This window comes from Lagopus muta, chromosome 6 (assembly GCF_023343835.1).
Source record: "Lagopus muta isolate bLagMut1 chromosome 6, bLagMut1 primary, whole genome shotgun sequence".
Lineage (NCBI taxonomy): Eukaryota > Metazoa > Chordata > Aves > Galliformes > Phasianidae > Lagopus > Lagopus muta.
In genome coordinates this window covers 14,670,173-15,629,176 of record NC_064438.1, presented here as the reverse complement: position 1 = coordinate 15,629,176, position 959,004 = coordinate 14,670,173, and the positions used below count along the sequence as shown (strand labels likewise).

The 959,004-nt window shown below is 40.7% G+C and overlaps 11 protein-coding genes and 2 long non-coding RNA genes across 46 annotated transcripts; 8 read left to right on the top strand and 5 right to left on the bottom strand.

The window, feature by feature from the left end:
• The first annotated feature begins 3,403 nt into the window (after positions 1 to 3,403).
• CD151 (CD151 molecule (Raph blood group)) lies at positions 3,404 to 35,293 on the top strand. The gene is made up of 9 exons (XM_048948565.1): positions 3,404 to 3,536; positions 16,003 to 16,122; positions 21,011 to 21,114; positions 21,757 to 21,948; positions 26,351 to 26,425; positions 28,766 to 28,870; positions 29,708 to 29,863; positions 32,139 to 32,225; positions 33,043 to 35,293. The coding sequence occupies exons 3-9, from the start codon at positions 21,031 to 21,033 to the stop codon at positions 33,100 to 33,102; spliced, it is 759 nt and encodes a 252-aa protein (XP_048804522.1). The 5' UTR covers positions 3,404 to 3,536; positions 16,003 to 16,122; positions 21,011 to 21,030; the 3' UTR covers positions 33,103 to 35,293.
• An 11,961-nt stretch (positions 35,294 to 47,254) lies between these two features.
• On the bottom strand, positions 47,255 to 48,899 carry POLR2L (RNA polymerase II, I and III subunit L). Its single transcript, XM_048948867.1, has 2 exons — positions 48,716 to 48,899; positions 47,255 to 47,578 (listed from the first exon to the last, which is right to left on the bottom strand). The coding sequence occupies exons 1-2, from the start codon at positions 48,808 to 48,810 to the stop codon at positions 47,470 to 47,472; spliced, it is 204 nt and encodes a 67-aa protein (XP_048804824.1). The 5' UTR covers positions 48,811 to 48,899; the 3' UTR covers positions 47,255 to 47,469.
• Positions 48,900 to 49,068: 169 nt separating this feature from the next.
• Positions 49,069 to 439,322, top strand: TSPAN4 (tetraspanin 4). Of its 15 annotated transcripts, none has more exons than XM_048948853.1 (11): positions 49,069 to 49,287; positions 110,153 to 110,246; positions 182,846 to 182,927; positions 212,357 to 212,407; positions 261,189 to 261,268; positions 376,461 to 376,652; positions 393,673 to 393,747; positions 425,484 to 425,585; positions 433,268 to 433,399; positions 434,864 to 434,947; positions 437,773 to 439,322. In XM_048948853.1, the coding sequence occupies exons 5-11, from the start codon at positions 261,206 to 261,208 to the stop codon at positions 437,839 to 437,841; spliced, it is 717 nt and encodes a 238-aa protein (XP_048804810.1). In that variant the 5' UTR covers positions 49,069 to 49,287; positions 110,153 to 110,246; positions 182,846 to 182,927; positions 212,357 to 212,407; positions 261,189 to 261,205; the 3' UTR covers positions 437,842 to 439,322. The 15 variants fall into 15 exon arrangements, with proteins under 15 accessions (XP_048804810.1, XP_048804811.1, XP_048804818.1 ...); XM_048948856.1 differs by lacking the exon at positions 49,069 to 49,287 and adding an exon at positions 49,307 to 49,571; XM_048948855.1 differs by lacking the exon at positions 49,069 to 49,287 and adding an exon at positions 83,292 to 83,360.
• A 796-nt stretch (positions 439,323 to 440,118) lies between these two features.
• CHID1 (chitinase domain containing 1) lies at positions 440,119 to 561,100 on the bottom strand. Of its 8 annotated transcripts, none has more exons than XM_048948842.1 (17): positions 561,065 to 561,100; positions 557,538 to 557,704; positions 555,849 to 555,998; positions 554,883 to 555,015; positions 553,801 to 553,845; positions 552,375 to 552,481; positions 550,856 to 550,917; positions 543,666 to 543,758; positions 519,598 to 519,699; positions 517,225 to 517,380; positions 463,216 to 463,296; positions 460,278 to 460,320; positions 456,007 to 458,448; positions 455,094 to 455,189; positions 454,528 to 454,672; positions 446,550 to 446,673; positions 440,119 to 440,224 (listed from the first exon to the last, which is right to left on the bottom strand). In XM_048948842.1, exons 2-13 carry the CDS (start codon positions 557,646 to 557,648, stop codon positions 458,350 to 458,352), a joined length of 1,182 nt encoding a protein of 393 aa, XP_048804799.1. In that variant the 5' UTR covers positions 557,649 to 557,704; positions 561,065 to 561,100; the 3' UTR covers positions 440,119 to 440,224; positions 446,550 to 446,673; positions 454,528 to 454,672; positions 455,094 to 455,189; positions 456,007 to 458,349. The 8 variants fall into 8 exon arrangements, with proteins under 8 accessions (XP_048804799.1, XP_048804800.1, XP_048804802.1 ...); XM_048948843.1 differs by lacking the exon at positions 561,065 to 561,100 and adding an exon at positions 560,880 to 560,900; XM_048948845.1 differs by lacking the exon at positions 561,065 to 561,100 and having other exon boundaries at positions 456,007 to 456,152; positions 456,678 to 458,448.
• LOC125694945 (uncharacterized) lies at positions 469,249 to 486,361 on the top strand. Of its 3 annotated transcripts, none has more exons than XR_007377767.1 (7): positions 469,249 to 469,279; positions 470,644 to 470,736; positions 483,598 to 483,818; positions 483,975 to 484,120; positions 484,338 to 484,423; positions 484,802 to 484,842; positions 485,665 to 486,361. It is a non-coding gene; the product is annotated as an uncharacterized LOC125694945 (long non-coding RNA). The 3 variants fall into 3 exon arrangements; XR_007377766.1 differs by having other exon boundaries at positions 484,802 to 484,940; XR_007377765.1 differs by having other exon boundaries at positions 484,802 to 486,361.
• LOC125694944 (uncharacterized) lies at positions 513,123 to 519,590 on the top strand. Its single transcript, XR_007377764.1, has 4 exons — positions 513,123 to 513,265; positions 516,056 to 516,121; positions 518,619 to 518,672; positions 518,800 to 519,590. It is a non-coding gene; the product is annotated as an uncharacterized LOC125694944 (long non-coding RNA).
• A 4,255-nt stretch (positions 561,101 to 565,355) lies between the features above and the next one.
• On the top strand, positions 565,356 to 608,374 carry AP2A2 (adaptor related protein complex 2 subunit alpha 2). Of its 4 annotated transcripts, none has more exons than XM_048948839.1 (23): positions 565,356 to 565,546; positions 578,648 to 578,716; positions 586,246 to 586,388; positions 587,186 to 587,379; positions 589,209 to 589,338; positions 590,274 to 590,375; positions 591,845 to 591,953; positions 592,450 to 592,597; positions 593,015 to 593,183; positions 594,086 to 594,223; positions 595,185 to 595,367; positions 595,677 to 595,774; positions 595,939 to 596,170; positions 597,178 to 597,351; positions 598,561 to 598,724; positions 600,471 to 600,548; positions 601,497 to 601,579; positions 602,339 to 602,428; positions 603,209 to 603,332; positions 604,113 to 604,229; positions 604,419 to 604,488; positions 605,143 to 605,277; positions 606,058 to 608,374. In XM_048948839.1, exons 1-23 carry the CDS (start codon positions 565,480 to 565,482, stop codon positions 606,133 to 606,135), a joined length of 2,895 nt encoding a protein of 964 aa, XP_048804796.1. In that variant the 5' UTR covers positions 565,356 to 565,479; the 3' UTR covers positions 606,136 to 608,374. The 4 variants fall into 4 exon arrangements, with proteins under 4 accessions (XP_048804796.1, XP_048804795.1, XP_048804798.1 ...); XM_048948838.1 differs by having other exon boundaries at positions 592,447 to 592,597; XM_048948841.1 differs by lacking the exon at positions 600,471 to 600,548.
• A 1,880-nt stretch (positions 608,375 to 610,254) lies between these two features.
• LOC125694680 (mucin-6-like) lies at positions 610,255 to 612,583 on the bottom strand. The gene is made up of 3 exons (XM_048948246.1): positions 611,899 to 612,583; positions 610,992 to 611,094; positions 610,255 to 610,444 (listed from the first exon to the last, which is right to left on the bottom strand). Exons 1-3 carry the CDS (start codon positions 612,581 to 612,583, stop codon positions 610,267 to 610,269), a joined length of 966 nt encoding a protein of 321 aa, XP_048804203.1. The 3' UTR covers positions 610,255 to 610,266.
• A 400-nt stretch (positions 612,584 to 612,983) lies between these two features.
• Positions 612,984 to 614,244, bottom strand: LOC125694679 (uncharacterized). Its single transcript, XM_048948244.1, has 2 exons — positions 613,893 to 614,244; positions 612,984 to 613,459 (listed from the first exon to the last, which is right to left on the bottom strand). The coding sequence occupies exons 1-2, from the start codon at positions 614,242 to 614,244 to the stop codon at positions 612,984 to 612,986; spliced, it is 828 nt and encodes a 275-aa protein (XP_048804201.1).
• A 1,345-nt stretch (positions 614,245 to 615,589) lies between these two features.
• On the bottom strand, positions 615,590 to 654,476 carry MUC6 (mucin 6, oligomeric mucus/gel-forming). The gene is made up of 35 exons (XM_048948243.1): positions 654,410 to 654,476; positions 649,563 to 649,625; positions 646,746 to 646,986; positions 645,475 to 645,601; positions 644,583 to 644,670; positions 643,395 to 643,504; positions 642,096 to 642,303; positions 641,203 to 641,325; positions 640,494 to 640,614; positions 639,486 to 639,624; positions 639,224 to 639,328; positions 638,813 to 638,885; positions 638,300 to 638,437; positions 636,464 to 636,625; positions 635,325 to 635,419; positions 634,552 to 634,684; positions 633,807 to 634,056; positions 632,671 to 632,723; positions 632,464 to 632,573; positions 631,558 to 631,709; positions 630,641 to 630,782; positions 629,861 to 629,971; positions 628,434 to 628,619; positions 627,752 to 627,991; positions 627,041 to 627,197; positions 626,152 to 626,292; positions 625,584 to 625,646; positions 623,910 to 624,098; positions 622,546 to 622,812; positions 621,213 to 621,350; positions 619,864 to 620,265; positions 618,434 to 618,856; positions 617,473 to 617,892; positions 616,436 to 616,834; positions 615,590 to 615,669 (listed from the first exon to the last, which is right to left on the bottom strand). The coding sequence occupies exons 1-35, from the start codon at positions 654,474 to 654,476 to the stop codon at positions 615,590 to 615,592; spliced, it is 5,916 nt and encodes a 1,971-aa protein (XP_048804200.1).
• An 11,712-nt stretch (positions 654,477 to 666,188) lies between these two features.
• Positions 666,189 to 780,866, top strand: MUC2 (mucin 2, oligomeric mucus/gel-forming). 3 transcript variants are annotated; one of them, XM_048950123.1, is made up of 53 exons: positions 666,189 to 666,256; positions 666,708 to 666,774; positions 666,910 to 667,013; positions 676,145 to 676,219; positions 702,915 to 703,179; positions 705,910 to 706,024; positions 706,743 to 706,833; positions 707,246 to 707,355; positions 707,596 to 707,812; positions 708,271 to 708,396; positions 708,911 to 709,028; positions 709,348 to 709,486; positions 710,123 to 710,233; positions 711,301 to 711,370; positions 712,673 to 712,807; positions 713,329 to 713,493; positions 714,079 to 714,173; positions 714,790 to 714,916; positions 715,444 to 715,699; positions 716,535 to 716,587; positions 716,887 to 716,996; positions 717,423 to 717,574; positions 718,012 to 718,150; positions 718,694 to 718,804; positions 719,133 to 719,312; positions 720,278 to 720,517; positions 721,469 to 721,625; positions 722,709 to 722,837; positions 724,569 to 724,716; positions 725,666 to 725,709; positions 726,156 to 726,353; positions 726,709 to 726,735; positions 727,087 to 727,581; positions 728,410 to 728,601; positions 729,644 to 730,246; positions 766,457 to 766,908; positions 767,913 to 768,087; positions 768,648 to 768,895; positions 769,798 to 769,981; positions 770,115 to 770,319; positions 770,940 to 771,118; positions 773,198 to 773,267; positions 773,584 to 773,684; positions 773,858 to 773,889; positions 774,041 to 774,218; positions 774,851 to 774,955; positions 775,538 to 775,578; positions 776,220 to 776,342; positions 776,764 to 776,862; positions 777,463 to 777,591; positions 778,188 to 778,227; positions 778,516 to 778,645; positions 780,021 to 780,866. In XM_048950123.1, the coding sequence occupies exons 3-53, from the start codon at positions 666,959 to 666,961 to the stop codon at positions 780,265 to 780,267; spliced, it is 7,986 nt and encodes a 2,661-aa protein (XP_048806080.1). In that variant the 5' UTR covers positions 666,189 to 666,256; positions 666,708 to 666,774; positions 666,910 to 666,958; the 3' UTR covers positions 780,268 to 780,866. The 3 variants fall into 3 exon arrangements, with proteins under 3 accessions (XP_048806080.1, XP_048806079.1, XP_048806082.1); XM_048950122.1 differs by having other exon boundaries at positions 666,196 to 666,774; XM_048950125.1 differs by lacking the exon at positions 676,145 to 676,219 and having other exon boundaries at positions 666,196 to 666,774; positions 780,021 to 780,865.
• Positions 780,867 to 787,566: 6,700 nt separating this feature from the next.
• Positions 787,567 to 837,801, top strand: LOC125695530 (mucin-5B). Of its 6 annotated transcripts, none has more exons than XM_048950126.1 (49): positions 787,567 to 787,908; positions 788,585 to 788,813; positions 789,960 to 790,160; positions 791,704 to 791,959; positions 793,552 to 793,666; positions 794,950 to 795,037; positions 796,151 to 796,284; positions 796,631 to 796,856; positions 797,627 to 797,752; positions 798,612 to 798,729; positions 799,739 to 799,877; positions 800,489 to 800,590; positions 801,298 to 801,367; positions 801,614 to 801,751; positions 802,438 to 802,602; positions 803,411 to 803,505; positions 804,289 to 804,415; positions 807,412 to 807,664; positions 808,626 to 808,678; positions 809,053 to 809,153; positions 809,456 to 809,607; positions 810,774 to 810,912; positions 812,048 to 812,158; positions 812,912 to 813,091; positions 813,481 to 813,717; positions 814,611 to 814,767; positions 814,968 to 815,096; positions 815,521 to 815,605; positions 815,829 to 815,866; positions 816,585 to 816,740; positions 817,753 to 817,845; positions 818,553 to 818,794; positions 819,127 to 819,304; positions 819,559 to 819,809; positions 820,221 to 820,404; positions 820,895 to 821,087; positions 821,925 to 822,103; positions 822,617 to 822,686; positions 822,835 to 822,956; positions 823,324 to 823,355; positions 823,424 to 823,601; positions 824,328 to 824,432; positions 825,233 to 825,273; positions 825,851 to 825,973; positions 826,882 to 826,977; positions 828,162 to 828,290; positions 828,966 to 829,005; positions 829,597 to 829,720; positions 830,241 to 837,801. In XM_048950126.1, exons 2-49 carry the CDS (start codon positions 788,717 to 788,719, stop codon positions 830,413 to 830,415), a joined length of 6,543 nt encoding a protein of 2,180 aa, XP_048806083.1. In that variant the 5' UTR covers positions 787,567 to 787,908; positions 788,585 to 788,716; the 3' UTR covers positions 830,416 to 837,801. The 6 variants fall into 6 exon arrangements, with proteins under 6 accessions (XP_048806083.1, XP_048806084.1, XP_048806086.1 ...); XM_048950127.1 differs by having other exon boundaries at positions 788,408 to 788,813; XM_048950129.1 differs by having other exon boundaries at positions 787,568 to 787,908; positions 788,585 to 788,925.
• Positions 837,802 to 897,115: 59,314 nt separating this feature from the next.
• MUC5AC (mucin 5AC, oligomeric mucus/gel-forming) lies at positions 897,116 to 947,345 on the top strand. Its single transcript, XM_048948242.1, is given in 57 exon segments — positions 897,116 to 897,222; positions 899,077 to 899,148; positions 900,790 to 900,861; positions 901,237 to 901,498; positions 902,496 to 902,610; positions 903,018 to 903,108; positions 903,492 to 903,604; positions 904,121 to 904,337; positions 904,695 to 904,820; positions 905,356 to 905,473; positions 906,093 to 906,231; positions 907,398 to 907,508; positions 907,926 to 907,995; positions 908,429 to 908,566; positions 908,650 to 908,814; positions 909,556 to 909,650; positions 910,489 to 910,615; positions 911,100 to 911,355; positions 911,910 to 911,959; positions 912,597 to 912,697; positions 912,826 to 912,977; positions 913,563 to 913,701; positions 914,194 to 914,307; positions 914,620 to 914,799; positions 915,252 to 915,491; positions 916,069 to 916,225; positions 916,799 to 916,927; positions 917,251 to 917,392; positions 918,779 to 918,822; positions 918,922 to 919,122; positions 920,316 to 923,789; positions 923,848 to 923,867; positions 923,870 to 925,877; positions 925,936 to 925,955; positions 925,958 to 928,487; positions 928,546 to 928,565; positions 928,568 to 930,575; positions 930,634 to 930,653; positions 930,656 to 935,477; positions 936,207 to 936,409; positions 936,862 to 937,036; positions 937,189 to 937,439; positions 937,754 to 937,937; positions 938,240 to 938,438; positions 939,415 to 939,593; positions 939,837 to 939,906; positions 940,204 to 940,304; positions 940,664 to 940,695; positions 941,010 to 941,187; positions 941,879 to 941,983; positions 942,164 to 942,198; positions 942,564 to 942,686; positions 942,796 to 942,894; positions 943,596 to 943,724; positions 944,529 to 944,586; positions 945,220 to 945,322; positions 945,946 to 947,345. Coding segments are annotated over 57 exon segments (21,360 nt in total). The 5' UTR covers positions 897,116 to 897,149; the 3' UTR covers positions 946,151 to 947,345.
• Positions 947,346 to 959,004: the final 11,659 nt, after the last annotated feature.

Here is a 959,004-nt window from a genome sequence, read left to right as displayed (position 1 = left end):
AGTATCTATCCATAGCTCTGGCCACAGAAATTATTACTCATTTCCCTTGCTATAAACAAACAACACGGGAAGTAGTGCACTGTAACTTTTTTTAGCAGGAACAGGGTGAACTTGTGTTTTGCCTATGATAAAGTGGCACAGAGGTTGGACAGCAGTAAGCACTAGGGTGTGTTTTATACTGGATGGTGCAATGGTGTTTTGTTGGTTTCCTGGACAGTATTTACATTTCCTATTGGAAGACCTAGACACTCACAACCGAAGAAGCAGAAGAGCCCTTGACTCTGTGTATCCACTCCTTTGTAATAACTAAAACACTGGTGTGCTATCACTGCTATTTTCATGAAAGAAGTCCAAAACACAGCACCATACCAGCTACTATGAAGACAATTAATGAGATTCCAGCCAAAACCAAGACAGTGTGAGAATTTCTCCTGTTGCTGAATGGAGATCCTGGGAGAAGCCACACTCTTCGAGTGACTGTTGGCAACTCCAGTATAAGCAAAAAGCAAATAACAGGGACATCCTGAGGTGGTATGAGATAATTGATGAAAAACTGACTGCCTGAGAGCTTATTGCGGCACTGCATTGGCTGCAGTCTCTGAGTGGACAGGTGACTTTTTGCACATAATCTATAAAGCATTTTGGAAATGTATCACGAGAAAGTACGCTTCTTACAGCCTCAAAGCTCATGCTGGCCCATGCAGCACTGCAGCTGTGTATACAATCGGGCTAAGAGCAAAGAAGAAAAAAAACAGCTGCTCTGACAAGCGCCCACAGTCCCATAAAGTTCTTGCACGCAGGCAAGGGGACCCTGCTTTGCCTTGCGTTTCACTCATCTCTTTCATGTTAATATGCTAAGGATAAACATAACAGGATTAGCCTGACAGCATCTCTTTGGCAGGCCAAAATAGGGATGAAGAGAGAGCATTAAGCCCTGGTGCTAAGTTTAAAGCTTTCCCACGGGACAAATGAAGGAATCACGAAAGGCCTTGGATGTTTGTTTGTTTTTACCTATGACTGTGATAGGTGAGACAGGGGGCTAAAGCTCAGGGAATGATACATAGCATTGCTAGAAAACCCCTGTAAGAGGACAGATGAGGATCTTGATTCTCTGCTGTTTTAACACTGTCACTTCTACTTGAACATGTTGGAGACGTGACAGCATTTTCCACTCATCTCATGTGCTGCATTCTTGGGGCTGGAGGCTCAGTGGTGTTGACCCAGAGTGCCTGGAAAGAAACTGGGCAATGCAGGACCCCACTTGCAAAGGTTCATCATCAATCAGTGATAAAGCACATGCACCCAGCTTTTGGCTGTGGCTTTATGGAGTGCCTTTGCTCTTTCCAGGCAAGCTTGTTCCTGAGGTGCTGCTCATAGGAATTTCACAACTGCATAGTGGCTCACCAGTTGCCCTAGAGCCACTTTATTCCAGCAGCTTAAACTCCAAGAGATCCATCCACAGACATTTCATCAGTCCCTTTGGGTCTCTCCTGGATTATTTTCTATTACCCTCTACTGTTAATATGTTTTCTCTCTTTTTACTTATTAATTACTTAGTCCTTATATAAAACAAATACTTCATGTCTGGATATAGATGCATCTTGGAACTTATGCTATGTACCTTTAAATACTTCATTTGAAAATCTCTTGGCTCCAGTAGATCCACTGTACTGCAGCTCAGTGCTTTGGTAGTTCGTTGAGCTGCTGTCAGTCTGCTCATTACTTATCTGCCTGTTAATGAGCCATGCTGAAATTTCAGTTGGTGCAGCTACAATAATCTGGCTCCAGATTCCTCGAGCCCCTGAGGCACGCTTTAAACATCTCAAGCCAAGCAGTTTAATATGGCCTGATTCTGCGAGCAGAAGATTAGCTGCATGCTTCTTTAGAAGTGACTAGGCCACAGTAGAACTGGCCAGATAAAATTAGTTCTTTTTCAAGATAAAGATATATCTAATTAATCGTTTACAGAGGTTGCATTTGCGCAGTTCTGGGCAGAGGTAGTGGTGACGGCTCCTACAGGTGAGCACTGAAACAGCAAAGTGTTGCAGTGTAAATCCCTGCATGACACAACCGTGCTACTGGACTCCTGCATATTCCTGAGGGACTGGGGGGAAAGGGGACACTGTGGTATAGCTCACGATTATCTGCAGGCTTTCCTTTTTCTTGCCCTGCCCAGCTCTGTGTGAAGTGGGCTGTTGTCTGCTGATTTTGGTCTAACACAGCCCCTGTTCTTTGAACGCGCCCCTTCCCTCTGACTCACTGCAAACCGGATGATGGTGAACATCATCAGAGCAAAAGTGCTGAGAAGTGAGTCTCTCCTAGCAGTCCATACAGAACTTCTTAGGCTGTCCATCTTGGTCTGTTGCCTTAAAGAGTGTGGTATCCATTGAATAATTGAATACTCACTGAAAAAAAGATGAAGAGGGGGCTCAGGGGAGACCTTATCTCTCTCTCTACAGTGACCTGAAAGGAGGTTATGGCATGGTGGGGGTCAGCCTCTTCTCCCAGGAACAGTGATAGGATGATATGGGGAGGTTCAGGTTGGATATTAGGAAAAAATTCTTAGAAAAAGCGGTGGGGCAGTGGCACAGGCTGCCCAGGGAGGTGGTGCAATCACCATCCCTAGACGTGTACAAGGAAAGGGTAGATGTGGCACTGAGGGATGAGGTCAGTGGGCATGGTGGGGTGGGCTGGGGGTTGGGCTTGGTCATCTTAGAGGTCTTTTCCAACAGGAATGATTCTATGAAGTGACTGGGTACATGGGACCCTAGTTAAGGCACAGTAGAGGCCAACAACCAGTAGGCCCTCAACTGGCCTTTTCCCTCACTCCCTGCTCAGCTCTCATCCCTTCCCAGCCAGCCCTAAGAAACTGAGACCGCTCAGTCTCTGAGGGGAGCAGGTGGGGTTTCCCTTCCTGCAGATCCCAGCGGGCTGCTAACTGCAGTATTTGGACCGAAGTTGAAATGAGGTAATGGAAGGATGAGGCAATGTGCCAGTCAGGGCTTGATCTCAATGTGCAGGATGTCTCCTGGAAAGATCTTTAACCAGCAGCTCTGACGCCTCTAAAAAGGGAAAGGCTTGGAAAAAGAAGAGCTCGTGTTCTTCACAACGTGGTGCCTGCGGCCATGGGAACGGCGGGTGAGGTAAAGGCGGCGGGAGGCAGAGGTCGCTGCCGCAGGGCGCGCTTTCGCGCTTGCACAGCGCGCCGAGACCGCGCCGCAGGCACTGCAGGTGGACGGAAATCGGGGTGCTTTGTTTTACAAAAAAATTATTTTATTTTATTCTATTTTTCAAAGCCGAAGGGGCTCCGACAACACATGCCGGCCGCCGGGCGGACTGTACGTGACGGCTCGCTGCCGAGGCACCGCCCGCTGGGCGTCCCGGGGCTGGGCCGGGCCGGGCGAGCCGTGCCGCCCTCCTCCCCTCCCTCCCCGCTTCCTGCCGTGCTCCCTTCCCTCCCTCCCTCCCTCTCCGCTCGGCAGGTCGGGGCGCGAGGCGGCGCGGAGCACGGCGGTCCGGCGCGGTGCCGCTGAGGGGTGAGGCGGGGCGCCCCGAAATGGCGGACGCACGGGGTGTGAGGGGGGAGCGGCGCGCGGGGCTCCCCGCGGCCGGTAGCGCTGTGTGGCGCGGGGCGGGAAGCGGCGAGGGGGCAGCGCGTGGGGGCTGCCGGCCGGGAGGCGGCGTGTGCGTGCGTGTTTGTGTGTATTTGTGGGTTTGTGTGTATTTGTGTGTGTGCGTGGTGCCCGTGGTGTCCGAGGGCCGACTCCGTTCTTTCCCCTTGAAAGGTGTTTTTCTTGTCCTGCCCCTACTTCAACTTGTAGGGCTGCTAGAGGCAGAGGATGGGGAGAGTGGGGCCGGCTAGGAGTCCGGGCGATGTCCCGCTGCCTTCACGTGGAGCTGGGTCAGTGCTGCGCTGTGTGTCCCTCGCCGTGAGGGCTCTCCTGGTAGTCTCTGCTGTGTTGTCTTACAAATACTGCAAACTGCTGTACATTTAACAACAAAGTAAAATCTGGTTCTTCTCAAGGACGTCCATGATCAACCTGTTGCGGTGTCCTGCTGTATCTTGACAAGCCCTAGAAGCTTACGCTTGCCCAGAGCATCCCTCGAAGCGCCCCTCCCTCATGTCCCTCACGCGCTGCCTTTCTTTCTGTGAGAGCTCCAGCGGTGTCTGCTAGAACAGGGGGTCAGTAAATGTCATCACACACCAGAGGTGGTGCCCAGGGGCTGCCATTTTCTTGAACCAGTTTTGAAGCACGGCCCTTTTTCAAAAGATGTTTCAGTTGCCCTGGGTGAGGCTGTTGCCTAGACTCTTAAGGGATCTTTGGTGCTATAGATGCTGTCTGGGTGTTGCTGGAGCTGGAGAGTCTCAGGCAGATGTCCTTCCCCATCCTGCTTGACTGTTATTGCTATCAAACAATGATTGCTTGAGATGAGGAGAGCATAGCGTGGCTCTTTTGAGCTGTTACAGGCTGAAATGAAGAGGAAAAGAACTGTTTCGAATATGTCTCAGCACTGAGCAAGCTTGGTCTCAGTAAGTTTGGTGGACAAAATGAGTGATAGACTGAGCAGGACTGCTTGAACATGGGAGGTGACTGAGTTCATATAAACTGAGTGTCTAGTAGTCTTTAGCATAAACTGGGTCTACTTTTCTATCATTATGTCAGGCTTTCATGAGTAAAAGCTACCATTTTAAGGAAATCTCTTTGACACCTCTGTTTGATGTAGCGCGTCATTCGTCTGTGTGGGGAGTGGCTCTTCACTAAGCTCTATTTCATGGAGAAGAAAAAGGATCTGTCCTTCATGCTAGTCATAGTTAAGAGCTGTGATGCTGTGCTAAAGAATGCTATAGGTAACAAAAACTACATGAGCTCAAGGTAAACTAGAAAAGCAGGTGCAAATTTTTTTCTGAAGGAGTTTGTACATAGGACAGGATCCCGATCCAGAAACTGTTGGGATCTTGGGAATATTTGGGACAGCATCACTTAGAGTTTATCAGAGTTTTACCAGAGATGGCAGCCTGTCAGAGAGAGGTGTCCAGCATGTGCAGGTCTTTGCTCTGGCTTGGTACAGCTGCTCAAAGATGCTGGTATTTCAAGTCAGATATCCTTGCTGAGAGCTTGGGTTGTGAGTGGAAGCAGCCGGCAGCCTTTGAGCTCCTCTGTGTAAGTACCCTGAGATTACATCCTTGCTCTGTAGTGTCCTGATGTCCTTGTGTTCCTGTTACGGACATCTTTTTATCCACATGCCTTTTTCTGCAAAAAATATCTTGTTCTGAAGCTTCCATCAGCTACCCAATGCATGTGACTTCTGTTAAATAATAGTTTCTTGGTAGAGTCCTTCTGTAATAGGGGAGAATTATTGGTCTCAGCTGCCTGGTGAAAGTCCTGGCAGTCCTTGCTCTACATTGGCCTCAGTAAACAATAAGAACATATCTTGTCTGTTTGTTTGGAATAATGTCCCATGTGTGACAGCTGTTCATGTTTCACTCTGGAGTCCAAAGTGGTCAGTCCTTCCTGCCACATTTTCCTCCTATCTCAAGGCAGGTATACTATGGGAGGACTTGCTTTTAGGGACAGTGCGAAGAGCAGAGCACTTGAGAAGATGGAGCTTTGATAGCAAGACTGAAACTGTGGCTCTCCTCTTGAACCTATGATAGAAGCCATCTTCTGAGTTACCTAAGAGCACCACCTAAAAAGATTTTTCATAAATGCTTTGGCTTCCCAGTGTTTTTTTTTGTGCAGAACGAAAGCACCATGCCAGTTTGGAAGCAAGTAGGAAACAGGCACAGCAATTTGGCCTAAGTCTGTATTTGAGATAAACACGACCACATTTCCTGCCCTTCAGGGTTTCACTCGATGATTTGTGCCGTCATTAGTGCTGTGTAGGATGAACAGCAGCAGCCCTTTGCAGCATTGCTTTTCCTTTATGCTGCCAGGTAGTTCTACTAAAAGCAAAACACGTCTCGTTCTGTCAGACTGCAGCATGACACAGGAGAGATGAACTGCCTCACTTCACTCCCATTGACTGCCAACCCCTTGCAGCCTGTGCAGCATCAGCAGCTTTGCTGATCAGTGTGAGATTTTGTGGCCGTGACCCCTGCTAGCGCGGTTTGGCACGCTGTCTTGCCATGTACTGCCTGTGTTGTTCCTGCTTGTCTGCAGAATTGTTGTGTTCCTCTCTCTTCCCACGGCCCCTTTTCTTCCTCCAAACAGCACACGACGAATCCAGCCTTGAGTGCTGCCATACTGCTGCTGTGCTGGCTTACGCTTCATGTTGCTTCTTTGTGAGTGCAGTAAGGCATACATTGTCAAAGTCCTGGCTCTGCAAAGGACATTTCTGGTGTGGCCTCCTCAAATTTTTGCTATTGGGTGGGAGAGATTCTTCAGCAAGGGGGTGGAAGAAAGCTGCTTGTATCCCTTTGTGAAGCAAAAATTCAAGATGGGGGTGGCTGATGGCGTGGTATCTATCTGCTAAGAAGTTTCCAAAGAACATTCCGTATTATTCACGGCTAGTCACAGTTATAGTGCAAATCTGTGGCTGTTTCCTTTGCACACACACAGACCAAGGAACAATTCTCTTGCTTTTGAGGAAGCTGTGAAGGGGTTCTGAGCTATGTGTCCCAGGGTTGGTTGGCCATGGTAAATTCACTTCTGTGAAGTCTGGCTTCTGTTTCGAACAATCTTGTCTGGTGTTTCCAGGTGTCTTGTAACGCAATCATGTTGTTCCTGTGATTTTTCTTGTACCTTCTGCCAAAGAATAAAGCTTTGAGAGATAAAATGTGGAAGTACCAAATGTGAAAAACAAAAATAGGGGAGCTTTGCTGTTTCATGTTCAAGTCTACTGCTACTGTCCTCAGTGGCTTTGTCAGTCTGGCTCTTTAAAGCTCACGAAGAGACCCTCCTGCACTCCCCAGCTGTATCTCTGCTCTTGGACTTGACACTAGGTATCTCCAGCTGCTCCCTGACCACTTGTACCAACTGCTGAGGTCATGGAAAGCTGGAGGGAGGGTGACTCCTGGAAATTACAGCACATCCCTACTTCCTTGGCTGCGAGGAATGGAAACCAAGTCTTCCTGGTTGTTTAAAATCCTCTAGATCCTTCTGGTGAAGATCAGGTCTCCTTCCTTCTCTCTTCTTCATCCTTCCTTTCAAACTCTGAACACGCTTTTCCTCTTGCTGCAGCAACATGCACTTTGACAGAGCTTTCCCCCGAGAGTGGTGACCATCTCTCAAATCTGGAAGAAACACCCCTTTCTGTGCCTGAAGCTTGAGTGTGGAGGGAGGGACTGGAAGGGAAGGGCTGCAGGATGCAGATGAGGTGATCTGTCAGGTCTGCAGAGAGCACCTGCACCATCCCTCCCGAAGGCACAGAAGCCATTTGCTGCCAGCTCTTGGTAGATATCAGCACTGTAACAGCAGCACCGATGAGCATCTCGGCAGTGCTCGGCTCCTTCCCCCCTGCCAGGCTCCTCTGCGTGTGATCTCAACAGCCTGGCATCTGGGGGAATGTTTTCAATCAGTCCTATTAATCCTGAGTCCTGGCTGCTATACTGTAATAAAATTCTAGGCAGAATGAGCAGAAGGATAATTGCTGCTTTGCACTCCTGATATTTCATGTCAAAATAAGAGAGGTGGGAGCTACGTTTGTGTATGAGTGGCTCCGTCTGTGTTTCTCACACAAATTGCTCTTGCTGGTCAGGTGCTTATGGTTTTCCCTGCTAGCTGGACATGTGCCAGAGGTAGAAAGGGTGTAAATTTAAATAGCTGGTGGCACATGTATGTGTGTATAGTGTGCATTTTTTGATGCCAGCAGTGCTGGATGCTAGTGATGTTTATCTAGATAGATGGGAAAGTACATCGGGAATTAATGTTCTGCAGAGGTTAATGGAATACTTAACAGCTATATAACTTCAGTTGGATATTGACCCACAGCCACTGTCAGCAGAGTGCAGACCACCAAATACAGTTTTAATCATGCAGTGAGCTCTGTGGTACGAATTCTAGGCTACATCCATACGGGCTGCCACTGAGTTGCTTATCATACCTACTGCTGAGCACGAGTGTGAAAGGCGAGAGTGCATCCAAGTGAGGATGTGGGAAGCAGCGTGGTGAAAGGAAACAAAACATCTCGGGAAAGGCTGGAAGTGAGAAGTGTGGGAGGTGTGAGGAGGGATGTTGCTCAGAACCACAGGTTGTTCCTGCTGGTTTCTCCTGACAAAGGCCCATTATTGCTGAGCCAGGAATAGGTGACATCAAACGCTTGGCACTGACTGTTGTTTCTTATCTATTGCTGGTACTGGGTCTGAATGCAGAAGGAGCAAAGTTCACTTTTGCAGCCCCAGGGAAACAGAACAAAGCAGCGGGAGCTGGTGCAGCAGAGTTGCCAGGCTCTACCTGGATGTCTGTACTCAAATGGATTTTATCCCTGTAGCTGTGGAGTGCAAGATGCATGCTTGTTAGAAGCTGCGTGGTTGTGCTGAATTATGCAATGTTTCCCATGTATCTTTGCTGTCAAAAGAGTGGGAGATGCAGTAGGAAAAAGATCTGGGTGAGTTGAAATTATATCTGATGCCTCACCCTAGAACACTTCCCCTTTACGTGAGAGAAGTAGACAGGAGAAACACCAAGAGGCTAATTACTATTTTGCACTTCATATACTATGTGCCAAATGAAGTTGGGTTTTGGGGTCTGGACCGTGTTTGGGTATGACCAGCTTGGTCCACGTTTCTAACCACAACTCCTTTGGCTGGTCAGGTGGTTGTGGTCCTCCCCTGCCAGCTGGAAGAGTGCAGTACAGGTCTGTAGGTGTGTTTCAGGTAGCAGTGCAATCAGCTATTGGATGGAGGTGGCTCCTTAGAAAGGTGTAAGCATAAGCAGCCACTAGTGGAAGCAGATTGCTGGTCTTGTGGGACGAGGCGGGGTGGTCAGGAAGGTTAACAGCTTGGCAGCTGGTTAGATAACAAACTGTGGCTTACCAGCCTCATAGACACAGAGCGTTTTAGGGCTTGTACTGGCTTTGTATATTTAGACTTTCAGCTCTGTACATCACCCAGCAAACTGGTCACTTGTGAATGTAACTGGACTGCAAACAATGGATTATTTGACTTTTCCATTAGTTAAATTCACTTCAACCAAGAGATGTTTGGGGTAGGAATTTCTGGAGGGGAGGTTTCTGTTGTGTTTGAGCCTTAATGGCCTGTTGTCTGCTAATCTGCCAGAGCAAGAGCAGCAGTGTCTGCGTGGTTGTTCTCAGAGTGCACTGATCCTCAGTGACCCCAGCAGCCCAACATTAGAGAAAATAAGGGGGAAGCACAGATCCAGTCCATTTTACACACTGTGGGAGCCAGCATGTGGATGCCATTCATGCTGGCATGTCTGGCATGGCAGCCCGTGAGCATGGAGGAGGCAGGCGTGAGTCACAGCTTGTGAATGTCAGTATCTCTTCTCAGCCTTGGTGGAATCCAGAGGGGAGGAGTTCATGCCCCCGTATCAACCTCCATGTTGCCCTGGAGACAGAGGTGATGTTTCATTTCGCTTCGTGGTGGCCGTAAGCTGCAGGCAGAGCTCCAAGGGTGACTGCAGGGAGCCACCTAAACTGTCCATCTGTTCCGTAAACATAAACTCTGCACATGTTTGGGGAAGTGTTGGGCTTTGTGCTTGTCAATACCATTCGTTCAGCACAGAAGGGGTGGCTCTGGTGCAGTGTGGGAGCACTGCTTACTGAGGAGTGGTGCCACCAGCTAGCAGAATGTCTGCCTTAGGTCTCCCCTCACTATATGGAGAGCAGAGCAGCCCTCTCTCCCCCCTGTGAGAGATGTGGCTTAGATGAGAGTTCTGCAAGAGGTGAGTTGGGTGATTTGTGATTTGCCACAGCCTGCTGTAGCCTGCAATTTACCTTGTCATCTTGAGGAGGATTTTTTTTCTTTCCACTTTTATGCATAGGACATCTTCGTACATTTGAAGAGGAGGAACTGTTGGGCTGCTAACTGCTGTGCCTCTGAGTGGTGGGTTGCTGTCTCATTCCTGCTCCTGAGAGGGGAACATACAAGCATATTGCTCAGCTCCTGTGATGTGCTAGGGAACGAGCTTAACAAAGCCTGTTCATTGCCAGGGCTTACCTCTGGTGTGTTCCCAGGCAGGAAAAAAGGGAATTTAAAGCCACTGTACTTACAAGGAAAAATCCTGGCTGTTGATCTCGCCTTGGAGTTGGTCAGGGTATTGAGGAAATGTGGTCCTTGACTCACAGCTGTGCCATAAAGAATTTGCAGGGAAGGAAAAGCAGACAGCTGCAAGGGAACACTGCTTACTCTGGTGTCAAGATGTTTGCCATCTTCCTATCATAGAGGAAAATGCTCTGCTGCTGCTTTTTACCAAGTGCAAAGTAGTAGTCCAAAGCCTGAGCATATGCCAGTGACATTTGAGATTATATGGTCCCTCTAAACGTGAAAATTGGCTCTGCAGGGAGGGGGGGTGAAAAAGAATTAGGTATCAAACTCCTTTTAAGCTTTCCTGTAACAAGGCTTGTTCGTACAGTGCTGGAATCACCTGAAGGTGTGAGGAAGTAATCCATGGCAGGATTTTTTAGCTGCATCTGAAATGCAGCCGCTGTGTGCTGACACCTGTTAGAGGAACCCCCTTTCATTTTGTTATCCCTCCCTGCTCCAAACAAAGCAGACCATACTGACAGAGACCTGCCAAAGCCCAGCACACCTCTGAGGTGATTATAGCTCTGTTCCCTTTATGAAGCTGCCACCTGCCCTTTGCCTGTAATTTAAGTGAAGCAGCACGGAGTACCTATATGAGCCCAGTTCCCAGCGCTGCTGCTGGCAGCTCTGGCTGATGGCTAGTGGGTTTCTTTAGGGCCTGCTGGAGTGTGCTCTGAGCTTGGGGACTGCTTTTTGCCTCTGCCTTCAGCCTTGGCAAAGGGCCAGCAAGTAATTGCCTTGAGCACAGCCCTCTCCTTCCAGTTATTTATTCACATGCTGATGCTTCCCTGTCAAGTTTGGAGGCTAATCTAAAAACAGTAGCATAAATGGTTCTGGTGGAGTCCTTAAAGCCTGCTGCGTGGAGGGGCAGTGGAAGGGGGAGAAACGTTGTATTTTTGGCTTGGGGGTTGTTTGATTTTTGCTGGAAGAACTTCCTCAGTGCTGCCTCATGCAGTGTGGTTTGGGTGTTTTCAGTATTGCTTCTATAGCAACAGGAAAGAGGCAGCTATGGACTGGGCTCTCAGCTCCAGAAAATGAAAAGTCACTTAATTTGCCCTCGGTTGTGCTTGATATTTGATCTGGCTCTAGTGAAGTGTTTTTAGCTCTAAAAAGGAATAGAACTCCTGAAAGCATTTGATTGCTCCAAATTGGAGACCACTTGAAGATCTGCACCTGTGGGTAGTAGTAAGGACTGATGGTCAGAAGAGACTTCTTGGCCGTTCCTGTGGTACTGCTTTTAGAGAAGTGGGTATTTCCAGGTATGACAGCACTGTTGCCTGAGGTGGCTGTGCTGAGCAGGAGGGGAAGCTCCTGCAGGTAGTGCCAGCAGCTCTCTAGCTGCCATACTGAGGTGAGAGTTGCTGTGGGTGATGTTCCCTTTGCCATCAGCACACAGGGTGCATCTCCCCATTCCTGGTTCTGCAGGTATCTGATCTATTCCTAATGCACTGGGAAGTTGTCACTTGTTGCTGAAAGCGGCACTCAGCTAATCAGCAACGTGTCTGAAGCGATAAGACTGTTACCTTCGTTTCCATTGTCCAACCCTTTCTCAACTGTTGTTAAAACACAGCCTTTGTGCAGCTTAGTCTGAGGCTGGCTGCCTGGGTCAGGGCTGTGTTCTGACTTGGAGGACTTTGGCTTTGTCATTTCCAGCACAGAATGCGCCAACAAGATCAGCCTGGTTAAAGCAAAACAGGTGTTGCACAGCCGTTACATGTAGCCAGCTTTTCTTATGTTCTGCTCTGCTCTTACCTGCAGCCAGGTGTCTCGGGTGCAGGCATGGAAGTGCTAACAGGTAGTTTGAAAATGGGCATTTGACAGCTTTGTATTCTTGCAGAGGTCTTCGGAGGACAGAGCAGGTTGGCGGATGAATCTTGAGATAAGAATCTTTTCCTACTGCTCCTGTTATATCGTGATATCTTTTCTTTGTTTAGTTGCTTTGAGGGACGTTAAGACTCTTTCAGGCTGTGAGACTGTTGGACTTTGTGTCATTGAGAAGCAAGGAACAGTGACATCAACTGCCCATCCTCTCTTCTAAGGAATGCTGGTCGTGTTTTTGCACTTCAAGTCCCAAGCATTCGTTTGTGAGCTAATTTAGATGGCGACCTGCTGTGACCATGCACCTGGGATTGGAAGTAGCTAGAAAATCTGCTGGCTTTTAGTTAGTTGCATTTTCACTGCTGAGATTAGTAGGGAATATCAATGAAAGCACCTCTGCAAAGAGATTGCAGCTGAACTCTGTACGCTTGCCACAGCATGTCCTTAGGTTAGTCTTTGCACCAAGCCTGAACCCCTGTGTAAAAACCACCTGTTTATAGAGTGAAGGCATCATTGTGATCACTGCATTATTTGAAAATGGCTTTGAATTCGTGCACAGAATTGCCTGAGTAGCTTTGTGGGGGCTGGGAGCATTGTAATGAGTGCATTTATTGGCTTGGTCCTAGTACTGGCATGGTGACAGGGAGGGGAGGCTTTGTGCATATTGCATGAAAACACCGAGAACCCGATGGCTTTGCTTCTGAGAGCTGAGCTGAAAATGACAGTGTCATTAATAGGAGGGGATCAGGAGGAAAGCTGATTCTGCACAAACTCTTCTGTTTAGAAATGCGGCTTAATGCTACTGGTAAATTCTCCAGCGCAGACAAAGCCCTGCTTTTGAAAGCAAAGCAAAACACAGTGCCCATGAGCAGAGATGGGAAAACAGAATTTATAATATCAATGGTAGGCTGTAACGAGCATGGTTTGTCATGTCTGTTGGCTAACCCTGACCTGTCTGAATCGCTATTCCTTATCCCAGCAAACTCTCCTTGCTGTGAGCTTTCTGCAAACACATCCCAGCTGCTGATTTCTGGCGCTTCAAGTGCGAAAGAAAAAAGGCGGTTATTGTTTTGTGCCTCAGTTCAATGACTGGTGAAGTGGTTCCTGTGTATAAATAGTGTAGAGTGCTAGGGCATCCTTCTGAATAAAGGAGGCCTTATTAGATACAAGATGATGTTGCTGGACACAGAAGGAGTTCCCATTAATCATGTGCTGGGTGCCGCTCTGTGGGCTGCCTTCCAGCTCCTGCCATGGTCAGTGTTTGGAGGGGGTGATTTTTTCCCCAGGTTATTGAGTGCTGGGAGCAGTGGCTGGGGCTTTCCGAGCTGGGGATGTTTTGCAAGGACTGGAAAGCATTAGCAAGCATTCTTGTTTGTGTTGTAGCAGAACAATTCTGGAGCATGATCACAGTCTTGGGCGTGCTTAATTGTTCTTTCTCCCTCTCCTCTCCTCTCCTCTCCTCTCCTCTCCTCTCCTCTCCTCTCCTCTCCTCTCCTCTCCTCTCCTCTCCTCTCCTCTCCTCTCCTCTCCTCTCCTCTCCTCTCCTCTCCTCTCCTCTCCTCTCCTCTCCTCTCCTCTCCTCTCCTCTCCTCTCCTCTCCTCTCCTCTCCTCTCCTCTCCTCTCCTCTCCTCTCCTCTCCTCTCCTCTCCTCTCCTCTCCTCTCCTCTCCTCTCCTCTCCTCTCCTCTCCTCTCCTCTCCTCTCCTCTCCTCTCCTCTCCTCTCCTCTCCTCTCCCTTTTATCTCTAACAGTGACACAGCAAGCCATCGTCTCTCCCAGGTTTGACTAACCCTCTTGTAGAACACGTTAATACACAAGTATGTGTGTGGTGCTGAATATAAATATCCCTGCTAAGTTTGAAGTTGATCTCACTGCTATTTTTGTTTCGGCAACACCCTTCCTTCTGGAATACAGTCGTGGAAAAAAATCAGAGGGACAGCTAAGTAATCTGAGAGACAGCTCACATTGAAGAGCAGGTGTCTCCCCAGGTGCTTTAGGCACGTAGTTCTTCATTGGATACTGGACTTCTATCCATATTAACGAGAGTTAAGGGTCTACGTCTCTTGAGGGTCTTATGCAAAATTAACCTGCTAAAGCAGAAGAAAGGAGAGAATTTACAAGCGTGCAAAAAAGAAAGAGTGACAAACCTGTACCAGAACCTAGCTTTGTAACATCTGTGGAGATGGTGTCTGGACCCAGAGGGTTTGTTCTCCCAAACTCCCAGGAGGGGATTTTGCTAATCTAAGGCCTTCAGAAAAGTGTTGTTGCAGCAGAGAGGTAGGGCCATGGAGGGTCTACCAAAGGTGACCAAGAGACCTCACTCTTCTTTGAAGGTCAGTGGCTTTCTAGGTTGTTTCCACCTCTGCCAGAGCCACTGTGCAGAGGCCTGTTAGGAAGGGGTGAGGATGTTGCTTTGTGCTCATTTCTCAGCAGCTCCAAGGGGCTGAGGGTGAGCACTCCTGCACTGGGCACTCTGCAGTGAAGGAAGATGATGCCCTGCTCTGAGGAGCGTATCATTGTTCAGACAGCGTGCAGAGAGTAAAGGCTGTTTCCAGGCTGTTCTCTAGGGAATCTTGTTTGATTTCCTCCTCAGGGAGGAGGGTCTTGGACTCAAATCTGTTTTGCGTGTCTCCCCTTTGCCAAGTATAAATGAAAATTCCTGAGAAGAAGCTGCTTTGCCTCACTGGATGCCTGGCTCCTGTTCTGCCTTCTCCACTGCCCCTGAGGCACAAGTACGTTGACTTTCCAGCATGTTCCAGCATGCTGTAATGGAAAACAAAACATTCAGCTTTGCATCCTGGGTCAGCTTTTTCTTTGGAAAGGAGTGTGGGAGCAGCAAGAAGCAGATGTAAAAATGGTACTGCAGCAAGGCTGCTTCAGCAGTGTCAGAGCTTGATCTAGCCTCAGGACCAAGGATGTGTCAGAGCTATTGCTTGCTTTGCCAGTGTCTGCGCTCTGCTTTCCCTCCTCTCCCCAGTTCCTCAGAAAGTTCTCTTGCTTAATTTTCATTTATGATTCTGGGATTTTGGCGTACAACTGTATGGCTCAAGTGTTGGGATTTCCACTGTTTCTCTCAAGAGATTTTCCTGTGGTCTAGAGGCTACAGAGTAATGTGAATTAACGAGTTTCTAGTTCTTGGCAGAGCATTTATGTTCATCCCTGTTCAAAGGGAATGGAAGCGAGGGTAAACCAAGCTGATTATAAGTGAACGTGTGCTGTCTGTACTATGCCAGAAAAAGACCTGCAGGAACCTCCCCTTGAAGATAATAGAAAGTTGAAATGGTTATGAATTGTGTTGAATTTGATCTGATAATAAGAAGTAACCTTTTTCTCTTCCCAGATGGTTTGCAAACACTTCATTATCCCACCTTGGCAAGTCAGGGAATTTTAGTGCTTCCATTTCCCAGAGGGACAGTAGATGGAAGACTTTAAGCCTTAAGCTGTGAAGTAAGTTAGCATCAGGAACTCCTAAACCCTGGAAGATGAGAAAGGATGTGTGCAATGAGTTCTGGCACTGTATGCCCCCCACTTTCCTCTTTCCAGGCAGTTTAGAAGTGCCTACTCATGCCTGGGTTTAAAGCAATGATCCAGTGATCATTTTGAAGCATAACATGGTGTATAGCACCCCACTGTACAGATGGGTCTTCAAGAGCTTGCTCATGGAGCTGTTCCTGGACTGTTCAGACCAGAATGTCACTGTGGTTTGTTCACAGGCTTGACAGAAGCAGTAGCAGCATTTATAAGATGCTGCAGACATAAATGTAAGTGCATTCTGGCAGGTTCGTGCCATCAGGAGGTCTTTGCAGTGCAGTCTGACTCTTCCCCATTAACCAGTGCACGCTTTCCAATTTAATGAAATGCATTCATAGTGTCTTCTGAAACCAGGCACTCTCTACTAAGAAGATGGCTTAATGATAAAGCGTATTACTGCATACTGATCTTTGACATAATTCATGATTCTCTCTTCCTTTCTTTTTCAGCTTTCTGTTTTGCCGAATCCAGCAGAGGACCAGAGCCAGCAAGAAGACTGGGTGGAAGAGAAGCTTTTGAAGAGGGCTGAAGATCTGTGGTGGTTCTGAGGAGTGCTTTGGTAGGGGAAGGTCAGTGTTGGATCTGTTGACCCATGTTGGCTGGTAGTTTGGATAGATAATGAAACTTAGTAGTTTTGTAAATCAGAGCAATTTGCTAAAAGCTTTAGAGCTTCTCTGCTGGGAAGGTTTCATCCAACAGCTTCTTGCTGCTTTCTGAGCTGTGCAAGATGTGCTGGTGACTTGATAAGCAGCCAGAGGCCATTTCTTCAAATAACCCACTGAGGTACGTGAAGCAGTGGTGGTAATATTATTGTTTTTATAGAGGGGGAACTTGAACACGGAGGTCATGTTATCAACAGTTGGAGCTTCGTCTTGCTGGAGAATGAGGTTCTTTAGTCAGTTCACTGGTGCTAAAAAGTTTCTGTCCCACAGCTGCATTGCACGTACCAGGAAAGCGTGTTTGTTCAGTTCCCAGGAGCTGCCTCGAGGTCGGAGTTATCTGGTCCAGCTTTCCAGGCAGCTGTACCTTGCCCCTCACTCCAGCAGCATGCCTGCAGGGTGTTTGAGGTGGCTATATTAGCAGGAGGCCAATAATATTGGACTTAGAGCCCTTTGGGAGCTGCACTTTCCTAGCAACATAGGTGCAGTAGGATTTCCTGCAGCACATCTGTCTTGTGTGCGTTGGCAAAGATTGGCTGCAGGGCTGCATATTGCCTTTGCTTCCTGCTGGGCATTTAGTTACGGGAATGAGTGTGGTATAAGGTGTGAGATGTTCTGTTTTGCCCCAGTTCAGAAAAAATATCTATGAAAGTGACAGCACTGACATTTAGGATACCAATTTTCTTGCTATCATTCATTATTTTTAAGTATTTTTTAAAAACACTTTTGATGGCCTGGGAGCTATTTCATTTGCTTTGGCATTGTTTCTTTACCATCCATCAGGTGCTGCTTTAGGGCAGATTCTGCAGAAAAAGCCTGCAGACCTGGATTTCTTTGCTGTTTAATTAAGTACTGTTACTGTGCAAGTTGAGGCAAATGGACCTGGAGGAGTGTGCTATGACTAAATGAATGTCTAGCCAGCACGAGAGTGTGTGTGTGTGTGTGTGTGTGTGTGTGTGCCTGCCACGTGCTTTCTGAGCTGTGGTGTAGGTGCGTGCCTGTGTATGCCTTTGGCTCTGCCAGTAAAAATACAGTGGTCTGTGTGATGTGATATACCACTGAGATTTCAGGTGCCTCAGTGTCAGTGCAACAAAATGCTGCTTGTGCAGCGCTACTGCTGCTGCCCTGTGCTCAGCATGCAGAACTGGGGCCAAAGTACTCAACTATTGGTGCATTCCTCTTGTCCAGTTTGTCCTAAGGGTTCAAGCTCAGTAAGGATGAGAGCCCGAAACTGGTTGCCTGGAGCTTGTTGTGCTCACAGCTGGCATTCTTTGGGCTGCAAGGCTTCTCACATCCTTACAGCATTGCTAGATCTAGGGTATTTTGAGCCTCCTGCACTGGGAAGGAAGAGCAGCAGCAAGTGATGGGCTAAGGTCCTTGCCCAAGGTCGTGCAGGAAGCCAAATCAGGTGACAGTTGGATTCAAGCTGTTCAGTGTCTAATTTATTGAATTAATCTTCAGACTGTTTCTTCTTTCATGTGCAGCTTCTGTCACACTGAGATTTTTTCCTTGTTTTCTTGTTTCCACCCATCTTTGTGTATTTTATTTCAGAGCGTTATTTGTGAGCATGGTAGGAACCTGCTCTTGATTTCTGGTAAATAAAGGTAAAAGTATCTCTTTTCATTGCATAACTAAGTTTCATTGCCTACATTCTGTGATTACTTTTTAAATTTAGTTTACTGATGAAGCCACTGTCTATTGGGTTGGACCAAATGAACTTCGTTGTGAAAATGTTTTTGGTCTTTCAGCCACTTCTTCAATTAGCAAAACATTTCCTGTTATTGAGCTCATGTCTTATTAATATGGTTTTATGCATCTGTAAATACACCCTTGTGTCATGGCTTGCCATTTTCTGTTCACTGAAGAGCTCATTTATAATTATCTCTGTGATTCAGAACAGACCTTTGCTTCTATGTTTGGAAATAAAACTCAGCCGTGCATTTAAAGTAACGTTGCTTGTTCTTGTCCAGTTTCAAGAGCGTTTCACATTGCTTCTGTGGGTCTGTTATCAGCACTGAAGCCAAGAGACCCTGCCCACATCACAGAACTCTGCACAAGACTCTGAGTTCCCCATCATTCACTACAGTGCTGTGGTACAGATCAGCACCTCTGTGCTTTTTGGGGCCACATGGCTCAGAGCCCAGTGCCATCCTTAGCCTGAGCAGCAGAGCATGGCTTGCCCTAGCTGTAAGGAGAGCATGGTGTGTGAACAGCTCGCTGTGGAGTCAGTGATGGTGCTCCTGCTTAGAAAGGATAGATCATACAGGAGACAGCCCTGATTGCTCTCTGATTCATGGCCTGCCATCCCTGCGTGAATCACTATGCTCTGTAAGCCTGCAGCTGTTCCCTGCCAGCTTACTGGAAGCAGATAGATCCCTCCTCCCAGCAGTGAAGCTGAGCTCTGTGAAAGGCTCTGCTTGCTGTGCTCAGTGGAGCAGGACCTGCTTGTGGAGCCAAATTTCAGGTTCCCTGTCATCTGCCTGCAAGTGCAGTTTGAGCTGTGAGCAGCTGGCCTTGTGTTTCTGAGGTCTCAGATCAGAAGGAGGTACAGGTTGATGACACGTGGAAATAACCATGCTGGCTGTTTTTTTGGAGGGAGAGTTTCTAGAGTCCTTTGGAGCTGAGGGCCCGGCCCAAGGACAGTGAACATTGTTAGCATTCACAGCATCCTCTCAGCAAACTTGTGGTGCAGTTTCCTCTTCATGTGTTCCTGATATAAGCAGGCCTACTTCAGAGCCCAGCACATTAGAGCCTATTTCTGGGGAGCATCTGCCTTGATCTGAGATACCTGTTTTGAGCTGTTCAGGTGTGCATAGCAGTGGGATCTTGCCTGGTTGCTGCCATTCCTGTTCTGTGGCTAAATGAAGCCTCTGGGAGCTGTAAATCTGTCACCTTCCCTGAGTACTGCATTCGCCAGGTAGCTTCTCATTGAGAATTACAAGTCTGTTCAGAGCAGAAGGTGCCACCAGCATCTATTCCTCCCCCTGCCCCAGGCTGCAGTATCGCAGTGTGGTAATTAATCTGAGCATTGCTGGAGTTTCTGATCTTTCCTAAGGATCATGAGTCAAGTCTCCTTGATATATATGCCACCAGCTCGGAGCTGCTCTCTTCTCTAATGAAATACTGTTCTGCTGCCAGCTGTTTTGTCAGATGTTATTCTAAAGGAAAATGTTTTCTTGTGAAAGAAGAGAGGGAACAGGCATGGTGGGACTGGTGGGCATGTTCTCGCCCCTATGCTCCCTGCTAAGCTTTATTAGTTCCTAAAGTGCAGACCTGCCTGAGGTTTTTGAGTGGATCCTAGTGAAGCAAAAGGAAACAATTTCCTGCAAATAAAATATAGTTATGCTGCAGAATTGGCAGCTGCTCCAAGCCTTGGTTCAGGAGTAAACTAAAAGCAGATGTTAGAAATGTAACAGGGAAGAATACACTGACCAACCCATCCTCCTAGCGAGCTGAGGTGCAGCCTGGCTGTGAGTACCCATTGCTTGCAGGTAAGAGATCTTACCAGAGGGTTTATCTACTGGAAGGTGTCTTGCAGTGGGCTTGTCAAGGTAGATGTTGTCTGTACTGCATAGTTGGATTGCAGGTCCTGTTTATCCCTGGAGGAAGCTTGCGAGAGGTGAACCCCTGGAGAGGGAGAGGTAGATGCTGGTAGAAAGCAGTGTTTGCATCATTCCATATTGGCTGGTGTGGAGGGAAGAGGAGGACTTTTTTGATTGAATGCAGCTCTTTGAAGGGGAGAGATGGTGAGGATTCAGTTATACCTCTTCAAACTGCCTCACAGAGCTTCTGCTGACAGTGGAATTACTTTGGAATATAGCACATCTTTAACACTTTGCATGGGGTCTGACCCACAGCAAACTCTGGCTGTTTATGTATCTGCAGTGTTTCATGCTGTCAGACCATTCAAAACCAGCGTTTATGTTGCTTCCTCCTTAATAGCTGTGAGGCAGCTGAATGATGAGAAGGGCTATGAGAAATAAACAGAGTGAGGAAGAGAATTAATTATCCCAACATATTGCTGGGATTCAAAAAGAGGCCGTTTGGATGGATGACAAGTATGCTCCTAGTTACATTTGTAAAGATTAAAAATACATAGAACTTAGAGATCTATTTAAAGCGGTTTTAACAAGCATTGGTGAGCAAAGAAAACTCTCTGGAGACATTATTCTGTAAATGCCAAAGACAGTTTCTGTCATCCCCTTCAGAAGTAACAGCTAGGTGCTGCAGTCAGCCAGATCGTGGGATGTGCTGGGTAACAGGTCTGAGGCTTCATTTATTTCAGTTTAAGTAGGAGGAAGTGAACATGGAACTATACTGAAGTTTCCTTACAGTAATGTTGATTACAGTAAAACCCAACCACTGTTTTGGCTTGGTCACAGTAAGTGCTGTGCTCATGCAGCTGTAGGTCTGATCCCTCTTCTACAAGTATTAATCTTAAGGAAAATGAGCCTCCAGAAGTGACAGCAGAATGAGGAGACAGAAGGATGATGATGGCAGTGCAGGAAGGCCACATGCTGGTACCATCTGCCTCTCTTTCACACCCTGTGAGGTCTTGTGCTGTGTAGGTCACTCAGATGGCTAAGAGAGCTCTTAATATAAGTAAGCACTGTCTGGCATCCCTGAAGCCACTTGAACGGCTTGCTCACTGCATTACCTCAGCAATACCTCAGCAAAAGGCTGGAAGTGTGAGGTCTTTAGTTCTTTGCAGGAGGTGAGTAGCAGTGCTGCCCTTTGGGAAAAGAGGCACAGTGACTGGCTTTTCAAACTTTTTTTTTTTTTTTCTTCCTTTCTCCAGGAATTTGCTGAGCCGGAAAGATGCGTGAATATACTGAGAAGAAAGAAACATGCGGGACTATCTGTCTCAAATACCTGCTTTTCATCTTCAACTTTTTTTTCTGGGTAAGAAGTTTCAGCCTGCTTCAGAGTTTCCTAGATGGCACTGCAGATTTGGTGGCAAAGGCACAAAAGCCTTGGCCTTAGTGAAATCTTCAGTAAAAACCTCTGACATCTGTGGAACCCAGATTTTGTTCCACGGGATGAAATCCCACCCGTTGAACTTGCCAGCCCAAGCTGCAGAAGTTGTAGTTTGATACTAATAGGTCTAATTTCAAAGTATGGAAAATAACTGGATGCCTGAAAACATGCTTCGCTTTCACTTCACCTAGCTAGCATATTCAGGGAGCCTGAGTCCTGGCAGTGGAGGGGGACAACTATAGCAAGGATAACAGATCACTCCTTGCAGCTTGGTCCACAGTAGCACCAAGTAGTGCTTTCCACTGAAAACTTACAGATCCCAAAGGGTCTCTGTCCTACATAGCTTGCACCTCCCCCTGCGTGGTATGCACAGCTTGCCTCCTTAAACCCTACCAGAGTACTGCTCTCCATCCCAATGAGGTCTCTGGGAGTCCTTCCTTTGGTGTGGATTTCTTTAGTTCAGGTTGCAGTGCTGGGGCACCCTCTGATATCTCAGTCCAGTTGCTCTGGAGGTGAGAAGTTCACGTATTGGATATCCCTCATTTGCTTGCCTCTGTTTTTACCCAGCTGGCTGGCGGGGCTGTGATGGCAGTGGGCGCCTGGACCCTGGCTAAGAAGAGTGACTACATCAGCCTGCTCTCTTCTAGCACATATTCAGCAACTGCTTATATTCTGGTGGTGGCAGGGGTGGTTGTGATGGTTACTGGCATCCTTGGCTGCTGTGCCACCTTCAAGGAGCGTCGGAATTTGCTTAGAGTGGTAAGTTTTGCTCTTTTTGAGGGGGATGCTCCTTTTTTATCCCTTGAAGAATGCTGAGAGGGAGGGAAACATCTTGTCTATTGTACACCAACTCTATTAATTTGTCCGAGGGCAAATACCATCAAGTTTTCCAGCTTTTAACAACACTTCTATCTTTGTCACAAGTGACAGGGTCTACTGCATTTCATTTCATCAATCCAAATTTACTACTGCATACCTCAAAAGGACAAAATATAGTTGTAATATATCTGCACTGTGTGAGAGAATGTCTGTTTGAAATTGTTCAAAACCAAATCTTGTGGCTTTTTTTCTTCCTTCTTTACTGCCTGTCCATCTTCTTTTTCTGGAAAATGGAAAGAGAAAATAAAATATGTGAGACATGTAAGAAAATTGGCTTTTAACAACACTAAGTTTGTGTCAAATTAACATGCTTTTTCACAGAATTATCAAAGATAAGAAAATATTAAATGGAAATTTTCTATAGTGGCTAAAAAAAAAATAGTTCTGAAATTAAAGCTATAGAATTTTGATAATCTGCTTTTTTTTACACCCTTCCTTATGTTACTTGCTCTGCTTCCTGCTTACCCACTACACCAAAGTGTGTACTGGCCCTGGGGTTTCTATTCTGCTTCCTCCCTTGCAGATCTCCTTTTCAGTTTGGAGTGTGGCAACATTCTTCAGTAGTGAGCTGCAGTAGTGAGTGCAGTGACTGAAGTAACAATCAGTGGCTCTTTGCCTTCACAGTAACAAGAAATGATGCTGCAGTAGCCCTTCAGTAGCTCCTTCAACTTTGCAAGTCCTTATTCACGCGACCATCGCTTTTCCCTTCTACAGAGGAGCAGAAAGAGAAGCCATGAGCAATGCTGACACTTGTACCACAGCTCTGAAGACCTAGTAATTCCTGTGAGAGGCAGAGTAGGGCTAGGAATGCAGAACTGGAGGAGAGCACAGGGTTTGCTAATGCTTGTTGCTCCCAGTCTGTAACAGTCCATTTTGGCCTCTCTTCACTTACTTTCCATGCCAAAGAGATCTCCCTTTGTCTTTTTGCCTCAGCCAGAAGCTACAGATGAAAATCCGGTGGGGTTTTCTTTGTTATTCTGCCACAGAAAACTAATAATTGTGTCTCGGGAACAAAAGGTCACGCTGTCCTTACACCATGCATCCTTTCAGAATGGCTGGTCGCGACAGACCTATTGTCTCTTCTTGCTTGTGCTCTGCTTTAGTTGCCAGTGAGTAATGTACACAAGAACCATGGCTGTGCTTGCCAGGGCCCAGTGAGCCTGCCTGGGGGCCTCTGCCAGCTCTGAGCTCAGACAGTGACTCGGACAGCTTCACACTCAGTGCCCCAGGGGCTGTGCCAGCCTGTTCCAGTTTCCCTTGGTACCAGAGGCCTGTGGCAATATGAGAGGGAATGTTGTTAGCGGCGCTCCTCTCCCTGGTGCCTCCTTGGTGCTTTTAAAAATCAGCGGGCAACTTTGGCTGCTATTTGTTTGTAAAGCATGATTCTGGTGGTTAGTTTGTTATTCTGTTGAAGTCTCAGGAACCTGTGATTTTGTTTGCTGCTTTTCTACTTAATTACGAGTTCTAAGGGCCCTCGCAGCCATGCTACTTCTTTGTCATTGCCCGTTTACCTTCCTTGTGAACCTCCTTAGCCAGGTGATTCATTGAGGCTCGGGCAGGAGACATGGCATTTCATCTGCTCTGTGACTCTGCAGTATGTCTGCAGCCTGGTTAGTGTGATGCTGCAGAGCAGCCCTGCTGGTGGAGCTCAACCATCAGAGGCAGTAGTGCTCTTAAGACCTGCTCAAACTTCAGCTCAGAGGCTGAAGCTGCTGCCGTGTTCACCAGGGAACCATTTCAGCAGTATTAGGCAAAACCAATGATAAATGGATTAGGCTTGCTCTCTCTTTCCTGTGTGCTGTGCTATGTCCCTGCCAGAGCAGTCAGTGTGTGATACAAAGCTGCCACTGGGGTGTTCTCTCTGCGTCAGGAAGAATCTCGTTAGGATTTATAAACTAGAACAGAACTTCTCCTGTCTCACTTTCAGCTGAATTGCTGAGGTAATTGCTGAGTGTAGCAGAGCACTGGGGAGCAAAAACCTGCATGGCCATCCTTACCCAGCTCCTATATTATACTTCAGTCGAGGTGCACTCTTTCATATACAGAAGTGTGCAAAAGGAGTCTCGGGCTTACCCAAGTTTTTATCAAAGGGCTTTGCTTTCTTAGATGGTGGAAAGATCTCTCCAGATAGTGATTTTTTGTTGTAGGTGGATTGACTCGTTCTTTTGGATTGTTCATAGAAAATATGCTCAGATTTAATGCTCTGCTCAGATACTTGAAACTGAATGAAAGGAATCTGGACCCTCTGTGTCTGAAGGACACACCATGCAATCCTGACTCTTGCTTGAGCCACAGTAGGAATAAATTTTGCTCAGAGCCCACCCAGATTCCACACGTCTCCTGCAGGCCTCTGGGGGATTCCACATTTCTTACTGGTTTCTCAGCTTCTTGGAAAATGAGTAGAGCATGTCCCTGCTGCTCCATGCCAGAGCTGGCATGCTTCTCACTTTCTTTCAAAGGTCTGTTCTAAAAGACCAGGAGCTCCTGGTGAAGAACAAGGAAAGCAGTCCTGTGCTCTGTTTGTCTCCAGAGCAAAAGCTGCCACTCCCCTATGACAGCATGATGTGGTGTAATAGATACTCAAAAAGGGGCCCTGAGGGGGAGATGAAGCCAAGATAAGGATAATGATGCAGACTATCAGCAGAGGCAGGTTGGGTACTTGGGTGGCAGATGCACTGACCTCACTTACAAGGGTTAACAGGGACCTCATGACTCACATTCTCTAAGCTGGATATGTGTTTGTTCGTATCCATGGTAAGCCAGCTTGAGCTGAGTTCTGGTGACACAACTCAGCTCCACCTGAATGCCACTGACATGACGACACTGAGCAGAGAAGAATAAATAAAAGAAGATTTGCAGTTCCTTGGTTGTTCCCAGCATCCTGCCACCCTCCTTCCCCTTCTTCAGCAGAGAGATGATGTCAGGGCAGTAGGGCATAACTAGGTCCCAACAAAAGAAAGCCAGCCTTTGTATCAGAGTACTTCAATCCTTTCTTGCCCCATTTCAACCTTCTGTGAGGGCTGGGACCAGCGTTCAGCTATTCCCTTCTCTGCTGAGTGACTCACTGCCGTGGTATGAATGGGTACCTTGTACAAGAGTATGCAGAGACTTCTGGTGTGGGGCTGGGGAGAGAAAGCCTGAGATTGTGTGCTCAGATTAAAGCCAGGCCTGCAGATAAAACCCGGCTGGCCATCCTTGGCAGCTGCTGTATCCCAGCAGGAGTGAAAAAGGAAACCTGATCTGAATTTGTGTCTGGACTGTTTAATTCCTGTGAAGTAGCTCAGAAATACCTGTGTCTACCAGCCAAGCAGGGTTGTGCAGTGCAGTGAGTAATCTTTGTGTAACAGAAAGCAGTCTTGCTTGTGTCCAGGGCTTCACTGTCCTTCTGTGTGCTGGAAGGAGAGATGGTTTCATGGCTAGCTATGTTTTTAGGGAGCTGTTTACTTAATGTCTTGGGAATGGCCATGTTCTGAGCTTGAGTAAAACAGAAAGTGGGAGATGATGTATTCTGTCCCAAACAGGACAAGTCTTACAGGAACTTTGCACAAGGTCATTGTTATAGATGAAGCTAGTGCCACTTCGGCTTCATCTACAAAAAGATGAAGTTAATAGCAGTTGTAGAACAGCCTAGATCTGTAAAGGAACTGCCTTTTTCTTTTCTTCTAAAATCTGTCACTTCAGTAGTGCACTGCAGATGGTGGTCGAGTCCCACAGAAGTCCCTAGGAATGTAAATCCATGTCTTAAACTTATGTTTAATTGGTCTTCTATGTCCTTGGTCAAATGGGCCTTTGTTGGCTTATTGAATCATTGTTGTAACATACATTTCTCCTTAATAACTTTGTGAAATGCCCTAAACAATGTGAAAGCAAGCAAAAGTTTCAAAATTATTTTGTAGTTATGTCAGAAGCAGATATTTGCTATGATACTGAACATATTCATCAGGTTATCTGGCAACCACTCTCTTCTGTCTAATGATCTTATCTTAGCTGCCTGCACTTTTCCATTCTGTATATCCCTCTGACTGTTTTGGATACTCACACTTGCTTCTGCTTGTCTTCAGTTATCAAGCATGTTTGTTGTTTTGTTTTTGTTTTTTGTTTTTGTTTCTTGACCAGTGGGATTGTTCCCTTTCTATCCTATTGAGGTCCTAATCTCAGCAGTTGCCTTTGAGATCTCCTGCAGAAAACCATCAGCAAAGACAGTGGCATGCATTTTCCTAGCTAGTGATAAACCAGCTCCAAGCTTCTGTTCTAACATCCTATTTTTCCCATTATTTTACAGTATTTCATATTGTTGCTGTGCATCTTTCTCCTGGAGATCATTGCTGGAATCCTGGCCTATATCTACTACCAGCAGGTGAGTGAACAGCAGTCCTACAGATTCAAACCAGGGAGAGAAAACAGCTGATCATCATCCTGTTTCTCTGGTCAGAATTAGATTTGAAGGCTTGGGACTGAGTGTCTGATTGGGATTCATCTTTCTACATGTCTGTGCTCACTTTCTACCCCATACAAAAGACCTTAGGTTATTCACTGCTTTTGGCAAAGCATTAATGGTTACACTTGGGAGGCTGTTCAGCCTTTCTGCTCAGCTCCTTCTTGTGGTTTACCTTTGCAGGCTGCAGAGCCTTCTAGAAGACAACTGTTAAGGCTGTGTAGTACTCCTTAATACCCTTTAAGTCACACTGCAAGCAACTGAAATGACATTAGTGCTACCTAATATATTCAGGCCATAGGAGTGATCCTGTTGCATCTAGCAAGGTAGCTGCCACACTCCTGAACTTGCAAAGATGGTCCAGCTTGATAGGTCCTTTCAGGTCCATGACGTTTTTGAGGTCTTTACTTAACCATCATAGCTGAGGGTAACAGCACAGACTTCCAGCAGCTGCAGTTCTAAGTTGGCACTTCTTGCAGTTGCAGAGGACAGAGGCTTAAATCATCGCTTTGTTTTCAAAGGATATTTAGCCACCAGAACACAAACAGCCTGGGAAATTGCTCTCAAGTCTGGAAATTGATTGGAAAGAGTGAATTAGAATTGTTGTCAAGTGCCCGTCTGAAGAGCAGCTGGATATCCTGTCCCATCTTGTTGGCTTCACTGTTAGGATTCCTTACCACTCCTTTCTATTTTGAGACTTCTGTGCTTTGCATTTCCAGAATGGGCACTGGCAGTTTGTGAGGAGTCAGAGTGTTGTGAGTTCATTTGCTTGGTAGGAACCAAGAGGGGGTCAGTGGAATGAGTGTATATATTAAACTGGGAAAGATCCATCCCAGGAGCATGGCAGAAAGCTAGGATCCATCTGTGCAAAGTCACTAGGTTCATGTATGACAAAGGATGAAAAGGAGCTGATCCTTAGGTAGAGTAAGGGATGACACATTTGCAGCTGTACCCTTCAGTGATTTAAATCACTCAAGGGCACTCTGATGGGTAGCTGCACTTTCCCCTTGCTCTGTGGCTGACAAATACCCCTTGTTTGCTGGTTGCAGGCTGCTTTGCTGTGTTTGCCACTGTTTTTATTTCAGCCCTTGATTTTGGTATCTAAGCCTTGTGTGTCTAAACTCCCTTTCTGTTGTTGTCTTTGTTCCATGCTGCAGTTCTTCCCTGTGAGCCTGCAGGTAACTGCTTTTCTCCCAAGTACTAATTCTGCTAATGGATTCTCCTCTTTATTTGCCTCTGATGCCTTCCAGCTGCTGAACCTTTTGCTTTCTCTTTATTACATTAAGTCCTTTGCACTTTGGTAGAGCTTCCCAGCTCAGGATCTCAAAGTACTTTTCAAATATTTATGAGTGAAGCCTCTTATCAACTCTGTGAGGTAGGTATTGTCCCCACTTAACACAAGGGGTTGGGAATAATAATATATCAAAAGGAAAATAAACTGCAGATTGTATTTTGCCCAGTGCAGCATCTGACCTCTCATTTACTGCTGTACAGAATAAAAGGTGTATAGAGAAGCTATCTCTACAGCTATCTCCACTGATGTGTAAGAGGAATTTAGCTAGATTAAGAGCTTCCATGGAAAGAAATATTTGAATCCAGTCACCTGAACCTACCAGTAGTTTACAATAGGAGCATTTTCAGAAATGATGAACTTACAGAATCAGACTTTATCTCTGTGGTTTTATAAATTTGTCACTGTTACCAAGAAATGCCATAAAGTAATCTTGCAATCACACTCTTCACCCCCTCCTCTGGCATCCTTTTTGCTGTCATTTCAAGAGCTATTCAGACCATATGACCTCAGTCCAGTGTGCTCAGGACTCTGATTTCCTCCTGCTCCTGAACAGACTGATTGTGTTTTAGTATTCTGCCATAGGTTTCAGGGACAGAAGACAGCATGTGGTCTCATGGCATATTCATATTCAAGCAGACACAATTTTGTATTGTGTCTAGGCAACCTCTTATATATGTGAGGTGAGGACCCTTATGGTGATGTGTTGCACAGACTGAAATTTGGCCAAGAATCGCCTCATTCTGGTTACAAAAGTGGAGACATGGTCTTTAATCAGCTGGAAGTAAGCTTGCCTGCTTCCTGGAAGCCAGTCCAGCCTTGGAAGATGACTTGAAGGAAGCTGTAGCTTCCATTTTCTGGCTTTCTTTTCTCTTGGAACAATAGCAGTGAAACTTATGCAGGACTCTGGGTCGCCCTGAGGGGAGGTGAGTTTGCCTTGTGATTTTATCCTGCTTGTCTTTTCTATTCAGCTGAGCACGGAGCTGAAGGAAAACCTGAAGAACACCATGACTCAGAAGTACCGCAAAGAGGGAGAAGAGAGAGTGACCAGTGCAGTGGACAAACTGCAACAGGAGGTGGGTGTTGCTGGTAAAGCGATGGCACAGTACAGGAAGTGATGTGAGCTCTCATCATCTGACATACAGGTTGCTTCTTTTGAGTCAAAGCAGGCTGGGTGGTGTGCAGGATCTTGGCCGTGCTACCAGCGGAATGGCATGGGGTAATCTCTGAATTGGATCCCCAGTAGGATTGAGTAAACAACATCTAAATTGATCCTGGAGTGAACTGGAGTGCCGAGTCACTCTGACAGCTGTTTCTACTTACCACATGAAAGCTTTGGAGAAATTGCTGACATTTTTCATTAAGCTTCTCAGTACCCTAGAGAGCAAGATGTAATGAAAGATCCTGCTGCTACTGCGAGCTGTGTCAGGCTCTGGGGTGGTTCAGGTATGGGCTGTCGCAGTTCTGACAGGCTTTTCCACAGGATGGACCTTTGTGCACAGGCATGGGTCCAGCAGTTTCAAAGCTGCAGCCTGCTATGCACGTAATGCCCTGTTGCCAGGTGCATATGCAATAGTAACTGGTAATTATACCTACCCTGTTAGTGCTCTCTGGTCAGGTGATTAAGAGCCGAGGCAGCTGCAGGTGCACTCTAGCTACAGTCCATCTCAGCAGTAACAAAAGTCATAACTGGTGGAAGATGAATGAAGCTGATAATTAATCACCAGAATTAAAACAGAGCTCACTAATAATTACAGCAGTCAAAAAATATAGGCTAGTGAGATTGCTGGAGTCTCTCGACAAAGGAGAGTGAAGCCCAGAGCTTGATATGGGGAGGCTGGAGGGAGAAGGAAGCTGCAGTGAGAAGGAAGCTGCAGTGTTTGCAGGCTCAGCTTTGTGCTCTGTGTTTGCAGTTCAAGTGCTGTGGGAGCAACAACTACACAGACTGGGCTGACAGCATGTGGATCAAATCTCCAGAGGCCAGTGGACGGAAAGTTCCTGACAGCTGCTGTAAGACAATAACTGACCTGTGTGGCCGAAGGGACCATCCTTCCAATATCTACAAGGAGGTAAAGAACAAAAGGGCTTCAGAGCCTCTTGCCACAAAGTTTACCAAGGAGGTGGGCAGGAAGTGAGGATTTTGGGTTGGTGCTGCAAACTGTTGGCACTTTGTGTCTCTGAGTGTTGAGCCTTCCAGGCTACATTTAAAAAGATTCAGGGAAGAAGGGGAAAAAAAAATAGAGGAGTCAGAGTGTCTGAGCTCCTGCATGTAGGCTGCTATTACAGAGGCATGTATTCGTGGCTGCCAGAGTGATACTATAGCCAACACCCAGTGGGTACGGTATGGGATTAATTTCTGCACAGGAGGGGCCATGGATTAGGCAAGGGTAGCACTTCTTATCTGTCTCAAGGCTGTTCTTGGCATTTGCAGGGAACCTGATATGTAGAAAAGGACTGTAAAAGCAGTAAAGAAGAGAGTTCAGGAACTGAGGAATAAAGCAAGGATATGTTCTGCACCATTTTATTTGCTATAGAGAAAAATAGTAAGTTATATTTGTTAATGCAGAATATGCTGGTGATGAGGGAGTAGGAGATGTTGCTTCTGGCAGGAGACTTGGGTTTGAGCCTTGCATTCCAAGCTTCCTGTTACTGCACTTAGTGAGGAACAAATGGAGATACAGTCAAGCATCAGAACTGACAGACTTGACCTGCAGATGATGAAACAGGATATGGGTCTCCCTAGCAGACAAATTAGGCCAGTTTCAGAGAACTGCAGTTAGGGGTGAAATGAGTTTGGACTGAGCTGGTAGAAAGGCTTGTTTGAAGCAAATTGAATCCCAAAGTAGCTGAGTAAATAGGCAGGTAGCTGTAGAACCATTTATTCATCCTGTTGAATAAAACCGGTAGAATTTCTTGTGCTTTTGTTTTCATACCCTTCAATCCTATGACTTGGCTTTAACTTGCTCACCATGAATCTGTCTGTGAGTTAGCATAGACTGTTTTCTCACCAGTGCAACCTGTGCCTTGGCTGGCTGTACTGAGGCATGGGAGCAGCAGCTGGAGCCTTTTCCTCGTCTCTGCCCCCTGCCAGGTGCAGAGATGAAGTCCAGGCTTTCTGCTCTACTAAAGCTGCACTTTATTATGTCCAGCTGCTTGGCTGGGTTTTGCTCTCCTGAAAGAAAACTTTCCCATAAATCTGTTATTTTCCAAGGGCTGTTGAGGTGTCTTTGAGTGTGGAAACCTGCAAGTGTGTGAGGGCAGAGCTGGCTCGCCCCAGCTTCACTCTGTGCTGTGTGAAGCTGGGTTACTGAGGAAGGTCCTGTGGGCTGCCAAGCACAAGCACAGCGTTAGCTCTAAAGTATAAAAAGATGCCAAAGGCCATGTGGCTCAACACTTAACATTGTTTCTCATGATACAGCATCTAAGTCAGGATTCAGAACAGATTTTAGTGGCTTTGGGGAAGAACCTAGAAGAGGGTCAGATCAGGACATGGGAGCAATTGTTTCACACTGAAGCAGCTGGAGCTTACTCTGAAACCTAATTCGGGCGTGGGAAAAGTGAGGCCTTTGCCATCCCTCCCTGGAGAAGTGCATGCTCACTCGTTCCCTCTGCCTGGGTACATGTAGGTGTCTGTGTTCACTGTAGACTCCTGGGGCTGTAGGGCCCCAGTACCCTTGGGGCACTGTTGCAACCTACACAGCAAATCCCCCTGATGTTACCATGGAAAACCTGCCTCACTAGTTGAAACAGTTTAATTATTTAAAGAGAAGTCTTCCAAAATAAGCAGAGAATTCTCTTACTGTTCTATTTTTGCATTATGGCAACAAAAACACGGGCCTGAAACCAGGATGTTATGCTGCCAGCCAAGGATGCAAGTGAAAGGCAGAGGTAGTCAGTGCCTGGCTTTCCAAGTCCACATTAAAACCCATAAATAACATTGGGAGGAATTTGCTTTCAAACGGCTCCTCTCATGTTAGAGGTCTTGATGCTGCATTTCCTTGGCATTTTGTCCAGAGAGGAGCAAACACCTTCTCCAGGCATGTGCTAAGCAGTGTGGGAGCCCTCCTCCACATACCTCAGAGGAAAATCTGAGAGAAATCCTCTGTAATGTGCTGTGTTCTTTTGTACTTCTTCAGCCACCTTCAGCAATTCCTGAGACGTACAGAAACAGTATGGACTTTGCATAATCTGTATAGCTTTTTCAGCAGTGTTGCAAGGAGAGGATGCTCACGGACGCTGCTTTTTGTAGGGATGCTTTCAGGGATTGCAACTGCTGTCTTAAAGTGAGACACAAGAATTTAAAATGAAGATGACTTTCCCTGTCTCCTCTCTCTTTCCCTGCAGAATGGTTGCATTACCAAGCTGGAAAACTTCATTCAAGAACATCTGAAAATTATTGGCATAGTTGGGATCAGCATTGCTTGTGTGCAGGTATTGTGTGGAATTGTGTGGAATCTTGGGCTTGCTGGGCAGAAGCTCGAGAAACCCAAGAGCTAAGGGATGGAAAAATTAGTATTTCAGGCTTTTCCTTGCCTGGCAAAGAGAAGTTATCAGGTAAGGGAAGGTACTTCAGTGACCTTGGGATCCACTAACTCCAGAGCTAGTGCCTCTTTTATCAGTTTGTAAGATTTCATTTCTGATGAAAGAAAAACACTTTTCTGCTCAGACAGGGTTCTGCAGCAGGGATGTGAGAAATGAGGTGCGGCTATGGCTGCTGGTTTGGCAGCCTGAGAGAGACCTCTGGTGGGGATGTGCCAGGATTGCCCGTGCTGCCAAAGGGCTGGTTTGGAGGAGTTTCCCATCCTGGTTCATCAGTTCATTCCTTTTATATTCAGAGTTTCTGCCCTGGCTCTGTCATACTGAGGAACAGCACTGTGGGTTAGCAAATGTTTCAGGAGAGTCTGAAGAATAAAGGGATAGGATGTGGATGCTCCTACACCGTTATAGGGGGAAAGACAGCCAGAATAATCTTTACTTCCAGATGCAGATATCTCTGGGAGTTGTTCATTTTCCCTTCTGCCCTAGCATACATCCAAATTACATTCTAGAGAAGCTGCTAGTGATTAGTTATGAGGATTAGCACAGATTGTGTTCCCTCACACTCATTGCAAGCTGGTGTGCTGTATCTCCAGGCCAGATCTGGTTGCCACTCTGATCTGGGTCCAAACTGCTAGTTTTCAGGCTGCTACCTCCACTGCATCCATTCTGTTTTTGTCATTCGTTTCTCTCTTCTTTTTCTACCCTGTAGATCTTCGGGATGATTTTCACTTGTTGCTTGTACAGGAGTTTGAAGCAGGAGCCATATTAATAGCTGTGGGAACTCTGTCAGCTCCCCCTCTGCCACTTCCCTTAGTGCCTGCCAACCTCACCACCCTCCACTACCACCACAGAAGTGTCTGCAACCTGAGGACTTCTCTCTAATTAAATGCCTTACCTGCCCCTTCTGGGGAAAGTCACCCTCCTCGTTGTGCACAAGGCAGCCAGGAATTCAGCAGGTCCTCTTCACTGTCAAGAAACAGAAGAGTTGTGGATCTTCTGCTAGAAGCTTTAGCAAAACAGTCCCTTGATGTAACTAGAAGGCAAGATTTATCTAGGGCCATTTCTCCTGGGGCTCTTCCTGAGCTAGCGTGAAAGTATTGGGATGCTACACAGGAACCACAGTTTGCTTTTTGAGAAGTGGCTCAGCAGAGCTGGGCGTTGACTGTGAGGACAGATGATGTTTCTGCGCTGAGCTGGAACCAGATTCGAATCTCTCAGACACAGAAAATTTGTCATTCTCCCCCCAGCCTGTGCACTGATGTCCTAACACAGCTGTTCTCCACCTGAGAAGATGCCTGTCTGGTTGTGTGGGGCAGGAATTGCTCTCTGTGCTGATCAGGAGCACATCTTGATACAGCTGAAATCTTGTTGCAGCTCTAATATTGTCAAGATCTGGGTGCCTTAGTATTTCTCAGCAATCCTTCCTCCTCTTCCTTGAAGCTTCCCTGCAACGCAGTGCCATTAGGAGCCACAAGAAGCCTTTTGCCACCTAGCAATTCTAGAGCCAAAGACATTGGACTGCTTTCTAATTCTTTTGGGTCTAGTCTTTTTTATTTAGTGGCTTCCAGTGCGAATGAGAAAGCTCAAAGGCCTGTCCCCTGCTGTGATTTGGTGAAGAGCTGGTCAGTGGAGCTGACATATCAAGCTACCCTTTGGCCTGTTTGGTTAGTGGGAATGCCTCATCACATCTCTTACATGTTGAGAGACACCCTGGGCTGGGCTTGATGCTCTAATAAAAACCTCCAGGCTTGTCTCTCTTGGGTGGGAAATGAATATATACAAAAGTTGTATCAGCCTCCAAAGAGCTCATTAATCAGCTGAGGGTTTTCTGGCTTTAATGAGATCTGGAAGCCCACTTTCCAGACTATCCCAGAAGTAAACAGTAGAGTCAGCTTCCCCCAGTTGCTCCAGCGTATTTGGTAAATTGGTAGTGCTGGGTTTAACTGTCTGTTTAATTAAATAGATTTAATTAAATGTTATCTCTGCATTGGGATCCTGGCTACCTACAGGGCATAAATGTGACTGCTGCCGTGGAATTGGTGCCACTGTTATGCCAACAAGGTCTTAGTCTGAATTCGTAGGACCTCGGGAGCCTCTCCTGTCCTGAGGGATTTGAACATTTTCTTCCTAATCATCCTGGAAAGGGCTCTCATCAAGAAGTCTGCTTGGTAGAGCAGAATTATTTTATTTTCACTTTCCTGATGTGCTTTGTGCACCCGTGAAGCAGAAAGGGCTGTAGGGATTTGGGGTTCCTAAGCAGTGAAGATAATACCCTTCTATAAGCCAAGTAATTTACTCACACTCTTGTACTTTTGGTGGTGCCTTGGCAGCACGCATCAGCAAAATCACCCAGAGCCCTGAAGGGTCTTGCAGCATTGTGGAGGGTTTGATGCACAGAGCAATCCCAGACTGGTCCTTCAGAGGGGGCTGAAGGGTGACGAGTTAAAATTCGGAGCAGGTAAATCTGAAACTCCCCCGTCAACAGGAGCACCGTGAAATAATCCCTAACACTAATGCAAAAAGAGGTGGAGGAACTGAGGTGTATCCGTTGTCCTACAGCAAAGGGAAAGAGGGAAGAGAAATCTAAATTATTGTGTAATGATTTAAAGGAGAAATCTCTAAATTATTTCTTGTTTTATATTCAAGTTTCTGACAAGTGCTGACTACTAACTGAGGAAAATATTGAGCACGTTGCTTGAAGCAATATTTCTACATTCTTACATGTATCTTCTTACGTGCCTTTGCCTGTTTCCTTGAAATGCATTGTGCAGGGCTGGGAGAGGCCAGGAATGAGCCTGGAAGAATGAGATAGGAACAGAGCTGGCTTGTGTCCATTGAGTTGTTTTATACTTTTTCTCTGTATAATAATATTCATTGCTTTTTTTTTTTTTTTTTTTTTTTTTTTTTAACTCAATTTAAGTTGCTGGCCAATAGAAAAATAAAGCTCTGTACTTACTCTGTGTAGCAAAACCAAAGGGTAACGTGAAGCATGTGTGTTATGTGGGTTCCTCAGCAGTGGAAGCAGCATCCTGCCCTGCGGGAAGAGTGGGGCTGTGCTGTGCGTTTCCCCTACACAATGTGCTGTAGTCATTTCCCCCTCGCGTGACAGACTTGAAGAAGGCAGCAGGCCTGCCCTTTGTTATCCTTGCTGATGTAAGGCTGAAATTTACTCATTACAAATGTGAAATATGCCTGTATTCAGCCGATGGAGGTGCCTGCAGCTGATGGGCACGGCCACTCGGTGGCTCTCAGGATTCATAGCGCTGTTAATTTAGCTCCTGCAATCAGGTGGCTCTAATTCCAGCCGCTTCAGAGAGCAGCAAAGCTGTGGTGACACCAAGCCTCGTGCCGTTGAGCCTTCATTCTCCAGGCCTCAGCCTTTTCACTGCCATCCCTGGCAGCCAAGCAAAGAACCACAGAATGTGCTCAGCCACTGAAAATAACATGGAAAGGTGAACATCGTGAGCACGTGAAGAGCCTCAGGAAGGGCTGCTGCAGCATTCTGCAAAGAGCAGTGCTCTTTCAACAGAAGGCTGTGGGTCACAGACCTTGGCCCTGTTCTCATGTCTCATCCTGTGCTCCCCTGTGTCACCAGGAGTGCGGCGTGGATCGTGCTGCCCTGTCTCACTCCCAAAGGGAAATGAGCCCCCTTCGGCACAACTATTGTGGGATGACAACTGAAAAGGCTGTGGCGTGGTGTCTTTCATCAAGCAATTGCATAAAAGCCATTTCTTGCATTCTTTCTGAATTGGCTTCTGCAGTGTCTGTGAGGGGATTGCAGTCACGACTGTGCAGTGTCCCCACGGGCTGAGCAGCCGCAGGTCCTTGGGCGCTACCTCCTCCTGGGGCATCAGCACTGATTTCTTTCCCCTTGGACCTGGAGATTTGGGCTGCGCAGCTGTGCTGTGTTCCCCTGGGGTGCTGTGGGGGCCAGTATGCTTTGCTGGGAATAAACCAGAAAACAGACTGAACAACAGGCAGCTTCTGTAAGAGCCCAGACTGTGGCAGTCACCCTATTTCTGCTCTGTTTCAAACAAGATGCTGACCCCAAGCCAGGTCATAGACCTGGGAGGATTTTTTGTTCTCAAAGTGCTGTTGGTGCCCTTTTCTTTGCTGTTTCTCAAGCCTGCCTTTGGCAGTGGTTGTAATTTCCTCATTTCCCTGTGGGGTTGAGCAAAGCTGCAGTGGGGGAAAGAGAGGAGCACAGGAAGATGGTAATGTCCTCCATCACTAGATGCGACAAATGTGCTGCACTTGGGAAATGACACAGGGACATAGCCTCTCCTTTCCTGCTGTGAAGTCTCCCCAGAAGGACAGACACTAAACCATGCTCCGTGCCAGGAGACTGCCCATTTGCTCCCCTTATTCCGTGCTTTTTCTCTACTTAGTAGCTCTCACAGCAGAATAAAATGATCCTAATGGGCATAGCCTTGCTTCAATTGCCCTTGATGCAAGATGGCCCTCATAGTCCTGAGTGCTCTTATGTCAATGGGTCTGAGCTTGCTGCTGTGCTACAAGCCCAGGTGCCTGCTCACAAGCAGCCTCCTTCCCCCAGTTATGGGGCAACTGAAGACTGTAGTGGGGGCAGCTGTGAGCTTGCTGCTGGTGTTTCTGCATAGCATCTGGCCCTGCAGCCTCTTTAAATCCTCACGGTACATCTGTCCCCTTGTCTCAGCTGTACCCATGTGTGCACACCCCTGGGAGAAGCTGATGGCTGCTCTGCTCCTGTGGGATCTCTGTGCTGCTCCCTGTCACAGCACTGAGCAGAGACAAGCTGCCTCAAGCAGGACTGAATGCTGGCACCCACATACCACATCAACAAAGCCTCCTCCTCCCTTGCAGTGAAGGAGAGGAGGCCCCAGATGTCCCTATTCCCACCCAAGCAGCCCTTTCTGCAGGATGTCAGGATGAAAGCTTGAGTCTCTTGCTTTTTTCTACGAGGGAAACTGAGGCAGTGACCGAGCTCATGCAGCAGGAAACACTTGGCTGCACACCACATTCCCAGCACATACTTCAGCTGTGATAAAGCACCCTCTTTCCTCCAAGAACTGCCTGGTTAATCCTCTTTTAACCTTCCCGAGCAGACTTTATTGCCTGGTTGTTTTTCTCACATCACTTTATGTGCTTTGATTACTCACTGCCCATCTGGGGCTGCAGTGCTCTACAGTAAGAAATGATTACCAGCCACTGGGCTAAGGGTTGGGGGCTGCCTCTGCTGGGAGAAGTGAATGACACTTGAGGGGTGGGCAGAAGGATGGGTGTTCCATGGCCCTGCAGTGATTCTCCAAGGGCTTGTGCAAGGCTGCAGCAAACCCCAGGTAAGCCCCAGGTGTCTGTGTCCTCTGTGTCCCTTGTGCCCACAGCTGGCTCCTCTCCCCACATCGTCCCTCTGCTTGCTGAGCGCTGCCAGGCATTATTTGATATTTAGCTAAATCAAATCTGGTCCCACTTAAACACCCAACTCTTTGAGACATCTCAGCCTAATTCTCAATTTATCCTTCTTTGTGCTTTCTGTCCTTGCAGGTCTGTCCCAATCCACAAATGTGATCAATATTTATAATTTATTTCCTTTTCCCTCTCTTACCTTCTCCCACTGCTCTCTTCCAGGACTTTAACAAAAGTTTTTAATAGCATTCAATTCAGGGCTGACCTGCTGTTTCCTTTGCTGATGGGCTCATGAATGATTCAGCTGTTTGGGCTCTATCTGGCAGCTGTGACAGAATTGTTGATAAAACCCCATTTCTGAGGTTTGGCCCGCTCTCCATGTTCAACAATGCAGAGCAGGGAGTGAGCCTTAAAAAACAGAATCACAAAGCTCCTTATGTATGAAATACAGTTTTCAACCAAAAAAACCCCAATGAAACAAACAAAAAAAAACCCACACAAATTGAACTGTATTTTACCATTCACTTGCTGTAGTTATTGGCACCAAATGGGGCTGTTGAAATGACAGACCAAGCACGTGGGCTCTCTGTGCCTCTTGTTTTTCCCCTTTGCACATGCAGAGTTGATCATATTTTCTCTTCCTTGTCTCCTTATGTTGCAAACCTCTTTTTGCTGCCTGTACAAGCTGTGCCACGCTGCACAGCCCTGGTTCAGCAATAGACATCTTGCTCCAAAGCAGATATTACCCCGCAAAACTGCTGCGCTCCTAAAGCTATCAATGGGAGACTCAAATCCATGCCTAACTGCTGCCTCTGCTTTAGCATCAGCAATTTCTTCTGGTTTTGCTCCATTGCGTAAGCTGTAGCTTCACATAAAGTCAATCTTGCTACTTCAGCTAAGGTTTCTGGAACACGGGCACAAATAAATTCTGCTCTCCACGCACCGCTGGAGAAGCTGCTGTTGTTTCACTGCTTTAGGGTTCAGAGCCCTCCCTGGGTCCAAGAGCACCAGTGAGCTCCTGGGAAATCACAGGAACAACGAAAGGGAGTTCAGGAGCTGGTCTGGAGGAAAAGGAGAGTTTAGGGTTTAGCTGGTCATCTTCCCAGGGACGGGGATGGCTCAGAATAGGGTCACTCTGCCAGCAGGACTGTGCTGCTTTTCTCAGGAAAGGAGCCTGGAAGCAGCCAAGTGTGCAACCCAGGAGCTCTGGGCTCTTCAGCTCACCTCAACTGCCTGCAATTAAGGCAATTATTAGAGATAGTTGAGCTAATGGCTTTTTCCAGCCTACATCCCTGCTCCTAGATAACCTTATGAGCCAAGTTCTGATCTCCCTTGTGGGATTCACAGGAGGCAAATGTTCAACCTCCTGTTTCCTGCAGCTAATTGCTCCCACCCCTTGCCCTGGTGCAAGTGGCAGAGATATCCCTAATTGCTCTTAATGAAACCAGTCAGTGGGTGAGAGTTATTTGAAGGCCAGAGCAGGCTCTCAGGAGGGCCTGGCATTCTGGGGATCCATGCTTGAGCTGAGGGGGACACAGGATACGTGTGAAACAGGACAGGTTGAAGTGCTTCAGGGACTATTTGATGGTGACCTATAAGGATGAATGAAGAGAAATGGGCCACTGCCTGCGCTTAGAGGAGTCGGAGCTGCCTAGCTTTGCTGTGTCTCATCGCACAGCTAGAAAAGAGCAAACCTTTCTTTTCAGATGGCATTTGGACAAAAATGTAGATAGGAAAATGGATTTAGAAAGGGTAAGTGAAAAAAGCAAGCTATGTCCATTAATCAAACCCAAATGAATGTGTTGTGCACCCCCAGTTCCTCACCAGGCAGCTGAGAAGTCCTTAACTTTAAGCATTGCTCAACAAAACATCAGAGTGTTATCAACGTGATTCTCATCCTAAGTCCAAAACATGGTTCACACCAGCCACTATGAAGAAAATAAGCCCTATTCCAGCCCAAGGCTAGGATACCTGACTGAACCTGGGAGCAACAGGAGAGACATCTGCCAAAACCACCTCAGAGAGATGACTGAGCTGTAGGTGTCTTTAGGCACCCCAGATGCTGTTCTCACTCTGATGAGAGCTCATTTTGTTTCTGCTTCTTTCATCTCTAATGTGCAGGTGGCAGAGGGCAGCCATGGAGGGGGAACACAGAGGCCTTGTCTCCATGTCCTCTCCTGTCAGGGCTGGGATGTGCTGAGAAGCACCTCAAGTGATAACTCCACAGCTCCTGTACCCTGGGCTCCAGTGGCCCAAAATGATGGGTGGGAGCAGTCAAGCAGAAACAGGTGGTGTTCAGGTGGCAGGAGAGCCAGCAGGGCCTGGAGGTGCCCATAGGGTTGGCAGTGCCCAACCAGCAGGGCTGGCTGTGGAGCAGGGGACCTTGAGCTCAGCTGCTTCCTGAAGCATCATTTCATGTTGCCTCTACCTCAACGTGACTTTAATACAACTTTTTAAAGTATGCATTTGTATCTAGTAAGCCCTTGAGTACAGCAGAGTCCCTTTTATATTGAAATTCAGGCTCCTCAATAACATTTTATTATGAGGCTTGCTATTTTTGGAATTGCTGTTACTCTGTTATGAGCAAGGCACCTAACATCCTTCGATATGAAATCATTAAGGGCACAGCAGAGTTCATTACAGGGGCATTTCTCCGGATTAAGAGCAAATCAATACCATACACTAATATCACAGCCTGGTACCTGGCTTTGGTTGCAAACAGCACACCCTGAGAGGAAGATGCTCTTCTTTTGGCCTCTTGTGCTCTTCTTCCAATATCTTATTTACTGTTTTCCCCCAGGCTGTTGTGATGGATTTATGAGCAGACAAAATCCAAAGGTTGTTTTTCTTTAAGCTACCTGAATATTGTAGCTTTTAAAGTAGGGAAGTGAGAAATAACCAGCTTAAGTTTGCAATCTCGCTGTACCCTTGCATGCAATATGACTTCCCCTTGGAAGTGAAGGCCTGCAGCTCTGTCTGGGTACGCTCAGCTTATTACTGTCAGGGTTCAGAATAAATTTCAGATGTTTCAAGTTGAGAAAACGTGGGGGTGGTGTGTTGGGAGGGAGGGTGAGGGTTGTTTATGAGAACCTCCAACAGAAGGAAGAGCTCTGCTTGTGAAAATCTGCCTCAGCTGAGGCCTGGATGGAGGTACAGGCTTCCAGGTGGAGGCTCCAGCTCTGCTTCTGGCACCCCAAATTTGCCTCCTGGACCTGGCTGGCCATTGCTCAGCCACTGGGAGCTGAGGGATAATTCCAGCTGCATTCAAAACGGGAACTTATCCATGTGTCACTGCTCCCAGCTCCTGCAGCACATGGCATTCGCTTTGTTCAGAAGCAGTGATGGAAGCTGTTGAGGCCAATGGCATTTGTTTCTCTTTATTTATTACAAGCAATTATTCATCAACAGAATTTAATTATTACTTTTTTTTTTTTTTTTTTTTTTTTTTTTTCCTTTTGAAAAATGCTGTTCAATGGAGAAAGGCAGCCACTTGTCTAGGCTGCATTTAACACTGAGTGGGTCCAAAGCAGGGAGGTCCTTCAAGCTGCTTTTGTCAGTGAAATTAACAACAAAAAAATCAAGCTAGTGAAGTGTGGAGCTGGAGGCCATCTCTGTAATGATCTGAAGCACTCAACCCGTTAGAAGCTTAATGCTTTCATTTACAAGATCGTTCCTGGAGGAAGACCTCCTGGTCAAACTGCTATTGCTCCTTTAAAAAAATAAAGTTTGTAATTGCTTTGGCTGCACAGCTCGTTACTAGGAAAGGCCTACAGCTGAGTGCAGCACTCATCTTCTTGCTTTTGTTTTTAAACTTGCAGCCCAGGCATTAGGTATTCCATTGCTGTGTATAAGTTTATAAATTCAATTACAAAAGCTCTGAACTTCCACTTTCTTTGTAAACAGCAAGCTTGAGGGCTGTGCTGTATCACAAACCACGATTGTATTGATAAACAGTTGGGCAGAGCCCTGTTAGCTGGTCTGTAGCGGCCGATCAATACTTTCACGTGGTTGTCACTGCTCTGATTACCATTCATCGTGTTTTTCCATTAACTGGACTTTTTCTCCTTTTGCTCTCCCACTGCTGTCTAGGAAGGAGTGCGCCTTCACACGCAGCGCCGTAGGGAAGAAGGTTTAGTTAAACAGGCCAAAAAAGGGTCTGGGGGAGGAAGAATTTGGAGGTAGCTTTGACTAAATAGCTGGAGATAGTTGGACTTTTGGGGTTTAGCTGCGTTCTTGTACTTGCTGAATCACTGGGGACATTGATACTGCTGGTCTTTGACCTGCCCACAGACAAGCAGAGCTTTGGAAAAAAATAATTATATATATATATATTTATGTTCCATATATTTCATTCCTGCCCATTTCTGCTGATTCTGAAGGGCAGAATGGGTATCATCTCAGGCAGGGAAACCGAGTTGTATACTAGTGGCAGGCTTGAGTCACAGATGTATATATTCTTCCTAAGGCTTGTCTCTAAATAAACACTGTAAGGACATGAGCAGTGATGTTACACAGGGATGGGCAAAGGGGAGTCTGCTGATGTGATGAGCCCAGGTAGGCAAGACAGTGGGATGGGATGGATCTGATGCACACCATGGAGAAGGGATTCCCATTGTCCCCAGAGAGATGTCGGTAAGGACGGTGACATTTCACTTAATCTCCAAAGTAATTTGAAGCTTGTGGATAGCACTGTGGTCAACCAAGGGAGGCAGCAGTTTGAGAAAGGTCAGCTACAGATGGTGGGTGCTGAGCACAGCTGTACTGCTGCTTGACCTCAGTCCACAAAGACACGGATTCGTTCTGTGTTTTAAAGCAGTTCATTGCTTTGAATGCGCCAAATTACATGTGCTTTTAAAAGGAGAAGGTCTGATTTCTGGAGTGGGTATTGAGCATTTGTTCTTCCTATCTCTAAGATCAAACCTGTGCGGTGAGACATGGGTTAATTCAAAATCATTAGTACCTATGGAAAGTCTTCACCACAGCCTCTGGGGTTGTTGTTTTGAAGTCTGTTGTTAACTGCTAGTTTCTTGCATTCCCCAAAGTATTTGTGCTTTTAGCTTTTAGTCAGCTGCTCCATGCCTTTCTTTGATCGCTATTTATTCAGCTCCTGAAAGCAGAAAATTATGAGCCCTTTTTAATAAAACACTTGCTTCGTATTTGGGAGGGATAAATGAAAGACTTTTCTGCGTGAATTTTCTAACTTGGCTGTTACAAGACATGATGTTTGATACAGCCTGTGGAGAGCAGTTATACTGGGAAGGAAAATGTGGGGAAACTCAGGGGCTCTGTGTCCTCAGCTATATGTGACCTGTAGGTCAAACCAAGATGTAGGTCACCAAAACTTGTGACCAATAGTCTGAAAGACGTGGAGTAGAAATAAGAGTGAGGCTAGAATACTCATTGCTCTCTGCATGTCTTGGCTATATTTCTACAGAAGAGTGTTAGGAGAAATAGATGAGGGTTTGCTGCTCCCATGGAAATGTCATACTGTTTCCCAGCACTAGCCTGAAGCACAACCAATTGCCCTGCAGCTCTCCCCAGGTGACCAGAGTTGCTGAAGCCAAGGATAACTTGTTAACTTTTGTATTTTTTCTATGGTCTTATATGCTTGAGGCACACGAGGCTGAGGTCTGCAGCACGGTCTGGAAGCTGTTTGAGCAGATATCTAAGTTTTGGGCACCTCCAACAGCTCTCCTTAGCAGAACATAATAAAACAAATTAATCCTGGACTTTAGGTGGTTTAAGGCACCACATGCTATCAGACCATTTGAAATCCCATTGAAATTAATGAAAAGGCTCCCACAGACTTCAGTGGGCAACACATCAAACCACGTAGCGCGGCAAAGCCAACATGCCCTTAGTCTTTGGTTTCCAAATCTCTCCATTGTGCTGTTCCTGTTGAAGAATTAAAAATGCCTTCTTGCTGGCGAGCGAAGCTGAATATGAACTGAAGCTGAAAACAAACCCACTATGTAAGCAATGATGCTGATATGTTGAAGTGGAAATCAAAACTGCGCTCATCATCTGGGCAGTGGGAGCCAGGTGGGAGCAGTGTTATTTTGGAGATGTCTCATCAGAGCAGTGGCAGGAGTAAGAAAATCTTGCCTAACTAAAGCTCAAATTGTGCTCAGAGAAGAGGCTGACTACAAGAGCCAGTTGCTTACTAGGTTCAGTGTTGAAGTTAGAAAATGCTTAGAATTGGGCTGCTCTTTTGGAAGCAAATAAACTGTGGTGGTTTCCTTCTCCCTTTCTGTGGAGACTGTTTTCTCTTGTAGAACTATTTGCTGGAAAAGAGGCAGCTTGTGGTTTAGATCCTCATAGTTTGTTACCAATAAAACAGACTTGCAGCTACATGGCAAGTTAGGCATCTCTATGGAAACTTACAGCTACAGGGCTGTGCATTGACTGTAATGATGATTTTCAGATCTTTTATTTTTATTCACATAGAAGAAGCATATATGAGAATTCAGGCTTCAGCATCCAATTCAGGACTGGGACTGGGGAAAGGGCATGAGAAGGACAAAACCCAGCATACCTCTCTCAGTATATCGCCTGGGCTTGGGCCCTCCGCAGTGGCCTCCACTCTTTTTGGAATAGAAAGCTTGAGACTTGTTGTGAAGTACTGACCTTCCTTTGGATTAGCCCATAATGATGATTAAGTTTATCTTTTAATTTATTTTTTATTTTAAACTGCCATTTATAGAAATGTAAAGCTTTCCAAGCACACAGATAACGTAGTGCTGAGACTTTGGGTAGAAACAGGGAGTTGGACTCTATGAAGAGATTCACCTGTGCTTTGACCCCATCCCATATCATGTACTAATCAGGCACGACTTTGGTTTTTATAGGACAGTGATGTAGAAGTGCCTGAGCCTCTCCTGTGCCCCAGAGAGGCAGATATCCCAGTGGTTGTGGTTCCTCCCTTCTGACTGCGCTTCTTTCTTTGCCAATACAAAGTGAACGTGATCCCTACAACAGTCTTTCACAACCAGGTTGAGAAATTTCTGAAATGCTTCATATATAAAACGAACAAGCAACTGCAGAGTAGCTGCTGTGCATTTGGTACGCTTTCTCTCTCTCTTTTCCTTCTGCTCTTCATTCTGCTAAGGTCTCCTTTTTGGACTGATTCAGAGGAAGCCAAGATGATGATTTTTTTTTTCTTTCTCTTGTGTCTGTGCATGTGTCTTTTTCATTAGCTTTAAAAAGTGTCATTGTGAGCATTTCTAATGGCTCTTCTCACAGAGCTGTGGCAGGTTGGGAAGCAGATGCAATACACTTCTGTTATTAACAGCTACAGAAACAAGCATGGAAGAAGTGACAGTGAAAAGGGAGTTACTTTCTTAGTTACTAAACAGCAAAGGTGAAAGCTGAGATTTATAGAAATCCAATGAAAAAATCACGGAGTATTATTAAAAAAAAATCTACTTCTGCTCCCGACCAACTCAATGACAAAACTCCTGAGAAAACCTTTAATGCAGACATGATGAAGCAGTTGCTCAGCCACATTGCAGAAATGGCTTTTTGGCCAATGCTGCACTTAGAAAAGGAGCAATGCAGACAGGTTGTTGTTTGCTGCTGGGAGAGATACTAATGCTGGCTCTGACTTAGTCCTGCTACTTGCTCTTATTTGCTGCTCCTTGTGTAAAAGCTGGTTGGTGCAGTGCTATCAGAGTGGGTGTTGTTGGCATCCCAGCACTACTGTCTGAGAAACAGTAGTAAGAGCAACCAAGCTGCTTTTTCCTTAGAAACTCTGAATGAAGCCTGCTTTGTTCTTGCAAACTGCTTCTTCATTATAACGTTTAAGAGCCACAGCTTTTCTTATCAAGTAACTTAATCTTGTGCTGGTATCTGCTTTGGGATGAATCTTGTTATTCTGAAGCAGAAAACGAGATTAGAAAATTGTTTTTAGAGCGAGAAACGAAGTACTGTTGGCTTTCTAATCCCATCCTTTGGCACTGATGCACGGCTGCCTCAGTTGAAGGCAGCAGTCTGAGCTGCTGTGCTGTCTCAGTACCATTCTGTGGACAAATGCAGGTAAGCTGATGCTGGCATTTGGAGCTTTCTGTGAGCAAGTTAACACGTATCTCCATGTAACGCTCCACTGTAAGGTGGAAAAGTCCTACAGGAGTTCAGCTGGGAAAGGTCATCTTATATTTCATAGAGTCCCTTTTAAAAAACAGCCTGAAAGAGAAGTGGGTTGTTTTTTTGTCAGTGCATTTTGCTAGATAATATGGCAGTCACGCAGAACAAAAGCTATCCAATAAAGTGAAACAAATACTAGAATTGTTAAATTCTCTTTGCATTAGGCTAAAGCTTGTGGTTTTAGTGTCTTTGCAGAAGAACTGCTGAATATGAGAAAACTTACCCACTATCCCATTGTAATAAATTGAAAAGTAAGTTCAAGTGTAAAGATTGGTGGGGTAATAGCTATAGCCAAAGGCAAACTGTCCTGTAAGTGTTCTTTTTGAGACAGTCTGTTTTTAAGGTTTGTGCATAGAAGTCTGACCCAGTAAGCATACTAAATAGCATCAGTGGAAAGGCGGGTTTTTAGAACCAGCTTCTTTATAGTTCTCAAACTAAAGAAAACAATCCAGACACCTTTTACCCAGCACCTAAATTTGACCACTGAGATTTTAACTGAACCAAAACAACAGCAGGCTGCAAGTTAAAGAATTATCATCTCTCTCAGCCGGTTTTCTACAAGGCTGTGTAACTATGATTTGTCCTGTATTTGCATCCAGGCTGATACTGCATTTAAATGGAATCCTGAATGTGCACAGATGTAAAAGTGGCCTCCTGCACTTTGTGGCAAGATAAGCTCATGTGTTTGTAGACACTACTGAGAATAATGCTTTTTCTAGACGTCAGGCAGTAATACAGGATGTGGTCCAGCCTTTGGCTGACAGTGCAATAAAAAGCTGAGGAAAAGGGCAGGGTCAGTGGCTGCCTTGCAGCAGGACCCCTTCCACTAGGAGAGCACAGGGCCAGGCAGCTCCACACTGCATGTACAGTCCTACGTGAAGCCAATGAAATGACTGACAAGCAGGAAGCTTGCACGCATACCAGCTACAAAGCAGTGCAGGTGTTTGGCAAGACTTTGATCCTGTTCACAGTAACATGCGTAAATTCTCACATCCATTGCCTTCAGTGGGAATGCTCAGCCATATTTTACCTAAGTGAAGAGCACTGCTCCACCTGATTTACTGTTTTCTGTGATACAACTGTCAGTGTTTTGTTAAAAATTGGGGTATAGACTATAGGCTGACTTCAGCTGCAGTGAAAAAATGAGCTCCCTAGCTCTGCAAGCTACTAAGAGTAATGCCTTATTCTTATCAAACAAACATCCCCTGTGCTGTTGCTGGAACACAGAACTTTGGTCTGTTTCTAACCCCTCCTGACTGCCTAGCATCAAGCACTGTATTTTTAATTTAATGGTATTTCTAACCTCAAAACAACCAGTGCAAGGAAATGGTGAGATGAAAGCATATGCTTAACTTGATCCAGCAACTACAGGAAGGCTACAGGCAGAGGCTTCCTCTAGTTCAACATTTTATGTATACAAATGATTATATTTCATAAAACACACATTTATTTTTGCTGGCAGAAGCATCTAAAAGTTCACAAAAAGAAACCAAAAATAACCTCTGTGAATTAAAAGAGAAGGGTTTACATTTTTAATCTCTAATTCTGAAGTGGACTTCATCCTTCATTTATTTCCTTGAAAGAACGTGGTGGCTGGGGCGGTAGACTCTCATTTCTCCAGAGGTGCATAATTCAGAAGCTTCTCAATCAGATCCACGTGGGCTAGGAGCATCCTGCGGCAGCAGTATCTCTTCAAACCAAGGGCATCCAGGGCATCTCTATTAATAAGAACAAGAACAACATTAAAAAAAAAGAAAAAAAATGAGTCAGAACCACTTGTAAGTGTTCCTAAGCAACACACTGATTACTCTGAGCTTAGTCATAAAGAAAAACTTGTTTGCAGTTTAAATCAAGACATTTAGCATGTGCTGTTAATGTTCTCTTCCATTTACTGCAGCAGGCATGGTGTTTGCTTGTTCTCTGGCCAGCAGATGCACACGATCTTCTGCTAAAGATGGAATCTAGCCAACTAAACTACCAGAACTTTCAGAAGTCTGGAGAATTCCCACATGGAGACGGAACCATAACAGACCAGATCTGAAGCACTCTGTCTTCTGAACCAGCCCACTCACAGAATCACAGAATGGCCTGGGTCCATGATCCTGAGGAAGGGACCTCAAGGATCACGAATCCCAACCCCCTGCCACAGGCAGGGCCACCAACCTCCCCACTTAATACCAGACCAGGCTGCCCAGGGCCCCATCCAACCTGGCCTTGAACACCTCCAGGGACGGGGCATCCACAGCCTCTCTGAGCAGCCTGTTCCAGCACCTCACCACTCCTGACATCCAACCTAAATCTTCCCTCCCTCAGCTTAAAACCATTTCTCCTTGTCCTGCTGTTATCTACCCTTTCAAAGTCACGAGATCATGGCACTACAGGGTTAAGTGAGATCCAAAAGTATTTTGGCTTTGGAAACAAATTTCTGCTCCTCACAGATAGAAGGAAACTTGGAAATATGGCGCAGTTGTAAGCCCAATCATTTAATTACAGTAACTTAGTTTTGTTCCCACAAGTGCCTCTTGGAAGACCAGTGTGGAGAAAAGAGCAGATCTGGTTACAATCCTGAGCATTCAGGTGGTGTAAGAGGAACACAGCTTGAAGTCATTTCCCCTGCTGTTAAAATCCTGGCCTGAGCTGGCTACGACACCCTACAGGTGTATGGCAAAGCGAGCCCTTCGTGAGTCAACCGAGATCACGAATCCTCAATGGATACCGATCCACAACTTCCAGAAGCCTGTCGTTCTCCTGGCAGACGCTTCTCTGAAGTACCGACGAACGACAGGCAGCCTCCGGACGTACGGGAACGGCACAATCTCATCCGAAGCGGCAGAAGGCGCAGAAATAACACCCACCCTTCCGTATACTCCGCCTGCAGGAGGCCCAGATAAGCTTCCCACTTGTTTCCGACGATTTTGCCGCACGTGAAGCACCTGACCGGGATGATCATGTTTGCCGGGCCCGCAGCTCGCCGAGCGCAGCCCCACGCGCCGGCTCCTCCGCACCCCGCGACGCCGCCCGGCCGCTCCCATTGCGGCGGCGCGCGGTGGGGGGAGACGGGCGGCGCGCGCCGGGCGGACTCCTCGGGGCGGGCGGGGAGGAGCGCTCGCGCTCCCCCTTTCCCCGCGCGGGGCGGCGGATGGTAGCGGCCGCCCTACGGCGCCCCGCGCGGCTCAAGAGTGTGCGCGAGCGGGGCGGGCTCGTGATCGCGTTTCGCGTGCGCGGCGCGTGGCGGCAGCCGGGGCGGCGGAGCGCAGAGCGGCTGCACCGGCAGCGCCGGCGGGGCGGGCTGAGGCGAAGAGGCGCCGTGCCCTTCCCTCCTTCCTTTCCATCCCTCCCTCCCTTCCTTCCTTCCGCGCGCTCACTTGTTGCTCTGCGACCGGACTCGTGCAGCGGTGACGGCACTTCTTCTCGCGTCCTGCCCGAGGTACCGCAGCTGCGCGGGGTGGAAGCGCAACTGGTGGCCGCAGCCCGGCTCCAGCCAGCGGGGGACGGCAGCGCTGCGGGACGGGGCGGCCCGCTCCCTTCTCTTGGCGGAGCGAGGAGCGGTAGCGCGAGGCGCGGTCCGTCTCGCGGCTTTTCGGGCTGTTTGTTCGCTCCCCTCAGGCGGGGGAAGGCGCGGAGCGGCAGCGGCGGTCTGCGCTCCTTTGGAGGAAGAGGGGCTGCGGGGCGCCGCTGGTGTTAGTGGTCCTGCGGCGGCAGCGGCGGCAGGTTTGTCTGGAGTTCCCGAACTCCGGGGCTGGGGGGCTCGGCGCTGCTCTGTTCAGCGTCCTTCGGTCTCCGCGAGCCGCGCGCAGCGAAAGCAAACAGCAGCGGAGCCGCGGGGCGCACGCCGTCCTTGAGGCGCTCTCTTGCTCGGGGCGCGGCGCAGCCCGAGGGAGCGGAGCCTTTCCCCGCTCCCCGAGCGCGGCCGTGGCCGAGGCGGCTTTACTGGCGAGGGAAGTTGGGTAGCAGCGAGCGATGCGTCTTAAAACTGCGTGCGTTCCTCTCGTCTGAGCGCTACGCGTGCCTGGCTGTGCGCTGCGATGCTTGTAAGTTCAGGGAGGCACGCCGCCGTTGCGGAGAGCCTGGGTTGAAGCATCGCCCAGAGCGCCGTCGGTCCTTATTGCTCACGGCGTGCCGGTTGTCTTCGGGCAGAGCAGCAGTGCACCCAAAGTGCTGCGTTTTCCTGCCGGAGAGTCTGCGAGTTGGTACGGCGCGCAGCACAGAGCCATTACTGTCAGGCGTATAAATTATGGTGTCTTAATGCACAGCTTATGTTAATGCGCCTTTCCTGCCTCCTTTTCGAACCGCTGGGTTACTGACCCTCCGCGGAGACCTAACTTGAACTGCAGAAGAGCAAATAGTTTCCTTTTAACCAGCAAGGTTGTTTGAAGGCGGTTTTGCAAATGTTTGCTAATGAAAAGACAGCAATTTTTGCAGCCCCGGGTGCAATTACACTCAGCTGTGCACAGAGCAACATGGCTTGGCTTGGAGGGTGGAGAAACCTCCTGCAGATTGTTATCATTATATCGTTATTGTTGTTTCAGGCTAGTGGGAGCCAAACTGTCTTTTCTTTTTCTGCTTTGATTTTTTTTTTTGTGGAAGTTGAGAATTTGGAGACCGTGCTTTGATGCGTTTTCAGCACCAGGGCTCCAAAGCAATTTTCTTGTTGAACTGTGCCGTGAAAGGCATTTGTATTTGGAGACAGAAGTTTGCTGACGGGGAGGAGAAAGAGGGGTTATCATTGATGTAGGTTGGATTCTTACAGCTGCCTGGAGGAAGTGCTCTTGTTTAGCTCTTAAAAACGAAAGTGGATTTTAACTTTCCCACCCAGTTCTCACAGCAACTTTGCATCTCTCTTGAAGGAAACTTTCCTCTGCTGTTTTCACAGTGTTTGAATTTGCCTTTTCTGGACATCCTGCTTCGATTGGTGATGATCTTAGTAATCTAATAGCTCTTCTATGGCTGCATCTTGTTTGGTTGTAGAAAATATTTTTGATCTGTGACCTGGCGAGATCACTGCACACCGAGAAGTTCTCTGCTCAACTCTGTGTATGCTCTGCTCAACCTGACCGCTTGCCAAACCACAGAAGTCTGCTGGGGGCAGGGGAGATGTATGCATGTGACTGTTACTACTCCCAAGCAGTGTTTTAGGGGCTGTAGATCACCCCGGCTAGGTTGCTTGTTTCTGCTCCTTTGTCAGGAGTGAGCTTCAATCATTGCTGTGCTACCTTCAAGTCTTTTTTTTTTCTTCAGGTGAGCTGGGTACTGCTGCCAGCTGTTGCAATTGGGTACTTAGTCAAGTTAAGACTCTAAGCATCCTTCTGAAGAGGGATATAAACTGGAAGAATTGCAGGCTTAGGTTTCCTTCTGAAGAAGGAAAGGAATTGTAGCAGTTGGTAAATCCTGCACAGGTCTCTCTTACAGTGTTTGTAAGTTCTCATTCCATTCTTGATCTCCCGCTGCTCAGAGCAAGCAGCAATCCTCAGAGCTCTGCTTCTTTGGGCTTTCAGTAGTCAGGGAGCCCATAGGGGCGTTTCTCAACTGTAGCAGAAGAGGCTTTCTACGACTGATTGAGTTGAAATACTTGGAGAAGTGTAGGCTGGCTTTCTGATGTGCTTCTGGAACAGCTTTTGCCATGTGAGGCTTTGTTGTGGGGCAGTGCAAATATATCCTGCTTCTTGGTTAATGCAGTACAGACCTTCTTCCTGTGATGTGAAAACCTTTGAAAGCCACGAGTGTTCAGTCCCACCATCGATGTTGGGTTGAGGCCCAGTATTAGCTTTCCTTTGTTTCTTTGGTGAGCTTCAAGATGTAAAACGCATCTGAGCACAATTGTTCTGCAGTGCTCCTAGCAGTGAGTACTGAAAATCTAAGCTTGTGACTAAGCAGTGCATCCTTCTTCCTTTTCTCCCATCCGCAAAATGTAAGAGGAAAATATTACTGCTTGTTTATAAAAAGCAAACAACAGAAAAAATCCCCATCAAAGCAGCCAAGTGCCCTGTGTGACTGAACTCATCTTAAAATATTCCTATGGTTCGAGTGGCCGCATGACTTCCTGCGGCTCATGTTGGCAGATCGTGTCTTTCCTGACCTTGCCGCTGTGGTTGGGGCTGTAGGTGGAAGTCGTGGGATCTCCACATTTGTGTTGGTATCGTGAGAAACTGTTGGCTGGCAGCTGAGATTGTTGTTGTGTTTTGCGGGTTGCTTTTGGTCAGGTTTAGGTGTGCGTTCTCTCTGGTCTGGAGCCTCCACTGCTTTTCACCCGTGATCTGCATACGTATACATGATCTCAGAACTGAAGCCTTGAGTCTTTAGAGGTCTGAATTGCCAGCTGTAATTGTGTTCCAGGACAAGGAATTCCTTAAATCATAGACTTAAAAGAAACTTTCACTGACAGTGTTTTTATACTGTTGGTCTTAACTTGCAGCTTTCTGGATATCTGTAGCTGCCGTTGGCTTTGTAGGAGTTAAAAGCTGCGTTTCCTGTCTCTTCCTGAGGTCACTTAGAGAAGGAATGTTCAGCTTTCCCTCCATGTCTGCCTAGACCAGCATTGCGTGTGTGACTGCAGAAGTTGTTGGTATCACATCCAGTGTTGTGCAGCTCAGATCTCAGTGAACTAAAGAGGAAGAACTTGCCTGAATGAATAAGTCGGGTATTCTTTAATCAGGAGCTGAAATGTGACGTGGAAAACTTAACAGCTAAATACTGAACAGCAGAGAGCCAAGGGGAGAGGGGATATTTATAAGACAGGGTGAACCTTGGCTTAGCTGGTGTTTTCTCAAGCACGTTCTCTGCTCCAAATCTATCACATCCAGATTTACTGTTGAGCTTTCTCTAGTCCTGGTTCACTACCCAGAATTGTCATTCATCCTGTTGCACAAAGAAAAGTGGCTCCCTCTGGGGTGAGCCACTGTGACTTTGAAAGGACTTCCCTTCTCTCCTGCTAAAGCTTCCAGCTCCAAGGAGCAAAGACAAATCAAGCTCCAGCTTGGTTTTTCCTCTGGATTTTTGAGTAGGCGGCTTTGTGTCCCACTGCACCCTTTGTCCTTTTGCCACTGCCTTGGTTGGATGTCTCTATAAGTGCTGATGGGGAGGTGGAGGAACCAAGCAGGAGAGGCAGGGCTGATGGAAGGAGAAAAGCCTTGCAGGCTCTGGTGAGCTTTGTGTTGTTTAGTTGCCCCGTATGGTGTTTAAAAGCTGCTCAGGGCCCTGGATTTACTGAAACAAATACAGAAGCTGCTAAGAGGGAATGAAGAGAAGCATCTCTAAGCTGGGGATGTGACTTGGGCTTCGCAGTAATACCAGACAAGCCTGATGCTGCTGATTTCATTAAAAGCAACATTCGGGGACTCAAAGAACAGTTTAATACTTACTATATATATATTTTTAAACATGCTGACCTTATCTGGTAAGCCTGTAATATTTGTTGCAATGAAGAGCAGCTGGTGCATAAATACATATATAATATCAGTTGCCAACTCGGAAAGCTGTGCTGAGCCCGTGACTTGTTTGAAGTAGGGTTGCTATTAAAAGGCAGGTGGCAGGATGTTTATTTTACACCTTGTTAATTGCCTGTTTTTCCTGCTGTAATTGGCTTCCTAATGGGGGCAGAACGCACTCGGTTTTGCACACAAAGCTTCATTAGTGACAACCGATGGAAAGGATTTGGAAGGTGGGATTTGTATGAAATGTATATATTGAGTAACAGATGTCTCTGCTAAATAAAGTGTATGAGGAAGTCCCATAGATGCATCCAAAAATGCAAATGCTTTTCCATAAGCGATTTAAGGTGTCCTTGTGTTAGATATGAAGCTCGCTGCCTGTTACTTGAGAAGGGGGTGGAGGCTTTAGCTTGTTAGTTTTGTAGGACAGAGATTGTTCTGCTTCGCTGGACAGGAGTTAGGATGCTGGGATGGTGCCTCGTGCTTGGGACTCTGACAGCACATGTGGATTTGTGATCTGTAGTGATCTTCATAGCTCCTGCTAACCAAATGGGAGGACGTGGTGAGCTGTGGTGGTGCTTAGTAGCTCTCTGAGATTTTTAGAGCCTTCTTTTCTGCTTGTGTGTGTTAGTGCTATATCGGGTGTGTTGTTTGCACTGGGACCTTGGAGGCAGTGAATAGCCATGGAGGATGTGCATGGCTGGAGCATCTGCATTTCCAGAGTAATCCTGCTTGTGTCTGAAAGTGAGGGCTAAGGTGTTCTGGCTGAGGAACTGCACAAAGATGGTTCTTGTTTTAATGATGACTTGAAAACAAACAAACAAAACTAGTTTAGGGCTGGTTTTATCTGTCACATTTGTTCTCAGCAAGGTCACATCATGGCAAAGTGTAACGCTTTCCAGGCTTGGATTGATATATTTTATAAGAAAATGCCTTTATTAGATGAATCTATCACAGCCTAATTGACTGCATCTTGTTGTGGGGAGGTAATATCCTGAGGCAGCGTTCTAATCAGAAAGATCACAGGAGCTGCCCATCAGCTCTGCTCTTCCATGCAAGCGTCCTCAGATGACAAAATAATCCCCTTTCTTGGGATAATATTTTTCATTTCTGCAGAATCTTTTCTTCCAGAGTAAAGGGTGGACTGTGAAGCTGATGTGAGGCCAGAGCGTGTCGAGCATTAATGTTTGAAGGGAGGAGCTCTGGGGTATTGTTCTTGCATGGGGAAAGCAATATGTACGTTCCTGTGGAGCTCACAGGTGTCCTTTTCTTTGATGTACTTCCTTCCTGTCTTTGGCTGGGATGTCCTTTCTTCAGGTGTAGAATCACGTTCTCTCCCATCAACACTTTATTTAAAGAGACTGCAGCAAAAAGTCCTTTTTTAGTAGGTTACCCTGGCATCTGTGGCTGCCTGAACTCTAATGAAAAGGACCGCGGAAGTTTCTAACTTACTTTTGAGGTCTAATCACTGAGGCTCTCAAAAGTGATGATGTCTGTGTTGGAACAAAGAATAGAAGAGCGGGTTCTGCTGAGGGTAGTCTTTTGGGTATGCTTATGTTAGTATATAATCTTGCTGCTTGGGTTGTCCCCTCCGTTGGTCTTCAAGCCAGTCTCTTGCAAGCCTGGTGGGAGTGGGAGTAAATGATGGCCATGAGTCAGAGCAATGATCTGTCTTTCCAAGTACCTTGTCTTGCTGTGTTACTGCTACACTCTTGCCTTAAGCTTGTGTTTTATGGAAGTTTGTAGTGTAGTCTTTTTTCAGAACTGAGTATAGAAGGCAAGATAGCTCTCATTAAAACCGCTGAGCTGAGGCTTGGCACCTCAGCCTGCTTTGGCTGGGTTCAGGTGCTGTAGGCGAGCTGGCTGCCCTGAAGCAGCTCCAAAGTTGCCCCTACTATGAAGTGCGTTGTGGTGAAAGAGCCTCTCCAAAAATTCCCACTGATGGAGCCCAAATCCTTCCAGCCTGCAGGGCTTTCAGTGTGGATGTGGGGAGGATGGTGGGGTCAGTGCAGAGACCACAAGGTTAGCACTCAGGTGAGCGGGCTGCTGTACACCTATCATGATGCTATCCGCAGGGAATGTTCTGTTGCTTTGTTTATTAAACTGCTGTTTTTAAAATTAAAAACAGCCAACTGTTTCATAAAATATTAAAAAGCACCGCTTTTGTCTCTCTCATCAGATTAACTATGTCAGTTTGTGTGTCCTCAGGGTGATGAAGCTGATCAGATTGGTGATTCTGGCAACTTAAGGATGCGTTAAAGTGACACGCTTCATCTCACAAGGGATGCTGAAACTATCGTGCTGCAGAACTGGGAACCGTAGGGGTCCTGCACTTTAACTGCGGATTCTCAAATGAAATCTTGCAGAAGCAATACAGTTTGCTATGCATTTCTTTTTGTTAGGGTAATATATATTTATATATATATATATTTTTTTTGGTGAGACAAGATAAGGTAATGTGGTAGAAGCATACGCTGTGACTGCACTGCAGGAAGGAAAGAAATTACTGCGTATTCAGTATGAAAGGCCAAAGACTGTTATATTCTAGTTAGTGAAGGGGGAAAAGCCTTTGCATTGCAGTAGAATTCTTTATGAATATAGATTTTGAAGCTGTTTTGCTTGCAGGTGGATTTTTTTCGCTGAAGAGCTAGCTGCAGCACTTGAATCAAGATGCTGCATCACTGGAGTAGCAGAGAGTTGGGTAATGGAGGGTGTAGCTACTTTAGGACTAGAGGGATTAGGGAAGCCTTCAGCTTGCTGCAGTGATGCCCTGAGGCCTGTGTGCTGCCCAGGCAGCATGTTGGAGCTGGGACTGAGCTGTGCACAGGTAGCTTTTCATAGAGCTTTGCATTCTGTCTTGTTTCCATCTCGCAGCTCTAACTCTTCTCAGCATGTGCGTAGTACTTTTGTATACTGCAACACACCAGGGTGACAAACAGTCACAAAACTTCGGTACACGTTAGATGCAAGACCAACCTGATTTCTGAATGTCTTGGTAGTCTGAAAGGCGTGTGGCCTCTTTAAAACTAGTATGTAATAGCACATGGGACATGTGACTGTTGCGTTCCCTCCGTGTGCAGCTCAGTTGCATATGTGGATGTCCAGGAGGTCTGTTCTGAAGGGCAGCAGTCCCTTTGTCTGATCTGATATGCCGCTGTGCTTTTGGTGGTGTGAGAGAGCAATGAAGTAAAGCCTTCAATCATATGACCTGATCAGAAAGGGTTGTCTGTAGAGATTGATAAGTCTTCTCAGAACAATAGGCAGTCTGAGCCCTCTTCAGGGACTGATGTTTTTGGTGGGGCTTTGTGTTCATCTTTGGCCTAAGTGAGGGAATGCTGAGATCAAGGTTGTGGTTTGTTTGCAGTTTGCCTTCAAATCCCTGCCTAATCTAAAATTGTACTTGTGTGCATCTCTCTGTTCTCTCCAGATTGAAAAGAAGCAAATCCGTAAAGCTATCTGGAGAACAGTTTGCCCGTCTCCTTTAGGATGTTCTGAGTATTTTGAGGACAGGTGCTCCTTTGCTCTATGCCCTCCCAAATTATTTTGATTCCTTAAATTTACTCTCTCCAAAGTAGATGTAAAAATGTGAACACAAAGACATCTTTCATTCTTATGTGTCCCTGACCTGGTGAGCGTTAGGCTGAGTGAATGAACGCGTGTGTTCTCTTCCCTGAGAGCATCTTCCTGCCCAGCCTTGTCCTGCAGGCTGCTAATATGACCTTGTGGAGCTGCTGCTCTTCTTCACCTCATTTATGACATTTGCTATTCTCATTAAGAAGATGAGAGGCTTAATATTAAGAAAATACTGTGAAAAAAAGAACTTATTTTCTTGTTTGTTTGTATTGAAAGAGACCTCTGACAATGAACTTGTGCGATTCCACGTGGCTCTGTAATAACTGAATTGTGCAGTGGTTTGGTGTGGCTGAGCACTGGCTGTGTGCAGTGCTACACAAAGGATTGCACTTGTCTGCATCTGAGTCAGAGGTATATCTGAATGTATTTGCATTGGTGCAAAGAAGGTGGATTTTTCTGCTTCTCTGTTAAGCTATTTCCCCGGTGTGTGGGGTCAGTTTAAGAAGATTGAGCATCCCCACTTTCAAATGTACGTTGAACAAACATGCTTTCTCTTCTATCCTGTTCTGCTTTTGAATCTGGAACAAAATAGCGTGTGGGTGAAATTATGCCTCCCTCGAGCACATTTACAGTCACTTTGTGGAGGGAGGAAAGGCATGTGGAGCAGGGAATAACTGTGGCTGCTGTGTGAAGGTATTTGCCTGCTTATGTAAAGAAGTGCTAGTTAAATGCTCTCTTTCAAGCATTCCTAGCTTCAGTCACAGTGGTAGAGGGTTTGGGCTGAGCTGCAGCGGCTCTTCCTGTGCTGCTGCTGCTGTTTTAGGCATTCTGCCTTTGTCAGAATGAATCAGGGCACCTGGAGGAAAGGCACTGTGAGATGGCTGGGACTTCCTGCCTTTCCTCCCTTGGAGAAGGGCTCGTAGGTTGCCTTTATCCTAAAAGGCAGGAACTGCCAGGAAGATCCTGCTCTGCTGCTAGAGGTCAAAAACGCAAAGATGCAGGTGGTGCCAGCTCGAAAGTAGAGATGGAGATTTCTTCATCTGGTAGGCTTGTGAGACGTTTGTTTTCTGAAAGTCTTTCATGATCACTTATTGTTCTGGGGTTTGTTTGTTTGCTCTCTTTGTCAGTAAATGACCATTCAGTTTGGCAGTGCCCTGATGTTTAGGTTACGGTTAGAGCCAGTTTAGCGTGGACCTATTTAGCATTGTTTTTATTGCTTGCCTGCATCCCTGCTCTGCTGTGGGATTGTCATTACAGTGCCTTTTGGGTGTCTGCTTTGCTGTTAGCTCGCCTCGCTCCTAGGGCTTGAAAAGCTGTTTGGGGATTCCTCTGTGAGCCTAAGGGAGTTAATGGAGAGAGTTCAAATTCTCGTAAGTTCCTGAGAAAGCTGTCATAAGCCTTGTGGCTGTTGGCTTATAGCCATGTGCTGTATTTGTGGGACACATGATGAGCCATTGCTGGACAATAAAGGTTTCAGGATCCTTTGTACTGTATTGTGAAAGGAGATCAGTTCTGGACCAAGATGGCATTGTTTTGGTCAGTGCAAGGACACACAAGATTCTCTGTATCAGAGGTTTACAGTTTAATAAGCCTTGTTATTCTGGCTTCATTGTTTTATTTTTTTTCCCCTGGGTTTTTTTCTCTGTGCAGCCAGTTTACCTGCTGGAGACTCAATCCCAGCAGTGTTTTATCCAAAGTTACTGTGCTTTTGCACCCTGTGGCTTTTGGCAACCAGTAAGCTCCATTTACCATGCAAAGTGCTGGTTCTGATGGCAAGCGCTGTCATGGAAGAGCCAGCTGTGCTTTGCTGCCATCTTAGCTTCTTGTCACAGTGAGGAAAATGGTTTCCATGCCCTCTTCTTAGGGTACTTCCTTAGTGTATGTGTCTGTATAGCTACATATGCAGGGCATATGCGTTAACCCTGCCTTTGCCTGTTGGTGACTGGTTCTATTGAGTAGGCTTTTATGTAAGTTATAACTGGTTCTGACCCTGCATATTTGCCCTTTATACTCAAGGCAATTGCCAGTTTGTACCCCCTTGTCTGCCTCTGGTGAAAGGGAAGAAGTCAGAACTAGTTTATTTGCCACATGGAACATTCTCAAATTTCCTTTATGCTGCAGGCTTGAGACTTCATTTTACGTAGTGATAGAGGACACTTGGTTGAACCAAATTTTGAATAACTAGTGATGAAGTCTTCATTTTCCATGAGAAGGAGGTTCTTTGCCCTAACAACTTTCATTCTGTGGCTGTCTGTCTTGCTGCAATTGTTTTCTGTTTTTCATTTAGTACAATTGCCCTGAGTTCTGACTACTTACTACAACGAGTAGATTAAAAAGTTGTCCAGAACGGTGCTGAAATGTCAAGAATGTGCGTTCAAAGTAATTTCAAATACTTGAATTTAAAATGAAGGGTGTTGCTGCATTGAAATTGTTTGATGCGTCTCTCTGTTTGGGACTTAAGCTGGGATGCAGTCCAAACCAAAGCATACAAGATCCCTGGAGGGAAAAGCACAATGCAAATTGGAGGTAGAAAAGTCAGTCTGAGCTTCGGTTTGGCTTTGTCTTAGTAGTCTTTGAATGTGTGCCAGCGATGGATGTACAGCAGTAAGACAAATATTTAGGTGCTGCTGTACAGCCTATGGAATCTTCTATTCAGTGACGTGCACTACAGGCTTCATACTGGGTCTAAAAAATTGTGCTTCCATCAGAACCCACATTACTTAATTTCAGCGCAGTGTTCTGACAATCTTGAAACATGTCTGCATTTGCTTGCGCAGAGCTTGCTTGGATGCAGGTCTTGCTTCTGTCAATTTCTTTTTCCTTGGCTTGCCTCCTGCAGATATAATAGTAATAATAAAAAGTCCTGGAAAAATCCTCTCCAATGTGATACTATTGCAACTGATATATTGGTGACTGAAATAGTGTTTGTTTCTGTTTTGTTCTGCATGTATTTGCTCTAGAGTAGGGCTAAGCATTTGGACAGCTGTATGGGTATCACCAAACAAGTCAGGTTGTCTGTTTCTGAGCCTGGGTTGGAAGAGCTGGAGATGGGAGTGGAGGAAAAGAAACTCTTCTGAAATGTGGTATCTTAAACTGTTGGATTGTGATGTGTGATATCTCTTTGTCTGCAGGGTCAGAGGGGGCTACTTGTATCTGAGGAGCTGGAAAGGGAATAAGTCAGAATATAGAAGGAGGGTGATACTCAGCAGCTGTGCAGGTGAAAGCAGAGCGTGACTTTTAGTCCTTTCTAGATTTGCATCACCACAGGCACAAACAGTTGTTTTTACCATTATGGCCTTGACTTGTAATAGCTGACTGTGAGTTGTAATGTCAGCAAGGATCACTGGTGCTTGGCGGATCTGGTAATTCTTGTCCAGCACTCAGCCCACAGTTTGTGCTGAGTGGCAGGCACTAGACTGAATGTAACAGGGAGATGATGGCAACAGGGTGGGAGAATTCTCTTGTGCCTTGGTAGAGTAGAATGCTGTGGAAATATGAGGGAATGGGGATTTGAAAATTGCAAAGGATGCCAAAACAGGCTTTTTGATGTAGGGGCACATGGATGATGGAGATTGAAGGCTGAAGTATTGAACTAGATGCTGCAGTTTATCTTCGGAAGTGGTGAATGTCTTGAAATGCTTCCTTCTAAGAGAGTAGTGTGTGTAATGGGCATGCTGTGTTATGACTCCATGATGTACACATGTTCCATGGTGTCCTGCAGCTGCAGAGTGCATCAGACTCACTCTCCCTCCCTGCTTATGCCAATGGAGACAAGTCATCCCATCAAAGCTTGTGAGGAGAGCAGCATTCTGTAACCCTGTGTATAAGGCCACCAGCAAAGTGTTGAAAACAAAGCCAGCTCTTCCTGCGGTGTTGGATGCTGCCTCTAGGCAGGTCAGAGCCTTCTGCATAGGGAGGCTATGAAGCTGTCACTTCTACAACTTAAACACAGTTGCTGGAAGAAGCTCTTCTCCAAACTGCAAACATGATGGGTGGTTTTTTTTTCTTTTTTTTTTCTCCTCACCACCTCCCTTTTCCTGTCCCCTTCACTCTCAATTACTTGAGAGCCACTTGCTGTTAGGCAGTCCTAACAAGCTTCACTTAGGGAAGGTGCTGTTTTCTTTTGCAGTTCATGGCACAGGAGAAGAGGGATTGCACATGTGGTATTTTTGCTCCAGACACTTTTTACATCCCTCCCATTTCAGGTCTGTTTTCTCTTTCTAAAAGCGTTGCAGAGCAAAAGATGAGGCTCTAATGATGCAGAAGGAAGGAGGGAGAAGGAACCTTTTTTTAATTGCTGCTTTTACATCACTGATGAAGAACACAGTGTGTATGACAGCGCCTCTGTGCACAATGGTTCAGAGCAGGTGTCTCAACTTGAGTCATGTGTAGATGTGACATGGAGAAGGCAAGGATGAAGGAGAGGGGCAAATGCAAAGAAGCTGAGCATTGAGGGGCATTAAGCAGCTGGGAGGAGGGGCTGCAGCTGACCTAGCTCTGATGCATACCAATTTCTTTTTGGCTTTATTTTTTTCTAATTCTGATAGAAGAGCACAGGAATGGATGCAGAGTAGGAATTAAGTTGGATAGGTAGGATCCTGGATGCCACCTTCTGCTTGAGAGATGGCCTCAGACATTCCAAGCTCTCTCATTGCATGGTGGAGTTCTGTCAGTGGTTAGCCTTGCCTGTTTGCTGTTTTTCTTTTTTCCCTGAGGTTTACACAGCTGCTTTGGTTGTAGGTTTACATTCACTTCCTGTATGAGTTCAGTGTGTGTGTTAGGGTAAGGAGGCTGGGATGTGAAGTTACCTCATGCTGTTACACTGTTTTCTTTGTCGTCGGAGTGCCATGATCTGCTTGTAATTTTGGACACCCACTGGTTATGAGAAAGCTCCCCCTGTATTTTAGAGCAAACTTTGTCTTTAAAAGAGGGCTTATTTTATGGGATTTGAGAAGCAAAGCAGAAAGTGAGTTACCTAGCAAGTCTGTGAAAAGAGCTGTGGCTTGAGCCCAGGCCCTTTAGTTCTTTTGCTGCATTGCATCCACTTGGCTAACCTGTCTCCTGTTCAGTACCTCTGTTTCCTCTGACTAGATAGTTGGATGAACACGAGAAAGTTGGTGTAGTGTTTCTGTTATTGGTATTGCTGCATTTCTAAGCTTTTTGGCAGGGAGTGGACCTATTCTTAAGTTTCTCACAGGAGAATGATCACAATAAGGTCAACTGTTGGTGAACTCGACCTATTGTTTTTGTGTTGGTTTCCTGATCTTTGTCCCAACTACAATATAGCTGCTATTTCAAGAGAGCAGTGTCTCCTTAAAATGGCAGCTCAATCTGAGATTAAGCAAAATTTTCTTTGCTGGAACTTGGCTGCGTTTATCTTTGTTTACAATCCATGCCACACGCACCAAGTTTGTCCTGCTGTTTTCCAGGAGGAGCCACAAAGAAGCTTAAAATATGCGTTTCTGTGTCCCTCTGGAGATTATTGTGCTTTCACCATTTTATTTTCATCTGGATTGAGCATTGCTATTCAGATTTAACAGCAGCGCAAGCCAAGTAAGTGAGCATAATGTTGATCCTGCTTAGTTGGCCATGTCTAATCCAGCTGTTCCTAATATACATTGGCTTGAATTCATGCCACTTAATTGAAAGGCCTAAAATAAGAGCTAGAGAGATGTTTGTCTGGATGGTGACTTGCATGTTGGTGGGTATAGGTGTCCCTCTCTCTCTACTGACCACAGAGGAAGCTGAGTGTTATGATCAGCTGAGTGTTATATTGGGTATTTTACATGAGTGCCTAAAGCTGAGTCAGGTGGAGTTAAGGCAAGTGTTGGAGAGTGCAAGCAAAGCATGGGAGACTCATTGTGTGCGTCGTCTTTTGCAGCTTTGTTGCTACTTGAGTTAGAAGAAATTCTGCTTGCAACTTTGTGGGGCTGCTAAAGGCTTATTTCCACTTGGATCTGTTTTCCTGCTCTGTATATTTTTCTGGTATAAAGTCTGTCCTGTACTGACAGTAATGTGAAGGGTGATGCCTTATTTTGGTTTTGTGGATGCATCTTGGATAACTTTTGTAGATTGTGATGTCTTCAAGCCAGGAAGCCTAGGTGCTGTTGCTGGCAATGGTTAATTCAATGAGGGGCGTTGGGTTGCTGCTTGACCTTCCGCGTAGCACAGCAATTGCTCTTGTCTCACGCTGTAGGTAATGGTTACCCAAACTCAGCCAGAGACATCAAATAAGGCAGAGCCTTGCCTTCAGGCACTCCATGAACAGACAGAGTGCAGGAAGAGCCAGAGGATGTTGGTGATGTCTGTGGGTACAAGATCAAGCTTGGTGTGCTCCTTCAGACTTCTCTCTTCTGAACTTTCATGCCACTTGTATCTGATTCAGAGCTGGGTCTCTCAGCAGACCTACTTCTCCATTCCTACCCCTTGTCTGAGAGCAGGAGGTGAGTAGGCATCATGTCAGTCTGGGATTGTTGTAAATAAATGAAACGAGGATGCTCTCCCTAACCTTCCCATCAATTATATGGGCTTGTGATGTACAATTCAACCACTGGGTGTCTCTGGGCTATGCAAAGCTCCAGGCAGGATCTCATCCCTGGAAAGCTGTTGCTCTGGTTATGTTTGTTTGAGGCTGCAATTTGTGGCTGCAATTTAGTATTTGCTTTGAAGGACCTTTTGTTTCCTTCTTGGTTGACCTCTTAAAACGTGACTTCCCCACTCCTGAGAATGGAGTGGAGTTGCCCTGTGCGTGGTAAGGTAGCACAGGGTTTTGGATAGTTATGCCTTTCCCTATTCAAAGGGAAGCACTCCCCAGCCTTCCTTCAGTTCTCTGTTTCTGAGCACCAATACTTTTGTCGTAGCACTAAGCTGTGCAGAAGGTCTGGGGAGGAGAGTGTTGGCACAGTAGTCTTGCTACCTTTCCATAACTGATTGGCTGTTTTTCCTTTAGCGGTGACAAGCTTACTCTTGAGTTTAAGTTCAGGTAGATAATTAATCTGTCTGTCAACACGGCTTTGCTAGCCACAGTATTTTCTTCAATTCCAAGGGAAGAGTTACTTTTTCGTTGTGATGCTGTAAGGGCAAAAGGCAGCCTATTCTCTGCTTTAAAAATGCCATGATAGAAGGTAAAGCTTTCATTAAACATGCCTGTCTGAATTCATATACTTAAGTAGCTGAACTGCTGCTAATATCTTTTGAAAGAGAAGGAAAGAATACTGCTGTAATAGCCAGCGCTCTGGATGGTTAATCAGTAGTTTTCTGTGTTGCACATAGGGGGGAAAAAAGTGAATTGATTCAATTATAGATTTATGCTGGGGGAAAAAAAAAACCAAAAACAACCCTCACAAAAACAAACAAACAAAAAAAAAACATGAATGTTTGTCTACTGCTAAATGGTAGTTCTCCCCTTCTTTCCTACCCCTTTGTCTTACAGTCAGTTAGGGTAGCTGACATCTTAGTGGTTTGCAGGTGATGCTATCCATGTTGTAGCTTTCCTACTTGTCGACTTTTCTGATGGAAGACTTGTGGAATAGCTGGCAAAACAGCTCATTCATAGCAGGAGCTCTTTCCTCCTGACTGTGCTTTGCCTTGGGTACCTGGTTATTCGGACTGGTGTTTTGCTTTGTGGTGCTTAAATAGGTGAGATGGGATTTTGCTGATCTAGACCGGGGATCTGAGCCTGCCTTGTCTGTTGTAGAATTATTTTGTTTTGGTGGTGGTCAAGGTATTACTCACGGTATTACCTTGGTATTACCATGGTACTCAAGGTATTACCTGAAGCATGTCAGGACCTGAGATTAACTGGCTTCTGGCACTAATTGTAGTAAGAAGAGTGAAGGTGAATGCATTATATTCAAGACTGAATAATGTTTTTTTTTTTCTCCTGAGTTTGTTTGGTGGTAGGCAGCACTCAACTACTGCAGTGGATGGGGAAAAATACTACAAATCAACTAAGAGTAATGACTTACTCTACTGTATGCGTACAGTTCTGTGGGAGCTGAGAATTATTTCTGTGTAGAGGGAAAATAATTCCCCTCAGCTTCTTGGTGATGGGTGTGTAGAACTGAATACAGATCTAGGCTTGCAGTAATGAAGATTGGAACTTGGTTGAGAAATTCAGCACTTTGCTGTGGTGTGTGGACAGGTGTCATGTTCATTGCTGCCAATGCCAAATGTTCATTACAACCTCAGTTACAGGTTGATACGGAGCCATAGTGACTAGCTTGGATGAAATACCTGGCTCTGGGTATGTGGGAGGAATTCTTTTGTACTTAATCCAGATTATTCTAAGACAGAGATTCTTAGATTGCAGAGGGAGACTAGAAGCTGGGAATTGTGACAGTGCTGTCACCTCTGTGCTATAGAGTGAGAATGCCTGGCTTAATGAGACAGAGAGCCCAGGAGTTCTGAAACAGTGAGGGTTGAAATTACTACTGTAACTACTGCACTGCATTTACAAAAGGACATTTAAAAAAATCTGTTCCCTGTCTCGCCTTGGAAACTTTCAATACTCAGTCACATACAAGCACTAATTTGAGTTGCAAGACCTGATGTTGGTTTCCATTTATTCCTCCTCCATTTTCAGACTGTAAAGGTTATTTCATTTCTTTGGAGACAGAAGCTTACATTTTACTGGCACCAACCTATGTGGCTGTCTGCAGCTGTAATCAGGAAGGAAGAGTGCTGCTAGATGCTCTCGTTACCAATGGGTTTCAAATAAAGGACTAGTTTAGCAGCTGGAAGATATAAACTTGTTTGGTTAGGTAGTTGAAAATACCACATCATGAAAAATGTTTTTGGAAACAGTAACAGCACTCCTTGCATCACATCACCTGCCAAATCCGTGCTACCAGAGGAGCTGAGTGAGATGGATCTGCTTGGTTGTAATACAGGTTAGCAGCCTCCACTGAGGGGACAAGAGAGAGGGGAATGAAGAAAGTTAATTTTCAAGATACTGAAAATAACAATTCATTACTTATACTGCCATAATCTATGTTCCTATTCAGCAAAGGGCTGAATAGGCATTTTCAAGTCCAGTGTTCAGAGGTACATTTCCAAAGGTCTTCTAGTCTCCAGAGGTATGAAAAGCAGCACTTTAAAAGGCTTTTATGATGTATATTATAGATACCCTGTACCTGCAGAATCCATGGAGAGTTTTCTCCTTGGTCCTTTCTATTCTCATTCTTTGATCACCTTGACTCTGAGCCTTGCCTTGCATCTGTCTCACTTAGCAAGGCAGAGAAGCATGTGTCAAACAAAGTATTTTTCTGAGTTAAGGTATTTATGATGAAAAAGAACAAAGGGAGAGAGAAAAGACAGTGGGAAGCAGTGACCAGAATATGGTTGTTATTAAGCCCAAGTGATTGTGTAAGTACACAGATGAGTAAGGATGCCAGCTGTGCCAGCAGCCCACTGGAGTCTGATGGCAAGATTACCCTTGTGTTTAGCAGCTCAGAAGTTTGCTCTGGGCTGGTGGAGGCAGACCCACGGGGCTGCTTCACTTTCTGCAGATATTCAGCATGAAATACACAGTAGAGGTTTGAAGGTGTTAGTGATTAACTAAATGAGAACTTGAATGGCAAAATGATCCTGTTATGTTTCTTATGCTTGGCAGAAGGAGAGGTGTCAGGGTGATGCTGCAGTGTGTTTCAGAGCTGTGGGAGTTTGTGGCAAAGTGGAGCAGGTGTGAGCACTCCAGATCATGACTAAGTGATGTCTCGTCTGATGAAGAGTGCTGTTTTATTCCTTTCCCTTCAATGTTTTCTTCCAAATCTAATTTGCCTCAATTATGTATTTTCTCTCTTATTTACAATTACTGATAGCTTGCAGTTTGGTGTCAGCCTGTTTCTGCTGCAGGCTGGAAGGGGAAGGATTTAGTCTCCCCTATTAGGGAGATCTTGTAGCATTGAGGCACTGCACGAGGAGACAATGCTGCTGACTTCAGGAACACGTACTCTGAATGGTAGAATATGGGCTGGCTGTGTTGCCAGTGTCCCTAAAGCTGGGAGCAGCCAGTGTCTCCCAAGCACTTTGTCCAGCCTCCCAGCTACTGATGTATACTCAGGCTTGTTTGGCACTCAGTGCTGACCTGCTGATTTTTGATCTTTGGTATTTTATACATATATATATAGCTAATGCTCTCTGGGAACATCTGTTGTGTCATGGTTATTCAGCTGGATATTTTTTTTTTAACCTGGGTATGCAAATAAATGGAATGCAAAAAAGTGAGCAGGTTCCTTGCAGAAGCCAGGGTTCTGCTCTTGATACTTGTGGGTGCTTCATGGATTGATGGCAAGTCTGGATGAGAAAGGTTTCTAAAACTACTGGGCTGCAAGTTTTGTTTTTTTCTTTTTTTTTTTAATGAAGTACTTCAGTATTGAATTCTAATACAGAAAGGCTGCTAATGTAGCTGAAGTCTAATTTTTTCTTATGCCACTTAATTAGTTAGGGGGAAAAACAGAAAGAAGTACATTGAGGATGTCCTCATAATGGATTTTTCTTGCCCTTTTGACTCGTAGATGCTTTTGAAAGGTGACAACGATACATTTCTTCATCTACGTTGGTTTACTCAATAGTAGAAATGCTTCACTGCCGCTTGACTTCTGAACCAAATCAGCACATTTGGAAATAGCTAGTCCTGGTCTTTAAGACCTCTATTTTTTCTTACAGGTTTTCTTCTGCCTCTCAAAGGTGTGTGTGTGTAGGTATAGATGGGAGAGAGAATTAATTTCTGCAAGGAAAAAAGAAAAAAAACCCCATGAACTCCAGCTATTCTAGATGAAGCTTTTAATTCTAATACTGTACCCTACTGCTCTGTATATATGCATAAAAATATTTTTTCAAGTAACTTTAATCTCTGAATAGTTTGATTAGTGTATGTGTGTTCTTTTTTCTAGTCAGAGTGTGTACAGAGATTGCCAGCACTTGCCTTAAAGTTCCTTCTTGCAGAGTTTTCTGTGCAGAACCCAAGCAATGTGTCTGGTCAGCAGACAGGCTGTTGTGTATTAGCATCTGCATCTTTGTGGTCATTAAAGCATTGCCTAATGCTGTGAGTAGAACACTGGACTGAGGACCAACGATTTATCTTTATTAAGCCTGACTTGAAATTAGCACACCTGCTTGCTTCTGATCTGATTTTGTCCTGTTAATGTTCTTCACAAACAAGTGCTTGTATGTCATAACAATCTACATTACTCAGATGCTGCTGAGCCAGAGAATAATGAAAACATACAACTTGATGTAACTTCCTTTGGGATGCTTTCAAGCAAGCAGTTGAGATACCCAGCCTTTTGTTTTTGGGAGGTGATACTAATGGGAATTAGGACAAAATTTACTTGGTTTCAGATCACATCATATTGCTTTCAGCAGAGCACCTTCTGTCTTTCAACCATGTAGTTGTGGAGTCCTGGCCTTTTGCAACGGATGCTGTGTGAATTAGATGATGGGTTTTTGTGTGTGCATTGATGCTGAAGAGTTCATTAGGAGTGCATTTTGGAGACTAATTCTATTGATTGTCTAAGTGGTGCTCATCTGGTCTGTGTGTGTGAAGGACTCAGCAAGGGGAAAGAAAGTGCTGTGAACAAGCGGTGTGCAGAGCGAGAGGGAATGCTTTCCACTCTTGTAGACTTAGGAAGAAGGCCTTGACCACAGTGAGATCAAGATCCTGAGAGAAGGGAGGGAACGAGGCAAAAAAGAAATATCCCAGATTTGAAATGCAGTAAAGCTCCCTGAAGCTAAGCAGGGTTTTGGTTATATATTGATAAGAAGCACCCAGCAAACACTGTGCTAGAAGCTAAATTGGCAAAACCTTTAACCTACTGGAATGTCTTCCTCTTTTTAACATCTTCATACCCATGGGATGTTCATCATCTTGGGAACAATTTGTGCTCTACTTTGTCAGGAAAACCTGTTTGGGATTTGGGATGAAAGTAGTGCTTTCTTGGGTGCACGTGAAAGTGGCTACAGCCTATGGCTGTTGCTTGGCGACTCTCGTAGCATAGAAAAGAAATCCTGCCTTATATGTTAGGTGTGTGAATGATAGGTCAAAATATTTCTCTTGCAGTGTGATGTCAGTCACTTGATGTGGCTGCTTAACAAGTGGATCGCATAGTTATTTTATTTTTTTTATATGGTAGGTGTTAGTAGATCTCACCTGTGAGTCAGTCTGCTAATTTATGCAAGTCTTCCCTGATTCATGCACTGGAAGTGAATGATGTATTTTTTTTCTACTGGGAATTTGCATTTCTTATAAACTACAATAGGAATAGCAGCATTTCTGAAGAAAGGCAATCTATTTTTATTGAAAGAAATGTGAAATGGATGTCTTGTGCAAAACTTTTGAAATGTGCTGTATAGAACGTGTCATTCTCTGTCCTCGCTTCAGTGTGAATCAGCTTAGGAATCCTGCTTCTAAATATGCCTGTATTACTCCTATCTGTCTCTCTATTCAGGAATTCAGACTGCAGTAAGGGGCCAGCTCGCTTCCTTTACCCTTGAGGGGAGATGTGTAGTGCAGAGATGGCAAAAAACCTTCACTCTTGTGTCCAAATATTCTTTCATCACATGCTGTTACTCTTACAAGTCTGTTCCATGTAATCACTGAAAGTCTTGCTAGAATTTAGTCTACACCATTTGGAATATTGAGAAATAACTGAGCAGGCTTGCTCCCCAACTTGCAAAGAGCTGCTGTTCTCTCAGTGCAGATCTTTTGCTTGCAGGTGAGGAAAATTTGAATGTCTTCTCAGCCCACTCAAATTTGAATGTCTTCTTAGCTTTCACTGTCCATGTGTCCATTGTATGTGATGTCTTGGATGAAACCTGTATTTCCTTCATGCAGTCCTATAGCTCTTTTCTTTTTGGTTTCAGGCTTGTGCTGATGTTATTACGATTACATCTTTAAGCTGGAAGTTGCTTTAGGGAAATACCTGTCCACTGATAAAGCAGTAGATTCTACAGCCTGCTGGGGTGTCAGGGCATTTTGTTTCGTTTATGGGCTTAAATGTCTATTTGCAATCATTTTTGATTTTTGGGATAGCAGAAATAATCATCTCAGTTCACCATGCCTCTTTTTTGATCTCAGTGCATCTAGCAAAATAAGGAATAAAACTCTGCCTGCGCAACTGCATGTGGTGAGGTTCTTGAGCATCAAACTTGTGCTTGTTGCACTCAGTTGGGCCTTGAGATGACATCAAGAAGATGCTTCATAAAGCTGAAAAATATAGTACTGCTGAGTTGGGCCATGAAGGATCTTGTGGAGGTAATGAAAGGCTGTTGGATGATTTAACTGCCCTTTGGCAAAAGAGCAATGCTCTGTGCTCAAAGATTATGAGGAGATTAAGGTTTCACTACCACTGGATTTTAAGGAGACAGGCAAGGTATCCCTTTTAAAAAAAAAAAAAAAAAGTTCAGCAACATGAAGGAAAAAACAACCAGTCCTTTCCCAATCTGCTTACAGGGTGATTGTGTCAAATTTTGTATCTAAAAAGCTGCTGAGAATTATGTAAGGATACAGTCTCTAATCTGTAGGTGTTCTTATTAAGAAGAATTTTCATGTCATTTGTTTTCTTTCTATTTGTCTCCTTTTAGTATGGATAGAGGGAGAACAAACTGGCAGCTGTAGGAACTTGGACAGAAGTGGTGTTTCAAGTGAATTTTGCCCATGAGAATGGCTAACAGCTCTGTTCTGCATTGCTAGGAGATAATGGGACTGTCACAACGTTAGCATCTACTGCCATTTGTTTTCATTGTTTAATGTGCATGGTCACTGAAGCTCATAATTAGAAAATAAGTTCCTTTTAGGAATATGCCTTATAAAGCAGACTTGGAAATTAGTATTCATTATGAATGTCACTGTGTATGTGACTTAAACAAGTATGAGCACCTAACCATTGTTTGCTTTCTTTTCTTTGCAATTATTGTATTATTCCCCTTGTGGCCCTTTAAAATGTTGGCCTGGTTTTGACTTCTGAAGATAATTGTCTAATATAATACATTGGGAAGGGAAGCTAACCACAGAGTTAATTTTGTTCTCTGAAGTGTTCAGCTTCTTAGGCTGATCTATCTTTAAAGGCTTGGTTTCTTGCTGTAATGACTAAACCATTGGGGATTATTGCATACACAGAAATGAAAACATTAACTTGTTTATTCTTTCTGATTAATCTCCTGTGTAAAGATGGATTTCAGAATACAGGGTTTTAGTGGCTTTCTTCCATCCACTTCTGTATAATATGTGGTAGCACTAATTTGTGCTTTGGTCAACAATTCTGTAGGCTAGACCATTTGGTAGTCTGCTCTGTGTGTGTGTGTCTGCCGTCTTGCTCGTTCTGCATGTGAGGACTTTGACTCTGCTGGGAATTCTCTTGGCACTAGCACTCAGATGTGCTGTCTTTCTTGCAGCTTGGCACTTTTGATGAGACCCAAAGGTGTCCCTTGGGGAAAGCACTGACAGAGAAGCCTTTAGCATGGCTGTTAGTAGCCCAATTCCTCTCATTTCCATTTAATGGCACAGTACCAGGCTTGTTCTAAGCCTTTGCTTGTTGATTAATTTGTTCTTTTCTGTTCTTGAATTGGAAACTAATTGAGCACTTGTGAAGGATGCCAGATTAAACTCTGTTTTTGCCTAAAGTGCCAGTGGAAATGCTTTTCTCTCCCATACTTCTTTAGGAAACCAAGCTTGAGAAAAAAACCACAAAAAGAAACCAAAAAAACCTAACCAAAATACAGCCTTATGTGATGTCGTGTGAGGCTGACAGGCACGTGCAGATAGTTGCCCTCTGCTGATAATGGCTGGCTCTGTTAGCTGAATTTAATCCCACCTTTCCAGCCAGAAGCCATTTTTGAGTTCTTAGCCCTAATCAGTGAGCTCCCAGCACAGAGTGGGCTGACTGCATTGCACTGCTGTGAGTGTCCCTGTCTGCTGTGGAGAGATTCAGTGTAGTGGCTCTGCTTCAGACAACTCAGCAGCCTGTTCTGTGAATGGGTGATGTATGTGGTATGATACCCCTGCTCCATCTCTTCCTCCACTTCTCAGAATACAATCCTAGCTATAGAGAAGAGACCTGAGACTGCAGTTACGTGGAGCTCTCAAGCGATGTATTTGTCAGCTTTTTTTCCCCCCCTTCTGTGGTATAAATGATCAGTTCAAAATGGTGGTCTGGCATCTAAAGGGGGAACCAGCATTTTCTTATTTCAAACTCGCACCGTGATCAATCTGCCTGCCTTAGACAATGAAGGAAGATATTTTGACGAGTGACAATGGCTACTTTTTACTGTCATGAGTGAATAAACTCTTTTCCCTTGAGATAAGAGAATGTTCCTCATTGTCACAGACATCACCTGCCACTTTCCTTTCTTCGAGGCTGCAGGTTGTTTTGGTCATGGAACAGCACTGAGGCCAGATGAGAAGTCGAACCGTTCAGGAACTGCAGAACCCACACCCTTTCTATTGCAGTGTCAGGTTTGCTCTGTTGCAAGCTTCGTAGAACACAGAGACTCTAAGGTGAGTCTGTTTTTTGCTTTGGCAAAGTGTGTATATTTAGATTGTTATTTCTGGTGTTTTCTAGTGCTGAGAAGAGTCTAACATACTGCAGGGCATGTTACTGTGCAATTGGGATACAGACTCTTGAAAAGGGAAATGCAGCCTTTCTTGGGGCGTAGTGGGGTGTTCCTCCCCTCTCCTCTCAGTTGCATCACTGGCAGTTGTTCCCTGTGCCTCCTTAGGTGGACAGGAAGATGGTTAAGCTTTCAGAATCTGGTTGAATTAAAGAAATATTTTACGTCATAAAATATAAAGCAGATTTTCTTTGCAGAATGTGACATCCCATTTGTTTCCCCCTCCCCCATTATTTGTTTACTTTAATCTTTCTGGGAGGAAGTCTGGGCTGTTGACTTTTTCATTGTTGTTATTTAATGTAAAACAACTTTTTTTTTTTTTAAAACTCAGATATGCCTTACAAATGCTTGAAAAATGTCTGGAGTTCTTGTTTGCCTAAGGATTAAACTGGAATAAAAAGGGCAAGCACTGTGGTCTTGCTTTCTGAATAATACTGAATATAACTCAGTACTTTGTCAGCATACATGAACTCTGCATTGTTCAACTGAAGAAACCCAGTTTCTTTTTTGTGCAATTTTGTAACAGGCCAATGTAGGGATGCCCAAGAGATATGAGAAGAGGCAGATGTTTCTTAGCATTGAGGATATCTGTCTGTTGCTGCTCAGTTGTGGAGCTGCAGTTCAGCTATAGAAGATTTTGTCTGGAGGAGGTGGATCATCAGGTTGTCCTCCATGCTAATAATCAGTATTTCTTCAGAAAGATTCTTTTTAATAGTGTTCCCAGCAAACATGTGCTTTATAACAAAACAGGAGTGTGTAAGCAGCCATGCCAGTGTGTAGTGGATGGGGTGCTTCAGGGAGCAGGAGTGAGCTGCAGCAAAGAAAGAAGGGATTTCAGCTTCACAGTGCAGTGTTGGTACCTGGAACCTGTGATGGCCATGTCTGAGTGAGATGTACATCTCTCATGAGCTGGTAAAAAAAAAAAAGACTCTGGGCTCCAGCACTAGCAGCAGCTATCAACTTCTAGTTCCTTTTCCTGTAGAGCTGACTACAGGGAACTCTGAGGGTGAGATAGGTGCCAGTGAAGCATGTAGTATTTTTTTTCTTTCCCCTCCTCCTTTTCTCTCTTCTGAGATCTCACAGGGGCTGCTACTTCAGAGACTGTTTCCAGCCCTGCTGGGTAAGTGGAATGAAATGGAGCAGTAGAAGTGAGCAGCAGGTTCTATGGGAGGTACTGGCAGCCAGAGCCAAATGCAGCCAGCAGCACTGATGCAGGAACAAACCTTTTGTCTTACCAGGCATTTATCTTGAATTCTTTTAAGTTGCAGTGCTTACAATTTGTTCCTAATTAATCTGATCTTCAATCAGAAAATAAGGAATGTTTTTTTTTTTTCTTCTATCAGAAGAAAGAATGAAGCTGGAGAAATTTATTTGAGCAGTGTTTCTTTCAGTGGCTAAACATGGGCTTACAAATGCATTTATTAACATTTGCTTGTAGATCTTGCTGTCACTGTGTGGAGTAAGTCTGTGGTTAATAAAAAGAAAATTATATATCCTTCTGCTTTAGGAGAGCAAGTCCCAGTGAAGTAAATATGACTGCTGTGGTGTAGCTGGAGAGAGCATGGTTTGATGTTCTGTCTGCTTTGGGCAAATGTTACTGTATTGACGACAAAACAGCAGCAGAATTGCTGGTTCTGTCACATGTGTGGTGCTGTTTATTTCTTAGTTATTCCACGAGTCAAACAGGGTGTTTTCTGTGTCCTCTGACTGCTCATCTTCAGAGGCAACTGGGCTGATGTCAGTTCTTCCTGGCTGCGTTAAAAGCTTGGAGGAAGAAGAATCTGGTGGTAGTTCTATTAGAAGTTGATCCTAGGTAAGTAGAAGTGACCTCAGAGGTCAAGCATATGTTCTCCATGGTTATCATTAATATAACAGACATAATAGTGGAATGGTAAGGGTATTTCAGTTGAGTAGTAAGGATATGAAGCATGAGCTGATGAGCTCAAAGTGTTTTGATCCAGCAGAGCCCTTGCCTTCTCTGGAAATATAAATATTCTTAAATTTTGTTGCATTAAGATAATATCCTCCAAATAACCTAGTTGATAGAATAAAGAAACTTTAAGGAAAGCATAAACAATTGGCAGAAATCAGATTCGGATTTTTTTTTCTTAAATAATCTTTGCTTCTGAGGTTAAAATAACAAGAACCAGATGTAAAATTGCAGATATGTTCAGGACTTTGAATTCACTTTGTGAGTTATGATGTTGTGGCTTGGAGAGAGAGGCAATCAGAGCCCTACGTTCTGCCAAATGGGCAGGAATGTTAAGTTCTCTTGTTTCTCACTTCTGAGAAACGGAGTAAAAAAACCTGTTGCTTGCATAAGTAGTTCTGGCTCATCTGTCTGTATTTGCTTTCCCAAAGGAGGAGTAGTATTCAGACTAAACTTTGTTAGGTACCGTAGACTTTTTTTCTGCAAGTAATTGAAGTTTTATGAACATTAAGTAGAACTTATGCAAATAATGAGTAAGAAACTTATTTCCAGCAGAAGTGTTAAATAAAAGCTGCATAATCTTCTAGGCTACCATTGCTCTAGTGAGACAGTAACTCACTTGCTATTTTCTGCCTTATTTCTGGAAGTTGGCATCTTATCCAGGGTGTGTTTGGAAGATGAACAAAAGGGTTTGATTTGTTGATAAACATAACCCTCCCTCTTTGGTGCAAAGAGCAAATGACTGCTCTCCAGCCTTCTCCCTGAAAAATGCTGCTTCCTCATTGCTTTAAGTATCTGCCCAGCTACTTTCTGCATCCTTGTGTCTTGCTAAAGTCTGAGTTTGCAGCTGATGATACTGTAATAAATTAGTGGGTTGGAAAGGAGTGACGCTAATGAAGCTTGTCTTAATGGGAGGCTGTGGAAGTGCCTATGCTAGGGCTGGTTTTCTGAATTTTTAAAGGGGTGGTAAATATTTCTTGCACAAAGAGACCTTTTTGCATTAGGAATCTGATGCCTGTGTATGCCTCAGCAAACTAGAGGTCAGAAAGGTACTGAAACAGAAGTGCTGTTTTTTCAAATTGATTCGCTTTCATGAAGATCTTAGTTCTGACCACAGCAAGTCTTGTGTGAAATGCAGTTGCTAGCATGTAGAAATGAGAAATATGGAAAATAAATCTTTTGTCTGTGCGTGGCAGTAAGCAACACAGTGATGTGCTACAACAGGAGGCACTGGCTCGTTGCTCACAGCCTCATGATTACTGCTCTGTTTTCAAGTTGAAGTAGGAGAGATGTATTTCATTTCCGTACTTCTGGGTTGGGCAGTGTTGTTGGAAGCATGATGATGTGTCATCCTGTGGCAGCCTTGACTGGCCAATTAAGAAAAATCATTAGTGGGAGACCCAACACTGTGAGGAAAGCTTTGCCCTTGAAAAGAGGAATTTGATGGCATGTCAATGAGCACGGGATGCATTTGCTTTTGGGAGTGCTAGAGTTACAAGTTTGGCTTGGGAAGGAGGGTGTGTGTGACTCTTTCTGGCTGTGTCTCTGATTTCACTGCAGTTCTACTTTATGTCTCTAGTTGAGTGAAACTGGGTACCTGTAGTAGAATTTTAACTGGAAGCATGGATTTGTTCTTCTTTTGTTCTAATTGTAATGGTTTTGAGTGGCCTCTCAATGACCGCTGTAATGGTTTACAGTGCCGCTGGTACTGTAAGCTAGTCAAAATCCAAGGAGAATCTTTTCCCATGCATAATTATATGCCTGTCCTCTTCATTGTCCTGCTTCTATTGTCTGACTCTGCAGTGCTTGAGAAAAGTTCTCAACCAAGTCTTGGAGGTGCTTGTTCCAGAAAAGACTGCTGTGGTAAGATCAATTACAATGTGTTGCACACCATGGATTTGTTTGCTTATCCATGAAGTTGGCTGGTTATTCATACTGGACCCTGGACCTCTGCAGTGCAAAACATTCGCTTCCCACCAGAACTTGTTCAGTAGATTCGAACTTTGCAGCTTGAGAGCAGAGCTCTGGATGTCCAGGATTTCTACCTTTCTTTGGTGATGGTGCTTGTAGCATTCACAGTTTCTCAGTCCACACCAGTACAGTGGAGATCACAGAATCACAGAATTTTAGGGGTTGAGAGGGATCCTTGGGGATCGTCTGGTCCAGTCTCCCACTAAAGCATGTTCACTGCAGCAGGTTGCACAGGAGAGTGTCTAGATGGGTCTTGAACATTTTCAGAGGAGACCCCACAACTTCTCTGGGCAGCCTGTTTCAATGTTCTGTCACTCGCAGTTAAGATGTTCTTCCTTATGTATGCACGGAACTTCCTGTGGTGCAGTTTTTGCCCACTGCTCCTCATCCTGTTGTTGTACTGAAAAGAGCCCAGCTCCATCCTTTTTTCTGTTGCACAGATTTTTATAAATGGTGATGAACAGAGATGGCAGATGTGCTTCTGTGGACACTTTTTTTATATGAAATTAAGTCAAATCTCTAAATTTTAATTGCTAATTTCTTTTGGAAAGAGCGGTTAGTCTCTGACCTACATATGGGACTCAAGTGTAACTTTCTGGTTCTAAGACTTTGTTATTGAAAAAAAATAAAAAAATTAATAAAAAAAAATCTAAGTACTAAGACCACAGGGATGCTGTGTCTCTGCTCTACTTTTATTTCTTTCCCTTCACTGTTAGTAGTGTGAACTTCTTCAAGAAGAAGGAGGCTGCATCTGCAAATGAAGAGTTAAGGGTGGTTTATATCATTTGCTGTTTGTATGCTCATGGAGGAATTATTGGAAAGATCTCTTTGAGCAAAACTATTAGGTTTTTCTCATGGCCTCTCTGGAGGCCTTTTTTTTTTTTTTTCCATCTTGTTCTCAGTACAGAAAATGTGATCTGTGAATAAAGGATTCCAGTATTGAAGCCTGTAGATTTTTGCCTTGCCCAAAATACAAAACCAAAAGACCCACACAAAGAAACTTCACCCTGAAACATTTCTGAAACTATTATTTTTCTGTGCATAAGTTCTGTGCTGAAAAGTACCCTGTTCCTGGAATTGTGTAATCTGCTTTTGCTCATTTCTAAGGAGGAAGTCTTTTCAGCTTTTCATGCGTACAGACTTTTAAGCTACCTTAACTGAGTCCTCAGTAGAGATACTGCCTCAATGGCAATGTTATTATGAAAATGCTATGTAATTCAGAGTTTAACAAACATTCTAGGCTGACTTGCTTCAGGATCTGGATGTAAGGATAAAGATCTACAATGCTGAGAAAGCCACACTGAAGTGAAGAGTATTGCCAAGCAGTGCAGAAGAGTTGATCTAGATCGAGGAAACAGATGTAAAAAATTAGTCTACAAAATGGAGAAGACAGCTAGTTTCATATATCAAAAGCGGCTCCCCTTATTCAAGGACCCCAAATACTTTACAAGCATCGGTGAATAATTAATTGGTACAGTTGTGGTGTACTTCAGAACTAGCGGGTGCCATAAAAAAAACCTCAGCTGAGTTACTCATCTGGCTTTTGGCCTTAAAGAATGCTGTATCAAAAGGATAAATCAATGATTTGCAGAAGACACCATTTTTAATGGAAGGGAGAAGAAGATATTGGCCCTCATTTCTGAAATGAGCTTTTACTACGCGTGATGTTCTTGAGCATCCTTTGCATTCAGGGCACTCGCTTTCAGCTTTTATAGGACGCTGTTTGCACCTGTTTGAAACTCCTACCCTCTCAAAACAATTCGTACTGCAGTGCATATGATTCTCCCTGAGGGAAGAAAGAGAATAAACCGAACGTCAGATATTAGCTGCAGTGCTTAGTGCACTGCTGGGAGGCACTTGGATACAACAGCTATACAGGCAGCGTTGGGAGCGAGGCAGCACAGAAGAGAAAGTGTCCGTGCCAGCAGATTACGTGTTTGATGTTCTGTACAGTATTTCTCTAGAGCACAGCTACGTTTAAGCACCTAAGTCAGAAGTATTTTTGCTTCACAGCCCCCAGCTATTAAGTGCAGCTGCAGCACCTCACAGCTCTAGCAAATGGAAGTAGCTCTTCAGGCTGAGGCAAGTCATCTCTGCCAGCAGAGCTTATCTTGATGTAGGTTAGGTGGGCTGGCAAGATCCTGTGATCTCTGTAATACGTGCTGATCAAAGAAAGCATAAATCTATGAACTAAAAATCATTTTGTGATTTATTTTCATGGACAGGATTTTTTCAAGAATTTATTTAGGGTTAGGGAAACTACTTGCCACTGATTTTCCTTGGGGCATCAGCACTGATTCTTTGCAGCTCTCTGGGAAGCGTCAGGCCTGAAGCAAGCAGAAGATGCTGGCAAAGCTGTGTATACAATTCATGAGGTCCTTGTGGGCAGAGGACATAAATGGCATGCTTATGTACCAACCATGGATCTTTGGAAAAGAGGCTATCTCCACAGTGCCCATGGACACCGATGGACAACATCAGTGGCTGGAGCTTTTGCTGGAAATTGCTGCCAGTTGAAGGAAGTACAGTGATACTGCAAAGCATGCTGGTGTCAGAGTATGTGACTTGTACACCAGGTTTTTGATCACTCTTTTTACATAGTGTTCTTTTGGATGGCATCGAAGGTGTTAGGATAGTGGTTTTCAACTTATTTTTGTCTTCATTGATGGAGCCATGCTTTCCAGTCTGACCTACGGATTTTTTTTTTTTTAAAGATCATTTTCTGAACGGTTTCCTAATAGAGAACCTTTATACTCTCAGCAGTGGAATTTCTGAGCTTTAGAAGCACTGTTTTAATGTAAGAAAATTGATGTTAATGCTGTGTCTGCATGGATGCTGTATGGTGCGCCTTGGATGTGTTTCTGTACTGATTTCCTCTCAAAGATAGGCTTCTTAGTATATCTCATACAAAGAGACTTCTAGTTCTTTTTTGAGACTTTTGAAGTGATTTTTGTGGTAAACCATAACAATGTCTTCATACCAACAAATAGTGGAGGTATTTTTTCTTAGATTAATTCCACCTTCTGCCTTTATTTTGTCATTCTCTGAGCAGAAACAAGGCAACAGTATAATTCTTACCCAATTTCTGCTTTGTTTGACCCCTCTCTATGGAAACTCTTCTTCAAGGGTCATAATCATGCATTTGAATTGAGGCACTGTGTGATCCCTTCTGCTGTGCCGGAGGGGCAACATAAAAATGACAGAAACGATGAGACAAAATGCAGTGTGAATAAGATCCAGTAGCCTATTTTTGAAAAGCTTTGTTGAAGGCATCGCATAAAAGTGACAGAATATAGTTTTATGGTATAAAAAATGAAGGGAGAATTATGTAGGCAATCCTTTCAGCCTAGTAAAAATACCACAGTGTACAGAAATTGAAGTGATAGGGCTTTCTGTGATCTAAATTGGCATCTAATCTTAGTCAGTAGGTGAAACAATTCTTGAAAACATTGCTAATAGTAATTGTTTTTTTTTTTTTTTATCACTTAACAACAAAGTTGTGTTTTAAAAACATTCGTTAGGTGAATTAAGACAAATAAGGCAGTTGAAATGATAATAAAATCTCTGCAGGTAAGGGAAATTCCATGTCCCGCATTGCATTTATAGTTGTAGAGACCTTTATTTTAATGTTTTGTCTTCCAAGAAACTGCAATTCTGAGCGGGGAAGTGTGGTTAAGAAAAAAATGCCTCTGTTTAGAAAGAAAGGGAACTCTTGAGTGGGAGAATCATCCCGCTTATTTGAGATAAGATCAATCTTTGACTTCCCTCAAGAGGGAAAAAATGTGAGTTGCTCTTTCCTTCTGCTGCACAGGGAGTCAAGACGTCCCTCTGAGGTTCTGCCCCTGACACTAAAATAGGTTTTGTTCTGTTTATTAAAACTATTTTCTTTCCTCTTCCCCCCAACTTCTTTGGATGTGTTTAAAATTATAAATCTGGTAAATAAATGAAAGCAAAACTCGATTTTGTGAAGTTCCATGCTGTTCAGCAGACTTACTGTTTGAGTGAGCCAGCTTGTCTGTCCGTCAGACCACTGTGAAATGAAGACGGTTATCTCCAAATGGCTTCTGAAGGTAAACGCCATCAAGATTTTGAGTGCTGACAGGAGGATGGAGAAAGGAAATTCCTGCATAACTAGACCGTCCCATGAGAAATCACAGGCGGTTCTGCTTTCTTGTCTGCTCTCCCATTTCAGCATCTTACCTGCAAAAATTCTGAAAACATTTCACTGACAAATTGCAACTTAGAGTAGAGGTGAGTTTGTTGGTTTTGCCTTTTGTTTTGAATTTTCAAAGAGCATCACAGCATTGTAGGCTGCTGAGCTGACAGAAGAAAGATCAGTAGGAGGACGAGTTTCTCAGGGCAAATTTCCTCACCCAAGACCAAGACAGCAAAGAACTGTCAGGATACGTTTTTGTTCACAGGAACAGAGGAAGAGCTGGTCACCTATCAGTCAGTCTTTGTAGATGAGTTGTTATGAAGAATCGTGGCTGACTCCAGCTGGTGTCTGGGGTGTTGTGCTAGGCCTGGAGACATAACTAGGAAAGGGTTGCTTTGATATATCTGTCATGTATCATCCTTGCTGTGCTACTTGCTGGCACTGCAGACCATCTTGATGATAGACAAAGAAACCTGAGCTTGGCATGTAAATGAGCGAAAAAGTGATTTCTTCTCTTAAGAAGTATACCATTCCCTTGTTGTTGTTATTACTTTTTTTTCTAATGGATGAATGGAATTTCTACAGTGCCTTCCCACCCTGGCCCATGGCTGTCCAGAATAGTCAGTTGCTCATTCACATTGCTGCAGGGGTAATTTTGCTTCGGTGATGGACATGGAGTTGTGCTGAACTTGTGCTTGGTTATGAACTCTGTTTTTTGCAAGGGAGCAATTTTTAACGTGCTTTCATTTTTAAGCCTATTATAGCTCCTTCACTTTGATTAATCTCGTTGTGGAGCTCTTTACTCTTTTAGCTTGTGTAAGGTGCAAGTCTGGTCACAGTAACAAGTGTTTCTGCTATTTCCCTCACAGTTGATGGAGGAAGAAAAAGGACTATTGATTTTATATAAAAATGAGTTTAATGAGACTTAAAGGTAAGACTTGATTCAGGGCTTATTGGAATCAGTGCTGATCATTCATTACATTGCAGTGGATTTCAGGCTTTGGTATTTGACATACTGCCATGCTGCTACGGGGGTCAGCTGTCTGCATAGTAGGAGTTTTGCAGATCTTCATCAATTGTTCAAAAGCAGCAAACTTGTGTTGTGAGAGCAGGGAATGGGAAGCAAGCAAACCAGATAGTTAACGCTGCTACTTTTATTTCTGCGGCCTTCTCTTACCGTTTTGTGCATTTTGACCTTGAACATGTGGCCATGTCTAACAAAGCATGCAAGTACAGATAATGCAATAGATCTTTAAAAACATTATGGAAGTTTTCAGAGATAATATCATTAACTCTGTGGTGAGTTGCATTAAGTGCTAAGAACTTCCTTTTTAATTATAGCATGAAGAGTAGAGAACTGGGAAGAAGGGAAACATGAAACAAACATAAGCACAAGCTAGTGATTCACAGATTCAACTGTGTCAACAATTGGGCTCAATCTCGCCTATGGGCAAGTCCTGTTCTGTTTTCCTTGTCATATGTGTATGTGTTGATGCTCTGTCTGTGAGCTGCAGCCTTATCCTTCAGGAAAGAAATATTTCTGTGTCGTGGAGCACAAAGACAGCACTGCTGCAAACCAGCTTGCAGCACGCATCCCTGAAAGATCAGACCATCTTCTTGGCTGTAATTCTCTCTACAAATTACTGCTGTGGCCAAGCTTCATTCCTGCCCCCCCTCCCCTTCTTTTCCTCTCTAAATGCCTAGTTCCACCTGATAGAGAACTGTGTGAACAGTGCATTGCTCTCACCTCTTCAACCCTCAGCAGTTTAAGTACAGAAGCAGGCTTTTTATTTACCTTGCTCCTGAAAATGCCATCCCATAAGTTTCTTTACTGTACAAAGTTAGGTGATGCATTTTCAGCTGAGGTAAATTGCTGTGACAGTCCACTGAAATTAAGAATAAATGTATTATATTGATAAAAGATGCAGTTAATAGAAATGGGGATAAAATTGTTATCCATGCATCTGCTTTTAAAGAAATGCAGCTACTTCTAAGGTCTCTGTAAAGACCCACTTAACCTATATATCTAAAATCTAGGAATTCTAAAGAAAACAGCAAAATGGAATATCTTTCTTGGAGCTTACTCTTGTCTGTCAGGCGTATAGGATGAAGACATTTTTTAATAATAATAATGAATAATGATAACGAAATATTGCTTTTCTGTTATGTTTGCTGTTAGCAATGAAACTACAAATGAAAGGAGCAGAGCTCATATACCTTGTAAGCTAAATGGAAGTAGGAATTATATATATTAGCTATTCTAAAATTTACCTAACACCTTTCCTTAGGAAGCAGGTGTTTGCTCTCATATACATCATTCAGTTTAGCAGTAATGAACATCTTTTTAAGTTGATAGCTTTAAACCACAATACAAAATTAGTACTTTATCCTTGATTCCACCTTATTTATTGCTGCTGCTCTACAAGTCCCCCTGGACTCATTTTCCTGTTGGCACTGCACATACCACTTGACATCAGTGGACGACATACTTAATTCTGTGCCTGTGCTGCTGCTCTGTAGTGATGGAATATATATGTGTATATACACACACACGCATATAGGCTGTCTTTCCTGATACTTGCCTAGACAAAAAATACCACATTTGTATGGGAACTGTTAGGTGATGGCCTGAACCAGTGATTGAGCACCTGGTGAAGGGGTGTACCAGCCCTGGGAGCACAGGTGTGAGCAATTCACCAGTGCAACCAGAAGGGGTGGACCCTGGGTCCCCTTCTTCCTAACCTCATTTAAGGGCTGGCAACTGAAGGGGAAGCATCTCTCCTTGGAGACTGCCTCTTTATGGAGTTTCTAGTGAGCACTGATCCTCAGAAAGGGTTAGCTATTTCTTCTTTATTTTTGGTTGTTATCTTTCTTGCGTGATCTGAAACTGGTTAAAGGCAATTTTATCAACTGCCTCCTATCCATATGTTGTTGCTGATACACATTCATCTTTGCATGGTGGTGCTTCATTCTATTTGCACACAGCGACATTCCTTGTCTCCTCTGGAGGCCTTTACCTGCAATGACTCCAGAAGGCAAGAGGTACAAAACAACTTGCTGTTATCTGGCCTGTGGGAGAGGGAAGGAGGGCAAGTGAAGCTTGCCAGGCAGCCACTGTGTTGACACCTCTTGGTAGTTTTGTGCAGGCAGCCTCATGTTTGGGCTGTTTTCTGCTCCCTTGAGTGGAGGCAGCTGAGCTTAATCTCCCATTCACCAATATGGCATTCTAGAGGTTTTCTTGTGAAGGTGGTGAGATTGTGCACAGCAACATGGCTCACAGAGCAGTGCCTATGAACTGGGATCTGGAAGTATAAGTTATTGTACCTGAGAAATCTCCCCACAGTTTAAGATACGCACTGATGGGATTACAAAGTGTTTACAGTGCCTGTGCTGTCTAGTAGATGTTTTTCTGTTTTCTTTCTTGAGGGTATGTTCTGAACATGAGAGAGTCCATCCATATCTTCTCAAGTGCCGCTGTGAAGCGCTTGCACTGCTTGTTGTGAACGCTCACATCTGTGTATGCTTTGCTGTGTATTGTCTCCAGTAGTGCTGTGTGGGTGGCAAATAAGTCTTTGAAGAGAAAGACTTTTTGAAATGGCACAGATGCAGCTGTGTTTTTCCAGGACTTGCACTTTTAGCATCTGTGGTGTTAATAGTAACCTCCAAATCCTCATTTCTTTTATGAATTTATGTAGTAAAATCTGTGCTTAGGTGGCGAGATGCCTCTTACTCTTTATGCTTTTGACGTCTTTTTACCTAGTCAATGAGAGTAGAGAGAAACTGACATCTGGAGACATTTGGGAAGTGACAGCACAGAAGAACTGAAAGTCTTCCTAATGAGCCAGTGCTCTCTGTGCAGTCAGATTTGGTGCACAAGACAGTGTGGTTGCTGTTCTTTCTTTTTGCCTGGTTTACTAAGTGCCTTTGCCTATATGAATTTCTGAACACTCATATTTTTCTTCCAGTCTCCTGCAAGCTGTGGTGATGTTTTGCATACTGTGTCCAAGGTCAAGGAAAATCAGTGACAAAACCAGAAGTAGAAGTGAGAATATTAGATTCCTGCTTGTTTGAGCGAAAGGTAGAAGCTGCTTTAATGGGTACTTTTTAACTTAGTAGATGATTTTTGGACACATCAAGAGAACCTCTACCAGCAACAGAGTAGTTGTGAATGAACTTCTTAGCAAATGAATACATGTGATTGCTTCGGATAGGACTTTTTTTTTGCTTATCCTCAAATGACATTAATGGTATGACTCATACTTCTTTATAAGAACAGTATTATATTTTCAAAGACTTAGTGTCCCCCTAAGCTGGGGAATGAAAGGCAGAGCACAGCCCTGCTGAAGGGGACTTGGAAGTGCTGGATGGCAAGGTGCACGTGAGTCAGCAGCATTCTCTTGCAGCCAGAAAGCCAACCATATCGTGGGCCACATCAAAAGAAGCCAGCAAGGTGAGGGAGGTGATCCATCCCTCTGCTCTGTGCTGATGAGACCTCACATGGAGTACAGCATCCAGATATGGTGTCCTCAGTACAGGAGAGACATGGCCTGTTGGAGCATGTCCAGAAAAGGGCCACAAAAATAATCCAAGGGATGGAACACCTCTCCTGTGAGGACAGGTTGAGAGAGCTATGGCTGGAAGAAGAGAAGGCTCTGGGGACACCTGACAGTGGCCTTTCAGTTTCTAATGAGGGTGCTGTAAGAATGAGGGTTCAGGTTCTTTAGCAGGATCTGTTGTGAAAGGACAAGGGGAAATAGTTTCAAACAGAGGAGAGATTTAGATTTGATCAAAAAGGAAGTTTTTGCAGTGAGAAGCAGGTTGCCCTGTGAAGTGGTGGGTGCCCCAACCCTAGAGATATTCAAGGTCAGGCAGGACAGGGCTCTGAGCACCTGATCTAGTTAGGTGTCCCTTTTCATTGCAGGTGAGTTGGTTCAGATGGCTTTTCAGGGTCCCTTCCAACTCAAATGATTCTGTGATTTAAAGGAACTGAGTTATTTGGTGTTGGTGTTCAAGAGATGGTTAGGTTTAGTGGGAACTATGGGTGATAGGTGGATGGTTGGAATGGATGATCTAGAAGGTCCTTTCCAGCCTTAGTGATTCTGTGATTCTACCTCGTAATTGTCAGTATATTATCTGAGCACCTCCTAGCATACTAAGTAACATGACTCAACTTGTGGTTTGGTATAGTTTGTTTCCTTTTTCCTCTTCGTGTGTTTTAGTTAACAAACAAGAAAATCAGTCTTATGCCAAACACCAGTAGTTGGCAGTTTCTAGAAAATCAAACTGTTGTCTTGCAGCTCATTGGGAAGCATCTGCTACTAGTGAAGCAAGGCTCTCAGGAGAGTAATAAAGAATTCCTAGTAAAATGCAAAAGTATGGGAGTGTATCTTACAAACATCCTAAGTCATGTAGATAAATAGTAAACATCAGAGATGATGCTGTATTCTCTTGCATGTGTAAGGTTAACATAGCTGTGTTCCAACTGATGTGTTTGAGAGACTTCTTGAAATTTCTGGAAAATGAGGAGTGGGCTCCCTTAAGAGAATGCCCACAGCTCCAGAGAAGACAGAGTCTCTTGGTCCAGCCAAGCAGTTTACTGCGAATTCTGTGGTGTGTATATTGTCCTGTTAGCTTCAATGAGTGTGCTTCAATTTTTTTTATCTGGTGCCACAAATTCAATTCAGATTCTAATGAGGACATGACGAGAGCTGCATAAATGATGTCTGTATCAGTATTAGAGTGGTCATCTATGGCAAAGATTGCAATGTGTTTGTCTTACCTTGAAACTGAACGTCTCAGTGATGAGGCTGAGCATGCACTCTTATCCTTCTCTTTCCTCTGGCATACAAATGTAGAATTCTTTATGTCCAACAGCAGAATTTCTCTAGGAGCAACTGTGAGGCTTTCTCCAAACTACCCAGTTGCTGATGTGTCTCCTGAATTGCAGGTGACTGGTCCATATCTTTGCTCCAAGTTGCCATAGCAGAGGTTTGACTTAGATATTCCTCATTCTGATAGCCCAGTGATGGGACACAAGCGTCCTAATGAACATGTTAAGTATAAGTGACTAAGCAAAAGTAGTCATCACTAAACATTCTGTGATGACAGTTTCCTTCTGTTTCCTGAGTGACAACTCGTGCATTCTTGGTCTGACCTTTTCCTAATTCCCTCACCCCAACTGCTTACTGACCAATTTCAACTAAATGTGGTACAGGGAGGCAGAAATTGCAAAGATAAGAGATTCCTAAGTATTCTGTGTAACAGGTTTACTCAAACTGGAGAGACGTATTTATTTTTTCTACTGTGGGAAAAGCTACAACACGAACTCAGCACTTACTTAACTGCAGCAAATCCATGCTGGAGAGAAGTGTTATGAGTGTCCTGGCAGTGGGGAAGCATCAACTAAAGCTCCTGATTTGAGAAGCCTGAGAATCGAACTGTGAGGCACAGTGGGGATAGAAGGAATCTATTGCCCAGGGCCTGTTTTTTTTTTTTCTTTTTCTTTTTTAACCAACAGAGCCTGGCAAACTTAACACAAATTACTAGATTTTGGATTACTCGGTGACCTTCTTCAAGGTGATTTACAAAACCTTATTTTGGTGAAAATGTTTGCCTGAAGTTTAAGAAATTCATTGTCCTTGTCTGGAGATATCCATCAAGAGGGTAAGCATGAGAGGAATTAGTAGGCATAAGAAGGATTATTATTTTTAGCTTCCGATGAAGCTCCTGTGAGAGCTCACTCTTCCTTCAGGAGAGAAGTCTAAAGTTTTTTTTTCTATGCAGGAGACTGACAAATGCACTCTGGGATGTGAAAGGTAATGCAAATGTAAACTTATGAATATATGTATTGTATTTTGTTAATGATATGTATATGCTAGAAGATACTAGGGGAAATTTTCTTCTAGAGAAGCACAACTACATTTTATTACTTTAAAACGAAGCAAACAATCAAATCTCTACAAATTTATGAAGTACAACTTCCTGTAATGAGTAAATCCAGCCTCTAATTAAAGGAGACTGTATTTTCACGTTTTGTAAATTGGGGGAAATACTACTTTTTTCAGCAGTCGGTGCCTGAGAATGGAGTAATGTGGTTTGGCAAGCCATTCTGACTTGTAGCCAAAGATTTGGAGATGGACAGGTGCTTTCTGAGCCTTGTCACTTTTTTCCCCTATCTGATCACCTAGTGTACGAATGATCTTCCACTCCTTGCAAATTACAAGGCAATTTGCAAGCACGTGCATATTTACATGTGGGAAATATGCTGACAATTATCTTTTAATTTTCTTTTCAATTTCAGGAAACTGTCATAGGTTAAAAAACAAACAAACAAAAAAAAACCAACAGAGTAAAACTGATGGATCACATCAGGCTGAAAAGAACATTGCTGCATTTGAATGTGAGCAGGTCCTAGTGAGCAAATCATGGAAGTGATTGTTGTCTCCTGTCGAGAGCAAGAGCAACGGTGGTGCCTTGGCTACATAGCGGAATGAATTGCAGTGAGTTCCTTCGCCATGCTGAGGGATGTAATTAACAGTATAGAGCTGGTGGGAGGATAGAAGTGTTCGCAGCAACATGGGAACTGAAAGACTTCCCCTGCCATTGTTTTGGTTTAGATTGGCAGCTTTCCAATAAAGTCAACCCACCAATAATTCATGTAATAGAATGCGGACTGCACAGGATCTATGAACAGAGGGTAATATGCTTCTTGGAGACTTTCTTTTCAGAAATAAAGTTTTTCTTAATTGCTTTAATTGATCTAGGCAGTAGATATCTGATTCTATTAGTACATCTGTTGCTAATGAAATCTGTGGTAGGGAATCTTTAAGTAGTCTATTTTTGACAGTGCTGCTGTAACAATAATTTAAATGCTCTGAACCCTGCGAACAGAGCATACACCCTGATGTGCTTTTTGTGTCTGCTTATTAGATGGAAACAGCTGGGTAGCAGAGAACATGATTTGTAACTGGGGTTTCCCTATGTGGTAAAAGGCTGTGGCCATTCACCCTTGCTCTCTAAAGTTTGTTATAAAAACAATACAACCAGGTTGTATGGTATTTATAAGACATTCTCCTCTTCAGAATATTTTCATTCTCCTGATCAACTGGCCATTTTTGCCATTCTCTATAGGCTGAGCTGGAATTTTGGGTTGGAAAAAATACTGTGAAGCAAGTGACTTTCTCATTCTTATTTGTAGATTCTGGTCAAAGTTTGTTCAGAGGAGGAATCTTTAGAATACTGCCTCTTGAAGAATGATGATTTTTCTGCTTATGTGAGCTGCCCTTTGCCCCAGGGCTGTTAAGCTGCCTTTTATTTTGCACCTATGAGTAATGTGCTTAAATCGTGAAGTTGGAAAGCAACGTCTGTGGGGCCTCCTGTTTTGATGTCTCCCTGTGTCTTTCTCCAGATGTGACGAGAGCTAACGCTTCAGAATTAGTGCTTTGTGTAGCAAAGCTAGACTGAAGCTAAGGCTTTCGTAGCAGGTGATTTACAGGACCTTGAAGATGTAGCAGCATCTCCTACCATCTTCACATGGGAGCTGTGTAACCATTTGTCCTCCCTACCTTGACTGCTGATGCCTTGCTCGCTCCAGTTGCCTTTTGTGCTGTGTGGCTCCTTCTTTTATTGTTTTTTCTTTTCTTGGTATGATTTCACATGGGGATGGGAGTGCCCTGCCGAGATGGTAAGCCAACTCTGAGGCTTTAGAAGGCACATAGAGGATAAAATATCCTAATGTGGTTGAGGTGTGTGTATTATGTGTTGTCTTGAACTTAAGAGAATGTCAGGTTTCTCACGTGCTTTACTTGGTATTTTGTTGCATGCTTGCGGCAAGCATCCAAACATGTAGTAATTGAAATTACTTTGGCCTTTGACAGGATTGCAATTGTTTTATTATTAAAGGATTTCTTTTGCCTGTTTTGTGTTAACACACATCATCATAAAGGTCTTGACCGGAAGGCTGTTATTGCCATCCAGAGGCCTGCGTATGCTGTATAGTTGTTTAATGCAGATTTTGGAATGTTCACAGCAGAACCTTAGAGTTGGCAAGCTCCTAACAACAATTTAAAAATCCTCTAAAAATTGAGAAATAGTACATGTACAGTGCAGCTCAATTTCTGTCTTGCTGTAAGACTTATCTGATAATCATGTCCTCAAAGTTCTTTAAAAAAAAAAAAAAGCTGGCTGTTATTTAAGGATTTTTATTAGTCCTTCCTTTGGAGAGTTTAAATAAAGGCAGAATTTAATTTTAATTAAGAATTAACCTTCAACAGTCTTTCTTTCTGCTTGAAGAGGTGACCTTTATAAAATGCCAATTACTTACCCAGGAGCCTGCTATTTGCATTCTTATGTCTATATATGGTATAGATATATACGTAGATCTACATATATTTCTATTATAGATAGATGTATATTGTATTTGCATTTATATATGTCAGTAAAGGAAGGCACTTTAAGGCATGTTACTGGTATTTAAAGTTCCTTTAGTTTGAGCTGTGCTGTTACATAGACATGCATGGAAAACCCGTAGCTGGGGTAGGCCAAGAATGTTCCACATCAAATAGTTAACTGGAGCCCCGTTAGAAAATGGGACTTAAGCTGGGGCAATATGAGGGCTGTAATCTAGGAATCGGGTTGTATGTATCTGAGTTACAGCTGTGCTTAGAGGCATTGGTAGAAATGGTGATGGCATGCACCAGACCATTTATAAGAATATAGTAAGAGAGACTCTCTGACTCCAAAAGAATTTAAGGCTGAAAAATGTTGGAAAGACTGCACTGAGGGAAAATTGACTGTCCAGATCACGCTGTTTGATTACATTTCTTCTAAACCCCTGCTAAGCATGCTCTCCCATGGACTGACCTGTCTTTTCTTGTTCTGAGATCAATCACTCATTCATGTGCACAATTTTCTCTACTCATGCTAGGAAGTGTAGATGGGGAAACGTTGAAAAACTTTCCTTAACTAAGAAGAGTGCGAGTAAACACAATTTGTTGAGAATGATGTCTAGTATTCCAGTTAAAGTCTACAAATTAAATTTGCTTTTAATATGCTCTTATGGTTGAATTTCAAATATATTTAAGTTTCTAAAGATGGGAACGGATGCTTAGCAAGATTTTGGAAGGCCTTTAAATTGCTTAGGTGCCTTTGGAAATCCCTGTGGGTGTCTGTGTGCCCATAATCTCAGTAAATTTGCAACTCTGTAGAACTTGTTGTTCAGCATTCCAGATTTGAACAAGGTTTGGAGTTTCTGACTTCTCTTCCTGCAGATGTATTTATTGCAGCTGGGAATACTTGCAGTGCTGACTGCAACTGTGTAAATGTGAAATGGGCCAGTTTTAAATCTGACCCTCAATAACGCAGGCATACAATGCCATAGAATCATAGAATGGCCTGGGTTGAAAAGGACCACAATGATCATTCAGTTTCTATCCCCTGCTATGTGCCGTGTCACCAACCACCAGACCAGGCTGCCCAGAGCCACATCCAGCCTGGCCTTAAATGCCTCCAGGGATGGGGCATCCACAGCCTCCTTAGGCAACCTGTTCCAGTGTGTCAACACCCTCTGTGTGGAAAAACTTCCTCCTAATATCTAACTTAAACCTCCCATCTCAGTTCAAAACCATTCCCCCTTGTCCTTTCACTATTACCCTTGTAAACAGTCGTACCCCTTCCTGTTTATATGCTCCCTACAAGTACTGGATGCCCTCAGTGAGGTCTCCCCAGAGCCTTGTGCGAGCATGAGGATGATGGCAGGTAGTATCACAGAGGAAATTTTAGCAAACATACTAATTTAATAAGATGAAATATCTCCACTTGTAATCTTAATGTGCTTTTCTAGTTTTATTTTTCGAGTGGAAGGGCTAAAGACTGTGGTGTCGAGTGAAAGCAGTGTAAATGTATCTCTTTGAAAATGCTAATCTGCCAATTAAGTTTCACTCTGAGAACCAGTTAGTCTGTTACTTTATTCCTTTTTTTTTTTTTTTTTTTTTTCTTTCATTCTGCAGGATTGTTTTTATGTAACAAAGAGAAATAGCTATTAACCCGATGCAATAGAATGTTGCAAATGATGAAATGACTGCTGGGAAGTAATTGTCACTGAAATTTGTACTATGCATTACTAATTTTATTCCTGACATTTGCTCCATCATGTCTTTTGGGCGCTCCTTATAGAAAGCAAAATTACCCTGAGTCAGCTAACGTTAACTAGTAATGCATTTTTTTGTCTACAATATGCCCTAGATAATTGAAGAGAGGGACCTTTGGAGACTGAATTTAGTGATGCTTTAGCTTCTTGTATTTTTTTTAAGTTCTCTCTTTTTCTGTGATAATGCTGTATATGTTTCTTTCTTTACTTCCGTTATCGTCTAATGGTTCTTTAGTATCCAGTGCTGGCTCTTCTCTGTTAGTCTGTGACAGGTTATTTTGACAGCTTTGGGAATAAATGATGAAACTTTGCATTTTTTCATTGACTAGTCCTTCTAATGAGCTTTATGTTAGGCCGTGGAAGGAGCCTCTGGTGAGACCGCTTGTTTTAAATTGTTGTGCAAGGTGGGACTGCAGCTTGGCACTCAAAAGGCTGCAACCAGGTTGCAAAAATCTGTCTGATTGCAAGTGGCAGTAAGCGTAGATGGTGAGAGGGAAAAAGGCTATATGAAATAGACATATGGAGACAACTCAGATCTGTTTTGAGTTTTTTTGCCTGTTTTTTCTTTTTGAGAGTGGTGTGGTATTTCAATAAATTCTCAGCTGATTTTCTCCGATCAGCTCTTCTCTGATAACTGCTTGCCACACAGCCCTCAAACCTCATGAGCTTCAATAAATCCAAATGCAAGATCTTGCGCCTGAGTTGAAGCAACCTTCATTACCAATACAAGTTGGGGGATGAAAGGATTGAGAGCAGCCCTGCCAAAAAAGACCTGGGGATACTGGTGCTTGGGAAGCTGGATGTGAGCTAGCAATGTGCCCTTGCAGCCCAGAAAGCCAACCATATCTGGGACAGCATCAAAAGAAGCGTGGACAGCATAGTGAGGGAGGTGATCCTCTGCTCTGCGCTGGTTAGGCCTCACCTGCAGTACTGCTTCCTAAAACTTTTAATGCATTTTGGAAATGGGATCCTCTGTTGCTGTTATGCAACCCATCTTCTTGTGTACAGAAGAATACACATACAGGCTTGTGTATTTGAATCTAGTTGGAAGTCAGGGTTCCTGTAAAGATGGGGATGCTCTACTGCAAGTGGGAGGTAGGTTTGCTGTTGGTGATTTTCTTCAGCTACAGTAGTTAGTGGTATAGGCTCCCCAAAGCTAGCAAGGAGCATGGGTTGCTGCATATCTTACTACAACATAAGCCGAAATGCTTATGTTGGCATCTATTTAGCTGTCTCTATAGCTCTCTTGTTTTTCTGTTTTTGCTTGGTTTACATTGCAGAACACTGTGGAGCATGTGGTGCTCATTATGTATTTCTCAATAGGTCAGCAGCAGTCCCAACCTAGTGGAGATCTGTGGTAACAAAAGAAGTTGCCAAATTGCTGGCATCTATCAAGTCAAACTCTTTGCAGGATGGGAGGCCGTTTACTGTTATTGCCCATTATTATCAAGACTAGATTTAGCTTGTTTTCCATGATTTTGAGATGTTGAATTTGTTTCTTCGTCTCTTGGTGTCCAGGCTGGGAATGCTGTGGAATTTTAGTGGCAGCAGGGAAATCAAGGGGAAGCAGACTTGATTTGTGCCTGGTTATGCAACCATGGGGTGACTGCATGATTGTGTTTAGAAAAGAAAAAAAGTATACAAGCTTTCAGGAACCCTTGGCTGTACTTTGTTATAACACAGAATGTGTGGCTGCATTGTGAAGAGGGGTAATGATTGAATCCAGAGTAGCAGATCCACAGTGGTGACTGTCATCTGTGCTGGAAAGGAGAAAATTTCAACAATCCCTTTAAATTTAGCTAACTGGGGGAAAAAAACATGCAATTCTATTGTTGGCTGCTATAGCTGGAGATTAGAATAGAGCCTGAAATGACACCCATACAGTAACGTATGTTAAAATGAAACTAAAAGCACTGCTGCTTCACCCTCCCTATCATTAATGCACAAAAACTTTTATATTTTAAATGCAGATTGCAAAAGGGTGTTAGAAGGAAGGCTGATTTTTCTTTCTTTTTTTTTTTTTTTTTTAATCAGTGTGTATCCTGCAAATAAAGTAATGGTATTTTTAAATAGAGCCCTTGATTATTTCTGGTCACTGGGAGCTTGACTTACAAAACAAATATTTTGACAGTGAAAGATGCAGCTAGGCACAGATCTAAAGGAAAGACATTTATGGCATTTTAGGCTTTTAGAACAAGTAGATTTCTGACTTTTCCATCTTGTTTGTAATTATAGTGCTGGTAAGAGAAATAAAATGTCCTATTTCAACTCTCAGTTTGTATTGCAAGTGAAATATTGACATTTGAGGAAAAATGTGAATAAGAGATTTACTCTTTGATACTTACTGAAAGCAGTACTTGACACTGTGCTATATTTATAAAGTTTGAGTTGACCTCAGACAGCCCTGTTATGTGGACAACTTGAAAAAAGAACTTTCTAATACTGAAATTTTGGGAGGGCATTGTTGTCAGGAATATTTAAGAAGTTCTTTGAATGGCCAAAGTTTAATATGGAAAAACTAGGCTGTAACTTAATTCTTTTAAAACAAACAATTTTAAAGAGGCTATTTTCACAGGGGATTAAGTATTTAAAGCAGTGTGAAGTTTTGCTTTAAAAAAATAAACTACTCTGTATCCCATGGTGTAATGAGGACCTTGTTTGTGTTTTAGTACAAGGAATAACAGATGCCTCTGTCACGGCTTCAGTTTGACAAGATCTATGAAGTCAACATTAAAAGCCAGTGCATCAGTGCCTGTCAATAGTGCACTATTTCCCTCTTGCATGGCCATGCTGGGAAGATGAATTAGCTGAGTGAGGAAATGGCTTTCTAGTACATTCTCCTGCAGTCAGCAGAGTTAAGTGAGATGAGAGCACTTAACTCTCCTTGCTGATTAAGATTTTGAGGTACCTAGATCTTGAAATACTCTACACTCAAATAGGCTTGGGAGAAGCTGACTTGTGTTTTCAGGCTTTAAGGTGTATAGGGAGAAGTGAAAACTATGCTGAGGCCACACCAGAGAGAAACTTTTTCTTGTACGCAGAGCTTTTCATGCAGTGGCTTTAATAGGAGGTAATACACAAAAGCATCTTGTACTGCTCCAGTTCTAGAGATCTCCATTCCATCTTATATTTGCACAGCATTCCTAGGCTGAGGTAAAGCAGCTCTTTCATGTCATTCCCATTTTATCCTTTCAGTAGTCCTATTTTCTTACATTTAAAGTGTAAGATTTAGGGTAGGAGAAATCAGTAATGCTTCAAGATTATAATTATCGATTTCCATGTTTAACGTTGAGTTGTAAAGGGAAATTCTTTAGCTGAATTAATGATCAATGACACCATGAATGCTAAATGAGTCCATCAAGATCACGTTGTTGCCATAAATGCCAGAAGAATTAATCATGATTAGGCTGTTGTTTTACAGTTGCTACACTGTCTAATAGTTAATGGTATTGATAAAAGGAGTTCTGATAGGACTGCTGGTTAAAAAGCTTGACTCATTTAAATTTTCATTAAACTGTTAAAAAATTCTTGACAAATTCCCTAAGACAGAGTTTGAAAGCATGTGGGTTTTCTTTTTTGAAGCCTCAACTAGTGGCAAAAACACAGCCTAACACCAGCTTTGAATCTGAATTAATGCTTTGTGTAGATCATAATATCTCTGCTGTCCTCACTAAATACTTTGGTGTTTGCATGCCTGGATTGTGACCTCTGAACAGGAGAGGTTACGATCATTTTCCATGTGTAAGTTGTAGGTGTGTGTGATCCTAGGTGTAAGAGCCTTATTTGAAATTTTGCTGTGCTCTCCAGGGCTTGCTGTGCAGTACTTGATGATATACTTGGATTGTAGCTCCAGGGTTTGTTTGTAAAGGATCTACAATACTTTTGCAATGAATGTCTAGAATACTGCAGTAGGAATGGTCCCAACATCCTCTTGCCTGTGACTGTGGGTTTTTTTTTTTTCTTACTGTTTTCCTTGCACCAGATTTTTTTTTTTCCCAGCGTTATCCACCCTCCTGCTAGTTCTGAATGCTGGCTTCAAAATGACAGAGGAAACAGCAGGTAGATGGAAGACAGTAGGAACCAGATTGCCTTTTTCAGCAGCATCTTACTTGTCTGAGATGAAAGTACCTGTTGAACTGCCTTGTTTTAATCTCTCCTGGCTGTGTCGATATGCTCTCCTTAGCTGTACCTAAGCACAATTGAACTTGTTGCACTGTGTGGTTCAGACTGGCTGTTTTGATGATCCAGTCTGTTCACACAATTTAGCATTACCAAGAAGCTGTGTAAATTGACGAACCATGAGACAATATGAATATATTCATATATTGTTTAAAGTATTGTGGATTGAGGACTGGTCTTTGTTAGAAGCTAGACTCATTTGAGCATGCTGCACCCCAAATAAAGAATGTAGAGATCTTGTTACCCAGAGAATGACTTCAATTACTGGAATTCCAGAGTTTTGCCTCTCCTTGAGGTGAGTGTTTTGTTGAGATCCTTTTTGGTGCTCCAAGGAGAGCTAGTCATGCTCAGAAGAATGGTGCTGGAGCCTGCAAAAGGCTTGAGAGATGTGCTGTGATACACAGAGCAAGCAAAGATAACAGCTTTATGGATATTGTCACAGAAGCAGACCAGCTCATAAGAAGGCCAGGGTTCTTTGCTGGCCTGTGTTTTGCTCATCATTAAAGGATGGATGTTACTCTTCACATGTGTACTTGTAACCCATGTACTCAACAACAGGAAAATGTCACTTGGTGACTATGCTGTATAACATATGCCTGGTGCTGTCTGCATGGCTGGCAGATGTATTTATGATGCAGGGGGTGTCTAAGGAGCCACCTACACAACTGAAATGTTTTCAGGAGGGTTATAGCTATTGAACTGCTTGAGAAGACCAGTTGAGTCTCCAGAGGGTTAAATGGCAATTTTGACCTTATGGAAACTTCACTTACAGATCACACAAAAGAAGTGTTAGCTGAACTGAGAGAGAAATCTATAATGGAATTACTTCTAGCCTCACAAAATGTGCATTGCAGCAAGATCTCCAAAATTGTGTGCTCCTTAAAAAGAAAGCAGGAGCCAGAGAGTAAACCGTGCCTTCTCTTCCCTCATGGCTTCTTCATTTTGTGGAATCAATCTGTACTCATCCATGCTAACATTCACTCACCTGGCCATGGGAATATCTCACAACATGCAACAGTGATTACATCTGTGATCAGGGGATGGGAGCTCCTTTTGTTGAATATATAATATTTATTGTCCCTGCTAGAGGAGTATAAATGTACTGCTTTAGCTTTATCCTGTAGTAGAAGGAACACAATTGATACCAATATCAGCTATTCATATTCTGCAATTATAGCCCTAGTGATATTTTTCAGTGAACTATTTTCAGTAAAATATTACTTTTTGGTAAATGGACTGGCTCAGTCCGTGTAGAATGACTACTTTGATTAAGCAATGCTAATTTCTTAGCTGAAGGGAAGTATAGCTGTTTGTTGTTAAGTATCTTTATTTAAACATATTGATGCTTTCATGAAAGGACTGTTCTTCCAACTCATTGTAACCCTTTTTAATTCATTCTTGTGACTTTTCCTATGAGGAGGAGGGACTCTGTATATACTGGTCACCTCTGCCATTGGGTGCAGCTTACAGGCTGCACAGGGAAAGGGTGTGTTTGTTCTGAAAATATTCTTGTTACTCAATAAGGAAGCCAAAAATACCCTTGTTTCTTTGTTAATCCCTTGACAAATGCTGCTGACCAATGTAACTACAGCTCAATTCAGTAAGTAAGAGGTGGGAGGAGGTTGAGTTTGCAATTCCTCTCTCTGTACTCTGGCTTTTAAACTGGAGTTGTTAATGTGAGGGTAGACCTATAGGATGAAAGCTGCCTGCAGTTAGTGACTTGGGGTACGTGCACTGCTTCTCCAACAAATCCTCTTAAAAAAAATAATATATATATATATGAAAAAATGACAAAAAAAAAAAACTCTCTGAAGGAGTTAGAGCAGAGTGAGAGTGAACCACTGCACTGATCTTATAAAGCTGCTGTTGTGCTTTGGCAAAAGAAGAGTTGTCCTGAGCTGGTGAGACCAGCCTCTTGTTGTATGCTGTGACCTTCCTTATTAATCATAGAATTGCAAGTTTGGAAACGACCTTCGAGATCATCTAGTCCAACTGTCCTCCCACCACCTTTGCTATCACAAGCCTCTAAACCGTATCTTGTAGTTCCTCATCCAGACACCTCTTGAACGCTGCCAGGGATGGCAACTCCACCACCCCCCTGGGCAGCCGTTCCAGTGCCTGACCACTCTCTGAGAGAAATAGTTCTTCCTTATGTCCAACCTAAACCTCCTCTGGTACAACTTGTGGCCATTTCCTCAGGTCCTGTTTGTTGCCTGGGGCCAAACCCCTCCTCATCACAGCCTCCCTTCAGGAAGTTGTAGAGAGCAATAAGGTCTTCTCTGAGCTTCCTCTTCTCCAGACCAGACAATCCCAGCTCCCTCAGCTGCTCCTCTTTAGATTTGTACTCCAGACCCCTCACCAGTTTCATTGCCTTTCTCTGGACACGTTCCATGTTCTAAGCAGTGGTGTGCAGCCCTGTGTGTTTAGGTTTCTATTGTTACTCCTTAAAAAGGTATCAACCTTGTATTGCCTTCAGGTAGCTTCAGTGGGTGAATAAATACAGGATGATCTCTGCTTATTTTGCTTTATTCCTCCTGCTTTGCTACCGTGTGTATTATTTCATTTGTTACCTGTTTTTTTCCTCCTTCACTGGACCTTTAGATTGTTAGTTTATTTTATCTTACACAACTGAAGGAATTTAGGAGAAATGGATCTGCAGGAATTATCTTTGCAAATCCTCTTTATTACAGGTGCCTCAGGTGTCATGTATTGATGTGCAGTTCAAATCCATTAATTCAGAAGGCAGAAGGTTGAGCAAATGAGCCTGGAGCTCCTCTGGGATGTCTTTGTGTGGGAATTTCTTACAGTACTCCAGAGAACTGTTACTAGCAGTATGCACTGGGCACGCCTCATCTGTTGCAGATTGAGCTATAACCATTTATGTGGGTGACATTTGCCTGTGCATTCAAGTTGTGAAGTCCAGGCAAACATGATTGTTTGCTTTCAGGTCGAGGGAGAATGAGCGAGAGAGAAAATCTAGGTCTACAGCCAAAATCCTTCCTGAGCTTTTTTGCACAGTAAGGAGGACTGGTACTCTGCTCTTAAAAGGGGAGAACAGTCTTGGAGCGATAGTAACAAAAGATGCATGAGCTCAGTTCTTTCTTTAGCTTTAAACATCTTCTGTGATTATGAGCAAGACTTTTAGCCAACATATCATTTTCTGTTTTCTCCTAAGCTTTCCTGTATAAGCTGTGATGTTTTTGAGGCAGGGATGATGTGCTTTGCACTAATGGTAGCAAGCATACAGGGGGGAAGGGGCCCATGCTGCGTTGCTCCCTTGTGCCACTGGTCGTGCTGCAGTAGGTACAGCAAGGGCATGGAGGAGACTGGAAGGTGTGGAGATCTGAAGTGGCACTTGATGGGTATCAATTTTGGAGGAATATAAGGTTTTTTTAAAGTATTTAGAATTTCAGATGTTTTCAAAGGATGTACATAACTTTTTTTTTAGGTTACCTCGTGAATTCAGGCTGTGCCTTTGTTCACATATTTTCAGAGACAGCATTATGAAGGTATAAATGAGACCTCATTGGTTCATGGAGAATGTCAGACTTTGGGAATGATGAGAGAAGGAAAATGTTCCTGAATTTACTTTGACTAAAAGCTGTGCATGTGAATTGGTGTTAGCAAAGCCTTTGCACTGTGTGCTGCTGCTTCGTAAGTGCTGACAAGTAACACCATTATGGGCACTTAGGGTGGCTGGACTGTGAGTACATCTATGGATTATTTTTTTCTTAGAAAAAGATACCCCCTGTGCCAGTTGTATTTAAAGCTATAAAGAAAAGTTTTGAAAAGCTTGACACAGCAGCTGTCATAATTTACTGTAATATCCTGCTGTTTAGGATAGTTAATGAATGTGTTACTTTCCTTGGATATCTTGAGCCAGATCATTAATCGTTATAAATGGGCCTGGCTTCATGGAACTGGAGGGAAGTCCATGCATTCCGACCCTACTTGAGATCCTGTATCCTAGTGGGCACAGCAGGGCTGAGGGGGTGCCTGGTTGCTTGGTAGCCTGAATTAGGGAGGTGAATCTCCAGAGGAAAGTGCTTTCTTTGATGGAAGGAGAATGACTTCCACTTTGAGACTCTCTTCCCTTACTTCTGCTCCTTAATTTCACCAATATTTGCATTTTCCTCCAAGCCCACAGTGCAGGAGGGGCACGGCTATGTATATATTCAGGTCTTGGAAAATATATTACCAGTTCCTTGTATCAGAAACTGAAATGCAATTGCAGGTTTCTTAATCATATTTGCAGGGAAGTAGAGGAAGCTGGGAATAGGTAGTGATTGATAAAAGTAACTTACATTGACAGACTAAGATATAGAAAAGAACTAGTGTGGAACTGCTGACTGGATTCGTGTTGACTAGAGATGAAATTGCACACCTGGCTTGGTGCTGGGAATATTATGACATGGCACAGAACAGAGATGAGAAACAACTTGTATTTCCAAGCTTGAATTTGTTTCTTAAGCAACTTTTAGCAACTTATACTTCACAGCCTGTTCATAATGAGGAACTACTTTCTTTCAGCCAGGCTTTCCTCAGCTTCCTGTGGCTGAATTTCGGCTCTTGTTCTCAGCCTGCTGAGAGGTATTGTCCCCCTGCCTCATCTCCCACAGGCTGTATAATGTTAAAGCAGACCAGAAGCAACAGGATGTTATCTTCGTAGCAGGAGTTTGCTTATATCTTAAATGATAGAAAGTTTTGACACAGCCACAGCATATTTCTGAGTTATAATCTCACCACAGGTAGCAACAGCAGCGTTTCTCATAGCTGAAGATTAAATACATGCTTTGGCTGACCATCTGCTCAGGGCAGGGACCAACTCATTCAGGGGCTTCAGGCAGCCCTGGTGCATTGGTGGTGCTTACAGTGTTCTGTGAACAGGCCTTTTCATAACGAACCTGCTTGGATTCTGGGTGAGGCAGAAGAATAGAGTGTTTTATTGAGCTTCAACTGCTGGCGCAGTGAAGCTTATCTTTTCCTTTATGCTTTTGTCAAGAAGGCAATGTATATTATATGACACATAAATGTCTTACTTGAGGTATCAGTTTCATCCTCTGCAGTCTGTGTGTTTGGCACTTGTTTTTGATTCAGTGCGGAGTGTGCTGAGTGACTTGACTTCGTGTAGCTTCCATACAGCACCTCATAAAATTCTTAAAAATGTTTGAGGCCTTTTGTTTTCATTAGAGCAATACATGCAATGGATTGGCGTCAGCAAGAGTACGGCACACACTGGACAAAATGATTATGAATGTGTATGAATCTCAAACTAGAGAGCTGTCTTAGACTGTGTTGGAATAATATGAAGTCAGAAGAGTGAAAGCAATTGGCAGAAACTGCTGGAGAGAATTAAGGAAGGACTTTGTGATTAATTTGTAGGCCTGGTATGATTCTAACGAGTGTGTGTTGGTTAGCTGTAGGGCTGTTAAAATACCAATAGTCAGTGAGCAGTTGTTATCCCTGCAGTTTAATTTCCACTTGTAGCATTTAGTCTACTTGACCAAGTCATGTGTAATTGTGGCAAACCCCAAGGCAGAAGGAGAACTGAAATGTAATGCTTAAAGTGTGGATTTTCTTTTTTTCTTCTTTTTATTTTTTTGCACTCAATTCTTGAATCTTTGAGGTGGATGCTATCTTGTCACTGTCTTGTCTCTATCTTGCTCTTTACATATACATATTTCTGTTTTCCCCTGATTTCAAGTACAAGCAATAATTATTTGTATGATGTACTGCCTGGTGTGGCACAAGCAAAAATACAATTTTCCATAGTTGGATATAATAAACAATAGAAATAATCTCTCCCAATATCTATCAAAAGGCAGATTTTTGGTCCCAAGATGGAACAATTGCATGCAGTATTATCTTCGTTGTATGTGAGTACTGAGGTGCAGAGGAGTGAGGACTGGGTTTTGTTTATATTGACCTGCCTGTGTAACAGAAATCAGGAGGGGAAGATAAAGAACTGCATCTGTTTCCAGGTTGATTTAGCTAATACTAGTGCAGTGAAGTATTATTGTAACTGACCTGGCACAAAACTTTCAAAAATCATTAAGGTAATGCTGATTTCTAAGCCATTTAAGGTCTCTGAGTATAAAATAGATATAAAAGATTGACTTGCAGTGTTTTAAATCTTTGTTTCTACGCTAGTACTTAAAACAAACATAGAAAACTATCTTGATTCTTCAAGATATGCATTTGGTTTTTCTAGGGCTCAGTGGAAATATCACATTAAAGCATCTCATCCTCCAGATGGTAGGTAGTTGAGGCAGCAGTGACACTACAGCACAGTGTATAACTTTAGCATCTTTATTATAGCTACCTAACATCTAGCTACTGGCTTAGATGCTTTCTAAGCTTTGCAAACAAATATGCTTTGGAAACTGATCATGCCTGAAAGGTGAGTGACTTCTGTATGGACTCAAATAAACTTTCATTATATTGAATCTCTTGTCTTGTTAGTGGGACTGTGTGTTTGAAAGTGTTGCCTAAGGTGACTAAATTTTTGCAGGTCTTCAGAAGGATAGGGAGGAGAAGGGTGGAGAAGTTGTGTAGTCCTGAGAGTGCACCATGACAAGAGGAGGTAAAGTGTACGTTTAAGAGGATTTTGCTGGAACCAAGCTGGGCATGAATGCTCATCCTCCAGAAAGAGACTCAGGCCTGAGATCATCTAGGGAATTCCAGCAGTAAAGCTTTCAGAAAACAGCTTCACTTGTTGAGATGAAGAGCTGTGGATGGTGTGAGTGCTGCTGTCCTATCCAGATAGATTTAAGTTCTGCTCTGCTTTACCTGCTGACACATTCATGTTAGGTGCTGACTCCATTTGCCAAATATCAGTGCTTTTAAGTTACTGCACAGCAGCTCTTCATTTGCTAAGTGCCTGCCATTGCTGCACTGAGTTTTGATGCTGGTCCAGCAAGGGCATGTTAGTTTGTAATAGCTGGCTGATGTGCTCATAGCTGTTGCTATGTTGTGCTGCCAGCACAGGGCTGTGTGGCCAGATCTGCTTTCTCTGTGTCCAGGTGGAAGATCAGAGCAAAGGGAATTGCTACAGCATGACATGGAAATCTTTTATTTGGTTTGTGTGGTTTGGATGATTGGTTTAGGAAAGCAAAAGATATCTAGACTTGCCTCAAAACTGGGGATGTTTTGTTGCAGCTCTGTGAAGTTACCACAAAGGGCAAAGATAGGATGGGTGTTTTTTCCTCCCTGGAAATACCATGGTAAAAATTGTGTTGTAGTTCATTGCTGTGGAGATCTTTCTGGGAGCAAGATATGTCTTAGTTTTGTTGCTGTGGATACGTGAAGATACCAGTCATTCTCAGTCACTAGCTTTTTTATTGTTTTTTTTTTTTTTGAGTACAAAAAGAGGAGGAAAGGAAAGAAAAGGAAATACTTTGCAGAAATCTAAGCAATAAGCAACTTACAGTGCTGTGTTCTTAAGTGCTTCACTTGATTGATTGGGTTAGGGAATTAAATGACATATAAACTGCTGTTGTTGCCATTAAAATTTACTTTACCTACGTTGGCTTCTTTTTCTGTTTTCCTTACTCCTTCATGGGTGCTGTTGAGGATTTGCTCAGGGTGTGATCGTGGGATGGCATTTACATGACTGCTGCTCCCCATTGAGCTGGGGTGTATGGGAGCATTGTGGGGGGGCTTGGTTCAGCTCTGCAGCAGACTGCTTGGAAAGGTCACTTCTGCCTTCCTATATGATATGTTGTGGTTTATCCCAGGGCAGCTTGATGTGTTAGTGCAACTCAGTGTTATGCTGCAATTCTAACTGGGCTGCTGAGAGGGCATGGTGTAACCCAGGACCCTTAGCTAACAGGCTGTCAGGTTGCTCTGGCAGTGCTGCGTTAGCCTTGCTCAGAGCATTCCTGTACCTTGCTCTTTGCCTGGGCAGTGGGAAGCATCCTGCTGTTGCTGGTGTTCCTTCCTCCTAGTGTCCTGGGTCCATACTCTCTGCAGTGTAGGATGGATAGCCCTCCTCCTGCTCATAAGGATGGCAGGGACAAGTGTGTGGAGTACTGTGATACTAGAAGAGAAGTATCAGCTCTCTAGGAACTGGAATACATCCTTTGGAAATACTTATGATATCTAGTTAAAGACAAGTGAGAGACAGCTGGCTCTGTCTAGTGTATTTTAGAAGCTAAATACCTGTCATGTTTTTAATAAACATCCTGTGTTTCTGTAGCCCTGGAACAGTTTTGAGATGACAGAGCATGCATTGAAATGGATGCATTTAAACAGTGCTGCGTCTCTATTTGTGTGTGAGTATATATGAAATTAAATTCATTATCTGAAAAGAAACCCACTTAATGGTGAATTTGAAATAATAGCAAGTCACATTAAGACTTAAATTTTCTCTATTTAATAGCAGTTGAATTAAAAATTATGAACCAGTGTAGGTTTGGCTAGGGCTTTAAAGGGAAAGTAAGTGCTTGAACCACAGGAAATCAATAGCTTAATAGTCTGGAAAAAGAGTTTACCACAGTATTAGGACAACTGGTGAAAGCAACAGCCTATTCTGCAGGTATAGGGACAATACTTGTCATTCAGGTTTTTCAGCAGTTTCAGTTGTGCCATGAGCAACTTACATTATGAGATGGATTGGGAGTTGAAAATGCTGTACAGCTTGGGCCATAGGGGGACTGAAGAAAAATGAAGCCAAGGAATGTGAGAGCTGTACTGGAATGAGAGAGTCAGCAACATTTCCTTGCTTTCTTTCACTGTGGAGGGAACTGTTTTTAAATACAATTGCATGTGTAAAATCTGTTTGGGTGAACTTTCTTCTCTTACTGAGCTAGCAGGACTGGGGTAGTTCAGGTAATAAAGTTAGTTAAGGTGATGGTTTTTTGCACATTTCAATCGGGTTTCAATTTTCTTCCCAGAGCAACTTGACATAAAATTTTAAAAACAACCAGACCCACCAATACTCCAATTCTAGTAAAACCAAAAACCAAGTTTTAAATTTCTGATCTTAGCCAAGGTTTTACATTTTGGGCTTTTAATCACTTGGGTATATTTGCTATCACTGCAGCTAATTTATTATTAGCGTATGTTATAATAGTGCCTGAATTATGAATGAACAGTCAGCACAGAAGGAGAGCTGCTGCTCATGTGGGTCATAACATGCCCTGTGGTGGTTGAGGCTGGATGGCTTTGTGTCACAAGCAGCCCTTTTGGTTTGGTGCTGTTCCCTCTGGGTGCTCACAGCTCCGTAGCCACGCTTGTACAAGCCTAGGGAGGAAAGAATAACAGCCAAGTCTGGGAACCTCAATAAGTGATCCAGCACAACATGCTGGATTTCACATATTGCTTTATGGTCATTAGCAATTTCTGGTCCCACAGCAACTCGTTTAATTATAACAGCGCAGATAGCTTTAGGTTTCTTGAAGTTACGCTCTATACAAAAATGTTGAGGAATCTGCTACTCTTCTGCCTCTGTAGGTTTGCCTACTTAAAGATAAATTGGCCTTCTCAAGTCACATCCTGGCCATGGGATGGATTGTTCAATGCTGACTCCATCTGGAGAGCCCAATGCATGTAAGAACTTAAAGCCTCATCCTTCTGCTCTGTACCTGGGGAGAAGGAAACTTTCTCATGGATCAGACTGTGACAGGGGAACAGAAAACAAGGATCACTGATCTTTCAGCCTTCAGTGCTAAGCACTGAGCACAGATGCCTTTGCTAACACAAACAGAATGAAAATACTTAAAACCTTTTCAAATGAATATTCCAGGCCATGTAATTTTATCTGGGAATGCTGCTAAAAGATTAAACGTGTGACACATGGTTATGTTGCTTAATACAGTGCTGGAAAGTGTCCATCTAGTGTTACAGTAAGGCATACAATAGAGTAGAAAGAGGTAAAATATCTGGCAGTTGGCCGGCCATGTAGCTGTACTCTGAGTCAGCTGCTTCTGAATAAACAGGATTTCTTGTCTGTTTACTAGGTTCTGTAACTGTCATTGAGTAAAGCAAAGGTGAAAGAAGAATATCCCCTGGGGCTTTAATCTTGGATGGAGAAGAAATTTCTTTAGTTGTACATAGATCTCAAAAGAGTATGTACAGGATCACAGTTCATCAGTAATGTTTGCAGCTCTGTGCTGTCTCTTGGCATTGGGGATGTAGCTATGAGCTGGAGCTTCATCGAATATAGTGTTTACTCAAGGAAACTGAGATGCAAGTATGTTACAGGCAGATAGTATGGACCTTGTAAAGACCAACTCTGAAGAACAAAATCAATCCGGAGCCCTTGGTAATGAGAGAAGCAGATGTAGGAATACAATTGTCAAGGTTAATGCTGATGTAAGGAGCTTCCTTAGAAGCTTCCAGACTTTCCTTAGCTTCCTGTGGCTGACTTTGGGCTCTTGTTCTCAACCTGCTGTGAGGCTGAAGTATCAGTATTTAATTTTTTAATATGTAGTTATATGTTTTTATATATTTACATGTAAAATATAATCTCTCTATAGATTAAAACAAAGCAAACAAATACCCGACAAATAGAGGGTTTTTAGGGGAGTTAATTTGCATGTTGAAACTTGAACAGACACAGTGCTTATCTGTGAGCTTTGCTGGTTTTTGTGTACACAGTGCTGGGCATGAGCATGGGGGAAGGATGCAAACTGTGGTCTTTTGTGAGGCTGAGGAGATGCCTTGCTTCAAGCAAAAGGAATTGAAGGAGGAGATTCCAAACAGAATTATACCAAGGTGCCAAGTGAAGTTTTGGTTTGAGGAAGAGTTGTGTGTGTTTTTTACCCACGTAAAAAATTGCAAATATTTGCAGTAGGTAGTAGTGAAGGGGTGAGACTTTCCAACACTTATTTCTGTTAATTTTCTCTTAAAAACAAAAAGCAAGCAGTGTTCATATGTGCTTTAAAAGATATTTCCCATAGCCTCTTGTGTGTAGTAGGACTTCACAAAATGGCTGGGTTTTTTTTGGTTGTTGGTCGGTTGGTTGTTTTTTTGCTTGTTTCTTTGTGTTATGAGCAAGAGTACAGTCTGAAAGCATTCCAGTATAGCTGCAGTAGTTGAAAGGGCAGAGACTGGGAGCTGCCTCTTACTATTGATTGAAGTTGCTGCCTTCATCTGTGTGGCATGAGAAGTTTGTGCATGTTCCCCTCAGGACACGGAAGCTGGCTTGCTTTGCCTGTGTATGTCCTGTGTGCCTTTGTGACAGAAATCAGAAATTTCCCTTCCATGCTCTTCCTGGCAATATCTAGATCTAGACACAGGGAAAAAAAGTCAGTGTGTCATACTTGCCTGGGAAGAGCCAAGTAGCAAAGCATTTACTATTTTGTAGGGCCATCAATGCTGTCTGCATTGGTAATGGTTCTGTTTCTCACAACTGCTGCCCCAGTGGGAGCAGCTGGGCAATTGCCAGATTGTGGGTCTTCCCTTGAGATGTAGAGGGAGAGTGAAAGCAGTGGCATGGTAGAACGTGCTCATTAGGCTCAGAAAAATGCAAACTGAAGTAATGTTAGCATCTTTTGTTACTTAGCTTCTCCGAACTGCCAATAAACTCAGGACAGCATTAGGGAATCAACAAAAAGATGTACTGTATCTCTGCACATCAGCCAAGAAACCTAGTTTCTAGAAACACAGCCATCAGGAAACAGCCCTCCTTGACTCATGACAGAGTCATCTGGACTTCTGTGTCTGACAGTAACTCAAAGCAATGCCCAGGGAAGAGCACAAAAATGTAAGAGTGTTTCAAAGTAAGAAAACCGGAGAGCAGCAGGGCTCTTGCCTAGCTGAGTGTGTCCCAGATCCTAGAAAGCTGAGCTGCCTGTGGCAGGTCTTTAATCAGACAGTTTGAATTTGAGCATTAGGACTTGATTCAGCCTCTCCTGCAAAGCTGTAATTTCCTCACTTAAGAACGTGTGAATTGAGCCTGAAGAAATCTCCTGAACACTTGGGAGTTGTCAGACTTTTCCCTTTAGATGGACTGCAGGTTGCGTGGTGCGCATCAGAGATCCAGGAAGCATTTAACAAAGGCCTGGACAGAGAGATTAAACACGTGCCTCTGGTTTCTGGAGAGGATGTCTGGTATAGCTGGCTTAGGAAGGGAACAGTATTGTACTAATCAGAGTTATACTGCAGCTGACACTCCTCTTATTATTTATGTAAAGCTTTGAGGCCCTGTTGTACTCAGCAACACATAATAAATAAACATCTTGTAAAAGATGATCCCTGGATTATCCCTGGAGCCAAAAAAAAAAAAAAAAAAAAAAAAGAAACTGACCTGAGAATGAAAGTGGAGATAGGGCAAACAAAATGTCTTGCCTGGAATCCCACATACAGTGGGTTGCTGGCTGAGAGGAGACAAATGGAGCCCTGGTCTCTGCTTGTGATGCTGAGGTCTTTGCTGAAACTACAGCTACCTGGGCTCATGCCTTGGGCGGGTCAAGGGCTGTGTGTGCAGTAATGGGTCCATTCAGAGGAAAATTTTGAATGTTTTCTAGGTTGGAGAAGTAAATTTACGTGGAACGTACTGAGACCAACCTCTCTGATTAATGTTACTGTACTTCTGATGGCATCAGCAACCTCTCTGAGGAGGCAGGATTAGAGGCTGAGTACTCTTACGTGACCTGGTTTTCAATGACATTGTTTAACAGGACTGATGAAGGTTGGTGGTACTGAGTTTTGTGTGACCACATGGGCTTATTGGAGACAGTGTTGGTCTGTGCTTCTGCACCTTCGCTGCCTTAACTCCAGAGCTGGTCATAGACTGTTGAAAACGCGTGTGACTGTAATAGAGATACAGCTTCTGTACTTATTCCTGCATTTCTATGGAACAAAAAGATGGGGGCAAGATGTGATCTTGTATGCCTGTGCTTGTGATCTTAGTGTAGCATCACACTAGGTATTCTAATGAATGGTCAGACTGGGCCAGGTCAGTAGTCTGTCTAGCATGTTTTATCATTCATAGTAGCTTGGCATGCCTGTTGAATCAGTCAGCGCCAGCCCACTGTAGTAATGGGGAAAGAGGGATTAGTTGGTATCCTTATTACTTCAGCTTCTAACTTGCTCTTGCTTGATGATTGGATTTGTTTTTCTAGGAAGAATCTTTGCTGCTATGAGTCAGTCTGGCTTATAAGGATTTAGCTTTCAGCTGTCTTTTGCCTTATAAGGTGATGTTGCTTCTGGTATTTGTCAAGTTTAAAAAAATATTTGTAATCTAAAAATTGTCAGGCAGCTTTCCTCAAGAAACACTTGATATCCACTTCCTTCATTCTTTATGGGTTATCTTTCTTTTTTTCTTTAGAGGGAGAAGGAAGGGAGATTGGAGAGGGAAAGCAAACAACAAAAACTCAAACCAAAATAAGGCAGCATCCAGGGAATGCATTAATGATGCTCCTCTGGGGACTGCTTGATTTATGTGGCAGTGAAATGTCAGACAGCAATGTTCCTGCACATACCAAAGATATAGCTTGCTTTCTGTTAAGCTGGATTTCTAGACCATCAGGAAGATAGTGGCATTCAGCACCTGCGGTAGTGAGATCTAGGATTTTCTGTTTTATTTAGTTTCACGAGTCACGCTAACAAACCAGTCACAGTTGGTCTACAGACCAAATGTCTTTGAAACATGGGGGAAAAAAATTGCTGTCTTTGTCAGGAGAGATGTCAGTGTGTTTATAGGAGCTGGGTTTTAACCTTAAGTAGGTTACAGAGGTACTGCATTGTGCTTAGCTAAAAAATCTCTGCAGTTCCAAACTTAACATTTAATATACATCAAAATTGCTGTGGCACAAAACAGGAGTGTAATTCATCATGTGCTGTGATAAAGCTGCAATGGATGAGGAAAGACTTTGATTTTTAAGAAATCTGTCTATACTACAGACCTCACTGCCTACTTTCAGAGGTCACACTGAACCACTGATGTTGTGTTTGAGCACTACTGAGTATTTGAGTATAGCTATAACCCTGTGTGGTGTTGGTGTTCTTCCCTGTGCAGCATAATTTAGTGGAATTTTAGTATTCCCATTTGGAAGATGCCTTTTATTTGTGGTCATTTGCAGCATAAGCCACCCCCTTTGATTAGGGCAAAAGTTTTGCCAGAGTTTCAAACTTTGAAGAAATGTCCAATAAGTCAGTCAGTATTTGGTGACGTGAGGCTTCATTTTATTGATAAACTTGATTGAGGCTGAAGAGTGTGTGAGGAAGTACACAGGGGTAGGGGAACAGCACTGTGAAATAGGCAGCTGTAATCCTGGAATGAAAAGTGCTCCTGATGTGACTCCTTATCACTGCCTGCCTGTTCTACTCATAAATGTGTTGTTTTGTCTCTTGCAGAGGCATCCTTGAAGGGCTGGCCATTATTGGTGTGGAAGATCAAACGCTACTTCCAATTGCACCGTCTGTATCATCTGTAAAACCACCAGTCACAGTGAGTTTCTCCTACATACTATATTTTCCCCAGTGAAGATTTATGAACTGTAATCTGTGAAAATAATCTTATTCTCTAAAACTTGTTCATTTACTTTACTGTCACAAAAAATAAACTGATTTACCAATTCCAAGCCAAATGGGATATATAACACTTGTCCTCCTCAGACTGGATTTGCAGTACTTCTGTGGCTACCTGCACACCTTGTAGCATGGCTTGGGGTATGCTGTTGACAGATGACCATATACTTTGATTATTCTGGTTATTCATCTGCTGACCAAGATGAGAATTGGATACAGTATTCTGTTCCTGCAAACAGCTTCTGAAGGAAAAACTTCTTTAAATGAGAGAAATTGTTGCTTAGCCAAGTTCCTTGCTAGTTCCAAGTGCCAGAAGCAAACACATCATAGTGTTGTTAGCTGGTAGTCATAGGCAGAGACAGGAGAAAGGAGAGGGTGTCTGAGTGCTGTGGTCTTTCTGAATTTGTTGTTAGGTGTACTCTTGAAATGAGAGGCTGGTTTTTTTTTTCCAGGGCTGTAAGAGAGCTGGCTAATTCAGTGCTATTTGGATACCAAATATTAAAAATAGTGGAGTAAAAACTTATGACTTCTACCTAAACAAAACACTGTGAAGAAAATGCTTCTCTAGTCCTACCAATGATCTCTGAATGTCCGCATAACTTGTCTGTGATGCTTTTGTCAATAATTCCCTTCTGTCAGTAACTCAGTAGAGCAGACTCAGGTGATTTCTTTTGATATTTTGTACTGCTTAAAATGACAGAACAATTGTTTGCAAAGCCATCTCTGGTTTTGTACCTTATATGGGGAATCTGTCTGCACACAGAGAAGGGCAGGAGTAAATCTAGGCCTGTGCAAATGTTTGTTCTAAGGAAAACATGAGGACTCAACGAAAAACAACAACAAAAAAAGGTAAGTGCTTGAGGGAGCATAGGATACTTGTGCAATTAAATACTACTGAGTATTGAGGTGGCATATGTTGGGTGCTCAGAAAACTGGTTTTCCTGAGAAATAATGACAACAGCAGGAGGAAACAACGTTTTGAAAGGAAAGGCCCCACGATCTTGAAAAGGATATAGGAAAGAGAATTGAATACAATGTGTATTGCTAGCCTCTGTAAATACTGCTGGTGCATAAATTACATAAGATATAGAAACTGAAAAAAATGCATTGTGTAGTGAGCTTTTGTTGCTTTGAAAGGATGGAGCCAGTTTGTAGTGTATATAGTGAAGAATAATTATCAGAAATTGAATATTGAGTGAAAATAATTTTTTTAATCAAAAGTAGTTGGAAATTAAGCAGAGTCAAAGGAAATGCAGCTGCTCAACTGGAAGACTGCTTCTAGTGCTGCAAATGTCCTCTAAGATGCATATTTAATGTATTAAGAATATTGATCAAGGCCATGGTGCACCTTGATTAAAGCTATTTTTCCTGATCATTGTGATAAAAAAAAATCAGCTCTTCAAGTTCCTGTACTTATTCTGTGAGGAAGAGCAGTGGAGTTACTGCTGGTGTGATATGGAACTCTGATATTGTATCAGGTGATTAGCTTGGCTCCTTTTTATTTCTGATTTAACACAATGCAAAAGTGCTTTAATTGCAAGAAATTGATAGGCTGTGGGAAGTTCAATTTCTGTATTCTCCTTTGAGAATACCTGCAAATGAACTTTGCCCTTCCTAAAAGAAGCATAATCTTGTCACTGAGGCTGCACATGATTGTTCCCTTTTTTTTCCTTTTTGTAATGAAAGATGAGGACTGTGTATGGATGGGAAGTGAAGGAAAGGTTGCATACCATGCTGGTGATGTTGAGGTGTCAATATGGCGTCCTGACATCCACTGTCTTCCTCTGAGTGCCAGGTCCATTTCACCTCCACCTGTGAGAATATTCACTTCAACCTGGGACACCAAAGGAGGCAAACAGCTCGCAGGGTCATGTTTATGTGGCTGTATTGGGATACTTGTGTCCTCATGTCAGCTTAACTCAGCTGGTCTGGCTGTCATGCGTTGGCTTCACATTGGGTTTGTGGGAAAGACTTTCACCTTTGCTTTCCAAATGTCACCACTCTTTTCTGAGACTGATTGTTTGATAGCTGCACAGCCTACCTCAAAATAGATGCTATCCCTGGTGTGTCGATGAGTAGGATCTTGATAGGATTGACAGCTATAAAGCATTCCCTCTGAACTCTGAGATGAAAGTCGGCCATTTCCTTTCTCCTTCCAGAGATGTTTGGTTTCTTGGTGAGTTTTTTTTTTTTTTTTCTAATTTTAGTTTTTTTCAATGCAACTTATATCGGATGCCATAGCAGTATCTATGACAGCATGCTGTGATGCTTCGTGCTACAGGAAACTGGGAATACGGGAATGAAAGGCAACTCTGCCAAGCGGCTTCAGTCTGCATTGCTGGGACAGCAGAAAGGGCTCTTATGGCATTACCTGAACCTCACTGGTGTGAAAAGGAATAGGGTGTAAAATCAAGTTAGAGCTTACATGTTGAGGTTGCAAGGATGCTCCTTGGGGCTTGATCTGCTTACTTGATGATGTGATGTACGGAACAGAATAAAGAAACATGTTTGGCTCTGTGCTGCAGAGATATACACCAGCCGTGCTTTGGCTCCCAGCCCAGGGTGAAGAGGATGGCTGATCACGTGCTCTTCCAGTGTTGACATTTATTACTGTAGGGGAGAGATGTGACTTGGGTCTAAGGCAGGGATAACAGTGTGAGTGCTTTTTAATGGGAAGGTGGATTTGAGGAGATAATGTAATTTCTGTTCCACAATAAAGGAAGAGTCAGGAATTTTTTCTTCATTTACTTTTTCTTTATTTTTTATTCAATTCGGACTCCTGGCAGTGTCCTTGCATCCTAAAATATGCAGGTAGTTAAAAAATCTTTCATTATGTCTGTGATTCGTCCAGTCTCATAAGCTGTTCCTCTTCATTCCATAGCCAGCTACCTTAGAAAATGGAGGGAAGTGGGCTGTTCTGTAGAAATAACTCTGTATTTGATCCTTATGAATGTGTCTGGAAGAACTGAACAAGAAAGCAGTGTAGGGACTTGGAGGGTAGATTAGTTGCATTCCTGTTTCAGCCTGTTTATTCATAGCTTTAACTTTAAAGCAGAAAGAACTATTTTTAGCTTTCCTTTTTTTCTCCTCCTTATTAACACAAACAAATGTCTTACTCAGAGGAGAAGGTGGAGTTGGGAGGAAGGAAGGGTGGAATTGCTTCATTAAATCAGTTTCGAGTTCATCAGCACACAATTTCATTTTTGCATTACAGTTCTGAGTACACAAAAGTCACTTCATGTTTTCCAGAGAGGGAAGCTTTGTGTGCAGAAGGGGAGAGTGAGGGCCTCTGGGACAGCGAGGCAGTTATGGAATGCTTATGATTTCTGCTGAGTTTTCTTCCTCCATGCATGTTTTTTTTTTTTTCTGGTTACCTCTGATAAGGCTTAGTTTGCTGTGTCCAAGGTGTGGCTTGGTGGTAGTTCACTCTCTCATGGCTCCTAGTGTTGCAAGATACAGGGCATTTAGATGTTGCTAAAGCAATAATGGTAGATCTTCTCCATCAGATCCCAGTGCATATTTGGTGAGGAACAAGACTAAGTGTAGGAGGTGAGGGCCAGAACTAGTCATTTTAACAGGGATGCAATGGAGAGGGGATTTGAGCTCTCCCATGTCTTAGTATGTGTATTTTGATAGTTTCGTTGCAAGTAGTTTCTGATTTAGAGGCACTAGCACCTTTCTTACCAGTATATGACTTTAGCTTTAACTTTTAATGTGATTGCTTATTTTCCTGTAGAATGTGAGGGGTTGCTGAATCTGAGGCCTGTAGATCTGATCTGTAAAAAGAAGTGCAAATCCTTTGAGACTGACTGGCAACCTTGCAGCCAGTGCTATCTGGTCAGTGCAGAGCACTGCTGTTTGATTACCTTGAATCTCCTGGGCTTTGATGCTGATTCTTCAGTAGTTGTTGAAGGCTTCTCGTCCCTCTATTAATGAGAGCTGAATGATTGTTGCTACAGAATATCTGTGAAGTAAGAATGGAAAGCTGCTCATGTTATGTGAGTGTATAGGCTACTCAGCACTGCGTCCTAAATAATTTCTTCTTGGCATGTATTGACCCTGTTGTGTGTTCTGCCCTGAATCATAGAATGGCCTGGGTTGAAAAGGACCACAATGATCATCCAGTTTCGACACCCTGCAATGTGCAGAATCGCCAACCACCAGACCAGGCTGCCCAGAGCCACATCCAGCCTGGCCTTGAATGCCTCCAGGGATGGATGCCTCCAGCTCTGCTGGAGTACTGGTGAAGAACAGAGGTTGTGTCTATTAAAAAATGCAGCCTCCAAATCTTCTGTAGAAATAACGTAAATCCTTTCATGTCTATCCCCTCTCCCCCACATCAGAGGGTTCCTAGTTTTCCTCTTGCTGCTGTTACTGGACCCTATACATGAGCTCAGAGCTGGAAAAGACAACCTGACTTTCCAATCGTCAGTCCCAAGGAAGACTCCCTGCTGCTGAAGATGAACATGAGGCAGGAGTCCTTTCATCAGACTTTCAGATTCTCTTACCTGCTTTCTTCTTGTGTTCCACTTCTCCCACTGGGAGGCTGCTGCAGAGAACGACTGCTCCATACTTCGATTTTTTCTGATCTCTAGCACAGAACTGTTCATGGTTAATCTTATCTCACAGCTGCACCAGGATCACCCTATGGGTTAAGCAGCTCTTTGTTTCTTGCTTCTTCTCCCCCAGTTTATTTGCACCAATCCTGTCTCTTATCAGGCTGTGTTCTACCAATTTAAACAAGCCAAGCTCTCATGAGATAGGCCTCTTATTCTTAGCAGCACTTCTGTACACATTCTCATTTCAGTTAATCATCTCTGAATTATAGTGTGACAAGTACTGTTCGAAATGAGTGTGTGGGAAAGGTCTGCTTTCAATACCGCTAGTTTCAGCATCTAAATGTCAACTGTGATTTAAGCTAGATCACAATGTTTGAGAGGGATCTTCTGGTCTTGCTTTGAAGACATCCGTAATGGGACTCCTTCCACTTTAGGGGAGTTCTGTCAATGGTTACTTTGATGTTTAAGTAGGTACCTTAATTTGAATAGGCTACATCTTGCCAGTGCATCTTGAAATGCCTTTCTTTGTTAGTTTACTCGAGTCTTTTATTGTTCAGAAATCCAATTTTCTTGAAAGTGCCCTTTTACTTGTAGACTGTGTAAAGCAATCAGTAAATTAAATGGTTTTAAATATCAGAATCTGAGCATTTCAAGAACAGGCCCCTTTTAAGCTATCTTTCAGTATCCAAAAATGGCTCACTATTATCTTCCATCTCTGGATGACACTGGGCACTGCACCAGCAAGAATGTATGCAAAGAATGAAAATAAAGTCCATTATTTATGACCTCTCTGAGCTTCCTTGGCTTGTGTGAGGAAAGTGAAACTACTTGGAAATACTTCACCTCCCCCTGGATTTCTGACTTCTTTGAAGGTTGTCTTGATCTTTGTGAATAATCTTTGGCTTATGCGTTTGATTTCATGCCAGCAAACTAAATCTTTCTATAATGCGCATTCCTTCAGGGTTTGTATATCATGAAGATTTGAGGGATTTCTCCCACTGTTCCGTGTAGTGCCATTCCCCTTCATCTGGCATGGAAGAACAGCAGGATATGGTTGTGAGTAAGGCACAATCTGCCATGTACGAAGTCAGGGTTTGTTACCTGGCTGCGCTGCGGGCTCTCTGCCTGTCTGAGAGTGAATTGCACAGTTGCTTCCTGTATCTGCCTTTAAACTAGGGGCAGTGACACTATTCCTGGACCAGCTGAGAGACTGTGCTTTCCCAAATGCTTGTGGTGACATGTTCTCTGACTGCTTATCTGTTGGAGTTATAGTGATGGTAGTCAAGTGACCAGTGCAAATCAGCTGTTTGCCCCTGAAACCTACCTGAAGCTGGTTGTGTGATCGTACCCAGAGAATGGTGGCAAATGGCTCAATGTCTGAATGGAGATGTGTGACAAGTGATGTCCCTCGAGGTCAGGACTGGGACCAGAGCTCTTTAACATCTTCATCAATGACATCAATGGTGAGATCAAGTGCACCCTCAGCAAGTTGCAGATAACACCAAGCTGGGGGACAGAATGCCATTCAGAGACACCTAAACAGGCTTGAGCAGCGGGACTAGGAGAACCTGCAACCCCTGATATTTAATACAAGCTGGGGATGTACAGATGGAGCACAGCCCTGCTGAAAAGAACCTGGTGGTACTTGTGGTTGGCAAGCTGAATGTGAGCCAGCAGTGTGCCCTTGCAGGCCAGAAAGCCAACTGTATTCGACCGACCCTGGAGATGTTCAAGGTCAGGCTGGATGGGGTTCTGAGCACCTGACCTAGTGTAGGTTTCCTTGTTCGTTGCAGGCGAGCTGAGCTAGATGGCTTTTAAAGATTCCTTGCAACTCAAACAATTCTATGATGCTATATATAGCTGAGTTTAAAGTTCTTACAGTTGAGAGTTTCTTAGGTTGCTAGTCATTAATTTGTCCTAAAATTAAGTAGATACCCTATGTCTTTTTATTATATTTTTTTAATGGATATAAGCTACCTTCAGGGTTTTAATGAAAATCCCAGCATGAGAAAATGAATTGCTTATTCCTCCTTATTCTTTCAGAGTTTTGGTCCACATCTAAATGACTTTGGCAAAATACTTCCAAGCATTTAACTTCCGTGATCATAATTTTATTTATAATAATTAAATTCTTAGACAATTACAAGCTTTTGCCTCTAGAAAATGCCTGTGTGCTTGTCCTGATAGATTGCTTTACTAGCCTACACATACAATTTGTCTGATATGTACGCTAAGAAAGCACCCCATCTTTAAATGTATTCATCTTCTCTTAAATGGCAGCCATCCCTGTGCTCTGGGCATCCTTTGTCACAAACTCAGCCATTAAAATAACTTGTCGTACATCCTATTGTCCTCGAATAATTTTTCACATGTACAATTATAGTCCCTTCCAGCTCCTTTCTTCATGCTTTTAGGGACAGAAAAAAATGCGCTGCTGCTTTTAAATGTATTTTTCTGCTATATCAAATGTAACGTTGAAGTTCGTTGTGCAGTTCTTTTCTAGTCTCTTGCTGTAGTCCTTTAAAAGTGCAATTTCATAATTTATATGAATTCAGAGGGAGAAAGTTGATGTCTGTACTAGCTTATTTTTTTTTTAATACTCTGTGGAAGCTTGGAAAAATGGAGGGAAAGAAATAGGCATTTGAAATTGAAGTTTAGATTGGTCCGTTTGTCACGTACTCCACGTGTTTCTGGAGTCTTGACTTGCATTGGTAGGAGTAATCTCTCAGTTTTAATAATTAACTGCTTCTGGGTTATGATGCAATGTCCCTATAGCTATTTGTCCTTGACAAAGATTGGTGGTCAGTGTCTGGATTAGTTTGAGTTGAGAGATTAGCATAACCCCCTCTATATTTAATTTTGAATATTTGCAAGGAAACAGCCTTCTGTTTACAATTTAGTCTGAATAAGACTGATTTGTTTGCACCACAGAAACATTCACGAGCTTTAAATAGCAAGCAGCTCACGATATGTAAGCGCCATACAATTCCAGAACACGAAGAAGGTCCCTAATTTCAGCCCAAAGAGGAATAAATGACTGCTGCATCAACAAATATTCCTGCCTCTGTAGAGATGTCATGCTAGCTGTGCCCAGCCCTTCGAGAGGAAGGGAACGCAAAGCTTATGCACACAGGAGGCTTCTTGTCCTGAGTAGCATGAGGAGGAGGTGGTAACCAGTCCTGGCCGTGCTTCTTCCAGAAAACCCCTTGCAAGTGAGCAGAGGGGCTGTGGGTTGCGCAGATTGCTTTTGCTACCTGCTTCTAACCAAAAGTGCTGTGTAGCCTGAGAAGAGAGTGATAAAGGGGCATCCAAGGCCCTTCAGCTGGGGCCCTGGTCAGTGAGAGCTGTATGAGTTTTTCTGCTGGGGTGCAGATTTGGACACTTTCAGTCTACATTGTTAAGTTGTATTTTAGGACTCCCTTGCCTTGTTCACCTATTTAAAAAAAAAGAAAAAAGTTATTTTAACAGAAGCTGTGTCTTATCTTCCCCTTTGCACCTTGAAGCATTTGAGCCAAGGATTAAGAGCTGAGGGACAGTCCTGCTGACATGAAAATAAGGGAGAATTTTGAAGAAGCAAAACTCTTGTCTTGAGAACTTTCCTCTGATGGCTCTTTTCATGCTTTTGAGCATCACTGAAGTGCTGCTTGTATTAATCTGCAGACTCAGGAATATAGTGTAGATCTCATTTGCATTTTGTGTGTATTTGAAAGGCTATCTCTGCAGCTATAAAGACTACATCTTGATTCATTTTAATTGATAACATAGATCATAGAGAAACTCAGGACCTTGCATTCTCTGGAGTAAAATTTCCAGTCAGCACAGAAAGTGGATTCATTTTTGCAAACCCATGTCTGTACTTGAATCTCAAGTTAGGTGCTGCAATCAGTTTGACACTCAGTGCAATGAATCCACTACTAGCTTTAAATACCTAGAGACTTGCAGTCCACATTTGACTGAGTTATATGGGCTCATCCTCCAGTCAGTAAAGTGAAATAGATGTTTTGGGATGCAGTTCATCTGACCCCTTTTTAGACAACTGCTTTAGAATGAGATGCATTCTATCCTGGAAATGCTTATTTTTCTGTCAGCTCTAGTGATGGTCTAGGCAACTAGACAGAAGTTCATGTCAACATTGGCTCGAATGGATCCCTTATGAAATGCATATACTTTTAAATTTAACTTATTAGGTGTATTCAGTAAAGCATTGTCCCTAACCAGCAGACGCATCCTTGTATTCAGGAAGCAGGTTGTGTGCTGTAATTTCTTCTGTTTTAATTCTCCATCTCTCTATTTAAGTGACTGAAAATTTTTCCATTGTGACAGGAGCATTGCCTTTAGAAAGCTCATTTATCTACACAAATACTTTCTGTGGTATTTTTCCACTAGCGTTGGCCTTTTGCTTATCTATCTTAGAGCTGGATTAACTTCAGAAAGAAAAAAGTGCCTCGTATAGAACTCCAAGGCACATTTATTTCTTTGACCAGTAAATCAGTATCATAGCTCCCTGGGGACTGGGAAAGAGGTATATTATGCTGGAGTTGTACTTCTGAGTCTACTTTCCTAAACGCTGAATTTCCAAGGAAAGGTATAAATCTCCTTTTGTGATGGAGAAGAATCTACATGAAACACTTTTCAGTAGCCTTATTCTCTTTGTACTCATGCTTTGTCTCCCTGTTCTGCCTTCCTCCCTTTCCTCAGGTGCTACAGTATATTATTGTCCTTTGAGGTAAGCGTAACTTCTTTGTCACTGTATGGAACATATTTGTATTCAGGGGGATTTTTTCCTGTGTCAAAGCCAGTATTTCGTTGCTTCGTAATACTAACCTTCTTGGAACCCTTCAGCTAATATTTCTCTTGTCCTCTCTCTTTTATTGACTGTGGTACACTGAGTTTTGCTTCCCTCCCTAGTAATTTTTTCAATTTTATTCATGACTAATGCATCCATTTTAGGAAGCAACAAAGCCCATTTACTAAGAAAAGCAAGGCTGGCTGTAGAGGCTTGATGGAAGCGGCAATAGGAGGCACATACTCTTGAGTCACGTTTGTTTTATAGATGAGGTTTAGTGTGCAGCACAGAGGCGCACATTCTGGCTCTGCAGGATCCTTCTGTCTGTGTTCAGGTGGTTTCTTCTACAGTTTGAGAGGCTATGCTGAGATTAGCTGGAGATGATTTAATTGAACAGAAAAAGCAATGAACTGTGGTCCATCCAGTTTTCCTCCCTGGTGCTAGTTCAGTGGCAATCCTAGATGCTTTGTTGCTTCTGTGCCTCTTCTTTTCCCCACAGCATTCCTGTATGCTTGCTTTGCAAGCTCTGTCAAGGAGAAACTTCATGCTTTCAGTGCCAATTTTGTTTTCCTCTCTTTCTGCTCAGTTTTGGAGATATTTTGAGGAGATGCTGGAGTTCCAATAGCTGAATATAGTTTTCCTGATACCTTTGTTTTTACTTTTTCCTTCCCCTGGTCACCTTGGGCGTGTAATCTTGGCACAGTCTTGTCGCATGTTTGTTTTAGAAGGCTGGAAATGTACATGGCATGTAAGGAAGGAAGAAGGACTCACCTGCATTGCAAATATCAAACCACATGTTTTCTTTAGAGCAGTCCCTATTTTGATGATCTTTAATTTATAGATAATCCAAGCCTTTGTTCTGCATCTCCCCATTGGCATTCTCCCAGCCTCACACGGATGCAGTCCAACCAAAACTGGAAACATCTGCCCTTCGTGACTATTTGAGCACTCAGAGTTTTGATACCCTGCTTTGAAAGTGCTGGGAACATAAATGACAAATCTGTCCACAGAGCAAACGAAGAAAAACATTCAACACTGGAATTTTTCAGGATGAAGTATTGGTAGAGAGCAGTAGGAGAGAGTTGGTGGTGGCAAAATTTAGCAAGTTCAATGTTTTTGGGGATGTTTTAATTGGATAGGTTGGGAGAGAGAGAACACGATGCTGGAAACAGGTCGAGGAGTCCTGGGAAGAGGGAGGGAAAGTAATTGTAAACATGACCAGCAAAATAATATACTTCACGAGCAAATTCTATTTAAATGTAAATTACCCAAAGTGATTTTTTTTTTTAGTGGAATTTTTAGTAGCATGGTGTGGAAAGACAGAAGATTTTTTTCCTATGTTTAAATATGTGATTCAGGCAGCTGTAGAGAGCTGCCATCCCCCTTCTCTCTCCTCCTCTCACTTAACTTCTTTCCTTTGAACTCCTTAGAGCCATTCCCTGCAGCGATGCTTCCAGGTAGTGACAGCTAGGATGTTCATTTGAGTCACCAGAGCGCTGTCAGGGCCAATTAGCATCCTAATGACTGGCATGTACCTTCTTGATAACATTCAGTCTGTGCTTTATACCAGGGGACCTAGCCTCTCAAGAACCCATCTTGTCTCATCTGGTCCATACCAGTTGTATAAACTTGTTTTTTTTTCCTTTAAAAAAAAAAAAAGAGGAAAAAGAAAATTTCCATTTTATCTTGTCTTCTGAGTCCCAGGGACTTTGACACAGAACAAATACACTGTCCTTCCCTTTAGCTGGAAATGACAAATTTTGGCTATGGGAGAGTTGAATCAAGCAGCTCTTTTTACAGCTGCTGGAGAATTGAGGATGAAGCCTCAGTTCAGGTTAAGCAAGGCAGTATTTGTTCTTTAGAGCTGTGTTGAATAAGATCAAAGAAAGATGTGGCCACATAGTCTTTAAACTTTAAATGCCTGGTCTGTACTGATACTGGCTAGGCTGGTACTTACCTGAAATTACTGCTACCTGTTGTTTGGCTGTCTGCCTCTAAATCTGCTTCATAGTGGACCAGCACCTGCAGTCGAAGCAGTGCTGTGGTCATTCAGACAAAACAGGGCTGAATGATGTGCTGAGACCTTTTCTGCAGCATAGACTGAGGCACACAGGTGAGAAGATTTTGGGGAGGTTTCAGAGCTGCAAGGTTGGAGTGGACAAGATATAAGCCTGTCACTAAGGCAACCTTAACAAGCATGGAGTTTCTTTGTACTATGCTTTGCTAGATGGGAGGGGGAGCACCGCTTTGGCAATGGCAGAGTTAAATGCTGACATATGAAATCACTCGTTTTCTGTGCTGTTTTTTCATTTAGTGACAACCCATTTTTTCCAGAGTAACTCATGACTTCTTGTCTTCAAAGTCAGTTTCTTGTTGTTATTGTTGTCTAACCCTGCCCCATGTCTGCAGCTCTCCAGGGGTTTTAATGAAGTGTTGTGATGCCATGGCCAGCTGGCTGGCACACTGTTACTGCTGGCACCGCCACACTAGGTCAGCTGGGGGGAGAGGTCAACAGTTTAACGGTCCTTAGGAGAAGCCAAATAGCCTGTGATGCTGTCAGGAGAAAAAAAAATAAATGTACAGAGCAGTGTGTGCAGTGGCTGGACTGTGCAGCAGGCAGAATTTGTTTGCATTTCACTAGTAGTGTAACTTTTAACATTACAGATTTGAAAGTGGTAAGATATTAAGCACAGAAAGTTCTGTTCCCTATTAGAGATAGCAAATCCCAAATGTGAGCTTTGGAGTCTGCACGAGCAATAATTGTTCTCGTTAGAAAGGTCATTAGAATTTCTGGAAAAACACAAATATCTCTTCCACTTATTTTAATTATTGTCTTAGATGTGATCTGCAACATCAGAAGAACTTGATACTAAAAAGGATAAAGGACGGGTGGAACGCTGATGTTCCTTCAAGTATTTGCATGCACATCTTTATCTCTTTTGGATGTGTCACTTGGAGAACTAAACCTATGTCCTGAAGCTCACTTTGTGAAGTGCTATTTACAATGCCATGGGAGCTGTTACACCTTAGTTTGTATGTACTGAGACTTTTTTTCCTATAGTAGTCCGCTTGCATACCTAATTCTGACTTAGAACTGTTCTGTATCACTCAACAAAATAAGGAAGGTAGCTAATTCTGTGGCTGGCTTAACAAGTACACAGGGCCCTGCAGCTTTCCAGCGTATGCACCAGAAGTATAAGCTGTCAAGCTAGGCTTCAGGAGCTCTGCTGTGGGTATTGGCTACTCTGCATGTGTCATTTAGGAGCCAGGGATTGGGTTCATTTGTCAGTGCCACAGAGCCATAGTGGAATCTGAACCAGTCCTCCTGTGTTGGTGGTTTCCCAACCTTCAGAGCAATCTGGCCTGTGTGATATTGAAGCTGGAGTCTGAGTGTGGGGGCAGAGGCTTGAGGCTGATCTCCGGGTACTCTGGGAAACATAAACGCAGTTCATGTGGCTGGATGTTATCTATTGTAGCTGAGTCTGCAAAAATCACTTAGATCTGTAACTACCACTGATCTCAAGAGGATTAATTGCCTACATGGCTTTGTATATCAAAACTTTCTACTTCAGTTCTCCTTTTGCAAAATCAATGAAGTTCTACTTCTTCTTTTCACCTCCCAGACTGCCTGTGTAAAGATGCCTAGAATTTATTTTGAGTATTTGTTTTTAAAACAATGGGGACATGCACTCAATTGGCTCTGTTTCATCACAGGGTAATTATTGCTCTGTGTCAGAAGATGGGACTGCTATTCAAAGGTTTCTGAACAAACACATAGCAAAAATCAAAGTCTGTAGCTCAAAGTAAAATGTGGTCAAATCAATACTCTGTGGTTTTCTGTAGCGTATGGTAGGTCTTACAGATTAATGTAAATGCAAAAGCCCATCTAGAGAAAGCTAACCTCAGGATTTCATGATTGCATTGGACACTTCAAATGGCTGTGTAAAGATTTGTATTTGTGGAACACATTTGTTATCAGTGCAGCTCAGATCTTAGTTCAGTGGTGATTTCAAATTTGAAAGTGAGCTCTCTGTCCTGGTGTCAGAACGCATTATAATCTTAATGGTAACTTATAAGAGAAAACAAATATTTTGACTTGTACCTTTTTCATCGTTATATAACTTGCAAAGAAAAGGGAGAACAGATTATTCTTGAAAGGGTCAAGACTGGCTAAAGAACCAATATAACAACATCTCTTTTCTAGTGCTTCCGAAGATCAGATTTGGGCAATTCTGGGAAATTTGTTCAAGCTTGTTTCTAAATCCAAGTTTTTTCATGTCCACCTCAGTTAAGCATTCTGGAAGAAATCTGTTTCAATGATTTGGTTTCCTTACCCTTTCCAGCTAAGTTGTAGTAGCTTGAAATATCTATTCCCCAAATGTTTGTGGAGGAGACTGGGAGTTGGTTTTGCCAGCTGTAAAAACTCCCGGCAAAATCGCTGCTAAGGAGGCAAATGGAGCCTAGAGTTGAACTTATTTTTTTCTGAATACTTGAAAGACGGTATTACCTTGCCATTCATAAACCTTATTTTAATCAGATTCTCCGACTAATTTTTATCTTGGTTTATCTTAGCTTTTTACGTAGTGACTAATATAATCTTGTTCCAGCACCATTATTGTAAATTAAACTCATGAGCCATGTGATGCAGTATGATAGATGACTTTTGTTTTGAAGCAAAATGTCCATTCTAGCATTTGTACTTTTTGTGGTACAAAGTAGGATGATTCCAGTCAACCTGCTTGCTCCTATCCCCATCTGCATTGCTTTTTTCAGTCATTCTTCCTGTGGTAGATTTTGGTATTTGGAATATTTGAGAGGTTTCTGTGAATTTGTATGGAGTTTGTGATTATAGGAATAAATGTCATGCCATCAATCACTTTGATAATGAGTAAGCAATTAATAACTTATGCTTAGCTCTTTCAGTAAGGCATTTGAGAAGCTTGGGTCTTTTGAGCAGGCAAGGTTTGTGTGAGTTCCTGATGTGGCATCAGTGCAGGGTTTGTAGGCAAAGCCTCTTAGAATAAAGCACGTTTTGTATGACTTCAGCTTCATGCGTGATGTAAGCAGAGCTGTGGTAATGAACATCTTAGCTTTAAGGTAGGTAGTTACATAAATCTGCTGTTGTAGAAAGCTGAGAGGATATGTGAAAAGCTCCTGTCAGACGCTGTGACTCAACTAATATGCTATAACCAGCTGATTTGCTGTTGTTTGGTGATGCATCTGAGACCATAACACATATGGTTTTTCATATCCGTACTGTGTTGCAAGCTCTGGTGCTACTCTGGAAGCTAGTGGTTCTGTAGTGGTTTTGCATGAAGTATGAAATGGAGCACTGCATTCAGTGTTTATTCATGGAATAAGGAACGAGCACCAATGACTAAAACTTGTTTTGTATTAACGTTATGTTCTGTTCTGAGTATTTTAGTTGGCTGCTGGTTTATCATGAATCAACGTAACAAGCCTATGGCCTGTAAGCTCAGAAGTCTTCCCCTTGGTGCTGGGAGTGGTGTGCAGACTGGAGGTCTCTGTGCCATAGTTCTGGAACAGACTTGGTAGCAGTGTAACCTGTTGTCTGCTTGCCTCTGAATGAATATTTGCTGAGATAATGCAGTCGTTATAGTTGCTAATAGATAGCAGGAAAGTTGTTTTTCCTTTTCTTACTGTCATTTTGCTTCTTGAGCTGCACTGGACTGGTTAGTTCTTAAGCCCCACTATGCAGCCCAAGGTTTGTTTTTGGAAACAACTAGGGAGGAAGTAGCAACCAGATCATGAGCTTTGAGATCTAGACCCTAAACTAGATGAAGGTAGGTTGGTTTCTTTTCTGCATCCAGGAGGAACAGCAAAGAATACGCATGCTGTCACTGTTTGCCTGAAAGACAGCTGTTCTATTTTGGTCAGTTGTGGTTGGCTGGCTGCAAGCTCAGGCATAACTTAAAATGCAGTCCTCCTAGGTTTTCTAAAGTTAAGACTCCAAGGCTTGGTTCTGCAACAGTGATCTGCAAAATTTTTAGCTGTGCAGTTGATTCTAGTTTGTGTGGCCCCTGAGACAGTTCATTGTCTGTCAGAGCTGCTTGCTTCTTCCCTGTTTCAAGAATGTGGTTACAAATACTGTATTTCTTGCTTATTGCTTTGAACATCCTTTCTTCCACCTACCAGGGCTTCCTTTTTCACCACCCAAGTGCAAAGCACTTACCGTAATTCTCAGAACTTTTATATCCTTTCACAGCCCTGCAGTGCTTAGACATCACTCCTGTCACTTGCTCTGTCAATCTTGAGTGCTAATTTGTCATGCTTTTTCACAAAGCCTCCTTCATGCTTTCTCCCATGCCACCTCTGTACCCAAGAGGTGTCCTAATTAAAGGTCAACAAAGCTGATAACTTGTGTTCTCTTTGAAACCTTCCATTACTACCCTCTCCATTATCAGCAGCAGGCAAGGAGATGATGAGGCAACTGCAGCATAGGGAATGCCTAAAAATTAAACTTCATATATTGCCTTGGAAGCAGTTACCCTCAGCAGCTTCTCCCTTCAGTGATAGTAGGCATCTATGTTCCCCATTCTTTAGCCATGGGAGGAGAGGAAGGCATGGCTGGCTCTACTCAGTTCTCGTCAAAAACCCAGCCCTCAGCAGTCAGTAGACGCTAGTCTGTGGAAGAAACTTTGAACTGACAAGAAATGGCATCATGACTGTCCTCTCCATGCACTTTCCTCATAGTTGTATGAATCTGTTCCTTTCCTGAGGACTTAAGGGACAGTATGCCTACAGGGAAGAAATGATGTCTCCATAACCATGTGCTCACTTAGTGCTCACTAAGTCTTAGCAAAACATGTAGGAACTTTGAGGTGGTGCTGTGGTTTAATGTTCAATAACTCCTTTGGTACTTCCCCTACTGGTCACCACATGCTTATTTAGTTTTCTCTTCATCTCTTGCCCCATAGGAGGGATGCCTGTCCTTGAGCAAGAAGTGAAATAATGCTAGCTGTAGTTTTGGTGCTAGTTGTTATGAAAGTCTCCGTAAATTCAAATCCGTTTTCTCTCCTCTCTGTCTGTGGCAGACAACTTTAGACTCATTTTTATCTCATTGTTTTATATATCTCAGTTGTTTGTATACTTTAAAGCCTCTAAAGTGGAATTATTGAATAAACACCCTAATTTTGGACTCATGTGTTTCTCATGGCTGGCTTCAGACAATATTGCTTCTAATCTTTGTTTACAGGACATGGTATATTGCATTCCCCCAGAAGAGCCAGAATCTGCTTCTAATGCTTTTTGTTTAGCTGACCATAGTCCTATTCTAACATGGGGATTACTTGCTTTTAGTGCAGCAAGATAATATATCCAGCTCTGTTATTGATAGTTGAGCACCAAAACTAAGGGACTGACTGAGAATCTGTGTGGAACTGTGAATCTTTCCATTGATTTTTTTCAATACATTTTGACTCTACCTATAATTGCCTATCATTCTCAGTGAATCTATGCTGTTCTGTTTACTTCATTTGATGAGATAAGGGTTGTTCTCTTCCTTGGTGAGATGTATTCCCAAGCATCTTTTTTTTTTACCTGTACAATGATCACTTTATTTTAGCAACCTGATGCTAATAAGTGCTGCAGCATTGACTGTGTCTTTGAGACAAGACCAGCACCACTGAGAAAAGTGAAATATGCTGTTCTACAGACCCTTTGTACAGGAGACTCCTGTGCTCATCTTGGCTGAGGCTTAAAAATGGATGACAGTGGCTGCCAGCAATCTAGGCGGATTGCTCCAAAAGTAATGTCCCCTCTTACGTTGGTCCACTATGTCAGAGGTAGATGTTGATGGTATGACAGTAGAGGTTGAGAGACCAAACAGTGGATGTTTGCTCAGTGAGGTGGTGGGTGGTGTGATTCAGCGGTGGCAAAAGCAATGTGAAAGATAAGCCATATTCCAGACAGTTATGGAGATTTTGACAAGTATGGCAGCAGCTCTTGCTCATCGCTGACAAAAATGCTAGTGACCATATTGAACAATAGCATTTTGTAGCTGAGAGCTTGCTCTACTGAGTAGTGTATTGTACTCTTTGTACCTGTTGTAGTTCCCATGGAAATAAATAGGAGGCATTACTTTCAGAGCGACCTGTCTACATCCAAACTCCATCACTGTAATGAAGGCACAACCATGACATGTCACTTCATCTTTTACTTGCTTTGCCTCTTAGGCTTCATTCTTGTCGGCTCCTACCTACTATCATGGTTTTCTTTGATCTTCTCTTTACCTTATGTCCTGTTAATATTTCTGTAATATCTTGACATGGCTTTTTTTTCCATTCTCCTGGTTTTTACTCCAAACTATTTGAATGTTACTTTCTGAATTACTCCTTGATGTTTAGTGACTTATTTTCCTCCTGTGTGGTATTGGATAGGCAGCTGTCCCTGCGCTGCTGGGCTGAGTAGGTGCCCTGAGGCACAGCCAACTGTGTGTCTGGACAAAGATCATCAGCTCAGTTTTCCCTGGAAGCCCAAATGAAAGTTACAGGAGCCATGTTCGTGGCAGGTTAGTTCATAGCTTTACTCCCACTTCAGACACTTCAGGCTGGTTGTCAACAGGAAGAGATTACAGCCTAATAAGCGTAAGGAACCAAAAGCAAAGGATGCAGAACCGAGATCCAGTGACATGCTTTGTGGCCTTGTTGCAAGGTCTTTGCTCTTATTTTGAACACTCACGTAACACTCACTTTACTTCAGGTTAGCAGTCCAGGTTTCCAACTGAAAGCTGCTAACTGATGTACTAACTTGGGCTCCCTGACTGCTTGCTGGATCTCTGAAGGACCACAGCAAACAAAACCAACTTCATAGGTCCTGATGTTGGAAGGGAAGTACGTGTGGATGGTCGTTTGGCCTTCCAAAAATCTGCCTTTGATTGCTCTGTACCTGCACATCTTCACGTTGATATCTGACTACCCCACATCACAGGCAGAGCTGCAGTAATGCCTGATCCTGATTATCCCCACTGAGACTCTGTTCCTGGAGGAATTAGCTCCAGGAAGGGCTGCACATGTATGCCTGTATACCAATTTTCTGTGTTTGTGCCTCAGAGGACAACGCTGCATTGTTTACTGCTTAGATTCAAATCTGGAAAATATTTCTGGGCATCTTGGGGAACAGCACAAAAGTCTTTATTATTTCTTAGAGAAGTTTTACCTTGTGCAGAATCTGAATCTCATCTGTAGCCCACATTAATTTGTTTCTTTTATGTATTGAGCAGGCTGCATTCAGTGTGTCAGTTGAATACAGAGGAGATTTGAAAACGTGAAGCGTTCTGGAGAGAGATTAAACTGTTTTCTTGTTCAGCATTTTGTATCTTATTGCCATGAAAATTGAAACTAAGCATTAATAAATTAATAGTCATATTTGCTAGTCTCATTGTAATGTTGCAGCCAATCCACAAATGATGAGTCATAACTGCAAAAGCAAGAGATTCCTTAAAATAATGGGGTTATTTCACAGTGCTGAGTTTTATTTCTGTCTTCTCCTTTAAGAATACTTCAGGTTAAAATTCCTATGCTTTCTTCTGCAATCAGGAGTAGCAGAAACTGTTTTCTTTCTTAAAGGACAAGATAGTTATTCTCAAGATAGTTATCCTCAAGAAAAAGAGATTTATAGGAATAGTAAAAGTTGACGGATCTACAACTTTCTCTGTATCCTTTCAGCTGTGATTTAAATTCCTTAAAGAAACAGCTTCCTGTGAGTAGCAAATGGGTAATGTTAATTCAAGATTGTCAAAGCAGATCTGAGTCTGTCACTTTCTTCCATCTTTTCTTCCCCCTGCCCCATTACCCTTTAATCAAACCTGGAAGTAATTACAACAGCATTAGCCCCAGGTGTCTCAGCGACCATACAGCAGGACCACAGCACTTCTGACAGGAAGCTTGAGCAAGATAAATTCTAACAACTACCTCATCTTGCAGTTTCTTGTGAGAGTGGTATTATTGTACTACAACCTGTTGCTACTGAAATGTAATGGTGTTACAGAATTTGGAAATATTACCTTGGTGTTCAGAGGTGATCGAAGGTGAAATGAAAAAAAAAAATTGTGCTGTGCATGAATTCATGAATTACTAGGCTCGTCAGCCTGGAAAAGAAGTAAATGAGAGGTCATGAGAGAAAGCTAATGAAATCATAAAGAGGGAAGAGAAGACAAAATAAGGAATGATTGTTCACCATCTCATAAATTGGGTATTAGAGCCATCTGATGAAGTAATATTAGGTTGTGGGTTTTTTTGTAAATTAAAGCCTATTTTTCTGTAATGTAGAATGGAAGTGTAGAACTCATTACTACAGTATGTTATTGGGGCTGAAAGTATGCATAGGCCTAAAAAAATAAATAATATTAATGAATAAGTGTTTTGTGGATTATTAAACATGATGGTTCAATCCCAACTTCTGACTGAGTAACTGTAAGCCTCTGATAGTTCGCTGGAACACTTCAAGGGAAGGAGGAGTGCACCAGGAGGCAGTCATGATACCTTCTCCTGGTTTATGGTTCTTTCCATTGCCCCTTGTACCAGTTCATTATTTGGGAGTGAAGGGAGTATATAATAAGGAGGGAGAATGACTGTTCACATGACTTGATAGTGATAGGGCACAAGGGGGAATAGTTTTAAACTAAGACAGGAGATTTAGGTTAGACACTAGGGTGGAAGTTTTTCCACACACAGGGTGGTGTCATACTGGAACAGGTTGCCCAAGGAGGCTGTGGATGCCCCATCCCTGGAGGCATTCAAGGCCAGGCTGGATGTGGCTCTGGGCAGCCTGGTCTGCTGGTTGGTGACCCTGCACGTAGCAGGGGGTTGAAACTGGATGATCTTTGAAGACCTTTCCAAACCAGGCCATTCTATGTGTGGATGGTAGACTAATTGGACCTGTGTGTTCCTGTTCCCTTGCTCAGTGGCTTGTGGCGTTGGCTTGTGACTTGGCTTGTGTGAGTCTATATATTTGAAGAACTTTGACAGGTTGATAAGAAGGCTCAGAGTCCAATGAACTCATTCCCAACATCATCATGTGTGTACTCATATTTTCTGGAAGGCTTTTCTTTGCAATTAGTTTTCATCTGTTTTATTTCAGTGGAATAGGATCTTGGTGCCTGCAAAGATGCACTTATAAAAATCTCCACTAGTTGTCACTCGATCCTTATTTTAGCTCTGACTTCAAGCCCATTTCAAGCTCTTCTTAGCTTGTGTAAAATGATTCTTAGACCCCAAACACCAAGCATCTGTGACAGATGTTGCCATTGGGTCTTTCTGAAACACTCTGTTAGGAAGCATTTTATATCCGTGAGATGGCAGCCTCTGAGAGCATTGTTCTATGGGTTTTGTGCCTTTATTTTACCAGCATCTTGTCCAAGAGCTGAACCTGGTATGGGGTCTGTTGTGTCAGCTGCTGCATGCACAATGCAACCACTGCCCTTCCTGGAGTGGTGAGAATCTGAATGAGCACATTCCCTCCTAGGGAAGAAGAAGCTGTAGAAACATGAAAAAGCTTGTGGCAGTGCCTCAGTCATCTTGATTTTGGATGTTGATAAAGGTTTCCTTGAGTGCAAGGTAGCGGAACCGATAGTGTGCTGTCGATGATGATGAGGAGCTACTGTAGAGATGTGATGTGCCTTGATCCCAGGATTGTTTCCTTCTTTTGGTTTCTTCCAGTTAAAATTACAGATGCTTTTCACTGTGTATGTGTTTTGCAGGTACATCTTTTGCCTGGTTTTACTTCTTCAGTGCTAACAGTTCAAAGTCGCACTGAGTTTAATAGATTCCATAAACTGGATAAGCATCTTTTTCCATCTTTAACTCTGCCCGTTGCAGATTCAAACTGAGAGCACGCACACTTTGTTATTTGTGTTGGATGTGGCATTTTGTTGAACAAATCATGTTCTGTACAATTTGGTGCTTGATGTTGTGAAGATAGGGAGGGAGAGATGATGTTTCCTTAGAATAGTTTGCAGCCTGAGTGAATCACAGGAAAATGCAAATGTCACAATTTAGGCTCTTAATTTCTTATTATTTTAACAAGGCTCTCTTGTCCTTTGTTTTCATGGCTGGCAAACCTGTGTTGCCATTTCTATTTATCAGACTTGCTTGCCTTGCCCTACTCCACAAAGCAATGCAGTCATTACCCAATGGTTAATACTTGGGGTTGATGCAGATCATTCCTTTTGGGAAAGCTGTGTGTTCAAACAGGAGTAGCTCTCTGCTCTCTGTGGAAGGAGATGAACAAGAGTTGCTTGATTGGCAAGCTCATAAGGAAAACACATTCCTGTTTCTGTGTGCTTTGGCTTCAGTAAACTTATGTTATTTGAGGTAATAATGATCTAGTTCAGTGAACAAGAGCAACTAGGACCTAATCTACCCTCCTCCCACAGGCTCAGTTTGCCTGTAAATACATTACATGTTCTACCAGGTGCACTCTGGAGCGAGGATGGCATACAGTGTTAAAGCAGCCTAGCCTGTGTGGGAGGCTGTTCTTACAAATCAATTACTGTTTCTAATCTCACAGTGCTTAAGTAGTATGAGCATCTGTAGGAAAAAAAAAAAACCACACCAAAAACAACAACTGAACTATTTTTCAGGATTTAATGAAAATTTATTTTCATAAAAAAATCTGTCTTTTTAAGTGAAATGAAAATTAAATGATTTTTTTTTTCAATGACTTGTTCATTGTAAGAATGTTGTTCTAACTCAATTCTTGATATGAAACTTCCATAGAACGTATTGTTCAATCCCTTCCTCATGTAAAAGAGGGAAAAAAAATAGCTCAAACTGAATTGCTCTCAAGATGTTTCTCCTCTGATGTTAGAGAATGTTTATTTCCTCCTCCATCCATGTTTCTTTTTAAAATAATTATGTGCAGTTTTGGAAATACTTTGAGTCCAGAGCATCAGGATGAGTGTCAAGGGAACAAAGTTATTATTATTATTAAACCAATAGGCAGAATGCTTGTGTTTGAGTCTTAGTATTTATTGTTTCATTTATATACTGAGATCAAGTGAGATAGGGATTTTTATTTGCCTGAGAAACACGTGCCTTTTTTATCTCTGTTGTATCAATCCATATTTTGCTTGCTTTGTAGAAACCTTTAACTGATTGTCAGTTTAATTTTTCTGTTTTCTCAAAGCCAAAGAAATCATGAAGATTTGGAGTTACTTTCCCCCCTGTAATTTTTTAAATGTGTGAGAATATGATCAGAAACTTACCATTGCTCTTAATTGCCTTTTAATTATTTTACACTAATTAAATCTCACAATTGCTCATTAAGGTATTGTGCAGGAAGTGTATTAATAAACCTGCGCAAGCAGCATCTGCAAAAGCTCTTGGTAGCTGTTGCCTTGGCAAGGAGGATTTTCACTAATGTAAGCAAATAGCAAATGATGAGGTTTGCTGCTCTGTTGTCACCTGGGCCAGCCTCAGAGAAATTGAGGGGTGAAAGATTTAAACAATAAAATAAAATAAAAATTGTACAACACCAAGGAAACAAGCTCCTAAAGCTGGAGCAGCCCATTGTGGAGATGATTGTTTCACTCACAAAGTCACCACTTTTGTTTATTCTGCACAGTTCAGAATCCTGATTAGCCAAGCTGATGGCTTCTTTGATCCAAGCCATTTTGTAATAAGATCAGAGAGTTCCCAGACAGTAGTGACTCTTTAGGTGCTTACATCATGTCTCCTGTGGTGGCAAAAAGTCTGAGGCAGGGATCAGCGAGTTATAATGCATGAAACAACTTACACAAGCCTGCCTGTGTGCTCATGAGAGAAGGATGCTGCAGCCAGTACTTGAGGAGCTGAGCTGATGCTTGGTGTGACATAGTTGTAGTTTGACCTTGAGGAGATCCTTTAAGCTCAGTCACTGACTCTTCATTTTAACAGTAGCACAAAGTTTTGTTCTACTGCAACCAGACTATGAGTTTGAATTGAAAACTTCTGTGTCCCTGTAATGCAAAGAATATGTGGTAAAACGACTTCAGCTGTGAGATGAATTTAAGCTTAAGAGGTTATTTGAGGAGCAGTTAAGTTTACCAGATGGCCCCCTTACAGAGACGATGTTGGAATAGCTCAATAGCAAAATGAAAGAAGTTGCAATAGCAAAGAGGGAGGCTTTATCTGCTTGTCCAGTACGGTTGACAATTAATTAGTTTGATATGGCATCACTGCAGAGTTAGTCAAATGAAAGTGCGTCTTTACATGCTGCAGTTACGCTCTCAGTAGAATAAGCCTGTATCTCCTTGATTGATTGATATTTTTTTGCAAAGATTAATGTTAGCTGCAACACCACATCAAGTAGCTTCGCTCAAGGCATTGCTGTGAGCGTGAAAGAGTTTGGTCGAGTACCTTGTGGTGTTCAATTTCATATAGGGTCAGTCTCTTCTCCCTTAAACAGAGAAATAGAAATGATATGCTGTCTTTGCATGCATGTCTCCAAGAAAACAAACAGCGTAGCACACTCCGGGGTTGGAGTTATATACAACACTGTCACAACTTTAGTTGACATTTTAGGTATTCAACTGTGAATAAATGAGAGTCTGCCTATCGGTTCATGAGGGAATCTAGAAATGAGGAACTGCAGTAATTAAAATCTTTCTGGTGTGAAATTCTTCTGAAAATACTTAACATCTGCCATCCAGCAATTTTAAAATACTTAACAAGCTTTCAGCTTTCTTACAGGGAGGTAAACATCAACATTTCTCACTTTACAGAAACTGGGATTATGTATGTACTGAGTGACTTTGTCCAGTCACATGCAATGAACTACAGTGGAGTTTTCTGAGGATTTTAACTTTAATGTTAGAGGTCATTCCATACATGCAAGAGCGGTTACCGTGAATGGCAAAGCAGCAAACTGAAGGCTGGACATGAGTTTTAGGAACTGGTCAGTCAGGGGGAGGTCAACTGGCTTGTTCTGGAAGGACTAGAGAGCCTTTTACTGTTGTGAAAGACACAGTTATAAGTTCACTTTTTCCCTGCACAAATTTCTTTCATAAAGAGCAGAACTGATACAAGTTGAATCTGAAGGAAAAGCATTCCTCAATGAAAAATAAGGGCACTTTTAAAAATACAGTCTAGAGTCTTACTTAGGTTGTAAGCCCCATCAACGCACTGTATGAAATGGCTTATTACAAAAGCACGATACTTGAAAGCTGTCAGATCAGTAATAAAGTGTAGCTTGACCAAGATCTGGTTAAAAAGAATTGAATAATTGCTGCACATGTTGAAGTATTTCAAGTGAATAATCTCACCTTCACAGAAGTGTAATTGCATTTCACATAAAACCCTTAAAACATAACCAGCACCTACCTTTGAGCTTGGTTGGGTGCCAGGGGGAGACATTAGAAAGGGATTTGGGGGTGGTATTGCACAAGCCTATGTATTGATGGAGACTCTGAAAGACTATAGGTAAACCTCGATGAGATTGAAAACAGAAATAAGTGATGGAAAGTGCAATAAACTTAGTGTTTATTGCGATCTCTGCTTCCATGCGTTCTGGCTTGATGATTATTATTATTTTTATTATTATGCTTGGACTTATATTTGGAGATTTCAGTGTGGCTGAGTTTTGAGACTTGTGTTGTCTTTAAAGTGCGCAGTAGGGCAGTCAGCGTAGCGGTAATTCATCAGGTGTAGTGAGCACAAATACATTTTTGACAGATGCAATTAAGCTGTGTGTCTTAGCAACATTTTTCTTAGCCACAGGTCAATGTTCTCTCCATTTATTCAGCCCTTTCTCTTAAGTGATAAATGATGCAAGACAGCTGTTTTAAAAACAGGACTCACTTCAGAGTCAGAGGTGAGAAAATGCTTTGTGTGTAATGGAAAGGCCAATACCAGTGTTTCCACACAGAGAGCTGTAGAAAGCTTTGTAGCTTTTTACTAAGTGGGAGAACTTTTTGTCTCTTAAAAACAAGAGGTAGATAGCACTACTGTTTCTAGTGTGAACACAAAATATTGTTGCTACTTAGCATTCTGCTAGTGTTCATACAGGTGCTGGAATCTGAGTGCTCCACATCACCTGTGGGCACAGAGTCAATGCCATATGGCTTGTAGCCTCACTGCTTCTAGGAGTAGAAGCATTATCTGCTTTTTATTCTGATATATGACAAGATTATGCACTGTTCTGCTCCCAGCTCTGACTGTCTTGTGTTTGTGCCTGCTTTCTGATTGTTTGGTGAGCCATTGCTCTTATAGAGATTCTTGTGGCTGGACTTCCCAACGGCTGCTCTGACAGCCCCAGCCCAATTTGTCTTTTTGTAGCTTTTTGCATACAGAACCGTTTCCCAAGTCAACTCTTCTTTCCTCCTTTGAGGACCTTGAACTTGAAAAAAGTGGTAGATTGTCTTAGGCTGAAGTCTTCTCTTTCAACACTGGAGTCGAAGTATATAAAGAGAGATGCACTAGATTTTCTTGTGAATCATGGTATGATATCCTAGATCATGGAGGACTGCTTCTTGTGGGAGAAAAAAGAAAAAGTTCATTCTTCTTCCCTCATTCTCTCAAAAGAGGATGAAATACAGCATGGGACACAACTGTTCTAAGAACCCTTATCAGGAGATTTTATTTCCCGATGAGAAGGAGAAGAAAACTCTTCTTGCTTTGTACGTACTCTGCTTGCTGAGAGCTGTATAAAATAGATGACTTGATATCTCATGAAGACTTTCAAGCAGTCTTTTGCACTCTTTAGTAACAGGCCTGCAAAGCAGTGTAGGGTATGCAGAAGATGGCAAGGAGCAGAAGAACGCCTGTCTTCTCTAAGCCTTTGGGTCTCAGTAGATGTGTTCAGTGGCTAGCAATTGGTGGATTGTCTCTAGTAATTATATTTGCAGCCACTTAGAGGCAGAAAATTTGATTTGGTGTTGATGACTGGAGTTATTTAAAGTAACTGTTTAAAACATGAAGCCTGTGGGAACTGTGTTGATTAAGAGAGAAAAATGCCAGATGTTTCAGGTACAGTAGATGTCGAGAAGGGATTAATTAATAGTTTGCATAAATATGTATTTTCTATGACTAAAGCTCATGTACTGAGGAGGAAGTGATTCTTTTGCTAAGGGTTAGTGAGGAAAAGTTGTTGGAAAGTGATTAATGAGGTTACATGATCCCGAGTTTATGAATCCCATGCACAGTGAATTCCAACTTTGAGGGTCTCACATTAGATATTCCCACTGTTCATTTCCTATTCTGTTACTTATCTAAGAATACACACGTGTGTTGTGCAGCCTCATAGGTATGAATTTGTAGAACAAGTTACTACTAAAGCATCCACCACTCAGACTTCTATACATTTCAAGGGTATTTACTTTGGACTGGCTCTAGCCTGTCCTGTGGATACCTTGTCCATTATCAGATGAGCACATGCTTCTGTAATTTAAAATAAAAACCATTCACATGCTCTCAGTCCAGTTCTACAGTGTGAACCAAAGCATGCTAAGAGGGGAGTAGACACTAACAATTACTCCTGATCCAAACTAAAATACTGATGTGGTGTTTGAGAATGTAAGTCTTCAGCATTTTCTCTTTAAGATTTCTGGAGCTAAGCAATCTCTTCCTTCCTCCACTTAGCAAGTGAGGAACTGGTTCAGGGTGAGGCTAAGTGCCTTGAGCACAGTTGCAGGAGTGCTTGATTAGGATGCTGAAGGCACTCTGCTCTCAGCCAATGTGGTGCACTGTCATGCATGTTCTCCTGAGATTGCTTGTCAGTTGGTGTAGCTGTAATCCACATCTGAATGGGGACTGTGACTGCATAGGTGTGGTGTTTTCATATGGGCAACTTGTGATGATACTGACATTGTTCTCTACAGGCAATTTATAATGTGTGTCTGGACAAAGCACAGCTCTTGAGATGTTTGTTGCTAATTACAGTTCTAAATAGTCAAGAACTGATGCAAATGTTATCTCCGACAAACTGACTGAAACATCAATCAAAATAATTGATTGGTTTTTCTAATTTTTTCTTCTTGAATGCAAACATTCTCATTTCACAGTTGCCAGCTTTGTATATTCTGTTATTCTGTTAAACATGGCATCTTCCTTTGGGGCTTTCATGGGCTGTTCAACTCTGAGAAATGATATGCTTTGCCTTCTGAGCCTGGGTGCCACACGTAAGCTTGAAGTGTCTTTGTAGTGTGATCTGTGAGTTGAGTCTAGACTAGATTTTCATAATTACTGTAATGCTTAACAAGATTAACCCAATAAAGTTGATGCATTTCAAAATGTTGACTCCGTGCTGGCCCTGTCGATGTTATTGACAGAAGTTTGTTAAATTTTGCCCATATGAAGATTTTATTTGAACAGTTCAAGATTTTATGTTCTCTGCTGAGCCAAAGCCTTTTGTTTTTGACGTATCTGCTGAAACATTTTTATCTTGGTTTGTTTAGGCTTTGTTTTAAATGCCAGCTTCTTGCTTCTCTTGGATGTAGTCTCATTTTTTAGGGTTTTGTTCCTTTCCTTTAGAGTCCAAATGCAGCTTGTCTATTTTGGGAGGAGACAGAAATGAAATCTGTTTCACAGCTGTTTGACGTGTGCCATCCCCTAGCAAAGCCCACCAGTTTCATTCACTTCCTCAGCGTTGTGGCAGCATAAAGGGTTTGAAGCCTCCACTAAGAAGGCCTCCTATACAATAGCAGTCTTCAGCCCTACTAGTCTGTTCCACATATATGCATAATGTGTATATACATTTATATATTTTCGTAAGGGCATTTACACAAACATGCTTTCTGGGAGCTCTATACAAAGAGCTCCCTTTCACAAGTTAACTGTTTCAATGCCTGTGAAGCCTAAATGCTAAAACAAGTCTATTGTTTCTTATAGTTCCTGTTGTTTCTGCACTTCAAGTCTTTTTAGCCTTGTAGTGCCAGCTAAGGCTCTCTGAAAGAAAGAATGCATTCTTTTATCCTGCAGTTCGTTTTTCCCATGGATTCCCATGGATTTTACTGACAAAAAGGAGCTCTATTCCTTTTCCTCTCCTCAGATTTTCATTGCCATCAAGAGGAGCACAGAAGTAATTCCCAATGTCATGAAGTTCAAATCACAGGTTCTGCACACAAAAATAAGCTGGCACTGGTTGAAATACAGATGGATTTGGGATATTGGTGTGGCTGTGTTTATACTGATGGGGATGAATACGGCCTGCAAAAAGTTGATTGTTTCCTAAGATTCTCTACGAGCTGTATACATCACAGATCTGTGGACATGGGGCTCTCTTAGGTGAGCATGCCTGCTCCCCCACTCCTGCATGGCACAGCTTGTCTTAGGTCACTGTGGAAGTTTAGCTGGCTGCCATCTTAACACATAAGAGAGGATTCGTGACCTGATAGTTCTTACATATTTTGAAGGAAAAATGCTATGTATGTATATATTTATATGGATTCTGTGCTAAAAGTAGTGTTGCATAGTGTCATTAGCATATACTAGAGAGTTGTTACTCATTGGTCGTTGAGTAAATGAGTACATGTTGAGTAAGTACTCATACTTGCTGTCCTTTAACTCTGTGAAGAACCTGCTTATAATAAATGACTGCATTGTGTTGCAGAGACTCATTTAGAAAAGTTCTGTTAGAAGTGCATTGCAAAATAACATTCAGTGAGTTCAGTACAGTTGCTTGATCTTATTATCAGGGGTGCACTGTTATCTGGGAACAGTTACAAGATGCCTGATTAAAATAATGTCATTCTTATCTCCCGTCCCCCCTTTCTGCAGAAGCCAGTTTCTTCTTGAAAAGTGCTGTAGCATTTCATAAGCACACAGTCTTAATGGGAATGCAAGTGAAGCTGTCTTAATGCATTGCTTATGATTAAGCATAAAATGTTTGGGCAGACACCTGGACTGTACAAATATGCTGTAAGCTGTAATTCTGTGGCTACAAAGCACTGAAAGCTGGTGATTTTACTGTCACTTTGAATTTGAAGGTGTTTTTCTATCGTGTTTGCCATGACACTGCTGGATGGCCTCATTGCGGTCGTCAGGATCACATTGCAATGTGTTTCTTACTGAAAGTGATGTTGAAGAATTTACCCTCTAGATGGGTATGCAGAGAGGGAATATACTCACTTCAGAAACAGGGCTCTCATGGTAGGCTCAGGTCAGGTCAAAGTGGTAACCAGACCCAGGTCTTAGGCCAAGTGCTGAGCTCAAGGTTGCCTGTCCTTTGCATGGTGTTCCTGTTTGTTCTGAAACAGGCATTTCCTTGATGTGTTGTTTCAGTGGTTATTTGCTCTCTCTTCAGAAAGTACTCATGCAGATAGGCTGTTTGATTTTCTGGATCTTTCACTCCTTTATGTTTAGTGAAGTCAATATATGTCAATTTTTCATCCGTAAAGCGGAGTTAAAACTTTTCTATTTAATATTGTGCTGTGAAGATAAATTAAGAGGTTCATTTCTTTTTTGCTGTGTCAGAAAGAGAGTTAATATAGTTTGAAGATGAAAATACATATTTCAAATCTGGTCTTTCCTTCCTCCCTGTCTCCCAGTGACACATTTATACTTTGTCTCTGAGGTTTTGGCTTACTTGTCCATGTATGATTTAAGTAATAGCGCACTTTAAGTATATTTTATTCCTTTTGGATTGCACAGGATAATGCCCTGTACACATAGGTATGTTTATTCCACCTTTCTTTGACTTTGCTTTATAGCTGTAAAGGAGGGAGGTTGTTCTTCAAGGACAGCTTGTTCATGCTACTACTTAATTATCAGGAGAGAGCATTAACTATGTAGTTGGATGACCTGAGATCAGGAGTCAGGCTACAGTTGCCAAAGGGAGAAAATATCTTGTGGTTAAGATCGAAGGCTGCAGTTCTTGTATTCAGTCCCTTTCTTTGCCCATTCTTCAGTATCCCAGTGTCATTAAGTGAGGGAGCTTAAATTTCCCTGTCTAAGCTAAGTGTTGTAAGAATAAATTAATTGGTATAGATGAGTCACTCAGATGCTCTGGGACTATGGGTTATTTAAAAACCTAAATTTATCACTGAGGCCAGACTTTTCTGAAGGGCTCAGCTTGGGTTTTTAGCTCATGTCAATAGATTTCTTACCACTATCATTTAGGATTTGTGTCTCAGGCATGCCTAGAAGCCCTCATAAGCATCAATAATGTGCTACACAAAGGCTTGTTATCCAGAAGTCCTTGCCCTGAATAACTTGCAGTCAAGTCAGGGGCAGTACATGGAGGGAACACAGCATTAGAGTACACAATGCATAGACCTACCCAGCTGTCTCATGGTTACTTCTTGGCCTTTCTAGCTGATAACATCTCTGAAGAGAGGACAGAAAGAGATTTTTTTTTTAAGGGAGGTATTCATGTATACAGACAGTTCCAGGGGAAAGGGCCAAACTGAAAAAGCTGAAAAACTTTTCAAATGACTGTGGACTGATTTTTGGTGTAGTAGAGCTGCCAGGTCAGAGGAAAAGTGTGCTGGTAAGGAACCTTTATGTTAAAACCAGTAACTGGAAGCTGGTGGAGAGAAGCATAGAAGTTGTTGTGATTGTGGCTTTAAGCCAGGAGGAATCTCTGTGGCAGCATTTTAAACAAAGGTAAGCAGTACAAGGTGGGTATTTATCAAGAGAAGAGAGGAAGAGGTTTCAGTGGCAAAATTCCTAGTGAGATCATTGCCATATTAGTGTGCAGAGACCAGTCTGTCTGTGTGCTGCAAGGTGCATTTCCACCCTAAATTGGATTATTTCAGCTGTCAGCAAGTAGTTGATAATATAGTGATCTGTGCTTGGGAGATTCACTCTTCATATTAGTGTTGTATTGCAGCCAGTGCTGAGGCTAGACAGAGCTACTCATCTTCACCTCAAGGTCCCAAGTGGACTCACTTAACTTACCTATGAGTAGGCAATTAAGTAAGAAGAGAGACCTTGTCAGTTCCAGGCATTAATATAAATCTTGGTGCTTGTAATACATTTACATGGCTCCCCAGGTCTATCCAGACTTATAATCGGCTCTCTCATTCACAAGTCTTCTGGGATATTGACTATTCACTTCTGCTTTGTAGTCCTCCAAATCAGAATTGAGCACTGGAGGTAGCCAGCAATTTGTTTCTCTGATGGGCACTTAGTAATGTTTTTTCACTTTGGGGTACATAAGCATTGCCTCACATAGTGTTAAACACACTCTGGGGAAGCTGAGAGTCAGGCTTAGCAGGTAGCTGATTTTCACCCTCAAATCTCTCTTGTTCAAATGTCTTTTAGCTTAAAAATGGCTTACAGTTGTTTCCCAATGGCTGGTATGAGGTATTTGTGAATGGATTTGATCTTCTCTTCATTCAGTAAGAGCAAGTGTCCACATCTTTGGGCTCCAAATGAATTAACCATCAGTGCATTACTTGCAAGCATTCCAAAAAGAGTCTCTCCTCAATTTCTTTACCTTAATCACATGGAGGTGTGTTAAAGATAATACTAGTATCATGGTCTTGAAATTGGCATGATCCATTTACTAGTATTGTGGTCCTGAAATTGGCATGATCCACTTGCTTGGGTGGCTTCTGCTATACTTAAGCCTTTGCTGATGAGCTCCTGAAAGTTTTGTGAGCTGAATGGAGTGCAGATTTTGACTTAGTGTGGAGGAACCTCTTAAGGAACAAAAGGCACGATGCAGATGGAGTCGTGCTGAATCAGAATAGCGAAGAGGTGTCAGGCTTGGATCTGTTTGTGCTGCTTTTCCTGGACAACCAGCAGTTTTCTTTATTCAGCCTCTGAACACTTGCAAATTGTTTATATAAGATCACATAGTATCTGGGATGGATACATGACTGGAAACTGGTATTTTTGGATTTTCCCCCTGAACTCTCAAAAATACTTTCTGTCTCAAAATAAGACTTTCAACTCTCTTCTATTTCTACAAATAAGTAAATAATATAACTTGATTTTATAACGTGTCTGCACTGGGAGGTGAGGACTGAGCCTTCGCTTCTGGTTTTTCCAAGTAGAGGAATTTTACCGACTCCACTCATACTGTTGCCGAGCCCTAAAGCAAAATCATTTCTGGAGCTCCTTTCCTTCTTTGCTTCCCTTCATAGAAAGCTCCAAGGTAGTGTCCACCTGATCTGTTATTGGGTGCTTGTATTTCTAGCACAATGTGTTGTGAAATACAAAGTAAGCTTAAGAGGTAAGGTCAGCAGAATCAAATACTGTCAGAGGCTGATACCTCTGTAGCTATACAAAGGGTATTCAGACTGTCAGTGCTTGTTTTGAGAGCAAGAGACAAGGATGCTGTGACAGAGCTGTGTTAAGGTGACTCTATGATACAAAATGACTGGCATGCATTGTCTCACCTGGACTGATGAATGCTGGTGCGGAGATAGAGGCTGTCCACTCTGTATCCTCACTCATCTTCTGTTTTCAAATGTGTTCTGAGAACCAACTTGTGGCAGGCTGCTGCCAGCTACAGACCAGCCAATAATGATAGGAGATGGATGGTGTCAGCTAGGTTTGGGTGGCTGTATTTTTTCAGACATACCTTTCAACACTAAAGTGGCTGGACATGTTCTTTGGGCAACTGGTATAGCTCTTCCTTATCAATTTGAGCTCAATTCTGTTCTTGTGCAAACATAAACTGTTCAAAGTGAAGATGAGTTGTATGTGCAACTGCAAGGCAGAATTTCATTCAGGCTTGTGCTAAATCTAAGTGGCAACAGTTGGTGACATATTCAAATGGCCCCAGATGCTTTGTTTTATTACACAGACCACTGTGAGCTTGCTATACTCTTCACCATCTTTTCCTTGCCTCCTTTTCCTTATGTTCATTCCAGGTGGATGCTTATACATGTACTGCACAATCTGCTAGAGCTTTGGGGGTAACAAAGAGAAACTGCGGTGTTAATTCAAGGCACAACATTGAATGTTGGAAATGGTCCCAGTTGGTGAAAGATTTGTGTGTGTGTGCGTGTTTTTGTGTTTATGAATATAGCCTGTCTGGTTGATATTTGTTTTTTTAATTCAATTTGGATGATGAACACAAAACATTTTCTCTTTCTGCTGCTGCAGAGACAGTATTTAGAACTGAAACTCTTACGGTGACAATAACTCAGTAGTTTATGTTCCCAAGCATTGCTGAACTGCTGATTACGGCCTTTCAAGTTTTTGTGGTAACAACCACAGTAATGCTTTGCCTTCCTTTACTTAGGCTGTTTATGCTGGAGGTCAAGTATAATTGTGTCAGCAGTCAGAAACGCTCTGCAAAAAATAATTAAGCCTTTACACTTTCCTTGCTCACATTGAATTTTGTCATTTCCTAAAAGCAGTTTTATTGCCTATATGCTGGATAGTTAGGCTCACAGCTCCTTTTCAATCACTTTTTTTTTCCCTGAATTAGCCTGAATCCCAGACAAACAATTTGCAAAGCAGAGTGGACAGTACAGCAGTCCAGAGGGAAGGCTCCTGCCTGCTGGTCCACAGCTCCTCACTCCCTTTGTGGATGATCTCTCAGAACAGAGGTTTTAATACTGAGCCTGCAGATGTGGTTCTGTAAGTGATTGTTCTTTAGGACAAGGTGTTTGTATCTTGTCTATTGCAGAATTGCTTGTTCTAAGCCCCCCAGGGTTCATCTCTTTCCCTTCCTTCCTCCCACAGCTGACCTTCAGTAATGTCTGTACTGATGGGTCTATCATGAGCCGTCCCATTCATGGCCATAAGGAGTCTTGGCATTAAGCAACCATGTGAATGTGTGGCTTTGCTGTAAGCTGAAGCACCAGTGTTCATGTGCTACTCCTCTTAGTAGCAGATGATTTCAAGTGAAGGTACTATTGTGCAGGTGCTGAGTAAATGAGATTTTTGTCAGACACACAAGTGAGTTGTCCTTTCATTCAGTGGAGATGAAAGTAGGACTGATATAAGTTATAGCTCAAATGTGCAGACAAATGATGCTACTGTCGTGTAGTGTAATTTGAAAAGCATAGTCTGATTTCAATTCAGAAGGCTTACAGCAAAAGGGGCTTGTTTGGCTGTTGTCCTCTGTGTGTTGGACTTCGAGTATGCATCCAGCCTATCTATCTGATTGACTTGAAATTCCAGGTGGCTTCATCTGTATTAACTGCTCTACTAGACACTGATGCTGGCTGCTGTTATCTTCAGCTGAGTAGCTGCTTGTCCTCAGCTACCATTCAGGTTCAAATGAGTAACTTCATTTAAGATATTGTGTCTCCAGCATGTGGAACTCAAGCTGGTGTTTTGGTGAGCATTGAACATTCCTGCAGATCAGACTGTGCATCTCAGATAATACTCTCAGAGCAGTGCTTGGCTGTCTTCAGCCCCAGAATTGCCTGTTGTGGTCTTGCAATGCTTTGTACCATTCATGTCAGAACCTCCTTGTTCTACCACAAGTAAAGCTGGCTCGTACAAATCTCAGTCTCCATCAAATTGCCAATGGCCAGCCTTAGTCCAGCTTTTGGCAGCCTGACTGAGGCTGCCCCAAGGGAAGAACAGCCCAATCCTGTGTTATAAACTGTCAAATTATAGGCAAAGTGTGAAAATGTAAATTCCGACATTTTTTCACTACTATGTAAATTTGTAAATCAGCTCTTTTTGAGATTCTTTGTCAGCAGGTTGCATGCTAATTTGTTGATAGCTAAGGAGCAATAAGACTCGGAAAACATTCACCTTAATTAGGAGATGAATATTCACTGGAGTTCACGATTCATCCATGTACTTGTTTTTGCAAGAGTGACCTCTTGTTCAAAGCCTGTCTTTTCCTAGTGCGATCCCATAGCTAGTGTCAGGCCCCTTCCTCATAGCCCTGCTTTCACTGTTCCCTTGATCACTTAGCAACTTTTGTATGCCTTCAAACTACAATTTCTCTCCTGACTCCACCAAATACAGTATTTACTTATTCAGGTCCTTCCCTTTTCCCAGCTAGTTGCAGTTTCCCATTTCTCCATTGTTCTTATATCGTAGTTTGCTTTGCTTTCAATTTTCTCTGTCCTGCACAAGCTCTGAAAAATGCTCACATTATCCTTCCCCTTCCTCCTCCTCACAATGGCTAGTGCTCAACTCCTTCCCTTGATTCTTGTGCTGCTTTCTCTGCCTTAGTGCAGGTGAGAATTGCTCAGTGCTCCCGCTTTGCATCCCTCACCTCTGTGTTGAGGCTTAGCTCTGGCACATCCTGGAAATGCTGTTGCAGAGCATCCAGTCCAGTTCCCCAGCCTGGGGTGAGCTCGCTGCACTGGGAGATTTGTAGAAGTGAGCTATCCTAAAGCCTTTGCTGACCTGTGCAGACTGCAGCATGTCAATTGCAGGTGTAAAGCTGCATTGTTCTATTCCAGAATGTGTAAATTAGTCATGTTTGAGTGAGTTCTGGATGCATTGCGATTAAAAAATAGATAAATAAAATAAAGTATAACAAACTGTAAAGTATAACAAACTGAATATTGCAGGTAAGTGAGATATCCTCACCTCTTCTGGGGTCATGCAGCACTCTGGGTTTATTAGCACACTGTCTTGTTAACACACTGAAATTCTTTCTCTCCCCTTGCTGTTTGGGAACAGAGGGCCTGAGAGAGTAAAGTGATGTTCAGAATCATTTCTTCATCCTTTTGTTAAATAAGATGATGGCATGATAGCCATGAGGATGATGCAAGGCTGAGTGAGTAGTGAAACTGTGCTAAAAGAAGCAAAAACATCAGAAACCAACAACTATGCTATTCCCAAGGAAAAAAAAAAGTGAATTTTTCTTATCTGATGGCAATAGAGAGAAGGGTCCAGTGCCCCCTCACTAGCCTGATGGCAGATACAAAGCAAAAAGCAACTGTGGAGATACCAGGCTGGAATTTGCTAATGGCTAATTTAGGTCAGCTATCCAAGTTGCTGTTGGTTCTGTCAGTTTGTGTAAGTGAAGGATATTGCTCATACACTTTGTTCTAGAGAGAAGCATGAATCATTCAGGAGAAATTTGCAGTTGAAGGGCAGTTGCAAACAACCAGCATCCTATGCTAGTGGTTGCATGCTGAAGTCAGGGCTGTTACCTGGGAAGCTCTCATGGAAGAGCATTGGGCCTTGACAGATGTAGTAGGAGCTAAAAGACTCTCTCAGATGAAGCCTATTTCATGTTATAATCAAAAATGCTCTTCCCACTGTTTTCTCAGCTGAGTGAATCAACACTGACCCTTGGTGGTTAGAATGACTGAGTGCCTGCTGGTCTACCATGCATGGCCTTTCATTATTTCAACCTGTATATCTGACTGCTGGGAACCCAAGTAAAGCAGGTGTTGGCTAAAGCATTGGGTATCTTATTTTATAGCTGATCAGACTGTTGTTTTAAGATGAAAATGTCCCCTAGCCAGGCAAGTTTGCATGGAACCTTGATTTTCAAATTTAAGTGGGGCTCTTAAGTCTCACCCTTTGATGTACCAGGCACTGTTGTGTCAAGGTACAAAACAAAGGTTCCCAGTGAGCCGTTACTCTGTGATGTTGCTGTGTTCTTAGAGTTTACTTCTGTTTGTTACTGAACCTAGGTTGTGCTTAAAAATAGAATGTAAGTAGTTACCAGTTGTTTCCTCTTCAGCCAGACAACTTTTATTTATTTTTTTCAAATATTTTAGTAAAGTACTCCTCAACAGAAGTCAGTTTGTTTCTCTGGCTGGCATCTGATTTCTGGCTCATTTTCTGGCCAAGTGGTATCTTTTTCTCCTGCTCCTCTTTGCATCTTTGCTTCCAGTTGCTCAGTGTAACATCTAACATATGATCTGGCATCACTAGAAGCTGTGTTTAAACTATGTCAGTGCTGCCATAAAGTAGAGTGCAGATGAAAGGTATGGTCTTGCAAGAAAATTATATGAGCAGGGAAAAAATATTTCAATTTTCAAGTTGTTCCTGTTATTCAATAAAATGTTTTGTTGATATACATTAGACATCTGTGTATTGCTGGTGATCATACTTAATGTATACATAAAAAGCACAGGTGCGTTGAATGCATGTAGTGGTTTACTTCTGAAGCCTGAATTCAGATACCAAAGGGATCTACAAAGGGGATTTGAAGTTTCTTGAAGGTGTTGCTTTGTTTGAAAGTACAGTTTCAGTACATGATCTCACATGTTTACATTGTCCAGGAGCTGGACAGGAAAACTCTTAAGACCTTTTCAAACCCCTCACCTTTAGTTAGTAATTCTTAGAGCTTGCATACATGGTGATTGAGTCTTTTCCTGTTTAATCAAGAGATCACAGAACATGTCAGCTAGGGGTGACTTTTCCCTTGGAGACGTGGTCCATCCCCACCACAATTTATAACCCTAAGTAAAACCTCTCTGTGCCTTACATCCTTGCTGTGCTGAGGACAGATGACGCATGCCAAGCATGCTCCAAGCACCCCAGGACATGTGAACAGAAATCGTGCACCTGAATGGTAGCTCTCAATGGCAATTCCTACCATCTAACGACATTTGAGCTCTGGGCTGTTTTGACATAGATAAAAAACATAAATGTTTTCGGTGATGGAATGATCTGGAGCTTCTGAAACACAAACCTTATTAGTTCAGGAGCTCAGGTCAAATATGAGCCAGCGATGTGACAGCTACCAAATGGGATGTTTCAGCTGTGTCACATGTTGGAAGTCACCCTTTGAATCTTAGTTTTCAAAGAAATAGAGAGATGATGAGATACTGTAGTCCTGAGAGCCACTTTGAGGAAAACTCACCATTTGGCCTCATGCAGACAAATTGAAATGTAGGCTTTCATGAAATTGATAGCCTGCCTTTGTATGCCTGTTTTTCTTGAGAAAGTTCCTACGGAGTCTCACCATCTTCAAAAAGGACGTGTCTGGAAGAAATGTCGATTTAACAGAAGCCCCCCTCCAGTACGCAGCTTCTGTTTACTAGGAAGCACTGATGTATGAAATAACAGTGCTATAATCATCTGTAAATGAACCACAAACCAGGAGTACATCCGCGAGTGTTCTATAATGAGATGTGTTCTCTAAAGTTGCAGTTGGCTGGAATAAATCAATAGCCCACGGAGTGCAGTTTTATTTTAGCCCTAAATGTGCAAAAGGCAGCTTTAAGTGGCTCAAGGTTTGAGAGAATGGTATGAAGGACTTTAAAACTTCCTGACTTTAGCCATTTTCTATGCCTTGAGTTGTGTGCTAACTAAGTAGTAATAAATTTCCTGAAAATATAGTAGGTCTTTCATCTTTATCTTCTGTGACTTATTCAAAGGAGAAAAATAATTACAGCTTCTTGTTCCAAGGAGCATTGTTCAGCGTACCAGTGTTTAATGACTCCTCAGTTAAATACCATTCCCAGCTCATCACTTTTAAGCCATTTGTTGTTTCTCCAAGGTGCTTAAAGAGAAAAAGGGAAGAACAAGAGAAAGCAGAGGAAGCTCTAAAGTGTATGTTGATGTTTCAGCAAAAAGATTGGACAATAGAGGAAGTACTAGTTTTGTTGTTTAGACATCTGCAAAGCAGTAGTCATATCTTCAAGATTACAGAAGCAAAGAACGTCTCAAACATGCTCTTGGACAGTGTTCTCTTCTAGTATAAAGGTGCACAATTTCTACTGCAGAGGTGGTGGTGGGTTGCTTGTCATTTGAGCAAGTGAATTCTCTATATGGCATAGATTTGTTACTGCCGGATCCTAGCTGGGAGAATGCAAGTCAGAGCAAGGCCGGTACAGAAAAATAAATCAGTTGATGACAGAGGAATTTATGGTCCATCACAGAAAACAGAATGGGAGCTGTGATTTATATGTTTATTTGCTTTAATAAATATGAAAAAATAAGGCACAATATTATTCATAGGAGCCCTGATGGTGAATGATGATAGTTCAGTCTCTGCCTGTCTGCCCAGTAGATGAGTCTTTCCTGGGAAGAAGTTCTTGGCCAGTAGGCAACATTTTTAACAGGAAGCATATGTATGTATGAGCAGGAGATACATCACCTATTTCTCTAAGCCTAAGGCTTACCCAGGGCACTGTTCCATTCTGTGCTGGTTCTGTTATTCCAAGGACAGTCTCACTCACCTCAACATTTAAGCATTGATGAGAAATCCTTTTTTCCTTTTTTGCCTTTTTTCTTTCTTTCAAAGGGCAGATTCTCAGAGGTTACCTTTGGATTTTTTTGGGTTGCCTTCAATAACGTTTCAGGGTAATGAGCCTTGCAAATTCCCTGTGAGCTTCTGTAGTTTTTTGAGAGCTGCCACTCATATTTCTTCTTGGAGTGTCTTTAGCAGATACATTAAGCAGGGTAACACATGTTGAGACTTCACAATCCTCCAGGTGCTACTATGGCACTGGGATGGCCTATCAGCAGAACTGATGTTTTACTTTGCCTTGTTTCTCGCTGGAGGAATGTGTAACCAGTGAAACGTCTCCATTAAATAACACAGCAAAGGAGGGGGGATGGTGATTAGCAAACCATGGGACAAACCTTCTACTTGTGACAGGCTCTCAGCACTTGCATACTGCATCAGACAGAGCTTTATCAAACAGGTTGGACCAGCACATCTGGACCCTACCCACGTGTTTTTCCTGTGTTACCTTCTGGCATTCATTGTCTTTATGCGTGGTACTATTTACTACTCTCCTGTCTCCTGGGCTTAGAAGAAATGTGTTTACCATCCCTCTGGCATAAAATAAGACATGTAGCAGTTGGTTTTGTGCTGATATGTCATTTTATCACTAACTATGCAATTGAATATGGGAAGAGTGAGTACTGTTTTCAGTTCTTGATTTGCAACCATTCTGAATGCTTACACCTCCTTGTATGATCCATTTCACATGCACAGGGGGGTTGGACTCGATGATCTCTGGAGGTCCCTTCCAACCCCTACAATTCTGTGATTCTGTGATCTGTTATGAAAATAGCGAAGACGTATCTACCTGTTTCTTCTGTGCCCAAACTCAGGCTGACTACTTTTTCCTGCAGCACTTATTTTCCACAGAATCACAGAGTTGTAGGGGCTGGAACGGACCTCTAGAAGTCATCAAAAATTGTGCGTATTGCACGTGGAAAATACAGATATGAGTTTGGAGTTTTGAAAGGCCAAAAGAAGCTAACGATTTCTTATGGCACAGAGCAAATGTCTGAAATGCATACAAGGGCCTCTCAAGTTGGGCACTAAAAGTCACCGTGAATCTTACTTCATACATCTTAGTTTATGAAATCTCATCTTAAACACACTAGAGCACACATTAGAGCACACTTTAAACTTGACCTGTTCAAGACGTCCCTGAACAACTCCAGGAAGGAGAGCAATCAGTGAACTTGAGGATAGGCAAGTCAGGGACTGTGCTTCACATATGGTGTTTTATGGAGAAATGCTTCCCCACTTGCTATATCAAGCTTTATAACGGTGTAGTGGGCTCAGCCGCCTTCTACCTTCTGTATTAATTGAAGAGGCAGCTTCTGAATTGCATTACCTTTTGCAATAACATTTGTAAAATACTTAAATGACACATTTACAATTGCTCTCTTCTTTAAATTTAAATCTTTCTCATTCAGATAGTCACAGCTCAAAAGTCTTGCTGAAGGCAATGGCATGCCATAAAAACCTAATGCAAGATAAATGGGCCCTTCCAGCTGCTGAGCGATGAGAACTGGATCTATTTGAATAGTTAATACAGACTGAGGTTTTTTTATTGCCTTTAGCCACCTCTTATAGATCTTACATTCTCTTTTTTTATGTTGGTCCTAATTGTTATTATTGCAGCCCAAAAAATTTGACTGATGCTTGTGTAAGATGAAAGTAGATGAGGCAGTTAAGGATTTCATTGTTTCACCTACGTAGGCAGTTTTGTAGCTTAGATTTGGCAATTGATGCCAGTTAGTCTAACCAAGCTCCTCAGGATAAGAGATATCAGTAGCATAAAGATGAGTGTTGCAAATGTACCTCTCTTTATAGCAAGTGTAATCTTGGAGATGAATGGCAGTAGGTTGATGGCCTATTTCACATAGCTCCTCAAATCCTCTAGGATGGGAAGGTGAAGAAAGTCAGGGTTGGGAGGAGCCACCTAATCAGTGCTTCCGAAGTGATGGAGGGCTCTGTGAACATTTGATCTCTTTCTCTCCATTAAATCTCATTTTATGCCAATATTACGGGGGAAAGATTTTTGGAACTTAATGTGAGCGACTCCTTTCTGGTTTTGTTAAAAACTGTGAAGACTTTAAATACTTATCACCAGGGAAAAATACGACCTGTAATTTGTAACCCTAACAATTGTGTTTTCCCAGACTGTGTTCATAAAATAATTTGCTACAAAACCAATGAGATACCCCTAGCACTTTCGTTTTATAAATAAGTGGCTTTTCTCATTCCTAGGGCACACATGGGCACTTCTCATGAAGCAGACAGAGGAAATAACGTAGCAGATGCATGGCATTGCTACTCATTGGCTCAGTGGAAGGCATCTCTCCTGTGCAGCATAAATCAGGAGATTTTAGGAGCAAAAGTACAGTGCTACACTTCTCATTTCCTCATTCATCTTTGCTATGTTGTACCCCCTTGGGGGGGTGGGGGGGGTGGGTGTAATATTTTGATGGGTGAGTGAAATACCATTAACTTTACCATTATCATCAATCATTGTGACAAAGGAGGACAAGGGTAGGTTTTGAACTAGGTCTTGCTACTTGTTTAGTCACTGAAGCCTTTGCAAAATATGTGTAAAGCTGTTTAATTAAGGCTATGATTCTGTGATACAGGCTTTTTTACAATTATACCTGTAGTGGATACTCCTACCACTCACTTGCACCCTTAAGGCATAGCAGCCTCTGCATCCATTGCTTTAGTGCAATTGCAGCTTCTCTGTTCAGGGAACCAGTTTGGTTCACCTTTTTAGAGGAAAAAAAACCACAAAAGAAAACACATTTTGGGGGAGTGATGGTTGTTGGAGTAGGGGGGGCTTTTCTGAAGCCACCCCCATTCCCTGGTCTGCTCATCACCTGGCTTTGTGGAGAGCTAAGCTGGCACTAAGAGGAGTGAGCTGTGCTGAGGGACGGCATGGCTGTTTGGGGCGAGGGAAGAGGTAGAAAAGTCTCATGCCTTGCCTAAGAGACATAAAAATGTGAAAATTAAAAGGTGTAAGAAAAAGTAGTGAATTGTATTGAGAACTTAAAACCTAATTTGCTAGCCTGTGCAGGTGTTGGTAATGCCTTAGAATTAAAGACATAGATAGGCAGGATCCTTTGGAAGCTTTTTTAATAACTTTTTTCTTCCCTTTATTGAGACTTGTTTGAGGTAAATTGTTCAGGAGAAGCAGGGTGTGTGGCACAGCAGCAGGGCCTGGTGTAAGGATGTGGACCAGGGCTGTTTGGGGATTGTGAGGCTCGGGGCTTCCTCTGGGTCAGCTGCACCAACTAACTTGTATCAAGTATCTGTTTCAGCAGTAGCCACTTGTGATGGCATACAGCAGAGCATTCTTCAAACATCTTTTCTCTACATTTTGTTATCATAAAGTCACTGAGGACATGTCAGACCTCGGCTGTCTTTTTGAAAGGGACTGCTGTACCTTGAAAGAGGGATGGTTATGCTCTGTCTCTCAGCCTGTTTTTTTTTTTGTATTTTTTCCTGTGAAACATCATCCTGCCTCTTCTTTGATGTAACTTCCGTCTCTGAATCTGAGGCAAATGGTATTTACTGATCTACTCGTTAGAGGCAGTTCTCTTGATTGCTTCTCTGGTGAATGTGGCATCACAGTCTTCAGTGTGGCAGAAGATCAAAATGTTTTGCATCCTCAGATTTCCTCCTGGATAGCAATTCTTGTGCTTGTTTATGCTGTCAATGTGTGTGAACACTTAAGAATCCATGAAGCAGAAACACCTTTAAAAAAAAATCATCCCCTTTTTAACATGTAAAGAGTTTAGGTCAGGATTTGGCAACTAATTTCATAGAATCATAGTCATTTATGATGGAAGATCAAGTCCAGCCAGGTCCAGGAGGCCCTAGACTTTGCTTGGTAAAGCAGTACTTTTTACTTAGCTGTACACTTAGTTTATGTTGCTTATGAAGCTTGTGCTTGCACTAGAAAAGGAACCAATAAAAGAAATAATTCTGTGGTAGACTCAGAACGTTCCTTGGGAGCAAGTAATCCCTGTCCAAAGGGATTTTTGGTCAATTATTTCCTGTGCTAAGGAAGTCCCCACTGACCACTTTTTATGGGAGGAAAAAGGTCTTTTAAATTGAGTTTTTGTCTCCTTTCAGTTCAAATGTTTTCACACTGTTCAGTCCAACTCTTCTACAGCCCTTTTATAATTGAACATGTGTTACAGTAATATTTGGAGATACCCAAACCCTGTCTTTGTGCTGCAGAGTAATAAGTGTGTAGGAGTTTCCACTCTTTGCTTTTCATATGCATTTAGTAAGCATTCTTTGTAACTGGGGAGAAGTCAAGCAGGAAAGTCGAGGAGGAAGAGGCTTGGTGAAAAAACACAAAAACAATAAGGTGACATGATCCAGCTGGATCTGCTTTGAGGAAGGAATTGAACTAGTTAAGACATAGAATTCCCTTCAAACCTAAGTTATTTCACACATCTGAGCCTAAAAGAAACCACAATACCTTGGAAGCATCATAGTTCTACTGTTTACTTGTTGAGTGGGTTTGGTTGTGAGTTTTAGTTCATTTTTGCTTTTGTTTCTTTCTTGCTCTTTTGAGAGTTATCTATACTTTGATGACTGAGGTTAGTCAGCCAAATTAGCCAGAAGTCCTCCTTGTCTCCCTTTAATATCAAGGGAGGAGGGCTCTTTCATTCAAAGCTGGAGGCACTGAATGTCCTGCATCTCTGTTTTCTGTGCTGGTGCTCTGTGCTCTGTAGAGGGCATCTGAGGAAGGAAAAGAGCTAGCGAGGGGCCTCAACCATCTTCTCCTCCTTTGCAGCCTCTTGAAGGACCCTACAGCCTGTGTGGAGCAAGTCATGTAAATTGATCCCATGCTCTCAGCATATGGTACAACATAATTTTGCTGTTGTGAGTCATTACAATTAGAGCTACCATGTCCTGCTTCCTTCCTGTACAGTACAGTTTAGTACACAGCAGAAAAGAGTTAGCTTCTCAGTGAAGATCTGGAAGAAAAACATTGACCTTGCTATGTGGGCAGTGATCACGCGTGCCCCTTAGCCTGAGTATTCCCTTGATCCTTTCTGCTCGTGCACAAGGGGAAAGCTTGACAGTGGTTAGCCTTGCATTGAGATTCTGAACCAGACTCGCAGTGCAAATGATGAGATGATCGCATCTTAGCCTGTGCTGGCAGTGATGAATTAAAGCCCTTGAGAGACAAGAGTGAGCAGGTACAAGTGACCTTAACTGACACAGAAGAGGTATAGGGGGTTTCACTCATCATGTGGATGAAACTAGACACTAGCCTAGGTAAAGTTTAACAAAAGAAGCCTGGCAAGCTTTTGTGTCTGGTAACCAAAATGCTAACAAATATTTAAGATGTTTTACTCTAAAGTGTTTTTATTTATTAGCTGTTCTTTCTTCAAACACCAGAGATAGCCTTTGCTTCTATCTTCTTTCCATTCTCTTTCTACTTTTCAGTGTCTGCACAGGCAGATTATGATAGGACAAGGGGGAATGACTTTAAATTAAAAGGGGAGATTTAGGTTAGGTGCTAGAAATTCTTTACTCAGAGTGTGATGAGGCACTGGAACACTATGCTTGGAGAAGCTGTGGATGCCCCATCCCTGGAGGTGATCAAGGCTAAGTTGGAGGATGGGGTCCTGATCTAATGGGTGCCAACCCTGCCCATGGAAGAGGGGTTGGAACTTGGATGATGTTTAAGGTCTCTTCTAATCCAAGCCATTCTATGATTCTTTTTGTCCTGAAGCCTTTAGGGCCTGCTTCTGTGTACAGATGGGCCGGATTAACAGATTTGTCAGTCAACAATGAACACTGCTTGTTCACTTAGCTATACTCCTTGTAGCTATTGGAGGCTGGTGCTTGTTTCCTTTGGTAGCAGTGGCAGAAGCAGTGATTTCCTGTTTTTCCTTGATTGACTGGCTTGCTGGGATAGCAGGTGACTGTAAAATGCGGATTTCTTCTTTACTATTGTCAAAAAAGGCTGTACCTAGATAGAGAGAGGAAAAGGGATTCCTCTTCAGCACATGGTCATGTGCAGGAGCATAATATATTTAAAAAATAATAAAAAAGGCACTGTTTCCAGCACTCTACATCTGAAGACCTCAAAAGAGTGCTGGGAGTGAAATCTGACATTTCTGTGACAGACATGAGATCATCTCTGTTTTGCAAATGAAACTGAGTAATTCAGGTGCTACTTGGAATTATTAAGTCATTAACAGAGATAGAAATGTAATAGGAGCCCTGACTCTTAGTCAAGCTTGTAGAAAGAAATTAGCTGCAATGAAGCTATTAAGCTAGGTTCAGACTTTATGTAGTTGAACTAATAACTGATGTCTTTTTCCTGAAGCATTGAGCAGCCACCATCTCCCATAGGAATTTGCTGAAGTGTTGGGAACTCAGAGGTTCTGCAGATCAGACTCATGAAAAGCAAGGAATGTTGTACAATTGTTTACATTAGACCTATTGATCCTTCTTACATGAAAAGTTGTGTTATGCACATTATGACACAAGAAAAGAATAGCCTCAAGATTATTGGCAAGCTTTCTGAGGTCATTTGGAGTGCATCAAGCAACATAGAATCAAAATTGGACAGGCTGGAAAAGAAATAATGAAATATGAGGGCACATGATGAGAAAGAGGAATGAGAAATACTGGAGGGTAGTGGCAAAGAGGACAAGGTTGGTCTCAGTGCAGAGGATAGTGGGAAAAGTGTGTGCATAATAGCAGGAACTGCATGGATTACTTAGCAGAATGGAGTATTTTGGGCAAGTAGCACAGCCCTAAGGATGTGTTCAAGACCTTGCATTCTTTTGTCTTCTCTCCCAATGAAGTGCCAACCTGTGTCCTGCCTGTGTGCTGTGTGATGGTGCTCTGATTTTGGCTGAGTCTTCCAGGCTGCTCTAGTACTAAGCAGAACAGTGACTTCCCAAAACCTGCAGGCAGCAGACTGGGGAAAGGAGGATGAAGAGTTAGAAGTGTGTGAGAACTCTAGAAATGAATCCATGTCAGCAGACTTATAACTTAAAAACACCTCTCCCTTCACTACACCCTGCATCACTAATGTGTTACAGATGTAAAAAGAAGTCAGAATCATAGTGTTTCTTGTTATATAGGGAAAATAAATAAGTGTTAGGTGATGTATGGGAACTGTTAGGTGATGGCCTGAACCAGTGATTGGGTATCTGGTGAAGGGGTGTACCAGCCCTGGGAGCACATGTGTGAGCAATTCACCAGTGCAACCAGAAGAGGTGGACCCCGAGTCTCCTCCAGCTTAACATCATTTAAGAGCTGGCAGCTGAAGGGGAAGCATCTCTCCTTGGAGACTGCCTCCTTTGAAGAGCTTGGTAAGCCCCGATCTTTGGAAAGGAGTGTTTCCTTCTTTATTACTCGATTGTGACTGCTACCTTTCTGATGATGCAAAGCTGATTTAAAGCAGCTATTTCTGCTGCCTCCTATCCTTACAAGTGGTTACAGACTCTGCTTTGCCATGACTTAGGACAAGTAGCATAACTGTTCTTGAGAAATATAGTGGGCTAGATCTCTTTGTATTCACTAAAAGAAAAGCTAATGAGTGTGTGTGAGAGAGAGAGACAATGGGTGAATGTGTATGTGGGGCCTGGGAGAACAGAAATTCTGCCAGGTGCAGATTCCTGGACTGTGTCGGGAATCCTGGACAAACCTCCTTTGAGTACTCCTGGTGCAAAACATACATCATCATCCTCTCTTTGGAAATCTATTGCTTGTATGGAAGTTCTGTATTTCTGCTTCACTTGTAAATAGGAAAGATGATCTGTGTCAGTAGAGCTTTATTGCCAGGGACTTCCTTTGTGGGAGTTACTTAATGGAGAAAACAGCCTCTGGAGAACAATTTCAGTGCTCGTGAAGTGAGAACTCTGGTCTAACATTATATTGTCTCAGGTTTTCCTGTATGTCCATGTGTAAATCAAATAGCCTCTATGCCTTAAGTTCCTTGGACTAATATGAGGAAAGTAGTACAACTTGGCTTGATGGGCATAGGATGATAAAGATATTAAAATTGGTGAAGCAATCAAAGATAGAATCTGAGTTAATAGATATGTCTGCCCACTCTGAGGCTGCTATATTTCTTTTTTAAAATGGGTAGGGAATTTTTTTGTAAACTAGGCCCCTTTGGCCTCTGAAAAATCCCTGCAAGAAAATAGAAGGCTACTGAGTTGCCCTCCAGTGTTCATTTCTAGCACTGAAAAGCCCTGGTGGGTTTCTGGTGTCATGATTTCTTTTCTTGGCTCTTCAACTATGGACATACAAGTAAGTGTCTGATGTAGTCCTGGCTCCTGAGCCACATCTCAGAGAGCAGTTGGCAGCATCAGTCATGACTTATAAGAGGGCAGTAGAGTAAGCTTTCTTATCTTTTTCAATTGTTTGCTAGCAGTGGGTCACTGAGGCTGAAGATCAGATTTGAATGGCAGTGCACAGTTCCATGTTTATCCATGGTCGGTACTGAGAGGGAATCCCTAAGCATTGGGATTCAGTTCTGGGTGATGCTGCAAGTCCTTAGTGAAATACATGTGTAGCACTGCATGACTAACCTACGAGTGAGGGAGTAGGCACTTGTTTAGATACGTCACTGTGTTGGGAATTCTCTAGATTGCATAGAGTCTGAGTTCTGTGATCTGCTCAGATATTACAGATCTGACAAGAATTTTAAGTTAACATTTTAGGGTAATGAAAGGAAGATCTGCCCTCCTGAAATTTGTTCAGGTGGTAAATTAGTTTCCAGTTGACTACTTTGCACAGCTCTGGTAAGTGGCTGATTTTTCATAAAACATGGACAAATGTAATCTTTGTAAGTTTTTCTTCTTCCTGAACAGAACATAAGCCTAAACAGAGATGTCCCTGGGGAATGAACCTAGGAAGTCTGGATCAAAAGGAACAAATCTGCATTTCTTGTGCTAAATGATTATGCATGTATTAGCGGGAAGCTTTCAAGTGTCTATGTTCAGCCTACCCTCTAGAGAAGAAAAAGGAGCCATGATATGGCAGTTCATCTGTGCTCAGGTGTATCACAGTCTTTCAAATCCTCACCAACCAATAGACCACCACGTTGTACTGGAGCTGATGCTGATTGGAATTCTTGGAGCTGAAAGTCAAGATTTACTTCTGTCCATGTCAAAGCATTGCTGGTATGGTATCGGCTTGTTCCTTAGCCTTGATGTGTGCTTTGACTGCATGCAGTAAGTGTGGGGTGGCACTGTTGGACCTATGGGAGACAACAGGATTTTTATTACTCCTGAAACAGTGGAAGATGCACTTGAGAACTGCAGAGCTTTCTGTGGGGTTTAGAAGTGCCTTTTAATATCGCTTGTGGAAGTATGCTCCCCTCAGAATGCTTGGTAATCAGTTAAATGACTGGTGAAAGCTTTCAGTAAGCCCTGAGAAGGGGGGTGAATTCCTTTTGCAAATTAAAGCTGTGTCTGCCATGTTTTTTTTTCTGTGGAAGGTAGAATGCATCCCTGTTCCTTGCTGCTGCCTGGTTTTTGGTGTTCTTGGTTCCAGCAATGTTCTCAGGAGCTTGGTAGCTTTTGTGGGGAGGAGATCAGACAGCTGATGGGGATACGGCACAAGCAGAGTGTCTCACAGCTACAACATTAAGGCATACATGTGAAATTGGGATTTCCCGTGGCTGTAGCTAGAAGTTCTGGCTCTGCTGCAGATCAGTCATGCCACCTCAGGCATTTCATCCCCCTGAATGTTTCTTTTCTATTTTGTTCCTATCTTACTGCCAGGAGGGGACTGTATGGTGCCCTTTGTTTGTATGGCATCTGACTATACAAGAGCTTGGCTCTCCTGACATATCTATCATACTAATAATGGTAGGAAGGAAGGAGGGTACCTGTCGGAAACTTCTCCATACCTTTTAGTTATTGGTACATTTTCCTTTCTCTTTTTCTCGCTTGAAGGGGAATGATAAGTCCGTTATCTTTTATTCCTTCTAAAAGTGATGAGTCTTGACAGGTCTGGAAATGTTTTCCTACAGTTACTCTAAGCACACAAGGGCTATGGTGGCTCATTTATACACCCACATAGCACAACTCAGACATTTCATTAGCTTGGCATATATCTTTTGTTTGCAGTGACAGACATGTGAAAATACAACAGAAGCAGGCCTTGAGGAGAGAGGAGGGGAGGGAAGGGGATGCATCGCTGCCTGAAAATTGCTGTCTCAATGTGTTATTCTGTGCATATGCTGGGCAATAATTTAAAAAAAAAAAAGTCTTTTTATACTTATTGTTTATTAATAGTGTTTTCTATGTATGAGAGCTGATGTGGGCTCAGATAAACAGACTGTGGCCCAGATGGCTGCTTGTACCACTCAAACAAGATTGTTCTGTGATCTTTGCTGGCAGAGGAAAGGAGAAGGGCGTGTAAAGGTTTTCCAGTTGGTTGATGGGGTACCTTGGAGATGGGAGCATAAGGCAGATATGTGGCCAACCCTCTCCCCTTTTCCAGCCTTGTATCAGATGGCTCTACTCCTGGATGTCTCCTCTAGCAGGAGCCAATGTATGCTGGACCCTTCAAAGTGAGTGACAGCAGCAGAGTGACAGTCGGGGTGGAGGTTGCAGGGACAGTGCTGCTGTCTGGCTCATGTGCCCATAGCAAGGGCTGTCTTCGGCTGAGCATATTCAGGCTGTGAGAACTGAAATGCAATTGAGGCTCTGAGATGAGCGCAAAGCTAATTTTAAATCCCAGATATACTCTTGCACTGCGTAGCTCCAGCCGTCCTGCTCTCTGTCATCTTGTTGCTGATTCATCTTTTCCATTCAGTGCTGACCCCACTATTTCTCTGTGCAATTCCTGGGTGAGTGGTTTTTGTCCGTAAGCCTGCTTGTGTGCCTGCAGCCAGTGTCCTGGTAGCGTTTGTCCTTGTCAGATCTGTCCCTCTCATTCAGCCAGCTACAGAGCCTGGCAGATCTATGCCTACTGCCAATGCATTTTCACTGCTCTGCTCTTTGCTGTAGGTAGCAGAGGCTGACAGCTGTTTTGACTTCTGGTTTTGTCCCTACCCGGCTGTCCTGGTGACAGAAAAGGCACACTGAATCCAGTGTAGATGGGAGAGATGTCTGGTGGGATCTACCAAAGGTCAAGTGAAAACTGTGGAAGGAATATATTGGTGCCATCCTTTTACCATCCCCTTCTTCATCCTGAATTTGAGCTGCTGGAGGGCAGAGCATTCTTGGTATGTCACCCAGATCTTTGTAATTTAATCTAGCTTTGTTCCAGCCTTAGTTCTTCTCTTTGGAAGGCTACATCAGTGCTCATGTTCTCCATGCTTGTCTTTAAAAAGTAACCTAGCAAGCTGCTCTGAGGAGCTGCAGTGTTCACACTTGTCATTGCTCAGGGAATGGCTGTCTATGTGGCTGCCACCAGAGCTTGAATTCCAATGCTGAGTGAGAGCCTCTGTGGTTTAAGCTATAAGGAATGTTTTGGACATATTTCTTTGATGGGGAGGGGGAAAAAAAACCTCCCCAAAAAACAGCTAACACCTGAATATTCACAAACCTCAAGAGCTGTAATGACTTTTGTGTCTTCCGTGAATCTGAGGGAGCCCAAAACATGTTCTGAAGAGCAGGACTTCAGGATTGCTGTGGTCTAATTGCCCCAGCATGTGCTGTTCTTCAATTGGAGGGCAGTTTGGAACCTAAGCCCTTTGCTTTGCTGAATAGAGGCGAGATGTTGGGATTTTTTTTCTGGGGTCGTCAATAGGATCTGCTACAGAAAACCACTTCCATGCTGCTGTCTAACACATAAAATACTAACTGTAATATAAACTTGATGTTTGTTACTCTTTTTTTTTTTCACTCCTAGGCTTGTGCCAGGACAAGAAAATTAATAGTAGTATTTTGTGTGCAGTGCTACAGATTATTTATGATGCTAATGCCTATTTAAAGCCATTAGTTAATTGAACTTCAAAGAATTATAGGCCTGATCTGCCAAATTCATGCGGTGTTATAGTTTTTATTTCATGTTTAAATTCTGATCTCTGGTCGTGTTTATTGACTGAGCTGCAGCTCAGGGCTTTTTTATTTAAATTTTATTTTTTTTATTCGACAGTAAATTCCCAGCATTATGCTGAGTAAAAGAAGAAGGAGTAGGGTTTTTAAAATACCTCTTGCTTGTGTCCTCATCATCTCCCGCACTGAAGGCATTGGCTCATTCAGGGAATTGTTTACTGCTGCTGCTTGGAAAGCGTGCTTTCAGCAGGTGTCTAAGCAGTGCTAAACTGTAGCAGGTCCATTGCTCTTTGGTACTGTTTCTTCTTTAAAGCGCTAGACAAATGGTGCTTAAACCTTTTGAATCGAGTGGTGGTTTTCGGAGGGCCTTAAATGATTTAAGAGCCCGGATCCCCTTGGCTTAGAGTCAGACCTGGCGATCTTTAATCTTTCTAAGTATTGAAAAAGACATGCTTTCTTCAACAAGGGTTTGCTGAATCTGTCTCCTTGAATACTTACAGGGCCCCTTCATCTACAGTGTCAGTATGTTGTCACAGCAACATAGTGTGGAGAGGAGAGCCATGTCTCCATTTTATGGCTGGGGGGGGGGACTAAGGCAGGAGGGGAATGAGTGACTTCCCCTAGCCAGGCAGGGTTTTGGAAGCACAGGAACCCAAGCTCTGCACTAATCACTGTGCAGGAGGCTGCTCTGCTCTCTTACGGGCTTCAGCATAGTGTGCTCTGACATACTTTGCTCGATCAGGGCCTTGGGCTTTTCGTGACACGGTCTGTTTGGTCATGTGTACAGGTGGTATAGAACTGCTCAGGTTTGGTGATAAATGGAAATACTGGCAGCAAAACTTTTCAGGGTTGCGTTCTGATGTATTTGTCTCTGTGCTGAGGGAAGATGAAGATTGTGTAGAGGAAAATGCATTTAAATGTGCTACTGTGCTTACATTGTTCGTAATTCCACTTGTGGTGTCCCACAGCATAAGAGTGTATCTAATAAAAGCTGGCTGGTGTCAGCCACTTTCTCTAGGTCGTTAGGTGTACATTGAACCTCCTCTGTAGGGCTGACCCATACAATGTCCAGCTCAGGAATTGCAGGGGAATCTGAAGGAACTTAGGTAAAGTTGGAGCGAGTTTAAAAAGATTCTTGCTTTGAACTTTAATAAAGTGCTGCTGCTTTGGGATCCAGCAGTGGCTTAGAATTGCTGGGAGCAGCTGGAGCCTTGCTTTTTGGAGAGAAGTGGGGTTTCTGTGGACAATGTCCTTTCTGGGCAGCCTATGTTCTATGCTCATTGTTCTCTTTCTATGAAGAGTGCCTATCTACAGCTGTTCCAGCTGTGCTGGGAGCAGTCATCCCCTGGGAACAGGGACTAGGTGGAGCACAGAAATATGTTTTCAAATGAGTACTTAATGAAAAGTGCTTAGAATAAAATAGTGATTCTGTGAGTTAATTATTTCTGGGCAGTTTTTAACAATGCATCTTGGCTTTTGTATGCCCCTCAATATTTGTTTTGAGGTTTTTGTTGCTGCTGCAGCAGTTTCTTTGTGTTGACTGCTCCTTGGTTAGCTGCAGTGTTTTGTGTTGGCTTGTGTGTCCCAGGGCCTGTGTGTTGCAGTTATCTGGTCTGAGCCAATTGAGCAGCTGTAGTCCTCTGGCAGGCTGTTCTCCTGAATTCGAAAATGTGGTTTTGATTTATTTTTGTTTGTTTTAAATCCTGTTTGGCAGTCGATGCTTTATACTTACTATGTTCTGATTATTGACAATGGCAAACTAGTTTGTTTGAAGTTTAAAAACTTGAAAAGGAGCAAATGAAGAGATAGCAAAACTGCTGAATTGATTAACTTTTTAATGTAAATTTTATCTGAGATTATCAGTTTTTTTCCCCAGAGATAATTGGGGAAGCGCTTGACACACAAAGCTGAGTCAATCAGCCATTTGGTGATGTACACATGGAAGTTACTATATTTAAGAAAGGGCAAAAAACAACATATAGGCAGAAGATGAGGACCAAAAAAAAAAAAGTGAGACACAGGAGAGGAGGGAGCACCAAGGTTGGAGGAAGTTTTCTGATGGTGATGCACTTATGGAGGATATGCGCTGAAACAGGTGGATATTCCCAAAGTTAATGATGGCCATGGAGATTCCATGCTATGCAATCTGTTCTGGAGCCAGAGGAAAGATTTAAGAAGGAAAGAGTGGCAGAGAAAAGGTCTTGAGTACTGATGGTAAACCCATCCACCTGTGCTGCACTCTGGAGTGATGAGGTCAAGTCTAGGAAAGAAGAAAGACATTGAAAACAATGTATTTTGTTTCTCCCTGAGTTTATTTTAATTAGCAATAGGTTATTTTGGTCAAGTCATCTCTGTTTTGCCTCTAATGGTAACTGGTAAGCAAAAGCTCCCGGTCTTTATCTCAACCCATGATCTTTCTTACTCCTGTTTTCTCCTTGTCCTCAGTACCCAAATTGACGAATGAGTGAATGGCTGGATGGACATTGATGCTTAGCCAAAGCTAACCTGGCACAGAATACAAGAGGTTTCATATCAAACTAAGCAACTCTCACCCTTGTATGCCATTCTGCACTGCAGCTGGAAACTACAGCAGCAGCAGCAGCTATGCTGCCTTGTTGAGACACACAAACATGGGGCTAAGACTGACATTGTGTCTTCATTCCATTGTTTGTTCAGCTTTGTAACAGAGCTATGGCTGTGCTCAGTTCTGTGCTGTTCTGAGTGTGGTACTGAGAATTGTTTAAACCCTTTGCAACCACGTAAGAGCAGTAATCTTGTAATACAGATGAGGCAATCGGGCTGTGTGCTGAGAGTATTCGGTGATGTAAGCTATGTGAGATGAAGGTAGTATAAGAGGGGAACAGAAAATGGGAGTCAGGAGCCTAAGCCTTGTGTTTGTTGCCTGAGATCTAGTACAGCCACCTGTGATTGTAAACTGTACATAAACTCAAAGAATCCTTTTTCTCACTGACATATGCAGTCTGTGAATTTCCTTCTAACACATTGCAAGTATGGGCTATTGCAGAACTGTGACTGCTGATAAAATCCTTAAGGACAAGATGGAAAGCAGTAAGTGGATGTGACAGGTGAGAATGGGAAAAGAGAAACAATATGAAAATTAAACAGACTGGAAGTGCAGGGTTATGGCTGAAACTGTTGATGCTGACTTTACTAGAAATGGCATTCCTTCTCTGTGAAGTCTTGGCTTGAGCTGTGCCATCTGAACAGCACCCCTTGCTATTAGCTGCGATCCCAGTGAAGCATCTCTTTGAATTTTAAGGTCTTAAATCATTACTTTGCCTACAGATTCATCAGTTGTATGTGTGATGTGGAAATGCCAACCTCTGCACTTGTCTTTAACTTTTCTGATAGTGCCGAAAAGTGAAAGCAGAAATGACATGAAATTGTTTTTATTATACTTAAACACAGAAAACTGAAAACCTATTGTGTGAAGAGTATTTTCGGAACATTTGGGTTTAATTTTTGTCACTGCTACTGGAAGTTTTCAGTCACTTGAAAATATATAAATGTTTCTAGTTTTTCCAAGGTGTCAGGTAAAACAATGTAAGAGACAGAAAATAATCCCTGTTGAGTACATGTGTTCAGATCCAGAGACTTGGGCTTCCTGGTATGGAAGTAATGATGAGGTGGAAGGCTGAGTGCAGCAAATTCAGATGAACGCATCTCTCCTTTTACATTTGCATCAATGCTGGCCAAAATCACAGCCTGCCCAGAGGCTGTCAGCTGGTGTTAGGGATTAGTCCCTCTGTAGAAGTGAGGCAAATTTACTGTTTAAATCTGTGCTGAGCTTTGTGGGGTTTCCAAAGTCTCAGTAATTTTGATCGGAGGAAACTGTGCAAGAAAGGAGTTTCGCTTTGAGTAAGATGTGTTCAAAGCAGCCTAGCTAAGTGAACCTCTAGACCCATCATCGTACAACACTGTTAGGCTTTTTTTCTTTATGGTGTTCTCCCACAAACTTGCAACTGATGTATTACTTGTGAAGGTCTTATTCTGGTTGCAAGCAGAAGGCTCAGTATGTTGCACTTGTGATTTGGGGGTGGGGAACCAGCTTCAGTGCAGTCTTCTTCGTTACAACTTTCTCACAGCAAGATATTCCAGTAAGATGCCATCCATGGTTATGAAGGGAGGGTAGAGGCTGTCGTAAGCTGCCTGGTGATGGGTGTTGAGCTCCATCATCAGTTTCTTCACAGAAGTAATTAAATTCTTGAGAGATCAAACAAGTTTATCTTGAATTTAATTTCTCGGTTGACTTTTATCTTGTATTTGCAGAAGGGGGAAGGTCAGAAAGGTATTTGTGAGTGTACATAAAAATGCATTCACCTTCATAGATGTGCCTATGTGCTGAGATATTGACTTTGTTATTCTTTCATCATCTCTAAAATAAGCAAACCACCTGCCTTGCTTATGATCTTGAATTCTTCCTTTCCTGCATTTGCATTCTTTTTCACTGCATACAATAATGTGTGTATATTATGTATATAATACATGTGTGTATATTGTGTGTGGTGTGTATTCCTCTTGATGTGCATCAAGGACTCTTGCAATGTTCTGTAAGCACAGCTTTTGTGATTTGTGGGAGTTAGAAATGCAGTTACTTGATTTTATCAATCATGGTCTCTGTACTTCCTATCAAGCCTTCCATCTGTGACCCTGCTGTTGGGAGAAAATAACCAACGTATGTAATCCACATCCAACCGAAGCATTGATTTCTTTTATTTTCCTGGTGTTTGATATTGCTTTCACAAATATACACTCAACTAGCACAATTTACTAGTTCTAAAAAAATGCTTATTTAGCTGACTGAATCATTAATAATGGCTACAGTGCGACACTATGCTAGGAGTTGGGTGACCTTTGATATTGTTTGTAGAATATAAATCAGAGCTGTTGTAGGCTGTTCCTCATTTTCTGTCTGCCTTCATAATACTAAACTGATTTACACTGGTAGGATTTGCTTCTCTTAAAAGAAGAACACTGTATTTATCATTTAATAAATAAAAGCAAGCTTAATAGTGTCCAAGAGGAACTGCTATGATCACCTAAGCTTCTGCTTAGCTTGAGCTGAAAGCCATCATTCAGCAGTTTGTGTGTTCAGCCCTTGATTTTGATTGAGGAGTTGAAGTGACAGAGAAAGTACCATGCACTTCATTAGTTTGTGGCAGTGGTTAATTACTCTTTGTATTAAATTATTCATCTTCAGGTTGTATTTTGCCCTGCTTTAGCTTCATTGGATTTCAGTGTATCCTTTCTGCTATGTTAATAGCTTCTATTGCCAGGAACCATCTGCCTATTGAGGTGCTCATTCCTGTTAAACTAGACAATTTAAAACTTCTGATAATGAGGTTTGTATGCAGGAAAGCATGTTCCCTAAGGTTCCAGCAGGACTGGTGCACCTCGCCTTCTTTTCTTTGGATATTACTGTATATGCTGTCTTTCACATGTAATGGCATACCATTAAAGTTTTCTTTCAACAGGCTTCTATGCTCCTCATCTTCTTGGGATGGTTGACTGACTACAAGAGCTAGGAAGTGAATGTCTTGGAACCTTCTTTGCATCCAAACATTACAAATCTGCTTTTTCTGGTGAGACAAAAATAAAAATTGAATGAAATGATGTGTCTGGAGGTAGATAGTTGATATGAGAAGGGAAGTAAATTTTCTTCGATTCTGCATCCTCATTTTCTATGCTGTAGATACCTTTGTTCTTTAAGTATATATATATAATGAGCTGTAAGACATTCAATGCAGAACTGCTGTGTATAGAGAGAAATAAAAATAATTTACCTTTTGACATTTAAGAATTACCTTTCCTGGAGACCAAGCAAATGGTGTTAGTTTCCTTGATTTGTTCTCTGTTAGCAGCTAATGCTGTGTGATCTCACAGAGTTGTCTATCCAGAAGGAATATAAAGGCCTTTTGTTTTAACATCTTTTCAAACAAAAAAATTAGTGGTGATTTTCATATTTTATTGAAAAACTGCTCCAAAAGAGGTCGAGAATGGAGAGGTCTTCAATACTGTATGCCTGGGGAGCAGAAATGGCTGTGGTAAGCCTGCTGGCTGTGCTGCAAGATGAGCAGAGCTGAGGGCACACTTGGAACATTGTATAGGGAATGGAATAGAAGGTCCCTCTGTTGCAGCTGGACGTGGGAGCTTACAAGGGAATTTGGATGAAACATCAGGTCTTGGCCAGCCCTTGTGCAAGATGGAGCAGCTATAGGGCAGACATTCTGCATCTCGTGCAAGCTGTCCAGCTCCCCTTAGCCCAGTTGTGGTCTCCCTAACAGTAACCCCCTAACTCAGACTTCTGGATAGATGCTGAATTTGAATACCTCAGGCTTGGATGCTCAGGATCAGTGGTGCGTTATGTCAGGTTTAATTGTTATGGATTTAATGGATTGCTGAACTCTGACCACTTTAAGCCAGTATACCATTGGAAGTGTCCCAGGTGTATGAAAATTTGCTTGCCAAATGTTTAGAGCTCACAAAAGCACCTGCAATGTGTTGTATTCATATTCTTTGTGTGAATACAGAGAATAAGAAAAAGGCGGTCAAAGGTTGGAGCTGATTAAACAACTGTGCTCTTTCTTTCTTTCTTTCTTTTAAATTGCTATGGGTACTTAGCAAACTCATTTACTGGGGTTAGTCTTGTCCAAACTGAAGATTGTGCTGGCAGCAGAGTGAAAGGATCCTACCAAAGGATGCAGTGTCTACTTGACTATACCTAATGTGGGAGCAGGAAGGGCAGGAAACCACATTTAATATTGTTGGGTGTACCCAACTCTTCTGGAGTGGCCACTGTCCTTTGTAAAGCTGCAGAAATGATGCATTATTTAAAAAAAAAAAAAAAAAAGTTGTGGTCATTTGGGTGTCTGTGGCTCTTAAACACTTTTAAAATATAGGCAGGAACAACTATGTATGTTGTTGAAATTCACTGAAATTGAAATATCATAATACATTTCAAAACAAATTTGGAAAGGAAACTTAAGTTTGTTGATGTGGAATTCATTCTGTCTGTTTCCTGTTGTTAAGCATCTAGTCCAGGAGATGCTTCAGCCCAGCTATTTTGGATACATGCTTTTGGGTGGGTAGGTTGTGCCCAGGTGATGCCTGTCTCCATTGACTGCACAGAGGTTTTGATGCTGTGCCTGAGTTCAGCCCTGAGGCAGCCCTAGTGTTCAGGAGAGCTTGCAGCCTCGTGGTGTCTTTTAAGACAGAATTTGTGTGCTCGGTTGATACAATTTGCTCAGAGCTGCTCTTGAGCACCTCCTTCTCTTCCCCCTGAGCAGGCATGTTTTCCTGGAAAGGGGCCTCTGGCCCTTGCCAGATGTCTCCCTCTGGCTCCAGCTGTGGCCATGAGGATGTCACTACCCTTCGTTATTTCTCGGGGCTGCTGATGATCCCACGTGGATCTGATAGTAGAGCAGTCTATGGGAAACCAAGTCGATCAGTTAAGTGTAAACAATTTGCAGTTTTTGCTCTGATATGTTCTGATGGATTTTACCCAAAGATGACCCAGCAGCACTTTGCACAAATGCTTCTACCAGCAGAGAAACAGCAGCAGCCACAGGGCAGTAACTTCAGCACTACAGCCTATAAGAGTAGCATCTTGCTGTGGTAACAACAGAAGAGACAGGGTGTCTCAACCAGTTTTCCATCCTCTGGACCATGCTGTTCTCTAGCTCACATCCCACTCAAGCCTGTGTAAGTTGAACCACTGGGGATGTGATGTGCTTGGGACAGATGTGATAAGTACTAAGGGGGAATTTCAGCAGCACAGTGCTGAGGAGGGTGGGTTGTCTGAGATGTAGTGAGCACACACAGATAACTAAAGCTGGTTTTAGCAGATGATTTGTGAGAACAAACTACCAAGTTTAGTATGGGTGTTAGCAGATGATTTCTATGCCTGCATTTATTCTTACAGAGTCGTTTTGTTTTCTCATTCTTTATTGTCACAGATATGAATGAGACTATAAATGCTCTAATCTCGCTCCTTCTTAATTCAGATTTTGGAATCTTCCTTGCTCCATTAAATACCACGTTTAACTTTATTTTGAAGTGTTTTAGTCATAGCACACTGGGGACAGAAATGGTACACTTAGTTCTGCTGAGTGGATGTAGTGTAAGATTGACAGTCCCTGTCAGTGTGTAATTGCAGAGTAATAGCATGTAGTATGTCATTATGGCAGCTCAATAGCACGAGTTTTGCAACTGTGCACTAGTCCGGTCTTCCATTTCTTGTTAATCTACCTTGCATAGTTTCTCCCCAATCTCCTGTAGTAGAGAATCAGTAGCTTGTAAAAAATAATAGTAATAATAGAATTTAAAAAAAAAGTATATATACGTATAATTAAATACACATATATGTGACATATTCAGTTTCTGGCAAAAAAAAAAAACAAACAAAAAACACCAACAAAACAGATGTATAATTCAAACACTATGGGAGTATGGGAAAGAACTGATAGAAAATTGGAATCCAGCAGTAGGCCAGAAGGAGTGAGATGTGTATGAAAAGCTTTATGTTGTCAAATGAGCAGCATTCTCTGCGTATCTACCAAGAGATGCAATAGTATTATGTCTATCCAGAGTTAATTAGAGTTGCTGAGCTTTAATAACCATATAACGAAGCCAAGACAGGGATCATATTCATGGATTGGAAAATGAGAGCGTTCTATGAATGGATTATTGCTGAGTAGAGAGTCTGTCAGCCAGTAGTTTAATACTTCATATCCTGCATCAAATGCTTTATGCTGAGCTGGCTGACTTGAAGGCATGCATCAGCCGGTGTGCGAAGGCGGCTGTGCATCCAGGCCAATTCTAGAAACAGCTCCATCACTTGGAGTTGTATCAGAGCCCATTAATGTTTTTTTCCTTGTAAGAGAGCCTGACGGTGTTGTGCTGAATGCTGATCCAGGCACCTTACTAGAGCTGTATGTTTTTTGAACCCCACAGCTGACACTGTCCTGCTTGTGCAGGCATAAATTAGTTGCTGATTGTGTTTGTGTGCCTGGAGAAGAATAAAGATGAATGAAGTCTGCAGCTATAACATCCTTGTTGTTGGATACCAGTGGGATAACCAGCCTATGTGCATTGTGGGTTTGGGTCCATGGCCATCACTCACAGCTACTGTTAAGTTTCATCTTCCAGTCATTCGGATCTTATTGCATTTATGTGGTAAAAAAAAATTGCAGTGATGTGCTGCCTTCTGTTTGTTCATAATTCTCAAACCAGAAAAACAAGGAGCAGAATTGAGGGATTGGAGCAATGTTTTTTCAAGACTCATTTTACTATTTGCTTTTACTTTATGTTTCCTAATGGATACATTCCTTTTCTTTAGGATTCTTTGACTGTATCTCAGCTTTCAAATATACTTCTGCTCCTTTAGATTGGCTTAGCAGAAGAAAACTCTGGGTTAAAATCCACGCAAAAATAGCTATAATCCTTCCTTGGAACCTGTTTTGTTGCCACATGTTGTTTTAAGATGTTTTTTTATTTCATTTATGAATGAGATGTGCCAGTAGAAACATGCAGGGCAAGAAGTGTTGCCTTAGGTGCGTGAGAGTCCACAGGGAAGATTACCCTCATGACTGGGGCTCAGCTCTTCCTGTGTTCTGCTGCATGTCGTTCACATACAGCTGTGTGTTTTGGTACCTGTGCCATGGGTTACTAGTGAGAACAGAAAGAAATCTGCGTCTCTAATCAGTGAAGTGTTTCAATATAGATCTAATCACACTTGAAGTATTAAAAATCTTGTCACGTAGACTAACATAAAATAGAATGTGTTTTTTTTCTCTGGCGTAGGGAGAAAGCTTTATTCTTGTGTGGAACTGGACAGAGGAGGTACGAATATCCCCATCTGGCTAGAGTGACATGAAGGTGACACTAGCCTTTCCAGTGTGAAAGAAAACGACAAGCACAGAACTGCTTTCTCCATGGCAGACTTGTGAACAACAGCTGTAGCACCAGTGAAGGGACCGTGAGGAGATGAGAGCCCACAGCTGGGAGTTTCAGACACGTGGGACAGATCCTCTGGGGTATTTGTCCTCATGCTGTAAAAGTGTGGCTTTCACCACATTTGATTCTGATGTACCATTTGCTTCTGCTTCCTTCTTCCTGTTTTGTTCTCAACTGTTACAAAAGTAGTTGCTGGTGGAGCTCAGTAAGTCCTTTACTTAGAGCAGACCCAGTCTGTTGTTGATGCTGCAGCCTCAGAGCTGCCAGGGATGCTTTTAGGCAGAAGCAGCATGTCTCTCAAGTCCAATGTATTATGGCTGAGTGTGCTTCTATGTGAGAGCATTAGGGAGTTGTAAAGAGGTTTCTCTCACTGTAAGAAACCATGGCCAACTAGAGTAGTCAGAGTAGTTGCACAGGGAGGACATCATTGGAACTGCTATTGCTTTGTATTCCCTAGAGGTAGTGGGGATGCAACAGAGACAGCAGAAAACGGTACAGAATCATAGAATCACAAGGTTGGAAACGACCTATAAGATCATCCAGTCTAACCGTCTCCTCATCACCATTGCCACCACAAGCACTAAACCACATCACGCAGCACGTCATCCAGACACCTCTTCAACACTGCTCTTGAAACCAGGCTCTTCTCTCCTTGTCTGCCTACATATCTGAATCTCATCTGGGGAAGGGATTATGAGCAAGCTCGATGGTATGAGGTATGAGCATACCTCAAGTCAGGTATAGATGGCATGCCACCCATCCAGGAGGAGGGGAAATGTGCAGTCTGTGACTTCTCCAGGACCTGGGTGTGCTCCTCTGGCCCGGCTGTGCTAGAAAGTAGGGAACCAACTCAGGCCAACAATTGAACTGGTTTATACCAACACTGATGATTTTTGTTTTTCCTTAAGACAAGTAAGCAGTTTTTACAAAAATAGCTTTTCAAGCACCAGCATCCTGATAGCATCCTGAGAGGGTTTGCAGTGAGAAGCTGGGAGGTGTGAAACTTCTAAAGAGACACGGAAACATGAGAAGAATGTCAGCGGTGGCCTCAGATTCATAATTGTCTGCCCTTTGCTCAGGGCTTGTCAAACAGCAATGGGTGAATTAAATATTTGTGTGTTTACAGTTCACAGAAGAAAAGTGAATTATAAATAACAAACACGTGGATAGCACTGCAAACTCATCAGCCTACTTCAAAAGAGTGGCAAGATCCTAATAATGCTTTTGTTTAAAAGGGCTCAGATACTAATTCACCCCTAGAATTGAGCTAAGTATTTATCATTAGTACCATACTGCCAGATTTAGTGTTGTGAAAATAATGCAAACAGTCATCTGTAATGCAAATGTTGACATCTGATTAATAGAAAAAATAACACGAGCAATTAATCCACAGGGGAATAGATCATTATAAATGTAAATTAGATCATCAAAGGATAAGCCACAGGATAAGCAGAAATAAAACTACCCTAAAACATGATTAATTATTGAAATTCCAGTTAAAAGAAAAAAAAAAAGCTTCTTTAACAATAGAGTCCTTGGAATTTGTGCCATGTGATTCATCAAAATTCTGGACAAGGTTAGTTTTTAATCCTAAAATTGATTAGCTTCATTATAAATACAATAGGACATTTATTCCACCCATGATGGTGTTCTCTCTTAGGGACAGAGCACAGTCATAGCACTGAGCTGACTCGGTTCTGATTTATGCACGTGCATTTTTTTCTATGGTATACAGTTGCTTGGGTAAGTCATGAGATAGATCTGCATACATTTTTCAGGAAGGAGGACAGATTTCACATTAATACATATGACCTTAATCAATCCAAGACTGAATGTTGGAGGTCTTGCTGGTCAGGGCATAAAGTTGTGTCAGAAATGAGTTTCTCTTCTTGCCTCTCAGGAAAAAAAAAATAAAATAAAATCAGGTGACCTTGGCAGATAATTTCATCTCTCTGTGCTTGGTTTAAGTTTGTGCTCATCTTGGTTCAGGATGCTTCAGTTTAATGGTGTGTAACGTGGCGTTATTTAATAGATACTTTTTGCAAGAAGTGCTAGGAACCTCCCATGTAAATTCCTGGCCACTTTTTAAGAGCTTAAACAGAGAAGTTGTGTTTTTTTTTTTTTTCCTAACAAAATAGGGCTTACTGGTCACCAATTACTGTTAAATACTTGAGTGAGTTCATATTTTAAAGGTAAATGAGTAACTCATTGAAGGCTGAGTTCATAATTCACATCTTTCTGAGGTATAGTTTTGCATCTCAAAAATATTGGAGACCTGCTTAGAACTTTGACATTTATTTTCTTCTTTCTATCAAAATCAGTTTTGGGAATTACTTCAGTAATTTCAGTGCATTTCATCTGGTATTATGGTATTGTGCATAACCCCGTACAGAACTGGCCTTGTACAAAACCACATGTAATTGATATAGAATTGCTCAGGTTGGAAAAGACCTTAAAGGTCATCAAGTCCAACCACAACCTAACCATGCTAAATATAATATATATTTAGGGTTTATTATATTACGATAGAATGCAACACTTCACTCCTGTTATAATAAATAGTTGGGTTGTCACCTCACTTGAACTTTTTCATGTTGCTTGGCACCTTATGTTTAATTTCTGCTCTGTTAGAGACATTTCCCTGTTTTGAATGGGGTTTGGCCTTGACAGCAATGTTGAGATAAGTGTAAAAGATGGGCTTTGTGAAATCCACGCAGCTGTTAGCAAGCTCTGAATGATGTCTGGTTCCATGCAGGGATGAGCCTCTCAGCCATGGCTTGAAGTTGTTCTGCAAAATGTTTGCCTTCACTATGAGCCATGTTGTGGTAGTTTTTCTTCTTCCAGAGTATTATTTCTACCTTGGCAGGCTTACCTTTTGCTAGTAGCACTAGAGTGCTGGTGCTTGTGGTGCAAAATTCTGTAACTGAGAACTCAGGCCACCTGGTGGTAAATGTTTCTGTTTCTTCATGACATCAAATGGCCTTGAGGTATTTCTTATAGGAATTGTATTAGGCACCTCTGTGCATCTGAAACTTCAACAGATGGATTTAAACACTGTAAAAGCATATGAAGAAAACTCAGGAAATTAGAAACAAATGCCTGCCAGGAAATGAACACTTTTGCATCCTTATACCGTCATTATCTCTTAATAACCAGTCTTTCTGGCCCTCTTCCTATGTACAGCACTACTGTATGGGGGAAAGAAAAATTTTAACTAACCTTTTGTCTTGTGCATGCGAACTGTTGGTGGTACAAGCAACTCACTTACGTTACTACAAACTTCCAAGTTTAAGTAGCAGCATTTTCAGTCTTTAATGGAGATTGTTCCACTTAGTCGTCTTCAGCCTGAGGGAAGGATAAGTGCAGTGCCTATCCTAAGGACCTGGTACCATAAACAGAAAAGCTAGAATGTGCCTTTTTTTTGTTTTCCTGAGTTCTCTTTGGGCTGTAAACAGAACCCTGAAGTGAGAAAGGCAACAGAGAAGAAATGAATCTTGGTAAATGGTATTAAAAACTAGCAGGGAGGGAGATATATGAATGCAGGAAACATAGGGCTGTTAAGTGAGGGAGCAGGCTGTGAACCCAATTTATGCCAGTGGCATGAGGAATGAAATGAGAAAGGTGGCACTCAGTAGATTCCCTTGGCTCCTCATAAATTTGAAAGTGGCTGCCTTTCCTTTTTTAGCAGCTTGTAAAATGCAACCCTGGGACTGTTAGAAGATGCACTGGTGAAGGTGATAGAAATGAGAGAAAAAATTTCCTCATCCTGGCCTTCATTTCCCAGATCTGTAATAATTTGTCAGTCAATTAACTGGAGGTCGCATATATCTGTAGTCTGTTGAAGAATTACACTTCCACAGAGTGCGTTGTTCAACTTGTCCACGCTTTCAGAAGCACACTTAGTGTGACAATATTCTGCATGCACAATGTCAAAGAAAGGGATTTTAATTTTTCAGCACCCTCGCTGCTCTGTGCAGATTAACACTTATTCGTTGTATATTCCTGTATTTTAAGTAGGAGCATAAAGAAATTGGTGTATAAAGCAAACATTTGGAGAGCAATTCCCAGAAATCATTTCAATTAAGAGGAGAAAAGGCATGTGTTTGATGTTCTGGTTGTGGATTAGTTGTCTTAAGTCTGGTGGGCCAATGAATGGTGGTTCTGGTGTACCTCATCAGGATCCTATTCCTTTCCCCCTACTATCTTGTGCTTCCTCTCTCTGGGGACTGCGCTGATGTTGTGGCTGAATCAGACCATGGACCCCTGGGGCCTGAAACATCTTTAGCTTTGGAACCAGCACATGTGCAATGAGGGCTGGCCCTGTGCTCCGAGACTGTGAGCACAAAGTGCTAACGAGGTGCTACCAGTGAGATGTGAGGAGCTGCTTTGCAAAGTGAACTGTATGAATTGTGTTTTAAGCTTTGGCGGTCCTTCCCTGCTGCATCCCTCTGTTGACAAGCAGCCCTCTAAAAGCTGAGGCCTGGGCTCATTTGTCATTGATTTCTCAGGTCACCCAGGAGAGCTGCTGCAGCTTTGTGCTGTTGTCTGCTGTAATTCATCCCTGTTAGGGGGTGATAGGAGGACCAACATCGCATGCGGATTTGTTCCACTTGTACATAAGTGAAGTTTGTGTCTTTTTTGATCTACTTACAAATTCTTTACAGTGCCTGGGTATGAGAAGACACACTTGGTCTTTTTGTGGTGATCTCCACATGGCCAATGCCTCATTTGAAATAGGCTGTTTTATATATGTTAATTTTTACAAATTCATTGTGGTGTTCTTAAGAGTGGCTGTTCTGTTTCGTGGCAATCTGAGCACCAGCAAGATCAGGTCTCAACTTTTCCTAGTAGTCTGTTCCTCAGGCGAGGTAGCTTTTTTTCAAAAGGGTGCTTTTAAAAGGTATCTGACTACACAAACCTCTCAGACACAGGAAGGGTAGGAGAAATCTGGTTGAGGACCGAAGTCGGACTATACTTGAAATTTGAATGTGAGACTTGGATTAAGAGCAATGCTATGGAGTTTTTGGCATGAACCTGAGGTGCCCTGTGGTCACAGCTTGGCTTAAGATAGGTGCTTACACTGCCTTTCTTCCTCCTACCTTGTGTGTAAGTCATGTATTTGTGTGTGCGTAAGAGTAAGTGTGTGCATGGGTGAAGGTAATCAACCCCCATGGGGGTGGGTTCAGTACTTTGACCATAATTGTGATAATCCTAGTAATAATGCCGGGGGGGAGATGGGAATTATCTTACTGATTTACAAAATAAACTATCTTAATGTGGGCAACTCATGGCAGACTGATCAACCTCACTCCACTGACACCACAGCTTTCTGAAAACAAAAGCTTTTCACTGTCTAGGGAGTTGTCTGCTGAACTTTGAATGGTTTTGTGACAAGATGCTGTACTATTCAGCAGGTAATTGGCCTGTGTATAACCCAGAGTGTTCCTATTAGAGTATGTAGGTGAATGATAGTTAGTACTAATTAGGTAATGGCTTCAATTTACCTAGATAATAGGGGAAAGGTAAATTAGTAATACAACCTGTGGGGTAGAGTTTTTGGAGACTTATTTTGTGACAAAGAAGATGTTGTGAAATATTGTTACATAGCACCTCCAATGAAAGGAATCATCTTGCAATATGCATGGCTCCATCTTAATTTGTAATGAAAGCTCTTCATCCTTGTGCAGGGTTGAAAGGTAGATTAGAGTTGAAACTGGGTGAGAGTGTTTTGCACTTTCACAGCAATCCAGTCTCAAGTTTTGGTTACGTTGTTCCAGAGCTGGACTTGAACATGGGCAGCCAGGCCCCCAGAAGATGGAGAGATGTTGCAGAGCCCCTGATGAACCCAGGTTAAACACAGACATATCAAAGACTTTTGTGCACGCATAGAGCTGCAGCCTATTCACCTGGTATTGCCAATTGCAGGATGCCCAGGACACTTTCTGGTATTGGGGTAATCAAATTTGAGACTTGACTTGTTTTCCTCACAATCTACAGCTTGAACCTGTTGTTATCTACTCTAATCTCAGTTATCAGGGTATCTTGGTTCTTCTTGGCAGGGATTGCTTTACTTTTCTTCTATTTTCTGTCTCTCTTTTTTCTCTTTTTCCCTCTTGAAATTCAAGCTTGTTGCTACAGAACTTAATGTGAATGACAAAACTTTTTTGTTTTTATTCACCCATAAATCGTCACAAGAAATGGAGTCTCCAATAAAATAACATAGGTTTTTAGTCTTGTAGTATTATGCTATAAATGACGTAAGTTGTGCCTTCCACATTTTTCCTCTGTTATTCTCACCTGTTATCTGTTCCTGCTTACTGAGGTCTGATGCCAGGCACTGGGGTGGGATTCACCTGCCTTGTCTTGTTATTTTAATGTCTTCTAAGCATCAGATAAGACTATAAAACCTCAAATGTTCCTTAGATAAATTACTTGCTCCGTGTAAGCAAAAGATTGATTTGACTTGACATTTTATAATCTTTCTGTTTTCACTCACTGAAGCTTAAAATGTATTGCAGAAGACCCCTGTCATTTTTCTGATGACTGCTGGGTCACTGCAGACAGGAGTAATATCCTCACCTCCTTGCAGTCTTGTTTCTGTGACCTTCAGGAGCCTGATGTAAGGTTTTGTTTTCCTCAGAACTGTTCTGGCTTCTGGACAGTTTAAACATATCTGTTACTAAATTATATATGATGAGGAAATAAGAAAAGGTAAAACGTGGTTTTATTCTCTGGAATTCCTGGGTGAATTCTTATCAATCAAGATGTCCTGTTCTCCATGCTGCTGCACCTCTGACTGAGCTGCCAGGATGTATTATTTGTGTAATGAATCTACTAGCCTCAGCTTTATTCTTACTTAGTTGTGAACAACCTCTGTGCAGTTTTGATGTAAGTCGTTCCTATGCAAAGCTAATAGGCAGTGCAAGGGAAAAGATGTAAGTGGCCATGTTAGATCTGGGAGCCTATGAAGCCTGTTCCTGCCTCTTTTTTTAATGAAATAGTAGACTGCAGGATCCTGGTACCATCAGGAGTTGATGTATTTTTGCTGAGGAAGAGAAAGAAAACTCAGTCCCTTTCTCTTTCTGGTCTGGTGTTCCAGGAGATGCAGAGGAATGTGATCCCTGAGGATCCCTGCAGATAGTCGGGAAAGGATATACATGAAAGTGAAAGTCAGCTACAGGATTCTGTGCCTCAAGGAATTCCAGATTCAACTGACTTTTCATACTGCAGGCTTTAAGCTGTCTTATGGTAGTAGGTGCAGTATATGTTGCTGCTTTCAGGCAGTAGACAGCACCATGCTCAAAGAATACTTAGCAGCAGGAATGTCAGTGGACAGTCAGGTTCTTGAATCAAAATGTGTTTTTTGGTGGTCTCTTTTTCCACAGAAGTGTCAGAATTGATTATTCTTTATTGATGGCAGAAGTATTTTGTCAATAGATCACCCCTTGAAATGAAAACAATCCAATTAATAACACCGAACGGAAATCTTTCACAAACTAGAAAATGTACCCAGTTTAAATCCTCTTGAAAAATAGAGCTTTCAGTGTGCCAGTACCTTTTTTTATATAAATACATTGTTTTATGACAAGCTCTTTAGGTAGGGAGTCTCACATGTCGGGGAAGGCTGGAGGGTAATGGCTGTCTGGCTGCTGTGTTTGTTTGTTTGTTTGTTTGTGTGTGTGTGTGTGTGTGTGTGTGTGTGTGTGTGTGTGTGTTAATGCTGCAGTCATGCTACCTAACCCCTCTGCTTCAAACCACACTCCTGGGTGGAAACTGCCTGCAGGATGAAGCTGCTTGTTCATGCTTCCATCCAGGAGCTGCTCCAGCTGCAAAGGCAAGGGCTGTGGCTTGCATTGCTCCTGGTCAGGTAATTCCTGATCCAGGTTTGGAGCATACACCACTCCTTTTTTGTTGGCTTTATTTTTTCCTAGTGGTCTCAATCAGTTAGAGCAGACTTGCTTTTACTTCTAGATTCAGCCAAGGCTCAGCCTTTGGGAGCAGGGCAAAGTGGCTTTATGCCAGAGACATCTTCCCTCCCAGGAGGCACCCAGTTCCCTGTTAGTTGCATTTAGGGTATGGTGGAAATCTCATTTGTATCATTTGTGTTATAATTTGTGTTTAAAAACTTTCAAATCATTTAGCCGAACATTTTCAGCATTTTTTGCCTTTTAGGAGGAGAAGCAGAATTTAAACACAGAATTTAAACATTGTTTTGCTTTTGCTGCTGGTAAAGCTGAATACATAATTGTGAGTTCAGAGGCTTTTTGTTGAAGTGAGCTTCTATAGCAGAGGTTAGAGAAGTCACTGTGTAATTGATGTCAAGTAAGCCTGAAGTTGTGTGTGCTTTTAGCTTATTATCTATGATAATGTGAGCTACTCTGAGTGAATGGTCAACAGCCATAGCAATGGACTAGCAGAGCAAGCAATTGTAGCAAAATGTAGTTGATGATAGTAAAGAGATCCTTCACTTAACATTCAAGAGCTAAAAATCCCAAAAGTTTGAAGAACTTTATGGTTAATATTTAGATGCTGAAAGTATGGTTTAAAAAATGTTCAGCAAAATAGATGCTGACATTCCCTATTAAGTCTGGTGTTCTGGCAGACATGAAAAAATAAGTTCATAAAACAAATGATTAAAAGAATGTAGAGGGGAAGAAGCCATTTCAGTGATGTGGACTTACTGTTATGATTCATTAGGTGGGCAGCAGAGCTTCTCCTTGGCTTCAGACAGGAGTTCAGAATTTATTCTAAGCTATCAGCCCAGTCAGTTGTATCTTTGTATGTAGATTGCTGTACTAAAACACAACAGGGATTTGCAACAGAGGAATTAAAATTGTGTTGGTCTCTATGAATGAGCCAAGGAAATTCAGTAGAGAGATTTATATTCTGCCAGATCAAGTGATAAACAGGGCACAAAATCATTTTTCTTGGAACAGAAACAAAGCAGAAACTTTGGATAAGTATGTTGTGGAGAAAGTTATTCCAAGTTTAATGTTACTCAGTGTTTTTTTTTCCCAGTGATGTTCTTTTCTTGGCTGTAGAATTCTCCCAGTGTGCTCTCCTGTTTGTGCCTCACTTTTGCAAAATCTTCTGCTGAGAGCAGCTGGAAAATCAGACTTCAGACACATTTTCCAGTTGTGAATATTCTACTCCTTTACAGTGGATGCATCTTAGATTGAAGAGGCTGTTGAAGGAACGCAGAGTTTGAATCTTACATGGCCTTAAGCTCTGAGCTTGATGCAGTAATACTATTTTTTAAATAACAGAAGTGTCCAAAAGTGGGTAAAGACCCATCAGCACAATCAATGGTTCATAATCTCCTTTCCTCTTTTAGGACTGCTTCTTATCTGAAAGCTATTATAGTACTGTACTTGAATTGTGTAATCTATGCAGTAGACATTCTTTCCTTCTCGGTACTCATCCATAACTAACAGTGTGCTTAAATAGGAAGGAATGGCCCTATTTCTTCTGTCTGTCTAACCTAATTAATCCATCTCATTTTTTCAGTAATTAAAACGTACAGATCTTTTTTTTCTTACCCCTGAAGTAGAGGATAGGAGTGCTGAGCATCTGTGTTTGTTCTTGTAGAATCTGTTTGGTTGAATAAAACACCCTCTGGTGCCATCCTCTTCAGCTGAAACAGGTGTTTGAAGTTCACCCTTTTCAGTGACTTTGAAATGGAGGCAAGGGAAGCCTGCAGGGAAAATGAGTGTCAAAGGCCTTGTAGGCCTTCTGGTGAAGTTAAATCACTCTCTGATCTTACTCTTTTTAGCCAGTTATTAGGTCCTTTAGCATCTTGTCTTTGTGGATTAGTCTGAACTCTTAATCACCCAATCTGGATGTTTCCTATCACCCCCAGTGGACTAATCCCAGCTTAAATAATAACTGGTGTAATTGCATTGATATCAAACCTCATGTTATTCTGTTTGTAACGTTCTCCACTTAAATTTTCCCTTCAAAGCATTCCAGCCAGTCTGCAACTGGGGTGACAGGAGCTGAGGAGCCTGGGCAACAGCACTTAATAGATCTCTTATTCTCAGATTTTCTGGGTTCTTGGAGTAAGGGAAGCATCACCAAGCTGCCTCCTAAAGCCTGCTGGTATTCACAGACTTTCCACATCAGAATGGGATCTAACATCTGCACCTGCTGAGTGTCTAGAGGGTTTTGAGAAGACTGTTTGTGGTGTTTGGAAGTGTCATGTGTTTGTACATGAAAAGAGACTGAGGATGTGATTTTATCGTGGTGAAGTGAAGAAGCTAAATCTCATTACAGAGTATTGTGAGGGCAATGGCTTGACCTGGGATGGAGGTTTTGTTTTTCTACACCGTTGGGACTGAAACGCTGGATAAATCGTTCATCATATGTGTGTTTGAGTAGTGGATTTATGAGCTACACCTGCACTGATGGCTCACTTTGCACTGGCTGCTTATAGAAGTATTTCTAGCCTCCAGCTTTCCTGCAGTTAGTTTGGCATTGAGTCTTGATGTCAGGTGTCTTCTCACCCCACAGTGCTACATGCATTCGCCTTTCTCTTCTGCACAGCATGCTCCCACTAATGAAAACATTTTGATTTTAGGAAGCTGATTTTTTTTTTTCATTAGATTAACTTGACTATGTTACTTTCTTGTACTTTCACTACTTCAGACTTTTTTTTCCCTAAAATAGTGGATTACATATTCTGTATGTGTAAAATTCATGTACTTGTCTTTTTTGAGTCTCAAACCCATAACTTGCTCATATCTCATCCAGTGTTTAATGTGATTCAAACTATGCAGAGAAGTAATGATGTCTGCTTTAATTAAGTGCTTGAACGTGTTTCTGAGTGGAGATGTTCTGTGTGGGACGTTCAGAAGAGCCTGTGGTTGAAAGGAGCTCAAGTCCCATTGAACGTGAAGAGCTTTCTCCCATTGGCATGAGAACACGATGCTCTGCTGCCACTGCTGTCAGCAGTTGTAGACACTTTGCCTGAATGAAACTAAGGGTTTCATCCACCATCACATTAGTCATGGTAATGAAATTTTAGCCCTTGCTGGGATTTATTTTTTTCTATTAGGTTTAAATGCAAGGACGCAGGCCAGCTAGTGAGGGTCTGTTTTGGGCTCGGCCTTTTTCATCCTTCCCAAGAGACATGGTTGGAGGAAGCTGTTTTCCTTGCATTTTGCAAAAGACACGTGTGGCTTCTGACACATAGGCTCCTGTTTTGCAGATCCCTTCTTTGCCCGCTACACAGAGGCCACCAAGTCAACAGGGATACTGCTGGGCACTCTGAACTCCTATTCTTGCATCAGGTATGTGAATGGCTGCTATTGATTTATTGATCTATAATGAAGTTCTGAGCAGTTAATTGCATTTTGACTTCAGGCTTTCAGCACATGGCTTTTCAAAGAACGGAAAAGACCGATTTCCAGCAGCCTCTGTGTGATGTAATGGATCGGTCTGATGGCAGGGCTTTTGCTTACTGCTGTACAGGATGAACTGGTGTGTGCACTGTTTTCTTTTTTCTTTTGAAGTGGGATAGACTGCAAAAGTATTGTGCTGAGTCTTTTGGGTGAGGGGAACAGTGAACACTAAATTATTATCCCAGGTGCTTCTCCTCATAGTACTACTGGTGAACTAACCAAAGTTCTAGTGATGCAGGTGCCGTTTACTGAGAGCAACTCTGTTCTTTCCAAGCCGTATCAATTTTCCTTTTGTGGTGAAGGCTGATATATTATGAAACTTCACTGTTTTTTTTTTTTCTTTTGTTGTTGTTGTTTTTTTAAAGTAATCCTGTGTACTGAAGTCATGCATGAAATCTGTCCAAATTCATTCTTCCGCACTCCCTCCTCCCAAGATGCATCTTTTTAAAAATAATCTCTGTGCTTAAAGAAGGAAATATATATATATATATTCCACTCCCTCCAATCCAGTTATAAAAATGGTGTTGGTGTTGATAAACATGCTGTAGTATAAGAAGCACAAACAAACAGATGGGGAAGAAAAAGTGCTGCAGCCTTATAGCACTGTCCTTGTAAACATAAGGTCGATCACCCAGCAACAAGTTCCTAAAACATCCATTTAGGATAATCTCACAGATTATCAGACCCTGAAATGGGGGAATACACTGGATTTCAATGTTGACACTCAGAAAAGCAATCACTACAGCACTGTGAGTGCTCTAACTGAGAATTGTAGGCACATATTTAAATCAGCATGGGTTCGTGGACTTCTGCAGCTCATGCTCACTGAGGAGCTGACCAAGGCCTGTTTTGTGACAGGGAACTGGAGCCCTGCACCTGATGTTAACAAGGCTATCTTTTGACTCAGGTATTCTCATACTGGTGTCTATCAGGAGTGTTTGTGTTACTTGATTTTCATTGACAGAGCTCTTTGAGCTCTCACTATGTGGCTCTTTGGGAGAAAAGGTATTTTCTTTGCTTCTATTTATCTATGACTTCTGTATTAGTTTGAACTGGAATTAAGGCTCTTAAGGTCCGTGTTATATAGTTACTCTGTGACAGTTGTATCAACTATTTCTTCATGCTTTGTGTTGTCTGTGAAGGACTACATTGCTGCAGTTGTCACAGTAGCTCAGGAGGGCTATTTTGTTAGTATAGGCTAAACAGATAGATAAGGCAGGTTAATTCTGGAGAGTGGCCATGGGATTGATTTGCTTTTTGAATTACTGTGTTAGCACTTGAGAAACTTTTCTTTCAGTTCCCAAAATGAATTATAGATCTAAGTCAAAAGGGTGCAGCAAACAGAAAACAGGCTTTCAGTGGCTGAACTGACCCAAGCCTCTGCATTGCCACTGACAATTCTGTTGTTTTTAAATGATTGCGTATTTAAGTCCAGCGGAGCTTTCAGTAGGCGAGGACTGGAGAAGAGTAGGAGGCTTCTTTGTATGCTTTGTTACTAAAATCATTTAGGGTCACTGTTTAATTCAGAGGATACAGCTTTTAGGAACTTAAGGCTGCGTTCGCTGCTTTGTCCTTAGCACTGTACACAGCACTGCTCTGTAATATCACAGGAAAAGAAAATGTGTTTCTCTGCAGAGAGTTTTTTGTATTGAGTCTTCAGGCTGTAGACAAACTCTTTTACTGTCTTCTAGGGAACCAGAAGGTGCTGTGGGCACCTGTTCAGCCTGATGGTGAATGTAATTGATTGTGGATATAGTATTTGTAGTTTGTATCGTATGAAATAAGTGCGAACTTCCAAAGTAACATGCAGTCGTTGAAATCACACGGTCTGCATTTAGCCAAGATGCCATTCTGGCCAGGAGAGCCCACACGCAAGTGCAGGAAATTGGCATGCCGACATCTTTCTATCCCTCTCTGCCACTGAGGCAAATGTCTGCCCTTGTCCTTGCAATGCTTGCACACAGGCAAGGAGCACAGATGACAAGCTGTCAGGTTGTAGACTATCTGATGGATCTAAAATGATCCTATGACCATCAGAAAGCATTTTACCCACGTGCCTGATGTTAGGAATGAAGTCATTGTGGAGGGGAGTAATGCTTTGTTCTCCCCACTGGCTTTTGGTTTTTGTCAGCTTTTCTTTCTTCATGGCTCACTGCTGACAAGGAGACTGGTTTGCCATGCTAAATACCTTGGGACTGACAGGATGGAGAAAGTTTGCAGGCTCTTTTGACAGCTGTAATCAATAAGAAGTGAAAATCTCACTTGAGAAGCCCTTTTCCAGCTATAAATGGCAACAGAAGTCGTGAAGGTGAAATCTTGATTTTAGACTATAATGTAAAAACAGCATCAGAAATCTGAGCCCGAGGAAAAGATTTGCAAACCAAGAGCTCCTCTGCGCTCATCTGTGTGCACCTCAGTCAAGGAGTGAACCACACCTGATGAAACGGACTGCCAGACAGTCCTCAAAAATCCTGTGGATGGTCCATAAAGGGGAGTTTTGCTTAGCACATCCATATGTTCTCAAGACAGAAGCAGGGCTTGCCATAAGAGCTTTCATTATCATATTGGAGTCTTCTATGGAAGTCTTGATTACCTTCTGAGAGATGCAAACTTTCTTCAATTCCTTTGGGGTCACTGGGAAATGAGGCACCATCTAGGCAAAGGACAGGATCAGAATTAACTTTTGAACTGAACAGGCCTACTTGAATAGCAAATCATTTCTTTGGAGGAAAAAAGTTATTATTTTCCAAATAGATTTAATTGCCAGCAAGCAATGCGTTGGAAATGGGAATAACAACTTTTAATTAAGATTGAGAATAGACAGAAATTCCCAGAGCACTGGTTAATCAAAAATAGGGGCTGAGCAATGCAGTATTTCCACGCTGTATTATGGGTGACAATGCCAAATCATTCAGAAAACATAATAGGAAAAGTTTAGTCTGAGATATGCTCTTGTTTTGTGATGTTGAGTAACTATTTATGGGCTTTTTCTGTCATCTTTGCTTTGCAGAATGCAGTGCAAGGGAACAAATATGGCTGTAGTCTGTTTTGCTGCACTCATACCCTAGCTGCTAATTTGGTCAGTGTGGAGATTTATTCCCTTTATGTTATAGGTGTTGCTTGGGAATTTGTTACTAACAAAAATACTGAGCTTTTTCAAAGGGCTTTGCGCTGGTAGACCTCAATGATTTGTGAAGTGCGATTAACCTTGCACTGCAGAAAGGAAGATCTGTGTAACAGAAGCAAGTTTGCCCCGGTGATGACTTGGTAGGCTGGAGAAAAGAGGATCCCAGCCCTGGAACCTTGGTGCAGGGCTCCCTCTGTCTGACCATGCAGTCTCTGCTACTGCTGGTTAATAGAACTGTCAGTGGTAGCACTTCTCCTGAGGATGTGTGGAAGGTTTTCATTTCCCCAGATATTAATCAGGTACCTTTTTGTCAGCACTAAATTCACTTTAAAGAAGAGATACGAAAATAGAGCTTCTTTTTGTATTAGTTATCATACATCCTCTGGCAGCATCTTTGCCAAATGCATAAAGGAATGCAATTAATGGCTACCCAAGAGATTTATTCTATTATCCTGACTAGCTTATTTCTAAAGTAGCTTGACATTTTATTTGTCTGACTTATCTGTTGTTGTAGGAAGATCTTGTTTTATTACCCTTGAGAAGACTGAAATGTTAAACAGGAAACACAGGAGCTCCTTTCATTACTCTGTGTTTTTCCCCTATAAAATGTGAACTCAGGCTGGAGTGTCAAATTTGTAGTAAAGGAGAAATCTGGGATCATGGCTGGGACAAAATGGTGCTCAGGAGGTTTAGATTTGATTACAGACAATATCCCAGCCTCTCCATGCTAAGCTGCTTATACCTCAATCCTACAAAGCAGTTTTAAGCCCTGCACACCTCATGGACCTGAAATTCAAGCTGAGCTTTGTTTTCTCTGGCCCTGCCAACATCTCAGCTTCTGCAGTCTCTGAATGGGCAGCACTGCTGAGAAGGAGCACAGTAGAGATGAAGTTTGGTCCTGCTCCCAGAGCAGATTTAGCTGTAACACCATAGGACAGATGTAATTTAAAATACCTTCTGGTGTTGCTGCTGAATATGTGCTGTTGGTAAAGGGAAATGCAGTGGTATCCAATTTGCTAAATAAGCTGAAGGAGTAAGAGCCGTTATTGTGTGGTTGTCTTTTAAACTGAAGCGAAGGCTTGATGACCTTTCAGAATACACACATCTTGCTGACTATCAAAAACTTATTTCATCTTTACCCTTATGAGGAAGCTTTCATTCATACTAGAGAAAGCTGTAAGGTAAATGAAATGAGCAGGCTTTGAAGTATATTTTCCTGTAAGTAAATGAATATCCACAGGTCTAAAAACCTAAAACTGAGCTCTACAAATATAAACTCTGTATCTTAATAGTATGCAGCACCCAAAAAAAGAGCTCAGCTGTTTGAGAAAAATAATAGAAAGCTTTAAATCTTTCTGTAGGATAATTGAATTTCTGCTTATTTTAATTACATTATTTTAGGTAGGTCGCTTGTGTGCTTAAAACTGTGGAAGGCTGAGGAAAGTTTAGGAGCCCAGAGTAAGTGCAGAATGGAGATCTGTTTACAGATCAGTCCCTGTATTACTGCAGTTCTTTGGTGTGTCTGCAGTCTGAGAGACTTTGTACTTGTGTCTGTTTTTCAGTCCAACCTGATGTTAGTATTTCTTTTCTGCGTCAACTGATTTCATGTTTGTTGCAGTCAAGCCATCTTGTAACAGCAGTGCTAAAAAGATAGAGTTGAGCTGCTGAAAAGCAGTGGTAACAGGGATTGGCTTGTGATGGATAAAAGGACCGACAACAGAGAACTTCTTTTTCATTTATTCAGCATGATATTAGCATGCTGATACTGAATATTGGCTTTCTGGTTTAGGATGTGGGTTTTTACTGTCTTGAAAAACAGGACAAAATTGATCAACTCGGTTCATAATGTGAATTTTAGGGTTTTCATTATTCCCTAATTAGTTTCTTAAATGAGTGGACACATCCTCTGCATTCGTTGGATGCTGCACATCCCTGAGTGCTGAATAAGTCTGATGTTTGGCGTCATCTCAGGAACAAGAGAACTCCAGGTGTGTTAGTGAGCCACTTTCAGCTGCACAAATGGTATTAGAGATCTCTGAAAACTTGATACAAGAGTCTCGAGTGGAAGGCACTGAAAGGAGGACTTCTGTCTCAGCTGGCTTTGCCTTACTTCACTGGTGGTAGATAAAAGTTGGCCTTTAAACTCCTTGGAGACGCTCATGAGCTATGTTTATGGAGGTGATGCTAATGGGTGTAATGCATCTGGAAAATGCTGCTGTTTCTGGGATAATAGGTTTCCAGGCCTGGCCTGTGTCACAAAAAGCAGTTAAGTGGGATTGCAGTAAAAAAAATCTCTTGCCTGTGCTTTTTATACATTTTCTGTTGTTGCTGTACTTGGTGGGCAGCTTTTGGACAGCACAACTATACATTTAATGGACATTTTATCATGAGAACGTCTTCCTTTAAGCAAAGGGGCTGTGAGAGGCTGCTCTGAATAATCAGCTGCTTGCTAACCAGAGCTCTGCCAACATAAGCTGACACGTTGCAGTGGTGGAAAAGATGAGGAAAGAAGAACTCTGTGCTGTAGGCAGAGAAGTCTGCATGAAGAACCCCACAACAAGTCATACAGCATGTGTAGTGCATCATCTAATCCTTCGCTCTGCTATCTTGCCCAGCCTGCACCCCTCTTTAAAAGCATATGTGTTTTATTGGCTGTTACTTTGGTTTTAACTTCTTGGTGGTGTTCAAATTAGTAGAGTTTTGTACTCTTCTGTTTAGACTTTCAGTGAGAGATGGGAGCCTGGCTTAAGTCCTTACCTGCTGTTCTTTTTACCCATATATTCTGACAGAGTTGACGTGATGTCAGAGCCTGTTTCCTTTAACCCAGTTTAAATTATTGGCTTGCCAAACCAGAATAAAAGATCTATTAATAATATTGTGGAATGCACTTCTTCAGAGATACATATTTATATTCTGCTTGACTTGGGTGAGCATCACCAAGCAGCTGTCTTTGTCAACTCCTTGCCTAGAGAAAAGATTTCTGTGTGATAAGTTAATCCTAAAATCAGTCTACCTCTGGATTTTTCCCTGGTTCAGCTACTTTAAGTTAATTGTGCTGATATAAAACCCCGTGAGGACATGTGTTCTGGAATAAAAGTAAAAACTGAACTCAAGTAGCCACTTGGAAGTAGCCACTGATTAATTTCTAAGCATACCTGGGCCTGCAGTGATTACATCTGGCATTGCTTCTGTAACTCACAGCTTGCTTACAGTAGCTCAGAGAGTATTGCTGACAACAAGTCAGGTTCAAAATTGCATCCTTTCATTTTATTTAAATTAACAGAAGTTAACAATTTTCTCACCTCTTCATCTAAAACTGTGCACCTCAGATTGAAACGCTGTACTGCGTATCTGCGTGCTGACTCCACAAAACTCCCAACCTCTGTTCCATCTCTTTGTAACAGGAGAGTTTAAATGTTGAAACATCTCTTGACTGGCAAAGATACTTGGTTCAGAAAATGAGAGAAGGCAGTGCGTCACTTGAGGAAAGATCTGAGGGGCTGATGTGTACCTAATGGAAAAGACTCAAGAAAGACAGTGGAAGAATATTGAGGGAAAGAAAAATGCTGGTAAAGGGAGAGTAAACAGGAGAGAGTATAGAGGGAAGCTGCAAGGTCCTGTTGAAATGAGTTGCTGATGAGTGGCTTGGGATGGGCCAAGCTCCCTGCTCTCCAGAGCTGAGCTCTGCTGACTTTAACTGTCACTTTGTCCCCATTCGCTTCAGTGGAGAACTTAGCCTTCATTGCTCAGACGTTGCTGTCTGTTGTGGCCACCCACTGGCCCGTGAATTATTTGTGCCTGTCCAGAAGCACTAACTGTTGAGCACGTTGGCTCTGCTGTCTCTCTAGGATTGATGCTGTAGCTCAGCCGGGGTGAAACAGTAGAGGCTCAGCCCCAAAGCAGCTCCCACAGCTCTCTCCAAGGTCAGCGAAGGAACAGGGCAGCCCTCAGCTGCATTGTAACTAAGGCTGTGGACAGAATAGCAATATCTAAAACTGAGAAAAATAATTTTTTTGCCCTTCTGGTATCATTCATCTAAATGCCTTACATTTTCATGGCTGTCTGAATGAAAATTCATAGAAATCTGGTGAGATACCATGTCTGTTTCCAATTAATGGGCTGAAGGGGGAAGAAAGCAAAGGGAAATGTCCGCTAAATAAACAAGAGCTGGGAAAAACTTTCAGATTGCCTGAGCACACGGGTTCTGCCTCTGGGAAGTGCATTTCTGCATCCAGAAGATCTTTCATCTGCACAGGGCTGATACACAACCTTGTGTTCACTGTGTGTTTAACCACCGCTTCTTATGTTCTCAATATTCTGCTTTCTTTTTTTCCATTACTTGTAGTTCTGGTGAGTCTGTACTTGGCCAAGAACTGACTTTGTGTGGAGGTCTTTTTTGCTTGTGTGCAATGCCTATAGTTAAATTGCAGGGGGTCTGATTTGAGATTAGTTGGAATATGAAGGTGGTCCTGATTGCTTTGAAAGGTTGCCGTACTCCAAGATCATTTGCTTGGATTGCAGATAGTTAAAACTAATAGCCTGCGCACACACGAGAGTTCACCATCACCTTTCATTTATGCTAAGGGGGAAACATGATACACATACTAGTGTATGACATTGACCAAAATAACTGCACTGCTTTGCACCCAGTGAGTAACTAACGAACATGGTGATCTATTCAGATGTCACTGTCTCTCTGGACTCACCTCCTGGACCCAAATGACAAACAGATTCCTGAAGTCAAAAAGTTGTTATAAGCCATGATCAGCACAGAGCTAGATTAAAAAACCTGGTGAAAGTTCTCATTGCTTCATTAAAGCTTCCTTTATTTATGTTTGCATTACTTTTGCTGCATGATTTCACAGCTCTAAATTAGAGTGTTGCGATGCAAATAACTGAATCAGCTGAAGTAAGGCAGCAGTGGACTCTGCTGTGAGGAGAGCAGACGTGCACAAGGAGAGGGAGGGATAGCACTCTTAAATCAGATGTGCTGTTGGTAAAAAATAATAATAATAATAATAATAATAATGTGGAACTACAGCCTTAATTGTGATGCAGTTTTTATACTAGCTCCTGATGTGAAGCTAAACTGGAATTTATTTGTTCCCTGGCTCTTCATGCTGAGTACCATAATCACTAACGCTTCTCTCATCTTAAAATGGTCTTAAGAGTTATCAGTATCAGAGTAGCAAAGGTAGACCAAGAGCAAATGTTGTGCTCCATACCATGCATTTCCAGTCTAGTTAGTTATCTGCTGCTAAGAAAGTTAACATTGTGGAAGTCCTTTTCTGTAGTGCGAACGCATGTTGTGTTTCTATTTAATTTCCCAGTGGGGTCTAACTTTTCTGAAAAAGCAGAGATAATATTTGTGAAGGTTTTGAGGGATTCAAGGTCAGTTTGTAATCTCAGTCCCAATATCCCTTCTCCTTTTTTGTTGATTCAGATTTAATTTGGAATGAAATCAACGGACTTCGTTTGACCTGAATAGTGTGTGCGAGCTGTAGGTTTTCTGGGTTTGGTTTTGAATTTTGCTGAATTTGATCATAGAAACTTCCTGAAAACTGAAGGGAGCTTTGGGTAACAGCAATGTTATGTTTTATTTCTTTTATTTTCAGTAATTTTTACATTTGATGATGTGCAAATGAAAGATACTTCTTTTGAGATGAAGAGTTGTCCTGGTTTCCTCTGTTGAGTCAGCCCTTAGTTAGGATTTCTGGATGTGTGTGTGTGTCAAAGATTTAGATCTCCTTTGCCATTCTGAATTTCTTTAAGTTTCTTTTTGACTTCAGCAGGTACTAAATCTAATAAGGGCAGGCATGTCGCTATAAAATTGAAGCAGAGACAGGAAATAAGCATTTGTCATGAATGAATTTCAACAAGCTTGATTTCATATCGCTCTTTGAAATGCAGCCTAGTATGATAAATGACAGCAGATGAAATTCTGTTTAACAGTTGCTGACCTCTCTCTTTTTTTTTTTTTTTTTGTAGTATTCCAACAGAAGACATAATATTTAAACTTAACTACAGAAAATAAGCAGTGAGCGTGTTATGAAGCTGTCTGTGTGTATAGTGTTCTCCGAAGCACTTTGAGTAACAAGGTCCATATAAGCACAAGTGTTTTTGCTAATATGAAGTTCTCTAACAAATGTGGAGGGATAACAAAAAAGATTCCCATGTGACAGATGTTTGTCATGGTACTTGGTGCATATCTGGGACAATTGTGGGAGCTGCATTGTCTTAAAGTCCTAAAAGACTTTAACATGTTAGTTGGCCAACAATTCTCTGACCCCTCTCTTCCCAGGCATGTAATAATGTTTCTCTCCTTACCATAGGGGGTAATCTTTATAGTTTTAGCATTGTTCAGTTCCAGGGTTGATCTGAAGTGACCTGCCAGCGAAGCTGAAGGAGAGAAATAGCTCTTCTCTTAGAAGAGAGAAAAGGATAGCTAGGTCATTTATCAAGGATTGTTTATTGTAGGCTATCTTCATACCAAGCCTGACCATGGCGTTAAGTTCATGAAAGTGAAGACTTTCACTGCAAGGAAAATCTTCCCAGTCATGAGAGAGCTCCCTTGAACTCTGTGGGAAAAACCCAGGGGATATAACAAGTATGGGAGAGTATTGAGATTCTCATCTCATCTAGTGCACGTGGACAATGGAATCTGAAATGGTAAAGTGTGTGGAGCTGCTGCTCCTAGCTGAGCCGCCTCCAGTGATTTCTCCTTGAGGCACATTTTCGTGTGCATGCTAGCAGAAGTCCTAGAACATTAATTTTAGCCCAAAGACTAAATGTATTTGTCAAGATTGTTCATTCTGCACAGAGAAAAATCCAGGTATTCCCTCTGTCTCCTTGTTCTGTAAGAAGTCTGTGATAAAGCATATCTTGAAGATATTTGGTATTTGTTTGATATTGCATCTGGAAAAAAGGTAGCATGCTTTACTGGTAGTCAAACAAGTACCAAGTACTTTTGTGTAAAAGTTTTCCTTCTTTTGTACCTGCTTCTTCTCCGTACTGCCTGTATCCCAGTTGACGGCAGTCATCACTTTTGCCATACAGTATGGTATTTCTCCTTTACCTCTTACTGTTGTGTCTCTGACAAAATCTTGAGTCAAAAAGAGTTCAAACTCCAATCTGGAGATGTGATAGAATGGTTTGTGTTTTCTCTCCCTTCTGTAAGAACTGCTTTCTAAGTGGGAAGACCTTCTATATATCACAGTGCCATGAAGAACACAACATGTACAAAGATGCTTTGGAGTAATTGCTTACAAGAAGCCTGGTGAAGCCTGAAATTCAAGATGGCTGAGCAAGTTGAAGCCTCCCTCTTAAGAAATGCCTCTCAAGATGGGGCTACAAAGAGGAACTATTCTGCTGTTAATCTAATTTATTAACAAGAGAACAGTGTTAGCTAGTGTGGCATGTGATTTCTTTGCAAATGTTGGTCTCCTGTCCAGAAATGGATTCCTTTTGCAAAAGCCCTGAGTATAAAGGAAAGTACAATTCTGGATAGCACAAACTAGCTGGTTTATTCTTTCCCATGGAAAAAACAAGCTGCAGAGTCATTTGGTTTTGTCATTTGGTTTTATTAATTCCTTCCTCTTGTTAGGAATTGTGGGATTTAGATCCTTCCAAGTGTGCATCTTCTGTTCATCCCTGTCCACCTACAGTTGTTGGTGTGATAAGGCATTTGGGTATAACTGGCCTTGCTGAAGGAGGAAATAAAGCTTCCCACACGTGTTGTCAGTCTCTCATGTTCTCCACAGAAGATAACTGCTCACTTGACTTATTGTTCCTTGCTTTCCAGACAATTTTAAATCCTTGTGGCTTCATTTCTGGATTTCAGTAAAGCTGTATATGCTGTTTTTGTATCTTGAGCTAGTGTTTCAGATCATACTTCCTGAATGGTGCAAAAAAAATAAGCACTTTATGAACATGCTTGTAGGTTTGAGTGCTGTAGCAAACCAGATTGAGTTCTCTGTCAATTTTTTGGAAGATTTAAAGGGCAGATTCTTATTTACTTCCTTTTTAACAAAAAAATCAATATCTTGAAAGTACAAGACTTCTTACTGTTATTAAGGGAAAGTCATACTTTTCTGAGAGCTTGCTATCCTGTAGGAATTGTGGTGGGATGGAGAGAGATTTGGGATGGTATGTGGTAGCTTTTAGTTTTGCTTTCTTACTTGAACCTTCCATTGTAGGCTGATTGAAAAGTCCTTCAACATAACAATTACTGGCAGGCTCCAGCTCTTGCATTGCCTGGTATTGTTGTGCTTGGTACTTTGGGTAATGCAAGAGCTGCTGTGTAAGTCCTTGGCTTGGCAACAAAAATGCCATCCAGTTGTCTCATTGGCTGACCTTTGTTATGCTTCATTTACTTTTCTGATTCCATTTCAGATTTGCTAACATGTCCTCTACAGGTGGAAACACAAGGAATGACAGCCATTGGCATTCATAGACATACGGTTACGTATGTGTTTGAATGTATGTATGTATACATACTAAATGATTTCACAAATAAGTTACATTATGAGTTACTAACATCTATAGGTGTGGGCTACCAGTGTAGTCTTTCTATTGTATAAATTCTCAAGGTGCCTTAAATAATTGAATGAATGAATGGAAATGGATTGACTAGGAAGGCATACCTTCTAGAGAGCATTCATAGCTGAACATAGCTTGACAAGATCAATTTTGAAAGCAATCTTTTTCAGGGCACTGAAAGATAAAGAGTGAGAAATCCTACCCGGGAAACAAAAGGGACTCAATTTGCCTACGGACAGGCATGTGGTATTAACTCCAGACAAAATGAACACCAGATTTTCTGATGCTTGATGCTTCAGTGTAGCCCAAGAGTCAGATGCATGTATTTGAATGGTGCAGAGGAGTGGCTTTTTGTGATAAGGCTGTTTTTAATCTCTTAAAGTAAAAGTAGAAGTAATGTAATTTATAAAGTTGACTTTCCTAAAGGGAGGCCTTGAAGCCTAGGTGTTGAAACAAGTGTCTTAAAAAGTATGGAGGATAATGAATTTTAACTGACAGCATTCCTCTGTTCTCTGACAATCTCCTCCTAGATTTCATAGTATGTATCAGTTAAAATGCTGGTTCAATTTAAGAGTTTGCAATTTCACTTGACAAAAAAAAGTGGGTATTGAGAAAGATGTGATGTACAGAGATGTAGTGCTGTCTGTTGTAGTCTTCGTAGTGTAGTTTGGTATTAGAATAAAAAAATCCATACATTTGGAATGGTTGAACCAGAACAAACACTTTAAGAGCTTCTTGGATCAGCTGATGTGTTATACATCCCAACTTGAAAGTTGGGTCTGTAAAATTTTCACTGTTTAGTGGATTTTGAAGAAAGTTCCAGGCAGTTACTTTGCAAAGAAGCCAGACTTTGACAGCTGCAGGGAATGATGTGCTGCAGTCTAGCAGGACTGTGGAGTGGCCCTCTGGATCTCTTCTTGCCTGTTGTGCCCAGCAGACATCTGGCACAATAGTATTACTTGCAGACTCCATGTGAGCTGAGTGTGAGACTAAAATCTGGGCAGGAGCTGGGTGAATGGTCACAATCTGCCTTAAAAAATGAATAAGTAAATCGTTCAAACATGCTAACTTTGCAAGTCGCATTCCCTGAAGTGTTCTGCATCACGTTACTTGAAGTGACTTCTGCAAAGAAATGAAAGACTTCCCCTCAAAAAGCCAGACTAGCCACTACACAGCTGCACTGAGAACAGTGACTCTGAACTACCGTGTTTATTGGAGGTTTTGTTCTAGGTGATATCTGTGTGTGTAAGTAGGAAGTAATTAAATGCGATGTAGGAAGTTCCATTCTGAATACCATTAATGCTTTGAAAATGGCATTTTTCAAGATTAGATTTTAATTAAAAAATAAAACCAAAGCAGTCAAATACAAAGGGAGAGAAACAGTGTTCAGTGGAAGTTTAGATTTTGTTTTGATTTTGATAGAGTCCTCTGCTTTCAGCAGGAAAATCCTCCTATTCACTATGGGACAAGCAGTTTTTCTGTGTAGCAAATTGGAAGTATGAATGCAGCATCCTTGTGGGTGCAGATTACACTGGAAGAGTGAAGCAGGACTTAAGCCACATGTACAAAAAACTCTTAATAAAGTAGGTATAGGTGAAAGTCAAGCTTCAGTCCTGTATGCTGCTGCATTGGTCTTCCTTCTGAGGAGATTACACTGGAGGAAATGTAATGTCTGGATCAGATTATAAGCTATGGGGTTTGGTTTACTGTTTAGCAGGTTGAGCCATGGTAGCTTGTTCCCTTCTTAATGTGTGTATAGGAGATGCAAAGTGAGTTTCTTGTTTGTTTACTAGCAGTACAGGAGGAGGGAGACGGGTGAAGAGCTATTAATTTGTGACACAGGGAAGTATTATTGAAAGAGGATTATGGGGATTTAGAAAGTGATGATGCTTTTTTCTTTCCTGCTGTTTTCCTTAGAGAGCTGGTGTGTGTTTAGAAGGCATGGTATAGCCATCGATCAGTAGAAAATTCACTTTAACAATAAGAAAATATTGGGTTAAAATATTTGGTGTTTCCACTTCTCTAAGGATGGGTTTGGGGGGTTTGTGCAGAAGTTGTTTTGTAATCAATGGCTGTACTGAAGCCTGGTGTTATGGATTTCCACTTGTAGCTTTTCATGTGCATGTTGAAGAATTGTTCCTGTTGCACAGGGACTGAAATTTGGGAATGCCACTGGGAGAATGGCCAATGCTGATAGGCAGAGTGGAGCTGAAGGAAGGGGCTAAGTAAATAGATGTTTCTTGTGCAAACCCTGTCTTTTCTCTTAATGGGAACACTAAAGACAGTCTGGGCATTGGAATGCTAATGAGATAGAAAACACTCTATTTTCTTCAATTAAACACGTGCTTCATATTGAATCATACATTTCACCGTGCTCTGAAGTCTACATACATATCTGTCAATTTTGAACCCTTTGATCCTGTAGGCTACAAAGACAACTGTAGCTCCCAACTGTCCTAGGCTGTATTATGCCAAGGGACTATATAGGTATGCAGTTATGGAAAGCCTTGATTCAGAGATCTCATTCTGAGCACATTAAGGCATTCACAAAATGAGTAAATGCAATTGATACCTAATGCTTTGATCTCCTGGATGCCTCTGTCATTTTGAACAAGGATCTTGTGTTCATGGATCAATGGGATGGAATTCATCTGAGCTGTGTGTCTAGCCTCTGCCAAAGGAAGTAAGCATCTCTAGGATGTTATCTCTCTTCTTACAAAGTATCAAGAAACAGATTGGATTGATTGTCTGAGAAGTGTTTATTTCTCAGGGCTCACAAAAGGGAAGGATATAGCAGGGAAAAGGCTGAGACTGGACATCGGATGTTGAATGACAGAAGTTTCATCCTATTTTTTAAAATGCTTTTAAGATGGTTGAAAATGTAAAAAGAAAACAAAAGCACTGACAAGTGAGGTAACATGCACGGTCAGTAGATGAGCAGTGGATTGAGAGAATCCTGTTTAGCACTTTAATCCTCGAAACATACTTTTAGTCTGGAGTCACCCAAATCCCTTACAGCAGCCGGGCAATTCGCGCAACCAAGCACATGAGAAGGCAAGGCCAGATAAAGCAGTAAATGAATTGCTCATACCTGTGTCCTGGTGGAGTGTGTAATACAGTGACACGAGAGGTCAAGGTTTTTTGGAGGGAAGTATCTTGTGAGCTGTTTTACTCCCAAGTTGTTCAGGAAACGTTTGAGAGAGCCCTGCGCTCTCCTCTCTCTGCCTCTTGCAATGTTTGTTTTCATATCCAGTTTCTAGACTTACAGTTCATTTTTTGCTTTTCTGTATGCCTTAGCGTTGGCTAAAAATCCAGTGATTTAGTGCAGTGACAAAGGTAAAGGAAGGTCTGTACAAAGATCTCCCAGAACTGGATTGAATTTTAAAAAATCCTCCGTACCTTGCAAACCCCATCTTACTGATGCATGGAGGAGTCTGATACAGATGGTGTCAGCTGGGGACTTGGAGAGTCACTGCACCTTCATCTTCCTTGTGCTTCTGTTCTCTAACAAAAGCTATCCTTAACTTGTCATTAGCTTTGTTTACCAGTTTATCCTAAAGAAAAAAGACAAACCGAAGGAGGTCCACAAGTGAGGGAAAAATTTGGGGCTTTCAGGATTATTCAGGCTTTTTTTTTTTTTTTTTTTTGGTTAGTATTGTAAAATAAATCTGAGAAAAAATGATTAGCACAATGACATTGAGGGGGGAGATGCATTTGTATGATATGGCTCAGGATCAGCTTTTTGCTTATGGGCTAAATCTTCTCTTTTATTAAATGCATATGGATAGTGTATGACAACTATGACATTGTTTTTTTGTTTTTTTTTTTTTTTTTGAAATATAGCCCTTAGAAAACTTTGGGAAGGGAGAAAAAAATCCTGCTTGATTTATGGGGAAAAAGCCTTAAGCTGTAGGTGACATTAACAATGAAAATGTCAGGCTCTGTAGTGTGTAATACATGACTGTGCTGTGATTTCACTGTGTTTAATGCTGTGGGACAATAACCAGGACTTCTGCACTTCTGATTACTCATTTTGAATGCAGCTTTTTCTAAAGAGAGTGACAGTTTGATATTCCTAGGGAACAAAGTGCAGCTATCTTAACTGCAGTGAACTTCAGCCTTCCTCTACACGAGTCAGTAGGATTTACTCATCTCCCGTGGAAGAAAGATAAAACATTAATAATATGTGTAAAGGGTGAACTTATGGGATAAAACTTATTTTACTGGCATCAGCTTAGCTACCAAGTATCCTTTCCTGTTTGCAAGGGGTATATTTCATTTTAATCCCAAATTCGTTTATGTCCTTCACAAATATTTTGTCCTTTCACTTCTACTTTTAATATCTATGTATTTTGTATTCATATATATATAAAGCATGTATGTAGGTTCAGGCTCAATGGTAACAGCAAGACTATTTTACATTGAAGAAGAAAGCCTTTATCACTTGTCACTGACTTTTTTGCATTGCATATTTTGACTTTTCAGCCCCTCTTACCTGATGGCTGAAAGAAATGCTGCTGAATATCACTGTTCTTGTTCTCCAACAATTGATGAGTAAACCAAGAATTGTTTGCCCTGGAAAGAAATCTCCCTGGTCTTCAGCAAGGGTTGAGGTGATTGATTCAGATTGAGTCATTACAGGGCCTCACATTAGGTTAATGAAAGAGATTGGAAGTGGCTTAAGATGTCAGCTGTTTTATTACTAGAATTAGAGCTGAATGTTCAACAGCAGGAGAAGATCATCTCAGTTGTGCATTCTGCTTCTGTATCAGCTCCATGTGACAGAGCACAGGAACAGGAAAGGCTGCAAATGGATGTGCCAGAATTTCTGAGACAGTACAGACTCAGGCAGGTGATAAAAATAAGACCAAAAAGTGATGGCTAGAATGATGTTTTGGAGTTGCTTCTGACTCTCAGCAATTGACTTCACAGGGGCTAAACCCATGTAATGGATGCCAAGTTACATCCTGCTGACTGCTTTACTAACTGGCCTTGCTGTTTTAATTTTTAGCTTTCCCCAGTGTCCTACATGGCTACATAGCTGTAGCATGAAGTCTAGTTCAGTTGGTTTAATACTTTTGGATAAGGTAGTGCACAGAGTTGCCATTAAATCTGTTTTTATTCCTGCTTTTTATTTTGGTATTAAAACACTGCTTCAATTCTGCTTGTTTGTTAAACCCTGTTGTGATAGAGGAGCTGAGTTCTAATGAGTAACTTGGCTGATACACTCACGGGCACCTTTTATGGGGGAAATTTTTCAGTTGGAAATAAAAATTTAGTCTCAGGCTGCCAAGAGCCTGACATTATTCAGATAGTTAAAAAAATAATAAACATTCAGATAGATTAAAAAACAAAACCATTATTACCAGTTAAAAGTTTTGAATGAGTTATGTGAATTAGAAGTCTCAGTGCTGGGTTTCCAAGGTCACTTCATGGCAGCACTTCTGTATAGAGGGTTTCAAGTAGGCATATAATGGAATTAACGGATTTTAATGTAATTGAGGGCTTCAAAGGTAAGATTTAAAATAAATAAACAGAAATCTATCTTTTTTCAGTGTTTCACCTGTGTCTTTTTAAAGAGGCATGATTTTCCTAGCAAAAGGAAATACAATTTTAGTAAGTTGAGCCCTTTAAACTGTTTGCAACTGTATATGAAAAAGCAAGTGATGTATTACTTCTGCTGTTGTTTATGAGAACTATATTTTTACTTCCGAAAAGGAAAAGAGGAAGTTGTTCCCAAAATAAAATAATAGCAGCATGTTTGAGACCAAGGAGAAAACTGCCTTTGACATAATGAGACTCAGTGACCTGTGAAGCTGTGTGTAATTGAGATTTCTATATTTCTTTGCCTAAAACAAATGTTTAGATTTCTTCCTTTTTGGCTGATCTAAGAAAGTGAGGACGCCTCACTTTTTGCATTTCAACTCAAACCGTGTAGCACAATTTCCAAATAGAGAATAGAATAATATAAATGAAAGAGGGCTAAAAATAAAGTGAAAAAGTTTCATTTCCAGCTTGCTCCGTATAGGCACTGAAACAGAAATAAGAGATTTTATAGTTTCACTGTAGCATCCGGCAATGAACATCAGTCAGTTTGAACCAGGATCATAGTATAAAAACAAACCATCGAATCGTAGTGGGAAGTAAGCAAGAGCTGCAACGTTCAGAATAAGGAGAAGTGGAAAGAGCAAGCAGATTTATGGGGACATCTTAAATACATTTGTGTGCGTTTCCTTGGTCTTTTACTACAAGAAAAAATCCAGTCCATTAAATTTAAATTTATATTGTCCAGTGTAGTCCAGTAACAGTACATGGTTGGAATGTGTGGCAGGCTGACTCTGGCCAGCAGCTAAGCACCTACCAGATGGATGCTGCCAATGCTGTGGAATGGGGATTGGAAGAAGCAACGCTTGTGGGTTCAGAGGAAGATAGTGTACAAAGTGAAGCAAAGCTGCACTGAGGCAAAATAAGGAATTTATTCACTACTTCTCATCAATAGGCAGATTTCTTAGCTGCCATCTAAGGCGTGAGGACCTCAGAGTATGAAGCAGTTATTTGGGAAAACAAATGCCATAACCACTAATTTCGCTTTCTTCCTCTTTTCTCTGAAGTTTTATTGCTGAGCACAATATCATAGTAGGAATTGTTAGGAAGAGAGGATAGGAAGGTGGCATGTTTGAATCCTGCATATACAATATTCCTTTCCTACAGTAGGCGTATGGCAGACAAACTGTTTCAGCTGTATTTCACAGTATCAGGGGTATTGTGAGATATATGGAAGTCTAATGTCTGGACTAAAGTTCTCAGCTAGATACCTTAACTAGGATCTAGTCATACATACTTAAAAATGACTAGTGGTAGTTTTTTAAGTTTCTGCTTTAAGCTTCTGTGTAAATGGTGATGACGTTACTCAGTGTTACTCTGAAGTCTGGAATAGTCCATAGAGTTTGGTGGCTCGAGGCACATAACTTCTTACAAGATTGTTAATGATTTAATTTTTCTGAAGAACTCCAAGAGCTTCAAGTGAAAAAGATTAAATACAGAATTGCTTATTAGTTTCTTATTAATTATACAGACGTTCCAAACTCCTTGCTTGGGCTACTACGAAGCCCAGATTCAGCTGTTACTGAATCCATGCCAAGTCTGTAATCTCCTGATAGAGTCCAACATGGCAAAGCAAGTAGTCTGAACCAGAACTCTTGCTAAAAATTAAATCCATCTAAACAACTTGTTCTCTGCTTGCAATTGAAGGTGCTTTGCCTTTATTGCTGGAGAGGTTTGATTTTGGTTGCTCCAAAAAGCTTTGAGGTTTTGTGAGAACTTGGCTTCTAGTATTTATGTTGCTGGTGTGAGATTGCATATTCGTTCCTTTAGCTATCAGCAGACGTCATCTGACTGGACTTGAAGTCAGCTTGGCCTATTTAATTTGCAGCAAAGAACTTATAAAATGCTTAGCGTCATTGTTGACTTCATTTGAACATGTTGAATTCCACACACCTGTGAATCCCATGTTTTAAAATAGCTTAATTTTTTTAAAGAGATTCTGACTTCCAGAAGATTGTTAAGATGGAACTGGACAGTGTTGCTGGGTGCTTTTAGCTCTAATGCTTTAGGCTGTAGCTGTGTTCAAAGCACAGAAGTTAGGGCTTTTGATCCACATTGGTAATATCCATGAGGCACCTCTATGAGTTGCACGTTGACGTTGTGTTTCAATGAGGCATTTGCTGATTTTCCCAGCACTACTAAAAAGCTTAACCATAACCATAACTTTGTTTTTTTTTTAGTATTTGGATGTTTTTTCCCCAGTAGTTACACAGTTCTGTTTGTGTAAATAAATACACATTTTTAACTTGAGATGACATCTATGCCCACATTCAGCTTATTTCTTCCTGAAAATACTTGTTTTGGAATGTGATAGAAGAATATAATAAATAACTATTACTCTTAACTGGTACAGAATCTCTTTCAAAATACCCACATTATGAATCTCTTGAGAGTTGAATCTTTGCACCATATCCTTATTAGTGTTTTCCCCCTGCCCACAGTCTTAGTGGAGAAGATCTGTTTAAAGTTGCTATTTCAGTATATGATTTTATATTTTCCTTTGCCTGAGGGAACTGATGTTCCTTTGAATCCTGAACAGGATATTTGTCTACGATTTTGAAGAAGCATAATAGCTCTGCCTATGTAAACACAATTCCAGTTGCTTCTGAATGGCCTACCAATGTGTCAGAGTTAGGTAAATAATCTAACTACGTTAATTGCTCTTATGTCCCTTGAGTGCTTCCGCTTTGGGTTTTACTGTAATATTAATGTATTGTAATCCAGTATTATCTACAAAATTAAAATTTTCTTTCTTTGCATGCATCTGCCACTGTTAATTCAGGAACTCTAATAAATGCATTAAAAGAGGGAAGTAATAAGCAAAAGAGGGATCCCTCTGGGAATGTGTAATTTCACTTTTACTCGTGGCTCTTCATACTGGGTTGGATGAAAATAGTGTGAATATGCATGCAGCTAAAATGAGACTACAAAGAAAAGTTGTAAAATCTTTTTGTAGCTGTTACATTTCTATTTATTATAGTAATAGAAAGAATGAGAGTAGGTAAGTGCTGCAATGAGCTGCAAGCAGGTTTCAAACTTTACATACAGGACTGGGGGGCTCTAAGCAGTGTCACATTCTGGAAGTGGAAACTATGCAGTGGGGCACAGTAGGTTTTTGCCAGGAGGAATAATAAACTGACAGTAGGCTGAGACTTGTTGAGGAAAGAGGGAAGGCTCAGTGGCATTTGCGTGTCTTACGCAACAGGAGAAAAAAGTAACTGCGTGAGCAGATGAAGCTTTACTTTTTTAATGAAGACAGTAAGTTTGTTGTGAACAGTTGCTTTATCACTATTTGGGAGCTGGCCTTTACAAGGTGAGCGTTTCTCCTGCTGATTTTAAGTACCAAAAGGCATTAGGTGGTGACAGATACATAGATGTGGTTTAACTGCTGTCTAACTTTGAAGGAGTAGAGTGGCATGTTACTGGGATAAGTTGGAGAAAGATTCACAGAGATCCAAGCAGAGTCAAGAAAAAAAAAAAATCAGAATGGGAACAAGACAGTGGAAAAAAGGAAGAGAAACAGGTATGTTGGGAAGCATTGCATTCCAAAGCTTTCTGCAAGGCTGAGTTCAAGCAGAAATAGAGGCTAAACTGCCTGAGGTGGAGGAAAGATCTGCCAAGGAAGCAGCTGCAGGAATCCTGGCTGGCAGAAGTGCCAACGTGCAAAGGATGTAGGGCAGGTAGGAAGTGGGCCTTTCCCCTTGTGTAGGATGACAAATGTCCTGTTTTTTTCAATGTGATAATCTTCTGCTATTAGTTTGATCACTTTCATTAGTCATGCTGTGCTTTCTGGTGTTGACCCCTGAGACATATTTAAAAAATTTCTTCCTGTTAGATGCCTGGAGAGCACATGGCTTGGGAGCTAAGATCAAAAATGCTGTTTTTGTTATCTGCAGTGACAGGAGATCTCAGCAAGAGAGGCAGTTGTAGACCATGACTTTCAGTAGCCACAATAAAAAGAAATACAAGCAGAAATGTAAGTAAAGGTTATGAAAAGAATAAACTTCATTGTACAGGACCAGATGGATATATTTATGTTGGAGTAAGTTATTCCCTGTTAGGCTGTTTTTATAAGGTTTTCTGCTTTCAGCAGAGGAAGAACTGAAGTCCATAGCTGCTAGCATGCTTAAAATCCAGGAATAGGCATGCCAGGTGCAGCCATGTAGTTTTTATGCAGACATAAAGCAATTGCAATGAAATAAAGAAGGTTTTCAGTGACATCACAGGGCTTAAAAATGTGTATGGCCCATACGGCCTTACAAATCCCTCTCAATTTTCTAAAAGGCAGCAGTATTGGACTCTGTAGAATAAATGGAGCTAATAACTTCTGGAATATGGTCTGATCCATTGCATGAGAAGCTGAAAGATAGGGCTTGTTCCCTTGAGTCAATTGTAACTCCTTTCTTCTGTCTTAAAATGTTAATAAATAGAGCTGTGGAATTTCATGGGTGTCTGTAAAGCTTTGTGAATTGCTGCAATGAAAGACTGTCCTCTATAAAGTACACAGTGTTATTCCTAGAATCCTGTGGGGTAGAGTGCACTCCTTTTGTGTGTATTGAACTTGAGGGCTGAATAGTAACTATTGAAGTCCTGAATATTTACAATGGGTTGTGGGAGAAGAATAGTAGAGCAGATAAGTTTTCCATTAGTGTAGGTTAAGAAACAGATGTGCATTTGGTGAATGTAAATGTGTATTTTTCAGTCTTTGATAATAAAGAAAAATGCTATTAAAGTAGAACAAAGCAACTTTACTAATGTTAAATAGAGCTTTACTGTAGGAGTAAGATAAATATCAGAAAATAACTGTAGAGCCCTTCTGAAAAAGCCGTGCTATAGAAACACACATATGCATTGCCTCACATGTCCTACATTCATTAAAAATACCAAATGCTGGTAATATGCTATCAGCAACCTCTGCTTCCTAAGCTCCCATTAATAGATGCTGATCTAGATTTAGTCGCAATATGGTTTCCCTTTCAGAAACCTCAGTTTTCTGCTCCTCTGAAGAGTATACTAGTTATTTTTTTGGTTTTAGACCACTACTTCCTCACTTTGTAGGTTCTGTGCCCCTCTCTCATTGTTTTAGTACCATACAGAATGTTTCCTGCACATCACATTGACTGGACTGGTTTACGTGCAGACAGAATATTTGAGCAAGCAGATAAAGTGCTTTTAAAAGGGAGCTCTAATTTTTTTAAAACAACTGCAAAGATTACAGCACAATGGTCCATTTTCATTGTCTCCCATTGTTATCTTGTTTTAACCAGGAAAAAATACATATATTCTCTTTTATTACATTATTATTATTACCAAGCTTGGTATTAATATAATTCCAGTGAAATAGGTAGTAATATAGTGCTGTAAAATAAGTAAAGCAGTGGAAACAAATGTAGTGGTCTTGCTTACCAATTCAGAGAGCTAAACTTTTAATGTGAGCAGTAAGTTTGGTATTTTTGGTCCAGCACTGACAATATTTTGTACTTAAAAATTTAGTGTGTGATTTCTTTTCATACCCTTGATATTGCAGAGATCTAATGCTGGTGACTAATTGGGAATGTAGTCACCTCTTTATCTTCATTACATATATACTATCACTAGTGCCATCTCATAAGAGTAATTTTGAGGAAAGTATTAAATCATGTAATCACTCTTCCAAATAGTCTCAGGAGAAGCCAAAAGATGATGTCACGTCTAAGTAGATCTCCTCTAATCCTCAATGTATATTTAATGTCATGTTTTACCTATGTTTCTGTAAGAATGTGAAGAATCATAGTCTACCATGAAGCTTTTTATTTCTCCTGGACTATCATTTTTTCAATTTCAGCAGTAAAAATAAGGCTTTTTTTTTTTTTTTAAGGGAAAAAATATGCATTCTTTAGTTTGATATATGTATCTGTATCCATGCATAAATCCAGACTTATGTAAATATGTATGCATGCTGAGTTTAATTTTTATCAGGTGGGTGTTTTATGTAAGTCTCCCAGTCCTAGGGAAAAAAAAAGTCTAAATTATGTCAAAGGTTGAGGACTACCAATAATTGACTGTCCTTTGTAGATGTGTGTATCCTGCTTCTTGTGTTTTAACTGCGATTTCTGAGAAATAGGAAAGAAGATATTGGGCAGGAGAGGTTTGAGGAAAAAAATAAAGGTATCTGCTCTAGCCATGATGAGTTTGTGGTAGTTGCAGAACTCACATGTGAGTGGTTTCAGCTAATTAGCACATGTGTTTCTGATCCATTTTGTTTTCTCAAAGTGAATGCAGTAATAGACTGCCCTGAAGTTGTCAAAAGTGAAGTAGATTACAAGTGCTTGCTGCCTATATGCACTGCTTTGAATGTGCAGCAGCTGTGTTCTCCTCTGGCTGAGCATATGCAGCACCTGTTGGCATTAATGGGGACTTGTGCCTGTACTTGGAGTGCAATGTGTCCTATAGTCTCTGGATAGTAATAGACACGCTTATCTTGCATTTCCATATGTCTGTGTGGAACAAAAGCCATTCTACAAACAAACCTACTTCGTTTCTCCATGGATGTCTTCTCTTGTTTCTCTCTTTGTGAGATGTAATTTGCAATGAGACAACCCAAGTCTGACAAAGGAGATCTGTTACTTTCTGTTGGCTTAAAGGGTGACAAGCAGAGACTTCTTGATATGCTGTTGTTGTATGGGGCTTGTCATCTCAAGCTGCAGTCTGTGAGGTAAAAGTCACATTTCCATACAGAAAATACTGTGTGCTTTCCATAGAGTGCAATCTCTGCTGGTGGGTTAGACTGTGGCTCCTGATTTGTGGAAATATCACTCTGTCCAAGTGTCTTCAGACAGCTCTGAAGAGTTGTGATAAGTACTGGTATCAACAAAGGAGCCAGTTTGAACACCTGTGGGCTCAACGCTTGTGTTTGCTGCTCCACTGCTTGGATGGGGTGACTGTCAATGGGGCACCATGAAACTTGAGCATGAAAATGATGGAGATTCACAAGCACAGCAGAAAATATTCTCCCTCCTGAGAGAAAGGAGTAGTTTTGATCTGTAAGAGACCTAGTCTATAACATCAACCCATGCACCTTTATGTGGCTAAATTAAAGTGCTAAGATGCAGCACAGCAAAGATAATGAAGGGGCAGGGTTTTGGGATCATGGGGCTGTACCCTTAGATAAAGGAAGAAGAGACAGTTAAATTTATGATAATGCAATTAAATTCCTTTATGGGGGTCCTGCCAGCACCCTAAACTTTATGATCCACTATATTCAGGAGTCAGCTTATAGCAAGTCCTGCTGCATGCATTTAAAACTGTAATCCCTTTACCTGTCTTATACTGTGATAATCAGACTCTCCTTTTGTAAAGCAGTGTAAAGTGTGAGCATCTGTAAATGTCTTGTGTTCAAAAAACATAGAGGTCCCTGTGACAAAAAGTTTATACTTCATGTGTGAGGCCACAGAAGTAGCTGACGTCTGAAAGCTCTTGGAGGGAATTGTTCAGGAGGAAGTCTCTTTTCCTTCTGCGGGTAATTCAACCATTAAGTGATTAAGTTCTTGGTGTGAATGGGATTCCTCGCCTTCCTTTGGTATTTTGACATCTTTCAATCTAAAAGGTTTCCCTTTGGAATCAAGCTGTGCCTCACACTGACCACTGGTTTTCAGAATGGTTTTGGGAAGGGGGAGGAAATGTCTCTTCTTAGATGTTGCTATGGGTAAGAGCCATTATGGATGCCATAAGAAAAGGTAAATAGGCAAAATGTGGCAGTGGCTATCCGCTTCTCACCACACTTTCTGTGTGGTGGTTGTTTTTTTCTTTTTTTGCTGTTTTGTGGTTGTAATGTAAATTCTCATACTACAGAAATGTGTTCCTCCTCCATCTTTAATTCCTGTAGAATGTATCTTGGAAGAAAGTTTTACAACTTCCTCCTATGGAAGATCTAATACAGATTTGGTGAGGATAAGATCATGAACACTGATAGCACTAAAGCTTGCAGCTATCCAACACCCTTTGTAAAGCACAACATAACGTAAATAGAGTAATATTGAGTCTACAGACCAGTTTCAAAGCAGCGAAGAGTACCAGTTAAATGATTCACCCAAAATCAGAGGAGTGTTTGTGTAAGAGCCAAGATTTGAATCATAATCATCCAAATCTCAGCCTGATGCTTTAGTCACTATAGTAGAGTGTAGCTCTAGGGAAGAGAAGCCTGCAGTCAGAGTGGAGTGGCATCAGTCACAGTTGCTGCTTTGGGGAAGTGAGTGGCTGGAAAAAGGAGTGCTAGCCAAACGTTTCTCATTGTTGTGTATGTGTGAGAAGAGCTATGCATGCTCTAATTTGGTAAAAATTAAGGTTCATTTCTTAATTAGAAATTGCTGTAAACTAAAAACTTTGCTACACTCCCCCCATGTCTCCTGACAGCTTGGGTTTTGTGGCACAGCTAAATGGGATGACTTTAAATGTCAAAATACGCTTTTCATTACTGTGTGTGTATATATATATATATCAACACATTATCATATAAAATAAAACCCTGTTGAGTGACAGATTACATTTCTTTAATTTCTGTCACTTTTCAGATGAATTTATGGCTGTCAAGAGAAATTTGCACTTCTAGAAATGTTGGGAACCTGAATCATCTTGACTGAAAGGAAGGTCAGGGTTTGCTCTGCATACCTCTTGCTGGAAGTGGCTGAGCTGATTTGAATACATTTGGTTTTGAATGCTTTCTCTTGCTCTGTTAATTATATACCAAACTTTATGTCATACAAATGTCTGACTGTCTTCCTCAGCTTTATCAGTGACTTCAATTGTGGAATTTAAGGAGTGGAGAGTTTTCTAAGAATGCTGGTTTTAGTCCAGTTCTGGGCTCCTAATTTCAAGAAAGACAGGGAACTTCTGGAGAGAGTCCAGCAAGTAGCTGTAAAGATGATTAGGGCCTGCCCGGAGCATCTTCTGTATGAAGAAATACTGAGAGGCTTCGGACTGTTGAGGCTGGAGAAGACAAGACTCTGGGGGACGATCTTATCAATGCTCCTAAATATCTCATGGGCAGGACTCAAGTAGATGAGGCCAGGTTCTTTTTAGCAGTGCCCTGTGACAGGGCAAAGAGCAATGGGTAGAAGCTGGAACACAGGAAGTTCTATCTGAACACCAGAGAGAAATTCTTTACTGTGAAGGTGACAAAGCACTGGAGCAGGCTGCCCAGAGAGGTTGTGCAGTCTCCTTCTCTGGAGATATTCAAGAAGTGTGTGGATGCTTTCTTGTGCAACCTACTGTAGGGAACGTATTTTAGCAAGGTGGTGATCTTCACAGGTCTCTTCCAATTCCTACAATTCTGTGATTAGTGTTTTTCCTGCTGAGTGGCCCCTTCTCCATATGAGTTACAGAGCAAGAAGCCTGTTCACCCTGACAAGCGAAGGAAGGCTTGATTTCCTTATTCAGAGGTGGAGATGAGAGCAACAGTATGGAGCTGGGAATCTGTTAGCTAACTGTGTTTAACTTGGTGAAGTTCAGCAGAACCTGAAAGCACAATGACTTCTCCAGGATGCCACTCCTATGCATTCTTTGGCATCTTCCAGACTGCAAGTGTCAAACAGGACAGAGTCTGGATAGCAGTCAGACAGGAGGAGATCTGTATTACATACCAGAATCTATGAATGTTAGATTTGTATAATTTGTGGTAGGTAAAACAGGATGCTTGTATTTAGTCTCTACTTGTTCAGTACAAAGAAAGTTGCTGTTTTTTAGCTCTGAAATTTGTTCTGGTAATTTGTATGTAAAATCTTTTTGCCGATGGTGATTTTTAAACAAATGTTATATTTAAGAAGTTCAGAATAAAAAGAATATTCTCTGCTTACGTCAAACCTTTATAGTGCCAGTATAATTACTAGAAAATGTAGTTCATATGAGCAAAAAAAGCATTTTCAGGTATAAAAGCTTGCAACCGTTATGATAGTATGTCTTTCTTGTTTATGAATGAGAATAAACAAGAATAAACAAATTGTGTTGTATAAGCAATTATATAAACAATTTGAAAAATCAGTGTCTCTTCAAAATGCAACATGCTTACATTTGCTCTCGCCAAAATTGACAGGTGGATTCCACTTCAGTCTTTACTGAGTATGTTCATGCATGTGCTTGCGTTAGTTCCATCGTTGCGTTTATCCTCTTAAAATAAGAATGCTTAAATATAAAAGAGTATTTAAAGGTTGATGGGGCAGAAGGCTGAGTACAGACAGCAATAGGGTAGTTTGTCATAGAGGAGGTAGATGATTTGGTTTGACAGCACTTGCTCTGGGTACACTGAGCCAACTTCTGAGGGGAAATGGATATTATTTATATCCAAGCAGGGATGCACAACATCAGGTCTCTTAGTGATATTGGCATGCAAAATAGCTATAGTGAGTAATTAAAAAGAAAAAAAGGTTTTTGCTAGATGTGGTCAGTCAACTGTATGTTTGACCTGTCTACTTGAATGAAGCAGATATAAAGCAGAGGAATGTATAGTCCGCTAATTAGAACAGATTGAAAATAACAGCAGAAGCTCTTCATTCTACTTTACTATGCATTGAACAGCAGTATGACAGCCATGTCTGACTGACTGAGAGGTTATGCTTCCCAAGGTTAAAATATCCTTTACCAAAGGCAGACAAGCAGGGAAGGTTTGTGTTGCTGATGCTGCCAACTGTGGTGCTTCTAACTTCTCTTGCTTCTCATGCCTGGCCACTCAGACACCAGCCTACCCCTGAGCAGCCTCTGGCCTGCTTTTATGACCAGGTATTCAGGTCCAGTGATGGCTGTGGGTATGGTGGAGCTGAGGGTGGAGGTTGGTAAGGCGGGATGGGCAGTGTGCTCAAAGGCGTGCTTTGGTAGGACGACTGAAAGCAGCTGCTGCAGAAGTGCAGCCTGACCCTGGCAGGTGGTGCTGAGGCTGGAGGCCTCTGAAGGGGCCAGGAGCTTGGGAACAGGCAGCCCCCAAATGCTAAGTGTCCAAATTGAGGCATGGCCCTGAGCTGGGCATGTGAGCGGTACTTTGAGCTTTGCAATACACAGGGGAGTTCAAGCTTCCAAGCTGCTGGGGCAGAGATGGGTCTCCAACACCTCAGGGAAAATGGTATATAGCTTTATCCTATCAGAGCTTGCTGCTGGCCCTCCTGTGTGGGCCCTGACCTGTACTGGGCCGCTCCGATTTTCTGACCTCCGGTACAACCCTTCTGTCCCAAGCCCATGAGAACCACAGATCTTCCTTCGTGGCCCCTTGCCTCCAGTCTGTTCCCACAGCTCTCAGCATTGTTCCTTTTGCCCTCCTGCAGGGAATCCTGCTCCCAGCACAGCCAACCTGCCTCTTGCATTTCATTTTAGTTTCCAGTCACTGTGTTTTCTTAAAAAGGAGGAAGCTTTCCTAACTGTATGCCTCCAACACGTGTAAGCATGGCAGTGCGGTCTGAAAACCTTTGAGTGGGAAAAGCAGCACTTCAATGCAGTTTCCTTTCACCAAGGTATTCCTTAGCATGGGTGGGCTTTTGTTTAAAGTAGTTATTTATTATATGGCAAAAATGTGCTTTTTTCTTTTTTCTTTTTTTTAAAGCAAACTGTGTCATCTTCTCTTACTTATCTTCTTGAGCTGAGATTTCCATGGTTCAGTGCATGAAGGGTGAAAGACTTTTGCCAAAGAGACTTTAAAGTCAGAGATGTGGCCTATTTAAATAAACCTCTAAAATAAGAGCAATTTGTAGAAAGCAATGTCTTTTGGGTGTCTTACATCCTCTGCCACAGGCATTTAAGTATTGGGTCCCCACCCCATCATGAGATTTGTGTTTTGTGTGTGGCTGTAGGACACACAGCAGAAGATGTACAGAGCTGGAAATGCAGTATTCAGTATACAAATTTAGACTAGGGTTTGGTTCCAAACTGTCATATTTTTTCCAAGTATTTTTCACATCAGTGCTGTCATCCAGGTGGACAAATCTTAAACAGATATGCAGATGTGTCTGACATTCTTTTATTTAGCTTTTTATTTATTTATTTTGTGGTGTTTTTAAGTTGCTTACTTTTCCATCTTTTTCTCTTTTTACAGAGGCTTCAATAGAATCTATTGGAAGGCAGCAGGCAGGCAGCAGAAGCAGAGGTGAGTATCCTCCATTCCCCTTGGTAATATATTCTTTTCTACTTGTGTCTTGGGTTGGACATTTTGTTTTCCTCATTATTGCGTGTTTGAGATAACAGTTATCAGAACTATCTCTATTGTGGTGTGCCAGGGTGATGGAAGGGTATCTCCTTGAAAACATTTGCAAAGGCAGTCCAGCATCTGAAAATAGATGCTTTCCATTTAGTAACAGCTGCGAGTTACACTAAATCTTCAATTTTACCAAAGTATGTCTGCCTTAACTAGGAATCTGTAACTACTTCAAATTAATTTATAGGGAAGGTTTGAGCATTCATGAACTGTGTTTTCAGAAGGGAGGGAAAACAAACAAACATGAATCAGACATAGTGAGATAGCCATTGTCATCTGGCTGATAATGTCTCTGTACAATGAAGTTTGTGTATCCTGGCTTAATACTGTGTTGTGAAGGATTTTTGCGTCATCACTTAAAATTAATGGTATTAATATGATTTGTGGTACTTCAATGTGAACATGTGAGACAGGGTAAATATATTCACATACGTCGCCTATAGGTATATTATTACAAAGTTGCTACTGGGAGGCACTGAAAGTTGTCAGAAGGGAAACTAGCTAATAAATAGGGGCAAACCAAAACCAGGATGAGTTGTCTCATGCCTTAACCATAAGTGTCAGCAGTGGCTTCTAACCAGGTGGAAATCTATAAATGCTGTTGCAGACAGCTTTCCTCTCATCTTTTTAAGGTATTCAGTTATGAATTTTATTTATTACTGAGTACCCTTCTGTGTGCTGTATAGATCTAAGGCCTCACTGGGAGGTCCACAGGGAAGTTACTGGAGACACCAACCTTGACACTTAATTTTTTTTAATTGTGACTCAATTAACAAAGCCCAGACTTTGCTTTGAGAGATGCTATTCAGATGGCAGTATGGGTAGGAAATGACAGGTAGAAAGCAACAGTGGGGCACCAGTGTCACCTCAAATCTGCTTTGAAAAGAAACTCAGTCAAACCCACCCAGTTTATGTCAGCAAAGTTGCTTGGATTGTGAGTGGGCTTTGTTGGGATTTGTTTATTTATTAGAACTTTTATATATGGATAGCAGCCTTAACACATTGCATTTCTACTGCCATAAATGCTTTTGCTAAGAGTGGTCTTTATTATTATTACTATTTTTAGTCCTATGAACTGGTATAAATCATACTAAGATGATGTGATTGCTGTAGGCTGCTTTGGTAATATGAATATTATCTGCTTGAGTCGTGCCAAGGTGGTTGTGCTTACATAGTGATACCAGCAAGCCATTGTGCTCAACTTCATGCACTTGAATAGTTTGAATGATTTCAGAAATTACTCATAAGACAAAATCTTGGCTTCCACATTCCTCAGACTTCAGTGGAGGTAGAAGCCACACAAAGGTTAGAAAATATTTTCAAACTATGAACTAGAGCTGGTAGAATCCCTGGGGCTATGACAGAAAAAAAAGTTGATCTTCTGATGATGAAGAAGAGTTGAGAGAGAGTTGTGGTTACACTACGGATAATGTAGCAATCATATATAACTTGTTATTGATGAGAAAGAGAGAATAGAATGAGCAGGGGCTAACACAGAGAGAAATAATGTTACTGAAGAGATAGTGTAGGGAAATGGCCTTTAAAGTGGCATTTTGGATAAATAGCTGGAAAACAAGATTGCATTTGTCAAGAGAGTTTTATCTCTGCAGATACAGTGGTACGACTGGCCCATTAGAAATGCTGTGTGGAAAGTGTCTGCCAAGCTGAGGTACAACTTAGGTACAAGATGGAAGGGTAAAGATTGAGCTCCAAGATGAAAATGACATTCAGGGTAGGGGCTGATACAGCAGGAGGATGATGTTATTTACAAACAGTTAGGAAAGAAGATAATGGGCAGGAGAGACTTGAGAAGGTATCTGCTTTAGTCATAGTGAGTTTGTTGGCAATTGCAAAATGCATGCATTAAAGTATAAGAAAAGCTGAGATTCCAATTCGAACAGGAGGTGTGATATTTTGTGTCATGAGAAGAGCTGAAAATTATTTGCAACTTAGAAGAAATGTGAAGAGAAAGAGAAGGAACAAAAAGGAGAGCCCAGCAGGACTACAGAAGAAAATTGAAAGGCACAGAGCTTGAGGAGAGTTAGCAGAGGGCACACAGAAGGATCATTTAGAGAACTGGAAGGATTCAGGAAAGGATATCTTAGAAGGCATGAAGAGAAAGAGCTCAGGAGCATGGCCAGAGCTACTGAAGGGCCTAACTAAGGAATCATAACGTGATAAGTGAATGATCCCTTGACTTGCAAAATTAATGTCTCAACAGTAAACTAGATTTTCACATGGGCTACTGATTTAGTTCTATCTAAAACTGTCTCTATCCTCAGAGACAGTCTGTCTCTGAGGAGAATGTGTCCTTGTGAGTTTAATGTTTTTTGTGACCTATCTGGGGCAATGTAGTTAAGGTGTTAATGTACAGCACAGCAAAGATAATGAAGGAGCAGGGTTTTGGGATCATGGTGCTGTACCCTTAGATAAAGAGTGGAAGAAGAGGCAGTTGAATTTACCATAATGCTGTTGAATTTCCTTATGGGGATCCTGCCAGCATCTTAAGTTCTGTGACCCGCTTTATTCAGGAATCAGCTTTTGCAAGTCCTGCTGCATGCATTTAAAACCATAATCCCTTTGCCTGTCTTATACTGTAGTAATCAGACTCTCCTTTTGTAAAGCAGTGTAAAGTGTGAGCATCCGTAAATGTCTTAATGTTCAGAAAATGTGTAAGTCCCTGTGACAAAAAGTTTATACTTCATGGATGAGGCCACAGAAGTAGCCGACGTCTGAAAGCTCTTGGAGGGAATTGTTCAGGAGGAAGTCTCTTTTCCTTCTGTGGGTAATTCAACCACTAAGTGACTATGCTCTTGGTGTGAATGGGATTTCTTGCCTTTCTTCTATGCCTCGACATATCTTGGTGTATGGAAGGTTTCCTTTTTGAATCAAGCTGTGCCTCACACTGATCATTGATTTTCAGGATGAAAGAGGGGGGGAGATAAGAAAGTATATCTCTTGTAGATGTTGCTATGGGTAAGAGCCATTATGGATGCCATAAGAAAAGGTAAATAGGCAAAATATGGCAGTGGTCATCTAGTTTGCATTTTCTTAGTTTTATTTTGTTCTGCTTATGGCAGTTTTCTCTTTATTGCACGGTTGTAATGTGAAATATCTCTTTAAGTAACAGCTCCATATTATTTGGCCCATAGTTAGACATCAAGGTGTTATAAAAGACATTAGGAAGGGACATGAGGAAAGAGCAAAAGAAGGGAGCAGATATTTTTCTGTCTCTTCCACCGCTGAGAAAGAAGAGAAGAAAGGAATGGAAGGATAGAACTGCAGTTGCGTTCCCATCCTTTTACTCTGTTCACAGAATGTAACCTTAGGGACTGTTGGCACTACCCCCACTAGCTAAGTTACTTCAGGAGAGGATAACTGCTGCCAGCTTTGACTGCAGCTAGCAGTTTCCCTCTGTTTCCCTCTTCCCTTGCGTAGGGGTAGAAGCGATCCACAGTTTGTAATGTTCTGCAGATGCTGCTTGTTGGGCAAGTGGTAACTACCCTTGCCAGTCATGATCTTCTTGCGACTCGAGTCAGGGTATTATCAGTGTGCTTCAAATGTTCATCTTACCATCCTCTCATCAGTTGCATGTCATGCTTGTGATTTAAGAATTGTAGTTGTAACGTATATTCTCGTACTACAGAAATGAGTTCCTCCTTCATCTTGGAAGAAAGGTCCACAGCTTCTTCCTACAGGAAGATTTAATATAGATTTGGTGAGGATATGAACATGAACAGTGATAATGCTAAAGCTTGCTGCCATCCATTTCTGATGATCACCTTAGCAGGTGACAGGAATGAGCATCAGTAGAAGACTACAAAAGCACAGGCAGCTTCAAAAAAGTTGATTACTCTTTGTGCTCAGTGAAATTAGATTCCACAGAACTATATGCTGTGCAAGATTATTTCTGGTATCCCAGCTATCCAACCCTATTTGTACAGTACGACAGAAAGTAGATAGGGTAATATAGAATCGACAGTGTAGTTTGGAAACAGAGAAGAGTACCAGTTAAATGATTCACCCAAAATCAGAGGAGTGGCTGTGTAAGAGCCAAGATTTGAATCATAATCATCCAAATCTCAGCCTGATGCTTTAGTCACTATAGTAGAGTGTAGCTCTAGGGATGAGAAGCCTGCAGTCAGAGTGGAGTGGCATCAGTCACAGTTGCTGCTTTGGGGAAGTGAGTGGCTGGAAAAAGGAGTGCTAGCCAAACGTTTCTCATTGTTGTGTTTGTGTGAGAAGAGCTATGCATGCTCTAATTTGGTAAAAATTAAATTTCTTTCCTTAATTAGAAATTAGTGAGGGATTGGAGAATTTTCTCTCTCTTGGCTTTCCTGGATTCCTTTACCTGCTTGGATAATTTGTAGCTTTGGGAGAAAATGTGTGTTGCAAAGGCCACGTGTAGAATTGCATTTTTCCAGATGCAGATGGATGCTCTCTATACATTCACAACAGCAGACAGGCAAACAAGTCTCAACTCTGTTCTCCAGCTTAAAATGAAGGAGTGACTGGTTCTGATTAAAATGCAGCCAGAGCTTCTAGTACTCTGGTATAGCAGTGCTGGCCTTGACAAAAATAGCTGTTAAATGGGGAGTAAAAAGCTTTCCATTTTTGCCAAAGTTGTAATGAACATGGTGAAGCTGTCATAAATATGATGTTCTTAGCTAAAATGATTATGGCTTAACAATTTTCCAATGCATTGCATTGGGTTATTTCCAGCACATTGAGATCTTAGTGCTGTAAAGGTTTAATAGAAAATCTTGACAGTGCGTCGTTATCTGTGTTGGAGGGAAAGGTAGGCAGTGTTTATAAATCCTCCTGCATTCTTTATCCACCTTCTTGATGTTGCTTGTCTGCTCATTTGTTGTCATTTTTACACATATCTAACTCTCAAGAAATGCTTCATCCAGTGTTTGGCTGTGAATTTCCAAGTTCAGTTGCTCAGCGTGATGCAAACTAATGATACCCATAGCTTTCAAATACAGATGCTGAATCCTTAGCAGGGATATGCCTGTGGCATTCTGCAGAACAGGCTGGTGCTGTGCCAGTCCATGGTGCTTGAGCAGCACAGTGATGCATCGTTGATGCAAATTAGTGCTTTCAGGAAGAAACAGTGTTTACAAGGAGTTGAACGTGCGTGAGTTAATGCTGAACTGTGAAGCAGGACTAGAAGCTACATTTGATGAATCTTTGTGAGGCACCAGGGAATTCAAGGAAAGTTTAAATACCAGCCTCTGTAAGGATGGTAGAACAGTAGTATTTGAGAGAATGCATGGAAGTATTTTATTCCAAATGACAAAATGACTGGTGCTTTTCATTTATGATAAGTGTGTTCACCTCCACGTAGCTCTGATTTTTTACATTCCTTTGAAAATTTGCTTTTTCTCTTTTCTTCAGAGAAGATATGACTGCACAAGCAGAAGAAAATGGTCATATATTTGTTATTGCCTTTTAGGTGCTGGCTTTTTTCCAAGCGTATAAATAAGCGAGGTGCATAATGCCTTTAGAATCTTTATCTTTGTGATAGTGCTTATTACTAACACCTTAGTGATTGTGTTTTGCTAGATTTGGTGATCTAAAGAAGTACGTGAGGAAAGATTCTGTGGGAGAAGTATTGTGTTTTAGTTGATCAGTTGATTGTTCCTAGAGGAAGCAGACAACCTTCAGGAAAATCATGATGATGGAGCACAACTGTGGTAGTCAGAGTTTGTATCCAAAGAACTTTGATGCAGGTGGCTAACACTTGGAAGGAAGGGGTATATACATATGTATATGTCAGAAGAAATTGCATTTAATCCTCTCTTTTTTTGCTGAGTGCTGTAATGTAATGTCTATGGCATGCTGTTATGCCTTTTAGACTTGTGGTGTGTGCAGCAGTTCGCAGTGCGTGCTTTGTTCTATGCCTGCTTCCCACTGGCTGCCCTTTCCCAGGGATCTGGTACCAGAAAGTAGCAGCAGCTCATTTGATCACCTGAACTGGCTGCTGCTGAGTATGTTTTGAATCCCACCTCCAGGTGATCAGACCTGCAACATCCAGCTCAATGCTGAATGTGTCACTCAGATTTCTTTCTCAGTAGCAACCGTTCCACTAAACTGTTCCACGTACTGCTGAGAAACTGCTGGCATCCAGCCCCTTGCTGAGACTCCTGTTCAGGATTTGATCTGTCAGATAGAAGATGCCCCACTATGATTAGCCAAAGTTCGGTTGCCACCCTCTGATCACAGCTTTGTTTATTGATTACCATGTCTAAGCTGTATAAATCACATTCAGCTTTCCCAGATAAGAGCACCCTTCACCAGTTACTTTTCTTGTACCATTCAATTAGAGCTGAGGAGGTTAGCTCCCCTGCTTTAGGAACATAGCTGGGAAGCTACAAGAAGTGCCAGCTAACATAGTTATGGTTGTCTTCTGTCTTTTAGCCTATTCTGATAAATCCTGAGCTAATTGCATGCTACTATGCTTAGCTGTGCACAGTGGATGTGGTTAAGACTCTCAGATGTATGCGAGCCCTGGGTAAATGCAAAATATTCAACTGGATTTACCTGGAGAACAGCTGATGTATGGGAAAGCTGTGCTTTGTGGCTGATTCTCACAAATACCAAAATGTGTGTGTATATATATATTTTCTCTTCTTAGCTGGAAAATGTTTTAGCATAGCTAAATAGGCACTGCTACCTGCAAAAAGCTTTAGGATAAGGAAGGCCTCTGCTGCAAGCCATATAAGCGAAGTAGCAATTTTTCTCTGATTTGTTCCACATCTACTTGGAAAAAAAGTCTATTTGTTGTTGAATTCTACAGGTGTGATTCCATTTAAAAAAAAGTAAAAATGATGTGCATTTGTGTTACTGTCCTACAGTGACTGTTTGATCCTCCATTTCTTCCCAGTTTGTATTCTAAAGAACTGGACAAGGAGCAGTCACATGAACGTAGTAATGCAGGTGATACATATGTGTATTTTTTCTTCACAAGGTACTCTGACAGTCATAGTGTGTGTATATTTACAGAGATTGCTGAAATTCTAGCTATTGATGTAGGAGAGTGAACTAAAATAAGGAGGTAAGTGAAGAAACGAGGAGGGAAAAATAGGCTGTGATCCAAGAAAGAATTTAGGGAAGGTGCCTGCAGGAATTTCTGGAAGAAACTCCTGATTTTATACATTTTGCAGTGTCTAACAAGAGATATTTTTCTATAAAAGAAGCCAAAAATCACAGGTAGCCACATGAAGAGTGCGCTTTAGCTGTGAATTTCACTGTCCCCATATTCTTTCCAACAGTGAGCAAATGTTTTAAGAGATGGGAGAAGAAACAAGATATACAGCATTAATTCTTGTCTTGCTTGCACTTCCAAGCATGAGCAATAGGGTTGCAGCAGTGCCAAGTCTCAAGCAGAAACTGCCACTGTTACCAGTTTTCCTCCTCTTTGCAACAGTACTTAAGTGCAAGTGGTGCAGCCTGAGCTTTCCCTTGTTGTCAGAGTGGTTTTGTATCATTGCAAGTCAAGTCAGTTCTCGACCTCTGTCACCTCTCACCCCAGTGAAGCAGGTAAGACTCCTCAAGGTGTTGGGTGTGACATTGCAGTGACATGAGCTGCGCATAAAGCCTGCAGTTAGCAACTTGCCTGTGTTGTGATTGGAAACATGGCTATTGGTAGCTGTACAGCTGTTTCTCTCTCTCATGGATGTGCATTTTGGATGGCCAGTGATGACAACTATTTATGACTACTAGCACTTGAGGCTGCTGAAGAAGAAATAAGCGTGTTTGTGAGCGTCTTTTCATGCTTGGTCACTCTGCATGCAAGTACAAAAGGATTACCAGAAAGTTAGCTGGGGATTGAAGCTGGAAATTCTCCTTTTTAGGAATCTCCTTAAGGGTGAGACGTGACATCTCTGTATAGTTTCCCTTAGTGGTGCAAGAAAGTGGCAGCAATTACATCAGCACTCAGGTTATTCCCTTCGCGTTCTATTTAAGCAGGATTGACAGCCCTGGCTGTACTTCTTGAAGAGCAAAAGAAAGAACTCTGACTTTCTGCTTTGTAACTGCTAGTTTTGATGATTTGATGTTCTCCCTGAATGCTGACACTAAAACTGATGAAGTTTTCAGGTTCCTTTTTCTGTTGGTCTTTGGGAACATGGACAGTTTATCATCAATGATCATTAGTTCCATTATAGATTTTTTTCCTTTATGCACATAGGCTCTTCAACAAAAAGTGTTTTGGGATTATGCCTGAAAATATCTGCAAAGATACCTTACGTAGTTCTAACTCTCAAGTGAGGGAAGTAGTTTGCTTTTTTTCTAAATGGGGGGAAAAAAAGTAGGTTGGTACAAGTTGAAATTCTGTTATTTTTCCATTTCATTCTTTTCCTCCCTCCTTATATATTAAAGCCTCTCTGGTAACTGGCCTGGTGACTACTGTGCTATGCTTTGTAATTCAGTCTTTTGATACCTAAAAGTCTTGGGTTCATGCTAGGCTTTGGTGGTTTTTTTTGTTTTTTTTTTTTTCTTCCCTTTTTGATACTGATCCCAGACCACTTTCATAAGGGATAAAATCAAAGACAGAGGGGAAAAGATTAGCTTTTGTAAGAAAAGGTGTAAATAACTTTGAAATTCTTAATTTAGAAACAAATCAGTAAATTCTGAGGCCCTCACAGATGGCCTCTTATTGCTAATCCCAGTTTGACCAGTCCTTCAGCATCTCTAAACAAATCACTGAGTGCACCTGTGGGAGAATTGTGAATAGTTTCCTTTCTAGTGTTGGCAGTCTCTGAGAGGGCATGGTTAAAAATCCGGGGAGATGATCTTGGCTCTTCAGTTTCTGGTTTTCACAAAGTTTGAAGCTTGCTAAATGAGCTATTGAAAGCGGAAATTAACAGGCAGCCTTAGGTTTAATTAAAGGAAAAAACCCACCCGTGCTGAATTCTATCACTTGTATGCAGTGAGAAATGTAAATATTCTGTTGGTAAGGAAAGGGCTTTGTAATCAGTGTCTTATGCTTTCTCTTACTTGCGCCTCAAATCATTGAATCCCCAGTCCATCCCTGAACAAGTCCATCCCTGAACAAGTGTTTAGCTTGTAGGCAACATGTGCATCCTAAACCTCAAGTGGAAAGTGATAGAAATGTGAAGGTACTTTTGTTAACTGGACATATTCTCTCTCTACTTCTTTTTGCTGATGGGATTTCTAGAGTGTCACTGAAAATGTAACAAAGTCTGGGAGAGTCATCTCATTGCAGAAGTACCAGAAGGCCAGATGCAGATGGATGCCGTCTATATATTCACAGCAGCAGACAGGCAAACTAATACATCTCCAATACTCTTCTCTAACCTACTGTAGGTTACTTTGCAGCTGTTATTTGAAGGAGTTATCTAGGGATTTTCTGCACTAAAATACTCTGGGAGACAGGAGGTTATGGTTTTTTTCTGCTGAATGGCCTCTTTCTGAAGCTGCCAGTCTCACCTTTTGCACGCTATTTCTTCTGCCACCATGGAAGCTGAATGTGAGTGGGACTCCTTTTTCATGTAAGATGTGTTTAATGTGGAGTGGAGTTGCTAATTCTTACTGAAGCCTCCAGATACTTCCACAGGTTAAGGACTACCAATAATTGATTGTTCTTTGTAGGTGTGTGTCTTGCATCTTCTGTTTTCTGTGTAACATCTGCCATTATTTTTCTTTGTTAGCAGCGGGACATGAAAAGGCTAAATCAGTGAATCTGCTGGGGGTTTTTTTGTTGTTGTTCTTTTTTTTTTTTTGGCAATTGGACCCGTGAAGTATGTCCACTTGTTTCTAGACTTCTCTGCCAAAGTGCTTGAGTGTTGTGTTGATTACTGTTGACTTTGCAAAAATCTGGTTAGTTCTTTTATGGGAAAATCAGATCACTTTTTTCTGTTGTCTTACTCTGGAGGCATAAATAACAAGGTGACTTCTTTCTTCCTGAGGAACACTCGGTATGGTCTTTTAGGTTCAAGATTTCTAATTATAAAGGTCAAGATATCTACATAGTCTCGAAAAGCAATTTCGGTGTCTAGCTGTTGTTTGATGCTAATTGTTGAAGTCAATTCCATATTCTTGGATGTGCTCTATATAAAGAGCTATTGTTTGACTTGTGGATTTGGGGGAATTGCTTTGGCTTTGTGATTTTCCTTAAAACTGAAGATTAAACCTGGAGTGGTTTCACTTGCGTCTGCATTCTGTCAGCTCACTGAAGGAGTTATTGCATTTTTATTAAATGCAGGCTGAGTTTGACGTACAAGATGAGCTGTAGAGATATAGTCATTGCTCTGAGCTAATCTTATCTTGTGAAGCGGAGCATTTCCGAGGAATTTCTAATTTTGACAACTGGGATCAAATGTCTGACTTCTGAGGGCTGACAATAATGCCAGGGGCTGAGCTGCTTTGTCTTGTTGGTAGCAACTGCGCAGTTTAAAAACCACACCGAATGCCAGGGAACCGTGCATCTTAGCTGGTTAGGTTCAGGGTGTGTGTGCGCTTAGGGTAAGGCATTAGCTTTGGAAGTCTTTATGGGATAGAAATTCTGCGGCTGCTCAGGGGTAAAAATAGTTCTGGGTTTTCAATGGCTGCATTCCACGGCCGGAGCTTGAAATCATGAATCAGGGTTCAGCGCTGGCTCTGTGTGAGAGCGCCCACGAGAGCTGTGTGGCCGGACGCCGGAGGGGAGCAGCTTGCTGCCATGAACCCCAGCCCTGCTCCACTCATACTCTGGGAGGGACCCGTGTTGCTGGTGCACTCTCATCAAGGTATTGTACGTTGTTTTGATTTCTGGTGGCTGCTTAAATGTGAATAATTAAAAATCTGCTGAACTGTGCAAAGTCTCACTAAACCAACGACAACTTGGAAACGAGGCATCTCTTCTCTGTGAAGCTCTACTTTCACAGACTTGTAGCTTCGCACATCACGAGCTTCTGGAGACCTGGGATGTTGCGTTTTGCTTGGCAGGTTTTGCTGTTCATTCCCACCTGAATGCTGTTTTGTATGACTGTCCTTGATTTTTGGATGCAGGGTTTTTTTGTTTTTTTTCTTCATTCCAAAACTTTTCTAGCCTAGAAATTCCCCTGGGAATTTAAATATGTAAATATTACTCTGTCACAGCCTTCCTACAGTTGTACATTTAGAAAACAGTATTTAAAACGTGGATACTTAAAGCTCTCTCTAAAGCTTCAAACTGTCAGTGCTGTGGTATGTATGGGATCTGTGTGGGTTTAATCCCTTTCTGACAGAATTCAGGTGATTTTTCTCAGTAGTATTAAAAATCTACTCAACTTCATGAAAGATACAATGTTGTACTTACAGTCAGGACTTGTTCAAAGTGATGTGAGGATGCTGCTAAAGCTTTTGTGACCGACTTTACTTTTAAATGTGTTGTTGGTCTCTGGACATTTCAAACACATAACCTTCAGGCCATTGCTAGTAAGACTTTGTGAAACTGATGTTGATGCAGTTTTTGATGCCCTGTGAGTTGAATAACTGTATGATCCTTATTCCAGAGTGAGTTGCTAGATCTTTCATTGCTAGAAGATATAAATGTCAGCCACGGGTGCAGATTCTGTTGTTAATGCCCAGGGCACAAGGACGTGGCTCCACACCCAGTAACCTCTCAGCCAGGCACAGCATTGAAGTGAAGCTGCAAGCAATGCATGTGCTTGTGCCAGCCTGCTCTGTGCTGTTCCTGTGTGCCTGGCACTGCTGTGGGCACCTGAGTTTTGCTCTGCTGGCACTTGGCTTGTAACACAGGCGCCTTGAGATGTGCTCTCCCCAGATACTGCTGGCTGGGTTTGCATTAGAAGAGCCTGCTAACTGAGCATGGCACCACGTAGCACTGCTGTTGCTTTAGCAAACTAAGTGCCAGAGCTATCTCTGCCTGATTTTATCTTCTATCATGCTGGCACAGCTTACTTTCCTGAAGATTGCTGGTATTGAGTAGAGGATACTGTTTTGTCGTGCAGCTCCCACGTTATGAGGCTGATCTGCAACATAAAGTGAATTTGGGAAATCTCATGTGGAAAAACAACTTCATAAAAGTGAGTGTCTTGCTCTCAGATGTGCAGTAAGGCTGCGGAAATCAATGTAGTTCCATACTATAAGCTGCGTTAGTGAGGTGTTAGATCCAGGATGAGTAGCAAACATCAAGAACTGGTAAATCTGTGTGGTTTTATTTTTACTTGAGATGTCTTAGTGGATGAGGCGGTGGGATTGGGCATAGGACCTAGCTTGTATTTCAGCCTTGAAGACAATTTGCTCATCTAATCTTTTTACTTTTCAGCTTCCGATCTGTATAAAAATGGTTTTACAGCAGAGATGTTGTGTGAATAAAATCTTATTGTCACTGATGTACATGCTAATTCCACTTTTTTTTTTTTAACCTCTTCAGAGTTGCCAAATTAACTGCTGGTGCATTGCTCCTGGGAGGTGTGTTCTGCCTCTAAAGTGGGAGTTTTGGGTTCTTCTTGCCAAAACAATTTTACAGGGTATGAATATGGGCTGCAGACAGTTTAAAGGATGTTCCCAGAGCTGTATGAAGTCCAAAGACAGGAATAGATGCAGTAATCCTGCCTCCTCATCTCCTGTGTGCTGCCCTCACTGTACGTTCCCTTTTGGGACCTTCAGTAAGAGTTAGAAATATGTTGCAGGACATTAGGTTAGTCATCCACATGGCACAAAAATAGTTGAATGGGTATTTTAAAGAAGTGACATGGCAAAACCCGTGGTGTAATTTTACTAGTAGCAGCGCTGCCTAAAATAACAAGAACATGAGAAAGTCCTTTCCAAATGCAGCACTTGAGATAACGCCATTTTTACCTACAGCAGAAAAGCAATGAGAGATGTCTGAAATATTCAGTCAGTGCTTCCAGATATTATGTGCTCTTTGTGTTAGGAATTAAAACACTGTGAGCTATCTGCCAGGGCTGTCAGCAAAGGTGAGTGACTGAAGATTGGGATGTTTGCCCAAGCTGTCCAGATTTAATTATCCCGTGAAACCTCATTAGAGATGAGCTGCACCTGTGATACCAAGAGGGAAAGATTATGAAGGTAGTTCAGACTCTGATTCATAACTTAATTTTAAAAATACTTTCTTGGAATCTGAAAGTTTTTCCTTCCTCACATAGCTTGGTATATGTATTGTGCAGGCCTGATCTGATTTTATGAAGAGGTGGGAAATAGAGGAGATGCATTTGACAGCTAAAAGGTTCTCGACAAATTGGGGATAAAATATGAAAAATAATGATAAATGCAATATGTATCACTAAAGAAATAATCAACTTATAAGAATAAGTAGACCTGCAAGAGATCTGGGGGCTACAATGGATTGCAACATAAATTTAAGTCAGTGCTAAGTGCTGTTTCAAAGGGCAGAACCATCCTGCAGTGCCCTAGCGTTTTGCCCATCAGTCCTGGGCTGTGATCCTTGTCTGGTGCTCAGTACAACCTCTGCATGGATATCATTTACCTTTTGGGAGCTGTAGCTGACAGCTGTGGGTCAACTGAACAAAGTAACACAAGTGTGATGTGAATGATCAGGGTCTAAATAATATCTAAAAGGGAAATTTGCATAAACTGGAGTTCTTTGGAAAGGCATTTGATGATCCCTCGCAAACCTGTAAGTGGCTGCTGGCTGTAAGAGGAAAAAAAGAGCCCTTTGTGGGCATAGGGTAAGAAATAAGACTTCTGTCACAGAATAGAATATTCAAGTTTGTTAATAATAGAACTTTCCTAGGCTAATGAAGCAGTAAAATAGAGTAAATGGCAACCTCCAGCCTGGGTGGGCATTGAGAATAGATGAAGTCAATGGCTGTGCAGCCTGGCATAGTTACAACCTGTTCGACCCTTGTCTGGGTGATCTTTTCAAGTCTCTCTGGGTTCTGCAATTCTGTAATTCTTTAATTCTGCATGATTATAGGCTTTGAGTTGGAAACTAATGTCCCTAATCCTCTGCAAAAGGCACAGTGCTCTGTGCCCCCCAGATGACCTGTTCTTGCAGTTGGGGCTGATGCTATTATCTGTAATAGCCTAGTAGAGGGAAGAGGTTGGGTGAATAAGTAGCCTTTTGGCAGTAGTAAACAACCTAGGGACGTGAGTCAAGAATGACTGCTTGTTCTCAGTTGCTCATAGCACATGAGCTGTAGGACCACTTGATTTTTCAGGTGGTAATTGCAAAATGGAAAGTACTTTTTCACACCGTGTTTCGTTAACCCAAGGAACTTACTGTGGTGGGACATGTTGCCTGCTGAAAGCAATTAGACGATATTAGGCCAGCAGATCTGTTAGAAGTGATGCTTAAGCATAAGTATATACTACTTCCAGCTCAGCAATTTCCTGGGCCACATGTTGCTAGAGCCTGGGGCTGTGGGCCGTGGAAGCTACTGCTATGTCTGTGCCCTGTGCTTTACTTTTGGCACTTGATGGCTGCCACAATCCAAAGGGAAAGCTGTGTCCAAAATTAGGAGAGTGTTCTCTTTCTCCAGTCTCCAAGGCATAGCCTTGTGGAGTCTTCCACGTGCCTGACAATCAGCACATTTAAAATAGCCTTTTGCTTCTCCGGATCTGAGAAGAACCCTGACCGGGACTTCTTGTTCCCATCTGAGAAGCATTCTGTCAGCATTCCCGCTTTAATCCGAGAGGTGCAGCGGAACAGCTGGGGCAGAGTGGGAAGAGGCAGCAAAAATTCAGCTCCAGGCCTCAGGCATTCTCATGTCTTTGCTGGGAATTCCAGTGCATGTGATGCCCACATTATTTCCAGCCAGAACTGTGGTGTGAAGTATCAAGTCTTTGCTGTTGAGGATAACTTAGGAATCCTCATCATGGGAAATATACCATCCATATACATCTCATTTCTGAGTATGAAGCTTGACATACTTTATGGGAGGAATTGCAAATAGCCAGGTAGTATGTGAGCAAGGTCAGGTAAAAGCTGCATTAATGTTATGTGTCACTTTTTTTCCCTCTCACAAAATTGCCTTGTCTTTAGCAGGATGATATTATGAAAGGTCCTAAAATAATTTCTGTAGCTGACATGCTGCCATCCTATTAGGATTATGTGTTACAAGCACATAACTCTGTGGGATTGATATGCAAGGAAGTGGTATGCAAGCAGTGGACTCTTGATGCTTTTATGCCCATAAGCTTTCCTCTGCCAACACTAAACCCACTTCGTTGACAAGAGCATGCTACAAATTTTACCTGTGAGGCAAAGATCTCCAAGTGTTGACAGAAAAGGATTGAATTCAATGGCAGGGGCTATCTGGCAAGAGAATGTGGGGCTGGGAGAGGCCATAACATGAGCTAAGCACTGCCAGTTGTGTTCAGCTTGTTACAGAATGGAGTCTGATAGAGCAATCTGCTGGAACACATTGTTAGAGGGAATATTCCTGGCAGTCAGTGTGCAGACAGATATAAAATAGAAGCTGGGCAGAATTATGTGCACATGAGAAGTCCTTCAACCAACAGAATGCAAGCTGAGAGGGAACAGTCTTGTAGCTCCATAGCACAGTGCTTCTATGAGTGAACATAAAAAACTGCTTAGATTGGGAAAGATATTGTGGTCCCTTTTTTTTTTTTTTATTAGACAGCTAAAAATACATTTACAACAGTGGAGCAAAGCTATACAAGGCAAGAGTCCTTTGTGGGTTGGCTGCATTGTAGTGCAGATATGCAGCAATGGTTAGAAATGGTCATTTTGGAAACTGCCATTAAATACAAGTTGAAGAACTGTTTATTTGTGAAACACTCCTCAGAACTCTGTTAATCTCTTTCTAGGTATTCCCTCAAGGTTCTCTGCCCTGTTTCTCTAACATCAAACTTCTTAGGACAAAGCAAAAGCAACTCATAATCTAAACGCCCAGAGCAGGCGTTGGAGAGCGAGGTCCCTGTTTGAGTTCAGGTGGTATGACTGCAACCAGAACGGTTGCACAAGAGGAATTTCGTCCCTTGAACTTAGGGCAGCCTGCAGATTAGTTTAAGTTTTACTCTCTGAATTAGTACCTGTAATGGGATTTCACCATGGACTTGGCTCAGCTCACCTGGCCCTCACGTCCTCTCCTACAGCCAACCTGCCTCCCCCTCCTCTGTCTGCCCTTAGCAGCCAGTAGAGCCTTTTTGCTCTATCTAAGCCAGAATGATGCAGTCTTGCTGGATGTGCCTGATGCCAGAAAATTCCCAGCTTTGTTTTGACAGTAGCTTTGTGCAGTTGCTTTGTGCATTCTGAACAGCCAAAGCAATCAGATGAGGAACTGAAGAGCCGTTGCTCTCATATTGCCCACCTTAAAGAAAATTCACCCTGAAAATCACTATAAATAAACAAATAAAGTGTCTTTATTCAGTGCTTTTAACTCCCATGATAGTTCTTGAGGAAATGACAAATGTGCCCTCAGGGGAGGGCTATGTACAATGGTTACAGCATATAGCTTATAATGAATATTCTAGAGGCGATTCTGTTGTAGTTATTTCTGAAGTCTCAACCAGAATGGGAGATATTTCTGCAGGTTGATGCGCATGAATTCCTTCTGAACTTCTGATCTGTTTTGCTGAAATAGAATTTCCCTTAAGAATAGCTTGCCTTCCTGAGACTCAACTAATCTATGAATGTTTATGTTATAAGGGGTTGGTAGCCACAGAGCTCAGATCAGTTGTAATAGTATTCAGTTATTACTGTGAAATACATACCAATGGCTTTTTGTTTGCTTGTTTTTGGTTTTTGTTTTTAGCTTTATTCAGTGAAGTTTTGAATGCAGCAAATTTCTGCTCTGAATGAAAAACTGCTTCTCTGAGTGACACATAAGGATACTTTTGCTTATATCATCTGTCCCAGTATTAGTATTTCTGCAAAGTTAATTTGGGGTTATTTGTGTCCCCAAGCCTTTTTTATTGATTCTTTCTCCAAAGCAAAATTCACTGATCAGATGAGAGAAAAAAAACATATTGATACAGTGACATATCTGCACTTGCTTTATGGAGAAATGCCTTTTAATTCCTCTTGTACATCTGTATCCTTAGCAGCAGGTGCCACTGCCAGACAATTCATCAAAGTTACCAATTGCTGAGATCTGCTAAAGCCTTTCTTTTCTCTTGCTGTGGGAAGTGGTGTGAAAAGCTGTGCCCTCTGTGCAAAGGGAGAGGAGGCTTTGCTAGCAAACAAGCTGCCTACGTGGACTTCCCAGCTCATCTGTGTTGAAGAATAAATGCAAAAGCCAGGAACCTGTTCTCTCCCTGGCTTGTGAGGAGGGAGTGAGTGTGGGACACTTTGTCTCAGCAGGAGATGGGAGCACAAGTTCAACACGAAGGGGACCATCTGGTTACCTGTGTTAGCATGCATTTACAGAAGAGATGGGGATGAGAAGTGAGCAGGGAATTTTCCAGTTGAAAGGCTGCCCGCTTAGTCATGCTGTCATTCTTCCCATGGCAGGCAACTTACAAAGCAGTGCATGCTGGTTCACAGATTGTACTCAGCAGCTGTACTGGTCTGCCCCACTAAGGGTGGGGGCAGGCTTTGCTATCCATAGCTGCTGATGGCTACCAAATGGTGAACAGCAAAGCTTTCCTGGGTTTTGTCTGTCTGACGTTTTGCCCCTTGCTGATGAGACTGGCTTTTTGATCAGTAGAAATCATGGCTTGATGTGTGTGTGGTTGCATCAAAAGTAGCCAGGTTTGGGAGGAGGGAGCCTGGAGATACAGCAATTGAACCTCAGGAGCATATAGGCTGTACAGTGCTGAGAACCTGAAGAGCTAAGAAAGGCTGTTCTGTGGCTGAAAGTGCTAACAATAAGGCTATAGGAAGGAAATGGTGCAAAGCAGACATTTAGAATTATCAATAACTAGTAATTTCTTGATGTTAATTTCATGATCAGAACAGGAACAGAAATGAATGTGTATTGAATGGAGGTGTACCCACATGTGGGCAGCCCTTTTGGTTAGCAGTATGCAGTGTTCCAAACCAGGAGAGATCTTAAGGCAGGGTGAAGCAAGGTTAGGAGCTGGAGGGCTGATTCCTCCCTCACACATGCAGAAAGAATCTGTGACACAGGAAGGACAGTCAGGCTTCCGATTCCCTACATCAACACTTCTACATTCAGATAGCAGCAGCGGTGAAACAACTGGAGATGCTGAATGGGAGCTAAAGGTACTTTAGAACAGAACAACAATGCTGGGCAGTTTGGAGAATGCCAAGCAGGGTCCAGCTTCAACAGGACCATAGGACAAAAGTGCCCAAGAAATGGGTGAGCTCGCATTTTGTGGTAAAAATAAATAAATCATAGATCTCAGGATTCAGAGCATAGGCAGGCATTTGGCAATACAAATAAAAGTTTAGGGCCTGCAGTGATCATATTAGTAATGATCATATTAGTAAACTACACATCAGTTAAATGAATTTTCATAGAATATAGGTGAACATCATCATCTACAATTCTCTCTGCGATAGGCTGTAGCTGAATTAGGAATCAGTTTAGTCTCAGGGCACTAAGATTTAAATCCTATAAGACATCTTAATTGCTGTTCTTAACCAAAACCTTTTGAAAAAAAAAATAAAAAAAATCTACTGTGATGCCAGCTCACTATTCTTTTCATTGTCCCTTGTGTAGCCTTTCCTGGTCCCATTTGAAACTGGGTAATGTCTACAGAAATTGTTTTATTGATTTTTACATGCCCTAAAGTGAAAGGACCATCAGCACAAAACTTTGATTCAGTATTTAAGAAAAGCGGGATTTTCACTTTCAAAGCCAACTTCTGTCTTTGCTTGAAGCGTAGCATCCCCTGTGAAATAAACTCTTATTTCTTCCTTTGTTTGTGCTTTTAAGCAGTTTGAGGTGGTTTGCTGCTTACGTAAGTGATAATAGCTTCTGTTGATTTATTTTTTTTAAGAAGCAAGTTCTGTTTCTTGAAGTGGATGGTAGGTGGAATTTTGGACGCAGGAGTCAATCCCTGATTGGTATTTTCAATAAAGGACACAAGTGACAGAAGCGCCTTTGTTTGACAGAGGAGCAATAAATCACTAACAAATGTTTCCTGAAAGAGGAGCATTATTTGTAAGAGCTGCTCAGAGCTTCAGACATGTTGAGTAGCATTTGTCTGTGTTTGTCTTCCCCTAACCCTATTGATAACTAGACTGAACTCAGAAAGAATCAATGTCTTATGGTCTTTTTGGAGTATCAAATGTTAGAGGTTTCCAGTCAAGGTGAGCTTACAGCGTTCTTGGTGATAAGTTCATCCGTAAGGTAGGATTTTATGGATTTTATTCATCCACTGATAGCACGTGACCTTTAGAGAAGTTCATCTTTTCATGTCTTACTTTGTTCCCAGAATGTTTTAGCCCTTGCTTAATGTTGCCAGCTATAATGAGTAGGAATATTTTAGATTGTTTATGTTACAAATTCTTCTGAAGATTTTAAATGTTTCATTTTTTTTCCTACATTACATGTGAGTAGTGACAGAGTTTAAGGAGCTTTCATTTCCTTCCAAATGGAATTATATTGCCAAATCAAATAGCATAAACAATTTGAAATGCGGAAAGCAGAGTACAGTTTTGAGATTGAAATGCAGTTTTCTGGTAGAATTTAAATAAACAACTCAACCAACAGCAAAGTCCTGTAATCTACTTCACAGATGTTTGGCAGGATACAGAATGGTGGGTTTGCAGCCTCTGCTTATCACAGAGCCAGGACTGTATGCATCGCTGCCACATGCTTCTCTTTTCCCTTCTTCCCAGAGAAACTAATCTTGTTGAGAAAAGGAAAGTGGGAGGAGGGAATGTATCATTCCATCACAAACTGGGTACAGTTCCTCTGCTTGATGTTTGTTAGTGGATGCTGGGCTGCAGAGATGCCTTGTATCTTGCAGACAGACTATTGCAGATAGGAATTCTAATGTCTAGTTTTCCTTTTAACATAGATTTTTTTTTTAATGTGTACAAATTATACAGCTATCTACTTCAACAGACTCAGACTGGAATGTTTGGGGCTGCAGTGTTTCTTTGTATGTGACAATATACAAATGGCTCATCAACCATCCAACTGTGACTTCTGTTTGATCTTGAATGAAGATGAGAAGGCATGTCAACTCTAGAATCTTCTAATAAAATGGAAGATGTCCCTGAGATGCTTATAACTACCAGGAGGTTAGGAAGCATTTTCCTTTTCACCTGTGTGAAGAAAAGCCATGTTTATTAAAGTTTCAACCATGGGATTTAATACAGTGAGCATTAATATAGTTTGTTAGTTGTTATGCCATAGTATATCCTGATATCCTCCTTGGAATAATTGTTCTGTCCTTATTACCTGAGTGTAAGAGGAGGGAATTGACAGGATATGTCAAGAACCTGTGGATTCTCATGAAGTTTCCCACTTAGGCTAAACTGCAGGGAGTCTGTGGCCGAAGCAAATTTCAGAAATGACCGCTATGAATATGGGGCAGACAAGCAGAAGAGCTTTGACTTACACAGAAAACTAAATGGGCTCATTTGCTATGGCATTAAGGGATGAACATCACAGAACTGAGTGTGTAGAGGGAAATCAATATAACAAGATTCAGTGAAAAACCCTATAGAAGGGGAAAGTTGCTTTTATTCACAAAATCCTTAGGTAGGTTTTGCCTCTGATACATTTTATCATAATTTCATTCATCCATGTGTTTTTACCAACATGTCCATAAGCACCAGGAGGTGGCTGTATGTTGAGATGGTCTGGCCAGGGTCACATGGATGTGACAGGGGACAAAGGATTCCAGATGTCTAAGTTTCTTCCTGGTGTGACAAGCTAGTTTTTGGGTTGACCCTTTATGCATTTTAGAATTCAGGAGTAGCTGGAGGGTAGTCTGTTGCAGCACAACTCTACTAAGTGCAGCTTAGGCTCAGTGGTTGCTGTTTTCCTGATTGGCTAGGGAGGGCAACAGGATGGTGGATGTGACATTGCTGTCATCTTAGTGCCACATTCTTTGCAATACAGACCCTTCTTTCAGCCCCTTGCTCTCCTGATTCCTCAAGTCTTGCATCTCTGGCTTTCAGAGGTATACCACTTCATCTAAAAGTGATGGGGAGATCCTAAGTTGAGGTTTGGTGTAGACAGAATGATTTTATATCCTTACTGTTGTTCTAGTAGTGATAGTTCTTTATAAGCACAGATAAACACGTGGGGTTTTGCATGAAACTGAAAATATGGTTCTGTGACTGTTTCCACGTGGCACCTGTTTTCAGGTCTTTATCAAGTGAGAATAGTTTTGCTTCTTCATTCGCAGCAGAAAAATTTAGAGTTCTAAAAAGTGAATTTTACTGTGATGAGTAAGAGATCTGGATAACAGCGATGGCAGAAGAGAGCAGTTTGAGTGCAGGGCAGCGGTGCCAAGAAGAGGTGCTTATGGAGCTCTAGAGGATGATCATGATTCCAGGGATCAGTTGAGATTGAGATTTGCTTATGTGTATGGAAAAGAAGCAGTGATGATCTTGAGTACCTGGGAATTTTTCTGTACTACCCCCCTTCTCCTCCCCAGTTTAGCATATATGGCAGTGCATTAGAGTTATTAACATGAAGTTTATCTGCGCTATGTGGTTAGTAGTCTGCTGTGGAAAGTCCCTGATGATTGTGTTGCATTGGTACTCCAGCTTCTGCACAGCATATGTGAGTTTCATGCGTCAGTAGTTTTTGTCACAGGAGTGCTTGGTTATTGAGGCTGTCAAATGGATCTACCTGCAGTGATTTGAATGCTTGATTAAAGCTTGATTTGATTCCTCTTTCTAAGCTGAATATTCAGTGAAGAGTCCAAAAGACCCCCAGTGAACTGAGACAAGAGGAAATGGGAAGGCAGAAGTGGGAACAAGGGTAAGGGAGAAAGCAGCTGTTAAAATGTTCTGCAACCACTTAAAACTATGATTTAAATTCAGTATCATCACCGTGCTAAAAACTAATCTTTTTCACAGTTCTCAACTTACAAGTACGTGTTTTGGATGGCTATGAAGAAGACTTTTTAAGAGTTGACAAAAAGGAGGACAGCAATTTGTTTCACAGAATCACAGAATGGCCTGGGTTGGAAGGGACCTCAAGGATCATGAATCTCCAACCCCCCTGCCACCAACCTACCCATTTAGTACTATACCAGGTTGCCAGGGCCCCATCCAATCTGGCCTTGAACACCTCTAGGGACAGGGCATCCACAGCCTATGTGGGCAGCCTGTTCCAGCACTTCCCCACTCTCTCTGTAAAGAACTTCCCCCTGACATCCAACCTTAATCTTCCCTCCCTCAACTTCAAACCATTTCCCCTTGTCCTGCTGTTATCTACCCTTTCAAAGAGTTGATTCCCCTCCTGTTTGTAGGCTCCCTTTAGGTACTGAAAGGCTGCAATGAGGTCACCCCGCAGGCTTCTTTTCTCCAGGCTGAACAAGCCCAGCTCCCTCAGCCTGTCTTCATAGGGGAGGTGCTCCAGTCCCTGATCATCTTTGTGATTCTCCTCTGGACCCTCTCCAACAGCTCTGTCTTTCTTGTACTGGGGGCTCCAGACTGGATGCAGTACTCCAGATGGGGCCTCACAAGAGCAGAGTAGAGGGGGACAATCACCTCCCTGTCCTTTCTGGCCACCCCTGTTCTGATGGAGTCCAGGATACCATTTGCTTTCTGAGCTGAAGTGTTTGTGCATGGGGAAAACCAGTGGTGACAAGGCTTTTGTAACACAGCTAGCTGGAGAAGGTTAAATATTTGAGAAACCAGAACAGAATGCTCTGCTTGACTGCTAGATTTGGAATAACACCTGTATAATTCCCTTTTCTCCACAATCTGGAGAAGCTAGAGATTCTGGAAGAAAGGAATGAGAAAGAAACGAAAAATACTGTAAATGCTGAGAGAAGTCCTGCTCTTTAGCCCAGTGTCCTTGAAGAGAGAACTCAGGCTGGAATGAAATGCAGCTGGTACTCAGTGGGCAGCTATCTGGGAAACAGCTTGTTTCTGAAGTATTGAGGAATGGTTTGGGCCCTAACTTATGGTGGGACAGATGTGAGGACTCTAAGCCCTATAAGTCATTCTAATGTCAGCATGGAAAATCCCAAAGCCCACTGGGCAGATATCAATGAGTTTGTAAGATTTTCCTCACAGTTTCTTGTATGCTTGCAACTTTCGAGCTTTTTCTGGCATGAAATGCTCCATTGCACTTTCTTCCAGATGTTTTACTGGGACTGAAGCTGCAAAGCCAAAGGAAAACACTGCTGAAGCACCACACAGCTGTATTTATGCAAACCACTTCTTTGAGGTGGTGGTGAGCGACAGGATCTTGTGGCACTGTTGGAAGTAACCCTGGAGCTTAACAGCCAAGGCATGGCCCTGCTAGCTCTTCAGGGGTCCTGGGTGGCAGTCCTGTAACTGGTTGTGCTTTGATGTGCCCTCTTTCCATGAAATGGGAAATCTCAGCAGAACCGGGCAGCTCTGTTTTCCTCGGGGCCTCAGCACCAAGCTGTATCGATGAAGCCAGTAGCATGTTTGGAGTGGTGGGGTGGGGAGAGTATCTCGTGAGACCACCCGGCATCCTGTGCCCTGGAGCTGCCAGCGCTGGGAGTGCATCGCTGAGCGCTGATGGCAGGGGTGAGCCAAAAGGCTCCTTTCTTAACTCATGCTGTTCCCCTCCTGCATCTCACTTTATGTCCATCGTGTAGTGAAGTCAGCAGATGGGCTGTCCCCAAGATGACACATGCTTACCTGCAGGGAAGAGAAGCTCTTGTACCGAGATCCTGGTGAAACGCTTGCTGCTGGCAGGCAGGCAGCTCTGTCGCTTGGCAGCAGACCTTGGAGGGAAGATTACTTTGTCCTTGTTGTTACCCTGTGTGCCAGGTTCCCTTCTGATTACCAGGCTGGTAATGCATAGAGGAGATAACCCTGGTTCAGCGAGCAGCAATTCAGACTGTCATCAAATAGAAAATACTTGGACAGAATTGAGAGCCATGTGCTAAGCTGGTTTGATACCAGGTTTGTAGGTGTGTGTTGTGGTTTAATCCAGCAGGTGGCTGAGCACCACACAGTTGTTCCCCCCTGCCTCCACTCCCCACCCCCAAGCCCTTCTCAGGGGAACGGGGGAGAGAACTGGGGGGAGAGTGGGAGGGAGACAAAATACAAAGTAGTACTTGTGGATTAAGATAGAACTATTTACTAAGAGAAAAGAAAAAGGGTACTAGTTATGACTGCATGTTTATATATGAATGCACGTAACAAATGATGCACAAGCAATTGCTCACCAGCCCCTGATCAATGCCCAGCTAGTTCCTCAGCGAGCGGAACTCCCACCCCCTTCAAAACTCCTTCCGCATTATTCCATACTGTACAGAATATCCTTTTGGCCTGTTTAAGTCAGCTGTTTTGGTTCTGTTCTCTCCCATCCCCCTGGGCCCGGTCACTGAGAATGGTCTCGCTCTGTACAACACTGCTTAGCAGCAAGTATAAGCATCTGTGTGTTATGAACGCTTTTCTCCTGAAACCAAAACATACCATCATACCAGAGATCTTGAAGAAAACAATTCCATGCCAGCTGAAACTAAGACAGTGTAGTTGTTTGGTACAGTGGTTGTTTTGTACCTTTTTGTTCCTCTTTCAGAGGAAACTAATCTTCCAGCAGAACTTCCTTCTGTGTCCCTTATTATTCTTGTGCTCTTTCTCTCCAAATTAAGCTGCTGCCTGCTGTCTCTCCCCAGCATGTTTCTCTGCAGCAGTGCTTTTATCCTCTTTCTTCCAACAGCAGCCACTGGTTTGGTAAACAGACCAGGAGACTGTTTATGTGCTCTTGTTCCCTGGGGTTTGTGGAATTCTGTGGATGCTTCAGGTCTCCTTGCAGTCCAACCCTGGAGCTTACCAAAATGGAATGCATCTATCACTTCTTCAAAGGGATATCGCTTTCTGAATTTGGGCAGTTTCTCTGCTGGAAGACAGGATATACCCTTCCTATTTTGATCTGTCTTCTCATTCTTCTCACCTTCCTAGCTGTTGCTAATGGCTTTGGCTGTGTATGACTCCTGCTTCCAGAGGGGGTAATGGGATGAGATGTGATCCACATTGTGAATAACACCTTGTGTTCACAGGGTCTTGGCTAAATAGCCTTCAGCGTAGGTTCCTGTCATGTCAGTGTGCAAGGAAGGGTATTACAGTGACTCACACACGTGTATTAAGGTTTCATTATAACAGAGAACCAAGATGCCTGTGGACTTCACTGAGCAGTTAAATGCAGAAGAAAACAAGTGCTTTTCTCCATTGGCTGCCTTAAATGAGTTTCTGGAAACAATTTTCTCCAGCGTTTGGACTAAAGATACCAGTGAGCTGGTTTGGTGTTGGGAAGGTCACTGGACGAGGAGGAATGCAAAGCGGTTCTTGTGGCTCCTGGGGTGTGACAGACAGCAGCAGGCTCCCCAAGGGCAGAGCTTTAGAGCATCCCAGCTGCTGACTGCATCTTTCCAACGCCTGAACCTGGGTGGAGATCTGTGTGCTCCAAAGTCCTGCTGACACTGAGCTCCAGGAAGGCATCATGTTCACAGATGCTTATTTATATGCACATACCAGGCATATAGAGGGGATGAAATTGCTAATTGAGTGTGGTTGTATCAAAGCAGATCTTGCTTCTGTGCTTCTTACTGCTTTGGCAGCCTGGTGGTGGATTTTTGTTGTCACTGCTGTGTTTTTCTGTAACCATTTGTTGCTGAATAATTGTGGTTTCCATGTGTCTGTCGCAGCAGAACTCTCACATGCACAAGTCTGGGATTTTTTACTCAAAAATGTCACATAGAAGGCAGTAACCCCAGGACAAAGCAGAGTCCCATGCAGCTGAAATTGTCCTTGTTATCATAATCTGATTTGGCCAATAATTTTCTATTTTGGTGCAAAAACGAATACAGAAAACCACCTGGATTCCTTCCTCAAAGTACTGGCTCTATTTGGTATGATTTTGTATGCGAGCAACTGCTAATAGCTGTGCTGGCATCTGTAGCATGCTGTTATGCCCCACTGCAGTAGGCACCGAGGCAATTTAAATGCTGTCCTTTGGTCAATGCCTGCTAAAAACATCCCAGACCATTGGAGTTTGCTTAGAAAAATCGGGCATTTTCACCTTTGTCAAAAAAAGAAGTCAGCTTTCTCTGAAGTCCCTTGTTGTCTGCTCTCCCATGCAGATACTGCTTACTTGCTGTCTCTATTCAGCTGATCCAGGATGACAACATCCTATTGTTTTGACAATAACCTTAATGTATTTGTGCAGCTCCAGTGAAAGGCGGTGTGGCTGCAGATGGGAATGCATGGGCTTAAGCAGCTTATAATGAAATACAGAGTCTGTTACTTCAGCTGCTTTGAGGCCATTGCAAATCAGCTGTTGGATTTGATGTTTCTTTGGGGATATGAAATGAATTGAGTGGCTTCTGGATGGTGGTTGTAGTGAATCAGGCGTTCACTTCATGAAATGTCCTGATATAATCAGAGCTTCTGGGAGGCAGACTGAGCAGGTATGCCAGTGGCTGTATCACACAGATGCAGCTCAGTTCACCAACAGGGATTATGATAGACTGAGCTGGGGGTGATTTATCAGATGCATCACTGAGTAGGAGCTGCTGGTTCTAATGGGGGGTCATTAATGCAGATGATGGTAGGACCCTGCATGAATTGTCCTGCAGAGATGAGAGAGGTGGCAGGCTCAGTTCTGTCCTGGTAGCTGTGGTCCCTGGTAGAGCATGTGGAGCGGGGAACTGCCTTGGTATGCAATTGGCGTTGTGTGCTGCAAGATATCCAAGTCTAGGCTAGTGGTTGGGTGCCTTCAGTAGCAGTAGATTCAAAGTAGCCACTTTAAAGAGCAGGTGCAAGCTACTTAAGAGAAAGCAAACTGTTTTTCATGCATTGAAAACACCTGATTTGTCCCTCTCCTTGGGATAGGAGAATATAAACTCGGCCCAGAAAAATATAGCCCCCTTGGATGCACCGATGTGGGGAGATGCTGGCAAACCCTGCCTCGTGCTACCCCTGTCAGGAAAGTCTGCCATGTGGTTGAGACTGGGGCTGAGCATACCTCTTGTGTTACATGGGTGCTTAGGTCAGTTGTGGCTCTAACGTGTCGCCGGTGGCATTATACTTTGGAATGTGCTTTTGTGAGACCTTGGGCTTCCTCTTGGCTTCTTAGATGGAAGCAGCTGTGCATGAAGTATTAACACCAGCAAACTCTTGTCACAGGCAGCAGGTGCTCAGCGTATTTCCCTTGCCTGGCAAATTTGTGTCTTAATGGTGAAAGTTGGAAATAGCACTGCGTTCATTCCCTTTGAACTTGTTGGGCTTGATTTCTCCAGACTCTCAACTAATATGGAGCTCAACATCTATTTCTAGAAGTCATAATTTCCCTTAATTTACATTGTTTAATCAGTGATCATGCAGTGGATGCGTATTCTGTAGTGAAACGATCTTTATTACAATCACTTCTGTGAGGGCAAGCATTAGCTTTCAAGGCAATTAAAAGATGAGCTCACCAGTATGTAGAATTGCCTCTTGCTTATTACAGTGACAGTGTTTGCACAGGCTATTTTCTGTTATTCCCTGCTGCCATCAAAGCATTTCCTGCTAGTAATTCCTGCTAGTCCCCAGCAACCTAGCCCCATAAATTCCCTTTCTCCTTCTGTTGATAGGAGTCTAAGCCAAATCAATAGGGATATTCAAGTCTGGCCTATGGATAAATAAGAGTTGAGCGTGCTGTGGAAGGAAGCAGTTATTGCATTAGAGGAAAAATACTAAAAGATAATCTGTTAGTTGTCTAGTGTGGAAATTTTCAGTGTCACTCCAGCAGTAGAGGAAAGAGCCTGGTCACACGGGATGTATCATCAGTATGCATTGGATGAAATATAAGTGCAGCTGCTGCAAGAGGAAAAGGTATGCTGTTGTTGATGTCTTCACTCTGTGTTCCTGCTTGATCCAGACTAGCAGCAAAGCGATGAGCAGTAAAATGTATGTTGATCAAATGAAGAAGAAACTGCTGAGATACAGGGCGCTGTCTCTATTCCTGCTTTTTTGGCTGCTCATTTGAGTGGTCTTTCCTTATTTGTGCTTCAGTGTTTTTATATGTCAGATGTCCGTAACAAATAATGACCTTTCTTAAAAGCTCCCAGTGAGGGGCGTTCGTAGGATCCTGACACACAATTTTTTTTACATTCTTCACTGCAGGTTAGGAGTGAGAGAAAAAGAAGCAGAATTGCTACCAGAAAGGTGAACATCAGAGATTTTAAATGCCTTCTGAAGTATTTTAGAGCCGCCTCTCTGTGGTGCTTTTACAAGGGCTTGAGGTTCAGACCAGGTACCAATTTGTATGGTTCTGTTGTGCTCTTTCCCCAGAAGATCTCAGTGCTCTGTAAACAGCTGTTATCATGATTTTAAGCCCTGGCTACTTACATCTGTTAGCCTTTTGAATCTGTCATTCTCACCAAATGGAAGAGCTGAGTTTGTGATGAAGCATTCTCTCTCTTTCAGTTCTTATGGTCACTGTGTCTGGTGTTCTACAGGTGCTTTGTGAGTAGGAATGGCTGAAAAATCCTGTGATATTTTTATGTTTTTAAACTCTACAACTCTGTCTGATCTATGGTGGTGTTACTTCTCTGCAATTTATAGATCGTACTTCTGCAGAGCTATCAGCACACAATACTTCTAACTTTGTCAGTTTGTACTTTATATACATCTCAGGTCAACTAAAGTGCATCCATTTATAGTGATTGATACTCCTTTGGGCCTGGTCCCTCATTCTACAATCTGGGTGTGAAGGTTTTCCGCCATATATCTTTGTTCTTAAACATGACTGTGTAAATAGTCTGTGCCTGTGTGGCTGTATTTAAACTCTCTAAGTCCCTTCTGTGACAAGCAATGTACAGTTTGTAACCATGTTTTTGTGAGTTTTTGTAAAGTGTCTGTATACGTTTTCCCCCAGTGTTTATTTCTTCTGAAGTTTCTCATGCTGCCTGTTGAATGACTTAACTCTCAGTAATAATAAATTCCTCATTTAATACTTGAAATGCAGTCCAAGATACAGTCGGTCCATCCTTCGTCTCTCAGACAGCCTGTTGATTTTTTCACATTCTTCCTCCAGAACACTGGTGCTTGTAGTGCTTCACCTCCTGCTTTGCTCCCAGTATACAGCCTGACTCAGCTCATATTGCTGCCTTACACAGCCCTAACTTTTCCACAGAACATGGGATCAGAAAAGAATTTGGGTCAGAAGTGGCTGATAGGTCAAAAACATTGCTTCAAGCAGGGCCAAGGTTGAAGTTATGTTGGATTACTCACTTAGGGACTCTAAGTCTTAAATACTTCCTTCATCCCCGCAGAAGGAGCTTTCCCTTATCTCTGGTCCCTGTCCTAATGTTTGACTGTAGTGATTTCCCCCTTCCTAACACCTAGTGAGAATTTCCCTTATTCAAAAGTTGTGGTCCCTGCCTCTCCTGCTACGGTGCAGCTGTGAGATGGGTCTGGCTCCATCTTCTCTGTGCTTTGCCCTTATGTGGCTGAAGGCAGTACTACAATCCCTTACCATTGGGCAAGCTTAATTCTCAGCCTCTCATTTATCAAGTGTCAGCTTCTTATTCTAACTGGTTCCCCCCCTGTGGTCTTGCACCAGTGTGATAAAATCCTGTTTGTACATTTTTTTTCCCTGAAATTCATTTTGTATCTTCATTTTTAACCCCAAGCTTGGTAAATATTTGTAAATATTTGTTATCCATTTATTTTAGTCTATCTTCCGGGCACTATTAATCATTCTGCAAAGCTCCGTATCAGGAAATACCTTAGTGGTGCTTCTCATTTGGAGCCCAATGTGAGGCAACCTTAGGGGGCTTGTTTTTCAGAATTTGTTAAAATGCCCTGCAGATACAGTACTGAATTTTACTGTCCGGTCTTATTGTTTATTTTCCCTTTTTATTCCCTTCTTATTCCCTTTTTTTTCCCCTTTTTATCTCTGCAGAACGAAAGGAACTAGGGGAATGTAGTGTATTTTTGTATAGAGTGTGGTTTATTTCTTTCTGTGTTTGTTTCTAAATTCTAACTGTTATTTCTCTGCAAGTTTCTTGAAATTTCTTTGTTAAAAAGAAGGAAGGAACCCAGCTGGAGTTTTGGGACTCCCACAGTGAATTTATGGGATTTGGGGAGTAAAATCTTTCTTGCAAATTGAGACTATTTCCTTTGAAATTCCTTGAAAAACATCAATGAGAGAACACTCTAGTACTCTTTTGAACCAGCTTTTGGATGAGAAGGCTTTCAGGAAGCATTTTCTGAATGATTTGGACTGAATTCATCTTTTAAAATGACTTCTTGGTGCTCCAGTTCTTAGTTCAGCCTTTTCTAGGCATTCTCCTGTGCTGCTGTTGACATAAAGTTTGGAAACCCCCAGGTGCTACCATGCTACAGCGAAGGCTTGCCAACACAGCCGTTTTGTCCCAGGGTGGTAAAGAGTATTTTTAATATTGGTATTGTTATCCTGCTTCTTATCCACTGAATGAAATGTTTTTTGTAAATATCAAAATGAAGGCTTACTGTTGTTCTTATTTTTCCTCTCCTTCTGTATCTTCTCCATATTTTTCTTGTCAAAATCCAAATGTCTTTCTAGCGTTCTAATGCTAAAGGTATGTCCTGTTTGACCAAAATGGAAAGGTCAAGTTGTTTTCCCCTCTGAAAGGGAAGGTATCCTGCATGTTTCCAGACCAAACAGAATTATTGTCCCACCCCATCCAAAAAGCACTTAAATGAAAATATGATAGGGGATAACAAAATTAAAATCTGCCACCTGTACAGATGTCAGAGTACAGCAACATCAAAAAGGTAAGCTGAAACAACTTTTTGTGATTGGCCCAAGCTTTTCTTTTTTCAAACAAGATAAAAACAGCACTCCCTACCTCAACGATCAGCTACAAGAAGAGAAATGTTATTCTGCAAGATTACAGTCAGTTCCCAGTTCTGAAGCAGAGGCGGGCTGAGGTGATCTGTCATCTGCAGAGCCACTGTTGGAAACCTCCTCCAGGACTAACCCAAGCTTATTCCTGTGTGCACAAAAACCCCAATGAAATTATCAAAGCTGCAGCTGTGAAAAGCTATGGAAACTAGATTTGCCAGCCTAGAGATGACTATAAAGAAATGAAGGCATTTTAGTACTGTCCCACTAAGGGTCGTGTCTGCAATGGATGGCCCTGAGTTGCTTTATTCAATCGCTTACCTCTGTAAGGTTATTATGAGCCTTGTTTGGTTCTGCAGTTAGAGTACCACAAGAAAGCTGTTCTACTGAATATGTATTTTGGATAATCACTTCTAACTTAACAGCTTTGGTCTTCTGATTGTTAAGGTCTTTTTATAGGTTCATCAAAGATTTCGTATGCGTCACAAGTTATATTAAACTTCAAGGGTAGAGTGCTAAGAGAGGGGCCTCGTTTCCCTGAGCAGGAGCTGGTGGAGTTGTGTTTAGTAGAGATTGCTACAGGGAAGACTGCTGCAGCTCAGCATTAGTTTGCCTGGAAATAGCACAGGGAGTAAGGTGAACGTGAGCCAGCAGTGTGCCCAGGTGGCCCAGAAGGCCAGCAGCATCCTGGCTTATATCAGCAATAGCGCAGCCAGCAGGAGCAGGGAGCTGATCTTCCCCCTGTACTCAGCTCTGGTGGGGCTGCACCTCCAGTGCTGTGTTCAGTGTTGAGCCCTTCACTACAAGAGGGACATTGAAGGCACAGAGCGTGTCCAGAGAAGGACAGTGAAGCTGTGAGGGGTCTGAAGCACAACTCTGGTGGAGAGTGGCTAAGAGAGTTGGGATTGTTCAGTTTGGAGAAGAGGAGGCTCAGGGGAGACCTTATTGCTCTCTACAACAACCTGAAAGGAGGTTGTGGTGAGGTTGGGGTTGGCCTCTTCTCCTGCCTAACTAATGAAGGACTAGAGGGAATAGCCACAAGTTATGCCAGTGGAGATTCGGGTTGTACTATCAGGAAAAATTTCTTACCAAAAGGAGTGGCGAGGTATTGGAACAGACTGCCCAGGGAGGTGTTTGAGTCATTGTCCCTGGAGGTGTTCAAGAAGCATTTAGCTGTGGTAATAAAGGACGTGGGTTAGTGGGAAAATATTGGTGGTAGGTGGACAGTTGGACCAGGTTATCAGAGGTCTTTTCCAACCTTGGTGATTCTATGATTCTGTGAAGTTAGCGTGCAAAGCCTGATTAACATTTATTCTCATTTATTTAGTCTCAAAGAGGTGTATCTCAACCAAGGCATTGTCCTGAAGTCCTGTGGTGTTTCAGAGAAGGGAGAACTGAGAGTCAGTTGAGGGCTCTGTACTGCAAAGTGCAGCTACTGATTCCTTGCCCTAAACCAGACTGCTACCACGTCTGTGTTTTTCATGTCACAGGATTCAGTGTTCAGGTAGGGCTGTTTAATAATGTGGTTCCCTCCCTGGGGCCACCGTGAGAGGGAGAAAGGTGTGTTCTTTTTTCCTAATAGCACTTGTTAACAAACGTGTCTGAAGTACTTTCATCCCCTATACTGCTTCAGAGAAAATATGCAGACATGATCATCTCTTTCAAACAGTTGAGGGATTACTCTGATACATGTTCCCAATCTGTATTATTAATTGTTGGTCTTTGATACTGCAGCTTAGTTGTTAAAAGAGGGGGGAGGGGGAGAGTGTGTGAAACTTAACTTGAAAATACCGTCAGATACAATGTCCTCATGTAACTAAAAAGCAAGGAGGGGTAATTCACAGCCAGAATATCAAGGACCTGTAATCTGGCTTTCTTACTCGATAAGTTGCTGATGACTTTTTCCAATTCCACATGGATGAGTAAGGAGGGATGTTGGAAATAAGTTTGTGGTTCCACTGTGATTGGAAATCCACCGAACAACCCATGGAATGCTGCATCCCACAGGGGGATGACAGATGGCTTCCCGTGGCTCTGCTATTAAATGGGAGGCTGAGCAGAACCTCCTAGCAGCTTCTAGAGCAGCAGCTGATCAAAGTAATGCAGGTGAGGATCCCTGGAAGCTAGTGGATTTGAAAACTTGTTCCAGGTGTGCTTTCCAGCTAAAAGACAACCTACTGATGATGTTTACAGGGAGACTGCAGCACTTGGGTTTCTGTTGTGTTTGGTTAAAACAAATATGGATGGAAGGGATGTTAGCCTGTAAAACCAGGCTGTTTTCTAATGACAAACCTTCAGTCAGTTTTCTGAAAAATTATTTTGTAACAGGGTGAAATGCTTAGTAATGCTAATGGATGCCAGCAGAGGGCATTTGGAAACTTGGCTTTTCCGCTCATTGATTCTGCTCATTTATTTATCTTCCCATCAATGGGATCCCCTGTTCAGCTCCTGTGTGAGGCTGCTGTCCTGCATGGCTTGGTGGCCTCTATGTTTTTTGTTTTGAATTTTTTACTTCTGTTTTATTTATAATTAATCTCCAGAATATCATCAATAGGATACATATTTCAGAGTACTCTGCAGGTTAGCAGCAGTATTGAGCCAGAAAGTTTTGATTTCTGTCAGAAGGGAGTATTTGGGCATGAGGTAGATAAAGGCCAGGAGGAAGAAAGTGACAAAATGGTTTATTTTCTGTTTTTACGGTGCTTGCAATCTGAAGCAGAAACAGCCTGATTTGTGATATGAATGGTCATGTTTAGAAGTTAATTACACCTGTTGTTTGCCCCGGGGTACATCGTGTGGTGCAGTACAGAACAGGTCTCTCCTGTTACAGCACACAGACCATGGAGCAACCCTGCAAAGGCACTGGAGAATGAGCACATTTAATAATCATGCTTTTCTGTTCTTGGGCTTGAATCAAGTAATTGCAATCCATCAACATCTTTCTTCAGGAGGATTTCAACAGACTGTTAAAAAGTTAGTCTCAATAATGGTTTGGCTGTTTCTGCCCCAGTTTTATGGAGTGGGGCCTAAGGAGTTGGAAACAGATCCATTTAGATATAAAATCTAAACAAGGAAAGTTTCACTGTGTTTTGCATAAAGTCAATAGTAAAACATATCGGAACTCTCTGAACTGAGCATGCTCTGTTTTACTCCACAGTCAGAAATTAACCTTCATTAGTGCTCCTGGTAAGCTAGACTTGCTGCCAGAATGCAGGGTGTCCTTGTAAAACCAGCTGCCTTGCAGCTCTCACTTAGCAGTAAGATGCGTGGCTCCAAACTGTCAGGCTATTCAGGCTTTGAGCTTTTCCATCTCCTCTGAAAGACATTGATGAGATTTAGGGAAATATTTTCTTTAAGCTGTGTGGAGATGCATTAAATGGGCCTGTTCATGGTTCTTTTGTTAGCTACCATGCATGCTGATGTATTACAGGTTTGAATTTTAACATGAATGGTGGCTTCCTCACTGAGTTTATTAACTCCATTTAGGGAATGGTTCCTTTAAATCTCATTTGTAGTAAGATATGATTTATGCTGTCAAATATGATTTATTAAGTATTGTTGATAAAGCAGATGGAACAAGATCTTTCTGGGAGCAAAAATATATATTGATATGTAACACAGGTGTCGGTAGCAAAGATGGATGGAAAAAAAGGGAAGTGGATATATATTTCATATATATTTTACTTTGCTGTAACATATGTTAACTAAATCCACCTGACATGTCCTTGTATTCTGTTGTATCCCTGTGGCAGAGCTTCCCTTTGGCCTTCTGCAAATGCTAGCTTGTTAGTGAATGTTAGTTCATACTGCAGTGCCTGCACACCTAAAAGCATTCATTGACTTGCCTGAAATAACTTGCAGAGCCACTAAACTTCATTATTAACATTTGGGTGGTTGGATTCAGGGTGTTTGCCTGCACCATTTCAGCCTAGATACCTGTCAGCTATAACAAGCGATCTCTTCCATTGTGGAGTCTTGTCATTGTGCTGGAAAACAACTTATTCCCTTCTCATACACTCTTGAATAAGTTGAGAGAGACTGTTGGGAAAGGGAAGAGAGAGCAGGGCTCTGCTGTGAAAGAAGCACAGAAGAAGAAAGAATTTACTCTGACCTTTGACCAGTGGGTCCAGTGCTGTGGTTTTCCATCAGCATTAAGGGAATGCAGTGGTTACTGCTATGGAAAAGCTGTGTGTTTAGGAAATGTACAAATCCAACGGAATTATTTGCTGCTACTTGAGTGGCTAGTGACTGCTTTTGGGTTGTGAGGTGCAGTTTCTTTAAGCAGAGCTAAAATATTCCCTATATCTTGACACGGTACCTTTTCTTCTCGCTATCATAATCTCTCACTTACACTGCATCAGTGAACTATTTTAGGATGCTGCTGGGAGTATTAGAAATATGGCAGCCTTCCATTTCCATTTGTGGGCCTGTCTCAGAGGAGTCAAATCAATACACAGGTTGTAATACACATTGTTCTGGCTGAGGTGAGTTTTCATCCAGCCAGTGCAATGATTGAGCACAGCGCAAATAACATTGGAATGACTAGCCACGTGTAATTGCTCCTGTAGTAAAAGCAAAAGACACTTTAGTGAAGACTAGTTGTTGTTATAATGGTAATTAGCATGAAGGTTGACCTCTTGTTCAGAAAAGCTCTTTCCCGGTGCCCACTGATATTAAAAAGCATCTTAGAATGCTTTATGTATCCATGAGTCCGTGTTATTTCTCTGTGCTTGTGCTCAGATGTCAGGTTTGAGTTCTCATTATCATTATGTTCTTATTACTGCAGCACATCCATCTCCAATAGTGTTGCACTGATCCCTGGAAATCTCGAGGAGCTGTGAGCTCTGTATTAATATGCAGTGGGAGATGGTCTGAGATGAAAGGTCTGGAGAAACCACATAGGAGCACAGGGACTGAATGGAGTTCCTGCACTGAAGGTCTCGAGAAGGGTGAAATTAGGAGTCTGATTTCTGACTTCAGTCTAGTAGCTTAGCTAATTTTGGGGGGACAGAGTTGTAGTCCTTCCTGTTGTTTCACCTGCAGGATAGACTGATTCCCATCTTTCCCTTCCTTTATTAGCAAAAGGCCAGACCTAATGGTCTCATTTTGCACATCAAGAGGCACATCAGTTTTTTCTAACTACGCAGGTGGATCATAGAACGGCAGCTGTCAGTAAAGTAGCTGCAAATGTTTGCTATTTAGCTGTTTCACACCTATGGGGAGATGGCTTTAAATTGCACTGCAAATTATGAGGTTTCTCAGAAATTTGCCTCTTTGGGCTTATCAGAGTTTGACTTCACTCACTCCCAATGAATTCTTTGGGTACAAGATTGACCCCAACAAGGGGAAAAAAAAAAAAACAAAAACAAGAACATTTGAATTTGAGACTAAACACTCACTGAGCTGGCAAATCCCAGTGAGAGCTGCAACTTTCTCAGGGCTGTGGCTGCATGGGTCCCCAGCTCAGAGAGTTGTGGTGCCTCCTTCTCTCCTGTGCTTTAGGATAGCGTAAGTTTCCATGCAGAATTACACTGTGCCTCTGTTCTGGCACACACTTTGCCATAACACTTCAAACACTATGTAACAGGGCTTACAGGGTGATGATGAACATCCTGATATGGTAATCTCAGAAGCAATGGGAGGCTGCACAAAATGTGCACTCAGCGGCAGGGTCCTGCCACCCCTTTGCCTGGAAGGGAAAAAGAAATCTAAAATTCTGGCTTGAGTACAGACTGGCAGGTAGCAAATAACATTGTGAAGTGACCTCTGGCACTGACAGGCTGCTTGGCTGAAGAGAGAAGGGAGCCAGCGGTGTTCAGAAGTAGAGGAGCAAGGGGCAGGCTGTGTTGTGCCACTCGCAGTTCCTCTGTGCATGCTGAGCCCCGGTGGCAGCTGGCTGTCCAGTGAGTCTGGTGACAGCTTGGAAGAAGGGGACCTCACCTGTGCCAAAGCCGTATGTGTTGCGCAAGTTGAGCCGTGGCACTCTACCAATTCAGAAAAGCACAGCCTCGACTCAAAGGAAGGGAGAAATGCTGGCAAATCTCGGTGCAGCTCAGAAATGCTGCTGCAGATCTTTTCTGTGGCACCAGGACAGAGAAAGGCAGCGTGCTTCTAGGGGAAAATACCTCAACAGTTGGTTTGGCTGAGATGTAGCCCCTGCAATTTTAAGATGATCAGCTGGGTTCTCACTTGATGTAAACACATGCAATGCTTTCAGCTGTCTTGCAGAGGTCAAGAGTCTTGCTTAGCCACCTGAATTGTGGCCAAGGTGCATGAAGCTCTGACGGATTCATTTAAAACTTGACAGCTCATTAGCACATGACACTAAAGCAGTTCTGGTGCTGGGGAAGACAGCTTCAGTGCACCCCTTTAGGTAGGGGTTTGGTCTCTGGTTCTAAAGAAGGTCCCAGATCAGCTCTGATGAACTCCAACCTAAGAATGACACGTGCTTATTGATGTATGCATTGATTCTACATATATGTACTGGAAATATTTGCAGAAGCTTCTTGAAACCTCCTAAAGGCCCAGAGAATCATCCAGTCAAGGAAAAGAAAATGCCAACTAATACAGATAATGACATCTGATGAAAATAACAAATTGCAAAGCAACTGCAACGATTTTGTGACTAAAACATGTTTGCCAAGTCAGAAGATTTTCCCACACATAGCAGGGAAGCGGGCACCCGACTTCCTCTGAAACCAATCTTCCCTATTTAATACATTCCCTGATCCTCTTTCATAAAAACTGCTACACTGATAAAACCCAGTGATCTCAGAGATCTGTGAACGGGAGCGCAAGACTTTTCATCATCATTACATGTGAACTAATTGGCTACATTTAAAGTCTGCTTTGTAAATACAAGGTTATCATTTATTTGTTGTCTAATGAATTTTATTTCTTCTGTGATGCCAGAAGCTGTTGCCATGAATGCTACAAAATGCTGATTTACTTGCTGTCAAGTCACTCACTGGGTATTTACTATCCTGAAATCTGTGCGTTTTCATCTCTTCTGTTTGCCTAGAAGGGAGATAAGCAGAAAGCAGAGGAAGCGGGAGTGTTGTTTTGTTTCCAAAAGCAGGTGAGGGCTGAGAGAGTGAAACAACACTTTCCATCAGTTGCCAAGAGGGAAATCTGCACAAACATTTCTGTGCAGGAAAAAAACATCTGGCAAAGCTTGGTGCAGGGGGAAAGAGCAGCAACCCTTAGGATTCCTTGTAGTAAGCACATGGGGGATTTTGGAGACTGTGCAGTTTGGGGTCCACACAGTGTCAAGGGCACTGGGCTTGCTGTCACACCATGCATGGATGGGCCGGATTTGCAGGCTGGTCCGTGATCTCTGCTGAACACAGTGTGATAGAAATGGCCTGCACCAGCCCTAGCAAGAGCTGATGCTGACACTGGCTTCCATTACTGCTTCATCAGGGCCCAATGTAGTCAAAAGAAGGCCCAGATCCTCTTCTTTTCCAGCTTTTCTGGAAGGATGGTTGTGGAATGCAGATATAGTTAGGTTCTTTATCCTTTGGGATCTTTTCCTTGCAGCTGTGATCTTGTAGCCTGCAGAGCTGTCCTGGTGGTACACTTCTCTTCTTATGACAGCAGCACTGCATGTTCCAGAGTTTCCTCCTTGAACAGTGTGTTTTTAAAATCCTACCATCAAGCAGTCTAGTTCACTAATTGTCAGAGCTTGTCATGCCAAGTAATTAATTTTTGGGCAGCATTCAGATACCTCTTCAAAGACTATGGAAGTTAATGCATGGAACTGCATCTCTTTTGCCCTGTTGCCTGAAGAACAGACTCAGATCTTACCTGTTCAAACATGGCAGCAGTCATCAGCAGTGTAGGTTTGGTGGAGAATTTGAGATTAGGACCTCTGTAACCCACAGAAAAATCTTGGCTAGCCCTGCTGGTAGCTCAGGGATTTACTCACAGCTGGCTGGAGTCAACCGTGGGCATCCTTCTAGTCTCTTCAACCTGGTTTTATAAGCTTTCTTATTGTATACTAACACCTCTGTCCTGGAGGCATAGAGATGTCACAAGCAGCTGTTTCAAAACTGTGTGCTACCCTTGTGCTGTTCTGATCCAGAGAGTTACACGTTTGGAAGAGTTGGAAGGGACCTCAAGAGATCGAGTCCCACTGCCCTGCTAAAGCAGTTCCTTACAGCAGGTTGCACTGGTAGGTATCCAGGTGGGTCTTGAATATCTCCATAGGAGACTCCACAACCTCTCTGGGCAACCTGTTCCAGTTCTCCATCACCCTTACAGAAGTTTATCTGCGTGTTTGTGTGAAACTGCAAATGTTTAAGTTACTCCTTGTTCTATTGCTGCATACCACTGAGGAGAGCCTGTCCTCATCCATTTGCCTCCTCCTTCCCTTTAGATATTTATAAACATTCAATCATATTTCCCCCTCAGCCTTCTTTTCCCCAAGCTGAACAAACCCAGGTTACTCAGCCTGTCTTCATATGGGAGGTGCTCCAGGCCCTAAGATTTCCTGTAGCAACTCAATGAAGGCAGAATAAAGCACGGCTCTCATTGGACTTGAAAATGAGCTTAAATCATGGCAAAGTTGTTGAAGTCCATTCCTTTGATCTGCTTTCAAATTGAGAGGAAACAGTCCTAGGGATAACAACACAATCTGCATCCACTTTTATGGTACTTGAAGAGTAGAGAAGCAGGAATCCAGAACTGAAGAGTTTGTCAGAGAAATTAAACACACTATTATCAGAGTCCATATGTGGATGAATAAAGAATAAAACACACCAGAATTAAACTAGTAAAGCCTTGTAGTGGCTTCTGAACCCAGCCTTCTCTGTTATGTACTAAATATTTTCTCCTGTGTCTGTCTGTAGTTGTGTGTCTTTACCTGCAGTGCTTTCTGGAATTTGGGAGCCCTAGGTGAGATGACTGCTGTTACACTCTGCTCATCACTTCTGATGATGAGAGGTGCTGGTCTTCAAACTTGTTACCTTCCACTAAAGGAGACAGCCTCCCTTCTCTTGATTACTCTCCAGCAACTTCTGATTGACCGCAGGTCAGATGTGCCACATTTCAGATTTAAGGGAGCACCTAGAAGTGCAGTACATTTTCATAGGTGATGAGTTTAAAAGAATAAAAAAGAGATGGAAACAGGCTTTGTCCTGAAAAGTGCCAAGTGTGGTGATGGGAGGAAGACAGAGAAAAAAAAAAAAGTGTTTTTTTCTGTCTATGTGAAGAACTAGGAACACACAGATTTCAAGCTATACAATATAATCACAGGTAGAGTCTGGCTTAATTTCTGCAACAGCTGCCACATGTATAAGGCTTCTGGCTTACTGGCATTGTCTTGTTCTAATTCCCAGTGTAAGATGCGATTCCCCTTCCCTCACTGCTGAGTGGCTCCGGCCCCTGTGGCTCCCTTCCCAGCCAGCTTTCCCTGCTATTTGCACGTCACCACTTCTCAGGGGGTTAGGATTATGGCATATTAGAGTCTCAACATTTTGCTAACCTGGATGTAAAATAGCACACAGGTTCCACGCACTGATTTAACAGGTAAGGCCAGGCAGTTTTGACATAATCTCTTTGACGAGGCTGGTAAATCCCACCTGGTGTTTGGCAGAAGTAGGTGAAAGCTTGCAAGTTGTTATTTACCTGATGGGAAAGCAGCCACCAGGGAGTGTGGCCAGCTTGAGTTCCAAGCAGTTATCTTGAGAACGGCTGGGACTCGAGGAGGAAGAGAAGATGCTTTTGAAATGAGGTGTGTTTATGAGATTCAACGAGCTGCAGAGACTGGACTGTCCCAAGGGCTGGGGAAATGGGAACCTCTGGTGTAATTCCCCTGATCTGCACAATGTGTTATGTGGATTTTGTGATTTTAAATTTAGGATTAAAAAGACCAAAGACCTTTTAAGAATGGATTTCATTCTGCTGATTGTTGTTGTCCACAGATGTGGAGCCAGGCAGTGTGTGGCAGACCCTTCATCAAGTAATTAACTCGAGTTGTCAAGCTGCAATCAGCGAACTGCTCTCACACTAAAATAATAATGATAAATTCCTCTCGTCTGAGGCTGTCAGCTTCCAGCTGCATGAGACATGAGTTTGCAGTGGGGAAAAATCAGATTTGCACCACCGTCTCATCAAAGCCAACTTTGACTTGGTTCCCTTCTTTGCAGTTTGTGATTGCAGGAGCAGTGAAGGCCAGGCACAGACCTGCCATTGCTCAGCACGGGGCTAACAGCTGTCGTCACACTGGTTCCCGACAGGGAGCAGCCATCATTCTTTGTGGAAATGTTCCCAATCACTTCTCAGCTGGCTTCGTAGTGATCTGATGCAGAAATCATTTTCTTTAAACCTAAACCTACCTTCATAAAAATCCTCACAAATATAACACAGCAAACAGACTGCTCAGAGGGCAGACCACAGAAGAGATTGACCTTGCATTTTTAGCAGGTTAACGTATGCTAGGGCTTAGATTGAGCAGGATTAAATTTTGCAAGGTCCTGTGCCAGATGTTTCCTACAGGGCAGGAATATCTGAGATCCTGATGAAAACTGATACCTTGGCTTTAAATCCAGAATCTCAGTCTGAGCAGAACAGGTGAGGACTTTGAAGCTTAACCAGATACTTTGTAGGAACCTTTTCACTGAGAGCACTTGAATTCAAACATTTAATATCTTTCATTCCTTATCTTTAAAGGACTTGCCTATATCCTTAGTTCTATTCAAGCAAAGCACTGTCATTAAATTTAAATACCACCATGTGCTATAACAAATAGAGATGAGTTTAGTGTTGTTTTGGACAGCTCGACTTTACTCAGTTAGAGTCTCCTTGTTATCCTTGGTGAATGAATTTAGGTATATTTACAAAAAAGGTATCACAACTCTGTTGCCATAAAGTACAGGTGCCTTTTCTCTCTCTGTTAGCTGTGCCGTTCCATAGGGAAATGGCTTACTTACAGACTTTGACAGTGAAATATAAAGAGCCAGATTGTGATGGTGTGAACAAGTAAATACAGATATATGGTTTAAAGCGCGGATGATTCTCTTTCTTTTAAGAGAGCATTTTTATTCAATGCGTTATCGCTATTATGCTCACTAATATATCTTCTAGGAGTAAACCCTTGGCTGTGGTTTTAAATTGTTTACCTGTGTGTGTTATCTGTTTAAAAAAATATACTTGAGGGTATGTCTGAAGTTATGTCTGACTTGAGGAGTGTTATGAATGCTGAGAATGGCAAAGCAGAAAGGCAAAGCTTGTGCTCCTGCCCATAATTTTTTTTTCTGATAGCAGAAGCTCCTCTCTTTTTGCTTGAATGGGTGCGGAGATGTCAACGATAAGAGATCCACTGCTGTTTGCTGTTAGCATGTGGGATGATAAAAGCCCCACGATTCTTTACAACATCAAGGAAAAGGGATAATGGTCGATAATACATAGATATGCATTTTCTGGTTGCATTTTCTTTGCGCAGTTCCATTCCATTTTAATATTAAACATTTCATCATCATATCATAGAGTCATAGAATCATAGAATGGCCTGGGTTGAAAAGGGCTGTAATGATTATCTAGTTTCTAGACCTCTGCTATGTGCAGGGTCGCCAACCACCAGACCAGGCTGCCCAGAGCCACATCAGTGTGACCTTGAATGTTGATGGGGCATCCACAGCCTCCTTGGGCAACTTGTTCCAGTGTGTCACCACCCTTTATGTGAAAAACTTCCTCCTAATATCTAACCTAAACCTCACCTGTCTCAGTTCAAAACCATTGCCCCTTGTCCTATCACAATTCACCCTCATAAACAGTCATACCCTCTTGTTTATACGCTCCTTTCAAATATTGGAAGGCCATATATTGTTTTTGCTTATTATTCCTCTTCAAATACTCCTAATTTGCTGCAGTCTCTTTAATGTTTCAGTTTTAATTTTAAGCTCTCTGGCACAGCTTACATTGTAAGAAATGCCTTCTGAGTTGGTGTGACAGTACTTACGTGTTGTAAAATATAATGTCCTTTTGCTAATTTTTAGAAGTTATTGGTTTTTTTTTTTCAAGATGAAAAGGAAAGCTATTCCTCCCTTGGACCTGAGAATAAGGTTATTTTCAGCCCTTTTCAGAATCAGAAGTTTATTTATCTTTAAGGTAGGATTTTGGAAGGAGCCTAAGGGACTTAGAAGGAAGCAGAGGTCTTTTGAATCTGAGGAGCAAGATGGCAGCAAGACCCAGCAGTGCCAGCAGCAGATATGATGTTTCTAGCTGCCCTTAGGTCTCAGTGTACTTAGTCAAATCTTCTGACTGCTGCAGGTAGGGGAGCTCCCTGCTCCATTTCCAGCCAGCTGAACAAACTTCTCCTGTTTTGGTGAAGGCCCCTCCCCTGCCAGCTTTGCTGGTAGATCTGAGAAGTGTCAGCCTCAAAGACGTGCTCAAGGAGCAGTTCTTTTTATTACAGCAGCTATATGCAGAGTTCAGCTCCATCTGCAGCCTTTTAGACATTTCTCAGGCTTATGTGCAGTCCTGCTCACAAAAGCGTTAAGTGCATGCTGACAACGTAGGTACGTGTATATCTCAATACAGTGACAATTGTGGTTGAGCACCTTGTGGAATTGGGCTCTCTGTGATGTGATTCTCAAACATGCTGAGCACTTGGAGCCCTGTGAGATAAGTGAACGTTGCTGGGCCTTCATTGCCTTGGGAAGGCAGCTGAAATTAGAGCAACTTATCTTTGTGTTTGCATCCCTAGCCCTGCTTTAAGGGTGCAAGGCGAGAACACAATCCATTTTGAATACTCGGGGAAAAATCCATGTAGATGTTAAAAAGCAAACACTTAGTAAGGAGCATTGATGAATCTTTGATTTTTTTTTTTTAAAGTCAGTGTTTTGTTTGCTTCTGCTTTAGAATACCTTCTTTTCGAAGCTATCGGAGCTGTGTGTAGTTGAAAGATTTTTGTGCCTGATTGATTGCTTTATACTTGACAGAAAGATCCTGAGTGCCACGCATGTGTTTGAAGCGGTGTTTCTTTGAACGTCAGCTGATCTCTCAGGTTAGAGAATGTAACCTGATTTTAAGAAAACTAGCACATAAATTGCATTTGTGCTGCTAAGACCTGCTGATACCGCAAAGTTAGGTCCTGACAAAGGTTTTCTTCGGGCCACAACTCATCTGGTACAGAGTGTCAGGCATATTCTTTATTTCTGTTCCTGCATTCTCTATTACTGAGGGCATTGGCAGAAGCTCCTGCTTCTTGAGTTCAGCGGCTGGAACTGCTTGTCTTTCATCTGGAGCAGTGATCCTCCCTATCCAGGACTTAGAAGTAAGCAGAATTTGCTGGGGCAACAGAGAATCTCCTTACTTAAAAGCTCTATGATTGAAAAAGGGAAATCATTAGCAAAGAATAGGGTTTCAAAAGCAGAGAAGGCACAAATGGGAAAGGAGTTCTGTGCTACACAGGGTATAGGGGCCTAATCCCAAGTAAATTCTTTACAGACAGTTTTTGTTATTGATGTTAATTTGGACTTGACAACGGCTCACCTGCATGCATGGACACTCTCATTACTGTTTGGATGTGCAGATGCTCAAATATGAGTGAAGAATGCCTTTAGTGTGAGTCGTGCATGTGGCAATACCAGCACGTCTGAATGCACAGCAGAGGTGATGAAAGTTATTATGCAGATGAGAGCATGTAAAAGGCAGCGAAGTTTCTGCACAAGTGACTTGTGCACAGGTTTAAATAAAGAACATTGCAAATCATACCCCAAATATTTTCTCTGTATCTGATTATGTTATTTCCATAGCAACTAATTGTGCCATAAACCAAAGATCATGACTTCAGGTGGCATGTGAGCAGAAGGAGATGAGCTATTAAGTATGGAAGATCCTTTTTAATTCATGCAAATTTCCTTATTTCTAAACAAAAAAAGAAAGAAAATTGGGGGGGGGAAGGAGGGAGGGGGGAGGAACACAAAACCCAAACTACCCTAAGTCTGCTATGTAAGTGAAATTGCTTCTGAAGGAAGTCTTTGTCAAAGTTCTGTTGGAGGCATTAGTAAATGTTTAAAGAAGTTGCAAGTGCAGCTGTGAATACCTAAAGTTCTTTAGGTTGTGTTAGCTGAGGAAGTCTGACTTTCTCCTTCACAAAATCCCAGGTTTGCTGAGGTGGGCAGGCCCTCTGGGTTGCTCTGGCCCAGAGCCGGCTGCCCAAGCTTACATCCAGGTGGCTTTTGGAGATCTCCAAGGAGGAGATCTCAATCCTCTCTGGGAAATCTGTGCCGGCACTTGGCACCCAGAAGTGCTACCTGATGGTCAGAAGGAACCTCCTGTGTGTCGGTTTGTATCAACTGCCTCTTGTCTTAGCACTGGGTTACCCGGTTAGACAACTGGGTTAGTTGTCTTAGCACTGGGTACCACTGAGCAGAGCTTCCTCTGTCTTCTTCACACTCTCCCTTCAGATATTGAGGAATGTAGGTGAGATTCCCTCTCAGCTCTACATTCGTGCAAAACGGACCTAGGAAAGCAAACAAATGAAGGGCTCCATCAGGAGTGCGTTATTCTCTTCACCAACACCGCCAGCCTGGCCCTGAATTTTGGTTCATCCTCAAGTCAGAGGAGGAACTGTTCCCATTAGTCTTTGGAAGATGTACGTTTTTTATAAAGCCTCTTTTGCTGAATTGAGCCTAACCAAGCAGTAGCTGCTGGGGTGTTAAGAGCATGTTGGGCAGGAGCCAAAAAAGAGAAGGGATTTTTCTCTGGGCATGTTGCTGAAGGGGACAGGCAGCTGCAAATGGTTTCGATTAGTGCTTTTCCATGGTGATCTCTGTATGTACAAGAAAGCAAGAATTAACCATTTGGAGTGAATTACTAAAGTGGTCGCCCTTCTGATTGTGATGCTGTGACCCCAATGCTTTCCCCCTTTCACAGAAATGTTTAATCTTAGCTGTTTTGTTGACTGAAACTATTGGGAGTGAATATAACCTCTCGTGCATGCTTTTGCAGCCCCTCCTTATTGCAGAGCAGTGCTGGCTGCCATACCCTGCATTAACACGGTATATTTTAGTAGTCATTTCTAGCAGAATTTATTTTATTTTATGACTCTTCTTTACAGCTTTTATGGGATGCTCAGGAACAGGCTGCTGAGTGGGCTGTCTCATTGCAGGGCTGGAGCAGGTACAGAGTTTTGAAGACAGTGACAGGAAGCATTAGGGAAAGCAAGTGCAACCATTAAGGACTAATGAAGACTAAATTAATGAGGAGGTGATCCAGTAGCTGCATTAGTGCAACCTGAAGGGGACAGAGTTTGCATGTGTGACAGTGAGATGATGCGACAGAAAGGGAAAGCAGCATTCAGCCTGATCCAAAGTGGTATGAAAATAGGTGGTGGTTTGGGGTCCAGAAACACTGTGTACCACTGGGAAAGAGGAGGGGAAGCTTTTTAGGTGTAACAGGGAAAGAAGTAGAGCTGTTACAGCACACATGGTAGCGTGCCACCAAAATCAATGCACATTAAGCTGTGCTGGTGAGGCTGCGCAGCGCTTTGCTTCTTGTTGAAGCATGTTGAGGAATCGATATGGATTGGCCCCAGGATGGGAATACACAGATGCAACCAGTGAAAGGGTAAGTGAATGGAAAACAGAGATGAACAGAAGTCACGAGGCCCAGGCTGGGATTTTAGGCTCTAACTACCAAAAGGTTATGTGCCTGCAAGGGCTTAACCTTCGATGCCAGCACGTTCCTGCCCCTTTTAACTGCTGATATTAGAGTGAGCAAGAAGAACAGCAACAACTCGAGGGCTGAATTCTGCACTGAAGTGTCCTTAAAAAGTTGTCAATTCAGTGCACTGTGCTCAGTGTTGTAGGTGGAAGGAGGCAGGGGGAAAGGTGCCCATTATGGCCATGCAGGAGCCCTGCTTACTGTGGGTGTTTTTCTGCATCCGTCTGAAGAACCCCACTTCATTTAGAAGCAATGTTTGGAAACTTTTTGTCTCACCCCACATCCTGGCCTTATGTTAAGGATTGATTTACTTGGGAATTGCTGTTTTCCTACCATAATGTCAAGCTGAGTGATTTTTACCTTTTCTCTTACCCAGATAGATTTAAAAGCAATCTGCTAGTGAATTTTTGTTACCAAGTTGACAGTAAATATGCCAAATTGGAGATTGTTGTGGTGGGCACCCTTGTTAAATATTGATTATGTGACCTGACTTTGTTTCGACATAATCTGCATAGAGTTGTGTCCAATTTTCACCATCTAATGGGCAAATTTGTGTGTATGCTGATAAGGAACAAAGAAAAAAAGTTGAATTATTTTTAATGTTGCATTGCCAGACCAGTCCAGGACTGCACAGAGAGGAAGGCTGGTGGCAGACTGCCACTGGAAGCACAAGGAGTGCATGGGAACTTGGGCTGAGAGCAGCTGCTTGCTCAGGGCAGGCTTTGTGCCCCGGGGAGGCTCCTAGCTGGGAACACCTTCTGCTTGCGGGACAGGGAGGCAGGAAGAGAGGAAATCTCTCCATCGTGGCGCTGAAATCACTGTGCTGAGGGGTAGGGAAATGAAAGGCAGTCACGTTAGGAGTCAGCCAGAGTTGCTGGAACAGATGGCCCAGGAGGCATCAGCCCGAGCTCTGCGCTCAGTCCCGAAGCTCGCACGAAGCTCACGCCGTGCCTTTAGAGCTTGTGGAGGAAATGAAAGGAAATAATTAGGCTCCGGCTTTGCCGTTTGTAAATTAACAGAATTAGAGGGTGGCTTGCAAGGGCGAAGAGCTCGGGCTACGTGCAAACCCAGCTCATTTCACTTCTGCTAATTTGTTCTTAATTAATCGCTTGTCTGTGCCGATTTGTGCTGAGGCCGGCACGATGCTTCGACGCAAGAGCTCCGTTCCCACCGCGATTACTTCTCTGCCCTTTAAAGCCGCGGCAGCGCCGGACCCCCAGCCCGGCCGGGCTCGCACGGGGCCTCGGGTGGGACCGGAGCCGCCCGGGCAGGGCGAGGCGGGGCCGCGGCCGGAGCTCCGCGCCCAGCAGCGGGAGGAGCGGCGATTGCGGGGCGGAGCTCCGGGCTCCGCGCTCCGCACTGCCTCGCTCCGCGCTTAGGGGCTCCGGGGGCCGCGGAGGCAGCGCGGGGCCGCGGGAGCTGCCGGCCGGTCGCTGGGATAACCGCCGGCCCCGTGCGCTGTTTGCTCCGCGTGCGGCATGTGGAGCTGGGGGGTTGTTTGGCATTTGCGATCCGAGCGAGATCACGCTTCCTTTTTTTAAAATCCCTTTCTTTGGGTACAGTATATCTCTCTGTCTTTTCTTCTTTGGTAGCGGGGGGGGGCCGGGGGGACCCGCTGTGACGCCGGAGGGAATGGTTACTTGTGCAGAAGTCTTTTTCACGCGGAAGCACGCCGCTCCCTAACTCCTGGCTAAGCAGCCTCCAGTTCACCAACTTTGCTGCCATAAAGCCCGTGCAACTCCTTGACAGGATGGCAGACAAAAGAACAGCTGGTGCAAAGCAGTAGGGGATTGCTGGCAAGGAGGAGGAAAGGAAACCGCAAAGCTTTTACCCGCGCCCCCGACACCTGACGGTTGTCAGAGCAGCAGCTGCGACGGGACGAGCCGGAGCCACCATGCGCAGGTCCAGCACCGATGAGTCCACCTACCACCGGAGCCCATCCCTGGACAGCAAGGATTACAGTTTCCCAAATGGCGCTTTCCGTCGTTACAGCAGCATGTATGGCGGCCAGTTTGGGGCGGCCAGCAACTCTTTTTTTGGATTCCATACCAACCCGGGCCCTAAGGCCACCAAGGCTAAGTACACGTCCCCCAAGGGAAACAAGTACGTTGTCTTTTACCTGGATCTCTCATTTATTTTTCTCCTAGAACTGAAGAGGTGCAGCATGGCTCACAACTGCCTGCAGTGTATCAAGTACCTAATGTTTGTCTTCAACCTTCTCTTCTGGGTGAGTACATGTTTAAAACTGCGAGACGGTTGTATTTCTGTCTACTTACGAAGATAGAAAGTAAACTTGTTGTTGCTTTTATGCTCAGAAGTTTGAACTTGAAAGTTGAGCAAGATGGTGGCTAGGGTAGCCTTTCTTTGGCTTCCTTAATTGGTGTGGGCAACCTACTGAGGGCATTTTCTTCACCATTTCATTTCATGCTCTTCAGCATTTTTGCACCAAGCTTTTGTTCTTGGATGTACTTGCCCCAAAAGTACATGCCCCATGCATGGTCTCAGAGAAGTCACTGAGGCCATTCATGAGTGTAGAGTTGAGCGCTTGCTGACGTCCACCACTATAGTAGGGATGGCACACTTGGTTCATCTCAGTGCTATTGCCTATATCTGAAATCTCCAGGCGTCTGCTGTCTGTCCTGTCCAGCAATGGGTCCTAGCGTTGCCACGTGGCTCTGAGAAGTGGAGAAAAACCTCACTTCTTCTGGGGCTGCAGCTCTGTGACAGGAGCTCATCAACTCAGCGTGAGGTGCGCGTGTGTCAGCAGGGCACCGCGATGGAACATACAAGCGTGCAGCGTTACATCACTGTTGTGATAAATGAGGTGGCTGTCAGTAGCAGGGTGGTCGGGCACTTCACTGCCACAAACGGGAGGACGGGCTGCAGAAGGAGACTGCAGGAGCTTGGTGAGGGGTGCAGCTATAAATGCTGTTTGCCATGTAAGAATAGGGTGTAGAGTCATTGTTCAGAGAGGGGAGAGAGTTCTAGCACAGAAAACTGCCCATCCAGATTTGGGAGTCTGCTGCGAGGTCCCTGGGAGGTGCCTTAGAACATTTCACCCCTCCACAGAGGTTCATTAACATGCTAAGGGAAATGGGGGTGTTGCAAAGTGGCAGCCCTCTCTCCTGGTACTTCGGGAGGACGGGGGGTGTTTGCAGATGGATGTCACCACTGTTGTGGCTGTTGATGCTCTGTGCTCTCAGAAATTATCAGAGGGTTGTGGAGGGCTGTGTGAGATTGAAGAAGCTGTTCTCTAGCGTGCGCTGCTGTACAGCTACTTAAAAGCAGGCATGCTGCAGTGCTGGTGCATCAGGAAACACAAAGCGTGGGCAACTTCTGCTGGCCCAAGTCATGCCTAGGAGCTCAGCGTGATAAAGTAACACAAGTCTGCTGAATTGGCACAGTAGTAACTACCCAGAGTTGTGCGGTACGAGGAGGTTGCTCTCTTTAATCCTCTGTATGCTGGTAAGGAGGCATGTTCATGAGGCTGTTGTCTGTCTTTCTGGTTGCTTCCAGTTTCTAAAAATCATCCAATACTTATTCTACCTTACTCCAGAGCCTTTTGAAAAAGGCCAAAAAGCCCACCTAGTCCACCTAGTTTTCATGCTGTTTTAAGCCTTGTCCCCAGTCAGGATTATAACTGTCAGCTAGCTGAAGTGTGTGCTGGAGAAATGCACTCGGCTGGTGGTGTGAATAGCTCTTTCTAGGACTGTGCGTGGCACAGCCACAAAGGATGTTCACTGCATTCTGATTTCTTTTACAATATTCATCTTCCACTGAGGCATGTGTGTGTGATGTGAAAAGGTGCTGCTGTGAGTAATGTGTGCGTATTTACAGAAGGAAGATCACGCATGGTAGTGTATCTCTGGCATGCTGTTCAGTAGGGGAGCCTTAATCTTTTAAGAGAGAAAGAAAGATTTTTCCTTCCCCTGAAACTATCAAAGCTATTCTCAAATGCCTGAAGGGAGAAAAAAGACAGAAGTCCCAAAAAGAGAGGATGACCACGTGTGAACTGGCTTCTCCCTGTACCAAAGTGTACAAGCAGGGAAACGAGTGGGTGGTGTCAAATACTGCAGCACCATCAGTGGTTTGCTTCCCTCTCACATGCTACCTGCACAGCAGGAGTGATTGATGATGATCACGTCCAAATGAGGTTCGCACAGCGTGTAGTTATAATAGATGCAGCTTTTTACCTTCTCACACTGGAGAAAGCAACTGAGAAGAGATTATTTTTAAAAGTATTAGTTTAAGCTGACTTGTCTTTTGTAAAAGAAGAGAAGAAGTCTATTTTTAATGATCAAAAGTCTTGGAATGATTACAGGTTGATGAAGCTGTTGTTGTTTTTCAAGTTGATGTCAGTTATCTGTCAGCTTTTACTTTCTATGCAATTAAGGGAGAAGCAGCTCTGCCAGAACATGGGATTGCTCTTTGCTTACACGCTTACCAAAGAAGTTTTGCTGTTTTATCCTGCTTCCCCCTTTACCCTTCTCTAGGTAGCTGGGTAGTAACAATCAATGGAAAGGAAGAGGATAAATTACTTGTTTCATGCTCCAAATAAAAGCTTTGGTTATTTCCATGTATGAAGCACAGCCATTGCATTAAATGAATTAAATGCCTTTTACAGATTGCTCCTGATTTTTATTCTGTTCTGGCAAAATGCTTTGATTTTCTTCACAAAGCATACTTCTGTTTTCTTTCTCCTGTTCCCATTCATTAACTCCAGTCCATTTTGTGCATCTTCATAGCCTATTTCACTCAGAGGGCGGTGACATACTGGAACAGGTTGCCCAAGGAGGTTGTGGATGCCCCATCCTGGAGGCATTCAAGGCCAGGCTGGATGTGGCTCTGGGCAGCCTGGTCTGGTGGTTGGCGACCCTGCACATAGCAGGGGGGTTGGAACTAAATGATCATTGTGGTCCTTTTCAACCCAGGCCATTCTATGATTTCCAGCACTACCAACTATCTTTCCTGCAGTGGGGCAGAAGAATCGACCTCAGTCCTGTGCAACTCCAGCAGGACTGACTCTGTGTTTCTGAGGTGATCCTACATTATAAATCTTGTGATTCTACATGAAACAAAATCCCAGAGCCCTTGATTTTTAAATGTTCCTGGCGAGCTTTATTGGATTAGGTGCTGCACTCACGTTGTAAAACTTTTACAGGCTGTCATATAACTGTGAAAATAGAGCAAATTTCTCCTCCCCTTTCTGGCTGTTGAAGGCAACACAGAGCTCTTTCATGAATGTCAGAGGCTGAGGTGCCTTCTCAGTGTTAGTGCTGAATGTGTCCAAGAATAGCTCTCTTCTCTGCAAAGAATCCTGCAGAAATTATGGGCACCGCATTTGTGGCTACTGTGGGCTATGAAGGCACTGGGACGTGGACAAGACGTTATTAGCCAGCAGCACTGCCACTATGATGAGAATTGCCATTCAGAGGCTGTTTCCTGGAGTCCTGCCAGAGGCAGAGCTGCCATCCTTGTATCACTGCTCTGCTTTGCAAGCTCTGAGGATGACTCTTGTCACCTGATACAGTAGAGTTGCTCGATTCATTGCTATAAACTTCCATTTTCTTTTGTTGAATTGCTAAAACCCCTGGGACTAAAGACAGCGTCAGGTGATCTCAAAGCAGAATGCTTTTATTTCATAAAGAAATATTCGTATTTCACTGTGAAGAACATCTTTTTTCCTCACGTTCTGTCCTCCAAACATGCAGAGATTCTTTATGACAGTCAGTAAAGTGAATTGTACTTTTATTTTGCTTATAATCCAGAGTTCTGCTTGCCTTTTCTTTTTAGAAAAGAATATTTTTGTTAGAAAGAGTTAAGTTATATCCTAAGGGCTGTGAGAGTGCTATAGAAAGAAAGATGTCATCTCCTTAATCCCTGTTGGTTTATGCCAGCATTCCTACTTTCTTTGACTTGTAACTCCCAAACTGCCAAGACTCAGAAAGGCAATGCTACACTGATTGATGTTTCCAGTGGTGTTTGCTCTCCTTAGAAATCCTGTGCTAGAGAAGACTGGCTAAATTGGTAGCAATTTGTCCATCAAAGAATTGAATGCCTATATCTGACTCTTCAGATAATATTCTAGGCTAATAGAGAAATTCAGTAAAGCACAAGATTTTTCAAAGCTCTGTTGTAAAAAGATTGGCCTATACAGAGGAGACAGCAATAAAATGACAAGAGGCAAAGAAGTTTGAAATGTATCATTCCTCATTTCTATGTCTCATGTCTCCCTTCCATTGTTAAAATGTAGTAGAGTTGTATGCACTACAGGGGACTCCAAGTCTTCAAAATGGTGAGCGAAGAGATCCTCCTGTTCCAGCAGGTAACGTCTCCAGGAGGCAAGGAAACATGCTCCTGTGGCTTGAAGACCTCTAGGGTCTGCAGACCACTGAGCACAGAGCAGCTGAAACTTATTGTTTTGAAGTGCTCATTGTTTGCTGCTTTGTTTTACCTTTCAATCCCCAGAAAATTCTCAACTGATCCAGTCATGAGATACTGCAGATCCAGTGTGGTTGGAAACAGAGCGAATGAAGTGATAGAAGGCACGTGGGAATGGTATGGACTAGTATTTGTGTAGGAAACAAATCCCAAGAGCCTATTTAATCTGGCTCCAGTGATGAGTTGCAGGGCTCTTGCTCTGGCTTTGCAGCTGTTTGATGGTTTGTGAATCATGGTTTAGAAGGTTGTGTACTAATGTGTGCTGCTGGCCTGGTGCACTAGCACTGTTGCCAGCAGCCTAGCTTTATTACTTGGATGCCACGGGAAAGAAGAAGGAGAAATGAAAGTGAGAAGTCCCTCATTAATGGCATTGTTTTCCATCCTTGTACTTCAAGTGTTCATGGGTATCTCATGTAAGAGCTGTGTGTATGCTGATGATATCTGAAGGGCTGCACGCAGCGGAACAGCATGCAGGGCAGCATGTACTCCCAGCAGCAGGAGGAGGGAACTTGGTCTGAAGATACCCCATGGAGCACTGGTTGGTCCTTGAGCACCCCTGGCCAGGTGTGGCTGGTGGTTTGAGGCAGAGGGGCGTTTTGGCATTTGTGTATCTTGTGATAGTCTGTGACAAATAAAAATGTAATTGAACAGCAGCACAGGCTTTACTCCTATGCATTGAATATGTGGGAGGTTTACCCCAGAATGCCATTTTCTCTACCTACCTCCCAGCAGCTGATTCTCCTTTGTTATTTACCTCCTCCAGGAACTGCTCAGTCTCTGACTGACATCTTATCTCTGCCTCTGACTTTGTGAAGGCTCTCCAAGGATGTATTTTAAGGAGCATTGCTTTTAAAGATAGGAAACTCATTTGATATGGGAATTACAGACGTCAAGAAATGGCAGTGCCGTGAGAAGCAGAACTGTTGAGAACTGATACAAGTGAGAGAGAGATGATTGTATTACCTGGTGTCTGATTTATATGAACAGCAATTAGAGCTTTTTCCATAGCAGTGCTATTCATACTGTCTCTTTTCTGGGTAGATTCTGATGTCTAATAGGGGTTGGGGATCATGCTGGAGCTTTATCTCCCAGTGAAGGCATTGCTGAGACATTCGCTGCCTAAATGCATATCTTCTTATAAACTTTGGGAAGTCAGTGACTTTGAAAGGCTGTGTATCTGTCAAATCAGGCTGGCAATGACAAATGGACTTGCTAGTTATTTGTGAGATGCACAGCCAACAGTTCAATTTCATAATCTTCTTTCCCCTAGGGAAACCAGGTTAGGAAGGCTCTTAACAGAGTAGGAAAAAAAAGCCTTAAAGTTGGCTGTATATTAGATACCACCTTCAAACTGCCCACTATGGGCCAGCTTCTGCTTCCAGCTTCTGCTTCTGTTGCTCATGAGTAAGGGTAGCTTCATCTTTGCTGACATACTGGTGTGTTTTTTGGCCACAAGTATTGGTACGGACTAAGCACCTAGCTCTGTAAGATTTGCAGTCCAGTCTATCCACTGTATCTAATTCAGCCTTAGTACAAAGCCGTGGAAACCCAGCAGTGGATAAAGCCCCAGGATATGACATGTTATAGTTGTGCAGAAACTGGCCTTTTAAAGCAATGAGTGAAAGGGCTGAGAATGTTATTCCCTCCTCTGGACAGTGACTAATGTTAAATCTGTTCCAGCCAATACTATGAGCTATACAGAGCAAAGCAAAAGGCAGATGAGATCATTACCATCGTTCTCAATTTCCAGACACTGCTGTTTCAAACACAGTTAATCATGATTTAATGAATTAATTAATGTATTAACTATGTATTAATACTGCTATGCAATTTATATACTTAGAATCCAACTTTTGCTTAAGATAGCTAATCCACAAAAGTCATTGTATGAATAATATAAAATATGTTTAAGATATGTACAGACACTTCTCTGGACTGTTAATAGTATGAAGAGAGCACCGCTAGGTCAGAATGAAATGAGGAGTTGGATGGAATGAAATCTGCATACTCATGAAGATTGGAGTCAGTAAATTGTGTTTCTTAGTACTGTCCTGTAATTGTTTCTCCAGGAAATGTTTAACCGTCACAGGATGCAACAGAAGCAAATGAAATTGAAATTGCAGTCTGTAATTAGACTGTCATACTCTAACGCATCTTAAATCTGTCTTCAATAGAAAAACTAACACCCTCCAGAAAACCCTCCCAACCTGCTTCAAGTGTGAATGCATGCAGAGGCTTATAATTTAGCACGATATAACTGAGACTTGCTCTAGGGATGCCATATATTTTAAACGGCAATTTAAGCGAGGCAGAAGGTTGATATTAGGACAGAGGACAGAATGACCTGGTCTTGTAAGTTTTCATACAGAGCCTTTCAAGAAGTTCGGGATTTTTTTTCTGCTTGCTTTTCCAGGCTGGTGCTATAGCCCTCTTTGTTCTTTCCTTAGCCGTGGTACCTTTGTTTCTTCTCAGTTGCTCTCAGAATAGTGCAGCAGCAGCCACTATTGTGTCACCTTATTGTTGGAGTCCCTGTGAGCTGTACACATCAGGGTGGCTTGAGTCCAGACCAGCAAAATCCTGGTGACTAAAGCTCCGTATTTCCCTCCAGCTGTATTTTGTACATTTCTTTTTGAACTTTAAGCGCTGATTCTGGTAAATGCTACATGAGGACCATGAAAAAACAAAGCAGTGATTCACTAATGCTGATTGTGTTTATTGCACACGTTTAGTGTGCATGCTGCTCTTTTCATGTTCTTCCTCTTCCAGCACCTTGTGCTTTTATAGGATTTAGTTTGGAAAGAAGCAATGCTCTGCTGTGGGGTCAGGAAAACCAAGCTGCCACCTCTCTTACATGCAGATGGCAGTTTTTTGCTTTTTTTTTTTCTTTTTTTGTATGAAGTTTACTTTCTTTTCCCTTCGTGACTTTTCTTTGCTGCAGTTGCCAACTTCAGTGATCAAACAGCTGGCGCGAGGTGCAATACTCAGAATTAAAGAACTTAAGTCTCTTATTTAAAACAGGCTTAGCACTTAGGGGCAAAAATCTCATTGCCTTAATGAATGGCTGCATGGCAGGCCTACAGTGGGATTACAAAGCCGTCGCGTGAACTGCAGTTCCACCTGCAAAGCTGTGCTTGTGCCAAGAAAGCTCGTTGTGTTCAGAGGACTTCTGTAGGCTGCAGTGGTAAAACATGCTTCTGCTAGTATTATTTCCTCCCCTGCTGGAGGTGTAACCTGCTGGCAATTTCCTCCTACCCTCCAAGGCTTAAGAAAAGCAACTCCACACCGAGGTCAGACAGCACCAGATCCAAAGAGGCAGAATGGAGTCAGGCAAAGCAAAGGAGAATGGTTTGTTTCCTCGCTTTCCCTTTAAAGGATGATAACTCCTCCTTCACTAGGGAGGAGGAAAAGGTAGAGATTCCTTGTCAGGCTCCTGAACTGCTGGAGAACATGAGGTGGATGTTTAATCATTCTGGAAAGTAAAATTATATTGGAAAGATTTCCAGGCAGAGTGCTACCCAAAAACAACTTGCTTTTTTGGCTGATATCAGCTGAAGTGCCAAACATCCTACTTGGATTGCTTCACTAAATTTAAAAAAAAATGAACACAATTCACTCTGGTATATGAACACAGATATTTTTTTTCTTAGCATGTAAAATATCGCTAGTAAAAAGGGATTTTATTAGCTTAATTTATTCGTTTAGTGTAGTTGTTTCCATTCCCTATGTTTTTAAGATGAGTAGGCATCACTTCTCTTATCTGTAGGTCTAAACATGGGCCAGAGGATTGCATTCAGGAATTTCTGCAATGGATGGCATGGGCTTTTCCTGGTAAGCAACTCAATTGTACAGTGCCCAACAAGACCTGCAGGAAAGCTCTTTTTTTTAACTGCTGGTTGTTTTGGCCTTGCTGTCTATGTGATCTTTCACCACTGGCCATTGTGAAGGCATGTACTGAGTGAGATGGATTTATAGCTTTTGTATAAAACAGAGCTGCAAATTATCATGGAACCATTTCAGCATCCAAAAGAAATGTTTGTTGTCTTCCAGAAGCATTTTTAAGAAAAAAATCATTGCTGGAACTATGCTTTGGGATGTGCTGATTCATGGCCATTTTCATACACTGCCTTTTTCTGAGGTCCCTGGCTGACTGAAAACTGAACTTAAGTCACATTCCATGCACCACATTGCACCTGTCAGGTTTGTTAAAGTATGGACTGCCTTCGTGTTGGCCAATAGGAAATTTGTACTCTTGTTTTGCAAGCAGCATTTATCTTGGGTTGCAGCACAAATTGTTTACTTATGTGTCTGGATAAATCTTTTCTCTAATCCATTTGTGGCAGCACGGAGGGGAGCAGAGATGACATGTTTGATACCATTTTCTTCAACGGAACAATTGGAACTCTGGACTTGAATTGAGTTCCACTGCCACTTGCAATCTGTTACGAGCTCCCATCCTTGAAGGCCAGAGTTTTTAACACATCCACCATCTGCTCAGTCCTTGTTGTATTCATGCAGCATGCTTGCCTGTTTTAGAATGACTTTGCAAACTAAAATATAAAACCCAGAAATTGTCTGCATACAAGTGATGCCACTCCCAAAGGATGAGCTGAGGCATCTTTGGGCATGAAAAATCAGTTGTTGTTTTAGTGTTTATTTATCCATGACCCCCATCCACAAGACTTTTTCACTCTTATGCTGCACTGAGTGCTTTTCTGACGCAAACATCAGGCTGTAAGAGCCTGGTGCAAACAAGGGGTCAACCTGAAGAGTTTGTTGGCTGGTCTTTCAGTGCAAAGAAAAGCAGGAACAGTTTGTGTGAGTGTGAGTCCATTCATTGTGGCTGCATGTATTAGAATCAGTATGAGCTCATTTTAGGTTCGTTGTTGTTCCACATCTTGTTGTTGTTTCACGTCAGTGATGGGATGTAGTTTGTACCGTGGAGAACATGCTGATTACGTCTCGCAGTCTTTGGTGTCCTTGTCATCCTCTGCTGGTGACAGAAGTGATAAGGGAAGCACATTTACATCTTGGTTGGTGTGCTGCAGCACAGAGTGCTCAGCAGTATTCTAGTAAGGCTGCTGCCTTCCTGATGCTCCTTCCTTCTGAAAGCCAAAGCTGGAGGTAAATATTATTGCTCTGGTTCTGGTAGCTGAAGTAGCTGCTTTCTTCTAGGAGTCCGCTTGCTCTACCAAAGCTTGCTGTGACCTGTTATTTAGAGTTTGGAGCCTAGAAATGCTTAATGCTTTGTCACTGTAGCTGAAATCTCACTCTCCAGCATAACGCATATCCAATTCAATTCCCTGCTTAGTATTTTTAGCACAAGCTGCTTACAGTTGCATGTCACCTTCCTGGTAATAACAGGGTGGATTTCCCTGTGCATGTGTTAGGAGTGCTGCTCCCTTTTGCAACTTCATTCCTTTGAGTAACTTGAGAATTCTTGTGTGAAGTTATGAAACCAGCAAAAGACCCTTCATTTTAAATCTCAGTGCCACCGGTTGGAAGAGTGCATGTGTGTAGATATGTTGTCCTTTGTATTGGGCATTTATACCCAATCTTTTAGGGGCTCCGAATCAGGACTCACTCACTTGGAAATCTGAAATTCTCTGGCACATTCTCCTTGAAGTTGCATGTACTTAGTCCTGTTGCTCTGCTTCTACAGTTGTGCTTTATCTTCTCATGAGGATTTTACAGCTTCCGTAATCATCCTGCTGGTGAGATCTCAGCCAGCCTCTGATGCTCCAGAGTCCCATCTGATCCCACACATACCTGCTTCTGCTTTCCTTAGTGAGTTAATCCTTATTGCAGCGCCTCGTTTCATCCTAACTGGCAATACTTTGTTAATTTTGTCACTCCAGCCATGTGCTGAGGATTTTTTTATCCCAGCTGTAAAAGCAGAAGTACTCTGTGGCCACACGATGGCTGTGGGCTGGGGACTTGCAATCTTGGCACACACTGCTGGCTGCTGGTATAATAGGAGCTGTTAGGTTGCTCAGCAAGTTAGAGGCATCAACCCCCATTACGCTCTGTAAAACAGCCATTTTTTCTCATCACAGATATCATTAACTAGTATGTATCGCTTCAGTCACTCGATGGAGGTGTCAAATCTTCAACTGCATTACCAAGCAGGTCAGTTTTCTGTAAACAGCAGCCCGATTTAACCCTTTTTTTCTGACTGCACAGCAGGTTGCTCACATACCCAGCACTGCAGGCAAGAGTAGTTTGATTTCGGTTTTGTCTGCAGTTACACCCTGTCTTGCTCTGTGCCCAAATGAAGCTTCCATTCTATTGCCAAATACTTTGTCCGTTACTTCTACACACTGCTTATAAAGTGGGGAAGCTGCAGAGGCACAGCTGGTCTCCAAATAACTGTGGCATGTTAATTAGATGCAAACCTTTAAACCTCAGCTCTCCAGGGGCTCTGCTGCAGAGCTTTTGTGGCTGCTGCTATGGGAGGCAGGGCAGGCGATGGCAGAGGGCTTGGGTGGTATTAAAGCTTTTCCCTGTGTGCTGCCTTGGGTTGTCTGGCCTGCAGGTCCCAAGCCACGTCCCCAGGGGCCATAGTTTCTCTTGCAGAGGCTGCTCTGGGGCAGCAGGGATGTGGCTTGTTCTGCTCTCTTCATCGGTGTGGCAAGTGGGAAAGAGCCCGTGAGGTTTGTGGGAAATGATTAAAGCTGTCAGGGGACAGAGGAAGGGCAGGCGATACAAAGTTGGGTGAAAACAGATTTGAAGCATTCCTCAGTTTGACTCCTTGACCAGCGGCATTTCAGTAAAGATGGCTATGAGTTCTGGTTCCAATCTGCTCCTCTGTCGTGCCCTGCATCAGCCTCTTCTTTGCCTGGTTTTCCCCACAAACATCCTGCTGAGAGGTACTTGGCCGTCACATGTTTTGTTGACCACTGTGCCATTAAAAAGAAAAAGTAAGGCACAAATCTGCACATGTCCTCATGTCAGCCATTTGGTGGTATTGGCAGATAAAGCATTCTCAGAGCTCTTCAATAGGATGGGTTGCTGGGAGCCCCACTCATCCTAGCACTGGTGTTTGCATCAAGAGAGGTATGTGCAGGTACTCTGGAATGAGGCATTTTTCAGCATACAAAGATCCAGGGTCCATAGGGTAAAGCTGGGCTGTATAAAAGGCACAACAGGAAGCTTCTGCAAAGTTATCAAAAGTTTGGATGGATGCTGTGGGATGTTCAGAGCCTTCTGAAAGGTTTTCAGAAACTTTTTTGTGACAATTAAATTCTGCTGCTCCTGACTTCGTCCTGAGCAGGAAATTAGACGTATTTGTGTTTTTTTTTTTTTTAATGAATATTTTTTTTTATATAGGAAGCAATTTTTGTTGCTGTTCCAGGAAAAGGAAGCTGTTCAACCCAGGTGTACTTCTGTGCAGCATGCAGAATCATTTGTTGCATCCAAACAGTTTCAACGCTTCATTCGTGTTTGTACAAGTGAGATAACTGAGTTTTTGTGAGTGGGTGTTCAATTTTGGCTAACAAGAGCCTACTTCCCTTAAAATTTGCAATAACGAGTGACAGCTGTGGGACTTCCAGATACATCAAGTTGGAAGCTATGTTATAATGATTGTACCAGAACAGTAGGTGTATATGGGCTTATTTTGTTCCATGGGGAAAGATATGCATCAAATTACATGAATATTAAGGAATATTAAGAGAAAATCAATTCAATTTCCTCAAAATAAATTGTGTAAGATAAGAGATGGGAGTTCTATCACACTGTTGCTGAGACACTGTGTGTATAAAAACAGATATATAAGGAAAAAATTACTTTGCTGCAGTCATAGAATGTCTCAGTAGATTTTTTTTTTTGTAGCAGGTTACCTGTTGGGGAAGGAATCCTCAGACTGGGCTGTTTACTGATTGTGGATTTATATTTCAAGCTCTTTTTGATAAAAATAAATGATTCTCTCCAACATTCATTACTGGAGATAAAAAAAAATAAAATTGAAACCAACAATTTCTCTGTATCATTCAATTGAAAACAGTACCCCAGACAGAGAAATAAATATTTTTGTGCTCAGAAAACCACTTGAGCACTAAAGCAATATCATCAAAGGAAGTACTTTTTTTTTTCCCTATAGATTTGCTTTAAAATGAACACGGAGAGCTCAGCCGAGGGCTCTGTGCTGGTGCTGCAGGACCTGATGCTCTGCTCCCTTGCTAGTGAAGCATTTTGTCTGTCAGATGGCTTAACTGCCTCTGAGCAGGTGTGAAGCTGTAAAATGGGGCAAATACACACATTGCTTTAAAAGGAAGCTTGAGTAGAAATGTAATATTTTTAAGGAATGGCTTTACTTGTAGAATTCTCTTAGTTTACCTTTCTTCTGAAAATTAGAAACCAGGACTTAAATAAAATGTTATAGGTAAGATATGTAATTACTCAGCAAAGTGGTGTTTTTAACCTTTTGGAAAACAACATCTCTTTACCAACTAAATTACTTAATAGCAGCCATTCCAGGCTGTTAGGTGCTTAACAGGTGTGCCAGAAGTGCAAAAACACTGTCAAATTCTTTAGGTCTCTGTCAATTGCTTTAGGTCTCTTCCACTTAAAGAGTATAGTTAGATACCTAATGTAGGGGGAAGGAAAAAGAGAAAGGATTAAGGGGCTATTTGAAGAGCCTGGATGTTTTAGTGCAATATGGACCTTCGTATGTGTTGGCTGTATGTTATTATATAGTATATCACAGAATCACAGGGTTGGAAGGGACCTCAAGGATCATGAATCTCCAACCCCCCTGCCACAGGGAGGGCCACCAACCTCCACATTTAATACTAAACCAGGCTGCACAGGGCCCCATCCAATCCGGCCTTGAAATTGGCCATATGGTTGGGAATGACTCAGTCACCTGTACTGGATGGTGTTGGGATAGTGGTAATTTTGAATTCGATGGTGTTCAGAGAAACCCTGCAGGTCCTTAATTGTCCACTTCCCAATGAATTTCCATTACAGCTGAACATCTTTAAGTTCTTTTGAAGTTTTATTCCAAGTCTGTTTCTTCTTCTACATTCTTCAGTTAAAACTTCAGATGTAGATCAGATGTGTATCTGCAGAGGATAGGAAGAGCTTTGCCTTGAAAAAGACATTTGTGAGGTGGATCCAGAAAAGTGAGTGCACACCTCTCACCCTTCAGACTGATGTGATTCTCTTAGTAAATGTCAGGACTGAGCCATGTCATGCGTGGTGTCATATAATCCAAGATGTATGTGCCAGGCAGATGGCTGAAGTACTGTTCAGTAGTCTGAGGTGCTCTTCTGCTAGGTGTCTGATCAAATTCCTTTTTCTAAGTGAGCTAATTTTTGACAGTAACAAAGCAAAACAGTGTGCTTTCATAGCACAGAAGTAACCTCTTGATAGCATCCATTGTTGGGCTTCCACCTCTGTGACTACTGCTGCACTTCTTAATGGGAGTTTATTGGGAAGACTGTGCAATAGGCTCGGCTTGCAAACCAGCTGCAGTACATTTTTGCTTCTTTACCTTGAATAATTTGGGTTTTTTTCTTATTTATAATCTGGAAAGAAAAAAAAAATATCTACTATTGTGCAAAATGACCTGAAGAGGAGAAATACCTTCACTGTGTCTGTGTGCATTGCTGGGTGTGCAGACATCCATGTGTCCCCCCAACAAACCCCTGCTTTGGGGTTTGGCCTTTCTTTTGCTCTTCCTGCCTCTGTTGTCAACTTGCTGAGTCTCTGAAGTCACCCGTGCAGTTACAGGCAGGTAGGTTCATTCTTCAGATGAACGTTGCAGGTCTGGAGGTAGTGCTGTCAGGGATTTTTCTCTTTTCTTATTTTTTTTATACTTTCCCTGTGTCTTCAGAAGTCACACCTAGGGCCAATGAACCTGTGGGCCTTTGTATCCCCAGCTGGGTTTTATCACCAAGGAAATGCTGCTAATGAATTGCCTCTTAGGTCTGCCACTGCCCACTTGTTTGTCTGTGTAATTGGTAGGCGTACTCTTTTGGGAAGCCCTATTGAGACTTGCTGTCTGCTTCTTTTGAAAATGATATTAATTAAGCAGGAAGTTGTATTATTGGCTTGAACTTTATGGCTGCCCTTGACACTCCAGAGAGTTTGTGCACTGATCTAGATATTGTTTATACGTCTTTTTATTTTTTTTTTTAATTACCTTTGATGCTAAGTTTTAAACAGTTCCCTCTGATCTACTATCTATAAACCTGACAGAAGGATCATACAACTGGGAGAGTTTAATTTTGGTATGAGGCCGTGCTGAATATGCTATTTAAAATGTTTAGTCATGAGTTATTCAACCACATTCATAAAACAGAAAGCAGCTTTACAGAAACAATGAATGTCAAAATGGAACACTTATTTGAAAAACTGGCCCTGCTGCTCCCACTTGGAATTGAGAGTTTCAGAGGAGGAGTGTGCGATGCAGGGACAGGGACAGTGCTGTTGTGCTTAGTACTAGTCTTTAACAAATACTTGATTCTGATCTTTTTGGCAGCATTTATCATCGAACCATAGAATCATAGAATGGTCTGGGTTGAAAAGGACCGCAATGATCATCTAGTTTCAACCCCCCTGCTACGTGCTGGGTCACCAACCACCAGACCAGGCTGCCCAGAGCCACATCCAGGCTGGCCTTGAATGCCTCCAGGGATGGGGCATCCATTTAGCATCATCAGACTGCAAGATGCTCAGGTTTTCTGCAAGCTGAAGAAGTTGAAGATGTGCCTGGGGCTGCTCCTGTGAGAATTTGTATAAATATTAGAAACTTAGGGTCACTTGGTTGTGAAAGCCATCCGTCTTGTCTTCAAGGGTTAAACAGACATGCCAGTTCCACTGTAGCACTCCTCCTGCTCCTTTTAGCAATGTCTGGTCTGGGTTGTAAACTGAACTCTGCTCTATTAATTGCATGGATTATGCAACTGTTGATCACTGAGAAATTGTCACCAGCAGGGGTTGCTATGGTTGGGTCCCCTTTCCAGCACTCTTTGCTAGAAGTTTTGAACAGCGTGGAGATCTCATGTGTACGTAGGTGTGTATTGAGGGTGAGGGAAGGGCAAGTATGCTGGGGACCTGTGTGAGAATCTGTGCAGATCCTTCATGAATGGAAAGGGTTGTTTTCATTTGTATGCCTTACATAGCACCCTTCTTTTCATTTCCAAACATTTCATAATCAGTACTTATCACAGCTCTTGGCTACACAGTGATTTTCCTCACAGCAGATCTCTGAGCAGAACAAGTGCTGCTGCTGCAGTCTGCTCGGATGCCTGCTTGCTCCTCTGAATCACCTTGCTTCCTTCTTTTCCCAGCATTTTCCTGCTTGATTCAACTTCTTTTCTTCTTCAGGAAAAAGGTCATAGAAAAGGTTTGCTACTGCCTTTGCAGAAGTGATCGCCCATCTGAATTTTGCTCTTTTCTTCATCCACAGAAGTTGTTTTAAACATTTCCTTTAGATGGTTTTATTTTTATGATTTTCATTGTGTGATTGTTCAGAATGCATGATAATTGTATCTTCAGTCTTCTTCCTTTCATTTATTTGGCATTTATTTGTCATTGCAGAAGCGTTGCTGTACTTGATCAGACAAGCAGCTTGGCAAAGCCTGTGCCAGACGTTTCAGGAGAAGGTGCAGAGAACCTGAAATGGGCAATCATCCCAGATATGGTTGTCTTATCTGAGGATGCTCAAACTATATACAGAAATGGTGTGTTGGTTGCACTGAAACCAATGTGAGAAACTCTGCAGACTCAAATAAAATCAGGCATTCATTAGTGGTTTTCCTTTTTTTTTTTCTATGCGTGGCTCTGCACATTAAAATAACTATTCTAAAGACAGACAGTCCTATGCTTGAAGACTGTATAACTCTATAGTTTAGAAGATACAGTTCCCTTTGTTCAGTCAATAATGTTATCTTGTTAGGTTACAGGGATCTTTCAGTTAGAGCAACCTTCCCAGCGGTTATGACCTATTCTGTCCTTCCCGAATAGCATCGCATTGATTTTTGTCACTCTGCCATGCTCAGGAAGTGCCTCTTTGTCAAAGCCCTCTTATACTGCCAGGTATTCAGGCTCATCTGTTTTAGCACTTGAATTTCTTGTATTGATATACAGGACCTTATTGCTTCTATTTCTGAACTTACGCCTTTTTGGCATTTCTTTTTCCCCCATAGCTTTTTTTTTTCTCAGTTCAAGACCTCCAACATCCTGAAAGCATCAAAAATGTGTCTTTTTGCTCTAATTTTCTTGTACTTCAGCCGTGGGTAATCTTGTCTGCAGTTCTCTCTTGATTATTGGCTCTGAATTTTACAAATTGTGTTTTCTTTGACATTGTGTGGTAGGGGACGCTTTGGCAAACAGAACCCTCTACCTATAAACCATTCAAACACGTGGCCAACTTGGCCCTTAGAAGTGAGCCCTTGGCCATGGAAGGAAGACTTTTATTGACCTCTTAATGACCTCCTGTTTCTCTGGCATACAAGGCAGCTGGTTATTTGGCACAAACATCCTTCTGTTGGTATCATTAGTTACTGTGTTCCTCACCTTCAGCGTGTTCAGGCCTGATTTATCGTAAAGCTCACGTGTCTGGGGACCTGAGTCAGGTACCTGCCCACAGCAGGTCTGAATAGCATCTGTTTGGTCATCACTCCAGCTTTTGTAATAGGGGTCACCACTGAAATGTTGTAGTTCTTTACGTGTGAGAGAGCTAGGCTGTGAGGGCATTTGCCCATGCTTTATTCTGTCAGACTTCAGCTGCCGTCAGATGTGGTTTCACTAAACATGCTCAGAGTGAAAGATGCCGGGTGTTAAAATGTGTTTGAGCAGCGGTTTTGTTTGACACTGCAAAAACCAAAGACATTTCTTTACGTTTGCTGCCTCCTTTCCCAAATCTGTACCTTCGTTAAATACCACTGATAGACGTCTATTCAGGAAGCAGCAATTATGCACATTCATTTGGTAAGGCAACAAGTTCCTGATCGAGCAAAATGCTGCACGTCTGCAAAGCTCCAGGTTGTGCAAGGACTGCCAGCTTTTAAGAAACACTGGTTTGTCTTCAGCCGTTCATGTCTGTGTTCCCATGTTGGTGAAGACTGTGCTGCTCAGCAAACTAAAATACTGTAGTCTTATAATAGAATATAGATGAAAGGAAAAAAAAAAAGTATTTTCTAATATGGGTCCCAAATGAGGGAATCACATTGCCAAAACCTATTTTTTTCCCAACTTTATCAATCTGTCCAGTGAATTTACATTTCTTCTTCCAATCATGCCTCAGTTACATACTTAGACTATCATGGCTTTGTAACCCTTTTATTACATTATAGTAATGCTCCAGTTCTCTACAGGCAGATAAATCAATGCAAAAGCATCCCTGTGACATACATGACATAAGGTGAAGCCCCCAGGGGACTCATCCAGGTTTGCTTTAAGCATGTTTGGCAGTGGCTTGGGGAACATCCTCCTTCCTTCATTTTCCCAAGATTGCTGCCTGAAGGATGACAGAAGAAAAAAACTTGCAGATGTTTTCTGCATTAAGTAAAGAGCTTTCTCCATGAATTTATATCTTCTATAGCTTTTTATGATTCAATTATGAGTTATGTTTGGGTTATATTTTGTAATTAGAGGACAGAACAGATGGCACACCTCTCTTTAAAATGATGTGTAGAGTAACCCATAGTGCGTGGTGCTTGCTGTTTTGCTCACCAGATCTGGAAGAAAACTTGCACTTGTTTTTCTCAGCCTTGCTGTGCCGGAGCTTTACATGGAAACTGTTAGCAGAAACTTTCACCAAATCTCAATAACAGGAGCATTTCTGCTGCTACTTGGATTAACAAACTAAATCTAGTTTGAAGTAGCTGGGGGAGGGCATCAGGAAACATGAAATACCATGAACAACAGCATCCTTCTAGAGACTGTCAAGTGACCAGTTCAGCAGCAGAGGGACCAGTGTGCCATTAGAAAGGAAAGCTTTGGCCAGAATATAAGACTAGTTTAGAGCATTCCAGAGATTCCCTAAGTGGGTCCTTTACTAAAAGAGTGATCTTGATCCTTGATGAGTTTCAGCACGAGGTGTGTCTTCACCACCACTTCAGTGTCCCAGACTTTCGAGGTCATACGGAATTTTTCTTTCCTTTTGTTTTGCTGAATTGCTTTGTTCCCTGAAATAGATGCAGGCAGAACTCCATTACAGCTTAAGTAAGATGACACAAATGAAGCGTGTAAGAGTTGTTTTCAGTCTTCCTGCAGAGAAAATGTAACAGAACTGATGTGGTATCAGGTGCAGCAGTACCCCATCTTTGCTTTTTGTAGGTGGGGCCAAGTGGGCACTCATTGCAGAGATGCAGACACGTTCCGTTTTGGTATAAACGAGTAAAGAAGTGTGAGGTATCAGTGGAAAATGTGTCTAATGTGGAATTCCTTGGAGTCCTTTCCCTTGTCATCCATCCAAGAGAGTTTATATGACTCTGGCTCTAGGTCTAGACAAGTGTAGCACCTGGCAGGCAGGTAGGATTTATTACCAGAGGTGCATTCTGAGTTTACCTCTGGGATAAAATTGAGCCTTGTTTTTTTACTTCCTCTTCAAAGGCTACTTGTTTTTCTTTTGCCCTAGCATTAATCTGGCTGTTTCACCATCCACCAGCTATTCCCCTGCCTATATTCTGTATCGTTCTAGCAGCAGTTGTAGTCTGTAAAGTCTATGTTAGTATCACTGTGAGAATTCAGAATTGTGCTATTCTGTAGTCTTCTTGTCTCCTTTCTTCTGCTTCTACTTCATTAATTTCCCTTTTGTTTTCTTTCCTTTGGCCAATCCTTTTCTTGTATTCAATCTCTGCTTTTTAATAAGCATGCAAATACTGGCCTTACAGTGAGGAGGGAGTTGGACCAGATGATAATCTCTATCATTATATTCACTGGAAACCATCCCCCGGAATCCACCATTAGAGTTCTGAATCATAATTCTTTTGTGTGGACATTCCCACGTTTTCACTTTCATGTCACCGTGTGATGGTCTCATTAAAAGACAAAAAGCCCCAAACCTGGAATTTCTCATGTTTCCTTGATGGCATCTTGAATTAATAACCATAATGTTAGTTTGCTGCATCTGCCTGTATTTATTAGCTTTCTGGTTAAAATTTAGGCCTCTGATGCATAGTCAGATTATCATGTCAGCTGACTGCTGTTGATAATATAGTCTTATGTTATGTTTGAACTAACTCCATTTAGCTTCACCCATAATGAAAAATTCATGTTTCTCGCAGTGGCTGTTGCTGAAAGCACACAGCAGCATCACAGCAGATGAACTGACAAATGACAGTGTTGTTGTGGAGTGAGACCTTGGCTCAGATGTACGGGGTTAGGGGTTCTAATTCAAGCAGGGTCAGGCTCTCTGACCAGATTTCTAGGGTTAGCTCATGTTTTTCTTACCTGCATTGAAAACTGCTGTGTTCAGTTGATGGTCCTATTGATTTCTGTGATTTATTTAGTAGGAATGACTAACTCGTGTGACAAGACCAAAATTTGGTCAGACAGATGACAGCAATAGAGATTTCCCCCCCAGCCCCTCCTTTGAGCTCATGACTAATGATGCTTTCCTCTGAAAGTAAAATGTTATTTGCTGTGTAAGACTGCAGTTTTGCCAGAGACTCCTCACTCACTGCTTGATCTTGTTACTTTCTAGCTCTGAAACACTTAATATACATTCTTAGTGAAAAATCTGTCTCAGATTATTCTTAGCCTTGGGCTGAAAGCTACAAGAAATCCATAAAGCTAAGCAGACATGGTTTGGAGGCCAGGTGACGTGCCCCATGATCCCGTCCCTTAGAGAGCTTTAGTAGTAGAAATGTCCCAGCCTTATAATCGTGTTCACAAATTGCCCTGCTGCTTCCAGGCAAATAGACTTTTTTTCTTCCCCCCAGCAGCACTGCACTTATTATCCTCTTCCATTCTTACTTTTTCTAGGGCAGGAAGGGGAAAAGGTTGTAGCAGCGTTTCAGGCTGATGTTCCTATGGCTGTAAGAACTGTGTTTTGTCAACTGCTCTCTGAGATCCAGTCTTTTTAAATAACGAATTCTGGGGTTATGAGGCGCTGAGGGAAGAGTGTTTCAATGATTAATATCACTGCTGGGCACCAGGATGTCAGATGGCTGCTGCAAATGAGATTACAAAAAGTGGAGACGGAGGCCAGTTTTCTGCTGGGTGCCCAAGGGAAAAATGCCAGGTTTTTAAAGGTATTGAGGAACCAAAATATAAAGCAGATATCTCCGTGTCTGCATGCAGCTTTAGGTACTTAATGATTTCAGATACAGAAGCCGACTGCCTTTCTCTCTTTTCTTAATATTCAATAGTGATTACAGAGCTAGGTAAACCTTTGATTTTAATGAAACCTGTTCCCTTCTTATGGTGAGAAATCAGTAGGAAAAATATCCCTGTTATTGTAAAAGTAGGCAAAACTGCTCAGATGAGGATGAGGAGCGTGAGGAGCAGATCTCTGGCCATACGCATGGCTGTTGTGGTCATGAAGGCCACGATACTCCGCTGAGTTACTCACAGAGGCTCTGGTGCACAGTGAGAGTGGGATGGTGAGGCTCACTTACATTGATATTTCGCAGGAGCACACCACCTGTGTCTTTGGGGTTTATCTGGGAGAGCGCAGATTGCAGGAGATGGTAATGGAACAGCACCCTTTTTGCATTATGAAGTTGTTAAAGAGGTTGGAAGTGACTTTTATTGATGTCTTCTATTTTCAGCAAGTAATCAGAACCAATTTATTCTCCTTGATAGGATATTGTACAAGAAGGTGGAGGAGAGGCAGCCTAAGGATACGCAAAGCATCCTACTGAGGATATTTCCCTGATAGCCCAAACATGATTTATTTGACCATTTGTATAGTTTACAGTTCTCTTCTTTCCCTTCTTATTCTTAAAGCTGAACTAATAAATACTGCTACTGGTCTGGGTGCTGGTAGTATTGTAGGCTACGAGGATGTGATTATAACCACAGCCTGTCCCCAGGAAGCTGACCTAGCTTCCACAGCAGGAAATCTTCTGTAAAGGTGACAGACTGTTAAATTAAATAGCAGGCATTTGCGTGGGAGTATGATGCCCTTCAATTAGTTAATTAATCACCGAATGACTATACTTAATTAACCACTGAATGCCTGGTGTCTTCCTGCCAGTTGGAAACTATTTGTGGATTTGTGAAAGAAAAATTGCCTGCACTGCAGTTTTACCTGGACCTGGCAGATGTGGGACTGCTCAGCTCCCTAGAGGAAAACCACTGTTCTCTGCCTCATTACATTCATTAAACTCTATACAGACCTTGAGTACCTGCAAGATTGTTAGGTGCTCAATCCTGCTCTGTGTTTCCTCTGCAGAAGTCATTTTCTGAGCTCTGGTGCTCTGCAGTACCAATGACCCCAAAAGAGGCTAGGCATAGATGAAAGCATCAAGAGATGCTTGATCCAGCAGCTCCTTGGTCTTTATTGCTCCCTGCTGATCATGGAAACCAAGCTCACATGCAGGTTAAAGATCAAGCTTAAAGAAGATTTCTCTGTGAATCCAGCCATTGCATGGAACTGATTGCATTTGCCTCACCAGGGCACTGGCTTTCTTCAGGCCTGGCAGAGTTCCTCCTCTTATACCACCTTACCTCTTTTTTTGCAAAGCTCTTCATTGCTGTGATAAATACTGCTGCCCACGTGTTTTCAGTTTCCCCCTGTCCATCTAATAAGCAATTGCTTCGTGCTGACAACTGGAAAGCTGCCTACAAGCAATCAGTGCTGCTGCGTGGCAGCCCTCATCAGGAGGAGGCAGCAGGGAATGCTGATGAAGAGGGCAAGTTGCATGGCATGGGAAAGGTTTTTAGTGGGCTGTGTCCATGCAGATAGAAAAGAAGGGGTTTGGAAAAGGATTTTAAAGTGAAAATGGGATTTTTGATTTCGGTATCAAGTAGATATGATAGCTAAATAAATGAATTCAAGAGGCTCTTTCTTTACACTGTTGGCCATGTTACATCCCATGTGTGTTGGAGGTGAACCTTGGAGGGAGCAGGCCTACCAGTTCCTGGCGTGGCACACAAGTTCTGGTTCTAGGTGTTTGTCATGGCCCTGCTGACCTTAAAATCGAACCTGGGTTTACTCACTGAAATAAATTCTCCAGGTGCTGTCAGCTGCTATAATGCTACTTTTTTTTATCTCGTGCAACAGTATTGCCTTGTGCCTCCAATCTGACCTTGTCAGGTTCAACAGGGTTGGATTTTCTTTTCCCAATCCTTTTTCACTCTCCTCCCTAAGCCATTTCCTCCCCATTTATCACACTGTAAATCTTTTTATTGTTCCCTTAGGTTGTGATTGACTCTCTAGTAGCAGAGTGTTTAACAACACTTGCAATGAAGATGTTGGGTAAAAATTAGTTGTATTCTGTGCTACAATCTAGCTTTTTGTTTCCGGCTTTCCTTTCTTCCTTCGCTTCCTAACCTGTTCTGTTGTACAAAAGAAACACCACTATGAGTGCATATTAGCCACTCCAGATCTGTGGTCTCCAGCAAACTGATTTTTTTGTTCTGTGCAGTGTGAATTGATTTTGTTCTCTGTTCTCATCTGCTGGACTTTTTCTTGACTCAAGGATCAATCTAATCTCTAACTTTCTATACTCTGCACACTTTTATTCCAGTTCTCTGATTAGATCTGGCTGGAGCGTTGTTCCACAGTGACATGCTGTAATTTCATCAACCTTTTTTTTGCTTCCCCCAAGACTCAACGTGATTTCCTGTGAGGTCTCCACAAGAGGTTGCTGTGCTGTGAGGCAGTAACTCATCTGGAAATAAGAATACCCAAGGGCAGCTTTAATTCATAGTAATGCATATTTTAACTTACACAAGGTTTTATGGCATATCAAGAATTTCTCTAAAATCTCATCAGCTCTATCTTAGGTTTTGATTTGGTCTTGCTGGTTAGAGAGATTGGCATGTAAATATTTTCTAGTCTCTTGAAAGCCTTTTCCTTCATGGTATTACTGAAGAACCTGCCTTATATTACCTTGCAGTGTGTGCAAGCTATTGGGATTGTGATGCCAGGTTAAATAGGCTTCTCAAAGCCTGTGTGGTCAAGTTAACTGCTGAGGGCCTTGTCCTTTACCTGGATTGCAGTTTGGGGAGTGGAGAGACTGTCATAACTGCATCTTATTTTGTGCCCTGTACAATTCCCCAGGCAGCTCTATTCTTAGCATAAGACCTCAAGCAAGGTACGTTCCTCTGCCTTTGGTCAGGCCTGGGTTTCAGGTGGTGAAGCAACAGATATGGTGTGGAACATTATAAGAATATTTTCCCATTTTATAATTGTGTAAAAATCTTTGTTGGAAATATTTATTTGCATGATGCATAACATGGTAGGGTTTTATTCTTGATGAGTCCTGAAGAACTGCTGCAATGGTCATGATTGTTAGGAAGAGAGAGATCTGAAAGTTCAGCCTCATCAGAAGACAGTAAAGCCATTGGAGAGAGGCTGACCTGATAAGCTCTAGAGCAGAGCCCTTCTCCAAGCCTGTGTATCCACTAATAAGAAGGGGTAGGGGAAAGCAATTACAGCTTATTTTATTTATTTTATTTTATTTTATTTTATTTTATTTTATTTTATTTTATTTTATTTTATTTTATCTGCTCTTTATCTCACTTCCCTTTTTTTCTTGTCTTCCTTTTCACTTTGGGTACCATTTCCAAACCAGCTGTCCCAACTGTCTATCTTCTTATTGCCACCTCATTTATAGCAGTATTTACAAATCACACGCAGTCTTGCAGGACGTTTTTTGCTTTTTGGTTTTTTTTCCCTTGAAACTCTTCAAATAAAAGTGGTGTCAACTACTGCATTCTCCTTCCTTTATGTGGCCCTTCCTAAGCACAGTTAATACTTCAAAGACAATTTTTCACTTCATTTGATTGATGCTTCATATTTGCTACCACATCTTGAATAGGGACATTACAGTTTTGATCCCTCAAGTCAATAAAGCTCGCTGGCTGCTTCCATATTTCTATAGAACCCAGAGCTGTTCAGCTGGTTAGGGAGCACCTTCTCTGCCAGCAGGAGAGAAGGATTCAGATTTCTTGCAGTGGAACCTCAGGGAAGTTATTTGGGACTTAGTGTTGCACCACTGATTTCAAGGATCTTTTTTCAAATGCTTCAGTGGGTGCACAGTCGCACAAAACCTTCAGATTCAGTTTTCCTTCAGTTAGGAAATCTTTTATACTTTTTAGTGCCTCACATTATGACAGTACAGTTCTCCAAAATAGTGAAAAAGAGTCTGAGTGTGCATCTGGGGATCTTTACCAACTCTTGAAGACCTTACATTCTCATTTTAAACAAGATAGATTACATTTTAATGCCAGGCATTGTGGTGCAGGAGTAGGCTTATGTGATGGAGATGCACATTTTGATGATTCCAGTGGGATGACGTTTTTATCCATTCTGACAATTTTACTTACAAAATGGTATTTGTAAGGACTTTGTCATCAGAATGGAGTGAATAGGTTGTTAGCAATTTGGAAGGCATAGAGAAGATCCAGTTGTTCTGAGAGAGCTATACCTGGCTGTGCATTAAAGCACTCTGAACAAAGGGTTGCTTGGAATGGGTAGAGATGCTTTGAAGATATGCGTGGTGCAAGCCAAGTGGATTTGCTTGTCGAGAGTTCAGTCCTGTTCTTTTCAATGAGACTCATGCAGTAAATTTTGTCCGTTTAAAGTGAAGATTTTGGTGCTCTCATATCGTGCCAAGTGTTTCCCTAGGCGTGTGCATTTGGCTGCATGCAGCAGGAGCTGCAGACAGGGAAAGACAGTTTTCATGTGAGGGGTGTGGGCATCATCCGGCAGCTCTCGGACAAGAAATTACGTTGCTTTCAGAGACTCATTAGTGGAATCTAGTTAAACCACTGCTTTAAAAGGACTAAAAGTCTCCCCTTAAATGGATTTGTTTGCTGGCAATTTGGTATGAAATCGGAGGAGTAGGAACAGATGATTAGCTTTTTTATTTTTCGGTTTAGTTTTAAAAGATTAGGAACTGCAAAATACATAATACAGACTTCTGGCATCATTAGCAATTCCTCTTGCTTTATTTTTCCTGTCACTCTGTAATGAGTAATGAGCTAAGCTGGTATTAAAGGAAGCTTAACAAGCTATTGCTTTTTAAATTGCAAGTCTCACAATATGTCCCACTCACTATTAATTTTAAATAACTCCCATTTTTGTTGCTGTCTTTCTGTTCCTTGTGAATTTTGCATAATATTTGCATTCACACTTCTTCAGTCCTCTCCACAAAGATGCAGTGATTGGGCTCTCTCTGTTAGAGCTTCCAGCACTCGAAAGCAAAGGGTATTGGTAGGCAATGAAAAGTCTGAAAAAATGCGATCAAAGCCAGAGTGTACGTGAGAGGCAAGATGGTCTGTGAATTTCACTGCTGCACTGAAGTTGCTGGAGTTCCTGAAAGGCACTCAAAATTTCAAGTCTATTAACAGCGTTTGTAATTGAGCTACTGAAGTCAGTAGCTACTGTGAGCCTGGGGTTTATCTTGCTTGAAGGCTGTCCCTGGCCGCTTGGCTGCAGGGAGGCTGCAGCTTGAATTGCTGGTCCCATTCAGCTGGTATTTCTGATCCGTCTGGTTCAAAAAGGGTTTTATTGATGGAAACATGCAGATTGTTGAGGTCAAATGACATTTTGGTAGAAGAGGATCAGAGAACGTATAGTAAGTGTGGAAGGGAATGATGAATGCAATTTCAAGTGCTTCTGTTTTCCATTTCACAAAAATTTAACAACAGATGACATCTAGCAAAGGTCAGAGATTACTTTGACACTGATAGAGGAAAATACCTTGGAATTAACCTACTTGAGCTTGTTATCATAAGGTATCAGTGAAGGTAGAAGAACCATTTCTGAATGCAAAATACAAGACTCAGTGTTCCTTCTCTTTCTCGAGAGACTTTGGCATTGAGGATACTTAGCATCTTTAGTCTCTAAATTCCTGAACTGCATACAATAGAGATAGAAATCTTTGTGTGTTAAGAAATAAAGCACTTCTGAGTTTGGAAGGAGTTTTCTAAGTGCAAATATCGTTTCACTGTGCACTCTGGAATTGACTTCTCCTCTCTGAAGCATCCGCTGCTATCACAGATAAGCTGTGAGAACAGGTGAAATGCTGGCCTAATTTAAAATTTCCCTATCTAAACAGATTGTAATGCTGTATTTACTTAAAGAATATGTGGCAAAACCTGTAGCTTTTGTTGCCATGGGCCATACTGCAGGCAGTGTGTGTTTGAAATGGTGAAAATTGGGAAGAAGAATCTATTAAAGGCTGTGAAATATGAAGGCAACACTTAAGGATCAGGCAATGCCTGTGCATTGGAGAGTGGAGCAAGTTCCTAGAGTAGTATTGCTGAATGCTGCCTCTGTCCTCTGCTGTAGCTATGCCTATGGGGGGGGTTGCTGCTGTTCTGGGTGGAAGTGCTGAGCTGGTACAGCCATTTTGGAGTGAAATATTGGGCTCTCGCCTCCTGAGAAACAGGCTCTATAAAACCGTCTCTGTTCAGGCCCTAGGAAATAGATGATTTTAAATCCCTCTTTGCACTTCAGATTGTAAAATGACAAATTTCAGAGCATTAATTGTGAAGAATAGCACCTTGCTTTGTGTCTGACCCCAGAAACACAGGCTAGCTTGTAGATTAAGGTATTATTTACTGTAGGCATGAGGATTGGAATTTAGCCATTACTTGAGTAAAAGAGAGTACTTTATGCCAAGTGACAGTATTAGATGAATGATGCCATCTCATTCTTGATAGGAGCATAAGAGTAATCCTCTCTGAATACGGTTCTACATGATAGAGCTTAACAATTTCAGAGAGGAGTCATTACAGACGATCAAGTAAATAGAATGTATTTAGAAAGAAAAAAGCCCACAAGGCTTGGGTAGTTACTTACCCGATGGCTTAGGAAGAGGAGTGGTTATCCTGTCAGGCATCCTGTGTACCTGTCAGAGTGTTTTCTGTTCCACACTATACATATTTATACAATCAGATTGAAGACTTCAATGCAAAGGAGCAACTGCTGGCTGTGATATGTAGGTGTTCTCCAACAATGGGAATATCTTTGGCAATAGAAAACCAATTTCTTTAAAATAGGTGAGGCACAAACTTGTTTTGTCTTCATGCTTTTATATATACACAAAGAAGGAGGGCTGGGAAGGGGAGGAGAGTTAACTGAGCTCTTCTTGGGTGAGTTCCTAGCTCTGTTCATCCTGATCTGCCCTCAGGCTTACAGAGCTTTCTGAGCTCAGCGCCCAGCAGCCAAAATGGCTGTGGAGGTTCTGCCTGCTCATAGCATCAGTTTTGTGGCAGATTTTGTGGGGTTATGCACAATGTGTGCTTGAGTTTGGAGCAAGCTCCATTCACGGAGCGGGGTAGGGTTGGGTTAGGGCTGGGATTTTGTGCACTGCTGCATCACTGAGGTGCCTCAGCCAGATCCATGCGCTGATGCGTAATGTTCAGTGCAAGCAATTAGGAAGAGAATTTCTTCTCAGAAAAATGCAAAAAAGGCAAGAAAAATCAGAAAGAGGTTTTGCTTACTGAGAACTGAGCTCTGTGACGCCTGAGTATCAAACAGGGAGCAGTTTTAGTAAAGATTTGAGTTCAATGAAAAGTCAAGTGCTTGTTTCATGTTTGCTGTTGGGTGCGGGCAAAATAACCTCACTGCAGCTGAACCTCTGATGCCAGAAATCTAAGCACCATCAGCGATCCCAGCGGCTCTTAGGAGTGCTTGGCCTGGCACTCCTTGTATCATTTTTCTGCATTTCCTTAGGTCAGTTGGCAGGCTGAGATGACTCACAGTGCTCTGAAGAACCAGGAACAGCAGGAGAGCTGTGGGGCTGTGCTGAGGGCTGTCAGCATGGTGTATTTGCAGCTTTGCCAAACGCCTCTCCATCTCCTGTATGGGTACGGCCACTCCGTTTGCCCCCCAGCTTAGCAGAGCACTTACATTTGCTCCCATAGAAAAAAATGCTTACACAAATGAGAATATAGAAAAAGTATCTATTTATCCATAACAAAACCCAGGAGGAAGGTTTGCAAGTGATGACAACTTAGCTTTGAAGTTGCTGTGATGTTGCCAGAGGCATGGGTTCAGGGCAGCCATAGAGGTGCTGGGTCCACACTGGCCTCTGCCCAGCCTTTGTCTCTACTCTACTTCCAATCACTGGCAAAGTTTTCGTTGTTTTTTCACCTGCCATGTTTTCCTGTTATTGCGGAGCTGTGTTGGTATTTGTGTTTTATTGACTTTCTGTCCAGACCAACATTTAGATATTGGTGCAGTTTCTTTTCACTGCTGCTATCTCTGAGAGTTACGTGGTGTATTTCAAAGGTAGTTAAAGCCAGAGAATGTATATTTTAAAGTGTGGTTTTGGTCAGGGAAGTGACTAAGTAAAAATAACCCCATCCTTATTGCAGAATGATTCCCCAGTGTGTTCTCAAGACATTTGATTATTTTGACAAATATAAGTCTTTATGCTTCCTCTCCCTGCAGACCTTGTGAAACTATGGAAGAGTGGCCTGCAGCCTTTTCTGCCTTGAGCATCTGCTGCTTTAACTCATTGGCACAGTCCTGAATATGCAATTCTCTATCTTTATTACCTGAGCCTGCTGCTAGAGACAAGAGAAATGTAGCATGATTTTTCCAATCTCAGAATGAGATTTCTGAACTGTCAAGAGAGAAAAAGCCCATGACTGAGTAGTAAACTGACTAAGTGAATTAATGCTGGCTTTCTGCTCTCCTTTCTGTATAAACTGATTGCTGCAGTGGTGGGCTGGTGAGTGCCTAGAGGGTTCAGCGTCAGCCCATGTAGGAAGGTAAGGGCAAGAGATGTATCTCATTAGGGCAGAGTGGTGCATAAAGTAATACAGCTCCATCTGTGTTCTCCTCATCCTCTCATAGAAGCTGGCATATCAGCACCTATGCACTCTCATGAGCGTCCATGCCCAGCAGTTATAGTAAACAGAGCAGGAGACTACACTGTGCTCTTTTTTCACTCTTACCACACACTGATCAGGCATGCTGAGGCTTAGCTTCTGCCTTGCTCATTAGAGACGGAGCTGAAATGTAAAATCTCAATTTCAGCTTGGATTTCAAGCCCCAGGAATTTGAGACTCCCTCAATTTAAGGATTAAGTTTCAGGTCCTAGTGCAGCCACGGGACTGCTGTAACATCAGCTGGGTTTGCAGCTTGGTGTGACCCTTCTGCTCCATCAGTAAACAGGGAGGCAGCTCTATCCTGTTGGCAGTGACCTGGGATCCAAAACTGCTGGAAACAAATAATAAGCACTCATTTAGTGCATCTTTGGTAACGGAAGTTTTGTGCCTCTTTCTACTGATTTAGCAAGCTGTTACTGAAAATGTAACATAGGCAGGGCTGTGAATCCTACCATGGATCGAGGCAACTCAACACTGCAAGTGCAAATTAGGGCAAGATGCTGCCAAGTGGGTATGGAGAGGAGCTGTTGGTTTTATTTTTACTTTGAACTCTGAAGCTGGTTGACAGCTCGTCCATCAGCCTTTGGAGATCTGCAGGAAGGATCCATGCCTCTTGCACCATCTGAGCCCCCTCTTAAGTATTTGCTACAATTGGTCGGGATCGGGTTTTTGTTTTCATAAACAGTCTCAATATAGATTAAATGAGTTTTCATTTCCATTTTTTTCCTGTAGTTTTCTTTTTCAGAAGGTATGAGGAAAGAGTGTTGTTTTATTTAAGAAAGAAACTTGAAAGATTTATTGAGGCTGTGGCTTAGTGCTCTGCTGTGCTAAGATACGAGCTGGTAGTGAAAGCTCCTATACACTTTCGCTGTGTTCCTTGTACAGTTAAAAACTATTCTCTTGCTACTCATGTATTTATATAGTTGTGAACATAAATCTCCTTCAGAGGATTAAAGAAACATGTGTTCCATCAAGCTGAGATGCACACTCATCGTTTAATAGATAGTTAGTCCCTTTGGGGCTCTGACTGTGCCCTGGTATGGGGATGTGGAAGTATGTTTCTGTAAAGAGTTTCTAGGTCTCAACATTAGGATGACGCTTGTTCCTCTGTAGTTTTAAGTGCTACCTCAAGGAAAGGTCCTGGCTGATTTAAGCTGGATTCAGAGAGCAAAGTTATGAGAGGGGAAAGACCAAAGTAGAAACCAGCCCCTGATTTGGGTGCTCCTTCTGCCATGATGGTTAATAGCCTGGTGTCTGCTGCTCGCACCACTTCCTTTGGTTGTTAGGAAGCGTTGGATCTTCAGAGAAATTAAACCCTTGTTATTTTGTTGCCTACACTCCAAAGCTGTTTAGTGATAGAAAGAAGCTTTCAGTTGTGATAATAGCATTGCAAATGAGTTAATTGGGAAATTAACCTGCATTTAATGACAGCTGTGTGTGCTTCCCCTGCTAAGGGCTTTGTCAGACAAGTGACTCCAGTATAAAGTGTTAAAGAAATAACAGACCTTCCCTGCATACTTAGGATCTTCTTAAAACAGAGAAGATTTTGAGGTTTTGTGTTTTAATTTTTTAATGTATTTTTCTATGGTTATTATTCTGTTTTAAAGGTATTTTCATTGCATCCATTGTATGGTGATTTTCGCAGTAAGCGGAGCCCCTCGTGCAGAGTGCAGCAGAGAAAGGATTGGAGTTCTAAAGGAACCTGGTGGTTTGCATTAGGCTTTTCTAATGAAGACACAGTGGGAAGAGTTTCACTCTTATGATTCAATAGATATTTAAAAGCAAGAAAAGAGAGCTAATCAAAGAAAAGGGAAATGATGTTCAAGTTTTGCTTTCTGACACTGGTATGGCTGTTATATTTTTAGTGGTTTATACATAGAGTCCTTTTTAATTGAATAATTTCTGTTGTGAGGTGAAAGTTAATTTAAGAGCAAAACAAAAACAACCTGAGATATGTTTGATGCTAATTAACCTGTGAGGGTTTTGAGAGGTTCTGCAAATCTCAGTCGCAAATGAAGACCATCTCAGGCCAGACTTTCTACGCTGTTAACAGAGAAGCAATCTCTGACTCGAAAGAGACTGCAGTCAGACAACTGACAAAAATGACAAACAGATGGGAGGGTGTGCAAAAAAGCAGCAAGATAATTAAGAATAGCATAATAAGCAATGGTGTTATTGTAATTCTCAGTAAATACACCCAAGTAAGAAAAGGATGGGTGGTGAATTGTATTTTCTGTTTGAAAGTGATTGAGTTGTTTCTTTCTATTTTCTACTATCTGCGTGCAGGAGTGTGTTTGTTTTCAGAGCCCCTTCCTCTTTTGTTGTGTGAACTCCAATGTTTGGGTGTGATTCCTTCAGGCTGTCAGTTATCCAGTTTGATGGAAGCTGAATCCTGAGCCACGGATGCTCTCATCTCATGGAAAACAGCTCCCAGGATGACTTCAGACTTTCTTTTGAGGCTCGTATCTTCAATCTCTGCGTGTTTTGCTGATTTACAAGCCAGTATTAGTGAACACACTGAGTCTGTTACCACTGGAAGATAAGGGAAATACCTAAAGCAATCCAGAGATAAATTATATACATGATCTGAATTCAGCCCTTCTTTCTTGGTCACCTTTTGGTGGTCTGGTCTACGAGGAGCAGAGCAGTGTTCTACTCAAAAGGCAGCACAACCAAGGGTGGAAAGAAGTCCTGTAAATGAGGCCAGGCATTTGAGTGATGCAATCAAAGTGTGCTCTTTACTCCGCAAACAGCAGAACGGATGGCACTGGGGTTTATAAAATCAGGTAATAAGCTCTGATGGAAAGAAGTACCTTAAATGTGTTGATCAGTCCCAATTCGGATGGCCCCTGTGTGACTACATGAATAATCAGGGCTTCTTGCACTGACAAGCTGAAGGTCTGTCATAATTTCTTGCAGGGAGCATAAAGTACATACTTAGAGCAAGTGAAGAGGATGCATTCTCTGGGAGAGGATGAAAGTGCACTAAGATTCCCTTCAATCATTATGGCTGTGACATGAGTTCTCTTACATCTATAGGTTCTGCTGCATCCTTGGCAGTGCATGATCTCGGAAATCCCAAGGTCCTGCGTCAAGGCTTTACATTGACCTTCCCTCTTTTGAAGCAAGGTGGACCTGCACTATAGATTAGACTCTCTGAAGGGTTGCTATGCAGTTTCTTTGGCTATGCAAAATGTGCAGCTTGTAGCTGTGCACTGGAAGAGCACTTTTTGAAAGAGGGAAAACTGTTATCCTCTCTATGGTTGTATTTTTGTACATCCTGCTAATGAGTCCCAACTCGTGCAGTTATTATAACAGAGACCTGCACAGTTGGAACCTCTTGTCAGCCGCTAAGCTTCTGCTCTTCACAAAAGGAACATTTTCTAAAGTTCAGCAAAGTCTTAGGAGCAACAGGGGTTCTCTAATGAGGCTCCATTGTCTCCAAGGTGTGAGTGATTTTCTCTCCTCTAGCAGAAGTCTGTCTTAGCTCCTTGTAGCTGACAGCTCCTTCCCAGCTCCCTGCAGACCAGAGAGGAAGGAGTGCTGCAGGCGAGATGCAGCACAGAGGCTTCATAGCACTTCTGCAAAAACCACATTTGAACATACTAGGGATTTTCTTTCTCAGTGCCTCATGAGCGTCTGTCTTATCTGGTTCTCTTTTAGTACCCAGCTTAGGCAAGATTGTGCATATAATAGATGAGACATCATCTGTGAGGTGAGTTTTAGCATGCAGGGAGGCCTGGCTGCTCCCTCAGAGGTTGGGGCCCATGGGCCACATGCGGTGACACAGCCTGGGGGCACAGGGGTGGTGGCAGCAACAACTGGGACTCCAGGTAGTTAGACACAGCTGATAGTTAGACAGGGCTGGAGCTGGGGACAGGCCCATCCTTACAGCAGCTGAAACAGGGCCCCCAGGGAGGTTGGTAGGTGACATGCAAGTGTGTGCTGCCTGGTCAGGGATCTCCAGTAGTTTCTTGCTGCTTTAAATGCTTGTGGATCTGAAAACTCGTGGCTTTAGCTTTATTTTATTTTATTTTTTTCATAGCCTTTCAGTATCCCTGACCTGTTCAATCTCTAAGAAAGGGAAGACTTTCCAGAAGGGGAATGCTTTCCAGATAAGTGGCAGAGATAAATCAGCTATAAATTGCTTGATTTCCTTCCAGAGCGGCTGCTTTTACATAATTTTTTTCTGGGCATCTTGGAGAGGCCTGACAAGGTATGGACTGCACTGTTTCTGCAGCACAGGAGCACGCTGCTCTTTTTCAAGAGCGAAGTGCCAACCTGCATTTTGTTATGCATTGCTTAGGAGCTACCTGCAGAGGTTTTACAAGGCTGAGGTGGAGGGAAGCAAACTACAGGCAGATGGATGACCTTGAAAGAGTCAGTCAATAGCAGCTTCCTTTGCCTGTACTACCTACAAGCCTGTGGCTGGACTACAGTCAGTGCTCTTCATTCCTAAAACTGTTATTCTTTCAGAGGTCCCCAAGGAATCTCATTTCCCTTCAACATTTTTTGGGAATGATTCAAGGGAGAGGAGAAAATAGAGAGATTTAGGAAATGTGGTTTGGTAGCCTACAAGCCTCTGGTCTTTAGTGCTTTTGCTGAATATGTTCTCGGGTTCACAAAGGCAAATCACTTTCATTTTTTTGATGTAGAGACTTGTCAGCTAGAAATCTGACCTGAGCCAATAGTTCATTTCACACTGTAGGTACTGCTCAGCAGTTGGTGTGCTAACTGTGTGAGCCTGGTGACTGCAGCTGAAAATGGAGTAACCCTCCATCTGCCAGGAATTTGAGAAAGGGGAAGGAACCCAAGGTGGGAGCATCTACTGACATCTAATGTGGAGAAGAGAAAACTAGGAGAGAAACATGGGTGGATCTGAAAAATGATTTCATGTGTTTTGCAGACCTTTTTTATTAAGAAAGAAAGTGCAGTATTAAGTCGACCTTGCGTTAGCTCAGAGCTCACAAGAAACAATGTTAGGCAATGTTGTCATGTTGCATTCACAGACTGGGTTGCATTAGCCATAAGAATCTCTAAGTCTAAGTAGCTATTCACTGGGAATAAAGAGCTAAAAGCTCTTTCATAGCTACAATATCAAATGAAATGTCTATTAAAGAGCCATGATCTTAAGAACTGTACTTACACCATCTCTATTCCTTCAGGACCTTGAGATCATTCTGGTTGAAGTGATTCTGCTGAGGTCCGCTGCTTTTATCATGAGTCAGTGCTTCTAAATGGTTAACTATTACATGTCTGCAGGGCTTCAAGTGCCAGATCCAGGATTGCAGGCAGGTTCTGCATCTTTGCAGACCGTTGAAGGGCTAGCAGGGCTCTGAGCCGAAGGGATTGGCATTTTCTTCTGCTGTTGTATTACCTGAGAAGAAAATCCCAAGGGAGTACTTTTCCATTTACGTAGTCACTAAGGCAGTAAAAGTTCTTGGGATACGCGTGGGTATCCAAAAATGGCAAGGGTTAGACAGTAATGTTATTTCAGTTTCAGAAGCACAAGGTTATGTTAGAATGGCACAGAACAGGTTTTGAGTGGTTTCAGAAGGAGGTGTTACTCGATTTTGCAAAGTGCAAGACATCCTGTACTTGTGGAAAGCTACAGCAATACAGAATCTAGTAGGCTAAGTCTCTGCTTTCTGGAAGAGGAAAAGTAGAAACACAGTGATATTTAGGAGAGGTTCTTTAATGCTTCAGAGGCATCCCAACACATTTTAGATACCAGCTGCTGTGTGTGGCTTTTCCTGCTTTATAGTGCGTGTCATTTGAATTTGATGCCGAATCTTTGGCTAGATGTATGGGGATGTTTTTCTGCCTTTTACACAGTGGCAGTATCACTGTCCCTAGGGAAAATAACTCTCCCTTCAAACATTTGTACTAAGAAGGATGCTTGAGGCACTTAACGCCTCATATTTGGGAAGGCAGTTATGTTGCTGGTGCTCTGCTATTTTCTTTGGTGTGTAGAACCATTTTTTTAGAAGGAAGAGAAAAAGCTATAGCTGTGACCAACTCTTGTTGCAAAGCCTGAGATAAGAACTGTAGGCTTCTGTGGATGTGTGCCAAAGGATGAGATTCTTCTCAGAGGCTTCCTGTGAACCTGAAGATAATCCAAGGGGGAGCCCTTAACAAGAAACACCAAATCCAGACCTTGCCGAGTAGCTGTGCAGGCTGGGAACTAAGAGATTGGGCAGCAATCCCACTGCAAAGGCCCTGCATATAACAGGGGATGTCCAGCTGAATATCAAACAATGATGTGCTCCTACTGTGAATGAGAAGTTTGTTTGTATATGAAGTGAATATGTGTATATGAAGTTTGTATATGAAGAGGAGCAGCATCACTGAAGCCACTGCTCATCTCATTCCAGTAGCAGGGAGCTGCTGAGGCTGGTCATTGACTCTGTCTGTAATGGGGCCAATGCATGTGTTTCCCTCTTGGCGTTTTCCCCTAGTTTATTTGAGATAAGCCAATGTTGTTGCTGTCCCTGGATGTGAGACATTGTTAAAAAGCACTCAGATAAAAATATGCAATAGTGAACCAGAATTCACTACCTCCATTCATCTGACACAGCAATTTCCAATGGCCACGATCAACTGCAGTTGGTATGATTCACTATCTAATGTTTTCTGGAATTTTTAGTGCTTCTTGATACTTCCATGAGACTGTCAAGACCAAGGATAGAGTTAACAGAACCCTTTGCCTTGTAGTACGGTGGTGCTGAAGTATTTAATGGTGCTTGTGACCAGCAATTGCAGCAGAAGCAAAATGTGTAATTGTCAGTTGGTTAGACTACTAATGTACTGTAAGAAAAAGTGTATCTTCAACAAAAATAAATAGGGCCATATTCTCAGCTTGGTTAAACTACCATTGCTCAGCTTATTTCAGTGAGGTAATGATGTTAAAAATCCCATCTTCCTATTTGGTCTTTTAATTCCGTATTGCATTTTGGATGGCATTGGAAAAAAACAACAAGAACAAAATAAAAAAAGAAAAAAAAAGCAAAGAGGTAAATGTTATATCAGCATTATACTGGAACATTTGGCTGAGCACTTCAGGCAAAACAACTTCCTGCATTGTACTCAGTCACATTAGAAATTGTTGAAAGAAAGGTAGGCAATCCCTAATATATGGACGTTTGGTATGACTTACCTCTGTTGTCTTCCATACAGTTTTCATATTTTCTTAATAAACTGTAAATGTATCTGAGAGACTGCAATTTGGTAGCTCCAGTATGTATCAAGCAGAAGAGATAAGGCAGACAGGAGCTGAATAGTGACAAAGCTGGAAAGCTGAAAAAGAATGAGAACTAAACTTGCCATGGAATTGACAAATGAATACATCAGATAAAGAATAATTTCCGATTACATTTGAAGGAAACAAGTAATTTGAAAAGTGGTAAATAGGATGTAAATAGACTCTGAATATCTGCAGTGTGATATGGCCATAGAAACACAGGTGGGAGGTCTGCCTGGTTTTGCTGAATTGTGTACTGTAACAAGAAAGGCAACTTCTCCTTTAACTGCCTTTCAGATATCTCACATTGATCTATCAAATCTGATCCTGAATCCTTTGATTGCATTTGGGATTCAGATAGCATACATGAAATCAAAGGAGCAGCATGGAGAGTAAGAAAAAACATCTTGGTGATAATTGTGAGCCGCATGGTTGAAGAATCTGACAGAATATAGTAAAGGAAAAGTATGACAAATGAAGGGTAAAACTGGAGAGGAAGGAAAGGAAATGTTCGTTGGTAGATGGATGAGCTTTAGAAAGGACAAATTATTAAGGAAAAAATCTCCATCTGGGGCAGCCGGCTTTGCTGTGCCATCACTGCAACACAAATCTGAATGAGTAGAAGTTAAAGTGTACTGAACGATTCTGCCGTGGCAGAGAAGTCACTTGGGGTGAATTAAAAAGCTTGCACAGTCAGTTCAACAGGAAAGTTCAAAATGACAGCAATAGTCAGAAGAATAAACAAATCCAAGATGTGTACCTCGCTGCCTACTTGTGAGAATTAGTTCTGAGTTGAGGCTTTGTTTCTGACTGTGACTTGAGGGCACTGGGTCTTGCTTTTCCACGAAGAAGCGAAAATAATTGCAGATCATTTTCTACTCAGGAATGCAGTGACCTACCTTCTATACATCTTGCAACTTAAAATAACTCCCAGCTCATTACATGCATTTTAGTGCTGTCTAGATCTGAGAATACTCCTTGGTCTTCAAAAACTCCCAAGAGGTGGTTGCTGCTACGTTAAAAATATCACACTAGCACTTACATTTATTCTAAGCTATGATGAATTTTCATGCACCGAGAAACATCTAGGAGGCTTAACTCTACCAAAAGCATAAATACTTTTTAATAAAAAAAGATACGGTTCTGCTTTGTTTCACATAAACTCTCCATTTCACATTCTGTAGTTAATGTTGTTCAGGATGAACGTGGAAAGAGCTAGCAGAACTTGCCACTTATGTTTTATGGTCTCTGCATTCACATTTTCAGTATTCAGCCTGAGGGGTTTTTTGTACACATACAAGATTCAGATTCCTACAGTTTTTACTTTGTCAGATAAAGTGTATGTAAGAAGGTTGAAGCTTAGAGTCATAATTCATGCACTGTGTAGAGAACTTTATCAAATGTTGGACTTCATTCTGCTTATGAGAACTTTGAGTTTTTGATGTTTGAATTTGTCCATCTAATTTTTAAGAATGTTTTTGTTATGTTCAGTACTACAGAGTTTCGTAGTCTTTCCAGTTCTGGGTCTAAGTGAATGTGGGTCATTGAATGCTTACAGCAGAATCCCATTTTGGGAATGGAGGCAACCTTAGGGCCTTCACCTATGCAGCGACAGCTTCATTCACTACTGAGTAATTGCATTGTTAGTCTGAAGATGATTGAGGAAGAATAGCTCTCAGTTGCCTCAAACTGACAAAAAGTGATAGGAGATAGCTGGAGAATCATAGAATAACTTCTGATGGGAATGATCTCTGGTGGTTATCTAGGCCAGCTGGAAGCAGGTTTTGCTACATCAGATAATTCAACATCCAGTCATTCATTTACTTGTCTAGTCAGATTTTAAGTATCCATGTTACAAACAAGTAGTAACAAGATGGCTATGAGGCAGTGGGGAAATGTCATTGTATTCACAGTGTCTTCACTAACTCTTTGCTACAAAATGTTCTTTTTTTCTTCCATCATTATTTAATCAGATGAAAAAGTCAAGAAAAGGGCTTGAGTGATCTTTACAGTGTATATATTCTTTTCCCATCCTTCTACAAAATCATACATGTGGTTAAAAGGGGGGGGGGGAAGCTCTCACAGTTCATATGGGCAAGATAAAGTCAGCAGAATCAAAATGTTTTCTTCTTCACTTTAAAAGAACCTTCCCTGTCACGGTGGGCAAATCACTTAACCTTTGATGTCTTAGCTTTCTCTTTTTTTTTTATGGATACCATGCTCCTTTAGATCCTCTGAAGTAATGGCTTCATTTCTATTAAGGTAAGAAATGAACAGTGGATCATCTGGTCTATACTCCTGTGTATACCTTCTTGAAGAATTTCACAAAGGTATTCTGGCTTTGAGTTTGTGTTTCTGTAAATTACCCATGAAGTGCCGTAGGCAACATGGTGGGAGGCCTTCTAGGAGTCTCACATCCTCAGTTTCTCAGCCGCCCAAAGGAACAGGGGATGCCTGATGGGATGCCTGATATTAACACATTTGTGTCTATCCACAGACAGTGAACCTTATCAATAGCAAATAACTTTTAGCAGCCAGGTTTCGTGCTGACTGATGAAGGGAACAATGAATGATGTGCATAGAAAAAATAAGCAATAACAAAGCATACATGCAAATTTTTTGCACTGTTATTATTGATTTTTATTGGGAAGAAACTTTTTTGTGTTTCTAGAATTTCCTTACTTACCTTTCCCCAAAACAATTCTTTTTCTGAGATTTGCGTTGAGAACTAAATTTTGCTTTCTTCTCTCAGATGCATGCAGGAAAGGAACTATTTTTATTGCTATAGCTGATGATGTCTGCTCATCAGTGAGATGTGAAAGACCTTGCATATTTGGTTTGCTGTTTTTATTTCCCCTGGTGCCTTTTCTCTGCCAGTGTCAGACTTTCACATACAGAGTGAGCTGATGGAAGAGAGGCTGCTTGGGAGACTTGTTACATGTAGTGGGGCAGAATTCTGCAGGTTAAAAACCAACTGTCCAGCAACCCAGCAAACTGAAATTACATCATTTCTCATTCTGGAATCCCTTCCCAGCTGCCAAGGGTATTGCTGGAGGAGATGGCATCGCTGATAAAATCCAAATGTGCTTTTCAACTCACAAGTTTTTGAAGTTGTATTTCTGCTATAGCAAATAGCTAGGCAGAAGTTGTATTGCCATACTTTTGGGACTGGATTGCTTCTGGCGTTGGAATCTGACATGCTGAATATTTAGAAGTTCTGTTTTTACCTTTTTTATTTCTGCAAGACTAGTATAGAAAAATGACAGCATTGTTCTCATGTAATATTCTTGTGGTACTTAACTTTACTGTCTTTTTCTAAAAACCCAATTGTTCCATTTGTGTTAATACTTAAATATATTACTTTTTATTTTTGTATGAATGCACTTTATTTTCTCCAGAGGAATAGGTGTCAGTCAAATGCCACCCCTTCCAGAGTCATCCACATGTTCCTGAAGAATCGGACTCCTATATTCATCCCACATTTTAATCCAGCTACACAGTTTTAGGCATTTGCTTCTTGATTTGTGTATGGATAAGACCAGGAACAATAAAACAAATAGGATTTTATTCCTTTTGTATTTAAAACAGACAGTTTTAAGAAATATGGTGAACTTCAGTCAACCTCACTCAACTATCAATCAGGAGAAGCCATGAGAGGTAGTGGACCTGCCTAAGAATCATTTTGGACATAGCGGAAAGTTGTTGGGTCACTGTTGTCATTTCTTTGGATCAGCTGATTCTTTGGATAGTGTGAAGTGCAATTGGAACATGCTGGTCCTTCTTAAGCCTTTGAAGAAAAGGTACCTGTCTTTTTGGAAAACTTGCAATCTGCTCTTTCAGATGAGAGAAGCTGAGATAAATGAGAGGAGGATCTGCCTGTTCTGCAGTGTCTTATTTCGTGATGCAGTAGCAACTCAAGGCTAAAATAATCCCCATAGTAGGAGTTTGAGGATCAGTTCTTTCTTCAACTATAACGCGTCTCAGCCATAGTGGTGGTTAAAAGTGGAAGACAATGAGTTAAGAGAAGCCTTTACCTGACACAGAATTTAAAGCATATATATTTTAAGTAGAGGAAAGCATTGCAGCTGGGTCTGAAGTCAAGTGATGAGGCGCTTTGTTGGATATGTGCTTCTTACCTGGCTTTATCTTTCTTTAACCACCTTGGATAGGATAGTAAAGTTATTATTGGCCTGCTTCTTCCCTTCTACCATGTCATCTGTAGCATAGTCTCAACTGTTTCAGAGCTGTGTTTGATCTCCGCTACAATGGTTAGGATCCCAGAAAGTCATTACGACAAATTAATCTCTTGGATTACCCACAAGCCTTGTTGCTTTTGTCCTGCCTTGACTAACAAGTTTTGACAAGTAAATTATCAGGTCAATAGCCCATGTAAGATGAGGCTGATTGAGAAAGCTGGAAGCAGCTTCAAAGCGCAAATGGTTTATTGTCACAAGAAGCATAGCAGATCTTCAGGGATGTTGAACCCAATTATCCATATCCTCCTTGGATAATGCCAAGCTGTTTCAAGCTAATTACCCAGAGTTTAGACCAATCTGGATATGAATTTCATCTAGTTCTAATGAACTTTTATTCTTTGGGTTTTCTCATCTCAACTGCAGTGGATTTCACTTTTGAGTTAGCGTTGTTTTTGTTTTAATTACATTGCAGCAGACTAATTGGATGGCTCGGGACTAGATGCTTAATAACTTGGTATTGCGTATTATTAGTGCTGTCATTTAATATTAGAGTCTGAAAGAAAGTTATTACTACCTACATAGGTTTAAGACCTAATTCTTCCAGGAGAAGCAACTTGGATTTTTCCACCTCTCGGTTCATTCTTTCATTTAGTGACTGATCGAGCTCCTAGTAAGGGCTGTAAAAAGATTCTCATTGATTTGAACAAAGCTTTTATAAGGCTGCTGATTTAGATCTCAATTTAGAAAAGTACTTTAGCACGTGATTAAATAAGTTGCCCTGTCAAAAGAGCTTAAGCACATATTCAAAAACGTACTGAAGTATGAATCAAGACTTAGAAAAAGGTAATTTATTCAGAAATGTTTATTGTTCAATTCACTAGGAAAAAAAAAAACACAAAACAAAACTAAATGATTTTAAGGAAAAACTAACCTAGTATTCACCTTACTCTTTTAATTTTGACCTCACCATCATGACTGATTTATCATTCATGTTCTTGCTTTGACTAATTGGAAAGAAACTGTAGGAGCTTATTTCTAGTTTGCTGTCTCATTCACCAATCTTTGAATATTTCAAGTGTGTCTCTATTTGCCTTTGCTTTTTTTTTGCTTCAACTGAATGACATCCAATCTACCTAAGCTGAATGGGAGCTAATTTCTGCATCTCAGCTTGTTTCATGTTTTCTCATGACGCTCTCACGTTTACAGCCTCTCATAGGGTACGTAAGTGCATAAGTAGGTGTTCCATTTGCTACTTCAGCATCTCTGTAGAGAGTGCAGATGGGCCCAGGGAAGGAAGCACTAAAAAAACTCAGTAGTTTCATGTCAGAACTCTCTCATCTTTGTTTCCTTATACCTTTGGTGAGACTTACGTGGTTTATATGGAAGCTGTTACATTGAAACTCATTTATCTAAGTTTTGGAATCACTGTCTGCATTGGTAGTAGTCACTAAGATGTTGCTGGAGGAAATACTTGGTTTTTTTTTAAGTGTCCTGTTGCTTTGTTTTCCTCATTTTTCGTAGTCAGAGGTGATAAAATCCAGAGGGTCAGTTGTGATTTTCATCCAACTAGATTGGCATGGCACAGTTTATTTCAAGTTCTGGAGACAGGCGATTGTGGTTTTTTGTTTGTTTTCTTTTTAAACTCTTATTTCTTATGGAGGAAGAAATATTAATGATTCTATTCATATGGACTTCAATAACGTTTTTCTCAGGTTCCAGTCTACAGCTTACAACTTGTAATTCATGAAACTGGAGATCAGGCAAATGCAACCTTAAGTCCTTCCATACTTCTCTATTTTATGTAATTCGCATTTCAGTAAGGCTGCTCAAAAGCTTACTGTATAGTTTCTTTAATTGATGAGGATTAACAAAGACAGGTCTTGTGTGGGGAGTCAAACATTCTTGTCTCTACCTGGAAAACTATGGTATTTTAAACTCAAATCTGAGCAATATTTTCCCCCCATCTCCATTCTGAGGTCTTCAGATTTGTATTTTTCAGTCATTCTTTGAAACCATGATTGCAACTGATTTTTATTGTTAGCTGAGACTCTGCTGTTATCTCTGGCTCCAGGAATTAGAACCATAAGAAAAACACTAAACAGAACAAAGCTTGAAATAAGCGTAGTAGATACTAATAATGTTGATGAGCTGCAAGTGCTTGTGTTAGAAGTTATTGCAAACATGGTGGGAGTTTGTATTGTTACACAGATAGTGCTGTGCAGCTCTATGTCATTTGTGGATCCCTCTACATGTCAGTGACTTTCTTATAACTATCCAAGTTGCTGTTACGCTGCTTTCTGTTAGCAATGTCATCTGTAACTTGGAGAGAATCTGAGTATGTATTTCCAAACCTACTTGAAATTGTTGTTGTGTGGAAGCAATAACTTAACGGATAATGTGAATAAGAGTCTTGAATAACATTAATCCATTGAAACCACTTCTTTTCCATGTTCAGATGCTGTTAAAATAAGAAATAAATGCTAGGTGGTCAACCAGAGCTGTGACTGGATAGCAGAAATGTCTTCTTAAAAATAAGGAAAAAAAAAAGGAAATCCCCATAGGCTTAAACAAAATAATACAGATGAGATAAAGTGCTGTGCTGTGGGGTTATTTCAAATAGGAGGAAATGTGCAAGACTGAAGTGTAACAAACATTAACAAAATGGTTCCTCTTAGAGATTCTTGGCAAATGATGAAGTGAAGAGGATTCAGATAGGGCAAAAGGACAAGGGGGAATGGCCTTAAGTTGTGCCAGGGAAGATTCAGGTTGGACATCAGCAAAAACTTCCCTGACAGAGTGGTCAGGAATGGGCTGCCCAGGGAGGTGGTGGAGTCACTGACCCTGGAGGCATTCAAAAACGTTTAGATGTTGTGCTGAGGAATGTGGTTTTGTGAGAAATGTTGTTGATACGTAGACGGTTGGACTGGATGAATTTAGAGCTCTTTTCCAACATTGGTGATTTTATGATAAATCTGTGTTAAATAGTAATCAATAGATTACTGTGCAAGGTGTAGCACAGATTTACTGTTTGGATCACACAGAGTGATTCTGCAGTATGTACTGACTACGCTCTAGAAACTTTCTGCAGACACCTCCTTCAATTTTAAAGCACAAGGGGATGTGTGTGGTGGTCACAGCCAACATACAGCTAGAAGTATGGATGTTTTGTAAAAAGGGTTTTTTATAAACATCCCCTCAGCAGTAACTAACACTGAGCAGAGATGGCTTTTTGAGTTGACCCTAGTGGCTTAACATTTATCCCAGCTCCTTTAGAGTAGAAGCATTGAAGATAGAATTTAGCAACTTGCCTGACTGCACCTGTACACCAAGTGGGTTTCCAGGGAGTCCAAGAGGCAATGCCTATCTTTAGCCTGGGTTAGACCTCAGTGATCAGCAGAAATGTGAAGAAGGGAGCACCTTTCACTGTATTTTGTTTCTGTAGATGAGGTCTTTTTATGCAGGGGAGAGGGACTGTAATCCAGTGGAGCGTTTGCTTAGAATTCATATATATCAGCTATATGGCTGCTCTGTAAGGATGAAGGAGGAATTAGATAGACGATAACTAATTAGAGTGATGGATGAAATTCTGTATCCAACAAAACACAGGAAATCCATAATAGTCAAATATTGAGTCCTAGTTTTAATTTTCTAAGTCCCCAGGCCAATTCTCTAACCAGAAAATATTGTTAATGTCATAGCAGCTAGTTTTATACCAGGTAGATGATATTAGAAATAATTCTTGCATACCGCGTGACGGCATGAGGGACAGTGAAGCCCCTAACACTTCTTTTTAATGCGTCTTTCAAAACATAATGGCAGCAGTAGTTTTCCCAACAAGTATAAATTCACTGCTGTTACCTTACATTTCTTTCAACTGTTATTACTGCTGAATTGGAAGAGGGGATCAAACTGTTCCTCTGCCTTTTTTTCTTTCTACAGTACAAAGCAGTTGTAGCTATAAACACATGCCCTCGTACAAACAGCAGCAACGAAAAAACAGCATTTTAAAAAGCCAGTAAGAAACTGGACTGGAAGTTTTGTATTTGTAGGAAAGCAGTTACCGTAAATTAAGTCAGGTTTATTTATGAGGCTTATTAATGTGAAACGTGGAATCCACGTTCTAAAGTTTTCACAGACGGCTACTCTCTTAAGGGACAAACTAATTATAATCGTAAATATTGTGTGTAATCCCGATGAGTGGAGGGGAATATTGGAGAGAAAGGGCTCTGGAAGGATTCTGAGGTTTCCACGGGGGTTGGCTGACTGGCTGAAAAACGGATTAACCTGAACAGAAGCAGGAATGCAAAAAATCTGCATGGCCAGCAGTTGACTATTACAGACTTCTTGTTATTAAGCATTTGGGAGAGCAAAAGAAGTGAAAGTGAAGTTCTTCCTTTTAAAAATGGCCCGATGTGGTGCTCTGTCCAAATACCCTCTCCTGTGGCTTGCAGCTGGACTCCTTGAGCAACCCCAGGCCTCTCATCACCTCACATCATGAGAGGCAACCTTGGCCCTTCTGGTGTCCCCAGCCTGCTGGGTACAGTGGGCTGGGCTCTGGCTCTGGCCATGCAGTGAGAGCACTGTGAGCTGCCTTTGTTGGGCTCAGCAAATGTCACGCACAAGAAACAGGTGGAATAAAGCTTGGCAGGATTGTATGTACTTGGTTTCATGTTTGTATTTGTACCCAGAGTCTGGCCTTCTAGTGATCTTGAGATAAAGGAGATCTCTGGAGTCTTTTTGTGTTGCCTCAGGTGCTTGTCAGTAATTAGTATATCTGCAACAGCATCAGAGGTAGTTATCACTCCCTTTGTGGTTGTGTGTTTAACTGTACTGCCTAGCATAAAGACAGGGCTGTGCCACCTCCTTCAGAAGGAGGCTGAGATTTTTCTTGATCTCTGCTATGCTTGAGCCATGGTGATGTGATGGTGCCATGTGCTTCATTCTCAGATTAGTGCTGCTTTAGGATGGGCGCTTAGTTGGCAGTAGGTAAATACTCCATACAGTGTGACTTATTTCTAGTAATTTCCTTAAAAATCAGAAAATTACCTTCAGGGGATAACAGAGCTTTTCTGGCTTTAAATTGGGGATTGAGCCTGAACCATTAACCTGAAGGTGAGCAACTCCTGTTTCCATCAACATGATTCATCCCTGTTCTCCAGGCTTTTCGAAAAGGTGAATAAAGAGCAAGAGCTGCTGTTTCTCTCACTGATTGGTGGTCTCCAGTTTCAGTTAGCAGCTCTTCAGTCCTGTCATGGCTGGTGTGGTACCATTTTGGGCTGGATGGCTTTTTGCAAAAGGTAAACGTGATCAGCATGACATGGCTACATTATAAATGTGAGTAAATGGAGAAGTAGGGAGACAGTACTCTATCTTGTGATGCTTTCTGAGCATGGCTTGTCAGCAGAAAGGTGTGATGAGGAACCTGCCACATAGCCATTAAAATGCCAAAAGAGAAACTTCCTTCAGCCAGAAGAAATTTTTTCCTCAAGCTGCCGAGTGTGTGACAAGCTATTAGTGGCACTGTCCTCCCGATGATGGAAACCTGTGTAAAAGTGCAAGCCTTAGCACAATAAATACTTCAGGGCATAAACTGATTAACAGCTAGGATTAAGCTGAACTTTGCACACAGGTTCGTGGTGCGCAGGACTGTTTGACGCAGACAATAATGGCTGACTCAGCGTGGTTGCACTAGCGTGGGATGGGAGGAATAAGGATGGATGAAGCTTGTGCAGCTAACAGATGAGGAAAGAGAGGTTGGAATGGTGGCGATGATGATGATGATGTGGTGATTGCATTGACTTTTTGTGCTGTTAGTTTCTATAGTAAGGGAATTCTTGGAAAGAGGTTGGGTAAAGGATACAAGGCATGATTCATTAGCGTATTTTTTCCAGATGCACAAAACGATGCATATGAGAAATCCTGTCCAACTTAGGAATATACCTCCTGAATGATCTGGGTAGCATAACTGTGCAAAGCTGATTGGTCCTAGAGTACCCTGCAGCGGTGATTGTGGAGTGGGCTATGATGTCAATAGTCATTTTCCATCCTGTTCACATCCCCTTTGATGCCTGCCACATGGCAGTTTATAATGTCACATCACCTCTAAACCACACTGGATAACAGTTCAAAGTGAGACACAACTTCCCAAGGATAGCAAACTTTAAAAACACAGGGTTGAACACCTCACCACTTAAAGTTGTTGGAGGTTTTCCCTGCAATAGGAAAGTCGTGATTTTTGTATTTATATAATCAGTGTGGCTTATCACCTTTAGGTAATGCTAGAGGTGGCTAACTTGGTGTCTAGGAGGATCATCATGAACAATGGAGGCTAGCAGAAGCTCACTGCTTTCCCTGTGAATGTTGGTACTTGTTAATGTAAATCAGCATCGATGAAACTAGACGACCTATTGAACTCTTTCCATGCTCAGTGCCTGCCTATGCATCCGTACTCATTTGATTAGCATCTGAACAGTGGCTTTCCAAGCTTCACTGTAGGCAACCACATTTCTGAAAACTGAGACTTTTTTTTAATGGAAAACAAAACAAAAACTGAGAAAAAGGATAAGTGTCTCTGCTTACCTGTGTCTTCAGGGTTGCCTTTGAAATTAAAGAAGAAAATTAACTGGGATTAGTATTGAGTAAAAATTCAGAGTTTCCATCACAGTGGGAATGCCTGTATTTGAACATTGGATTTGTTAGAAATAAGAGACATTTTAACAGAGTAGGAATGCCAAAAAGCCTCGTTTGACTTTTCTTTAATCAGAATGAGATATCTTAACACTTTCCAGGTTGGAAGTGCTAAATTTCTATTACTGATTGAATCGTATAATCACAGAATCATAGAATGGCCTGGTTTGAAAAGGACCACGATGATCATCTGGTTTCAACCCCCCTGCTATGTGCAGGGTCACCAACCACCAGACCAGGCTGCCCAGAGCCACATCCAGCCTGGCCAGGGATGGGGCGTCCACAGCCTCCTTAGGCAACCTGTTCCAGTGTGTCACCATCCTCTGTGTGAAAAACTTCCTCTTAATATCTAACCTAAATCTCTCTGTCTCATTTTAAAACCATTCCCCTTTGTCCTATCCACAATTTGGCTCTGAAGTATTTGATTGTGAGCCTGTTTAGTACTTAAGCTATATTCAAGATGGGGATTGCTGTTAAGACATGATTTGTTTTCCATTCTCCCTTTTGGGTTGGCCTGCTTTTCTGAACTGCATCTCCAGGGATTATTTGGAATTATGCAGCTTCCATAATATATCGTACAGATCTCTCAGAGGAAGATCTGCACTGCATTATAGGAAATGTAATCTTTTGGGCCATCTAGTTTGTGTTAGAAAATGCAGCCCCGTACTTCAATTTACATAAATCAACATGCTGGTAGGGAAATGCAGTTTGATTATTTCTTTAATCCAACTTCAAGGAAGCATTTTAGGACAGTTCACACTAAAAAACCCAACAGAACAACGACAGACTCCCCTGCAGCAAGAAACTCTGTAATGAGATACTTCAGTTACATTTTTCTTAAGTGGTGATAGTAATTCCTTTTAGTGTTTTTCAGCATAGTCAGTCTTTCAGTGGATAATGCTGTTTTTGTGGAACTGTGTGTTTGCTTAGCAAGCTCTAGTGTTCCTACAATTTACATTTCTACAGATTTTATTCAGTGACTGAGGCCTTCCCTCTGCTGATGGCTGTACAATATACCAGTCAGACCTTGCCAGATTTTGCTGTAGAACTGCTCTGAATGTTCTCCTGTTTCCCACTGCTGTCAGAGATTTATGGATCACTAAAATCCACTAAAGGTTTGTTTTACTATTGTCAAAGAAAGAAGAAATCTAAAACCTGGCTGAGCAGAGTGCTAGGAAAGCAAGGGTTATGCTAAGCCTCCATCCCTGCACTGGGGCAGGGGTTTAAGGTATTAAGTACCCAGAGTCATTACTGGTTAGGGAGAAAACAGCTGCCATCTGGTTAGGTTTCAGTTACTATTAGTTCATATTAGCCCTGTTAAGCAGCTGAATTTAGATATTAGCATAGTCAACGCTTTAAATGTTTCAGGTGAAGTATTTGGGTATTTCTTTAAATTTTTTTCTGATTCTTTTGGAGATTCTGCCTTTGTGTGCTCTCTTTAAACAAGGCAATGGCCGTCACACACATGGGGCAGCAGGCTAAAAAAAAACCTCCAAACCATAGCAGCTTATTCAAAGTGCCACAAGTAATTGGGATGAGATTTCCCTTAACTAACTGTAGTCCAGCACTGCATGTTTAAAGTTGTCTTTGAGCGTTGCGCTGATGCTGGTTTTCAGCTGAGATTAAAAGAGAACTTTAATTTGAAATGAGATGTGGTTGTCACTGCCTGTGTTGGCAGAGGATTTCCTCCTTTTTCACTTTTCTCTCTCTTCTGAAAGCATAAATCTGAGGAATTACAAAGATTTCTTTCTATCAGCATTATGTCAGAAGAGCGCTTATACTTCATACATAGTTATTTTCTTTTGAAGGTTGTCCAAGGTCACTACTCTAGCCAGGCAGATGAAAACTTTCCTTTTCTATGTTGTGGGATGGATGAGAGACGTTTTCAAGCTTTCTTATGTCATAAATGCAAGAGGAAGCAGTGCTTTGTTAATGCAGACTTTGCCATATTGGATTAGCTCACTACCTCCTGGGGTGCAGCAGCACACCGGTGTAACAGCCATGGAGCCGTATCAAGGTGACCCTCAGCTCTGTTCAGTAATTTATCTAATCAGTGGTGCAGTAATTTACTTAAGGTTGAAAAGGCAGAGGAGTTACTTCATGACCTTTGTATCTGTCAATTCGCACTCCAAAGTGTGATTTTTACTGCCCACTTTATGTGAGGTCGCATAATGATAACACTGCCTCCTTCTTAAAATTCATTACCTGCACCTGTCTTTAATGAATTCTAGCAATTATGTATTCCATGAACTCCCTCTCTGTTGCCTTAAGAAGTCTGCCTTTGTATTGATTTTTAATTCACTGCCCTTTAGCTTTATTGATGAACCTAAATATTTCAAAATATAGAAATGCAGATTGTACTGCCCAAGTATAGATGAACCTTAGAGCTGAGCCTGAGAGCACTCTTGTGCCTAATTTATTCAGACACAATAAACAAGTGTAACTCTCACTGACTACAAAGGCTGGGCTTCTCAAATGCACTAAAATATCTTAATGCATAAAAATGCAATGTCTCGAAAAAACAATTCTGTTTCTCTAGTTCTTCACCATAGAATTCACAAAATAATTGTTTTCCAGACTCCATTAAGATTCAGCGTGCCACCAGTTGTACAAGTGTCATTAATCAGAAAGCTGGTGTATGTACCTGGACAAATTTTCTATACTTTATTAAATGAAGTGCAGTTCAAGAAGAGAATAAAAGTTTGCTGTATATTAGGAATACAGAGATGAAGGCAGTATTTTGTGCTTCGTGGCCTACTTCACAGTTTACACATGCCAAAATCTGCAGCCTAGGCACATCTCAAATCCCATCTCACAGGTGTTCCTGGAATGCATCCATCAGAAGCCCAGCAGCACCCGCTGCTGGCCATGCCACCACTCTTATCCAAGGGCTCAGCACAGATACCCAGGAAGTCTAATGTCTCCTTTGGACTGTCAAGTAATGGGGTGTGCCACGTGAACACCAGATATACCTGAGAAAATGTATTCCTCACAGCGAAAAGTGTTAATCCTGGATGCTTATCTACCTCTATCCCACCAAGTACAAACGCCTTGTAATAAGACAGATTTTTTTGCTTTAGTAGGATGCAGAGGTGCACAGTTGCCCCAAAGTAGTTATGGGCACCATCCAAGTGCACTGTGCTGAGTAAAGAAAGATGGCTTCGGGCAAGAGCATTTGCTTTTAGCAAGTCATGTGCATTCACTGGAGGGCAAAGCAAAACTGTGTAGATTCAGAGGTCTTGCAGCTACGTCGAGACACAAAGCTCTTCAGAAGTTCAGGGAGACTCTGCTAGGTTGGATTCAATGTTGCTTGGTAGACAGGACACAGCTAAGGTTTCGTCCTCTTAATCAGTTCAGTGTAATAAAAATGTTAGACAAGTCTAAGCAGAAAGGAAATATTGAGAAGAGAAGGAATCACTACCCAAGCTTTTACAAAACAGGAGTTTTACTTGGAATGTTATAATTTTATTACTATGCCTCTGTATTCTAGCCTTACCCTTTGTGTAAATACAGGTGATGGGGCATGGGAGAGGAGTCCTGGTTCTGCCTTCTCAGTCAGCCCCATTCTGCTTGGAGCTTGGGAAATGCCATGTAAACTACAGCTTCTAAATTTTTTTTTAGCTTTGTTCCTTTCAATTCAGATATATTATGTGAAAATGGGGAATGTATTTGGAAAGAGAGCGCCTGTTACAAAGTGCACTGCCATCTCCTGCCTGCACTCACACCACTGACGGTAATATGAAGGGTTTTGCTTTTTAATTTTTGAGAGGGTGCAGATGGCTGCTGTAACCACAAAGAGGCTTACATGGGCAGTGGTGCCACAGTGCTATTTCTGAGTATCTCAGAGACCACAGACTGTCTCTGGCATTGATGCAGTGTGGTTTGTCCTTTAAGACCTTCGTTTTCCCTTCAGATATGCTGCCACTGTCCCATTGTGGCTGGCCCTAGTTGTTTTTGCTATGATCAGCATTAGCACCTCATTTCCTCCTTCCCTCTCAACTTGCCCTCAAAGCCCCATAAAATCCATCTCATCCCTGGTGCCCAGCAAGCATTTCTGGACACCCTAAAGAACTGTCTTGTGAAAAAAGCAAAGCTGAAGTGCAGCTTCAAGCCAGCTAAAGTACACTATTAGCTCAATGCAAACCCTGTGAAAATGGATTCCATCTCACCCTCCCTCCTCTTCCCCTTTTGTCTCCTTCATCCCATCCTTCCTTTCTGTTATTGCTCATGCACTGAAGCTGAGCAGCTCCTCTCTCATCTGCGTTGATTTGATTTGTCTGTGACAGCAATGGGGACCGATGTCCTTAGCAGTGGGAAGGCTGGGAAAGCTGTTAGTTGGCTGTGCCTATCACTGCTGTCGTGAGGAGGAACTGCTTGGGCTATTGCAGGGGCTGAACATATGTTCCTATTAGATTTTATGTACTATCTCTCACAAATGACTGTGAATTAAAGGATTCCTGCCTGTGTATGTAGGTAATGGTTAGGATAATAATGAAAGAAATATTTACAGCACTGTAGAAGGCAGGAAATTCTCTCTTTGAGCTGAACTTGCACTGACTGGCTTTCTGACTGTATTTGCCTCTTAAGAGATTTCTCTGTTATGCAGTCAGCAGGGGGCTGAATCTTTGCTGCAGAACTTTCTAGTTCTCTTCCTGCATGTCTGTCTCACCTTATTCCCTTCCTGCTGTTCTAAATCCTCTCTGTTATTACTGTAATTACTTATTTTTATAGTTTTATAGTTATAGGGGCTGAAGATCTGCAGCGATCACATCAGGCTGTGAATGGTGAGCAGACATGGGTTCATAAAATAAGAGTATGTTTCTACCAAAGGAAGCTTGCAAACTGCATTTAAAGTCATTTTTTTTTGTATCTTTGCTTACAAAGTTAATATTACTTAGGATGTGCTTCCTACTGCTCACTCTAAGCCCCATCAGGAGCAATAATGATCAGGTATTAGTGGTGGCCTGTTTGTCTCTGCATCATTTTACAAGTGTTTGTTAGTGTTTTGGTAGCAACTAAAATTCCCATCCGTTGTTTCATCTTCTTGTGTCAAATGCTATCGGTAACATCAGTTTTATGCTGAGACAGAAGATGCAGATGGTCAGGTGATGGGACAGGCTTGGAAGCAAAGAAGTGGGATTGGTCATGGAGCTTAAACCTTGCTATTTTAATAGTGTGCTTTCTAGAGATGAGGGGGGAGGCAGCAGATGAGCAAACAACATGGGAGCACTGGGAATAGAAAGAATCAGAGAAGCTGACATAAAGATTAAGTTGGACAAGAAAATGATGTCTAGACATTTACTTGCAGTAGTTGACTTAACTAGTGTTCAGAGTAGTGACAGACAGCTCGTGCCCTGCCCAGCACCTGTTCTTGGCTAATTCTGCAGAAAGCTCGTCTGTTTTGGAGAGAGTCCACTGTTCCATCACTTTTAGGGGGCAAGAAAGGCTGCTGCAGCCTGAGCCTCAGGAGAGAAGGTTGCTGTCGCAGGCATCTCCCTTTACTGAAATCTGACATGAGGAAAAAAGAGGTTTTCCTTGCTCCAGCTTCTTTACTTATTAAAATACATTTAGCTCGTCAAGTCTTTAGCTCTTCAAAAGCAAACTGGTCTGTCAGCCATTTTGTTTGATTGTTTTAGCTAGCAGATCTATCTACATTTTGCCTGTCCAGTTGCAGATAAACTCTGTGTATGAAGTGGTGGGTCTGTGTTGAAGCTTTGACTGACTAAGTTGATCTGTGTAGGCATCCTTTGGGTTTAGGTTTAGGAGAGGGATAGAGGAGTTCTGTGATTCCAAATTATATTTGAGAAAGTTAAAATGCTGTGTGAAGAAGGACAAGTGTGACTTCCTTCAGTATTCTGGATGACGCTGGCAAGGAGCCTCCAAAAACCAAATTAAAATAGTAACTCAGAGTTTGTTTGGAAGTTTGAAATTTGCTGTTGTCTGCTGTAATGCATATCTGGAAAAGAATAAAACTTATCCGTGGTCGAGATACAGAGCTTAGCATAAGGATGAAAAAATTTCCAGCCTTCAGGTATCATTCTATCTTAGCCATCTTGCATGTGAAATAAAAAGTGGTTTTCTCCTATATTATGGTTTTAAATCCAGCTTTGTCACTAGTCTCAAGAAAGCATGTAGGTTCCTAAAGCATTCAGACTCTTAATTCCCTTCAGTCACTTTAAAAATCTCAGTTGAATACAAAGGCATTTTGCCAAGCCTTCTCTACATCTTGCTTTGAAAGGTGTTTCAACAACGAATGTCTTTTTGGTTGGGGATTTTATTCCTAAGGATTTAGATAATTCTGCACTGTGCAAGCTATGTATGCTGAAACCTCAATTTCGGAATTGGTGTAGCTTCTGTAGCATAGCAGGTTAGGTGCACATCTCTCCTATGCATGACCTTTTAAAAAGCAACCAAGCATCCAGCCCGCTCTTAGTACCTCCCATCAATTATGAAGATTTTTTTTATTATTTTTATTTTTAAATGCTGAAAGCCTATTTGTATTCTGTGTCCCTTATCAAACCTACAGAAAAAGAGATACAGCTTAAGCAACTTACTTTGCAGTGTAAGGCACTAGCAATTTCCTAGATTAATGATACGTACGAGCTTTTGTTCTGATTTGGAAATACCACAACAATCATTTGACCTCTTTTTACAATTATCTCTGTAGTGACAAATGAAGCCAAGCCAGAAAAATGTTTGTGGGGTTTGTGAGTGTGCCAGAGACTCCCAGTGAGCTTCCTGTTTCTGCCCGAGATAGCTGACAGGTCCCATTGAGCTGTGCACATCTCTGCTCTGCGGTTATCTTTCATATTATGATTTCTTTTAAGATGATAATTGCTTGAGCTATTTCAAAAACGAAGTTGAGATGTTGTTTGAATTTATCTTCATTAATTAGGTCTGTGACAAAGTAGTGCCCGGAAGAGAGCTGTTTTATTTGTTGCTAAGCTTGTGTCTGAGCGTGCTGCTTAGTGCCAGCAAATTCATTCTGCAGTTAATTGAAAAGAAACACTGTGAAAGTATTATTTTAATTAATGAGAAACTAAAAATAAATACAAATGAAAAATACTCCAGGATGTTCCAATAGAGTGAGGTCTTACTCTGTAGAGTTTTTCAAGGACTTCTCATGTGCAGTTTGGACTCATGGCTGGTGGGTGGGCTGACACAGCATGCAGGACTGTACGCATCATGCTGTGGACTTCTGCTGTTTTCTTCATTTTATGGCTGCACAGGTCCTGAATTGAAGGAGGCTGCTCAAAAAGAAAACAGTTTGATTTCATTGTAATGGAGATCATGAGGACAAAAAATGCTCTGTTTGTTGGAGAGAACTTTTGTAGAGCAGTTTTATATCTCAGCTAGAGAGTAAGTTCAGGAAACTCAGTGCTTTGGGCTAGGGAAACAGTTTCAGGATCTATCTGCATTTTCTGCCAGAAATTCTGACTTTCTTGTTTGTATCTGCTTCAGGAATTGTTTCTAACATTCACACACACTCACACAAAACCCATTTCTTCTTTTCAGCATCTGTACTCTAAATTTAAGTCATTCAGTGAATGCGGTTTCCATACTTTGGAGCAGATCGAGAATAAAGATACTGGGATACCATTTTGAGAATGCTATTGCAAGTGATGTAGTTGTCTTTGAAATGATTATCTTCCAGCATGGAAGTCATACAGGCCTTATGCTGTGCCAAATTTTTCCATTCTACTAAAAGAAGAAGCTAAGGAAAGCAGTGTATCAACAGTAGTCAAAGAAGGAGGGGGTTGAAAACCAAGCAACTGTATCCTCTGAAACTATCCCCTGATGGCTAAGGTTTGTAGGGGTGGATTTTTATTATTTTATTTATTTATTTATTTATTTTGTCATTCATTTTAATGACAAAATGTCCTTTCAGTAAAGTAAGAAGAACTAAGTGCCTCCACTTGGAAAATCAATAGCAAATCTCAAATCCCATCAGCAAACACACAAGAGGCTGCTGTTTCTCAAATCTCTTTTATTTTCACCTTTAATGAGGTAGAAAGTCATTCAATTGATATATTGTGTCCTGGCCTTTTCCCAGTAATTGACCTAGACTGCTGGGCCTTGCCTTAATAAATCTGTTGTTTGAAGGGAAGGAGGGAAAAGGAGAGGACCCATGAGTTTGGTTTAGACTAGTTGTATAGCTCTAGCTTCCCTCATTAGTAATTTCAAGTATCCTTCTTGGCTGAACAAGTTTGCTTCATGGCATGAAACTGAACAAAGTAAAGCTGATTTGACATCTAGAATATAGATTTGCTTTTACTGAAATTGCTGTGTATGCAGGGCAACATTTAGGGTCTCAAATAGTGCAGTGAAGACCCTTGTCCTTTCTGATGACAGTTATTTATGGCTCACAGAATCATAGTTTGGGTTCAAAAGGACCCTAGAGATGATCGTGTTCCAACCTCCCTGCCATGGACAAGGACGCCTCCAAGTAGACCCAGTTGCTCTAAGCCCCATCCAACCTGGCCTTGAACACCTCCAGGAAGGGAGCACCCACAACCTCTCTGGGTAACCTGTTCCAGTGTCTCACCACCCTCATGGTAAAGAATTTCTTCCTCTATCTGATCTAGATCTCTTTAAACTTGGTTCATAGTTAGGGCAAGAAAAAGACAAAAGGCTTTTTCCATACTGAAAGGTATTCACATTTCAGGATAAAGGAGTGTTTATAAGAAAAGTAGGTTTTACCATACGTTTTCATTCAGCTATCTGACTGCATTGCCATTACTGCTTTCCTTCTACCCTTGAGCTTGGGTATTTCTGTGTGGTTCCAGTTGTGTGACTGCAGGGTTTCTAGATCAAACCAAAAGTGATTCGCTTGTCATGATTAACCTTGTTTGACAATGTTAAGCAATGAGCACCAAAAAAGAGGCAATTCTGCTGTTCTTCACCAGTTGGTAATGCTACTTTCCAGAGATGTTGCAGTTAACTGCAGCTGTCTTTCCATAGAAAATGAACTGCTGTAAAACCAGAGGCTTTAATGTAAGCTCTTGGATGGTAATTCCATATAAAAACCAAGCTAGCTGTATTTATATACAAGTGCAGAGGCCAACAAGAGTGTAGTGTGATCTCATTAGGTATGTTTTTTCAAAAACATATTTATAAGCAAATCTCAAATAATTTAGATTTCTTTGAATGTTATACGTTCTGTGTTGAAGATCTTCTGTAAGCCAAGAGCAGCTTTTAATCCAACTTCTCTGCTTTAAAATAAGCAATGTCTGCATTGTAAAACATTTTTGTATGTACAATTAAGTGCTGAATTGCCAATGTACTTGCAAGTGTTCATAAACACAGGTGGAACTAGAAAGGTACTTAATGCTGCTAGGAGCTGCTGCAGTATTGTAAGTATATTAGAGCGGATTTTCACTTTCATGTTTCTCTAGATGTCAGTGAATTGATCCAATCATTCTTTACAAAACCAATGCATAAAAGGCAATTTCAGAGCATAACATTGTTTCATACCTCCTGCTCTGAAAGCTTTCAGCAGCTAGGTATTTCATGTTTGTTCCAGGTGTAAAAACCTTAAATGACTGAGTACCTGTGGCCAGCACACTTGAGAAATTGGGTGCCAGACACCAGCAGATGAGCTGGAGATAAGTCAGAAAGAGAGCTGTGTTGCTCGTTTTGTGAATACTTAGATGGAACACTCCTCCTGAGTCCCATGGTTTGCTTTGACCGCTGGGTTATGCTTCCATTGTTTAACTGGTTTGTTTCCTGCCATTCAGATTTGAATGATGCAGATTTTTGTGTGTGTGTATTCCCTGTCTCAGAATAAAGGCAAACAGGAGGCTTTCATTGCCATCATAAAACTGTGCATAAATACCTACAGTCTGTGTGCAATTGTATGCCAAAAAAAATCCCCAAAAGAATCTTAGTAAAACTAAACTGCTTCTAAAATGAGGAAATACTACAATTCAAGTAACCTCTGTAGCACTCGTTTAGCTTCTCTGTGTTAACTGCCTAATGGTAAAGATTTAATAATTACATTAGAAATATGCTAATTTCCCAGTAATAATGGCAGTCTCATCGTATATCAGTGAAAAAGATGCTTCATTTTCCCCCATCAGACTTCTACCACTCTTGCCAGCGGAAGACTAAAGCAACAGTAGGATGAGGTGTTAATGCAAACAGAAATAAGACATGCATTTTCAAGTGATAGATGCACGGATACATAGATACTTGCTAACAGGAAAGGTATTTGAGAAATTTTGAGACTCAGATTCGTTTCCAGGCTTTGCAGGTAGAGCTGTTGCTTTGTTTTGTTTGGGGGAGAGGGAGTTGGGTTTTTTTGGTTTCTTTGTTTCATGGGTGAAAATGTTTCTTCTGCCTCATCTTCATAAATTTGAATGCTTCTCTGCCTTTCACCACCAGCCTTCTTGTGCGTTGCTCATACCTTTACATCTTCTGGTTGTTTTTGTTTTGTTTTGTATTTTCCTTCATCCTGTCAGAGTTTGGGAAGAAACAAGAAACTGTGTATGTGTTTTTGATGCTGAAGCTAGGTGAGGAATCTGCATTTGTACAGAAAACCCTGACTGGCCTCCTGTAGATCTGTCTCAAGGTGAACAGGCTGCAAACTACTTAAACATCTTTGCTAAGGAGAATTTAGCTGTAGTTTATTTTAAAGGCTTACAAGTTATTCTTGGAAAGCAATTTCTCTGCCAAATTGCAGTTCCCCACTGCAGGTCTTGAGCTTCTTCAAGAAAATATTTTTTTCTTTCAGTTTTAAAGTTGAGTAAAAGAGTGTGTTTTTCTGTAACTTTCTTCTGGGAAATGTCTGAACTGGCGAGACTGAAATTTTCCAAAACAGTGCAGCCAGAGGCATGCTTCTGCTGTGTCAAAGTCTTTGGGATTTGAATGATTTCTGCTTTGGTGCTAGAAATAGACTTATCCTATGCATGCTTGCCTTTTAAAAAAACTTCAGGTCTTCAGAGCTTGCTGCTGCTGACATTCCCTGCCAGAAATCAACTTGACAGGGTAAACAGTTTAATAAGGGAAATTCTGGTTAGTTGAAGTTGTTATTCATGCTGTTGTATGCCTTTCTAAATATGTAAGGCTAAATATCACATTGCCCTTTTGCAGAAAACTATAATTCTGGCCTTTGTCTGTTCCCTAAGCCATTTATTGTTTGCTTGGCAGACAGGTCTTGCAGAGGGCATAAGTAGTCAGTTTGGGTTTAAAAAGTAACTTCCTGACCAGAGTGTGTTATTCACAGTGAAGTCAACAGATGTCATTAGATAATGAACCTCTGAGTTAGAGAAAGGGCAGTCCTAATTATTTGGAAGTAATTTAATGTTTCTGTCACCCTTACCTGTGTTTGTTCTTCCTTTTTGCAGCAGTGCATTTATTTTGTACATGGTCATTTATGTTTCTTTTCTGCCTGAATTCTTCAACTTCACCATTTCCTTGGAGGCTGAAAATTCTTTTGACTTACAGAATGAAAATGCCTGTTGTTAGCTTAGGATTTTTTTAGGGTTTTTTTTTGAAATCATTTCAGTACTAATTCTCCTAGGGGAGCTACAGAATTTACTTTTTTTCATTCAAAAATACTCTAAGGTGTTCATTTGAAAGGAAACTACTGGACTGTAAATGAGGAGTTGTGCTTGTGGGAGCATTCAAAAAGAAGAAAGTTTTAGTGATGAGTGTATTCCAGGAATACAAGTCTGTATTCACTCCTGTTTTTCCAGCAGAATCCTCTCTATCCCCCTGTGTCTCATTTTTACTTGTGTAACATCAAAGTAGGTTTTCTTCTGCCCATTTCCGATTACATGGTTGCATTTTTTAACATTTTGTGGAACGTATAAAAAAATAAAATAACAATATATATATGTCACCTGCCAGTCTTTATCAGTTCAATGAAACAAATTGTAATGTCAATAAATCTGACTGACAAGGAACTGCACTGAATTAGCAGAGTAAAATATACTTGGCTGTTGTAGTTACAGATCTGTCCCCAGCATGACCAGTTCAGTGATAACCTACTTAGGAGAGAGACTGTACCAAGTTATAACAATACTTAATTTGTTCCATAACTGTATTTTGAAATATATTACTCTGAAGTTTAAATGGAGCTCCGTAAAATAAAATCAAATTTAATTGTGTTCCACAGACATTAATGCATTTATGGAAGGAAAGACTGCAGCAGCTGTAGTGGCCTTAGTTTACTTTGCTACATGTTTTTCCAATTCTCCCTTCCTGAGATTTTCCTGTATGTAAGGTCTCAATTCTGTTCCATATTGGTACAGAAATGTACAGTGATGCACAAGTGTGTATAACGCTGTCAACAAAAAGCTCAGTGCATTGAAATGTGCATGGATTAGTAAGTTGGAAGTAAGTTATTAAATTGCTCTATGAAGAAGAATCCTAATTTGGGCACTGGAGCAGGTTGGTAGTTTCTAGGTGATGTTTAATCCCGTGTTCTGTTGTGCTGGTGTAGTGATGTAATTTTCAATAAATCTGAAGTAAAAGGAACTCTGACTTCTTCCAGAGGTTTCTAAAAATGAAAACTGTCTTGGTGATTTTTCTGAATCCAGTCTGGTTAGGTTAAGTGGCACCCTTGGGTGGAAGACCAGTACAGTCTGTGTTTGCCTTGCATGCTCAAAACCCATTGTAGTTTGTGATTTTGGTGGCCTGTAAATTTTGTAGTGATGTTTCTGAATTTATTTAAAAGGGAACTGTTGGTGTTTTAGAGAATCAGGAAAAGAGTACAGTAAACAGAAGTGTATACGCATAGATATGGTAGAGTTTATTCTACCTGTTTCTATCTCTCTGCTGGCCAAACTGGTGTTGTGAGAAACAGTATGTTTTTGTGTTTGTTTAAAATTAATCTGAATGAAGGCTTCTTAAATTAAGAAAAAGGTGCTGGTAGATAATTAGCCAGTTCCTGGAGCTCAAGGAATGCAAATGTGTATTTTTAGCATATGCCACCTGCTAGTCTTCAGGCCTATTCTGTCTAACAACAGGAGACTCATTAATAGCCATTATCAGATTAATTCAGACTCAAAATTCATTTTAGCAACCTTATTTTAACTTGAGGATTACTCTGTGCTTTTGGTGCTTTCTTGTCAAGCTTTCTTTTTCTCTACTAGCTGCAAACTGAAGTTTCTAAGTGTCCATGGGCACCCCAGTAGGTTGGAAAAAAATCTGTTGGTTATTGCTTTGATAAGTAATGGTGCAGAGATCATTTAATTGCAGTGGAGGTTATTTCATCTTTGAACATTTAAGAAGATTGTGCTGCTGTACATTAGTTGTCACTTACATATTCTGAGCTGGGTTTTGAGTATCCTAGAGTCAATATGATGTATGTATTTGAATAAATAGTAGTAGGCCTGGGGGTGGATGAAGCTTGTCGGACACCGATGCTCCCACCTCCACCCTGCAGCATCCAGCAAGCATGTAGGGAGAGCAGGAGCAGGAGAGCTTCTAACTGGCAATAAGGGCAAAGAGATCGTTTATCAGTTACTGTTGCAGGCAGAGCAGGTTCAATGTGGGGAAAATTAGCTTTAATTTATTGCCAATTAAAATAATTTGCATTGTGAGAAATGAAAAGATGAGTGCTAAAACAATGCTGAGGAAACCTGCTCCTCTTCCTTTGGCCTTGGTGCTCTTCCCACTCTTTTTGTTCCCTCAAGGGTCAGCCCTGACCTCTGCCCACAGCAGCCCCCACCCCACTGCCAGCATCTCACCTCCACAGCCAGCACTCGTGGAAATGGATCTAGAAGCTTAACATATTCACGGCTCCCACCATTTTTTCTTACGATCAGTGGTTTAATGTTTCATACCATCCACACTGATGTGATTTCTGACTCTTAGCAATCTAGCAAATCAACATTTGCAGTGGTTTTATGTGTGCTGAGTAAATCTCCATGCATCGCCTGCCTAGAGGTTGAGAGACTTTGCTCATCTCTGATAAAATTTGGAGCCGAATGCATGCTCTTTGGCTAACCAGCATGCACATCACACAAGTACTGGTTAGTCTCCGCCACAGGCTGAGTAATGGCTCTTTCGTCATCTTCCTCACTGCAGCGACAGGTATGACTTTCTCTCCTCTTTGCAGCTGTTGACATTTACAAAACTTATAGGACCTGTATCCCCTTGCAAACAGCTTCTCTTACTCTCAAGTTTGAAAGTAAATTTATTTAAAATTGATGCAGAGGAGGAACAAGTGGTTATGTGGAAGAAGCATCAATGCATTGGCCTCATCTGAGGAAACCAGGCTGATTTGATGTACGTTATTTATTTTGGCCATAGATTGCATTGTGTCAAGTCTCCTTTTGGGACTCTGCCTGTAATAGTATTTCACATTCAGTTTTTACTTTTTTACTTCACAATCCAACTTCTACTGATGTATTTTAAATCATAAAGATCTTCTTTAGCTTCTTGATCTTCTTTCCAATATCCTTTGCCTTTTCATTAGTGCAGATCTTGGTTAAGAATATGTGAAGTCTTCAGAGTGGACTACCTCAGTGCATCCAGTTTACTCACTTTAATGACACATTCTGAAGCAATTTTGTTTATTTGGATCAATGCTCATGTTTAATGATAAATAAAATCACTTTATTTGCAAATGTATGCATCCAAAGGCCACAAAGTATACGATTAAACAGAACAAGTACATTGACTGTTGTATTTGCCTTTGTCATTGCACTTTTAGATTGCATTTCAAAGTGATACAGTGTACTTGGAAGTGGAAACAGAGGAATTTCCCATTTTAAATCATTCGTGCTTTAAAAGGAGAGTTTTAGACTTCAGAAAAACTGATCAGATCCAACATCAGCCATTTTTTCCTGTGTCATGTTATTGTAGCAGAACATGTGATGTTCTTCAACAGTGCTTTTCCTAACAGACAATATCTAAAGTCTGAGGCTACATAAAGGCCATTTTTATGAGCCATGGTTATACTATAGCATACTATATGTACTATATATACTATACATGGTTATACTATAGCATCGTGTGCCTGGCACAGGACTCCTTGTAGTGGTTAAAAGAGTGCTTTAGACAATACGATAAGAAACTTCTGCTCCCAAATCTACGCACCTTTGGTGACGGAGTGGAGGAATGAGTGGGCTGGTGGATGTCACTCTGTTGCAGTAAGGAGGCAGTGCACACTCTTCCCCAGAGTACTGTGTTCTTTCTTGACACACCTAGGGAAGTGCATTTCTCTATCCTTGTAGGGCCTCCAACCTGATATATGCAACCAAATAAAGCAGAAGAAAATTGTTTCTACCCGAGAGCATAGTAACTTCAGTGTATGTTGTTCCTTCTTTCTTTCATCTGCCAGGATGCTTTTTCATGTTTGCCCTCTCCCTGCCTCCTTGGCATGAAGTATACCATTAGTTTGGAATCACTGTAACCTTGTCTGACTGACAAGGACTGAACTGTTTAATGTTGTCTCCTCTTCAGGAGGCTCCAGTCTGACACTTGCTGAAAGCATAGCTCATAAGGAAGAAAACCAGGATGCTTCTATGGTGAGGAAATCTTGCTTTAATGGGGCTGCATCAGCACTTCTAGTGCATTAATATTTTTATTGGACTGTATACTGAAGTACTGGGAAGTAAGTGCATTAGTGTGGATCAGCATTTCTGAGATATGGTTGTGTTTTATAGAGGGTATCAACAAGACACTGCATTTGAAAGCTCTGTTGATCTGGATCAGCAATTCAGTGCCTTAGGGATTCATGCAAATGCCTCAGCCCTGGGATCCAGGGAGAGTAGGGATGTGTTGTTGTATGTGGCTAGTTCAGGTATTATTATTACTAGCCTTTGGCCTGAAGCTGAAGTTCAGAGTTCAGTGGATGCTGATTATCTGATGAAAAATTTGTTTTCATTAAATTTGTTTTTTAGTGAAAACAAAGGAACAAACATGTCAGTGAGTGATTATTTTTGCCTCTGAAATTTAATTTAGCAAACGGGGACTCATTTGGAGAAAAGTAAAATATATATTCAAATAGCAGCAGTAAAAATCCATTGAGTTTTTATTGATTGTATATGGCACAGTATCAATGAGAAGCAGAACTAAAAAATTCAAGAGGGATCTTTCCATTATAGTGAAGCAGCTTTGTAGACCTGATTTAGCCTCTGGGCTTCCATGTCTTGTACCTGTTCCTCCTTCTGATTGCCCATCTGAAAGCCTGTCAGGGACTGTCAAGCAGTCCTTTTCTTCAAGGCACTTGCTTTCTTGTAAGCCTCAACTCCTCCTGACTTGACAAGTTTTCCAGATATCCCCGTGGAGCAAGGCTAAGGGTGAAGTATGCGCCTGGAACTTTAGAAAGGTATTGGTCAAAATGCCAGTTTTGTTGTCATTCCCTACATGATATAGCAATATTGGAGCTATGAGAAAAGGCATAAATTGAGATTAGGGAAGTTGGGCACTGCTTTAGGAAGGGAGAGAAAGGGATAAAGCAGCACAGGTAAAGCGATGAGTGGAAGATGCTTCGAGTGAAGTGGAACAGGTTATTGTTAAGGTCTAAAATGAAGGACAAGTGAGGTAGGTCTAGGGTCTCATCTCTCTGGTATTGAAGGAAAGGTTCATAAAGAAGCAAAATCTCAGAAAATAACAGTAAAGGGAAGGAAACAGAGCTGAATCCTATCCAGAAAGGTCACAAAGAGTGTGGAATAAATACAAGCATGCTATATTGTCAAAATTTTTTTTCCCATTTCAGAGATTAGAATGAAATGCAGTCAGATAGGAACTTGAGACTGAGAGAAACTGAAGTTGTTTCTGATGTCCTCTGTAAGGAGTTCAGTGCACTGATCCAACTTAGGGATTTAAGGATGAACAGTACTGAATTCTGTTCTCAGGTATGGGCGTGAAGGTCCCAGTAATGGGGATATTTTTGTTCATGTCCAAACTTTGTTTACAGATCTTATAGAAGTACAGCATTTTTTTCTCCTTTCGCTAAACGCCTTGACATATTTGGTCCCAGTGGGCACCACACTGGCAGAATGCAATGTGCAAAAGAAAAAAGCCCACTGAGGATTAGTGCTAAAGATCCTTCAGTGTTTGCTTATTTATCCAAAGAAGAGAGACCACACTTTGCAATTTCAGTACAGTTTTTCAACATAAAAAAAAAAGAAATAAATCTTTTTTTAATTTTTTTTCTTCTTTTTCAGTCAACTTTAAGGTTATGCTGCATCCTATGATTTTTTCAGAATATCCATAGAATTCTACCTCCATCCCATTTCAGCTTGTATTGAGGTCAGTAGAGCCACAGGACTTCAATATGAGTTTTAATTTAAAGATGTGTTCTCAGTGTTTGCTCTGGTTCCCTGCATCAACTCTCTTCTTTAATAGCTGCCTACTGTGTTACTTCCATCTTTCCTTTCAAGACCCAGGCAAAACCAAAGTATGTTGGCTTGTAGTTTGTCCATATTCCCATTCTGTAAACAGGTGCAAAAGCTTTAATTCTTTTAAAACTTTAAGTTCATGTGACGCTGATGAAATGAAAAGATATAAACTTTGTAAAAAGAAAAAAATTAACAGAGGGAGGGGAGAGGCAGAAATCAGGCAGAGACTGCATCTTGCAGTGAATATGTTAATCCTGATAATTGCACTGATCCTACTAGATAAGAGATTAACTTTGTGGGACATCTCCTAAAGAGGTACCTTAGAGTGCATAGTTACTGGCAGGGAGTTTGGAAAGAGCCCTCTCAAATTCCCATTGGAGAGCAGAGAAATTCAGATGTGTTGCTTCTTTATGGAAAACCAAGAGCTGATCTGTCAGCCTTGGCTCTGAGCAGCTGTCATCTGTTTGTGCTTTTTCTATCAGCAGTCAGGGGAAGCAGCAGTCGTGGCAGTAGCAACAGCAACACTGTCACTCAGTCCTTTTCTTTCTCTTGAGCCCCTTTTGCTGTGCTTTTGGGATATCGTGTTCCAAGATATATATTGGGTATTCATAGAAAGATTATACCGTTGTTGGCATGCTATTCAAAAAGATAGAGTGATCCGATGCACTTGCCTTCATGTCTCTATCAGCATGTTGCCTGCCTCTAAGTTGCCAAGCCATGAACAAAATAAGAAATGTTTTTCTCTGGTTCTCCTTTGCAGCCTTGTAGAAGAGACTGGTTGTGATGCTTATCACTTTAATGTGCTGGCAAATTGCTTCTGCAGACTCAAAAACTCTGTGTAACCCCCCTCCCTCTACTGGGTCACTTTTGTTGGGGCATCTCTGACTGCATGCAGAGAGATTGCAAGTAGAATGTACGCTATTGAAGAGTACACAGTGATTATTTATTGTCTAAAGCATACAGTAGAGAGCCAAAACAAAAGTGCTAAGAGTCCAGCAGAGCGTTAATATGTCTCTAGTGCTGGTATGATGACCCAGTGTGTGGTGAGTTCATAACCAGTTAGCCAGGTGGGAAGGTGCTTGCTTCCACTTCCACAGTTAAGCTGATCCTAGATAGTTCTTGCCCTCTGATTCTCTTCTTTTTTTTCTTGGAGTTTTATAACTGCCTCATGGCAGTATTTTTCTCCAGTCATTGACTAGTACTGATTCCCCAGTTTCATTTCTTTCTGTCTTGCTTGGCTTTAACTTGTGGACTGTCTCATAGCTCAACAGCTATTTTTTACAAGAAAGCTGAGCTAGCATCTCGTGGCTGTTCTGCACCATGCTGAGTGTTGGGTATCAGACAACCAAACTCCAGGGGACGTAGTTGATCTTTGGGAAAGGGCTGATAATCATCCTTGATGATGTTTCTCTTCGGAGGAGGAGGAAGAGACAAGTGGCCTAGAGCGAGTTCTCTCCCAAACTTAATGTTTTGCTAGAATGGAGATAAAACTACTTTCTGCCATTTAATTCTGGAAAGCTGAAAATTTCTGGAAATGGTGAGTATTACAGATTTTCTTTTTTCCCATTCATTCTGAAAACAGAGCTCTGGATGAACTGACTTAATGCCATTGTGACAGACAGCTGAACACATTTTCTCTTCTGCAGTTGTACTAACCAAACCTTCTGACTGCCTCCTCCTCCTCCTGTCTCTTAACAGTGGAATGTTTAAGATTCCCTTTCTTCTATTTTGCTGGGGTTTTTGTTTGTTTGTTCCCACCCCCCCGAATGCATTTGGCAGTATTCTTGGGACTGGAGTTTTCTTTTGCTCATTGAGATGTTCTCCTGGTAAGTGTGTCCTTGTCCTCATTCTAAGAGAACAGCATCAAACTTCTCTGGTGTATGTAGAACTGGACTGAGTCTCCACTATGGGAAGCTTGGCAAAGATCAGTGGCAAATATGAAAAGGGATATTTTAAAGTGTGTAAAGAGCAGTGGGATTGGAGGAACCCTTTGAGCATCTCAGATAACAAGAATCCATTGAAAGTGCTCCAAGACGTGAAAAAGTCCTTAGGGTCCCGTGTTTGCAGGACAGAGGCTGTCCCAGGTGAAAAGTCTGAGTGAAGGCCTCCAAATACAGAAATTAGAATCAAAACTGACTTTGATTTCCCAGGTTTTGCTTCTCAAATCTGCTGTTGTACTTCATGAATGAAAAAATGTTGTTTGTGGCTGGAGGTGACCCTGATGACTTAAGCTCTCTAGTTCTTTCTTCGCCACCACCCAGACCTTATGTTTTTCCTCCCAGGTCATTTTGTGTTGAAGCAGGATTTGCATCTTTTGAGTCAGGTTCCCTGAAAAGCTGTTTGTGTTTCCTCTTTGGTCCCAATACTGCAATAGTGATAGGTGCAGCTGGAAATGCGAGCTGTGCAAAGGCCATTCTCTGGGGATTCTGCAAGTCAGAGTGCACCTGAGTCTGCCGCATGTCCTAGGAGAAATGCTGCCAGTCTGTCACTAGGGAAATGACACAGAAATAATCTCCTGTTAAAAATATCAGGAAAGTTTGGCAGCTCCACAAAGCAACAAGACAGATCCTGAATGGAAAAAGAAATTTAAAAATTTAAACAATTTGTACCGCCTGGCTTTGGGCTGCACTTAGTCTCTCTGTGATAGCTCTATGTCTGTCCTTTGGCTTGGCTTTTATGCTGTAGCCAAGAACCTGAAGTTCATGTATGCATGTGTAGACACAGAGAGATACACACAAACGAGCTAATTAATGTGAGATGATTTTAAAAAGCGGACTGGAGTTGGTCCTAGTGGACATATGTCTGCTTAGATTTAGAGAAGATATTCATCTCAATAAACTCCAGAGGAGGCTCTTTCACTTGATGATATCAGGAATTAAGATCAAACTTTAGCACTTAGGTGCGTAAAGCCAGGCAGTGTGAACAACCTTGCAGGCTGACCACAAAGGTCAGAGTGTTTGTCTGTCAGCTGTGAGCATAACTTAGTTGGCAGCCTGCAGAAATAGATGCACCGTCCAGCCCTGTGCAATTGGTACATCAGAGCTGAGTAACTGCTCTTTGCTTTTCCTACATACTTTGTTAATACAGAGGGCAAATACGATACCCAAAGGAGCTGGATAAATTGAATTGTGAAACTGTGATTCTTCTGAGTCCAGTCTGTTGTATTTTGTTTTTTTTCTGTACGGTAAATTGAGTGTTATTTACGTGCTTTGGACACTGAAGGAAGTAGAGACAATATTACAGTAAATAATTTTGTACTCAGATGCTCAATCAGGGATCTGTATATTAAGACCAAAGACCAGGTAGTCTGAAGAGTTGCTTTTCTCGGGAAATTAAACTATGCTGCAGAGAGCAGCAGAGATGAGAAACATATTAATTGAAATATGTCCAGACGATTCTATCAGCAAACTACGCACCGTGCTATGGAGATAGGCAAAAAAAGAAAAAAAGAAAAAAAATCCCCCAAGGTCCTCAAAATTCTTTTTCAACTTCAGATCAACTGATCTGCATGCTCTTGAGCATCCAAGTAACACTCAACAGCCATCTCTGAAGGAAGGACTCTTTCAAATAGCACAGCAGTTGCTCTCTGTTCAGTGCCTCAGCTCTGTCTGCAGCCGCTGTGATGCCCTGGGGCAGGAAGGAATGCTCAGACTAGGGAAAGCCACAGCTTGCCTCAACAAGCATGCAGCAGTGGGAAAGTTCTTCCTGATTCCAACTACTGAGCACCGAAGTACTGACTTTGCCTGTGCTGCAATGCAGAACTGCAGGATCAGATTGATGGGAGTGAAGTCCATACCATTTTGGAAGAGAATTAGTAGACATCCAAGCTGGAAGGGTTATCTGGGAACTTTTACTTTGATTTCCTTCTCTCCTGTTCCAACCATTTAGGCCATAAAATTTCTTGCAGAAGCAGCATTCATGTATATTTAAACATCTCCAGGCCCAGGCAAGCTAATCATCTTTCCTGGTAATAAGTTTTAATACTTAATTGTACTTTCACTGAGAGATCTTACCCTTTTTCAAGGTTTCATAGTGTCCATGTCACCCCTATTTTATTCTTCATTGTCCTAAACATGTCAGAAGCTTCTTAGTTTTTTCATTATCAGGATGTTTTTCCTAAAACACTTTCATGATCTTCTTTGGCACTTGCTTTAAGATGCCTGCAACCACCTTGGTACTTGTCAAGCAGAACTGAGCACCCTGTGATCCGTAATAATGATCTTTCAAATCTTTGAACGGCTTAGGTGGGAAGGAACCTTAAACTCTACCCAGTTCCAACTTCCTGCTGTGGGCAGGGCTACCACCCACCACATCAGGCAGTCCAGGGCCCCATCCAATGCTGCATGCGGAGAGCCAGGAATTGTTTCTCTGTGTTGTAACCCTTGTTATGGCTGAGGCTGCTTTTTTTGCACGTTTACTGTTCTCAGGGGTCGTTGTCTAATAGTACTTTGCTAAACCACCGAATCCTGAGTATATTTATAACTTAATCAAAAACAGGTGAAATGGGGAGAGTAGCTGGGTTGAAAAATCATACTCACTTGCAAATCAAATATTTGAAGATCTAGCTGATAAAAAGAAGCTAAGCAGTGCACAAATATGCTTACCAAAAACTGCAAGCACCATTTAAGCAATGATAACATGTGATTGGAAGCAGTTTTGAAGCAGAGATGTAGGTTGCCAGATCTAATACAAATACTGAACAAAAAAAAATCCTTGCTAAGATGTTTTTAAAAATTTCCTCAATATCTGATGCTGGGACAGAATGGCCGCAGGTCTGGAGTAAAGCAGGATGTGATTAAACTAGTTCATACTTGTATGGGAACTGTTGGGTCACAGCCTGAACCACTGATTGAGCACCTGGGGAAGACCCAGTCAGCCCTGGGAGCACAGGTGAAGGCAATTCATCTCGTGACCCCTCTTAGACCTCATTTACAGGCTGACCGGTACTGGGGAAGGATCTCTGGTTGGAGGTCTCTCCCTTCTGGAGTTTTCCCTGCGAGCCTGGATCTTCAGAGGTGGGTGAGCACTTTTGCTTTATAGTACCTTTCTATTTGCATTAGTCCCTTTATCATTTCACCTCCTGTATCACCATTCCACCACGTAGATCTTTCTGATTTTTTCAGTGTTCATCTGTGAATTTTTAAATAGGGAAGAAGAGGCACAGCATAGTTATTGCTGAGCCCACGTGTGCTCCTGATTTACCATGGCATCCAGGCTGTCTTTGTTTCTAAAAACTCCTAAGAAAGTGCGGAATAGAACACTTTCTAATCTAGGGAGGGTGCTATTTGTTGCCTAGGATAATATTTGTTTTTCAAAAGTGGCATCAGCTAAGAACTTAATAGATCTTCTATGCTGTAGATGTAAGAATTCTAGTTGGTTGTTCTTGCAGTCTCATTTCAACTTTGGGTGCTTGTGTACTTTGATACAGATGCTACCGTTTTGTTTCACAGAGTGCCTTTCTCATGCTGGAAACAGGGGAAGGTTGGAAAGGAATGAGTCTGATTTCAATCGAGCTCTTATCTTGTTTGGAAATTCTATAGTAAATGGGGCCAGGGATTACTGACAGGCAGTGGGTAAGGCTGTGCAGTGCCAAACTATTCAGAGCCACAGTTTGCACATTCCTAATGATGTGGGAATGTGGTGGGGTGTTTGCTAGGCCACATTTGCGTAAATGCTGAGCGTTCCCAGCTGCACGTGTGACTACTTGGATCTGTGCTCTGCATGTATGGGGTGTCATAGAAGTGATAAATACTTTGGAGAATGGCACTCTGGGATTTCAAGTTTGTTGATTAAATGTAGAATTTTAGCTATTTTGGCTTCACTTTCATGTCTGCCAAAAATAAAATTATCAAAATGCAAAATGTTGTAGGAATATTGAGGCAAAACGTGAAATCTTTCTGAGCTAGTTTGTGCAACAAAGAAAAGCCTGGTAAAGTGGTGCCGCCACTGTCAGTGTTCATGGGTATGCAGAAGTAAAATGTGGTGCAACACATTGAATGTGGAGGTTGAGAAGAAATGCCGAGTGGCTGCAGGGTCACCGAAGGAGCCACGATTCCCATGGAAGCAATTTTTGGCAGTGTGCCCCAATGCACGTGTACTGGGGAGAGACCTAAAGTGCACCAGGCAACCTGATACTATCTGGCTTTGCAATCGCAGTTTTCGTATGCTGAAGGATTTATTTATTTATTTATTTTAATTTGAATAAAAAATATGTCACTGAACTTCCCTGGCTACTTGTTTGACAGGAAATAAAGGTATTGGTGCCATTGGTGCCATTAGTGCCTCAGGCAGGCCAGGTGCAGCTGTGCAAGTTAGTAATATTTCTCAGTAACCCAATTGAGTCGTTCAGGGAAATTACTGTGTATGGTGTCATTCAATATCTCTGCTGATGCCTGATGGAATTAATATTGCTATTTATATCAATAAGCAGATTTGATGTTACTAATAGTATAATCAGCATCTAGGATTTTTTGTCGATGTTGTAGTACCTTTCAAATTAGCACATTGCTGTTAGGCAGTGGATGACAGGTGCTAAGTCAGTGGACTACCTGATTACAGATAATTGTAATTTAATCAGCCACATTTAGATTGGTGAATGGGACCTTTCCTTTTTCTAGGACTTATGTCATTGATACAGAAAGAAGCATCAGAAAAGATGCCTTAGAATCTTCTAATCGAGCTCCAGAGTTCTTGCAGATCTGCTCAATACATCTTTCAAACTAGTGTCTGATTGCATCCATTCTTGAATATTTACAGTAATGGTTCCTGCCCAACTTCCTTGGAGATACTATTCACTTACCAGAGATTCCTTTCCTTAACTTACACTGCCAGCTTACCTACCAACTTCTGAGACTGAGTAATTCCCTTCTTTCATTTATACATTTATGTTATTGCCTTGAAGATATTTATAGAATGTGATTGTGTTCCTCTTGAGTCACCTCTCTCCTAAACTATTAGTTTCTCTAGCTTTCCTTATGTATGACCTATTTTCCTAATTTTCTGGATCACTGATGGAGAACAGCTCAGTGTCTTGCCTAAGTGGAGTATGGGTCAAAGGAAAAGGGACTGCTGGCTGAAGACTAACCTTAAAACGTATCAGAATTCTTCTAAGTGTAAGATACTAGAATTACCCATTCAAACCCCTTCTTTTCCTTCCAGTTCCTGCTGAGACTGGTGTAAATTTAACTGTACTAGTTTCTGGTTCACGTTCTCGATTCTCAGTTTTGCAAAGGCACTAAACATCAGGTGAACCTCATTTCAGTCCTTTTCAGTTCATCTGTATTGAAATTCTGAACAGTAATTGTGAACTTACTGGAATGTCGTGCTAAGAAGCATTAAGCTCAGGCCTTTGATTCAAGAAAGATTTAACGCTGACTACGTGCCTGTTGTGCTAAGGCTGCTTTTACATTACAGAAATGATGTGGTATGTTTGGTAGGTACCTGAACAACTGTCTTACTAGGTAGCTTGGGTACCTGCTGCAGTCTGGCTGTGAGACAGAGTGCATCTCAGAGTGACTGGATTATTCTGGAGGGAGGGTATGCTACACACACACACACACACACACGTGCATTTGTACATATATATACAAATACTATGCTATAGTTAACTTGGTGTGCTTAGAGCAGAATGTCTTGCTGACAATAAATGCAAGTTATTTACCTATGGAAATGTACAGAGAGAGAGGCTGAGGTCCCTGTTGTCCTTAATATATATTTTTAAAGGCAGGTATTTTCACATTTCAGGATATATTAATTTACGCTGGCACCCCTTAATTCTGTCTTCATTCTATGCGTTTGCTATTTTCCAAATAAGATCAGAGCAAATCTATCAGCCTTCAGTTAAATAAATATTTAATTTCAGAAGAATAGGGCAAACAGTGCATTAGGCGTGTCGTTCAGTCTGAATATGATTGCTCTGACCTAGTTCCTTGTTTGCACGCAGTTCTACTTACTGAGCATCCTAAATTACAAATATGCTTTACTTTGGAAGGCACTTCAGCAGCAGTATCATGTCAAGTACAATAAAGTAATATGATAGCTCATAAGAGATGATACTGTCTTTGGGGGAGTTGTAAAGCAATGTCTGCCATAACACGGATGTACGTCACACACTGCTTTTTCTTCCTTTAGTTCTAATCTGCTTTTCCAACGGTCTGCTGGAAGACCAAGTGATCACACACCAGGCAATCAATAAGTCCCAACCTTTATTTACTGGTGACTCAGTCAAAATGACAGCCTCAGCTCATGCGGCTGTACCTTGGCAGGTTTCCAAGTGGTATTTTCATCATAGTTTCAGTGAAATGTAAAGTAACTTCAGCCATTAGTGTGTAAAACATTCCATGCATGGTAAAAGAGCTCTCTCCATTGTGCAGTAATTGACATTGGGCATCTCAGAGCGTTGCAATCCTGGTGCTTGTGATGTCCCTCAGGCAGAAACAGCCATTGCTGTCAAAACTGCTCTGAATCTACAGTATGTTCACAGAAAATGATGTGGCTGGTAGCTGCCCTAATAAATGTTGTGGTGATTATCCTTATGGACAAGCTTTTGCTTCAGTCTGGTGTCCTGCGGAATTTGGAGTTAGCTGTATGATGGTTTCCATGTCGACTTAACAATTGGTGTTTGTTAATCTCTAGTGGAAGAGAGAGGGGGAAAAAAAAAGTCCTGTGAGTGCAGAATCAGCATCCAGACACTCATTGTGGTGAGCTTTTGGGATTATTGGTAGGGAATATGGAGAAGTGCTTGAAGAAACAGCAGCGTAATTGGAAAAACTCTCCATTCATTAATCAACATGCTAACATCTCCCCTTCCAGACAGGTAAGAAACTGAACCATGCAGCCATGAAAATCAATCCACATCATGAAAACACTTTGATAAATAAGGGTTGCAAAGAACAGCAGCTCTAGGCCCTCCTCACAAGTTTTGTAACTGAGCTTACTTTAACTGGAGCATTGATCTTCATTTCTTTAGGGATGAATTGTGACAGCCTAAATGTGTTTGTGAGCACGAATGCCTTTACTCTTACTGGTGTGTTCTTTACTATAATGAGAGATAAAGGTAAAATGTATGTTAATAACAAATGCTGTACACACCCTCAGGTTTCATCTTCTGTGTAGGATCTTATTTTGCACGTTTATGTGTAGAGTATAGGTGCAGCCTCGTAGTGATTCTGCCATAGGTTTGGATCAGTGAGTGAAAACTCCACAGAAACACACACAGTCACCTCATACAAAAAAGTGGCAAGCTTCCCCCGCTCTCAGAACAAGAGCAACAACAATAAAGTATACCCTGCTTCTGTAGATGCTATTCATAGAGAAACATCACAACTCTTCACACTCTGTTATTTTCTGTGTATGAAAACATATCTACTTTTATTTAGATTCTCTCCTTCCCTTTCCATCAAAGGAAAACCAGGCATTTGAGAGCCTCTTCTTTTCACTTGCTTATTAAAATATATTAGCAAACATTAACGGTGTTAAACAAACACAGTTCAGTCTGTCCTCTCCTGATAAGAATTGGCATGTGCTAGGTGTTCTTTCTCTGTTCATAGCTGCCTGAGAAAGCAGTCTATATGGCAAATCTGTAAGCCAGTGATTGTGGCTGCTATGTGGTGCTGCCACTGAATTGTCTGGGAGTCTTGCCTGCAGAGCTACAGCAGGGGGGGAATTCTTTCAAATTTTCATGTCCAAGGCAGATGTATCAGCAGCCCAAGCCAAAAGAAGCATTATCAAACAAATTAATCCAAGCAGAGCCCAGTTATCTGGCAGCACAGATCCAGGAACCTGGAGATATAATGGAGATCGCAGAAACATTAATGGATGGCTTCCCTCTGAATGAACTGAAATTGTTGAATGGCCTTCGAGTGCTGCATGTTGCAATGATTATTGTGATCAATCATTGATCTTGTCAGCATTGCAAACAGGCGATGTTGTGGATGCAGAACAAGTAATGACAAGGCTGCTGGGGACTGTCTGGGTATGTGGGGAAGTGTCTGAGCATCTTAGGAAACACTACTTGTTTGTTATACTGTGACTGGAAGACTTAAACACGTATTAGACCTGGATGTCAGTCACCCAGTGAAGTATTTCACTTCCATATTGTGCAGCATCACTAAGCACCAGCAAAGAGCTGAAGCAGGAATATACAGACACCAAGGGCGTTCTCCAATGAGGCAGGAAACAGGGATGATGACCCATCGTTGTAGGTCATGAAGCAGATTACCCACCCCAGAGAACCAGAGCTTCTCCATCACTGTTATTTGCATTCTGGAAAACAATCCTGCTCAGAAAGATGGAAAAGGATGAAATAGCTCGATGATGTTAGCATGCACAGTTCCTTCTGGAGATGAGTGCTGCTGTGTACTCGCAGCTAATGGCCTGGAGTTCTCTTTCACATATTAAGCTTGAGAAACAAAACTGCACTGGATGTTTATGCTGGGGGAGATGTTAGTGGATCTTTAAACACAATTCATAACTTCTGAGAATGTACTCAATAAGGTCATTTGGTTTTTTTTCTAGATTCTTTATGGTACTTTTCAGTATTTGAAGTCTTTAGTAAGTTCTTCAAGTCTACTGTTCTAGAGATACGTCATTGAAAGTGCACAGGTGGTTAAAAAGAAAAGGAAAAAAGTCAGTTGCAATTGCAAGTTACAGTGAGAAGATACTTACGTTATGTTCTGAATGTCATTGCTTTTATATCGAGCAGGGAAGGGCCTTTTAGGATGAGAGTACGTCAGAAAATTGAACTGTACAGTACAGACTGAAGTAAAGGGTGTGTGTATATACATATGTACATATATACATGTTTTTGCTGTTATATGCTTTCAAGAAGCGTGTGGCAATGGGATGTTCAGAAGGAGAGTGTTGAAATCAACACCAAGCTCTTAGAGACCAGTTCACCTCTTTAGACTATTGATTTCTCTTGGCACAACAGAGGGCTTGTTGTCTTCAGCATCCCTGGGGAAGCTGCCAAAAACCTGTCCAAGTGGCAGGACCAGCCAGAACAGCCCAAAAGCCCCATGCATGGGCTGAGAGATGAGGAGTGCAGAGGCCACTCACAGGCTGCTACAAACACAGTGTTTCCCTACTAGTTGTGGTGGCAGCTCACAGCAGAAGGCATGAATTGAGGGAACAAAGTCTCTTTATTTGCTGAGCAGATGGAAATATTTGGCCACTTGGTGGATTCTTCTTACCGTCTGGACCGGAATTGCCCTTGTTTTTGTACCGTCCAGCGTTAATATTTCCCAAAGTTGCCCCTTAAGCAGAGTGACAGTACTCTACAGCATATTAACAACGCGAACATATTACAGTAAATGGCTTTATACATAATACAACACAGTCATTAGCCAGCTGTGCACATAAAGCACCAAGCTGAGATGACAGGATGCAAACCAGCATCCACTGTTTCAGGCTCTCCATGGAGGCAAGCGGAGCTCCCTGGCCCACATACTGCGAGGGGCAGTGCTTTGTGTCAGCAGTACTGTCCATCCCTGGTGTGGGTTGTGCCATGTCAAAATGCCTCTAAGCCACAGGCTGGCTCAGTGAGGACATGCTGATTGCACAGCAAGCAATAGTCCCATGTGCTAATCGCAGATTTGTTGGCCGTGCTTGTATGTAAACCTTGCTAGCTTACTGCCAGTCAGAGCTGGGCAGCTTTATTTCTTATTATTTGCCATACTTGGAAATACTTATCCTGGTCTAATGTCTGTATCTACCTATTTATCATATTGCTTTATCTCTATAAAATTAGAGGAAGAGAAAATATGGTATAGCATGGACAGATTTTATTAGCAACAGTTATATTGGGAAAACTTGTACATGCACGCCAAGTTGTGTATGTCATCTCTAGGATGAGCCAATAAGACTTTTATGGTACACCACGTAGACTGCCATGTATTCAGAACGCACCTCAGGAGCACCATTTCTGTTTTATCATCTGCATTGCCTCTTCAACAGTGGAAGCACAGGAAATGGGTCTGGTGCTGGTCCTGAGAGCTGCTCCTGTGGGCTTTCCTGCAGAGCTGGTGCAGCTCTGCTCATCCTCACGGCAACTCAGACATTTGACTGCGATCCCAGTGGCTGAATACCAATCACAAGCATCTAGAGGCACTTTCATTTTAATTCTTGCACTTAGAATGGATGTGAGCCAACTCATAGTAGTCTGTCCAGTAAAAGAAAAATAATTAAAGGCTTGCTGATATTTTATAGGAGGCTTTAACGATGTTTTGTTGGAGCACAATGTAAAATAATGTTCAGATGTCCTGGAGATTGATTATTTTTTCATACTGGAATATACTTTTTATATTGTTTTTAAGTATGAAGGTCACTCTATCCAGTATTTCAGGATTTGTTGAACCAGAATTTGCTTTTACTATTTTTTTGTTGTTATATTGGTTGAATAGTATTTGCTTCTCTTTTATGCGAGCACTTATTCTCCAATCCTGTGAATGCTTAACATGCTGATAATAACAATGATAGAAATGCTTTGTTTAATGTCTGTTTTTCATCTTTGTACTGCAAGCAGCTTAACAAAGAGAGGGGTCACTATCATCATTGTCATTTATGTATGACAGCACAAAAATAATCATGAAATGTCATAGTCACTCATTTACAATGTATGTGGCAAGCACAAAAACGAATCCTGTAATTCCAGCATCGCAGACCTGTCTTCCTGCCTCACAGTGTTTGTGCGAAGACTCAGAGATGTAGGGTTTGGACAAGCTTGATTGCATGCTAAACCAGGGATTTTTGTGTTGCACACTTTAATTTATGTTGCACAGAGGAGCATAGGATAGATCTCTTTTACAGATGCTTCTAAATCTGCCAGACACTTCAATTTGTGCATGACTACAAAACGTCAATCCTTTGATTCTGTATTTACGATGTAAGGAGTACTAAGCTGTTGGTAACACTATTACTTTTATTGCTACTATTTACTATGTTTTATATCCAGGGCTTCATTGGATTGAGTTGGGGTGTGATACAGAATCCATCCAACAGCACCCTGGAAGGAGCTAATGATGGGTCTGTTACTATTTTTCTAGTTGGGAATAAGCAGTCACTGACACAGCAAAATGCAGCCCACGTGAAGCATCACAGTGCTGGGAGGAGAGCCGTGTGGGAAGGCAGGCTGATGTGAAGGGGAGGTGGGGTTGAAGTGGTGGTCAGGAGCAGGCCTTAGCTGCTTGTCCTGTGGTTTTCTGAACTGAAAACGACTCACAGGCATTGGTGTGTGTTCCCCATTCTCTTTTGCACCTACACGCCTTGAAGGTCTCAGAAGTGCATGGTAAAGGCTAGCATATCTCAGGTAAAGGTGAGGTTGAACACTGGAGAGGTGACTGATTGGTTTCTGAAGAAGGCTGGAACTAGGCAGGTAAAAAGGAAACAAATGTGTCATTTGATAAATTTTTTGGCAGTGTTTTGGCTTAGCAAATTATTACTTACAGAGTTGTAGAGATTCAAGGAGAGATTTTTGGAAAGTTCAGTGTAAAATCAAGTAGACAACCATCCTTAAAGGAACAAAAGCATTTCCTGATAAATACCTGGAGGCAGTAAGGCCTGACCTTAACTACTGTATTGTTCCTATGCTTCTCACTCCATAGTAGCTGATCTCGTGGGATGCAAATTAGAGATGATGTTAGATTCAGATTTGTGGAGCATTTGATTCCTAGACTTTGCTTCAGACTGAAACAAAGTCAGAATTTCATTAACCTTCTGATACAGATGTGCAAACTTGTTTTCACTCCCAAGTGCAGAGGAATTAAGCTGGATTAAGCATTTAAGTTTATCTCAAGTAAAAAAACCTCTTTTTGTCATGGGGTGGGGAGGGGAAGAAACCTTGGAACTATGGTTCCGTACTATGGGCTCTGAGATAGCAACACTGAATGAGGTCATTGTGAGCGGGAGAAGAAAACAGAATAGGAGCTGGCTTGTAGAGAGATTGTGCAACCAACAGCAAGCTGCCAATTGATGGTTTTAGTGCTGCAGTTGTTTGCCTCTGCACGGTTTCAAGGACATCCATCAGAAAAGCTTGCTGGGAAGCAATCTTTTAAAAAATGGAGATTCTTTGGTGACAGCTTCAGTTTGCTGGGGCTTTGTTTTGAGGTGAGGCATTATTCCTTTAATAGAAGCATAAATGCAGATTTTCTAATAAGCAATATTTCTATGTAGTTTGTTCCTTTTAAAACCACCTTTTATAAAGCTCTCCCACCTGGTGTTATCTCATACTAAGCTCAGGGTATGCCTAGTAGCTCTGTAGGAGCCTCAAATGAAGTTTACTGTGCTTACTGTATTTTGACATCCATTCTCTTTTCCCTATAATGGATTCAGGTAGCAGTGGGCAGCTTTACAGTGTGGAAGCCATTGTGCTTTCACATTGTAATGAGAACAGAGAAAAAACAATCAGGATGGGTAAGAAATGTTTTTATTTAAAAGATAGTGAATACGTTCCTCTTTATCAGTGGCAGCAGGCATTGCTTGGAGAGGAGGTTTCCAAATTGAGTGTTACGTTCCCAAAAGACATGAATATGACTGAGCTGTATGCAAGTGTTCTTGCTTTTTCGTCCTATAATGCCTTTTTTCTTCCACAGACTGACTGTGTTCATACGTACCAAAACCCCCTCAAAAACAGGAATCACCGAATTAAACAAGTTCTTGTGGCAGAACCATTTATTTGCACAGGATTTGCATCCACCATCACAAAGCTGACCTCATTTACTGTGGCCATACTTCAGCCAAGGCAAGGGCTGTTCTCAAAACACCAAGTCTTGAAATGAGCTTGGCTTCCCTCAGTCCTGCTGTGTTCAGGTATTTCTTCTGATTCTCTCACCTCTGCATTAGTCGGTGAACGCTTAAATAGAGCAGAAGTAATGTGGTGCTTTGCTGTGGCAACTTTACATATAAATAACTCACCACTGGAGAGGTTGTTATTAGACATTATACATTCAGTTGTATGTATAATGATATGCTCTTGGAGACCTTTTCACAGCAATCCTGATGGGAAAGAGAAGAAAGGGTTTTTTTTATTTTTTGGTTTTGTTTTTCCTGCAGCTATGGAATTTGCACAGTAGGACAGAGTAGATTTTCAGATGCCGAGGCTCCATGTTCTCAGTGTGATTGCAATTGCTGGGAGGGAATTGCATATTCTGGGGCATTAAACTATAAAACACTTGGTTTGTGTTGCAGTGAGTGCAGTCTTTGCTCTTAAATCTCATCATGTTCTCCTTGCCAGCAAGAGAATATAAAACGTTCTTTTAAATATGTCTTTAATTAGCTCTGCCTAGACCTGTTCTAGCACATCTCATGAAAAATCATCTTGTAAACTCGCTGCAAAGTATAGGCATTGGCTTGCTGAATGCTAAACTGGTTAATCGTGGATGAATAAGGGTCAGGGTAAGTCAGTTTCCAGAGGATGCTGACATCCTATCTGACACAGCTGTGGCCTCATTTTCCTAATGCCAGAGAGGGAAAGAAACTTCTTGCAGAGCACCAGGACAGTCAGCTGCTTCATCTGCAAATTTGAGGACTTTAGCTATTCAGACCACGTCTGTGCCCCCATCACAGCTCTCTCCTTTTTCTGTATCACCAGACTTGATTTTGGCTGGATGTACTTTGGCATCCAGTAGCTTTCTCCATTCTACCACTCCACTGGTGAGCATAACCAGACTTCCATCGTACCTCATTCAGCCTTTCAAGGCTCAGGAACTGCTGCTGCAATATCCTTTCTTAATCTTTGATATTCTCCTATCACACTCTGCTGTACTAAGAGTATCGCCTGGGGTTTTGCAACCTATGCTTGCTGAGCAACCGAAAGCAGAGATTGTAGGGTGTCATGTGACAGCGACAGCAGCAGTGGCTGCAAATAGCTTTTGACTCTGTGTCAGTCCATGTACAGGCACAGATGGCTAGTTATTCAGGCAGTATCTGGGCTTCTCAGGGGAAAAGAACAGCCCAACGTATTCTTGTTGCATATCATGGTTTGGGAACTTTTGACACAGCCACAAGCACAAACAACTCCTAACAGATCCTAGAGACTTGGATTGGCAGCGGGTGGAATTAGCAAATTCGAATTTGTGTCAGAATGTCCTTACTTGGAAAGTCAGTGGAGATGGTCTGTTGCATGTTATTGAACTTTTCCTTGCTGCCACAATACTGTATTTTTGAAAATATCCAGACGAGTTGTGTTTTATCTCTCCACCCTGCCTCTCAACTCCAGTTCTGCGTGTGCAGTTGTGCACTACTTGTTCATTAACTTATTACCAGATCCTTGCAAACCCAGAGTCATCAGCAACAAGAACGTAAAGCAAAGCAGGCAGGCAAGTTTCAAATCCTGTTTAGGAAGAGGAGTAAAAAAGTGAAGCGTGCTTTTTCTTTTTTTTTTTTTTTTTCTTTTTTCTTCCTTGCAGTACTTTACAAAAACTTAAATTACTCCCTGAACTTTGCATTTTTGCCAAAATCAATAATGTAGTAGAGATGGCCCAATATGTCACATTGGAAGAGATGGGATTATTAGCTAAATAAATGAGTTTTGAAGTTTCTGGTCATTGGAGCCACTGCTATTGTAACTAGGCTGAAAAATCAGAAGTAACATCCTTTTAAATAATTCAAAATCATCTTGAAGATTTTTTCTTTAAAAATATCCTGAGCCTGAGATGAAGTTCTTCAGCATTGTGCTTGGTGGAAGATTGAATTGAGATGCACAGTGCTGGATTCTTATTTCTTTTTATTGCTTTAAGGGTAGACTTTAATCTCTTTCATCCAGACCATTTCTAGTTTGCTCAGGAGTGTGCTTGGCTGACCCCTGGCCGCCCCTTATTTTGAAGCAGCACTTATCAAATCAAGTCTGTTTCTATTAGAGGCAGAATGTTTGTACAAAGACCCTTGTCATTAATGTTCCTGTTCATATGGAGCCTGCTTATTAATTTTGACTGAATGAGCAAACTCTCATTTTTTAAAATTACTATCATTAGTCTTTTTCTTTGTTCTTTTCCTAGTGGGAACAAGAAGGGCATTATTTTCTGTGCTTGTACAAGAAAAGAATTGTGTAGATGCAGGGAGAACTGCTCTCAGACTGTTTTTAACTTGACCTGTTGGAAAAGTGAGCATTCTTTTATTTTTCCACATACTTCTGAAGATACAAATAACGCATAGCTCCTTTTCCTCAATGCTGAATAATATTCATAATATCCTCACTGTTAATATCCGTCTCAAAAGCAGATAAGACCTCAAAGAGCAGTTCATGCCAAGTGACTCTAAGGCTCATTATTGCAGGACTGTGGAGGATAGAAAAAAAGACTGAGAGCAAAAAGAAGTAGCTGACTCTGTCTGAAGTCTCCTCGCTGGAGCAGTCTTTCTCAGCACTTTCTCATTTTAAAATATTTCTTGTTTTAAGTGGTGTTGTTTTTTGTAACCTTTTTTAATTAACTAATATTTAAAAATAACTTAGAAATGAGCTGATAGTAAACAATACTAATTGAAATGTCATTGCTTTGTATAGCTCAAGATGTAATTTAACCTGTGCAGTGTAGCGATAGCTGCTGCTGTCAGGATGAGAATTCTGTCCGTAAAAGAGAGACTTCTCCCTCTGAAGCAAGGCACAAGAGATAAATCTCGGCGATGTTGACATCTCCAGCTCTCAGCAGATGAAAATTTGACAAAATAAGTCTTGCTAGGAGTCAGGGAATCTCTTTGCAGGGTGTTCTTTGGATGTGATTGGCAAATGGGGAGATAGCATTAGAGTGATGCTGTTTGACAGGACGCTTCATAGAAGGGAATAACAACTCTGTGCTCTGCTTGGCTCTAGGAGAGGGCATAAGCATTTTCACAGTGTGTGTGCTGTTGTGTTAATAGCACGAGCATTATTCCTTTGAATAATGTTTAATGTTGCAAGCAGCAACATATGCTCTCATTGCAGCACGCAGGCAAATGTTTGCATGTGAGAGTACTAGTTTTGAAGAGGAATTGCCCAGGAAGCCCAAGGTTGTCTTTGAGGTTTACTGGGACATACGGAATCCTCTACAAGCTTCACTCAATTTGTGTGTGGGAGAAAAGTTTTTTTGGTTATATGTGCTGACCTACTCAGAGCCTTATGCCCCAGGCTGCTACTGAGGAAATACTGTACCTAACATCACCTACTCAGGCATTGTGCTTTCCTTGTATCACTGAGCCCACTGGAGCGTCAGACGGTTCTCCTCCCCGCCACCCCTAGCACTGCAGAGTTAAGGTACTGCCATGATTTAAGCATCCTCGCCTCTTTCTCTTAGTGCTTCTGTTCTGACTTCTGCCTTCCTGCTTCAAAGGTGCCAAGTGGATGGAAAGCCCAACCGCACTGCAGCTACAGCAGCGTTTGTGCAGAGAAGCCTTCTCTTTTCTCATAACAGATATTAGTTACAAGTTGCCGTGTGGTTGCCAGCAGCACAATCCATTACAGCCATAAATTGCAGAACTCTTAGACCAGAGGGGAAGGTCATGGTGGTGGGGCCCAAGCAGTGCTCGCTGGGGAGTGAAGCTGTCTGAAGCCGCATCAAATCATTAAAAATGAAGGCATCAGATGACAGCAAATTCAGATCCCAGGGGTCACATTTATTTGGATTTTCACTATATTTCTATTTGCAGGAAAAAAAATACCACCCCGAATGCTGTCTGCTGCACAGCCAAGATTTGACAGCTGTTGGGAAGGACAGTCAAGAGTTTCCAGTAATTTCACAGAATAACAGCTTGGTGATCATCCCTTGTGACAGACAGACTGTGTGTTTGGCCTCTAACATATTATGGTTGTGTTCTTCTGCCTGAGGTGGGTGGGTCAGGGGCAGCCCTAGGGCATGGGAGGAACTTGCCCCTTTCCTGTAACAGTGGTGTTGAAGGGGAAGGGGCTGTCAGAGACAGAGTGACAGAGAGTCACTGCTTGACAGCAGCTGCTTGGGGCACAGAGAGAAGTCCTTAAGGACAAAGCACTGTTTTCTGCAGAAAGAAACTGATGGCAGAAGTAAAGCTTAGGGGCAAGGATCTGCTTGGAGAGACCACATGAAGGAAAAATTGGTTTTCACCAATTTTAATTTCTCTCTCCAATAGCTTTCTTTGAGTTTTCTCTTTAATTAAAAAGTTAAATACTCTGTTTTATATTCTAGCACAGACTGCCTTTTTAATTTAAGAGCCCTTTGGTCTTTTCTGTGGAACTTACAAAGAGAAGGCTTTGAATCCTTTTGCACATTAAATGTAAGCTAATAATTATCTCTGTCCTTGCCTTCTGCCACATGGTGATACTAAAGGGCAAGGTAATGGGGTAAGATCCTTGACCTTGTGCTCCATAGCTCTCTCAAGCATGCAGAATGCAACTCAAAACATGAAAATGAGCAAGGCTGCTAGGAGTGCACAGAGACAAGAAAAAGCAGACCCCTAGGATCCAGGTTGTGCTGCACACCCAGTGACCACAATAAGCCATAGCAGCAGCCATGCTACTGAAAGTAGTGCGCTCAGCCCTTGCCAGCTGCAGGCCTTGCAGATGGTGTCTGCTGGGCAGAGCTCTCTGAGTGCCTCCCATCAGCCTCGTGGGAGTACAGCACCCCACATTCAGTGCCAGGTAGGCATGGAAATGCATACGGTATACAGATATGTATGTAATCATGCTAAATCCATACAACTAGCTTCTGCAATTCTTCAGAAGTGTTAACAGACTCTTAAAAAAAGGCAAGATTGCTGTTATTGAAGGATTGTTCTTTGCTTTTCTGTTATCTTTCATAGCTTGACAGGGTGCATCCCTCTGCTTTGAGTTTTGTTAAGTCTCAAAGAGGTGTCAGTGTTTGCAGTAGGTCCCTAGAAGCATGACAGAGCGCTCAGGTTGTGAAGTTGTGCTGTTTTAATTTGAGGAGGCAGAAAGCCAAGGCAGATGGACAGTTTAAGTACCATCAAAATAATAAACTAAATGCAGATTCTGTGTCCAAGCCTCGTCTGCTTTCAGTCAGTTCCCACTGGGACGCTCCATTCCAGTGCCCTTGTTCCATTCGACTTTCTTGCAGGAGAATTGGAGAGTATCCAGTTTTTAAAATTACCTCAGCTTTAATTTATTCTGCTTTGATGTTCATAGCACCATATATCTAATGGTCCCCATATCTTTTCCTTAGTCTCTGAGGCTATAATTTACCTGCCCAATTTCTCAAAGGCAGATACCACTTACTTTAAAAATTATGTATAATTTTAATATGCCCGTGTTTATATAATATATGAAGTTTGTGGGGTGAGGGAGGAAGGGAAAGGATTTATGTTTCATGATCATTTCCAGTCATTTTAAAGACAAATGATTTTTGGTTTTATAGAGACATTTAGCAGAAATCTGTACAGGTCCAGCATATTTAAGGTGACTTGCACACGGCAAAAAATGAGCAAGCTGTTCTCCCTTAGGGCTTAGTGCTTTCCTCACAGACCTGGGTGTGATCCAGCTAAATGTATTCTTTTTCTCTGAGCAGGTTGGCTTTTTTTTAAAGAACAGCACTGACACTGGGGGAGATGGGAAAAAGACATGGGTTTTAAATGGCAGGGTTTAGAAACAGAGAGCTTGATTCCATGTTCCTTTGGGACATCTTTATATAAGCCTGGAAATGCAAAAGGAAAACAGTGGAACAAAGCCGTAGCACTTGGTAAGGCCCCTTTTCAGAATAGGTTAAATTTAAGTAAAGATCAGATCCAATGCCTTGTTTCCCACGTGATTGCTGGGTTGCAGGAATGAGAGCTGTGTCTCGTGAGAAGAGAGTCACGGTGAGAATTAAATCCTGAAGACTGGCCACGTGAAGCACAGGCTGGCTCAGAAAAGCCAATGTGAGTAAGATGCCCCGTGGTGCACGCAGCTGGGGAAGCAAGCTGCCATCCAAGGCGAGTGCCGATTCCGGACCCCATGGCTGCCCACAGCTCCCTGCTGCTGACCAGGCACAGCAGGATCTCCATTTGCTGATATCATCGCTGTGTGCTCGCTGCTATCTTGGCATTACGAAGATTGTATGTGGTGGAGAAGGAGATTAGCCAATTCTCTGCAAAGCATATTGATACATCTTCTCTCACACACCTACTAGTTGCAGAGATACCCATCTCCTTTTATTTTCACCTGTGCACATATGCTCAGGCAGAGACGAATGCTCACGTGGCTCATGGTGGGGTAACCTTCTTAATGCCTGCTGGGAGAAAAGAGAGCTATAGAGATCTGACCTTATGAATTCTGATTGGAATACAGCAGCAGCAAGTATAATTTAGCAACTATTAGCAATGGAAACATAATGTCAGACCAGTATTTCTATTTTGGTCTATGCCTGAAGCAACTGGTCAGGCTTATGAAAGAGGTAACTTTTCTTACTGTCCAAAATGTTTATTTTAGGGGAAAGAGGAAGAACAAAGATGCTGCTCGTGTCATTCCTGTGCCACTGCACAGATCATCCTGAGCAATTTGGAAGGGTGTCTTGTGTCTTCCTAGCAAGCTGCCTGTTCCTTTATCTTCCTCTTCTTCCTTTTTCCTCCATAGGTGACAAAGTAGATTGGCTCTAGCTCACCCCTCCTGGCATGCCATATGTGCTGTGCGATGCCCTTCTTTGCTAGATTGTTCCTGCCTTTGAGGAGGTGGGAATTTATTCCTGGAATCACTCCAGTGTCCAGCTCGCTTTCATTGTCTTTATCAGGATGGACTGCAGCCATCATTGGTGAGAGCAGCAGTTGGTAGGAAGTGGGAGATAACTGCCTGAAATGAACTCTGCCTCCATGGGGCACAAACTCACTTGGTGGCATCGCAGCTCTCTCATTCCGGCTTAAGTCACCTTCCTCCCTCTAGGCTGTAGCTGTTTTTAAATATGTTCTGGGGACCATATGTTCAGCCTGCTCCCCAGTCATAGAATCACAGAATGTCTAAGGTTGGGGAAGGGACAGTCAAGATAATCCAGTTCCAACTGCCCTGCCATGAGCAGGGGCTGCCCCCTTCCAGCCTGGCCTTCAGTGCCTCCAGCGATGGAGCATCCAAGGCTTCTCTGGGCAGTCTGTGCCAGTGCATCACCACTCCTTGAGTAAAAGATTTCTTCCTAATGTTTAACCCAAATCTCCCTCCTTAAAGTTTAAAGCCATTCCCCCTTGTCCTATCATCATCAGGCCATGTAAAAAGTTGGTCCCCCTCCTGTTTGTTTAAGCTCTGAGCTCCAAGCCAGTCCTAGGCTTAGACACTCTGCTTGTAAAGCAATATATGGTCTCATGCAGACCTTCTCGGATTGCATCCCCACCCTATTGGTGCACGATGGCTGGTGCAAAAGAAGAAATCAGCTTTTCTGCATCCTCACTAACCGAGCACAGCCCCCTAGGTCCAAAGAGTCATTTGCTTCCTATCTGCCCATTCCTGTATCCAGCACAGCTTCATGCAGTTGGGCCCATATTGCTGCAACACATGCAACGGTCTGACTTTTATCAGCCTAAACAGTATTGTTCCATTTTGTATATTTGGTCGGAGATGGGTTATGACTGTGAAAGGACAGCAAAAGCTTCCGAATGCTCTCCATCCTGTGTAACACTAGTCATCTCCTAGTGGCATTTTTTGGGCTGAGCTTGTTGAGTAACCCCCTGGAGTATCAGAAGTGGTTAAGGCTGAGCCTGGCTAACTCCCCCACCTGCAAGCAGTTAGCTAACGAGAACTAGAGGCTGCCAGCTACCAAGGGGAAGGTGAGTGTCAGAAGAAAGCTGGAGGTGCAGGTTTTAGAGCTGTAGCTTGAGAGAGCTCACATGAGGAAAAAGGTAAGAAAGGGAACAATGGCTACAAAAATATTTAGTGAGATTTATGGGGGATGGTTGGAGGCATTGGTGCTTAAGGTATATTTGTGCTGAAGGCTGGGAGGCACTTGGCTTCCTCTTGACTGCAGAGGGGAGAAGCAGCCTTGGAGGGGGAGCATCACACAGGGGAAGAACCTAGTGCTGGTATAGATGGTGTGGGATTTCACATTTGGAAATGTGAGAGACTGCTGCAGCCAGGCAGAAAGGTCATGTCAGCTGTTAACACTATGCTTAGATGTCTTTAAGACTGAGGCACAAAGAGTTGGAATGCTTGTGGTGGAATGTAGGAAATATTTCCTCTGGATACTTTTAACTTCTGTAAAGATGGCAGTGTTAGCCTGCTTCAGGTGCTGCAGCAGTGTGTATGAGTCTTCTGTGTTGTCTCTGTGAAAGATGACTTTGCTGTACTGTGTACCTGCACACAAGGTGAGGAGGGATATATCGTAACAGATTGTTATAGCAGGCACAGTGAGCACTTTGTGTCTTCTGTCTTGTTGCAAGACTTGCATTCATGGAATCAAGGTTGGAGAAGACCTCTAAGATCATCTAGTCCAACCATCTACCCACCACCAGTATTTCCCTGCTAACCCCCATCCCTTACAACCACATCTAACACTGATCTTCTTGAAATCTCTTGCTAAGTGGAGTCTTCTGAGTTTCTTTTTTGGCAGCAGGGTGCTGTGAGCATAGACTGCAGGGCTGGGACATGGCTGAGCAGTGCCACCTCCAGCTCTGCTCTGCCCGTGGCAGCTGTGTCCCATTGCAGCTCGTTAAATCTGCAGCACAGCTGGAGCCTTTCAGCTCTCTACTGGAGAGAGCTTGGCTCTTAGGCTTGTCTGTGCTTTCTCCCAGACGAATTTGTTGTGTTGGTGCAAAGGGGAAAAGCAGGAAGCTCTTGCATTCAGCCCACTTCTGGATATAAGAGTAAATTGTAACCATGGCCTGGATCCCATGCATCAGGCTGAGAGCAAAGCCCTACAAATCTGTAAACTTGAGCCTGCTGTACTCATCCTTTTGCCCTGTGAAAGGGAAGTAATCACACATCTTTTAGCCACCTCAGTGAGCAGGGAGCTTTATTAGAAAATGTTTTCATGTGTCTGTGTCCTGCTTGGTTTGTTTAGCTCTGATTAGTTAGTAATTGTTTCATTACTGTAGAAATAGATGTCATGTCATTTTTTTATGTTGGTGTCTTTTTTTTTTTTTTCTTTTTTTCTCCATCCCCTGTTGTTTTGTGAACATTTCTTATGGTCACTTGCTGCAGAGAAAAAGGAGGCAGAAACTAAGAAATTGCCTTTGCTTTGGAGAACTCTGCTTGTTGCCTTCAGCTGGCAGCAGCGAGCCCATCTATATTACATTCAGGTGTGAGCCCAAATGACCCTCATCAGCCTCCTTTCCTGATGACCCCGAATTGTCAGCTGTTACTGAGAGGGACAGAGCATTTAGGGCTTCTGGAGAATGGTGTGGCAGAGGGCAGGAGGCTCTTGCAGTTGAAGGGGGTAAGAAGAATGTGTGTGGTTGCCATGGGTTGGCTGCGTGTGTTCCCAAAAAGTAACCTAGGACTCTTGATGAAGCTGGGATGGTTAAAAGCTCCTGGAGGTTCTTATATGCACAGCACTGCCCTACATTAACAGTGTGAGAATATTAGTCCATTGGAACCTCTGGATAGACACAGAGCACGCTGCTAGGAGTATCCTGTTCTATCCTTTGCCTGTGTGTCTTGGTAGCAGAGGGTTTCAGGCTTAGTGCTTTTAAATCTGTTAAAAAAGAGCCTGTGATGAGTGTCAGACATTGCAGCCACAGCTGCATTTCCTATGGCAGAGGTGGGTCTCGCATCCCTGTGACCTTCTGTGACTGTGTCGTGCTGGGCTGGGCTCTTCTCAGCTGGGAACACTGCTGATGCTTTGTTTTTTATGGTAAATTAAAGAAGGTGGCAGACCCTGTAAATTCAAGCTTCCTTTTGCCATGGCAAGGAGGGGCTGGATGGTTGCTTTTTACCAGAGGTAACTTTAATGCAGAGAAAAGAGCTGCAGAGGAGATCTTTGCATGTTATGAACTTGATGAATTATGCATGAAGCACAGCAGTCTGGTATCAGCAATGCCGGCAATGAGGGGAAGAAGCTGATAGCAACAATTTACATCACGGGCTTGCCACGAAACAGAGAAGCAGCAGTGCAAACTGCGAGGCTGAGGAAAGCAGTGCAGCTCCTCCTTTGGGCCCCTGAGTTTGAGAAATGTCAGCTGGCAGCAGGGGATGCAGGGCCTGCCGTGAGCTGAGTGTGGAGATGGGCAGAGAAGGCGGGAGGAGATGTCAGCCTCGTGAGCTGCATGGCAGAGCAGCGCTGACTCCGTTGGGCTGACAGCACCCAGTGTGTGCGCATTAAACCCTGCCATGTAATGGGATGGGAAGGCTGACACCAACGTATCGTGTCAGGTACTGCCCTGCAAAGCAAAGGGGGAAAGAAAAAGAGGGAACAGTGGTTAAAGGAGAAAATCTCATTGAGGGTGAAGGTTGACCACAGAAAAATCAAACTGCAGCTCTTTAATATGAGATCTACCCCCAAGTGTGACCGCTGGCTGGCAGAGTTTCTGCCTGTCAGATGTGGGGGACTGGCTCCAGTGGCTTGCCAGGAAATGCTGTGCCCAGAAGTTCTCCAGGCCTTCATAAATCAGCTGCAAAAAGAAATAAGTTTCTGTGCTTGCTGCTGGGCGTGCTACCATGCATTTATCAGACAGCTGTTTCTTTGTAAGGGCGGTGGTAGGTACCTGGTTAGCTTGTAGTTGTGCTTCTCTTTCAATGAGATCTGCTTCTCCTGTTGCTTTCTTTAAGTTCCTAGTTTTGGCTACTCAAGAAAAGGTTCAAAATCAATGCAGCACACTTCCATCACCTATGCTATGAGGCATCTGCATATCAAGTTAATATACATATGTCTTAAAGAGTTGGTTATTCTCACTTTTTAAAAGCACTGTACAAACAAGGAAGTCATATGTTGCTATTCCATGGTGGTATTTTCATGTTCAGTTTACAGACAGAGTCTGAGCTTCAAAGAAATGCAGTCCAGCATTTTCAAAAGCCTTCTGTATTAGGAAACAAATATTTCCTTGGCCTAAAGGGCTCAACAGAAATACTGCATGTTGCTACAATTTCTAATTCTTTTCCCTACTGCTCTACCATACATAGGTTGTTAGGGGGGTGGCTATGATTGGCTGGGCCCCCCCATTCCCAATCTCTCCCAGAATCCTGGATGTGATGAGGCTGTATGTATTTCAGCTGTACATTTTGTGGTTCTAACTAACCTCAGCTACAAGCAGCACCAATGGATCTTGTTTTACTTGAGGCGCACATGGCACACTCAGAAGCAGAAGAGAAAAGGAAGCCTGGCACTTTTAGAGAAAGGTCTTTGTCCTTGTCTGGATTCCAGCAGAATTTGTGCTCACGGCTTTCCTTGAGGTTAAAAACGTTGGTTTGGCTGCTGTAAAATGGTTAAAGAACGCTGATCAAATTAGAACTCTCTAGCCAATGAACTGGCAAAGCTTTGATTCTGGCTATAAAATATCATGTGACATAGCAATGTATCACCGCTGTGCTTTTAATCAGGATTCACCAATTTGTTTTCTGTTTACTGGTGTGGATGTGCATGGGAAAAAAATAAACCACTCTTCTAAACTGTAAGCAGTAAAATACATATTGTGCTTTAATTGTTTTCATTTTTTGCAAAACCACTTTATAACACAATTAAGTATGTGCCCAGGGATGTATGGGATTGAATTACTGGATATCTGCCTTCCAGCACTCTCACTTTCTCTTAGATACCCCATACTTAAATTATAGGAATCCTTTGGGAACCAGGCATTTGTGTAAGTGTTAGCAAAACTATCTGGAGCTGCACGCAGACATCCTCGTTTCCAGAGATGTTTTGTAAGTTATTTCTTACTAATCTAAGTGCTGTGAATGTGGGCTTTAGATCTGTGCTCAAGCAAGTGTTTATGAAAATCTATTCCATGTGTGAGGATGAGAGGCATCTGGGAAAGGTGTGAATCACACACTCTGGCCAGGCTTAAAAAAAAAAAAAAAAAGTCTATTAGCTGAAATGAAGGCTCTGGTAATCCTTATTCAGACAAGGTGTTTGTATTTCACAAATAACCTTCTTTGTTTGCTTATGTTGTTTTTTTGTTGTTGTTGTTTTCCTTTAATTTTTCACTGCTTTGTGGAAGATGAGGTATGTGTGATATTTTTGTAAAGATGCCTCAGTGGAACTTGCTCCTTGCTGGGAAAGGAATTGAAGCCAGCATAACATGGACTTTGTGTCAGCTTGGTTAAAACTTCTATTGTTGTTAAGGTAGTCACAGTAAAACAGAAGTAACTTCTTCATGGTGTTCATCTCCTGAGTTATCCTGGATTCTATGATAGTCTAGTGCTAAATAAACTGTTTAAATGAAAGTAAATGCATGCACAAGGATGTTTGCTTTACGTTAAACAGGGCAACTCTGAGCCAGTTTTACCGTGACTTTTCTAAGTGTGAATTTGCATTAATAACTTGTATATGGGAGCAATACAGAAAAGGTTGACATAAGCTGGGGGGGTCTCTGTAACTAGAGGTAGTAGTTTGACTGATATTGTTGTTTTACCATACGGAGACTTGATTTGGAATCTGATTCAATGCCAGGCACTTCAGCTTTCTTCAGAAAGTGCAAGGTAACAGTGGCTGTACCCCCAAATTGCTACAAGGAATATGTACCGAAGGATGCCTGTAGAAATTTCTTTCTTTTCCTCTGATGGAAGAGATGGACACAGATTCTGAGATGAAGACCTTCAGGTTCATTTTGTGCTGCTGACTTGAGGGCTATTGATCATTGATGCTTATCATCTTTTAAAGATCTTGACTCCACTGTGGAATGTAAAACATCCTTACTCTGTATATTTAGCATGCACTCCAGTTGACTGAGAATTGTTTATTTCTTCATTGGCTCGGCTGATGGTTCAGTCTCAATTTTTGTTCAGATCTTGGGCAGGATTTCCCTTCTGGCACTGGTCCAAGCCAGGTTCTATGCTCTCAATCTTTGTTTATACACAGAGGTGAGCTTGCAGTTGCTGAGATTATGCATAGATATTTACCTAAGGATAACAACACGCTCTGCACATAACCTCCTCCTCCCCGGCTTTTCTCTGAATATTAAGAGGAGAGAAATGATATGACTAAAGAGGTTTCCTTTGTGTCCCCTTTGCTCTTTCTGGAAGAGAAAGAAACAACTACTAGCAAACAAGCGTGCCATGTTCACCAGCTAAAACCCATTCAGACAAAAGTCCTAAATCCATTTTAATCACCACCACATTTAATTTTTCAATCATTGCTTGATTAAATTGCTGCCTAGATCCATCCTTTCTGAGATGGGGCCTGGTAAGTTCTCTGCAGCAAACTCAAACAGAGAAGTAATAAAGTGCTTTCTGTCATAGGCACTCCCCAAAGCACCAAACGCAACACAAGTTATTAAAAAAAAATCAAAGAGTGAGCTCCTATAAACTGTGTAGAGAGGAAAATCTTGATTGCCCAGGGAAGTGGAAGATTTTAATTTCATATCTGCAATTACAAAAGCAAATATATCTGTATAGAGTATTCAGAAGTAAAAAAGAAATGAGCAACAACTAACAGGGCAGTGTCAAGAGCTGGGTTTGTAAGTGCTTTTACTGCTGTCAAAAGGCAAGTGTCCATATTTTTTTCAGTATGATTGTCAGCACATTTGTTAGTTAATACACTTGAATTGATCCACAACCACTTGCTTTTAAACCTTCCCTTCAGGAATGCAGACATTCCAACAGCAGAAGTGCCCTGATTTCCTTCGAAGGTGGAATTCTATTTAAGCAGACTTGTGCTGATGTGCAAATCCTCTTCCAGTGCTCCGTGACCATCATGAAATTTGGATGTGCTGCTGAAAGACTCAGCAGTGACCCATGGCTTTGTGCCACCCATGGTCAAGCAGCTGAGGTGCCGTTCCCATGCTGGGCCCTTGCTTGAACTCCAACAACTGGCACTGTAGTTGCTGGCTGTCTTCTCTGAAATGTAATCTATGGATCTCTTGCAATTACATGAGTATAGAAGAGGATACTTACATCTTGTCTCTACCAGCTTTGTAGATCTTGATGTTGATAAAAGCATATATCGGACAACCTTGCTCTTGCTGGGACGTGTCACAATGCATGCTGCTGTGTTCTGACACAAAGAACACAACTTTTTTTTTTTCTCCCCCTAATGTGGCTAAAACTCGAGTCGATAAAGAGCCAACATAAGCTAAATCATTATAAGTCAATTTTAAACCAGTTCAGGAATTTCCACACTATGGTTTGTGTGGACAACTATTTAGTGAAATCAATTGAAAAATCAATGTTAGGCCTCGTGTTTGTCAGTTTAACTAGCTTCCTTCCCATTCAGCTCCCAGCCAGCCATAGCTGGTAAAAAGCTGCAACATAACATTATCTTAGGCTTACGGTCTTCATTGGCAAAAGAATTAAGAAGTTGTACTTCCTCTATAAAGTTTGTATTGTGCAGAGCTTTATCCATGAGTGCAAATGAGTGATGGAAACCACCTGTTTAATGCTGAACAAGCCTGTGGCTATGGCTTTCTGAGAGCAGAACAGCCTCACTGATGAGATACTGGAGTAGGGATTGAGAGTGGAGTGCTTGTTTCTGCCACTTCATCTCTCTGTCTTTTTTTTCTTCCCCAGATAGCTGCAGTAATACAAATCTTGCACGTGGTGTGTGAGGCTTTTTCTCATTCATTTGTCTTGGGAAGCTTTATAAGAGTTGGAGATTATAAAGGCAATAAAAATGCACTGATTGCAGCCACCGGATGCTTGGAGGAGAGCTGGCATCTCAGTAGCACTCAGCTATCATGGCTGCTTATCTCAGCATGCTCCAATGGAAACCTGGAGCTGGTGTTGCAGTGATGAGGCTGGCCTATCAAAGACATCTCTCATCACAGAAAGCTTCATCTAATTATTTAGCAAGTACCTTGGAAACTTCACAGTTAAGGATGGATTCTTCTGGTTAATGAGGATGTGATTTCTTTGGGGGATATGTTTGTTTCCTTTATTTTCTTGTGCTTATAAAGGTATGCTGCTTATGCAGTGGGTTTGTTGCAGTGCTGACAGTGATTGCAGAAGCTCTTTTCCTTCCGCAAGAGTAGAAAACCTGAAATAGGGTTGCAACATGAAAATTCCTGCTTTCTGCAGCTTACCTGTTGAAAAATTCAGTAGTGAGGTATGTTTCTGTACTGGTACTTATGCACATCTATTGGCTGACTTACTTTTGGTTTCACAGACCTCAGCTACTGCCACAGTTTGCGGTGCAGAAGCAGGGAGCTGTGTGGGTGCATGCTACATCTAACTGTACAGCAAGTTACCAGTGAACTCTGGGCCTCTCTGGGTTACACACGTCTTGTACTGCTGTGCAGGAAAATGCAATTGTCCCACAGTGAGCAATAAAAATTCAAAAACATTTCATAAACGTTCTCTTAAACAAACAAAAAAAGCCATCATAACAGCAGTGTTTCATTTTCCCCCCAGAAATGTTGAGATGTCATTGTAGATGTGGTAGAGAAATTACTGGTGCAGTGGGTCTGAGTCTCTATCCTCCCCTGCTCTCCTCCCATTTATCTGGGTCTGGGCTGCCTTGTCTGCTCTAGCACTATTGTTTGCAAATCTCTATTGCTCATTTACACTCACAAACCCTTACTGCAGCAGGCTGTGCCGTTTGCTGCTTGCTTGAGAGAAGGAGCCAAAGCTGAATACTTCTATCAGGTGATAGGTTGGTTGTTGAAAATGTCAGCCAGGATATCTGTGTGCTTACCTCTGGCTTTCAGAAAGCACAATCATAACTTTTAATTTCTGCAGGTCCCTGAGGGAATCCTACTAGAAAAAGCTGAAAATGGGAAATTACTTTTAATTCCCCAGTATGTTCCATCCCTTCGCTTATCCAGGTATTATTGTATTGTACCAACAGGCCCAATGACAGGTTCACTGCTCCCTTGTTCTTTCACGCTCTGTAGTTATTTTAGCTGTTTTATTAGCATAACACAACCGCAGTTGCTATTTTGCGTAGCTGTCATGAGTTGGGACACTGAGACCTCGAGGCAGGCATGGGGTTAACTTTTGCATCCACTGTAATTATGTCAGGTAGTGGAAAGACCTGGAATGTGAGTTTTCAGAACAGACAGGCACCTGTAGCCAGCATTTTTTAACCTCTCGGGACTGTTGTGCCCAAGCAACCTTGCATCTTCTAGCCAAATGGCACATGTTTGCTTCATCAGTTCATCATTACTATAGCAGGGAGATGGCATTATAGCACGTGATTTCTTTACTGTATGATCTGAGTGACTTCTAATGTAGTTAGGTGAATGAAAAATGGAAGCTTTACTATCAATAAAGATATAAGCTTACAGGTATAGCACAGGTCGGGAAGCTGCAGCACTGACGTAGATGTGCTGATTCTTCAGGCCTTGGCAGGTTTACCTCTTTGCTTTTGTAAATTTGCTCTTCAACAGTTTCTTTCCAGAAAAATTTACAAGTTGTTGTTAGTAGAGAAACATGCAGAGCAATAGAAAAAGGATCTGTGCATCTTAAGTGCTCTTGCCCATCAAGTGCCAGAGCAGCAAGTTACATAGCATGGCCAGGCTTTGAGCAGCACATTTCTGCTGTGTTCTGCTGAGATGTGTGAATGTCTGCAAATGGGCTCTGGGGCATAGAGAGGGAGATCTGCACAGAAGTGCTTTATCACAACAGAGCATTGCCCAGGCACAGCAAGCTGATTGCTCTGAGTTCTCTGGAGTGACCATTTTGGTGATAACATTCGCTTACGTCGTCTGTGACACCTTTTGCATTTGCTTGAGAACCTTTCGGCTTTTCAGTGTTTGATTACAAATGCCAGAGTTATTTAGGAGAACATATGCTGTCGGTTTTGATTGGCTTCCTTTGTAATTCTAACAGGCAGTGTTCCCTGGATGTGTGGCACAGATTACATGGTGAAGACTACGGTGTGTAGTGGGGCAAAGGGATTGTAAGAGTAATAATGACAAGTAAACATCAATCTTTGGTGAGCTGTTAAAATTCCTTGAGAAAAAGACAATTCATGTGAAGGGTGCAGACAAGTTATGGGAGTTGCTGATGTCAAGAATGAGAAAGGATGAATATGATTTTATATATAATGCAAGGTTTTGGATTTTTTTTTTTAATTGCTTTGAAACAGGAGGAGGATTTGAGCAGTGTGGTAAAGGAAGATGCAAGCAGGATAAAAGAATCAGGATGTGGAATGGCCAAGAGGTGACAGTAGTAATTGCAGAGAGTAGGGAAACAGCCATGGAGATGATGGGGGGAGAGAGGGGAACTCATTTTGACCATGTTATTTGGACAGCTGGGAACTGCTCAGTTAGGTGGACAAGGGGAAAAGTAGGGTCCTGGAATAGAAAACCGATAGTGAAGGAGGGCTGATAAAAACAACAGTGCCAGATGTAAATTTGATGAACTTCACAAAGCTGTACAATTTATGTCTGTGGAGGTTCCATGCAGGAAAGTTAGCAGCTTAGGGGCAATGTTGGCTGCCTTCAGAAACAGCGGGGCTGCTAAGCTGCTAAACTTCTATGCAGAGAAAAGCTGCACCTCAACTCCAGCGTGGCTGGATTTTTGTTATGTCTTTATGTACTGCACTCTGTGCTGCCACTTGTGGGGTTTTTGTTTTTAATGCCATTGTTGTGGCAACAGAATGAGGAGGTCTTCTGCCCTTCTTTACTTTTTCCAGAAGGAAAGTAAAATAATATTAGAAACAGAGAGAACAAGACTGAAAACATAGGAATAAAATCCAGGATTGTTTCTTCCTTTCTCTCTCCTTCAACAAAACGAGAAGATGAAAAAAGGGTGAACAGATTTTGTTGTGTAGAAGCTCAGCAGTCTTCTGGAACTGTGTGCTTTTATGGGGGCATGTTACAGTGACATATGGTAACTGCTTGCATCAGCGTCCTTCCAGGGAAAGCACTTACACCAGTAAACAGTTGTAACACTCTTAAACGTGGCATATTTATGTGCAGGTTGGTCCTGTGTTCAGAACTGGCAAGAGTCTCTATGGCACTGGGAGTACACATAATAAAAAACTCAATAGGCTCTTTCCTGCTCAGTTATCTGGAGATGTTTCTGCATTTTAATAATAGTCCTACTACCTGCAAGTGGGTGCAGCGCTAAGAGGAGAAGAAAAGACCTTCAAGCAGTTTAGGATGGTTGAGGAATTTGTCTTCAGCGTCACCCCTTTGTTTTGCAAAAGATCGCTTTGTAAGTTCTGTGTAGTGGTAGAACCCCATAAAAAATTGCTAAGGGGAAATGACTGGGAACCTCAACCAGAAGTCAGAGGAGGTTTGGGTATGGCTCTGCAAGACAGACCTGATTGTAGCAGTGTTGCCTTTTCCTTCCAAAATTTCTTGTAATTCACTTCTAGGTATGCTTGGGAAAAAGCATCAAAAAGATTGGTTCTTACCAGCTCTCCCTAGCCTACCCAAATATGCAGTTCACTCGTGTCAGTTTTTCACACTTGATTTGAAACAGCAAGAGAGGATACACTGGGAAAAGAGAGAGAGCTGCCTCTTTCTTTTCTTCTTTACAAATGCTCGAGCTAATCCTAGCAGGAGTCTTTCAAGAAGCAAAACTTTATCAATAGAGCCAGCCGGCTTTATAAATTGGGCCTGGTTTGGTTTGATATTCTTCACGAACAAACTCAGAAAGTGGAATTTAAAAATAAAAAAAAAAGAGAGAGGGATTCAATTATTTTACCTTCATTACACTTCATGCTGCTGCTTCTCCCCCGGAGAGTACTGGAGAGTCTCTCTTACTGCTTCAGACTCTTCCCATTTACAGAATGCGATTGTATGAGTTGACCAAATTTTCCAAACCACTGATCTCACTGCACATGCTCTGCTGACTTGCTTCTGGTTTACCTCTAGAAAGTTAGCAAGTTGCATAGAATTGACAACAGTTCTTTTAGTTGAAGACAGTTAAGGGGCCTGTGTTTTGCTTTCTTGCATAACTGCTTGCTATGCTCCCCTCAGGTGAAGGGGAAGGTATGTCACATCAGGAAAGGTTTGTACATGTTTGCATAGCTTCCTTGTACTGCATACACCGCTACTTGTGATTTGCACTGAAGGGTCAGACTTAAACTACTTTACTTCTTTCTCATCTGGTGTGCCCAGCTGCAGGTTTAGCCTGTTACAGCACAGAAAGCAAAGACCATTGGTATCAGAAGGGACCTGGGGGAGAAGGGCACGAATAACAGCCAGGGAAACCTGTGCATGCAGCTGTGAATAACACTTGTAAAATCATCTCTGGCTTCAGCAAGGTAGATGACATGTCTGGTGCAGTGTGTTACGCTTCAGTGGTTCGTCCCCTCCGCTGTGCCCATGGAAATTGCCTCCATGGAGTGAAACTTGTTGAAGTGCCTCACATGGGCCAGATGAGGCTGGAATTGCTGCACATTTCCTCTGTTGCCTGGCCGATGTTTTTCCCCCAGTCAATGCCAGAAGGACTTTGGCTGCCCTTGCATCAATCTGTTTGCTGTGGGACAGGTGGTAGTAAGCCATTCTGGCACCCAAGAATGAACCAGTGCCATCAGTAACAGACTGTAGTGGGCATTTGCAGAGGTACAATGTAATGATCGGGGCTGAGCGCTGCACAGGATGCGGTGGAACGCTCTTCTAATGTCTCCAGAGCAGCTCAGGGATAATAACCATATAATAACCGAGAGGCAATGAGCAGTCTCTGGTCGGTGCTCCAGCCGCAGAGCCAGGCAGCCTCCTGCTTCCTTGTGGCCATCAGTTTGGAGAAGGTACCAGCTGAGTTCTGCATGAAGTGTTTGGCACCTGCTTAACCCCATGTTGAAACCCTTCTGCCTGAGCCTGTGTGCAGAGCAGTTGTGTACGTGCTTTGAGGCACCTTGAGAAAAGTTGACTCTTTTCCTTGCGGAGCTTCGGAGGGTCCATTCTGCTAAGGACAGAAATGGGTGTAGAAAGAGAGGAGCACAGTTTCTCACTTAGTGATTCTGAGTGTTTCTCCTGCCTGTACAAATATTGCCACTATTTAATTCAGCAGTTTGAGTTGGCAACAGCAATAAAGTCAGCAAGCAGATGCTGCACAGAGAGAAATTATTTTTCTGCCTGTAGTTTTCTTGCCCTATAGCAAAGTTTCATTGTGAGTCAATTGTGTCTGTAATAAGCCTGGCTTTCCAAGAGTTGCTATTGGGTAGTAGGCAGGGGAAGTTTCACGGTGAGCGTCTTGTCCCCCTTGTCAGAGTTAATTTCCCATTTCTGGCTGGCTTTAAGGGAACAGTATGCTTGTTTTGCCAATTCAAGAGCGAAGGAAGGTGAAAGTTTTACTTGTTGAAAGCCCTGAAGTACATTTAGTGTGCTAAGTGCCAAGTGCTGTTGTGTCACTGGCATCATGGGGGTTCGGTGGACATTCCCAGCTACCTGCAGCCCTTGTAGACTCACTTCGTGCTTTGTCCTGGATTGCATTGATTCAAAAGAGGAAGGCCTTGATGTTTGAATGTATTTAGAGTAAAACAAAGCTGCAGGATTCCTTCGTAAGCCAAGGTTTTTTCCACTTCAGTCTGAAAAACATTGTACCGCCTGCAAGGCTCTACAGAACTTGTCTGTTGAATGAAAGTAAATGTGACAGAATTAGCCCGCTCCCAAATGAGAACCTCTTTGAACAGGAGTGTTGCCTGGGGAGGTCACTCCTGAAGAAGGAGGTTGCACTGCAGGGCAAGCCATTGCCTCTTTCTCTCTAAAATCTCTTCTGCTCTGCCTGTTCTAATGTGCAAGTCGGTGCAGGCAGGCTGAACATACAGAATTCTGTGTACAAAGCTGTCAACGTAAGCCTGACTGTGCTTTTAGTGGGCTTGTGAGAGCAGGATAACATTTTACATAGAAAGCCTGAAGAGAGCTGACTTCAATACCACATTGAGCTCTCTGGAAATGGTGTCATGCTTTGATCACTCGGAGGTCCTGACAGGAGTATTTATTTAAGACGTTAGTATTTCAAAACCTAGTTATAGCTATTGCACCATCCACAGCTGTTGAAGATTACAACTTAAGATAATTATTCTTTTAAGAACTAGTTTTTGTCAGAGAGGAGTGATGCGCAGCCGTGGCAGCACCGCATGTCTTGGTGGTGCTTTAGCACTTCCTTGTAATCATTCACTCTAATGCTGCGCAACTGAGCAAATCCCATGGCCATTTCATCCTGATAAAATGGAAGAGATAGATGAGCTTTTCCCTGCCCCTGGAAGGCTGACAACAAATCTCAGATTCACCGGACCAAGGAGGAAGCAATTACCCAGACAGCAGCTTGCCAACAGCCACGTTCTCCCTTAAAATAAAGGAGCATAGTGACATCGTATTTTCATCAGCTTTCCCTGTGCTGCTGCAATGAAGGGAAAGCTTTCTCTGGAGCTTTTCTCTAACTTTTTTTCTGCTTCCAAATCTGTATTTTCTTTGTTAGCTTATTATCTCCTGCCTGAACACAGTTTACTCCCTGCAATTTTGAACCAGAAAGACAGGCGTTCTGTTACATGGCAGACTTCTTTGAGAAAATCTGTATGCCTCTGCAGTGACGCTTACAGCTTTGTTTCTTGCTCCATCATGGGTCGAGGTCCAGCATGGAGCAGCTGCACAGTGTGTAGGCAATTCTGGTGGCATCAGAGGGAGGTTTGTAGGAATGGTAAGAGAGGTACTGGCTGAAAAATGGGACCATGCCTCCCACATCTTGTCTTACTCGAAGTAATACACCTGACCCTGGGAGAGAGCAGCAGCACATCAGCTGCTTTGTACGGAGAATGCTTCTCTCATAGTTGTGGTATGGTGGAGGTAGATAGGAAGACTGCTACTGGCAGGTCTGTTTTTTGGAGGCTGTGCAAAAAATCTGAAGGATGACTTCCAGATAACATATCGTTGAATCCATAGCATCAGATAGCTTGGATGACAAAAGCCTGCTGAACATAAGTGGGAAATATTTTCTAGCGTTGGGTTTCTTTACATAGTCTGGCAGTTTTCTGTCCCTTGGGGTGGTGATCCCTTTCTGCCTGTTTTCTCTATCAATTGCGTGCAAAAGGTTTCTTTGAGCTTCATTCTCTCTCCATAAGGAAATGAGTCATTGAGCAGAAAGGGGTTTTGGTCCAGTGAACACAGAAGGTCTTCAATGTAGGTTTGAATGCAGGCTTCCTGGAAAATAGCAAAAGTTGCTGAGGTTGCATATCTCAGCATGGAAGGGCAAGGATGGTGAGGGAATATTCAGATCACTGAGTATGAAGGGAACTAAGCAGAATAGGCTATTTACTCAAATAACTTTTCTTTGCATTTTCTCTCCTTTATCTTTCCAGTTTTATTTGAAGACTCTCATTCATCCTGCTTACTTTCTGTGTCTTGCAATATTTCAGCCATGCTTTCATACATGTCCTTTTCTTTTGTCAGCAAACATTGCAGTGGCCGTGGATGCTCTTAAAGGGATGTGGGAAAGAGGGGAGCTGGACTGAAAATTAGATACTTCTTTGTTGTTTTCCTGGGAAAAATCCATTGCAGTAGCATGGTCCTTGAGATGTGCCACATGCCAGGAAAGATCTCATCATTCTCAATTTAGCAGAAGCATTGCTGTCATTTGATAAATAAAGCTTACCTGACATTGGCAGAGCAAGGGAACCTGCTGGACTGAAATGCCAGAAAAAATACTGAAGTGATGCCATTAGGTATTCACTGTGTTGTTTGAAGGCAAGCTGTTAAAGCAAAGCTCCAACGATGGGAGCTTTCTGTCCCTTTGGTTGCGTCTCGCCTGTTAAAATGTTATCAGAATTGGTATGGAGATTTCTGAAATCAACTTGAGACATTCTCTCATTACTCAGCTGCTCATTTGCAATTTGAAATCAGTCATTTAGCTTTAAGTGGCTATGGGTCATTAATTATGAGCAGGTTCTTTACAGTACAGCTGCAGACTGTAAGTGTCCTGATGAAGAGATATTTAAAAAGATTTTTTCACTTGATTCACAAATACGGTTTTTAGCCTGAAGTTCAAACAAGAGTCTTGTTGACCCCTTCTTCCTTCCTATCCATAGACTGAAGTTCTAGTTAACCCAAGAATAGAGTTTAGTATCCAAGGTATCCTCTTCTTGTTTGAATAAAGTTATGCTTTTCAACGTTTAACTGCCTTTTCTTATCCCACATCTCTCTCTAATCTTATTCTCTCATCAGTCTCCTCCCACAGACACATTGCAATTCTCTCTGTCCTGAAGCAGGTTTATTCCCTCACCTGTGAAGTTGGCATTAAATTTCTGCCATTTCTGTTTTGGGGGGCATCCTAGAGTTAGTACGCAGCCTGGTGTCATAAGGCCTTTCTCTGGTTTTCCTCTCTGCTGAAGGCTGTAACATTTATATTTGGAAGCTTTTTATTTTTCCACCTGTGGCATTAGAATTGCAGTATACCCTGTGGACGTTTCAGCTTTGTCAGCTTGACTGTTATTAAGCTGTAATCATTTATCATCACTAGCAATGATTTTATGACCTATTTTTTTTTTTTTTTTCAGAAGGAATCGCCGAACATTTATTGGTAAACTGCTGTGAGCACGCAAAGACTTAAGATACATAATTTATAAAGCTGTATTTATGTAGCAGTGCTTTGTGATGGAAGGTTGTGCTGAGAAAGAGTTTGAGGTGGCGGTTTATTTTTAGATGAGCCAGAAGTCTTTGTTTCCATCCCATTTCAGGCCCCAGCACAAAGTGATTGAGAATCTCCAGAAACCCAAAAGCTTTTTTCCCCTCTAATGGCAAGAGAGAGTATGTAAATAAAATTGACACACATAAAACTGCAATAAAGTACAACTGTTTCATGAATTTATAACGTGAGGGGGCAAAGTAATAAGCTATAAATTCGTGTCAGTCATCCTCCTTTATTAAGAGCTGCCAAGCAACACGTGTGACGGGCAGTGCAAGAACATGTACAGCTGAATGCTTTCCATTTGCTGAACTGGGAGGGTTTGATTCCTCACGCTCTGTGTGTATTTGCACACGCACAGGGCTTTAATAGCTATACGATAGCATGGTCTTACCATAAGGTAGGCAAAAAAAAAAAAAGCAATATGTAATTTTTAATTAATAAGGGTAGATGAGTTAATTACCAAATCACCTCGGGGAGGATCATGAAATTTCATGACCTGTCGTTTGCAGTGATAATTATCTTAGATGAATCTTTTAGGAAACAGGACAGCAGAGGGATTTTCTGTTGGTCACCCCTGTGATCTCTGCATTGATCAGGGGTGGGGCTGCCCTGGGCTGCAGTGACCTTTACAGCTGTCTGGTCATTGTGGGCATCTGGGCTGTGGATGTGGTCAGGGGAATTTCGATCAGTGCTGCTAATGGTGCTGATAAAGGTGGACTTAGATTAAGCTACGCTGATATTTAGACACTACTGATAGCCTTGACATCTAAAGTGACAACAGTCACGTGCAAGCCACCTTAAATGTCCAAAAGTTAGTTGCATGGGTCTGAAGTTAGACCGAAATATTTGCAGTCTTTCTGTGTTGTATCCTGTAGCACGTGACAAAGGGAGATGGGATTTGTTCCAAAAATCTTGAGCAGTTCAGATGCTGACAGCAGTATTTGTAAGACGAGAAGGGCACTGTTAGGTAGCCTGTGGTGCGGACTTGTTGTTTAAAGGATGCTTCATACTCATTTTTACTTCGTAATCTCTGTGCTCACTTCGGTGGATTCCCCAAAACAGATAAAGCCAAATAAAATATGAAGACAAGGGATGCTATGGGCTCTCCTATCTATACATTGCAGTGACATTGCTGATCGGAGATGTGTTTATTCCAAAGCAGCTGAAATGCTTCCATAGCAGATAGTTGGTTCATGATAAGAGAAGACTATATTGTTTCCTTTGGGGATAACTAGTGCAGAAAAAAAGATTATTTGAGGTGGCATTCATTACTGATGGCGTGCTGCCCATGCTTGGAAGTGGCTTGGGATACAGCAATCGTATATAAATAGCATTAGTAAGAGTGCAGAAAAGTCTCAAATGTGCTATTGCATAGCAAAGCCTAATATAAATAAACAATCATTAAAAATTGCTAACATAAAACAAGGGAATAATCTTTGCTTTCTCTTGTACTCCCATCCAATTAGAATAGTTGTCTTGACGAGACATTTGGACTCGTCAGTGAGAGATGCTATTCTGGGCATAATGCTGGTTTTGTTACAAGAGACTGCTTACATGGCATTGTTAGGCAATTGTGATGGTAGTTAATACTTTGTTTGCCTGTACAAATATTATTAACAATCCATTTAGAAGAATCCATAAAAGATTTGGAACTCATCTTCCTTGGCTTTCTGATGGTGTTCAGTGAAAGCAGATGAGCTTTGTGAAGTGAGGCTGCTTATCATTTGGGTGTGATTATTGCTCACAACTCTGTTATTGATTAGGGCATCGATCCTAAAAGTGGCAAAAACCTTTCCTAAGGCTATGTGAACTATTTATTGATGGGACTATTTCAAAAAGTCTTTTAATGAAAAGCTTGTGGTGGTGCACAAATTTCATCATTCTCCCTGTCTCAGTGAATAGCTAAACCTCAGTAAAGGAAGGTCTTAGTGGGTCACAATGCATTTCAAATTTCATTAGTGTTGCTACTGCTAGTATGCTTGGCTTCCTGCATGGAGATATATTTATATCTTGGGTACCCTGGTTGGGGTGGTTTTGTTTAATACAGGAAAGAATATTGAGACTGTGTGCATTCATTTTGCCAGTGAGCTCTTAGAGCAGACAAGAGGTCACGTTCCATCCCAGACAGTAATGGGTTTTCACAGCAAAACGTGGCAGTGGTTGCAATGGGGAGGCCACAGGGAGAGAAAAGGAGAAGGAAGAATTGCATCAGAGTGATCTGAACCAGACCTTCAATGCACAATTTTCTTTTGTACGCAAGGCACGAATACCTTCGCCTAGTATTCCAGGTGTTACATAGTTCATCTTATTCGCAATACTAAGCTCCCCCTTTACATTGCTTTCATTGATTGATGCTGTAGAATGCTGTTATTCTGCACTGTGGAAGTATCGCTAGCTTTACTATTAGCATGAAGGAGCCTGTTAATAAATATCAGTGACAAGTTTTTCATGCGTTGTTCAGATACGAGAGTCACGCTGGAGTCTGTCACAGAGCTTCCTAGCTTTTAGGAGCTGGGATATTGTGTGAAAGTCCAACTGCTTTCTGAAACCTTCCTGTGCCTACTGGAGGTGGCTCAATGTACAGAACCATAAAGGTTGGAAAAGACCTCTAAGTTTATCTAGTCCAGCTGTCAATCCATCACCACCATGTCCCTCATTGCCACACCTACACAGTTCTTGGACACCTCCAGGGACAGTGACTCCACCACCTCCTTAGGCATCCTTTTCTAGTACCTTACCACTTCTTTTTCTCAGAAATTTTTCCTACTGTTTTTCCTGAGCAGGACTTGAGCCACTCAAGGAGCGAGCTGCCCATGTGATGGTCTGTCTGCAGTCCAGCACATTTGTCTTTGAAAGGACTCAGGGTATTGCTTGTTCGAGGCAGGGCAGATTGCAGGCACATCTGTGATGGGACCAAGGGAACAGAGTGCACTGCTTCTGGCATTCCCACTAACCTGCACCTCTGGCCCTCTGCCTGCCCTCTGACAGTCTTCAGAGAATTACTTGGCTGTGACCCTAAATATCCTTGTATCTGTGTCATTCTAGTGCCACCAGCTGCTGAGCAAATGACTGAACATCGAAAGTACAAATGGCAGGGGAGAGTATGGAATAGCTGTATTCTTCAGGGGAAGATGACCTACTTGATTGGTTAGACCAAGAAAACCAATTTCTCCTTGAAAAGGTCTCCATCAGGAAAATTAGCCATTATCACAGTGAAATTACATCAGCATGATTTGGGACCTGTGGAAAGGATGCTCTTAAAACCAGCCTTGAGATGTAAAGAGCCAAACACATGAGTAAAAACAACATCCCCAAGCCTCCCCCACTTCAGGACAAAAAACTAGGGACTCTTTTCCTGATCTGCCTCAACTTTCAGAACTAAGATTATCTTCTGCCAGTGTGCATCATGGGAGACCCTTTATTCAGAGCATTTTTAATCAGATATAGGCTTATATAGTCAAGACTCGTTATTTCTTGGAAGCTTTTGTGAGGAAGGATATCAGCCTTAGCTCTTTCTTTCCCACACTATCAGCAATTTTCTCTTTTAGATACACAACTAATTTTACATTCCAACTATAATATGTATCTATATGCACTCTAGGGGTTTCTATAGTAACCAGCCCTGTGCTATCTGCATACCTCTATGGATGGATTATACATCTAACATAAAAATATTTTTACTTGCATTTTGCTGCAGACTGTGCCTGTTAGCACATGTTTTAAAAACATCTTGAGTAAAATGAAACAGAAAGACTGTCTCTTTTGGCTTTGTATTGTTTAAGAAATCTGTTTGTTTATGTTTGGTTTTCTATGACCCCTGTCATCTTACTTCAGTATATCTCAATCTAAACCTTTTCAATGTCTAAAAGAGAATAACACTACAGACACCAAGTAATCTGTGTTATTTCTTGTGCAAGAAATCTGTGTAAACCAAAGAACTGAGCTGTGGCTTCTGGTGTCATTATTTGGTGCTCATTATCCATAGTTTCTCCTGGCATCTCACCAGATGGTTTGGATAAAATTCTCTGTAGATAATCTCCTTTCCAGAAATCTCAGTTCTTATGCTGTGTAGAAGACCAAATTTCACCTTTTGCTTCTTTCGTTTTCAGTATTTAGCAACATGTATGTGGCAACAAGTGACAAAAATTGCATCTAGAACTCCAGATCTGGTTGTTTCCCAGTTCATGCTCCGAAGTCACTAGAAACTATTATTTTACAAAGGGCACATAACTGAGATTGCAGAGCACATTTTGTTTTCTTCCATTTCTGCTTCTTTTTAAAAGCTTTAACTTCATTTTATTCATTCTGATTCCAGACCCAATGCATATATTCTTCCTTAGGACTGTATCGATTTCATTACTGTCATCCCAGATGAATTTAGAAATGATGTTTGAGGAGCTTTAACGCTTTTGCTTTGTTAGAGGTTAAAACTCAAACCTGGAAAGACAGTGACTAATTAAAGTCACTGACAGTTAAGCATGTGCTTAAGTGCTTTGCTGGATAAGGATGGCACTGAGCATATTGAAGTGTTTCAATGAATTTTGAACCTATAAAAGGAAAATACAGTTTTTACACTGGATGTGTTAACTCATAACTGTTGCAGTTGTGTTCTTTTGTAACAGTAGTTGATAGATAACTATGATTTAGAAGAGCAAGTGCTTAGGAGAATACAGCTCATAAAGCAGCAGGGATTAACTGAAAGGCTTTTTATTCACTTTTCCATTAGCAGGGTGTCAGTATGATATTCTGTCTTTTTACATCTTCAGTTGGCCCTGAATTTACTTTAGTTGTATGGGGCCGCAATTTAGTGGTGGAACTCGACTGGGGAGGGATAATGAATTTCTTAAGGCTTAAGCTCTTGAGGCTCTTTCCTCTGCAGGATAACTGAAAAAACAACTTCTTGTGTTTCCATTATTGACACTATGAAAACAAATGCCTTTCTTATGATATTTCTTTTCCCATAAGCTCCAAAGTCTGTAGAATTTTCAAGCTTGATAAAAGCTCTTGCTATTTGTCAGGCTCACACTGGCTGGAATATCCTAAAACAAATCTTATTTATAACACGAGCTCCTAAAGTGTGTATCTTCAAACCTGTGCCAATAGCAAGGAAGAGAGCAATGAGAGCATGAAACCCAGGATGATGCATAACATCAGCTTTGAAATAATTTCTAGCTGTATACTGTGTTGCACCACTGGACAGCAGCTTGTAATGGAGAGGCAGACAGCAAGTGAATCACCTTGTAAGAAAAGGTCTCGTGCAACAGTGCTGATTGGGGCAGCGAGTGATCTGCCATGCTGGCTGGCACTAGTGAAGAGGAGAGCTGTGTAGCTCTCAGAAGATTCTGGGCACATACATAATGCCCCATATTGCAAGATGACATTTTTATACTTGAACCTTAACATCACTTTCCTAAGCAAAATGCAGAAATGGAGTGGCTAACAACTAGTTTCATAGAGCTTTTAATTTTTAATTGCTGTGCACTGCTTATCTGCAAAGACGAAGAGATTGACATTTGAAATACTTTGTGCTTTCCTCAGATGCACTCTTTTGAAACATCTTCCTCAGAGTCATAGAGATATCAGAGAAGAGTTTGAGAGTGGACTAAAATGACACCAGAACAAAATAAAATTTTGGCTGAAGCTAATATGCTACAGTGAGTAGATGTTCTTATCAAGAAAGTGTTGAGTCTGAGAGTAGAGCAGCATCCATTTGTGATGTGTAATTTCTGTGGAATAATGTCTGTCTGCTAGGTGGATCTGGCGCTCATCCGAGCTGAGACCAGACGTGTCTGTCTGTAAAGCAGTGCGGCTGAGAGCCCGTCTGAATTAGGCAAGGAAATTATTTCCTGAGTCTTCTACTCTACAGAAGGGATTTGTGGACTGCAGGTTTGTTGTGTTGGTTTTTGTTTTGTTTTGTTTTCCTTCTGTGCAAACCTCATGACGTAGCCTCCTGTTGAAATCCCAAGCTTCAATAGACTTTTTAGGTCTATCCTATGACTGAATAGACTAATGACTTTTCTACCCTTATGCTGCTCTGAAAAGACCTCCTTAAGGGACACAGCCTGATAGCCAGGGTGCAGAAGACATGCATGGTGCACAAGGCATGTGTTTGCATTCAGCCAAGTTTTAATAGGCTGCTTAATCTCAGTAGTGGGAAATCAGGAGACTTCTTGCAAGGATCTAGTGGCTCTGTAAGCCAGCTCTCACTGATTATTTGATGCAAATTACGAGACAGCTGAAGTGCTCTGGAGTGATGACAGCTGAGAATTTGCTGGTGGCTGTCCAAATTCCATAAACATTACTGACAACCTGGGTCATGATGCAAGAGCAGAAGGCAGTGATAACAGGAGAAGGGAATGCGTGTGTGTGAAGTGCAGAAGTGGAGGTATCTTTACTCAGCTCCAAAATGTGTGAAATAACTCGATCCTTATTTCCTCTTTTTAATGTACTCTAGTTTAAGTACTGCGCTGCTTGTAGTTTAGCTGCTGATTCACCAACGCTGGAGCTTATAGGGTGATCCTACAGCTTAGACCTGCGACTGTAATCACTGTGCCCAGTGGAAGAGAAATACAGCTTCTGCAGTGGATCTGAGGGAGGGAAAGAGATTTCTGACCTTGTAACTAATTGCGTGGCAGATCTCCTCAATTTGGTTTGAATAGGCCATGCTCTCATTAAAAAAAAAATTATATATATATTTATATATGATAGTATGACGTGGGTAAGGAGAAACAGGGTATTAACTCTTTCATTGGTGTCTCTCTCCATAAACCCATGTCTGAAAATAGGCTGATGCCAAGCAAGAAAAAAACCTTCACGTTTAAATTCTAAGTGAGCACTAAAACTAGAGGGGGGAAAAGAGTGAGGTAAGGAGAACTTACAAATGCCCATAATGTTGACCAGGTTTCATCTAGCCAAATACCCGGCTTTGGGTCATGGCCAGTTAGGAGTGCTGAGAGGGAATATAAGAAAATGGATACTTTTCTCAGCTGCTTCAATTTACAGTTTTAAGTTCTTCATACGCAAGGTTTGCATTCAAGATGTCATTTCCAATAAAACCAGTGCACTTTGCCCTCCTTGGCTTTGTGTAATCTCTTTTTGACCCTGCTTATATTTTGATATCCACAAAACTGTGGCAGCAAATTCCAAAGTACAGGTTAGTGTTTTCGTAAAAAGTACTTTAATTGGTTTTAAACCTGTGGACAAAATGAACTCTGCCTGTTTTAAAAATTATCTTTCTCTATTTTCCTTTCCTATCCAATACTGGATTTTAGGGATTGCTTCTATTCCCGTCTCTTCACTCTCACGAATGTTGTCCCCACGAACTGATGGTTTTTTGCTGATTCTTTTTTAAATCATAGCTAAAATGATGTTGCTCAGATCACGGCCATCCTACATGAGGCTTGCACTTATTGTTTGGCTCTGCAGTTCAGAGCCCTAGAGCCTAATTATAATAAAGGCAGAAAGCACTTCAGTTCCTCATGCAGTACTCCATTTAACTTTCCAAAATCCAAGGCACAAAGAGATGAACTTTTATGACATCCTTGCCTCTTACATTTGTTAGATTTTAGATCTCTGACTAGCAAGAGAATTGCAGCATGTGCTACACTGTGGTGATGCTGCTGGTGAATATCAGATAAGCTCTGCTGAAGAGCCCATCCCAGAGGTGGAACACTGGCTGCACGTTCAGTATATGGTGATGTGATGCAGATACAGGTCCAGAGATTTATTTGGTAGTCTGAAGGCCGTACCAATGCTGGCTTGAAGATGTTCTCTACAAGTGGCCAGCAGTCTGGTTTCCAGATCCTTCAACAAGACAGGCAGCTGCTACAGCAAGAAGTTGTCTGTGTGCTTGTAGAGAAAGCTGCAGTCCCTGCAGTAGCACGTGAGCTTCTGCTTTGTGCATGTAGGATCCTGGATTCATTGCATCCTGTCAGTGTACATATATATTACATTTCCACCTGACATATGTATCTAGCTAAAAGAAACAGTTATTTAAGTACGCCTTACATTACAAGAGCATTTGCTGGGTAATGTTCACATCACAGCTATTAATACTTTGATGTTGATTTTTTCATTGTAAGCTCTTACTCCATAGTTAAAGGAGGGGGAAGAACATTTGCAGTAGAATAACTGCGTAGCAAGTGGGATTGAGAAAGCCATTTTAAGCCAGTTTAAATTTGTGGAGACTGGGAGAGAAAAATCTTTCTAAGTGAATTATTATAACTGTAAAAAAACTGGTCGTGCTTCCACTTGAGTCCTGTTATCAGTGGATTTTTTAATATAACAGGAATAGTTTTTATCTAAAAGGGAAGTGTGATGGGTAGATCCTAATCAGTCACAGTATGAGAAGCCTTGATTAGATGCATTCTCAGTGTAACAAAACCAATATAAAAAACACTTAAGGACACCAACACCATTATGATGAACAATGAGGCAATTTCTCCTGCTGTATTTTAAGTGTGTAGCTGTAACTTCAGAATTATTTTCTCTAACAGCACGCATATATCCGGGGTTGTTTGGGATTACTTTGTTTACAATAGTGTAAGATCAATTTTAAGTGTATGCTCTAAAGCCTGAATAATTTATTTTGTAGCCCATTAGAACAATTTGGAGGATCTAATTTTGCAGACAGCTTTTCTGCTAAGAGAGTGAACTCGCACGTGGCTGTGTCTCCCAGGGAGAAAGAGATGGACTGAATCTCTGCTCTTAGGGTGAGCCACCAGCTTTACTGCTACACTCTGCTATTTAAATGCCCACAAGCAATTTGTCGTAAGCAAAATGAACCACTCCTTCCACAGTCAACTGCAAAGTCCAGGGCTTGCTAAGGACCCACTGTTTATGTTTTTATAGTTGATACTTTAGAATTGAGAAACTGGCACATTGGATAGCCTCTTCCAGGTTTCCACCACAGTCTCTCCTAGACCACAAACATAATTAAAATCTCAATTCAATCTCCAGTCTTAGGGCTATGAAACTATCCCAGATTGGGCACTAGAATAAAAGATTTTACTAAAAAATGCAACATTTACTGGAAAAAAATGTTAAAAGATGCTGCATTCTGTTGTTTCATTCACAATTGCCTTGCTCGAGAGAGTGGAATATCATGAACAATTAGGCAAAGAATGTGTTAAACATTCCACAAAAGATTAAAAAATGTCGTCAGTGGCCTGACATCTGGGGATTTTTTCTTCTTTTTTTTTTTTTTTTAATTCTTTTTGAATTAGCCTTGCAGTCTCCATGTAGTACCAATACAGAGTTGTGTAAGGTTGCCAGCTTCAGGCTGTAGTCTTATCACTAATCTTTTTGTTTCAACATTTAGTGTGTGTTCTAAATGTGACAGCTATTTGCAAGGAAGACACCAGATATTCAGGAGTAGCCCTGGTAATGGTTTTGGTTTTGCTTAATTTTGTATCTCAGCAAATCCTGAAGGCTGTCAAGACTTGTCATCTCATCACTCTTCTTCTGCCTGTTTGACCAGCAAGGATTGAGAGATGGAGTAGAGGAAGAAAAAGTGGAGGAAAAGGAACAGCATAAGTTACTAAGCAAAATTATCCATAGTTTAATAGCTTCTTAGAGACAAAGATGAAGAAACCAAATCAGGCAGCAAAGAATCAATTATGACAGTTCTCTTCTGTTTGAGATACCTTGCATAAATAAACATGATCCCTCTGGTCCCTGGAATTGAAACTGGGAGTTACACTTCTGTTCAGAATAAGAGAAGCAAAAGGGAAGGGAGCCATTTGGAACCAGAAAATATTCTGCCCTCATTGGAAAGGTTCCTGTGGTTGTCTTGGTGGATCTTGAGTTCCCTTATTTGTTTTCTTAACCAGATGCTTGAGTGTTACTGTGTCCTGTGGCCACAGACTTAGAGTTGTGGCTCAGCCCTTGTTGAAAAGAGTAGCGTAGACCAACATCAAGGGCATCCTCCATTTTCCAGGTAGTTGTATGGCAGCTCCATGACTGTATTCAAGCACCACGAGGAAACATTCTGGTGTGGGAGGAGGAACAGGGCTGGAGTAACGTGCAGCAACCTTCAGTTGTGTGTGCTGCTGTTGTCTAAGAAGCACTTTGTGAAATCCATTATAGCTAAATGGTTTAATGCTCAAAGGATCCCTTTGTACTTGTTAGATTTTGGTTAGTCGACATAAGGAAAAAGTATGTGTTCCCTCTTCAAAAACAGAAAGATAATGAGCTGATAGAGAGCCTGAGATATATTAGAGTACCTCTGAATCAAGGACAGCATAGTGAGGTGCTCCTGCTGACAAACTGACCTGAAATATTCAGCCCTGATGTAAATGGGACAGCCACAGTTGCAATGTTCTACATCAAACATCTGGTTTTTTGAAGTTTTGTACTGCCAATGGTTTCTCTGTTTTGCAGCCAAGAATGACTGTGAAAGGAGATGGTGCTGTAATCTGATGTTCTAAGGGAAATGTCATCTTCGGTGTTGTGTGTTGTACATCATAAAGAACCTAGTGGGTGGTGGAGGAACAGCAGGCATGTCCTTACCCACATCCTAAAATACAAGCAGGAGTTGTAGGCACCTGTGTTACTTGAAGCATGTAGCAACACAGAGAATGTGAAAAGGAATGAAATAAGCTGCCTTTTATTGGTGCTATGGAATTGCTTTACAAGAAAGAACTGGCACTAATTGCCAGTGCTCTGATTATTCTGGTTTTAGCTTGGGCCTCTTCCCAATAGATATTATTTTACTGTCTTCCCTTTTTAGAGCATATATGCCTCCTTTTTTCCATTTTTTCCTTGGCCTAGGATGATAACTTTTGTTTACGTGTCCTCAGGTACTCCAGATAATTTTCTATGGGTTATCTTCCTTCAGTATTTTTCCTACTCCTGTCTGCTGGTTAGTCATTTTAGACCACTGTAAATATCACAGTACACAAGTGGGCAGTGAAGAAAGGTACTTCAGTGTATGTGGTCACTGCAGGTACTGTCCCTCCTTGGTGCTTACCAAGGGCACATTGCACCAGCTTGAATGTTGCGATATGGGATGCATATATATGGAAAGACAACTTAATGAGATGTTGTGAGTCCACGTGTCCTGGTCTGCCTTCTCTCAGTGGAGACATTCAGGTTGATGCAGCTGAGGTACATTGCAATGAGGTACAGTTTTTCTTCTTAGGTCTGAGCAAAAGCAGTCTTGTTTGCAACTAGGGTAGAGCCACCATTCTTGTCTCCTCCTGAGAGGAAATTCAGTATCATGCAGAGGCAACCTTAGCAATTAGCACTAAGAAATTGCTTTGGCTTTTGGGTTTCTCTTCTGTGTTTCATTTCAGAGGCTTAGCTCTGGCCCAGGATTAGCTCTGTCTTTTTCCTCTTCTGGTTCAGGAGTTGCCTTATGTTCATCCATTTTATGCAGACATTTAATTGATATGCTCCTATGTGTGGCTTACTACTCTATGAATGCAATTTTTTTTCCTCACCTTTAATTGGTTTGGATAATAAAGTGCAATTATAAAACTCAATAAAAATTGGTTATTTTAAAGGGAAGGTAGGAAAGAAAGAAATGTAAGTGATGCGCTGCTGTGTGACTGTATAATAATGCAAAATCCCCTTTGGTTTAATTCTATTTAATTGCTCAACTTTACTCAGTTTGTTACAATTGTGCAGACTTTATCTCAATTATAAGCAGCAGGCTTATAATTGTTTGCATTTTTAAAAGTTCCTTGTGTATATAATAATTGTAAATTTGATGTTTTTGTGGTGGTGACTGCCTTTGCTGCCATGCTCCCTTCTCCTTGCTCACATACCAGAAGAGCCTGTACTACTGCTTCCCTTTAAGATTTTTCCTAAACCAGTGAAGTCCTCATCTCATCTGAAATTTGGGCCATTTTTTGATTGTATTATCTTATTGTTAAATTTCCTCTTTATAAAATGTTTTCCTTTGTCTGCTTTGTCTACTTTGGGCTGAAAGTGTTGTAACTAAAGATTGTTCTTAGGCATGGCTGCTGGGTTTACTCCAGTGGAGCTGTATTGATTCACTGCTGTATTGATATGGATTAAAATCTGGGGTTACTTTGATACAACAACTGAGCTTATTTTTCACTTTATTTTTCCAGTTGGGGGGCTGTGGAATCCTTGGAGTGGGCATCTGGCTGGCAGTTACTCAAGGGAACTTTGCCACCCTCTCTTCATCTTTCCCATCACTGTCAGCTGCCAATCTGCTGATTGTCACAGGAACTTTTGTCATGATCATTGGCTTCGTGGGCTGCATAGGTGCCATCAAAGAAAACAAGTGCCTCCTGCTGAGTGTAAGTATTAAGCTGCTGTGCTGTTGTAGTGCTTGCTGTTTTAAGATGCTGGCGCTATTCCTATGCATGTTACAATATCCTGTATTTCAACAGAGGTGGTCCACTTGGTGTGTGAGAGATGTGAATATTGTTGGAGTCAGTCTTTGTTAATTCTGAGGGGTTGCTGCATCATTTGTGACTGTGCTTTTAGCCTATCTTTGCAGGATGAGACCTGCAAGAAGGGAAGGGTTAGTGGTTATGTGGGTTTCCTTGAACTCTTCAGAGAGGAGGGAGAGATTTGTGAAAACATCTTTGCAGTATACCCTTGAACTGTTGTTTGCTTAGCTTTGGAAGCTACGTCTTCTTAACATCTGCTCTAACGGCACTGATGATGTGAAGTCCTGGGTGGAATTTTAACTGTAGGCAGAAAATGTGAAGAGAAAAACTGATTTTGGTTTAAACTGGAAATGATGTCCTTTAGACTTGGCAGTGTTTATTTTGCCAATCGTTAGCTCTCCAAAGATTGAGATGTCAGGAAGTAAAGGTGCCAACATAAGGAGGTTGTTGTGAAATCAAAGATTAATAAGTTACCAGCTGTCCATAATTTAGCAGAAGCTCGAGCCATACAGCTAGTGCATTTTATCAAATATTGTTTGATGCCACTCAATGCTGGACTGACTTTACAGTAGAGAGGGCTTGTTGTAGTTGATGTTAGTGTATACTTTTAGTCCTGTCGAATTGAAGACTGAGATGGCATTGCTGCTGAAGTCTTGTACTTCACAATGAGGTCTATCAAACCTTATAGTGAAGTGAAGCTGGGGTTTCATTTACTGAGCTGGCGATTCCACTGTAAAAAGGCTGTTCATCACCTTATTTCACACAGATCAGGATCTGTCAGTCCTCAGTACTGCGGGAGTTTCTGATATATTGGCCCTCACTAACCTTTTTGGCATAGGCAAATTCTCACAGGATAACTTGTCCTTGCTGCAGCTAGAGTGAATCTACTCCGTCAACTAGATTTGCATCCTTTTGGGGAGATGCAGCTGTTAAGGCTTCTTGCTCCTCCTAACACATACAGCAAAATACTTTTGGTCTTGATTGCACTTGATTGTATTTGGTGGATCAAGTTAGATAAAATAATAGAATCAATTTGTTTTAGAAACTCTTCGTATGGGAGAGCTGGGAAACTTGAGTTAATTTGGTACCATCACTGAGCCCTATTTATCTGTCTAGTCATTCTGTGTGACTTCTATTTTACTTCACTTTCTTCACTTTGGAAGTGTGTTCCCTTAGATCTGATATTGAGCTGCTATATAGAATCATAGAATCACCAAATGGCTTGGGTTGGAGGTGACCGGAAAGGTCACCTAGTTCCAGCCCCCTGCCATAGTCAGGATTGCCATTCACTAGATTGGGTTGCTCAGAGCCCCAGCCAACCTGGCCTAGAATGCTTCCAGGGATAAGGCATACACAACTTCTCTGGGAAACCACTTCCAGTGCCTCACCACCCTCTGAATAAACAATTTCTCCCTTATACCTAATCTGAATGGTACCCTCTTCAGATTAAAGCCATTATCCCTGGTCCTATCACAACACATCCTGATAAAGAGTCCCTTCCTATTTTTCCTGTAGGCTCCCGTTAGGTACTGAAAAGCTGCTGTAAGGTTTCCCTGGAATATTCTGTTCTCCAGGCTGAACAATGCCAGCTCTCTCAGCCTATCTTCATGGGAGAGGTACTCTAGCCCTGTGAACATTTTAGTCACCTCCTCTGGACCCACATTTGAGCATGACAGCAACTCATGAGTAAATTGTCTTGCTCATGCGTGATGTTTCTGCCGTATCTTCTTATGCATTATTTGGTTTAGCTAACTTTTCTTAACTTAGAAACTATTTTTTCCTAAGTGTTACTTCTGTCTGTAAACAAGAGCTTTGATAGCACTTTGACAGAGAAATTGAAGTCCAGGCACACAGATATGCTTAAGTTGGGCTGATGGAAGCTATTTGACAGTATAGGTAGTGCATTCTGTTGTGCTACTCACCAGATAGTCTATTTGATTCTCTTAATATCTTCCTACTCATTAGCATTTGGCCAGCCCCCGCAACTGACCAAGTAAAGAGGCAAGTGCTAAACAAACTTGCAGAACTGAAATGGGCAGAAGTGATACAAGGTCTGCAGGCAGTTTAAACAAATCCATGGTGGGCTTATAAACAGCAAAAAAAGATCTTAATATCAATATGCAAGCAAGAAGTAAAAGGTAGGAAGTTATGTCATTTGTATCTTTCACTACCCTATATGCAATAGTCTGATGAAGCTCATCCATGCTGGAGGTGTTCCCCAGGATGCTATCATGCTGGAGTGGCAAATCCTCTTGTTATCACCTATGTATGTGAGATAAAACATTGCTCCACTGAGCAGAGATTTCTGTTTATGTCTGAAGGAGCAGCAGGTTTCATTGCCCTCCTTCTGTCCTCTACTGATGAGTGTGAGAGAAAGACAGGAATATTCACTATGGATGCAGACATAAATAAAGATGATGTGAATGTCATCTGATCCTCCATATGTTCTGTCCATCCTGCCTGTCACCTCCTGCTCTGAAGTCATGCCCTTGAGATCTTGAAGATTCTTATGACATTGCAAGCATATGAATTATATGGACACACCTGGTGTAACCAAGTACAATTTGGACCTCCACCTGCTGTTGTCTTCTGTAGCACGCCCTATCCTAATGACAGGATTGGAAAGGCAGTTCTCCCATGCAATGGAAGCATCTCTTGTTTAGCTTTCTAAAAGCAGAAGAAAGAAGAAAAAGACGCTGTAGCCTCAGGTTGCTGCTGGTGTTTGGATAGGTGGTTTGGAGGAAGTAGGTGGTAATATAGCCAGAGGAACAAAGCGAGGTGGGTGTATTAAAATAGGCTGAGGGTGGAGCAGGGGAAGAGTACTACCAGCATAGTTCACCTGCACTGGAGCAGCAGAAGCCTTTTCAGTGTTCAAGATAGCTGGATTTGCGTGTATACGATGTTGCCTTATGAATTCTGGTTGATGATGTGATAAGGTGTTAGATTTATTTAAGGAGCCTGCTTGGGTAAACAAGAAATGAGCGGTTTCAAAGAGACATTTCAATTTATCTGTATTTCATACAGGAAGTTACAGAGCAGAGGAGGCTCTAATCCTCTACCTTTGTGTTCTCTAACTTTCCTATTAGGTTGTCAGTGCAAACCTTTAAGCTCTTTGGTATGAGGCTGTTGTGATGTTAAGTACAAATGATAATAATTGCATACCTCTGGAACTGCCAATGATTTTGAAAGGAAGGAGAACAAATAAAATGTTTCAAGTAACAGAGGACAAACAGAGAAGGGAGGCCAAAAACAGCAGTAGAATTTAATTTGTAAATGAGATTTTTTCATAGCTGGGTGTAAGGAACTTCAGGAATGAACTGCATTAACCCTGTGAATAAAGTGTTTAGATAACCTAAAGCTTCACAGTTTTACTGACTTGAAAAGACTTATCTAGTGTCCACCAAGTAAGGAGCTGGCAGATATCTTTATTCAGTGGCACTGTATAGCTGGGGACACTGCCTCCTTAATCTTTTAAGAAACAGGCCCATTTCTATCTTTCTGCATTCAGAGAAATGGAATAATATGAAAATCTAAAATGGAGCACGACAGAAAAATGAGAAGGAAACCTCAACCATCCTACGCATTCTGAAAAAAAGTATGCAGATGAGATGAATTGCACAGCTGTCATTCTAAGATTCACTAAACAAAGAATAGGTATTTACAATCATTTTTATTTGCTCCAGCTACAGCGTGAAGGAAGATAAACTTTTCCATCATTAAATTTCCCTAGGGAAATCAAAGCAACTAGTATTTCTTGAAATAAGTATACAACCTGGCATATATAATCTTGCATCTGAAAGCAGATGCAAGTTGATGAGGGAAGCAGGAGAACAATGCTTTCTTGCTTTAGTACGATTCCTTTGACTTCTCTGCTATTCTGGCTGCTCAGTATCATATAACAGCAGTGTCTGTGCTAAAAAATTTTCTGTAATTAGAAAATGGCAGCTTTATTCTGACAGGTTGGGTCACTGTCCTGAACAGAAGACAGCTAATAAGAGTCTGACTTGAGCAAGAGAGATTATTGACTTCATGGATCTTTTTCATAAGTATCTGATCACTCCCTACAGTATCATCTACCTATGCTGCAAATCTCCATAGGATATTCTGAAGAGAAAAAAAGTGGGGAATTTGCTGTTATTTCCTCCTCCATTGCAAATGGCTTACAGTTCCAGTGTCTGTCAGAGCCATTAGCCTTATCTTTCATCTTTGGGAATTTTGACAAAAACTTGCAATGTGTGTACTTGAACATCATTGTAATGTATATGCTTTTCAGCTGAGGTCAAGTCCTTGCAGAAGGTAGGGCACCAGCTCACTGTGCCACTCTAGTGCAATTGGTTATGATGATTTGATCACAGAACTGACATCCCCCTTAGGCAGTGACTGTATGTAAATGTGCCTGTGCTGTTGCTCTATGCTAGAGAAGTTCATGCCTGATTAAGTACTATTTTCTCTTTCATGCTCACTTGTTGACTCCACTGATTTTTAAGTATCTGTGTAAAGATCGTCTTTTAGGTTAACTGCTTAAGATTTATGTTTGAGGACCTAAATTGCCAAAGTTCTGTCTTGCATACATGTTTTGTTCTCTCTTTCATATGCAATGTACATCAGTGGGCAAAAAGGAAAGGTCACTGTGGATAGCCCAGGTTAAAAAAACCCAACTCCAGATGTTAAATCATGATGGATCACATTATTCATGATCTGTATTACAGTATCGCCTGCAGGCAGCCCAAGAGATCAGTCAGTTGTGTATGAATTCTGAATAAACTCCTGGTAAGGAGCAGTCCCTGCCCAGTAGAGCTTACCATCTAAATGGATAAGACAAATGGACAGTGTTATTACCCTCATTAGACAGATGGGGAGCTGCAGCACAGTGAAACCGAGCATCTTGCATAGATTGCACCGGGGGAATGGGGTGCAGCTATGAAACAAACCCAGATTGTCTAAATCACAACTCAGTGCCTGTGTCGTCTTTTCCTGATGTTAGTAGAACATGTCCAGCTGTCCTGTGTTCTACAATAACCTTTAGCGAGTATTTAATCCATGTTTCCATAATAGTGATAATAACTTGGAATTTTTTCCTCACATGTATTATGCCTAAATAATAAATAAATGTTCCAAAGCAAAGTTATCTCTCAATTTATGTCCTTTTGAAAGTGCCCAGTCGGTACATTCAGCTGGTTTCTAAGTCAATTACCCTAATTGCAACATTATTTTCAGTTAAGTGGGAAACAGGAGATTTAGAGAAGCTGCCAGAAAAGGCAAGTGAGCGTTGTGTAATGCAAAATTTTTGAAAACTGGAACTTACTTTTGGGCCAGGAGATTGTGTCTGCCTGGTTGTAAGAGCTCACGTGTGTAGATATGTTTGAAGACTCTTTTGTTGTGAATAACAACCCATGTTGTTAGGTTGGTAGGTGGTATGATTCATAGGCAGTTTCATCCTGTCATTTTGTGCCACTGTTTTGTTATTGTTTTTCCCCCCAGGATTTGGTACAAGGAACATGTTCTGCTCCCGGTTGGCATGAGCACAGTGGGCAACGCGCCTATCAGAAGAGGTAGAGGATGGGTCTGCTTGTGGAGATATTAAGGTCTAAAAAGGCTTTCAGTGTATGTAGGTGATTCTTTGCCATATAGTACAGGAGTATTTTAGAATGGGGAAGGGACTTGAAATAGAAAAAATGCTGACTTGCTCTCCGATGGCTGAAAGTAGTCATCATTCTTGTGAAGTGTCAACAGTGGGCATGTATCAAATCAAGGATCAGATAAGAAAGAAGATGGCTTAGACATGCCCTGTTTCCCCTTGTTCCTGATTAAGCCTATTTTTTGTTTTGTTTGGAGTTTTGTTTCCGCTAGAAAAGCTGAAAGAATGATTAGTGACAAGGGGGAAGAAAATAATCATTAACAGACAGCTCTGTATGCTCAGCTCTATTTAAGTGAGGACTCCATGTTAGTAAGTGAGGAGTTCATCACAGTTGCTAGTGTGAATAAGATCAGAATTAAACCTCTGTGTTAGGTGAGCCTGGCTGTGGAAACTGCTGATAGTCTATATCTGAATGACTATCCAGCCATCAAAAGCCTTTTATTTCTGGAATAGTCCTAGAGGAAAAATGAGTGCCAGTGATGTTTTCTGCTGCGCTATTGAGAGTTTTCTGAAGTTCAGCCAGCTCATCTGTAAGTGAAATAGCAATAAAGAAAATGAGGAAAAAGTTAATGAGTGAGAAGAAAAGACAACTAAAACCCCTACTGTTTTCAATAGTATTACTGCATCCAATCAGTGAGCTGACAGCTGAAACTCTATTGGTGATAGGGAATTTATTTCAGAACAACTAAATGGGAAAGAAATAGCCCATGAATGACTTCATCTCAGTAATTTTATGCTACAGAACAAACAGTAGATTCTCACCCCAGCTTAGCACATCAGCTTATGTTATTTTAGTGATCTGAGTAGAAAAATCAAGATAATTGTGGCTGCAGACACAGCAGCAAGTGATGCAAAGATCAGAAAGACAGAAGGACACGCAGTGATGTGCCTGAGAGCGTTCTATGTTGTGTGTAACGCTTCTTAGGTAGCACTGCGTTGCATGTAAAGGTGCTTCCTTGCTGCCTCTTTAAACTGTAAGCAGTGAGAACCAAACTTCAGTAGTCTGGTTGCCTCTCCTTTATTATTAAGCACTTAGGTCTGTGAGGCACTGCAACAAATTGACCAGAGAAGCTGTGGCTGTGCTGATCGTGGAGGCATTCAAGGCCAGGATGGATAGGGCTGTGGGCAGCCTGATCTACCTAGTGACAGCCCTGCCCACAGCAGGCGGGTTAGAGCTAGTTAATAATTAAGATCCCTTCCAACCCAAGCCATTCTATGATTTTTTGATAAGTTTTTAATGAATTCTGCTTGTCTGATACTGATACTAAAACTTAGGATTGGGTGAGTCCTTCTCTTCCTTTTCCTTTCTTCATTTCTGGTAGTAGCTAGGCAAAATACCTGGGGACAGAGGGACAGAAAGAACAAAGATGGTTTCCTTACCTTTTTTTTTTTTTTTTTTTTTTTTTTCAGACTTCAGCTCAGGCTCAAATATGTAGAACAAGCTTATGTCATAAGGTCATGCTTGTATAATGTAGACTGATCTATGCCACTAGCACACAGTACGTTTCAAGTCCTTCAGTTATCTTACGTGGTGCCGAGATGCTGCTTTATGGCAGACAAACAGAGTAATGGTGCCATGAGCAGGAGTCAGCAGAGCTGTACTAGTTTGTAACAGGTGAAGGTTCAAGCTGTTTGTCTAAGTGGCTATCAGTGTTTCAGAGTTCCCAGCGTCTGGCTGATTGACCCAGTGGTACTAACATTAGCCTCCAAATAGTCTGCGTGGGCTCAGGATTCCCCATCACTTAGAAAACCTCCTTAGCCTATCTTTTCAGTCCAGGCATTGAAGCAACTTTTATATGCTAGAGTTTAATGAAAATTTAAAAAAAGACCAGAGTCTTTTCCAGAATCAGACCTTGACAGCAAGCCTCGTTTTGTCCTGCTGCTGTCTGTAAGGATTTGAGGCAGCCCACAGCTACATCAGTGCGTATCAAATTGCCAGGATAATTACGTAACCCAGTGAAACTCATAGAGGAAGAACAGAGCATGAGACTACATTGTGCTTGGATCTCTGGAAAATACTTTTGAGTAAACTTGTTTTCTACCAGGGCTTGCATCTTCAGACAGATAAAGCCATGCACTAATTGTCTGACTTATAAAATGAAGTTCTGCTGATTTTTGTGGGATCTTGCACTGAGCTAGGGTCACTTGTGAGATCTGTTAGACAACAGGACTTTACCATTCCAGAAGCAAAAGATAGATGAGTTGTATGATCCTCACCAGCTCGGACATTTGTTTCACTTGTGAACATGAAGTATGATGTTATTTTTTTTCCTAACAGTGCAGTCATTTCCTCAGATGAAGCCATAGGTTTAAAGAAGCAATGTGTGGGCTTACATTCCCATTCATTTGCTATTTTAGCTACTTTAGCACTGCTTTCTGAAGAGCATCACTGGCTTTTCTCTTTACAGATTTGAATTACATTAAATTCAGAAGCATCTAACTCTGGAAATAGAGTTGGAAGCTAGTTGGCACAAGTCATTGATGCCTATCAAGAAAGGTTTCATTGATGTTAGAGGCATGTTGGTTCTCCAGGAGGAGGATGTATGGAGTGGAACAAAGTAAACCAAGCTGATTTGCTGTTCATTTTATTTTGAGCTGTTGCAAAACTGACCTATACACATCTGAAGCAGCAGTGGTAGTACATGTAGTACGTGTCTGTGTGGTACAGTTGGGAACTGCGGACTGGGTGGAAAACCAGTGGTGTAATTTAAATACAAACAAAATGCTCCAACTTGTCCTTTTTACTCACCTCAGCCATGTGCTTACCAGTATTTCCTTCACTTGCAGTGCAGTTTTGACTCCTAGAAATAAGAGACATCTTATTCTTATAATCAGCAGATGTGGTCCCATTGCAAGTTTAACTCAAGATTTCCAAATGCGTAAGGGGAAACCTGCAGAATTTCAGTTTTGTTGTTTTGTTTTGTTTTCCCCTTCAGGTCATGCTAAGTCCCCAAGCAGCCCACTCATGTCACTTACCCTGATCATCCCGAGGGCACGTCTATCAGCGTGCCCAGCAGCTGATGGCCAGATGTTCAGTGAACATGGATGTGAAGCCAGCCCTGCCAATTTGCTTGCTCCTCGGGCAGAGCAATGAGGACCAGTCACTGCTGCTCTCAGGGGCACTGAGCTGGCCAATTGCCTGTCATGCTGCTACTTCAGATGACAAGAAATATCCTGGGGAAGGTAGAGTCAGGCAGAAGCTACGTTTACTGAGTACAGAGGTGATATTAAGTCTGAGTAAAAGGTGTAAATTTAGACACTAATTCACTTTATATGTCTTTGCCATAGGGGAAGAATACTGAATTAATCCCAAGACAGAGTCTTTTAGTTGTATTTTGCATTAGCTGTGTCAGTTGGACTCAAGTAATTGCTGTGCTATTAATGAAGTAGCACACGGTCTTGAGAGAGCCAGTCTGATCTTTCAGTTTTTCTTAACCTGTGTCTTAGTTTACAGGTCGGCTGAGTTTCCGTCTTGACTAGGATTAAGGTAGACACCAGATCACATTATGCCTTCACATTACTTCTACAGGAGAGTTGAAACAACCCTTAAAGAGAGTCAAAGGCCCACGAGACCCTTGTTTATGCTAAGAAATAATCTGTGGTCGTGTTAAGTGGGCTTGTACCCACCTACTCTTCTCATGTGCCAGTGATAGCTAGCTAATACTTGAATTAATTTAGAACCAGTTTTTGGAAAGGATGGGAAATGACTAGAAATAGTAATAGTATGGGAATGTAGAGTTTCTCAGCTCTCATGAGTGCTGTAAGGCTGGATAATTCCAACTGAAAGCAGTAATGAGACTAAAATGAAATGATGATAATCTGCATTAACTCTGCATATGTTGTATATCTTCCCATAAATAGTTACTCTAGACTTCTTTGAGACTTATTCATCAGCAGGAATATCTGCACATTCATAAAAAATACGGTCCGAACATAAACCAAGCTGTGTTATATATCCACCAGGCATAATGCATGCAAAACTTTGTCGCAATCAAGATGAATTAACTGTTAAGGCTTTTAGAGAATAATAGCTGATGAGCCAAATTTAAATACATGCCATTTTCATAATGGAATTTCTGTTCATAAGTCTGCTCTTACACAGTACTGCTTTTTTACGGTTTATGAGCAAACTTAGCATTTTTTATACTGAAAAAAAATATGAAATGATCATGGAGCTAAAGAGATTTACTTCTAAGCAAGTATTAGAAGCCAGGTATGCACAGCATGGCTAAGAGAGAGTTTGGATAGGATGTATAAAATGTTCAAGGAGTCTAAATACTATTGGCGGAAGGAAAGTATGGCACTACAAGAGGTGTGAGCAATAGTATGGAACTAACAAAAGGAGAATTTGAACTGAACATCAGCAAAAACTTTGGTACTGAGATGTGAAATCTGCTGTGATGGAAACAGGTGGATGCAAGTTGCCCTTTCTCTTTGTTGTGAAGTTCGTATAAAGGAGCAATAGAGTGGGATTTTCTTGACTGTAATGCCAGTTGATACTACTGTCTTGGCTCTGTCCTGTCATTCCTTATTCCTTGCCCTGACTTTTTTGTACAAGTATTCCAGACTGCAGAAGTCATTTCTAAGTTGTCAATACAATTGACACTTTTTGTTCTGTTCTCTCCGCTTTTCTCAGTTTATTGTGGGAGAAGGCAGGAGATCAGAAGGTTTTGTCAATACCAACTGTAGAAGTGCAGCAGCTCCCCTTGGCCTCCTAAATGTTACTTCAGTTATAGAGAATATAATCCATGATAAGATAATGGAAAAATTAAAGAGCATATTAAATTCAAGCTAAATTCTTCATTTTCCAGTAGGTTGGTAAATTGTGGCTGCTATAAAATCCATGAAGTTCATTTGGCCTTCTGGATCTCTGAATTTGTAGATAAAGGTTTGATTTGTGTTTGTTTATTCAAAAAAGCGAGATACCATTTATACCTTCAGCATTGAAAATAAAATGATGTCCCTGCAGAGAAGGTTATATGCAGAACGCAGTGTAATATTTGGTAGTACATCTGTTTGTATCAAAACGTAATCCAAAAATCAATTGAGGGAAGAAGGAAAACAGCCTTTCTTTTTGGCTGATAACCTCAGCCTACAGCACAGTAATATGATCTGATAATCTTCCTTTTAAACTCAGCAATAAGGGGCCTTCTCCTTTTGATCAGGACAGTAGGGACCTTTCAAGTGGGCAGAGAACCTGTGCTTTAATATCTGCTGTTGTTTAAAATAAAAAAATGTGGTAAAAAGATAAATGTAACAATTGTGTGGCCGTGGGCTCTTTTAAGCCTCAGAGGTCATTGCCAACCTGTGTGCGTCTGTGATTTTAGGAGACTGTCTTCCAGTTACTGGAGCTGTGCTGATCTCTTATACCAAACTTTGATCTGTGCATGTTAGGACCAGGCAAACAAAATCTTTACCAGGCCATCAGTTCAGAGCTGTCTTGGAAGACCAGCAACTTGGGCCCAATATGAATGCTCTGTAATTTCTTCTACCTGAGATGCTTCTTAATTAGGAAGTCAAATGTAATATCAGAATTAAAGCTGATCAAATGAGAACTTAGTAATCAAGCCAAATTAAGTAGCAAATGGCTTGACTATGACTGCATCAAACTTGCAGCTGCTGTAATAAAGGCAAAATTGCTTGTAAAAAATATATATATATTATATATATATTTCCCTCTTCATTCTGAGAGCTGCTTCAGGCCAACATCACATAGCTTGCTGGAGATTAACAGCATTGGCAGTGCATAATAAAACACAGCATAAGCTGACTGCTGAAGTATTTGTCCAGTAAATCAGCTGTGCTGATTTACAGGCTGTTTGGCCTAAACAAATTATTTGCTAAGCCATGAATCTTTAAACTGTTTTGGAACATGTCACTATTCCAGAGAGACTATTGGCTTTTGGGTTTTCTTAACATGAGGGCTGTTCTGAAAGTAATGCCTCTATTTGATTGCATTGGCCCATGATATCAGAGGTGGGTGTTGGTGGCATGTCAGTAGAGGTTTCAGTAGAGGTTGAACCTTCCCACCAATACTCCATTACATTTTGCTGCTGTGTGACAGATGGCAGCAGAGGGGCAGTCTGGCAGAATGGCATCTGACGTGGAAGAGCAAAAGAAGTAAAGGTGGGGGATTGAATTCTTCTGTATGGAAAAAAATGGCACCACTAACATTCATTAACCCTTGCTGACCGTTTATGGAGACCAAACAGTGGATGTGAGCACAGTGAGGTGGTGGATCATGCATTATAACAATGTGGCAACAGACAGTCATCTCCACTGGTGCAGATTTTTATGAGTGCCACATGTAGGACCTTCACTGGTGAAAAGATATAGCTAAAGGTGGTGATGATGGAAAACAGTGTTTTGTAGCTGAGAATTTGCTCTACAGAATAGTGTTATTGTCTTCATTCTATCTGTTCTAATTTCCATGGAAATAAATAGGAGGAATTACGTTTGGAGTGATGCATGTATTGTCCTGCTGTTTGTCAAAGAGGATCTGATTAATACTTAGTAAGAAACTTCTGTCTCTTCATATTTAGCTAAGTGAGAAGAGGGTCTGGTACCCTGACATCTTATTGCCTCCTTGTCTGACAAAGATTTCCATCACACTAAAGGCATTACGTCTGGGGTCAGGCTAAACAGAGCTTTCTTGATTTCATCATCAGTTGTAATGTTTTTATCTCCTTACAAAATGTTTGTAACATTTGACTAACAAGGCAATGGTAGATGGTTTTTCTTGTACTTGGTTACTTTTTCTTTCAGGAGGCTGTGAGGTTAGCTACCTCTGACATAGAGAGGAGGGCAATCTGAGCAGCATGATAGAACTATTAAGATTTGGGAAGGAGAAGCAGTGGGGAAAAAGGACCCAATCCTATGCATTAGTGTATGATGCTTGGTCATCATGTAGAGGTGCAAGTATCTGTAATGTTCAGGAAATGAGAGAATCTTGTTTGTTGGGAAGAAAACATTAATAATTCTCTGAGATAGGACAAGGGGAGATGGCTACAAACTAAAGGAGGAGATTTAGATTGGGTATGAGGAAGAAGGTGGTTTTGTTCTGTTTGTTTGCTTTTTATAATAAAGGTGATGAGGCACTGTAATAGATTGCCCAGAGATGTGGTGGAAGCCCCATCCCTGGAGACATTTAAGGTAAAGCTGGGGCTCTGAGCAACCTGGCTTAGCTGTAGGTATCTCTGTTAATCACGGGGGGTTGGACTGTATGACATTTAAGGGTCCCTTCCAACTCAAATGATTCTATGACTATATGCATGTAAGGGGGATCAAGGACTGGTGCTGGATGAAGGGACTAGAGACTAATGGGTCAAAAATTTACTGCAGCTCCATTGCGGATTGATTTACAAACTGGGATCTCCTCTGATACATTTTTCTCTCTCTGGTATCAGAAGGGCAGTGCTTAGCTCTGCAGTAGGTTTTCCAGCATTGCATTTTCTACCCTTCTAATGGGAACCTGTGAGAGGGTGATGGGCTTTATAGACTATGAAGGTCAGTGCCAATGGACTACTGTTAGTTTTCTTAGGGCTTGGAACTAAGCAGGGGTAAGTAGACAAAAAGGCATCACCTTACCTCTCTTTGTAACAAAAATCCTCTGGAGTTCTTTCAGGTGTAATTTAGGTAACACTGTACAGAAGGTACCTCTCCAGTGAACCTCTGTTAGGTTGGTTTCTACCATTTGACATGTAGTGTGGTAAAGCATCTCTGTGCAAGGTCAGATTAATCTTTTTGTGGAGTTTTATATGAATGCTTTGCTTTGGGATTGTTGTTTCTCCATGAGTAAATCTTTATATCAGCAGCCTGCAGTGGGCTGCAGAAAAATTCATTTTTATTCCTCTCTGTGTTTATCAACACAGTGAGAGACCTTATTTGAAAATGAGCTGAATTTCCTATAGAATTGGTGGGGTTTTAAGTGCTGCGAGCCTTCAGTGATTTTATGTTTTTCCCCTTTAAATTTGAATGGGATGTGCCAAGCCACCTCTGGCCCCAGATTGGACATGATTTCCTTTGGGATGATGCTGAGACTTGGAACTGAACGTGAACTTCTGTGGGAAGGTGCACTGGGAATCGAGGGGCAGGTTGTGCGTGCGGCCATCTGTGCACTTTAGTCCAGTGGATCAGAAGATGTGATGAAGCACGCAGGCTGTGCTTTGCAGCCAGGTCCATCTGAAGCTTTGTTATTGCTGCTTTTATTTGATTTGATTTGATTTTTTTTACTTTCTGACATGTTGGTCTGGGTTCAGGTAGGGTTCTTCATTGGAGGGAAATGATAAATGTGCTGACATGTAAGTGCTGCAGTTTTTAGCAGATGATGAATTTTAAGCCTCCGCCTTGAGGCTGACCTCGCTTAATTTACCTTTGCAATAAAAGATACAGTGGATGTCCCTACTGTCTGCACACGGTGGGATTGCTAATGCATGTTATCTGTTATATAACCGCATTCTTTCTGTCAATGAGTGTGAATAATAAGAAAGATAAAACCAGAGGTTTTCTTTAAAAGTAGGAGTATTTTTCTGTGGAGGAAAAGCAAAATCCTGCTTATCTAGGTTTTGACTTTCTGAACAATGTTAATTTTATTTCACTGTATGACTTCCAAAACCTGCAGTGCATGAAACTGAAATCTTGCGATAGTGACTTTGTTCCCCAGTCTGCCAGAAAGTTGCACTGAGCTGTGGGTGGGAGAGGAAATCTGTGCAGGAACCTATGAGCCTTTGGATAGACTTGGACATCACTAGGATGGCTTTTGTTCTCATTTCCTAAATTTTGAGCCCTGCCTGTTAACACCCGAACCCATCATATTTAGGGACAGGGAGGGGGTCAGCAAAGGCTTGTCCCCTCTCCATTGCACCTGTCCTGCTTGGCAGTGTCACCTGGCCACATCCCAGCTGTCTTGCTTTTCTTGGTGAACCTCCTGACTTCAGCACTGGCATCCCCTTAGTTGTACCCTGCTCACCAGCCCTCGTGCTTCCCTCCAGGTGTCTTTCCATCTCTTCTTTCTCCAGCTCCCAACTCTTGAGCAGGTTCCTGTCCATATCCACTGGTCCAGGTTCCTGTGAGATGAAGCTGGGGGATATTGATCCTGTGGGGACAGCAGAAAGGCATGGTGGGTCTGTGTGGTGTCATGAGAGGGCAAAGTTTTGGAGTGGTTTGGGAGTTGTGTGGTGGTACACAAGCAGCAGGAATTATTTGCATAGGCCTTCTGCACTTGTAGGCTTTTAAGAATTTAGCAGCTAGCTGAGCCCTCTCGTCTGTACTGGTTATGTGAAGTGCAGGTTTTTGAAGGTTAATGACTTGCCCACAAAAATCCACTTGCAGTTGGGTAAGACAAAAGGCACTTGCTTGAAATGGAGCGGTGCCTTGTTACAGGTCCCTGCTCCTAATGCTGGAGCATAAAAGAATTTCAAATTAAGCCAACAGAAATTTAACCTCAGTAGCATTCATTGCCCTGCCTTGTTCTTAAAAGTAATTGGACTGGTTTGTTTTTTTTTAAAAAATGTTCTTTCAGAAGCTTTTATCCTTCATACTGAAACAAGCTCGGAATATATAAACCTAGACAATTCAAGTTTGGCAAAATTATAAGCTGATGAAACTGGGGTCCTGTGGTAGGAAATGCTTTATTACTGATGTTGATAATGGGTGCAAGTCCCTCCTTTTGCTTCAGAAATAGCCTAATGTGATCCAGGCTAAGCCTGTGAATTGCACAGGAGGACAGTATTCACATGTATGGTTTGGGAAATGTGTGCGTTATGGATGAGCAATAAAGCATCCCACAGCTAAATAAATTAGGCATCTTTGCAAAGAGTGATGTTACTTGCCTTATTTCAGTTAATTCTATCCAACAGGCAAAAATGTTTGAAGTAAAAAATAATAAGCAAGCTACACCGAGACTGGTTTGCAAAGCTATACAGAAGGCCAGAGCTGGAAGGTAATGATATGGAAATGAACTCAGATCACTGAGAGGGCAGTAATGGGATCCAGTATTAGGGTCAGGCAGGTGTGAAGATACTCGTGATGAAGATTTGAAAATAAACTTTCATTTAACACTCTTGGGGCAAAATGCCGTCCATTCTGCAGGCAGTCTAATTGTGCTATTGGAAAATGGTATTTTCCCCTTCTTGACCTTTTGTCCTCCATTCAATCACAGAAATCCATAGGTTCAGAGGTTTGGTTTTGACTTGCCAGGCAGAGAAGAAGCTCTGATAAGGTTTTGTAGCTATTAAACTTTCATAGATTTGTAGCCCTGTGGTTGAAGCCAGACAATAACTTTTTTTTCCTCTTGGGAATAGGGTTTCAATGAAGTCAGAGTAGCTCAGTATTAGAATTCCAGCCTTGCAAGCTACTAAGCATATGGAATTTGTGTTGAAGGGCCATTGCCTTGAAAGTTTCCAAAATCACTCTCGCTTCCTCACCTGCAAAACTTTCATCTGCAGCTTAGGCAAGGTTTGTTCTAGTTTGTTCAACTGCTGTTGTGCTGCTGCTATAGACCCATGCAGGTTCTTAGCAAAAAGCAGAGGTGTATTTTTTTCAGAGGTGTTGTGCATTGCCTGGAGTTTGTCCCACTAAAGTATATCAGAGCTGAGGGCTTCCCGAAATCCCTGTGTGAAAGATTTCTTTTATCTACTCCCTTGAGCTTTGTACTGCTGGGTTTTACACAGTTCCACAGGAACTCCAAAGGAGAAAAAGATACAGACCAGCGTTATGTTGGTGTCTTAAGAACAGATCAGCTCTTTTCAGTTGAAAGCTATGGGTAGTCTGTGTAGCTATCTGGAATTGCTTTTAAAGCTAACTTGATGTGTAAGTTTTGGGGTTGCCACTCAACCCGCAGTTCCCTTTGAAAAGGGCTATGACTTCATGGTTTATGAACCAAGATACCTTCTCTAGCAGTGGGAAGCCTAAACTGTGGTTTTTGGTGAAATCTTGTTAATTGAAGAGATCTGATAGCAAAAATAAATTAAGCTTAGTCTAGGAAGTGCTGCTGGGGGGGACACATCTATGTGGGTTTTTATGCTCTTCTGCTGATGTCAGTGACAGAAATGAGCCATGCATACATGGTTAGAGGTGTATTTCTGACTAGTTGTTTACCTGCTTTTGTGATTATTGCATGTTGCGTGCCCTCTGCTCTGCTGTAAGCAGCTTTGCATTCTGCTGTCTGACTCCCACTCCCCTTTTTGCATGGTCTGCTGAATGTACTTACTGTGCATCCAGAAAAAGCTGAGATAGATGTTGATTGTTTTTGCTTTTTTTTTTTTTTCCCCCTTCTTCTCTTGACAGTTTTTTATCATGCTGTTAATTATATTTCTGTTGGAGCTCACTGTTGTGATTCTGTTCTTCGTCTACACAGACAAGGTAAGTCAGATTCTTCATTTTTCTTTCCCCTTCAGCAAAATTTTATGCCCCTTTTCCCTATAAATAAATCATGAAGCACTTGGCTTGGTATGCACATCATGCTTCTGTCTTCCTTGAGACACCTCTCTCAGAATGCATAAACAGCCTTACAGGACTGGGCTCTCTTGCTTGCTCATGTGTACAACTCAAGGTCACAGACATTGCCAAGTGCCTGTACCATTTAAAAATAAATTTAGAAAAAATGGAAAAACCAGCAAACATACAACAAAGCATATGAGGCTTACTAGGAACATGTGGGCAGAGCCATCAGACAGGATTCTTAAAAACGTAAAATGTTTGCAATTTAAGAGCCGTATTAATATTATATCAATGGAAGCCTCATTGGCTGAAGCACACAGTTCATTATCTTTTCAAGTTGCTCCTTGTAAGACCTGTAGAAGCCTATAAATGGATAAAATTTAGTAAACTCAGCTTTTGTTTGCAATTTCAAATTTGACTTATGTTTGACTTCTGTTCCTGCTCTTGTTATTTCTGTGCAAGGGCAAGATTTCCTTATCCATATCATCTTTGGATGAACCCCAAATCAAGTGAAAGCATGCAATTATGCATAACTTGCCTATTCAATCAAAATGATGTAACGAAGTCTCTTACAATTGATGATTACTAAGGGAAAACTGTAGGGTAGGTGGCAAAAATTTGCCATGAACAGTCATCAGATATATGACCAATAAGCAGTTTTTTGGTTTTTTTTTTTTTTTAATGAAAAAACATTTGTATGTCTTACATATGGTATAAATAAGTACATTGAAGATTAATAGTAGATCTAGATTTAGTGGATCTATTGTGTTTAAAGATAATGTGGACAGGGAGTGGATAAGACTGCAATGTTACTTTCTAGAAAGGCTCCAAATTTACTCAGTTAATGAGCACTGAATGATTGTCAGGTGCACTTCTGAAGGATTGAGAAGGACTAGGTTGTTGGATGGCATGTTGTAGCTGAGACTTGGAATTAACTTGCAAGGTAATTAAAATAGAAAGGGCAATTTAAATTCCTTGTATGCGTTATTGGATTCTGAATTACTTGTAACCTCTTGGGAGAAAGATCTACACGTCATAGATGACAACTTAATGAAGGCATCTACTTAATATGCAATAGGCCTCCAAAAACCAAATACAACAGTTGGTAAAGGAATCAGAAAATATTATCATGTCATTGTTGAAATTTAAGGACTTGCCTCACTGTTAATTTGGGATTCAGTTTTGTTTTCTTCATTTCAGTGAAGGAAAACAAATGATTAGAAGCAACAGGCAGTTGGGAGAAGGATAGTCATGGAGGGGTTATGGAGACAGTCCTGATTCAGTTTGGTAAAGGAAAGATAATCATATTCTTAAGAGATCCTAAGAGGAAAACATGATAGCAGTTTCTAAAATATTGATATATTACAGGCCTGTCTTGAACTTGAAAATATAGAATCATAATTCTATAATTAGAATTATAGAATATAAATATAAAATCATAAATAAATATTCATAATTTTCTATATACAAAGAAGTATGTTTAAAAGACGAGTGTTTCTGATATTCTGCATCACCGTATCGTAAAATTCCCTGTCATTGGCAGTTACTGAGGCTGATATGATGGTATGGGTATAGGGATGATTAAGATATAATAATTAAAAGAAAATATTCATAACGCAGTCAATGCCGTTATGTCGACACGTTTCTCACGGAGTGTGCTGGTCATCTTTCAGAGGTAAAAATAATGAAAGTGTGAGGAGGGATTCCCTCCTTGCTTCAGACCTGTTGGTTTGTAGCACCCCTATCTACGTTCTTGGTAAGTATATCAAGACATTAAACCTCTTTCCAGGTCACCAACTGTAGGTTGATGCAGGAGGTGCAATACAGATTTCTGCAAGTTCAAAAATGGTTCTAAAATATGAACTCTGGTTCAAGTTCAGGTTTACTGAGTTAAGAAATTGCTTCAGTCTGTGTCTTGTGGATGATCAAATGGGGAGACTTTAAATACATGATTTTATGTTGGGGAAATTAGTGGTTTGTGTCTGTGTTACGCTTGCAGTCCTGCCTATTAAAAAAAAAAAAAAGCCTACAACTGATATTTTCTTACAGCATGCTTTCAGTTGTGTGCCAGCTATGCTAATGTGAAGAACAGCATTGCCATGTGCACTCATACAGGTAGTGCAGTGAGCCAAGACAGGTGTGCCACAGTTACCGAGTTAATGTGGTTCCTTGGAAGATCAGTGAAGGAACAATCTATGCTAACACCCACACATCAGGAGAAGCTAATACCAACTTTGCATACAGAAGCAGAATGTGACTGCAGGTTAAGTCTTTGAGGCCTCCTCTATCATGTATGTATATTTATGTGGTTTTATATATATATACTTATGTATGCACGTGAACAGCATTTCTTTCAATTACTTGGAAGTAAAGTAGGAGTGTATGTGCATGTGAAATTCTTCCCAGGGCAAAATGGTGTCCAATTATTTTTTTCTGTTACCAGGCTTAGAGTTGATTGGATAATGGATTTCCTGGCAGATTTTGTTTACTTCTACTTTGTTAAATGGATGCTTCACTCGTTTTACAGTTTATTCAGCCCTCCCTGCTTGAAACAGGGCAGTGTTATTTCCTTAATGAAGAAGCAGGACTGAGAGGGCTGCCCAAGCTTGCAAGCAGCTGGGGCGGATCTTAAATGTAAAGCTCTTGCTGTCTTGGCTGAAAGAAGCCAAGAGTCTGAGCTGTGCCAGCAGTGTGGCTGGCATTGTAGCTACCTTAAAAATACTTTGCCAGTGCCCTTTTTGTTCCTTCTTCTGCAAAATGGCCACAGTGGCAAGCCAGGTCCAGTACTGAGATATCTGCTGCAGCACAAGTACGCATCCAAGCACGTACAGATGCAATGCATCTGTATCCACCGCTGGGGCTACTGATTTAGTAGTGTGTTCATTATTAAAAAGCATCAAGACAAAAGTTCTTTACAGCTTTTGGCACAGTACTTTTATTCTTTTGATGTGGGAGAGCATGCAGCTGTGGAGATGGACAGGCCTGGCTGCTGGATTTGGGGCAGCCTGCACTGACCTCTCACTCCCAGAGACTTGGCAGCAGCCTCTCAGCTTTTAAGCTGCAGTCTTGCTCCCGTGCCCCGCAATGTTATCTTCCCTTTTTGTGATGGAGAAATGTTTGTCTTGACCTCGTGAGATAAATAGTGCCCTGGACTTTACAACTCTTTCTCTAAGCTGTCTATGTGGTGCGATGTTATAAAGAGAGAAAGGCTTGGAGAAGTAGCTCAACAATGCTTAATGGAGGATGTAAAAGAAACTCCTTGCTTCTCGGGGCTGCACTGTGTGACTCCTTGGCAGGGAGCGCTGAGTTCAAGCCTGGTTAATGCTTCTCTTTTCCATCCTACCTGATTACACTGGTTATAAATTCTTTGAGTTCTGCAGAAGTGAAATGTTGACTGTGGGGGAAGAGGGTGAGGAAACACATTCCTATGGAGAACGGGTGTCAGGAGAAATACATAGCATTTCTGTTTTGTCCTGGCAGAAATATCAGCCTGAAATATATGGGTCTGGAAGGGAGTTGTTGTGATTATGATTGTCAATCTTAAGCACTGTTTTTTAAGGCTAAATATATGTGCCCCCATTTGAGGTATTCCTGTGATATTACCAGAGTCATGAGAATGGCTACCTAACTATAGCTTGAATTTCCTCTCTGATATATATTATTTTGATTCAATTGATACAGAGAAACATTTTATATTTTATACGCTTAATAATTAACTGTTAATTGTTTCTGCGTGAGGGCCTTTCTGTATTTAGAAGTGATCCATGGAGTTCTGTTAGGGGTAACCTTAATTATATTGTGATAAAGAGAAAGCATCTGTGCCCTATTCTGACAGAGGCTGGATATTCCTTGTATTTTTCACCACCAAATTGGACCCTGCTAAAATATAAACTATGCTAGTAAAATACATGGTCTTGTACCAGTTCTAAGCTGTATACTGCATCTGTGTTGAGAGACTGTCTTTATTGTTGCTGTGATGGTTCTCCTGGAGGTTCAGAAAAAAAACAAGTCCATATTTACTTTTTTTTGCAGCCATAGTGGATGTTTTTTTTTCAGTGCTTTTGTTTGTTCAGATGTCTGCATTTTGTCAGATTTATGGGCAGAGCTATGGTGCTGCAAGTTAATGCCCGCAAATGGGAGAAAAACATTTGTTTTCTGTGGCACAGTGAATCATAATGAGTACGTTTTAGTTTTTACTGCTCTCTTACTGAAATATGATTGATGTGTAGATTATTTTGTTTCTTGTTTTGCTTCTCAAAACATTTCACTAATGATTGTAACTTCTTATAGATGTTTTGCCTGGTCCCATACAGATTACAAGCAGCAGACTGTAGAGGAATGTAGCGGGTGTGGTTTCAAGTATAGCTCAGCCTTCACCACCTCCTTTGCATTTGGCTTCACGTTCCTAGCCAGCCTGGCAGGCCTGTCAGGCAAACCCATGAAAGAGGTAGATCTGATTGAAGATGGAGTACTGGAGGCTGAAGTGAGGGGCCAGATCACCCCAACTGTGTGTGCAGTTTCCGGATGGTCTTAAGTTAGCGGAAGAAAACGCTTTGGGAAGTGCTGCAAAACTACTGGGGGCGGTCACTCTGCACTGCTCATCAGTCAGATGATCCTACCTTTCCTACCAGGGTTTCATGATCATTTAATTAGCTTGTGCCATTGCATTGGCATGTGTTAAACTTACATCGCTCAAAACTTTCAACAGTAAGAAATATTGGCTGCCTGTATCTTCCTCCTGCCTCAGTGAACAGAGCTATTCTGCCAGGCAAGGCTGGAAAAATTGCAGAAGAGTATCAGTGTGGGCAGTGTCTTGGTTTGTTGGTGTGCAGGAGGGTCTTGAGGTAACAAGGCTGTTTTTAACTCTGGGGTATTTCTGCCAGGATGTGCTGCATTAACATAGGTTTTCAGCCTGGAGAAGACTGAGAGGGGATCTTGTCAGTGCTTATAGATATCTAGAGGGTGCAGGTCTAGTGGATGGGGCCAGGCTCTTTTCAGTGGTGCCCTGCAACAGGGCAAGGAGCAACGGGAACAAAGTGGAACACAGGAAGTTCCATCTGAATATGAGAAAGAACTTCTTTGCTGTGAGGGTGACAGAGCACTGGAACAGGCTGCCCAGGAGGCTTGTGGAGTTTCCTTCTCTGGAGATATTCTAAACCTGCACGGATGCTCTCCTGCAGAACCTGCTGTAAGGAGCCTGCTTAACAGAGTTGGACGGGGGGTTGTACAGAGATCCCTTCCAACTGTGATTCTGTGATCTGTGTATACAAGATATTTTGAGCAGCTGGTACATTAGCACTTTATTTTTCAGTTAGAGCTCAATTTGTTTTGTGTTTAAAAGAGCTCTCCACACACTGATCAGTTCCTGGCTTGCAGCATCGCTCTGGCAGTGTTCTGAAGTTAGAGTTTTGCATAAGTGCTGACAGAGATAAAATCCACTCCTCTGAGAAGCAGGAATAACATTGCAGGTTGATGTAGAGGAATCTGTAGGTTGTCTCTTGTACTGTGACGCCTTGCAGTTATTGCTTTGTGAGGGTCATGGGTTAGCCCTGGTCGAGTATTTTATTTCTCTAATGCAAACTGGTAATATATAAAATAAGAAAAGACAGACGTTTCTTTGTGGCTTATTTTACTTGGTAATAAGCTTAATTTTAACTAGTTTATTAGCATTTCAGTACTGGTGTCACACAATAGGGAGTTGCAGAAATTTCATCAAAAGAATTTAATTATAACCAATTCGTTTTGGCTTCTTTTCAGCAATGCATTCAGGCACGGGTTTAAATCTGTCTCTATTCAGCAGATTACTTAAGTGTGTGCTTAAATCCACATGATTGACTTAATCATATATTGAAGTCTTGTCAAAGTTGATATGTGCCTTTTGTGTTCTTACCTTTTAAAAGAAATGTTGTTAGGGAAAATGCTAATAATAATGAAAAATTCTGAAGATGGTAAAGATGGTGGCCTTTCACTTCATAGGGAGTTTAGTGGAAAATAATGAATGTTTGCTTTAAATCATTAGTGGCTATCTTTTTGTATTTGTTCTCAAACAGCTTTCCTTTTAGTGTCTTTATCTCCAACACATCAGTTTAACCAATTTTTTTTTGAGGCAGGAGCAAGTGAAGAGAAATTTGTTTGTTTCTGTGTCTGAAAAAAAACACAAATACACCACTGGAAATTCCACAGCTTTGCTAATTCATTTGTAAAAAAAAGCAACAAAGCAAAACAAAACATTGAAAGCGGACCTGCAAACTGCTATTAACAGGGTTGTTGAAGGATAGCAAAGTATTGATGAGAAGAATTAAGTGCATGCTACAAAATAGGTGTTATTTAGGAACGGTAACAGCAGATAAAATGCATTAAGGCTCCCCACTGGGAACTCTTGATCAGCAGTTGATCAGAGCCTAATTGATTCCTTGAGTAAAGTGCTAGCAAGGGAATGGGCGCCAGGAACGGAAAATCAAACTTTCCTAAATTAAGCTCTGTGCCTAACAGAAATACCCTGCGTAAAGATAGGTAATGCATGGCCTGTCAGCTCTTCATGCCTCATGTATTCCTACTGTGGTTGAGTTCAGAAATGAAGACTGTAGGTGTCTCATCCTAGTCAGAATGGATTTTTGTTCGTACTGCAGTGAGTATAATATTGCTCATATTGCACTACTGCACACTTTGGAATAGTGCTTTGTCTTGGGAGAAATCCAGTCCTGAACTCCAGCCTGACTGGCTGGGACATTAATTCCCAGAGCTGTGTAGATGAATCACACACCACTACTGCTGCCGTCATGCCTGGCTTAAAGCCAGCTAGATCTATCTTTTATTTCCTGGCATCACTAAATTCATTTGATAAATATATGGCAATGCATCACTTAGCATACAACTGAAAGTGATGTTTCTGGTCTTCCTTCTCACTGGTTTGTAATCCCTAATCAGAGATTAGTCTGTGACGTCAGGAGCACATCAGAGAACATCTCTTTGTTGTGGGAGCACTTTTACAAACATTTGTTTCCATCGCTCATGTCTTAAATTTTAGTTTTCATAGCACGTAAATTATGAGTGGTGCAAATCTTCAACTGGCCTCTGCCTTGGGATACCTAGCAGTGTATTTAATAATCGGCATTACTGTGTGCACAGCTGTGCATACTTTTTGTCTGGGCATCTTAAAATGTGTTACTGATAGTGAGTAAGTAGTTCAGCTCTTCTTCTATGGACTGGCAGAAGTGATGCTGAAAACTGAATCCTCAAGGTGCAGCACGTTGTGGGAAGTACTAAATACTGTCATATCTTAATATGTGTAAGAGGACCTTGCTATTCTGGAGACTCAGTCTTTACTTAACTCTGCTGTGGTCAAAGAAGTCATTGCGGTGTGTAGAAATGGCCAGGAGAACTCCAGTACATGCCAACTGATCAGCACCAGCTTTAGTGGCATTTGAATCCCTTCTTTGCATCTTCTCTAAATGCTGATATGTGTTTCCTAACATTTTAGGGGGAGGAAAAAAAAAAAAAAAAAAAAAAAAAAAAAGGAAAGAATAGGAAAAAGAGAAAAAAGTGGTTTAGAAAACTGATAAATTATTAAAATGCAGCTTTAGACATCTAAATACAGGCAACATCAAGTGCAAAGGAATGACTGAGATAGTATATTGAAATAGACAATGCATTTTTTATTCATTCTGTGAACGTTTTTATGTGTCACTATGTATTTCAGACAACATTAGAAAATGACAGTAAACTAAATGTTTAACATTTTTACATGTACAGAAAGAGAAGGAAAGGTGGCTTTTTGTGTCACCCGATACATGCTGGCCAGGAGCACGCAGCTCTTGTCTAAGACTTGTCAGCTGCAACTGAAAAACAGTGTTGAAGATAGACCGCTTTATTCATATGACTTGGAGTTGAAATTCTTCCAAATCCTTCCTTTTAACTCAGTGATGGGATACACAGGATGGCTCCCAGTTGAAATGAGAAAAGACGGATCTGTGGATCAGCAGCTCTAAGTCACTGCTTGTTCAGGGACCTCTTTGGTGGAGTTGTAGCTGAAGTGTATTGACTTGGGGCTGCAGATCACATTCAGATGTTTTAGTTGTTTAAACTCCATGATGTATATGAAGCAGCCACCTTACAGCATAGCTCCACTTATCTGCCCTTCATCTGAAGCATTATGATGGTGTTGTCTTGTTGGCTGATAATTGAGGATTGAATCTGTGAAGATGGAGGAATGAGTCAGTGGTGCTTGTAATTTTGAAATACATGCCGAAATTTACAAAACCCATGTAGTCAATGGTGCATGAGAATTCCTGCCAGTGAAACAGCAACTAAATATATCTGTAATCATCTTTGATATGGACTACTTATCTTTAATCATTTGTGATCTCTGAATCTTTTTACAAGTGAGCAGCAAAGCCGGTGATATTTCTCAAAAGGAAAAGGTTGAGATAGAAGGGAGAGAAGTAGCTTTTGAGCAAAGGGATAAATCTTAACAGGAAGTAGAGAGACAACTGGGCTGAACAGTTTCTGAATGCACACGTTTCCTACTTGAAATTTTGAGTGCTTCTGATAATCTGGGTGATGACAGTATAATACAATTTCTTTACAGTTTCCTGGGATTAGCAGTGTGGAGTAGTAGAATGAGGCATATGCAAGGATTGTTACAACCTTCTCGCAATTTTAATCCACTTTATTTTACTGCAGTTATTTAGTGTGCTCTCTTTTGTCCCTTTAAATTGTGGGGAAGGCATCCTTGAGAACAGAGTATCTCTGTATAGGTTCAGTTCCTTCTTCTTGAAACTCATTCATCTTCATGTACTCTTCTTTCTGTGCCTAGCTGTCTTTGATATAATTTAGAAATGAGGGTTTTTTTTTCCTGTGTAAGACTGAATTATGACAAAAAAATGTAGTTTTGATTTGTTTGCCCTGTCCATTTTGCACATTGCTGCTGTAAGCAAGTGATGCTGCTGCTCTGCTACACATTTGTGCCAGCTGCAGCTTGCTGCTCTGAACCACAGGAAGGCAGAACAATACGTGTCATCGGCTTCTGCTGTGCTGATGCTTCCTCTGTTGACAAAGCCCTAACCTCAGCATTTAGGAAACCTTTTCAGAGTTGAGCTTGAAGGGCATGTTAAAGAGCAAACTGGATTGCATGTTACAAATCAGGAAATTATAGAAAAGTAACAAATGGGAAAAGATGCTATGATCATTTGAAGATATTTAAGAAAAGAACTAAAAAGTGTTTCTATAGAGAATAACAGTGTCGGGAAGTTATGAAGCACGAGAGGAAAAGATTTTGATTCAAAACCATGTGTTTGTTGGATTCATTGTATAAGACATTCAGTTATTCTTTTGAAAATTCAGGACCAAAAGAATTGCAGTTAAGACTTCAATTAATCAAAATGATTGAAGCGATATTTAAAAGCTTGGGAAATAATCAACATTTCTTTCTGTACAGTGTGCATGCACAAGAAAACATCCCATAGATTTCTTTCAGGTCCACCTTTTCCTTGATGAATAGAGAATGCATTGTAGTTGGCAGAAGAGCAGCTGAATGCATTCAAACAAAGAGAAGCAATGGTTTTTTCAAGGTCAGGTAGCTTGGGGAGAAAAAGAAATTGATTTCCTTTTGGGGACTGTGCAGAAAGGAGGAGGAGAATGTGTTGCGAACCTTGAAGTGTGTTGAGATCAACTGGTATTTCAGTAGATGTCAGTGAAGTGCCCTTACTGCTACCAGCTCCACTCGTGGCCATTCAGAAGCCAGATGTAACTTCCCATGGCAGGGTTATTCTCAATAGAAACCTGAGTTGTGCTCTCTTTGACACTGATTTGTGTACAAATGACAGAGGCAGCTCTTCATGACAACTGCTGTTGCCACAGAAGAGCACGGAGCCATGAGGACTGCTTTTTTGATTGTCCAGCATATCTTTTCTTTCTCTGGGCTGCATTGACATCAGTGTCAGTTTTCATGTTCGAGTGTCAGTGAGGGACAATTAGATGAGAAAGATTAGGACTGTGAAGTGGCTCTCTGTTGAATATCACAATTCTGCCACATCCATTTTAAGCCATTTGAGGGTTTCGTGCAGCATCAGCTGTTAGCACAGAATGAGCACACATGTTGCACGCACTTTCTGTATGATGAAGTCTTGGCCCCAGTGAAGTCACTGGGAGCTGTGCATTTGTTTACTGTGGAACCAAGCTATTATTCTTAATTTTAGAATTTTTGGCATCTTTCTCTGCTGGAGATTGTGCATCACAGTACAGTGCTGTGGCAAGTTCTGCATGGCAACTATGTTAGAAAGAGGGTGTTATTCTCTAGCATGATGTTGTCTGAATCTCACAGTGCATTATTTGGGGGATGCTGCTGCCTGCTTAGAATGTGGTTGAACTTTGGCTGCAGAAAAAATGAGCGTTTAAAGAGAAATGAAATTAATGAAATCTGACTTCCTGTGGCTATTTGTTTTCTAATATCTGCTGTGAAAATTTGGCTGCTCCATCTGCATTCTCAGTGACTGTCCAGCTTTCCCTTGCTATGCTACAGACTCGCAGAATTGTTTAGGTTGGAAAGGATCTCTTGGGATCACGTAGTCCAACAGCCTGCTCAAGCAGAGTCAGCTAGAGTAGGCTGCCCAGGACCATGTCTGGTCAAATGCTGAGTATCTTCACAGATACTCCATAGCCCATCTGTTCATGGATTGGATCACCCTCATAGATTTAAAAAAACAACAACAACCCTCCTACCCCCCCCTCTCCCTCCCCCCCCCCCAAAAAAACCCAAACAAACAAACAAACAAAAAAACACCCACCAAAACAACAAGAAGAAACAAGCACATGAACTCTTTGCGTGGGGCCTTATGAAATTAGTTCAATACAAATGAGCAAAACAATATTTTAAACCAGTATTTTCCATGCCATGTATATTTATTTCTGGTGTAGGTAGGATGCTGTGCAAAGCCTGTAAGGGGCCCTCAGGAAGTCACCTGCGCTGCAGCTTTCATATTTAAATTTGATTCATCTCATTGATCTTCTTTTTTAAAATAGCATATTAAATGCAAGGATTCCAATATCACTCTTTCTCAAGATTTTTCCATGTGAACCTTTATAGAGGTTAATTTATCACAGAAGATCAAGGAGTCCTGTTCTGTACAGATCTTTGTGAAAAGTGGCAGGACCGGGGATTTAGAAACAAAGGTGATGAGGATCAAGAATGGCCTGCTTGAAATTTATTTCTACAGTCACACAATATTATTTTTCTCTTTCTCATCAAAGACTCTGTCTCATTCAGCTTAACGTCATGAATCCACTGTTTAAGCAGCTTGGACTTAACAGGACTTTCCTATCCCTAAAAGCTTTGCAGCGCTCTAGCGACTCTAACCTTTCAAGAGAAGAAGACACTGAGATGTCCCTGCGTGAATTTTATTCCCTTCACTTTTTTCCCTGATGCAATTAGTCAGTGGGAATTCTAGGTTGCATGCAGACAACTTGTGTTCTGATTGAACAGAGTTAAGTGGAGTTAAGGAGGCAAGAACGTGACACTTGTTAGAGAGGTGGTCCTTATGTAGTGTCTCGCTGCTCTTTTAAGTGGTTATGAGGGAGTCTGATGAAGAGAAGAAAAATTGATGCTAAAGAAGTATGAGGTTGAGCGGAGGGTTAACTACTTCTTGAATAACAAAAATGTGTCTTTTAGCTAAGAGTGGTTGAGTGTCTCTTCCTTGTTGACCTGCTTTGAAAGAAATTTAAAAAGCTTGAATTTTGACACTTACAAAAATTAGGCCTGCCAGGATGTGAAGAGAGGTGCCCAGAATTCCCTGTCATGTCTGCAGACAGAAGTGGCGCAGAACAGCAGCAGCACTCCTCTGCACTGCCTACCACATCAACACACTTCACAGGGAAGGCTTCCTTGGATAAGAATGACTTAGCTTTCTGAGGCTTTACCTCACCTGATGGATCTTCCTTTTCACTTCTTCTCAAGGAAGTTTCCATTTCTGAGCTCTGCAGTCAGCAGCTCAGGCAGCAGGGTTAAGTGGGAGAAAGCAGGAGTTTTGTGGCACTGCTCTTCTCTCGAGGAGCGTGGGCTGCCTGCCCTTCACCTTCCCACATCACACCTGGATTGAAGACTGGAGTTGATGCTGAAGGAAATGAATGAAAGTCTCTCTCTCTGCTTTCCCAGAGCTGAGTATCAATACAGCCGGTCCCCAAACTGGGAACATAGCTTCCAGGTCTCATTTTATTGCTAAATATTATACAAACTGTGGCAGAAGGAGCTGCTCGGGATTCCCCTGGAAGCACTTGTTCTCTGGCTGTCCCTCTATCGTAAGGAATGTGGTCTGACACACAAGTAATTTAATGTGATTAAATGTTAGCCCCTTGTGTAGGTTTTGATGAGGGAGATTCTTTGCTTATTCCTCATTAGTCCTGAGTGGGCTCACTCATGAATCCTGTAACCTTGGCAGCAAGAGAACCTCCTTTTGCTTTGCTGTCTGCAAGGAAATGAATTGCACATGCATAGAAATTCATGAGTGCTGAATACTGCAATTAATTTTGTTAAAGTCTCTTTATATATTTAATTAGGGAAGAGGAAGGAAGGAGCAGCTTATCACCACTTCTAAGTCCGAAGCCACAGATCTTATGCAGCTTTCACTTTGAGATAAAAATGATTCTGTAAGGTATCCCAAACCCCTTTGTTTATTTTATGCATTGTAAGGGTGAGAAATGATGAAGGCAATAATGTGAAGTAGTGTTAACTGCACAATCTGCATGTTAAATTGATCAGCACAGGAAAAAAAAACATATTAATAGCTATTTATTACTAGTCTGAAAACTTTCTAATGGTATTTATTGGAAACGAGCTGAAATGTGAATGGCAGGTGATTGTAAATCTCAAGTAAGATGCGATGGCCTAAACGTTGTCTGAAAACGTCTTTTAAAAAGTGGTCCAGGCTTTGAACCTTGTCCATTTTTCCCATTTAATTTCATTTATACGTATTAAGTTGGCAATCGCATTGCAGATGCAAAGTCAGATGTAAAGCTAGATGTATTGGATGTGCAAATCTTCTCTTTTTATGACCAAAACAGGTGCATGTAAATGTTTCATCAGCACACCCATTAAGCTCCCAGTGGTAAATTTAGCCACAAGCCTTTGAGAGGTGCTTACTTTGCATTTAATTTAGATCTAAAAAAAGAAGTAGCAGAGCTATTTAAAATGCATTACATTCAGCTTATTTAATATTCTTGTTCTCATACATTCTTATTCATTATGTATACATTAAAAATAAATGAGTAAGTCACAGAAACACACACACACGTAAGTGATGAGGGTGGTGGTTCTAAACAGATAAAACTTAGAAACCAGCCAATCGTTTTGGGAGCTTTGGCTGAACTTAGGAGTAACGTCCCTACAGTTAGCGACACTGTTCCCGGTCTCTCCCAGGCAGAGCAGCCTCTTTTTATATTGCACCAAACAAGTCATCATTTCCACACTGCCACATCAAATACTAGAACTGTGGGGAGCTGTGGTTCTTTTTCATCTTTCTTTCTCTTATCCTTTCCTCATGGCCAGTGCCTGTCAACTTGCAAATTGCAGCATGCTCACACTTGATTGCAGTGGAGGCTTCTTTGTCATGTGCTTACAGGCTTTACAGTGTTAATTCTTGCTGCCAGACAGCCTTACCCAAGGTAAGAAGGTGCAGGGACTTCAGTTCATCTAGCACTCAGCTCTCTATGATATCACTGCTTTGCACATCAGCAGGAATAGTGTTTTCTTTTCATCCAGAAGTTGCTTACTATGCAAAGTGTCATTTTTATTGCATTGTTCAAAATGGCTGGCCAGAAATTAAACTTTCTGGACTGAGAGAGTGATGGAATGATAAATAAAGTATGGTAAATAAAATGGCTTGCTGGAATTAAAATATATTGTTTGCTGGTAAGTTGTACAGAAGGTATTGGCAACTATGCCTGAAGTGGATTTTTCTTGGAAGCATTATATACAGGCCAGTGTGCCTCTGAGAAATGTCCTCAAATGCCATTTGTTTGGAAATTAACTGCGTATCCAGTTTGGAGTATCTATGTAGTAAGTCCATAAACATCAATCAAAGCAGCATCATCTCTCCCTGTTCCAACATGTCCTCAGCCAGAATCACAGGATGCAGCACGGTGAGGGATTAAATTGACACAGACATCTGTGCATCTCTGTTGCATATTACTTGCTTCGGCATGTTTTTATTTATTCCCTTCTTTCTCAGAGGACAAAGTTTTGCTGTGCTCCATCCTTACAATTTCTCTGTAAATAATAAGACGACATTACTTCTGCCCCTTCCTGAGTTCAGCTTGTATCTTCTTGCTCAAGTTTTAGAAGAAAATTTTACAGTTTTGGAAGCTCTTCTTAAATTGCCCGTTGAGAAAAAAATACTCTTTTCCCCCATCCAATGTATTTTCCACCAAAAAAAGTCTTCTGTGGAGGAAGGGATTCCTCCACAGCGCATTTTTTCCACCCTCATCCCTTCCTATCTTGTTTCATCATGAGTCATGCTCCATTAGAGTCCTAATGTTTCTATCAATAAATGATGGATTTACCAATGGTGATTTAAGTTTAAAATTACTCGTGAAAACTTAATGAAGCCTGCAAATCATGAATTAGATTTCAAAGAAATTGTCTTTGACAGTTAAAAACTACCGGGCCTAAGTAATTTCAAAGGTAACATTTTTCTCTCTGTGGATTATGTATCAGATATACATAGACAAAGCTGGTTCTGTGGGAATTACCTTTCCAGAAGTGATAACCTGAGGCTCTCTGCCATTGTCTTAGAGCATGGGGTTGTATTTTTACAATCCAAAGTGTTCCTCATAGGTTTAAGCCATCCCTCTTGACAACTGCTCTGCCTGTGCAGCAGGGGATGCCTGGTGCTGGTTTGCAGTTTGATGAGGAAGAGAATCCCATTCCTCAAAAGTGTATGTGGGGAATTTGCTGTTGCTTGGGGCATGTTCATTTACATAATTGGATTTGTGAAAGATAATGAGAAGTTTCCTGTCCTAAATTCTGAATATCTAATGCAATATGGAGCAGGTTATAAATCTGTCTAAAATAACTGGCAGAAGAACCGTGCTTATCCCACTCATGCCTCGCTGCCTTTCTTCTCCCCTAAATCCAGGGAGATAAGAATAGTCAAGGACCACGGCATTTAACTCTTTCCTGCAGAAAGCCTGGGAAACATTTGTAATGTTTTAATACTTGTGCCTATAGGCTATATTTACATTTGGTGACTTTTTCTGACCTTCATGGCAATGGAGTCAGCGTGTTGCTGAATGCTGTCAGTGTCTGGTCTGGTCAATGGGAGCTGAAGTTTTACAGGCTTAAACCAGAGTTTTCTCACAGTAATGTTGTGCATTCTTGAGGTGTCATTTTCATGGAAATTTCCCTTCAAATAATGATCTTCTCCATTGAATTTAGGGCATCTTTTCCATTATCAACATTTACATTGGTTGTTTCAGAAACTGTATTTATTAAGCCCTCACACGATTTTGGTGAAACGGTCAGCTACCAAATATCCAGCTCTGTAAGTTTTCTACTATTTTTTCCTAGTCTCAAAAATTTTCCCATAGTGTCTGTGTGAGCTGTTTTAGCGGGAGGAGATTCAATCCTCCCTGATCACTTGTGCTGTCTGCAAAATGTTGTAGGAAGATCTGAGTACAGTAGGTTTAGTAATAGAAACTCAATTCAGTCTTTCCAATTAAGGATTCCAGGACTTATTTACTCCCTGTATGCTGACTGTCATTTTTCATCTGTGAAGCTGTTCTATGCACAACCTAAATGTCTGCTGCTTTGGATTTGTGTGGTTTCAACTAAGTTTCCAGGATTAGCTTGTCTGTGACACACTTATCTGCATGTCAACAAACTGTAAGCGTGACCAGCAATTTTGTTTCATGCAATGTTCAGCATTCTTCCTAGCAGCCTCCAGCTCCAGAACTTACGACCTTTGGCAGAATGGTTCCCTTATGGTTATGTGTGTGTGGATCTGGCTCCAAGGTTGGTTGTTACAAAGCCGTTGTTACTGCCCAGTGATAGCTGATCATGGGGATGTGGCCACTGCAGTTTCAGAACATTTGGAATTCAGTCCCTGATTCAAGGCTTGATGTAACGTTATTGTGGTCATTATCATTTTAGTTGTACTAATCTTAATCTTGGTGCTAATGAGCTCAGAAGCTCTGGTGTCAGTAGTGAGCACTGTCAGCTCTCCACTGGAGTGTGTTGTAATTGCCTATATATATGTAAGCCTCAAAGCCTTTCTTCCTTCAAATTCACTTTGACTCCTGTGCCATTGATTCCCCAGATTCTCACTCAGTGATTTCTAAGTTTTCTCTTGTAGCAGGTATTACAAACCTTGCTCTTTTGACATAAAGTAGCTTTCAAGAATTGTGGGCCTTTTTTTCTTTTTATCCCACTGTGATCAGAGCCCAGTGATGCTGAGTTTCAGCATTGTTGGTTCTCATCATGGCTTTCAGACTCTGGAGGTGATCTGAGTGTGATCACAGCCCTGCACAATGCTCAGAAGGGAATTTCCTGCATGTATACTCCAAAGCTAATCTAGATTGGCTGGGAATTTCTTCTAGAACTACATAGCCTTTATGTTTTCTGTGCTGATTAGAAAGGTGTGTGGAGCCATTGGCTTTTCTTCCTGGTGGTGGTTGTTGCTAATGGTAAGTGCCTTTTGATGCTCAGGTGAAGGCACTGCTTATACAGCCCTGGCTATTTTGCTAGATTCTGAAGTGGTTTAAATAGTCTAAATAGCTACAGCATCTGCTAAATAGCCACATCAGCAGCCTGTGGAGCTATGCTACTTTACCTGAGTTGAGAAATGCCTGCATTCAGCATACAAGATTGTTCAGAGTAACATGGAATGTGAGGCAGAATGACAAGGACAGCTGTTGCTTGGGAACTGTTTTTTTTTCTTGTTTTGTTTTGTACTTTTTGGCTTTTAATGTTTTAAAAAATGTCAAAGTAAATCACGAGGCCTCAGTGTTTTGTAATAAAACCTTTTTCAATAAAGCTGGAGTGTTGTACACACCCCCATCAAACTACCACATGTCTTCTAAAAGCATCCCAAGAGCTGGCAATACTGATAGAAGTATCAGGTTGCTTCTTTGGGCTGATGAATCTCATCTGCAGATTAATCCCAGCCTTCTATTTCTTTAATGCTGCTCAGTGAATACCTTTGTGGTATGGCTTTTTGTTTGTTTTGAGGTGTTTTGGTTGTTGTTGTTGGCTTTTTTTGCATACAAATTGCTCAAAAAAATCATTCACTCTGACTCTTTGCTGTTTAACATTTAGGTTGTGCAATTTGTCATACTGGCCGAATAGGGTGGTTTTTTTTCCTGTGACAGAATGAAGAAAACGTAGTAAAGAAAATGATCGATGGTGAATAATGAATAAACAGCAGAACAAGTCTCAAGCTCATTTTCATTCTTGCTTAAGCTACGTTCCCCAGCATTTATAAACAGCGCTGTGAATTTCCCACAGCCTTTCAGCATCCTCCGAAACAATTCAGTGCGCACTTCTGCGTGTATCTGTTCTGTTTTCACAACAGCAACACCTGGAGGCCTCCACTGTTGGTTTTAGGCCTGTAGGAGCAGGTAAAGAAAATTGTCATCCCTGCTCCAAACACCTTTGAGTTCCCTAAGACATTTATTGTTATTGATCCCAGTCTGTCTGCATTAAGTTCAGAAATCAGTATGACAGCATGGCACAGTCTCATCTGACTGGATGGGAGCTTTGGCTGCGTTTCAGGTCACAAATGGCAGGTAGCCTTCCTGCAGCTAATCACAGGGCAGCGTTTTCTGAAATCGCTACTGTTTAGATGGTGGAAGTTTTTCAAATAAAAAATTCATGGGATTCTGAACAGGAGGGCTGTGCATCAGGTGCTTTTGTAGGAGAAAGTGACTGCAGACCTCAAGCACCACTGGTGACTTGCGGCAGACATCACAGTTCTGTGGCAGCGAGGGCCCTCACTGCTGTGCTTTGTGCTCAGCACAGCCTGCTCTGTGCAGCCTGGGGTTTAAGGCAGATGCCCAGGCGGTGCATGTTAGCTGGAGGTGGGCCTGGGTGTAGGCTGGAGGTGGGCCAAGTGATGTCCCAAGGCAGATCTGGGAGACAGGTGAGGAACAGAGAGCAGGGCAGTGTTACTTCTATTGAAATTAAAGCAGCTGACTGAATTAAATTAAAGCAAATGACTCAGGTCTTTGTAGTGACAAAATATTCACATGGCACTGAGGGATGTGTTTGGTGGGCCTGGGGGGGGTGGGCTGATAGTTGGACTTAGTGATCTTAGAGGTCTTTTCCAACCTTAGTGATTCTATGATTCTATGAATTTGGACCATCTTGTAGCATGGTTTGCGACCCAAAAATCACCGGTGGCCGTTTAAAAGAAGCAGTACCCGAGTCTCCAAGATGAGATGTGCTAAGTAGACTGACTTGTTAGATTTCAGCTTTTGTTTCAGGATGGACTTGAAGTAAAGTTCAAGCTGCAAGGCAAAGGTGACATAATCTGGTATGAATAACAGAGTCTCTGTCCTTCGAAAACACTGTAACCTCTGGAAAGGCTGAGAGATTTAATTTAAGATCAGATGGAACTGTTAAGGTCATCTGTGATTCAAAGCACTTCAATCAGTATCGTCACCATGAAACTAATTACATTTGAGTTATAACTTTGCCAAACTCTTGAGCCTTGATTTAAAGACAACTTTGCACCTCACTCCTCATTGTTCCAAAGATAGGGTTTTTTTCCACAGCTAAAATTGTGCTTTTTTTCTATCTTGTGTTTGTCTAGCTTAAATTTCTAACCATGAACTCTCATATCTTTTTTCTGGTAGGTTTTTTTCTGGTGCACTGCTGAGAATTGCTTCCCATGTAGATACCTGAAGACTACAATTAGGCTGCTTTTTAACCCTGCTATTCTGCTTAGTTTATCCAAAAGCCACGTGAAACAAAGCCTGAGTCTCAGTGATCGGGTTATTCTTATAGGTCTTCTGTGAAATCTTTTCATATTTTCAGTTGGTCTCCCAAAATATGGATATCAGTTCTGCAATGTAGCAATAGCAATGCCGATACAATTCAACCTTTATGCAGCTTATTCTAAACATACCCTCAGTCCTTTTGCAGATTTCCTGCTTTCCAGAATGCAACTTAAAGACTTGTAGTGTGACTGCTCTTCTTTATTCTCAAATGTCTGTTTTTGCCTTTGGGCTGGGTGAGCCACAGGGCTTCGTAACCAAGCAGTCCAAGTGATCTCAGCAGATTATTTTATGCACATCACATTTTGTGTTATCTACCAAATTCCATTAGCAGTGATTAATTTTTTTTTTCTTCGCCTTGCAGTAAGAAAAATATCAAATAACTTTGGGTGAAGAATCAACTGGATCAATCTCCTATTTTTATTAATGTTCTTTAGCTGCAGATTTACTTCAAAAATACATTGAATGTCACTGCAATGATTTTCCTTTCACTTATGCCCCCATAAACCTTGAAGCTGTTAGTAAATCTCAGTGAAATTTGAGCTACTTAGAGGTAGTGAGAAGAAGTGAGATGGATAGGAGGAGAGATGCCCTCTGGAAAAAAAAGTTCTGTGTTAGCTCAGCCAGCATTGCTAGACCCCAGAGATTGCAAGGGGGAGGAAGGGAGAGAAGGCAGTTTACAGCTTCACAAAGAGATGGGGGATCAATGCTTTTCTTTTGAAACAAGTCAATCTCCTAATTAGGAAAGAGGGGCTTCTTTTGATTTTTAAGATGAAATGTTAGAAGTGTGAGCAATAAGCAGCTGAGAATCATCCCTTGAAGTGTTTTTGAGACCACTGTCATAACCTTTCTCTTCAGCCTACAGTCCTCTGAGGGAGAGCTCACCCCTCTGCCAGGCTGCTTTTGACTAAACCAGATCCTAATTGACAGTGGCTCAATCTGCCTGGATTCCTTCCAGGACCTCAGTGCCCTTTTAGAAGCAGCTCCTGTGTATGGCAGAAACTTGTTTCAGGTCTTCAGCTCAAGCACTGCCTTTTGGAAACAGATCTGCTTCTGGATGATTTGTATGTTGGGTGAAGTCAGGTGCATGAATGCAGAGCTAGCTGGTGTTAACCACAACCAAAATAAATGGATGGGGGGAAAAAAACAAAGAGAGAGAAAGCACAATGTTTAGTTCATATCTGCCAGAGCTTTTAGGGCTGGAGGGATTTTTGGAAGAGAAAGTAAAGAGATGGGTCAGCATAGCAGGTTGGCAATAGGATAAAACTGATACCATGGGCTTGCGCTCAGCAGGGGGCTGTACTGTAAATGGGTGATGGTAGGCTTCAGACATCTGCTCGTTTTTATCATCAGTACTCGGTGACACTGCAGGACATACTGGGTCACATTTCCTTTGCTCTAAATACAAATGGAGGTGCCCATGGGTAGATAGGCTTGTGCCAAGCTCATGTTCCTCTAGCTCAATCTCAGAGGTGAATCAAAGATGTTCTGAGATGATCCAGCCTAAGGCTTTACAAATGCATCAGTGGCCACTAGGCGAGTGGCAGTCAATTAATCCGGGGTGAAATTGTCCAGTGGAGATATGCCCTTTAAAGGTTCTGATTAAGATGCAGCTTGTGCTTGGAACTGATCAAAAGTGATTGCCATCTGATGGGAATGGTGGTGTGGCCAGCGGTGATTTGATTGAGTTTGGATTATTGTAGACAGTTCTCTATAAGATGTGACCTTGTTCTGCTGTTGAGAGGCAGCCAGCCTGAGAGGGACCAGCTGCAGGTTTTCTTCCCTTTTTCTAAACAGTGACACCTTTGGATTTAGAATGGGGCAATTTAATAGACAGGGCATCATTGTTAATGCTGTATTTTTTATATTAAGGTACAGGATTTGAGGCTGTAAAGTCAGGCTTGCTGTGGTTTTGTGGGCACTAAAATTCAGTAATCAAAGAAGAAGAGTACAGCATTGTTTCCTCTACCTTTGCAGTGAAGTCGTTGATTGTTGCAGAGTGTTCATAGCACTGAACTGTGCCTTTTTCCTTTTGCCCTCCCCAATATGAGTGGACCCAGCAACTCCATGGGATCCACAGATATTGTGAAATTTAACTCCAGCCTGTTGCTGTAATTATCAGTGAAGTTGATAATCTTCTATTATCTCATGGCTGTAGCTAGTCACTCCTGGTCTCTGAGTATTTTGTATTCATCTCAGTCACAATACGGGCATCTCCTTTCGTCAGTGAAGCCTGCTTACCCATAGTCCATGGTGTGGTAAGTGATGTCCAAATGCTTACTAGTATGGCTTGTATAGGGTTAGATGAGAGCAAATCAAACCACAGTCTCTGTTGTGTCTATTGCTGCTCACATGAACAGTATGTTCTTTCTTCAAGATAGCCAATTTCTCCTTTCATCCAACTTGATTTCATTTAGCAGGGTTTCTGCTGTTCATTTAGTGAATGCTGTTTCTAATGAGAATGAAAAGCATGCATAATTCTGTTGTTCCATATGGAGAAATTGCAGTCCTCCAGTACCCGGTCTGTATGAAGGTGCTGTCATTTATCTCCGTGTGGGGAAACAACTACATTCCCTTCTCCCTTCAACCTGTGTGCCTCCCCATTAGAAATGCAGGTTTTTGTGACGTTATCAGAAGCACAGCCGATGTTGGAAACTTACATTTTGTCATCTAAGTGTGACTGGCAGTTTGTTTATTTGCTTATTTTCTACCGTTATGGAAAGCAATCTCCATGTAGTTTATTCATTTCAGTCACTGAGTCCCAAGTCATTCCCTTCATGAGAAAATCTGTTTTCTGTGAAGTACAGTGAAGAGTTGCGATTGTTTCTTTCATTAAAACGAAGGAGGCATTTAGTAGCAGTTATTCACCTCTGTTTTTGTCATCTAGTAGCCTTCCAAGATACTTTGTTTACCCCTATCTCTGCTGAAAAGCTACCTAATGATTAAGAACAGTAATTCCAGTTGCTCGTGAAGGTCAGAACTCGTACGAAATGATGTCAGAAATGCTGTTTTGGGGAGGGAATGGTTTACAAACTTGCATGTACCCTGACAGAAACATGTTCTTGAGCCACTGGAGACACCGTGTGACTGATGCCAAGCACAAATATGAGCAACTCCATTGATTTTAGAGGAGCCAGGCAGAATTCTGCTAGCTGAAGAGCTGGTATTTCGCATAACCTTTGATTCTTGTAAATGCGTGTCCGTGTGACTGGAAGAAAATAATGCATTTTCAAGGAAGAAAATTTAGGTATGGAGATAATTACCTTCTCTGGTGTTTAGCCAGGAGGAAATTGAGATCTTATTCCATTTTCTTCAAAACAAAGCCAGGCAGCGGTTCAAATGGTCACACTGAGTTTCTGCAGAGTATCCACATGTTCCTGCAAAGCCCTCAGCCTCCCTCCCTCAGAGCTGGGATTTCTGCTGCCCTCACTCCAGGGCTGCATCAAGCTGCTCCCACTCCGGGGCTGAGCAGAGATCATCCCATGGCAGGCATAAAGCTCTCAGCCACAAGCGTGCCTTCGCCTGTCGTTCCGTTCCCTCCAAGGACAATGGTAATTCTCCTTGCAGCATTACTTATTTAAAATGAGTTCATTTCAGAGAAAGCATATCTTAAGAATAATAAAGCAGGCTGTGTGCGTATCTCACTTTCCCCTAAGGATTAACGGTCCCTGGATCTAGGAAGACACAGTTTCTTCAGTTCTGCTCCCCAGCATTTTTCTGCCAGCCTGCCTTTCCAGACAACTTTCTCCAGGCAATATAACAGATTTTAACTCTTCAGTGTGCTTTATCCTGCATGCGTTTTGTTTGGTTTTAATTTGTCTTCTAGCTCTAGTGCAGAGGAAGGTGGCTTATCAGCAGATGTGTCTTCCCCTGATTCTAAGGAATTGGGATCATTTCTTACCCCACTCTCCCCATTACAACTTACTCCAGCTACTGCTAGCTGCTGGTAGAGCTGTCAGCCCTGTGCTCGGCAGACCTACAAAATGGGCAGCTTCTGTGCCTTTCCCATGGCACCAGCAAGGGTCAGATGCTGCCATTCAGAGGCTTGATCTAGATAGGTTGCAATTGGTTCGACTGTCTCAGAGATGTATTTACCACAGAGCAGAGGACCAATTCTGCATTTTGGCTTATATTCTTCTACCACAGTTTTAAGTCTCTTGTACACATGAATGTTAGAGGTTGCCCACACTTACAAGGTTTGAGGGGCTGGCTCATCATCTCTTACCTTAGTGGGAGCGTAGGGCATGGTTTGCCTTTGCCATCACTCCTCCCCTGGTATTCCAGTAGTTTACTTCTGAAAGCTCTCTCGTTCACCTTTAAACCAAGTAAATAATTGAAGCTGAAGTTGATCCCATGGGATGGCTGCCACGAATGGCATAGTGGGTAAATAGCCAAGTCCTTCATCTGTGTCAGTAACCTCCTGCCTTTCCCAGCTCACTGCATCTGAGAAGGAGCCTGTGTCCAGTGTCACTGTTCCGCCTAATAGATAATGGCACAGTGGTCATTAGATCCTGCCAAGGAGGAGGCTGTCTCCTCGCTTTGATTTGCCTCTTCACATCCTGAAACCTTAGTGGAAGCTAATTGGATCTCGAGCTCTATTGACATCTGCATCCCTAGGTAGTTGGTGGGTTTTTCAGGGTATTTTAGTCTGGTAGATGGAGATAACAGGTTGTTAGCACTTGAAACACAAATGCTACTCACCTTTCAAGTGTCTTGGCAAACAAAGGCTCAACAGCATGTATCATGTTAATTAGCATCCTTCCCAATTTACTTATCTGAGGTTATACTGATGGTTGTTGAGGACAAATGAAAGTGATTATCTTTAAAAAAAAAAAAAAAAAGTTAAAAAAATGGAGGTGAAGAGGCTGAATACAAATACCCTGGAATTATTCTCAACATAAGCACAGGTTTTGAAAGAACAGGCATTTCCCTTTTCTGCTGTTGTAGGTTCTGTGTACGTGGGATTTCAGTGCACAAGGGGTGAGTCTACAGCCTGGCACAGATGTGGGCCTATTGCCACTGTAGATCAAGGCGAGATTGCCTTTTACTGGGATGTGCAGGAAAGGAATTACTCTTGGAAAAAGGCAATTTGGGTGAGCAGGAAGGGTGGCACAGAAAGGAGAATTTCAAGGAGAAGCTGGGAGATCTGTGGCACTTGGCTGATGTGCCAAGACCAAGAGGAGTGTCTGAGAACAGCAATTGGAGGGTTACATGGCTGGAGAAAGGGGACAGATGTCTAGTGTCGCTTGGGGCAAAGTATGTGGAAAAAACCTACTACAAAGAGAGTTTCATTCTGGAAAAGGAGTGACAACGCTTGCTACTGATGGCACCCAACTTTGCTGGTGTTACTGCTGTTGAGAACGTTAGCATTTTCCCCAGCCATTTTAACAACCTGAATAATTTATTTAAATGTAAACAAAAAGTTCCTTATAAGGAATCAGTGTAAAATGTATCCCTAGTCTATATTAATAATTCTGTATTTCACAAAAGAACACTTCAGTTTTCACCCTTTTGAAATTCCTCTGACGTGCTGGTGGATTTTCTCACTCAAAATGCATAATGTTCAAGAAGAATTGACTTAATATCTTAGTAATTAATTTTCTGTGTTAGCCTTTTGTGAAGGTAATTGATTTGATTTACCTGCTTCGTTTTACCTACCCCTGTCTCTGTGTTCACTGCAGCATTCAAACTGTTTTGAAACAAGAAGCAGAAACCAAGAATTCATGTTTAAAGTATTTATTCCTAGGCTCACTGAAAGAAAATCAAGGTTGTTCTTCAGTTGGTTTGGGTTTTGTTTGTTTGTTTTTAAGGAGATTGAGGACAATCTCCCTGGGGAGTGTCCATGCACACGGTGCCATAGAAGACAGAGCTGGCTGTAGACATCCTCTTAAATAAGTATCAGTTGTGCTATTGGATTAATTCTGTATAATTCTGTATCGAGCTAAGAATATGCGTAGCTACATCTGCATCTTAATGTTTTGAGCTCTTATCTCTGAGTTATTTACTATGTATTTTATTTAAACAAGTTTGGAGACCTGATACACAAGTTAATCAGCTGTTGCTGAGTGTGAGAACAGATTGCAGTGATCTCCTTGGCTAAAGAAAAGCATACTTTCCTCTTGCTCCAGCCATGATAGGGAGCTAAACAATTGCTTCCTATGAAGCAGTGAGAAAATGGCTCTCTCCCCTTGGACTGTAAAGAAATCATTTGAAAAAAATAGGGTGTAGTTTGGTGAAAACGTTTGAATTGTTCTTGCACAAAAAGTTTTGAGATGCAAAGCCTAGCGACTTGCCAGACCTGTGATCTCTCTATAAAACAAAGCAGCAGTAAAGCCACTGTTGGGATCCATTGGTGTTATGATTACATGAATGGTACAGAGATATTTCAGGTGCTTTCTTTCTTGTAGCCTCAGCTATCTGTCATATCAAGTGCCTTGCCATTTGCTTCTGTGCTTCTTGAGCCTATGGCCAAAAGGCTGATGAAACTTCCTGGGACCAAACTATGGTCCCAGGAAAAACTCATTTGAAAACCCAGGTTGTTTGGCTTTCTTATCAGTTCTTTTATAATAAAAACAATTGCAACTTCTTAGCTCTTGTTGGAGTGTGTGGCAGAACTCATGGTTTCATCAGCTTCCCTCTCCAGGCCAGTACAAGGTGTAATTGCTCTTCCTTTTGCTTTGTAATGGATCAGCATTTAACCTTGTCTGTGTCAGGAGGGTCACTGTTCCCCTCAGGTTGGTAACTCTACTCCTTAGCTCTGTTTCTTTACGAGGCTTTGTATTCCAGGTTGGTTTTGGCGTTCAAACGTGGCTTTAAAGCCATGGAAAGCCATTAAGCTTTGCAGCAAATGTGTAAGATCCCTAAAAAAAAAAAAAGTTTGATTCCTGATGTAGTCTTTTGCAGTCAAATTAGGAAATGAAAATTCATTAAGCCAGTGGCTTGCTGTGTTTCAGGAAGCAATTACAAAAACTGTTAAGTTGTGGAGGTGCCTCACATGTGGGAAGGAAGTGAGGAAGAGGGAATTGCTGAGAGCTGACTACAGCAATCTGGAGATGCTGTGTAGGACTGCTGACATTGACAAGAAATGACTGTGCTGTGCCTTGACCACCAGATGTCAACGAAACTCATGAAGTGCCTCCTCCTTACCATAGTAGTCTTTACAGTAAATATGATGATTTCTGTTTATAGGCAGATGATGTAAGGAGTCATTCAGGGCTGAAGAAAACACGTATTGCACTGAGCTTCTTGCTATTGTAGACAGGCTTGGGGACATCTCATTTAAAACAAGCCTTGCCTGTTGGTACAATCAATCTCATCTCTTCTTAGCAGCAAGAGGGCTCCTACAAATGACCTTATAGATTAGGTGCTTTCTGTTTACATTCGATTTCCCACTCCCTGCTATTTGTAGAGAATGATTATCAGGGCATTAAATTTAAAGTTTTGCCCGATGGGAAACTGTTGGACATTTTGTCATTTTCTTGTGGCTTTTCCTACCCTGGTGGAGAGGCAGAGAGGCAGGGGAAGCAATCACCAGAAAGGTCAGAAATATTTACTTACCTATATTGAAATGCTGCTGAGTGGCTTTGGCCAGTCTGAGCTGGGTGCAATGTTTTGTTCATGATGTAGCAGGGAAGCAGTGAGGCTTGAAATTAAAAGCCTCTATTTACCTGTGCATTAGCAGGCTGGGGTCGCTGCTGGCATCCTCTGTCTGGCCTTTGCCTAAAGGCTGTGCCAGAATACAAGTTGCGTGCTGGTAGCAAGTTGAAAATGAGTTAATACCCAAGGCTCCTTTTGGCCTTTCTTCTGGAGAGGGATGCACAAACCCCCTCCCTTCAGTGTCCTGGGGCAGCAGAAAGGCTTTGGCCAAAGCCTCTTTAGTATTGCCATGGCTTCAGCTTAATCAAAGGCATGTATTGCTCTAATTGTAAGTATTGGTAAGACCTGGGTTCTGCACAGATACAACTTTCCTCTGTGCCCAAGAAGTTTTGCTCCAAAGCATTTCCTCCTTATCAGCAACAAAATTAGAGGACCGGGCTTCTTTGGGAGCAGTATTTGCCTTCTGTGTCATGCTGTAACAGTAAGTAGATAAACTCCCAAGCCTTTTATTTAGGCAGAGTGAGAGAAATTGCTACAGCTTAAGTAGCTATCTCAAAGGAATACAGATTAAGAGGAAACCACTTCTAAATTTGGCCTGAATTTATTCACAGGTCTTTGGAAGGTGTTTTAATATATTGATATTTAAGAGCCAAAATAGGGACTGATGGAAGTCAGTGGGAAAATAGTCAGGCTCATTTCAGTGACCTGAGGTACAATGCTAGTCATGTGTGTGCCCCACTGGCATGGGTGCTTTTGCACTGCTTTGTAGTGAGTTCATTTTCACAGCAAGCAGGAGGACACAGTAAATTTCTGTTAGCAGAACCAACACTGAAATCTAATGGTGTTGATAAACAGGAATCCAAGTCCAATGTGACTTCCAAGTCAGAAGTGGTAGGAATTCACATGGAAGTGGTGCCAGGTGGAAGCTCGCTCCTCTCATCATTTGCCTGATGAATCTGAAGGAGAAAATGAATTTTTCTCTGCTTCAATTCCAGGTTGATAAAAGCTTCTTGCTGTCTAACCTTTCTATAGAAATCTCTGGTATTCTACATGACTAAAAATAGACAACTCATTTAGGGTAATGGTCTGCCCGCTGTGAGTTTTTTATTATGCTTCATTGTGCTCCTCCAGAAGAGGTACAGTTTGTGAAAGACATGGCTTGTGTACGGGAGAGCACAGCAGATTCCAATTGCAGAATATTTAGCAAAGTACTTACAGTCTCTGTTTTGGGAGAGCTGTTTTGCTGGGCTAAGGACTGGTAGCACAGAGACAAACAAGAGAAGCTGACAGATTGGGGAATGCTGGGTGGGTTCATTTGCCAGCAGACTTGATGAATCACTCTGCTGCAGCTTTTCATTTTCAGAAAGATCACTTTCTGAAAAACTCAAATGGAAGGCAGAAGAAGAGACAGCTGGGAGTGTTTTGTGAGTTTTCATTTAAATCAAATATACAGTTACATCAGAGTAAAGATATATTTAAACGTTCCTGCTATTAAAATATTTTGAGAAGCAAATAAAATCTAGACTAACAGGAAGCACAGTTATCTGGAGGAGTATTTGTCAGCCATGTTCCAGAAGTAGGTGTTGAGTTTTGCTTAACCCTCCCTGGTCAAAACCAGTAGGACTCATATGTCTGGAACTTCAAGCAGCATTTCGATTAGGTAAGAAAAAATATCCCTCTTAAAGCCTCATAGGCAGGTTGTTCAAGCAAAGGTTAATGTGCTTTTAGTAGGAGAAACACATGTGAGCAATGTGTGAGACGTAGCCTGAATAAGTGGAGATCCTGTTTAATGTGTTCGCCCTTAGAAGTCTAAGGCTGCTGGTATCAAGATTGACCAGTTGATATACATGCATGAAAAGGGCTCTGTGTAGCTGGCTAGAAGCAGAGGAGGCATAAATGGTGTGGTATTTCATGCTGGTACCCCTGCTGCAGACACAAGTGATAGGAGACCAAAGGCTGAGGCCCATTTCCATTCTTCCTGATGCAAAAGAGCTCAGCCCCCGTTGTGCTGCACAAAGTTATGGCCAGGGCTCTGTGCTCAGGGCAAGGAGTAACTCTCACATCCATTTTCTCACTATACCAAATTGGTTGTGTCTTCAAATCAATTTTGGCAGTTTTTTATTGTCTTGTGGGAGCATCAGCATCTGTAAGAGCTTTTGCAGGTCAAAACTTTTACCCTTGCTTCTGGATCCCCACTGTAGATCAGAGAAGTGCAGAATTCATCCCTGCAAGCAGACCATACTGAGAGCTGGAAGAGTTATGGCATGGCCTCATCGGCTTGGCAGGGTGGAAAGCTTCAGGTGATGCTGAACAACCTTCTGACCCTAGCATAAGTAAACAGGAGAGTGGGAGTGCTTTGAGGAGCAGCTCTTTGAGAAAGGTTTTAAATCAACTGCTCTTCAGAGAATGTGCTCTGTGGTGCATTTAGAGCATGTTGGGTAGAAGATCAGTTAGAAACTATCATGAAGAACTGGGTGAAGTGCTACATTTGTAGTCACTCAAACATAAAGCTATGTATATTTATGTGTGTATATATACATAAAACTACAAGACTTTCAGATAGCTCTCCATGTCAGTGGACATAGAATAATAAAGGAAAGAGATCTGGGGGTGCTGTTTCACATCTGTATGCTTGTCTCCTTCGAGGCTGCAACCAGTTGAGAGACTGCTTAGATCTGAGGAAGGAAATGAGATAGACATATAGTGTGGGATTATAAAATACTTGTATCCTCTTCTGAACAAGATTCAAACAAGTCCTTATTTCTAAACTGACAAATAATAATAGTGAGCCATACCATGTTCACAAACTGATGTTGAGGGATTTGATGCTGTTGCTTTGAAATACTAGCAAGGGAACTGGTCTTGAAATATATGTTTTCTTGAGTAGCATTCTCCTCAGTTTCTGAAATATGGAAAGCTGTTACTAGTTGTGCAAGAATTTTATACTGTGAACACTGTTTGTGCCAGGAAAAGTGGTTAATTTTATGAGGAAAAGAGATTTTTTTTTTCTCTGCAGTTTGCTGATTAGTGAGTCTTCTGCAGGTAGAAAGGAAGAGCAGGAATGAGTGTAGAGGCAATCTGCTGAGACCATGTTACAGCACACACGAACTAACAAAACATTACTTTTGATCTTGAAGTACTTTATAAATGCTGATTGTAAGTTATTAAACATTATTGATCTCAAGCAGGGCATGAAGATTGCCTTAACAAGGGCAGCCTGTGAGCCCAGGTAAAAGGATTACCATGCTGAGGAACTGCATTGGTTTGACAAGCAAAATTTGAGTGTAGAAATGTAGACTGCACGTTTTGCATCCTTCCAGTAGCATGCCATTGCCACTTGGATTTCAGAGAAACATCACTGTTTCATTCGACCTCTTCCCCTTTCTTCCAGATTAGTGGTGATGGGAATGGTGGGCTGATGCGCAGCTCTCTCAATTTGCAGGGCAGATCTTGTTAAGTGTGATAAATTAATATTCCAAGTAGACCTTTCTCTTTTGTCTTCAAGGCAATAAATCTAATAACTAGATACTGCCCTCAGCCATGCTGTTCCTCTTCACCTGTCCCTTTCTGAATTAGTTTTTCAACAATCAATTTATCTCAGTACCTCTGTAGGACACCAACTACATTTCCAAGCTTCTCTCGAAGATGCGGCACAACTGTGCCTGTTCATCCTAATTGATGTTCTGCTCGAGACCAGGTCCAGTCAAGGCGCAGGGATGTACACTGAGGGTATATGAAGAGCTAAAACCCGGTTCAGTCTAATTCTTAAATGAAGACTAGGAATCCCACGCGCATATAAGCTTATCATTTATTGCCTGTAATTTTCTCAACTAACCTTAAGCTTAATGATAGCTCCCAGCTTTGCTTTTCTCTTCTAATTAATGTTCCAGTGTCTGTGTATAACCTCTGCATAAAATCAGAAGCAGCTTACACAGTGATTGCAGTGGTAGCACAGCACCTAATGCTCATGATAGTCGTAGATGAGACTATCAAGGTATTGAGAATAAGAGGTAGCTTTTTCATGTACTGTCCTAAAGCTGTATTTTATTGGTGGCTCATCTTGGCTATAGTTAACTTCCAGAAACTGAATGAAAGAACTGGAGACACCAAACATAACCTGTGTGCATACAAGCAGAGATTTTTTGGGTGTGATGACCTTTTGAGGCCATAGTTTGTTGTGGAGTCATGTGGTTGAGTAACTTTACATTTACCCTCTTAATTGAGCAACATTACGCTTAACCCCATAATAATGAAAAGGGTTCAGAAATCCTGTTTTACACTGGGGGAAATGTTTTGCATCCAATTTTTTTTCCTGGAGCAAACAAAACCAGTTCTGACCAAAAAATGTCGATGGGAAATCCTGGTGTATGGTAGAAGAGTCGCTCTGTGCCCTTTGTTAACTCCAAATTAGCATTGGTTTCATTTTAGGTGCCCTCAGCTGGAGCAGCTGCTGTCTGAGGGGCATTCAGTAAAGAACCCATTATGTGTCTGTTCTCTGATACGGAAGAGGAGCGTGCATTAACCTAGACTGTCCCCATGAAGCAAATAGTCCATTTATTTTATCATTTTCACTGTCGCAGCAAAAAGATTTGAGTGGCACCGTATTTGTCAGTTGAATTTATAGCAGACTGATAGAGAAGGGACAGGTCTGCCTCTCCTTCCTGCCACACCTCTGCTGTCCATCAGACCACCAGCACTGGGAAGCACCCAGTGGAACAGGGAAGGTATGAGCATATATGAGCAGCGCAACTCATTGCTTTTCATTTCCAGCAGAAGCATCAGGTTAAACTGTGAATATCCATTTATTATTTACATCCTCTCTCTGGCACTTTGGTGATTAAATGACAAGGGAAAAGATGTTCTGGAGGTCTGCAATGGAAAACATGAGCATTAACTTTGAATAGGAGCTCGTGTTCCCTACAAAACTCAGATACCTGTAATAGATAACAGTTATACAGGAGAAATGCCAGTTTTGTTTGTTTCAGTATCTGACTGTTGTCTTAGATCTCTCTGTCCCTGCACTTTGATTTTGAAATGTTGTACTCAGCAAACCTTGAGTTTTATGTCTTTTATTGTTTTAGATTGACAAGTATGCTCAGCGGGATCTGAAGAAAGGGCTTCATTTGTATGGGACAGATGGAAATATCGGCCTAACTAATGCGTGGAGCATCATTCAAACAGATGTAAGTCTGATTTATTTATTTATTTTCCCTTCCTCTTTACCCTCTGGGTTCTGAAACAGCATATTCTGTGTTTGAACCTAATTAAACCCCTGGATCCCATACCAACCTCTTCCTCGTATCCAGTGAGCACATTAGCAACTAAAGTGCTTTCTGTTGCAAATGTTCATTTTGTTTATTTCTCTTTGGCCGGGATAGCTTATTTCTGTTAAATATTTATACTGTGTTGACACCTAAATATCACTTTGATTGCTGTGCAGAGAGTAGAGTAGAGGGTCAAACAGGAAATCTTCTCTTTAAAGTCAAAGTGATAACTGATATTGGAATGAACGATGATAGCGTGATAACAAACATCTCAAATACAATTCATTTCTGCCTCGTCTCCTTTTTATTGCAGTTAAAATGGAAACTGTCCATGGTATTTGCAACCTCCTCCTACAGTCAGTGCATTTTTTTTCCCCATAGAATTCAATCATTCTCCATCACAGATGGGCTGGGAACACTTTTTGCTGTGTTACCATCACTGTCACATCCTTCCAATTCTCTAACAACGCTCTGGCAGTATTTGTCTCACAAGGCAAAACTCAACTCCATAGCTGCCTTTTTCCTTTTGCCCTTGTCCAGCTTGCTGAGGAAATGCCATCACCTGCAGTCCAGATTTATTAGCTCTGTCCTTCTCTTTTCATATTCAGTGCAGTTATTGCTCATGGGTATGATCTTTCCAATCTGAGTAATCCTCCTTGAATTAAGAACATGTTTCAACTTTCCTTCAGCTGTAGGAAAAAGCATTCGTGCTGCCTTGGTTTCTCCCTGAAAATCTCATGCAGCTTTCTCAGAGCTTCTCCTTCCAGAGGTGCTAGCACAGTACAGACATGCAGGGCTTGCCTCTGATGTCTTAAACAACCTCTGCCCATCCTTCTAAGGTTGTATGAATTACTCAAGGTGATGGATGGGAACCTATCACATTCTGGTGCAATAAACCCACTTGTTTACCCTTTACTGAAATCCTGAACTGCACATCTTTCAGTCTGATGGTGGTGAAGTTTCACAAGTGCTCTTCTGTCCAATATCAGATAACAGGAGTCTGCAGTCAGCCAAGGAAGGGTTTGGGAGGTTAAATGTTCAAGGTCACTACCAGAAGCAAAGCATTGATTTGCTCATCTATGTCTATCTTTGGGGCTGTGTCCTGTCTGCATTGAGTGCAGCAGAGTGGCTGTGTGTGAAATTCTTAAAACGGCTCAGGTCCAGCAAGCAAGCTCTCCCATCCTGCATCCCAGCAATTGTATGGGGAAGGTTCCTTTGTTAATCATTAAGGGGACTCAGCATTTTGCAAAACTTGGTCATATTTTTCTCTTCCAATATCACCACTGGACAGGAGAAGGTCTAAACTCCTGATAAGAGAAATACGTTTTGAAGCGCTGGGCCAACAGTGAGCCATATGAAACACAGAGAAAATGGTTAATGTAATTGCTTATTTCAAACAAAATACAGAAGCTCTACTCCTAACTTTAATATGTAATAAGATTTACTAAGATATTTGAAGGAAATATTAATACAGTAAATTTGAAGTATTAATACACCAACAGGTGTTAATAGTTTATGTATAATGTGGGGGGAAAGGAATTATGTGGAGGATTTAGGGGACATAAAACCCATGCTCCTGCTTCCTTTCTGTAAAATAGGTGTATCAGTGTATTCAGGTATGCCTAGTTCTCTACCCAAGTTTTTTTCAAGATGTTCACAAATTGAACGGGATAGAGAAAAGTTGCACCAGAATAATCAGAACTTTGGAGATTTACTTTGAGGTCAGAAATTCCAAATGCTTTCTATAACCAGCAAAAGATGAAGTAGTGATTTACTTACAGTCCTTAAAGAGAACAGGAAGGGAAATGGCTTTTGAAAGCAGAGGACGCTGCTATTGATCTGAGAGCTAAAACCGTACCATAGAAATATTTGATGGTAAGATGCCACTGTGCAGCAGGATGCTGGATCCTCCTCTGAGGTGTGCAGGGTTTCTTTTTAAAAGAAATGGTCTTGTTGAGTACCAAGGTTGGGTTTGATAAGTCTGTGGTGTATGAATTGCTACAGACGATGCTAGATCATGTTAATGGTTCCTTTGGCCTTTGAAACCTATTAGTGTGTAAAGGGGGTCTTTTGAGTTTCAGATGTCAGCTAGTTCTTGGGAGCCCAGAAGATAGCAGGGAAGTGCCACCTACAGCCCTGGTACATCACTCTTTCCTAACATGGCAACTTTGAAATTCCCATGCACTGTCTTGACGTGTTAAAGTCAGCATGCTCCCAGTGCTGGCACTGAGGACAAAAGCAAAATGCTCCCAGAGATCCATATTTACTGCTCTGCATGGTAGTTTTTCACGTGTATCTTTCTAAAGTATTTTGGAATAGGCTTGCAGTGGTGTAGTGAAGGCAATCCCAGCATGGTTAATTATGTAAAGCACTTTACACTTGAATAGCGCTATGTAAATGCCAAGTATTATTTTTTGTGTTCAGTAGTAATCGGTACCTCTTACACTGCTAATCAGTAGAGTGTAATCACTGATAGGAGGATTAGGAGCATACAGGGGACTTCAGGAAGGGATGGTCCCAGCCCAGAAGTGCTGTTTTCATTCTGGCTCCTGAAAGACAGCTCTCAAAAACCCCACACTAGAACTAATCGTGTTGCCATGCAGGAGAATGTCTCAGCACGGATTCTTTTCATGGACCCAGTAAACATCAGTCATTGGTTGAGCCATGGGCTGTGTGTGTATGTGGATTGCATCACAACAGGAGCATCAGAAAAAAAGTAAAATACTACATGACAGTAGGAGAACACGTGATCCTCCTTTGCCTTCCCCTCCACATTGACACTCCTTTCTTTGCAATGTTAATGATTCTGAGTATGAGCAGGAAGATGGCACTGTGGTGAAAGCACTCAGCCACAGGGGGCCATAACTTCTTCAGGCATCCTCCTGGTAGCTTAGAGACCATGCCCTCCTGTGTGTGGCACCTTCCCCATAGAGAAGGAGAACCACGCAGAGCAGGTGCCATTTGGTTTTTGTGGGAATAGCTGATCACAGCTAGAGAATATGGCTATCTGGTGCAAACACAGGCACTTGTGAATGGTGATTCTTGTGTTTCTTCTGGGTTCTGGCAATCTTGTTTCCGTTCTTGTGGAGGCCTTTCTTCATTGAAGCTTTTGTGCTTTAAACAGTTGTTTTCTTTTTTGAACAGAAGGATACACATCATAAGGAACTGGGAATGAGGGAACAGTGAGGTTCCAAAGGCCCAGGTGTCAGGAGGACTACTGGTTTGGCTCTGTTCCTTTACCAGTGAAAGAGTAGGACTCACCTGCACACAGGCACACACTGCAATGCATGTTATAGGGAAAGCACTAGACTCATTCTGCAGTGCTGTTCAGCCTTTTGATCAGGATGCTGTTTCAAATTGGAACACTTTATTGATTTCTTTTTAATACCTTCGGCTTGCCAAACTCATTGCCTTATCTCAATGGATTTTCAAACAGTAAAAGAATCTGTTGCATGAGCAGGCGACTTTTGCACATCGTGAAGACCACAAAAGCATACAATTTTGTATTTTTTTTTTTAAACATGACTAAAATATAGTTTTAGGATGTAAGTTACGCTGACCAGCTTTATTATTATATTATTATATTATATTATTTTATATTATGCTTCTCACCAGCCAGGACTAGGTGAAGTTCCAGGTGGAGATCATTAGGAAACGAGAAACGGGCATTAATTTTTAAAATGTTGCTTCATCCCAACAATTTTGTGATCAATATTGGAACAGTTCTCCTTTTAACTAACCAGGCAGTAATTTGAGGAGCATGTAGGAAAAGCACTAGCTTCACCAAAGTGAGCAAATTCAGCTCACTTTTATTGCTGTGTGATGCCTTTCAAGTCTGTTTAGACCACCGTAACTGAGAACAAAATTTGACCCAATCTCCCTCCACCCTGTTCAGTGTTAGATCAAAACATACGGTGGCATAACAGCTGAAGTAATCCCAGAAATCCATTAAACGTTATACGATTTCAAATTGTAATTATCTTTTTCATTACTTTTTACAGTGATGGAGGAAAAGGGCACCCTATCCTGTCCTTCCTGCTCTGTCACATTCACAAAACCAATCAGTAATCACTAAAACTGGACCGAGGCAAGGACTGGGTGTCTGCACGGTCAGGTTTATTCATTCATTTTAAAAACCCTGTCCCAACCTGTCTGCTCTTATGAGATATTGGTAGGAAAAAAAAGAAAGAAAGAAAGAAAAAAAAAAAAGCCTATTTAGAATTTCATCAAATCATAGAATGGCTTGGGTTGGAAGGGACCTTAAAGATCATAAAGCTTCAAGCCCCTGTCACATGCAGGGCTGGTATTAAACACCAATAAAATCCATACAGTAATCTGTTTCTTCATATTTCCACTGCAGTGAGATAGAAATGTTGTGTTTAACATTAATTCCTGGCCCTAGATATCCCAAGCAATAATTGCTGATTAATGCAAAAATAAAGCAATCTGCAAGCAGTTCTGCATTCCAGAAGTGCAGCACAGAGATCAGAGTGCCACTGGATGCAGTTTGGCTGGAAAAAACACTGCAGCAGCACGTTGGGCTGAGCAGCCCTGTGTGTCCTGAGTGCTTGGGAACCAATGCACCACTTCAGAGCCCGCGGAATCAATACAAGGGAGTGATCGATGCCACTGTAAAAAGGAGGGGGAAAAAAAAAGTGGTTTGATATCTCAGGAGAAAGAACATCCCACGTGAAACATGTGAAACAAACAGCAGTGTTTCACATCAGTATTCCTGGAATCTTTCAGCAGCAGGAGGCTGGAGACACAAAGGCATTTGACAAGATTTCTGCTCGTTTCAGAGAGTGTGTAGTGTGTGTGTGTCTCCTACCTGACTGTCACCTTGTGCTGTAAGTACCTGCATTTGTTCATGCAGATGTGCACAATTACATCTAATTACATATGCTCTATCACAGCTACAAGCCCTAGCATCAAATGATCTGAGGTGCCCGAGTCAAGGCGTCCTAAAATTACTGCTGTTTTCAAGACAGCATCTGACATTTGCTGAAAATTGCCCCTTGTTGAAGTGTCTCAGTCTAGATTCACCAAATAAGCACAAATAGTTTGTAATTGTCTTTTAGGCTTCGATCTGGATCTGTGCTGGTGACTCACTCAAACCCACTGCAACTCGTTTCCTTGTTCTTGCCTCTTGATTGACCTACTGCCATGGGTCAGTGCTCCCTGCAGATACTGTTCACCTGACCTGGTCTTCACTGAATACTGCTTACTTGCCTGTATGCTCTCCAGTTTCTGTGGTGTTGGTACTCGGTTTTAGGATTCTGTATGAGTCACTGCTTAATTCCGTTGCTCGTCCTTTCTGTGTTTTCCAAGAGCATGGCATCTCCTTTGATGTGTTATCATTATTTCTTCCAGTCCCACAAACCTTGTGCAACTTCATTCTGTTTCTCACCCTTGATCTCTTCTTAGCCCTTTCTCCTCTTGCTGGGATTTATCTGTCAGCTGTGCAGGTGAATAGCAATATTTAATCCTCTGCTTTTATACACTATACAGAGAACCTGCACTGGCATGGAATGGGTGACCAAGACTAGGCCAAATTTGTCTCTGCCTCCTGTTTCCACCTTTTGGCTTACTGGAGAGTTTGACACTGTTAGGAATCCCAATTCTAGACCTTGCCACAGTCTGCTTTGCAGGCTCCATAGGAACAATTGTTCTCAACTCCTTCAGCTGAGCTGCAAGACTACAAAACCTACACTTCATTACCTTAGCCTGTCAGACTTTGACACCTTCATCCATGCCAAATTATGGGGAGAAGGGGTTCAGTTCCGATCCGTGCAAACTTGTGTCACCTGTGTTTGGCCAGAATGTCACTCAGATGCCTCAGACCTCACTGTTTCACTCTCTGCATCATGTCTGAGCCACGTTTTCAAGGCCTGCTTGACAGACAGGCTGTCTGTCACTTCCATCTATCCGAGGAGCTGATTGATAGCGAATGATGACAGCCTGCGAGAACTTCTTGTAAGATTTCCAGATAAACTCTTACTCTTCAAACATGTGGCATGTGTTCCATACTGCTCCTATCTGCTTCTGGGACCTCTCGTCATGAATTGCTGCCTTGTGTGTGGGAACGTAAAGGAAAAAAAAGTCACACACTTTCTTTCCCTTTTGAGTCATGTTGTGGAAGCTTGTGAATGTTTCATTTCTGAGTTTACAAGCTAAGGCTTGATTGCTGCCACGGACCAAATCAGAATTTTGGGCAGAATCTTAGGGAGGTGCTACTCCAGTAGAAAAAATCTGAATTTTGTTCATTTGGATGAAAAACCTCAGCACTGTGAGCACTGAAATGGCTGTATCACGGGCCTCATTCTGTGGGCACTTGAAGAAATGTAGGATGAGTAAGGCAGCGTGTGACACCCCTGCCCTCTATTGGTGTTGAATGGCAGCTCTGGTGTGTGCACAGCGACCGGCCCCTCGATGCCCACAAAACCCATTATTTCAGAGGGAAAACTCTCTCTGGGACCGTGTAAAATACCAGAGTTTGAATTAGGTCCTAAGTCCTGCTGATGCTGAACTTGGCGTGATGATGAGTTATCAGAAACATGAGGAAAAGGTTGTGTATGGAAGTGAAAAATATTGATGGGCTCAGATACAATCAGGTTTAAAAAAAAAAGACCTTGGCAAGTTGTTTCAGAGCCAAGTAGGTTGCTGGTATAGCCTTGGAAGTCTGAAGTGCTGCCTGTAGCTGAGAGCTCTGCAGCCCCATGCCTATAAAGCCATGCGGGCTGCCTTGTTTCACTCATTAAAACGAGTGCTGAAGTGCCTTGATACCTACAAGTTCATACATTTGAGTTAGCACAGGAGAGGCAGATGGTGTATACATCTAGATGCTAATGATCCTTGCTTGTTTTGTATCACAGGCACATCACAGATCCCACAGGGGAAGATGATCACAGAGCCATTCCCTGTGCTTTTTCGTACGTTTCGTGCACTTGCATCCCACCACTCAAATGTAACAAACCTTGAGATTTAGCACTGATGTGGTCATTGTGCATTGCATCACTGTGTGCATTCTTGAAGTCCCATTACTTAGTAATACCAAATAGCAACATTAAGGAGCTGCACGAGAGAGAAGAGTTGGAAACAAAACTTTTACTGAGTCACAATGGCTTTCAGAGATGATCAGCACAGAGAGAAGTTTGCCTCGTTAACTTAAATAATGATTTTAGAAATAGTATGCAGTACAGATCACACTTCCTTTACCTCCTGGATACTGTATCTGTGTCTTAAATATTTTTTTCCTGTCAGCAAAATAAAAATGATCATCACAATTCCGTGCAGTCACTCTTAAACTCGTTACATGGCTGGCATTGTCCTGCTTCAGCTCCTGCAGTGTCCTGCCACTGCAAATAAGGCCTTTGCTTCTGGTCTCCACATTAGCCACATTAGTCTCTGTTGGTCAAGCTGAGGAAATACTACGTTTCTTTAAAATGTCAAGCCCCTTCTGGTGTCATCAAGTGTAATTCAGCGCAATGAATAAGGTCCAGTTTGTATCCAACAAGAGACATGGAAGATTCTTCCACTGCCTCAGAACAAGCAGACACCAGTGACAAATCATCCTTACAGTATTGCCTTGGTTCTTCTTCCAGTTCAGATGCTGTGGAGTCTCAAACTACACCGACTGGTTTGAGGTGTACAACACAACCCGGGTGCCGGATTCCTGCTGCCTGGAATTCAGCGAGAACTGTGGACTCCATTCCCCAGGGACCTGGTGGAAAGCGGTGAGTGGCTCTCCAATAGCTCAGCAGCCTCCATAGAAAGGGCAGGCAGGCAGATGGTTGCAGAGTGACACAGGTGATAAGGTAGTGATGTAGCCCTGATCATCTCTAAGTGGGAAGGCTTACTTTGAGCTGTGACTTTTCACCTCCAATGAAGCCATCCATTCAAATACTTCTAGGCTTTAAAGGCTTTCTGAGCTGTCGTTTCATGTTGCAGATGAATACTTTCACTGATCAGGAGCACAGCCTAGCTAAATTAAGCTGAAAAATGACAGGAATGTTTTTGTCCACTCCACCTACTGGATTAAGTTGAAGGCAAATAGCTGCTCACACATCTAACACAAGCCTGGAGGAGCGCTGCCATAGCAGTAGCTTTGTTTGGCCTAAGCAGTCATGAGGCAAGGTGAGCAGGTAAGCCTGGGGTGTGGGGCAAGGCCAGCTGATGAAGTGGAAATGAAATGAAGTTTTGCTAGCTCCGGTGCTTTGCAAAGGAAGTACAAAGTGTTTGGCTGTTCTTCGTGGGATTTCGTGCATGCAGACTGACAGTGGTAGAGGCTGAGTTGAAACCAAATATGGCTCCAAATCAAATTCTCAATTTTAGGACTTGAAAGTTCTTATTGCATTTTATTCAGGGTACCAAGGTGATCAGTGCAGGTTAACAAGGCTGAAACCATGTTTTGGGTAGGCATTACTCCTTGATGCATGCTGTAAAAGCCACTAACTGAAGGCAGAACACTCTTGCCCAGGTACATTTACAAGGCACAGGGCACAACTTCTTTCTTACAGAGAAGAGCATAGTATTTAAAGAAAGATTTCACTTAGGCCAATTCTCATCGCACCAGTCCAGGCCAAAAACATGAGGTTGGAGCTGTTGCAGAATTCAAAGCACAAATAAAATAACAGAGGAACGCTCATACTGCAATTTAAACTAATGGAAAATGGTAAGAAATCAGCCCACATGCAACAGGAGAAGCTACTGAACAGCTCTCACTGGAACTTTTATTTAGGCAGATGTCTAATATAATGTTGATTGCATATATATGTATGCGTACATATAGTATGTAAATATGTGTGCATGTGCATATTTTTTTTTATTATATACATTACATGATAAGCTTTTCCTGAAACATGGAGGAAAATAAATGAAAGGCTCGTTCTAAAATTCTAACTGCTTTTAGTTGGATTTTAGAGGGGAAAGGTGCCCCGAATCCAGTGCTTACTCATCTTTAGGCACTGGCCCAGTTTGTATGGAACAGTGCTTGTGCAGTGATTTGGAGGTGGCATTACAGTCAGTGCTCCATGCTCAAGCTTTTAAATCAGAAATGTATTCAGAAACTGTATTCATTCCAGTAGTGCCAAGAGGAAGTACCCAGCAGCTTTGTGTGATCTGGCTCTTTCCTGTCTGTATATTCCCAGGGGAGTACAGCAGTGTATTTATGGCTAATATCATATTCTGTTTTATTCCAGCCTTGCTACGAAACAGTGAAAATATGGCTCCAGGAGAACTTACTAGCAGTGGGGATCTTTGGATTGTGCACAGTTCTGGTGCAGGTACACTGCAATACTGATTTTCAAATCCTAAGTACTCAGAACCAAATAGCAAGCAGACAGTCTGCCCAATATTAATTTAGTAATTCCAAGTTTTGCACTTTAGACTAAAACTCTCTCTCTTATGTTTTCTTTCTGTTAGAATGAGATACAGGACTGGGAATACTGCCCACATTTTCTGTGCTATAAAGCACTGTAAAGAGCAGTCACTTTATCAAGAGGTTTATCTAAGGCACACACTTGATTTAATGAAGAGGTAGTCCACAACATCCTAAGACAGAATCCTGATTATGGTAGAGTGTGCTGTCTTTTAGAGCACCAGTGTTTGTCCAGTAATTTTCCAAAGAGTGCAGTCAGCTTAGCCTAAATATCTAATGTTAAAATAGCCTAAAGGTAGCTTAAGTCTTCAAGCCCATTCAAAGTTCCAGGGTAAGTTCTAAGTTTAGCTGTTATTACCATAATTCTACCTTCCCAATAAACCATACTCCTTTTCAATTAATTTCAGTGAAAGCAAGCAAGACTGGCACAGAGTTGTAAGTAAGATTTTCCACTTGCAGTTACTTCCAGCCCAACTTTGGTCACAGAAGGGTCAGTCACCAGTGCAGAATTCTCTTAAATATCTGTATGTATCTTTAATCCAGCAATGGTGATTCTGGTCCCAGTGCAGACATGCTGGTTACAATGCTTACCCTGAAGTATGTGAAGGCTGCTCTTGAACTCTGGCACTTACAGCTGTTTGTCAGCCCCATATAGCATAAGGTCCCACTCCTGAACACCACATTGAAGACAGAGTTTAATTTCCAGTTGCACCTCTCTCACAGTCAACACATGAGCAAAAAGGATGGCATCACTAAGCTAAATTTACTCCAAATTAACTAATTAATTAATTTAAATTTTGCATGGTATAATATTGGAGCAGCAAGAGAGAATCTGGGGTCAGAAACTGGGATTCAGCTTGTGCTCTTTCTAACATTGGCTTAAGCAGGATAACACGTGTCTTACTTTCTTGTACATCATGGCTACAACTTATCAGTGCAAATGCCTGACTCCTTGTGGGCCCAAATTCAGTACAGTTTTGTTCTGTTTTCCAATGTTTTAAGCAGATATGCTCAAGAAACAGGTAAGTGCATGCAGCGAGGTCATATGGCAGAGAGACAATGTAAGAAGGTTCTGTTAACATGTCTCCACACTTAGAGGAAAAAAAAAAAAAAAAAGAAAAAGGCTTTTAAGCTTCTATCCAGCACTTAAGGAATCTTTAAAAGATGCATGAAAAACTCAGCAGACCATGGAGGTTTCCTTTTCACTGACTTTGATTATATTGAAGGAATTTAAGAGCAAACACCAGCTTTCTGACCAGCAGGACTGACTAATTTTGAATGGGAGAAAACACTTCAGACAATCTAAAAATGCTAATTAATGCTGCCAGCTAGTGCTGTGAAATACAGAGAAAATACCTCAGAACAGAGAAGCCTTCATCAAAGTCTGTGCTGAACTGCACTGTGTGGTTGAATGTAATTGATGATGAAAGACTTGATCCACTCTCACCTAATGTGAACCGTGCTCCCTCTGTTGTTGCTGTGATGTGGTTGGTATGGCCCTAAGTACGTGACAGCTTTTGTTTTTCATGTTAATGATATTATAGTTAGAGTGACACCGTGACACAACTTGAAGGATGTACAGCAGATGTGGCGGGAGAATGTTCTTCAGTCATGCATGCTGGAAACTGTGTAACACATTCAGCCACTCAGGTTTTATTGCACAGCTGTCCCTGAAGGTGTTCCTTTACTGGGAAATAGAAGGCATTGTTCTAGGGACTACTTCCAAAAGGCAGCTAATCAATGCCTCACCGCTTATTTGGTATTCATGGGCAGCAAAGATGAACAACTACATAACCTTCTTTTGTTGTTTATTTATGAAGTAGCATAGGCATAATTCACATTCTTTCAAGAATATTTATAGATGGTATCTACCACCTAAGGAAACCTTAACATTTACGTGGTCAATTAATTAGGTGCTTAAAATGGAATTCACACCAACAAATTCTACCAGGCAAACCTTTATCTCAATGAAAATTTGTACAGCAGTGTTTGTTGTAAAGGAACAGCAGTAAGCAATTAGTGTAAGTAAGTACTTCAAATAGAAGGAAAACACGATGGTCTTTCTCATCCCCTTTTTTGAGGACTTAGTGTACTAGAGGCAACGCAGCAGGTCAGTATTCAGGCTGGGAGAAGCAGCCACCTCTGCCTGCTGCTTCTCTTGAACAGCCTGAGCAGAAGGAAAGACACATACAGTGCTGATGAGCTACTTATGATTATGATTAATGCAGGGACAGTCTGCAGCGACTCCCCCAAAGGGATCTGTGCACACACATGCTTGGAAAAGTAAAGTGCAGTAAAGTAAACCACAGCGTCCTTTGGGTCAGAGATGAAACTGCTTGTCTTTCAAAACAACGGCTACAGAGATAACCACAGCCCCACAGCCAAGCAGGTTGCTACTATAAAACATTTTTGAACAAAAGACATTCAAACATTTATTTTCAATGTACCTCTTCCTAGTATCTGGTCACTGCTTTCCATGGAGAAATCAGCTCTCCTGTGCCCTCATTGTTCATTCTGTAAAACAGCAATACAGATAAGGATAAAAGGCAGGCAGAAACAAGGAACAGAAGCAAGGAATGAGCTGGCAGGAAAAGCAGTGTGTGATGTGTCTTTCTGTGCATGAACAAAACCAGTGTAAGCATGCTTCTCCCTCTTTGTTTAGTTTTGTTTTCTTTGGTTTCAATAGATTTTATCTCTCTGAAAAATGATTATTATTTCTTTCTCTCTTAGATTCTTGGACTCACCTTTGCAATGACCATGTATTGTCAGGTAGTCAAGGCAGACACCTACTGTGCATAGATACCATTCCCAGTCTTTTTGCTTCTCCTCCGAAGGACACAGGAGAAAACTCCTTCATGCTCATTCTTCTGACCTTTTTCCCCGCCCTTTGTACTATAAACTGTGTATAATGCTATCTTTCTGGAGATTTTGTGAATCACCCCATTTTATTGAAGGAGGAAGAAAAGAAAGATTCTGTACTTGAACTGGCACAGGTAAGAAGCAGCCTTGTCTTTGAATGGAAGAAAACCTGCAAACAGCCATGGCTCCTTTCCTGTGGCCTACAGCAAAGCAAAAGGAAGCTGCTGATGATGGGCACATCTGCAAACCAGCATTAGGAAAAGACTGCACTGACACAACCTCTGTGAAACCTGCCAGGTTGCCTTCCAGCATTTCACAGTCTGGAAGAGAAGGTGTAGAAACTGTACATTCTTCAGCACGGAAAGAAGGTACAGAATAGCTCGCACTGAATGCAGGTGTAATTTTACTACAGTTTGCACACAGCTAAAATGTCAAGAGCAAGCAGCCTTTGATCCAAGTATCTCAAGATGATTTTGTAGCCAGGAGAGGATCATCTTCAGAAATACGTTCTTTTAAAGGAGTATTTTTAATTTCATGTGCTGCGAAGTCAGGCTTTTAATCTGAATCTGTACAGTGAGATCTGGCTGTTAAGGGAAAACAGTATTGAACAGTTATTAATTGCCAGTGGCATATAGGTGATAGTTGACTGTGTATGTAATATACGTTAGATTCATATACACACACTGTTCTGAAAGGAGGTGAAAATAACCAGCATCTAATCTCAGAAGGTGGGAACCTTTCTGTCCCATTTTACATTCCAACTGAAATAACCAGGCAGGATTTCTTGTAGGAGGCACTATCGGTTATACCTTTGGGAAACAAGTAATTACTTTCAGCTGTATCTTCATTTCAGTAAACAACTTGTGAGTGGGCTCCTCAGTCATTCTACTATGATTTTATTTTTTATCATCTCTGTTTCAAGTTAGCCTGCCAAAAAATATCACTCATTTCCATGCTTGGAGATTTGTACTATGCTGTCAGCTGTTCCTTCCCTGAATGTCACCATTTCATTAATTTACTCTGGAAATATCATCATCTGCAGGTATGATAGAGTTCTCCTTGCTAAGGAAAAATCTTTGCACATTGCTCATTTTTCTAAGAGTTATTAAGACTTCAGATGTTTTTATGCTTAGCAGGTTTTTTTCAGCTGTATGCTTACAACAGCCAAGGCACATCAGTCTTTGTTAGAACTGAAGTCATCTCACATTTGTGCTTTTCATACCCATCTCCCTCCTCCTGGCTTCAAAGGCTGTTGGCTACAAGACGCCCACACTTTCTGGAATTTGCAGAAATCTAAGTCATTGCTTTCCTTTTGCCAAGAAACAGCCACACTGGTTGTCCCATTCCCCACTCTGCTTGAGTAACTGAAGTAATTTATACAGGACCCTTGTAGAATCTGAAGAATTAAATGCTTCCTGTTATTCAAACAATTCCCTGTCAGCACCCAGCTCCAGGTAATGCTGAAGCATCCTGGGGAAAGGAGATAGCAGGGAACAGGCTATCACAGCAAGCCACCTGGCCTGCTTCCCCCCCAGGCAGCCTTTTGAGGACCTCTCATCTGGAGACGAGAGCCAGCCACAGTGCCCTGTTTTCACAGAAAGCCCAGTGCATCCACTTCTACTGGGCCAGACGAAGCATATATCAAGCTCAGGCACACAAGTTAACCTGTACTTCACTGCTTTCAACAGCAGGTCTCAGTCACAAGTGACATTTTGCTTACCTTGATTTAAGGCAATTTCCAGCAGTAAAGCTGGCCTCACCAACCTACAGTATTGAACATCTCCTTAGCTCTAGCAGTAACCCTTCTCTGGACCTGCACCACCAATGAGTCTAACTCTCATTTATGCCCCCTTTTATGCATCACCCCCTGCAGCACGGGGCATTTAGCTGTGCAAAATAAAGTGAAAGTAATGCACTACTTTCGTGTATGTATCATGTGGCTTCCCAATCACAAGCTATAACAGCCTCACCACCACTAAAGGCTTTTATTACCGTGCCAGCAAGCCACAAATGAGGACAACATGTGACTGAAGTTAGACAGTGAGTATCCCAGTGAGTACAGACAATCTGTGCCTTGAGCAAGACTTACTTGTGGAGTTGTAATCACGATGGGCTTGATGCTCTTTGCTTCTTGAGCCCAGGCTGGCTGTCAACAGTTGCACTCTTGGAGCAGTGGCAGAAGTTTTCTCCTTTCCTTTCTCTCTCCATTTTCCTTAACTGCAGACAAACAGCTGTAGCCTAGATGTACCATGTGTGAGTTTTTCCCGTGATTCTTAGTTTGTACTCACTGTTTGCTTCTGCTGACAGCTCTGAGTTTCCAACACTGAAAAGCAGCATAACAGAATGATGAACACATTAATAAAACATTGATTTTTTAGGAAAGATAAAAGTAGACAAGTCTATCTGTAGTGATCCCAGCCATTAAAAATTAACAGATTGACAGCAGGCCCGATGGCTCAGCTGATAAGAGCAAACCGTTGTGCAGCAGAGCTTCTGCAGAAGGCAACACTCATCAGTTTGCCTGATGGAGATGTAGGGAGAAGACATCACAGGCCTCATCCTGTGAGCCTCCCAATAATGCATGCTGAACTCTTAGAGCAGACTGCTAGGCAGACTTTCAGCTACACCTACAGAAGTAAGAACACAAAATGAGAAACAGGGAAGACACACTGCGTTTTCTGGTTCCCTCTAATCATGTGCGACACTTTAGGCATCCTTACAACAAGACAAACTGCCTCAGTTTTCAAAAACATGTATCTACAGACAGTATGAAAGCATTCACTTTGTAAAACCTATTGCAACAGCAGCACCTACTGAAAAAAAACCAACAAAACTCACTGCCAATAGAGGTGCTGGTGCAACTTATCACTAATTTGAACTGGACTGTTTTCTATGTTTGATGTTATTGACTCTCTTCATGCAGGTCTAGCAGATGTTACGGTGCTTAAAGCATTACCAGCACAATCCAATTTCAAACTTCTGAACATACTGACTATAACACGCCTCAGCTTTATCATATTTCTTTTCAAAAGCATTACATCCTTTGTCTCCTGATGAGGTCAGACTGCTTTGTGTTGTGTAACAGCAGCAATTCTTTTTCTAAAAAGAAAAACCAGATTGTTCCGTATTGTGTATTAAAAAATGTACAAAACTTGACATGGAATTGGTTGATTACAATTACCCTGTAGTACATAATGCCTAGTGCTCATAGTGCATTTATGCAGAGTAACACAGAAGTCATTCCAGTTGCTTCCTTTTGTGTTTTTGTCACTTGCATAGTAAGGTCTTTTATATTATTTTCACTCATTTTTAAACGTGAAGGAGGACTCAATACATTTAAAGACAGAACCAAAGGCAACAAAGAGCACAAGGCAGAGAACTCCTGATTTAAACTCCTTGCTCTTTCTGCCTAAAAACAAGATGTGAAGGCATATGGTGCACAGCTGGACCTGAATACAGCAAGACCAGGATTTAGCTTTTAGAGTCAGTCCAAAATACTTCTGGCTTTTCATCGTCACAATTATAAGAAATATATATATGTATATTTAAGAAAACATTTTTTATTTTCCTGCACAGCAACTGTCAGCAGCAGCCAAATTGTATTGCTTGTACCACAGAATTATTTAGCTCTAACATATTATAATGCACAATCACTGAAATTCACTCCAGTTTGCATTCTATGAGTATTTCTTTACTCCTCCCCCTCAAGTTACATCAACTTGTACAGGTTTATTCTTCCATTTAATGATCTCCATTTGAATGCAGCACTGTATGTATGATTTGTAAAACCAAGAGGGAGAAACTGCACCGGAGTTGTACAAATACATTTTCCAGCATCAGCAATCTGGCTGCAGCGTGAATCCACCCAACCCCCTCACTGCTCACAAGCTGATTTCCATTTCCCCATTAGAGTCCTTAGTGCATGTGGCTTCAGGCTGCTTCTTCCCCCATTCATAGGCAGGACAGGAGGTTGTCAGCATGGAAGAAGTTAATGCCCTTCACTTACCACTCGGCTTCATTGCTGTGCTAGATAGAAATGTGGCACTGAAGGTAAGCAGGAAAAAAAAAGAGGAAGAAAAAAAACGTCGATTGTGGCATTTATTTTAAAACCCAACTCATTATTAACTTTGTCCACAAGGATTTGTGCTATGTGTGAATGATCTTCATAGCTACTTAGGCAATTCACAGTAAGAAAACAAGTCAGGACTCGCTATGGGAAATTGTGTTTGGATTCCATTGTGAATTCTCTTAGATTGTCACCTGTATCTTACCACAGTGGGCAGATCTCCTCAGCTCTTTGGATTTTGTCACTGCAACAACGATTATACATTTTTGTGCATTCATATACAGAACAAAATTGAAAATATACATTTTATTTTTAAAAAAATTATTAAATATTCTTTAAACTTTACAACAGAATGTCTTTTGTATTCTTTTTAAGAAACTACACTGCCAGCTATACGAGTATATGCCTAGCCAAAGGTGGGCCAGCACACGCACTGCACATGAGTTAAAAAAACAAAAAGCAGCATACTTGTTTTTGTCATTTCTCATTACCTGTCTTTGATTTGCTCTATCCTTCGTTATTGATTTTTTCTTTATTTACGCAGCTTACCCATTGCCAGGTAGATTTATACTCCCTTCTGTTTCCTCTTAAGGGCAATCTGAAATTATGTGGTAGTCAATACAGGTAACGCTTCAGAAAATATTGGGGGATCAGGCTTAATAATGTAACAAAAAGCTGCACACCCCAAACCAATTGTTATGTGTAGAGCTCATCTGTCACTGATAATTCTGAAAGTGAGTAACTTCTCTTTTTCTGAGGTAGTTGCTTATACTCAGAAATTACTTAGGAAAACAGAGGAAATTAACACCAGACAGTGTTACAATGGAATGTCAGGGACTCCTACTCCTGATCTCCTGTGTCAGATCAAAAGGAGTTCTGCTTAGCCAAGTACCTTGTCTGACACTGCTTTTTTGATTTACTGCACCCTTCAGACACATTCACAAGTGAGCTCGCCTCTAAATTCGGTGCCTTCTGAGCAATGCAGACTAATGAAAGGGTAGATAGACACGGTGTGAAAATGGAGAACCAGACAGCTTGGAGATTGTTGCAGGAAACCTCACAAAGTTGGCGGACATTTCTTCCACCCTCAGGCCTGCATTCCTTGCACTTCCTTCATCCTGTTAAGTGCACCACTAGATGGTCTCATTGACCACAGCTGGAGTCCTTTTCTGAATTCTGAGAAGACTGCCACTTCAGTCTTACATTGTAACAATGAATTTCACTGTATGTTAAAAACAAACAAAAAACCTGTCATATAGAGAGATATTCTAATGCGTTGCCTTCCAATTTCACGTAGTCACCACTGGGTCTATACTTCAGAAATGCTGAAATATTATTTAATGAATATTATGGAAATCTGTGGGCAAAGAGCAGCTCTATCACCTTTACAGCCTAATTTGTTTCCCCACTAAGGCTTTAACCCAGGAAATACAGATTACTATTGATTTCCAGGATCCCATTGTTTCAGAATTCAAAGACCAGTGTACCTTCCCCAGCAGCTATCCTAGTTCAGTTGTCTTTGCTTCCTGAACTACACATCAGCACAGACAGGTGTTTTTCTATTTCAGTCGGCAACAAGCTGACATTTCAGCTGACATCCTGCTTATTTCTCTCAGATGTACTCAGCACAACCCAGGAATTTCAGCTTTAGCTGATTATACTCACTGTATAGGTTGAGTACTTTCTGTCCGCATGGCACTGCAGCCACAAAAGAAAACAAGCTAAAGGTAGCAAATAAAACAAGAATGTACAGAGAATGCTTCTAAAGAGACTTAAGGGCAGCCTATAAATCTTCATCCCAACTTTTGGCTTGAGACATCTGAAGTACAAAATACAGAGCCCTATATGTTTCTTACTTTCTGGTATGTTAAAAAAGACAAAGAATCTATCGTTAGTAACTTTCCAAGCAACTGCAATTGGAAAGGCTGTTTCCCAGCAGTGTCTATGTAACTCATTTTACCCAAGGCCATGCTTTTTTCTTTTTTCTTTTTTTTTTTTTAAATTATTTCCTTATAGACATGGGTATGTTATTCTGTTCACTAGAAATGGTGATTTTTGTTGACCTGGCCAAACCCCTCATTTTACATTCTCTCAAACAGCCAGAAAGCATTCATTACACCAATGCAAGTGAGAGGGCAACGAACGTGGGGTTCTTGAAAGCTGCCTCACAGTGGATGTTTCTTTAGTGAAGAGATGTCCAATCCACTGATACCGTTTCTGATGAAGTTGTTTGGGCAGAACATTTTGTTATGACAGAGTTGCTTAACACAGACTTCCCTGTACCAGTGGTTAAAGGAATAATTTAAAAGCATGGGATCCTTTATACAGTAGAAACTTCCCACTAGGTTTCCACAGGACTATTACAGGATGTGGTTTGAATCACAGGCAACAAAAGAAAATATATAGTTGTATATATCTGTAAAACAAAGTAAGTTTTGTACAAGGTATAGCATAAAAAGCAATTATTAACATGTACTGCCTATGTATTTATTTCCCCATACTGACAGTGAGAAAAGTTTTAAGTGTAAAGTACTCATCCTGGAGATAAATTACTACAGAAATAAAGGGATTTCGGGAACCGGTTTGTGAAAGTCTATTCAGATGCACCTCACCTCCCTCCTCCACGGAGGCCTTTCCTCAGTCATTGATGGACACAATTAGACAATTCTGATAGCACCCAAGATACTGAGATCAGCCTCAGCTCACAAACATTCCCTCTGCTGTTTTGAGAAGCTCACGTGCACCCACACAGTACTGAGGGGATGAGCAGTGTAGTCATCCCCACATTTTTCCTTATGGCAAAGCTAACTGTCCAGGTAACTTCTACCCCAACAAATCCACCAAACAAAAGCCCTACACCGAAATCGCACTGTGCTTTCATTTCTGAAGGAACTGAACTCTTCCTTCCCACCAAGGAAGTAAATTTTATTTACGGACTGAGTTAAGATGAAGCATTTGCAGATCTTTAGGAAAAGAACATTTCAGCATGGAGCTGGTTCTGGTGCTTTCTTGGAAGCTCCCCTCTTTCCCTCAGTGTACCTATACCAGATGCTGCTTATGACAGTCCAAGTCACCATGATTCTTTACAATCAGGACATCACATAGCCCTCCTCCTCGCCGCCAATTGCTACTGGTTTGCAATTGCAAACAATTGCAGGAGCTTTACCTGAAAGTGACACTGGCATTAGATGAGTAAGGAGGCGGGGTGGGGCTGCAAGCAAGGAAGGGCTGTTGGGGAAATTCTTTATGCTATGGGCTCAGCTGCAGGAACTTGACAGTATGTTAGAAAGAGAAACAGGAATGTTTTGCCCCCAGAGTCAGAAGCACTTTGACTGTTGTAGTGAGCAGCAAAGTTGTGGCCTTGGCCTTTCAAGAACAGAGATGCCACTCATAGTTGAAAGTAGTACTACATTCTGGGGAAGAACAGAAATTGTGGACTCAGACCTGTATGCAGCTGAAGGCACTGGGGATCTACAAATGCAAATACTGGAGTACATAAATTGAATGAATGTCGTATCATTACCCACTCGCTTTCCCTAAACTAAATAACTTACCAGCTTGGAAGTACAACTTGTTGTCACAGAGCCTGCTTGATATTTGGTGCTAATAAAAATTGAAGTTTTAAATTTCTATCCTGTGAAGTCCGTGCATTCAAGTTCTTCCTTATTAATCACCTTCTTATGTCCAACTGTGCACCACAGATGGCTAATGTGACACAGTACATTCTCCACTATCAAAACGTTCTTTGAAATAAGTCCTTACATGTTTAAAGGAATTGTTATCACATGGAAAACTGGAGTAATTAAAAAACTTCCTGGAGATCACCCATGCTGATGGAATCAAGAGTTAATGTACATTCAAGAAATATACGCATGTACCTTCTTCTGAGGATCAGAATATTCCAGTGCAAGCAATCTCTGTTTTTAAAGGATGACACAGGACTCCAATTTATGTTGTTTATGTTTGCACCAAGAAAGTCAAGGAAGAAAAGGGACACTAAAAAATAACAGATATTAAAAATAAAAAGCCCCCACAAAAACCACAGATGCAGAATGTGGGTGAAAATGGAAACTGCCCAAGAGCTGGGCATGCAGTTGTAGTCAGCTGAGCAGTGTTCTTCCTTACCATATCGCACAACGGAGCAGCATCCCATGAAATACACAGTAAGCCCTTCACAACAAGCACAAAAAGATGCTCCCAGAACTGAATCTCAGCCACAGTACATGTAAAGTACACAGTACAGTAAAGTCTCTCTACAAACCATCCCATCCAATCCGTGTGATTTAGCAAACTGAGAAGTTCTGAGTTTTGTGTGAACGTGCAGGTGATGGATTCTTGTCTGTAGATGCCACAAGTCAGATCTACGTAAGAAAATCTGCGATGTCTCACTGATGCTGCAGTCAGGAGCAATCAGCTGATCCCTGGGTACAATCTTACCACCTCATTCACTCATACAAGTTACTTCCTAGTAGAGGCACTGCAGCTGATATTGCCACCCAAGAATGGGAAGCAGTCACCAACCCCATCCTTAGTATACAAGGTCAAAAGTATGCATATAAGTGTTCAGTGCTGTTTTGCTCACCTTTTCTCTTTGATCCTGCTGTTGTTCCATTCCAGCTGCTTGCCTGTCCTCTTCCAGTACTGTGACAGCAATTCCATCAGCTCCCCTCCCTGATGCTTTAGGTTCACAGAGCTTAGGAAAGGGCCTGGATGATGAAAACAGTTACAAGGAGTACAGAAACTGATTTCTCTTATCTCCTCCAGCCTTCAGTACTCCTGGCCTCCCAGGAGATCAATCTATGGAGAAGTGAGGGTGAATTTATATATAGCTTAAACATCTGAAAACTGCTGAGATCCATGACGTTATGAGAACTCAGCGCATGACAGCTGACACATCACTGGCTCTCATGGAGCACAGTGTCCTGCAGGTTAGAAGGTTCCTTAACATCAGTGCAATCACACAAAATGTCTGGGTGTTCAGTCACACAACCAGACCTAGCACCAAGTAGCTGAGTGCCCTGCTGCCTTATTTACACAAGAAGCTCTTTTAAAGCGCTAACAGAAATTCACACAACACAGCTCCAATGATGTAAGCTTATTTCATTTTCATATTCATCCAGTGACCTCTCACTGAAAATTAGAGATTCCCTGAGAGTTTTATAGCATGAAGTGAAGTGGCAAATTAAATTGAAATTGAGATAATCCCTAGAAATGTGTACACAAGTAAAGCAACTCCAGATACCTTTCACACTGGCAAGTTCTTGTATAAATAAGAAAAAGTAATCTCCTTCAATGAAGGTGTTCTCAAACCTTTCAGTTTCTCTGAAGACATCCCCAAATAAATCACGTTGTGTCTACACTATCATCTGCAGTGGGACCACTCAGATCTCTATCAGAGAACGAATTAATATTGAAATGTGTTATATGAACCAGAAGCACCACTGAATTTCCCAGCCAGGAGTTAGAAAAAAGAAAAAGGCAGCAGTGTGAGGCAGCCGTTTTCTAATCTCATCTGTCTGCCCTACTGATAGCACACAGCTCAATATGGTTTTTATTTCAGTATTTCCACATAGCAATATTTGCTTGTGTGAAAGCTTAAACAACATATTGATTCATGTAAGAAAGTTGCAGAGCAATTCGGGTTTTTTTCATTTTTTTTTCCAGTTTTGGTTAAATTGTTCCAGTGGAAACAATTAATAAATTTTCATAATAAATGAAAAAATGGAAACCCTGAAGGAATGACATTCTGCATATACAGACACATAACACGGAATTTAAGCCCCAGGAATGAAAGCAGATTTGTCGGCAGGAAAGGTTGTGCTGCAGCTTCATTTATGTCTTCAATGCAATTTCTGAAGCAGAGAATGTGATGATTCCCCAGGGAAATTGCACAACCACAATGCCTAAGCATATTTAAAGATTATCATTCAGGGCTTTTAAATCCAACTCTGTTTCCATTAATCCACCGAGCTGCCGGCCCAATCTCACGTTGGCAGGCTTGCTCACTCTTTAACAATAGAAAGCTTATTAAATATTAAGGTCTTAATCTTAAGTACTTCTGTATGTCTGAGAAGTCCTAAATAGTGCATAGGAAACAAACATTTCCCAATCAACGAAAAATATATAAGGGGTGGTATTAGGTAAAGGTGGATGTCCCCACACTAGCAGAACTGTGCAATAAATCTATTCATGTTAAAGCAGTTGGTGTGTCCCTGCAGCCACATTCTGCCCTGCTTGCCTAGACACTGGGTTAATTGCCCTACCTTGAAGGACAAGAGCTTGCTTCTCTCCTGCCTTGAAATGCCAGCACAGCCACAAGAATGAGGTTTGTGGAAGGATTCGAAGTACTCAACCCAACCTCAGGACAGTTTCAGGTAGCAAACAGTGGTCAGATGGGCAACATGCCCACAGGGTGCAACGTGGATATTGCCAAAAATGAAAGAAAGGGGAGCTTAGATTCTGTGTGTATGCATCCATACTCAGGTCAATCAAGTCCAAAACACTGCATTTAGTGTTGAATCATTGAAGAAACACAGTTATCATTTCTTAGAAAGAAGTTCTGCAGGTATTGCATTAAAGTGAGGAGGCACTGAGAGTTAGAAAACACACAGGGCTCCAAAACCCTTGGTGGGGATAACACAGCATGCAGACGTACAATGTAAGTCATTCTGTTCTGCAAGTCAATCCCTTTGTTAACAAGGGATTACAATCACAGCATTTGGTATCATTTACACACATACAACTCATGTATTAACTCCTATATATGCAAAACTCAATTCGACAATTCGCTCCCACAGAGCACTTTGTCAAGGTTTCTACATACAAGAATGTCAGTACATCAAATTTAAATATCCCAAGGTGTCCTGAATGACTGCAGGGCATGGCCATTCACAGGAGCCCAGAGGAACGTGGTTTCTTCATTTACCCAGAACTCAGCAATCTTTGCCCTTCTGCCAGCAGCCTGTACAGCCACACAGACTACAGGGAAATGTAAGGCCTGAGAAGCAACCAGTGTGAAACCAAAACAATATTCTGATTCTTCTGTAAGACTGAAAGGCCACTCCTTCGAACAACTGCAGATTTGGTAATGAAATGATCTCCCTGTAATCCTATCAATCCTTTGTATGTGCAGTAGCTCAGCTTGTTTATGCTTTACTTCATACTTGGCTGTTTTATAAGATGCCTCTAGGAGTACTCGCTGTAGGTGCTTACAAATGCTCCTTTATGCAGAAAATAACAAACCCAAACAATGGAATCATTTTAATGGACTTAAGGTACACAATAGTTTGAAAGAAAATAATGTGTTACTTACAGAAGCACGGGAAGTAATTATTCAGATAATGTGCAGAACAGTCTCTGGGACGTTAAATAAAAATAAGCATCTCAGCTTCTTTCTAAATACATTCTTTACAATCTCCTAATAGGTAAGCCAAATTTGTTTTGCCATAAATTCTACGCACCCTAATACGAAGCTTGGCAGACTTAACGATCATTTAATTTCCTTCTTTAACCTTCTTCATTCTTAAAGTTTTGTTTAACATTGGCAGAAATGAGCTAGAATAGCTCAAATTAAGTGGAGATCAATCATGATTATGAATGGACAGTTACCAGCCTCTAGTCCAAATACTCCTGGAAATAAAAGGGATTCCTTCTGCAAAGCATTACTGCTCCTCAGACCAACATTTGCCTTTCCAGACAGACCGTACATATGTGGTACACAACCCACGACAGGGCTTGCAAACACGATGTGCTTTTTAAAGTGTACCCTAACCTACAACGTTGTAGGGTTTAATTTTGTGCAAATAATTAGCCTCATCTTCACATTCCTAAATAACTTCTGATGCACATTTTCAATAGCAATGGAAAAGGACACGGCACAAATAACTTCAGAACTAAGCCAGACATCCCTCCTCAGGGCGATGCACATTGGAGCTCACAAAATACTGCCTTGCAGCTGAACATCAGGAATTTTGCAGTCTGACAGTAAAGTTTTACAGTGAAAGAACAGTGTGGGATGGAGAGATGCCCTTAGGGAACCCGAGAGCTTTACAGGTGCCTCTCACTTCCAGCTCAGCTTTTCCAGTCCAACACAGCTCCATCAAAAATTCAAAAACACTTCCATGTGCAGTGAGTCACACTGCTGCCCTGCTTTGCTCATGCTTGCAGACATTGTAGATGGCATCTCCCTACCATCGTGATGAAACTGCCCAAATTTAAGTGCCTGACACCTGCACTGTCAAATGCTTCTCACAAAGAAAGATTTTATTATTTCAGGTTTGTTCTGAAATTAGAAGTAAATTCTTTCAAATGTGACTGTTTACTTCCCTGTAGCAGAAATGCTAAGTCACAGCCTGAAGCAGTGATGGAGCACCTGATGGGAAGGCAGGGCCAATACAGGGGAGCTCAGGTGTATGCAATGTACGTGAGTGACTGGAAGAGGTGGAGCCAAGATCCACCCCTTCCCAGACCTCATTTAAGGGTTGGCACTGGAGGCAAAGGGATGTTGTTGAAGATTCCTGTGTACTGGAGGCCTTCTAAGGGTAAGTAGCTTCTTTCCTTTATTTCTATGCTTTTGACTGCTGTGTTTGGGCATATCCTTACTTGTTACAGCCTAGTACTTTTGCTTCTCTGCTGGCATTGCTGCGCTTACTATTGCCATTCCAGAATGGCCCCAGATGAGTGATATGATGCTGCTAGTGGCAATGTCTTAAAAAAGGGAACAAAAGGATAATATTGTGAGAGCAGCAGGATCCATGAAAACTAGCTGAGCTATACAACTGCACAGTACTTCTGTATGCTCAGTAATGCTTTCTTTTTCATCACACAAAACCACTTGCTGCTCTGTCCTTCCAAACAATGCTTATATACTTAATGCAGGAAGGGTGAAAAGCACCATTACTACTCTTGATTTCTCCCATTCTCACTTCTTCAGCACAACTGCAAGAGATGAAGCTGGATCATGTTTTCATTTGAGATTCATTAAAAGAATGGCAATCAGGCTGCAGCTGTACTACTAAAAATCTGTTTTAATTATAAACAACAATAAAAATCTAAGAACCCAAATGGGCTCCCAACACATGAGTCAGTGGAAAAGACTCCAGATCCAGCTTTAAGTAGTAACAGTGCCTGAACACCAGGAAAATCATGCCTTTACCTATAAACAAAATGGCTTGGGACAGAAAGATAAGCAGTGGTTTGGCTCAGACACCTCACCCGCACTGAGCACGCAGTGACTTTCAGAGACAGAAGTACATCCTGTGGAGCACGTTCTTAGGTGAGGTTAACAGCACAAGGTCAGCTGTGCAAAGGAACTGAGCAGAACCTTCTCACTTTCATTTTTTGAGTGAAATGCAGGCAATGACCAGGGCACTGGAAGAAGTGTTTTAATGCTGTGCTGGAGAAAAGATGCCTCAGAGGAAAAGCAGTCTCTCTAGCGACGTGAGGACAGAACTCCAATACCCTCCTTTTAAAGCACATAACAGTGACTACATGGGCTAGGAAATAGCAGCTGGATTTTTCAAAAGCTTGCTGTCTTCAGCTTTCTGATTTACTGCAGCTGCTAATTCCTCCTCCTGATGGTGCAGATCACTATTTCTGTTTATTCTTTCTAGATTTATTTGTCCCTATATCCATAAGTAAAGCTCTTTTCAAAGCTGTTCTTCCTTAACCTGTGATACAGGGGAGGAATAGCAGCATGCTTAACTTGACCTCTGTGCACTCATGCATGCACAACAACTTGTCAACAAATCATTAAGCTTTTCTCCAAGTACTGACTGCAGAACAGTGCCCATGAGGAAGGGGCCCTGCTTTGTTCTGGTTTCTGATGACTGCAGTAGAGGCCAGCCAGCAGGTAATGGGATAGAGAAACCTTAGCTCTGTTTGACTTCGTGACAGGCTTACTATGTGACACTGAAAAAGTTACTTTTTATTTGTTTTTCTTCCATCCTTTGTCTGCCAGTCCTGTTGAAAGCTGTGCTCTCTTTGGAACACCATTCTCTACACATCATGTTGTGTATCTCCTGCCTCTTTTCTGCTCTGGGAACCCTACCTGCACTTTCAAAGCAGTTATTTCCAACAACCCAAAATTCCTGAATTCCTTGCCAAGGAAAGGGAGAGAGAGGAAGGTGGCTTCTTAACTACTTGATAAATGAGTTTAATACTGCACATGCTTGAAATTCAATTTGTACACCAATATACATATCTCAGAAGGCAATGAGTATTTACAGTATTCACTTTGTGATCCACAAAACTGACTGAATAACTTAATTCATTGCCAAAAAGCACTGGGTGAAGTCATCAGAAGAGTAGCCTTAGTTTTTTACAGATACACTGGCCAAGTATACAGCTTCAATTTTGCCAAAAAATTTCGTACTCCTTGGCTCCAAGAAAGATAAGGCACAGGGAAGACCTTGAAAATGCAGAGATTTGGTTTTGTTTTGGTCAGTGTAGCTCTATTCTCACTCCTGTAGGAGTGGCAAAGGAGAAAGCATCTCCTCTGAAGGCAGTGGCTTCCCTCCATTCCCTCTCACTCATTTCTCTCAAAAAGCTATGAGAACTCTGCTGCCCTGTCCTGTCCTGTCCACCTCCTTAAGTGATGCAGCTAAACTCAACAGCAACTGCTGACTGGAGGAGATGAAGTCTGATCTGAAACCTGGACCTCGCTTAAGCCAAATATTTGAGTACTCTGCGTCAGAGCAAACAGGCAAGTCCTCACTCTCCTAGGGAAGATTAATATTCTCCATCACTTTATTTATATAATTTTATCTCTTATCAAAACAACAGATAAATCTCGTCACATAGAAAACAAAACTCCTGAAGCTTACTGCACGTTCTCTCTTTTATCAGTCAGTAATCCCAAGCACTAAAACAAATACCTAAAGGCGTGATTTAGCCCTCAGTGCTTTAAAACAGTCAATAAACATCTAAAGTGGGCTTTCAATACGTGAGCTCAGCCAGTCTCCTCTGTACAAATGCATCCTTATGTCAACTGCAATTTTAGCGTTGATATGAATGAAGAAAGAAGGAATTAGATGGAATTTAAAATCCCGGCAAATCCTGCTTGCTGCAGAAAGTCCATCTAAAACAATTCCAAGCTAACAACAAAAGCAATTTAATTTTAATAGAAAGTTCTGGGTTAAAAAACATAACCAGCATGCAAAGACCTGATGCAGCAGACAACTATTTAGTATTGTAATTCTAAAGGCATCATTGAATAAAATACTTTCTGAAGTTAATTCAAAATGATAGCAGCAAGCTACCCAGACTCCAGAAATCAATCTGCCTGGTTAAGCTGCATCTATAGTTGGAGAACATGAGACAACATATTTGCCAAGAAAGATGCGTGCCTCTCTGCGTGCATTTGTGGAACTTGAGTGAGTCATACAATCATCTTAGTTAGAAGGAACCTTTAATGGCCATCTGGTCCATCTTCCCTGCCGTGAACAGGGTCACCTATGCTACATCAGGTGCTCAGAGCCCTGTCCTGCCTTCCCTTGAATGTTGCCAGGGACGGGACATGCACCACTTCTCTGTGGTGAATGCAGCCTGTGCCAATGCCTCATGGCCCTTATTGTGGAAAAAACTGCTTTCTTAAAAACTGCTTTCTTACATCCAGTATAACTCTCCCCTCCTTTATTTTAAACCCATTTACCCTTATCACAACAGGCCTTGCTAAAGAGTCTGTTCCCTCTTTTTTTTTTTTTGTTTTTTTTTTGTAGCTACTGTCAATTACTTCAAACATCCCTACATGGTACGTTACCAGCTGCAACTCAAATGTAGAACAAAGGAATTTAGACTTTCAGGTAGCCAAATACATCAGTTGTTTTAAAGAAAACAAATAATGATTATTAGCACAGAGTTTTTCACGGAGGAGTGTGAAGTAGTAGAGTTAAAACAACATGACTGTTTTACTCATAAAGCTTCCATCTTGGCAACTGGGACAGCAAATATGTGCAAGAGGGAAATCAGAACAGAGGTAGTTGCTCTGAGCAAAGCTAAGCTTTCCCACCCTATCACAGAATCACTGTGTAACTGCAGGGATGAGGGAGCCAGTTTGGCAAACAAAACAGCAGTTCTTTCTGTCCTCCCTCACTGCAACTGCACAATGCTCCCAAGCACCTTCCCCCTAACTCCTACAGCACAAGAATGCAGATATTGCTGCTGCTGGGTCTTCATCTACTCATGGCTACAAGTGTAAAATCAGAGGACTTTCTTTTCTCTAATATTTATTAGGTTTTGGGTGAAAACAGACATGTTCAATCCTAAGGAATTTCTTAAGTTGGGCAGACACTGCACATTTGCTGTTTTCAGTCACAGATCCATTCTTCACAACTCCAAAGAGCACACACCAAAGGCTCTGGCGCACTGGAGGAGACCTCATTGGAATGCCTACTCAGACCATTTCTAAATGCAGATTCTAAGGAAAAATAGAAGAAGAAACTAACAACTAGCAAAAATTATTGATGTCCTTAGGGCTTAAGGGTTTTTCTTTGGGGTGAGGTTGAGCTTCTATAATACATCCAAACACATGAAATAAGGGAAAACAAAATACTCAGTCTTACCTTTTGGAGCAGGATGAGAAGCAGAGGCAATTGTGACACACAGGCTTTACACGGTGGTGTAAACTAGTGAATGTCAAAATCTTCTGACTTCGACTTCTTTCCCCCATCCTTCAAGGAAGGTGAAGTGCATCACTCAAGCAATATCCTGCATATAGCAAGATCATCACAGCAAAAGATGAGAGAACTGGAACATACTCCAATCTACTGTGGCTGCATGTGCAGAGAAACACAACCATCCTACTTGGCTGATACCAAGCCACTGATTTCAGAATCACAAAGCACACAGTCTACTGCTGGAAAGTCTGTAGCTTCCTGCCACTGCATCACACCTGTTGCAATTAGTTGCTTCAGGTGAATGAAATTAGGAGAGCTGGAAAGTTTCTAGAAAATCAATATTCTGCTCCTGCACACTGAGCACTTTCACATGAGCTTCGTTAACCACCTCCAAAGCAACATGTGAGCATATGACTCAGTTCTGCTCCCACCTGAGAAGTTGCGCACAGAGGGGCAGATTTTAGTTTGTTTTATGCTTTTCCTTCCCACACCAAGTAATTACTAAATCTTACCTTATATGAATTCCATATGATGGATGGATCAAATGTGATAACCTTTGTGCCCCACGAAAGCAACTCCCAAGTGGCCCTTTGCTTTGCTTTCAGCAGCTGATGTGGAGAATGTAAAATAACAAATAGTTTTCAATTTTGAGTCTTGGACTCCACTCATCTGCTTTTTTTTTTTTTTAGTTACAATTTTTAATACATTTTATTTACAAAGTAATACACGTAAAGGCAGATTTTCAGCTCTTAATCTCAAATGCTAATGCATGATAAGTGCTCTTATTTATTTTAGCAACATTTTGAAGAATGAGTGTTAATCGAATTCTATTCTTTTCTAACTCCAAAAAGCAAAACATGGGGAAATGCAATTGGGCCACTTGTAAGAAAGCTCTGCTTGACATCAATTAGGTAATTGATACTGTTCATGGCACCTGAGATCTTGCTGTAACATATGTTAATTTGTTCCTATAACAGAGTCAGGTGACAGAGCACAACTTTTTGTCTTCTTACTAGTACTTTAGAAAACTGACTGATAGAATATTCTGTTGAAATAAGCATATTTCTGTTTTACTGCTTGCTTCATGATTTTTGCTGCTTTAACAGGAACACCAGATATTTCTCCCCTCACACCTTGATTTTTTAAGTCCACTATCTTTGGCCCTGTAAGTACTTCATTTAAGAAGTATTTGCTTCTAAGGAAAAACAGATGGAAATTTTTAACCCCATTTTACCGAACAATGTCTCCATATACCACAAAGCAGTGCTTGCTGTTCTTTTTGAAGCATAGAAATGAAAGTCAGTTGCCCAGTACCACGGTTCTTACAGCACTACCAACACAACACTCTCGCCCATTTCTGCCCTTTGCTCAGCTTGCTCCTCTTGTCAGAAGGAAAGAAAAAAACAGATGCCCTACAGAACCCACCTTTGTACCAGCTTGTGTACTCTTGTGTCATCTTTTCATCCAAGCAGTGAGGTATAAATTTCAAGAGAAACTTGCCTTCATCATGGGTCACTGGTGGTACACAGCTTTTTTGCATTCTGTGATATCTAACAAAACACAAGTTGACACTGCCACACATTGAGAAATTAAGCGATCACAAGATAAATCCATTAGTAGCAAGTCTTCATTTGGGAGTTCAAATGCCTGCCTGGTATTTTATTTTCTGAGAACTTCATGCTAAAGAACTGTGCTTACTCTGTTTCTTTTTAACTGTTATTTTTAAAGCAATAAATGTTTTACCTTTAGAGACAAAAAGGCAAAATCCTTAGCCTCATGCCATGAACTGCTCAAACTCACAATGTACTTCTCCTCTGGAATTTATTTTTCATGATTTAGCAGGGTTAGTTTGCTCTTTCTGCCACACATATGTATTCATTCCATCTCTGAGGATGCTAAAGACAGTTATCCCTAGCACAGCTGTACTCAAAGACAAACAGAACAGTTGAACTTCAGAGAGAATCATCACGAGATTGAACAAAAATGAAGAAAGAAGCGTGACAAATTACATTTATCCTTTCTAGAGAGGAAACAATCGATTAAAATGAAATATTTTCTTCTTCCCCAAAACTTTCACTTTTAAAACCACTACCTACCAGCTAGTAGCTGACAATGCATGCCATTTTAGATCCCAAACTCTTCTATTTGTAACTGATCATCTTTTTTCTGAGACGTTCTGGTTCACTAATGCCACTGAAAGTAGAAAAACAGCATAATGGAACTAAACTCTTGCGCAGATACCATTGCCAAAAGTGACTTTTAAATTGCTTTTGAACGAACCAGAAAGCTCAAGTTAATTGAACATGAGGATTCACGTAGCAAATTATCTCAGTACTAATGGTATGGAAGAAAGAAGCCTGATTAGTAAACCCTGCTGGATACTGCAATGTGAGAAGTCGAGAGATGCCAGAACTAAATCAGTGAGGTGAAGATCAATAGTTCTTTAATCAATGGTGGATTACAGTGGGATTTATTCCGCTGAAACAAGCAGGGGCAGATAAATCCCCCACTGAGATTAATTACTGGGAAGAGTGGATGCAAAGAGAAGGAGTGCAGTTATCTTTGTGACAACTGGAAGTGGCAAGAAGAACACCAGTGGGAGTACAGAGCTATTGCCTGGATCTCTGCTGGGGACCAGCAACACCCTCATCAAATTTCCACCACCTCCCCTTACTTCCTTACAACAAACTACCTTGAAGCCTGTGTACTTCTACAAACAGAAAACTTATAAACTAAAAAGCAGGGACAATATTTGGGGGGACAGGGCTGTTTTTAAGCTAATTAATAGCTTCTGAGCTATTTAATAAAAAAAAAATCTGTTTCATGGAGGCAAAAGCACCAATGGGTGCAGTTAAATAATAAAAGCTTTATTCAGAAAGATAGTCACTATATTCATAGCACCTACTTAAATAAAGGCATTGTCAGTGCCGCTATGATGTTCTCTTGGGGTTATCAGCACAATCCATCATTACACGAATACTTCTCATTTCCATTGTAGCCTTTTGTGCTAAACACTACAGTTCCCACAAACTAATCACTAATGCATCATGCACTGGTGCTAAGTACTGTAAAATAAGACACTAAGCAGACTAAGTGGAAGAGAGAAATCACAGAGCATCATCTCCTGCTTACAAAAATGATTTAGAAACAAGTCATGTCATGAATCAGAATTACTGTGATTTTGAACTACATAAGCAATGTAATAAAATGAAGAAAACAAACAGAGCTAACAGTCAGTATTCAATCCTTTACCAGCCCTAGGGTAAGGTATCTAATTGCTCCCCTCACACCCACCCTCTTCATTTTATGTTGACTTACCTTATTAAGAGACAGCAGGTTGCAGAGTCCAGCAGATGTTAAATTTGCCAGACATAATCTGATTAATTTATTTGTTCACTTAAATGATTAGCAGCAATTGTTTGAGAGACATCTACCTTAAACCCTGATCAGATGGTATCAGTTTGTCCATTTCATTTCTCGCAGAAAAAAAATATTTTCACTTCTAGTGTCATCCCAGCTGTACAGGTCGGTCTCTTTCTAAGCTGTTAATTCAGAAGCTTTCAAGTTTTTTCCTCTGAACTTTATCAGAAACCAACAATCATATCTATGTGGCAAAACAAGAAGTTCTTTATTGGGAAAAATGCAAGTTTAATACAGATATGAAATAAATTACAAAAAATGTTTTCAAAATCACCTCTCCGGGATACTCAAATTAATTGAAGGTGGAGTCTCAGTGAAGCAAAAGTCTTTCCCACATCATCTCTTACTTTAAAGCAGGTCATAAAAATAATCCAGGCCTTGTCCCAGTTCCCAGATGGATATACCAGTGCCCAATTCTTTTGCAAGCTCTAAGCGCAACTGGATGGACTAAGACAAAGACACATAAAGCAATTAGCTTTTAGTCAGAGGCATCAGACACTCCATGCTGTCATCTCTCTCTGCCATTAACAGACTTTAAAAATAACCATCCTTGAACTTCTGAAAAGCCCAAAGTCTGTATTTCAAATTTTCTCTGGCTAGCAAGCACTCATTCAGTAAGAGACAGTTCATTACACCGGTTAATTCAATGACCTAATGCACGATAACCAGCTAAATAGACAAAATGCCAGTGAAATAAATCTGATTTATGAACTATGCAAAGGACTGTTCTAATTTAAGCTCTCATTTCCCAACGTACAGAAATTCTAACTCTTCCCAGAAATTTCCCAAGGGTAAAATAAAACTTTATCACTGAAGACAATTAGAGCCACCATCGAGATCTTGTACCTACCCTTGCCTTCTCCCAGGACAGAGTCATAATTTTTGTTATCAGAATTCTATTTTTAAGAGATCTGGGAGATGAATTTAAAACATATCCTTATCTATGCTACTGCCGTAGATTTGGTTTAGACACTGGTTTACAAGGGAAGTAACGTTGTGTTTTGTGTTCTGTACTTCTGTCAGTTCAGACAATAAAAACAATTTTTTTTTTAGCCTTTTACTTTCAGGTTTTCTTACTTTGAAGTGCAGCGCTGTTTGAACAGCTCACAGCACAGCGATGTCTTTAAAACTCACTTCCACAGGAAACAGAACAAAATGTCAAGGTGTCATTAATATCTACCAGCCTGGACTTCATGCCTGCCTTTAGCTAACCATGAACAAGTCAGTTTTGAGCAGCTTAACCTACCAGTGATTACAACATGAAAAAGGGGAACAAACACATTTGTGAGTGGGGAAATAAACCAAAATTCTATGTTCCATTGACCATTTTGATCGCCATGATGTGAACAACTCTTTGATTCACCTCAGCACACAGTCTCTAAATATTTCATTGCAATCTTGAAACCTACAGGACTGAATGTTCTTGTTCAGGCTAGGTCTGATTCTAGAAGGGTGAAATTTTAACACAAGAGCAGAGAGAATGCAATGTGATAACATGCAGCGCAATCTGTCTTTTCTCTGATAGATTTGCAGTGAAATTTCAGGGCAGATACTAGCAAGAACACAGTTAGACATTGCAATTCATATCCCATATGTGCTAGTACTTCCACCTGTTTTAGATTAATGAAGGGAAATGTAGCTGTAACTAACAGAGCATAAGACAATATTCCCATTCAGAAAAATGGAGCTTTGGAAAATGCTCACAATAGTATAACCATACTGAATGTCTCTGTTCTCTCTAAATATGATGTATTCCTTCTACAGAAGCCAGCAGAGGCTTAAAATTCTTTAGTTTAATTGGAGAAAATCTAAAAATAGCTCACTAGGAATTAAGGCAAATAACCATTTATCATGTATTTTGGTACACTGCAGACTACTCTGTGGACAGAAACTGTATGTCCAGCCAAAGGACTTCAGTAAGGTCAAAGTTGTTCAGAGGGCAAATTTTGTCAGTCTCTTCTCTGACAATCCAGCATCTGTTAGCACATCAATTGTGTGCTCAAACAGCTCCTTCCAGAGCTCTGGTTTGCTCTGGTGTCTGTAATCTCTAGACATGGCAAAGCTTCAAAGACCCCCTGAACCCATTATGCCTTAGACAGAAAAAAAAAAAGTCTTGCACAGGAAGCTGAAGCCTTTTATCATAACAACTACAACAGGGTGAATTCTTTCATAAAAGTCTAAACCCAGTTCAGTATTTTATAAAGTATCTTAATCATCCAAGTCAAGTAAATACTTCTTTCCTCTTACTGCCGTTGGCCAGAAAAAGTCACACCTACCTTCAGTGTTGGATAGAAGATGGCGTGTTTTCCTCCTTTATTTCTAAAAATAAAGGAAAAAAAAAATAGTCACAATTGCTTTACTAGACTCTTACAATTTTTAGCTGAAAAAACAGTTTTATTCCTTCCAATAATAAGGAAACAAAGACAGTGCTTAAGAAAACTGCTGACTTTATTGTGAAAAAGATATTGCTTTCAAAAATAAGATATGCTAGTATGTTCAGTACCTGGGAATTAATACGTCCATATCAAAGATAGAGACCATCTGCAATTCAGTACCTTGTTTAAGATGTTTTGCTAATGGCCACTTCATTCTGGATGCTGAAACTGACTCTCAAATTAGACAGTTTTGCCATCAGCTTCCATTCAGCCCACACCTGGCTACAGCCTAGGGCCAAAATGTTCTCTACTGCTCTTCCATTTCTTATGCAGACAAAAACTTCTACTCCTGCCCTTCTCTGCTGTAGATACAACCACATCAGAGCACATGAATCCAAAGTGGTGGGGAAAGTAAAGGAGTTAGGGGAAGGTACCCCTGCACTGTATATCTAGAAGTCAAATAAATGTGCAGGTATCAGTTACAGGAGTATCTATCAGAGTATCTTGCAAGGTATTTATTTACTGTACTCGAGTGGTCTTCAGGAGGACAACATTTAAAAGAGGTAAAACAGCTAAAACAGAGACTCCAAGACATCCAAGAAGATGCAAAGTGAGAAGGAAATCTCACAACAGAAATGGGTTGATATTAGATTTCAGTAAGTACACCCCAGTATCTTGCTGCAACTGGATGCAACACTGTAAAACCATTCAGTAGTAACACAGAGATGTGCCTACTAAATGCTTACCTAGAAGAAGATAAAGACACTTGGTTGTCAGATGGAAACTGAACAATTTTCCCAAATAACTGTCTTTTATGTTAAGCTAAATACTAGTATAAAGTGTATGGGCAGGGCAAGTTTCACTGGGCACAAAAGCCAAGGTTGCATTTTAAACCTCCAAATAATGAGAAGGATGAGTTAGAGGTGGTCTCGAAGCATCAATTCTCCAGTTAGGCTAGAAGGAAAATAGAGTGCTCGGCCAGACCAAGTGGACACTGGCTGGTAAAATCACTCATCTTGAGCAAATGTGTACCTACAGTATAGTGCACTTAGAGACAATAGATTCCTGTAACTGTCTGTAGTAGTTAGTCTCTGCCCACTACTGTACTTTGCTTGAAGATTCGTAATTTGATTTCTTAGCAATTGCAGACATGCAAGATTGCCTGGTGAGGTGTTTTACTATTGCTGCATATTCAGGCTTTCCTGCTCTTTCTATCCAAAATAACTGGAACTTCACAAAGCAAGGTGGTCACTGAAAGAGCTCCCTTAAATAAGCCTCCCCTGCAGTCAGCTGAGCCACTGCAGACACGCTGAGATGCACGACTGCCTGCCAGCCACAGCATAGCTGGAGTTTAGAGTGATTTTCTGATCCAGTTTGTTTTACGCATGGAAAACTCTTTCAGAAAGCCTACAAACAACATTATCTCCAAAGACTGCCTTTCGAAGGCAAATGAGGTAGTGCGACTGCCATGCCTTCTCTTTTCCATGTCCTGTTTGGAAGAAGACATTCAGGAAATGCTTCAAGAATGAATCCCAGATACCTGCCATTCAAACAGAGCCCTCAGATTTACTCTCGAGAGCAAGTTGACATGGCCATTGTGCCTCCCACTGGATTTTGCATTAAAGATTAGTAAAACTAAGCCTCTGGTTTATTTATCCTTAGTTAACATGAAAAATCTCTGAATTCTTTTACACAGAGTAACTGTGCAACAGGATACTGCAGAATTAAAAAGGAATGAACACAGATTTCAGTCCTTTCAGAAAAACATAGAAAATAAATTGAAACACTGCTGACCAGAGGTAAATGTATTTTGTTCTGATAAGAAATGCGTGTAGTTGAGGAGTTTACAAGGTAGGATAAAATTGCAGGTTGAAAGAATCCTAGAAAATTAATTATAAATATACAGATAGGACAGGGCTTTTGTTGTTGTTTCTTTCTTGAGTTTTAAAATATTTCAATCGAAAAGGTATTTAAAAAAATGTACTAACTCTGCTGCTTTTTTCTTAAGGCACCCCAAAATGCATTTCACTCATTTTCAGTGGTGTGCTCTCTTCATGCTGTCAGTGCATTGGGTAGTATACAAGATAAAGTTTTGGAGCAACACTGAGATCTTGTTTGTAGAATTTTACCATATTTTTTTAATGTTTGTACACAATATATAGCAAATTATTACTGAAGCTTAATAAGATTTTGCTGTTTGTCTGTTTTGAATGAACTTTTACTGAATCTTTACATGAATATTTACATGATGAATTCTCATCATTTCATGACGAATAAAGAAGACAGTTATTAATTATTCTCTTCGCACTCTTGGGAAAACATTCCCAGTCTTTTTAACAACTTCTGTTACTCACCTGATACTCCATAATGTTCTATATAATCCATCTCACATAGTGCAGGCCAATCTAGATTGCTGATAGATTGCTGACCAATCTAGTCAGTAGGACTTGTGAAGGCTCTTATATTCCACAGACTGTTTGGAGAATTACATTTGGCTGATTATTAGCAATCACCTAATAGCTCAGAGTACTCATTTCAGATGCACAGTGTAAACGGCACTCAGCAGATAATTTTGACGGATAACTTCTAAAGATATGACTCATCAGACTTCTCTTCTTAAGATTGTTTTAGCTTGTATTATTTCATTAATCCTTCCCTGGTTTAATTCCCTTGCCTGAGGCACTCTTATACTAGAGTTCCATGTTGACACACAGATCACAGACATCAAAATTTCCATTTACTGATTTCAGTTGCATACTACAGCTAACTGGTAATTCATTGTGTGCTGGGCCGTGTCTAAGAATATTTGTAGAACAGTTAGTGAATAATTGTAACTCACTTTTTGTATTCAAAGTAGTGTTCAGCAATTTGTTCATCCCAGACAATCTTTGGTTTGTGCTCCTTCAAGGTTTCAATGTACCTACAAATTAAAAACACAAATATGGAATTAACTGCTTTTCTAAAAATCAGATATGAATTAAATAACAGACAGTCTTGAAAACACAGTTTTACCGTGCTTAGATGTCAAATATTGTATCAAAATGTTCTTGATTACAAATCATTTTCTCAGCACATTTCCAATTTGCCATGTTCGTGTTTTTAAGCTTTTTTATTTAAGCAAAGGAATTTACATTCATTAGTTAAAAAGATCTACAAAGACACAGGATTTCACTACGCTTCAATATTTGTATAGCCTAATTCTTATATGCCAAAGGAACTGAAATTAGTCCTAGAGGCTAATTAAGGCACTTATTAATTTTAACTCACTATTATGTGAAAAAAGCTCTCCTATAAAAGGAACTTAGTTAACACTCTAAGAATGAAATAAAAAATGTAAAGCTTATTTAAAAGGAAAACCTACTACTATGAAACCTTTCGAAAAATTATCTACACCACTCTTTTCTTGGCATTATTTTCTTGCAATGGACATTTTGAATGGGAGATTGTCTACCTCATATCTAAGTGACACAAAGCAAAGACAGAAAATTACTTGTACGCAAAAACTGCGCAGGGAACCAGTGTGGAATGGTTAGGATGGTCTAAGCTGGTGCTCTTTGTCCCCAGCATTGTCTCAGTGTAGGGACAGCATCTCCCTGTGTCTGCATCTCTGACTGCATGACTGAAACAATGCTGCCTGCTGCCTCCTGGAAGTCCACCAAAAAGTGGCAAGCTGCTGCCAAGGACAGCACCACAGTCATGAGAGGAGTCTCTTCCACATGTTCTTCCATCCCTTCTGCATCTTTGGCCAGAAATAAGGCTGAAATAACTCTTCTGATGACTTTCTGGACTACATATTAGGGGGTTTATCTGGCCGCAGTCCATTGGTTTCTGTTTTTCCTTGGGGATTGTATCAGCAATTTAAATCTCAACTCCCATCAGCAGTACTCCATCTTTTTCATAATTATATTAATCAATCACAAGCAAATACAGTTGTCATAAGTAGCAGTAAAGATTATTTTTCTATCAGTCGATTTTATAGAAAATCTGTTAAAACTGTCTTTCATAATACGTCTCATTTCTTCAATAACATCTCTGCTCATGACAAGATTTGCAGGGAGAAATATGACTTCAAGTCTTATTTGAAATTTCTACCTCCTAAGTAAAAGTTTTTATAAATAATTTTAATCTGATACCACCCTGATCTTGTAATTGCTGAAACTCCATTTCACGGTATAGGAAAGAGAGGGAGAGAGGGAGAATTTGCAATTCTGTTTGAGAAAGATTCACTCTCTCCTTCCCTACTAATCTAAATCACAACATTCAGCACTGCAGAGAATATTTGTTCTTCTGCTGTGGTTAGTATATTGGTAAATTGTCACCTATTGGCAGAACCATTAGAAAATATTTTCATTTCATATTTAGGCCAGCCCAGATGTGCTCCTTAAGCATCTACATAAGCAAATAAATGAATAAATAAATAAATAAATAAAAATGGTAGCAGCTACTGCACTATTCCTCAGTACACACACGCCCAGTAACAACATATCTTCTCAAATAATCGTAATTAAACCTTGGAACCTTCCCTACCTTTTTTAAGAAATACAAAACGTTAAGTTGTCCCATTAAACAAATATGTAAAGAGATCTAGTTTTGTGTATTGAACATTCAAAGATAGTTTTTTAACCCATTCCAGAATGGTGACCTCAATAATAATGGGAAATGCAGAATATAGGACCAAGATGTTACAGCCAAGAGTTACCAGTCAAGGCACCCTGGCACACAGTTTCCTTCCTGATCACATATCCTTCAATGGGAAATTCTCACTTCTGTAGCTAAAAAAAACCCAAGATTATAGAATGTCCAACACACATTTGAGCAAGCTTTAGAATCAGAAGTGTAACTTGCAGCAGTCATTAGAGCCTACTACATATAAGATATTATTATTATAAAGCTGTTCAGGTACGCACCTTATTTAATGAGAACCTATCCTGACCATGCACTGGGAATTTATTTCCCTTTCTCCTGCCTCTAGGCATTTACCACATGGTATGTAAGAGCAAAAATGAAAGAATTCATCTTTAAATCACATGTAAAGTGATGATGCTAGCTCCAAGCTTGAGTTAAGGAAAAAAGAAATATTAGGCACAAAATTGACATGCTTTCCATTAATCTTGGGGTCCTACTTGAAATGCATTAAGTTGTTATTAACGTCTGTATTAAGGACAACAAAAATTCAAAGTACAGTGTTAAAAATAGTTAGCTCCCATTCAGTTTGAATTCTACTGCATGAAGACAACTCTCACATACTCCATCCTTCTCTACCCTATCTGTACATTGTATAGTAGTGCTACACCAGCACAGATTGCCTCTTAGTTGAGGCGGTACTTGACTCCACAGACGTGAAGTCACTTTAAAAAAAAAAACAACAAACACAACTGACACAATTTTCCATCACACTGAGCCAGACAAGTATGGGATACAAGAGCTCTGGATTCATTTCCAGGTTCTGAAGGAGGAAAAGTGATGGGCAGAGAGCTCATCCCAAACAGCCTTCTCTCTTCTGAGAGAAAGCATAAGAATCTACTATCCAGCTTGCAGAAGGGGTGTGCGCATGCTGTGTGTGTGTTGAATGGGAATAATCCAAAACTCAAACGTAAAATGAGTTATGCACACACAGACAAAACTAAACCAAGATCAGGCTCAAATGCACACCTGTTTTGACTACAGTACACACAGCCAATCAGAAGAAGATTGACATTACGTTTTCTTTTACCGGTCTGTTTCAGTTACAATAGCCTTAACTTGGTTATTAAACTTTGAATGTAGCAGGAACTGCATCTCCGTGCCCACAGATGGTTCCTATCCACAGCAACTGAAGTTTTAGATTGCACTAGATAGGACCCATCTTCCCTTTTTCAGACAGTTCTATCTCTTAATAAAAAGCAGAGAAAATATGCAAAAAGTTTGCATTCTACAGTTCCAGAGTTTGGATTTCTGATGTTAAACAAACCGAGAGAAACAACTACGAGATGGTATTCATGGTAGTACTCCTAAGAACATTCTTTATCTTGGTATGTATATTTCAAACAGCATTGAGCAGTCTCCCTGCTGCTCTGTGTACATCAGGGCACTGCGTGAAAGGACTAATAACTTCCTTCAAATCAAGATTTTTTTGGAGGAAATACACATATATATGTATAATCTAGTACTAAGGAACATGGTTTAGTGGGCAATATTGGTGGTAGGTGGACAGTTGGACTAGATGATCTTAAAGGTCCTTTCCAACCTTAAATGATTCCATGACTCAATAATGGCTTTTTGTTAGTGTTGGATTTCAACTACCACAATACAGACAACTTTCACATTGTAGCTGTTCAGGCTTTACTTGTAGCTTTCCTTTTGGTGAGAGAAAATGTCAAGGAAGAACATAATCAGGAGACATTTTAAGACTTCACATCTGAGTGAAGCCAGCATTGGTAGTGCGAGAAACAACTCTTTAAAAAGGTGCTTTTTGGCGGGTAGTGAGAGAACTAGAAAGATATGGAATTGGCCAAGAGAAATTATACAAAACCGATGATGGGCTGTCATAGTTCTGAATATGTCAAAAATAATTTTGTATTCAAATATTTTACAGCTGCAGCAGAAAATATTGTAGCTTGCGTCTGAGTCTCAAGCTTCCTTTCTGGCCTTTCTCTTTCTTTTTTAAAGAACAGTTCTAAAGAGTATCTGCAGAAATGCTGAATATACAAGAAGCCAGAGAATACCTTCAATGGTAATAAATGAAAACATAAAAGGAAAGAGAATGTGAAAAAGGAGTATATTAGATATTTTGCATGCTCATTCCATTGACACCTAAGACTGCAGCTTGCAAATGGTAGAGAAATCTTGAAGTTTATTAACCTTTAGATATAAGTCTTTACAAGCATGCATAAATTCATGAAAAGGCTAGCTGCAGAGTCAGAAATTGCATAGTAGTATATGTACATATAAATATATATAGTAATAAACAGGGTGAGGATCCAAACACACACGTTGCTGAGTGGTAAGTGTCAGTGAACAAGAAGGTAAGTTTCCACCAGACAGGGATCCTAAGCATCCTTTTACCCATTTCCTCTCAGTGTTCAACACTCAGTAACAAAATATTTACTTAGAATGTGCAAGCATAAACTACTGACTTCAAATAATCTGGACTTCACTTAACACAAATTCCAGAAGCAATTTCAGTAGCAAATGAGATATCCAAGAAAAAGACAGCTACTACATACCTTGGAGAATCAAAAGAGCAAGCTAGCAAACATAAAATCAGATTTTGCTTTGAGGATCCATGCATTTGAGAGGGGTGGAGAGCATATCTAGAAGCCTTAATTTATTCTGTCTGCAGGGTATAGTACTTAAAAATAATTCTGTTAGCATCTTCAGACTTTTTCATGTAAAACAAAACCAAATGCAGTATTTGTGGTGTGCTGAGTACATCCAAGTAGCAGTCCGGAAAGGAGGAATCTATAAACAAGCACCAGTTTTTCTCCATTAATCCTTTCTCTGTTGATTTCCTTCATTTACAGAAGGAAGCTCAAACACAGCATTTCCACATATATGGGTATGTTAATAGTGTTCCTTATCCTCATTGAACTCTACAGTGGTTTGATAAAGAACAAGCCCTGTCTCAGAGCTTACTCAGTACTGAAGCAGGTGAATTACGCAAGGGAACTGAAAGTACAGCTGAAAGTACTCTAATGGATGCTATCTTTTCTCATTGTAACCAAAATGGTTTTCCTTTATAAAAAGGAAAACAAAGTTACACCTGTAAATGGATGAAAGAATAGTAGAAACCACAGACGAGGCAGAAAAAGATGTGCATATTTATGTATTTGAGGTTTTGACTCAAACTGACCGATACAGGAGGAACTCTTGAAAATCTCAAAGAAAACAAGAGATTTATTTCTGAACCATTAAATATTTCCCAGACCACAGGGCCACGGCAGGCTGAGGCAAAAGGTTTGCATGTCTGTTTGGAGATCTTTAATGTCCAGCACTTGCATATTATTTTGCAATAAACAGAGATTTAATATTTTTGTTTTTATCCTCTGTTTTTTTGAGATGCTTTACATGGGGCTACAAAACACGAGCTTTCTTTTCCCAAGCAAATTATTTATGAAAGCAGCTATTTACTAAATCAGTTTTTTTTCCATATGCATCAAGTTTGCATATATTTTCTATCAGAAATCTTTGTTGTTCTGGCCACATCCAAAGTCTCAACTTCCTAGCTGAAGTATCACACGACATTTCCCTCTGCATTTTTTCAGTTAGCTGTAGATTTTTCTTTCTGATTTATCTAACCTAACACATGAAAGATCACTGATTATAGCGCAGTTTGGTTATGGCAGCCCTTGCTCTCTTGAAAGAATGAGTTCCTTTCCTTTAAAACTCAGTTTTGTTGTCTGGATACCTCTTTTGCCTCTGGCCAAAGGGTACCTTCCTGTCAGACAGCAGTTAACAGTAGAGTACCTAACTATGCTAGAACAAAAAACAGGATACAAGCAACATCACAGAAATAAAAATGCAGACAAGAACTGGATGTAATTAGGGACGTGGTTACAGAACAGCTCAAAGAATTGCTCTATTTTATCCTGTTTTAAGAAGTTTTCTTTGACTACTAGCGAGAGGATTTATTTGCATTTATGAATTCAGTACATAACTCAACTTGAAGTCCTCAATAAATACATATCTTCATTTAGTTTGACTGCATTTGCACACTATAGCAGAAATGCTAAGTCATAGCCTGAACCAATGATTGAACACCTAGTGGGAAGACAGGGCCAACACAGTGGAGCTCAGGTGTATGCAATGTATGCACCAGAAGGGGTGGAGCCAGGATCCAGCCCTTCCCAGACCTCTTTTAAGGGTTGGCAGGGGAGGTGAGGGGTTCTTGCTGGAGATCCCTGTCTACCTGAGATCTTCTGAGGGTAAGCAGATCCTTCCCTTTGTTTCTGTGTCCACGGCTGCTGCTTTTGAGCATATTCTCACTTGCTGCAGCCTTGGACTTTGCTACTCTGCCGTCATTGCTGTGCTTTCCACAGCATCATATGCACATTATTATAAATGTGGCTATACAGTGAAAGTGCAACGTTGTCTTCGTTATTCCTCTTTAAATTATTACCAATTAGGTCTATGTCTGAGCAAGGTAAGAGTAACAACATTCTCTTCCAAACTTAGGAAACAGGTCATCTCAAAGTTAACATAGTTCCATTTCTGACTCATTTCTGTTATGAACTACACTAACAAAGTCCCTCTCACCTCTAAGCCAGAACCTTTTCTCCTCCATGAAGCTTTAAGCTGAAATAAAGGAGAAAGAGGAGGGGAAAAAAAAGCAGATATGTAAATAGTCTAACATATAATTTAATAACTTAAAAATTGATTTAAAGTAGATCCTCCCCTCTCTCGTAATTAAAAATGATTTCACTAGCCATTATAATTTCCTCTGCTGTACACTGGGGATGACTTAAAAAGCCTGGTTTAAAGCAGATGTTAGCCTATTTTGCAGATGTAAAATGGTCCACATTGTGAAAGGATACTGATCTTCCTCCAAATTCTTCTCACCTGCAGTCAATAATGCATACCGAGAAACCAGATAATATCAGAACTAAAATAAGAAGCGTGAGTGACAGCTGCCTTTAAAAATAAAAAAGGAAAATACTTTTTCTCAACTGTTTCCTCAAGCATCTTATCACAGAGCTTTTCTTGCCCACATGACCACTAATAAAACCATTATTTGCACAAAACACAATCAGTGCATGCTCTTTCAATCACCAAATTTAATTAACCTGTTCTGTATCATTTAGTTCCTGCAATGTAACTTGTTCACACTGCATAGCAAAGTGGCAGTTCAAGAGGTTTGCACGGTATGATTATTCTTATTAGGGCTGATCAAAAGCCAAGCGCAGTTTTGTGAGATATTTAACATCATCATGCATGCAAGTTGTTCTAAATGCAATTGAAAATATTGTTATATTACTTGTGAAAAGACATTACAAAATGTGTGGTACTGATGTGTCAATAACAGTAAAGCACATGTAGTATTTTAACTGTTTCTTTTGATACTCAAAGCAGGAGGAGATCTCATGTTCACTAACCTGAGTCATGAAGGTATTACAGTAAAAATGTGAAGAGAATATTCAGCAAAATCACTGTTAGCAAAGTACCTAAATATTTTGAAGAGTGTCAATTTTTAAGGACTTCTACCATTCTAGAGAAAGGGAAAATCATAGGTCCTGACACCCTCCTCCTCCATTTGTTTCTTTTTGGTTAATCACTTTGGGTTTCTTTACAGATCATGTCCAGACAGAGTTAATGTGGACCTTTTAAAGGGCAGTGTGGAGATCTGTATTGAGCTGAAATTTTTCTTGGAGCCTCCAGCATATGGGTGAGTGCGAAAATAACCCTCTTTCTGGGACAAGCCTAGGAGTTCCAGTATTATTTCAGAATGATTATACCCAAGGATGCTGTAATGAAATGCCAGAACTGGCTTTGAGCACAGTGAAAGCATTGCTTACCCCCATCGCACACCAAGGGAGACCTTCACCACAGTCCAGGATAAGAGTTATCTCAACACCACAGATTTGAGGATATGTTTCCACTGCAAATTGTGGAATATTTCCACATATTTCCAATTACATGGTTTAGTGGAAAATATTGGTGATAGGTGGATGGTTGGGCTGGATGAGCTTAAAGGTCTTTTCCAGCCTTGGTGATTCTATGATTCTATAAACAAGGAGTAGTAAATAGACAAATTATACTGAACAATATATGAAATCTGCTATCAAAAATATACATAATGTGTAAGTTAGATAACAAGTGTCTAATATGAGAAAGAGAAGATGCTGAGTGAAAGAAATCTTACAGATTCCTGAAATCCTTAAAAGTGCTTCCAGGCTCCTAAGACTATGATATATCTAAATGAGAATTGAAGATGCTGAGAAGCCAGCTGGTGACTTTTTTTTCTTTTTTTTTTTAAGAGCTAAACCACCAAATCAACATTACAACAGCTTAATGTCCACTCTTCATAGAAGAAACGTAGGTCCTAACAAATTCTTCTAAGATTATGTATCACTGTGTAGTGGTGGAAGTATTAGTCCTTACTAGGTAGGATAATATGAAACTTTAAACTCCACTCCAGTTCATCCAATAGTCTGGCTTACTGCAGAGGCTAAAGCAACACATGATCTTTCTGGTTAAAAACTACTTCTCAATATAACAAAAAATTAATGCTCTATTAATGCTCTAATGCTCTAAAGAACCCTATAGGATTCTTTCAATGATCAGCAGATTAATCTTAAAAAATAAATCTTTGAACATAAAATTGCCAGTTTAAGGGTAAGTTTTTGAAATGCTTAAGGATGAAGCACTTTCAAATACAGTATGTTAAATACAATAGTATGCTCCATTCTTCCAAGAACTGGCATTGTAAGCAATGCATAATGAAAAAGTGAAGCTGTATATTTCTGGATGTGCGGCTGAATAAAATTCAGGTATACCAATACATCTACTGTTCAGCTTCAGCAGTAAATAAGAAAAACTACAACTATGCAAGTTCTGTAGTATGCCACGTTGTTTTTATGTTGGCTTTTTTTTTTTTCATAAAAGAACCACAAATTTTAAAAGATTTCTAGACTACCCTCTTTGTCATTGCTGACAAAAATGCATAGTTAACGGTGGTGACTATGTTGAAAATAGTGTTTTGTAGCTGAGAATTACTCTATCAAATCATGCTACTGTGTTCTTTGTGTCTGTTGTAGCTTACATGGGAAATTACAGGAGGCATTACTTTTGGAGTGACCTCTGCAGAACTACTACAAGACTTCTGGTCTTTGTTGAAAAGATAGCACAATTACAAGCTCATGCAAATAATGGCTAATCTTTCCGAAGTAATACAAATCTCCTAAGGTCAGTTCATTTTAAACAGGCCTTAGAACAACCTGGACGGCTTACAATTCTTCCAGTCTCAGCATGCCTTGAATTGAAGATGGGCTGTAAAGTAATAAGCTATATTTTATCCAATTAGAGTGGAGATTTATGCCTTTAAAAAAAAAATAAAATCTTCATCATAGCAGTCAAGTAAGTGTTTGAGCACATGTATTTTAAATTTCTTGATAGATAAACTATTACTAATATTGTGGCACTACTGAAAGAAAACCCAACACTTAGCACCATGAAAAAGCAGCAGAACATCTTCCATATCTTTGCTGTATCTCAGACAAATATTGTTTCTTTTATCATTGATTTGTTTTAAGCTCTGCTGGACAAACATATGTCCAGCTTACTGATTAGATTTGTTAAGATTAATTTTTAAAGCAAAAACAATATGTATATATTCAAACTGATTTCAAAAAGAATTGTTGCTTAAATCAAATGGCAATGCTTGGAGCAGAAATCAAGGGCTAAACTGACGGCCATGCCATTTTCCTCTAAGTTAATGGAAAATTCAAAATGTAAAATTGTCTTACTTCTAACAAGCATATACCTGGTATGTTTAAATAAAGCAGGCACTACTTTTCACATTAGCTACAAACACCACATTTCTAGGCAACCAGTTCCAGTGCCTCACCACTGTCACTGGAAAAGACTTTTTCCTTATATCCAACCTAAATCTTCCCTCTTTAAGTTTGAATCCATTTCCCCTTGTCCTGTTGCCACAAACCCTGCTGAGGAGTCTGTCCCCTTCTCTCTTGTAGAATCATAGAATCACTGAGGTTAGAAAAGACCTCCAACGACATCCAGTTCAACTGTCCACCTATCACCAATCGTTCTCACTAGAATTAGCTCCTCTTTAGATACTGAAAGGCTGCTATCAGGTCACCTCAGAACCTTCTTTTCTCCAGGCTAAACAGCCCCACTCTATACACAAAAAACCTTTGGTTTTCTGAACAAATTGCTGATTTAGAGGAACGGTATAAAGCAGAATTATATTCAGGGCGTATGTGGGATCTGTACATCCTGAAAACATCCTAAAATTTTGTGAGTACCTGGGTAAGCTAGGAAAGTATCCTTTTGTCACATTTGAATGATAAAAGTTCAGACTGTGCAAAAATTTGAGCAAATTTAGTCAGTAATTGTTCACGATTTATCTAAGTATACTGTCAATAGTAAAACAATAGGGCTTTTTTGTAACTAAAGTGACTCCAAATGCAAACATACATTACACTGCTACAAACTTTCCAAAATATTACAACTCTGCATTCCCTATACAAATCATCCAACATGTGCAGTAATCACCAATACAGCTGTCCAATTAATGGAAGAAGAAAGTCCTTAAAATGCCTATTAGCCATAAATCTAACAAGTTAAGAATTAACAAGGGCGTGCTATGTTTACATGATATGCATATAATGAAAGGTCAAGCTAGAAAGAAAAAAAACAAAGGAAAATTAAAGAACAAAGACAACTGCAAGGCATTGATTAATAGAAGCAGAGTGGAAGAAAGTCTGATATAATGTGGAAATAAATAATTTTAGTTTGTTTTTAAAAAAAACACAATTTAGAAAAAGAATGTTGGGAACAAATTGGTTATCACTTCTCCTTTTTGTTTCAGCTCTCATTAGTGAGCATCTTCTTTTTCCAAAGGCATAAGAAAAGCATTTGATTATTTGAATTTAAAAAATGAATTCCAGTGAATTGAGTCTGGTAAGATACTAAATAGGTTCACTGCCACAAATAAGTCAAGTTTCTATCTTGTGTCAGGCCTGAAGGGAGAAGTGGAGCTTTTGTTTTTATTGCGAAGAGCCATTTCAAAACCATATGGCAGAGATATCACCTGGGAATGAATCCATTTGCCCCACATACATAATTATCCCAAGCTCCTGCTACATTTGTATGCACAGAGATGAGGTATGAATGACCTTGTTAAGTAAAGAAAATAAAAAAAGACCAAAGCTATAAGATGAAGAGAAACTGATGGGACTGTCAGCTGTAGAACTGCAGAGCCCTATGTTACACAGACATGAACAAGATGGAGAACAGTGCTTGGTTTAGATTAAAACTGTAGCTTCTGGAAGACTTACTGACCTACGTTTGGGATTGCCAAGGCTTTTGCTGGTTATTACTTCAATTGTGCTTGCTTTTACATAAGATGGGGGGCTGTATTCTGTTGCAGCTACTGCAGTAAACCACAGAACTGCTTTATACACATAGTCTATAAAGCAGCTATTGGACCCCTTCAGAACTTTTATTTCAGTATCCTCTTTCAGGATGGCACGGTTTTCTTCTTAAATCCAGAATTATTACTGCCAGATGACAGATTCTGTACTCGGCATCAAACAATGCTTGGTGAATCCAATTGAGGATTCCTGCAACAATATAAAAGTTACCTCCTCAGATCATAAAAAAGAAGTTTCTCATTTGTTTCAGGAAGCTCTGATTCTATAACTTGTCTCCATTGGTGATTGATTTCTGATCAGTTTTCTGATTGACTATGTCACTTGCTGACTTGAAATCCCAAACACTATTTTGTGAGTAATCTCAGTAGGACAAGGGGGAATGGTTTTAAACTGAGACAGGGAATTTTAGGTTAGATATTAGGAGAAGTTTTTTGCACAGAGGGTGGTGATGCACTGGAATAGGTTGCCCAAGGAGGCTGTGGATGCCCCATCCCTGGAGGCATTCAAGGCCAGGCTGGAGGTGGCTCTGGGCAGCCTGGTCTGCTGGTTGGTTGACCCTGCACATAGCAGGGAGGTTGGAACTAGATGATCACTGTGGTCCTTTTCAACCCAGGCCATTCTGTGATTCTCTTTTTCCCTCTGACATAGTGGACAATGATGATTGCCGTTTTTGATCAAGCACTCAAAACATTTCCATACAGAGAACAAGATTAGGAAAAATAAAGAAGAACAGAGACCAAAGGCAGCCAAAACAGAGTAACACAGTAGAAAGGCCAAACCAGATTTTACTAGCTCATTTGTCCACGTGGTTACCAGTCAGGAAGGGTCTAAATGCATGGTACATTTTACAGCTTTCATAAGTTCACAAGAAGAGACAAAGAAAGAAAAAAAAAAAAGAGGAAAGGTGTGTGGAGAAGATGAGTAAGCAGCAGCAGTACAAATATGCTGGAAACTGATTTGGATCCTGGGAAATGAAGAGATAGTTACATTATTACATCTATTAATTCGCATTCACAACATACATTCTAATTATAAGCGGTTTCTGCCCCTTTCTGGCCCTGTAGCCACCGCGAGAACCTCTTTAATTACTTGCCTCTTTTGCGACAAAATACAATTAAGCAGTACTAATTATCTGACACAAGATATTTTGAGCATGGAAGAGGCTAACCAGTTGCTATACCAACATAATGTAATGAATTTGACTGGCATTACAGATTCAGAACTGCAGTTGTTCCTCCCATGTTATAACAGTTCTGAACTGCATCAGCACTTCCACATCTATAATCTTGGTTGCAATTTGCTATTTTGTACCTACAAGTAAGAACTTACTGAATACAAGTGCGCTCAAAGAATTCATAAAACCATCAGATTGTCACAGCATTTAACACTTCAGAATGATGCATAAACATCTAGCAATTAAGATTGAGGTGGGAAGAGTACTGATTAAAATGAGTAATCTATTTGGAAACAAGCTCTTCCTCTGAAAGAGAGATGTCTGGGATGAGTTTGTAAATTAAACTAGACAAAAGCAACACCAACCCAGCCAAGTAATAGCGGGGATTTTGTATAATATGACAGTGACTTCTCCCTAGCAGCAGTTAGACATGCCAGGATGCGTAAACATTTCTTCAGAAATACTGTAGCAACTTTTGTAGAAGTCTAGAAGAAAGAAGGCAGGTATCAGAACATTATAAATAACTATTCAATTGATTTCTGTGCATAATTCTAAAATGTTCCTCACTAAGATCAAAAGGATGCCTTGTTAAGAAGGGAAATGAGAAGCTAAGAAGATACCAAGTTAACAGAAAAGTAGTTTTAGGGAAGTATGAGAAGACTGCAACTTCAGGAGCACTTTGGTCTGGATTATATCTCAAGCAAATTAAACTGTTCACCACTTAATATTTCCTGTCAGGTTCAAATTTTATTTTTAATACAGTCAAAGAAAAACAATTCAAGAGATGCCCTGATTTTATAGGCTAGGAAACGTCATTCTGTAAATAATTGGTTCCATAATTTTGAGTGCAGAAAGACAATACTGAAGCTTCACAGAACCAGAAATATTGTTTCATTCCATCTGTTGTTCATAATAGTTAAAAAAAAAAAAAAAACTTTTTTAAGAAGTATCAACTTGCCTCTTAAAAGTATTTTCAAAGGGCAGTAAAAGAGTATGTGATCTGTTGTTTAGTTTGATTTTCACAGATACTAAGAAAGCAATGCATTCATTAATAAAATATGTAAAGCCAGCTGTTGCAGGTGAGAATGAGTAGACTGTAGGATGCTATGACTGATGGGATTCCAAGTCTTACCCCCACAAATGCTAAATACTTATGTATGGAAATAAGTAAGGAGAATGAAACAGGGGTATCACCTCCATTGGTACAAATTTTCACAAGCATGGCATATAGACAAAAATGTGTAGCTAATTGTGGTGACCATGTTGAAAAATAGCGCTTTGTAACTGAGAATTTGCTTTATCAAATACTGTATTATGTCCTTTGTATCTATTGTAGTTTCCATGGAAATAAATAGGACGCATAACTTTCAGAACAATGTACATAACTTTTCTGCATTGGCCAGCACTGAAAAGATGAAACTGGAGCTTTACATCTGTTTCTGAAAATAGCTGAGATGATATCATTCATAAACACAAGTAAAAACTGAATAATTTACCTCCAGCATCTCTGGAACTTGACTAATCAACTGCTTAACCTTCACTGCCTTGGAAGTGCATTTAATGAAACTGTGCAATCACTGTATGCATCCATACTAATAACTTCCATAATTTCTATACTCTATACCATTACAAAGACTAATGAACCTTGCTGTTTAGATTTATCGTGGAAGTTCACTTGGTTAGAAAGTTATTCAGTCCTTAGGAATTCACCTTCCCATTAGAAGAAGTAGAAGAATTTTTTACTAATGAAGAAAACACTATAAAATAAAATACAGCTTCAATTTTGTCCAAAATAAATAAATTTTGTGTGTTTTAAGACCACACTCCTATGTGAATTAAAGTATAGAAATGGGAAATGATGTAAAGGCTGATCTAAAAAGCTCACTCCAGAACCAAGCTAAAATACATTACACTTTTTGCTTCACTCTAAGCCAATGACTGTTTGATTTTGATTGTTTGGTTTGTTTTTTATAGTCTGTATGTAGAGTATCTTCACCATCATTCCCCTTAGCGCATTTTTCAAAGTCCACTGTGAACAGTCCCACCGTATGCTAATAGTCAAATCAAATTGAGTTAACACAATTACCAGAAATTATTAGCCAATGAACAAGGTTTATCCCAGGAGATGAGTATCTAAAATAAAAGCATGTAAGAAATTGATTCTATTACATTATTACACTATTAGTGTAAGAAATTAGATAGCTCCAAAACAAAGTTGAAAAGTCAAATAAAGAGGTGGGAAAAAAAGTTCATTTCTGGAAGCTGGATACACAAAACGACTGTGATACAGTAGTACATCTGAAAAACTTGCCTTTAACACTCTAGTGAGTTTTATATTAATTCATAGGGATGCTCCACAAAAAACGGCAAAAATTGTGTGGGACCTAAGGGTAATGCTTGACAGTATGGTAGTTGATGATTATAAGGATTTTCAGTTTATTTTGATTAAGAACAAACAACTAAGAGTTAACCTGTGATATCAGTATTCAAGAATAAACCAGCAATTGTTGCAGCCTTTCCCAACTGGAGCTGAATGGTAAGGGGCCTGGCTTAGCACACTTCTACAGCACAGAGAAGGAACTCTGATCCTCAACAGGCCTACCCAATGATGCAAAACAGAAATGGACAGCAAGATTCTTGTTACAGAACCTCAAAGTGGCCCCAGAGACATTCATTATGCACTGAATGTCAAACTCGGCTTTAATTCTCTAACAGAACATTAAATACATCAAAGAAAATGCTGATGAGTGACATTCTGGCACTGGCTATCCTGGTGATGCATTTGAGCGAAGAGAATTAAGTAATTTGTGGAACACTCCCAAGCTGAGCTAGGTCAAATGCAGAAAAAGACCTTGCAAAAATAAATACGTGGTCTGTTAAAACTGATATGTCAGACCAAACAATGGTTGAATTTAAATATGGTTTCAAGGGAAATAAGAGGCTACGTGGGAGGGCACACTGCTTCCCAGCAGCTACACTGTGTTTAACACTCATTCTGCATTCACTGAGATAAATACAGTTTTTTAAAAAATTCTCATGGTCAAAATACAAAAATAAAATACTAGCTATAGGTGTACATATACAAAGACTAAAAGCACATATTGAAAGCCTCCATCTCTGATTGTCACATGGCATAGCAGAACAAAATGCAGATCTGGTCCCCTATCACTCTGAGCACTGCCTTGTAGGTGATAAGGCCTAAAGCCTCTAAAGCCTTCACAGGTTTCATTCTTATCAAAACATTTAATCTTAGAAGACTTCTGAAAGAACCAAGTGCCCAAATGTCTTGGGCAATCTGGACAGCAGACTCCAGAGCTGATATTTAAATGTCTTGGGTGAAGAGAAGGCCTTAAGCATTGCAAACCTATCAGATTTTATTTCAAAGGTTGGTAGGAGACAGGGTGATCATCTATCATGCCATTTAAATATACCTACAAACTTAAAAAGTATTGAAATGAATAATCAAGGTGATTATAAATTTTGTACTACCCACAATATGAATATACTTTAGGTTTTTTCAAGTATAAAATAAATGCATATTTCATTGTAAAACACGGACTGTTGGTGGCAGTAAGAGCTGGGTTTATGCATTATTCACTGATGAAAAAAAATGCTGTAATTCTAAGGTTGCAAGACAGTATTCAGACCTGTAGCAAAAATGCTAAGTCATGCCTTGAAGCAGTGATTGAGCACCTAGTGGGAAGGCAGGGCCAACCCAGGGGAGCTCAGGTGTATGCAATGCACCCGAGTGATTGGAAGGGGTGGAGACAGGATCCACCCCATCCCAGACTTCATTTAAGGGTTGGTAGGGGAGGTGAGGGTACCACTGGAGATCCCTGCCTACCCGAGGTCAAGAAGATTCTTTCCTCTGTTTGTGTCCACAGCCACTGCATTTGAGCATATCCTCACCTGCTGCAGCCTAGGACTTTGCTACTCTGCTGTAGTTGCTATGCTTCCCATCACATTACAGTGTTACAGGGTCCTTTTGCAACTATGTCTGAGGTTGACTGAAGGTGCATGAAGGCCAAAGCTGCTCTGTCACCTGCTTTTGCTGGCACTGGGACGCTGAACTACCTGTATGCAGTCCAAGTACTTTTAGAGTTACACAGTGAGGTCAACAGGAGCACGGCACAGCTATGACTGAGATGAGGAGCAGTTCTCTAAGCTTCTCAGTCTGTCCCCAACAGAGGAAGGAGCGTCATAAGCGTTTGGAGAGATTTGAGCATTCCCAGCTTCAGCACTCAAGCTGGAGATGCAGTATCACTAGCAACAAAGAGCAATGCAGGTCTGCCTGCCTACAATTTTCTGGTATTCAGACTGTCAGCAAGAAAAAGGGGAGCAGTGTGGTCTGCAGATTTATTCGTAAGCAAGTGAAATAACAGAATTAGGAGGCAGCAACTGCTTTAGCATAAGGATACATCAGTGTGACTGAAAACATAGGAATGCATCTCTTTCTAAGTGCACTGAAGAGGCAGACTGCAAGTAATACTGGGCGTACTGGTACATTATGGAAAGAGACAACAGCTCTTAGTGGACTTCTGTACTATTTTGTGCTAATTCCATATTTCTGACATCACATAAGCATGGTTTTTGCTGAGTCCCAAATCTCTCAAGACAGACAAAAGATACCTGTAGGAAACCAAATCTCTGCACCAAGGCTTCTTCACCATATTAGTGAACATAAGGACTTATTATCTGGCAATAGTAAATAGATGGTTTCACGTCATAAAGAGGTATGTCAAATCACTTCAGAAAGATCTGTATTGTGACCTATGCTATTCAATCTACAGTTACAAATAATCTAAAAAGGAGCAATTAGGGTGCTAAAATTTGTTGATTATACAAAAAGATACTGTCATGAGTTGCACAATTTTACAACAGTTAATTAATTATGAGGCAATAAAAAGACAACTAAAATCTGATGCAGATAAACACATAAAAATAATAACTATGAGAAAAGTGAAGTGTTGGTTCTGAATAAGCAGTCATCAATCAGAAAGACAAACTTGGTGTTTGCAGAAAGTTCTCTGCCAGCATCAGCTACACTCAGAAGTTCTCAAGAAGTCAAACAGGATGTTAGAAATTAATAAGAAAGGAACAGAGAAACATGAACTACAAGTGATAAACTGTTACACTCACTTTGTAAAGTACTCTGAATGCATTTCCCAGTTGTGATGCCTGAAAGTCTATGATATATGGAGTGCATTTTAACAACTTATGCAGCTAGGAGTCACATTTAAACAGAATCTGACCAATCTCCAGCCAATGCCATTGTCTGCTACATACCCCTTTGAACACAGAAATAAAAAACAAACCAGAAATCATTCATCTTACTTTGCCTGTACATAGCGCAATCAGGTGAACATAAAAACTTATCTCTGTTTGAGCACTTATTTCAATTTTGTTTTCCCACAGGGCACGTAGGTGCCACTGCAGTAGATGAGAGATGTCGGGGGAATGAAAAACTCTGGAACACAGTTCCATTAGTCATGGTTTAATCTCAACTTATATGGAAAAATGCACTAATACAAGCAGTCAATCATCAGAAAATTTAAGGGAATTGTTGGGAGGAAATAGAAAAGAGTTGATGCTGATCTGGCACACAAACCTTCCCAGGGGACACACCAAACTTTGACGTAAATCTAAAATAAGCATGTTAACTTTACAGAAGGTAGGAAACAGAAGCAAGTTCTTAATTTTAAATACTGTGGATCTGGCACTTGCCAGATATATAATTTGCCAACTTGATTGTGCAGCACGCTTGAAGGATCAAGAGATTTGAAATTGAGTAAAACATTCACTTCTTAGAAATACAGACCATCAAAATATGTGTAGAAACACCTTAAAATGACATTGAGAACTGATTTGACATTTATGAGTTTCTGTAATTAACACATTAACTTGTCATTAAACATGAGTTTGTTTTTTTTCTTTCAAATTAGACTTCCATTAATACTTGAAAATTAATATCACTAATAAAATAGAAATTAATTTTGACCAGTCATGATTCGTAGGTCACTCCGAAAGTAAAGCTTGCTATTTATTTCTGTGGGAGCTACAACAGCTACAAAGAGAACAATAACACTATTTGATAGAGCAAATTCTCAGCTACATGACACTATTTTTCAGCAGTCGCCACCATTAACTATGGTCTCATGCCAGCAATGAACAAGAGCATGCATGCTGTGCTCAGAAAACTGCAGCAGTGGAGGTGACCTACTGTTGCTGGAGCCACTTCTGAAATGCACCACCCATTGCCTCACTGTGCTGACATACACTGATTGGTCTCCATAAACACTCAGCAAACACTGATGAATGTCAGTGGGTGCTCCTCTGCTGCCATCTGTCATGCGACAACAAAATGTAATCGAATACTGGCAGGAAGGTTCAATCTCTACTGCTGTACCACCTATATCCACCTCTAACATTGTAGGCCAAAATAATAAAATAGGAGGCATTACTTTCAGAGAAAGCATTGTATTTCAGCAAGGAGCTGCAGACAGAGACAAATAATATTTTCCAATCTTTTGCACTACCAAGTTTCCAAACAGACTACTGACTACTGAAAACAGACTCCTAAAAAGGGTGTTTATTGCCACTGAAATGTTGGTTAAAGCACAGATTTGTTAAAATGATTTTCACTTATCAGCTTTATTGAAAGAAACAATTATTAAAGAATTATTTTTGAATTGGTGTGATAAGGAAGCAGTAAACGTTCTTTGCAATGAAATTCCAAACCTCGTTTGAAGAATGAAATAGCATCCTGTTAAAACTTTAAAGCAATGCAATATCATAAAGCCAGCACTACAATGGTACCATGGTTAAATGCTAAAAAAAATAGAGGTACAAAAATACCCCTGTCAAGAAGAGTGGGCTAGTATATCACATACTTAAATAATGAAAGTAAGTAGCTTGTCATGTTCTAAAACCACTTCAGCTCTGCAACATGAAAACATGTCCATAGATCTGTCACCGTTCGCACTGGCACTACTTAAATCTATTACTCAATTACAATTGGTAAAGCATGCAAATAGACAAAGCAAAGTGTACTAGGCTTATGTCAATGTAAAGCTTTTGATACTTAGGAGTATGATTTTCATCACTTCTTCCTAATAATTAAGGCAAATAACAGCAAAACTTCTAAAGAACTCTACATCTTAAGCCTCATCTGGAGCAACAATTTTTATACCAGTTCTCTCTAACTTAAATAGACTCTAATATGTACATAGAATAGGAAAAAAATAAACTCAAATTTATGCCTTCTCTGGAGAACTGACCTTTCAGATTTCAGTGCAATTCGTCTTCTCAGTACAAAGGTGTAAATAAAACCCAGCATTTTTTAGCCACTTGTCATTTTGTGCTAGTGAAAACAGTAATAAAGCAGCAAACTATGTAAGGATAAAAAAAGAAGTAATGTATCAAGATTTACAAATATAATCCAAGTGAAACCCAGAAGTTACAGAATATAGTGCACCTCATGCTTCTTTTCTGCTTTTGTGAGCACATCTTTAATAGCAGTTTAAGAACCATGAAGCACAAAATCTGTCTCCTCATAATGAAGTACAATATTTATAGATTTAAACAGAAATCTATTCCAGAATCTTTGCATTGACGATCTTCATTTTGTGAAAGTAATAAAGAGACTTGTCTTCATTTGCTTCTTTCACACCCACAGCTCTGCAAACACCATATTGCTTTCGCTTGCATTAACAAGCCTCTGTGTTGCCATTCTGCCCTTCTGTATTTCAACCAAAAGTAACAACACAAACTTTTCCAAACGTTTCTGTGTTATTTCTGCACTAGAGGTCATGGGACACCTCCCTCTCCCCAGTAAATCTTTCAAATTACATTTCTTTAAGATGTGTTTTCACCAGCTATCTCTGACAAGTGAGAGAACGCCCCTAAGCTATGAATTTTGCCTAAGGTTATGAAAATGCCACATTTCTTCTGGCCTCAGAGCAGAACTTTGCAGAACTCCATGATAACTGCAGCAAGATTCCAGATCAGGTACGACAAGGAAGCATTTGCTGACCATCTACTGGGGGAACCTTGGAGAAGAGCTTGCTCAAGGAAAGCATACACTACGAATTTGCAGCATCTATGCTAGTTGGAAGGAACCATTCATTCCTGGAGAACAAGGCAGGATCAGCCTCCAGAGAACTGCTGCACTGCAATCAGGTGAGAACCAGCAAAGGTAAGAGCACAAAGACAGTGAACTTCAAATCCTGCAACCTGTACATACAGTGACAGAAGAGAGAGGTGTTTATTTTGTCACTTGCACTGATTGTTGATGCTCTATTTACATTTTTTTTTTACTCCACTCAACACCTGCAGAGATTTTCCTGGAGAAGTACCAACTGCAGAAACACAACTTGTCAATGAAATCCCTGACCAAACCTCACCACAAGCATTAATTATACTAATTAGAACTGCTGCCAGTGGAGAATAAATATCACATGCAACTTATCTCAAAGCGTCAGGTGAGGTCCTCATTCAGTTTCATTGGAATGGGCAATTACATGTGAATTTTTCCATCTATACTCCCAGCCATTCACTCCAGTATTGCTCAGAACACACACATCAAATAAAAGATTTGGTCGTGGCTCTCTTGAGAAAGTTTGAGCACTTAAATGCACAGCAGATGGAATCACACTTACTACCAAGTGTAATTTTCCATGCTTTACTACTTTAACTTAGATTATGTGTATTCATCGTGATTTCAAAGCAAGAAAGACCTGCTGAATTCAACTGAGGCCTATACATTGGTTCTGTTCATCTTGCAGGTAAGTCCTATGTTGATGTTCATCCCAATTCTTTCCTTCGTAGAATGTCTTTTACTTCATATTTACTAATAACTTCAATTAAATTGGTGCCAAGATAACAGTAATAATTTTCTAGCAAACAGCAGCTGAAGTGAAGTATTTGCTGGGACAGCAGTGATGGTTACAGTTATGGTTCTTTGCTTGTGGCAGTACTTCTCCACCAAGCGAGGAGTTCTTTGTGTATACAGTGAAGCTTTATGCTGGGAGTAGCTATCTGTGACAGTAATGCCTACTAATATTTTTAGTGCCAACTCGAAACATTTGCAGACTGGTACAAATATTTATGATGTACTGATGCAAATATTTGTAAAACTGCTCTGAGGTCACAATTTATTTCAGGTATGAAAAATTCCCATCAGAATCCTGTACCAAAGGAGAAGGTAAACAAAGACTCTGCAGAAAAAGGAACAACTTGGAGACATCATGTGACATGAAACCTACATTTCTGTGCAAGAATTTTATGTTCCATTTCTTAAATGTGTGTCTTTTACTTTACCTAAGTGTTTTTAAAATAATAATAGTTACTTAATAATAATAAGTGATTTTCATACTTAGAGCATAGAGCCATAAAGTCACTTTCCATCTTTAAATCCATACTTACATGTGCACACATGGACACACACATCACAGCAATTTCCCTGATAAGCAGCCTGAACTTTCAGCTGAACCAACATTCCAGTCATGATGTCACTGAAATAGCAGTGTTGGGCTAACCACAAGTACATGTGGTATCAGAAATTAAAATTGACTTTGTTTGGAAATCTGGCAAGATCCTTCCAAGATCTGACACAATTGCATGTTATTATCAGTCATCTAGTCTGAAATCCAGGAATCTTGGGGAATTTACCCTGTGCAAGATAGACTGAATTCTTTTTGAGTTCTTTACAAACCCACAGTGTTTTTAAACTTTAAAGCTGCATCTGTGTTTTGCTTTGTACATCCTCTTTATTCTTATATGTCTGCTAGCTCTCTATGTGCCCCTAAAATTTCAAAATACCATTGCATAACCTTCAATAACCATTTTGGTTGAGAAAAATAGCGGTTAAGCGATCAGATAAAAATGTAGTACCAAGTAAGTAATAACAAAAGTTATATAAACCCTGTGTTTTTGAGGTATGTTTTGCTTCAAGATGATTTTGTTTGATACAGAACTATAAAAAACACCTCACCAACCCCCAAACCTGTCTGTTTTTCTGTATCAGCTTTTCTGTGATCCTGCTGTGACTCCATGGACAGAAGTCTCATCCTCAGCTTAATGACATGGAAAACTAAAAGGATATCCCCAAACACTGCTTTTCAAAAAGACTGCCTTATCAAGTGAAATAAATTATAAATATTCCCTAAACTATTCGAATTTATTTGGAATGATATCTTCACTCTTGCATTTGGCAGACAGTCCACTTGCTCCTTCCATCTCCAAACAACAATGTTAGTTAGAATTAATAAGTACTGGTTATGATCCAGCCTATTAACGTAGCAAGATCGATCCATGGGGTGTTTTATAGCTTGTTAAAATTTTATTAGCTAACGCAGATCATCAGTAAAAACTGTTTAATTGGCTAATTGCTACAGCTGTTTCTGTCAGTGATGCTTGTGATTCTTTCCATGTATACAATAATGTCTACTGAAAAGCCTGACATTCATCTTTACAGGAGACTCTTACTGAAGTTTGACATTATGTGAAAACACAGATGTTTCTCCTCTCTTAACACCTCTTATGAAAAACACCAGATCAGGTTAAAGCTTCACACAGAACAGTCTTTTTCTAAAAACTTAGAAAATTAAAAAAATTCAGAGTCTTTCACTGTCTTGATTTGATATGCAGTGACCTTGGTTTGATAAGCAGCACTTTGCTGGGCTAAGTAGGGATTACTACGGCGTCTCACAGTCTTTGTTCAAGTTGTATAGCAGCTGCTTCACAATCTCAACCCAGCTAAGCAAGTATTTGCACTGGAAAACATTTAGCAAGCAGTATTTGGCCAGCTGGAGTTAGAAGAATGATGATATTTCACAATAATTATTAGCAGCACGTAGTTTTATTTGAATTATATTTCAAGAGATAAAATTAGGTTTAATGTGAGGAAAGTTTTCATTTTCTCCATAAACAACTTGCTCTATCTGCTTGTAACATGAAGACTGTGTTTAAAAACATCAAGACTACATTTTTGCTCACTGAGTAGCTCATAACTGCTATATAGGAACAGTAGAATTCCATGCTGTACTGCAGATATCTGTGTAAGGTTTATAAATTATTCTTACAAAATTTCTTTTATACTATTCTAACAGATTATCTAGGGTAAATTTTAAAACAATTTACCACTTAATTAATAGGCACTCCTGACACTGAAAATCTAAAACCCATCCTGTATATGAAATATTACTTTTTACTTTGCCTCCTAGTACTTGATAAAATGCACAAATACTCAGCTCTGAAATCCAGCAAAACTTTCTTTGCTTGTTGAACAACAACAGCAGTAGTTATGCAACAGAGAGCATCACCCCAGCAGATTGTTAAATCTGCTTGCTAATTATACCTTAAGTGTTGATCAATGCTGGAACTGAATTAATGCATTACAAATACATGGCATGTGTCTTAAGCTACAAATAAGTGCACCGTCTTCTGAATAATGAAGTGAAAATTAGATTTAACCACAGTTGAACTGGGTAATTATATATTAAAATAATAGCTTATGCTACTAAAGCCTGAGTGCTTGTAAAGCTTGTATGAGCTTATCAAGTCATAAAAAAATAGAGTAACTGCAATTTATATTACTCTTTTAGAATCTTGCACATACTATTGTAGCTCAACTCTCCTAATGTGTAAGTATCTGATTTTTAACTGTGATCCAATATTCCCTACCCTTGAAAAGGTCATCTTTAAGTGTATTCATATAGCAGGCCAAGAAAAGAGAAGAAAAAAAATGTAAGAATTTGTATTGCAATTAGCATTACAAATATAATTCATAGATTAAAAAAAAGTACGAAAATACTCCAGACCCACTTCTACCCTCACTTGTTTTCGGGTTGTTCCCCTGCATTATGAAGATCCTTTCAAATGCTGATTATTCATAAGGTATTGTACTGGGAAGAGAATACTGTCTACATTCTGACTTCGTAAGATTTCGAGAGAATCCACATTTCTGAATCTCTGCTTGAGATAAACAGAAACTCTCGAGGTTCCTATGAACTGTGATGGTGGCTGGATCTAATTCATACCATGCATGGTACAAATGGCACATAGTACTCTGACAGCTTTTGGGATAACCTGGCCAATCAACCTCATCTGTTCTTTTCAAGCAAAATAACTCAGGAAAGTTATTGCATGAGACAATTTAAACCAGTAATCAAATATTAAGACAAAATATATCCTGATACGCGTAATTAAAAAAAAGACAACTTACAAACTTATACCATAGGTCTTTTTTCTGAGACAGAAGCAAGAGGATGTGAATGTTATGCACCACACTATGGATAATCTCAGAGCAAAGGCATGCAGCCACTGACAGCATTGGTTATATTGCAGTCTATCACCTGCCCTTTTGGGGGCAAAAACCCTGAATGCTTTGCTATTTCCAACATCTCCTACCAGGGAATGGAAACTAAAAACAAGGACCCTAACAGATGGCATCTGGAGACAGAACAGCCAGCCTTATGGTATGTGTCAGAATCATGATTTTTATCAAGCTTTGACTTTTAAGATAAAATTCTTAAGAGCAGAGAAAATTTTCTTCTTAAGTAGTAGTCAACAAGTTTCAGGAAAGAGCATACTGAAGCTTTTCTAATACCATCTGTTAATACCAGATGAACATGCAAGTACTGTGTTTATGCTGGCAATCATTAGTATGTTTGTTCAGTTGTATCTTGATAAACACCACAAATTGGTTAGCAGACAGAAAATCTGCAGAGTAAGGAAGGAGTTGGTCTAGCTAGGCTGACTAAGAAAACCCATAATAGAGGCAACTTTTTGTACCATTGCCTTTTTTTTACTGTTTAAGGCAAAGAAATAGAAGACCAAACATGATTGGAAACTGGAGAAAAAAATCCCAAGCCAGGGTGTAGAAAAAATGCAACAAAACACATCAACATCTTCTTGTGATTCACTGGAAGACATGTCTCCTCTAAAACAACATGCAACTGTTTCATATCAAAGACAGTTGCTCATTTGATCTTTCACCAAGAATTCTATCAGTTATAAGGTAACATAGAGCATCCCCTTCTGATGACCAACTGGAACTTGTAACAGCATCTGTCTCAAATTTAATGAATACAACACACTTGGCTAGTACAAAAAACTAACACTTCAGCGCAGGTCAATATGGCTAATAGCAGAGAAAGAATCCATGCTTTTTGGAATAATTTTGTAGCTATTAAATCTTGATATAAGGAAGTCACATTCATTATTTTTGTTAGATAAGGTTAGCGTAAATGGCTTTAAAGTTTATTACTACTATGGCTTGTATTGCACTCAGTCCTTTACAGCTCCAGCAACCTCCATTTATGAAAAATTAGGTATGATATTTGGGTGCCAAGTATTAACTAATTATAAAAGATTATAGTGTGAGAAAAATCACTGTCATCCCTAGCCATCAATATAAAATGGCTAATTTCACCATGCTATGTACCTCCAAATTACCCAGAATTTTATTACATGTCCTCAGGATAGAACGAACGCAATTCATTTAATCATCCTGATTTAAAGGAAAGATGAACTTTCATGATCTGATTATAAAACCAACAGACCTCATGAGAATCAACAAGTTTGAATCAGTATTTTCAATCTGTGGCACTGCAACATTTCATTAGAATGCAAAACCACATGCTTGCATCCTTTCACTTAGCCAAAAGGAAACAGTCAAGCTGGCATTTTTCAGTTCATCATTCCAAGATGCTTAGTACAGCGGGTAAGAAATGAAATTACATTATACCAGTCATTATCCATACCCAAAATGTTTTTATTTGTCATATCCCAGCATTACTGAAATCCCTTTCAGCCTTAGAAAGCCTTGATGTCCTACACAGTTCTCTTCAGTACCATCACCATTAGATGATCACAGTGCAACTGTCCTGCCATCAGCTTTGCAATGTAAATGTGTGCACTGGAACATCACAGTCTTCACATCTAAATAAACATTGAAGAGATTGGAGTTTTTTGTTGCCTTTTTGAACCAAGGGAGGGATGGGGAACCCAACAACCTAACTTCATGCTCAGATGTCAAGTTCTTAGCTGGTACATGAATTCCACAAATTAAAGGAATTTGGGTTGGTTACAATTCCCTGTGCAAGCATATAATTAATAAAATGGGAATAAACCTTGCTATACAATTTGTGCCAGCACTTGCTCTAATTTCCCAGACAGCCACAGCCTCATTACCTCCAGATTTGTGCATCTCATTATGATGCTGACACTCACACTTGTGTGATTAGCACTGAAATTACAGATTCATCCTGATCTAGTGTGGCCTTCATTGCTGTTAATTAGGCAGCGAAATGTGGAAACTGTTACGGCATTTTAATTACCTGAATGATGCAATGAGATTTGTATGCTTAAAAAAAAGTAATAAATCTTTTCCTAGAAACAGTTTCTGGTTCTGATGAAAACAGCTGATTGAGAGAAATTTTGTATCTTGTTCTGCTGCTAGTTGAGAAGATCCATCCTGTCTGTACCTGCTACGTATAGCTTTGTTTGAGAAATGACAGATCAAAAATCTCCTTTTGATAAAGGGCACTGAAATATGCAGAAAGAAACCATGAATATAAAAAAGACAAATGAATTAGTTAATGTAAGTAAAATTTTTTATATTATTTTGGCCAAGATCCGTCAAAAAAATCTGGGGGAACAGCCACCAGTAAGAACAACAAAGGTACAGTAGCATAACCTCAAGGGAGGGCAGCATCAAAGCCTCAAGAGAAAAAGCAGTGTTGTATTTGGTTGTTGTATTTGGGTTGACGTAATTTTGTACATGTCGTGCTGTGAGCAGATGAGCCACCTGATCTTGTGTACTGACACTGTAGCTGCCTTGTGCCACCTTGCTGGAGGAAGGCTGGCAGGAGAAGGCTGCCCTTATGATGAAGGACTGAGCTAACGAGTTGTACCCCAGCAACAGCATACTTCAGGCACATGGCTCACATGTAGGTGCTTTCATGTAAACACACAAATGTGTGGGTTTGAATATTGAGCTGCACCATGTCTCTTACATTTGTATTTCCGTATGTACTTTAATTTTGGCAGGCATCCTATTTACAAGCACGGATAAGAACACAGAGCCCCACAAGCCTCCAGACAGCTGCTGACAATACAAGTGTGGAATTTGCAGAAAAGCACTGTACTTCTGACACACTTCTTGTTACAGACTCAGATTTGCAGAACATTATTCTCACTATGCCCATTTAATCACATTTGATAGGCTGCTGCCCATTTAAATCATTCTTCAACAGCAAATCCTACATAAATGCTATTTTATTTGACCATAAATAACATTTTCATTTTGGCAATAATAACTAAGATCTCTTAAGCCTATCCACCTCTGTCATTGTTTTCTGGATAGAACTTTGTGGCTTTTTTCTATTACTAGCTCCAAAAAGCCCCACAGTATTACGCTTGTTTACAAAAAGAAAACTGAACTAGTGCCATAGTTTTTTAGCAGACAAGAGATTTCAAACAAATGGGAAAGCATCAAGAAATCTGAAAGGGAAAGGAGAGCATCCAGGCTGGTTCTGAATATCTCCAGAGAAGGAGACTGCACAATCTCTCTGGGCAGCCTGCTCCAGTGCTCTGTCACCCTCACAGTAAAGAAGTTCTTTACTGTGCTCATATGGAATTTCCTATGTTCCAGTTTGTGCCCGTTGTCCCTTGTCCTATCGCTGGGTACCAAGTGAAAAGAGCCAAACCCTGCTCTTCTGACATCTGAATCCCATTTGATTCCTACCCTTTACATATTTATAAATATGGATAAGATCCCCTCTCAGTCTTCTCTTTTCCAGGCTGAACAGTCCCAGGTCTCTCAGCCTTTCCTCATAAGGGAGATGCTCCAGGCCCCAGACATCTTTGTCACCCTCCCCTGGACTCTCTCCAGTGGTTTCCTGTCTTTCCCGAACTGAGGAGACCTGAACTGGACACAGCACTCCAGATGAGGCCTTGCCAAGGAGAGTAGAGGGGGAGGATCACCTCCCTTGACCTGCTGGCCATGCTTTATTTAATTCACTCCACAACACCACTGGCCTTCTTGGCCACAAGGGCACACTGCTGGCTCATGGCCAACCTGCTGGCCACCAGGACACCCAGGTCCTTCTCTGTAGTCCTTTCTTAGTTCTAAGAACAAGGTCCAGCACTACATCTCTCCTCATTGGCTCCACTTGCATCAGAAAGTTATCTTCAACTGTGTGTACCTTTCAGTGCTGTTTTTCCAGCAAATACCAGGGTGGTTAAATCCCCCATAAGAACAAGTACCTGTGATTCCAATGCTACTTTCAACTGCCCAATCAGGCAGCCTTTAGTAGGCAAACATAACCCACATTAGCAGGCCCTTATCTTACCCATAATCTCTCTGTTCATTCTTCATTCATCCCTAGGTGAAGCTTGATACATTCCCATTGTTCTCTCACATAAAAAGCAAATCCACTGCCTCATCTTGCCGGCCTGTCTTTCCTAAAAATTACATAGCTATCTGTGACAGCATTCTAGTCATGCGAGCTGTCCCATCATGCTCCCATGACTGCAAGATCATGATACCGTGACCACATATAGATTTCTAGTTCTGTTTATTCCCCATGCTGCACACACTAGCATACAGGGACTTCAGAGAAGAAAAGAAAGTAGAGGAATTGCTGTTATAGATTTACTAACTTCTAACCCGTAAAACTCCAGCATGCCTTTAACCACGTATGTAGTTCAGAAAGCATGGAAAACTGTTTCAGATAAATTTCATCCATGATTTCTTTCATGCACATATGACTGACATTTTTCCAGCAAAGAAGTCAGCTGTCTTCCCTGAATGTTGAGTAGGTTACTAGTGAGATTACTAATTTCTTAAATATTTGTTTTAAAATTCTCATTAAAAAACTACTGCTTTTCTCCCATTGTGATTCTGTAGTCATAACACATAACCTTTCCCTTCCATTGCACACCGCTGTATTCAGACCTAAATTCTGCTTTACTGGGGGCAAAATATGAATATCTGAAAGGATTATCTGATTCCCCTCCTTCTGGCTCCCCTGTACTTTTGATATCACAGTCACGTCCCTGAAAATAATTTTGGCAAGGGCACCACAAAGATGATATTATTGAATTGAGTATCTGCCTGAGGAAGTAAATATGGAAAGAAAAAAAAAAAAAAACCAACAAAAAACCCAAACCCAAGACTGATAGGTTTAATATACAGAAATAAGCATGAGTTAATCCAGCGATTTTTCACTCTAAAGCCAGCTCCCCCAGAAGCATTTTACAAGAATAAGTACCATCATTTTTCAAATAGTAGAGTTGCAAATATTAAGCAATCTGCCAAAGGCTACAAAAGTCAATAAGAGAATCACGAGCAGAGTCCAGTTCCTTGCTGAATTCATTAAACTGCTAATCAAAGTCTGTTAAGAAGTAAGGGCCAGCAACACACATTCCTAATATAAGCATAGAAATAATGTTAATGGAATAAATACAACTAAATGCACACTCTGTGACACCACTGCAGCATGTTAAGCCTCTTAAAAAAGCAGAGAAAAATCTATGCAAATGGGGCCTTCTTATTCTTAAAGATACTGCACAGCTGTCTGTTCCAGTTAAATGCTGAAGTTCAGCCTCTCTATGCATCTTCTGAACCTCTAAGAATAGACAATATCAGTCTATTTATTCTTACTATATATCATCCTTTTCCCAATGACCCTTAAGCATTACTGTACTTGACAGCCAACTTTTCTTTTTTTGACCATCCATTTATACACAAATAGATAAAAATCTCCAGCTGGATACACATTTTTATTTTACAGCTGTCACAGAAGAGCAGAAGAGTTGGTATTGGCCTCACTAGGCCAGTGGACTGTCCCAGTTCAGTGCACATATTCCCAGTGAAATTGACAAAATTTGCTACGAACAGGATTATCTTTTTAGTGTGCGCAGTTGAGTACATCCAAATGATACAGAGTAATGAGAGATTCACAAACATGAAGTCAGACACACTGGAAAGTCCACCCTGAACCAGAAACGCTAAGTCACAACCTGAAACAGTGATTGAGCACCTGACAGAAAGGCAGGGCCATCCCAGGGGAACTCAGGTGTATGCAATGCACCTGAGTGATCGAAAGGCATGAAGCCAGGATCCACCCCTTCCCAGACCTCATTTAAGGGCTGACAGTGGAGGCAAGGAGTATCTCGGTGGAGATTCTTGCCTACCTGAAGTTTTTCCAAGGTAAGCAGCTTCTTTTCTTTATTCCTGTGGCTGTTGTACTTGAGCAAATCCTCACTTCCTGTAGCCTGGGATCTTGCTGTCTTGTGTCATTGTTGCACTTTCCATTGCGTTACGCACCCTGACCAGTTTTAACAAGCTAGTTCAGAATAATGAAGGTCATTAAATGGAAAGCTGCATTCCAAGTAATGTATAAAGTATATTTTACCCATAACTTTGTGCAGCTTTTCTCAACAGCTGCTAAAGGAAACAGCAATTAAGTTATTTCTACTCCATTAGCTTTCTCTCTCTTCCCTCTTCCCCCCCCCCCCCCCCCCCCCCAATCTCTTTTTCTCTCTGTAGAGAATTAGTCAACTGCTATTTCTTGCCTTAAAATCAAAAGGCCAGTGTCTTGCAGTAAATTCTAGAAGGTATTTCTCTCAATAGCTTCGTGAGTTAATAGCTTGCATACTCATAATCTAGCGTCGACTGCTAAAGAAGCATATTTTCCATAGAACAGTGCCTAAGGCATGTGATGGGTCATTTCACTGAGTATTTTTCTTAAGCAGTGCAGGAAGGGGGATCTTACTTGAGTTCTAAAATAAGCCCACTCAGAACAGCTTAAAGAACTACTGCACTACCTTGCAAATCAATGTAATGATATATTCAGCACACAAAATGTCCCAGTCACACCAGACAAGTGTTTCTTATTACAGCATTCAACTTACCTCCTTTACAAGTTCTGTGTTTATACAGAATTTGCAATGTTTCAGGTACAAAACATAAGTTAAGTTCTTATCTCACAAAAATAAACAATTCAGGAACATATTCTGCCATGGAAATCAGTCATTCTATGAAGTTACTTTCTATTAGAATAAGAAACTAAAACTCTTCCATCAGTAGAGAGGACAGCAAAAACACTTCACTGCAGTACAGTAGAGTAGGCAACTAAGGAAAACTTGTTTTTTCTTCTTTTTAATCACTGTTTGCAACAGCCAGCTTAGGCTAATTATGTGCATCACATATCCTGAGCTTGTATTTCTTACGTTACCAGATACAGATTTTTCATCTCCAGGAAAAATTGCTTGTTGGGACTTGCCAATTATGACATTACGTTTCTTAACCATTTTTGCCTGTACAAGATAAAAGAAGCTTTCATGACAAGAAAAACTCAAATTTGATGACAGAGCTCTGTCCATCTCTTGCAGCAGCTCATGAGGCTGCAAATGCTGAAACACTAGCTTGAGCTGAGATTACAGAAAAATCTGTGGATAGCTCAAACACAGCACTCAACACAAGTAAAAATAGCAGGAAACCGTATGTACCAATCTGTACTCATACTGCACCTGAACACTGAAACAGGTCAAACCAAGCAATTACAAAGCTACCTCCTTTTATGAGCGTTTGTAAATAATAGTGTTTGCCTCTGACCCTTCCCCAAACCCTTCAACATCATGGTTCGGAGCCATCAGTGCAATGCTCTCATGAATGGCTAATACAATAAATATTCCATCAGCCAGCATCCCTGTACCCAGCTTATATTTGCTCAGAGAGAAAGGTTGCCTAAAAACCTATTTCAAATTCTAGACATGCATGTACAGCCACTTGTTCCCAACCCCAAGATGACTTCAATATCTTTTACTGTATCTACAGAATTTGCAAGTAAATAAATAAATACATTTAAAGCCTGTAATTTAAAAGGAAAAGATTCAGGAGCAGGAAAGATGGAAATGTTGATGAAATGTAAAGTTAAGCATCAGTGCATTGCTCAGGAGTTGCAAAGAGGATGTACAGGATACTGACAGACCACAGAAACTACAAGAATGTAGTACACAGATTCTTTGCAGTTGGGAAGCATTGCCCTCTGTAACTGTCTCCTGAGTCTTTTTATGAACACATTAAGTTATACAGGTTGACTTACAAATAGCCTGTGTGACTGTTTGTAGTACTTAGCAAGCATCTCAGATACCTCAACAATGAAAGTAATGATGTCAATATGTGCAAAGTTCAGGCATTTTCATGGCCATCAGTGCTGTTCAAGATGGTGATTAACATATTGAAAACTTGATGTTGACTGTGAACTACAAATCATAGGTAAGGCAAGCAAACTATAATTTTACAGAAGTTAAAATATTATGCCTTTATATGTATCACATGGATCATGAGACAGAGACGTGAGTTAGTTACGCTTGTTGCAGTCCATCACAAGGATTATGGCCTTTCCATCTAGTACTGTCTCTTTGGTACTGCTCAAAGACCATGTGCTTAACATCATTAAAGAAATGTTGACCAACCTTTCTCTGGATACTACTTCCAAAATGGTATCACATTGAAATTACATATGAAATGCAACATATACTTTCTACTAATAGTCACAGCTAAAGCAAGCATACTTACTAGCCAGTGTAATTAGCTGCAAGTTTCTGAACATCAGTTTACCACATAAGGCCGAGTGATAGGGAAAACAATCAATCTGATCACTAAGGTCTTTAGGAATTGCAAAGATTAGCAAATCCCAAAAAGAAAATGCCCTGAGGTATATATTTGCAATTTCTCTGCTGTTATAGGCTATTAAAAGTCATTCATATGCCACAGAAGGAATGAGACAAAAATAGAAAGCTTACATAATCATCTATTATGAAAAATGAGTACTTAATGGAAAAATAATTGAAAATGAGCTTGTAAGCAGCTGCTGAACAGCTAGCTGCCTTAACTCTAAAAATACATGGTAATGGATTTGTTGGTTAGTGGCTCTAAAGGACATACAGCTAATCTGCATTAATTTATAAACATTGCATGTGACTTGGTCATGGAAATAGCATAACTGCATTTGTGTATCAACTTGGCTTAGTAACAGAGCTGTTGGGAAGCAGAACAGAACTATTAGATCAGCAACAATTGCCAGGTTATGATTCAATCACCCATTAAACATCACTGATGGAAACAGAGGTCTTAGAGTCAAAGTTACAAGGCTTATTTTGCTAGAAGTTGGAATGCAAATATCTGAAGGACAGTAAACAGGTAGGAAGTAATTTTCTGCTTTCAGCTAGGCAAGAAACATGGCAGAGGCCTGCCAAGGAATGACTTTTTGCAGTTTGTACAAGCAGATCACCTAGTCCTCACTTTAAAAATAAGTTCTCCTGCAGGTGAAAGGAAAGAGGTTAAGTGGTACCACTCAGTAAGACTGGAGAAGGAAATAGAAATGCAACTAATACACAAGTCCTGACTAACTTTCTAAGAAAGTGCTTACCTTTTTAAGGTAAAATGTAAGGTATACTTAACTCTTCTCCTTGGAAATCTTTTTTCCTAGCATGGAATGTCTAATGTTCCATATAACAAATGGATTCACTAGCAAAGATTAGTTCCGTAATAAATTAGAATGTTCTGTGCAACTTGCATGAATATTGTCTGTTACTATTGATGTGCTTCCAGGGTTGCCTAATATATATAATGGTATGTAAGATGTACACTCAAGATGAACGTTAGTCTGGCAATTGTTTAAATTTAAAAAAGAGTATAACAGTTTTTAAAGAATCTCTCTACCGTCACAAACCTTTCAAAATAGGTAAAGAGTCATAATGCCCACTCACACACAAATAAAGCAGATATGGCTCTCAATAAATAAATGACTGCAGATACAGTCTGTGAGAAGCAACCTATAATTTCAGCAAAAATACTGCTCATCGTTTCCCTATCACATTAAAGAACCTTCATAGCTGCACCATAGTGACACTTAAAGGATAATTTTCTAGATGGAGAAAGAAAATGATGTGGCCTTGTGATATTCTGGAATCACAGCAAAATTAGCATGTGTTGCCATTGATACTAAATCTGAGAGTTCAAGCTATCTGGAGGTAAAAGAATATAAAATTAAAGCTGAACTGTAACTCAGTAGGTAGGTCAGGAAAGATCTCCTTTCATTTTTCAGCTCATCTCTTCGCATAACGTACCATGTGTGATAGAGGCCTTACTCACTGAAGTTGAACTGGAAAAACACTTGGTGTAGAGTGAATTAAGGAAGTAAGACATTTGCTGCATCTTTTTAAGTGTACTGCTAGTATATACTACCCTTCATGGGAATATTCATTGCAATGTAAAAACTAAGCTATATATTATCACTTGTGCATTTGTTTATTTTATATGGAAAAAGAGGGGAAAATAAACAAAACTCAAAACTCAGCAGAGAAGCCCATAGACTTCCAAAGTATCTCCTCTTTATTGAAACTAAGTTGTGGAACAAGTGTTCTCCGTTAACGAAAAAGACTTGAGACTTAAGATCCTTAAAACTGTGTTAAGGGGGTCCATAAAAGCTGTAGTATGAGGGGGCTTTATAATACATCATTCTGAAATGCAGAACATCTCTGCAAATGAATGCAGAATAATTTATGTAATTAAGTCAACACTTGAAAAAACCTACTGTCAACGAGATACCAAGAGAGATGCTGAGTGAAAAGTGGCTTTGCTATTCAGGAAGCTCCTGGTAAATGACATTTCCTAGGAAGTTAAAATATGAACAGAAGCTTCTATTTGTACATAAAGATCAAGAATAATTAAAATAGTGAGAACAAATACAATTTTTATATTGATGTTACCATTTTTAAGCAATATGATAAACTGTCTCTGGCATTCATGAAAAACAAAAATTTTTTTGAATCAATTCATCACAATTCTTCAGATTGTTCCACTTCAACATACAAAGGCTCAACTTACAGATGATTTCAGATCATGCAAGTTAGGAGCTCCGCATACAGAAATCATATCCATAACTAAGTATCACCAGCACAGAGAACAGTTGGTTTGCACTTCAGCATTCTCGGAAGCTGTTTCTAGACTTTTTGTAAACAATACCGATAAAGTTATACTTAAAAACAAACAGAACTAAAACTGAAAAAAGATTTCTCTAAGCTGTGCACAACTAACAAATGTGTCTCTATGTCCCAGGCAATGAGATGCGTTCTCACTCATTTGCACTAGTTGAGGCTGGGGCAAATTCCTGTTGTGGAAATCAGTCCAAAGCTGTAAACTAAATCTCAGCCCTTTTTTTCTTTAGAAGAAAGCTTCTCTAATATTTTTATGATAACCATAAACAAGGCTGTAATATTCTAATATCTGCCTCTTGAGAATGAAAACTCAGCTTACATTGACAGCAAACCCCTAAACTTGACCTGACAACAGGTAACTGGAAAGTATATGCTTGTAACATCTCTGCTGAGTTTTATTCTGGGCTAACGTGGGCAACGTTTCCCTACTGACGTTGTTTTCATAGCAGCTGTAAGACAGTGGGTCAACTCTGCTGATGCAGCTGTGTTCCAGGTAGCCATGCAGATTTTCAGTAGCGCAGCATGCAGACTCTTGTTCATTGCTACTGAAAATGCAGAGATAATAGTGGCCACTATTTTGATTGTGTTTTGCAGCTGAAAATTTGCTCTGTCAAATAGTGTTACTGTACTCTTTTTATCTGTTGTAGTTTCCATGGAAATAAATAGGAAGCATTACTTTCTGAGCAGACTGCATATTTTTTGATTCCTTCTGTCAACACAAGAGCTAACAAACCAATTAACTCTGCTCATATCAGTAGCAATCTCAGAATCAAAGCTGGAATAACGAAGTATGTTTAGATCCAAAACTCATGAACTGGATAAGGAAATTAAATTTCCATTTAGTGATCTAAATTGATTATGCATAACAGCAGATTTGGCAACACAACCAAGTTTGCAGACTAAAGGATGTGTGTACTAATGAATGTGACATGGACATTAAAACCTCAATCTAGCAAAATCCTATCAGGTCACTAATGACTTTTACATATGTTTCTTTTAAGGCATTATCCTACTAATCACACTTTGATCAACAAATAATACTTTCAAACAGTAGCCAAATGACTTAATTGTGGCTGATAATAATATTTCTGCATAACAGAGAAGTGCAGCTTCTTAGAAAACATTGCTTTCCATTTCCAGCAACGGTGTTAAGTGATTCAAAAGCATCATTTTGTGCTTCCTGTAGTATCCATACAAAATGAAAATTTGTCTTTTATTTCACAGTAGCAGATAAATACAAACAAAAACACACTGCTAATATAGGGTCGTCTGCTACTTGCTTTATGGATTTTTTTAACTGGTATTCTCATCAAGCTTGAGTGAAAGCTATTTAATACGACTGATACAGAATGAATTTCATCTTACTCAAATTATTTTGCAGTACTTATTTTAATTAGAGGAGAGATCTCCTCAGGTCATAGGCAATAGAGATGTTTCATTTCCATTCATACTCTGAACTCTACTTGGAATTAAATGTAGTGTTTTAGTATCTGGATATATTTTGAATCTTCTCAAACAGGATTTAATATTCTTCTGTAAATAGAGAAGTATATTTATATTAATATATTACTGGCACAGAACTCTTGCAAGTGTAATTAAGTGGATACGTAAAATATAATAAAATAATCACCGCATATTATGCATAGGAAATGTAACATTGAAATAAGCAGTATTTCTATCCAATAAGTGTTGTATTTTCCACTATTATGAAAGTCATTTCTAGTTAAATATAGTCCTGGGTTAGTGAAAATTATGCTAGTTCTAAAGGAAGAAAAGCACCTAAGAAGTTACTATATCAATTAAATGGAACCAAGCCAAATGAGGAATATACTAATAACTTCTGGAATAAGAGAAGTTAATTCTTTTGCATTAACTGGCCTTCTGGGGTTTCTAATAGGCTGAATCTAGTATTCTAAGGGATTTTAACATTGACATGTTTCTAATGAGAGGTTAATGAATCTAATCTCTCATACTACGGTGAAACACAAGATTGGGATTCAGGGAGCCAGCTCTGATAGTCTTTGGCTGTGTTCCAGTTGAGTTCACTTATTTATGAAGAAGTTTCCATCAGATGTTTCATTTCTTATTGAAACGTGAAGTGACTTGGGAGAGAACAGTCCCTGTGGTATAGAAGAGACTGTCAGCAGCCCAAGGAAAAGGCCAATTTAAAATTAAAATTCATTAACCTTAGCATCTGTCAAACTTTTTTGAAAAGGGAATAAAAAAAGTAGAAGAGGTGGGGAATATAGTAAACAGAACTGCCACTCTTGCTTCACAGAAAGCTACTAAAGCAAAAGCCTTCATTATCTGAGAATTATCTATCTGCATTTGGTAAACAGAAATGATGAAATTAGCTGAGTGTTACACTTCAGTGTATTTTCAAATACTTGGTATTTAAAAAAGAAGGAAATGCCCTTCAGTCTTCCTCTTCCAATTTATTTATTTACCATCCAAAGCCTCTATTTTTTCCAAATCCTTTCCTTATGGATTAAATCCAGTAACAACTTATAGTCATGTAAAGTAGAAAAAACTATGAAAAATTGTTGAAAGGTTACTTAGTGATAGTAAAGCTACTATGTAGAACCAAATCACTGCAGGTAAGAGCGTATTCTTCATTTGTGCTGCATGTTCTACAATTGCACTGTGCTAAAAGAGTCCATATCTGTGTTTGTTACATACCACTGCAATTGAAATAATGTATAGTAGAACACTAGCAAAACAAAATAGTATTTTCCTCTCTTCAGTAATAAACATTTTTTCCCAAATTTAAAGATTTAAAGATGAAAGACTAATAAACAAAAAAAAAAGGCATTTTGTTTTCCACACAAGCATTAAGACCATTACAATCAACCCAAGTGGGAAAAAGACAGGTAAAACCACAAAATTGTTTCTCTGAAATCTATTGATTATTAGATAACTACCTGATATTACGTCTATGTCTATCACACATTTGCACCAACCCACAAAAGCTATTGAGTCCAACCCTTGGCTCCACAAAGGAACGCAAAGGAAGTTTGAGGTGGCCTGAAATGTGATTACAGACATTCAGACAGGCTTGTATATTTGGCTTTCATTCTTGTCAGTTTAAATAGTATTAAGAAAATTAGTTTCCAGTAGAACATCGCTTACTGTGTAACTTCAGAGCAAACACATTTATCACCTTTTTGAGGTTCGGACCAGTGTAAAGCAAGTAAGTATTTCAGCCAAATTTATGTACAGTCAATCAAAGTGTCCCACCAGCCAGGCCTAGAAATCTACCTAACATTCAAACCCTGTTGCAATATTTTGAGCAAAACCACATCCAAAGATCTACAGCATGAGAGGTACACAGATAACATGACCGAACCCAATTAAATATACAGTTTGCAGTAGTTTTCAAATTTGGTTTAAATTAGCCCACACGTCCAGAGAGCACTGCAGAGAAAACCTGCACAGACAAGATGGCCAGCAGAGACAACGTGAGTCATAAACCTTATTTCCTTAAGAAATCCAGAAAAACAGAAATACTTAGGATCACTCAAGATATGAAATATATCAAATGAAATCCAATAATGCACTTGAGCACACACTATATATATGCATAAAAAGAATCATACACAACACCTCAAAGCAAATAGAACTCTAACTTCAAGCAGTTCTCAAAACGATATTCTGTTCATTTCTAATTCAAAAATCAATTTTTAGCATCTCAATCTATTTCAGCACTGTCCTCAAAACAGTCGTCTTTTTTTTTTTGCAGCTTAATGAATACTTGGAATTTATTTTTATACACTTCATATTTCCTAGCAATTCAAATCACAGTTCTGTAATTTAACAGCGCCATAACTTGGGCAAATAAGTACATTTTACACAAGTTATTCAGCCACTCTTACTGCTTTTCAAATGTTGCCACATTTCTACTTTCTAACAGTAAATTATTAGCATTCCACTCTCATGCCTCACTGCTTAGATTCTTTTTAAGTTTACTCTTGCCTGGAATAAAGATATTTTTGAATCGATATGGGTTGCAGTGACCCGAAGCCCAGTAATACTTCAAATATTTGATTCATATTTTTAATTTATTTTTAAGTTTAACATGCTTTTCTGCCTCCCTCACTGGATCTCCATTTTAATTTCAAATATTAAACCAAGTCTGTTAATTCACTTTCTATTGGAGTTTAGGTTCCATATTTGGATTGCTGAACTTCTATTCTGGACCTCAGGACATTCCTTTTTATGATACTTCAATGAGAAGAGGTTTAAGTTGTTCTGAAAGCAACACAGCCCTAACAGTCTGAAGTATTCTAATCTAAGAACTTTTTCTGTCACATTATAAACTTGTGAAATATATGGAACTTAAGCGATTCTGTTTATAATTCTAACAAATACATGCTTCATCACTATCTGGGGTGAAAGCTCCCATGTGGATATGGTGAACTTTGCAAGAGAGAAAAATATAAATTAAAAGTTATACAGTAAAAGCTTTAAAGATTTTCAATGCATAACTGACTGAAAGAAATCATACACTGTGTAAGCCTAAATAGAACAGCATACTAGCATAACAAGATTTACAGCACTGGTAAAGTTATTGTACAGTTATCTGTTCCCAGCACAAAAGCAGTCCATTAAAATAAGCCTCCAGTACTGCTGCAAGACAGCATCCTAGGTGCTAGGTTGATGAAGATCACTCTTCCTTGGTTCAGCAACATTTAAAACTAACACTGTCCACATAAAGACAAATAATCTGGAATACATGCAAATTTATTTCAAAGTAGGGGGAAATAAAACATCTGCGGATTGTCCTTGAATATATACTTTTGGTACAACCTTCTATTAGAAAAGAGGGCACTAGAAAATGACTTGCCTTGTTTTGCTACAGTGGAGGAAAATGCTGCCAGTTAATAAAGTGAAAGATATGAAAGTTTCAAATGTCTGCGTTTTCAAATCACCCACATTTTTCAAAATCACAATGGAGACCCCTCGAGGCACAATATTCCAGGATTATTTTAATAAAGGCAAAATAAAACACAACAAAAAACTTCCTTGCCTAAACTCCTGCATTCCCATTGCATTCTTTTAAAGGCAGTTAAAATGGTCTGAAAATTTCCTTTTAGCAGGCCATCAAATAAGGCAGAATATTCTACAACTTCCCCTTTGTTTATTCTTTCCACGTATTCCTGGCAACCACAAAAACAAGGGAATAGGAGGCAGAATTTTCTTCACAGTTCTCTGGATCATTTCATTTTTTGCCCAGTATTGGTAGACATTGTTGCATGCTAGATAAAACCAGAACCAATGTTGGTAGGAAACATGTTCAGGAAGCAAGAGTACAAATTGTTTCCCATCTGTATGGCCTTTCTTCCCTTCAACTGTGCAGCAAGCCTGCTAGAGGTTTTGTTTGTTTAAAAAAAAGTCTTTTTTTTAACCTGTTAAACATCTACTGTCCATTCAAATGGTCTAGGGACAAAAGGCAGAGACCCCAGTCATGAAGAGGACTTAGCAATAAACTAAGGTAATGAGTCTGAAGGTGTAAGATACAAGGTGGCAAACCAGAGTAGTAGCAAGAGCCTTGAAGAGAGACTCAGGAAGGAATAGAGAATCAAGAATGATAAGAGATCATGCCTAGGACTTATAAAATGATTGATTAAATGTATATGAAGGAAAAAGAAGGATAAGGTGTCCTTGCAAATAAGCTGAAATTTGGGAAGAACGAAGGAAGGATAGGAGTTTCCTGCAAAACAACATAAAGAAAAAGCTGAGAAGAAGAGTTTTGATCACAAGAATCTGGTTAAACAAATTTATGTTGCAGATATATGACAGAAGATGCTGGCTTAGCACCTGTATGTAGATCTTGTTTGCTGGACAGAACAAAGAGTGATAGACTTTACAGGATACAAAGATAGTTTGAGCTGGACAAAGCAACAAACACTGAATCCAGATTACAAAGGTTGTATAAACAAAGGAAATGAAGGGGCGTACCTACTGGTGGAGGCACTAAGGGCAAACAGAGAAGAATGGGAACCCTGAGTACCTCAGCAAATGGGGAAAGGCTCGCTAGTGTCAGGATGCGGGGACAAAAGAGGGGCTGTGTCCCCAGTACTTTGAGAGACTCCACAAGGGTGTGCTCCAATGGACTCTGCCTTGGTTTGAATAAAGAAAGCTCCTCCTCAATCAATTTAAGGATAAAGGTGACTGAGCAAGCCTCATGGAGCAGAAATCTTCTTATGAATGTGAGACTGAAAAAAAACACAACGCCACCTAAACAATGGAAAACAAAAGCACACAGCAGTTTAACCACTCCAGCTAACATTCGAATATTTATTATATCATCACTTCCCAGTGTTCTTGAATTGTGCATTAGCTATATTCTCCATTGCTCTAAACAATGTACCACAGATCTTTTAAGTGGTATCCTTTTAATTTTAGATGCATAGCGGCTACAAAAGCACAAAATGCATACAAAAATGAATTTCAAAAATGAGTTTCACATTCTTAAAATCTCAGTATTTGCCGAAGTTAAAGGTATCACCCTTACCTGCAGTACTCCTAGAATTAAAATACATACACATTTGCTTTTCTGATAGTTTAAAATACAGGGGAAAGAGATTAAACAAATTCCTAACTTTTCACAGCAAAGTTAACATGAGAGTTAAGAAAGAAAATAAGAGTATTTAACTCCTATTTAAAATCTTGCCTTTATGCCACCATATCCTTTACCTTTCAGAAATGTAACCAGGAGTTTTTATCTTAGCCAAAAGAATGTGGGTATGGAGCATGGATGCCTGACTGTTTTTAATAAGCTTTCCTTTTATTTGCTGCCCAAACTCCACTACTTTTCTGATCGTATTAATTCTAGTTTGCTTTGGAGGTGATGGGACTGGGGGTGGAACTTCACACCCCTGGCAGTGCACAGTTATTTATAAACACCCTGATTGGAAATACAGATTTAGCAAGAACGCAAAGGAAAAGGAATCATTTATGCATGTTCTCCTCGATACCATATTGGTTGTAGTCAGCAGTGAAAGACACAGGCCTCAGTTTGACAGCTCCAGTAAAAAAAAATTCTGGAAGAGGAAAATCCCACGTTAGCAGACAGATTGCTATAGGCATAATGAGAAACTGTTCAAAGGAAGTGCAAAGATATGGCAGGTTCTCTAATTAAGAATATAGCTTCAGGCAATGGGGTTTGAAAGTTCTGATCTGAGGTCACAGATACTCCTAAAATAGCAGATATATACATAGATGGGATGAGTATTTGAAACTTCAATATAAGCTGTAAGTTATGCTAAAATATTAATTTTTAAATTTATTCTTATAATAACCCTGAAAAAAAGATTTCAAGTTTAAAAACAAATCAAGCTCTGATAATAGATTGTTCTGTGAAAAAGTTTGTGTATATCAGAAGCTTTTCAAAAAACATATTTCTTTTTAAATTTCATCTCAAGAAATATTCCATTACTAAACTTTAGATACTAAAGAAATTTAAGCTGATAAAACGTTTTAATTGCACACTTTTCTAAACTTAAACAAGGGAGAAATGGGACAGAAGATGAACATCAGAATCTAAGAAAGATTCTGAACAGTGGTCTAAGTATAAGCAGCCAAGCAGAAAATACAACCTATATTGGTTAACTATTAATTTATGGTCTTGAAGCATATTTTGGAATATAAGACACAAACTCCAAAGCCAGCTTCCCATCAGCACCACGTGGACAAAAATAATCTAAAATTTCAAATGAGAAACAATTAACATGTAAGAGCAAAGATAATCAGCTTAAGTTATGCACATTGCTGAGAAGGGAATTTTAGTGAACTTGGAGAAAGTGATCAGACAAAAAAAAAAAAAAAAGCAGCTAAAAGATCACATCATGTCCTACTCAAGTACAAGATTACTGAGAAGTCTTTCTGAGTAAATTGTTTGCTCTGTTGCTACAGACTCCCTGCTGCTTTAATCTATCAACTAAGGCACCTAAAGATATTAAGCTTATGTTCCTAACACATTCCATTCTTTCTATATATATCTTTCCATCAGTACTAACATAACGTTATTTATTTTTGGAAGACGTTACTCTATGTAGTAAAGCATACAATCAATCTTATTATGCAGCTTGATAACGACCGTTTCACAACAGACTAATAGCAAGTGGTTTCCTTGCAAACTATGAGTGTTTACTATTAACTTTAGGCAAATTCATATTTCAGTACCAGACCCTCGAATTAAAAAACAAAACAATGCCCAAATACATTGAACAAACAAAGAAGCAAACTGATTTTTCAATTTTTCTTAATGCAGTTGCTAAATAAATGCTGCCAGTCAGCTACAGAGCTCCAAGCATATCTTATGCTTAATATTACCTTTATGGATTTACTCAAGGATGACTCTGGGGGTATGGAGCAAGAAGAAAACACTTCATTTTTGTAGAGGTTTTCAGATCTGATTGAAATTTATTGATGGGGCTCTCTGTAAGCTTGACGCTTTTCTGCTAGTGGTGCAGGGCTTTTTTGTTCTGTCTGGGGATAAATCTAAACTAAATACAATATTTCTCAAGCATCTTAGTTTCTCCTGACCTAAATTCTAATTGATTTTCTTAAGATAAAGCTGTTTTTCGGTTGAGATCTTCCATCAGCTTTCTTTCATCACTAGATTTGTGTGGACGTATTAAAAGAACAACTAAAATATACCTGAGAATAATCCTTTCTAAATCAGAAAAGAATCACGCACATACTGCTCTACCTGGACACACTCTTAAAAGGAAGCACTCTTGCCTTTATTAATTCATAGTTCTAAAAATCTTTTAATTAGTATCTTTGATATCCATTTTGTACATGCAGGTGTTTTATACTAGTTTCCAAAGTCAAAAGTAATAGCAATTATGAGTGATAAGCAATTTACCATTCATCTTTAACTATTTTACCTAGTCTCATGTGCTCTAACTCATATTCCCAAGAAACAGATGAGTGAGAAAAAGAGAACAGAAACAAAGCCAGGGTAAAACTCAACACTTGAGAATGCCTGGACTTAATGTCAACAAAATACAATTAAAGAATTAGAGCAATCCCAGTGCAGAAGAAACTAGATTTTAAATTGGTAACTAAGCAGCTGTCAAAGGGATATGATGGGACCCCCTCATCATATTTTTAACTGAACGTTTAATTGTTAATTGCAAAGACTCTATGGTCTGCAGGATATTTTTACCACATCATGTACTCATTCACTAGATAATGTGGGCTCAAGAACACCAGTCTGCAATGAGGATATTACTTTCACAGGTTTGGTGACCAAAGGTCTTGTTGAGGATTGTTGTCTCATCGATTTCTCTCTATACAGTCTCATAATTTAAGATGCTAAAATCTAGGGTCAATTCCATAGGTTGCTATTGCCAATGTAAATCACAACTTCTCACTCTATTGTCCATATTAAAATATATTCCACTTCATACAGAGTTTTCTCAAACTGTCTAGTGCTTTATTACTATAAAATGAGGAATACAGAGGAATAACTATACCTAAATTCATTAAGATTAATTCAAAGCAGTGAAAGAATATGGAAAGCGACAGCTTCATTGACTTCTACCTTTTCAGGTTTATAGCTCCAAGTGAACACCATATTAAGCATATTAACGCACAACTCAGTTCAAACCAGCATAGGAAAATAAATCTCTAGGATTCAGTCAGCATTTACTTAGGCTACTGATGACTCAAGGAAGTTTTGCTTTTACTCAAACACAAATAATTATCTTGTAAAACAGCAACATCTCTAAATTTTGGTAAGTACAAGGAAAAACTAATGATAAGATGATCTACTCTGAGTTGAAACACTGTAGTAGATAATTCATTCTTGCATTGAAAAGTGCAAGCACCGCCTGCCTCTATCACCCCATCCAGTATTTGAGGGCAGCAGGTGTACCCTCCAGTCTTTGACTCCATGTTACCCCTCTCGCTTGACTGATGTCCTCAAACACAAATGGGGCATGCACATACCTGCTCTAAGCCTGGCAATGCAGATATTTTGAATTGCATGTGAAATAAAATTCTGGAGAAATTTTCTTTCTGCTCTCCAACCACAGAAGTGGTAAATTAAAAAAAATAATTAAAAAAAAAAGCTGAAGTTATTTGTAAAAGTTGTGATATATGGAGTGATTTTAAGGTTCTCAAAGACAGTTTCCTTCTGAAATAGATAGTGAAAGCTACACTTAAGTTAATTATGGAAATGACTACATTAAATGGTAAGAAACTAGCAACTACTCAGGATTTACAGATATATTTAGGGCATAATCTTGCAGATTTCATTCAGCTTTCAAACAGTGCATTTGTAATCATATTTTTAATAGTGTTTATCTTTCTAAAAGGAAATGAAGAATCAGAGTCTATCTTGATTTCTATCTTAGCCATGAACAATACTATGTTCCAGTAGCATTTTTGAAACACATCCCTCATATTGTTAGCACACAAAATCCAAAACTGATTTAGAAGTTGTTACCCAGCATTCCTAGACACATTTTCCTAAAACAATCACAAAAACATTCAGTGGTGGGGAAAAAAGAAAATCACCTTCTACTTCCCTGTACTAATAACATAGAGAAATGTCTCAAGAAAATGTGAAGAAAATATTCATTGCACCTTTTACAGCTACTGAACGCTATCAGTAGAAACCTCATTCAATCACCCACTGTATAACTCAAGTGTAAACAAGTTGCTCACACAAATCAAAAGCTGTTAATGTTGTGGAACACATTTGCACTTCTATTATTTCAAAGGCTCTGGAGCTATATGCTTCATTATTATTTTCTGTAAGTATAACTTCAAGCCTATTCAGAACCTTGCGTATTTCACAGGCTGGCTCTTGACTCGCTTACTGAGTCCTTCCATCAGAAACTGGATCATAGAATCATATAATAGAATGGCCTGGGTTGAAAAGGATCACAATGACCATCCAGTTCCAACCCCCTGCTATGTGCAGGGTCGCCAACCAGCAGACCAGGCTGCCCAGAGCCACATCCAACCTGGCCTTGAATGCCTCCAGGGATGGGGCATCCACAACCTCCTTGGGCAACCTATTCCAGTGCATCACCACTCTCTGTGCAAAAAACTTCTCCTAATATCTAACCTAAACCTCCCCTGTCTCAATTTAAAAATCGTTCTGTGCAGTTTGTCACTGTGCTATCTACTTTCTCCAAAATCATGCATAATAAACACACACATTTCTTCTTGCCTTCCAAAATAACCATGCACAAAAACATGGAGAACCTGTGGAAATGTCTGACTTTCCTTGTTTTGTTTTTTTAAACAGAAATTCTTCCACTGCCTTTTGCAAAAAAAGTCATCAATTTTTTTTGTAATATTACTGCTTATGGTAATTCTGCCGTTTAAAAACTTGTCAAAATAAAAAGAGGCACTCAGACTTTATGATTCTGTACATCAATTTTTAGTACAAATTAGGACTGAGCTTTGAAAATAACAACACTGTAACACATCATGAAGCAGTCTCGGTGCATATGGATTTATCTGGATGACACAACACAATACAACACATTAATTGCTAATGTGTTTCAGTCCAGAAGAACAGACTACAGATAGTCCGAAGAAAAATATACTGTAAGAACGGGGTCACAAAGATACTGCTGTGCCACACTGCTTGACAATATACTCACAGCCAAATAATGAAGACAAATAATGACTTCAGCAGATCAGAAATAAAAGAAAAAAAAAGAACCAGTTTATCAGCATTTACCCTAAGATACAGAGTTTGCTTTAAAAAGAACAAAAACAAAAACATAAAAAGTGCTTCTCTTTAGCAAATAGAGTATATAATTGTCTTATAAACTTGTCGCCATATAAATTCAACATTAAAATTATATCTGAGTTACTAAGAACTAACTACTAACTAACATCCTAGCTCTTAAATCCATATTGATGATATTTAGCTCATTTCAGCAGGCCTATAAAAAGGAGTTCAATATCAGAACTAATGTCTCAGTGTACTAAAGAAAGGTGAAGATGTGAAATCTTTACAGAGATATGTGAGAAAACTGTCTACAAAGGTCAACCAATACTTTTATTCAACATCCTAATTTTGTCTGAGTTGAAGGAGAAGATGCTTCAGAACAGCTTTTATTACTTAATTATTACTTTAATGGTGATAAGGAGGCTTTTCTCTCAAACATATGATGGTCAGATTTTTTGTTTGTCTGGGATTCTTGTGGTGATGGGGAAGATGAGATACAGTGTGAGGTGGGTTGTTTTTTTCTGAGTATCCACTGCGTTAATATACCACTTTCAGCACTAAGTCAGATTTCTACTCCCTACCCGCACACTTTGTCTATCTGCACTCTTTGTACATTGTACCGGTCCCTTTCATGGAGATTATTGTGGATTTTCTTTTTGTCCTCTACTTCTAGTATTGAGAAAAGGAAGATGGCCAGTGGTCTCCTACAAGCACTTATGTTCACAACCCTTTAAAATGAGGGTATTTTCTGATAACAATGTCTCACAAAGGAAAAAAACAGTCACCAACGCTCTCCTGACAGTAAGTACTGTCTCACTCCTATTGGTGAAATTTGCTGCCACAGCTCAAAAAGAAGAGCTGAAAGTGACTGAGTACAAGGTTCAGCTGCTACCCTGATGTAAGATTAAAAAAAGAAAGAGCTTTGGGGCATGGCACAGCATCATGCACAAAATCCGTAATGATTCCAGCCAATAATAAAACTATTTTCATGGTATCTGAAGGCTGATCAGAGTCTGGGTCAAGTCTAGACTCCATGAAGGACAGAAAGCTGTCCAGAAGGATAAAGATCACGTATCATGGTTTTAGTTCTAAATACTTTCTCAGCAATCATGACAATTCAATTCATTTGAACAGATTAATATTAAAATTTGGAAATGAGGACTGCAAAATCCTCAATGCAAAGCAAATACAAAAGCTATAAGCTGCTTTCATTCAAGACTTAGAAGAAAAAAATGCATATTAAAAAAAATTATAACATGGAAAAAAAGACATCCATACTAGATATCAAACAGTACCCCTCCTTTAACAAAATACAGATGATTTCATTGCTGTCAATTTTCTAGTAAAGAGAATACGCAATCAGAGCCTGGCTCTATTCAAGCTATTCAGGTAGTTATATAAACAAGCCCTTTCTTACAGTGCCTGCATTCAGAAACATATATTCCGTTACTTCATTTCATTTACTTAAGTCTACCCAATTTTTTTAATGGTCAGACACAAACAACGAAACACTGTTCCACCTAACCATAACTAACGGGGAAAAGAACACAGATATATATATATTAAAAAAAAAAGTCCAAAAAAAACCCCAATGCATTTTTCACAGGAAAAAGTCAGAAGTGCTCCCAATATAGAAACAAGACAGAGAGATCCAACTGACTACAGCCAGCACCCCAGGCCATGCACCCCTCCCAATCAGTGGAGGCTAGGTCTCAAGTTGATCAATAAGCCTCATCCAAGCTGCCGTTTGTTGGCCTAAAAAGAGAAGGACTCTGCAGGAAGGTTTGGATTCTGAAGACATACAAATTTACTGTGCATTGTGTATTTAGTCAGCTCTGCAACTTCCTCTCACCTAAACTGTATGAAGATACTAATCATATACAGGAGGCCCTTTTCTGCAGCCCAACCAATTTGCAATGGTACTGAATATGGGAAGTGTCTTATGGGGACAGTCAGTCCCAGACAAAAATTAATAATTATCCTTTCAGCATTGAGCATGATAGAAGATGGGGCAATTGGGAGTTAAGGGACTACTAGCAGAGCAATCTGGACGCACAGATGGCGCTACTTGTTCTATGTTGTCTGTTAATCATCTTATATTGAAAGAGATTCAGTCAGTGCTGGAAGTGTTTTTAGGTTCATCACTAGTGATCTCACAAGCCCAAATAAAGCTTCCAAAGCAATGAGCTTTTTTCACTTTACTGTATACTGGGTGAATACACCCACATGCAGATCTGAAAATGCAAGTCAAATTTAACTCACAGTAAAGGCTTCTGGTTCCTACTTGTTTGCTTTAGACCATAGAAGTATTTTTCCCAATTCTATCATGCTATCTTCTAACGATTCAAATATGAGAGAGCAAAGAAAAAATTATATCATTATAATTTTGTCAATGTCTGAACATCTAAATATTGCGTGTAGCAAGCAAATTTAACACTAAATAAAGAATCCTCAGAGAAAGAGAGGCGCACATTTCACAGCAATATGCTCAACATTTAAATTGTACATCACAACTGACTTTTTGTTTCTTAAACAGATACACATTCATCTGTAACCAATGTGTCGTAATACAATGGCACCTCAGATCTAATGACTTGTCTAATTAATACAAGCCACCTTTCCAACGTTTCTGAATTCCAAACAAGGAATGTGTTTTTACATAAAAATAACAATTGTAGCAATTTGGTATTTAAGGTAATTGTAGCAGAAATGCTAAGTCAAGACTTGAACCAATGATTGAGCAGCTGGTGGGAAGGCAGGGCCAACTCAGGGGAGCTCAGGTGTATGCAATGCATCTGAGTGACTGGAAGAGGTGGAACCAGGATCCACCCCATCCCAGACTTCATTTAAGAGTTGGCAGAGGAGACAAGAGGAGCCCTCTGGTCCTTCTATCTGAGGCTTTCTAAAGGTATGTAGCATCCTTTCTTTATTTCTGTCTATGGCTGCTGCATTTGAGCAAGTTCTTCCTTGCTGCAGCCTAGGGCCTTGCTACTCTGCTGTTGTTGTGCTTTCCATTGCACTGCAGTCATGTTTACCACTTGGACAAGCTGGCGTATAATGAATGATTTCACCTCATAAAGTGTTCTAATTTATCTGCATTAATTCACCTTCCATTCCTAAGGGGAGGAAGAGACATCCATGATCCATGCAATGGAAGCCACATGTAACAGAGTGTCACAGTGGAAATTTAATAGAATAAATCTCTTGAAGTACTCCTGAATTATTTAGACAGTTCTAGTATAGAAATAACTTCTTTCCAATGCCAAGCCCAACTCTAATTTCCTTCTATCATGCTACAGATCTGCCTAGCACTACAACTTAGGAAGGAGCTTAACGGTCTCTCCAATGAAGTGGAGAAGTGTATAACAGATCAAGAGGACATTCAATTCCACAGGGCTAACTGGAGCATCAGTTTATTTGAAATATTAGTTACTGCCTGAAGTTACATAAACTATGAGTAAAACAGATTAAATCAGGAGACAAAATCCTGATGCAAGGAGGTAGTAGAAGTCTTGAGAGAATTACAGCAGGAAGATAAATGTTGTAAAAACCTTGAAAAGTTTGAAGAACGACAGCCTCCCTTAAATATGTTTTTTGTTACCTTCTATGAGAAAGTCATGAGTCACTGTTGACCCAAATCTTCTTAAATTGTTGCTAAGAAATTGCTGCTAATAAAAAACAGTAATTCAGAGCAAAAAGCTCATCTCTGACTGTTTAGAAGTACTACTTTTTATTACTTGCTATTTAGGGAATGGAAGGCAGCCAATAAAATTCTCAATAGAGCTCAACATCCTCACAATAGCAAGTCATCTTATTTTCCATCTCTAAATGGCACAATGTGTTGTCAAATTAGTTTCTCCCTTGCTTCAACTACAATTTATTATATCAATCTTCTTAAGTATTTAAAAATTAACATAAAAATCCCTATTCAGATTCCTTTAAATAAAAGCTGAGCATAGACAGCATTGTCTGACAACAATGGAGCTATTCACATATCTACTTTCAACAGCTGCATTTGGAACAAAAGCAGCCTGAATGCAGGATATATTCTTAAGTTATCTACAGCCAGGTAGAACAGAGAGGTATCTTCCCTCTTGCAGCACTACACAAAAAAGGACATAGTGCCTTTAATAGATAAGAGTTTGCAGGGGTGTGCTCAATAACTAAGGCTGATTTATTAAATATAAGAGATACCATTGCCATGTGATAACCTTTGATTTACGTGGTTTCTAAGTCACAGCTACCAACAGACTTATGAGCTCCCATTTTGTCCAGGTCATAAAGGCTGTGTATTTTAGATGGCATGCGATAACACCACTGCAACATTGTATAACCTCCCCTGAGAAAACCATGAGAAAAGAATGGATATTATTGCAACTGAAATGTAATGATTAAGACAGATTCTGAAGAAGCAGATAGCTAAAGGGGGGAAAAATTACAGGAAGGTAAAAGCTTGTGAGATTGAGGGGCTTGCTGACCTGATACAGGTATCAAAAAAGTCCTGTTTAAAGATTCTGCCGGAAAGCGAAACAATTTTGGCTTTGGGAGAGAGTGAAGAATTACTTATCCAAGATGTATTTTCCAAGATGCTTTTGAGGTAAAGAAGAAATATTGTCAGGATGCCGTACCAGCATTGGACAGACTGGAACAAACTGACTGATCATTAGAGTAGCAAGTCAGCCACATCAGCTTATGTTCTGACAGGATTTTAATGCGATGGTAAGTTTTAAAGTATCTTAGCAGTTCAGACACCCGATTCTTGATAGCTGGAGGGCAGTAAACATTGCCAGAAGGACTGGAGGTGATATGGGGAATCATAAGTATACAGCCTTTATTCCAGTTTATCATTTTGTACGAACTATATCAGAACTAAATATACATGGGAATGTAGCTTCCCTGCAGCTAAACTGCAGTGGTACTTGTTAGATTAAAGCATAAAAATGTGCTATGATCTCCAAGACAAACTTCACTGTATTAACAAACAGCACTGGTGAATGAGCTGCAAGTCAAAGCTCAACACATTGTCATGGCAAAAATAAGCAATAGTTCCTGCTGTAACAACTCTCAAAGACAAGCTACATTGTGTTGTCAAAGAAAAATTGTTTTCTTGTCATTTACTTCTGATTTTTATACTTGGGCACATAAAACAAGCATTCTGCTTTCTATAGTGTGTATGCAAAAAAGGAAGGTTCTATAATTTTTCAGCAAAATAACAAAGCAGTTCTACTTTCAGAATGTATTCTGCATTTAAAAAACAGAGCTATAGAAATAGAAGTTCTATTGAAAATTATTTACTTAACAGTTAAATTCAGTGAATTAAATCTGCCTGCATTCAGAGCCTCCTTCCATTACTTAATTACTTTCTATCCTGAAGAAAAACAAACAAGACTAGCAAAGGTTTCTACACTTCCTGAATGTAATTTTGTGTTTAAGCTATCTACATGTAATTCCATGTATAAGCTATAATAACAATTGTAAGTATTGGCCTGTTGAAGATCTGCATGTGCAATAAATCTGACATGCAAAAACCTGAAGAAATGTCTACAGTGACAAAGCTGATACTTCCATTCAGCACTTAGCTGAAGAATTGTTTTATTTTCAGTCTTATTAATAGTGCTTTATCTTAATATCGCTATCATTACAACATACTAAGGGTATATTAAAGAAGCACAGACTCTAATCTTCACACTTTCTGCAGATCATGAATAACACCTGAATTACAGTCACCACCAAAGTAGAAGCTCAAATTCACTAAGGAGCAAAGGTAAGGAAGATAGATAATGAAGTCACCCACTTCTCCACTGAAAGTCTATTTTTTAATATTGTATGAAGCAGATACAGAATGAGAAAATAGAATAATGCCTCAGCTGTGTGTTATTTAGAGACAGAAAAAATATTTAGATGAAATATTTTTAATGGAATTGGAAGGTGTTGTTTTTTTTTTTAAAGAGGGATGGAGGGAGAAAGAGGGTCTCTGATAAGCTAAGCCTATTATGGGCATGAACATCTTATCTTACACAGTCCATTCCTTAATATTTCAGTGCCTAACTTTTTTAACGTTATATGGGTGTAACGCACTTTGTAATCTATGAGCAAAAATCAGAATAGTCACCTTGTGTGCTTCAAGGCTTGGTTTTATTTTATAAATTAATACCAAACTTATGAAAAAGCCTGATTTTTATTTATTTATTTTTTTTTTCCCTGCCAAATTCATACTGGTTTTATTGCTTTGTCTTCTGGCTTGATGCACTGTACCCCTACTGTGTTTCTGTGAAGCTGCTTATTATATGTGGCTATTACCCAAAACTAAAACAACCATTATCTTTGGAGAATCAATATAAAATTTCAGGCTATCTTTCAAATACATCCCTTTATCATCTTATGGATTTTTGTCTCCAGGTGGGCTTACTACAGCTTTTTCTATTCAAAAGAAATTTGGACGCCTATTGCTGTTTGACACCAGTATCAAATTTGAAAGTAATAGGTAACAACTTCAGGAACTGAGAGAAAAAAATCCATAGGTCAACTAAATGAAACCCAAACTGATATAGAGCATAAAAAATAAAGCAAAACACTAACAGAAAGATGACAAACCACATGTATAATACAGGTAGAGGAAGGAGAGAAAATTACACAACCATTTTTCCCATCAGTGTTCTAACAGAATACCTGTGCCATCTATCTGCACTTCTGTACAGCAAACAACTGATCTTACTTTGTAATCAGTGAGCCACTTTTTCATGCATAGGTTTATCATTTTTGTCATTTCTATGTTATCAACACATCTATACTTTTTAAACATAAATGATTATAAATTTCTGAGTTTGTGAGAACATCATATAAAAGTACTATCCAGGAAAGTCTTACCTAGTACCGAGGATTGGCTCCCCCAAGGCTCCCAAAGCAGAATAGTCCATGCCATAGAAATTCAGCCCTAGAAGTATTTTATTTCTCCATTTTGAATCAGGATCCAATACTTGAATACAGGCTCGTACCCAGGGCAGTGGAGAATTTGGACCAGGTCTGTTGAGTTAGTGAAAAATCAAACAAGCTGTGAGAGAAGGTACACATTTGCCCTCATTAGCCTTTTCTTTTGAACTAGCGTAATTGTAAAGAGCAAACTATGGTACACAAAACAAACAAACAAACAAAAAAAAACAGTGAAGGTTAATTTACAATCCTACATAGGTTCCATGCATGCCCCTAGATGGCTTGAACTACTGATGCACATAGGGTGCTTGCCCCACTCAGCTTGGTAACTCACTTTCTGTGGTGAAGAGACATGAAACTTTTACCGTAGGTTTCCACCTAGCATGTTTTCTCTGTCATGGAGCTTTGCACACTGCCCACAGAACACTTCAGAAATCTGTACAACTTCAGTTGTAAACAATACAGGTTTCAGTGACTGCTTAAGGTTTGCACGCTACTTCTGCTTGAAACCCCAAACAGATAATTGCCTACTAACAACAAAAAGGTAAATGAATGAAAAAATGTAGCGCTAGAATACTCAGAGCAGTTGAACTGTTCTATATGCAGTATCAGGATTTCAGGTTAATTCGCTTCCTAGCTCATCAGGGACGACAGCAACAAGTTTTACTGCAAAAATTCAATAACATGATAAAAGTAAAAGCATGTTCTAATCTTACAACTATAAACATCCTAGGATCTACTTTGCTAATTATCTGCCTCAAGGCCTTTAAGATATCAGTGACATTAAAACCATGTGCTAACAGTACAGAAATTTTGCTGTATGTGTTATCCTGCATTTAAAATACTCAAACCAATCCAAGTTAATTCAAAAGAAGATCATCTGAACAATTTTTTTTCAAATCCTCTCTCAGAAACTTTATTTCTCAGAAAATGTATTTTGAACACAATGGGTGTGTTAACTGAAGACTGCCCTCCTCGCGTGTTGAAGTACAAAAAAAGCCCAGCTCCAAGCCAGATCAAAGTAGCTTAATGTAGCAGTGGATGTATTAAGATGAGACTGTGCCATAATGGATCTTGTGATTTTACCATGTCATAAAGTATGGTGAAGCTTCACCATACAGGAAAGATGGTAGCATACAGTATAGTGTATCTCTAAATGCATCCGGGGTTCTACATAGGTTTGAAAAGTCTATATGAAAGTCCTTAGCATCTCATCTTCATAGATGAGATTTATATAGAGGAAAGCTACAATGTTATCTCTATGCTGCATATTTCAACAGAAGAGGGTAACAAATAACCGTTTTAATTTCAAATATGTTCCTTTTCCCTAGGGTGCTAGGCTTGCTGATCTAGAAAAAAGGTCTGGGGAAAGAAATAAGAGATAGGTAAGCTTAATAGAAAAGAACTTCAGTCTCTTCAGAAATAAACCTGTGTAGACACTATCAAAATGCTAGAATGCTACAGGTGGCAGAGGTCTTAGTGATGTAATACATGCATTTCTACATCTGCCAGCTTACCACGAATGTTAACCGTAGACAACCATACTGAAGCAAGATAAATTGAATCACCCTGGAAGTCAAAGAGCATGTCTTTATCTGCAATTTGGAGATGAAATGAACCACACTTCTGGAGAATGATGATGTTAAAAGTCTGAGTTTAAGGATCTCTCAACTTGATTGCTGTTCCACTTCCAAAGACATAAAAATCGTAAGCTCCTGAAAATGGATATTCACATACAAGAGTGGAGTTTTGTGTTGCTTTTCAGTTAGATAAGTTGGTTCATTGAGTTGCTCCACAACAGCTGTAAAAGTACAAAGAAGGGACTACTGGAGGAACATAAAAACATGTTTAACCATGATCACATCAGCAGTGCTGTCAAAACACAGTCTGCTGCCTCATGAGGAATCAGACAAGTGCTTTGTCAATTGTGCTTTAAAGCTATTCTTTCCAATGACGTGTACTGGATTATTCTGTACCATTGTGCAAAACTGTCAAATAACTGAAAGTGAAAAATTCACCTGGAAACAAGTGTCACAGTACCAATAAAAGAACAATTATTTAGCTCAGGTGCAAAGCCTTCTAAAATACTATGTGCCAAATCTTCACTGCAGCTAAATCCAAACTATTTGCTGGTTCAAAAATCAGCTGTTCTAATTACTAATCCAGAACTTCAGTATCTGATACAGTCAATACACGCTATCTGCTCAGAGAAAATTTAAAAAATGACAAACCTCACATTGTAGATTTCATAAGGGCATAAATAGGAATCAGTTACTTCAGTTTTTTGTTTTACTAATGTTAGAATCTTACCTTTGTGGTGTTGAGTAGTCATATGTCATGAGACTGAAGCTGTCTACTGCTGAGGCCAACTGATCAAATTCTTTCTTTGTGAACATTCCTGGCTGGTTAGTCCTTTTAAAACAAATTTTAAAAAGAAATAATTAAAAAAAAAAAAAAAAGAAACACCAGAAAGAAAAATTATTTTCACAACCTGGCTGACATCCCTGCCCAAAGCGCGTGGGTTGGAAGTAGGTGACCTTTAAGATCCCTTCAAACCACAATCATTCTGTGATTCTATAAAATTGAATGAATCCATTCTGTCCTCAGTTTGAGGAAATTCCACTCCATGACCTTCATCACACAAAAGTTTAGCTATGCCTTCAGTATACCATTCTATGAATTCTTAACCCCCCTCTGACTATTTATTTTAATTAAAAACAAGTAACTTTATTCATCATTTACAAAATCTAGCTTCATGAGATGAGAGGATATATTTTTGATAGTTTTGGATTCATAGAAACGCTGGACTTTCTTCAACCATTCAACCCAACCAATTACTGCACACAAGTTCTGAGTATGTTTCAAAAAGAATTCAAAACATCAAACTAGCAATGCACAAAAGAAAGCCTTAAGCACATGGCAAAGATGCAAGGAGATCACTGTCCTCAGCCAGAGGGCTCGGAGGCACAAGTAGAGAAGACGTGTGTTATCCTAAATAGCCTGGCAGAGTAGGGTTTGCAGGGGAACCCTACAAAGAAAAGAGTAGTTTAACATCTACAGCCTCTTCTATAGAAATGCATGAGAATACACTTGAGAACAGAGGGGAAGATACTGAAGACTTCACAACTTTCCAGTGATATTACTTTTCCTAGAAATTAGCAGATGACCCCTATCTAGACAAAGCACAGATTAAAACCACTCATGGTCCAACTCAACTGTAAAATCCAAAAAGATGTTCAATAACAGATGCAAGTAATAAAATGAAAAAAAAAAAAATCACTTGTTTTGACCCTTATCACTTTTGGATCAGTGTCTAAATTCTTCATTCAATATTATGTGTTAAATGGATCACCAGAGCATAACTGCATTCATTTATCAGTTTGAAAGGACACTTTAGGAAAGTAGTTAACAGAGTACAGGTTATAAAGTGGGGCAGAATAAATCATTTAACATATGTCATATTATAGGTGAGTAAAGCATGAATGACATTTGCAAGTCAGGTCAATGAATGAACCAAATACACACTGGAACACGTAGCTCAAATTTGTACAAAGCATAGCACTGCTCTAGCAGGTTCAGGTTTTCAGAACCAGTGATACAGCTGTCACATTAAAAAGAAATTCCAACCTTTTCTTTCCGAGGTTTTAACAAATTAATATAAATGTTTGCTTCTGGAACCCATTGCTGGATCCTAATTTTTTGGATAGTTACCTGCTTGTGATTTGCTGCAACTGCAAGCTACAGCTGTTTTCCAAAATAAACAGAATGAAGGACATTTTTGAAATAATGTCATGGCAACCTGAATGCCTGCAGGCAATGCAATTCCCCAATGAAAACCCTAACAAAACACATTTTCAATAAATTGATTTTGATTACTCATGACAGGAAAAGCATAAAAAGTAATTATAATGTGCATTAGATATTATAGTGAGTTAGATTGCATTATAGATTAAGCTGGGTAGTATTTTAATGAAACTTGGGTGTAGAGGGCAAGTAATGTATCCACTTTTCATATGTATTGTCAAGGTATGTGGAAAAAATTGAGGTTAAATGGATATAGTCATCATTTTCTGCAAAGCAAGCTTGTAACCAAACTATTTTAACTACAAAGGAAATCCATTTGAGAAAAAGGGCATAAATTTCCAACTTAGAATAAATCTGGCAGTAAGGATGATGCTTTCATGGATGGTGTTTAAAAAAGTTCCTAAGGATAAAAACAAGTATTTTGGATACTTGCAAGGATAAAACAAGTATAGCTATTACTCTTCTTATTTAAGGTTTTCCAAACACTAAATTAATCCTAACTTAAAGGCAGGTATGTTCTACTGGGTACATCATTGAGAAAACCACCACAAAGAAATTCAAGAGACTCTGCACAGAAAATACAACGGAAGTTCATGAGAGAAAAAGTTTTTAATGTAACCCAAATGTCTATCATTCTTTTAAGCTCTAGATATAATTTCCAAAATATTCAGCAAAGCGACAGAGTCCATCAGCACTTACTTACAGTGTACAAGATACATACTAAGGATACCTGGTTACTGTCGGAGGACTACAGCCCTTGGTGATTTTTTCTGCTTATTATCAATGCAACACAAATGCAAAGGGACAGAAGGCATGTACATGAGCATGACTGGCAGGAAAAGCAGATGATTTACTATATCTCAAAGTCTCTTTGCTTGGAACTAACCCTGACCTCTGAAGTGCTTCATTTTCTTTATCTTTGAGTTCACCTGAAGATAGCACTGGATAAGATAGTGAAGTCATACACTAAATAGAAATCTGCTGTGTGGGAAAAAAAAACAACAAAAAAAACAACAACAAAAAAAAAAACACAGGTCCCGCTGGTCTACAAATATACTGAAATTATGTAATGAGTATTATGAATGTGAAACAATCTGGATTCAAGAAGTAAATTCAAAGCAGTATTCATAATAGCTTACAGTAAACCCTTTTTATTACTATTGTAAGATTGTTTGTGGTTTTTTGCCTGAATATCTTATGCAAACTTCATTCACCTTCCTTAACATTATTCTCGGATGCACTAGTGTTCTTACTTGATTCTTACATCAATTGTTCAGCACAGTTAACTAGGAAACTTAGTAACTGCTCACAATAAAACTCCTCAGCTACTCAGATTTGGAACTGGGCATCTAATGAAGCCTAAATTTGCATGTACGTGGACTATAACATCACCACAGAGATGACTTTTACTGCACTCTAGTTACTGCTGTGAAACAACAGCAAGCCCCAAGAGAAAACAGCAAAAGAAACCCCATATACTATTACAGAATGTGCAATCATTTTTTTCACCTGGACATGCTATCCTTCATGACATACAGCACGCGCCCAGGTGCTGGATGAACTTGCCTATCTTGCCTGTCGTTTTCTAGCTAACTACTGCATTATGAAGAGAAAACAAGCACTCCACTTTTTGAGTATAATGTTTAAGAGACAGAAACATTTCTAAGAGGTGACACAGTCCAATTCTTGTTTGGACTACAACAGCTGTACAGGACACATCAATAGCTTTGCTTTAAAGCAGTCAGTTTCCTTGAGAAGTGATAAGCTTTCACCATGTGCTCCAAAGAGATTAATTTTCTTAGCTAAAATACTGATTTTCCTTTTCAAACCTTATTTCTACAACCATTCTTCCCATTTTTAGCCAAGCCACTTTTCACTTGACTAAGAAGCTGTGGCAGATTTACACTGATGGCCAGTTGAACTCCACCACAACCACTCTCTTATTCTCACTCCTCAAAATAAGAGGAAGAAAAACATGATCAGGGAGGCAGGGGGAAAGACTCACAAGTTGAGATAGGGACTACTTGACTAAAGAGGAAAAAAGAGAAAAAAAAAAAACACAAAAAAACCAGCAAAGGCCATGTGGAAGTAAAGAGGGAGAAAACAATTATTCTCTACTTCCCACTAGCAAGCAATGTTCAGCTATGTCTTGATAAGCAGAGCCTTAATATGCATAGTGATTTTTCAGGAGGACAGTCATCTTCATAACGAGAACCCACCCTTCTCTTTCTCCTTTTCCAGCTTTCATTTCTGAATGTGATCTTATGGCATGGAATTAGACTCTAGGTCAGACTGGATCACCTGCCCCAGCAATGTCCCATCCCTACCTCTTGCCCATCCTCAGACTCCTGGCTCTTGGAGGTTGGAAGAGAACCTCAGTGCTGTGCCAGCACTGCTCAGCATGAGACAAAACTTCAGTGGGACAGCTAGACACTGTTCTAGCTACAAATACAGAGCACAGCATTATATGGAGTGTTGTGGGGAAACTGAACTCCATCCCAGACAGACCCAGTACAGAAGATATTTTAAGACTCTCCATTTTCATTTGTAGGCTTCTGACACAAATTTCTTTTAGACAATGCAGAAAAAAACAGCAATTTCCCTGAGATCGTAGCTCTTATTTGCATTCCTTATTCCATATATTCCATATTCCCTTCAGTTTATTGTCACCTCCTGAGGGCTTACTGTTTTATGCATATAAAAAAACTACGACAGCACAGTACATAAATGTCAGAGACTCAGATGAAATCTCATTTTTCTAGCCATTTCTCTATACATGGCTTAGAATTACACTGTCCCTTTTGATTATGCTATCCTTTTCAAACCTAAGTGCAGGGTAGCTTGTATCATAGCTTAAGAATCTCTATGACCTGCACCTTCCAAATAGCATATGGTCATTTGTATTGAAATTCCCATTAGCGTTTTACTGATAAGTATTTCTATAGGGTTTTGACTTTGTCATCTTTCATACTGAAAGACTGGAAAAAAAAATATTTCAACCATGCAAGCCACTTCATTTACTTTCAAATGAATCTACATTTTCAATTACTTCTTGTCTCACTATCATTACTCTCAAAATGAAATAAGATAAGAAAAAAAGGTCTTGTAACTGACTTCTATTCCTGCAGGTTTGAACTGCATTCTTGTTTGGCTACCTCACCTTCTCCCTCTCTTATAAGGGAGAGCTTTTCTTTATCCTCGTGTCTCTGAATAGTCCTTCATAATGGAAAGCTGATTGATTTTCTGTTTCCTCTATACGTTTATTTCAGAAGTCATCTGCTCAGTAATGACTTAATTCTCTTGTTGTGTGTAATTCTGTTTTCTCTGTAAACCAGCTGTTTGCAAATCTTCCCTTCTCTCCTCTTTCATCACCACAGATCTTATTAGTTTTCACAGCTCCTCACAGTTAGCTGCTCTGAAGTATAATGCTATTGCATTTTATGAACAGACCACTGAATTCAGTTAATGCATGATCACTGAATACAAATGCACTGGTTCTTTCTGCATCCAGCCCGTTCTATAGTAAACACGAGAAAGAGCTAAATCTCCACTCTGTGGAGCATGCAATTCTAGGCATTGATAATGAAGCAGTTAAATGAATAAACAAGTTAAAATCCTAAATCATTTTCTTCTCAGTAAAAATCCTCTTGGCAGTTTTGTTGCTATTCTGTCTCATTTTAGCTTCACCAAAATCAGCTCACTGAAGTAATTCTCCTCTATCAATATTTAAAACAAAGTTCTACACAGATCCTGGTTTCTATGGATGTTTTGCAAGTAGATTCTGTGATGTCTTATAAATGTTCCACTACAATGCCCTCCCACTGCTTGGTCTTGAGGAAGTAGATGCCAATCCTACAAAGTGGCAGGGATGTGACTATAAAACTCTATTCCTCTGTCCACTTTGTTTGAAACTGGTCAAAAACTAAATAAGCTTCTGCAGAGGGATGAAGAACAGAACAGAACAGATAAAGCTTAGAGACACCTTGTTTTCTGTGAAATCAGAATAAAAACAGAATTAATCTGTGCCTGCAATAGTATTGGATGAAGCAGGCAAGTCAACAACGGGACCTTCATATGATACTCCTGTTCAGAGCTTGAACAGTAATTATAGATCTAATCCTGCTGTCAGAAAAGAACGTGACCATACTGAACAATTAACCAAAAAGACAGATTCTCAGACAGATGAAAACAGATTTAATACATAGTAGTGGGCTGAATTCCATGCAGCTGATAGGGGATCTTAAAATGCATGGCATGATCTGACCTCTCCATCAGTGAGCACATCCCTGCAGACAATGTATCAAGACTGTTATACAGATGCACATCACTCAGTAAGCATTTCAGAAAATGCACGTGATTAGTATTCAAATACACACATTTGTAAAACTGCATTCTTTTTCTATAGTTCCCTTTTGAGAACAAAAAGTTGCAAGAGCTGAAGAAATCTAAACGATAGTACACCCCAAATCTCAGTTAAATCAGAGCTTAAACACATTATCTTATTCTGCAGCCTACACTTCCAGATCAGTATGACAAATCAGGGACTGTACAAAAATAAAACAAACAAAGTTTTTTGATCACAGTGTTGAGGTACATCAATTGCTGGAGAGACAATTAATAAATTCCAAGTTATTAAAAAGCTCTTCCTCTGCTTACACTCTCTGTGCAAGTCCTATTCCTTTTAGAACAGAAAGAAAAAATCCAACAAAGGTAACTCCATAAAAGCAGTACAATCACCAGTGCTCACATATGCTCTTCTGGTTGTGTTCTTTCATCTGGTTCTCCTCTCAGAAGACTCTCCCAGTTTCACACATGAGACTTGGAAGAGACTCGGAAGAGAGAAACAGGAACCTCCTTGCCCTTCCAACCAAATCCCATCATCTTAACATCTGCAAACCATATTTTGTTCACATAATATCAAAGATTGCTGTACTGTTAATGAAGCCAGAGAAACTTCATCACAAGAAACGAAAATTTTTAAAGAATGAGGAAATAAAAAATGGAAACTTAAACAGTTAGCAGTTAATTTCTACTGTGCTGAGACACCATGAGCATCAAGTTAACTTTTAAGTACAACAACACACAAAATATTACAGTTAGCACAAAATCATTACATTAGCTGCAGACTGACTTAGAGTCCAGATTTACAGGCTTCCAACAGAAGCTTATCTATGGCCGTTCATAGGAAAGACCTGAAGGAAGTTGAGTGCATTACGTCAAAAAATTCAAATTGAAAGAACACCAGATAAACACCACAGTGGAAAAAAAAACCAACACACAAACAGTAAAATTATTCTTTACTTGCAGGCTTGAATCTCTCCTCACCTTTTTTTTGTTCTCAGGGTCAATCATATTATTTTTTATATATATCTGGGGGGGAAGAGGGAAAGTTTAAGATGTATCTAACATCTGAAGGGCAGTATTTGCAAGTTCCTCTGTAGGAAACCACTAAGAATGAACGCTACTAGCCAAAACCTAGTACTTCTCACTTAATTTATTTAACATATGCATAATAATTATTATACACCTTGAGAACCTTTTGGTTTATGAATTCTCTTCCTCTAGATTTAAGATGCTCAACAGCCACCACAGGAAAATGGAGCGTTTCACTGCCTGCAGTACTGATCTAAACACAGAATTTATACTGACCTGCTTTTGGGGTCTAATTTATTGACAACATATGGCTTTTTAAACTGGGAATATATTTTTATTAAGTGTGCAAACAGTTACAGTTAGTTTAGTAAATATAAACAAACAGGATTGCCAAACAAGTTTATAAAAAGCAAAAGCACGAGCATCGGTTTTACTTCTTATTTACGTTTATATTTTCTGGTTCAATTTTGTGGAAATCAGTCATTTTACACAACCAGTTGTCAGTCTCAAGAGACAAGGGAAGGAATTTGCTTTCTTAAATGAAAACTTATCATTTGTTATCACAAGCTTACCATTCTGGGACAGCATCACATAAACACCGTGCATTTTAAAACAAAATTACTGTCAGTTATTGCCTTCCTATTAATGGATGCCATTATCGGCCCTATAAAAAACCCTGGTTAAACAGTTAGTTGGAATCATGATGAGTACCAACATCACAGAAGGGATCAACATTTTGAGAAAGAGGATCCTGCATCTCTTAATGTGGCATTAATATAATGAGATGACTTGGAGTTAAGAACAGAAAATGTGTGATCCTCATACTATTTTGCATAATTCCACATTTCTGCCTTGATTTCTAAGCATTTGTAATATTTTGAGCCAACATTCCAAAGATAAGCTATGTTACCTCTTCTATTTTCTAGGTAGCTTTGCCTATTCATCTACTGAATTCACATTCCAGATCATAATTTAGCAGTTTCCACGTAGCAGTGAAGGAATGTGAAAAACCTGGTAAAATCCAAGACCAAACACTTAAACACTGTTTAAACAACTCATACAAACACTAGAACATTTTATGGTAAACATCAAAAGTTCTATACTGAAATTTTAAGATCAGATTTTTGAAAAATTTGAGTGAATGGCTCACAGTTCAGGACAGAGGTTGTCGCTGCAGTAATGCATCAGTTTGCTGATGCACAGAACAAATGGGCAAGCTATTGTCTTTCCAATACAGATCATCAGCTGTCAGACTTCCCTGTTCAGTGTAAGGGTTGATTATCTCTGACAACGATCTCTGCTTGGAACAGGACAACAAATGACTATAAATTACAAAACAAGCAGATCTGAGGTAGACATTAGGGTGAACCTTCTAACGGTGCAGGTAATCTGGGAACATTATGCTAACACTTGTTCACTGGTAGATTTTAAGAACTCATGCCATCCATGCAAACTGAATTCAGAAAAATAATTATCCAATTATCCTGTTTTTGTCAAACTGGTGGATTTATTTTATTACAAATTTCAGATGCAAATTCTGAAGTCACCTGAAAAATACAGTGTAAGCAGTGCAGACTGACCTGCCAGCGTGCCTCAGCCCTACCTGAAAGAATCTGTCAGAGGAAAGAAAGGACAGCAGTCCTTTCTTACATACTGCCTTCAGCTGCTGTACTAATTTCACAAAAGGAATTATAAAATTAAGATGCCTTCAGAAAGTATAAGGACTCTGTCAGTTGAGCACCAGAAAAATCACAAATTGAACAACAAAAATGAATCCATCATAAAAACACAAGCATGACTTTCCCTGATGTTATTAGCATTCCCAACTTTTATTCACTTTTTCTTAATGGCAAGAATCTCTCTACTAAACTCCCAAATTAGATCAGGATAGGCATTTAAAAAACAAAAAGAAATCTAGACAATTTGACAAGCAAGAAAACTGCTAACTGAGTGCCAGAGTTTCACAATACAAAAGAGCCAAGAGTGGTCACTTCACAAAATAAGAGAGCTCCACATCATTGGGGAACTGAGTGACAAATAAAATCTTGCTGTATTTTGGTCAGGAAACAAAATAGGATTTGCGAACCAAACGGAATTTTTGCAGAACACTGAGGGCTGGCACTCTTCCTTAATATGCATATCCCATCCCAGCTGTTGCCTTTGCAGTACTTGCTCTCCAAATAGAGAGAAACATGGGATCTGTTCTTGTCATGGAATAGCCTACATAGTTTTCATAAAGCCAAACTAATTACCTGTGGCCCATCTGGTTTAAACCAGCAGCAGAACTCAAGGAGGAAAAATGTGCCAACAACTACTGGTCCTGAAAAGACGGCACGAAATCCCGTCAGACACCCAGGAACAAATGAGCCTGAAAACTGCTGTCCTTTCTTTCCTCTGACAGATTCTTTCAGCTAGGGCTGAGGCATGCTGGCAGGTCAGTCTGCACTGCTTACACTGTATTTTTCAGGTGACTTCAGAATTTGCATCTGAAATCTGTAATAAAATAAATCCATCAGTTTGACAAAAACAGATATATCTGAATATCAAAGAAGTAGTCTATTTCAGGACTTGTCATTGTATTTACTGTTTACATTAAAGGTTCATCTTTAGTATCGTTCCTGTCACATTGCTTCAGCCTCTTCAGAGGAATCATTTATGCAAAAAAATGAACATTCACTGTGTCACCATTTGGTTCTCCTAATTTCCAAACTATTCTAGTAACTTGAGTGCCAGGGCTGAATGCCCAGGCAAGTCATGCTCCAATAGCAGAACATCACGCAAAACAAGCTTGTACCCTAGAGCATATGAACCTAATTTAAAAATTCTAACACACCAAATGTAGGCTTAATTCCTCCTCACAAAAACTAAAACGCTCATCTCCACCACCTTTTTTTTCTTTCTTTTTATTTTATTTTATTTTTTTTTTGAAAGTTTTCCAACATCGCTCTGAAATTTATGCAGTCATTGCTGGATGGCAGCTGGCTCAGAACTGGTAATTATGAACACCAGACATGGTAAGGAATATATTCTTTTATACCCACCTCTCTTTGAACATCATTAGTTGACCTACAGATTATTTTAATGACTCTCTCCAGTGAGAATTCAAAAGGTGATGTGTACAATTGTTTCAACACATGAGAGTACAGCCAGACTTCAGTTGCATTAATTTTATATAGTGAGGTGCAGTCTTTAAAAAGCCACTTACTTCTAAGAGTAGATGTGTTCCTCTCAAGTCATTTCTAAGTCTATAAAAAATGCATCAAACCGTTCATAGCTGTAGTCACAGCCATGCTGTACTGGAGCTGACAGCCCAACAAACAGTAGCAAAAACAGAGAAGTTTTCAGCAAGGAAAACATGTGTCCCTTAAAGCCATTAATAAGCATCCAGATTTATTGCAGCTAACAGATCCTAGTCTATAAAGAGATGATGCAACTGGCAGATCTTCACTTGAAGTAAAGCCTCTGCATAGTAAAGAAACAAAACCCATGAGCCCAATGCCATGATATAAAGTATGATTCAGTAGTATTACTATCATTAGAAGAAATTATCAAACTTTTTCCAGTAACAGTTACTCAGAAAGTATTCAGCAGTCATCTCCTATCTAGTTTTCTGCTCTCCTCAGTATAAACTTGTATTTCAAGCTGTATCTTGTCATTTAAAACACACATACTTTACAAGTTCTCTAATATGCACTAAAAACTATTATGCCAGTCAGCTGGTCTAGACAGCCCACTTAAGAATCATTTCTATGCCTCCTACACTGCTGAATTTTATGAACAGAATCTGATTTCAAAATCTCCATACATAACTGTACCCTCCATATTCCTGACAGTGCTGTTTTCAGGATACTCACAGGAAAATTAACAACTACAGGGAAGATGGAAGGCAGGGTATTTATTATCTACTAGGCATAACAAATAGGAAACTGTGCTTAGTACAGAAATGTTTTCAGATTTTGCTTTCCACATCTCATTTTTTGTACATTACAAATACAGAGATGATCTTCCAGCACTGAATTCCTTTATTAGCAAAAACAAGCATGGGAGAGCATCATCGGTGTATACAGTAGCTAATCATAAATAACTGTAAAAGCAATTGTTGTGGGTTTTTTGTAGGTATTGGTGAAAGCAGAATACTATTTAATAAACTCTACTTAACAAAACTATTTTTTCCTACAGTATACTGTTATTTGACATAACAATTAGTTTATTTAAAACTTCATCTGAAACAAGCAAGGGATTTTCTGCTATTTTGATCCCTGATATTGTTTACTTATCAAAATTTAAAGGATCTCCATCCTGCCCACAAGTTAAGGCAAGGCAGTGAATCTTCAGCAGCTTCTGAATATGACAGATACTTGGTAAGAAAACACAAATTATTTGAATGATTACAAGTGTCCACTCCTAGTCAACTTTTAGAAGATTAAACCACCTATTTCCTTTAACACACATGCAAAACACTGGCTCATTGTGGCATCTACTGAGGTGGGCAACTGCAATGGCAGTAAGCAATTTTCCATCATATACTCCTCCTGTTTTCCAACAAAGTATTCATATATAAATTTGTAGCAAAGGAGAAAAGGAGCATGGCAGCAGAAAGTAAGATCAAGGAACAAATTCTCTGTCCTGCTGCCAATCATAACCCAGATGAAGGACAACAAAAATAAGCAGATTCCCTCTGCTCCCTGAAAAGCTCTGAACAGCAGAAATGAAGATTAAATAGATTCTGCTAATTTTCTTTGTACAACACCTTAGGAAAGAAAGTACTGCAGCTATTTAAGACAGTCACCTCTAGAATGTTTTTTGTAGACAATAAATTGAATAGCTAAAATCTGAATTTTAGAGAAGTGGAAGTTTAGAGGTGGAAAATACTGACATGGTACTTAAAGGAGCTTTAAATAACAGGGAGAGAGATTGTAGATTTTTCTACTCTTACATATTCAAATTTGGACACCTAAGTAAGGGATTTTGCCGAACTTTGATGAGGAGCACATATTATGTTCAAATATTTGAAGACAGAAGAGTGGTTCAGATTCCTGCAGCTTTCAAATGAAAGCAGCTGCACTACTGCTGTGCATCTCATGAAGCCAATAAAGACAAACGGTTTGATATGGACTATTTGCCAAGACTGCAGCAGTATTACTACGTTTTTTTCCAAGTCCAGAATTAAAAAAAAAAAAGAAAGTGGAAAATAAAAGGCACGTTTAATTCCAAATTCAACAGGGCATTTTTTGCTCACAAGCAATAAGATATAGAATCATAGAATCATAGAATCACAAGGTTGGAAATGACTTATAAGATCATCCAGTCCAACCGTCTCCTCATCACCGTTGCCACCACAAGCACTAAACCACATCACGCAGCACGTCATCCAGACACCTCTTGAACACTGCCAGGGATGGCGACTCCACCACCTCCCTGGGCAGCCATTGCAGTCCTGACCACTCTGAGAGAAATAGTTCTTCCTTACGTCTAATCTAAACCTCCTCTGATACAACTTGTGGCTATTTCCCCGTGTCCTGCTCATTGCCTGGGAGAAGAGGCCAAATCCCTCTTCACCACAACCTCCCTTCAGGAAGTTATAGAGTGCAATGAGGTCTCCTCTGAGCCTCCTCTTCTCCAGACTGAACAATCCCAGCTCCCTCAGCCGCGCCTCATAAGACTTGTGCTCCAGACCCGTCACCAGTTTTGTTGCCCTTCTCTGGACACGCTCCAGGACCTCAACATTTTTCCTGTAGTGAGGAGCCCAAAACTGAACACAGTACTCGAGGTGCGGCCTCACCAGTGCTGAGTAGAGAGGCGTGATCACCTCCCTGCTCCTGCTGGCCACACTATTTCTAATGCAGGCCAGGATGCTGTTGGCCCTCTTGGCCACCTGCGCACACTGCCGGCTCATGTTCAGCTGAGCATCAACCAACACCCCCAGGTCCCTCTCTTCTTCACACTCATCCAGCCACTCATCCCCAAGCCTATAACGCTGCATGGGGTTGTTGTGGCCAAAGTGCAGAATGAGCGAGTGTGTTGCACAGTAAAGTAGTATTTTGCAAACACTTTAGAGCAGGTATTAAAACAGCATTCTAGAACAGCAAATTGAAGAACCTGAATATCAGAACTTCTGTTCTGCAAGATATTTTGGCACAAATAGGAAATCCTTGTTTTTGGCCACCTCTGCTTCCAGCTGCTTAAATGACTTTCATCAGTTCAGTTGTCTGGCTTTCTGTTAGAGTTCCAAGAGCAAATGTTTACTGTTTAAGCATTTCCTTCTTGTACATAGCTGAACAGATTACACAAAGTTTAGCATAACAAAGATTGTAATCATTTGAACTTTAGCAACAGTATTTTAAAAAGCAGTTCTCATATAGATGCAAGTAGTTGTCCCTCCCCCAAATCCATTGTTGACAGCTTATACAGAGAACAATTCACACCATTATATAATGGTAGATCTCGATACACAAAACTTACAGGTCTAAGAGACAGCTGAATGCCACAACAAACAAAAAACATGAAGAAACATCCACTCATTCTGACCAGTCAGACTAGCAGTCTAAAGGAGGAAAATTGCTATATAAACATCTATATGTGAACAGCAGAGAAGACAAACAAAACTTCCCAGCTTCTTCAGAAAGGTTCTCTCTTCACTTCCTGCTCCAACAGAACCATTTTTAATGTAGATAATGTCTTCCTTCCTGAAGAAAGGTTCAGTATACTCTAACCTTCACAGCCCTCGTGCAATTCCGGAAGGATTTCAAATAAATAAGTTTCTTTGGAAAAAAAGACTGAATACTTACAGTTACTAACTATCTTGGAATAATGCTGCCTTAACACCATGAGATGTAATAGGAACCTGCATCAACTGCTTTCTCCCCAACACCCTAAGAAAAAAGAATGCTGTTTCAAAGCTACCAGACATAGTTAGTCTTCCCATTACAAAGAAACAGGAATTTGGAATCAATGCTGCCAAAACTCCTTCAGTCCCTACTGAAAAAAAAAAAAAAACAAAGCTAAACCAGTCCAGAATCATTCTTCCCGACTCTTTTCAGGAATGTCAACAGATCTAGTTTCTGTAACAATGAGTACACTATAACAAAGATTATCAAAACAATACGACATGCCATTTGAACGTAAAATACATTATCTTTGATGCCTTAAATCAAAAGCACTTTAAGTCAGAAAAAGAGGAAAATTGCTGAATCACAGTGAAGCACTGTCAGGGCTTTATAATCTCTCTAGTCTAACTACAGCTATGAAGTAATGTCTTTTGAGATACTTTCAGTTTTTCTGGAAGTCCCTCATCTCATAATGCATATATAAAACAAAAATACCTGCAGCAAGCAACTTCTCATTGCTTTTAAAAAGTGTAGTGTAAACAACACGTGGCCTTGGCATAATCCAAATCAGTTATCAAATTTTAAAACTTCAGACTGTTTGCAATGTAAAAAGTGCTATGATTTCCAATTCATTTTCATTAAAAGAGATCAACCACAGCAAGAAGCAGCAGTTAAAAATTATGGTTGGGACATAGCTGAGAATTGAAAAGAAGCAGAAACACACAGAGATTCTGTGTTTCACATACAAATGTGGCAAATTGCTCAGAGCAGGAATAAAACAGCCACGTTATCTCTTAAGAGACTGTTCTATCATATGAATGCTGTGTCAGTTTTAGATAAGTAATGAAATCCATATCAGGCTCTAAATTTAACAGTATGACCATCTTCAGTGTTTTTGACATTGTTTTGGAAATGTTTGTCCGGTATTTTGATTCAGGTTAAAAATTTTATTTGAGGATGAACGCATGCCCGTAAAGTCTCAATCTAAGAACAGAATGCCAAATCCTTCAGCTCCCTTCATTCCTTTTCTGTTATATTCCCCACCTACCTTTTTTAATCTTAACTAAAAGAAAAACTTCTTCAGATTTTTGGCTTGCCTCAAACTTTAGTAGGAAGGCTTAACAATGAAAGTTTTCAAAAGGTATCTACTAACAAAGACTAAGGTTAGCTTGAGTCTCAGGTACACAGCCTGCACAAGGAGCAACTCACAGCTCAAAGGAAACAAGGGAAAGCTGTATCTGTGCTTCCTTTGTTCCTGGGACAGAGGAAGGAGGTTACAGAGTGTACTCTTTCCTTCTTCTCCCAGTGGCTCAGCTCTCCTTCCTTGCACTCTTCTGCAAAACAGGCACTTAGGGGGCACTTACTCTGTCACCCAAATACTTTAATAAAGGCGTTGCTCTTCCTTTCCTCCTTGCAGTGTCCTCCAAGCTCTCCTCAAATAAGACATTATCTATTTTTTAGCATTTTTTCTTTCTTTCCTCTAATCACTCCATTTTTCTAAATCTTCCAATAAACACAGCACTCCCAAACGGTTTTCCACGAGACTTCCCAGCACTGGGAAGTGTAATATTTGCCTTTCGTCACCCTGACATCCCTGTGCCAATCATCTCAAAATGAAAAGTAATTATCCCATATACCACATTCTGCAAGGACTGCTCAATCACCTCTGATTTGTACTGGTAAGCATGTTATTAAGATACAGGTAAGAACAGAGGCTATTTTGTATGCTGCTATTTAATATTATCAAGTTGGACTTGATAGAAATACCAATGCATAAAGCCACCTTGTGTTCCTTCAGGCTTCTTAAACAATTGAATCAATCTGTTCTTAAAATTGTATTCCATGTACTCTAAGCAGGACTGATACATTTGAAACTCCAAGCACAAACAACAGTAGCAATCACTAGTTTAACACACTGTAACACTAACTGTGAACTCTTAACAGTAATAAAATGACCGGTGCAAAAATGCAGCTCCATCCTACCCTCCGAACATGACAAAACAAGTTCTCACTATCTTAAATGTAATCTTTCTTTATAAAGAAAAATAAAGCTGTCAGTGGTATGTCAAGCAAATCAAAGGGTTTCTTGCATTTATTTGAGATTTTACTCTTCACTTAGAGATTCTATACAACTTCAGGAGAAAAAATGATCTCCTATTCAAGGAGCAGCCACTGCCTTGCAACCTCAGGATAGGATTTGTAAAATACCCATCATATAGAACATAAACAGCTTATTCAAAGCACCTATATGTAAGTAAAGAACACAGTGTTATATTATGAAATTTGTGATGAAGCCAATACTATTTTTATTGCTGCTTTGTTCACAGGCTCCTACTTCATCAGACAATAAAACTCTGAGGAAAGTCAACAATCTGTAAATACAGAGTTATTTCACACAATTTTCAGCAGGAATAACAGCTTTTTATGACTTAACATCCACATAGCTGATCCTTAACACTGTTATGCTGTGTCTTAAATCTGTAATAAACTATAAACGCTAGAGATGTCCTGATTGCATTTTAATTTCAGAATGCCTATGAAGACAACATCCTATCTGAGGATCCTCAGACCTTTTGCCTGCCTTTACTCAGCGCAGAAACAAAAAAGGAGTGTTACTGAAGGGGTTGCTGAGCCTGAACAAACTATGTAACCATCCAATCAGGTTAAATTCAGCTAATTGCAAAAGGCAAAGGTTGCTATTCAAATTCAAAGCCTTTTTTTTTCCAGTGAAAAAGCATTCCTGAAGTATTATAAAGTTTAGCGAAGCAAAGAAAATAACTCAATCTCTTTGATTTGCAGTCTTAAGAAGACAGGTGCAGCCAAATATCAAGTCTCATTCATATTTTCCTTGTAATGACATATTTAACCTCCAGCTAATACCTATATTAATGTGCTTTTTTAAAACACCAGTTCCTACTTGAAACAAAACAACAAAAACTAACACCACAGCAAACAAACTAGCCCCAAAAATAGAAAAATAGAGGCAGAAAAAGGAAACATTAGTACCACTAGCAAATCAGAAACCAGACTACAACATAAAAAGTAGCCTCTTCCTGCACAGCTACAATATTTGAAGAGGCTTGCAATACTACTTTCACAGAGAGGGTGGTGATGCACAGGAACAGGTTGCCCAAGGAGGCTGTGGATGCCCCATCCCTGGAGGCATTCAAGGCCAGGCTGGATGTGGCTCTGGGCAGCCTGGGCTGCTGGTTGGCACATAGCAGGGGGGTTGAAACTAGAGGATCACTGTGGTCCTTTTCAAACCAGGCCATTCTATGATTCTGTGATTAGTAATAAAAGCCTATGTAATATCATGTTCAGAATTTTTTAAGGTTGGAATTATACTGAGGCCAGGATTAGTCAGCGCAAACAGAGTTACCCTTCATCACCAATTATTCAGTGATCAAGAGCAAAACTTATCTGCCCACACCTTGCTGTTTTAAATACAGTGCTCATTTAACTTCTACCTGCTTCCACATCCATACATGCTAAAAGCAGTAACACGCTCTAACATTTTGAGACAATCTGTTGAAAGACAGGCTGGAAGTCTTCAGCAAACCATCTGCACAAGCAACCATTTACATAACACAACAGCCCTAGCACCTTTTCTCAGAGGTACACAACAAGACCCATCCCAAGTGTAGTTGCTGCATAATATCTACACACAGTGTCCATCACAGCTTTGGTTTCTGCTTTTTCTCTTGCAAATATGATGCACTTCTTGGACATCCAGTGGATGGAAACGTGAGCCATCTGATTGTGTTTGATGCTGAGACCTCTGTGACAGCAAAGCTTGTTGGATTCCTGCCTCCCCATCAGCCTCTACATGCATTGACATTTCACTGTTTATACTAGTATAACTTTCTCTGGACAATGCCGTAAACAGATGCATTTTTAAATGCTCTATACAGATAGATGAAATGTCTGCTGTTTTCCCCCTCTTGTGAGGATTTCCTGTAGTTCAGAACATTTCAAAAGCAAACCAAAAGTCAAAGGCTTTACAGGATACTTTGTTATGCAAGCAAGCATCAGACAGTGGATCTCTTAGTTTAAGTTGCTTGCAAAAACTGCATCCAAAAAATTAAACAAATGACCCAATATGTTTTCTTCCTGCACCATACAAGTGATCTCATGCACAACGATGCATTTTCCAGACAGTTTTTCCTGAAGCAAACTGATATTTTTAGCTCTTAAAAGTGTCTTTTTTCAGATAGTGTTTGCTGCCAGACTGCTTTGATCTTAATGCATATCAAAGGAGTATAAATTACAAATTCCTAAATAAACTGCTTACATTTAACTATGCACTCTCTTTAAATTTTAATCAGGGTAGAACACAAAAGAAATAATGTTTCAGCTCCTAGGATCCCAGCTGGGTAGGATATTCCACGTCTTCTTTATCAGTCCTTTGCCAGCTGCTGAACTCAGAGATATTATTTGATTCTTGATGGTACTTATTTCCATGCCTTTTGCAGTCTTTTTGGTTAACGGTCTACAGTGACTGCAACAAATAAAGGATATAGATGCATTAAAGGATGCTTCAACCCTGTGTAAGTCTTGAAATTCAAATCAAGAGACAAAAAATAAGATATTCAATACACAATGGGAAGCACATTTCAGTAGAAGCTTTCTTATCCTGTAAATCAGGATTTCCACGCACAGCTACTGTCTAAAAAGTAAAGGCAGAAAAAATAAAATCAAGATTCTTCTTACATTTATCATTAAATCCAACATATTTATAAGCTTTAAAGCAACTGTGGATTGTATATATTTTAGGATGTTTCCATAAATGATGGATGTGTTTTTGACTTTCTGTCCTACCCAAGAAGTTGAAGTGTTTCTTCTAGTGACCACAGTACAAGGACAAGAATGGAAGACCAAGGTAGATGTCCTACATAACAATATTAATCTAACAGAACGTGACTGATCTATTCTCTTTTCAGCGGTCTGTGGAGACACGACAAGGGGAAACGGCCATAAACTGGAGCATAGGAAGTTCTGCTACCAATACGCAAAGGAACTTCTCCATGGTAAGGGTAACAGAGTGCTGGATGGGCTGCCCAGAGAGGTTGTGGATTCTCCTTCTCTGGAGATATCCAAGACCCGCCTGGATGCTTTCCTGTGCAACCTGCTGTAGGGGGCCTTGCTTTGCAGGGGAGTTGGACTTGATGATCTCTGGAGGTCCCCTCCAGCCTCTACAGTTCTACGATTCTGTGATTCTCCTGCATAGAGGTTTATGAATATATCCCAAAAACACTGGGAATACATAAAGAAACAAACTTGTTTAGAGGAACGAGAACTTTCAATCCTCTCATATAATCCATGACTGTTATTTTCAAGTGCAGGGAAACAGAAATACTTTACTACCCCTTTACAGAACAAAGCCATCAAGGAGCAGGAGTGTAATATATGTTCCAGGTCAAAAACTGCACCTTGGATAGACAGCTCTTCCCATCTCTAGCAGGGCAGCCCTGAATCCCAATTCACAAAGGTTTTGGAACTGTGAACCCCCTAGCCTGTCAATATTCAGCACAGCTACAGGAGTGGCAATAGCTACAGGAGGTCCAAACCTCAGAGCAGTGTTAGACTGCTAAGCAGCATGGAAAGATACAGTTACTGACAGAAAATCTTGGCCAAAACAAAACATGAATGCAGAGAGCTTACAGCAGCTTCCACTCCTGCTTTAGGATCTATAAAAGTTAGACTGTGACTGTATTTAAACAGAACAGACGTATGTCATTCTGGGTATGAAAATGAATCTGGTAATAGTAATAGGTGTCATAGTGAGCAGTTATCTTCAGGTTTGTGCTGTTTCCACATGCTCCCAAATGCCAAAGGAAGTGAATGCACCTCATTGTAACCACTATTAACAGCAGTTACTTAAATTTTACCTCTGCATGCATTAGCATTTTAAATGCATTTTTCTGATCAAGTGATTGATAAAGCATTTCAGAAAAAAGGCTTTAAGTGTTCTCCTTTGCTTTATCTGTAACATTACAATTAACAGGAACAGAAAATTGCTTTAAAAAGGAAATACAAATCATAATGCAAATCATAAGACAGCAGCATGAAAGATTAGAATAAGTGACAGGCTGGAGAGAAGACCTACTTCTTTCTCATTATTTTTGATTTAACCACGGCAGGAGAATCTCAAAGTATTTCTGTTATCACCCCTGAATGTTCATGTGACACTAAGGTGTACTAACTGCAGCAGAAATGCTAAGTCATAACCTGAACCAGTGATTGAGGACCTGGTGGGAAGGGAGGGCCATCCTAGGGGAGCTCAGGTGTATGCAATGCACCTGAGTGACCGGAAGGAGTGGAGCCAGGATCCACCCCTTCCCAGAGCTCATTTAAGGGTTGGCGGTGGAGGTAAGGAGTATCTTGCTGGAGATCCCTGCCTATCTGAAGACTCCTGAAGGTAAGCAGTTTCTTTCCTTTAATTCTGTGTCTATGACTGTTGCATTTGAGCAAGTCTTTATTTGCTGTAGTAGCCTAGGACCTTGCTGCTCTGCTGTTGTTGCTATGCTTTCTGTTATGTTACATGACCCCATGGTGTTCCAGAAAAATCCCAAGAATGACTGTTAATGGTTTCTTCATGTTGCAAAGGTTCTCATGAGCAGGGATTGGTTTTTCATGATTTGGTTTCTGCGTCTGTATTTCAAAGAAGCACTGAAGTTGTTACTGTGGTGTAATGATTCAGTACAAAGCGTATCGCTCTTCGGTTTACTGAGACCTGTACCAGCGCTTCATTGGGTAATAACCAAAATAGTCATTCAGTTTCTAGAACCTTCTCAATAGTAAAAAGCTTTCATTTTCACAGTAAAGCCATCAATGGATTACTTAGCTTCTAAACTTTTATATTATGAAGCAACCTGAATGACCTATCAACCTTTTCATGACAGAGAAAGCCTACCTTCCTGAGGGTCCCATTTTACTAGCTACACAAATGGCTCTCAAAAGCTACACAAAAACAACTAAGATAATAAGGAACAACACAGCTGCCCAGGAGCTCTATCTAACTGCAACATGTAATGCCTCATCCTGATCAAAAGCTCCCTTTTCTAATATCCTCAATATTCTATGTAAATGCTATAATTTCTACCACCTCCTCATTCTACTGTGCTGTCTAGAAGAGGTTGCAGACTTACATGATGCAACAAAGAAAAAGGAATATCACATGCAGGACTGTTGTCCTATAAATACTTCAGTGATCTAGCAAGAGTATAGTGTCAGGACTTTTCTTGGCCTGAATTGGATTTGGTGCATGACAAGGTTTTGTGTGTTGCCACACACCAAACAGCCTCAGAATTATAAGCTGCATATTCTGAAGCAGGAAAGACAGAAGAAAATACAGAGCATGGAAAAGAATGGGGAACAAACAAAATAAACCATATGGGGGGGGGGGGGGGGGGGGGGGGAGGCAATACACAGTGTGCAGAGTCTGGTGTTTTCAGAGACTTGAATCTATTCTCTTAATGCCACAGTGATCTAGAAACACGGTATTGTTCTGAAGACTCACACAGTACAACATGAACACTAGCACTGAGGTAGAAACAGAGGGCTTTGACTGACTGCTTCACCAATTCACACGGAATTAATCTTGTTTGCTTTTGCTATAATATTGACAGATAATTTATTCCTCTTTGCCCTTGAAAAACTGGTAGGCAGCAGCATGTGGAAGGAAAGGGATTTTACATTACATCAGCTGCTTTATTTGAAAGGTATAAAATATTTGTACCATGTAACAGTGAAAAAATAATTTCAGATAATATTCAAAAATTTTAAATAATTTTAAAAACCCTCAATCATACTTTAAGACAATCAACTCAATTAACTGCACTCAGATTTCATCTAGCTACTGAAGAATGAAATAACAGGTGGGTATCACATTGGAGCTTGCTTTCCTCTGTAGGCAAGGAACATGTATCCTATAGTCAGGACTTGGTTTAGAGGGGGTTATATCACTAACTGACAGCTGAAATGTCATCAGAATTATAGTGGCAATATGAATGGCTCTCAGAACAGTGTGATATTTTTAGTCACTGACTACACATTGTCTAAATATTTTCAATAGGCAGCATTTAAGCTCTGCACAGATCCTGGTAGGCAGAAGTGCTTAGTTCCCCCTTAGTGCTGGGGGACTTCCCCACAAAACTCAATAAAACACTTCCTGAGATCATTGCAGAGAAAAGGCCAGCTGCAGAATACCCAAGGCATTTACAAGCTTGTTCAGGCATTCCATTTTTGTCAGCCTTTTTGGCAACTTGAAAGTAAACACTCAGAAAGATTAAGGCAGTCTACAAGAAATTTAGAAACTTGTCCAGCAACTCTCCCCCCCCCCTTCCCCCAGAACTGTGCTGTCGTAAAGCAGTATGACTGTGAGAGCCTGTTCATGAAATTACATGGTTCACAGTAAGAGAAATCAGATGTGATCAGTATTTTTTTTTTTTTTTTTTGTGGTCTCATAACTCACCTAAAATTGCCTAACAATAGCTCTCCATGTAAGACTAACTCACGTTACTGGACTTTCATGCGCACATGCAAGGCTGCTGGTTGAAGAAAAAAGGAAATGTGGGAAGAAAAATCTCTTACTGCTGACTATGCAAATATTAACAGCCTTTCCCAGTTACCATTATCAGCAAGTCAAGCCCAGTAAGCCAAAAAGAATTGCACAACCACAAGGAGATAGCATTCCATCAGGTAAAATTCAGAGATAGAGAACAAAAGTGATGTAGAAGCATTGTATGTGTCTTATCTGATGCCTATTCTACAGTTAGCAGAACCATTTGTAGCACTCTGAACCACTTTCTGTGTATGCAAGACTCTACAATGGGTCATGCTTTGTCACTCTGCAGTATATGACAAAAACCTAACCTTAAACAATGAAAAGGCCCATCTTAAACAACTAACAGGGATTTGGTACTCCTTATTCAGAGTTGAGAGACTGCAGTGTACACTTCTATACTTGGCTTATCTATGGTATAACAGAGACTCTCATTACAGGGACCCATAATTTGAGGAACAAGGAAAGAGATATTGGAGTACAGTACCCATATTGTCACAGTTATCTATGAGATAATGCTTTCCTTGCAATATGTCCTTGTAATGCTATTGCATACCATAAGCACTTCTACATAGTAGGGCAACATATAACTACGCTCACAATGCAAGGATGCCATGCATTTTTTTGACATGAAAAAGTATCAAAAAATGAACAAATGTTACCAAGTAGTTCTGTTCATAGCAGGCAAACCTCCTGCTGAAAAGGCTTAGTGACATTAGCATAGCCTACACTTCAGTTTGAAATGACAGCACTGCAGTTCTGTCGCTCTGCTGACATCATGAATCACCTTCCACCTACATGGCTTCAGTTCTATCTGCTTACTCTTACATGGATATAATCACTGATTGATTACGTGAAACCTGGAAGGGTGAGATGTAAATTTCCTAAAACACAGAAGTGTGCATTTCCAATGGCTTCCCAGAAATAGTACTACTAGAGATGTACAAACTGGAGAAAAAAAAATCACAGCTTTACTATATGTGTCTTGAAGACAATGTAGTATCTTTTCTTAATATATATATAAATAAAAATATAAAGAGGATTCAAATTCTTTTTGCATATATTGAAATTATATTCTCATTTTCCAGGTATGTTTTGATTTTGTTGTTCTTGGTTTTTCTCGCTTTTTTTTCCTGCCAACAAATCTAAACATAGAAAGTAAATCTCTCTGCTATAAACACTGAAAGATATGAACTGAATACTGCTAGTGTACCGAAGAGCTCATCCATATCCACTGGCACACCTATTGGATACAAATCACTGCACAAATAAACACAATAATTAGAAGGAAGACAGTATTTAGAATTCCTAAATTCTTTTTCTGTACATGTGAACAACTAAGTCAAACCAAATAATTTTAGAAAAGACACAACCCTATTATAGAAGAAGAGTCCAATCTTACTTGATTAAAGATGAGCATTATCTATCATAGGTGAAATTATGCCCAGGGGCACAGAAAGCCTTTTTTATGTGCTATTTTTGTGACAATTCTTTTCACTCCTTGGCAACAAGTTATTAAACTCCACAACTGCTCTGCTCTTGTTCTCCTGGAAGTTTTCACTAGACATTATGGGGTTAACACCATAACAGGAAGTCCCCCTGCAACTTACTTTGATTTCAAAAGTTATGATGTATTTATGCTCACATATAGTACTAAGACTATTCAGTGCAACATGAATCAAGCAATCAAACTCAAAGAATTTCTTACTCATTTAAGTAGCATAGCTACAAATAAAGCTTTCAATTTTACAGTGTATCAAATAACAAAGTATTTCTTGTCTGCAACATGCTGCCTGCATAGGAATACTCACCCTGCTGCAACTGCCGGAGGTATGACTAGTATAAGTTTTAGTTGTGCTTCATGCAGAGCTTCAGAAAAGTGAATGAGCAAGTGTATCAACTCCCTGAAATATAAACATACTGTTATAGGGACAGACAGAAAACTAGTCTTACTGGTTGACAAAAGCACGATTACCAGTAACAGTAGAAATAATTGAAAAGATGCAGCAGTCAAGAGATCCAAATGCAATTTCTGGTGGATGATTTTAGCATTTAAAAAAAAAAACAAAAAAACAAAAAAAAAAACAACCAAAGATGAATCAAAGATTTACCTCCTTATGAGATTAAAAACACTGAACTGCTGGAGGTAGTCTTAATTTTATTGTAGCCAGTGATCACGTTAGGGATAAAATGTTTTATTTTAATACGATTATTCATTGTTAGCATGTAAATATGATATATGCTATCAGAGCAGGCTACTCCTTAGAGTCCTATTCAATAAAAAGGATGAATCAATGGAAGAACCAAATACTGTTCTGAAACAAGCAATTGTTGCATAGGTTCGAGTTAACTCTGTGCTATTACAGAAAAGTCTGAGAATTCATAGAGGTTTTCCCAGCAAGATGTGCAATCTTCAAGGTGTATTTATGAGGCCTGCTTTTAGAAACATTTCTGTTGCTGTTTCAAGTGTTTTTTTAATAGATTTGTTTCCCAACACTTTACTGTATAGCCACAAAATAAATGCCTGGAAATGCCATTTCTGGAATTATCATCTCCTATATGCATTAAAGATTTTTCTCAAAAGTTGATCTCCACATCCTAATTTCAATAGGAAAATAAGCTCCAAAATTTTCTTCACATAATCTATTTTGAGATCTTTCTTTCAAAAGGTGATGTAAATAGCAAATCCTTCAAAAGAGACTAGGAAAATAAGAAAATTTAAGTTACTTTTATCTAAGGAGTCCAATGAGACATTCAATTCATGCCATAAATAAGGCCATCCTGTGTGCTTCCAAGTCATTTCATTCCTCAAAACACTGACTTCTATAATTACCTGCCAGCAGAGATCCAAAAATGCAGTCAGAAGGATATCTGCAGTGAGTTCTAGACCTGTTTAGAGCTATGCTTAAACTTGAACTGAGTAAAAAGCAACTTCACAACCCATTCCAGCAGGTGGCAAGTATTAGAGCAGGCTGTACACTGGAGGTCATCTAAGTTGTTTGCTCCACTTATTTATCAAACTGGATTAGACCAGAACTTTCACAGACTACTTCCAGTACTGCAGTCCCCATCAAGGTATTATCATCCCAGAGATATTGTTCTAAAATCACTGATCTTCCATTTAATCATCTATCACGGTAAAGATGCTTGACTTGCACAGTATAGACGCTATTCAAAATAATTAAGAAGTTTTATTTGCACTGAAACAGTTTAAGAAACAACTTAATGCCAGATGAAATCCTACAAAAACCCATTTCTCTTAGATTCTAACAACAAAAAGTTTTATCACTTTCCCAATATAATCAGTATTTTGCAGTTACAATCTGAGAGTTGGCTGTGCCAAACAACTCCCATGCAGTGGAGGCACAAAGTTATAGGAATCAGCGCTTAGTCTACCTGCAGCATTCTTCTACTGAGAAGTAGCAGCTTTACATTCCATTCTTCACAATATGCATTCTGTATTAAGAGTGTCACTATTCAGACAAACCAATTAAGCATGGAGGAATTCTTTTCCAGAGAAAGCATTAAAAAAATTACAATGCTAAACTAAACAGACTCTTCTTGACTCCCACCATATGTATCACAACCCCCACATGACAGTCTTACTGCAGTCTTACTGAAAACTATAATCAGTGTTAAAACTAGCTAAGCCCTTTTTCCTACAGATTTTTGTCTCATGGCTAAGTGACCTTTTAACTAATTATACTTGAAGTAGTATGAATGTACCCTTTATTAGATGTCAGAGAAGCTACTTACAAAATAAACTTGATTGAAATCAGTTCTTCTGGTATTGAGATTATCCTGTGCCATCACTTCATCAGCAGGATCTCTCTTCTCTTTCTGAATGCCTCTGTTAACTTGTATGACCTCTGAACTGCATAAAATGTTTTCTGACTAAATTGGAAAGGCATACAGTGTAGGCAACCCTGTCATATAGAAATCCTGCAACTGTAAATGAAGGACAGAGATTTGTGGCCTGATATAGGACCAATAGAAAGTTTGAATTGCTGTTTTATTTTGTAGAAAGCACAGAGCACAATAAACTAAAAAACTAACCCTATCCAAATAGCTTCCACTTCCTCTCCCCCAAACAAATCTAAACAATATAGCCTTGGCCAGAAAAAAATATATATATATTAGCTTCAACTTGGGCCAGATCAGGGAGTGAAAGTGTATCAGGATAACTGCAGATTATTACTCAAGAAACCTAGGTGAACATCTACTCACTAACCTGTCAAGCCAGGTCTCAGCCCTGAAATCTCTACTGCAGATCAAATAGGATCAATGGTTATGGCTGAAGACTTCATTTTGGTTAACTTCTATTTGTCAGCCAAGATAGATTATATAGACCAAATGTGCACTCTTGCCTCCTCCCCTAAACAGCAATAACAGAATGCTCATTGATTGTGTGCTACAAATTAAAACTTTGCTGTGCCCTAACAGTGCTTTCCAGTGTGCTACCACAATCTTTTCCCCACATTGTCACTGGTAATTTTGTGAGGACTGTTGACATTTTAAAAATTATAATGAGGTATGGGTAATTAGGAATAGAATCGCTCTTTCTGAAAAGTCCACGTTAAATATTTACCAGAGACTTCACCCTTGTCAAATTTTACTTCATAGTAGTAACTAAGACACTGGCAGCTTTAAGACCATCATGAGCTAATTAAGATCTACTTCAATCCTATGCTATTAGGCCTTCTATTATCACTGCTTTTTGGAAGGTTGGTTGCTTTGTTTTTTGTTTTTTGTTTTGTTTTTTTTTTTTTTTTTTTTTATGTTCCCAATTTCAAAGTATTTTTTCCCTTACAAAGTATGCAAATTTCCTTCATCCAAGGTCTGAGAAAGAGTTATTTTTTCAGAACTCACTTTTTCCAACACTGTCAGTCCATTGTGTTTGGAACATCTTGTAACAGTTCACGTCAGTGCATAAAAGTGGGCTGTCAGGCTGTCTGAAAGGCACTGCAGAAGATACTGCTACATTCTTGTCTTCAGTTACGTGACCCTTCAGAACTCTCTAACTTTCCAACTTCTGCCACTTTCTTTTGTAAGTTAATAGTCAGTGCTCCCTGAAATTTATGCCTTGTCAAGAAAATTGGACAGAATAAAGCTGTCTACTTCAAGAAGAAATTGCTCTTTTGTGCCATTTCATTGCCTAGTTAATACCAGAAAACTGGGGTGAATTATGGCAAATCTTTGATTAATAGATTAATTTTTCAGGGACTAACATGAAGGATAGAAGTGCCAGAAGAGGTTTTTGCTCCTATACTCCTACCAACATTAATAAGATGTCTGAAGGTCATCTTCTGCATGATGCCAAGTGCCTGCAGCATGCGGTGGGTGAAAAAAAAATTGTGTTTTTCAGATTGATCCTCTGTGATGGCAGTGCCACCTGTCAGCTAATAACAGACAAAGCAGAATAACATGTACACCTTCACATATACTATCAGATTCTGGTGAAAAAGGCATGAATGTGCCCACAGGTGTCTGGGGAAAAAAATAAAAATAAATCCATGCATAATATTAGCAAAAGAGACATTGCCCTGTCTGGCTGTTATAATTAAAACTGAGAAAGCAGAAGTTTTCCTGTTTAGTTCACAATTTCCACCACATGCATTTCTAACTTGAAATGCCACAGTTTAAATAACTTGGAATATTCTGTTGTAAAATCAATCAATGAACTTTTAGATTTAAAAAAAAAATAAATTAAGAAGCGGGTTTGAACTGTAAGGGACAGTAAAATATATTAGAATTGAGGTATTATTTGCTCAAGACATTTCAGCTGATTTAAGTTTTTGTTTAGAAACTCATTTCCTATGTGTTAGAATCAAAGACATGAAGCTGAGTACTTTTTCATTATGCAATAATTGTCAGCATGAGAGAAAAGAGCATCAGTTAGATTCAGTCATTTATCTCACAAATTTGTCTTATCAGTAATCAGGAGCTTCTATTCTTGCAAACCACAGAAAAGAAGTAAGTACCTAGAGAGGGTACCTCAAAGCATCCGTACTGGACTTCTACATGAGCCTGAACTGATCAGTGTTAGGCTCCTGCAGCGTAGGTCCACACATATCTCAATACAATTCAAGTTCTTCAGATAGAATAGATGGTATTTCAGCACCTGAATATAAGAATCTAATGCCATTTATTTACACCCAGGGGTATACAAAGCATGTATGCAGAATTGTTGGCTAAGTTTCAAGGCATCCAGGGCCCTTATACCCAAAGCAAACAGCCATAAATTAAGTTGATTACATTTTTTAACATAAAGCCAGGCAGCCACATTTAGGCACATAATTCTTTCTCTTCCGCAAAATTTACACAGTAAGTTAACAAATAAATGTTATATAAAAGAAAATAGCATGAAGGACTGGTATAATTTAAGACTTCACTTCTGCTGAGCATTACGGAGCAGGAAAAAAAAGCAATCCTAACCCTAAATAAGAATCATTACAATTACTACATTCTTAGTCTTGAAAACAAACAAGGATTAAGCTAGCTCTGCTTAAGAATATGTAAACAGAAGATACAGTGGGCCTCAGACAACACTATTTCACTACTTCTGGAGTACCAGCTAGGATAAACAGGAAACTGAAAGCTCTTCTTATGCAACTATTTATTCCTTGCAGGAGGATACCTCATCTGTTTCTGATGTTGGAGTGAAAACCAAAAAAAAAGCAAGATCTTTCTAGAAACATGCAAAGAGCTGAAAGGAAAGTAGATACATTTGCTTGTTCTTAAAAATACTCAGTGATTACAGGTTCTCAGTGATGCTGGTGAGAGACCTTGAAGGCTTCAGAAACCTTGTGCAATGCTAGCACTGTTACTGTTACCTACTTATATAAAGATGCAATGGGTAGAGCAAATGATGTAAGGATGTCATCAGGCTTCTTGAATTCCACTAAAGTTCAGGTTCAGCTAGTAAAAGGAAAAGGAGAAGAAAAAAAAAAAGAAAAAAAAAGGTATCTCATAGAAACACTGATCTGAATCAGGAAAGCCTACACTATTTACCTAACAGTTAATATCAGTACCTCACATGGAGCACAAATAATTTCTATTCTATTAAGGCTTTACATGTCTGAAGGTTAAAGGGTCGTTTCTGTATTGATACGTTCCCATCAATTGTCCCCAGCTCTTCTACTGTTAAGAATATGCTTTATACTGATGTTTATCGCTTTGGAAAAGCAGACACGGATCATGTATGAATCATGTTGCAATACTGCCACTCTGTGGGTTGAAGATGTCATGGCTCTACCCCTTCCTAGCAGGGATGAGCAAAGCAAAGGGTGGGTAGCCCATGCTTACTGATTTATCAGGACTAATTCTACTCTGCTGTTCAAAGGCAAATTAATAGATCTGAAAGTAAAAGCATTTATTCAGAATGCTTGTCACTGCTTGGCTTCTCAGAGACATTCTGCAACTTAGTCACCTCAACCACATCTAGGGCATTGGTGGGTAAACACACGAGTGGGTTTACAGCTAAGCACTTAAATCAAAACTGGTGTTGAAGAGACAAAAAAAGAAATAGTTTATAGCCTTTATTTATACTCAGGTTTTTCTGCCAAACATATACTTTCAGACTTATGGCTAGGACAATCTTGAAGTCTTGCTTGCTTGCAGCCATGTCTAATCAAACATTACTGACTCAGAACACATGAGGCACTCACCGTTCTGCTCCTTGAGAATCACCTTCTCTTCCTATTCCTGTTTAGCAATAACTAAAAGACATTGAATATGTAGTAAGCAGGACCTCTGTACTTTGCCTAAATAGCGTTCTGGCTCTGAAGGCTTGAGCAACTACACAGCTGTACCTCCCTTAGAAGGGCCAGTTTTTACTACAGCAGATGGGACAAGAACTGTTGCAACATAAACTCAACTCAGAGTTAAATAAAAACACATTTTATACTTGTTTGCCATTTCCAATACAGTACTTGCTGTTAGCTTGCTTACGTTGGCTTTAAGCGAGCCTTAAAATTACAGTAATACAGTCTGGCTTTTAAGTTAACCTATAGGGAAACATCAGATTTACTGAATAGCAGTAGAGAAACTGACTTCTATACCCAACTTCTGGCTTGCAGTTACTATTTGCTTAAAGAAAGGTGAAAGTCTGTTGTAACAAAGTCTGTATTCTATAGAAATCTCTTCAAAGCTATTTTTTCCCACTCATTCTAAGCAGTGGAGCGATGATAGGAGTGCAGTGTTTTAGGGAATGGATGCCTGAATTTCCTGAGGCAACTAATCCAAGATTTTCAGTATGCTGCAATGAAACAGTCATTTCACCACACATTCTGCCTTTTTCTCCTGAAGTTCAAAATTTGCTTTACCTATAGTCTATCCAAAGCATTGAGGTAGCCAAGGGTTTTTTGCTCAAGGAAAATAGATTAGAACATATGAGGAAACCACTTAATACAGGTAAACCCTTCAGTTTTTACAAATGCAATAAACTCAGTCTCTGTGAAACTTCATAGTAGAGTTACCAAAAGGTAGATCAGCTACTCTAAAGTTCTAAAACTGTTATGCCTGCAAAAACTGGAAGCCAGTTTCTCCATAGGTTTGCTTCAGGTTGGGGATTTTCATTCTAATTTCAGCACATTCAAAAGACCTTAATATAAAATCCAGGAAGATTTCCTAATTAACTCAAAGTCAGTGCTATTTATCCAGTAACACATACCAGTCAGTGTGACCATAAAGGCCAATGCCAGCACCTGAGCACACATACAGTTGAGGTACTCTCTTCATCCTTGTTCAACAGTAACATCTTGCACAACTGAAATTTAAAAAGTTGATGTGGTCTGCTAATTCCACTATGAATATTAATACGTAGCCTTTGAGTTCACGTAGAACAGTTTTAAGACAAGTGGAACAATCTTCAGTTACCTCGAGTTAAATGTATTTATTTATAGAAAATGACAAATTCAAGTCAACGTGGACTAATTAAACTTTCAGAAGATACTGTAAAAGAGGCAGTTCTTGTAATTGTATCCTAAAGACTTATACTTACTTTTGCTTTTGATTTCCTAGCTGACTCCAAACTTCAACTACAAAGCCATCAAAATTTTCATTCTAAAAAAAGAAATTGACAACAATATACACTTCATCACCACACTTATTCATTATGCTTGCAGAGATAATGCAATATTGAAGCACACAATCAGTTCAGCTGTTCTAGCAGTATTACAGATCGAGCATGCTTCATATTCTTACAGCAATTTCATCTCAAATGCATCATTTCATGAAGAAGTCAAAGTGAAGCACAAATTGTGTAACTAAAATTCAAAAGTAGAAAACCTCTATTAATTATGCATGACTGACTTTTACTCTCACAGGATAAACCATTGGGAAAAATGCAGCCATTAATGAAATATGGTTGTTAAGCAAATCAATTGAAACACATTTACATGTATATTGGGAAAAAAAGTCATGAGCCATTGACTCTGAACATGTAAATACTAAACTGGAAAAGTCATTATTCCAAACATCTCCAAAATTAATCTTTCTTATGCAAGTTTGTTTACTGTGATCAAGGATATTGCTGGACTTGAGCACCCATTCCATAAGAGGTTAATTGTTACAGAGGACCTAAAATTGATGCGGCAGTTATAAATTTTAAGAAAGTATTCAGTTCACCCCTTCATCCATTTTCCTCTAGAATGCAGAAGATTTATTTACATCTTACAGCAAGGAAGAGTATTCTTACTCTGACAGTAATTAGGCAGGCTTTCACAAAACAGCCACTAAGTTGAATGTCTCTAGGGTGCAGTCTGTCCAGTCCTAGAAGCATTGTTCCAAAGCATTAAGCTGAGGGGATCCAAAGGAAGTCTTAGCAAACAGTAACTGTTCCTTAAAGGAAACCCTCTTTTTCTCTCCCTGGACTCTTAACTGTTTTATCAGACCTGAACAAAATTATGCAGTAAATGATATCTGGCAAGCTATTCTTCACATTACAAGTGACTCATTATGTCTAGTACACTGAAGCCTGAACATATTTGTGTAATACAGAAAACAGCACTCATTGTACCCAAGATTGTTTTGCAGCCCCTCAAAAAAACTCAACACAATAACTGTAATAACTGTTTCTGGCTGTTTTGTCGTTGTTGTTGTTTTTTTTTTTAAGTAATTAAAGAAATCACTCTGCTCACTAGGTGACCTTCATGAGAAGTTTATTAACTCTCCATTACTGCTTAGATATTATTCTGCACATCAGCTGGCTGGAATGGGTTTTATCAATTAGAGTTTACAACAGGTGGAAGTATGCAACTGCCAATGATAACAGGTTTAGGATAATCAGACTTAAGTAATTTCACTTTAGGCTTTCAGTTAACTGTACTTACTTATTGCTGTGTTTCATACTTATAGGAATTGGACACATTCTAGAATATACAGTTAAGATTTGCGCCTTGTTCATATTTTGAACAGAATTTTATTTTGTAGGATGAAAACTGGAAATGAGAAAATATGTTTTATAAAAGGAACCAGAAACCATGTCACACTGTTTCAAAAGCATTGTTGAAGTCTTTTACCTTGGCTAGTAGAACCATACTCTGTGAAAGCTCTTCTATCTCATCTTCACTGCCAAAAACACTCTCAAAGTCCTGGTAAGTCCAGCCATCAAACAAAATTCTAGGCACTATCAAGCAAAGAAGTCAATCAGTAAGGAAAATTTAACAAATTACTATCTACATTGCAACATTTCTGCAAAAACAGAAATATTATTCTACAGAACATACCAGCAGGTAAATCACCAAAAAATATATCTCATTGCTTGGACTGTTCTGTTTTTTTACTCTAACTTTATCAGCACAGAAAAGTTGACACCATAGAACATTCCTTGTTTTATGGTAACTTGAACATTAATTAATAGCTAACTGGTGCCAGTTTTAAGAAAAGATGCATTCAACTGACAACTGAAGTTCCACTTAAGAAGGTCTTAAAAGAACACCAAAACGAAACAGCAGTCCTTCTGTAAGTTGTGCCTCTCTTCTAACATGTGAATAGCAAGGTAGAAAAGTTCACCTCAAACTCTAATTTAGTCTAATTCAGCCCCATATTCAGCTTTTTGCTCCTTTCAAGAGCCTATGACAAATCCTCATTTTGGAAAAAAAATCAGCGCTTGGGGGTACTTCTCACCCCTTTTTTCCCCCTCCATCAACAACACATTTAAGACGTTAAAAATGTAGTCAGACAAGAGTGATGAAAACTGCTGTGGGAACAGCTGAAAATCGTGTGTGGTGGAAATGCCATACAAAACTATGTCTAAGCCCTTTTTAACTATCAAGGTTTTTAGAAGAGTCAAGAGAGATTGCAGGGGTTTTACCACCTGGCAGCTGAAGTAATTTAGAATAGCTCACTGAGCATTCAATTTTTCTACCTGTCTCATGTTTCATACAACCTTGTGAAGCAAGAAGAGTTTTACTAGTTTCACGGCCTCAACTCATTCTTGTTCCAGACAAAAGTAAGAAGTTTAGCACAGTTTTATCACTGTAGCAACGTTTGCCATTTTTCCCTACAGATACATTGTGGCAGATCCCTTGAGGTCTCTGCTTCAAGGGCAGAAGAAAGCAGCGCAGGAAAAGACTGACAACTGGCTCAGATTTGGATTCCTTTTCTCCTTTACAAAAAGAGTGGAATCCCTGAGCAACAAGTTTCAAGATTACTCCCCAGGTAAGCACATCATGTTAAATGCAGAGTACCCTTCCAAAGAGGACCCAGTGGCCATGGATTTAAGAGAAAAGACACCAAGGTAAAACATTCGGGCACCAACAGAATCTACACTTCAGTTGCTTACTTATCTGTAGTTTAACTGCTTATAATTTTCTTTTCAGACGCCTCATTTCATAGGGCTATGCTAATCTCCCTTCTCTCCAATACACATGGAACACAGTTGTCTTTTACTCTGCTAGCAGCAAATGAAAATTGACAAAAACAACACATAAAATATAGGCTCACCTATTTTGATGTTTTTGGAATTTTTTCTGACATCTTTCATCCAGCCTGTCAAACATTACCAAGAAAACAGCTCTTAAAACATAAATGTATTGACAAGGACAACATATTTTGAAGCACTCTTCAACTAATGTAGCAAAGTTTAATTATACCAGTCTTCCTGCTGCAGACTACTGGCTCATAAGCAATGCAGAGGAAGCAGCCTCTGAGACACAAAAATTGAAGCTATTCACCTCCACCACAGCATAACTCACATTTACAACAATCTTGTAAGAGTCCTTCTCAGCCCCTTCTCCTTGTTGCTTATAGCTCTGCTTCATCATGGAAAACATCTCACTGCTTACTGACCACAGCAGTTGTGTAGTCCTGGGAAGAATATGAATTTTCATTTCTTTTTTAAGTTAGCTGGGTTTTTAAGTCTGGTTGCTTTTTTTAAATTCAGTTGGTATTTCCTAGTGTCCCATCCACTCCCTCCCAGTAGTCACTGCATTAGAATTAACTTGTTAGTAGGCACTAACATGGTAAAAACAATCTTCAGAGCTCTTTAAAATGGCATTTTACAGACATGTTTCAATCAAGTTCAAAACCAAACTAATTATTTAGTAAGAGCATACTATATAAATTCTGAATCTGCTGCGAGTTCTTTGACAGTGGAGAAAATTCTCTTCAGATTAAATTCATATTTCACTCCCAGAACAAACTCACAGGCGTTCTAAGTTTATTTGTATGGGGTTTTTTTTGCAAGGGCAGAAGGAATAAAAACAGATAAATAACTGCACAGTGCAAACACAAAGGACTTTTTCTATCTGTAAAGATTCTTTGTCTTTTCCTTTTTTAAAGGGGGCTTTGTAGATAGCCTGCTGTCTTTCTACTTATTATCTGGACAGAAACTACGTGTATTTGTGGAAGCAAATGAGAACAGAAAAGTTCATTGTGTAAAAATCTTTCTAAAACTAGTGGATGAAATTACTTCACAGTGAGAGGCAGTGTGAAAAATGCACGTGCGTGTATTAACTACCCACCAGTTTGCAAAAAGAACAGTGATCCTATTTGTAATCCATATTCAAATAAAAAGGAAATCAAACCTTTATCTACATCGTGGAGCCCGGTGAACTGGAACCTCTCCTTCCCTCTCCTTCTCACTTGTAACCAGACTGGTGAGATTAATGTAAATTTATTTCCAAATATTTTAGCAATGTCATAGCCGTGGCTGTTCCACTTGCAAAAGAAAGGAGAGAAAGAAAAGTGAGAGACGACAAGCAAGACATACAGACCACTTTGATTTTGACCAATAAAAACTCTTTACCACGAATGTAATCACTTGCTAAATCTCTGCTAGTTTCAGAAAACCTTCTGTAGCTTTATTTTTGCTTAAGTAATAAAGCATTTATAACACTTTCATAGCGACATGAATGCCAATGTTCAGTTTATGCAAATTCAACTAAACTGGAGGAATTAGCATTTAGATTCAACAGAGATTTGACTGTACAAGTCTGCACTTATGTTCAACAGAACTTGAGAAAGCTGAAAGTTCATAGGGAACCTATTTCTGTTGAGCAGTGCAAAAAACAAAACAAGAGGCATTCTCTAAACAAAAGGAAGTAACATTTATTATTCAAGAGAAGATGCTTTGAACAGAAAGACTGAATAACAAGATAACAGCTTGACAGCAGGATAAAATTTTTACTATTTACTTAGAAGGTTCAAGTTGGTAGCTGCATAATATAAGGATACTTAGTAGTATTCCTCATCTGAAAATACTGCAACTTTACTTGGCTCATTCAAGAACAAAAAAAACCCCAAACAACTCTTTTACTGGTGAGAAAAACAGTATGACCTAGATATCCTACAAGAGATGGGTAGGAGAACATGAGTTTGAGACCACCTGAATCTCAAGGCAGCTCTTGAATAATCCTCTGAATATCTGACTGCAGACTAGAAGTTCCAAATACTACCAAAATATTTTTATAGCAAGGATGCAAGAGGCAAGATTAGTACAGACCACTGCACGTTCGTTCAAAGCACCAATTTTATTTGATTTATTAACTCACAGGAGTAATATATCCCAGAACATCTCCTGAGAAGTGTCTTTCTTTCGTCTTCTTAGAGCAGTAGCTTCTGTGTTCCAATATGATGTCCTTTGCCTTTGGATCTGTAACTACGAGTCCCCGGTCCTGCACATTCTTATCAGAATGCAGTGTCTGGGGGAAGACAACAGTTTTTATAAGCAGCCATTTTCAAAAGCAACAGGCCTCAAAAAGAAAACAACAACATTAAACTCCGAGTACTCTTTTAAATCATGCAAAATAGTTTGATTTAAAAAGAAAGTAAGAAAGAGCTGGGAAATGATTTGTCATCACCAGTAATCTTACTTTGATTACAAGGAAAAGGAAAAAAAATCAAGTGATAAGATTAAAAAACGTCATTCAGCACACCTGATGACTGGTACGTTCATAACATAAAGAGCAATTTTGCAAGAAGTTTTAAACTGCTGACCTGCATGTTCTGCTAAACACAGCCACTTAATCTCAGTTGCTACAAATTCTACAGTACTTGACAACAGCCTTCATACTAGTTGTCAAGATCTGTTCAAAATAATGCCTTTTTGTTTTCTTCTGCACTCCAGTCCATGCTTTCTGGCTACTGTCAAACCAACAAAAGTTGTTGAAGAGCTCTTAACCAAGATTTCAAAGAAGACTTTTAAACTGGACATATTTTAGGTTAAGTATATTGCACTGTGGTCACAGCTGAAGTTCCAAACACCCTTCTTATAGAAGATCTTCTTGAATTAAAACAGCACAGTTAGACTTAGCAACAAGTCAGAAGGCTAATAAAGCCCACACACTAAGAAAGTGTGCACAGTGAGCACACAGAAACAGGGTAAGGCAGGCTTCAACATTCTGTACTGCCTTTGCACCTAGTAGTTATAGCAGCATAGTAGATTTTCTTCCTGGTAGACACTGAGCAAGCAATATAGACAATGACAAACACATCTGCATAATGAAGGATTACCTATAATTTGAGGGACAGGATTTTGAATAGATCACCTGTCTTTTTTCTTTTTTTTTTTTAAAGAGTGCTTTGCAACATGAAGTACATGTATTTGGTATGTGCACTGGTAAATATACTTCCATGCATACCCTTTCTCCTGCACTGCTGAGCATCCTTATGATTTTGAAAGAAAACAGGAAGAAAACAAGAACATGCTCAGCAAGTTAAGAGAGACTTCAGCACGTTGAATCATCTTCTCAAAATTGCTATGGGACTCTGAATAACTTTTGCCTTCAAAGAAAATACTGGCTTGCAAGCTCTTCAAACTCTTCTTTCAGAACACAGCTGTCCCACTGGCAGTGCTGAGAACATCTCCCCCATCTCTAAATGACCTTGGTCAACACTATTGCTCCCTCAACTCCCAATACAGGGATGGAGGTATGCTTTCTTTACATGCAGAAGGGGACAAAAAGTTTCTTGCTTCTATAGCAAACTTATGCAGCTTCCACTGGAGCTGAAAACTCCAGAAGTCTACCCTGTGTTGGTTAAAGGAGTGAATCATTTGTGACACTCAGAAAAGATGAATGAAAGGACAATTTCACATAGTTTAATTTGAGAACAAGCTTGGAAATGTCAATTTCAACACTTTTTTTTTTTTTAAAGAATGAGAATACCCTTACCATTTCTCAAAGTTGAGTTATATCACTGCACATGTTAAATAAGACAATTATTTCAATTATTTAGCTTACCTTTTCTTCCAGTTTTTTTGTAGCAGGTTTCTTCGCGTCTGTTTTCGACAAGGTGCCTTCAGCTAGCCAGCAAATCACGGTTAAAGAAAGTGAAACACAGAGAAATCTCATAGTGTTTCTCCCAGTATCAAGTTTTTCTTGTCCCAGAAATATAAGGGTTCAAGTCTCTGCAAACAGAAGAACATAACTGTTTAAGAGAAATCCAGTTTTCTTGTCTAAGAAACATCAATTCTTCGTCTCATCTTCTGCTCTATAGATTAAGACTTATTAATGCAGCTCTGTTTAATAATACCTTAGGCTGGCAGCAATACAGCAGAGTACTTTAAGAGATTCTTAGATGTACACCAGGGAAAGCTGGTGGGATCCTTGCAGCTTTTCTTTTAAAGAATTCCTAAAGAAATACAAGGTTTTGCAGCTGAAATTGTGATCAATGCCTGCTGCCCAGAATAGCACAGCCTTGCCTTTTCTATAGCACATAAGACATACCACTGATCACGCCTAATTCAATTAACAAGACATAGATTAAATAAGGAACGGAAAAAAATATAGCCAAGTGCTTTTATCTATGTACCTTTATCACAACAAGCAAGAACTTTAATGAATTCACCAAGTTGGTGATACAAAGAGAACTGAAAAAACTTCGATAGTTTGCTCCAAATATATATATTGAGAATTAATAGAGAACAGTTCAGTTCAGTGCTATTTATCTGTCACAACTTAGTTCTGTCATGAGGAAGATTTTACCACAAAAATTCAAAGATAGACAGAGACTGTTTTTTAGCCCTTCCCCATTCATGAGTTTCACTGGTTTTCCAGATCCAACAAGTGGGTAAGATGAAAAAAGAAAGAGAATACTCGTCATTAGTGGAAGTGGAGCAGAGGAAATTGAGGGAAGTAATGTGCTGCTAATTCTAGATGTCCTAGGATCACAATGGGATTTTCTTTAGTGTATAATAAATCAGTTGCTCAAGACATGTATCTGGCTGCTTCTCACAATACTGAGATCCTAATGGGGAAGGACAAATGTTAACTTTCCCATAACTGTCTGAAGTTTTGTCAAACGTAACCCCTTGCTCTAAATTAAAACAAAACAAATTTTTCTGTGTGACTCAAAGAACTAACTTTTCTGCCACTCACTCTGAAGACTTACTAAATAATTTCTTCAAGCTATATTTGCAAGACTTGTTCTGTTGGTAGCCATATGAGGTCAATCCTAATAATGCTGAGATGAGATTAATAACACGTATCTGGACACGGTTGGTTTAGCAGTGAGTTGCTGAAAAGCCGAGAAAGAGATCTTGCAGGAGTTGGGCATCGTGCACTAAGACAGAGGCAAGAATGTGGCTAGCCAACAAAGCAGGAGAGTGATGGCAGAAAAAGTGCTTAAAAAAGTATAGTGTCACTAGCACCAAAGAACAGACATCTTCAAAGCCCTTGTGTAGAAAATTACTTGAAGACTTGAATCAAATCTTAAAAAGAACGCAAAAGTAAAAGCAGCAAGTCCTCTAATGTCTCTTGGATCCAGAGGGCAAGGCAAGAGTTAAATGAGTATACCACTTGACATTTCACTGTTATTAGTAGCTAAGCTCTTCTTGTTGCTCTTCTTCTTTGCCTCCAAGGTCACAAGTACTCTTGTTTCCAACATCCAAAAAGATTAGACAAAGGAAGCTGCTCTTGATAGCATCTACTCTGTTCCATCAAGCTTAGCAGGATCTATAAACTATTACAAATGGGAACAGTTGAGAGCCTGAACAGTCAATAGAAAATCTTAACAATTTGGACAGGATATCGATTCTTCCAGAAGCTGGTATATATTGATTTGGAGGTGTTTGATTTCACTTTCAGAAGCAATTAGCAACAGCATTCACATTCCTAGAAAGAAGTTAGTGTTTAACAGCTGAAGCTCACAAATTGAAAAAACACCACTGGACTCCAATTAGAAATTGAAATGTGTTCATTTCCTTGATCATATCTATCTGGCAATTACTGTAAGCCAACATCCATTCCTGGATCTATAGAAAGTGCAGAGCCTGTAGCAACATTTTCTGCTAATGACATTCTTATACTGACTCTTAGTAGGAACTTTATTTTATTAACTTCATCTTTAGCAATGCAATGGACTTGCCAGGTCACTGTGCCAATGGTTGAACAGCAAGTAAGATGACATGGCTAACCCAGGGAGCTCAGGTGCAAGCAATGCACCTGAGTGATCAGAAGGGGTGGAGCCAGGATCCACCCCTCCTCACTCTCATTTAAAGGTTGGCAGCCGAGGGAGCAGCATCTGTCTGGATAGGCTGCACTCTCCTGAAACTGTAACTGCTTATTGGAAGGGGTGAGTCATATTTCCTCCTTTATTACCTGCTATCCTTCCATCGTACATGTACCTCATTTGAAGGCACTGTCATCGCTTTATTTTGCCATACAACAGTATCAGCGAAAATCAAGCACACACTGTCGTTTTAGTATCAAAAGATGAATAAATCAAGCTTTAAATAGTTTATCTGAAAACTAAAAGCACAAATTTTGCAAGCTTTTCAAAACAAGATGCCCATCAAGTCTTTTCTCTAGCAAGCCTCCCTTCAACATTTTATTATCCTCGTATTAACTAAACTAAAGAGTTTTGTTTCTTATCTTTTGTATTGCAACATACAAGGAAAATTGAGGTTTAAGATTTGAGATGTTTTTTTTTGACATGCTGGTCTGAAGCATTGGTGTATCCCAAAGCCCTGCTTAGTGAGTCTCCCTGGGTAACGCAGCCAGATATTTTAAATGCTGTTCTATTTAAAAGAAATAGAGAAGCTGGTGTGGACTTATGTTGTCCAAAAGAAGCAGTCAAAAACCATAATCTTGGAGACTTGCACAGTAACTATTTAGAAACTATCCTGGACAATGTGATCTAACTGTGGATGTCCCTGTTTGTTGTGGGGGAGCTGGACTAGATGGCCTTTAATGGTCCCTTCAAAATCTAAGGGTTCTGTGAAATCAGAGTGAATGCTTATATGACACTTCTGAAAGAGGAAGCAGGTTCTAACTGCTATTGGAGTAAATGCTCTGATATGCAACTGGTTTAGCAAAGCCCATGCTACAAACTGCTGAGCTGCAGGGGGGTAGGAAACAGTGAACAGAAGCAAAGCCAACATAAGCTAAATTCAGGGGCGAAAATAAGCCTGTTTCCTAAGCTGTGTTAAAAAGCATTCCCCTGCCCTTCTAAGCTGCTCTGTTTTAACACTAAAAATTGCCTCCTGTACTCTGGAGATACCAACGCTTTCTCTTTTCCGCCAGAGCCCGCCTGCAGGCCAGTATAACCCTGCGGGCTCGGTCTGAGCGTGCCCCGCGGCCTACCTATCCCGGGCCAGCCCCCGCAGGGCCGCCAGGGTGCTTCTGCCATCCATATCACCGCATCCCAGCCGCGGGGCAGGCCGATATACCCTAAACGGACGGGACGCCGCACCACCGCCCGCCTCCTTCCCTCCCCCGAGAGCGCCGCTGCCGCCTCCAGGCAGCGCCGGCCCGCGGCCACCACCTACCGCCCGCCGCCGCCTCGGAAATGGAGGCGGGCGGTGCCGCCCCTGCGCCTGATGGGAGGCGCCGAGGCGGCGGCTGAGAGCGGGTCGCGCCATCATGGCGGCAGCTCCGTCTTCAGCTGGGCGCTCCGTACTTCGTCGTGTGCCTCCTGCTGTGCCGGGTGGAGGTTGCCCGGCTGCTCACCTAGAGAGTTTAGGTCCACCCTTTCCAACAAAAGCCTTTTAGACCTACTTTTTGCCACAGTTCACACTAGGTGCTGCTTCCCAGAAGCGGAATTGGAAGATTTCCTCATCTACCCTTTGCTTTCTTTCCCTCTTGTGTAATCCAAGATCTAACCATAATTCAGCACTGAATCGAAAAACAGAAGTGTTTTTCCTCTGAACTCGAGTCAGTGAAGCGGATACAGCGCTGAGTATGTGTGCTTTCCCCTGTGCCCTGAGTCACACAGACACAAATTGTGAGGATTTCAAAAGGGGAATCAATGTTCACTTGTGTGCTTGGGTACTGAACTTTCTATTGCTTTGTAGAATGCTGTTCATCTCTCCCAAGTGTTAGATATTTCCAGGATACATTTCTCAATAGCAGGAAAGACAGAGATAAGGCAGGGGTATGAAAAATTTGGTTTATTTCCAGCTACTCTGTAATGCAATCTGTCATTTCCTGTATTGTGTTCCTATTATGCTATCCTGTTGACTCTCTTGTACCCTCAGTGGGACTGAACCAAAGGTTTGCTGCAGGTAGCTGGCACTGTGCGTACTGCCCCTGAGGGAGCCTGCAGCTGCCTGTACAGGAATCACAGGTCTTTTTAACTCATAGATATAAGGGTACGCTGCCAGGTACTGGGGATTCTCCTTGAAAGACTGATATGCTGCTAAGTAAATCCAAATGATAAGGGGATCTTTGTTTAAATTCTGTGTTTTTCTGTACAATACTATTCCTTTAAAAGAGCAATGGCAATCACCTGGGGGAGAACAGAAACATGTTCCTTTCCTGGGGAGTAACTCTGCATACTCAGTGAAGAAAGGTTTGGAAGCAAAAATGATTTCTCAGCAAGAAATGAAGCCCATAGCTTCATTTGGGAGCCTGCAGCTTAAGGGAAAGATGACTAAGACAAACAGTCAGGGAAAAAACTTCCTATGAGCTAGAAGGACTAATATAGAATTTATTGCAATGCACAGTCACTCAGGTGGCTGTCAGCACTCTGGCAGCAAGCAGGGGGCAAGGTCGGCTTACTTGGAGACCCTTAATTCACTCTTATTTTGTCTTGTCCACTCTCTTTGAGTTTATTTTAAGCTTAACTATTCTATTCTACACTTTTGTATATCCATGGTAGAGTGCAATACTCTTTTAGTCATGAGTTGCTCACTGCATGGAAGAGATTTAGAGAAATCCATACCTGAAAATTTAGATAGATTTCACAATAGTGGTGTTATCGTAGCTTTGTGTTTCTTAATCTTAAAAGCAACATATCTGATATTCTGACATGATAGAAGGCATTACTGATAAACCTGTGCCCTCTATCAATAGATAATGAACTTTAGGTGCCAGGTAGATTAACAAGATTGAGTACACTTAATACTCAATACTATTTGTGGTATAGGAACCACAAATTCTTTTTTCTCATTAGCTGTTTTTGCTATATAGTTAGTATAGTTAGATATAACAGTATAGTTAGAATGACCATGAGGAAGAGAAGAAAGAAGTAACTGATCAAGTGAGGGACAAATCTGTCAAAAATAACAAAAATTTCCTTCTGTGTAGAAATTCATTACAGACGTAGAAAGAGCTGGCAAAACAGAGATCTATCCCACAGTGTGTGACTTCATACCCTAAGCACAATGCTGTCCAAATTATTCTAGAGTCTGATTTTGGCAGACACTCAGTGTAGGGCTGAAGAGTAGCTGTAGGTGGCAGAATAGATGTGGCAGTACTAAACACAGCATGGACAGTAAATCCTGCTGGCTGTTGGATGATTTCTGGTGATGAAATTCCTCATAATGATATGTAATCACACTCAAAAATCAATCACATTTTGGCTTTAGAAACCAAATAGGAATTGAAACTGCATGGCACTTAAAACTCCAAAGTAAGAGTTAAACTCTGTCTGTAAACTACCACTCAGCTCTGTGTTTTAGGCAGAGAAGAACTGTGGTGGAAACTATACTTCCTACAAACAAATACTCACCAAGTGAAAACAGACAGTTTAATCATGTTCATTTTATAAAGACCAGACTAATTTTTCAAAGTCTTTATACTAAATTGTGTTGAAATTCTGAAGATTATAGCGATTCATGGGTGGCATAAGGAAGAGATAAACATCATGGATTTATTGGGCAAACAATTGTGCTGCAAAACATTTTGCATAGTAAGAATTATCTTGAGACTATTGCCACCTTAGTGCTGATTTACAGTAATTGAAATCTCTTTAGAAATCATGGTATCTTGAGATGTATGGAACAGATGAAGTCTGATTTGTCACAGACGGGTATTTTGTAGACATTAAACTCAAAGTGGAACACTTTCCTGATATATCAGCTAGTGTGTTTTGTAAGGAATTATATCTAGTGTGTACCCTGCTCTCCAATAATCCCTGGGTTCACATTACAGAATTTCTTTCTGTCAGGATATACATCCAAAGATCACTACAGGCTCTCTCTCTCTTTTAGCTGGCTATTTGTTCACCTAAAATGAGTATCTTCTCTCTACCCTCTGTAATTGGCTAGCGAGCTCTTGATTTAGAGGAAGTAGAGGCACACATGCCAACACATTCACTGTAATTGCACAAGTCTTTGTTGAGGCAAAAAGAAGATAGGATGTAAGAAAATGCATGGTAGATGTCAAAAGACAGTAGGAGGAGGTGAATGTAAAATAACTGCATAATGCATAGTGTGCATTGAGGAAGTTAGAAATGAAATAATTAAATACTGAAGAGCCCCAAAGGAGTGATTTGTGTGTTTACTCCCCTTTTCAAGCAGAGTTTACACCTGGCACTATTGTATCTATTCAGCTAGAAGTATGTAAAGGTGGTTTTAAGCATGCCTGCACAACTTGCAGCTGCAGTGACTAGAATGCAGCCACAAAAGACTGATGCACTTGTCCTTTAGGTGTCACTCTGCTTTTAAAAGAGAAGACATTAGTTCAACTTCTTATTTTGGCTAACTCAAACATGAATATGTTTGTTTGCTTGTTTGAGAAAAATATTTAGTGAAATCATGTTTTCTATTTCAAAAGTAGATTGTTGTTACACCTCAAAATCTGATTGTAAAGTTATGAAATAAGACATTTTTCTTCGTGTGAGCCTCCATATGCAGATAATCTGTATCAAGACTGTGTACAAGTGCTGTTAGTGTTCTAGATCTACCACACCCAGGAAAAAAAATGGATACGCTGGCTACTACCAGGTATTGCAATCTTCTCCTTGGAATGGATAACAATGAAAAAACACGGGTGTAAAAATGTATCCTGAAAACATGCAGAAAATATCCTTGAGAGAGATTACCTAAGCAATATACATAGCGATTACCAGAAAACATTGTGAGTCTTTCTATATGAGGTTAAAGCGTATCATTATTTGGAGGCACTGAAGCTCTACAAATTTAGGATGTAGGCTTTAAATACAGAACATGAAACCACAGCAACAAACTACCCAGGGAAACAGTGAAATTGGTGGTGTCAGAAAGGCTGTATGCCTTTCAGGAAGATAGACTGCAGCTAAAGTCTAGTTACTGGTCTCAATTCAGGCAAAAATAAATAAATGAAAACAGAAGGAAAAGGAAAAAATGAAGGCACAGATGAAAATAAACAGCTTGAAGGATGCAAGGAAAACATTAAATGAGTGATCTCCAGTATTTCTTAATGCTTTTAGAGGTCATTATAATCCATTAAGTATGCTAACCTCTAGTATTATGTCTGAACCTCTCAACACACTGTTGTTTAGGCAGACTAGATCAGTTTTGACACCCTCTGAATCTATTTCCAGCTGATGAGATTAAATGCTCCTTGCAGTCCAACCTCTCTGGCTCATTTAAGGAAGTTTAACCTTGAAATGTTTTCCATCCCGAGAGGAGGTGTGGGTGGGACTGCGTTGCTCTGCTTGGTTGTGGCCTCCAGCAGAAACACGTAATGCCCCAGGACATGAAGGGGCATTACAGCCCGGCGGACGGGAGGATGACCGGGGCCTCCGCGGCCGAGGGGCTGCGGAGAACAGGGCCGCTGCGGCGCTGCCTCCGCTCGGCAGGGGGCGCCACAGCCTCGCCGGCCGCCGCCCGCGGGGGCGCGGGAGCCACCCCGGCGCATGCGTGCTGCAGAGGCGGCGGCTGCAGCGGCCTGAGGAGCCCCGCGGGGAGAGCGGGCGGTGGCGGCGGCGGTAGTTGCGGTGGTTCGGCGTGTCGCTGGGCGGCCCTGATCGCGCGCCACGATGCCGGCGGTGTCGAAGGGCGATGGGATGCGAGGCCTGGCCGTCTTCATCTCCGATATCCGGAACTGTGAGTGGCGGCCGAGGCGCGGCAGGGCCTGGGCTGGACGGGGCCGGGCCGGCGGCTGCCGTGGGCCGTTGTGCTTCGGGTCGGGGCGTCCGCCCCTCATCCGTCTCCCCGGTCACCTCCCCGGCGCCCTTCTCTCCCCTCTCCTCCCCTCCCCTTCCCTTCCCCCTCCGTCGCAGCGAGCCGCTCGCAGCGCGCTCCTCACGAAATGGCGACGCGCCCCGGGGGGCGGCGGGAGATGCGGGGGGGTGGGAGGGGGCGCCGGGACGGGAGGCTTTGCGATGCGGGAGCGGGCGTTGTTGGCGTGTCTGGCGGTGCGTCGGCGCTTCCTTCTCCCCCACGGCTCCGTTTGTCGGGGGAGAGCGAGAGGGGGGCCGATGCCCGTCGTTGGAGCGATGCCGGGTTGGGTGGGCTCGTGGGGGGCCGCGGGGGGCAGCGCGGGTCTGCCGGAGCTGCCAGCGGCTGCCGATGCTCGTTGCGGGAAAAGCGGCAGGCCTCTGCAGGGCCGCACCGGGCCGGGCCTTTGCTGGTTGTGTTTACGCTTGGCTTAAGCCGCATTTAAAGTCCTAGTTTGACGCGGAAGGCGGCTCTTGGGATCTGCTCAATGAAAAGGGATGAAGAGGGCTGCCTCCTAAGGGATGGGGATGCGACGTCCTCGCGTAGGGCTCTGTAGGGAGAGGAGGAGGAGGAGGCTGCTGCTTGAAAGGGGGGTGTGAAGGCTGGGTGGTACCTGGCACCCTCCCCTGCCGTGGGAATGGCAGGTGAGAGCAGGTTAATATTAATCTGAGTTAGAGATCTAAGTGTGCAATGTGGCAAGAATTCCCCGGGGAAGGGCTAAGGTCGTTGTGGTTGGCGTGATGAAACGGCTATATGTTTTGTCCACCTGCATGTTTCTGGGCTACTCGAGGCTATTCTAAAAAGATTGGCACCGAGGTTGCATCTTTAAAAGATGAAAGTGGATTTGGAGACTGCTGAGTGTAAGTTATGGTGCTCTGACTGGGTTTGTATTGGGGTAACCACAAACTGGCTCGGAGAAGGCTCCAGCTTCAGAGGGCTTTGTGTTGATGACTTTGGAATTATTCCAGGAGTAACAGAAAAGGCTGCAGAGCAAATTCAACCAATGACATGACTCCTCCTAAATGTGCAGTTTCATTTGACTGAATTCAGGTGTTTTGGACTTACAGTCAGTCAGTACAGTAAACAGGAACCTTGTATGTAAAATTCAAGGTCCTGGGTCTTCTTAACAGCAGAGGTTTTGTTGACATTTTCTTCTGAACTGAGTTGCAAGTCCTTTGGTATCTTCTATAAGCTGCCTTCTGCACATACGGAACACGTTCATCAGTTCAAGATGATCTCAGTGCTCTTGAGCTTTGGCTGGTTGAACCAGATGTTTCCTGAATATCTACAAGTACGCTAATATTGTATGCCAGCTGCATGCGTAGCGTAGTTTCACCTTGTCATAGAATTATGACTGTCACCCTTGTAGCTGTTGTTTTGGGATAACTTCTTTAACCTCTTTAGCTAGAAGCACTAGGATTTTTATTCTTCAAGTATCTCTTATGTCTTGCAATTGCTTAACACTTTCCTCTCATATTCCCTTCTTCTGAATTTCTCTGAAAATAAGACAACAGTCAAGCTCTGGGGTACCTGCCCTACGCTTAAGGACTTGGAATGGCAAGATTGGATGTGGAAGGATAGAACAAATTAACTGCTGATTTCCCCACAGACTTTCCATTTTGTAAGCAGCACAGGAATGGATGTAACAACTATCTCTGTTCAGTTTGAATAACAAGCCATGCTCACAGTGTCTACAAGAGTAGCAAAGATGTAACTAATTTGTGGAACAAATAAGGTGTTAACCCTTTATCTATTTAAGCATACAAAGATGGTTCTGGATTGTTTTGTCTCTGTCCAGACAGCTATTTGTAGGCTGTAATTACCTTTGTGTCTTTCTCATTTTAATAATGAAGAAGGTAACGCATCTTCTAAATCTAAACAGTTGTGAAAGAGCTGATAGATCCCACAAATAGGTGATCTGTGGTAGCTGTCCAATGGCGCCTGAATATTTCCTGTTAAGGGAGACTTAAGTGTTGCCAGTTAACCATGGGCTGTTGTATCTAAGATTCCCAAATATATTTAAAAGCGTGGTCTGGAAACTTTGTGCTTTACAAGCACTGTGGTATTGGCTTGAGTTCCATCTTTCCCATTTCAGAGTAGATACTTGTCAAGAACAAAAAGAAACAACTACTCAGTTAAACAAGATCTTGTGACATGAATTAAGAACATGTTCCTGTTCTGGATAGGAGGGAAGCTAGACACCAAGTGCAGCTGATAGTTGTACTGATGTGAAAAATACCTGCTGGCAGTGTCAATTTTGGTCTTAATTTTCATAGAGTTACAGAATCACCAAGGTTGAAAAAGACCCACAGGATCACCCAGTCCATCCATCTGCCTGTCACCAATAGTTGTCACTAAACCATGTCCCTCGACACAAAATCCAAACACTCCTTGAACACCCCCAGGGTCGGTGACTCCACCACCTTCCTGGGCAGCCCGTTCTAGTGCCTGACCACTCTTCTAGAGAACTGGTATTTCCTAACATCCAGCCTGAATCTCTTCTAGTGCAGCTTGAAGCCATTCCCTCCAGTCCTGTCACTAGATACATGAGAGAAGAGGCCGACCCCCCAGCTCACTACAACCTCCCTTCAGGTAGTTATAGAGAGCAATGAGGTCTCCCCTGAGCCTCCTCTTCTCCAGACTGAACAATCCCAGCTCTTTCAGCCACTCCTCATAAAACTTGTGCTCCAGACCCCTCACCAGAACAATTTTGGCTTCGTTTGACTCATTTATCTCTTTTGTAATACTGCCATGTATGACTGAAGGTTTAATTTGACTTCAGCCCCTTCAGATTACAGTGTAAGACTCTTTCAGAAAGACTTTCCATGGATAGGGAATTTGCATCATATTTGTTGCTGAATATCGAAAATGTAGATATATGTGCTAACTGTGCTTAGGTGGATGCAGAGCATGTTTCCAAGGTAACAACATAAGTCTTTTAAGGAATCCTTACATGAATTTTGAGCTTTTCTTTTTAGAAAAGCTTAGTCATGCATCAACTTTTATTTTTTGGGGCATTTGTACCTACAGTGTCTGTGGCTCTAAACAACATATCATTCTCTTACAAGTATATTGAATCACTAATCTGGGAGTCATGCCTATCCATTTTTACAAGTCCATTGCAGTGCTTCAAAAATGATCTTTGACAGCAAGTTTTGGTTCTTACAACTATAGCTGAGTGCAAGTGAATAACAGCTAATATTGCCTGTCTGTATTGAACAGTTAAAAGTTGTCACTCCTATGTCAGCTAAGCATGTTTCTGGCACCTGAGTTATCTGCTTATCTGATAAACTTCTTAATCTCTATGTTAAATGCTTGTATGACACATGTAACTTTGAATTAAAAATGACTTTCTGTGTGATTTTTTTTTTATTAAAAAGTCTGCTTAAACTAGGCTGGCTTCTCAAGTCTGCAGAGCTACTTTTTGTTTGTTGTGTGTGCTGAATATGTGTGCTGACTTTTTTCAAAATGATACCAGTGCAAGACACATGAAGAAAAAACATTTCAAGTGATTTTTTTAAAGCCCAAGTGCGGGAAAATGACTTGTGTTAGCTCACCAGGGCATTTGGATATTTTTTTTTCAGGGCACCTTCTTGTTTCAGGCCGTGTACTTGGCCTACAGAGGTCCTGGTGGAGAAAACTGACCTTTTAAGAAAAGTGAAAATAACCTGACAACTTGCTGGTAGATATATGGGCTTTTCTAGAAGCTTAATCAGGTGGATTGCTTTGTAACATATAGGGAATAGTTACAGGAAAAAGGCTTTCTGTGCTTGTCTTACACAGACCCTGGAGATAAGAAAACCAAGACTGAAAGCTCAACTAAGCACTTAGCTAAGATAATGCAAGTAGTTAGCTCTTATTTAATGTGGTTTGCTGAGAAAATAACAAGACATGGCTGTACTGTAAAACAGACTGTGATGGTTGTGGAGCTCAGAAGCTCTGAATTGTAGTTTAATGGAGCGCCATCCAGACTTGAAAGTTCCAGTTTGGAGAAGCTCTCATTGCTGCCATGATGAAGTGCCTAATGAGCTAAAGCCCATTCGAGATCTCCATGTGATGTGGATACAAGCATATGAAATGCTTATTTTTAGCTGAATTATGTTTATTTTTTCTTGTGCATACACTAGAAAGGTGATCTTGCTAATGCAAGATGGTGTTTTATGAGCTCTCGTGGCTGTCTTTGCTAATGTAGCAGACTCATCATCCCAAGTCTGTTTTTCTTGTGAGAATGGCTCTGTGCTGTCTGGTGATAAAGTTTTGTGTCATCTCTCACTCAAGCAATTCATTTGCAACAGCAGCATTATCTGCTTTTCACTCTAAAAACTAGGAGAACTCACTTCTTTATGTGGGTTTTTTCTTTTTTCTTTTTTCAAAATTTTTTGGGGGCTGATTGTGTAGAAATAGATTTCATACTATAATGGAAACTACTACTGGAAACCCCATGCTCCACTGTAGTATCAGGAAGCTGTCTTTTCTTGGGCTGATGAAATGCACCTGTGTAGAGGTAAAAGCTTCTTTTGCCACAGGTCTGTAGAACAAAAGTTTTTTATTTCCCTTGCTTTTACCAGTAACTGTCTTACCTTTTCAGTGTCACCTTGGAAGTTGAACAGAGTGAAGAAGGATTCCTTTTGTTCTTTTATACCAAGTTACTGTTCCTTTCTCTTTGGGCTGTATTTTTTTTTTTCTCCTTAGTTAAAACTTAGCTGATATATTAAACAAGGTTGTATCTCTTCACATAGAAGTTATTTCATTACTTCTTGTTCTTACTGGATGGTAGGAGGGAGAAAAAAGTAGATGAAGATGGTAATTAATAGATGAGAGCTAGGGTCTTTCATGTAGCATCCAACTTCTCCATTAGAGTCACTGGAATAATATACATAATGAAGGGAGTGTAACTGTACTATATAAAAATGCTGTTCAAGAAAATGGTTACTTAAATACTGATCAGTCAAAGAAGGAGGAAGAACTGCTTTCCATAACAGCCTTATGTTGTACTTCTGCGTTTGCATGTTGTCTTGGCTTGAAGCTTTCTTTTGATAGGAGTCAATGTTGTCTTGCCAACTAAGCTGCCAAATGAATGTTGCAGTTGTCATAAAGTCACTCAGATACAAGCTTTCAGTAGGCTTTCACTTCATATGGGGGAATATCTTAATGCTGGGTGAAAGCCTTAATGCGTGACCCTACTACAGAGTGGTTTTCTTAACTTGTGATGCCTGTTTAGACAAAAAAAAAAAAAAGCATCCATGTTGAACGCTTAGGATGATTAAACTTATACTGAATTACAGCAACAAGAGCATCTAAATTGTAATGGGATTTGGAAGCTGCCGTTTGTTCTCGTATCCCCTTCCCTTTCCTTACAAGGACAAGGAGTTAATAGATTACTAGATTACAGTAAAGCCTGTGACTTCCTGCTGTTTCACAAAAAGCGTTGTTACAGCGACAAACCTGCAACATAGTGGGGGAAAAAGTAAGTTGTGTGCATATTGTCCACTTAAAGTGCAACATATGAGGAATGCGCACTACTGGGTTCTTAAACGCAATCAGCGTGTCACTGATCTCTTTGACTGTAGCAATTTATATCTAGTCACAACAGGATGTCCCAAAGCACAACAGTTTTCATCAGTGCCACTCTAGACTTGTTTTTCTGGAGTTTGGAGAGAAAGAAGGGAAAAGAGACAGACACTTTTTCCCCTGATTGAATGTATCTTGTGGAAGGACAGCATCTATTCACTTTTTTCTTTGTATCAGGATTTTATCACTAACTCATTGAGCAAAAAGCTTCTTGTTCTGCAGCCTCAATCAATTTTAGAAAAAGAACTGCAGCCATACTAACATCTTGCAAAGGTACAGTATTTTTCAGCAGTGTCTTTGGATTAAATGCACAGTGGGTTTGGTCTGTAAGCAGCACAACCAGCATCCTACTTCAGGTATAGTCCAATGGACCTGTAATTTGCAGCTCACTCATAGAACTTTTGCTAGTTTAGCCCAATGGAGGAATTTATACAGGCTAGGCACAGAGCAGACAGACCCCTCCACTGGATTACTGTGTAACCTACCTCCTTTCAGCCCTCTCATCTGCTGCGCTAAATAACCAGCTGTCTCAGTGATTACAGAGGTAGAGGATGGATTTGGTGTTTTATTTCACGATTCTAATTAATTATCAGCATGGGAAATGGCTACTCTGTACTATAGGACTGTAACATGACTGTCCTGCTGGCAGGTAAAAGTAATAATAAAAGCATATAATAAAAGTAATAATGTGCTTTAGTGTATATGCAAGTACTTAGGAGCTCTTTCACAAATGTAAGACTACGTGTGCTGATTGGTGTTATGTGATTTTCTTTTGTGTATTTGCATGATTTTTGCTAGTGTTTGTTTTGATTTTGATCCCCCCCTTTTAACCAATATCTTTCTCTGTCCCCTGACAGAGCAGAGTTTTAGAATGTTATGCAGTCTTAGCATCGTGCTGGTAACCATTTTTAGCAGTAGGAAAGGCAAGTGGATAATCTGATTGCTTTAAGCTGTCTGAAGTGTGCTTGGACGATGAATGTAGTGAACTTGCTCTCTGCTTGGTCATGGATTCTGCTCTCTTCTGGTGGCATTATCACTTATGGTAAAGCAGATTGGATTTACCGCTTGGACACTAAATAAACCAAGCTTGCTTTCGGCTGTGTTGGCTCCCTAGTTCTCCTGACCTGCAGCAGTACAATGCAGTAACCAAAATGTGTGTACTGGCGGAAAGCAGTGCCAAGGAACAGTCTGGAGTTGCTGTCTTTCAGGAGGAATAGCCTTGAACCAAAGTGATGATGAAACTACATCAACGTATTTTGCTGTGGATTCTCTACCAACTAACTCACCAGTCACCTTAGATGTTCCAAATGGAGAGGCTAATGACAACCTAAGATAACAAATACGTTCTGAAGTTTGCAACTAATGACAAGTTTCTAACTCCATTAAGCTAGCTGACAACTCTGACAGAACTTCAAAATAAAGAACTTGATTTGGGTAAGAACTCTCGTGTTCTTCCTGAGCAGATGTTCCTGGCCACTAGAGTTTAAAGTGGAAGAAGCTGCTGCTTTTAGCCCTGGTGGCATTCGTCGTACTGCTTTCCCAGACAGAACAAGACTTGTTGTGTCTTCAAATCCTGTTTGATAATTTAATGTGCACAGACATGTGCTGCTGGACAAACGGTAGGGCCACAAATAGAAGCTAGCCTTACTTCTTGCCTTTAAGAAGCAGGACAGAATGCTGTTAGGCTCTTTCTTATGCTAATGAAGCCTCCTACCCAGCATGCTTTATAGCTCTTCACACTAATAATGGCACATCTATAATCACAAGATAGTCAGATGGCCAGAGGGCAATTAAGGCTACCAGGTAACACAATGTAACAGTTGTAACCTGTGCACTAATTCAAAATAAATGAATTAGTGGGTGAACTTAATTATGCTGGCTGCTGGCCATAGACAATTCAGAGCCAGGTGAGTTCTGGAAATATTTCAATTTTTTTGAGGTAAATCTTTTGCTGTAAATGTTGTCGGTACACTTGTCTTTTAATAAAATCTTGCCTCAAGAAGTCTACTCTGTTCGGTGTTTACGCAAGCTTGTATGGAATAAGTGCTTCTCTGCTCCTTTGGGAAATAAACGTGTGGACTTGATCAGAAATATACTAAACTCTCCATGTTTGTTTATTTAAAAGCTAACAGCTTGTTACAGCTCTGCCCATGCAGATGCATTTTGTGCATCAGACTTGACTTAAGCGTTTTATAGTTAGTGCAGCAACAAGTTAATCCTGCTGGAGCAGATCACCATTTAAATGAGCCGCAAGTAGCCCACTAATTCCAGCCTTGAAGTACTTGCTTAGTCTTGCAGTCCTGCCAAATTAGGATTATAGTGTCTCTAGAATGTTCAGGTGAACAGACACAACAATCCCTTTCCTGTAACTTTCCTGTTTTTTCATTCTTCTGTAGATTTTAATGCAAAATCCCAAGCTTAAACACATTGATATTACTAAAGCTTTGACTACTCCCTGGATTACCAAGAGGTTAAGGGTAGTAGCCTATTCCCCAAGGAGCTGGATAACTTTTGATGTTCAGTAGTCTATCTTTGTCAAACAAGATAGTAATTAAAGATAAGAGTAGAACACAGAATAAGTATACCTTGCCTAATGAAAGCAGTATGCAGTACAGTGGAGTCTGAAGCATGGCAGTCTGCCAGATGTGAACTGCTTGCAGTGTGCTTTGGACCATATTGTGGCCAGATATCTACTTAGGTACTCGTCTTGGAGAAGACTGACAGCAGTCATACTCTGTGGCTGTAAGTACGTGTCTTCTACACAACAACTGGCCAGAATGTACCAACTTGAAGTCACCTCTTTTATTCACTTGCTGTGGCTATTTAACCACAGGCATACTGAGCTGGAAAAAGTCAGGAAGAATGAAAATGAGAAGGATGTGGCCTGGATGTAATCTAGTGTCCTACTTGTTCTACCCATCAGTATATAAATTATGTGACCTTTGTGAAGTCCCTCGGAATGGAATGGCTTGGCTACAATATGTCATATTGGAATACAGCTCTGATAGTTTCTTGAAGCTGCTTAACAGTCTGCAAATAGACAGATGGAATGACTGCCTTTGAAATGAAATGTAAGCCTGTAGTTCTGCAGCATAGTTCTCTTTCAGCTGTCACCAGCAGTGGGCTTATCTTCATTTTTGACCATCCTTGAGGATTCTTCTGTATTTCTTGCTGTGACAGAATCAAACAAGTAGAAATTCTTCAGTGAGTGTTACTGTAGCTGAGTAATAAGGAAAATGTGTTGGTTAAACGTGTTTTCTTTAGCTGTGGGAAGGAAGATCCATCTAAAACTGATGCTTAGTTTTCTGTCTTTTTTGTTTTTTTTTTTCCTTCTACATATAACAAAGAAAAACTGTCTGCCACTGTGAGACTTTATTGTGTTTTGTCAACTTCTCCTGTGAGCAGTAAGTTAAGTTTGGATAAGATTACTGTGCAATGTAACTGTTGGAGGCTTCCGGCAATTTTACATTTTTAACGATGTTTCAGCTTAGTTTTAACTTGTGCTGGTGCTGAGAGATCTTTGCCTCGCCTTGGGAACGGACAGTAGTGAAATTCATTCATTGGCTTCAGAATTTAAGCCATTTTACTTGAACTTGAACAGCACAGGAGGAATTTTGAGGGACAAAAGCATATCTTTTAGTCTTGCTGTTTATCTAACAGCATTGTTGATGTTAATAACCCTGCAGGTGCCATTTGGGATAACTGTTAAAGCAGTAGCTTTAAAAGTATTGTTGTATACATATATATGGCTGTTCTGCGTCTTCTTGCCTCCCTCCATAATGGCTCATTCTAGACAAGCCTGCAACAGCCAGTTAAATGAAACTCCTAGGAGATTAAGTAATTTCTTTATTATTTCCAGATGCTTTCTGGATGAAATGTGTGTAATAAGGAGACAGTTTAGGACTTAATCATCCAACTTTGGTTTCCAATATATGGAGTTAAGTTTTTATCACCAGCTGGTTGCTATGGTAGCTGTGTTTTGTCAAGTTCTCGATGAGATTATGTAGTGCATTCAAAATAGAACAGCCTGCAGGAATTACTAAAAACGGGCTGGTTTTATGTTCATGTACTGTGCAGATTTATGATCTATGGAGAATCTACAAATTCAAACTGAGTTTGCTGTTTCTGATGGGTCTTCCTGGCAGTGCGCTGTTCCAGCTGTGTGCTCAGGGGGTGGGATTTTGTTTTTGTCTTTTGCTGAGGCTGCAATCCATTTCTGTCAAAGGATGCTGACTTCACAGATTCCTGAAGTATTTTAGCCTAGCTTCCCCTAATGCTTTCTTATTTCTTAGAACGTAAATATCTCAATTTATAGCTGTAACCAATAGTGCATGAGTATAATGGATAGAGTATAATGGTGCTTCAAAAAGAAAAAGCTTTAATTTCACTTTGGGTTAAGAAAAGCTGAATGAGACATACATACTTGTCGTGTTTCTTACCTCCCTCTCCATTTCAGACTTCAGGGATTATTGCCACACTTCCTGAGATTGGAGAAACAGTTAATAATATTTGAGAGTAAATATTTCAATGCTTGCAGACATTGCCTAAAGACCCAGAGTGAGGACCTAGCTTCCAAACTTAATGAAATATTCTACTGAAGCTAGTGATATCCCAGACTGAAGTATGTTCTCTGACCAGTTTATCTAGATGATGTACACAGTGTCCAGCCTCGCTGGTAACACTTTAAAATGATGTGCCCCTTTCACTTGGCAGAGAAGATAAATGAGTAGCTCTAGAAATTAAAACTTTATCCTCTGATTTTTGTTTTACCAGAGCAGATGAATTGCTGGAAATAAGGAATGTGTTTTCAGGCCTGACAAAGAATACTGATTGAAGACAGTGTAGGGAACTTGGAAAGTTTTAAACTTTTAACGTTTACATGAACACTTGCATCCTTTTGGCATTTATTTCAGAAGACCAACTTCTGTTTAGTATTGAATTCCTAAAGCTGACAAGACTCTTTGGTGAGTACACCAGCATGTCTCCTGCACGTGAACAGGACAAATAATCTACTTCAATTAAGAAAAATAAAAAATGTGTGTCAGAAGACACTTTAGGCTTTAGATTCTATCAGTTATCTATTTATATGAAGAATGGTGCTTCTGCTGTAAAACCTGCTTGTTAGAGGTTGGCCAAGTTGAATTTTAAGAGTGTGTGTGTGAAATGTTGGTGAAAACGGGTTAAACTTTGTGATCCAAGCAGATGAGTTCTAAAGAGCGAGGGAAGTGAAGGAAGTGAGCTGTGATCTCTAGCCTTGTCAGCCCGGAAATGAATTGGAGTTTCTAGGCCAAATGAAAAGCTGGAGACATGCCCTGATTTATCTGAAGAACAAGATGCATTTAGATAGCGAATGCGATTTATGATGCAGAACAGGTACTGTGAATCCTTGAACCCTGAAAAGCTTTACCATGTTAATAACAATAGGTGGACAAGTATGTACAAGTAAGTAGTTTTTCAGGGCTGGGTGTGGGGGAAGATGGTTTTCTTTTAGTTGTGTGCACTGCCTGCCATGGCGCCCAACACCTCAGTGACTTGAGTCTATCAAACAATGTCAGAGAATGAAAACGTTCACTTTAAGCCCATCTGTAAGCATTTTTGTTCAAATGATAAGGCAAACTTATGTAGTTGCTTTGACTTTGGGCCTAACTTGTTTCTGTTTGTATGGTGTGCTGGTCTTTCTGCATGTTCTCTTCTTTCTGTGCTCTTGTGGCCATTATTGTAGCTTGTTAGTATAAACCAGTTTTCTGCATGCTATGCAAAATGCAGAAGTTGTTTTTTGTTTAGGTGTGGAATCTTACTGGTTGTATAGGTTTTTGTTGTTGTTGCTCTTGTTTTGTGGGTTTTTTTTAGTCTAAATGAAGAGGTAACAAACTGGAATAATTTATATTTGATCTGGGATTCCCTCTTTGCTATTATTAACCTGTCCTGAGTCACTTGTTTCCTCAAATTACTTGATCAGTGTTCATATGACCCACTGCCAGGTCATCTTTGGAATTGTGAAGGAGTGAGAAACAGTTATTGGGTGGGATGCAAACGTTGTACAGTGTTAAATGCCATGAGTTATGCTTATGTGGAAGAAAAAGATGAGATTGGAGATACCATAGTGTGCTGGTGCTGCTCTTCAAGCCTTGTCACATATCTTCCCTACACTGACCAGAGTGGTGTGGGGAAAGGAATGTGTGGAACTGGGGCATCCGATCTCCAACAGATAAGGTTGGATCACTTTCCTACAGAGACAGGAAGCTTTTATTCACGGCCTTGTGGCTGCATACCTGTGACAGATGGTAAAGAAAGCTGCCTTTTCCTGCTGCCACTTGAGATGTTTTGGGAACTGCTGAAAAATCTGATTGCATGTGGCTCTGAATCTGCATCTCAACTAGATGGGCAGTTCTGCATTCCTAGAATGGGACTCATTTCCTTCTACCAAACTTCAGCCAATAGAATCCAGTGCCTAAGCTGGCTAATTCATTCTGCCACGCTCACTGACACAGGAGATAACTGACTCAGACTGTTGTAGAATCTCAATCTCCAAAACCAAAAATGCTGACAAAGCAATAAACACCTTTGTTTTGGACAGTGCAAGTAGTACTTGAATAAGATTGCACTGCTAAAATTGAAACTGCAGCTTATTTCTTGGTGTATCTAAATTGGGTTAGCTCCTGAAAACCTAACACATATCCATAGAGTCAGGGGTTGATACAAAACATAAACTGTTGAGAATGTTAAGGTGTTAGTCATGTGAGAAACGTGAGTTGCAAATACTGTTTTGTCAGGTGACATCCATGGTGCATATCAGAAGTCTGGTAAACCTAAGCTTATCCCTCCTGCCTGAGGTCTATCAGTCTTTGGAGTACTCATACTACTTTCTCTACTTTCCTTTTTTAATGTCCTTTAAGGTCATGAAGATTTTCTTTTTGAAGCTGTTTGAGTGACTGTTCAATAGAGAAACAGTGAATTGACTCTTCCCAGAGCTGAGGAGTACCATAATTTGTTCAGATGACTGTGCTCAGGAAGATTCTTTCTCAAGAGCACTGTCAACCTAGTAATCAAGTTTCTCTTTTTTTTTTTTTCCCTCCTCATTTTATTCTAAAAATGCAGGAACTGAGGTATTTATGGAAGTCAGTAACAAAGGCATCTCAGATTAACTGTGTGAGACTTTCATGCTGTCTAAAGGCTGCAAGTAAAATGTTTTGAAACATGGTTGTGTCGTTACCTTCTTGGATTCTCGTATAAAGCAGTGCTTAAGTTCTCTCTATGGCACTTGCCTTCATCCAGTCCTAATGCTGCTTTGGGAAGGGAAATAAGAATTCCTCCTGATGTTTGTATGTTCATGCAAAGTGATGGGGGGGGAAGAAACTTGAGGTCAACACAGCTGTTTGAAACACTGTATCCTGATGTCTGGTCTTTTGATTTCAGGCAAAAGCAAAGAAGCAGAGATAAAGAGAATAAATAAGGAACTGGCAAACATTCGGTCAAAATTTAAAGGTAAGTGAACTGACTGTTCTGAACTGTACTATTCACTTTTCTCATTACATTTTTGTGCTTTTCTTTTGTACGTTTGGATTTTTTTGTGTGTCAACTGCAGACATAAGCAAAATTCTGGAGTGGGCTGTTAAAATAACTGCTGAAAGTGTTCTCTTAAGTACAGAACTTCCTGACTGTCGTGTGACTCAGCCATAACAGAAGAAAATGAGCTAGTGTTCACAGGCTTTCTAATGCTTTGCCACCCAGCCATGTGACTGCTCAGCCTGTTTTCTTGCAAAAGGCTGGGAGTTTGAAAAAAAACATGGGTGGGTGTAATTTTTTTCAGTGAAGCAGAACATATTTAAGCATCCCTCCCACCCCCATCTGCTTAGGAAAGTCATGTATTAAACTCCCTTCTAGAAAAATTAAGATAAAAATGTGTAGTTGATGAGGCCATATTGACCACTCCCGTAAATAACAGCGTCAAAGGTTATTCATATGAAACCAAGTTGTATGCAATGATTAATTCTATCCTTATTCTGTCCTGAGAGGTGGCAGTTTGCTTCTTAACCAGTGCTGTGACTGTATGCAAATGGTTAAGTTTGTATGTGGATTCAAATCTTAAAGATACTGAGGGATAGTTGAAATTCTTCTGAATGAAATTTCAGCAGAAATGGCTGTGGTAAACATTCTGTTTGAAGAGATATGGGGCTGTGTGTACCTAGATAAGGCATTGCTGCTGTGAGGTCGTGTGTGGAATCATAGAATGGCCTGGGTTGAAAAGGACCAGAATGATGATCTAGTTTCAACCCCACTGCTATGTGCAGGGTCACCAACCACCAGACCAGGCTGCCCAGAGTATGGCTTCAGAACTTGCTGGCTTTGGATTAAACCTTTTTACCTTCCTAGTCTATCCTGACCTAGTTTAGCATGTCTATTTCAAATAGTTATTGCGTGAACTACATAAGGATCCGCTGATGTTCTTTTAAGTGGTGCATCTCTTAAGGGTGATGGCAAATTAGTGGGAAGATAAAAAAGCAATAAATGTATGTGACTGACTTACTAAACACGTGCACTAACTTCTTGAACTGTTTTTAGCTAAGTTGGGTCACTTTACCTGCAAGACATGGTAACTGTGTCTAATATGAATCTTGTTTGGAGATTAAACCTCTTGGTTAAAATGCTACAATTATACTTACTTTTAGTGGGTAATAAGGTCAGCCTTGTTGATCATGCAGTTGAAAGTAACAAAACTAAATGTGCTTGCTGCTTAGAGTGAATGAACACAATGTCTGCTGGAATCACTGGAGAGTGGACACGAGTTTTATTCTTGGATTGGATAATGGAAAGCTAAGCTCTGGAACAGACTGTGCAAAACCTCGTATTTATGCCAAAAATCAGACCACCATCAGTGTCAGATGGGAGCTTTGCTATGTGAAGGAAGTGAAAAATTTTTTAATGGCAGGGGAGATGACTAAATGTAAACTTCCTTTTTTTCTGTCTTCCCTAGAAAAGTCACTAAAGTACCTCAGTGATCCTATGATGAAGATTGCTGAATTGAATGAGTTGGCCTGAGGGAATGGTGTGGAGCTGCATCAGGGCAGGGTCAGGTTGGATGTTAGGGAAAGGTTCTTTTCTGAGAGGGTGATTGGGCATGGAACAGGCTGCCTGGGTCAGTGAGCATAGCCCAAAGCTGCCAGAGTTCAAGGAGCATTTAGGCAACACTCTTTAGACCCAGGGTTTGGATTTTGGATGGTCCTGTGTGGAGCCAGGAGCTGGATTCAGTGATCCTCGTGTGTCCCTTTTAATTCAGGAGATTCTGTGATTCTGTGGTGCCTGCTTTGTGTTACATAGAACAGAAGTCATCTGGTTAATGAATTCTGGGAAAAGAAAGATGAAGTTCCTGTCAGCCCAATTCTCCAGCTTTTCAAGCTCCCTCTGGATGGCAGCACAACCCTTTTGGTGCCACTCCTTCTGGCTCTGTACCCTCTGTAAACTTGCTAAGGGAGTGTTTTGCCCCATCACCCAGCCATCTTAGCAGTATGTATTCAAGGGTGGTAACCTGAATGAAATATGACTTAGCCTTCCCGTTAAATGATCTACATGTATACATTACTTTGTGGACTTCAGATGTCCTTCAAATGGAAGACAGCAACTTGACATTCTCTGTAGGAAAACAAGACCAGAATGTCAAAATTTGGGTGGGTCTGAGTCTGGACAGCTTGTCAGAGTGTGACTGCTTGCAGCCTTGAGGGCCTGAGGAGGTGATAGCTGTGTATCTTTCTGCTGCAGAAGTTCTATGTGGGCTTTGCAACATAGTTTTCCTTCGCAGATATCCACATAAAAACACCCTGAACTTCATAATACACTTTTGTCTTAATTCAACCAAGATCAGTTTAATCCAATTCCTTTTTTTTTTTTTATAACACTGATTTTTATTTTTTTTTTAATATTTGTTAAATAAGACAAGTGTGTAATGGAGTCCCTTAAGGTGGGACACCCCTCTCAATTATGGTGTACATGGGGGCCCTGTGATAATTACGTGGCTGAAGATGCAGCTGTTACGCTGGCTGTGTCCCTGTGATTAGGGAAAGGCCTGGCTGTAAGAAGCAAGCTGGTAGTTGTCACAAGCATGCCCTTGCTTGAGCCCAGCATAAGAGGCCGCTGTCAGTCCCTTCCTCTAGACTTCTATGGCCCACATGTTCTACTGCAGTGCCTAGCCCCTCATCTCATGTAGCTAGCAAGATATTGTGAGAATATAAGTATTAATACTCCTTGTCTGTCAAAGGCGTAGCTATTGAGTCTGTTGCCCACGTTTGGGCTAAGCTGCTATTTAAAATACCCTCGTGCTTAATGGACTTGGATAAGGTTGTATATGTATGTATGTGCACAGCTTTTCCTGAGTCGATGCAACGTATGTCTTGGTGCTGGGCTTGGATCTGGCTTCTGTGCTGCTTGTTCAGAAGGAATCCAGAGTCTCTGTACTTAAAGTGGCTCTGTCTCTTGTTTCAGCATGAGAAAGCTGAGTTGTTAAGGTCAGTGTGTCCTTGACAGTTGCTTCAAATGCTCCTGCGTTAACTGAGATAAGACACGTGCAGTATCAAGAAACTACACCAGTGTAATAAAGCAGAAGTTGTAGGAGTTGTGTGAAGCACAGAAAAAATATTCTGTTTGTTTTGTATTCATATTATAAGCTGAACTCGTTCCCAGGCTTGAGCCAAACTAGAAGCCTGACTTTTAGAGTATTAGTTTGTTTGTGAAGGAGATCTGCTTTCTTGAGCAAAAAATACCCAGTTTATTGATTTGTTGCTTAATTTTGATCTCTCAAAAATTTGTGTAATGGCAAAACTGTCCAAATATGTATACAGTGTTTCTGTATATGAAGGAGTTGTGTTTTCTGTCTGATTCAGATCTGATATTGAAGCTTAGGTTTGTTTTTTTTTGTGGTTACTTAATGAGTTTTGTGTTAGAAGAGTAGCTGTTAGATTTAAGACAATCTGATTACATAGTAAGTGTCTGCACTGACAAAGTGAGTTGTTGGAAGTAAAACCAGAGTTCAAATATCAACTGAACTGTAAGGGTGCTCTAGTGGTAGTGCAGTAGCTAAATACTACTCTCATGGATTTGTATGGGTTGTCAGTCACAAATGTTCAGCCTTCTATTCAGAGGGCTTAGACTGTATCACACTCACAGAAAGACAAATCCTGTCTTAACATTGAAGTTTAGGTACATTCATAAAAAGCTTTGGGTTTTGGCCTTTAGGCTATGAGCACATTGTATGCAGAAACAGGTCACTGTGTAAAGTTACATAGCTGAAGTAATGTAGAGAGAAAGCACATTAAAACAGGGAAGCACTTAAGGATGTTATCCACTATGTTTTACATAAGCCACTATTGAAGTTCTGGAAGATAACCTGTTTATGGACTTGGAGATAGCAGTCGAATGCTTGTGGGATTTGACAGAGCTTCCCTGCTCTGTCCCCTAGTGAATATCCTACAGGGCTGAACTGCTTTGCAACCTCTCATGCTGGTGGCAGGCTCTGTAGCTGCGTAGCAGGGTATAGAATTGAAAAGCAAATGCTGTGTTTGGACTCATGGTGCAAATCATGGACAGGAGGGAGCTGCTTCAGAGCCAAAAGGTCTTGTTAGGCATTTGTGCCTTCTTTCTGCCATTTCAGATGGCTGCCTGAAAGAAATCTTGCAAACTCAACTGTTCAGAAAAAGCAAGTAGTCTTTGAAATACCCCACTGTGCTCAAAACCTGCTGACGTGTTCTGGATCCTTCCTGTTTCTGCTGACTTGATTTGTAGTACTCACAAATAAATGTACATGGAAGCGTTTAAAAATGGGCTGAGTTGAAAGAAACGATTGTGTATTGCAATAAAGATAACAGAACATGCAAAACTTCCTTCTGCTTTTGTTTTTAGGATGTTTGCTTGGATCTGGGAGGGGCTGTACTATTTTAGCACGTACTTAAGCAGAGATTTGTTAGTAGTGTTTAAAATGGTCTTTGAACTCAGTAAATGCTACTTGTCTGGGAGAGAATCGGATAGTTAACATTTCAGTAAGGATCTGAAGCCAAGTTTTTCTTCAAAACATGTTAAATTTAGATAACTGTAACGAGACCTTTGCAGTACTTGTTATTTTAAATGCACAGCTAATCAAAAGGTATTTAAAACAAGGTGAGGGGGTAAAAAAAAAAAGGAGTGGAAATAACATGCTATTATTGCTGGGGACTAAAAGCTTTAGAGGGGTGATCTGGTGGTGAGTGCTTGGCTTAATATGAAGGTTTCCTGTTAATCAGAATCTTTAATCTGCCTGTGCTGTGTGTCAGAAACTGTTGCAAACAGACAATAAGAATTTTTTTTCTTAAGGAGAGGTGTTTCAGGAATTGTTACAGTGGTGTTCCTCCTTAGAAAGAAGCTGCTTTTGCCCTGGTAGTAGGATGGTAGTGTTGTGAGGCTGGATTGCATGGCATAGTTTCCATCGAAGATGCTTCACATACCCTAAGATGCTGCAAGGTCACTGCTAACCTGCTAAATATTTTGTTGTGAAAACCAATGCAAGTCTGAGTGTATGTGCTTTTATCTCCTCTGCTTTGTGCTCCCTTTTTGATCTCACAAAGTCAACAGCGGTCATTTGGGAAGATGAGAAGAATGAGGTTTGTACCTGTGACTCCTGTGCACTCCTGCTCTTGCAGCTGGGCAGTTTTGCAGACTCAGGTTTCTCTCAGATATGGTGAAGTAGATGTGAAGCTGCGTTCTGACGCCTTCTGTTGTATCTGGATCTCTGAGAGAAGCATCGTGATACTGATGCTTTTAAATCCTGTAGCAAGTCCTCAGTTATGTAGATCTCAGCCACTAGAGGAGCACAGACTAACATGAGTTCAGGGTATTTAGTATCCCCTCCTTTGAACTGTAATAATATCTGACAATTGGATGCAACGTCAACTGTTCTTTTAATCATTTGCCTGGAAACCTTTGGCTTGTCGCTGGTCTGCAGCTTTTCCCTGATTAGCACAAAAATAGTTTCATGGTAAGGCTGCTGCTTGTTCATAAGAGATACACTGCTGTTAAAAAAGCAAACAACCCGAATTCTGTAAGATCAAATGGTGTCTAGGCAATGTAAAGGATATTGCTGTCTGTATTGCAGCTCTAATCATGTGCATGCATTTGTTTTCTCTTTTGGAAAACAACTAAATACATGAAAGCTAGGAGTTTCTCTTAAGGAAAAAAATATCAGCTTGAGAGTCAAAACAGAAAGCAGCCCCCAAAACAGTCGTAGTTGCAGCCTGTATGCAGAACCTTGTCTTGTTGTCTGTTTCAATGTTCCAGCGTGGTTTTTCTTGATTCAGCAACACTGCGTGGCTTCAAAGACTGATGTTAGCATTCATTCCATCACAAACTCTAAGGCCAGTTTATAGCAGTGTTAGGTAAGTGTGAAATCTATGGGGGCTGGAGATGCTTGCTATAGGAATTCTAACCTGGCTCTGCACCAGTAGATGAGAAGGAAGAAGGGGGAACTTTATACTAGTGAGACTTTTAAGGCGTTTTTTAATTACATGTTTAGCTGCTTATTACATAAATCTCAAGCGATTTTTGTTATTTTTGTTTTAAGAGTGGAGCTTTTTTGGTAAGGGCAACAACTTGAGCAGATCTTTTTTTAAGCTTCTCGTTATGCAGTGCTATTCTGACTGAACTTGCCCTTCATGAAGGAATGCACATCGATCTGACAGGAGTTATTCTGGGCCCAGAATGCAGAGGCTAAGAAGCTTATGCAGCCTTTTAGGCAGCAGCATCTATCAAAATTTTGCTAACCTGACTAAACTTCAGCACTGCAGCTTGTATGGCTTAGTGTATGCTCCTTGACTTCATGATTTAGGACAGGGAGAGAGAGCTTTGCAAAAAGCACTTTTTAAAAGGTATCTTTTGGAAAAGCAATAGACTGCCTGATCAGCTGTAAGCTTCTGTGCTGTTTCATCTAACTGAATACGGAATAAAATGCTTTAGAAGACCATGCTGACAAGCTTCTAGAATTCAGAGGTACTGCAATATCAGTCCAGATAGAATCATTCAGGTTGGAAAAGATGACTTAAGATCATCTGGTCCAACCATCAAATAAAGATGAAACCTATTTAGAATGTATTTGGTTTCTAAAAATGAAGCACTTGAGAGTGCTTTCATCTTATAAACACTCTTACTAAGGAGACATTCCAGAGGCACAGCAGGAGAATTCAGAGACTAGCTGACAGCATTATTTCATGGCTGTACTTTAAGATATGGGTGATAGCAAATGGAATTAACACTGGAGTCTTCAGAGTTGGTTTTTCCTTTTCCTTCATATGAATTTCAGATTTCAGTAAATATTTGAATCATATGTAAATGCTTTCATTCAGTGACTGCTCCATTTATTGAGTTTCTGCATTTTTCTTCCATTGGGAAGAGGTGCAAGCTACCTGCGTTCTGACTGTTCTGTAATTCTCTTTTCATTTCTTTTTGAAGTCCAAAGGATATTTTACTCAAATTTTCTGATGTGTTGGGGACTGTTGGTGATAACTTTCGTATTTTTAGCACAAAATGATATAAAGATCAGAGTTAAGTGTATCTTACGCATTTATTCACTGCTGAGTGAATAAAAGCTCAAATAATAATTTAAATTAATTACTTACCTTTCAACTGAAACTATAAAAATATTCAGTGATTTACATCTGCCTTATACTTGCACATGAGACAATACTTCTGAGATTATAAAACTCAGCAGCCTGGTAAGTTTTCATTTATTGTTAACTGAATGCCAAGGTTAATGGTGCCAAAACTGCCATCACTTGACTAATAACTGATGCTCAAAGGTTTTCTGTTTTATATGGTAATACATGGTAAATCAAATGTCAGTCTTCATTACTAGATACAATTATGTCTTGTTACTGTATTTAAGTGTGGTATTAAGTGTAGTACTTAAATGGTACTTGGGTGGAACTCTCTCCCTGGGGAGGAAGAAAAGCTGATATAGAAACAATATAGGCTTAATTGCTTTTCATTTCCCTACTTTCCAGGTGACAAGGCTCTGGATGGTTACAGTAAGAAAAAATATGTCTGCAAGCTGCTTTTCATCTTTCTCCTGGGGCACGACATTGACTTTGGTCATATGGAGGCTGTAAACCTGCTCAGTTCCAATAGATACACAGAAAAACAAATTGTGAGTACTTAAAAGAGAAGGCATTCTGTCTAATGTTCTGCCTTAGCTATTTAATCTGTAAGTACTTTCCCTCTCCCTCAAATGAAAGCCTTGTTTGGGATTTAGCAGTGATTCTAAAATGAAAATACCTTTTTGCACCAAAGATCTTTTATCTTGTACTAGTAAGTGACTCAGATCTTGTATCTTGTACTAGCAAGTAGTGTTTAAGAATATTCCACAAATTATAACAGCTGAAATGTGTACTCTGTGCAACAGTGCTGTTTTTGTTTGGTCACTGCCTTGAGTCTTGCATTTAGATAGAGACAGAGACTTCTGAGAAACGTTAGCTCCTGCTAACAGACTATAATGCAAGCATGAGTTTCACTTTAAGTGCTGTGTGGAGGTTAACCATTCATACTTGAAACAGAATAGGCAAGTAACTTAATTTTGGTAATCTCTTCAAACCTTCTTAGATAATGCCATATTTATCAAATACCTGTTAAGTACGAGTGCCTAAACAATAAGATTCTTCTTTTGCTTCTCATTCACATATTATCCCTCTCACTCAGAGTGATCTTTTGGTTACACGCTGAAACAGATTGATCTGCAGACCTTGAGCTTTCTGATAAATAAGGGGACATCAGACTACTTCATCTGCACTTCATCTTTCTAGCTTTCACTCTAGTGTCTAATTATGTTTCTGCCCACACATTTGATATTGAAGACGCAGTGTGTCCTGAAGTATTCCTTGTGGCATTAGCAGAAAACATAGCATGCCAGCTAAAATAAATCCTCCTTATCCTTTTTCTGGAGCGCAGGGCTATCTCTTCATCTCCGTCCTGGTGAACTCCAACAGTGAGCTGATCCGCCTCATAAACAACGCGATCAAGAACGATCTGGCCAGCCGCAACCCCACCTTCATGGGTCTGGCCCTGCACTGCATTGCCAACGTGGGCAGCCGCGAGATGGCAGAAGCGTTTGCTGGAGAAATTCCAAAAATCCTCGTAGCTGGGTAGGTCTGATGTGCCTTCCTGCACTGACTTGGTTCGATAGGAGCAGCTGAATCCATGCTTTGAGCTGCACAGCCCTGTGCTTGCCGTATAAATGGTCTCCTGTAGCTGCAAACATTCTGGTAAAGCCAAAGGTGGAGTTGCTTGTAGAAGAGTACTGATATTACATGAGAAATTAAGGCTGTCAACATCTTGAATAGATTTTTATAGCTTTGTGTACTGATCAAGTTTTTGTTCTTTATAAACGCGTGCTAATGAGCACCGAAATGCCTGTTTTACTTCCCTCGCCTCTTTTGATGAAAAGAAGAGAAATAAATGAAAATAAGTAGGGGCTTAAACTACAAATTTGCTTATAAGAGCTTTTTTTAATAGTCCTGACTTCATGAGGAGTGTGCTAATATTCTGTACAGCGAGTGTTCTTGCCTCATCTGATGGCCTTGTGAATAGCTGTTCCTGTAACCAACAAGTAGTCATAGCCACTCTGAATTTCATTTCTTATTGCTAAGAAATCTTTGACCAGACCTGGTAAATTTCTAAACTGTAGTTAACTGAATTTATTAGAAAGCTTGAGATTGCTACACTTCTTCTTTTTCATTTCTTTTGGAAACTTAAAATAATGTGCAAAGTCTAAGCTGTTGACAAGAGGGATGCAATAAGTGATGTCTAGTTGTGGCAAAATTCATGTGAAACACTTTTGAACTCTTGAGATTGTTTTTATAATACTACATTTGAACAATATTAATGTTCTGCAGAGCTAAATTTTAATATGGGCCAGAAAGAGAAGAATAAGCAGCCAGCACCTGCTGCTTACTATAGGCCTAGTCTCATTCATGATATGGGAAGAATTCTGTTGTGGAATTCCACCTTTCTTGGACTTGAAATTACTTCTTATGCATGCCTAGAGAAAGTGCATTCATTGGTCATCAGCAGAGAAGAGCACTTTCAGTTGAGACTTGTTTGAACACTGAGCTTTTTGTGCCCTAAGTTTTCAAAGCTTGAAGGAAGTATGGGATGGTGTCATTGAAAATTGGTAACTTCTTAGATAATGAGGAGACTGAACTTCTGTTGGGGCTGTGGACATTTCTGAACATTTAACCAAGATTTCACAGTATAAACTGCCTCTTAAAACTTTCGTTGCTTATGTTTCATGCTTATTTTTTAGCTGTTGTGACACATGCAACATTATTAAAAACAAAAAAACCACCAATGCACTATTCTCTATTCCGTGAGAGGAAGCTCACTGAACTAGAATAGTACAGTGCACCTAAAATAGTCAGTTCTCCTGCCAGCAATGTGGATGCCAGGGTGAATAGACTTGTGGGTTGCCTGTTTGGTGACAGCCAGTCAATTTGCATGCTGCCTGTTGGTAATGAAGCTGTTGAGTGTTGAGCAGGTAATGATTCATCTCTGATATGGTACCTGTCAGGAGATCCAGCTTAATTCACATGTGTAGTGTAATGGACCTGAACTGTGTGAGTCTGTTTGGAAGAAGCTTCTGTTCTTAACATTTAGTGAGATCTTGACTCAATGAGGAGTTCTGATGATGGACCTTCAGCTCTGATGAAAAGTTGTCAGATGCCTCCTTAAGTAAAAGAATCATTATAGGAGCTACTAGACGTGTGTAATGGATGAGCACTTGACCAGTTAAACTTATTGGATGAATTTCAGAACAAATACTGTTACTCAGGAAGAACTTATTTAGCCAACTTCTGTTGAAAATATGCTCTCTCTCAGAGGCTGCTGAGCCTGTATGAAGTTTAGCATACTGCTAGCCCGTGGGTATTGCTGTGACTTTACTGTGGGTTTAAAATATTGTGGTTCTATCTTGCAGAGATACTATGGATAGTGTGAAGCAGAGTGCTGCCTTATGCCTGCTGCGTTTGTATAGAACTTCCCCTGACCTTGTCCCCATGGGAGACTGGACGTCCAGAGTGGTACATCTCCTCAATGACCAGCACTTGGTAAATCAGCTCAGTTCTTCTTTGGTCTACTCTGTGTATGAATTTATTTCTCTAGAGTTTTTCCACCAGGTGGGTTGTTGCTGTTTCAAGACAAGGGTAAAGAGACGGAAGAAGTTCTTTCACAAATTGCTGTGTATTTTAATTTTTATTCATACTGTACTTGCCTTAAATATTGTTGGCGTGTAAAAGGAATGGCATGCATAAGTTCTTTGTTTGCTCTGACTGTAAATTGTGAGCCTTATGATCCTGAGTCTGATGTGTAGATGTAATGCTGATTTTTTTAGGACTAAACACTAAAAATGCAAGGCCTGATGTAGCAGTGCCTGGACTTCACTGTCCTGTACAATCCATGTTGTCATTCCTATCCTGCTGGTTCAAAAGGAAAAACCTGTTATTTTAGAGAATGGACTATTCTTTTGTCTGATTACTTTAGGAAGAAAGTCAATTTAGGCCTTTGTTTTGATTGTAATGGGAACACTTTAGTCTTCAGCAATATAAAATGTTTGTATTATACAAAGGCCACTCTTCACATTCAGTTGCCAGAATGCTTTTCTGGATCATCTGTTGCATCCTGGTTTTTTTTTACTCGTGCTTCTCTTGTTTAAGAAGATAGTTTGCATCCAGGCTTTATTTTAGTGCAGCTCTCTGAATGTATTTTATATGTACTATCCAAATGTGAGGCAAAGCTCATACAAAAACAACATGAAATGCTCTGCCGGCATGATAGTATCACATTGAAAATCCTACTCAGTTTTAAAGGCGTGCAATTTGTCTGCATGTCTGTAAAATAAATGGCTTTTTAATATGAGTCTTTGTCGTGGGGATTAACTCAGTTTTCTTTTATATTAAAAATTACTGCCAGTGAAAGGTGGTGTTAACAAGCAGCATCCTAAATTGTTATTAAGGTGAATATGCGGTTTTGTTTTTCTTTCTAGGGTGTGGTTACTGCAGCTACAAGTCTGATCACAACTTTGGCACAGAAGAACCCAGAAGAGTTCAAAACTTCAGTCTCTTTGGCAGTGTCGAGATTAAGCAGAGTGAGTCCAATGATAACTCTGATAATGATTGACGGTAGCCTAATTCATTCTGCTTTCTAGGTCAGATTATCTTAATGTTGCTTATTGATTCATCTTTCTAGGTCAGATTTATGTAGTATACCATTAAAACCGAGGATTATTCAATTCTGGTTTGTACAGGTAGTTCACACAACATTTTAACATTTCTTGCTTAGCTGGACAGAAAGCTTTACTTCCCAAACTTTTTTTTTTGTATAATCCTTGCTATACTGCAGATGTATGTAGCAAAACATTCTCTCTCAGCTGCGTGTATTCTCAGGGATCCCCAGGATGTAGCTGAGTTTTTTAAATCATCTTTTATGTTGCTGTAGCACCAGGGAGTACTTGATGAAAAGATTCTACAAATTTCTGCACAGAACTCTCAAAAATTATAGCCTATGCTTCTAACTACATTTAAGCTTCTTATAGGATGGGTTATCTTTCTTTTCCTGCTTTTGTGCTGCCACTAGGCTAATATTCATTAGTACTAGATATTCTGTAAATGGGATGTAGGGGATTAAGCAGGGGCAAGGGATTCAATTCAGGGAGAGGAGCAGAGACATTTCTGTATGGATGCAAAGTTTCCAGGTTAGCATCTTCATGCTGGAAGCTATATGTTACTGTTTTGTTTTGCTGCAGTCTCTTAGGAAGCTTGCAAGGCACGTGAGAATATTACTTTACAGCTATGCGTTGAGCTTCAATTTCTGTGTGGTCTTAGATGCAAAATAAATTACTTGCTGTTCAGAGAGACTTAATTTCTCTTCAATTCTGAAGAATCTGTCTAATACTTAAAAGCAAAGGAAGTGCATAGCTGTTCTGTAATGGAGCAGCAAGAGTTAGAATTTTCTTGTACAAGGCTAATGTGAGACTTGTGTTAACCCTAGAATCAAAGGGGAAAAAGAAATCCACAAAGAAAGGTACTCCCTCTGAAATCCAATCTAATTCTTGTCACACTCTCTATCCATAAAAACCCTTTCAGTGAAAGCCATCCATTCTTTGCTGTGCAGTATGAATAATAATGAAGGTAATAGTTCAGTTTGCAGTACCATTTGATTTCTGAGTTCACCTACCAGTGATCAGTCAATTACAGCACTGGAATCAGCCAATAAGAAGCCTAAATATATGAAATACTGACCCAAGGAAAGTCAGGCTTCTAGCTAAACATCTTGGCCCTATGAGATGATCATCTTCATTCTTAAGACAAGCAAGCATGATTTCAGGAAGGAACTCAATGGAATACTTTATTAGCAAAGTTGAATTTCTTGTATTAGAAATCCTGATGTTGTACTCAGTAGTATGACAGTTTGCATAGAGTTAAGCTACTTAATCATTTTTGGTGACATAATTTTGTAGGCTTCTGTCAAAAGTGACCTATGATGTTCTTTAGCTGCTTATCACGATTGCAAATCACTTAACTTAAGTAGCTGAAGTGATGTCTGCTTATTTTACAGATTGTTACTTCTGCATCAACAGATCTTCAGGACTATACGTACTATTTTGTCCCTGCTCCTTGGTTATCTGTGAAACTTCTGAGGCTCTTACAGTGCTACCCACCTCCAGGTAATGCACAAATCGCAACGGTGGCCATAGCTGATGCTGTTTGCTACATTCAAAGAGCTACTGCTCTGTACTGCGCCCATTGAGTTGGAGTGCAAGCACTGTGCCTTAAGACAAGGTTGCTGAAGCCTATACTTGAGTTTTTCAGATTGCTCTAAGCTACGTGTTCTATTGAACTATGTTTAGTTGTGAAGTGTCAGATGTCAGACCAGTATGCAGCACACAGTAGCCATTTGAAACATACTTTAATGCTATCAAGGATATTAAAGCCTTGAAATACATGACAGTGCCAGTGATGTTTGACTTTTACTCTTGCTCAATAGATATTTCTTGGAATTTTTGATGTCTGTACACTGTGGTTGAAGGGGGAATGGGTGAACTGTTTAATAAACGGAATACTTCAGTTTAATCCCTGTATTTAGCAAGGTGGAAGGCCTTAGGTAGAGGTTAGGGTGTTGAGCAAAATGAAGTTGTCCAACGGCTTGTTCTTCTCTAGAAGACCCTGCGGTACGTGGTCGTCTCACAGAATGCCTAGAAACTATTCTTAACAAAGCACAGGAGCCACCAAAGTCAAAGAAAGTACAACACTCAAATGCGAAGAATGCTGTGCTATTTGAGGCGATCAGTTTAATTATACATCACGACAGGTGAGCTGTGAAAACAGTTTTGTTGCAGTGTGACTTTTCTAAAAGAAAAATCATGGCTTTTGAACACTGAGCAAATTTTTACCAGATGGGGAAAAGCAGAATAAGAAGCTGCTTGCTAGGTTGGAGCGCAAGCACTGCGATTGGTTTGGAAGTTAATGCACTGTGTCACTGGCAGAACAGTTTATTGTGACTTTTCTTGCTTTTTTAGGGGCGAGTGTTTTGTGTTGAGATCACTGCTTTAATCCATTAGATATGATTTGTTCTCAGTGTCTGAATTTTCATTTCACCAGCAGGACATTCTAGCAGACACCTTCTGAGGCACTTAAATAAATTTGCACTGCAGAAATAGTATTCTGTATTTGATGTTCTCAAATCTGTTGCTTTTAACCCTTTCACTTTCTCTCCTGTTCTGTGCAGTGAGCCAAATCTACTAGTCCGTGCCTGTAACCAGCTAGGTCAGTTCTTGCAGCACCGAGAAACTAATTTGCGTTACCTAGCACTGGAAAGCATGTGCACGCTTGCCAGCTCTGAATTCTCACATGAGGCTGTGAAAACACACATAGAAACTGTTATCAATGCACTAAAGGTAAATATTAAGTGTACGGTCGGTTTTCAGTCTCTTTTCCCACCCCTTGTGTCCCCTTCTTCACTGCTTTTTCCCCCTCTCATCCCCATATCCCCTTATCCCTGGTTAGTCTAGTAATACTTGGGAATAAGAAGAGTTATTTTCCTTGGTCATGCTGTGCTGGCAATAACAGAGGTCAGCTTTAGCTTATTTCTTCAGCTTACTAGTGAATCTGATACTTGTAGCTGTGGCCCCTGTAACAGTATCCTCCTCAATCTGTAGAGTGAAGCTGAAACTTGAAATTCGAAATTGAGAATGCTGAGGAAGACTTTGTCCTGTTACTGTCTTGCTTGTACCACATACTTTACCTTCACTGTAGCAGCTGATGGAGAGCAGTGAAGTAGATTGGTTTCCAGTGGAGCATGGGCCGTTTTTTTCCAAAGGTCAAGAAACCAGAAAGATGAATTTTCAGGTCATGTTTCTGTGAGAAAGCAGATGTGAAGAGGAGGCCTAATTTGCATGTACCTTTACGTTCACAGTTCAGTGCTTACATGTAATGTTTTCTTCCAAGCTCATGCTGTAGCATATTCATACATTTGTCTAACCTTAAAGTACAGGTCTGTTTTAGCTGAGCTTCTGTTGATTTGAGGGAGGCTTGACATTAAAACTGCAAGACGTTAACTGCCCGTTGGCCTGGTGACAATTTGACAATTTCAGCCAGTTATTAGCTCATCTGTGGCCATTGGTACTAATTATTTAGTGCAGAAAAGACTGCAAACTCATTCACAGAAGAAGTCTAATGTGCATATGGAAAACTTTGAAAATCTGACCATGAGTTATAATGTCTCATCTCTTCATTAAGTTGCATCTTTTCCCAACAAAGGTGAAATCATTTTGACCTTTTGCTGTGTGTCCTTTTGCAGACTGAAAGAGATGTGAGCGTACGGCAAAGAGCTGTGGATCTCCTGTATGCAATGTGTGACCGAAGCAACGCCCAGCAGATTGTGGCTGAAATGCTGAATTACTTGGAGACTGCTGACTATTCCATTAGAGAAGAAATTGTGAGATATTTTTAGTTCCTCAGTTTTTCGTGTCTGCCTTTGGTATCGTTTATTGATTGGGATGCTATTTGTGGTAGAAATTCTTTGACTGTGGTTTTAGAAACCAGCTGGAGGGCTGTTAGTCTAATAGCAAAGAATGTTCTTCATTTCTTAGTTAAACTAATGGAGGAGGGGAGAGAAAAGCACTTGAAAATAAGGAATTTTAAAACGTAATCTTGGTTTCAGGGCATTGCGTGTAGAAGGTGAAGTGCTGATGTTTGAGCAGATACAGTCCCTAGATATGAGAGTTATGTCCTTCTCAAGTCAACTGATGAGTAGCTTAAAAAACTACTGTGATGTCTGCTTACTTGTGGGTAGAACTTCATACTGTGTATGTTGTAAGGACACTTTCAGTCTACAGATTCCCCAAAACGATGGCTTATGATCAGCTAAAAGGTGGTGCGATGTCTGTTTCCTTCCTCCTGGTGGAGGAGGAGTTATAACCAGTTTATGAAATGTTTATCATTTATGATATATGAAGCAGTTTATCATTTATGAAATGATAGCCAAAATCTATGCTTGTGGTAATTACTTTGTAATTACTTTGTGGTAATTACTTTGTTGTTGATAGGCACTAAATTTTCTTGAAATGATCCTTTTTTTAACTTTTTTTCAATAACTTTTGAGTTTTTCATCAGTGCTGTCTCTATGATGGCTTAACTGGTGATTTATAGCAAAGTATTCAAAACATACAGCCACAGGTGCAACACATTCAAATGCATTGCTAGGAAAGTACTTACCTGGCAGCCATGTGTTCTAGCACAAAATCTGTGTTCACTTTTGCCTTTGACATGGGAGCACGTGGGCTGAAACTGAGGCTTCTGTGCTACTGTGTGATATCACTGCAAGTATATAAAGTAAATCCTGGTATAGAGGTTATAGCAGACGCTGGTCAACCTTCTTGATTGTTTTGTGTGTTCAGGTTCTGAAAGTTGCAATTCTAGCAGAGAAGTACGCAGTGGATTACACCTGGTATGTGGACACAATCTTGAATCTGATTCGTATTGCCGGTGACTACGTCAGTGAAGAAGTGTGGTACCGAGTTATTCAGATCGTTATCAACAGGGATGATGTACAAGGGTATGCAGCAAAGACTGTTTTTGAGGTGAGAATAATTGGATGGATTAATAAGGGAATTATTAATTTTCTGGACATTTTCTGAAATGTAGTAAAAATAGAAGCCTTTTACACTGTTTTTTTTCGCCCTGAGTTTTCTGGATGCTGGAATCCAGAGTAGTGGTAACTTGGTGATCCTTGTGGAAGTATGCAACCATTACCTGCTAATATACAGAAGTAGTCTAGGAAACTAAACAAGGGCAAGACAGGGAAAAAATGGAAAAAAAGTGGGAAAAGGAAAAAAAATTATGTATTTTTAATACAGTACAGATTGGTGACTAATACTGTGTTCCTACAGGCCCTTCAAGCTCCAGCGTGCCATGAGAATCTTGTTAAAGTAGGTGGCTACATCTTGGGAGAGTTTGGTAATCTGATAGCAGGTGATCCAAGATCAAGGTAAAACACCTTTTAAGTTCATTGAAGTACTTGAAAAAAATAAAATCATCTATTTAATATTCCTAAAAGTCAGTTAACAAATGATTCAGCTTCTGATAGCAATGCCATTGTGGTTATCACGTCAACAGAATCTGAACTAATTATTTTTCTTCCCCTCTTTCAAGTCCCCTCATCCAGTTCAACTTGCTGCATTCCAAGTTTCATCTGTGTAGTGTTCCTACCCGAGCTCTGCTGCTGTCCACCTACATCAAGTTTGTGAACCTGTTTCCAGAAATCAAAACTACTATTCAAGATGTATTGCGCAGTGACAGTCAGCTAAAGAATGCTGATGTTGAGCTGCAGCAGAGAGCTGTTGAGTATTTGAGGCTCAGTACTATTGCCAGTACTGACATATTGGTAGGTACAGAACCCTTTTTATTACGCAGAACTCTTAACCATTTCTTCTCCCAATAAGTAAACGTGACTAAACCTTAGCTGACTGCTCAGAAATCTTAATGTGGAATTACAGATCTGTAAAATGGATGCTGGTTCTTCTTAGTGTACATAATTCAGCTGCGGCCTTCTTTAAAACTAATATCAAAGGTGTTACTTCTTTGGGAAGGAAAATGACTGCTTGTATCTTAATGAAAATATTCTAGGTTTTCAGAGGTTTGATAAGCAGTTCAAAGATATATTTATTGGATTGAGGCCTCAAACTCTCAAACAGATTTCTTCCACTTCCATTCCTCCACACAACGATCTGGTTGTCTTCGTGTCCTTTAACTTTGCAATTATTGAGAAATTAATGTCATCTCTGAGTGTGAGTGAAGGAAAGCAGCATATCTTAAAGAAGACTTGACAAAGGCAATGCATAAACTGAAACCAAATAGAAAAGGAGGTCCTCACTTAATCCTTACAGATTTTTTTGATGCTGGTGGTAAACAGTTTCAGACTACTTGAGAAGATCTGTGAAATCTACTTGTTTGCTGGTGGGCACAAAACTTTTGTCTCTAGAAATTCCAGGTAACCTGATGCAATCAGGCCAGAGCATGGTGCTCTCAGCCTGGACAGCTAATAGGCATCTCGGTCTAACTAAATCCTTGGGTAATCTGTGGGTTCAGATCTTGGTGTAGGTCTGCTGTAGTCTCCTCCCTCCCTCTTCATTTATTTATTTTAAAACGTACTTTATCAAACAGGTAATACACTCCTTCTATGCAACAGTTTTAGGAGGAATTTTAAATAACTTTTTTTTAAAGGAAGTCTTATCTGCCACTGTATGCCAGCCTTTCATACATAGTCATTTTCTGTGTAGGTAATTGTTTCTTCTTTTGCCTGAATGTCTCTTCAAAGACTGGGAAGTTGATTTGACTTATTCTGTAAATATAATTAGTATACTTTTTCTTTTTTTTTTCCCCTGTGATAAGGCTACAGTGCTAGAGGAAATGCCTCCCTTTCCAGAGAGGGAATCTTCTATTTTGGCTAAACTCAAGAAGAAGAAAGGTCCAGGCACAGTTACTGATCTGGAAGAGATCAAAAAGGAGAGGAGCTCTGATATGAATGGAAGTGCTGAACCTGCGTCTGTCAATGCCAGTGCTGTTGTGAGTTTAAAATCTGTTCTTACTTCACTAACTCAGAGGGTGTGCAGGTGAGGAAAGGCTGGTTTCCTTGGCTTTTTAGGGGCTTAAAGCTTCTTGTCTCAAATTTCAGGCTATAAATGTTTGCTATACACTTATCCCTCCTTTGTTGGTATTTTGGTAAATACTGCTGTAGTCTTAGAAATAAAAATTTCCTTGGTGATGAAGCTGACGAAGGTGATGAAGGTGTTTGAAATTGAACTTATTCCTTTTAAAGTGTCAGCTGTTCTTCTACGTTGTCTAACGTGCCTACTTCTGCATCTTGCTTTGGGTTACTGTTGTTTTTACTAGTAGTGGACCATACTTGCCTGGGATGTCCTTAAATCAGTAATTGCTGTTTATTTGATGGTACTGTTTCTGTTCAGTTGCGGTACATGAGTCTCCTTTTTTTTTTCTGTGTTGAACCACCTCATTGTAATGTCATTTAAGGTTGGTCAAATGAATGATTCCCATGACATAATGCTTGTTGCTGTTCTAGTTTACAGGTTATGCTTGTAAATACAGTGAAATGCAGTAACATTTTAGCATGCTCCCTGCGTTACAACTTACTCCTTTAACTCTTATACGTTCCCGATGAGTTATGTTTCAATGAACAGATACATTTTTCAGGCAGAAGAGATGCCAAACATTCTTTATGTGCCAAATTGGCTGATGTATCTGGTATTTAAAATTGTATTCTGCCTTATGAGCTTCACTTTGAATTGCAGCAGTGTAAGAAATTCTGCTAAGTTACCTTCATCACCAGTTTGGATTTCAACTTGGCTTGGATGCCTGAAAATGAACTCAGGGTTCATCTCATTGTTTTGAGTAGATATTACTGATTGATTTCTGAAAAAAATTAGCTAGGGATTTTTCTTTTATCCTCCATCAAAGTCAGTCTTTGGAATATATGAAAATTTTGAGTTGGCTTGCATTTGAATTAGGTCTGTAGTTCTGTTGTCTCATGACTTGCATTCTCAGCTTACCTGGCATAATGTAGGGTGCTAATGTCTAATGCATGAACACTTTATTTAACAATCAGTCTCTGCTTTGCTCTTGCACATGATTTGTGCACGTATGAAGCCTTTATTTTATTAACGGTGCATGATTCTGTCTCCTGGTCACTGGATTTGATCTATTTGAGCAAATTTGTGTATTTTAAGATCTGATCTCTACGTATCTTGTCTTCCCTAGTCTACTCCTTCTCCATCTGCGGATCTGCTGGGTCTGGGTGCAGCCCCTCTCACCAATTCAGCTCCCCCACCTTCCTCTAGTGGTAGCCTGCTGGTGGATGTATTTTCAGATTCAGCTTCTGCTGTTGCACCTCTTGCTCCTGGTTCAGATGACAACTTTGCAAGGTAATTAAGTCATCCTCTAAGGCATCTGGTAAAGCATTTGTCTACTAAAGCAGGATTAGACAAAAGAATACAAACGATAAATAACTTCTGGTTTTGTTCCAGTTTATTGGATGCATTCCTGGTAGTAGTTGTGCATCAAGAGAGGTATTCTTGAACTTTGTGCTGGATATGCTATCTTTATCGGATACCTCTGCTCATGGGAAACTGAGTCTGTAGCAATCAGTCTGAGAACGTTAGCCACACAGTCTTGTGTTTAGCTTTCATGCTGATTTTGCTTCTTTGTTAAACTAAGCTTCCTGTGTATCTTAATGATATATCTTGAATTTGGGCGATATCTGGCCTGATGTGTATCAGTTTAGGTTTGCCATGTTTCCATAATGTATCCTTGCATCTACATACTTATGGCAAACTGATACTGAAACCATGAGTTGGTTTGTATCTGGAGATACTGGTTCTCAGAATTTCAAGATATACTTAAATTCTTGTGCCACTGTCTGACAAACAGGTGTAAAAAAAGAAAAACAAGCTCTTGTTTGTTGAGGGGATTTGATACAAGTGTCTTCCTAACTACACTGCCAACTGTAGTTGTAGTCTGTGTCAGGCAGAATGTATTATTAAGTCCTTTAATATTAGCAGGCACTGTGCCTATGCTCAGAAGTTATTTGGCTAAAACACTGGAAGTAAATAATGTGAGATCACCGTATACCTTAAAAATCTATCGTTCTGTGCCTGGAGAACAGGTTACTATTTTGAACAACATGATGCAAGTTTGCAATGTGTCTTAATATGAAATCTATAATTATTGAAACTAATCTGCCTGGAGCATTGAGAATTTCATCAGAATTTTATACTAGACAGTATACTGTTGCAGGTTTTCAGTGAGTAAGACTTGATCCTATATTTCCCTTGGAAGGCAATAAGTGATGTTTAGTAATGCTACACAGTATCTGAAGAAGCAACACAAGCTTGTTAGAGCTTTTTCTAAAATGTTGTTTTGGTTTTTTTTTACATGAGTAGTAGCTTCATAAACAGATATTTCCTGAAAAGTTTTGTTTTTCTGCTGAAGAAAGCATAGCATTGCCCAGCCCCTTGATCTGTCTGTCTGTAGGTGATGAAACACTTCTCTCGTGCTATTGAGAAGTTGCTTTTTGTAGGTTCTTGCCACTTTTTAATGCTGTTGTCACTTTTGCTTCTAATCTGTTACTTGAATAAGCCATTCTCTGTGTGCCCATATATTCTTGCTATTCTTGCCTACATTTTAAATACTTGTGAGCATTGTAACTGATGTAATTGATGATGCAGCTGTAGTTAGATATACCACTAATGTTGATGAAGTCTCTGCTTCAAAGCACACACTCACAGTAGCCAATATGCATCTACATTTGCAGTTTTGAACTAAATCTTTTTACAGTCACAATTAACCACATAAAAGGATTTTGTTAAGAGGTGTAAACTTGAGCTCCTGAGCACCTTCAGCCATCTCCTGTCTTCAGGAGGAATTGCTGGTTCCTACCAGTCAGGGAGGGGTGGGCTGGGGGAGAGAAGAGGGAGGGGGGAATCATTTAATGCCTAAAACCTTTCTAGGTGTAATGAGCTAGGGCAGCTAATTAATTTTTCATGCATTAAACTCAGCAGTGCCATTTTTGAGGAAGGAGGTAAAAGAAGTAACTAAGCACTAAGCTGTCTTTACTAACTCCTGCTGTCTCTGTCGCTACCACCTTTCTTCCTTTGTGCTGCCTGAACTAGCCCTGACCTGGCTTCATCTGAGGTAGTTTCTGAGGAACCAGCTGATACTGTGCATGATGCTGATGAGCTTTTTCACAAGTAAGCAATACTAAAACCTTGCAAGGCTGGGCAACTTCAAGAATATAGTTACAAAGCAAAACTATAGTGTACATTGAGTTAATACCAGCAAAAGTAGACGAGCATACTGTCAAAGATGTGACTAGAAAGCATCTGTAGATGCTGTGTATATTACATCGTGCTTGTGAGTAAATATACAGCTTAGAGCTGGCTTTTATGAGAGTCAGTACTATCACCTGCTGCTCTAAAATAAGGCAATGCCAGTTGTGTGTTGAGCTTTGCAACTATTCACAAAGAAATAAAGGAAAAAAAGGGTAAACTGCTAAAAGTACTCATATTTGGAAGTATGTTTTAAGTGCCTTGTATGACAAAGGCTAATGTTTGCTGACCACCTCTTCTACTTTAAGTGAAGGGTGACAGACAGAAGGACTGAAAACACTACAGAATGTGCTTCTCTGAAAATGACTGAAAAAAAATAAATACAACTCCCAAGTCTACATATACATGATACAGAACTGATAAAAACAAGGAAACTCTTTTTTTCTTTCAGGTTGAAACAGTCAAAGCTACCAACTTTTGAATTCTGCACCAGCCTAATGAATTTCAGAAGTTGTCAAGGATATGAATAAGAAAAATCCTAGCCTGTTGCCTGGTCCTTTAGTGTGTGTGTGTGTGTGTGTGTGTGTGTGTGTGTGTGTGTCTGTGTAGCATATTGTGGCTTTCTTTGTAGTTTCTCAGGCATCTTATCGAGTAGAAATTTCAGTTATTTTAGTGTTTTTCAAGTGATGATTTTGGTTGCAAAACACACTTGTCTTTTTTAACTGCAGTTTTCTGCAAAGACCTCTCTTGCAGACTGATGCTCTCTAGGTTAACAACAATCTTCATCCTCTGTTTAAACCCTGAATTTTGTGGTTCTAAAATTGTTTAATGTGTCTTAATTTAAAACGTATTTACTCTCTCTTCCTTTAGGTTTGTGTGTAAAAATAATGGAGTCCTCTTTGAAAATCAGTTGCTACAAATTGGATTGAAGTCCGAATTTCGACAGAACCTGGGTAAGTTTTCCGGCAGAGCAGCTGTGTGAATTAATCAAGCCCAAAGCCAGCACGATGTTGGGGTTAGGACTTGCTGTTAGAGAAGGAATGTCATTTCAGGCCTAACCTGTCCAGAAATCCTTGCTGTTTGTGTGTCCCTAACGTCTGTGTGGGTCACTGTTTTCTTAAACTTCTCAGTTGTTTTGGTAGCTGAGACGACGTGGGAGCCTAAGAGTACTGAGTTCCAGTTCTTGCTGCCTGTGTGCAAGGCTGATACAGAGAGAGTTAAAAGGGACTGTTCTCCTGATTATTATTATTATTATTATTTTTAATTCTACTTATTATTTGTTTCATGGTAGAGCTTATTGTAGTAGTGTTTTGCACGGTGTATTTCAGACATATGTCTATCATAGTACATTAACGTACTGGATCCTGAAAGCATCCAGTAGAGACTTAGGAATAGAGCACTGGCTTGACTTCTTCCCATCTCTATCACTTCTAATACCATAACGACTTTTAAACACAGAAAACAGCATTATCCAGTAACTAGAAGACTTCCACTAATTATTTGATCATTTAAGTGCTTGTGTGATAGCTCCTGTTGTTTCATTCTGTGAATATCTTTACAGTATAAAACCATATAGAGTACGCTGCAATTTAAAAATGTGATTTAAAGAATGGTAGAAAGTCAGTGGATGAGGTACTTGAAGCACATACAGTCCAGTATGATTTTGTGTGATATACCTCAAGCTGCTAATGCCTCTGTTCTTTTGCTCCTAGGACGTATGTTCATTTTCTATGGTAACAAGACGTCAACACAGTTCTTGAATTTTACTCCAACAGTAATCTGCTCAGATGACCTTCAACCAAATATCCTTAAAGGCTGGTTGCCCATTCTTCAGGTTTTGTGTTTTATGCTGCATGTGAGGGTAATAAAGCTGCTGGATCAAGGCTTCTTGTCCTTGAACATGAAGGAATAGGAACTTGCTGATGCCTTTCTGAAGTTTTTACCAAAATCTTGTGCAGAGATGGAAGACTCTCTTTCTAAAACTCTGATTACAGAGATGTTGTTTCTGTGGAAATGAGGGGATATTATTCTGAGTGTATTATTCTTTGTAAGCATGTAATGTAACTCTAGCTTTCTCTGCTGTCATGAAGTTGCTGAGGTATAAATGTGGTGTCCTGCATTATCAGAGGACTTCTGACGAGCTGTAAGTAGAAGAGTACATGTGCTCAAAGATGACAGTACTTGAAACTAAGCTTTTAGTTTACAGTTTCTACTTAATGCTTTGCATTGCTAATTGAAGGAGTGTATGTGACTAAATTTGTTTGACTCAGCATCACTGCAATATTCACATCAAAATAACGTAGTTTGGTGGCTTACATTGTAGGGAGTCTGCCTTCAAACCTTTTTGAGGCATCTTTCTTAAGGAATTTTCCTGTAACTCTGGGAATCATGGGAGTTATTGCTTCTAGATGTGTCAATATGAAAAGAGTATTTTTAGCTTTACAAGAATTAGACTTCGAATTTTCGGAAGCATAGAGAGAGCCAGTGGACACAATGTGAATTGTTCCTGTAGCTTACCCATAACTTTTTAATAAACAGCAAATATTGTCAGTTTGTTGCTCAATTTCCTTAGCTACTTTCATGCCTGAATCTTCAGACAAAACCTGTTGACCCCACAGTGGATGGAGGTGCACAGGTTCAGCAGGTCGTGAACATTGAATGTGTATCAGACTTCATGGAAGCTCCCATTCTGAACATTCAATTCAGGTAAAACCGCAGTAGTTCAGTGCTATTGATTTAACAAAAGAAAGCATGTTTCAGTTGCCATGGCTCTCGAACTGATGTGTAGAATATAGCCGCACAAAGTCCAAAGCTATCTTGGGCAGATGATTTACCTGAACATTTGATACAACAAAACTTGAAGCTACCAGAGGAGGGAAGGAATGCATTTGGGACAGTCTGATAAAAAAAAAAACCAACAAACCACTGATAAAATGTCTCAAATGCTTCTGTTTCTGCTATGCATATAAGCCAGCTGTCATCTTTTCTCATGAAATCTTGATGGGGAATATATGTTGAAACTTCTTCCTTCTGGAAACTAAGAACATTTGTGCAAAAACAACTTGGATAAGAAATGTGTGTAGCCGAAACCAGAATCTTGTTATGTCAACTCAACATCAGCCTTTGGGAAAGATTTGTGTTTACAGTCCTGGTTTCTGGACTGTGTTCTGTTATTCAAGTCTTAACTGTTTTTTTACTGGTGTGTGTATCTGGAAGGGTAGCAAACTATGTTGAAACAGATTCTTAGTAGAAATTCTGCCGACTCACTTTCATGTGTCATCTAACAGAGCAAATAAATCCATACATCACTGGATGTTACATCCAGTTACGTCTGTAACTTACAAATGGCATCATCTGCAGTTGATGGATGTTAATGATCAGACAGTCGCATCTTACAGTTCCTCCTCGACTGCCTGGTTAATTTAGGATGAGAAACTGCAGGCGCTTTGTATGACACACATCATGTTCTGTCTACTCTGTATGCAGGTACGGTGGAACATTCCAGAATCTTTCAGTAAAATTACCCATCACACTGAATAAATTTTTCCAGCCAACAGAAATGTCTTCTCAAGACTTTTTCCAGCGTTGGAAGCAACTGAGCAAGTAAGACCTTCTGTGTATTTATGCTTGGGGCTTTTGTGGTAGACCAAGGAAGTAAAAGGGTATATTGTGAATGTGGCTCATACATGCGTAGTCTTGTGAGCTATAGGCTCCTCCTGTAAAACGAGTTGCTGCTCAACAATTCTGAACATACTGCATGTTAAGAAATATTCATCTTGCCTTGTCTTGCAGTCCTAAACAAGAAGTACAGAACATCTTTAAAGCAAAGCACCCAATGGATGCAGAGATCACGAAAGCAAAGGTTGGTGGTGGTGTAGTATCTTGTAGCGGTATAAGGAAACATTGTTCATTTTAGCTTATATGGCAACTAGATTATCCTGTCCACGTGTATCTGACCCTTGGCAGGGCTGGGCTGAGTGAACTGCTTCTCGGTATGGAATGAATTAAGTGCAGTCTTCAGCAGCAGCTGGAAACTGAAGCTATGTATGAAAGCATAAATTTAGTGCTTAAAATTGAATTGGAAAAAACTTCCGGCCTTAATTTACTAGGGTCACTAGATGGAGAATAAAACAGCATAGCACTCTGGTCTTTATAGAGCTATCTGTCTGTCTTAGGCAAAGCAGAAACGACTCTAGTGACAGCAGAAATGGTTTTACCAAAAAGAGGAGAGGTTTAACTCGAATTTTAGTAGTTTCTCAGTAATTTTCCTCACGGACTCTTTTCAGGTTCAGCTCGACAACAAGCATAACTCCATCACGTTAAAGATTTCTACTGTACTGACACTGACACTGAATAACTTCTTTAATCTTTTCACTCGAAACAAATCAGTCCCTTGCTTGCTTTACTAGTGAACGGTGGCTGTGATCAGGGTAAACATTGGTATTTTTGTCTGTATTTTGGTATTTTTTTGTATTTTACTGTTCCCGCATGTAAATCTTCTGGATCTCTTTCATAGATAATTGGCTTTGGATCGGCCCTACTTGAGGAGGTGGATCCCAATCCTGCTAACTTTGTTGGTGCTGGTATCATACATACAAAGACTACTCAGATTGGATGCTTGCTGCGCCTTGAACCCAACCTCCAGGCACAGGTATCTTTTTGCATCTACTGCATAAATACAAATTCCTGTCTGTGCTAAATTGAAAAAGCAAGTCTATATCTGAAATTCCTTAAGGTATTTAAAGAAAATATCTTTTGTAATTGCTAATTGTGATTGAGAGCTTTAAGAAGAAATGAAATTGCAGCAGTTAGTCCTGACATAGCTTGGTAAGCTGCTGCTTCATAGGAATTCTTTTCCGTGTGCATATCACTGTATTATTCCAGACTGTCTGTGGATTATCTTCCCTGGAAGGCTGGAAATGCTCAGTTTATTCTTTTGTGCACCTTGGACAAGGCTAACTACAAATTCCTTTGTCATTTAAGAAGAATGAAAAAATGATGTGGCTAAAAAAAAAACCATCATATGTAAATGAACATAAAACTGTTTAGAGGAAAAACATCTGTAAAAGCATTTTGCTAGAGGTTTTATGCAATTTAAGTGAGGACTAAAAATAAATTTTGGGCATCCTGTTTTCCAAACAAATGATAGTAGAGTCTTTAGACTTCCCCACAACACACTCCTTTAAAAGGAAAAACCAAATCTGGGACATCAATTTGTCGTTAAAGCTTAGAAACATTAGAACAATGGCAGCTTTCCCAACAAGGGTTTGAAAGAGCTGAATTGCTGCCTGCTTCTGAATGTTGTAACGTGAGGTCTTATCAAATCTATCAGAACAAGTAAATAGTAACTGGTTAACTTTCACTTGTTGGCAGTGTATTAATTTAAAACCAAACTGTGTTAAAAAATGTGTATATTTGTGTTCTTTTTCAGATGTATAGACTCACACTACGAACAAGTAAAGAAGCTGTATCTCAGAGATTATGTGAATTGCTGTCAGAACAGTTTTAATACTAACCATGACAGTTTTTTGTTTTTCCATTTATATCATTGTCATCATACTGCAAATAAATGTCTTGTACATCACTGTCTGAGTACTGCAATGTTAACCAATACCAGCTCCCTGCCTTAATAGGACTTGCCCCTTGTTTGAAATCGTGAGTGTGAAATGTACAGTACAGGGAAGTGACTTTTTACATTAAAATGGCTTTTAGTATGTTACACAAAGTGTGGGAGGGCTGTCTTTGTGTTTCTTTTATTGCAGAGGTCCCACTTTTAAACTTGTTAAAGGGAAGATGTAGTAACCTCGGGTTTCAACTGGAAATGGCTAGTAACATTCTGCCTCAGTGCCTTTAACAGGTACTCCCTCTGCTCTGAGCTGAAGAAAAAATGTGTTGCTGCTCAGTAGAGTCAATTCAGACGTTAATATATCGTCAGTGTGAAGTTAGACATTGCTTCAGGTGTTGTACTGGATGGGAAGGGCAGATTCCAAGGTGTGTTTGAACCTGATTTACATGAATGCTTATGTTGACTGTCACCAATTTTTGTTCGATTTGAGAAATGCCACAGGTCCAGAGTCATAGAACCTTAATCTTCTAATTCTTTACATCTTAGCTGTTTTTTTGATCTTTGGAAAGTGGATTGAGCACAAAAGCTATCCTTAATCCTTCTGCTTACCTCAAATAATGAGGTGAGCTTCTCTGGTAGGTAGTGAATGAGTACGTGTTTGTTTAGTCAAACTTAAATATTCTGTTTCTTTTCTTTTGCTACCCTTTAGATTTAGCGAGTAGCAGTCCTGATGACATAGCTGATTGCAGAGAGTGTGGGTTCTCATTAGTGTGGTATTGTATAAAAGGAGAAGAAGGAAAAAGTGGGCACTTGAAGGCTAAGGCATGCACTTTGTAGACAAATATTTAATTTTAAACTATTTTCCCCCTGATGTATAGTGCTAGAACTTGAGAGGCTGAATAACTGGTATCTGTACAGTTTCCAGTCTGTTATTGGTGGTAACAATATCCAACACAGTGTGGGAGACTTGTGTTGAGATTGGGAGTAGAAAGGCTGAGCGTGTTCAGCTTATACAGGGGCTTTTGCAACCAAAACCATTATAGCTTGTTCCACATGAGCAAACTCTCTGCACAACAAAGTGGGCTTAAGTTTGGCTCACATTGTTCAAGTCTGGAAATGCACCGAAGGCTGTTAAAACAAAGCAGGTGAGGTAGGGGTTAGGAACTGTGGGCAGTTGTCAGTGAGCAGTACTACAGGTCAGAATGAACCAAGAGATCAGCTGCTGCTGATGTGAGGAGTGAACCTCAGATCAACATTCTCTTCCTTGAAGGAAGCTTAGGACTGTTGTCTCACAACTCATACAGCCAAATAAAGGCTTTGGGTAACAGGGATGGCAATGAAAATGAGAACACTGCTTTGCACACAGGAGGGGAAAAGATTCTACTTGGGTGACGTTGGCTTGCTTTCTATCAATGCTTAAGAGTTAAAAGATGGAACTAGGCGATGAGAGTTTGGTTTGGTTGAAGGCTTGTGATCGTACTTGAGTACCAGAGAACTGAGGAGCAAAGGTTGGAGTGCGATGTGTGTTTTTTTTCCAGAAGTGTTTGGTAAATATGGACTTCATTGGATGTAAAGTTGTCTATAGACCTTGTCTTTCTGGAAAAGTTCTCTTGAACAGTTGACCCTTTCATGGCCTCTCGAGCATCTAATCAGGGCTCTCTGATCACAGATATCTTGTGAAAAATCTTCATAAGCATTTCCTGCAGTCAAGTTGGTAGTTGGCAAAGTACTACCAAACTACCTTGTATTTTGTCCTTCGGAGGCTGTGTGATCTTTATTAATCCTGTTGTCTTAACCATGTTGTTGGCTACTGTGTTAAAAATCCGTTGTGCTGAACTAAGGGAGTCTTAGCAGAGACAGGGAGAAGCTTCATTCACTTTTTTCCCCAATTCCTATTGTACATCTGTTTCTCTGGATATGTTCTGTGCCCTTGTCAAAGGACATCTCAAGACACGCTGTACTATACTAGTTCACTTAGCTTTGGTTCCAGCTGTGCTAAAAATGTGCATTAAAAATATGGGTAGGAGGGGGGAAAGGGAAAGCGTCTTTTCAGTGGTGACTGTATTAAGCTTATGATTGTTCACGTTTTGTATTAGATGTCAGCTCAGTGAAGCCATGAGCAGAACAGTGAACAAATTAAGGGTAAATACTTGATTTTTTTATTTTGGGTTTTTTTTTTTTTGTGAATGATGGTTAACTTACCAAAGTGATGTATCCTTTCAAGCAGACAAAGTAATTTCTGCAGTAAACAGTGTTATTGTTTTCAAGTACAGTATTTTCAGGCATTGATGTGTGAAAATAACTGAATAGCAAAACAGGTAGCATTTGTTCATTCTTGACCTACACTCCAGTATGTAACATTTATGGTGATTGTCTTATTTGTATAAAACAAAGTTCTGTCAAATTAAGTGGAGAATTTTCATATAGAAGACTATATATTAGACTATATTCATCAGAAGAACATATTAAGATTAAATAAATGATTAGAACGGTAATCAGACTGTCCTTTTTTGTCTGGGGGAGTGGGAATGTAAAGGATAATTGCCCAGAATGGTTGTTTTATTCCAAATATAATGTTTTGGAAGAGCAACTGATGTGGGATGGTAAATTCTTTCCTACAAACTTCTGGTGGATTGTTTTGGTTCAGTCTTACCTGGCCTGTGGATCTGAGTTTGGATTTTCTATTTGTTTTGTTTTGGTTTTGTTTTGTTTTTTTTTTTTTTTATGTTTGGTTTGGTTTTATTTTGGTTTTGTTTTGGTTGTGTTATAAACACTCTACAGTGAAAACTTGATGTAGAATCTTCCTTTCTAAGCATTTGTATATTTGACAGTGGCTGAGCACATAAACACGAACAGTACATGTAACAGTAAATTGATGTAACTCATCACAATACTTTAACATAACCTGAAATAACTGTTTTCCGGATTTCAGCTGTTTCAAAACAGTGGCTCTTTCCTTGTTTCTCTTCATTGCAAGGCATAAATAGCAACTCAGATGGTGACTCATACATTGCTTTCCATGGCTACAAAAGCACACATCTGTTATTACACCCAGGCAGGATTTGGAAGAAGTTACTTGGCTGTAAAAGAAGAAAGTACCTGAGCTGTTAAATACTGCACTCGGACTTTTTGTTTGTTCGTATTTTGCTTCAGGCTCTTAGTGGTTGTCTAAAACTCACTTAAAATTCTATACAACTCTTTCTCAATTGAATTGCAAATAGTAGTAAAAAAATAAAAATAAAAAATTGTCCCTACTAGCAGCAAGTGGAAATTGCTTGGGTGGACTGCCTTCTTCCTGATAGATTTATTGTTTGGTAACTATTTTGATGCTTCAAAATGTAGCAGATGATTATCCTGCAAATTTCTTCTTTGTCCAAAAGCCACTGCTTATCTGTGTTAATGACATTTTGAGAAATGCCCCACATGAAGGATGCACAGGAGGTTTTGGCTCATGTAGCACCTTGCAGTCTGACAGCTGCTGCCTCCAGAAGATGAGCACAAGCACTGCACCTGCTTTCAGAGGAAAGGCAGTGGCTTGCCTTGGTCGGCTGTTTTCCTGGTTTGTGCAGTAATGGGCTAATCCACAGGTCCTAGTTCAAGTGTAGTGAACCTAACAGCCTATTTGCAGGTAAAATAATTGGTCATACAGTGAGGAATGATTTAACAAATCCAATTCCGTCTACTTTATTTGAAAGTCAAAATTCTGTTATTGCACAGTGCACAGGCCAGTGTTTAGCCTCTAGTTAAGTATTGCCCTGAACAAGGCTAGATGGTCTCTGACAGTCTTTGCTCCTAAACCATGCCCACTCTTTCTCCCCACCCCTTCCCCTCAAGATTAGGAATAATTCATCATTCAGGTAATTTAATTGATGCTCCAGCCCGCTGTTCAGGAAGCTCCCTGCAAGGCTAACCTGTATAATCAGTACAAAAGAACTCCCTGCAATGAGCAGTTGCCATGGAAGTATTAGGTTGTAATTAATTGTTAATGTTTAACAAAATTAAAACAAGAAGTTAAAAAAAAAAACAAAAAAAAAAACCAACAACACCTGTATCTGAAGCTATCAGAAGGTCTGGCTATTGTATGCAGCTGTCAAAGTTGCAAACGCAGCCCCCAAACACGGTAATTTCCTTAGTGAGCCTTTTGCCAGGGTTATCTGGGTCTTCGCATGGTAGCTGAAATTCCTCCTTATGGAGCTGTAACGGCCTGCAACAGCTGCATGCTGCATTGAGCACCATGTTCTCAACATTCAACCTGTTTGGAGGAGAGGGAGGATCAGGTAGGACTTGCATACAGCCTTTTAGGTATTGTTCAAGAATGGAATTTGGAACAGTCTTGTGCAAGCAGTGCAGAAGCAGCTCATCCACCTGGTGCTTCGTCATTGATTAGCACTGCAAAATGTGTAATAGATGAAACAAGAAAATCTTTTTGGGCTTGCATGGAAAAGATATTTAGGTAAGAACAGCTGTGAACGGAAGAAAAGTTGGTAGTCTGACTGTTATCTTCAGTAATTAAAAAACCAACCCAAACCTTGCAGTATTGCCATACTTTGTTCAGAAGTTTAGGTGAGAAGATATTCCCTGTGTGCACTGCAGTTCTCTACGCACTGTTGTTCTGTACAGGTGCTCTTTCCAGTTAGCTGGCTCGTACCCCAACACTACATTGCTGGGTATAGATCACACACATCTTTTTCTAAAGATTTTGTAAAGGGAGTGAGAGCTGACAAAAGCACTGCTCACAAGTGCTAAAGAAGAAACAGCCTTAGTGTACTTATATTATAGAAGCTCTCCAGTATCCTTACTTTGTTGAAGATGGACACAGTCCTTCACATCGGCTCAAAGTGATGTTTGCAGAACAGCCTCTGTAAGTTATGTTTTCTTCATATTCCACTTTTTTACAAAACTCTGTCAAACACAGAAAAAGGACAACAAACATTTATATGAATGATAGAGTCTAAAAATTAAGTCTAAAAAACTTCTATTCCTGATACTGATGAAACCACAAAGACATAAATGAAACAATGAGCTGGCTAATTTGCAGGGAATTATTTCTGGTTCAAATAATGGATGCAATGGACTTGAAAAATTCTTGATTTGGTCATTTCTAAGATTTTGTTTCTTTACAGACACAATATTATCAGCTAAACTTTTGAAACTCCCTGCTTGAAGAAAGGTTATAGACAAAATGAGCATTGGTGAAGGCAAGGCTCAGTTAACACTGAGGCAATCACACACACTAATGTACTCTCCTCTACCTGCACATCATAAACTAAGAGGAAAACGCACAGTGAAAGTGCTGTAAGATAGACAGTAGAAAAGGAACAGTTTACAGTGAAGGAGGCAGTATGATGTGGTTGAAGTATGCTTTCCAGATAGGTTCTCCTTTGTCTGTGGAACTAACCCAAAACAGAACACAGGAATTGGCTGAAATTGAGAAGTTCTTTCTTTCCTGGGTCCTCAAACAGCGGTTAAGGCATAAAAGCATTTATAACTGCCCCTCTCCCCCCCCATCATGTAAACATCAATGCACTGTGAGAACAAAGACTTCAAGGCAACGTTTCCATATTAATGCAGAAAGCTCAAAACAAAAAATACAGTCAGTATATACAATTGGATTAGCAAAGAATATATCTCAGAAAAATTCACACACAAAAAAAAATGTACTAAACTCTAAAATATGATACAGCAAATGACAAGGAAATACTTCACCTTGTGGTACTGTTGATGGCCTAAAAGGAGACATGGAAGTTGAAAGACCAGAAGTGACAGAAAGAGCTGATGTGGTGCGGGTGGTGGTTAATGTCGTTGTTTGAATGGACGTCTGTTCAGTGGATGGGATCTCTGTGGAAGCAGTAGTGGTGATACCGGGAGCAAACTTAATTGTGGTAGGTAATAGACTTGGGATCACAGCTGGAGAGGATTTGGCAGAGGCAGCAGTGGGAAATGCTACTGAAAATGTTTCACCAGGCGGAGTAAAAGAAAACGTGGTGTTGTGTGTGGAGGACGAATATGTAGCACTCTCAGAAGAGGGAAATGTGGAAGGAGAGAGGGTTGTAAGTGTAGGCTCTGGTATGGACACTGGGGGCGAAGTAGAGAAGATTGTGGACGTGGCAGCAGATGGCAGCTTAGTGCTGAGAGGACTGCTAGGGGCAGGGAATGTCGTGGTCAGTGGGACTTCTGGGCTGCTGGCCTCGCTGGAGATGGAGGTCTTGGAGATGCTGGTGGTAGTGGGTATAGCAGTGGTCTTCTCTGTAATGGTATACGGCACAGCGTGCAGTACAGTTGTCTTTTTGAGGGTGGAGGTTGCTGGAAAGAAAGCATAGGTTGGTTGAAGGAAGACATGGGAAGGGCAATGATGTTGTTTGTTCCCAGGCAGAAGCCCCAGGATATGCATGTGGGGCGGTAGGATCTTGCTGCGCTCTTAACTATTGCTGGTCAAAAGGCAGGAATTGGCCACTGGCTCCTTTCCCACTTCTTACTTTTCCCTCCCTAGAAAGCTCAGAACAATGCCTCAGGGCTGCCCTCCAACACCAGAAGAGGAAGAGATAGAAGGCTACCTCTCTCTGGAAAAGGAAACTGCGTGACACTGGCACAGGGCACTGTCTGCCCGCACCAATGCAGGCAGGGTGTTCTCTCATAAGTAATGGACTCCAAGGAAGACAAGAAGTTCCTCCCCAAACAGAACTGCAGTACAGACCCAGCAACTCACCACAGATACTAGGAGTGACAGTGCTAAAATCAGTGAGAAAAGGAGGGGGACAACAAAGTTTGTGCTGAATGGTAGGAATAGAGAGTCAAAACTGGGAAGAGCAAACACTACAGCTTGAAGAGCAGGAGGAATACATACCAGGAAGAGATGTGCTTAGTGCTGTTGAGGATATAGTTGAGAAGGGAGAAGATGCTGATGATGGCAGTAGGCTGGTTTTGGCTGTGGAGAGTGTGGAGGATGCAGGTGTAGGCGACGCTGTTGGAGCACTGGTTGTTAGAGAAGACAGCGTGGGCCATAGGGTTGTAGGCGTGGACTTTGGTGTGGAAGTTGGGAGCAATGTGGAGAAGAGTGTGGATGGAGCAGCAGATGGTAAGCTAGTGCTGAGAGTGATACTGGGAGCAGGGGATGTCGTTGTCAGTGGGACTTCTGGGCTGCTGGTCAGGCTGGCCTCACTGGAGATGGAGGTCTTAAAGGTGCTGGTGGCAGACACAGTGGGAGTAGTCTTCTCTGTGGTGACTGGAGGCACAATGGGTGGCACAGTTGTCATTTTGTGAGTGGATGCTGCATATAAAGAAAGCATAGTTCAGCTGAGAGTGGCAGGGCAAGAAAAAAATGGCAAAGATGAAAAAATGGCTGTTCTCATGGAGAAACCTTTAGGCATGCATTTGGCCAATAAGATATGGAGCATGCCTCAGTGCTGTGAAGCATGCCTCAGAAACCGCTAAAGCACTGCTGTACTACCAGCACTGATGATCACAAAGCAGAGCATCAAGCTAGCTGCTCCCAGGAGGAAAAGAAGCTTCACCCCAACTCAAACCAGGGCATAGTCCCATAACCTCAGTCCCCAGAATGATAATGACAAAAGCAGAAGGTAAGGAGGGTGATAATAACATGGAGGGTGAACACTGCATGGTTTGTGCTGTGAGGTAGAAAAAAAGAGGCGAGAGCTGGGAAGAGCAGGCAGAGCAGTAGGAAGGACTAAGTGCAGACTTACAGGGTTGCAGTGTGCTCAGTGCTGTTGAAGACACAGTTGAAAAGGGAAAAGATGCAGATGATGGCAGTAGGCTGGTTTTGGCTGTGGAGAGTGTTGAGAAGACAGGTGAAGGTGTCTCTGTTGGAGCACTGGTTGTCGGAGAAGAAGGCTTGGGCTGTAGGGTTGTAGGCATGGGCTCTGGTGTGGAGGGTGGCAGTGAGGTAGAGTGTGTGGACAGAGCAGCAGGTGGCAGCTTAGTGCTGAGAGTGCTGCTGAGGGCAGGGGATGTTGTTATCAGTGGGAATTCTGAGCTGCTGGTGGGGCTGGCCTCACTGGATATGGAGGTCTTGGAGGTGCTGATGGGGGTGGTCATCTCCGTGATGTTATATGGCACCATGTGCACCACAGTTGTTGTTCTGTGGGTGGAGGTTGCTGGAAAGAAAGCATAGGTCAGCTGAAGGTTGAAAAGTAACAAATAAAGGGAAAGGAGGCTGACTGTTCCCATGCAGCAGCTAGGGATATGGGGCTATAAGGTAGGACTGTGCCACACAGACTAGCTGGGCAAGAGGCAGGAATGTGGCAGTTGTTCCTGTCCTTTCCCTCCCGATCCTGTCCCTCCCCCCACAGGAAGATGGCTTAAGAACATCAGGGCTACCCTTCAGCACTGCAGCTACCTCCTCCTCTCCTTGGAAAAAGAAACTCTCTGTATGTGTCATGTCCATTCAAGACACTGGCACAGGGCACTGTCTGCCCGCACCAACACAGGCAGGGTGTTCTCTCATACATAATGGACTCCAAGGAAGAAAAGAAGTTCCTCCCCAAACAGAACTGCAGTATAGACCCAGCAACTCACCACAGATCCTAGGAGTGACAGTGCTAAAATCAGTGGGAAAAGGAGGGGGACAACAAAGTGGTTTGTGCTGAATGGTAGGAATAGAGAGTCAAAACTGGGAAGAGCAAACACTACAGCTTGAAGAGCAGGAGGAATACATACCAGGAAGAGATGTGCTTAGTGCTGTTGAGGATATAGTTGAGAAGGGAGAAGATGCAGATGATGGCAGCAGGCTGGTTTTGGCTGTGGAAGGTGTGGAGAGTGCAGTTGTAGGTGACTCTGCTGGAACACTGGTTGTCAGGGAAGAGGGCTTGAGCCTCAGTGTTGTAGGTGTGGGCTTTGGAGTGGAGGTTAAGGGAGAGGTGGATAGGAGTGTAGATGGGGCAGGAGTTGGCAGTCTGGTGCTGAGGGTGCTGCTAGGAGCAGGGGATGTTGTCAGTGGGATTTCTGGGGTGCTGGTGGGGCTGGCTTCACTAGAGATGGAGGACTTGGAGGTACTGACAGAAGACATCGTGGGAGTGGTCTTCTCTGTGGTGATATATGGCACCATGTGCAGCACAGTTGTCACTTTGTGGGTGGTTGCTAGAAAGAAAGCAGAGGAATCAGTTGAAGAGTAACCAGGGAAGGATCGCTGATCCCAGGCAGAAATTCCATGTCAGGCAAATAGGCAACAAGGGTAGGCCTGTGCTGCCCTGACTCTTGCTGGTCCAGAGGCAGGAATTTGCCAGTGGCTCCTGCCCTTTCTATCTCCATATCCTGCTCCTTCCCAGATGAGTAGGAGAAAGCTGCTCCAAGTAGAAGCCCTCCAGCACCTCAGCACTCTCTGCTTTTCCCCAGAAATAGAGCCTTTCTGCACATCCCTTTACCTAGCTGAGACACTGGTAGATCATCCCATCTTCCTGTTCCATGATGCACAGGGCAGGCTCCAAGTGTGAGACCTGAGCCCCAGCACGATAACTCCAACACCTGGAAGGGAAAAATCCTGAGAGGGCCAAAGAGAATTGCAGTTCATGTTGACCCTGGATGACTTCTAGGATCCTATTCAGCCACTGGCTCAGTTCCTCTCATGAGAAAGGGGGGAAAAAACTGGAATGGCAAAAGAAGGGAAAGACTCAAGTGTCAAAACACTTGAAATTTCACAAGAAAGTGGAATAACTGAATAGAGAAATGTACAATAGAAACTAATGCCGAAGTGATGCATAGAAATTACTCACCACCTCCTGCCAAGTACACGGAGGTTATACCAGCCTTTGAGGAATGGCTCTTTTGAAAAATATCAACCCTGATCTTATTGCTGACTATGAATTTGTGTGGCATGGAATATCTCATTGGACAGCTGGCGTCAGCTGTGAAAGCTGTGTAACTATCACCATCTTGCCCACTCCCAGACCAGAGAGATGCCAGAGAGAGAAACAGACTTGTTTATGATGTGCCAGCATACTTCATAAAGATCTAAAGCATCACTGTAATATCAGTGCTTTTTGATCAAAAAGCTAAAGCAAAGCACCAGTTGGGTTCCAAGGAAGAAAAGCTCAATCCAAGGAGCATGGGAAGAATCAAGACAGTCCATGGGACTTCAACACATGTTCTTCCATGAATTACAATGTAAAAAGCAGCAGGTAAGGAGGGTGACAATCAAAGCACGTGACAACTGCATGGTTTGTGCTGTGAGGTAGGAATGTAGGGTGGGAAGAGCAGGCAGAGCAGTGGGATGGGCAGAAGGGAGGCTTACTGGCATATGATGTGCTCACTGCTGTTGAGGACACAGTAGAGAAGGAAGACGGAGACAATGACAAGAGGCTGGTTTTGGCTGTGGAGGGTGTGGTTGATGCAGGTGTAGGCGATTCTGCTGGAGCACTGGCTGTCATGGAGGAAGGCTTAAGCCGCAGGGTTGTAGGCCTGATCTTCGGTGTGGAGGAGAGTGTGGACGGAGCAGCAGATGGCAGCCTTGTGCTGAGAGTGCTGCTAGGGGCAGAGGATGTTGTCAGCGGGATTTCTGGGCTGCTGGTGGGGCTGGCCTCGATGGAGACTGGGGTTGTGGAGGTGCTGGTGGCAGATGCAGTGAGAGTAGTCTTCTCTGTGGTGACTGGCAGCACAATGTGTGGCACGGTTGTTATTTTCTGGGTGGAGGCTGCAGGAAGAAAGCACAAGTTGGTTGAAGGGTAACAATGGAAGGGAAACAATGCTAGCTGTTCCTGGTGGAGGACCTAAGCCAGGCATGTGAACGAGAAGGCAGAACCATGCTGCATTGACTGTCACTGGGCAAGAAGCAGGAAAGGGCCAGTGGTTTCTGCCCTTTCCTTCCCCATCCTCCTCCTATCCAGAAAGTTGCAGCAAGGACAGCACCTCAGGAGTGCCCCCTAGCATTTCACTACCATCTGTATCTCACTGGAAGAGGAACACCCCTGCATGTGCCTGTCTCTATCAAGACACAGGCAGAGGGCACTGCTTACATGCATCAAGCTGGGTAAAGCATAATCCAAGGGAGAAACCAGTGCACCAGCTGAATTCCCCAGAATGCTGAGAGGGCCTTAGAGAAGGGCAGCATGTGGCAACTTCACCCTAATTAGCTGCTAAGCATTCAGTCAGCCATTTAATCCATCATGTCATGAAGCACAGCAAACAACCCCCTATAAACCCTACAAAAATGCCCACCACCAGTGAGTGAAGGAGTGTGACAACAAATTGGTGTATACAGTAGACCAGAAACGAAGGGCAAAAACTGGGAAGAGCAGGCAGAGGAATGAGAAAGGCAGGAGGGAGGCTTACTGGGATGCGATGTTCTCAGTGCTGTGGAGGACACAGCCGAAGAAGTGGAAGATGCTAATGACAGCACTGGACTGGTTTTGACTGTGGAGAGTGTGGAGGAAGCAGGTGTGGTAAACTCTGTTTGAGCACTAGTCAGTGGGGAAGAGGGCTTGGGCCTTAGTGTTGTAGGTGTGGACTTCATTGTGGAGGTCGGAGGAGAGGAGGTGACTGTGGATGGGGCAGAAGATGGCAGCCTGGTGCTGGAAGCGCTGCTGGGGGCAGGGAATGTCGTTGTCAGGGGGACTTCTGGGCTGCTGCTGGGGCTGGCCTCACTAGAGAAGGTGGTCTTGGAGGTGCTGGTGGTAACAGGTGTGGCAGTGGTCCTCTCCGTGGTGATATATGGCACTATGTGCAGCACAGTTGTTGTTTCATGGGTGAAAGCTGCAGGAAAGAAAGCATTGGTTGGTTAAAGGATTACAAAGGAAAAGAAAGGAAGTAGACTGTTCCAAACAGAAGCCCTGGGCTATGCAGAAGGGCAGGGAAGTAGGATCTTGCTACACTGAAACTCGCTGGGCAAGAGGCAGGAACTGGCCACTGGCTCCTGCTCTTCCCCTCCCCTTCTTCCCTCCTCCCCAGCAAGGTGAGATAAAAACAATGCCTCAAGGCCGCCCTCCAGCACCTCAGCTAACTCCTCCTCTCCCTGGAAGAGGAAGCTCTCTGGCACAGGGCACTGTCTGCCCGCACCAACACAGGCAGGGTGTTCTCCCATAAATAATGGACTCCAAGGAAGAAAAGAAGTTCCTCCCCAAACAGAATCACAGCACAGACCCAAGCAACTCACCACAGATCCTAGGAGTGACAGTGCTAAAATCAGTGGGAAAAGGAGGGGGACAACAAAGTGGTTTGTGCTGAATGGTAGGAATAGAGAGTCAAAACTGGGAAGAGCAAACACTACAGCTTGAAGAGCAGGAGGAATACATACCAGGAAGAGATGTGCTTAGTGCTGTTGAGGATACAGTTGAGAAGGCAGAAGATGCAGATGATGGCAGTAGGCTGGTTTTGGCTGTGGAGAGTGTGGAGGATGCAGGTGTAGGCGACGCTGTTGGAGCACTGGTTGTTAGAGAAGACAGCGTGGGCCATACGGTTGTAGGCGTGGACTTTGGTGTGGAAGTTGGGAGCAATGTGGAGAAGAGTGTGGATGGAGCAGCAGATGGTAAGCTAGTGCTGAGAGTGATACTGGGAGCAGGGGATGTCGTTGTCAGTGGGACTTCTGGGCTGCTGGTCAGGCTGGCCTCACTGGAGATGGAGGTCTTAAAGGTGCTGGTGGCAGACACAGTGGGAGTAGTCTTCTCTGTGGTGACTGGAGGCACAATGGGTGGCACAGTTGTCATTTTGTGAGTGGATGCTGCATATAAAGAAAGCATAGTTCAGCTGAGAGTGGCAGGGCAAGAAAAAAATGGCAAAGGAGATGGACTGTTCCTATAGAAAAGCACATTTGTGTGCAGTGAAAAAACACACAACAGCCACAACAGCTCTCACTGAGCAAGAGTCAAGGAAGGGCCAGTGGCTTCTGCCCTTTTCTTCTCCATCCTTTTCCTATCCAGAAAGTTGCAGCAAGGACAGCACCTCAGGAATGCCCCCTAGCATTTCACTCTATCTCACTAGAAGAGGAGCTCTATGCATGTGCCTGTCTCAACCAAGACACAGGCAGAGGCTCTGCCTACATGCATCAAGCTGAGTATGGCACAACCCAAGGGAGAAATCAGTGACCCTGAATTCCCCAAAATCCCTGATGACAAAATGCTGAGAGAGCTTTGCAGAAGGGCAGTATGTGGTGACTTCACCCTTGTTAGCAGCTAAGCCTTCACTCAGCTGTGCTGCTCACTCCATCCAAACAAGCATGACACCACAAATACCATAAGCAGAAATGCCCACCTCCAGTGGGCAAAGGAGTGTGACAACAAATTGGTGTACACAGTAGACGAGAAATGAAGGGCAAAAACTGGGAAGAGCAGGCAGAGGAATGAGAAAGGCAGGAGGGAGGCTTACTGGGATGCAATGTTCTCAGTGCTGTGGAAGACACAGTTGAGAAGGGAGAAGAAACAGATGATGGCAGCAGGCTGGTTTTGGCTGTGAAGGGTGCAGAGAATGCAGCTGTAGGTGACTCTATTGGAGCAATGGTTGTCAGAGAAGAGGGCTTGGGTCTCAGTGTTGTAGTGTGGGCTTTCTCATGGAAGTTGGAGTAGAGGCAGAGATGAGAGTAAATGGGGCAGGAGATGGCAGCCTGGTGCTGGGAGCGCTGAGAGTGAGGGTGACAACCCTGGGGTGCATACTGTACATCAGGAATAAAGGGGAAGTACTGGGAAAGCAGTGAGAAGGAGTAGAATTGGGAAGGACTAGGTGGAGACTTACCGAGAAGTGATGTGCTTAGTGCTGTCGAGGACATAGTTGAGTAAGGGGAAGATGCTGATGATGACAGCAGACTGGTTTTGGCTGTGGAGGGTGTGGAGGATGCAGGTATCAGCAACTCTGTAGAAGCACTGGTTGTTGGGGAAGAAGGCTTGGGTCTTAGCGTTGTAGGAATTGTTTTTGGCATGGAGATTGGAGGTGAGGTGGAGAAGAGTGTTGATGGGGCAGGAGTTGGTAGCCTGGTGCTGAGGGTGCTGCTGAGGACAGGAGATGTTGTTGTCAGTGGGATTTCTGGGCTGCTAGTGGGGCTGGCTTCAATGGAGACAGAAGTCTTGGAGGTGCTGGTGAAAGATGTGACAGGGGTAGTCTTCTCTGTGGTGAGAGGCAGCACAGTTGTCTTGGAGGCTGCCATTGGAAATCAGAAGTTGATTGGTCTCGTTACTATACATGCTAAATATGGATATACATATGAATATATATATATATATATGAATATGGATCATGTCTGTTTCGCAGTGTGTTGGATAGAGTTCCTGGAGCAGCTGAGGTTACTGATGGAACAGGCATTAATATCTCTTTCCTGACCAGAGCACTCATTCGTTACTACTTTACTAGTTGTAGTCTAAGCTCTGGTTGGCTCCCTTGCTACAAAGAAAGTGATGAGAAAAAACGATGGTTGAGTCTTGGGAAGAATCCTGTGTGAAGCATGTTGTGGCATCTTCTGAAGGGAGACTGTCCTGGTCAATACCATGAAGACCTGGGCATGTGGAGCATTACAGGTCTGTGTGGGGGTAATGCACCCTGGAGTTTGAGCATCTTCTTGCCCACCCATCCATTGGTGATATTTTTGCACCGAGGATCAGCACCTGGTTTCTTTATCTGCACAGCAAGGAGGCAGCATTTGTTGGCCCAAGTTTGCCATTGCTGTGTCAGGGCCCAGGCATCCTCTGTATGGAAAACATACTTGTATTCTCTCTCTCACCAAAAACTATCCTAGAATTGTAATCTTCCACTCTCACTGCCTTTTATTCCCCCCCGCTCTCTTACAGCACTGCTACAAGAGGAGGGCCTGTGTGTAAACTGGTCTTCACCTGCTAGTTGTTGGGCAGAAACTCAAACAAGACTGTAGGGTGATAAAGCTCTGTGCCCCAGAGTCAAATGCCTGAAGCAGCAAGGGAGAAGGACGTCATTAGGGGCAATGTGACTGCCTGAGTTTGAGTGGTATGGCAAGAGGAATAGGAATAGAAAATGAATATCAAAAGTGAAACTTGTGTAACACGACACTCAGAAGAGAAGGGTGGGAGCTTGAAGGAGCAGGTGGCAGCATGAATCGGAGCAAAAGGGAGCCTTACCTGGATGTGATGGTCTCAGCCGTGTTGAGGATGGAGATGAGGGGAAAGAAACAGATACAGCTGTGGTGGCAGGTAAAGAGGTGGGGCTCACAGATATCCTTGTCAGTGGAACTTCTGGACTGCTGGCAGTGCTGGCCCCTGTGGAGACAAAGGTCTTAGAGGTGCTGCTGGACAGTGTCACTGGGGTGGTCTTCTGTGTGATGAGATGTGGTACAGTGTGTGGCATGGTTGGTCTTTTGTGGGTTACAGCTACTGGAAGGAAGGCACAAGTCAATTGAAGGTGGCAGAACAAGAAAGGAAGGTGGAGGGAATGTAAAGATTCTAGGCAGAATACAAGGGCTGGGGATGGGGCACAAAAGGCAGGCCTGGATCTCACTCAGTCTTGCTGAGCAGAAAGGAAAAACAGACCAGGGTCTTCTGCCTTCACATTCCCTTTTCTGCTTCTCCACAGAAATATGGGGTAAGAACTGGGCCAGTTCAGCACCCTATGCCTCTTCCTGGACCTCCTGAGGGAAGAAGAACAACCTCTCCAGATTTGTGCATCTCCCTTAAAGGCACTCCAAGCTGGGCATGGGCATCCCAAGAAAAAGCTAGGTAAGTAAAACAGAGTCACAGGCCAATGACAGCTTTCAGATCATTCTTAGTCACCTACTGAAACTTGGTGGTGCAGAGTGGTTGCTTGATTTCCCTCACTCTCTCCAATGTAAGGAAAAATGGATATTCAGTAATGCTCAATGTCTGGGAAGGTACCTAATAAAAGTGGGTTGTGATGCTTTCTCAGACTAAGCCAATACTGTTGGCAGAAGGAGACCTGAATGTATGCACCCCAACAGTATGGGTGAGAGATGTTTGGACTGGGAGATAGTGTGCAGGTGCCTTCTCACAGCTGACTTCTCCCTGCATGCTGTCCCAGCCTCTGGTCTCAGTTGCTAAGCTAGGCGTACAGCAATAGAAGAAGCTGTCATAGTTGACATATGGCATACTTGACTTCTCAAAATGCCATTTCCTTTGTGACAGACAGGATTTATATTTTTTGGAGAAGTTGTCTAAGGAGAATGCACATCTGTGTGTTTGTCTTTGAAAACTCACTTTAAAGTACAGAAAGATTTTTACCTTAATCTACTTCCTTGGAGGAAGTGAATAGATAGAGAAAGGCCTCTGAGAGAAATGTTGGTTTTAAGATCTTATTCAGATGTGCAATGCTCGCTGCATTGGCAGGACGCTGAAGTTTTCATTTTTATTACAATTCATCAGTCACCATTTTCCTTTCTCACTAATTTGCACTTTTAAAACATCTAGTAAGAATGAATGGTTTTGTTTTTTTTACGCTTACCTACTGTTGTTAGTTCAGGCTTGCTGAAAGTTGCAATCTGAGATGTAGTATAAGGTATTGAGATGGTTGTCATTTCTTCTTTGACAGTAGTCTCTAAGAGTGGTGTAGTGAACCTTGTTTTTTCTGTCTCTGTTGAAACAATGGTTACTGAGGCAGTAGTTGTAGATTTTGGTTCAGTGAAGATGGTTCCTTTCGCTGAGGTAGTTATGGAAGGTGTAGTTACTGTAGAGGTCATGCTTGGCATAGTAAAAATTGATGTTGTATGTTCTTTTGGAGTAAAAGGTAAGGAATATCATGTGAGTAATCAATTTATGTAATAATTAAAATAGACAAAACATGAAAAAGCTGCCCATGTTCACAAGACATAGTTTTTTGCCCTGGATCTTTTTAATGTTTTGCATGTCAAAACATTAAATCATTGTATTTATGTTCTCCTAATCTAAACGGCACCTTTTCCTACCTGTACTTGTTTTCTCTTACCTCATATTTTTCTTTGTTCTCATTTTGTACATCTTTTTCTATTATTTCCTGTGATTTCCTATAATCATTCTTCGTATAATATTTCTAAAAGTTAGCTTTGTTGTCACTTATTAGCAAAAGCCTCTATAGGCTTTGCCCAAATAACAGTGTCACTGGCTAACCTTATATTCTGAATTAGCCTTCTACAATCCATATTACAAAATTAAATAACATCATACTGTAGGACCTTCCTTGTACCAGTTCTTGTTTTGCAAAGTGGGACCTCTTTTTACCTCTGTTTTCTTCTGATAGCCTGGGTCCAGAATGGCTTTTTAGTTGGAGTGCATGTTGGTGGAAAGATGCATGCCATTATGAGTATCCACAAATCATATAATCGGAAAATAATTAATGCTGGAGAAGCCATCCTGCTGAGAGCAGGATCCTAGAATAGTCACTGCACTGATACCTCTGTGATTTTGCCTTGAAGCCTGCTTATGTTATTATTTGGATTTTTGAGACTGGGTGCTATTTGAACATGACTGTGTAACTGAACCAGCTGTGTAATGGAGGTTGAAACTGAACTAATAAATCCAATTTTAGCTGAGCTGGCTCACTGCTCACTTCTAACATTCTTCTCAGATGAGTCACAACAAGTTATTTGAGTTGCATTTCTAACATGTCATCTATATCCTTTCTCTTTCTCTTTCCACACACTTTCCATCCATACTTCTGAACGTTTTTGGTTTAAACTGCTTTCTGGAAGCCTACTTTACCTACCTTCTAATCTGCAGTCTCTTGCTTGGATGTTGAGACAGCTTGCAATGCCTTCCTAGCGTAATGATAGCTCAACTCTATATAGAATGTGTTTGATGTAATTTGTTTTAGACAGTAATACAATAACTTACCAGTTGTTGACTTCATTGTGACAAGAGGTGATGATGAAGAAGTTCTTGGGACTGTGATTTTTGAGGTTACAGTGAGATTTCTGGTCTCCGTTGGTACAGTAGATGCAGGAGAAGTACTAGGTGATATTGATTGGGTAGCTGTGGATAATGTGACTGCAGTAGAGATTCCTGTTGCTTTAGGCTGCATTGCTGTTACTAAGAGGAAAAAAAATCAAAATCAGAGGATAAGAAATAATTCTTCATAATCCATTAAAATATTCCTATAGAAATTTGAAAATTATTTTTAGAATGAAAAACTACTACCAGTAGTAACAATTGAAAATAATTCCTACCTTAATTTCAAATATTTAAGAAAATTCATTGATCTATTCCTTTATTGTTATTTGCAGTGAATATGTTGAATAGGAATTCTTGCAGGAGCTTTATTCATAAAACCACCTCTTTACCTTCCTCCTTTCTCATTTTCATTAATGAAAGTAATGTAATTTCTAACAAAGATCAGTAAATACACGCTCCTTTCCTGGATCAGGCTACTGGAGCTTGATGTACATGGTCATGCACTTCCAAGACCAGCTTCCTAAACTGTTAAGTGTTATAAAGCCAATCACCATTTAAAATTGTAGTGAACATTTTGTGTGATTTTGTGTTAGAGGGAGAAGACAGAAATCCATACTCACTAAAAAAAATTTCATTACTAATGAAATTGTGCCTCGGTGTACACAAATATTTCTGGGAATTTTTTTGTGATAATTATGATACTGACTTTTTGTTATTGCATCTTACACATTCAAAACTGGTGATACCATTATATCAAGCAAAAAAAGGGTACTTCTTATCTCAGAAACAAGGATCAGGACACACACCAGTGTGTAAGTACTTGTTCAATCAACTGCTTAAACTAACCTGTTGAAGGTGAAGAAGTTTCTGGAGTAGCACTAATACTTTCATCTCCTGTGACATAGAAGTAGAACAGGTTACATTTTTAGTTGGAAGCATATTAAGAATATTCCAAATAAAGCAAATTTCAGATAGGAAGAAAAATTAGGTCTTTTCAAAGGATTGTGCTAATTAGTGTGATAAACCTGAAAATGCTTGTTTCTACATATATTGGTGATAAGCTTCACATGAAACTACTTAAAAAATAATGAAGAACTTAATACAGCTCTTAATACAAATCAACATGAGCATATTTCTGTTTAAGGGCACTTCACTTTCTAGGGATAATGGAAATGTTTTTTTATCTGTAAATAAGATCAGTAGCTGAAATTCTGGTTTCACAAGTAAGAATTCTGTTAAATGAAATAAACAACTGTAATTGAGGGTGGTTTTTTTTTTTTGTTAATTTTACATCTTCATGGAAATCCAAATTGTGTAGTGGGAGGCCATCCACAACATTATTTACTATGAAAGGTTTTCAGAGTAGGACACCGCACGGTAATAAATCTTAAGTTAAATAATTCTAAAAACCCACAGAACTTAAAGGGAATTGCTAAGTTAAGTATACTAGTTTTACATACCAGTAGTACAACAATAAGATTATCTTGAAGAAAAGTTATACAGGGATGAATGCTAATCATTAACTGAGAAGTAACTAGGGAAAATATCTTCTTTGTCAACACTCAAAGGTTTTAGTTACTGTAAAGAAAAAGGATGAGCATACAGGTCTCTACTTACCACATGGCATGCATTTTTCTTTCTCATAATCAAAATATTCATCATGAGAGCAGTTGTAACAGCCTGAAGAAAAGGAAAGATAAATTCTTTTTACATTCCTCAGAGTACAGTGTTTACCCTATACTATGTATAATCCAAAATCTTAAATTTCTATTACTAAGAAATTGTATTGATTGTAACTTCATACATTCAGGTAAGCATCTCCAGTGTGATCCTCAGAAGGAACTGCATATGTAGTAAATTTTGTGGAGTTCTCCAATTATATTTGTTTTTCTAACAGAAATCATACTGTTCTCTTCAGACCTTTTCTTACTCAAGGAGAGGTAGTTTTAATTAGCACAGGTCAGAGGATTTATCTTTGTGATAACCTGAGTTCAATATAAAGCCAGGTGTAGTACAGGTACTGAACAAATTATGCATTTAAAGCATTAGAGGTAAGGTAAAGAAAGCAAAACTGCTTTAAAGGTAACATCTGTGAAAACATTACTAACTGTGATATGGAAAAAAAAAACACCATGGAAAATAATTATGTTATTGCTTTGTGGTTTGAAATAGTATAGCTTATTACCTTCAATGTTCATATATTTGTAGTATTGATTTGGACAATTACAAGGCCTGTAATGCCAGGTGCAGTTGACACTGGAGCCGTAGGAATAAGCATCCCCACTTCCTGTTTTTCTGTGAGAATTGTAATACTCACAGTAGACAGCTAGAAATGGCAAAACCAGGAGAAAGGTCAGAATTTTTCAAAGAGAGAACGTTGTTTTCAAAGGACTGAAGGGAAGACAAAATTTATCAGCAGCTTGAGTAAAAAAAATTGCCACTGGAACTTTCAGTATGATGTGCAAATTGAAATTTGCTTTAGTGATATAAGTCAGTTTCTTTTTTTGTGAGTTAACTGTGCAGGATTTTCCATAATTTTAATACATAATACAGTGAATACTGAAAAGAAACTATCAAAGATGACAACTTCAGCATTGATTTATAACACCCTTACTCTCTCTTTTCCTCTATGTATGGTGTTGGGACACACTGATATTTTCCTGTTTCACAGTGTTCTAGCCAACACAGCTGTCCTTATTCCCTTGACATTCACACAGAAGATGAATTCATTGCAGCCAAAAACAACAGTTTTTTACAATTTCATATTTTTTCTGCTTACAAACTGACTGTTCATCATACACTGACAGCAGAAAAAAATAAAATGCCTTCTGTGGTTACTTCATTTTCTTTCTCATCATTCCACGGTACAAACAGACATAACATTTTGTTTGTTTAGAGCAAAGAAAAAGTACAGCGTCCAAAACTCAGGTGACTGAAGTCACCTATTTGTCCATAAAGACAATGAAACACAGGAGGTGCATATATAAGCCATTTCTTGTGTTGCTATAATACTATACTCACATTAGCAATAATTGTCTCTTAAACTGCCTTTAGGAAATCTTAAAGAAACTTACGGCAAAACTCAGGAGTCCTCCAGTCGATGCAGATTCCCTTATCTAAACAGGCCATTGCATACACTGCAATGGCATCACACATGCATTCACAATCACCTCCAATGTCACAACCACATGAGTCTCGGACACAGGCCTCATAATAGGGCATACGATTCACCTGTATTGGAAAATGAAGTAATGAATTTTCTGAATTCTTTAGTGCCTATTTTTTCAGAAGATGTTTTTTATAGGTCCCTTTTGGCATATGAGAAAGTCAAGAGAATCTGTTCCATTGAAGTAAGAGTAACTAGTATTTCCACTGAACACCTGTCAAAACAATCAAACTTCAAAGAACTCTTTTTAACAAGAATGTAGATATTTTCCAACTAATAATAGAAGTTCATGAGGTTTTTCCAGATATGTATGTCTAAATTCATACTGAACATACATTTAATCAGTTAAAAAAGAAATTAAAAAACAAACAAACAAACAAACCACAAAAACCCACATCCATTCAGGCAGAAGTACCTAAAATTCACCAGTGCTACAACTTCCACGGCTATGCATGACCACTGCAGTATCAGCTGTATTTATCACTTGTGGTCAATTCCTGAAAATGCAGATCTTCCTTCAGAAAGACTGGTTCTGATAAATCTCATGATACACGAGTTACAATACATGGCTTATGAGGATTGATACATGACTTAAAGAGAAGACCTAACTAATTCTTACCTTATTGTGACAGGCAGAAAAGACTTGACTGTTGATGATGGAACATGTCTTCTCTGCCCAAGCTTTACGATAAGGGTTCTTGCTGCAGGGGTCCACTACAAAGTATACATCCCCACAGAGAGGATTCTCCTTCCAAGAATTCACAAATTCCAGTTCATTTGATGCCACATACTTGCTTCGGGTTTCAAAATCATCTTTCATATTGCCATTATAGTTTCCGCACAAACCACAGATAGTTTCCTGGATAAAATGAAAGCACTGTCAGTTGATTACTATTACTTTCATTCCCTTTCAATTACTGGCATTTTTTCCTACTTTAGTAGTGACTGTGATCTACAAATACTCTCTCACACGCTCTTTGCAAATTGTGCAGGAGGTCCTGTTCATCAGTGGATGTGTTTCTCATCTCAAATGTAAGTTGTCATAATTTAGAGACCAAATTCAATCAAAACATGCAGTTGTTGCATAAAATATAAAATCTTAGCTCAAAAAATTCTTCTAATGCCAAAGGATAATCACAAAAATCAGCCTTTAGTGAAAATATCTGCTGTTTTGGAGATAATGAATAGAAAATGAATTGCTACTAACCTTTGCCATCATGCAGAGTGAAGACAAACATCATTCAACTAGCAGGTCAATGCGAATTGAAGTATAGTTTACTGAAGAAGTTATTCTGCAATACCTGTGTTTCCCTGGAGATCTTGATGAAGAAGTTCATGTGCTTATTCCATACAAGAGTCATGTTATATTTTCCTGGGATAATGATATCAAACATCAGGTGGAGGGCATTCTTTTTCACATTATACCTCACTTGAAGATTTTTCCCAGAAATAGAGAAGGTTTCATCTCGCAGTATAATAGTCAAGTTCTGGAAGAAAAGTTGTGCGCATGTTATAAATTATCAAGTTTCAGTATTTTTTTTTTGACTTTCCATAAATCACTGTTGCAAATCAGATACTGTACTGCTATAGAAAATCTTCTCATTTTTTACAGTAGCCAGAAACTTCAGAATAACTTACTGTCAGCAGTGATGAAGATCTTAAAAGGTAAGCGAGTTTCCTTGGATTGTCATCTTATCTTAAAATGATTGGCTTTTATTTCCTTTGGAATTTTTTTATTTAAATGCAAATCTTCATAGGAAATATTTAAAAATTTATTGTTTTAGTCTCATTGTTTGGTATACTAGAACTCTGATCACATTTTATGCATATATTACAGCCAGCCAGCCATCTGCATCCAGCAGAGCAGAGGAGGTTTATCTTCATGTATTCTTAGAAATAACAGAAAAGTTGCAGAGAAAGTCAGTGTATCACTTGGGCTCTTCTACTTACTCTCTCCTGCTCTCATGTGTACTTAAAAACGTAACTCACATCATACCATAGTGTTTCAATGTCTAGAGAATCAGTAGAAAGGTTTGCATGGGGGTGTACGCACTAGAAACTAGATCCTAAGTGCAGCACTGATGAGCTAAAAGTGCCACTACACAGTAAAATGGCAAATGTGTACTGCTTGTAGTGACTGTTCATTGGGGTAAAAACTCAGCTGTCCATAAACTACTCTCTGATTACAATGAAAGACTCCAAGGTGAGAAGATAATACTGTGCATTAGTGTTCAAATATAGCTGAGAACTGCAAAAGTTAACTAATTTTGGAAGCTGTCAGACAGCAGTGAAAACAGGGATTACTGATCACTGCTGTAATTTCACAGATACACGTCACGTAGTAGGATAGTAGAGATCTGGAAATATTTTGAATTGGCAAGTACTATCCAGACTAAGAGAAATTTGGTGTAGTTTTGTAGATCATCCGTGATAAGAATTCCTCAGTTTTATTCTGCTGCTTTCTTGAGCTTGGGAGAAAAAATAACTGTCTTTTGACAGGGTGGGTAAAGTTAAAAATTTAATGACTTCTAAGGGAAGAGGCTGAAGGACTAAAACACTGACATGAGAACTGATAAAAAAATACACCTACTAAAGTTCCCTACTAAAACTGAAGCTCTAGGCTAAGCACATAATTTCACATGCAAGACATACCTGAAGTGTCCAGAAGTAAAACAAGTATGGCCTTAAATGGCTATTCTGTGGAGTAACAGTAAAATGAGGATCTTACCCCAAGGTAAATGCTGATGGATCTAGAGCATGTAACCCCTGATTTCCCACAAATGACATTCTCAGTAACAATTTTAAAAGAGGAAAGAGGTCTATTAACATTGCAGCCGTCCTAAAAAGATAAAAACACATGCATAAAGATTTAATAGACTCTGTGTCTGAAGTCTCTCAACTTAGAAGCACGAGAAAGTATAGAAAGCTCAAATGCGTCATGACTGTGATTCTGCCTTTCAGTACAGCAGGCCATCTTTATTTACTCTCATATGAGAGATAGTCCATCTGTGAATGTCTTAAAATCCACTGCTTGCTATTAATAGATAGATCCTAGGATATTATATGGTTTAGGTAGCTGAGCCATTCTATTCCTCGTAGAAACCACATATTTGTAGTCAGAAGTGAAAAAGTTACTTCTGAATCACAGTTACCAGTTCTGAATCACAGTCACTGTTTTGGGAAGTAACAGTGATGACCTCTGATTCAGTAGACAAACTGACATCACTGAAAGACACAGTTGACTGGTACCGAAGGTGTACACATCAATGACTTTAAGTGTTATTTAATCTAAAATTGGTTGCACGCACATTAAAAATTTCATTTTGTGAACTAAACATTTTTTATTTTAAACTTGTATATATGTAGAAAATAAGCACACTTCTTGTGCTTATTGAGATTCAAAGTGCTTTATTGGATATAGTGCATCCCAGGATATTTTCATCAGCCTTTTAAAACAAGGTACTTGATACTAAGATACAGCCAAAAGCATCAGTAAGATGCAGATTACCATAGCTAATATGTATTCACAGTTGCCATCAAACACAAAACGCTGTCCATCAAAAGTGGTGATATGGCCTTCTCCATACAGATTACATGTTGAGGAACATCTTGATTTCTGAACACATTTCCATTTGCCTTTTCTGCAAGTGCTGAGAGTGCAAAGAGAAACCATAATTAGATTCTAAAGAAATACCACCTTATTTCTTTTTACATGCATACAGTTTTATAGATATGACATTCATTTAATAGTCTGGTGCACACTGTGACCAAGTAACATTTAATATAAGAACCATAAATAAAAATTATGGATTACTGAGAAAATTCATTATGAAGTAAATATGTTAAGTCTCTTTTGCTTTCTTTTCCATTGAAGAAAGAATATAAGCTTGTTTGTTTCAGTTGCTGATGAGAACAGATGTCACAGTTATGATGCTTTGGGTGCTGGTGTTTTTAATACATTAAAAAACAGAAATTGAACAAAGTGCTCTGAGAATGCAGCTGAAGAGATGCAAGTAATCTTTCTGGGAAGCTGTTTTTATCTACAGAAAGGAAGGAAGATTGCCCTCATCTTTATTTAGGTGGAGTTGATAATTTTTGACCTTATGCAGTTTACAGTTAAAGTCCCTAATGGATGCCCTTGTTCCCTGGATACAGAGGTGGCATAAATATCCCCAAAGCTCATACAGCTGACTAGTAGATCATGACTCTTTCGTTTGTACTTATTTATTGTCAGACTCATTTATACAAACATACTGGCAAGTTTTAGCCTCTATTTACCACCTCTATGGTTTGTCACTGTATTCCTTCTGTTCATCTTTCAGCTTTTGCCACTTCCTACTTTCCTGTCAACTAAACACCTTTGTTATATACCTGCACAAATTAGTGAAACTGAGATTCAGCAGTGGAAAATGGTTTGACTCTTACCAGATTTCACATTCAGTTTGGATCTGTTCACCTTTTCTATATGAAAGGCCTCCATATTCACAAGGACACTCTTCAGCTGGAACACACCTGCCATCAAGATTTTCATATAGCCCATCAGCACAGACACAGCCTGATTCACATTTAGTAGGAATCTGGTAAAGACCAACAGATTACAGAATGAAAAGGGATGTAAGATGCATTCTATTTTGTGTGTGACTCACATTAAGGGTGAATCTATAATCAGTTCTATTTTTTATTTGATTTCAATGTTATGATTTTCCTTATGCTAATATACTAATCAATTTAATTACTTTCACTGAAGTTACAAGATATACCTACTGTGTGAGATACTAAACATACTTGAAAACTCTGAGAAATGTCTCTCATTGCTAACAATCTTTCAGACAAACAGAGCACAGTATAAGCTTCTTTACTATCAAGGTACCCTATGATATTACAGTTCTTTCAGTCAGTCTCTGTTTCCTTAGTATAAAAGGGAAAGAAAACTCTACAGAGATAGACCCACCTAACTTAGGTCTCCTGCACTCCACAATCATCAACAGCAGATACTTTGGAAAGAATGGAACAGAAAGCATATACTACATGTTCTATGGGTTTCTAGTGACATGCAACTTATGGATTACTTGAGCCAGAGGTGATAATCACATATTTTAAAATATTTAGTGGATTTTTAATTTTGTAATTCATTTAATTCAATTCCTTTGTTCGCTTTTTAAATGTGTGTACTTTATTATTGTCCACACTGTGGAAAAAAGACTGGTGATTGATCATATCATGTTAGAAGAAATATCTCCTCTCATTTCACTAGAAGAAACTGAATTCTTCCCAAGATTCTCAAGTTCTTCCTCTCCTAGAGGATTAATATCACAGGGCTGTGAAACTTACACATTCAATTCCAGTAGCCAGCATTTGACAAGTAGGGGCACATGCAGCTCCATACTTGTTTTCCAAGCTGTCAGAACATGATATATATTTCTTAGGCGCTTTGCAGCTTTCTATGAGAAAGGGAAAAAACAAACATGGGAGATTTTGAAGTAACAATTTTATAGTGGAAAAGAATATATTTCAAAGTAAGCCATATCAGACTCATACCTGCAGGATTTTGAAGTTTGCCAGTGCAACTTAGCCTCCCATTAACACAGTAGCTGGAGGAGAAAAAAAAAAAAAAAAAAAAAAAGGAATTTTGATGCAATTCTCTCCTAAGAAATAAATTTAGGTTTTCAGCAAAATTACTTCTTGTTTTTCATCACTGGAAGTGCTTCATCTATGTTGCTTCAAAATGGAATGTGAATCAACTTGCCTCTCTTTAGTATTAGTAGTGTACAGAAACACTGTTTTGAAAAGTGAAGGTTGGGCAATCTTGGTATTTGCATACAACTGTACAGATAAGATTAGCAAAATCTCCTACTACCCTCAACTAGGAATAATAACATTTTACCAATTATTTTCTAATTTTTTCCTTAAAGTTTCCAAGCATAAGGTTAGTCAGATGTTTTCTGTTTAAGAACTTTTGTACTTTAGGAAGTGGCAAAAAGATCTTAACATTTTTTTGCTATTAAAATAATGGAGACTGCACTGGTTTTAGTTAGGAGGCAGTTAATTTTCTTCATGGGTTACACAGTGAAATATTTTGGATTTTTGATCAAGATAGCATTGATAAACAAATGTTTTGGCTGTTGTTGAATAATCTCAAAGCTGCCTTTTCTTCTCATGCCGCCCCACCAGCAAGTAAGCTGGAGATGCGTAAGAAGTTGGAAGGAGCCACAGCTGGGGCATCTGACCCCAAAAGACCTTTCCATACCACATGACATTGTGCTCAGCAACACATCTGGGAGAAAGAAGAAAAATGGTAGTCACTTGGTGTTACAGCACTTATCTTCTCAAGTAATCAGAAAAAGCCCTGCTCTCCTGGAAATGGCTAAATATCTGCCTGCTGAGAAGCAGTAAATGAATCCTTATTTTGCTTTGTGCTCACCACTCTGCTTATTAAGAAAGTTTATTTTTACATATTAAAAACAAAGAAAGTTATTAAACTGTCTTTATAGTCACCCACGAATTTTCTTGCTTTTGCCCTTCCGTCTTCCTCATCCTGCTGAGGAAGAGTGAGTGAGAGGCTGTGTGATGCTCAGCTTCCTACTGTGGTTAGCCCACAGCAGAGACACTTGAAGACACTTCTTCATTTCATATTTGTTCACCTTTAAATCCACCTACCAGGTAGATACACATACCAGGTTATGCCACCAGTCATTGTTGACTGATCAGGTAAGATGTACTTCCTATCTTCTAAATAGCAGGGACAATGGGATTTACGAACGCATTCATTCTTGTGGTTCAGATACATCCCCTTAGGACAATGGCAGCCTTCAATTGGGATGTCAGTTGGGTGACATTCCAGGGTTGGGTTGGAGAGTGACAAGCATGTCCTTTCACATGCCTGAGTGTTGTAGCTGAATGTTTGATTGCCAGTACAAGTAATGGCTGTAAAACAAGAGGAGAGCGTATGTTGAACTTCATTCCCTTGTCTTTTTCCCTATGAAAGATAACTGGGCTCACAGTAATGTACTGCATATATTCTGTCCATAACTTCAATACTTAAGGCTAGCTATTGCTTTTTTTTTCCTGAGGATGTGGAGCTGTAGTAAACAATATTTCAGAGCAAATCTTAATATGGCTGCTTGGAAGTTTTTGAAGGTTATATAACATCTTATTGCCTCTTTGTATATCTTGGAATGAAATAATACCGGGGGAAACTATGCAGAAATATTTTTACACAATTCTAAAAGCCATCAGTTCATGTGAATGTGGCATTTATACCTGCTAGTTGGTCTTCTCAAGTAATAAGTAGTTATTTTCTAATGGCTAATGTTGTTATAAAATATTGTCTCATTCTTGTTCAGTTTTTATAACAGGTGAAGCAAATCTGGGCGTTTTCTAGTAGATCTGTAGCAGAAATGCATTGGTTGAATTACTTACTGCAATTGTCCATACTGTTTCTCCAGTTCTCAAGGATTAAACCCATTGCACTGCATGTTCGTGCATATGATCCCAGAGCAGAGCAAATATAAGGAAAGGTCTCTTCATAATTACAGGCTTGGTAGACGCATCTCTGAAACCCAACACAACACACTGTTACTGGGAGCAGGCATTTGGAAGTACTAAACATACTGAACAGTACTGAGGTAAGTGAAGCAAAATACATAGTTCTGCATAACTAAAACAGATGAAAATGATCGGATTAATTTCCTGATAGATAGTAAAATATGCTTAGTACTGAAAATGTTTAGTTTATTCAATGCTTTCCATTTTTAATTTTCAAAATATTTTATGGAGATTGGCAAATATAAGAAATTCAATCATGCAGCAGGGAAAGCTAATATTTTGCATAGTTAACATTTCTGAAAAGGAAAATTGCAGCATGAACAAAAATATTTTCTCATTCTTAGAATTATAAAAAAATCTGAATTGGAAGGGACCCACGGGGATCATGGAGTCCATCTCTTGGCTTTGCATAAGACCACCCCAAAGTCAAATGATATGTCTGAAAGCATGGTCTATGGAATTCTAGGGATAGGATTGGTAGCATAAGGCCAAGTAGACTTCCATTATAGTGGAGGTTTATTTAAAAAGAACATGCTTGTTTCTTAGCTTCTATGCATTGCTGATCCAAATGAAAGGCGTACTGTATATGAGCTCAGTCTAGTCTATCTTTGTGCTTCCTCTGTATTCCATCTATCTTAATTTCCTACCTTGTAGAAAGGAGTAGGGTTTACCACAGCATGGCATTTCTCAAACACTGTACCCTTCTTCGTTAGAATGGAGCAATGAGTCTCAGCAGATATTTCTAAGTAAAACAAAGTCATGAACATAAAATAGCAGTGAAAATTAGGAGGAGATTTTGCTCTGCCAATTGTGAAATTAGAGGCTTGGAAGAGATCTCAAAGGCTTGTTTAGTTTACAAGCCTGTCAAAGAAATACCACAAATGCTTACATTAGCATTGACTAACATCTGACTAACTATTGCTGAAGACCTCCAATAATAGAGATTTCTTAACATTCCGGGCAATCTGTTTGAATGCTTCATTATCATAAAATTGTTTAGATTGGAGAAAACCTTCAAGATCATAAAGTTAAACCATCAAGTCATTATAAGCAGTATTACGCCCATAATTAGAAAATGTATCTAATAGAAAAACTGAATGTATTTCAGATTGTATTTTATCCTTTCTAACAGTGGTGTGGAGGGCGCTACTATTTCCATTTTAGCAGATCTGGGGACTACTAAATCTCCATTCATTTTTCTTCCAGTTGAATTCTCCCTTTTAGTGCATTTGTCCCATTTCACAATTGGTCACAAATTCTAGACCACAGGATATTCTTTCCAGCCTTCTCAGAGCTCTCTCCCTATAGCTGGTACTGCTTTTGTCAAACTGTAATTTTGTTTTCTAAAAGCAAAATTATACACACTATTCTAGCTGAGATGTTGGCAATGATGGATCAAGTAAAAGGACAACTTAATATGTCTTGCAAGACAATATCATAGTTCTAATAGCTCATTTGGGCACCTTTTAATACTGATAGCTGTAGGGACCTGGATTTCCGTTGCATCACTGCTGACATTCTAAGACATCCACAGAAATTACAGTTTCATTGGAAAAATCAGTGAAAGTTCTCATTCATCACTTTAATCCCAGACCTCTAATATGGGATCCGATAAATTTTCACTAGATGTATACTCTAGAAATGAGAAATATCTTGGTGACTGAATTTGTGATTTTCAGTCAATTCGGTCATCTCAGTCTGTGGTTCTCTCAATACTCTTTGGACTTATGGAAGTGGCAGATGAAGCTAGCAGCAGAGATCAGTTACAACAGGATCATCTACTTACTGTTCAGCTGACTCAAAGCACAAGGGTCAGTCTCTCTCTCCATAGCAGGAAGGCAATTTCCTGCCCTCCAGGAATCTACAAATAGGGAAGCTGTTCCTTCAGTGATATCCATACTAGTCATGAAGTCATCTGTAGTGTCTCCATTGTAATTACCACACAAACCTAATAATATCAGAAATGCGAGTGATGAACATTAAAAAATATACACAATGGTCTATATTTCATTCTTTTACAATAGTAAGAAAATTGTGTTAGAAGTTTCAGATGGAGTGTCAATGAATATGAATAGGTCAAACAGCCAGAGAATCTTAATTATGTGTGCAGTCACTGAGCTTCTCTCTGCCTTCTGAGGTTAAGATTATCCACTTGTATTCAATGATATCCATTCACACAAAATTTTTATGTCCTACTTCTGGAGAAAAATGCATTTTCAGTGGTCACAAATTAGATAAAAGATGTGAAATATTTTGAAGCTGGGTCTTTTCTTTTGTGTATAAATCTGTATATCAAGAGTATACGTTTAGACATTTTTAATGTCCAAAGCATCTCTAATTCCCAATAGATAACTAAAATACAGGATATGCCTTTGCATTTAAAGTTGCTGCACAGTAAAAATAGATGCCTCTGTCTGATACTTATAAGCTGAGAAGTTTTTGTATTCATGAATGACTCACTGTATGTACAGTGAATTTGCTTTGTATTCAAAACTCTATGTGCTCCAAGATGTAGTGATCACACAGGATAATTAATTGGCCCTTCACTGCCCTTCACAACACACACTGAAAAAGGCATACAAAAAAGAGATCAGAGTCATAGAATGGTTTGGATTGGAAGGAGTCTTCAAAGATCATCTAGTTCCAATCCCCCTTCCATGGGCTGGGATATCTTTCTCTAGATAAAGTTACTCAAAGTCACATTGAACCTAAACTTAAACACTTTCAGGGAGGAGATATGCACAGTCTCTCTGAGAAACCTGCCTCAGTATCCTAACTATCTTCAGAGTAATTAATTATTTCTAATGCCTAATCTAAATCTACTCTTTTAGTTTAAAACCATTAACCCTTGTCCTATTACTACACACACTGGCAATGAGTCTCTCCTCATATTTTTGTAGGTCTCCTTTATGTTCAGGAAGGCTGCAGTAACACCCTTCTCTTTCTAGGCTAAACAATCTCAATACTATTAGCCTCTCTTCATAGGAAAGGTGCTCTAGCCACCAATTTAGTGGCCTTCCTCTGAACTTGCTCTAATATGTCTGCATCTCTTTTCTGCTGAGGATCCCAAACCTGGATGTAGTACTTCAGGCAGGGTCTCCTAAGAGAGGAGTAGTGGGGGAGAATCACCTCCTCTCTGGGAGGTGACCTGCTAGCACTGCTCTTTTGATGCAGCCCAGGATACAATTGGCTTTCTGGACTGCAAGTGCACACTGCTGGCTCATGTTGAGTTTTTCATCCAACAGTATTCCTAAGTCCTATTCTGCAGGGCTACTCTCAATTTATTTGTCATTCAGTCTGTACTGATATTTGGGATTGCCTTGACCCCGATGCAGGACTTTGCACTTGGCTTTGAACTTCGTAAGATTCACGTGTGCCCAATTCTAAACAACAGTTTTGTATTTCACATGCAAAAATGCCACCTATCAAATTCCATTGATGATTTTTAAAGTTATTACAGAAACGAAATTCTTAACTTATCTGTTTTCCAGTGCAGCTATTTTTGTTGGTTTTCCTTTGTTGAATCCAGATAAAAAAAAATTATGTCTTGTAGGATGAGTACTAAGCTTTCAAAATTACACTCTCTGAATTGTCTCCTTTTCATGGAGACTAGATTTCTTACCTAGGGTTCTGCCTTGGAATTGTGAACTGACTTTAACATAGGCCTGGAACACAGGTGATGTTTGAACAATGAGTTCCAGACCAAATTCTGTATGCATTTGAATGAACATCGAGGATTGTTTGAAAATAGTGATGTCTCCTAAAAGAAGAAGAAGATTTTAAAACAGAGATATTCAAGCATAGGAATACTGTGTAAGTAGTGATTTTAATGTATATACAAATGTTTAAGCACTCTGTTTACACATCTTTTCCTTCCACATTCAAGTTTCCACAAAGGGACAGATGAACTGGAAAAGATTATAATTTTCCTATAAAACCTGTTGACTGTTACTAGCAATAGCGAGATTAAAGATGTTGGATTTCATGACATAAAACAGTATTATATATTATATTATGTAACATAATTCAATTATAGATATATAATATAATATATAATATATATAGATAATAATATATAATATATAATAATATATAATATATAATTTAGACTGTGCATATATTTTCACTTCTTTACCTGATTTGTAAGGTAGCCGCTTAAGTTCATCATCATCAGTAAGGAGTTCATTCTGAGAAATCACAATTTTGTCCTGTATGAAAAGGATATGGAATCCAAAGTAAACATTTGTACTGGTGGTATTTATATTTTCTTCAATTTAAGCAACTATATTCTCAATGACCTATATAACAGGAAAAGACTGATTCAAGCTTTTTCTTGCATTCCCATACTGTCTTCAGTTTTCATTTCAAAAATGCTGTAGTCTTCTGCACAGCACTTCTAACTTCGTAAGTTGAAAAGACAACAAAGATATTTACTGTGTATAGTATAGTATCTATTTCCCACGCTTTATCTGCTCAGACTTAAAATATTTATTTTGCTAGCCTGATTAATGAAAAGCTGGATAGAAACTGTGGAGGGAATGCTCACCTTTGTAGACAGGTAAATTATAGCACTAAGCGATGTCTCAGAATGAGAATAACCAGACTTCTCATAAATAGCCATTAGGGTTCCATTGTGTGGCAGGCTGGAACTCTGGAGGAAAATAATGCAAATGCATGTCTGTTAGAGTAAAAATTATTTGTGAAATAAATGCATAGCATTGGAAGACCTCAGCTTGTGTTCTAAGAGGAAATTGAAGACAGACATACATCCATTTGATTTTGTGTCTTTCTAGATTTCAGGAAATTACCTTCATAAGAATGTAAGTGCAAACTCCATGAAACCTGTATGATCTAGAATCAAATGTGGTAACAAAGGAGCCTCCTTCCAATGAGCACCTTCCAGGGCAGGGCAACTCTTTGCAGTTCCATTGACCCATTGTACATTTACTGAGGAAAACAAGAAATTCTGTGTAAGGTTATTCTCATTCCAAGTGATTATTTATCAGCAAAGATGATTTGATCCTCCTGTCTGGGAGTTTTCCTGCAGCTGATCAACTTGGTAAATTGGTTACTATACACAATGTAACACATATAATGTTTACTTTTATTTCTAGTGTTCTGAAATGTCTTCACCTTCATTCTAAAATGTCAACTACTTCTTAGTGGTGGAAAATATCACTTTTTGCCTCAACTTCCATGCTTTGATCTTCTGCGTGTTTGTGCATGAGCTGAAGTTGTTCCTCTTGAAGTTGCTGAACTCTTCCATGGATTGTCATAATCTCTGCTGAGCATATTATCCATAAAAAGTGAGTTCACTGTTACAGTTCTGAGGACTGTTTATGTTATTTTTTTATTTATCAGAATGATGATAGCGAATTAACAGTATACAATTATTCTACAGCTATAATACTTTCTAAAATTTAAAAAATATTGTCTTCTGTAGTTATTTTCTGTTACAGAATTCAAACATGGTTTTCAGGACTGATTTGGTAATTTGGTCTTCTGAGACTGCCAGAAAGAAATTATAAATATTTGCTTTATTCTAATTTTACCTTCATTTTACTAGAAAAGATTAAAAAAAAAATTATTGCTTTGCGTGATCTAAAAGAACATTTGTATTTCTACATGAGATGAATCAAGAAATAAGATGTGCACACGTTAATTTAGTTAAAAATGTATTGTTTTTTAGCACTCAAAGAGTGTGACCTCAGAGACGACATGACACATTTTTAGCTGCCCTCAGGAAAGTTAGGCTAAATTGTCAAGTTACTTGAAAAAGATGCTTGCCATCCTCTAAAGAACCTGTTGCTACTCACCAAGTTCTACACGCTGCTTTCATTGTATCACCAGGAGCGTATGTTTCCCCATTCAGTGTACATGGGCACTGCTCAAGGTGAACACATGTGCGATTCTTTGAGATGTCATCAAGAACTGTTCCTGCCACAGAAGACAAAAATCAGAAGTACATTTTAGTATTTACTTAGCACTAATAAATTACATTCTTTCCAAAACCAGATGTCATTAAGAAACATTCCTGCCAAACATAAAACTGGTGGATGAGAATGGTTTTTTAATTACAGTTTTTCTAAGCATGTTAGCCTTGAACTATTCTAAAGGGGTTTTACAGAATTCTTCTAATATTGCAGAGCTTTTCAGAGGTATACTACCTTTTGCTGGTGCTCTAAAAGGATAGATACTTGTTTAGCAAAGGAAATGAATTAAATCTTAATCTATTTACATTATAGTACAGAAATATAAGAAAGCAGCTTATAATTATCCCATCACATGCTATGGAGCTGTAAGGAAAATGCTTTCTCAACTACCTTCTAGCAAATAGTAACCAAGGGTCTTTTATGATAGTGACACTGGTTGCGTTTTGTTACATGAGAAATGGCAGTTCTAGCAGCACAATGCCCTGGAATGCACCACTGTTTCATTGTGTAAGAATACTACTCCACTTGACTAGGTCTACACCAGAAGTATTTCTATGGATCATTAAGGATATGATGAAAACAGAGATGATACCTTCTGGACAAAAGCAACCATAGGTACAGTGACTGGAACAGCTGTACTCAGGGTTGGAGCAGGTTTTAATACACGGAGAACCACATTCCTCGTAGATTTGATTAGCAGAACATTTCCCCACGGCTGCAACAACCAGAAGTGCAAAGTGTTAAGGTTTTTAAAGCGTAAATAGAAGAATCTCTCATCTACAACAGGGGATGGAAAAGATGTTGTGAAAACTATCATAAATAGTCTCTTACCCTGCCTCAGTACTCAGTATGAAAACTGCTATGATTTGGAGAAGACTTTGCTATTGTTTCACTGTGATTATTAAGAATTAATAATACAGTTCTGTGAGTGCATATTGTGCCTTACTAATATTTATAAATTCCACAGGGCATTTTCTAGAAACTGACTCTTTTGAAGGATTAAAATCAATTGAGAACCAACCAAAAAATAAAATGGGTTAACAATTTATGTAAGAGGGGTAACGTTGGAGAAGAAGAAAAATTACTTTAGAAAGAAGTGTAAATGAAAAGATTTGGGGATAGTAATGGGAATTAGAAGAGAAAGCTTTCAGTATGTATGAGGAAAGAATGAAAAAATTTCATCAGTAAATAGAAAAAAAAGAGCATTTCCAGTGCATATGAAGATGAAAAGAACAGAAGAATACAACACAAGAGATGGAGATGGAGGTAGGGTGAAATGATACAAGGCCTTGAAACTAGAAGAGGGATTTCACTACTTTTATGCTAAAATCTATATGGTAGCCAATCTCAAAGATTTTTTCAAGTTAACTGAGTTTTCTATGAATGAAAAGAAATATGTTCCCATTGAAGCATTTCATTTTCATCAATTTACTACCCATGGCTGAGATTAAATGCAATTAATATGAATAAAACATCTGAACTTACAGCAGAAGTTTTCAGTCCTCCAGTTGAACACCACTTGATGAGACATAGCACATTGCCTTGAATACTCTGACAGTGTAGAGCAAGTACAGTTCTTTTGTCCTGGCTCACTGCAGTCCTGCATGTCAAGCTGACAACGAGTGACAAACCCATCTTTTGGAACACTGCAGGTTGGTGACACCAGGTTAAGCAGCTGAGAGCAGATCACGGCCTAAATAAAAAAGGGAAACAAATGATCCTAGTAGTATTTTCCTCATCTGAAAACTAGAAAAGGAAATCTCTGCTATTTATGATTTTCTTGTTGGCTTTTTTCTTTCCCTTGCTTAGTAATAGGCATGGAACGAGTTCCACTTCTTCATAAGTTGAACAGTAGCCATTATTTTAGTGCCATCAATCTCCCTGTGAATGGTTGAGAACATCACAGAGAGAGAATATGTTATCTCATGGTGATTCATTAGGGAGAGGGATGTGTTCCTGGACAAATATCACTATGTTGATATATCAACATGCATTTCCCTTTGGGCATGCATTTGATATTTAATGTTGCCTACTGAAGTATAACATAGCAAAGAGAACGTAAAGAACTTAAACCTCCCAGCCTACAGAAATTCTCCACCAGATCAAAATATTTTTTTTCAGTGTGAATACAAGTAATATTTACAAGTCTCTTCACAAATCTTTCTCACAGGACCCAGAGAAACGCCTATTCACTGTGGAAATTATGATTTGACTTTCCCTGATGAAACAAGATGATTCTAAGAATGATTTAATTCTTATATCTGCAGATTCTAAGAAATGGAAGCTCTTCTGTTCTTTGATGCTACTAAATGCCTGCCTTTGGTCAAACATGTAAATATGGATGCATCATGTTTCGGGTACGTTGATTTTCTTTCCATCTAGGACTGGAAGCGATAGCAACAGACAGTGGCTGACTCTATTGTAAATGCTGTTATCTGGCAGTATATTGAAAGTTTTTCTGAATGTCTTCAAGTTTGTACAGCTTACAATTTCAGGTTGTTAGTTGTTTCATATCAAGTTCATTAAAGCTCCATGAATTTCCTGTGATGACCTACATCAATTTTCAGAAGGCTGTGAGCTATTGGTATATTTATATGAATGACACAAATCCTGATTCAAAAGTACCTGAGCCTTTTTCAAAATGTATTTTGTTGCAAAGAACTCTTCTTTCTTGTATCATGTTATACAACTTTAAAAACTATTTTCTTGAAAGTGGATTTGTGAAACCATAGCCTCTCTTCTACTTTGTCTATCTCACTGCAGAAAATTCAAGATCTTTCTTACGTATTTTTTGTGAGGAATGGAAGGAATTGATATCTCCTCAGACAGACAGATCTCTGATGGATCATCCATTTTTTGTAATGCAGCAAACTTGTATGTATCCAGTAATTTACCTGTAAATTGAAGGGTTATAATTTGTCAGGAAAAAAAAAACATGGGTTCATTTAATTGTTGATGTGATGGAGTAAAATTCAGATTCTATTCCTTGACTATAAAAGTTGCTGTTAAACTTAGTTTCCTGATAACAACTAGTTATTTTGCCCTCTGCCTGTAATCTGTTCAGTTAAACTTAGTTTTACAACCTTGATCATCTGTGGGTTGTTACCCATAATTATTCATGCTTCCTCATCCTATCCTGCACTCTTGTTTTCCCCTACATACATGGTTTTACTCATCGCGGTCTAAAAAATATTGAAAGCTCTTTTCAAAGCTCCTTTCTGCGTATAGAATATAGCATTTGGAAAAATTATTCTGAAATAATTTTCAGAATCAGTTCATGGTGCAATTTAGTGTTTTCACACTAGCCTTGTAGTTCAGATTAACAGTGTGCTTCTGAAGCAAATCATTCCTATCATTCCTAGTGCAATTTGGTTTGCATAGTGGATTGGCCTTGGTATACAGAATTGTTATCAGATAAAAAAAAACTCTAGAGGATGTGTTCTTAAGAGGTCCATGGGCACTGAGCTCTAACTGCTCATGAATACCACTCCAATAGACCTGGTTAGAGTGATGGGCACTCCCTGTATCACAAATAGGGCTGATGCCAAAATCTCAGCACCAATGAGTTTTTTTTCCAAAGTTTCATATTTACTGAACAAACTACTTTTTAATATTCTTGTCCACTGTGTTCTTTTTTATTAGAGCCTCGTTCTTGCTTCTGTCTAATGCAGTCATCTCACTCACTGCACCTTGCTAAGAACAAACCTTGGATGTTCTGCAAGTTAGGTGAGAAAACATGATTCTTACTGCTTGACTCTAAAATGTTATCACTTGTTTGAGGAACCTATAACATTATTGCCACAGCAAATAATTATGCATAGCATAATTGTATGACAGATAGGTTTGTTGGTGACATATAGTGCTGCTCTACTCAACTCTAAAACTGAACAGTCACAGCAATTAAAGAATTAAATTCTGCCTTGACTTTGTTTGATTAGATCTCCTTCCATGTGATCTGCCATTAGATCTTACCTTCACTCACAAAGTCATTTAGTTCATAGCCATCATAATTTCCACACATTCCACAGGTCTTCCCCATGTATTTTTTTTCAGTCAAAACCTAAAATAAAATCAAAGGAAACATATAAAAGAATCACCCTAACTAAAATGATCTGCACAGTGCTACTTCTCAAACAAATTCACTTCAAGAATCCATTTAAAGGAGTTCCTTCTCATTAATATCATTGACTTGACTGGATGAAGAGTTCTGAAATCAGTAACTTGCTTTCCTTATCAGCATGTAGTGAGTGTTCTGATTTTTCTTCTTATTCAATGAAAAAACAAGGTTCTAAGAGATTTGCAGTTAACTGAGTGAGGCTAATACTGTAAGGAGCTGGAGAAATAGAAATAAAAAATTGCTGTTTCCTTTTGTAACTTTGTTGACAAAGCATGTATTTCAGGATTGTTCTCTTAGGAAATTCAACATTACAAGAAGAAAATCTACTTTCAGAGAAAGGTTATTCATTTGTTTATTGCTTTAGATAGTGAACTGGTAACATTGCTTCTGATTACAATCAATAAGTTATTCTGAAAATCTTAAATTGCAGGAAATAATTGGACTGCATGTAAAATATAGCATGTGCTGGAATATATTGTATTATGCTGCTGAAATAGCCTCAGGAAAGCATAGAGTCCAAGAAAACATCCATAGATCTCAACATCAGTTGCTTCAGATAACAACCAATGCTGGAATTTAAAGAAACATGTAGGTATAAAAAGCAAGAAGGTTAATAGATGAAACAGGAAATAGAATAAATACCCAAACAGTAAGCACATCCAAAGAGCTCCAATTATATCTAAAAACTGTCAGTCCAGTAAGTCAGTGAGAGTTTTATTTTCTGCTTCATGAGAACGTTTTACTAACCATGAGGTAGTCCTCATTGTTCCACATGACTACTAGTTCCATCTCCATCAGCTTGGCAACAAGGCGGACACTGCGCCCATAAGGTGCTATTTGAATTCCATTGCTGGCATAAGGCAGCTTGATGACACTGTAAGGTGGGAGAAGACAAACTGAGCTTCTCATATCACTGTTATGTGGGTATTAGCTGTCTTTTTTTTTAGACATAAAACACACTGCAATCTTAGTACTTATAGCAATATGAAGTAGAATTTTTCTCCTTTGTAACTATAATATTTTGAGATGCACTAACGTTCCTACTGTATCAGCAGATACTGAAATCAGTATCAGCTGTTTCATGGAAGAATCACCAAGATATGATTACATGTATTATACTACTGATACTGTTTTTGTAGGACTCTGTATCTTCACTTAATTTGGTTTTATTAGGGCAAAGATATACATTTGAAAACAATGCATGGTCTATGTAAGTAGAAGTAATGTTGGTTCTCCTGAAGAACTACAGACTATATAGCCTGTCAACTGCTAAGAACAAAGACTGACAAGTCAAAGAAACTCACAAAGGGAATACTGTAGGAAATTTTCAGCCTTGCAGCTGAATTTTAACACTGTAAAGCAACAACATTAAAAAACTGAGGTATTTTTCTAAGTGCTCAATAAACATGTATACAATCACAGAAATGTTGTTTAGGTGGGACCTTGTATGGTTAACCAGGCCAAGCTTCCACCTGAAACAGAGCTATCAGCAACACCAACACCAGATCAATCTTGGCTTTTGGAGAATGACTGAGATAGAACGGATGGGAAACTTTGGTTTCATTTCCTCAGTAAAACAGCTGTTTTCTGAAAATCATAATACTTGGATAATGTAAGCCCCTCCAGTGTTTCTCAGTTTCTTGAATACCTCAGAGTTTCTCTTATACACTAGATGTGTTACCTTTAGTACAGAGGGCTCAGAGTTACCAAGTCTCAAATCAAATAAGCTTTAAGCATAACGCAGGAACTGAAAATTTTCAGTACCTTCTAAAGCGTATAATCTTTAGCAGCACTTGTGGAGGAGATTTAAACTATTGTAAGCATACCAGTATCACCTAGCAGACCATAGTTTCAATGTGAGAACTGTTTTGGTTGGAGAAGTTTAGTTAGTTAGTTAGTTAGTGTTAATTTCTATGTTAATTTTTTGTTAATTCGATTTTGACACAAAGTAGGCTACTTTGTCGAAACTGCCTCTTGCTTTTTTGACATATTTTCTCCCTTTCAGCTCAGAATCTTACCCGACGCTCCTGACAGAAATGCTGTCTTTCTCAACAATGATGACAGAAGGACCCAGTTCAATAATGATCCTCGCAATTTTTTTGTCCAGCCCGCGGCGGAACTGAATGTTGAAGTCTGGACTGGATTCATCACATACAGTTGCAAAGATATAGTTGCAAGTCCCAGTGAAGTCATACTGATATTTATCAAAAGTTGAAAAATGCCCTCCGCCCCAGGTAGAACAGGAATCCTTGCTCAAAACTATAAATGAGAAAAATGGATTTAGGCCTACTTGCAGTGCATTTATCCATTCTCATTGCCAATTCAAACACAGATAACAGGAAAATCTGATAAGTTTCTAATTAATTAATCATGTGAACAACATTCTAGAGATGTTTTTGTAGCCTTAAAATTTTACTTCTACTCAGGAAGTCAAACAACAGTTGGAGTAAGAGCAATACTCTTTTTTTACTGTAAGCAGGAGAGCTCCTTTTCTTACTTTTTGCTTTGAGAAACACCCTTGCACCTTGTTGGGTGATTTCAGTGTTAACTACTTTGTTCCAGTCTACTCAATCTGTTCGTAAAAGTAACAACTTGCAACTGAAGAGATACCTTAGCATCCCAGATACAACATTTATGGGGCTATCTGTGCCTATCTAAGTGTCATGAATTCCCTGCACAGTCAGATCATGAGTATCCAAAGACAGCCTTCAAAACACCACTTTTAAGTCCCCACTATTTTAGTTCTGTGTTTGTGTGGCAAAGTTCAAACCAACATTGCAAATATAGGGAATGTTTTAACCACGTATCATTTTTAACAATCACTTCTTGACTGAAAGGACAGATACTAGGAGGTTGACATGAATCATGAAAAGAGATACAACTCCAGCATTTGATGTTACAGACATTTCTATACCTACTTAGAGCATTTGAACAGTCCCTCTGAAGCTGATAAAACAACTGAAGTAAGTAAAATCATCATTTTTTTATCTATTTCCAGTCTTATATCATTGCTTGTCATTGTTCAATGATTTTGTTTATCTACTTTTATGAAGCTCAATGTTTTAGACTGTATCTTAGAAGCAGAAACTATCAAGTAAGGTTAGCAATGTCTACCTGCAATTTATATTGATTATTTTAAAGCTGAAACATATTTTTGCTCTTTAAGAGCGATGTAATGTTTGGAGAATACTGTTGTTTTTATTCTGTAGAAAAAACTGTTTTCCAGTGAGCTGTTACCTGTTGACACAAAGTACTCCTCTTCCATACTTCTGGGCTGTCCAGAACGTCTAACTGGAAAATAGGAATCGGCTAATTGTTATCGTTGATCCTTCATGTCCAAACCTAGCCGGCTCAATGTTGTGCTTAACAGATATGACCAGAAAACCCCAGCTTTTTCAGAGGATGCCAGGGAATGATTACGGTCACAGTGCAATAGGTGTCCATTTCTATGAATACAGAGTGCCTGCAGAATGCAGTTTATTTGTTGTTACTTCAATCTTATTTTTAAAAAAAGTAACAAATGGGAGTATGAATAATTCAAGAAAATTTAAAATCAGATGACAGTTATTTGTCTTTTGAGTAGTTTTTAATTAAGTGATGTCTCGAGGTTTTTGTTTAATTTCTGTGTATCTGTGCCCCACAATGTTGGGGTTTTAAGAGCTCTGGTTTTAAGAGCTGACAGAACACAGAGATGAGTTGCTGAATTCTTCTAATGGGATGCATTTATCTACTTTTCCCTTTAACATAAACTAATGAAGCTTTTCCTGTAGCCTTTCCATGCTTAAGCTGAAGAGCATACACATAACATAAGCCATTCTTTGTTTGCTACTTCTGCCTAAAAAAATGCCAATCATAATAACATTTGTACTTTATATAATTTTTGTTACCATTTTAATTATGAATTATAATGTAAATTATAAATTATGGTATTAATTATAAACAAACAATTATATTGACTGCTCTAGTAGTACTTCTGGTAGCTAACCTTTTTTAGCAATTTGGAGTGGTAATGCTAATTTTTCACTTTTAGTAAGAGTATTTTATCATCTTTTTGTATTTCTTACACTCAGAAGGACTAGCACAAATTAGCAGTAAGTAGGCAGCTGGAGTCAACTTTGATTACAGAATAAGATGCATGCAGACAAACTTTCTTCACAGCTGAGAGAGATCTTCTGGGAAATTATCAGGACTTGTGGCAACAATAGCTACAGTTGGATGCTGAAGGGGAGCTATATCCAGACTGTCTTCCTTGCTTGGATATAAGAGTGAGGAAGAACTATTCCATATTCTGTTCCCACACCATATTTATTTACAAGGGCAATCTGTAATCTTTAAAGTAATCTTCAAATAAACCTATATATAGAATCAACTTTCCTTCCTGGATTTTGGAAATGATTCAAAAGAATCAATTCCCTAAACTCTTATATAATATTATTAGACCGTGATCTGCAGGAAGGAAAACCAAATGGATCACAAAAACGATTTTTTAAATTCTAAATTTCTAAATTTGGATCCCACCAGTTGAAAGTTACTGTAACTGCTCATATCTCTTCTGCCCTGTGGCATCAAAAACGTGGCAGCATGGTAGACAAAAGCATTTTCCAGTTAGTGTTAAACTTACCACAGCCAGACAAAACACAATACCACCCTTTAACAGGCAAAACTCCTCATTTACAACTTCTAAAATTAATCCTTTAAAACCAATTCTCCTTGAGGCAAGAATTTATTTTTAGTATATGTTTTGTACAAAGTCTTCTGCAATATTGAACTGATGCTGAATAGAGCCGTTACTCAGAGCTGCAACATGAACATTAAATAACATGTCAGATACTTACTTCTTTGCAAGGTTTCTTTCTGTTTTTGGAGAAAAAAGTGGGACCAGTAATCTCCCTCAAAAGCTGTAGGAGGAAAAAAGACAATATAGTTGAATTCTTCTATAGGCAAATCATTTTTATTATCTTTATTTTGATTTATTTTTAAATACTGTACAAACCAAAGCACAGCGGGCATATATGAATTGTGTCCTGATAATTATTGTGGAAAACCAAATATTTCTGCTTGTGATAGAAAATTTTTCTGCAAATGATAAAATATTACCAAAGACTGCCAGAAATCCTATGTAATACAGGATTTCCTGTACTTAAGCCTCAAATCCTTCCTTGTTAAAAACATATGGGATAAATTTTGTTGCATGTTTCTGAATTCTTAGTCCATCATATGAGCAGATGCAATAGAGGGACCAGCCAAAACTGGGAAATTATGGGCAAAGTAATATCCCATGTGTTCTTTACAAGCATCATGCTATTTGTAGCACAAAAGTGAGAAATCCCCAGGCCTAGCAGCCACTTTAGCTGCTCTTGTTCAAGCAGAATGATGAAAGCTGCTACCTGGTCCCTTTCACACAACTCTTCACAGTCTGTCTAGTGATGAAAAGCCAAGGAACATTTAGCAAATGTGGAATACAGTATTATCTTTCCGAAATGAGTCCCCCTAGACATGCACAACAGCACTGTGATCTCATATGTACCCAAAGGTTCTCTGTACTAGCAGCTTGCTTCCTGCAAAGAAGTGAGAAGAGTGTAAGATGCTGAAAAGGGCTTCTATGGACAATCTATGAACAGTAAACCCTGTGCAGGTATACAAGCAGAGCATGCATGGAGCCAGCTTTTCATACAGTCAATATTTAGACATAAATAACTAAAGGAAACTGTCAGAAAAAAATACCCCCACATGCTTCAGAAACATGTTACTCATTTATTGAAGTTTTTCAGGTCCAGTATTTTCTTGGATGGTAGAAGTAAATATCCTCTAGAAAGCATATAATTATCCATTCCACCTTTAGGATCTTTTGCAGTAGAGAAAACATGAAGGTACATTATGACAGAAGGCTTCTTTAATCTCAGAAGCCAGGCCAGGCCTACATACAATTTATGTACTTCAGCTCTGCAAGACTCTGTTGTTTCCTTAAGGAAACAAAGAGAATAAAGGCTCTTACAGAGCTCACCAACTGTAAGAGACTCTCCAGACAATTCCACACAGCACTGTTGAACTTGAGGTGGTGTTTATTATGTGGTATACAGCACACTGCTTCTTCTGTTCTCATGTTCCCAGTGAGCCATGCATCACACTGAGTACATCAAAAAGAGTGACAGAATGAGTCTGCGTGGCTATTGAACAGGCACTGTTTACAACCTAGAGTTATTGCTATGTTTTTTGAACACCTTGATTTTTATGTTTCCACTTGTTTTATTATTGCATTACTATTCTATTATAATCTATTTTTGTTGGATTTATAGTTTTATAATTACTGTGTTTTAATCTCAAACTGCAAGCACTACATTCAAGGGATTTAAGAGTGTGTAAAATCAGAGGATATTTGATTTGTAGAAACTGAAAACATGTCTAAAGCATTAATTTAAGTGAGATTTAGCCAGAAAGCTTGAAATAAATCAAGAAGCCCAACAATGGCAAATATTTTAGATCAGAACAGTTTACAAAGCTTATTTGTTATCCATCCAAGCTTAAAGTTTGTAAGTCTAAGCATGTGAAACAGTTACAATATGTTATAAATACTCCAGGATTGGTATTGACATTAAAAAAGAAGAAGGTGATAATTATCCTGGATCACCTGGAGGTGTGTGAGGGTTGTACTAGAAATACCTAAGGTTGTGACACCACTTGACTATTTTGCACAGAGTGGGTATTAAAACAAATATAGAGCTACTTGTTGACCATCTGCCAATCAGTCTGTATTCTGTCAGATGATGCTATTAAAATGATTACAGTAATTATTCTAAGCATTTCTTTTTCTCACATTTAACTCTTAGGATATTAATAAAATTATCCTGGCAATTTTATGAACTATTTCCAGTTTGCAATAGGCTCAAAATCCAGATCCATGAAAAGAAGAATTGGAGTTCTTGCTTTTATTTAATTCATTCTGAACGGACTATGGTTCTGTGACTGAACATGGATCTGAAGTTGGAAATAATGAACATCCTGCCTATTTGCCAATTTTAGTACATACAGATCAACCTCTTATGATTCAGATGTTACTCCAAAAATTGTCAGATTTTAAAGCTAACTTAACAAAATGAAATCTTTTTTTTTTTCCCCACAGTGTCAAACATAGCATTACATTTCACAAGCTAAATATTTGCTGATACACCCCAAGATAAAAAGATCGCTCTGCTATTCTACATTCTACCCTTAGACTTTTATTTTTAAATTCAACAGAAGTTCCATCCTAGAAAACTCAATCCTTTAGAGATGAGATTCTATCTGTATTTGTCCAGGTAATAAAGAAAGCTTGTGGCTGAATAGGGGTCGGCAGAAATTGTCCAGTTGATTGTTAAAGTTAATGTTTATAGTGATATATCTACTCCCCAGATACACAAAATCATGCATATTAAAACGTATAGGCATTTGCATTTTGGGTCAGAATCCAGGGTTAAGGTGCTTGAAGTGATCTTGGTTACAATGGTGTTAATACAGTGAACAGAGTTAAACTTGATTTATAACAATATAACTGAGATTAGAAATTGGCTCAATTTCTAGAGTCTACAAAAGAGTCTACAAAAGAGTTGAGTAACTTTTTTTTTCCCTAGTGCTGCAGTTTAGGTCAGTGATTTAAGAGTAATATGTGCCCTCAAGCAATTAGAACTATATGGTCTGTTAAATGTAGTAAATACAATACAGAAGAAATAAATTTAACTTGTTCAAACTAAAGTAAGTGAAGTATGCCTTTTAGCAGTTTGCAATATGTTCTTAAAATTAGAACTGTAACAACTGATAATCACTGAGAACCTACAGAAGAGATAAAACAGAAGACATTATCTTAGACAATAGCAAACCATGGGCGAAAAAGTGTCATTCTCCATTGAAAATGCTACAGGAAGAGGAATGAGTAAGGCAGAGTAGCTATAAACTTAATTAACTTGCCTGTCAAGTCTTAGTAAAAAACTACAGCCAGATAAGTTAGATGAAAATTGAGCACTTTATAAGACTAAAGAATTATACTGACTAATATATGCAGGAATACCTAGAGTCATGTAAAAATCAAATAGACTGAAATAATATGAATAATATGCATGTACTCCAATTCAGCATTCTTTCTCAAAAAAAAAAAAAAAAAAAAAAGGAAAAAAAAAGATGTCATCACATAGCACACACTGAAAACTTTTTTGCAGTTTGTATAACAATGGGAAAAGATTTTGAAATGTTTATACAATCTCTTCTTCAGAACTTCCAGTGACATCTGTAGGACACAACATCAATAACATCTGAAAGATAAAGGCACTCTGAAGCTAGGAAAGAGAACATTAGTCTATTAAAAGTATTTCCTGTATTTAGAGACTATTATAATTTCTGTATTTCATACTTAAGTTAGGAAAAACAACCTACTTCGGTTATGTGTTTATTAAATATACAGTTGTATTTAAAAGTGGTGAGGGAAAAGAAAATGTTTAATGTCTGATGGTCACAGGAAAGGAGAGTAAGACTTGAATCGTACTATTATTTGTTGTAATTTTACAGTGGAGTTTCCTACTTTGTCACAATACACGTTTTCCTTCAAATCATACACAGAGAGGAAAGTGGACATTTTAGACTTACCAGCACATTGCAGACAACTGTAGAAGATGAGCAGCAGTGCTGTCAGAAACATGATGCATGCCCTAAACACAGATATTTTTCCAGTACCCTCCTCTGCTGCAAATGGGCAGTGCTCCTGCTACCGCCACTTTCTAGGTTTACCTCTTCAAGCCTGGATGCTTTATATACAGAATTCCAATGCCCTCCCTCATTCCCATGGCTTTCAGAAACTGTAGCAGCAAAGCACCCGCCAAACAGGATCTCCTCTTCATCAAGCTCAGCACACCTAAATGCCTTTAGAAAGAAAAGAAAAAAGAAAACAAAAACCTTCTTCAGTGTGTTATCATTCTTACAAGACTTTTATACTGATCTCCACTAGTAACAGTTCAATCACATTTAACTTCACTTACTGAATAAATTTGTTATTATACCCAAAAGCAATTGAGATCAATAATATGCAAATTCTACCTGATAAGGAGAAGAACAATGTTGGAACAACACAAGTGCAGAAGAAAGAAATGCAGGAGATTTGGAAATGCTGGGAAGACTGCTTGGATATAAGATGGCATGAATGAATAGAGATATAGATTTTAGATTTAAAGAAAAAAAGTTCTTCTTTTATTAACTTTTATCCACTCTCCTTACTGATTCTGTTCATCTCTGCATTTCAAGAAGAATGATAAAGTTTACCTCAGTAAAATGGGCTGCCCTTGGTACAAGCACAGGAATGATAGAACTTCTTTCTTGAGCTTGTAGAGGATCTAAAAAGGCTCTTGAGTACCACCTTAGCACTGCCAAGGGCAGAGGGCAAACTATGTCATTGTCTCCACCAACAACCCAAAGGAATAGCACCCGTTCTTTGATCTCCCCTCATCAGAGCTGAAATGCCGGAGAGACAGGATATGTTCAGTTATCACTGCCAACCCTGAGCTGACAGAATATAAACAGAACTTCACTTGCTTGATCTTGTCATTTTTCAGAAATCACTGAAGTTTCCTAATAAAACACAGAAGTAATGGTTTACCCTCTCCATATGAATCTCTTCAGCCTTTCCTGTGTCACCCGTGCAATACTGAAAGAAACTCATTACACTTCTGGGTTTCAATTGTCCTTTTCTCTGATATCATTATTTTGCTTAAAACGTAGTTCCTCGTCATGTCCTCAAATTTACCCCTTTGGGCAATGGGAAGATGTGCAGGAGAGACAGTAAAAATCCTTTAACCTAATTTCAGACTTGATTAATATTAAGTTTTAATTCAGATGAAGGTCTGCCTTCATTTTCTTCCCCCTCTCATCTTCCTTTTTTACCATGCTTCTTCCAACTGAAGGGTAAAATGTATGGTTGTTGATAATAGAATTGTAACCCCAAACTCCAAAATTCCTGTTGAAACATTTTTTACACCTGCCTTATGACAAAACAAAGTAAATGAATAACAATAAGATAAACTATTTACAGTGGGGAAAAAAAACACCTGTTCAGTCAAAAAATGGCATTTAAGAGAATTTCATACCAAGTGCTTGCCCACATCTATATGCTAATCACAGCATATCCCACCATTCAACCGGACTGCGAGCTTCTAGTCTAAAAGCACTCACCTGTCAGATACAAGAATAATTTAATAATCTTTGAATCTGTGGCACCCAATGCATCCTTTTGTTGCTTACAGAACTTTTTCACAGATTTCACCTCAGTACAGTTAGAATAACTGAACATTCAAAATCAACTCTAGTAATGAGAGAATTACCTTTGTCTCCAATATTAAAATCTTGTATCTGTCTTCTAAGGAGGTCTCTTCTGGGATGCAGGAGGTTATAAGCAGCACCTACAAGTATATTCAACCAGACAAGTCAAAACTATGGTTCAAGAATAAAGCATTTACTGTAGGACTGTGGAAGGTGAATAAATGCTCAGCAATCAGACAGCTATTTTACACAGAACAGCTACATAAAAATTAGCTTAAATTACCTTAAATAATTAAAAAGTTATTTCAGAGGAATTTATCCAGTTTTGTGGTTTTGGTGTTTTTTTTTGTTTTGTTTTGTTTTGTTTTGTTTTGTTTTTTTCTAATGAGACACTGACACCCTTAATTAATGCTAGTTTTGTTTCCATGTCATTGTTATAATCGATTTAGTAATCTCATAACTTCATAACTCTCAGTAATCAGTGCAGTACAGATGAACAGAGGTAGATACTGGCCATGCATATTTCTTAGTAAACTTTTCTCAGTAGTTAGCTATAGCTTACTTTCCAGAATGATGTGTAATTCTGAAAGAATTAGAAATACCAAAATAATTTATGCTAAACCAGAAGTTATGCATACTGAGAGCCGAAACAATTTATGTAAGTAACAGACTGTTTTGCAAAGTACAATTTATGTAGGTACACCTACTTCTAGGATACTCTGATGCTTTTAAGATCTCCAAGAAAACATTCCACCTTCAGTAATATATTCCTTTGTGCATCAGTTTAGCAACCTTAAACATGTCTGGATATACAAAATACAGCATTTGAATAGTCCTATGTTCAACACAGTTCCAGTGATTTCCAGCTTTGGTAGCTTGTGCTTGTAAGATTCCTTTGCTCTTTTTGATAGAAAGAAACCTGACACAACAACTGATCTGTTATTTGTATTTTTCTTTGAGCTGCAATATTTTATTCAAAATTTAAATCATTTGGAGATATTCTGATGCTATTAAAAACATGACGCCACTAAAATCACACATATTTGAACTGCCAAATTATCCTAGAAGACTGACCTTCAAATAAATGTTGTAGAATGTTGATGCTATTAAGAATATTGATGGTATTTAGAATATTGAAAATTGATGATAACATCATCATAACACCATTAAATATCCGTTTAACATTTTCATAACACCATTAAATACATTGAACAATCAGTTTCAGAATAAGGTAAAATAAAGCTCTTGAGTAGAACAAGGTTACCCTTATTCTATATGACTGAGACATTCACTATGACTAGAAAGGCAAAAAAAGAAGTTTTGTCATTCCAAGGGAAAAAATCAGCAATGTCTTGTAGCATCAGTCGTAATGGAGAGTCATAAGCCATTCGTGGTGTGCTGATGGAAGGTGGAATTGATGGAAATGGTTAAACTGAGTTTTTTGGTATAGACTGTGTCAACGTAACTCTGTATTTCGTATTATCACTGCTGAAGTACATGCGTATTTGAATGTATGGAAGATGTTTGAAATGTTTCAGAGGAGGAACTGAATAAATAGGATTGCTGCATGAAATGGATTTTAGGCCAATTCTGCTGACTAAACCAGAAACGATAAAATCCCATAGCGAAAATAGACATTTAGATGACTGCATTTCTCATTAAAAAATTGCAAATCATTAATATAAAGAGAATTTTGAATTAATATAAATAAGAATTTTGTCCTGGCCATGGATAACCAACCTACCAACCAACCAAACAAAACAACTGAAATCCCTTTTATCTGTGTTATGGTGGGAAAAAGTGTGATATTACTGATTTATCCACCACGTTGGAAAGAGTTAGAAATATTCCTAGACTGTAAAATATAATCACATATAATTCTAAGACTGGTCTTAGAATTAAAAAAACAAATTTTAAAGGTAGCTTAAAGGAAAACTTACAGATAACATGGCAAACAGTAAATATTGGGTATTTTAAATATGATTCTTTGAACAAAGGCCAGAAAATTCAGTATTTTGAAAAACATGACAGGAAGAAAAAGAAGAATGCAATGACTAGACCAGGTTGTCAAGTGAGCATGAAATGACTAAGTATTATGTGCTCTACCTGTTCTATCTGTTTCTCCTTACTGTCTTGCACAAAACTGAGTCACATACACTGCTGCTTCTGTAGGCTAAGCTTATTGCACGTTTCAGAGGCTCCTGTATATTTGTCCAAGAAGCTGGCAGGCAATCAAGCAGGCAGATGCTACGTAGCCAGCTGATTGCACTTGCTGCCAAGATATTTTCCCAAGAAAACTGACATTAAAATAGACGAATATTCAGAGAACGTTCAAAAAGTGGTAAAAAAATTTATCTTTTTAACTGAGAAATAGTGACAAAAAAGTTGTAACCAGCTATGTCCTTACCAACAGTCTATGTTGCAGCTTCAGATCCCGTAATATTTATGATGACTCTGTGCACTTTTTTGCACACATCTCTTTATCATCTTTGGGCACTTCAACTCTCCCCTCCAAGCAGTATCTAAAAGAAGCCCACTATGATTGTGCCATAAAAGACTAAGTAATCCACCTCCTGATTTTAGTACAAACCCACACTTTATGCTATCCTTCTGGTCACCAAAATCAAGATAACTCTTTTCCTTGGTATCTAGACCATGTTCTGTAATTCTGGAATTTATCCTCTTGTCTTTGAAAGAGATGAGATACATCACCTACAAGCAGAAAAAAATTCCATGGAGTGGATTGTTAGGGCTGACACTGGGTATTTGACTGCAGATATTTAGATCTTATATTTGTATAACAATGCAAATTACTTTCTGTTGCAGTATACTGAGACATAGTGGCTATGGGTGTTGTACAAGATTTCATTTCTTGCTTCAAAGTACATAGAGATCAAATCTGAATATAAACTAAAAAATACAGAGTGTACATAGGAAAAAGAAATAAAACTATCAGAAAGTACTCTTTCACTGTTCCAAAAGTGCTTTAGTACTTCAGCAATTGTAAAGTCAAGTCTTTCCCATATACTTGTTTAGACAAAAAAAACAACACAGTAGGAAATAATTTAAAACATACGCTTCTAGAGGTGGTAAAGACTTCATTAACTTGCACTTAACTTTTAATTATAATTCGTTTTAGGACAATGGCCTGAGACCTCCCTGTGTTGGCTTTATGCCTCTGGCATTCACTTTGATGAATACCTCCAATACTATAGCTGTGGGGACCTCAGCTGGTGTCATTCACTCTTTGTACACTGCCAGCAAGAGAGGCTGAGAAAGCCTGCAACTCCCAAAGTTCTCTGAAGCATGTCCGCTGCCCTGATGACAAACTTGGACAAAACATTTAAAGTGTTTCTGAAATAAAACACTCTGTGTGCATGTGTGCACAGGTAACACAACAAAACAAACAGAGCAAGGCCTGCCACAGTGAGAAAGAGTTTTCATCTGATGTTATTCTGTGCATAGGGATAGACAGAAGGCAAGTTCCCTCTCATCACCCACACACAGCTCCCCTACTCCTGAATTTTGTGTTGCTCTCACTGTACTTGAACCAGTTTGAATTCTTATCACTGAAGCAGCGTGGGCTGATTTGTTCTGTAACACCTCCTTATGAAGTTGGGTCAAAAACACAAAATAAATGATACAACTGTGAGACATCACGTTCCCCTTTAATTCTATGATTATGAAGAAAATCTCTGCAGAGTACCTTAAAGCCCAGTTTGTCTTCTAGTGATTAACTAGTCGAGAATGAGGACATTGGTTCTCTCATTTCATTTTCATTTACTTCCAGTAGTGAAAATAAAGATACTTCTTGTTATTTCTCGACTATCTGTAAGATCTCACATCAAAGTCTACAGACTGATTACAGAGACTTGGTGTGCACCTATTTTTCTCAAAGAGAAAATGCTGATATTAATTATATTTTTCTTCATCTGGATTGTACTAATACAGAGACCAACATTTTTGGTAAATGCTTTTCCCACTTTCAGGCATCAGCAACTACTCTGTGTTCCTTTTCTAAAGGAAACTCAGCCATAACCATGAATTATATGCCAGCAAATCTGGGCAACGTGCATTTTGACTCCATACAACAACAGAGCTAATGAACAGAAAGCATTTAACATGAGGGCAGCTATGTTTCAAATGTCTGTAGCTTAGTTAGAACTCAGTTAAATGCGTCACATGAACAAGCAGTAGCTCAAATTTTCCTACCTATTAGCTTCATAATTGCCATACAGCTGCATTTGTAATTAATGTTTAAACTAGATTTAGGAAAAAATAAATTTATTTGCCACTTGTTACATCACAGTATTTAATAATTAGATTTTATTACCAGATATAGAGTGGAAAGCAAATATATTGTGAACCAGGAATCCATGGAGCACAAGCCTTGACCTTACTAGTAAGGAAGTAAAATAAAACTTGTATTTGCACAAATATTAAGAGCTGGGAACAGCAAGTCAGTGGCTATCACATGTTTACATGTTTACATTGTCCTTTAATGTGTGTGCATTTTAGAACAGGTAGTCTCCAACTGATGTTAATATATCTGATAATATCTTTAAGTGTATACTTTTGTTTACCTGTTACTTGATACAGTTTGACCTTTTTTGTTCCTTATGCATTTTGATTGACTTGTGGGAAAAAGGGAATTCGGTTTGTCAAAGCCCTTTTAATGGTGAAATCATGTTAGAACAGATTTGACTTATTTATTCATGAATTCTAGTTCTGAAAATAGGAAACTTCTATCCAGTTCTAAAGAAATGAATTCAGGGAGATAATGAGATAAAGCTGAAGATGGAAAAGGGGGAAGGGATTAATGAAGGTTGCTTCCGTACATAGTTTGAAGAACAAAGAACTATACTGCAATTGTTCCATGGCCAGAGAGCACTCACTACCTATGAAGAAAAGTAGAGAGATGCATGCACAGAAACATACACTCTCTTGTAGCAAGAATGAATAACTTGCATCCTTTTTTACCTATCTCTCCTTTTGAATAGTACAAACATATCAGCTGGCAACTTGCATCCCAATTATTTATAGCTGTACAGGCCCTCAGTCCAGAGAGCAGTTGTGTCTCCTTCTGTGAGCTGATCATTTAATGCATTAAGATCTCACTGCACAGAGAGGCTACTGGCAGACATTTATACTTACTTGTAGAATAAAGATGTCAGCATTATGACTTTCACAAAGATTTGTCAATTTTTGTTCTCAGTTTTCACCTTATGACCTGCTACATATTCATATTTGAAAGCTCTGTGTATAACAAAATATAATCTATATGCTATTATCAGTTGTGGTTACAGTAACAACAGTTTATCTCATGAGAAAGAAAAAAAGAAACTCGTCATCTGAAAACTCTGTGTAATAAAGTGCACATAATTTTCTAATATTATGAGATTCCTAAAAAGATTAAACACAATGAGTTATGAAGAATCAACTGGGAAGTGAGAAGTAATAACAAATTGCCTTGCTCTGGCAGTTTTAATTTTTAGTTCATTAGCTGAGCAAAATTTATTACTGAACTGTTGCACTGTGCCATGTAGTTCTATCTGTAATTCCTCAAACTTGGATTTAATCCCTTTCAGATCATGGGTGTCTTGCATGCGTATGTATGGGGTAAGTGGGAAGGAAATGTATTTCAAGTAGCTTAGGTAGGATCCAGACTTAATTATAGTCCTTATATTTCTGACTATGTCTACTCCATTACATTCTTTGTGAACAAATGGCTCTAAGTACCTACAACTGATTTGAAATTATTTTAACAGTTTATTTATTCTAGACTTGCTTTCCTTTCAGTTCCACTGCTTCATTTGGCATCTCTAACTTCTCAGTGTTTTCATTGTAAGAACAATAACAAAAATGTATGTGTATTTTGCATAATTAAAATACAATACAAACAACATGTCTGCCAAATGTATTTTCTAAGGTGCAATATGCTGCTGAAGTCCGATAATTTATCGCTAAATGCATCTATTATCTTACCTGCTTAAGACTTTTTCCAAATAATCTAGATCCCAGAATCACAGAATGGCCCAGGTTGGAAGGGACCTAAAGATTCACGAATCTTCAACCCACCTGCCACAGGCAGGGCCATCAACCTCATTTAGTACTATACCAGGCTGCCAGGGCCCCATCCAACCTGGCCTTGAACACCTCCAGAGACGGGGCATCCACAACCTCTCTGGGCAGCCTGTTCCAGCACCTCACCACTCTCTGTAAAGAACTTCCCCGTGACATCCAACCTAAATCTTCCCTCCCTCAACTTAAAACCATTTCCCCTTTTCCTGCTGTTATCTACCCTTTCAAAGAGTTGACTACCCTCCTGTTTGTAGGCTCCCTTTAGGTACTGAAAGGCTGCAATGAGGTCACCCTGCAGCCTTCTTTTCTCCAGGCTGAACAAGCCCAGCTCCCTCAGCCTATCTTCATAGGGAGGTGCTCCAATCCCCTGATCATTTTTGTGGCTCTCCTCTGGACCCTCTCCAACAGCTCTCACTTAGACTATTTTAACACAGCTTAACATATTTTCACCTGCCAAAACTTACTGCAAATATGAACAAGGAGGTGCCTGCCTATATGTATACGCATATACATATTGCTCTTCTGGCTTTCTCTGGCCAGCCCAGAATTCTGCAGTCAGATTTGATGGCAACTTTATATAGAAATGAAAACTTTTGACAATCTGAATGCTTAATAACTCATAAAGCAAGGGAATAAAATTCAGTGCCAAATTTTGTTTTCTTTTGTAATTGTAGTATATGTCAATAATTCCATCACATAACGTCACAGCTGTTCCCAGGCTGTGACCGCCTAGCAGTTTACAGTGTACATAACTTAGTTTCTCAAGAAATCAGCAGTAGAATACTGGCTTGTTAAGAACATGTGGTATAGGATAACTTGAAATTGCCTGTGGGAAATCTGCCAAGTTGAACTGCTTCCATATTTACATACTTTTAATTAAACAAAACTAATATTCCCATGCGTACTGGCATATTAAAGTCTGTGATAAAATTCCCATGCACTTTAAAAATATTGTTCTGTAAGTCTGTAAGCAGTGGAAAAATGATTTCTGATTTGTCTCTACATTCTGTTATTTTCCAAAAAAAGAGTAAGCAGAACTTCAGCTGTTCTTTTATCATCTTTGTCTATCTTCTACATATTTTCAGGCAGAACCCAGTTTATGCACATATTCTCACTAACTGCAACAACCCCTCACTGTGTGCATGGTGGAGTGGGGCCTTTGTAAACATGTAGATTCAAAGGAACGTCATGTATTTCTCACTTCCACTAAGGAAGCTTATGTTTCTGGTTACTTCATGGTTTAGCAGCCTCTGAATTTTCAGTCAGCAAGTACTGTGATGTCAGATGTTTTATATAGAGTCAAAAAATGACATAAGGACTTCGTGTTTTTTTTCTCCTGCAAGAACTACAAATATGCATGCAAGGGACTTTAACTCTTGGAGCATCCTTTTTGTATTGTTAGGCTTCATACAGGGAGCTGTGTTTTGTGCACATCCTTGCTTTGAGGACTAAGATTTAGTTTCAAACAGAATAGCCCACTTCTACAAATCACACTACTGCTTGCCTACCTTCTGCTATGTCACTTTCATAATCTTTTTTGAATTTCTTCCAGGAATACATCAAGAAACAAAACTATACATGTGCCAAGTTATTCACCCTTATTCTTTCACCAAGACAAGAAAGATGTATGCCTTATGGCTCTTTTTAAAAAAAACTGCTGTTTTATAAAGACCACTTGTTTTGCTTACACCCAAAAACAATAAGCAGTCCAACACCGTTGCATGTTAGAAGCGCACCTTAGAGTCAGGCCACTTTTGGGGAAGGAACCACTGCCTTTGTAGCACAGCAGCAGGGGCAGGGTGGAGCTGAGACAGGTGGCTGAATTAGGCCAAGGGTTATTCCATACCCTTCTTTATGAAGAAGGCTATAAAGCTGTGGGGGGCTGGCTGGAGGGCAGATGCTGTTTGTTAGTTGCTGAGTGTAAGCTGGTGAGACTGTGTATTGCTGGCAGGTTGTGATGTTGATACTGTTGGTGTGTGGCAAGGAATTGTAATGCACTGTGGTTGCATTTATTATTATTGCTGCATTTTTGTTTCTATTTTCCTCTTCCATTTTAGTAAGTAATTTCTATTTCAACCTATGAGTTCTCTTCCTCATCCCCTTTGGAGGATTAGTGAACAAACATCTATGTAGTACTGAGTTGCCTGTTTGGTTAAATAAGCCTCAACATCATTAAACGTAACAGAAGAGTTGAGTTCAAGGCCTTGTGTGTGATGTTTGACAAGCAGGAAGCAGTATGGTAGTTTTTGCCATTACGTTGTCTCCTGGGCAAGTTTGTTCCTCCTATAGGCTATCTTACTGAAAAGAGTGCTAGAATTTGTCAGAAGAACATTGCTGATTACTACAAGCTTTTTTGAGAGCTTCCAACAGTCTTAGGAATAATGAATTCAGACAAGAGTCTGGTGAAGATAAGGACTGGGATGTGGAACAGGATTTGAAATTGTATGAGTAGGCAGCACAGATAACAAAGGATATGTATGATGTACTAGATTGCTGAGGAGGCTTCACTTTATCTCAGAGCAAACAAGATAAACAATCTTGGTTATTCTCATGACAATATGTGCCCAAGATGTTTTTTATTTATATGATCTTCCCTATGTCAAATAGGGAAACCACTAGACTGCTTGAAGGCATACTGCATGAAGTATTTCCCATAAAAACAGTAGAACACTTAGGTTGTTCCCTTCTGTATTGCTACACTGAGTTGCATCACCAAGATTATAATTCACAATTATTTTTTTTTTAAACAGTATGTTAAAAAAAAAAAATCATATTGTGTATGATTCTCAAGATTTGGCATTTCAATATGGTCTACTTCCTAAGTCAAATCAGAGAGACCAATACAAGATAGTAAAGTGGCCGTGACTACAACTCTTGATGGCAAGCATACAAATAAAAAAGCATCTCAGTAATGAGATAAATGTAATCCATCACATTAGAATACCCTTGAATGCTTGAGGATTTGAAGTATTTATTTCAGTGTTCTCCAATGTATGCAAGTATAGCAACATAGAAATAGAAGTTAAATCTAGATTATCTAGTTAAATCTGGATTAAGTCAGATGCAATCCTGTATTTTCCATGTTTCAATTTCACATGTGGATTTAGATAAATCAGGTTTATTGTTCTCCCCCAAAAAAGTTCACTCATGGTAACTGGCAAGGAGGGAAGGAAGAGAAATTCACATCAATCCATGTACTACTGTGTGTCAGCATCTAAAATATCCACTTAATCAAGAACAGAGATTAACACAATTCCTCATTGGTCTTCCATGGATAGAGATGTGAAAAATCTTTAAGTTTTTCTAGATCTGACAACCATGATGATCCACATAGAGACCAGGAACATATCTTGAGGTGGCCAAAGACTGATAAAAAGTTAAATGCCTTGGTGAATTGAGAATCATTTATCTTACCTCCCATTTAGAAGAAAAACAAAACAAAACAAAACTATTGTACCCAAATGTAGCAATACAGAATAATAATGATAGCACAAGAATTTTAGGAAATTACCAACACTTTATTTACAAGGCAATTTAGAAGTGCTTGTGAATCATGACCTTAACAAATAATTGTTGCTTTTACTAGGATCAATTGCCCAAGATATGCCAACAGCTTACTATTAGTATTGTCAAAATCTTAGCACTGAGCTAAAGCATTTTTTGCGTTCCTCAACTGAGGAAAACTGAACACAATTTTCTACTTACATTCCAAAAAATTGCTCTAGTATTCCACTGTCTATTCAACATGAGAGTTCTAATGATACCAATGCAAAAGAAGTAGAAACAGTCAAAGAAATGGAGAATTTTCTGAGGTATGATTCTATTATTTCTAATATGATGGGCAAAGATTTTTGTGATCATCTGTGACACTGAGATCTGATACTGGACCTGCCTCAGGCTTACCTTGCTGAACAGGCCTGATGCACCTGAAGCTAAGAACACTGATGCAAGCTGAACAGAAATCTTAAAAGTGAGAGTACCTTAATCATAGCTCCAGTAGCTTGTTTGGAATTTGTGTAGAGTGGAACACACTGCCACAGAGTATCTCTCTCTCTTCCCAATGACTAAGTCTTCAGTTGTGACACCATGCTTTAGAACACTAGACTAAATGGTCTATAAATAAATAAGCACTTATTACATGCTTATTTAAACACTAAAAACAAAGAAAAACAACAACAAAAAAACCTTTGATCATGAGCCTGATGTGCTGACAGCTCAAGTTATGAAAATGATTCTGAGGTGCAGCAATAAGAACTAAGAAGGCTCCATCAGGTACAAAGGAGATGCCTGATGAAGAGGCCATCTGATGAACTCAAACCATTTTAATCCATAAATTCATACTGAAATCACTTCATCGCAGTCTATCCTGGAAGAGGTTAGCTAATCACTTCAGTTACATTAAAAGCAGCACATGCAACCAGTGGATTCAAATGGAAATTTTTAGCCAGAAGTTATGCCTGCCAAGCACACAGGAAATGACAACAAAATTGTTTCTCAAGATATTTTGTGTGAGTCACTTATTTTTTCATTATTTCTCTGGAAAATGATACAAAATGGTGTGATCTAAAATCACTATTGATTCTACACTATTCAAAGGCCCCTTTTAGGGATGGAAAAAACAAATTCAAGAAAATAAAACAACTTCCTGACCGTACTGCATCTTAGTTTACGTAACTCAGATTTTAGCATCATTTGAAACATGTGCTGTTGCATTTCCCATCCTCCAGCAGTTCTTAGTGACGAGCAGGGCAGCGTGTTTGCTAAGAGAAGTGTTTTCACCTCAGGGCTTTGGGATGTAACCAACAGCAGCTGTGCCTGAGCCGTCGGCATTGCGGTGTGGGGGGCAGAGGCACACTGTGGGACTGCCTTACAGTCATTGCCTCACTGAAGCTGAGTTATTCTTAAAAAAAAAAAAAACAAAAAAAAACAAAAACAAAACTACAAAGAAGTAACCAACAAAATTACCATTTTAAATAGAGGGGCTCTGAGTGATTTACGTTAAAAAAAGGGGGGGCGGAGGGGATAGAGAGGAGGAGGGAGGACTGAAACACGTGCTTCTCCAGCTACAACACAGTCTTTCCCCCAGGGCAAGTTTCTCCTCTAGCAAACCTCCCTGGTCCCTGCCATGCTCTAGGCAATCCTCTCTGGGCTTCCTCAGCTCTTACCTCAGAGGGTCAAGATGCTATATCTGCTTCCTATTCTTCTCGAGAACAACTCTTAAGTCGTACACTAGGGGGATTCCTGACAAAAGCTCAGCTAGCCGGGTCGTTGTGTAGGCACACCGGCCCTCCTCAGCACGTGTTCAGTCGCTCTGAGGGAAAGCCCGACCCCTCCTGAGCGGTGTGTGGGAGGCTGCAGCGGCAAGGCGGGAAAACCTCTCCGTTTCTGCCGCCCAGACGCTGTATTAGAAGCACTTTTCTGCTATATTGCAGAAAAGCGTGTGAGATTTGTGCTTTTACCCTCTGTGCGCTGAACAAATTGGTTTGGGGCGATGGACTGACGTGGTTTGGCAGACATTTTGTGTGACTTGTTTTTTTGTGGAAACACCAGAGGATTGCAAACGGTTTTATGGGGGAAATATGCTGAGGATAGTTTTAAAATCTACCTTCCCTCCCCACACGCAGGGAGGATTGATGTTTCCTTTAGAAAGTGAGGAGCTGCCTGAATATGAATTTCTTTCCACAGTCACAGGTGAGCAAGGAAGGTTCTCCCACCAGCTGGCAGAGGCAGCTGTGCTCTGCTCCCTCCCTTCAGCTGCAGCTGGCTGGCGTGTTCTCCAGATGCCTCCTGCAGGCAGTGACCACCATTTTGTTTCTAATACCTCAGCCTGAACTCCCTGAAGCCATCTTGCTGTAAGTCCTTGTAGCGTTCTGCAATGGGGCTGTGCGTGTCCTGGCTCGTTACCACACGCAGCAAAGTACAAATGGCAGGTAAGTATTGGGTGGTACTGTAGTTTGTTCTGGTAAAAATGTCCATTTGTGATGTTGGCCTGTGTGAGCTGAATGTTCCAGGCTTGTGTTTATTTTCTGTATCTGCTGCCTGTTGCAGTTCTGTTTGTTCTGCTCTTCAAGTGTGATGGCAATCTGACTGAATTTAACATCAGATTTTACTGCAGTGGTTTTATAATTGGTTGTAAATATTGAAGTATCTCAAAAAGTCCCATCAAACTAACTCAGTAAATGCTAGGTTTACCAAGAAGTTCTGTCATCCAGCAAAGGTTTTGTTGTATTACAGCTGTCTATACCCTGAAGGACACTACGTCCCTGTTGTGAACAAAACCCTCACCTAGTCTTGCTTCTTCAATTTGTTTTGAGCCTAAAGTTGGCAATTTTGAAAGTATTTATTGCACAGTGATTAAAAAAGTAATGAAACAAAAAGATCATTTATATGGATACAGTTAAACTGAATTCTGTGATGGATATATATATATTTGCTTGCTCAACCACTGGTTATCATTTTCCTTAAATTCTTTGCTGTAGTTTATTCAAATTTATATATACTCTTATTTAAAATTGGCTTACATCTGTGAGATGTCAAAAAAGCCTCGTTTGTAACTTAAATCAAGCATGTTAAGGTGTTATGTTCTCCTGAGCTCAAGGTGAAAATTAGAAAATGATATAATGTGCATTTATTAAAAATACTTTTTGTTTTGTAGGCCACTCTACAGGGTAAACATGTTTTTTCTATGGAATTCAGGATTCTAAGCATATTTATAATTGCTAGTGTCACATTTATATCAAGGAATCCAATATAATTGTAAATGTTTACTCTTAGGTAAGTTTCCAGGATTTCAGTTCCGCAATCAATACATCGTATGTTTACACACTGCTAGCACTCAGTGAGTCACCACTTAGTATTTGCATTCAGTGATGATATTAATCATACGAGATTGTGATGTCTCTTCAAGTTCCGTTCAGTTTTCTAATGCCACTGGTCTGACAGCCAAGTGTATCTCATCTTGTTCTTAATATGTGTCTAGAGAATTTCAGTAGACTTCTGTAAATTTTGTTAGAAAGAGTAAATTGGAGCCACTGAAGCAGAGCAGATGTGGAGAGAGCATCTGCTTGACATCTTTTGGCACTACTTCTTCAGGACAGTTGCTTGAACTGGTTAAGGGAGAGCTCTAGGAGTAAAGGTCATGTCTGAGACAAGAACTGATTAAAAGAGGGTGTTTGTTTGTTTTAAATATTCAGTAGGTATTAGTGGTTAATGTATGGTCTCTGGATCAGAGCAAGTTCCCTACTTGTATTTAAAAATAAAGCAGTCTGGGGGTGGTGTGTGTGTAGAATATTATTTAATATTACTGGTTATCAGGTTTATCTAGGCAACTAAATATTTGATTTACCCATTGAAGAGACTCTGTGGTTGGAAGTAACTCTTAGGAGATTGTGAGGATGGAAACATTGTTTTTTTTTTTTTTTCTTGCAGCACAACAGTAAGTTAATATCTAGGGGCCATTAAAAACATCACTTTATTTTTGATGTGTCAACGAATTTTTAATATTTTTCTCGTGAAGTTCTACCTATGTAAGCGTTATTGAATAATCTTAATCTTCTAAAATAGCTGTTAATTTTGAACTTCAATTCAGCATGTCTCTTATTGATTCCAGTTTTTGTATTTTTATTTTCTTAATATATAAGATATAATTTCAATAATTTCACTTTTATTTTCTCCTTATTACAAATGCTAGAAGTAGAACTAGTGGGTAAATAAAAATGTCTAAGAATCACAAAATGGCTGAGATGGGAGGGAACCCCTGGTGCTGTCTGGCCCAACCCCTGCTCAAGCACTGACACTCAAATACAACATGTTCAGACATCTTCTGAATATCTCCAAGAGACTTCACGGCCTATGGGCAACCTGTGCCAATGTTTTGTTGCCTGAATGGTAGATAAATACTTTCAAAGATTTACACAGAGCCTCCTGTTTTTCACTTTGTGCTGATTGCCTCCTGACTTGTTACTGGGGAACACTGAGCAGAACCTGGCTCCATCCTCTCTGCACTCTCCCTTCAAGTATCTATATACATTGATAAGATCCACCCTGATTCTTTTCTTGTCCGGACAGAATTGTCCCAGATCTCTCAGCCTTTCCTTGTAGTGAAATGCTCCAGTCTCTTAGTTATCTCTGTGACCCTTCATTGGGCTCTTCTAATGTGTAGTGTATATCTGGTACTGGGAAGCCACTACCCATGGGCTGTTTTATCCGAGCTGAGGGAAAGCATCATCTCCTTTGAGCTGCTGGCAATACTCCTCCCAGTGCAGCAGAGCACTGTTAGCCATTTTAGCAGGGGCACATAGCTGGGTCAGGTTTGGCTTTGGTCTCCGCTGGCACCCCCATGTTGGTTTCTGCCTGACTGCTTTATAGCTGAGTGACCCCTACCAGCTGCTGGTGCCACCAGGCTTTGTTCCTCCCCAGGTGAAGGACTTGTTGAAATTCATTAGGTTTTTGCCAGTTCCTTTCTCCAGCCTGTCAGCGTCCCTCTGGATGGCAGCAGGATCCTCTGGTGTGTCAGCCACTCTTCCCAGTTTGGGTCCTCTGCAAACTTACTGAGGATACACTCTGTCCCATTGTCCAGATTATTAATGTAGATGTTAAGCTGCATTTCCTGGAAACTTCCCTAAGACAAAGCACCAAACTCTCTCCCTGTATGTCAGGTATTCTGGGTAGATTTAATTATTTAATGTTATTTTGATTTGTTTGCATATCTTCAGTCAATTGTATCTGTATTCTTCAGTAAATACAACAAAAGTTGTTACTTAAAGAGAGTCATTACCATTGTCTGCTAACCATTGGTTGTTCAAATAGTTGAAAATAATTTCTTCATATTTTTCCTTTATTTATGTATTAATTTGTTTGTTTGTGATCTTCCCTTCCTGCTGTCTGAGGCCACAACTTCTGGTCAAGATCCCATCCCAGAAGTACTCCCTCAGCTTTCTCCTCTCTTCATCCTTTTTCTATGTCAAGTTTTCCTTTATTCTGGACCATATAAAAATATTAGATGCACTGCTATCTCCTGCTGCCCAAATGCTTAGTGCAGATGAAGTGCAGAAGAAGGGACTGCAGTCACTGGGAGGCTACTGATTAGAGAAAGGTTGATGTCTCTAGGCCAAAGCAGACAAACTTTTAGGACAGTCACAGATGTTAGGAAGCATTCTGCAGGAGGTCAAGTCCTAGAGATCTTCTAAGAGCTTGCTTTAGATTCCTAGCCCTAAAATCATGGAATTCAGAGACTATTTCCATTTTAATGCATGTGTTTTTCCTGCTAGGGCTGAAGTGCTATGACTTAATAGTAATCTGCAGTATTTATTTTGGAGTTGCACAACAGGGTGACTACTGCTTTGGGGTAGGTTGTTATTCAGTCTCTATATAATTCCCTGATATTTTGTTGTGAACATCCACTGCCATCTACCTGCCCCTTAATACTTCCTAAGCAGCCAGTCATGAATAAACTTAATTGAAACTTAGTAGATTTCTTGCACCACCACAAAGAAGAGCATAATAGGAGAGGAAAAGCAAGCACTGAAACTGCATCTGGGAGCTCTTGGAGCGCTCTGTGCAGCCTGCTCTAGTGGTTGTCGACCCTGCATGTAGCAGGGGGATTGGAACTAGATGATCATTGTGGTCCTTTTCAACCCAGGCCGTTCTATGATTCTGTGATTTGGTTTGTTCTACTGATGACTTCAAGTCTGGACCCTTTGTTTCTCAGAGTACTCATAACAGCCATTCGCCAGCATAACATTTCAACGTTTCTTGGCACAAATCTATGGAATGGAACACCAGTTATGGTCTTAATGTTGTTTTGTTCACCTTGCAAATCTATTGCCCTGAATGGTTGGCTGCTTTATCAATATCAAAAGCAGACTGATTATAAAGCTATTTTCCTCCTGTGCCCTGCTTTTGTGCTGTTCTGCTGTCCATGTAGTTTTTGTGTTGTCTCTGTGCGTGGGCCTTTTTTGTGGTCTGTGTGGGCACCATAGATCTGCAGCCATTTCTCCTGAGAGAAACTTTATGCTCATAGAAAATAGTTCCTGCATCTTCATGTGTGATAAGAACTTTGAGGAAGTGCTGACCATTTTGAGATTTGTCCCTTTAGTGCAAAAGGAGGGTTGGCAGTATACTGAACAACATTTACAAATGGTAACCTGCTATCATGTTTCTTTGGGATCTGTTTATAACAAAAGCTTCCATCATTGGAGCACTGCACAATCTCTGAACTTGTATAAATGTGAAGGCCAGGATGGAAAGAATCAAATTCGATGGGTGCTTCTTCCTCTGAAGAATATGTAGTGCTGTACTTGTGCTTCCTCTTTGTTAAAAGAAAATCCTTTTGCAGGAATAGGTGATCTTGCCTGTCAAATATGGAGTTAATTTGGAATAAAAATATATCAATAAGCACAGTAAATGCTTACAATGTAAAGAAGCAGAAAGGAGATATTTTTACAGTTCTGGTCTGTTGAGTACAAGATAAATGGGTAACTAAATTATACTTAGTGACACTTCAGGTATACGTTAGCTCATGTGGTTCGGGGCTCTTTGCTTCTGCATGAAAGGCTTGGATAGAATTACTGAGAAGCCTAGGGGAGGAATGTCACTGTGCCACAGGAATTCATGGGAAGATGGTATCTTCAGCAATTTGGAATCAAGGAATGGAAACATATAGATAACCTCCTCCTAATCATTTTTCTTTTTCTGTGATCAGAAGTGAAAATGATTTGATAAATGGTTTCTTGCAGCCAGTATAATAGCAGAATTTTCACTAGTTCTGCTACATGTAAAAGTTTTTCATTTTCCCTCGCTGTGGGACCGGAAGTCCGTTTGATCGTACAGAAAGTCCGTGTGCTTTGGCAGGTCTGCAGTTTAAACTTGATTGCCCACCCAGAACTCCCTATTGAAATCCTCAGGGAGACTTGGCTGCTTCTGCATACACTCTACTGTCCGTTAATTGATTAATATCGCTTCATTTATAAAGTTCTGTGGCAGAAGTGACATTTGTATGGTTGCATTTGGATGGTGTTTGAAATATTGCTGAGTACAGAATGGCTGTCACATCTGACAGCACAGTTACAGCACTACCCATATTTTATATGCAATTGTGAAAGCCGATTTGGGAATTTCTGAGTTGGAAAGCCAAAAATTATTTTTCTTCAATCTATGTGCAAATTAATTATAGAGAGGAATAAAAAATGGTTCTCACTTCTGTCTTTGAAAGCAACATATATTAGACAAGCTCTACTGCTTCGTGGGAGTTGCTCCCTGGATTTACACAGGCTTAGCACAGCTACATTTATCTACTTGTGAATGCATTTTTATGCATGTGAATATGTTGCAGTTGGTGATGCAAGAACTGTGGAAACATGACTGGTATGTTTCTGATGAATAGTAAGCAACAGGCTGCTGTGTACATCGCTGGCTGCTGAAGAGCAGGTGTGCCTAATGATAGGTGCTGGGATTGTTTTGAATTCCTGCTTGTACATGAATGAGGAAGTTATCTATGGAAATCTCATCACCAAATCATTATCTTCAGTGAATTTACCTTATTTAATCTGGATTTATCCGTAATTAATCAGGTCATAAAAAGCTGGAAAAGAATTTTTTTTTCATTTTGCCCTAATTATTTTTGAGAAAAGCAAAAACTAAGTTTCTGTGAAAGTTGGACCCAGACAGAGGTTCATGAGAAGGACGCAGCTCTGTAAGTCTCGTACTGTAGGGATTGTCTGGGTCAGAGGCACTTGGTCTTCCTTCGTGCAGGAGCTCTCTAGTTGTTGCAGAGCTGTACCTTCAAATGAAAGAGCCAAGGGAGGAATTCAGCAGATTGCAGAATCAAGAAGGGTGAGGAGGAGATCAACTGGATCTTCTCTGAGACCTAGAAGTGTCAAGAGCTTGGCCCTCCAGCTGCAGTCAGGGAATCGGACAGCCTATGTCTATGCATTTGGTAGGTGTAAATTCTCATGGCGTCAAAGGCTGGAAGCTGGTGACTTCTCACACCAGGACGAAGGCTCCTAGATTGCTAGAAGGAAGTGTTGAGTGGGCATAGTTAGAAACTCCTTATTGCAGGAGTCAAAGAAGAGAGGATCAGTCAATCTGATTTATTTTGTTTCGAGAAGTTTGCTTCTTGCATTTGGAATGTTGTGGATAAACTTCTAAGGCTTCTATCACTCTCTGACTGCTATGCAACACCGCTCTTCCACGTAGGTGCCATGCTGACAGGGGTGACCTAGGAGGTATCAGTTGAGACTAAACATCTGTGGAACAGTGACCAGGGGCACGCAAGCAAGCTGATATCGTCCATTATCCTGCTGCAGAGAGAAAGGAAGAATCTGAGGAGGACTAGATGGGTCCTACATGTTAACAGTTGTGCTGTTGATGTTCTCTTTTATCTAGAATGGTTAGTCAGCCCAAAGGAAAGTATGACAGCTTTCTCATTTATTGACTTTGTATCAACTAGTGAATTAAAGAAGTATGTTTCTTGTAGGATGGCTCTTAAACCTCTTCGGGATGTTGTGGGAAATCGGTCATTCAAATAAAGAGGCAGCTATAGTCTAGAAATTCCAATACGATTTCTGTTTATAGGGAAGTATTATTTTGCAGGAAAGAAGTGTGTGTGACTACTAGTAGAATAGAGATGTCAATTTGATATCGAGTCAGAGAGTGCCTTGAAAAGCTGCTAACAAACCATCCTTGTCAGATAGAGAGAAAAACTGCTGACATGTGATGTTATTTAAGCAAACCATATTCATGAACTAAGTTTTGTGTCTGTTTCTTCAGTGCCTGTAAAGTTTCTGTTAGGAAGCAGCAAAATGATTTTTACAGAACTCAGCTTAAACCTGCTTGTGGGCTACTGTAGTGATTGTTAAGAGCTGATGAATGAATACTTTGGAAAGAATACCCAAATGGCCATCTTTTCTTTGTTACCTTTCCAACACTGGACAATGATGCTGTCATGGTGAATTTTTGAGGTATTTGGATGAAAATCAAAGAAACTGGTAATGTAATGCTATTTAGACAGGATGGGTCACATTCTAGACAACTGGCTAGTTCTGAGTAATGAAGAGCTGTGTACTTGTATGTTTTATACACCACTGTATGGGGATAAGTAGTTCCTGTGTTACTTTTTTCAGAGTTTGAGCAAGTCTTTCATGATATTTGGCTAGCTTCCAGAAGCCTACTCTTAAAACTTAAATATCAGGTCTTGTGTAGCTTTCTGCTTGTTCATAAATTAAAGCTTTTGTTGCAAGGTGTAAGCTGCATAAAGAATGTCAGCTAGAAACGTGGCTTGGGTCTCATTAAAATATGCTCTTAGGTCTTGGGTGGGTCACTCCTTTCTGTCATTTCAGGAGCTTAAAAGCAGCAGTAGCTATCTGGAGTTGATACTGAGACAGGGCTTTAACCTTTTCCCCATGTATTCTATTTCTTTAACAGTTAGCAAACATTCTGTAATCTTGGAGTCCGATGTGATAAGATTCTTCACTTTTCCCCTTAGCCATCATCGCCCTCTAGTCTGCAAAGTATGTTTTAATACAGAGGGGGAAAAAAAAGGAAGTGAAAGAATTGTACATGTTTTCACAGTGATTAAATTTTGTGAATAAACTCTTTCTGTGTGTAGAGTCTGAGTAAACATACTCTATGTGACAGGCTTTTGTGGAAAATAGGAACTGCTTGTCTCTTGTCAAGAGATGCAGCAGATCCACAAACACCCCCCTCATTTATAAGAGCTTGAAATGCAGGTGAAAGCATTTACAAGAAACTCCCAGGCATTGGCCAGAAAGCAGTCCTACTGCACCTAGGAGAGACAGGTCCCAGATGTGCGTTAATGTTTTTCTCTATGTGTAATTGGTTCTTGGAATAAAAGGGCAGATATTTGTCTGAATCAAGCAAGACGTTCTGCATGCTTCCTTAGCATGTGAGGGGGGGAAAGGCAGCACCTGCAAAATGCTGATTTCTGTCAATGAGAATTGATTCATTATCTGTAAACTAGAAACCATTTTGATTTTTTTATTTCCATTAAAACAGATTAGAATTTTAATTGTAGGTAATATTTCTAAATAATAATAATATTCTGATATTCTTAACTGTTCATGGTCTAATAAGGCCAGTAATCCTCATCAGTGTAGCATTTTTTGTGCAATGGCTGTTTGGAAATAATAAAATGCAGGAAAAGATGGAAAGGATTTTTTTTACACAGTTCTCATAACAACTCATAATAGACAGCAAAATTACTGTTCATGATGTTAAGCAATTCCAGGCAGTCTGTTCTGAGACACAGAAGAACTTCATTTTTTTAACTGGTGGGAACGTTTGGCATTTGCAGTTGTCAGACTATACGTATGTTGTCATCAGATAAATTCTTATTCTTGAATCTTATTCTGCCCACAGAATAACTTATGACTGAAACTAAATCTGAAAATCACCATTTTTCTCAAGTAGGTTAGTTAGAAATATAATCCTGGAGCTTCCTGGGAGGTGAAAAGAGTTCTATTCTGTACCCTGCTCACATTGCAGCTCAGAATTTTTGAACTATAAAAGCAGGAGTAATTCTGAAGACTTATTCTGGAAACTGTACCTGTATTCACGTGTTCGAAAGCAGCTTAGGACAAATTTTAAGGCCTGGTTCTTCAGTGAATTTCACATGGCACCAAACCAGAGAAGGTGATCAGCAATAGAGCGTGACTGTATTCTTGTTATTTCAGTCTTCTGCAAAACAAGAAGTACTAAACACTAACAGATCTCACTGCTTAAAACTTGAAACCAATATACTGAAAGAGGAGTTTATCTATAAGTTACTAACTTCTTCTGTATTAATTAGTCCCAGTGCAATGTCTCTGTCTTCTAACATGCCAGGGCAAACAACCCATGCAGCAGTATGCTACAAAGTTGTCTGTGTCATTGCCTTTCCATGTTCCTTTGAGATCAGCTGTGTTGCTTGCTTTGACAACTCACAACCCAAATACTAGAGCTAGTTCTACATGCTCATATTACTTCTAAAACTCACAACCCTAGTACTAGAGCTAGTTCTACATGCTCATATTACTTCTAATTTTCTCTTATTTTTTAACTACAGTATCATTGCATGGTAGTAGAGCTCCTGCCCTTGTGGAATTGCCACTGTTGCTGCTTCAAGCATGTCGTGATTCCAGTAAGTAAAATCCGTGCTAGTTTCCGTCTGTGAGTAGCATTTCTTTCTTATTTTGGAGCAAAGTCAGTCTCACCTTTAGCAAACACAGAAACACTGCAGAGAATTTTTGCAGCCAGAATTATTTGCTTTGACAGTATGATGGCTCCCTTTTTCTGTCAGAGCCGTGCTGTCGTTTCCTGGGAAACAGTTACCCCATATGTCTGCCTACTATGTCAGGCAGAAGTAGAAACATAAAGCATTCCAGTCATCATTCCCCTGTGAATCTGGGGCAGAAATGCACTTGATTAACTTAAATGCTGTAATTCTCAAGAAAACACTTCATGTTTCAACATGAACATGATCTCCAGGAACACTAATTAGTTGCTTTGTGGCAGTGAATCTGGATGACAAATCATTGCACGGAGGAAGTGCTGCAAAGCTTAAATATGGAAACTTGGAAAGGACATATTTGAAAGTCATCCTGTTACTCATATTTCAAGGAAGTCTGTATAAACCAGCTTTTCCTAATGGTAGCACTCTAGAATAACTTCCTGAGACAAGCTGTTTTGTAGTGATGGCAGCAGACTCCCCGCAGTTCTGTGACTGTGGAACTGTGAACAATGACAGGAGAGAAAGTTGGTTAATAAGTTACAGTGCCCTTGGCTTAGGTTATTGTGAGTGACCTGGATCATGGTGTATGCTGTACAATGTAGTAGTTCGTAGTGTCTTGTTTTGAGTGCCTACTTTGAAGTACATTGGATGTATGCAGTCAAAGGCCAGTGGGAAACCAGTAGCTCATGTATATTACTGCAGAAAAGTAAATAGCAAACTTTCAGAGGTCACAGGCTGTTTTATTGCTTGTTTTTTTTTCTCCAGGGTTCTGGAATTTGATCAGTACAGAGGAGCTAATTAGAAATCAGAGAGGGCATGAGACTGGCAACTGTTGTCCTCCTAAGGGAACAAACTTGAGTCTATGTTCTTCGGTCTTGCACAGAAATACAGGGTGCAAATGATGATGAAGACAGGCTGATATTGCTGCTTCCAGACTTCCTGCTCTTTCCTTGGTCAATCAATTCCTATCTGAGAAAGGTCAATTTCATGTGCAGTATCTCTTATTTTTTTCAGCCCCACCGCAAGTTGGCAGTGAATTTTGACAGGATGCTACTGCTTAATGTTTATTCAAATAGTTTTATCTTTGGAACACCGTATAAAGGCTGTCAGTTGCTTACACTTTCCCTCAATGCGAGAGAGGAGAGTGATGGTAGTTTCACTGTTTATGTCAAGAATTGAAGATCTGAGCTCTATCTTCAGCTGTAATGCCCACAGGCTGTGGAAACTGCTGACATTCCTGCTGGAGACAGAGCTTCCTACAAAACTGTTTCTAAAAATGGTACCTTTGGGGAAGGAATTTACTTTTTCAGTAGGAAAGCACTTAAAATATTCCATTCAGGCTCCTCCTCTCCCTGATCAATTACATCTCCATATTTCTGACACAACTAATGCTCTGCTGAAGCTACAGCTTCAGTCTATAGTGACTATTCTGGTATTTTTTCCAGTAAAACCTTTTATCTATCATTAGTTAGCACCTCTTGTTTCATGAGATGTGAATTGCAGGTGAGGTAGCTGCTGGATGTGAATACTGGAGTGTATCAGATGGATTAATCAGCCTGATGGTGATGGGTTGATGGTTAGACTAGATTATTTCCAGCCTTTATGATTCTATGGAGATGTTTGACCTGGGTTCTGGGAGATTGGATTCCATACTGGGAAAAACATCATTCTTCTAAATTTGATGGCTTAGAAATAAGGATATAATTTCAGATGTGCAGCGTATTTCCCCACATCAGTTCATCTTTAAAAATCACATTCCAATCTCAGTTAATGGAAGGTGAAGTAAAGAAGGTTAGCTTAAATGTATAAATTGCAGAATTTAATGTGTAGATTATAATGCCATATAAACTACTCTGTTTTACCTGCAGCTCTGCTAAGTCAATTTATCCTGTTGCATAGCATCTGTTCTCTGGTGGCAGGCAGGGGAGAGGTGGAAGAGCATAATAGACAAGCGGCAGCTGAAAAGCTGCCTATGGAGTGAACGCAGTCACAGTGAGAAGCTGGAAGCAGCTGCTGCAGTGAGCCCAGTGTCACAGTGAGTCAGCAAACTGCACAGAGCTAATCCCAGTGAACCACTGTGCTTATGAATTACACTTGAAGGTTCCTCAGGCACTGCTAGTTGTTCTTCAGCAGAATTGAAGGTCCCAGCTCTTTCCTCTGCCTGCGCAGTGGGTCCAATGTGTTTGCAGCTTGCAGACAGAAGCCAGGGTAGTGTGCTTGCAGGAGAATATGCAGGTTTGCAAGTTGGGAGGCTGTTTGGTTTTTGAGAAATGTTCTTTTAAGTAGTTCAGCACTGGAGCCGGCAAGTCTAGGAAGGAGCTGCAGATAAACCTGTTTGGGTTCGTGGAGACAGGTGGAACTGATTGGTTGCTCAAGCACCTTTAGGCCAGAATGATCTTTAGACATCACAAATAACATTTTCTCTCAACCCAGTGGTGAATTGGTGTCTCAGTGCAGTGAAAAATAGGTCTGACAGAGTCCTGCCTTCTGAGGCATTATATTCTTCTGTCAAATAATGCTGCAGATGACGTTTTCACGTTACTGACAGAACAGTTTTGTTTTGTTGCTCTTCAATTTTATATAGCTCATGTACTTCATACCCAATATTAGTGTGTATTAGTGGTGGGTAAATATTCTTTCCAGAATGAAGGAATTATTACTAGCATGAAATACACATTTTTATTTTTAACTTTCCTTTTTTCTCTCTTGACATTTGCTGTAATGTTTCTAAGCAAAAGTAATGGCTGCACATAGTTCTAGTGAAGAAATTCCAGATAGTTGGGAAAAAAAGAGTATACAAGTGGGTTTCATTGAAAATCTCTGCAGGAATGCATGTATAAGTACACCTATTGGCCTGATTGAGCTATGACATAGGAAACCTAAATTAGCTAAATCTGAGATCATACAAGGTGTGCTGATCTTCACAAGATTCTGGACATGAAGGACACTAAGATAAAGCAATGTGTGCTTGGTGTTTAAGCAGCGTTGTGGAACAGCTCCTGAATATTGCTGGAACACAGTGAGGTTATCTCCCTGCCGACACAGCAGTTATTCCTAATGTATGCCTTGGTCTCCCTCTGTCATCATTTCCAAGTACCAAGATGCAGGATAAAGCATCTAAGTTCTAAGGGCCTCAGGAAAACAAGTCCACTGGTGTCAGTGAATGGGATAGCTGTTGGAACTCAGCAATGCAGATGAGACCCTGGATGGTAAATTCAGGATGCAGAGGGTATGGAGGCCCTTTGAGGTGCTGCTAACTTGCAGATAGCTTGTGGTTTTTTTTCTAACCATTGTTTACAAGAATAATTTAGGAGTTTTGCCTCTCCTAAACCAAGCATATTTCTTTCTTTTTCACTCTTTTTCATTATGGACTGAATAGAGCAGTTGTACAGAACATCTGTAAATTTTGCTTTGTAATAAAGCAAACAGGAGGTAGCAGACCAGTGATTTTTGCAATGCTGCAATAGTATGGCTTTATGTGCAATATGTCAACAGTAAATAATTTAATAATTATAATACAGTATATTTAATATACCATATAATTAATGAACTAATATTGTATTACTAATGATGGTATTAGTGCATTATTGAATTGTAATGTACAGGGCAACACCTAGACCATATTAAAGAACCTCTAGCTACCAGCTAAGAGAAAGCTGTGATACAGGTCCTGAGAGGATGTATTGAGAAAGTTATGTCATTTTCACATTAAAAAAATGTTTTCTACATTTTTTTTTTTCCCCCCTCTATTTTGTACTTAGAAATATATGTAGGTTTAGAATTATACGTGGTACTGTCTCTGTAAATTCCCTTACTGCACCTTGTTCACAGCAACACGTTGCCAGTCCTTTGATCTCCTGTTAGGTGATTCAGTATTTTCTTTTGGCCTCCTGGTGTGCTCAGGTTGTGTATAGTGTTGTTTGCCTACTGCTGTCCAATGGAATACAAAAAAGCAGCTCCTAAGGCAAAGAGCTCTATTATAAGCAAAAAGAAAAATGCAAGAATATGTATATAGTGGCCAGATCATTTTTTTAATTATATTTTTCTTAAACCCTTTTCCTATAAAGAAGTAATGATGCCATCTACTGGCAGAGAACAGGCTGCTTATGGAATCTGGTACTCTGGTACTCTTGTTGCATTTTGTGTCCCTTTTTCCGATGTTTAAATCATTGATCTTGGTCATAAATAGTACATTGAGCCAATTATTTCTATGTGCAGCTCATAAATTATGAAGAGTTGTGTCAGAAGATCACGTTGACAAATGCTTTTCTTGCCAAGTAAGTGTTGGCCTTGTGAAGGAATTTAACAAAACAATAATGAAGTTTGTATTTAATATTATTATTCAATTAGTGAAACCAGTTTTAATAGTTTTTTCCCTTTGAAAGCTGCAGTAATAGAATAAACTCAAACCTTTTCTACCCCTCTGCCTCAGTCTTTTTCATCACTAGCTGAAAAGCAAATGGAATTTCCTCTCTCTCCCAACCTCAATCAGGGGTTTCAGCAGTAGAGCTGTCAATTGTTTGAACTAAAGCCAGACTGTACCACTCTTTCTTTCAGTGCCTGATTAGTTAATGAATGTTGTAATACAGTGATCAGGAAGGAGTGAGCATGCTCATGCTATACAAGGAATGGGAGGCCATGGTACTAGTTCAGTAGCACTTGTCACGCTCTTCTTTGCTACTTTATTCTGTTCAGGTTTTCCTGATCAGTGATGCTGTCTGGAAAGACACAGGAAAATATCCTTGTCTCATACTTTAGCAGTTTGATGCCATATCTGGCAAGTTAATCCCTTGAGATTCCCTTAACTTAGCTTGGACAAAGTGTTCACTTTCCTTTTCTCAGTATGAAAGAACTTTCTCTTGAGATAGACTTCATTCTAGTTTGAAGAGACTGTCAGATTTTGACTTATAGCCTCATTTGGCTTTTGTGCATGCTGCTTTCTGGATGCTAAGTAAATGATATTGTTCTTCCTCTTTACAGAAGGCTGTTGATCATGAGGAGACAGATGAAGAAAACTTATCGTTTTGATCTTGCTTGGTTTTGCAGATTTTATGTAGGCCTTGGGATGCTGATGGTTGAAAGCTCAGGCCTTCATCAGGCTGTGGGAATACTTTTTCATGAGTAACCACAGAGGGGCACTGAAGAGTGTGCCATGTTAAGCTGTTCACCGAAAAAAAAAACCCACAGTATTTCTGATGATCATCTTTGCTAACTTCATGGGGTGTCAGTTGTTCTGTAGCTGTGCTAAGTTTGAGTACTGAGGACTTGAGGAAAAATAAAAGTAGACCAAAGCAATTAATAAAACCCTATCCATGATCTTTCCATGGTTTGGCACAGTATGTTTTCAGTGTGTGAAACTGACAGTACAATGTACCCTGTGAACTATTACTGCAATTGAAATCCTAGCATAGACAATGCTCTTTTATTTTCTCACGATTGCTTTGTGGTTATTCTTATTTTCTATTTTCTCACCTTCTCAACTGGCTCTGAAGGTGTTTTGGGTTAGTACTTTTCACTCAGAATTATTCAGTTTGTTTTCCCATCCAAGCACAATTCAGTTTTTGACACCTATTGTGAATTTTACGAAGGCTGTGTGATGTTAATGTGAAGTCTAATAGAGTTTAACTTTTCTTTGTGCGTAGAAAGGATCTTTCCAGTTTTTAACTATGGTAATACTAGGGTAGCAGTAAGTGAGGTTAACTACAAACTAATTGGGTGGACTCCCCATATTAATTTTTTGAAGACAGACTCTTGTGGGAAACAACTAAAATGTCTCAGTATGAATGAATGGCAGCTAAATCCTATTCTCCTGTATTTTGTCCTGTGTTTCAAGTCAGTGTTAGCAAAGCTAGGTTACGTGCCTACGATTGGATATCATCTGTTTTGTTCTTGAAAGATGCTATCAATATTTTACATGCTGTTAGAATTAATTTATTATGGTTAGCCAGCTCATCTATTAAGCTAGAATGTATATATATATATAAAATGTATATCCTTGTGCTTTTTTTTTGTTTTTTCCAGAAATGAATCCATAACTGATATGAGCAAAACACATTTATGTGTGTCCTGCTGACATACATTAGAGGACACTGTACCTCAGTAAAGATATCCTTATTATTGTGCACTTTGCTAAAACAGTGTGGGAAGTGGTTATTACCTAAGTGCAACATTTCAAACAGTTATTTCTTGACTGAACAACAAATAGACTGATTCTCTTCATTGGAAATACTGAAATTGTTTGAATAAATTAAAGAACTTACACAGTGAATTGCAACCCAATAATCATAGAATCGAAGAATGGCTTCAGTTGGAGGGGACCTTAATGATTGTCTAGGTTCAACTCCTCTGCCATGGGCAGGGTTGCCAGCCAGTAGATCAGGCTGCCAGGATCTGACTCAACCTGGCCCTGAATGCTTCCAGAGATGGAACCTCCACAGCTTCTCTGGTCAGCCTGTACCAGTGCCTCACCGCTTTTTTGAGTAAAAAATTTCTTCCTAATGTCTAACCTAAATCTCTTCTATTTTTGTTTAAAGTCATTTCTCCTTGTCCTATCGCTATGATGTAAAAAATCTGTCCCCCTTCTGCTTGTAAGCTCCCTTCCATTACTGGAAGGCTGCAGTGAGGTCTCCCTGGAGTCTTCTCCAAATTGAACAAGCAAGACTCCCTCGACCTTTCTTTGTAGGGGGAGGTACTCCAGCCCTTTGATCATCTTTGTGGCCCTCCTCTGGACCCTCTCCAACAGCTTAGTATCTCTCCTGTACTGAGAACCCCAGGAATAATACTGTACTGAGATTTGTTGTGAGCTGAATGAAATGGCACTGAATGCTGAATATGATCTCTAAAATAGCACAGAGGCCTCTAAAAGGTATCAGTTCTGCCTAAAATGCTGTATTGTGCCTGAGGTATCCAGCAGAACATACTACATACCTAAAGATGTGTTGATAAACGTGCTTCATAACCAGAGACTTTAAGCTGCCTATGTCTTCTGTGTTCTTTCTCTGTACCGTAAATCCAGGAACTGAGTGACCTCACATTTCAGCTTCCCAAAGAGATTGGTATGTGCAGCATGCTCTGCATACACCTAACTCCTCCTCACTGTGAAGTCAGGCTCAGGCCACCACAGGCTCTGAAAACACTGAGGTAATGTGTTAGGTCTGCTGCAGCCTCAGAAGACTTAAAAAGAAATTTTGAGAAAGTGTCATCATGGCCATCTGGAATGTATCTGTGCGTGTATCTATGTGGGATATGTGTTTTTGCATGCACAAATATAGGTAACCTAGCTATCTGACTTTCTTACAGTCTTTTAGCCCCAGCAGGAATGGAATAATATACACAGGCAATAGACAAATAGACAATTGCAATAGACAAAACACAAATGTATGTATTTATGCACATCCTTCCATACTTGATGAGGTGAAAAAACTGTAAGGAAGTCAGTTAGTAAATCAGATGGATAATAGGAAAGAGAAAGCCCAGTAAGCTGGGAACGCAGGAGACTGAGTAGCACAAAGCTGGCTTTGTTTTTGAATCCAACTACTTTACTGAAGCAAGCATGATTTTTTGAACAGTAAATTTACTTAATTCTGTTTTCCTCCGTCCTCCCCCCCTTTTTTTGGGGGTGTGTGTGAATTGCACTGCATACAAACACTCAAAACTGGAATTCTCTATAATGCTATCTGAAGCCAAATTCTATAGAAGAGTGAAATAAAATGTATATGATTTGTCAAGAGAAATTCTTGCTGACATTGTCACATGCTAAAGAAGCTTCCAGTTGTTTGGTGCTTAGCACAAGTTCATGACTGCTACAAAATGTGCTAGATCTTCAGAAATGCCTTGTTTTCGTCTGTCTGTCCCCAACAGCTGTAGGAACAAAATGCTCATTAAAAAATAATGGCAAACATCCTATAAACTTAAGAAGATAGAGAATTTTATCTTAATAGCAATCGGGTACATAGATTAAAATAATAAAAAAATGATATATATGTAAGCACTTAAATATATTAAATAGCATCAAAGTGGATAATATATTGTAGAATCAAGGCTAAATATAGGAAAGTAAACTGAATAGTATTGTTCTCTTTTAAGCCTTGCTTTCTACTCACATTTTAATAGTCACTTCAGTGTGATTATAACAAAATACGCTGTGCAACAAAACATGTATGGAATTTAAACGTTGAGCAACCGTAAAAACTCATTGGTCTGCTCCATTACATAGAAATGTGACATAATAATGTTTTGCTATCATGTGTTAAAACTGTCTTACGGTACAAGCAGAAGCAAATTTTTGGAGAAAATGGTTAGTATAATCCTGTATTCATTTAGTTATGAGAAGGGCATTGTTTACTGAACCGGAACTTCCTTTCCTTGTACCAGGAACTTGCCATAAATCCCATCATAAGCATGGAGATGGGTGCAAACTCCACATGCAGGCAATGTTATAATCTTTTCTTTCTTTTTTTTTTTTTTTTTTAAATTGGCTGTGGCAAGCAGCTGTTGGTAGTTCTTCTGTTCCTCCCAGAACGTTTATTGCTTGTTCCCTTAAGACGCTGGGCTTGGCAGCTACTTCAATGTGTTGTTTTTACTCCATGGCAAGAAGAGTTCTCATTTTCATTATCTTAGTATTACTACAGCATTCCAAGAATTTTGAATTGCTTCTTCAGAACTGTCAGTTTCTTTTCAGTGCTCTTCTGCAGAGCCTGAGTTTTTCTGCACCAAATGATCCAGTTTCTTTTTCTTTTCTCCACAAAGAGATTTCAGTATTAGTGGCCTTATTTTCACAGAATCACAGAATTGTAGGGGTTGGAAGGGACCTCCAGAGATCATCGAGTCCAACCCCCCTGCCAAAGCATGTTCCCTACAGCAGGTAGCACAGGTCTTCAGGCAGGTCTTGAACATCTCCAGAGAAGGAGACTCCACAAATTTTCTGATTGATAATCCGATTAATGAAAAAATAAGTGTATTTTGTGCAATAAATTGTATGTATGAGTGTCGGAGGAAGTGAAAAACTGTTTACCAGTTGAGCAGTATGCTAGTGCAATGTATTAAAGTCCAGTTCTGGAAGGCAGAAATTCTTTGGTGGGAACAGTACTGTGGTGTCTGGTAAGGTACCTATACAAGCAGCAAGCTGTATTTGTGGAACTCAAAAAATGTTCTCTGTGCACAAAGTTTGTAATTTTCTTATTTTAACTCTTCTGAAAATGAACGTGTGCACTGAAATGTGTGATGTATCTTTTTTTAATTGAAAAACAATGTTGGTATTTAAGGAATGGAATAAGTTGTTACAAGTGAGTGCTGAAAAAACTTAATACAACCACAGAACTGACACAATACAGTCAGTACCAGTTTGTGCTTCTTCACTCTTTCTCAGTGTAGTTCTTGTGATGCATATTAACCACTGGCAGTAATGAAAAATGTCTGCATTATTGCTACTTTTTATTGTGATTTGAGTCACATGAATGTAAGAGCTAGAAAGAAAACAGCACATTCCTTTGCAGAATACTAAGGCCGTAATAATTTAACCTTAGCACCATTATGTAAGTTGGTTTTGAATTTCTGACCAAGATATAAAAAAGCTCTAAATCTCATTAACAATTATTAAGAAGATTAATGGTCTACAGTGACAGTACTGTGCTAACCGTGAGACCTGATTCACGTTCGTTCCTTGGCTTCTTACACACAACCTTTCTAAGTATCCATCTTCTAACCTTTTGTCTAATCATGCTTACCTTTATGTGCAATTGTAAGAAACATTGCAGTTCTGCTAAGATTTCTTTTAGAACTGTGTGTGCGTGCAGTTTTAAGTGCGTTTGAGTTAATGTTCTTTTGCTATGTCTTTAAGTTGTCATATAAAAAGAGAAGGCTGGGTTGTGTAAAGGTGCACTGTATTTATTATCTCTCCATTTCTATTTCCTGCTCAACTGTAGTTTTAAAAAATAAAATCCTTGCAATGTACTAGAAAGTGTGTGGTACGAATGGTTCCCAATTTGGAGGGACTATGTATGCATATAAATGCATATACAATTATTGCAGATTTTTTCTTTCAAATAATTGCCATATTTTTGTAGTTCAGTCATCGTTTTCTTCTCTTTTTGCTGAGGAATCTTAGATTGTTTCTGACAATTTGCTAATGAAGTTATCCACAATGCGCGCTAGCTTTGGTGCTATCAGAATATAAATGTTTGTTTCACAGTAAGGAAGGCAGTATGTTTAAGAAGGACATAGTGATTGAATATACCAGCACAGTTAAGGAAAAATTAGAGGTAAGGAAATTTTAACACTTGTTCACACTTGCACAATGCCTGTAGGTGCTAAGAAGTGGAATATAAATTATTTCTGGAATTCAGAAAGAATAGAAGGAAACCATACCGAGGTAGCTCTTGGAATTGGCATCACTTGAGTAATTTACAGGTAGGTTTAAGGAAATAAAAAGTATTCTTCAGAAAGCAGGCATGTCAGTAAAGATCAGAGGCAATAAAAAGTGTGTGTCTCTGCATTCAAATGAATTAGGCAATATCTTTCAATCACATTTGTGATTTCTTGACAGGAAAAAACAACATGTATATGATTGATAAAATGCAGTTTTATATTGACTTTTAAAATGACTTTTATTAGTTTTTTTTCAATAGCTTGAAATAACTTTTATGACGTAAGAAGGAACAAGCACTAGCGTCTATAAAAACTCTTGTGTACACAGGCAGTTTAGTTTGTGAAAGGGATACATTTACTAAGCAGGTAAGTGGAGGTGAAAAGGCAAGTCTTGTCTAAGAAATGAAATTTGCAGAAGAAAGCTACCAAACTACATACTAATTTCATAAAATGTCACAATAAAGGAAGAGACAGGAGTAAACTGTCCTCAGGTTGTGTGGACTGGTTAGTGGATTCATAAACATGTACTTAGTACAGGAAAAAGAGAGGCTTTTTTTTTTTCTTTTTTCTTTTTTTTTTTTTTTTCCCCAGAAGTCCAGCGTTGGCAGAAAGTGCTAAATATTGGTGCATCTTTTCCTTCCTAATGCATTTTTCTGATAACCCCAAAGAGGAGTTCAGCCCTTTTTCTGCACTGAGAGGTGTCCGAAAATGAGTGGAAATCGCAATACTACAGTTGGCACAGAATCTGATCCTGCTTTAGGGAACATGCTGTTACATGTTAGGGCTGTGTTAATGCACTTTGGATTATATATGCAACATAGGAAAAGGCAGAAGTGGAGGAGGGGTTCAGAGCAGAGAAAGTGGTTAAAACAGAGATAATGTGTCTGCTTAAGTAGTGCACGTGCACTACAGTTTCAAACAACAGTTTGAAGCAGTTCGGAAGAACTCGTATTGCTTTTTCTCACACTTATCCCCTCCCTCCCCCCAAAGATGTTGAAGAATGAACTCTTGATAACATGCTCCTGAAAATAGGACCAAAAGTGAATTGATGAATAAACATAATGTACAGTGTTCATCTTGCTCAGTGAATTCTCAAGGCAGCCCTTCTCTATTCGCGGTTAACAATTTCTGCTTTTGTGGAGCATAGAAAAAAGATGTTAATTGTTACTCATGTATAGTTTTCTTATATCCTGCACGTGACTTCTAAATACTTCTGCGTAACCACTACTTCACGACAGTGCTTTATTTGTGTTGGGAAATCTAGTCAAACTGTGTCACTGTGTTGCAGATGTTGATGATGTATTCTGACTTGCTGGAGAAAAGACATGACAAAAGGAACGTCTATCAAAATTTCCTTTGTTTTATGAGGAACAACTCTCCTATTATGTGACCTTATTAAGGTGTCTGCATACCTCACCACATTTAATGAGTGACTCTGGGAATTGCATCACTTGATGTGACAGCGACAGAGTATTTAAAGGGTGTTATTTGGATTTTTGCAGTTTGTGATTCCTTAGGTACAGGCAACAGTGCATCACTTGAATTTTCCTTCAGAAATGATACTCTCTAGAGAATGGTCACTGGTTCTTAAAGCCTTTGAACACATCATGATGGAATTGCTTAAGTCCAATAAATTTTACCATTTTACTTTAGCTGAGATATTGACACACCTCTGTCAGTGAGGAATTATGTTTGATTCCTGCAGGTCAGAAAGTCGCAGAAACCTTTTGCCTGACCTGGGCTTTGTTTTCAGCACCACGGCCAGGGCCCAATGGAGGAACTGCAAGACAAACCCAACCAGAATGTAGAAATCAGTAGAGATACAAGGGAAAATATTTTTGCCATCCATATATTGCTGTCTGTACTTTCTCCCAGAAAATGATTGATTTCAGCTTTCATAAATCTTAGATTTTATTTCTGTTCGTTGTCTGTTTTTCTTCATTTCAATTAATGCCTGTAACCAGTTTTCTTGATAAACTAATGTGAGAAGTAGTACTATATGTCCTGCTTCTTATTGTCATCCTCCTGATACTTGGGTGCAGCATCTTTGCTGTTACCTCTTCTGCGGTCTTAACAAAGTGTAGGCCATTTTTTCCCCCTGATGCAAAAAACACGCTTCTGTTTACCCTCTGGGAGCAGTGTTCCTCATGATTATTCTTTCAGCCTTTGTTCTACCGATTTTTTTTTTTTTTAACGCATCCTTAGAGTTTTTCTTCATATATTGCGAATTCTGAATATGTTTTAAAGGATAACCTAGATCTTTGCTTTCATCTGTAATCTTCAACAGGTTGGTGGGGCTTTCCCCCCCCCCCGTCAGTGATGACTGAATGGATATTTTTGTTTTGCTCAGGCTGCAGAATTCACCTGTGTTGTTAATTTTGCATGCTCACGGCCAGCAGAAGCAAAGAAAGCTGTGTGAACAAAGTGTCTCAAACATGACAGCTGGTCTCAAGCATTTGCTATACTTCTTTAATACTTTTAAGGGACAGAGCCATCATTTAAGCGTCTCAGGAGTATTCAACGAGCAGTGCTGTCTTTCATTGAGAACAAGTCAAGCACATAATATTTTTTTTTCCAAAGCTCAGTGCTTCTCTCTTGCTCATTGTGAATATGTTTTTAATATGTGTATCTTGTCCTGGTGTCATTACTTGGTGAATTAGTAATTCTATGTCAGATGCATGACAATATACCTCTCTATACTAGCTTGTGTTTTTAAAGACCCATACTGTGATTTTAAACTGGACTATCATAATAGTAGTGGTTCTTAATATGACCTAGTTCTGGACATCATTGCCTTTTAATGATATAACCCACACTCACTGGCACTTAATATGCAACAGATGCAGTTAGCAATGAAAAAAAATGATGTAGAAGAAAAATGTCTGTAGCTGTTCAGTCCATGAAATGCATCTGAAGCCGTTCAACATTCTTATGATTGGTTAACATATCACTAGAACGTTATAGGAGAACTGTGCAGGGGATGTATCCCATTCTTAGCTTTATTTTCCTTCTCTTTTCTACTTCTAAAATATGCTTTATGGGATGGAGTAACTATAATAGAAGGAAACCATTGAATGTGTTTGTTCTCTCCCGTTTCATAAGTTGCAGTTTTCCCGCTTCTGATAGAATTGAGCAGTATGATACTGTTTTCTGATGACCAAAGGTAATGACTGCTCTTCAAAGTCTTTTTAAGCTTGCCTCATTGTGTCAGAGCTCATACCTTTTGTTACCGTTTGTATCTGATTGCCTTTCATTTGTTTGTAAGATGTTATTTTGTTCTACTATAGCTATATGCTGGCTTTTGTTCTCTCTTCTAATCCATTTAGGCCTATTTTGATTCATGATAGCCATCTATTCTGAGCCTTTAATACAGTGTCTTCAAACAGTCGTCAGGTGACTTCTTATTTTGTTTTTCACATTTAAACGTTTTTCACTTTTTCACTTTAAAACGTAGATATTAATCCAGTATTAATGGCTTTATTACTCCTATAGGTTTTGAATAATGTACATTAAAGCATTTTTACGTCATCTTTCACTGCCGTTTCTACATATAGTGGACAAATCTCCACACAGAGTTCATTGGCATTACAAACACACCTTTCTGTGTATTTGGTAATCAGATTCCCAACGCTGTAGCTCTGCCAATACATGCCTTATTGAAAATCTTGCTCCTAGATAATTTCTATGCGTAAGAAAACCAGAAATTCCACTCAAAAAACCCTACCATTCAAAATACAGAGAAAAATGAAAAGAACAATATTAAGAACATGCTACATAGTAAAGTCTGTGTATCTTCCCAGCAAACAAATGTGATATTCAGGGGGGGAAAAAAAAAAGAAAGTGTTGATAATATGAATAAAAATGACTCCTTGGCTCAAAAGAGCTGCTGTTCTAGTAGCTGAACAAATGACATCGCATTAGAATGAGCCATAAACCTGTAATCAAAGAGATTACTTTGTCAACATCCTGAAGTAGTTATATAGAACATACACAGATATATAGACTTTTAGGCGCTCTAGTTCAAACTATCTTTTTGTATACTATGTGTCTGTGAAATGTTACAGAGAAGTTATGCAAACTAAATACTGGTAAAACTGTTAGATCAGACTGTTTCTCCTGGAAGTACGTCTGCAGCTAGCGATGCTCAGGATCATTTGAATGTTTTCACCAGGGTTTCCTGGAGTCAAGAGAGAAGTTCCTGGGAATTACATGTGTGGTTGAGTGCCACATGTTTCATGGTTTTCTGGTATTATGCAGTACTGATCAGACTATTTTCTTTTTACTTTTCTCTATCTTGTTGTTGTTTCATTTTTGTTATTTTTTTCAACTTTTGGCTAATATTTTTAGCGCCATTTGTATTTCAAGCAGATCCAGATATGAATTACTTGTAAGGTAAATGATGGTAATGAAGAATTTGTAGGAATATTTTTCTGTACATTGGCAATACTTAGGCATCTTGTGACATATCTGTATCGTATTAAATACAAATACCTGCTTACAGATTGTGTAGAGAGTTAGAAAGTTCATTTTCACTAACTATCCTTCTTTCTGTTTTGTTCTCTTCTAGCTCATCAAATAAGAATGTTTTTTCCTAAGACTCACGTAGACTGTGCATACACCTAATTTGCTTACAGTCAGTGACTCAGTAGCAAACACTAATCTTCTGTTCACATCAGACTACTTTTATTGTTTTTAAATTTACTTTGTGAAATGGGAGTTACCATATTGTCTGATAGTTTCTCAGGATTCACACAAAGAGGATACACCTTCTTAGTCAATTAGATAGCTTACTGTGAGAGTAAATGCCAGAAGTTAAGCATCTATTACTCCCATGGTCATTCCAGTACACTTTGTGTGCCAGTGTATTTTAACATGATTTATGTAACAGGATTTAAGATAAAATAGAAGATTATACAATTAGTATTTAACTTTGCAAAACTGATTTCTCCTAGATCAAAATTACTGCCTGCGCCATTCATGCAAAGCTTGGGATGAGGTGATGAAAACAAACTTTGGAAGAATAAAGAATTGAGAATGGAGTTTTTCTATGACATACCTGGATTCCCAAAAATTTCTTCAGGAGGTTGTTGAGAAAAGAAATTTACTCCCAAATGCATACAACATAACCAGAGTATTATTTTATTTTATTTTTTTTCTGATGAGGGCTAGAAGTATGATTTACACAATGTTTTATCAAAATAGTCTTCTTCAGGAGATTCTATCTTAGGATACCACAGAAAATGAAAAAACTAAGTTACCTGCATTAAGGCCTGAACATTTTTTCCTTCTTTTAGCAAATTTCAACTGGGGGATGAAGTACAGAAGAATGCTCTACCTGCTGAAGGGTAAACGTCTAATTCATTCTTAGTTTGTAGATAAGAATGTTCAGTCTGGTCTCAGATTCTAGGAAAAAAATAAAGATCCAGTTCTCTGAACTGGTAAGCAAGTGTTTATCTGGCAAGATTTTGTTAAGTAGGGTGTTGCAGTAGTGATCTCTGTAGGAAGTGACCAAGGCTTTCCTAAAGAACAAGGGGCAGTTTCCAACCAGCTTCACAGTGGCCCCACTGCAGGCCACAGCTGAACTCAACAGCAGACTTGGTGTTGTCTCTGTGATAACATATTTAAGAAAGATTAAAATGCTATACAATGGTGTGAGAAAGGTAGGGGAAAAAATGTGTGAGAATTTAAAGACACTGAGGTCAGAGAAGAAAGAAAGGGAAGATGTACTCCGGGCTTTGGAGCAGATGTTCTGCAGCCTGTGGAAAGAAGTGTGGTGGAGCAACCTATGGAGAAGACCACCTTGGGGCAGATATCCACACTGCAACCCATGGGGAGTCCCATGCCTGAGCAGGTGGATATGCTCCCAAGGAAGCTACAGCCTGTGGAAAGTAACCACATCAGAGTAGGCTCCTGACAAGAACTGTGAGCTGTAGAAAGGAGACCATGCTGGAGCAGATTTCTGGCAGGAGCTTCAGCTTGTGATCAGACTGGTGTACAAATGCAGGGAAGGTGGTACGTACTGAAGCAGGGGAAAATTGTGAGGAAGGATTGCTAGAGAGGAACTGACTGCCCATTCTTCATCCCATCTATGACGCTCTTGGTTAGGGAGAAGGCAGAAAATCTAGAGTGAAGGAGTGAAGTTGAGTTTGTAAGAAAGTGGCCAGTGTGGGATATTGTTTTTACTTTTTGTCTTAGTTTCTCACCATCTTGTTCTTATTAAGTTCCATCAAGTCTGTTTTGCTCTTGACACAGAAACTGATAAGCAATCTCACTGTCTTTATTTGAAACTCATAAACTTTTTCACCCTATTTCCTTCCCCTGCCCATCTAAGAAGAGGGAGTGAGAATGATGCTGAGTGAGGGTCTTGTAGCCAGCCAACAGTACCCCACCATGGCAGAAGAAGTAAAGAACCTTTTTGTCTGTGTTTGCTTGAGCAGAGCAAGACTTTATTGTGGTAATATTGATGAAGTATTGTTCTTAACTGGAAGCTCTGCTCTGGTCAGCCTTGGAAAAGTACAGAGAAGATAATATCAATTCTCTCCTGGACCAGCTTTTGATTTAGCTTGTTTATTAAGCTATTTGCTTGCAGCAAACATCCTTACAGAGGTGTTATGAAATATTATTTTGATATAATGATTCTAACGTGTGGAAGCATTGCCAAAAAAAAAAAAAAAAAAAAGAATGAAGTGTTCTTCAAAGTACACAGAGAATGATAATTTTACTTTTTTATCTGCATATTCTTTTACTCCTTTCCCAACACATCAACAGTCTGCTGTGGTGTATTCGACTAAGTCTTATTGTTCAGTTCAAGAGACAAATTTAACTTTTTTTTTTTTTTAATCTTTCTTTCTGCATAAACTCAGAAATATTTTTGTGAATGATCTTAAACAATTTGAGCTTATATGAATACCAAAGTTGCTTTTCCCAGGATGCGACCTCTGTTTTGTACAAATGTTTGGATTAACTGAGACAAAATCTCTGCTTGTGGGCACATCCCTCTAATTTCTGCCATCCTTACTCCCACTTTCCTTGTCTTTGGAATGATGAAACTCTTAAGTATTCTGTGCAAAGTTGAAGAGTTCCGAAAATAGAAGGAAGCCCTGGAAGTCTAGAGATTCAGGTATTTTTACAATAGATGTGAATATGAGCCTCCCGAGACAGATTCAGGTATATCACTCTTCTCTAAATGAGCAATTGGTGAACTGTAGGATGAAAAGAAGCAGAAGAAACAGAACTGTTTTTTTGGAAGACATGAAGCACCTATTGTAAAACAGAATGACTTAGGTTGGAAGAGACCTCTGGAGGTCAACTGGTTCAACTCTTTTGAGAGCACGGTACCCAGGACTATGTCCAGGTGTCTTGTGAAACACTCCAAGGAGGAGACTGCTCATCTTTTCTGGGCAACCTGTGATGGTTTTCAGTCACCTACACAATAAAGAAGTGTTATGTTCGTAGAGAAGGTCATGTCTGTGAAGGTATTAGTTATGATCCACAGGAAATAGCTGGAATTTAGACAAATCTGGACTTTTTTTTTTTAAACTTTGCTCTTGCAGCAGCTTGTTTAGGGTGCCAGATGTGTAAATATGATTTTGAACCTATGCTGTGGATTGCCTAAATACTTCTGGCTCTGTATTTCAGCTGTATGTTTAATTCTGTAGCTGTAAATGTTGGACATTAAAAATGTCAAGCATCGTAGTACTCTGGGAAACAGTTCTGGGCTTCAATTTCTTGATTTGTTGAAATTAAAATCATGTTTTTTATTTCTTATGTTTTTACCCAGGCCTCCTGGCCTTTCCATAATTTGCATGTAGGTACTCCTAATGGGTGTGATACATCAATGGATGGTGTGGCATTTCAGTCTTGCTGACACCTTTTTATAGTGCAGATGATTGACTTCTGAGAATTATCATTTAAAAAAAAAAAACTAAAAAGAAGCAGCATAAAGGAATGCACAAAAGTCTTTATTTTGTTTCCTTTCTCTTTTTGCTTTTTAGTTTTTTATCCGATTCAAATTTTGCAAATGCAAGGAAAATAAATACAAAAAGTAGAAGATATTATGGAAGTGTTTGAAGAAAAATATTTTTTAGTGCATCCAACCTTTCATTCCTTTGCTGTGAGAAAGGTTGCAGCTCTCAGCGTTTTTCAATGTATACCTGTATATTCACCATGTTTCCATGACATTACAAGTACTTGAGTACATGAAAGTACTCAAAGTACTTTCTATTTACAGTATTGCCTTTCTGATGATTCAAAAGTTAATAATAAAATAACTTTGTTAAATAAAAAATGTGCGTGGCAGCTGGAAGACTTGGATATGAATCAGATGCGTTCTTGCATTTGACGTAGTTTTTTCTCCTGACATGCAACATTAGGCGCAATAAATTTATGTAACTGCTTGTTTACATAACTGAAGTTGTTGAAGTTTACCCTAACAGTGGCAAGTGTATTATGTGGTGGTGGGAGGAGTAAGACTAAATATTCTTAGCTGAAATATTCATGCAGGTGAAGCCAAGTTTCCTCAGCAGCAGTCCTCTGAAACCATCACCATAGCTGTACTGTGGCTCAAAATACTGCTTACCTAAGCTGTTTAATATGAAATTTTAAATTGATGAAATTCAGTGAAGTCTGTAGAAGTGCTGATTGCATTCCATTGGGTAAGCCATTCATTGAGAATTTAGGCAAATGGGAAGGGTTTACTCTATCAACCAAGTAATTAGGCAGGACATTTTGTGAAGTATGAGGATGTAGTATAATAGCACTCAAGCTATTTTTTGGAAGGTCATTCGAAAATTCAGGTTTTGAAAGCTAAGAAAATAATTATAGTAGATGTTGCCTTTTAAGCTCTATCCACGTACCACTGCAAAAAGAAAGGGAAAAGCAAAGGGTTTTGTTCTCTGGTTTTATTTGTGGCAGTAAGCTGAGACAGATTCCCCATTATAACTGAAAATGGGAAGTAAAAGCAAATTTACTTCATTTCCACTATCAAATGTCATCAGGAATTTAGAGACAAGGAAAGAGATGGTAGAAACCATTAATGGAGGACGGTTGAAGCAAGCAAGTTCACTTTGTTTCTTTTTCAAATTCTTAACATTAGACTCCATCCAGAAAATGCAGGTTTAGGTGTAGGTGCTTTGCACAGAATGTTTCCCAGCTTCTTTATGAGCTGTGTTTCCTGTGGAAAAAAAGTGTTTCTTAAGAGGATGGTGGAAGAAAAATGCATATTTTGCCAGCAATTTTCTTCCAATGTTTTGTAGACAGAGAATAAAGAGTTAGGAAAATCCCACTCCACTGAGGCAAAATTTGCCAGTGAAGAAGGAATGAGGAATGAAATCTGTTTTATGCCCTTCCTGTTTCACCCCTTCATGGCACTGTCCAGTTGCCTGCAGTACATCCCACGGAAGCTCCAGTTCATGAGAACTATACTAATCCTTTTAAAAATGCTCAAATATTTTCCATGTGTACTGCAATAGAAGCTGTCCTGCTGAGACTTTTTCCAGAGAAACCTATTTCTAGAAAGGAAGTGTTAGCAGGGAAGTTTACTAGTTGAGATCATTACTTACAACATCTGTTCTTAATCCCCAGTAATTGTGTCTCATGTTTATCTCAATTTGTACTTAGTTGGAAGAGAATGAGAAGTTTTGCAATCTTGGTCTCTGAAGTACAGGATGATTTGCTGACTAAAAGAAGGAAGCTTTACAAGTGGAAAGTGGGTGTGATTTCTATGCAAAACCATTAAAGGAAGGTCGTGTTAAAAAATTATACTCCAGTTAGCACTGGCAGATACTTTATACAACTGTATTTGCCTGAATATAAAGGAATGGCAAGAACTCAAAGACTTGCTCAAGTTCCCAGTGAAGAAATCAGTGGTAGTGCTGAGATTAGTCCAGTCAGACATCAAATATGTTAGGATAAAATTAAAATTATTAATTGTGTGATATGATATCCCTGAAGGAGAATGAGGTCAGATAATCAGAATTATGTGGGTTTTAGTAACATCTTTCTTACTCTTTTACCATAGGAATCAGACTGTTAGTTGCATATGTGGGCATTCTGTGTATTAGAATTGTTTGTGAAAATAGCAGCTAGTGATGTACCCATTAGAATGTCTGAGAGAGCAGGAAGTTGATTACAGGCACATTTTTTCGTGACTTGTTTTTAATTTTCTAGGAAGGTATAAAACATGAGCTTGTGAATTTCAGTTATTTTGTATCAGTTATACCTCCTTGTAAAGGCATGCTCATTTCGTATTGATGATTTGAGGTTAATCTATCTGAAAATGTATTAAATGTATAAAAATGAAATGCATCCCTAGTACTTCATCACTTTAAGATTCTTTGACCTCTGTTCAGCATTCTGCTGCCTGTCTCTGTTTTCTTTCCATAAAGGTGTACTGTAGACATTTCTTTACTCATAATCTGCCTGTATTTTGCCAGAGCTGTTTTAGGATGGCTGCCAGGGAGTTTGGAGCTTGACATACATGGAATGTAGTTTATGTTATGCGGCATGTGGAAGGCTTTGTGTGATCAGGTGAAATGCTGACAGGTTGCAGAATGAAATCATGGAGCTCTCTCTGCAGAGTAACGTTACTGATGAAAAACTTCTTGACTTGACAGCCTTGTTGACTTGACTTGTGATGAGCAGCAAGTCAGGAATACGAAAGAAAAGACAACAACTTTAGTGACCATAATTGTAATGAATAGAACCCCAGCAATATGCTCTGGCTGCTGAGAAGGGCGATGGTATTCTGGGCTGCATCAGGCAAAGTATCACTGGAAGTTCAGGTGATCCATTCCCTTCTCTTTGACACCTGAGGTGTTGTGCCTTGTTCTGTTCCCCCATTACAAGACATATGTGGACATACTGGACAGAATTCAGTGCAGGGCCGCCAAGACAGTGAGCGCTTCTCCTGTGAAGAGAGGTTGAGAAAGCTGGGGGTGTTTAGTTAGGAGGAGGTTCAGGGGGGTCTCACTAATGTCCATAAATACCTGAAAGAAGGATGCAAAGAGAATGGAGTCAGGCTCTGCTCAGTGATGCCATTACAGAACAAGAGGCAGTGGGCACAAACTGGCACTCCTCTGACCATCAGGAAGCACTTCTGTGCTGTGCAGGTACTGGGGTGCTGTCACAGGATGCCCAGAGGCTATGCAGTGTCCTCCTTGGAGAACATCAAGCCATCTGGATGTAGTCCTGGACATCCTTCTCCGGGTGTCTGTGACTGAGCAGGAGTTGGACCAGATGGACCAACCCTGCCAACCTCTGATCCTTTGATTTCTAAGGGATTTGTACAGTGGTCATTCTGGCATTGTGGTGACAAGACTGAAATAAGACTTCTTGGTGGGTTAACAGATACAAGAAGACATAAAATTCATGAAAAGAAATTTGTTCTTTCTAGAACAATAAGCCTAACTAGGTCTTTGCTTAATTTTTTCACATAAAGTACCTTAAAGTTTCCATATAGGTAATTGTCTTCTGCAGTGAATCAAAATGAACCACAGTCTTCTGGGTACTCTTCTTAACAAAAAGTATACTTCAAATAAATTTCAGCTCTAATTAATATAAGCATTAAGTCAGCTAATGGAATGGTTAGAAATGCTGTCACAAAAGTTTAAGTGATTCTTGATGCATTCATGCAACCATTACTCAAAAGACAGGTTTTTTCTTTCATCTGTCCTTCTGCATCCACTGATGTAACAAACACAATTGCTGTGCAGTATTCAGTGTTTTTAACAAACTTTGACTTTTGATATTGGTTTAGCAGCAGGGAATCCCCATAAGCTTTATGCAAAGATGCCAACAATAATGCAGAGTTATCTTTGTTCCAAGCCGGTTTGATTATTTTAGATTGTCAGGCAATGAAATATGGATGTGTATCCATTAACTGTAAGATCATTGTGGATTAAAATACGTAGAGCCACAAGCTGTAAGGTTGAGCATGACACAAAGCAAGCTATGATTGTGTACCTCAACTACTGATTGTTTCTGACAGGCATATAAAGCAGCTGTTAGGCAGGAGCATTGCCTTTCTGTCAATAAGGAAACAAAAGTTACAGTTCAGGATGCTTTCCAATGCTAGTGAGAGTATGAATACTTATGAATAGTAACGATAAGTAGCTATGCTCACTTCCAGATAATCATAGCTATGCTGACCTGAGTAAGTTTCTGTAAGAATGGGCTGAATGCTCAAAAACATGCTTAATTCTCTTATTCTCCAAGTTGGGGTGTCATAGTGAGCTACGCTTCCTATGTATCAGAAGGAGTGTCAGTGAGAATTTATTCATGCTGAAAAGACTTCAGAAGGGAAGTGTTGCTGTTCTATCTGTATAGCCCAAGATAGGATCATGCTCAGGATGGAGCTGGGACAGAGAAAACCAGGCACTAATACCCAGTACTGGTTGGCTAAGAGTAGCTCTTCAAGGGGTTAAAATTATCAATAACAGCCACTAAAAAAGGGCATTTTGAATTGTGCTTAGGAGTAAAACACCACCATGTTGAATAGAGGGGCAGTACGTCTTTAGGGTAAAGATGATTACCTTTCACAGTCCTAGGAAATGAATGAGGTTTGTTTCAAATGAGGAAGGTTTTTGGTAAAGAAACCTGAAAAGGAAATGCGAAGTTTTCAGTTTGTACTTAGGAGCATATCCAATTGAATAGAAAAAGGGTCAGATCTGCTGAATCAGTGGAACAACTGCTGTTAAAATTTCTGAAGACTGTATATGAATTTAGTCATAGAGACCAATTTTTTGGAGACAGTAGTAATTCTGGACAGGACGGTATCTGGAAAAAAAAACATAGGAAGGAAAAGAAAAACAGAATAAAACTTTAGATACCTCATAAGAATTTTTACAAAACATTTCTGAACAGAAAGTTTTGGTGGTTTAAAAGAAAGAAAATTCCTAGCTGGGATGCCTCCGATGTGTCATGAGAATTAAGACCTGATAAAGTAACCATCAAGGAGAGGTCTCTATAGGAGGTGTTACTTCTTTTTTCTCTGAATTCTAAATGGCTGTGACTGTATTTATTTTTATTTTCCATGAAGGAAAATTAATTATATATTCTACTAGTGATAGACTCTCACAGGAGAGAAGGGAAAATAATAAAATGCAGTTAGGACTGTCAAGTGAAAGATACCCAACATGTGGGCAAATCTGTATCCTCAAATAGGAAAAGTAGAAAGCCCAAGAGCTTTTGAGATGCATTGAAAGAAAACAGGAAGATGTTAGGGGTGAGTCTAGGCTGTGATAAAAGTAGCAAAGAAAAAGAAATCAAACTATGCTTTCATGACAAAAGAGTGTTTAGCTGACTTCAGAACCAAAAGGGCTAAGTGAAGTTTCCTTGTGTTTTACAAAATATAGAAGTTCTGTTTACTTGTAATTTGAGCTATGCAAGTAAGGAATGCTCAGAACAATTAAGAGGATTAGAGATATCATGACACTGCAGTGAGAAACTTTGGGTGAGAAAATAGAGCCTGGCCTGAGAGCTATACGATGTAAGCTGTTAGTGCTATAAAGCAACTGTATTAATAAAGATCTGTTGAAATAATTATGCTGTACCTCAAGGAGCCTTCTGAAAAGAGTTGCAGAAGCATCTCCTCTGAGGAATTTTTCAGAGCAAAATGCAGTGCATATGAAATACATTTCTGAAGCAGGATTCTGAACTGGTACCTGGTTTTGTTTTCTGCTTTTTTCTGCGTCTTTCTCTGTATAAAGCAAAGCTGAGCCTGTAGCTGTTTGTGTGATCTAACATGCCATGATAGGCTGGAAATTTATCATTCATGTAGAAGGTAAGCAAGAATGAATTGTCTGAAAATAAACCTGAATTCTTATTTGGCATGAACAGCAATGTTTTCCAATTTTTCCCTTTTTTGCAGTGAGTGAAATGCGGAGTGTTTGGTTTTCCTATAGCTTAGCATATTGTGAGAACTTCTATAACACTTGCTGATGTTTTTCTGATGCATCACAGCAGTGTTTCGTAGAACATCTCGTGTAATGTGAATTCCTTGAACTTTTCTTGACACCTCAGCACGATTACATTTTGGACACAATATGGGCTTTATATTGTATTAAGAACTCCCTAGATCTTTATAAATGGATCCAACAATTGTCTGCAAAATAATTTTATAATGCACCACCTCGTAACTTATTTACAGCAATTACTGTATGTAGACTTGTTGTCTACATGGAGCTTTACAAGAGTCGTTTAATACTTACAGAAATTTTTCAGTATGATGGTGAAAGGTGAAAGTCTTCTGCCTTTGAAGCCATGCTTTAGTGTATCTCATTCTAAACTTCATTCAAGGGATTTCCTTTTTCAGTCACTCCAGAATTCAGTTTGTCATAGGAGTTGATGAAGGTTAAGCTTGGCGTAAGCGTTAGAAGGATTTAAAAACGTAGCATCCTGCAGGAGAAAGAAATAAAGCAATAAAACCTTGCATGATCATTGAATCAATATTATACCATTTCCTCTATATTAAATTTTTTCATTTGTTCTGAAAAATACCTATCTGTTTACTTCTTATCTTCTGTAAATAGCACACCTACTTTTTTTTACCCCTCCTCTTTCCTCCTCCCTTTGTATCTCCTCCCCTGTGATGGAATCAATTGCATCAGTGGATATTATATAAAGAAATGCTTTCAGTGGTATTCGCAGTTCACCCACCTTAGCCGCCATGGGGCTAAGAGCTGCCGGCCTTCTTGTGCTCTGGCTGGCTCTTTCCAATACGAGTGAAATAAGAAAAGGTAAGCTCTAGAAACTGTATGGTGGTGGATCACCTCCTGGAAATGGGAGAGGGGGGAATTGAAATATCACTGCAGAGTAGAAGGAGGAAATACGTTTAAATATTACAATGGAGTTTTAAGATCTCTTGATTTTCTTTAACTTTCAAATACCAAGGCTGCATGGCTTAGCCAACACAGGTAGATACTACTCTCTTTGGAGTGATTGGCTTCTAAAGCACTAATCTTTAGTTTGAAGTACCTGAAAAATACTTCCATTGTTACTTCTTTCCGTATGTTGAGAGCTTCCTAGGTATTGCAACCACTGCACAGTAGGAAATTATAGAATTTGGTTGGTTAACTGTTACAGCAGTGAGGAAAGCAGGTGATTGTGCGTTACTTCGTTATTTTGGAACAACATAAATGCTTTCTTCTGAAGTCAATGGATTAACATTAGATAAAGCTCATTTTGTCATTCAGGACATGAATAATCCTTTGCTGTAAGCTCTAATTTGTTCTGTATGTTATCAACTTTGTAGTGTTGAAATGGAACTCTCAAACTAGGAACTATTTTTATAGAAATAGGTTATGAATTTTGTGCACTGGTTGGGCTTGGGATGTTGATCTTTGTTTGCTGTGTCTTGAATTTAATGATAGAAAGAATTGGGTTGCATTGATCCTAGTTGTGATCTCTGGGAGAATCTCTCTGTAGCCTTCATTTTGTAGAGAGAAGCATTGATAAGCTTTGGTAGTGCCAGAGAGGCTGGATGCATCTGTTATTGCTAACCATCTAAGTGCAATAACTTTGACATTCTCATGATAGTTCTGCTTTCTCAAATTGCAAGAAAGCCCAGTGAAGATGAGTAGTAAGTGTGCTTGTTACCTTGGCAAGCTTCCCAAGTATGCTCTGCTTTTATTCTCAGCCCTAACATGCAGCATCTTGATATTTACCATGGCTGGGGAGGGAATGAATTTCAGAGCATCGACTTAATCATCTGCTATTTTTTGTTCTCTACTACACAATTATTCTCTACCCTATCTCCTACAAAGGCATGTGGTAGTAGAAATCCTTTTGCCCTCCAGAAGAGTTGTGGAACTTTTTTGGACTCACAGTGCTGTTTCCTTTCAAGTACATGTTGCATCAGAGGAGAAAAGAACTCTTAGGAATATTTAACATTGCTAAACTATTACTGTGATTCATAATAAATTCACATGTTGGCAAAGCAAGCCAATGCACGAACTTGTTAGTGGCCAGACAGTAAATTTACCAATCTCATGCAGGCAATTTCCTTCTCAAGTGAGGACTACATGGTATACTCAAGTCCCACCAGTGTTTGTTGACATCTTGTTTTCCTTTAGATACTCACATTTTTTCTGTTAGTATGCAGATACTCAGTTAGACTTCAGATCTGTGGAGTTACCATGAGTGTAATTGCAAATGGCTTCTCCTGCATACTGCAACACTTAACTCTTCTTGACTCTAGCTCATTTATTTCACTTTCCTGACTTTCTTTTTCATAACTTAACAGGAAGGACAAGAAACCATGGCCACTATGTCTGCAGCACCTGGGGGAACAACCATTTCAAAACATTTGATGGAGATATCTATCAATTTCCTGGCACGTGCGAGTATAACTTTGTTTCTGACTGCCAAGACTCTTACAGGGAGTTCTCTGTCCACATTCAGCGTGCTCTGAACAGCAATAACCACCCTGAGATCCAGTATATCCTGGTAACAGTCACGGATTTCACGGTGTACCTCAAGCCTGATCTGGCTGTTGTGGATGGGCGGATGTAAGTACATTTAGTGTAAAGGTGCTGGGAAGATAAAAACAGGATTGATTCTTTACACATCTGTCTGCATGCCATATAGAATAGTGGCTAAAAGCGTTTCTACTAATAAAAGAATTAAAAGAACATTAGAAATCCAGCATAAAAACAGCTTTAGGAAAGGGCTTTACTGTTAATAGTCATTTCTACATGGGCAAAAGGGATGATTTAAATGCAAGACAGGAAAAACTTTTAGTGAATCTTCTCTTTCTAATTGTGCAGGAAAAAAAATGCAGCTCATAAGCCAGATCTTTCACTGTTGTGAAATGATGTAGCTTCATTAGTTTTTTGGTATCACCTTGTGTTTATGTTAGCAGATGGTCTGTCTAGCAAATCCTCAGAAATAAAACTGTGTTTCTATGCAGTCTTCTCTTCCTGGAAGTAGACATGTATTTTTTTCTGATATTCATAAGAATTTCCATAAAGTCCAGTAAGCATTCCTCTTGCAATTATGGCAGGTAGAGTGTAGATCAGAAAAGGGATTTGTATGTGGCAATGCGTATCATGAAAAAACTTTTCCAGTAGTATCGTCACACAAGGAATCAGCCTGACATCATTATTCATGTCAACTTATGTCTTAACCTAACCTTTCAGACTGTATTTATACATGTAGACAAAGAATTGAAGCAACTCATAGGTTAAGACATAATTCTGCAGGATGAAAGTGAAAGAAAATGGATGTTAGTATATCTTAGAGTAGTTAAAAGGAAATACTCTATTTTCAATGTAGGATCGGATTTTGTCTTGATGTTAGCTTTTGATCTGAAGTGTGAAATACACTGCAGTGAAAAACTGCTCAAAATTAGACAACAACAATCAGTTTTCCAGGGATCATACCAAAACAATAACAAAATGACATGAAATTATACAGAATGCATTCTTGTCCCAAATTAAAGAAGCCCCTCACCATGTACTTGGATTGTAAAAAGAGCTCCATGAAAAATGTTTAGAAATCCTTTCTTGAATCATCTCATCACCTCTTTTTATCTTATTGTTCATAAAACAATAGATCCTTTGTGAACAGAGGCTTGTAGAACAGGTTTTTGCTACATGCAGGATTTAATTTTTGTAGAACTTAATTTCCAAAATGCTCTTTAAACGGCGTATGATCCATTGCTATATAAAACATAGTATTTCACACCACTGAAGTGAAATCTGTAAAGCAGATAAATATATGAATTTGGCTTTTGGTACCTGATGATCTGGAATGTCCAAATATTAGGATAAAGAGAGATATCTCACTCTACAATATCTGAGGTGAAAAGTTGCCCAAGTTTTTTTTTATAATCCCTCTCTAAAAGCACAATCTATTAGTGCCTCATTGTTAAGGATGGACAGTGCAGCCAACAGTAGAAATAATAGCCTGAGTTCCTGCCTAGTATTATATGCCTAAATCATTTGGCCATGTGAAAATACCATGTGAAAAGATAAATAGTTGGAAATATCCCAGTTATAGGTAATAAGGAGTTAAATTCTCCCAGTCACAATAGTGGTTACATCCAGATGTGCACAGATATATGAATCCCTGGTAGACAATAATTGTACTGGCAAATGGGTAGAAAATGTACTGGTTATTTTGTCTGGATTCCATTGTACACTATTTTTGTTTGAACAGACAGCAGCCCTTTAGATTTTATAGGTTAAGGCTGCTTGCCACATTGCCTTTATTGCTGAATGAATTTCAGTGGTGTGACTTGTGACATAGAGACTGTAAAACAGATATAGAAGTATAGGAGAGATGTCTCATGAATTGATTCCTTATCAAACAAAAGCATCTATACTCAGCCTTCTGCAAAATATCTTGTCATGTTACTGCCTTCCTGTCACTGTTAGTAAGCTTGGTCCTGCCAACTGAAAACGACTGGGCTAACTACTGAAACAAATGAATGAATTCCTCTTGACCTGCTCCCTTCTGTTCCCATTTTTCTACCACTTTTGTTAGCATGTGCTTTTTGAATTCTCTCTTGAAGAGAAAGATCTTTTTAAAGGAACATCCATTCTCTCTGGTATGATTACCAGAGTCTTTAATATAGAAAACTTTGATTTAGGCTATTACGCCTTTGGTAAGGGTCTAGCCTGGTCCAGTATTAAATGGGGACGTTGGTGACCCTGCATGTGGCAGGAGGGTTGGAGATTCATGATCCTTGAGGTCCCTTCCAACCCTGGCCATTCTGTGATTCTGTAAAATGATTAACGAGCATTTGAATATCCTCTGTTAATGCCAAAGTGATGATGGATTTTGCTTTAATTAAGTTAAAGACATCTGACTTCTTTTTTTTTTTTTCTTTTTTTTTTTTTGTCTGAAAGAATCTGTGCTCTCAAGGAGCCTTTTACCTCTGATGCTGTTTTATGATTTTAAGACAGTAAATTATCTTGTTGAACATCAGCGAAAGAGGATTGTGTGTTTCACTAAAACAATACATCCTGTACAAATAGGGTCAGAATAGAATAATTTAGTTGGAAGGGACCCGTAGACAGAGTTTAGTCTAACAGCCTCACTACTTCAGGGGTAATCAAAAGTTACAGTATGTTATTAAGGGTGTTGGCCTCATGCCTCTTGAACAGTGACAGGCATAGGACCTATAATTGAAATAGAGGCTGGTTCCTCCATTCCTTAGAGTATTTGGCATATAATAGACATTCGTGTTGCTCTTTATATTTCTCTACTAATGCAAAGTCTGATTTTCTTTCTAGTGTCAAGACACCTTACTACAGCTCTTCTTTGCTCATTGAGAACAATGGCGTTTATATGAAGGTTTATGCCAAAGTAGGTCTAATCCTCATATGGAATCAGGAAGATGCACTGATGGTATGTAAAATCAATTTATTTTTAATTAGCATTTCCTGGGTTTCACAGACCACTGTAGGCTGAATAGAAGTAGAAGTTCATGGACTTTACTGAGCTAGACTGTTAGACTTACTCATCCAGCTGGTACTTACAGTATGTAATTTTTAAAAGGTAAAATTCCTGTCTCTGCAATGTGACAGAGTTAGTAATGTAGGGTGCAGATGATCTTACTACTCTAAAGAAAGGGAGAAGCAGATTTCTGCAAAATAGCTAATGCTTTTGCTGTAACACCCTCACAATCTGATCTTCATTTTCCTTCATGTGTCTTTTAGAAGACTGCCATTATCTGCTTGCCTAATTTTCAGCATGGCTTAAATTTTATCCCAGCAGTTAAGAAAAAGGAGGAAAAAAAGTACAGAAATTTACAGAATGTTTTCCTTTTCATCTTTATCAGCATGGTGTTTATAGCCTTTATTAAAATAAAGGACATTTTGACCTTTTTTTTTTTTTTTTTTTTTTTTTTTTTTTTTTTTTACTATTTTTGGATCCGATTGTTTGTTTCTTAACTGTTACAAACTAATTTGCAGTGAAGAAACAACAACTTCTGGGAGTGTTTTGGATTTGCAGTCTGTTCTATCATTTAGGAACTTCCCTTTCAATTAAACATACTCATTTTGGAAGGTCTTCATGCTCCACCTAATTCTTTTTTTGTTGTTTTTTTTTTCTTTCCATTATCTAGGTGGAGCTGGACAGCAAGTTTGGTAACCAGACATGTGGTCTTTGCGGGGATTACAATGGAGTTCCTATCTACAATGAGTTTATTAGTGGAGGTGAGTCATATATGTCGCATACGTGTATACTGTATGTTTTGTGACAAATATCACAAATATAGGCTCATAAGCATTGTGTATAGGAGCATCACAGGAGGGCACATTTTACCTCAGATATTGATGTGTTTTTCCCAGAGTGAACATTATGAACCAGTGCTGCTTTCTTGATCTAAGATTCTTTCATTCCAGGTGCATCATCTTCCCTTTCTGCTAGCCTTCTTTTCTTGTTATGATGTTTAAATTGTTAAGTACACTTAAAATAGACATAATTGAGAAAAGAGATGCACATCTGACAGACAGAGATTGTATCATAGTAACTGTTTTCCTTCATCAGTAGAGTCTCAGGAATCAGATGGTCCTTGTTGTCAACGTTTTGTTCTTAGTAAGGCCTCCTGTTAATTTTTTCTCACAGTTGCAAGCTACAATTCAATTACGTATGGGAATTTACAGAAGATAAGCAAACCCAATGATGAATGTGAAGACCCTGATGAAACTCAGGCTCTCCCAAGTTGTACTGAGCATGTGAGTAAGCCTAACTTCAAGTGAACTTCACTTTCCTGGACACATTGAGACATCCTTGCACTGTGAGATGTTAGTTTGTGAAGAGGTGTGAAGACTTTATCCATTCCAGGACAAATGGTTTATTCTTCATTTCGTGTGTAAATCTCTTCAGGAAATTACAGTTTTCATTACCAGAAAAGGAAGTGTGTAGGAGCTCAGGTGCCTACAAGTCTCCTAAATACTTGTACTCTTCCTTCCCAGCGTGATGAATGTGAGAAGCTGCTGACCTCCTCTGCATTTACTGATTGTCACTCACTCCTTAATCTGGAAACGTACATCCAAGCCTGCATGCAGGACAAGTGTTCATGTGAAGGAAATGAGGACTCCTTCTGCCTCTGCAGCACCATCTCTGAGTATTCTCGCCAGTGTTCACATGCAGGTGGCCGGCCGGGTGAATGGAGGACAGAGAACTTTTGCTGTAAGCAGCTATAAACATCTTACAAAGAAACAAATATTTCATAGGGGTAGCACTGCGGAACATTTAAATAAATTCTTCCTTCACCAAGTTACAGGCATATGCCATAAATTACGTACCAGTAGTGCAATGTACAATGTACTGTGTTCTTTCTGTTTTCTTCTGTTACCTTTATATTAAGAAATCTTTTTCAGCTAGTAGAAATTATATTCCTGTTAAAAAGCTTGAGAGCTTTGAAAGCTTGTAGATAAGACAGTTCATGAACAAAAGAAAAAAATAATAAAAAAAAAATCAAACAGAGAAAACAATTCAGAAACAATAAAATATTAAGAATAGTTTGCAAAATTGAGCCTGGCTTGGGGCACCACTTATGTGAAGTGAGTGGGTCATGTAACCTGTGCTTTCTGATGAATGATGGACTTAACATTCAAATAATCTGATATCTTCTTCATTTTTTTCAGACAAGACATGTCCTGGCAACATGGTCTATAGAGAAAGCAGCTCACCCTGCATGGATACTTGCTCACACTTGGAAATCAGCAGCCTATGTGAGGAACATTACATGGATGGCTGTTTCTGCCCTGAAGGCAAGTGTATTTCTAGTTCTTGTATGTGTATATGTCTGTATTATTTTTACATGTCTTTAAATGAAAAAGAAAACAATAAAACAAGAACAAAACCTAGGAGCACTAGCAAAGGTGGTCATAATTAAAATATTAGATGAAGACAAATTATATCTAAAAAGTTACTACTGCTGCTAATTATTTTGAGTGAAATTCTAAGACTTATTGTCAATCTTAGAAAAAAAATTACAGTGGTAGCCTTCACAGTATGCCATGAATATTTTTGAAATTGTTCATATATGGTTTTTCATTTGTGTGTAATTATGTAAATGGATCGACTTAGAATTTCAAAGCTGGCTTAAAGTATTCTCCACGTGTCTTATGTAACAAAAAAGTCAAAATGCTTCTCTTCTCTTTTGGTAACCTCAGCCTTTGTTTTCTGTGTCAGGCTGAGTGTGTCTCCAGTCTTAGTGTTTCTCTTCTGTGGAAACTGCGGATTTCAGAAGCAGCTGTAATAGTTTGCTGTTTTGCTTTACAGGAACTGTGTATGATGATATCAATGAAAATGGCTGCGTACCTGTTAGCGAGTGCTACTGCAAACTCCATGGAAAGGGGTATTCACCTGGAGAAACCATTAGCAATGAGTGTGAAGAATGGTAAGGATCATCACCGTCGTTCACCTTTCTTCAGCTGTATGTGTGTCTGTCCTTTTCAATCTTTCACTTAGTTGTAGATGACTTCCTGAATACATTCTGAACTTATGTTTATTTTATATGTCTATACAGGTTTTCTGAAAGATTTTCTTGTATTTATGCCATGTGATGAGAGAAATCTTTAGGGAGTGGTCAAATTTTTAATTTTTAAAATTTAAAACACCTGGGTATAGTTTGCTATTTGCTGGCTGTACAGATGCTTTCAGTGCTCTCAGTTCCTACAACATACACATGTATTTCTGGATTATTTATTGTTTTATAGCACCTGTGATTCAGGCAGATGGACGTGCCAAGATTTACCCTGTCCAGGCACATGTTCAGTGGAAGGAGGTTCCCATATTACAACCTTTGATGGGAAGAAATACACCTTCCATGGAGACTGTTACTATGTGTTGGCCAAGGTACGGTGTACTGTAGAGCTTTTCTCTCACACATTAAATGCGTCTGTGCACTCATATGTAATAGGTGTGAATCGTTGCTTTATTCCACTTTCATGGAATGAGGGAAGCAGAAATGTTAACAGCCTCAGTGGAAGATTAAGGATGGGCTATTATTGCCCCATGGGAGAACTTGGGCACTTACTGCGACGGATGTCTTACTTAGTCACTTAGCAGTCTTTCATATATATCAAGAAGCATGCTGACTGCATGGAAGGGTAGGCAGCAAAAACTCTGCAGTTCTCAGGATTAGAATGTCTCAGTCAGATCCGTTATAGCTGTATCTGTGTCTGTGTGTCAAAGTAAGCTAGGGAGAAGAGTTTGACAGCTATTTCATTCATTTGTCCCTAAAATATCTGGTGCGTATTTTCCAAAATTTTGTTGAGCTAGAAACTGTACCATTCCTTTTCTTCTTTTTTTTTTTTTTTTTTGAGAGAGAGAGAGAGAGAAAGTTCATCTTGTGCTAAAACTGAGGTTTTAATAGCTAAGTTCTACAGCAATTGCTGTTGTAACCAGTGGCTTTAGTCTTAATTTTGGAAATCGTGTTGCATGAGAGATTTTTTATTGGACTAATGGGCATTTATTTCCCTGTGATTGTAGAGTGCTGTGAATAATACTGATGCCCTCCTGGCAGAGCTGGCTCCTTGTGGCTCTACAGACGGACAGACCTGTTTGAAGACTGTTGTGCTGCTAGCAGATGACAAAAAAAATGTAGGTGTTGTTTGAGTTCTGCTGGGTGTTTTGAAAATTAGCAAACATCCCAGAGTTTTCCAAAATCATCTGAAGGGGGTGGATAACAGAGCTCAGAAAGGCTGATAAAAAACTAAAGCTTCTACCTCAGGAATTCAGAATAGGCCTCAGCTGAGCAAATGCTGAAATACAAATAAGCTAACATTTTCCCCTTTCTCTGCTCTCTGCCATGTCTCACCATCTTCCAGGCTGGTGAGAAAAAAAAAGTGCCATCCTTCCTCCGCTTGTGGTATTTTACTTTTCTTCAGATTGATTTCGTAGATCTAATTGAGTCTTTTTCAGAAGACATCCAAACTTTGAATGTTTGTACAATCCAACCTTCTTCTGTTTGTATTTAATTCATTAATAATGTAAATGATAGTGATGGGAAATCTTTAGTGCTGTTTTGCATTTCTGATTCATATTCATGTAAAGTCATCTTATTTACTTAAGTATTATGTTTGGATATGGGAATACCTGTATTATGTTTACACATAATTTTACATATGTAAACATGATTTTTCTCCCATGTTTTGGCTCTCCTATGCCCTTATCAGCAAAATTAAAAAACCAAATCAGAAAACCATTTTTTTTGTCACTGTATGTACAAACTGGCATTTTATGAGGGAGCTTAACAAACTACTTTCTTACTGCAACAGAATCATACTAAACCATTACATTTACCATTACCTTTGCTTTTGTAGGAAACCAGAACTATTTATATATCCTGAAGTCCCAATATTTTCTTCTGTTTGTATAACCACAGTGTTTAAAAAATGACAACTCATTTTATTGCTTGCTATATATTGTTATAGGCAGATGTAATCAAACTCTAAATAGGAAGACTAAGCCTTACTTCTGTCGTACATGCCCACTGCCACATTCAGTTTTAAGACAGATTCTTCCTCTCATAGATTTTAAGTTCTAGCCACAGTCTGAACGTGCAAAATATTTTGTCTTCACTCTCTGCTCTTAAAAAGTTACTTTTCTATCAATTTTTGTTCTTCTCAGTATCTGGAACCTCATCAGTCCCGTTTCCTTTCATACAGGTGGTGGTTTTCAGATCGGATGGCAGTGTGTCACTGAATGAGATGACAGTGAATGTGCCTCATGTGTCAGGTAAGGACCACAGCCTTGCATGTTGTCATGAAGCTGGTACTCCAGACAAGGTTGTACTTTTTCGGAGCCAAAAGTTGGAGACAGGCATATGGAATTTGTTCAGATGTTGAAAGAAGAATTAAGTGTATTTGGAATGATTTTGAGGTAAATGTGGCTTGATAGCTTCCACTGACAATTCCATGGACAGATTGATGTATGCAGGTGATCACTGGAAAAAAATCCCTTCACTTGTTTTGATTCAGCTTGAATATATTTTGGCATGTAACTCGGGAAAGAGAAATTTTCACGGCTTAAACTTAAATTGAGTAAGTCAGTTTCCCTAAGAAGAGGGGTATTTAGAATTTTCTGAGTATGTGATGTGGGCATATTCTGGCTCTCAGTGTTAATACAACTCAAGCTCCCACTTCCTCTCCACGCCTTTTTTGTCCATGGGCAGAAAGCCTGGCAGAAGATAAGTGCTACATTGACCAAAGCAGGGAAGATAGATGTACTATGTGGAACCCTGTTATCTTCCCTTCTAGCTTGGGATACCTGCATCTTTTTATATAATCAGTAGACTCAGGCACTTTCAGAATATGACTCATATGGCCTAATTCACAAGCCTAAGTTCTGGTGGGATGTAATTATCAAACAGCAACTGTGTGTCCTGCAGCAATTTCTGAAACTAATGTAGAGCTTTTACATTCTATCACTCCTTTTTAGATATGCTCATGCTGCACATTGACACAGTATTTATTCATGGAAGGGCAGTTGTGAGTGCTTGTCTAAAAGCAATTACAACATCTTAGCTACAAGTTCAGAGAAATTAAACTGTTCTAGGCGATAAAACAGACCATCTAATAAATAGGGCACATAATAATAGATTTGCTATAGGAAATTATCGATAACTAGGAAACCCAATTCCTCTACTGATTTTAAATGTCAGTTCTAGCGATTGTTCTATTATGGCTGGTTTATGCTATGCTATTCATATAGAATATAAAAAAAATCCACAGCATCCTGTGGTTTTTTATTACCTTATAACCAACTAAGGCATATTTGCATTTGATATAACATCTCCTTGTTCCCTTTCTCAGAGATATTTAGGCTGAGTCATAGTCTGTCATTGCAAATTGTTCTGAGGCAGTGATATTAATTTATAGACCATCATCCTTTTTCCATATGAAAGCAATATAAAAAAGGCAGTGTGTGATCTAAATCAAATGATTTTTTTCTAATCTTTAGGTTACGAAATTAATAAAAATTGTTTCTTTCAGCAATCTGTGTGTGTGTTCACAACACAGTTCTTATTTTGTTTTTCAGCTAGCTTCTCAGTTTTCAAGCCATCTTCTTACTACCTCGTTGTACATACTTCTTTTGGGCTTCAACTGCAGATTCAGTTGTCTCCAGTCATGCAACTCTTTGTGACAGCAAATCAGACAGTCCAGGACCTTCAAGGCAAGTGTCCACTGAAATAGGAAGCAAAGCATGCATTTCCGCAGCTGTTGACTCATATATTCTTCACATGGGTGGTAATTCATAGACTTACGTAATGGTATGAGTTTGAAAGGACCTTGAAGTTCATCTAGTTTCACCCTCTTGCAATGGCAGGAACATCTTCCCTTAGATCACATTGTCCCATTGAGCCCCAGCTAGCCTGGCCTTGACAATTTCCAGGGATGGGAAACTCAGAACTTTTCTGAGCGACCTACTTTGGTGCCTCGCCACTCTTACAGTGAAGAATTGCTTGCTAATATCAGACTATGGGGATGATCTCCTGAGGCAAAGATACCGTCATGAGGGCTATTCATCTTCAAGATTTTAGGTTTCAAATAGATCTCCTAAACCTTCAGTACTTACAGTAAGCATCAGTGTTGAGGATGAAGAATTAGCTTCTATCTCCAGCGTTTATAATCAGCTGTCTCTTTCCCTTGCAGAATGAGAATGAGTAATAGGGAAAATGTTTACTTTTTCAATAGGTCTTTGTGGAAATTTTAATGGAATGGAAGGTGATGACTTTAAAACAACCAGTGGGTTGGTAGAAGCTACAGGATCTGCCTTTGCTAACACATGGAAAGCTCAGTCCACCTGTGCAGACCAAGAAGAAAATCTGGAAGACCCCTGCAGTCTCAGCATTGAAAGTGGTGAGCATCATAAGACAAATGAGCTGCTGTATATTACTGCAACTGGAGTAGAAGAGTTGCACTGTGGCATTGACGTACTTTAGAGGACCGTCAAATTAATAATTATTTAAGTATGTATGCATACCAAGCACTGATTTCACATCAAATTGGAGTGAAAGTTTAAGTTGTGATTCAAAAGGAATCCAGAGCTAGAAGACAGGGAAGCAAGGTCATTCTAATTTTTTCTTTTTATCCAGAAAGGAAGGTTGTACATTGTAGTATTATTTCTTCTTCTGTCTAACTTGGCAGTGATGGTCCGCAAATGATAAGAGCTGTCACAAATCTATTTGCAGCAGTAAGATACAATTTTTGATTTTATGATTGTGTCTAATGCTAGATATCTGAATCATAGAGTGGAAGTATGTGCACAGTGACTGCATGTAGTTCCTCCACTCCGCAGAGTTCACAGTCCTCTCATCTGTATTGTTACATTGCAATTATTTGATGTAACAATATATTGATGTAGCAATATAACTAGACGTAGCACAAGGGAGATGAGTGAATGTAATTAATATAATTATGTAATACTTTTTTTTTTTTTTCCAGCAAATTATGCTGAGCATTGGTGTTCTTTGCTGAAAAACTCAGAGGGCCCATTTGCAAGTTGTCACTCAGTCATTGATCCTGCAGAATACTACAAGGTATTGTAATCTTGTGCTCTTCTTAGTACTCCTTTGTTTCAGATGGGTGATGGAGACATTTATCATTGCTCAAATGTTTGAGGCATTACTGAATAATGTGACCATAAAACCTGGCAAAGTTTTTGCAGCTGTCAGTCAAGCAGCATAGTGTACATAGAAGAAAGATTCAACAGATACAGGTATACACAGAAGTGTAAGTGATGCTTACACTCACAGATTCCTGTCTTTGCAATGTTCTTAGTACCCAATCTGAGCTCAAGGTTTTTGAAAATCTTCATAGATCTGGTTGACAGTTTGCCATTATAATTTTTAATTTTTATGGATCTCTGCCTTTCTAAGTTCTAACTGAGAAAGGGTGATATCAAAATCCTTTATGGAAAGTGTTGTTAGGAGGCAGGCTACTTTATAAAGCTTCATGAGGCGTGGCTTTTTAGTCTGAATGAAATGAAGCAACACTTTCAGTCTCTGGGCGTTATCCATTCCTTCCATAGTTCTCTGATCACAGGAATTAATAAAAACAACAATGGAGAAAGAGCGCACGATATTTTATAGCAACCAAGTTGGAACAGCCAGTTATTTTTCTGTGATCTTTTTGACCCTTTCATTCTCTTTTCAGAGATGTAAATATGATACCTGCCTCTGCAAGGACAGTGAGGAGTGCTTGTGTGCTGCCCTGTCCTCTTATTCAAGAGCTTGTGCTTTCAAAGGGATCATACTGGGTGGCTGGAGACAAAGTGTCTGCTGTAAGTAATGAAACTGTGATCCCTATGAAATTAATTAGCCACCAGAAATGAACAGGATTTCAGCTTTTATTTGTTTGTGACACATATTTTTTAGAAAACTTAGAAAGCAGTATTTTTCACTTTCACCTTCTTTCCCTACTTTAAATAATGCTATTTTGATCTTTGATTAAGTGACTTCATCCACAGGAATAGATTGTAGCTTTTACATTGTGTTTGCATATAATTGTCTTTGCTTTTCAGCAATATTGGTGGGAATAGGAGCTTGTCTTAGTGTGCTCTGTTTCTGGTTGTCAATATGTGAAATAAATGAGTATGAAATTAGTTACTGTTGGTAGTGGTTAAAAACAAATCTTCACCTGATAAACTAAATCAGAGTAGTACTACTTATTAGTTATGGTAACTTGTACTTCAGTAAAATGAAAAGGAATACTTTTATCATTACATGCTGCACAGACAAAGTAGCCAAAATAGAAACATCAAGATTTCCTTGCACTTCTTTTATATGAATTTGCTTTTTTCCCCTCCAGCTGCTGAAGTGTCCTCTTGCCCAGGAAATCAAGTCTTCCTCTATAATCTTACAATGTGCCAGCAAACCTGTCGTTCCGTTGCTGATGGTGAAAAGTACTGCTTGCAAGACTTTGCTCCTGTGGATGGCTGTGGCTGCCCAGATGATACATACTTGGATAATGAGGATACGTGTGTGCCCATCTCCAAATGCCCATGCTATTACAAGGGGTCGTATCTGGAACCTGGGGATTACGTTGTAAAAGATGGAGAGCGTTGGTATGTTTTATTGCATCTTCCTGTTTGTTGGGATAAAAGCCCTTTTTAAATTGTTTTTTAAGTGTAAGCCATTTGGCTATTAATTATGCTCTAACAAACACTTGTAACATGATTCACACTATCTTCATGTTGAGCAAAATATCTTCCGTTGCAATGTAGTTTATTAATAATTGACAAGTACAGCTTTGTTTTGAGTTGTTATTACTGGCTTTCACAAGTAAATGTGAACCTGAAGTGGTACTGTCAATAGGTCTTTTTTGAGCAAAAGGAAAAAGGAAGATGAAAGGCTAGCTTTTGTGTTTTATTATTTGCCTTTCTGTCAGAGACCAATTACTTGTCTTCCACTGGAGGAAGGTCCCCTTAATCGGTATTTAGTGTATCATTTGAGAGCCGCTTTCACGAGCCTAGAATTTTCAATCTTGATGAACCCTCTGACAACTGTTTACTGAATGAATCATAAGTGCAAAATGTGAAATACTTCCTTCTCTCCTAAAGAGGGTAAGAAAAGATACAAGCCAATGCAGTGTATGAGTTGAACAGGCATGAAAATTTATTGCGTTATCCAAATTAAGGCTTTGGTTTAAATTATTGTCTGTTTACTGAGTCATTGCAAAGCATTGATTAATAGAATAGCATTCATTCCTTAAAACACCACCTTTATGAATTATGACTAAAATCTCTCCACACCTTTTCTACAAGTGAGAATTCATTGAGTGCATTTCAGTAGAGTTCACCTTGAAATATCATCAGTTATGCAGGATGTCTAATCCTAAGACTGAAATTGAAGACACTGAGCTTACATGGTTCTGAATTTCTGTCTTCACTTCTTTCCTAGCGTTTGCCGAAATGCAAAGGTCCAATGTACTTCAGTGACAACGACAATGAAAAGTAAGTGACGTTCTGTAAAATACAGAGAAAAAAAGAAACAAAAACAACCCAAGCTCCTCAAACCCCAGATTGCACTTTCCTCTTCAATTCTCCATTTATTTGTTTTGCTTGTTCGTTTTTTTCTCTTACTGTGAAACAGTTGTGCATTTTCACTTTGTTCTGTCTTCACAAGGATAGACGTTTTTTTTTTTTTCCACAAGGATAGATATTACTTAGGATTTGTGTCTCAGTGACTACCACCCTTCACATTTGTTTTGGCTTCTCTTGATTCACCTAAATCAACCTAATATACCTTTCAGGTGTAACAGAATGTTCTTCAAACAAAACCTACTTTGATTGCAACACATCCCCAGACTGGACTTCACAAACACCTGTACAACTTCGCTGTGGTGCTTCTCAAACTGATCTTGTATGTATTCAGTTATTCTCCATGCTACATTTTCTTTAGTCAACAGAGCATTTCAGAAAAAGCAATTGCAACTAGCAATTCTCATTTTCCTTTCTTTGCATCTTTTTTTTTTCCCCAATGATTTCAATCTGTTATCAGTATCACTGCAATTCCACTCCTCTTTACCTTCCCACATAAGCATAATAAAATCAAAAAGGAGTTCAGTAGAGATGTACCACCAACTAAAATATAATTCAAATTTACAAACAAAACATAAACAAAAAATAGAACAAAATACCTTAAGAGCCTACAAAGAAAAAACTTATAAAACAATTTGTCATGGGACTATTTGGTTATAAATGTTTTTTGTACCAAAATGAAGTGAAGAATTGAAAGAAAAATTCAGTGCTTATTCCTAAAGTACCAATTTTTCTTTATATTACTTAGTATCAAAGTGAATGTGTCTCAGGCTGCGTGTGTCCTGAAGGTCTGTTTGATGATGGTAGAGGGGGCTGTGTTGTGGAAGAAGACTGCCCATGTATTCATAACAACGACTGGTATAACCACGGACAGAGCATATCAGTGGACTGCAACACCTGGTATGTTGGTTTTCTATATTCTTTTCTAGAACATATTCCACACAGTAAATTAATAGTCATGCAGTGGTTATGGTGGCTGCAGGTATGAAGCCTTTATTTTCAGGCATATATTTTTCTGTTTGAGGAAATACAGATTGTAAGGAAAATATTAGGGTAACTAGCAACTTCTGCTTTCAGTAGGCATCTCTTATTAGGAAAGTGTATTCAGTTTTTAGACATAATCACTAACCAACCTAAAATATGTCAGAGCCAGAGCTAAAGGTCGTGTTATAAACTTAAAATAGGCTAAACTATTGCATTTGATATATAAGACACTAAGTAAAACCAAAATGGATGTTGTGCACATTATCATGAATCAGGTATCAGGTATGTTCTGCAGTTTTCTAAGCAACATGCTGTTGGTGAGATCTGAAAGGTCAACTCTCACTCTCTTCTAGTACCTGCCAGAAAGGTATCTGGAGCTGCACTGAAAACGTGTGCTATGGGACTTGCATGATATATGGAAGTGGCCATTATATCACCTTTGATGGAAAATTCTATGACTTTGATGGAAGTTGTGAATATGTGGCTACTCAGGTAATGCTCATCAGAACGGAACTGGAATCTTAGAGTGCTTTCCAGTTGCCTTCAAGATCTGTTTTCCTTTCTGATTTTGTTATTTCTTACTGACTGTTATCACTGTTCCTGAGATGATCCCAGGTTATGCCAAGATAAATTCCGTATGCTTAGCATAGTCGAGTTGTGACTGTTTTCTAATTTTACAGTATTCATAAATTGCATGTAAAAGGACTAGTTAATAGTGAGAGTTAACAGTTTATCATCATAATCTGAAATAAGCAAAAAGTCTGAGTGTACAAAACAAAAATCTGAAGATATGTTCCTTGTTTGATTTGTTGTACTGCTTGTTTCCCAGGTTTTGTTATACATGAGACTTTGCATACTAAATACATGCTGAGATGTATGTGCATCTGTTTGTGCATCTGTAAAAACATATGTACTGAGGTAGTAAAAATTTATACACTGTGGATATGCCTGTGTTTATAACTATTATTATTAAATTGAAATAGAGTTGAAATATTCTACTCAATTTTTGGTGCTCATTTGTTCATTTATCCACAGGATTATTGTGGTGACAAAAATTCTGGTGGCTCATTCAGTATCATCACAGAGAACGTTCCTTGTGGAACTACAGGAGTCACCTGCTCAAAGGCCATTAAAATGTTTATAGGGGTGAGTAATGAGTATTCAGTGAGTGTATATTCAAGTAATTCAAGAAAATAGCGCTCCAAGTATATGCAAAGATACAAAGCCAGCTATAATAGGTAAAGATGAAAGACCCTGTCAAAGTAATGTGTAAAGCTGTAGATTCTCAGTTACTGAAGTCTGTTCAAGTCGTCTCAAACAAAGGTGCTACATTGCTTTCTGTCATCCTGGAAAAAGTCATCCAACAGACTCTGAGCCCTTAGTTTCAGTCTGAGCTGTATCCTTATGAGTATTTAATTATTTATTTCATCACAGAAGTTAGTGTTATTCTTTTTCTCATCTTTTTACCATTTAGAAAACTGAACTGAAGTTGGAGAACAAGGATTATAAAGAAATTCAGCGAGATGTTGGTGATGATGTGTATTACCAGAACAAGACAGTAGGTCTCTACCTTGTTATTGAAGCTAGCAATGGTGTGATGCTTATCTGGGATAAGAAGACCACCGTTTTCATCAAACTGACTCCTGCCTATAAAGTAAGTTAGAATCTCTCTGTCTTTTTCTGAAACAGAAGTATGAGTGAGATAATGAAACACAGATGATCTTCTTTTCTGACTGTGAGTTTAATCCTACATCTCTGCGCACTGATGATTAGCTGATATTCCTAAAACATCTTGGTGCAGTTCTACTAGAGTTTCTTACATGACAGAATGTGAATAGCATATGATTGCTTTAAGGCTAAGTGTCTAAGACCTTCTGAGTTTGTGAATAATAAGAGCCAGGCACCCAGAGTAATTCATGGGGTTCTGAATTGGCTGTGTATGTGCTCAGAATCTGAGCCCCGAGTTAAAACCAGACTTCCCACGCAATGTCTGGAGATGGGTCAGATTTCTGAAAATCAGCATGCTGAATTATGGAGTGCTGTGTTCATTGTGCTAAATGAGGTGGTGCGGAGTTTCATAACAGGATCAGGCTATTCCTTCAGAAAGTTGGTGTGCCTTTATCAGCACTATCGAAAATTCACTACTATAGTTAGGTTGCTAAATTCTTTCTTTCAAGAAAAATCAGTGCTTTTTTTGTTTTTGTGGATAAAGAAGTGATGCCAGTTACATAATGAAATTCTCTCATGTTTATATTAATAGTATTTATGTTATAATTGAGAATAATGGAAAATAAAGGAAAATAAATTCATTCTTCTCAGCTGAAAGAAGCTTAGTCACTCTTCAGTCTTTTAAGTGGAATGAAGGGACACGGAGACAGAAATACAGTAGGTACAGTTGGTTTTAAGGAAGGGCTGTTGAGTAGTTTGCTGAGTACATAGTCAAATGAAAGTTTAATTTCTGTGTAAATGATTTACAAGTAAAGATGAAAACGTATCATTTACAGGGAGAATCTGTTGTACTTTTCAATGTGAATGCTGTTTTCCAACTTTATGATAGAGTCTGTTTCTCACTTCCATGATATATTTAATAGCCATGGATATTGTCATTTCCTTTTACAGGGGAAAGTGTGTGGTCTGTGTGGCAACTTTGATGACAAGTCCAACAACGACTTTACAAGCAGGAGTGGGCTGCAAGAGACAAGTGCTTTGGAGTTTGGGAATTCCTGGAAACAGTCATCTGTGTGCCCTGATGTCACAGAAGAGATTAAACCCTGTGATCTGAAACCACATCGCAAGTCCTGGGCAGAGAAAGAATGCAGCCTTATCCTGAGTGAAATCTTCAAAATTTGTCATTCCAAGGTTTGTAGATGGCAGTAAGTGATGGGATAGCACAGTGCATTTCTGTCACTGCAGGAATATGAATGAAGAAATAGTTAAGCAGACATATCTTCAGCTAAGTCTTCAGTATAGCTAGAAGTGTCAGCACATTTCAGCTAGCCTTTGTCAAAGCAGTTTGAGTAGAACTTCGTCAGCAGAGGTGCCAGACTCAAATCTCAGACCTCATATTTATCACCACTTTTTTGCTGTTACTGCTGTGCAGGTTAGCTTTGTCAATCTAGCTTGAATAGGTATCTGCTGCAGTTGTACCATTTCTTGTAGAGAAAATGTCACAGCTATAAATTCTGAGAGGTCCTGCAGTCATCAGACTCATCTTGTGGCAGAACCACATACTGTACTTGAAACGTGACTGCTGGAGAGACTGTTGCGCCTGTTAATATTCAAACTTCAGAAGTGATTTACTTGGAAATCGCTGACTGTGAAGTTTAAACAAGCTTGACTATTAGCACTATGCTATAAATTGTCACAGCACATCTCTGTATCTTGTCTCTCCCCTGAAGTATACCAGTATAAACAACAATTTGTTTTTATTTCATGGTGGAAAAGTCACGAAGAAATAAGATTTTCACTGACTTAATATGTGTTTCTGTATTGATTTCTTCAGGACCTAAAATCCAATCCAAATTTCTCTTTTTCTGATCCCAAGCAAAAATAGTGGAATGTTTTCCTAATATGTGACTGGATGAACTCCAAAAACTGGCAAACACAAAATTATTTGCTTTGTATTTGTTATGAAATGCAAAGATGTTATATTACTTCATACTAAATACATGAAACAATTTCTAGCCTATGCTGTTCAGTAGTTCTTAGAAACGTTCTCATTCCTGTCCAGCTCAGTTCCCGTTATCTCAAGAGATGTCTCAGGCTTATTAGTTTGGAGATGAACTGTGGCATCATTTCTTTTTCCAATAGGTGAACCCCTCTCCTTTCTATGATGCTTGTGTTCATGATGCTTGCTCTTGTGACAGCGGTGGAGACTGTGATTGCTTCTGTTCTGCTGTTGCTGCATATGCACAAGAATGTACCAAGGCTCAGGCCTGTGTTTTCTGGAGAAGTCCGGATATATGCCGTGAGTAACAGCTAAACACAACTGTATCTTTCTGTCTGCTGTCAGGGATCCTATTAAATAAATTATGAATACTGCAGGACTGTGCTTGCCCTTGTGACTTATTTTCATGACATTTCAGGGAACAGACAGAATTAGTAAATTTTTTATAGCAGTTATGTTTTATTTTTGAGAGGTGATGGTGGCTTTAGGAGTTTTAAGGCTAGATGTTATAAGTGGTCCTTTTGTTTTGCTTGATAATTGGCAAACTGCAGCTCCTGTTGTCTTTCTTCTGTTTGCACAAATGATTCAGAATTGGCTTTTTTTTTAAGTATATGGAAGTACTCTTGCGTAGGTGAACCTAATCAGTATTGACTGTATTAAGAAACGTCCATTCATAGTGTTCATACTAGAAATCATAAAATAATGTAAGTCAATATTTAAATTGTATTTTTCTTCCCCTCCAAAAAAGTGTTCAAAACCAAATTCTGAGATTCTTAATGCCAGAAATGGCAATGTAATTGTAAAAATTTATTCTGGTTCAAAATTAAGGCTAAGTTTAAGTTTTCAAGTGTAAGAAGTTGGTGATACAGAAAATTTCCTTCCTCTATCCATAGTCAACTACAACATGTCCAACAATGTGGACAACATATTTTAATGTTGTATCCATAATATCTCATATGCTTGTTCCTGACCTGCTGGAGGTTACTCAGCCCATGTCATACAGCAAGATAGAGCTACTTTGAATATATATACTGCAAGAGATTTTATGAATTTGCTAGTAGATAGGGGAAAAAAGCTCACAGAAATTTACCCTTCGTTAGAAATATAAATAAACACTAATTCTTGATTGTTTTGTGTGGTTTTAATCAAACATTTGTTCTCATCCTGCAGCTTAGGTGTAATATCAAAATCCCAGATTTTAATCTCAAATTTTGATATAGTCTATGTTTACATGTAATAGAAGGAAGTCTATCTACAAATCCTGTATCAAGATCATTTTGCAAGCTTAACTTGTGGATTAATTTAGCTTTTATGTTCAAACATCTGGGCTGAACTTCATTGTAACAACTGTATTTTTAATCAGCTTTCCTTTTTTCTCATCAGCAATATTTTGTGACTACTATAATCCTCGTAATGAGTGCGAATGGCACTACGAGCCTTGTGGCAGCAATGTCATGACCTGCAGAATGATTTATAATGTCAGCACCAACTTCTCAGTTCCGTACCTGGAAGGTAATAAATTCCTTGCTGTTTCAGTCTTCTATTTCATAAAACTTTGTCAAAATATCTTCAACAACTGTGGATTAGTCATTTAACTTGACAACATATTTCTAATTCTGTTCTCTTGAATTTGTGTGTCTAGTTGTAAATACATTTTCATACAATTTAATCTATTACTTAGTAACCCCAGTGGGTGGTAGCTACATTGCTAACAGCCCTAAAATTAAGTCTCTGCTTGGATAATATCCCGAAACATGGGATTATTACACCACTACACCATTTTTGACCATATCTAAGAGCTTTTCAAGGAATGGAAAGCCTTTACGTGATAAAGAAATAAATTACTGGTGGTTGTTTTTTTTTTAAATTGTAACATTATTCGTATGCTTGGTAACTGGAAAAGAATTTTGTGTTATGGGAACTACAGTAGTCCAGGAATATGACTGAGATTACAAGTATCTTCTATTTTACTAAATGATAAAGTTGGATAAATCAGGTGTATTTTTGTCCTTCCCAGAAGTTTGGTTTTGCGATTTTAATCCTTGAACTGATGGTAAGTTTAATAAAAAGCAGGAACAAAAGTGTATTTGCATGAGAAATGCAATGAGGACTGACAGATAATTTACAACTTGCAGATGGAATTTGTTTCACTGGTTGAGGGGATGGAAAAATGCAGATAATTTTTTTGTTTGTGGTAGAGATACATAGTCTACCAATGACACATAAATAAGTTCTAGTATTCCAACAAATATTGTGAAAACTTAATTATTGAATGTTCATTATTGAATGCATATCCATATTTTTCATGAAGGGATTCTTGACATGGTGATCACATTTTAATATCTGTAGAAAAATCAGTATGTTTGTGTTCTGATTTAACCTGGCAGGCAGCTCAGCACTACATAGTTGTTCATTCACTGCACTCTGGAAGAGAGAATTGGGGAAAAAAAGTGAAACTTGTTGATTGAGATTAAAACCTTTTACTAAGACAGAAAGCAGGAAGAGAAATAATAGTGATGATAACGTGTGTGTGTGTGTGTGTATTTACAAAACGAGTGATGCACAGTGCAGTTTTTCACCACCCACTGATCCATACCCAGCCAGTCCCTGAGCAGTGGCAGCCCTGCCCTGGCCAAATCCCCTCATTTGTATGATGTATTCAGATGAGCTCGTATGGTATGGAATATCCCTTTGGTCAGTCCAGGTCATCTGTCCTGGAGCTCTTCCCTCCCAGCTTCTTGTGCATCTCTGCCACTTCACTGGCAGGACAGTAGATGAAGCTTCAACAGCCTTGGCTCTGCTCAGTACTGCTGAGCAACAACTAAAACATCAGTTTATTATCAACATTGTTATTCTCCTGGCAAAACTAGCATCATATCATACACTGTGAAGTAAGACTACTCTGTCCCAGCTGAAACCAGGACAGTTTTTTTTTGTGTGTGTGTTGAAATTACTAGTTTCCCATAGATCATAAAGGTTGCTGCAGTATTTTGAACTAAGAAAAAATATTTCTTGGTTTTCATGAGTAAATTCTTATTTAGTTCTCTCAGTATTATCAATGAGGATTGCTTAAGCCTTTTGAAGAGGCTGAGTGTCCAAGGATTGGTTTTGATTCAGAATTTTTGATCTCTTTAACTATTCCTGGCTCAGTGAGAATCGTTTACTTCCAGAGGATACCCTGCTATTTAGTTAACTCATCATACTTTTCTTCACTCTGTATTCTGTGCTACTTGCCATCAACAGGTTGCTATCCCAGATGCCCTCATGAAAAGCCCATTTATAATGAAGAGACAAAAGAATGTGTGGCTGCAGATGAATGCTGGTGTTACCACAACGGTAATCCTGTTATCATTGGTGGAGAAATACCAACAGAAGAGAACTGTACAAAATGGTATGTAAAAATGCAAAAACATTTGAAATAATTCAGGAAATAATTTGTGAATGCTGAGCCCCTCTTTTACTTTATAGAGCCTCAAGCATGTTTTTTAGTAAGTAGAGATGCAACTTATATATTCTATACAATCTATATAAATATATTTTATAGAATATAATATATTCTATATTATACAATATGTATATATATGTGTGTATATATATATATATATATATATATACATATTCCATATATATATATGGAAGTTCTACTTCCAAATGGAAGTTCTACTTATACTACATACAAGTTCAAAATTTTTCATCTATAGCTTTACAGATCCATAGTAATCCATACTTCAAGATGATTGTGTCTTTCTGATAGGTTTGTTAGTAGAATCATTAAATATACTCTTGAAAATGTCATAAATGATGCAATGGCAGAAAGCCTAATTGTGTTTCTGGAGCAGTCTTTTGATTCTCGTGACTTTTTGGAAAGAGGGGGGCTTCTCTGCCCTGTATTCTCATTTAAGACAAAGATTTTGAAGTCACAGTGGTCTGAAATAATCTGTATTATCCTTGAAGGAGGTAATTGACTCCTAATTGTTCATTTCCAGAACCTTACTAACGGTGGAATTGACATTTATGAATCCACATCGTGCTCAGAGACAAAAATAAATACATAAATAAAACACAACTACTCGTAAGAGCAGCTGTTATTACTGTGGTATTGCATCTTGCAATACAAAACAGCTCATGATAGTTCGAGATGTTGCACTTAAGGAATACAAATGGTGACTTAGTTTGAATGAGGTAATGATAGGCAATATTAGAAGCCGTTACAATCAGAAACATATCCAGTAGTATAAATGAAGATCAAGTGACAAAATTTTACATTTCTGTGATCTTGGCTCTGCTGGCCATTAAACATTAATCTATAACATTTTAACTTTTGAAATTTTTGCTTTTAGTATCTGTCGCCCCTCAGGATCCATTGAATGTTCACCAATTCCAGGTAAATAATGTTTTTAGTTTTTTTTAATTAAGAAAGTGGAGGGGGGCAGATTGTGGAGAAACCATGGAACCACTATATCTATCTCTACAAAGGCTTTCTGGAAAAGAAATTTTGACAGCAATTTTGTTGAACCCTGATGCTAGTACTTCTTGTTCAGTCTTTCAATCACACACTATATTTCTTCTTCCTGTGTCTCACATCCAAACTTGAGGATTTCACTACAAGAGTTTACAAGACAAATTAATGTGACACTAGATCTAAGCTCCAAGTATAGCACTCAAAGGAGCATGCATGGTACATTTAAATATTTGTATCCTTGGCAAATCCTCCAGTTGTTTTTTTTTGTTTTTTTTTTTCCTTTGTCTTCTATTTCTGTTTTGCTTTTTTGGTCTTCTCCAAATAGTCATGGTAGAGAGAGAACATGCATGCTGAACTCTTTCTTGCAGGATGTCCTTGTGTTATCAATGGAACAAGTTATGATGTGGGAGAAACTGTTGCAACAATAAAGGATGGCGACATATGCACAATATATGTTTGTGCAGAAAATGGATCTGTAATTGCTGGAGGTTCTTATCCTTGTCCATTAACTACCTCACCTTCAACCATTACAACCTCTCCTGGTACAAGTACTATTACCACCATAGGTAAGTTTTCAAGAGAGATGCAGATTTTAAAATAACTTTACTTAAGGAAAATACTTTAAAGATTGAATGTACAAGTGTGCAGAGTTATTATAGTTGACAAAGATTGAGTGATACTTGCAAATAATTTTGTTGCGTTTCTCTGAGGAAGATTTTAATGCCCTGACTTTATTTACCCCTCATGGAAGAAATTGTGACTATAAATGTATAGGATTCTATCTTTTGAGTATTCTGTGGGGATAATAGAAATTGTCTCAGCAGTCACAGAAAAATTGTAATTAGGATGTTTAAAACTACCATTATATGTTTTTCTGAAACTTGCAGATGATGCAGTAATTTTTTTTCTTTTCTATTTCAGTTACCACAAGTCCTCCAGTAACTACAAGTAAGTTTTAAATATAAAAACTGGTTGACCATAAGATGTCAAATGATGAGTAAATTAAAGGTGGCCGCTACTGAAAAACATTTTCAAAATAAACCAAAAAAATACTTTGAAAGCCTGAAATTGCAAAAAATTGAGATGTATAAAGAGGCTTCAGATTGGTGACTCTGTTTTGATACAAAGCTTCTTGTTGAAGAAACTGATCGTATTTAACCAATTTTAGAATTCTTTTCTCTTGCAAAAATGGCAAATTGAAATGCATTATTTTGGTCACTAATAGATCTGAATACAAAATTAACCTTTTCAGAATGTCTTCTGTGAGCTCTGCCACTGAACCTACGTCTTTTTTTGCAGCTCCATGCCTTGGATTAATCTGTGATTGGTCTGAGTGGTTTGATGTTAGTAACCCTGAAGAAGATGGTGGTGACTATGAAACCTATGAAGAAATAAGAAAAGAACATGGAAACAAAATATGTACAGCTCCTGAAAATATTGAATGCAGGGCTAAAGACAGTCCTGATAAAACCTTAGAGGAACTTGGGCAAAAAGTGGAATGTAATGTTACGTATGGACTCATCTGTAAAAATGAGGAGCAAGATTCAAGTATATGGCATCTTTGCTATAATTATGAAATCAGAGTGAACTGTTGTGAATGGCATGAAATTCCTTGTGGGACTGCAAGTACACCGAGTTCAACACCAACTGCATCTTCAGTCACCACTGGAACAACTGTGCCCACTACTACAACCCGGCAGTCAACGACAATTACCACCACACCAACACCCACTGCAACTACCACAAGCCAACCCACATCTTCAGTAACCACACCAGTAACTTCAGCCTCCACAGGTATTTAGCAGACCAATTTTCTCTTTCCTTACCTTGCCGTAAGATAAATAACAGACTGTCAGCTACTTAAAGCAGATATTTAGCAAGCACTTTGCTGATTTTGAGCTCTGTCCTTTTCCTGGAGAGAACATTCTCAGAAAGACTAAGTGTGAAATTGGAGTAGGCCTTGATTTGGTATATCATCATTTTAGGTATTGTCTGGCAGAACTGTGCAGAATTTCTTCATTTCACTTTCTCTCTGTCAGTTCTGATACTTGCCTGTGGATGTAGATCTAGGAAGAAAGGATTCCCTTACAGCCTTTGTGGAATGGTTTCACCCTTCTAAAAGCCACTTGCTGTGAACCTCTCCCTCAGTCTTCCATTGCAGTATGGAGAGGTGACATACACTTTAGATAAAAACGTATCCCTGTGCGTATTTCATTCCTTGACCACAGCTTCCTCTCCCAGTTCTTACTCTCTGAGACAGCAAGGTGTTATGAGTGATAGGGCTGAGATGGGAAGAACCATAGGGCTTTTTTTCTCCGTCTTATCCACTGGTGGGGGATTTTTCATTTAGTGAGAATCCCTGCAAGGAAATGTAACAAACCTCTTCAGTAGAAAAGAGTGTGTCTTAACCATATCTGTTCAGATTTGGCCCTAATCTGCTTTCTGGAACTGGGAAGGAAAGGCAAATAATACAGGCCTTTGCTGCAGAAAAACTGGGCTGAGCCAGCTGTGAATTTGTGGCAGTTAACTCCTGTTGTGTCCCACTCATACATATGCTTGCATCTTTACCTGTTGTTTCCGTCCCTGTTGTTCATAATTATTCCTCTTGTTGATGTTTCCCAGTATCAACTGCTGCTCCCACGCCAACTCCATCAGAGTCTCCAACCAGTACTGCCACCACGACACCCTTCAGCAGCAGCACCCAGGGAACTACTCCGACTGTTCCTGGCGTATCCTCATCCACTCCGACAGTTACAAGCACAGTCCCACCAACAATAGTAACTCAAACCCACTCTCCTCCGCCTTCACTGCCAGGTAATTAATTGCTCTGTGTTGTCATGTCTTGCCTTGGTATGGGAGAAATTGTCTATTGGCACCTTAATGTATGACTTCACTGCAGTACTCTGAAGAAAACAGTTTATGCAGATGAAAAAAAAAGAATAAAGCAGTCTCCAGAACTGTAGGGTGCTGAGCTCTCCATTTAGCAGAGAGTGCAGAACATGTTTCTGGATGTCAGTTCCTATTCTTTGATTATCCTGAGCGCAAGGATGGTACTTCTGCCTATCTTAGGCCAATGATGCTGATGGAAAGTCTTAATTTAGCTGCTTTTTGGGCTTTGTCCTTCAGCTGGATAGAAAGAACATACATAGAAGAGCATACGGTGTGACATGGCTTGTTTTTTGTGGCAATGTCATTTCATTTCAGGTGCTGTTAGGTCATGGCTTTATTCTGTTCCTTCTCTTGTGATTACTTGGGCTGTTTTACAATTCATCTGCAGTTCTAGTTCTCTGAAGGCTGATTTTCCCTAGCAGGGTCTGGGGAAAGATTTCAGCCAATGGCTTACCTCTTGCAGCAAGGTCCTGCCAGAGTTGCTCTCCAGCTTTCTCCAATCTGCTGGAAAGCAGCCCACAATTTTGGCTGCAGTGTGCATCAAGTGCCAACTTGCTTTGTGATTGTGATTCTTTCCTGAATTTGGATTTGCCCAAGCGAAAATTGTGAGAGTCCTTACTTGATTCTGCTCTACCTCATGTGCTGCCCTTAGGAAAGTTTTTTTGCACACAGCAAGCCCCACACAGAACTTGCTATTGTTCTGGGGAGGAGACGCACATAGCTCAACAGTGCCTGGGTCCTGATGTTATCCTGGTTTGCTCCATAAGGCAAAGAAAGGGAGGCCTGACCACACTAATGAGCTCTGTTATGGCCAGGGTTGCCTGACTAGTGTAGGTGTGTAGCAGATATCAGGATGCACCTTTGCTGCAGTGGAGGCCAAGAAAACCACCCATAACAGTGCTGGAACTAACACTGGTTGTCTCTGTCTCTAATGTTCCTGAATGTTACTCTTGTTGATGTCTCTCAGCGACAAATTGTGAATGCATCTGGACGGACTGGATCGATTCAAGTCAACCAGACAGATCTGATGTGAACAGCGGAGACTATGAAATAATTGACAAAATTAACAACTCCTCCTTGGTATGCGTGAAAGCTGAGAACATTACATGCAGAGCAAAGGATTACCCTAACATTTCCCTTGAAGAGTTAGGGCAGAAGGTTGAATGCAGTGTAAACACAGGGCTCATATGTAACAATAAGGATCAAGAAAACAACAGCAATATTTCATACTGCCATAACTATGAGATAAGTATCTGCTGCACACCAAACAAACCAGAGTGTATACCAACTCCGGAATTTACCACGGCAATCAGCACAACAGTATCACACTCTACCACTACGACCATAGTTTTCACTTCAACTGTGTCAAGCACAACTGCCCCGCCCACACCAACCACGTCTGCCCCCACTACCACCTCTGGCACGACGCTCTCCAGCAGCACCGCCAGCAGCACCGTGAGCACCACTCCTATTACTAGCTGGTCCACATCCGGCCCGACTTCAGTCAGCACATCCACACCCAGGCCAACACCCACCACCTCCCTAACACCTCCACCCACGACAACGGAAGGTAATGTCTGGTCATCGCGTTATGTTTTTTCTTGTAGCTTTCCCAGCTGCACCTTTGTTGAATTAACGTGTGCCCCACGCCAGTTCTCGTGCTTTCTATTTTACCGTGAGAAGAATTTGTTTGTCTTGGGCAGGAAGACCTGCAGATGTAGATAAATGGCATGGCAAGAAAAAATGCGGTAGAATGGTTTTCAAGTCGTGAGAGGGTACGGAGTAGAGTTTGCTTACTGTTCTAGGGCCATATAGCTTGGAAGGAAAGTAGTTGTGGTGGGAGCGGATTTGCTGCATTGGGAACGGTGGTGTCCCCATGGAATAGAATGTGACAGCAGTAGTGACGGAGGAGGGAAGCCTAAGGATGATTGGAATGCATTCAGCTGGCTTAGGGGCTGTGGAGTTCTTGTAGCCTGAGCATGGTTCTCACTGTGCACAGGGTGTTTTGATGCAGTATTGGTCTTAGGTATAGTGTTTCCATGTGTCTCCCTTGGAGGTTGTACGAGACCTTGGTGTGTAATTGCTGAACGAAAGTAATACCGCTAGTAAGATGTTCTGCTTTCCAATTCTCTGAGCTTGGTGGGTTTCAGGTGGTGGATTTTGATGAAGTCAGTAGAGAAACAGGGAGTTAAGGAGGAATTACGAGGAAATGTTTTTCTGCAAAGATGAATCCCTGTGTTATCCCAGGTCCCACTTCCCAGAGCACCACGAGTACAGTTGTGTCAAGCACAACTGCCCCGCCCACACCAACCACGTCTGCCCCCACTACCACCTCTGGCACGACGCTCTCCAGCAGCACCACCGGCAGCACCGTGAGCACCACTCCTGTTACTAGCTGGTCCACATCCGGCCCGACTTCAGTCAGCACATCCACACCCGTGCCAACACCCACCACCTCCCTAACACCTCCACCCACGACAACGGAAGGTAATGTCTGGTCATCGCGTTATGTTTTTTCTTGTCGACTTTCTCTGCTGCACCTTTGTTGAATTAACGTGTGCCCCACGCTAGATCTCTTGCTTTCTTTTTTACTGTGGGAAGAGTGTTTGTCTTGGACAGAAAGTCCCTTGTTCCTTTTCTCTGCACAGCTCTTTAGAACTTGTATAATCCTGTAGCCTGCTACACGAACTTTGACCAGACAGGATGTCCTTGTTTTGCTGCTTTGAGTTGCTTTCCTTCAGCTGGTGAGGTCCTTCTGTGTGCGAACCCGGTTTCGATATGGCATGGAGCTTATTGTTGTGACACTTTTGTTTCAGGTCCTTTTGGGCCATGGCTTTTCTGACCTTCTTCCCTTTCTTCTGCTGCTTGCCTTCGGTGCTTTTTGGGCACTGGCATGCCATTCTTCTGCTGGGAGACGCATTTTTTCCCATTGTGGGTTTCATGGGCTAGTCCTCAGATGGAAGCGTGGCACTTATTGCCGTCAACACGTGCGTGATCCTCCCATCTGTTATCACCTCCTCCAAGTGATTGTGTCGTTCCTAACTGTCTACTTTTACTGATGTCCAACCGCAGTAGACTGCAGCGTTCCGGAGGACTGCATCTGGACTGACTGGATCGATGTGAGTTACCCACAGTATGGCCCAGGGAATGGTGATGATGAGACCTTCGAAACAATTCAGAATAAGATCCCTTCATGGAACTGTACGAAGGCTGAGAATATTTCCTGCAGAGCTGAGAAATTTCCAGACACTCCTATAGAAGATTTAGGGCAGAAAGTGGAGTGTGATGTTAACACAGGACTCATCTGTAAAAATGACGACCAGACCGCAGGGGGTGTGATACCAATGCCAGTCTGCCTGAATTATCAGATCAAAGTCTGCTGTACACCACCATTAAGACCAGAGTGCACAACAGCTATCACGACTACAACCAGTGGAGAAACCAGCACAACGGTGTCCCTCTCACCGACAACAAGCACAATTTACACTCCGAGTGTGTCAAGCACAACTGCCCCGCCCACACCAACCACATCTGCCCCCACTACCACCTCTGGCACGACGCTCTCCAGCAGCACCACCGGCAGCACCGTGAGCACCACTCCTGTTACTAGCTGGTCCACATCCGGCCCGACTTCAGTCAGCACATCCACACCCGTGCCAACACCCACCACCTCCCTAACACCTCCACCCACGACAACGGAAGGTAATTGTCTGGCCATGCCTGTCACGTGTTGCCTTGTAGAGGGAGAGGTAAAGGCCTGTGAGCGCCTGAACTTAGGCTTTGTGTATGGGCTGAGGGCCGGGAGTAGTTGCTGAACGTTTCTCAGTGGAGCAGAAGCCCACAGGTAGTCCTGAATCTTGCTGTTTGGAGGCAAGGCAAGTGCATTTGTCCTGGGCAGAAGGTCCCTTGTTCCCTGCCACCGCGTGTCCTAGGAAAAGGTTTTCTCAGCTAGGGGCAGCGGGTTGTCTTAGGCCGCCAGTGGTCGGACTGGAAGTCTTCCTTTTGCTGCTGTCATATCTTGTCCTCAATCTAGAGAGAGCATTCCCTTAGGAGGCATCTCGTGTACGGGCTGTGGGCTTTTGTTTTGGGCACTCTGGTTTCTGGTGCTTGCAGGTCACAGACATTCCGACCTTCTGCCCTTTCTTCGGCTGCATTAGTGTTCAATTCTTTTTAGTTCCTGCAGTGATTCTCTGTCAGTCATGGGTATGTTCACGTCCTGGTGATGGAGCGTAAGCGTTTGTTTGGAAGGCAGACGTTTCTGTACCTTGGGGTGTTTCTAAAATGCTTGTTGAGAACAGATTGAAGGAGGCAGCCCTTTGGCCTGAAGCATGGGCTGCCCAGGAACGTAGAAAAGCAGTTGGAGTTAAATGGCATGGCAAGGAAAAACGCTGTAGAATGGCTTTCAAGACGTGAGAGGGCTATGGAGAAGAGTTTCAGTAGTAGTACTGGAGCCGCAGATGCGCTGGCAGGAAATTAGTTGTGGAGGGAAAACGGGCCTGATGGTTTCCTGCATTGGGAACAGTGGTCTTTCCATGGAATAGAGCGTGACAGCAAAAGGTAAGGAAGAACGAAGCCTAAGGATGATCGGAATGCATTCAGCTGGCTGAAGGGCTGCGGAGTTCTTGTAGCCTGAGCTACAAGCTTTCACTGTGCACACGGTGGTTAGATGCTGCATTGGTGGTAGACGTAGTGTTTGCATGTGTCTCCGAAGCAGGTTTTTGGAAACCGTGGTGCATAATTCCTGAATGACACAAATACTACTAATGAGACTGCCTCCTTCCCTACACTCTGACCTTCCCGGGCTTGTGGTTGTGGAGCTTGATGAAGTCAGTAGAGAAATGAGGAATGAAAGAGGAAATGCAATTTGCCTGCTTGCAATGATGAAACCCTGTGTTTTCCCAGGTCCCACTTCCCAGAGCACCACGAGTACAAGCGTGTCGAGTACAAGCGTGTCGAGTAGCAGTGCCCCGCCCACACCAACCACGTCTGCCCCCACTACCACCTCTGGCACGACGCTCTCCAGCAGCACCGCCAGCAGCACCGTGAGCACCACTCCTATTACTAGCTGGTCCACATCCGGCCCGACTTCAGTCAGCACATCCACACCCAGGCCAACACCCACCACCTCCCTAACACCTCCACCCACGACAACGGAAGGTAATTGTCTGGTCATCGCGTTATGTTTTTTCTTGTAGCTTTCCCAGCTGCACCTTTGTTGAATTAACGTGTGCCCCACGCCAGTTCTCGTGCTTTCTATTTTACCGTGAGAAGAATTTGTTTGTCTTGGGCAGGAAGACCTGCAGATGTAGATAAATGGCATGGCAAGAAAAAATGCGGTAGAATGGTTTTCAAGTCGTGAGAGGGTACAGAGTAGAGTTTGCTTACTGTTCTAGGGCCGTATAGCTTGGAAGGAAAGTAGTTGTGGTGGGAGCGGATTTGCTGCATTGGGAACGGTGGTGTCCCCATGGAATAGAATGTGACAGCAGTAGTGACGGAGGAGGGAAGCCTAAGGATGATTGGAATGCATTCAGCTGGCTTAGGGGCTGTGGAGTTCTTGTAGCCTGAGCATGGTTCTCACTGTGCACAGGGTGTTTTGATGCAGTATTGGTCTTAGGTATAGTGTTTCCATGTGTCTCCCTTGGAGGTTGTACAAGACCTTGGTGTGTAATTGCTGAATGAAAGTAATACCGCTAGTAAGATGTTCTGCTTTCCAATTCTCTGAGCTTGGTGGGTTTCAGGTGGTGGATTTTGATGAAGTCAGTAGAGAAACAGGGAGTTAAGGAGGAATTACGAGGAAATGTTTTTCTGCAAAGATGAATCCCTGTGTTATCCCAGGTCCCACTTCCCAGAGCACCACGAGTACAGTTGTGTCAAGCACAACTGCCCCGCCCACACCAACCACGTCTGCCCCCACTACCACCTCTGGCACGACGCTCTCCAGCAGCACCACCGGCAGCACCGTGAGCACCACTCCTGTTACTAGCTGGTCCACATCCGGCCCGACTTCAGTCAGCACATCCACACCCGTGCCAACACCCACCACCTCCCTAACACCTCCACCCACGACAACGGAAGGTAATGTCTGGTCATCGCGTTATGTTTTTTCTTGTCGACTTTCTCTGCTGCACCTTTGTTGAATTAACGTGTGCCCCACACTAGATCTCTTGCTTTCTTTTTTACTGTGGGAAGAGTGTTTGTCTTGGACAGAAAGTCCCTTGTTCCTTTTCTCTGCACAGCTCTTTAGAACTTGTATAATCCTGTAGCCTGCTACACGAACTTTGACCAGACAGGATGTCCTTGTTTTGCTGCTTTGAGTTGCTTTCCTTCAGCTGGTGAGGTCCTTCTGTGTGCGAACCCGGTTTTGATATGGCATGGAGCTTATTGTTGTGACACTTTTGTTTCAGGTCCTTTTGGGCCATGGCTTTTCTGACCTTCTTCCCTTTCTTCTGCTGCTTGCCTTCGGTGCTTTTTGGGCACTGGCATGCCATTCTTCTGCTGGGAGACGCATTTTTTCCCATTGTGGGTTTCATGGGCTAGTCCTCAGATGGAAGCGTGGCACTTATTGCCGTCAACACGTGCGTGATCCTCCCATCTGTTATCACCTCCTCCAAGTGATTGTGTCGTTCCTAACTGTCTACTTTTACTGATGTCCAACCGCAGTAGACTGCAGCGTTCCGGAGGACTGCATCTGGACTGACTGGATCGATGTGAGTTACCCACAGTATGGCCCAGGGAATGGTGATGATGAGACCTTCGAAACAATTCAGAATAAGATCCCTTCATGGAACTGTACGAAGGCTGAGAATATTTCCTGCAGAGCTGAGAAATTTCCAGACACTCCTATAGAAGATTTAGGGCAGAAAGTGGAGTGTGATGTTAACACAGGACTCATCTGTAAAAATGACGACCAGACCGCAGGGGGTGTGATACCAATGCCAGTCTGCCTGAATTATCAGATCAAAGTCTGCTGTACACCACCATTAAGACCAGAGTGCACAACAGCTATCACGACTACAACCAGTGGAGAAACCAGCACAACGGTGTCCCTCTCACCGACAACAAGCACAATTTACACTCCGAGTGTGTCAAGCACAACTGCCCCGCCCACACCAACCACGTCTGCCCCCACTACCACCTCTGGCACGACGCTCTCCAGCAGCACCACCGGCAGCACCGTGAGCACCACTCCTGTTACTAGCTGGTCCACATCCGGCCCGACTTCAGTCAGCACATCCACACCCGTGCCAACACCCACCACCTCCCTAACACCTCCACCCACGACAACGGAAGGTAATTGTCTGGCCATGCCTGTCACGTGTTGCCTTGTAGAGGGAGAGGTAAAGGCCTGTGAGCGCCTGAACTTAGGCTTTGTGTATGGGCTGAGGGCCGGGAGTAGTTGCTGAACGTTTCTCAGTGGAGCAGAAGCCCACAGGTAGTCCTGAATCTTGCTGTTTGGAGGCAAGGCAAGTGCATTTGTCCTGGGCAGAAGGTCCCTTGTTCCCTGCCACCGCGTGTCCTAGGAAAAGGTTTTCTCAGCTAGGGGCAGCGGGTTGTCTTAGGCCGCCAGTGGTCGGACTGGAAGTCTTCCTTTTGCTGCTGTCATATCTTGTCCTCAATCTAGAGAGAGCATTCCCTTAGGAGGCATCTCGTGTACGGGCTGTGGGCTTTTGTTTTGGGCACTCTGGTTTCTGGTGCTTGCAGGTCACAGACATTCCGACCTTCTGCCCTTTCTTCGGCTGCATTAGTGTTCAATTCTTTTTAGTTCCTGCAGTGATTCTCTGTCAGTCATGGGTATGTTCACGTCCTGGTGATGGAGCGTAAGCGTTTGTTTGGAAGGCAGACGTTTCTGTACCTTGGGGTGTTTCTAAAATGCTTGTTGAGAACAGATTGAAGGAGGCAGCCCTTTGGCCTGAAGCATGGGCTGCCCAGGAACGTAGAAAAGCAGTTGGAGTTAAATGGCATGGCAAGGAAAAACGCTGTAGAATGGCTTTCAAGACGTGAGAGGGCTATGGAGAAGAGTTTCAGTAGTTGTACTGGAGCCGCAGATGCGCTGGCAGGAAATTAGTTGTGGAGGGAAAACGGGCCTGATGGTTTCCTGCATTGGGAACGGTGGTCTTTCCATGGAATAGAGCGTGACAGCAAAAGGTAAGGAAGAACGAAGCCTAAGGATGATCGGAATGCATTCAGCTGGCTGAAGGGCTGCGGAGTTCTTGTAGCCTGAGCTACAAGCTTTCACTGTGCACATGGTGGTTAGATGCTGCATTGGTGGTAGACGTAGTGTTTGCATGTGTCTCCGAAGGAGGTTTTTGGAAACCGTGGTGCATAATTCGTGAATGACACAAATACTACTAATGAGACCGCCTCCTTCCCTACACTCTGACCTTCCCGGGCTTGTGGTTGTGGAGCTTGATGAAGTCAGTAGAGAAATGAGGAATGAAAGAGGAAATGCAATTTGCCTGCTTGCAATGATGAAACCCTGTGTTTTCCCAGGTCCCACTTCCCAGAGCACCACGAGTACAAGCGTGTCGAGTACAAGCGTGTCGAGTAGCAGTGCCCCGCCCACACCAACCACGTCTGCCCCCACTACCACCTCTGGCACGACGCTCTCCAGCAGCACCGCCAGCAGCACCGTGAGCACCACTCCTGTTACTAGCTCGTCCACATCCGGCCCGACTTCAGTCAGCACATCAACACCCGTGCCAACACCCACCACCTCCCTAACACCTCCACCCACGACAACGGAAGGTAATGTCTGGTCATCGCGTTATGTTTTTTCTTGTAGCTTTCCCAGCTGCACCTTTGTTGAATTAACGTGTGCCCCACGCCAGTTCTCGTGCTTTCTATTTTACCGTGAGAAGAATTTGTTTGTCTTGGGCAGGAAGACCTGCAGATGTAGATAAATGGCATGGCAAGAAAAAATGCGGTAGAATGGTTTTCAAGTCGTGAGAGGGTACGGAGTAGAGTTTGCTTACTGTTCTAGGGCCGTATAGCTTGGAAGGAAAGTAGTTGTGGTGGGAGCGGATTTGCTGCATTGGGAACGGTGGTGTCCCCATGGAATAGAATGTGACAGCAGTAGTGACGGAGGAGGGAAGCCTAAGGATGATTGGAATGCATTCAGCTGGCTTAGGGGCTGTGGAGTTCTTGTAGCCTGAGCATGGTTCTCACTGTGCACAGGGTGTTTTGATGCAGTATTGGTCTTAGGTATAGTGTTTCCATGTGTCTCCCTTGGAGGTTGTACGAGACCTTGGTGTGTAATTGCTGAACGAAAGTAATACCGCTAGTAAGATGTTCTGCTTTCCAATTCTCTGAGCTTGGTGGGTTTCAGGTGGTGGATTTTGATGAAGTCAGTAGAGAAACAGGGAGTTAAGGAGGAATTACGAGGAAATGTTTTTCTGCAAAGATGAATCCCTGTGTTATCCCAGGTCCCACTTCCCAGAGCACCACGAGTACAGTTGTGTCAAGCACAACTGCCCCGCCCACACCAACCACATCTGCCCCCACTACCACCTCTGGCACGACGCTCTCCAGCAGCACCACCGGCAGCACCGTGAGCACCACTCCTGTTACTAGCTGGTCCACATCCGGCCCGACTTCAGTCAGCACATCCACACCCGTGCCAACACCCACCACCTCCCTAACACCTCCACCCACGACAACGGAAGGTAATGTCTGGTCATCGCGTTATGTTTTTTCTTGTCGACTTTCTCTGCTGCACCTTTGTTGAATTAACGTGTGCCCCACGCTAGATCTCTTGCTTTCTTTTTTACTGTGGGAAGAGTGTTTGTCTTGGACAGAAAGTCCCTTGTTCCTTTTCTCTGCACAGCTCTTTAGAACTTGTATAATCCTGTAGCCTGCTACACGAACTTTGACCAGACAGGATGTCCTTGTTTTGCTGCTTTGAGTTGCTTTCCTTCAGCTGGTGAGGTCCTTCTGTGTGCGAACCCGGTTTCGATATGGCATGGAGCTTATTGTTGTGACACTTTTGTTTCAGGTCCTTTTGGGCCATGGCTTTTCTGACCTTCTTCCCTTTCTTCTGCTGCTTGCCTTCGGTGCTTTTTGGGCACTGGCATGCCATTCTTCTGCTGGGAGACGCATTTTTTCCCATTGTGGGTTTCATGGGCTAGTCCTCAGATGGAAGCGTGGCACTTATTGCCGTCAACACGTGCGTGATCCTCCCATCTGTTATCACCTCCTCCAAGTGATTGTGTCGTTCCTAACTGTCTACTTTTACTGATGTCCAACCGCAGTAGACTGCAGCGTTCCGGAGGACTGCATCTGGACTGACTGGATCGATGTGAGTTACCCACAGTATGGCCCAGGGAATGGTGATGATGAGACCTTCGAAACAATTCAGAATAAGATCCCTTCATGGAACTGTACGAAGGCTGAGAATATTTCCTGCAGAGCTGAGAAATTTCCAGACACTCCTATAGAAGATTTAGGGCAGAAAGTGGAGTGTGATGTTAACACAGGACTCATCTGTAAAAATGACGACCAGACCGCAGGGGGTGTGATACCAATGCCAGTCTGCCTGAATTATCAGATCAAAGTCTGCTGTACACCACCATTAAGACCAGAGTGCACAACAGCTATCACGACTACAACCAGTGGAGAAACCAGCACAACGGTGTCCCTCTCACCGACAACAAGCACAATTTACACTCCGAGTGTGTCAAGCACAACTGCCCCGCCCACACCAACCACGTCTGCCCCCACTACCACCTCTGGCACGACGCTCTCCAGCAGCACCACCGGCAGCACCGTGAGCACCACTCCTGTTACTAGCTGGTCCACATCCGGCCCGACTTCAGTCAGCACATCCACACCCGTGCCAACACCCACCACCTCCCTAACACCTCCACCCACGACAACGGAAGGTAATTGTCTGGCCATGCCTGTCACGTGTTGCCTTGTAGAGGGAGAGGTAAAGGCCTGTGAGCGCCTGAACTTAGGCTTTGTGTATGGGCTGAGGGCCGGGAGTAGTTGCTGAACGTTTCTCAGTGGAGCAGAAGCCCACAGGTAGTCCTGAATCTTGCTGTTTGGAGGCAAGGCAAGTGCATTTGTCCTGGGCAGAAGGTCCCTTGTTCCCTGCCACCGCGTGTCCTAGGAAAAGGTTTTCTCAGCTAGGGGCAGCGGGTTGTCTTAGGCCGCCAGTGGTCGGACTGGAAGTCTTCCTTTTGCTGCTGTCATATCTTGTCCTCAATCTAGAGAGAGCATTCCCTTAGGAGGCATCTCGTGTACGGGCTGTGGGCTTTTGTTTTGGGCACTCTGGTTTCTGGTGCTTGCAGGTCACAGACATTCCGACCTTCTGCCCTTTCTTCGGCTGCATTAGTGTTCAATTCTTTTTAGTTCCTGCAGTGATTCTCTGTCAGTCATGGGTATGTTCACGTCCTGGTGATGGAGCGTAAGCGTTTGTTTGGAAGGCAGACGTTTCTGTACCTTGGGGTGTTTCTAAAATGCTTGTTGAGAACAGATTGAAGGAGGCAGCCCTTTGGCCTGAAGCATGGGCTGCCCAGGAACGTAGAAAAGCAGTTGGAGTTAAATGGCATGGCAAGGAAAAACGCTGTAGAATGGCTTTCAAGACGTGAGAGGGCTATGGAGAAGAGTTTCAGTAGTTGTACTGGAGCCGCAGATGCGCTGGCAGGAAATTAGTTGTGGAGGGAAAACGGGCCTGATGGTTTCCTGCATTGGGAACGGTGGTCTTTCCATGGAATAGAGCGTGACAGCAAAAGGTAAGGAAGAACGAAGCCTAAGGATGATCGGAATGCATTCAGCTGGCTGAAGGGCTGCGGAGTTCTTGTAGCCTGAGCTACAAGCTTTCACTGTGCACATGGTGGTTAGATGCTGCATTGGTGGTAGACGTAGTGTTTGCATGTGTCTCCGAAGGAGGTTTTTGGAAACCGTGGTGCATAATTCGTGAATGACACAAATACTACTAATGAGACCGCCTCCTTCCCTACACTCTGACCTTCCCGGGCTTGTGGTTGTGGAGCTTGATGAAGTCAGTAGAGAAATGAGGAATGAAAGAGGAAATGCAATTTGCCTGCTTGCAATGATGAAACCCTGTGTTTTCCCAGGTCCCACTTCCCAGAGCACCACGAGTACAAGTGTGTCGAGTACGAGCGTGTCGAGTAGCAGTGCCCCGCCCACACCAACCACGTCTGCCCCCACTACCACCTCTGGCACGACGCTCTCCAGCAGCACCGCCAGCAGCACCGTGAGCACCACTCCTGTTACTAGCTCGTCCACATCCGGCCCGACTTCAGTCAGCACATCAACACCCGTGCCAACACCCACCACCTCCCTAACACCTCCACCCACGACAACGGAAGGTAATGTCTGGTCATCGCGTTATGTTTTTTCTTGTAGCTTTCCCAGCTGCACCTTTGTTGAATTAACGTGTGCCCCACGCCAGTTCTCGTGCTTTCTATTTTACCGTGAGAAGAATTTGTTTGTCTTGGGCAGGAAGACCTGCAGATGTAGATAAATGGCATGGCAAGAAAAAATGCGGTAGAATGGTTTTCAAGTCGTGAGAGGGTACGGAGTAGAGTTTGCTTACTGTTCTAGGGCCGTATAGCTTGGAAGGAAAGTAGTTGTGGTGGGAGCGGATTTGCTGCATTGGGAACGGTGGTGTCCCCATGGAATAGAATGTGACAGCAGTAGTGACGGAGGAGGGAAGCCTAAGGATGATTGGAATGCATTCAGCTGGCTTAGGGGCTGTGGAGTTCTTGTAGCCTGAGCATGGTTCTCACTGTGCACAGGGTGTTTTGATGCAGTATTGGTCTTAGGTATAGTGTTTCCATGTGTCTCCCTTGGAGGTTGTACGAGACCTTGGTGTGTAATTGCTGAACGAAAGTAATACCGCTAGTAAGATGTTCTGCTTTCCAATTCTCTGAGCTTGGTGGGTTTCAGGTGGTGGATTTTGATGAAGTCAGTAGAGAAACAGGGAGTTAAGGAGGAATTACGAGGAAATGTTTTTCTGCAAAGATGAATCCCTGTGTTATCCCAGGTCCCACTTCCCAGAGCACCACGAGTACAGTTGTGTCAAGCACAACTGCCCCGCCCACACCAACCACATCTGCCCCCACTACCACCTCTGGCACGACGCTCTCCAGCAGCACCACCGGCAGCACCGTGAGCACCACTCCTGTTACTAGCTGGTCCACATCCGGCCCGACTTCAGTCAGCACATCCACACCCGTGCCAACACCCACCACCTCCCTAACACCTCCACCCACGACAACGGAAGGTAATGTCTGGTCATCGCGTTATGTTTTTTCTTGTCGACTTTCTCTGCTGCACCTTTGTTGAATTAACGTGTGCCCCACGCTAGATCTCTTGCTTTCTTTTTTACTGTGGGAAGAGTGTTTGTCTTGGACAGAAAGTCCCTTGTTCCTTTTCTCTGCACAGCTCTTTAGAACTTGTATAATCCTGTAGCCTGCTACACGAACTTTGACCAGACAGGATGTCCTTGTTTTGCTGCTTTGAGTTGCTTTCCTTCAGCTGGTGAGGTCCTTCTGTGTGCGAACCCGGTTTCGATATGGCATGGAGCTTATTGTTGTGACACTTTTGTTTCAGGTCCTTTTGGGCCATGGCTTTTCTGACCTTCTTCCCTTTCTTCTGCTGCTTGCCTTCGGTGCTTTTTGGGCACTGGCATGCCATTCTTCTGCTGGGAGACGCATTTTTTCCCATTGTGGGTTTCATGGGCTAGTCCTCAGATGGAAGCGTGGCACTTATTGCCGTCAACACATGCGTGATCCTCCCATCTGTTATCACCTCCTCCAAGTGATTGTGTCGTTCCTAACTGTCTACTTTTACTGATGTCCAACCGCAGTAGACTGCAGCGTTCCGGAGGACTGCATCTGGACTGACTGGATCGATGTGAGTTACCCACAGTATGGCCCAGGGAATGGTGATGATGAGACCTTCGAAACAATTCAGAATAAGATCCCTTCATGGAACTGTACGAAGGCTGAGAATATTTCCTGCAGAGCTGAGAAATTTCCAGACACTCCTATAGAAGATTTAGGGCAGAAAGTGGAGTGTGATGTTAACACAGGACTCATCTGTAAAAATGACGACCAGACCGCAGGGGGTGTGATACCAATGCCAGTCTGCCTGAATTATCAGATCAAAGTCTGCTGTACACCACCATTAAGACCAGAGTGCACAACAGCTATCACGACTACAACCAGTGGAGAAACCAGCACAACGGTGTCCCTCTCACCGACAACAAGCACAATTTACACTCCGAGTGTGTCAAGCACAACTGCCCCGCCCACACCAACCACGTCTGCCCCCACTACCACCTCTGGCACGACGCTCTCCAGCAGCACCACCGGCAGCACCGTGAGCACCACTCCTGTTACTAGCTGGTCCACATCCGGCCCGACTTCAGTCAGCACATCCACACCCGTGCCAACACCCACCACCTCCCTAACACCTCCACCCACGACAACGGAAGGTAATTGTCTGGCCATGCCTGTCACGTGTTGCCTTGTAGAGGGAGAGGTAAAGGCCTGTGAGCGCCTGAACTTAGGCTTTGTGTATGGGCTGAGGGCCGGGAGTAGTTGCTGAACGTTTCTCAGTGGAGCAGAAGCCCACAGGTAGTCCTGAATCTTGCTGTTTGGAGGCAAGGCAAGTGCATTTGTCCTGGGCAGAAGGTCCCTTGTTCCCTGCCACCGCGTGTCCTAGGAAAAGGTTTTCTCAGCTAGGGGCAGCGGGTTGTCTTAGGCCGCCAGTGGTCGGACTGGAAGTCTTCCTTTTGCTGCTGTCATATCTTGTCCTCAATCTAGAGAGAGCATTCCCTTAGGAGGCATCTCGTGTACGGGCTGTGGGCTTTTGTTTTGGGCACTCTGGTTTCTGGTGCTTGCAGGTCACAGACATTCCGACCTTCTGCCCTTTCTTCGGCTGCATTAGTGTTCAATTCTTTTTAGTTCCTGCAGTGATTCTCTGTCAGTCATGGGTATGTTCACGTCCTGGTGATGGAGCGTAAGCGTTTGTTTGGAAGGCAGACGTTTCTGTACCTTGGGGTGTTTCTAAAATGCTTGTTGAGAACAGATTGAAGGAGGCAGCCCTTTGGCCTGAAGCATGGGCTGCCCAGGAACGTAGAAAAGCAGTTGGAGTTAAATGGCATGGCAAGGAAAAACGCTGTAGAATGGCTTTCAAGACGTGAGAGGGCTATGGAGAAGAGTTTCAGTAGTTGTACTGGAGCCGCAGATGCGCTGGCAGGAAATTAGTTGTGGAGGGAAAACGGGCCTGATGGTTTCCTGCATTGGGAACGGTGGTCTTTCCATGGAATAGAGCGTGACAGCAAAAGGTAAGGAAGAACGAAGCCTAAGGATGATCGGAATGCATTCAGCTGGCTGAAGGGCTGCGGAGTTCTTGTAGCCTGAGCTACAAGCTTTCACTGTGCACATGGTGGTTAGATGCTGCATTGGTGGTAGACGTAGTGTTTGCATGTGTCTCCGAAGGAGGTTTTTGGAAACCGTGGTGCATAATTCGTGAATGACACAAATACTACTAATGAGACCGCCTCCTTCCCTACACTCTGACCTTCCCGGGCTTGTGGTTGTGGAGCTTGATGAAGTCAGTAGAGAAATGAGGAATGAAAGAGGAAATGCAATTTGCCTGCTTGCAATGATGAAACCCTGTGTTTTCCCAGGTCCCACTTCCCAGAGCACCACGAGTACAAGCGTGTCGAGTACAAGCGTGTCGAGTAGCAGTGCCCCGCCCACACCAACCACGTCTGCCCCCACTACCACCTCTGGCACGACGCTCTCCAGCAGCACCGCCAGCAGCACCGTGAGCACCACTCCTGTTACTAGCTCGTCCACATCCGGCCCGACTTCAGTCAGCACATCAACACCCGTGCCAACACCCACCACCTCCCTAACACCTCCACCCACGACAACGGAAGGTAATGTCTGGTCATCGCGTTATGTTTTTTCTTGTAGCTTTCCCAGCTGCACCTTTGTTGAATTAACGTGTGCCCCACGCCAGTTCTCGTGCTTTCTATTTTACCGTGAGAAGAATTTGTTTGTCTTGGGCAGGAAGACCTGCAGATGTAGATAAATGGCATGGCAAGAAAAAATGCGGTAGAATGGTTTTCAAGTCGTGAGAGGGTACGGAGTAGAGTTTGCTTACTGTTCTAGGGCCATATAGCTTGGAAGGAAAGTAGTTGTGGTGGGAGCGGATTTGCTGCATTGGGAACGGTGGTGTCCCCATGGAATAGAATGTGACAGCAGTAGTGACGGAGGAGGGAAGCCTAAGGATGATTGGAATGCATTCAGCTGGCTTAGGGGCTGTGGAGTTCTTGTAGCCTGAGCATGGTTCTCACTGTGCACAGGGTGTTTTGATGCAGTATTGGTCTTAGGTATAGTGTTTCCATGTGTCTCCCTTGGAGGTTGTACAAGACCTTGGTGTGTAATTGCTGAACGAAAGTAATACCGCTAGTAAGATGTTCTGCTTTCCAATTCTCTGAGCTTGGTGGGTTTCAGGTGGTGGATTTTGATGAAGTCAGTAGAGAAACAGGGAGTTAAGGAGGAATTACGAGGAAATGTTTTTCTGCAAAGATGAATCCCTGTGTTATCCCAGGTCCCACTTCCCAGAGCACCACGAGTACAGTTGTGTCAAGCACAACTGCCCCGCCCACACCAACCACGTCTGCCCCCACTACCACCTCTGGCACGACGCTCTCCAGCAGCACCACCGGCAGCACCGTGAGCACCACTCCTGTTACTAGCTGGTCCACATCCGGCCCGACTTCAGTCAGCACATCCACACCCGTGCCAACACCCACCACCTCCCTAACACCTCCACCCACGACAACGGAAGGTAATGTCTGGTCATCGCGTTATGTTTTTTCTTGTCGACTTTCTCTGCTGCACCTTTGTTGAATTAACGTGTGCCCCACGCTAGATCTCTTGCTTTCTTTTTTACTGTGGGAAGAGTGTTTGTCTTGGACAGAAAGTCCCTTGTTCCTTTTCTCTGCACAGCTCTTTAGAACTTGTATAATCCTGTAGCCTGCTACACGAACTTTGACCAGACAGGATGTCCTTGTTTTGCTGCTTTGAGTTGCTTTCCTTCAGCTGGTGAGGTCCTTCTGTGTGCGAACCCGGTTTCGATATGGCATGGAGCTTATTGTTGTGACACTTTTGTTTCAGGTCCTTTTGGGCCATGGCTTTTCTGACCTTCTTCCCTTTCTTCTGCTGCTTGCCTTCGGTGCTTTTTGGGCACTGGCATGCCATTCTTCTGCTGGGAGACGCATTTTTTCCCATTGTGGGTTTCATGGGCTAGTCCTCAGATGGAAGCGTGGCACTTATTGCCGTCAACACGTGCGTGATCCTCCCATCTGTTATCACCTCCTCCAAGTGATTGTGTCGTTCCTAACTGTCTACTTTTACTGATGTCCAACCGCAGTAGACTGCAGCGTTCCGGAGGACTGCATCTGGACTGACTGGATCGATGTGAGTTACCCACAGTATGGCCCAGGGAATGGTGATGATGAGACCTTCGAAACAATTCAGAATAAGATCCCTTCATGGAACTGTACGAAGGCTGAGAATATTTCCTGCAGAGCTGAGAAATTTCCAGACACTCCTATAGAAGATTTAGGGCAGAAAGTGGAGTGTGATGTTAACACAGGACTCATCTGTAAAAATGACGACCAGACCGCAGGGGGTGTGATACCAATGCCAGTCTGCCTGAATTATCAGATCAAAGTCTGCTGTACACCACCATTAAGACCAGAGTGCACAACAGCTATCACGACTACAACCAGTGGAGAAACCAGCACAACGGTGTCCCTCTCACCGACAACAAGCACAATTTACACTCCGAGTGTGTCAAGCACAACTGCCCCGCCCACACCAACCATGTCTGCCCCCACTACCACCTCTGGCACGACGCTCTCCAGCAGCACCACCGGCAGCACCGTGAGCACCACTCCTGTTACTAGCTGGTCCACATCCGGCCCGACTTCAGTCAGCACATCCACACCCAGGCCAACACCCACCACCTCCCTAACACCTCCACCCACGACAACGGAAGGTAATTGTCTGGCCATGCCTGTCACGTGTTGCCTTGTAGAGGGAGAGGTAAAGGCCTGTGAGCGCCTGAACTTAGGCTTTGTGTATGGGCTGAGGGCCGGGAGTAGTTGCTGAACGTTTCTCAGTGGAGCAGAAGCCCACAGGTAGTCCTGAATCTTGCTGTTTGGAGGCAAGGCAAGTGCATTTGTCCTGGGCAGAAGGTCCCTTGTTCCCTGCCACCGCGTGTCCTAGGAAAAGGTTTTCTCAGCTAGGGGCAGCGGGTTGTCTTAGGCCGCCAGTGGTCGGACTGGAAGTCTTCCTTTTGCTGCTGTCATATCTTGTCCTCAATCTAGAGAGAGCATTCCCTTAGGAGGCATCTCGTGTACGGGCTGTGGGCTTTTGTTTTGGGCACTCTGGTTTCTGGTGCTTGCAGGTCACAGACATTCCGACCTTCTGCCCTTTCTTCGGCTGCATTAGTGTTCAATTCTTTTTAGTTCCTGCAGTGATTCTCTGTCAGTCATGGGTATGTTCACGTCCTGGTGATGGAGCGTAAGCGTTTGTTTGGAAGGCAGACGTTTCTGTACCTTGGGGTGTTTCTAAAATGCTTGTTGAGAACAGATTGAAGGAGGCAGCCCTTTGGCCTGAAGCATGGGCTGCCCAGGAACGTAGAAAAGCAGTTGGAGTTAAATGGCATGGCAAGGAAAAACGCTGTAGAATGGCTTTCAAGACGTGAGAGGGCTATGGAGAAGAGTTTCAGTAGTTGTACTGGAGCCGCAGATGCGCTGGCAGGAAATTAGTTGTGGAGGGAAAACGGGCCTGATGGTTTCCTGCATTGGGAACGGTGGTCTTTCCATGGAATAGAGCGTGACAGCAAAAGGTAAGGAAGAACGAAGCCTAAGGATGATCGGAATGCATTCAGCTGGCTGAAGGGCTGCGGAGTTCTTGTAGCCTGAGCTACAAGCTTTCACTGTGCACACGGTGGTTAGATGCTGCATTGGTGGTAGACGTAGTGTTTGCATGTGTCTCCGAAGCAGGTTTTTGGAAACCTTGGTGCATAATTCGTGAATGACACAAATACTACTAATGAGACCGCCTCCTTCCCTACACTCTGACCTTCCCGGGCTTGTGGTTGTGGAGCTTGATGAAGTCAGTAGAGAAATGAGGAATGAAAGAGGAAATGCAATTTGCCTGCTTGCAATGATGAAACCCTGTGTTTTCCCAGGTCCCACTTCCCAGAGCACCACGAGTACAAGCGTGTCGAGTACAAGCGTGTCGAGTAGCAGTGCCCCGCCCACACCAACCACGTCTGCCCCCACTACCACCTCTGGCACGACGCTCTCCAGCAGCACCGCCAGCAGCACCGTGAGCACCACTCCTATTACTAGCTGGTCCACATCCGGCCCGACTTCAGTCAGCACATCCACACCCAGGCCAACACCCACCACCTCCCTAACACCTCCACCCACGACAATGGAAGGTAATGTCTGGTCATCGCGTTATGTTTTTTCTTGTAGCTTTCCCAGCTGCACCTTTGTTGAATTAACGTGTGCCCCACGCCAGTTCTCGTGCTTTCTATTTTACCGTGAGAAGAATTTGTTTGTCTTGGGCAGGAAGACCTGCAGATGTAGATAAATGGCATGGCAAGAAAAAATGCGGTAGAATGGTTTTCAAGTCGTGAGAGGGTACGGAGTAGAGTTTGCTTACTGTTCTAGGGCCGTATAGCTTGGAAGGAAAGTAGTTGTGGTGGGAGCGGATTTGCTGCATTGGGAACGGTGGTGTCCCCATGGAATAGAATGTGACAGCAGTAGTGACGGAGGAGGGAAGCCTAAGGATGATTGGAATGCATTCAGCTGGCTTAGGGGCTGTGGAGTTCTTGTAGCCTGAGCATGGTTCTCACTGTGCACAGGGTGTTTTGATGCAGTATTGGTCTTAGGTATAGTGTTTCCATGTGTCTCCCTTGGAGGTTGTACAAGACCTTGGTGTGTAATTGCTGAACGAAAGTAATACCGCTAGTAAGATGTTCTGCTTTCCAATTCTCTGAGCTTGGTGGGTTTCAGGTGGTGGATTTTGATGAAGTCAGTAGAGAAACAGGGAGTTAAGGAGGAATTACGAGGAAATGTTTTTCTGCAAAGATGAATCCCTGTGTTATCCCAGGTCCCACTTCCCAGAGCACCACGAGTACAGTTGTGTCAAGCACAACTGCCCCGCCCACACCAACCACGTCTGCCCCCACTACCACCTCTGGCACGACGCTCTCCAGCAGCACCACCGGCAGCACCGTGAGCACCACTCCTGTTACTAGCTGGTCCACATCCGGCCCGACTTCAGTCAGCACATCCACACCCGTGCCAACACCCACCACCTCCCTAACACCTCCACCCACGACAACGGAAGGTAATGTCTGGTCATCGCGTTATGTTTTTTCTTGTCGACTTTCTCTGCTGCACCTTTGTTGAATTAACGTGTGCCCCACGCTAGATCTCTTGCTTTCTTTTTTACTGTGGGAAGAGTGTTTGTCTTGGACAGAAAGTCCCTTGTTCCTTTTCTCTGCACAGCTCTTTAGAACTTGTATAATCCTGTAGCCTGCTACACGAACTTTGACCAGACAGGATGTCCTTGTTTTGCTGCTTTGAGTTGCTTTCCTTCAGCTGGTGAGGTCCTTCTGTGTGCGAACCCGGTTTTGATATGGCATGGAGCTTATTGTTGTGACACTTTTGTTTCAGGTCCTTTTGGGCCATGGCTTTTCTGACCTTCTTCCCTTTCTTCTGCTGCTTGCCTTCGGTGCTTTTTGGGCACTGGCATGCCATTCTTCTGCTGGGAGACGCATTTTTTCCCATTGTGGGTTTCATGGGCTAGTCCTCAGATGGAAGCGTGGCACTTATTGCCGTCAACACGTGCGTGATCCTCCCATCTGTTATCACCTCCTCCAAGTGATTGTGTCGTTCCTAACTGTCTACTTTTACTGATGTCCAACCGCAGTAGACTGCAGCGTTCCGGAGGACTGCATCTGGACTGACTGGATCGATGTGAGTTACCCACAGTATGGCCCAGGGAATGGTGATGATGAGACCTTCGAAACAATTCAGAATAAGATCCCTTCATGGAACTGTACGAAGGCTGAGAATATTTCCTGCAGAGCTGAGAAATTTCCAGACACTCCTATAGAAGATTTAGGGCAGAAAGTGGAGTGTGATGTTAACACAGGACTCATCTGTAAAAATGACGACCAGACCGCAGGGGGTGTGATACCAATGCCAGTCTGCCTGAATTATCAGATCAAAGTCTGCTGTACACCACCATTAAGACCAGAGTGCACAACAGCTATCACGACTACAACCAGTGGAGAAACCAGCACAACGGTGTCCCTCTCACCGACAACAAGCACAATTTACACTCCGAGTGTGTCAAGCACAACTGCCCCGCCCACACCAACCACGTCTGCCCCCACTACCACCTCTGGCACGACGCTCTCCAGCAGCACCACCGGCAGCACCGTGAGCACCACTCCTGTTACTAGCTGGTCCACATCCGGCCCGACTTCAGTCAGCACATCCACACCCGTGCCAACACCCACCACCTCCCTAACACCTCCACCCACGACAACGGAAGGTAATTGTCTGGCCATGCCTGTCACGTGTTGCCTTGTAGAGGGAGAGGTAAAGGCCTGTGAGCGCCTGAACTTAGGCTTTGTGTATGGGCTGAGGGCCGGGAGTAGTTGCTGAACGTTTCTCAGTGGAGCAGAAGCCCACAGGTAGTCCTGAATCTTGCTGTTTGGAGGCAAGGCAAGTGCATTTGTCCTGGGCAGAAGGTCCCTTGTTCCCTGCCACCGCGTGTCCTAGGAAAAGGTTTTCTCAGCTAGGGGCAGCGGGTTGTCTTAGGCCGCCAGTGGTCGGACTGGAAGTCTTCCTTTTGCTGCTGTCATATCTTGTCCTCAATCTAGAGAGAGCATTCCCTTAGGAGGCATCTCGTGTACGGGCTGTGGGCTTTTGTTTTGGGCACTCTGGTTTCTGGTGCTTGCAGGTCACAGACATTCCGACCTTCTGCCCTTTCTTCGGCTGCATTAGTGTTCAATTCTTTTTAGTTCCTGCAGTGATTCTCTGTCAGTCATGGGTATGTTCACGTCCTGGTGATGGAGCGTAAGCGTTTGTTTGGAAGGCAGACGTTTCTGTACCTTGGGGTGTTTCTAAAATGCTTGTTGAGAACAGATTGAAGGAGGCAGCCCTTTGGCCTGAAGCATGGGCTGCCCAGGAACGTAGAAAAGCAGTTGGAGTTAAATGGCATGGCAAGGAAAAACGCTGTAGAATGGCTTTCAAGACGTGAGAGGGCTATGGAGAAGAGTTTCAGTAGTTGTACTGGAGCCGCAGATGCGCTGGCAGGAAATTAGTTGTGGAGGGAAAACTGGCCTGATGGTTTCCTGCATTGGGAACGGTGGTCTTTCCATGGAATAGAGCGTGACAGCAAAAGGTAAGGAAGAACGAAGCCTAAGGATGATCGGAATGCATTCAGCTGGCTGAAGGGCTGCGGAGTTCTTGTAGCCTGAGCTACAAGCTTTCACTGTGCACATGGTGGTTAGATGCTGCATTGGTGGTAGACGTAGTGTTTGCATGTGTCTCCGAAGCAGGTTTTTGGAAACCGTGGTGCATAATTCGTGAATGACACAAATACTACTAATGAGACCGCCTCCTTCCCTACACTCTGACCTTCCCGGGCTTGTGGTTGTGGAGCTTGATGAAGTCAGTAGAGAAATGAGGAATGAAAGAGGAAATGCAATTTGCCTGCTTGCAATGATGAAACCCTGTGTTTTCCCAGGTCCCACTTCCCAGAGCACCACGAGTACAAGCGTGTCGAGTACAAGCGTGTCGAGTAGCAGTGCCCCGCCCACACCAACCACGTCTGCCCCCACTACCACCTCTGGCACGACGCTCTCCAGCAGCACCGCCAGCAGCACCGTGAGCACCACTCCTATTACTAGCTGGTCCACATCCGGCCCGACTTCAGTCAGCACATCCACACCCAGGCCAACACCCACCACCTCCCTAACACCTCCACCCACGACAACGGAAGGTAATGTCTGGTCATCGCGTTATGTTTTTTCTTGTAGCTTTCCCAGCTGCACCTTTGTTGAATTAACGTGTGCCCCACGCCAGTTCTCGTGCTTTCTATTTTACCGTGAGAAGAATTTGTTTGTCTTGGGCAGGAAGACCTGCAGATGTAGATAAATGGCATGGCAAGAAAAAATGCGGTAGAATGGTTTTCAAGTCGTGAGAGGGTACGGAGTAGAGTTTGCTTACTGTTCTAGGGCCGTATAGCTTGGAAGGAAAGTAGTTGTGGTGGGAGCGGATTTGCTGCATTGGGAACGGTGGTGTCCCCATGGAATAGAATGTGACAGCAGTAGTGACGGAGGAGGGAAGCCTAAGGATGATTGGAATGCATTCAGCTGGCTTAGGGGCTGTGGAGTTCTTGTAGCCTGAGCATGGTTCTCACTGTGCACAGGGTGTTTTGATGCAGTATTGGTCTTAGGTATAGTGTTTCCATGTGTCTCCCTTGGAGGTTGTACGAGACCTTGGTGTGTAATTGCTGAACGAAAGTAATACCGCTAGTAAGATGTTCAGCTTTCCAATTCTCTGAGCTTGGTGGGTTTCAGGTGGTGGATTTTGATGAAGTCAGTAGAGAAACAGGGAGTTAAGGAGGAATTACGAGGAAATGTTTTTCTGCAAAGATGAATCCCTGTGTTATCCCAGGTCCCACTTCCCAGAGCACCACGAGTACAGTTGTGTCAAGCACAACTGCCCCGCCCACACCAACCACGTCTGCCCCCACTACCACCTCTGGCACGACGCTCTCCAGCAGCACCACCGGCAGCACCGTGAGCACCACTCCTGTTACTAGCTGGTCCACATCCGGCCCGACTTCAGTCAGCACATCCACACCCAGGCCAACACCCACCACCTCCCTAACACCTCCACCCACGACAACGGAAGGTAATTGTCTGGCCATGCCTGTCACGTGTTGCCTTGTAGAGGGAGAGGTAAAGGCCTGTGAGCGCCTGAACTTAGGCTTTGTGTATGGGCTGAGGGCCAGGAGTAGTTGCTGAACGTTTCTCAGTGGAGCAGAAGCCCACAGGTAGTCCTGAATCTTGCTGTTTGGAGGCAAGGCAAGTGCATTTGTCCTGGGCAGAAGGTCCCTTGTTCCCTGCCACCGCGTGTCCTAGGAAAAGGTTTTCTCAGCTAGGGGCAGCGGGTTGTCTTAGGCCGCCAGTGGTCGGACTGGAAGTCTTCCTTTTGCTGCTGTCATATCTTGTCCTCAATCTAGAGAGAGCATTCCCTTAGGAGGCATCTCTTGTACGGGCTGTGGGCTTTTGTTTTGGGCACTCTGGTTTCTGGTGCTTGCAGGTCACAGACATTCCGACCTTCTGCCCTTTCTTCCGCTGCATTAGTGTTCAATTCTTTTTAGTTCCTGCAATGATTCTCTGTCAGTCATGTGTATGTTCACGTCCTGGTGATGGAGCATAATCGTTTGTTTGGAAGGCAGACGTTTCTATACCTTGGGGTGTTTCTAAAATGCTTGTTGAGAACAGACTGAAGGAGGCAGCCCTTTGGCCTGAAGCATGGGCTGCCCAGGAACGTAGAAAAGCAGTTGGAGTTAAATGGCATGGCAAGGAAAAACGCTGTAGAATGGCTTTCAAGACGTGAGAGGGCTATGGAGAAGAGTTTCAGTAGTTGTACTGGAGCCGCAGATGCGCTGGCAGGAAATTAGTTGTGGAGGGAAAACGGGCCTGATGGTTTCCTGCATTGGGAACGGTGGTCTTTCCATGGAATAGAGCGTGACAGCAAAAGGTAAGGAAGAACGAAGCCTAAGGATGATCGGAATGCATTCAGCTGGCTGAAGGGCTGCGGAGTTCTTGTAGCCTGAGCTACAAGCTTTCACTGTGCACACGGTGGTTAGATGCTGCATTGGTGGTAGACGTAGTGTTTGCATGTGTCTCCGAAGCAGGTTTTTGGAAACCTTGGTGCATAATTCGTGAATGACACAAATACTACTAATGAGACCGCCTCCTTCCCTACACTCTGACCTTCCCGGGCTTGTGGTTGTGGAGCTTGATGAAGTCAGTAGAGAAATGAGGAATGAAAGAGGAAATGCAATTTGCCTGCTTGCAATGATGAAACCCTGTGTTTTCCCAGGTCCCACTTCCCAGAGCACCACGAGTACAAGCGTGTCGAGTACAAGCGTGTCGAGTAGCAGTGCCCCGCCCACACCAACCACGTCTGCCCCCACTACCACCTCTGGCACGACGCTCTCCAGCAGCACCGCCAGCAGCACCGTGAGCACCACTCCTGTTACTAGCTCGTCCACATCCGGCCCGACTTCAGTCAGCACATCAACACCCGTGCCAACACCCACCACCTCCCTAACAACTCCATCCACAACAACGGAAGGTAATGTCTGGTCATCGCGTTATGTTTTTTCTTGTAGCTTTCCCAGCTGCACCTTTGTTGAATTAACGTGTGCCCCACGCCAGTTCTCGTGCTTTCCATTTTACCGTGAGAAGAATTTGTTTGTCTTGGGCAGGAAGACCTGCAGATGTAGATAAATGGCATGGCAAGAAAAAATGCGGTAGAATGGTTTTCAAGTCGTGAGAGGGTACAGAGTAGAGTTTGCTTACTGTTCTAGGGCCATATAGCTTGGAAGGAAAGTAGTTGTGGTGGGAGCGGATTTGCTGCATTGGGAACGGTGGTGTCCCCATGGAATAGAATGTGACAGCAGTAGTGACGGAGGAGGGAAGCCTAAGGATGATTGGAATGCATTCAGCTGGCTTAGGGGCTGTGGAGTTCTTGTAGCCTGAGCATGGTTCTCACTGTGCACAGGGTGTTTTGATGCAGTATTGGTCTTAGGTATAGTGTTTCCATGTGTCTCCCTTGGAGGTTGTACAAGACCTTGGTGTGTAATTGCTGAACGAAAGTAATACCGCTAGTAAGATGTTCTGCTTTCCAATTCTCTGAGCTTGGTGGGTTTCAGGTGGTGGATTTTGATGAAGTCAGTAGAGAAACAGGGAGTTAAGGAGGAATTACGAGGAAATGTTTTTCTGCAAAGATGAATCCCTGTGTTATCCCAGGTCCCACTTCCCAGAGCACCACGAGTACAGTTGTGTCAAGCACAACTGCCCCGCCCACACCAACCACGTCTGCCCCCACTACCACCTCTGGCACGACGCTCTCCAGCAGCACCACCGGCAGCACCGTGAGCACCACTCCTGTTACTAGCTGGTCCACATCCGGCCCGACTTCAGTCAGCACATCCACACCCAGGCCAACACCCACCACCTCCCTAACACCTCCACCCACGACAACGGAAGGTAATTGTCTGGCCATGCCTGTCACGTGTTGCCTTGTAGAGGGAGAGGTAAAGGCCTGTGAGCACTTGAACTTAGGCTTTGTGTATGGGCTGAGGGCCAGGAGTAGTTGCTGAACGTTTCTCAGTGGAGCAGAAGCCCACAGGTAGTCCTGAATCTTGCTGTTTGGAGGCAAGGCAAGTGCATTTGTCCTGGGCAGAAGGTCCCTTGTTCCCTGCCACCGCGTGTCCTAGCAAAAGGTTTTCTCAGCTAGGGGCAGCGGGTTGTCTTAGGCCGCCAGTGGTCGGACTGGAAGTCTTCCTTTTGCTGCTGTCATATCTTGTCCTCAATCTAGAGAGAGCATTCCCTTAGGAGGCATCTCGTGTACGGGCTGTGGGCTTTTGTTTTGGGCACTCTGGTTTCTGGTGCTTGCAGGTCACAGACATTCCGACCTTCTGCCCTTTCTTCCGCTGCATTAGTGTTCAATTCTTTTTAGTTCCTGCAATGATTCTCTGTCAGTCATGTGTATGTTCACGTCCTGGTGATGGAGCATAAGCGTTTGTTTGGAAGGCAGACGTTTCTATACCTTGGGGTGTTTCTAAAATGCTTGTTGAGAACAGACTGAAGGAGGCAGCCCTTTGGCCTGAAGCATGGGCTGCCCAGGAACGTAGAAAAGCAGTTGGAGTTAAATGGCATGGCAAGGAAAAACGCTGTAGAATGGCTTTCAAGACGTGAGAGGGCTATGGAGAAGAGTTTCAGTAGTTGTACTGGAGCCGCAGATGCGCTGGCAGGAAATTAGTTGTGGAGGGAAAACGGGCCTGATGGTTTCCTGCATTGGGAACGGTGGTCTTTCCATGGAATAGAGCGTGACAGCAAAAGGTAAGGAAGAACGAAGCCTAAGGATGATCGGAATGCATTCAGCTGGCTGAAGGGCTGCGGAGTTCTTGTAGCCTGAGCTACAAGCTTTCACTGTGCACACGGTGGTTAGATGCTGCATTGGTGGTAGACGTAGTGTTTGCATGTGTCTCCGAAGCAGGTTTTTGGAAACCTTGGTGCATAATTCGTGAATGACACAAATACTACTAATGAGACCGCCTCCTTCCCTACACTCTGACCTTCCCGGGCTTGTGGTTGTGGAGCTTGATGAAGTCAGTAGAGAAATGAGGAATGAAAGAGGAAATGCAATTTGCCTGCTTGCAATGATGAAACCCTGTGTTTTCCCAGGTCCCACTTCCCAGAGCACCACGAGTACAAGCGTGTCGAGTACAAGCGTGTCGAGTAGCAGTGCCCCGCCCACACCAACCACGTCTGCCCCCACTACCACCTCTGGCACGACGCTCTCCAGCAGCACCGCCAGCAGCACCGTGAGCACCACTCCTGTTACTAGCTCGTCCACATCCGGCCCGACTTCAGTCAGCACATCAACACCCGTGCCAACACCCACCACCTCCCTAACAACTCCATCCACAACAACGGAAGGTAATGTCTGGTCATCGCGTTATGTTTTTTCTTGTAGCTTTCCCAGCTGCACCTTTGTTGAATTAACGTGTGCCCCACGCCAGTTCTCGTGCTTTCCATTTTACCGTGAGAAGAATTTGTTTGTCTTGGGCAGGAAGACCTGCAGATGTAGATAAATGGCATGGCAAGAAAAAATGCGGTAGAATGGTTTTCAAGTCGTGAGAGGGTACAGAGTAGAGTTTGCTTACTGTTCTAGGGCCATATAGCTTGGAAGGAAAGTAGTTGTGGTGGGAGCGGATTTGCTGCATTGGGAACGGTGGTGTCCCCATGGAATAGAATGTGACAGCAGTAGTGACGGAGGAGGGAAGCCTAAGGATGATTGGAATGCATTCAGCTGGCTTAGGGGCTGTGGAGTTCTTGTAGCCTGAGCATGGTTCTCACTGTGCACAGGGTGTTTTGATGCAGTATTGGTCTTAGGTATAGTGTTTCCATGTGTCTCCCTTGGAGGTTGTACAAGACCTTGGTGTGTAATTGCTGAACGAAAGTAATACCGCTAGTAAGATGTTCTGCTTTCCAATTCTCTGAGCTTGGTGGGTTTCAGGTGGTGGATTTTGATGAAGTCAGTAGAGAAACAGGGAGTTAAGGAGGAATTACGAGGAAATGTTTTTCTGCAAAGATGAATCCCTGTGTTATCCCAGGTCCCACTTCCCAGAGCACCACGAGTACAGTTGTGTCAAGCACAACTGCCCCGCCCACACCAACCACGTCTGCCCCCACTACCACCTCTGGCACGACGCTCTCCAGCAGCACCACCGGCAGCACCGTGAGCACCACTCCTGTTACTAGCTGGTCCACATCCGGCCCGACTTCAGTCAGCACATCCACACCCAGGCCAACACCCACCACCTCCCTAACACCTCCACCCACGACAACGGAAGGTAATTGTCTGGCCATGCCTGTCACGTGTTGCCTTGTAGAGGGAGAGGTAAAGGCCTGTGAGCGCCTGAACTTAGGCTTTGTGTATGGGCTGAGGGCCAGGAGTAGTTGCTGAACGTTTCTCAGTGGAGCAGAAGCCTACAGGTAGTCCTGAATCTTGCTGTTTGGAGGCAAGGCAAGTGCATTTGTCCTGGGCAGAAGGTCCCTTGTTCCCTGCCACCGCGTGTCCTAGGAAAAGGTTTTCTCAGCTAGGGGCAGCGGGTTGTCTTAGGCCGCCAGTGGTCGGACTGGAAGTCTTCCTTTTGCTGCTGTCATATCTTGTCCTCAATCTAGAGAGAGCATTCCCTTAGGAGGCATCTCGTGTACGGGCTGTGGGCTTTTGTTTTGGGCACTCTGGTTTCTGGTGCTTGCAGGTCACAGACATTCCGACCTTCTGCCCTTTCTTCCGCTGCATTAGTGTTCAATTCTTTTTAGTTCCTGCAATGATTCTCTGTCAGTCATGTGTATGTTCACGTCCTGGTGATGGAGCATAAGCGTTTGTTTGGAAGGCAGACGTTTCTATACCTTGGGGTGTTTCTAAAATGCTTGTTGAGAACAGACTGAAGGAGGCAGCCCTTTGGCCTGAAGCATGGGCTGCCCAGGAACGTAGAAAAGCAGTTGGAGTTAAATGGCATGGCAAGGAAAAACGCTGTAGAATGGCTTTCAAGACGTGAGAGGGCTATGGAGAAGAGTTTCAGTAGTTGTACTGGAGCCGCAGATGCGCTGGCAGGAAATTAGTTGTGGAGGGAAAACGGGCCTGATGGTTTCCTGCATTGGGAACGGTGGTCTTTCCATGGAATAGAGCGTGACAGCAAAAGGTAAGGAAGAACGAAGCCTAAGGATGATCGGAATGCATTCAGCTGGCTGAAGGGCTGCGGAGTTCTTGTAGCCTGAGCTACAAGCTTTCACTGTGCACACGGTGGTTAGATGCTGCATTGGTGGTAGACGTAGTGTTTGCATGTGTCTCCGAAGCAGGTTTTTGGAAACCTTGGTGCATAATTCGTGAATGACACAAATACTACTAATGAGACCGCCTCCTTCCCTACACTCTGACCTTCCCGGGCTTGTGGTTGTGGAGCTTGATGAAGTCAGTAGAGAAATGAGGAATGAAAGAGGAAATGCAATTTGCCTGCTTGCAATGATGAAACCCTGTGTTTTCCCAGGTCCCACTTCCCAGAGCACCACGAGTACAAGCGTGTCGAGTACAAGCGTGTCGAGTAGCAGTGCCCCGCCCACACCAACCACGTCTGCCCCCACTACCACCTCTGGCACGACGCTCTCCAGCAGCACCGCCAGCAGCACCGTGAGCACCACTCCTGTTACTAGCTCGTCCACATCCGGCCCGACTTCAGTCAGCACATCAACACCCGTGCCAACACCCACCACCTCCCTAACAACTCCATCCACAACAACGGAAGGTAATGTCTGGTCATCGCGTTATGTTTTTTCTTGTAGCTTTCCCAGCTGCACCTTTGTTGAATTAACGTGTGCCCCACGCCAGTTCTCGTGCTTTCCATTTTACCGTGAGAAGAATTTGTTTGTCTTGGGCAGGAAGACCTGCAGATGTAGATAAATGGCATGGCAAGAAAAAATGCGGTAGAATGGTTTTCAAGTCGTGAGAGGGTACAGAGTAGAGTTTGCTTACTGTTCTAGGGCCATATAGCTTGGAAGGAAAGTAGTTGTGGTGGGAGCGGATTTGCTGCATTGGGAACGGTGGTGTCCCCATGGAATAGAATGTGACAGCAGTAGTGACGGAGGAGGGAAGCCTAAGGATGATTGGAATGCATTCAGCTGGCTTAGGGGCTGTGGAGTTCTTGTAGCCTGAGCATGGTTCTCACTGTGCACAGGGTGTTTTGATGCAGTATTGGTCTTAGGTATAGTGTTTCCATGTGTCTCCCTTGGAGGTTTTACGAAACCTTGGTGTGTAATTGCTGAACGAAAGTAATACCGCTAGTAAGATGTTCTGCTTTCCAATTCTCTGAGCTTGGTGGGTTTCAGGTGGTGGATTTTGATGAAGTCAGTAGAGAAACAGGGAGTTAAGGAGGAATTACGAGGAAATGTTTTTCTGCAAAGATGAATCCCTGTGTTATCCCAGGTCCCACTTCCCAGAGCACCACGAGTACAGTTGTGTCAAGCACAACTGCCCCGCCCACACCAACCACGTCTGCCCCCACTACCACCTCTGGCACGACGCTCTCCAGCAGCACCACCGGCAGCACCGTGAGCACCACTCCTGTTACTAGCTGGTCCACATCCGGCCCGACTTCAGTCAGCACATCCACACCCAGGCCAACACCCACCACCTCCCTAACACCTCCACCCACGACAACGGAAGGTAATTGTCTGGCCATGCCTGTCACGTGTTGCCTTGTAGAGGGAGAGGTAAAGGCCTGTGAGCACTTGAACTTAGGCTTTGTGTATGGGCTGAGGGCCAGGAGTAGTTGCTGAACGTTTCTCAGTGGAGCAGAAGCCCACAGGTAGTCCTGAATCTTGCTGTTTGGAGGCAAGGCAAGTGCATTTGTCCTGGGCAGAAGGTCCCTTGTTCCCTGCCACCGCGTGTCCTAGCAAAAGGTTTTCTCAGCTAGGGGCAGCGGGTTGTCTTAGGCCGCCAGTGGTCGGACTGGAAGTCTTCCTTTTGCTGCTGTCATATCTTGTCCTCAATCTAGAGAGAGCATTCCCTTAGGAGGCATCTCGTGTACGGGCTGTGGGCTTTTGTTTTGGGCACTCTGGTTTCTGGTGCTTGCAGGTCACAGACATTCCGACCTTCTGCCCTTTCTTCCGCTGCATTAGTGTTCAATTCTTTTTAGTTCCTGCAATGATTCTCTGTCAGTCATGTGTATGTTCACGTCCTGGTGATGGAGCATAAGCGTTTGTTTGGAAGGCAGACGTTTCTATACCTTGGGGTGTTTCTAAAATGCTTGTTGAGAACAGACTGAAGGAGGCAGCCCTTTGGCCTGAAGCATGGGCTGCCCAGGAACGTAGAAAAGCAGTTGGAGTTAAATGGCATGGCAAGGAAAAACGCTGTAGAATGGCTTTCAAGACGTGAGAGGGCTATGGAGAAGAGTTTCAGTAGTTGTACTGGAGCCGCAGATGCGCTGGCAGGAAATTAGTTGTGGAGGGAAAACGGGCCTGATGGTTTCCTGCATTGGGAACGGTGGTCTTTCCATGGAATAGAGCGTGACAGCAAAAGGTAAGGAAGAACGAAGCCTAAGGATGATCGGAATGCATTCAGCTGGCTGAAGGGCTGCGGAGTTCTTGTAGCCTGAGCTACAAGCTTTCACTGTGCACACGGTGGTTAGATGCTGCATTGGTGGTAGACGTAGTGTTTGCATGTGTCTCCGAAGCAGGTTTTTGGAAACCTTGGTGCATAATTCGTGAATGACACAAATACTACTAATGAGACCGCCTCCTTCCCTACACTCTGACCTTCCCGGGCTTGTGGTTGTGGAGCTTGATGAAGTCAGTAGAGAAATGAGGAATGAAAGAGGAAATGCAATTTGCCTGCTTGCAATGATGAAACCCTGTGTTTTCCCAGGTCCCACTTCCCAGAGCACCACGAGTACAAGCGTGTCGAGTACAAGCGTGTCGAGTAGCAGTGCCCCGCCCACACCAACCACGTCTGCCCCCACTACCACCTCTGGCACGACGCTCTCCAGCAGCACCGCCAGCAGCACCGTGAGCACCACTCCTGTTACTAGCTCGTCCACATCCGGCCCGACTTCAGTCAGCACATCAACACCCGTGCCAACACCCACCACCTCCCTAACAACTCCATCCACAACAACGGAAGGTAATGTCTGGTCATCGCGTTATGTTTTTTCTTGTAGCTTTCCCAGCTGCACCTTTGTTGAATTAACGTGTGCCCCACGCCAGTTCTCGTGCTTTCCATTTTACCGTGAGAAGAATTTGTTTGTCTTGGGCAGGAAGACCTGCAGATGTAGATAAATGGCATGGCAAGAAAAAATGCGGTAGAATGGTTTTCAAGTCGTGAGAGGGTACAGAGTAGAGTTTGCTTACTGTTCTAGGGCCATATAGCTTGGAAGGAAAGTAGTTGTGGTGGGAGCGGATTTGCTGCATTGGGAACGGTGGTGTCCCCATGGAATAGAATGTGACAGCAGTAGTGACGGAGGAGGGAAGCCTAAGGATGATTGGAATGCATTCAGCTGGCTTAGGGGCTGTGGAGTTCTTGTAGCCTGAGCATGGTTCTCACTGTGCACAGGGTGTTTTGATGCAGTATTGGTCTTAGGTATAGTGTTTCCATGTGTCTCCCTTGGAGGTTTTACGAAACCTTGGTGTGTAATTGCTGAACGAAAGTAATACCGCTAGTAAGATGTTCTGCTTTCCAATTCTCTGAGCTTGGTGGGTTTCAGGTGGTGGATTTTGATGAAGTCAGTAGAGAAACAGGGAGTTAAGGAGGAATTACGAGGAAATGTTTTTCTGCAAAGATGAATCCCTGTGTTATCCCAGGTCCCACTTCCCAGAGCACCACGAGTACAGTTGTGTCAAGCACAACTGCCCCGCCCACACCAACCACGTCTGCCCCCACTACCACCTCTGGCACGACGCTCTCCAGCAGCACCACCGGCAGCACCGTGAGCACCACTCCTGTTACTAGCTGGTCCACATCCGGCCCGACTTCAGTCAGCACATCCACACCCGTGCCAACACCCACCACCTCCCTAACACCTCCACCCACGACAACGGAAGGTAATTGTCTGGCCATGCCTGTCACGTGTTGCCTTGTAGAGGGAGAGGTAAAGGCCTGTGAGCGCCTGAACTTAGGCTTTGTGTATGGGCTGAGGGCCGGGAGTAGTTGCTGAACGTTTCTCAGTGGAGCAGAAGCCCACAGGTAGTCCTGAATCTTGCTGTTTGGAGGCAAGGCAAGTGCATTTGTCCTGGGCAGAAGGTCCCTTGTTCCCTGCCACCGCGTGTCCTAGGAAAAGGTTTTCTCAGCTAGGGGCAGCGGGTTGTCTTAGGCCGCCAGTGGTCGGACTGGAAGTCTTCCTTTTGCTGCTGTCATATCTTGTCCTCAATCTAGAGAGAGCATTCCCTTAGGAGGCATCTCTTGTACGGGCTGTGGGCTTTTGTTTTGGGCACTCTGGTTTCTGGTGCTTGCAGGTCACAGACATTCCGACCTTCTGCCCTTTCTTCGGCTGCATTAGTGTTCAATTCTTTTTAGTTCCTGCAGTGATTCTCTGTCAGTCATGGGTATGTTCACGTCCTGGTGATGGAGCGTAAGCGTTTGTTTGGAAGGCAGACGTTTCTATACCTTGGGGTGTTTCTAAAATGCTTGTTGAGAACAGATTGAAGGAGGCAGCCCTTTGGCCTGAAGCATGGGCTGCCCAGGAACGTAGAAAAGCAGTTGGAGTTAAATGGCATGGCAAGGAAAAACGCTGTAGAATGGCTTTCAAGACGTGAGAGGGCTATGGAGAAGAGTTTCAGTAGTTGTACTGGAGCCGCAGATGCGCTGGCAGGAAATTAGTTGTGGAGGGAAAACGGGCCTGATGGTTTCCTGCATTGGGAACGGTGGTCTTTCCATGGAATAGAGCGTGACAGCAAAAGGTAAGGAAGAACGAAGCCTAAGGATGATCGGAATGCATTCAGCTGGCTGAAGGGCTGCGGAGTTCTTGTAGCCTGAGCTACAAGCTTTCACTGTGCACACGGTGGTTAGATGCTGCATTGGTGGTAGACGTAGTGTTTGCATGTGTCTCCGAAGCAGGTTTTTGGAAACCGTGGTGCATAATTCGTGAATGACACAAATACTACTAATGAGACCGCCTCCTTCCCTACACTCTGACCTTCCCGGGCTTGTGGTTGTGGAGCTTGATGAAGTCAGTAGAGAAATGAGGAATGAAAGAGGAAATGCAATTTGCCTGCTTGCAATGATGAAACCCTGTGTTTTCCCAGGTCCCACTTCCCAGAGCACCACGAGTACAAGCGTGTCGAGTACAAGCGTGTCGAGTAGCAGTGCCCCGCCCACACCAACCACGTCTGCCCCCACTACCACCTCTGGCACGACGCTCTCCAGCAGCACCGCCAGCAGCACCGTGAGCACCACTCCTATTACTAGCTGGTCCACATCCGGCCCGACTTCAGTCAGCACATCCACACCCAGGCCAACACCCACCACCTCCCTAACACCTCCACCCACGACAACGGAAGGTAATGTCTGGTCATCGCGTTATGTTTTTTCTTGTAGCTTTCCCAGCTGCACCTTTGTTGAATTAACGTGTGCCCCACGCCAGTTCTCGTGCTTTCTATTTTACCGTGAGAAGAATTTGTTTGTCTTGGGCAGGAAGACCTGCAGATGTAGATAAATGGCATGGCAAGAAAAAATGCGGTAGAATGGTTTTCAAGTCGTGAGAGGGTACGGAGTAGAGTTTGCTTACTGTTCTAGGGCCGTATAGCTTGGAAGGAAAGTAGTTGTGGTGGGAGCGGATTTGCTGCATTGGGAACGGTGGTGTCCCCATGGAATAGAATGTGACAGCAGTAGTGACGGAGGAGGGAAGCCTAAGGATGATTGGAATGCATTCAGCTGGCTTAGGGGCTGTGGAGTTCTTGTAGCCTGAGCATGGTTCTCACTGTGCACAGGGTGTTTTGATGCAGTATTGGTCTTAGGTATAGTGTTTCCATGTGTCTCCCTTGGAGGTTGTACGAAACCTTGGTGTGTAATTGCTGAACGAAAGTAATACCGCTAGTAAGATGTTCTGCTTTCCAATTCTCTGAGCTTGGTGGGTTTCAGGTGGTGGATTTTGATGAAGTCAGTAGAGAAACAGGGAGTTAAGGAGGAATTACGAGGAAATGTTTTTCTGCAAAGATGAATCCCTGTGTTATCCCAGGTCCCACTTCCCAGAGCACCACGAGTACAGTTGTGTCAAGCACAACTGCCCCGCCCACACCAACCACGTCTGCCCCCACTACCACCTCTGGCACGACGCTCTCCAGCAGCACCACCGGCAGCACCGTGAGCACCACTCCTGTTACTAGCTGGTCCACATCCGGCCCGACTTCAGTCAGCACATCCACACCCAGGCCAACACCCACCACCTCCCTAACACCTCCACCCACGACAACGGAAGGTAATTGTCTGGCCATGCCTGTCACGTGTTGCCTTGTAGAGGGAGAGGTAAAGGCCTGTGAGCGCCTGAACTTAGGCTTTGTGTATGGGCTGCGGGCCGGGAGTAGTTGCTGAACGTTTCTCAGTGGAGCAGAAGCCCACAGGTAGTCCTGAATCTTGCTGTTTGGAGGCAAGGCAAGTGCATTTGTCCTGGGCAGAAGGTCCCTTGTTCCCTGCCACCGCGTGTCCTAGGAAAAGGTTTTCTCAGCTAGGGGCAGCGGGTTGTCTTAGGCCGCCAGTGGTCGGACTGGAAGTCTTCCTTTTGCTGCTGTCATATCTTGTCCTCAATCTAGAGAGAGCATTCCCTTAGGAGGCATCTCGTGTACGGGCTGTGGGCTTTTGTTTTGGGCACTCTGGTTTCTGGTGCTTGCAGGTCACAGACATTCCGACCTTCTGCCCTTTCTTCCGCTGCATTAGTGTTCAATTCTTTTTAGTTCCTGCAGTGATTCTCTGTCAGTCATGTGTATGTTCACGTCCTGGTGATGGAGCATAAGCGTTTGTTTGGAAGGCAGACGTTTCTGTACCTTGGGGTGTTTCTAAAATGCTTGTTGAGAACAGATTGAAGGAGGCAGCCCTTTGGCCTGAAGCATGGGCTGCCCAGGAACGTAGAAAAGCAGTTGGAGTTAAATGGCATGGCAAGGAAAAACGCTGTAGAATGGCTTTCAAGACGTGAGAGGGCTATGGAGAAGAGTTTCAGTAGTTGTACTGGAGCCGCAGATGCGCTGGCAGGAAATTAGTTGTGGAGGGAAAATGGGCCTGATGGTTTCCTGCATTGGGAACGGTGGTCTTTCCATGGAATAGAGCGTGACAGCAAAAGGTAAGGAAGAATCTCCCTTACTTCATTGGAACTGCTGCAGGTAATGTTTTGGTCTTTCCTTCAGGTTTTGCATTTTGTTGTTAACAGTGTTTCCATCTGTTAGCACTTGATTTTATTCTTTGTGATTCGAGGTTTGTTAAGGCTATCTTTTTGTGTTCCTTAAAGGACTGGATCTTCAGGTGTTGTTTACAAACTTTGTGTTTTAAGGGTAGGAGTGTGCGTTTGTTAACAGGATAATGATTATTGTTCGTTTATCCAGATGTGGTGGAATTTTTTTGTCAGTCAGAGTCAGCTGATTCACTGATGTACGTAGTGATAATATGTGGAGTATTACCGTTCGTACTGTGAGGTCTCATCCTTTAGCTGGAGAGAATATCTTGATTTGTAGGCCTCTTGCATAAAGGAAGGGTTCTTGTTCTTGTTACGCTTTTATTTCAAGTTCTTCTAGACCTTGGGTTTTCAGGTCTTCTTTCCTTTTTTCACAGCTTTATTCCTGTACTCTTATGTGCAGGTATTGAATTTTTTATCTGCCATGTGTACCTTCACTTCATGTTGTAGGAGAGCATACAAGATGTTCCTGATTATGGTCTGTGTCTATCATGGAGAAATTTTAATATTATGCTTGTTGACAACAGTTTTAAAGGTCCTTCCTTAAGGCCTATGGCTTGATCACCTTCAAAGCAGTTATGCAATTAGGCATTTAATTTTAATGACTATGAAAGGAATGAGAGGGTGGTTTTGGAGACCTGAGAGATTTATAGAGCAGAGTTTGCTCTTTGATCTTCTCAGTGCCAGTCAGGCCAGTAGCTTGGATCACAGGCATTTCTGTTGGATACAGGCCCTGTGATTTCATGCATTGTGAACTGTGATCCCTCTTCTTTCACTCTAATGTACTCCACCTCCAAAATTCTTAACATTTCTGTCCAAGCTACCTGAATTTTGTTGTGTAGACATGCTGTTTCCCATTTCCTTTCAGGGTGAGATGGCTCCCTTACTTTGTGCTCTTTGTATGACATCAGGGTGGGTACTAACTGTTCAACTGTCTGTTTTCTCAGGAACTTCTTCGTACAGCACTACGGGTTCTTTTAGCAGCGAAGGTACGACCACAGTGTCTGAGAGCTCTTCAACAGCTTCAGTTTCTACACCCATTAGTACACAGACTACAGCAGCATCCTCTCCATTGTTGACTCCATCTGGCAGTATGTCACCAACTTCAGTTTCAACAGTTCCATCAACAGTCACAACATCTGGAACAACTCCTACGAAACCCTTTACCACCACTTCAGGAACAACCTCTAGTTCTTCTAGTACTGTCACTGCAACCTCCATTACCACCTCAGAAATTGTTTCTTCTGGTTCAGCAACTACTTCTGGGACAACTCCTATATCAAGTACAGTCAGCGTTTCAGGAAGCTCTACATACAGTACAGTTACTACACTCAGTACTTTAAGTTCAACTACCAGTGCCAGCTCTAATTGTACGATTTCACCTGATGAATCTTATGCGGTTAGTGAATTTAATTATGTTTATTTTTATCATTGTGCTTTTGTAGGAGTCTAGGTGAATGTTTAGAGTGCATGTATTAATCTGGATAGAAATTAACTATCAGTCCATTTTGTTTGTCCCCGTTCTGTTGGGTATCAGCCTGACTTCTAGTGAATTCTTATTTTATAGTGTTTATGCTGGCATTAGTTCTTCAATAATAGTTTTAAAAAATCTTTCTTCAAGATGTTAGATTGCAGCTCAATCCTTCTCTTTCTCATCAAAAAGTTTTCTGAGGAGGTAACCAAGGGCTAAAAGGCAGTAAACTCTCTTTGCTTTTTTCTACTTTTGAATAGGTCTAGTGTGTGATGAGAAGTTTGTTGTATTCATAGTACAGCCCAAGAAAATTAAGGGCTGAACTAAGACTATCTTGGTTGTAGACTGATTTAAAGAGCTAACTTTGGAACAGAACACCATATTCAATGATTTTTTCACTCCAATTCTAAGGTTTTTGGAAAGTTCTAATTATGCAGGGATAAAAGTTATTGAATGGCTGAGAAACTCAAGCAAGATGGAAAAAAATGCCTACATTCACAACGCATGCATATAGTGATCTAATACATTACACTCCAAGTAGCTTGTTTTCACTGTAGCTTCCGTAGATGTCTGTGAACAGAGTTGATCATATCCTCTCTTTCCCTGTCTAGGTGGTGAAATTAGATATCTAACTTTTAAACAAATTAGACTTGAAAAAAGCAATTCCCCTTTTTGTTTACTGGCTTAGCGGTTATAATTATGCCTTTCACTCAGCAACTTTGAATAAATCTAGCTTTCAGGCCTTAATGTTGCTGAATGCTGTTCTTCTTTCCCAGTTTCAGACTTCTGGTGGGAAGAAAATTGCCACATGGCGTTTTAAAACTTTGTAGAAGATATTCAGGCATAAATGTTAGTAGTCTGATTCAAACTGACTGCTTCATAAGGCTTTTTTTTTTTTTTTTTTTTTTTTTTTAACTTCTTTCCAAATACAGCCAGGCGAGTCGTGGTGGCTGTGTAACTGCACCAAGGCTATATGTGTAGAAAACAATACTGTTGTGATTGTTCCAGTAATCTGTGAGCCACCTCCTAAACCCACCTGTTCCAATGGGCTCGCTCCTGTGCAAGTCATTGATGATGATCAGTGCTGTTGGCATTGGGAGTGTGATTGTAAGTATAATATTCTGTGTAATATTTTATTTCCTGTGGGAACAGTACAACTGTAAAGAACAGCACTATTTATTGGGAACAAATATTGTGCAAGATGTTCTCTAAGACTTCCAGTGTTGGTCTGTTTAGAGTGCTTCATTGGTTCTTTTTGGTGAACTGGGGGACTTTACTTTGATTTCCATCATTTCTACATAACAGTTTTGCCAGTAGAACAAATCGTTCTCCTGAGGGGTTTTAAATGACCAGATGCAAACATCTATAGACTGCAAATCTGCATATAGTTGTTTAGGCAATCTGTAATAGTACTTCTAGGGCACGATTAGTCCTATTCTCTGTTGTCATTCAGAAATAAGTTGGATAAACAGTGCCTTGCAAGTCCCTGGATTCTTTTCTATTTTGGGTAAGTTCTAGAAAAGTGCTTGTGCATTGTCAGATATACTTTAAATATTTAAATTCTTTAAGTTAGAGTAGGTGAATCTCACACCTACAGATTTTATTTGTAGTCTGATTGGATTCTGGATGTTTCTGTAAGTCATTAACCTGGCTGTATGTTTTCGCAGGTTACTGCACTGGCTGGGGAGACCCACATTATTTGACTTTTGATGGATTGTACTACAGCTATCAAGGGAATTGCACATATGTTCTTGTGGAAGAGATTGAAAAAACAGTTGACAACTTTGGTATCTACATCGATAACTACCATTGTGACGCAGAAGATGTAGTTTCCTGTCCACGAGCGCTCATTGTGAGACATGAGACTCAGGAAGTGCGCATTGAAACAGTGAAACCAAATACCCTGGAAGTAGAGGTATTGGAGGAAGTTACCTTTCATTTCTTGACAGAAATATTAATAAGTCATCAACCTCGTAATTATATTCACAGCATTAGGAGAAAATTAGAAATTGAATGTGTGTTTCAGATTTTAAAACGTTTTGGATTATTAACTAGTACTGCATTGAAGGGATGCTTTTCTGAATCTGAATGTTGGGAAAAGTTTCAACAACTCCTTTCCTTTTTTATTACAAATCTTTGCAGTGTGTTCTCTCTCACAAGTGCGTAAATATGGATGAATGGCTAAAAGTTAAGGTTATAAAATAAATTAATTTACAATTGATACTTGTGTAAGAAGGGAAAAGATTAGATTTTGATTGGGAGGATAGAATGTAAACTAGACATTGGAATTAAAGAACTGGGCTTACCCATTTTAAAAAACAATTATTACTAGCTTTGATTGGTATTCTTAAATTTTTCAGAGAAGGGACTCTTATGTGCTTAACTGATAAATATAATTCCCAATTTTGGGGATTCAAAATTGAGAGAGAAATGTTTGTTTTTAGACTTGACTTGTCCAGTTTTCATTGAACATTACTGTATAGGAGTATTATGAATTAGTTTGATATAAATGCATCACAAAAGATGGTTGTAAGTATCCTGGATGCATTAGGCAGTACTTAATGCCCTAGTCATCCCAAGAAATCTGTAGAGTGTTTAAACTCCTAAGTATATTCTAATTTATTAATGACTGATAGGACTTTCCGGCTTGGAGAAGGCAAGTTTGGCTTTCCAGTATCATATAAGGAAAAACAGGGACATTTCTTATAAACTAAAAGTGTTTACAAATTTATCTCCAATGCAAAGTAATGAACAGTTGATTGTTTTCTAAAGTCAAATGAAATGTATGTCTCTTTTTTGTTTTCTTTTATTTACTAGGTGACTGTAAATAAACAGGCTGTGGCTTTGCCTTATAAGAAATTTGGCTTGAAGATCTATGAGTCAGGCATAAATAGTGTAGTGGAAATTCCTGAGCTTAAAATGAATGTGACCTTCAATGGCTTGACATTTTCTATCAGAATGCCCTACAGCCTGTTTGGAAACAACACTCAAGGACAGTGTGGTAAGGCTTATTCTTATGTTTTTTTTGTACTTTCAGAAAACTACAAACAGGTAAATCACAGCCCTGCCATAAAGATGAATGGCATTTGATAATGAATCTGTGAGTGAATTCTTTTTTCTCTTATCCATTTTAGGCACTTGCAGTAACAACACAGCAGATGACTGCAGGTTGCCAAATGGAAATATTGCAGAAAACTGTGAAACCATGGCAGATTACTGGCAAGTTGTTGATCCGTCCAAACCACAGTGCTCTCCAGGCCTAACTCCTACAAAAGCACCTAGCACAACAACAGGGAAGCCTTGCAAAGAATCTTCCCTCTGTGAGCTTCTTTGGGGAAGGTAGGCATGCATTCCTCTGGTGTTTATACAAGCATTTGATTTTCAAGTGTGATGACAGTTTTGGGGTTCATTTCTCAATAAAAATGTTTCTAACTACTCTCCTATCTTTTGCAGCTCTGGGTTTCTCGGCTTTCTTCTGTTTCTTTTGCCATTTTAAGATGTCGTCCTTTGCTGACAGATTTTACTCACAACCCTCTGGCTGCTACATTAGCCTTACTTGATGCTCTTACATTCTTTTGTGCTGCCTTCCACTCTGGTGGAGTGGTCTTTGTCCATGTTCTCTGAGCAGCAAAGAGACCAACTGAAAAAAAATCTTAGTTTTTTGAACCTAGTGTCAGAATTAAAAAGTGAAAACTAGCTAATGACTATACTTCATAATATTCATGTAGCTCCTAGAGTGAAAATATTGGTGCATGGGTGTATTGTGGATGAGAGGAGAATATTGTAAAATACGTTGGAAGGTTGCAGTCTAGTCAGATGCTCTTAGTGGAAATCTGTCAATAATAATCCTGGTTCACATCTCCTGAAGTGTCACTTTTACCACAATATAACATGCTTAGCACATTGGAGAAATCATGTATAATTCAGTAACTAATAATGATGTACTTTTCTATTTTTAGTGTGTTTGAGAAGTGCCACGGAGTTGTTAATCCTGATAAGTACTACGCAGCTTGTGTTTTTGATAGCTGTATGCTTCCCGACTTGGACCTGGAATGCTCAAGTCTGCAGATCTATGCAGCTGTCTGTGCCGATCAAAATGTTTGCATTGACTGGAGAAGTCATACCAACGGTGTTTGCTGTAAGTATTTGGCCATTTATCTTGAACTGTTAAGGGAATCTTGTATTGAACTTTTATTTCAGCTATTTCAGTTTAAACCACAGGAAGCTGGTGCTAGCAGCAACAGTAGCTGCTGATGCTTGCAGGGTGCCTGGAGGGCATCTGAGGAGCTTTCCAAGTCACTGCCCTCCTCGGGCTGTGTGTGTGAAGGGGCTGGCTGGCAAACAGCAGGTCTAAGGAGAGGGCTAAGTGAGAGCGTGGGAGTGCTGGCTGCCCCAGCTATCAGTTCACAGGGATCTGCATAGAACCAGCCACTATGGAGCTCCAGCAACCAAGGCTTTCCAACAATGAGGGGCATCTTTTGGGATGTATGTCTTCTTATTGAACTGTTAAGCAAATAGGAAATGCATGGGCAGTGAAATTGATGTCATGTGTCCTGAAGAATACAGGGACAGTGTTTGGATGGAATCAGGAAAGCTAATGGATAATTAGAGCTGAATTTAGCAAGGAATGTGAAAAATGATAAGATGGGCTTCTACAGGTATTGCTAGTCAGAAAAGCCTCACTTTTCTTTGGTAATCATCCTTGCCACATATCTCAAGTCCAGTCAAGCAGGGACTGGGATATCAAAGTCCTTCCCATTGTGGTGGGAAGAACATCAGATGGTCTCACATCTGCTCAACTGGAACATACACAAGTCCATGAGACTTGACAAAGAGTATCCCAAAGGGAACTCGCTGATGGAGCTGCTAAACCACACTGCATCAGATTTGAAAAGTCATGGTAGTTAGGAAAAGGACCAATGCTAATCGATGGCATCGATAGTGGGATTGAGTGCACCCTCAGTAAGTTTGCAGGTGATACCAAGTGAGTGATGCAGTTGATATGCCATCCAGATAGACCCTAACCTGCTTGAGATGTGGGCCCATGAAATCTACTGAGGCCAAGTGCAATGTCCTGTACCTTGGTCAGAACAAAATTGCCAATATCACTAGACTAGGTGATGGAATGCTGCACGTGCAGTACTGCGTCCAGTCCTGGAGTGCTTGTATGTGAAAGATATGGGTGTGGTAGAGTGCATCCGAGGAAAGTTGCAAAAATGATCAGAGGGTTGGAGCACCTCTTTTGTGTAGAGTCTGAGAGAACTGGGGTTGTTCAGCCAGAAGAAGAAGGCAGTGGGGAGACCTTATTGCAGCCTTTCAATAAATAAAGACATTGAATAAGAAAGATGGGGAAAGACTTTCTACCAAGGCCTGTAGTAACACAATAATTGGCAAGAATAAAAGGCACAATAATTTTAAACTGAAAGAGGGTAGCTGTAGAGTGTACACAGTGTATAGACTGTATAGAGTGTAAAGAGGGAAGAAACGTTTAATGATTAGTATGGTGAGACAGTGGATCAGAAAAGTTGTGGTTGCACTATCGTTGAAAGTGTTCAAAGCTGTGTTTAACAGGACAGTGTGATCTAGTGAAAAATGTACCTGCCCATGTCAGGGAATTGGACTACATAATCTTAACGAGTCCCTCCAACCCAAACCATTCTATAATAATGCCTTAATGATAGGTTATATTTCTTTCTGAGCAATTAAGACATGAATAAATCACACCAATAAATAATTAATTTCTTCAAGTTATTTTCAGGTGTATTTTTAACAATAGAAGTAATAAATGAGCCTGCAAAAATACACATCCATTTACTGTGTCTGAAAGATCTGTATTAGTAGATATGTCTCTTTTTTCACGCAGTCAACTGTATATTTTGCAGATATTGGCAGATGACTCATTTATTTAGTGTAATCAAAAGAGAATGGGAGGGTAGGAATACATGTCCCTTTAAGAACTTATACAAAAGAGATCTCAATTATGACAAAATTGTAATCAAGATGTAGTTTCCTGGCTTTATCTCCTTGAATGTAAACAATGGTGCTGTGTGGTAAAATAGCTTGAGTCTGATATCTATTTAACCTCTTTGCTTCTTAAGGTTGTCAAGCGTACATAGGAAAATAAGTACTTAATGTTTAATTCCTTGCCATAAGGTCATGAGAACTTTGTATGATATTCTTATTGAGCTCTTCCTCTTTTTTTATTCTCCCATTCCAGCTTATGAATGTTCCAAACATAAGGAATATAGAGCATGTGGTCCTATTCAAGAGACAACCTGCAAATCAAGGTAGAGAATTCCTCCACTGTTAGTTACATCTCATACAAGTTTTCAGTCATATTTGAAGCATATGTTACTTAGAGAAATCAACCAACCTGCTGTCACTGACTATTTCATTTGTTACCACTATTCTCTTGATTCTAAATACAGATGCCTGTACTTTTTATGTTGTTCAACTAAACCAAATGCAAACAATGGCAATTTCTAAATCTCAGAAGTACAAATTATTTGCACCTGTATTTCCAGTTAATAGTTATTCAGCTTAACCTTCCTCTGTGTGCCTGTGATAGTAAAGGTTTTCTTCTGAACATTTTGTCTCATACAGTACACAGAATGAAACTTCAGTTAAACAAGTGGAAGGCTGTTTCTGTCCTGATGGTACAATGCTGTATGACTCTGGTGTGGATGTCTGTGTAAATACCTGTGGTGAGTTTTACTACTTCAGTTGGGTACTTATTTGTTTCCTCTTTATTTTGTTCTGATGCATTCAACATAGATCTGACTGTATGTGGTATTCATACACTGTATTCATACAACATATAGTGAAGATATCTACTGCTATTTGAGTAGTAATCAAATTTATTTTGATATTTTAACAGGTTGTGTTGGATTGGATCTGATACCAAGAGAGGTATGCTGCCATTTGCTTTTGTATTTCAAGGCAAGGTTGGGTATGGGGAGAAGAAAGTAGCCTGGTGCAGTTTTGTGGTTCCCCAGCTTTTCATTGCTGTTTTCATTGTTGTTCTCTATGTAATCATTCACTTTATTTTCTTTAATGACAGTTTGGAGAAGAGTTTGTAGTAGACTGCCAGGACTGTGTTTGCCTGGAAGGTGGAAATGGCATTGTATGTGAACCTCACGAATGTCCTGAACAAAATATCAGGAGTTGTTCTGGGAAAGGCTTCTATGAAGTCACTGAAGTCAACTCTGAAGATTCCTGCTGCCCCATTGTCACTTGCAGTGAGTTAATGCTTTTGTTTCTAGTCTTTCTCTATTCTTTAGGAACAGGAATGAAAAGAGCTAGGTAAGCATTGAAGACATGAAGTAGGGAGCCAAGAAATATGTTTTCTTAAATCTGTTTGTCTAGTGTTAAATAAAATAAATAAATAAATAATTTAATAATGCTGTGACACAACATGGAATTTTCTATTCTGGGATTCAACATAACTGCATCTACAGTTCTTGAATTTAGAATCAGATTTTTTTTCAAGTAAAATTCAGCCAGATCGCAGAATTCTCTGTGGCTGTGTGGTTTTCATTTTGCAACAATTGCCTACACTCTTGGAGAGAGAGAGAGAGTTTAGTGTAATAGTCACCCACGATTTCTTAGCAAAGAGTTGTGGTACTTTTCTTACACTTGGTAATTATGTACTGGGGAAAAAAAAAAAACAAGAGTGTAGTTCCCCATCCAGTGCCTGATGCCTGGATTCACTAGGAAAAATGCATCTTCCATGTGTAATTTGTTTCTTTGGGGAGGGTCTGGAATATTTCTTAGCAAGGAAATATTGCTTAAATGGGGATTCTGAGAGATACCTTTTCTTACCTGTGGTTTAATGTAATTTTTGGGTTATTCCTTTTTTTTTTTTTTTCAGAATGCAACACAAGTTTGTGCACAACTGAACCCCCCAAGTGTACGCTGGGATTTGAAGTTCAGTCTTATATTCCCAGTGATGAGTGCTGTCCTGTGTACCAGTGTGGTAAGTCCTTTGGAAATATGTTTTAAATGACTAGTATTATATATTATATAATTTGGTATTAGATTTAATGAGACTGCATGCAGTACCCTAATGAAAGGAGTCAGATTCCATGAATTGGTTACTATTAACTTTTTTTAAGTAATATTGTGGTATTACAACTGTGAAATTAGATAGAGTTCAAATGAAGTGCATTTTTCCTGCTTGTAGGTGCCTGTAGAAACAGCTATAGAATTAACTGAGATTGTGGTCTCAGCTTAACCTAGCAAAATGTGTTCTTTGTTAATGCATCTAGGAGAAGATAGATTGTTGATAATTGATACAGGGAACTTCTTGTAACTGTTACATGGACATTCTTGGCTAGGAACTGGACTATGTGTATTGGGTTAAAGCTTCCTCCCTTGTTGCTCATTAAGTATTTGTTCTTTTACTTTACGTACACCACATCTGCTACCAGAAATGTGGAATAACCAATGTATTTGAACATGAGCGTTGCAATTCACTGTGGAAGAAATGAGTGTGACTAGAGTGGAGTAAGGACTTTTTTTCTCTGATGTAACTGCCTATCTCCTTTCTTGTTAACAGTTCCCAAGAATGTTTGTGTACATCAGAATGCTGAGTTCTTGGTAAGTTAAGACTATTTCAATAGCCTTCTGAAAATGCTTAAAAGACCATTCAGCATACTTTAACAAAAGTGCTATAAGGAAGTTTATCCAGCAATATTTTAGAAATTTTCAATTTTCGTCAGGGATTTTTCAGCTCAACAGTGTTTAAATATTTTTTTGAAAAGGTTGCTGTGAATAGAGAGTTGTTTTTAAATGTCAGTATCAGAGCTAGATTTGGCTTTAGAGTGAAGTGTTTATGCATTTTAGAAAGTCAATCCATGCTTACTGTCAGTACTTCTTTTCAATTTTAATTTTAATGCTTTCAGAAATTATTTGTAAAGAAAGATTACTCTGAGCAGACATAGATCCCTAATAATTTCTTTATGGTCTAGTAACTATTTTCTTACATATGTTTATATGACTCCTTAGCTTTTAATATCTGAGTTTATCTTTGCTATATAGGAGTTCAATAAACACATATGAAGTTTAATTCAATATTATTTATACTGTCTTCATAAACAACTAGACAAATATATTTCCAGTGACGTTCATGATAAATTCCTATTCCATGGTTTGGTTTAGAGGTTTTTTGGGAATTAAAAAATGTCTGTTACATGCCATATCTCATTAATATATGAAACTTTGTTTCTTTAAATTTGTAGCCTAATTCCTCAGTCTTTGTTGATAAGTGTCACGATTGCTTCTGCACTAATGAAGTTAACATCAGCACTCAACTGAATGTCATCTCCTGTGAACACATTCCATGCAACACATACTGTGAACCAGTAAGTGATGAATGTAAAACTAACAAACTTAACAAACATAATATCCATGTCCATAAAAAACATTGTGATCAATGAGTTGCATCTATTATGTATGGGGGGCAGAAAGTGAGAATCCAGCTACAGCATGGACACTGACTGTTCTTGAGCTATCTATTTTGTGTAGCTTGATAGTATAACCAACAGTTCACCTTGGGAGGATTAGCTAAGAAATGTCTGAAGCAGTGCACTTAATGGAATGATACTTAGTTTTTAGGCATACTTACCAAAGTCTTTAGTTTATTCCATCTGTAGCCTTTTAACCATTGTAACCATTCTAGAGTATGCTTCAAGGCATAAGCAATTCATGGGTTGGTATGTTTTCAATTATTTTTCCACAGTACATCTATCACTGCTGTTATTTCAATCTAATTTTACTATGTAGGGATATGAACTGAAAGAAGTAGAAGGTGAATGTTGTGGAAAATGTGTGCAGACAAAGTGTATTATACATACATCACATGGTTCCAGTCTCATATTGAATGTAAGTATGCTCTACATGTTACTTCTCTACCAAATTTGTGAATGTTCTTTTTTCAAAGATAAGGCTTTATGTAACTTCACATCTGAAATATCAACAACATACCTAAAGCAAAGACAATCTACAGTATCTTGGCATGAAGGATTAATGAAATCAAATTTTCTGAAAGGCTTTTTGTGGAATGACAAGACAGTAATATCATGGAAAGGTTTTTGTATTGTTTGTTTATTTATTTATTTATTGGTGATTAGAAGCTTGAAATTTTCTCTATTATTTAGTTTCTGTATACTGAAGAATATTAGAAAAGCCTGTATATGAAACAATCTTATTGTCCCTATTTAGGTTTCCCTAAGCAAAATTCATAGGCATGAATGACTTTGCCAGTATTGTTAATGTACTTTAAGTGCTGTAAGTGCTGTTTTTTTCATGCAAAACTGAAGATTCTCTCCACTTGTGGCATACTGAAATGTACACAAAATTCTGTATTCAAAATTGCTGTTAACCTAACTGAGAAACAGTATGAAAGTCATTTTCAGAGGAGAGAAACATTTCATTCTGAGCTCCCTTCACCTTTTCCTGTTACATTTTGTATTTCACTTGCAGCCTGGAGAGTTTACAAGTGATCCTTACAACAACTGCACCATTTACAGTTGTACAGATCTCAAGAACCAGCTTATCTCTTCCACATCTGAAATTATGTGTCCTGCATTCAGTGAGGAGAGCTGCAAACCTGTAAGTACATATGGAAAACGTACCCTCAATGCATAAATTGCTTCAGTTGAGTTCATTCACCTAATTAAACAATGTCTCATTGATTCTGATGATCATTCTCCAAAGTTTCTCTGTCCCAATGGCACAGATTTCTGCTTCATCTATGTGCAGACCTACAGAGTGTATTAAATAAGATGTGTGACTGAGAGTTTAAGATTCTTCTGTCAACTCTCTTAGTAGCCAAAAAAACTGGTCGTGTCTAAAAAAGAACCACGTTTTTTGAATGTCACAGAAATACAAGCTGTCCAGTCAGTAGGCAGTAACACCATGTACCATACAAATATAGAAGTCTCTGAGAAAATATTTTGTGATTTTTTTGAGTGGTTTGATGGTTATTGTAGACTTCCTTCAAAACTTCACCTGTATTTCTACAGTAAAAATTGATAGATTTCAAGTCTGTTATAGACCATTTTGTTTGTTTATTCTCATAAGTGCTAGAGTTTTAGCTAGTAATTTCTAGCCATTGAAGAATAGCTCTCCTCTTTTATTGAACTAAAAATGTCTTTAATACAGGAAAATAAAATAATACTATTTTTCCTGTCTTTTTTTGTTTTTAGGGAACTGTTACACTCTTACCTAATGGTTGTTGCAAAACCTGTAAGTATGTCAGTGTACCTGAATTAACAGTACAGAAAATGAATTTTCTTCTTAAATCAGCCCATTTTATTATGCAGAGGCTGATATGTTTGTATTTACATAGATGCACCTGTGTTTATGTTTGTTACTCCAAGCATTCAGTGCCCAATCTGTATGGGAGGGTTTAAACTGAAGCAGAAAGATCTCTCAAGACAATTCTTCCAGTGCACTAGCAAAGCCAAGTGTACTGAACTTCAGGGAAAAAATGGAGCTATTTCACTGAAAGCATTTTCTGATCTTTTCCTTTAGGTGTACCTCTGGATAGCCCCACACCATGCTTTGTCCGTGAGAGAGAAGACTTCATTGTCTATAAGAACTGCCGTTCTCTGGAGAGAGTTGTCCTGACTGAATGTGAAGGAACATGTGAAACTTTTTCACTGTAAGTAAACTGAGTGGACAATGAGATTTGAATTCTGCAACTGACATTGTTTATGTAAAAGGAACAAAAAATTGATGGACTACAGAGTAGCAGAAGACTAAAACTATCAACTCCCAAACTCATGGGCACAAAGTCATGAAATCTCTGACTCAGCAGTTGATTCACAACACAGAGCAGAAAAGGGTACTGGATTGCATTGGGATTAGGACATCTATGGCAAGTTCCATTTATGTTAAGAGGTGACTCGTCTTTCACTTGTGTCAGACTGTCTTGGACAGAAGTCACTGCAAGAGAATATGGATTATTTCCTGTAATGTGAATGAGACCAGAGAGTAGCCAGTCTTGATATTCATAAGCTGAAAAGCTGCCTTTCAAGAGTTAGCATATAAACATATACATTAACATAGAAAATGAAATAGGCATGTATCTTTTCAAACATGCACAATTTTTATACAGTAAAGAATTGAGAAAACAAATGCCTTAGGAGTTGCATTGGTAATTTCATTATATGTTACTCCCTGAAAATCTACAAGAAAGTGGCTAGTGTGACACACGATATCAAGCTATTAAAACACATCAGAATAATATAATTCTAGATTCCCAAATAAACTGTCACTTGCTGCCTGTTGCTGCATGTACCACTGGGTACCTTACATGAAAGAAAACTGGTTTTACTCTGAGATTGAACTCCAGTTAGCCAGATGGTTTTATTAGCATTTTCAAATACCTCACAGTCCTGCTGGAGCTGCCTCTGCATGCAAGCATAAGAAAAAGATAGCTCTTGACAGAATTCATGGTGAAGTCTGATATTAACAGATTCTGCATGTCAGCATTGGTGATGGACAAAATGCTGCAAAAAAAGACCCTACTGTGAGACAGCAACAGAAGGAGCTACTGGTTCCTCTTCTTGTTAACACTGCTTGTTTTGGAATACACACTTGGATTCATCTGATACAACTGTACCTCTTGCAGCCGATTGATATGATGCCTTCATAGGTGGCATTGTAGCCACAAGGCTCAGCAGTTTTCTTTCTCAGCTCAGGGCTGCATCTGCCCTTAGTTGTTTGATCCAGCATGTTTAAAATCTATCGTGCTGGGATGATGAGAGGAATATGAGGAAACTGAACTCCTAGAACTCATTGCATTTCTTTAGTAGGATCTAGACAATTTTTTTTTTACAAGAAAATCTCATTCAAATGCACAGAATTTTAAATGCATATTGTTATAACCACTGCCCTGTGGTTCAGGACAATTCATCAGCCCCAAATATGGCTCTTTTGCATACAGAACAAAACTTCTTGCAGGAATTCTGCACTCTCTCCTTTGTATTCTGGTTTCTAGCACAAAATGATGTTCCCTTTCTCCATCTTAACAGGTACTCTGTTGAGGCCAGTTCTATGGAGCACAGTTGTTCCTGCTGCAAGGAAGTAGAAACTAGCATGAAGGAAGTGGAACTGCAGTGTCCCTCTGGGAAGACAATTACACATAAATATGTGTATGTCGAAAGCTGTGGCTGTCAGGACACTCAGTGCGTAGTCTCCGAATCTAGTGAGTCTCAAAGCACAGAAGAAAATGATGAGAGCACTCGAAATCACAGGAGAAGAGCCATCAGCTTAACATGAAAATGAAGCAGAAAAAAGCTAACAGCACTCAAGTAAAGGAACTATGCACCACTCTGATCTTCCTTGACAGTTTTTGAACTTAGCTTTTCCCCCTACTGTATCCTGTATGTTCTCTAGTTATTTTGAACAATGCTCTATTTATTTGTGTACAAAATTACACTGAACTTTCTTCCAAGTTGCATACCCCTCTGGATCATTTTATAATCAACTTATTTTCTCTGAATGATTAAAAAGCACATTTAAAAAACAATGGGTTTTGTGCTTATTCATATACCACCTAGATGAGCTTGGGTTTTAAAAGAGGAGGAAAGTTTTTGTATTTTTTTTTTTCAAGTCAGAGGAAGTTTGTTGATTTATTTCTCAAACTTTTGCAGTATCAATTTTGCATTTCACTAAAAACTGAACTATTAGAAGATCTTGCCTGGAGGATACTGTCTGGGGCCAAAAATTGATTATGCCTGCTGAATCTGAAAAAGAATAATGCATCATAAAATGATTCAAGTGACTCTGAGAAACTTTCAATCAAGTTTGGCACCAGGTCTCATTTTAGCATTGTTAGAACAGTCTCAGTTCACAGTTTTCAAAAGATAGCAGTCCTTTAGCTTTGAGCATGTGAAATCCGTTCACATTGTTTGAACTTTGAGAGATGAATAATTAGTGCTATAGCAGGAGATCTTCAAATTCCAACTTTCACAAAAAAGATGCCCATATCTAGGCTTTCCCTACAGGAGATGGAGTGGCACAGCCATTTTCAGCATTCATTCATCCCATACCAAAGGAGATATCCAAAGGAGATTAACTGAATTGCGTTCTGAAGTGCCTCTTTATCTGATCTCATTGCAAAGATAGCTGAAGGGCATTAGCTGAGAGCCAGAAGACTCTCCTGAAAACAGCTGAAGTACAATTAGAGTAACACATGCTTGCTGTGTGCAAACATTTTATTTTGTGTTATTTTTGCCTCTGTTGATAAACATAGTTGTCTTAACTTTCTGAGAGCTAAAAGTAACTCTTCCTGTGCCATCAACTTGAATACATGCATTTTTGCTACCTGAAGTACTAGAACTTTTGAGTCCATTCTATGCTGCTATGAGCCCTGCCAAATGCGTTACAGCTTGAAAGACAGAAACCAGTAGAGATGTACAGAAAGTAAAACACCAGATATTTTTCATCTTCAGAATACTATTTTTAGAGAGCTGGGGGGGAAGAGATAGCAGATCTAAGAATGAAGTTCACTTTAAGTAGCAAGCTCCAGGACTAATGAAGCCTGATTTCTACTTCAGCATGGGATTCTGATGATTTCTGGCTGTTGGTTCATCATGAGATATGGCTGAGACTTTTGTTCTGGGGCATTTATCAGTTCACTTTCTCTGTTTGTTTCTTTGTTTTCTAGCAGCTTCTGTGCTGAAAATGCATGCATTCTCTTCCATTAGTTGTTTTTAAGACCATTTAAAAAAAAATCTGATGATGTCTGGCCATCTTTGAGATCTTCATTTTTGCAGCTAAATTTGGTTGGAGTCAGCCAAAAGTTTTTGGAGACAAACAGATTCATGGCATGAACAGATTTGTCTTATTTCCTATGAAAAAGATAAACTATGTCATTTTGATGCCACTGCAGGGTTTTCTTTCTGTCCCTCCCAGTAATGGGCAAACTAGTTCTATTTACAGAAGTTAAAACATCCTGTGTAAACAGTATCCTTGCAGATTTTAGCTTTGCCACTACAGGGCAGTGTAAGGCTAAGAATGTAAAATGACTCTAGAGGCAATAAAAAGCCTGCTGCCTACAACAGGGAGTTTGTATTTTACCAGGTAGAGTTTTACTTCTGAAAATAGCAGATGCTGTTATTTCCCCACAGGATTTGTATGCTTTTAGTAAGCATTAAAATAAATTCTTCTGGCAGGAATTGATACATATGCAAACATGGTGTTCTTCACAGTGCTTAGGAATACAGCAGCCCCTTTGGTTTTGCTCTGTATAAGTAGGTTCCCAAAAGGAGGCATTGTCAGAGAATTCTTACTTGCAAGTGCTTTGCAGTTCCAGGTCAAATTGTACATGTCAAACCTCCTTTCTGCACTCTTGGAACTTTGTGGTTCAGTTCACACCTGTGTTGAACTGGATGACAAAATCAAATCTTGAACAGTTAAAACCTTTTCTAGCAGAGAAATCCACAAATAGTCTCTTTGAGGGAGAGGAAGGAATGAAGCATTAATTTTGCATACCTTCAAAGAGTACAGTAGTGGCAGTGAGCAGAGGTTTTGGTCCTTCCCACAGTCCCCTTGAAAGCAAATGGAGACTTTCCCTTGCTGACCCACAAAGTATTTAACTTCTTAAGCAAGAACTGTTGCATCTGCAGGATACAATCTCAGACTTACTTGGAAAATGCAGGAGACTAACTGAAGAGATCTCTCACAAAGCTTTAATAGCCCCTTAAGGGGCTAAAGAGGAGGTAGTGGAATCTTCTGATCCCAAGCAAGACGTGAAAGGGAACTGACTTCACCAAAGCATTGGTACTGGACGAGGATGAGCTGGCCTCCAAGAATTTCTCAGTTCCCCAGGAATTTTGTAGTCCTCCAGAGTCTAGCAAAAAGGAACAGCAGCAAAAGCTCCAGCAGAGTTCATCTGGCTGGCAGATTGGCTGAAACACTGGCATGTCTCCATACCTGAGACTTGTATTCTTCTCCTCCTATACTTTCTGTCTAGTTTTCCACTTCAGTTGCTGGCAAAGAGGTTCCATTAGGTTTGTTTCTTACTTTTATTAATCTCCAGTTGCTTTGCAGTTTTGCCTTGAAAGAGGAGGAAGCATTCTTGGTATGCAAGTGGAACTTCTAGCTACATCACCTTTGAAGGCACCAAAAGCAGAGCCTTAGCTCTTGCTCTACAAGAGCTGCTTGGTTTGGCCTCATTTTGGCATACCATCCCTAAGCCAGAGACAAACAAAATGCCTTTAAGCATGGGGTTTGAATTTGTACCCAAAGCCTTCATTACAGCACTTGAGCCTGCACGGCCATTCTGGTGAACAAAACAGAAAAAGCATAACTCTGTTGTTGCCTTCCCTAATCACAGAATCAGTCATAGAATCATAGAATGGCCTGGGTTGGAAAGGACTTCAAGGATCATCAAGTTCAACCCCCCCCTGCCACATACAGTCTGAGGAAAGGAAGAACAGATAGTGGCAGGCTGAAATACCCAAGATCATTGCCTTGCTCTCTAGAGGTTGTGGTTTTGAATCCCTGCCTCAGATATAGGCTCCTCTGAGGTGATCTAAAGCTCAAGCAAATCCTTCCTGGCAGCAGCAGTCTTTCAGCCCAGCAAAGGAGACCAGTGCAGTATGCTGAAGTGAGTTGACTGTAGCTCAGAGAAGGTACCATTGTCACAAGAATAAAGAGCACTGCAGCTGGGGACCAGCTCTGAAATGCTTGGCTACTCTAATAAGCTGAGGTTGCACACAAGTATTCCCTGAGATGCACCCCAAGTCTTCTTTCACCAGTAGGTTACATGATTCCCTGCAAGCAAGGTGATTGTGGTATGCACCACGTCTGGAAGTACATGGTTTTTATTCTCATGCTGTGTTTTTTCGGAGGTAGTTTCAATCTTGGATAGCCTCTTCCCAATTATCTGGAGCTGCTCTGGAAACTCACTGCTGTTCATATGAATCTACCATTAATAGGGGGAGAACTTCTCAGAATATTTTCTCTTAAAGTGAACACAATTCTGTCGTGAATCATTGCTGGACAACTGTTTCCAGAACTCCAAGGCCAGAAAGGCAAATGCTTGATAGCAGCATGTAAAAAATCACTGCTACTATCTGAGGTGAGGTGGATAGGATTCAGAAGTGGAAGAAAAAAACCCCATGCAGAAGAAGAACAACCCCTCGCAAAGGAACACAAGGAGGAGATTTCTGATCTAATTGCTATCTTGTTTAATGATGTAATTTAATTTTAGGAGATCATCCTTTTATGTATGGGAGAGGAACGGCAAGGGAGAATTTTCCATATGTTTACTGTTGAACTGTACTTTGCTAAACCAAACTTCATCGAACTAAGCACATGAAACTCTGCACATAAACCCCAATCAAAGGACTTCTGCAAAGGCAAAGCCCTGAGTAAATAATCATGTAGTTACGGTGCTTGTTATACACTGTTTGAGCTTGTGTAGCAAAGCAAACTCAGATACTGTGAAAAGAGAAGGCAGAGATAGATTGACAAACTCTAAAGTCATAGGAAAGAAAACTGTAGCGAACTTTAGGTCCCACAAAAAGCTGAAATACTGTTGAACAGTTTCTTATATTTCATCTTCTGGCAGCAGTTTTGGAGAGTGGGAGGTATTTTAATGGAAAACAAGTTCTAATTAAGCAGCCCCCTTCCTAAGCCTGTTTTCCTAAATTAACTCAGTCTTTTCGGACTACTGAAAAACTTTGTGCTCTTAACTGGCAGCCTCACAGCTTACCTTCCAATCAAGTAATCATATAAGCCATATTCCCATCAGTAATATAGAAAATCATGATACTTTTTTTTTTTTTCAGCATAGCCTTTTAAAATTTGGCATGGACTTCAAACTGGACTTCCTATAACGTTTCAGTTTTTCAGCATTCATATGTAAGAATACTTGAATTCCTTTTACAAACTTGTCTCTAGAACAGCAAAAAAAAAAACCCTACTTGCACTTTTTTCTTATTTCAAGACTTAAACTTTGATAAAAATTACAAAAAAATAATGTAGTTTTGATATTTCTTCAGTGCAACAACTTCCATATCGAAACATGTTTCTGTTGCAGATTGATATAAAGACAGAAAGCAATGTATGTCACATTTTGCTATGCTTCTGGCTAGCTCCCCTCTCCACGTTTGATAAAGAAATGTGTTCTCCCAAACACTGCCAATTTTCCTTAGTTCCATGAGATTAGAGATTTTCCAGTGAAAAGAAATTCCTCTTCATCATAAATTATTTCTGAGAGGATTCTGTTTTCATTTATGTGGTAGACAAAGAATACCTTCTAAGAATCATCCTGGAAATTTATTCCTGGACATACTGTAGAATCATAGAATCCTTAAGGTTGGAAAACACCTCTAAGTCCTCCTTTAAGGTTGGAAAACACCTCATCTAGTCCAACTGTCCACCTACCACTAATATTGCCCACTAAATCTTGTCCCTAAGTATCACATCTACATGTTTCTTGAACTCTGTGGTATATTTGGCAGGTAGAACATTCTCATTTGCTTTGAAGGCTAAAAGGAAGGACTAGTCATCAGTCAGCCACACATATGCTGGTTTCACTCACAGAAGCAGAAGTGAAACAGACCATCTCCAGGCAGCTAATCTCTGTCTGACTTAATGACAAGAGAAGCATCATGGATTTTCACATTCTGGCAAGTATTGCAAGCATGTGGGGAGAGGGGTGGAGAAGAAATCTCTTTCTTCTTACATAAGTGAAGCAATATATATCTAACTACTCGGCAGCAATCAAGTATAGCTGGGGTTGATGCTGCTTCACACAGCTCTCTTTTAAGCAGTAACAAAAGCAACAGGAACTTTGATTGAGGAATACAGCACTGCACAGTGCCTGTGCCCTGGCACAGCAATGACATTTCAATAGCCTGTCTCTCTGGACTAGTGTAGCTGCTCTTTGTTTGCAGTATCTGTGTGAGCTGCACACTCCTACTCCCTTTTGAAAACATACGCAGCCTGAGGGCCTTGAATAGGAATGCAGTAAGTCAAATCCTGTGTTTCTTTGGATTTCTAGTAACTTTCAGTGTGGTGGAGATGGTGACTCCATGTGTAATTTCGTATAATTTCATGTAATTTCACAGTTATACTGACTTCAGTATTAAATATGCAGTGGCCTTTTCTGCATTGCCTTGGCATCCGTGAAGGAAGAAACTGCTTTTACAAAAGGGAGGGCGTAGTGTCTGCTCTAGCCTGAAACCCATGAAGCTGTAATTTATAAAGCAGAATTTTCATATCCTCACTCAAATGGGGTCAGGGTTTCCTTTATTCTGCTACTCCACATTTTTCACTAGGAAGGTTATTTAAAGAAAAATCTTCTGGGTAGAGCAAGCCCAAGGGCTCCTGATGGCTTTCTGTGCAGGGAGTCTTTCTTATGTGAGGAAGTGCCAATAGGTCAATGAGACCTGTGTGTGCAAACACCAGTCGGCCATGTCGTTGCAATCCATGGGTTTGGATTTTGAAAGATCTACATCTTCTTGAAAAAAACAGAAAAGGAACAACTGAACTGATTCCCTGCAAATGGGAGTAACTGATGTCCTTGATTAGTTCTGGAAAGGTCAAGGAACCCTAAGACGAAATGAGAGGTTAAGGAGTTCTTTTTGTTTGTAAATGTAAGAAAACACCCACTCATTTCCTACGAAAATTGAAATACCAAAGGCATTCTTCATGTGCTTTGATAGACAATCAACTTTGCCTGATAGAGCTCACCTTATGCCCCCAGCTATTTCAAACTGTATGGCGGATACAAACTTAATGAACCATATAAATCTTTGGAGTAAATTCCCTGAATTTTATGGGATAAGAACATAATCCATGCTGAATTATTTTGGCAATTAGGAGGGTGCAAAACAGTGTTGTAATCATCGGTTATGCAAAATAGTTTGCCAAATTTATTTCAGATGTTACCATGTCAGCACAACAGGGCTTGATACCAATTCCTAACTAGTTGTTTTCCTAGCTAACTTTACCTTTTTAATGAAGTAAATAGCATTTCTCTAGTTATCATTTAGGCCATGCTGGTAAAACATGATTTCTCACTGGATATACATTGTAAGAAATAGTATAGTTACTTTTGCCTGAAAAGGTCTGGAATACTAGAGAATTTCCAGTCCAAACCCTCCAGCACTTGTGTTCACCCAGGACAGAGAATTACAAACGTCTTGGTAGCTTGGACAGTTACAGTACATATGGGATTACCCCTTGACAGAGGTTGCAATTCAAATGCAACTGCCAGACTTGTTGCTGGGTATGAGCAGTGTTGACCCCTAAGATGCCTCCAGTTTGATTGCCCCTTTACCAAGCTTGCATGGGATGTGAGTCACTGATGTATTACATTACCTTCATGACGGTTTATCTCCAGTGAGTCAGTGGCGATAAAGAAGCTGAGTTAATATTTGCCAATTGCATTTACTAAAATCACATACCCCTTAGTGGCAAATGATCCATGAAATGGGCTGTAAATGGGCCAAAAGGAATTGTTCTTTTTGATAGTACAGCTGCAGCTGAGTGAAGGCCTTGTGAGCTGGAGGGCCCAATAAGGGAAAGAGATATTTTCCCAGTGTTTCACTACAGGGGGATTAATTATAACTTGCATGCCTGCCTTTGCAACAATTCCATGGTAACAGACCAACATATTCATAAATTACCTGTTGGTCTGAATTTCCTTCCAAAAAGCTACCACATATTCCTTCTGAAACCCTCAGTGTTGCCACATTTGCCTACAAAAATTTCGTTTGAAAAACCTATCGGTCACTCTGAAATGATTACAGTGTACTGGAGCATCCCGTGATTTTCAAGAAATGTAGCTCATGTTCTCTGCAGAGAACCTGGCAGCAGGAGCCCTGGTTAGTCACAGCCAGGATCTGTGCTCACCAAGAAATGGCAGAGGAATGGCAAATTTGACAGAGCAGACAAGCAGAGGTAAGAAATGATACATGGCAAAAGGATTGGGTCTCCTTACTCCCCTTTTTGTTTTGCAGGAGACATCAGCCAGGTGTCTGATGCTACTTTCTCTTCTGAATGGAGCAGAAGCGGATGGTAGTTCTGTGAATTGTTTTATTCTGTCTGTCCCTTGGTCACCATTTTAACTGTGCTGCTCATGTTCCTCTTAGGTCCGTATGTGCTAACTGGGGCTTGCAGGGCAAAGGCATGCTTTAGCTCATCCCTCCCGCTCACTCTGTCATGCCCCGAACCACATGCAAGAGACAAAGGGCTGGGAGTTGTGGTGGTGCTACCCATCAGGGACAAAGGCATTTTGTTCTGAAGTCAGGAATCAGATCTGTGGGTTCTTGGTTTTTTTTTCTGCTGTCACATCAATGTGAATGAAATAGATGTATTGATTGCCTATGTGGGAATTGGAAAGGAAGAGGACCATGATTTAAAAAAGAAGAGCTATATCTTAACAGAGTTCTACATTCAGATTTTGAATCTAGCCTTGATGTGGGAAAATCGAGAAGGAGGCTCCATCAATCAAAACTCAATCTAAAAGTTATGGTGAGAATCTGCTGACACTGAGTGTTACTGTTGCACTGTGTGGGATTTCAGATCATCCTCATAACTACAATGTCACATTCTCATGATTTATGTTATTTTCTAGGTATCCTGCAGTTCTACATCAGAAGTGTTAGGGTGGAGAAGAGTGGGGAGGACGATTAAAAGGAAAAGAAGCAGAAAACTATTACTTCCATCTCTGGTGCTGTGAAGTCTATCAGTTTGTACAGCAGCCAAAATGGCATGGCTTCAAGAACAGACTTTACCTTCCAGTAGTGCCCTGCCTCGAGTGCGACTGACAATGGAATTAATGAGGCACAGACAGTGGGAAAGGGGTAACGTGAACTCATGTTTCATGCACTGCACAATGCTCTCACCTGCTACTGCGGGACTTTCTTAAGAGCAGCAGCAGCCGCAAATCTTTGTCTGGCAGATGTTTGCACCTGAGTAAGTGGCTCAGAAATGTGTGAGGGAACAACTGCAAGAACTAGGGGGCAGTTTTAGGGCATTTAACTTTGTTCACACTAGAAAGCTTGGTGGAGTGGTGAGCTAGGCACAGTCCTCAAGGCTGGTTCACTGCCTGCCAACAAGAAAAAAGTCCGTGGGCTGCTCTGGCCTGAAGACTCAGATCATAGAATCATAGAATTGTTTGAGCTGGAAGGGATCCTTAAGGGCCGTGTGGTCCAACTCCCCTGCAATGAACAGGGACACCTATACCAGATTAGGTACTCAGAGCCTCGTCCTGCCTGACCTGGGGTGTCTCCAGGGACGGGGTATCCACCACCTCTCTGGGCAACCTGTGCCCATGCTTCACCACCTTTTTTGTAAAAAAACTCTCCCTTATATCCAATCTAAATCTTCTAGTTTGAAATCATTTCTCCTTGACATGTTCCCTCCTTCAGGGAGACCTGATAGCGTTATTCAGTACCTAAAGAGGGGGCTATAAGAAAGAAGGGGACAGAATCCTTAGTGGGATCTTTGTGATAGGACAAGGGGAAATAGTTTCAAACTAAAAGAGGGAAGATTTTGATTTAGATATCATGACCGAATCCTCTGAATGTTTTATGCTTATGACTCTTTATAACTGTACATAATGTCTGATCTTACAGTATTTTTAGTTGTAACCTTTAGAAATACAGCCATCAAGACAGCAGAAGTGACAAACACTTCCTTGAGCTGGAGGACTGTGTTGATGTGCAAGAAAGAGGAAAACTGTAAAAAATGGCAATGATTGCTTGTTTCTAACCCAGTGCTATGAAAAAAAAAAAAAAAAAAAAAAAAAAAAAGAAAAAGCTATTAATCAAAGAAAAAGCAACACAGTAATGAAAGTGAAAACAAGCATTTTAAAGAAAGGAGATAAGAAAAGCACAATTCTCCATCCCCATAGAGAGAAATGGATACTTGTCTTTTCCAAAAGACAGAGGGTTGTTGGGTGCTGAACATGGACAACTGAGAAAAATGAATGAAGCTCCACCTTTCAGGTACTCTGCCATCAATGTTTTGTTCTCACGCCAAATTCCTGGACTATAAAAATCTGCCTTATAAGCCAAGAAAAAAACACTTCCCTAGAAGGATTTTCAAGTTACCACTTCATGGCAAGATGGAAATAAAAAAGGGGAGGTCATTTTGGATCTTCTGCCTCATTTGGAGTTTTTGCAAGGGGAAAGAACCAGTTCAGATAGGTAAGAAAAAAATCCAAATTCTTTCTTCACATATTGATGTCCATAGTTGACAACTGGAGTTGTTAAATGAAAAGATGTAACATATTCAAGCTGTAGGCATGCCAGATACTGCATTTTGCCTTCTCATCTTTAATTTAAGTCATTTAAATCATTTATTGCTGTTTCTTTTTTTTTTTTTTTTTTTTCCTCCAGCACTGGCTGGCTTATCAATTGCTTTATGTCCTATGTGACTAATCTTAAAAAAGCAGACTCTCTGCATGTAATTTGCATCATAAAAAAGTGACGCCCTATTTAACACATTTTGCATACATTTTTTATATAATGCCTGCTAGACTTGGTTGGCCAGTGTGAGGTACTCCATTGGGAGTAACCACACTGTTGTGCTCTCTTGCACTGTTACCTCCTGGTTTGGCTTTGAATGTCTTACACTTTTCTAATCACTTGATGCACAAACAATTCATGTGACTGCTACTGCTGTCTTAGTAATTCTAGCAATTACACTTCCAAGAAAGAGTGAAAATTTCTCATTTCCCTTCATTATTGTGTAAAAAAAATGCTAAATTAAACCATTCCACTTCACTGCTGTGAACTCCTATAGCAAATTACAGTCTCTTCAACAAGTTATTCCTCTAAGAGCCTTTTGGCACTTGAGCTTTTGTTGCATAGTTCTGACTTCAAGATGCTGCTTCTTAGATTTGAACATCTCATAACACTCTCAGTATACCAGTGGCTGATTCTGATTTGATCTTGAAGGACGTTGTGTGTTGATATTCCTAAATGTGATATGTCAGCAATGCAAAGAAAGTTGTTCATTTTCTTTGCTATTCAGATAGGACCAAAAGAGATGCCAAAAGCACAATGTAGCAAGAATATCTTATTTAATTCTATACGTAGCTTTCTTTGCTTCCTATTTGCTTTATGCTTCAACGGTATGGAAATTACTTTCTTAAGAGATGTCTTACATGCACTTCAAGTATCCAGGTTCCTCCAAAAGCAATGCTTCCTAATTTTTCCACATTCAGTGGCACATCTTTGCTTCATAGGCACTTCCATGTCAGATGCCATTTTGTCAGACTGCCCATTTGCTGCTGTCTGTTACACAGCAATAAAATGTAACATGGGAATATTGGTGGGACTACTACTGTACTACTACTGTAGTACAGTACTACTGCACCATCAACATCCTCCTCTGACACTGTGGGCCAACATAATCAAATAAGAGGCATTACTTTTGGAGCAGCCTTCCTATCAACACCATTGACGGAGATACAACTCAGCTCCAAGAAATAAGTTTGTCTGAGATGAAAAACAAGCAGCTGTGAGCTGATTTCTGAAGCTGGTGCAACCTCAGCTGCTGAGACTGAAGGCTGCCATTTTGCTAACAACTTGGGTGACCTGTGGTGCATCCTGGCATCTTCCAGGATTTTACATCTTCTGAATTCAGAAATCTTTCCATTTACAATTTTAAACAGCAGCAACAGAAAAAACAAAGCAGTTCATGCAAGGTGAATCATTAACCTCAATGCTCTGAATCTTTCTTTAGTCCAGGTCTCCACTGTTGGTAGGAGCGAGTGTACCACCTGGGGCAATTTCCACTTTCACACATTTGACCACGTTAAATTCACTTTTCCTGGAACCTGCACATACATCTTTGCTTCTCACTGCAATGACAGCTACCAGGACTTCAACATCAAAATCAGACGCAGTGACAAAAACAGTCACCTGATCTACTTCACTGTCACTACTGATGGAGTGATCTTGGAGGTGAAAGAGACAGGCATCACAGTGAATGGGAACCAGTAAGTAAAGATACTGCTGCTGCTTTCTAGTGTTGTGGTCTTATTGCTAGGTATTAGCAAGGTGTGGTCTGTCTGAAAAGGTATCCCACCATTCAAAGAGCTGTGTGTGTTAACAGCACACTGAACAGTGCATTGTGAAGAGTCAGTCCATTGTAGTGGAGATGGCAAGAAGAACATAAATGACAGCCCTCAGAGGTCACAGAATCACAGAATCACAGGGTTGGAAGGGACCTCAAGGACCATGAATCTCCAACCCCCCTGCCACAGGCAGGGCCACCACCTCCCCATTTAATACTAGACCAGGCTGCCCAGGGCCCCATCCAATCTGGCCTTGAACACCTCCAGGGACAGGGTATCCACAGCCTCTCTGGGCAGCCTGTTCCAGAACCTCACCACTCTCTCTGTGAAGAATTTCCCCCTGACATCCAACAACAACGTGTTTAGAAAGGGCAATGTGTATGTAACAAAGCATAAAGTGTAGATTTCCTTGATGCTGCTTTATTCAAGGGTAGGAGAGGGGAAAGTTAAAGTCAACGCTTTAATTATAAAATGGATTTTGTAAAAATCTGTATTTTTTTTCCAAAGCATTATTTCTGTGGTACTAACCTTAGCATTGTTTGTTGTTACTCAGGAACAGATCATCCTTTCAGAAAAAGTTTACCATTTCCAGACTGTGCAGAAATGGCCCTCCTTTGCAGATCACAGCTTGCCATGGGGTCAAAGAGCACGAAGGGCAGAATTTCTAGAAATCAAAATTCACATCTTTAATTTCAATCTGAAATAAACCAGAAAGTGATCTGAAAATAAAATAAAATAAAAAAGGTTAAAAATACTCCATGAGTATTACGGTGTCCTACTCCCAGCATTTGGGTATGATGGGCTGAGGCAGGCATTGGCTCTGGGAAGGACCCTCACAATATTGTAGGAGAGAAGATCACACACATTATGTACTGCCTTCTATTTATATCCATCCTGAAACAACCAAATAACATCACTCAGATGTATCTCCTAAATTGAAGGGGCAAAAATCTCACATGTTCTAGCCATTTTCTGATCTATTTTTCAGGCTTCAGGAAAGTGAGAATTAATTGGCTTGGTAAGATCAAAAAGTAACACAGGTCTGAGTCACATCTGTGCACTGGTAGCAAAACGGACAAAAATATCACTGTAACTTCTAAGTGACAAGGAAAAGCCTGGAGAGATTGTGAGAACCTGTGGATCCTTACATGGAGAGCAATATCCCAGTATTGGGATCTTACTCCCTGTAACACTCCGCGTTAGATCCTCAATTCACATAAAGCAGAGAAGCTACTTCGGTGTCAGTAGAGTGGCTAATGTAATACATTACTGTATGAGCATGTAATGACATGCTCATGACCAAAATTGTGTTGTGGGTTATTAGAATGTCACAGTAGACAAGGTGATAATACTAACACTTAATGCATTAGTGTGGATGCAGGCTGACCTTCATGGCTTATATGCCTCCTTTTGACTCTTTTTTCCTGTATCCCTGGGAAGCTTTGATTTTTTAAAAAACAATCATTTTGTTCTTTTTTCCCAATGTAATCTGTTTTGTTCCCTCCAATTTCCAGGATCCCTCTGCCCTTCAGCTTGAAGAGTGTCCTGATTGAGGACACCTGTACTTACTTCCAAGTCACCTCCAAGCTGGGTCTGACGCTGAAGTGGAACTGGGCTGACACTCTCCTAGTATGAACAGCCAGTTAGTTGTTTTTCTCTTAGTGAAGCTCATCAATGATGAAAGGCAGGCACCATGTTAATATAAGAAACTGAGGGATAGTGGTGGGGGGGAAGTATCACAGTATTCCATGTTGACAGGGCCTACCACAGTAGGTAATGATTTCAGAAGACAAGAGAGTGGGGTTGCAATGCCCAGGCCTCTCTAAGCAGTTTTTCGCGACAAAAGATACCACTGTTAATGCTGGAGACAGCACTTGTCTGCTTCCTATATGGGGTACAGCTGGTGATCCCAGCTCTTTCCCAATGCACATCTTTTGTGGGAAACTAATCTGTGTGGTCATTTGAGAAGACCTTGGCATCTCTCATCCCAAGGCATTGCTATGGGGCAATTCCCCAATACACTTTCAGTCCGAAATACCTTCTGCAGTGGTGGTGTATTTAAACTTTTGTGTGTGAGCATTTGTCCTCCTCAGTCAGGAGTGAGATTAAATAAGCAGAAGTTGTTTTGCAGTCCTGAGAGACAGAAAATAAGTGGAAGATGAACAGAGTGGGAAAAAAAAGTATATATCAGGAAGCAATCGGGAGGTAATTCAGGATCTAATTTAATGAAGTATTTGTCATCCCCCATCCCATCTTGTACTATTTTATATCTGAGACATCATAGGCACCACCTGTGGAGTAGACAGTTTTAGCTTGAGACACACCTGTGGGAAAGGTATTGCCATTTATAGCTAGACCTGAGCAATGCTAGTATTACCCTCCAAGTATGTAAGAGGGATAAGTTGCAAAAGTTCTATCTAGAAAAGCCATACTGTGTTAACCAGTCCCTGCTGCCTCTATGTATTGGCAGAACAAGTTATGCTGGGCACATCCCTCCATAGAGATTCTATGAAGTTTTCCATTTAGCCTATGAACTAGAAAAAAAATCAGATACTGCTAAAAGCTGACCAGAAACTGATTCATTGTAGCTTTCAGCATCAGGATACACTTATCTATCCAGTAGTCTGTACTGGGAGACAATGAACCGAGGATCAGTCCAGTATTCAGAATGCTTCAGTTGGCTGTTTGATAGGTAGGACTGCCAGTTGTTGAAAAATCATCTTCCTGTTTAAATTCAGCCTGTCTCTCAGTAGGTTTTTATGGCAAGATTGTAATGGAAAATGTAACTGCTACAAACAGGTGATGAGAATTTCTGCCACTATGCTTTTCTGTGGCGAGACGTATGGTAATATGCTGCTGATGGGAGAAGAAACCTTTAAACCCTGAGTTTCCTCTTTGCTTTTCTTTCTTAGCTGGACCTGGAAGAAACATATAAAGAGAAAATATGTGGTCTGTGTGGGAACTATGATGGCAATAAGAAGAATGATTTAATTTTGGACGGTAGGCCATGAACACAGCATGCTGAATGTAGGAGTGTGTTATACATCACATGAAACTTGGCATCTGTTTATGTGGGGTTTCAGATTTCTGGACAGACATCTTGAAATACCCAAACATTTCCATAGATGGAGCAATTTAAAGGTTTGTGGAATGATTTGAGATTCTCTGCTGCTTGCAACTGTCTCTCAAACCTCACTGACCCAATTTAATTGCCCACTCGTCATGCAGCAGCATTGCCAAGTTTCCCACTGATTGTACCAAACTTTAAGGCATTTGCAGTCTCAAATGAGGCATGGTTGCATTTCTGCCCTTCTGCTTTCATCACTTTCCAGTTGGGTATCAGGTGTGATTAGTTTTGGCTATGTAATGAAATGAAAGTGCCATGGGTGACCCAGGCAGATTTCACTGAGCATCTCTGCAGAAACCACAGTGCCATCCACTGACATCTTTAGATGCAGTTCTGAGCTGGAAGGAAGGCAGCAAAGCTTGCATTCTATTGTATTTGGTGCAGGACTGAAGCCAAAATTTTAACATCATCCTTTTGTGTAATATCTGGGCTTTTTAAGTCCCAAAAAATATACTGTCACCTGCCATTTGGAAAGAACAATTAAATTTCAAACTTTGTCAGAAAGATTTTTCAGATCTAGGATCAAGTGTCTGGTAATGCTTTGGGAAAATATGTCCCTGTACTCAATGCTGTGTGCCTGTTTTCCCATCTTCCTTAGCCCATACAAAGCAGCAAGTTACTGGATGACTGCACATGCTTTAGGTTGCAGTAGTACAATGCAAACTGATCTGTATGACCATTACACATACAAATACAAAATTCTGTAAGATCATATGTACTCATAAAGAACCAAAGTCTTTGAAAGTGATGAGATGAAATAGAAAAGTCAAGTCTCATGTGATTATTGTTGCCATGACTGTCAGCAATTCTTGATAGAAATATGCCAGATTCCTGATCCTAACCCGAATGGAAGTTACACCAGGAAATTATATACTGTGTTATGGTTAAATTGAGGCATTTGGTAAAGATGAGGTTCATATTTATAGCAAAATAACTGATCTAAAGGATTGTAGGCAGTTATTCAGATGAATCTGGGTATTTTGCAGGATATAAAATGCACCCAAGGCAGTTTGGGAACTTTCACAAAGTTGAGGATCCATCAGAAAAGTGTCCTGATGTGAGGCCAGATGGCCACAGTGGAAGACATCCTACAGAGGATGACAATAGATGCAGTAAATATGTAAGTATGCGTGGCTAAGAAGTATAAACTTTCCTGGACTATTAAAGTCTTGGAGTGACTGTGTTGAAACAAGGGCTATTTAGAGAACAGAATGTTATCTTATACTTGAAGGACGGTCCTACTATAGTGATAAAGAAATAGATAAGTGGGAAAAGATGCAATTTTATGACTGCGTCCAGTCAGAGAAAAAGAACCTAACAGAAAATTAGACTGGATGACCTCTGGAGGTCCATGTGATCATGGACTTGTATCATCAGAGGTTAGGATTCACATCCATCTGCCTGAAAGTTGCTAAAATGTCAATTATTGCTTTTCTTTTCCTCCTCTTTTTTTTTTTCCCCTTCAGAAAAAGATGTGCAAGAAACTTCTGTCTCGATTTGGAAACTGCCCCAAAGTGGTTGCTTTTGATGATTATGTAGCTACCTGCACTGAGGATATGTGCAACTGTGAGGTTAATTCTTCTCATTCTGATTTGGTTTCCAGCTGCATATGCAGCACTTTAAACCAATACTCTCGAGACTGTGTCCTCAGCAAAGGAGACCCTGGGGAATGGAGAACCAAAGAGCTTTGCTGTAAGTAGTATTGCTCTGGAGGTTAGGATGTTGGACATATGTGCATGAATCCTAATACCAGCAGAGCAAAGAGTTTCCTCCTTCAACTACACTGACTCAATCTGTAGAAGTACTTTGACAGAAATGTTGTTAATGGAAAAGCTTCAGCAAGTTTAACTTGATTTTGCTCAACAATTAGTAACTGTATCTTAGCATCTTCTCTCTTCTTTTTTTCAGTTCTTTGAGTTTTGCCACGCTCATTTAATTCATAACTAACCTCATTTAAAATTTTGATGTCTAGTCCAAAGAAGTAACACAGTAGTATAACATACCTGTTCTTAGCTGCTCCTTTCCTTCCTACTCAGTTGCAACTACTGAGCAGGAAATCTCTGTCAATCTGGGGTGAAGACTTACAGTAGTTCTTCCGAACAGCTGTTGTGACTAGGGTGGAAGATTAATGCCAGAATGAGAGTTGCTTGAGGCCTAAATAAAAATAAGTGATTGCAACTCCTGGTGTCTTTTGTTGGTATCACGACTTCAGCCAACCTTGAGTTAGTTAAATAATGTTTAATAGCTAATATTTCCCAACATTATTATTATTTTCTCCAAAGATGAAGTAAAAGCAATCATAAGACATTCCTTTAGAGGGTAACAAGACATGACACATCTGGATAGAAAGTTTTGCAACCAAGATTGAGAAGGGAGGAAAAAGGAGTTGGGCAGTGATGCAATGATTTTTAAGTGTTCATAAATTCATCATTAACATACCACATTTTTCTTTGGTTTTGCAGATCAGGAATGCCCAAGCAACATGGAGTACATGGAATGTGGAAACTCCTGTGCTGACACCTGCGCTGACCCGGAAAGGAGCAAGATATGCAAAGCCCCATGTACAGATGGTTGCTTCTGTCCTCCTGGTAAGGCAGTTTGCTTCTTCCAATAGGCCACACAACAAGGGACAAAGAAAGAATATTTCTTTTCAGTTAGTGAGTTGTTTTTTGTTTTTTTCCTTTATAATTTTACACTCAAATCAGTGAATAAACTGTTTCTTCTAGTATAATTTAACAACTTCCTTCTTCTCAGAATCACAGAACCACGGAATCATAGGGATTGAAAGGGACCTCCAGCAATCATTGAGTCCAAGTCCTTGCTAAAGCAAGTTCCCATAGGAAAGTGTCCAGCTGGATTTGGAAGAACCAAATCTCTAAAGATTCAAGATCCTGATGCTGGAGAAGGGGGCAGAAAGGACATTTTTTCAAAAGATGTGGAAAAAGGAGAGCAGTTTTCTAGTTAGTAGAGGTATAGGTGAGGATGTCTGATGAAGTGCCTCCCAGTTACAAGTCTAGGTGTATATGTAGCCTAGTGGAGAATAAGGCTTGCTTTAGGTTGTGTCATATATAAAATAAATGCATTGGCATGTTCATTCATGAGCAGTCTTGCACATGAAGAAGTTGAGGTTTGATCTGTTAGTTTCACTATTAGAAATGGATGGAAACTGGCTGGCACTTGGTAATCCTGCTCATTGTGTAGAACTCCAGTAACGCACAGGGGTATTCTTTGGGATATTTTATCTTACGTTGCTTTCATCTGAGCCCCAGTGAGAATTCTTTCACATCAGTTAATGCCTGAGAGAGCCTGGTGTGTTACTTTTGATAAAACATGCCCCACTCAGTTATCTGTAGAAATGATACAAGGTTTTTTTCTTTGTTTTGACCTTCCTTCATGGTGTTCCCCAGATTTACTAAGAAGTATTAACCAACCAATGTGTCTGAACAGGAACTATCCTTGATGACCTCAGTGGCAAAAAATGTGTTCCCAGAGACAGCTGTCCCTGTATGTTTCAAGGCAAAGTCTACTCATCTGGAGGGACTTACTCCACTCCTTGCCAAAACTGGTACTGTTGTGAACTTGATTGCACTAACAAGATAGAGGCAGCTATTGGAAAGCATAGATTAGTTGCATTCTGTTCTTTAATCCTTTTTACTGTTCCTAACATCCTAAGTAATCATGACTGTTCCTAACATCCTAAGTAACCATGGCACTAATGCAAAAACTGGGGTCTGAATAGCAGCAACGTTTGGAAAAACTTTGAGGCAACCCTCAACCACACATTGCTATCACCCTCACTTGGAGTTGCCAGCAAGTATTAAGCCTGGGATACCAAAATGCAGAAAAATGAGACTCTTTGCCATTAGTTTAGAAGCATTGGCCTCTATAAAGTGTAGCAATTCCATGCTAGTGAGTAATTTTCCAACCACTGCTAGATCTCTAAAGGGCTGTTCCAAAGCTTGGATCTCAAGGAATTACTCTGTGGTGCATGGCTGGGTAGAGCAGAAGTTCTGCAAATCCCTTTGGATTAACTATTTCCTACCCCATTCCCAAAGACAGGAAATACTCCCAAAAACCCAAATTTTGAACGGCTCTGAGTGGTTCCCATATAGCTGTAGGCTCAGCCTTCGCAAAACCTGAACATGGCCTGGCTGTTCTCCTCTTGCATTAACAGCTCTAATTTTCACATCTGCTCATTAATTCAGCCTCTGAAAATTTGCAACAGCAACTTACTGAATCATCAATAGCATGAAGTGATACAAGATCCTGTTTGAAGAGGCTATTTCTTTTAAAAAGTTAAGTAAGCGATTTAGGCCTTGGAAAATATTTCTTATTTGACCAACTCAGTGCCTCTGAAGGATATAGCATGAAAGCCCAGTGCAATTAACTCATACTGACAGACAAGTAGGGTTTTAATATAAAATCTTTCTCCCTCAGGGATTTAATAAGCAGCTGAAAAACAAGCAGCTGATGAGACAAAAAAAAAAAAAGAGGAACTGATCAGATATAGATCTCAACCTTTGCTCTTTTGCAGCTATATTTATTCTAACTACTCATTTTTGTGTTTTGTACAGTACTTGCAAAGGGGGCCACTGGAGCTGTATCTCTCTGCCTTGTTCTGGAAGCTGCAGTATAGATGGAGGATTCCACATAACTACATTTGATAATAAGAGGTTCAGTCTTCATGGTAACTGCCATTATGTCTTAGCTAAGGTATGACCAATCTCCCATTTCACTCCTGAATCTCTAGAGTAACATGAAGCATTAAGCTGTGCTGGAGCTCTGTATGACTGTTTCATTAAATGGCCTCAGTCCAGCAATACACTTCAATACACACTCAGTGTTAAACCACATACATTTTTCTATTTGCAGTGGACTGCAGTTCAACTGTGATGCTAAGCATCAAGCTTTTGCATTTTCAACACAGTTCTACATCCCTTTTTTTTGACGAATTTGTTTTCTTACTGGATATATTAATGTAATAATTAAATAATGATTAAAAATTATGATTAAAGCATTTCTCCTGAAGCTTTCTTCATGTGTGACTGTAGAAATGAAGTGGATAAGCTGATTCCGTCACAAAAAGTTGAGTATTATGTGACTCTGCACATACACTGTCCACACAGCTTGATGCAAGGAAAGAGTAAAGGGGAAAGGCAGTGAACATCATTGGGTTTGGAAGTGAAATTCAGCAACTTGCAGTTAGAAATTAAATGCCCCAGATCTTTCATTCTTACATTTTAGCCTTTCAGAGATGTATTTTTTTTCCTTTTATTATAGCATGCTAATGATTTCTGCACATCCCTTTTCTCACCTGTTTTCAGAACACCAATGACACATTTGTGGTGATTGGAGAGATCATCCAGTGTGGGACATCAAAGACAATGACTTGCTTAAAGAATGTCTTAGTCACACTAGGAAGAACAGTAAGTAACTTGCTTTAGCTGGCACACAGAATGTCACTTTTATTTAGGTCCACAGAGCTCATTTATGTTCTCTAATACTGTGGACTCTTTCTGGTCTGGTGCAGTCCTGGGACTGCAAGATTAATGGCAGCAGATGATGCAGCGCATGTGTTTATTAGCTTTGTTCTACAGGAGTTATTTTCTTCCCAGTTTTTTGGATTCTGGCTTTTCCATTTTCTTTAGAGGTGAATGGCTCAAGATTATCCTTGTCAGTTTTTCCCGTCTTTTCCATAACTTCAAACTTTTCATTCACTTCTTTTTGAAGGATGGAGATTTCTACAGGACCCAAGTATTTTTTACAAAAATTTTGATTCCTGAGGTTTTCCCCAATGAAAAAAATGAAGTATTAGGTATGTCACATATCCAGTGGGATGCATCGGAACCCATAAGTAGCAACTCGAGAGCAATTCTCAAAAAGATAGCTAACTTCCTAGATATGCAAGAGCAATTATCCAAGGCTGTTACCTGTGGAGAGGGTTTTTCATTTTGTTATAGTCTACAAATTTGTTCTGTGCCATTGCATGGAATCCAGACATTGAGTTATATTTGCCCCAGAGGTAACCATATTCTGAAGACATTGCTTCTTAATGCTTAAGGAAGCTTGTCAGGTTGTTACTGTCTGTCTCATGTGCATTCATTTCCATGGGCTTTTTTCATTTTCTCTACAGACTATAAAAATCTGTTCCTGTGGAAATATCTACATGAACAATTTCATTGTGAAGCTTCCAGTAAGCAAAGGTAAATGTCTTTTTCCACAACTCTCTCAGAACAGCCTACATCAATTTACAGTTTGATTCCTGCTCCTGTCTCCGAAGAACCCGATCCTGCCCATTATAAGGTCACTGATTTAGGTGGATACAGTCTGGGACTCCCTGGGGGATTCCTGTGTTACACTGAATGTGCTGGTAAAACGGAGTTCCTGTTTTCTCAGCCTCATAAAGGTTTGTGAAGTACTTTTTTTCCTTTCACTTTTTTCCTCTCTAGATGGCATCACCATCTTCAGACCCTCAACATTTTTCATCAAAATCTTGAGCTCAGCTGGAGTACAGATTCAAGTGCAAATGAAACCTTTGATGCAGCTCTCCATAACAGTTGATCACTCTTATCAGAATGGCACATCTGGTAGGAACTATCATATCCTTTCAGTTCACTCTTTAACAACTTGTAGCTGCTTATCTATAACTTTAAGTGAACAAAATATTTGATTTTATATTGACTTTTTTTAATGTTAGAACCTGTGATTAAATCTACACCTTTCTGCAACAAAAGATTGGCCAAAACCTTCAATTTGCGGAAAATAAACTCTGTGATGTTTAGTGTGTGCAGATCTTTTGGACTCTATCTGTAAAAACGTGCTACCATCAGAGTCTTGTGAGATGCAGGCAGTGTTCTCAGTTTTGCCATCGATCTCCTGTTAACATCATTTAAGCTTTTTGTGTCTCTGTTTCCTACCTGTGTGATTGGATAACATCTGATCCCTCCAACTCATTTTGGTTTGCTTTTGCCATTTTCTTTGACTGTAAATTTTGGAGAAGGGACTTCTCTGCCTGCTAGTGATTACTGTATCATATTTATGCAGCTTCCAATTTCTGTGCTCTCACTAATACAGGAAATAACAGTTATTCACTAAAGACATGGTCCTGTCTGATTTGTGGGGACATCAGGAAAATGAGCTTCTTTCAGGCAAGCACCATGATAGAGATAAGGGTGTTTATCTTGAAGTCATTGCTTTTCCCACTTGTATTATGATTTCTTCTTCTTCCTCCTCTTCTTCCTCTTTTTTTTATCCCTACTGCCATCCACTCAAGGTCTTTGCGGCAATTTCAATAACATCCAGACTGACGATTTCAGAACAGCCACTGGAGCTGTAGAAGATTCAGCTGCTGCTTTTGGTAACTCTTGGAAAACCAGAGCCAGCTGTTTTGATGTCGAGGACAGCTTTGAAGATCCTTGTTCAAACAGTGTGGATAAAGGTAGCAGGCTTTTCATCCCTGAGTTATCAGTGCTAAATAATTTTCATGTGATAACTGAAAAAGCTTTAGAAGTCTCATAAACATCAACTGTCTCTGCCTTTGAGGCTATTTCTAGAGAGAACACGTTGCTTTCTGTGAGCCTCTATGGTGACAGCTTTGGTTTTTTTTAAAAGCAAAACAAAGCAAAACAAAATATACAGTTCTGGAAAAAGGGCCAGCACCTTCTTTGCTGATGACTTGAAAAGCACACACAGCATCAATGAGAGCAATTTAGGCTTAAGGCAGAGCATAATTGGTTGTCAGTATTTGGGCCCAATCTTCCAACCCAGGTTGCTACAGCTGTGCTGGGCTTAATAAGTTATCATCACTACTGACTTCAGCAGGCACTGTACTGTACCAGGTGCCTGTCCAGATTCTCATTTTGACTGGATTTGAATATATAGGAGATTTACAGTGTAGTCTCCTAGGTATTATCATATATTGTAACATCTCACTTATTATGATATGCTTTGTGTAATACCTTGACCATATTTCATGAGGAATTAGACAAGTTTAATGGAAAACAATGAAAATGGGGAGGTTTCTTGTCAGATACTTTGTAAATCCAGCCATTGTAATAGTGTTAGTATTAGGAGGATGAAACCTTTATTTCAGGAAAATGACTGTTCACTCTGTTTATGCCCACTATTTCCTTCCGCATTATTGGAACACTTCAGGACTTTCTAGAAGTGTGTGATAACTTGTAAGAAAACAAATTCAAGTAGTAATTTGGTTTAAGTAACTGTGGACAATATTTTTTCCCATTCAGAAAAATTTGCCCAACATTGGTGTGCTCTTCTGTCTAATACAAGCAGTACGTTTGCTGCCTGCCATTCTGTTGTAGACCCTTCTGTGTACATCAAGGTAAGCCAGTAGTCTAAATCAGTGGTTTGTTCTCATCCAGAAGCTGATCTGCCAGGGAGGTGGTCTGGTCTGTGGGAGTTAAATGGATTATAGTAATGTGAGTTTGCAAAGAAGTTCACTGATGCTGATGAGAAAAATAAAATGAGAGTTTATGCAAGACACAGTGGGTCTTTTTGCCTGCTGTCCTGAAAATACTGATTAAGTGACTGTCTTCCATGAGCAGCACTGCCGTCACTGACAGTCCTGTTGCATGATCCTGAAGAAAAATAAGTCAAATGGAGTTTGCTGCTTTTGAAAACTTTTCAGTCTTTAAAAAGATAAATCAGTGTTTCTGTTTGTAATCAAGCCAAGAGGTTTTGATCTCATGATTTCATTTAAAATTGATATCCAGTGGGAGAATATACACTACTTTTACAATGTTCATATTTCGTTTATTACTGTGGAAGGACGTTACTCTATTTGTATTTAAAATGCAGGAAGCTGCCCATAACAGCTCATGGTGCTCGGCTGTATAACATCACTGATGAGCTAGCAAGTTGCCACATTTCTGTGCATAGTAAAGCAGTTTCTGCAAAAACTGCAGAAAATTCATGTAGGGTTTGTGTGAGATACAGCTTACTTAGAAAATACCTGAGCCTGAAATTTTGCGCAAGATTTTATGTGTCTTCAGATACCTATTAGTCAGATAACTGTGGCTTACCCTTTACCCCACTAAATTGCTGAATATTTCCCTGCTCTTTCTGTGAACCAGGCCTAATACCCATGTCCTTTTCTGTCCCCTAGAGATGTATGTACGATACCTGCAATGCTGAGAAGAGTGAAGTTGCACTGTGTAGTGTGCTCTCTACTTACTCCAGAGACTGTGCTGCAGCAGGCATGACCCTTCAGGGCTGGAGGCAGGGGATCTGTGGTATGCATCCTATAATGTCTTGAGGGGGACGTAGGGGAACATCTTCAGACTGCAGTCTGTGGCAGCTTGTAGCTTCTGAGCTCAGTCAAGCTCATAGATCTTTGAAAAATAGAATAAGCATATATAAGCTCTTTGAAAACCTCTACCTGCCAATATCACTTCATGAAGAGGTTCTTAAGATGCATGCTCCTTGCGTATCACATCAGGTGAGTTCTGTATTGAATCACAACAAGGAGTCACAGATTAGTTTAGGATCCATGGCCTCCCAGTGCATTGTAATCCTGACAGGTTTTTTACAGTACTTCTCAACTTTTCTGTTTCAGGCATTGGCCATGCACACAGTATTGTTCTCATTCATTGCCTTTTTCAAGCTATAACTTGACTTTTAATAAATAAGTGTTGCTTTTTTTTTCTGAGAACATGAAAGTGTTGAAAAGTATATTCATCTCAGGACTATCTAAGAATAAATAAAAGTTTCTTGGAATGTAAGTGTATATTTGAGCATATACATAGTCAGTAAATCCTACGTTAGGAGTCCACAAATAAATATCTATTTATATGCTACTGCCAGAATTTATTATGGGATGCTATCGGAGCTGAGAGTAAAATTCATGAGTTGTAGTTCCTGAATTTTAGTATGAAAATTTCCATTTTTCTATTAATTACCAGGTAGTTCAAGTGAGATTTACCTGCTTCAACACGAAAATAGATGTATGGGCTTCTTAATAACTTATCTGAATAAGAAAGATAACAAGGATGATTTTTATGCAGCTATGATATATTTTATTACATGAGCTAGAGGCCAAGTGGAATGTTTAATAGAAACGATGCAGCTGGTGCTTTGTAGAAGGCATGGAAGGTTGGAGTAAGAACAATTTAACAAGCCTGTGCTGAAATAATTATAAGGGAACACAGTGCAGTCTACAGCCTGTTATCCTAGAGTCATGCAGATTTACACACTAGCCAGTCCCTGTCTATGGAGAGATTTGTTGTCAGGATAGAATTACTGACACACTGCACACCAAAGCAAGACAATTCTGCTGCATGGGTCTGAAAAACTGACTCATGACACAATAGGCAATATTGACTCAAACAGTGCAGTAACCTTGAGAAAAGTTCTAATGGCTTAATTATCATGATCATTCTAGACTTTTTTTTTTTTAAGAGGAAATAATCTTTTGGGAACATGCCTGTGATAAGATTGAAGGTTGTGCTATTCAGGAGTGAAGAAGTAAATGGGCCAGAACAACTGCACTCTCAGTGCTCTGTCCCCTGGTGGCAGGTGGGAAGGGTCTTTCAGCTCCTGCAGCTGTGTGCAGCTCTGCTGCACTGCAGGCACAATCTGAGACAGGTTATGTTGCACAGGGTGGCTGCAGTGCAGTCAGTAGAGTGTACAAAAAAGAAAACCCCACTAGCTAATGGAAGGCAGTTCGTATGTATGGCAGTCCTTAGTGGAAATACAAACCATTAGCTGAGCTACTCATTTCTGGGATTAGTAGTCTCTTCTAAATCACATCACTGTTCTCCTTGTGCAAGCTGCCTTGAAACTATCTTTGGTGTGCTCATGTGCTATGCACTTATGCCTCCGTTGTGACCCACATAATCTAAGATTACAAATCTGTGACTGTGGGTACTGTGACCAAATAACCTTTTTCTTACCAGATCTAGCTTTACCAAAATTGGTCTTTTCCCACCAAATAATTGAAGGGAGAGAGGAGACACATTTGTTAGAAATTATATTATTAATAATTAATAATTGAAACACCCACTCAGAGAAATCTTTTGGTATTTTAGATGGATTGTGATATAAACTAGAGTTCAAGGACTTTATTAATATCTTTCTTACTTGACCTATTGTGATTTCTCTATACCAGTTGCTGCATCCTCATAACACTCCTATGAAATATGAAAATATGGCCAGCCTAACTGACCCATGGGATATCATGCCTGCTCCAGCTGAGAGCAGGAAACCAACTGGCTTTTGTTGGTGGAGGTGGTTTTCCATCTGTACACACACCTAGCACACAAACTAATCTAAGAAAGCATACAATGGTCATTGACTGGAAAACCATACAGAGCTTTGTTTAAGCATGGAGAGCCTATGGCTGATATGGTGATAATACTGCTGCAAAGATTAGCGCAGTTCCCCATAAGCAACCCTCCTGTACCTTCTGGTACCTTCGTGCATGTCTGAAAAACAAAGCAGTGGGTCTTATCTGTGGGGATCTGAGTCAAAAAGAGGTCCAAGAGGACTAGGTCCCTAGTTCTCATTGAATTTCAGAAGAATCTGGATGCCAGCCTTTCTTGAAAGTCGCATTCCTGATATTTCCTTACACAACATGATCCTACTGATCCCTACTGCAGATTTTATGGCAGAGTTTTAAAGTTAATATTTTTTGTTAGCGCATAAAGATTAATCAGCTTTTCATTGTCTTACAGGTTTAGTTGAGATCTATAGATTTTTAGTGTTTAACTGTTTGATCCACCCAACAGGGTGCTTAAAAATTTGGTTTCTCATTTCTTTAAAGGATAAAAAGAAGAGGTACCATCAAATGATTAGCAAGTTCCTTATCACTGCCCATTTAATGTCCAAAGTTAACCCTATAAAATAGCTCAATTCTTCCTTTTTTTTTTTTTTTTTTCCTATCCAAATAAATCATTAGTTAGGGATAGAAAATTCATTTTTATCTACATGGAGAAGCAAGAAGTTACTGGCTTCAATTCTTGACATAAGATGGAATTGTAAATTTTACAAATACAAAATGACACTGACTCTTATTCAGTCAAGATGCACCCTCTTGGGTATTTCAGAATTCAACCTCACCTAGTTTTAGGCAGGCTTATGTGAGCAGGCTTCTCCCAGACCACTGGGAGACAAGGTGTTCTGGTTAGGAAAATGTACTTTTATGGATCTCAACTTGCAGAGAGCTGCTTTAACAGCATGAATGATGATTGAACAGAGAATGCCATACATCCATTTTATTTCTCTTGCAAAGATCCCTCAGAGGAGTGTCCTGAGACCATGGTTTATAACTATAGCGTGAAGTACTGCAACCAGTCTTGCCGCTCGCTGGATGAAGCTGATCCGCTGTGTAAAGTTCAGATTGCTCCTATGGAGGGCTGTGGTTGCCCTGAAGGGACCTACCTCAATGATGAGGAGGAATGTGTGACTCCAGATGACTGTCCATGCTACTACAAAGGCAAGATTGTTCAGCCTGGCAACTCTTTTCAGGAAGACAAGCTGTTGTGGTAAGCTGCACTAATGATGCAAAGGTTGAATACCTGGGCTTGCTGGGGAAGTCCCTGCTCTAATCCTTGAATGTGGTCATTTTACTGTAAGGAATCATGATTAATTTCTGCTTGATTTTACAAAAGCAAATGATCTCCTGGCAGGACTGGCAGCCACAGTGAAGATTAAGATCCTACATTGCTGCTGACAAACAAGAACTTTAAATCTTGTAGTGTTTGTGACCTGTCTCTATGCAACGTTCACTGTTGTGTAAAAAAATATTCACTTACAGCAGGAGCAAGGTAGGGGCTTTGAGAGGGGAGTTTCTGGCTTTGTGATGAAAAGGAGTCCAAAACATCCCCCTACCATCATCCTGCAGGCTGTTAAAAAAAATGTTGCTCAAGGGAAAAAAGCAAAATCTCAGTTTTTAAACATAAGGAGAAAACTAGGGAGGTGAATACTAAAGGTAAGGTAATTCTCTTGCATCTCCAGTGCAAAACAACTGCCTTTTCCTCATTTTCAGCCAGCTCATGGTAGCAAATAAATGCAAACAAATATCACAAGAGGGCTGAATTATGCAAACAGGGTATTTTTATTTTTAGATGTGTTTTCTCTTTCTCTCTTCCAACTCTTGGATTTTTCTCTGAAAATTTTTTGACTGCTTTGTAGATGCAAATTCACTCAGTAATTTAGGAGGCCTCTTACTTAAGAAGGTATTACTCCCATCTCACAGAGTGGAAGAGAAATGCTGAGGAAACTCTTGATTTAGGAAAGGCATACACTAAACTAGTGGCAGATGAAAGGAAAGAATTTCATGTTTAGATCTTCCTTCGGGGGATGGCAATTCACATCTGTACCAAATATTAATTTTGCTGGGAATTTGTTATTTGTGTTACTAGCAAAGCTTCGCAGAGGCTTTCTCTCTAGTGAGAGAGACAAATGTGAAGAGCTGATGTGTTTCATTTTATGGAATCTCTTTAGCAAATGCATTCAAGGAAGATTAGACTGCATTGGAGAAACTGTCCTGGTAAAAGGTGAGATTTTGTTAAATAATAGCATTATAGTGTCAGCTAGTGTTTATAATGTTTCTCTGTACATCTCTTGCTTTCTGTAGCATTTTAGTCTTTTGCACATTTTTACTTTCTCCCTGTAATTTGTGAGTTATTGGTAACAGTTGTCTTTATAAGAATGTCCCCAGAGTTGCTGAGTTCTTTAAAAGATGATACTTCCCCAAGCTCAGAGGTTGTTTGCCTCCTTCTGTTGGTAGACAGAATGGAAATCTAATGGAAACTGTAAATGAGAGACATATGCTACCCTCTGAAATGCCCAATTCAGTCACACAGAGGGGCTGATGACATCCTTATCACTTTCACCAAATGACCCTCTTACAATGTTCTTCATCCCATAGATTGCCCAGCTCCTATGTACTACTTCAACTGCAGCTCGGCGGGTCCTGGTGCCATTGGATCAGAGTGTCAGAAGAGCTGTAAGACGCAGGACATGCACTGTGTAAGGGCTTCACCTTCTGTCACGAGAGTGGGACAACATGATTGTGCACGTCTGATTGTCCTGAACAAATGCCAGCAGTAACAGATTACACTGTTCACAAGACCAGTCGCCCCACTGATAACACTGCAGCTGCAGCTGCTCACCTAGCTGTGACGCCTGTAGCCTGATTGTTATTAACTTACTGGCACGTAAGATTTTGAAAAGGCAATCCAAAAAGTCTGAAGTGCAGCACTAACACTTCTGGTTCCCTGTACGTTCTGTGCATTAATATATTGCCTCGTATCATGTTTTTATATATGCAGTACGTCACAGAATGTGTCTCTGGCTGCATGTGTCCCGATGGGCTGGTGTTGGATGGCAATGGGGGATGTATTCCCAAAGACCAATGCCCATGTGTCCATGGAGGGCACTTTTATAAACCTGGCGAAACCATCAGAGTTGACTGCAACACATGGTATGTTATTCCAGGGAGTCTCATTTTGTAACAAAGGCTGTTAAAAATAGTGCATAGTACACCCATGGGGCAGGATGCCTTTGAAACCTTTCTCTTCACCATCAGAATCATTAAACATCTAGTAAAAATTAACAAAAGGGAGCATTTCCTCTCTGCACCACAATGCATGAGCCTGTATTTAAGGGAATGGGTACCAAATGTCAAAGAATTTCTATCGTTTTTTACAAACTGCTTCCACTCCAGCTTTAGAAATCCCAGACACATCCAGGCTGGTTTGTGGCTGCTCATTGTATAAGGAAGAATGGAGTCTGTCACTCAGCTCACCCCCAGAAAAGGGTTGAATGTAGAGGAAGGAGGAACCACAGTGATCTTGCAGCAACCTGCAATTCTTCTGGGTGCACAGATCTCCCAGTAAGACAGATGAATGCTCCAGTTGTTCCAACTGCTGGTACAACACTGCTGTAGTTCTCATAGATATTATTTATCGTGGTGGGTAAAATTCTTTGAATCCTTACCCATTATTTAGTGAGAAAATAAAAGAAGATAACAGCCAGAAACACTGCTTTGATTATCACTAGTACAAGCAATACGTTTAACATGTGAGGCCAAACCCTGATAAGCAGTTGTTCTCCCAGAGGCCATTAAGAGGTTTTATTGCAGTGAGGTCTTTGTTTTCTTATGAGAACAGATCGCACACAGGGAAAATAACTGCAGAGTATCTGTGCTAAGGGAACAACAACAAAAATTTTCTGTCTGTGCTGCCCCTCAGCTGGAGGTGAAGTCTGCCAGGGGAGGGTGGGAGGTAATGTTGGTTTGCACACCGTGATAAGGAACTGAACTGGCTGCAAGGTATGTTAAATATGGTTGAATTATTATTATATTATTATTAGTTCTTCATCTTGAACTTAGGTCTTAAATCCCCACTGTCTGCTGTCAGGCCTTAATGATTACAGTGCTATTTAGAAAAAAAAAATCAAAATACACATTGTGTCTTGGTAGAAAAAATGAATTTTGTAATTAGCAGTCCATTATATGGCATGGTCTCAGAGTAGATTACTTTGAAGCACTGCAGAGGATTCAACTTTCAGTTATTCAGCCTATGTTTGGAGTTAAGGAAAAAACACACCTCATACAAAGATGGTGAACCTTTGCATTTCAACCCCCAGCACCTGTAACAAAAGGCAGTGGAACTGCACAGACAATCCCTGCAGAGGAACCTGCACTGTGTATGGCAACGGGCACTACATGAGCTTTGATGGGGAGAAGTTTGATTTCCTGGGAGACTGTGACTATATCTTAGCTCAGGTATCCCACTTTTTGTATTCTTATCCACGTGCTCTTCACAGCTTACACTGCAAGGTTCCTTTTGAGAAATGACTTGATAAGACAAGGAAAAATGGTTTCAAACTAAAGGAGGGGAGGTTTAGACTGGATTTGAGGAAAAACTGTTTTATAGTAAGGTAAGTGAGACACTGGAACAGATCGTCCAGAGAGGCAGTGGATGCCCCATCCCTGGAGGCACCCAAGGTCAGGCTGGAGGGGCTCTGAGCACCTGATCTAGTGCAGATGTCCCTGTTCATTGCAGGGTTGTTGAACCAGATGGACTTTAAGGGTCCCTTCCAGCTCAAATGATTCTATGATTCTATAAAGGCTGTCTCATGTAAAGTAATGAACACCGGTGAGCTGAGCTGAGCCCCCCCTGCTCTTGTACTCAGAGCAGATACATATCTTCCATACAAAACCAAAGCAATTAACCCTCAGAAATGACACAAGAGGGCACTGTGTGATCCTAAATGATTAACTTCTGGGCTGGGCTGCCCTTTCCTGGTGTAAATCCACCATCTGCAAAGGAGGGGATTGATGTGGCATTGAAAATTAATGTTTCTCTGGATCATTCAAGAGTGACAGTAGGGACAGCAGGTTGACAGAGCATCCTGATCTAGCTGTATGTGTCCCTGTTCACTGCAGGGGAGTTGGACCAGATGGCCTTTAACGTCCCTTCCAATTCAAATGATTCTGTGATTCTATTTTATTTATTTATTTATTTATTTACATCAAAAGCATGTAGAAGTTAGCATATGGATCTCAACTCATGTACCACAATTACATGTAATAAGGTAGTACTGAATGAGACACTTTCTCATCTCCAAATCACAGTTGTTTTTGCTAATATTGAGAAAAAAGTATTTAAAAACATATTGGCTATGCAGGACTGGTGTTATGACAGGCTCCTTTTTTTACCTCAGCTTTTCTCTTTGAAATTCCTGTCCAAATAAGTATGAACAGTTCAGCAGCTGTTTCTTCTAACACGCCTGGAATTTTGGTGAACTCATGATAAAAAAGCAGAAGTCAGGTTGATGTATTTAGAGCTCTTGAAAATGTTTAAGACTGGAGTAATTACATGAAAAGATCTAACTCAATGTTATCTTATTTTTCTAAGGATTTTTGTCCCAATAACATGAATGCTGGCACCTTCCGAATTGTAATTCAGAACAATGCCTGTGGGAAGTCACTCTCCATCTGCTCCCTAAAGATCACACTGATTTTTGAGGTTTGTCTAGAATCGTTCCTAACTGAGGAGCTGTAGGCTTGATTTTGCAGCAGTTAAATATACTTTCTCCTTATATTCCAGCTCCGTTGTTGCTACAGAGTACCTATGTTAATCAAATAGCTGGAAAGCAAAGGCAAGCAAGCTGAAAAAGGTGTAGGTAGTTGGCATTAGCAGGGCTGGGTACTTCTGCAGGGAAGGGGGCAGGGGGTCAACAGCACTCTGCGTACATATGTGTGTATGTATGCATCTGTGATATTAGTGGTGCATGGGTGGGAAAAAGAATTAGAGACCATATTGCATATTTCTGTGCCATGGTTTGTGCACAGGGCAGATGTCAAGCATGGAGGGAAGAGTTTCTTCCTTCCAGCTCAGCTTTAGCATTTCCCCAAAGCGAACACAAAAGAACAAAGAAATGTATCCCAGAGTGGGGGGTGAGGGTAGGGTGAAACAAAGTGGCGTGACAAGGAGTGTTCCGGCATGCCCAATTACCCTTGCACTCGGGAGCTGTTGTGCCAGCAAAATTGATTTCATCTAGAATGAGGACAATTTATGTGACCGTGAAGTAAGACTTGTCATGCATGGGCAGATGTTTCCCATTGAGCTCAGTGGGTCTTGTCTTTCGCTCACGTGTCCTGGGATAGGCCAAGATGCAGTGCAAGAACTACAGAAAAATGAAATGAAGGACAAAAGACAGAATACCAGAGCCGTTACTCTATTTGGTTTCCTTCCATGCAATATATTTGTTCTTTGTAGAGCAGTGAAATCAGGCTTTTAGAAGGAAGAATTCAGGAGATAGCCACTGATCCAGGAGCTGAGAAGAATTATAAGGTGGATCTCAGAGGAGGTTATATTGTGATTGAAACAACTCAAGGGATGAGCTTCATGTGGGACCAGAAGACGACAGTTGTTGTTCATGTGACACCATCTTTCCAGGTAGGTGCAGAACAGACTGAGTTACAATTTCAAACTCAAAGTCATACACCCAGAACTGAAACCCCAGTTTGAAATTCAGGGCTTGGAGAAGTGTTCAGTCCCGTGGGCAAGAAGCAGTGAGTGGGCCGTGCTTCGTGTTTCATTGTCCAGTTGGTATGGAATGCTCCAAAAATTTGGGAGCTAGAAGTAAAGCCAGGTATTGTGAGTACTGGTGGGCTAAAAGAGTGATCTTGTCACTTCTAGTACAGCTTTTTCTGAAACATATTTTGATGGCTGTTTAGAAATTCGCAGCTATTTTTCCTTGGCTTGTTCTGTAGTTTATTTCTGTCAAAGAGTGGGCTACGCTTAAAATAACCAAACCACTTACTGCGCCTACACAAATTACTCAGGGAAAAGTCTGCGGCCTTTGTGGGGACTTTGATGGCCGCTCAAGGAATGACTTCACAACCAGAGGGCAGTCTGTGGAGATGAGCATCCAGGAGTTTGGAAACAGCTGGAAAATAACAAGCACCTGCTCCAATATCAACATGACAGACCTGTGTGCTGATCAGCCTTTCAAATCTGCCTTGGGACAGAAGCACTGCAGCATCATTAAGAGTAGTGTCTTTGAAGCATGCCACAGTAAGGTAATCCTATTCTCCCACCATCAGTACTTTCACACCAGGCATTAGTTGCTATTATACAGCACATTTGTGCACAAATTGTTACTATTAAAGGCTATTACACAACATCCTTGAGAACAGGGGCTACCTCTCTCAATACCTTTCCTTACTGCTATGGCAGATAAATGCTGCTGTTTGGCACTGGGGAAGCAGTGGTGCCTGTTTTGAGTAACCAAGGACAAAGAGGATAATAGTTGGCTACTAGACGTTAAAAGCTGGGTATCAGTTTGTAACATCAGGAGATAACAGCATAGGGCTGTTTTTATGCGTATCCTTGGGAAAGTTTATTCAAATTACCGAAAGAAAGAAGTTACTTTGTTTATTTTAGACATATCAAATTAATTTAAACTGAAACAGAGCTGCTAATTCTTAATGAAAATGCCTATGTGAGGCTTCAGTGCAATTTAGTAAGTCACTTAAGGAGTGAACTTGGCCTAATTTCCTTGGATAGCTCATGCTGATACAGGTTATAATGCAAGAAATGTGAAATTCAGTGGAAAATAGAATTTCATTTTATATTCCATCACTATCTATCAATTAGAAAGCACACACACTATATAGTTGTGCTAACCCAAAGCCAGGTAGTTTAATTCTGCAGAAATTATGCTTGGAAAGATACCTGATTGTAAATGGCAGTACACAAATAAGAAAGAAAAGATTTAAACTCGCATCTACCAGACAGGTGAAAATAGAAAAGTACCTCTTGTAAAACATCCTAGCTCTGTCTGACAAGCCCAGACTGTCACAGACAGTTCTGCTGAAGAAACTGCCAGGGATGGCAGAAATTCAGAGCCCTTTCATTAAAATGTAGAGCAAGAGGTACAGCTGTGATAACAGCTCTGTTGGTGTTTTGATAGGTGAATCCAATACCATATTATGAATCCTGTGTTTCTGACTTCTGTGGCTGTGACAGTGTGGGAGACTGTGAGTGCTTTTGTACCTCAGTGGCTGCTTATGCAAGAAGCTGTAGCACAGCTGGTGTCTGTATCAACTGGAGAACGCCAGCCATCTGCCGTAAGTACTGCACTGGAAGGGCACACAGAAAAGAGGTGCTCCGTGTGTTTGGGCACATGGGGGAGAAAGAAGAGCAGAATTCTGGTATCTCAACATGTTTGTGACTTAATAGGATCTTGTTTGCAAGAATTAGAAAACAAATCCTTCCCAATGTCTGAGACTTGGAGGATTTCTTGTTTTTGTTTTTCCTTCTGTCCCAGCTGTGTTCTGTGATTACTACAATCCACCTGACAAACATGAGTGGTTCTATAAACCCTGTGGAGCACCTTGTCTAAAGACCTGCAGGAACCCACAAGGAAAATGTGGAAACATACTGTACAGTTTAGAAGGTAATTCTTCCTTGACTTTGACGCAATTTGTTGAAGATTTGTCTGATTTTAAATGCTTTAAGCAGCAAGATTGCTGTCTTACCTGGGAGGAATATCTCATTTGCTCTAGAAACTCACTGACCGTGCCTCGCCTGAGGCTAATTCTCTGTGCCATAGTACCATTTGAAACAGAATTTGCATGTTATTTTTAAACTGGGCAGAGATAAAAAGTCAGTCTAAATTTGTGAAGAATAATCATCTGTTGACAGAGTTCATTAAAACTTTCAGAGGAGAGGGGAAAAAGAGGATATGGAAAATGGGAAAATGAATAACATTTATACTGGATCATATTCATACTGGGATAAAATTTGCATCTGTTAGAGGTGTTTATGATTGCCTTGAATCTTCGTAAAGCAGGCTAAAGACATTTTGTTTAACTTTCCAGGCTGTTACCCAGAATGTAGCCCTGACAAGCCCTATTTTGATGAGGAGAGGAGGGAGTGCGTCTCCCTCCCTGACTGCACTTCATGGTAGGTCAGTTGATGGTAAGGAAGATACAATAGCACTAGAGAGCTATGCCCTGTATAGTTTATGTTCACAGGAATTGCTGGCAGCAACAACCATTAAAACCTGAAGGAGCAGGCTTTTTTGTTGAAATAGTTATGTCTGCAGACAGATATCATTGCACACATATTTCCACATACTGATTCAAGTCAGTAAAAACAAGTTTTCTCTCCTCTTCTTTGTCTTCAGCAATCCTGAAGAGAAGCTGTGTACCGAAGACTCCAAAGGTAACGTTTGATCACCTTTCATTGAGACTGGAACACCCAACATCACATGTTGAGAAATCTTCTAGAGGTGCTATTTTCTGTCCTCTAACTACATAAGATACCTAGACAGTTAGGCTTAAGAGCAGCCTGATGTGCTTCAGGGACACACTTGCTTGTTAACTGCCATTATATAGGAGAAGCCACATCCTCAAAATGCAGGGTGACTCAGTCAACAACACTTCTTCAATTGTGCTGATTTTTTTTACAGTAATATAGATACATCTTTTTGTGTTTCCTGAATACACATTCTCAAAAAACTACAGCACTTCTTATATACTTACAGGAAGCTGTTCGTTGGTGCACATTCATCACTAGTGGCAATGGAAGCTCCAGGGTCTTAACAGTTATCAAAGCAGTAGTCCCAGCCATATGCCCTGCCAAGAGGGAATATCCCTGTGCTCTATACTGGACAAGGACAGTGCCAGTTCTGTTACTTTCACCAGCCAATAAGCTGACTCTAAGAAGAACCAGCAACAAAAAAATTCCAACTCATTTAAAAAAAAATGAGGTAGACTCCCAGTGCAACTTCTCAAGTAGAAACTGATCATGTTTTTCAGATTGGTAATTCATTTTTGCATACATGAATTGTAAATCCAGAGTTTGATTTTCTTCTCATTTATATTTATATTATGAGGCAGTGTTCTCTGGTACCATGGTATTTACTCTTTTATTGCCTCAGATTGCCTTTGTTGCTACAACGGGAAGACCTACTCATTAAATGAAACTATATACAGCCAGACCGATGGGACTAAGTGTGGTAACGCTTTCTGTGGCCCTAATGGAGTGATCATTAAAACATTCATCCCCTGCAGTACACCATTCGCACCAGCACAAGGTAATATCAAGTCTGTAATTTCGTGTAATTTTTGAAATCCTTATGGTCAATGTAAAGATCTCATAGTTTTAGCCATTTTTCAACATGGCTTTTCCAGTATCTTTGGGTCTTCCATAGCTGACACTGATGTTGTTATTCTCAAAAACTTCATAGTTCTAAATCTTGTTTTTCTCCTTCTCGTCACCTATTATTTCACACTATTGTTCTTACTGTATACTGTTTTCTACATTGGATTAAGTCAGTCTCAAATGACTCATTGGAACAAGAAAATAAAGCTACCTTGTGGTTTAATCTCTTCATAAAATAGAAGTTGCAGGAAAAAGATCAAAAGAAAAGATGAAGCTGTGCCATGATTATAGGAAAAAAAAAAATCAGTGATTTAAAAATATATCCTTTGGTAGCAAATTGTACAAAATAAAGCAATCAAAACTAACATCTTCTCCATTCAAGTGAGTGGATGAACTGAAGACTTGATGGTAAGCTTATTTGTTTCCTGTTTACTACATTTGGTAACAGCTGGAATAAGACATACAATGCTGTAATAGCTAGGAAAGGAGAGGCTATTTAAAGCAGAGTATAGGGTGGCTTCAATAAATTTCTAAATGACCCATCTGTATTTAAATCAACAAATTCTTTACAACTAGCCTTTACAGAATAAAACGGCTTGCCACTGGAAGTCACCTCTCCAAGGTCAGGAGAAGTCCTATGGGATTAGAAAGACAAGAAGACCTTAGTTGGGAATAAAATAAGAGACAGTGTGAGGGATACTTGCTCTCTTCTGTATAAAAATACCTGATGGAGTGTGTGCATTACCCTGGTAGCATAGTGTGTGTATGGGGGTTATTAAGATATATGGACTGTTTTTAGTGTGAACCTGTACAGAATGTGGTGGCGTGTAATAATGACTTTGTTCCTCTTCTTGTAAATGTAGAGAATGTGATAGATGTCATCGAGCTTGAATATAGATAGAGTAGCAGAAGCTTTGGATATTAACTGGTTTAATTTTCTGCAGAACAACTTATGCAACCTGTAACATCCACACCACCGTTATCAACAGTAGCCACTCCCTGTTTCTGCACTGACAATGGACAATTGATACAAATGGGTGAGAAACCAAGCTATTTACTTTTTCTGCACCACTGATGTGGGAAGATGTACTGTTAGATAAATGTGCTCCAGCAAGTGATGATTCAGACTGCTGCAATTACATATTACCAGAAGTTGTTACATCTCTGAACTAACTAACACCTCCAAAACTGCTTTTCACCTGCATCCTGTAACATAGTCCTGGTTTGTATATCCCCGGTATAAAAAAGCTTATATTAGACGTTAACTTTAGTGTAATGCAGCACAACCCCTGAATCCCATAACGTAACACAGTTTTGTAATCCACATTCCTATTCCAAAGTTACAGGAGAGAAGGCTTTTCTTTTTATCTCTTAGTAGCTCCTGAACATGTATATCATGGTCTTTGTGAAGCACTCAGTGATACACTCAGTTTTCTCTTCTTTTGGACTCATACTCAATTCTCTCCAGTGTACTTACTGATGAGCTGACGAAATGCAGATTTGCCACCTGTAGCTCTCTCTCCCTGAGCACTTTTCATTTAGATGAATTGAGACCTGATTCAGTCATTAGATTCAACGATCAGCAGGCAGACACACTGAATGTATGGTGCAGGCAGACCCAGTTACTTCCATGCAGGGCTGAGTATGTGTCTGATCTGTGATGCATAGTCCTTGAGAGTTCACAGCAAACATTTACCAGTTCCAGGGGCAATTCAGTACTAACTGTTTGGTTTTGGCCTTCCAGGAGAAAATGTTTCTCTGCCAATGAATATATCAGGTCATTGTGCTTACTCCATTTGCAATGCATCGTGCCAGATTGAATTAATCTGGGCAGAGTGTAAAGTCGTTCAAACTGAGGCCCTTGAGACCTGTGAACCAAACTCTGAAGCCTGTCCACCAACAGCTGCTCCCAATGCAACAAGCCTAATTCCTGCTACCACGTTGGTTCCTGTGAGCGACTGTCTTGGGCTCATTCCTCCTAGAAAGGTGAGAGACTTGAACGAAGATATAGTTCTTTAGCTAGAGCATTGTAGGCAGGCAGAGTTACCTGAGCTGAAGAACAGCTAGGAAACCACATCTAGTCATGTCGCACCTGCAGAAGCAGTCAAGACCTTATTCCTGAGACGTGCACAAAATGTAGAACAGAAGAAGATATCATAGCTGCATTGATTGCTACATACGTCATATTTTCTGGGTTACAGACACTAGATAGTAAATAATGCCATACCAGATAGGGATCTGAGTGGAGTGTGGTTGGTACATACGTTTGATACATTACTTTGCTATGTTCTTCTCCATCTCTTTCAATCTGTCAATAGTTCAATGAATCATGGAACTTTGGAAACTGCCAGATTGCCACTTGCCTGGGAGAAGAAAATAATATTAAACTGTCCAGCATCACTTGTCCTCCTCAGCAGCTGAAACTCTGTGTCAATGGTTTCCCATTCATGAAACACCGTGATGAAGCTGGTTGCTGTGAAGTCTTTGAGTGCCAGTGTAAGTACTGTGGCAAGTGAATTTGTGAAATTTTTGCTATGAATCTTTGTGAACAACATTTGTATTATGTTTGTATTGATTCAGTAAGGTGAAATAGAGCAGAATTCCCACATAAAACATTAGGCATTAAGAGCAGATAAAAATGTGTTTGCCAAGTTAGCTTTTCTTCACCATTTTCAGATCTCACTGAAAAAGATTAAAAGAATTAAAACCAGCTTGAGGCTGAGAAACTAAACTTGAAGTGTGTCTTCCAGGTATTTGCAGTGGGTGGGGAAATGAGCATTATGTGACTTTTGATGGAACATATTATCACTTCAAAGAAAACTGCACGTATGTCCTCGTGGAGTTAATTCAGCCCAGCTCTCAAAAGTTCTGGATTCACATAGATAACTACTACTGTGGTGCCACCGATGGAGCAATTTGTTCAATGTCCCTACTCATTTTTCACTCCAATTCTCTTGTTATTCTGACACAAGCGAAGGAACATGGAAAAGAAACAAACTTGGTAAAGTACTTTGTTAAAATGAGCTCTCATTACTTTGCTGTAGTTACATTACTCTACTGCCAAATGCCTTGCCATGTCAAAGGATGAAGCTTGAGAAAAATAGAGCTGTAGGAAATGCAGTTACATTGCTTCCTTGTTCTTTCTTTTTTCTCTGTATCAGCAAAACTTAGTATATTCCAAAAGCTTGAAATTGTCACACAATTTATGGTGGTTTTTTCTTAACATAAGTATTTAGGTGTAAATTACAACATATTAAAAAGGAATAATCAGGAACTGTCTAAATGACTGCCTTTTTCAGATTTCATTTTGTGTACCTGAGAGCTGAGAAGTAGCTCTTCTGAGTTACATGAATTGTATATACTATTGAACAGAAAAATGTCCACGAAGACCTTTTGTTTCTCTTCTTTTTAGGTTTTGTTTAATGATAAGAAAGTTGTTCCAGACATCTCCAAGAATGGAATCAGGATAACCAGTTCTGGCCTTTACATTATTGTTGAAATACCTGAGTTAGAAGTTTATGTCTCTTACAGTCGACTTGCATTTTACATAAAACTCCCTTTTGGAAAGTATTATAATAATACCATGGGACTGTGTGGTGAGTGTGCTCATCAGCTGACAGTAAAGAACATAGTAATTTTTCCTCCTTCTTTCTCATTTCCAAATTCTTGCAACTTCAATGATTGCTGTGTTACAGAAATCTTAACAAATGTATCTCTTTTTGATAGGAAGACACTCTCAGAAGATAATGTCTTGAGCCACTTCCTTCCACTCTATACATTTGCTGGAGACAAGCTCTTTCTAAGCTCTTACTTTTGATCATACCTACTCATTATGTAGGGTCTTCAACAAGTCAGAGCCATCTCAGTTGCTTTAGCCATCCAGAGAAATGCACTAGGCAACACCTTAGCTCTGATCTTCATGGCAAACTATTCCCTCTAGCCTTCTACTTTTGAGCCCATTTAGGATTCTGTGTGTCATTTCTTTCCCACAAGAACTTCCCACCAGCTATTGCTCTGTTATGTAAAAACAGCTTTATCAGCATCAAACAGCCCTGAATTGTCTCTTTGTTTATATTTTGCAACCAGGTACATGTACCAACCAGAAGTCTGATGATGCTAGAAAGAGGAATGGTGAAGTCATTGAGTCCTTCAAAGAGATGGCTTTGGATTGGAAAGTCCCCGTTTCTACCAACAGATACTGTAACCCAGGCATCTCAGAACCAGCTAAGATTGAAAATTATCAGCACTGTGAGCCTTCTGAGCTGTGTAAAGTCATCTGGTAAGATAACTTCCACGGAGGCCAAATAATAAGTCCACAAGACAATTTTGTGCTTAACTATATTACTTGGGTGAGTTGCTTATACGACACAGTAAAAACATGAGTTCTAGCATACCTTCCAAAACTGAGCAGTGAACTGATGTATGAATGTTCCCAAGTTTGGCAGTTGTTTTTCAGCTGCAGCAGCATCAGACCTCCCTTAACTGTGTGTGCTCCCTCTGCCTGTGGTTTCTTGATAAGTTTAGCAGAAACCAGCAATCACTCAGCACCTGTCTGAATGCTGTGGATGAAAAAGAATACAGTCAGAATACAGCAAGCAAATGTGTATGTCTGTTTTTTAAATAATGTTGTTTAAAATATGATTGCCAACCACGTTGACATTACAATGTCAATGTATAAAATTACAGACATGAACTGCTCAGAAGCCTTGTCTTTGCACATGTCATTCCAATGTAAAATTGCTTTGTTTCAAAGCATTGTAAAGAATGGGAGGTAAAGCTCATTCTTAATTGAACCATAGAATCATTAAGTTTGGAAATGATCTCTAAGATCATCAGTTCCAACCATCTACCTACTGCCAACATTGCTCACTGGGCCACGTCCCTCAGTGCCACATCTCCACAGTTCTTGAACTCCTCCAGGCATGATGATCCACCACCTCCCCGGACAGCCTGTGCCAGCACCCCAATACACTCAGTGGGTGTACTGCCAATCACAGCAACTTCTCTTTGTACTTTTGCCTTGATGTTTTCTCTGAGTGGGGATCGGTTCAGCTGAGTTGAATTCTAGTGCAAGGAAGTAAAATGCTCTGTTTCCTTGTTTCCTTCCTTTGCAAAGGAACCTGACTGAGTGCCACCACGTGGTCCCCCCGCACCCCTACTATGAGGCATGTGTGGCCAGCAGGTGCTCACAGCAGCACCCCAGCACTGAGTGTCAGAGCATGCAGACATATGCAGCCTTGTGTGGGCTCCACGGGGTCTGCGTGGACTGGAGGGGGCAGACGAGGGGGCAGTGCGGTAAGCCTGGCAAACACCTGCTGCAGAAGTGGCTCTGATCAGCTTTTTCATAACGTACACACTCATTTCTATTCCTCTGCATCAATACTTCTTTAGCTGCTCAGGACCTAAGAAAAACGGGAACAAATTTAAAAAAAAATAAAATAAAATAAAAATTGCAGTCTAGAAATAGTGCAAAACAAGTGGGAAGCAGGTCCATGGGCTCTCCTGAGAAGCTTGCAGAGTGGGTTGGGACATCTCTCACTTCTCTCCCCTTCGTGTTAGCAACAAATTCATCACTAGATGGCAATGCATAGCTTTTCTTCTCACTGCCTGCGCAGGGGCCTTTGATTCTGGTTAAGCACTGCTGGTACTGCTGCAAGCACTTGCAGAATGTATGAAGTTCCTCCTGCTGAAGATGCAGGGACCCCTTGCCGGGCAGGAGCTTGGGCTGTGTTGGCTGCTTGTCCATCATGCACTGAAGGGTACAAGTGGTCCTGGGCTTTCTAATTCCTGTGTTGTGATGCTCTACAGAGGCCACCTGTGCTCGGGATCAGGTCTACAAGCCATGTGGGGAAGCAAAAAGAAACACTTGCTTCAGCAGGTGAGTCATTTCCTATGGCAAAAGCTCATAACTTGAGGAGTCCCAAGGAAGGCTTAAAGATAACATTCCCCTGGGTTTTAGGTGTCTGCTTGTCCCTAGTGCACGTTTCTGCCTCTCATTTGTTTCTGTTTGTATTCTAATTGTGCAGAGAAGTTGTTATGGACACCCTCCCCTCACAAAACAACACACCAGTGTTTGTTGAGGGATGTTACTGCCCTGATGGAAATATTCTGCTGAATGAACATGATGGCATCTGTGTTTCTGTCTGCGGTAAGAAATAATGTAAAAATTGGGATAAGGCGGGATGACAAGGCCCCATGTAGAAGTGCACATAAGGGAGATGTTCTGGGTACAGAGGAAATGAAGGGCCCTTCCTAGGTAGGCTGGAAATGCTTCTGATTGACAGTTTCCTCCTACTTTTGCATATAAAGTGAAACTTTTGCAAGATCAAAGATAAGCATATTTAAACTATTAAGCTAATATAAGATATTTTGGCTACATAACCTGTGAATTTTCACACTTTGTCTTTCTGTTTGTGTCCGTTTCTCAGATTTCAAGAGCCTCCTATTTCTGTCCTGCTGCTTCTGCTGTTTTCCCCAGTTCAGTTATCACTAATGGAATCTAATTTGTTTTGTAGGTTGCACTGCACAAGATGGATCGGTGAAACAGGTAAGGCATCCATTAATCTAATGCTTCTAGTTTTTGTCTTCTAATGACTACCTCTACTGTTTTTACAGCCTAGGGAGGCTTGGGAGCATGACTGTCAATACTGTACTTGTGATGAAGAGACCTTCAATATCTCTTGCTTCCCCCGCCCTTGTGCTAAATCCCCACCAATCAACTGCACTAAAGAGGGCTTTGTACGTAAAATAAAACCACGTCTGGATGATCCATGCTGCACAGAGACAGTCTGTGGTAAGTCACTGATTCATGTGCCATCATGTCATCAAGTAGCATCATTTGCCTCATGGTGACCCAACAGCTAGCAGATTCAAACAAGCACACTGGAGTAGTAATTTATTCTTGCTGTCAAAAAAGTCCTCCTCTAATTCAATTTGTATTCTAAACTACTGCTATGACCTACTAGGCATCTTCTCCTCATAGTCTACTCAGGCCCCAGATATTTATTCCTAACATCCATAGGACACTGCAGGACAAGGTTATCCTGGCAGCATTGGGATGTTTTCATCTTCCTTATTCCTTCATACCCCCGAACAAAGATTCATTGGGCTCCTTTGGATGTCTGGTGGGCACTGCTCAGAGCAGAGTGCTCTGCCTTGCATCTCCCTACTTCTATGTCTCTGACCCTCAACCACTACCTCTTCATTTTTTCCACTCTAACTCATTTGCTTTTAACCCAACACTTATCTCTGTCATTTCACTTTTTCTCTGATGAGCATGTATATTTTGTTAGAGATGACATCCAGTAGAGGAAACATGGGCTAGAACTATATGCTTTACGGTAAGAAAAAGAGCTTTGCAGCAGGTCAAGCTTCAAGAAACTTAATCTGAACAGAACCCAACCTCGAAAGATGCTTGGTTTGAGAATAATCTATTTTCTGGATGTTTGAGCCTTAGGCTGTGAGTAAAACAGCTGGACAGGATGATCTGATTTACTTTATCTCCATTTGTCCATTGCAGAATGTGATATAAAAACTTGCATTATCAACAAAACAGCGTGCGACTTAGGTTTCCAACCAGTGGTAGCTATATCTGAGGATGGTTGTTGCCCTATCTTCTCCTGTAGTAAGTACCATGTTTCCCTAACATGCTCCTTTGAAGTCTTACACTGAGAGGGCGATGAGGCCCAGGCACATGCTGCCCAGAGAAGCTGTGGATGCCACATCCCTGGAGGCACTTGGGGCCAGGCTGGATGAGGCCCTGGACAGCCTGATCTGGTGATCAGCAGCCCTGCCCACGGGAGGGGGTTGGAACTGGGTGATCTTTGAAGTTCCTTCCAACCCAAGCCATTCTAGGATTCTATGATACTATGATTTTTAATTCCTTGAACTATTTCAGTTTTTCTAAATGAGTCCCTCCCTGGTGCGTTTTGTGGAACAAGAATAAGTGCTGTAAGTTTTCTGTAGATAATATTCAATGAAATATCAGTGTGTGATTGATCAAATACTGAATTTGTATTACAGTGAACATATCTAGAAGTTCCGCTGCCAAATCTTGTTTCTGGAATTGCATACCTCACCCAGCTTCTCATTTACATAGTAACTAGCAAGGTGGCTAACAATAAAGAAAAGCTCATCTAATTTCAAGTACGGGTAAAACTAGGTGAAGTAAATTAGTTTTCCCATATGGAAAATACCAGGATATATAATGCATAACATTTGAGCAGATGTTGCCCACGGGTTTCAGAATGACCGTTAGCAATGTGTACTAGCTGTGCTTTTCCTTCCATTGTGCAGGCTATGGAGGCTTAGCAAATAAACCCAATTCTACTCTCTGTCTTCTCTAAGACACTAAGAATTCAGAGCTGAGTACTATAATGGTAATATCATTCCTAGCACATCCTTTTCATTTTCTTTTTCTTACAGTACCAAAAGGTGTATGTGTTTCTGAAGGAGTTGAATTTAAGGTAGGTCTTCTTGCAGATACTTCTTTCCACAGGTTAATGCAGCCTGAATCAGAATTTTATGAACTTGTTACTGTCAACAATCACATAAGAAACAAGATTAAAGTGGTCCATAACTGTTTCCTGCCACTAACCTTATGTGTTACTGGAAATATTAATGAATAGGTAATCCTAGAGATTAGTAGCTTCATTAGTAAACAAAATAATTAGAGATCCTTAGGTTTTAGAGAGTAGAAGTCAGAATTGTGATGGAACACAAATTTATAAGCTTATTAGATGCTGTGAGATTAATAGATAGATCAAACTGAAAAAAAAATGAAGTATGGAGTTTATGAGATAATGTAACAACTCACACAATATGTTCAGCGCACTTGGGTGTGTCAACCTCATGCAAAACTTGTGATATCGACAGCGTCAGTTTCACAATTAAAGATCTGAGACATTCTTTCCAGGAAGTTCTGCCAAAAATAAATACTGATATGATCATTATTTTTCAATAGTCCGGGGGATGTATGTTTCTTCACACCCACCAATTTCTTGCCATTGCCTGTTTTCTCTCTGATTTCCTTTATCTTTTCAGCCTGGAGCAGTGGTGCCAAAAAGCTCTTGTGAAGACTGTGTGTGCACGGATGAGCAGGATGCTGTGACGCAAACCAACCGCATCCAATGCATCCCAGTGAAATGCCAAACCACCTGCCAGCAGGTCAGTGCTGCACGCAGTCCCCACCACCAACAATGGCTGTTGAGAGAGAGTACTGTAAATCTGGGGCAGTACAAGTGCTGTCTTGCTGAAGGGTAGCAGGATATAATCTTCTGTTCAAGTTTTGTAAAGTCCTTTTTACAGTGCCGGCCATTTTTGCTCTAGCAAACAGAAGAAATTACCCAAGGAGGGATGCCTTCAAGATGAATGGCTGCAGAGCTACTAAGGAGAAGTCTTACTGCTGAAAGATGATGTTTATGCCATTCTGTTGGTGTTGTTTTCAGCTCAAAAATTAAGATCACTGAGAAACCACATGGCTGTTTATGTGTTTCCAGACACTACTCAGTACTCATGAGTTGAGAGTCTGAACAAAAACTGCTCAGTCTATTTCTGAACATAAGCAAAGAATGGTTCCTTCTCTTTCTCATCCAGATAAGGCTAGACTCTGTACCCATCCTAAAAAATTGATAAAACCATTATCCTTCATCTTGAAGCCAGCAGCACCCATGAAAAGACTGATGGATACCTAAAGCACAGGGAAGGAAATAACTGATGCATGATCTTCATGTGTTTGACAGTGACGACTCTGGTGAATAATCATATCATATCAAGCACTGGTGGTAGACTTTGCAAATAATCTTATGATGAATTAATTTATTGTAACTTGTGTGTTAGCAAAAAGAAGAGTAGCTTAAAGCAGGGTCTACACGGTAAGTGAAGCGCCCCAGAGGTCACTATTTAAAACTGGAAAGAAATTGCCAGCTTTAGTTGTCAGGCTTAAAGTGGTTCCAACAGCTTTCTAAAGGAAAACAGAGGTGGGCTCATTTCCCCTGCTATCTCCAGTGTGGCTTTGATCCAAAGGTGTTTCATGAACAAGGTAGTGCAGCTAAATGGTGGCCTTATTCCCACAGGGTTTCCGCTACGTGGAAAAGGAAGGTCAGTGCTGCAGCCAGTGTCAGCAAGTGGCTTGTGTGGCAAACTTTCCATTTGGCAGTGTGACCATTGAGGTGAGCGCTCCCTTACTTTGCATGCCAAGCTGAATTGACTTCAATGCTTTTAGAAGTAGTGCCATACATTTTGAGGCTGCAAAGACCTTTCAGAGATTAGAAATTATCTGTATTTGCAAAGTATACATCAGAGTTTATATGACTGCTCTCTTTGCTGTGAGCATCTTGCAGACACTGCTGTTTCGAAAATAATTTATCTCTGTCGGGAAAGGAAATCATGTCACTCCCTCTTCCTGGCATGCAGCAGAGAGAAGGAATTTGTAGGGGGTGGTGACATTGTGTAATACTGCAGAGATAAGTGAAGCAGAGAGCTGGCTTCACATTATATTGCTCCAGTACTGGAAACAGAGTCATTATCTTGCCCTGAAGATACAGGGCTGAATAGTTTGATCAAGCCATATAACTGTACTAACACTTGTTACAAATTTGCTGGGCAGAAATTGAAAGTGTTATAGCTGCTATAGGGTACGTAGTGCACCTCAGTAACACAGCCAGGTAATACACTAGGTCTTCTCAGCTTAGTGTTGCGTAGATGTGAGCTGAGCCTCAGGCTGGCTGGCTGCTTTTATTACCTCCTGCTATTGCTGTGAACAGTTAATGACACTGTCTCACCCAGTGGCTATTGTTTTATGTGATATTTCTCCTCTGGTAGCTCTTGAGCTCTGCATCTTTTCTGTTTCATCCTTTCCTTCCTTGAAAATTTATGTTGCAATTGGCTTCTCTTGTGCCAATATAGAATTTTTATGCTTCCACTTAAAAGGTGGTTACCATGAGGAGGTTTTATCCATTAACCTCTATCATGAAGATTGTTTTCCTCTTTCAAACGATTTGCTTTTCTTCCATCTATTAAAAACCGGCTGAAATCCTGTAGAATGACTTTTCTTTTGTTTATATTTCATTCAATCCATATTACCAGATATACATCATGGTATCTCTTAGCATTTCTGTTCATACCTCCATATTTATTCTGCCACCAGTTTGTGCTCCTTTCCATGTAAGTGACCAGAAAAGGGATTTTGTGGAGGCTGGTAGTCAATGAGCTTGGTAGATGTGAAATCAGCATCTCAGCACTATCAGATTGATTTGAACATCCCAGCCCTTCTGCCAGGGGCTGTATTACTATTGCATTATTCTGCTTGTATTGTCATACTATGTTATGACTTATTCTTTCTGTTGTTTTTCAGGTTGGAAAGAGTTATAAAGCACCATATGATAACTGTACTCAGTACACATGCACCGAATCAGGGGGCCAGTTCTCCTTGACTAGTACAGTAAAGGTCTGCCTACCATTTGAAGAATCAAACTGTGTCCCAGTAAGTATTTTAGAACTAGGAAAAAAGCCTCTTGAAATGAGCCATGCCATTGCTCTGGGAGATTTCTTTACTCTTTTGAATGGGTCACTTCACTTTTTCTTGACCTTTCTGAGTCAATCATCCTATTCGAAGGAAATGCGCTTTTTCAACTTTGGATGAACTGTCCTAGGAAGCATAACAAAAGTATCTGTGAGCAGTGTGCACACTTTTTGTGAAGTAAAGCACTAGAATTTGAAAGAGGAGAGTCATGGGACAATGACAAAGCAGGATTTTTCATCAACTGACAGCCACTGACTTGAATTACCTTTGGGGTAGCTTTTGTGTAAATCAAGCTGTTCAATTTCAGAGGCAGGTGTCATTCTTTGGCTTTGAATTTGCCTCTTTTGTGCTGGCTTCAACAGAACCTAGGTAAAGTCAGGTATGTGTTACAGAACATCCCACGTGGCTTGAGAGTAGATTTAAAGAAAAGATACTCCCTGATGGATTTTTTTTTTTTTTTTAAAGCTGTTCTCCATAAAACTGGTACACAGTACACAAATGGGTGTAATGAGGAGTTGGTGTGTTGGTTAAGGATGAGGGCATCTTTTTGAACTCCCGTTGTTTCTACCAGCTGCTTAACAAGATGTGCAAGCTAGACTTGAGTATCTGAACTTCTCTGGTTTGCTTTCAATACAGGGGACTGTTGATGTGACTTCAGATGGCTGTTGCAAGACTTGTGAGTATGTTAAATCACTGATTCCCTACTCAAATATGGCTAGGTTCTCCACTGCTTGTAGCCCTCTGCATGCACTGAGAGCTTGCACTTTCCATAGAATGGAAGGCTGTTCATTTTTCAGCAGAGCCTCATAGTTGAGGCTCAAAGCTTACTTTGCTCTTGCAATGAGAACACCATAGCATCCACCCTAAAACTAGAGGTGGTCATAGAATAAATGTTAACAGGCATCACTTATAGTAGTTATAATACAAACTAACTAACTAGCTAACAGAACACTTCATGTCTCCTTGTCTTCGTTCGGCAGCACCTTACATGAACTTCATCATAAGTCTTTATTTGAGCCAGTCACCAGAGAAGTGTCTAGACAAATGGGGAATTGCTTTGTTGAATTGGTGCTTCTTTGTATTCTCTTTGTCGTTTCTTGTGTTGTTTTTTGTTTTTGTGTGTGTTGTGTGTTGCATTTTGTTTTGTTATGTTTTGCATTTAAACTACAAGACATTTTAGTAGAACTATCTGCCCTTGGCTTCCCAGCAGATGTCTTTCCAAATTTCTTTTAGCCCACTGGTCTAACAGCAACGTTTTCCCCCACAGGTATTGACTTGCCACATAAATGCAAACGCAGCATGAAAGAGCAGTACATTGTTCACAAGCACTGTAAGTCTGCTGCTCCAGTCCCAGTGCCCTTCTGCGAAGGGACATGCAGTACCTACTCTGTGTAAGTAGGAAACCTTTTTCTGTGTCTTCCTGGCTTCTTGTTTAAAGAAGTTTCCTGGTTGGGAAACTGGGTGTGCAGAGCAGCAGCTGTTAGCAACGTGACAAAATGTCCTTGGTGCGATAGCAATGCCTTTATCTTAGTCACGAAAATAGGCCCCTCTAAAAAGGGACCATTTAATTTATTAATTTCCAGTCCTTACTCATTTTTTTTCATGGCTCTGGGCTTTGATGGAGTTTTTTCCTGTTCTTTGGTCTCATCTGCATGAATTGTTCAAATGTTGCCACAATGTGTGTAAACCTCAAATCCCCCAAGTTTTTGGTATTTTCCTCACTGATTTCAGAGGATCTGGCCCTGCATGGCTAGTAGCATCCTGGGGAAAGCTTGTTATGTATAAGCATAAAAATAAATAGTAAATTTTGTTCCTTTGCTCATTAGAAGCACTTCTGTTCAGAGTGGGAAATACAGACTGTTTTAGGAAAAAAACAACTGGTAGACTGATGTGCAAATCTCATTTCTGTAGGTATTCCTTTGAGAACAATGAAATGGAACATAAATGCATTTGCTGCCATGAAAAAAAGAGTCACGTAGAGAAGGTGGAACTGGTTTGCTCTGAGCATAAGACACTCAAATTCACATATGTGCACGTGGATGAATGTGGATGCGTGGAAACCAAGTGTCCAAAGAGGAGAACATGAGCATAAACTAAAGGATACATTTCAGCTCCTGTTTCACGCTTCTCTAGCAAGTGGGTAGTTTAGAAAACAGCTGTGAGTAACCTTCAAGCAATGGTACTTCTCTCCTGTGCCTTTTCTTTCTGATATTATATGCAGTTATGGAAATTAGCTGAAGATTTTGCTCTAAATGTCTGTGGAATAAACTGCATTTCAAAGGGAACTCATTCTCTTGTTTCAGTGATGCTGCTAAAGGGGCAAGGTAGCTAATGGCTTTAATCTCATAGTGCTGTATAAACCAAGGTTATCACAAGGCACTACAAAGAAAGCTCCTGCCTTTCAAAAGTCCTGCCTGAAGAAAGTGGACATTACAAAATCATGATGAGATGCTTCAACTGATTTTCCTCAGAAGGGGAACATTAATTATTTCCACAAGGTGGTTCAGTTGGAGATGCAGGTCTCAGTGCAGGGGCACATTGGTGATCTGCTCCCCCATGGTCCTGGGCCTACTTTGGCAACAAAGTCAAGGTCACTGCAGAAAAGCAAGGTGCCTTTTAACTTCTACACAGCAAATACTACACCAGGAGTGTAAAAACATGCTTTAAGTGTACACTACAATATTAATACATTCACGTCCTCTCGCTGTTTTTTCATCATTAGCTAACATCAAAGTTCAAGCTGTGCGTCTGGTGTGAGAGGCCAATGTTCTGATCCACTGCTCCTTGCACAACTATGATTAGTGTTATGAGCAATTTACTCCCAGATAGCACGTTCCATGAGACAGGGTGTTTGTGACAGTATTTTATCTAGACAGGGGTCAAAATAGCTCAGCAATACCTTCAGAGCGTGCAGGTAAGGCAGATGTTTCAGTTGCTTGAGCAATTTGGGCTTTTTGTGACCTGAAAGGGGACTAAGAACTGGGACTTAAGAGCACACTGACCTACAACCTCCTGAGCAGGGGTTTGGGAGCTGTTTTGGAGGGCATAGTTTTGAACTAACACAGCAGCTAACAAGTGCACTAACTCTTAGTTTACCATTTTAAAATGCTGCAGCTACTGAGCTCCAAGTAATTTCTTATTTAATTCTTTTTCATAATAAATCATTGTAATCGATGTCAGGTTATTTTCAAGTATGCTGTCTCATCATGGTGTAACCGATCTTAAAGCTACTGGAATTCTTGACTTTGAATAGGTGTAGGAATTGAATGATATAATTTTTTCTTCATCCCTATGTCATAGGTCCATGTTTATTTGATCGTTACAGTGATGCAACAGAGCAGCCCACATTGTTTCTGTGGGATTCAGCACAGCTGGTTTTAAATAACTAGTTCACCATCCTCCTTCTGGAATGATTTCTCTCCTCCTGAGAATGGTGTGTTAGAAGCCTTAGGGAAAGCACTCATTTTGCAGCACTGAGAGCCACTGTAGCTGAGCGAGACAGCTGAAGTCAGAGGAGGTCTATTTCATTCTTTGTCATTATTTTGTTTCTTTAAAAACAGTGAAAGATAGGCTGGGTGTTCCTAGTAATAGCAGTGGGAACAGTTGATTGCAATGGGAATAACACAGTGCAGGCATTTTTGGTAAACATCAGCAAAAAAATTCAGCAAGATGTTTGTGCTGGTAACAAATTGCAAGTAAACCTTCCATTCCCAACTTCTGTCGTAGTCAATGGACCAGCTTCGGTGTAAATGATAGAAATCCTCAAATAATTCAGATAAACATCAGTGCAATGCAACTCCCTTGGAAGGCATGTGTTGCACTTGCTTGCAACACATAATTTGCACATTATAAATTGCACATTAGCCCAGATAATGTTTTTACTGATACAAATCAAGCACAGGCCTGCTTTTGCAATGCAAAGAACATCAGCAAGGAAGAGGAACGTTCCTTCCTTTCCATCTTTTCCTAGGGGGGAAGAAATCATCCTTGAGTGTTTTTTTGTCATCAGAAGACTAAACAGACTTGAAAGTATTCAGATACAAACTCATTTAAGCCCTGGAAATCAATCATTCTCAATAGGTCTGCTCAGCTAGAATATTAGTGGAAACCCTTTCAATTTCTGCTTTATCTTCAGATGGGAGAAGGACATGAAACACAAAAAAATCTTATCAGACGCACTTAGAAGTCCGTTCTCCTGTGTATTTTACTGTGCTGAGGCTTTATCCAAAAACTGAGAATGCCATTAACTAAAAGGCTTTTTTTCCTGTTCATTTTTTTGACATGCATTTTGCTTTTTAGACAAGTGAAAGGCAAGTGAAATTATTTTAACTTAGAGCTAGAACAGCTTATTCCCATCTGCTGTGCGCTTTCAAACAGAGGAACATGTGCAACCCTTCTCCCTTCAAACCATCCTTGGTACTTCACTTAGTCAGTCTGGCATTTACCTGGCCTGTGCTGTGCTGTCTACAGCACCAGTGGCCAGGATCCTCTGTTTGCAGATGTAGAGTCCTAGTTGGATAAGATGTAGGCAACAAGGTGAAGTCAATTTAACAAAAACTTTCAGGTTCCTCAGCTCAGAGACAGTCAATGGGCCAAACGCCCTCCCTTGCCCCACATGCATGAAAATATAGGGACAAAAATCTGCCTGAAAGCCCCACTTGGCCTGTGGGGTATGACCAAGTTTACCAAGATACTACTACAGCCAGCTCTGCCAGGAAAAAACTGTGCAGCTATTTCTCATATGTGCATGCTCAACCACTCATTTGTAGCCTCGGAGAACCTCTTCCAGTCTGCAAGTCAGACATTCTCCAGCATAATGCAATAAATATCAGTGGCGTTGCTCCAAGTACTGTTTCTTCAGTTCTGTGTGGATTCTTTGCATTGGCATCCACTTTACTAGGGTAGACTCAGGAGAACTACCTTCGGATGAGCCAGTCAAACCAGGGCTCAGCTGGTTTTAGCTCGTAGCTGTTCTTATTATGAGAGGATGGTACTACTCCCACTTGCTGGGAGGTTCTGAGAAAAAAAATACCAGGAAGTATACTGTCCCCATATTACTAAAATAAATATTTGCCAGAGATACTGCCTTGTGTCAGCTGAGCAAGTCCAAAGACACATTATCATGTCACTGATGTGAACTGTGCTAGATTACCATTACAATGTGAACTCTGATTTGCCTACTGGTTAGGTGGTTTGGAAAACTGAATTCCTGTTTTTACATAGTTTAGCTAATTTTTTTGTTTGTGTTTTGTTAACAATTCTTGGAATTTGCAAAGAGGATGAGAAAACTAATTGTCTGCTCTGAATATTTATTTGAGTAGAGGCACTGTTCTTTTACAGACTTTTCTATTGAGTGACTCCCCTGCCTGTAGAATCAGACCACTAGTTTTATCTACAGTGTGCTGTATCAATATCAATCTATTCTAGTATCTGTAATCTTGGGTTGAAAACAAAGACCACGAACTGTACATGCTTTCTAATGCAGAAAGGATTGTTTAAAAGGATGCTGCAACTATTTTCTTTCAATGCAATAGCTTAACAATTAGAATGAGAAATTTGTACTGTAAATATGAAAAAAATTGTCTAAGTATGACTTGGGAAAGTAACCTGATTAGTAACAAACTAGAAAAAGAAGTGGCATGGCAAGTTCAGTGGATCATCTTGCAAGTAAGGGGCAACCAAGCATTGGGCAAGACTTGTGTCTGACTCTTCTACTGAATTCTTTGCTCAAGTGCGTGCTCTTGGCCTTGTTTTTATTTTCTTTCTGATCCCAGATAAGGATGAAGGTAATGGGCCCTCTTTTATGCAACTGTAACACTTCAGTTTATAAACTTTTTGCACTGGTATATACCATTTCATTTGTGAATCTGAAGGTGCCTCACTTGTTTCTGTCAGGCATCCCAAACATGGTCTATAAGAAAGAAGTGTGACAATTTTCCAAACACACCAAAACAAAGGTATCACTTGTGAAAATCTTTCTTTTTACACTTCAGAAGATCTGATTATATAATATCTTCAGGGCAACAATGAGTTTTAAGTATCAGTTTACCCTGTACAAGGCCATTCTCACATCAGTTTAATTCTTTGACAGCATCAGTTCCTCTCTTAGTAAAGCAACACCCTCAGATGTGTGCCCAGTGAATTGGCTTTGTGTCAAAAGTGGATTAGATCAGGAAGCTGCAAAGTTTTAGTTTCTTATGCACTTTATGTTTCCCTAGCTATGAAGACAAACTTTTCATCTCTAGGATACTGGCTTTAATTAATTAATTAATTTGAGGGACTTTGTCTGGTGGCATCCTATAAATCTAGGTTTAGTGTTCTGTTTATAGATAGCCCCACTTCACCCAAGCTTGCTTTCTGTGAAGGACTGTTTTAAAAATAATCTGGTTGGGAAGGAAATTATTTAACTGTGATCCTCCAGAGGAACAAATCCAGTGAAGTTCCCTACTGATATGACTGGGTAGAAGTAAGACAGGATAGCTAGACTGTAGTTCATCTCATCTACCTTCAGGCAAAATAAATATGCATCTGAGACACTGTAAACTTTCAGTGTAGTTACTGACAATTAATATGCACTTCTCCTATGAGCTCAGCTGTCTCCTGGAAGTGCTCTCACCTAGCTCTTGTCTTCATACGCAGTCTAAGATAAGTATAGCTCTACACTGTCTGAATCCTTAAAAGCAATGTAAGAAGCTGATGCATATATACATCAACATATACATTTCTATTGAGAAGCGCCTCAGAAATTTACCTCAAATTCTTACAACTGTGTGCCCTACCTTGAATATCACAACCATCCTCAGGACATTTAGTGAATGATTCTTTCACCCATATGTCCAACAAGAATGATACCGAGAACAGTATCATCATATTCAGTACATTCTTTCAGGTGGGCTTCATCTCACTTACCTTTGATGTTTGTAGCGGTCATGTAAATTTTTTTGTGTGTGCTTTATTTTAATGTAGTTTGTAGTAATTGTCCTTATTCTCACCCATGCTATAGAGAGAGTCATATTTTGAATGACCTCAGTATCTCTTAGCATCACTTCTGCAAATCAAAAGGAGATTAAAATTGGGATAACTTGACAGCCAAGGAGTTTGTTGCCATTTCTATGTGTTTTATATGTCAGTTACATTTGGCTTGAATTTCCAAAGATCACTGAGGAAATGTTCACGCTCTGAAATGTCTTTCTTCTGTGTCAGCACCTCTCCCTACCCTGCTTTTCAAAGATAGTTGTGAGGCAAGTCCCTTGCCACTCCTTTACAGCTTCTTGTCCTCATACCTTTGTGTATCCAGACATTTTTCTGTACTGATCAATCCATTTCCTGCTATACCATAAAATTCTGGCTTAAAACCAGAGTTTAATCTGACCCTTGGGGAGCATTGTTCTACAAACAAAAGGTTACTGCAGTGCCATGTAGCCATGCCAGCAAATCATTGCTCTGTGCTGCTACTTAACTGCATGGAATTGGCTTTTCCCCTAGATCTGTTTCTCTTCACTTCCCCAAGTGCCCCATCTTACTTCTAGGTCTCCAAGTTCCACTTCTTATTTTCTATGTTCTCTAGCTTTCTAACATACGGCCATTTTAGGCTTAGGCATGGAAAAGATTTTCTGGGAACATGGTATAAGTGTAAATTCATTTTTTTCTTACTGTTACGCAGGAAAGTTTTCAGGAGCTGCTACATTCATCATGCCCTTCCTATATAAATAGGCTTGGGAAACCCTTCAAAAAATTGTTATAGTCTGTTACACTCACTCTGTATGATGAAGTGCACATCTAGAGGCCGTTTGCTGAGAACCAGGTCTGCTCTGTCCCATCACTGTGGGTGTTGTTTTCCAGTGTTAAGTGAACATGGTTGGACATCTGCACACTTCCAGCAACAAGTAGTTAATTTGGTGACATTTTCATAATCCGTGTTGTTCTGCTCATGCTGTATTGTAATAATGATCCTTTAAGCCTTCCTAAAATGAAAAGCAGTTTCAGGCACATTCTCACCCTACATGCACACTTGTATAATTGGATAATTAGGTATTCAATTACTGGTCGTACAAAGATTTCTGGCAGAAATAGGAGCTATGCCTACTAGTTCACCTTTTCCTCCTTCAAAATCAATGAGTGGAAAAACATCTGAGAAAAAAATGAAAAAAAAAAATTTCCCAGCACTCTCATATTTTGCTTTCAGAGCAGTGCATGAGAGAATGCTCAACTTCCTGTCATTTTTATTAATAACGAATTAAGTGGCTTGCAATTGATGGTGATTTTTCACTTCAGAGTAAGGCTCAGTGAAAGTAGGTTCTTTGCATCCCAGATATGAGTATCGTAGGGTCGTATAACAACAGGATGTCCCAAGTTGGAAAGGACCCTCAAGCACCTTTGAGTCTAACTGCTGGCTCCACACAGGACCATGAAAAATTCAAACTCTAGGTCTAGAGCAGTGTCCAAATGTCCTTGAACTCCAGCAGCTCATGGCCATGCCATGCACTGCCCTAGGGAGCCTTTTTCATGCCACTGGCTCTCTGGTGCAGAACATTTTTCTAACCCCTACCTGACACTCCCCTGCCCCCTCCTTGCTGTTCCCTTGGGTCCTGTCACCAGAGCAGAGATCAGTGCTAATGCCACATAGATCAACCTAGTGCATATCATCACACTTGACAGCAAAATTGTTCTACAAAAATCCTAAAGAAATAAGTCAATATTTTGTTTGATGAATACATACATCACTGTGAAAGAGACTGGGAGTTCCACAGGATGCTTACATCTCACTGGTACTGAATCACTTTAAATTCTCCTTCCCAATATCTTCAGGATGTTTCTGTTCCTAGCTTCTAGTGTATAAATCTGGGATAACTTAGGATTATTATTTTTTAATTATTATTGTATTACAGGATTAAAAGTGAGCTACGTTTTCAGTTTTTCATTTCCCTCATAGGGCAGGCTACTTTACACCAGAAAGATTCTCCTAACAAAACAATAAGTAAAAAAGTTTTCATTACTATCAGCAAAGACAAATTTTTTGTACACGGCGCAAGTAAACCACTGCAGGCTACAACTATGTGAACAAAATAGTCTGTCAGTAATGCGTGCAAAAGATTATTAGTAATTAAGAACCGTTTCTCCTTGTTCCCACAGTGAAAACAACAGAGTGAACACTGAAATATGTAATCTTTGTTGTAAATGGATCCTAACTGGACTAGCAAGTCGTGCTTCAGCTGCACAGGTTGCCTTGAAGGAAATACAAATTCATTATGTGTTCAGTTCACATCATGAGAGATAGAGTGGCTCAGGACAATCCTTAGAGTGAAATTAATGCTTGCACCAGCCGGATCGCAGAGTGAGAAAAGCCCTCTCTCTCTCTGAGTCTGGCATTTGGTATGAGCTGACATGGAAAGCAGTGTGGTGATGTGACAAACATAGTGTGACAGCATCCCCAGCTACCCAATTTGCTGAAGTGGAATGTTTTTAAAGCAAAAAGGGCTTTCTTATGAAAAAAAAAAAGAAAAAAAAAAAAAACAAAACACCACCACCACCAAAAAAACAGAACCAGATGCTTCCAGTCCATGGAGCTGGAATTTAGTAAACTAATAATCAACAGGATTGCTCTTAGAAGAGGAACTGCAAAGCCCTTGGGCCAAGCTGATTTTAAAAGGCTAAGTTCAATAGGTCCCCTTTCAGCTGTATTGAGGAAGAATGAGTCCTTCCCTTAGCGCAGCTGTGGTGGGCAGCTCTCTGCATAGTCCTGGGGAGCCCTCCTCACCCTCACATCTGAAGTCAGCTTTGGGTCAACTGAAGGCCCCTGCACCTCCTCTCCCATCTGCACTCCCATTTCAAGATCACCCCATGTCTCTCACTCTCTAGCACGGTTTGCTCTCCCAAACCTCCCCACCAAGGCTGTGCAGTTACTGTGAGGGAAGGAGCCATCTCCTCCTCCAGAGTGGGTTCTCTGCAGCCTGCAGCAAGTGCTCTTCCTCTCTATGGAGGCAGAGTCAAACAGAGGTGTTTGTTCAGCTGATTTTACACATATCTTAGTTTTCTTTGAGAAAAGGTTTGCAACACTGTCTCAGAAAATAACCTTCATCTGAACCATCTGCAGTATTTTTAAACGAGACAAACTGTCAAGGTGAAAAAAAATTCCAGAAGTGATTTTCTTTAAAACTGTTTGACTTAGATTAGATTATTATATTGCTATATTCATAGTATTATTTGTGCTCTGGCTTTGAAATTGTACCATGGGTACTGTCAACATTCCAGAAATGAAACTTTATAAATTGCTATTTCATTCATTCTCGCAGTCTTGATCTTTCTTTTACAATATCAAGAGAGCATAATTATAACAACACAATCAGCAGAGCAAATTAAAAGCTAAAAATTCATATTACACTTCATAGTACCAAGATGCATTCTCATGTTTTTGATAGAGAGAGAGAAAACTGCAACCACGGGTGTGAAACTTTTAGGAAAAGATCCATAATTCAACCATGGAATCATCAGATCATAAAGGTTCAAAAGAATCTAAGATCACCAAGTTCAATTGTCAACCCACCCCACCCTGCCCACTGAGGCACACCCCTCAGTGCTACATCGCAGTTCTTGAATACCTCCAGGATGCTGACTCCACTCCCTGGGCAGCCTCTGCCACTGCATCACCATATTTTCTGAGGAATGTTTCCTGACAAGTAACTTAAACCTCCCCTGGTACAACATGAGGCCATTCCCTCTTGTTCTATCACTGTTACCTGGGAGTTGAGGCCAACCATATGTCAATCCCAGATAAATGTGTTTGTCATTTACCGGAAATTAGTTTTGGACGTAAGGATAACATAGAGAAAAATGACTTTTAAATCAGTCCTGAAGATAAAATACTCAAAAGCCTTCCATTTAATTAAATGTCAGAATGTTCAGGATGATGAGAATTTTATTGCAATTATTAAAGCTATACTAAATTACTCTTAAATATTTCTTCATTCTTTTAGACATAATTTCTGATTTCCTCATAGGTGGTGTATTTTTTTTCTTCTGTTTGCACCAGGGTCTAGTGATGTCACCAATGGCATTCTCCTAATGCATTTATATAATTAGTTATGGAATGCCTTATTATTTTTTCATGGATTTCATTGCATCAGTTTTAGCACAGCATATGCATGTGGAGAGAAAAAGTACTGCACGTTATTTTATCCTTAAAATTCATTTGTAGTAATGTTATATTTCTACTACAGATGTTACTGGGTGCTTTTCTGTTTTTACTTAGGCCAACGTAAGCTAGGACAAAATCAGCTCAAGTCAGTGTAACTGTAATGAAGAAAAGAAATAAGAAAACAAACCCCACCTGTGTGAAGAGAGAACTAATCATCTGTTTACAATAAAGCACTGCATTCATTAGTAATACATCCATGTGATTGCATACCCATCATGTTATTTCACGCAGTCTTTTTCTACCTCTTCTAATTCCTACATACAACCATAATCCTCATGACTGTAAATAATAATGTTTGTTGAGAACCAAAAACATCTGGTGTTGAGAGAGCTTTTTTTAGGTAAAGGATATGGAGCCAATTTGCATATTTTGGTGCACACACCATTTACACCCAGAAAGTCAACAGCATGTGGGTGGAGTGATCAACAGCTTTTGCAAAGCTGTTTGCTTTTCTTTTTCCTTAATCTGGAAATCAGATATAGTTTGTATGCCATCAAAATGAAAGGCTCTGAAACAATTTTTCTTAGGGAACTGCAAAGGCAAAAAAGCTACTGGGCTTAGGATGGAGATCAACAGGTTTTTGAGATATTACCTAGCATGATTCCTTCTGGATGACAAAAGGGGATCTGGTGGCTTGAGAGTTTGGTTTGTTTGAGGTTCTTAACAAAATTCACTTGTAGACCAGAGACAAGAGTTTTCGTGACATAATTCAGAAGGGCCATGTTGATGCTTATTAGGGCACATTCAAGTCCATCTTCCCTGTTTGAACAATATGTTCCTGACTGTTGACATATTTCTATATGATCAGCCAAGTTAAACTTCATCGCCTTGCCGTCTATATATGATTTGACATACACCATGGCTGCAAAAGGCATGTCCAGGACCTTTGCCAAACTGAACATTTAGCACAGCTTACATCCTGTGTTAGTGCTCCTTAACCAGCTGCCACATGTTTTTCCAGTGCTAGCTTTACAATTTGTACTCTAATTGAAGCAATGTTGCTGAATGTCTGCTTATCTTATCTGTGACATATTTTTCATCACAACACTGCAGATCTGAAGGCCTGAAGTTAAATCAAGTCACCTGGCCTTTTTTGCTGGGCCTGACAAGAAGATGTGGAGGCTTGTAAGACCATCTCTATTTTGTGGTTCATCTGCTATTTGAAATTCAGTCACAAAATCAGAGGCTCCCTTTGAGTATTCATACTGCAAAGGAGATGACTGCCTCTCCTTCATCCTAGATTGGGCTTATTTTTTTTTCAGGAGAGCACAGCCTGTGTGACCAAGTGCTCCTGCAGTGGTATTTTGACATGCTTTGGGAGGTGTCAGAGGAGAACATTAATGAAGCAAATTGCACTGTGCCACTAATGGTGTTCTTGCAATGGACTATGTTTGCTTTTCAAAACCTGCATTCAATAGATCTAATAAATCATTAAATTGTTTTTCACAGGTCTGCTGCAGCATAGCTAACCTCCTGCCTAACTGGTCAGGCAGACTTCAGCAAACATTGTACATGGGACAGTTGAAAAGGGGCCCAAACATAATGGCAGGGGTGAATTTGTTTCTGTGTTGACCAAAACATCTATTTCTTCTTAAATCAAACATACCAGCACAATGGAATCACCCCCAAAACACAGTATATTGTGTTGTTATTAGGCTTTAACATGGGATTCTGTGCTCTCATTGTTCTTTCCACTATGCCGGTAAGCAGCAGTGTTTACTGTACAATTTCCATGGGCTCAGCTTCTGTGCTTGGTTAATTATAAGGAAGCAGCTAAGTTTGAAGTCACTGCATTTTGAATTCAGGACACAGTGCTACCAGACAAAACTTTTACATTCTCTAACTGAACAAGTGCTTTTGAACAACTTTTATGGCACTAGAGTCTATCTTCTTCCTCTCCATATCCAATCCCAAATCAATTTCATCATGTGTGAATGAGCTTGACATCAAAGGTGAACAAATTTGGTTTAGTACATGTATGGTGTCAGTGTAAGTGACAGGAGCTACCTGGGAAGCAGCAGATGATCTGCATGAGGCTGGAAAATTCCTGTTCCTCAAAACACATACAGTGAAGGACAAGAAGGTATTGTTCCAAAAGAATTCTCCTGTGTTCATTTGGATTGCTATCAAAGCACTAATGAGAAAAACTGATAAAGATGGCAATTCCTGTGAGAATGATCCAGACTTATGGAGTATCTTCACTGGAGACAACCCATAGAGACCCATCTCTTCCCTTTTGAACTGTGCCTCAGTTTCACAATCTGGAAAAGTTCCTGAACAACAAACTTTCTAAGGGACGGGCTTCGTCAAGCTGCCTCCACATACTCTCTTGGTGACCATACTAAGGATTCCTTTTAGCATTACAAGAATTCAGTTTCTTTTGATGGTCAACCACGTCATCATTGGGCTCTGCAGAGCCAAATGTTAGGATAGCTGCAGGTTGGTTTGCCTCTAAGTTTGTCAGATGTATTGCACATCAACCATACTGATGTATTCAGGGTTTTTGACTGCGTTTATCAACAAATGCTGGCTTGTTAAAAGAGAAATGTTTTTGATGGAAATTAGTATGGGAGAACTTCTCTCATTTCACCTTAACTTAAATCAAATGTATATCATGGAAAATAAACTGAGCAGCAAAACTACACCTCCTGTTCTGCCTTCTCCACTCATATGGGTTGATTAGTAAACTTACTGAAAGCTTATCTCCTCACGGAAGTGAATTTGGATTAAGGGTGTGTGTACGAATTCAAACTCTGCTGCTTGTCACTGATTGGCTTCCTGGATGATTGCTCTTATCTGCAAATAAAGAGTGGTCTATGGACAAAGCTGACTGAGGAAAAGACACTCTTTCCAGCTTCAGAAAACGTTTTTCTGATTTACTTCCATCTACAAGGGTACGCTTATTCTGTGGTAACACGGTCACAGAGGGAGTAAGGGTGAGTCACAGGATGAGATGCTCATAAGAGGCAGGAAAGGAAGGTGGGCAGGGGCTGTGCTATTGGCCCTATACAACATTGAGCATGAAACCTCCTACTTTTCCATAACCACAAGAACTGATAACAGCGGAGATATGTATTTGCCGCCGCTAAGTTTCTGCATGCCTTCTGTGAATAATATGGGATCTCAGGCAGCAGAATTTGCCTTGAATGCTTGATGTTACATCATTTAAGCATTTTTAACAGAGGTAGAAGTGTTAACAATTTGGCTTTCTGGGTAGATGCCAGCGTTCATGCTTCCATTTTGCTTACCCGTGTAGATTCAGCTTCTGTAGCCAAAGTGCGTCTGATTGTCCTGAATTGCAGATAATAGCCACATTCTCAGTCTGTGGACTCATGGGGCAGGGTATTCATATGACTTGTACTGCTACTGTATCAACCACACACAAAATGCTACAGCTGAAACCATTTTTTTTCCCTCATTCTTCGAACTACTTAAACATTTAACTAATAAATAGGCATTTACATTTCTTGGCACCAAAAGATTTGTGTTCTGGTTTGGTTTTGCTGGAGAGGTATTTTCTCAACTTGTTTTTCAAAATGCAATTTGACTTTATCCTTTAGCATTGATTTAACATCAGTCTTTGTCCTTTCCTTACTTTCTGATCTTTAGATTTAGTGAAGAAAGCCAATAAATTTAATTTGCATCCTAACCATAAGATGATTAATACATAAAAACGTACTTCAAGAAGTACAGAGATGGATTATATTTTATGCAAGGCTAAAAAACAGTGCCAACATTGATCACTTCTACTGTCTACCTTGGCAAGTGATGATATAATCACAGATTCTAAAAGGAAAAACACAAGTTTTCAGCACTCTCAGGCAGTAGCACAGATTCTGTACACTTATCCCTATTGCTCTGAGATGTTTCAGCATTAAACCAGGTTGGATGGGGTCCTGGGTAGTCCGATCTAGTGGCTTGCAACCCTTCTCATGGCAGGGGAGTTGGAACAAAAAGATCTTTGAGGTCCCTTCCAATCTAAGCCATTCTGTGGTTGTATGATAAAGGCAGTGATGGACACTCTTAATTCACCATTGCTAAGAAATGTCATACCTGGTGGAAAGGATTTCACTTCCCAGTTTCTAACTCCTCCAAAGCATCCTTGTTTAAAACCTTGAACCTATTAAGTTTGTTGCAGAAACTTTTTACTTTTGAATTTAAAGAAAGACCAAGCTCCTTTGAACAGTTCACCTTACATTTTAGTTTTTGGCATGACTCTTCCAGAGGAACCAAAAAACTGGAAAAGTTTTGCAAGTTTACTGCATCAAGAAGGCCAAAGGTTCTTTATTTACAAATCAGTGAATATTTACTTAGACCACAGTTTTTTGTCCCCCTGAGTTAGATTTAAGACAGCTTTTGTTCACCTACATAAAGAAATAGATGAGTAATCCTCACATCTAGTTGAGACACCTAGCCTAAATCATCAGGACCTGTAGTGTAACGGCATTAAGCAGTGTGCTATTTAGGGTCTTCTACCCAGGACCAACATCAGACAGCTTTTTTTGGTAAAAAAAGCATAGACCTTCCTGTTTCACTAAAGATTGAGCAATGAAGCCTTACCACGTTTCTGCACACCCAAAGTGTCAACAGTAATGGCGGAATGAAAGCACTGAAAATATAACATTGTTCAATTAGCAATCTGTCTGTACCACCAAGTTTTCTCTGGTTTTTATGAAAATCAAAGAAAAATCAAACCTAAGAGGAATGGAGCACTGACAAAGAAATGAGGAGCTCCCTTAGGAAGACAGTCTAATACTGCAGATTTTCTGCAGATTTATTTCAGAGGAAAGCATTTTATAAGCTCTACAGTGGAATGAGCAGAGGCATACTTTTACAATAGAAAAGGTATTAAATGTGCAATATTTGGTAGGAAAGTTAATCTTCCTATGTTTTTAAAGAATGATTTATGGGAAGAGCTTGGATGTTTTCAGTTAAGACTGCTGTACAGCACAGTTTTATTTCACATGAATGTTAGGATTCTTGGTGAAGAAAGGCGCTATTATTAATGCAGTACATGATTATCATTATTAATACATTAACAACAGTAATTACTGCAAAGGAAGTGAGCTATTTGTTCAAACAATATCACTTTATCATCAATTCCTATCTACGTACAATTTAAATGGGATTAAATCCAGCCCACAATAATGTCAAAAGTCCAACTGAATTTCATTTACAGTGCATTAAGCAGGAAAGGAAGATAATTTGGGAAGTGTGGGTTGTTTAGATTTTGCTTACTTTGGCTAGACTCATTCCTGTATAATACATTCCTGGCTCTCCCATTTTTTGCAGTTAAGATTTTCTTTTCCAGTGCTACAAGATTTTTGTGCTTCTTACAAAACAAGGCTACATACTGCTCCTGGCATGTGAGCCAAGGGGAAAACCCTCTCTGTTCCACCTCCTATGGCTTTCAAAGGCAGTGACTAGCATTTTCAACTTCCTGCAGGTGAAATAAAGAAAACAGACCAGCGTCGTCTTTGTGTGTTTCACAGGAGTAGTTCCCAGACCAATGCTTTTGGGCACTACATTGAACCCATTTGGCTCTAAGCTTCCCCAGGTACATTAGGATTTTACAGATAATTTTCCCCTTTGTCCCTCAGTTACATGTCCTTGGCACATCTCATCCCTCAGAAGCTCTCAAATAGTTCAAGTGCTGCTTTCTCATCACCACCCACAGAGGCACCATCTGCTCTGTGGGATCTCCAGCTCAATCCGTGCTCCAGTTTTATGGCAACCCGAGTTAGGTATCAACAAGACTTGTCAACACATTTCCTCTTTATAAAGCACAAAAAGCTACGAGGGCAGTGAGGAAGCTTTGGCAACAAGATCTGCATGCATTGCCCATTCTCCCTCACCAGCTGGGAGCACACTGAGAAAAATTCATGCATTCCAACTGCTCATGGCCATATGATAGGAGGTTTGGTGTGGAGTGGGCCTGAAGCAGCAGCCACACAGTGATCCACATTATCCAAGGACCTCATTTCAAACCATGGATTAGTTGCAGATAGCCTCAGGCATAAACGAGATAAGCCACTGCCTGGAGTCCTGACTTTCAGGTAGTCCTGCAGGTCATCTCTATCTCTCACCAAATCACATTAGGCTATCACATTCACATCTGTGGGTCTTACGCAGCCTTGGATAAATCTCGCTAGTCCTACTGATGCGTCACTAAAGATTGCACCTCTGCTGTAGCACGTACAGGATCTGTTACCTCTTAATCATGGACTTTCACCCCTCAATATACACTTTTTTTTTTTTTTTTTTTTTTAATCTGAGCTAAGTTTGTAGCAAGAAAAAAGCTTCTGCACTTTGTTTTACTTCCACTTTGCCCTCTCTATCCCTAGGCTCTCAGTATTACCTAAGACCTCATCCACCCATCTAAGTTTTTAGTTCTGTTCTAGGAAAATTCTATTTCTCCAAACTCCAGCCACTTCAAGAAAAGTAAGTGAAAACTGACTACCATTAAATTTTGGTCATTTCTCAGTTAGGTTTTGGACCAGTCACCAACTGATAGCTCTTTACACCTGACCTCTTTGAAATCCAGATTAATATCTGCCACCCCTTTACTTCATAGTGCAAGAAGTAGGAGTCAGTAGGAGGTGGTAAAGGCAGTTCTAAGGCAAAAATAAAAGCAGCCCTACTACACTTACAGAGAAATTTATCAGTTTTTTGGAGGGTCACATTGCAGGTGGAAACGACTACATTGTACACTTCACTCATAAGAGAGAAGCAGGAATACATTCATTGATATAATACAGTCATTTAGCATCAACTTAATGAGACTCAAGATGGATGGATAGACTTGATTATTTGCTGCAGAGTGAGTAGGGTTAAACACATACACGTAGAAGACCCTCCTGTTGAGTCATGAGAATCAGAGTGTACCCCATTTGTTTCTAACCTCCTTGAACCATGGAAGGAAGGAGACCAGATGTGGCTGGATCCACTTCTTGTCCCAGACTTAGACAATAGTTTATGTCTAAAGGATCAAATGTCCACCATCAATCTAAGATGTAATCTTAACAAAGCTAACAAGCTTAAAACAAACTGTGAGCCACTAACCAAGGATCTGCACTGACAAGGTATCTTGATAATGTATAAGGGATCTCTGCACAGGCGCAGCCTCATAAAGCATCCCTACTTGAAGAGAGATCCTGTCATGCAGCCTATTGCCATGTAGGAGAGTTTGGGGGGCTTTGGGCTACTCACTATTTACAGGGTAGGGTGACATGCTCATAGTCATACTTTCAGGCACATACGCTCTATTGGCCCTCAGCTATTGAACCAAGTGTCTGCTATCATTTCTTTCAGTTTGAGATAAGTTTGTGGTCATTAATTTGTATTAGTGAGAGTAAAGGAAGTTGTGGAAAGAAGGGAGAGAGCAGGGAGCACGTTGTTACAGGTCACAATACACAATTTGGTGACTTCAGAACACAGTACCAGGAAGTTGGTTTCTTTTTTTGTTGATCCCATATCAGAAGTCTCAAGTGCTTGAAGGACATTATCTGACCTAATAATGATACTTAGTTTGTCAACGTATTGCCTATATAGATCCTAAAGCCTTTTTTTCCCCTGAAATACATAAAGGGGGGAAGGGACACTTTACCTTTAAAAAGGCAAATTATGGTGCTCCTAACCCATCCCCTCTTGATTGAGTTATGTGCAAGAGTCATGGAGGGCTGGCCTTAAGCAAATATCCGAGTGGGTTTATTACGTCAAAGTCATGTTCCCTCTATTGTGTCTAATGCTAAAGGTATTGAGGAAATTCCACCAGTAAAATCATTTTCCAGCCTTCTGCATTCATTGCCAAGAGCACCATCAGAACAGCTTATAGCCAGAGTTGCTATTGGCCTATAGCATTTCTTTCAAAGGAAAACATGAGCAAAAAGAGCAACGTTGCTGAAATATAATACAAAATGAGAATTAAAAAGCTAAAAACATCGTTTTCTGGTCCCTAGTTGAACAAGACTTTCTGTAAAGTAAGTGGAACACATTCTAACATGAAACATATTAAAATACGCATCTTGAATAGCGATCCAGCTCTGGTTGGGACACATCCATCTTTGGTGTAAATTAACCAGTGTAAGGACATTAAAAACTAGTCTTAAGATGAAAGGCCCCTCAGAAGTCAGTGCCCTTCACAACTCATTTCATGCATGGTTACCCTTACATGATGTGAGATCTCCCTGCAATTATGGTTTTCCAGCATCTATTCCTGTTGTTATTTGGGTCACTTCTATCTTTTAGGAGAATAAGGAGTCTGGAATGAGCTAGATAATTCTTCCTATCATCCGAGATTTCTCTCTAGGAAAATGAAGGAGAATATTCTCAACTTACAAAGTTCTGTGTACACAGAGAATAAGGGTTGCTTAAACTACACACCATATTCAGTTACTAAACAGCCTTATGTATGCTGTTCCTTATGCTTCAGGCCAGAACCCATTTTCTCTCTCAAACAAACCAGAAAGATTTCAGACATTTCTCAAATCAGATCCTCAAAGCAAAACCAACCAAGCTTGGAAGTTATTCAAATTCTGCATTCTGATTTTCCAGATGAGATCTTTTCCTGTTTCACTGAAAAAGCAAAGAAGGATAAGGATCTCCTGCACATTGCAGAGGTTCAGTTCCTTTTGAATTACCTCTCCCATCATTTATCTTCATTTCTTTACTCATTTTTCCCACACTTTGTGCCTGTGATGCAAATTCAGCAACAGCATGTGTCCTGGCAGCCCATGGTCACAGAAGAGGTTGTGTAGCCCCAGGAGTACTGCACTTGTGGAGGTAGAGGAGTTAACGAAGAGAAAATGGCGATAAGCAACTTGAGAAGAGGGAGAGATGTTAAGAATTGAGGCATTGTTTTCTGGATTAATGGTTTGTATACAAAGAGGAAAGTAAAAACTTTTCCTGTTATAGGCAGTTGAGATTGGTACATAGTCTGCTCACACTTTAAAAAAAAAAACAAAACATTTTAGTAACTTTCTCCAAACAATTCCAAGTAAACTGAAACTTTTCAGTTTGTTTAGTCTTCCTCCTGATATACTTTACAGTGACAGTTTAACTGGCAATCAGAGCTGTAGTATTTAATATATGTTATCAGATTTGTGGGGCTGTGAATGGAAAAGTGTGCTAGATGGATATATGCAAGTCATCTTGCTCTGCTAACAGCAGAAAAGGACAGTAGGAGATGAGAGGGCTAAGTGTTTAGAAGAGTAGTAACCAAAGTCTCTTGGGTTAGGCACAGAAAAATCAATTTCATCAGCGAATCACTAAAAATGTCTAACCACTGTGTTAAATCCCTCTTCTAAGAAAGATGTTTTCAGCATTGTCAGGATAGCAGTATCTGTTACACATAACTGTCATCAAAAACAAATTTATCTCTAGAAAAAACAATGAGCATAGCTAACAAAATACCTCCAGAAACAGTGATACAGATTCCCAAGTACCAAACAAAACATAATAGTCTGCTCACTGACACGTTGACTGGTAGATCTCACCCTCTTTTCTCTCCCACACCACACCTTGTCCTTCCCTAGATGATTGCTTCTTCCTAAAGTCACTAAGCTTATTTCTAAGTACTTACATTCTTCATGAAGGTAGTCAGCAGCTTGGTTGCATGGGAACACTGGTTTAAACTCATTTAATGAGAAAATACAAACTACTGCTTGACCTACCCTGCATAATCGAAGGCTGGCATATGACCAACACTGGACACAAATTTTGTGGAGTCTGATGTACAATAACATGTAGATTCTTGCTCCATCTGCTACTAGGTTTATATGAGCCAAGTGTCTAAGAAGAGCTGAAGCACAAGTTTGCTTGACAGAGGAAGGGACAGTCTGAAAAAAATATATAATGAAACAGAAGATAACATATTTTAAGTCTATTAATAATGTTCAAGCATGAAAGAAACTCCTAGATTTCAGGTCTTAGGCAGCAGTTTACAGCTGCAGACCTCAAGGAGGCTTCTCAAGTTCAATATGATTTTACATAAATACAGACTTTATGGTTATTATGGCTTATTAAATTACATTTCGGTTCCTATAATCCCCTTCCAGTTTTAACCTGCGTAAGTGAGGTCAAAACTTGAATATCTTGACCATCACCCTGAGTTTATACTACTTAATTTTAGTCATTTAGCCATATTAGTGAATTATGACCCTTAGGTTCCCCACCAAACCAATATGCTACAAAAGCAGCTCAGCCTATTAGAGATACAGCTCTCCTTGTATACACTCCGTTGGCTCAAATCCTAGTTTTAGTACCCTCATGTCAAGTGCCCATATCAGACAGAACATACTCCTCATATTTTATTGATTTATAAGTTTTGGCATCTAGTAAAACTCAGTAATCATTTAAAGATACTTGGCAAAGCTCCAATCTGACTTGCATAGCATGAAGTATTTCTCAACCTTCAAACCAAATGACCGTGGTCTGACATTGACAGGGACTCCATCAGGAGTAGACCCCAAATTTGACCTTCCATTCTTACTCCTGCCATTATTTTCCATATAATGTGTAAATTATTCTGCATGTTCCCCAGAGAAAAGACATGCTTCATAACCCCTTTTTCTGCACAAAGCTCACGGTCTAACCTGCACCTACATTCAGTGATACAGCAGTAAACACAAGTCATGAGAAGGGTCTGTTTTGAGATTACAGACTCTAACTGAAGATTAGAAAGACTGCATAAAAATGCAAATATCTTCATGATCATGGAAATTTTCCATAACTTTTGGGAACTACAGCTCAGTTGTACTGTTAGCAAATGTCAAGTTAATTATTAGTTTGATTTCTGACAGCGGTCACTGATGCCATCTCTTAGTCCCATAGAGCTACCCAATCCCAACTTTCATAGCAAGCTTACACTTGCTAGAATTCTTCGTCAATCTTGTCAGGATGCTGAGGATCTTTCTACTGTACTTCATACTACTTTATAAAGATGAAATGTAACTTGATCAAAGCTTTTTTTTTTTTTTTTTTTTTTTAAAGTACAGTCCCTTTTAAATACAGTTCCTACCTACTGAGTTCTTTCAGCCTGTTTTTGACCTCTACCTGTCTACCAATCTTCAAAAAACCTTTTGAGTGCAATAACAGGGACAGTCAATATTATAAGATCCAGGAAAATGAAGCCATTCTTTATGCATTAGATACTCCAGTGAATTCTGGATAATAACAAAGAAGGGTACTGTTAAACTGTTGGACTTAGAGAACAATACTGTTAACCCTCTGTATAACCCTGTTATACAAAACTAAATGTGCATTGATGAGTGTTAATCAGTTCCTTTTAGGGGCAGAAGGGAAGATTAGGTCATAGATTAATACAGGGAATAGTCAGATGAAATTTCCACAGTAATGAAACAATGGATTGCATATTTGCATATCTCTATTCAGACAAGGATATTTCCTTTGTTGGGACAATGTTACCTGTTTATACATAAACTTCTTCAAATCTATGCTAAAGATTCTGCTTTGACTGACTGGATGGATGAAGCATAGCTGAGGCAACCAAATGGGCTGATATTGATTGCTCAGAATGTCCTCATCAGACATTTGAACTAGCAATGGAAGTGGAGGTTTACTGTGGTCAGCACTAGCATGTCCACTCCCCCTCATTCTTCTATCTACGTCCCACTTCCTCATGAAGACCCTTAGCCTTTCTATCCTGCATATCTTAGTTTTTTTCCATACACTGGAGAGGAATCAGAGAGAATTTACTGAGCTGCATGTACAAGATTTCTCTCAGCAGTGAATATCCCTAGAGTTTTTTTTTTTTCCTGGCAGGTATTTCCTTAATTTTTAAGATCACATTTCTGCTGTCCATAGAGGGTACAGCAATGTTCATAGAATCATAGAATGGCCTGGGTTGAAAAGGACCACAATGATCATCTAGTTTCCACCCCCTGCTGTGTGCAGGGTCGCCAACCACCAGACCAGGCTGCCCAGAGCCACATCCAGGCTGGCCTTGAATGCCTCCAGGGATGGGGCATCCACAACCTCCTGGGGCAACCTGTTTCTGTGCAACATCACCTCCTGTGAAAAAAGCTCCCTCCTAACATCTAAATCTCCCCTGTCTGAGTTTAAAACATTCCCCCTTGTCTATCACTATCAACCCATGTTGATAGCAATAGGACCCCATCATCAGATGGATCCCCATTATGAGATGGACATGCAAAGCTAGGACTCTGTTTTGCAGCATCAGATCTAGGCTAGAAATCCCTCTGATACAGAAGGACTTGAAAAGACTTGAGGAGCATCAGTTAAGATGAATATAGAACTCACTGTTAGAGATCTCTCTACCAGGAAGAAATCCTTGGCTACTCCCTCAGTAATCATTTCAGAGCAGGAGGGCTGGAGATGAATAAAAGTATGGTCACTGATCAGATGTTACACAAAACACCATCAAGCACGTGCTCTAGAAAAGAAGAAGTGGAGGAACGTGATCAATTGTAGGTTAGTGAGGTTGCCTTCTCCCCCAGGGAAGCCTGCCCCATCTCCTAAGTAGTTAAGATGGACAGCATATTGTTTGCATCATAGTCACTATTTACGTGACAGCTCTCAGGGTCAAGGCACCATAAATCATGTCTTTTTTTTTGGCCAGGGTACTTAGAAGTCTGGTATAAGGCTCCTGACAAAAATGTTACACCACTGGAATGGCCAGGTGTCCTTTGTTTTATATGTTTGCAGCTTTGCTTCCCTATATTCAAAATAATTTGGTTTACAGCTAAATGTGAGTTGTCACAGGAGCTATTTTAGACTTTGAAAGCCAGTTACATCAACGGCTTAATAGTGATAGATTAGCCAGCGATAGAAAACTGAGGTGTTTATTTCTCATTAAACAATCACACATTTCGTTCAAAACTATTTTTTCCAAATATCATACCATTAACCTAATTTGTCCCATCCTCTAAACCAATCTCAGTTTGTTTTAGAGCTGTCACAGCTCCAGCACAGAGCAGGACTTGCAAGTCTACAAAGGGAGCGGCTCTGAGATGGGGAAAATAAAACAGTAAAATCCTGAGTACCAAGCAGACAAAAATTTTGCTCAAAGGATTTCTCTTTATTTGTTTACCTAAGAGTCAGGATCCTATCATCTATTTAACTATAGAGAAAGAATCACTCCAAAAATGTAAGAGTCATAAAATCTGCTGGACCAACTACTACCCTATGGCAGTATGAAATTAATGGGTTAATTCCACATGTGAAATTCCCAATTCTGCAGTGCTAAAGAGAGCACAGAATTGGACATAATCTTAAAAAGTTAAATTTCAGTATGATAAGAGTTAGCCTGCAGATTTCATTCAAAAACAGGGAAGTGGTGTTAATTTGGCTAAACTTTAGGTGGCTTACCTGAGCAGGGGGGCATTGGACAGACAAAATCAAAGAGATGTTAAGCAGTCAACAAAAAATACAATGACCTTAATTATGAAGGAAAAATACACTGCTTAGAATATTACCAAGTCTCTGGGTATTCCCACTGGGAGTCTTGAACATCTGACAAACAGGAAAAAAGCTCTTACGTTTCCAACAGAAATATACAGATTGCACATAACTCTTTGCCATACTGAAACATCATTGCAGTGACCTTTTTTCCACAGCTTTTCTTTTCTTTCATAGATACATGAATTTAAGTATGGATGGCTTAATTTCTCTTCCCACTCTCACTTAAACCTTCACTCATCTGACCTACCCCGTCTCTCCCTTTTTCCATAGAATATTTGTATTCTCTCTTGAGCCTCTGTTGCTCAGAAGGATTAAGGAATTTGAAGTAATTTATTAAAATGAGTTAAAAGAGCGTAGCATATTGTCAAATATTCGAAAGGTTGTTACGATGCTTTATTGTATATGCATAAAAGGTTGGAGTCTGAAGAGAGGAGAAGAACAAGGCAAAGAAGAATTTTGCAAATTGGAAACTGAAGTAAGCAAAATATCAGACAATGGTACAATGGTCATGACCTTGAGATGAGCAGATTTGTTACTGGTTTTATAAAGGGCTATTAGAAACATAAATGACTTGAAGATGGAGTTTAATCCCTGCAGAAGGGATGATATAAATTTGGAGGGGAAATCCTGGAAATAGACTTAACATTTCTGGGATACACTCTCCCATAACCTCAAAGACAGGGATGCTGAAGGAGAGAGGAGGAAGTGTTGTTTACTCCATTTCCCTTTGTATATGTTTTAGCTTCAATGTGTGGCTTTTCAAACTCAGAAGTACTAACTCTGAGCAGAGGTAAGGGTGCAATAATTGCTCTGTGGTATTTACCTCTATTCAACACAATTCTTGGTTTTGGGGTGTTCTTCCTCTTTTCTCTAATGTACGTGAGATTCAGCCAAACCAAGTTACACAGCAAAACTACATCCTATCTTTTTTACAGCCTTAACACTATAGCCCCTGGGTGGGCTGTTTTGTTCATGTTTTCCTGATTCATGATTTCTGGAAGAATTTTCTCTGGGAAAGCAATTTTTTGAAATGTTGGTTTTACATGTAATATCCATTCAAGAGGTGATGAAAATGTTTTCACAAAGTAAAATACAGTAGGGCACAGTGATATATCAAATGTATCCAATTTCCACTAAGTAGCAATAGAGACAGACAAGACATCTACTTCAGCATTTTCACGAGGCCTTCTGCTCACACAGTACCGATGAGCTTAATGACAGCTAATGGTCATATTAGAGCTTTATCCTGCTATCACTGCACTAAATGGAAAGTTGACATTTTATATATGTTCTCTCAACACTATCTGTGCTTCCTTTATGACAGGCATCAGAAGACTTTAAGTTTTGTGAAGTGAGTAATGGCAAGCCTAAGTATACATGCTCTTTCACAGGAGGAAATTTTATGCAAGTACAACCTCTTTTCATGGCAGATCTCTGATAGGTTTTCACTACTATTTCTCTTTTCTTGTGTATAGCAGCATTACCTGTAACAAACAGACTAGCCTCTACAACTCATTTGCTACATGTTCTTGGAAAGATATCAAATCTAGAAAGAAGTTTAATTAACCTCTGTAGTCAATCTGATAAGGTACAAACATATTTACAGCAGAAACACTGGCTAAATACAGATGGCTAAGCTTGATGAGGATGTGAACCGTTAATACGTCCTTTAAGCTTTTATTTTCCTCTACCTATCATTTTGGCATTTCCCTTTTATGACATCTCCCCTGCTATGAACTTTCAGATAGATGCAAATTCCTGAGAAGTCTGTGGCATGCAGTTTAAATCTCTGCATATTTTACCCAAGGAATGAGAAATTATCTGATGCAATTCTCTGGTTTCATTTTGCTGTTTGTTTGTTGATGCTTTCATGCACAGTGAGTCATTTGGGGGATCCTCTTTGATGAAGGAAATCCCAGAAGCTAGGCTAAATGACTGAAGCAAGGAATATGCATCTGGTGGAAGAGAATCATATCAGGGAACACTTGAGCAAACTTAGATGTTCACAAGTCCATAGGCCATGATGGGATGAGCCCACAAGTGCTAAGGGAGCTGCAAAGGTGACTGCAAGGCCACTCAATCATCTTTGCTTATGGCAACTGGAAGCGCATGAAGACTGGAGAAAAGGAAATGTCACTCATATTTTCAAAAAGGGCAAGAAGGGGGATCCAGGAAATTACAGTGTGAGACCAGAACAAGAGAAATTCAGGGAGCACAGAAGTTAAAAAAAAATCAGGCAAAAAATTGTCAAGGTGTGTAAGAGTTTCCCACCTTTTATCTTCCCCCTTTTTAGGAAAAAAAAAAAAAAAAAAAAAGAGGTTGGGGGTGAACAGAAAAAAACATAATTGCTTTCATTCAAAGACCATCAGATTCACAAGGAGTCTTCCTGCCACCATCATCAACTTCGATTACAGCCTTACATTTTCCATATACTTTCACTGCTCTCCCGGCAACATGGCTTCCAGCATTCCCATCCCCACCAATCCTCAGAAGTACTGCCAGATGAATTCACACTTTTTTTTGCACTTTTTTTGCACTTTTTTTTTTTTTTTTTTTCACCGCTGAGAACAGGATGATGCTACATCTGCAGCATATTTGAAAAGAACTGTCTAACTTGCTCCCAAAGAGCTGAGCACTTTTTCTATATGCTTAAAGGGTATACACACTGATTTAATCAACACAGGACTAGAAACATTCTGCATGCCAGAACTATTCAGTCTTATTTTGGAAGATCAAAACACAGCTTCAGTGCCCACACTTACTGCAGTTACCAAAAAATGGAGATCACTTAGAAGATGTCTGTGCTACTACTGTTGTGCAGATAAGAGCTGGTTCATTATGCTACCCACCAGCCATCCTCCCCCATTTCCATGAGGCCCTGTATCCTGCACTGAACTTGCATGCACCATATGCTTTTCTTGAGTCAGCACCAACATTCTTGCCAAAGGCTCCTAGGATCCCCTGCCATGTGATCTCCAGCTCAGAAACAAATATGTCTGCAAAAACTTGCTTCTCTCCCATGCATCCCTCTTCTCCATGCAGAACAGGAGAGAGTATGTGACAGGTCAGAAGCTAGGAACAAGAGTTGTGCAATTCCTTTCCACCAGCTTTCCTCATTAAGATCTGCACGTGGGTGAACTCCCAACACTCTGCAGAGAGTGAAAGCCAGAGGCAGCAGGGTCAGTCTGCTACGTGAAGGTGAACAGACCTCCCACCATAGTCAGGCTGTTAGGGGTCAAGTGAAAAAGCTTAGGGTTGAGATGCAAGAGAGATATTGGTTCAAGACCAATATACAGGACAACATAACTTTTGCTACACTACACCTTTAATAGCACAGCAGAACTATGCAAAACCAGTTAAGAACACATAAGCAGATTCCTCATAGAATGCAATCATTGGATCACCCCTCTTTTGACAGTGATTAAGATTTAGGGAAAACAGCAAGTGTTAGCTTTCTCTAGAAAACATTTCCTCAGTGAAAATTTCTACTGTTGAAATAACTGGAGAAAAAAAGATGGCATTTTAAGTCCTCCAGTCCAGCTAGTTTGTAATGCTAAACAATTTGGACAAAAATGGACCAGAAACAAAATAAGAATTACTGGAATAACTGTTTATGCTATCCAACTTGCCGCATTCATCCTTTAGAGCTTGTTTTCACAATTTAAAAATATTGTGTGGGCTGGTGATTTCCATCTTACAGGAAATGCAGAGCACAGAGGAAATTCTGCAGAGTAGAAGATAATAAGAATACTACACAGTTGAAAACAGTCGGCAAGTTTCAAAGTCATAAAAACTACTTCAAATTGGAATCAGGCCTTAACTTTATAGTTAAGTTAATGATTATAACTTAATAGCTATATATATTAATAACTTCCCCTTTACTGAATTTACCAGTAATCTTCAATTTTGACCTGTCAAATTGTCTTTTAAGCAAAACATCATATTCCAGTTATACACATAATGGATGAGAACAATTGTCCTAATCTGGGATAAAAGATGAATAACCTACTGAATTGAGTATGTCATATCCATTACAGGAAAATTCATATCCACATAGAAATATCCAAAACAAGGCTCTTACAGACTGTTCTCAATCAGAAAAATGCCCAAAGTGAACGCATTTTAGATACTTGCTCTTAAAAACATGCACCATGAGATCAAGTGGAGTCTTTTCACTGATTCTACTGGCTTTTTTAGCAAGATCACCATGCCCAAAATCTTGCTGTATTTTCCCTTAGAACAAATCAGAAAATACATGGTTTTGTATTTATGTCAAATCAATTAGTCATTGATCTTTTGATGGAGAGATGACCACTCCTGCATTATTTGTTCAATTTATTTAGTTGAAAAGTCAACACTTGTGTTATTTTTAGCTACAGCTTTACTGAGAAAACAACAGCAAAAGAAACCAACAACAAAGCAAGAATATGTGGCAAATTACTCTAGCATGGAGTACTCCAAATTTTTAAAGTATTATTAGTATAGTGAAGGTATACTTAGGAATGTAGAGATCATCTTGAAAATATCAACTGCTACCCCATTATCTTCGGTGATTAAGTCCCAGACAGACTAGAAAAGTACAACATACATAGCTGAAACTTTCTAAAGACCTTTCCTAAACTCTACTGTTGGCATTCAATTTGACCAGTACACCCATCATTTAATCTCTACGGATATTTACTTACACCTTGTTGTTAGTTCAGTGTTTTCACCTGGACAGCCAGGTTCATGGAAACATTCATTGTATCGTAACCTAATCACAGATGAGATAATGTAAATGAGCATTGCGTGACTATACTAGAGTGGCTCAACAGGTTTTGGTCCATGTCTATTACGCTTCTAAGATTTTTTGATTTACAGTGACACCTCATCAGATTTTAATGCGGAAGGACATTCTAACATTAATTTGGAAACTTCTTTCAACAACCAGATCCTGGTTTGCTTCATCCAATTCCTCCAATAATTGCTTTATTTATTAATTAGTCATACAGAGTAAGTGTTGTGAACAATGTGGATGATCTTTATTCTTTTTTTCTGCCAAATCAAAGTAAAGTGCCAGTGAAGTAACTGAATCTGGCCTCTGCAATTGCATTGGCCTTTCTTCACAAATTTTCAGTTACCTTCCTATTGCCAGACCAAGGGTGAGATACAGCTTTACTTCCTCGAGTGAGACATGAAAAAAAAAAAAAAGTGATATTACTGTGATATTTCCATTGATTTCAGTGAATTAATTGTACGTTATTCATTCTTTGGCCATATGCTTGTTAACTGATCAATGCTTTTAATATGATACCAAAACCAATATTTATCAAGATCTAATTGAAATCCAGAAGGCTGAAATAAGTTAAGGAAAGGTTGGTGCCCTAGAGAAACTACTGACATATGTTTGAGGAAATGGAACCTTGAGCCCCTTAGGAGATAATCTAATTTAAAAAAAAAAAAAAAAAAAAAAAAAAAAAAGAGAGAAGTGATTAAATTAGTTAGAGATACAAGTAGATAAAGTTAAGTCCACAATCACTGATGATATGGAGAGTCTATGTTCTGTTAAACTATTATTTTACCGTAGACAGTCAATCATAAAAACAAGAGAAATAAACTAGATAATTGTATATCAATTTTCTCACTGTTTAACTATGATATTCAGGTCCAGAGGAGGGCCATGAGGATGTTCAGAGAAGTGGAGCACCTCTTCTACAAAGACAGCCTGAGGAAGTTGGGCTTGCTTAGCTTGGAGAGGAGAAGGCACCATGGAAATCTCATCGCATCTTTTCAATACTAAAAGGACGCTTATAAACAGTAGGGAAATCAACTTTATAATGGGTAGATGGTGATAAAACAAGGGGAAATATTTTTAAACTTAAAAAAGAGATCTAGATTAGTTGTTAGTGGGAACTTTTTCTCTGAAAGGGCAGCAAGGCACTGACACAGGCTACCCAAAGAAGCTGTGGATGTCCCATCCCTGAAGATGCTCAAGGCCAGGTTGGATGAGGCCCTGGAAAACTTGAGCATGTGCCTGATTTGTGGTTGGCAATCCTGCCTACAGCAGAGGAGGGTTGGAGCTGGATGATCTTTGAGGTCCCTTGCAACCCAAGCTATTCTATGATTAAGATTATTCAGGTTTCTCAAAATAGATGGAAAAAACAGACAGAAGCGTAATGAGATTGAACAATATTTGAGAAGAGCTAGCTATACTGCATTACTTTATACAAGCTCTTTTTCACAAGCCCACAAGTCTGACCTTCTTTCAATACTGTTTTGGTTTGTATTCATTTAACAGCACTGTTTTTGTCCAGACACTACTAAGAGAGACAAAGGCTTCTTATACAACAGTTATAGATATCCAACAAGGGATAAGATTAAGTGAAATTTTCCTTTTGTCTAATTAATCACATTCAGGAAATAGCAGCCATGTCTGAAAAATGTTAATCTTGTCACAGATCTAAGTGGGAGGTGATCCTTTACGTCATACTCTTTCATTCAATTTTGTTAACGCAAAAATAAGCAATACAATGTAGTGAGACATTATGGTAACTAAAGATAAGGATCTAGACATCTAATTTCCACCTTTTTTGATGCAGCTTTTTCTGCTCTTTTTCATGATGAGGTACAGTATCTCTTGGCACCAACAAGTCAAACAGATAAATACTACGCCAAAAGGAGCATGATCACTTTACGTGACTTTGAGTGTTATTCACAGTCTGAAAAGTAAAAGAGAAACAATATTTCTCCTCTGCTCGCTTGGATTAATGGATCACCAGGTCTGAAACTCACTAATATGGCTGGAACAGCAGAGAATTATTTGTAAGTAGCCCATATTATATCACTTCACTAGGAAGAATTTTCTATGAATATCTGAAAGTCTATAATGCACATCATTAATCATATAGAAACTGCAACACGGAACACACTAATGATGTAGTGCAGAAAAGATTATTAAGAAAGACAAATATTGGATTACATAAAATATATTCCCCCAGTATAAAGTAAATATTAGAATAACAGTAAAAAAAAAAAACCAGCGTCCATCTCTAGTGTTGGAAGGCAACGAGAAAAGATGTTCCAGCTGGGTGACTGCCTTTGCAAAATAAGCTGTAGTCTCCAGATAATTGAAAATTATTTATTCATAAGTATGTAGAATCGTTTGCTTTGTTTGTAGTACACTGGCTCATCTGACTTGTGAGCAAGATCATGTGGAGAAATACTTCTCATTTCAATTCAGAAAATTAATGGGTGATATTATCCTGAGTCATGATTTATTACTTCTGCATCAGTACAGCCCTTACTGTGATTGTGATTATGGCAGTACAGAGGTATTACACTCTATTTTAAGAGGTTTCCCTTAGCACAGAAATAAAGTCTAAATAGCACTCAAATTATATCCATGTCATATATATTTACCAGAATAAAATATCTGACCTCTGTGTGCAGACAAAGCAAATCCGAAGCAAAAAGAACCAACTTTTTGAGCTCCCCCATACCAGAGGGCATCATGTGAAAAAACTGTAAAACAAAGGGGAGTTGGCCAGGCAGCTACCACTGCTCAGGGACTGCTGGTTGGGCATGGGTCAGCAGGTGGTGAGCAATTGCTCTGTGCATTACTTGTTTTGTATATATGTATATATATTTATATATTTTTTATTTTTTTATTTATATTTTTTTATTTATATATATAAAAATAAAAAATATATAAATATATATATTTATATGTATGTGTGTGTGTGTGTGTGTGTGTATATATACACACACACACACACATATACATACACACACTGTTTACACGGACAGCATAACTCACATGGACAGCATAACTCTATTTATTGAATAATCCAAGTCTAAAAACAGCGTTAAAAAAGGAGGACTACAAGGAAAAGATCAGAATATGGGCTGACTGAATGTGACTGTATCAGATCTAGATTTTCTTTCAAGTATAAGTCCTTTTCAACCCAAGGCATTGTATGGTTCTATGATGCTCTGTACAACATCTACAATAGGGTCTCGTGTCTTTATTACTTTGCTGCCTCTGCTTTTCAACAAATATAACTAAACTATGAATATTTGCCTTCAGCTCTCACCAAGGCATTAAGGTTGTATCTACTTGCAGATTTAATACTTTAAAATTCTGAAGAAAGAAAAATTCAGCATCAGTCCTGTGACTGTATTGTGACTGTTAGTGCTGATAAAGAGGAAGGAGATGGGGGTTAAATCAAACTGGATGAAAAGGTATAAAAAAATTCAAAGAAAACTTGAGTTCAAAAGATAACACAAAGTGTTTTAAAACTACTATTATGTCCCAGATTGTCACAGTTACTCTAGAAATTATAAGCAGGAGTGTCACTTTCAAGCCTGTCAAAAATCAAACTTATGATGTACTTGTAAACTTTTCAAGTTAAGCATTTTACCTACACACATAAAGACAGTGGTCATGAAAGCCCACAAAAAACATCTGTCAAAATGCAAATTAAAGATCAGGGTGTCAATGCATACTGAATATTAGGAATATCCAACTTTAACAAAAACAAGGATAACCAATACAGAAAAGGTGGAGTTACAGAAATAAATCAGACTCTAAAACTACTCAAACTAATTTCAGTGCAAAGATATTGAAATACATGCATAGAATGTTGAATGTCAGGTTAAAAAGCTATTTTTAAAAATTAGTATCATGTTTCACAATATTTATTGCAGTTCATTAGGAACTACTTTAAATAATCCTAATAGTCTAGGGCTTTCCAGTAAAAGCATCACATCACAACTGTTCTTCTTCTCATACTCACAAAGATTTTTGCTTAAGCAAGCAGAGCAGATGTTGGAAATGAAGAGTTGATTATTTTTAAAAAATTGAATCTGTTTTTAAAAGTACTTGCATTGGTTCTGTAATTTATGCTCCTTTTTTCATTGGTTAACGTTACAGTTACATCACTTCTATATTATCAATATCATTAGAAACTTTAAGTCAAATATTAACTTGGTAAATGTCCTGCAAATACTGCTTGACTTAAAAGGATAATTAATGCTGAATACCTTTGCTGCATAATTTATAAAGATGTCAATCGTACCACATGAATGAACTACAAGATTAAAGGCTCATATTTTTCCTTTAAAGGCAGTCATGTGACTGTTCTTATACTAAAGTAAACTGTGATATACTTATTTTAGTCTCACGTTCAATGTTTATACCATCTTTATTTTTTCTTTTTTTTTTTTTCTTTTTTTCTTTTTTCTGTTTGAGCAGTTAGGTAGCTTTCAGCAAAATTGCCCAATCCCTAATTGGTTTCTGTTTGCGCAGCTCTATGGCCATTAGAGTTAAAAGCTCTAATGCAGTGAATAAATACCTCTATGCATCCAGCTGACTACCATCTACGTTCATATGCTGATGCACTGAAAAGCCTGACACAGGCTTCTAATTTCAGCACTGATTTTATGTGTTCAGCATCGTGTCAGACAACATCCACCACAATAACTTCATTCTTTGCACAGTTGTGCTCAGACCTTCAGTGGTGACACACAGGCCTTAATGGGTTCTTGTGGGACATAGGATACTGTTTTTGCCCCAATTTGGAGGTAACTGGAACAACCACATTGCAAGTGGCTCTTTTCAACTCACACTGAGGATATTATTTAGCATGCAAGACTACAAAAGCACCTCAATTCACCCATCCCAAATCACCCGAGAGAGAAATCATCTTCTAGACTTGCCCATCACTCCCTACAGACACTCCCACCAGAGCAGGCTGCTCTGGTTAGACAAAAGGGTTCCTCCTGAATGACACAACTTATCCTTACAGATTTTACCTTGTGTAAAAAAATCTGGATACTTTTAGAAATCTGCTGCAGCAGTAAAGGCAAATTTACATTCTTTTTACATAGGTTTTGTGGTATATCTTCATTGTACTTCATTGTAGTTGGAGTGACAGCAAAGTAATCAAGCCTTCAGGAAATGGGATGTCAGTTTGGTCAGCGATTCATGCAATGCACTGAGAACATTAAAAACTTGTCAGTGAGCATGCTGAGTGTATGCTGAGTACTGCCAGGTGTATACCATTTAGTACTACATGAGCGTACAGCTTATTTAGTAATTTATAACGCGCCTGTCAGCTAATAAAACAAAACAAAAAAGCCACAAAAGAAACTAGATACTATGTAACAGAAGTAATCATGGTTTAGATTGTTTCCGAAATTCTCAGATTTCTCATCAAGATAAGAAATAAAAAAACACCTTACTATACAACAACAGCAATACTTTCTTTTGTAAGGGTACATGGCTATAACTTTGATGACCTGACTGGCACATGTACTTCTTTACTTTGGGTGCATAAGTAACAGTAACGGGTAAATGACGCTCTACCTTTCCAGTTTTAGTTCCAACTCTCTAAGTGGTAAAGGAAAGACTGTTTATTACTGAACATGTCTTGTAGTGATCAGAGATTATTCTCTTCTCCTTATTCTCCTTCCTTATAGAAGGAGTAGAATTTCTTGCAAACTACTTAATGATCTACCAGTCCCTTAGGAAATTTATCAGGTTTCCATAATTCCTATATTTTACAAAGATTGTTAGTGTTCCTCCCTTACATCTACCATTCGTAGACATTGTATCAGTCCTTGAAAGGCAGGATGGGAAGCAGTGGCTCAGTGATAAGGTGACTGTGAAGAGTGATCTTTTCATGTGACCAAGATGGCTACATAATAGCAGTAAGGGACAGGAAGCTTAGCAGAAATTTTTCATGCTGTGATAGAGTACAGAAGGCATGCAGGACTTGTATAGATGCCAGACTTCCTACATTGAGGCACCTGTCCCTACAATGAGGGAGTGGGGCACAAATTACCTAAATATTGCCTTTCTGACAGAACAGCTAAAAACCTACATAAAACGTTGAAGGCATTGTTTCCCTTTCTTGAGTACTATGCAGCATGAATTAGAAACCAACCCCATTTATCCGGCATTTATCTCAAGTCTGCATGAACTACCAAACATAAAAAGAATCTATTTGTAAAGAAAAAATATCTGTTTCCTTATCTACTTTTTCTCCAGGCCACTGAATCTTAAACGGCGAACAAAAATGATTTTGTGACTCTGAGACATATCAGTCTACATCTAAAGTGTTTATTTACAGCTACGAGCAGTTTTTCGAGGTTGAGTGTATTATATGGCAAAAATCAAGTGTTGTAAGCTTAGAGTCAGCACTTAAGCAAACTGATAAAAATACCACTTACGTGAACAGTAGCACGTTTATGCTTTTGACCCAACACGTTTACTTACAGCTGAGTATTAGCCTCAATCTTGTTTCATTACATTACAGTATTAGAATTATTTCTGAGATTGACAGAACTATCTCAGCCTAGCCCAGTGCAAAGTATCAAGGATCTCATTGGTGCGCATCTGAGATACTCGCTTGAGGAGGTTTGAATCATTTCAGTGTATTTACTCTTCAAGCCTTCTATGTCCTGAGCACGAAAGAATATGAGCAACTTTAACTTCAGGGGCACATAATGACCAGAGGGCTCCAAAGATTGGGCTATTGTTTAACAAAGGTTTTAACAGTGTTTTCTACACCAGAAAACATGCACAACTGTACACAGTTTGCTTACTCATCACTGTGAATTCCACCAGAAATACCAATCTCTGACTCAAGCTTGTTACTCCCCATGTCTCCACTGCTCAGTTGAATGCTCTTTGAATCCATGCATTTTCCTCCACCTCAAACATCACTGAAGTTCCTTTATGTAGCTCAGCTATGTGGCAGATACAACATCAACATCCATTCATCAGTAAATATCACATCAACAGCAAACAAAACTCCCCAGTCCCCACTCCCACGCACCATGTGGCTATCAGATCTCTCTCTGTCTGGTAGACCTACTGAAAATGTTACAAAAACCTTCAGGCTTCATTATTTGAGGAAGAATAGGAATAAATACCTCTTATAAATGAGCTATTATTTCACCGTCGGTTGTCAGGTTTCCCACATTTTACTTGGGAGGGACTACTTGACCAGTCATTGCCAAACGCAACTTACGGGATTTGCAAGTTTGGTTGCCAGAGTTAGTCTGACGCACTCTTCTGTGAATGCATTCCTGGTGTTTTCCTACAATACATGCAAGCATGACAAAAATTCCAAGAAACCTCAGAGGGTTGTCTCAGACTGCCAGCAGCTGAGAAGACTGTGCTAGTACCTCGTTATCACATTCTGAGAGGAAGGGCCCGAAGAGACAGAACATGCAGAGAAGTAAAAGGCTCTGGTAGTCCAGAGTGCAAATAAGGGATGACCAGCAAAATTCTGAATACCCAGTGAAGGGCATCTCCCTCTATGAGTACTGAAGATGACTTCAAAATCAGATTAGGTGTTGTTTTTTTTTTTTTTAAACACTCAACAATATCTAATTTACAGAGCTAAAGGATTAAAAGTATTCCCCTTACTAATACATTGCCTTGAAGCATGCAGATTAAAGGCACATAGACTTAAATTAAAATATACAAGAACATGTCTTCTAGAAGCATGTATTTTCTTACATGTATAGATCTAAATCTTTCCAGACATAGAAAGAAAAAGACATCCAGGAAAATGAAAATACAGCTTGAAAAATTAATCTAACAAGAAAGCTTCTTTAAAGCATCATAGTTTCTTTGGATACTCAATAGAAAATTTTGTTCAGATTACTCATTTTTTCACCTAAAATTCCAGCTCCCAGTCAAGCTTCTGGAGTGTGCTAACATTCCCAAATTCCTATGTACATAAATAGTTTGTCTTTCTCCGTCCATCTCATGGTAGTTATTAATATTTTAATATACTTTTTTGTTTGTCAGCACCACTTTCTGCCACTTTTGACTGGAGAGATAGGTGGCAGAGTTGCTTTCCTATTTTTCTCAGCATTACAGACTTTATTTAGCCAGTTTGTACAATTATTAAAGGCATGTGTAGAGACTCCATGCATATCTTCATCTCAGTCACAAGTGGAACTTACCTAAACAGTCACACAAACACAAAACTAGAACCAGAAAGTGGAAATAAATTGTACTTTCCTGTTATATATTTATGCCACCAGATGCAAACCTTCATAAAAACTCTCAGTAGATAGTTAAACTTTGACATAGTGCACATCACAACAAAATGTTTTAATAGACCAGATCCTCCACTACCTAAAAGCTCAAGGCAAGTCCAATGAAACTTAAGAGCAAGGGTTGTTGACAACAATTTCAGATATGGCCTATTATTCATAGTTCAAATGCCTGCTTCAAGGCATATCCATTTTTTTCTAGCCTTTTTGACAGAAGTGAGGTAGAGAAGCCAGATAGCAGGCTAAGATCTCCCCCACATCAAATAATTCTGTTTCACTGAAACAGAAAATAAGTCTAAGGACAATCAGGATAAGGGTTGTAGAGTTGCATCTGCCTAGGCCTGCTGGAAATCAACAACCATATAGTAATGTTTCTTCTGTTTAATTCTCTCTTATAAGTTTTGCATCTGTTCAATACGTTTTCTGTTTGGAAATATGTTCAATATGTTTTCTGTTTGGTAATTCATAAAAAGCATTGCCTCCTTAGATAAGCAGATAGATAAAATAAAAGGTTGAGAGAAATAATATAAATAAGATTATTATTTAATAAATGAGTCACAGTTATACGAAATACAGGTGCATGGAGGCATCAGCTATGTATAAGTCAGTAGGACAAATACAGTCATGGACTCAATTACATTAAAAAGAAAAAACATATTAGTCACCTTCTTCCTACCAACAAAACAAAGACATTATTTGGTATCACAATGAACCTCATTTCACTATTAGTTTTCTTTATTTTCCTTTTTTAGAAAACCAGACTCCTAACTCTTTCACTTGTCTTTCTCAATTCTGTTTTTGGAAAAAGCCTCCTCACAAAGTCCATAGCCTATAAAAATAATCAGAAATAGGTACGATGAACAGAAACACAATTTACTCAAAGTCCAGCTCATCCTTCCAAAACCATAGTGTAATATTTCTAATCATCTTACCTTTTTCTCTGAATGACCCACAAGAGTCATCCAACCAAATGAGCAGAAGGACCCATGTCTCCACCCTATGAAACTATACAAACACTTCATCTGAATCTGAATCCCTATGCCACACCATGACAAAATTTCCACAGCTGGTAACACAGAACAACAGAAATACCTCTATCCTTCCCCATTCAGCTGAGCAAATAGTACCTGTCCACTAACAAGAATCCAAATCTACATTTACAGAGAGAATGAAGTCATTTTTGTACACTACAGAAATTCAGTGTATACGTATTACTAGACACCACAAAATGGACTCTTTAGTACAGAGGCTTTTCCGGTGTGAGGAAAATAAATCAATGAAATCTTTCTTTTTTCAGTAGAGACACCTTTTGATGTTAAACTTTCTTGTTGATTTGCCATGCAATACGAGATAGGTTCATACTCAAATTTCTGTATGGAAGAACAGAGATATCTTAATGAAGCTGCATACTTTTATTTGGCTGACTACTTTTCTAGCCTTACAGGAACTTAGTGTCTTTGAGCCATTAGCCATCTGCCAAAATTGGCTGAAATCAGCCAGAGTTCCAGAAAATGTTCTGGGGAGCAGGCAGACAAATGTTCACCTCTGGAAACATATCATTATTTTATAAAGGACATTCTCCAATGAAGACATCATTACTTGAAAAGTGAATCTCTGCAGGCACAGATCACCCAGTGTTCATCAACAATACAGCTATTTTTTAAATGTTCACATGATCTAACTTTTGTATAGCTGGCAAACAACTTCATGGGGAATAAATTAAGTAATAGCACTTATAGGAGAAACCAAACTGCAGGAAAAAAACAGTGTGTGTATAATTTATAAAGATCTCCACAACTGCTAGTCACCCACCTTCTAGTGTTGATTAAGCATTTCCTTACTGTTTAAATCCAGAACCAATAAATACAGTCTAAGTTTTCTATTTGCTGTTTTGAGTATAAATATACATTGACCTCATTTGTTTGATAAAAAGGTCCTGACCTGACTCTTTTCTGATGTGTACTTCTTGACAAATAGCAAATTGTTATGTCTGCAGTATTCCTAGTTCAGTTTGCACTTGAATATTGGTTTATGTCCCACAGCATACACCTGTTAAAGGTATGCCATGGATGCCTCATATAACTTACCGCCTCACAACCACAGAATCATATAAACATAGAATAGTTAAGGTTGGAAGGGACCTTAATTATTAACTAGTTCCAACTCCTCTGTTATGGAAAGGATTGCCAGCCACCAGATCAGGCTGCCCAGGACCCCATCCAACCTGGCCTTGAACACCTCCAGGGATGGGGCATCCACAGCTTCTCTATGGATCACTTCCTAAGTAAAGAATTTCCTCCTAACACCTAACCTAAATCCCTCCTCTTTTAGATTAAACCATTCCCCCATATCCTATCACTATCAAACTGTAAAAAAGGTGGCCTTCCTTCTCCATGTGAGTTCCATTCAACTACTGAAAGGCTACAAGGAAGTCTCCTCAGAGCCTTCTATTCTCTAAGCTGAACAAGCACGTATCCCTCAAGATTTCATCATATGAGAGATGCTTGTATATTGATATCATGGGACTGATTTCAGTTTTTATTATGCTTTGGCACAGTAGTGGGTGATACTCTTAGGCAATAAACCCCTTGTGAGCAAAAATGTTTCCTCAGTCTGCACTTCTGCCAGCAAATGGCAAGTGTTTTTTGATCCTTCTTCAAAGTTCAAATGCCCTTGTCTGTGGGTGTGTTTGTTGAAAGTTGTGGTAAATTTTCTTGTAAACCTGAACCATGTTTTTCCAGCAGTCCTTTTCTTTAGTTGTGAATCTTCGCTATTTTCAGAGTTGTGCTCATCATGTAGTGCTCTACTTGGTGCTGCAATATTTATTCTTGGCTTTTGTTTCCATTAAAAAAAAATAATAATAGCATCTTGCTATTGTCTTTACTATTAAAATACCCAGAACCTCAGTGACTCCACTGCTGCAGGTATTCTCATCCTTTACTGCATTAAACTCACTGTTTTTCTATTTTAGATGAGATAATGGAAAGTTATTACTTCATTTGCTCACCTTTACTAACAGAGAAAGTACATGTGGGTTCTTTACACATTATTCCTTGGAGAAACACAGTTCCTTCTTTATAGCATGTTACATACATTTTAATACTGAAATACTTTAATACTGTTCTTATGGGATAGTTGCCTATCACTTACCTACAGAGCAACTGAAAGATGATGGTACAAAGCTAAAGCCTTATCTATTCTGCTGCACAGCAGACTGATGCATTTTTCCTTTTCATGAAGTTAGACAGTTTCAGTGTATGTCATAAGAAGTCACTGGTGAAGCAAGAATTTAAAATAAAGGGTCTAGGAGCCTACCTTGTAGTTGTATATGCCCACTGCAATTCTTTATGCATGATCTACATAGCAATGTTGTTTGCATTTGGCTTCATGTTCTCCGAACTCTGGAGAAACTCTTTTGGCACTCTCATCCTTTGAGGCTTGCTAGCAGCATCAGAATTTATGCCTTCAGGCTCTCACATAAATTATTCTAAAGACAACATAATATTGTAAAATTATGAACTGTTCAAATGCTTACTGGGATGTGATTGATATATAAACACAGAATACTTAAAGATTATTGTATCATAGTTGTATCTGTTACATGCCTGTTAGGTGCTTTTCTGTTCTGGTAAGTCAACTAAGATTTTGCGAAAGAAACTATTTTAGTATTGAATTTCAGATATCTATTCCACCTAAGCATTACTTTGAGAAACCTGAAAATATGAAAGGGACCACAGAGAAAAAATGAAGGCTGTGATTTAGATGAAGGATATGACCTAATCCACACTTAATCTAAGAAGTGACTCAAGGACTTGGATTGAAATGGGGAAGTTCTGGGAGAGGCTGAGATAAATAAAGCCTTTCACTTAGAGGGGAGAAGCCATCTGTTTACTCATAGAATAGTTACTACAGTTCACTGTCCGAGGAAACTCTAAACTGCTTCTCAGCTCACAAAGTAAAACCGCAGCCATTCTAACAACAAAAGTAAGCTCAGAAACAGATTTGAAACAGATGGACTTGAGCCTTAAAAAAAAAAAAAAAAAAAAGGGGGAAAGTGAAGAGATGGGAAAGGAAAAGAGAAAAGGGGGAATGGGGAAAAGAGGAAAATAAAACAGTAGCACAGTTCTTTCTGTCAGGTAGGGTGGAGGCAGGTTATCCCAAGTTCCACTGCCCCACCAATGGTTCCCAGAAAGTCCTGCTGCCACCACAAAACAGTGCTGGTTACCAAGGAGCAAAATCTCACTGCTATCTATACTAGTGCTATCAGAATTTTTTTTGTGTTCAAACTGAAACACAAAAAAAGGGACACATCTCCTTTCTACACAGGTGCTTTGTTAAGCACCCGTGTTAGCAAAAGTTCAACACTGATTTGAAGATTAGACATCTGAAAGGGAGCAACAGAAGGAGAACCAAACTATGAAGTAAACTAATGGCATTTTTTTAATAGATGTTCCACCCTTGGAAAAGGGAATAATAGCATATCTCACAATACGTTTCAAATTTTCCATTACGTTGTGATAGCCGTGTATGACAACACTTTCACAGAGGAAAGGTTTTGGACTTACTGGGGAAATAACTGATGTATTTTACAATCTACAGTTACTGGATTACATAAACAATGAAAACCTCGCCTCCACTTATGGATTTTGGATATTTTCTCAAATTTCATACAAATTACTGACATTTCTGGTCATAGAACTTATAATTATTCATGTACATATATGATCTTAAAGCCCAAGTTTCTATGCTACAGCTTTTTTTTTTTTCCCCTTTTTTTGACTTCTAACGATGCTAAAAATACAGAATGTCCTACCAGTACTCAAATGGAAAATGACCCTTCTGATACCAAGTCTTTAGTAAACCAATCCCTACAAGCAGATGGGCCCCACCTTGCAGGAAAGTGAACAAATAATTTATCTTTGAGTGCAATAAGCATCTTTCATACACAAGTTTGCCAAAGGCTGGATAATTCCACAAAGGTGCTCAACAAGAAGCCAGAATTGATTAGAAGTGAAAGGTCCCACAACACCACCCTGAGTACTCAGCTCTTAATCAGGTTATCAGACTGCAGGGCTTTTCTTAATTGATGTAGCCTTTTATCAAATTAAAGTGTTATCTACCCAGTGAGGTCATAAAATATGAGTCACACAGAGTCAATAGGATATCTAGCACAAAGGCAATGCTATGCATTATAGAGTCTAAAGATACTGTAGGTGCAGTTTACTTAAAGGTAGCTTGGTGAATGCTCTGGCCCTCTTTGACCTTCAGAAAAAGCTGTTTTAACTCCCTTTTAAATTATGGTTTCTGGTAGGAGTAGCTCTGCTAATCATGATTTCATATTGTTGCTTTGGTAAGGCAGAGTAGCATTTTGAGACCAACATCTAATTTCTCATAATCAACTATTAATTCCACTGATTTTCAACTGCCACAAAGCCTCAGCTGAGGTTTTCAAGTAGCTACGATGAATGCATTTTCTGAAAGCTGAGCTTTGTGTAGCTGCCAAACAATTCCCCCATGTTAAACAAAGAAAAATGAACACTGTGAATGAAGCATTTCCCATTTTAACTGAAATTTTATCTCAAAAACCGCTACTGGCCAACTTAATGCTGGAGATCTGACTTAGATGACTCCTGAATTCTTGTCTGACCTTTGGCAAGTCCTTTCCTTTGCTTTTCTTCAACCCATAGGTGCCAAACTCTTTAATGTTTTACCAGTGTTTTGTTAGTTTCCTTTTTTTCTTTTTTTTTTTTTTTGTTCTATTAACTAAAATAGATGCTCACTGCTTTTTCTCATGAAGACACTGGGTGATTGAGTCCATTAACAAAACAAAGGAATTCAGTCAATAGCTATGAGAATCCTAGTAAAGGCCACTCAAACATTAATCAGTTAGTTAATAACCCATACTAGTGCTTTCTGCACTAGCTGCTAATGCTTGAAGTCAGAGCTGACTGTCATCTATCAAATTCTGACTGCTACTTCGTACTGTGCAGCCTAAACCATAGTTCAACAGCTTCCCATTAGGGCAACTGCCTTCAACCCATATAATTGCAAACAGCCTCACAGAAAGGCAACTCTTTATATGGTCATGTAGATTGACCTAATTTACAAGTTTCCAAGTCCATTGCCATAGAGCTCAAATTTTTTAGGCACATTATATGAGCAAATTACAACGTGTAAATGAAGAACAAATCACAGCATCTAAACAATTTTCTTTCTGAGATTATCCTTAAAAACAAAATCAAAACATTTCAGTTGATTAAAACATCTTATGTGCGCATTAGGAATGTTTTGTTTCACTTTCAAGCTGTTTAAAATTCTATTAAACAAAGAATTATGCAAATGTAATAGTAAAAAAGAAAGAAAAAAAAGAAAGGGATTTGGCAGCTCCACCGTCCTTACAAAGTCATTTCAGCAAGGCTGGAAAATCAATTCCCTGTTTCTTTATGTACACATATGCAAAGGAGTTCACTGTATCAATTTAACCTTTCTTTTCCTCTTTAGGACAAATACAATAATAAGGTGAGAGAAGTTATTTTACTTTCTTTTTTATCTTGTAGCTTTGGTTTTACATTCTGTTGTCTTTTTGCTCAGTGTTGGCATAGTGATGTGACACAGGAGTTTCATTTTCATTTTTGTGGGTTCTAAGAAGTTTTAGTGACAAATGAAAGAACAGACACAGCAACAAGCCCACATACAGCTCACTTTAGAACTATCAATGGAAAAGAGCTTAAAATCTTTTTATAGAGGAATTAAAGATTAAAATTCTTAAGTAATGAAATGTTTAGATATTTTTGTAGAAAATGGAACTAACTCTGAAAAACAAACCTCTTAATGTTTTACAGCAAAAAAAAAAATAGCCTTCTTTTTTGTTCAGTGATCTTAAAATTCAAATTTCTATGCTAGGCTTTTTGTTATTGTTGTTGTAGACTTCTAAATTTCCTCTTTCTTTAAGTATGCATATGAAAAGGAGTTCATTGCATCAGTTGGATCAGTTAGTTGTGTCATATTAAAGGCCAATGTAATAATGAATCTGAAAGGTTAGTTTATCTAGTTGATGTAATTGAGATACAAACAAATGTTATATTTTCCAAATGAGAATTGGAGAATCTCAGGTTACAGAGGTTTATCCTGATAATAAGTACAACGGATACTAAATGGCTTAAATAACTAATATTTAAGTTAAATTCCTACTTCCCCCACCACTGAGGCAACCCCGAACCCTAGTTCTATTGACTCTGATTTGAGATTATCTGACTGCTACTTTGTACAGTGCAACTTAAACCATAGTCCAATGGCTTCCCATTAGGACAACTACCTTCAATCCATAACATCACAAACAGCTTCACAGATAGGCAACTCCTTATATGGCCATGTAGCATGACCTAATTTCCAGGTTTCCAAGGCCATTGCCATAGAACTCAGATTCTTAGGTATGTTGCAGAATTTATGCAAAATATTGCACAGCTCATCTTGAGAACTGGAGAGAGGTACTCAATCAACAAGTTTTTTTATATCATCTTTATGCTAGCAGGAAAGTAATGAATTTTTAGAGAATTTCAGAAAGATTTTGAGCTGACTGGAAGTCACACAGTCTGGTTAATAACCTTTGCAGTGTTGAATACTACAGGTAAAACTAAAGACAAGAGCAAACAAATCATTAAAATCTTTTTCACCTCCTCATTTCACAGGCTTGAATTCTTCTCCCACTATCAGTAGGACAGAAGCACAAAATAAGCTACTGCCAAAGGCAAAGGCAACCACATAGTTTGTTTGGTTGCACAGCAGTAGCTATCAAGAAGTTCTGCATCACACTGAAGTAATGCCTCAAATCCACTGTCAGGTTTAAACTTTTCAAGCACACCAAATTTGAAATTCAAATGAAGTAGAAAAAAGAACATTCTCTTTAAAGAAAAAATACTTTTCTATCCTGAACTCTTATTTTCACATCAGCTTGCAGGCATGTAACAGAAGAGAGCTCAAGCAAAGAAACAGAAGAAGAAAACTAAAGTCTCTCTAGAGAAGAAGCTGTGAATGACAACCTGCTCTTTTTTGAAAACTGCTGCATTATCAAGTTGCTATCCTTTGCCATATCGAGAGCCACTAGAAATATCTACAGTTATGTGCTCTGTAAAGGAAACTGGATCTCAAAAACACCTCCTCATGTGCTACCTCATGTTTCATGCACTTAATGAAGACTACTCAACCTTTTATGAGTAAGGAAGCATATGTTTCATTACTAACGAATGCTGTGTTTCTATTCAGAGCAACAAGTTGCCATAAGGATCTGTAGGATTTCATTTCCATTGCTTCAAATGTTTGCTGCACTGACCAAAAGGAAATGGAGATTTCCAGGTACAGATACTTACTACAATAAAGAAGATTGCTTGTAATATCTCAGTGTGTTTGTTACCTGGACAAAATTCACCCATGGCCTTGAAAAGCTACTTAAGCGTACGGACTAATAGGGCTCTATAAATAAAACTAAATAAATGGATGGTAGAAAGTTTGCAGAGAAGTCAGTGGAGAACAGAAGCAGAATTCAAGCTGAAAAAAAATATTCTCAAGTCTAATATTTCCAGATCCTTGGTGCAATGAGCACGAGAAATTAGACATTAGGTCTTCCCTCACAAGAAATCTAATTGAGTTCTAGACTTCCATATTCCCTTCTCAGACATGGTTTTGATTGCTTGCTCATACTGCAAGTATGCCATCTTACTCCCAGGCTCATTTTAGAAACAAACTAACTCCACCCAGGATAAAATCTGAATTAGAGAGATACCCTTCGGGAGTTTCCGTCACAAGGGACAATGGAGGTGCTTACGTCAGGATCAGGTTGCTGTGCTCCATACTGTCTTTTAGCACTATCCAATCAGGCCTTGAATCATCAAATAGTGCCATGCTCAAGATTCACAATTGGCTCCCTTCTCATTGATTTGTGCTTTTGAGACTGAAAAAGGCCCAAACCAGAGAACCATTATGTCTTTGGGCCACAGAAATCTTATATAGGGCCCAGAGGAAATGCAAATCAAGAGATTTCCAGCGGGAATGTGGCTAGTCTGCTCCAGAAGAAAAAAGGCTTGATAGCCAGAGATTGTTTGGATGATGTCTTCAACTATGAAGTCCTAGCATGGTGTGTATGTCCACAAACTAATTTCACTCTTCCCCGTAATTATCACAATGCTAAAATTTGGCATCTTATATTCGATTCTGACTTTCTGAAGCCAGAAAGAGTTTCATTTTCCTTTTGGAAAGGAAATTCTGAAAAGTTGTAGTGGCAAATGAAAGCACAGATACAACAACAAGCCCACATACAGCTCACTTTAGAATTGTCAATGGAAAAGGGCTTAAAATCTTTTTATAGAGAAATTAAAGATTATAACTCTTAAGTAATTGAAATCTTTAGATATTTTTGTAGAAAATGGAACTAACTCTGAAAAACAAACCTTTAAATTACAAAAACAAAAGTTAAGTTTGAAAAACAAAACTTTAAGTTTTCAGACAAGAGAAATAGCCCCCTTCTTATTTGCTATGTGGGGCAGCTGCCCAAGAGGTGGACATGGCAAGTGTCAGTTCACAGGACTCTGTAATACTGGCAGCAGTAGAGGTCAGATCTTAGCTGTGGGATGTCTTCAGATTGCCCACAAGTTGTGGCAGCCCTTATTTGGTATCACGTGTAGAGCTGACTTCACGCTTGCTGTGCATGCCTGTAACCTGGCTATGTACCTCACCATTTGTTTGTGCAGGAGAAAGCACTAGATGGTGTGGGAATTGCTTACTTCCTGCACAGCTGCTCCCCGTCTCTCCAGGGGAAAGTAACCAAACTGAAACAACCCTTACTGCAGACTGTGCCAACAGGATGCAAGTGGTCACTGGTTTTATTCTGCACGGAATTCATGTATTGTCATTGTTACTGTAAAGGAACATGGCTTGCCACCAGCCATGGGCACAGACATGTTGACCAAGAGACCCAAGAGCTCTGAGTACAACAGCCATGCAGAATAGAGTCCTGTGGTCTTTATTCTCTAACAAAGATCCCAAAGATTTCTTCCTCCCTTTTAACCCTGTGTGATGGGAGCTGTCAGGGGGATTCACAGAAGTACCAGTGTAAAAAGACTGACTAATTGGACAGAATCCCTAAAGGCTTTACCTTACTACTTTGTAGTAAATAAGAATAAGTAAGAGTCCAATTATTACCTTCCCAAGGCCTGTCTCTCTTGAACAAGTCAGTGCTTTAGGGAAATAATTATATTTAGCTGATTAAAAAAAAAAACAACACGAAGAACAGGAAAAAAAAAAAAAAGAAAAAGGAAAAAGCACAGGTGAAACTATGTAAAACAATTGTGAAAGCTTGATTTTCTTTTTTTGACAACAGATGTGTATTTTCTGTAATATGTTTTATATGTTGTTTTAAATACATACTTCTAAAAACTGATTTAGGGCACAGAAAAGACATCTGGAAAATGTTGACTATTCTGCCCAAGCTGTGGCCACATCAGCACACAGCTCTAACTATTTGATCCTGTGAGGGGTATAGCATAGATCCTCCCCTCTCAACAAAATATCCCAAAGCGGGTCTTTAATATGTCTGAGTGAAGCCTATTACTGATGGTACTCTCATGTTGATACCCTGGAAGAGGCTGAACTTGGCCAAATAGCTTGTGTTATCCTTCTCCTTCACTCATCCATGCTGTGAGAGACAGACAGCATGAACAACAAAACTATGCAAGTAGCAATGGGAAATAAAGGAGGGGGAGGTTGGAAGAGAGAAAATACAGTTTTTTCGACAGCTCATCTAGCCAAAGGCATCAGATAAACATAATCACACACAAAGAATCACACAGAATCATAAGATTTAGAAGGGACATCTGGAGATCACCTAGTCCAACCCCCCTGCTAAAGCAGGCACCCCACAGAAGGTCACACAGGTTGTCTGGATGGGTCTTGAATATCTCCTGATAAGGAGACTCCACATTGACATAGATTTTGAACATTACCTAGACTTGTTCTTTGATATCAGAGTAGGAGGAAGTCAGATCTTCTGACCCAATAACTTTGCATGTGTCGTTATTTCTCTGGTTATTAACTACTAAATCAGTAAATTGTTAGCATATTTGAATCTGAATGCAACGAGCTTTACTTGCTCATCCAGTTACTGGTGTGCATGCTTTGACATCAGATTCAGCAGGGAAGAGGATCTGAACCAGGAACTCCTATAAAAAATTGTTCTTTGAAATCAGATTAGCCAGTCAGAAATGCCAAGTGATAAGAGAAGACTTTCCTTTACAGACTTCCTTCTGCAGTTCTAAGCCAAGGGCATCAGAAGGACAAAAGACTTCATATCTGCCCAAAATGGTAAAAAATGCTGGTCCTCATAAAACGCACAGTTGTAGCTTCACTGTGGCAAGTTATGGAATATTATCAGAGCTGGATTAAAACCAGTTTCTTTTTCTAAAAACAATTCAGCAGGCCTCTTTTATTTCACTTTGTTGAACTTCCATGATACATCTCAGACTCAACATCTTTTTTTCTGTCTGGACCTCCAGGCTAAAGAATCAGAGTGGAAGCAGAAGGTAATGTTATGCAACTTAAGCTGCAGGTATCTAGCCTTCTCCCAGCTGAAGAGAGAATTATTCAGCCTGAGAATTTTTCTATCTTTCTCAAAAAAAATTGGCCTTCAGACCATCACAATTAAAAAAAGTTTAGTTACATTTTCAAACTTCTCATTACACAGCAAAAAACGTGATGACAGTCCTTCCAAAGCGTAGGATTTTTAGTACAGGCATCATGTCAAAATGTTTAGCATCTATAAAACTATTCCAAAGGTATTTTACAGAAGGGATTTTACGTGCACTGTAGGTTACATTGGTCTAAAACAGCCTCTGTCATTCAAACCAAAATAAAGCCAGGTATTACGTGCAGGACATAAAAAAAAACACCTAGAGATACAAAAGCATGTAACTGAGTCTCTTGCATCCAGCAACTGGATTTAAAGCTTCCTGTTCCCTCTCTATTAAGTATGGAGAGAGGTTCCACTAGGAACCCATTTGTCCCACTTAGAAGCTGACTGGAACATGCAGTATAGCTACACCTGAAGTCACTGTTTCTGTAGCAAACACCATTGCAACAGCATTCAGAAGTAACTTCTGATGCCCAACTCAGGAATCTCAGTGTCGTTCATTTGACTTGATTGACTTTAACATAAAAAAAACCTCATTACACTGCTGGAAAATGGAGCTAAGCTCTGTACATCCAGTATTTCCACACACAAGTTGTAGTTAGGGCTTTGATCTGCCATCAGTGTGGTTGGGCATTATCTTCAAGTATGATGTTTTCTGTCAATATTTGTCCAAGTCTGGAAATAAGTGGATTACCTGCAAAGATTTGTGTTAGATTTGCTGTTATCAGATCACAGAGGGTGTAACACAAATTTAACCACATCCATTTCAAAGTGCTAAAGCTCCTTTCTCACCCTGGTGGTTTACCACAGAGTTATCACAGGAACATCATCTCAGAGACAAGGATGTGGTCAAAAGACATAAAATAGATGACAACAACAGGAAAAAAAATCTACTTTTAGTTTTCTAGATGTAATATACAAATCGATGATCAACTTGTTCTAAAGTAAAAAATCACTTTAAAAAAATAAAGAAAAGCCCGCTATAGGGAATGAAAAGAAAAAAAAAAAAAGTCCGGATTTTTTTTTTCCATTCTTATTTTCATAAACATCTGAAAGGACTGGCAGAATAATGTAATGAATGTGTTTGTTTCCTTATGGACAGGTGATTTTCCAACATATTTTCTACTCTGTACAAATTTTCTTAAAGCAGTGGTTCCTACTCTAAAATGAACAGAACTTTAAGGGAAAAGGGTTGCAAAGGTGAACACAGGATAACATTTTTTTCTATAATGTCCTGAAAACAACCTATAGCACATACCTTGATCAGCTGTCAGAAAATCCAAGACCTTGTTGAGGCTACTAAAGCAGCATCTTCCAGTCAATGGGAGAGTGTAGGCTTCTGTGAGGTTCGGGGTTCAGTGTTTGTTTTCAGGCAAATGGTGAAGTTTCCTGGTTCCAAAGGAAGCAAGTATTAATATCCTAGAGCAAAAACTGTATATTCCACTACAGGGGCAAATATTTGCTAGAACTTGACCGTGAACACTTACTCTTAAACTTTAAAGTGGTATGAGCCTACATGCTTCCTCAAGCAATACCTGCTCCAATTCCAAGCCCATTAATTTGGTGAAGTTACAGCAACACTGAAATATTGCACTTGAAAAGAGCAGCAGGTGAAGACATGCAAGTTCCAGGTGGGTGAAGTTCATTTTTAATTGACTTAAAAACATAGAATCATCATAGAATCATAGAATGGCCTGGGTTGAAAAGGACCACAATGCTCATCTAGTTTCAACCCCCCTGCTATGTGCAGGGTCGCCAACCAGCAGACCAGGCTGCCCAGAGCCACATCCAGCCTGGCCTTGAATGCCTCCAGGGATGGGGCATCCACAGCCTCCTTGGGCAACCTGTTCCCAGTGCCTCACCAACCTCTGTGTGAAAAACTGTTTCCTAATATCTAACCTAAACCTCCCCTGTCATAGTTTAAAACTATTCCCCCTTGTCCTATCAACAAGCACTACAGGTAGAACTACGCATAGTGGGCATTTGGAGAAGCACTTGTGCGTGATTGTCCAACATCATTATAGCATTGAGTATTTAAAAAAAAAAAAACAATTAAAAATATATGCTTAAAAAAATGATTAGGTGAAAGAGACAGTGGAATGGGAAATTTTTGCAAGTCTAGAAAGGAAGAATTATGACTATAATCTTTGTTCCTACACTGTATTTTTATATATTCACAGAGTTTTTTTCTGCTTAATGTTAATATAAAAGATTTCTTCCACAATTTATTTCCATTAACTTTGTCCTCAAATGAATTTATTTCAAATCAGGATGTATTTCTATATCTGCTTCACATCCTGGTTTTCTTTTCTCCGTCCATATTTCTTTCTTTTAAAATGCGTGAATTTCTGCTTTCTAATTTACTTTAAGCCAAGCAACTTTCTGCTTGATGTTTTTTCAATTAATGACAATTGCTTCTCATTTTTTTCTATATAAGTAATGTTTTCTTTTAATGATCTTCTGGCTTGCTTTCTTTTCATATACATATACCTACAACAAGCCTTTTATCAGGCTGTTTATGGATTTCATATATGAGTTCTCTGCTTTTATATACGTGCACTCTGTTTTTATACTTTTCTTACGTTCCTTTTCAAATAAAAGTACTTCTCTCCTTACATTTCCATACACCCCTAACATTTTTATTAGCCAGATAAGAGAATATTATTTCTATTTGCTAACGTGTTAGTACACAAAAAGAGTAAATTAGTTTGGTTTTGTTTTATTAGCCATTAAAATGCTTTACTTGTTTTTTGTAGAACAGAAAGTAGTACAGATATTAGGCCTATGTATGCTACCAAATACAACTCTGTTGGGATATAAAATACGCAGAGCCACAGTAGCTTATTTTGGCACCTTTATTCTATTATGTTTAGGGCACCTGCCACATCTCATAGTTACCTATGAAGCATCTGTGATTCCATGGCATAATATTTCTTCTAGTTTGCCTGTAATTCTAACATGCAAGTGACCAAATAATTATTAAGCTTATTCCCAAAAAATCAGATGCAGTATCTATAGCTAGTAGGCAGTATAACTTCTATCTTTTCAGAGATCTAGAAAATTATACTGGCTGTGCTAAAATCCTCTGGTCCAATTCAGTACCTCAGCAAAAACAACTGTTCAGTGGAAAGCTTGCAGGCTTCAAGACTTGCTTCTGCTTTTTTCTTTCTTGCTACTAGTCCTGCTCCTCTGCACAGTGAAGTTAGAAATACAGCACAGCTGTATATATATAGGACTAAGGAGGATAGAGGCCTGGGCTGATATAGAGCAGGGGCTGTTCTCTTGAAACTCAAACTGTCATAACTTTATTTCTGGAAGCAACTGAGAGAACAAGAAGCCCATATGGTTAATTGGTGATTGACCTCTGACTATATCTCTGTGTACAGGTGGAGGTGAATTACTTCTTTATAAATCATTAACATAATTTATGTTTACCATCTTGTGGTAATATGACAGCTGACTGGTCTCTAGTGAACAAAGTCACTGTGTTTGAAAGAGTTGAGGGCAGGAGTTGACCCAAAGTTAGCTGTACTAAAACTGTCAAGATATGAAGCCCAGAAATGTTTCAGATGAGGTTGCTCTAAATTTCATTCCAAATCTCATCTTCACGCTAGTTGGGAACTAGTGATGCATATGGAACTGACAAATCTGCTTTCATGAGCATTACTGTAGGAAAAAAAAAGGCAAAAAACCAGTCACTATCAACACTACCTTGGATGTTGCCATCTGTTGAAGCAGCTATAAACTGTAACTACAACCGAGAACCTCTTTCATCATGATGGTACAGTGAATACTTGTGGAATTGAGGTTTATGAGGTCTTATCGCCTCATTCATTGAAGAACTGTTTCTACAGAGTCTTGTCTACCTCAGACCTGTCACTACAGAGAGAGAAAAAAAGTAGAAACATTAGCTATAGGTGACTGATTGAACACATATAACTGGAGGGTAAATAGGTTTAAAACACAGCTCATTTCCCTCACTGACCCAGCCCCAGCCTTAACAGTCACATCTCAGAGGTAAACGTTTAGTGGGGGCAGATGTTTTTCCTGCAGGGTATTCTCATTTTGCACGCATTTTCATGAGTTTCTCCTTTTATGAGGGTCTTGTGCAACGCTGCAAGCCTGGCGGAACAGGCTGCAGCAGGGTGTTTTGGAATTTCAGCCTTGCACTTGCTTCTTCCAGTTCAAAGACATGTCTCTAAGAGAACAGGTGTATAGTGGCTGAGCAGATCAGCCGTTTTCACACACACATCCATTTTCATTGGTCCTGGATAAATATCTGTGGTAATTCTTCGCTAATATTTACTCAAAGAATTCTCTGTTCCAGGGAACAGCTGCACTATATATCCCGCTTCAATGCATTCTGGCATTTGCATATATTTCTAAGACCGCTATCTAGTTTCCTTGTAGACTATTACCTGCCTGCCATCCACAGACTACTCTGCTGTCTGTTGTTTTGTTCGTTGGTTGCAAGACCTTTCTGGAAGATAGGAATCTTTTGTTTTTACATGTCTAGCAGAATAGAGTTTTGTCTTGAGATTGATAATTATATATATAGGAAGGACAATATTTCATCTGCTCTGTACATGTTCAACTCTTTGTACGTCCTTCCACAAGATGGGCAGTCACTCAGCTCCTTCCCCTCCTGTATTTCTCCATTCATTATTACTGTGGGCCATCTTTTCTGAATTCCCAACATTTCACTTCTATTAGATGCATAATCTGAGCCATGTATTGTAAAATAACAAACCTTTGGTTGCCATAAATGTGGAACAAGCAGAGTCCAGTCTGTAACTAGAGGTAAGAGAAAAGAGCATGATCCAGACCCATACTTTCTCAGGCTTTTGGAAGATGTAAATCATGATTCCAATGCTAATTTTCTATGCTAAATTTAAATTGCCAGAGTAGAGGGCAGAGAACCCTACTTTTGTACCTCTTCTAAAGGCTAGCTGTACGGCCTGCATACACCTCTGTCACAGTACTTCACAGACCAGACTTGTAACTTAAGTAAATTGGTAGAGCTAAATTTATGGTAGTAAAAATGAGGCAGTTGACAGTATTTGAGAATTTGTCTCTGTTTATTTTTTGTAACAATAAGGAAATTTTCTAGGCAAGTCCTTCTAGATAATGGCTTCCTAAGATATTTGATGTAAATATTTCTTATAGAAACTCTTCTCATCAAATTTTGGAGTTTTAGGGACAATTTATACCAGAAGAGCATTACTAAATTGCAAGATTGTCACACATTTAAAGATACTGGATCCAACCTACTTTTCATGGATGGACTGCAAGAAATAGTCTGCTACAATCCTGGCTTAGCCTTAAATGTTTAGAAATGTGAGACTAAAATGTAGCAAAAATTTTGCTCTGAAACCTTATTTAGGTGTCCAGTATAACTGCCACTTTAGGGAGGTCACATATTAGAAATATAGGTTTTTCGTAGCTAGGTGTGCACATCCACTGAATGCAGGTTAAAGGAAAGAGTTCCTATTCATCCTAAAGCACTGTAATTCTTTGAATAGTTTAAAAATAGTTTGTACACTGATACAATAATTTCTCAACAGAGCCAGAGGGCCCAATTGGGCAGAAAAAGCCAGTGTTAGCTGGTCCAGGCCAATGCCTTCCCTGATAAAGCTACTTAACAGTCAAATAGCAGATGAAAACAGGAACTGTAAGATTTCTGCAGAAAAAAAAAAAAAAAAAAAAACTTCCAACGCACCCATTCATATCATAGAACTGCAGAATGTTGGAAGTTGCAAACCCTTACCATGGGCATGGCTGCCACCCACCAGATCAGGCTGCCCAGGACATCATCCAACCCTGCCTTCAGCACCTCCAGGGATGGGGCATCTACAGCCTCTAAGGGCAGCCTGTGCCAGTGCCTCATCACCCTCTGATTAAAGAACTGTTTCCGGACATTTAACCTAAATTTCCCCTCTTTTTGTTTAAAGCCATTCCCCCTTGTCCTATCAGTATCAGACTGTGCAAATAGTCAGTCCCACTCCTGCAAGTAAACTCTTTTAAAGTACAGGAAAGCCATGGTGAGGTCTCCCTGGAGCCTTCTATTCTCCAAGCTAAACAAGTCTAGCTCCCTCAAGCTTTCATAGGAGAGGTGCTCAAGCCCTTTGAGCATCTCTGTGGCCCTCCTCTGGACCCACTCCAACAGCTTTGCATCCTTCCTGTACTGGGGGCACCATGCCTTGACACAGTACTCCAGCTGGGGCATCATGAGGGCAGAAAAGAAGGGTATGATCACCTCCCGCTCCTTGCTGGCCACCCCTGTTCTGATGCAGCCCATGATACAGATGGCTTTATGGGCTGCAAGCACGCACTACTGCTCATGTCCATCTTTTCATTCACCAGAACCCCCACATTTTTCTACTCAGGGCTGCTCTCAAGAAGTTCTTCTCTCATTCTATATACATGTCTAGGATTGCTCCTACCCAGGTGCAACACTTTGTACTTGGCCTTGTTGAAACCTCCCTTAGTTCACATGGTCCTCCTTCTCATCCTGTCCATGACTCTCTGGTTGGCATCCCTTCCTTTTATTGTATCAACTGCACCACTCAGCTTGGTGTCATAAGTTGCTGAGGGTACACTCAATCCCACTGTCCACGTTAAAGGCCTTACACAATTCCAGGTATATGACACCAGCTGCCCTTCCTCAGGCAAGTCCTGGGAGAGTGGCTTAGCAACCACATTTGTCACTTCCTTCAGTACCCTGGGATGCACATCGTCCAGCCCCCATAGACTTGTACTTATTCAGACTCATAAGGAGATCTTGGATTTGCTCTGCTCTCACAGTGGAAGGGATTTTGCTCTCCTGAACTCCACCTAGAAGTTCAGGGACATGAGAGGTATGGGAAGTGTGACTGCCAGTGAAAACTGAGGCAAAGAACTTACTGAGAACCTCAGCTTTTTCCATGTCTGTTGAAGCTAGTTCTCCTTTCTCATTTATCAAGGGAGATACGCTCTCTTTTGTCTGTCTCTTCTGACCAATGTATCTAAAGAACATCTTATTATTTTTCATATGCCTTGCCTAGTTCAGTTTCACCTATAGGCTTTCCTGATCCCATCGATGCATGTCTGGATGGCATCTCCGTATTCTTCCCAAGAAGCAGGTGAATCATGGCTCCCTGGCTTCTTCTCTTGGCCTTCTTGAAGATACGAGTGACATTTGCTTTCCTCCAGTCTTCAGACACTTATTCAAGTCACCACAATTGACCAGAGCTTATCAACAGCAGCCTTGCAATGACATCCGCAACTTTCTTCAGCAGATGTGGTGCATTCCACCAGGGCCCATGGACTTGTAAGTGTTCAGTTTGCTTAAGTACTTGATCCGCTGCCACTAAATATACATCCTCCATGCTCCAGCAAGGCCTCTGGAACCAGGGATTACAGAAGGGCAGTCTTTCTAGTGAAGGCTGAGGCAAAAATGCATTCAGTACCTCAACCTTTTGCATGTCCTGTGTAATCAAGTCATTCAGCAATTGGCCCACATTTTCCATAGTCTACCTTTTGACAGCAATGTACTTATAGAAGCCTTTCTTGTTTTCTTTTATTTGCCTAGCCAGATTCAATTCCATCTGGGCTTTGTCTTTCCTAACTTCATTCCCATAAGCTTGAACAATATCTCATGCTCAATACACTTGAAAATCTAGATCTTATCCTGACTTAGTATTTTGGATCAAAATAGAGTCAGATTTCCTGAGGGAAAGAATCATACCGTTGCCACCACAAGCACTAAACCACATCACGCAGCACGTCATCCAGATGCCTCTTGAACACTGCCAGGGACGGCGACTCCACCACCTCCCTGGGCAGCCATTCCAGTGCCTGACCACTCTGAGAGAAATAGTTCTTCCTTACGTCTAATCTAAACCTCCTCTGATACAACTTGTGGCTATTTCCCCGTGTCCTGCTCGTTGCCTGGGAGAAGAGGCCAAATCCCTCTTCACCACAACCTCCCTTCAGGAAGTTATAGAGTGCGATGAGGTCTCCCCTGAGCCTCCTCTTCTCCAGACTAAACAATCCCAGCTCCCTCAGTCACTCCTCATAAGACTTGTGCTCCAGACCCGTCACCAGTTTCATTGCCTTTCTCTGGACACATTCCAGGACCTTTCCTGTACATCTTTCCTGTAGTGAGGGGCCCAAAACTGAACACAATACTCGAGTTGTGGCCTCACCAGTGCTGAGTAGAGGGGGGACGATCACCTCCCTGCTCCTGCTGGCCACACTATTTCTAATGCAGGCCAGGATGCCGTGGGCCCTCTTGGCCACCTGGGCACACTGTTGGCTCATGTTCAGCTGAGCATCAACCAACCCCCCTAGGTCCCTCTCTTCTTCACACTCATCCAGCCACTCATCCCCAAGCCTATAACACTGCATGGGGTTGTTGTGCCCAAAGTGCAGGACCCAACACTTGGCCTTGTTGAACCTCATCCCATTCACCTCAGCCCAGCGATCCAACTTGTCTAAATCCCTCCGAAGGGCCTCCCTACCCTCAGGCAGATCAACACCTCTGACAGAGACAATATCATTTGTCTCTTGTGTTGCATAAAAGAAATGAAATGCATATTAGTATGCTCAGCATGCACACTGACTTTCATATTCAGCTCAGTATATTTAACTACCTTATAGGTCCACAGCACACAACGAGGAATAAAAGATTCTTCTATTTGCATTGTATTTGCCAGCAAACCCTTTCAGATAAAATCCTATCAGATAAAACTACACAATCATTACAGAAACAAATGGATTTAACCATGTAGTACTTGACACCAGTGAAATTTTGGCAGAGTAAGAATTCCAGATTTTCAACCTCCAAGGTTATGGGCTATCTGGTTACTATCAAGAGAAAGCCTGGTATTTATTTTGGGTAAATATAAAATAAAATGAAGTGGGACATTTGTACTTTGTTCAACCACAACCTGTCAAATTTCTTTTCACTTAATTGTCTACACAGCACAGTTCCATAAATTAATTATTAAAATATCATAGAAAATTTATAACTCACAAATAATATATTAGTAATAACGTATTATAATAATACAATTGTGTCTGCAAGTGTACATGTCTATATATAAATCTGGAACACTTACCTTAGAATTACAGAGATAATTGTCCTTTTTGATATCAAACCATTTTAGCTTTTTATAGAAAAATTCTCATCATAGGTCTAATCAGTTTTTCATTCATAATTTGGATAATGATATTTCTTGATAATTCAAGATGGTCAGCAGGTACACTGGAAAAAAAGAACAGGCATCAAAATTATTCAGATAAACTGTAAAAGATACCTAAAATAAAGACCAATAGAAAAAAGATAACTAGAAATTACTTGAGCAGTAGATTTGGGGTTGGTAAAAGGATCTGCAATTGCAGAGGGAATTGGGTACCACAAACCAGCCAGGAAAGTGGTGTACAGTTTGCTGTAATTTCCAGTTAGCATGTTAGTAAAATAGCATCATACCAAGTTTCATTCAGTTATTTCCCCTTTACCATAGAATAAATTTGAGACTGTTATGCTTTCAAAGCACTGTTGCACAATCTTATGTATACAAGCTACCAGGAATGCATACCGCAGCTACATCATCCTTATTAGAAAAACTGCTAAATTAGACTTCTGTCTGTAACTACCAGTGGTTCTTACTATGATTACATTTCCTGCTAACAACAATAGAGTGTCAGAAATTACCATCAGTCTTACGGTTATCCTCAAATAATGCATTCAAGGATATACTAGTGAGAACCAAAGTGTTAGAGACATGTGAAACAACTGCCAGTAAGCTGGACAACTGTATAACTCAAAACATTATGGATTGTGAAGGTAAACCTTGGCATTTGTAGTAACCTACATAATGTGTAGAAACACATGATAAAAAAAACCTGTTCATAATATCTTCAGATCAGTTTGGCCTTCTTGACTGCATTTTCAGACGGTACTTTCTTAGCTCATTTTAACTAATGTTTAAGTACTCTTATGAAACAGTATGCCATATGCAAATTTCTTTTGGTATTGTGGCCAGAGCTTAAGATGAACATTACTACTCTACCAGATACTTCCTTCTACTTCTCTTCTCTCCCAGACTTCCCACAAGGGGCCACAGGAAAATTCTCAGCATACCTGACAGAGCATGTTCTGAGGCAGCTTATTTCCAATAAGTGTAGTCCTATTCTTTGGAGAGTTGGGGACAAAAGCAAAAAGCAATGTTGACATCTTTATCTGGAGCTGTCTCTTCAAAGCAGAGTATCACAATATTTCTTCCCTGGTTTGAATCAGCATGTGTCAAAAAGGCTGCCAACAACAGCATAGTTTCAGACTTCCAGCATTTCATTAAAACACTAGAGTTTTCACCTTACAGTATTTGGATCTGAGATTTAGAACACTTTTATTTTCAGGGAATGTCAAGAGAGATTGAATTGTATACCCAGAGCATTGGCGCTTAAAATCTTCATCAGTGCCAGAAGTTCTTGCTTCCGCCCATTCTTAGCACTTAAGATGCTATTCTGGGTTATCAAATGCTGAATTTTCTTATGCACTGGCCCAGACAGTGGCTAGGGCTTGATGTATATTTAAGATCTTAATGAGATTTATTTACCTCTTCATTTGCAATTCTGGCTCTGACCAAGTGTCTCTGGTGTCTCTACCCTATCCCTTCATTTACTAGTATAAATCACCATCCCTTCAGTGCCTCCAAATTTTAAGCTTCTGAACAAGAAGCCAATTCTGCTTTTTATTTAACACACAACTCTTCCATCCTCTTCCTGGACTTTTGCAGCTAAGAGGTTAAAAAGGCTCATACTACAAGCCCATGGAATTTTTCCCTTGTTTCTCTCATGGAAAAGTAAACTGTCAAATTTTACTACCAAGGTAGTTCATCTCCCAGGACCACTATGTCCTACGTTGCATAACAAAGACATAATTATTATTTTCTGTAGGCTTGAAGTCAAGCTAAGCAAAGGTTTTGCTTTGAGAACAATATAGTAAGCTTTGAGAATATCTGCAAAGGGATTATTCAATAAATGAAGCTTAATTGAACATCAGAAGATTATATAGGCCAAATACACTGAAACCAGTTTCTACTACCTGACAATCTAGGCTATTATAATGTTGTAGGACAGAAAATGCACAGAATCTACATTATGTCCTCCTGATAGTACTTACAACTAGTTTCAACTTGTTCCAACTTGGAACAACTAGGTAGTAATAAGGGAAACTGATCACAGAAAGAAAACACCTTGAATGTTCTCAGCTAGTTTAATCAGTGCAAATACAAGGAATTAATGCAAGCCAACTGCTTCAAATTAGGATCTAGCTTCATGGAACAAGGCAGTCAAACCCACTTTAGCTAAATCTTGACATCAGTTTTATAGCAAACTGCTTTAGTACCACTCAGCTGTGCAACTCTTCAGTGGCTGATGAATGTATGTTTCTTCACCTTGACTGTTCCTTCAGAAAAATAAGATTGTGTTTCAGCATTGTTGCATTTATAACAGCCAAAACAGTTTGTCAACAGATGGAGACAACTGTCTGCAATTGGGAATCTTTGAGTCAAGGGACATTGGCTTAAAAAAATATGCCCTAAATCAAATGTAAACTGGTAATAGAAACAAAACAAAACAAAAGGATTAAAGAATGTATGAGGATGTAGTCTGGTTCAATAAAAATTATCACAGTGATCTCTGATGGCTTTACATCTTTGAGCCTTGAAATGGATTATGAGATGTTTTGAAGAAACATTTCATTGGAAGAGTGTCGCTCAAGTTTACTTTTGCACAGCTCCACTGAGTTCTGCTGAAGTGTTTTGAAAGTACGCTAACACAGAAGACCTGAGTTTCCTGGAGCCTTGAATTCAATCCAAAAACTGTAAGAAAAGAAAGTGCTCTCCACCTGTTTGCATGAGTGATTCAGAGAAAACAAATGAGCATACAAAGGAGTTCCAAAACTGCAGGATCCACACCATAAAAGCAAACTTACTTTTCCTGTTTCTCTTCTTGCTGGCCAGAAAGAGAATACAGAGATGGACAGCTTTCCGGATTGCAACTGTTTCAGAAAGCTTAAGAGCTCACTGTCTACTACAAAACATACAGCAATATTTTCTCTCTTTCTGGGGATAGTAGCAGACTTATTTTTTCCTAGTGGTAACAACAGAAAAAATGATTCCGCATTTTCTCTATCAAAAATGTTATTGCATTGATAAAGATAATAATGGAAGACAACCCTTTGTGTCAATATTAATCCAAGATAAACATTATTAAAAAGTCTAATCCACTTTCAATTTCAAGAAAAGTCAGCCTCTTACTAAAGTCTGCTCTGTAGACATTTTCACGAACTTTTAATAAATTCCACTGTAAACAGGATTTCTTCAGCTCTTTGATGTTCACTGAAAAGAAATTGTAGGGTATTATCAGTTAAGATCTGCATTTGATGCATTATTGCCAGTTTTTTTGTAGCATGAGGTTCTGTATTTGTAGTATACAGAAATTTCCAGAAGCACAGTAGCAACATTCCCATTCTACTAAGATGGGAAAGTATAGCAGTGCTGAGCTTAGTTTGAATAAACAATTAAAAACTTGCTTCCACAAAATTACTCAACATAAAAGATAAGTTCTTTCAGCAATAGGCAATATCTGCTACTATTTCAGTCATGAAATTGAAACACACGCAAATGATATATTTTGGTGAAGAAGTTAAATACATTCTAGTGCAAACTATCCTAGTTCCATCTCACACTGTATCATAAAAAGATGGGAAAAAAGCATCGAAGGCACATGAACAAATGATAGAGAGATATTTCCCTAAAGCTAGCTGTGGGGCAATATAAACAAGAGATAAATATGCTTTGTTATAGCGTACAAAAAGGAATCATAGCTCGTCTGTTCTGTACCTGTATAATGGCTCCACTCCACAAGCATGTATCAGAACTAACTACACGCAGAGTAAGTCTTAAGATAACGTAATGCAGGAGAAAAGTATCAGGAAGATAAAAAAGACAAAAAAATTCCACATATTTCTCCTAACCACAATGATTACTATATCAACAGTCAGATGAGATATGGAAGAAAATCAAGTGTTTAAGATCCCAGAGAATAAAATGAAAAGGTATATTCATCCTCTAGGAAGTAAGTCATTTATTATGAAAATTAGGTGAATTTGACATTGTTTAAGGGATCTAGAAATGCTGTTGTTTCAATTTTTAGGGTGACCACAAACAATTTGTAATTCATTCTTCTTTCCTAATTAGCAGCTCACCAAGCCTCCCATTAGCTCTGAAGTCTACGTGGGCTTCTCTCAGTTCTCTTGATTAACAATAATGCAGACTCTGCCTTCATTCAGTCGGAAATACAGCATTTAAAGAAACTGAAGTTATAATCTGTCAAAAATAGACAATGGAGATAGCAATCACTACCAGCTTACGCCATCATATTCCTACTGAAGACTGACAGTCATGTTGTCATCGATAAAGCTAGCCTGATTATAAGACTAGAAAGAGCAGATTCATTTACTCATCCATCTTTGTCAGGCATTTCAGGTCATGGGAAACAAATTCACTCAATGCTGTTCTGAAATAAAAAATGCAAACATGGAACACCAGTTTTCATTTACTTGCAGCAACAAATCAAAGCAGATAAGGATTTTCATAGTTTTCTGAACAATAAAACCCCAAACTATCAGTAGACAATTCACCCAGTGACGTATTTAATGTTCAGTACAGTGCAAGTCTAGCTGTTCACGTTTGACAGCATTTTTGTTTTATATCATACTTCGTCATTCCAAAATGATAAGCATGCTGACAGCTTACCTTAGCAAAACATGCACAGCAATTAGTCACCTCCATGATGCGTATTTGGAGAAAATATCAAAAAACCGCAGACTATGATAAGTGACAGCAGAGAAATGAGGATTTCTCATGAGAAATTCTCCTCAACTTACTCAGACTCACTGGGAAAGTACTGTCAATATGAATAAAGGCTGCAGGCTATCTCAAGCTGCAACATGCCATCTTTGTGCATACGCAATATTACATGACCTACAATTACATGTGGACCTCACAATTCTCCACAGGGTCTCAATTTCACTGAACGCACAGCATGAACCTGCGGTAGGGAGGATGAACCCGGACTCGAGTCTGAATGTGTGAATGTGAAGGCTGTCCACAGACCAACCTAATATTACCCGAAGAAGCTGATTCTTGAGAAATGAATGTGGCAAGCAGGTATTGCCATGAAGGAAGAGAATTTTAGATATACGGAAAAGATGGCATGGGGCAAGATCCTCAGATATTTCTCACAACCTCACAAAAATACGTAAGTGAAGCTGATAAAGTAAACTAAACAAACCTGCTGGCTCAATATTGTTGCTAACAATCCAGTGACAAATAGTGACAAATGCAGTCTCACTGTCTGAGACTCTCCTAACATCCTGCTGCCAAAATAAGCTATTAAGGAGGAAGAAGAAAGGAACTTTTATGAGTGCAAAAGAACAGGTGTATTATAGAAGGTATGAAATTGAAATAATTCAAAAGAAGAGGGAAACCTTGGCATCTTGGGAAGCAGTTGGATAATTCATTGTATCAATACAGATAATGTATATGTAAGTACATACAGTGGTAATACATATAAATTTATATATCAAGTTTTTACACAGTGTGTTCCTTCTAGTATTACAGACATATCAGAATGATGTTCACCAGTTCCAATATACAGATTTTTCGAGGCTGTGCATCACTACTGCTCCTTCCAGGGTTTTGTGCTGCTCAACTCAGCCATCCCTTTCACCAACTTAGATTTCTATTATTCATTTTGCTTATTTCTCTATTTCTACTGAAACTGTAAACATTACCACCTACTTCAAAAGACTGCTTTTTTTTTCTTTTTTGGACACAGCAGAGTCGTCCAGCTTTCAGTGGTGAAAACACTGTCACTACAAGCATATAGTCCTGTTTAGAGATATCAGCTCAGATCCCAAGCACAATGCTGCAGTGCCAGTGCCTCAGAGAAAGGCAAAATCACTTAGTGCAACTTCATGCCCCTATTTAGTACTATAAATTTATCTTGGCTGTTGTTAGCAGTAGGATGTCTGCAACACGCACTACTGCACAATGTAAACCTGTCCTCAAGCATTTGTGTACACACACAGATTCTAGTCTATAAAATCAACTGCAAATATGAGTATGCACAGTTGTAATATTTGTGTTTACAAGCTGTAAAGAGGATTAAGTGTTGATCCCCTCTATACACATAGATATCCTGGATGTTTGCAGATGACATGACAACCTTACCGTCATTTGTTTTCATACTCCTCTTGATGCAGGATGCACATTGTTTTTTCTACAACCCCTTCTATTACTCAGTGAAGTGTAGGGATTTTTTGGTAAAGAATTAAGTATAGAAGAATATAGTTTGAAAGATTTCCTGCTTTGTTTCCTTGTTGCAGAACTTAAAATCAAAGTGACCGAAGGAGGGAAATGCTGAAAAGAGCAAGAACAATATCATCAGGCTGCTTGAGTGCCATAAACTTCATTTGTGATATCAGCAAAAGATTTGTATCAAATTATAGTCATGATTCTTAAATGTACTTTCTTCATTTTCTGGATGATTAGTTTGAAACACTGAGACAGAATGTGCAGAAATGCTGAGCATTCGGCTACTGCCAAAACCAATGTGAGCCATGCTACATGGTATGTAATGCCAAACACTCTGAAAAAAGATATTAAGTTGTCTTCATCATCTGCACCCAAACTTAGTAGTACTACTGACCATACTTCAGTTGCATTTCTTCATTTACCAGAATTTTGTAAAAGTACACTCAGTAATAACAATTTGTGAAGAAGTCAATTGCTAGAGTGATAGCACTATAGAGACTTATTTGAGGAAATCGATCATTCTGTTACCAGAGAATTGTGTGAATAGGAACCAGTAATCAAGATCTGGTCCAGTACTAAGTAGGCATAAACAAAATACAGCATTGCTGTTCATTAACCGGGAAGTGGAAATCACAGAGGTTCAGCTGTGTAAGAGTCTCCTGGAAAAGCCATATGCCAATATATAACATATTTTATCAGAAAACTTAATACTAGATCACAGATCATCTGCCCAACAGAGAAGAACCTGTTAGGCTAAGTCGAAATTCTCATATTTTCTGATTTTGACTAATTGCAATTGCAGATCACAGCTACATAAATCTCAAAGAACAATGTTGCTCACGTACTCTTATCTCCTATACTTCTGGACAGACACTAAGTAACATTAAAAATGTCTGTACTAAAAACTGCATTCTGGACCCCTTCATGGAAACACTTCCATAAAAAATCATGGGCACTGAACAGCATGGTGGATTCGAAGAACTAACCAGGTGGATAAATGGGGCTTGATTTCAGATAACAAGCACACAAAAGGCACTAAGTGATTTGTCTTTGCAGAAAATAACTTTTTTTTCCTCTCTTCCTGTTTTAAAGAAGCATTTCTGAATTTCATCATGCCTATTAGCATGTCATAACTCTGAGCAAGAAACACAAACATTAAACTGTTTTCTACACCGCAAATAAGTTTTTCATAATGTCCAGTCGGAACCTCCCAGGCTCCTTCCTGAATGACATCTCTCTCCATTTTCCATGCATTGTAGGAGACAAAAAAAGCAGGACAAATTTGGTGAAAGCAAAAGTTAGGAGAGTAGGTATGTCAAGAAGAACATAAAGGATACTAGAGGAAGACGTAAGGAAGATTGAAGAGCAGTATTAATTCAAAGTAGCGCTGATCTGAAGAACTAGCTGGCAGAAGCAGTCAGTCACTAGAAGGGTTATTCTATATGCAAAAATCCTGGGAGTGACAGCCTGGATTTATGGAAAAGCTGTGAAGAAAGGAATGGGCTAAAACAGTGCCGTTCCACCTCTGAATGCCTCATGACAAGAAAAACACCGCTACAAGTTACTAGCAAGGCTACTCTGGGAACTTGTGGTAAAGTCACATTATTGTGCTAATGCTTATATTATTGTTCACTTGACCTAGCCGACATCAGTCACGGCATTTCACATCTCTCCCAGGAAATGATGTTTAGTTACTTTATGAGCAGAGATCTATTCGATATACAGCGTTTAAGTATTTTCTGTTTTCTTGAACAGGAGGAATTAAAAAATACTCTTCCATGTTGGCTGTGTAAGTCTATTGAATGAATGGAGGTGAAATGCAACTTCAAGAGGAAGTATTCCTTTGAATAATTAGTAATATTACTAAATTAATTTATCATAAGTATTTGGAAATTATTTTCACAAGTCTCATATATTTTGATACATTTCATTATAATTTCTGAAAAATCTCAGTACCAGATAATGAAAGTTAACTTGGCAAGAAGTAATCATTTAGGAGTGTGGGAATAACGTGATCTGTATCAAAAAATGCAGATATATGCAAATGCTGCTGATGGTGTCTTAAAGGTCAAATTAATTAAATTTAAGTATAAATCTGTTTAGGCCTTATTTATGATAGTTTACAAAGGGAATAATCAGTAGTGACAAATCCGGGGCTTCAGAGAGGTCATAACACTTCTCCAAACATGCAGGAAATGTTATCCTGTGTATTTGAAACCACAGCATAGCAACTGTTGATATTAATTGATTTTTCAGTAGTAGCAACGTAATGATTCATAAAGTATATTTTCCCTCTCACTATGATGTGTTACTTCATCAGAATCACTTAATAAGCTTACGTTTGTTAGCCAGATGAGTTTACCTTATTTTTTCCTTTCATCATGGCTTCAAATACACACCAGCTACCTCCGTTAAAATTTTTGTTTTTCAATTATTCATCTTGGTATCTTCATAATAATTGAGATGGTAACATTTCCCTTAATTTTGAACTGCATATATTTCCAAACGTGCAAGTATTTTGTAGCCATCTTTTCCTCATTCAGATAATACTAAAGTTAATTCTATGCTGATGTGTATGTCACTGAAATTGCCGCTAATGACTGAAAGTGACCAATTCTTTTCAACACTTCCAACTTTATTTAGTTATGTCACTTTTATTTGTAATTTTAAAATATTTGATAAAAATAGGATCATTTCTTGCTATGACAAAAAAGAAAAAAGTGCCTTTTAATTCTCCCTTCTTAATTATTAAGTTCATTACTCAAATATAACTGCTCCTAAAGAGAGAATACAGTAATTTTTTTTTTATTTTTCCAGAAAAAAAGTGGGTTAAAAGGAATCTAAAATGGCCATTCTGCCCATTCCCCTGCCCCAGTACACTATCAGCTACACTGACACCATCCTCAGGCAGGTGTCAGTCTAACCTGCTCTTAAACAACATGAGCGTTGGAAATCCAACAGCCTTCTCAAACAACCTCTCAAACATGTGCTTCACCACATGCGTAAAAAGAATTTATATTTTCCATTGTCTAACCCAAAAGCCACTCCTGGCTTTTTTACCTCATTACATCTTGTCCTGTTCTCAGTGAATATGGGAAACATCTTAGTACTTTCTTCTTTACAGGAACTGTTCAGTCTATTCCCCTTCTGAAAAACTGTTTATCCACAGCCCAGGGAAAAACATTCTAAAAAGTTAGCTCACTATAGTAATATATCTTTAAAATCATATTTTAACACATTCACAAAACTTTGTTCGTTCTCTCATTGTTCTTAAAACACTACATCACAAAGGATATTCCTGTAAATTAGTCTTCTTGTGTCTCTAGGTAAAGCAATAATCAATAATACATCTATTTTAATTGTTAAATGAATATATATATTTAACTCTAAAATTTGATCTCATTTATTATGAGATTGAGATCATGTTTATAAAGAGGAGAAACTGCTGAACTAGCAATAAAATTGCATATGTGAGAAGAAGGAATATTCAAGAAAGGATTCATACTATAAACTGTCCAAAGCTGAAGGATTTTCATTATGTAGACCTGTGGATAAATGCTGACCTTAGATGGCTTTTGAAATGTCTTTTTCACAAGCAAAGTAACTACATGCACAGGTGCAAACTCATTAAAAATTTGTGTCAGATTGGACTTGACTTTTTTGAGAAGCTGGAATCTTTAAATATAAGGAAGAAAATTATAAAACTGTGGAGTTATTCATTCCAAGGTCCTGCTCAAATGTCACTCAGAAATTCATTAAATTACATTTATCTTACAATATTAACAATTTTGTAGGACTAAGTCTGTGCAAAAATTTTTCCTGTTCACCTCTTGACATTTCATCTGCAAGACCTGTAGAAAGAAGACTCCTCCTAGAGTGCAAATACCATAGGGAAGTCAGAGCATCCTCTATTTACCTGTGCACCTGCAAAGGAAAAGTAAAACGTCCGAAGCCCCACCTTTTAAGGACCTTGTGAAGCAATCTGGGAGCTGAGCCAAAACTTGCTCTCTCACTATATAAAACTCAGGAGCAGACCAGTACTTTCTCAGAGGCAGGTTGTTCGGTAGTTTCTACCGGACTTCCAGAAGATGGGCACAGGTAGTGGGACACAAATACCACTATGGATATCAATACTAGCACTTGCCTACGTACAGATCAAAGGTAGGAGGATTTACTTGCTTGGGATTTTTACAGTTTTAAAGAATTTATGACCTGCTTCAGAGTTTGAAACCTTTTTTTGGCTTTGCGGAGCTAATGTATACCTTTATGCAAAATTTTCTTCTCAGTTACAAATACTTTCCTTCCTAAAAAGAGGAAATTAAGAGTCTTCAATGTTCATATTCTAGTTCATGTTCTTAACACATTTTCTGCATTTGAAATCTGCAGTAATTCATATTTCTACCACTGTACCTCAAGACTGGCATTTAACTTCTGATGTGAGCTTTTGAAACTACTTCTTTTAGGAGTGCACAAACCAAAAGGTGCAAAAACACATTTAAGAAAGAACAAACTAGTGGAATCTGTTTGCATTGTGAAATACTTCTTTGTTGTTTTATCAGCTAACAATATGGTAGAGATTTTTCTTGAAAAATGTTGTACATTACACTTTAAATGTCATTTATCCATAAGCATGAGATTGTACAAAAGCTTAGAACAAATGTTTGTTTTTTTCAGGGTACAAAAACAAATAGATTTGCCTTAAATATTACAAAAAAAACACTTCATACTCACAAATGGGTAGAAATCTTTTTTATTCATATTCCTCTGTTAATTTCCTTTAAAGATTAAGGTGACAACAGTGTTAGTTTTTAGTGTGTTTTAGTTTCCGATGTAAATCCTAGTGAACTACTTTATATTTTTCTAGCACCAGATAATTCCACATTAATTTCTGTTAAAAAGTAGTGCTGTCTAAGAATAGCCCATCAGAAGCCTAGCTGTAGTATTACCATACAGTGCAATGGAAATGGGAAACTGGGAAGCATGTGGCACTAGGCAGAGTGTTGGAGCCATAGTAGGCATGGAAAAAGAAGAAAAAGCACACTAAGGATATGGAATGGAGGGGAGGAACCCAGAAGCACTGACTGGTTCACATCTGCAAAAGGGGTACAACACATCCTTCCAACCCTAGCTGCAAATTCCCAGCTGATGCAAGAAGGAAAGAATTTATGGAGCTCCCTTCAGCTCTAATTTCAGTATTAGCCCCTCTAGTGGTGCTACCCATGGACTGCCCTGCTGTGGGACACAGAAAACAGTTGGCCTGGCCTGCCTTTGTAGTTTTTCTCCAGCTGCCATGGCCTCCCCTGCAACCTGCCTTGTATCTGACAAACTCTCAACAAGTTAAAATGCCTCTTGGGCCCTACAGATTTTGTGTGTATGCCCCTTTGAAGCTGAAGGGGCATGGATTAAAAAGCAGCTTCACAGCTGAAAAGAGAAAGCTCTGTTTGGGGGCCTATTTCCTTCTATGTGGCTTGTGGGTTTATTTTTCTTTTGCTGCTTATTATAAAAAGTGCTTGGAACAGTAAAATAAATAGTAACTTTGGCTTTCATTAAAAGAAGATAGAGATTGCTCTTCCACTTCAAAAACGTCCTGTAACAAATTGAACTATTTTTAAAGCCCTTTAGATAGACAAAGGCTTTTACTTATGACTAAAGGACATAATAATCATAAAATAGAAAATTAAGTCATTTATCTGAAAAATATAACAAAGTATTGGGGTGATATTACAACAATTAATAGAATAAGAGTCTGCTCAAATTCTCACTAGCACATTTTTGATAGCTTCCTTGCAGTAGTACTTCATTAGCCTGCAGAAAAAAATATTTCAGGGAGGGGTATAGGGCCACCATGGTTGCATGGAGCACAGGTCCTAATGTAAGTCTGGCACACAAACATAGCTTTGCCAATTTTTACATACATAAACTGCAAGTTTAAATAAATGTAGTTGAAAGAAAATAATGAAGGAACTCATGTAAATTAAACATTAACCCTTTCCTTTTTCACTCTCCTTGGTGCAGTTCAAGCTCAGGGCAATGAGCAACAATCACAATCGAACTATGACTCTCCATTATTCCTGCAGCAACAAAATAGTAAGTACTTTTATGCTGACATATTTCTAATATTTTATCCCAAGTTAAACTGATAAAATTCTAGATTCATAGACTGGGACTAGAATGGCTTAAACCTACTTTCCCTCTACAAATAAATGAGCAAACATAGATAAATAAATCAAATGGAGAGAGAGAGAGAGAGAGAGAGAGAGAGAGAGAAAATCTGTCTACAGAATATCTAAGTCCCAGCAGCTCTTGGGAGAACTAACTTCTTCTGAGATCTAGCCTAGTATATCTGGTCAACTGACGTGCTACAGTTATCTAATCTTTAACTTCATGAAAGGTACATACTTTCTATCAAAAAGCGTATTTTCAGAAGGGGGTGTGTATACATACGTATCACCAAGGTATTTGATAGAAGGCAATAAAAAATACATTTTTAATGCTGTGTCAATATGATCGCATCACTTACAAGTGAGAATAACAGAACTGTAACTACCTTAAAGATTACAATGATTAAGCACTAAATCATCATGTATGTGAAATGGTTTTATGACACATACTGGAACAGAGTAACAATACACAGCAAAACAAGGGTGAAAAGATAAAATGCCAACTGGTGTATTGGTGATGACATGTTGTGATAATTAACCATTTAGCCTGCACTGCTATCGGCAATTGTGAAGTCTCTAGCTGGGAATTAAAAAAGTACTAAACACAAACTGGAAGTATATTTCAAATTATTTCATGAGTGCATTCAGTTATTGGAATAGATTATCAAATAAGGTAGTATATCTGCTTTTTCTTAAAATCCTTACATCAAGACTTAACCAAACTGCCTTTCTAAAATTATAGATTTGTCCTAGTGTTGTTTTAGTCTAAACACATAAGTCAGTTGCTAATATTCCACAGGCTACAATTTGAAAGTCATTGTGTTGTACAATTTTATACTGTCCAGGGAGAAACTGCAGCTAATCCTCAAACTCTGATGTAAAGAAAATATATAGTAGATTCTCTAAGTGTTCTATCCCCTTCATAGCTAGAGCTATAGAGAAAACATAGGATTTGGACATAGAAGATTTAAGGCAAGATCCCATGAACAGAAGTCTTTGCATGAAGAAAATGATCAAAGCTTTACAGAATTTAAACAGCTTTACTTTTAGGGAAAGCAAACAAACAAGAAAACCTACTCACAGCTGGTTGTGTAAAGTTCCATCCTCACCAGAAGAAAGAGACTAGGTTCAGAAAAAAATAGCTGCTGTTTTTCATCCTCTAAGGTTCTTCAGTAGCCTTCTGCTTCTAAATGTACTGAGAGGCGAAGACTGAGATACAGACATTAGCGTGGCTTTTTCTCCACTACTGTTACAACACAGCAATCTAAGGATTACACTGCTGCTTTTGAGCTCAGATTAGCAAGGCCAGCATCAGATGGGAGTCTTGAATATATAATGCAAATAAAAACTACGGCCAATCTCTTTGAGATTTGGATGCTAGTGAAACACACGGAAAGATAGAATACAGAGCATTGCATGGAAAGCAACAGTAAAGCCTTGTGGAAATTCTCACTAGGGTGTAACTAGTAGCAGGAAATGTTATATTACTAAAGAAACTTAAGCAATCTCTAGCCATTTTTCAGGATTTCTCATGAGATTAAACTTGAGCTTTTTTTTTTTGTCCTAGATCTTTCACCAGTTTCCAAATCCCATGGACTGACGTTCATCCCACCTCTTCAAAACACACTGAAAGTAAAGGGTGAGTTCAACAAATGTCATGGCTCAGATATGTGTGTATTTGTACCACACAAAACCTGGATTGAACTAAACAGATTCACAAATTTTATAAGATCCTTCAGCCTCATAAAATAAAAAACAAACCAGAAAAATAATCAATTAATCAAGTAATAGGGATATTCTACAAGCAGCATGATCTCCATCCTATATTTTGTTAATACGATGAAACTGGGGAAAAATATTATATATGAAATACTGGGATAAATCAAACTGACTGTTTCCAGTAAAGTAAGTTAAATGTGTTCAAAACATTGGGAGATATCTCACCAAAGGAACTAAATGGAGGGTATCTACAGCTAATTGCAGAAAATTCTGATGGCTCATTTTGAATCCGCAGCTGGCAACCCCTCTCACAATGGCCGTGTATGCAGTACATGGGGTAACTTCCACTTCAAGAACTTTGATGGGGACATCTTTTACTTCCCTGGGGTCTGCAATTACATCTTTACATCCAACTGCAAATCTCCCTATGAGGACTTCAATATCCAGATTAGGCGCACCACTGGGGAAAATGCTACCGTGATCACTCACGTCATCATGAGGCTGGAAGGAGCAGTGGTTGAATTGACACGCACCTCTGTCCTGGTCAACGGCAAACAGTACGTTCACATCTTCTACTATGAACTGAAATTGTCGGGACTGCTATCACTCCCTGAAGGCTCTTTGAGCAAGCATCCCTTTTCTTCATCTGATCTGATACTGCTCCCAACCAGCTGAAGGGCTCTGGTCCTTCTTGAGGCAACAACAAAAATTAGAGTGCCTGACAGTGAGCAACATGCAACTTCTGCAGATTATCCTTGTGTGCATTTCGTTCAGAGGAGCTATATCCCAGATGCAGCCCCATTGCAACAATTGTCTATATACGCAGTTGATTGTATAAGCTGGATTCAGCCAAAGTATTGGCCTTCCAACCTTTAAGTTTCTACCTGTCATTAATTTTACCAGACAGGAGCCCCGTGAGGAATTTCTTATTGTTCCTGTACTTGCACTTCAACTACAGATTGCACCTGAGCTTATTTTAAATAAGCTAATCTGGGAACCTCCTACTCTTGAAGAAATGGTAGCACTGACTTTGGCAAAAAGTGTGAAACCTGTCCAAATGTTTGAGTAAATATTTGGACAGCTATCTCACAATGATCTGTGTATTATGGCAACTACTTACAGCAAGCTAGACTAAAGGTTATTTTGGATACAGCTTTACAAATGGCACTCATGTCACAGAAAGCCTAAAGAGTCTATCCCTTCATTATCAAGGGCTTAAAGGAGTATTCAGCAATATTCTGAAGCATACTGCCTGCAAAACAGAATATCCCAGCACTTTTTTTGATCTGTGTAACTGAAGACATGCCAACATTTTACCTTTAACAGAAATAAGCAAAAGGAAAAGCAGGGAAAGTAAGGCTGATCCATTGTGGACAAAGAAACAATCCAAATAGCCAAACGTTAACAAATTTGAGCTGTCTGTATTTAGTTATTGTTCTGGCTAATTTCCTCATCTTTGTGCACTGAAGCTTCTCAAAGAGTAGGAATTGGTATCAATTTTCTCAATGGATATTCTGTCCCTGCTCCCACTGAATTATGGTCATCTTTTCCCAGGATTCAGATGCCCTATAGCCATATGGGAGTCATGATAGAGAGAAGCAACAACTATTTGAAAGTTTCTGCCAAGTTAGGACTGATCTTTCTCTGGAATGAAGAGGATGCCCTCCTGGTAAGAAAATATCCAAAATGTGACAGAAAGCCTATAATTAGAAGAAAGTCCATTTAAATTTTTGCAATCTTAAACAGTCAAGCAGACATTAATACTTTATGGATTTGTATCTATGTTTAGTATAGATACAAATCTGTATTCCAGCCTTTTCTTGGTTTTACTTTTTTTCCCACTGAGAATAATATAAACCTATATTATAGTGCTTGCACATCACAGTGAAATACTCAGATGTTCACAGTCCAAGGGCTGGACTAAGATGAAGCTTTTCATGGTGGTCATTGACCTTCCACATCTTACAGTCTGCACCAGCACACCCACGTCAAATTTTAACTACATAAGGACAGTGTTTCTAACCATCAGGTTACACATTACTGTGAACCTAAACTTGCTTTCCTCATTTCTTTTAGGTGGAACTAGATAAGAAATATGCCAACCAAACCTGTGGACTCTGTGGGGACTTCAATGGAATCCCAACCAACAACGAGTTTATTTCACAAAGTAATAAAAACCATTATTATGCCTTGGCACTTTTTTTCCTCATTTTAGCAGTATAGGACGTGGGTTATATTAACTGCCAAATTAATGATACATCTTCCAGTCGGTATTTTTATGATGTCAGTTTTAACACGTAATAGCGTTACAGCTTTCAGATGTATTCAGGTGTTTCGACCACTGTTAGATCTTTTAAAATAATGTAACCTTCTACTTTTTTTCAGTTAGGCTCCAGACCTTTTTTACCTCCTTTTGCCTATCACTATAGTAATATTATTTGGTAATCACTGTTTTCAATGGGTAGTATCTTAAAAGAAAAAGAAAACACCTCCATGCAGAAGCTAGTAAAGCAGTAAATATCATTCTAATATTTTGTCTACTTTATACAGATGCAAAACTGACTGCTCTACAGTTTGGGAACAGGCAGAAGATAGATGGACCCACAGAGCAGTGTGATGATCCTATTCCTTCCACTGTTCTGATGAACTGCTCATCTGAATTTGTAAGAACCTCTCTTTCAGAATTTTTTTTTTCAGAGTAACATACACTATCCTTTCCTCCCTTTGTTTGGAGAATATCTGCTAAGATATGTAAAAATACAGCATGAATATGGCCAGACATGGGTCTGGAAAAAAAAAGATTCCCAAATTTAGTATTCTTTGCTAACGTGAATGCAAAAGAAAATAAAAATTACAGGAGTTCAAGAGAAGACTGGACATTTTAAAATGAAAAAGGAATTTACCAAAGATGTCTAAAAACAAGGAAACAATACAATGCTTGCAGAGTCACCTGAGAAAGTAACTCAACATATGGGAACCATCAAGGGAGTCCCATGAGTCCTATTGTGATAATATGTTTTTCTAAGCTTCTAAATAGATCTTTCCCTAAACATTTGCCTATGGCTACTGTTGGACAGGGTTTTGGACTAGATGGACTTTTGATTTGTTTTGCTTCATTCCTGAAATGAAATAACTATTTCCATGTTTTCTAAACACTATTTCATTGTTTTCCTTTCCAGGCTTCTATCTGCAAGACAGTATTAACCAGTGAAGCATTCACAAGCTGTAATGCACTTGTGGATGTTCAGGACTACATTGAAACTTGCATACAAGACCTATGCCACTGTGATACTTCTATGGCCGACTTCTGTATGTGCAACACCTTTGCTGAATACTCCCGGCAGTGTGCTCATGCAGGTGGACAGCCTCTGAACTGGAGAACCTCAGAATTATGTCGTAAGTATCTCTGGAAAAGACTTCTACTTACGCTGCCTCCTTATATACAGTGAGCTTATAATATCTAATTTTTCTTCCTGAAGAAGAAAGGTACATATTTAAAGGTATATTTATCATTTAAAGGTATACATAAGTTTCATGAAATCAGCTTACACTTGAGTACACTCAAGATTTCATGGATATGAAGGTTTAGAGGATTTTACATTACCATTTTCGATACATATCAGAAGGTCTAAAATGTTGCAACCTACACTCGGATGTTGTCCATTATATCTTGACAGAAAACAGAGATATTAAATACTCTTTCTCAACATTTCAAAGGAAAAGCCAGCATCATACTACTCTTTCTATTTTCAGCCAAGTCATGTCCTTTCAACATGCAACACCAGGAGTGTGGCTCCCCCTGCTCCGACACCTGCAGCAACCCTGAACGATCTGCACTTTGTGAAGATCATTGTACAGATGGCTGTACCTGTCCTTCAGGCAAGTTACTTCATACCCTTCATTCATAGCCAAAACCATTAAAGCCTTCTTTATCTATTCATGCTATGTCGTTGTTGTTGTTATCTTCCTTGATATACATACATCTACCCTGGTTATAAAAACACCTTTCAAACACCAAATGGTCCTAAGACATGCATATAACGACTCAATTGTGTATAAGATACTTTACTACTAACGATAAGAGAACATTCTCAGCATCCACATGCAGTTAACTGAATGCGCAGAATGTTCCATCTTACTGTCTAATAGTTTTAATCCTAATTCCAATCTAATGAAGCCTATAACAGAAAGGACTTTACTTAAAAGTTCCTTATGATCATCCTAGGATTTCAGATAGGCTTCAATGAAATATAGCTTCTTCATTCCCTCTATAGCTGGCATTCTATTATTTTAAGGACCTTTACATTTTCCACATGCAGGAGAAATGCAAAACACTTCATACATCTGGCAGATATGTAGACAAAAGCAGATTCTGTAGTGCACAGAATGACTAACAGACTGTTTCTTTCCCTAGGAATGGTATTCGATGACATTAATGGTGCTGGCTGTATTCCCCGTAAGGAATGCCATTGTACCTATGAAGGCGAAACTTATGCTCCTGGTACCTCCTTCTCATCTAAATGCAGATCATGGTAACATAGCCCCTTTCTCATACTTTTTTTTTAGGGGTGTTACCTTTATGTTTTGGAGACAGGGAAAAATTACTCCTTAAAAAAAATGAACTACTTATTAGCTGAAGTTCCTTGATAACTTTTTAAGAGGTTTTTCAAATCTGTTTTCTCTTCAGACTCAGAAGCACAATTTTAAGTTTAGATATAGGTGTTCTGATGTCAAGACTAACCATTTATACGGAACAATCAAACTCAAATTGTGGAGGCTGAAAAGCCATGTAGAGATGAGATTACCATGTCACATCCTTCACAGCACTGTGTAACAAAATGAATGCCAGGTTCAAAGGAATTTAATTCTGTCCAACAACTGGAAATAAAAAACATGTTAAAAATATCATTAATATAAATGATATAAATGATATTTATATTGATATATATATATATGATATTTATAAATGATAGATGATTTATATTAATGATACTTATTTTGAGATCTCAAAGAAATATGGTTTCTTTGTCAGTATTCTTTTCTCCAGAAGGCAGCATGATCAGCAATGATTCATGAAAATAAAGGTGCCCTTATGTCTAATTTCATTTATACATGCACTACCAAGGTTACAGAATGCCTTCTTCGTTTCAGTACTTGTGCTGGGGGGGAATGGACTTGTGTCACCCAGTCATGTCCAGGGACTTGCAGCATCGAAGGAGGCTCCCACATTACGACATTTGATGAAAAATATTATTCCTTCTATGGAGATTGTAGCTATGTCCTAACCAAGGTAAAAAGGAGTCACATTCCTTGTTAAAGTAATTTGCTAACGGAAAACACTGTTATTAAATACAAGAATGTTTAATTTAAACTACTGGCAATTACAGCCATTTTCTGAAACTTAAAAGAAATACCTGGAACCTTAAATAGATCCCAACGGGCTTTCTGATAGTTTTGTAGAAAACAAATATATTTTAGTATTCTTATCTATTTGATCATTGGTTAAGAACTGCAGTGAGTTTTTAGTTTCATGAAACAGCCTCTACACTTTCCTTTTTGTTTTAATTGAATATTCCCTGTCTGGTGTTTCGTAACTGTCGCTTTCTGAGAAAGGGAAAATGCAGAATACACTAGAATTTGAGAGCAAAATGGTAAGAAGTCATACATGTATTCAAAAACCAGCATCAGAAATTATATATATACATTAAAAAAAAAAAAAAAAACCACTTAAGATCAACTGGACTTGCTAAATTCGTAGGGACTGAATCCTGAGTAAGTATGTCTTAGTTAACGACTGCAGATTTCAAATCTCAGAATGCAATGTATTTTTGGCTGTTGATTTGTACTGCATGAGTAACGCAAAATCAGTCTCCTGAAGACTTTATATTAAATAAAACCTGCTCTGAAAAAGCTCAAGCTGAATGTTACCTGGAAAGAGAACCATAAACACTGAAGAAATGAGCTAGAATAACAAAATTTAGAAACAGATTAGACTAAATCAATGAAAATAACATGCATAGGGTTGGATCAACAATGTGAGCGTAGATCAGACTTACACGTTAAACTTCCTTTTTGGCACCAGCATGTAAAATTAGATTCACAGGATTCCTGGAAGTACACCAAAACCTTCAACCTGTATAGATAAGATTTAAAAAGCCCTAAATTTTAACATTAAATTTTCTTATGGCTGTAATTCCACATCTCAGCTGTCCTCAGGTTAGTACTGTTAACACCAAAAAAATGAGTTCTGTGTGTTTCTCTGTAATAACTTGGCCATTAGGCATACTTTGAATACAGCTCACAGAACACAGTCTGCAAAAAAAAAAAAAAAAAAGAAACAAAACAAAAAACCAAAGAACAACAAAAATGAAACAGAAAAAAAAAAAAAAGAAGTGAAAAAACCCACTGAGTGTGATCTTCCTAATACAATGGCCTTATTTTGTTTTCTTCTTTTAGCTCTGTGACAGCAATGATTTCACTGTTCTGGGTGACATCTACAAGTGTGGTCTCACTGACACTGAGACTTGCCTCAAGGGCGTAGCCATCAGTCTAAGCGGAGGACAAACTGTAAGTAGCAAATACAAACAGCTAATATTCTGCAGTGATGTTTTCCAATCTTAATATGCAATTAGTATGCAAATGTCTCATAACAGCATGGACTGATTTTTTGTTTTATCTCATTTGAAAATGGATTCAGTTTTCGAAAAGAACAAAGCAGATATATTGGAAGTTAAAATCCTCATAGTTTTCTGTCATTTAGTTGTCTGTTTTAGCCATCAATGGATCTCCATAGTAATGATAAAAGAAATAGTAAGGGAATCTGAAAATCACCATAGCTGGAGTCCACCAACTTGCTTCTTCGCTTCCCCCCCCCCCCCCCCAACTCCTTTCCTTTATCTTGAATAATACTAGATATACTATGTTTGGAAAGTGTTTTACCTTTCCTAAACATGCTTGACAGTCATTGCCTTTTCTTGTGGACAGAACGTTGTGATCCAGCCTTCTGGCAGTGTGTTTGTGAATATGATCTACACACAGCTGCCCTTCTCTGCAGGTAAGTTCCTTTCAAAGACTTCTGTGATATTTCTCACTGGAGAGTATCCTACCACTTCTTCTCAGATACTGCTGCACCTGAACAGAAAGCAAACTATTAAATGACAGAATAGTTTCATATTGGAGTCTACCACTAACTCATGCTAAACATTTTCATCAAGCAGAGGTGTTCTTTTAGATAGGAACAGAAAAGTATGCCTTCCCCTCCACTTTAGAACAGCTGATGGAAAAGTGGAAGCTTTTTGCATACTCATTCTTTAAAGTAAAGACAGCCCATCTTGGTGCAGGATTTGAAATCCTATATATATATATATATATATATATATTTCTGTTCTTCAACAACTAAGATCACACACAGCTGTGTAATTCTCCTATATAGTGAGAAAAAAAAAGTTGTTTCTATCTTAAATGAAATTATTCCTCCTTGTCCACAGCAAATGTCACCATCTTCAGACCATCATCATTCTTCATCATTTTACAAACAACTTTCGGTCTTCAGCTGCAGATTCAAATTGTACCTCTCATGCAACTTTTTATAAACTTAGACCCATCACACAAAGGGCAGACCTGTGGTAAGTGATCTTATTCTAACAACTGCCTTCATCAGCATGCATATTTGGTAGGAGACTTTCACAGCCTATTTACTTCCCTCTAGGTCTCTGTGGAAACTTCAATGACATCCAGACAGATGACTTCAAAACCACAAGTGGTGTAATAGAGGGTACTTCGGCTGCCTTTGGCAATACTTGGAAAACTCAGGCTGACTGTCCTGATGCCAAAATTACCTTTGAGAACCCCTGCACTCTCAGTATAGAAAATGGTAAGCTCTTTTGTGTTCTCTTTTAAGATAAAAAGAATAAATGAACTGATCAACCACAAAGCATTTAGCCAAAGTAACAGCGGACCATTTGCATACACATGCTATTTTCCTCAGCAGACAATAGAAATTATCAATTAGTAAGTACTAAGTAGTTCAATATTTTGGATTTTCAAAAATATTCCTTTGGCTAAAGAAAGCCAGTGTTGCTTTCACCAATTTACCCAAGGGAAACTGGAACTATACAGCTAAGGAATCTATTCTTGGAAAGCACTGGTTATCATAAATGAAAAAAGCTGTGCATAGCTCAACTGAAGGAGGAGGACTCACTGTGGTCCTTCCGCTATCAAACTATGACCCACTTATAGTTCATGAATGACTTCATAGCTCTCTGAATCTTAAGAATTTCAGACAAAGAAACACTTATGCTTCCACCATCCACAGCCACTCTTCAGTTTTTTAAGATGAACTACTATACTTTTGATTCACAGTGTGATTCTTCTTTATCAAAATACATCTAAGAAATTTTACTTTATTCCACAACAACTACTGTAAATTAAGAGTGCTCAGTTTATGAAGAATTATTATTTTTGTACAGATGATGCAGAATACTGTTAATATTTAAGGAAACAGCCGAATTCTATTAAGTTAAACCTCTCTAATTTCACTGCAGGAAGTAATGTAACAGAAACTAGAATTTAGAGAATGAAGTGCAATATTAATTTGCATATTTTAAATTCACAGATAACTATGCTCAGCACTGGTGTGGCTTGCTCTCTGATACCATGGGACCTTTTGCAGAATGTCACTCAACAGTGGATCCAGAAGTTTACCAGAAGGTACTTGGCTCTTAACTTTTTCATGCTTAAAAGAATAAGATTTGGACTACTGATGCTAACACTGAGAGAACACACATTTACAACTGTTCTTTCCAAGCTAAGGATTCATTTTATCTAGGCATCATAATATCTACTCCTTTATAAAATAACCTTTCTTTTCACTCAAAGGAGAATAAATTTACAGACATTTTCTTGATGCCAAATTCCTAATCTACGAGCTTAAGCTGTCTGGATTCTTTGTCAAGTCCAACGACACAAGGTGCTTTTCCAGAGATAAAAGGAGTATAAGCAGTACTTTGCCTAGTTGCTCTCAGCTGGCCCCTTTCTGCACATTTCTAAGGAGAAAGCAAGAACTGAAAGTACAAAGCAGCAAATGGACTGTTAAAAAAAACATTCCAAGAATTCAACCTATGGCCCTACATACAAAAAGAATGACTTTTTTTTTTCTCCCCTTTATTCCTCTGAATCAGAGAGTCTAGCAAAGATGAAAAGTCAGGTGGTATTAAATACTTACTAATTGTTCCACTATCTGTGGTACCATGGCTACAAATTGGAAGCAACAGGGAAACCTATCACCACCTGCAAAAGTAAAGAACAACAACAAAAAGGAAAAATAAGTTAAAATCACAGGCCTCTGATTACTATCTTTCTTTGCAAATAATCTTTTCTGAAAGGGCTCAAAGAAATCTTCAAATGAAAAAATAGGCATGTGTTTATTTATACGTATTCAAATTACATTTTCTTTTAGCTGTAATGAACATGACTCTTTAAATAAAGTCTAAAAAGATACAGTTTTGAAATGACAATCTGATGATCTCATATCATCCTCTTTCCCTAGAACTGCATGTTTGATACTTGTAACTGTGAGAGTACTGAGGACTGCATGTGTGCTGCCCTTTCCAGCTATGTCAGAGCCTGTGCTGCTAAAGGAATACTCCTTAATGGATGGAGGAACAAAGTCTGCAGTAAGTTCTAAACCCCTTTGCCTCTTGAAAACAATCATCCGAAAGACCCCATAAACAATCTTTCAGAACATATGGGATTCCTAGAGTAAATTGTGTTAATTTATGCTTTAAGTATAGCATTCAATTCCAAGAATTTGAGGAAGAGAGGAAAAAGACAAGCAGCATACAAGGAGAAATATAAACAAGATACTTGGTTACTTGCTCAGAAAATAGCAATGAAGGAAAAACACACAATGTATCAATATAATTGAACTTTTTTGCTTTTTTTTTTTTTTAACTTGGACAAAATATTTGTATCTGTGACACAATTATGGGGGAAATTTTTCCTTTGGAGTTAAAAAAAAAAATAAATCACACTACTGAGGATATTAGAAAAGCACATCTACCTACAATGCCATTTTTTATCATATGTACTTCACCTCAAATACTGCATTTATATCTACACTGATCCTTAAATTAACTCACGTTGTTTTACTCTCTCAAGCAAAATACACCAACACATGTCCAAAATCCTTGGAGTACACTTACAATGTTGATTCCTGTCAACCTACTTGTCGTTCTCTGAGTGAGCCTGATGTCACATGCAACATCAAGTTTGTCCCAGTTGATGGCTGCACCTGTGTAAATGGAACCTACATGGATGAAAGTGGAAAATGTGTGCCTGCATCTAGCTGTCCTTGTTACTACAAAGGAATGCCTCTGTCTACTGGGGAAGTTATTCACGATAATGGCATTGTCTGGTAAGAGATTTGAAAAGAAAAGAATGAGATTGGATACAGGCAATCAGGAAACCACATATATCCTATGCAATTTATTCAAATCAAACCAATTTTTCTCCCTAGTGAATTCAACACACACAAAAAAAGAATTCAGAAAAATTATAAGGGCTATTCATGTTTTGAATTAGACTACTATAGCAATCAAATAAAGCATACTATGGTGAATTAACCTTGGCTACTCAGCCAAACTCTCACTGCAACAAAATTTCGGTGAGCGTAAAAGACTTCTTTGACAGTTGGAGATGATACAGACTTGACAATCGTACTAGGATTAACATTATGAATGAAATCTGGAATATTCTGAAGGACAATTTTTAATTAGACAAATGGACAAAGAAAACTGGTCCACTTATAGAACATAATGGCATTTTGGTCTGCTCTAATATGAAATATTTTCAAATATTCTAAACTATTCTGATGAAAACACAGTGTTTGTTTCATTCTTTCAAATTAATTAGGAAACAAATTGAAACTCAGTAAGAAAAGCAAACATAACACCTTTCTCTTCTTTATAGCACTTGCAGTTACGGAAAGCTGAGCTGCATTGGAGAGAAACCATCACCAGGTAACGTACTGCTTAAGATTTTATTTAATTTTCCCTTCACACCTTCAGCCTTTTCAATTCTCTGTTTTTGTTATAATGATACAAATACTTTAAGTCTGAAATCAAAGAAGAAAACAAACCAATGATTCTGTAACACACCATAACTGTGAAGAAAAAAAAAAACCAAAAAACAAAAAACACTGTTTTTGCTTTCAAGTGATATAACCATCAAGTTATACCTCCTGGATTACCCAGGGGAAAAGAATACTTGCTCATTTCAGTGAACTTGAGGGGAAAAATGACCGCCTTTTAAATATATTTTTTTAAATTAAAGAACTGAAAGCCAGTCACTTCAAACATTCAAAGTGAAACAGGATCTTTGCTTTCTTGCTTTTCCTTTGGTGAAAAGAAGCGTTTTATGAAGCTAACTGCACATTAGCTTCTATGAACAGTCCAAGCATAAACATAAAACCAAAATGGGTATGACTTCAGAACATTTGTTTTTACCTCCGGTCAAATGCATTCTCTTAAGTTGCATGTATCTGAAACATACGTTTTTTGTTTGTTGTTTGCTAGTTTGTTTTTGAATTTTTAAGGAAACACAAAGATATAAACATGGTTCATTTCACACGTCTCGTGCTTTTTTTCTCTCTTCCAGTCTGTGAACCTCCCATGGTCTATGTTGACTGTGGCAATGCCACTGCAGGTGTCACAGGAGCAGAGTGCCAGAAGAGTTGTCAGACTTTAGACATGGAATGTGTAAGTATAGAATCTGTACACCCAATTGAAAGCGTAAGAAACTAGATCTCTTTTATGCTTACCAGTTGTAGATGGACTCTTCCATCAGGGCAATGTCTCAAGTCACATCTCTTACACGGTCTTTACAGTACAAAACCCACTGCGTCTCTGGCTGCATATGTCCTCCTAATTACGTATCAGATGGCAAAGGTGGCTGCATAGTTGCTGAAGAGTGCCCATGTGTTCACAATGGGTATTCCTACCTTCCAGGAGAATCAATCAGAGTTGGCTGTAACAACTGGTAAGAGTATATTAAAACATTATCTTCAAGCCCCTAGAAAGGAACGGTTTAAATTCTAGTTGAATTATAGCTTTTCACTCTAGCAGTATTAAGATTTGTAGGAAAGAATCCTAAATAAAATGATAAATTAAGCAAAAAAATAAGGCCAATTGGGCCCACTCATGGCCATTTTAAGTAAAAAGCAAACTGCTTCTGTTTTCAAAGATGCACACAGCGCAGAAATTGCATGTGGTCAGAATAAAAATTTGGTTTAGATGCTATCATATTCATTAGAATTAAGACAGCTTTCTTTTTTTCTTCTCAGGCAATACTTATAATTCAATACAACCAAGATTTAGAAATATGGAACACCTAAGTTTTTTCTAACCCAAATTATTCACGTCATCATAAATTAACACTCTTTGGGTAAATTCTAGAGACTGGAGCTCTGCTGCGTTTCTGAGAATAAACACACCTTATTTTTTCACTGCAGGCTTAACATTTTTTAAAACTAAAAACAGAAGAATGTACATGTAGAAATATAAATCTGTATAATATGTGAATATCTGTTTTCTACATTTTTTGAGTTCTTTTCATCTTATGTAGCACGTGTAGAAACAGAAAGTGGCACTGCTCCGAGGAACCTTGCCTAGAAACCTGTTCAGTTTACGGAGATGGGCATTATACCACCTTTGATGGCAAACGCTTTGATTTTGAAGGAGACTGTGAATATGTTCTAATCCAGGTAACAGATTCCTTCTGTACAACTACCTGAAAGGAGGTTGTAGTGAGGTGGGAGCTGGTTTATTTTTCTGAAAGCTGGAAGCCCTGCCTGTGGCAGGGGGCTTGGAATTGATGGTCTTGGGGTCTTTTTCAATCCAAGCCACTTTGTGATTCTAGGATTCTCCAAGTAATAGGATGATAGGAAATGACCTTAAGTTGCAGCAAGGGAGGTTTAGGCTGGATATTAGGAAAAATTTCTTCTCTGAAAGAGTGGTCAGACTCTGGAATGGGCTGCTCACGGAGGTGGTGGAGTCACTGTCCCTGGAGGTGTTCAAGAAACATTCAGATGTGGTACTAAGGCGTGTGGTTTAGTGGGGAAGTATTAGTGGTAGGTAGACAGTTGGACTAGATGATCTTGAAGGTCTTTTCCAACCATGGTGATCTGTGATTCTATAATTCTTGTATATTGCATCACAGAACATCATTAACACAGAATATCATTTCTCTGTTTCAGAACTACTGTGGCAGAAAAGGTTTGAATCAGGGAACCTTCAGAGTAATCACTGAGAACATTCCATGTGGCACAACAGGAACCACCTGCTCCAAGTCCATTAAAGTTTTCTTGGGGGTAAGCATGTTCTTTAATAAGTTTCACCCAAACTAATTTGCTGGAAGGACTGTTGGGTTGTCCCAGACAAACTGTATAATAAAAGTGTCCCCCAGGTCAGTAAAAATGTTATCACGCTTCCATGATCACTGCCAACAATTCTGCCAGGGAAAACAATGGAGGGATTTTTGAAGAGAAGCAGATCAACAGGAGAATTTTGAATACAACATTTTGATGATGATTATTTCAAAAATGGCTACTAACAATATAAAAAAATGGACCTAATGGGTGACTTTTTAAATTTGTCTCTAACTTTTTCATTTCTTGCCCCAGAACTACGAGCTCGTGCTCAGCGATGGACATTCTGATGTCATCCAGAGGTCACCTGGAGGAGAAATGCCATTCCAAATCCGTTCCATGGGCATCTACACGGTTGTTGACACTACTGTTGGTCTGATACTCATGTGGGACAAGAAAACCAGTATATTCATCAAACTTAGTCCCAGCTTTCAGGTACGTTTTAAAATCCAAAACCTGGAGTGGATGCTTCCTGACCCATTTTCATGCTCTATCTCGTGTGGAAATATGGAAATTTAGGCTGCAACTGAAATAGCAGTTATTGCCTATTATCTTTGTAATATTGACTCAGATTCTATATACACATCTTCCATAAATTCTGTTTTTCAACAACAGCATAACAGCAGCTGTATAAGTAGTATCCTTCAAGAAAATGTACTTTGCTGAAGCGGTACATTTAATTAATATTAAGAACAAAAACCACAAGTCTACTCTGCTTCTTTCCCTATCACTTGTAAGGATAAGTTAGAGATATCTTTACCTGAAAGGTATTTTGCTGAAGAAGTCCTGTTCATTTTAAATAAGGTTCATCCTGGAGTACGTTCCTCACAGATACTGAGATGCTGAACCTTGCTGATCTTCGTTATTTTATGTTTATCCCCATGCAGGGACATGTCTGTGGCCTTTGTGGAAATTATGATGGCAATGGAAACAATGACTTCACTACGCGCAGTCAGTCTGTGGTAGGAAATGTGCTGGAGTTTGCCAATAGCTGGAAAGTGTCTTCTACTTGCCCAAATGCCAATCAAACCAGAGATCCATGCACTGCAAACCCGTACAGGAAATCCTGGGCACAGAAGCAATGCAGCATCATTACCAGTGAAGTATTTGCAAAGTGTCACTCCCAGGTACGATAAAACTTCAGTCTGCAGAGTTTACATCAATTTTTATGTGGGGCAGTTGAAAACACACTAGGATTTGGACTAAGTCATGAATAACAAAGTCAGGCCATGCTCTAGGGAGATAGAGTAGAAAGGATATGCACCTCCATTTCTTCAGCTTACGCCAGTTTTCTAACACAACACAAAAATCCATAGGACTTGGTTTCTTGTGTTATAGAAGGGACAGTTACAGATAAATAGCAGGATACATTTTAATTGCGATGGCATCGTTTTCTATTAATATAAATATCAGCTACATGACATCTACAATTGTGTGCTAGCATGTAGTAATGTAGCAATACTCCTTCTGCAATTGTGTCTTTAACACCAAATCGTTCTTATGGTTATGACTTCCTACTAATAGCTGTCTTCAACATTTCTCTCTTGATTTTTCAAAATATTATCATAATTTTTTCATTTTTTATCTTTCTAAAATATACAGTGGCCAACTTCAGATATTTTCTAAGTCATTGTTTTAGTACCGAAAATACCTTTTAAAAGTGGACAAGTGCAGGAAACAAAACTCAAATATTTCCTCCAACAGGTTGAACCGAATGAATATTATCAAGCATGTGTGGATGATGCTTGTGCTTGTGACACTGGAGGAGACTGTGAATGTTTTTGTACAGCAGTAGCTGCCTATGCTCAAGCGTGCAATGAGCTGGACATTTGCATTTCATGGAGAACCCCATCCATTTGTCGTAAGTCTCACTCCACTTCTTTCTGAACGGATACAGAGGGAAAGAAAGTAACAGACAAGAAACAAAGAAAATCAAAGAAACAACAACAACAAAAAAAAGTAGGAAGAAGAAAGAAAGGAGGATAAAATTATATTTGTAGGGGACACTGCTGTATCATAAAAACAGGCAGAAAAAAAAAACAGCACAATAATAACAAAAAAACAAACAACAACAACAAAAAAAGCAACAACACAAAACCCAAAGCAATTTGAGTAAATCATTGGAATCTATTCTATTCAATCTACATAAAAAGAAACCATCTGCCAGTAACTTTACCAGCAGTATTATTAGTGTCCCATTTACTTGCCAGTCGTTATTTTGCACACTTGAAGTCTAACTCTGTTCGCTGTTTTATAACTTCATTGGGTTCAAAATGTTGTAAAAGTATAACAACAGTATTAAAAGAGAAATAAGACAACATGCTGTTCACCACTTACATGATTGTGCTGATGACATGAGACTTTTACCCAGCAAAATAACACCAATAGAAATAGATAAAGTTAAGATCCTTTTCTGTCATTTCTCTTTCTCTAGCTCTGTTCTGCGATTACTACAATCCACAGGGGGAATGTGAGTGGCACTACAAGCCCTGTGGAGCCCCTTGTATGAAGACCTGTAATAATCCAAGTGGGAAGTGCCTTCATGAGTTGAGAGGTTTGGAAGGTAAAAATAATTATGCATATCTCATTCTACTTAGTAAAAAATTGAAAGAGTAAGATGAACAAAATCTGGATTATTCAGTGTATGAAATGTTTATAGCAGAAATTTGAAGACAACCTAACTCCCAGTGAATCATACACTAGTTTGGAATGAAAATGAGGACAAAATGTTTCCAGAGATTAATCTGTAATCAATGAAATAACAGTAATGGAAAATGAAATTCCAATTACCACATGGAATAATTTCACTAGATCAGATATTAGCAGAGTATAGGGTCACTTCCACTTGTGAAAGATCAGCATAAATAAGACTCTATTTTTCTGCAGGCTGTTATCCACACTGCCCAAAGAATAAGCCCTATTTTGATGAAGAAACCATGGCTTGTGTTTCTAATTGTGGTTGCTATGAGAATGGAAAACATTACAAGCCAGGAATGCAGATGCCTTCAAAGCAGAACTGCCAAGCATGGTAGGATTAATAAAGATTTTTCAATGTCGAGCCTAAAGTTGCAGAACTTAATTCATCGTGCATTTGGTTTTTTGTTTGCTAGCAAAAATTAGGCTGCTGAATAATGTCTAATGTTCTTCTGTTCCCAGGAATGTAGAAGATGATATGATGAAACATTTTACTTTAGGGAGATTAATATATATTACTCACTCTGCATTCTTATTACAAACATTATTAAGTAAAAAAAACAAATAAAAATAATAATAATTTTGTAAATAATCTGAGGACTTACATTAAGATATCCCTAAAGTAATTATGTGGAATTATTTAGAAATGAGTACATATCAATTCTTCATTGTTTTGAACTCATTTCTGTTATTTGCAACAGTCAGCAAGTATTCCTACATATTCCATTAGAATTTATGAACACAAGCTAGCTGTACTTGTTGGGAAAGTCTTGTCAAGCTTCCTATCAAATAGCACAAAGTTAGCAGAACCAGCCATGAATCAGTTAACATTGTCCTGAGACATCTTTGGGAGGGACTCTTTGAGACTGCAGTGATAGGACAAGGGATAATGGTTTAAAGCTAAAATAGGGTAGGTTTAGATTACACTTTAGGAAGAAATTCTTCACTATGAAAGTGGGAGGCCCTGGAACAGGTTGCCCAGAGAAGTTGTGGATGCCCCATCCCTGAAAGTGTTCAAGGCCAGGTTTGATGGGGCTTTGAGCAACCTCATCTAGAGAAAATGTCCGTACCCATGGCAGGGGGTTCAACTAGATGTCTTTAAGGTCCCTTCCAACCCAAATCACTGTACAATTTTATGACTCTGTGGTCTTTAAAATAGCTATAAATGAATACTGCAAGCAATGCAGCCAGAGTGGCAGAGTCCATTAAAAGCCAATCTGACTATTTACTCAACATTCATGTTACACTTTGCAGCTCAAAGATAGCTTTGATTGCCTCACCTATGTCATCAACAGTACTAAATGTAAACTGTTAAATATATATCTGTATTTGCTTAAGTTTATGCAGTGTACATATGCCCTTAGTCATATAAATGTAAATAAATATATCAGGATTCAATTCTTAACAGATAATAGATAAATTCTTTTTAAAAACTACATTCCCTAAAGGTTTGTCGGAAATCTGATGTAAACATCTGTAACACAATGATCCTTTCTCAAGTGATATTTTTACTGTACTTTCCCTTCCAAAAATGTGTGCTTATCAAGGAGACAAGAACATTCCTAATCACGCCTCCCCATATCTTTGCCTTGCCTCTAAATGCACTGCTGAGGATACCCTGCAACATGCAATGAACAGCAGACAACAGAAAAAGAAACAGTAAACTGATACTACTAACCAATACATTCAGATTCATTATCTTCTTTTTTCTCTTTTCCAGTGAATGCACAAACCATGGCAAAATATGCAAATACGACGAACACGGTATGTTGAAAAAGTTGTTTTCATAAGAGTACAATGCATTTAAAGCACCCTGCTCTGTGTTTTAGATACCAAAGAATACTATCCTCTTTTGTTTTACAGAATGTGTCTGCGTTTATGAAGGACGGGCATATAACTATACAGATATGATCTACAATACTACAGATGGCATAGGAGGCTGTATTGTTGCAACCTGTGGTCCCAATGGAACACTTCAAAGAGTTGTGTATGACTGCCCAATCTCAGTATCACCCACAATACCGTTTTACTTCAGCACTACTCCGCCTGCCACTGCTTCCACAGGTATAATCTTACAGGTCATAAGAACTTATTCTATGCATTACTGGATACAAAATATAACCCCTAAATAGCACTGTTATTAGTGTTGGGTTTCAGTCAATATTTGGTAGTCAAACTAATACAGTACAGAAAATAAAATCACTTCCAAAACACCAGCATAAGAACAACTGCACACTATTTTGATACAATTATTTTGTTTGTTTTCACAGCAAACTATAAGAAAGCTGCATGAGATTTATTATCTCTGTTTGTAACTATGTACCTGGAATAATCTTTACTGAATAAATAGATCACTCATTATTTTTCCTATTAAATTATAAAATGATTACATTCTATAGAATTCCTGATAGTGTTCATGATATACGTAATTAAAGTACTAAGTAGATCACTCAGATAATGACATTGAGATATTGAAATACTCACTTCTAGAATTCTCCGGTATACTCAAGGTTGGTAACCTCTAATTACTATGACCACAGTCTAACAAAATACATGTTCAACATAAAATTTTGAATTATAAGTTTTCAAATCTCAGAAACCATCAGCACAACTAGAATTTGTTAGCTATTTTCCAGCTATTTCATGTGAATAGTTAGTCTGCAAAATCTTATGGACTGCTCTCCAATCAAGAAAAAATTTCTTAAGAGCAGAACTTAAGTACAAAGTGTTGAGTTGCTAATGATGTTATGTCAGAGATATCTTAAATTCAAATGAAAAAGCAATGGCAATGCCGTGTATTTCATGAGGAATAAATTCATTAGGAATGAAAACTAAACACACCAGTGAAACAAATGCTGTTCTTTCTGCCACACTTGATGTTCAGGAAAGACTATTAAATACTGAAACAAGACACAAAACCAAGCAATTGCACTGAATCAAATGTAAAAAAAAAAAAAAGGGGGGGGGGGGGTTCCTTCAAAACAGATGAAGTGTGTCTGAGTCTTATTTCAGCACTCTCTAAATAACAAACAATATTTTCATTGAAGTGACTGTTCCAAACATGTCAGTAAGATAAATCACTAGATAATGGATTTTCTATTCTAGTTGATATTAAATTATAATTATCCTAAAATAATTCTTAAAAGACTCAAAATGCAACTAATGATGTTAAAAAATTTTCAGCCCCTTCAACATAATGAAAATATGTATATGGGAATGTACTCTAAGTTTCAAAATATTTTCTTTAACTCTTTCAGTTACATCATCACCAACGACATCGGTATGTGTTCATGAAGTCTGTCAGTGGTCAGAATGGTATGATGGAAGTTCACTAATACCTGGATTTGACGGTGGAGATTTTGAAACATTCAGTGATTTGAGAGCTAAAGGTTATGAAGTCTGTAGAGCTCCAAAGGCAGTTCAATGCAGGGCAGAGAAATTTCCTAACATACCACTGAAGGACCTTGGCCAAAGTGTAGAATGTAATACAAAAGATGGGCTTATATGTTACAACAAAGATCAAATTTCAACTATGTGCTACAATTACGAAATCAGAATCTTATGTTGTGTCTTTGTACCATGCTCTTCCACTCCATCCATCACAACACATACCCCAGTTCCAGAAATGACAACCACAACATCAAGTATGATTACCACAACTTCATCTACAACCACAGAAACAGGAACTACTTCTGTCACAAGCACTTCGGAAACAGCAAGTACCTCCCCAGAGACAATCACTACAACACCTTGCCAACCAAAGTGCAAATGGTCCCAATGGTATGATGTCCATTTCCCAACACTGCACAACAAAGGAGATTATGAAACCTACCAGGACATTAGATCTGCTGGAAAAGCAATCTGCAGAAACCCTGAAAAAATACAATGCAGAGCAGAGAAATACCCACATAAATCTATTGAAGAAATAGGCCAGGTTGTCCACTGCAATGTAACATATGGACTTATCTGCAGAAATGAAGATCAAAAAGGAGAACTGCATATCTGTCTTAATTATCAAGTAAAAGTATTCTGTTGTGATGACTACAGCCACTGCCAATCAAGCGTGACACCTACGGTACTAGAGGAAATTACTACCACCACTACACAAACACCAGCTACTACAACCTCAGAAATTCCAACAACTGCAACTAAAACAACATCACTAGTCACCGTATCTCCTTCAACAGCAGCAATCTGTGTAAAAGAAGAATGTGACTGGTCAATTTGGTATGATGCCAGCTATCCAGACTCGGGATACGATGATGGAGACTTTGATACAATTCAGAATATAAGAAAACAGGGATATAAAGTCTGTGCTAACAGAAAGGCTGTTGAATGCAGAGCGGTAAGATTCCCTGATACACCATATCAACTCCTGGAACAACATATTACATGCAACACTGAAGAAGGTTTAATATGCTATAATAAAGACCAGCTACCACCGATCTGCTACAACTACGAAGTAAGATTTAAATGCTGTGAAAACATAACAATACCATGCCAAACAACACAAACACCATATTCAACTACAGAAACACAAACAACAACTACAATTTCAACAACAACAAAAACACCATACACAGAAATATCAACAACACAATACACACCACAGATACAAACAAAACATAAGACAACCACTATAGAAACAATACCACCAAGAACAGAAAATATTCACAGCGAAACCACATCAACACCAAAGCAAAGCACACAGACAGAAACACGGACAACAAAGAAAACAACCGTACCGACAGTAACAACCCCCACCACCACAGCTATAACCTCCACAACAATGGAACTCAGCACGACCTCAACCATCAGCACCCTCTCGCCCACCCCTACTCTCATCTCCTCTACCAGCTCCCCCTCCACCACGCAATACACCACCTCCTGCGAACCTGAACTCTGCTCCTGGACGGACTGGTTTGACGTTGACTTCCCCTCCTCGGGGACAAGCCAGGGAGACTTCGAAACCTACCAGCACATCCGCGCTGCCGGGAAGGAAGTCTGTCAACAGCCAAAAGAAATTGAGTGCCAGGCCGAGGACTACCCCGACATTTCCATCGAACAAGTCGGACAGGTTGTGCAGTGTGACGTTCACTACGGACTGGTGTGCAGGAACCAGGACCAGCAGGGCAGCTTTAAGATGTGCCTCAACTACAGGATCCGTGTCCTCTGCTGCCGGTCTAACCCCAACTGCGTACACACCATCACTCCTACCACCAGTCCCACCACCTCCATCTCCACAGGCACCTCCTCCCCTACGTCCTTCATCACCGTCACAACCTCCACCTCCACCGCTACGCCCTCCACAACGGGAACAACACCAACAACCACCACCAGCACCCTCTCGCCCACCCCTACTCTCATCTCCTCTACCAGCTCCCCCTCCACCACGCAATACACCACCTCCTGCGAACCTGAACTCTGCTCCTGGACGGACTGGTTTGACGTTGACTTCCCCTCCTCGGGGACAAGCCAGGGAGACTTCGAAACCTACCAGCACATCCGTGCTGCCGGGAAGGAAGTCTGTCAACAGCCAAAAGAAATTGAGTGCCAGGCCGAGGACTACCCTGACATTTCCATCGAACAAGTCGGACAGGTTGTGCAGTGTGACGTTCACTACGGACTGGTGTGCAGGAACCAGGACCAGCAGGGCAGCTTTAAGATGTGCCTCAACTACAGGATCCGTGTCCTCTGCTGCCGGTCTAACCCCAACTGCGTATACACCATCACTCCTACCACCAGTCCCACCACCTCCATCTCCACAGGCACCTCCTCCCCTACGTCCTTCATCACCGTCACAACCTCCACCTCCACCGCTACGCCCTCCATAACGGCAACAACACCAACAACCACCACCAGCACCCTCTCGCCCACCCCTACTCTCATCTCCTCTACCAGCTCCCCCTCCACCACGCAATACACCACCTCCTGCGAACCTGAACTCTGCTCCTGGACGGACTGGTTTGACGTTGACTTCCCCTCCTCGGGGACAAGCCAGGGAGACTTCGAAACCTACCAGCACATCCGCGCTGCCGGGAAGGAAGTCTGTCAACAGCCAAAAGAAATTGAGTGCCAGGCCGAGGACTACCCCGACATTTCCATCGAACAAGTCGGACAGGTTGTGCAGTGTGACGTTCACTACGGACTGGTGTGCAGGAACCAGGACCAGCAGGGCAGCTTTAAGATGTGCCTCAACTACAGGATCCGTGTCCTCTGCTGCCGGTCTAACCCCAACTGCGTACACACCATCACTCCTACCACCAGTCCCACCACCTCCATCTCCACAGGCACCTCCTCCCCTACGTCCTTCATCACCGTCACAACCTCCACCTCCACCGCTACGCCCTCCACAACGGGAACAACACCAACAACCACCACCAGCACCCTCTCGCCCACCCCTACTCTCATCTCCTCTACCAGCTCCCCCTCCACCACGCAATACACCACCTCCTGCGAACCTGAACTCTGCTCCTGGACGGACTGGTTTGACGTTGACTTCCCCTCCTCGGGGACAAGCCAGGGAGACTTCGAAACCTACCAGAACATCCGCGCTGCCGGGAAGGAAGTCTGTCAACAGCCAAAACAAATTGAGTGCCAGGCCGAGGACTACCCTGACATTTCCATTGAACAAGTCGGACAGGTTGTGCAGTGTGACGTTCACTACGGACTGGTGTGCAGGAACCAGGACCAGCAGGGCAGCTTTAAGATGTGCCTCAACTACAGGATCCGTGTCCTCTGCTGCCGGTCTAACCCCAACTGCGTATACACCATCACTCCTACCACCAGTCCCACCACCTCCATCTCCACAGGCACCTCCTCCCCTACGTCCATCATCACCGTCACAACCTCCACCTCCACCGCTACGCCCTCCACAACGGGAACAACACCAACAACCACCACCAGCACCCTCTCGCCCACCCCTACTCTCATCTCCTCTACCAGCTCCCCCTCCACCACGCAATACACCACCTCCTGCGAACCTGAACTCTGCTCCTGGACGGACTGGTTTGACGTTGACTTCCCCTCCTCGGGGACAAGCCAGGGAGACTTCGAAACCTACCAGAACATCCGCGCTGCCGGGAAGGAAGTCTGTCAACAGCCAAAACAAATTGAGTGCCAGGCCGAGGACTACCCTGACATTTCCATCGAACAAGTCGGACAGGTTGTGCAGTGTGACGTTCACTACGGACTGGTGTGCAGGAACCAGGACCAGCAGGGCAGCTTTAAGATGTGCCTCAACTACAGGATCCGTGTCCTCTGCTGCCGGTCTAACCCCAACTGCGTACACACCATCACTCCTACCACCAGTCCCACCACCTCCATCTCCACAGGCACCTCCTCCCCTACGTCCTTCATCACCGTCACAACCTCCACCTCCACCGCTACGCCCTCCACAACGGGAACAACACCAACGACCACCACCAGCACCCTCTCGCCCACCCCTACTCTCATCTCCTCTACCAGCTCCCCCTCCACCACGCAATACACCACCTCCTGCGAACCTGAACTCTGCTCCTGGACGGACTGGTTTGACGTTGACTTCCCCTCCTCGGGGACAAGCCAGGGAGACTTCGAAACCTACCAGCACATCCGCGCTGCCGGGAAGGAAGTCTGTCAACAGCCAAAAGAAATTGAGTGCCAGGCCGAGGACTACCCCGACATTTCCATCGAACAAGTCGGACAGGTTGTGCAGTGTGACGTTCACTACGGACTGGTGTGCAGGAACCAGGACCAGCAGGGCAGCTTTAAGATGTGCCTCAACTACAGGATCCGTGTCCTCTGCTGCCGGTCTAACCCCAACTGCGTACACACCATCACTCCTACCACCAGTCCCACCACCTCCATCTCCACAGGCACCTCCTCCCCTACGTCCTTCATCACCGTCACAACCTCCACCTCCACCGCTACGCCCTCCACAACGGGAACAACACCAACAACCACCACCAGCACCCTCTCGCCCACCCCTACTCTCATCTCCTCTACCAGCTCCCCCTCCACCACGCAATACACCACCTCCTGCGAACCTGAACTCTGCTCCTGGACGGACTGGTTTGACGTTGACTTCCCCTCCTCGGGGACAAGCCAGGGAGACTTCGAAACCTACCAGCACATCCGCGCTGCCGGGAAGGAAGTCTGTCAACAGCCAAAAGAAATTGAGTGCCAGGCCGAGGACTACCCCGACATTTCCATCAAACAAGTCGGACAGGTTGTGCAGTGTGACGTTCACTACGGACTGGTGTGCAGGAACCAGGACCAGCAGGGCAGCTTTAAGATGTGCCTCAACTACAGGATCCGTGTCCTCTGCTGCCGGTCTAACCCCAACTGCGTACACACCATCACTCCTACCACCAGTCCCACCACCTCCATCTCCACAGGCACCTCCTCCCCTACGTCCTTCATCACCGTCACAACCTCCACCTCCACCGCTACGCCCTCCACAACGGGAACAACACCAACAACCACCACCAGCACCCTCTCGCCCACCCCTACTCTCATCTCCTCTACCAGCTCCCCCTCCACCACGCAATACACCACCTCCTGCGAACCTGAACTCTGCTCCTGGACGGACTGGTTTGACGTTGACTTCCCCTCCTCGGGGACAAGCCAGGGAGACTTCGAAACCTACCAGCACATCCGCGCTGCCGGGAAGGAAGTCTGTCAACAGCCAAAAGAAATTGAGTGCCAGGCCGAGGACTACCCCGACATTTCCATCGAACAAGTCGGACAGGTTGTGCAGTGTGACGTTCACTACGGACTGGTGTGCAGGAACCAGGACCAGCAGGGCAGCTTTAAGATGTGCCTCAACTACAGGATCCGTGTCCTCTGCTGCCGGTCTAACCCCAACTGCGTACACACCATCACTCCTACCACCAGTCCCACCACCTCCATCTCCACAGGCACCTCCTCCCCTACGTCCTTCATCACCGTCACAACCTCCACCTCCACCGCTACGCCCTCCACAACGGGAACAACACCAACAACCACCACCAGCACCCTCTCGCCCACCCCTACTCTCATCTCCTCTACCAGCTCCCCCTCCACCACGCAATACACCACCTCCTGCGAACCTGAACTCTGCTCCTGGACGGACTGGTTTGACGTTGACTTCCCCTCCTCGGGGACAAGCCAGGGAGACTTCGAAACCTACCAGCACATCCGCGCTGCCGGGAAGGAAGTCTGTCAACAGCCAAAACAAATTGAGTGCCAGGCCGAGGACTACCCCGACATTTCCATCGAACAAGTCGGACAGGTTGTGCAGTGTGACGTTCACTACGGACTGGTGTGCAGGAACCAGGACCAGCAGGGCAGCTTTAAGATGTGCCTCAACTACAGGATCCGTGTCCTCTGCTGCCGGTCTAACCCCAACTGCGTACACACCATCACTCCTACCACCAGTCCCACCACCTCCATCTCCACAGGCACCTCCTCCCCTACGTCCTTCATCACCGTCACAACCTCCACCTCCACCGCTCTGCCCTCCATAACGGCAACAACACCAACAACCACCACCAGCACCCTCTCGCCCACCCCTACTCTCATCTCCTCTACCAGCTCCCCCTCCACCACGCAATACACCACCTCCTGCGAACCTGAACTCTGCTCCTGGACGGACTGGTTTGACGTTGACTTCCCCTCCTCGGGGACAAGCCAGGGAGACTTCGAAACCTACCAGCACATCCGCGCTGCCGGGAAGGAAGTCTGTCAACAGCCAAAACAAATTGAGTGCCAGGCCGAGGACTACCCCGACATTTCCATCGAACAAGTCGGACAGGTTGTGCAGTGTGACGTTCACTACGGACTGGTGTGCAGGAACCAGGACCAGCAGGGCAGCTTTAAGATGTGCCTCAACTACAGGATCCGTGTCCTCTGCTGCCGGTCTAACCCCAACTGCGTACACACCATCACTCCTACCACCAGTCCCACCACCTCCATCTCCACAGGCACCTCCTCCCCTACGTCCTTCATCACCGTCACAACCTCCACCTCCACCGCTACGCCCTCCACAACGGGAACAACACCAACAACCACCACCAGCACCCTCTCGCCCACCCCTACTCTCATCTCCTCTACCAGCTCCCCCTCCACCACGCAATACACCACCTCCTGCGAACCTGAACTCTGCTCCTGGACGGACTGGTTTGACGTTGACTTCCCCTCCTCGGGGACAAGCCAGGGAGACTTCGAAACCTACCAGCACATCCGCGCTGCCGGGAAGGAAGTCTGTCAACAGCCAAAAGAAATTGAGTGCCAGGCCGAGGACTACCCCGACATTTCCATCGAACAAGTCGGACAGGTTGTGCAGTGTGACGTTCACTACGGACTGGTGTGCAGGAACCAGGACCAGCAGGGCAGCTTTAAGATGTGCCTCAACTACAGGATCCGTGTCCTCTGCTGCCGGTCTAACCCCAACTGCGTACACACCATCACTCCTACCACCAGTCCCACCACCTCCATCTCCACAGGCACCTCCTCCCCTACGTCCTTCATCACCGTCACAACCTCCACCTCCACCGCTACGCCCTCCACAACGGGAACAACACCAACAACCACCACCAGCACCCTCTCGCCCACCCCTACTCTCATCTCCTCTACCAGCTCCCCCTCCACCACGCAATACACCACCTCCTGCGAACCTGAACTCTGCTCCTGGACGGACTGGTTTGACGTTGACTTCCCCTCCTCGGGGACAAGCCAGGGAGACTTCGAAACCTACCAGCACATCCGCGCTGCCGGGAAGGAAGTCTGTCAACAGCCAAAAGAAATTGAGTGCCAGGCCGAGGACTACCCCAACATTTCCATCAAACAAGTCGGACAGGTTGTGCAGTGTGACGTTCACTACGGACTGGTGTGCAGGAACCAGGACCAGCAGGGCAGCTTTAAGATGTGCCTCAACTACAGGATCCGTGTCCTCTGCTGCCGGTCTAACCCCAACTGCGTACACACCATCACTCCTACCACCAGTCCCACCACCTCCATCTCCACAGGCACCTCCTCCCCTACGTCCTTCATCACCGTCACAACCTCCACCTCCACCGCTACGCCCTCCACAACGGGAACAACACCAACAACCACCACCAGCACCCTCTCGCCCACCCCTACTCTCATCTCCTCTACCAGCTCCCCCTCCACCACGCAATACACCACCTCCTGCGAACCTGAACTCTGCTCCTGGACGGACTGGTTTGACGTTGACTTCCCCTCCTCGGGGACAAGCCAGGGAGACTTCGAAACCTACCAGCACATCCGCGCTGCCGGGAAGGAAGTCTGTCAACAGCCAAAACAAATTGAGTGCCAGGCCGAGGACTACCCCGACATTTCCATCGAACAAGTCGGACAGGTTGTGCAGTGTGACGTTCACTACGGACTGGTGTGCAGGAACCAGGACCAGCAGGGCAGCTTTAAGATGTGCCTCAACTACAGGATCCGTGTCCTCTGCTGCCGGTCTAACCCCAACTGCGTACACACCATCACTCCTACCACCAGTCCCACCACCTCCATCTCCACAGGCACCTCCTCCCCTACGTCCTTCATCACCGTCACAACCTCCACCTCCACCGCTACGCCCTCCACAACGGGAACAACACCAACAACCACCACCAGCACCCTCTCGCCCACCCCTACTCTCATCTCCTCTACCAGCTCCCCCTCCACCACGCAATACACCACCTCCTGCGAACCTGAACTCTGCTCCTGGACGGACTGGTTTGACGTTGACTTCCCCTCCTCGGGGACAAGCCAGGGAGACTTCGAAACCTACCAGCACATCCGCGCTGCCGGGAAGGAAGTCTGTCAACAGCCAAAAGAAATTGAGTGCCAGGCCGAGGACTACCCCGACATTTCCATCGAACAAGTCGGACAGGTTGTGCAGTGTGACGTTCACTACGGACTGGTGTGCAGGAACCAGGACCAGCAGGGCAGCTTTAAGATGTGCCTCAACTACAGGATCCGTGTCCTCTGCTGCCGGTCTAACCCCAACTGCGTACACACCATCACTCCTACCACCAGTCCCACCACCTCCATCTCCACAGGCACCTCCTCCCCTACGTCCTTCATCACCGTCACAACCTCCACCTCCACCGCTACGCCCTCCACAACGGGAACAACACCAACAACCACCACCAGCACCCTCTCGCCCACCCCTACTCTCATCTCCTCTACCAGCTCCCCCTCCACCACGCAATACACCACCTCCTGCGAACCTGAACTCTGCTCCTGGACGGACTGGTTTGACGTTGACTTCCCCTCCTCGGGGACAAGCCAGGGAGACTTCGAAACCTACCAGAACATCCGCGCTGCCGGGAAGGAAGTCTGTCAACAGCCAAAACAAATTGAGTGCCAGGCCGAGGACTACCCCGACATTTCCATCGAACAAGTCGGACAGGTTGTGCAGTGTGACGTTCACTACGGACTGGTGTGCAGGAACCAGGACCAGCAGGGCAGCTTTAAGATGTGCCTCAACTACAGGATCCGTGTCCTCTGCTGCTGGTCTAACCCCAACTGCGTACACACCATCACTCCTACCACCAGTCCCACCACCTCCATCTCCACAGGCACCTCCTCCCCTACGTCCTTCATCACCGTCACAACCTCCACCTCCACCGCTCTGCCCTCCATAACGGCAACAACACCAACAACCACCACCAGCACCCTCTCGCCCACCCCTACTCTCATCTCCTCTACCAGCTCCCCCTCCACCACGCAATACACCACCTCCTGCGAACCTGAACTCTGCTCCTGGACGGACTGGTTTGACGTTGACTTCCCCTCCTCGGGGACAAGCCAGGGAGACTTCGAAACCTACCAGAACATCCGCGCTGCCGGGAAGGAAGTCTGTCAACAGCCAAAACAAATTGAGTGCCAGGCCGAGGACTACCCCGACATTTCCATCGAACAAGTCGGACAGGTTGTGCAGTGTGACGTTCACTACGGACTGGTGTGCAGGAACCAGGACCAGCAGGGCAGCTTTAAGATGTGCCTCAACTACAGGATCCGTGTCCTCTGCTGCCGGTCTAACCCCAACTGCGTACACACCATCACTCCTACCACCAGTCCCACCACCTCCATCTCCACAGGCACCTCCTCCCCTACGTCCTTCATCACCGTCACAACCTCCACCTCCACCGCTACGCCCTCCACAACGGGAACAACACCAACGACCACCACCAGCACCCTCTCGCCCACCCCTACTCTCATCTCCTCTACCAGCTCCCCCTCCACCACGCAATACACCACCTCCTGCGAACCTGAACTCTGCTCCTGGACGGACTGGTTTGACGTTGACTTCCCCTCCTCGGGGACAAGCCAGGGAGACTTCGAAACCTACCAGCACATCCGCGCTGCCGGGAAGGAAGTCTGTCAACAGCCAAAACAAATTGAGTGCCAGGCCGAGGACTACCCTGACATTTCCATCGAACAAGTCGGACAGGTTGTGCAGTGTGACGTTCACTACGGACTGGTGTGCAGGAACCAGGACCAGCAGGGCAGCTTTAAGATGTGCCTCAACTACAGGATCCGTGTCCTCTGCTGCCGGTCTAACCCCAACTGCGTACACACCATCACTCCTACCACCAGTCCCACCACCTCCATCTCCACAGGCACCTCCTCCCCTACGTCCTTCATCACCGTCACAACCTCCACCTCCACCGCTACGCCCTCCACAACGGGAACAACACCAACAACCACCACCAGCACCCTCTCGCCCACCCCTACTCTCATCTCCTCTACCAGCTCCCCCTCCACCACGCAATACACCACCTCCTGCGAACCTGAACTCTGCTCCTGGACGGACTGGTTTGACGTTGACTTCCCCTCCTCGGGGACAAGCCAGGGAGACTTCGAAACCTACCAGAACATCCGCGCTGCCGGGAAGGAAGTCTGTCAACAGCCAAAACAAATTGAGTGCCAGGCCGAGGACTACCCCGACATTTCCATCGAACAAGTCGGACAGGTTGTGCAGTGTGACGTTCACTACGGACTGGTGTGCAGGAACCAGGACCAGCAGGGCAGCTTTAAGATGTGCCTCAACTACAGGATCCGTGTCCTCTGCTGCCGGTCTAACCCCAACTGCGTACACACCATCACTCCTACCACCAGTCCCACCACCTCCATCTCCACAGGCACCTCCTCCCCTACGTCCTTCATCACCGTCACAACCTCCACCTCCACCGCTACGCCCTCCACAACGGGAACAACACCAACAACCACCACCAGCACCCTCTCGCCCACCCCTACTCTCATCTCCTCTACCAGCTCCCCCTCCACCACGCAATACACCACCTCCTGCGAACCTGAACTCTGCTCCTGGACGGACTGGTTTGACGTTGACTTCCCCTCCTCGGGGACAAGCCAGGGAGACTTTGAAACCTACCAGAACATCCGCGCTGCCGGGAAGGAAGTCTGTCAACAGCCAAAACAAATTGAGTGCCAGGCCGAGGACTACCCCGACATTTCCATCAAACAAGTCGGACAGGTTGTGCAGTGTGACGTTCACTACGGACTGGTGTGCAGGAACCAGGACCAGCAGGGCAGCTTTAAGATGTGCCTCAACTACAGGATCCGTGTCCTCTGCTGCCGGTCTAACCCCAACTGCGTACACACCATCACTCCTACCACCAGTCACACCACCTCCATCTCCACAGGCACCTCCTCCCCTACGTCCTTCATCACCGTCACAACCTCCACCTCCACCGCTCTGCCCTCCATAACGGCAACAACACCAACAACCACCACCAGCACCCTCTCGCCCACCCCTACTCTCATCTCCTCTACCAGCTCCCCCTCCACCACGCAATACACCACCTCCTGCGAACCTGAACTCTGCTCCTGGACGGACTGGTTTGACGTTGACTTCCCCTCCTCGGGGACAAGCCAGGGAGACTTCGAAACCTACCAGCACATCCGCGCTGCCGGGAAGGAAGTCTGTCAACAGCCAAAACAAATTGAGTGCCAGGCCGAGGACTACCCTGACATTTCCATCGAACAAGTCGGACAGGATGTGCAGTGTGACGTTCACTACGGACTGGTGTGCAGGAACCAGGACCAGCAGGGCAGCTTTAAGATGTGCCTCAACTACAGGATCCGTGTCCTCTGCTGCCGGTCTAACCCCAACTGCGTACACACCATCACTCCTACCACCAGTCCCACCACCTCCATCTCCACAGGCACCTCCTCCCCTACGTCCTTCATCACCGTCACAACCTCCACCTCCACCGCTACGCCCTCCACAACGGGAACAACACCAACAACCACCACCAGCACCCTCTCGCCCACCCCTACTCTCATCTCCTCTACCAGCTCCCCCTCCACCACGCAATACACCACCTCCTGCGAACCTGAACTCTGCTCCTGGACGGACTGGTTTGACGTTGACTTCCCCTCCTCGGGGACAAGCCAGGGAGACTTCGAAACCTACCAGCACATCCGCGCTGCCGGGAAGGAAGTCTGTCAACAGCCAAAAGAAATTGAGTGCCAGGCCGAGGACTACCCCGACATTTCCATCGAACAAGTCGGACAGGTTGTGCAGTGTGACGTTCACTACGGACTGGTGTGCAGGAACCAGGACCAGCAGGGCAGCTTTAAGATGTGCCTCAACTACAGGATCCGTGTCCTCTGCTGCCAGTCTAACCCCAACTGCGTACACACCATCACTCCTACCACCAGTCCCACCATCTCCATCTCCACAGGCACCTCCTCCCCTACGTCCTTCATCACCGTCACAACCTCCACCTCCACCGCTACGCCCTCCACAACGGGAACAACACCAACAACCACCACCAGCACCCTCTCGCCCACCCCTACTCTCATCTCCTCTACCAGCTCCCCCTCCACCACGCAATACACCACCTCCTGCGAACCTGAACTCTGCTCCTGGACGGACTGGTTTGACGTTGACTTCCCCTCCTCGGGGACAAGCCAGGGAGACTTCGAAACCTACCAGCACATCCGCGCTGCCGGGAAGGAAGTCTGTCAACAGCCAAAAGAAATTGAGTGCCAGGCCGAGGACTACCCCGACATTTCCATCAAACAAGTCGGACAGGTTGTGCAGTGTGACGTTCACTACGGACTGGTGTGCAGGAACCAGGACCAGCAGGGCAGCTTTAAGATGTGCCTCAACTACAGGATCCGTGTCCTCTGCTGCCGGTCTAACCCCAACTGCGTACACACCATCACTCCTACCACCAGTCCCACCACCTCCATCTCCACAGGCACCTCCTCCCCTACGTCCTTCATCACCGTCACAACCTCCACCTCCACCGCTACGCCCTCCACAACGGGAACAACACCAACAACCACCACCAGCACCCTCTCGCCCACCCCTACTCTCATCTCCTCTACCAGCTCCCCCTCCACCACGCAATACACCACCTCCTGCGAACCTGAACTCTGCTCCTGGACGGACTGGTTTGACGTTGACTTCCCCTCCTCGGGGACAAGCCAGGGAGACTTCGAAACCTACCAGCACATCCGCGCTGCCGGGAAGGAAGTCTGTCAACAGCCAAAAGAAATTGAGTGCCAGGCCGAGGACTACCCCGACATTTCCATCGAACAAGTCGGACAGGTTGTGCAGTGTGACGTTCACTACGGACTGGTGTGCAGGAACCAGGACCAGCAGGGCAGCTTTAAGATGTGCCTCAACTACAGGATCCGTGTCCTCTGCTGCCGGTCTAACCCCAACTGCGTACACACCATCACTCCTACCACCAGTCCCACCACCTCCATCTCCACAGGCACCTCCTCCCCTACGTCCTTCATCACCGTCACAACCTCCACCTCCACCGCTCTGCCCTCCATAACGGCAACAACACCAACAACCACCACCAGCACCCTCTCGCCCACCCCTACTCTCATCTCCTCTACCAGCTCCCCCTCCACCACGCAATACACCACCTCCTGCGAACCTGAACTCTGCTCCTGGACGGACTGGTTTGACGTTGACTTCCCCTCCTCGGGGACAAGCCAGGGAGACTTCGAAACCTACCAGCACATCCGCGCTGCCGGGAAGGAAGTCTGTCAACAGCCAAAACAAATTGAGTGCCAGGCCGAGGACTACCCCGACATTTCCATCGAACAAGTCGGACAGGTTGTGCAGTGTGACGTTCACTACGGACTGGTGTGCAGGAACCAGGACCAGCAGGGCAGCTTTAAGATGTGCCTCAACTACAGGATCCGTGTCCTCTGCTGCCGGTCTAACCCCAACTGCGTATACACCATCACTCCTACCACCAGTCCCACCAGCTCCATCTCAACAGGCACCTCCTCCCCTACGTCCTTCATCACCGTCACAACCTCCACCTCCACCGCTACGCCCTCCACAACGGGAACAACACCAACAACCACCACCAGCACCCTCTCGCCCACCCCTACTCTCATCTCCTCTACCAGCTCCCCCTCCACCACGCAATACACCACCTCCTGCGAACCTGAACTCTGCTCCTGGACGGACTGGTTTGACGTTGACTTCCCCTCCTCGGGGACAAGCCAGGGAGACTTCGAAACCTACCAGCACATCCGCGCTGCCGGGAAGGAAGTCTGTCAACAGCCAAAAGAAATTGAGTGCCAGGCCGAGGACTACCCCGACATTTCCATCGAACAAGTCGGACAGGTTGTGCAGTGTGACGTTCACTACGGACTGGTGTGCAGGAACCAGGACCAGCAGGGCAGCTTTAAGATGTGCCTCAACTACAGGATCCGTGTCCTCTGCTGCCGGTCTAACCCCAACTGCGTACACACCATCACTCCTACCACCAGTCCCACCACCTCCATCTCCACAGGCACCTCCTCCCCTACGTCCTTCATCACCGTCACAACCTCCACCTCCACCGCTACGCCCTCCACAACGGGAACAACACCAACAACCACCACCAGCACCCTCTCGCCCACCCCTACTCTCATCTCCTCTACCAGCTCCCCCTCCACCACGCAATACACCACCTCCTGCGAACCTGAACTCTGCTCCTGGACGGACTGGTTTGACGTTGACTTCCCCCCCTCGGGGACAAGCCAGGGAGACTTCGAAACCTACCAGCACATCCGCGCTGCCGGGAAGGAAGTCTGTCAACAGCCAAAACAAATTGAGTGCCAGGCCGAGGACTACCCTGACATTTCCATCGAACAAGTCGGACAGGTTGTGCAGTGTGACGTTCACTACGGACTGGTGTGCAGGAACCAGGACCAGCAGGGCAGCTTTAAGATGTGCCTCAACTACAGGATCCGTGTCCTCTGCTGCCGGTCTAACCCCAACTGCGTACACACCATCACTCCTACCACCAGTCCCACCACCTCCATCTCCACAGGCACCTCCTCCCCTACGTCCTTCATCACCGTCACATCTTCCACATTTTCCACCAGTTTCAGCACCCGTACTTCTATATCAACATCATGTTTCTGTAAAATTGGATTCAACATTTATTCACCTGGTGGGTTCTAGTAATTTTTTCAGTTTCAATATGTCTTCTCATTTGTGGTATTTAAATTATTGTTGTTTGTATTCATTTTGATTTTTGTTTTTATAATTTCAGCGTGTGTTTCTTTCTGTTTTCTATTAATGTGACATACTCATGACGATTACACAATCTTTCAGTATCTTTCTCCACTTCAGAGGTATTGTGGAAATTCCAGATATAAACACCTGATCTTTAGTTTCGAGCAATGTTTGTTAATAATGGTTAGGTACTGAATAGATATTCTGTGACAAATATCATAAACTTAACAACTGATACCCCATCAAATTTTTCATCACCACCTGAGAAGGTCCTATATCCTGACCCTTGGCAACAGTTGCACTTTTCCCCATTTCTTCCTATTTTCATGGTTCTGTATGGTGTCATACAGCATTAAACACCCCTTTGCTCAGTTGGGACCAGCCTGTCTGGTTTTATCATTTCATAATTTCTTCTGCAACCCTATTCTTCTCATTAGCAGGGCAGTGGAGAATGCTGAGGAATTATTAACTTAGTATAAGTACTGCCCAGCAGCAACAGTATTTTCATCCTAAATCTGAAAGACTGAAACATCGCAGTTTATTTGTAAAAATTTCTCTACCACATCAGTTTAAACCAGGACACTTCAAAATGTAATGCGTTGATCAATTTTGAAGAATTTTCATTTTTTCTCTTTATTTGACTGTATTTTTTCCCCTTTTTCAGGTGAACTGATTTACAGCACAATGGATAGTGATGGATGTAGATTTTATGCTAGGTGTAGTGAAAAATGTACAGTTGAACGCTACACTGGAGACTGTAATTTTACTACTCCATTAACCACTACATCTCCTCAGACGCCTACCATAATAACAACACATCCAATTCTTCCTCCGGGTTGTGTTTCTGGTACTCACCCTCCCCTACAGGTACATTGATTCCGCGTTATGATTATTTAAATAACATCAGTGTTAGTTTTATACCAGAAAGGTGTAAGAAAGAAACAGTTGCCAATCTTATATATTTTGGTTGTCAGAATAACTCTTATTACCAGTCAATATATGGCATAAGATTTCTATGCATCTTTTTCCCTTTTTTTTCTTTTTTTTTTTTTTTTTTTTTTTTTGTAAACTAAGAAAGAAAAGTACAACAATTTTTTGTTATCATTTTGCAGCTAGTTAAACATGCTTTTTAATGCACAGCATCGTATACGTAACAAACCTTCTCAATGAAATAAAAAAGCACGTTTTCTATTGCTTTTTGATTCTTCACTGAGCAGAAAAATCAAAGCTAGTATAGAGGGTTACATCTCATAACAATATTAGTAAAATTCATACCTGTTTGCAAATTTCTGTGACAGCAATTTTTGTTCATTTTGCAGCCTGGCCAGAGATTCAAATTATCCAACTGTACAGAACTCATCTGTGAGGGAAACAACAAAGTTATAGTAAACCAAACAGTATGTCCACCTATAAAGGAAATTACCTGTGCAAACAAATACCCAGCAGTATTGGTACCTGATGAAAATGGATGCTGTTACCACTATGAGTGTCAATGTAAGTGTAGATTAAGGACTAAAATTTTCAAAAATAAGCAAAAGTTTGCACAGAATATAAGGGAATTATGTTTTCCCAAGGTTGCATTTGAAATTGTAGTATGTTCTTCTATATTTACTTTCATGTTAACACAAATATTTTCTCTATGCCAGGTGTCTGCAGTGGATGGGGTGATCCTCATTATATTACTTTTGATGGAACCTACTATACTTTCCTTGAAAATTGCACTTATGTTCTGGTGAAACAGATTGTGCCTAAATACGACAACTTCCGTGTTCACATTGAGAATTACTACTGTGATTCAAAAGATGGACTTTCCTGTCCTAAATCCATTATTATTTTCTACAAATCTGCAACAGTGAAGCTGACCCGTGAACTCCTGAACGGTGTGATGACAAATGTGGTAAAATAAATTTATTTTTACTTCTCTGTTACTGAAAAAGAGAAATAAGGTCCACAGGCCTTACAGTTTCTCACTTGAAATACAGTTTGTTAGAATATCAGATTATAAAGGTGAGAATTGTATGTAGTTACAACAAAACAAACAGGAGTTGGATGTGATGCACAACAATACCAAGTTACGTATGATTATGAAGATTAGAAAATACATTATCATTTAATACATTAAAACAATCAGACAGAAGCAGAAGTTTATTCTGAAGTTGTGTTTTGTTTTCTTTGTTTGTTTGTTTTTTGTTTTTTAAACTCTGCGTTCAGATGTACTTCAACAATAAGATTGTCCAACCAGGCTTTCACAAAGATGGCATTTATTTCTCCACACTTGGAATCAATATGATTGTAGAAATACCAGAAATTGGTGCAACCATCACCTTCAGTGGGCTGATCTTTTCTGTGAAACTCCCATACAGCAAATTTGGCAACAATACTGAAGGACAGTGTGGTAAGACAGATGTACTAATCATATTTTGCCCATCCTCCATAGCTATAGTTACCCACTTTGGCTATGCAAGATCATGATAGGCATACACATTTTGAAGTGTTTTCTGATGTCAGATTTGGGTTTTGGATTTTGACTGCTTTTTTCCTAAACTAAATTAAAACTCATACGACTGTAAAGAATCCTTGTGAAGTAGAGAATTTCATGAGCACATCACATGTAAACGTAGTATCAGCACACTAATGTACTGTGCATCACCGATGTGGCATATGAAGCTAACATACCTTGTCTCTGTTATCTTCCAGGAACATGTACAAATAACAAAAGAGATGAATGTCGCTTGCCAAGTGGTAAGATCATTTCTTCCTGTCCCCAAATGGCTCATCACTGGCTTGTTGGTAATGACACATCATGCACTGGAGTACCACCACCATCAATAGTAACCACACCTCCTGCAAGGCCACAGTGTCATGTTCCTGAACTCTGCAAGCTTATCATAAGCAAGTAAGAAAAAAAAGAAACAACCAAAATTGACTTGCTCTTTCTATACAGAAATGTTTCAGTATTGTATGAAATGGTATGAACTACAGTCCTATCATGGGATCATTGCTGAAAACATCAACCTAATATAAGGATATATACAATAAAAGTCCTTTGATAAAGAAACTGCTTTTCTTTAAGGACTTGTATCGCAAAGATAGCTGAGCAAGAATTAGAAAATGAAGGAGACAGCAAGCACTAAAGTCCATACACCCTGGGTTGTTACCACATACATTTCTGTTATCTTTTTCCTTCTCTGCTTTCTAGGGTATGCTTACTCATTCTTAGTCACGCTATTAAAAGAAAGATGAAAATTTACATGTGAAGTGGTCCCTTAGTCCTGAAGGGAAAGAATTTGGTTACCAACCAGAAAAACAGAACAGACAGAAATGTCTTAGCCAAAGTGTCTTCACTCTTAGCACATTTTATGCAAAACATCGAATTTAAAAAAAAAAAACAAAAAAAACCCAGCATCAACAAAGGCTGTTTTTTATACTTGTGTGAACTCTAGCAAAAGTTTTTTTTCAGCTGTGTCATTCATACAGACCCTCATCTGCATGCTTGCTGTAATGTCTAATAAGTTGCAAGCTATTCTATCCGATTTTTCTGTTCCTTGAGTACTTACAGCATTCTTTTTCCATCTATCTGACGCAATTGCCTTCTTCAAGAAATTTCTAGTGTCAGACTGATAAAACACTGTGTACACTTACATAAATATTATACCCACAAGCCTCTTTAGAAAAGAATAGAGCTTCAATTTCCTAGTCTTTCCATTCCTGAATCTATCTCCCACAGTAGTGGCCATTCATATGGTTAACTCTCTTTCTCATAATACATTCCTTTTGAAGCAGAGAGTAACATGCCATTAACTGGGAAAATGCCACGTGTGATCAGATTTTATATAATAACCAGTTTCTTCTGGTTTCTTTTCTGTCTGTAGAGTTTTTGCAGAATGCCATGACGTGATACCTCCAGAACCATTTTACAAAGGATGTGTTTTTGATGGATGTCGCATAACTGATGAATCCATGCAGTGTTCCAGTTTGGAGATATATGCTACAGAGTGTGCTGCTAGAGGTGTCTGCATTGACTGGAGAGGAAAGACAAACAATACGTGTCGTAAGTATTGCAGGACTCAAAAATGTACGAGTAAACCAGTAGTAGTTAGGATTTTATTGAGTAAGTATATGTTGCATCTTACATTTGACTATAGCATTTTACCTACAAAAATACAGAAATATCCTTACTGTCAGAAACCCCCGATGTAGACAGTAAAGATAAAGTCACTTTTCTTTATATCTAGTAGATATATCACAATATCTTCTATCAGTTTTTGATCATTTTTCATCTTTTGTCATACAGCATACAACTGTCCAGCAAACATGGTATACAAGCCATGTGAGTCCATTAATTCTGCTACGTGCAGCCAAAGGTATGGAAAGACCAAACAAATGTTTATCTTTTTTTTTCCTTCTGTTTTTAACTACTTTCCTTACAAAATATAACTATTTCATAATTAAATCTCATGAATTTTCATTGTTTATTCAAAATTCATAGATATCAGTCATTGCTATAAATATGTACTTCCAGTTCCATTCAGCAAAATGCAAATTCATTCGTCTCCCTTGTATCTGACACAACGACCTTCTTTACACACCTCTCTCCAGCTTCACTGCAAAAACATGGCACTCAAAAACACATACATATATATATGTTCCTCTCACTCCAGCTTTGTTGACCGTCCTGGCTATGGAGTAACTGAAGGTTGTTTCTGTCCTGAAGGAAAGACACTCTTGAGTGAAGACAGCAACATTTGTGTCTCTGAATGCTGTAAGTACTCTGTAACTAGTTTGGGGAATGGAGATCTGGATTGTTAAAGAGGAGACCCGATTAACAATGGCAGGAGACTTGTCATCTTTTACATAGTCAGATCATGGGCAGATCAACTTTTTTAGGCTCCTTTAGTCTCTAAAAACATAATAATAAAAAACAGTAGTTTTTCCCCATCTTCCTTACTTACATGAGACTAGGCAAAATGGAAGAAATCTATCATTTCATATTAACTAGTCTGTATGTTCATTTTCTGGCTAGATTTATGTTCATGGTGTTTTTATTTCAAACTGCACAAACTTACTCCTTCTGTCAGTAGTCAGTGGTATAAATCCCCATTATTTTTATTTTTTTTTCAGCTTGTAGAGAGCCAAATGGAGTATTCAGATGGGTGAGTATCGCTATCAAAATTACATCAAAGTAATTTATCAAATACAAGCAGCTGAAGCAAGAGGACATTTGTTGTTTGGTGTTTCACAAGAGCAAACCAACATCCTCAGAACTGTCAGTGGTCTCTAGCATCTTCTCCTAATTTGTTTCACTTTAAGGGTTTCTTAACAAATCTAAAAATACGAGGACCACGAAAAGATGGTTGATGTAATTGATGTAATTAGCTAGTTAGCAATAACTGTATTTATGAATAAAACATTTAGAAGTTAAAAAAAATTGTTTATTTTATTTATTTTTCATTTTCTTTTTGTATAGCCAGGAGAAAAATGGACAAAAAATTGCCAGGAATGTGTCTGTGACAGATCTACTCTCAGAGTGCATTGTACAAAATACGAATGTCCTCTGTCACAGCAAGTATCTTGTTCTGAACCAGGATACATGCCTGTTCAGACACAGATACCAGAAGATCCATGCTGTACCAGGACTGAGTGCTGTAAGTACTGTCTCAGTTCTTTATTGTGAGTAATACACTATACTTGTTTTGGGGATCTACAGCAGTAATTTCTCTTGTTTGTGTTTTTTTTTTTTAATATATAGTTTACATTGATCTTATAACTTTTCTCCCTCATACAGCTTTTTAAAGCCTTGCTGCAAAGCATCTACTAGATTCTTGAAAAGAACAAATTTAAAGATTAATCAATTTTACACTCATAGACAAAGGAAAGTAGCTGTAAATTTGTAATTTAATGTTTGAAAGGAAAAAAAAGAAAACCTGTAGCACTGCCACCACCTGAAACAACAATCAAAAGCTATTCAGTATCTCTTATTTTTCAAAGACCAGCATAAATATTTTATCTAATCTTAATACATCTCTTGAACTTTTAAGAATTGTTCAAGAGACTGTCTGAAACTCAGAGAGCCATCAGATTTTCTGATTATTTTATCTTTGGAAATATGTCTTTTCAAGCAATCATCACTCTATTCTTCTCAGCCAATGCTTTGCTTTGCAAAGGTTAGAAAAGCTCTTTCACTTTAAAATTAGATGGGCAAATATACTGAAATAGTTATTAAATCAACTTGTTTTTACTTAAAACACTGTATTTGCCTCACTGGAAAACTTCTGAAGTTCATGCCAAACAAAATTTAAAAATTCATAATTTGCTGTCTTCTTTTACATTACACAGACTGCAATACGAGCCTCTGCCCTGAGGTCACACAACAATGCTTAGAGGGACAGGAAGTAATTACAGTAACACAGCCTGGAAAATGCTGCCCTACCTTTGAATGCAGTAAGTGCCATGCAACTTTTTCAACGTGTTAGTCAGAGCTATGAATACAAAATCCTTAAAAGAAAAAGATGTAATTAATCAACGTTGTCACGTTGGGCCAAAAAAGTAGGAGTTTCTTCACATACTTCAGCTTCTTAAATTTTATACCTTGGTGACACTATCTTTCTTCCTTCTTTCCAGGACATGGCTGTGTAGTCAATGAAACCTACTATGCGGTAAGTACACAGAGTAACTCACTATAAAAATACAACTTCACATAGATTCACAATGAAACGTTTTTGAGACTCCTATTATAGATGCCATTTTGCGAAAAGGACCAAGATACTAATTGAGGTCAGCATATCAGCACCTTTCCTTATATGCAAAAGTATTATCTGCTCACCTGTAACATTAGCATAATTTCCTTTCAAAATGAGAAGCAGCATGGACATAACCAACAATAGAAACTCTGCTTAAACAACCAAAATTGAATTTAAGGGTAGTTTAGCTGATAGATAGTTCAGCCTTGAATTGTCTGTTAGGTACATACTCACAGCAACTTGCTATTACTAATACCGATTTTTCTTCTGTCTTTCCCTAGCCTGGAACTGTGATTCCATCAGGCCCCTGTGAAAGCTGCAGCTGCTCCATATCCTCTTATTCAAGCCATCAGAAGTTTGCTGTCAAGTGCCAGCCTGTTACCTGTGACACCTACTGTCCAGTGGTGAGTGCTACTTTATGGTCAGTAATGCCTACCTTGCTCAGTTCAAACATCTGCCACTTAATCTCAGTGTCCTGGCTCAACAATATTCCCTCTGTTTCTTTCAAAATAGGGTTACAAGTATACAGAGGAACCTGGAAAGTGCTGTGGCACATGCAAGGCTGAAGCCTGCATAGTGGTCATGGAAGACAACACTACACATGTGCTTAAGGTAACTAGCCCTGCTGCAGCTCACCTTTGGTGAACTCTATTTGCCTTTTAACTCTTTCCTTTCCTTGCCTCTATCACATTTACTTGCAGTGTCTTTTCACATATTACAATACTGCTTATTCAGATGAGGAAGGACTGACTCACCTAGCTTGAACAGAACCTTGAGCCATGAGGCTAACTGAAGCTTCTGGAAACAACTGTGATATTGAACAATGGCTTTCAGAGGTCTAAATAGAAAAATATGTGAAAGCAATGCCATCTTATTTGCCTTCAGCAAGAAAACATAGCACCAATTTCGCTCAGTTTTGTCTTTCTATGTATGGAGGCAGCTTCTGCTCCGAATATCCAATCTCAAGTTAGCTGGGAGCTCAAGAACAGAATGAGTTGGTGAAAACACCTGGAATTCTGCCATGTACCTGAACAGGACTAGGCACATCATAAATTCTGACAACAAAACCACTGAAACACAAGTCAGCCTTCACTTAAGCTATGCACACAAAAACCATGACCATAGCCACCTAAAATCACATCCTCTTCACTTGGTTAATGAAAAAGGTCAGTGAGCAACTACTAGCTGCCATTCAAGGACATTATTCAGAATAAGCATGCTGCAGTGCACAGCAATGATGAACACCAGTTGTGTGTTCTCACTTTCAGGCAAGATGCCTTTTATTCACCTTTATTTAATTTAACTACTTTCAGGTTGGAAAATTCTGGAGCCCACCTGGTAATAACTGTACAACTTACACATGTGAAGAATACAATGGTCAGTTCATTACAGTCATATCAAAGAAAAGCTGTCCCGCCTTCAACTCGGATCTCTGTGAACCTGTAAGTACTTGTCTACCAGCTCTCATGTTTGTTTGAAAAGATTGCAGTGATTAGCACCAGTGATAGCAAGATCATGGTATCCCAGAAAAATACCTACAAGGAGCATCACATGGGATATAACTCCGATTTTATCCTCTCTGAAACTGTACCCCCATCAAATTTCACTTTAAAAAAACAAATGAAAATTTAAAATGGCAATATATCCTCACTGAGGAAATAAGATAGCACAGGGCACTAGGGAGAAGGGAAAAGCATAATGCTTTGCATTCCTAAAAGTACCAGGTGTATAGGAGCAAGAATATTACCAGAAAATAATGGGATTTTTATTCCAAAATTATTTAGGCTTATAATTCCATTTTTGGAAACCAATCATTAAGAACAAAGGTGAAGGAAAACAAACTACTTCAGTTCACTTAATACACCTCAGGAAAGATAAAAACCAATCCCAGATATCTATACTGTCAGTAGTTCATTAAATGTTTTACACTGTCTGACATAACCCTTAATCTACACTGATTTTTGTACCTCAAAATATCCCATGTGCACTGCAAGCTTTATTTCTGAATTTTTACTACTGAGCTCCAATGATAACAAAGCAATTCCAGTCCCTTCAGTGTACGCTTCCAAAGAAGTTTTATTAAGTACTGAACTAGTAGTTACGTGCCTTTAATATTTAGATCTGCTTGAAATTAGATTCCATGCCAATACAAAGAACTTTCTGGCACCAGAGAACCCTACAAACCAAGTTTTTATCATGCATATATGAAACCTGAGTTTTTTTTTGTTTTTTTTTTCCCACTCCAGGACAGCATCAGGCTATCAGATGATGGCTGCTGTAGAGTGTGCTCAATCCCAACATCAGGTAAGTGATGGTAATTTGGGGTAAAAGCACAGTATGTGCCTTGTTAGCTGTATTAGTCCAACTTGCATGGCAGGAGCAAGGACAGAAGAGGTGAAAAGCCCAAATCTGGTACCAGTGTTTCCATACCACCTGGTATGAAACAGAACATTTAGAACCACCAGGTGGTATGGAAACAGAACATTTAGGGTCTTTGAAAATACAGATATGGTGAACTTTCCCATTCTGTACTGTTCAATATTAGCCTTTTAGTGAAATAGAGGACTACACCTATTCTCCAACTTGTACAAACACATTCTCTTTAAGGATGATAGTGAAGCTGGTCCTGGGAGATGGGTGTGCACTGAACAGTTGCCATGGCACTGCTCTATATTTCTGCATCCTGCACCAATGCAGCATAAAGGGAATTTTCCACTCAATGTTAAGACAAGTAGCACGACCTATCATTTAGCCATAAGCAATTAAAACAGAAACGCACTGTGACAAAACTTCCTATTTCAGCTCCACGCATCTTAGTTTTCAGCTAAGGATTGTCTATCATATACAAGTATCTGTCTATATATGCATATATTTTAACCTATCTATCTATATATGCATATATTTTAACTATTTTCTCTTGGTTTGTGGCAACATCAGGTTGCAAGAAGCATAACACCACTACTGTCATCAAATACCAAGGATGTGTTTCTGCACCTGTTGAGATGACATACTGTGAAGGCAGCTGTGATGCTTACTCAAGGTAAGTGGTGTAAAAGATGACTGTAATCTCCTGTCTTCTATTTGTTATTATAACAGCAGAAAACACATTGCTAGTGATTTTCTACAATGTCTAACATTCACCAAGCCATCAACTGTTCCCATTACGCTAACCAGAATTTTTAACAGACATGGTGCTACATTAGCTTAATTATCTCAGAACTAACCAGATCTTAACAGACGATTAAGTGACTGGTCCCGAGTTTTGATCTTGCCTCTATAAAAGTGAGGTTATTTGTTTCATACCAGTCTCTCATTTCGGACTGGCTTGATTTGTTATCTGGATTAGTTTTTTTTTGCTTTTCTTTTGTCTTAATGAATTACAGAATTATAGAATGGTTTGAGTTGAAAGAAACCTTTAAAATAATCCAGTTCCAAACCCCCTCCCATGAGAAGGGATGCCTTCCACTAGATCAGAATCAAAAGCTAGGTTTACCCATTTTTACAACGAAGAACAAATTCTGTGTCACCAAACTACTGGAAGAATGGTAATATTAAGACATATCCCCATGCACAACTTCTACTTATATTTAGAAATGTGTGAGAGGGCAGCGATATTTCTCACATAATTTCTGAATATCTCTCTTTTGTTGGTTTTGCAAACAGGTACTCTCAAGAAGCAAACATGATGGAACATAAATGCTCATGTTGCCAGGAAATTCAGACTAGTGTAAGAAAGGTGACTTTGACATGCAGTGATGGAACCTATCTTGATCACTCATACACCTATGTGGACCAATGCAGCTGTGTTGGTGCTGAGTGTGTTCCACAAGACATTGCCGACCAACAACAGCAAACAGGCGAAATATGAGATAAAGAAGAAAAAGGGAACGCAAGAAAAAGGGAACGTCTAAAATTAAAACTAAAGAGAAGCCAAATGAGTTGAACATAGATGAAAACAAACATTTGAAAGAAAGTGTCAAAAGCAGCTACAATTTTTTACGAACAGATTATATTTTCTGCATACAAGCTCAATATGTCTGTCTACACTATGTCAGCTTTCCTTACCATTGTGTCTCATACTGTTTTTCATGACTTTTCTTTACACCTTGAGAGGTACAGTATAAGATCATATACTGTATACAAAACATATACAAAATTTTCATATTTCTTGTTTGTTTGTCTTATGAGAAGTGCTAAACCATAAGATTTAGACCACACAAAGTCTTTTATTAGAATGACATTGTTTTCAAGGCTTTCCTTTCATGGCACAATATAAACTGCACTGGTGCAGAATAAATATTACTCTGCAGAAATCAAGTTTTGCTGGTCATTACATTCGACAACTACTTGACATTATCTGAGATTTCCTTTGATACACTGAACTATTACGGAACATTTCAATTTCAGTTCACTGAGACAGATCAAAAGCTAAAGTCCAAGAAAAAGAAAATTGTACCTCTGTTTTACTTTCTGTTTTGCATTATGGAAAACTTAGATTGCAAAAAGCCATATCTTCTCAAAGCTATAAAATTCAATGTTATAAACAATTTTTAGGGCATTTCCCTATCTATTCTCATGAGAAAGAAAAGAAAGAAAACAAAAGAAGAAAGAAGAAAGAGAGAGAGAAAGATACTATAATGATAAGCTGCTGCATACTACTCTTTGTTTACATAACATCATCAGCATAGAAACTGTATGAAAATTTGGAATTTTTTTTTCCTTTGTGGTTAACTGTTTACAGAAGAAGTATATATATATTTCTATATATATTGCCAATGGGGCATATGAAGGACTTTTGTAAACAAAAGTAATAATAATAATATTATATGTAAATTCTTTCCTAGAAAGCTTTTAAAAAGTTGTACTATTGCTATTTATTTTGTTTTTTTTGGAGAACTGATTTATTGGGCCATTTCTTTCAGAATTAACATTACCCCATTTTTAGTCTTAGTCATATTATCTGGGTGTGGTGTATTTTCTTCTTCCATTTTGTTTTGGAATATTGTTTTATTTTTGTTCTTTATGAAAAAAGTAATGATGATTAATAAATTGTAAGCATTTTACAGCATGTCTCCTCAGTCTTTTCTCTGAAACACTCCCTGCTGGCCCTATAAAATATTTGCTTCCCGCTCTACCACAGTTGTGTTTGAATAGCTCTACAGAATCACAGAATGGTTGAAGTGAGAAAGGACTTCTGGGTCCATCTAGTCCAACCCCCTGCTTGAGCAGGGACATCCAGAACTACGTCCACGTGGCTTTTGAAGATCTCCAAAGAAGGAGAAGTCACAACCTCTCGGGGCAATGTGTGCTTAGGCACTTGCACAGCACAGGAATATCTCCCACTAGAGGGAATCTCTTGTGTTCCAGTTTGTGCCCATTTCCTCTTGTTCTGGTACTGGGCATCACTGAAAATAGCCTAGCTACATTTTCTTTGCAACTTCCATTCAGGTATTTATGGACATTGGTGAGATTCCTTTGAGCCTCATCTTCTCCAGGCTGAATAGTCACAACTCTCTCATCTTCTCCGCATAGGAGAGCTGCTCCAGGCCCTTCAGCATCTTGGTGGCCCTGTGTTGCACTATTTCAAGAATGTCCAGATCTCTCCTGTACCAGAGGGCTCAGAACTGGACGCAACATTCAGTGTGGCCTCACCAAGGCAGAACTGAGGGATAACCTCTCTTGACCTGCTGGCAATACGTTGCCTAATGCAGCTAAGAATATCAGCTGCCTTCAATAAAGGCAGACTCATTGCTGACTCATGTTCAACTTGGTACCTACATCCTTTACTTCAGAGCTGCTTTCCAGTTGGGTGGCTAGCTCCTGGTGCCTGGGGTTTTTCATCCCAAGGTACAGGATTCTGAAAGTGTTCCAAGTATATCCCTTTTGATGCCATCAGTAAGTGAGATTTCAGTAAGCAACAACATTTTGGGTCCGTATATACTTTATAAATCTACACGTTCTTTACCTGACTGACAAACTATTCAAAAACCCCTAAGCCAGTGAGTTTCATATCTTAATGCCTACAGAAACATACATAAATCTGAAACAAGCCTGAAATTGCACTGTTGCAAATCAACAAATTCTAAGTTACCATGCAGCTTTACTTTGAACTAGCTACCACAGATTTGAGCACAGTTTGTATATTGACAATTTTTTACACAGTTCACAAATGACTAAATGACTTCCTGGGCCAGTAGGGGCAATAGTAAATAAATAAATAATAATAATAATAATGAGCTTTGCAGTTTGGACAACTCAGTAACAGTTGTTTCTGACTTGTAACATTTGGGTAATAATATAGGCTTCCTGCAGATGCAGATGCCTGATAAGGCTGCTTTTCTCATCTTTTAAAGAACAGGATCAACTTATATACCTCCCAGTCAGAAGTGAGCATTTATTTGTCCCAGAGGATCACTGGTAACTTCTTACCTCCTCCTGGCAAAAATCTGCCCTAAGTCCTTCCAGCTTTCTACTCACAAATTGTCACTTCACTTTCTGCTTTTTGGCTTTTCTGAAAACTTCCTCTTCCCAGTTCTTGGACTTTTCTGCTTCACAGTGAGGCTCAGGTAGTTTACTGCACATACTCCTCCTTTCCTCTAAATCCATTAAGCTTCCCTATGCAGCACTATTCAAGAATTTGTGACCAATTTGGTGAGTGACAAATTCTCTGAACTTTCCTCCCAGGTAAACTGGGAAATTATTTTTCTCCTGCTCATTCTGCAGAAGGGAAAAGCGAATCTCCATCTAGTATAAAAATTTTAAAAAGAAAAAGAAGCAAAGGAAGGGACAGACCCAGGTCCTGGCATGAAGAAGCAAGGAGGCAAGGATACAAGGAGAGGGGATGAATGAGATCAGTTGCTTTCTCATAAATAAATACTAAAGTCAATAAAAAATTAGGCGATTGGCTTAGTAGCCCTTTACTGACACAGATCAGAATAATGTGCAGTTCACAGTGATCTACATTACTGTGAACAATAATATGCATTATACAAACACTAACACTAGAGGGCTCTAGGCTCACAATTTACAAAGACTAAGGGAAGAAGTGCTCATTCCACAGGGTTTCTTTGAATGCACTTTGAAGTAAGCAAGGTAACAACTATTGCCTTGGTTTCCAGTCATTATGATAAACTTTGCTCTTCATTATTTCATGAATCGATGGGCATTCATTCTAAACAACATACCAAGACTTATTTGTCACTTTTTTTTTTTTTTTTTCTTACCTGGTCATCTTTGGAATACAAACAAATCACAAAGAAACCATTAACTTTGCACAAAACTTTTTCACAAAAAACATTCAAAGGCTTTGGGTCTAAGCTCTGTATTGTCTGTCCAAGGTTCTTCCTTGGACATTCATACTTTCGCCCCATTCAGGACTTTTGTAGCTTAACTATTGCACGACCAGATTATTTTCTTCTCCCTTTTCTATGCACCATTTAAAAATTCAACAGTATAAATTACTAATCACTAAGAATGACTTTTCAGTTATATTTTGTAATGATGAATAATATATCTGCTCAGATTTACCACCTTGGAGTCCCACCTGAAATAATTTATTTGAGTGTTAAAGCACATGACAGCCAGCTTGTGAGCAATATAGTAGCTATGAAAAGACTTAGGTCTCTTTATTACCTGCCTGTTAATTCCAAACAATTGTTAATAAGAAATATGAGAGAAGTCTGCAATTTTGTTTTGATTTCACAATATAGAAATCCTGGACAAAAAGTATCTCTGAGCAAGACTCACAGTAGAACATAAACATTCAGAAGGACTGACTTCACAGAATCCAGTTTTTTTCTAATAAACAAAGAATAGCCCTTTACCATGTCAGCTTACCGTTCATTTATTAGATCCGCTCTTACATTCTTCTCTGAAGAATTCATCTATGCCACCATCTTTATGAAAGGAACAGCAGACTTGAGGGAAAAGGAGGGCCACCAAAAAGCATATGCTCTTCAGTAAGCCATCAGATGGCACAGATTCACATGTGCCTTTCACAGAATCACACACCGAATCACAGAATGGCCTGGGTTGGAAGGGACCTCAAGGATCATGAATCTCCAACCCACCTGCCACAGGCAGCGGCTATCAATTTAATACTACAACAGGCTGCCCAGAGCCCCATCCAATCTGGCCCTGAACACCTCCAAGGACGGGGCATCCACAACCTCTCTGGGCCGCCTGTTCCAGCACCTCACCACTCTTACTGTAAAGAACTTCCCCCTGACATCCAACCTAAATCTTCCCTCTTTCAACTTAAAACCATTTGCCCTTTTCCTGTTGTCATCTACCCTTTCAAAGAGTTGACTCCCCTCTTGTTTATAGGCTCCCTTTAGGTACTGAAAGGCTGCAATGGGGTCACCCTGCAGCCTTCTTTTCTCCAGGCTGAACAAGCCCAGCTCCCTCAAGGAAGCCCTTCCACAATACTGCTATACTAAAATCATCACAGTCACTGTTGTATCACATCCTGGGAAAGTGGGAAAACTTCTACTCCGTTGCTCCTTTGGAGACCCACCAAAAAAAGCCAGGTAGCAGAGGGAACATAATAAAATGTGCATCTCATGGGAGTACTTGATCTGACAGACTGCCTAATCATATTAAACGTACAGACTTTGTTGTGCAACGTGTCAGCCAATATCTTTGTTTATAATGAAATTACCGTAAGTTTTCCTGTGATAAAATCGCACCACAGAATTGATTTAAATAATCAATCAAAAACTTACCTGGCAACAAGGAAGACACCAGATGAACAAAAGACTATGCAAGCTTCTCTAATCTGTCCTCTTTTCAGCTCAGCATACAGTGCAGAATAGCTGAAGTCTGCTGAACTCCCGCCAAAATTCACAGAACTTAAAAACTGTCTTGCTTCAGACTCAGCGAAGCCATTTTTGCACACCTGAAACAGAAATTCACACAAACCAGCCATCATAAGCCAGAAAGCCAACAAACGTAGCCTGCATTCTAAGACATGGAAAACCATAGGATGGTTTGAGCTAGAAGAGACCCGATGAGGCCATCTGGTCCAACTCCCCCGCAATGAACAGGGACCCCTACACCAGACCAGGTGCTCAGAGTACAGTCCTGCCTGACCTTACGTGCCTCAGAACCCAGCCAGCATTGCTCTGCCGCGGATATAGCAGCAGGATGACCACTTAGATCACAGTAAAATAACATCCGTGCTATGACTAACCTCTGAGACGTTCAGGAAACTACAGAGAGGCTTTTTCTCAGATGTAACTTAGTCCCTACTGCCATTAAATAACAAAGAACTGAGCCCTGCACAACTCCTGGAATACCTACTTTTGCAGGGTTAAGAGGAAACAAGAAGGAATTAAACAAATGTATTGGAATGTGTCACATTTGCCCATAACGGAAATTTGGGAGGGAGGAGACATCCACTACCTCCAGAGATCTTCGTGCATGCTAAACACAATCACGGCTGCCGGCAAAAGGAGGTTGTCTCGTTCCCAGGGTCTATCCCGAAACTCGCTGCACTCCAGGAGGGTCCTCAAACAAGTACTAAGAAACACAGCACGTAGCCCTTCCCGCCCGCAGCCGCACGGTCCGCCATCTTATGGCCACAGCGCCGCCGAGCGGCGGGAAGGGGCTTCGCGCCGCTGTATCTGAGAGTGGGTCTGCCAGTGGCTCTGCCGCTCCCTCACGGGCGTCAAGCCTGGCGTGGGCCCCGGGCAGGGTCTCATGCCTACCAGCGACTGTGCAGCACCCCCTCGCTTTGGTGTAAGCCAGCAGGCACGCTGTGCCTCGGCGCGTGGCTCTGGGACGGAGGGGTGGCATCAGGCAGCGCTGTGGCCGCGCCTCGTGCCATGCATGCAGGGTGCCTGCAGCTCCTGGGGCGGCGAATCAGCAATCGCTCCTCTTCTGAAGAGAAAGGCAGCGAGGTATGTGCTAGCGGAGGTACGCCTACCTTGTTGAGGTCCTACCTTGTTAGGAAACCTCTTCTGAGAGATTTGTGTGTTTTGTCTGCCTTGTTTCTGCTGAGCCTTGGTCTTTTTTAATTGTCCCTTTCTTTCCTTAGTTCCTCCTCCCCAGCCCCTCTTTTTTTTTTTGACAGGAATTTGGGGTGAAACCCATCCCCTCATTCAAGCGGGCACCACAAAAAAAGAGTACAGCCTTCTCACAACAACTTGATGTAGCAGAAACTCACTTGCATAACAGGTTTACTTGCTACCTCAGATGTACAGGGGAAGTTAAATGCAATGGGTAAAGAAGCACTGGTGGCAAAGCTGCATTAATGTTACCTTGTACAGACACCTGTGTGCCTTCACAGGTGCCCCTTGCCTCTGACTGGTGCCCATTTCTGCTCCATTTCAGGGCAGTACAGGGAAGGCTCAGAGCCTCATTCTCTCTATGTTCCCCTCTCTAAGGCATGCTGAGATGTGTTCTAACACTGCTGAGAATCTCGTGTCTCATACTCAGGCATTCTGACTGCAAAATTGGTGGCAACCAGTGGGTTCCTTGCAAGGAGTCAGCAGAACGTTGACATCTTAGTAAAACAACAATTCTGTCCTTTCTTACATTTCTTGAGGCTATGATTTTCCTGTTATTTGTTCTTCATTTTATTCTTAATATCCATTGTATCATGCATTTTAATGCATATTTCAACAGTTGATTATATTGCATTCCCTGTGTTATATGATATGGCAACTGACTGTTTCATTCTTCTTAATGACATGCCTATGTTCTTTTAAGGTTTCTAAATAGATATTTTAGGCATATTATCTTTAAAAATATATTTTAAAATAAAACCATACACTTTCACTTTTCTGAAGAAGCTGAAACCATGTTTTTGGTCTCTTATAAAGATTGCTAGCTGCTTTTACATCCACAAAGTTTCATAGCTATGCCTTATATATCTATCAGCAGTTACATAGTAGGTGTATCTTGACAAAGTTAAAATTCTATACAATACAATAACAAAAGGAGTCTTTTATGTGATGCTACAGATTATTTTGCTCCTTTCTCCTAAAAATTTGGTGGTAATCTGGGATGTGACTCAGACATTTCAGCTATGTTAGGCAGTCTGCTTTGAGCTGTACATATGTCAATTCTCACATTAAGAATACTTTCTGTGCTTAGTGCACAAGAATGCCAAAGGGAAAAAGATCTACAAGGAAAGAATGCATTTGTTGTTTCTGAATCAACCAGTTTCTTTCCTCCTACTTTCAGTAATCATTCTGGAGCTACTCTTACTTCTCTGAAATCTTTATGGTCTTTTAAGGTCGTAGGTAGAATAACATTACATTTATAAGTGAAAATAGTAAGTTGTAAGTATAGATGGTTCAAATTAGAAAAATCTAGGCAAACTTCTCAGTGCACAAACACTTGTATCATTGACACTTGAAGAAAAGTCTTGCGATATTTTACAGTGTTATAAATAAATGAAGTTTTGCTTCTTCTATGCCACTAGAGACACTCTAAGCTATTTGTATCATTACTGTAAAATAGGTATGCTAATAAATATTAAAGGGAACTTGTTGGAGTCATTCTCGCTATCTGTACTGGTGCAGTGGTATTTTTAAATTCCCAGTCGAGCATATGTTTACACATCACTGTATTGCATATAATGCACATATGCAACAACCATGTAGACAGATTGAAAATGAGCAGTCAGCATTTTATCTGTAAATGCTTTCTGGCAATGCTCCTGTCTCTTGGGGGATTGTTTTTAGCAGAAAGGATTGCTCCCTGTGATACTAACCCTGGGGGAACTGGGGCAGTGGTAGTTACTTATTTCACTGAAACTTGTTTGACGTTCTATTTCTTCAGAATCCTCCATATCTACCTATGCTTGTGACATCATTGGCTGCTGTTAGCAGACTAGTGCTTTTTCTTACTGGAAAAGCTGCTTTGTCCTTGAGTTCTGCAAAGGTTGAGAATCATCGTCGTTTTAGCCCTGTTAATAGATCTATTCATTTTGACAAAAGCTTAGATAATTATCAGGCGTCACACAAACTGAATCCATACCGAGCAAACAGTTAGACAGAGGCTGCCATTGTGGATGACTTGTGTTACCTTCAGCCTTGTGCCTAAAAACGTCCTTGAGGTGTGGTCTTGACTCAGCCTGAGCACAATGCACATGCTGACAGATCAGAGCCTTGTAAAACAATCACTAGTAGCTAAAGTAAATCTTCATCAAAAATGTACTCTGTAATGAAACAGTCACAATATAAGCAATCAAGGCATTCAGTTTGGTAGCCATTTGAAGGCTATGGGAATACAGTACAAAAACTGGGAGTTTTGGTTGAAACATTTCTGTAAAAATCTTGTAATACTTTGTGTAAAAGCGAATCAGTAGCAAAGGATGAGTCTACTCTTTTCTGCCTCCCTTTGTTTTTTCCCTTTTTCCCCACTCTCCACTGGGTGATGCCTTTTTCTATTTTCCAATTCTGTTTCATTAAGAACATCCACTTTTGGAGGGCATGGATTATTGATTCTTAGTTGCCAGCTTGGCAAACTTCTTGAGAGTTTGTTAAACTCTAAACTCACCAATAGTTCTGTTGAAACAACTGGGATTACTTGTGTCTGTAATGTCTGATTACACTTAATACCCAATTCCCTTCCACATACTTATTCAAAAACATAGTGTGAGAACATATACATTTCAGAATAAACTAAACGCTTGCTTTGGCATTAGTGTTACCCTAACAGCTAAGAATTCTACTCACACAGATCAGGATTTTCCTGTCGTAGGCACTATGCTCTATGTCAGTTCTTTGAAACGCTGCCATACATGGTTTGCCAAACTGCATTAGAGTTTTATTTTGCTTACATCTCTCTTCTTTGTCCTATTATTATTTATCTAGGTATTTACTAAGCCATGGTGGTACTTGTAGTAGAATGGCATACAATTATGCTCTGCTGTGCTGTGCAAAAACAAAACTTGAGAATTCTTGGAGATAAAATGTAATATAAAGACACGGAAGAGGGGAGAGGAAAAACAGTAATAGGCATCTAAGGTTACATATGCTATTAATGAAGCTTAAAGAAAACAGCCAAATACCTGAAACTGAGATTTTGCTAGTTATTTCTGTAGCAGAGCATACATTGCTCTGCTAGTTTTAGGACACTGGTCCCAGTGTTCATACAGTGGTTATCAAACAGCTGGGAGATTAGAGCTGGCTAGAGATACAAACTTTTCTTAAACTCCAGAAAGCAATGTCATTTAAAGGAGATGCTGAGATACAAGGATGTCCGCACACCACCTCCAAGACAAATAAAATTCAATAGCATGACGTCCTTTCCATGGCTTGCCCAGAACAGCACAGAATACCAAGATGTTTAACTCTTTCCGTTACAAAGGCCAGTAAGTATCTTCAGTTGTGTTTAATTTATTCAGAGTACAAATAGCTGTATTATTCCATTCATTTTTTCCCCACTTCCCCATAGTCATTCTCATCTTTCTCACTTACATGTACGTACCCATTTATCTCTAGCAATTTTCTGCACTGTCTGCTCACTTGTTCTTCCTAGGCATTCTCCCTTTATGTTTCCCCTGGTCCTACTTCCTCTCCCCTCTCTTCCTATCAGTGCTTCCAATTTTCATCTGCCATTGTCTTCTGTAAGAAGTAATCACTCTTGTAGCCCAGTGCTGATGGCAGCAGCAGCAAAAGGCAAAGGATAAGGAACTGCGAAGATGAAGCTCATCTGCAGTTATCTACTACAAAACGTCCCGAAGAAAATGAAATGGGTCAGTCTTCAAGGTCTTTTAACTCAGATTTTGAATCTTCTTAGTTTCTATATTGACTGTAAATATGATCTACATCCCCTTTTAAGTTAAAAGTAGTAACAAAGCAAGCAAACAAACAACAAAAGGAAAAAACCATACAGATGGTCAACCCAAAGTCATCACGTTAGCACCCCCTCACTCACATGGTTTTGAAGTATAGGGGGCATTCACCAGAATCAATCACTTTGTGCTTGCTCACTTCTTTCCTTGACATCCATTGTTGGCCACTGCCACAGATTTTGTATTGGGTTGGATGAACATTTCCTCTCATCTCAACTACTGTGTTTATTCTTATGGTAAATGAAGAGGGTGAAAGTAGTTCTCACGATGACTAAAACTAGCAACCACTTAGCTGTGGTCCTTACATTAGTTCTGGGAAGGAAAAAAAAGGCCCAACATATCAGCAAACCAAACAAAGACGGTCTTAGGTATTTATCAGGAAGGTTTCCTAGTATCCAGTTTACTTTTCTACATAATTATAGAAAGGTTAAGAGTTTGATTTGGCATTCAGTAAATGCTTTATCACACAATAGAAATATTAAGATCTCCTTGAGCTGAAAAAAATTGTACCCTGGAATGGCAACAGAAGTTACACGAATGACTTGAATACTGATAAATTCTACTGAGGTAGTTCTTTGCTTTGCAAATGTAGTTGTCCAAGTATACTTTTTTAAACAGAAGGAAGATCTTCCCAAATTCCCATATGCAGCAACACCTTGGTGTGTTAAACAATACGTCAAGCAATTTGTTCTCTCGACTCATTGTGAACAACTGGATCATTTTGACTGCAGTATTTTCATCTTTGAAAAGTATTTGATACAAGTAGATCATAAGTCTGTAAAATGTCAACTAAATGATTAAAAGGCTGACAAAGTTGTAGCAATTGGAAAAAATGATGTTGGCCTGGAAAAATGTTGTTTTAATCACATTTGACAATAGATCTTTCATATGAAGGATACAGGAACAGATCAAAACTGGTCAGTTATGCTCTAGCTAATGTATAACTAATAGTTCAGGAGTTCATATCAGTAGATATGCAGTCATTCAGGTTCAAAGAGTTGCCACAGGACTTAGGATAGGAAGCATTTTGCCTGTTTAGCATGCCCGTCTGTAAAAGGATATGATCATTAGCAAAGTATACGTAATTAAAGAATTAATAAAATTTGTGTGAGCTCCCATGAAAGTTTCTTCATGTGAGGCATGAGTAATGTTCATTATAGTTCCAATTCTTACCAAACTGTGAAGAACAGAGGATACATAAGGTCAATCATAGTGAATACAAATGCTAATTCTTACAATTTAGCAAACTATCATAATTTAAGAAAGGTAGTCATTTGTACAGATCTTTGTCATCACTTTAATTATCTGGATCTCTAAACCACAGAAGAGATACCTAAACACAGTTCTTTTCCCAAAGTATTCTTTGTTAAATCAATTTACAACATGCTCCTGCCTCAGCCCGCAGGAACAGCTTTTCCACATAAGCACTCAGAGACAGTTGAATGAAAAAAGGTCTAAGGAAAATGATTTTTAAGATAAATTTTAGTTCAAAACTGACTGAATTACACGTATAAATGTTCTTACATTCTTTTGTCTTTGCAAGCAAATATTAGTTAAATTAGTGACTGATTAGCAGATACGCCCAAAAGAACAACCATGAAAGCTTCCTGACACTCTTTGGTTTTGAAATATAATACGCCAAATATTCTACTCCATTCAGAAGTTTACATGGTTCTGATCCATATATATTCTAGCAAATAATTCCCAGGTGTCTTCTTGGGGGAAGCTAATGCCTCTGAGGTACAGAATGAGCTCATTCAATTGTTTCATGAGTGGTCGAACTGGAAACTCTTTCCCAAAGCCCTGCTGTACTTGTCCTGTTGCATGCAGGATGTTGCTTCTATTCAGAGCAAAATAGTACAACATGGAAAAACCCACTGGATTATCCCGTGTATTTATACTGCATGCACTGTGAGTGAGACCACCAGAGTCTTCTCAGTTAAGGTGTGTCTGATGTTAACCTAATGGTAAGTTTTCTTATGTACAAGAGTCCCAAAAGATTCCCTCAAAGTTGATATGCTTATGTTCAAACTGAATACAAGAGCTAATATATTTTTATATATTTTCTGATAACGTATATTTCAACATCAAGATTCTTACTGTGAATTACATGCTTCATGCTCAGATGTAGGCAGGAGTATCCAGTTTTCGCTTGCTAAGAATCTCAGATGAGTTGCAAGTGGTTTCAAATGCAATTCAACTGCTTTACCTATCCCAAAGTTGGACTGGGAGAGTTGTGCAGGTTGTCTAAAGCATTCCTCTTGATCTTAAGTGCTGGACATATTGATTTAAATGCAACAATTTGAATATATTGATGAACAATTAATTAGCTCAGCATGTGCAATGAGCTACATCATCGTAGGATGACATTGGTAAGGGATGCCCTAAGAAACACATAACAAAAATACAGATATCCTTTTTTCAGTTTGATGGGAAATTTCAAGGACTTCTATGTGTGATGCTATTAATAAGCTACTTTAAATATTTACTTATTGCTGATATGAAAAAAAAATAGAGTTAGCAGGTTTTGAGTAGTTCCTCAAGCTACAGTAAGCTGCAGCTAGGAACTGTTATAATCAGAGTTGGAATATGTATCTTTATGGAACACAACAGTATTTCTCCTTCTCCAATTCCTTTCCCACTATTTCCTGTTCTCTTATCCGCATATAATGCTCCTCTCCACATTCCCCTTTCTGAAGGACAGGACAGGTTTCTGCAACCAGAAACAGTGCTGGAGGGGACAAGAGACTTCTTCTAGGAGTGAACGGCAGCCTTACATCCACAGATCTTTTTTCTATGAAAGGTCAGAAAGTATGAGATATTTATGTATGGAGGGATTTATGCTGCAATAGGCAGTGAGTTCTGGAGTACTAATAGCAGTGCTATTAGTAGTAGTAAGGGTTGAGTTGGAAAGG

Coding starts and splice junctions, on each gene's coding strand:
- CD151 (XM_048948565.1), top strand. CDS start 21,031: ATGCGTGAATATACTGAGAAGAAAGAAACATGCGGGACTATCTGTCTC. Junction 21,115..21,756: donor TCTTCAACTTTTTTTTCTGG/GTAAGAAGTTTC, acceptor GTTTTTACCCAG/CTGGCTGGCGGGGCTGTGAT. Junction 28,871..29,707: donor TGGACAAACTGCAACAGGAG/GTGGGTGTTGCT, acceptor CTGTGTTTGCAG/TTCAAGTGCTGTGGGAGCAA.
- AP2A2 (XM_048948838.1), top strand. CDS start 565,480: ATGCCGGCGGTGTCGAAGGGCGATGGGATGCGAGGCCTGGCCGTCTTC. Junction 565,547..578,647: donor CATCTCCGATATCCGGAACT/GTGAGTGGCGGC, acceptor TTTTGATTTCAG/GCAAAAGCAAAGAAGCAGAG. Junction 595,775..595,938: donor GCAGGTGATCCAAGATCAAG/GTAAAACACCTT, acceptor CCCTCTTTCAAG/TCCCCTCATCCAGTTCAACT.
- TSPAN4 (XM_048948851.1), top strand. CDS start 260,936: ATGCGCAGGTCCAGCACCGATGAGTCCACCTACCACCGGAGCCCATCC. Junction 393,748..425,483: donor TCTTCGTCTACACAGACAAG/GTAAGTCAGATT, acceptor TTATTGTTTTAG/ATTGACAAGTATGCTCAGCG. Junction 425,586..433,267: donor GGAGCATCATTCAAACAGAT/GTAAGTCTGATT, acceptor TTCTTCTTCCAG/TTCAGATGCTGTGGAGTCTC.
- LOC125695530 (XM_048950126.1), top strand. CDS start 788,717: ATGGCATGGCTTCAAGAACAGACTTTACCTTCCAGTAGTGCCCTGCCT. Junction 808,679..809,052: donor AGAAACTGTCCTGGTAAAAG/GTGAGATTTTGT, acceptor TTCATCCCATAG/ATTGCCCAGCTCCTATGTAC. Junction 823,602..824,327: donor CTGCACAGAGACAGTCTGTG/GTAAGTCACTGA, acceptor TGTCCATTGCAG/AATGTGATATAAAAACTTGC.
- POLR2L (XM_048948867.1), bottom strand. CDS start 48,810: ATGATCATCCCGGTCAGGTGCTTCACGTGCGGCAAAATCGTCGGAAAC. Junction 47,579..48,715: donor CAGGCGGAGTATACGGAAGG/GTGGGTGTTATT, acceptor TCTTATTAATAG/AGATGCCCTGGATGCCCTTG.
- MUC2 (XM_048950123.1), top strand. CDS start 666,959: ATGGGGCTGTGCGTGTCCTGGCTCGTTACCACACGCAGCAAAGTACAA. Junction 676,220..702,914: donor TCAAGCATGTCGTGATTCCA/GTAAGTAAAATC, acceptor ATAACTTAACAG/GAAGGACAAGAAACCATGGC. Junction 776,863..777,462: donor GTTCCAGTCTCATATTGAAT/GTAAGTATGCTC, acceptor TTTCACTTGCAG/CCTGGAGAGTTTACAAGTGA.
- LOC125694680 (XM_048948246.1), bottom strand. CDS start 612,583: ATGCATATCCTGGGGCTTCTGCCTGGGAACAAACAACATCATTGCCCT. Junction 611,095..611,898: donor GCCATCAACAGTACCACAAG/GTGAAGTATTTC, acceptor TGTGTTTGACAG/AGTTTTGTAAAAAAGTGGAA. Junction 610,445..610,991: donor CTGTGTCCATCTTCAACAAA/GTAAGGATACTG, acceptor TCCTCCAAACAG/GTTGAATGTTGAGAACATGG.
- CHID1 (XM_048948842.1), bottom strand. CDS start 557,648: ATGAGATTTCTCTGTGTTTCACTTTCTTTAACCGTGATTTGCTGGCTA. Junction 555,016..555,848: donor TTCTGGGATATATTACTCCT/GTGAGTTAATAA, acceptor TTCTTTTGCAAG/TGGAACAGCCACGGCTATGA. Junction 543,759..550,855: donor CTAGGAAATCAAAAGCAAAA/GTAAGTATAAGT, acceptor TTTATATTTCAG/GGAGTTGATACACTTGCTCA.
- LOC125694679 (XM_048948244.1), bottom strand. CDS start 614,244: ATGACCACCCCCATCAGCACCTCCAAGACCTCCATATCCAGTGAGGCC. Junction 613,460..613,892: donor ACTGAGCACACTGCAACCCT/GTAAGTCTGCAC, acceptor CTTTATATGCAG/CATCCACTCACAAAATGACA.
- MUC6 (XM_048948243.1), bottom strand. CDS start 654,476: ATGACGAGGAACTACGTTTTAAGCAAAATAATGATATCAGAGAAAAGG. Junction 627,992..628,433: donor AGATCTCCAGGGAAACACAG/GTATTGCAGAAT, acceptor CATTTTATCCAG/GAAACTATCTGTGGTTTGTG. Junction 620,266..621,212: donor GCTGAGACCATCACATCCAG/GTAAGGCTCCCT, acceptor TTCCAATGGCAG/CCTCCAAGACAACTGTGCTG.